At 43.8% G+C, this 1,052,243-nt stretch overlaps 8 protein-coding genes, 1 long non-coding RNA gene and 2 pseudogenes across 24 annotated transcripts; 7 read left to right on the top strand and 4 right to left on the bottom strand.

Annotated features, from left to right (window-relative positions):
• Nucleotides 1-26,896: 26,896 nt before the first annotated feature.
• On the top strand, nt 26,897-28,609 carry LRRC15 (leucine rich repeat containing 15; the record flags this gene model as incomplete). The annotated part of the gene is made up of 1 exon (XM_082655057.1): nt 26,897-28,609. The coding sequence occupies one exon, from the start codon at nt 26,897-26,899 to the stop codon at nt 28,607-28,609; it is 1,713 nt and encodes a 570-aa protein (XP_082511183.1).
• A 4,833-nt stretch (nt 28,610-33,442) lies between these two features.
• CPN2 (carboxypeptidase N subunit 2) lies at nt 33,443-43,814 on the top strand. 2 transcript variants are annotated; one of them, XM_082654057.1, is made up of 3 exons: nt 33,443-33,566; nt 40,803-40,894; nt 41,897-43,814. In XM_082654057.1, exon 3 carries the CDS (start codon nt 41,906-41,908, stop codon nt 43,547-43,549), a length of 1,644 nt encoding a protein of 547 aa, XP_082510183.1. In that variant the 5' UTR covers nt 33,443-33,566; nt 40,803-40,894; nt 41,897-41,905; the 3' UTR covers nt 43,550-43,814. The 2 variants fall into 2 exon arrangements, with proteins under 2 accessions (XP_082510183.1, XP_082510182.1); XM_082654056.1 differs by lacking the exon at nt 40,803-40,894.
• Nucleotides 43,815-87,382: 43,568 nt separating this feature from the next.
• On the bottom strand, nt 87,383-88,182 carry LOC309822553 (zinc finger CCHC domain-containing protein 9-like; annotated as a pseudogene). The gene has a single exon. The product of its transcript is annotated as a zinc finger CCHC domain-containing protein 9-like (transcript).
• Nucleotides 88,183-215,565: 127,383 nt separating this feature from the next.
• On the top strand, nt 215,566-598,202 carry LOC309823145 (D-aminoacyl-tRNA deacylase 2-like; annotated as a pseudogene). Its single transcript has 3 exons — nt 215,566-215,599; nt 215,911-216,113; nt 597,724-598,202. The product of its transcript is annotated as a D-aminoacyl-tRNA deacylase 2-like (transcript).
• On the bottom strand, nt 219,004-221,474 carry HES1 (hes family bHLH transcription factor 1). 2 transcript variants are annotated; one of them, XM_082655058.1, is made up of 4 exons: nt 221,138-221,474; nt 220,909-221,004; nt 220,575-220,662; nt 219,004-219,916 (listed from the first exon to the last, which is right to left on the bottom strand). In XM_082655058.1, the coding sequence occupies exons 1-4, from the start codon at nt 221,243-221,245 to the stop codon at nt 219,366-219,368; spliced, it is 843 nt and encodes a 280-aa protein (XP_082511184.1). In that variant the 5' UTR covers nt 221,246-221,474; the 3' UTR covers nt 219,004-219,365. The 2 variants fall into 2 exon arrangements, with proteins under 2 accessions (XP_082511184.1, XP_082511185.1); XM_082655059.1 differs by lacking the exons at nt 220,575-220,662; nt 221,138-221,474 and having other exon boundaries at nt 220,909-220,983.
• On the top strand, nt 342,696-377,628 carry LOC309823374. The gene is made up of 3 exons (XR_014296821.1): nt 342,696-342,795; nt 360,454-360,643; nt 377,321-377,628. It is a non-coding gene; the product is annotated as an uncharacterized lncRNA (long non-coding RNA).
• Nucleotides 598,203-616,113: 17,911 nt separating the features above from the next.
• OPA1 (OPA1 mitochondrial dynamin like GTPase) lies at nt 616,114-712,967 on the bottom strand. Of its 4 annotated transcripts, XM_082654993.1 has the most exons (31): nt 712,795-712,967; nt 708,895-709,213; nt 708,137-708,233; nt 705,324-705,431; nt 704,218-704,271; nt 703,466-703,533; nt 694,604-694,714; nt 689,148-689,201; nt 686,300-686,404; nt 684,564-684,650; nt 683,795-683,908; nt 681,807-681,887; nt 681,607-681,681; nt 681,208-681,279; nt 681,028-681,127; nt 680,198-680,328; nt 677,494-677,566; nt 677,329-677,401; nt 675,954-676,069; nt 674,982-675,046; nt 674,139-674,215; nt 660,826-660,991; nt 658,426-658,578; nt 656,939-657,047; nt 656,343-656,422; nt 653,104-653,244; nt 651,171-651,287; nt 644,342-644,435; nt 643,722-643,832; nt 622,558-622,632; nt 616,114-620,521 (listed from the first exon to the last, which is right to left on the bottom strand). In XM_082654993.1, exons 1-30 carry the CDS (start codon nt 712,824-712,826, stop codon nt 622,568-622,570), a joined length of 3,048 nt encoding a protein of 1,015 aa, XP_082511119.1. In that variant the 5' UTR covers nt 712,827-712,967; the 3' UTR covers nt 616,114-620,521; nt 622,558-622,567. The 4 variants fall into 4 exon arrangements, with proteins under 4 accessions (XP_082511119.1, XP_082511121.1, XP_082511120.1 ...); XM_082654995.1 differs by lacking the exon at nt 694,604-694,714; XM_082654994.1 differs by lacking the exon at nt 704,218-704,271.
• Nucleotides 712,968-759,875: 46,908 nt separating this feature from the next.
• ATP13A4 (ATPase 13A4) lies at nt 759,876-893,958 on the top strand (the record flags this gene model as incomplete). Its single annotated transcript, XM_082654765.1, has 30 exons — nt 759,876-759,938; nt 798,788-798,961; nt 822,861-823,007; nt 831,697-831,767; nt 831,858-831,938; nt 833,414-833,483; nt 834,984-835,118; nt 838,926-838,995; nt 846,100-846,234; nt 848,583-848,753; nt 849,618-849,775; nt 850,385-850,573; nt 853,599-853,660; nt 858,488-858,638; nt 860,203-860,289; nt 860,518-860,671; nt 861,811-861,922; nt 865,041-865,165; nt 869,400-869,563; nt 870,380-870,502; nt 871,762-871,841; nt 873,263-873,305; nt 873,693-873,802; nt 875,680-875,776; nt 877,508-877,580; nt 884,492-884,663; nt 885,374-885,567; nt 887,003-887,091; nt 889,133-889,213; nt 893,746-893,958. 30 exons carry the CDS (start codon nt 759,876-759,878, stop codon nt 893,956-893,958), a joined length of 3,594 nt encoding a protein of 1,197 aa, XP_082510891.1.
• On the top strand, nt 819,610-820,104 carry LOC309822756 (developmental pluripotency-associated protein 3-like; the record flags this gene model as incomplete). Its single annotated transcript, XM_082654766.1, has 1 exon — nt 819,610-820,104. One exon carries the CDS (start codon nt 819,610-819,612, stop codon nt 820,102-820,104), a length of 495 nt encoding a protein of 164 aa, XP_082510892.1.
• Nucleotides 893,959-923,067: 29,109 nt separating the features above from the next.
• LOC309823142 (putative cation-transporting ATPase 13A5) lies at nt 923,068-1,024,415 on the top strand (the record flags this gene model as incomplete). Its single annotated transcript, XM_082655304.1, is given in 34 exon segments — nt 923,068-923,130; nt 938,643-938,747; nt 938,751-938,816; nt 939,494-939,640; nt 939,845-939,915; nt 940,020-940,100; nt 945,730-945,799; nt 948,372-948,457; nt 948,459-948,501; nt 957,721-957,794; nt 958,754-958,881; nt 965,270-965,448; nt 969,917-969,978; nt 971,657-971,804; nt 974,623-974,709; nt 982,394-982,506; nt 982,508-982,572; nt 986,481-986,594; nt 986,597-986,626; nt 987,428-987,588; nt 989,169-989,294; nt 990,406-990,485; nt 993,092-993,134; nt 995,020-995,129; nt 1,000,078-1,000,112; nt 1,000,115-1,000,164; nt 1,002,176-1,002,248; nt 1,013,349-1,013,378; nt 1,013,381-1,013,522; nt 1,016,287-1,016,489; nt 1,020,277-1,020,365; nt 1,022,662-1,022,742; nt 1,024,147-1,024,239; nt 1,024,242-1,024,415. Coding segments are annotated over 34 exon segments (3,222 nt in total).
• A 257-nt stretch (nt 1,024,416-1,024,672) lies between these two features.
• Nucleotides 1,024,673-1,050,066, bottom strand: PLAAT1 (phospholipase A and acyltransferase 1). Of its 9 annotated transcripts, none has more exons than XM_082654836.1 (8): nt 1,049,942-1,050,066; nt 1,048,745-1,048,873; nt 1,045,812-1,046,012; nt 1,044,122-1,044,223; nt 1,043,285-1,043,451; nt 1,042,653-1,042,791; nt 1,038,602-1,038,870; nt 1,024,673-1,028,293 (listed from the first exon to the last, which is right to left on the bottom strand). In XM_082654836.1, the coding sequence occupies exons 4-8, from the start codon at nt 1,044,207-1,044,209 to the stop codon at nt 1,028,192-1,028,194; spliced, it is 765 nt and encodes a 254-aa protein (XP_082510962.1). In that variant the 5' UTR covers nt 1,044,210-1,044,223; nt 1,045,812-1,046,012; nt 1,048,745-1,048,873; nt 1,049,942-1,050,066; the 3' UTR covers nt 1,024,673-1,028,191. The 9 variants fall into 9 exon arrangements, with proteins under 9 accessions (XP_082510962.1, XP_082510964.1, XP_082510960.1 ...); XM_082654838.1 differs by having other exon boundaries at nt 1,043,285-1,043,418; XM_082654834.1 differs by lacking the exon at nt 1,045,812-1,046,012.
• Between the last annotated feature and the right edge of the window lie 2,177 nt (nt 1,050,067-1,052,243).

Here is a 1,052,243-nt window from a genome sequence, read left to right as displayed (position 1 = left end):
ACGGGAGGCACCGTTGTGTGGTGGGAAAGACAGAGAGTTGGTCTGAGGTATGGGTCTGAGCAATGCCACTGACTGAGTTTCCGCATCCTCCTGGGGTGGTGTAGGAGTCAAATGGATGTAAAAGTGCACTGTACGCTGGAGCTCTGTCCCGAAGGGTCCCCTGTTTTTGGCACACCGTGGGGGCAGGGTGGTTCTCGATCTACCACCTCCGCATCCCGGAGCCAAACCCAGAACAGTCCCACTTGGCACAAAGAAGACCCACAAATGCAAAACATCAACAGAAGGTGCAAAGAGATAAAGGGATGCAGGATGTGTTTTCTGCACAAGTCTTTCCCGTGATCCTGTCTTCCCTCCACAGGCCCCGCAGCCCAGAGCTCCCACGCTCTCCCCTTAACCGCCACAGCAGGAGCTGCCAGATTGAGGCCTGCCAGAACCCCAGCTTGACAGAAGGCAGAGAGTTGGGCCTCTTCCCTGGCTCCAATCCCCTAGCAATTCATGGCCACAGTGACATCAAAAGAGAAACAGAAAATGTCGCTATTTCTGAGTTTTTGCCCCCTTCAAGCTCAAGGTCAAAGTCAACCTCAGTTTAAACTCTTTTGAGTTGATTTGTAGGACAGGAGTAGAGTAGATGGCATCAGTGAAACTCTGCAGCCCACCCAGCTCTGGGAATGCTATCATTCTAATAAGGTATTGGCCCGATGACCTGCCCAGGAGCATTTAGGTGGAACACAGTCTATCTGAAGATGAACCTCAGAGAACCTCCTGGCTGCCTCAGACCCCTGTGTGCCATGACCCTCCCACTGCCCAGCATCCTTTCTGGTTCAATTAAAGTAACTCCTGGGCACCATAAGATCTGTTAACACTTCCAGTGATGATGAAAATGTCAGGGTCCTCTGTTCAGATCTGTCAATAGGAAGAAACAAGCTGCCTTGACAGGTAATGTATCACACAACCCTAGAGGCAATCAGGCTCTTTCTGGAAAAGAAAAAAGAAAAGCAATCTAAAAAAAGTTGGGGAAGGGCACAAAAACTAGCCAGGCTATCCTGTCCCCATGCCTTGTGCAAGCACATTTTTGTAAATCTCTTTTCCCTTTTATGCCAGGGTGCTCCTGCGAAACTACAAAGCCGTAAAGGACCCACTCCCACAGGCAGAGTTAGTTGTTCTCTGTGGAACATAATGGCCCAAATAGCGGCCACCAAAGATGTCCATGTTTTAGTCCCCTATGAATGTGTGAATAGGTTACCTTCCACGGCAAAAGGGACTCTGCAGAAGTGATTAGGTTTAGGACCTTGAGATGGGAAGACTATCCAGGTGAGCCCAATGTAATCACAAGGGTTCTTATAAGTGAAAAGAGGCAGGAGGCTGGAGAGAGATTTGAAGATGTGACAATGATGCTATTGGCTTTGAAGATGGAGAAAGGGGGCCATGAGCCAAGGAATGCGGGCAGCCTTCAGAAGTTGGAAAAGGCGAGGAAGTGGATCCTCTCCTAGTTCCTCCTGAAGGAACCCAGCCCTGCTGACACCTTGATTTTAGTCCAGTGAGACCCATTTTGGGTTGGTGGTCATTTGGTATAAGAGCAACAGGAAACCAACTTTTCCCACTTCCATGCCTCAATTTCAGCATCTAGCACATTTTACTATAATTCTACGTGTATGGATCTGCTCAACTGGGCTCCTTGGGGTCAAAGCTATACATTAAGTAGCCTCTCTGTCATGGTGCTACTGTGCTCAGAGTTAGCTCTCCTGAATGAATATGTCATATCTACGCTGGCCCGCAGAATCAGACCTGACAGAGGTCAGCCGCGGCCCATGCTGTGCTATTAAGGGAGCTCACCTTTGACCCCACTGCCTTTAGAGAGTTCAATGTTCTTCCTTTTTAAGGTTTTGTAAAGTCGGGATTTGCCACACATTTAATTATGAGCGCAGGTTCCCATAACTGTTCTCTGAGCAAGTGTGGCCTTCGTGTGTGTCTCTCTGAAGCTTGGAACAGAGGGTCTAAACCCGAGGTAACAGGAAGGAGAAAGGGCACGTGGATGAGGTCTCTAGGAGGGTGCTTTGAGATGTTGACCTTCACCTTGAATGTTATGTTCAATCCTGGGGAGCCAGGATTCATAATTAACCTAGTAGAGAGGGTGTAGAAGAAAATGACTAGGGTGAAGGGTGGGAGGGAGAGCTGATGAAGGGCTGGAACCCAGTCACGGGGAAGCTGGTTGAGAGAACCGGGGTGTTCAGCCCGGAAAGGAGAGGATTTGGGGGGCTGATCGCTGTGTTTAGCCAGCTCAAGGGTTGGTATGGGGAAGAGGAAGGGAGTTGGTCCATGGGGTCTCAAGAGACAGAACGAGGCCCACTTGGCAGGAAACACAGGGTGGGTGGTGGAGGAGACGCTTGGTCCCAGGGTTGGCGTGGCCATCACGTGGGACCACGAGCTGTCTCTGTGAGCTCCTCAAGCTGTGCCCGTGCAGCCCCGAGATGGAAGGAATTCCAGTGTTTGATGGAGACGGATGTGAGGCTGCTACGTGCCCTTTAAGGCCCCTTCTCCCTCACACGGCCTGTGAGTACTCGACCCTGCCCTGGGTTGAACTGGGTGGATATGGGTGTACCCTGCTGCCCAGACTCTGGCCGCTGGAGACACTGGCCGTGGCCTTGTTGAGCTGATCTGCACAGAGAGGAAGAGCAATTTGCAGGCTCTGTGTCAGCTCGGGTCCTTAATGCCCTGGGGTCAATCCACATCCTCAAACATAAAACCAGCCATCCCAACAGCAGGCTTTTTGCAGTTTGCTCTTTCCGGGGAGGAGACCTCTCACTGGCCAGCAGGGCCTCCCAGGGGTTTATATTCCCAGATTGCTTTGGAAAAGCTCAATCCTAGGTTCCCACACAGTCCTTAGTGGGCTGGTCCCCGGCCAAAGTGTGTGTCTGCTTTTCTCCCCTCTTTCTATGCCTCTTCTAGATACCCAGCCCCCCCGCCTAGGGATCAGGTCCTCACTCTGCTACTGACCAGCTATGTGACTGTAAGTGAGTTCTTTTCCCTCCTTGGACTGTAGTGTCCGCATCTGTAAAATGGGGGTCTGGACCAGGAGGTCACTCCCACTCTGATGCTACAGAAACCCAGAGTCTAGGACCTGAAAAAAATCACTTCCCTTCCTTGTACATTTACCTCTGTCCTTTCAAAGACACATCCCTGTCCCCTCCTCCCCGCCCACCTCAGGCTGCCCTTGAATGACTGACCCTGCTCGTCTCCCTCCTAACACTTAATCAGCTACAGAAAGGGCCTTTTCCCAGAACGAGTGGAGAACCAGTCTAAGTGCCTGTCCAGGTGTCCCCGTGCCCATGTTTGTTCCTACTGCCGGCACCGCACTTTGTAGGAACGCATTTTGGCTGGTGGTGCTCATGACTCGTGGTTGGAGGGCACCCTGGCGAGGCCCCCTCCGAGCCCCAGGTTCAGTCCATGCTGTGGTGGAGTCCAAGGCTCCCCGCTAACTAGGAACACAGCAGCAGCTACCTGCTGCCCAGTCCCTGCCCACAGAGAGAAGGCGCATCCTCTGGCACGAAGCCTGGACTCTCACTCATCCTGTGCGACGGCCAGACATCCCCTGGGTTATCGTGGCCCTGCTCCTACGCCCGCCGCCGACGGCTGGGAGTAGACGTTCTTGGAACCATCATGGTGAGACATGGGTGAGAAAGTGCTTTGTGATTTGAAGAGCTCCATGTGAGGAATGACTACATCTGGGAGGTCCACTGGGCACCCATGGGACAGTGCGGTAGGGCCTCCCCAGGACTTGGGTTCTCCCTGGTAGCATCTGGGGAGGCGTGTTAGCTCAGCAGATGCTACTGTACGTAGGCTTAGACGTGTTGAGTCAGGTGCTTCCTGGAAAAAGAGTGTGACCCAGAACAAGAGCAAGACAGAGAGAGAGAGAGAGAGAGAGAGAGACGGAGAGACAGAGAGAGTGAGAGTACGCGTGGACCCCATCTTGGCTGTGCCCCTCACTGCACGGCCCTCGGCAAGTTCTCCTTCTCTCTAAAATCAGTTCCTTCAACTGTAAAGGGAGAAGGTTGCTTTCAATGCCAGACATCCACACGCCCCCTATCGGTGAAGCTCTGTGAACTCAAGCCTCTTCTTCGCCTCCTTGGGACTCCTGGACCGCACAGCTCCTGAGCTGTCACCAAGGCTGAGGCAGTAGGGAGACCAGAGTGGTCTGGGTAGCTCAGTGGTTGGAGGAGGGAGCCAGTGGGGCCATGGAGATCCCTGCTTGGGCTGCATCCTCCACAGGCCTCCCTCACCGAGCAGGAGTCAGGGGGAGAAGCGAGGCTGATTCCCAGGGGCCCGCCCGCAGGGTGGATGGTACGGCTTCCCGGGCACATCATTCTCCTGACAGGCCTGCAGTGCCAGCCTCTTAAACAGAGCCCAGCCCTTTGGACTTGGTTTATAGATTGAGTTATGGGACATCACATAAACGCCCAGTGGAAAGCCAGTTCCCGCATCTTCCTTTCTTCCTGAGGAATTCCCGCTTCTGCTCAGATTAACCAGGTGGTCCCTTTGTTGGGCATTTAAAGACTCTCCCTTTTAAAAACGCTTGATTTTAGAAGAAGTCAACTCGAAGATGGGCAGGTCTGGATTTTCTCGAGGGAAGCCCCGCACTTCAACACTTGGCCGAGAGAGCAGGGTCAGCCTCACGGCCCCTTGATGTTGTTTCGAAGCTCAGGTGAAAGGAGCAATATTTAGGGCGAGTTGCTGGAAAGAGAAGATGTGGGAAGTGGCTCATACGCTCCCCCAGGTACCCTAAAAGATGTCTCTCAGACAAGCCAGAGGTGTAGAGAGCTGTAAATGTATTTTAAAAATTCCCATCCATAAATCCATACAGAAAAGTGCATAAATCGCCTGTGTGCCTCTGGATGAATGATCACAAAATGAATTTTGAAGTATTCACTTTCAGTCGCATTCCTGAATACCTTTGAGTCCTTCACTTTTGTTTTTCCTCCTTCTTCCCTTCTTGCTTTTTTTTTTAACTAAAAATTTATTTTTCTTTTTGGCTGCCCCGAGCGGCATGTGGGAATCTTAGCTCCCTGACCAGGGATCGAACCCGTGCCTCCTGCAGTGGAAGTGCAGAGTCCTAACCACTGGACCGCCAGGGAAGTCCCCCTTCTTGCTTTTAACTTAGGTTATTTTGTTACATTTTATTTGAGCTACCTCAAATCCTTTCTGGAACCAGGAGGGATGAGAGTAAATACACAGAAAGATGAATGGGTTGATGGATGAAAACACGGTTCTCTGAGATGACTGGGAAGCTGATCCACCCAGAGCCACCAGTCCTGAGGGCCATGACTCCATCCTAGACATGAGGAAATGCCTCCCAGCAGGGATGGGGTGGTGATTTTAGCAGGGGAGAGCCCAGGGTCATCCTTGTTCTGCCCTGACGCCAGCTCTCTCCTCCGCGTCACTTGTCACCTGGGTCGCCATCCATCCTGTTAACCACTTCCTGCCTACCTTCCAGGTTCCCAGTTGTAATAAGCACTATCACTGCATTCCTGTCTTCAAAATCCTCTGCTGTCAGCAGCAAAGCTTAGTCATTTCCCTTAATTTGCCAGCAGGGAAATGGCCGATGCCAGAGAAGACAGCCTGTCATTCCAAGGACTCAGGTGACAGCTCTGACAGTGGAACCCAGGCACCACGGTCATTTAGCCTTGTTTTCCCCTCAGAGCAATAACCACCAGCTTCATTTATGAGGAGCCGCAGCTCTTTCAGCTGTCTCATTTCTTATGCAAAGCCTGACCAGAAGGCAGTCTTCAGGAATAATATGTTGCTCCTCTGAAGAACAGAAACTAATAGTCAAAGGTGTGGTGTATGGGGCTTCCCTGGTGGCGCAGTGGTTGAGAGTCCGCTTGCCGATGCAGGAGACGCGGGTTCGTGCCCCGGTCCAGGAAGGTCCCACATGCCGCGCAGCGGCTGGGTCCGTGAGCCATGGCCGCTGAGCCTGCGCGTCCGGAGCCTGTGCTCCCCAACGGGAGAGGCCACAACAGTGAGAGGCCCGCGTACCGCAAAAAAATAAAAAGGTGTGGTGTAACGCAGAGAATGCTGGATTCTAATCCCAGCCTTTGACTGAGACTTCTCTAGAATTCAGTTTCCTTTTCTAGAAGAGCATAGATTTAAACTAGATGAAGTCTGGGCTCCTTTCCGGGCCCCACCCTCCTCCAACCCCTCCCCCAAAGCACATGGTTTGGGTGGGTAGTGGTGTGAGAACCCTGACCACTTTTAGGTGCCAAAAATGGTTCTGGATAATAACACATGTATAAGCAACTGTTTGAACAAAAGAAGAAACCCCAATTCCTTCTGATACCGATTTTATTTAGAAAACTTTGCTAGACATATCTTTTTTGGACAAGTCCTTAAAAAAGGGAATAGGAGCCAAAGGCCTGAGATGAACCTTGCTATGAGAATGTCTCACTTTCTGAACTGCAGATGCTGCAACCTTTCAAGGTACTGGATTGAATAAATGGCCTAAAAGCACAGGTTGGAGTTTTTCAAAGCAAATGAGGGGGCAGAATTACAGAGACCTCAGCTCAGGCAAGCCGTCTGAAGGGGCTCCAATCTGAAATGCTCTTTTCAGGCCTTTCGATGGAACTGAGTCGCTGAAGGCTCCAAGTGCAACGAAACCTCTGAAGGAGTTGGTCACAACTTATCCAGACCCAGCCCAGCCGATTTCCATCCTGCAAGAGCCGCTGCCCCCCAGCCCAGCCTGGGGAGGAGCCTGGGTCACTCTATGCACCTGTGCGGTGAGAGAACGCCAGAAAAACGTTTACCATTTATACGTAATAAATGATAATAATAACAATAATAATAAATAAAGCTGGAAGCTGTCGGGTCTGAGCACTGATGTGTGCGGTGGGCAGTGCAGAGTCAAGACAGTCTGAAATTAGTCAAGGCGAATGCAAATAAACTGTGAACAAAATTTGCCCACCTCCCTCCGTCACTTCCCTCCTCCCTCCCTCCTTCCTTTCTTCTCCTTTATCAGATGAGATGGGGGAAAAGTTATGATTTTTTTCATAGAATAACAGACTGTCATAAATAGTTAGCTCATGTAATGTCCCCACTTTATGGATGGGAAAACTGATACCCAGAAGGGGAAGTGACTTGCTAAGGTCCATGTTCTGGGCTCCCAGCTGTCGTCCATGCCTTTCTTGAACCTGTTTGTTTAGCTAACTGCGTTTTCTTGCTCCTTTTTGGGTTGTATACTGAGAGGAATCTGTAGAGAGTGTGCTGATCAAGGCAGGTTTCTCAGAGTGGGGAGCAGGGGAAGAACGAGGCTCCTTGGATTGCGCGCAGGTGCCCCTGTGTTTCTGTGCAAACTTCAGTCATCTAGGGCATTCAAAACAGACTTGTTCATTCATGTAATAATTAAGGAAAACACGGGCAGCTCTTACAGCGCTCATCTCTGACCTTTAATTAGGTGTGGTGACGCGCTGGAAGCTGCTCTAGCCGTGAGGACCATGAAGTTGCTAGTTTAATCATTTCAAAGGCTGCTCTGTTTTATGGTGGCATAAAATTTGGAAGTCTCATATTAAAATGTACAATTAAATGTAACTTGAATAAATTGCTTTAGGCCAAAGAGAACTTCTCCCTTCTTCCTGTGATCAGTCCTGTCCCCTTCCCACCCCCATCTGTTAACTGTCTATTTTCAAACTCCCTGAATCCCTTTGAGGTAACTAGATGATTGGGCTCTTTGAAAAACAGTGTTTAAAAAGACATTTGGCAAGCTTGCCGGAGTCAGTCTGTAGATTCAGAGATAGCTACTGGTTAGGCTCAAACTGTCCTTCCTGCTTGATTTGAGGCTGCTGGGACGAGAAAGCAGACTCTGAGGCCTCTTGGTCTACATGGGCTGGTCTCTTGATAAAGTAAATGAAACCATAACAACCACTACCCTTCCTGGTTTGCAGTCAGCTATGGAAAAAAGTCCAAAAAAGTCTCTCAGCCTGGCATACAAGGGCTTCACAATCCAGTTACCTATAAAAGCTCACACCCTCAAACAAGTACCCTTTCTTGCCTTTGGACCTTTGCTCACCCCATGGCCCTTGTCTGGAATGTCCACCCACCCCCTTCAAACCCTTTCAAAATCCCATTCATCCCTGAAAGCCCTGCATCCACCCTGCCATACCTTCCTTGATCTATCTCGGCTGGAGAACGGTCCCCTCCTCTGTCCCTTCTGGACACAATGCTTGCATGAGATCAGGACCTGTTTTTAGTTTGGGATGCTTTATGTTGGTTGTTTATGTGTCTCAGGCCCCTGAGACTGAGCTCTGAGGATGGGGGCTGAAGGTCATTCCAGTTGGTCTCTGCAGACAGTTTGTCCCTAGCAGAGCGCCTACCTGGAGCCCAGCTGATGGCCACAAAGGTTTGCGGGGACATTTGTCCATCTGGACTGTGAGCCTAGCCCATCTCTATGACCCTACCTGCATGACTCACTTAGGAAAACAGCATTTCACTTGGGGGCTGGTCCTAGGCAGTGGAGGTCCCTCCTGAGAAACACTGAGCCCTCCTCGCTCACAGGGGTTGGCATGGAGGATGAGGTCTTTAAAATATGAGGAATTTCAGGAATGTTTTCTTCATTATAAAAATCATTTCAGAAAATGTGGAAAAAGTATAAAAGACAAAATTATAGGGGAGGGAAAGATGGTTCTTATTCCCGTCACCTAGAGGCAGGCCAGTCTTCCTCCAAGGCTCAGACATGTCTGCTGGGCGAGGGGAGCTGAGTTCAGGCCAGAGCAGAGGGGTGGGTTCTGTGACCTGTCCGCGTCTGGGTGAACCAGGAACCAGCTCACTTAGACTGGGTTTCTGTGTTCTTTATTTCGGATAATGTTTTCAGAAAGGCTTAATTTTTAAGTTCATAGAAAAAACATTTCACCAGTTAAATAATCATCTTCAACTCTGTCTAGCATACCATTTTTAAGGTACACTTCAGTGGCATTAAGCATATTCATACGTAACCATCCATCTCCATCCATCTCTAGAACTTTTTAATTGTCCCAAACTGAAACTCTATACCCATCAAGCACTAGCTCCCCATTTCTCCCTCCCTCAGCCCCGGACAGCCACCATTCTACTTTCTGTCTCTGTGAATATGAATACTTTAGGCACTTCGTATAAGTTGTATCATACAGTATTTGCCCTTTTGGACACTTGGGTTGCTTCTCCCTTTCGGCTATTATGAATAATGCTGCTATTAACAAGGGTGTACACTTATCTATCTATATCTACCTATCTATCTATCTATATGTACATATACGTACATACACCTGGAAGTGGCATTGTTGGGTCATATGGTAATGCTATGTCAAATTTTTTAAATTTTTATTTTATATTGGAGTATAGTTGATTTACAATGTTGTGTTAGTTTCAGGTTTCTACAAAGTGACTCAGTTATACATATACATATATCTATTCTTTTTCAGATTCTCTTCCCATATAGGTTATTACAGAGCATTGACTAGAATTCCCTGGCTATGTTTAATTTTTGAGGAACCAACATACTGTTCTCCATAACAGTTGCACCATTTTACATTCTCACCAGCAGCACAACAGTGTTCCAATTTCTCCACATCCTCTTCAACATTTACTAGGTTCTATTTTGGGCATAGAAGCCATCCTAATGGGTGTGAAGTAATATCTTATTATGGTTTTGGTTTGCAATTCTCTGATGACTAGTGATGTTGAGCATCTATTCATGTGCTTATTGGCCATTTGTATATCTTCCTGGAGAAATGTACACTCAAGTTCTTTGCCTTTGTTTTAATTGGGTTGTTTGTTTGAAGATTGCTTTTTCACATGTGAAATCCTCTCTGCTCCCAGGCTTGACAACCTCTGACCAAACAGCCTCCTTGGGACACTCATGACTCAAAACACATCACCATCATCATCAGGAACAGAATTCTAGGATGAAAAACCATCTCATGACACCTGCCTTTGGAGAAACACCATTAATAACCTGGTATAGGTGGAGATGAGTCTGGGAGCTGTCACTGGGGATTTTAAGAAGGTGACTTTCAGAACGCTCCTACACTGCTGGTGGGAACGTAAATTGGTGCAGCCGCTATGGAGAACAGTATGGAGGTTCCTTAAAAAACTAAAAATAGAGCTACCATATGATCCAGCAATCCCACGGGCATATATCTAGACAAAACTCTAATTTGAAAAGATACATACACCCCTATGTTCATAGCAGCACTATTTACAATAGCCAAGACATGGAAACAACCTAAATGTCCATCAACAGAGGAACGGATAAAGAAGATGTGGTGTATATATATGCAATGGAATATTACTCAGCCATTAAAAAAAGAATGAAATAATGCCATTTGCAGCAACATGGATGGACCTAGAGATTACCATACTAAGTGAAGTAAGTCAGACAAAGACAAATATCATATGATATCATTTATATGTGGAATCTTAAAAAATGATACAAATGAGCTTATTTGTACAGAATAAGCTCAGACAGAAACACACTCACAGAAACAGACTCACAGACATAGAAACAGAAACAGACTCACAGACATAGAAAACAAAGTTACAGTTACCAAAAGGGAAAGGGTGGGGAGGGATAAGTTAGGAGTTTGGGATTCACAGATACACACTACTATATATAAAATAGATAAACAGTAAGGACCTACTGTATAGCACAGGGAACTGTATTCAGTATCTTGTAAAAAACTATGATGGAAAAGAAAAAAGAAGGTGACTTTCTGCTTGTTTGTTCCATTAATATTATTCTGCATATTTTAAGTGTTTCATTCTTCCCTCATGAGGCTGGTGTGCAATACTTTACATGGCCCAAATCATGCCACTTTGGGACAAGTAGGAAGATTAGAAAGTCATTTTTTCAGACTGCCCTTTTCCTGAGAAGTAAAAAGCAGACATCCTATAAGAAGAGGAGGGTGGGGAAGAGAGAAGGGCCCGCCCACCTACTGAGCAGCTACTGCCATCAGGACTGAGCTGGGCCCTTCACACATGATTTTTCTTCTCATCCTTTAATCAGTCATGTCAGGCAAGTTGCTACTGAGTTCACACACGGGGACAGGGAGGCTTGGAGAGGTGACGAACTCACCAAGGACCCAGCCAGAGACAGGTAAAGGTGGCAAGTGCCCCAGAAGCCTAAGCCCTTTCCGTGACAACAGGCACTTCTGCTCCTGGTGCTGGGACCACACCTGAATTTGGTGTCAGGAACCTGTTTCAAGAAAATATCGTTCGCTCTATCTCTTCACAATTCCTCCCTCTCTGCTGGACATTTCCACTCAACCTCTGACATGTTGAATCTTGTCACCCCAAAAGCCCGGTGTCCCCTCCAGGATGAGGCTTCTCTCCCATCCCTCGCTCCGGGACCCTGCCTCCTTCGCCTGCTCATTCTACTGCCCCCACAGCACCGCCACGCCCACGGGCTCCCCACCACCGCCACGCCCACGGACTCCCCACAGCACCGCCACGCCCACGGACTCCCCACAGCACTGCCACGCCCACGTGCTCCTCCGTCAGCCGCCACATTGTCGTAAACGCTACCCCACCCCTCAAACGCTGCATCATACTGCTCCTACCACCTCCCTCGCTGCTCTTTTTGGTCCCTGCAGTTGGCTACTCTGCCTTTGTCTGCCTCAGTAATATTGGGAAGCCCCAGGCTGCCTTTCTGAACCCTCTTTTTAGCTCACTCTGCACCCAGACCCGTTGAGAATCTGACGAAAGTCATGAGATTTTTTTTTTTCTCTAGAAAATCGCCCATGCACAGCACATGCACTGACATGCTATCTCACGGAGTCGCCCGCTGCCTCTCCCTCTCATCCTTCAGGTGTAGAGCCTGCTTTAATCAGTGAGGTTCTTGGACTCCAGATTAACACCATTTCTGGACAATGCCCTCATCTATGGCTCCTTAGACCTCCATCAGCATCCAGACCCTTTCCTGAGCTCAGACCCTGATTTCAGACTCCGCTGGACAGTCTACATTATGGTCCCATGAGGCTCAAATGCAGCCTGTCCAGGTGAGTCTGCCATCGTGCTCCCAACGCCCTCCCCTGTGTCTTCTCCCCCTCCTAATGGTACGCACCATGCTGAAAACCTGGTTGCTTTCCTTCATGAGTTTTTTCTCTTTCATCACCTGTGGCGTGGACTGCTAAGAGCCCCCCAGTGACTGTGCACACCTACTTTCGTAGTTATAAGTGGTTTACTTTTGTACATGGCGTTCAGCTCAAGACTACATTTCCCTTGCAGGAAGGGGCAGCCATACGACTAAGTTCTGACCGATAGAAAGTGAACAGAAGTGATATATGTATAGCTCCTAGATCATGCCTTGAAAAAGAAGGACTGAGCCCTTCCTCCTTTCCTTTGGCTGGAATATGAATGTGAAGGCAGGAGATGGAGCAGCTATTTCAGCCATGAGATGGCAACCATGGATTGAGATGGCAGAGCAATTAGATAGATGGGATCTCAGTCCCTGCTATACCACCCTTCCAGCTCTAGATGGAAAATAAACCTTCATCTTATTTAAGCTCTTGCTTTTTGGGGCTCACTTTGTTGTGACCTAACCCATATAGTGACAGCCCCATTGTGTTACCCCACTTACCAGTGTAATCAATCCATCACCATGTTTTACCAGTTTTACTCCTTACATAACTTATGATGCAGTCTCCTCTTTCAGTCCTCACTGTCTGGTCCTAGCTCAGGCTTTCATCATCTCCCATCTGAGCTATTGCTATACTTTTTTTATTAGGTCTCCGTACCCACACCTCCTCCTCCCAAGCAGTCCATCTTCCGTACTGCTGCCAGAACCATCCATCCTCTACACCAGTGTTCCTCAACCTCAGCACTCTTGACATCTCAGCCCAGATTACTCTTTGTTGTGGAGGGCTGTCCTGGGCACTGGAAGCTACGTAGCAACATCTCTGGCCTGTGCTCACTTAACGCTATTTGCATTCTCCAAGTTGTGACAACCAAAAATGTCTTCAGTCATTACCAAATGTCCCCTGAGAGGGTGGCAAAATCACCCTTGGTTGAAAACCACTGCCCTACACCAACCTGACCACATCTCTCCTTGGCTGTACCCTTCCATGGCCCTTCATTGCCTGCAGAATGAATCCAGTTGGTGGGACCCTTCATACAGTACCTCCTGCATTCCCCCGGCTGGTGTTCCTGCAGAGCCCTCACACACACCCTGCCCTCTGGTTATCTGCAACTATTTGACACATGCTCGATGTGCCATGGTCCTTGGTGCCTTTTAGCTTTTGCAAATGCTACTTGTTCTTCCCAGTGTGCCCAAATGCCTGCTCATCCTACCAGGCTTAGACCAAGGATCACCTCCTTGGGGAAGCCTTCCTCCCATGGCTCAGGCGGGCTGAGCGGCTCCCTTGTGCGGCCCCGTCTCATACATGCCTTACCCTTGAATATGACTGTTCATGTGTTTGAGTCCCCTTCAGACAAATTCGCTTCTGTATACGGGCTCTGGGCTGGGCCTGACCTTTAATGAACGCTTGGCTTGCTGAGCTGGGGCTCCGAGCTGAGCAACCAGGATGGTGGAGGGAAGGAACGATATGATGTGTCCAAAGGTGCAGGAGAGGAAGGGGCTTGGAATGAGGTGAGCCTGTTCATGGATCCCAAATGTCTGAGGGGCTGGCCTGTGGGCGAGGGCAGGGACTATGGGGCCTGAAGTGGGGAAGAGAACCATCTGTAGAGGGTCCAGGGAGCCAGGATTCAGTGTAATAAAAAGAAACATTAAAAAAAATAGAATTTTGTTTTTTGTCTTAAAATAGTTGTCCTAATGATCAATTAGATGAAATTCAGGAATGTATGTTTCTTTATTTAAAATTTTTTAAAATTATAGTTGGATTTACAATATTGTATAAGTTTCAGGTGTACAGCACAGTGATTCAGTTATATACATATTCTTTTTCAGATTCTTTTCCCTTACAGGTTATTACAAAATATTAAGAATAGTTCCCTGTGCTGTATAGTAGGTCCCTGTTGGTTATCTATTTTATACATAGTAGCGTGTATATGTTAATCCCAGCCTCTTAATTTATTCCTCCCCCAACCCCCCTTTCCCGTTTGGTAACCATAAGTTTGTTTTCTGTGTTTGTGAGTCTTTCTGTTTTGGAAATAAGTTCATTTTTGTCTTGTTTTTTTTTTTTTAATGAAACATAAAGCAACAGATAGTTCTAAAAAATCCTCATTCATCACTGCTCCCTACCCCCACTGCTGGAGCAGTTTCTTGTGTATCCTTCTAGATCTATTTCTGTGCATTTATATAATAGATATAGACAAAGATATACTTGTGTGTACATGTAAACACACACACACACACACACACAGATGTATAGCTGTTTGAAATTTTCTCTCACCTGCACTCTTCTCTCTTGTTCCTCCTTATCTGTGTTGGGAAAGGTTTTTTATAAAACGGAGTAAGTGGACAGAGACTTAGGTGGCAGCCACATCCCAGTCCTGTTATGAGAGGCTGTCTACGTGAGCACAAGGGATGCCTGTGTGTCTTTGAGATTCACTGCTCTGAGGAACCACCTAAAATTCCTCCTTCAGAGAACAGCTGGGGCTATGGGAATGAGCTGGGAACCACAGCCATGCATCTGGAGCTCAGGGGTGTGGCCTTCTCTGCCTCCGAGACAGCGGGGCCACTGGGAGGGGAGCAGCAGCTGAAGGCAGAACAGGGCCACCTGGGGAAGGGGAGAAGTTGGGGGACAGGCAGAGACAAGGGCCCTGGGTGCCCATCTCAGGCTGACTCCGTGGGCACTCAAAGGGCCATGCGATGGGAAAACTGAAGTTTTGTACCATCTGGCTTTTTGTGTGATCGTGATCAACACATAGAAAGAGTGCTTTCCTAAAACCAATAAGTGAGATCATATTATATATATTAGCCTGCTTAAAACATCATATACATTTTTCTTTCTCAGCAAATAAAGGTGAACCCCCTCTTTTTTTTTTTGCTGTACACGGGCCTCTCACTGTTGTGGCCTCTCCCGTTGCAGAACACAGGCTCCGGACGCGCAGGCTCAGCGGCCATGGCTCACGGACCCAGCCGCTCTGCGGCATGTGGGATCTTCCCGGACCGGGGCACGAACCCGTGTCCCCTGCATCGGCAGGCGGACTCTCAACCACTGCGCCACCAGAGAAGCCCCCTCCTCTTTTAAATTAGCTACTTGGTATGGGTTTTCACGATGCAGGGAATCATTGTGTTATGGACGACATCTGCATTGTTTACAAAGATCTGTTATTGCCAACAATGCTTGAACATATAGCTTCATGCCCACATGATCCTGTCAGTGAATGTGGCAATGACGCTGGTTTACATGTTTTGAATTTTGATATCTACTGCTCCACCAATTTATATTCCCGTTAACAGTGCGTGAGACCACCAGCATCCTTTCCGAGCCTGGGTGTCTCCATGTTTTTTATTCTGCCCATCTACCAGAGGACCTCATGGTGCAGTACTGACAGCCCCATCCTGGAAGTAGACCAAGCGGGTCATAACTTCACCTCTTGAGGGTGAGGTGGAGGGGCTTCCTCCCCAGTGGGGAGGCTGGATGGTATGGTTTACAGTTCCCTGGATTCTGTGCTCATTCACCAAACTAGAGAAACATGTGTGGGTGGGAGTGCTGAGTTCTCTGAACCCCGAGGCAACCTGGTCCTTCTGGTACTCCCAGAGGGGCTGGAAGGTGACCCCTGAGGTTTATAGGACCTACAGGTAGTGAATCAGCCTTTTACTTTCACCAATAATAGATTTCACTTCTGGGGACTGAGTGGGGTCATTTTGCTTTCTCTGTAGCAGAGAGTATGCTTCTCCGTGAAAGAGAGGGGCTCAGTGAGCGGAAGCTCTGAGGTCCTATAGCTGGATCCCGACAAACACTCTTTTTTATTTTTTTAATTGAACTATAGTTGATTTACAATGTTGTGTTACTTTCAATTGTATATAGCAAAGTGATTCAGTTATACACATATGTATGTATATATCTATATTCTCTTTTTTTCAATTCTTTTCCATTATCGGTTAGTACAAGATATTAAATTTAGTTCCCTGTGCTATACAATAAATCTTTACACTCTTAATCTGGGAAATGGACCTTCCTTGCACAGCCTGGTTACTTGTATTGAAACCCGTGTCTTTTCATGAGGACCAAAGAAAATGATAGAAGTGCTTTGAAAACTGCAAGCACCCAAGGGTCCTCCATGAGACCTGGAAACCCTGTGTTACTGCACCTCCGGCAGCGTGGCTCTGACTGTGCCTCTCGCCTCCTCCAAAACCTTCGGTGACTCCGTCCTGCCTGCAGAGAGACATCCGACTCCTCAGGGAGGCATCCCAGCCCTCCCAGCTGGGTCTGTCACCCACCCTGGGCTCTAGCCACACACAGTGTTTGGTTGTGAGCTCTCTTGCCTTCTTGCTCTGACTCCGTGATTTTCCTTAACTCCCCCCCTCATTTCCAGATCCTGTTCATCTTTTTTTTTTTTTAATTTAAAAAATTTCTTTCTTTCTTTCTTTTGGCTGTGCCACGTGGCTTGCAGGATCTTATTTCCCCAACCAAGGATTGAACCTGGGCCACGGCAGTGAGAGTGCCCAGTCCTAACCACTGGACCGCCAGGGAATTCCCCCTGCTCATCTTTTCAAGCCAGCTTTTACATGAAACTCAAGCCCTATCCCTTCAAATGCACCCACAGGTATCAACCTTACCTCAAGGAAGCTTCTGTCAGTGACTTCACTCCCCTCATCCCCGCCTAATCCTTCCTCTCCACCAATCCCAACACAACCGCACTTCTATCTACAGTATTATGTGTGTCTGAGCGCACAGTGTGGTGGAAATAGCATACAATCCACAGTCTAAGATTTGAATCCTAGTTCTGCCACTTAGTGTGTGATCTTGGGGAAATTAGTTAACTGCCCAGGGCCTCAGTTATTCTATCTGTAAAGTGGGGGCAATTACTCCCACTCGCAGGATTATTTGGTAATCAGTGGTTCTCAGTTGTGTGTGTGTGTGTGTGTGTGTGTGTGCTGACTCCCCAGGAGATATTTGGCCCTGTGTAGAGACATTTTTGGTTGTCACAACTTGGGAGGGATGCTACTGGCATCTAGTGGGTAGAGGCCAGGGATGCTCTAAGTATCCTATGACATATAGGACAGCTCCCTACGACAAAGAATCCTTTGGCCCAAAATGTCAATAGTGGTGAGGCTGAGAAAGCCGGCGTAGATGATGGAAAGTAATAAGGTGCTCTGGGCTTTCTGGCTCACAGTAGGTGCTTCCTGAACAGCCTTTCTTTCTTCCTGCCCACTGAGTGTCAGCTCTTTATGGGCAGGAAACGTGTCTGATTCATCCCTGTGTTGTCTGGAGCTCCCAGCATAAGGCCTGGCACAGGGCGGCTGAATGTCAGGATTGGGAAGGAAGGAAAGAAGGTAAAGAGGGAATATTCTTATTCTTGCAGGCTCTATGGAAAGGCAGTTGAAGACCCGAATGTGGGGATATGAAGGCTCCAGGGGAGTAAGAGGGAGGGAGTTTTCCACGTGGACTATTATTTGGAAGGAAGGCTGGTGGCTGAAGAGATGGGCTGGGTGCTGTGTGGAGACCCCCTCCAAGTACCCTGCCCCTTTTGGGCCAGCATCACTTAATGGACAGGGCACTTTTTGTTTCTGCCTCTGAATCATGGGGCCACGGTGAGGAGGAATGTGGCATGATTCAGGCTGAAGGGCTTGACCATGGCAAGCTCCCCAAATGACTATTTCAGTAATAACACTACGCACTTTTATGTTTTCCTTTCATCACAGCTCTCAAAGCACAGTGCCAACGTTAATTAAGGCTTTCAGCATGGCATGAGGCACTGTGTGTAAATGTTACTCTCCCCACTTGGCTGAGGGTAAACCGAGCCAGGGGAGGGCAGGTGGCTCAATCCAGTGTGGCTCATACCTTGTTGAGGCTCCACCTTGGAGAAGTTGGGGTTTAACAGCCTCCCTGCCTCTCCAACTATGACTTCTTTCTCTCCTTCCCAGGCCCTCTTGGTGATACCATGAGTAGAAATGGTTTCTCATTTCCCACTGGGGCAGCAGGATGACAGCTCCAATGCAGAGGTGCAGGGCATAGGGGGCTCCTCATTCAGATATATCCCTTCACTGCCATGTGTCACCACTTCTGGTTGGGGGGGGCAGTGAGGGGACAGAGGATGATGTCAGAAGGCAATCGAAACATTGTGGTTTTTTGGGGGGTTTTTTTGTTTTGTTTTTTTTTGTGGTACGGGGGCCTCTCACTGTTGTGGCCTCTCCTGTTGAGGACCACAGGCTCCGGACGCGCAGGCTCAGCGGCCATGGCTCACAGGCCCAGCCGCTCCGCGGCATGTGGGATCCTCCCGGACCGGGGCACGTACCCGTGTCCCCTGCATCGGCAGGCGGACTCCCAACCACTGGGCCACTGGAGAAGCCCGAAACATTGTTTTTACGGACTTCCCTGGCAGTCCAGTGGTTAAAACTCCAGGTTTCCTCTGGAGGGGGCACAGGTTTGATCCCTGGTGGTGGAACTAAGATCCCACATGCCCCGTGGCAGGGCCAAAAAATTAAAAAATAAATGAAGAAAAGAAAAGAAACATTGTTTTTAGGAGGGACACTGGGGGTAACTTTAACTTTCCTCGGAATTTTTCCAAAACCTTAACAACAGGTGAATCGGGTTAAGCAAAAAAGAGAGTTCCTTGTATTGTTCCTGCAAATGTTCTTTAAATTTGAAATTACTTCCGAATAGAAAGTTTAAAAGGAAAAGAACGGATATCTTTTCTAGAACCGCAGCGGCCAATGCAGCAGAATCTCCAAAAGAAACACTGGAGGAAAAGAGACAAGAGGAAAATGTGTTCTTAAAAAAGAAAAACAAAATCCAAAACACTGGCAGAAGGAAACTCCTTCCGCTGAGCGCACAGGCTTGCCTCCTTGGGTGACACCGCACCTCTCTGTCCTCGCACGTCGGGGTGCTGCAGTGGCGCGCGTGCCCCTCCCCGCCACCGCGCCGACACTGCCCCTGGCGGTGACTCACGCCGGGCATCCTTTAAATACGGGGAGGGACCGGCGAGCCGCACTCCTGCAGCAGCAGTGAGCCGTCCCACGTCCTCCTCTCTGGCTCCCTCTGGTTGACGGCCGCCGGGCGGGCTCTGAGCTGCTGGTAAGTAGGAGGGCTGGCTTCCTGACTCCTCCCTCCCTCCCACCGGCCTGGAAGGACCCGGCTAGCCTCCCCCTCCTTTTTTGCTGACCCCGCTCCCCGGGGAAGAGCGTCCAGAAGGGGCAGGGCTGGCGCGGTGCCTGGGGATGCTCTCAGAACGCGGCCGGTGGAGCCTGCGCTGGAGGGGCACGTGGCCGAACCCAGGTGCCTGGGGCCACAGCCCCTCTCTGCGGATCCCTGACCAGCCTCTTACTCTTTTTGTCCCGACCCGTCCTGGATGTCGACCTGGGACACTGAGAAGATGTTTTAGACCGGCAAAAAGTTGACTTTGAAAGTTGACTTTCAAATTATCACACCAGTTACCCATCGAGCTTACCTCTTACGGGATACTAGCTCCACTGGGAGAAGAGTTTCTCTTTTTAAGATCCAGGTTATTTGAACCCAAGTCCTCTTCCCCAGCACTTACTATGGTGGCCACCAGCGGCCTGTTCTGTATTTGGGTCTGTTGAGGACCAATGGGGGTATCCCAAGTGACAGAGCTGTCCTCTTTTCATAGACTGACTTCTAGTTGCTACAAAAGTGGCTTCAGCAGATGTGCTGGCGCCTGGTTTGGATTTCCAATTTGGAATTCGGCTGTGGACTCAGGGTTGTTCCAGATTCTAAGTTTGTGTGTGGCTTAGGCGACTCCATCATTCTGGCGGCTTTCCCCTCTTGCCTTGGCCACTAACGGCTTTGGGAAGGGAGAGTCAGGGCTGGAGATGGATTTGTGATGAAACTGGTTTGCATTTAAAATTGTGACTGTTGAACCTTTACCAGATTCTCTGCTCAAATGTAGAGGCAGGAGCGGGGCCAAGGAACCACCTGTGGAAAACCAGGACTTTTCTAGAGCTTCCCACCGTGCCAAGTGTGAGAGAGCCAGTCTACCTCCAGGGCCAAGTGTGTGACCTCAGGGCAGGTTGCGACTCTCTCTTGGATGACACGTCACTCAGGCTGAAGGTGCTGGATGCCTGTCTGTCACGCTCTGGCTTCTCCTTCAGGATTATATCACCATATCAACCAGTGCTGGTGCCACTGGCTCTGTAATTTAGAAATTCTCTAATGGCTGTCACTTCTTATACTCTGAATCGATTGAACATCTGGGGTATGTTCAGGGCCAGACAGTCCTATTTGCCTGTGGTCTTGAGTCAGCTGGGCGGGCTCTGCAGGGATGAGACAAGAATGTGAGAGAGGTCGGGGTGCGGGGAAGGGTTCTGAACAGAAGCTGCAGCAAGTCAGGGCACGGAAAGGCTCTCCCAGGGCTGGGGACACTACCTGGGCTTGCTCAGTAAATGGAGGGGGGTGGGCTGCCACTGGAAGTAGGTCCAGATGTGGAGAAATAAGGAGAGCTGGGAGAGAAGCTGTCCCTGCTCGGTCCTGCCAGCAAACACTCCCACGGCTGTGACTACACGTGGCAGTTTGCCTCCCTAAATCCTGACCGCGAAAGACTGACAGCAGCTTCTGGTTTCACTGCCTCCCTGGGCTTTGGGGACACAGGATTTAGAAACTTCTGTCAAGATGCTTTGATGAGGGACTGGTCCATTTTATCTAAGTTGGGCCCCCCAGGTGTTACCCTGAGAAGGGGGCTGTAGCCCATGGCTTTTAAAATAAAAGCCCCGAGTGGAAGCGTCTCCCTGCTCGGCTGGCGAGTTTGTCGGTATGTCCTGCCACTTCTGCCAAGCTAATTCCAGCCCTGCTCTGGCCTCTGCCAGAAGCCCTACCTCCCCTAACCCCAGGGCTGGAAAGGACTTGTTTCCTCGTACTCATTTCCTTTTCTAAACGAACGGACTGAACTTTGACCTTGATGGGCCATGAGAGATGGGGTCGGTGACTGAGGCAGGTGGAGGATGAGGGTGCGGCTGCTCTTCCCTTGGGGCTCCAGGATGTGTTTGGGGTGGAGCCCTGAGCCGGGCTGTGTGTTGAGACGATGGGATCACCCCCTTCTGGTTGAACAACCTCTTCTGTTCTTCCATCCACTCCTCCAAGCCACTCAGGTGAAACTGAGCAAACACGAGCATCAGAGCAGCCTTGAGGAAGAACATCTCTCAAACCATGCAGCCTGGGAGTTGGGAGAGGCACTTGACCTTGACTCATCACGCTGGGCAGCTGGAGGGTAGATTGTAGATGAGCCTGAGATCATTTTAGAATGGAGGGAGAGAAGCCACCTCTTCCCCGAATCCAGGCACAGCTGGACACGTGGTTGATGAGGTCCTAAAGCCTCATGATAAGGTTCAGGGGGACCACCAAGCTCTATGGTTAGTTAGAGTCCTGATCTGGGTGTCTGGAATCTTCCACTGACTGTGTGAGCCCAGGCAAGGCTCCTACTTCCTCTGGGCCCCTTAGTTTTCCCATCTACAAAATGACCAGATGGTTTGACCAGATGGGCTCAAAAGGCCTTGGCATCTCTGATGCCCTGGGCTCTAAGTGCTGCTTCTGGGAGCAGCCTCTACTGCTGGGTTCAACTTAGCTCAGACCCCGGATTTCTGACAGGGATGGAGAAAGGGCCACTGAAGGACGTATCGATAGAGGGGGCTGGACCTGTCTATGGCCTGACTTTTAGCCTCCTCAATCCAGGGTTCAATCTCTCTGTCTTGGCAGTAAATGACATAGGTCAGGAGCATGGGGTCCCAGCTGGTCTAGGCCTCCAGTGGTGCTTCCGAGTGTGGGCTGTGGACCCCTGCATCAGAGTCACTTGGGGCGTTTGTTAAATGTGCAGGGTCCTGGGCTGTTCCCCCTGCCTCCCGGACCTAGGGATCAGGAGCTCTGTGGGTCGAGCCTCCAGAGATTCTGACTTTACTCAACAAGATGAACAATAATTGTAAGTAACATTTATCGGGTACTCATTTTGGGCCAAGAGCAAGCCTAAGGGCTTCACATGCATTAATTTGTGCAGTCCTCATCACTGCAGTGCTGTGAGTTCGGTTCTATCAAGCGAGTTTCCCAGGCACTTCCAGGCGACATTTACGTACTGATCTGGGGAACACAGTGGTTACCCCCTTCAAGCGAGACGTGGAGGTCAGGATACAGTGAGCCTCTCATTCAGACAGTGGCTTCAGACCCGCTGGACCGCGCAGAGAGGAGCGCCTTGGTTGGGGCTGACGCCAGCTGTGTGCAGGGGAGACAACACAGCCCCAGGCCTGGCATCTCCCTCGGAGGACGGGGCCACGTCTCAACGCTGATGAGGCCATGTTTTGGGAGATCTCTGTGCGGGGAGGGCACAGGCCACGGAGGGAGATTTCCTGTCTGGGCTTCAGTTTCCCCAGGTGTGCTGGGAGGGGGCCTCCCTAAGGCCCCCCTCTCAGCTCGCTGATCCATGAAATGGCTCTTGGCCGTGTGAAGATGCGCCAGTTAACAAGTGGGATTGGCCTGCCTGGAAAACTTTGGAAGCAAGATGGGCCTGAAAAGATGGATGCAACGTCCTCAAGCCTCCGTGTGAAGGTGGCACTGCTGGTGGCTCCACGTGACCTATAGGGGGTGGTGGGAATGGCGGGGCTTCAGGCCAAATCTCCTTTCTGTCTCTGGTAAGATATCAGAGCCGCCAAGGGCCCCTGGGAGTCTTTGCAATAGGGGAAACTGAGGTCTGGAGAATTTACCTAACCTCACACTCCAACTTAGAGTTAAGACAGAGTAGCACATCCGTCTCTGAGGTTCTTTCCAAAAGCTTTGCTCCATGGCATTGAAATAAGAAGGCGTCTCCTCGGAGGGAACCTCGTGTTTCAGGAATGTGATGATGGTATTAAACCCAAAAGTCCCAACCCACCAACCAACAAAGCTCAGGGCTTCGAGGCTAATTACGTGTTTGCCCATGAGTCATAGAGGCTGTTTTTGCTGAAGAGACCAGAGCCAGAGCGCCTGGTCCAAGCGCTTCCACTCCTGGGGAGGGACCACGTCAGAGTGCCCAGGTGAGCTGTCTGTCTGTCCTTCTGTGTGTCTGCGGGCTCAGTGAATTCCCTGGGCCAGCGACAGACGCCAGGCTGCTCCCCCTCCCAAGACAGGGGCTGGACCAAGTCGCTGCAGTGACTAAGGACGCATTTGGCTGCCTGGAGGAGGAGGGTGTAATTAGGGCAGCTTTGTGGGCCTTTAACTGTCATGGCTGCCAAGCGGTACAGGGCAGCGTGGACTATTAGTCCACTGTGTGCTGGGCTCCTGAGGGCCTCAGGCTGCCGTGGACGCCGGCCACACTTGCTGGAAATCCAAGGGCCCGGCTGGTTATCCAGCCTGCTCCTGCGGCCCCTCCCTCCCCTGAGGGCTCTGCAGCTGGGTTTGGGGTAGGCTCCCTGGAGGTCCTTTGCAGCAGTCAGTGCCAGCCGTGGAGGTAACAAGTGCTGGAAAGTAGGAAAGCAGTGCATGTGGTGCTGGAGTGGGCTCTGCAGACACGAGGATTTATAAAAGGGAAAATCTGCAAATTCTTGCAATATTCGTTAAGCTGAGTGTGGTTCGTTTTAAACAGCAGTGGCTCTGTTGCCATAAGGGAGTTGTTCCCATAAGGGAGTTATCTTTTTCCTCCTCTTCCCAAGATGTGAGGCACCACCCCTGGCCGTGGGCCCTTCCTGGGGCTGCCTTGATGCCCCCTCCCCAGCTGGGGAGTGCAAGCTCAGAGAGGTCTGAGACGGGTCTTCAGAGGGTTCTTGGCCCACACCCTCATTTATGGATGGGGAAACTAGACAGAGACTGCCCTGGGCTTTCCAGGTTACGGGCACTTTAATTTAGTCCCTAATACTTGTGCTGCAACACCATTTTGAAGCATCCTGGGTGTAGGAGTGTACATAGAAATTAAGCGCTAGACGGCTCATCACCAGGAGAGACGCTTCCCATTTTGTAAGTCAGTCCAGTGGGTAGATCTCTCTCACACATATATCAAGGGGATGGGCAAACACCCACAACTGTCTGCGTGGACCCCCTGGAAGCACAGGCACAATTGTCCTGGTTGATGCCTCTCATATCCTTGCCCTGGGACTCAGCCTTAGAATCCTAAAGTCTTGGTGATGGACAGCTGTCATCTAGTCCAATACTCTACCAGGTGTAGAATCTTCTCTCCAGGTTCCTTACCATGTTTCTGCTTAGTTTCTGCTTGAACACTTTCAGGGATGGGGAGCTTACTGCCTTATGAGGTTGTCCATTCTGGTTCAGACAAGCTGTCTTCGGTGAAGAACTAAAATGCATGTGACCCCATAGCTTCTGTGTACTAGTTTCGACCTCGAGAGCCACACTGAGGCTGTTTGCTTTATCCCAGGGCAGCCCTTCACGAACACTAAGAAAGTGCTTGCAGGCTCATCACATCTTCTCTTCTTTCTGCTATTCATCCACAGTTCCTTCAATGGATGCTCAGATGTTCTGGTTTCTGCATCCCCTCACCATCCTCTTACCGTTCTCTAGAAGGCCTTCAATAGACCAGTTTGTCTTTGGCCTTTTTGAAGTTCAGGGTGAAACTGAGAACAGCATTATAGGTGTGGACTGATGAGGGTGGTGTAAAGCAAGACTATCACCTCCTTTGTTCCATACTTAATACTTCTATTAATGCAGCCTAAGATCACATTAGCTTTTGTGAGCAGTCTTCTTTCTCCGCTACCATCAGTAAAACGCCCTCACACCTAAGGGTGGATGTTAAGTCACTTTTTCAGTGCCTCCTTTCTAAGCTGTTCATTTTCTGCTCTCAGGTTCTGGATCCCACATTTATCTATACAAGTTCATTCTTTTAGACGTGTCCATAGCTTAATCTGGTCCCCTTCCTTTGAATCTAGCCTCCATTGTCAAGTTGTTGTTTTTCTTTCATTTCTCCACAGTTCTACATACTTATTTGAGTCTTGATGGAAAGTACAGCAGGTCAGGGCTTGGATGGGCTGTAACTAGGGCAACAATCAAGGCCTGGGTGGGTGGGGGATGAACTTGGGTTCTGTCCTCAGAGTAAGCTTGTTGGGAGCAGGGGAGGGGTGCATTGAGTTGAGGCCAGGTGGGGAAGCCTGGATTATTCTGAGTTATGGGCCAGACTCAGGACTCCATGAGTTCAGGGGAACAAAGAAAGGCCAGAGAATTACCTTCTCCACCCAGCCAGTTTATGCCTTATAGGCCATCATTTGAAATTCCTTCTTCTGACTCAGGACTTTTGCTCATTAAAAGGACAGGCACTGCAGTAACACTCATGGTTCTCATCCAGGAATCTGGAGATGCTGGCTTTAAGCTCTGAGCCTCAGTTTCCCAGCTTCCTGCATTCCCCCAAAATGATGGGCATGCATGATCAGCAGGGCTTAACCCTTTGGGAGTTAGAGACCCCTTTGAATCTCAGATGGAAGTTACAGGTGTCCTACACACACACAGAAATCTATAGTCCCTTGACTAAGAATGCCAAGATTAAAAGCACCTTGAGGCCTTCCTGCCTCCAAGAGTCTGCAAGGGCCATTGTAGGGGAGCTTGGCACATGCTCACACGTTTGCACAGAACACACCCTCACAGCCTTTCTTCAATTTGCTCCTCATGGCGGCCTCAGGAGGGGGCAGAGGTTATCACTGTCACTTAACAGATGAGGAAGCTGAGCCTGGAGGCCTCAAGCTTCATTCGAGTCAAACAGCTAATCTGTGGTCCTTAAATATTCATGTAGGGCCCAGTTCCCATGCCCCCCATCTCCACTTTCTGTTTGTATAGACCTGATCTCAAACACCAAACGTTCCATGACTTTGACTCCATTCCCAGATCAGCACCATGTCTGCGGGAGCGTCTGGGCCTACCCTAAGTTTTCTGGGACTTACTCAAGGCCATCCAATGTTTCTTCTGGAAACTGGGACTGGTACCCAGAAGGCAGACCCCAGACGTCGGTCGACCCACAGCAGCCCCTTCCGGAGAGACAGGAAGTGGTGTGGATAGTTTCCTTTTATTGGGAAGGTGGTTTGGATTAAACCTAGATGAAGCCCCTGTGAAAGGGTTAACACAGGGGCAGGTTGGTGGTGGTGGTGATGGGGCAGTGCTGGTCGCTGTGCGGCGGGGCCCAGGGAGACGGAAGGCTGAGCTTCCCTGCAGTATTTTCCACCAGATCGCAGTGTGGTCCTGCTCTGCTGGCTGCTGCTGCTTCTCCCCACAGGTGTTCATATCTGTGGCCTCAGCATCTTCCCCCAGGTTCAGGCCCTGTTTATTTAATCTCGTGTCCTATCTGTTCCTCCTGAGGAAGCCACGTTCAACTAGCAAGTCCAGGTGCTCTGAGAGACACAGAGGTGGATAAGATACTGCTCCTGACTTAAGGAGCTCATAGGGACGGGACACAAACATCCCTGCCCTTGCAAAACCTATTGACTAGTGAAGGAGACAGACGGGGACACAGTGAATGCCATGTGTGGCTGCTATGGCTTAGGCCGTAATGGAAGTTGGGAAAATCGCCTGCACGGGAGGGTAACTAAAGCTGACTCATGGAATCCTGGAAAGCTTCCTGGAGGTGACTGCCTGTGAGCTAGACTTAGAAGTGTGGGGGAGATTTGGATGAGGATGAAGAGCCCTCCAAGTGGGGCGAATGGCTTGGGCAAAGGCATGGAAATAGGAAGGCCTGGGGGAAGACGAAGAGGCTGCAGACCAGACCACAGGTAGCATGAGATGCGTATGTGGTGATGGGGTTCAAAGGCAAGCCAGCGTTTGGCACCCAAGGTTGACGTTGGCTTAAAAACAGCTGAAGCGTCAGTGAGGCAGTCCTGACTCGTGCCCTTTCTCTCCTTGCAGAGGCCATGCCACTGAAACATTATCTCCTTTTGCTGGTGGGCTGCCACGCCTGGGCTGTGGGCTGGGCCAACCATGGCTGCCCTAGAGAGTGCACCTGCTCCAGGGCCTCCCAGGTGGAGTGCACGGGGGCGCACATCGTGGTGGTACCCACCCCGCTGCCCTGGAACGCCATGAGCCTGCAGATCCTCAACACGCACATCACTGAACTCAACGAATCCCCGTTCCTCAACGTCTCGGCCCTGATCGCCCTGCGGATTGAGAAGAATGAGCTGTCCCACATCGCGCCCAGTGCCTTCCATAACCTGGGCTCACTGCGCTACCTCAGCCTCGCCAACAACAAGCTTCAGGTTCTGCCCGTCAGCGTCTTCCAGGGCCTGGACAACCTAGAGTCGCTCCTCTTGTCCAGCAACCAGCTGGTGCAGATCCAGCCGACTCACTTTGCCCACTTCAGCAACCTCAAGGAGCTGCAGCTGCACGGCAACCACCTGGAGTTTATCCCCGACGGGGTCTTCGACCACCTGGTGGGCCTCGTCAAGCTGAATCTGGGCAAGAATAGCCTCACCCACCTCTCACCCAGGGTCTTCCAGCACCTGAGCAACCTCCAGGTCCTCCGGCTGTATGAGAACAGGATTTCAGACATCCCCATGGGCTGTTTTGACGGGCTTGGCAACCTCCAGGAGCTGGCCCTGCAGCAGAACCAGATTAGTACGCTGTCTCCTGGCCTCTTCCACAACAACCGTAACCTCCAGAAGCTCTATCTGTCCAACAACCACATCTCCCAGCTGCCCTCCGGCATCTTCATGCAGCTGCCCCAGCTCAACCGGCTCACGCTCTTCGGGAATTCCCTGAAGGAGCTCTCTCCGGGCATCTTTGGACCCATGCACAACCTGCGTGAGCTTTGGCTTTATGACAACCACATCGCCTCCCTCCCGGACAATGTCTTCAGCAGCCTCCGCCAGTTGCAGGTGCTGGTCCTCAGCCACAACCAGATCAGCTACATCTCCCCGGATGCCTTCAATGGGCTGGTAGAGGTGCGGGAGCTGTCCCTCCACACCAATGTGCTGCAGGAGCTGGACGGGAGTGTCTTCCGCACGTTGGCCAATCTGCAGAACATCTCCCTGCAGAACAACCGCCTCAGACAGCTCCCGAGCAACATCTTCGCCAACGCCAATGAACTCAGGACCATCCAGCTGCAGAACAACCAGCTAGAGAACCTGCCCTTGGGCATCTTCGATCACCTGGGGAAGCTGTGTGAGCTGCGGCTCTATGACAACCCCTGGAGGTGTGACTCAGACATCCTTCCGCTCCACAATTGGCTCCTACTCAACAAGGCCAGGCTGGGGACAGACACTCCCCCGGTGTGTTTCAGCCCAGCCAATGTCCGAGGCCAGTCCCTCATCATCATCGATGACAATGTTGTCTCCAGTGTCCAGGGTTCAGTGGTCCCCAAGGTGTCCACCCACCCAGAGACACCCAGCTACTCCGACACCACCTGCGTCTCCTCCACCACTGACTTCACCAGTCTGACCACCATCAAGACCACCAGTAGCCGTGACACGGGGGGCATGACCCAGGCCCAGAGCGGGCTGACCATTGCTGCCATTGTGATTGGCATCATCGCCCTGGCCTGCTCCTTGGCTGCCTGCATCTGCTGTTGCTTCTGCAAGAAGAGGAACCATGCAGTCCTGATGCAGATGAAGGCACCCAATGAGTGTTAAGAGAGGCAGAGGCTGGAGACAGGGCTGGGGAACCGTGGGACCCCCAGAGGATCCGGGATTTCATTGTTCTGCCTCCACCCCTGGGTCCACAGAGCCATCCCCTGCTCCCCCTCTCTCTGGTCTCCGAGAGAAAGGTGTCCCCACCTTTTCCTGACCTGCCTGGTTCTCCTATAGAAGAGGTTCTTTCAGAGCCTTCTTACAAACAGGGAGAACTAACCCACTGTGGCAAAAACCCTGCGGTGTTCCCAATTCACATCCCTGGGCTTCTCTCAAGAAAGCCCCTCCTCTAAAGCCTCACCAGCTCTCCTCCAAAAACCACCTTCCCTGCGTCTGTACCCCTGCCAACCTCTATAGACGCAGTTATTACACACCTGCCACTTTGTGGCAATGGTTCTCCACCGGGACAGCCCCGCTCCCAAGTATTATGTAAGTTGATTCCCCTTCTTCGCTCCTCTTGTTTGCGACATGGCTCTACCCTGTCCCCTCAATGAAAGGTCTCCCTTCACTTCCTACTCCTGAAGGCAAGGTGACTTCTCTCCTCGAAGAAGGCTTCAAACCATTTAGCTGATCTCTTAAGAACTGCCAAGTGCCCTGGCTTTCAGGATGGTATGCAAGAGAGAAGGGAAAAATGAGGCTGTTCAGGTCCTGGAGGCCGGACTACCCTCAGCATCTCTTGTGATTTTTATCTGGAAAAGGAAGAAAGGCACCGGTGCAACAAGTTTAGCCGCTTAGAGAATGATATTTCTGAACTGCAAACTTTGCTTTGAAAATTTCAGTCCTTTAAGGAATAAAATCATGTAGAATTTCTCACTGCCCCGCACGAAAACTTGAAAATCAGCTTATTGGTACTGGATGGAGAAAGCAATTTCGTGTCTGGGGGTCCTCGTGTTCACCCCCAGGATTTTTCTCTTTTAACTTTTTATGGAAGTGTAATATACATACAGAAAAGCATGATAGTGTATAGTTTGATGGATTTTCACAAACTTTACACACCTGTGTAACCAGCACCCAAATTAAGAAACGAGACATCGCCAGGATCCTCCATCCTGAGCTGTTACTGGAGGAGACTGGGGCCTGTGGAGGTGGCATGACCTTACCTGGGAACTGGCTCCCCATGGGTCAGGATGAGCCCCTCACTGCCCTCCCCCTGCAGCCAGCCCTTGCAAAGGCCCAGCTGCCAGGGTTGGAGGAGACGATGTAGGTACACTCTGGCCTGGACGGGAAATTGTATTAAATCCCAGACCTTGAAGCACCAGGCTTGGCCAGGTCAGAGGCATCTCAACTAGAGAGGCCCGTGCAACCACACACCCTACCCTGCCAACAAGCTGTCTGTTGCTCATTGGAGGCTCCTCTTCCTGGGCCTTTTATGGGCATGATATGCCTATATCTGTTTTTAATTTTCACTCTCCGTTTGGGAAAGTGAAATAGCTCAGAGATGAGATCCTTTAATTGGACAGCCAAGTGTAATGGAACCCAGCAATCCCTCTGGTTGTGGTAAAATTCTCCATCGACATTACAGTCAGCTAGACACTGAATTTCAGCATTCTCATACACAGCAGGCAACATGGGTACACAGATAGGTCACACTGGGTCAGGGCCCTCTGTGGAGCCTCTCCCTGCCTGTGGTCTGGTTACAAGAGTTGAGTTGTTTGGTCCAGAGTTGCAGTCACATGAATGCCTGCCCTCACCATCCTTCCTGCTACATATATGTTCACACTGGTAAAGGAAGTACACTCAGGACGATGCATGTCTTTCTCTGGACAACTGGTATACCAGTTTAGACGTAGAAACAGTGAAATGGAGAATTTCCCGTATCTGTGTCTGCCCAGGAAAGAGCTGCATCAAACATTACAGGGATTTGGAAATCTGCTCTCAATCCTGACTGGCCTTTACTAGTTCCCTCTGCCCCACAAGACAAATAAGAAATTCCCTTGGGCCTTAACAGCATGATGCTGAAAGGTCCCAACAAAATGAGTGTGTAAGAACTTGTGCATTTTGTAGCTTTTCACTCTCTGTCACAGGGAATCTGGGAGAGATGGGGCCTGTTAAGGCAAAAGACATAGTATCCCCAAGGTGAATCTGGGTCTCCAAAATGTTTTCAAATTATTTATAGCACCTGGCGGACATGTATCAAGGCTTGCCAGGGTCCAAAATGATGTGAGTCCAGAACTTGGGGCACGGGCACCATTCCACTGATGGTGGCCTGCCATATTGATCCTGGGGCCCAAAGGGGAAGCTTGGCTTGCTCGCCTCCAGACAGGAAGCATGCTTTGGCACTGCATTCCTCAAGATGCTCCTTGTAACTAGGCTCCAACGTCTCCTTGTGCAAGGGTACAAGTGAGCCAGAGATGGCAGAGAGGTGGAGAAGGAGTCCTCTTCATCCAGCGTGCCCTGCCAAGCGGAACCCAGAACACCTGGGTATTGATGGCATTGGCCATGACCTTGGAATATCTTCCTGTCTGGCCCAGGATATCACACGTGGCCTGAGGGCAGCTGTCCTCAGATGACTCCCCACAGGAGCACCCTGCGTGGGGGTGGTGGGCCCTTTGCCTGACCTTCTGAGCTTGCCTGTTCCTTTCTCCCATCAGCATGGACCGGAAGGAGCCACTGGGCCTCCTCTTCCTTGGCAGGCGTTTTGGTCTTTCTGAACCACGTTGTCCGGTCAGCGAGCTGCCAGAAAATGTGGGTGGAGTTTCCTTTCCAACAGGATGATGCATTTGCTCACTTCTTGGGGCTGGAGTGAGCTGCTTGGTCCCCCAAAAGTTGAGTTCACTTTCCCCCTTTGCTCATTGGCTTCTAGTTCCCCTTGCCAGTACTCCATTTGGAGTGGTGGGTCAATGTTGGAGGAAAGATAATAAAAGCCCATTAGAACCACTGTTTTTCAAAAATGCTTGCTGTGCATGGATACCCTTCAAAGCACCTAACAGCCATTTTCTTTTTAACCCTCACAGCACCCCTGTGCATGAGTAGTACATGTGAGAGGGTCTAAAACCACTTGTCTTCCGCAACATTATTCAGTAGGCTGTGGCTTTACCTTCTCTCTTTAAGCTTTGCACAACCAAAGAAAATGGGAGTCACCGTCCTCTTGCTCCCCATACCGTAGTCTTAGCCATTGGAACCTCACCTGGTACTGTGTGGATCCAACGCTTTGTGAATACAGGAAAAAATTAAACTCATCCACCCGTTAAAGAAAAACTGGCTTTTCTCAAGGGAACTGTTGGGCTGAGTGTATATTGTTCCTCCTCGTTAGAATTTAAAGGCAAAACACCCTTCTCAGAACTCTTCCTGGGAACCAATACAATTGTCTCAGATGTCTGTGTAGTGCAGTGATGGGAATCATTTCCAAACTCAGGAAGCTTGTGGCGAGCAGACAGCTAGAGATAACTAGATAACTAGAGTTGCTAAAGGGACACTGGAGGTAGCCCGGCCTTTAGCTATGAATCACTCAAAGAATTCAGCCTACAGATCCCACAGTCGGAACTGAATCAGGGCTGCTGGAGAGCCGGTGGTGGTCTTGGGGAGCAGGTCTTCGCTGTGGTTCAAAGAGGCATGGGGCAGACACTCCTCCAGGCCAAACTCCTCCCAGTGTGAGCTCTCTCCTTGACCTAAGGAGAGATTGTTCTCACAAACCTGTTGCCTTCGTGCTACCTTCAAAAGTAGATCAATTTCGCCTCGCTTAAAGAATCATTGCAAATAGTCCCAGGTGCTTGGTGATGCGTTTAGAGCTTTCTAGGCCCCTGAGGTTTTATAGAGTGTGAGCCCTGGTGGGCAAGGTTGGGGGTCTGTCTTTCCTGGATGCTGCTTGTAACAGATTTGGTGCGCAGAATCAGCAATAAACGGTATACACAAGACACGTGTGATACTGTGGGCGCCTTGGCTAGGGGATCTCACTGTTGATGCTACGCTTGTCACACGAATGCAAGGCTGACCTGGACAGCCCCCCACAGAGACCAATTCCAGGCTGGGAAAGGTCTTTGGAAAGTGAGTGGGGACCACAATGATGTCTATAGGTCACTGTGGCCAGAAGGGGCCTTAAGAATAGGTTCAACCCATTTTATAGATGAAGAAGGTAAGATTGGGACAGGAAATGTCCCAATCGTATTTCCCCTAGTCACCTAGGGAACTAGTGGCTGAGCTTGCAAGAAAACCAGGCTTCCAGACTCCCAGGCTGGAGTTTCTTCTATGTCTCAGAAAGGCAGTGAGGTTCACTCAGCGTTCATTAAAGTACCTGCATGTGCGCGTGCACACACACACACATACACACACACTCTTCACTTTGTTCTGAAGCCCCTGGATGAACACCTTCAGGGCTGTTCACTCTCTCCTCAAGCAACTGCTTTCATCCTTGGATATCCCGGTGGTTAAAGCTTCTCTCTCCATATTGGGCCAAAATTCACCTTCCTATATCATTTCCCCCTTTTAACTCAGAAAGGGTTTACAAACTTAAATAAGCATTAAATAAAGAAACAAACACAAAAGGACAGCAAACCCACAACCCTCTTAGAATTTCTCCTGGCACTGAGAGCCCACAGGTGCGTGTGGCCGGCTGCCCAGCTGCGGTCAGTCTGACCTTGCACCGGAGGGGATGTGAATGCGGAGCCCTCAGCCCAGAGCAACTTACTAGAAACTTTCTATGGCCTAGTGGCTGCCCTTAGGGTCCTAAAGTTGCCAAGACCATAACCTTAGCTGGATTTTGGCCCCAACCTGGATCCGTCCATGGGAACAGTTCAGGGTCATTTTGTAATCTGCAGAGGCCTTGCCTAGATTCTCTTCTGCTGTCCTGTGACCCTGGTGACATTCCGGGAACGCTCAGGCCACGTGAGGGGAGGAACCACTGCCTGGAACTTTGATCAGCAGCAGGACTGCTGGGCTCAGGCTGACCACTGACCACACCAGAAGTCCTTCTGCTCCTGAGGAACAGCCAGGGCAGCTGGTCCCCAACCGTGAGCCCCTCGCGGTAGGTTTCCTGGGGTCACTACAGGGCTCTGGGGTCTGTGGGGACGTGGGAGGAATCTGGCCTGGGATCCCAGCTTGGGGGCAGGAGATGGGCTGGCCACTTGTCCCAGGTTTCAGAGCACGTCCCCAACTCCATGTAGGCTGCACCTTCTGTGTCCCCTTGCCCGGGCAGGAGAAGCCCCTGAGGTACTCAGCCAGGGTGGTGCTGGGCTGGGGCTGGAGGCAGGTCACGGTGTGGGATTCTGAGATGAAGGTGACCCAGTCCCTGGGCACAGACAACTCCTAGTGGACGGTGGGGATAAAGCAGTGTGACCATATGTGTAGGTTTTCCCGGTCCCACCCTTGTTTATGCCTGTCATCCTGGCATAATTATCAAGAGCTCTCCTTTTATTCTCAGAAGTGTCCTGGTTTCGATGATAAAGTAGGAATAAAACATGTATGTGGCTACGTTTTAGCAAACATTTATTATTTGCCAGGCACTGCATTAAGTCCTTTATTATTTACCATCTCATTTAGCGTATTTATCATCCAATTGAGTGCTAATTTTAACACTAAGGGATGGGGTAATAACCAGGTATTGGGAAACTGAGGCTTAGAGAGGGAGTGACTTGCCCAATCCCACACAGCTAGTAGGTAGCCGGGTCAGAATCTAAACCCAGGGTACAGCAATGACAGAGCCCTAACCCATGAAGCAGGATGAAGGATAAGACCCTGGATACAGGCTCACGAGAGCCACAAATACGTCCTGTTCAATTCGGCACCCAGGGCCTGAGCACCTCTCTGGCTCAGCCCTGGGCCAGGTGCTGGGGTGCACGGCCAGGTAAGAGATGCTGCGGTCACGGGACCGCCACCTCCCAGGGGCTCCTAGTCAGGTGGCGCAACTGACTAGAAGGCAGAGCAGAAGGACCCACATGTTCAACAGAAGACAAGTCCCTGCAGGGTCCAAAAGAGGTGCAGTCCAGAAAGGCTTCCCAGGGGACGTGTGACGTGCTGGCCTGGAGGGTAGGGAGACTGGGGACAGGTAGCAACAGGGAAAGGTCAGCAAGGGCATTCAAGTGGAGGGGGCTGCCTAAGAGAGGGCTAGAGGTGGGGCCCATGGGGAGCATTTGGAGAAAGGACAGTGCCTGCTTCACAACCTCCTATTTCAGAATGTTAGTTCCCTTCAGGAAGCTATGACAGTGGATGAAGTTTCCTTGAGCCTCTGCAGTGTAATTGCAAGGAAGGAAAGGAGTCAAGGAAGCCCCTGTTAGGTCCGTGGAACTGTGCTGTGTGTTTTACATGATCTAAAAAATTGTTTTAATTGTTTAATTTTTTTGGCTGTGCTGTGCAGCATGCGGGATCTTAGTTCCCTGACCAGGGATCGAACCTGTGCCCACTGGACTGCCCGGGAATTCCCTACATTATTTTTATAATAACTTTCAACCTTATTACAACAGTGACACCTATTTATTATTTTTAAAAGTTGAAAATACATTATTAAGCCAAAGGAAAAAATTAAAATCACCGCAATTAATTCTGTTCTTCAGAGATAACCACTGCAAATATTTTGTGTACCGTCTGAAGCTCTCTAGGGGACCATCAAAGTCACTTCAGTGACATAAACTCAGGTGTGGGTTGAAAGGAGCTTATTACGAATAACAAAAGACGTTCCTCTTATCACTCAGGATATTCCAAGGGTTTTTGGAGCTCTGTGCCAGGAACCAGGAAGACCAAATATAAATTTATTATATCAGAGTATCATAAACCCATGGCCAGTTGTTTCATTTAATTGCCACGATGACCCTAATGTGCGGTAATGCGGGTGTTATTATCATTATCATGATTATCATGATTGTTCTCAATCTACAAATGCGGAAACTGGGACTCTGAGGGATTACTTCACTGCTTGGGACACCCTGGGCAGCAGGGAGGGTGGGGAGGGCGGGCTGGCTGGGAAGGGAGCCAGCGCAGGTCCCACTGCCTCAGCCACTTGGCTTACTTCCCTGATTGAGAGGAAAGGAGACCGGGGTCCTGGAGACTTGGGTGAGGCAGTCAGGGGCTCCAGATAAGCCTTGGAAGCCCCTCTTCCTGCTCGCAGATGTACTAGAGCCCGAGGGGCAAAATCCAGCCACGTTGGTGAGACAGATCCTGATGTGGATACCCCAGGTCCAGGGACAAGTCTCCCGGGGGTGTCGGGCCGGGCTCTGGGCTCCCATCACCCTCTGGAAGGAGTGAGGGTTGGCTCTGTGGTGGATGACAGATGGGCTTGTGGTACACACACAAAGATGCCAATCCAAAAGTAATCTGAGAAGGAAGAGGAAAGAGTCCATTCGCAGCCAGTCACCCCTCCCCCCCCCCTCCACAAAAAGCCAGGCTTCCTCGGCTTGCTGAAGGCATGGAACATTTTTGTGGGCATTTGCTGGTCTCTGCGCAAATGCAGAGGTGGTTTCTTAGATGACGAGTTGGAATCTTCTGGCTGCCGCCCCACCGTCCCCTCTGCTGCCATCCTGCACAGTACCTAGGCGGGGATGCTCCCGGTCTCCAGAGCCTGTGGAGACCTGCTCTTGAGGGTGGCTCGGGGAAGAGGCCCAAGTCCAGGGCGTCCTGGCCACATCAGAATCTGAGCTCCACTAAACCAAGGACAAAACAATCACCCGTTTCCCTTGGCCAGAAGAGCCAGAAGGTGCTGTAGCGAGACATCCGGCTGGCCCGTAAATGAGGTGCTTGGATGAGCCCACCAGTCTTTCCTTAGCTGACTCCTGCGACTGCTTTACCACAGAGCTGGGGCTGGCCTGGACTGATGGAGCTGAGTGCTCTCTGTGTACACGGCTCTGGGTTTGGAGCCTTCGATGCATTTTCTCATTCACCCTTCGGAACCACCCCTTGAGGAAGGTAGTATTGAACCTTGCTGTTTTGAAGGTGAGGAAATTGAAGCACGGAGAGGTTAAGTAATTCAGCCAAAGCCACACAGCTAGTAAGGGATGGAGACAAGATTTGAACCCAGACTCTCTGACACCACAGCACAAACTCTTAGCCATTCTAGAGTGATGTGAGAGTGAGTCTTGGGCTGGGAGCGGAACATTTGGAAATGATACGTGTTCCATACCCTCACTGTGAGTACCAACTATCACTTCCTTTGCCCCAGTGGACTGGGACAAGAGGGTCTTGCACTGAACTTCAGAGGCCTTGTTCTGGTTCCCCTCCCACCATGACACCCCCAAGGGGTGAGAAGTTTGCATGATCAAAGGGACATGCCCATCTGGAGGCTGTGTCCCCATCTCAAATCCTGATTCAGGTACCCAGGACCCAGGGCTTGTGTGGCATGCCTCCCGAGGTCCATCTTCTCTAGGCTGACCCCGTCACAGAAGTGCGTTCCCTTAGGCTTGTGAGGTGCGGGGACACAGCTGTGCGAGGGATCTCTACTCACAGTACCGGAGAGAGGTCGGTGGGAAGAGAAGGGGACAGGCGGTAGACAAGGTCCCTTGTGTATGTTCACCTTGGGTCCTGAAAATGTGAGCATGGGTCTTCCTGTTCCAGAAGCCTTGTGGTGTTGCTGCAAGCACCTTGCTGACAGCTCAGGCCATCAGGACAGATCCTAGCCCCACGCTTCTTAGTCATGTGCCCTTAGACCTGTTGCTGTAGCTCTGGGTCCCCCAGTTTCCCTGTCCTGGAAATTTCTCGATGTGCTCTGAGGATCAAGATGTAGGTGTGAGAGCTTTGGGAGCTGGCAGGTGGGTCTCGCCCCCTAGCTCAGCCCCCCACACCAGAGAAGCTCCGCCCACCTCTCCCACCAACCACTGCCTGAGCCTAAGCTGATTTCTCTACACTTGATTTTCTGTGCCATTGATGCCATAGTTTTGACTCAAGTCCTGAATTCTCCGGTTACATCCCTTTGTTGGAAAATTCTAAAGTATATTATTTCTTTTTTTTTTCTGTATAACTACAATTTTTTTATTAGTTATCTATTTTATACATATTAGTGTATATATGTAAGTCCTAATCTCCCAATTCATCCCACCACCACCCCCTGCCCCTGCTTTCCCACCTTGGTGTCCATATATTTGTTCTCTACATCTGTGTCTCAATTTCTGCCTTGCAAACCAGTTCATCTGTACCATTTTTCTAGATTCCACATATATGCGTTGATATACGGTATTTGTTTTCCTCTTTCTGACTTACTTCACTCTGTATGACAGTCTCTAGGTCCATCCACGTCTCTACAAATGACCCAATTTCATTCCTTTTTATGGCTGAGTAGTATTCCATTGTATATATATACCACATCTTCTTTATCCATTCGTCTGTTGATGGGCACTTAAGTTGCTTCCATGACCTGGCTATTGTAAATAGTGCTGCAGTGAACATTGGGGTGCGTGTGTCTTTTTGAATTATGGTTTTCTCTGTGTATATGCTGGGTCATGTGGTAGTTCTACTTTTAGTTTGTTTTGGTTTTTTGCGGTACGTGGGCCTCTCACTGTTGTGGCCTCTCCCATTGCGAGCACAGGCTCTGGACGCGCAGGCTCAGCAGCCACGGCTCACAGGCTCAGCCGCTCCGCGGCACGTGGGATCTTCCCGGACAAGGGCACGAACCCATGTCCCCTGCATCGGCAGGCGGACTCTCAACCACTGCGCCACCAGGGAAGCCCTACTTTTAGTTTTTTAAGGAACCTCCATACTGTTCTCCATAGTGGCTGTATCAATATATTCCCACCAACAGTGCAAGAAGGTTTCCTTTTCTCCACACCCTCTCCAGCGTTTGTTGTTTGTAGATTTTCTGATGATGCTCATTCTAACTGGTGTGAGGTGATACCTCATGGTAGTTTTGATTAGCATTTCTCTAATAATTAGTGACGTTGAGCAGCTTTTCATGTGCTGCTTGGCCATCTGTATGTCTTCTTTGGATAAATGTATATTTAGGTCTTCTGCCCATTTTTTGATTAGGTTGTTTTTTTACTATTGAGCTGCATGAGCTGTTTATATATTTTGGAGATTAATCTTTTGTCTGTTGATTCATTTGCAAATATTTTCTTCCATTCTGAGGGTTGTCTTTTTGTCTTGTTTATAGTTTCCTTTGCTGTGCAAAAGCTTTTAAGTTTCATTAGGTCCCATTTGTTTATTTTTGTTTTCTGTCCATTACTCTAGGAGGTGGGTCAAAGAAGATCTTGCTGTGATTTATGTCAAAGAGTGTTCTTCCTATGTTTTCTGCCAAGAGTTTTATAGTGTCTGGTCTTACATTTAGGTCTTTAATCCATTTTGAGTTTATTTTTGTGTGTGGTGTTAGGGAGTGTTCTAATTTCATTCATTTACATGTAGCTGCCCAGTTTTCCCAGCACCACTTATTGAAGAGACTGTCTTTTCTCCATTGTATATCCTTGCCTCCTGTGTCATAGATTAGTTGACCGTAGGTGTGTGGGTTTATCTCTGGGCTTTCTGTCCTGTTCCATTGATCTATATTTCTGTTTTTGTGCCAGTACCATATTGTTTTGATTACTGTAGCTTTGTAGTATAGTCTGCAGTCAGGGAGTCTGATTCCTCCAGCTCCATTTTTTTCCCTAAGATTGCTTTGGCTATTCGGGGTCTTTTGTGTGTCCATGCAAATTTTAAGATTTTTGTTCTAGTTCTGTAAAAACTGCCATTGGTAATATGATAGGGATTGCATTGAATCTGTAGACTGCTTCTAAATCATATTATTTCCAAGTGACATTGGGTTAGAAGTTAGAGGTACAGCAGGGGCGGGTGAGGCACAGTGTCCCTATGAGGCTTTTCCTTTCGCCTGCCCCTCTTGCTTTGGTCCCAGCTCTCCCAGCAGGAGTGATCAAGGAAACCAGGAGATCTGGGTTCTAACCCAGGCCCCACTGCAGACACCTGGGGGCCTGGCCTCACCCTCTCAATGAGGCTGGCCAGATGGTCCCTAGGGTCCTCATGTCCCTTCTAGTGGGATTTCTTCTGGAAACTGCCTTTGAGAACCAAGGACCAAAGGGGTTAGCAGGAAGGGGACTGGCATGTTGATAATATTATGGCGCTTTACAAATAGGAATTGCTCCTCTCTTACTCTAGGTGGGGGAAGGAGGAGGGAGGGCTCAAGGCCGTGCTCATGCCTGGCTACGGTCATTCACTCCGGGCTGGAATCATTCCAGGGAAGGGCAGCTCTGCCTCTCAAGCTGCTCATCTCAGCCACGGACGGTTCAGTTCAACAGACCCTATCATGAATCAACACGAGCGTAGAGAGGACCACACCCACCTTCTCGCAGAAAGGACAGCTGTGAGAACCCGTCATCTGGAGGACGATGCCAGGTGCTAAGATAGAGAAACATATCAGGAGTCAGAGAAGGCTTCTGTCAGGATGACCAGGGGTTTCGTGTAGGAGCCTAGGGACAGCCCAGGTAGCAGGTATGGGTGGGACCATGGCTACGTCATCCTTCTTCAGCCAGGCTCTCTTCTTCTTATCTGTATTCTGCGCATGCAATCTCAAGAGAATAAAGTCTCACGCTAAAGCTGAACTCTGTAATGCTGGTCTATGGGATGGCAGGACCAGGAGGCTTGTCCTTTGCCCTAGTGTGTCCTGAGTGGCAGCAAGACCCTCACTGTTAGAGACCTTCCCAACCATGCTGTTTAATCCACCTCCTGTGGCTTACCTATGTGGCCATCAGAGGAGCCTCAAGGGAGCGGCAGCGCTTTTTCAGGGAGAAATTGTTCCTTCTGTATTGATTAGGCAGAAAAATTCCTGGAAAAACTGAGAGTTATTGAGCGTCTGAATGGGAAGAGGGTACAGGGGGTTTTTTGTAAGCACCGTGCTTGCATGTGGAGCCTTTTGGCTGAAGCTGAATCGTGCGATGGAGGAAGCAGCCAGCAGAGGGCAGCAGAGAGGCAGGGTGCAGAAAGGGTGCTTGGGGCCAAGATTCCCCAACAGGGAGCCAGCTGAGTTCTTGCTGAGGACAGGTAAATTGAGAAAAATTACGATTATATTGCATGAGAATTTTCCCTTTCTTTCTGACTTTCCTTCTTTCTGTCTGTCTTCTTTCTTTCTTTAAAGCTAAATATATTCTAGCTAAAGGGCATTTTGTTCTTCCTACTTCTTTCATGTTCAAATAATCTTTTCTGTAATGACGGTGGTTTGCAACCTTTAACAATGGTTAACATAGCTTATTAATTGCTCACACTATGTCAGACGCTGTTCTAAGAATTTTACCTCTATTTACTCATTTAATCCTGCAATTACCCCAACAAGGTTAGCACTAATATTATCGTCATTTTACAGATAAGAAAATTGAAGCACAGCCCAAGGTCACATAGCGAGAACGTGATGGAGCTGGTATTCCAACTCATGGAACTCGAACCACTAGAAGCCATGTAAATGATGACGTGGGTGGGAGCAGTAGAGGTGTGGGGGGTACAGACCCCCTAATGGGACAATTAAGACCCCGTTGATCTCGTTATGTGGGAATGTGAACCCAATGTCCCTAAATCATCCTGAAGTCTGGAAACATTTAATGTGCTATTTCTCAGTTTCTACATGCCGGCTAGTGGTTCAGACATAAAAAAGACTGAGTGGTAAGTAAAATGTGCTTGTCAGCTGTGTCACCAATTCGTGACCTGTGGTAGATGCTGGCATTAAAAAAATTTAATATTTAGTGAACTAAAAACTTGGTCCCCTTCCCTTATTTAAAACAAAAACCTACAGGTCTGTGGAATCCCCTCATCTGGGACCCACCTGTCCACACAGTGTTGGAAAGTTCCGTGGGCTCCAGGCTGGTGATAGGGGTGGCGGGCAGGAGGGGAGCGTTTTGGTAGCAGCACTGAAGAGAAGGCGGACTCATTCCAAGATAAGAGCCCGTCTTGTCCCTGTGTCTGCTCTCAGCCTCAGCGGTGCAAAGAGCTGAGGGTAAGATCTCCTCATAATTAGGCTCTGCAATGTGCTGAGATTCGAAAACTCAGGAAGAGTTACGGTTAAAAGACTTTCCAACTCAGGAATAATCTGCCCATACTTTACATATCATCTTAAAAATTCCACAGTACCCATGGTCTCCTTTTATACCCCTGTTCCATGCCTTTTGGTCTCGGTCCCACCTCTTTCTCCAATCTGGAAAGAACACGTCAGGTCCACGAGACCAGGGTCTTGGTCCTGCCACTAACCTGCAGGGTGGGACTGTGGACTGGCCACGAGACACCCTTGCTGTCAGAAGGTTAGAACTCTGGTCCTATTGACCTTGCAAGGCTGCTGTGAGGTGGTATGAAAACAACTATTAGAAACATAAACTAGCTTCCCATCTCCTGGCTCTCTGACCAGTGTGCTGGTCACCGGGCTGCCTGCCCTTGACGAAGGTGCCACTTCTGTTTTCGCTTCCCACTCAGATCTAGGAGATGCTGCCCAGAGCCTGGCTGCGCTGGGCCTGCCTCTTGCTCCTGGCCACGCCTACCCAGCCCTGCCCCAAGGGGTGTGACTGCTTCATCCGGGAGGTCTTTTGCTCCGACGAGGAGTTGGCCGCCATCCCGCTGGACATCCCGCCACACGCCACAGACATCATCTTCGTGGAGACCTCATTCACCGTGGTGGGAGCCAGGAGCTTCAGTGGCAGCCCCAACCTGACCAAGGTGGTCTTCCTCAACACCCAGGTGTGCCACTTCGGGCCGGATGCCTTCGGGGGGCTGCCGGGGCTCCAGGACCTGGAGATCACTGGCGGTGCCTTCTCCAACCTCAGCACTGACATCTTCTCCAACCTGACCTCGCTGGGCAAGTTCACCCTCAACTTCAACATGCTGGAGGCTCTGCCCGAGGGCCTCTTCCAGCACATGGATGTCCTGGAGTCCCTCCAGCTGCAGGGCAATCGGCTCCAGACGCTGCCCGGGAGGCTCTTCCAGCCTCTGAGACGTCTGAAGACCCTCAACCTCGCTCAGAACCTCCTGGCCCAGCTGCCCGAGGAACTGTTCGCCCCACTCTGCAGCCTGCAGACCCTGAGGCTGAGCAACAACGCACTGGCCGGCCTGCCCCAAGGGCTGTTCAGCCACCTGGGCGGCCTGCGGGAACTCTTCCTGGACGGCAACTCCATCTCCGAGCTGCCCGCGCAGGCGTTCGCGGGGCTGTCCCGCCTGGAGAAGCTATGGCTGCAGCGCAACACCATCAGCCACCTGCCCCGGTCCATCTTCTCCTCCCTGGGCAACCTGACCTTCCTGAGCTTGCAGGGCAACGCACTGCGGACGCTGCCCGCCAGCCTCTTCGCCCATTCCCCGGGCCTGGTCAGCCTGTCCCTGTCCCACAACCAGCTGGAGACCATCCCCGAGGGAGCCTTTGCCAACCTGTCCAGCCTCGGGTCCCTCACGCTCTCACACAACGCCCTCACCCATCTGCCGGCTGGCATCTTCAGGGGCCTTGAGGGGCTGGTCAAGCTCTATCTGGGCAGCAACAACCTGACGGCCCTGCCCCCAGCCCTCTTCCAGAACCTGTCCATGCTTGAGGTGCTCAGCCTTTCCAGGAACCTCCTGACCACGCTCCCCCAGGGCATCTTTGACACCAATTACAACCTGTTCAACCTGGCCCTGCACGGCAACCCCTGGCAGTGCGACTGCCACCTGGCCTATCTCTTCGGGTGGCTGTACCAGTATAGCGACCGGCTCTTCAACAGCCAGACCTACTGTGCCGGCCCCGCCTACCTGAAGGGTCAGGTGGTGCCCGCCCTGAGGGAGGAGCAGCTGGTGTGCCCGGTCACCCAGGACCACCTGGGCTTCCAGGCCCCGGGGCCGGAGGACAGGGAGCCAGGGGGCGGCTGGGACCTGGCCACGGAGGAGAAGGCGACCTGGGGCCGGTGCCTCTACAGCAACCCCGAGGGCACCGTGGTGCTGGCTTGTGACGAGGCCCGGTGTCGCTGGCTGAACGTCCAGCTGTCTCCCAGGCAGGGCTCGGCCTCCCCGGGACTGACGTTCAATGGCAGTCAGGAGTGGGACTTGAAGTCCAGCTGTGGCTCTGTGAGGGTCACCGTGTCGATCGAGGCTCTGGCAGGGGAGCCCTAGGTGCAGAGCAGATGGGCTGGGAGCCTGGGCAGACAGCCTCCGGGCCCAGCCAGGCAAGAGCCGGGGAGGGGAGCTGAAGCTTTGGTTCTTCAGATGCAAGGGATGGAGTTGCATCTCCCCGGGTGGAGTGGGTGGGGAGCTCGCCCCCGAGTCTCCGCCGCCCCTTCCTCCTTCATCCCCCGAGTCTCTGAGTCTGAGACCGAACAGGGCCTTCCTCAAGCTTTGCAAAGCATCCGTTAAATCTGCATCGTGGTCCGGAGAATAAACTGATGGCGTTGCCCTGGTGTTTTTCTGTTATTGAATACCCACCCTAATCTCATCCCCACCCTGAGATACCCTCTTACCACTGCTCCATTTCCGCAAAGTGGAGGCCACCCGCTCTTGACGTCCAGTTCAAAGCTAATGTCTGTTTCTATTTCTCTGCCTGGAACTGTGGTTTTAATTGATAAAGACAAATAGGGGAGAAGATAAAAGCAGAGGTGACCAGAAAGATGAGGGGCGGGGCTCTGACTCCACATTCAGGGACTCATGCCGTTCGTGCCCCCCTCCAGCGCTTCCAGGAGAAGTCAGGTGACAGGGGCTCTGGAGGGGAAACGCTTTGCCTGCTCAGCCATGGGATGGCTGCTCCCTGAGGGGAGGGGGGAGGAGGGAGCTGGGTGGCTGGGACCGACGCCCTTCAGTTGTAAGTGTTGGCCTCTGTGGACTGCTCACTCACTGAAATGGTCCTCTCTTGGTTCTGGGGACATCACCCTCTTACCCAAGCCCAGCTGCTCTCCCCGTTTTACTCAGTCACCTCTTGCGCGCTGGTGTCCTCGGGGCTGGCTGTCATTCAGGCTCCCTGGGTAATCCCTGTGCAGGCCCTTGGGGTCAGTTGCCGCCTCTACGCTGATGACCTCAAATCTCCAAAGACCGGAGCCAAATCTCAGACTCGGGTTTCTGGCTCCATGACGAGACATCCGCCTGCTCTGCCTGCAGCCCCGTGTTTTATCACGACGGCCACAAACACGTCCAAACCAGACTCCGACCCCAGCACCTCCTGGGTCCCAGCAAATCGCCAAGCCCAGGAGCTGGGAGTGGTCTTCAATCTCTCCTCCCCTTATTCTTCTTGGCCAACCAGTCACTGAATGCTTCTGAGCGCCGCTCTGTCCATTTCTCCTTTCCCGTTCCCAGCCCAGGGAAGCTCTTTGTCTCCCTGGATTGAACCGTGACCCAGCCCCCTTCCTGGTTTCCCAGCCTGCGGTGCGGACTGGCTTGGGTGAAGTGCTGGGGTAGGGGAGGGAGAAATAAATCAGATGTACAGCAGGCCCTCCAGGGGCTCATAGTCTGGTGGAGAGATCAGAAAAGGATGCATGGGATGAAAACATAAGTAAGACGGGGTGGGCACCAAGAAGGTGCTGGGGAGTTCAGGGGAGGTGGATGTCTGGGTGAGCGCAGACCTCGGGAAGCTGCATTTGATCCCTGGGCCTTGAGATTGTGCAAGAAGTGTGTGAGTCAAGGGATGGAGACGGGCAAGTGGGTGAGGACAGGGCCATGGCCTCTGGAACAGGCTACAGGTGGGAGAGGAGATGGGGAGATAAGTAAGGCTGAAAGGTAGCTGGAGCCTCGACAGGCCCAGGGAGTTCACGTGTTCATTAAGAACGCCCAGCTGTTACTGAAGGACTTTATGCAGAGGAGGGTCATGCTCCTGCCTGTGAAGTTTGAGGAGATCAAGAGACAGGGAAAACAGTAAGGATTCTTGCTTGGCTTGAGCTAAGAGCTGAGCTAACGGCTCAAGGATGCCAAGGAAATAGAATGAAAAGTTTTCAGCATCCGAACAGCACATACACAGATGGATTAAAAGACTGAAATAATTACAGAAATGCAAATTCAAACAATAGGTATCACTTCATACCTATTAATCCCATGGAAATTAGAAAGCTGGATTATGGGCACAGGGGAGCCTCCAGGTACCGCTGGCTGGTGGAGCCACTCCTTCAAGGACATGAGCAAGCCTGAGGCAAAGAAAGGGTTTGGTGAGGGAGTCAGGGGTCCAGTGGGTGGGGCTGGAAGATGGGGGGAGGGAGGAACCTGGGGTGACTCTCAATTTTCTCTCCTGGGAGACAGGGAGGACCGTGAAGCCATCGACCAAGGGCAGGGGCGGTTTTGGGGAAAGGGAGGAGAAAGATGCCAGCTTTAGACAAGGAAGTACAACTTCACCCTCGTGTGCAGTGACGCCCTTTTAAAAAGACATGCTTCCTGAGCGTGATACCAGTTAAATTCTAAGGTGATGGAAGGTAGTTTGGCAGCTGTGCCAAAGGAACAGACTGTCTCCCAGATTCATTTGGTTCAGTCCCCAAAAGCCTCTGGCTTAAGAATAATCCTGACCAGGTCCTCCAAGGTTGGGGAACGTTGCTTCCCCAGAAAGGAGGAGGCCCTGAGCGACTGAGGGTCCCGTGATGCCAGCCCCCAAGGCTTGTGCTTTCACTGCCCAGGCCCAAGCCTGGGCTGCAGTGGCTGCTAGCTTCCAGCTGGTTGTGATATCCACTGTCTGGGGAAAGGGTCACCAGCACACAGCAGGCGCTTCCCAAATCTCCATCAGATGGATGCCCGTTTGAACTAGAGCTGCTGGTCCAAATAGTCCTTGGGTCTACCGCCAGGGATAAAGGAACAAGATAATCCCGCAGACATTTCTCTTAATTATATTCCCTCCCAATAGAACTCTTTGTTAGGTTAAGATATAATAATTTTTCTCTGTGCTGAATGGTGCTGTGGAAAGAGCACCGGCTGACAGGGCAAGCTGTTTGCTGGCCCTTTCAAGTTGGTTGGACGAGATCAGAGTCACTGTGCTCTTTGGGTAGGGTTGCCAGATTTACAAATAAGCGCATACAGGCTGCTAGGGACATATTTATACTAAAAAAGCGATTCGTAGTTTATTTAATTGGGTATATTATTTGGTGACCCAACCATCTGATGAAAGTGGGGAAACAATAGGGGCAGAGGTGAGGATTCAGGGGTTCTCTTCAGGGCCAGGGAGGCCAGGCCTGAGCCTGCAGTGGTGCAGGTCCTGACTACTGAGGGCTGATAGGGTCTTCAGGTTGGAGCTGACAGGAAGCAGGGGGCGCTGAGCATCCCCCCAGACCGAGGTACGCAGACAAAGAGGCAGCTCTGAGTGTGCTGTGCACCCAGGGCCCTCGGTCCTGCTGCCTGTTTCCTTGTGAGGTGGTCCCAGTCTGGGGCAGCAGTAGAGCTTTTGATGGGCTCTGGAAAGAAATCAGGACACTTAGCTCCCCCTTTCTTAACATTTGGCTTTTGGCAAATCATGGCTCCTCTCTGGGCCAGAGGAGGTTGGTTCTCAATGCTGACTGAATCCTAGAATCACCTGTGGGAAGTTATAAAAGACAACAGGGCCCCACTTCCAGAAATGATGATTCAACTGGCCTAGGGAGACCCAGATATCAGTTTAAACACACACACACACACACACACACACACACACACACACACACACACAAAACATCCCCAGTGATTCTAATGCTTAGCCAGGCTTGAAAACTCAGGGCTCGATTTTGTCCAGTTCTAGGTCTTCCCACCATCTGTAGCTGCCCCAGGGTTGTGGAGCAAATGCTCACCTTATCAGACCCACCTGGTGTAATGCTTGTGATGAATTCATGAACAAAATAAGCCACAACACTGTGTCCCAAAATATCTCATAGGTTTTTTTTTTTGTTTGTTGGTTGGTTTTATTTTATCATCCTCAGTGTTCTCAGATTTTGGAGAAACAGTAAGCTGAGTGCACGCTGGCTTGTTTTCTAGCAGTACGAGGACGAGGGTGGCTAAGTCCCTCCAAAGCACCTCCTTACAGCAGATGGGAGTCCTTGCGCTGATGCCTGGAATGTTCCACAGTTCTTCAGTGACTTCCCCGCCACTTGCTAGCAAGGTAACCTTGGAAAAGTTACTGAAACCCTCTGCACCTCAGTTTTCTCATCCATGCTGTTTATCATGGGGATAATACTACTCACCTCACAGCGCTACTGGTGAAGATAAAATATTCATTCATGGAAAGAACCGAAAACAATGAGACGTGGTAAGTTCTCAAAAATGTTATCTCTTATTATTATTATTTCTAGAGAAGTGTGTGTGTGTGTGTGTGTGTGTGTGTGTGTGTGCATGCGTGTGCGGGGCAGGCAAGAACTGGCCAATCTCTTGGCCATTGCACTTGTTTCATCCGTATTCATTGGTGTTTCTGGGAGCATGTTGACGTTGCTGTTTATATATCAAGATTATATTATTGGGAGGATTGGAAACACCATTTACAAAATTATTCAGTGCTAACAGTGGATACTGGAAAAGTGGATGGTGCTGCCACAGATAGACAATTTCGCACAATACTAGTGCAGTAAGGAATTCTTTCTCACACTGTTTTCGGCCTGCCTGCATCTCTTGCATCCGTAGACAGTTCAACATCTCACAAACCTGCAAAGGTTCCGATTCTGGGTCTCGGGGCGCCCCCGCGTGGCCAACTGGGAGAACTGCTTTCCGGGAAGTCACAACCAGGGAGCTCCAGAAGGGACAACATGACCACATGGATGCTTCCCGGCTTCCTGCCGAGCTTCTGTTTCCTGCGATTCTGGAACGTGCCCGCTCCCAGGGAGCAGCTGGAGCGGAGGCTGAGGTCCCGGGTGCACCTCCACCTCGTGGCGTTTAGACATGCCGGGCGTTCAGATTTGTCCCAGTGATGTTCCGCATGGGGAGGGTGGGGGGACAATCCAGCACGAATGTGGGTTGTCTTGCGTCTCCCATGGCTTCCAAACAGACCTCCAGACACTGCTGTGGGTGAAATCCTGCCGGTGATGGTCTCTGTTCATATACACTCAAAATTGTGGTCTCTGCCTTGTTGTCTGCACACTTTTTCCAGGACTGCCCCTTAGTATATATATATATTCTGGGAAGACTGTGCTTTATTTTCTTTGGAATTTTATTCAGAGTTGTTCAGGATTTTGGAAAAAAATCCCCCTTGGCAATGCTTAACTCTTATTTCAAGAAGTCGCGTATAGAGGAAAAGCAACTTCTCTTAAATTCATCCCTTACTCAGTATCTAGTAGGTTAAAGCCTCTACTTCATCAAGTCTCTGGTGAGGTCTTATCCAAGCATTTACACGCAAAAATGAATATTATTTTATTATAAACTGCCTTTTCTTTCTAGCTTATGACAGTCAGAACATTTAATTTTTAAATTCTCTTTGAGATCTGATGATATCTGTGAAATTTATTTCGGGAGACTGAAGGGGTTGTTAAGATTTATTTCCTTTAAAAGCGGTGTTGGGTCTGTTGGTGATGAGCTCCACTGTTCCAAAGTAACAGAAGGAGCAAAAGCTAGATGTCAAGGTCTCCAGAGAAACAGAACCAGGAGGATATATATATATATATATATATATATATATATATATATATATATATATATATATACAGAGAGAGAGAGAGAGAGAGAGGGAGAGAGGGAGGGAGGGAGAGAGGGAGGGAGGGAGAGAGAGAAGGGAGATTTATTATAGGAATTGGCTCACGCAATTATGGAGGCTGAGAGATCCCACGATTTGCTGTCTGTAAGCTTCAGAGTCCGAAGGCCGGAGAACCGGGAGCTCTGATGTCCAAAGGCAGGAGACGACAGATGTTGCAACTCAAGCGAAAGGGCAAATTGGCCCTCCCTCCACCGTTATGTTCCGCTCAGGCCCTCAGTGGATTGGATGGTGCCCACCTGCATTGGTGAGGGCCATCTTTACCCAGTCTATGGATTCAAATGCTAATCTCTTCTGGAAACATCCTCATAGACACACCCAGAAACAGTGTTTCGCCAGCTATCTGGGCATCCCTTAGTCAAGTTGACACGTAAAATGAACCATCACAGTCTCTGTCAGTGGAGGTCTTGAAGTTATTTCCTGGCTCCTTTTCCCCACAGGCAGAGACTGTGGCCGCCTTTCCCACACCGTGTGATGGTACCTCTCATTTCCCCGTTGCAGAGAAGCTTTGTAAAAGGGAGTAGAGATTCAAGCTGCCTTTGGAGAGAGAGAAAAGATTAGGAAGCCTCATTTGTGGCATCCGCTCTGTCTCAACCTTGCTCTGCGATTGTGAGCAAGTTACTTGCCCTCCCTGGGCCCCTGAATCTTCATCTGGTAACCAGGGGCTGAAAGAGCACTGACGTCCTCTTCAGGTGGGTGTGTGGAAGGTCTCACCTCCTGCCCCGGCCCTCCAAGGTAGGCTCACCTGGCTTTGGGGATGCTGGGCACCTGCAGCAGGGCCCAGCCAGAGTCTAAGCTCTCAGAGCTCTGGGCCCTCGGGCCCTCGACATGCAGAGTGCCATCGGGGCCTTCCAGGCTGGCCCCTCAGGAGCTGCCTACTGGTTGTGACCAGTGATGGTCAGCTCACTTTCTTCTGACACAGCCCACCTTCCCTGGGCAGCTCCAACTGTCCAAATGGGCCTCCCCGCTGGCCTGGCCAAGTGGACACTCCTGTCCCTACAGTGACCTTCAGAAATGGAAGCAGCTTTCCCATCTCCTCAATCATCCCAGCCCTTCAGTCATCCCAGCTCCAGTGTAACCCTCCCCAGTCACAACTTCTCATAAGCAGCTGCTTCTCGCAGGGTGTGGTCTTCACAGAAACCATGGTTGGGAGCCCTCATGAAGGATGTGCCCTCCTCCTGCTGTGGATGGACCACAAGTGTGGAGTGTAGACCTGACCGCCTTCCCGCAGGGCTGGGCTCTGGGCCAGAGGCCCCCCTGGTAGGTAGAGAAGCCATTTTCCTGATGCCGTCATCGGATAGGTTCCCTCCATGGCTGACACCAGGGGTCGTTTTATTTCTTCCTCATACTATGCGGCTGGCCTGCCTGTGTGCTTTGGTTCCACTCCTGTAGGATGGATTATCCCAACAGCAGCCTTGCCAGGCCTTCCTCGTCAAGCTGGATTTCATAGAAATTCCAGAGACTCTGGGGTCGGCCTTCATAGAGAGATCCTTCACGGTCAAAGACATTCCTTTTGTGGAGTGGGGAGCACTAATGACCCTGTGAGGCTAAAAAAGGTGGCATTTGCCTATAAGGCCTTTGAAGCAGGTGTGCTGATGGTCTGGAAGGCTGGTGTGCTCAGGCTGGAAGCTTCATGGGGCCTCATCTTGGCAGCTGCAGAAGCAGAAACTCGGTCCTGAGAACGACAAAGGAATGAGGAGAAGAGACTGTTTGATGACCTTGCTAATTAGAGAAACGGTTCTGGAGTAATACTGACATTTTCTTCCTGCTCAAGGGACCAGGCTCCAGCTGACTTTTGTGTCCACGGTTGAGAGAGATCTTTGCCCTTCCCAGGAAAGCCTTTCAGAGACTGTCCCACTGAAGCCCTTCTGCTAGCAGAGACCAGGATTGGATACCACCCCTCAGGATTCGGGACAATCTAGTGTCCCACGTTGAACTGAACATTCAGCACAATGGGACTGAATTTTTTTTCTGGAAACTCCTTGAGCTGGAAGTGATGAATTTGGAGAGCAACCTTCCTGGGTGGCTCCCATGTTCTGTCTTCTTTGGACCAGCCCAGCACACAGGAGGAAACTCAGCTTTGTTTTTCATGGTCTGTATAATTTATACAAGCAACAGGGACCCAGCCTGCATCCCCTACTAATATAGAGTTCTCTCTACAAAATATAGGTAATTTTGTCCCTATGGCAGCCGGAGGGGGAGGGGAGGGAGGGTACGAGGAGGAAGGATAAGATCCATCCTCTGGGCAGCAGAGGGCAGGGGCAGGGGCAGGGCCAGGCCAGGGCAGGAAGGCACCATCAGCATTGACAGGGAGGGGTCTGGGGAGGGGCTACAGGAAAGTAGCCAGGGGCTGGGGGCCCAGGAGATGGGGGTGCCAGCCTGGGGGTCAGTATTTGTGGTGGGCGGGGGTTCACTAGTGTCTTTGGTAGGGGCTGAAGGTACCACCAGTGGGGGACAGGGGTTGCACAGGAGTCTCATCAATAGAAATAGGGTAAAGGTGAGAGGGTCGGGGTTGGGGTGACCTCAGGTCCTAGGAACCCAGGAGCCAAGTGGCTGCTGGGACACTCCCGGTCCAGTTACGCAGTGCCCCTCCCCCAGGAGCAGGGGTCCGGGTCTGAACTCCTGCCAGTTCCGTGGGTCAGCCAAATCGCTCTTAACCAAGAAGTTGATCGTTTCTCATAATCAGATTTCACCTCTGCCTTGGGGAATCACGGATTTGGGAAATTCACAGATTTCAGCGTGGGAGGCAATTCAATCACCTCTTTAGAGGTGGCGTGTTTTCTTCTCTTGCCAAATGTGAGGCGTCTCTCCCTGCAGTCATTGCGGCGGTGAGCTTGCCTCAAGGGACTTCTGTATCCCCACCGAAGCTCTAATCCATGCGGTTCCCTCCCACATGGCCCCAGAGGATTCCCAGGTGGGTGCAGCTGTCAGCATCTCAGAGGGACAGCGGGTCTCGCTGAGGCTGCGCCATCCTCAGGCACACCAAGCGCCAGCCCTGCTGACCCCCCGACAACCACCTGGCCTCCTGCCTGCCTGCAGCCGCATCCTTGGCAGCCCCCCCGCCCCGTGCGAATTCCAGCCCTTAAACCACACATAGTGACCACCCCGTGAGGGTACTTCATCAACCCTGATGTCCTCTGAGCAGCCGTGACCCTCAAACTTCAGCCCTCCTGTCACTGCTGCCTTGCCCAGAACACCAGTCTTTGCGGTCTTCAAAACCATGGCTTGTTCGGGGACGGAGGCCCCGTGGGATATGCTTCCCTCTGCCTAGATTTAGTCCCTCTCCAGCAGGGAGCACACTGCCACGCTGTGGGGCTGAGCCCATCCAAGAAGGAAGCTCCCATTCACCATTCACTGCATGTCCCAGGAGGTTCTGCAGCCGAGGCCTCCCTCTCTCCCGATCAACCTTTCCCCTAAAAACACCCACATGCTTTTGCCACCTCTGTTCTCAGCAGCACAGAAAACACTCAGCTCACTGACCCCTTGTTTCTCCCCTGTGCCCCTCCCAGGGCTGCAGTGGGTTACCATCGACACACCTGCTGCAGTGTGCTCTCAGCCTGTCCCTGAAGTGTGGCTCTTTTGTGGCTTTTCCCCAGCTGTGCCATCAGCCTTGGTACCCATAGGTTGTCCCTGGTGCCTTTGAGGCTGAGAAAGTTGCCAGGGAGAGAGGCGAGCCCAGAACACAACTCTTCCCATGGGAGGAATCCCATGGAGTTACCTGAAGCCAGTGTGGGCACACACGTCCTCCTGCCCACAGGAGGGGACATACGACTTCTTGGGAGAGGAAAGGGGTTAGACTGAACCCTAGGAGGCTGAACAAGGAGATTTTTATTCAATCCCTGGTTGGATTCTATTTTTGCTCCAAAATCTGTGTGTCAGACATCATACTTTTGGCATCTGTGAAGCTGGCAAACTTGTGAACACCCTCAGAGTCCTAAAACTTGCATTTGTGGAGTCAGCACATCCTAATAAACAGCAGGCCGAAGCCTTAGGGCAGGGGTCCCCAACCCCCAGGCCGGGAACAGTCCGCAGCCTGTTAGGAACCAGGCCACACAGCAGGAAGCGAGCGTGAGGCAGGAGCGAAGCTTCGTCTCCAACTCCCCATGGCTCCCCATCGCTCACATTACCGCCTGAGCCACCTCCCACCCCCCAATCCCTCCCTAACGCCCCCCGCTCCCCCCCCCCACGTAAAAATTGTCTTCCCACGAAACAGGTCCCTGGTGCCAAAAGGTTGGGGACCGCTGCCTTAGGGCGTTTGCAATAAGTATTATTAGATCCACTGCCTTTGCCCACAAACACGTCGCCTATTTAAACTGAAATAGAAGAACTCGTTCATACAAAATTTCACTATCCAACCTCTACACTCTCCAAATTAGAGCTCTAACCAGGAAAAAGAAAAATGTCTCACGAGCAGCCAAAGTAAGTTTCCAGTGCCTTGGATGAAAGCTCGTGCATTTGCTCAAAGAAATATTCCTGCACTCAGGGTCTGTTCACTTTTATGTTAGACACAAGTCCATCACGTTTGGTCATATGGTTTCCAGACTGTAGTAGATTAAAGGCAAAAAACGTAAACTCGGAGGAGGGTGGCAGTCCTGCTAGATACTTGCTAGCAACAAACAAAGAGACACAAAAATGGCAGAATCAAACACGAATTCCCGACGAGGCGCAGCTGGGCCATTTAGTGGCGGGCACTTGGGTAGCTCCCAAGGTAACACGTATTCCAGCGCAGAGCTGGAGGTAAATAATAAGCCCTGGTGGATAATGATGACCCGGGCTGCCTGGAAAAGTGCACGTTACGTACAACACTGGCTTGATTTGCGGTCCCCTGAAAGCAGAGCTTGGGGCAAGGGCTTGGATGCAGTCTAATTGGGAGGTGATCCCAGGAGGCAGGCGCCTGCGACAGGGAAGGAGGAAAAAGCAACATACAGATGACTGCCGAAGCTGCTCTGGGTAACGGGGCTGACTCCAGAAGGACTGCCTGAGAAGCATCCAGAACGACTCTAGCAGGCAGAGCATTTACCCAGCAGCCCCCACCCCCACCTCCCATCCGCCCCCACTTCCGGAAGTGGGCTCGAGGATGGCGGAGGATGGAAAACCTGCCGCACCCGGAAGCTGCTGCTGAGAAACGGCCCGGATGAAGGCGGCTGCTTCGAGCGCCCTGATTACAGCAGCGGCTGCGAACTCTAAGGGGTGTAAATGTTATCCATTAACAGGGCGTGTGCTCAGTTATCCAGAAGATGAGTCAATCCAGAATGGTCCTTCATGAGGGCTCTGGGCTCACAGTGTCCCTGGGGATGTTGAAAGAGCTCTTGTGCTGGCGGATGTGCTCCTGGCGGGGCCAGAGCCTATGGGAGCTGTTTTCAGCGGAGGCTCCTGGCGACTCTTCATTAATCCCGGCGTCAGCCCACCGGACACTTCAGTGCCACTCCTACTGCCGCCTCCTTCAGCCGCTTCTCTGGAGGCGCGATGCCTTCACTCGTCCCCAGATGTTGCCTGGTGTCTTTGGTCAGGCTTCCCGAAGACCTTGAGGTGAGGGTCCAGATGCGGCTGATTTCTCATCAGGAAGTGATCCTGGGAGAGGCTGGTAAGAGAGTGGGAGAAGATGACGGGGACGTGGTGGGAAGTCTAGCAGTATGCGACCTCAGACAGAGAACCAGCCCCAGCCCGGGCCTGTAAGAAAGCTCTGGAGTGTAAATTATTTCCCAGTTTGCCCTAGCTGGCCCCAGTGGTGGGAGGACAGCTCTGCAAAGAGTCACAGGTGCCTTGGTCAGGGGTGAAAGCATGCAGAGGCTGGGGAAGGGTGCACGGGACCAGTGAAGGTGGCCCTGGGGATCTGGGAGCGTTGCCATTGTCCACTACAGTTGGGTCCTACTGTGAGCCCGGTGCTGGGCTAAGGTGTGGTTTTGCTGTGTTTACTCTCTATCCACTGGGGGAAGGAGCTGGTTCTGGTTACCCCTGCCCTCAAGTGCACAAGACCCTAGGAGACCTGAGTCCTCCACTGGGTCCTGTGACCACAGGGCCTCAGTTTCCCATGTATTAATGAGGGGAGTTGACTTGTAAGACAGCCTCCCGCAGTGGTCACTGAAACCTGATGTGGTGGCGTGTGCGTATGGAGAGAACGCACTTTTTAGTTGTCATTTGTCGTTTCTTATCTAGAGATATATGATTAAAATTCTATTATAAGGGCTTCCCTCGTGGCGCAGTGGCTGGGAGTCCACCTGCCGATGCAGGGGACGTGGGTTCGTGCCCCGGTCCGGGAAGATCCCACATGCCGCGGAGCGGCTGGGCCCATGAGCCATGGCCGCTGGGCCTGCGCGTCTGGGGCCTGTGCTCCGCGGTGGGAGAGGCCACAGAAGTGAGAGGCCCGCGTACCGCCAAAAAAAAAAAAAAAAAAATTCTATTATAAGGCTGCTGATGAGACACACAGAATGTTTAATGAGATGGTAGGGTGGAATCCTAGGAGCATTTTACTTCTGTAAATTCAATCCTAAAATCTAAGGAGAAAGGTTGAGGGTCATGCCAGGGAGATAGAGAGAGGAGGTGGGGCAGGTAGGTAATTTTAGGTGGATTTTTTTTTTAACGGAAGTATAGTTGATTTACAATGTTTCCGGTGTACAGCAAAGTGATTCAGTTATACATACATACATATATAGATATATATATATTCTTTTTCAGATTCTTTTCCATTATAGATTATTACAAGATATTCAATATAGTTCTCTATTCTATACAGTAGGACATTGTTGTTTATCTATTTTATATATAGTAGTGTGTATCTGTTAATCTCAAACTCCTCATTTATCCCTCCCCCACCCTCTTTCCCTTTTGGTAACCCTAAGTTTGTTTTCTGTCTGTGAGTCTGTTTCTGTTTTGTAAATAAGTTCATTTGTATCACGTTTTTAGATTCCACATATAAATGATATCATATGTATTTGTCTTTCTCTGACTTACTTCACTTCGTATGCTAAACTCTAGGTCCATCCATGTTGCTGCAAATGGCATTATTTCATTCTTTTTTATGGCTGAGTAAAATTCCATTGTATATACGCACCACATCTTCTTTATCCGTTCATCTGTCGATGGACATTTAGGTTGCTTCCATGTCTTGGCTATTGTAAATAGTGCTGCTGTGAACATAGGGGTACATGTATCTTTTTGAATTCAAGTTTTTGTCTCTTCTGGATATATGCCCTAGGTTGATGTTTTTAGGGTGGTGAGATAGTTGAGGCAAATCAGGCTTAAGAACAAAAGGCAAGAATAAAAGATAATTGCCACTTGAGGACAGGACAAAAGAAGTGTAAACAGTTGAGCCGCAGTGTCCTCTGGCTGTTGCCCACCCACATTGCGAAGAGCACAAAGGCCAGCTCTTCCCGTAGAGTTACTGTTCCACGGTGAGGGAAGCTGTGGCTGTGTGGGCTCACTTGCACTTTAGAATCTACCATGACCAGATCGACCGCGTGGATGGTGGCCGTAGCTCTGCTCTTCGGAGCCCATCTTGGAAGGAGGGGCTTTCTGAGTGACGAGAGTTTTCCTGCCTGTCTCTAGCATCCATAAAGTATATTGGCAGGATGCGGGGACCTCTCAAAGCTGCGTGCTCCCGACTGACCTATGCTATGCCTGGGAAGGACGCTGCACCCCAAAGAATGCTTGGGGCCGGGGTCGGGTCACGGGCGGAAGCCTGAATGCCAAGCAGTCATTAGGGGAGATTGATGGAGGGGAGCGCCTTGAGGGGGCCCCAGAGGCCTGCCGCAGTTTCATTGCGGTTATTTATGGTCTAGCTGGGGCGTCAGAAACGGGATGACAGCTCGCCGTAAGCTGACCTGGCTGGCGCACAGCCTGCAGCCTTCTGCCTGCCCATTCCTCAACTTGAGGAATGTCAGCCTCAAAGACAGTGACCAGACGTGGGAGGTGTGGAAGGAGAGATTCCAGAATGCATCCTAACCCTGAGACCTCTTTATCCAGAGAGAGGTGTGTGTGTGCGTGCACGGGACACATGCTTGCACCCCCTAAATATTTATATAAGCAGACATTTGTGAAATAGACATAGCACAGCTAACTGGATTCATTTTTTTTGCGGGGGGGGGGGGTTGGGTACGGGGCAAGGGAACACCAGTAATCCCAAACAGCAAGTAATCCAAAAACGGTTCTTTGTAATTGGCTTGGGGAATATACGCTAAAGGTTTTTTGTTTATCTTCCTGGTTTGTTTGTGCTGTGTGTGTGTCTTTCGGCAACAGAAGTACCAGTCTAATCCTATTTAATTTATCTGAGCTTTGTTTTCTTAACGGACACTGTGGGTCAAGGAGGTCCAGAAATGTCCTGGGTGCTAGGGGCTAACTGACATGGTTACTGAGAAGCTCGGACGTCTGTGGATGGTTCAGTCCACACCAGGGACAGACAGCAGGACCCGCCATGGTGATTAGCAGCAGCCTGGCTGGCAGTGGCCCAAGCAGGGTGAGGGGCCCATGGTGTGCAGCCAGAAGCCCAGGTGAGAGTCCTGGTGAGCCACTTCCTTGTATCCCATGGGCCTTGTCACCCCTGCCGGGGCTGCCTCAGTGACCCTGTGGGGATCGAGGACACGAGGCAGGAGGAAATGCTCTGAAAACTGGAAAGCACTCCTGGTGAGGTCTGTATCATGGCATCTCTGCCTGGAGGGCCCTCCGGGGAAGGAAATGCCCACCCAGAGGCAGAGGCCAGATGTCTGGTCTGGGCAACAGAGCAGCAAGTCTGTGTTTGGGGCCCTGGGGAGGCGGCTCCAGGGATTCAGCCTGGGGTGGGGGGCCTCGGCCGGGCGGCAGCCTGGGGCCCCGCAGAGCCCCAGGAGGGAGTGGGGAGGGAGGATGTGATGCTCCCTGAGAAGGAGGCTGCCTTTTGTTGGAGGACAAGCTGAAGTCACAGTGTGAGTAGAAATGAGTATCACTTGGTAGTTCCATGAGGCCGCTGAGCCGAAGGGCTGAAAGGGGATCATTGCCGTTGGGTCCCTTTATGTCTTTTCAACTGTTTACTCCACATCAAGTGCCGTGATAAGAGACCATGGTCTAAGGTGACCAATTCATAAAACCTCGAAGCTTTAAATGGACACATTCTCACCAACACTTCGTTTATTTTAAAAACATATTTTACATCTTCAGAGCTGTAGCTCAAATATTTCTCTCACTTGGGAATTCATTTCTGATGCCCCCAAACATCTCTCTCTTACTTGCTGGCTTTCGTTGGGTGCACATTTGCGGGGTGCTCCGTGAGTGGCAAGCCGTGTGCCTGGTCCCCACCCAGGGTACTCAGCCTCTGGAGGGAAGGCAGGGCTGTCAGCCAGCCGTTCCAACTCTGGCGGAAAGTGCCTGACCGAGAGAAGCGCAGGGGTCGCAGGACTCCAGACAAGTATTTTTGTCAGTTGCTGCACAGCAAATTACCCTAAAATGTAGTGGCTTAAAGCAGCAGTAATCATTTATTATCTCTGTGGGGGTCCGCGGGCCAGCACGCAGACAGAGCGTGGTGGGGACAGTTTGCGTCCACACCATCAAGTGGGGCCTCCTGGGCATGACCTGAAGGCCCACGCTTGCCGCGGGCACTGGCTGCGGACACGTGGCTCTCCCTGTGGCCCCACTTCCTCTGAGTGTGGCGGCTGGGACCCAAGGACAGGTGTTGAGGGGGAGAGAGAGAATATGAATGAGAACCAGGCAGAGGGCTGTCCTTTTTCTGACCTGGACCCTGAAGGCACAGAGCATCACTGCGCTCCATTGGTCAGGGCAGTCACAAGGCCCCCCCACCCAGATCCAAGGGAGGGGACACACACTCACTGCTCTGTGGGAGGGGTGTCTGTCCATCATACTGCCAGGAGATCCTGCGGGATGGCATAAGTACATGCGAGTGGCTGTCTTTGGAGAATACGAATGCCATGTCCATCTAGGACGGGACGGGGGCTGGGGAGGTCAGGGGAGGCTTTCTGGAGGGAGTGATGCTTGAACTGAGTCTTAAAGATTGGAGAAAATAAGATGTGTGAGACGAGAGGGAAGGAGAGAGATTCCAGGTAGAGAGGCAGCGTCCGCCCGGGGCTGAGGACTTGAAGAAGCATGGAGAGTCGGCGGCAACTGCAAGGAGTTCCGTGATGCTGGGGCCGCTGGTGAGGGGCCGGGCAGGTGGGAGGTGGGGCTGCAGCGTGGAGGGGCTTAACCTGCAGTTCATGATCCCCTGGGGCTGTCAATTCCTCCAAGAATCAGACCCTCTCCCAGGAAAAAGTACTTACAGGGACCATTTCAGAGACCCACGTCAAGGGCCCTAACCGCAGGGGACCTCAAAGGATCCCTTCCTGTCCTGTGTTCTGTGGAGCCAGCTTGGGTCCTGCACTTGCCAGTGATATCGCAGGTGTGTGTGATCTCAGGGGTCCCCAGGAGCACATCAGACTCAACCCAAATGCCTTGCTCAGCCACTGGCATCACTGAGCCCCAGCTATTGCTGGCATCTTCTGGGCATCCTGGCTTTCCTGGCATAGATAGAGCCTCACTGTTCACTAAGTGCTTCTGTATGGTTTCTATTCTCCCAATGGGGGAGGCATGCTCTCCACTCTACAGATGGGAAACCAAGGCTCAGAGACCATTGTTCACTCGCCCAAAGTCACACAGCTAGTCGCCATCAGAATGGGCATGATGAGGTGGGTCTAACAGCCTCTCCAGGACAGCCCATTTCCACCTTGGCATCCTTTCTCCTGATGCGGGGCCTGGCATATCACTGAGCCACCTGATACCACCTTGCCCTGCCCCACCCACGAGGCTTAGCACCGGGACAGTGTGACCCAGGCATGAGTTTGCCTCCGCTGGAAAACCTCCAGCAGAGCCATGCTGATCCTTCCACATCTGCCTCTCCAGCACTCCAAGTCTGTGTTTCCAGTGCATATGCCAGATACCCTTCCAGGGAGGCCCCTTGCTCTTCCCATGTTAAAGTCTGCACTCGTCATCTTTGCTCACCCTGGATGCCTCTAGTGGTCCTGCACTAGGCATTTCCTGTATCTGGGCTTTCAAGTAGGCTTGGCCAATAGCAGGTGGGTGGAGAGACACCAGGGTATTTCTTCCCCTCTCTCTGCTCTAGGAAGCGTCTCCGTCAGGGCCTGGGTCTCCTCTGTGCCCCAGCTCCCACTGCACAGGGCTGCTCTGGTTTCTGCTGGGCTGGATTGCTCCTGGCCTTCCGGTTCTAGTTACACTGCCTCCTCTTTCCATCCCTTCTTCTCTAGACGGTGCCAGTGGTTTTTTCCCATTGCTAACCTCTATGCTGCCTCAACAGCTTATGCAGCTTCTCAGCTTTTACATCACTATACAACCAATCCCCCGTATTAAATTGAGATACCAGTGTGCTTCCTGCTGCCCAGCTGGACCCCTGACTGAGACCATTCCTTTACCCGAGGATGGTACCAAGTCAGAGCGTTCAGTCACCAAACTCACCTACCCCTCACCCAACTAGTCACTGAGCCAGAAGACTATGCCTCTGGAATCCTCTCAAGCCCAGCCCCCCCCCCCCCCCCCGCAAAAAAAAACCCTCTCCTCCCATCTGCTGCAGCTCTGGGCAAGTCCTTATCATCTCTGGCTAGGATAGCCCCAGCAGCCTTCCACCAGGGCACCCTGCCAGCCCACCTTCCCCACAGTGGCCTGGGGGCTTTAGACAAGGTCCCCAGAACGTTCCCAATCAAGCCTGACTTCAGAGCTAGCCTTTCCAATCTGGTCCAACGCTACCTTCCAGCCCTGGCCATCCTCCACATCCCCTCCTCCCACCGTGCACCCTATGGCCCTCCACCTGTGTTCACCTGTTCCTTCTGCCTGGACCGCCCTGTCTTTTCTCCTGGTGAATGTCTATTGATTTTTTTAAGACCTACAGCAGATACTGCTTCCTCTAGGGTGAAACACATCACTCCCCTTTCTGCCTTCCATGGCACTGGGTCTGCCTCCTTAAGAGTCCTCACATGAGGCGTGAGTTTCTCAGGGCTGGGACCCTGTCTGAGCCCTCCTTCTACCGAGGCACCTAGCCCTTACTCAGAAGGTCAGTCAATCTTCTATTGGCTGGAAGGGAAAGTGCTATTGGAATCAGCTGGCCTCCCAAGCCCTTGGCGATGGGGCCTGCCCAGGTCCCTTTTGCTGTTTGAACAATCGACCAGACTCGGGGGCCTCTCCTCCCCTAACACCAGGGCTGTTCATTTCAGTGACCTTCTCAATGATCCTGGTTAATGTTTAATTTCAGTTTTTTTTGTTTTCTGTAAAGCAGATAATAGGGTGGTGTAGCTGGGAATGTAATAGACCACAAGAGGAAAACAAATACCCACCCGTTTTTACTTAACTACAAATTGTTTATTCCCCCCCAGATTTGGGGGGATGAATGGAAATGAAGGCCGAATGTTAAAATGTAGCCCTTCAAAATTGCTAAACCTTATACAGAACGTTGGTGATTCTCTCACCACAGGCCCTAAAGCTGGACTTTAGGAAGGCTTTGCACATCAGCAATTTGCTGGACTCTAGAAAGACTCAGTCTTCCCGAAACTTCCATCAGTGTCTGTTTCCTGCATCACAACTCAAATGGCTTCCCGTGGGATCCTGGATAGAGCCCAAACTCATCAATTTTAAATTCAAGTCCCCCTTGCCCCTCTCTGTTCAGCCTCAGCTGCCTCTCTTCCAGCCAGACATCCTGTTTACAGATCCCAGACAGGACATGGGGTGGGGTCTCACCTCTGTACCTTCTGAGGACAGGTTAGAGGAGTGGTTAGGAGTGTGAGGTCCATCCTACCCTGGCTGTGATGGCCGCGCAGCCTCCAGGAAGCCTGCCCTGATGCCCCTGACCCACACTGTGCATCCCCTTAGTGTCCACCTACTCCAAATGCCATCCCTCCTCAATTCTCATGGACATCAAAACCTCCAATCCTGTGATACCGATTTCATGGTCATTTATTTGTGTTTCTCTAGTCTCTCCACCCGGACTCTGTGTGCCCCTCAGAGTGCCTGCATGAAAAATGACAAAAAAGGATAGAAATTCACCGTGAGCTGCGGTCAGAGCTGGCCATCCAGCCTGCTCAATGTATCACATCTATAAGATGGGTGCCTGTAAGATAGGCCTCTGATCTGTCTCTCTTCCCTGAGAAGTCAGAAAAATAATCATGAACAAAAAACGGGTATGAGTCTCAGTGGGTGGGGTCAGCAGCTGACACTCAACTCTCAAACCTGGCCCCTCCTGAGTCATCTTGGGCAGGCCCCCTCCCACTGTGTGCTCTGTTGCAGTTTCCCTGTGTTTCCACTCCCTGCCTCAGTGCACTCCCTCCTGGGCCTCCCCAGGCCCCTCCTTGAGTTCATGAGGTGCCTGACCCATGGATGAATAAGGTCATAAGTCACAAGGGCTGCCCCCTGGGGAGGAGAGGGAATGTTTATGGATGTATGAAATTTGAGGTGCCCAGAGTGATTGACCCTAGGCAAGTTCCTTCCCGTGTCTGGGCCTCACTTTCCCCCATCTGTATGCAAGAGAATCAGATCAGGTAATCTGGAACATTCCATCCAGCTCTCTGATCCAGAGATTATGGGGAGGATGTAGAGAGGTTTTCCCAGCACTCAACACAGCCTGATCCTATGATGCCTGACCAAATGGCGTTAGAGCAGCACTTTGCCCTAATGTCAAACGAATCGCCTACATCTAGGTAAACTGTAGTTTCTGGTTCACTGGATCCGAGGTGGGGCCTCAAATCTTCATGTCTGACAAGTTCCCAGGTGCTATCAGTGCTGTTCCTGGCCCACCCATTGAGTCATGGCTGTTTGGCCCTGGTTCTCAAGGTGGGTCCTGGGAACAGGGGCATCAGCATCACGTGGGAACTTGCTAGAGCTAAGAAATCAGACCTATTGGGGCAGAAACTCTGGGGTGGCGCCCGGCAATCCGTGTTTTAAAGCCTTCTAGGTGATTTTGATGCACGCTCAAAGCAGTAGAACCACTGTTTTAATTGAACCGGTTCCGTACTTGGCTGTACATAGGAAACACCTCGAGAGTTTAAAAAAATACTGGCGCCCGGGTCCCGCTCCCAGGGGTTCTAATTTAATTAAGATGGGGTACCTCCTGGGCACTGGGATTTTTTTAAAGCGCCGCAAATGATTGTGATGTGATCCCCATGAGAGAATGTATCCAAGATGTCAGGCCCCACACCTAGGCCTGCGGGGCTCCCGGACGCGCTCTCCGGGCTATGACCACTAGGGTGCGCTGTTGCGGCGCCTGGGAGGCCGGCCGGAGGGCGGCTCAGACTCTTGCCAGCCCGCGGCTGGAGCAGCTCCGGGGCGGGGGGAGGAGCGGGGGCGCCTGCGGGAGCGGCTCATGGCCGGGGCGGCCAGCCCCCGTGCATCTGTACCTAGTTAGTGCTGGCCGCGGCCCCACCGCGCTTGACGTCAGTGCTGTGCTCCGTGCTGGGGAGAGGCGGCCGTTGCAGCCGCTGCGTACAAATTGCTTCACCCGGCCAGCCCTGCTGCCCCCCTCCTCCAGGCAGGACGCCAGGCTCACCCTGGGTACCGAGCCTTTGTTCACGCTCCTCGGATGACGAGGAAGCCCCTCCCGGATTCCACCCTACTGGGGCACCAATGTCCTTTCCCATCTTCCCTGGCAGCTCCCTGCCCTTCCCCTGCCTTGTCAGGACCCTGAGAGTCCCAGGAAATCCCCCGGACCCGGGTCCCCCAGGCCAGATCCTTGGATCTGCCAGGTCAACTGCAGGAACCAAGTCTTAGCTTTCTTTCTCCTTCTGAGTTTCTCTTCTCCCTGGCTCTCCTCTGCTCCTGCCCTGCTGCCTGCTCCTTTTCTCTCTTATCTGATGTGTGTGGATCAGATATTTCAAGCTGATATGTTCTCATAGCAGGAGTGGAAGAGATGAGGCCAGAGATTGCCTTGGTTTAATATGACAGATAAGGCAGTGCTCTTTGTAAGGAACGTTGTTTGCGTTGGTGGGGAGGAGTAAGGTGAGTTCTGGTTGTTGATGAAACTTTAGTTTCAAAAAAAAATTCTTTCCTTTAAGCAGGGGTGGGAGTTTATTCTGGAGGAGAGAGTGCCTTCAGGTACAGTAATGCTCTCCTGTCTGGCTTCCCCTGCTGGCTAAGGACATCCCTGGAGTTGCTTTTCCCAGTGAGGATGCCAGAACTGCCTTTATCATAAATGCTCCATTATAGTTGTCTTTATTATGAATGCTCCATTTCACCCCTGCTATTGCTCCCCTCCCCCGTGTTTGATCTTCTGGGCCTCTGTGTGAGATTTCATCTGGAGAAAGGCTTTGTGGGTAAAAGCAGCTTGAACGCCTCTGGTCTGGATGATGCCTGATGACCCTCTGGGTTTCAACAGCTCATAATTCTAAGAGGAGGAGAGGGAATTCTGGGAAGCAGGAGGCAGGCTTGATTCCTGCTCGAACCTTGACCTCAAGTGCCTATTCCTGGTTCCTTCCATTTGACACCCCTGCCTGCTCCCAGCCATGACAGGGCAGTGAGGTGGGCGTTCCCTGCAGCCCCAGAAGGGGGAGAGGCTGCTGGGGTGTTGGAGAGGGACACAGACCGGCAGCACTGGGCAGGTAGCACGGAGCCAGGCCAAGTCAGATGGGGAAACCGAGGCCCAGAGAGGGAAAGGACTTGCTCAGGGTCACACAGCTGGTCTGCAGCGGATCCCTTTACAAGCTAATTCCTCAGAAGCTCCTGGCAGGGCCCCTCAGAGCTCCTACTAGGTGTCGGGTTGAACACTATCAGGAAACGTTGAAGGACTGACGGCTGGGTGCCAGAGGGAGCCGGTTTGGTTTAATCTGAGGAATACTAATCTCTCCTTGAATCCAGATAAGCGACCCCTTGCCAGAGGCAGAGGTCCTTCCAGGGCTCAGCCTGACCCTGGGACAGCAGACCCAGCTGGGGCTCTGGCTGGAGACAACTGCCCCAGGGCTCAGAGGGGATTTCACCTGCCAGGCGCCACCGGGACAGAAAGCCAGGGAAGAGGTGTGGGAGGTCAGTATGGATCCTGCACCTTCCAGCATAGCCTCTGAAAATAAAGGTCTGAGCCTTGAATTGGATCTCAAAAGGGCCTGGGGCAGCCAGTTTCCCTGCTGCCAGAGTTTGGGCCAGTTTCCCTACTGCCTCAGCAGCGCATCTGCCCAGAGCCCAGCGGGAAGTCAGGGACTCATGAAATAGCAGCTGGAGGAGGACCAAAGAGATTCGTGCTCTTGTCTTGTGGGTAAGGAACGAGGGCGGGGCAGGAGAGGGATGGGCCCAAGGTCACCGGATAATCAGCAGCAGAGTGGAGCTAGGACGTAGGCTCTGGACTCTGAGTGGTGTGTCCCCGCCATTGTCCAGTTTTCCATGTGGACAGAGGCTCTGCTTTCTCTCTCTTTGGGTTGTGTAATGTGTGTGTGTGTGTGTGTGTGTGTCTGTGTGTAGACATTTCCTGTTTTCTGTGTCTCTGTCTCCAATTCCTATCAGCTTCATAAAACCCAGAGCAAAAAATTCTATAACCTCGTTCACCTATTCCAGGATCACTGTCGGGAAATCCTCTTTCCACCTTGTTCAGAGCTCCCATGCTCTAGTTTAAGTCCCTCCAGGTGGAGCTGGCAGGGTCCGTGGGACTTACTCCAAGGGCCCCAGGGAAACTGGCTGGGCCGTTTTGGAGGAATGTTTACTTGGAGGAATGTTTACTTCCACTTCGCAGTCTCCAAGCACGCGCTCTCTCTGCCTGAGGTCTTGAATGTTGCTGCTTTTGGGGCTGGGGGGTGGGGGGCGGTGTGATCCCAGCTAGTGATTTATGGTCTGTTTACTCAGAAAGCGCTTGCTCATTCCTGCTGGTGGGAAGGGATGGCTGGACGGAGGGAGGTGAACGCGTGTCCTCTGAGCTGCAGAGGGAGCCGGCAGGGATGACTTACCCACTACCTCTGACGGTTGGCTTCCATTTACTCATCCTCCGTGCCTCTCTCCACATGATGAGAAGCCGAATGCTCTTCTCCCCTACCTGGGAGGCTTCAGGCATATTTTCTGCTCAGAGGCCACTGAATGCAAAATTCCACCCAGAAGATGAGGAAGGAGGAAAGAATTTAGCTGGTGGAGCAGTACTGTGTGCAGGATGTGTACTGGATCCTTGTGTGGCAGCCCTAGGATGGCGGGATTGCCTCCATTTCACAGAGAAAGCTGATGCTCAGGGGGCCTAAAGTGCCTGAAGCCACACAGAAGTGAATAGAGTTGGGATCCAAGCTCTCGTCTGGCTAGTACCAGCGCTCAGGCTCTTCTTCCACCAGGGTTTCTCGAGTGTCCCCTGGGCCACCGACATTAGACGCACTTCCTCATTCAGTCCATCCTTTTAAACAGGTGTTACCAACCCAGGCTGTTCCAGGCTCATGGGAGCCATCAGGAAGCTTCACAGAGCTTCCGTGATCGGGGAGACCAAAACACGTATAAGAACCAAGTCAATTATATAGTTGTCTCAGTCAGCTTGACCATAACAAAATACCGTAGTCCGGGTGGCTTAAACAAACATTGATTTCCCACTGTTATGGAGGCTGAGAAGTCCAAGAGCAAAGGGCCAGCACATTTGGTGTCTGGTGAGGACCCTCTTCATGGTTTGCAGATGGCTGCCTTCTTGCTGTGTCCTTACAAGGTGGAGAGAGTGCTGGTCTCTTCCTGTTCTCATAAGGGCACTAAGCTCATCACGAGGGCGCCACCCTCATGACCTCATTGAAACCTAATTACCTCGCAAAGGCCCGCCTCTGACTTCTGTCACACAAGGAGTTAGGGCTTCAAGGTATGAATCTGAGGGTGAGAGGACACAAACATTCAGTCTGTAGCAATGGTATAATAGAAGGTGATAATGCTGTGACAAAAAGGAGAGCCGGGATAGGAGGTGAGAAATGGGGAGGTGGTATGTGGGTTATCGTTTTAAATATAATGGTCAAGACAGACGTTAGTGACATTTGAACCAAGTCTTCAAAGAGAGAAATGTTTTGCTATTGACCCTGCACTTCCTGTGCCCACTTCATACCTGCTCATTCAGAGCCTCTGGGAATATGTATTTTAACAAGTCTTTTATACACAGGTAAATTTGGAAATCTCTGTCTGCACCCTGGTGCTTCTTCTCCATGCAAAAGACTTTTACTTAAGCGGTCAGGAAATATTTGCCCAAATCTAGGTGTGACTTTAGGTGTTCAAGAATGAAGTTGGAATCCAGGGTCCTGATGACACATCCCTTTGCAACTTGATAACTGGCTTATACTTAGTAATTAAAATAGGCAAAATGCCCTCATGACCATGACTGGGCCTGGAAGGATCTGTCAGTGCAGGGCAGGATGCTCATGTTGTCCAGTCAAGGTGCAGCCCAGGCTATTGGAGCAACAGGCTGGTGTCATGTGAAGAGCATGGCTCAGAAAACTTGGGTTCTAGGTCACACTCAGCTGTGGTGAGCTTGGCCAAGTCATTTGCCTCGACTTCCAGGTTTATGAAATGGAGCTGCTAAAACTTCTCCTACTTATTTCAATGCTGCCTCCACCTCTACCACCAGCCAACCTGTGTATCCATCCATCCGCCTACCCATCCCATCCATTCACCCATTCTATCTATCCATACATCAATCCTGTCCATCCACTCGTCCCTCCATCCCATCCATCCATCCTGTCTATCCATCCATCCATCCACCCACTCATCCCATCCACGCCATCCATCCATCCCTTCACCCATCCATCCACTATCACCACAACCATTAGTATCCTCATTTCATTATTATCAACATTTCTGGTTTGGCCCATATTCAGATCAACAAAATTCCATGCTAGAACTTATTGTAAAGGAATTAGGCCTGAAAAAAACAATGAAGAAAAATTGTATCGGTAATGAACTAGGATAGTGAAATCTTTCATCTGGGAAGATGTGTTTAATGAGGTCCAAAGGTGGAGTCCGCGCTGCTTGTCTGAGGGAGCCAGGCAAGTGCCTTGTAACTTCAGTTGCAGTGGAAGCCGCATGAAAGGCAGCTTCAGATTACCCCTGGTGGCTGGGCGTCCTGCCTCAGTGCCCAGCCCTATTAACTGTTGGCTTCCCAGTTGCTGAATCCAGCCAAAAACATCCTCCACTGTTTGAAGCGCTTATTGGAAAAGCAGATTTCATCTTGGCTGGAGCTCTGAGCAGTTCCTTGTGTGGGGTACTCCCCAGGGCTGTAATTGAACACAAGAAAGCATCAGCCTCCTTTTGGCATTCTTGCTTTCATCTCGAAGTCACATTTTAAAATTTATATTTAAAAAAGTTAGGGCAAGGGGCCAGCATGGCTCACGCGGCCACTGGTGCCAGAACCCCCAACACGGCAGCTCCAGGAACGAAGGCTGTAGAGTATTAGAAGGGGGAATTAGGACCATACAGTGGAGCGATGCTTCACGCCAGCTTCTGGGGGCTCTCAAAGTGCTTTTGAGGCTGGGCTTTGGTGTGATGTGGGCTTTGCAGAGCAGGAGGCCTGAGGGTGCAGACCGGGGCCCCACTTACAATAGTCCATTCGGAGGAGAATTTTCTAAAAGCCTCAGAGAACGGGAGAATCTGAAGCCTCTTGGACACCCATTCAGGGGCTGATCAGCCTGCTGAGCAGGAAATGTTCTTTCCTCCCAATCCAAATCCATTGTGCTGCTGGAGAACTTGCTTCCAAAGGCTTCTGTGGACACTGGTGACCATGAGTGGGGGAAAACCCCTGAGGGAAATGCTTGTGCTCTGTTCTTTTTCCTCCGGATGCTCCCTTTCCTAGGAGCTGGGGCAGGATTCTGGAAACAGCAGGTGTCTAATGGATGTTTATTAGACAAGCTCTCATGCCAAAAGATTGTAGTTAAGTATGGCACACTGCTTTCCTACAAGCCTTAACAAGACCATTATCTTCTCCGGGGGCCGATGTGAGAAGAAACACCAAGCTTCATGGAGGATTGAAATACAGTAGCGTCCTGGAGAAGGCAATGCCCTCACAGTTCAAACATACACCCAAGTACCCAATCTGTGAGGCCCAGCTGCCCCCTTGCACAGGGCTATTTGTTGCATCATTAGCTTGTACCCCACTATGACCCCTTAACCGTTTTCAGGAGGTTTTGTTTATGGGAAATCATTATTGTTTATGCAGCTGGAACTTATGTTTATCCCTGTTTGACACTAAGATCATTGATACCTTGTGTTTTGCCAGAAATTAAAAATTAAAAATTTGAGGGCTTACAACAAGGAACATACTTATTCAGTAAGATGATAAAAATCATCATCCTGCTTTCGGGACCACAAGAAGGAGGAGGGAAGTAAACATATAAAACCTAGAACTCTTATTAAATTTAACTCTGAGGGTCCTAGTGGCCAAGAAAAGAAGGGGAGAAGTAGGTATATTCGTTCCTTAGGGGAGATAAAATTTCTCATTTTTGAGTTCTAAAAGAAATTTTTGAGGGACTCAATAGGCTAGTGTGTTGACAACATTTTTATGCTAAATGCAGAAGTAGTTTTCACAGGGATATTTTCTGTTATGGCTTTAACCAGCATTTAGGGTGACGTCTGGGATGTGGAAGGCGACCTTGAGGGTACAGTAGAGTGTAGGAAACTGTAAGAGGACTGATGAGATCATTATGCATTCCCTACTTAAGGGCACTGGGTTGGATCTGGGGCAAAAAAAAAGAAGAGAGGCAAGATAACAATGGTATAGGTCAGAATAGATCTCAGGGGAATCATTAACTCTGCACATGGCCAACCCCCTTCCCCCCACCCCCAAGAAGTGAGCAGAAAATGAGTCATCCAGTTAAATCAGCTAATGCCTAAGTTTGGTGTTGGTGCCCATGTGCACGTAGGTGTATGAATACAAGCCCTTCCCCCGTCCTACTGCCCTCCCACCCCGCAGTGTACACCCCACCCTAGAGAAGCTCCGCACCCTGCAGTCAGCTCCTCTTGTCAGGAGTTGACTTTGATAAACAGCCAAAATATAGGATTTTTTTCAAGGTTTGAAGATCATTAACTCTTTGGAAGAACAAGAGGACAGTTTCTGAAGGCTCGGGGGGGGGGGGACAGCTTATGGGTGACAGCCTTAATTACCCCAAGTCAATATTCAGGAGCAGGGCCAGGCAAGGCAGCAGAATCAGCGGAAGGAGTCTTTGCTCCATGGCTGCAGGGCTCCTCGTTACACTGAATCGAGCTCCTCTGAGCTGAGCATGATTCCTGGGCCCATACAGCCCTGCCCTTTGACGATATTTACCCCCCTTTGGGAGGCATCGGCTTTAGAAAATTTAGCGTATTTATTCACATAGCCTTAACTGAGGACCTAGCGTGTTCCCGGCACTGTGCTAGGCCCTGGAAGTGATGACAAGGAGACTCACTGCCCTGGAGAAAGAGGAGAAATCCCCACCCCCACATATAATTATGAGACATGTGATCTCATGTGTGATGAAAACATAATAGGAAATAAAAGTAAATTCTAAAATTCTTCTTTACTCAGACTGTCTTTCCTTCTCGGGAATCACAGGCCAGTTTCCTTCCTGTATCATGATCGTGACCATTACTGACACTTGGGGTGATGGCGTGACTTTGGTTTACAAGCTGCATGTTTGGTTGTCATGAAGTCCCTTCTGACTTCTGAGAACAGGGCCATCACTACTGTCTGGGCAGCTTGGGGTGGGCCCCTCGCGCTCTGCTCTCTCCAGGTGCCTCTGCGGCCTGAGGCTCCATCCCCAACAGACCAAGCTTCCCTGCGGCCCACACGGGGATGGAGCCCATGCCTATTCTCCTCGTATCCATGCTCCAGCTAAGAGAGCAGCTGGGGATTCCTGGCCGTACTTTGGCCCGACTGAGATGGGGGGAGCCACCGGCACTGGAGGAGGTGGAGTCTTGGTATTTTAGTGTGTAGTCACAGTCAGCATCAGGAAAAGCAGCAGGGAAGTTTGAGCTTTGTTCCTTTGCGATAAACAGCACGTGGTTTCTTTTCGAAACCAGTTGTTCTTAACCATTGTCTCCCTTGAAACACATGGAGGGTGTTGAGCGTGGCCCCAGCTGGCAGCAGCAGCATCACCTCTGAACTTGTTAGAAATGCACATTCTTGACTCCCCCTTCGGAGTTACTGAGTCAGAAACTCTGGGGTGGGCACAGTGGTTTGGGCTTACCAAGCCCTGCAGGTGATTCTGAGGCCACTCGTGTTTGAGGGCCAGTGAGTCACGATAACTCACCGTGACAGTGATTCTTGGTCAGGGAGGCTCCCCTGGGGCGTGGGCCAGAATCTCTGGAACTGGGCTTGAGGGTGACACATGTAGTTTGAAAAAGTCCCTAAAGAGATTATGATCTCTCCCTCCTCCCCTCCCCTATTTGAAAATCATTGATCTAGAAACTAATTTTGCATTGGAAGAATCATCTCATGCAAATGTCTCCGTATTTTGATGATTTTTTTTTAAGCTTCAGAAATTTCATGATACCACGGAGCATCTTGTGCCTGGCCTGGAACAGCTCCCTCCACAGTTAAACAGACTTAATTTTTACACTCTGAGACTTAAAGAAGGAGAAGAGTTTCCTCACAGTGATTTTGGCAAGTCTGTCCTGTGGAGCTTGCTGATTAGAAGCTGGCTGAGGCGACAGCCCACTCCGTGGGTGGGAGAGACCCACCCTTGAACCCGTACCTCCCTCACCAGCACAGGGAGTACGGCCCCGCAAAATGGGATGTCGCTGTGCTTAGCCTCAAATGAGCATGCGCGGCTGCGTGACGTTTTACACAAGCTCCTTAAAGGAAACGGAGGGCGGGAGCCTCTTTTTATCGCCCACGACAGGGAGAAGATAAAGCTGAAGTTGTCCGGTGTTTGCAAACAGTGGTAGACCTGAGGGGTTTTTTTTTTCCTCTGAAAATGTTTTATTTGGGAAGCCTTCCTGGATTTAAAGAGAGGGTGGGTGTTTAAAAAATAAGGAGCGTTTGCTTTAATGCACCCCAGCTCACTGCTATCTGCAGGTGTTCAAGCTGCTTCTACCTGCCAGGAAGACACGGAGAGGAGGGAGACTGCTTCTTAGAAAGTGGGTTTTCCTGTTGAAGTGGGCAGCCCGACAAGGCCTGCTTATCTGGGTGACAGGCTCCACCTCCGCAGGAGGTAGTATTTCCCCTGCGGCTACTGAAGCAGGAAGCAGGTGGCAGGGAGCTGACCCCGCAGGGTCCCCCAGAGCGGGCGGGGCGGGGCCTTGCCATCAACCGTGGCTAGTGCTGATCTCCCTGATTGCTGAGTGGTTCTGAGTCTCTCTGAGGAGATGGGATCGGCTGACGTCCTCAGCAGATCCGGTGGTGCAGGCCTGGGTGGAGACATCCGGGCCTCAGTCAGGGAACAGAGGTCTGAAAGGACCCAAAGCTGCCACTCGCTCTTTGTGCAGAGCGGGGAGGAAGCCCACCCCACAGCGTGGACCTGGCTGGAAGGGAAGCTGGTTTTCTCATGTGATGGCCCCACCTGAGCCCTGACCTTCCCCTCTCTATAGAGGATGCAAGCTCCACAGGAGTCAGATCTGGTTGGTCTTGCTCCTCACATACCCTTAGCATCTAGAACAATGCCCGGCACATAGTAGGTTCTTAATAAATATTTGTTGACTAAGTACGTGAATTTCTCCCCCTCCCCACTCCTGCCTGCTCTCAAGCCTGACAGGGAAGGACTGAAGGTCTTGTCCCTAGGCTGTCAGGTGCCCTGGGGACAAAGAAGGACTCTTCTGGGAAGACTGTCACCCTTCTGCAGATGTTTCCAAGGGCAGCTCCGAATGAGGGAGAGGAAGTGAGATCCCAGGCCTGGATACCAGGCCAGTGTGTCACATGTTTATAAGAGTTGATGGGGCCGACACCACGCCCCTCCTGCCGCCCCCTCCCTAACACTCTGGCCTGGAATCCGGCGTGCAAAGTAAGGATAGACAAGGTGACTGGACATGGGCCTTTGCAGACGTTTGGGGCAAGGCTTCTCTGGCAGTTTGCCCTTAAACCCACAGGTCACCCAGAAGCGGGAGACTACCTGACAGGGATGCGTAAGAGGCTCCGAGTTGGCGAGCGCTGGGCTGGGCTGTGTGGAGCCCTGGCACTGCCGTGGGTTTGTGGTTCTGGCTGAGTGCAGTGTGGCAGGGAACTCCCTGCCCACGGGCTCCAGGCTGTGTGGTCCTTGGGTGAGGACCCAGACCCTCAGACTCGAAGGACCCTGCAGGATGCCTGTCCTACCCTGTCCCAGGCAGGACCACCTCCTCCACAGCCCCACAGCTCTGTCTTGGACCAGGAGATTACAAACAGTTTAAACTATTAGTAATGTTAATAGAATATTAGTAATGTTTATAGAAAAATATTCCCTGGGGCTTGACTAAGCAATTGCATTTTAATGATGCCTATAAAAGGCAGTGGGTCATTGCTGTGGTTTTTGAACTTTCCCTTCTAACTATAGGTGGTGTCACTGATCCGGAGGTGTTCCTCCTGGTGGGCTCCGCAACAAATATGATGACAACAGGAGAGTGATTAGGAAAGAGAAGAAGAGCAAGGAATGGATACAAATGTGATACACTTCTCTAACCTCAAATTACCTAAAATTTTTTTGATTTAACTTACATTTCACAAGGAGACCTAAGCCCAGCCCCTTCTAAGCTTGGCAGCAAGAGAAGAAAGAACAGGGAAGAGATTTGCCTGAAGTCACATCAGGTGGCCAAAGCAGCCTTGGGATTTGACAGCTGTGGCTACAAGTGTGTTAGAATGGCATGGGGCATCTGGCTGGAGACTTTAGGAAAAGACTAACGAGTTTCAGGTCCTTTGATAATTTGCCTGTTCTGAACATTCAGTCAATTATTCAGTCATTCATCTTGCAGTAAGTGCCTTTTGAAGACCCGGTCTGTGCCCAGCACTGTGCTAGCACCAGGGGAACAATGGTAACAAGGGACCAGGTTACTGCCCTCATGAGCTTATGGTCCCACTTTCCAACCCCCTTCTCTCTTTTACTGTAGAGCAGATAAAAGCAGTCAGAAGCAATCTGCACGCCCCTTGTCTCCACATCAACTCTGCCCCGCCCCGAGCCTGTGTCTGTGCCCTTGTCTCTGCCTCTGTCCTCTTACGATGGATGAACTTTCTATATGTGGCCGAGGCCAGCCCCTCCAGCTGCCCGAGCCACCCCGCACCAGCCTGGATTCTCAGGAACGCTGCTCCAGTGTCTCCCTTCTCTCTCTTGCCCTGCCCTTCTTTCCCTCTCTACAGCGTCTCTCCTGTAGAGCCGTGCTGTCAGTTCCCCCATCTAAGTATACTTTCTCTTGACCCTGCTTCCTCCCCCAGAAAAATGGCCCCCGAGCTCTCCTCTTTACAGCTAGACTCTTCCAACAATCGTGCGTACTTGTCATCTCCAAGTCCTCTTCTCCCACTCTCCCTTGAATCCACTCCAGTCAGACTGTCACTCTCGAAACTGTCTTGACAAGATCTTTAATGTCCTCATTTTGCTAAATCCAATGACCATTTCCTGGTCCGTCCTTGTCTTGCTTGACCCATCAACAGCATTGGAGCAAGTTGATTCTTCTTTTAGGCTCGCACCTCACACTGATGGTGTCATCAGATCCTGTGAGCTCTACCTTCTCATCACCTTTATTGCTATCATGTCGGTCCAACCTACCATTATCTCTTGGCTAGAGCATTACAAAAGGCTCCTAACTGGTTCTTCCTGCTTCCATCCTTCCCGCTTCCATCCTTCCCAACAATGCCCCTCCCTGCCTTCGTTCTATTCTGTACACAGCTTCCAGAGGAATCCTTTCAAAAAATAGGTTAGATCATGTCTCTCCCTTCTCATCTCACTTGGAGCCTCAGCCACATTCATCCCAAAGGCTTGTAGAACCCTATGTGGTCAGTCCTTCCATTACCTCTCTATCTCCTTGCTCACTCTCTCCAGCCTCAGGACCTTTGCACTTACTGTGTCTTCTGCTGGGAACTCTTTGCCTTCAAGATCTTTACTCAGACGTCACTTTAGTAAGGTCTTCCCTGATCACCCTATTTAAAGTTGCAACCTATCCCACTCGCACTCCCTATCCCCCACCCCTGCTCTGTTTTCTCCAGTGTACTTATCACTCTTCAAATATGTATGTTTTTAAATTGAAGTATAGTTGATTTACAATATTGTGATAGTTTCAGGGATACAGCGAAGTGATTCGGTTATACATATGTGTACTTTCTCAGATTATTTTCCATTATAGGTTATTATAAGATATTGAATATAGTTCCCTGTGCTATACAGTAAATACTTGTTGATGTATTTTATGTATAGTAGTATGTATCTGTTAATCCCAAACTCCTAATTTATCCCTCCCCCCTCCCTTCCCCTTTGGTAACCATAAGTTTGTTTTCTATGTCTGTGAGCACTTATCACTCTTTAATTCGGTGACCTACTAATTCAGTGGTGGAGGTGGGGAACCTGCACTGGGTCCAGGTAATAAGGAGGTGCATCATCTGTAGAAAATTTAAAAATAATCACGAAATGTTGGTCTTTCTTTTTTAGCTCTAGAGAGTCACACAGGTTTTTGTTTTTTGTTTTTTTTTAAGCTTTATTTATCAGCTGCACCGGGTCTTAGTTGGGGCATGTGGGATCTTTCGTTGCAGTGCACGGGCTCTTTGTTGCGGTGCGCAGGCTTCTGTCTAGTTGTGACACGTGGGCTTCTAGCTGGTTGTGACACGTGGGCCCCAGAGTGTGCGGGCTCCGTAATTGCAGCATGTGGGCTCTCTAGTTGTGGTGCTCAGGTTCAGTAGTTGCGGTGCGTGGGCTTAGTTGCCCCGCAGCATGTGGGATCTTAGTTCCCTGACCAGGGATTGAACCGGTGTCCCCTGCATTGCAAGATGGATTCTCAACCACTGGGCCACCAGGGAAGTCCCTAAGTTGGCTTGTTTTTTATTAGCACCATGCATTGGCAATTCTAAACATTGTTATATGATACTTCTCCCCACCAGGGTGACAGCTCCTGGTAACTCTCCACTATTTAACATACTCTGTATTTCCCTTATTTATTGTCTTGTCCTTTTCCCTCCCATAGAATGAAAGTTCTTTGGGGGCAGGATGTTTTGTCTGTTCACTGCTGTGTCCCTAATGTTTGCCAGGGTGGTAAATGCTCAGTGAGCTTCAGTCAAATACATGAAGGAAGCAGAGGGCACTCTGTGTGCCCACAGCTGAGGGTCATCAGGAGGGTTTCCTGGAGGAATCCATGTTGAAGTGGTCGAGGCAGAAGGAACAGCAGGTGCCCAATCTGGGAGCATCTTCACTCTCAGGGTTACCAGCTAAGGGTAGGAGTCAGAATCCACGAGTGTCATTCAGCAGAAGTCCTTCCTTCATAATGTTGATGTTTGGTGAATGAATGTGTTCCTTTACTGGTAATTGGTTGAGGGTCCTTGTTGACGTCTTACAGAGGGCCAGCTGTCACTTTCAATCAGAATGGCTATTCCCCACTCTTTCTGAAGAATTCCAGGGCTGGGAGGGGAGCACACTCTCCCACACTCCGTCAGAAGCTTCTCTTATCCCTGTGTTAAGTGTGGGAGCTGGGAGACCATGTGCGAGGCTGTGGTAACCATCCCGGAGAGTGATGGATGAGAGATGGGAGCCTTCCTTTGGGAAGATGTCCCTACTTTCTCTTCCCTTTTCTGGGCAGAGCTTGTACCTTCTTCCTTTCGGCTCCTTGTTCATTTCTTTAACACTTACAACATGTTACCATCTTTATTTGCTTCCATGTTTTTATCTTCTACTGAATGTCACTCCAGTAACAGAAATAATGCTGACTCACTTCTGGTCCCTAGCACAGAACCTGGCACATTGGAGGAAATCAATAAACACATAAATAACAAGGCAGGTGTTGTATCAAGTGCTATACCAATATCAAAAGAATATAATGGTTATTGTGATGATGCTTTTGAATGCCCATCATAATGAGAGTGAGTAGTCCATGGTGATTATATAGAATATAGAATATATATATAATATACTTTTTTTTCTGTAAAGGTGACATTTCGCATAACTCTGTTCTTTTAAGTTCCAGAAGCTCAGTGTCATCCACAATGATTCAAGCATTATCAATGCAGGTGCCTATGCAAGTGTCAGCTACGTTATAGCTTCAAAAAGTGTGAATCAGACCAAAGATCAACTTTAAAAAAAGATGCTAACCTAAAATACTAGTTTTATATATGTACCAAATCTGAGATGGGGAGACCAGCCCATATGCCAGTGCACTGATTTATCCACAATTGGCAGGTGGGCCCTACCCCACTGGAAATAAATCTTATAGGCTTCAGAAATCAGTCTAATGAAATAAGATTTTTAACTAGCTCAAAATCAGAGTTCAGAAACAGTTCAGTTAATATTTAAATATCAAGTTAAGACAGGAAGTTGAACAAAATTAACTTGGAAGCTTTCACAGAGTTTTAAAAAAGCAACACTTGAGACGTAAAATTGACCATTTCATTATATTCAATGGATTTGAGCAGGAAATATATGTTAAAATTTTCATTTAGCAGATTCCTTCTCGGACTTTTAAAACCACCACCAATAAACATTTACATATTTACCCCTCCTCAAAGCACTTCCCCAGGTATACGCAAATACCACTCATTCTGAGGTCCTGTTGCTCCAGATGAAACAGGTTCTCCTTCTACGAGGGCCCACAGGATTCTGCTCCAGCCAGAGCAAGGTCTCTGGCCCTTGGATAATTTCACCACCTCTGGTTGACTGAGCGGGGCTGGGAATCTCATTATGGAAGCCATCCACCTCCTCCCCAGGCCAGCCTGAGAGAGGCTCAGCGTTGCATCATCCGCCCTGGGCCTCAGCCCTCCTTGCTTGAAGCCAGCTCACCAAAAGTATTTTAAGAGCATTCCAACAGCCCAACTGCCATTCCTGCACCATCCCAGATGGGGAAAAGCTTGTGAGGTGGATCTTCCTCAGGGTGACCACGATCGGCCTCCTTGTGCTTCCAGGAGAGTGCCCTTCACGCCAGACAGACTGGTTGCCAGTCATCAGGTCTGGGAGTCTCAGGGACAAGGGTCGCTCTCAGAAGTGAAGTCATCTCGTCTGAGAGGACACAAGTAGAGATACTGCATAAAACCTGGGGTCAAGGGCTGGACGTGCAACCCTTCCTCACCCACGGCCCACACCCGCTCCTACACGAGTGCCCAAACACCGCAACATATTGGGGCAGTTTTTAAGTCTATTTTTGTCTCAACTGGGACTTTCATTCACTGGATATCTAAGTTCTCAAACTATCCAGTGGGTTCCTGTTTCTTTTTTAATAATTAAAAGAAATTTCATACTTCATGATCACTGTAGGAAAAATAGGGAGGAAATGTAAATAAAAGGAAAATATAAAAAATCAATACTGAAAGGTTAATATATATATATATGCGTTGGAGAAGGCAGTACATCCAGACTAGTTATTAGGCAGGTCTGCCAGAAATCAATCCAGCAAGAAAAAGATGGTATGCTCCAGAAACTCCCACCTATTGTTTCTTCCCTGTTTCCTTTGGGGACCTCGGAACAACAGCTGGGATTGCCACGATAGACGGGCATCACTGGTGCCCTGTATGCACAGCGCAGAGGAGTAGGCGTGTACTAACCCGTCTGAAGGGCCACGGATGGCCACTGTCCTACATTTTCCCTCATTGCTCCCAGAGGGTAGCCCTGATCAGGCTGTGGGCTGGGATCCGGGTGAGGTTTACCTATCGCCAGCTTGAACTTCTGTCTGCTCCACTCCGCAGCAACTCTCCTTCCTCATCACCAACTCCAAGTGAGCAGCAACTGTCTTCTGCTGGGATGGCGGACAGGATGTGTAGCTGTTCCCAGATGCCTGTGGGTTAGTGCTTCCCACCTGTCCTGCCCAGGCTGATCGTCCAATGTTATCACCAGCCCTCTGGGTAGGCACTAATAGAGGTGCAGCCTTCTAACTAGCCCCAGGACAGCACTGAGGAACTGGAGTGGCTCTTTGGTCCTTTGGGAAGTTCCCCTGGGAGGCTGTGCTCTTACTCTAACGGTGGATGTTCCTTCACCCATGTCCTGCGGTTGCTGGCCAGATCCCCTGTGAGCATGGCAATGGTTCAATCTGGAATTGTCCTCCCGGCCACCCATGAAGATCTGTCTCTTCCCATTACCCCCTGGCTTCCCACAAAATGGTCCATGTGGCTTGTCTGCACGCCTTATGCATCACGGTGTCTTGGAATGCCTTTGGGCCATTCTCCAAAGACTCTGGATTTGACTGTGGAGTGCCTGCCCAGAGGGCTTGTCACAGGCTCTGTGGGTCCCTCTGAAGAGTGGGGCTTGGTGGGGGAGAGGGGAGCAGCAGCGAAGGCGTCTGGAGCAAGCATTGTCTCAGGGGAAGGCCTGGCCTGCCGTTTGTCCCCCGCACCCCCCAGACCTCATCACTTCAGAGGCACTTTCCAAAGTGGCTGCCCTTGGGTGCAGTTGGTTGCACGCTCTAATGACATTGTAATTAGGATTTCAGCACCACCTACTAGAAGGAGGGTCACATACATTATTGCTCACCCTCAAAACTTCCTCTCTCCATTTTTGCCTAACAAGTGGCCCAGAGAGTATGTTTGAGGTCGTACTAATGTCTACTTTGCATAAAAATCCCGGCCCTCGGATGGATGCCCCCCTCCTGGTTGTGGTCAGCCAAGTCTATTCGGCCGATGGCAGAAGACGGGGGAGAGCAGTCAGGCAAGAGTCAGGGCCCAGATCTTAAACGTGGCCCCTCAAGCCGGTTTAAGCCGAATCCTTCCCTTGCCCTCAGGCCGAAAGAGCTTCCCCACTGGGAAAGGGACGCGCTGGGGGTGGGAGCATCTCCTGGGGCGGGAGGGTGCGGCGGGCCAGGAGCGAGGGATTGGGGGGCGGGGCGGGGCGGGGCGGGTAAGGGAGGAGAGCCCGGGAAGAAAAGAGAGATGGGGCAGGCTGGGGCCGGGGGTGGGTGCCGAAAGTGAGGGCTGGAGGAGAGGGGGCCCCCCCAATTGGCCGATGGGCCGGGGCGGCGGCCGAGAGTGGGGCGGGGCCGGTGGTGGCTACAGCGGGGAGGGCGAGGGGCGGGCCAGCTGGTGTGGCCGATGAGACCGTTATGAAGCCGGGCTCCTGGGCTCCCTTTGTTCCCGGGAAGCCATTTAAAAAGCCCCTTCCTCGAGCGGGGACAAAGGCCGGCGGCGCGGAAGGCTGAGCGGAACGCCCCCTTTAGAGAGGCCTTTCCAGTCGCGGGGCCGGACCGGAGGCTCAGGGCACAGCGAGGGCCGGGGCACCGCACGCGGGGCGCGCGCTGCCCTAAGGGGCTAGGAGGGCCACTTAAAAACAACAAAGGTGAAAACACACAGCTCTCCCTCGCTGGAAGGCGCAAATGCTCGGGCTTCTGGGTCCTCCTCAGATGGCCTAAGCGGCTTCCCATCCCCCGCCTGGCACCAGGGGGACGAGGCGCGTGCGCCGCAGTAGGGCGCCTCGCCGCGTGGTCCTCAGTGCCGCTGTGGCACATTCCTGGCCTTTGCAATTATTGGGAAATGAGAGGATCTTTTTTTTTTTAATCTCCCCTGCTCCCCCTTCGCCCTCCCTTGTTTTTCTTCCAAGCATGGAATTATCTACTTTAGCAGTTCAAAAGACATTCCATTCCCATGACAAAAACAGCAACGGTGATGTTGGCATACCGTAGCCCTCTTTCTTACAGGGAGATTCAGGCAATAAATCATAATGAATGAAAATTTAAAATAGCATTTCTTTAACTTTTAATGGTGTACTTTGCTTATTTTCAAGTGCCGCTAACAGCTCTGTTTCTTGACGTCCCTCAAGAAGAACCCATCTGAGATGCTGAGCTAACAAGAGTGAATTTTATTCCTTTACAATATTCCTAAAGGAAGTGGATTGAGGAGATTCGTTTCGAACTCCCTCTCAACTCTAAAATTCCTGAAGTCTATCAGTGAAAAAAGGCTGATGGAAGATTTTAAAACGGAGTGAAAGAGAAACTATCACCGTGGTGAACGACCCATCTGTCTGTCCCATCCATCCAACCCATTCTGTTTAGTGCTCTCTTTCCCTCCTTTGGCAGACCTGAACCTTACATCTGTTCCAGAAACAATGACATACACACATTGGCTCACCCAAGGCAGACTCATATCAGCGTATGCCAGTGTATCTGGAAATGGTTGATCAAAACCACTCTCAGTAACGGGTAGTCCAACAGGAGACACTAAACTGGATAAAAATGAAAGATGGGGGATTATTTCCTCAAGAGAACCAAATATTCTAAAAGTTTGAACTCACTTTTAAACAAAACCGTCTCAGACTTTCATCCCTAAATGTGTTGCAATTTACACTCAGGCTGGAGGATGGAAGGGTGTCTCACCAAGTAATTGTTTCCAGTAAAGGTCATTTTCGGCCTCTCAAATCACGACTCTCGTATGTCACATTGCACAGGTATTTTTCACAGCTCACCGAGTCTGATGGTTCTGAGGGTATTTAAGACTGCTGCAGAGAGGAGCCCAGGGCCATGGCGATTAGTGGGCTTCTGTAGGAAGCACAGTGGAAGGGACAATGGGCCAATTACCAGCAAAGCCTGTGGTCTCCCTTGGAGAGGTTAAGGAGAGCACATGGCCTTTGAGCCAGCGTGTCATCTGTCCTGGGGCTTAATCAAGTTATCATATCACCCCAGTGTCTCCAGGCCTCCATCCTTCGATTGAATGAGGACAAAAATTTGCAGACAAATTTCTAGCAGCAGGAAGTTGGTGCTCTCCTGCGAGGCTGGATGAAAAGCACCTGTAACCTTGTCGGCCTTGTCCAGCTCCTGCTGGGAGCCGCTTCAGGCTACAGCCTGTTGGCTTCTGAGCCTGCCTGTCAGCAGGAGCTGAGGCTGGGGCTGGGGGAGGGGGCGCGGGGAGTGGATGCCATTATGTGTTTCAAAAGAATGCCCTGGAGCTGGCCGGCTGTGGCCAGTACAGCACAATGTGGCTAGCTACCGTGAATGTGTAGGTGGACACTCTCCCCTTCCTTTTGATACTGGCCTGGAGTCATACTTAGGTTAAGACGGGGGCTGACATGCAACAACCCTCATGATGGCATAAAGGGAATACTTGTGTTTCTCCCTCTCTCTAGCGAGAGTGAGAAGCAGGGAGCTTTCCAGAATGCCATCAAGGCCAGCCAGATTTCTGCTCCTCTCTGAGCTGCTGTTTCCCCCTTTGTGAAATTCAGGGATGTTGTAAATTTCATCTAATCTGCAGGGTGGAAGGGAGAGGGGGTTTGGTGTGGTAGGTTGAGCATTCATGGGGGGTTATGAGACCTGTGTTCCAGGCCTAGCTCTACCACGTGTGGGGAGCTGGCTCAGCCTCTTTTTGTTGTAGTTATTTCATTTGTAAGAGGGGGATAATGATCCAGGCCGTTAGCTACTTCACAGCTTATGAGTCAATGCGATGATAGATCAGTGAATGAAAAAACTTTAAAACCACTTTACTGTTGCCTTTACAGCCCTTCCAGCATCGGTGCTCTATGACTCGGTGTCACAAAGAGGGATTGGAGGAGAGGAGTTATTAATTAGCATTAATATAAGAGCAGTCCATCTTGAGAATAAGTTGATCACTGACTGTGAATGTCATAGTCCTTAGCAGGAAAAGCCAGAAGATGGGAACTTGTTTTTTTGTGTGGTATGCGGGCCTCTCACTGTTGTGGCCTCAGGCTCCGGACGCGCAGGCTCAGCGGCCATGGGCATGTGGGATCCTCCTGATCCGGGGCACGAACCCGCGTCCCCTGCATCAGCAGGCGGACTCTCAACCACTGTGCCACCAGGGAAGCCCCAGAAGATGGGAACTTTAACACTCTGTGGGACTGGTTGTTCTGATCAAAATCAACTTTTCTCAAGTCTACAGGAAATTGGACTTCTTGACATTTTGATGAAAGGCTTGTACCCTAAAAAAAGTGGATGGAGACCTGGCCAATAAATTACTTCTTCCCCTGCTCTTTAGATGGTGTTCACATTCTGTAGCCACTTTGTGACAGGGGACATCAACCTTAACCCATGGCAGCTCCAGCCTGTTTCCTCACCTATGAAGTGGGGTGCGTTTTCTCTGCCCCTCTAACTTATGGGAGCGTTGGGAGACTCCACTGGTTAACAGGTGAGAAAGTGCTTTGTAAATAAAGAGTAAGGTGCTACGTAGGTTTGCACTGTACGTGCGTGTGCACACACACGGAAAGGACTATTAGTGCCCATTTAGCTGGAGCTTAAATGAACACGTTGCAGAAATATCGTGGCCTTGTGGACCTCCGTACATGGATCCAGTATCATGGATGATCTGGCTCAAAAGAGGATTCTTCATTCAGAGCTAACACCCGGCTGCTCTCTCCGAATGAACAGCACTGGAGTGCCCTGCTTGATCTCGCCTCCTGAGGGGGTGGCCCTGTGGACATAGGCAGGTCTGGGGTACTGTTGCCCGAGCGCAGCAATGAGCAGACAGCCAAAATGTAAAATACAGACCGAGTGCTCTTCATTCTTTACTTTCTCACTTGCCTCCCCCTAAGCCCCTGGTCCACCAAAATACCCATGACTCCCTCAAACAGCACAGTGAGGTCCTGCCCCACAATTTTGCATCTGCCACTTCCCCTGCCACCGTCTCTCACCGTCTCTCCACCTTCTCTGCTTATTAAGTCTGTCTCATCCTTAAAGGTCCTATGCAGTGTCCTCCTTTGAGGACTTTGAGGACACTTTGAGGACACAGTCCTCAAGCTCCTAACCCAGTCAGAACTGACTGCCCGCCCCCATCCCCACCTTGGAACTTTGTCCTGAACTTTGCCCCACAATGCGGGTTTTGTATTAGTATTCATTGTGCACACACCTCTCTCCCTGCTTACTCTGTGAGCTTCTCAGGGGCAGAAACTAAGTCTGATTCCTCTTGGTGGCCCAGTCCCTAGTACTGCCACTGGTGCGTAGCAGTGATTTATGCATTAAATGTTGCATTGCATTTATCCTGCCAACAGTGAGAGGCCCACGTACCGCAAAAACAAACAAACAAAGTCACCCAGAGCTATATTTAATTTCTTTTGCCTCACTGTCGCGGCCTCTCCCATTGCAGAGCACAGGCTCCGGACGTGCAGGTTCAGCGGCCATGGCTCACGGGCCCAGCCGCTCTGCGGCATGTGGGATCCTCCCGGACTGGGGCACGAACCCGTGTCCCCTGCATTGGCAGGCGGACTCTCAACCACTGCGCCACCAGGGAAGCCCATAGAATTTTATATAAATGAACTGATACAGTACGTTGTCTTTTGTATTTAACTTTTTTCACTCACTGTCAAGTTTTTGAGATTCATCCATGTCGTTGCATGTATCAATATTTTGTTTCTTTTTATTACCTAGCAGTATATCATAGGATAGCTACAATTCGTTTGTCCATTCACGCATTGATGAACATTTGCATTGTTTTCAGATTTGGTCTATTAAGAATACGTGGCTATGAATAATGTTGCTATAAACATTTGCATACAAGTCTTTGTGTGAATATATTTTCATTTCTCTTGGGTAAATACCTAGGAGTGAAATTGCTGTGTTGTATGCTGGGTATACCTTTAACTTTTTTTTTTTTTTTTTGCGGTACGCGGGCCTCTCACCGCCGCAGCCCCTCCCATTGCGGAGCACAGGCTCCGGACGCGCACGCCCAGCGGCCATGGCCCACGGGCCCAGCCGTCCGAGGCATGTGGGATCCTCCCGGACCGGGGCACGAACCCGTGTCCCCTGCATCGGCAGGCGGACTCTCAACCACTGCGCCACCAGGGAAGCCCCCTAAGTATTTTTATACTGTTTGTAAGTGGAATTGTTTTTTTAATTTTTATTTCCCAGTTGTTCATTGCTTATATGTAGAAATACAATAGCTATTTTATTAAACTTTTTACTTTGAAATAATGTAGCTTCACAGGAAGTTACAAAGGTAGTACAAAGGACCCATGTACCCTTCACCCAGTTTCCCCCAGTGGTTATAGTGCAATATTAAAACCAGGAATTTGACATTGGCACAGTGGGTGTGTATCATTATCATATGTATATATTCATGTAACAACCACCACAATTGAGATACAGAAATAGTCCATCACCACAAAGATCTCCCTGTCCTACTGCTTTATAATCACACCCATCCCCCTCTCCCACCATCCCTAAACTTTGGCAACCACTAATCTGTTTTCTATCACAATAATTTTATTATTTCAAGAATGTTGTAAACCTGGAATCATACAGTATGTGGCATTTTGAGCTTGGCTTTTTTCATTCAGCATATGCCCTTGAGATCAATCCAAATGGTTGCATGTATCAACATATCATTCATTTTTTTTAAGAACATTGTTTTTATTTATTTATTTATTTATGGCTGCATTGGGTCTTTGTTGCTGTGCATGGGCTTTCTCTAGTTGCAGCCAGTGGGGGCTACTCTTTGTTGCGGTGTGCGGGCTTCTCATTGTGGTGGCTTCTCTTGTTGCAGAGCACAGGCTCTAGGCGCGTAGGCTTCAATAGTTGCAGCATGTGAGCTCAGTAGTAGCGGCACTCGGGCCCTAGAGCGTGCGGGTTTCAGTACTTGTGGTGCGCCAGCTCAGTAGTTGTGGCCCACGGGCTTAGTTGCTCTGCGGCATGTGGGATCTTCCAGCATGTGGGATCTTCCAGGACCAGGGATCGACCCCATGTCCCCTGCATTGGCAGGCAGATTCTTAAGCACGGCGCCACCAGGGAAGCCCATATCATTCATTTTTATTGCTGAGCAGTATTCTATATTATGTATACACCACTGTTTGTTTGAACATTCACCTACTGAGTGAGATTTTGGTTGTTTTCAATTTTGGGATGTTACAAATAAAGTGGCTAAGAAAAATCATGTATAGGCTTTTGTGTTGATGTAGGTTTTCATTTCCCTGGGATGTATGCCTGTAAGTACAATTGCTATGAGGTATGGTAAGTGTGCGTTTAGGTTTTAAAGAAACTGCCAATCTGTTTTCTAGAGTGGCTCTAACATTTTACATTCCCACCAGACATGTATGAAAGATCCAGTTTCTCTGCATCCTTGCCAGTATTGTGACTATTTTGAAAATTTTAGGTCTAATAGGTACATAGTGATAGTTCATCGTGATCTTATTTTTCATCTCTCTAATGGCTAGTGATGTTTAACATTTTTTCATATGCTTATTTGCATCCCTAAGTCTTCTTTAGTACAATGTCTCTTCATGTCTTTTGCCCATTCCCTAACTGGATTGTTTGTTTTTTTTACTGTGGAGTTTTGAGAGTTTTAAAATATATTCTAGATATAAGTTCTTTTTCCAGATATGTGGTTTGCAAATGTTTTCTCCCAGTCTATGCTTATCTTTTCATACTTTTAAGAGGATCTTCTGCAGAGCAAAAGCTTTTAATTTTGATTAAGTCCAATTTATCAACTTTTTATGTTACGGGTGATGCTTTTGGTCTAAGAACTTTTTACCTAGCCCTAGGTCTTGGAATTTTTCTTCTGTGTTATTATCTAAAAGTTTTATGGTGTTATGTTTTACATTTAAATCTATGGTCCATTTAAAGTTAATTGTAAAAGGTGTGAAGTTTAGGTTCTTTATTTTTTTTACCCTCGAATATCCGTTTGCTGTAGCACCGTTTGTTAAAAAGACTATTCTTCTCCCATTGAATTGCTTTTGCAACTTTGTTAAAAATCAGTTGGCCCTACTTGTGTGGGCCTATTTCTGGGTTCTGTATTCTGTTCCACTGATCTATGGATCTATCCCTCTTGATTACTGTAGCCATATAATAAGTCTTAAAGATCAGGTAGAATAATTTCTCTCACTTTATTCTTTTTCAAAATTGTTTTAGTTATTCCACTTCCTTTGCTTTTCTATGTAAATTTTAGAATAAGCTTGTCCATGTCTTCAAAAAGTCTTGCTGGGATTTTTTTTTTTTTTAAATAGCAAGTAAGTTTTTGTTAAATATTTTAAAAATACAGATTTTGTGGCAATTATAAATTAATTTCTAATATGATAATAAATTGATACTTTGAACCAAGAAAACAATATAACCAAAAATTCATTTCCTAATGCAAAGCAGGTACCCTATGTTTAGGGATAGTTCATATTAATGCATAATTTTGTTTTTAGAAAAAGATGATTGTTACAGTCAGGTATATAACCACTTAGTTACACATAAGCTCTATTGGTTAAAAATATATTCTTTTAGAAAATCCATTTTAAACATATTATACTTTTTTCAGTGATTTTCTCCAAACTATGGTAGAAGTGTGCCTTGATGGACAGAACTCAGGAACTGGTTTGACCACACCTAGGTTATACTGATATCTACAATATAGGACTCCAAGGGAGAGTCCAGCTCCAACTTTTGAAGTAGGCCCAGTTCTGAATGTTTAACAGTGAGGTGCTAACAGACGATAGTACTAATCATCAAAAATTAACAACTTTAGGTATCTTTGTTTTGGGTTTCTTTGGTTTAGGCACATCCGAAATTTCTTCACAGTCCGCACTCATTCCCTTTGCCCAGCGACCAGCTGTGACCATTCGATCTGAATTCTGACCATCTTTCTTAAAATGTTCCACAGAGCCACAAAGTCTGCAGCAGCCACCATCAGCATAGAGTCCTTTGGGATCATCAGGACAAGATCTGCACAGATGTCCCATTTCCCCACAAACAAAACATTTTACAAAAGGAAATTCACCAAAAGCTAGGTCTGCTTTAGCCTTGCACTTGGTTATTTCATGCTCTGTGCATCCACACCGGTAACATATTCCAGTGCCTGTTTCTTGATTCTCAAGGGCAGCTGGGCAATCTGCAATCCCATGGCCAGGTTTTCTACAATGGAAACATACCATTGCATTTTTCTTTGCTGCTTGTCTTTTTAATCGTCTTCCTTCCTGGCGACTGTCTTTCTTTAAAGCAACTGCAATTTCTTCCCTGACTTCCTGACTGTCTGTTGCTATCATCTCCCCATTGTGAACCATCTGTGAGTTTGTCTTAGATATTCCATGAATCCATTCACATCTTCATTTGAATATTCCTTTTTCTTTTTATTCTTTTTGTGTTTTGCTTGGGGTGCATCTGGGGACAGACTATTGGCTTCAAGTTGTTTCCTCTTTGGTAGGTTTTGGCTTTTCCCCTCAAAGGACCCCTTCTTCATGTCCTCCCATGATGTTGCAGGGAAGGGTCTTTTGTTCTGTGTGGTAGTAACTCGTGCCCACCTGGTCATGGCTTCATCAGATGTTTATCCGTCTGCTAGTGTTGGAGGGTCTCCTGCAGAGGCATGAGGTGGCTGTGGCTCATCGTGGGGACAAGGACACTGGCAGCAGAAGTTCTGGGAAGTACTCCTTGGCATGAGCCCTCCCAGAGTCCACCATTAGCTCCACCAAGGAGCCGGGTAGGCTCCAGTGTTGGGTCGCCTCAGGCCAAACAACCAACTGTCTTGCTGGGATTTTGATAGAAAATTTATTTTACCTGTGTATCGATTTGGGGAGAATTAACATATTTTATGTTGAGTCTTCCTATCCATGAGTGTAGTACGTCTCTCCATTTACTTAGATTTTCTTTGATTTCTTTCATCAGCATTTTGAAATTTTCAGCATGTAAGTGTCGTACATGTTTTGTTAGACGTACACCTAAGGGTTTTTTTAGTGATTATAAATGGTTTTATATTTTAAATTTCAGTGTCTCTGTCCTCATTGCTAGTATACAGAAATACAATTGATTTTTGAACGTTTATCTTGTATCCTACAATCTTGCTGATTTCACTTATTACTTCTAAGAATTTTTTTTGTAGATTTCTTAGACTTTGTAATAATATACAATCATGTCATTTGCAGATAAGGAGACTTCTGTTTTTTCCTTTTCAATCTGTATGCCTTTTATTTCCTTTTCTTGCCTCATTGCCCTGACTAGAACTTCCAGTACTATGCTGAATAGCAGTGGTGAGAGTGGACATTTTTGCATTGTTCCGGGTCTTAGAAGAAAAGTATTCAGTCTCTCAACATTAAGTATCATGTTAGCTGTAGGTTAAAAAAAAAAAAAAAAAAAAAAACTTTCATACCAAGTTGAGGAGGTTCACCTCTATTCCTATTTTTTGGAGAGTTTTTTAAATCATGAATTTTGTCAGATACTTTTTCTACATTTATTGACATGATCAAATGTTTTTCTCATTTATTTTAGTAATATGGTACATTACATTGATTGAATTTTTAATTTAAACCAGCATTGCACTCCTGTGTTAAATCTACATGGTTGTGAAGTATTATCCTTTAAAATATGTCATTAGATTTTGTATCTAAAATTTTGGTTTTTGTGCCTGTGTTCACGAGGGATATTGGTCTGCAGTTTTCTTTCTTTCTCTTTCTTCGAAGAGATCACATCTCTTTGCCTGGTTTTGGTGTCAAGGTAATACTGGTCTCCTAAAATAGATTGAAATGTATTCTCTCTTCCTCCATTTTCTGAAGTTTATGTAGGATTGGCATTTTTTCTTTTTTAAATACTTGGAAAATATACCAGTGAAACTGTCTGGGTCTGAAATTTTCTAAGGGAAAAGTTTTTATTTACAAGTTCAATTTCTTTCAGTGATATGAGGCTATTCAAATTTTTTACTTTCTTTTGAGTCAGTTTTGGTAATTTCTGTCTTACAATGAATTTATGCAGTTTATCTAACTTGTCAAATACATTGGCATAAAGTTATTGATAATAAACCCCGTTAGCCTTTTGATGTCTGTACTAATGTTACCTCTTTTTTTTCTGATACTGACCATTTATATCTTCTCTTTGTTTCTTTTTTATTATTATTATTTATTTTGGCTGCACGGGGTCTCAGTTGCGGCAGGCAGGATCTTTGCTGCGGCATGCTGACTCCTAGTTGCGGCATGCGAACTCTCAGCTGTGGCATACATGCGGGATCTAGTTCCCCGACCAGGGATCAAACCTGCCCTCCCCACCCCTGCGTTGGAGTCCTACCCACTGGACCACCAGGGACGTCCCTCTCTTTGTTTCTTTATCAGCTTAGCTAGGAGTTAATTTTATTGATCTCTCTAGAAAACCAGTTTTCATTTCATTGATTTTTCTCAATTGTTTGTCCATTTTGTATTTTATTGATTTTTGCTCTTATCTTTATTATTTCCTTCCTTATACAGCTGACCTATGAACAGCACAGGTTTGTACTGTGTGGGTCCATTTATATGTGGGTATTTTCCACTAGTGAATACTGCAGTGCTGCATGAACCTGGATTGGTTGATTCTGTGGTTGCAGAACCACAGATATGGAGGAACTGAATATATATTGGGGGGGCTACTAAAAGGTGTGTGTGGATTGTCTGCTGCAGGGGGATTGGTACTCCTAGCCCCCACATTGTTCAGGGGTCAACTGTACTTAATCTGGGTTTCACTGCTCTTCTTTTATAATTTATAAGAAACCTAGGTTACTGATTTTAGGTATTTATTCTTTTCTAATATAAGCATTTAAAACTCTTCATTTTCTGTAAGCACTAATTTAGTGCATGCCACTTATTTTAATATAGTCTATTTTAATTTTCATTTCTTTAAAACTTTTATATTTCCCTTGTGATTTATTTTTTGACCTATGGATTCTTTTAAAATGTGTCATTTACAGCTTCCCTGGTGGCACAGTGGTTGAGAGTCCGCCTGCTGAGGCAGGGGACACGGGTTCGTGCCCCGGTCCGGGAAGATCCCACATGCCCCGGAGCGGCTGGGTCCGTGAGCTATGGCCGCTGAGCCTGCGCGTCCGGAGCCTGTGCTCCGCAAAGGGAGAGGCCACAACAGTGAGAGGCCCGCGTACCGCAAATAAATAAATAAATAAATAAATAAAAATAAAATGTGTCATTTAATGTTCAAATATTTGGCATTTTCCTAGATATCTTGTTATTGGTTTCTAATTAAACCCTCTGTGGTCGGAGAACACAGTTTGTATAATTTCAGTCTTTTAAAATTTGCAGAGACTTGTTTGTGTCTCAGCATATCATGATTCCTAATGATCCCCATGTAGACTTGAATATGTATTCTTGCAGTTGTTGGATATAGCATTTTACAGATATCAGGTCAGAGTGGTTGAAATTGTTCAGATTTTCTATGTCTTTGTTGATTATATTTATCTAATTGTTCTATCTCTTGCTGAGAGTGGATGTTAAAACCTCCAACTATGATCATGGAATTATCTATTTCTCCCTTTGATTCTGTTAATTTTTACCATGCATTTTTTTTTTTTTTTTTTTTGCAGTACGCGGGCCTCTCACTGTTGTGGCCTCTCCCGTTGCGGAGCACAGGCTCCGGACACACAGGCCCAGCGGCCATGGCTCACGGGCCCAACCGCTCCGTGGCATGTGGGATCTTCCCGGACCGGGGCATGAACCCGCGTCCCCTGCATCGGCAGGCGGACTCTCAACCACTGCGCCACCAGGGAAGCCCTACCACGCATATTTTGAAGTTTTATTATGAGGTACATGTATACTTAAGATTTTCAAGTCTTCTTGTCGAATTGATCCTTCATCATCATGAAATGTCTCTTTTTATTTCTTTAATTTCTTTGTCTCAATATCTATTTTTTAATTAATTTTTTATTGGACTATAGTTGCTTTGATATCTGCTTTATCTGATATTAATAGACTCCTCACACTTTCTTATGGTTATTGTTTGCATGGCATATGTATTCTTTTTAACCATCCATTTATTTTCAGCCTATCTTTGTCTTTATATTTAAAGTATGTATATATTTTTATAAACAGCATATAGTTGGGTCTTGCTTTTATTTTCATCCAATGTGACCAACTATGCCTTTTACTTAGATTGTTTTGTCCATTAATTCTTAATGTAATTATTAATATGGTTAGGGTTGGGCCTATGACTTTGTTTTCTCCTTGCCCCTACTGGGTTGTTTTCCTCCTTGCCTGCCTTTTATTGGATTATTTGGATAACTTTAGAATTCCATTTTAATTTATATATTGACTTTTAGCTATAATTCTTAAATTTTTTTCCCATGGTCTCTCTAAGAACTGTATGTAATGTATCCTTTTTTAAAAAAGAGATTTCCCTTTTTAAAATTAATTAATTAATTAATTAATTTATGGCTGCATTGGGTCTTCGTTGCTGTGCGCGGGCTTCTCATTGTGGTGGCTTCTCCTGTTGCGGAGCACGGGCTCCAGGCACGCGGGCCTCAGCAGCCGTGGCTCGAAGGCTCTAGAGCTCAGGCTCAGTAGTTGTGGCGCATGGGCCTAGCTGCTCCAAGGCACGTGGGACCCTCCCGGACCAGGGCTCGACCCCGTGTCCCTTGCGTTGGCAGGCGGATTCTTAACCACTGCACCACCAGGGAAGCCCTGTAATGTATCCTTAACTTTTCATGGTCTATTATAGTTAGTGCTTCACACAAAATGGAGAAAATTTGCAACCTTATAATATCATACCCTTCTATTCCTTATGCCTTAGTTATTATGTGTATTACCTCTACATATGTTATAAACCAACAAGGCAGTGATACAGTTTTGTTTTAAACAGTCACATATATTGTAAAGAAATTAAGAGGAAAAAAAGTAGAGTTTTGTATTTATCCAGATATTTTCCATTTCTAATGTTTCCTTTCTGAGGATTTGAGGCCCTATTTGGTATCATTTTTTTTCAGTCTGGAAAACTTCCTTAGCATTTCCTGTAGTGCAACTCTGTTGGTAACAAATGTGCTTAGTTTTCTTTTATCTGAAAATTATCTCTCTTTGATTCTTGAAGATTTTTACTGGATCATGCATACTGGGTTGACAGGATTTCTTTGTGTTTTCAATTTTAGCACTTAGAATGTTGTTCTCCTTTCTTCTGGACTTCATAATTTCTGATGAGATATCAGTTCTTAATTGGATTGCTGTTCTCCTGCATATAATATGACATTTTCTCCTGCTTCTTTCAAGATTTTCTCTTTCAACATTTGACTATGGTGTGACTTAATGAGATTTTGTTTATATACATAACGAAACATACTGTTTGTCATTCATTGAACATCTTGAGCCTATAAATTTATGTCTTTCACAATATTTGAGAAAAATTTGGCCGTTGATTTCTTCCATTATTTTTTCTGGCCCATTCTCCCTGTCTTCTTCTTTTATGACTACATGTATTGAGGCTCTGCTAGGTTATATTTATATTCTCACTCTTTTTTCTTTTTGTTCTTTAAATTGGATAATTTCTATGTTTCAGCTTCAAGTTTACTTCTCTTTTCTCTGCCACCTCCATCCTGTTGTTTAATTCACCGAGTGATTTAAAAAATTTTTTAGATATTGTATTTTTCAATTCTAGAATTTCCATTTTTTATTTTCATTTCTTTGTTGAGGTTTCTTATGTATTCTTTCATTGTGAGCATGTTTTCTTTTATTCATTGAAGATAGTTATAATACATGCAAACAATTTCTTGTCTGCTAATTACAACATCTGTGTCATCTTACATTTGTCTCAGTTGATGGATGTTCTTTGAGCTTGATGATGTGTTCTATTTTCCTGGTTCTGTGTGTGTTAAGTAATTTTGGATAATATTCTGGACATTATATGTGTTAAGTTGTATAGATTCTGGAGTTTAGTAATTTTCTCTGATGGATGTTAATTCTTTTGTTTTATCAGGCAGTTATCTTCGTTGAATTCAAACTGTAAACTCTGTTTCTTAAGCAGCAATGACGATATCAGTTCAGATCTTTCTCCAATAGCTCAGCTGCTTTGCATCTTCTCTGTATATGTATAGTTCAAGGTTTAGACAGAGATGTGGACAGATGACTTTTGGGATCTTCCTTCTGCTTCTTTCCCTTTAAAGCTTTACCCTGTTCTCTTCACTATCACGGTTTCATTGGCTTCAAGGCCAGAAAAAAAATTTTTTTCCACCAACACCTACCCTCCTCCCTCCCTACACCACCCTGCACGCTGTACCACCTGCACGTGGTCTCAACTAAAAGCTGCAAATATGGGAATTTGCTCTGCAGAGTATAGACTCTGCATCGTATTCTATCTGCTTTTTTTCACTTTTGTTCATTGGGTATGATATTACTCAAGCATTATGGGAAGTGCAAGTTGACTGTATTTAACTTAATCACCAGAAAAGGAATGGTACATTTCTTAACAAATGTGAAGAATGGAAACATTTCAGGGATTTCAGGATTGGAAAGAGCTTGCCAGGCCTGACACAGTGAGCCCTAAATAATGCCCCAGGGATGAATCTTCTCTCCAAATCCCACTCTGCTGGATTACCCTCAGTGATAGAATGCTCACTACCTCATAAAGTAGCCCACTCCACTTTAGACGGTTCTGATGACCGTTTGAAATATTTTCCTTTGATATGCTCAAAACGTCTTCATTTCAGCTTTCACTCCTAGTTCTAGTCCCAACCCTCACGGCCACACAGAACGAGCCCAATCCCCCTTTCCTACAAATGTCACTGAACTATCAGTAGGGGATGCAGCCTCAGGTCCTCCAGCCAGTCTTTGAAGTGTGGGATTTCTAGTCCTCTCATGGTTCTGACCTCCTTTCCTTGAGCAGGGTCCTGGACCTACATAGCTTCCTTAAAATGTGATGTCCAGAGAAGACCCAACACTTGGGGCAAGGCTTGGGCAGCCTAGAGTCCCCCTTCTTTCCACAAGGCAGCTGAGGTTCCTGTTGGTGTATTCCAGTCATGTCATACGTAATTGGCTCTTATTAAGCTGGCGCTCAGTGAGCAACCCTGGGCCCGTTTTCATCTTTCCCTGCATAGAAGCACACATCACATTTCTCCAGCCAGCCTCGCAAAGCTGCCTTCTAAGGAGTACAGCATCAGGCCTCAGAGGATTTGCCGCCATCAGAGACCTGTCCTGCCCTGAGACGTCCCTTCACCCTCAGGGCATCAAGCCTGGAAAGTGCTTGGAATCAGAGGCCTCAAGGCCCTTAAATCTGTCTGCATTTCTGGTCTATAATTTTCAGAAAAATTAGTCTGCATCTTGTGATGGCTTATATTCAAGTCAGGGTCCACACAGCCACTGCAGAGCAAGATACTGTATACAATCCTATAATCTGGAAAAATAATTTCTATATGACCTCATTAGATCCATGGAATAGCCAGAGTAACTGTATGAAATGGGCACAGGAAAATGTATTATTCCCATTTGACAGATGAGGAAACTGAGGTTGCAGGTTGGCTCCAGGCTGCCAGGACTAGGGACAAAGGATAGTCAAAACCAATAGAACACGGGCTTCCCTGGTGGCGCAGTGGTTGAGAGTCCACCTGCCGATGCAGGGGACACGGGTTTGTGCCCCGGTCCGGGAAGATCCCACATGCCGCGGAGCGGCTAGGCCCGTGAGCCATGGCCTCTGAGCCTGCACGTCCAGAGCCTGTGCTCCGCAACGGGAGAGGCCACAACAGTGAGAGGCCCATGTACCGCAAAAAACAAAAACAAAAACAAAAATAACCAATGGAAAACTCTATCGCAAAACATTTTTCTCAGCATCTCAGAGGCTTCAGGCTTCCGGTCAAATTCATGTCTGAGCCATTCTCTGGGTAGAAAGTTTTTTCTCAGGGCATTTTGGGAGCAGATGATCTAAGCGAATCCCCCCTTCCTGTGCCCTCACCCCCAACCCCAAGGGGTGTGGTACAGGGTGCACAGTAACAGGGAGAAGAGAGTCTCTAGGCTGCTTTCCAAGAAATTGCTTCTGGAATCATTTGCCTCCAGCCCCCAACAAAAGCTCAGGTATGGAAGCTTGGCGCGCCTCTGACCTTTCACATCCCAGAGCCAAGCTGCGGGGAGGAGGGGCTGCCGCACAAAAGGGTCTGAGGAGTGACCGGCCTGCCTCAGCTCCCCGCTGTCCCCCACAATGGGGCCCGAGGCCCTGGCCGCCTCTAGAGGCCAGAGAAAAGGGCCGAGATAATGACAGGCCCAGCTACCGCTGCTCTCTTCAGAGAAATGAGAAGAGGGAGGAGGCCAAACCTCCCAGATAATAAAGAAGTAACAAATGGGGAATAAAAGCTTATGGAAGACATCTTAACCCAGGGATGAAAAAAATGTCAACATCTGTGAGGCTTTCTGCACCAGCAGACCCAGCCCTAATGAAAACCCTCGAAGAGCCATTCACTGGAGCAGAGGCGAAAAGGCTACATTTTTCTATGGGGGCGTCGAGGGGGTTTCAGGGGCCGGACGAGGCTGCCCGCTTTCCCTTTCGGCTGCTGTGGAACCAAGCGCTAATGTTCATCTTCAGCTTTATTAGGGAACCAGGGGCGGGAGGAGAGTGCAGTGGCCGGACCACCTTTATCCTGACGTCTGTGAGGTGGGTGGATTTAGGAGCAGGCGAGATGTCTGCACGCTGAGGCCAGGAAGAAAGCCAGAGGAATTAGAGAAAATGCTGTTTAACAAGAGTCTCCTTTGACCGGGGCCTTTCGGAAGGATATGGCTCCAGGAAAGTAATCCTCTTAGCACAGACTTCTGTGTGTGTACAAAACAGGGAAATCGAATCTGAATGTCCTCATTGCATTTGCTAAAATACCTAATGAAAACACAAAGATGCCTTATCCCGATCTTCACCCTTCCTTCAGAAGACGGGGAGCGGCAGATGTTTGCTTATAAAGCTGATTTTAAAAATTCAGACTGGGAATTTGGGCTGGGGGAGAAGCTGCGCCTCCTCTCTTCCCAAAGGGTGTGGGTTTGCAGAATTTCGAGCCTTCGTATCTTCCCTTGAGGTTTTCAATACCCTCCTCCCTTGTGCCTTTGAGGCACGAGGTGTGATTTTATTTCTTTGGTTTGTGTTCTATGTTCACCATTGGAATGTGTCTCCAGAGGCTTCAATGAGAAAAACCTCAAATCCTGGCCAACCTTTGCAGCTTCCTGAGGAGGGTGGGAAAACTGGGAGGAAGAGAAATGTGCCCCCAAATTTGTGATTGCTTTGCAGTCGGAAAATGTTGTATCCTGGCCAGAGAGCACCAAGGTGGTCCTCACCACACCCACACCCACACCCAAAGGTACGCATTCCCCTTCCCACACACATACACATACACACACATGCACATAAGAACCCATGCCACTCACTGCCATGTACTCATACAGACATACACCCTTTCAGTTATAACTACGCACACAACGCAACCCCTCCCAAATACCCACACACACACTTCCAGTGTGAACTGTTTTAGCTAGCCTTACGGATAAACATCTTCCTTACCCATCACCTTAGCACACAGGTTTTTAGACTAAATGCTTCAATTATGATTTAGCTCCAAAAGGAAACAAGACATAAGTAAGGTTAAGTAAAATGTTTTCAGGATTGCCCATGAGGGCTTTACACTAAGTTAAATTGGGGTGTATACTTTTTTTTTTTTTCTGCGGTACATGGGCCTCTCACTGTTGTGGCCTCTCCCGTTGCAGAGCACAGGCTCCGGACGCGCAGGCTCAGCGGCCATGGCCCACAGGCCCAGCGGCTCCGCGGCATGTAGGATCTTCCCGGACCGGGGCACAAACCCGTGTCCCCTGCATCGGCAGGCGGACTCTCAACCACTGCGCCACCAGGGAAGCCCGGGGTGTATACTTTTATTTTTTCTTTGATAGGGGGCTGTTTGTTAGGGGCTATTTGAAATTCAAAACTACTGTTTGCTGTTGGGACGCAAAAGGGATGGAGGTGCAGGGGGCAGCCACAGAGGGGCTGATTATGGCCCCAGGTCTGGTCCAAGCTGTCCACCTGTGGGTCGGCACTGTGCTCTACGGGTGGCTCTAGGTCTGGTGCGAGCTCTTCGTCTGCGGGTCAGCAGATGTCCAGGGCAGGTAGTCAGCTCCCAGGCTCTCAACACATTCAAGTAGTGCCCCAAGAACCCTCTGTCATCTGTCGTAGTGAATTGGGGAGCGATTCCCGTGCCCGGCGTGCCGTTGAACTGGGTGAACTCTGATGTCTTTTGTAATCCTAATATTAATAATCATATGTTATTTATGAGGACTAATTATGTCCTAGTCACTGTTCTAAGGGCCTTAATGGATTATCTCATTTAATTTTCACAGCGCTATGGTATAGACTATCTTATGCCAATTTTGTAGTTAAGGAAACCAGCCTGGAGACGTTAGTAATGATAGAACCAATATTCAGACCCGCTAAGCTTAGGCTATTGACCTCACACTACAACGAGGCCCTTTAAGAGAATTTGACTCTGGGGCTTCCCTGGTGGCACAGTGGTTGAGAGTCCGCCTGCCGATGCAGGGAACACGGGTTCGTGCCCCAATCCGGGAAGATCCCACATGCTGCGGAGCGGCTGGGCCCGTGAGCCATGGCCGCTGAGCCTGCGCGTCCGGAGCCTGTGCTCCGCAACGGGAGAGGCCACAACAGTGAGAGGCCCGCATACTGAAAAAAAAAAAAAAAGAGGCAATTTGACTCTGAATGAGTTTCTACTCCCTTCTTTTCCTGGTCTGTAGGAGGGCATTGACTCTGTTCCTCCTGGTTCATCCCCGTGCTGCATCATCTCTCCTTCCCATTCCTTTGGAGGAATGAGGGAAACCTGGCGAGTCCCTGCCAGCCTGTCCCTGCTGTGGGCTGGGGAGGATTCCACACTCAGCTACCGGGTTCCAGACCATCGAGCTGGTCAGACATCCTGCATTACCCGCACCTGGCAGCGGCGGTATGGGAGCACACAGCAGGTGCTCTGTCCACTGGCCAGCAGCATCTTTCAGCAGCTGTGCTAAGGCACTGGGTTCACTGACAAGGCTCATAGCCCTCCTGACCCGTGCACCCCTCTGAGGGGCACACCTTCTCATTCTCCAGGTCCTCTCTCCTGAGAACACAGCCCACCAGGAGAAAGGTCCGCAGACACCTCTGATCCTCTTATGTCCAACATGCCTGATGCTCTGCGGTGGGGAGTGGGGAACGGGGTGGTGGGGAACCAGAGTCACCGCCCCGGAAACTGTAGGGATCCTTGGATCTAACTCCCTATGGTGGTTCTAAAGCTGTGTCCACAGTTCTCTGATATGACTCCCCTCAAGAGGCAGAGCTCAGTTACCTCTTCCTGAGTGTGGACTGGACTTAGTGACCAGCCCACTAGAGAGTAGAATATGGCAGAACTGATGGCTGTCCCTCCCAAGATTAGGTTATAAAAAGATGGTCGCTTCTGTCTTGGGTTCTCCATCTGTCTCTGTCTCCATCCCTGTCTCTTGAATCACTTGCTCTGAGGAAAGTCAGCTGCTAGGGTGTGAGGCAACCAGAGGAGAGGCCCACAGACTGAGAAACCGAGGCCTGACAGCAGTTGTGTGGGTGAACTTGGAAATGGTCTTCTGAGACCACCAGCTGCCGTGGGAGCCAGCCTGGAAGCAGCTCTTCCCTCAGCCGAGCCTCTACTGACTGCTGCCCTGGTGGGCATCTTGACTGCAGCCTTGGGAGGGACGGTGAGGCCAGATTCCTGACCCACCGTGAAACCGTGGAGAAACCAGGAGATTACGTCTGGTGTGTGAAGCCCCTACCCTGGGGTCACTGTGTCACGTTGCTCTCTCTCTCACTGTGCAGCTGGGAGAACTGAGGCCCTGCTGGGGAAGTCACTGACCCGTTTTCACAAATGACGAGTTGGTTCTTGAAACGAACTTAAATATTTTGACTTCTTGTCTAGTGTTCTTTCCACTACATCAGGCTTCCTTTTGCTCCTGTTTCCCACTAACGGACGGGAAGAATTGAACCTGGCAAAGCCCTGCCAGCCTGTGAGCTCAGGTCTTTATGTTCTGAGTGGTGTGGCCACAGCAGGGGATGCCCCAGTGGCCTAGGGTTTGGTGGGGACAGAGGATCACCTCTGGGGCCGTTTGAGAGTATAACAGCCCCTACCTCTGCCCCCCTTCCTAGGGCTCACGTTTGGCTGATGTGGGAAGCCCAACCCATGCCTATGAATTTTGAATTTAATACAGAACTTACCACCCAGAAATGACTGTGTGAAGTAAGTGTAATTTGCCTGTGTTTATTTTTTTTTTATTATGAACTTAAGCAAAGTTTATGGAAAGAAAAGGAACCTGATGGTCAGGAGACGTGCTATTTTACATGTCTCTATATTCTCTCTGTTAGTGTTCTTTGCACAGCTGTAATGGCCCGTGCACACTATTTAGAGTTTTGTCTTCCTCACTCAGCAAGTGTCCTTTGTGCCCCAGGCCCTGTGCGGTTGGGAACGCAGAGCCCACTGTGCTTGGCGCTCTCCCAGACCACCCTCCCGTTTGCCCGCCTTGCCCCCTTGCCTTCCGCTCCTCCGCGCTCCTTGCAGGGTAGCCCAGCTTCCGACCCCTGGCTCCGCCCCAGCCCCTCTTCCAGCCAGGCCCGCTCCGCCTGGCTCACTCACTGGACCACACTGTGTGGCGGGGCTTGGAGTCTTGGCACTCTCCCTGCCTCCACTGAGGGCTGGTCGGTGCTCCCGGAGGCCGCGTGGCCGACAGTCCTCCTGAATCTGGAGGAGGGGCCGAGGAATCTGCATTTTTACAAGCTCCCGAGACAATTTGGTGCCCAGTACAATCTGTGAACTACTGCTCTGCTCCCGCCTGCTGTTGACAGTGTGCAGCTCTTCATAACCACTTGATGAGCAAACTTCACAGAGACAGTCAGAAGCAACCTTCGATTCCCTGAGCCTGAGCCCTCAGCTGGACTGGCTCTTCCTGCCACCCCAGTGTTCTCCTCGCCATACACCTTTATCTCTTCTTGTGACCTGCTTTCACCTATAGGAGCAGGAGGTCAGAAGACGCCAGGATGCCGTTCTCCAACGTTGGTCCGTTGGCTTTCTGATGGAAGCCTAGAGACTGGTTTCTAAGGGAGGAGCTGGTAATTATCAGCCACAGTAAGGGCTGAGAGTTCACCGGTGGCCTCTGTGGGTTGGCTTTGTGAGCACTTTACATTAGGGACAGGTGGCACAGTGGGAGGTCTGCAGCCCGGACCACTGTGGACTTTGAGGCCGATGCTCCCATACGGTCCTCTCATTGCATCCTTCCATTCTGTCTAAAGGGCCAGTTCTCCAGTGCTTCCGATTCGCTGCTTCCTCCAAGTAGAGGAAACCATCCCCGGTCTTCCTGGGGTCCACATGATGTCCCTTGCTTCCCTCAGAGGGCAAGAAGGTCCCTGCCCTGAGCCTCAGTGGCCCCAGCCATAACATGGGGGGTTCCAAGGAAGTCCTTTTCAGCTCTGAGATTCTGTAATATTTGCTGCAGGTAGGGGTCTCTCCGTACCGCCTAGATTCTGTCCCAAACGTGAGCGCCTTCCCTCCCAGTGTGGGCCTGGACCCACAGCCTTGCAGGCTTGGTTCCTTCCCCTGTAAGTAGGGGCTCCTGCCCCTGAGTCCCATCGAACTCAGCCAGGCTGAAGTGTCAATCAGAGAGGAGACGCAAGCTGGAGGGGGCTTAGAGAGTGCCGCGGGCTGCAAGCATGTCTGCAGATGTCTGTTTATTTTCACACCCTGAGTGCCCTCTGAGGGAAGCCGGGGCCACAGAGCAGCAGCCGGCTCCTGGCTTTGTAGCTCTGCTTTGAGGCCTAGGATGTCTGAATTCTCCCCAGGCAGTTCTCCTAACCGCCTGCCCCCTGAGGAAGAGCCCCACCGGCTCTGCCGGCTCTGTGCACCAGTAGAGGCCCACTGGGAGATGTGATCGGAATCCAAACAAAGCCTGCAGAGAGGACCGGAAGTTTGACACGGGGCCCAGGCAGGAACCCCCAGCCCTAACAGCTGTTCTCCCCCACGTGACAGATAGACTCAGCAACAGCCTGGAAATAACACCCAGGGTGTCATCTGCGTCGCCTGCCACCCTCCTGCCACCCTTGTTTTCCCCGCTGCCGCAGGCATGATGGCTTCTACCGCTGACATTTGGGGTCTTGTGAGATGTCAGTCAAGGGAGCAATCATTGTTCACACAGGCCCTATCCCTGGTGTCCTCTATCACATGCACACTTCCCCCTCAACAGCCGCCCAGACTCCTTGGCTCCCTTAACACGCCCTCGCCCGTCCAGTCCTCCACACGGGCCTCCAGGAAGGAAGCCCTCAGGCGCCCAGTGAGGACAGACAGGGCCCCATGAGTGAGACAGGCCTCAGGGCCTCTGGTCTGGATGTGGAACTGTTCCATTAATTTGATACTGACTTCCACAGCTGGGGACTAACCCCATAAATCCTGACTTGGACACATGGCAGCAACAGAGACCAGGACAGGGTGGATGCATGAAGCTGCTATGAGTGGGAGAGAACAGCGAGGGCCCGATCTGACTCCAAGGGCCAGGGAGGGGATGGGGTGGGAAACGTTGACCCTCTCTCCCCAAAAAGAAGATGATCTAAAGGTGTCACAAATGTGTGATCAGGGCCGTGATTGACATGGACCTTCTCATCCTGGCTCTGCCACCCTGGGCAAGTCATGCAACATGGCTGGCCCTCTGACATATTTGCAGAATGTCAGGATACACTGATTGATGACCAAGGGCCATCCCAGCATTTATGTTCTATGCTTTATTTCTGTTCTGTGAGTGTCCAGTTTCTGAGAGGGTATGTTTGAGGGAGGAGTGGCTGGGGAGAAAGGGCCTGGATGGCGAGTGTGTGAGGGGTGTGTGCACGGGCGGTATTTCCCAGGATCCGAGAATTGCTTCCTCCGACCCACGGATGAGGGAATAGCCTCGGAGAAGCTAGGTGAGCCCCCAGCTGGGGTGGGGCCTGGCTAGGGCTGGGTCTGTGCTTCGCTTCGCTCTTCTTATACAACCAGCTCTGCTCTCTCCCTTCCGGCTCCACACATCAAGACCCTTCGCAGTGTCATCTCCTCTGTGTGGCCTTCCCCGAGGCTCCTTCTACCAGAGCCCATACCGCGCCTAGCCCCCTTGACTTCTCCTTAGACCAAAGCGGGTCCGGCTGCCCCAGTGGCCTGAGAGCCCCTTGGAGGCTGGGCTTCAACATGCTAAATCTTTCCCAGCCCCGCACAGTGAATGGCAGTGGTAGGTTCCACTGAGTGTGGAATAGAAATTACTGAGAGGAGCCCCAACATGCGGGTCCCCAAACTCTGCCCCCAGCCCGCCCAGGCCTCAGAGGTGAGACCGCATAACCCCCAACCCAGCCCCTGGAGTATATGTCCCTATGTGGTGAGGACCATGCCCCTGTGCCCAGGAGGCTGTGAGGGTACCGCACTGTCAGTTGTGCTTTAAAGGGGCCTCTCCTCCAGGGGCTCCTCAACCAGGCAGGAAGATGGGTTACGGGATACCCTGCGCTTGTCCATGGGGAAGAGTTTGCTGAGGACCCCGCGGACTCCGACCCTCTGAGTTGTAGTGATTGTAGCCCCTCCACCTTTCCATATCCTGTTTTCACCTACAGCAGCAGGAGGTCAGAAGAAGCGACTGTGTCGTTCTCATGGTCCATTCGCTTCCTGTTAGAAGCCCAGTGAGGACAAGGAAGAGTATGGTATAAGCCCGCCCTGGTCCCTTGCTCTGTGTGGGGCTGTGGAAGGGACTCAGTGAAGGAGTTTTAGAGTTGAGTCTATTTTTCCTATCTGTCCCAGAGCTGTGAGACTTGGAGAAGGACCTCAGAGCTCCCGCAGTGAGTCCAGTCCCCTTGGCGGGCATGGGCTCTGCCTGAGGGCCCCAGAAGGGATTTGTTCAGAACCGCCTTGAGCCATCTACCCGCGCTCACTGCGTGCCTTGGGGCTGCCCCCTCTGCAGGGGAAGCTCTGCACAGAGGCCACGTGCGTTCAGGAGGTGGCAGCACAGGGGTGGTAAGAGAGTGGGCCTCAGAGGCAAGAGAGACCTGAGTTTGAATCCTGGCTGCATATTTCCTTGTGTGGTGCCTCGCCAGTCTTCAATTTTCTTACTTACAAAAGGGGTAACGTTAATATCCACTCTGCAAGGTTGCTGTTGTGTTGAAAACGAGATCGCATTGGCAGATGCTGGAGCACGAGGAATGTAGAGGCACTCACTACCCTTCCTTTTCGGTCCGGGGGGGAGAGAAGATTTGTCCCCGTGGGGACCGGTGAGGCAGTTCCTCAGCTCTGATTGTATTCGCGTGCCACCCAGTTGTCGTTAAGTGAGGTTACCCAGGGCAGAAAGTTAGAGGGAAGTTTGACGTGTGGGCAGCTGGGCTTCCTTCCCGTTGGGTGCTGTTGTGGCCTGGAGGCACCGCAGGGGAATGTGCCCCAGGGTCTTCTATGGCAGAATCCGGGTCCCTGGGTCCTCACCTGACCTGTCTGTGACCTGGGCAGCCCCTTCTCCCCCCGGGCCTGGGGAAGGTAACACCTGCCTTGTTTGCAGCTCGGCACCGTAGCGAATATCCACGTGAGGATTTTATACACACGAAAGTGCTGAGCAAACACTGGGATCGCTGCCGTTTCGTTGTGAGCACCACTGTTTTCTTAAAGAAATTTTCAGAAGTGAAAGCATTTGCACTATGTCTTGGTTCAAACTTTTTTTTGTGTGTGTGTAAGCAGCAGAGAAAAAGAGGGAGCAAGGTTAAAAAGAAAAAAAAAAAAAGGATTCAAGCCAACAGCTCTGACTCCATTGTTAGCCAAGTAGAAGACGTGAGGAACGAGATTTGTTTCCAAGGGTGTTTGAGCCAAGGAGAACTGCAGCCAGCCCAGCCGGGCCTGGGGCCAGTGCTTCCTCAGGGGGTCAGCGCCCTGCCCGCCCTCCCAGGCCCCGCTTCTCCCACTATGTGGAGGCAGGAGGTGGTCCTCCTCTTGCCTTCTGTCCTGCTGCAGCGCTGGCTCGACTTCCTTCGCCTTAACCCTCCTTATTTCTCTGACCAGTGACTTGTTTCCCCACCGCTGTTTCCTGCCTTGCTCCGCTCCCTTCCAGCCCAGGTTCCACAGCTGCCTCTGGAAACACAGGCAAAGCCCTGGCACCCTCCTCCTCCGCTCTTTCCCCTCCCCAGTGGCCTATCCAGGCCCAGGCTGTGCTCCCCGGCCTGCCTGTGGTCGGTGGTGCTGGCCCCCCTGGCACAGGCCTTTGGCACCTTCCTCAGGTTACAGGCTGGGTGGAGGCCTTGGCAGTGAGCATGCCTGAAACCTGAAAGCCATCCAAGGCCCAGTTAGAAAGGCGTGAGGGGGTAGAAGAGACCAGAGCGCTTTTGGGTGGGCGGCTGCCCACCAGCAGCCACTGAAACCTTGCCTAGGCCCAGCTGGGGGAGGCCGGCTGGGAAGGGGCTTTTCCCCATCAGATGCACACGCCACCCTGTGAGTGAGCTATGTGCTGGCTAGCAGCTGTGCCTGGCGTTCGCTCCTTTTCAGCACAGTGTTAAGAGACAGATGGAGTCAACGGGAAGGCCTGGCTCCCGGGCAGGAGGTGGAAGGCGTTCCCCAGTCCTGGTGGGGTAACCAGTGACTGACACACACACACGCCTAGGGAGGAGAGATCAGAGGCCATAGGTACCTCAGTGTCGACCGCTCAACCCCCTGTTTTCCAGATTGGAAAACTGAGGCCCAGAGAAGGAAGGAACCCACGCAGCAGTAGAGCCTGGAAGGGAACCCAGGCTCCGTGGCTGCTCAGCCCTGTACCCCTCCTCCTTCACCTCCTGCTGCCTCGCACCAAACCAAGCAAATCCAGGTGCCCCAATGCATCCGTGCACCACAGGGTTGTAAACCAGCTGATTGGAGCAGGGCATGCACTTTCTCACAGAGAAAGTGTTCCACAGTCGACTGTGTCTCCCAGTGCCCGAGGGTCCCCACTTTCCCAGGTGTAAATCAGGATGGACTTTCTTGAAGAGGATGTTGTTCTCCCAGTTGATTTCCCGTTGCTGGAAATTTAGATAAAGCGGTCATCCGTGCGCATGCGTGAACACAGGAGTGGGTGGGAATCTTTTGGGTCGCGAAGGTACCTCATGGACATCTGCCTTCAGGATGAGCTGTTCCGACTTCTCAGACCCACTTGTCTCCCCATACCTGAATGTAGATCTTCTCTAGAAGCTCTTCTTTTCTGACACCATCTCCAGCGGGGAGCAGCAAAGCAGTGGGGGTGGAGTGGAGGAAAGATGGGGGATGGGGTCTGAGAGGGCGTTTGAAGTGCGGGCTTCATGTGGTGACGGGTGAGGGGAGTGGAAAGACCACGCCACTATCATGGTAGTTGTCAATCCCCCACTCCCTCCCCCTTGTCATCTGTTTCTCACCTTGGCAACAGCCTCCAGATTGATCTCCCCACTGCCCTCTCCCCACTTCCACCTGGCCTCCTTGCTGCTCACACGATAGTCTAGGCTCTTTCACTGCCCCCCCTCACACTTGCCCTATCTTTTTATTGCAACAGACCACTCACCATTCTGCAAAACCCGCCCTCCGTGCCTTCCCTGCCTGTCTCTGCAAGGCCACCTCCCTCCCTCCTCCAGCCATGCGAGCCTCCTTTCAGTCCTTGGACCCAGCAAGCACTGGCCGCCTCTGCCCCTGCTGTCCCTCTGCCTGAAGCCCATTCTGGCTAACTAGCCCCCTTCCCCAACCCTACCTTGACCTGGTGCACTCCCACCTCCCCCTGATGCTTAGCTTAACTTCCAGGTCTGCTCCCTAGGCACCTGCCACCCTTTCCTCTCACCTGCTCTTCTCCTCCACAGGACCTCAAACAGAGCATAGAAATTATCAGGACTCTCTCCTTCTCCACTCAACCGCTTGAGGGCAGGCCCATTCCTCATTCACTGTGGGCCACCAGTGTCTAGTATTTAGTAAGTGATTAAGAAAACATTTGTTGGGTCGAAATCATCTTTCTTACTGACCTGAGAGCTCCTCCAAGGCAGGACCTGTCTCTGCATCATCAGGATGACTGGTGAAGTACTGGCCTCACAGGCTGCCCACAAATGCTTAGTCAATTGAATTTCAATGACGCTGTTATTGGGGGAAGTGATCAATAGTCTTTCTATCTCTAAACACCACCCCCGCTTGTATAAAAAAAGAAAACTCCCAGGCTGTCTTGGTTACCAACCATTCTTGGTTTTCAAAGATGGAAAGCAATTTGCCACAAGCAGAGAATGACAAATACTCAGGATGAGAGAGGAAGAAGGGAGGGAAACAATTATGGGAGGGAGAGGGAGGGGTGGGTGCTATCGACCCCATCTCCTGAGCTTTCCTTCTGTGAGTGAGAAGGAAAGCAGAAGAGGTTATTCTCAGAAAATCCCATTTTCTTCTTAAGGGACCAGGAAAGTGTTGTATCCTTCTTTCACTGTTAGGCCTCACAGAGTCTGTGAGCATGAAGCATCCGTTTACATTGGAGGTGCTGGTCAGGGTGCAGGGACCTTGTGAGCCACCTGAGGGAAACTCCTGCATTATTCAGAACATACGGTTTAACAATATTTCCACAGTATTCAATATCTCCCCCAACTCTGGGCTTTCTGCAATTAAAAATGAAATTATGTCGGTCATCGAACCATATTTGTTAAGCACTGCCCAGTTCCTACTCTCCTTATATTTAAATTTTATTGGGAGGAGACAGATTAAACACACACACGTGTAAACAAGAAAATATCAGAGTGTTCTCTGCAGAGAATTAACTCTGGGCAGGTCAGGGAAGGCTTCTTGGAGGAGGCAACTTTTGAGCTGAGGCCAGCCACAGAAGCTGGGGAGGGGCACTCCAGGCCTAGGGCACAGCAAGTGTGTGATCAGAGCAAGCTTGCTGGTTCCAAGGTCCGAAGAGAGAGGGAAGGAGGGAGAGGACCACCTGAGGTGAGCGGGTCCCAGAGGCGGCGGGTGGCGGATATTTTCTCCTCAATTCTGTGACTCACAGAAAATGGCGCTTGGCAAAAAGAGAATGGACTCGGGATATGGCTTCTAGGTTGGCTCTACCGCCGAATTCCCACGGTACAGGCCTGGGGCAGGTGGTCTCAGTCTCTCTTTGGTTCTCGGCTTCCCTTGGCGGGGGGACCTCTGACCATCCCAGCCCTGAAAAGGCAGGCCGTTGGCATGCATGTGTGCTGTGGTACAGATGGAAACAAGAGAAACGTCATCTGCTCCGTCCATACGAATTTGCCGGAAGGAACCCTGCGCCCTTCCACGTCGAGTTGCACTTTCCTGGGCATCTGGGCGGGGCTTCCTTTTAAGATGAAAACTGCTCCTCCACCCTGGTGACTTGCTTGCTGGTCTACAGCTGGCCAGCTGCTGGCCTGGGTTCAGGGCTGAGGTGGTGGCTGGATTGACAGGCAGTTCCGTGGCAGCCATGGGGGCTCCAGCCTCCTGAGCAACGGGCCATGGCCTAGCACCTTCCTCCTTCCTGACTCAGCGTGACTGGAGTGTGGATTTTGGTGGGTGAAGGCCACGCACCAAACTCGTGTGTGGCAACCAGGGACCACCCGGCCCTGAACCGTTGGCTTTGCCATGTTTCAGGGTGGGTTATTTTCCTGCGCGGGCATGTTTTTCCTGGCACTGAGAAGGCCACGTGCTTCAGGGCAGTGAGTTGAGGAACGTCTGTGGGCTCTATTTACACAGTGAGGGGAGAGAGAGAGAGACACTTTTTTTTGTGTCAACAGAAGGATGCTTGGGAACAGGACCGTTTATAACCCGTTAAACTGCCCGTCCCCACAGATGCCGGGGCCCCTCCTGTGTGTGGATAATGTTTACAATATGTGGAGCGCTACGGGCGGAACTGGCAGCACGCGCTGGCCAAGCACTTCTGTTCTGAATAAACCTCTGTGGCAGTGCTGGCTAATTCATACCAGGGAGTGGCTTGCACCCCTCGGTGACCAGAAAATCCTGGGACCCCCGGGAAGTGGGGAGGGTCCCGAAGGTCCTTAGCTCATGATCCCCTTTAAAGAGTCACCTCCGACCACCACGTGTGTCCAATCTGAGCACAGAACACCTCCAGGGACCAGGAAGTCACTGCCCACAAACTCGGCTATCCTTTTTGGGATCGCTCAGCTTGCCGAGAGTTCTTTCTTAGAGCAGTCGAAGTCTGCCCTCTAGATACACGTTCACCCTAGGGCCCTTTGGGGTCAGATAAGGGCAATCCCCTCTCCCGTGAGTGTGCTGAGAGGAGATAGTTGTCTCCATCTGGGGATCTGGGTTGAACTGCCTGAGTCCCTTCTCCTATGACCTGGTTGTGACCCTCCTCACCGTCTGTCCAAGCCCCATTTCCTTCCCTGGAAATGTGGCTCCCAGGTGCTCACTGAGCAGCCCAGAGAGGGGCCGGGAGAGGCCCCGCATCCTCTGAGAGGCAGGTAGGCCCCTCTACCAAGTGAGGAAGGTGGTGGGCTCCAGGGCCTCTGCGGCCACACGCTGGGGCTCCGCTGGGGTCACTGCCCCCTCCTGCCCTCAGGCTACGGAGCGTCCACTCTGGCAGCCACGTGGGGCCCTGGAACGGGCGCTCCGTGGGCCTCAGGGTAGATGCTTGAGGAAGGCCCGTCTGCCGGCCAGCAGCTCACACTCCCCCTGTTCTTCGTCTCCCCTTCGTCTCCCCTTGATCTCCCCTTGTGTGGGAAATGCAAGTTCTAAACCAGGTCAATAAGATGTTCATAACAGCGAGAAGCTCTCATCCGAGCGTGCGCCTCACTTACGCTCTAAGGCTCCATCCCGCAGCCGGGGAAGCGGGGCGCAGCAGGGCTTACTTCCCCCAGCGCAGCTGACCTGACGTGGCCACCCCGCAGGGCGATGGCCACGCTACCCAGGAAGAGAACCCATGGTTTTGGAGGCCAAATCAAAGAAATGCCTTTCTCTGCCCTCCAACAGCTCAGCCTAGCAGGGGAGCTAGGATGTGCTCACGAGGAAACACCCTAGGACTTGGACATGGGGTGGGGGGCCGAGGCCTCGGGGCATGCCGCTTCCTCTCTCCGTGCAGTGCCCTTTAGTTCACCGAGCAGTGGTCTAGGGAAAGGGCTGGCTGTAGTGGTCCCTCCTGCTGCAATGTTCTGGCTCAGAGACCGGGGCTGGGCTGAGCGAGGATGGTGGCAGGGGCCTGCTCTGCCACTCTCCTCAATATTCGGAAGCCTGAGGGCACGAGGACTGGATGCCTTCCCAGAAAAAACAGCTCACTGTCTGCCTGGCCTGGCCTTGAGCCCGGGCCCAGCTCTGTCCCATGGCAGGATCCGTAGCGAGCTGCCCACCTCCCGGAGCCCAGGGAGGAGAACAGGCTCCCAGGCCTGGGGGAGCCCCCCAGGGGGATGGGGACCCCAGGCCCACCTCTCTAGCCCTGCTCTGTAGGAGAAGCACCAGTGGTAGCTGGGTCTCCAAGCCAGACCTCTGGGGCCGTCCCCAGGACCTGGGGATCCCGAAGGCTGTATGTGGCTGCATTCAGAGCCGGAGGCCAGCCTCTGGAGAGCTCAAAGGAAGGACTTTGTTTTCAGGGAAGAAGACAGGGCAGGGGTTGCCTCCCTCTCCTCTCCAGCCCGTCTCTGCCAGGGCAGGGGGCACGCGGTTGACAGGGCTGCAGTCACTCCCTGCCACCCCCGCCCCTCAGACTTTGAGCTCATGGGCTCAGCGCAACTTGTGTGCGGTTGACCCAGAGGAGACTTTCTGTGCCCTAGATCTGACCGCAGTGAGCAGAAAGCCTTTTTCTCCTGGGAGCAGTGGGATGGGCCTGCTGATGGAAGGGGAGGCTGACTCTGAGATGTGCCGGTTTGCAAACACAGGATGATCCTGCAGGAAAGGGGTGGGTTTAATCAGGCTACCCCTGGGCACAGAGGTACTTGTGACTGAGGGGCAAAGAAAAGAACCGGTTCTGTTTTCAAGATGGTGTGATATTTGCGTGAGCGGTCGGGGTGGAGGGGGGTGGGCAGTGGGCGAGGAGGTGGCCGTCATCTCCCTCTTTGAGGTTGGTGCACTGACAAAAGCCAATGAAAGGGAGAATGAAAAGACCGGTTTCTAGTTCCAGCTCTGCCAAAGACTGCCAGAGCCTGACTCAATGTTCTCATCTGTGAAATGGGGTGTTAAAAATGTGCCCCCTGAAAAAGCACCAAGTTGTGGGAATTGGATGTGAAGAGGCTTTTTCAACCGCGAGGGGCTGTAGAGTGGGACCCACACTGCCGGCATCTGATAGGCCTGGTGAAGGCACCCCACCTTTCGGGAGGGGGAGGGGGAGGGGCAGCCAAATGGGATCTCACATCTTTCCTTCCCCACTAGGAGGAGCACTTGGCACTTCCAGAGACTGGATTGTCTGTGTGTCTGGAAGAGGGGGTGGAGGGGAGCAGAGTCCGCCCAGCTCCCGCCTCCTCCCGCCCGCACCCTCTCTGCAAGGCTTCCCTTAGGGCAAACGTCCCAGCCGAGCCGGACTTTCCGTCTCTCAGAGACCTGGGAGGAGGCCTGGCTGCCAGGAAGCGTGGGGCTACCAGGCACCGCCCAGCTGCAGTGTGACCCCCCCAGGCCCAGAAACTCTCCAAACCTTGGACCTCAGCAGACATCCCGCACCTCAGAGGGGTGGCGGCAGGACCTGCCAAGGGGGACTGAGGGTGTGTGGGGTGCCTCTGAGGTTGAGACAGGAAGAGCCATGTTGTATCCTGCTCTGGAGTCAGAAGGCTCTGTGATGTACTGCCAGTGTTAACAGAAGTAACTGGGCAGCCTTCAGAAATGCTTTTCGCCCCCAGATGCTGCCATAGGGCCGTGCAGGTATCCTAGATTTATTAATTAATAAAAAAAGTTGCCACTTGTTGAAGAGTGTTTACCATGTGCTGGACACTTGCTAAGCTTGTGACCTACCTGAATCCTTCACCAACTCAATGAGACAAGATTATCATTGTGCCCTTTTCATAGGTGAGGAAACTGAGGCTCAGGGGCAAGGGTCACTTGCTCAAGGTCACATAAATACTAATTGCTGGAGGCTGGATTCAAACCCAGGTGGGTCTGGCTGATTCCAGACCCTTGCAGATCACCTGGTACCTGGCAGGTACCCAGTAAAGATATGTTGAATGGAGCCTGATGTATTTTGGGGGGTCTGATTCTCTCCCATTATAGTCTGATGAAATGACATAGAATATGTAAAAGTACTTCTCTCAGCGACAAGCATACAGTAGGTCCACATAAATCTAAAGGCGAGGCCCAGCTTTCCTCCTTTCTACATGCGGTATCTGCCCTCATGAATAATATTTTCAGAGAACACAGCCTCCCCTTTGGGTCCCTGCCCAGGCAAGGCTGTTCAAAGTCCCCATCAGACCTCGCCTAAGGGAGTGAGGGGCCTTGGGGGTGGGATGGGGGGAGGAAAAGGAAGAGGCTGTGATTCTCTCTCTCTTGAGTCCCAGATGCCGGGAGTCTGGGAGTGGGGAGGAAAGACACCTGCTTTCTTTGCTGACGCTACTGAGGGAGCACTTCTCTCCACCTCAGTGGAGGTTGACGTAGAGGCTTCTGGACCTAGAAGCTTGGCTTTCTCAGAGCTCTGAGAGGCTGAGTCACGCTGTCTGGCCCAGGTGTGTGAGAAGTGCTGATTGTGTCCTGCAGTGAAAGATGCTGGGCAGGGGGCGCCTTGTGAGAGGGGAAGGGGCCTGCGGCGGGACAGGTAGGCAGACTCCAGGTCTTCTGGCCCCCGTGCGGAGCCAAGGTGCACTTGGCTGCCTCCTCATTCCTCCTGCCTCTGACTCTCCTGGAGGTGGTCAAGATAGAACTGTCCCATATTTCCATCCATTTAACCGTCTCTGGCTGGGTCTCCTCCGACCCACACTGACACGGTATCAGAGTCCAGGCAGAAAACATAACCCATTCCGGAAATAAAGCCATTGGAAGAGATGAAAGGGCAGACTTGGGTGAAAAGCAGCCTTGAGGGTAGCGGCCACGGGAAAATGGCACCGTTCCTGCTGAAAGGTCGGAGAAGAGGTAGTGTTTCCAGAACCCAGAGAGAACTGGAACCCTGGCAGAGGTTCCCTGGCAGGAATTGGGACCCAGAGGTGATCGGCCAGATAAAGGGAGAGAGGGGGAGAAAGACTCTAGTTTCTCCCCTCCTCCCCCCGCCTCAGTCTTCTGGCTGGCTGGGACTTGGGCAAATGGAGCCTGCAGGGGCCAGTCCCCTGTGAGAGACAGCGGAGGAGCGTGGAGGGGAGGGAAGACAAGCAAATGACCTGCCTAATCTCCTGCTAGTCAGGCCTTTGGAAAAGAGCGCATCTTTACAACGGGTGGAAACTCTGGAAACAGTCCCAGATCCTCTGTTGGTTACCAGGATTAGTGGTGATGCCCAAGCCTTATCCCTGCTGGGAGTGAGACAGGGAAAAGGAGGATTTTTTGGGTGTGTGTGAGAAAGATGTTTCCTTACATTTTGCAAAGGATAGGGGAACCCCCCAGATGCTTTTAATGAAGCACCAGGTTTCACGTTAGACCATAATACCAGTCTTCAGGGGCAGAAATCTCTGTATCAGGCAATAAGAGGGACCAACATGCCTATTAGGAGAGGGTACTAGACTCAGGATCAGGAGACCTGAGGGTAAGACCCAGCTCAGACGAGTCACTTACCATCTTTGAACCTCAGCACCGGTCTTTCAGGTGGGGACTCTGCATTTTTCAGAGTTCTCTAGAAGTGAGGAACAACATGTACGTGCGTGGGTTTGTAGACTATAGAGCACTCGGGTAGAAAGGCCTGTGCCTGGACCACACACCATTGCAGGAGAGTTGCTCAGCCTGCTTTTGGAGTTGATGTGTCCCCTTGGAGTGGGCACCTGATCGCCTTGTCTTATAATCACAGAGTCAAAAAGACAATTGCAGTCAGCTTGTCCAAACTCTCTCCTAGAGGAGGAATCTATTCTCCAGTTTTTGAAGATGATCCTTTCCATTTTTTCTCCTTCTCTCTGTCTCTCTCCTTCCCCCTTTCCATCTCTCTTTCCTTCCCTGCTTTTTTTTTTTTTTTTTTTTTGCGGTACGCGGGCCTCTCACTGTTGTGGCCTCTCCCGTTGTGGAGCACAGGCTCCGGACGCGCAGGCTCAGCGGCCATGGCTCACGGGCCCACCCTCTCCGCGTCATGTGGGATCCTCCCGGACCGGGGCACGAACCCGCGTCCCCTGCATCGGCAGGCGGACTCTCAACCACTGCACCACCAGGGAAGCCCCCTTCCCTGCTTTTGCCCCTCCCCCTCCTTCCTCTCTTCCACAAATATTTGGAGCATTTACTCTTTGGCAGGCACTGCGCTGGTTTCTGGTCCTGCAGCAGGAATGGAGACACGTAGGGACCCTCACAGAGCTTACAGTCTAGCACTTGAAAAGTCTCTGCAAACGATTTCTGTTGAAGATCTCCAGTAACAGGGGGCTCATTACCTTAGAGGACAGCCTATTTTCTGGGTTCATTTTCCCTACTTAAACAGAATCCTGCCTCTGTAGAGTGCTTGTTCTGACCTCTGGAGCTACACAGAGCAAGTCTAACCCCATTTCCTGTGTCACTGCCCGTGAAATGTGGGAAAATAAACATGGAATGCTCAGAAAGTATTCTCACTCTCCAGTTTCCACTTGTGAAGGGGAAGCTGAGTCTCTGTGAAGTTAAATTCCTCCAGGGAGTGAGGTCAGAACCAGGGTGGGCTACCATCTGGGTGCTGGGCCCTGTTCCCAGGCCACCCGGGGCAGAGGGAAGCCGTGCGGTGGAGACTCACAGAGAAACGCAGGCAGAAGCGTGCAGGTGGCGAGGGAGGTGGACCCGAGTGAAGCGAGGGGGTCAGTCAGTGTGGAGTGTGGGGTGTATGTGAGGCATGCTCTGGCCGTCTGCCCAGGACGAGCCTGAGCTCCCGGGTTTCTGGGCTGATTCACAGCTTCCTCCCTCCCCAAAGGAATCCCCTTTATAGCTCTCCAGGCCTGACCCCAGCGTCCCTGTGAATGTTGTCTGACAGCTGCAGGGAGTGAGCTGTGGCTCCTGCGCCGGGTGCCAGCTGGACGTGCTCGGCGGCCAGGGCCCTGGGAGCCACCGCTTGGGATGTCAGAGGAGCGCTGAAGCCGCCCTTCCGTCAGCAGGAAGCCCAGCCGCAAACACTTGGACAGGAAGCCCGGGCGCTGGCCAGCTGAGCGAGCTCTGGTTTCTCCTGCGTCGCAGGCTTTGGCCCAGCGCGGAGGGAGGCCAGCCAGGTGCCGCGGGCAGGCAGCACTGACAGAGCTGCGGGCTCCGCCTCGGGCCCAGGGATGTGGGTTCAAGGGTGTGAGCGGAAGAGCATCATCGAAGCCGGGCCAGAAGAGGTGCTTCCTAGAGGAAGGGTGAGGGAGCGGGGAACATAGTGTCTAGCAGAGCTGGGCCAGCTGGCTGAGGATCTGCAAAGACCTTTGTGTGATGGTTCCAGACAAAACATGTTCCCTTGGGTTCAGACCTCCAGCATAAACTCAGACCAGCTCCAACCTCCAGGCTGCCTCCGCCTCCAGGAAACACACGACCACCTCTTGGGGTGGGATGTCCACACATTCCCAGCTTGAAAGTGACTCCTTGCAGGGAAGGACTCTTTCATAACCTACCAAGCTGCATTCTGAGTGAATTAATAAAAAATTGAGTGTGCTCAGCCGGGGACAAAGGCAATGGTGCGTTCAGGGCTGACAGTTTTGCTTCTAAGTGCTACGTGTGATGATCTCCAAGGTGGTCTGTTGGTGCGTGCGACCACCCGAAGGTCCCCCAGGATTTGTCGAGTGCTTAAATTTTTCACAAGTCACTCAGGGATTTTTTTCCCCCCACATTTGCCTCTCATCACCTGATAAGCCAGTAAGAGATGGCTGGTATCTGGGGACCAGGAGGTAAGTAGATGAGCTTAAAGTCCCTCAGCTCAGCAATGGCAGAGCCAGAAGCACTGCCGTGACTTCTGACGCTCCAGAAGGAGAATTTGGATGATTACTTTCCAAGTGCCCTAGCATCTCCTACCCTATCCTGGACTGTGTGCGTTCAAGCACAGGCACACGGAGGGGGATGTGCTCTGGGCCGGAGTCTGCTGCTAATATCCCTTTGTCAGAGGCCATTTTGAAAACCTCCTCCTGGGTGAATCCTGCCTGTGGCTTTAGTCGCTCTCCTCGGCATCCCCACAGCTCTTTATTTGTGCCATTTTAATAATCTAGATTTTATCATAGTCAGTTGCCTCTGTGATCCTGATTCTAGGCCAGGGGTTGGCAACTTCTTCTGTAAAGGGCTAGAGAGTAAACACTTTAAGGCTGTGGGCCATTTGGTCTCCGTTGTAACTGCTCAGCTTTGCAGTTGCTGGTGCAGAAGTAGCCATAGACATGTCAACAAATAGGGTGGCTGTGTTCCAATAAAACTTTATTCACAAAAACAGGCAGTGGGCCGTGATGCCCAGGCTGTAGTTGGCTGACCTCTGCTTTAGAACTCCTTGAAGACAAAGATTCCTTTGTTCATATACAACCACAAGCACTCTTCCCACCCCCAGTACCCACATTGCGTTGACTCTATTTATACTTTGCGCTTAATAGGAATTCAGTGTTAATTCAATGAATGAATACGTGAATGAGTGAGTTTGCAAGTGAAACCATTACGGAACTGGTTAGATTTCAGTTCAGATCCTCATCTGGAAGCAATATGATATCATTGAGTCTAAGCTCATTGGGGGGAATTTGAAGGCCTGGTTTAAACACCAATTCTGCTACTTTCTAACTTTGAAAACTTAGGCATGTAAATTATTCTTTCTCAGTCTTAGTTCTCAGCTTGCCCATATGAGACATAGGGTGATAACTACGTCAAAGTGTTGTTGTGGGATAAATAGAGAATGAATGGAAAGCTAGGGGCCCAGTGCCGGGCACACAGCGAGCACAGGAGCGTGGTGGCAGTTGCTCCTGGAAGGAAATAGTTTTACTGCTGGAAGCCACTTTGTGTTCAGGGTCAGCTTCCAGATTCGGCCTCAGCATCCTCCTCTGACACATGGAGAGGATATTGTGAGAATAAGTGGAAAGATACCCCTCAGTAGGTCATGTAGACCCAGGCAGTTTTTTTTTTGTTTTTTTTCTGGTGTTCTTTATTTCTTCTTGTGGATTCAAGTTACTGCCCATTGTCCTTTCATTTCAGGACCCAGGCAGTTTTGCAGAAGTCTCCCATGTGGCTTTCCAGAAGCATCCCAAACTCACTGTCCAAAACAGACCTCATCTCTACCTGCCACCTTCCAAGCCACTGTTCCTTCTCCATCTCTCCCGATCCCAAGTCAGAAATCTGAAGGTCATCTGCGGGTGAGGCTGGCTTCCTCCTACCCCAAGGCCAGCAACCACCGAAGCAGCCACATCCCCTCCTCCTCATGCCCCAGCCCCGTCACGGTCTTACATCCTGCAGTTGCAGTAGCTGCTTTCAGTGGCTCCCAACTCCATCCATTCAACCAGTATGCCATTAGGTCTATGCTTCAAAATGCACATCTGGCCCTGTCCTGCACAGCTTCTAAAATCTTCAATGCCTCCCCGTTCATAGTAGGCCAAAGTCCAGTTCCTTAGCCAGAACTGTTCTCCACTGGTCTCTGTCGGTCTCTCCAGCCTCATCCCTTAGCATCCTTTGCTTGCCACCTGTGCATTCTCCTCGCTTGCATTTTTTATGTAGTTACCTTCTCTCTCCTCCTCACACCCCAGAATTCCCATCCTCTTCAGGATGTCACAAATCAGTCATTAAATAGCATCTTGTGGCCCTGGAGATTTAAACACAGTTTTTAAAGGTATTTCACTCAGTTCTAGTTTGGAACTTAGCTCTGGGAAAATCTGTGCCAATGGTGTATTAAAAAAAAAATATATATATATATATATATATATTTTCAACTAAAAGGGAACTTATATATCAGGTGCTTTCTGTCTAGAAGCTTCCCTGTAACATCCAGAAAAGAAATGTGCTGGCATTGGGCTTATGGATCAACTCTCTAACACTAAACATGAGGCTTCCAGTCCAGTAGAATAATGGTGTGGCCAGTGTGGATGCTGTTTGATTAAATTGCTCCTCCAGAGTTCTCTGGAGTCACAGAGCAGAGGTCTCCTCCCGGCAGCAGAACCTTCAGTGGAACCTGTCACTGTGACCACTCATTAATCCAACATGACCAGCAGCTGGTACTCCAAGCCTGGCAAGTTTGGAATGAAGGATGAGGCCTCCAGGCTACAGGAATTGGAAGGGTGAAAAATCACATGGCCGTTCTCCTTGCCCTTCTGCTGATGGGTGATAGCAAGTCCCCTTGTCCTTGGAAAGAGCTCCAAGTGCAGACACCTAGGGCCAGTTCAAATTGGTCCTCTCTGGGGGCTTCCCTGGTGGCGCAGTGGTTGAGAGTCCACCTGCCGATGCAGGGGACGCGGGTTCGTGCCCCGGTCCGGGAGGATCCCACATGCCACGGAGCGGCTGGGCCCGTGAGCCATGGCCGCTGAGCCTGTGCGTCCGGAGCCTGTGCTCCGCAATGGGAGAGGCCACAACAGTTAGAGGCCCGCATACTGCAAAAAAAAAAAAAATATATATATATATATATATATATATACACACACACACACACATACACAAATTGGTCCTCTAACCTCAACCTCATCTCTGGTCTCACCTGTTGTCCACTCAGGGCTTATTGAAATCCTCCTGCCTCTCTTGCTCCCTTGAGAACAGGGAACCAGGACACAGTACCCCACACAGTGTTGATGGGACTTTCATCCCCACATGTTTGCACACCAGAGTTAGGTAGTCTGGTGGCCTTTCCAGAGCCACAAATAATTTTTTCTTTTAAGGAGCAGTGTATAAAGGCATAATTCTTCTCAGACATTAGCCGGGCTGAAAACTTGGGTGAACGCAATGAGATGTTTTTCTTACCAATAAGAAAAAGACATTTGCTTTTGCTTAAAATCTGCTCTTACTAATCTCTATGATGTAAAATTCCCTTTTGGTTTAGAAGTAGTGAAGTGTAATGGACAGAGAATGACATGGAAGAATTTCCCTTGATCAGCTCATCTCTATCGTATAAAATGCTACTTTTTGATTCTAACTCACCTCTACCCTACAGCTGTTAGGAAAAACATTGCTGGGTTGAATTTCTACAGTGCTTTGAATTGTTAGTAAGAGAGAACTGTGAGAGGCATATCTTGGTTTTAGAAACTTGAAATATTGAAACCTCAACTTATTAAACAAACAAACGGCTGGATTTAAGCATGGTAAAATAATCTACACCATTGAAAAGATGGATATCATGATGCATTTAAAATGTGATTAGATTTATGAGGTTTAGCTTCACATTTTAAGTAAACCTTCTATGGCATAAAGCAGTTATAGGACTTTTCAATATTGTGTCGATTAGAATTAGGTTTGGGTTTAAGGAAGGTAGAAGTTTGTTTTCCTCTCATGTAAAAGTTTAGGTGGGTGGTCTGGGGTTGATGTCACCTCCCTAGTAGAAGAGATCCAGACTTATTCATTTATTCATTCATTTAATCAGTCAGTCAGTCAGCAAATATTTGTTTAGCACCAGTTAGGCACTGGCATTATAGAAGTAGGGGAAGGAAAAAAGAGGACAAACAAAAATCTCTGCCATCATGGACTTTACATTTTGTTGTTCTACTGGGCATGGCCTTGACCTCATGGTCCGAGATGGCAACTTCTCTGCATTCTGGGCAGCAGGCTGGAGGAAGGAATGAAGAAGGCAGAGTGCACCTATATAATCTCTTTGGAAAGGTTCTTAGAAGCCATAGGACTCTTTTCCCTACATTCCATGCAGCGATTAGTCAGGTAGTCCCACCTAGCTGCAAGGGAAGCGGAAAATGTAGTCTTAATTCCAGGTGACCACCATGCACCCAGCTTAAAGTCTATTATTTAGGAAGATGGCAAGATGAATAATGGCAGGGGGCAGGGGACTATAGGTATCTCCCACAAACAAAACTTGTAATTAAAAAAATACATTTTATTTAATTTGATATATTCAAAATATTATTTTTCCAACATGCAACAAATGTAAAAATTATTTCCCATTCTTTTGTTTTGTCGCTAAGTCTTTGAAATCCAGTGTCTATTTTATACTTACATCACTTACATTCTCTCATTCACTCACCTCACATTTCAATTCAGATCAGTACATTACAAGTACTCAGCAGCCACACTGGACAATGCGGCCCTGGAGCCTGGAGACCTGAAGTGTGGTCCACGGGCCAGCAGCAGATGGGCAACACTGGGAAGCTTGTTAGAAATGCAGACTCTCAGGCCCCACCCCAGACCTACTAAATTAGAATCTAAGACCCCCAGGTGATTAGTGTGCTTATCAAAGTATGACAGGCACTGTTCTATAATGCTTCTTCAGAGGACAGTTTCCAATAGAACCTCATAAAAAGTCTCGGGAAAAAAGAAGCTACCTTCAGTGAACTCTCTGGAATCAAGTGTGGAAACCTGTCAGACACCGTCTTTCCTTTTCTCGATCCTATTAGACTTTAATTAGACCTTCCAAGAAGGGGCAATTTTAAAAATGTTACATTTAAATAAATCAATTAATTTTGGTTAATTGACCAAGGGAGAGACTTTAAACACCAAACAACATAGAATTGTTGGGCTGTGAGTGGATTTAATTTTCAAGGCTGTCCTCCAATGCATCAGATTTCTCTTAAACTTGTTGCCTGATTTTATTTTTTACAGCTTTATTGAGATACAATTCACATGCCGTACAATTCACTGATTTCAATTGCACAATGCAAGGTTTTTTGTATATTCACAGAGTTGTGCAACCATCACCAAAGTCAACTTCAGAGCATTTTCATCACCCTTAAAAGAAATCCTATACCTCTTGGCAGTTACTCCCCATTTCCTGCTAGCCCTGGGCAACCAGTAGTTCGGTTTATATCACGATAGAGCTGGCTAGTCTGAACATTTCATATAAAGGAAGGATACCATCTATGCTCTTTGGTAACTAGCTTCTTTCACTTCGCCTAATGTTTTCAAGGTTCATCTGTATTGTAGACGTATTGGTACTTTATTCCTTTTTATGGCTGAGTAATATTCCATGGTATAGATATATCACCTTTTGTTTATCCATTCACAGATTTGTAAAGCATTAATACAAAAGCCAGCAAGAAGGGGGAAAACAGTAAGTAGGAACTCAAGGAAATAACATCTCCTTTGAGGTTCAGAGTCACAGAGAATCAGAATGAAAAAGAACCTTAAAAATCACTCAGTCCTTTTTTTTCCATGTGGAGAACCCAAGACCCAGGGTAGGAAAGCCATCTTCCCAGGGTCCCTCAGCATCAGGGTTTGAGCTGGGAGGAGGCCCAGCTTGTCCTGACTCCAAGTCCTGTGCTGTTCCCTGCTGCCACCCACATCCAGGGCCTCAGGGCTCCTCTCCAAGGTGGAAACGGTAATCCCTGGTGACAGCAGGGAGAGGCACAAGTTTTTTTTTATCTCAGTCTTGGTCTCAATTTTAGAGAATCATTCTGAGTTCAGAGCCTCAAGGTGGGTTTAGAGTTACTTCTGGAGAACTGTTCAGAAGCACCGGTAGTAGGAAGTTTGATTCTGGACCTCTCTCCCCCGCACCTTCAGCCACGTCTCTTATCATCAGAAAGAATGTATGAAAAACTCAGGAATCGAGTACATCACAGCTGGGATGGACCTCACGCCATTGGCTCAGGCATGAGCCTGTGGTGCGGGGGGGGGTGGTGGGGTGGAAGTCTGTTCCCTTTCAGCCTCCCTCAGGGGGGGCAGGGCCCTGGCTTTCACCTATTTTGGGATTCTTCTAAATTGGGAAGACAGTTTGCATACTGGGTAGTCAAAAACAACAGGTGTCCACGACAGTTATAAATCTAGTGTTCTCAGGCGAGGAATAAACGGGAAGCCCTGTCCCAGCAAACAATGCCAGTCTTGGGCACTGACTCAGGGGGCAGCAGGCAGGTATTTGAAAAAAGACTGAGAAACTTGCCGAGAGCCTGTGTCCCCTTCTGACTGCCTCTCAGAGAAACAGAGGCAAGTTGAGTGGAGGACCAGGGTCCAATGGAGGATGAGCCTGTGACGGGCCGAGGTTCAAGTTCATGTGAGAAACAGCGGAAGTAACAGGGGCCATTTAACCCTGAGAAGAGCCAGGCTGTGGAGAACTAGGAGAGTGTATTCCCCTGTCTTCGAATATTGGAGCAGTCAAGGGGGTGAGATAGTCCGGGGGGCATGGCTAGAATTGAGAAGCGGGAAATTATAAGGAGGCAGATTTCAGTTTGATGTGAAGATGTTTCTAGCAACCAGAGGTGCCCACCAAGTAACTAGAGTGATTCCAAAGGTGGGGACCTGTCCTCCACTGGAAGTCTTCAAGCCAGGACATGGGAGGTCAGTTGGTTAGCCTCTAAGACTGTACCGTCCAACACAGGAGCCACTAGCCACATGTGGCTTTTGAGCACATATAGAAATGATGATCTTTTGGATACATTGGCCCAGCCCAGAAAGCTGCCCCCTGCAGGCACGGGTTCTTCTCCCAAACTTACCGATTAGATGAAACCTCCTCCTCTGGGGAGAAGGGAGGTGAGGGTGTGTTTCTCCCGTTGCTAGGAATGCCCAGTCAGGGGGTGTGTGGGGATAGAGGTGAGGTTCACCTGGGCTTACACCTCCAGCGTAAGCCAGTGTCCAGCGTGCTGAGATGGAGAGAGACAGGGGGTTACGGATTGGACACCTGGTGGACCAACCTGTGTAAGCTGCATCTCCCCACCGGTGCTGGCCATGCCCACATGGGCACGAACCGTGGCCATGCACGGAAAGGCACATCGCCTTGCTCAGTGCAGAGCAGCTATTGTCTGAGTCCTTGATCCCACACTCAGTGTGTCTCCTATGACATCAAGCACTGGTTTTCGGGGCTGGGATTTTGCCTGTCTCTTACCAACTGGTGTTGTGTCTGAATTCTAGAATTGTGGGATTTCAGAGCCGTTAGAGCTCCCAGATACCATCTGGGCGTGTTGCAGATGAGGTAAGTGGTCTGTGAGAGGGGAAATGAGGCGGCAGCGAGGAAGAGGGCTGTGTGGGTGTTGTCCGGGACACGTGTAGCTTCTCCACCCCACCCCCACCCTGTCACCATCGCTTCCTAGACCTAGTAATTCAGGAAGGCAGTCTGTCTGACCAAACGGCAGGAAGTCCACGGCCCACTCCCATCCCGCTGGGGGCTGGTTCTATTCTTGGGCCATCAGAGACCACACGCCCTTCGGGGCATGTGATACGAGCCCAGACTGCTCACTTTAGTTCTGGGATCTGCCACATTCAGTCTCTTTCTTAGTTGTTTATGTTTTCCTTGCATTTTTATATATCCATGACAACCACAGGTCCTCTCAGGTTCTAACGGAGATCTTAGACCCAGCATCTGGGTAGAGATAAGACGTTTTTGCGATTTGTTTTTTTCATACTTTTTCCCATTTACTTTATTGTTCATTAAGTGCAACATATTAAGTTTAATATATTAATGCAAATCTATTTCAAACTCCAAGTATGTGATAAGAAAAGAACTTATTTTTACCTTTAAAAACAAATCATTCGGGACTTCCCTGGTGGCGCAGTGGTTAAGAATCCGCCTGCTAATGCAGGGGACATGGGTTCGAGCCCTGGTCCAGGAAGATCCCACATGCCGCGGAGCAACTAAGCCCGTGCGCCACAACTACTGAGGCTGCACTCTAGAGCCGCTCGCCACAACTACTGAGCCCACGTGCCGCAACTGCTGAAGCCCGCAGGCCTAAAAGCCCAAGCTCCGCAACAAGAGAAACCAGTGCAATGAGAAGCCCACGCACCACAAGGAAGAGTAGCCCCCGCTCGACGCAACTAGAGAAAGCCCACGTGCAGCAACGAAGACCCAACGCAACCCAAAAAATAAATACAAATAAAAATTAAAAAGATAAATCAAACCAAGTCAAATCCAATCCGTTCCTCCTAAAATAAAAAAAAAAAGCAAATAATCCGTGATGTAGTCAATAGAGTATATATTACAAAGTCAATTTTTATCATAACCTAAATTTATTTGAGCCCAGGTTTCACTAGCTGTGAACCAGAAGTGTGATATACTTACTTGATTGGATCCATGTCTCTGTATATTGGCATTTCTCTCCTATCCTTTTTGTATATGCAAAATGCATTCTAATCACTGATTCTAGATAAATCTGTTTCTTGGAGAGTAACAGACATGACAAGAAGATGGTTTTCATATGAAGAGAAGTACAGGCAGATGAGGCTGAGTTTGCTCCGAGTTCACGCTCGCAGCACAGCCGAGGAGCAGCTTCAGAGCTGGAGCCAGATTCCCGAGTTCCTGCCTCAGCGGTGCTGCCGTTGAGCTGGAGATCTCGGGCAAGGCCCTCCCTCTCGGCTACCCTTCTCCAACGTTAGGGATCAGCTGAGCTGAGGGGGCCACGCCGCTAACGATGGCCCTGAGATTACGGGAGGGGCTCTGGCCCAGGTGCCCCGTGCTGCGGTGAGTTTCCTAGGAGGCTCAGACCACAGCATCGGCGCAGGTCGCCCCCATCATGTGCGGGTAGCGTGCTATTAAACAGCCTCCCGCTGCTGACCGTCCCAACCTCTGTCCTGTAGTGCAGTTGGGTGAGATCTCTCCCAGATGGTGAGCTTCCGACACTTTTTAGCAGGAAAAAAATTCGAATCGAATCACTCCAGGCTGGCCTTGCACATCGTCTTATTTGCTGAGGAAACAGCCTTTCTCGGGCATAACCTCTTGAAACTTACCTCTTCAGAGGAGGCTCATCTTAAGGGGATAAGCTTTAGCATTGAAAATTCTCTTTCCATCTTTGGTTGGCTGTTTATTCTCCTTTATTCCAGGCCCTAAACTTCAGCCCTATTTGTGCTGTCTGAGTATTTGTGTTAAACAGTCAGCCTGGACTTCATCAGAATGACAGCATTTTAGGGAACCCAGCTGTAGGGCTAGTGTCTGGGATTTCAAAGAGCGGACGCTTTAAGCCTCTGACCTGTGCTCCAGAAGGGTAAAGGTTGGCACTAAAAGCTGCCATCTTTACGGGGGATATTAAGCAAATGGGACTTTCTCCTAATGCAGCCAAAGGGACCGGCAGCTCCGATTCAATTCAAAGAGAGCTCAGGGCCCACAGGAGGCCCAGAGCTGCATTCACCGTGGCGAGTCTCCCGCTGTCTGCTGAGCAGCCATGGGCTCCCAGGAGAGTGTTTCTTGAGCACCTACTGTCTGCCCAGCTCTGTGCTGAGTGCTACGGAGCAGACCTAACACGAGTGTTACCACGTGAGTACTGCTGGCTCCTTCCCAGCTTCCTCCAGAGGGTTCGGGCAGCCGGCTCTGACCTGTCCACCGGCAGAAGGGGGCTGGCCTTTGTGTTGCAACCACAATCCCGGTATCTGAAGCACCTGGACGAAGCTGATGTCTTACCTTTAGTCCGCCCGTTCCCCTCTAGGGCCAGAACTTTATCCGAAACTCCACTCTTCTGAGCTGGGGCTCAGGCAGCTGGCTAATCTCTTGACACCTTCTCAGATGCTACCTGTGTCTTCAGCTGGGGTTCTACTCCAGTCTGGATCGTCACCAGCTCTCACCGCGCAGCCCAGCTTCGATGCTGGGTATTGCCACTGTCCCATTGCCCCTGCAAACAGGCAAGACGGAAGCAGACTCCTCAACCCGCTTCCATTTGTGTGACCCCCTCTGACAGGGAAGGGCTCCTCCTCTACTCAGCACCCAGCTAGAAACCTGACCATCAACTTAGATCCTTCCCTCCCCATCCCATCATCCAATTAAAGTTGATTCTCGCTCTCTCAAAGCTATTGATTTCTCTCCGTTCCCACCCTTAACAACCTTGGTTCAACCACCTGTGTCTGTCTTGCTCGCCATTGCAGCTTCAGCTCCCGGCATAGGACCTGTCAAGTGGTTGCTCACAATATCTGTTGAATCAATGAGTGAAAGTGAGTGAGCCAGTGGAGACCGTCCATGGTGATCTGTCTAGTCTCATCTCTCCCCTCACCCCTGGCACCCATCCTGAACTCCTTTTGGTTCCCTGCCCATCCACCTCTTCTGGAAGCCTTCTCTTATCCTCCCGTGTGAATGAATTGACTTCTCTGTGCCTCAGAGCACCGCACACCCAGCCCATTCCTATAGAGCACGTGTCCCACGGCACTGGCATTGCCTGTCTGTGTATCAGTTGTTCTCACTTGACACTTAGTTCCGTGAAGCAGCATCTGTGTTCTACTAGTCATTGCATTCCCAGCACTCAGCACACGGGAGGTGCTCCTCACATATTTGTTGACTAAATGAAGATCTAGAAATTCCTGCTTCCCACCTAACCCCTTGCCACTCTCGTGTCTCCCCCTCACCCCGTCCATCCGGGTTTTGGCACTGGTCACTCTGATGTGCGTCCGAGAACCTCGGGACCAGCTCCACTGGGAGTTTGTATCTGGGCGCTCACATCACCCATCCTGGTTCTTGCCCTGTATTGGGGTGCTTTGTTCAGTGTCCTGACCTGCACAGTCAGACGTGCTTTGCTGGCTCTTACATCCGAGTCTATCCAGAGCTCGTGCCCTGTTCTGGTGTTTTCTGACTGGGTCTCCTATGGTGTTTTGTGCTAGGCTGATCCCCTCACTGGGCCGTGAATCCCCAGGCAGAGGTGACATCTAAGTCCTATCTGGGTGGGACCAGATAGGTGGGACCACTCTCCCCCATCCCCACAGCGCCCAGAACAAGGGCTTGGTGGTGCATAGTAGGTTCCCAGGAAAGGTCAGATGCTTCCCTTGGATTGATCAGAAGCTGGCGGGGCTCAAGGAGGAGCAGGGCTCTGGGAGTTAGGATGACTGGAGGGAAGCCCCTAAGGTGAGGGAGGGCGAGGGGAAAAGGGAGATATTTGTCACCAAGAGTGTGGGTGGAAGAGGACATGCCCTGACAGGAACAGCAGGGAAGCAAGAGGTGGAGGGAGGGAGGGAGGGAGGTGCAGAGCAGAGTTGCCGGCCTCAATGCCCTGTTAGACATGCCCCAGGCACCCGGGGGGCAGCCAGCTGGCTGGGCCCCGTGCCCACACAGCTGTGACCATGGGAGCTCTCTGCACGTGCCTGTCCTCGGCCACAGGGGCCCTTGCTCTCCCCATGCGATGGAAAGGGCCTCACACCCCTTTTATTGAGAGAGGAATCAAGTCAGCAAAGTGCTTTATGTCTCCTCTAGAAAGGATGTGAAGCAAATGTTAGTTATCTTCACGGCCACCACCACCGTCATCCCCTCACTATTCCTCACATCTGTTTCCCTGGGTGTTCACCTTTATTATCTCATTTCGATCATCACAACTGCCGTTATTTACACTTCATAGTTGAAGACACAGAAGTTCAGAGAGGTTGAAGGGCTAACCCAAGGTCACACAGCTAGCCTTGTGGGGTGGTGATGTGGACTGAGATACCTGCTCTGGAAATCCTCTTAGAAAGTGTGGGCAGGGGCACAGCCCAAGTCTGTGTGTGTGTGCACGTGTAAGTGTGCCTGTCCCGATTTTCTCCGTGTGCACCTGTGTCTGTCCACGCCTCTGCATGTCGAGGGGTGCGTGTACGGTTCAGGGTGGACCTTGGCAGGTGTTTACGTGTGGAACCGCACAGAGGGCAGCCTCGGGGTCGCGGGCGCGTGTGAACGTGGTCTGGGCTCATACACGCGCGTGCACGCAGGCACTCACCCCCTTCTCAGATGACTTGGCTGAGGGTTTGACAACTGAAACCCAGCTGCGTTCTGGCCGGGAAACATCCGCTGTGGAAACCTAGGAGGAGCTGACAGTCCCTAAAGAGGGGCTCCACACGCTGCCAGCAAGCGCTCCTGGCCCGCCGCCTAATTCCCTGCAAATGCTCTTTAAATCTGTTTCTAATTTGGACTCTGCCTTCCCCTGTCCCCACCCAGCCCTCCCCACTCTCCCAACTTGCCTCAAACCAGTCGAATTATGCTGAATAATGGCTTTGGAGGGGGGAGAGTGCTAAAGGTCACCAGTGGGCTGTTGGAGGGTGTAATAATGTCACATTTTAATTTACGCAGGGAATGGTGAGGGGATCAAAACCAATAAATTCGGGCTGTACTCGCAGCTCCGGCCAACGGTAACTCCTGCAGGTCATGCCACTTCCAGAGAAGAAATCACTAACTGTCATACCCCACAGTCCACTGTGTTGGAGAAAACCCATGTGTGTATGGACAGATGCAAAACACAACATTTTCTGTTTGCAAGAGGACTTGGATTTGGGGATTTGCAGCATCAGCAAGAATCTCTCCAGTTGTCGGAGTATCACCCAGATGGTCTGGGTATTAAGATTCTAAAAATATGTCTTCCGTGTATTTTGCAGTCCTGTGAAATATTCAACACCAGGATGACCCAGATCCATGGGAAAGTGTATCCAAAGCACAGCAAGAGGGGTCAGGAGCAGAGTTGTGTGTATACATTGATGGCAGCTCTGAAAGCTTGTTTACATGCGAGAAAGGTGGGGAGGGGGCTGCTGGGAGACATCTGTCGGAACTGTGTTTGTGTTGAGAGGTTGGGGATATCATTTGAGGTGCAGTTGTCTTAATCATTAATATGGACTTAAAGCATGAATTCTTTTGGAAGGCAGAGGGTTTGCTCTACTGACCCCTTATGCCCCCTTGCGGAACAATGGAGTCCAGAGATCTGGAGGTCTAGAGATGATTCTCACCTGTGCTGTGTGGCCAGGTAGCTGGGGAAGAAGCCAGGAGCGAGAGGAAGCCATGCGTTGTCGGGTGTCTGGAGGCCTTTGCTAGGGAGGCTGTGGTCATGGTGATCTGGTGAGAGCCCCGCCTCTTCCCTCCAGCATCCTGAGAGTCTGCAACTGGCGTGTGCTCCAGGGGCTGCAGAGGGGGCCTGGCGTGCTGCCCATCCCTCAGCTGGCTCTGCAACTGCGGGAAGGTAGAATTTGCAGTCCTGGAGGCCACCACCGGGAAGCCGTGAGGCTGTCAGGACTCTGGAGCACACGCTGCTCCATCTGGCTGGGAAGGAAGTGGGAGGGGGAGAAGCTGCTCTGGGCTGAACGACACCCTGAGGACTTGTGCTCCCCATTCCCCGCCACACACCAGACAGAGGCCACCAGGATGCCTTGGGAAGAAAGAGGAGGATGGGGCCACACGTCTGCCATGCCCAGGGCCTGTCTCTGATTCCATCCCTCAAGACACTTCACTTTCATATCTTTTTCCTTTTTAAATGGTTGCCATTTATTTAGCTGTCTGTGATGCTTAAGACTTTGCATATGTCAAAAGCCTCATTTAATCCTCAGAACACACCTGCAAGGTAAGTGTGGCAGAGATGGCTAACCTTCAACCAGAAGTCCCTACTTCCCTTTCTTTAGGGTTGAGCTCTTGCTGGGATGTAGCTGCTCATTCGTGGACCACACTTTCCAGCCCCCTTCACAGCTAGTTGCAGCCAGAGGACTGGGTTCTGACCAATGGTTTGTGAGCAGAAGTGAGTTGCTCCACTACAGAGCCTCGCCCATGAAAACCTCCCAGGAAGCCCTCTCTAAACTTTACCCGCTTCTGCCTGGATGGAATAGGGACAACCCCTGGGATGACCTTGGAAGCCACAGATTTAAAATGACAGAACATCTGTCAGCCTGGGGGTCTGAGTGCCTGTGTGAAGAAAGACTGCTGAGCCAGTGTGTTCCCTGCCCAGTCCTGAGCAAGATGGAAACTTGTATCCTACTGTTTCCAAGCCATTATACTATTGGGGGTCTGTTTGTTATAGCAGCGAACCCACCCTAAGTAATTAATTAGGAATTCTCACTTCCATTTTACAGATGAAACTGAGACTCAGAGAGGAAAATAAATTGCCCAAGGTCACATATTCAGTACTAGCAGGGTCACGATGCAAGTCTAGGCCTCTCTGGTTTCATGCTCTAATCTTACGAGTTTCCCCAAGTATGTTCCATGGAACACTATTAACACAACAATGACACCCCAAAACTGTGCTTGAATAAGTTTGGGAAATGCCAACTTAAGCAAAGTCAACAGGCTTCTTTCTGCAGCTCTTTTAAGGATGTTTGCATGCTAATGACCTCTGAGATTCACCACCAGGGCATCTAGCAGGCAGGGAGCAGAGTTTTCCCAATGTTTGAGACCACAGGAACCTTTCCTCTACAGAGCATCTTTGAGAAGAGCACACCAGGAACACACTTTGGGAAAGGTTGAACTTCAGTATGCTGCCCATTATGGATTGAATTGTGGCTCCCCACCAACCCCCCAAAAAGAAACACTGAAGTCTTAACACGCAGTACCTCAGAATGCGACCTTATTTGGAAATGGGGTCTTTGCAGATATAACAAAGTTAAGGTGAGGTCTTTGGGTGGGCCCTAATTCAATATAACTGGTGTCCTTGTAAAAAGGGAAATTTGGACGCACACAGACAGGCACAGAGGGAAGAGGCTATGAAGACACAGAGACATGCAAGGAGAATGCCGTGTAAGGGCAGAGATGGGAAAGATGCATCTCTAAGCCAGGGAGCACGAAGGATTGCCAGCAGACGCCGGGAGCTAGCAGAGACAGGAAGGATTCTCCTCTAGAGGTGTCGGAGGGAGCGTGGCCCTGCCCACACCTTCATCTCAGACTTCTAGACTCCAAGACTGAGAGAGAATAAATTTCCACTGTTTTTAGGTGCCCCGTTTGTGGCACTTGGTCCTGGGAAATGAATACACTGCCTCAAGCTCCTTTCAGGACTGAAGTTTCTTGGCATTGGTACCTTACAGATAACCGTCCACATGACTAACCAAGGTGGCTTCAGTTTACCAAAGCACAGATGGAGGAAAAGAGAGGCATCGGCTTCGGTGCCGGGCTCTGCATCCCCTTTTGACTTCCTGACCTCTCTGTGCAGTTTGATCGTTTGTAAGGTGCGGATAGCAAGGCTCACGCTCACTTCAGAGGCTAAGGGGAGGGTTCAATGAATTAACATAGCTGAAATATCTAGACTAGTACCTGACAGAAAGCTAGTGCCCATTCCTTTAAAATTATCTAGGCAGGATGGCATGGTAACTGGGGCGGGGGGCGGGGGGGGCAGGCCGACCTGCGTTTGAATCCAAACTCTGCTCTTCACCAATGGTGTTACCTGGAGCAGTTTGCTAACCTTTCCAAGTCTCAATCTCCCCATCTCTACAATAGAGAAAAGTCATGCCTGTTGCTACCAGAGGGTCTTCAAAGAAAGTGAAATCACAACCCTCAGGTAACAAATGAACACGTGTGAATGATTTTATTTAATCTATTGTTAATGAGTGAACTAGAGAGATGTTACAGTTGGTTCAAGGGAGAATCCTAAAAACAGTCACGCGTAGATCAGAAATCTTGAAATGCATTTTCAAATGGACACAGTGAACTGGCTTTTGCACAGGGAATAGGGGCTGCCCAGCTCATTTGTGTGTCCACAGTCAAGAATCCCTGTGTGTCCTCAGTTCCCTACAACTTATAGAGCTGCAGAAAGAGCTCAGAAGCTGGAATCAGAGCTAGGAAGGGTGTGTTCTAAACAATACGTACCTTTAGAGATACCCAGTAATAATTTTTGCTTATTTTGCAGATTTCCTTATGGTCTTGTCACCGAATTGGTCAGCTGGACCCACGTTGGGGTCCTAGTCCGGGCCGAGACCCCCTGTCCTGGCCAGGGAGTTTCTTTTTCCTATCGTATTCACGTAGTCAGTAACAACAAAACCAATGCTGAGACTGGAACAACACAAGCTTTATTCAATGGGCAAAGAATGGAGAATCCGGAATGTAAGTTCACAAAGCAACTTCTCAACCCAATTCTGGCAGAGATGCCAAATATATAGGACGGTCGAGGTAAAAGGGAGGGAATTAAAAAGAGTGGGCGGAATATTCATGAATTATCCGAGAACCGGGGTGTGGTTTGGACCCAGAACTGTTGCAGCTCTCCTTTTCAGCCCTTCTATGGGCTTTTCCTGTTGCTGTCATGGCAACTGTCAACTGTCATGGTGCTGCTGGGTGTGTCATTTGGTTGCTAATGTATTCCAGTGAGCGTGTAATGAGGCTCAAGGTCTACTGGAAGTCAAATCCTCCACCATCTTGGGCCTAGTCGGTTCTGACCTGTTCTTGTTTTTTACTTCTTGCAACTTCCTCCCAAAACTTAGATAAGAATAATTGGTTTCTATCTGAGTGAGGGTCAGGGGTGTGATTCTGGGGCAACAGCCTCTCACATATTCATATGTACGGGATTAGAAAAAGATAGATGAATGTGTGAAACAAGCAAGTTGCTGAATAAGGTACGATCCTATCTTCATAAAAACAAGCTGTGTGTGCGCGCGCGCGCGCGCCTGTACGCACACGAGTGGGTGTGTATATATAACACTGATTAAATTCATACTGGTGTCTGGGAGAATACACAGGCTGCACACAATGCCCGCCTCTGGAGGGCAGGATCCAGACTGGGATGTGGATGGAGACTTCCATGGCTCACTTCCTAAACTTCTGTGTCATTTGAATACAAACCAATACCTGCTTCACAGTGTCCTGTGACCGAGGATTGCCTGAATGAGAAATATGTCTGTCGTGCTTGACGCAGTGCCTAGCTTTCAAAACATGGTAGGTTTTGTGAATATTATTAATGTACATTCGAAGAGCCCGGAGCCCCCAGGCCTGTTCTCAGGAAGAAATGACCAAGAGGAACAAGCACACTGCTGCCCAAGGGCCTCTCCCTCTGAGAGAAGCTAGTTTTGAAATCCTGGGCTTGGATTTGGGGACCCACCTGTGTGCCCCTCACCCCCCTGAGGGCTGGAGGGCACCTCCTGCCTGAGTTATGGCCTGGGGGCGGCTTCAGCCCTGCTGGCAGCCACATGTTCAGGCCCACCCCATGTTTAGCTGTGACAAGCTCCTGGGCCACAGGAGGAAGGCCTGGCTGGGCCAAACTCTAGACAGAAGGGCTGTCTGTACCCAGTGCCCGCCTCCTGCCTAGGCTGGGGCCTTGGCCTCCATATGAGTCCAGTTAGCGTTCCCCAGCCAGGGGAAGGGGGTGCTGGTCACAAAATGCAAAGAGACAAAATCGAGTTTTTGAGGATCTAATTTTAGCCTCTGACTCATCCCTAAAGGACAGCCTTGGTACCCGGGAGAGGTCTTGGGAAGGGGTCAGAACACCTGACCCTGGTGCAGGTTTGGCCACTAACTGGCTTCATCACGACGGACTGAGCCTTAGTTTTCCCATCTGCCCAATGGGAATAAGACTAGTATTTATCTCCAAGGGCTATTGTGAAGCTCAAATGAGGTGGTGTCTGTGAAGGTGCTTTGTGAGCTGTGAAGTTCTATAGAGATTTAGTTTTGGTTGATGCAGTGAGGTACTGCAGGAAGCTAACTATGCTGTAATAATAGCAAATGTTGTACGGTACTTACCCCATGACAGGCCCTGTTGTAATTGCTTTACCTCTATCTAGTCATTCAATATCCACAGCAGCCCCACGAGGAGTGTGCAATCATCCAATCCCCACTTGACAGATGAGAAAACCGAGGCAAAGAGAGATAAGTAGCTCCTCAAACCTTCCCATGACGACAGGCCACCTGGACAGAGTCCTTCCTCAGGGAAGCATCTCATCACCAAACCCACACATGCAACTGGGTTTTCTTTTCCTTTCTTTTGTAGAATATTTCAACATATACAAAGTAAAAAGAATATCAGAAAAAAATCACATGAGTTCTCATTACCCAGCTTTATTAATTACCAATTCATGGCCAGTTTGCTTCATCTTCATCCCCTCCTCTCGCTGATTTGTTCGGAAACAAATCCCAGATATGTTGTGTATGTGTATTTCATTTTGTGTTTCCACAAGATAGAGATTCTTCCAAAAACTTAACCTTAAAACCATTGTCACCTAAAAATTTTCAATAGTCATATCATCAACTACTCAGAAAATTTATTTGAATTAGGATACAAATAAGGTTCATATATTGTAATTGGGTGATAGGTCCCTCGAGATTTTTAAAATCTATACGTTTCCATCTCCATTTTTTTTCCTTACGTTTTGTTCGTTCATTATCGTTGTTTGAAGAAACCAGGTCACTTGCCCTATAGAGTTCACCACAGTATGGATTTTGCTGAACGCATCCCTGTGGTTTGTTTATGGTTAAGGTCCTTCTGTCCCCTAGATTTTCTGTAAATTGGTTGTTTTGTCTAGAGGGCTGCCCAGATTCAGTTTCATGGGTTTTTTGTGTTTTGTTTGTTGGTTTTTCCAGCAAGGGCACTTCATGAGTAGTATCCTTTTCCTCCTTCCAGCCCCTCAACTATTGGTCTCTCTTCTTCCCAGTATCCGGGATGCCATCTTGAAAGAATGTGTCCTAGGAGTAGGGACACTGGGATCTAATGGGGGCAAAACTGAGAAGGAAATGGCTCAAGACAACATCTAGAAAACTCAAGGTCTTTACCTGTATCCACTGTTTAGTTAGAAGGTTCCCCTTCATCGTAATAGTAACTATCACTTCTTGAGTGTTTACAATACACCAGGCACTGTTTTGATTGCTTTTAATGTAAAACCGACTTTATTCTTCTCAACAATGCTGTGCAGTCAGTACTAAAAGTATTATCACTTAGAAAAGGGGAACCAGGCCCAGAGAGATTAAGTCACCTGCCCCAAATCTCACCATGGTGTTTGCCAGAGAGAACTGTCCTGTCTCCAGGAGTGCTTGACTTAGGGACTTTCCAGGCCTGTATCATCAACACATGGCGAAACGCTGCATTCTCACTCGGATTGACCCTTTGTGATCTCAGAATAGTGTGTCAACTACAAATTCTTCTATTATCTTTTAGGGAGCTTGCCTCTGGGACAGCTGCTCACGTCCAGATTCCTCGTCTCAAGGTCCCCTTATAGATATAAGAATTATGCTCTCTTGTTAGGCAGTACTTTGCAGGCTAGATTAGGGGACATGGCCCATCTGCCTGGAGCCCTTGCCTTTCTCTTGATGCTAGAGGACTACAGTGATTCTTTCCTGTAAAGACGATCTGTTCGGCACTGGTATTTTTTTGACCACTTTACAAAATACCCACCCCTCACCCCACCTGATAAAACCCATTCGGTCCTGGAGTTGGAGCTCTTCCTACCTAGCCCTGGGGTTGTGCCTAAACTGAGAGTCTTTCTGTTTCACCTGCAGAACCAGGGTAATGATCTTTGTATCTTTCAGGGAGGCCTCTTGTTGAAGGCTCCTCACCGGAAAAGGGAACCAATGATATATCATGTGACAGCTTCAAGAGCCAGACCTCAGAGTTCTGCCGGGAGCCAAACCTCTCTGTTCCAGAGACATGGATCGTGGGCCCTCGGCTGGGGTAGTGAGGGGGCCGTGGAGAGGGGCAGCAGCCGGCAGGGGCAGGGCCAGCTACAGGATTTGCAGGGTTCATTGTGAAATCCAAAATGTGGGGTCACTTGTTCAAAAATTATCAAGAATTTCAAGATAGCGACCACAGAGCATTAAACTAAACATGGGGCCCTTCCAAGTCTTCCCTCACTGGTACTTCGGGACCCGTCCAAAACACTTTTATAAATGGCGTGATGTTTGTAAAATGAGACAAGCTAGGCTGGCTTGTGTGTGCTAACTACTTTTCATTGTGCCTCAACTAACTCTGAACTGTGGAATATTCCGGACAGAGGTATGGTGGGAACAGACAGAGAGTATCCAGGGGGAAAGTCTTGGGTGTCTGGCAAAAATGGCCTAGCAGTGATTTCTGCCTCAGAGTGCGTGGGTGAGGGCAAGCAGAGCGTGAAAAAGTACATGTGTTGATTGAGTTATACACAGAAACCACAGAAAGTAAAGCCCCACCTGAGGGGCTATTCAAGATGTAGAGAAGGTTAGGCGAGAAAGCCTGGCACAGTGTTGGGTTAGAGAAGGCTGGGAAACCGTACCTTTGATTCTTTTTGAAAAGCAGCAATGCAAGGAGAAACATTTGTAGATGTTTATGAATACGAAAGAAAGCTGGAAATGTGAAATGACAGATGCCGATGAGGTTCCTTTGAGAAGAGCCCACAGCGGAGTGGAAGCAGGGCACCAGCCTGCCACTTCCCTTGCAGAGGAGAAGTTGGCTACTCTATGGACGGGGCCATACCCAGAAGCTGGGGGGCAGGAATGTCTGGAGTTTGTGCATCAGGCAGTTTTCCCCCAACCACCTCTACAGGATGACAAGACACTTCTCCCAGAAAACCTAGAGAAAAGAATCCACACTGCACAACCCAGGGGCACCCTTCACCTTCTAGCCCAGCAGGGGGCTGTCCTCCAGGGTGTCTTTCCCATGCCCTGCGATGGGACCAGTACCCCACTGGCTGTCTGGTGCGGCTCAGTGTCTCTCTCCTCCAAGGTGGAGGCGTTCTAGCAAACAGTGGCTTTCCCACTGGTGGTCAGTGCGGTCCCCCATCGGACACCATCTTGTCTTCCCTGCATGGCTAACCGACGAGGGACAACTTGTGTCTTTGTCTCTTTTCTGCTTCACCCTACAGCATGCCACTGAGTTCCTACTAGCGGATGAAACCGACTTGGAGTAAGATCACCCTGAGTCCAGCAAAACTTGGTCTTCCTGAAAAAGTACTTAATTTAGTTCTAATGCTCACTTAATCCTTTAGTCTGGCTACCCTTTTTCCTGGGCGAGTGGTAAGTTACTATGACTCTCATTGAAAGGCTGAGAGTTGCAGCGATTAAGAGCATAGAACCTACACCCAGACTGCTGGAGGTCAAATCCCACCTCCACCAATAACAACTGTGGAAACTTCAGCAAGTCAATGAAACTCTCTGTGCCTCAGTTTCCTCATCTACAAAATGGGGATACTGTGGGCTGTAAGGAGAGTTATATGAGTTAATACAAGAGAAGTCCTGTCATGGAATAAATGTCACTATTATTATTAAATGAGAAATATGATTGATTAAATAAAATATGTACAATTACTATTAAATAAAAAGATGACTTTACCAGTTTCTCTGTGGCACCAGTAATTACATGGGGTCATTGCTTGGCCTGTGACTGAAATACTGAGTATTACTACCTAAAAGCAGCTTCCTAAATTGGCTCAAAAGTCAGTATCCCTGTGTCCAGATGAGCAGATTCTTTCTTGCTTCGAAAGAAAAATGAAAAGGAAAGAAGTGATTTCTTCTGTGGGGTTGGATGCCGTCCAGAACCGTATGGCCATACTTTAAATTGATGAATGGCTGAATTGCCGGCAGAGACCCTGACAGGCGGGGACTGCTGGGATGTTAAAATAAAATGATAGAAAATGAAGACAATTCAGCTGAGTTTCCACAGGGGCATTTGATCCGACCAGACTTCTTGCCAGAGCAAATGAGACCAGAGTGAGCGAACACCTGTAACAACATCGTTGTTGTCACTGCCTGAAGGGCAGCCACTGCGAGATGGAAAAGGAAATAAATAGTGGGGGGAGGGCAGACAAAGGAAAGATGCAGGCCTGGGGACCTGAGCGCTCATGCCGCTTTCGAAATGACAATGGGGTTCTAAAAACTGAGCACTGCTTAAAACAAGAAAAGAAGAAGGCTTCCAGCCTGTAAAGATGCTGCCTGGCCCCGGCCCTGGCCCCGGGTCAGCCAGGTCTGGACTCATCCTTGTCAGCGCTGTGTGTCACCCACTGGGTCCTCTGGGCTTGTCTCCCTAGGACAGGCTGCACTCTGCTCTCTTCCTGGAAACTGAAACTCTGACACTGTAACTAACTACTACAGTTATGGGATTTTTAATATATATTTTTATTATAAAAAAGATGTGATATTTAAAGAAAGCTTAGGAAATACAGAAAAGTAGAAACAAGAAGGATAAAATTTTCAAATCTCAGTACCTAGAGCCAACATTTGTTAAAAGTTTGGGGTTTTCATCCAGACTTAAAAAAAAAAGTCAGAGTGATATGATTAAAAATATATATAATAGTTTGATTATAGCCTACTTAATATTATTTCATAATCATTCTATATAGTATCATAAAATTTTATAGATATAATTGAATGAGTGTACAATATTCTGTCAAATAGATTCATTATAACAAGTTTTTTTATAAAATGACATTTTGAATATTTCCTTTTTACTAGTATAAACAATAATATAATGAACACTTTTTAAATAACTGCTCTATTGAGATAAAATTCACCTACCATCAAATTCACTTTCTAAAGTATACGATTCAGTAGTTTTTAGTATATTCACAGTTATACAACTATCACTGCTATTTAATTCTAGAGCATTTTCATTAACCCCCAAATAAATCCTGTACCCAATCCTCCTAGCCTCTAGCCCCTGGCAACCACTAATCTACTTTCTATTTCTATGGCTTTACCTATTCTGAACACTTCATGTAAATGGAATCATACAATATATGGTCTTTTTTTTTTTTTTTGCGGTATGCGGGCCTCTCACTGTTGTGGCCTCTCCCGTTGCAGAGCACAGGCTCCGGACACACAGGCTCCACGGCCATGGCTCACGGGCCCAGCCGCTCCGCGGCACGTGGGATCTTCCCAGACCGGGGCACGAACCCGTGTCCCCTGTATCGGCAGGCGGACTCTCAACCCCTGCGCCACCAGGGAAGCCCCAATATATGGTCTTTTGTGTCTGGCTTCACTTAGCATATTTTCAAGGTTTATCCATATTGTAGCATGTAGCAGTACTTCATTCCTTTTTATGGCCAAGTCATATTCTACTGTATAGATGTACCACATTTCGTTTATCCATTCATCAGTTGATGAACATTTTGGCTATTTCCACTATTTTTTGCTATTATGAATAATGTTGCTATGAATGCTCATGTACAAGTTTTTGCGTGGACATATATTTTCAGTAATCTTGGAGATATACCTAGGAGCGGAATTGCTGGGTCGTATGGTAACTCTGCTTAACTTTTTGAGCAACTGCCATTTTACATTCCCACCATCAATGTATGAGGTTCCCAGTTTCTTTATATCTTTGCAATCTCTTATTAATTTCTGTTTGTTTGCTTTTCACTAGCCATCCTAGTAAGTGTTAAGCATGTTTTCATGTGCTAATTGGTCCTCTGTATATTTTCTTTGAAGAAATGTCTTTTCAAATTCTTTGCCTCTTTTAAAATTATGTAATTTTTATTATTAAACTTAAAAGTTGTTTTTATATTCTGGATGAAATTTCTTATCAGATATATGCAGAAAATTCAAATATTTTCTCCTGTTCTGTGAGTTGTCTTTTCACTTTCTTGATAGTGTCCTTTGATGCACAAAAGTTTTAAATTTTGATGGAGTCCAATTTATCTTTTTCCTTTAGTTATTTATTCTTTTTTTTTTTTTGGTTATTTATTCTTTTGGTATCATATCTAAGACTCCATTGCCTAGGCCAAGGTTGCAAAGATCTACACCTATTTTTTTCTTCTAAAACTTTTATAAGTTATTTATTATAGGGAATTTGCTCATGAGATTATGGAGGCTGGAAAGTCCCAAGGCCTGCAGTCAGCAAGTTGGAAACCCACAGAACTGATGCGGTAGTTCCAGTCTGAGTCTGAAGGCCTAAGGACCAGGAGAGCTGGTGACGTGAGTTCCTTCCTGAAAGCTGGCAGGTTACAAATCCAAGAAGAGCCAATGTTTCAGTTCGAGTCCAAAGGTGAAAAAAGACAGATATCCCAGCTTAAGCAGTCAGGTGGGAGGAAATTCCCTCTTATCCAGTGGAGGTCAGCCTTTTCATTCTATTCGGACCTTCAAGCAATTGGATGAGGGCCACCCACATTGGGGAGGGCATTCTGCTTCACTTGTCCCACCCATTCAAATGTGAATCTCATCCAAAAATACCCTCACAGAAACATCCAGAATAATGTTTGACCAAATATCTGGGCACCCTGTAGCATAGTCAAGTACACAAGTACAATGAACCATCACACCTAGGGTTGGTGAAGGCCTAGTGGTGACGTTTGAACTAAGAGTGGGAATAATGGGGGAAGAGATTTTGAGGTAGAGGGGATAAGTTCTGAAGTAAGAATAATCCATAATATTCCAGGAATTGTAGAAGGACCAGTGTGGTTGGAAGGAGATGTGCAAGGAGGAAAGGAATCTGGAGACGGGGCCAGGGCTACGTTGTGTGTGGTTTGTAGACAGCGATTAGAAGTTTAGATTTTATTCTAAGTAAAGTGGGAAGGTATTGGAGTGATACAAAAAAGATCAAGGTGATGAAATGAAAAGGGTGTATGTGTGTGTATGTGTTTATGTGCGTGTGTGTGTTGGGGCAGGGAGACCGATTGCAAGGTCAAGACGATGGCAGCTTGAATTAGGGTGGTGGCTGTAAAGGTGATGGTCAGAGGTTGGATGTATTTTGGAAGTAGAGCTTGAAGGACTTGTTAGTGGATTGCATGTGAGACGTGAAGATAATAGATGAATCAAATATTACTTCTAGATTTTTGCCTGAGTAACTAGATGGTTTGGTACCATTTATCAAGATGGGGGAATGTTTGCTGGGAGTTGGAGTGAGGAGTTGAGTTTTGGAGAAAATCAGAAGTTCTCTTTTGGCCTCATTAAGTTTGAATTTGTTGCCTCTGACTAGAATTTAGGCCTTCTAACCACGACAGGTGTTTTTCCTACAATGCCACACTATTCATCTGTTGGCTGAAAAAAGATGCACAACATGAGAGCTGTGGGTTAAGTTTTATTTGGGGCAAAATGAGGGCCATAGCCCCGGAGACAGCGTCTCAGATAGCTCTGAGGAACTGCTCCAAAGGGGTGGGGGTGGGATCGGTATAGATGTGATTTTGGTGAAGGGGGAGACGTGCAGTCAAGCACATATGTTGGCACAGGGTCGTTGCTAATTTTGAGAAGCAGATGTTAATGATTTTAGTGCTTTTCTAGGTATGAGAAAATGCAAGAAATTGGGCTCATAAAATCTTCCCCTGAAAATATCTAACTATCTGAAGGCCTGCTCTGCCAGTTTTTCTCAGAGCACAGAGTGCCTCATTCCTGATCTCTGCCCTGAACTCCTTTCAGGGTGTGTTGAAGGTTAACAACTGCAGCGACTAGTGACTTCATTCTTATAGAAGCAGATGGCGAGCGACAATTTTTAGTCCGCATATCCATTCAAAACATATGTATTGAGCACCTGTGTGCAAATTTCTGTTCTAGATGTTGAGGAAAGAGCCCTCAGCAAGTCAGACACAGCAGAACTAGCTGCTGTTTCTTGAGTCTCTGCTGTATGCTGGGCATTGTGCAGAATACGAAATGAATCAGACAGATCTCCATCTCACCAAATGCTTTCAACTTAATTGGGTAGTTTAGGCAGAGAGACAAATAAATAACAGTTGAAAGTCATAAATACATTTATCGAGTACCTGTTATATTCCAGGCACTCTGCCAGCCATGCCACATGCTGGGAGTATAAAGATGAATTAAGATGCAGGCCTGTTCCCCAAACACTTACACTCCAGTGGAAGAGACAGACACCTTCGAGCGGAGGAATGACTAAATGATTCTAATCCAATGTGGTCAATGACAGGGCACTGTGAACGCACAAATATACTGAGCAGAGGCCATCATCCTGCATGACGGTGGCCACCTAGAGGAGATAAAAATTCAGGTGAGTCTTAAAGGATGAGTCAGACCAAGAAAGGTTGAAGGCATTCCCCGCTAAGGGACAGCACAAGAACAGAGCGGCGAGCTGCCAGAGAGTTTTCAGCAGAGACGTGAATGGCTGGGCTTGCATTTTGTAGCTACGTATATGTAGGTCAGTGGTGCTTGAAATGGGGGCAGGGGGAAGGGGAGGCAGGGAAGGACTGGAGGCAGCAGTGTCAGCCAGGAGGATGTGGCTAAGGATAACAACTAAGAGAGGAAAGATGGGAGCCAGAATGAGTGACAGGTGGTGTTCAGCATGGCCAGGGTTCTGCCCTCCTGCAGACCTGGAGAGTCAGCGCGGCTTTCACCAGTGAGGGGCACTGAGAAGGGCTGAAAGGAGGACTTGGGGGACTCAGCCCTAAAGTAGATCAAGAGGCTGGCAGAGAAGTTTCAAGTGGAGGTGATAACAACCAACAGGGACTTCCCTTCCCTGATTAGCATTTCACGACGTCATGTAATCCTCAGGGTGCTGTTAGGCTCACAACCCATTTCAAACGCAAGGAAATGAAGGGTCAGAGGGGTTGAGTGACAGGCCTGAGGTCAGACACTGCACAGTGGTGGGGTTTTTATTTTGTCTCCCCTGCTGTAATGGGTCAGAACCAGGACAACACCACACTGAGAGAGATCCTTGGCTTTATACCCCAGGACCCCAAGGAGCGAAGAACGAGCGTGAGGCTGGGCAGAGCCTGCGGAGTTCCTGCTGGGCGCTCACGCTTCTTCCAGCCCAGCGGTCCCGCCCTCACTCTCCAGAGACGTGTCTCTCGCCTTCTCTGACCCCGGCAGGGCTGACAGCCGTCAAGCTCATCACCTCTGAGATCAGAAAGACTGGGAAGTAGACATTAGTGGCTGTGAGCTGAGGAAACACACAGAAGAGCAATTAAAGTGGCGCATGGGGGGAAGCTTGCCTTTAATGGTTTGCAGCTGCAGAAAGCATTCGCCTCCCCCTTCGGGCTCTGCCCTGCTGCTGCGGCTGCCTGTCTGTATTTCGCATCCTGACCAATTAGATCCCCATGTGTGCTGCAGGCGTGAAAAAATAGAAAGTGAATAATCCTTCATTCTCTGCATAGCGAGCAGCTTTGATCCTCTGGTGTGGGGGCCCTGTTCCATCAGAAAGTGCACCTCTTCTCAGTTTTCTTTTTTTTTTTTTTAACTCAGTTTCCTTGTTTCAAAATGACATTAACCTCCACCCAGAGACCTGTGAAATGACCACAATTCATCTTTAGACCCCTGTGATCAAAGCTGGGTTGGGGTTTTTCTTCATCTCTTTTTTAAACTCTTGCTACACAGCCCTTCTTTCCTCACATTGGTTTGCTGCCAATGTTTCCAGGCTGAAATCAAAAGGAATAGTCTATTAATATCAGGCTCATGCAACAAGGGCACCATTGTCTGCTTCATTTCAGAGTACCTATGGTCCTCTGGTGAGAGAGAGAGAGAGATGGTGAGTGTGTGTGTGTGTGTGTGTGTGTGTTCAGATAAGCAGTTTCAAAATAAGCAGGAAGAGAGGGAGTTAATCCTGGTTTATTTCAAATGTGAGATGAATCTCAGTGACTCTGGCTATAGATTCAAATACTGATCGCCTGTTCGACTTTGAAGGCATTAAGATCTCAGAAGCATATTTGGTAGGAGACCTATTTTAATGCTATAAATAAGGTTGTGGTGAAGCTGCTTGTGGTGGTGTAGGGGTACAGGCAATAAAGGAGGTGGTGGTGAGGAGGAAGGGGAGCGGAAGGTGGTAGGGATGGTACTGGTGTTGGTGTGAAGAGATGCAGGTAGAGTAGGCGGAGGGGGTGCAGGAGCTGGGTGGTCACAGTGATGATGGTGTCAAAGAAATGGAGGATGAAGTGGCTATAGAGGTAGTGAAGGAGAAAGTAGAGGAGGTGGTTTGGTGGTGAAGGTGAGAGAGGTAATGGAGGGAGTGGAGGAGGAGGTGAAGGATATGGTCATGGTGGGGGTAGAGGCAGTGGTGGTGAAGGACATGGAGGAGGGGGTGCAGGGTATGGTGATGGTGCTGGTGGTGGTGGAGGTGGTGGTGGTGGAGGTGGTGATGGTTATGATGGTGGTGGTGGTGGTGGAGGTGGTGATGGTTATGATGGTGGTGGGGGGGTGGAGGTGGTGGGGGGGTGGCGGTGGTGGTGATGGTGGTGGTGGAAGTGGTGGTGATGGTGTATATAAAGGAAGTGGAAAAGGAAGTAAAGAGGTGGTGTGGGAGGTGATGGTGGTGGAGGAGGCAGTGAGGGATGAGCAGAGTTACTGAAAACAAGAATCAGCTGCTGTCTGTACTTCCATCATCCTGTCTCAGCAGACCCCACAAGCTGGGAAGACTCAAAAGCTTATCCCATGAATCTTCAGTTTCACCCAGGTGTGTGTAAATCTTTTCCTCCTGCTTCACTGGGCAGGTTTTGTGTGGTGGTCACTCCCAGCTGAGGGCTGCTTGGATAGCCCTTGTTGGAAACAGCTCTCCCTGGATCAGTATCTCATAGACGTAGGTCCACATCCTCCAAGTCCATGACATGCATCCACTGCAGTGTAAACCTTCTGGGAGTGGCAGGTAGAGGTAGGGAAGCGGTGGGGTAGAGGTCAGCTGGGTCACCCAGATCGACTATGCTTAGGGCTCTTGAGTGAACTGCATGATTCAGTAAGAAAAAATAACTGGGAGTCCTGGGGCCCGGGGCCTAGCCCTGCCTCTGACAGCTGTATGGCCTCCAAGGGGCCACTTTCCGCTCCATTCCCCAGTCTCCCACTGTGTGAAATGAGATCATTGTATCAGAAGAGTTCTGCCAACTCTGACCCTTGTCTTCTCTTTTGGAGAAATTACGGCAAATATTAGAGCTTTGCTTGAGTTCCATCCTGACTTTCTGAGGATGGAGTTTTATTTCCCATTTCTTCAGTTTATGTCCTTTTCTGAAGGCAGAACAGAGTGGCCCTTAATTTACCTGTGTCAGCCTTGGGTAAGTGGGTGGGTTACATGACCCAGTGCCCATTACCCTAAAGCCATCACCAGAACCAGGTTCAGATCAAAGTCAGACTGATTCTTCCCATACCTGCCTTAGAGGAAAGGTCACAAGTTCTGGTGAGAGGGTTCCAAAGTGGCCTGTTATCACCTGTCATTGCACATTGCCAGAGATGAGACATGCAAGTCGGAGCCTAGAATAAAGCCGGACTCTTTCAGACCAGAGAGTAAGCAATTGACCTTGGTCTAAGAAAGCTGGCAGAACCGGAGCAAGGGAGGGCATGGGGCAGGAAGGGCAGTCTAGGGGGCAGATTCTTTGCTGCTGATCAAGAGTCAGGACAGTTGCTGGTAGTGAACTTTTCCACCAAAGGACAAAATTGCCCTTGTCAGGATGTGGCGGTGTGGCAGGAGCAGTGGATTTTTGTGTGTGTGTGTGTGTGTGTGTAACTTCTTTTTTTTTTTTCTTTTTTCTTTTTTAACATCTTTATTGAGGTATAATTGCTTTACAATGGTGTGTTAGTTTCTGCTTTATAACAAAGTGAATCAGTTATGCATATGTTCCCATATCTCTTCCCTCTTGCGTCTCCCTCCCTCCCACCCTCCCTATCCCACCCCTCCAGGCTGTCACAAAGCACCGAGCCAATATCCCTGTGCCATGCGGCTGCTTCCCACTAGCTATCTACCTTACTACGTTTGTTAGTGTGTATATGTCCACGACTCTCTCTCGCCCTGTCACAGCTCACCCTTCCCCCTCCCCATAACCTCAAGTCCGTTCTCTAGGAGGTCTGCGTCTTTATTCCTGTCTTACCCCTAGGTTCTTCATGACATTTTTTTTCTTAAATTCCATATATATGTGTTAGCATACGGTATTTGTCTTTTTCTTTCTGACTTACTTCACTCTGTATGACAGACTCTAGGTCTATCCACCTCATTACAAATAGCTCAATTTCGTTTCTTTTTATGGCTGAGTAATATTCCATTGTATATATGTGCCACATCTTCTTTATCCATTCATCCGATGATGGGCACTTAGGTTGTTTCCATCTCCGGGCTATTGTAAATAGAGCTGCAATGAACAATTTGGTACATGACTCTTTTTGAATTTTGGTTTTCTCAGGGTATATGCCCAGTAGTGGGATTGCTGGGTCATATGGTAGTTCTATTTGTAGTTTTTTAAGGAACCTCCATACTGTTCTCCATAGTGGCTGAACCAATTCACATTCCCACCAGCAGTGCAGGAGGGTTCCCTTTTCTCCACACCCTCTCCAGCATTTACTGTTTCTAGATGTTTTGATGATGGCCATTCTGACTGGTGTGAGATGATAGCTCATTGTAGTTTTGATTGAGCAGTGGATTTTTAGTCAAAGACTTGGCATTGCAGCTTCTGAGACTTTAAATACATCGCTTCCCTTTTCTAGACCTCAATTTCCTCCTTCCCATTGTAATGGGACAATAATAACGCCAGCACCAATGTTGCCCTGAGGGTAAGATCACATTGCAAACTGCTCAATATCTGATAAGTGTTGAAGGATTTTTATTCCTATAGCTCCCCTTGACTTTGGAATTGACTTGATGGGGTAGCTAGGAGGAAAGGTGAGCCAGATGGGAGCTGTTCTGACACACCTGAGCAGCCTGCGGCCATTGCTGATTTAATTACAAATTTCCAGCTGAGAAGGCACCACTTAGGCACCTGTAATTGAAATGTTCTCAGAGAGGCACTGGCTGTAACCCCATTTGAATGCCTCAAAAGATATAATTAGCCAACTGAAGAGCCAGGCCTTGAAAAGAAGGGACACAACATTTCCTGAGTATCGACTACAAGTCAGGCTGGGTGCCTTTCACGGATAATCGAGGCTAATTCTTATAAGGTAGAAATTATGATCTTTACTTTATAGATGAGGAAACTGAGGCTTGGAGAGATTAAGTGACGTACCCAAAGCCATAGTGCTGAATCTAAATTCAAACCCAGGTCTGTCTGTCTACATCGCCATCATGCCATGGTGACGTCTTACCAAAACAAGTTGAAATCTTTCTCGGATTGATTTTTAAATAAGTCTATCGTGGCTTGCCTGACTCTGGGTCCCCGGAGTCGACACTGGTTTCTGAAGGCCGGCTCCCCTGACCAGGATCAGCTACCAGGGACGGTAGGAGAAACAGTACGAAGGAAACCTTGAGAGCTATTTCCCAGAATTCATCTCACTCCCCTCAGAAGGGGAATCTAAATGCCTCCGAAAAAAAGCAAAGGAAAAAAAAAAAGCCTTCCTGGACAAACTCCAAGGGGAAGGAACTTTATTGTTCTTGGTTTTATTTGCTCCAGGGCTAGAACAGGATTGCTTAAAAGCTTTGTGAATGACACACAGGTGATGGGGTCTGGCTTGCCTCTGCTGGTGGCACTCAGGATAGGGCAACCACGGGATGCTTAGTGAAGGGGCTCAAACATCCCTTCCATCTCCTGGGTCCTAAGATCATTCAGGTTCAGAGCGGCGACACTAAGTCAGAAGGAAGAGGATATGTGATGTGCAGGACCTTCTGTTTAGATGGAGATGGAAGCACGCAGCACTTTGCTTGTTCCCCCCTGTTGAAAGGCTCCACTGCCCTCTTTTCCACATCTGGATCCTTCTCATCCTTTGGGTCTTAGTTTAAATGTCGCCTCCTCAGAGACGCCTTCTCAGATGATCAGATCCGAAGGCTGTCTTCTCCTAGCTCACCTTCCTTTCCCAGCAGAGGTGCACTGGTCACAATTTGTAATGATACGTTTAGTCATTTACCTGAGTCAAGTCTGTCTCCGCACCAGACTCTTAGACCCACGAAGACAGGCACCACCAGGACGGTCTATTTCTTCACCATGTTTTACCGAGTGCCCAGTACATGGCAGGATGAATGGATAAGTGAAGTGGTTAGAACAAAGGAGTTCTTATGCGTGAAGGGGTGAGCTGCGTGGGAAACCTAAGTATATGGAAGGAAGGGAAGGGAAGACCCAATTCTAAGCAGTTTTAAGAATGAGAACATTTTTTGCAGCACGTAACGAGGAGCCTCACAACAGGCGCTTCCAGAACTGGCCCCACAGTTGCAGGCTGTCCTTGTAGACAGTGGGATTAAGAAAGAACATACATTTTCACTAATTAAAGAAAAGTTTTGAATTGCAATTGTTCCCCAGTTCATTGACGTAACGGTAAACCTTCATAGTTCAGAAATGCTAAGCCATTTATTAGACATCTGCTGTGAAATTAACCCCCAATCCCTGCAGCTGAGACATTAGACCTGGGCCCTTTTCCTGGAAGAGACTAAGTTAAAGAGGTTCGTGTATGGAAACCACTGGGGAGCGTCACCTATAAATGGCTGGGTGGTGAGACTTAAGAAGAACTAGGATTCTCTCCTTTCCCATTCCCTACCCCCAGCCTTGGCCCAAGTCTTCCTGTTAGATTTCAGAAATTCCTTGATTATTGTATATTCCTTGGACTGTACACCTGGTTGCTTAATTGGCATCTCCGTAGGCTGTCTAATAAACCCCTTGAACTTAAAGCATTTAAAATCAATTCTTGGTTACCTCCACCCCTATGAATTTGCTTCTTACCCAATCTTCTCCAAATTGGGAACTGTACCACCATTCACCTCTTCTCAAGCCAAAATTTACGAGTCATGTTTATTTCATCTCTTTCCTTCACAGCCCACATCCAATCCAGCAGTAACTCATGTCAGCTCTGTCTCCAAATTACATCCCAAGTCCAGTCACTTCTCACAGTTTCCACTGCTATCGGCCTAGTCCTTGAACCCTCCTCTCTTAGTTGGACCACTGCAGTAGCCTTTAAGTTTGTCTCCCTTTTGCTGTTCTACTTGGCAGCCGAGTCTTTCTGGTCATCTGAAATGTGAAAAGATCATAACACTCCCCAACTTAAAAACCTCTAATGGCTTCCTGATGCCAAAGAATAAAATTCAGTCTTCCTCCGTGGCCTGTGAGACTCTATGGGATCTGCCCTTTGCCCGCCTCACGGACTTCTTGCAAGCTTTGTTCACTCTGCTCGGCGTCTGACTGGGTCCTCAGGACCATCACAGTAGTCAAGTCCGAAATACCTTCCCCAAGAACTCTGCAGGCTGACTTTTTCTTATTATTCAGGTTTAACTTAAATATGTCCTTCTCACAGAAGTCTTCTCTAACTCTTGGTCAAAAATAGCCCACCCCTCCATTCTCTAAGTCCTTACCATGTTTATTTTCTTCATAGCACTTTTCACTACTGGAAATTCTTTTACTCATTCGTTTACCTTTATTATCTGTCTTCACAGCAGAATGTATGCGTCATGAAGGCTTATGTTGCTTATTGCTGCAGCCCCTACTCTAGAACAGGGTCCATGTTTATAGGTATGCAGTGAATATCTGTTGAATAAGGACAAGTCTTAAGCCTTGAATCTCATATTAAAAACCAAAACTCTTTGCAAGAAGGAAGGTCAACTTTCTCAGGTCTTGGGAAGACCGAGACACTGTAGGGACAGAGGGCATCCAAAATATAGGTAGGTGAAGCCTAAGGTAATATTGTAATGGGTGAGCTTAGAGCATAATGGAAGGTCGAGGATGGGTGACTGGACAGGTGGTCCAGGATTTGGTCTTGGTTCAACCGTGATAAATTTAGAGACTGAAGATCCTAGAGTCAAAAAAGAAGAAAGTCACTCAAAGGTCTGCCCGGAGTCCTTGGAATTTTTTCAACCAAGTTTGAAATCTCAGGCAAGTGCCTCAACCCCTCTGGGCCTTAGCCTCTCAGAGCCTTGGGCTAGATGATCACTGAGGTTTTGGCCACCTGTCATTGCTCCACGTTCATTCAGGAAGTAATAGCCGAGTACCTACTGAGCTCCCCAAACTGTATTACATGCTAGGAATACAGCAAAGGACAAGGCACAGTCCTTCTCCTCGTGGAACTTCTAACATAGAAGACAGAGATTAGACAAATAGTTCCACAGATAAGCATGTCATACACATTATGTTGGGAAGGGGAAGTAAAAGATGCAATGAGAGCTGATAAATGAGCACCTCGTGGGGATTGTAAGGTCAGATGGACCTACTCCCCCCAAAGAGATATTTTCTTAATATTGAAAATATTCAAGCTTTAGGGGAGGGGACAAGGTGGCTTGGGGGAGAGTTTCTGGCTGAGTCCCTGATCGTGGGCTGTGTATCTGGGCAGATGCTTTCTCCATTGCAGTGATGGATCCCACAGTTCCTGGTACATGGCACGCGGGGTCCTCCTGGAGCCAGGAGGGTGTGCTCAGTGGGCCATCTCTGGGCCGAGGGTGGCTAGGGAGAAGTTCTCTGCAGTGTGAAGACTGGTTTTCCTCTAATGCCACAGATGAAGGTGACACTTGGCGTTTTCAACTATTTATGGCAGTCCCCTGACCCCACCTGGCCAAGTCCCCACAGGCAGCAAATAGAAGTTGGAGGTGGAGGGACTGCCCATTCCTCCCCTACTCAGTGTGTGATTTTGTGGTGGGTGTGGATCTCGGTATGTAAATTTATTTGTGCAAGAGATATTACTTTATTTTGTTTAAAATGATCTTAAATCTTTCTCTATGCCCCCATCCTTTCAGGTGGAGGAACTCAATCCCAGTCATTACTGGGCTCTCTCCTCCACTCTCCCCAATGGGTCCCAGGGGAGGCTGAGATCCCCCAGCCCTGCCAGGCTTGGCCTTTCTGGGGCACCATGGACCCATCCCGAGGAGCCTTGGCCACCTCTCCGAATGGCTGAGACCACACAGGACTCCAGGGACCTCTCTCCAAGGCTGGAGAAAGTTCTCATCTCTCTTCTCTCCTAGGCTGCTTTCAAAGGTCCCTCCAGGACACCTGGCATCTCTCTGTGCTTTGACTTCTGCAAAAGACAGCAAGAGACTCAATTTTCAGTCTTTGTTGCTTACTGCCTGCAGAAATCTCTGAAGCAGGTCTGTCTCTCTGCTTGGAGAGCTTGTGGAAACTCAGGGAAAATGCATATAAATTTATACTTTAAAAATTGTCCTGCCATAAGACTGAGGCTCTGCAACCAGGGAAAATCTGCATCTGTCTGAGTCTTGACTTTACCTGGGCAAATCGCCACCGCTTTAAGCCTTATTCCTCATCTGTAAAGTAGGGAAAATTGTAGTAGAGACCCCTTCATGGATATGTATGCAATATATTTAATATATGCAAATATATTTGCATGCAAAATACTTAGCACAGTGTCTGACACATGGCAGATGCTCAATAAATATTAGCTATGATTTTAATAATATATGATGTTAGTTATAGTTACAAAATATACTGTTAATTATGATCCCCTAGCTTAGTGATCATATAGGTTTTATGGAAGGTGGTCTTTCCAGTGCTGCTAAGCCTTTTCCACCCACCCTGGCCTATGAACGGGGCTTGGCGAGGCCAGCAGTGTTTTCATGCTCCCCGCAGAGCAGGTGCAAGTCCAGTCACGACTTCTCCCGTCAACCTTGTCAAATCATAAAGAATGATAATCTGTCCTTGGAGGTTCCTACTTTCCTTGTGGCAGCTTCTGAATTATACCTCTCTTGTTCAGACAGATTTTTTTTTCTTCCCTCTACCCTCTCTCTTCCCCTCCAAAATACTGCAAGTAAATATCATTTATATTGATTTTTTTTTCAACCTACCCTCTGGGGAGCCCATTTCCACCCCCTGAAAGTCTGGGAGGCCAGCCTCTGATTATAATTTTTCCTAATGCTAAGTCAAATTTTTGTTTGTTGTGGCAATCTTAAATCTTTTTGAAAAACAGGCTCAAGTCTTTGGGACAGACTCTGACACAGGCTGTGTGCACACGCTGATGACAGAAGGGTGGAGCCAGGAGGAGAGCAAGGCTTCCATTTGTGAGCTTGGGCAAAGGATGAACCTCAGAGAGAAGGAAAGGAGGGGAGAAGGGGAGGACCCCCGGGCCTGAGGAGAGAGAGACAGAGAGAGATCCACCGGATGAGGACCTGGGGAAAATGACACAAGGCCAGACTGCCTGTGTACTTTTCCGACTAAACTAAGAACATATTTGACACGAGTAAAAAAAGCGTGTGTAAGGAAAATGGCCTTAATGGATGAGTGAGTTGCATCTTCCCAAATTGAAAGCCAGACCCAGGGAATTTCATTCAGGAATTAAATGCATAGTAAGGCTGATTGCCTTCTGATTTTAAGTCGTTCTGTAGATTGGAATAGATCATCTCTGCATGTATTTTCTATACTTTAAAGGAACAAGAAAAAACATTGACTTTAAGGGTTCTGCTGATAATATGTTTGAGGACTAGCTTTTATTTACTGCCTGATATGTGTTAAATATTTAGTAGAGGTTTTATAAATGTGTCTGAATCAACCCTAAAAATAATACTGTGTGGGAGACGTTATCTTTGTTTCTTCCTTTCTTTCTCCCTTCCTTTCCTTCCTTCCTTCCTTCCTTTCTTTCTTTCTTTTTTTCTTTCTTTTTTCTTTCTCTCTCTCTCTTCCATCCCTTCCTTCCTTCCTTCCTTCCTTTCTCTTTTTTTTCTTTCATTCTTCCTTTCTTTGTGCTTGAACTGAAGTAGTAGAAAGGCAAGCATGCTTACTTGGTTTGTAGTTAACACTAAGTTGAAAAGGGTTGCTAATATTTTAAACGAGGAGAATTCAAAGTGACTGATAAATAGATGGTCAAAGGATGTTTAATAAGAATAATTTAAAAACTGTATAGCTAGGGAAAACAAAAGCAACTCTAGCAATGTAGTGTATTAGCTGGAACATAGGCAGTATTTAAAAGAATGTTTCTAGAATGAACATGAATATGACACTTCTGTTCCTATTGTTTAACTGGAAACCTAAAGCCTGCTGGGGGTTCTTAGACCAACAACAAGTTTTTGGGGAGGGAGGGGGACTCTTTTTCTCTGTTCTAGATGTAGAAAATGAGGATCAGAGACGTTAAGTAGCTTGTTCAAAGTCATGTGACCTGTAAGTACAGAAGCTGGGATTTAAACTGGGCCTGGCTCAGGCCAACCGTCCTGTCCAGTCCCCCTCACCAGACGGCCTGAGGATTCTCTCTACAATGTTCTACCTCTTTCTTCTGCTTCCAAACTTCCACCGTTCATGGAACCCATCCCTCAGGATGCCTCCCCTTTCTCATTGGCTGTAAACTTCCTGCTCTTTTTCCTCATCTCTCAGCAGCCCAGCAGGGCCAGAGTATCCCAGGTACACAACAAATATTTCTTCACCTGAAAGTCTCCCAAGGATGTTGTTAACCCCTAGACAACAATGCGAGGTCTATTTTTCAAATTACATCAGTCAATGACTTTTTAGTTTTTGTATTTATCAAAGTTTTACATGCACATAATGTGGGGAGTCAGATCATTCTATGAGAGTTGCCTTTAATATGCCTGTGTTTCTCTTCTGATTTTCCAGTTTTAAGCACTGACTCTGGAATGCCCACTAGGAAAGATGAGTTTTGCTCTTTCATTCTCTGCCCTAGCCAGGACACTACCCCCCCTTACATGCACACTCGTCTTACATTCCACATCCTCCCAAGATTGTTAAATACTAATGTAGTTTATTGAGAATTCTGTGTTTACATTGTTAAAAACAACATTCAACCCAGTAAATGTTAAAGAGCTTGCTGGATCTATTCAATGATTCACGAATCAGCCAGCACCCAGTCTAGCAGATAGAAAGGAGCTCTGAGAGGTTGTATAAAATGAAAGACTTTTACAGGCAGAAAGGAGCAGAAACAGGAAGTTACACTAGGTAAGTTCCTTTTAGGGATGGCAGGGGCTATCAGGTAAATGACCTGTCTAGTACTACTCAGCTGATTCCTGATGGACTGGTTTAAGATTCCATTTCTGGGAGAACCGAAACTGTAATTAAGTCTTGGTTTGGTGACATGGAACTTAGCATATGTGACTCCATTTTGGGCCTGTTGTCTTGCTTTAACAACATTATGAAAATTTATATTTATAATGGAGCCCTTTGGTAAACTGTGATTATTTTTCCTTTCCTGGAGTTAGTAACTATCTTCTTTTTTCATCTGCTTTGTTTCCTTTGTATTAAGCAATAATTAAAGTTCAAACTCTGCCAAAGATCTAAATCCCCTCCACAGTTATTTGAAGGATCAGGTCTCCTATCAAACTCATCTCCGTGTGAAGCCCCTCCCAGAGTTCTGCCCTGCAGCGCTGGGGGTGGGGCCTCCACGCCTGGTGTTCCTCCTGCAGCACGCTGGGGTTCCTTTCTTTCCCAGTTGGAGCTCCTGCTTCCTGCATCCATGTCTTCCTCTTTCTTGGTTTACTCTTGAATTTGTGACGAGCTCATTTCCCAGTAACTTCATGAGAAAGGGGGCCTGCCGCCATGCGTTTTTTTGTTTTCTTTTCTTTTGCGGTACGCGGGCCTCTCACTGCTGGGGCCCCTCCCGTTGCGGAGCACAGGCTCCAGACGCGCAGGCTCAGCGGCCATGGCTCACGGGCCCAGCCGCTCCGCGGCATGTGGGATCTTCCCGGACCGGGGCACGAACCCGTGTCCCCTGCATCGGCAGGCGGACTCTCAACCACTGCGCCACCAGGGAAGCCCCGCCATGCGTTTTTAATCTCAGCATTACCAGCACTTGGCATCATAGGTGCTCAATAAATGTTTGTTAAGTTGATGAAAGGATAAAGGAAGAAAGGAAGACAGGGAAACATCAACAGAGAAGAAGTTATCACACGTCTAAGAGATGAAAGGGAAACAATAAATGCTGACAACCTGATGTTAAATGACTGACCTAAACTTTTAATTTACATGAGTAATAATGAAAGTTCACAAGAACCCCTGGATTTAGGAAACTCTTCTCATCTTTCCCAAAGGCAGTCTGGCACAGGGGAAAGAATATAGGCTGTGAATGAATTACCTAACCTTTCCGTGTCTCTGGTTTTACATCCATAAAAAGTAGGGATGATAATACTTATCTAGGAAAACTCTGGTGTTGAGTGACAGCTAATAGTTGCTGAGCACTTTCACCTGTCATCCCATCAAAATGACATTTAAATTCAATTCAATTCAATTAAACCATTTGCATGCAAAATACCTAGCTGGGTGCCTAGCCTGTTGTAGCACTTGGTGAATGAAAATGACTGCCCTTCTTTCTCAAGGGCTCAGGGCTCTCTGAATTGCCAAACACAGCAGTATCAACTGTGTTGAAAATGGTTTAAAAGCGTAGATTTGGATTCTGAAGCATGGTGAGATGCCCATTCTAATCTTGGCTTTCCATGTGACTCGCTGTGTGCCCTTCGCAAGTCCCTCCCCCTCTCTGAGCCTCAGTGCTTTCTTCAGTAAAATGTGGGGTTACATGGATGGTGACTCAGGTCCCTCCTCCACCCCAACTCTGTCATGCTAGAATCTGGTTCTGTGAAATGTCCTTCCCAGAACTGACTGCACCCAGCTGCTGTGAGCATAGTTTGCCTACAGATAGATGCTATCTCTGGCCCTGGCACCCGCTCCTACAAGACTGGGGCTGTGGTAGGTGTACGGAGGTTGACTGGGGAGAAGCGGGTACATTCTTCTGCAGCGTAATGCAAAACAGATCTGGCCTTGGCCGTAGCCAGCACCAAGGAAGTGGACTTCATTGTAAAAGCCACCTTGTCAGCGTCAGGTCGGAGTGATTAATGACTCTTTAATCCCACAGCAGAATACCTGACAAAGTACGCTTGGGCCAAAAAGGCAGAACAAACCTAATTAGCCTGGTTGATCCACTCACAAGGTGTGGGTTGCTAAGGATCCCAACAGCTTGGAAAGGAAGCCTCTCCCTTTAGGTCTGTGAAAGCATCAAGTGGCCACAATGGGGAAGGGACTCCATTAAAAGGAGGGGGCCGGCCAATGAATAAACATGCAGGTTACCGTGTTGATATTTCACTGAATGCCGTTCTGAAGTGGGGTGCTTGGGGCCTCCGAGGCCGGCGCCCCTGGTATTGTGCTGGGGGAGGGACTGGCCATTTGAAGTCAAGGTGAGGACATACTGGGGGCAGATGGAACCTGCTTTGTTTGTGAAAGAGTTTTTCTGCTATTTATGCTAATGAGTGGGAAACACTTCTCAAGCATTTCAGATGATTCTGTAATGAGGCCGGGCAGAATGTGCTAACATTGTTGGCCCAGGACGATTTTAAACTCCCACTCGCCACATTAGCAGCCCCTTTTCTTTACACGAAGGCCCTTGGAGGGTAAAAGGGGACAATGACGGGAGAGGGAAAACATCACAAAGAGAGGCTTTTGTTTCGCGTTCCTTTGAACCCTCTCAAAAGCCGGGTTTCAAGGGGTGTGTTGGGCCTGCCTTTCAACGTTACTGAACCCAGAATCCCCTGTTGTTTAGCAACATAGAAAGCTGACCTTAATTGACTCCACTTCTGAGAAGGCTTTGTAAATCACTCTGCCCCAGAGTGAAATTTCCTGATGGGGTCTGTATGTGATATATACCATTATACACTGGATACCAATGCGCCTTCCCACGTACACAGTGATTTCCAGCTTACACTCCACTTTATGGCCATTGTCTAGATTAATTCTCACAGGCACCTACCGTTGGATGAGGAATCGTTGCTCTCAGTTTACAACTAAGAGAACTGAGCTGCAGAGAAGTTAGGTGGCCTGCCCAGAATCATACGGCAAGAAAGAGTCAGAGCTGTGACCCAGAACTTGGATCTCTCTGGCTTTCTCCACTCTATCACAGATGTTCCTGGGATTGGAGATCATGTAGATGTGTGTGCCAGAGAGATAGCTTCACTGATGAGTTGCTTAAACACATTATTTTTTGGAGAAAGAAGGGCACCACAAGATTATGGTGACATTTTGGATTTCCCCCTTAATTTCTGGGCATGATAGCATTTCTTGGACAAGACTTCTCCTTTCACTGTACCTTAGCTGTGCCCAGCTGATTTGTACCCCCCCTTCTTTCCTCACCCCCAAGTCACCCAGCTACAGGCACATGGCTGTTCAGTGGAGCAGTACTGGGTGTCTCATCTTCCCTATGGGATGGTGCTTCTCTGGGCCTCACCAGTGGGGTGTGTTGTGAGGAAGTGGTTCCACCCTGGAACTCGTCCAGAAGTTGGGCTACAGTTCAGGCCTGAGAGACATATCTATACCCTAAAAGCCTCTAGACTAGTAATAATCGAAGATGCCTTTGACTTCTGACCAGCTTCACGGGCATTTGACCTGTGCAGTTGTGCAGGACTCCGTACTCAGAAGGGCCCTGTGCTTGGTTTCATGCCCTGCTGTCATTGTGTTGACATGCTTAATGATTTCATCTCTGAACTTTCGTTTTGTAAAATGAAGTCCAATGAAATGATGGAGCAGGGGAGAAGCATGCGATGTGCCTGTCCATTGCAATTCCTTGCTTGCCGTTCGTGGCCCAGGAGAACAGAGTCCCTGTGGGCCCGCAGTCAAGGGAGCTTAGTGACACTCAAAGCAAGGTAGGTGCACTATGTCTACAACTGAGTCACTGGTGGCTCCAAGACCATGCTTTCTGTTCAAACCAGAATGGAAGAATGCAGAAAGAATGCAGTGGTTTTCTAAGAAACATGACTGACCAAAGAACCCCATCATATCCTTTTTTACTCATGGGACTTCCCCATATTGACCAATCATTTACACTGAAAATGACGACGGAAGGAAATGGAGAGAGAGGAGGGTGCGGAGTTGCTTGTCCTTTTCAGCAGCCTCCTCAGTAAACCAAAGGCAGAGTGCACTCGGGGAACAGGTGTTATGAAGTGAAATAAAAACAGTTGAGTTAGTTTTGAGTGACACTTCTGCTGTTCTGGTAAGAACAAAAAAACATGTACATATAGGATACGAAATCAAAGTCCTGTAATTTGGGTGATTCTGCGTAGGAGTTAAATGCTCTTCTATTTGCATTCAAAACTGGCATTGTACAATCTAAAGATGAACAGTAAAGCTCATGCTAATCATTTAAAAAATTCGTTTTGCTTTACTTAGAATGACAGTAAATAGCAAACCAAAACCGCCATGAGCCTATTTGACCCGCCTCCTAGAGAAACGGAAATGAAAACAAAAATAAACAAATGGGACCTAATGAAACTTAAAAGATTTTGCACAGCAAAGGAAACCATAAACAAGACCAAAAGACAACCCTCAGAATGGGAGAAAATATTTGAAAACGAAGCAACTGACAAAGGATTAATCTCCAAAATATACAAGCAGCTCATGCAGCTCAATATCAAAAAAACAACCCAATCCAAAAATGGGCGGAAGACCTAAATAGACATTTCTCCAAAGAAGATATACAGATTACCAACAAACACATGAAAGGATTCTCAACATCACTAATCCTTAGAGTAATGCAAATCAAAACTACAATGAGGAATCACCTCACACCGGTCAGAATGGCCATTATCAAAAAATCTACAAACAATAAATGCTGGAGAGGGTGTGGAGAAAAGGGAACACTCTTGCACTGTTGGTGGGAATATAAATTGATACAACCGCTATGGAGGTTCCTTAAAAAACTAAAAATAGAACTACCATATGACCCAGCAATCCCACTACTGGGCATATACCCTGAAAAAACCATAATTCAAAAAGAGACATGTACCACAATGTTTATTGCAGCACTATTTACAATAGCCAGGACATGGAAGCAACCTAAGTGTCCATCGACAGATGAATGGATAAAGAAGATGTGGCACATATATACAATGGAATATTACTCAGCCATGAAAAGAAACGAAACTGAGTTATTTGTAGTGAGGTGGATGGACCTAGAGTCGGTCACAGAGTGAAGTAAGTCAGAAAGAGAAAAACAAATATTGTATGCTAAGACATATATATGGAATCTAAAAAAAAAAAGGTTCTGAAGAAGCTAGGGGCAGGACAGGAATAAAGATGCAGATGTAGAGAACGGACTTGAGGACACGGGGAGTGGGAAGGGTAAACTGGGACGAAGTGAGAGAGTGGCATGGACATATATACACTACCAAATGTAAAATAGATTGCTAGTGGGAAGCAGCCACATAGCACAGGGGGATCAGCTCGGTGCTTTGTGACCACCTAGAGGGGTGGGATAGGGAGGGTGGGAGGGAGGCGCAAGAGGGAGGGGATATGGGGATGTATGTATACATGTAGCTGATTCACTTTGTTATACAGCAGAAACTAACACAACACAGTAATGCAATTATACTCCAATAAAGATGTTAAAAAACGAAACAAAAAAAAACACCCTGACAAGTTGAGAATGAGACTACAGAAGAAAGGAAAAAACTTTATATTTTAGGACTTTTAATGGCGCCTTCTTCCTTTCGAACAAGGGGCTCTCTACTTTCATTTTGCACTGGGTCCTCCAGATTACCTAGGCAGTTCTGTTTCTGACAGAAGACACATAGAAAGTGAATACTAGGTGTTTTAAAAAAAAAGTTCCACGATCACAGATCTCACGATTCACTCAAGAAGAACTGCTCTATGAATGCTGCAGAGCCTCGTGTTTTATTCGGGTGCTGTGTGGGGCTGGGCGTGTGCTGTGATGCTCTGTGGGTGGAGGGTGGTGTTGTGGAGGCCACATGGATGTATTTCCTACATGAACGTGGATAAGTGGCTTATCCCAGGATGTCTTCTTTTCTATTTTATTTATTTATTTATTTATTTTTATTGAGGTGTAGTTGATTTACCATGTTGTGTTAGTTTCAAGTGTACAGCAAAGTGATTCAGTTATACACACACACACACACACACACACACACACATATTCTTTTTCAGATCCTTTTCCATTATAGGTTATTATGAGATACTGAGGCTGTTTTCTTAATCTGCAGAATGGCAATAACACATGCTTTGCCCATTGGTCAGGGGTTCCAGTAAAAGAATGGATATAAAGATATTTTGAAAACTGTAACGTGTAGTGCGTGGATAAAGTACTTTATAATTTTTGGTATTATTTAAAAACCACAAAGCAAGAATCATGAACACTGCTGTCTTTGTCCCCTCCGATCTGCAAATTAATTTTGAACGAATTCCTGCCAAGTTTGCATAAATTCAAATTCATTTCTTTTTTTCTTTGACACAAATCTGTTAATAGCTGGAAGAGAGTATGGAACTGCCATATATTCACAACCTTTTGTCCCCCTTTGTAGACGTGCGATACACATCGATGTTTATAAAGGCAAGAGTGGTTTGGCAGAAGTTAGAAAAGTTTTACCCTATAGAAAAAAAGGAAAAAAAGCAAAATATAAAGTAGTTTATACAGTATTCTGTGATTACACAGCTGTCAAACCTGTGTATAGACAAATGACAAGGAAATAAACCAAAAGCCCGACAATTAGATAAACAACTTGGTACAGAGGACACATGAGCCCTAATCACATAGGGTTCTATCATAACATGGTCTATTTTTTTTATCACACAGTTTGGATAACTTCTGGATTCAAACATGTTTCTCTAAATGTAACAACTGCTCACAGGCCAAGTCTGATTGATCAACCCGCTGAGACCACAGCAAATGTCCTAATCATATCCCTCCAATACCAGCATTATAAATAGTTCTCTGTCATAGAGTGAGGACTTTGTCATAAATGGTAGACTGATACTGTAGAATAATGGCTGTACTGGGAGGGAAAACATTTCTGCCCATGACCTTGGGGAAGGAACTTCTCTTAGCATGGACCTTGGGGAAGGAGCTTCTCTTAGCATGGACCTCAGTTTCTCCATTTGTCCTTGGAATGGAGTGGACCATGAACTCTAAAGGGCCATCCAGCACCAACATTCTGTGTTTTGATGGCTTTGATGTGAATTTCAAAGCTTCATTGCCAATGTCACTTTCAGGACCACCTGAAAGAGGAGATGCATAGACATGGGGACACTCAGCATGGACGGGTTCCATGTGCCAAGGTGACACAGCAGATCCGGGCTCTCAATACCTGTTCCAGGTTCACACCAGCACAGCAGCTGACCTGTGAATGTCTGTTGAACACCGAATTATGGTTTCATAGTTTACACCTCATTTAATCCTCCTTTTAGACTGCAAGCACTATAAAGAGAGGCTCATCAAATTCGTCTCTCCCTTCCCATAGCCCCTAGCACAGCCACAGGGCCTGGCACATGGTAGGAGCTCAGTAGATGAGAATTCCAACATTTTGAGATGACTTAAATGATCGCCAACACCAACTTTGTTGAGATAGATATTCTCACTCATGAAGGACCCCAGCTTGCCCAGATCAGTCCTGGTGGATGTCTGCTGCCCACCAGTGGGAGGAACAGGGGTGCAACTTGTGCTTTCCGGGGAAGATGTGCAAACCGGAAACTGGCAAGTCCCAGAAACTCTTCCTTGTCTTGATTAAGACCATACCTTACGGCTTCAGGCTTTTCCTTGCTTTGCAGTCCTATCTGAAATGGCATTTGGAATATACCCTTTGAGCCAGCAATGAAAAATTGTGAGAGGCCGTTAGTAGCAGGCGCATTAAGAATAGCCTCAGGCTTCCCTGGTGGCGCAGTGGTTGAGAGTCCGCCCGCCGATGCAGGGGACGCGGGTTCGTGCCCCGGTCCGGGAGGATCCCACATGCCACGGAGCGGCTGGGCCCGTGAGCCATGGACACTGGGCCTGCGCGTCCAGAGCCTGTGCTCCGCAACAGGAGAGGCCACAGCAGTGAGAGGCCTGCGTACCGCAAAAAAAAAAAAAAGAATAGCCTCAAACTGGAAACACCCCAATGTCCATCAGCAGGAGAATGGGCAAACAAAATAGCTGTGTCCTTACTGGACAAACTACGAGGCAATAAAAAGGAGCAAACTATATGGACGAATCTTAAAAGCACATAAAGTGAAAGAAGCCAGACACAGAAGAGTCCATACTGAATGATTCCATTTAAATGCAGTTCCAAAACAGACAAAATGGATCTAGAGTGAGAGAAATCAGAACAGTCATTGCCAGGGCAGGGGTGGGGTGGGGCAGTTTGACTGGAAAGGGTACAAAGGGAACCTCTCTCTGGTGTGATGGTTATGTTTTCTATCTTGACTGGGCTGGTAGTTACTTAGGTTCCATTTGTCAAAACTCATTGAACTGTACACTTAAAACATCTGTCCATTGTATTGTTTGCGAAATTAAGCCTCAATTCACCTCCTCTCCCCCTAGTACTTGGAGCTGAAGTTTTCTCAGCCTTTCAATGGTTGGCCGTCTCCCGGCTCGGATACTGGGAGGGGAAGCTGTGATTTCCGCAGCTGTGACCACTCTGCAGCTTTCCTCACGTCCGCCTGGGGTGGCTGCAGCACGTGGCCCATTTCTCATCCAGGCACTTTGCTGGCTCTCTGGGAACACCTGTCTCTCCCTGGGCTCTCCTGGGGCCCATGCAAGACGCTCATCCTTCTTCCATTCAGCACTTCTTCAGATCTCAAGTTCTCTCTGTGTTTTCTCTTCTGCAGGCTAATCCTCAGTTTCTTCCATTCGTGCTTCACTGAACATGGTTTCCAAATCCTTCCTCCTCGGAGTGTCCCTCCCCTGGATCCGATCCAGCTGCCCGGGGCCCATTTAAGTGATTCTCTGAACGCTTGGGCTGACAACTCGACTTCTGCTTCCCAAGTGATTGCAGCAGGAGGAGACAGGCTACAAGCCTTTGTCTGCACAACCCAACAGGTTAAACTTTTTTTGTTTTTTAAGGGAAAAGACAAATGAAAGCATGTTGGGTATTCCACAAAGGCTCCTGTGAATGATTGACATACATTTAAGCAGACGGCATATTTGTGCGATGCCAGGGGGCTGATACATTAATAGATATAATTTGTAGGCTCCCAAGGAGAGGTTAAAGAGGGGAACACAGATTCCTTTGAGCTGACTTGGTGCTCCCATGTCATCTGTCCCAGCCTTAATCAAGTTATCATATCAACCCAGTGTGTCCTGGACCCCAGCTCTCTGTCTGAATGAGGAAAAAATTTGCAGACAAATTTCTAACAGCAGGAAGTTGGTGCTCTCCTGCGAGGCTAGATAAAAAGTACCTGTAACCTCTCCAGGCCTCCCTCCTGCTCCTGCTGGGAGCTCAGTTCAAGTGGCTCCCTTATTTGATTACGCCTCTCAGGCCTTCTCTGGTGTAGGTATCCAATTCGCTGCTGTGCCCACCGGCTCCCTACGAAGCAGAAAACATTAGAGTCACTCTTTTGCGAAATTATGGGGAAGCTGAGGGGGCCAAGCGCTTGTGGTGTGTGTGTGTGTGTGTGTGTGTGTGTGTGTGTGTGTGTTAGACACACAGATGTGGATAAAGAGAGGAATGCTGTTTGCTAGCAAATGTGGCATTGATTTATACTTCTTTCCTTTAGTCACAGAGTAACTGAGTGGCATCTCCAAATTCTCACGATAAAAAAAAGAGGTAGCAGAAAAAAAAAAAAGACTCCTGCTAAGTGCTATAGATCATTACCTTTTTCTTAGTGTTTGCAAAAGATTTAGCACATGCATAATTTACAATCAGTGGACCAAATTCTCCTATTGGATTTAATTCTCCTATGGATTTATTTGCTTCATGACTATATAATTCAAATTAGAGCGCTGTATATTATTTTATAATGAATGTATGAATTATGATGGTGTTGAAACTGTTTTCATTCGAGGGTATTATTGGAAGGATGCTGATGGGTTGGTGGATTATAGCGTCCATCTCTCCTACACATTAATTTATGAGTGGACAAAAGAAGTGGAGGTGATATATGTTGTAGGGATGGGCTTACTCTACATTACCTTTTCTCTTTTTTTTTTAATTGCTGGCAGATTATTATTTTTTTAATTTATTTATTTTATTTATTTTTGGCTGCATCGGGTCTTCCGTTGCTGCGCGGGGGCTTTCTCTAGTTGCAGAGAGCGGGGTCTCCTCTTCGCTGTGGTGCGCGGGCTTCTCATTGCGGTGGCTTCTCTTGTTGCGGAGCACGGGCCCCAGGCACGTGGGCTTCCGTAGTTGTAGGTAGCTCGCTGGCTCAATAGTTGTGGCTCGTGGGCTCTAGAGTCAGTAGTTGTGGTGCACGGGCTTAGTTGCTCTGCGGCATGTGGGATCTTCCCGGACCAGGGCTCGAACCTGTGTCCCCTGCATTGGCAGGTGGATTCTTAACCACTGCGCCACCAGGGAAGCCCTACGTTACTTTTAAAAAACTGGTTTTCTTTCAAAGAAAAACATGTATTTTCCCACACAATCACCAAAAAACAACCAAAAACCACACTCCCCCACCCCACTGCCGCCAAAACTTGGTAAGGCAAGGAAGTATTTTGTATTCATTTCTGGAAATCTCAACCTAATCAAGGAAAATAATGGTACCATTTTTCATCTTCAGGTGCCCAAGACACCTGAGAATCCGGCCGAAGAGAAGCATTTTAAGATCAGCCTGTGGCTTCGGGCAGACGGGCACTGGCCAGGAGCTGGTAAGAGGGAACGCTCAGAGGGTGAAACTGGACTTGCCCGCGGGCTGAGGACGGTGCTGGGCTGGTGAGACATGGAGTTAACGTCCATCCATGCATTCCTAAGCGGGGGGGGAAAAGGAAACACACCATCCGAACTCAAGATGCCTATTGATTTATCCCTGTTAGCAGGCAGGACCCTTGAGAAGCCCATGCCTTGGGGCTCGTTAGCATCTTTACTGAGAGAAGACTGCGCAGCGGCGAGTTCCCACGGGGGCCGGGAGTCAGTGGGGCGCTGGGCGCGGGCCGGGAGGCGGCGGCTTTTCTTAAAGGCCTCCACAGACTTGGCTGGAATCGCAACGGTTAAAGAGACCTCGCCGCACAAAGGGGCGCCCCGGCGGTAATCGGGAAATAAATTTGATTTTCTGAATTCTTTGGCAGCTGGTGACAAAGGGCCAGGTACGGCGCGCGGCGGGGTTGATCCGTGCAGAGGCGGCCGCCCGGCGGGGCGCACGGGCTTGGGGCGCACAAAAGCGGCCGCCGGCGCACAAAGGCCGGCCCGGGGCTCTGGGCTGTCCGCCCGCCCCGCTGCTGGGCCGACTGCAGAGGGGCTGAGTCCCAGGACACCAACTGTCTTCATCCTGGAACTCCAAGGGCCTTCTGCTGGAGCCACAAGCAGCAGGGGACTTATAAAGTTTCCATAAGTTCACCAAGAAATGTCCACAACCCTTCGCCTAATTCAGCCTTTTGCTATGGTTTGGGAGGGGTCACCAGAAATTTCCCCAGATTCCTCCCGACTCAATGGGCTGGGCCTCCCTTGTCTTTATTTATCGGATTCTCTTGGGTCATTTGGGAGTCATGTCCTGTCTGTAAGTTTCTTGAAGGGACGTGGTGGACCTTATTCTATCCTTGGTGACAAAGCTGAAGTGCTAGAGGAAACCCTGGGGAAATGTAGCTGCTATAGGCCTCTAAGGGCAGGAATTAATGCTTTGTTCATTCATTCACTCATTCAAAAATATTTCCCAAGTGCTGCTCACTGAACCCCCAGCCCTGTGCTGATCTCAGGATGTTTTCACCTCCTCTGGCTCCTGTCACATCTTGCTGCTAAGTCAGCTACAGTAGCAGCACCTCCCAAACGCTACAGTGTCTGGTTCCCCCACCAGCCTAGAAAGCCCTGCTGTTAAAAGCACAGATTTGCTTCTCCTCAAACTTGAAGATGTGTGTGGGCCAGATTTCCTCAGCACCACTCTGGAACGTTCCGACAGCCAGTACCTCAGACACTAGCCAAACTTCCATCTCGTTTCGTTCATGTCCAAAATGAGGCCATCCATAACGTTGATTTTAGAATATTTGTAGAGGATGTCAGGATTCCAGAAAAGCAAACTCTCAGAAAGGAACAAAATGTGTTAACTAACACACTTACTAAGGCTATTTCCACACTCTCTTTGAGCAAATCTGTAACCTAAAAAGAAGTCCCATGTCTTTAGCTGCTATTAAAATACAAGTGGCCATTTTTTTTTTCAATTTGTATTTATTTATTTTTGGCTGTGTTGGGTCTTCGTTTCTGTGCGAGGGCTTTCTCCAGTTGCGGCGAGCGGAGGCCACTCTTCATCGAGGTGCGCAGGCCTCTCACTGTCGCGGCCTCTCTTGTTGCGGAGCACAAGCTCCAGACGCACAGGCTCAGTAGTTGTGGCTCACGGGCTTAGTTGCTCCGCGGCATGTGGGATCTTCCCAGACCAGGGCTCGAACCCTTGTGTCCTGCATTGGCAGGCAGATTCTCAACCACTGCGCCACCAAGGAAGCCCCACAAGTGGCCATTTTTTAAAGAAATTATAGATATGGGGCTCCCCTGCTAGATTAATTCTTCTTCTGGCTTAATTCTTTTGGGCAGGTTCTTTTTTTTTTTTCAATTTTTATTTTATATTGGAGTATAGTTGATTTACAATGTTGAGTTCGTTTCAGGGGTACAGCAAAGTGATTTAATTATAAATATATCTATTGTTTTTCAGATTCTTTTCCCATATAGGTCATTACAGAGTATTGAGTAGAGTTCCCTGTGCTGTACAGTAGGTCCTTGTTGACTGTCTACTTTATATATGGCGAGTGTTACAGTCTTGTATGGTGTCATCATGGGAGTGACATCCCATCATCTTTGCCGTATTCTGTTGGTCAGGAACAAGCCACAGCCCCGTCCACACTTGAAGAGAGGGGATTACACAAGAGTGTGGATACCAGAAGGTGTGAACCATGGGGGTCTCCTTAGAGTCTGTCCACCACATTCATTTCACCCACAAATAAACTGAGGCCCTAAGATGGGGATGTGCCCTGGTCACAGTCTCAGTTAGCTAGTCTAGTGGCTAGATGCTCATCTTGCTAGGATTTCTAGTCTGTCTTGTGCTCTTTCCTAAATGGCATGCCTCCAAGATACAGGTTTAACACCTGTGAAGCCCCTGGTTCTGGAAAGCAGGCATGGTCTCTACACAGCACTCTTGGACTGCTGCTAGGTTAACACTCACTGCCCGGTCATCACTGTGGTCCCCCACTAAGGAACTCAAGGAACCACAATTCCCCTGCCTCCACAAAATATCCCTAAACCAAAATGGTGGAAAGAATCCCATTTCCATATCAATTAAATGGGAACATTTTGAGTATATCAGGATTTTCCTAGTCCCCTACTTCCACCTTGCCCCAACTCCTTTCAACAGATGAGAAAACTGAAGCTTAGGAAGGAGAAGTAATTTATTCAAGCCCCATGGACACAGCCCAGTTCTCTTTCTTTTTGATGCATATAAAGTATCAGAGAGAAGGTATTGGCTTGAGCAGGCAACCATAGGAGGGGGTGGCCCACAGGACAACTGGAACCAGGACTCAAAGGCCTCAGGGGCAGTCCTGTCCCATCCCTCCACTGCAGCCCCACCCAGGCCCCGAGACCAAAAGGAAAACCATCAAATAAACAACCGTCCTCATCCCATCAGGCTGTGTTGCCTTTTGAGGGGATAAAACAAAACAAAACACCGCTCAGATCATAAATTCTGGACATGCAGAGGCTGCTTAAACAGCTAGTTCCCCAGGGACCACGTATCACTGACAGTGCACAGTGTAATAGGACCCTAGCTTTGCCTCTCTAATTTCAGTAGGACTACAATTCCCACCACAAGAAGTGGAAGTTATGTCTAATTTGACATGAAGAGAGAGAGAGAGATTGAGATTCTTTCTTCTGGGTCGAAGTCTTTGTCTCACCTCCTCTCTGCACTGGAGAGAAAAAGTAGTATTTTCTGATCTCCAGTCACTGCGTTTGGCCAAACAGCCTCCCAGGAAGCCATTAACAAAATCTCCTCCTCTACCTGTGCTCTTATCAAAGCGGCCTCTGGCTGCATTCTCCTTCCATGGTCCTCAGAGGGTAACTGGAGGAACAGGTGAAACAGGGTATAATGAGTTCTGTGCCTGTCCATCTTGAGTTTAGAAGCCCTAAGTTGTCTCCTTGCTGGATTTGAAGAGCTGAAATCACTCCATTTGTTGGAAAAGTTCAGGGAATACGAAGAGTTTGTGCCTTGGACCAGCTCACTAAGTAGTGCTAATGCTGGGCTGCCTTTGAGTTTTATTTCCTGGGTCCAAATGGACTTTCTTTTGTTTTAATTTTAAAATTATTATTTTTTTTAACATCTTTATTGGAGTATAATTGCTTTACAATGGTATGTTAGTTTCAGCTTCACAACAAAATGAATCACTTATATATATACATATATTCCCATATCTCTTCCCGCTTGCGTCTCCCTCCCTCCCACCCTCCCTATCCCACCCCTCCAGGCGGTCACAAAGCACCAAGCTGATCTCCCTGTGCTATGCGGCTGCTTCCCACTAGCTAACCACCTTACGTTTGGTAGTGTATATATGTCCATGCCTCTTTATCGCTTTGTCACCGTTTACCCTTCCCCCTCCCCATAGCCTCAAGTCCATTCTCTAGTAAGTCTGTGTCTTTATTCCTGTTTCACCCCTAGGTTTTTCATGACATTTTTTTTAAAAATTGAAGTATAGTTGATGTACAATGATTCAGGTGTACAGCAGTTTATATATATATGTATATGTATATATATATTCTTTTCCATTATAGGTTATTACAAGACATTGAATACAGTTTCCTGTGCTATACAGTAGGTCCTTACTGGTTATCTATTTTATATACAGAAGTGTATCTGTTAATCCTGAATTCCGAATTTATCCCTCCCGCCCTTTCCCCTTTGGTAACCGTAACTTTGTTTTCTATGTCTGGGAGTCTATTTCTGTTTTGTAAATAAGTTCAACCAAATAGACTTCCTGAAGGCACCTGTTGTCCGACAGAAATCAGAAATAGACTTCAGAAAAATAACCATCAAATCATTTGGGAAGAAATAGAGAAGGTACACTTATTTTAGCAATAAGATGGTCTCTCCTGGGATGCATAACTGATTTGGTGGAAATGTTTCTGCTTTAAATAAAGTCCACTTGAGTATTAGAATAACAGGGATTGATTTTCAGGGCCTTTTAGACTTTGGGACCTCACTGTCTTCTGAATGTGGACTGTCAGGACTCCATCCCTTTGCACACGCTGTTGTTTATACCTGGAGTGGCTTCCACCTTCCTCTTTCCGACAAACTTCCTACCCACCTGGTAGGGTGCAGCTCCCTCCTCGGTGAAGCCTGTGGACGTTCCTGACGCCCCCACTCCCCTTGCTATGCACAGAGTCGGTTGCCTTCCATTCTGGGTACTCACAGCCCTTCTTTGTATCCCTAACTGCATATTGACAACTTCTGCCCTGGGGAGACTGATACAGCAGGAGAGCAGGGGTTTTGTCTTGTTCATTTCATTTTCCTTTTTGTAGGCCTTACACAGCTCATAGTGGCACAAGTTTGATGGGTGGATGAATTGGTAAATTGCTTTAAGGAATATGTCTTTGACTTGGTTGTTTTGAATTTTTGTTAACGAATTGCCTACTAGCATTCCTGGGCATACGCAGTCAGCATTGAAATGATATAGGGCTGCTGTGTGCAGATATGAACTTTGAAGAAGACAAAGACTTCCAGGTGGAAATATAGCGCAAATGAGTCAGAGCGCCCTCGGAGATCAAAAGGAGATTGCAGCCCTGTTATCCCATGTTCTTAGTCATTCCCTGTATTTACTGAGCACTCAGTGTGTCTACACAGCATGCTAGGGGCTTTACAGAGACTACCACAAAATCCCTTTAAGGTCCTATTATGGTCATTTTACAGATGAGAAAACTGAGGCACAGAGATCAAGTAAGTTGCCCCAGGTCACCTACCTGGTGATGGAGGCAAGTGTTAGCCTGAGCTGGCTGACTCCAGAGCCCAGCTCACCACCTCTAAAGGGTCACAGAAGCTTTGTCCCAGGTGTGCATTGGCTGTAACTGAGGGTCTGTGGCACACTAGTTCCTGCCCCCAGTGCTTCCAGTGCATGAAGGAAAGCGATCGGGTCTCCATCCTCGAAGTTCTGTAGGGAGGGGTGGAGGTGGGAGCCAGACAAGCACACAAGTTACTATAATGCAGGATGAAACAACAGTGTCATCAAGAAGCAGGACATGCTATGGAGGATGGTTCAGGAAGGCATCTTATAGAAGATGAGTCTTGAAGGATGGGGAGGATATCAAGAGATCATTGGAGAGGGATCCAGATAGAGGCTAGAACCAGTGGAGAGAAGGGGGGCAGGTACCAGCCAAGGGAAAGGAGGCTGGGAGGTGAGGCGGGGCCAACTCATGGAGGGTCCAGCTATCTGCCTGGAGGATGCAGCCAACCTGGTAAGCACTGATAGGGGCTAGTTTAAATGATCAAGAAGAACCTGCAGTCCAGGTGGTTGGAGCTGAGCCTAGTGGGGCTCTAACTACTAGCTTCATGTCTCTGTTAACTGAGTTCCAAACTTGTCCCTCCTTCCTGAGGTTTCTGTCTTCACTGTCGGTTTCTAACAATCCTCTGCTCCGCCTCCCACCTCCCCTACTCACCCCTCCCCCCGCCCCATTATCTCCTAATTTTGATTTGCGAGTTCTCAGTACTCTTCATAGATTTGCAGATGGTTACTAACTTGCTGGGAACCTCCCTGTCCCAGCTCTGCGATCACCCTCTCATTCGCCCTAGCTGCTCCTCTGCGCCCCCAGTAGCACTCAGCCAAGGAGCTCCACATTTTAAATATCACACAGATGGTCCTTCTGGCCTCTCAGCCTATGTAAACATTATTAAAATCCCATTGTCTATAAACTGAGTAGACTCACTCATGCGAATCCACTTAATGTCTTTAGAATGAAGCACTGTTCGAAAGTTCAACCTACAAGGTGATCGTGGGAAGGGGCTCAAGTCTACCATTCCTGTGGCAGGTCACCCTCCACCTCTGCCCAAATGTGTCCAGTGGTCATGTTCACCGTCTTTGGCACCTTTCTTCCTTCCCAGTGTCACTAGCTGGGACGGGTTCAAACCCACTGGAGAAGCTGAGGCCACACCTCAGGAATTCGGTACCCCTGCTTCTCCTCTCGGTCCTGTGGCTTCTGCTCACTCATGCCTTCCACTCCCTGTGGTTTAGGGAGATTGTACAACAATCCAAACATTCTTTGAAGGGGGTGACTTGCTTATTCATCTTTGAATCCACTCAGCATGGTACCCGACACACAGGAGTTATTCAGTAAGTGTTTATTGACTTGCTTCTTTCCAGTCCACCAGATTTCATGCCCTTGACTCCATGCCCCTGAACTCCTCTGCTTGTCTGACCCACAGGAGTGGACTCGGGCATCCTGGCTCCCATCACTTGGCTTTGTAGGACTTGTTTCCCAACGTAATCATTAGCTTAGCTCCATTCTGAACCTCCTCCCACTTTTCATGCCCCTCTAAAGCTTAAAGCCTACAACTTGATTTTCAATATAGAGACAGTGGGCTTTAAAATACTTTTTGAACTCCAAAGTACTGTGCAAATGTAGAGAATACAATCAAAATGATGAGATTTCTATGAAGGACCGTAATGGTTAAGCGTAGAGGTAGGATGCTGGGATAAAGGAACAACTTTAAAACAAACAGACAAGGTAAATGACCATGAATTGAGTTTAGTAATCTTGGGGGAGTAATTCTCTTCTGGCTTAAGAAATATTGATGAGATGCATCTTGTATATTTTTAGTTGGAAAGCAAAGTGAATTTCTTTCAGCAGTATATTTATGATTTCATTTCATCTACTTTCAAAAACTATTTGAGAAACATACAATAAGTTAACAGACAGGAAAGGAGAAAGAATTTATCTATTGGCTCCAGCTTTAAAACTCTGTGACCACTTTTCCTCTTTGTCTCTCCATTTATAAAATGGGCGGGGAGGGGAGGGTTGGAACAGATAACCTGTAAAGTCCTTCCTGGCACTGATAATCTATGGCTTATTGAGAAAACCTAGCCATTCTTTGGTTCCTTACAGGGCTGAGTTCACTTTCCGTGCGAACTCTCTCCCTGGCACACATCTCATTATTTGCCATTCTTTGTTAAGTGTAGTTTTCTCTGACTAGACCATGAGCCGTCCCAGGTCAGCACTGTGTCTTGTCCAGTTTCGTGCCATCCTGACTCAGGGCCTGGCACATAACAGACGCTCAATGAATGTTGTCAAATGAAGAGGTCCGAGGTGCTGACGACATCTCTGTCCTCAGGTGATTGAAAGGCTGGGCTGATGAATGAAACTGAACACTCATATACGTAGAAAGGACTTCTACCGGGAGAAAAAGATTTCAAACAGTCTGTCTGAAAACGTTCTTCAGGTGTACTTTCCCATGTCATCTGAGGCTGGTGGATAAGGTAAAGCTAAAAGGGTGGTACATCTCCATTGGACACAGTATTTTCAGTTTGTATTAGTTTTCTGACTTCTCAATTTAGCTGGTGTCTGGCCATCTCTGATCCCTGACAGAATTTTAACATCATAAGCATCTTCACAGGCTGATGGAGAAGAACCTACCATGTACTCCTAGCCACTCGTTCAGGAGTGCCTGGGGTGTTGTTGGGTGCTTCATTATCTCATCTGAGCTCAGGTGATGTCAAGACATCATTTCTTAAGTGGAAAACTCAGTCATTCACCCAGATGTTTTGTCTTTGAGGGGTAGAAACGCTGACCTTTGGTAACATAAAGTCCTTATCATGGAGTCCATTAATTTGAAGGTATCAAAGAATATATAAAATGATGAGACTGTACAAAGACTGCTGAGCTAGAGGACTGGATTGAATGATTTCTTTCCCATCAGAACGGCTGCCATGGTCTTAGCTTGGTCACTGTTTGTTTGTTTTGTTTTGTTTAGGACAGCTTACATTACTGTTAGATTTACTTTCCCTTGTGAAAAATTATTTTCATTAATAGGATCATTCAAATGGGAAACATTGAGAGAGGATGCTGCCGTTGGGCAACAGTTAGCATGACAGCTCATGCATCGGAGTCCTGGGTCTCATCTCCTTCGGGCCTGGAAAGGATCCTCGACAGCACAGGGTCCAAGATGTGTTGGCTGCTGGAGTCCTCGCCAAGGAAGTTCAATTCCTGAACAGAGTCAGTGGGCAGAACGTTCTCTGTAAACCTAAGTCAAGAGTCTGGAAAATGGCCGGACAAGTACTATGTCTTGCTTGACTGAGCAGATAGAATGAGAAGAAAAAATAAATAAAGAGAAGATGAGGATTGAAGCAATTCGAAAAGTAAAATTCAGAGGTAGAGAAATAGAAAGAGGGGAAATATTTTACTGGTCTAAAATTGAAGAAATGTAGACTTGAGTATATAGGGACTTGTGCCAATGAGTTCAGTCCTCTGGTTATATCAACAGGAGAGCTGAGGCTCAGAGAAGGGTCAGGACTGCCCGAGATCACACAGCTAGTTAAAGACGTACCTGAAATTGGAATCCAGGTCTCCTGGCTCCAGGGCTGGTAACAGGACACCGTAAAGTTAGCCAAAACTTATTTTATTAAGATCATCTATGTTTATTTAATAAAGACAGAGAGTCAGGGAAGACAAAACAATTTAATTAGTTATGATTCACCAATTGGCCTTCAATTCCTTCTCCCCCCTTTTTTTTTCTGAAGAGTGTTTATTAAGGTTCAACTGGCCTCCCCTTCTCTCTGAAACTTTGAGTCTTGCAAGAGGAAGAAACTCTAATCTTCTACTTTGTCTCAAGAGGAACCTATAAAAACACCTACTTGAGGTCTCACCACAGCAGCTCCTCAGAGAGTAAGATCTTATCCAAATCTGCTTTTCTTTTGAAGCCTTTTTTTCCAGTCTTTAAACATAAGACAATTCAAACATTCCTTGGGTAGCATATGCCTCTTTAATTGACTGGGTGGCGGATAATATTTTTGAAGAATTGACTGCTATATTCTTATTCCCCTCCCATCTCCATCTCCAGCAGACGTATGAACAGCTGAGATTTCCTTCTGCCCCAGGCCCTTCCTCTCTGGTCCAAACAGCTGGGGCCTAATCCCATCACTCACTGCTTTCAGGAAGGGTGTCTCAGACAAATGCAGAGAGCCACGCATCAATTCCTGCATGTCACTAGGGAAAAGCAAGGGACAAAAATGGAAGAGTAACCAGGGTCAGCTTATGAGGACTTTAAATGCTGAATGAAAGACTGTTTTCTTGATCCTATAGGACTGGGATGGCCAGAGGAAGTCTTTAAAGTGGGAACACCATGATCAGATTTGGTGTTTAGAATAGACTGTGGTTGCACAGTAGATAGGGGTAGCAGACAGAGTTAGCAGTAGGGAGGCCAATACCAATCTGTTGTAGAGGTAATTGCAGAGGGAGAGGTGCTGATGGCTTGACCTGGGGCAGTTCCAATGAGGATAAAAGGGAGATGGATTCAATAGGAAAAAAAATAGAAGGGAGGATTGGAAGGACCTGGCTGTGCTGAGTGTAGAGAGTGCAGGCAACTGTGAGACTGGGGAGAGGAAATGAGGGAGGGAAGTTGAGGAAAATGAGAATTCTGGCCTGGGGGCTACAGCATATCCAGGGGAATATGGGGGGCAGAGGGATGTGGCAGGATGTGGTGCAGAGGTTGGGGGTAGGGTGAGAAGGAATGGCAAGTTCAGCTGTGGCGCATTTAAGGAGTTTGTGGGACATGCAGGTGGACAAGCCCTGTGGGGAGTTGGAAACCCAGGTCTGGGGTCAGGAGGGCCCACAGCCAAACATGTGGACTCGCAAACCAGATGGTGATGGAAGCTGAGGGCAGGAGGTGCCGATGACTTTATGCCTAAATGAACATCCAACGCCTTAACCATAGGGTCTGTGTCCTATGTGCTGTCACTGTATTAATCTTTCTAAAGCACCACTCAGACCCTATTACCCTACCTCTACTTGCAAATACTCCTACATTTCTTATAAATTCAACTGTCCTTTTTTTTTTTTTTTTTTTTTTTTTGCGGTACGCGGGCCTCTCACTGTTGTGGCCTCTCCCGTTGCAGAGCACAGGCTCCGGACACGCAGGCTCAGCGGCCATGGCTCACGGGCCCAGCCACTCCGCGGCATGTGGGATACTCCCAGACCGAACCCGTGTCCCCTGCATCGGCAGGCGGACTCTCAACCACTGCGCCACCAGGGAAGCCCCCATTGTCTTTTAACTGAGATCACACACCTGGTCTCAGGACTTCATGAAGCTCAGGTTCTTTATGTCTCATCACAGCAAGAATTCAGTGAGAGACAAAATGATAGGTAAGAAGTGGATTTATTTAGAGAGATAACACATTCCATAGACAGAATGTTGTCCATCTCAAAAGGCGAGAATGGCTCTGGGAGAAACACACTCCACAGACAGAGTGTGGGCCATCTCAGAAGGCGAGAGGCCCAGAATACGGGGTGGTTAGTTTTTATGGGCTGAGTAGTTTCATAGACTAATGAGTGGGAGGATTATTCCAACTATTTTGGAGAAGGAGTGGGGATTTCCAGGAATTGGGCCACCACCCACTTTTTGGCCTTTTATGGTTGGCTTCAGAACTGTCATGGCACCTCTGGGTGTGTCACTTAACATATGCTAATATATTACAATCTGTGTATAATGAGGCTCCAGGTCTACTGGAAGTTGAATCTTCCACAGTCTTGGACCTAGTTGGTTCTAACCAGTTTCTGTCACGTCCTCAAGGGCTATGTCATTCTTTAAAGGTTGTGCCCTGCCCCCTTCCCTCCTGTTTCAAAGGGATTTGGGGTGAGAGAACCAGGCCTGGAGGGACCACTGAGACAGAAGAGGAATCAGCCTCCAGGGATTAGGCAGTATCTGCTCTGGTGGGCACGGGCGCTGGCAGCCAGAGCGGTTCTGCAGACCACCCCGTCCCCATCCCAGCCAGTCTCCATCCCACCACATTGTGGGTGTCGAGGGGCCCCAGCCGCTGTCCTTCCTGTTGGACCACTGCCATGGACGGCCAGGAAGCACTCCTGTCAATGCCCAGAGGGTCTGCATAGTCCTATCTGGCTTGCCTATGTGGACAACTCCCTTTCCAACTGCGCCAGGATGAAGGGTGGCATCTCAGGTATCCAGAGGACTGCTGGTGAACTTCTCTTCGCCATATCTACACTTCTGTGAGATTACATGGAAATAGCTCAAAATTTCCCTCTTGCAGAAAGAGATATACTCCTGTTACAGATACTTTTCTACTGGCATCCGATGGTGATCGCCCTTGTGTTGTAGATATTCCTTACTGCTGGATGTCTTCTGTTTGCCTCTCCAGATACACTCTCTGCTCTTGTCCACTCTGCTCTCTTCCCCAGAGGCTGGTCAGTGTGGGCTGTAGGGCTTTGGACTTCCTGTTGGGTTCAGCCAGTGGGGAGCCTGGCAGGAGATTAGAAGGATGGGAAGAATGAGGTCAGGGCATTTATCCCCCCAGCGGTGCTTTCAAGGGAGCCCTTCCTGAACTCTTCTCTCCTGAGTTCCTGCAACCTCTCCTTCTTCTTGTTCTTTCCAGTAGGCGTGGGTAACAATTTCTCTGTTACCAGGCACCTCAGGATATCACACTTATTTCTTGTTTCCCTATGCCCTGCCTATATCTTCATAACTAGTGCCTTCGTTAAGCTTCCTTGAATTATCCTAATTTGGTTGTGACATCTGTTTTCTGCTGGAACACTCCTGCAGATTATGTTTTCCAAAGATGGTTAAAACATCTCCCATTCCGCATGTTCTTCTTATCTTATGACTTTGACAACTCTCCCTTGAGAGGAAATGACACTGTGACTTCTGAACTACTCGTAAAAGACGATACAGCTTCTGCCTGAGTCTCTTGGGAAACTTACCTTTGGAGCCGAGAGCTGTCATGTAAACAGTTTATCCTAAGGCTGCCATGCTGTGAGGAAGCCCAAGCTGGCCCACTCAGAGAGCTAACATGGAGAGGCCCTGAAACTATATGAAAAGAGATGCCTGGCCAGCCCCCAGCTGCTTCAGCAAACCCTATCTGGCTGCAACTACAGGAGACACCCCTTCCAGAATCGCCCAGCTGAGCCCTTCCTGAATTCCTGCCCCATACATACTACAAAAGATACTAACATGATTGTTGTTTTAAGCTGCTAAAATTGGAGTGAATTATTAATGCAACAATTGATTACTAGAGCAGACCCTGACGGATATGGTATACAAACAGCGCTCCCTTCTGAGCTGTGAGTTTCCTGTGGTGAAGGGATCATGCCTTATTATCTTCCCTAGAGCTGCTATCACACAACAGTCCATTCATGAATATTAGTGAATGGGTCCAAAAGATGTGACCGATTTGAGTTTTGGTCCTCAAGGGAGATTTGCGCATTCTGCTCACTTGGGAAATAAGAAATGGAGACTGTTGCATTGTTGACCTCATAAAGGCAGACTGTGGGTTCTGCTTCTTTTGCTTACAAATAGGCCTCTTTGAACCCCAGTGACCAGGAGCAGATATACCTCAGATTTAAGATGTACTTTGAAAATAATATTTGCCTTAAGAAGTAGAACACTAATTGTGCCAAAATGAGATCGTGGACTTTCCCAAAGACTTATCTAAGGCCCCACACTAAGGGTGGCCTCCCTGTTTTCTCTCCTTTGTGTGTATGTGTGTATTTTGTCAGTTCAAGGCCAGAAAGCAAACGGTCCTAAACTGGGAAATGGAGTTAAATGTGGGGAAAGAGGCCACTGCTTGGATAACATTCCTGAGATGATGGGTTTGAAAAGTGGGAGTGCCAGAAATTTCCTGGAAAGTTTATTTTTGCTGAGTTTTAAGCCTGACTTCAGACCATTAGAGCTCTTGGATAATGCCAGTTTGTTGAAACATGCAGAAAGCCAACCGTCCCTAGAAATGAGGTTCTCTCCTGCCAGCTAGAGTTTTGTGGTCTGGCTCGCCTCTATGCTTGAGTTAAGCCAGACCTTAACTTTCAAAGCAAATTGTCAGGAAAGGTCAGAGGGATGCTGTACTGCCAGTAGGGCTGATAGGAGTGCATCTAGACCACTGCTTCTCCCAGGGAGCTTGTGAAAACACAGATCCAGACTCAGGTGGTCTGCCTCTCCACCGACTAGGTTTTGAGAAGCAGCTTTGTAGAGGGCGTGGCTGACTACAGGAGGGCCCCATCTGACCCACCTCCATCGGGCAGTCCTTCCACTGGGGTTCAAAGTTATTTTTTATTTCAAGAATCTTCTAGTAAAACGAAAATGCCCTTGGGTTGGGATGGGGTGCAGAAAGGGTCTCCACCTGAATCTGGGCAGGAAATATGTCATTGCTATTTAAAATAAAATTCATCATAACAACAACTCAATTTATTGAAATTTACCCTTTGCTGGGCTCTGTGCTGAGGGCTTTGTGTGTTGTGTTGACTCACTTAATCCTTGTGATCCCCTGGTGAGGGGGGTCCTAGTGTGCCCTTCTTACACGTGAGGAAACTGAGGCACAGAAAAATTAAGTTCCTTGTCCAATTTTCAAACAGGTGGTGTGGAGAACACTGAGATGGGCCATCAGACCTCAGAGTCCCAGGTCCTGGGCAGGAGGACACGGGAGGCTCCTGTGCATAGCAGAAGGGTCAGATCCTGGAGGAGGATAGGGGAGAGTGGGATGGGTCAGCCTTGCTAACCTCTTAGTATTTCCAGGGACAGCATGGCTACATATTTGCCTGAAAGTGGTATTGTTTTGTTCTCATTAAACCATTCCTCCATATCTTTATTTAGCATTTGCTGGACATGCAATGATGTGTTAGGCCTTGCACTAGGCATTAGGGTAACACGCTGAATGAGCCACATCCCTGCCTTCCACAAGTGCAGAGTTTCCTTGAGGAGGGTGACCTGCAGCAGTGCCAGGATGACAGAAACAGAAACACACGCAACCACAGGCTGCTAATCTCACGGCCATTTTCATGACCCTGGAGCAAACTCTTTCAAATGCTGAAGTTACAAAGTCTCTGCCCCCAAACACTTAACCCCCTCAAGGATTTAGCTGGTGCACTGGTGGCATCTCAGTTGACACCCTTTGCATATGCCCGCCTCTCTGTCTTTGTTTATGCTGCATCCTCCTTCTAAAGAACCTTTTGACCCCTTCCCCCTTGTCTAAATCCTACCCAAGGGACAGGACACTTCCTCCATGAAAACTGGACAGATCCCCCCAGCAACACACGTCATGCGGGCCTACACTCATCTAGGGTGACCAGTTGTCCCAGTTTGCCTGGGGGTGTCAGGGCATGGCGGGGATGGGGAACTAAAGCATTTCCTGGTGGATTGCGTTTCTATTGCCACATAACAAATGACCACAAACTTAGCTGCTTAGAACAACACCCATATTGGCTTACAGCTCCATGGGTAGAAGCCCAGGCGTGGCATGGCACGGCTGGGTCCTCTGCTCAGAGTCTCAAAGGCTGAAATTCAGGTGTCCACCAGGCTGAGTTCTCATCTGGAGGCTCTGGGTAAAAATCCATTTTCAAAGCTCATGCAGATTGCTGGAAGAACTCAGTTTCTTGCAGCGCAGGGCTGAGATCACCACTTCCTTGCCAGTCGTCCACTGGAGGCCACTCAGCTCCTAGAGGTTATTCATATTCCTTGCCATGGGATCCCCTCCGTCTTCAAAGCCTCATTGGATCCTCTTGTAATTCAGATCTTTCTGAATTCATCTCTGACCTCCAGACCTGGATTTAAAGGGCTCCTTTGATAAGGTCAGGCCCACCCAGCTAATCTCCCTATCTTAAAGTCAATTTATTTACACCTGCAAAATCCCCTCATAGCAATACCTAAATTTAATGTTTGATTGAATAACTGGGTGAGGCTGTGTGTACAGCAGGGGCTTGGAATTTGGGGAATCCTCCTAGAATTCTGCTTATTACATCTGGGATGAAAGCCTGGGACGGCTGGTCACTCTGTTAGCAAATTGAGCAAGGGCCAGGCATTGGTTATTCATCTCTCTACCTCACTTCTGACCCTACGCCACTGCTCTGTACATGACAGGTTCTTTCTTGGTAAGATGCGCTGCTCTTGATGACAAGGCAGCTGACCTCAGTGACATGTAGCATTAGGACAACAGGGCCTAATGGCTGAGCCCGTGAGCACCGAGTCAGACAAACCTGGATTCAAATTCTACCTTACCAGCTTTTGTGATCTTTCACTAGACACCCAAACTCTGAGTCTCATATATTTTTTTCTTCTATAAAATAGATATTGCTACTATACAGTCCTAATAACGTTGCTATGAGGATTAAATGAAATCTTGTACATTAAGCATTGGACTCAAGGCCTGGTGTATAGTAAGTGCTCAATGAAATCAGTTATTATTGGTATTACCATACCAGAGCCAGTTAAATGCTAGCAACCAGATATTGCTTGTGGTGTCTCTGGGCAAGATGCAGAGGGAAGGGCTGACCGTTCACAGTCCTCCAGTGCTTAGAAAAATATTAGAAGGAAAACCCAATAGAAAGGTTTTCCTGCAGTGATGTCCTGGCCAGTCTAGGTAACTGAGCTCTACTCTGAAAATTCCTCTGGGAACTTAGTGCAAGAAACACATCTTCCTTCAATTTAAAACTTTTGGGTGGTACAGCAGTACAGATGTTAAATATTTGGTGTGTATGGCTCCAGAGGGTAGGGGGGTGGGTCGGTAATTCTGAATCCTTTGAACATCTTAGCGGCCTCTCTGGATGAAAGGTGCATATGTTGAATGTGGCAGTATATGAAATTAAAAGAAAATAATTTTCTGCTCAAACAGCTGTGGGGTCTCTGCAGACCAGAGGGATGTCTCAAAGCAGTTAGTGGACCCTAGGGCACAGGGCCCTTTGGAAAACATCTGGAAACGACACATCTAACTCCAACACAGCCTATCAAGGATAAAGTTGTTTACGGAGGAATTCCTCAGTTTCAGGGCAATTCCTTGCAAAAAAGAAGGCCTTCTAGTGCAAACTTGTGCCACGAAGAAGAGTGTGCTAAAGGGGATTTATTGTTTTAATTAAACTAATTTCAGCTTTGAATGATTCTTTACAAAACAACACACAGACACAAACAAAAGACACGCAGACGTTCCCTTCCCCTCTCCCTACTCCTAAAGCACACAGCTAGGGCTTTAAAGGGGGACTTACTTCCTTTGTCCTGGAGCCAGCAAACCAGGTGGTCACACAATCAGCAAACGAATAACAATGACAGACATTACAATTTTCTACTTCGCTGCCATAAACAAACACTGAGCAATGGGGCAGAGAAGGCCTGGGCCATCAGCAATGCCGATAGAAAAGGAAGACAAACAGTGTTGGGTCCCAAGATTTAGACGAGGCCTCAGGCATCTCCAGAGCTAAAAAAAAAAAAAAAAAAAGAAAGAAAAAAGCCTCCTGCCTTCTTCCTACACAAATGTTCCAAGGAAGGATCCCTTAATACCTAAGCTTAGTGGAGCTTAGCGAACTGTAACAGGCCCAAACAGGGGCCGCTGTGACCTCCGCAATAAATCACTTTCAAGATAGAGGTTTGCCTCCCTCTTTGACCCTCCTACACAGCCATAGATTAGATTTAAGGAGTTGAAGTTGAAGGGAACTGTTTTTTAAAAATTGCCTTTTCCACTGTTTATTTATGTGGATTGGATTTCCCATGATGAGCATTCTTTTTTTTAATCTTCTTAAATCTGTGAGCTGTCCTGTCCTCTTTTTCCATACCCTTTGAAAGGAAGTTCCATCCCCAATGACTTTGATGTCATTTACTGTAGCCTTTTTCAGTGGTTGTCTCTGGACCGGAAGGGACGCAGAGATCATTTGAGTCCAGCGATTACCTAACACAGCCCGGTGGCTCCAGGACCTGTGCAATCAGACTTAGGGGGTTGGCCCCGAAGGTGCGTTTAAGGGCCCCCGCCCCTTATCCCACCTTTGGTGAATCTGATATGGCTGCTTGGTGGATATATATCTGGGAACCACAGGACGTGGGAATCTACTCCCACATCATCCCCCTCAATGTGTAGATGTAAAACTGAATTCCCGAAAGAGGTCATGGTCTGTTCAAGGTCATCTGATAAGTTAGGCGGGGTGGGGGGGTGGGGGGGGTGGGGGGTGGGGGGGTGGGGGGTGGGGGGGTGGGGGGGTGTCTCCTGAGTCCAAGACAAAGACTGGGACCTTTCGCCCGCAGCTGTATGTGTGCGATTCTGACTGCAGGGCTGAGGAATGGCCCCGCAGTGACAGGGAGTGGCAGCACACTGGTATTACAGGGAAGCCGCCTCTTACGGCAGCCGCATTCACGTCACCAAAACCTCACTTGGAAGAAACTCAGTTCCTTGGCCAACTTGCTCCATCTGGCTCAGCGTCCTCCAGCTCATTTCTCTTGTCTGGTGTGTTTGTCCAAGATTGGTCGTTATAGCTAAATTTGAGATTCACAGTAGCAATGATGTCATTACTGGTGAACTCGTTCTTTCCCCTTCCTCGTTCCCCCCCTTGCCTTCCTTCCTCCCTTCCTCTCTCTCTCTCTTTTTCAAAGAAGAGAAAGCAGTTATTTTTTTTAGTCACTAATCCTTAGAATATTTGTCCCCACTGGGACTTCATGAGCATCTATAGAATTTAGCTGAGGCGTTGCGAAGCTGAGTGCAAGCACCGCTTCTGTGCCCAGGAGCTGTCTCCCTCCCTGTCCCTCTAGTCAGGGTGCTTGTTGGGAGTACCGGTTGAGGGCAGCTCTGTGCCCTGGATTTAAGAAAAAAGTTTAATCTGGTTCACTCCTCTGTTTGTCACTGTAGTCTGTGGGGCCGGGGGATGCAGTTTTCAGCTCTAACATTCACAGGAAATAGTTTATGTATAATTTAGAAAACCAGTGACCTTAGTATCGTTGCTTCTTTCTCACCTTCTTTTTTTCCCTTCTTCTTTTTCTTTTCTCTCCTTTCTTCCCGTCATCCTGTCTCTTCCCTTCATCCTCCACTGTTGTCACTTTTCTCTCCCTCCTCCTCCTCTTTCTCATCTCCTACCCTAGAGCTGGCAGCAGCAGAAGGAGGGGGGAGGGGAGGGAGAGAGGAGGGGGGAGGGAAGAGGAAAGGAGAAGCAGCAACTGGTGAATGAACGAATACAAGAGTGTCATTGTGATGATCACAGCCCTGGTTAGGACACTGGAGTGAAGGTCTGGGATGGTGTGTTACACAATTTGAACTTTTGAAGCAATGGGTTCTGCCAGGGAACTTCCTCCCGACGCATTCTGTGTGATGTGGGAAGCAAAGTAAAGGTTACAGTACATTCTGAGAAGAGAGTGAATTTGATGGTCTCCATGCTGAATCGAAACTCTCTTCTCCCTCTTCCACCGCACAGTCTCAGAGATGGCTTTTTCTTCCTACACTGGATGGACCTCAGCTGCAGCTTGAGGGGTCTGAACATACCAGTAACAGCCAAAATGACACCCACTAGCTTCTACTCCAAACCAATTTCTTCTCCACTAACTTTTTAAAAGCACCACAATTTTGTAGACTGGGAGCCCTCCCACCTTCAGTGTGACTGCTCGACCATATTGCAGATGGAAGCAGAAGAAAAAACTCTGTAAGATATCTTGTCTTTATTGAAACTTTTCATATTTTATACCTCATGAATGCTTTGCATTAATTTTTATTTTAAAAATATGGAATAAAAATGGTATTTATCTTGATTACTGAATTTTTTTTGACTCTTCCTTCAATTTTGTGCACTGGTCTCAACTTCGCCTAAACCCCTCCCAACTCTCTGAGGCAATTTAGTTGGTGACCAAGTCCTAAATCCTGCTAATTCCACCTTACAACTTTTTCTGAGGGTCTCTCTGTCTCTGTCTCTCTGTCCCTCTCTCAATTCCGCTGCCACCACTCCATACGAAGTCACCACTGCTTGTCTCCAGGATACATCAACAGCCTCCTAACTTGTCTTCCTGCTTCATCCACCCCCGTTCCTTAACAATCTTTTTTCCCCAGTGACTCCAGGGTGACTTTCTAAAACACAAAGCCTCAACTTGACATTTTCCAGGGTCTCCCTACTGCCAACCAACTAGAACCCGTCCTTAGCTCGACATTGCAAGTCCTCCAGTGTTTGGCCCCAACCTTCCCTCTGTCTTTACTTTTACTAATGTATGAAACCATTGGTTCGCTTTTGCTTGGTTAGGGAGTATGGAAACTAGGTGTAGAGAAAGTATTGGGTTGGCCCAAAAGTTCGTTTGGCTTTTTCCATAACATCTTACAGAAAAACCTGAACGAACTTTTGGGCCAACCCAATATAACAATAGATCTCTTGAGAGAATAGGTATTTGTGAAAAAGTAGGTCAGTGATCAAGGAAGTTTGGAACTGGTTTCCTATTTCCCCTCCTTGGTGATTCAAAATAATTATTAGCATAATAAAACCTCTGAGTAGGTAAAGAAACTCTTACCATAATGCAACATTCTCCTAATATTTGTCCATTGAATCTCATCTTAAAATTCAGATTAACCTTTTAAGGGATATGTTTTGCAGAACAGTTTGAGAAGCGTCAGTCGAATAGTGAAAGCCTTTTGGACAATCAAGCTAAAAACCAAGGTTCTAGGGTTGCTACTGGTGTTCGTTCACTGATCCCCTTGTTCATGTTACACACGATGCACTCTGAGGAAACCAAATGAATATAACATTAAGTTTTTGTCCCCAGGAGTTCACTGGGAAAATTACAAACCTATATGGTAGGAGAAGTCATAGTGGTAGGGACAAAATAAAGAAATTGTGCTGGGGGACCTTTGAAGAAGAGAGATATTTGAACTGGGTCTTTATTTTGAACTTGTGGACATATTTTATTTCATTTTTAATATCTTTTGGCCATGCCACACAGCATGTGGGATCATAGTTCCCCGACCAGGGATCGAACCCACGCCCCCTGCAGTGGAAGCACTGAGTCTTAACCACTGGACCACCGGGGAAGTCCCCTTGAACTGGGTCTTGAAAGAGTAAGAGTTTACGGCTGGAGAAAGTGAAGAGATACTTTCCTAAGAGAGGGACAGTGTATGTAAAGGGGAACAAAAGGACATTGCATATCTCAGAAATGGTGAACGGGACTTCCCTGGTGGCGCAGTGGTTAAGAATCCGCCTGCCCATGCAGGGGACACAGGTTTGAGCCCTGGTCTGGGAAGATACCACATGCCGCGGAGCAACTAAGCCCATGAGCCACAACTACTGAGCCTGCGTGCCACAACTACTGAAGCCTGCGTGCCTAGAGCCCGTGCTCCACCACAAGAGAAGCCACCGCAATGAGAAGCCCATGCACTGCAGCGAAGAGTAGCCCCTGCTCACTGCAACTAGAGAAAGCCTGCACACAGCAGCGAAGACCCAACGCAGCCAAAAATAAATTAAAAAAAAAAAGAAATGGTGAACAGAGAACATGTGATGGCATGAGGTCAGTGGTGGAGAAGAGTTTCTGGAGAGGACAAGTCCCAACTTTCACAATCAAGAGGGCACTGTGTGATGGTTCCCCCTTGAGTTGTGCAGTGCACAATCTGCCTGCCTGAACGTGGAGGCCCTGGAGCAGATGTTAGAGAGTGAGACAAGGTCATATCCTAGAGGGATGCTAGAGTTGAAACTTTAGTGAAAAGACAGCCATGGCCTAGCCAAGTAATACTGCTTTTTGTTTAACTTTAAATCTATACAATATACGATTATTTAATTTTAAAAATTTGAACAAAATATAAATTTAGAGTTAGAAACAAAAGCCCCGCCCTTCCCTTTCCCCTACCCTAACCACAATCTTACCCTGCTCACTCCACTCCCAGATGACACCTCTATCAATGGTTTGGCTATATCCTTCCAGAATTTACATACATGTATTGGTACATTTATGAATATATTAGTTAGTAACGTTTTTACTTTAAGTGGGATCATACCCTGCATGTTGTTCCACACCTTGATCTTCTCACCTAATGATGTATTATGAAGAGTTTCCAATGTCATTACAAGTAGAGATGCACCTTCTTCTTTTTCATGGCTGCCATGCTAGGTACTGTGGTTGGCCCCGCCCATCCACTCTGCCCCTTCCCCCTTGGGGAGGATCCTCGGCATTTGGGCGGGGTTGACCTCATCCCTACTTCTAGGGATGAGCCTGGTTGGTATCAGCCTCAGCAGTGAGCTCAGGATCACTCCAATCTCGGGGAGGGGCAAGATGTTCCTGGGTGACCGCAGGAAGAGCAGACCCCTCTGTCCCTCTGTCTGAGCTGCTCCGTGTGCAGATGCCAGTCCCGGGAGGGCTATTGAAGTTTGTTGGCTCTGAGGGAAGCCAGCAGAGGATGAAGGTAATGCATGGAGGAGGGTGAGCTACGAGAATAATAGAAACACGGAATCTGAAACCCTCCCTCCGTGTGGACGTCTCCACTAAATAAGCCAATGAACTGCTGCAGAGTTTAGGACTGTTTGTTGGGGTCTTCATTGAAATAGCTGCACGGTATTCCCTGGATGAACTACTACTTAACCAGGCTTCCGTTGTTGGCCGTTAAGATGATTTCTGTGGTGTTTTTATTTGTTGTTTGTTTGTTATTATAAATCAGACTGCAAGAAACATCTCTGCAGTGTTTTGTATATGTAAAATATGTTGTAGAAAAAAAAAACTGAAGTGGAATTGCTGGGCCGAAAGGTATGCACACTTTTACTTTGCTAGGAGCTGCCAAACTATATTACACTTTCAAAAGGACAAACCACCACCAACAGAGTTTGGGAGTGCTGGGTGTGGTGGGGGTGATGAGATATTAAACACATTAAATGACATCTGCCAATCAGCCCAGATGCTGGCCATCAGCGTGAAGTGTTGAAGCAGGGTCTTGGGGGTCCCAAGGGAGAGGATGGGGTGCTGGGTGGGCAGGGCACACAGGGGGTTTGGGTCAGTAGCCATTTCCCAGCTGTTATGGAGATGCTTGAGTTCCTGGGTGTCTACCTGTTCCTGCACCATTACAGGAAGATGGTTGAAAATGTCCTAGCTACGTTGTGATGTTGTGGTGTTTGGTGAGATGATAAGCTTTTCGTCATTGTTCTTTTTCAAAATTCTCTTGGCTACTTTCTTACATTGTCCCTCCCAGAGTTTGTGCAAAAAGCTCTGATTTCTAGATGGCTGATTTCATCCTCTGCTGGAGAAGGAATGTCCCATCCTTTCCCGAGGCAGATATTTGACCAGGCCTACCGGCCATTCATTGGGTCATTTTCGGATTTAACTAGTTAGAATCAAAAACAAAATGACAGGGCTTCCCTGGTGGCACAGTGGTTGAGAGTCCACCTGCCGATGCAGGGGACGCGGGTTCGTGCCCCGGTCTGGGAAGATCCCACATGCTGCGGAGCGGCTAGGCCTGTGAGCCATGGCCGGGGAGCCTGTGCGTCTGGAGCCTGTGCTCCGCAATGGTAGAGGCCACAGCAGTGAGAGGCCCGCATACTGCAAAATAAATAAATAAAACGACAGAAAGTGGAATAAAAGTCTCAGAGAATGCAGTCCTAGGGGAAGATGATGAATAGAAGAGAGACCTTTCAGCCTGCTGTGTCCCATTTTATAAACGAGGACCCTTGGATCTGGGGAGGTGAAGTGAGGTAGGGAAGGCCACGCTGAGAGTGGGTGGGGGATGGCGAAATGGCTGTGACCTGCAACCTGGAGCTGCACCCCCCGCCCACCTGCCCCAGGCTGGATGGCCTCTGGGTCCTGGCAGTTTTGTGGATGGGCACAGCCCTCTAGAGCTGCCAGGGCACATCTGTGCTAATGCTGCATGCTCCCTGCCTGCTCACACACCTAGCAGAGATGAGGTCTGAGTCCTTGCTAAATGTACCCAGGCCCTTCTGGAGACATTCTCTAGAAGAAGATCCCCCCCTTACCCTGCTGTATTTTCTTCATGCCTCTATCATCGCCTGGGGTATTATTTATTTATTTCTATTCACCATCTGTCATGCCCTCCCTCCCCCAGAACAGGAGCTCCACGAGGGCAGGGACTTGGTTTTGACCATATCCACATGCCTAGAACAATGCCTGGCACATCGGCTGCTCAGTAAATGTTTGCTGAGTGACTGGACGCTACGAATGACTCTCTTAGTTTGGTCTGGCCACTAAAACAGAACACCACCGACTGGGAGGCTAACAAACAAGTTTAGTTCTCACAGTTCTGGAGGCTGGAAGTTTGAGATCAAGGCACCAGCAGATCTGGTGTCTGGTGAGGGCTTGCTTCCTGGTTCATAGATGGGTGTTTTCTTACTGTATCCTCACATGGAGGAAGAGGCAAGGGCACACTCCCAGGTCCCTTTTATCAAGGCACTAATCCCATTCATGAGGGCTCCACCCTCATGACCTAATCACCTCCCAAAGGCCCCACCTCCTCATACCATCGCATTGGGCGTTAGGGATTCAACATGTGCATTTTGGAGGGACACAAACATTCAGAACATATCAGACACTGAGGAAGCTCTCGTAGGTTTGCAGCCTGTTTCTCCAGGGAGACGAGGGAGCTGACACCAGTCAGTGCCACGGCCCTGTTGGAGGTGTGAATCAGGCTGGGCATGTGGAGACAGATAGAGATTGAGGAAACAGTCTCAGGTGTCTTGGTACCAGGGCACAAAGACCTCAACCAAATAACCTTAGGGAGTTTAACAATTCTTTTTATCATTCGCTGGATTTCTTTTCAAAACCTTCAAATGCTGAGGAGGAACAAAAATAGGGAGATTGTTTATGATCTTTGGTCTTTTGTTTTTTTTAACCTTGAAGCTGAATGAACAAAAACAATGGAGCTCACCCCAGAAGAATGTTGAAAGCCTTGGTGTTTCACCCAAGTTCATTCGGCTGTTTAGCGGGGAAGGAGGAAATATATCATGGAGTGGTATTGACAGGTGTGGGTTTACTGAGAGTTCGGCCAAGTTCAGAGGATATTTGACATGCATGGCTTGCCACCCTCTTCTCAGGACCAGGAAAAAAAGAACCACAAATATCTCATCACTTCACTGAGCCTTGGTCTCCTCACCTGTAAAATGGGGTAACAAAGACCCACCTTGCAGTGTTTGAGGATCCAACAAGCTAGTGAGTATGAAGTGCCCTGTAAACCGTCAGATGTTGTACAAGTGCGTTATTGTTTTCATTGCGAAAGGATTGGAATTCTGCATGGTAAAGTTGGCATGCACAAATGGCAGGAAAATTTACTGAGATATCCACTTGGACTTTGTTCTTTACTGTATTTTTCCCCCTCTCATTCTAGGTAGATAATTAAGCCTTTGGGTTTCCTTGTTTCAGGACTCTTTGGGCTGTAGGATTGAAACGAGGAGTTCTTCAAGATCATTCTCTCCCCATTTCTGGCCTGACTTTAGAGAGGATTGTGCTAACGGGAGAAGGAGGCAGCAGGGGAGGCTGGGGAGAAGAAGGGGAGAGAAGGGGACGGGAGGGGAGAGTGGGCTGGATAGGTTCTCCCAGACCTAGAAGAGGAGTGGTTTGGGGTTCTGGGCCCTTATTCTCTTCTCGCCCAGGGCCCCAGGGTAGAGGCAGAGCCTCAGTGAGCCCAGGGTCCCCCATCTTCTGCAGAGGCCACAGCCCAGGAGTAGGTGAGCTGACAGCCTGTAGGGACCTTGGACTGTGAAGACGTCAATCACCAGAGGCCCTTACAGCTGCTCCACTTCCAAACCTTGGGCCCCTTCCATGGCCCCCAGGTGGATGGTCCCAATGCCACTTCCAGGATGAGCCCCATTCACTCATGACCGAATGGGTAAATTTCTCCACCAACCTAATGAACTGGATGCTCCTAATCAGAATTCATTTGTCTTTAGAAAAATCATAAGGCATTTCTTTCATGCCCATGTTTGTGGAATAAAACCTATTACCTGTTCCATATAGAGCACAATAGCTAATAAATGCCCTTGGACAAAAATGTTACATAAATAGCAACACCTGAAAGAGACATATCCTGAAAGAACCAGTAGAAATCAGGAAATCACTGTCTTATTTTTGCCTCTGGCACTAAAAATCTCGGTAAACTTAAGTCACTTTCTCCATCTGTGTCTCTATTTATTGGTTAAATGAAGGAACTGGACTGAATTCCTGGTCCATGTTACTACAAATTTAGAATGGATTTGGGAAACATGAAATAGTCATGAAACCATATTCTTTTTTTTTTTGGCTGTCTTGGGTGTTCGTTGCTGCACGTGGGCTTTCTCTAGTTGTGGTGAGCGGGGGCTACTCTTCGTTGCGGTGCAAAGGCTCTAGGCGCGTGGGCTTCAGTAGTGGCAGCACGCGGGCTTCAGTAGTTGTGGCTCATGGGCTCAGTGGTTGTGGGTTGCGGCCTCTAGAGCTCAGGCTCAGTAGTTGTGGCGCGCGGGTTTAGTTGCTCCGCGGCATGTGGGATCTTCCTGGACCAGGGCTCGAACCCGTGTCCCCTGCATTGGCAGGCAGATTCTTAACCACTGCGCCACCAGGGAAGTCCCCCATACAACCATATTCTTAACTAAAGATATAGTTTAAAAACTGCTCTAGTACTGTACTATAAATTTCCACTTCAAAAATAATTGATTTTTGGAAAAAGAGAGTTTCTGCAGTTGCAGAAGACATGCATAAATGTGACATTACCTGCTTAAGCAACACTTGTTCACGCACTTATGGTGTCTCTGTTAGGACTTTGGTCTTCATGGTAATGTGTACTTGGGATTTTCATTTTAAAAAGAAAAGGGCCTTTGAAAAAAACCAATCCTTCCATAACGGGCTCATCTTTCACCAGGGCTGGAACAGTGTAAACATGACCACATGAGGCTCCGTGTTTATGTTTTCTCAATGATTTCCAGATCAAATTTGCTGTGTTTACAAAATGGAGGCACTTTTTCTAACCGCTGGCATCGCAAATTCAAACAGGGGCTGGGGGGTGGGGGTGGGGGGTGATGGCCCAGCTGGGCCCTCTCTGCTTCCAGTTATCCTGCGTCTCTGACAATGTGTTCACGGATGCCCCGGCAGGATGCGCCTAGCTCAGCAGCTGCCTGTGGACACTGGCTTTCATACTTAAATTGAATCAGGATGCCAGGTTATTATTACTATTACTACTATGACTATTATTATTATTATTATAAACTTTATGGCTCAGGTCCAGAAGTAGGATCCTGACTACAGAATTATTCTTTTCTCTTTTTTTTTCCATGCTTGACAATTGCTTTACTTTTCCCTACACCTCCCTCAGTTCTTACCTCCTCAAGACCTGGTGAATCTCATTTTGAAGTTTCTCTTAATTCCCTTGAATCATGACCAGTGTTAACCTGATGCCCAGAAGCCCCTGGGTGATCATGAGGTTTGCCAGTCATCTGTTGAGGTACCCTTCGTGTTCTGTAAAACTTCAAGCACGAAGTCCTTGAATGCTCTACCTTGAAAAAATACCATATCCCTTTAAAACAACCGATTCACTTAAATCCCCTTGTACTAGATGTTTAATGCTTATAAGACATGGTACTTGGACCATGGAGCTGGTGCCCTAACTGGCTATCCCAGTGTCCTAGTTGGGGCTCTGTCGGTGGGCAGTGAGGTGCCCTGGTTCCTCTGTCACTGTCTGCTGTTTGTTTTTTCACCGAGGCCACAGGGCGGAGAGCGAAGAGTGGACTTGCCTTCAAGAGCCTGATTCACAGCCCGGAGCTGATCCACCAGCAGCTTGACTTGGGTGGAATCTGACTCTTCGAGGCCCAATTTCCTCTTCTGTCCTCTCGCCTCACAGAGATCAGCTCTGGTTCCATGGAACATGCCGGCATGAAAGAATGTTGTAACTAAAACACCATGGGAGTAAAGCGTTCCGTGACCATCAGGCTCAAGGTTCTTGGGGAGGTGGCTAGGGATCAGGGGTGCTGTCTATTGCTCTGCACCTGGGAATATTTGTAAAAACAAGTCTAAAAATTTTTAAAAAATCATTAACATCCCTGAAACTCAGACATAAGTTTTCTTGGACTCCACCATCACTATAGCAAACTCCCTCCCTCCCTGGGCTTCCAGTTGTCCCTCTGTCAGCTGGAGGGATGGCCTTAGTGGTGTCTAAGGAGCCTTTAGCTCCAAAGTGCTGCAGCTCTGTTCCACGGCTCTCAGGCTGCTGTGTAGGGAGATGTGATGGGATTGGAGGGGAGAAAGGGAGAATCTAGTTATACCTCTATTGAAGATTTCTTGGGAAATAAATAAACAAATGAAAACTTTATTACCAGGGAACTCAGATCTAACTCAATTTTAGTGACCATCTTATTAGAGGTTTTGATTTCACTCAAAATATGTATTCCTTGACCGCCGCCCAAGACCAGACACACACCATACATAAGTGTGTGCGTGATATACACGTTCTTATTTCTGCTTTCTTTCTTTCCTTTCTTCCTTTTTCCTTCCTCCCTCCCTCCCTCTTTCCCCTGCCCCTTCCTTCCTTGTTTAATTGCACGTGCCTTATTGCATTTTTAAATTTTTTGAAAATTGAATAAGTAAAAATATTACATTTTTAAAAGTGAAAAAAATGACATAAAGGAAGTAGACTGTGCGCCTCTGTGTTTTCAGTTCTGGAATCTTGTTCCTGCAACTCACAGCACAGGAAGCTCTGCTGGCTATTAATCAAGTAATGCCTTGACCTGGATCTGGAGGTGTTTTTGTAGTGCTGGCTCTGATGTTGATTGCTGTGTGACCTTGGGACAGTCCCTTCCCCTCTCTGGACCACAGCTGCCTCATTCAGAAAATGAAGGAGTTGGACTAGATAGTCTGTAAGCTACCTTCCGTACTTAAAGCTCTCCATATAGGTGTCTCTCACTTTATAAAACCCAACATCTGAAACAATTAATAAATAAAATCTACCCTCCCCAAGCACCTTTTTACTTATTACACAGGCCAATAAAGGTAAAATGGCTTGCATTATAAAAAAGAATTGTAAAAAATAGCTGCTTCATTTTAGAAATAATTTGATTTACGTGTAGCATTTCAAATTCTCTTATACCCATAACTGATAAAAATTTATCTAGTTGGACATTTCAGAGATGGTCCTTTATCCCTAGCAGCTGACCCTGCCACATCTATCAGACAAATTCCCAAGAAACATGCCTATAATGTTCAGCGGAAATCTCTAATGGGTGTGATCAAATCAGGTTTAATGTTAGCTTTGGTGAACAGTTACTTTGAAAGCCTATGTTGCTTTCTCATTACCATTTTATTTCTACCATTAGCCACATTTAAATGTATAAATCACTACTAACATCTTTCAGAATGAAGGTTAACCCTCTCACCTCAGAGCTGATCCCCATTGCAAGTGAGGACATGGGGCATCACGGAAAGAGGAGGGAGCATCGTGGTGTGACCTTGGGTAAGTTGCTTCCCTCTCTGGGCCTCAGTGCACTCATAGGTAAATGCCGGCTTGGTCTAGGTCACTCTGCAGGGCCCTTTGCCACTGATGTGCAAAGATGTTGTCATAATCTCGGCAGTTGCTGCGCTGTTGTAAGAAATGTATCCGTTAAAGCATTTCTGATGGCTGTCCCCCTCGGTTTATGCTGGGGTAGGGTGGACCAACCGACAGCATCCTTCAGCTTTAGAAGAGAAAAATGGTTCCTCAGACCCAAGAAAACCACCGTAAAGGAGAGAAGTAGGGAGTCAGCAAAGCCCCTCTCCCTCGGCTCCCTCCCCACTTCAAGTGTCTCCTGGTTGAATTGCCTGGAGACCGGGTTTTCCTGTTCAGTCCTCCAAAGCCCAGGGGCAAGTCTGTGAGTAGGTACTCTCAGGGCCCCTGGGAGCAGGCGAAAGGGCTCAGCCTCCTTTAGATGCTTTAGGGAGGGGCGCTCAAACTTTTTAAGACACAGCAGTCTTTTTTTTTTTTTTTTTTTTTTTGCTGTACACGGGCCTCTCACTGCTGTGGCCTCTCCCGCTGCGGAGCACAGGCTCCGGACGCGCAGGCTCAGCGGCCATGGCTCACGGGCCCAGCCGCTCCGCGGCATGTGGGATCTTCCCGGACCGGGGCATGAACCCGTGTCCCCTGCATCGGCAGGCGGACTCTCAACCACTGCGCCACCAGGGAAGCCCCAAGACACAGCAGTCTTTTTAAAAAATAAAATGTGAGGTGGAACCCAATATATAAAACAAATAAAAGTGGTGTTTCGTTGGTATAAACCTATTTTCTATGTTCAAATGTATGACGTTAATTATCAACTCAACAAGAGGCTGTTTGTCCTGACTCACATAAAATCTTGAAATTGGAGAATGGGGTGCCGTTTGCTGTCTTATGAGCCCCTGCATTGATCAATTTCCGTAATTTATTTTGTTACATCATGTCCGGGTTGCAAATGGGAAATTTTTGTGAGGGTGGCTTTGCCGTCAATTGATACTCCTCAAGTATGTAGAGGGAGCAACTTTTATTCTAAAGTCAGCCCTAAAATGAGTTATAGATTTCCGTTAGTGGTCTCCCATGTGTCAATATAGTATAATTCCACGTATTAATATAGTCTAATTCTTTCTTTCATTAAAAATAGTTCTAACTATATTATAAAAAGTATACATTTGACTGTAATCCTTGTAAAACTTCTGAATTACTTAAGTGGAATGTCTTCTGGCAGCAGACATGGAGAATTCTGGAGGCTTAAGGCACCCCTGCTGGGAGATGTGGGTGACATATGTTCTCTGCCACACAGAGGCAGGGAAAAGGGCCCACGGTGACCCGCAAGGTGTTGATGTGTAAAGCCATGTTTTAAAGCCAGATTCTCAAGACTCGCTGGATCTAATTACCTCCCTCTTGTGGATTTTCTGTTCCCTTCGTGGAGTCTTTTATAATGCTCCTGCCTCCCTCAGCAGCCTCCAGACGTCGCCTAGAAAGATGGTTGAGGCTACAGGTTAGAGGAAGTCCAGCCCTCCCCTGAGACCATCATGGAGGCGAGAGTGGTAGCACTCCAAGGAGAAGGCGAGTCCTATGAGGAATGAGGCTCCCTGGAGCTGCCTTCCCCAGACCCCCATCTTGCTCCCTAGCTAGTCTCCTTCCAGTGCCAGCTCTGCAGGTTCTGGAGCCCACATTTCCTTGCCAAGTTGTATATGAGGCACTGGGGGACACGGAGATGAATAGGCTCAGGCCAGGCCCCCAGCAGCTAACAGTCAACAGAAACGTGAGCTCCTGGGCCGTTTCACCCGAAAGAGAAGCTGGGTTCGTGGTGTGCTTCAAATATTATTTTCAACATCGACTCAGCTTGTCTCAAAGATCTAATGGTACTAATTCATTTTTTAAGTCCCAGTAAGATCTATTTAAATGTTCCCATCCTTCTGCCCGACCCCACTCCCACCTCTGCCGTGTGAGAAAGCAGCTTCAGGACATCTGCTAATGATTGATGGCCCGGTTCTCTCTTTGTCTTTCTTGGCCTGTAGGTTTAGGTCCCAGATTGTTTCAAAATGGCCAGCACCAGTCAGCATGTGGTATCTCTGAAATCTTAGAGACGACAAGCAGATCACACGCTCATAACATCATACAACTGAAGGAATTATTTAAAAAAATAACAGTAGAATTCTCCGATATTTGTTAGTCAAGGCTGAAGACTTTACTTCTTGGGCAGTGAGGAATAGCATCTGGGAAAGCAATTTTGCAGAGGAAAAAAATAATAAGGAAAATAAGGAGTCATGTCATGCCTAAGCCTGTATACCATTTCTCCTCTTCCGGGGGTCTCCAACAGTGGAAGGGGCTGGGAGGCACACTTTCCGTGTCCTGGCAAAGATATCCACTGCACAGCCCCACTGAAAATCAAACTGTCTCTTAAGTGAGGGGATGGGACTTAGCAAGTGATTCTCTATCTCTGAGCCCACAGACGTCTGGGATGAAGGTGTTAATGGCGGGGAAGATGAGAAGAGGTCTGTGAACAATTTTCAGCATCTCAAGAGCTTGCCGGGAATGCCGCATTTGCCTGGATAGGGGTTGTACTGTCCACGGGATGCCCCCTTCCTTTGCTCTTGGCCGTGTGGGTGCACCGGGGACTGCTTCCTGCAACCGGAGGCTCTGCTGGGCCAAACAGAATTGTGATGAATCACCTGGGCTTTGACGGGAAGACAGGTCCGGGGTCACGCCGTGCTCATCCACTTCCTGAGCGGATGACTTTGATGGAGTGCCTTGATCTCTCTGAACCTCAGTGTCCTTGCCTGTGAAATAAGGCCGATAGTCGCATCCACCTCACAGCGTTGTTAGGGGTGGTCCATAGTGTGCCCTTGATTAAAGGCAGCTGTTATTGTTAGTAGCTTTAATTAACGAAAAATGAGAAATCCAATTATGATCTAATGAAAGTAGCACACTGACAGGCAAAAGTCTTTCCAAACTTGTAGCTCACAGGGGTTTGACGCAAGTTTGAGATCCTTTATACCAGGAGACTGTAAGGTTCTGGACTTTCAGTGGGGCAGTGGCATTGACAGGTGTGTGTTTAAAATTTAATTGAGAGACTTTGATTTCTTTCCTTTGGGCTGACTGTGCATATCTTCTGGTGTCATAAAACAAGCCCAGGACCATAGTGCAGGCCACATGCCCCGTGGTGACCTCTTTCTACCCCTCTGTCCTCTGGAAAACCATTGATTGAAAAGGGCAGAACAATACCCTCTGTCACGATGGCTGCAGATCACATTCAATCAGGACAGCATTCTGTTCATTCAAAAGAAACACACACACACAGACACACACAGACACACACACAAACACACGTCCCAGCTGGTGACATCAGTGACCTGAGGACAGTGGGGGAGATTTGAGGACAGTTTACCTGGGAATGAAGGTTTCAATCATACTACCACCCAGTGGTGGGTAGAAGTAACTTAGATCGATGAAGCCTGTTCTAGGATTTGGCTTAATTCTCAATAATCTTACTGCTACTCTTTGTTCTTAGAGGTCTTTCTTGGCAATATGTAGAGACCCATGGTTTTTCTTCTTTAAAAAAAAATATTCTGAACTTAAAGTGCTCTAAGAAATAAAGACTAATTAAAAAAAAGTGTGTGAATTCACTGGCAGTCCAGTGGTTAGGACTCTGCACTTTCACTACCAAGGGCCGGGATCAGTCCCTGGTCAGGTAACTAACACCTTGCAAGCCCATGGCGCGGCCAAAAAGAAAGTGTGTGTGTGTGTGTGTGTGCGCGCGCGCGCGTGCGCGTGCACATGCTGTGTTGAAAACAGTATCATGAAACATAAAATTTGGTTCCCAACTTTTCATGTAATGTTACATGACTTGAAGGCTAGAGCTTTGTACCTAATATTATGATTTCCCTGTCTATTGGGCCCATGTGGAAATTTCCTGCTGAATGCCAACCCTCCTCCCCTCTCTGCCAACACACAGCCCTCCCACCCACTCACTTTGCAGTGGATTCTCTTTGGAAGATCTTTTAGGTTTTCTTTTTCATCACACAAGGACGTTGCCATATGTAACAAGGTCTTTCTTCCTACAGATGAAGACCTCAGCTTTATGACGAATGGCAGAAGTTCATTTTCTTTGCCTAAGACATTTGAAATGTAATAGTTCATTGAAGCGGGAGGGGGGAAACCCATTTAGTTTTTGTCTTGACTAAAATGAAAGGAATGGAGATTAACAATTCAAAAACAGAGCTTGCTAATTACAATTAGCTACAATTACCCAACTTGCCGTGCAGCTCACTGGGAATCATTTCTCTTCTGCTTGATTATGATGATGAAAACTTATCTTTTACTGGATAAAATGAAGACATCTTGATCAGAGAGAAAAATTGTTTCTTAAGACTGGCTGTAGAAGTGTTTGTTTTTATAGAATTTTTAAAAAAACACCTAAGTAATATATTAAAAGAAGTTATTCTCCAGACCTAACTTTGTATTAACATGTGTTTAAATATGGGGAGAAATTTCTCACATAATGAATCCAAACTTAATAAACCAAATGCATTTAGATTTCTACAGTTGGGGACCTTCAGGGTTGCAAATACCTGAATAGGTACACAATTTCTAAATAATTCTGATATTACTGAAGCCATACTCCAAATGCACTGTGCCTGAATCACATGATTTATCGGATATGGTGATTACCGTGTTCTAGAATTCTCCTCTCCCCAGTGGAGAAGAATTTATTCTTACGCGATTACTGCTACACAGTCATGTCAGTCTGATTCTGTTACTAAGCATGACATCACCTTTTAAGAAGATCCCCCAGAGAAATAAAGTGATTCTAAAAGAAGCAGAGGAGTGAGGGGAAACAGAACTATGAGCTTTAATCTCTGGAATAATTCCAACTCTGCAACAGGAGAGAGCAAGTCTACCCCAAGAAAAAAATTCCACTGGCTCAAGTGATGATGAGGACCCTCTCCAATGGGGAAGACATCTGCCCCTGTCACACCCTGATTTACCCACCACTGGCCTTAGGACAACCTGTTAGTAAGAGAATGAAAGGTCCTTTTATGTTTTAACCTCACCGCCTCTGAAACTGCCCTTCAGAAACCCTACCTTTCTCGTTCTCTCTTTTCTTGGCAACACTCAAAGTCCTTTGTAAACATCCTCCCGGGAAGTCTCTGTAGATCTGTCTGATAAACTTTGAAAGGGAGAGAGTTTAAACTCCTGTCTGAGAACAGATTGGATGGAGAGCTTAAAAGATTATTCCCTTCAGAGAAGTAGCCGAAATCACCAAGCTTGAAAAGGTGTCAAGGAGAAATAGAAATGACACAGCCCTGGTCTTTCTGTACCGAGCTTTTTTCTCTCCCCAGACCCAGCGTTCTTGTGAGCCTTGCTGAGCAGGAGAAAGGCAAGCCCAGGCTCTTGATTCTAAATGCACAAAATTGGGAAAGGCCAAGACAATGAAACATTAAGAGATGTGCTCAAAATTCTTTGGAGCTAACTAACGTATAAACCCTCCAACCAAACGGAAATAGCCCATTGGGTCAGAAATGCAAACTGTTTTCCTTTTTAAAAGAATTTGTTGGCAACTCAAGTCTCATTTTTCAGATTCATCTATCTCCCTTTCTCCCCATCCCTCTTCCATCACAGGGCAACGGAAATGTATTTGTCTATCGAAAAGATGTTGATTTCCTCCCAAAGTTAAGATTCCTAAGGAACCACATTGAAAGAAAGGATAGGGATCCTGATGCGTTTCAGGATCAAGAGGACAGCTCTCTCACTTCCTCTTGTCCTCCTCCAGTCTCTTCCTGTTGGAATGTAGCTACTTGCATCCTATTCACGAATAGTGGAGGTTTCCATCCTGGAAGATATTGTCAGAGGGGAGATGATGGTTATTCCAAAGTGGAGGGGATTCCCACATGGGATGGAGGTGGGACCAGAAGACCCCAAAAGCCCCTTTCAGTTCTAAGGCCCTGGGGACCAGTCCTTCAATCTTATCCCAGGGGTCCACTTGTGGTTCAGAAGCATTTGGTGCAAGTCTCAAGAAATCAGACTTAGATATTTACCCCTCCTCCCACCCAGATGATCCAGTAGCCGGTATGGAAGCTTTGTGGGAACAGCAGTCCATTGTAAGTTTGTTGGACCAGATTGTGGAGGATGCTGGACTCGATGTGGTTAAAACAAAGTAGACAAACAAACGAAAACTCTTCTCTTCTTCTAGTGGTGTCTCTTCAGGGAGACCATGACTCTGAGCTCCTAGGTTTTAGAAGTATGTCTATTTTTGAAAATTAAGCTTTATTGAGGGATTCTTGACATAAAATAAACTCATATTAAAAGTGTACAATTTGGTTCATATCAGAACTATTTACAATAGCCAAGACATGGAAACAACTTAAATGTCCATCAACAGATGAATGGATAAAGAAGATGTGGTACATAAAAAAGAGTGAGATAATGCCATTTGCAACAACAGGGATGGACCTAGAGATTATCACACTAAGTGAAGTAAGTCAGACAGAGAAAGACAAATATCATATGATATCACTTATATGTGGCATCTAAAATGTGACACAAATGAACTTATCTATGAAACAGAAACAGACTCACAGACATAGAAAACAAACTTATGGTTACCAAAGGGGAAGGTGGGGGAGGGGTAAGTTAGGAGTTTGGGATTCACAGATACACACTACTATATATAAAATAGATAACCAACAAGGACCTACTGTATAGCACAGGGAATTATACTTAATATCTTCTAATAACCTCTAGTGGAAAAGAATATGAAAAAGAACATATATATATGTTTCCTATCATATAATCACTTTGCTATACACTTGAAACTAACATGACGTTGTAAATTAACTATACTTCAATTTTAAAAATGTATGTAAAAAAGTGTACAATTTGGTAGGCTCTGACACATGTGTACACTCAGGAAACCATCACCACAATCAAGATAGTGAATATATCCATCACCCTCAAAAGTTTCCCCTTCTCCCTTTGTGATCCCTCTCTGTCCTCTCCAGCACCCTCTCTGCCCCTCTCCCCCAGTCTCTAGGCAGTTATTGATTTGCCTATGTCCCTATAGATTAGTTTGCATTTTGTAGATTTTATATAAGTGGAATCATAGAGGATGTACTCTTCTTTTTCTGACTTCTCTCACTCAGCATAACTATTCTGGGTCAACACGTTTTCCCATTTTCTTGCTGAGCAGTAGTCTATTGTATGGATATACTACAATTTGTTTATCCATTCACCTATCGATAGACATTTGTATTGTTTTCAGTTTTTGGTTGTTACAAATAAAGCTGCCTTGAATATTTATGGATAAGTCTTTGTAAGGACATATGCTTTCCTATCTCTTGGTAAATACCTAGAAGTGGAACGGCTGGATCATATGTTAGGCATAGGTTTAAGTTTTTAAAAACCTGTTTTCCAAAGTGGTTGTACCATTTTACATTCTCTCCTGTGGTGTGTGCGTTCTGGTTACTCCACATCCTTTCCAACACCTAATACAGTCAGCCTTTTTAGTTTTTGACTGGTTTTAGTGGGTGTGTCATGGAGGCATATCTCACTGTGATTTTAATTAACATTTCCCTGATGACTAAGAATGTACATCTTTTCATGTGCTTGTTTGCCATCCATATTCTTTTTGGATGAAGAATCTAACTCTTTTACCCATTTTGTAATTGGTTTGTTTGTTCTTATTATTGAGTTTTGAAAGTTCTTTATATAATCTGGATACAGTTCTCTTATCAAATCTGTGATTTGCAAATATTTTCTCCAAATTCTTTTTTCTCTTTTTCACCAGTGTTTTTCTTTTTTAATTTCTCAAAACAATGTCTTTTGAAGAGACATTCTTAATTTTGGTGAAGTCTAATTTATTAATTTTTTGCAATGTACTATGCTTTTTTGTGTTGTATCTAAGAGATCTTTGCCTAACCCTGGGCCACAAGGATTTTCTCCTATATTTCTTGTAGAAAGTTTATAGTTTCAGGTTTTATATTTAGACTAAGATCTGTTTTGGGTTCTTTCTTCAATGTGACGTGACGTATAGATCAAAGGTCTTTTTTTTGTTTGTTTTTTGCGTTGTTCATCCAAATGTTCCAGCACAATTTGTTGAATAGATCAACATTTCCTCATTAAATTGTTTTCGCCTGTCTGTCAAAAATCAGTTGACTATATATGTGGGGTCTACTTCTGGATTCTCTGTTCCATTGACCTATTTGCTCATTGCAACACAAATATCATATTGTCTTGATTACCGCAGCATTCAAATAAGTCTCGAAATCAGATACTATAATTCTCCAACTTTGTTCTTTTTCAAAAGTCTTTGGCTAATTCTAGTTCCTTTGCATCTTCAAACTGGACATAAATAGCCTACTGTGGGACACACAGAAGCGAATCTAAACTTCTTTAAACCGCACTTGTTGTCAGTTCCTTAGGAAAGAGGATTCAGAGATAGATACCAGCACTCATTAATTATACCTTTATTTAGAAGTATAGTATATACGTATCTTGAAAGATAAGTGTTTAAGTAACTTGAAAGAAAAGAAGAGAGGGAGGAGGAAAGACAAGCTTCATGGAAGAGATGAAATTTAATGATATAATTTTGATAAGTAGGGTGTAGATAACTTGAGTTAGCACCTGGAGAGAATAATATGAAGTGTGCCCATCACAAAGCCCAATTAGATTGTAAGAAAAGGTGCATGAAGAAAGTGGCTTGTCTTCATATTGTAGAGGACCTTGAAATGGAAGTTGAAGAGTTTGTGCTTAATTCTCTAGGCAATGAAGAGCCATGAAGATTTTTTCTCTGAGACAGGGTTTTTTAGAGGGAGAGGGTTGTTACGGCAGTTGAGCCGACTGCACGAACTGAAGCATTTCATGCGCACATCCTTATACAGATTCCCTCACATCTCACCTGCTTGCTACCAGAGTCCCAAGGGAGGGAGGGCTAGGACTTGTGGGAGAGGTTGATTGGCAGCAGGGCTTTAATTTCAATGGAATGTTTTCATGGGCGTCGCCTTTCCCTTCCTGGATCGGGGGATGAGTGGAGTTTCCTTGGGAGTGTTTTTCTTGGATACATTCATTGGGTTTCAACTAGAAACACAGGATATTGGTATGGCTCTTCACAGTTTAGGTTGAATTGCAGTCCACCCCCAAAACTTCCTTGAGGTTATGTTTTATCCAACCCTTCTCACTGTTCAAATGCCTACCAAACAGATTTATAGAATGCCAAAGCTGGAAAGGGCCTGCGAGAACATCTGAACCGTCCTTATCCTCTTACTCCCTCTGTTCTGTGAAGAAATGAAAGTGAGACGGTAACTCAATTCCAATAACATGAATCTGATCACACTGTTTACCTCTATAAAACCCTTCAACACAGCCTAAGACCTTTAGCTAGGGTGACCTGACATCCTGATTTGCCCAGAATGGTCCTAGTTCTTGCTTGTTGCCCTGGTGCAGTTATTCATAGCGACCCTTTTCACTCCCCAAAGTGAACCAGTTTGAATGATAAATTAAACGATCCTCCTAAGTAATGCTTTCCAACATACAGACGCTGATGGGAGACAGGCAGTCTCAGAGTTACTGTGGAGGTTTTGTACACCCGTCATGTTTATACAGTCTCTCAATCAGCAGAGAGATGAGTAAGATTATTACACTTTAAGGGTCCAAGAAGAATGTTGAAGTTCAGTATAGGAATCACTTGAAAGTATTGAGACACAATAACCAGCCCTCCTATCCAGCCTCCAGCCTCCCCTGCTCATCTCCTAGTGCCCTGCCTCCCTCCTGTGGTCCAGGTCCGGGGAGGGACGATTCGTGGGTGTCATGACTCTTCCACGCTGGTTCAGGGCTCTGTGCTTTTGAACATGTTTTCCCTCTGCTGGAAGATATCTGCCACCAGCCCCTGCCCCTCTTGTCCAACTGATGAAATCCCACCTTTCCTGCAATGCTCAGAACCTCCACACCCCTGTCTCCCCAGCACAACCACCCCTCCCCAGGGCAGAGCCAAACTCTCTGTTCTGAGCCTTCCCGTGCCCTGCATTCTCCTCTGTCCTGGTGGCCCTTATCACTCTGTGTTGGCTGTATTTGTTTACATGGTTGTCTCTCTCCTCGACTGGGAACAACTTGAGGGCATGGTGACTGGCACAGGGAGGGGACACAGGCAGTATTTGCCAAGCTCATTCATTCAATACATATTTATTGAGCATTAACTTTATTCCAAGCACTACTTTGCACAGGATCCAGTAGCGCACAAACGACGTCCCCGGCCCCCCGCACTCCAACCCCGTCTGGGAATGGGTGTGGTGCGAAGGGAGCACGGGGGCTGACCTGTGCACCGTGCATGTGTCTGTGCGCACATGCGTCTACGTGGCTCAAGGAGGTTTCCTGGAACCTTGGGCTCTTCTCAGGAAGCCAAAACACTTCAGGACAGGTCAGTCTTTTCCCATGCAGCTTCTTTATGAATTAAGCTGCGTTAAGTCTCTGATCTATTTTAAAACAGAGAAAGGGAAGTCTGTAGAGACACAGCTAACTTTCTCAAGGTCACTGAGTGGTGTGGTTGGTCCCCAGGGAGAGAAGCCTTGTGCCTTGGACCTGGCTTAGCCCTGGGTGAGGGGTGGCGGTGGGCATGGCCTGCCAGTTCCCCTGGGAGGTAGAGGCTCCCCAGGTCAGCCGGGCCAGCGTCTGTGAGGCAGGCTGTGTGGGTGCCTGTCTCCAGACAGGAGCCTATCCCAAGAGCTGGTCCAAGGCCACAGAGGCTGAGCAGAAGCCCGTGTGCTGTTTCTGGTGAGGAGGGCTCCTTTCTCAGTGGTTTACGTGTACCATTCCTGGAGTCGGGGGAAGACTTGGAGCTGGGCTGAAGTACACACCAGGTCCCAAGGAGCTTGGCAAATGATGACACAAACCACTGAAGCAAAAGAAGACAGAGAGGGAGAGGGGTGTGGGGCAGGAGAAGTGAGGAAAGTGAGAGAGATTGAGATGCAGAGATTCTCAGGCTGTGGCAAGGGACCAGAGGCTAACGTTTTGCTCTCAGAATACCGTGAATCACTCTCATTCTCACTCCCTCTCCCTCTCGCTCCACACCCACCCTCCCACTCTCATCGCCATTCATTTCTTTCTGAAACAGCCCTCCTCACCCCAACTCAGAGATTTTATTTTCTTCTCTCATTCGGAAGTTGCAGCAACTCTGGGCAGCCTTGGGTCCCTGGTTCAACACTCCCCCTTCCGGCCTTCACCACCTCCTCACTTACATGCGGGAACACTCTTCAGGAGCAAGAAAAATGAGATGGGACTCCCACAGGACAGAAGGGAAGGTGATGGCGCCCCTCACGGAGATGTCAGTCTCCGGGTGGGGTGGGACCTAGGCCCGCCCCTTGGTCCATGGAGCGGGGAGAGGGGCTCGCCCTGGTGCCCTTGAGGTAGGTGTCCTCCAGCTGTGAGTCTCAACTAGATTCCAGAACAGCCCCTCCCAGCTCAAAGAAATAGAAGCCACAGGGAGGGGAGAGCAGGTGACTTGGAGGTGGCAGAGAAATGCCAGCTGCTGTCAGGTAACCTGAACCCCGAAACCTAGTTACTCAGCTACCGTCAGGCCTCACCAGGGGCCTCACTCCATCGGATGTCCCTCCCCCAGCACAACTTCCTCACTCAGCTTTAACCTTCTGCTGGGGGGCCAGTGCCCTCTCCTTGAGGCTTGTCACGCCCACACTCGCCCCTCCACTTCTTGGGGTCACTTGCCTCCTCTCTGGGCCCATCAACAAACCCCAAGTATCCTCAAGCATAAGGAGGCCAAAGGGCCTGAAACGGTTGTAACGCGAGAAGGAGAAGAACTGGAGAGGGAGGAGTGGGGCAGGAGGAGGGAGTGGCCGTTTCATTTCGAAAGGCTGAGCCTTTCAGAGTGTAGTAGGACCCGGTTAACAGGAACTCCCCTCACCCTCCAGGGAATCTGGCGAGAATCCAGGAAACGGGTGGCTGCTGCCGCGTGACCCACGCACAGGGTGGCAGGGCCCTCCCTGGAGCTCGGGAGCCCAACATCAGGTTCCTGGGACCAGCCTGACCGGGCAGGACAGCCCAGTCTCCCTGCCGTCTCTTCTTCCCTTTCCACTTGGAAGTTCACCCCAGAGTGGGGCTGGGAGAGAGAGGGGTACCTGATGTAGTGCCCACTACATCGTAAGGTGCTAAACGTAGCTGTTGAATGATTGAATGAAACATGAACCAAACAGAGCGGGGTAGAGGGAAACAAACGAGGCAGAAATAGGAGTGGGCAGAGATCCGGACGAGGGTGGAGAAAAGAGCAATTGAAAGGGGCTCTGTGTCTGGGGGCAGATAATGTAGACTTGCAACTCATGGAACACAGCCATCTAACTGCAACATCTGGCATAAATACTCCCACAGTCCACACTGTCCACATGTATCGACCCTCATCCAGGGGGGCAGGCCTACTGGGAGGACTCCTGGGACCATATGATCCAATGTTCCCATTCTACAGATAAAGAAACTGGAGTTAAATGAGGGCAAGTGACATTGCCGAGGTCTCCAGGTCAGGCTCTGGCTCCACCTGGCCCCCTCCAGGGGATTTAAAGAGGCACCTTTCCTGGACAAGAATTGATTGATGGCTCTGACTCATTAGCACATGAAACCGGTCAGACCTGGCCTTTCTCTGCCCTCCCTCTGGAAACCACACCCAGCCCTGGGACTTCTAACCTCTTCACTTCTCCCTCTGCTCTCAACTTCCAAACTGGCTGGCATGCCAGCCTTTCAAAAAAGAAGCTCTCATTTTGTTTGAATCACCTTAGGGGCCCCCCTTTGGAAAATATTTTATTTATACCTCAATTCTCCAGAGATGGAGAGACTAGTGTCTCATTCATCTGTCTCTCCACAGTGACACGGTGCGCGCACAGAGTAGGTGCTGAGTAAGAGTTTAATGTTGGGAGGAAATACGAAAAGTGGAGGCCAGAACTCGAGGCAGCCTGGGGAGCCACAAGGTGTACGAGCTTTGCTGGTGGATTTTCTTAGAAAAGCCCTGGACCCCAGGGTCTGGCAAGGAGAAGTGACATTATGTGCCTGTTAGACAAGCAAAAAGTACTATTAGACCTTCATTTATACTCAAATACATGCAAAGAACAGAAGTAGGCTCTCAAACCAAATTAGAATCAAGCCAAATCAAGTTGATAGACAAGATTTAGGGGACTCCAGCTGCAGCAGGCTTGTGAACCCCTGGCCTTTTAATATTACTTTTCAGGGATGTAAGCGCAAACTTCCTTCAATAGCAATTTATGACTCAGTTCACATCCAGCCTATTTCTGGAGTTAATATCTCACATCCATAGTCAAGAGCAGTTGTGTGGACATGTGGGCATCACGTGAATCTTGGTTTTGATGGTTCTTTTGGGTGGGGTCTGCAAAAATTACATATTCAGCTACTTAAATGTTTCAACCAAGGGGAAAAAGAAAAACACGAGGGATGGCCTTCAACCATACTTCAAAGATGGCAGCTCAGTTGCTCTTACAAGGTCAAAAACAAAGTCAAGGAAGATTTTAGAGATTCCCAGCCTGGACTTGTTATAGCTCATAGAGTTTCTTGCAATTTCAAGTGACGTCATAGGTGGTTCAAAGCACAATTAAATTTACTTTCGCTTAAATGTTTATATACACACACATCCCATGTGATTATGTACGTTATCCTGATGATGTATATTTGCCATGTATCACGTTTGCTAGCAGTTGGCTTGTGGGATGAGAACTACCAAGAAATCAAGCAACACGTAGGCAACTCGTATCCAAATGTTGCAGGTCACGGGAATTGCCTTTAAGAGAAAAAGAAAATCTTCACAAAATAAAAACTATCAAATAAGAAAAAAATAGAGAACGCTTCTGTACAGAGAGAAAAATTACTATTAAAGGGGAATAATCAATGGAAACAAAAGCCTGAAAGCTTTCAATGTCTTTACAACTGTTCATAGTGTTTAAGGATATTCTGGGAAATAAAATTACATGAGTTTCATTCCTTGCATAAGTCACTGGTGCAAGTGAGATGAAGTGGACCAAGTAGGACCTGGGTTTTAACTGTGTTATGTGAGGGCAGTGGGAGCTATGGAAGACTTGCGGGGGAAAAGGGAGAAGAGGGAGCTGTGTCAGCAGAAACATTGTAGTCCGGCGGCAAGAGATTGGTGGAGATAGAGCAAAGGCAAAAAGGCCAATTCTGAGGATGTAGCAATAACTGATGTGCAAAATATTGAAGACAGTTGAGCTGGGGTAGATGTTGGGATGGATGTGGTGGTTTGAGAGGGAACTATCTAAGCTCCTGGTGGATGATGATGGCAGGTAGGTGTGAGGGGAAGGGAGAAATGAAAGATAGCCCTGAGCCTGGCTATCTGGGAAGACGATTATCATTAGACCCTCCAATGCTGCTCTGGCCAGGATGGCAGCCACTGGCCACAGGTGTCTACTGAGCACTTGAAATGTGGCTGGTCTGAGTTGAGAATTGCTGTCAGTATCACACAGACACCTATGTCAAAGACTTAGTTCCCCGAAATAGAATGTAAAATATCCCATTCATAATTTTGCACATGGATTACATGTTGAAGTAATATTTTGGATATATTGGGTTAAATAAAATATTAAAATTAATAATGTTTCTTTGTACTTTTCAAAAATGTGGCTACTAGAACATTTTAAATCGCACACGTGGCTCACATTTGATCTCTATGGGGCATCGCGGCTCCAGTGGTTTCCCATTGCTCTTAGGGTCGGACCCAAATTCCTCACTGAGACCATCAAAGCCCCATGTGACCTGCCAGGCTTTCTGAGGCTGAGTGAGGGCCCCACTCCCCTTGGTCAGCATGTTTCAGGCACACTGGCCTTGCTGTTCCCCTGGCACGCCGTTGCTCTTTCCTGCTGCTGGACTTGCCCCCACCGTGGCCCCGCCTGTCATGTTTTCTCCTGAGATCTTAACTTGCTGGATCCTCCCACCCTTCAGTTTTCTCCAGAGGACTCCTCCCTCCCCCACCAACATGCTAGCTCATGCCCTATTTTATGTTCCTCAGAAAACTTCATCAGTTTAGAAATTACTTTGTTAATTTCTTTGTTTAATGTTTTATTGTCTCTCTCCTCCTGGCTACGACTTAAGTCCTGAGAAATCAGGGACCCCCATCTGCCTTATTCTCCTTTGTATCTCTAGGCTTGGCACATAATGGGTATACAATAAATGTTCGACAAATGAATGAATGGAGAAGTACAGAACCATGGAGAAGGGCTCCTGGCTAGACCGGGGTGGGGTGTTGGGATGACGGCTTTCAGCACTTTTCCTCCAATATGGTCCATACACCATGGCTCTCTTTAGACTGTGACCTCCTGAAGGCCTTCACGTCTGTTTATCACTGCATCCCCAGGGTTCCCAGTCCACCACCGTGTGCAAGGTGAAAGCCCAGAGGATTATCTATGGAATGAACACATGGATACAAAACCAAAGCTCGCGCCATACACCCCACTTCTTCCCACAGGAAACAAAGGAATTGCATCTGTTTTCTTTGAATTAGCTTCTATCTCGAATATTTCAAGTGCTTTGCAAACTGGGAGAAGTTTTTAGTAACTGTATTCATGAAACAGCAGCAAGTGACACTGGTCCTCTTTGTGGCCCTGGGCACCATGGTCAGCCATTTACAAACCTTGCCCTGGCTGGCCAGAGGTGACATTTTCGGACCTGTAAAATCAGGTTGGGCTTTTTGTTTTACTGGCCTTCCTGGCTTCAGGAGTCACCTCCTCAGTGAGGCCTTCCCTGATCATCCATCCCAAATTAGACCCCCAGCCAAACTTCTGTCCCTTTTATCACAGCACCGGATTTTAGTTTCTTCATAGTATTTATCATGAGCTGACGGTCTCTCTTTTATTTATTTCTTTTCTTTTTCTTAACTGTCTTCTCCGCAGTGGGATACATGCTCACTGAGAGCTGTGGCCTGCCTGTCCTGTTCACTGCAGAAACTCTGGTGCCTGGAAGAGCGCCTGGCACAAAGTAGGGGCTACACGAATCCCTGGTGAATGACTAGCCAGCTGCAATGACGAGCTATTCTGTGGGCCGGTGACCCACTGGTGCCGTATGCCCCTGGCTTCCGGTATCGCATCCTGAGCTGCAGGTGACCTCAACAAACTGTCTCTTCTAAAGAAACCCCTCAGGTAATACATGCTCATTTTGATCTACCACAAAACCTGGATGCAAACACCAGCAGTCACAGACAGGAAAGAAAAGCCCAAACAAACTCTATCTGGAAATTCAGAAACTGCCTCGTGGCTCTGGGACATTTTGCTTACAGAGACTGTATTGATCTTGTTGCAGATAGCCGCCCTGTATTAGCAGCTGTTCTGCTGTGGCCACCTCCAGGGCTGGTGCTTCGGAGCCCTTGTTACACCCTTAGGTGCTTTTACCCACTGGTTTCTCTGGGTCATGGTGCGATTCATTCACCGATTAAAGAATGACTCTCAAACCAGCCACACAGATATGATCTTCAAAATTGGATACTTTTTGGGCTTCCCTGGTGGCGCAGTGGTTGAGAGTCCGCCTGCCGATGCAGGGGACACGGGTTCGTGCCCCGGTCCGGGAGGATCCCACGTGCTGTGGAGCAGCTGGACCCGTGAGCCATGGCTGCTGAGCCTGCGCGTCCGGAGCCTGTGCTCCGCAACGGGAGAGGCCACAACAGTGAGGCCCGCGTACCGCAAAAAAAAAAAAAAAAAATTGGATACTTTTCTTACTTCTTAAAGTTTAGGATTTATTTTCCCATTCTCTCTCTATAATTTTTGGTTCTGAAAAGTTCCTGGCAATTCATTTGTGCTGAGAATCATTAAGCTTTTTTTTTCTTGTTGTTCCACCCAGTTTGTTTATTTTTTATATTTATTTGTTTTTGGCTGTGTTGGGTCTTCATTTCTGTGCGAGAGCTTTCTCTAGTTGTGGCAAGCGGGGGCCACTCTTCATTGCGGTACGCGGGCCTCTCACTGTTGTGGCCTCTCCCATTGCGGAGCACAGGCTCCAGACGCACAGGCTCAGTAGTTGTGGCTCACGGGCCCAGTTGCTCCGCGGCATGTGGGATCTTCCCGGACCAGGGTTCGAACCCGTGACTGCTGCATTGGCAGGCAGGCTCTCAACCACTGGGCCACCAGGGAAGCCCAGTTTGTTTATTTTTTTATTGCAGTATAGTTGATATACATTATTGTGTTAGTTTCAAGTGTACAGCAAAGTGATTCGGTTATACATATATATTTATGTATATATCTATATTCTTTTTTTTGATTCTTTTCCATTGAGAATCATTAAGCTTTCCGTGTAAAAAAGACCTTGGCTTCGATTGCATTAGTTCTTCTGCTGCTCGATAGACAGGAGGATGGAACGGACCTGCGCTTCTTGTGCCCTAAGAGATTCAGTTACACATCCGAGGCAGCAAAGCAGGAGGAGAACAGGTTTCTGTCACTCTCTAGCTGCCACCTTGGCCAAACCATTTCCTCTCTTTGAGACAAATTATCCACATTTGCTACGAGAATAACATTTTCAGTCCTACTTACCTACATGGATTGCTTTTGGTATCAAATGAGAGAGTGTCTGAGAAAGCATTTTGTGAGACTTAAAGTATTATTCAAATGTGAGTTGTTATTTTTATTAATATCCTCCTTCTTCTTCTACTAGTAATGTGTAGCTTCCTGAAGGATTTCTGTATGGCAGGCATTGTGCCATGTGCTGTGAGTAGAGAAAAAATATGTTGTTTTTGCCTCCAAAACTTGCACAGTCTGGGTTGGGCAGAGAGATAAAGAGACACTATAATCCAGTATCATCAGTGATGTGTTGAATGCTCCAGGAGGGGGTGAGAGGGACAGGGAGGGGTCAGGATGGGTTTCTGGAAGCAGGTGAATTGAGCAAAGTCTTGAAGGATGCCTATGTAGGAGGTCTCTGGATGGAGAGGTAGAAGAGTGATGCTTCCGGCGCAGGGACGGTGTGTGTAAAGGGAGGGAGGGCTCATGGCACTGGTGCAGCTTTGCGTGCAGGGGAATCATGGATGGGATGCTGACTTCTTGTAGGGTATAAGGCAGGAGGGTAGGTCAGGAGCAAATCACGCGACTTTCTCCAGAGGTGGAGGCAATAGGAAGCCTTTGGGAGTTTTCTCGGTGTCGTGGTTGTTTGGCTATGTGACTGGAGTGTGCTTGATGGGTTGGAGGAAGGCAAGACTGAAGGAGGTGAAAGCAAAAACCTCAAAGCTCCTGCACAAAGGCAATGACAAAGGGGGCTGAGATTCAAACAACAGGGAAGCCTGATGGTTCCTGGTGTCTTGTGGGATGCAGGGAGGAGATCGGTGATGGGGTTGAGGAAGACGTATTAAGCCTGGGAAGACAGGGGTAGGACACCTCGCAGAGTTGGGGACCTACTGACTTTCATGTGGAGATGGCCCATGGGTGGCTAGGTCCACGGTCTGGAGCTCAGGACAGAATTTGGGATTGAAGATACCAGATTTGGTGGCGGCCTTCATGCAGACGCCAGTCACTGTGGTGGGTGACGAGTGACAAAAGGAAAAGGACACAGATAGACTTTTCAGGGACAGCAACCTTAATGCGTAGGTCGTGGGGAAGAAATCCCATGATAGATGTTGAGAAGTCACCAGAGAGGTTGGAGGAAGTCAAGAAAAAGAGGCGTCAGGGGGGCTAAGGAAGGAGAGAATGTCCAGGATGGAGTCTGCACATGGTCAGAACCTCACAAATGTCGACAGAGGAAAGAACAAAAGAGGGACCATCTGATTTGTTCAGAGAGGGAGGGGCATTCAGAAGCCTGGCTGCAGGGGTAACAGTGAGAGAGAAGTGAGGCAGGGGAGGCTACGAGCTAGAACTAGAGTCTAGGGTCCTTGGTGAGAAGGGAGGAGGGCAGTCACGGGTGGAGAGAGGAGTGCAGGGTGGCAGAAGCTGGCTCTGAAAGACGGTAGAAAAATAAATGTATTTATATGCTGAGGAAAAAGTAAAAAATGTAAAGGAGGTTGCAAATTCAGGAATAAGGTGTTCAGGTGTTTTGTGGGCCACATCCCTGATAAAGGGGAAAGGCATCCAGAGTGCAGTCCCTGAGAAAGAAGGGAAGGATGGAGCCAGGTGGAGATAAGCTTAAGGGGAGGAGGCAGGACCAGTCAGAAGGAGAGCTGACCAGGACCTGACAACCAAGGAGCGGGAGAGCTGGATGACACCACACTTTTCCCAGTGGAAGGAGAAGCCCTGTCTGGGTAAGGGTGTTGGGGTGGGGCGGGGATGGCACTGGGAATAGGTCCTCACTCTGCAGCCCTGGGACCCGCACCCCTCATTCCCCTACCCTGCTTCCTACCCTACTCACACGTGGAGTGGGCAAAATGATGTGTCACCCAGCCAGTAGGCTCAAAAGAAAAGCAGAACCAGGCAGTGCAGGGGGGCGGGGGTGTTCATACCGAGGCTGCAGGTAGAGGGGCATTTATTTAAGAGAACAAGTTTCCAGAGAGAACAGTGGAAAGGCTGAGGAGGGACTCCATCAGATGAGGGGCAGCACAGAGCAAGATCTGAACCCGTGGCTGGAGGCTGTACGCTGAACATGAAAACTTGGCTTTTAAAAAGTTAAGTTGAGGAGCTTCCCTGGTGGCGAAGTGGTTAAGAACCCCCCTGCCAATGCATGGGACACGGGTTCAAGCCCTGGTCAGGGAAGATCCCACATGCCCCGGAGCAACTAAGACGGTGAGCCATAACTACTGAGCCTGCACTCTAGAGCCCGCGCGCCACAACTACTGAGCCCACGTGCCACAACTACTGAAGCCCGTGCACCTAGAGCCGTGCTCCACAACAAGAGAAGCCACCGCAAAGAGAAGCCCTCACACCGCTCGCAGCAACTAAAGCCCGCACGCAGCAATGAAGACCCAACACAGCCAAAAATAAATAAATTTATTTAAAAAATAATAATAAGTTGAATTCAACCCCACATAGGTTAGAAACCAGTTGCTATGTCTCAAGATGATCAATTGTTTGAAATCCAACTTCTATTTTTAAACTATCACATGCATGTAAATATGACTATAGCCTCAGGTCTTTGTATAGGAGCTGTGCGAATATTTGAGGCAAGAATGACATTTTAAGTTATCCTTTATGAACTGCTCCCAGCATTAAACTGTTTCAAAATGTCTCTTCTTTGCATGGATACTCCCTGGTTTGCACTTAAAATGAAATCTCAAGGAGATCACAGTGGTTTCCAAGTTCTCTAGATGATCATACATTATGCTCCTTTCCCATCGTGCCCTTCCCACAAATCCAAAATAAGAAAACAAAAATAATCCAAACGAGTCTTTGGTTTCAGAGTTTTTTAGAGGCTTTCTCTCCTCTGTAAGGTATTAATGGGCAATTCCACAATTACTTTGTTATACAGAGTTTTAAGGGAAATATCTGTTTGATCCTTCAAGATTCTATTCGTATAAAAATAATCTTATGGGTCCTAATTACGGAACAGACACAGGAAAGAATAACTTATGTTCAAGAGTATTTGTTCTTCACAACTCTGGGGTAAAGGAAGCCTTCCTTTATGGTTTGTATCTCATCCCTGACCCCAGATATCTATTGGGTATTCACTAAAATGAAGAAATGCCTCGAGTACTTTTACTTACTTTTACTCCTAAACGTCATATATGGTACTTGCTTCTGAAACTGATTTGACGTGGCCTTTACCCTCTCCTGGCCCCCTTAAGGAATAATATCCCTGTTTTACATTCTGATGCCTTAGGGACAAATTTATGGCTTAGGGGAAAAGCTGATAGAAGAGAAACTACGTCACAGAAAACATCAAGGTTAGGGTGGTGGTGTTTGTCAACTGAAGTAATTTTTCTCTAGGCTGGAGGTTTTCTCAACTGGATTTATAAATTTCATGTCTCATATTGATGACTAAACTAGCAGAATTAGTTTAACATGAAAACAGATCACATTTGTGAATAACAAAATAGTAAACTACAAAGAATGTTCCTTAAATAACATCGCTATCATTGATACTTGCAATTCTAAAAAAAAAGAGAAGATTCATTGATCCCTGCTTCACTAAAGGCAAATTACAATTGGAAACATATCCAGACATAGAAAGAATAGCTGCAGTAAAGCCTTATTTTTTAAAATTTTTTTTGCGGTTCACGGGCCTCTCACTGTTGTGGCCTCTCTCGTTGCGGAGCACAGGCTCTGGACGCGCAGGCTCAGCGGCCATGGCTCACGGGCCCAGCCACTCCGTGGCATGTGGGATCTTCCCGGACTGGGGCACGAACCTGTGTCCCCTTCATCGGCAGGCGGACTCTCAACCACTGCGCCACCAGGGAAGCCCAAGCCTTATTATTAATTTAGACTTCAATTATTTACTTGAGCTGCAAATCATGGCTGTTCTTATTCTTACTATAGAGATTTATAGTATAAATAATACTGAAGAGCTATGTTTAACCTGCTTAAGAGAATACAGTCTTTAAATGACTTTAGTGCATTAGTTTTATGAAAGCAAGTCTTTCTGTAAACTATGAATTCAGACTCACTACAAGTATTTGCCAAGTTTGCTGTTCTTCCTCCTATTGGATATTTAAAATTCAGATTTTTCACTAATTCAGACTGACTTCACTAATTTCTTCTTGTTTAACCAGACTAATTCAGTAAGTTTAGTTACTTCAGTAAGTGTACTAGTGGAAAAACTCTAACCAGCTGGGGAAATATGTTTCCTAAATGGAGAGAGTCTGGTAATCAACAGACCACATTCTCTTTTCAGAAAAGAAGTGTGCAAGTGAAGGGGGGTGGGGAGAAAGTGCTTAGGGTGAAGAGGGAAAGTGATGGCATTTTTAACTCTTGCTATTCTGTTTTCCAAGTAAGATAACAAGATATCACAGCGAAGGATAGGGTCTTAGTGGCAGATATTAGATACATCTATCCTGTTAGATGTAGTCTTCCTTTGATGGGTCACACAGGGAACACGATTCTCACTAACACAGCAGGTCTCCAAGAAAACATGTGGCCTATTTCCTTGCAACAGTGGAAGTACAGGGCCCATGCTTCAGGTCTGTTTCAAAATCTTGGGGTTCTTGTAGCCCCATCACAAGTGTCAAGATGCAGAGGCACACGGAAGCATGCTGAGGAGATAATCACAGACTGTGGACTTGAGAAGGACTTCAGAGACTTCTGGTCTAAGCTTCTCACCTTGTCAGTGAGGAAACTGAAGACCAGAGACTTAAGAGGATTTGCTTAGCATCTCACAGGCAGTGGCCAGTTTGGAACCAGGATTCCCTGACTCCCAGTGCATTCCTTGACCATATCAAGGTGACTCTGCTCATTCAAAAGATATTAGTATTGTAAAACGATTAATCTTAAAATTAACCATTTGACACTAATTTTTCTTAGGTAGAATTTGACTAGTTATTTACTATACCAGCACTTTCTATGGTCACAAAAATTTATACAAAAATTAATCATGATTTGGAGGCCGCAAAAGTTACCTGTTACAATGTGTCACCATCTTTTTGTACCACCAGTGTATACTACTCCTCTTTTATGACACTTAACATAGAGTAATTCATTTTTGTTTTTAAACTAGTCTGTTGGGCCTACTAGACTGTGAGCTTTATAGCTACAGAGATCATGCCTTTCTTTTCCCTTTATTTCCATGGTACCTGGTTCAATAATTATTGAATGCATACATGAAATTCAGAACCTAGGGAAGAGGCAGTGGTGCTCTCACATGGGGCCCGGTGCAATTACAAGCAGCTCCTGAAATCACTGGGCAAAGGCCAGGGCTGGCTTTCCCGTTTGGTGAACATCCCTCACTGTGGCTTAGGAATCATTAATAGCTGACATGCACTGGGGGCTTACATGCCAAGCTAAATGCTTTGCCTGCATTTATGCATTTCATCTTCACAACCCTATGCCGTACCACCCTGTGAGGTACAAATGACACGTACAGTACAAAGGAAGCACAGAGAAGATAAGTAATTTGCCTGCACTTACAACCTAAACAACCTGAAGCCAGATCATGTGCTTTTAACCTCTGGGCTATTCTGCAGTCCAAGGACTGAAGCAGACAACCTTGGTTGGCTCTATGTTTTTGACCTCTGAGCCAATTCACATATTTGAAAATTTCAGTACCACCATGGCAAACTTCCTGAAATTCCCCCAAACTGGACTTACATATTTACCTCTCTCTGCGTTTTCCCTCACAGTTCCATTCCCATCTCTTCCTGTGGAACGCATCTGTCACCTCTCCGCTTCAGGTGCCAACTCTCTGAAGACCTTACCTGGTTTCCTCTCAAATCAGAAATCAATCTCTCTGTTCTTAGGTGCCCTTTGTTGAAACTTCTTTTCTGGCACGTCCCACATCAGGTCGGGGGTGAGTCACTTGGCTGTTTGTCTGTCTCCCCAGCTAAACTGAGAGCTCTGGGAGGGCAGGGGCTGGGTGGCACTTAGTGTCATCTTTTTAGCGCTTGCAGGGGGCTTACTGGGCACTTAGTAGGTAATGGGTTTTCGAAGATGAGATTCCTTTTTTACGGAGTCGCGAGTTGCCGTCTGTTGGCTCTGTCTTTTTTGGGACGACGGTGTGCGCTGAGCCGCCCTTGCCCGACCGCTCCCCGCGCCGCCTCCATCCTCCGCCCCCCCCCCCGCCTCCATCCCCCCCCCCGCCCCCGCCCAAGGCCTGGCCTGCCGCTTGGCAGGGCTCCGGCGGCCGCGAGGGCCTGTGCTGCCCTGACACTGGCCTCGGCCCAATTTCCCGGCTTCTAAATGCGGCCCGGAGCTACCGGGGGAACTGGAAAAACACTGGCAGGCGGCCCCACCCCCGGGCCCGGCGGGCCGGGCGGCCGCGTTTCTGCGGCTAAGGGCCTGCTGCTTGGGAGGCGCTGGGGCCCCGGGCGGGGAAGCGGGGGAGGCGGCCGGGCGCGGGCGGCTGCCTGCCTGTCAGCGGGAGCGGGCGCGGGCTCGTGTGTCAGCGGCTCCCTCCTCCCTCTCCCCCCGCCGCCGCCCGCCCGCCTGCCGGGCCTCCCGGCCTCCCGCCGCCGCCGCCGCCGCCCGCTCCCCCCGCGGCCTGGCAGGCTGCCGGCTGCACAGGCGGGGGTTCGCGCCGTTCTCACGACCTCTCAGGTTGCCTGAGCTCATCTGGGAGCTATTCATTTCCTGCCAGAAAGCAGCCGGGCCTGCTAAGCAAACCACCTTGGCTGCAGGGCCGCCGGGGCTGGCCCGGCGTGGCCGCCCCGACCTGCTCCCCGCCCGGGCCGCGGGCCCTGGCGGCCTCCCTGGAACCCCTGGCGGCCCCGGCGGGCGCGCGGCGGGGGCAGCTCGGCCGCCCATCTGGTTGCACTTAGGAGCCGGGGAGGAAGCTAGCAGCGGGTTGTTACCGGCCAAGGGGTGTGGGAAAAGTTAATTGACTTTAATGACAGGTTTCCCGGGACGGCGGTGACGATGAGGGGGTCCAGCTTAACCCCTGGGTCCCCACTCCAGCAACACGTGGGGTGCAATGGGGCGCGCCTCCCAGCCGCGGCAATTCACCGCTTAGAGAAGGCGCCCGTCTAGACCCAGGAGAGCCCCCTTCTAGTTCAGCGCCTTTTCCGCTCCGGATGCTGCCGGGGACGGCGGGGGGCCGGAGCCCCGAGGGTCTCCATTGAGAGGCTAATGCACGCGGCAGCGAGGCCGGCGGCCAGCATCCGGACGTGGAGCTGGGAGCCGCGCCTGATCTCCAGGAGACATCGTCACCGCCCGGGGGCGGGGGAGAGGGCCTGCTGGGTGCGACCCGAGGCTGTGTAATTAGTTCAGGCCCGAAGGATCGGGTGGGGGCCAGATTGAAGCTTCTCCTCTCCCCCAACTAATTACTCCAGAAAGAGCCTGGGTGCAGGAGGGCACAGGGCCTTAGACAGAAACCCTCTCATTTTATGGACTTGGAAATGTTCCAGAGAAGGGAAATGACTCATCCAAAGTGACACAGTGAGTTTGGTGGCAGAGCTGACACAAGAGCCTGAAAATCCCCATTGGGGCCTAGGGTCTCCCCTTTCTTTCTGTATTGTACAGAAATGCCTCATCTACTAGTTTAAACTCAAATTCAGGGGAAAAAAGACCATTTTCAAACTACTAATTATTTTCAAACGAACAAATGTTTACTTCTTTTCCTTAATCACTCCCCCCATATCTGTGTGCTTTTGATATTAAAATCCATTTTTTTCAGTTGTTCCCCTTCAGCGCAGGAAAAGACAACGAGATTTAGTTTTGAGTTGATTTAGTGATCTCACTGTGTGTGTGTGTCAATTTTTAAGAACATAAATGTACTTCTATAAAAATGAGACCCTGTTGTCTCCATTATTTCTGCTGGGACATTTCCAGCGGAGCCAGAGGACAGATTTACCAAGTGAAGCATTTGAGCTTGGAATGGGTGTCTTAAAAGAGCAATTGTTATTATGTTTGTGTTTAAACAAGAGAGACACGGCAGAAAAATGATATGATAAAGAAGACTGTGTATGTATGTGTGTATTTCTCTGGGGGGAAGGTGTGTTGGACACCTTTCCCAGACACAAAATGATGCAAGTAGGAGCCAAAATTTTTAAAGTATCTTTTAAACGTCTCACTCTAGGTCTGAAACTGGGTGGAAGGTATTTAAGAAAACTGACTGCTGTCTGCTAGATCATTCCTGTGATAGAGCGGCTCTCCACACTGGCCTGTGGAAAAGGCCAGCTAGGTGGGGGAGAGGTAAAGCTTTTGAAACAAGACAGAAAATCGTTGGCTTTATCTTTGTTAGGAAGGCTTCAAAGATTGATCTCTCCCGCCTCATCCTTCTCCTCCCAGAAGCCCTTCCAAAAGAAGGGGGGTGAGAGGAGGCTGGCGGGAGGGGCCGGGCAGGGAGGACGACTGGCCGTCGGTGGGGGAGGAAGGCGCGTCCGCCAGACCCACAGCGCCGCTGATGTGTCTGGTCTCGCAGGGCTCGTGGTTTTCATTTCCCCAACACCTGGATGCAGTCAAACACCTGGCCAAATCTGACAAAATCTGACAAGCCTTTGTGATGGGATTTGGAAGAAATTCCCTGCAGATCCTGGCACAGTTTAAAGCTGTCCGCTTTGAGTTAGGACTTGTTAAGGAGGGTTATGTGAGCTGAAACCGGAGACAACCCTTTTGCTTCTATCTGGAGCCCACATCTTGCCTGGAAATGGGGCATGACCAAGCAAAGGGGTCGCTTGCTGTTTGTATTAAAAGGGGAAGATGGCCTGTGTGCTTGCCAGCAAGGCCCCCACATGCTTTCTCTATTAGAGCCAAGCGCAGAAACTTATCAAAAACATATGTCTGGTGTTAATCATCTGGACTCGGGCTCCACTTGGGAGTCTAACTAGCTGTTCCTTGGCAGAAGGAATCTGTTGACCTTCTCAGCTTGCTTGAAGAGGGTGCAGAGAGGCATTTCAAACTTTCAGATGCTGGTACAGAAAATGTCTAGCTGCACCTAAAGACTGACTAATTAAAGGAAGACTCCGACACTTGAAGGCTGGAGGCTGCAACTATGAAGACTGTTTTTGGATGTTGGTGAGCTGCCCCAGGGCAGTAGTGGTGCAGGAGCCACCCGTAAATGTGCAGTGGGCAATAGTACCGGATTGATGAACTTCATGAATTCAGCCCTGTTCCACCCTCCTCAGAAGGAGCCAGCATGAGTGCCAGGACTGAATGAACTACCCAATTGCAACTAGAAAAGTTTTTGAAATCCTTTAAGAGATTGACCACAAATTGATCAGGGAAGCCATATCAGATGGGTTCTCACAAATTAAATGGAATTTAGTTCAAGGAGGGTTGGTAGAAGGTTGGACAGATTTTTTAAAATGTTCTTTTAATAACAAAAGAGCCAATTCCTGAATTCTCAGATTACACGTAATTCAAATTCTGCTGAGGCCTTTTTTACATATTCTGAAATAATCAGTTCTAAGACATAAGAGCATTCACTTTTTTTTTCTTTTATTATATTTTCTCAAATAAACTTCCCAAAAGGAAGATATTTTAAGAGCATTTTCAAACATCTTTGGCATCACATAAAAAAGAAATCTCGTGTAAAAAACGAAATGTCATCTGAACTTTTATAATACAAAGGCGCAATCCAATATGAACATATAAAATATATACAAATATAGTGCATGGTCAGTCACTTAATACAGCTCTCTACAAAAAAGTAACTTTAGAAATTAAAAAAAAACCAAAGTAACCACTTAATCACAAAAGTCCTCCCTTCTTTCCCAGCCTCCAAGTTCCTGTTTAGTGTCCCGAGGGAAGGGAGGTGGGTTGGGGAATTTAGGGGGAGGGGTGGCCTGAGCCCCTCAGTTCCGCCACGGCCTCCACATGGAGTCCGCCGTGAGCGAGGGGCCGCTGGAAGGCGACACCGCGTTGGGGCCCACGGAGGTCCCGCTGTTGCTGGTGTAGACTGGGATGACCGGGCCGCTGTGAGCGAAGGCCCCGTTGGGGATGAGGAAGGCAAACTGGCCGTCGGGAGCCGGCACCACCTGGAAGCCGCCGAACACCTTAGCCGCCTCTCCAGCCGGGCTGCCCAGCTTGCAGGGCGCGCCGCCGGGAGGGGGCGCCGCACCCCCGGGGATGGGCACGAGCGGCGGAGGCGGCGCGAACGGCGCGTGCTGCGGCCCTCCGGGTCCCGGAGGGGGTGGCGGCGGCGCCTGTAAGGCGGGGTGCGGCTGCCCAGGGTAGGTCATGGCGTTGATCTGGGTCATGCAGTTGGCCAGGTGGCCGAGGAGCCGGGTGCGCACCTCGGTGTTAACGCCCTCACACGTGGACAGGAAGCGGGTCACCTCGTTCATGCACTCGCTGAAGCCGGCGCGGTACTTCCCCAGCACGCTCGGGTCTGTGCTTAGCGCGGCTGCGGGCCAGAAGGAGACAGACGGGTCACCGAACAGCCCTGGCCCCGAAGCCGCCGCCTCCGCCCTGGGAGGTCCCCGCCGCGCGCCTCCCTGACCACCCGCCCACGGCACTGCCTCTTGGCTACCGGGCTGGGTTTAGAAAAACCATCCGCCTCTCCACACTAGCTTGGCGACCGAACCCGAGACGCTCCCTCTCCGTTCCCTGTCGCTCCATTTAAACTGATCTCAAGCCTCAGATTTGCCTCCTCCCCACCCTCTCGCGATGTGACCTTGGATAATGCCCTTCCCCCCTTCTCCACCATCCGAGACGTATTTCCCGTTCTGTAGTGGGGGAGGAGGGAGTGTTAAACCAGATGACCCCAGGCTCCACGCAGCTTAAAAACCGCCACGGTTCTAAGTCCTGTCGCTCCCACCCGCTTCCCCCACTGCCAAGCCGCCCGCAGCCCTTGCTGCTACAACCTCTCTCCCTCCCTTTCCGGAACAGTAACAACTTGGAGTTGTGGCTATAAATAAGCCCCAGACCGTGGGAACGCAAGAGTGAGCCAAGGCAGTAAAATGTAGCTGAATGCCTCTCACAACCACGGGCGGAAGTCTGGAAGAAATCACCGCGGGGAGAGAGGGACGCCCGCAGAGGGGGACGCGGCGAGCCGCCCTCACCCGTCATCTGCGCCCGCTGCAGGTTCCGGAGGTGCTTCACTGTCATTTCCAGAATGTCTGCCTTCTCCAGCTTAGAATGCCGTGAGCTCTGCACCGAAGAGGCAAGGGAGGAAAGTGAGAGCCCCGCCAGCGGCCTCGGAGTGCTGGGGGTCCCTGCCACCCCCGGCCGTGGTGGCGACATCCCTAAACCCCGGCTAAAGGGGCTCAGCCCTCCCGCCTCAGAGAATGCAGTGCAGGCGGAGAAGATCCCGCTGGCAAGGGGGTTTCACTCTTAGTACCTGAGAAATAGTATTTTGTTTTTTTATTTTAAAAAAAAGCAGAATTACCCACTTACATCTTTCTTAAGAGCATCCAAAATCAGTGTTTTCAGCTGGCTCAGACTTTCATTTATTCTTGCTCTTCGTCTTTTCTCCATGATAGGCTTTGATGACTGTAAAGAAAAAAAAAAGAGCGCTGAGTTCCCATGGGACCTGCCATTTCACCCCTCGATTTTAAGGGAGAAAGGAGCCCCCAACCCCGTCTTAATCTCTTGGGGCTGCAAGAGATGCAGGTACTGCCCTTACCTTTCTGTGCTCAGATGCTGTCTTTGGTTTATCCGGTGTCGTGTTGACACTGGCTGGGGTAGCAGCCACCGGGGACGAGGAATTTTTCTCCATTATATCAGCTGGCATTTTCTTTTCTTTTTTTTTTTTTAAATCCCTAGAGAATTTTATTTTTGGAGTTCTTCACACACACACAAAAAATTGTTTTGTTTATGTCCCTTCTACTTGAGACTTTCGCAAAACTACTGAGCAAGTGCTGAGCGTTTATTACAATATCTTATGGCTACTTGGTGATCGGTAGCGCAATTCCAGGACCAAGGAGAGAGGTAGACGGGGGATTCCGCTGTTATCAGCACCAGCTCCGGATCCTGTGTGATCCCCAGGCCCTGGCGGCCTCTATATATATCTGGGACTGCACGCGAACGGCTCGTGTGAAACTTCCCAAACTTTCTTTCCCACAGTAACTTTTAGCCAATGGGAGGAGGAGACACGCGGCACCGCTCGTGGACCGCGCCCCCCCATTGGCCGCCAGGCACAAGGCCTGGCGGCCAATGGCGCGCGCCTGAGCCCGGGGCACCAGAGGCTACAACGTCAATCAAAAGGATTTTAACCCTTTGCTACTCTCCCTGCTGGGCTTTGCTTTAGAGAGGATTTTTCCACATTGGGTTTGCTCTAGTCTAGTTTATTTCTTTTGGGGCTAGGGTCTTTGCTCCTTACTTCCGTTCATGTGTAACAGAGCTACTTTGACGCTAATAAGAAGTTCATTTGAAATATATTTTTAAAAAGGTTTAGAAGGGCAAGGATAAAAGGTTATAATTGCAGTGGTTAAAAGGGGGGAATTGTGTAAGGGTGTAAGTTACGGAAACATCCAAGTGATTTCCCGCTCAGACTCCGCACATTCGGGGGAGGAGAGGGGTGAAAGTCGACCATGCAGAAAACGGACCAAAAAAATTCCTTCTTGCATGCAGAAAAAGTGCCTCCATCTTACATTTGCAGGTTTTTCAGAGCAAGGTGGTTTTTGATCCCCGCCCTCCCCCCGACACACGCCCACCCCGGCCCGGCCCTCATTTCTCTTCTAGAGTTGGGGCTTTGGACCCCGCGTTTCCCCAGGAAACAATCAGAATAATTTCCAACTGAGCAGAAAGGAAATGGAATTTCAAATGAAAGATGAACAAGGGGGGCTTTGATGGCAATGCCTCAGGGACGCGCGCGCGTCCTCGCCACCCTTTCCCTTTCCACCCGCCGGCTCTCGATTCTGCCGCATGTTGAGGTGGCGAGCGGAGCGGCAGCCTCTCTCTCCTTCTCGCCCCGCGGGCGTCCGGGGCAGCCTCGGCACCCGGCGCGCGCGGGCCCTTTAAGAGCTACACCAGCCGAGCTGCAGTTTGACATCAGCCGGCCGGCAAGGGCGCGCCAGGAGCCGAAGCACGTGCCAGGATGTTTTATTGCCGCCGCGGCTGCGGCCGGGCCGGGAGGATGTGTGTGTGCGTGCGTGTGTGAGTGTGTGTGCGCGCGCCCCGGGGGCAGGGAGGCGGGGGGCGGCGGCGGGCGGCGGAGCGCGGGGGCTGGTTCCTGGTCCCCGGGAGAAGCCAAGAAGGTAAATAGCAGCTGCTGTGCTAGAGCCTGGGAAAACCCCGCCCCCTGCGCCTTGGCCGGGGCTCATTGGCGCGCGCTGCGTGTGGGGTGTGTGTGTGTGTGTGTGTGTGTGTGTGTGTGTGTGTGTGTGTGTGTCTCCCCGCGTGTGGTGTGTGTGTGTCCGGGCCCCCCTCCTCTGGCCCCCGCCGGGCCAGGAATCCGAGGGGGCGGCGGGAGCCGAGCCCCGGAGCTTACCACCCACCCACCCCCCCCCCAACTCCGCCGGGCCAAGGTCAGCCCTTCCGGGCGGGGAGCGCACGCCCTGGGGTGGAGAGTGGGGAATTATTCCAACCCCCCACTCCACCCCTGATTTCGGGCTTGAGGTTTTAACTCTGCCGAAAGCCTCACTAGCAACAGCCCGGGGGAGGGGTGGGGGCCTTCTTGTTTGCTCGCAGCCTCGTCCCTCCCTCCCACCGCGGGGCCTCCGGCGCCCGCCGCGGTCACGAGATGCCTGACCGCACTTAGGAAGCGGCCGGGTCAGCCTCCTGCCTCCGCTCGGCGGCTACGGTTAAAGCGGCTTCGCGCCGCCCGCCCTTTCCCCGGGTCCAGGGCGGCCGGGCAGCTCCCCCTCGCTACGCCCGGGAGGCCGCCGGCGGGCGGCCGGGAGGAGGCGGGCGGCGCGGGCGGCTGCGTGCTGCCGGTTGGCCGGGCCGCGCGCCGGGAGGAGCCGCCGCTGCCGCCGCCGGGTGCCACGTGGCGGGCGCCGGGCCGGGAGCGCCAGGGCTCTGGCGGCGGCCTCCCTGGGGGATTTGCCGCGCAGGGCGGGCGACGCGCACTGCCCCGGCCGGCCGCCACCGCCGCCGCCGCGTCCCTCCCTCCCGCCCGCTTGCCCGGGTCGCCGGGCCCCACGCCCCCACCCCTTCCGCCCTTCCCGCCGCCCGGGAGCTCGGGGCGCTGCTCGGGCGGTTCGGGGCGGCCCGGGAGCCGAGCGCGTCTTGTTTGATGTCGCCCCCCGCCCTCCCAGCGCTTCCCTAGGCTTAGAGGCCGCCGGAGGCCTGGCACACATTTCTCAGTCACTTCATTCCTTCCTTCCTCTGAGCTCCCCACTGAGATAATGTTGTAAATGATTTCACCAGATCTCGTCCCGAATGAGATTCAGCGGTTCCCGACTCTGGGTGACCTTGGGCAAGCCCCTGTCTTCTCATTACGGAACGCATGCTCTGTGCCAGACACTGTGTTAAAAACCCTGGGATCACCACGACGAGAGATAGAATGGCAGCCTGTAAGGAGTTGCAACTCTGGAGGCAGACAGACTCTGATTTTCTGATTGATGACCGAGCATTCCTCTATTATTCCTTTCTTTTAGGGCTTGGATGATGGCCCAAGCCATCAGATCAGGAGAACCTAAAAGAAACACTGAACCACACCTGTATGGGCAACACTGTTTCTGGTCTATATGGGGGGGGGTACAGGGATAAATACAATAGTTATTGCCCTCAGGGAGCCTAGGGCAGAGAGACACTGAACTCTTAAGTGCAGCTGATATCTGCCTATTTCCACGTATATTCCTTTGGTAGGTCCTAGGTTCAAGAGAGACAGTTATATGTCTAGATAGAAGTAAAATGAAGTTTTAGGATAATTGAATTACTCATAAATTGCGGTATCCTGGAAAAATTCCTGGAGGAGGTGTCCTGTGCTTTGTATCTTGAAAAATAGGTAGGATTGGAGCTTTGGAAATGCGGTGAGTCATGGGGCTGGGGAGGATGGCCGTACCCATGGCCCTGAAAGCCTAGACTTTGGAACTTGAGGTCTTTATTCAGGGAACATGGTCTGGAGCCTAGGGTATGTGACAGCCAGGAGTGTAAGAAGGCACTGGAGGAGGAGGAGACTTAAGGCCCTTAAACATCTTGCTAAATGACTTCGGATTTATCTTTAGACAGTGGAGAGCCATGAAATGCTCTCGAGCAGAGAAGGGACATCAAAATTCTCCTTTAGAAAGATGGCTCTGGGGAAACGTGGAGAGTGGTTTGCAAGGTTCAGAGGCAGAGGGCCAAGTTAGGAGGTTCAAACCAGTAAAGGAGGTTCCTACCAGTAAAGGAGGTTCCTAGGTGACAGGTGTAGACTGACACTCACCCGGAAGCACCTGCCTAGAGCTAGCTCACCTGGGCGTTAACTGCACGTTGTCCAATGATCCAAGTTCTGCAGAAACCTGCCTACCCTTTACTGCAATGTTCCTCCACAACCTGGAGTCCAACCAAGGAATCCTTGTGACTGGGACCAAATTTACCTTCCAAGCCTCATTTCCGTCTTCCAGGACAGCCCTCAAGTCTGCAGCCAAACCTGTACCTCATTGCAGGCTGAGTTTACTCGCTCTTGCCCCTCAGGCTACTCTCTGGGATTTTTTTGCTGTTTTCTTTACACACTGCAGAGTGGGCTGTGTCCTATCATGTTCTGAAGAAATGATGAACAATGCCTCCTTTGTTGACCCGCAACCTGGGCCAGTGGGGAAGGACTTTTCCTTCTTATTTTAAACAGATGGAAAAGTGGTGATGACAGAAAATTGTCTGTTGCTTTTGAAAAAAGTGGAGTTTCCCTGTGTGTTTGACATCCTCTTGGTGAAAGGTGATGAGACTATGAAGTTACCCTGCTTTCTGCTGTGCAGACTTTGCAAGCTTCTTAAAAGGCTTCTGCTCAGCATCTGACTTTTTAAAAACTGCATAAATACTCTGACCCAGATTCTTCCAAGGAATGAAAATCTTCCCAGGGAAGATTGTTAGTTAACCCTTTCCAGGTTATCCCCAAATCTATGAGAACCAGTGACTTCCTCTATTAAACTCTGCTATGACATTGACTGCTGCCTGCTCTTGGGCCCTAATTAACTAGCAGGGCATGCCACCCCCTGTCCCTTCTAGCCTAAGAGCCTGTTTTTTTTTTTCTCCCCTGATTCTGTCATCTCCTGAGGATTTGGCACCCTGAAGGTGCGTGGAGAATGTTGAACATAGTCAAGTTATGGTCTCACTGCAGTGCCTAAAACAGCCTCGTTGGCCAAATAGTTAATCAACAACTCGTTTACTGCCACTTTAGGAGTGCTTAGACTGGTAGAATGAGCAAATAATTTAAACACACACACACACACATTTTCAGATAGAGCCGGTCAAAATTTTGCCATGAATTTGTTTCTGGACCAAATAAACAAACAAAAAACGAAGCCATGAAATTGTCAGCCCTCCATCCCAACCATTCAAGTAGAAACTTTCTTTGCAAGTGTGCTCAGATGCTGTTTTTCAGCATCCTTATCCTGGGCAGTGAAAATAGTACCAACCAACGGGACACTCTCCGCACCTTCTCAAATGGGTAACTAAGCTCCTAAACTCAAGAAAAGCCTTTTGGATTTGGAAAGCCCTCCTTAGAGAGAAACAGCCTTTATTTTTCCGTCTTCCTCATCCCCTCCACCCCTCCCCCCAAAGCACAGAGAAAACTGAACCCTGTTCATCAGTGGAGGTCATTTCTTTGATCCCCATGTGAGACCAGCAAAACACCAGGAATCTTTCCCACTGTATCATGCCCAATAAATACAATCAGGGGCTGCTGTGTTTGTCTCCTTCCCCCTTTCTGCCCCATGAAGGGTGATTTTTCTCCATCTTATTGCATCACCTGTTTGCTTTAAACCATAAAACAAATAACCGCATCTCTAGTGAGACTCTCCTTTGTCCCTGGGTATCGGAATGGTTTGTGGGTTTGGTTTAAAGCTAAAGAAAGAAGAAAGAGTGAGAGAAGAAGAAAAAAGGTATTTTGCCTGAGGACTTGAAGCTTTTTTTTTTTTTCCCCTCTTTTCCTCCGCTTGACTGACTTTCTCACACTCAGATTCCCTGCAGCCTGCCAGGGACGTGGTAGCTGCCCTGCCAATGAGCTATCCTGGGAGGGCTATTGAAAGAGCTTTGAGTAAGTACACACTGGGCGGATTTTCCCCTCCCCTCCATACCTGCTCCGCACCTGTACAGGGAGCAGTCCCACACCTATCACCTGATCGCAGCCCTTTCAGAGACCGTGAGAAAAATAAAGCCCAGGATAGAAGAGATGTTTGTCTCTGTAGGGCTGCAGCCAGCTCCCCACAGTACAAGTGCCCAGAAACAGCACATTCCTGCCCCGGTGTGCACGCATGTTTGCCCTCGCGCGTGCTGGCTGGGGGCACCGAGAAGGCGAGGGAAGCCGGGCATCACCTGCATGATGTAATGACTGCCTTGCTGCCTTCGTCTTCTGGTATCTGCCTGACCGGTAGTTTTGTGATCCTTTACTAAAATCATTGTTGTGGTCCTTCTAGATGAGTTCGTATATGCTCATCACAGCAGAATTCACGACAGGGATTTCTGACCTTAAGGTTCACGGATGAACCCCCAGGGAACCCCCTGAAATGGAATTCAAAATTATGTCTCTCCATGCATATTGAGCAGGAGCTTAATAAATACTTTTTGAATGAATGAACAAATGCATCATTTCCCGCCCCCCCGCCCCAGCAAGGAGAGGGTCCACAGCTTTTAGTAGAATCTCAAAGCTTTTTTGACCCAGAAAGGTTGAGGAAGCTGGTCCAGGCAATCTCCAATTACAAGTGGGTACTCTAAGGCCCAGAGAGGGCCAGGGACTGGCTCAAGCAACATAGGGCCAGAGTGGGGGCCAGAGGCCAGCTCGAAGCCCTTTCCATCACGCCAGAGTGCTGTGGGCTTTGGGAAACTGAGGATGGGTTTATAGAGTTGTGATCACTGCCAGAACTTGGATTTAAGATAGACACTTTAAATAAATTAATTAATTAAATAAAATAGATACTTTAATAAAGATACTTTGAATTTCCAGAGCTTTTTTTTCCTTAATTTTGAGGCACTTGAGCAGCTCTGCACCCAGCATTTGGATGGAGAAAGGGATAGGCAAGAAAGCCAAGTGTCTACCCACAGAAGAGGATTCAGGAATGCTTGCAGCAAGAGTCCTGGTTGCCATGCAGTGGCATTCGAAACGACCGCAACTCTGCATTCCATCTTTGATAAAAATAAGTTGCTACTTCTAAACAAAACTGCCTAGTTGGTTTCTGGCCAAGCTGGGACCTCGAACTGCAAATCGCGGGTGACGGTGGAAAAACAGAAACTTTTCAGCATTGGCTCCTAGCAGGCTGTAATGCTTTCTGCTTCCCCCCAGCCCTTTGGAAAACTTGACCACAGCCAGTGGGACCAAGGGAATGTGCACTTTTCTAATGGGCCCAAAAAGAGGATGGTTGCCAGGAAAGCCTTTCCCATGGGACGGGGGCAGGGCACCGGGGACAGCTTAACTCCCACATTTGGCCACAGCAGCCATGGCGGGCAGGCTTTAAATGTGCTCTCAACTAACCTTTTACTCTCTGAGCAGGGCTGCAGTGAGGCAAGCCTGCAAGCCCAGGGATGAAGGCGGGCATTTCTGAGGGATTGCACGGTTGCTGACTTGCACCCTTGTGTGTAAAAGGCTCAGAACTGCACGGGGGCTGGTGCCTGTAGGGGCCTCTGGAAGACTCAGGAAGGTGGGGGGAAGTCTTAGCCCCTTTAAACCCAGGACATGGGTTTGCTGGGCTTGCTGATAGCTGCTCAAATTGTGACATCAGATCAAGCTTCTCAAAAAATCAAAAACAAAAACAATGCAGCTAACCAAGAGAATCATTTGGATAAAACCTAGGGCCAGAAAGTGATATGGGATGAGTGTATAAGGCATATTTAAAATCAAAGTCGCTGTCATTGTTACCCTTGCTTATTTTCCTCGGCTTATAGGAAAGGGGTAGGGGAGGCAAAGTAAGAGACCTAACAGGTGGCTTAACGGGTCCGTTCATTGAATGCATAGGAAAATTGAACCTAGGAAGAAATGACTGGACTAAGGTTTAACAGCCTCCCCAGAGAGGGAGGAGAAGGCCAGAATTAGGCTCGAGTTTCCTACCCACCAGTCCAGAAACCCGCCCCTCTGTATCTGTATGAGAAGAATGTTTTGAAATATCATCTACAGCAAGTGACTAACATTACCACCAAAGATGGATTTTCCGGTTAAGAATCAGAGCTACCTGCTGGTGGGCGAGTGTGGTGGTGTGACAGCACACAGCGTGGTTAAATGCCAGGCTTGCTGCACCGTGATTCCCTCTAGAATTTGCTCACCACCCGGTGACCTCTGGAAAAGAAGAGATCTTGATTTCTGAGTTCCAGGAGACAGGAAGCTGCTCGCCGGGGCCACACAGAAAAGCAGAGGGAGAGGTGAGAAAAAGAATGAATTTTTCCAAGTGGTAGAGAGATGGTATTTGCATGTGAGATATACATTTTCCTTTTATGTATCAGGTTTAGGGAACAAGAAAAGACAGTCCGGGCAGCTGCCACAACTGCCACTTAAGACTCTGGTGGGTTCTAGCATTTCGGGAGCTTCTGGTCTCTTCCACAGAGTTGGAGGGCACCTGTCTTCTTGCCTTGTAGTATTTGACAGTGGACAAAGCACTTTATAGTTCATTACAGCATTCTGTCCTCATATATAGCCTTATAACCTAGCCTAGAAAGACGTGGTGGAAGGCCCAGGGATGGGGAGAGAGAGGGTTCAGGTGATTAGTTCAGGAGACCATGGGCTGTTGAGGGCACAGGATATAGGATAGACAAGCTTCCTGGAAAGTTGTACCTCTAGAGAAACAGGGCAGGGAGCTTAGAGGCCGGGAGAGAACAAACTTTCCTTTCTCAGCCACCGGCAAGAATAAGATGTCAAGAAACTGGAACAGAGGGAAGAAGGGAGATGGCTGTCAATTTGTTAGAGAGTATCAGTAATCCGCAGGACGCATCTTGGGCGGGGAGCAAGGAGGAAGGGTACTTTCTTGTGGCAGGAAGCCAGGGTGGAGAAGGTGAAGGGAAGGAATCCCACTTAGCAGGAAGATGACTGAGCAGGTTCCGGAAAGGACATGGAAAGGTGATGAGCATAGTTTTCACTGGGCTGAGCTGCTTAGTTCAGCATCTGGTACCTTCTGAGGGGCTTCCTGGAAAATCTCAGGAAGGGAGACCGGGTCTGTGCCTGAGGGCGCTTGTAGAACTCTGGAACTGGTATCACTCTTCCTCACTGGTTATTTGTTCTATGCTTTTGTATTGCTATAGGCATAACACAAGAGCCCACAGACTGGAAAAAGCAGTGGGATTGTTTGGGGGTGATGGCAGGGAATGGGGGCAGTATGGAGACTGCATCCTGCTCTGTAGCCAGTCTGAGGGTGGTCGTCCTGGAGAGGAGGCGGCAGGGTGACTCAGCGGAGGGGGAGGCAAGCACATCAAATTCTTCTAGTGCCAGGGGAAGGACCGAGGACCCAGGGTTCATCTCCAGCTCCCTGACCGTGTGGGCAACTGCCCACATATTGCAGTGCATTCGGGGTCCCCTCAGCCCAACTCTGCCTCTACTCTGGAAAGTAGGGGAGAGGAAGCTCCTTTTGCAGGGCTGGGCTTCTACAGGCCCCTTGACTGAAATCGGAGAGGAGCCTGGAGGCTGTGAGTGGTGACACCTCCTGCCTGACCGATGGAGCTCTCTTGATAAAGTCCCTGAGCGTCGGCTGTCTCCTGGAGCAGGTTGCCAAGCTATGCGGGTCTCATCCCCACGGATCCAGCTGTGGCCTTTATCTCACCAGGCTCCCACAGTCACAGAGGGACCTGGTACTCACGTTCAAGTATTTGAGCTCCCTGTCCTGGGGGGCTATTCAACCCTCTACACCCTCCTCACTTACCCTCAAAGTCCCGGCCCCTGGGACAGACCTGGACTTGGTCTAGAACTCCAAGTCATCTGGACAGAGGGTGGAGTTGCAGCTTGTCTTCTGTGTATGGAGTGAACCTGTGTGGATGGCAGCCAGACAATCTTGTAGGGGTGAAAGCCGCCCAATCTCCAATTGCCTGTTCAACTTAATTCAGGTCAATGACTATTTGCAAGCACCTACTATGTGGAGGGCAAAACTACATGTCTATTTTGACAGTTACTTCCATCCTTTCCTGCTATTCAAATGCTATCCATCTGTGCAGAGGGGCAACATCCCAGGTTTATATTATAAAAATTGCCCCTTTACTCTCCACATTCTTCATCTCTATTGCTTCTCTGATAAAGAAGCAAAGAAACTCCTTACGGTGTCAGTTATAATATCTTTCACAGAGTCAGCACCCCCAAATATTGGACAATAAATGCACAAGTGAACTTCAACTTAAAAGAATGTTTTACTGGCGATTCAATGGCCCCCTGAGAGGGTCAGGGTACATTTCTAAATTTTCCTCGGTTGCTAAGTCCAAGGAGTGGGTTTACTTTGACGCCTCTGGGTAAGCACCTCTGGGCAGCAGGGACACCCCTGCGGACAGCTCTCCTATGTTGCAATCAGGAGAATTGAGAGGAATCTACGGCTGGCTGTGTTTTCCCAGGCCTATCTTTATTGATGGTTATTAAAGACACACCAGCACACGGCAATACGAAAGTACAAAGCAATTCCCAGGGTAAGGTACGTGGGAAGGAGCGAGATACTGAGCTCCCAAACAATTCTACTGTAATCGCAGTCTGCCATATCTACGTATAGTTAATAAGTAAGATGTAAGCAGGCAGGTTCCACCACTGGGCAGCAGATGGAAGGGAAAAAGGCCACGGGAGAGATCACTGGTCCTGCTGGAAAATTGGGAAAGAAAACAAGGAGGATACCTGGGAAAGGTGAGTCTGGCGGGCAGTCACTGGGAGGTGCGGAAGCCTACTCCTGGTCCCCAGGAAGGACCACTGCTCACCTCTTCTCCTGCCCTCACTCTCCCTCTGCATGCCAGCCCCTCGTGGAAGATTGCGTGTAACCAAGAATAGGTAGGAATCACGCCCAGACACACTGGGTTAAAAAAGTGTCAATACAGCAGACAAAAACACCTGTTTTTATAGAGTACCCCCAACACACCTGTTGTTTTACGATGCCGAGTATTATTGATAAAGGGGGCTGTAAAGTCGAGGTGAAATGGCCTCTTATATTTAAATAGCACCTTCCTCAATGTTTTACAGCTGAGATTTGACTGACCCGTTGATTATTTGTTAGGAATGTTGAGCGCATATCTCTATATGTGTTCAGGGTGGCTAAAAAGCAAAGGCTCTGGAGCCTGACTGCCTGGGTTCACGTTCCAGCTTATTCACTTTCTAGCTATGTGACATGACTATTCTGTACCTCACTTTACTTGCCTGTTAAATGGGCAGAAATTCATAGTACTTACCTTATAGGATTGTTAGGAGGACTAATATATGGAATATGTTTAGAACAGTGCCAGGCATATTGTACATACAATATAAGTTCTCAGATGCTTTTATCATATTGCTATATATATGCCATATATATGTTTATATTTATATCTGGCATACAAGATAGACACTCATTCATTTAAAAAATATTCATATGTTAATATTCTCAAAGAAATGGATGGACAACCACTGTGATAATTGGTCCACAGGTATTTGACAAATCAAAAGCTTCAGCAGTCTTTTATGAATAAAAGGCTGTGGGACCAGGAGGAACCTAAAAAATTAGCTGACTTCTTCTTTTCCAGGGAGGAGGGTCTCTACCATCTAAGCACTCTGGTGGCTTTGTTTGTGGGCAGGTGCAGACCTTGGTGTAGCCCTGCCTGGAATAATTAAAATGAGCCTCAGGCCCATGGAAAGTAGAGCTCTAGATGGAGGCAAGGGCATCAGCAGGGGCCAGGCACACAGGATGTGGACTGGAGGTGGATTTATTCCCACTCGCCGACAACACGAGGGACCGGAAGGGCTGTAGAGGGACACTTCATCCAAAAGAGTAAACATGGGCAGGCCCTCCCTGGATGCCAGTCACACTTCCATGAGGTAAGATGAATGGGAAAGATGAACGTCTGAGACCTTTCCTGCTTGTAGGTGCCCGTATAATTTATGGTCTAAACTGGAACACTTTTGAGAGTGAAAACTAATGCTATTAACAATTATGTCAGGACAATTGGCATAAAAACTGGGACACATGACCACCGTAGTTCTGTGGGCCTACAATGGCAGGTCCTAGATTGTTCATCTGTCTATTTAGGTATCTTTTATCAGAGATGCTTCCTAAGAAGAAAAAAAAAAATTTTTGGCCGTGGCACGTGGCTTGCGGGATCTTAGTTCCCCAACCGGGGATTGAATCCAGGCCCCCTGCAGTGGAAGCCTGGAGTCCTAACCAATAAACCACCAGGGAATTCCTAACAAATATTATTATTATTATATATTTTTTTGGTACGCGGGCCTCTCACTGCTGCGGCCTCTCCCGTTGTAGAGCACAGGCTCCGGATGCGCAGGCTCAGTGGCCATGGCTCACGGGCCCAGCCGCTCCGCGGCATGTGGGATCTTCCCGGACCGGGGCACGAACCCGTGTCCCCTGCGTCGGCAGGCGGACCCTCAACCACTGCGCCACCAGGGAAGCCCGAAATATTATTTTTAAGTCGCTAATGTTTTAGCATTTTTCATCTTTGGAAGGTGATGCCATTGATTTACCTTCCATACAGGGAGGAGCCCCAGTTTTGAACCTAGGGGACCTTAGTGTGTATAGGAGAAGGGACGGTCAGAGGGAGGCCCTGTGACGGTTGGATGGTTGTGCTTAAGGCATGTTTGACATGACTCGGTTTCTTCTTCGATAGAGCAGGTGTGGTCCAAGCTTCCCCACCTGCGAGTTTGCACCCGGGTTATGGCTACAGCATAGCAATGCTGCCAGGGACTCTTGCACTGACCAACCATGGCTGAGTACATCCATTTTTCTTGGGCATGTGAATGTGGAAAAAGCGATTGCTGCAATCTGACACTCAGGCCATTGTTTAATGGCTGAAGGAAGACTCCAAAGGAAAGAACATTTTCCCACCTGAAATATTTGCTCTTTTTGCTTTGAATTTGACTAAGTCTTTAGTGGTAAAGAAAAACCAAAACCCACCCCAAAACCAAAAGCGGAACAAACAAACAAAAATCACATTTTTTTTTTCTAAACAGTTCAAACTCAAGGTTTGGGCTTTGTTAATTTCCTTAAAAAAAAAAAAAGACAAGAAAGAAAAGAAAAATGGCTCCTTCACCTGAGTGTTCTTATATGTGCCTATTTAATGATTAATAATACCTTGTGGGCTACTGTTGGATATGGCCTCTGCTGGTTTGAACAGAATTCTGATTCACACTTCAGGCATTTATGAATCACAAGTGTTTACCCTGAGACAATAAGTGAAAGGGGGGAGATTAAAAAAAGAAAAACACCCGAATATCCTGGGTTCTTTGAGGAAAAACTGGAGATAATGTGGGCTCTCAGTCTTTGATACCCTGTGCGGGGCCCACCGCTTTCTCTCACTGAATAAAGATTGTGTGGCGTGACCACGACTGGGCCTTTTGAGTTTTATAGATTTTCCCTTTCATTTGCTGAGCGGTCAGGCAACTCTTCCCCCTTGGTTTCCATGTCACGTGCCTTCGTTTTCTTCCCACCTCTCTGGTCAGTCTGTGTCAGTGGTTTGCAAGGGAGTCTCTTCATGGGCTTTTAGGGGCACCCTTTCTCCAGAGTCCCACTCGTTACCCTCTTCATTAAAGGGGGGCTGGAGGGCTGGGGGGAATGAATTAAAGAGGTTCAGGTCTTGGCGACCGACTGGGTCACGGTGGGGAAAGAGGGCTCTAAAGATGCCACGCAGGGCTGTCGCTCGAACAACTAACTGTGGAGACCCTTCTTCCACAATTCTGCTTTTCTAAAAATTATTATTCTTTAAATTAATTCATTAATTAGGCCGCGTTGGGTCTTCATGGCTGAGCGCGGGCTTTCTCTAGTTGCGGCGAGCGGGGCTTCCCTTGTTGCGGAGCACGGGCTCTAGGCCCACGGGCTTCAGTAGTTGTGGCGTGTGGACTCAGTAGTTGTGGCTCACGGGCTCTAGAGCGCAGGCTCAGTAGTTGTGGTGCACGGTGGGCTTAGTTGCTCCGCGGCATGTGGGATCTTCCCGGACCAGGGCTCGAACCCGTGTCCCCTGCATTGGCAGGGGGGTTCTTAACCACTGTGCCATCAGGGAAGCCCCACAATTCCACTTTTAATAGTAACTCCTAGACTTATTTTCCCTACTTTCAGCCCCAAAGCCTAGAGTTCAGTGAAAAATAACTGCCAGATTTGACTCCAACGACCCTTAAAATTTTTTTGAGACAATTTTAGACTTACAGAAAAGTTGCAAAAATAGTACAGCTCTCTTATACCCTTTAACCAGTTTCACCTCTGTTACACACCCCACCCTGGTGACATGGTTATCTTATATAACCATGGACTGATCACTGACGGACTGATCATGGTTATCTGATCACTGACGGACTGATCACTGACGGACTGATCATGGTTATCTGATCACTGACGGACTGATCACTGAAAAATAATCTTGGTACAAACTATAGATTTGTTTTGGATTTCATCATTTTTTCTACTGTATTTCATCCTGTCCCAGGATCCCATCCAGGGTCCACAGTCCATTTAGTTATCTTGTCGCTTGAGTCCCCCTTCAACCTGTGACAATTCCACAGTCTTTTCTTGTCTGTCATTATACGACAAGAGTACTAGTCAGTTGCTTCGGGGAGTGTCCTTCACTGGGGTCTGTCTGATGTTTTCTCACAACTATACAGAGGAGCTTTGCCGCTAAGGAGAACAGCACAGGGCTGGTGAGCCCTTTCTAGGGCAGCATGTTGGGGGCTGTACAATGCTGCTATATTTCACTGCTGTTGTTGACCGTGATCACGAGGTGAAGGTGGTTTCCACCAGAACTGGCCACTGTACAGTTAGGATTTTCCCCTTTGTATTTCCTAAATGTTTGGGGGGTGTTACTTCAAGACTACTCAAATATTCTGTTTCTGCTTACACTTCCGCTCGCTAATTTTAGAGTCCATCAGGGGATCTTGCCTATGGCAATCATTCCTGGGGTAGTCTAATCATTTCCCTCATTCCTTCTATACTTATTAATGGAACTTTCTTAAGGAGGAGTTGCATGACTTTACATGGTAGAAAAGCAGAAATTTTAAAAAATAAATAAATAAAAAATATAAATAAATAAAACTCTAAAAAATCCTTACTCTTTTGGAGCTTACATTCTAGATGGAGAGGTAGACAAGCAAAATAAATAAATGGGTAAGATAGTATATTAAAAGATGACAGGTACTAGAGAGAGAAATCAAGCAGGGATGGGGAGAAGGAAGTACCAGGAGGTGCAGGTTTAAATGGCACAGTCAGCAAAGGCCTCAGAGAAAAGACTTGAAACAGAGGAGGGAGCCAGCACGTGAACGTCTGGGGGGGGGGTAGCTTCCTAAGAGAGGAGACAGCAAGTGCAAAGGCTCTGAGGCAGGACCACGTCTGGCCGATGTGCTCTCGGAAAACAAGGAGGCCAGAGTGATTGGCTCCAAGTAACCAAGGGGGAATGGGAGGGAGAGGGAGGGGACGCAGAGGGTGGCAGGGCTGGATGGGGCAGGCTCTGGGCCATTCTAACGGCCTGGCTGTGCTCTGAGGGAGGCAGGAGCCACTGCAAGGGTTTGTGCAAAGAGGTCACATGATCTCCTTCATATTATTAAAGGATGGCTTTGGTTGCTCTGGGGTAGGCAAGCATGGAGGCAAGGAGATCATGCTTAGGAAGCTATGACATTCATTCAGGTAAGAGGTGAAGGTGTCTTGGCCCAGAATGGTAGCAAAGAGTTGATTGGGGTTTGGGTGTATTTTTGAAGGTCAAACTAACACTGCTAGGAAAGATCTCCCGTGTGATGGGCAGCTTCTGGCCACCTCCTGAATCCCCCAGGGAGTGTATGCTCCTCCCTCCACCTTGAAGTGGGGCTTCAGGAACAAGTTTGAGAAGAACTGGCTGGCTGCGTCGAGTCTAAGCTCCACAGCCCCACAGCAGAGTCTCCTACCATCCGGGTCCACCTTCCTTCTCCCTGCAGCGCATCACACATTTCCCTCTGCCACATTCTGCTCAGGCCACCAACACATGCCCATAAACTCCCCTGCTCAGTGCTCTCTGCCAGTCAAGATCCTTCCCATCCTCCAAAGCTCAGCCCCACCGCTGCCCCCAGCCCCGACTTTCTGACCTCCTCCCCTCTTGGTCCCTGGATACTAACTAGACTCAGCTTCACAGAGCAGCCCCTGGATACAGACACACCTCAAGCACCCCTGCAGCCTCAGGGCCCCTGAAGCACAAGAACTGGCACCGAAGACTTCATTAGCCTGTTGGCTGGCTCGTTGGTGTATGGCATATCGTACAAATGAAAATATTATGTTTCCTCTTAATCATCCAAGTACATTTTGCATTATACTCTGCATATATTCCTATTTCTTTTAATATAAAAATAATATATCTGCTCCCTCTTCCCAACTTTTCAAGGAAAATTGAAGTTCCAGATTTCCTCTTGTTGGGCCACTCTGTACCTCTGTGGGTCCTGTGTACCCCAGTTTGAGAAGTCAGGAGAGGCAGGCATCACTGAGGGTTCATTTGCTGCTAATGGATTTCTCTTTATCTGTTCATTGATTTAACTAAAAAGTGCATATGGTTAAGATTTTCAAGCAGTACAAAGGGTAGATACTGAAAAGTAACCCTTCCATCTGTGGCCCTCATCCCCCAAACCTTGCCCCAGAGGCAGTCACTCTTACCGGTCCCATGCATACACATCCGGGGATTGCTAATGAACAGCCAATGGCTGGTAGCAGCCAGCAACTACCAATTGAAGGTAAACTGAGTTGCTGTGAGAACCAGCTCCCAGCACTGCCCTCCCCAGGGCTGACGCGGCTCCTGTGCAGAAGGGCCAGTGGTAGCTATCGCCACTGCAGCTAACCTGCCATTTTTATTGTTGTATTAGGCTCAGATCACATAAGGCTGAGTTTGCAAAGGCTCCACACTGGGGTGGAATTGGGGCATTTGGTACCACCCTCTTTGGCTCTAGATCTGGGCCATTGAGATGTCCCAGGCTGGCTGTTGTCTCTCCCTCCAAGTCAGCCAGCCAGAGGGAGGTGCACAGCCGAGAGCTACATAGAGAGGGAAGGCAGGTGGGAAAAGGGACAGGGACGGAGGAAGCCAGGCCCTGAGCCGTGATAACAGCAATGCCGAGAGTGAAGGGAGATTTCAGGGGGGGCTATGTCATCCTCCTACTCTTCCTGGGGCCTCCGAGGCTCACCTGAAAGGCAGTACTCTCCCTCTACCTTTCCCGTGGGAATTCAGCGCAGCCAACAGAACCCCTGAACTCTGCTGGGCCGCTGCCAGCAACTTTCAAGCCTTTTCCCCCCCTGCCGGTTACAGTGACATGATGTCGTTTTTATTGAGGCAAGATTAGATTTTTTTTTAAGTTTTTAGAAGTGTGGTTCACATGATCTCTAGTACTTTGCCTGTCGCTGGAAGACCACAGAGCTGCCAATTTCAATTTGCTTCAGCTTTTATCACTAGAAGAAGCTTAAGAGGAAAAAGAAAGGGGGGAAAGGCCGGATGAAAATATTCCACTTGGCCCTGGCGGTTAGCTTGAGGGTGGCAGGGGACACACGCATCGTCCCCTCCCGCGTGTGTAACCGGTGTGATCAGGGGACTGAAGTCGGGCCTGGCAGCTGGACAGCACACTGTGTCCCAAGGGTTTTCATGCCATAGCCAGAGAGAAAGCACATAACTGGAGTCATTCATGGAGTCAGGAATGTATTAGAAAAGATGCTAAGCTATTGGGAGATGGGTAAAATAAACCCATAGAAAAGTGGTCCTTCCTCTTAACTCTAATTTGACTAATTCCCTTCTTTGGAGGCAACATTTCCCATTCACTCATTCATTTAACACATTTATTGAGCATCTTCTGTATGTCTGGCTCTGCTGAGGATACAGGGTGATAAGGCTAAGTTCGTGTCATTCACCATTTTTATAGGAAAATGGAAGAATGCCAATTTGCATGGTTGATGGTTTTTCAGGTGCCAGCTCAGCCCTCAAAATGGGTGATGTGATGGAAAATCATGAAAAACATGAGATCCAATCACATTGTTTTGGCATCAGGTCAGAGAATGAGGTCTGGAGGGATAAGACATGCTGAGGAAATACATGTCTCCCACTCCATGGGAATGTTAGATAGAAGCAGCATCCCTGTATCCCCACCACTGACAGCCATTCAGATCCCTGCTGGTCTCGTCCTCACAATAGCCTGGGAAGTAGGGAGGGGAAAAATTTACCACAGCTCTACCTGGCACTGGTAGGTGCTCAGTGTGTGTTGAATGAATGTTGAATAAACCCCCAATGTACATGGGCGGTAGGGTGGGTTCAAGAGAAATCAAGAGATTGGTCCCAAGTCACCAGTAGTAAGTGGCAAACCCTGGACTTGAACCCAGAGGTCTTGAACATACACGTCAAGGCCCATCATTACTCCTAGAGGCAACAGTCCCTGGAGATTTCTCCAAATGACTGCCCTTCCTTTGACTGGCAGGAAAGTGACTCTGGACTCACCTTCCTCAGAGGTTGCAGTGAGTCTTTGGGGAGTCATTTCAATGGATGGAGGCCAAACTGACCTCAGAGGTAGACAGGACACCTCATGAGGAGAGCCTGCATCCCAGGAAGCTTCTCTCAGTGTTGAATTGGTTGGGCTAAGAAAACTGAGTATTGGGTGTTGTTCCTTGAGTATGGACTTCTAAACTGTCCCAAATGAAGTTGGACATACTTGGGGGGCACTTTTCCTTTTAGAAATCTAGGTATCTCCCCAACTTACACTCTCTCTGTCAATTATGTGGATGAGAAAAAGCTGGATTCAGAGCAAACCTGTGAAGAAGCCACTCCCCATTTGTGTCTCGTGAGCCTTGATTTTCCTCTTCCCTAAAGGAATGGAGTAGAGTAAGTCCCGGGTAGCTTAGAAGGTGACATCGGGGTTACAGGGAAAGGCAGCCTAATTGGAGCCGCAGTATCACTGGACTGGAAGAGACCCAGAACGTCACTGAGTCCCTTCCCCTGCCTCCGGGAGAAGAAGATTAGAGCACACGCCCAGGGGCTGGTGCTGGATATGTCCCTGCCAGGACATGCAATGTGGGGACCAGGCAGAGGCCATAGGAAAGTAGAGTCAAGATCAGAGGGTGTGAAGATGCCTCTTCTTGTCCCCTCACCCTGAGAGCATGAGGTAGTGCAGCAGCTTCACCTTGGAAGTCAGAGAAAGATCTGAGTTCTGATCCTGCTTCTGCCATGGATGCATGTCGCTGAACATGGTATTCGTTACCACCTCTCTGGGCCTCAGTTTGCCCATTGGTAGTCTAATGGTTTTCAGAAAATGCCTAGTGAGGAGTTTCCTCCCAGGAAGCTCAGGGACAGAACTTGGAGCTGAGCTGAGTGGGAGGGGCTCTCCCTAGCCCTGTTTTCCTTCCACCAGAAGGATCTGTCTTTTGCCCGTTCACACATTGTACGTCCTAACACGATTTTTTGCAAAGAAAATGTTCTATTGGTTTTTTGTGTTCAAGTTTGAAGCCATCCACTAAGATGGTCTCAGAAATCCTCTGCAGCTGGAAAAATCTTATGAGTCTTCCCTTGTGCCTCCCGGGATTTTGGACTTTGCCTCCTCTGACCTGTAGCACGCTGTCCTTTAACCACTTGTATGCTGGTTTTTCTCTGCCCAAAAGCTCCTTGCTACCTGATTCCACAAAGGATTTTGGGTATGGGGGAGCTGCTGCACAGGCAGGGAAAGTACCTGCCCCTTAAACTGCTCACAGTTCAGTGGGGTAGGCTGGAGGCAGTGGAACGAAGAATTAAAATACTACCCAGTATCTTCTACTACTCACCACCAATAACTGGGACCTTGTCTTATCTCTCTCACCCACAGACAGCATATGTAGGACACGTAGTAGTTGCTTAGTGAATATTTGCTAAAAGGATTGATCAGAGAATGGCTTGTTCCCCTCTTTGGGAGGAATCACAGATGTATCTGTAGCTAAGGGCCTTCCCAAGACTGACTGGACCTGTATCAATTCTGTGGCCTTTGTGTTTTCCTTTTATGAGCTGGGCTTATAGCTGTTGGTAGTCATCACCTGTTATGGGTTGAATTGTGTCCCCTAAAAAAAATGTGTTTCAGTCCTAACCCCCAGTACCTCAGAATGTGACCTTATTTGAAAATTAGCATTGTTAGAGCTTTGTTGCTGATGTCATTAAGCTAAAGTGAAGTCATACTGGAGTAGGGTAGGCCTTTAATCCAAAATGACTGGCAGAGCTTCCCTGGTGGTGCAGTGGTTAAGACTCCATGCTCCCAATGCAGGGGACCCAGCTTTGATCCCTGGTCAGGGAACTAGATCCCACATGCGTGCTGCAACTAAGAGTTCACATGCCACAACTAAGGAGCTGCCAAGCCGCAACTGTGGAGCCCATGAGCTGCAACTAAGGAGCCCACCTGTCACAACTAAGACCGGTGCAACCAAATAAATAAATAAATATTTTTTTAAAAAACAACAAAAAACCAAAATGACTGGCGTCCTCGTAAAAAGAGAAGAAGAGACACAGAGAGAGGAGATGGCCATGTGATGATGGAGGTAGAGACTGCTGAGATGCCTCTACAGGCCTAGAATACTAAGGAATACTGGCAAACACCAGAATCTTGGACAGGGAAGCGAAGATTCTCCTCTGTAGGTTTCAGAAGGAGCATGGCCCTGCTGACACCTTGATGGCAGACTTCCAGCCTCCAAAACTCTCACAAGACAATGCATTTCTGTTGTTTCAAGTCAACCAAAGTTTGTGGTACTTTGTTTTGGCAGCCCTGGGATACTAATACATCACCCCACCTGTAATATTATGCCTGGAAAAAAACCTACAACCTCTTTTTCCTTTAACCTCTAGGAAATGGTCACAGGAAAATATGTTTGGTTGAACTTATTTTTTGAAGCATTAATTACAGTATCTCATAAAAATATTTCATGTATTTAAAGCTCTCAAACCTTTGTATGTTGGGTCATATGTATGGAATATGTTGCGTAGTAACATACAAATACAGAAGCAAAAAACCTCTCCACAAACAAATAATATAGTAACTTCCCCCCCTCATTTTTTCAAAAACAAATTTGCTGAGGAGTGGCTACTTCTTCTTCTTCTTTTTTTTTTTTGGCAGTACACGGGCTTCCCACTGCTGTGGCCTCTCCCGTTGCGGAGCACAGGCTCCGGACGCGCAGGCTCAGCGGCCATGGCTCACGGGCCCAGCCGGTCCGCGGCATGTCGGATTCTCCCGGACTGGGGCACGCACCCGTGTCCCCTGCATCGGCAGGCGGACTCTCAACCACTGCGCCACCAGGGAAGCCCCTAGCTACTTCTTTTGACCTGAGAGTTTGCACATTTGCTCAGTCTGGGGGGTGAGTTTCACTTTCCCGTCTAGGAGCAGGGCATGACTGTCTGGGTTAAATGTGATGTAGCCACAGAAATGATGCCACTTGCTTCTGAGTATCCTTCTTGCATTTTGTTTCATCCACCCATCCTCCTGGGGGCAGGTTTCCAGCTCTGGCTTCTCCTCGGGTGCCCTTGATCAAGAAAGCACAGCTCCTCCCCCTCCATCCCCAAGGAGATGCAGGAATTTGTGGGACCCACCTCATTTCTGGTTATTGAATAACTGGTGGGGCATCGAATGTCAGGGCTGAGAAAACAGAACAGCCTACCTGTTGGACTAAATGACCTCATAGCTCCGGCTGTTCTCATGGTGTCACCTTGCACTCTCTGTCAGCGACTTTTTCATCGCAAGCGGCGCTTACATCAGACTATTCTAATCACGGTCACTGTGCTTCCAACATGGGTGAAGGAAAGAGGTTTAAGGTTCTGATTAAGCCTGGGCAGTCTTGCCAAGGAGGAAGGGATCTTCTTTTTTATCGAAGTATAGTTGATTTACAGTGTTGTGTTAGTTTCAGGTGTACAGCAAAGTGATTCAGTTATACACACACACACACACACATATATATATATATACACACACACATATGTTTTTTGTCAGATTCTTTTCCATTATAGGTTATTACAAGATATTGAATATATTTCCCTGTGCTATACAGTAGGACCTTGTTGTTTATTTTATATACAGTGGTATGTATCTGTTAACTCCAAACTCCTAATTTATCTCCCCTCCCTCCTCTTTTCTTCAGCCTCAAGAAAGGAAGGTGTGAATGGGGAATGAATGAGGAGCTTATTGTGTTTTAATTCAAAATTCACCATTAACCTGCCACTGGGATTTCCAGTCCAAGGTTTCTCTCAGCAGTAGATCGGAGAAGAGCAAACCATCGGCCTCCCATCCTCTCCCAAATCTGACCTGGCTGACTAGGGCTTCCCTGCAAGGAAGAGAAGCTTCTGGCACCATTTCTCCAGCATGGGTACCACAGCAGCAATACCGTGGATGTCTTTGATCCACAAATCTTTGATGTGGAAAACGATATTTTCTGGGCTTTAGCAGATGACCAGAGGGTCTCTTTTAGGTTGTATTTGTGGACCTGCTTTTCTCCACTGGTGCTGGCTTCCCAGTCAGTGCCTCTGAGAGACACTGCCGAGACAAGGAGAATGGAAAACGATCTTTTTATTTTTTTTTTAAATTTAAAATTAACTTGTAAATAAGTGTGGCCTTAATTTTTTTTTAAATTTTCTTCTATTGTTCTTTATTTTTTTAAATTGACATATAGTTGATGTATAATATTATTGATATAAGTTACAGGTGTACAATACGGTGATTCACAATTTTTAAAGATTATACTCCATTTATAGTTATTATAAAATATTGGCTGCATTCCCTGTGTTGTGCAATCTATCCTTATAGCTTGTTTTATACCTAATAGTTTGTACCTCTTACAGCTCTACTCCTATTGCCCCTCCCCCACCCCTTTCCCTGCTGGTAACCACTGGTTTGTTCTCTATGTCTGTGAGCAAAAAATGATCTTGAATAGCAAGTCATGTTTTCCTCAAGTTAGAGCTGGAAAAACTGGGGAGAAACTGAAAGGGGGGTAATTATTCTGTGTGGTGATGTTAAATTTATTCATTTGCTCACTCATTCATTCACTTATTCATTCCTTAATTCAACAGACATTTTCTGAATATCTGCTCTAGACCACGTACTGTGTGATGTGCTGGGGAAATAAAGACGGTGTCACAGTTCAGTGGTACTAGTGTGACTCGTGCCTAAGGAGAAGTCTGCTGCCGGAGTTTGAGAGAGTCACGGGGAAGAAGAGAGCTCAACCAGTGGCCTGGAGAAGCAAGGAGGAGAGTTTTATCCTGGGACTAGAAGAGCCACTTTCAAAGCAGAGACCTTAGGCACTCGACCTCAGAATTACCTGGGGGAATTAAAATGCAGATTCCGGGCTCTCATCCCTAGCCTGCTGATCCAGAGTCTCAGGACTGGGTCCCGGGGATCTGCCTGTGGATTCTTAGGTACTAAGTTGGAGAATGCCTGCTTTAGGCTGCTGCATCACTGAGAGCTGGAGCCAGTGAATGCACAAGCGAGTTAGGAGGTCTGGCCTGGCCCAGAGTTCCGTGTATTTATAACCGAGACCAGGGCTGACGTGGAGCGGAGCAAGGGACAGCCTAGGACATCTTTTGGCGAGATGCAAGGAGAGAGCCCTTTGTCCCCTAACCGATTTTGTCTCAAAGCTTCAGGGAATCTCCTTTCTTTTGCTATTTCCCCGTCTTTTCTAAGGAAGTCGTTTGTATTAGGAAGTTTGAAGACGTAGGTACAATTCCAAGGACATCGGGGGTGGGGGGGAGGGGCGAATTGTTTCTGTTGCTCATACCTGCTTGGGGAAGACCCACATTCTCCTCCGAGGCTCCTTTGGTGGAGGGCCTGCTATGGCTCTTGCTCAAGTGGCCTGGTAATCGTCAGCTGAGGAGAGAAAGCCCCGCCAGCTCCGCACAGTTCTCCTTAGGTCTTAGTAACAACCAAGAGAAAGGGTGGGGAAGGGCAGGCTGCGCAGCACTATTTGTGATCTGCCCTTGTGTTCAGTGAGTAATCACAGTTGGAGGAAATCAAAACCGAAAATTGGAGTCCCTTGTCATCCATTCATTCCTTCAACAGAAATCTATCGAGTTGGAGGCGTTGTGTGATTGCTGGAGTTTGAGGTGAATAAGGCAGACACAGCTCCTGCCCTCATGGCATTTGCGACCTAGAAGGGAAGAGAAACAAGTAAAGGATGCATCGCAGTGAAGTGTGGTGAGAGTTGAGCCAATTCTTCCGTGGTTCCTTTGAGCCCTCAGAGAGCACACCTGGCCTGGAGCTGGATGGTTCGTTGGTATTTGAGATATCCTGTCCTGTGTTCATTTGTTCCTTCGATCGCAAGCATTTGCTGAACCCCTATTATGTGCCATATGGAATGAATTATGTCCCATCCTCTGCTAATAACCTTAGAGGCAGATTTAATAAAAAAATGAGCAAAATGTAAAACCTTGTCTCAAGAAGCTCAGAGTCAAGTGAAGGGGGTCAGAAAAGTAAACCAATTGCATTGAGGCTGGGGTCATGGGTCAGGTGTACAGTCATGGTCTGTGCAAGGTCACAGGGGGATGTGGGGCTGGGGTGGGGGGCAGCGAGGGCAGAGTGGTCTGCGGGGACCACTGAGCTGGACCTGGAAACATACGTAAGAGTTTCGTCTTCTTTTAGTACTTCCCAGAAAGGTTCACTGATGTCTATTTCATCATTCAGTCCCTCAGTAACGATGGACTGAGTACTTAAGATGATCTTAGAGAACCAGCAAGACAAATCATTAGATTAACCGATCAAACCAACAACTTGTTGGTCCCCTGGCAGGTGACAAGCTACAATCAAGCCCTGGGGACTAAATCAAAGAAGTGGAAGACTCTGTCTCTTGCTCAGGGAGTCCACAGCTGAAGTGAGATGGCCAAATGTGCCCAGTCACCTCCAAAACTCCTAGTTTAGGAAAAGCTATGTCCTGCCCACCAGCAACGGCGAGTTTCCTTCTGGGTGGAAGTGAGATGCCCCATCACCTGGGTGAGGCAATAAGTATAGCTCTTAATTTCTGTAGCAGAATGCCAGCTCTGTTGTCTACCAGGCTGGTATCAAAAAGTAGTAGGATCTGTAGACAGCTAATTATATACATTAATAATAAAGTTTATTTCCAGTTATAATATAAGTGCTTTAAAAAATAGAAAAATACAGAAAAGGTGAGAGAAAATCACTCTTCTTATTTCATATTTTTCTTCCTTTTCTTTCATGATTTTACATGATTATAATCATTGTAATAATCCACTTTGTTTTTTAACGTGATGGCAACATAAATTTCATTTCAAACGACTGCACAATCTTTCACCATTGATGTACCATGATCTACTTAATACATTTAAGCATATAACTTTTAAAACATTTGTTTTTCTTAAGACAAATTCCCAGAAGTGGAATTGCTAAAAGAGGAGCATTATTAAGCATTATGGATATCTCAATACATATTGCCAAATTGTTTTCCAAAGGGTCATATTGATTTTTTTGTTTGTTTTTTACTTAATAAATTTATTTTAAATTTAATTTTTATTTTATATTGGAGTATAGTTGATTTACAATGTTGTGTTAGTTTCAGGTCTCCAGGGTCATATCAATTTTTATTTCTGCATTATGTGGGAATGCATGAGTTTAATTCTAAATCGTGTGCTATTCATCTCTCGTCAAAAACATGATTGAAATAATGAATTAAGCCCTGTCCTTCTGATTGGGTCAACACAAAGAAATAGGTTTGAATTGCCTTAGTGTAGTTCCTTTACACTGAATTATAAGTTAATACATTCCCTTAACGTTGATTATGGGCTATTACCAAACAACAGAAAAGATACTTTTGGCATCTTCTGCTAAACCATCAGTGACAACCCATCCATTGTGTTACTCAATGTCCCTTATATCAGGACGCATCCCTCTTTAACTTCAGCTATATTTCCATTTTTTATCAAATAATGATACCCAGGCTATCAAGAAGCTCACAGCCCACATTTGTGTTCGCTGGCAGAAAGGGCTGTAAAACCGTCTCTCCTCCTCTTTTGGAGTGATTGGGAACTCGTTCCAGGACCAGCAGCTGAACGCACATCAGTGTATCAGTTTCACTGATTGCAAAGAAGTTTCCAAAACTGCAGGTTCTCTTTTAACCTCCGTTTTGGGGAATGGGATGGGACTCCCTGCTCCCTCCCTGAGCCTGACTTTGGGACCTCCGTGTTCCGCCAGATAGATGCTGAGTCTACTTCCTCAAGCTACTGCAAGAGAAGATTATGGCCTGCTTCTAGGAGGCCGGTGGAGTAGAAGCAACAGAAGGTGGTAGAGGGGGAGAGGGGGTGGGCAGTGAGGAGTGATTCCCTGTGCAGATGGCTTTTTACAGAAATCCAGCGGGGGCAGAGAGCAGGAACCTGTTCTGCTCTGAAGAGACCAAGGAGCACAAGGCAGTGACTGCATCACAGTGCCCCGACCCCGTGACCCTCTCCTGGTAGCCCTCACGCATCTCACTAGCTACTCCTCCTCCCAAGAAGGAGAGAGATGGGAAAGTTCCAGCCTTCCCCTTTTGTGGGCTGAGGAATACAAGTCTCTCCTCTACAAAAATGTGAAGAAGGGAAAATGATGATTATCCCCAAGGGGACGTAACTGCGGTCGCCAGCTTAACCTAGGTATCTAACATAATTGTCCTTTGCTTCCCTCAGTGGTGTTTCTGATTTTCCCCTCCATTTGTATCTCGAGCTTTGCTGTTATAAATGTCTTTATTTTGAAATTGTAAGTAACTTGATTTTTTGTATTATATTGTATACAAGTAAATAGCTATAGGCTTGGAGTTCTAAGGCTAACATGTGCAAGACACAGTGAACAAAACAACACATTTTATGGGTGACGCCTTAAGAGCTAGTCAGTGAGAACTCGAGTTATCAGGCATGAGTTTTCTATGGGCGGCAGGGCTTGAGTTGAGTTTGACCACGTGTAAGAATCATGAGGTCAAAGGCAGTGCTGGAGGTGAGAGGAATCATGACTAGATACGAATAATTGTCATTCCTTTAGCTCTTTACAATTTATAAAGTACTTTAACCCTTATTATACACTTAATCCTCATGCCAACCCTATGGAGTGGATTTTATTTATCATTCCCATTTTACCCACGCGGAACTGGGTTCAGAGAGGTCAAATGGTGGAGCTGGGACTCATACTGGGTCTTCCGGCTCCAAATTTCATCTTCACCTCCATGCCCTGTCCTACACTGTCTGAGCTGGGTGAGGAGAACAACTTGATTAAAGGGGTAGAAGTGGTCTAAAGCACAGTAGGAAACTATGGTGTTGAGGCCGAGCCAGACCAAGGAGGTCCCTGAGAGCCAGGCAGAAGAGATTTCATGCAGAGGAAATAGGGAGCCATTGAAGGCTGTTGAGCGGGAGTGTCACACAATACAAGCAGTGGGATCCATCAGTCTGATAGCTAGTGTGCACAGAGGACTGGGGGGTGGAAAGAGGGAGTATGGGAGTAGAGACGCTAGTGAGGGGGCCTCTGGAAGAACCCCGGGTCTCCAGATTATATTGTTAGTACCCAGGATCTTACTGGCTTCTTTCTGGGAATTTATCACTGTGCCATGGAACAACTGAAATGTTCTGTCATTCACTATCTTTATAAATGAGCCCGTATCTCTGAGTTTTGGTCCATGTTATTGGACCAAGCCTTTCGGCTTCACCTCACCTCAGGGTCCTCTCTGTACGCAAGGTTGTGATCAGAACAACGCACTGAGAGTGAGCTGGAGCAAACGTGGACTTGACTTTTACCATATTTCATGAATATTTACTGAGAACCAGCTATGAGCTTGGCACCCTGCAACATTCCTCTGTTGGAGAGACAGAAAGAAGGGGTGGCAGGGCAGCTGGTTCGGGTGCTCTGGGCTGAGGCTGAGAGGAAGCTGGGCGGGAGGGGGTGGGGAGGGGAGGGGGGAGGCCGTTAGACAGGGACACAAAGAATGCAGGAGAGGGTGACGACGGCTGGTTCCTGTTCGTGCCAGGAGGCCAAGGATTAGGTGTGAATCCATCTGCAGCAGTGAATGTCCCACTCAGAGGATGGCTCTGTCCTGTGATCAAAGGGTGTCTCGGAGATGCCAGCAGCCCCGGCCCCGGGGGGACCCGCTCCCTTCTGCTCTGTGGTGACCATGATGGCCCTCTGAAACTGGCTGCTCCAGAAGGAGCAGTTGGGAGCTGGTCCCCTCCCCTCCTCCACCCCACATCTTCTCCCTCGGGACGTCAGCGGGGAGCCCCACCCTCCAGGGGAAGTCTGTGCTGTGAGGTGCGACAGGACACCTGAGGCCAGCCCCACTGACTCACTGTGTGCCCCTGGGCAAGCTATTTCTTCTCTCTGGTTCCTTCCTCTTTCAGAATTGGAGCAGCTTCTTGTAGCTCTGAAGACGTGAGGGTGGTTATAGCCGAACTGCACCGTGGGCATGTGTGTGTGTGACTTGCTGTTTAATAGGGTGCTAAGACAGCGGGTGGGCCGTCCTTCCCACCCCCCAGCCCCACAAGTGTGGTTCTCATTACTGTCAGGAGGCCTTAAGTCGGCCCCATGGAGATGAGAACAGACCCCTTAATTAGGCACCGTTCCCAGAGCCAGAGAGGGACCATCCTGGGCCTGGCTGCCCTGGCATCGCGGGGAGCCAGCCTGCAGGGCTGGAGGGGGGGAGGGGAGGCTGTGGCCGGGGCATCTGAAGGACTCAGCAGGTTTACACTTCACTGACCTGATGGCTGAATGGGGCCCTGTCTACCCCCACGGGGGCCTGGAATCTTCAATTATGGCAATTACATCAATGGGTCGGAAGGGCAGCACTTTCCACTGAAGAGCTTCAGGGCTTAAAAGAGAAATCCTAAAGCCACCGTTTTTTTGTTTGTTTTTTTTTCTTCTTTCTTTTAAAGGGATTGGGTTGATGGAAGAAGACCCCCATCTGCAGTCTAATTGGGCTGTGGCTAGGAAACAAGGAAGTCGCACTTTTGGGGGGTAAAATCTGGCCCACACGTGCTCCCCCACCTCTGGACCTCTGGCTCTTCTCTCAGACCACTTTGTGTTACAGGTCCTGGTGCGGTGCATCTCCCTTCTCATCTTCCTGAGCTTGAATGTTGTGACTTCATCTCCGAATCCTCCCGGCACAGAGTGTAGTGGGTGGCAGTCGAGGCAGCTCTGAACTGGTGGCAGAAGGACTGGATTCGTCCTTGGAGGAGGCACTTAGTCTCTCTGATCATCAGTTTCCATATCTGTAGAATGGGCACAATGCTGTCTCTCCTTCACCAGGTTTCACTTAGTCTCTCTGATCATCAGTTTCCGTATCTGTAGAATGGGCACAATGCTGTCTCTCCTTCACCAGGTTACACTTAGTCTCTCTGATCATCAGTTTCCATATCTGTAGAATGGGCACAATGCTGTCTCTCCTTCACGAGGTTTCAAGGAAGACTCTACTTCCTGCTACATACTCAAGCTAATCAGGCATATTCTCTCTCTCAGTGACCCTGTTAGGTCGGTAGCACTCCAGTGTGGCCCTTGTACCAGCAGTGTGGGTGTCACCTGGGAGCTTGTTAGACATGTAGAATCTCAGGCCCCACCCCAGCCTTGCTAAATCAGAACCTGCATCTTACCAATCTCTCCGGGAAATCCTTGTGCACATTCAAGTCTGAGAAGTGCTCCTCTAAACTGAAACTTGTACACAATAGACATGTGTTAAGTGAGTGAGTGAGAGTGAGCCTGTGGCCTTGTTCTCATCTGTAAAATGGGGATAATCAAATCTTTGTTCTTCTCATATGAGGGGCGCTGTGAGGACCAGATAAAGAAGTCATTTATTATTGTAGAGGTGTGTTATCCAGTCACTCATGAATCCATTCAATAAACATTCGTTGAGCATCTTCAAGGCAGGTTTGGGGTTTAGAAAATACGTTCTCTGCTTAAGAATAATTTGAAGTTCTCTAAAAGCCTGATTTTTAAAAGAGATAAGTACAATAAAATGTGCTAAGTGTTGTCAAATAGCTGTGCTCAAAATAGGGGATGACAAGGGGGGAGCGATCAATTCTGATTGAAGTTCAGGGCTGGGCAGGTCAGGAGAGTCCTCACCAAGGCGGTGGCATTGAGCTTATGTCACATGGTGTGAGCCAAGCGGAGGAGGGAGAGAAGATCTTTCTAGACAGAAGCTTGGAGGTATGAAAGAGGGTAGGGATCAGGGTGGCTGTTAGTTCCCAGGTCTAATAAGAGCAGCTAGAGTGACAGTGTATTTGCAGATGGCCCCATGACTTGATGGGTAAGGGTGGACAGGAGAGGTCTTGCTGCCTGTTTCGTTTCTTTGGGGGCCCATCGTCTGGTTTATTTCAGTTTCCAGTTCCAGGTGGGCCATCAGCCTGATTTATTGTCCTGTCTACACTGTCAGTTGCCTAAGAGGAAGACACTGGTTTGGGGGCTATTTTTGTTTGTTTTATTTTTATTTTTATTCCTCGTCTGCTCTAATGAGTGAGATTTACTGCCAACACCAAGGTCCTACTTCCTAAGATTTTAACATAACACTGAGTGGCAGGGTTTAGTTAAGGAAGGAAAGTAGGTCTCTAGATTTGTCATTTATTTTTATGACAGTTGGAAAGAAAGTTGGCACCTATGATAACCGAGAATGGAGATGTCAGCATGTTTAGGAAACGGTCAAAGCCCTCCTCCAGCACCACTGACATCCGTCACTGCCCTGCTCTCCCACTGCCACCCCGCTGTGTCCACAGCAACAGAGGACACAGGCTCAGGGCGACATGGCTCTTGGCCAGCGGGCACACAGAGGTACAGATATCGCCGAGGCCCTGACACATCTGGAAGAGGCAGTTCCCACGTGATGCAGCCGAGGGCATGGGGGCCGAGTCTCTGGGCTCTGCCTGGTCACAGCCCGTGAGACCAGGGGTAATCGTGGAGGACACCGGGTGGCGTGTACAGAAGCAGGCATGGGGTGGAGTCTGAGTTCTCTCACAGGCCAGGAGACTTCCAGTTTGACATGAGGGTGGGGTTCTCACTACTTGTCCAGGCTGTCAGTGTACGTACACCGGGCCTGACTGCCACCAGGCGATGGGGAGGAGGGCCCCTGGGCTGGGCCCCTCAGTGTGGGAGGAACGCGGCCTGCGGGATGCTCAGGCTCCTTTGCTGATCTCTGAAGCTAAAGGGAAGGACTTTGTCTCGCTTGTATGGGGCAGCGCCCTTGGGTCCTGAGTTACTATTTAACGAAACTTGCAAATAAGGGTTATCTGTCTCTGGCAAGGACATTGGGGCAAATGGCTTTCTGTACCACTGCCCTCGGTGTTACTGTTTATTCTCTTCGGCAAAGGAAAGAGGTAGAATCTTCCCTTTTCACTGGTCCCTTTTAGTTCTCTGCTGATGTAGGTGGCCAACGTTTTAAAAATACGACCCCGGCGGGTGCGTTGCTCTGGGGGGATCTTGGGAAAGCACAGTGCAGCAGTAGCCTGAGATCAGCAGCCAGGTATAGGGCTGGATTCAGATCCGGGCCCCTCCGCTGAGGAACTTCATGCCTCAGTTTCTCCACCAGTACTGCACGAGCGACCTGCCCTCCTTGCTGGGTCGTGAGGACACAGCACAGTGACAGCTGCTGTGCCGGCTGGTTTGCTTGGAATCTAGGCCCTGTCCCCAGTAGTCTAGAGATGGAAACTCAGGAGGCTTTCAGTTCAAAACCATTTCAATGTCAGAGCCGGGGCAAGCAAAGGAACTCGTGTCAACCCTTCATCAGCCAGAAAAGGAAAGTGCAGCCAGGGACACTGCACCCTGTAGGGCCCCTGTGGAAGAGCGCCTGTCCTCAGACCCACACAAACCCCACAGAAGAGGGAGCCCCAGTGCCCTCAGGTTTCCTGGACCTATTCTCCACACCCACCCTCCCTTCACCTGACCTGGCGTTTGCCCTCCCAGCTCTAGTCGCCTTGCCTTTTGGACTTGATCTTGCCAGTTCCTTGCTATGGCCTTGAATCCACTCAAAAGTGACTCTGATCTCACACCCAGTATGTTAGTTCTGCTGCCTCTGGGGCACACGCCTCCCTTTTCTGTGGGTCCAGGAGTGTAGCACTTCAGAAGAACGGTCTCCTCTTCTCCCGGGTGCTGTGTTGGTTTCTGGGTTTGCATTCTTTCCCTCTCTCTCCCTCCCTCTCTCTCCCTCCCTCTCTCTCTCTCTCTCTCTCTCCCTTTTATTTTTTATAGCTATGGGGAGCAGTCCTTAAGGATTTTTTTGGTGAACAGGCCATATGCCTGCTTCATCAAGCAGTAAGAATCAGCAGGAGGAAAACGGATGCTCTTAACACGACATGAAAAAATCAAAAGCGCTCTCAGCCTCCCCTTCAGAGGGCAGAGGGAAGATCCTGAGTGAGCCCCTGACGTCGATGACCGAATCCACCTCTTCTAGATGCTATGGGGTGTCTTGAAACGTTCATCTCCTTGCTCTGAGCCTTCGTTTCCTTTTCTGTGAAATGAGGACAATAGTGACTCCGTTCTCAGCAACTTCATCAGGTTGCTCTCTGGACCGGATGTGAAAATACTTGGTAAGCTTGGTAAGCCCTGTGCGCTTGACAGGGGGCGGCCACGTTAGTTCTCAGCCCCATTCTAGGTTGAGGTCTGTATGTCCTCCCCTGGGTCAGTCAGTCCTGGTTGTGCTTAGCAGCCTCCTGCAGAGGCGCCTCCATTTCCAGGCTGGCAGAGCGGCCGCCATGATGCCTCCTGCTCTCTCTCCTCGGGCTCTTCTCCCAGATGAGTGTGCCTTGTGGGTGGTGAGGAAGCTCAAGGGATCCTTAAGGGTCCCTTTGCTGGGAGTCTCCAGATGGGATCTCCCATGGCAACGATGCCTCAACCGAGGACCCCGCAGAGGTAGCAGAGTAGTGTCCAGGAACACGTGTGGGGCTGCATGGGTGATAGTACATCCCCAGGGAGGCAGGAAAAATCATCGTAAAGGGCAGCCTTTTGCCTATGGCCTAGGCAGTAACCCAGCCACCAGTGGCATCTGCATAAGGTGTTTACGTTCACCATAAAGGAGCCAGAAGAATTGTCACAAACTTCCCTTAGAGATAGCAGCATCAGTCTGGAAATATTTACTAGTTCATCCATTTGGTCATTTGTTCAGACATTTGTCTGTGTATGTATTCAACCATACATATTTATCAAGCACTTACTGTGTGCAGAGTCCTACGTATGTTCCGTCTTGTATTAGTCAGGATAAGTTAGGTCATGTTGTGGTAGCAAACAATCCCGAAATCTCAACGGTTGGAAGCAACACCAGTTTATTTCTTACTCATGTTACATTCTCAGTACAACTCTTTGGGAAAGGGGCTGCTCGTGGTTGCCAACCTGATGGGTGCCGTACCATCTTCTGTTGCCATGATGTCAGCCTGAGCCCTCAGGGTTCACTGTGGCAGGGGAAGAGAGCGTGGAGACCTGTGCATCAGCTTCTAAAGCGATTCTGTCTGGAAGCGACAGGCACCACTTCTGCGCATGTTTCATGAGCCAGAAGACGTCACGTTGCCACACCTAATTTCAAGCACTGGGGAGAGAAGTGTAATCCGCCTTAAAGAAAGGAAATATGGAAATAATATGACCGCTGTTTATTTCTACCGCATTGCTAACCCCACCACAACCCTGGATGTAGTTATTATTCTGATTTTACATATGATAAAACTGAGGATAAGAAGGGCTAAGGACCTCCTCCACATTTGCATATCAAGTAAAAAGGAGATGTGGGATTTTTGAACTTGGGACTGTCTGGCTTGCAAAGCCTTGGCTGGTTCCCTTCTATCACCCAGACACGTACACGAATTAGCTGTATCACCAGGTGGGAAACCAAATGGTCGGCCAAAGAAGGATGGATCACGTGCTGTGTAGTTTTAGAGGAGGGAGAGGTCACTGTCAGTTGGGGAAATCCAGGAAACCTTCATTGAGGAGGTGGCTCTTGCCTCCAGGTCTGAAGGAATAGGCCACATTTGGACCTTCAGAGATGTTTGTTCTTTCAATTGGTTATTCATTCTGTGTGTTATGCTCACATCTGGAAAATCTTTATAAAATCCATTTAGTTCACACTCTTAGTTTAGTTCACACTCTTCTCTCACAAGAGAAGTCCTAGAGTGATGGGGATGGGAGGGGAAGTCATTCTGAACTGGGTTTGACTGAGGAATTTCCCTGGAACAGGCCTTGGGGAGAGATCTGATGCAGTGGGTCAGTTAAGACTGAATTTTATTGCAGATTTATGGCAGCTTTCCTTGCTCCTTCCCTCCCTCCTTCCCGCCCTTCCTCCCTCTCTTCCTCTCTCTTAGTCCTTACTGCCTGCTCTCTGCCTCGGGCAGGGCTCAGGGCTGGGTCAGGGGAGGAGGGAGCCGACTCTGACACAGTTTTTGGCCCCCTGGGAGTCTCCGTGTTTAATGATGGGAGGGATAAGGTTGCAGGGCCCCAGGGTCCCAGTGTTTGCCTAGAAACTCAAGAAGAAGCCCCCGGTGTGGAGCAGAGTGACTGCCTTGAGGGGCGTGGGTAACTGGAGTAAAAGAAAATAAGACAGACTTACAGAGCAGGGGGAGAAGCTGCAGGGCAGCCGGAGGGGGAGGCCCCGGCCTGCTGCTCAGAGGCGCTGAATGAGTCAGGACCCAGCGCTGCTCCCTGACTGGGGCGGGCAGCTGGGCCCTCGGGCTCACCCGGAGGCTGCCACCGCACCTGGCCTTGCCCACAGCTGTGCTCCAGCCAGTGGCCCAGGGCGGCAGCCAGCTTTTGTCAGCGCAGCCAGAGAAGAACTCAACCGCTTCGCTGAGTTCTTTCTGCCTGTCACACACCCACTCAGGGAGAGCTGGTTTCGAGGACAAAACTCTGCCTACAGCAGGGCTGTCCTGGGTCAACCACGGAGGAGAGATACTGGAGGACATCTCTGCACACACACTGAGGCTTGGCTGTACTGGGTTCCCTTCCAAGATTCACGGACCGTCAGCAAAGCCCCTGAGTTTTCTACTTGAGAAACTTAAGTTCACTCCTGGGTGCCCTTTACCTGCGACTGCATTGCTTCTACCTCTAGGTCTCTTCTCCCACCATCGAAAGACCTCAGGCCTGGAAGAATGTCAGAGGGTAGCCAGGCCAGTGGTTACTCAACTGCTCATCTTCACCTGGGAAGCTTTGAAAAATACACTTTGCCAGGCTCTGAGCCCTGATGTTCTGACTCAGGAGTCTGGGTCTGGTCCCTGCCCAGCTGTTGATTCTGTGTGTCCCACACTCAGGGTCCCGGAGAGCACGTCCCCTGCCTGTGCTTGGCAACCAGCCTCTCCTCGTGAATTTATCGTTCTCATTAAGGGAATGGCTCGCTAAACCCGCTGAGAGCACCAACACTGTTGTGCTTCTGAACGCTGGGCTGCCCGGCCAGGAGAGGGCTGGCTTCTGCCCTGGCCCAGCTCCCTGTCGTCAAGAAGGAGCCCTTCAAAAAAAAAAAAAAAAAAATCAACAGAGAAAAAAAAAAAAGAAGGAGCCCTTCCCTGAGGAAGGGGAGCGGCGTCTGTGTCAGCCCCAGCTGCCTTGAGAAGCTTCCCCTGAGCGGTGCAGGGGAAGGTCTGCCAGGCTGAGGCAAGGGGCTGTGGAGAAGCACAGCTGACCGCCCCCCTCCCCTCCCACACACCCCAGGCCGCTGAAGAGCAGGCTGTCTTCTGGGGGGACTGAGACCGTGGCCATGTCTCTGGGAAGACACTTGAATCCTCATTTCTAACTCCCAAGAAGTACTTTGCAAAAGGATAACAGCGATTTTGCTCCATGTGCCCCAGATGTGCTCGTGGAGGCTTTCGTGTGCTGCCCGGCACTGTCCTGGGAAGAGAGGGGACAGGATTACCTTCCCACAGCCTGGAGCCGAGCAAGCTGGGCTCAGAAAGGACGTGGGGTTCCCGCAGGGGCCATGATGTATGTAAGGGGCCCTCAGATTGTTAAAAAGGAAATTGTGTGTGTGTGTATCTATATCTAAGCACATATAGATACATACACACACACACAAAGAGAGAACAACTGATAAAGTAAATGGGGTAAAATGTAACAATGGTGAAACATCTGGGTAAAAACCATACAGGTGTTACTGTATTCATTTCATTTTTATACTGTTTAAATTTTTTTTTTTTTTTTTTTTGTGGTACGCGGCCCTCTCACTGTTGTGGCCTCTCCCGTTGCGGAGCACAGGCTCCGGACGCGCAGGCTCAGCGGCCATGGCTCATGGGCCCAGCCGCTCCGTGGCATGTGGGATCCTCCCGGACCAGGGCACGAACCCGTGTCCCCTGCATCGGCAGGCGGACTCTCAACCACTGCGCCACCAGGGAAGCCCATGTTTGAAATTTTAAATGTATTTTCAAATTAAAAAATTGCTTCAAAAAGGAGGTGTGGTTTATTCAAGGACGCAGAGCAAGTTAACAGTGGGACCCCTGTCCATGAAAGGCCCACAGGTCACATCTTATCATCTCTATATTTATATTTTTTTCTTAGACTCAACTTAAATGCCAGTTCTTGAGTGGACCTTCCCGACCTCCTAGACAAGATCATGTGTCCCGATTTCATGTACTTTTCCTTCCACTATGACAGCACATAGGAGTGAATTATTTTTAGCTTAATTCCTGTTTCTCCTGCTTGACTGGAAGCTCCATGAGGGGAGGGTCCCATTTGTCTTGTTCGTGCCTTATCCCAAGGGTCTAGCACAGTCACTGGAACAGAGCAGATGCCCAGCTAATGTTCGTCGATGGGATGAGTGAATGGACGCTGGAGCGTGGGCCGCAGATGTGCACAGGTGGACACACACGTGCACACACGGGCTCGTGCTCTCTGTTCTTGGTTTCATCGCTCTGTGTCATATGCAGGCTGGAGATGCCAGGATTTAGAGGACAGCTGGCAGTGTGGCATCTTGCCTCTGGAAACGACATCTGGGAATGAATGACATCCTTTGGGAAGAGAGGATGCTGCCCCTTCCCAGCCTCTGCCTCCTTCCCCTCCCCACCTCGAGGCCAGAGGCTCTTCCGGGGGGGAGGAACGATGCTCTTGCAGCAGGTGGTGAAGGGATCCCAGAGACCACAGGCTGGGAGAGGGGGCAGGGATGCGGCCTGGAAACCGCTGCCTTTCCGGAAACAAAAGAGCTCTTTAAAGTCCCTTGATAACATGTTCTCCTGCGCTGGGCGTCTGCCAAAGCCCCCTCTTCCCATTGTGGAGCAGCAGGAACACCAGAGACCTGTACTTGCGTGTCCTGATGCACAGCACAGGGAAAGGGGACCCAGCCTGTGCTGGGCAGGCCTCGTGGGCCCCAGGCGTGCCCATTAACTGGAGAGTTTTGATTTTCATTTTTGAGTAAGTGATACGTCCACATATTTCAAAATTCATAAACTGTAAACACACGTGAGGTGAAAGTCCCCTCCCACCCTTGCCTTCCATCCATCCAGTTCTCCCTACTGATATTTTTAGTTCTTACGAATCCTTCTACAGGTAGTCTATGCATATCCAACCTACGTCATCTATTCCGTGTGGTGGCTGGCAGAATTCCATACACACTGTTTGCATCTTGCCTTTTTCACTTAATGAAATATCTTGGCACTCTTTCCATAGGAATCCATAGAAGAGTACCTTTGGGCTTTTTCTTGGCTACATAGTATTCCATAGCATCAGTGTCCTGGGTGACGATGCCCCCTTCCCCCAACCCCGTAACTAAGGAGCCATGCTCCAGCCTTCCCCTGCCATGCCACATGCATGAATCACTCACTTCTGTTCCTGAGTTGTACTGAGCAATGATATTTAGACATGGGAGGGACCTTATACCTGTGCTGTCCGGTATGGTGACCACTGGCCTCACATGGCTGTTGAGCCCTTGACATATGGAGACCTGAATTGTGATGTGCTGTAAATGTCAAATACTCACTGGATCTTGAATATTTAATTTTAAAAATATAAAATATCTTATGAATTATTTTTTATATTTATTACAAATTGAAATTATAATTTTTGAATATATTGGTTAAATAAAATCTATCTTTAAAATAAATTTCACCTGTAAAAAATTTTTTTAAGTGTGGCTTAATGAATTTTAAAATTATATATGTGACTTGCATTCATGGCCAGCATATTTCTCTTGGACTAGGCTTCCTTGGAGGCTTGGAGGCCCAGAAGAGAGCTGGGGCTGGGAAGGAACTAAATAGAACAGGAGAAAGCAAAGGAGTAGAAACTGATGGGTAGCAGTAGCCAGCTGAAAGCTCACGGGCTGGGGGTCAGGAGCATTGGGTCCCTGCCCATCTCAGTGATTTTCTGGGAGACCCCAGGACCAGCCTCCTCCCCTCTGGGTGTAGGTTTCCTCCTGTGTGCAAGATGACTAGGATTCCAGAGTGCTGCCTCCAGGTGAGCAGGAATTCCCCTCTGCTTTGTTCTCTGCTCTGTCCCCAGAGCTAGAACGGTGCCTGGCACAGTCTGGGTGTTTGCTGAATGAATGAATGAAAGTAGGAAGTGAAATAGAAAATTTGATTTTTTCTTTCTAGGTAAGTGTTAGACTCATCAAAGTATCGGGAGTCACAGGCCTCTGGAGATCGTAGGAAGCCTCGGACTATGAAGCCAAGACTCAGAAGGCAGGAATGACCCAACTAGGACCACCTCCAATTTCTTCACTCCTCCAACCAAAGAACCATGCAGAAAAAAAGGCTGTTACAAATTAGCATCCGCTCTTGGTAATGTCTGCTGTTGATGCAGCCTGGCCATGGTACCCGTCCTCCTTCCCCACCAGCCGCGTTCAGGGTGTGGGATGACATTTCCCGCTCCTGTTAGGCAGAAGACCCGAGGGAGAATGAGATCAAGAGGAACCCACTCAGAACCCAGGTCTCAGTGTTTTCCAAGGCCTTTCAGTCAGAAGGGCCCGAGTCCCCAGGCGGAGGCCCTGTCATCTCCCCACGCCTCCCAGCCCCAGGCCACTGGCCCAGAGGAGCTGGGGGCCAGCGCTGGGGCGGCCAGAGGGCCGTCTCTAAATGAATCGTGCTTGGGTGCTTGGGTGGGAGGGCGGGGGGAGGCGCAGAGGGGATTTCTAGATTATACTGAGAGAATGACAGTGGGGAGGGAAAGGAGCTGAGTTCCCACAGAGTGTCCGGTCACTCCTTCGGGGGCTGTGGGAGCCGGGGTGGCTGCCTTTTTCTCTCTGGACAGCAGCACACGCAGTTTCTAATAATTAAGTAACTTTAATTGTCCTGGGAAAGCAGAGCTCGCCTTGGGGCACGCTGCACAAACTCATAATTAATGTTACCAAGAGAGATTAGCAAAGGAGAACTGAGAAATGATTCACTTTCAAAAGAGCCTCACGGTTAAGTCTTATTATCCTAAGTTTAGAACCTCATTTATCTGCTTGGAGGAAAACAAAACAAAACAAAAGACTCAAGACCCAGAAATGAATGCGTGTGAAATTAAAACTCCATGCCTTTGTAATCTGGTTTAAAAACATCAGATGGGAAAATGCTGCCGTTTCTTGCTTCCATTCTGGTGACCAAAGGAAAATTTAAAACAGAGGACTATAATTAGTACATAATAATGCATTAAGAAGAGCTCGAGCTTTTCACTGGTGCCCCTGTTGCTTAGAAATGATTTCATTTTAGGAGTTTTGGGAATGGCTTTTTCTCTCTGACTTTCTATGAGAGACATACCAAAACCCGTGTAGTTTTCAATGACTGTTCGTATGAAATGATACTAGTGGAGTGTTTGTGATGTCAGTGTTCGGTACACATCAGATGAATTAATGAATTAGCGAGCACATTAACGTGAGATGGAAGGACCCCAAAGAGAAAATGGGGAAATAGGGCAGCTGTGACACAGCTGGGGTGGGAGGGAGAGGAGAGAGAAGCTTGAATGTCAGGACTGGGTGTGAGAGTGAGAACAAGGGTGAAGAGAAGCTCAGAACTCAGGGCCCCGTGTGGCCCTTATGCATAATTAGTAATCCATAAATAGTATGTGATCGATAGCCCTAAACTAGTGAGGATGTTTCCTCACTAAGTCCTTGTGTCTCCACAGCACCGCCCTGCTTTCTTCTTCTACTCAGTAGATGATGGGTGTCCCACCCTTTCCAAGTATCATCGTGGGGTTTTTTTCCATTTAGTCAACGAATACTGACTGAATGCCTACTAGGTTCCAGGCACCATGTTACGTGGACACACAGGTGGAAACAGCTGAAGTGCAGGCAGGGACTTTGGCTCTAAACCTACACATATGGTTCCCTTCTTCTCTCTGAGCTTCCGTGTCCTCAGCCACAAGGTGGGAACGACAGTGCGGGCTTCCCTGAGGCCCTCTGGAGAGTGGATGGGAGCTGGAGTGATGACAGTAGGGGTTCCTGGAGCCCCTTTTTCGGGTAACTGCAGAGGAGTTTGCTTCTGGCTTCTCTGCAGCCTCCATCCTACCCCGGGTACTGTTCTCGTCACATGCCCACCAGACAGGGCTCAGACAGCTGGCCCCCTCATCCCTCCTCCTAGAGTAGGAGCTGGATTTGTCCCAGACAGCCACCTGCTAGGGCACTCAGGCCTTTCCTGAGACTCTGCCGTCCCCTGGACATCAGTTACTCCCCATCAAGAGGCTGGGGGGTACATAACGAGGTGGTGGCTGATTCAGTTCAAGGTATGATTCTTTTCATGGTCTTTCCACGTGACCAGACAACTTACGAAGAATGAAAACTTTCAAGACATGAAGGAATGAAGCCGTTCTCTTCCTGGTGCAGTCCCTTTGTGACCACACGCAAATTGTGTCCGGGCCTTTGTTGCCTAAGGGGCAAGGGTTGAAGGGACACCAAGGAGGCTCCCCCGGAGCTTTTCCTGAGCAGGTAGAAACTGGGGCGCTGAGCGCTGAGGTGGCAGAGGCTGGGAAAAGCTCTCAGACCCGAGGGCGGAAAGGAGGGTGTAGTGGAAACAGGGCTTGCCAGGCTCAGTGGCAATAAAGAGGGGCCCCTCTTGGAAATTTGACTAATGAAGGCACTGGTTAGAGAGAGCACACTCTGAAAATAACTGGTGTTTCTACTAATAACCACAATCCTTCAACCCGTTCCGAACATTAGAAATGATGAAGTGCTTTCCCATACATCATCTCATTTGATCCACACAAAAAGTCCAGGAAGGAGATATTACTATTCCCATTTTGCAGGTGAGGAAACTGAGGTTTCTGAGATTTCAGTTGACCAAGGCCTTGAGCTCAAGTTCTCAGACTCCTACCACTCTGCCCGATGGGACGCTACCCACGATGATCCTAATACTTCTTTTCGGCTCTTAAATACTGTGATCTATATTGCTGGTCTTCTCCAAAATGTGACGCTATACATTAAATTATTACCTTGGAGCTCAGGAGAAAGCAGACACACTGTTGTTCATTCATGCGTCCTCTAATCATCAGTCTCTCGAGCTTGTATTTCCTGAGGACCTATTGTGTGTTATAGCTAATCAGGGTCCCTGACTCCAAGTCTTGGGCAAAGTGTGATTCTTAGATTTTAAGTAGGTTGCACAGGCCCATGAGAAACAATCCAAGTTGTATAGAAAAAAGTAAAAAGTAAGCCCCTTCCCTCTTCTTCTTGATGCTCTGTCTCCCTGACCCTCTCCCAGACACAACCACTGTTGCGATTTTCTTGTGCATCGTTCAGAGATAGTCCATGCATATGCATACGCCCACACTTGTGTGTGTGTGTGTGTTTCCCTTCTTCCAAAATGGTGGAGTACCATGTACAGTTTCTAGATCTTGTTTCTTTCCTCATAAAACTGTATCAGGGAGATAACTCCGTATCAGGACGTAGGGAGCCGTGCCCATCTTTCTAAATGGTTGTTTAACATTTTATGTTACGTAACCTACGTTTCATTTTTTAAACTACTGGCCTAGTGATGGATATTTGGGTGGTTTTCATTCTTTTGCCATTCATGTGTTTCCTTAACATCCAAGCCTTAACGTTTATCTTGGAGTAATTAATCTTGGAGTAAGCGTGGAGTACAGTGGAAATTGCTGGGGACAGAGAATTGAGAGATGAGAGTTTGCTCTTAAGTCTGTGTTAATTAGCTACTGGACTCTGGGCACGTGCCACTGCCTCCCTGGGCCTCAGTTTCACCATCTATCAAATGGGAACACTGGGCTGTAGCCAGTATCTAGCATCCCTCCCAGCCTGTCTCCTCAAACCCCAGAAGAAGCAGAGTGCCCCACAGAGGGTCGGCCCGGCTGGGTCTGTGGGTGGGGTCCGCGGGGCTCAGTCACCTGGTGAGCCTCTCCCGTCGTTGATCTCAGTGTTGCAATATTGAACTCAGGCAAGTTTGGCCTTGCCCTCCCCGGGGCCCAGCGTGATTGTGATTCAGGGCCCGTAGCGTGGCTTCCCCACCAGCAAATGAGCTGCAAGACACCTTTCTTGGCGATGGGCTTAACGAGGGCTCCGGGAATGTCTGATTACTCATCTTTTTGCAACGGCAGCAAACTCCCGGCGAGAAGAAGAGGCAGCTAGCGTGGCTTCCTTCCTGAATTAATGACTTCAGCGTTATGAATGACTCATCAGTTCAGCACGGAGCAGAACTGGGTGGTCGATTCGGGGCTGCGGGTGGCAGCCAGGCAGATGGCGCAGATGGTGCTGGGTGTTGAGTGGGCTTTAACCTCCCCCGCCCTCTGCTTGGCTGCCTCGGGGTCTCCGTGCTGTCCTTTTAGGGGGGCAGAATTGGGGTCAGAGGTCCTACCCAGACACCAGTCTCCACTGTCTCCTAGAGCCTGTCTACCTGGGACATCACTGCTGTCAGCCGATTGCAAACTCCCCCTCCAGCCTCAGCTTAGGTCCTTCCGAGGGAAATCTAAATGCTTACAGAGAAATCCAGGAGTGAAACCCGGAATATGCCATTTTGTATGATATGCCTGCTGTGTACCTAAGAAGGAACTTTGAAATTAATCTGTTACTGGGAGAAGACGTAAATCTTCTTTGGGCCACACTTTTGAGACAAGCACCACGAAAGGAGGACTTCTTTCCTGGCTAGTTTTCTTACCCTTCTTATCTCAAGCAGCTTATTGTAGCTTCGAGGATTAATGGGGACTGGAGGGAACATCTCTCCTTTAAAGCAAGGTCTCCGGCTTCACAGTGCTCCCCATCTCACCCCCTTTCTCTCTTCAAGCTTCCCCTGTCAGGCCAGTCCTGGCCCAGCCCTCTGCTTTCCAGCAGTGACTAGGTAACTACCGCCTTTTGAGGTGGCCCGAGGGCCTGCCTGGACTATCGCTATGCAGCACAGGTTCCAGGTGGGGCTTATACTTTCGGCTTCACCTGCTCCTGGTCCCAGAAGTCCTGCACAAGCTCCTTCCATGAGGGCACAGGTCCTGAGACGTCTCTCTCCTCTTCTCCCAGTCCAGGTGGAGTTCTCCCTATCAGCCCCCTGACCCCTTGGACAAAAGGGGTCCTTTCCTTTTGGCTTTAATTTGAAAGTGCTCTCCTGATTGACCACACAAAATGTGTGGCCTCAGCCTGTGCCCCTTTTTTTCTTTTTTAAATATATCAGACTTTTTAATACATTTATTTATTTATTTATTATGGCTGTGTGGGTTCTTCGTTTCTGTGCGAGGGCTTTCTCTAGTTGCGGCGAGTGGGGGCCACTCTTCATCGTGGTGGGCGGGCCTCTCACTGTCGTGGCCTCTCTTGTTGTGGAGCACAGGCTCAGTAGTTGTGGTGCACGGGCTTTGTTACTCCGCGGCATGTGGGATCTTCCCAGACCAGGGCTCAAACCTGTGTCCCCTGCATTGGCAGGCGGATTCTCAACCACTGCGCCACCAGGGAGCTCAGGCCACGGGAAATCTCTGAGCATCCTGTGCAGGGGGTGGGTCACCTGTCTCTAGCAGCACGTGCTGGGCCCTGGCTCTGGGGTTTGTCTTGGGACGCTTCCCCCAGCCTTTCTACGATCAACCAACTCATGGTAGGGGGGTTCTCTAAATTTCCCGTTCTTCCCACCATATGTCCTTTGTGCTCCAGCATGCTCCCTTGAGGTTGAAGGGAATCACCATTTAACACAGGGTTCTGCCCAACATAGATGCTCAATTGTTGGGTGGATGGTTCTTATCCTGAGCAATGCCGCATTTCCTTTGCCCTCAAAACTTTAAAACTGGTTTGTGTTACATCTCCCTGGACCAGCCGCTCTGTCACCAATCACTTTCTTTTTCTTTTTTTAAAAATTTTTATTGGAGTATAGTTGATGTACAGTGTTGTGTTAGCTTCAGGTGTATAGCAAAGTGAATCAGTCGTGTATATATATATATTTTTCAAATTCTTTTCTCATCTAGGTTATTACAGAATATCGAGTAGAGCTCCCTGTGCTGTACAGCAGGTCCTTCCCAATCCCCTTTGGAGGCACAACTCCATCTTCCTTGGCACAGTGGCAGCAAAGTCCATCACATCAGAGGGACCCTGTTGCTTACAATGTCATCAGCTTCCTAACCTGGCAGAGAGTAGCTGGCCTTTGTGGAAATCATCTTCAGCTAACATCTTTAATAATTTTAGGATGAGTCACCCTACTTGGCCTTTTTCTAGGAATTCCCCCACAAATTCACTTTATGTGCTCAGAGTAGGCCAGAGATGACCTCCCCAAGAGGGAGACACATCTCTGAGGACGTCCCAAATACGAGGTGAGATTTATCTTTTCTCTCTCCTATTCAGAGCCTTTTAACATCTGGGAAGCCTAAGTCCCAGTGTAAAATGCTCCAAGGAGGGGGCTTCCCTGGTGGCGCAGTGGTTGAGAGTCCACCTGCCGATGCAGGGGACACGGGTTCGTGCCCCGGTCCGGGAAGATCCCACATGCCGCGGAGCGGCTGTGCCCGTGAGCCATGGCCGCTGAGCCTGTGCGTCTGGAGCCTGTGCTCCGCAACGGGAGAGGCCACAACAGCTAGAGGCTCTCGTACAGCAAAAAACAAAAACAAAAAAAAACGTCCAGGGAGTGCTCCCTGTACCGCCCTCTTCTGCCCGCACCTCTGGGTCTGGGTCTTGGGTTTCATCCTTTCTCTCAGTGTGGCCCCCCTCCTGGCCCCTTGGCCTAGGGGATTGCAGCCCCTGCTCTTCAGCGAAGAGATGACGCCTAAGGCTGAAATATACACCAACACGTGTATTTCCTGAGACTAGACACTACCACTGCCCACTTTAAGATTGACAAGCTGTTTGACTAAGGAGATTATTTTTTTCTTTTCTCCTCTCCACCCCATCCCCTTCCTTTTGGTTGCTTTTCACACCAAGACACTGAAATCACAGGGTATGGGCAGTATTTTTCTCTTTAGAAATCCTTTTTCAGGCAGCTATGTCAAGAATGTTTTCATACTTTGGGTTGGATAGGGAGGGAGGGAAAAAAAAAAAAGGCTTAATCCCCCCCAGATGGGTATTTCTCTGAAAACGGACATGCAGATGTTGGGCTTGTCAAACACTAAAATGTTTTCTTTCTTCTTGAGAATTATGGCATACTGCCTGCTGAGCCTGGGAGATCTGACGAGTGAAGGAGGGAGTCTGGGTAGCAGAGGAAGCAAGAGTGTGGGAAAGGGCAGGCGGCAGAGGCACGCGCCAGATAAGCGGGGGCGCTGAGGACAGCCGCCCTGCGCCATGTGCCTCTGGCCGTCCCTCCCCAGCCCTGCAGGCTGGCGAGGTTGGAAGTTGCCTTCCAGGAACTGGAGGCGGGGATACGGGAAAAGCCAGATGCCCCACGCTCTTGCGCATGTGCACTGACATCTCACCCGTGCTCCCCTGCTGGGGGCGGGGCTAGCCTGAGTCACCTGGGAGCTCCAGCCAGTGAGCTGAAGCTCGCACCTGCCAACCTGAGTGTAACGACATTTAGCGAGGTATTGTCATGCCTGGGGTAGCCGCTTGAGGCTTCTGTCCGGGAACCTCTCTAGATTCTCCTCAACCAAGGGACCCCGAGCTGGGAGGGGGACAGATTTAGCAAATGCTTCCTGCGGGCTGCTAAATAATTGCAAAGCACCACATGAGGCCTTGCTGCCCCTAGGTGACGAGTTTACAGCTCCGTGGGAGAGAGAGACAAGAAAACATGCATGCTAAAGCAGGGCAGCCTGGGCTGAATGGAAAAAGAGGTACAAGTCTCCCCCACCACACGCCCAGATATGGTTAAAAAATTTATATCAGGTGATACAATGGCTTAAAAATATTTCACTGCATCTGTAGCTCTGAAGACGAGCTGGTCTAATTTTTTAGGTTTTGGTTTCTCACTCCCCAGGCCTTTGCTTCACGAAAGTATGGAAACAGGGCAGGAGGTGGCCTCCTCTTCGTGCCGAGGGGCGGGGGGTACGCTTCGGTTGGGCACAGGTAGGTCTGGCTGAGGCTGCAGGAAGAACTGTGGACTTGGCTGCTCTCTGACTTACTTCTCTGGGTTATTGTTTTGAGGATCAAATGAGGTCATGGTTGTGATTATATTTTGTATATTATAAATCAGTAAATAACTAAACAGTAGTATTATTTCCTTGAGAGTTACAGCCCTGAAAGTCCTAAGGATGTCTTCAATTTATTTAGCACCTACTATGTTCCAGGCACTGTCTAGGGACTTAACACATGTTATAGCCAACTAGAATGTAAGCTTGATGAGGGGCAGGATTTGGTCTTGTTCCCCTGTAGTCCCAGGGCCTAGAAGAGTGGTGGTCACATAGCAATTCTTCAACAGATATTTTTTAGAGGTTGAAAAAGGAATTTCAAATCCTGACAGCCCCCTAGGACACTGGCCCTGCTCTACACACGAGGATATGGAGGCTTGGAAAGGTTGAGCGGCCTGTTCTAGGTCCCACTGCTAGCTAATCGCTGACTTGGGACTGGAGCTCAGTTCATCTGTCTGTGAGTTCAGGCACTCTCCACAAAGCCCAGGCCTGCCTGGGGCCCTCGGATCATCTGTCTCCTGACGTTACTGGGCTTAGTTGTCCTTGTCAAAGCAGGTTGCTGTGCCAGGAAGAAGTGGGATTTCTAGGGACAGGCAGGCTCTCCCCTCCTGGTTCTGATGACCGGGCAGAAAGCCCCCCCAGTTAACTTCATAAATGCCTCGAGCTCTTTTGAGAAAGTGGTGGAACAGTATCCATGTTAGGCAGAAAAATGGTCCCCCAGACCTATGACCTAAAATGGTCCCCCAGACCTATGACCTAATCTTTGGAGCCTGTGAATATGTCATGCTACATGTCAAAGAGGAATTAAGGTTACAGATGGAAATAAGGTTGCTAACCAGCTGACCCTGAGATGTGCAACTTGTCCTGACTCATCCAGGCACTGTGCGGGCCCTGTGTAATCACCGGGGTCCTTTAAATGTGGAAGAGGGCGGCAGGACAGTCAGTGTCAGGTGCGATGTGAGAAAGGCTTTCCTTGCTGTTGCTGGCTTTGAAGGTGGAGGAGGGGGCCACAAGCCAAAGAATGCAGGCACCTTCTAGAAGCTGGCATAAAACAAGAAAAGAGATTCTCTCCTAGAGTTTCTAGAAAGGAAACAGCCTGGCCAACCCCTTGATTTTTAGCTTAGTGAGGCCCATTTTGGACTTCTGAGCTCTAGTGCTGTCAGATAATACCTTTGTGGTATTTGTGGTGATTCATTACAGCAGCAACAGGGAACTAATACAGCATCTTAGCAAGGAGCAGGCCTCAATCGGGTTTAGCTTGTGCCTTGGACTCCAGGGACAGACATGATAGAAGCAGACACAGCCCTCCAAAGCTTTCCAGAGAACCCATCCGGCCCCTCTTACCACAGCCATGGGCAGCAGCCAGGCACACAGGCTTTGAGCAGCTTCATGGAGGTTCTCCAGCTGCACCTCACCCTGGGCTGCCCCACATACGTCTCACTTCCTGTCCTGGGACTTCTGCTGCATGGCTGGGACACTAACCAATGTGCGTCCTGGAATTGCATGGGGCCACCCTTGACCGATAAGGGACAACAGCCCACGGGTACACGTGTCCACATTTTGACTCTCAGGTGAGCAGTTCTAGGACGCTTTTCACAAAGCTCTTTAGGAGTTTCCAAGGAATTGAGCCCTCGGTTCCCAGATGGAGGCCATCTCAGTCTCGCATCCTTGTATCGGCTCTCCCCTCTTCCCTGTTTCCCGTGAAACTGGACCTCACTCCTGCCTCTCAACCCTGCCCTGGGATCATTACCCATACGAATACCTGTCTGGGAACCTTTGTTTCCAGCCCTGCCTTTAGAGGAAATAAGACAATCTGCCTGAACAGACGCCCTGCCCGGTCTCCCAGAGCTGTGGGGAGCTCGTACAGGTATGGGGTAGCGGGCGGGGACTTGCACAGAGCCTCACAGCTGCAGACAAGCCTGTCTTGGGGTCTCAGCTGAGGATGCTTCCCAGTCTAGTTAGAGACGGGTGAAGTCTGGAGGGGGAGTTGCCAGGCTCTTTGGGGACATCAAGGGCCCTGCTCATTTTGTCACCCAAGTCCCCTGATTCTGGTGGGCTTCCCTTAGAGCATACCCACTGTGCCTATCACTCAGAACAGATGGTTTACTGGTGAACTTAATTACATCATTAGCAACTGGGCTACAAAAATGAGTGATTTGAGAGGGGCTGGGCAGCTGGGAGTCTCCTGGCCGCATGGCTGGGCAGCTGTCCCTGGGGCTGGCTGAGTATGCCTTTGCAGTGGGCTCCTTCCCATCCCCCATCCCAGGCTGCCCCTGTCATGCCGATAGGCTGAGCTGCCCTCTCTGATCCCGAGGCTTTCCCACCAGCTATGCCCAGAACAGATGGAAATGAATCTCTTGTGTGTCTCCAGCTGATGCGGATTTCACAGCGGGCGGAAGAAAGTGAGGGGGAGTAGATAAGCCACCCCTTCCCACGGCCACTTGGGAGGCCACACTGGTCGTTCAGCTGTCCACCCTCACTTCTTGTGAAAGGGGTGGGGCTTGTCATTGGGGGGGATTCATTTCAGTGGAGGTGAGTCTAGAAGCTAGGAATACAAAATACCCCTGTTCCTTATGGTTTTAAACCTGAGCTCCAAGGAGCCATGGGGGCTGGGGACCCCTTACCATCACTGCTTCAGCCAGAGCAGAGTTTCTTTCCAGCTTCGTCGGATAGCACAGCTGCATAAAAGGCTAGACTAGTCCCCAGTCTCCAAAGCTTCCCTCTCCCTCCCCCCATTTCCTGTCTTGTAGCCTCTGCTTTCTGCTGTCATCCCAACATTCCTTCTGCACAAACCCATCCACCTCATCTTCCAGACCTGGCTCAGATGCCACTTTCCAGAAGCAGCTATCCTCTTCTGTCTCCCCTCCCCCCAGTTTTAGCAGTAATTCAGCCCTCTTTCCTCTGAAGTCTCCAAGGGCTCCATCTGCATAGCTCAAATTACACCAATCACTTTCTGCCTGGGACATAATTACTTCTGTACTTGGTTCATTTCTCCCACCGGACTGGGTTCTCTTCAGAGCAGGGAATGGCTCTGTCTTGGCTCCATAGTCTCCACGGGAGATGCTGGGTAAAATGTCTTTTGTACTTTGGTTGGTTTTGTTTTTCTTTTTAATGGGTGCACATGAAAAACGCATATCAAAAAGTGCTTTTCCCAAAGACCCTGTCTTCGTCTGATCTGGCTGCTCTAACAAAATACCATAGACCCGGTTGGCTTAAATGATAAATGTTTATTTCTCACAGCTCTGAAGGCTGAGAAGTCCAAGGTCAAAATGCTAGCTGATTCGTGTCTGGTGAGAACCGTCTTCCTGGTTTACAGGCTGCTGCGTTCTTGCTGTATCTTCGCATGGTGGAGAGAGAGAGGGCTCTGGTCTCTTCCTCGAATAAGGACACAAATCCTTTCATGAGTGCCCTATTCTCATGACCTCATCTAAACCTAATCACCTCCAAAGGCCCCACTTCCAAATACCATCATATTGGAGATTACAGCATCAACATATGAGCGCTGGGGGACACAAACAGTTCGTCCGTAGCCTGTCTTGCAATAACAACCGCTGAATTCAATATTGGGAATTCTGTTCAAAACGATCCTCTTTTGAGTACCTGCTGTGACAGGCACTGGGCTGTGAGTTGGAGGGAGGTATTCAATGTTGGGTGAGACCCAATCGCTGCTCTCTGGGAGCTCACAGTCCAGTGGAGTTGCCGCTGCACAGTCCGACAGCTACACATTGTCATCAGTGCTAGGACGGCTGGGGCAGGGAGGTGGAGATGGGGCTCAGTGCGTGCATGCCAGGGGCCACGGGAGGGAGAAGAGGCATCCTGGTGGGGGCATGCTACTGATGGCTGTCTCTGGGTGGGCTCTATCACCAACTCTGGCCAGGCCCTAATGGACTTTGAAAATACAGTCCCCGGTACACGCCAAGTGAGAGTTAAGAAGCTTCTTCCTTACTCACGTTTTTCAAGGCTTTACCAGTCCCCACATAATTGATGTTTTGTAATACTTTTGGATGATGGAGATGGATATGGAGTTGTGCTGTCCAACATGGTAGCTACCAGACACAGATGGCTATTTCAATGGCTTAATTAAATGCAATTAAATGTAAAACAGTTTTTCAGTAGCATTCTCCACATTTCAAGTGCCCTGCAGCCACATGTGGCTAGCACAGAATGGAACTGTTCCGTCATCAGCGCTATTGGATGTTTTATTGAATAGCCCTGCTACAGAAGGTTGCTTTTCAGCCACTAGCTCTTAGTGTTTTATTTTTTTAACAGGAGAAAATCAAATTTAATTTTGTTTGTAAGGGGCCTGGGGGCATAAGAAAAGTGAGACCCAAGGACAAGTGAGGCAGTTGAGGCTTGAATGCCATCCGAGAGAAGGAAGAGGGGGTAGCGCTTTGGGACTTCAAAGGGTTAATGTTTTTAAATTTTTTTTAATTTTTGGGGGGGTACGCGGGCCTCTCACCGTTGTGGCCTCTCCTGTTGAGGAGCACAGGCTCCGGACACGCAGGCTCGGTGGCCATGGCTCACGGGCGCAGCCGCTCCGCGGCATGTGGGATCTTCCTGGACCAGGGCACGAACCCGTGTTCCCTGCATCGGCAGGTGGACTCTCAACCACTGCGCCACCAGGGAAGCCCGTTAATGTTTTATTTTTAAAGGTTAGCTACTGTTTGTCTTCTCCTTCTACCTTTCTTCTTAAATGACCTCTGTCTTTGGTCTCTTCCCATAATTTTTTGAGGACTTAAGTTGCTAGTACTGATATTGACCCTGTAGGTCTAGTCTCACGTCCACTGTTATTCATCCCACTGGAGCAAAGAGCTTTGCTGTTCTGTGCTTAGTTTTCCACGGGCTGCTAATTCCGTCTCTCTTGATCCTCAGTCTACGGTAAGAACCAATGGAAAGGGCTTTAAGCCAGCCAGAAGAAAAAGTAGCCAAGAGGCCAAAGTAATAAGGATCTTTTGGTACCTGGGGACAAGTTGCCCTTCCTCAGGATGGATCTCACTGACCTGGGACCTACCCTCACAGCGGGCAGAGGGATTTGCAAAGGGAGCCAGGTTGTCTGGAAGGCAGCTTTCCGTAAGTTCATCTAGAATGCCTTAAAACACAGCACTTATCCAGAAGGTAGAGAGAACACCAAGACAAGCTTCCTCTGAGCTATAAATGTACAATTATGATAATATGTAATTTAAATCGTACTGTTCCTTCAGACAAGTAAATTCCCGTTCATAGTTACTATGATGTTTATACTTTTGATATCCCAAGAGTGAAAGGGGGCATCACTGGTGGGACAGCCAATGCAACCTCCAGAGTGTTTTGCAGTCTGCTCGGAGCCCATGCATAGGTAACATATCTACGGCAGCATGCAGAAATTGTCACTCATTTCGGGGTATCAGTGACAACATCTCCAGGGCAGTCACTACATACAGAAGCCCTTATGCCAAGGGACAGAGTTGGCCAACCAAAGAGGAAGACCTCAGTGGGTGATGTCATATACTCATTCCTTCTCTTGAACTTTACTGGTTTGTGTACCCTGTAATTGTGTCAGTAGTGGGCAGAGAGAGAGAGATGATAGAACCAGAGTCTTGTGCTCCAGGCGTAAAACCAGTTACCTAGAACTTTGTAAAGTGACTCATTCTGCTGAAATAAAAACCTGTTTTATGTGGCTGTGATACGGGTACCAACAAGCTTCCTTCTTCCCTTCCCACTGTGCTTTAAATTCAGATATTGGGTTAATAAGCACCCACCAAACACCTGCGCGCTGGGTCCTGGGCTTAGAGCTGGGATGGATGCGGAGCTCATCAGCGGGGGTGGTGAGTCAGGGAGCTCACGGCCCACGATGGAGGGGCCGCTGGGGTCAGTATACAAAGCAGGCTGTGCTCAGCCCTCTAAGCAGGGCCCCACAGACGAGAGCCACTGGGCCAGGACACAGACTCACTGAAGAGCCCGCAGAGATGGCAAAGTGCTTTAGAGCTTCGCTCTCCAGTGGGTTGGTACGATTTTCTCCCAGTGTCCTTACTAGGGGCTCCCTATGGCCTTGAGTGTCCTCAGTAGCTGGTGTTTGACAGGCAGGGGTGGAGAGGCCCACTCCCACTCTCCTAGTATCCCGAGATGCTCTATTCCTTTGGCGGGGTCAGGAGATAGAAACCATTTCTAATGGCCTCAGTGAATGTCAGCCCTGGAGAAGGTTCCAAAGAGGGTTTAGTCCAATTCCCCTCATTTGGAGAAGCTGAGACCCAAAGAAGGGAAGGAGCTCCCTTTGGGGCCCTGTGAAGTAAAGCAGTGACTCGACCCATCTTGGAGCCCTCAGGGTTTGCATTATTGCTCTGAAGGTATCTGAAGAAGAACGTGAAGCGAGAGGAGTGCCCTGCTGCCCACAACACACAGAGATATCTGTGAAGGGAAAGAAGGAAAAGACCAACAGTGAACAAGCCGTACATTCTTGCCTGAGCCATTTTCCCACGTCAGGACAGACTGTGCTGAAAAATGTAGGTTTCTCCTTTCATGTTGCCTTTCCCTGCACTCTGGACAGAATGCCTTTCTTTTCCTCCTTTTCTTTGGCTGGATCCTGACCAAGCCTGCAGAAAAAGAATCTTTTAAGAACATATATATCTATCTATCGATATACATTCAGGCCCTGACAGTGACACGAAATTGTAGTGCCTCTTAATTAGCCAGGAAGTGACAAGGTCAAGAGGTGTCTGAAAGCTGCCTTGTGGTTCTAGCATTGATTTCTAACCATTGTCACCACTTCACAAGCTAAAGTGGGGGCCACAGAGCCTGCGTTTCTCCACTGTTTGGATTTCTTCCTTTCTCCCTCCCTCCCTCCCTCCTTTTTTTTAAATTTGAAAAGAAACTTCTGGCATTTGGGGTATTGATTGGAAATTTATAAAAGCAGGATGTGTTTCAGGTTGGCTGACCAGTCATAATTGCTGCTTGGGCGCCAGGGGAGGAGGTCAAGTTCTTGTAAAGACACCCTCCCCCCACTCCATGACCCTGCTCTCTGGCTACTCTCTCCCACTTTCTTCCTATTACTTTTGGACTTTACGGGAGAAAATGACTAAAAAGATTTTTCATGCCCTTGAGTAGTCACTGGCTCTATTTATAATGCATACATAAGTTGTGTCCTTAGTTCTTGACACAGAGTTTTGAGGCAGATGTGTGTGTGGTTTTTTTAAATAAACTTATTTATTTATTTAGTTTTGGTTGCGTTGGGTCTTCGTTGCTGCACGTGGGCTTTCTCTAGTTGCGGCAAGCGGGGGCTACTCTGTTGCGGTGCGCGGGCTTCAGTGGTTGTGGCACATGGGCTCAGGAGTTGTGGCTCGCGGGGTCTAGAGCGCAGGCTCTGTAGTTGTGGCTCACGGGCTTAGTTGCTCCATGGCATGTGGGATCTTCCCGGACCAGGGCTCGAACCCATGTCCCCTGCATTGGCAGGCGGATTCTTAACCACTGCACCACCAGGGAAGCCCCAGATGTGGTATTTTTTTAAAGGAGAGGAGCCAACCTTTGAACCATGGTCATTGAGAAATTATATTAGAATAGAAAAACAGAACTAAAGGTGTTCCTGGAAACATCAGCCTAAAGTTGTAGAAATTCCTGTGAAGTGTCGTTGAGTTACATTTTGAGACAGGGAAGCCACAGCCTTCTTTAGAGAAATGAGTGCACAGAGACTTATCTGACTATTTTGTTCTTCAGTAAAAACTATGGAATGTGATTACCTGCCAGAGTAGAGAATGGGTTAATTCTTAGTCTGATGATAGAGTTCTTCAAAATTTTACCAAGTCCTAGCGGATGTTAGAAATTCCATGGAGAAGAAGAGTCAGAGCCTGTGACGTGCAAGTCACCAATCTTCATCTTCCATGTCAGAGAGGACGTGTCTGTGCAAATACAACTCTGAAACTTCTAGAGCTCTCAGGAAGGAGTCAGAGGCACAGTATTTTCCTCTTTTTATTTATTTATTTATGGCTGTGTTGGGTCTTCGTTTCTGTGCGAGGGCTATCTCTAGTTGTGGCAAGCGGGGGCCACTCTTCTTCACGGTGCGCGGGTCTCTCACTATCGCGGCCTCTCTTGTTGCGGAGCACAGGCTCCAGACGGGCAGGCTCAGTAATTGTGGCTCACGGGCCCAGTTGCTCTGCGGCATGTGGGATCTTCCCAGACCAGGGCTCGAACCCGTGTCCCCTGCATTGGCAGGCAGATTCTCAACCACTGCGCCACCAGGGAAGCCCAGTATTTTCCTCTTGATTGTACAAATGACACCTTGGAAAGTTAGGGCCTTAAATCTAATGGTGTTAAACATGGAAAGATTCTATAATAAGAGAAACTTTACCTCTCTTTAGAGAAATCTTGCGTTTTCTTTCCAAACCTTCCTGCTCTTCATCAAGGATTGAAACATACCTAAAGGGACTTCCCTGGTGGCACAGTGGTTAAAGAATCCGCCTGCCTATCCCGGGGACACGGGTTCGAGCCCTGGTCCGGGAAGATCCCACATGCCGCGGAGCAACCAAGCCTGTGCACCACAACTACTGAGCCCACGTGCTGCAACTACTGAAGCCCGGGCACCTAGAGCCCGTGCTGTGCAACAAGGGAAGCCACCACAATGAGAAGCCCGTGCACCACAACGAAGAATAGCCCCTGCTCGCCACAACTAGAGAAAGCCCACGCGCAGCAATGAAGACCCAATGCAGTCAAAAAAAAAAAGAAACATACCTAAAACATTTCAAGGGATAAAGGACAGAGTGAGGAGTTGGGGCTTTGGTGTCAAGGCAGAGTTTTAATCTCACTCTACCCCAGATCTTGAGAGAGCCACTCTCCCTCTCTAGACCTTGGTTTCCTCATCTGAAAAAATGAGCAGTTGGCCTCGTTGACCTCCCATTCAGAACAGAAACAAGAAATACATTGACATCTACTTCTGAATGCTAGTAAAATCTCATCGGGCTTCAGGTTAGGGACAAATTAAAATATATCTGGCCTTTTGTCATCTGTAAATATTGACTGCACAGGACTTAAAATCCAGCCGGAATTAAATGTTCCCAATGCCTCTCCCCGAGATCAGAAATAGATTGTGGCTAGACAGACAAGACATAGAAGCTGTTGAATAAACGTGAAACAAGTAAATACATGAGCATGATGCAGACACCCAGGTGTGAGGATGTCTCATAACTCTAAGAGGTGTTGCTATCTCTCCACTCAACAATTCATATACCTTCCATCCGTGCCCCCATCCGTGCATCCCCCACCCATCCCCCCATCAGTTCACCAATATGCCATCTTGTTCCTCCATACGCTGCATGACAGGTGGGTGTCATAACAGGGAGGTTTAGAAATGTGCAGGGCTGGGGGGCTCAGTTGAAGGGGGGGATCCTTTCTAGCTGGAGTCTGTAGAGAAGCCTTCAGGGAGGAGCTGGCATTTGAGCTGAGGTTTGAAGGATGGGTAGCGTGTGAAGAAGAAGGGATGATGTGGGGAAGACAGAATGAGCAAGGACACAGAGATAGGAGAGTCCTGTATTTGTGGGGCACGTTGAATAGTCAAGAAAGAAGGTCAAATAAGAAGACTGAAGAAACATTAACTCTGGGGATCAAAGCGACTAAGGAGAGTAGCCAGCAGTGTTTTGGAGGACCTTGGAACAAGCTATTTTTACAGTAGAGAGAGCGCTGATGAAAGGGAAGTGGAGGAGGTGGGGGCTGGGGGGGGGTGCTGGGGAGCCAGGAGACAATGGCTAGCACATTGTGTTATGGGAAAGGGTGTGCAAATAAAATATGAAAAAGCAAGAGGAAACCCTGAATACCGTATGAAATTTTACAAGTGCCTTACGTTCAGTCTCCAAGAGTTCTCCAAGTAACTCTTTAGAAAACTTTGAAAAGTCAAAGAGACTGGATTGGTAAGAGACTCATTAAGGAGTGAGAGGTAGGAGGGTGTGAAAGGAATTTCACTGTTTTTTTGTGTGTGTGAGACAAGAGCCTTTCCACCTTCTTGCACCTGGCCCTCTTATGCTATTTTTTCTGGAATTGCAGACATGGACGCTTGGGTAGGTGGAGTCCACTGCTGTGCCCTGAGCCAGATGGTTTTCCAGCCTGGGAAGCACCGTCTGGACTGACAGCATGAAGAGGGGCTGGAATCCTGTCTTTGCTCCTCACGAGTGCGTGACACAGGAGAGCTGCACAAACTCTTTAAAATGGTGTCATTAAAATGTTTCCAGTAAGGATCAGTTTCAATGACATATGAAAAAAGAAACTAGCCCCAAACCTTAAGTCCTCCGAACATGCTGGCTCATTCATAGGTCATCTCATTTTATCCCTGAGGTAGCCCACTGAGGTAGGAATTCTTTCCCTTCTTGCAAATAGGATCCTTGAGGCCAGAGAGTTTGAATAACGTTCCCATGATCACACACAGAACTAGCCTCCAAGCTCAACACACTGGAGAACCAGTTAGTCATTTAATGATTTTTGTGCTTCAGTTACTGTAGAACTCTTGGCATTAGGGATTCCTGATGGCTTTGGGCTATTCAATAATTAGCATATATCTCTGTAATAGCAATATATTATAATTATATTAAGTAGAAGAGGAATGGAAAGTTGTGGATGAAGGGAGCATTGGAGGAAAATATGAGAGAGTGGAGAAAACTGGGAGGCAAAGTAACTTTGCAAGTTCCTTAAATGAATTCTTCAAAAACGAAGAAGCGGGGGAAAGATGAGCCAGGCTGCGGGGATGAGTAAAGCCAGGCAGCTTCATTCCTCCCCCCGCTACCCTGGCTGCCCAGACCACGCTCCGGCCTCTGGCGGGGGCACCTAGTAACCACAGTGCACAGCAAAGCAAATACTGCCTTGTTGATTTTGCTAAAAGAAAATAAGAGAAACAGAGTTTACTCCCCGAGGCCCCTGTGCTGAGCCAGCTGTTTTGTAGCCCCCCATGCTGGGCTGTGGTCCTCCGCTTCCAAGGTATCTTGAGTGTTCAAGTGAAGGGAAATCCAGGCTTTTTAGCTTCAGCGCCTTTTTCTTTTCTTACAAACAGTGAAATGCTCACATCTGAAGTCTTCTGTTTTGACCAATACATAGCAAGGCCTAGAACATTCCTATCACCCTGGAAAGTTGGCTTGGGGTTCTTCTCAGTCAGTCCCTGCTTCCCCCCAGCAACCGCGATCTGATTTCTATCACCATTGGTTAGTTTTGACTCTTCTAGAATTTCATAGAAATGCAGTCGTACTGGGTGCTCTGCTTATGTTTTTTTCTTTCACACCGCATATTTTTGAGATTCACCCGTGTTGTTGCCTCTCTCGGTAGCTCATTCATTCTTACCAATAAGTAGTATTCCATTGTATGGACACAGTGCACCTTAGTTATCTAGTCTCTTGTGACCGGCATCTGGGTTGTTTCCAGTTTTGGCCTATAATGAAAAAGGCTGCTACAAACATTCTTTCGAGACTGTAGATGTATGTTTCCATTTCTCTTAGGTGAATACGTTTCAGTGGAATTGCTGGGTCAGGGTGTAGTTACAATGGTGTGCTGGGGTGGGTTGGTACTGGCTGGCGAGAGGCAATTATGCTCAGCTCTTCCCCATTCAGCTCTCAGTGATGTCACTGACAGCTTGAAACCAGCCATGGCGAGGGAATTGATACCAGGGAGATCAGCAAATACTACCAAGCAGGCTTGTTTTTCTTCTGGGGAGCCTGTTGTTAAACATTTACCAGTATACCACTGGGTAGATGTGTGTTTAACTTTTTAAGAAACTGTTAGTTTTTCAAAGTGGCTGTACCATTTAACATTCCTACCAGTGATGTATGAGAATTCCAATGGCTTCATGTCCTCTCCAACATCTGGTGCTGTCAGTTTTTAATTTCAGCCATTCTGGTAGGTATGTGGTGGTACCTCATTGTGGTTTTAATTTGCTCTTTTCTGGTGACTGATGATACTGAGGACTTCCCCATGTGCCTATTGTGGTCCTTTGTATATCTTCTTTGGTAAAGTGTCTGTTTAGTCTTTGGCCATTTAAAAACATTGGATTGTTTGTCTTTTTTATTATTGAGTGGCAAGAATTCTTCTTATATTCTCCATAGAAGCTCTCTGTCAGATATATGTTTTGTGAATCTTTTCTCCTTGTTTATGGTTTACCTGTTTATTTTCTCCATGGTATATATCTTTGGTGAGCTGATATTTTGAATTTTGATAACATACAATTTATCCATTTTTAATGTATGGTTCATATTTTCTGTATCAGCTCTAAGATATTCTGTCATGCTCTCTCTGCCTTGGAGTGGCCTTCCCCATTGCCTATCTGGAGAGCCATTCATTCTTCAAGGCTCAACATAAAGGTCATCCTTTAGGGAACCCTTTCTGGACTTCAGCTAGTGGTATCCTCACCCTTGGATCCCCACCTGTCTGATCATGCTATGATGTAACTGTCTCTTTATGGGTCTCTCCAACTTACCTGACTGGGAGCCCCAAGTCGGGTCTGGAGGGTTTCTAGATTTTATTTTCCATTGCATCTCCTCTTCCTCCTAGTCTCTTTTCTCATCTCCATCAGCAGTACCCTGCTAAGTGTCTGGCCTACAGTAGGTTCACAGTGAACGCTGGTTGAGTGAATTCACTGGAACCAACCCAGGACCTCATACATCTCCACGGTTGACCTCTTTGTTCCTTGATTACATTGTAAGGTTTGAGACTATATTGCTTATAGATCAGAGGATGGGGTAGTTTATTTCACGGAGCAAAAGTGAGTTTGAAAAATTTTACCAGGTTCTACCAAAGTCAGAGTTATTGAGAATCCTCAGTGAGGATCCAGTGTGATTCTGCTCAGAAAATGTTAAAGTCAGGCAGCTCTGCGTGCGTGTGTGTATGACAGGGAGGGAGAGGGAGAGGGTGTGTGCGGGATGGAATCTGAACTGCATCTAAACTTGGAGCCCGAGCTGACAAAAGCACTGGGCTGGTGGTTAGACAAACCTGGGGTCAAGCACATTTAGAGCTATGTGACATTAGGCAAGCGCTTTCATGCTTTTCGTCTCAATTTCTTAGGTATAAACCAGGGACGGTCATACTACCCATTGTCGTTGGAATTAAAGGCAATGTACACAAGACAGATCTGCAAATAGTAAATTTTCCAGGATACCTGAACCTAGGGTCTGGGCAGCTCTTGTGGGGGGATGCTTGGTGGTTTCCTTGCTCTGCGAGGTTTTCCATGGCTGAAGGCTCCATGACTTACAGTGTCAGTGTGGTATCTGCCTGGGGAAGTTCGATACAGTTCTGGAGGTAGCAGAGTTGGAGGAGTCCCTGGGAGTCCACACAGAAGCCCAAGTGAGGGAGAATACTAGGAGTGCTTGGCACGCCATACACACAGATGTCTGCCCCTGAATCAGAGGGCCCCCTTTTTGAGGAATTTTCTAATTGTCTGTTCTTGCAGCACTCAGATTGTGCCAGAGTGGGCTGTGATCAAGGCTTCCCTCGCCCAACAGTAAATAGGGAATTGTGGGAGTGGGTCTTGCGTAGAGATTGGCAGACCTCCTCATTACAGACTCAGATGTGGGGGATGGAGGGTGTCCCCCGCCTCGCCAACTTTCCACCTGAATCCGGAGGCAAGAGCGGCCCTACCCCTAGCAAGTCACATTCCCTGAGGCCAGTTTTCCCGTGGCAAACTAGTGGGTGCCAATACCCCTCTCCTCCCATCCTTCAGGGTCTTTTCAAGAATGTACGGAGACAGTGGGGGTCAGGCCTTTGGAAATGGTTCATAACTACATAGGCACGTGGTGCGTGCCTGCCAGGAGCGGCTCCCTTTCTTTTGTTCCTTCGTTCACTCATTCATGTATTCATTCCACATCTATTCAGCATCTAGGTGAGCCACGCGTTGGGATTAGAAACAGAACGAGAACAAAACCAAAGCCCTCTGCAGTTGTGTCCAGCCATCCAAGGGTTAAGCGGGCGGCTCTGGAGGCGGGAGGGCGCGCGGCGGGTGCCAAAGTCGGAACCTGTTCGGCTGCAGCTCCGGCGCTGCCTTGACTCGCGGCCAGGCCTGGCGCAGCCGCCGGCTGTGGAATGTGTGAGCGCCATGTGTCACCGCCCCAGACTGTGGGAAAACGCTGCTCCGCTCACCTCCCAGCAGCTGCCCCGCGCCCGCCGGCCCGCCCAGCCGGTAAACTGGAACCGCCTGCCGCGCGGGCCCCGGGGGCACTTCCGAGAGCGCCTGCGGCACCCACGCTCCACCAGCCTCCGCGGCAGCCTGGCAGGGTCCTCTCCCTGCCCTTTGGATCCCGAACGATCTAACTGCTTTCCGTTTAGTTCGGTTGGCCCTGTTAGACCCAGCAGCCTTCTAAGCACAGGGGCCTGGGGATGAGGGCCAGGAGGGCTGTGGTTTGAGATACCACTGGTCCCCCTAAGCACCTTCCTGGTCCCCCGCTAGGGGCCCCGAGGTCATGCTCAGTGATCACAGCTCCGAGTCGGAGGCCCCGCTGTACCTGCTTCCCCCACATCAGAAACAGATTCCTCCAGGGCTAGACAGGGGATCTTCACCTCCCTGCAGGGTCACACCCCCAGTCTCCGGTGCACCCACGATGACAGCCCAGCGCCTGGTGTGAGTGGGCGCCACGCGGTGCTCAGAAATCCCCCAGGCCAAGGCCTTCTAAGTGCAGCCGTGCTGGGGGACTTATCCAAGGTCACCGTGCTGGGTGGCAGCAGAACCACTTCTAGAAGCCAAGTCCAGTGTCCCTTCTGCCACAACTCCAGCACTCCCCTCCTGGGCATCGCGCTCCTCTCAGCAACTTAGTGCCCTGATTTGCGTCCCTGCCTTAATTAGAGAAGTTGAGAGTGGGGCACAAGGGGATGGGGGTAAACCATGTGTGTTGAGGCTTTGCAGCTTTGCCCAAAGTCAGCCTTATGCTGCCAGAGGTCCTACTCCTGTCACTTCACCCTGTCTTCCTGGAGGGGTACCACCCACAAGCCTTGGGCCCTGGTTAGTGAAACCTCCACTGGATCCCAGTGCTCCACCAGCATCTTTCCGTTTTTGCACCCGGCTCCTGCTTGTCCTGCAATGTCTGGGCCTGAGGTCAGAGTGCAGCTCGGCCCTCTCCTGAAACCCTTGATTCCTGTCCCTTCTTACGGCCACCTACAGTTCACGATCTACATGCCCTCTCTTTCCTTCCACAATTTCTTAAGGACCGGGTCTACGTTGCCTTCCTTTCTGTATCCCCAGCAAGCAATAGTTTGGAAGTTCTGCGTAGTGGTATCTGCTCTGTTTGTTGGCTGGATGAACTAGAGCGTGAATGCTTTTCCAGTGCCATCTATCACTGGCTCACCATTTCACTTACCAGATGTGTGACCTGGGCAAGTTACTTAACTCACCTCTTTAAGTCTCAGTTTTCTCACCTGTAAAATGGAGATAAATTCAACTGGTCTTGGGTCTGAAGTGACTTGTGTAGTGGCTGGCACACAGCAGGTGCTCAATTAAATATATATATATATACACATATATATATGAAACTGCTAAAATATTCAGTACATGAACGCTTATCAGCGTATGCATAGAATATGCAAATACTAAATGACAAGTATTTTCAGTAACTGTTTCAATACGACACATCTATCTCTTTGTTAGCTAGCCTGGTGGTTGGGGAAACTCCTTGTTATATCAGTGTGGGTCAGCTTTTGTGTGTTTTCCCCTTCCCCGTGTCCTCCTGGGGGCTGTGGTGACAGAGCCAAGTCTGGATATAGAGAAGCAGATGTCTGGGTGTGGGTAAGTGTGTGCTTCTAAAGGTGCCCCACGGCCATACCAGACAGACTCCTGTCTTCTCAGGACCACTTTTCCTCCTCTATCAGGGCATGACTTTTAACCAGCTAAGCACGTCTGGAGCATCTGCTGTGTGCAATGCTCTGTGCTGGGCTGATGGATGATACAGATCCTCATGTTCATACCTGCAAAGAGCTTCCCTCTTTATTGGAGGAGCAACATGGGGACGCATGGGGGAAATTATTGAGTCAGCAAGAGAGCGTCACTAATTTAGTGCTATCATGTGAGGGGCTGGTGACAAGTGACACAGGCTTCTCAGAAAGGAGAGAGCGGTGATGACGGTGGGTGCATTCATCTACTTGGGCTGCCATAACAGAATACCAGAGACTAGGGAGCCTAAACAAGAAACATGTATTTTCTCATAGTGCTGGAGGCCGAGAAGTCCAAGATCAAGGTGCTGGCCAATTTGGTTTTTTTTTTTTTTTTTTTTCCAGTACGTGGGCCTCTCATCGTTGTGGCCTCTCCCGTTGCAGAGCACAGGCTCCGGACGCGCAGGCTCAGCGGCCATGGCTCACGGGCCCAGCCGCTCCGTGGCATGTGGGATCTTCCCGGACTGGGACACGAACCCGTGTCCTCTGCATCGGCAGGCGGACTCTCAACCACTGCGCCACCCGGGAAGCCCCAATTTGGTTTTTGGTGAGGCTCTCTTCCTGGCTTACAGATGGCTACCTTCTCACATGTCCTCACATGGCCTGGGTAGGGCAGGGCTGGCGGTAGTGGGGAGTCTTGTCTCATAAAGACACTTATGCTATTGGATTAGGGCCCTACCTTTATGGCTGCATTTAACCTTAACTACTTCCTTAAAGGCCCTGTCTCCAAATACAGTTCACATGAGGGGAGTTAGGGTGTCGACATATGAATCTGATATGGGGGCACGATTCAGTCCATAGCAGGGGGGGAAGAGTGTGACTCAGTCTAGAAAGAAACCTCCCTGGCGAGGTGGGTGGAGGGCCCGCCTGGTGAAGGGAACAGCTTGGGCAGAAGTGCAGAGACAGGTGCGAGCAGGCCGTGAGGAACCCGGCAGGGCTGGTACCAAAAGTGTTGTGCTGGGTGGGAAACAGGTTTGAGAAGCTGGGGGTATGGCCAGATTATGGAAGGTTTTGAATGCTGGGTGTTTGGAGGGTTTTTTAATGCTGAGTTTGTGCTTATTGTGTCTGGAAATAGGAGCTGAAGAAGGTTTGGGAGCGGAAGAGGAAACACTGGTTAAATGACAGGGCAACAATAAGGCTTTGAAAATGCTTCTCATAGGCACCAGATCTAGGAAACCTAATCCTAGTCTTCAGATGAGGGCGCTGAGGCTAAGAAAGGTCAAGTGACCAGATTAAGGCCAACAGCGGGTTAGTGGGACGCCAGGATCAGCTATGGCATTTGGCTGGCTCCACAGTGGACCCATCTTCCATTGTGTGCCTTGGCCCCTGAGTACCAGGTGGGGAGAGGGGCTCCAGGAAGGTCCATGTGGGAATTCCCTGGCGGTCCAGTGGTTAGGACTCCGAGCTTCCTCTGCTGTGGGCCTGGGTTTGATCCCTGGTCGGTAACTAAGATTCCATAGCCAAAAAAAAAAAAAAAAAAAAAAAAAAAGGAAGGTCCACTTACTTACTGGGCTTGTGACAAGTGGATTAGAGGGAGTTGAGAGCCAAAAGCAGCTGGAACCCCCCAGCAATGATCTAGATGCGATTCCCTCCACCTCCTATCCCCCTGACCTGGCCGGGGCAAGGTCAGCGTATGTGACACTGCTAGGGAGCAGCGGAGAACGGATTTGAATGGAGTTCTGAGGACTGAGGAGGATTTGGAATGGATGTGCAGGTGGAAAGGAGGGCATTTTATATCTGTTGGATATGTTGGTTGCTATTATCATTGCTATTTAAGATGGTACCCTGAACCGTACACTTAAGTTAATGCTTTAAGCAGTAACACACCAGATTTAACCAAAATCCAAACAATATGACAGTACAGACAGAAAGGCAGAAACATCTGGGAGATATTAAGTGCCTGTGAGCAGTGGTTTTTCTAAGTCGAAATCCATGGGGCTGACTTACAGGAAAACGAACCATTCGGTAGATGAAGAAACTGAGGCTCAGAAAGGATAGAAGCTGCCTCCAGGGGCTTCCCTGGTGGCGCAGTGGCTGGGAGTTCGCCTGCCGATGCAGGGGACATGGGTTCGTGCCCCGGTCCGGGAAGATCCCACATGCCGCGGAGCGGCTGGGCCCGTGAGCCATGGCCGCTGGGCCTGCGCGTCCGGAGCCTGTGCTCCACAACGGGAGAGGCCACGACAGTGAGAGGCCCGCGTACCGCAAAAAAAAAAAAAAAAAAAAAGCTGCCTCCAGCCACACAGATAGTAAGTGGCAGAGCTGGTTGACCCCAGATCCATCTGGATCCAATGTGTGTCCTCTTTCCACCCCCACGATGCTGACACTGGGCCTGTTTGACATTTGGATATCAGGTATCCATCTGGTAGCTTTATTTTCCAAACCCCAAATAGGGACACATGGTCAGACAAGTGTGAAGGCGCTTATGGGGACAAGAGGCTAGAATGTTTTAGATTAGGACCATCCGGGCAAATCCAGGACATCTGGTCATCATAGATATCTAGGGGCTGCCCACACCCTTGGCACGAGGCTGACTGTTGCCATTTAATACCCTTACCCATCCTGAAGGCCCAAGGGCTATTTGTCAGTTGGAGCATATGCCACAGACAAGTGAGAGACTTTTAAAAAGATCAAACAGCTGGAGAGAGATTGCAGTGGACATTCTTTTTAGGGCAGCCTGAGAAGGGGAAAGAGCAGGGGAGGGCAGGGAAGTGGCAGAGGGTCAGAAGAATAACCCACAGCTCCCAGATCCTAGGAGGCGCCAGGCTCTGTGAGCGGAGGGCAGCCTGAGGTTGGAGGGCTCTTCGCCTGTCTCAGGAATGTGGCTCCCCTCCTCTCCTCTCCCTTCCTCTTTCCCCATCTCTTCCACTTGCTCTTTCCTCTTTATGAACGTCAACCGCTCCCTTCCTGCCTTCCTCCCACTCCGGCTGGGAGAAGGATGTGCCTGGCACCCCTCTGGGAGGGGGCATCGGCTTCTGGGGAGGAGAGATGGCTTTCTAGCTGACTTACTAGCGAGTGGTGTGATGGCATCAAAACCTCTTCTGCGAGGGCTTCCCTGGTGGCGCAGTGGTTGAGAGTCCGCCTGCCGATGCAGGGGACACGGGTTCGTGCCCCGGTCCGGGAAGATCCCACGTGCCGCGGAGCGGCTGGGCCCGTGAGCCATGGCTGCCGAGCCTGCGCATCCGGAGCCTGTGCTCCGCAACGGGAGAGGCCACAACAGTGAGAGGCTCGCGTAACGCAAAAAAAAAAAAAAAACCTCTTCTGCGAAATGGGCCCAAAGGAACAGGTTACTGTAGAATTCTGTGGGGTTCTATGTGAAACTGTTCTGGAAACTGTAAAGAATTGGACACATGTAGTGCTCAGTTTTATATTCTGTGGGTGTTGGGGTCAATGTCATGTTGATATTGTTAGGATCAAGTGTCAATCTTAGAAGCATTCATCTGGGGAGGCATGTGTTTGATGTTGTGTGTCTGACTCATTAAGAAAGAAGAAGTGAGGTGGGAGGGGTGTGTGTGTTTCTGTGTATGTGTGTGTTTGTGTGTGTGTGTGTGTGTGTGTTATGGAGAGAGAGAGAGAGATTTGGCATTCGCTAGAAATCACATAATCATAGAGTATTAGAGACAGGCCTCAAAGAATATATAACCTATCTTCTTCACTTTATACATGGGGACACTACAGTCCAGACAAAAAAGTTAATTTTCCAAGGTCAATAGCTAGTCAGTGGTCACAGTCGACATCATCCAGGTCTCCCGGTCCAAGTATAAGTCTTCCCCTGTGAGGCCGTGTTGAGCCATATCATGCAAACGGCCCTCTTTAGGAGAACAGGGAGGCGGACAGGAGAGGAGATGTGATCTCTAGTGTCCGGGCCTCACAGACTAACTGGAAAGGCCATGCCCCAAGCAGAGAACAGCTCCAAACTGTGCTGGCTAGGGTGGGAGATCCAGGGATACAGCCCAGGGGCCTATGAGAATTTAGATATAGTCACAACCATCCAGGCCAGATGGTTGGGCAGGACTTGGGGGACAGTTGGAATGATGTAGCATTGCCTTCAGTGATATTTGGGCTCCAACTCTTGTCTAGAGGTGGTTAGTTAGGCTTTTAACCAGCACCTCTATTTCGAATTCACATGTGCCTGTACTTCGCTTTCCCTGCAAAGCCCATTAAGTTACAAACTGATGGCTCCTAAAACGTCTCTGCAAAGGGTTAAATGTCTGTGACAGAGACAGAGGAGCTCACCAGTTAGTATCTACTTCGCAATCAGCCCAGTGTCTAAAGGAAGGCCACTGACTAAGTGGTTGGCAAAGCTAATTTGTCATTCCGGTGTTTTAACCTATTGTGCTTTTAAAAGCATTATTCTTCCAAAGCATTTCAAAAGTCTATCTAGCTCCTCTTGGGGAGAACCAATTAGCAAGCAGTCTTTACTTGCCAGTGCAACAAGTTCTCATTAAAGTTACCTTGTTTTCTTTTTTATCTGGAAACATCATCGGGAACCTCTGGAAGACAGTGAGCTCTGCCCCCTCCATTGCACCTCCCATGAATTCTTGCCCAGGGTGGGCTCTAAAGGAACTTTTGTTGGATCGACCTGAAGATCAAAGTAGATGGCATGTCCAAGTTACTCCCAACCCTCTTGAACCCCAAGCCTCGAGTTGCTCACAACTCGAGTTATCACCTGTGAAACTGTGGTTATCCTAATACCTCACGTGAATTTCCACCATAAGCAATGTCACCTGATGGCGGGCATCTTGAGGAAGAAGATTGAGTCTTATTTGTCTTGGTATCTTTATGCTTAGCCCAGCACCTGGTACATAGTAAGTGCTCAATAAATGTTTATTGGATTAAACAGAAACAAAACACACTTTTACTAGGCTACTTCTGTCCCCAAACTCAGACTATATATCATTACAGGTAAAAGAGATTTTAAAAATCATTTCCTGCTTTGGAAACTGTACGATTGGCTTCTTTTCTCAAGGTCAGCGTTTCTGATCTGATTCCTGTAGTTCACACAAGAAATGATAACTTCCCTGTTACTTCAAAGTCCCTTTCTCTTACCTAGGCTGATTTTTTAATTTTAATTTTTTAAAGCACAGACTCATCTTTGATCTATGCAGGACAATGTATCTGTGTTGACAAGATGTTTTTCCCCAGTTTCCTCATTTAAGCAAGCTTTAATCAGTTTGCTCCTTCCTTGTTCTAGTCCTGAAATGATTTTTTTTTTTTTTTTTGGACCCAGAGTTTACCACAGAAATTCACATTAGAGATTATTTCTGAGTCTCTCTGGGCTTTTCATCTTCAGATTATTAGGATAAGACCCTCCCCCTCCCCCCAACCTCTGTCCATTCTTTGGATTATAACCTTATTTAAAAACACGACCTTGGGCTGCATATTCATTCATGTGAAGATTAACTGATCCAGATGAACTTTACTGGGATGTAAATACTGGAGCTGGAAGGCAAGATCAAAACCATTCCCTGTACAGAAATGTTAATCTTTCTTTTGCAAAGGGGAAGCACAGCACTTTAACATGTAAGGCGATTTCAAGCATTTTTACATTAAGTAGAATCTTGTGTCCTTTTTGTATGGCTGAGATTATTTACAAGTAAAAGGTAAAGGCCAGAGGTCCACAGAACCACCCAATCTTCCTGTTTTAATGTCAGTCCCAACAAAGATGTTTCGAGAAATCACTGTTGTGACCACAGTATCAATTAGTATTACCTACTAGTATTTCATCCACTTGAACTATGTCACCAGAGCTTGAATGAAAAAACTACGTTTCTATTTGTGTGTGTGTTTGTGTGTGTGTGATGTGGTGGTGGAGTGCTGGGTTAATGCAGAATAAGAGAAGAGCCTAACCTTAATGAATAGTCAAACTATAACAGACTTTTCTTATGAAACAAACTCTCTAGACTTCTCCAGTATATCAAGAAATCAGTAACTCCTTCCATAAAGCAAAAGTAAATCTTGTTTGACTTATAAGAATGTTTGGACTTTCCCTGGGTACTTGCCACTGAGTCACTCTTATATGGACAGCTTTGGAAAGTTTGCCTCCTGCCAGCAGATACCAAATTGAGAGACTAATAGCACATAAAATAGCCTGGAGCATTCTGGGATAAAAATGGCTCCAACCTGACCTCTTATCCAGACTTCTATACTTCTACCCCCTCCAGCTCAGCCCAATCTCTTAGACCAGGTCTCAAATAGGCTGCTTCCAAAGAAGGGTATTACCAATACAAAAGGGTATTACCCTTGGGTTAAATAAATATTTTGTGTGATTTCTTTCACCTGGTCAATCAATTATTGCCTGAGATTGACCTAGAACCTTCTGGTTATTGTAACACTCTTCTGTCTCTACCCCCGAAGAAAGAATCATCTATTATCTCAACAGTACACACACACACACACACACACACACAGAGATACTTTTATAGCATTTTGAAGCTTTGGTGAGATGCCTTAACTTATTTAAGCAAATTACACAAATAAAGTAAAAAAGCTCACATCTGTTTTGAGATTGACTCTGGTAGCACTCGTGTTATTGGATATTATAAAAAGGAATTCCAGTTACAGCAACTACATTTATAAAAGCACAACTGGGGTGGGTGAAATTGGAGTAGTTCACTAGGTTAGATCAATATTCAATCCTGGCTACACATTCACCTGGGAAGCTTTTGAAACATACCCATGCCAGGTCCACATGTCCGACCAATTAAATCAGAATCTCTGGGGGCTGTGGCCTGAGCATCTGTATTTTTAAAAGCTCCTCCAGAAGATTCTAATGTTCGGCTAGTGTCGAGAACCACAGTCAGGTAAAAGGAACCTGGGAATCAGGAACGCAGTGATTAATATTATGCCATGTTCAATAACAGAGTCCGAACTTTTAATTTAGGATAAATCTTCGGGTGTCAGATGCTAGATAGGACTTTAGAGAGAATGTCTCATAGTAGAGAGGGGGAACTGAGGCAGGGAGGCTTGTTGGATGGCAAGATAACATAGGCAACACTCGTTCTAGAAATCAGTACCTTTCACTGAATACCTCTGCCCCTAAAAGTTATATTGGAAATTAAAAGATCAGATACACCTTTTTGTTCCTAGCCATTCATTTACTTCGAAATACTTAAAACACCAGAAATGGTTTATGGTGGTGAAAAGAGCACAACTTTGCCACTCTCAGACCTCTGAGTGGCATGGACATAAAGGCCACATCATTTATTAGCTATTGCTTATCCTCTCTGAAGCTGTTTTCTCACCTGTAAAATAGGCATTAAGAATAACACAAATGAGGGAATTTCCTGGCGGCACCACGGTTAAGACTCTGCACTCCCATTGCAAGGGGCCTGGGTTCAATCCCTGGTCAGGGAACTAGATCCCACATGCATGCTGCAACTAAGAGTTTGCATGCCACAACTAAGGAGCCCACCGGCCACAACTAAGGAACCCACCAGCCACAACTAAGACCCGGCGCAATGAAATAAAAAAAGATAAATATTAAAAAAAGAAGAGCTTTTTTTTTTTTTTTTAAAAAAAGAATAGCACAAATAAGTCAAACATGTAGGATGTGCTATAATATACGCTCAGTAAATTAAATATAATTATTAACTGCATTAAAAAAAGAAACTTGGGCTTTATGTAGAAATAGCTGCAGAGGGGATAAAAAGATGTCATGGTGTTTCTTTGCATGAAATAGCTTAATCTTGCGAAGGTTGTTTTTGGTTTCCATTGATTGAAAACACAAATAAACCTCAACTGAAGCACTTCCTAGGAAGGAATGAATGGATTTCCAATCTGTGTTTTCTTGTTTACGGTGGAAAATATGGCATCCAAGGAAAACACAGGTGGTTAACTGTTCAGTGCCTTCTATTTTTATCATATGCAGAGAGGGCTCTAAGCACACAAATGCAAATATTTTAAGTAACAGAAAATGAAGACTAACTTCTGAAGGTTAAAAGGCTTCAGGTTTCCTGTGGCAAATTTAGGTTTCTCTCTTTCAGCCATTTCTTGAAAAAGAGCTCCAGATCCCATACAGACTGAATTCCAAACCAATTATCAACAACAACAAAATCTCACAATTGGCATTTTCAAAGAACCATTTCTTTTCCTTTAGGGTCTTTTTGTTTTGTTTTGCATCCTTTTTGTTTTGCAAAAAGAGTATCTACGTCGGGAGAGGCAAGCCACCTCGGCAGGTTGTATGTCTGTGAAACGAAGATGGGAACCGAGACTCGGCAGGTCCCCGGAGAAGCTGGCCGCCCCCGCGTCCCCAGCCCCCGGCCGGGCTTGTGCGGACGTGTCTCGGGCGTGACCTCTGAGCAGCTGCGCCACCGGCTCAGCCTCGCGGCGGGAGAAACCCGAGCTCCTAACAAAACAGTTCCATCTTTGGCAAGTCCTCTGGTATTTAAGGCGCTGCCGGTGGGGAGAGAGGCCGCGTGCCTGAGAGGCTCTGGGAACTCGCAGGCTTTCGCCTCCCTGGTGTTACGTTTCTGAAGGCTCTGAGCATCTGCGGTGGAGCCTGCGGTGGAGGGCCGGGCGGGGGCGGGGGCGAACCCAACCAAGGGATCTTCCTGTGGCCCGAGGGAGTCTGGTTCATCGTCTTCCCTGGGGTGGGTCTCAGGACTTGATTTTTCTTTTTCTTCTTTTCTGCAGACACTATGTGGTCAACGGGGGCTGAGAAGATTTAAACCCTTACAAGAGGAAATCTTCTTTCTAATATCATCCTCCCTCCCCCCAAGCTGATTCAAGTCGTCACTTTAGGAACTGCCTCTACCTGCCTGAAGTACTGGAATGCAAAGTTGAAATTGACAAAAAATTAATGCATTCTTTGGGGGAAGACGTTTTGTGGCCCCATAATAGTAGTTAACAGTTATTGAGTGCTTACTCTGCGCTAAGTACTTTAATGCAATAATTCATTCAATCCTCACAACAATCCTATGAATCCTATGAAGTAGGAATTCTTATTATACCAGTTTTATAGGCAACGAAATGGGCACAGAGAGGTTCAGTAACTTGCTCAGGGTCACACAGCTAGTAAATGGTAGGGCTGGGATTGAAACTTAGTCAGTCTTGCTCCAGAGCCTGTGCTTGTAACTACTGTGCTCGCCAGATGAAAGATGCTGTGTTCTAGAATTCCTCTTCTAGCACGCCAGATCTTAACAAGGTGGAGAAACAAGCTCTGGGAAGTTTGGAAATCAGATGTGACAAAGTCAGGCTTTCTGAAATGCCCTGACTTAGAAAGAGCTGGGACCTGTGGGGGAGGTGTATACAGCCCTCACCAGGAATTGTGTACATTTTGTTAGTTTTGGACATGTTGGTGGTGTGTTAACACTCACCCTGCCATTCTTGGGAAGGTTTCCCTGGCATTTCGACTTATGGGAAAGGGATAGGACAGGCAGTGACAAGAGATGAGGATTGTAGTCAGTTGGCTACAAGTATTGGTGTGAACAAAGGAGGGGTATAAGAGCGACATGCTGCCTGGCAACCCAGCCAGGACCTTACCTGAGAGGCAGGGGAAGGGCCTGATCTCACCTTCACTGCTCCAGGAAGTGTTCCGGGCCCTTGGAGGCCCCCTCCTCTGAAGCCTGGGTCTGACAGGCCACTTTATTGATGAACAGAAGTCAAGGAGTCAGAATTTGTTTCCCCATGGAGGACATCCCCTTCCTGGTATGCACGTATAAGGAGTGGAATGAGGCATTAGAGGATGCTTTTGAGGAGAGGGCAGTGAAAAAGCCAAGGTTCTAGGATGGGTTGGGGGCTCATTTCTCTGCAGTGTGGAAGAGCTAGAAGCATTGTTTCCCTCACACACACACACACACACACACACACACACACACACACGCACAATACAGGAAGTTCACTTCCCACTGGTCTGAATGTCTCTCTAGATTAATCCTTACTCACAGATTCCACTACTTTTGTGGTAATGGTCTCTACAGTACCATTTAATACCAGTGAAAGTACGCACACATATACCTTCAGTTAGGTAGGAAAAGTCTTTCCCTATGGCCCCCTCTCCGGGTACCAGAGTGTGAGGGTCCTGGCACACAGCAGGAGTACAGAAATTGCCACCCCCTACTCACCTTTATAGGACAGTGATTAGGGCACAGAGCAGCCGTGGGTCTGTACCTGAGTCACCTGGACTGTATCTGGGTGTCACCAGGCCAACCCTCAGAGTAAGCATTCCTTTAGATGGGTAAACGGTGTGGTGGGAGGGACATGCATACCTTTTGTGGGTTCCTTTATGGCTGTGCCACTTACTTGCTCTGTGATCTTGGGCAAGTTACTTAACTTGTCTGTGCTTTGGTTTTGTTGTCAGCAAAATGGTGCTAATACTAATAATCATCTCAGAGGGTTGTGAGGATTAAAATGGGCTAATAAATGTAAGATGCCCGGCACATGGTAAGTTGCTTAATAAATATTACCTTCTGCTTTTGCTACTATTACAGCTATTATTATTAGGCAACTGTAGGCAGCTTACTTTACCCCTCTGAATCTCATTGTTCTCATATGTAAAATGGGTGTAATACTGTCTGTTTCATAGGATTGTTGTGAGAATTAGTGTTAATTACTGTTATGAAGTGTGCCGTTTATTGTGTTTGCTTTAGCCTAGTTTATGTCCCAGGCGACGACTTTATTTTCAGATATGAGGAGGTTTCCTGTAAGAGCTTCAGGATACTGACCGTAGCCAGTGAGGGTGCTTGGACACTGCGTAACCTCAGCCACATCCCCTTCCCCAGCTGTAAAATGGTATAATAACCACCCCTAGGAATCTCAAGGACCTTAGAGGAAAAAAGTAGACAATAATACACAAAGAAGCATTTTGAGCTCCTCTGAAGAGAAACGCACATAAATGGAAGGTGGAGTAATCACTGGTTTCTCTCCCCCTCTGTTTTATTTACTTAGAAGAAAACTAGTAATTAGGAAGCATGGCCTTGTTAAAGCCATGGCCTGGGAAATTGTTCTCCTGGCACCTAATCAGGACTTGTGACACGGCAAGTTTTTGCAAAATGTGGGCCGCAGGGGACCTCTCCCCAGGCCCAGCGATAGGGCTGCAGATCGATTGTGAGGAATGTGCTGTCTGAGGGCCATGGCCTGGGGGGCCTGACACAGAGCGGGCCAGGGGAGACTCTCTGGTCTCCTGTTCCCTGAGGAAGTCTCCCCCCAGGTCAGCAAGGAGGCTCCGCCCAGCTCAGGAGCCTTAATCCCTGGAGCCTGAAGTCACCCTTCTGTGCCTGTTTCAGGTTGCTGCGGTCCTGGATCCAAGCTTTTCCACCCTTGCGCCCTCTTGGCACCACTGGGGCGACCGCAGGGCTCTGGAAGCTCCTCCCATCTGGGCTTTTTGCTCTAATTCGGTACCGAGAGGAAGAAATCTGCCTGCTCTCCTTAAGATGGGCCAGAGCGGAGTAGGTGCTTGGGGCCTCTGCTTGCCCTTCCCTGTGCCTGGCCTCCTGAAGCTGCCTCCAGCTGGGAAGACTCCCTCCTCTCCGTGAGTCCCGGTCTGCCCGTTGTTCTTCTGCATCCTGCTAAGGGACTGCCTCTGCCAGGAGGCCTCCCCCAGGCTTCCCGGGTGCCATTACCCTCTTCTTCCTCTTCTAGACTCTATTCGATATAGGGTGGTTTTTGCGTCAGTCCTTGACTTCTCTCACCTTTGACTCTGAGCTGCTGGAAGGAAGGGAAGGGACAGAAATTGGAGAGGTAAAGTACACCCAGCCATGTACCATGGCCAGAATTATGCGCAGAATTGACTGAGTCGATTTCCCCTCACCTCATTGGCAAAGCAAGCGGACAGCTTTCTGCGAAACACTGGGATGAGCAAGTCTTTTAAAAATTATGAATGAGGGCTTCCCTGGTGGCGCAGTGGTTGAGAGTCCGCCTGCCAATGCAGGGGACACGGGTTTGTGCCCCCGTCCGGGAAGATCCCACATGCCGCGGAGCGGCTGGGCCCGTGAGCCATGGCCGCTGAGCCTGCGCGTCTGGAGCCTGTGCTCCGCAACGCGAGAGGCCACAACAGTGAGAGGCCCGCTTACTGCAAAAATAAATAAATAAATAAATAAATAATGAATGATTTTAAATATACAGAAAATATTAAAGTAGGCACACATGTGTCCACCACGCAGGTTACCAGATAATAGTATTTTACCTTAAATATTTGCCTTAAATATCTTATTTTTTAAAATATATATATTTATTTATTTATGGCTGCATTGGGTCCTTGTTGCTGCACGTGGGCTTTCTCTAGTTGCGCGAGCGGGGGCTCCTCTTCGTTGAGGTGTGCGGGCTTCTCACTGCAGTGGCTTCTCTTGTTGCGGAGCACGGGCTCTAGGCACATGGGCTCAGTAGTTGTGGCTCGTGGGCTCTAGAGGGAGCATGGGCTCTAGGGGCACAGGCTCAGTAGTTGTGGCACATGGGCTTAGTAGTTGTGGCACATGGGCTTAGTTGCTCCGTGGCATGTGGGATCTTCCCAGAACAGGGCTCGAACCCGTGTCTCCTGCATTGGCAGGCGGATTCTTAACCACTGCGCCACCAGGGAAGCCCTCTTTTCTTATTTTTTTTAAATAAAACTTTTAGATATGGAAGCAACCTAAGTGTCATCGACACATGAATGGATAAAGAAAATGTGGTATGTATATATACAATGGACTATTACTCAGCCATAAAAAGAATGAAATATTGCCATTTGCAGTAACATGGATGGACCTGGAGATTACCATACTAAGTGAAGTAAGTCAGACACAGAAAGACAAATATTATATCACTTTTATGTGGAATCTGAAAAATAGTACAAATGAACTTACAGAACAGAAACAGACTCACAGACAAAGAAAACAAACTTATAGTTACCAAATGGGAAGGGGTGGGGGAGGGATAAATTGGGAGTATAGGATTAACAGGTGCACAAAATATACAAAAATATACAAAATAGATAAACAACAAGGATTTACTGTATAGCACAGGGAACTATATTCAGAATCTTGTAATCAACTCTGATGGAAAAGAATTTTAAGAAGGAATAGAGATACATATATATATATAACCAAATCACTTTGCTGTACACAGAAACTAACACAATATTGTAAATCAATTATCCTTCAATTAAAAAACAAAGTCAAAAAAGAAATGAAATTTTAGGTACAGCTAAGGCTCTCCACCTCCACTGGGGTCCCATTTTCCGCTCCCTCCTTGGGGTCACCACTTCCCTTTCTCCTTCCATCAGGGGCCCTTTCCCTGCATCCACGGATGGGATTTAGGAGACTGGTAAACTGCTGAATTGTATGTAAAATTGTATATGCACATCTTTTTCACACACATCACAGCTATTCAGGAAATCCTCTGGACTCAGTCTCCTGGTCTCCACTGCTACCACTGGTGCACAAGCACCATTATCTGTACTGGGACCAAGTGGTCCCTACGACAGTCACTGACATTGTAGAGTCTCAGCCGAATCCTGTTACCCCTTTGCTCAGATCCCACTAATGGCTCCTGATTTAACTCAGAGTGAAAACCACAGTACTTGCAGCCCACAAGGCCCTATGTGATATACGTCCCCCCAGCCCCCTGCCTTTCTGACCTTGTCTCCCACCAAGGCTGCCTCCCTCTCCCTCTCTCCAGTCCAGCCACACTGCTCTTCTCATTTTTGCTTAGACACACCAGCGTGGCCGTGCCCGGGGGCTGATCCCTCTGGCTACTACACTCTTTCTCCAGGTACCCACATGGTGAAACCTCTCACGTTCTTCCGTTCGTTGCTAACATTTCACTTCTCAATGAGGACAAACTGGCATACGCTATTTAAAAATATAATCACAGTGGTTAAGAATCCGCCTACCAATGCAGGGGACACGGGTTCGAGCCCCAGTCCGGGAAGATCCCACGTGCTGTGGAGCAACTAAGCCCCGTGCGCCACAATTACTGAGCCTGCGCTCTAGAGCCCACGAGCCACAACTACTGAGCCCACGCACCACAACTACTGAAGCCCGCACGCCTAGAGCCCATGCTCCACAACAAGAGAAGCCACCGCGATGAGAAGCCCGTGCACCGCAACAAAGAGTAGCCCCTGCGCACCGCAACTAGAGAAAGCCCGCGCAGCAATGAAGACCCAATGCAGCCAAAAATTTAAAAAAAAATTTTTAAAACCCTGCATTCCCACCAATCTCTTACTCTGCTTGAATTTTTCTTTTTCCGTAGCACCTAATTTCTAGCAAATTGTATGTTTGCTTATTTACTACATGTATTCTTTCTTGCCTATCTCTTCTTGCTAGAATGTAAGCTCCATGAGAGTAGGAATTTTTGTCTATTTTTTTTTCACTTATGTTTCTTTGGTCCCTGCAATAGGACCCGGCACATAGGTGCTCCATAAATATTTGTTGAATGATTAAATAAATAACTGAAAATGAGCATTTCTTGCTGGAAAGCCCAGAATTTTTCAACAGATTTTCAAAAGTGTCCATGACACAAAAAAGGATAGGAACCATTGACAGAGTAAATTATCAAAAAGTTTGCTGGAAATTTTCTGCTTGCCAGGTAGCTTGTCTAATGAAGCAGAAGGTCACGAGAGGTTTTTCTCTTTCTCCAGCTTGTGTTTCCCTGGAGAGCTACTGCTAGCAGCTGCTGGGAACTCCTTCCCCAGGACTGGCAGTGAGGCTCCCTGGATCCAGCCCTGGCCTGACTGAGGTAGGGAGCCAGTGGGGCACTAAGGGAGAGTGTGGGCAGGACATCTGGCAGTGGGCCAGCTCCAGAAAAGCTGTAATTTTCTTTACTCCTGTGTCTGGGGGCAGAGGCCAAATGTAGCCACAGCCTCCTGAGCTTCCTTTGGGCAGCTAGGCAAGATGCCCAGACCAACAGGAGTTGCTTCCTGCCTTCCAGGCTCCAAGCCTAGGCGAGCGACTAGACCAGGAAATCTCGCAGGAGCCCCAACCAGGGAGATGAGACATAGGCATGTGATGCAGAGAAAGATAATAGGGGAGTGGGGGGAACCTGGAAAGCAAAAAGGTACCAAAGGCCATCTGGAGGTGATAGTGGGAGTGAATTGGAGGTGAGTCAGCCAGCTCTCAGGCAAGTTAAAAGACAAGTGGGTAATTGTGGGTGCAGTCGCAGGTCACACACAGAAAATGAGGAACAAGTGGTTAATTGGGCCCACAAGCCCAGGATCCCGCCTGTAATTAGCAAATTGCAGGGCTTTGATATTTGATTTGCTAACAACTTGTATAGTTAATGGCAGGGAGGAAAACTGCTCCCCCAGCCTGGGAGGTGACGCCCTGTCTGAGCTCTCTGAACTGTTTTCTCACAAACACTTACAGGCAGCATACACATGACTATACCCCCAGCATTGGGAGAGGGGGCTTTACACCTTTCTGCAGGCTGACAGCAGCCTGTGACACTTTCTTTTTTCCCCTTTACCTCTTGCCTAAATTTTTGTCAGCTCAGGGCTGAGGCTGAGGTCTGGCTCCCGGGTGTGTGTTCCCACTGTTCACACACTGATTCCTAAGTTCCCTGAAGCCACAGCCCCTAATGCAGAGCTCCTCTAATCAGAGATATGACCTAGGAATGGCCTTGGGGAATTTCCATACAAGTGTCATAGTAGGGGAGGGGAAAGACAAGGAATTCTGTTGCACTGTTGTTGAAATTTTGTCCATGAGGATGACCTATGCTGGTCCCCGATCAGAGATGGCCCTCCTAGACTTTAGATCTGTGTTTACCTCTGCAAGTTTCTGTGAAGTTCTAACTAAAGTGAAGAACAGAAGTATAGGAAAATTGCTTTGGGACTGTCATGGCAAAACCTCATCAGTTGCCGCAGAGGCAGAGAGATTGGTGAGCACAGGTGATGGAGCACTAAAAAAGTATCAGGAGACCTGGGTTTGAATTTGGACTCTCTACTGACTCTTTGTTGGATCTCGCCCAGTTACTTAAATACTTATATATCATATCTGTCATGTATTGGCCAGTTTTTATCGACTGATTTTCCCCTTGATTATGGGTGAACATTTTCCTGCTTCTTTATATGTCCAGTGATTTTTTATTAGATGGTAGACATTGCGAAGCTACATGGTTAAGTATTTGGACTTTGCTGCCTTCTTTTAAAGAGTGTTAGACTTTGTTTTGGCTGGAAGTTAATTTACTCATGAAATAGTTTGATCCCTTTGAGTCCCGTCTTTGAGCTTTGCTATGCAGGGTCCAGAGTGACCTTCACTCCAGGAATAGTTCAGCCACTTTACTCAAGTGTGCCTCCTCCTCCGAGCTCTCCACTGATTGCCCCAGGGGATCACCAAGGACTCTCCACTTAGGCTGGTGCACAACCATTTCCGCATTTGTGAGAACTCTGGGTTATTCAGCTTAGTACTCTCTGGTCATTTCTTTTGCCTGGTCTTGTGGAGTTTCATTTTATACACACATGTACTAATTCTCAACAGACTCAAGAGGGTATCTCAGCAGACTTATGGTGTTCTTTTTCTGTGTATCTCCCCTCTGTTCTGGAACTGTGATCATTAACTCCTAGCCACCTCAGCTTCTCCAGTCTCTGGTCTCTGTCTCCTCTGCTTAGCAAAGTTTCCAGACTGTGCTTGTGATTTCCAGATGGGAATTGCCTCCAATCGTAAACAGGGTTATTTTAAGACTCACTGCATTGATCCCTTCTCTCAGGGATCACAGTTTTGCACTGCCTATTTCTCAATGTCTTGAAGCAGTTGTAATTCTGTCAAGCCTAGAGGCTGATGTCTTCTTGAGTTAATAAAGCATCAGTTTCCCCTAGTGTAATAACATAGCATAATAATATTTTCTTCAAAAGTTAGTTATAATAACTGAAATACATAATGATCAGAAATAATATAAAATGATGTAATAAGCAACAAAACATAAAATAAGAACAGTTAATAAACACTAGTTCTAGTTTTACTTTCCGTTGACACCAAGAGTATGAATGGATTTAACATTTTCATGAAACTGTAGAATTTTAGAGCTGCAAGAGATTTACTTCCAAGACAATGAGTTGGTCCAAATGCCTCATTTTACAGATGAACAGACTGAGGCTTTGTGAGTGGGAAGTGATTTTCCCAAGATCTCATGGCCTGTGAGCAGAAGAATGAGACTGGCACTCAGGTGTCTTGGCTTCCAGTCTGTGAGGTATCCATTCATCCAGCTCACACTTAGTGACTATTTACTAAGTTCAGAACACTAAACTGACTGCCATGTTGCCTCTGTATCATGTTCTGGTTTGCAGAAATGTTTAAAAGTTGATTTTGGAATATTATAGTAGGTTCAATACATCAGCATATACTTTGGGGCTTCTCAGGAGTGAATCTGACTGGTATTAATTGGAGCAGTCTCTGTTGTCTAAAGTGCAGAAATGCGAAATGCTTCTCGTATTCAGCTCCCGTGGGATATTCCATGATAGTGCTTCAGACATGTGAACACGTCAGGTAAGTACTGTGGTTTTATGGCTCTTTCAGTCATGGTTATAGGGAAACTAAGGATTTACTCTGCATGCCGCCGTGCCAGGGAGTCAATGCAAAGATGGATAATAAAACTTTAAGGAAGGTGATCAGGAAGTTGCAAAATGTGAAAAGAGCTGCGTATAAGGTGTCACGAGGCCTGGGTTCTAGGCCTAGTTTGTTACTTCTCTTCTCTGGTCCTAGATTTTCCTGACAGTAAAATGAGTGCAATAGACTGGATGACCTACAACATCCCCTGCAGCTTGGAGATCTTCACCTCTGGAACTCTACATCAAGCTATCCCTACTGCGATGCATGGTGCAGCTGGGGAGTGGCGGTGGGTGGGAGCTGTGTGTGGAAGATGCGGGAAGGCATTCTAAACCCAAGGGGCAACATAAGGCAAGGAGAGAAAGCAGGGATGTGGCTAACTTGGAATTTGTGATCTGATGCACGCCGGAACATAGAGAAGAACGTGAAGACCCTTGAGGAAGCTTCTCTGCACCTGCATCCCCAGAGGTTTTGTGACCCCCTATTAAGAAACTCTGCATTAAAAGTTAAAAACTGTCACTTGAGTTGTCCATTTAGCATCAGAAATTACAAACACAAGTGCAAATAATACAAAGATTAAAATAGTGAGGCAGGATTGAGCAGAAGATATATATATATATATATTTATATATATATATATATACTTCCCCCTTTAGATTACCACTGAAACAAAGACAGAAAATTTCCAAATATTATATAGAACTCCACTCTTCTCCCAGAGCAATGCTCAGAGTTTTATAGACTCTGGTGTGCAAAACAGTGGTGAAAGGGGATAATGGTAGATGAGATGGGAAATGTTGATCAGAAGGAGATCATAGAAAACCTTGAACATCAGGCTTAAGACTTAGTAATTTATTCTGTAAGTTGTGGGGAATGATTGAAATCTTATGGGCAAAGGCTTATATGATCAGGTCTGTGTTTCAGCTTTCTGATTATAGTGTGGAGGATGGACTGGAGGGGGTTGAGACAGAAGGACTGGCCAGGAGGCTGGCACAATAGCCCAGGTGACAAAGGATGAAGGACAAAAGAATGAGGACCCTGACACAGAGTAAGAACAGTGTTCATAGAAGAACACTGAGGATGAAGCACACCTGGAGCCTGTCTGCTGACCGAGGTGGAGGTGAGGGAGGAGCCCACGTTGCTCTCAAGTATTCCAGCCCCTGGGATGGAGTGAGTGATGATGTAGGGTCACCTCAGAGCCTGAGCAACAGTAGAAAGGGGTTTGGGAAAAAGACAAATCCGGGTGTTTATTTGATTCATTCTGAGTTTCTCCCATGGTAAAATAAGGATGGGTGCACCAATTCCTTGGATTTTTTGTAAGGACCGATGGATTAGTATATATGAAAGTACCTGGGATATGTAAGTCCATCCATCCATGTATTGATTAAATCTGTGTAAATATGGAGGGAAATAATTAGTTCAATTAAGACCCTATCAAACATTTCAAATTCACTTTGAGTAAAGAGATCATGGCTGAGAAGGTCTCTGTAGGTTTGGACCATTCTACTCCCAGACACTAGGCTGGGCCACAGTTCAATGCCAGGAAGTTGTTTTTGGTAACAACAGGTTTCTTTCTTTGCCTTCCTTTCATAACCAACCTCCTACTGCAGTCTATTTCTAGGTCTCTAATTCTAATGTAGTAAACGACAAAAGAAAGAAAAGAAAAAAGAAGAACACAAACATCAAATGGATCAGTGTATTTTCTTGGTGGCCTCCTCTGAGGACACACCTGTGCCAGGCACCCATCCACAGGTGTGTAAGAAACTGTTACTTGGGCTTCCCTGGTGGCGCAGTGGTTGAGAGTCCGCCTGCCGATGCAGGGGACACGGGTTCGTGCCCCGGTCCGGGAAGATCCCACATGCTGCGGAGCGGCTGGGCCCATGAGCCATGGCTGCTGAGCCTGCGCGTCCGGAGCCTGTGCTCCGCAATGGGAGAGGCCACAACAGTGAGAAGCCCGCGTACCGCAAAAAAGAAAAAAAAGAAACTGTTACTTGGACTCTTCTCCGTGATTAGACAGTAACGTCAGGATTGAAGAGCACAGGGTGGCTTCACCTTGGGAGATGCAGACGCCTTGGAAGGTGACAGTGCCGCGTGGAGCCTAAGGTCAGCTGCAGCTCTTCTATGTGATGAGCAGCACCCGGCACTATTTCTCAGGCTCCTGATACTTGCTCGATTTGCACACTGCTCAGATCCACCAAACCCTCCTACGGTGACCTCCTCCCTTCTTCTTAGTTCCCAGGGACCAGGGTCCTGAGCAGGTGAGAGCCTTCACTCTGCCCTTTAGTCGGGACTGCAGTGCTGTGTGCCAGCCACGCAAAGCGGAAGCAGGGAGCTCTGTCAGGAGAGCAGGGATTTTAGCCCTGCCAGATCCCTCCTTTCCCAGTTCCTTCCCGGTCCTAGGTCACAAATCCCCTGGCAAAGCAGCTGCAGCTACAACCTCAGGTTTAGGGAAAGTCCACAGGCTCTGACTCCCCTTTTTGTCTTCCGACACAAACTGGATGCTGTACTTGTACACACCCAACCATTGAGGGGTTGGGTCCAAGTCCTTTTCCTTTGAATCCGGGTATACTTGTGATCGCTTAGACAAGTAGTATGGCAGAAGGGACACTTAGTGACTTCAAAGCTAGGTCATCGAAAGCCACATAGCTTCCACCTAGTTCGCTGGAGACTTAGCTCTCTGATCAACAGTCCCTGCTGAGCCCAGCCTTGCAGCCATGTCCACCCATGAGCCTGACATGTGTGTGGAGCCATCACAGACCCTTCAGCCCGCCTGCCAGCTGAGCACCTCCGAGAACCATAGTTGGTGCCACGTGGAACAGAATTGCTCAGTCACGCCTGGCCTGAATTCCTGACCCACGAAAACTATGAGATATAATAAAATGGTTGTTTTAATCTACCAGATTTGGGGATGGTTTGATATGCAGCAATAGATGACTAGAACACTAGACATAAATAGAAGAAACTTTGCTGACGGCTTTTGATCAATTTAGGCTGATTTCATGTGATTTGCCCCGTCCATCTGCTCCTGGCCATAATAATTCCATTTGGCTTAAAACTTGGATCAAGTTACCTTTTAACGGAGCCAAAACTTCACCTGGGTTCACGGACAGCTCCCTGAGCCACAGCAAAGGTTTCAAGCTCTCCGACTCTGGTTGTCACTAAACATCCACTCCGCTCACTCAAACACAGCCCTGCACGATGCCTTCGTCCAAAAGATTTGCAGAAATTGCCACATATTGGAAGTGTGGCAGCACAAGCCAGTTTCTGTGGATCCAGAGGAACAACGCGGAGACAACTTTTTCTCAACATCTTCACATACAGAAAGGGTATCTTCCTATTTCTTGGCTTGTACCTGACTTCAAATACAGAGTACAGGATTTCCACATGGCGATTTTTCTCCCCAGTTACCATCATTCCTGTCCTTACAGCCCAGAGACCTCTTTTTCAGCCTTGATTTGAGGAAAGTTCCTAGTTTCCTGAGTGCGGTGAGTGTGAGGAGGGGTGGGCTGTGTCCCTGTGGTCAAGTGACATGCTTATGTGTGCCCTTCTTATTTTTTTTTTTATTATTATTTTTTGCGGTACGCGGGCCTCTCACTGTTGTGGCCTCTCCCGTTGCGGAGCACAGGCTCCGGACGTGCAGGCTCAGCGGCCATGGCTCACAGGCCCAGCCGCTCCACGGCATGTGGGATCTTCCCAGACCGGGGCACGAACCCGTGTCCCCTGCATCGGCAGGCGGACTCTCAATCACTGCACCACCAGGGAAGCCCATGTGTGCCCTTCTTGAAGTATGCCAACAGGACAGGTGTGGACTTGGAGTCAGCAGGATGTGGGTTCAGACCTGAGCTCTACCACATGCAAGCTATGTGACCCTAGACAAATTACTTAATCTCTTGCAGTCTTAGTTTTCTCATTAGTCGAAAGGATAGTTTTCACCAGTTTCACAGGAAATATGAGACTGTCTTAGTTTGGGTCTGGCCAGAAGCAGATCCTGAGACAAGGACGTGAGTGCAAATGGTGTATTTAAAAGGTGGAGGGAGCACAGGCAGAGGTGTGGGCAGTGGTGTAGGGAAAGGAAGGAAACCAGTTAGGGGTTCATTAGCAAGCCAGTTACCACTGTGGGCAGCCGCAGCTTGATCCCAACAGAGGCATTCTTGAAAAAGGGTAAAACACATGCCCTGAAAATTATTCTCCCCATGGGGTGAGGGAGCTGGGGTATTTAAACACTGACCCCTCCCAGTCTACTGGCTGAAGGCTCTTCCCCAGAGGGGGTTAATTTCCCAGAGAGCTGGACTGCTCCCTTCTGGAAAAAGCCCTCAGACCCTGAGACACGGATCCTGGAAGCTGGATGTTTGCTGGAGCGTACTGAAAGGATGAGGTTGGAGGGTCACAGGCGGCGCTGTAATAGCATCGGTTAGAGAGGACTGAATGAGATGTATGTAAAAAGCTGGGCTACGGCAGGCACCTAACACATGCCAGCTCATGTCTCTTCTTCCCTTTCTTCATCTCTCTCCTCGGCCCACAGTGACCTCTGCCTTCTCTTGTCCTTATTGAACACCCAGGTCATTTGGTACTCGATATGTAGCGTTTTACCCACTGATAGCTTGTCCTTCAGATAAATAGTAAATGCATCAAGGGTCAGCTCCTCCCATTTCTTACACTTTGTTGCATCTCCCATAGTACCCAGCTTAGCAAGAAATATACGGTAGATGCTAAGTAGTAAATACTAGTCAGGCATCAGGGGCAAACCACCTCGGTTGATAATGGGAAGGGCTTGTACAGGTCTGGTGGAGTAACCACCAGTGAGTTACAAGTGAGTGTACACTTGTGAGTTAATGTACAAGTGTACAGTGTACAAGTGAGTTAATGTATCTAAAGCACTGTACTTTATACACAGGGAGAATTTGTACACAGGGAGAATTCATTATCCAGTTGATCGTTCCTTTTTTATTTGTGGTAGCCTCGATCATGAGGTTAAAGACAGCAATAATACTTGGAGGAGACAATGACTCTCCAAGTAAAGGAGAAAGAATATATTCTGGGAAAACAGTTTTCTAGTTCCCTTTTACTTTCCCCAATTATTGGGAAACAAACAAATCCCCTGTTACCCTCCTCTTGTTTTGTGTGACACAATATTTAGACATTGGTGTTAGCTGTGCAGTGTGTAGGTTATGGGAACAATGGACAATTTACTGCAGGCACTCTGTAATGATTTTTATGATTAGTTCTCATGATAAGTCTATGAAGGAGATTTTATTTCCATTTTATAGATTAAGAAATTAAAGTACAGAGAGATTTAGGCAACCTGCCCCAGGTCACACAGTTATTAAGTGGCAGAGCCAGGATTTAACCAGCTTGTCGGGACCTCCCTGGTGGCACAGTGGGTAAGACTCCATGCTCCCAATGCAGGGGGCCTGGGTTCTATCCCTGGTCAGGGAATTAGATTCCACATGCATACCGCAGCTAGGAGTTCATGTGCCTCAACTAAGGAGCCCTGGAGCCACAACTAAGGAGCCCTGGAACTGCAACTAAGGAGCCCACGTGCTACAGCTAAGACCCAGCACAACCAAATAAATAAATAAATATTTGAAAACCCCTCAAAACCCCAGCATGTCTGCTCCAGTGGCCATAATAACAAATGCACATACCACTTTGTTCTAAATTAACTGTGGAGAAGCAGAGTGTTCGTGTCCTGAATCATCTTCCCTTCCAGAACCAGGGTTCAATAATGCAAATTCTTGTATATGATCATTTGGAAATTGGTACTGATGAATCTAATATTCCTTTCTGCATGCTTTCTCCTCTATTGTTAATACGTCCATTGTGATCAGAAGTTCACCAACGAGCTTAGGTGGATAGAGAGTGATTGCCCAGTGTCTTCTTTGCTCTGAAGAGCCTGATTCTTGGGGAGCAGAGGATGTAGGTGAGTGAGTCAGAAGGCATGGGTTCTTCCACAGCTGGAGACACCCTGAGGGGATGATGAGATGGCCTGAGCTCATAGTGAGGTGACCAGCTGTCCCAGTGTGCCTGGGCCTGAGGGACTCCACGGGCACTTTAGTGCTAAAACTAGGATGGTCCTGGGAAAATCGAGATGATGTGTCATCCTAACTCATATGCCGAAGTATTAAATAAGGAATTTTTTTTTAACCAGAAAACAAGAAAGAAGAGCTCTATAGGTTTTCAAGATGCTAAGAGGAAAGCTTCTAGATGTATCTCAAAAGTCAAGTTTCTGAGACTTAATAAGAAAGTTGCAGTGGAAGGGAATTTGAGCCGGAAGACCCAGAGTCCCATTAAGGAACTTTATACTGTGTGACTTAGAAAATCCTTCTAACCTCTCTGAGCCTCAGCTTGCTCACCTGAGAAATGGAGAAGACAGCCCCAACCTGTTTTAGTCACAGGGGCTGTGGCTGCCATCAAAAGACATAATGGAATTGAAGAGTTACTTATTTGCAGACGCTTACCACAGTCCTATAGGATGACTAAGGGCTGCCGCGAACAGTCATTGTGGAATACAGTAAGGTCAGGTCATCTTGATGAATGAGTGGGAGGTCAGCCCCGTGGGGAAATACGACGTCTCCACACACAACTCTGAGATTGTGTAGACAGAGTCATAGGATCTTTTCAACGGATAGACCAACCACAGTTCAGCTGGTACCTGAGAATGTATGAATCCTTTCCGAGGTCTCTAAGATTCAAGATGCCCGGAAAGTGTATATTGATGAAAATGAAACATGCAAGTCATTAGAACTCTTAGATCCCAAGAATCTGTAACAATGTGCTCATCTCTCTTCTGCCCTCCTCTAACATTGTTCCTGTAACCTGGATCAGCGGCCAGGAAACCTGGACTCTGATGTCACCTGCAGCTCCTGTCTGTCCTCGCAAGGCACAGTGGTCCTATTTATTACTTATGTATCGGGCATCAGCTGTGCTTCCTTACTTGTGCTAACCCCTGCTGTGGTCTCGGCTGTAGTCAAGACTTGGCTCTGTTTTGATTCACCTCCTAGAGTAATGCAAGTAAAGACAAAAATAAACAAATGGGGCCTAATGAAACTTAAAAGCTTTTGCAAAATAAAGGAAACTACAAACAAGACAAAAAGACAACCCTCAGAATGGGAGAAAATATTTGCAAACGAATCAAAGGACAAAGGATTAATCTCCAAAACATATAAACAGCTCATGCAACTCAATATTAAAAAAAACAAACAACCCAATCGAAAAAGGGGCAGAAGACCTAAATAAACGTTTCTCCAAAGAAGACATACAGATGGCCAAGCAGCATATGAAAAGCTGCTCAACATCACTAATTATTGGAGAAATGCAAATCAAAACTACAATGAGGTATCACCTCACACCAGTTAGAATGGGCATCATCAGAAAATCTACAAACAACAAATGCTGGGGAGGGTGTGGAGAAAAGGGAACCCTCTTGCACTGTTGGTGGGAGTGTAAACTGATACAGCCACTATGGAGAACAGACAGTATGGAGGTTCCTTAAAAAACTAAAAAAAGAACTATCATATGACCCAGCAATCCCACTACTGGGCATATACCCAGAGAAAACCATAATTCAAAAAGACACATGCACCCCAATGTTCATTGCAGTACTATTTACAATAGCCAGGTCATGGAAGCAACCTAAATGCCCATTGACAGACAAATGGATAAAGAAGATGTGGCACATATATACAATGGAATATTACTCAGCCATAAAAAGGAACAAAATTGGGTCATTTGGAGAGACGTGGATGGATCTAGAGACTGTCATACAGAGTGAAGTAAGTCAGAAAGAGAAAAACTAATACCGTATATTAACACATATATGTGGAACCTAGAAAAATGGTACATATGAACCGGTTTGCAGGGCAGAAATAGAGACACAGATGTAGAGAACAAACGTATGGACACCAAGGGGGGAAAGCCGCGGGGGGGTGGGGATGGTGGTGTGATGAATTGGGAGATTGGGATTGACATGTATACACTGATGTGTATTAAATGGATGACTAATAAGAACCTGCTGTATCCAAAAATAAATAAAATTCAAAAATTCAAAAAAAAAAGACTTGGCTCTGGACCCAGCCCCTCTCATCTGCCTTTTCCGGAATCAGATCCATGGATGTGGGGCCGTGGAAGGTGGGGTCACATGACTTGGGCTTTACTGGATTTGTGTGTACCTGCGTCTCCTCTGTTGGGGATCCAGGGATTGGCTGCTGAAGGACATAGAGAAGGTTTGATGACTCTTCGGCAGCAAATAGTGGGGCCTCCAGGTTAGTGACTCTTAAACGTCAGCATGCAGGACGTTTAACCACCTGACGTGCATGCTGAAATCTGACTTCCCGGCCCTATCCACCCGGAGTTCTGATCCAGTATGTCACAAGAATGTGGGTTTTGAAATAAGCTGCTGGTTTGCCTCTGATACGTGTGCTCTGTGAGTTATACTTTACAGAACGATTGCTGAGAACTGGGGTGCTTCAGTTAAAGAGAGATTCAAGCTAAGTTAGATATGTTACCGTGAACTTTTAGAGACCAAGAATGTGATAGTTAAAAAATAATTTAGTCTTTGGTGCTTTGCCTCCGGTGCTATTGCAGCCTGAGATAGTCATTATTTAGAAGTGAAAAAAGTTTTGGAGTGAATTTCATTTTCTGATGGTTTGCATGCGGGTGAAATGGAAAATTGACCCAAGGTATTAGACACCTTTGTGCCTATTATCTCTTCTGTCCTCCCGACGTTCAGGAAAGTGAAATGCAGAGATTACTGTATCCATTTTATAGATGAACTCGGCCAAGTTCCTTGGCTTAAAAAAAACCCCATGACTGTGTATTATTTTCTGTTTCAAAGCATTTGTACATGCATTCCCTTACTTGAGCCTCACAGGAAAGTGTGTGCAGGTAATCCCATTGTCTCTGTTCTGCAGGGGAGGGAATTTAGGCTCCAGGAAGTTACCGGACCTGCTCAAGGTCACAGGGTGAATAAGCGATGACACCAGGACTGACAGGCTGCGGTGGCTCCTGACATCACACTCTTTTCAACGTGTCCATGCGCCTCTCTAGAGAAGACAGCAGCACACCTGAGACTGGAACCTAGAGACCCTGATTGTTGGGGAAGCAAACTTTTTCCAGGCCCGTGGACACTTATCCCAAGATTTTAGATCCACTGTGACAGTTTGGTAGCTCCACCCTCAGACTTCCTGGATAAAACCAGGATAGACGGCAACTTAATTTAAAAGAAATGGAGGAAAAAATAGGAGATAAAAGTGACAAATGGACATGGGCGTGTTCCTACAGTCGTGACCGCCCTGGCTGCGTACTTGCCTCCTGTCACAGATCTTTCTGTGTCTGGCACCTTCGTCTCCCCCACTCTGGGGCCCCCAGGGAGGCGGGGTGGTGAGCAGGGACAGTTGTTGGGATTTATGGGGCCGCGGCAGCCCCTCTCCCCCCCCGCATGGTAGGGAGGGGAAGCAGGATCCATTTCCTCCTGGGTAAACATTTTCACAGGAAGCATTTATCAGATGTCAGCAGGGGCAGCGCGGGGTCTGGGATCAGTCAGGCAGGATCTGCTTCTCTCCTGCTCTCGCGGGTGAAGGCTGCGGGGTTTCTCCTGCCCATTCTCACCCTCTCTGTCTTGCGTCCCACCTTCTCTCAACCAGCTGAGCTGCAGGGGAGGAGAACAGATCCTAGGACACCCCAAGTCCGCTCCACCCTTTTTAATAAACAGAGTTTTTGTCAGCCTGAGCCCCGTAATGAAGCTGATTGCCCACATCCTTCCAGAAGAAATGCTGATAAGGAAATGTCTGGAAAAAGACTCAAGCAAATAAAGCCCCATTACTCCTCAGGTGCTGGCCTTGGACTCTGAAACCGTCTCCCTTCCTCCGAGGCGGGGACCGGTGACTCGTACTTGACTCTTCTGGTTGGCGAAGGTTGGCCAAGAAGCACCCCTGATTCAGGACTCTCTCCTGGATTTTCAGATTCCGGCCCCCTCTACCAATGCAGAGGGAAGAAGCCTTCCCTCACCATGCCTGCTTTTCCCTCACGGCGCCTGCAACCTGTAGTAAAGAGTTGAATCTCAACTCTGCTGCCTATTAACTGTATGACCTTAGGCAAGTGACTGTACCTTCCAGGGCCCAGTTTCCTCATCAATCGTTTCTTTTTGTAAATTAACTGAGCACCGTCTCTGTCCTAGGCACTGGGCGAGGTGTTGGACAAAAGTTACCCCCCTTACAGGTTTTTGTGAGGATTAAATGAGACAGTTCAGTGAAACACTTAGCAAATCATAGAATAAGTACTCAATAACGGTGAGCAAATACAGTTATTCTCACTGTTATTATTTCCACATCTGTCTTTGGGGAATTTGAAAGGCCACTGGTAGCTTTCCAGGCCTCTGACCCTCATGCCATCATGTAGAACCATCTTGCCCTTTTCACTGGATCAAGGCTGCTGTCTTCCCAGATTTCTCTGTGGAACCACAGCCCAGTCACTCACTCACTCTGTATTTTAATCATTCAACCAAAACCGCACACAGTGTGTCCTTTGTGTGGCAAAGAGGAATAAGAAAGGCACCAGCCAACAGGCACTGGGGCTGGGGGCAGCAGAATACATCAGCAACTGCAGCTAAGTCAAGACAGAGGTGAGACTCTGGAAGAGCCAGCAAGTAGGGCTCCTTCTGGGGAAGAAGTGGTTATTTCCACCTGGGGATCTGAAGGAAGGCTTCGTGGAGGAAGTACCATCTGGGCCGTGCTTTGAAGGAGGAGGACGGTTGGTGGGTCCTGTGGAGGTGGGAACATGCGTGAGCTGTGAGACCTGTTGCCAGGCAAAGGAAACCACTTCAGCCTGAGGAGATGAAGCGTCTGGTCTCTGGGCTGTCACTTAATTGTGCAGACATTTTAAAGCTTGCCTTAGATTACCAGTAATACTTGTGGGTCATTTTCCACATACCTAATGTTGTTTACGTTTCACAAAAAATTGAGTCACAGCGAGAATTATTATGTCCACTTTCCAGATGAGGAAACTGTGACTCAGAGAGGTCAAGGGATTTGACCGTATCTGTGAAGGTGGCCAGTGGGAATGTGGTCATTGAACTCGTGTCTCTCGGCTCCAAGTCCAGAGCACTCTCTGTGGCATAAAGCTGCTCCTCCCTCCTCCCACCCCCTCCCACCTCACTCAGGCTGGTAGAGCTGGTCTTTGGAGCCAGAGGAGATTGGAGCTGGTCCCTTGGCCTCCGTTGATGCTGCACCAGCACTTGCCAAGACTCTGCCGTAGCATCCTTAGAGGTCTTCCTGCTTCCATCCGATGGCCTCCAATCCATCTTCTATAATCATCTTTTATGCAGAGTAACCTTTCTAAAGCCGAGATCCGACCATGCTACGCCCTTGCTCGAAGGACCAACCCCAACACCTTCACCTGTTCTTCCAGGCCCTTCAGGACCCATCCTGCCCTTTGGGCCTCCCCAGCCCCCTTCCTTGCCGGCCTCCCTTGAGCTTCCTGTGTGTGACATGCTCAATTTCTTGCAGTTCCCCAAATACTCCAAGCTGTCCCCTCATAGTTTTGTGCCTACATGGGCCCTGGAGCCAAACTTCCTGGTTTTAATATTCAGACCCACCGCTTAAATAGCTGTGAGATGGAGAACAAATGCTTCAGTGGCACTGTGCCTCAGTTTCCTTATCTGTAAAATGGGGATAATAATAGGACGCATCTCGTGAGGATGTTGTGCAGACTCATTTTCATAGATATAGAAGGATGAGCCCAAGGCTTGGTACACAGTGGGTGCTTAATAGATATTGTTGTGGCTGTTCGCAGTGCAGGAAAACTTTCCTTGGCTGGTGAGTTTCTTCTGCTGGGCTGGTTCTGTCAGGCTGCTTCTCCTGTTGCCCCCTCCGGGAAGCCTTCCTGAACTGCCCGAGGTGAGTGCCTCTCACCCGCTCTCCTGTGCTCACAGGCCCCTGCACGCACCTTTCCTGTGCTCCTCTGGCTGTAACTGCCAGCCTGAGTTGGCCTCCTCACCACACTTAGAGCTCCTGGAGGGCAGGGTCTCATCTTTGAGAGCTGGGGCCATGTCTGAGTTACTGTGGTGCTTGTCATGCCCAGCACGGCCCTGACACATGGGAAGTTCTCATACCGTCTGCGGAGGGAGCGATTGGTGTGCAGGGCTGGCACTGAGGGCTTTGCTGGTGGCATAGTCACTGATGTGTTGGGTGACTGACCACAGACACCTCTGTACTGCTCTGTTTCCCCAGAAATGGCCTTCCTGGTCTGACAGGTGTCCCAAAGACCACAGTGCCTTGAGGACCACACCAGTACCACCCGGGAGGGTATGACAAGCTTTGGAAAGGAAACAGTTAATGTCCCATCACAAAATGTTAGCCTGTTAGAGCAGATTTACTGGGAGGTCATAAAGCTCGTGACAGGGCCCCGCACTGCCCAGCCGCCTTCCAAGGCCCTGTGCTCCCTGTTATTCTTGACACTTCAGATTCTTTTTCTTTAAGATGCCCCCCCCCAAAAACTGTACCAGTTTCAGGACCCCCAAATCCCGGTGGCCCTAAATCTCATCCTTCCCTGGAGAGTTTCCTCATCTTCTCCGCATCTGGGACTCTGAGTCAGGGAGGAGGGCCAGGACCCAGGCCCCTGTCACACTCTGCCCTCTCCTGGTTTCCCCACACTCACCTGGACCTGAAGAGCAGCTCTGGGAGTTGCCAACATCCATGCAGAACCCCTCCCGTCGCCCACGCCCACGGCTCCCTCCTCCCACAAGGCTTCTCAGGTCCTCAGAACTTCCCTGTGGGTTTGGCTCTGAACCACACCCCACCCCGTCCACCTGCCTTCGGGGCGGCGTCCTGGGGTACAAGCCTCCTTGGACTTTGGGCGGTCCAGCCCCTCCCTTCCAGGGCCCAGCCTCCAGCTCCACCCACCTCAGCCGTGGTCCCCAGCCCCAGCCCCAAACTGCGGGGCAGGCCTGTGGGTCAGAAAGCTGACCTGCTTTGACCCATACCCATGGGTGGGAAGAGGGAGTGGGGGGATGGCGGGGTGATGCTAGACACATTCAAACCATTTCCTTAGGGAGGAAGTGGCATTTTCATAAATACGCTATTTGAAGGCTACCTACACACACCCTACAGGGCACAGTTCTCAATCCTGGTTGCACTTTTGAATGACTCAGGGAGCTTGAAAATATACTGGTGCCCTGGGTCTCACTCCAGAGATTCTGTTCTAATTGGCGTGGGATGCAGACCAGGTACACGGCATTTTAAAATTTCCCCAGATGATTCTAACATGTGGCCAAGACTGAGAATCCCTGCTTTAGGGAACAAGCACATTCTGTAAACATGTAGGCAGATGAACAGTAAGGGTTCGGAGCAAAATGAGTTTTAGCATGAGTAACACGCCCACGCTTGCTAAAGTTGCCTCCCTGATTTGACCTGAAAGAGACACACCCTTTTCTCCCCCTCCCTCCAGGCCCGAAGCTCTGTGGGGTGGGTGAGGATCACACTGGCTCAGCCCACCTCCGCCCTCCAAGAGGGTAGGAGTTTTAAGGTAGAAGCAGTGACGTTTAGGGGAGCAGGGCCAAGCCTTCTTCACTTTGGCGTGCCCCGGGCCTAAGTCAGAGGTCATGGGCTCGCCGGGAGCTTGAGGCAAGGGTTCAGTGTTTGTATTCCAGCTGAGCCCCGGGTGCTGCCCCATGCCTGCTACTTCTCCTGCCTCCTCAGCTCAGAGAATTTTCCCGTCATCGTCGTGGCTGTTTGGTCTCCCCAGTTCACTCACCCTGGACTCTGCCTCGATTTCCCTCCAAATGCAGTTGGCCACCATATTCTGTGCCTTCCCCCACTAACATCCTCTAGATGCCCTTCCTCCCCAGCTGCCCGCCCAGGCCCTCCTCAGGTCCCCCCTTGTTACTTCTACCAGAAGCCCCTGCTCTGGACTTCCTGTTTTCTCTTTGTGCATCAGATCATGTTCCTATCTTAGTAAGTCTCTTCCTTTCTTTTTTAAAATTTACTTTATTCAAGTAGAGTTGATTTACAATGTTGTGTCCCTTTCTGCTGAACAACAAAGTGATTCATTTATACATAGATATACATTCTTTTTCATATTCTTTTCCATTATGGTTTATCACAGGATATTGAATATAGTTCCCTGTGCTACACAGTAGGACCTTGTTGTTTATCCATCCTATATATAATGGTTCACATCTGCTAATCCCATACTCCCAAGCCATCCCTCCCTCCCCCCCTCCCCCTTGGCAACCACAGATCTGTGCTCTATGTCAATGAGTCTGTTTCTGTTTCATAGATAGGTTCATTTGTGTCATGTTTTAAGTGATATCGTATGGTATTTGTCTTTCTCTTTCTGACAGCAAGTCTCTTCCTTTCTCTCTCTCCCTCTCTCAAACGCAGTCTCCAGGAGCCAAAACCTCCCGTGATTTCCCTTGACCCAGCCAAGTGGTCCTTAAAGTGTCTTCCAAGGACCAGCAGCATCAGCGTCACTTGGGAACTTGTCAGGGATGCACGTTCTCAGGCCCCAGCACAGACCCACTGAATCTGAGCTCTGAGGCTGGGGCCAGGTACTCGGCTTTAACAAGCCCTCCAGGCGCTTCTGCTGTGTGGCCTGGACAATTTAGTGCACGCTCCCGACCGTGGCGTTCGTGGTCTCTCACACTCCAGTCCCCATTGACCTGTTTGTCCACTTTTCAGCTCTCACATCTCCCATATCCCTTCCTGTGGGACTCTGCTCATACTGTCCCCTGCCTTGGAAAGCCCTTGACCACTTCCATGTATCTAAATCCATTTCTCCTTCCAGATCCAGCTCAAACATCATGCATTTTGGCAGATCCCAAAGACGCCACCTCCAGGAACATTCTTCCCTTCCCTGACCTCTGTAGCGTTATTTTTTTCCCTTCTCTCTCTCCCTCCCCTTCTGTCTGAGATTTCTGAGTTTTACCTTTAAAGCAGGGCTTCTTCTGATCATGCTTATCTATTAGAATCACTCAAAAAAAAAATGTATACCCAGGCCATACTCCAGAGCAATTAAATGAGAATTCCAGGATGAAGCCTGTCAGCATATATTTCAAAAGTTCCCGGGATCATTTTAACGCATACCCGAAATTGAGTCCTTCTCTCCTAAGGCAACCAGAGGGGAAACCGTGACAGGAAGAGAGATGAATTTACAGTTAAGAGACCCAGTTTCTGTTCAGGGCTCTGTCCCAACTGGCTGTTTAACTTTGGGCAGGCCACTTGCCCTGTCTGAGCTGCTGTTTCCCAAACTGCCATTTGGGGCATTGTTTCGGATCAGTGGCTCTCAAAAGTTGGCCAATGCCTGATCCCACCACTAGAGATTTCCTTTTAATGGATCCGGGAGGCGGCCTGGATTCTAACATGTAGACAGGGTTGAGAACCACTCTTGTAGGTCTTATCTAAGGGCCATGAAACTGTGTCTAGTGGTTTACTTTTGGGAGCAAGGAGGGCTGCCTCTTCAAATTCGTGGATTTCTCTGCCCCGGCACCTGCTAACTTTTTCTCCCCAAGAAAACGCACACCTCATGTCAGTGATGAAGGGCACACAAAATTTCCTTGTTTGGTAGCAGGATGGCCAGGGATTTTGAGCGGTAGGTAGCCGGGTTGGGTGTGTTTGTCCACTGGGGCAGAAGGAGGATTAAGGATCAGATGAAAATCCTCACCAGAGTCCTGGCAGAGGGCCACTGAAGGGACCCATTCTTCAGCAACCTTGAGGCCTCACCTTATGTGTCTCAGCTCCTAAAAACCTTGTCACACCAGCACAGACAGGGACATAAGCGTTCCTTCACAGCCAGGTCAGGGGCTCATTTAAAGGCAGGTGTAAAAAGAGAACTCATGAGGAGCAGAAGAACACGGAAGACACAAAAGCAACCAAAATGTCCATCGACAGATGAATGGATAAAAAAGATGTGGTATATATATATATATATATATATATATATATATATATATATATATACACAATGGAATATTACTGAGCCGTGAAAAGAATGCAATAATGCCATTTGCAGCAACCTAGAGATTATCAGACTAAGTGAAGTAAGTCAGACAGAGAAGGACAAATATTAGATGATATCACTTATATGTGGAATCTAAAATATGATACAAATGAATTTATTTACAGAACAGAAACAGACTCACAGACATAGAAAACAAACGTATGGTTACCAAAGGGGAAAGAGGGTGAGGGAGGGATCAATTAGGAGTTTGGGATTAGCAGATACAAACTACTGTATATAAAACAGATAAACAACAAGGTCCTACTGTACAGCACAGGGACTGTATTTAATATGCTGTAATAAACCATAATGGAAAAGAATATGGAAAAGAATATATGTATAACTGAATCACTTTGCTGTGCACCTGAAAATAACACGACATTGTAAATCAAACATACTTCAATTGAAAAAAAATAAGGAGCAGGACACAGCACGCACCAGGGGCAGCTGAGGGCTGAGACTGGATGTGAAGTCGGGCTCGAGCCTGAGGAAGGCAAAATGACCCAGCTGCAAGGGGAGGGGTGGAGGGGAGGAAGTAGCCTGCTTATTTAAGGGGTGGGCGCGGGGAAGGGAAGCGAATGCTTACATAAGCACCTCTCTGATGAAGGTGTTACTGATCCCCAGAGACGCCCAACAGCCGTCTACAATGAGCCCCTCTGTTTATCCGCACTTTGGGCTGTTCCCCTACAAAGGAAGTCAGCCCAAGTGCAGGGGAGCCCAGAGCAGGGACTCTCGACCTCAGGGCTGGGAGAGTGGAGAAGTGAAGACAGTGAAGATGAGAGAGACGGTCCCTGAAGTCTTCGTCCCCTCCCCCACCGCCCCCAGTACAATGAAGCCTTTCTTACTCTGCTCTGTTCTTCCACAGCCCTCCCCAGTGATTCCCTCTCCCAAGAGGTAGGCTGGTCCTAAGTCCGGCTGCTGCCGGAGGAGGGAGGGGCTGTGTTTTGCATTGAGAGGTGATGCCACCTTCGGAGGCCCGAGCTGCTTTGCGGAGGAGACAGTCCTGGGGGTGCGCTGTCTGGCTCAGGCCAGTCCTGGGAGCCAGGACAGAGGTCAGGCCGTCTGTCTGGAGCTTGGGGCACTAGACCATGCTTCCTGATGACTTTACAGTCTAAGCCATAGAGGAAGAAAATGCACATGCAAAAGGAGCTTTGTTTTGACCCTTTGACACTGGCTGGGACCAGCTCTCCCCGCCAGGGGTTGGGGGGAAGGGGGGAGGGGATGAGAATGTCACAGGGCAGCGGGTGTGACGTGTCCATGCCCCCCTCACCTTCCAAGTGTCTGGTGGAGGCTGAGCAGGTTGTTCCCTAAGGTTAAGATGCCTGGGGTTGCTCCAGGCAAACTGCAAGTTTTGAGGCTTGAGTGTTGGTCAAATGCAGCTTTCTGGTCCCAAGGAGGGAGAGAAGTCATAAAAGTCGCCCACCCAGAAGGCTCAGCCTGGCTTTGGAGGCATCTATCCTCTTCACAAGGCCATCGTTTGGCTGCCTTTAAGGTAAGTGGATGGGAACGGTCTGAATCCCATTTCCCTGGCAAGGGCTGGCAGGGAGCGAGAGCAGAGGGAGAGCTGCAGGGCTGCACCTGAGGTTTGGTGTGGCCCCGGCGCTCCAAGCAAATGGAGTGCATTTCTGGACCCCTAGATTGTAAAGTAGTGGAAGAATCCCAGAGTTGGAAGGGAGCTCAGACCAATTTAGTAACTGCCTCAGACGGCCTGACCTGCTGGCTTTCCAGAGGAAGAGACCGAGGCCCTGGGAGGCAGGGTGACGTGTTCTCCAGGGAGCTGTCAGCAGTCGGGCCCAGAGCAAGCTTGCCATCCCCAGCCCCAGGCACCCTCCGTGGCTCCCCAGAAGCTTCCTCCTTGGGACTTGACTCTGGGCCCTTTGGCCTGCTCTTAATATCCCTGCCCTCTGGGAGGGCCTTCCCCAGCTCTGTGGTGTTTGGCAACTCTCTTAACCACACTGTTACTCAGTCCAATGCATCTGGGAACCCAGACACGACCCAGACTCCTGGGAACACAGCTGTGGCACCTGATTGGCCTTTCTCTGCCAACTCCTCTACAGCCTTGGAAAGAAGACCTGGTTGGGGAGAAAGGTTGGGGAGAATTGGACATGGCTTAGCAACACCCCAATAAAGGCTTGGCCTGAGCAATGCCCCGGCCCCTCCCCCAAACCCTAGGAAGAGTGTAAAGAAGAAACATCCTAAATGATGATCCGTCACAAAATCTTCTTTGGTTTCATCCCACACTAATCCACGGGATCTATTTTAAAAGAAAAGGAGGAAAAAAGATTGAAAGGAGGCCAGAGGTGGTGACTGCCTCCAGAGAGAATGGGCCAAGTAAACGCCGCCAACTGCATCAGTTCAGGCCGCCCATGGAAATCCACAGAAAGAACCCCAGTTTATCTTGTTCGGAAAAGGAGGCGTGTTGTCCAAGGTCAAGTGGCAGGGTGATAGTGGCAGGGCCCAGAGAATCCCCAGCGCTTTCCTGCCTGTTGAGGGCTCAGCTCCATCCTGTGTGCTGTTTGCACAGGTGGAGATCAAGGCTGCATCTCTGTGTTGCTCAAGAAGCCACTGATGGCAGCCAGCCAGGGGAAAGCATGGGCCAGATCCTTGCCCCATACTGGCCTAATATCGAACTTCTTTGACTGATGGATCACGCTATCTTCTGAACTCCTGTGGGGAGGCTAGGGGAAGTCATAGGTCCTGAGATGTGGGTACAGTGCCAAGTCTCTTCAAGAGCCACCTGAAGGGAGGTGACCAAGGAGGAGAGAACATTCCTATGGTTAGCTCTGCCCCCTGAGGCTCCCTTGAGCATCCTAGAGACACCCCCTTTCAACAGTGGAGCTCAGGCAGCTGGTGAGCAAATGTCAGCAGAGCACCTGGGAAGTGACGGATGCACCAGGATGGCATTCATGCCAGGGAGAGGCTGAAAGCCCATCAGAGAGAAAGGGCCGGATCCAGTGAATGCATGGCGGTGACGGGGCCGTTCTGTTAGGTGGTCAGCGTCAGGGTGGTTCTAGGTGGGGAGACAGGCCTCAGCTGTGGAGGAGGGGGAGGTGCAGGTGCAGGAAGGTTGCGGGTAGGGCTTCCCCTGCCTCCACACTGCAAGTGACCAACTGCGTCAGAGCCTCAGGGCTCAGCGCTTAAGAAGACTGGCTTAGCAGGCAGACAGAAGGGCCTGACTCCACCTCTTTCTGGCTGTGTGAATGTGGGCAAGTGTCTTCACTCCTTTGAGCCCTAGTTTCCTTATTAGTAGGACAGGGGTTAGAATACCTACCTCACAGGTCATCGTGAGAATTCAGTACAACAACACATGTCAAATGTGTACCACAGGGCCTGCCACTCAACAGAAAATTATTATTATGATTTTTTCTTTCAGGAGGACTGTTTTTTTCAGGGATTTAAAAAAATTTTTCTTTCAGGGGTTGTCTCCAGACCCCATGATTCTGCTGGATTATAGAATGGGAGTCTTTCTTTTGACACCCAGGAGAGCTACCAAAGAGGGAGGACAGAGGCTAGCGTGCCTTTTTGTGGGCCTTACCTGTCCGCGTTGCTTTTGACTTTGGGAGCAATAAGGTGAGGAGGCCTCATAGGTGGTCTGCAGCTCCCTGGTCGCTTACAAATGCTTCCAAAACACAAAAGGGCCTTCCTCCTCCCTAGAACCTGGGCTGAAGGGTGGTCTGACTCAGGCTCCTCCCAAAGTCCCTCTCACACTGTCGCATTCCTATCGGGTTCCTTACAGTTGGCCTCACAGTGTGGGAAGGGGCTCAGTCGGCTAAAGTCGGGTCCAGCTCAGGCCCTGCCTGGTTGGTGTGACCTCTCACTTGCCCCTGGGAGTGGCCAGGGTCTCGGCCTCCCTACCTAGTGCCAGTATCCTCTGTGGCCACCCTGTCTCTGAGGCCGGGGGCTTGCTGGGCCTGTGTGGTTCCTCTGGGGGATTCCTGGCCCTGGAAGTGCCTCCTCATTAAGGGCTTCAGGACCCTCCCTCAGCCTTTGGGCTGCATGACACCCAAGGGCTCCGATTCCAACGAGGGTTAGGAAGAGGCTACACTTTCAGGCAGCCCTAGAGTAGGACTGGGAATCTTCATCAGCCCTGGAGTTGGCTCAGGAACCAAAGCAAGGGTTTGGGCAGGATTTCCTCAGGTCAAGGTGCAGCTCTCTTCCTCCCCGTCTCTACACAGATCTTGGTTTTGCCTCAAAATAAACTTTGAGCAAATATTTAAAGAAGAACTGAAGGGGAAGGAGCAAATTATTAATCTTCCTGGGGCAGTCACAGGTCTTGGTATGAACCCAACTTCATATGAGTCCCTAAAACAAACCAACCGTGTCAGGGACTGCAAGCAGTCAAGGAAATCTTGTTCTCTTCTTCCTGGTCATCAGCCAGACTACATTTCCCAGACTCCCTTGTGGCTAAGTATGGCCATGTGACTGAGTTCTAGCCAATGGAAAGTGAGCAGGAGTGATGAGTGCCACTTCCTGTCTGGCCCATCAAAACATTTCAGGTGCACTCCCACATGTTCCTTTGGGCCAAATGAGGATAATGCCCAGGTACCTTGAAAACCACATATTATAATGTCTGTGTCCATCTAGCCCTGCAGATTTTGAGATTCCTACAGAGCCAAGTGGAGGAGGGTCACACACTGGGTTGACTCACTCACCCACTCAAAACTGATGTGTGAATAAGAACTAAACAACTGTTGCATTTGAACTGTTCTGAACTTGGGTATCCATATGCTAGAGCAGTGCACTTATACTAACCCATATAGGAACAAACATTTGAGCCAGAGACACAGCCTCTAGTCCTTGCAATCTATAATCCGACACAGTCTATTCTTGTAATTCATGGTAAGTGTATTCTATAGAGTTGCTGTGATTACTGAATTAGGAAATACTGAACCATCGCTCCTGGGGGGAACTCAGGGTTAGTTTCCTGTGAGCCTCTGGTCACAACATTTTTGATGACTGATCAATACAAATCTTGTTTTTTGCGTGTTTCTGTTTAAAGACACCTGATTTAAATATATATATATAAACAATATATATTACATTATATATATATTAACAATATATATTAACTATATATATATATATATATATATATATAAGAAATGAACTGGCAGCCCACAGCACTACAACTCACAGCTGCATGAAACTTACCTAACATGCATATTATTTGTTCCATAAGGCACATCACAGCCTTCCTGCACTAAGGAACGCTAGACAGAACTTCAGTGTTATCCTTGGGGATTGTTTTAAACAATGAAATCACTAAAAAACAAAACAAAACAAAAACCCACACAAAAATGCAAAAAAAGTGGCACTAAATACCACCCCATTACAGTATGAGAGCTGAAACAAGAAGGCACAGGGTGTGTATCAGCTGGGAATGTGGGCATCAAAAATGCAAAATTTTCATCCCTCTACAAATATCCATGAATGACCACCAAAGTGCCCTGAGTATTGACTTTGGGATTACAAATAGGTGAATCTGCAAATGATGAGAATAGACCATAGCTGGATACCACCAGAGTCCCCTGACCTGGTATTCTGATATGCGTAGCCTGGCTGATAAGGAGGATTGGGATCAGATGAACAGAGGAAGGCGTAGGGCTAGTACTGGGAGTATATGCGGGTGGGGGGGTGGGGGGTGGGGGTGGGGGGTGGGGGTGGGGGGGTGGGGGAAGGGGAGGAGTGTGAGGTGTGGGATGTGCAGGGAGATGGTGTGAGTGGCTCTCAAAGACGTGGTGGGTCAGTACCTGCTGCCTCTACTTGCACTGCTCGTTCAAGGATGCCTTTTGTCTGAATAAGGCACCAAGGTCATCAGGCTACAACTAATTTAAAAGGGATGGCAGGATCCCTGGTAGAATCTAAAGTAACCACACTCTCAGTGACTGTTTTTTAAGACAGGACTACATCTTGGGACCATTTTTGGTTTCATGAAAGCACCAAGTTCTTTCTCACTTTAAGCCTTTTCTTGTCTCTGTGTGGAACTCTATACCCTCCCTCTTCTTTTCCTTCTTGCCCTCACCTTGCCTGCCTAATTTTATCCACCCATCTAATCTTGGTCGGTTTTTCCAAGTTTGGACTCCAAGCTTGAAGTAGGTGACCCAGCTCTATGCCTCTCAGTACCCTTTTCCTCCTCCAGTGTTAATATTCATTATGTTATGCATTTCCTCTCTTCTTGATTGGACTGTTAACTCCCCCAAGGCAAGAAACTTATTTATCATAATCTCCAATCAAACTGCCTTAAATAATGAAGATGTGTATTGGCTCTTGAAAATAAACATTCTAGGGGGTAGGCCTCAATATTGCTTTAATTCAGTGGCTCAGGGATGTAACCAAGGATCTAGTTTCTTTTTCTCCCTCTTCTTTGCCTTCTGTGTGTCAGCTTCATCCTAAAACAAGCTCTTATTCTGCTTATACAGTATCTACTAAGAGCCCCCAGGATACCTCCTTTCTTTCCATGTGCAGAGAAAGAAAGATAGTAAAGATTGTTTCCCCTCGAACCATCAAACAAAGGTCCTCAGCTTTCGTCATTGAATGATCTGAAGTCATGTGCCCACTCCTGAACCGTGGAAAGAGGAAGAGGGTCACTGTGCCTGATTTAGATCTTGGAGCTAGGTTGGGACCAGTTGTATAGGACTGACTGTTGCAGAGGAAGTGTGGAATGGGTGTTGAGGGGGCCAGCTAGAGTGTCCAGAAGATTAAGGACTGGTGGCAGGAAGATCCTAGAGAGAACAAGTCCTAGATGAGCCGGGGACCTGGACAGGCTATTGGAGAAGAGCCTTGGACTCATGTGGACCAAGGGTGGGACCATTTCCTTCCTTCCGAAGTAAGGGAATTTGCAGCAAGGCAGGTGCTACTTTTAGAATGAAGGCCCAGTGGGATCAAAGCTAGAAGGCAGTGATTGAGGGGAAGACAGCACTGTGAGATGAGGTTGGAGAGATGGGGTGGGGAGAAAGTTCATGTAGAGCTTTGCAGGTCATTTTAAGATTTGAGAGATTAAGCATGAACAGATCACGTTTCTGCAGCTCCCCCAGAGAGGGCTCTGAGGAAAGAGCGGCAGGCACACCACCACTGGAGAAGCGTCCCCCTTGGCCTCCGGTTATAGGAATGCTGCTCACCTATAAAAAGCTTTTCTTGGTGACAACTGAAAGTGAAATAGGGCAGCTGCCCACATGTGTGTCCAGAGTGGCCAGATTCTGCCTCTCCAAGAGAAGTGATTGTTTAAGAGCATGCTCCTCAAAGTGGGGTACGGGGTTTCCTGTTGGGGTGGTGACTCAGCAAAATCCATTAATTGACAGGATAAAATTGGCATATCCTCATGGGATATAAGTTCACTCTGCAGTAATTTGAAATATTTTTATAGTAAGACAAGATATATTATGGAGTAGTGGGATACAAATCCTGCAGGAATTTTTAAGCTTAACCACAGGCTTTAGGGAACGTTTGGGCTCGAGTGTAGGTGGGAGGAGTTTGGAGGGGAGTGTATAGAATATGCAGGACCCTTGCGGGCCAGCCTTTGGGGATATGATTTCATTTTCCTCTCCTATTTGGGATACTTTAGGGAGGGAGAAATGAAAAGCACTGGCTTCAAATGGCGGGGCCACTAATGCTTGTGCTTCGGGGCTAGGTGCTAACAGCACTCTTTTATGACCCCATAATACCACAGAGCCAGGTTAGGGGGCAAGGCTCATCCTCCCCTCACCACATATAACGAGATCCTTCAGGGACTTGGCAGGCAATGCCCCTTGGATTTTATCCAAAACAGAAGAATATGCTTTAGAGTGAATCTGTGCTTGAACGAGTTTTCTCAAAGTGAGGTAGGGGCTAGAGTCTGCTGAATCTCATATGTGATGCCATTTGAACGCCTGGCTGTGAACCAAGGAAAAAGCGGGGGTGGGGATGGGGCGTGGGCACCTCATAAACACCCTGCCTCTCATTTGCCTCTGTAAAGGTTATGTTTGTTCAAGGTCATTGCCTTTTGTCTTTTCTTTTTTCATAAATCTCAGTTCTTGGTATCCTATTTCCCCTCTCCCAGTCCACTTACTGCCCTCTGCGTTTCTTCTGGACAATGGGTGTTATGCTTTTCATCTTTGTGATTTTTCTCTGAGTGCCCACTCAGATCAGGAGGGAAGTGTCTCTTTGGTTACTCAATTACTTTTTGTCCCCAAGGGCTATTAGGAGGGGAAAGCATTTGGAATTCTTTCTCTTTTTTTTATGAAGAACTTTCTCTGTTCTTCCATGGGTAGTTCTTGAATGATCAGTTCCCCGGGGGGAGCGATGAACCTCTTGATATCTGAGACTGTTTGAAATTTCCTGTGTGTGCCTCAGTGACAGCCTTCCCGGGAATGTGTTCTTGAAATTCTGCAGGGTGGTCTCCTTCCCACAAAGTGGGACCTGTTCTCCATGGGCCCCGCAGAGGAAGGAAATGTCAGACAGGTGGAGTTATGAGAATTACAAGGAGGAAACAGTCAAAATGTCACCCTATAACTAATTCAAGTGTAATCGAAATTTAATAAAGTACAGCGACCCATTTTGCATTTACATACCATCTTTCATCCGAATGTGGAAAATATTACTCTTTTCAGTCCTTTGGTCTGGTTTTTGCGAAGAGTCCCGTCTGTGTTTTGTTTTGTTTTTTTCCTCCTCCCCAAGGCAAAGAAAGAGTAACTGACTTATTCAAGTTCGCACAATAGCTCCTCAGATTTGAGAGAAGTTGGTGTTGGTGTTATTTTCAGGCCCCGGGGACAGGATGGGGGCTGGAAAACAAAGATGGCTTTTCTCTGTCCAAATGGTCACCCAGTGAAATCCCTTCCGGATGGGCCAGCCCTGTCAGGTGAGCACACCGATTCAGTTAAAAAATATGAAAACAGAACAAAACAAGACCAGTGTGACCTGTCCTCTTCACAAGTTTCTGGTGAGAGGTCCCCTTTCCCCCTGGGACCTCTGACTGGTGGTTTAAGAATTTGCTTTATTTCATGATGCTGCTGAACACTTGGCAGAACATATTTCAGGATCTAAGGCAGGCCTTTGAAGGTAATGGTGTCTGAGTTTGGGGATAACATGAAAACGTCAGTAACATCCAGGGAGACGGGGTGGGGCATGTTTTATTTTGTGATCCAATCTGTCTTCTTCCCAATTAGACTACGTTTGGGGAAGAAATGCCATGCTTCTGGAAGCTAAATTTAGATCACTTATGAATCTCGCTTGATAAGAGTCATGGAGATTTTGATCTCCCTGTGTGTCTATTTATTTATGATTTATATCTCACCTATTTCCACTTGAGATTGGAGAGTTTTATAATAAATATTTGAAACGAGCATCAAAGATCAAAAACAACAGAAAAGAGGAGGGAAAAATGTACCTCAAGTTGCAAACTAATACAGTCATTAAGATCGGCAGTAGCTTTAACTCTGCAAGCACTGTATTGATTTCTGAAATAAATTTATGTCAAAGATCTGTATATGAGGCTCTTTGAAGAACATAATGACTATATTTTTAGCTGTACTCTGGCAACAGATGCAGTTGTGTGTGTATGTGGGGGGGGCAATTGTGACATTTCATCAGACCCTCCCAGGAATCCTTTCTGTCCTCACTCTCCATGAGAGGACAAGGGTGTTTAGGGGTTAGATACAGGCAGGTGTCTCCATATAGTTGTGGGTTGCAGGCAATAAAAACTGCTTCTGGCGATAGTAGAACCAGTCTTGATTACCTCCTGGTGTCCAGGCTGGTGGACAGTCCCTTGGGGCTCAGCAGCTGGATGGACAAGGGAGTGCAGCTCTTCTTTCCGGAGTCGTTGTACTTGGCTCAAAAATCCCAGAAGTGAGTTCAAGAAGTAATGCATGGCTGAGACGGCAGCTCCTTGTAAGGGGATGTCAAGGCATTTTGACAGATTGCATGCAAACTGCATACACGGAGGGCAGAGGACAGACCCTAAAGGAAACTGGAATGCTGTTGTCAAAGGACTTGAGTCCAGCAGGGAACTCTAACTCCACCCCACACTGACTTTGCTTAAGGAAATTTCCTGATTCAAAAATAAAGCTGCTTTGGGACTTCTGTGGTGGTGCAGTGGTTAACAATCCTCCTGCCAATGCAGGGGACAGGGGTTCGAGTCCTGGTCCAGGAAGGTCCCCCATGCCACAGGGCAACCAAGCCCGTGGGCCACAGTTACCGAAGCCCACGTGCCTAGAGCCCATGCTCTGCCACAAGAGAAGCCACCGCAATGAGAAGCCCGCACACCCCAACAAAGAGTAGCCCCGGCTCACCGCAACTAGAGAAAGCCCACGCGCAGCAACGAAGACCCAACGCAGCCAAAAATTAAATAAATAAATAAATAAATAAATAAATAAATAAAAATAAAAACCTGCTTTTTACTGTTTTCTGTGATCTGAGCTTAGTCTAGTGATGTTTTCATGCTCAACTGACCTGATGATTATCCAATGATCAATCTGAAAGCCAGCAGAGTATGAATTTTCTATCATCAAGAATGGGATCTGTCGGGCAGGGTCCCAAGGCTGCCATAACTCTACACCATAAACTGGGTGGTTTAACACAACAGAAATTTATTCTCTTACAGTTCTGGAGGTCAGAAGTCTGAAATCAAGGTGTCAGCAGGGCCATGCTCCTCCAAAGGCTCTAGGGGAGAATCCTTCTTTCCTTCTTCCAGCTTCTGGTGGTAACCAGCAATCCTTGGCATTCCTTGGCCTCTTCCAACATCACTCCAATCTCTGCCTCTTTTGTCACATGGTTTTCTTCCCTGTGTGTCTGCCTTCACATGGTGTTTTCTTCTTTGTGTGTCTTCTCTTCTTAAAGGACATCAGTGACTGGATTTAGTTCCCTTTCTAATCCAGTATGACCTCACCTGCTATGTTCTGAATGTTTGTGTTCTCTCAAATTCACATGTTGAAATCCTACCCCCCAATGTGATGGTATTAGTAGCTAGGAGCCTTTGGGAGGTGCTTAGGTCATGAGGGTGGAGCCCTCATGAACGAGATTAGTGCCCTTATACAAGAGGCTGCAGAGAGCATTCTAGCCCCTTCTACCACACGAGGACACAGTGAGAAGTTGGCAGTCTGCAACTGGGAAGAGGACCTTCAGCAGAGCTCAACCATGCTGGCACCCAATCTTGGACTTCCAGCCTCCAGACCTGTGAGAAACAAATTTTTATTGTTCATAAGCCACCCAGCCTGTGGTATTTTTGTTATAGCAACCCAAGTGAAGGAAGACAGAAAACCAGTATGACCTCATCTTCACTTCCATTTTAATTAGATCTGCACAGACCCTATTTCCAAATAAGATCACCTTCACCGATTTCACATAGACATGCATTTTGGGGGACACCATTCAACCCAGTCCAGGCAGAGAAGGGAGTTTGCTTTTCTGATGGTTGATGAAGTCAACTTTAAATACAAACTAACTAATGGGTTTGACCTGGAATTCATTAAGAAGGAAGCTCAGGGACTTTTGTTTTCCATCTAAACACCTTTTAAAAGTGCTTAGATTATATAACTGGGCAAAACAGGTATTACCAAGTTCTTGGACTAGTCTGTCAAGACTTAGTTTTTAGGGAGTTGAATATCAAGTCAGTTTAAGCAGCTTTGCTATGAAGGAAAAAAATAGTTTTTTCTTTGGATGAGTTCCCAGTCTGGAGCAGGGCATTCCTAGACCTCAACATGCCATTTATCTCCACGAGTTGTCCCTTGGCTTCAGGCCTGCTTTTGTCTCCATTCTGCCCCTTCTCACCTTCCTTTTCCCAAATTTAGAACTGACAATCCCTTGAGTTACTTTAAGAGACGAAAACAAGGGGCCTGGTCTCTAAGGGAGGTTGAGAAAGAGAACAGGAACTCAGAAGCACCATATGTTTTGTCCCTCTCAGCTTTTATGCTCACTCTGGACTAAGTCACAGAGACGTGGTTCCCATGGTGACCCATCGGCATGGCCCACAGAGACTTTGCTGGGTGTCAACTCAGCTATTTTTTTCCTAATCTCATATAACACAGCAGTCATATGGAGAAATGCAATTGGGCTTGACTTTAACATGGCTTTTCATTTTTCCTGACACAGGTCTGTCTGGCAGGATTAGGGGCAGGGTTTTGAGCAGTGAGGCTGGAATGGTGGACAAGGGCCAGATGACCAGGGTCACCGAGAGCCCTGCTAAAAGTGGACTGTATTTGGGAGGTTTTCCCTCTCCAACTGTGCTATCAGACCACCTACATCAGAATCCCTTGTGGGTATGTGGTGAAAATGAAGATTCCTGAGCTCCACCCAGACTTTCTAAACCAGAATCCCGGGAGTGGCTCAGAAGTTTGCCTTTTTCTGCAAGCACCCCAGGGGATTCTTGTGCAAACTCTTGAGAGCTACTAGATAATGTGGAGCCGGGAGGATGGTAAGCAGACTTGGGTTTTAGCAAGAGTATTTTGATATTGTAGGGAAAAAATGAAGCTAGAAGGCTGTTTAATAATCTAGCATTTTATGAAACACATACTATGCTTACTACATGCCATGAACTATGTTTGTTGCTTTAGAAAATTAACTCATTTAATTCTCATAACAACGCTAGGAATAAGTTCTGTTATTTTCTCCACATTCTGGAGAGGGGAACTGAGGCACAGAAACTTGCCCAAGGTCATACAGTGGTGTGACTTCAGAGCACATGTCTGCAACTACTATGCTCTGTTGAGATGTAAGAATGTGGAGACCTATTGGTGACTTGGGGACCTGAGGAAAAAGAAATCATGTACAACCAGAAGATGATGGAACCATTAACCAGAACCTGAATGTGAAGATGTGCTGGTTTTTACATACTTATGTGACCTGTGCCTCCACTATTAGTCGTGAGCTCTTTAAAGGGAGGGATACTGAAGTCACTCACAGCTTCCAAAATGGAGTACATGTCGGATTGCACAGGCACCAGCCTCGAAACCAGTGAGTCAGGATTCTGGAATCAGCTCTGTCAATTACCTGCTGTGTGGTGAGTTACTGAATATTAGTTTCTCCATCAGTAAAATGCAAGTGCTGGATATGTGATGTCTCTTCCACTGTAACACGGGCAAGGCTGCAGGGTTGCAGAACTTCAGCGGGTGCCATTCTCTTGGAGTTCTCAAAGACAATGTCAGCAGTGGAACCCAGGATTGTACACTATGGGATTACTGCAGAGGGGGATGATAGTACCTACTGGCGGATTAAATGAGTTAATACAGGTAAAGCGTTTGGATCACACCTGGGATATGCAGATGTTAGTTATTTTTGTTATTATTATCTGTCAATTTATTCCAGCTGGAATATCTGGAATCTGAGATCCTTTGAAATAAAGAAATATTGTTTCCCCCCAGAAATAGAGAAAGTGAATTTGAATTTGAAGGACAAAATAGTCTATAGGCAGACAATTTTCTCCCTTAACTGGTTTGTTCCTTCTACCCAGTATGTCTATTGAGTTCCTTTGGCCCCCTTTCAGCATCTTCTTCCCTGGAAACTTCCACCTCCAGGTAAGCCAGGAAAGTACAGGCATTGGCAGAGGCTGACTTGACCAGCACCTTCTCCACCCAGCTGCCTCTGTCTCTGCAGCTGATCAAGGTCATCTGTGGACAACACATCTCCCAGTGAAGGCTACTTTGCCTCAGGTTCAGCTCACTGCTGAGACATCTGCACAAGGCATGTAGCAACAGAGATCGGTGTTCTCAAACTACTATATAATGATCTGATACGGAAATCTAGACTAAATCTAGACTAAAAGATATTTTTTGCTGGTCCTAAAAAATATTAATCAAGCAAAACACTTTCCTGAGGACACTTCCTGAGGATGTGTGAGCTCATACTTAAATTTGGAAATGGAATTTCAAGAGGAATTTCAAGAGACTCAGTTTCTTATTTTTCATTCATTCTTTCATTCATCTATTAATTCAATCAACCAACTTTTATTAAGTGTTTATTGACTACATGCCAAGTATACATTACATGTCAGTGACCCTGTGTACTAGTTATGTAGATTTTAAGTTAGAAGATTGGTTTTAAAATCCACTACAACCCACTAACTTTGCCAACTCTGAGAACCTCAGTGTTCTGTCCCACCTCACAGGGACGTTGTTAGGGTCCAATGACTTCATATACATTATGGATGTCATATGTAAACAGATGTCACTATTAGGAACATAAGGAATGTGCTGGTAGGGCAAAACTTAGCTTTGTAGATAACCATGGAATTCTTTCTAACAACACACTCAAATGACATCTCTCACAGGAGACAGCCTGTGTTATTACAGTGGGAAAGCAGCCTTTAGGCCACTTACTTTATCCCTGGGCATGAGTAAACCTTTAAAACCCTTTGGGGAATTGGAATGCTTCACTTCCCATACAGTTTTCTAAGTCAGTAATCCTCCAAGGCTATTTGGCTTCCAGAATTTTTCACCAAACATTCATTGCTTCCCCATTTTTCTGTCTCAACCAATATTTCCTTATATTACATAATCATAATATCTGTTAGTCTGAAGGAAAAATCCTCCAAGGGCAGGTAATATAACATTTCTTATTAGGCCTGTTTGATTCCTGTTGGGCATGGGCTTAGATGATCTGGCCAAAATTCTAGCTAGTTGCTGGCAGAATAGAAGGCTGAGCTGAGTTCCCATCTTTGTCCTATTTACCAAGTCAGAGCTGAGTGGTGTGAGGAAGGCCAGTGTCCCTCTTGGGCTGCTCTGCATTTCAGTCATGCCCTTGGTTAACCCATAAAGTCTTGAGTTTGGAAAAGCACCGTCTGACAGGACCTTGCTCACAAGTCCTTAAGGCAACTCTAGGAAGTCCAGAAGGCACTGACTACTCTTGAAGCGGCTGAAAATCTCCTTATTTTGCAGCCCATTCTGCTCATTCATTAAACCCTCAGCCTTCTGTTTGGAGCATAAGACAGGTCAGTTTCCTGCACCACTGTGGACCTGACCACTCTATGATCTGTACTGTCTAGTATGGCATCCACTAGCCACGGGTGCACATTGAGCACTAGGAATGTGGTTGGTCCATATGGACATGCACTGTAAGTGCAAAACAGTTAACAGAGCTCGAGGACTTAACACAAAATAGGAACGTAAAATATCTCGTGAACAATTTAAAAATATTGGTTACATATTAAAATGATGATTTATTGAATATATTGGGGTCATTAAAGTGTAGTTTTATATTAACTCTTTTTTATTGAAATATAGTTGACATACAATATTATGTTAGTTTCAGGTATAGTACATAGCGATTTGACATTTGCATCCATCATGAAATGATCACCACGGTAAGTCTAGCAACCATCTGTCCCCATGCAAAGTTGTTACAATGTTATTGACCATATTCTTCAGGCTGTACGTGACATCCCCGTGGCTTATTTATTTTATAACTGGAGATTTTTCCCTCTTTATCCCCTTCACCTATTTGGCCCAAGCCCCACCCCTCTCCCCTCTGGTAACCACTCATTTGTTCTCTGTATCTATGAGTCTGTTTTCATTTTGTTTGCTTGTTTTGTTTTTTAGATTCCACATTTAAGTAGATAACAAGGTCTTTGCCTTTCTCTGACTTAATTCACTGAGCATAATACCCTCTAGATCCACCCACGTTGCCCCAAATGGCAAGATTTCATTTTTTTAAAATTAAGTAATTAACTAATTTATTTTTGGCTGCATTGGGTATTTGTTGCTGCACGCGGGCTTTCTCTAGTTGCGGCAAGTGGGGGCTACTTTTCGTTGTGGTGCGTGGGCTTCTCATTGCGGTGGCTTCTCTTGTTACAAAGCACGGGCTCTAGGCACACGGGCTTCCGAAGTTGTGGCACGCAGGCTCAGTAGTTGTGGTGCGCAGGCTCTAGAGCACGGGCTCAGTATTTGGGGCACACGGGCTTAGTTGCTCCACAGCATGTGGGATCTTCCCGGACCAGGGCTCGAACCCATGTCCCCTGCATTGGCAGGCGGATTCTCAACCACTGCATCACCAGGGAAGTCCCTCATTTTTTTTTTTTTTAATGACTTCCTGCAACGATCTGTCAGGACCTCAAAGAGAGTGGTGAACGTTCCTCCCTCGTGTTGCCTCTGCCTGAGTTCAGCATGTTTCCCAGTCCCCTGTCCATACTCTATGCCCCTGTTTCCTCTTCTACTAACTGTCCTTTTTGTTGTCTGACAGACGATGATGATTTAAGAAGCAGCAGAGTCAGAGAAGCATTTTGAAGATTTTGAGAGAAGGGCTGACCTCAAGTTTTCATATCTAGGTCTATGTAAACACACAAAATCCTTTCCTCCCCTGTCTAAAATTCTTTCCATAAACTCATTTGACTGAAAGATGAAGTCATGTGTATGAAAATATCCATGAGATTCTGAACATGTTTATCAGTAAAAAGAATTTCATTTTCCACAGGGAACTCTACTCAACACTCTGTATTGGCCTATATGGGAAAAGAATCTAAAAAAGAATGGAGGGCTTCCCTGGTGGCGCAGTGGTTGAGAGTCCACCTGCTGATGCAGGGGACATGGGTTCGTGCCCTGGTCCGGGAGGATCCCACATGCTGCGGAGCGGCTGGGCCCGTGAGCCGTGGCCGCTGAGCCTGTGCATCCAGAGCCTGTGTTCTGCAACGGGAGAGGCCACAGCAGTGAGAGGCCCTTGTACCGAAAAAAAAAAGAAGAATGGAGATATGTACATGTAAGGCTGAATCACTTTGCTATACACCTGAAATTAACACAACATGGTGAATCAACTATACTCCAATATAAAATAAAAATTAAATTAAAAAAAATTTTAAATTTCATTTTCTAGAAAACTTACTTCTGTTAGACAGTGAGGGTAACCAACAGTTCAGAAAGGAGAATACTGGGCCAAGTCACCTTTAGCATTTCCTTCCAGCTCTAAGATCGAGTCTGTAATTCCCTGTCCCAGGGTTTTATCCACGCTGGAGGGGAGCTGTCTCAGGGATGGAGAGAGACCATGCAGACCAGATACATCTTCAGTGGAAGCTTCATCTTCATAGACATTTGCCCTCTAGAAACAGAGTTAAGGTCAATCCCTTTGCCAAGAGATCAACAAACTACCTTCTCAACTAGGTCAGTAGACTAGGCGTAAAAAACCTCAAGGACCATGAAGTCTCCTTAGAGGGACTTTTTGAACATTCAGAACATACGTCAATAAACTGGCCTGGACCCAGAATTCACTGAAGGGAGAAAAAACACAAAAGACTATGATAAACCCAAGGATTATCTTCTTGGCATTCCCTAAAACAGCTGTCTGGCAAATGTTACACGGTGTCTGAGATGATTTTAGAAACTTCGTCTTGAGGAAGAACATGTAGAGAGAATACCAGACAGATTTGCCCTCATTTTTTGTCACAGAATAAGAATTTCAGGGCCATTGGTACTTTCAGTGAAATCATCCTGATGATGGTCTTATCATTGTTTGAAACTTAAATCATGTCACATCTAATATATTTATAACCAAGTGCGGTCACAAAATAAGGTGATACCAATAGTTACTTGGGTCTTCCTTCTCCTCTTCCTGTTGCTTTTCCTCATTATCATGGTAAATGGAATATTCAAAAGATGTGTTAAACAAGAGAATTCTGCCAAGTATCTATAGATGCCCATCTTAAATGAAATACATATTCAGTGGTAAAATGATAAATGAGATGTGCTTTCCTAAATTTCCTTTCAGACCTCATTTTCTCCCCAAAGATCCTATTCTCAGGGCTTAGTAAAACCGATTATGCCAGAGAGGGGGAGGGAGGGAGAGATAAAGAGAGAGAAAGAAAGAGAGAGAAGAAGGAACGTTACCCGTGAGGGCTGGAATGAAAATTACAGCAAGACTGTGATCAGAGTAGAAAACTCAATGTTGCTCTTGGGATCTATACCTGTGGGGGTGAGTGAGAGGATGGCCTAGCGTGAACCCCTCACTATGTTCTTGTTCACGTCAGAATTCTAAGTGAAAGAGCAGTTTGTCAACATGGATCACTCACATCAAGGTAGTGTCTGAACTTTGAACACGTGACTCAGCCATTACCTGAAGATGCCACCTTAGCAGTTCGCATGATGAAGTTTGGGGTTTTGTGTGTGTGTGTGCAGGTGTTGGTTACTTTATACAATAATTATGGGGAGCTTTGTGGCTAATCTAGAAATCAAACTATCATTTGTAACATGATTTCCACGTTCTAAATAATAATTTTTAAAGAATTTTGGAACAGAGCAGGATCGTGACTTGGGGGCAACCTGTTCCACTGGGAGAGAATGGAGAGTCAGTGCAGCTTCCTATGGAATGCTGTAGAAATACTCCAAACACTCCCCAGGCATGTCACTTCTTTGAAAAAGAAGAGTAGAAACAGCTAAGCTGGAGTTTACCCCAGCACACACACAGAGCTCTGGATGTCAGCAGACTTCATTCTCTCTTCACAAAGGAAATGGGTATGTGCTGACTGCGTGTCTCCTCTCATTTCCAGCCTTAATTTTCTTTCTCTTCTGCCTTCCCCAGGTTATATTAAGCTAAATGATAGGTTCACTAGGTGTTGTAGATTTCCTAAAGTCTACAAGGAAAATAGACTTACTGATCAACCCAGACAATGCTGAAGTGCATTAAGACAATGAAGGAAGGAAGGAAGGAAGGAAGGAAGGGAGGGAGGGAGGGAGGAGAGGAGGAAGCGGGGGCAAGCCAGTCATCATTAGACAAGAAGAGACATACACTGTATGATATTTCATTGGAAGTTGATCATTTAGTGGGAAGGCAGTAGAGAGCACAGAAGAATCCAACACAGGAAGGTATTGTTCTGTGTGGTGGTGAGCTGGTGTGGCTTTTATTCATCCTACGCTCTGATGAGAGCACATTCATTTCTGGTGGTCCTCCTTTTGAAGAAAACCAGTATTCACATTACAAAATCAGACTTAAAAAAAACCCAAAACCTTAAAGTGTTCTTTTAGATGGGAACCATCTCAATAGCCTTAAGTGTTTTGTTTTTCAGAACATTTATTTTTTTCATTGAATGGGTCCAATTTAAAGGTAAAATGAAAGAATGCTTGTTAACTAAAAGTTGACTGTAAATGACTACCAGGCATCATGAATTTAAACTAGCGAGGGGAGGGAAGGTTTGGGAGTGTGGGATTAGCAGATGCAAACTGGTATATATAGGATGGATAAACAACAAGGTCCTACAGTGTAGCACAGGGAACTATATTCAATAGCCTGTGATAAGCCACAATGGAAAAGAATATGAAAAAGGATATATATATATATATATGTATAACTGAATCACTTTGCTGTAGAGCAGAAATTAACACAACATTGTAAATCAACTATACTTCAATAAAATTTTTTTAAAAAGAGTGAGGAGATAGGACTGGTTTATAGACATTGCACGTAATCCTTTCTAGCCCTGCACCAGGCTGCCGCAACTGACAGGTTACTACACTGTCCTTGAGGGAGGGAGCCTATTTCCTGGAAGAAGTGACAAAAATATGTTTAATATTCTCTGCTTTGACTTGTTGGTGCCTGAATTTCTTCTTTAAATTTTTAATTTTAGAATAATTTCATACTTACACAAAAATTGCAAAAAAAACCCACACCTTTTTTCCTGAGCTTGAATACTTTAGTGTGTAATTTTTACAAATTCCCTTACATAATTATAATGCAATCATTAAAATAAGGAAATTAACATTGACACTCTAATCCTCAGATGCCATTCAAGTTTTGACAATCAAAGAATGTTTGTTATAGCAGATGGATGCAGTTCAAGCGTACCTGCTGCATTTAGTTGTCATATCTCTTCAGTTCCTTCACTTAGAATACTTCCTCAATCTTTCCTTGATTTTATAACTTTGATACTATTGAATATCACATTCTGATTATTTTGTGGGATGTCCCTCAATTTGCATTTGCCATTTGATATTTTCTCCTGAGTTCATTGTAAAGTTGCTCTTTTTCTCTTTGTAATTAATAAGAATTTTGTGTGGAAGTACTCTGAAACTATGCAAATCTCCCATTTCTTAAACTTTCACCTATTAGTTTTAGCAACTACTGATGTTTCTTAGATGATTTAATTATTACCGTGATGGTTGCTAAATGACAAATTTTCTAATTCCATCATTTCTCCATTTGTTAGTTGGTGTTTTACTGTAAGAAAAAGTTTTTTCTCCTCTCTTTCTTTAGTTCTATCAGTATCGACTTACAGATTTTTATCTTAATGATTATAATATATTAATATCATTATTTATTTTGATACATAAATTGTCCCAGATTTGACCAGTGAGAGTGCTTTGAGGCTGACTTCTGTGCCTTTTTATATATCCTCATTCTTTGAAAGGCTGTGAGTCTTTTGAATGGTAGCTCTGCTGGGCTCAATGGAAAGGGGGCTGTTCTTAGAGTCTGCAGACCTGGGTTGAAGTCTTCTTGACTTCTTTCATTCCCAGTTGGGTATCCTTGGGAAAGTGGCCCTTCTGTATTCTGTAAATGGGGGTAAACAATACCTGTATTATCTTTAATATCTATATTGATTGAATTAAATCTGTATAAAAGGAAACATGATATTGATCTTACTAATCATGAAATTTAGTATTCATAAAAATTTCATTGCATTTGAAAACTATCTAGGGTTAGATTTTCCTGGGTCTGTATCAGGATTGTTGAGAACATTGTAGAAAATGAAACAGGTTACTTATAGGCAATTACTTTCAAAAGCAAAAATTATAAAAGAACCATGAAAAGAAATTTTTTTTTTTTTTTTGCGGTACACGGGTCTCTCACTGTTGTGGCCTCTCCCGTTGTGGAGTACAGGCTCCGGACGCGCAGGCTCAGCGGCCATGGCTCACGGGCCCAGCCGCTCCGCAGCATGTGGGATCCTCCCGGACCGGGGTACGAACCCGTGTCCCCTGCATCGGCAGGCGGACGCTCAACCACTGCGCCACCAGGGAAGCCCTGAAAAAAATTTTAAATAAAAATGATATTTGATGTGGGATGAATGTACATTTTAAGATGTTTAAAATGATGTGGAGTGGGACCCTCGAACTAGGAGAGTTGAGGGCTTGTGAAGGACTTAAGCCAGGCAGAACAGTTGGGGAGTGAGTCCCCTGTTCCTGTTCCAACCACAGAGGCTGGACAGCTAGAGTTTTGGGAGCAGTAAGTGCCTTCCTGTGCTGGATGGTGGAGTGGGAATCAATCCCTAATTAGTCTGTGACCCTGAGCAGACTGCGCCCCTCTCTGGGGCTCACAGTCCTCAATAAAACCAAAATACATGCAAATATGCAAAAATCCTTTAAGCTCTCTTACACCTCTAAAAACTGTCTGTGACAGACATAGAAAACAAACTTATGGTTACCAAAGGAGCTAGCGGGGTGGGGGGGAAGGCGGGGTGGGGGAGAGCTAAATTAGGAGTTTTGGATTAACATATACACACTACTATATATAAAATAGGTAAACAACAAGGACCTACTGTATAGCACAGGGAACTATACTCAGTATCTTGTAATAACCTATAATGGAAAAGAATCTGAAAAAGAATATATATATGTATAACTATATATATATATATGTATAACTGAATCACTTTGCAGTACACTTGAAACTAACACAACATTGTAAATTCACTATAGTTCAATAAAAACAAACAAACAAGCGGAAAAAAAAAAAAAAACCCTCTGTCTGAAGGTGCTGAACTCCATGATCGCTCTCCATCCTCGAGACTCTAAAATTCTATGTACCATCCTCTGAGCTTTGATTCCAGGAGCTATTTATTTTGAGCATCAGGTTCTGCATAGCCCATAATCAAGGATTCAACTTCTCCCGCTGCTGGTGTCTCCTTCAGAGAGGAAGTAGACCTGTCGGGCTTTGTGAGCTGGCGTTCTCCCCTCTTTAAACATAATTGCATCCCCGCCCTAGGGACTGGGCTGAGAGAAGGAAAGGCTTTCTTCCTGATCCATACGTATATGGGTTTGTAGTCCTTGCCCTTGACAATTATATCAAAAGGAGGATATTTTGCTAAGGTGGAGTATTAGTTTTCCATGGTTGCTGTAACAAATTACCACAAACTGGGTGGCTTTAAACAACTGTGATTTATTTTCTCACAGTTCTGGAGGCCAGAAGTCTGAACTCAAGATGTTAGCAGGCTTCAGGCTTCCTCCAAAAGCTCTAGGTGAGAGTCCACCCTTGCCTCTTTTAGCTTCTGGTGACCCCCGATGTTCTTTGGTTTGTGGCTACATCACTCCAATTTCTGCCTCTGTTTTCTCCTCTTCATCTTTATAAGGGCACTTGTCATTGGATTTAGAGAGCACTTGGGTGATCCAGGATGACCTTATCTAGAGATCCTTACTTAATTACATCTGCAAGTTTCCTTTTTCCAAATGAGATCACACTCACAAGTTCTGGGAGATTGGATATTGACATATCTTTTGGGGGCTACCATTCAACCCACTGCAGGGGGCATGAATGTTGGGCTACTGGCTCTTAGATGAGCTCTAGAGTGTCAGTGATGGTGGATAGAGAGGGTGCTGTGAACAGTGTCAGGGAGAGGGAAGGATGGAAAGAGTGAGGAGTGTGCACATGACCCCTGTTGACCTTGGCTGGTGGTGTCATCAGCAGTCCTGCAGTTTAGTGAGGGCCATTCTGAGCACCCGTCTCTCCTCCTTTCCAAAGGAGGGTGCTGTATCAGTAAGTTAGGCTTGGCTCTGCTGCAGTCACAAACAACACCAAAATCTCAATGGTTCATACAAGCATTTTTCATTCACTTGCCTTACGTCTCTGATAGGTTGACAGCAGGACTGCTCCAGGTCACTTTCACTCTGGGACCAGGATGATGGAGTGGTAGACTGGGAATATGGCCAGTCTTGTGGCAGACGGAGAAGAGTGCATGATAAACCTCGAGCTGGCTCTAGAATCTTCTGCCTGGAAGTGATGGGTGCCTTTCCTGCTCACTTCACTGGCCAGGGCAAATCACATGGCCAAGGTCAATGGCAATGAGGAAGAGAAAGATCAGCTTTTCCCAGGGAAGGGCACTGAATGTTTATGAACCACAGTAAGGCAAGCCACAGGTGCTGCAGGAACAGCCCCTCTGTCTGCTGAAAAGATGCATAGCTTCCTCTACCACTTCTCACCCAGGGAAGATTGCTGCTCATCCAGGTTTTCTTGAAACCCTTAGCATTCAATTCTCCAGGGATTGTGCTATCTGCATTTTTTGAGTATACCCTACTCGTTATCCTGTACTATGCAGGCCTCCCATCCCGGCTCATTCCCCATCCCCCAGGAAAAAACCATCGGGTTATAGTTTCATGCCATTTTCTGGTAGAGCTGCTGTTGGGACTATACTTTCCAAACACAACCTACATTGAGTGTCTCCAGTCTAGTTATTTTCACAGCAGCTGTGGGAAGAACACTTTGCTCCTTCCTCTGTTTGCAGAGGCTCTGAGGAAATGGTCAAAGGCTTGGCCCTGAAGTCAAGATGGAATCATCTACGGATCCCAAGTCTTCAACAATTAAGGCGGAATAGGTCTTAAAGGGGTGGAGTGCAGCTTCCGTGAATCTAATGGTCTGTAGATGACCTGCAAGGTTCTGTAAGTTTCTTAAATTGTAAGTATAACTGAGGGAGAGTATATGTCCAGTGGCTGTGTATTTTCTGGGGCCAGGAATCATAGCTTACATCTGATCCTCAAAGAATCTGTGAATCCAGGAAGATTAAGAACCATGGAATCTCAACCATGTACCAAATGGATTGATTCTAATGTATTAGCTAACTTCCTCAAAAGCCTTTTCCCTATACGTTGGTTTTGTTTCAATGAGTCAATTTCTCTAGTATCACAACCTACTCTGGGAGAAAGAAATAGTCTTAGGAAAGTTACACTGACTTCCAAAGCCGGGAAGGTATCCTTTGGTGCATTCCTACCCCAGCAATTATTGCCCTTCGAGTGCCTGCAGAGCTCCCTCCAGCCTTCCCTTTAGTCTCCATGGGGACTCATTAGGTTTCTAATAGCCAAGTGGGAAGACTTACAGTGCTGGCTTACCAGAAGGCCTTGTTTTGGGAATTTCACAGACAGGGCAGCTTCTCTCTTGTAAGGAAATTTACACCCCACGACGCAGAATAGGGAATGACTGTGGCAGATGACGATAATAGGATTGCATCAATATTATATGCTTGCCAGCCAAAGAACCAATGTTTTAACAGCACAGGTTATTTATTCTCCTTTATGAAGCTAGTTGGATGTGAATAGTATTTCCTTTTTACAGATAAGGAAACACAGGGTCAATATTTTATTAGCCTCTTGGAGCAGAGATTCTTAACAGGGTCCTTGGATGGGACTTCAGGGGTCTGTGAACCCCTGAAATGACCTGCAAAGACAAGAATAACTTTGTATGCACATTTGGGAGGGGAGGAGAGAGGGAGGAGCATGAGATTTTCATCAAATTCTACAAAGTTCTGTGACTGTACAAAGTTCAAAACCACTCCCCTAGGGCTTCTATTCTTGTAAAATAACTGGCAGATTAGCCTAATCTTAACGTGCAGCCCTATCTTTGTGAGTTTTTTCCCCCTCTTTGTTGCTGACCTCCATGACAGTGAAAAAACTAGAAAGCAAGAACAATCGTGGACGAGTCATATTTAGATAAGTTTCCCTTACCTACCTCTCTTCTGGAAAGTTTAAAATCTTACTTCTACCCATGATCATCCCACGTATGTTAGAGTCCCAAAGACAGAGTGGAAAGAAACCTTAAAAATCATCAGGATTCATGGATGGGAAAACTGAAGCTTAGAACTGAGGCTTAATCACACTCACATAATAAATCAGTGATCAAGCGAATGTTCATTCCTTTCTGCGAAATCAACTCCCATCTCAGTTGGAAACCCCTTGCCAATATTTTTAAACAAATGCCAATTCAATAAGATTCATTTTTCTTGACATTATGTAAATGAGGCAAAGGAGACTGAGTGGCCTTCTGTCCAGGGAGTAGGAAGTGAACCCTGTCTGGGGCTACACGCTCCCTTGGGACACGTTGTGGTGTCAGAAAGGAGTTCTGGAAGAAGGAGGCCCTTGTCCATTTCTGTTTCGTGAGTGAGCCCCTTCTCTTGGCCACAGCTGGAGGCGTGGCTCCCGACCCACTTCCCCCCGGAGAGGGAGCAGAGCGTTAAACCAAAGTGCATCTCCTCAGGACGCCCGGCAGGTTCTGCTCTCCCAGAGCTGCCATCAGAACCTCCTTTCCTCCCCAGCCTTGCTTCCCACTGAGGGAAACATTGACTTTTCCAGGTTAAATGTTCCGAGTTAAATAGTCCCTCCCGTGAGAAGCAGAACCATGGTCAGGTCAGGGGACCAGAGAGGCCGTGAGCTGATGCTGTTCAAGTGTGCCGGGTTTGATCTTTAAAGATATTTAAATGTCTTTCTGCCCCAGAGGCAAACTTTGTTCTCGCTGGAGGGACCCTGGACTTCTCTAACCTCCATGAGGGGTAAAGTCTGGTGTTAATGTCACTAGCGAGCCGTCAGTCACAGAAACTGGCCATGCCCCGGTGTCTTCCAAGCGGACCTAACAGTGTTTCTTCAGAGAGACCTTTGATAAGACACTTCAGAAATGCAGTGATTCATAAGAAAGATGTTATTTCCTACAGACTAGGAAAGTTGGAGGATGCTTTAAGATATTATTCACTCATTAGACAGACAGATGAGGAAACCAGAAAGGGGCAGCTTCCTGAGGGCCCAGAGCCAGGAGGTAGCAGCGCTGGGCGGGAGACTTGGGTCTTGTGACTGAGCTGTGTGCTCCAGGCTGCTCTCCACATCACAACTTTCTGTCTTCCTTCCTACTCAGTCTTCCTTAAACTTCAATCTCCAAATTGTACCGATGGTTCATTTGTGGGACCCCAAGGCAAATTTCAAGAACTAAAGAATGCAGATCAAAAGATTTGCCGAGGGCTACCCTGGTGGTGCAGTGGTTGAGAGTCTGCCTGCCGATGCAGGGGGCGCGGGTTCGTGCCCCGGTCCGGGAGGATCCCACATGCGGCGGAGCGGCTGGGCCTGTGAGCCGTGGCCGCTGAGCCTGCGCGTCCGGAGCCTGTGCTCCGCAACGGGAGAGGCCACAGCAGTGAGAGGCCCGCTTACCGCAAAAAAAAAAAAGATTTGCCGAATAGCATCTAAGGGACTTTTGAACACACTCTCATTGAGTGGAGAGGGCTGCATCCCGTCCTTGCAATCAGGATAGTGCACAGACCCTAGTCCTTCTGCTTCTACATCCTCTACAAGCCCAGAGCCCAGGGATCCTACTAGGACATGGCCGCAGCCAGCTATCCATCCACACACGTGTCCAGGGCCACTTGTGTGGGAACCCGTTCTCATCACGTCTCCCTCCGGAGACTTCAGATGACACCTCCCCACTCTCCCTTCCCCTGCTCCAGCCCCTCTCCGGTCCTGCAGGAGCCAAAGGGGATTTGTGCAAACAGGCACAGGCCCAAGCCCAACCCAGGCCCGAGGAACTTGACCTGAAGCAAGAGGATAACCCAGGACAACACACTCAGCTCCCCGGACGAGGAGGGGTGGCCCGGCAGCCGGAAAGAAAACTCCTGGACTTTTTATTGAATCCATAAAACAAAAGGTGAAGGGGTTCTGGGGAGGGGAGGAACGTCCTATGATTTATGGCGCTGATGTGCAGAGGAGGAGAGCAGGGAACTCTGTCCAGCTCGGCGGGCGGCGTGTGATTCATTTCCCCCGGGGCCGCGGGGCCGGGCGGGCGGGCGCAGGCAGCCTGGGGCAGCCGCACACCCCGCGCTCGTTTATTTACGGTGGTTTATCAGCGGCTGCGCGCGGCGATAAAGTTTATGAAAAGAGGCGGCGGCTCCGGCCGGCGGCCCGGCCCGCGCTCCTTTCCCACACTGATTAGGATCGAGCAGGGCTTTGGAAGCTGTAGTTAAGGATCTCGGGTGCCCGGAGCCGCGTCTCCCCCTTCCTGCCCCGCCCGCCCGCCGGCTGCCCGGCTGCTGCCCCGCGTGGGAGCCGAGGTCAGGGTTGCGGCCGCGGCCCGGCCCGGGCGGGGGAGGGGAGAACCGCCCCGCGCGGGAGGAGGAAAGGGAGCGCCCTGGCCAGGGATGCTGGCAAGGAAGAGAAATACCATTCAAATAAAAATGCGCAATCCCCGTGTTAAGAGGTAGAAGAGGGATGATGGGGATTTTTCTCCCCTGGAAGTGTGGTGTATTCTCATCCCCTGCGCTTACTTTTTGAGATCCTTCTCCATCATTTCACCTACGTTGTTTTGTCTTTGCATTTGGACTTCAACTTTTCTTTTCCTTTTCATGAGCGTATTTTGTTCGTCCCTTCAAGATAGTTGTTGAACACCTACTTTGCCGGACACCTCTAAGCATGGGGGTTTTGGCGTGGGGGGAGATTCAAATATGAAGAGGGCGGTCCTATCCCTCAAAGTTCTCATGTCCACAGGGACAGACAGTCCAGTAAAGTGTAACAGCAGCCCTGGGACTATACGTAGCAGACACTGAGGCCGGCAGGAAGGCAGGTGCCGCTCTAACGCCTTGGCGGCATTAACTTGTTTACCGGGTCAGAGCGACTTTAGGAGGGAGCTGCCATTATTATGCTATTTTACATAAGGTAAAACTATGGCCCAGAGAGGGCCAGTGGCTTGCTTGAGATGACTCAGAAGTCAGTGGCTGAGCCGGGATTTGAACCCAGGCAGAAAGGCCCCGGAGCCTGGGCACCTAACCTCGAAATCTCCCTGACGCTCTAGAATAGATAGGGAGCAACGAGAGTGCAGCAGCCTGATGGCCTATCCTTCCTGGGAAAGACGGTGGACAGTGGACTGTCTGCAGGTGGGGCGGGCATCATGAGGGTTGGGCTCAAATAGTAGGTTTTCACAAGACAGGCATGATGGCCAGAGGAAGGCAGTTTTAAACGGAAAGAACTTCTTCTGCCGTCCTGAGTTCTCCAGGCCCAGCTCCTTTCACCTTCCATTTTGTATTTTCTCCAAGGAATGGGAGAGCAGTAGTGCAGAACCTTCATACTGCGTGAAAAGAAGGTCACCTTCCCAGGCCATTTCCTTGATCTGGAAGGCTCTATCTGCAACTGCTGTAATCCTAACAGTTTTCAAGTCTGAACAGTGTCATCCCCTCCTGAAAGCTCTCCTGGCGGCTCCTTATTTTCCTGCCAATGACTGAAAGCAATCCTTCCTCCTCCTGTCTCTCACGCTTGCCTGTATGCAGTAAAGCTCGGGAGTTTGGCCTCCATCTGTCCTTCTTACTAGACTGTGAACTCCTGGAGGGCACTGGGATATTCCTCCCCTTCTCACCTGCTTCTGCCCCAGGCCTGGTTTAATATCCTGCACATACGAGGTGCTTACTAACTGCATTTGGTGAATAAATGAGGGAAAGAGAGAAAGCGTCTGATCTCATAGGTGTCTCATTTACCCCTCGATGGATTTCATAATCAAGCAAGCTAAAAATGGAGATATGTGTCCCCACCAGAGAAGGTCTGGACCAACTCTGCCAAGAGAACACAAAGGCAGAGTCACCCAAACCCCGAGTCCCTTAAAATCCCTCCAGACTGGGAGTAGGATGAGTCCTGGAGCCTGGGCATAGCAGGAAGTCTTGTTGCCCCAGTTATGGGGAAAGGGCTGTGAGGGACCGGAGCCAGGCACTTCATTGCATAATCCGTCTTGATTTCAGTGAGGTTTTCCATGGGGCCAGTGGCATGGTGGTGGACATTTGACTCCAAAGGGTAAGGCATAACTACGGGCACCTGTCAGCACCACTGCTAAGGGGGTCAGGGCTGCCTCTCGTTCTTTGTTGTATTTTTGTTTGTTTAGAACCAGCTTTTTAAAAATTTAATTGGAAAAGTACCACATGCACATGATTTAAATTTGAAGTGATTCAAAAGGGTATACAATGAAAATTCTGCCTCCAGCATAGACTCCTCAACTCATCACCTCCCTCCCCAGGGGCAACCATCGTTAAGAGTTTCTTTTCCCAAGATGCTGTGTGCACATATATACAATATTTTTGTATTTTTTCATGATGACTTAATGAGGTTATTGTGGACATACTCAGTGCACTTGCAGGTGTTGGTGATGTTGGTACGGTTGTTGACACCCTGGAAAAGAAGTTTAATGTCCACTGAGCTTGAGAACTGGAGAACTAGTCTTGTCCATTCTGAGTGATGTTGAGTAATAAAAGCTGTGTAGTAGGGCTTCCCTGGTGGCGCAGTGGTTGAGAGTCCGCCTGCCGATGCAGGGGACACGGGTTCGTGCCCCGGTCTGGGAAGATCCCACATGCCGCGGAGTGGCTGGGCCCGTGAGCCATGGCCACTGGGCCTGCGCGTCCGGAGCCTGTGCTCCGCAACGGGAGAGGCCACAACAGTGAGAGGCCCGCGTACCGCAAACAAAACAAAAAACAAACAAACAAAAAAAACTGTGTAGTAGCAAAATGTAGATATCTCAAATACTATACGGAAGAAGATTGATCTGGCCCACGGGTAGTGGAGAAAGGATCCAAAGAGGCATGGTTGGCCACAGGGCAGGAAGTGTTAGGCCATCTCTAGCAAGTACCAGTATGCTGTCAATCAGGGTGGATCCTAAGGAGTATAACTGATGGAAACCAGCAAATTATTTACTAGTAGGTTCTCATTAAAGTATTTACAAATCTCCTGTTATTTGTACTCTGTTATAGACTGGTAGGAGGGAGAGTCACAGAAGTGAATAAGGTAACTTCTAGTTAAATAACGAGGACCAGAATGCACTCATATGACATTAAAATAAAGATGCCCTCCATAGACTGCTTGACAGAACTGGCATCCTTTAATCTAGACAAGAAAAGGACAGAAGGTGACAATTATAAGTACCTGGTAAAGGAAGCTGAGCGCCCCAGGCCTCACTGCCTGAGTGTGACTTCTTAGTGGCACTCTACCCTAAGGTACCTAGGGCAAGGGATCTCCGGCTCTCTGCACAGCCCAAGAGCCCCAGGGCCTGCTCCTGATGGCTGCCCCTAGGCACGCTGCAGCCAGAGTTCTGGGGAATGAGGAAGAAGGCTCTTTGCTCATCTCCCCTCCGTGTGACATTCCAGTAGCGTGGCCCCAAAGCTCTACCGTCTGCACTCTGTTCCCATAAAACTCCAACAAAATTGTCTTTTCCATTTTCCCTTCTGGTCCTGATGCTCTTGATAAAACTCAGATATGAGTCGAAAACGTGTTTAACCAAGGCGTACTTGGGATGAATTGCTTCCAATGAACAAGACTGTCCTCCAGGGTCAACCCGGGCCCCCTCAGGTCTCCTTTGCCCCAGAACGCCCTCCCTCCCAGGAGCCCCTTGGTCCCTCATGCAGTTGTCAGATGTGCTTGGACACATCAGACTCCAGCTCAGGCGCAAACTAGGACCTAGATTCCCCCTAATAATAACTAGCAAGTGCTTGGTTGTTTTGATGAAAGATTCTGCTGATTGTTCTATAAGGAAGGTCAGATAAGAGGCTGTGGATATAAACGATGGCAGGAAAGATTTTAGAGAGTGAAAAGGGAGGATTTCTTATATCAGGATGATAGGAAGGAAAGTTATTTCAATCTCTCTAGGGAAAAGTCTGCAGTCTTTCTTGAGTTGTTCAGGAAGAGGAGTCCTAGTTCTTTCCTAGCCAAGACCTTTAAAATCGAATAATAGTGGCTTTTCCCCTAATTCAGGTAATGTAATTTCTCCATGTAAATTTTTTTCCATGCATTTTTCTTACCTCTTAAACCTTTAGCAACAAAACTAATGAACAAGTAGTAAACAGATATGAATGGGGAAACTTGAAAACCACCGATCCTGCTGAGTTTGTTGCTTTTTCTAAAGAACATGAGTGCTTGTGGTTTTATACTGCCTGCCCATAATGTAGCCATATTTTCTGCTGTTAAAGTGCTTCCTAGTTCATGGACGGAATGAAACAGACCATTAATCCAGGGTGTTCCTGGAGGAGCCTCATATTTCAGGAGGCATACCACGACTTTTCACCTTTTCCTCCTCCACCACTTGAGTACACTTGAGTTTCGCTGTTGTCCACCCTTGAGTATTAGTTTCCGTTCCTTCCCCCTGCCCACCTCTCTCCACCTCTGCTGTTTCACATCATGGCCCAGACTGACTCCCCTCCTCTGCCAGGCTAAAGATAACCTCTCCATCTGGGATATCACCCACAGGCTAAATTTATTCTCAGAGGTGAGTTGGGGCTATCCTGTCCAGTGACTCCAGGTAAACATCTAAGCCCTTGAGGCTGTATGTCATTGAAAGAGATGAAAGGAGCTTGGGAAGGGGAAGGGACCCCTGGGGAGAGAGGGGGAGGGGTAGGAAGGAAAGATGAAGAGGGAGATTCATAGGAAGCTGGCAAAGGGACTTCAGAGAAAGGGTGACACACCGTGACACTGTGACTACAGCATAAGCTCAGTTAGTCTGAAGGATTTGACTGCCCCCAGCAAAGATTCCATTTCTGTCGGTTATAATATTACCGTAATACAACCCTCAGAGGGAAAAGCCCAGTGCTAATTAGGGCTCAAGAAGTCAGTGGACTTGATGTACAGAATGGGGTGTTTTATGATATGGCTATGGGTTACATGAGAGACTATTAAAAGAACTCCATAAAATGTGGCTTGGAGCAATGGGGTTGCAGCCTCTGCCAGAGGGTCAGCCCTGTTCAGAAGTTGTTTTAGATCAGGGCTGATGTCTAGCTGGTATGGACGTTCTGGTTCGTATTACTGAGTGGTCAGTAAGAGCCAGACAGTGTTCCTGGAACTGGAGATGCGACAGTTATCTGGAAGTGGTTCCGCTCTGAGAGACTGTCCAGTCCATTGGGGCCAGAACTAGGTAATCAGGGAGACCAGGGGAATCAGGGGTGGCTGAGCTTTGCTTCTGAAGCCCATTCCTGGCCTGAGTGTATCTTAGGTGGGGACCATCCTGGGTGACTCTTGGTGAGAAGCTTCTGTCTGTGGTTCTGCTTTGCCCCCACAGGTTACTAATAGCCTGGTGGGTCCGCTGAGAGCATGGAGTTCCCAAGAGGGGCTCTCATTGTACAGACATAGAGGTGGAGAGAGGCCAAGGACTGCTTGCCATCTCCCTCCTTACACTCTAAAATTGCTTGTAAGCATCAAACATTTTATGATATATTTCGCTGAATTAACAATTGAACAGAATAATTCTTTAACCTTTCATAAGAGAGAAATATTAGACAATCTGGATAGGAAAAAAGAAGATAATAAAAATTATAAATTCACCATCTAGGGACAACAATTTAGCGTTTGTTCATGCAAATTTTTTTTTTTGGATGCACAGGCTCAGAGGCCATGGCTCACGGGCCCAGCCGCTCTGCGGCATGTGGGATCTTCCCGGACGGGGGCACGAACCCGTGTCCCCTGCGTCGGCAGGCGGACTCTCAACCACTGTGCCACCAGGGAAGCCCTCATGCAAACTTTTTTTCTGGATGTATTTCCTATTTCTACAGATGAGGGAGATACATACACACATACATACACATATGTATGTACTTTGGAATCTGCCTTTTTCACTCACTTTCCCAATGAGTGCAATTTTAAAGTAAATCCAATTATTCAAAAATATTTAATTAATGCACACAACTTTGAAGGACTTCCCCCCCAAAATCCAGCAAGAACAAAGAGCTTAATCGTCTTAGAAGTAAATGAGGCACTTGCCAGGGATAGCAGATCAAATTTTTCCTGTTTTTACATTAAGACGTGGGATGGAAATTTTCATATGATGGTGCCCTGGCTGCCTTCGACTCTCAGTTCCAACTTGGTGCTCTCCTGATGAGGCAGCCAATGGGAATGACGGGGGCGGAGCCTGGAGGAGCAAGGGCAGGTGAGGCTCTGTTAGAGACTTGGGGAAGGGAGTCAGGGCAAGGCTTTCTCCCCTTTGAGCCAGTGGATGGAGAGATTGGGGATGAGGCTCTAATTGAGGTGGGTCCTGGGCTACATCAGCACTCATGACTGACCCCCCTCCCGCCAGGTTGCTGAGGATAAGCTGAACCTGGAGACACAGTGGAACTGAGAGGTTTGCTCCCTCCTGGTGCCATGATTGAGACCGACTCCCTATATGCAACTACTCACAGGACTAATGTCACCTAAGGAATTCACAGAGCTGGCCCTGAGTTTCAAAGAACAGATAGAAAAAAAAATAAGTGTGCATCTAAGAGGGATCAGGGGGCACAGAGGGAGAGGAACCCACCAAACAGCTAGAATGTCAGCCTGAGCAGAAGTAACAAGGACCTTCAAACACAGTAGAAAAGGAAAACAAAGACTTCCTGGAACTAAACATATTTTGAATGAAACTCCTAACTGGATGAATTAAATCAGGAGATGGACTTGACAGATCAAATGCAAGAGCATCCTATGCCCAGAACAAAAATACAAAGAGATGGAAATCATGAGGGCAAAATCAGAAACCTGAAGGCTGGACCCAGGAGACCTAAGATGTCAGTAATAGGAATTCTGGGAGGAGGAGAAAAATAAACACATGAAGGAGAGGGAATAATTAGACAAATGACAGATGATTACTTCCCCAAGTGAAAAAGACTCGGGTCTGAGTCTTTGGTTTAAAAAGAACTCATGGGGTCACTAGGACTGAAAGCCACACACCTAAGCCCATCCAGATAAAATTCTTGAACAGCAGGTGTAAAGAGAACCTCTTGCCCCCTTCACTACAAAGAGGAAAACATTAATTACAAAAGAAAAGAAAAGAAAAGAGGTGGGTGTCATGTTTCTCACTTACCATAATGGGAACTTGAAGACATCTACAAAACACTGGAGCAAGCCAAAATACTTCTTGCTGGTCAGGGTAAACAAATAAATAAATAAAAATATCACCCAGATATCCAGGCAACTGTCTGGGAAAAATACTCTAGAAAGAACCGTAAGCAAATGAAAAAATGAACTGAAGCAGATCACTCAAGACAAGAGAAGGTGAAGAAGAGAGAATCTGGTGGTGGGCAATTGGGCCTCACAATCTCTCTGTCTCCGTCTCTCTGTCTCTTTGTCTCTGTCTTTTCCTCTCTTTCTGAGGCAGTTGCAACAGAGGCCTCTGCTCAACCCAAGGGGAACTTTGGAGCTGGGATTGTTCTGAGTTGAGACGGATCTGGCTTTTTCACCCTAGTAGTTGCATAGAGGGTGCCCCCGGGAAGGGAGCAGACCTGGGGTTTGGCAGCTTCTTTCAGCTTCAGGCAATTCCTGGAGAGAGAGAGACTTAGCTGTGAGCTGTCAGCAGCCAACACTCCTTCAGCTGGGGGCTGGGATGGGCGTAGCCCCCAGCATCCCTCACCATGCATGCATGGTACCATTTATGTAAAATGATATGTATCAATGCATACTTATACTGGGGAATGTTTCATAATCAGCTCTTGGGGAGATGGGGGCTGGTGTGTGTGGAGGGGTTTTCCGATTTGTAGCCTCTGTTGATTCTTGTGGTATAAATACTCCTATCATGGCTGATCTCAAACTACCAATGTGATGGGACTGCAGAGGGACCTGGGACCAGACCCAGCAGTTGCCCAGGAGGTTCAGGGAAGGGGAGGGGAGGACAGAAGGAGCAGCAGTCACAGCATCTTATACGGTGGGAGTGCTCTGATACTGGGAGTTTTTCTCTGTTTGCTTCATTTTTTCTTTTTGGTCACCTTTCTAACCCTTGTCCCTACAGTCCACTTCGGTAGGTTGGTATTCTTTGCAGGCAGTATTCTAGAAGAAATCGCAAGCCCTTGTTCTCACCAAGGCCCACGTGACCATCAAAACTCAAGGCTGCTTCTTGGTGGGCGGTGCTGGGGATGGAGTTGAGAGGGTGTGGAGGGGTTGGCAGACCTCCTCTGAAAGGGGCCCGTGGTACATATTTTTGGCTTTGTGGGACCTATGGTCTCTGTTGCAACAATGAATCCCCCGCAGGACATAATTTGCTGACTCTTGCTGTACATGATACCATTGTGTCATAAACCTCACTGAAGTAATTATGGCTATTTCAAAGGCCCCAGAGGAAAGAGCCCCTTCACTCTAAACCAACCAACGAGTTCAGACCAACCAACACAGAGGAGGGATTTAGGCCTTGGGGGAGGTTTTGTGGTTTAGCCGCCTTCTCCAGGAATGTGTTTTAACTTCTTTTCTCCAGGGTTAAATAAAATGAGGAAAAGAGAATGCCTGGGTTAAAAAACAAGAAATAAACTGACAAACAAAAAAATCCCAAACCCCTCAAAAACCAAAAACCCAATTCTACTCACTAACTCTTTATTTATTAGGATCCTGTTAATTTTGGATTTGGAAAAATAGACCTGGGAAGGAGGCAGTTCCTCCCCACAGCACTAGCTCTGAAGGAAGGTACCGTAGACAGATCAACAGAGTAAACCAAGCCCGGCAGCCAGAGCCTTCATAGGGCTAAGACATCTTCCTCAGCTTTCTAGCCTTATTTGAATGTTAATATGAAATCTATGTCTATTTATAGAAGTGAATCATGTAGGACCATTTTTGGGGCAACGCTTGATGAATACCTCTAGCATGTTGGTGTAGATACTAAGCTATGGTTTTCCAAATATATTTGGGGCAAGTCTCTTTTCCCCCGGCTTCAAGTTTTCCATCTTTGAGTATTTACAATGTCTTGGACAGCCTTGTGAATTTTTGTGACTGTATTAATGCGGATTCTTAAATTTCACCCAAACAATTAAACCCCTCTACTCTAAAGAACTGCCTTTGACTCCTGACCAGTCCTTGCCTTGTAACTCCATGAGGTGGACAGCATGAGTTCTATTTTGGCTTTTGGTTTGTCTTAGAATGTGTGTGTGTGTGTGTATGTATGTGTGTGTGTGTGTGTGTGTGTGTGTGTGTGTGTGTGTGTGTGTTTATAGTTTGGTGGTGAAAAAGTTCTTTTGTAGTAGAAAGTCCTTGCCTTATCATTACTTTGCTGATTTTCCCCTGGTGACCAGGAAGCTCAGAGCTGAATTTAGGGTCCGTAGAATCCCACCCTGGTTCTGTTGCAATGATCTTTCGGTAATTCTCAGTCTTTTTGGGTTCACAGATCTCTATGGGAATTTGATGGAAGCAAAGAGGAATCCCTCAGGAAGCGTTCCTATCTGCCCACAAAACATAGGCAGAGAGTGGATTCTGATCATTCCCTTTGGAACTCTTCCCCTACCATATTTTACATTTTATTTGTGTTACTTTCTGGTGCCCCCAGTGCTGGCGCACCCAGGACTTCAAGAAACAGAGGAGGTGCTGACAAGCGTTGGAAGGGTTTCTTTGTTCTCATGCAAAGGGGGGATAGGTAGTCAACGCCTTCTACCCCAAGAGTATTTCTCCAGGAACGTTATCACAACTTAGTCCTGTAGTACAGGGGGAAAGCACCAGACTAAATTAAAGCTCTGGTTTTATCACTAGCTAGCTCTGAACTTAAACAGATCCTTTCACTTCAGTGAGCCCCCATTTCCTTAACTGTAAACTGAGAGCCCTACCCAGGCCAGTGGGAGATTAAGGGAAAGACCCTCTGTTGGAAGAGCTGGCTACTCTGTAAAGTGTGGTGCAGATGACTGGTTCCTTGGCATCCTCCCTAACCAGCACTCAGTTAAACCAGGACCAAGGGGTGGGACACGCAGAGGCCATCACCTTGCCTGGTACAGCGATGGCCACTGACTGATGACCTAGCAGTCTTGGGCCTCCATTTGTTCCTTCCCGATCCAGGAAAAAGATGAACATTTAAGGAGGCTGTAACATGACTGAAATGAGCAGGCGGAAACTGATAGACCAGTGAGGGCCTGGACCCTGTCTCTGGGATGCCTAGGAGAAATGCCAGTCTCTCCCACAGATCACCCCTCCCCCTCCTCCACACTTGCACAGTTACGCCTCCTTGCAGCTCCAATGCAAGAACCAGCCCTACCACAGCCCCTTCCCTGACTGTGTTCTTTTTTCTTCTTCAGGCCACAGGATTCTTGTTCATCAGATTCCAGTAGCATTTACTGCTTGTTCTGTTTATCTGTTACTGAAGCTGAATTCAGTAGTCTACTGAGTACTTACCATGTAGAAGGCTTTGCTCTGATCAGAATCCCGTATTGCTTGATTCATCATTTTCAGATTGTTCATCTCTATATGTGTTGTACCCCTTACGCAATGGGATCACTTGTGATACATGCATCCTCCAACCATCCAGCACATTGGAACTGACAGCTAAATGTCCATGCTTAGGTCAACTCCCCCTGGCTACAGCTCTGGTAGAACATAGTGGTGAGTCAAACACATAAGTATAAAAGTTATACATACCCAGTCTAAAGAGTTTGGGAATATATAAAATATAAATTTCCTTAGAATCCTACCATCCAGTGATAACTTCTATTCATATTTTAGTACATTTTATTTTAACCTTCTTTTATCTGTGTATTTATCAAATAAGGAGCCATCTATGTGCAAAGTTTTACACTTCACAGTTTCCCACGCCATTACAAATTTTGAAAACATAATGCTGTATAAGATTCCATTATACTGATGAGCCGTCTAATTTATCAATTTCCTTATTAGACACGTAGGCTGCCGTCAAGTTTTCCACTATTACAGAACTTATTGTAATGAGAACTTTTTGTACATAGGTCTACATGTCTTCATGCCTACATCTCTGATTATTTCCCTTCAATGTGTTCATGGAATTTAAATTACTATTCAAAGGTTACAGAACTTCTAGTTATTGGTTTGTATTACCAGATTGTTGTCAGAAAGGATTACCCTTTCTATCCCATCAGCAGAGAAGAATGCCTGGTTTATTATTCCTACACTAACATTAATTATCTTTTTCAACATTTACAAATTTGATTAGCGCAGATGAGTTTCAGTTTTGCCTTTGCATGTTTCTTTGATCATTAGTGAGCTTAAACACTTTAATATATTTATGAGAAACATTATTTCTTCTCTGAATTATCTGTTGATGTTTTTGACCATTTAAAAAAATGAAGTGTTAGTATTTTTCCTATTGGTGTGCTACAGATGCATTACTGAAGGTTGTAAAAACCATTTTAAAATCAACGGAATATTTTTTTATTTTTTTATGCCACATCATCAACGGCCACCTTAGAAGAAAGACCAATTCCAGACACAAAGAGCAGTTCCTTCGGTTATTTTGGGTTATTGGATCATTCCTTCTTTGCATAAAGAATGCACAAGAAAATGTGAGTGCAGTTTTTTCCTCAACACACTTGCTTTCCATTAAGTGGATCTTTTGTACTGAAACAGATTTACAGACCCACCAAACCAGAGGATGCCGCTGGCAGAAAGATGAGCCTGGTCTGGTGTTAATGCAAGAAGATCCCTGTGGTACAGACGCAAGATGTTGGACCATACGGAGAATTTTCTACCTCTGCCTTCTTTCCTTCCTTGTTCCTTTCTTTTTACTTTTTTGTAATTGTAAGGCGTCAGGAATGGCTTGACTCGTTAGACGATACGTATTTTTCAGAAAGTCTCCATTTTTTACATTTCCCTCAGGTAATATAGATTCCTGAAAGCATTGAAAGAATAAAGACATTTTTTGAAATCCATTCATAAGATGCGCAAGAGGAATTCATCACAGAAACTTCAATCAATCTTAAAAAAAAAAACAAAAAAACAGGCTTCAACAACTCCCTTGAGATAGGTGTTAGTATTATCTTGATTTTACTTACAGAAGAGGCTTAGAGAAATTAAGCAATTTGCTCAAGGTCAACAGCCAGCAGAGCAACGACACCAAAACTTGGACCCAGTTCTGCTGATGCCAAAGTACCAGTTCCAGTCTATACTACTCCGCTAAGCTAGTTAGTTATAGTTCTTAATTACATGTGATCAGAAAGCTCTAGTTACAGCCTTTATACGTGATCAGAAAGCTTGTATCAGATCTATGAGGCAGGTGCTGTAGGAAACTGGGCACAGTGTTGGGACATCTGACGAGGTATTGGACCATGGTCCAGGAGAGTCAGCAAATTCGTGAAGGAGAGAGAATCTTTAATGGGGGTCAGAGTGACCATCTTTCTGGCAAAAGGGCAAAAGGGAAAATTGGACACACTGGTATAGAAAGACAAGGGATGGTTAGAGAAGGAATCAAGGTGGTTTCTCTTCTTCCTCAAAGACTCTAGGGGCTCCACGTTTGAGTCTGTTTCAGAATAATTGTGAAAAGCTGTGGAGTTTCTAGGACGATGGGAGAAGAAGAGTTGGCCCCAGGAAGATGGAATTGAGCCAGGTGAGGCTCTATCACGGTGTAGAAAGGAGGACCCAGGAGCAGGGAGCTGGGCTTCGGGAATGCTGGGGCTTGAAGGCAGAAGGCACAGCAATAGGGGAATGGATGCTCCTTTCTCATGAGCTGTGTGATGAATTGTTCTCTTAATCAAGTTCCCAGCATAACTGCAAACAGTGCTCTCAAGAACTGGGACGTAGAAGACGGGAAAGAGTGCTTTATGGTTTGGTGCAGCAGATCCTCTAAGACAGTGGCTTTCATACTCTTTTGGATTATGACTCACAGCAAGGAGTACCTTTTCTCTCATAAGCCAGTGACATATACATATCTATGAAACCGAAGCAAAATTTCATGGGACAATGCTTACCCTTACTATGCAGGATACATGCTGGTATTTTCTATTCTCTTCTGTTTCATTTGAGCAAAATTGCTTGTACCTCTCACGAAACCGATTTCTCAATCCTTGAAAGGGTCATGACTTACCGAGTGAAAAATCAGTTCTGAGTTGCACCATGTGTCAACAAACAGAATGTCCACAGAAGCCATCCTTCGGTTCTTACAAACCACAATCAACAGCATGGAAGTAGTTGCATGCAGAATTTTTTCCAAGGCATAGAGATATAAAAGCAAGGTTTTAATTCTGGTTAGCCTGTGTCCTTATAGCCTGCAACTAACTTCCACTGCAGTGGATTTTCAGATTGTCCAGAATGTGATTATGTAAGGGGGGATTGGAAACATGTTCTGAATATGTGCAGAAGTTTCCTGAGTACCATTTCAGTTCAGTCGCGCTAAGCCTGAGATAGGGCGTCATCCCTCGCAAGCTTCCCAGGACCCCTTGGCTGTGCACACAAAGAGAACCCAGCTTTTCTTGTTTGGGCCTTTGCTCCTTCCTATTTGATTGAATCTGAAGAGGAACTGTTTGCCTTAGGCCGTACATCCTGAATCACAATCAGGATGCTGCTGGCACAGAAAAGCTGCTCCCACCCTTGCCTGAAATAACTGAACAGGGAAATAGAGTTAGTTCCTCCCATCCCCAGCCTTAAAGAAAGAGGCTCACAATTTATGGTGTGCTGGCAATACATCAGAAGTCAGTTCAGTCACTTACAGTAAAATCAAGGAGGGCAGAACAATGAATATAAAGTGAGATTAAAACACCTCATTAAGGGACAAATTGTTCAGTGGACCCCAGAATAACGATGCTTTGGTCTTTGTTAGCCAGACTCCAGTGGCCTTCAGAGATGCTTCCTTGTCTATACGATATGAAAAAAGGTATAAAACCACATCCTCAGCTTTTTCAATTCTTCAACAAATACGCTTTATTCAAACTATCTATCAGGGACAGTGCTACTAGGATATATGGGTTCCCTAGGGCTGCTGTAACAAATTACTATAAACTGGAGGGCTTTTTTTTTTTTCTTAAATTTAATTTTATTTTTGGCTGTGTTGGGTCTTCATTGCTGCATGCAGGCTTTCTCTAGTTGTGGCGAGCAGGGGCTACTCTTTGTTGCGGTGCATGGGCTTCTCACTGCGGTGGCTTCTCTTGTTGTGGAGAATGGGCTCTAGGCGTGGGGGCTTCAGTAGTTGTGGCACGGTGGGCTCTAGGTGCGCGGGCTTAGTTGCTCCGCGGCATGTGGGATCTTCCCGGACCAGGGATCAAACCCGTGTCCCCTGCACTGGCAGGAGGATTCGTAACCACTGCGCCACCAGGGAAGTCCTAAACCTGGGGGCTTTAAACAACAGGAATTTATTCCCTCATAGTCGTGGAGGCCAAAAGCCTGAAATCAAGGCATTGTCAGAGCTGCTCTCCCTTCAAAGGCTCTAGAGGAGAATCTTTCCTTGTGTTGTCCAGCATGGTGGTCCTTGCATTCCCTGGCTTGTGGCTGCATCACTCTAAGCTCTGCCTCCAGCTTCATGTGGCTTTCTCCTCCTTCTATGTGTCTCTCCTTTACGTGTTTCTTATAAGGACACTCACTTGTCATTGGACTTAGGGTCCACCGACCTGGATAATTCAGGCCGATCTCATCTGGAGATCTTTAATTATATTTGCAAAGACCCTTGTTTTTCCAAGTAAGGTCTCATTCATAGGTACTGATGGGGTTAGGACATGGCCATATCTTTTGGAGGGCCACCATTCAACCCACTACACAGAGGATACAAAGTTGAAAAGGACAGGGTTGTTTTTCTCAAGGAGCTCAGTCTAGTGGGGGAGGCCCTAGTTATATAACCATGTCAAAAGGATAACCACAGACAGAGCTGTGTTCCATGGGCTGAGGGGATCTTACGCGTTTGTACTGGGAGTTGATGTGGAGGTTATAGTGGGGCAGGGAGGGAGTGGTTTTGTTTTTGTTTTTTAACTTTTGAACTCTACAATTTTCTGGCATCTAGAAATCACTATAAAATAAGTCCAGTCTGAATGGAGAGGATTAATAGCAGCAGAGCCAGGTCTTTTGGGTCTGGCTGAGTTCAGCCAACCCTGCTGGCTGTCTGGAGGTTTGGGAGAGCGGGCAGGAGAACGAGGGAAAGACGAAGCCCAGGAATTGATTGGGATTGTTGATGGCTACGTTGCTGGCAGGTGAGGAGTAAGACACCATGAAATGGGTTATTGGCTTTCTCTGTGGTGGAGAAGGAAAAGAGGGGCATCTGTGTCTGCCGCCCAGCCCAAGTCAGAGCATGTGGGCCCTGGTGGGGGGATGCCACAGACCAAGGCAGCTGCTCCACTGAGGTCTTCTTCTCTCCAAGGCCTTGGGCCAAATGATCTGCCTGGGCCTGGCACAGTGGAGGAGGGCAGCTACTGCCTCTAGACGTGCTGGGGACCAAAATAGAGATGGTTTGCACATTTCTCTTTTGGGGACAGCGTTTTTACAATCTTTGCAGATTATCACCTCCAGGTCTCTATGCTCTCCTGGGACTTCACCTTCTTTGTGATTATTAAAAAAATTCTTGGTAATAGATATTATGGAATTATTGTTAATATGCTTGGGTGTAATACACTTGTTATGAAGAAGAACATCTTTATTCTTTTTTTTTTTTTTTTTTTTTTTGCGGTAGGCGGGCCTCTCACTGCTGTGGCCCCTCCCACCGCGGAGCGCAAGCTGCGGACGCGCAGGCTCAGCGGCCATGCCTCACGGGCCCAGCTGCTCCGCGGCATGTGGGATCTTCCCAGACCGGGGTACGAACCCGTATCCCCTGTATCGGCAGGCGGACTCTCAACCACTGCGCCAACAGGGAAGCCCTATTCTTAAAGAGCACATACTGAAGTATTTATGGGGGTGTTACTAATGTTGACAGTTTCCAATATTTCGGTGAAAATGTAGATAGATAAACCTAATATCACAAAAATGTTAAGAATTGCTAAGTCTACGTGGGAGGTATGTGGATGTTCATTGCTCTATTCTTTCAACTTTTTTCTGTACTTGAAATTATTCTTAATAGAAATCTTGGGGGAGATTGGGAAAGGAAAATTCTTGAAGCAGAGTTTCTTGACCTATGTTTCATGGGCTCTGGGGGAAGAGGTAGATCAGCTTCAGGGACCAGGAAGCTTCAAAATGTATACGCCAACCTTTGCGGGGTGTGTGTGTGTGTGTGTGTGTGTTTCTATCCTCATTATGGGGAAAGGTTTATTGTTTGCAGCTCTTCTTCGATTCTCAAATGGACCTATGACTCCCCTTCCTCAAGATTAAACACCATTGCTTCAAACTAGAGATAAATTTGCAAGTATTATACCTTTTGTAAATGGATACAAATGGCCAGAGTCTGTTAGCATGTATCATTAGTACTTTGTTGCAAAATCTGAGTTAGTTTATAAATATAAATTGTATACTACTCTGTCTTCATATTCATTAACTCATTTCTTGGTTTTTCTTACTTATTACTTTTCCTATTACAGTTGACTTCTTAGACTTTCTCATAGTTTAAAATACTAATTGCTAATATGAACATATCTGTTTTCCTTTGCACAAATTTAAAACTGAAATAATCATTTTGGTATCTTTCTACATTATAAAAATAACATAGCCTCACCATATACAGTAAGTCTCCTACATATGAACGAGTTCTGTTCTGAGAGCACATTCTTAAGTCCAATTTGTTTGTAAGTCCAATGAAGTTAGCCTAGGTACCCAACTAACACAACTGGCTATATAGTACTATACTGTAACAGGTTTATAATACTTTTCACACAAATAATACATGCAAACAAACACAAAAAATAAAGAAAACGTTTTTAATCTTACAGTACAGTACTTTGAAAAGTACATTAGTACAGTACAACAGCTGGCATACAGGGGCTGGCATCAGTGAACAGGCAAGGAGAGTTACTGATGGGAGGAGGGAAAGGAGGTAGGAGGTGGTAGGGCTGAAGGATCGTCAGCAATAGGGGATGGAGGGCAAGCTGCAATTTCACTCACACCTGACGTTGATGGAATGCACGTTCGCATCTTTGAAAGTTCGCAACTAGAAGGTTCCCATGTATGGGACTTACTGTACAACTTGTAAAATACAGAAATGTATAAAGAAGGAAATAAAGTTACCATTAACCCATGCTCCGGAGGTAACCGCTATTAACATCTTGTTGGATTTCTTGCTTTTGGTGTGTAGGCTCCTGTGTGTATGCATATATACATATATATATATATATATATGAAACAAAATTGAATAAGGCTGAACATGCAGGTTTATATTATGCAAAAAAGAACATTTCAAACTTCTTTACACTTTATTGTCTCCCCAATTTTTATATAGAAGCATTCAAATGGATTTCTTCAGTCTTCATCTTAAATATGGTTGTTCAAATCCATGTGTTTAGGTTTTAGTGAAGGCAACTTTTCCTTGAAATCTCTTATCTCTTCTGAGTACTTAATACCCTGACTAATATTATTTATGTTCAGTGCCTAGAGTTATAGTTTGTTTTACCCATTGAGTTGCCCCCATGAGATGGGCAAGAAAAAAACAATTTTTCAGTCCATACTGGTTGTTCAGGATAGAACCAAAATACAGCTGACCCCAAACAGTTGGAAATCTGGGGGGGCTGGGGTTGGGGGGATGAAATCTGAATAAACTCTGATTTGTGTGTAGCTTGTTCTTACAGGTCTGATATTTGGTGAAATCAGAAGAGTGCAAAGGAAAAAAGCTATGGCTGCCTGCAGGAGCCACTTCTGGGAGCCAGGAGGTTGCCATAGAGACGTCATGGGGCAGAGGAGAGACAAGGGGCCTGGAGAGACTGGCCGTGTGACACTTGCCATCCCCTGACTTTCAGTGGCACTTGGTGAGGCCCTAAACACATTTTGATTTGAACCAGGGTTATTTGTTTACTTAGGTTAATGTACGTAAAGCGCCAACAAAGTGTCTGGTACTTAAATAGCACAAAACAAATACTAATCCCCTCATGTCTTATTAGACCATGAGTTCTTGGGAGGCATTTGTGCTGTTCAGTGCAGTGTATAAGAACATGGGGTTGGATCCAGATAAACCTGTTTAGGGTGTCGAGTTTGCCTCTTATTAGCAGTATGACTTTGGGAAACTTGCCTCGTAAGGATAGTAATAGTTCCCATCTCTTTGGGTGAAAGGATTAAGTAAAACCATCCCTATAATAAAGGCTAATATTTATCAAGGGTTTACTATATTCAGAGCACTGTTTTAAGTGCTTTAGGTATGACCATCTTATTTAATTCACATAAATCTGTGTGCTAGGTGCTAGCATCCCCATTTTGCAGATAAGAAAACTGAGGCACAGAGAAGTTGAGTAACGTGTCCAGGGTCACAAAGCTATTACATAGGTGAACTGGGATTTGAACTGAGGAAGTTAGTACGCTGGTATTTTTACATCCCACTTTGCACGGCACCTTGCCGTGGCCATCCCCTCATTGCGTGTTTGTGCGACTGCACGCCTGGGAAATACTCGCTGAATAACATCTACAGGAGTGTCTTTCCAGGTTGCTAGTTAGAAGAGCACTAAATGTATTCCTGTTGTGAATAAGAAAATGTGCTCATTTAGAAAAGAGACACATCATATGAACCTGATATTCAGTCCTTTAAAATAGTAGCTTTAAAACTCATGTTTGAATAACCTCATGGAAGAAAGGTTGGTCTGGTGAACATTTGTGCTGTTGCCTATTCCAATCAGCTGCTGAGTTGGGCTTCTGCCAGATTAATGACTCTTCTCCCATATGCAAGAGGGCGAAGCATGAGAGTGTTACCAGGAACTGAGGCCTGAACGGGCTTGCAGGGCCGGGCTCCCAGCCGAGTCACACCCAAGTGGTGGGCGCTTGCCAGCTTTGGGGCTAAGCTATTGCCCCAGAGAGGCTGAGCAGGGCGGGCAGCTCTTTGCTTGCTGATTCTCTGGTCTCCCAGGGCAACAGCCTAGAGCCGACTGTGGTCACCCGTGGGAATGCTCCTCCTGACTCAGCGGGGCCTGCAGTGCCCCAGGGTGTGGCTGTGTGTTCCTTTGGGCCCCTCACAGATAGCATTTATTTCAAAGGATATCACTGCGCCATCGTGGGTTGAGGGCTAGAGCTGCAGGATGGAAGCTGCTTGATTTGAGCCCTATTAGGTCCTCAGAAAGTGTCAACTTTTAGAACTTTTCACTGGGCTGCTGCTGTATGCATAAAGTGCTTAAGATGGAGACATTTGAAGCCTGTTAGTGTATCAGTACATCTGTGACCATCAGAAAGAGACTAGAGACCTCGGTTCTAGAATCAACTCTTTCTCTTATGTGTTGTATATTTGGAAAGATCACTTTCTCTCCTCTAGGCCTCAGTTTCCTCATCTGGAAAATTAATATAACTCCTGCCCTACCTGTATCCCTGGATTTGGCTGAGAACCAGACGGGATGATGAATATAAAAATGGTCACTAAGCAGCCAGTGCTGCCTGAAAGCAAAGAGCCATTTCTTCTCCTGCAGGTGAATCTTCCTGCCCTGGTTCCTAGTGATCCTCCTGGTTTTTTTTTTTTTTTTTTTGGTGGTACGCGGACCTGTCATTGTTGTGGCCTCTCCCGTTGCGGAGCACAGGCTCCGGACGCACAGGCTCAGCGGCCATGGCTCACGGGCCCAGCCGCTCCACGGCATGTGGGATCTTCCCGGACTAGGGCACGAACCCGTGTTCCCTGCATCAGCAGGCGGACTCTCAACCACTGCGCCACCAGGGAAGCCCCCTCCTGTTTTTTTGAGTCTCTGACCATGGCCAGCTTGGAGGGCTGGAGTTTGATTTTATTAAGAGAAGTGGCTGGATTCCTGACCTGAGAGGCCAGCAAGGAGCTCCAAGAGGAAGGACAGTCTCAGGAAGTCGGTGTTGGAGGCTATGGGATTAGCCATGCCTGTTCTGTCTGGAAGCCTCCCTCCATTTCCAGCTTCAGTGGGTTGGGCTCTCATTTTACTAAAGGGGGTAATGCAGGTTTTCTTAGTGCCTCTCAGTCTTCCGCGGTACTTTTGGGAACTCTTTTATGTTAGGGGTACATATTGGAGTGCAGGGCACCTTCAGAATGAAGGTTACTTTGGGAGGGGGAAGTGGAGGCCTCGACAAGGCTAAATCTCAGCTCATAAGGACCAAAAAGGAGAGGAAGAGAGGGAGGAGGAAAGGGGGGTGATGCTAGCCCAATGGCAGCTATGCTGGCTCTGATATGCTCATCATAGATTTTTTGGCAGGAACAACAGAAACTTTTCAGCCAATTCTTTTTTGAGGGGGAGGGAGTGGCACCCTTGTTCTTTGTGCATTAAGATATAGCTGTTGTTGTACCAGAAGAGTCTACTAATGGCTGCACAATGGTAGACAGGAGTGAGGTCTGGCCCCCAGGGTTCTGCCACTCGGTTCCAGCTAGAGCATGTCCTCAGGGGAGTGACATAAAACTTGTGTCACAGAAAGTGAAGGGATGCTTAGTGAGGAGCATGAAACTTGCCTTCTTATACCTGAGGACCCATCCCGGGGAAGGGTAGCCGGCTCTGTTAGCTCCCAACCTTTCCTCCTCCTCCCCTACTCTCCAAGCTTTGGCTCATTATAAGCCAGAACTTTCTATAAGTCAAGATTCCTCAATGTGGTGAAGCAGAAACTGACTCGCCCCATGAGGCAGCCCGCGTGGAAGGGTCTCAGAGGCACAGTGGGGTTGACCTAGCTGATGTCCCTCCAAGTCCTGGATCTCCAGGACTGAGTTTGCAAAGTTATGATCCGACCTACAGGAAGTTCACTCAGCAGTGCTCCAGAGCTTTCTCCATGACGAGAATATCCTTTAGGACTATATTGCTGGACCTTGCTCCCTCACAGTAGGCCTTCGAGGTGCTGTAAAGTTCCACCGCCCTCTGGTTTTGCTGGGAGGGGAGGATGCCCGCATTGTCGTTCTGCGTTCTGACGAGCCCCCTTTTTCACGTTTCTTCTTCCTTCTTTATTCTCATTTTGTTGCTCTTGGCGCTAGAATTTGTGGAGATTTGTTCATAACAATTACCCTCCACCTTGAGAAGCATGTGGAATGTTTTAGGAATATTTTTACAGAGTCTCGGACCATATTTTTATGGCTTGAAATTAACCAGAGAACTGCAAAAATGCAGGCTTGCTTATTCAGCTCCACGTCCCGATGACGAGCACTTCTCGCCTCCCGCTTCTGTTTTCTGGGTCCTTGGGCCACAGTTAGTCCTTAGATGGGATCCCTTCTCCTCTGACAGGACTATGGGTTCCATGAAGCTCTGTGTTTTTATTGTCAAGCCTTCTGGTCCTCTTCTCACCTCCCAGATACCGTCTTTCTCCTTGATTTCCTTTTTTCTCTCTTCAGTCCTTGCTGCCTCCCCATGCCCCATATTTCTTCCATCTTAGAAGCCCCTCTGAGCTGAAGGTACTTGTCTGCAAAGGTGTTTACACCTGCTTCCTGAAGGACTCATGGAGATCATGCATTTGGGGCGGAGGTTAAGATGAGTGGGCTTTAGTTCCCTTTAAAAGGGCTTTAGCCATTCAGACTATTGTTTCTCTTGGGAACTGAATTGACAGGATGCTAATCTCCAGCAGACATCCTTTTGCTCAGCCATGCTTGTGAAGTCCTCGTCCATTTCCACATTTTCATCATTTTGATCATTCTTTTCAGATTCCGACATCAAGGCAGGTGTCTGGTGCCTTTTATTTTCAAATTTAAAATGTTAAAGGCTGAGGAAAACTGTCTGAGTCTTGAATGTGAGTCCACAGAGCTCTGTTTGTTGGCCCATGACCCCACATCAACTGGGCATTATTGACGACTGTGCAACAGGTGTTGGGGGTCCGCACGGGGACAAAGGAACTGGTGTGACAGCTTCCTGCCCTCGGGTGCTCAGAGTCCAGCCAAGGAGACTCCCCTAGGCCACGGTGAGGGCCAGACCAGGTGCTGTGGGTGCACCGAGGGGGAAGGCTTGAATTCTGCTTGAGTGGAGATGGTGTAGGGGCAGAGAGGGGAAGGCTGTTCAGCTAAAAAGGTGAAATCTCAGGTGGGTCTTAAAGTACCTGAGGAAAATCTTGCTGGGAAGACAAGAATTCTGTGGGCAAGGAACAGCATTAGGAAAAGCAAGGGATTATGAGAAGAGCAGTATGTTTAGGGATCAGAGAGCAGCTGGGTGTAAGTAGAGGTAGTGGACGCGGGTGGAAGCCGGGGTGGGAGATTGGGGAGGTGTCTTAGAGGGGGCTCATGAAGGGCCTTGGGCGCCACGTGAAGAAGTTGGGATATTGGTGATGGGAGTCATATTGATCTCTGCCCCCCACCCCAATCACCACGACCTTTCTGGAGGGTTTTCCTGCCCACCAACTCGCTGCGAGATGCTCAGAGAGGCCTTTGTGAGTGTGTGTATCTCCGGCTGCAGAATGAAAGACAAACAGGAGTAGTGGGAGACTGGCCACAAGCAGATGGCCTCGGAGGATTCTGGGATAATCCAGGTGAGAACCGTGGAGCATCCACAAGACAGGCAGCCTCTGCCTCACGGACCGCACGTCCATACTGCCCGCCACGTCCAGCGACAGTGCCTCCCCTGGTGCTCAGGCTGCCTCTGGCTTGCTTCCCAACCTCTGTGGTCACCTATCACCTCCCTTCCCAGAATTCATCCTCTTGTTTATGGTGGCCCCTGACTGGGGCTGCATCCCCAAAGCTCCCTCAGGCACTCCCCCCAGGACACACAGGCCAGAGACATGGTGGGATGGATGAGGTGTAGCCTCGGCCCCCCCACCCCCACCCCGCCCCGCAGAGGAACGCTTACAGGAAAACAGAAGTTCTCTGTGTCTCAGCTGAGTTTGGGTTGGACTCACCATTTCCTTCACATCCAATGCAGTCCCCGTGGCTGTCTGAGGAAAAGGATTGTGTGCGCTGGGGAAGCCTGCCTACATTAATGTGAACTCAAAGGCTTCCTGCTCACGGCATGGGATGGCTTCAGACCTGTTTTTGCAGGCCTTTTGGCTGCAACCGGGGGAAGTTCTTGCATGACATCACCCAGCTGAACATGTGCCTGTGTCATCCTCAGGAGCCCTGGCAGCTCCCAGGGACTCTGCCAGCTTCCATCTCCCGGAGAAGAAGGCCTGTCCTCCTGGCCCTTCCCTCTATACTTTGCCTCCCAAGGTTTAGAGCAGTGTTTGCCTGAATGTTCTAGCTGTTCAGCAGACAAAAGATCTCATGGTGGTCCAAAACCTTTGGGAAGACTCTGGGTTGAAGAATGCTAAGTAGTTTAGTTCACTTCAGGCCTTCTCGAGATCTCTAACGTGCTAATACAGTTGGCCCTCTGTAGCCAGTGGAGGGTGGATTGAACTATGCCTTTTTTTTTTTTTTTTTTTTTGGCTGCGTTGGGTCTTCATTGCTGCTCATGGGCTTTCTCTAGTTGTGGCGAGCGGGGGCTACTCTTCGCTGTGCTGAGCGAGCTTCTCATTGTGGTGGCTTCTCTCGTTACGGAGCACGGACTCTAGGCGCAGGCTCAGTAGTTGTGGCGCACAGGCTTAGTTGCTCCACGGCATGTGGGATCTTCCCGGACCAGGACTCAAACCCATGTCCCCTGCATTAGAAGGCAGATTCTTAACCACTGCACCACCAGGGAAGCCCTACTATGCCATTTTATATGGAGGAGTTGAGCATCCCTGGATTTGGGGATCCACAGGGGTCCTAGAACCAATCCCACACCAATCATGCGGGATGACTGTATATATACTGTGAGTCTCCCAGAGTGGTTAAGAATATGAACAGTCCATTTTCCACACTTATTTGGCTAAGGCGCTTCCTCATGCCCCTTTCTTTGTTACCGTAGAGGCTTTCCCTCTGGGGAAAAGGAACTCAGCTGGGGGCTGAACTTTGTGGAGAAGATTCTGAGAGCAGCTAAACTTTATCTCCTAGATTTTGGAGGGATTCTAATTAGGGTCAGCAACACCCCAGTTTGCCTGGAGCAGTCTTTTTTTTTTTTTTTTTTTGCGGTACGCAGGCCTCTCACTGTTGTGGCCTCTCCCGTTGCGGAGCACAGGCTCCGGACGCGCGGGCTCAGCGGCCATGACTCACGGGCCCAGCCGCTCCGCGGCACGTGGGATCTTTGCGGACCGGGGCACGAACCCGTGTCCCCTGCATTGGCAGGCGGACTCTCAACCACTGCGCCACCAGGGAAGCCCAAGCAGTCCGTTTTATATGCGTTGCCCCAGCATAATTCAGATAGACTCCCGACTTTTACTCTCCAAAGTGCCCTGTTTGAGGGCTGAATTATATGGTCACCCTGGCCGTAAGTCCACTACAGGGTCCAGAGCCCAGCCACTGGCCTTCTGGACTCCAAAGGGCAGCTATTGTTAGACTTACTTCGGCTTCTGCCCATAACACAGTCTGATGTCACCCTTTGACTCACCACTTGCTCTCTGACAACCTTTGATATTTGCCAGTGGGTCCCGAATTCTTTCCCCTTTATTCAACCACCATATTCAGCCTGGCAAAATGCCTCACCTTCTCCAAAGTGGTTCTGCAAGGGAGAACGACAGAAAATCAGGGCCCCTAAGAAACGCAGACCTTTTGTGTTAGGTGTCCCTTCACAATGCAGGCCTTCAGTCGTGGCATTTCTGGACTGCCTCAGCCCATGAACTTTTGGACTCTGCGTCTGCTGGTCTGTCTCTGGACTGTTTGTCTGTGTCATTCTCTCTCCTCCTTCCCTTGTCTCCTCTTTATTCCTGCTACTGAAACAGCCACCTTCCTGCTGTCAGATGCTCTGAAGGAATTCGTGTTAGAAAATATCAAGAAACCATTCTTATTTAGGGGATGAGAGGAATAAAAGGAAAAAGACCAAGCACACAGGGCAGGAACCCAGTAGCTGATGAATTAGGGCGATCACAGAACTTATGGAGAAAAATGAAAGAATTAGAAATTTTCTTGATTCTTTTGGAGGGGCAATTAATGGCCTATAAGATTTGATGTCAACTTTTGTTCGCTTTTTGAAAAATATTTTTGTTGACAAATTCATTTTCAGAGTGGTAGAGTCTGGCTTTCCAAAATTCTTTACGTGGAGACTTAAAGTGGAAAGATGAGGATTTACTGAAGAAATGCTTTCTTTTTATTTGATAAAGTAAAAAGTGAGAAACATCTTTAAAATTTGCAAAAGCCTCCAAAAAATCTCACCAGTTAGAAATACAAGAGGGAACTAGTGATCAAGTATTTGGGATTTCTTTTTTATTAGGGGATGTTGTTGGATTTAAATCCTACATACCTGAGTTTCATCTGGTTGTAAATGTCCCAGGCAATAGGGTTTCTTCATGGATTTTTGCTTCATGTTCTTAGTTGTCCGGGACAGACTCTTAAACCCTTGTCTCTTTCTCAAAAGAAAAAAAAAAAAAAAAAGTAACTATTTTGATTTTAAATTTAATCCTTTAAAAAATTGCTCAAGTTATGGATCTTAAAAATAAGATCCACTCTTTTCTGGTGACCATTTTGGCCCTTTTTTCCTTTCCCCCTACCCCCTTTCTCCCACCAACGGCATAGTTTTGCTTTGCCTGTTTTTGAGCATGTGGAGGAAGTATTGTTTTCTCCTTAACTCTTTTGAAAGAATGAGGTTATATGGCTTCAATACTGTCATCTAGGCTTTCCTAGTATGTGTCTGTTTATAGCAGTTTTTAATTGGCCTAAATACCATAGTTTTCAGCTCATTCGTCTGTTGTAGAGTCTTCATGACTTTCCTTGACCAAACCAAACCAAACTAAACAAAACTCAAATCAGAGCCCACTCTCAAAAACACAGCAAAACTGGCCCGCTGGTTCTCAGGAGATAACTGACTAAGGTTACTGTCTTATTTTTTTTTAATGTATTTATGCACATAAATATATGCATATATATCGGTATTACATTTCAAATTTTTTTCAAAAGATGCTTCAACCCTATTATGTAAATCCTGACTGAAAAACTTGAAAGAAATATTTGTACCTAGACATTAAAATCAAACCTTGATTACACAAGCTCCACCTCATTTTGTTGACTTTATTTTTAAGAGAGAAGGCCATTTAATTAAAAAAATTCTCCGTTTCTTTCTTTTCTTCCCCTCTCCCCTCCCCCACCCTTGCTATTGTCTCTTAGGACCAGGAAGTTTATATGTAAACAGAAGCTGTAATCAGACCCCTGACCTCCTCTGGGCTTTCAACCCAGTGTTTCCACAGAGGGATTAACCCCAAATACCAACTTGCTCTCAGAGGCAAAATTGTTCCTGAGGCGGGCATCACCAAAGGGTTTTCTTCTCTCTAGGCTTTCACATTCACCCTGCAAATAAGGTCTTCTCAAAGGGAGGCTTAAAGGCGGCCACGGGAAAGCAAATTGCCGGGCAGCCTGGAGCCGGGAGGGATGCTGAGAATTCTCTGGGCTCTCCAGCCCCTTAGTCTGTCCTCTGCCCACCAAGTGGTCATAACCTTCCCGATCCATGAGTGTGGTGGGAAAGGGCCAGTTTGCTTGGTCTAATAATGCATCACTCTGTGCGTGCGTGTGCATACTTGTGCGAGTCAGTGTGGGTGCACATATTCCCATCTTTGGATTTACACACAGGGTGTCTTGTGGATGGCCGGCTTGGGGGCAACTCAGGGGTGCTGGCAAGGAGCAGAGCGTGGGGATGGTGGGGATCATGATTTCCTTCTGGGGGCGGGGGTGGTCACGAGCAATAGTCCTGGCCTCTTGTCCAGAGCCACAGCTGTGTGCCTACAAGGGGAAAGTTTGCAAGTCGTTCTGTTTTATTCTTCCCTGCAGGTCTTAGAATGTCCACTCATTCTAAGACTTAAGGGAACGCTTTGAACCAGGCATCAAGCTCTGGGCTGGACGCCAAGTCAGCTCTGAAAACAGTCAGAGCTCCCCTCTGGCTCCCTACTCGCTGGGCAGAAAGGCTGAGAGAGTGGGTTCTCACTTCTGCACCCACCTCACACCGCCACCCCCCGGGCCCCGCCCAACTCGGTTCCCCACATCGCCTGAACAGCCCTGCCCTAAGCCGGGATGCGGATGAGACAAGACAAGGAGCTTTTCTTAGGCCAGCGCATCCTCTCCCCACCCAGACCCCCAACAATTTCTCATCCGAGAGACAAAGTATCTTTCTTTTAAAGGCTCCATGTGGCATGTCCAGAAATATCTCATGTTATTAAGAAGGGGGATGGGGGTGGGGAAAGGGCCCGATGAGGCTGCTTAATAGCCCCTAACAGCTGTGGAAAGTTTGATGCCGCAGGAGCACCCAGACAGAAAATTAAAAAACTAATAAAGTCCTCAGTGAGGGGGCGCTGGCATCACGACAGCTTTACTTCTCCAGACACCTAATAAAGAGACATTCCGGGACATTCACTCATAAGGGGAGTCTGCAGGGGTCACGGAGAACAGTGGAAGGCGAGCCATGGAAACACAGCAGTCACTCACATCCCTGCAGGGAAGGGGCCTTGGCTTCTTCTCTCCCCCGCACCCCCTTGACTCCACGTTAGGAAAATGGCAGGGTGCTCAGGACCAAAAGAAAAAACTAGAAAGACCAAAAAGAAAAAAACCCACAAAAGAAGAGGGGATCGATTACAGGAGCCCCGGATTTAGAAATGTCACTTTCACGGAGAGAATAAGCAGGAGGCTGACGTTTGACAGTTTAGGGATTAGAGGGACAGGAGGCGAGGCGGAGACTGGCATATGGTTTGGCTTCTGGAGGTGGCGGAAGAAGAGGGCTTGGAGGACTGAGGTTGGTTCGGCTGGCGTTTGGGAAGCGCTCTCTTCACCATAGGTTTTCTCACGTGGATTTTTCCACTGCGGTGACTTGGTCCCTTTGGATCTGAGTTTCTTGGGGTCTACGAGGTTATGGGGTTGCCGGTTGAGACTCTGGTTTTAAAGGACATTTATGTGATTATGTCTTGGTTCTCAAGTCGGTTTTGTGTGCATTTGAAGATTTTTTTCACCATTGTTTTTTTAATGGTGACTTTGAACAACCAAGCCATCGGTCCGTTGTGGAGATATCCCCATGGGTTGGTGGTACCAGTCTTTTCACACAGATAACTGTGAAAGGGCCAAAGGTGGAACGGAACAGCCTGTTAGGAACAAGAGAGTAAAGTGAAGTAAGTCAGACAGAGAAAGGCAAATACTGTACGATCTCGCTTATGCGTGGAATCTTAAAAAACCAAATACGTAGGAACAGAGAGAACAGATGGGTGGTTGCCAGGGGGGGTCGGGGTGTGGGCCTCGGGGTGGGGGGAGAATGAATGAAAAAGAAAAAGTCAAAAGAAAGTTGGTTCCATTTCCTCATCTGTTGAATTCAGTTCAAAGTTTTGAGAATGGCTTACGTTCTCACTTTCTGCCTAATATTCTGAGACCAGCCGCCAGACTGGTTCCTCGGGATTGCCTCTCCACAGCAGTGGTTACAATGGAGTAATGATACATTTGCTTTAGAAGAATACAGTTTCACGTGGTGCAAATGGCCTTTGCAAGCTGGCCTGGAGATAGTCCTTGCACAGATTTCCCAAGGGCTCCTGGTACCATGGAAAGAGAACCTGAGACAAGAAACCCGGGCCCCATCCTGGCCAGCTCTGCCACTAACAGGCCTGGGCTGCTTGAACAAATCGCTTGTCCCCCGTGGGCCTCAGTTACTTGTTCTACGGAGTGAAAGGGTGGGAAACGACGTCTAAGGCCCCTTCCTGCTCCCAGCGCTGTCGTTTTGTGAGGTGAGAAGGTTTGCCTCTGTATTGGCGTTCCTGGCTCTCCCGTGTCAGAGAGAATGTTTTCCCTCTGGCCTTTCGTTCAGCTGTGGCTTAGCAGAGTGGAGCTGTAGCCATTGGGTATGATGCCGGACAGATCAGTGGTTATGGGATGAAATATGGGCTTTTCAACTTTTCAAGTCCAGAAACTCTTTCATGGTCTTTTAGGTTTCTTTGTTTTGTTTTTTCTCAAAAAAAAAAAAAAAAAAAAAAGGTTTTTCTCCCATGAGTAGCGTCCCACATTTAAGAAAAGAGCAATGCTGCCACTGGGGTGGGCGTGGGCTTGTTTCTATTGGGTGGATCTCTCTGAGGGAGGCCTGGGAAGTTCTCGTTGATACTGGAAAGATCTAGACCACTGCTTCTCAAATTTCAAAGGGCATAAGGATCATTTGAGGGTCTCGTTGAATCCAGATTCTGGTTCAGTAGCTTTGGGGTGGGACACGGAAGTCAGCATTTCCAAAGAGCTCTCAGGCGTTGGTGCTGATGCTGGTCAATGGGCGACACTGTGCGTAACACGGCTAGACGATCCCAACTAAGGTGTCCCCTCGGCTCCTCCAGAGAACAGCAGAGCTCACAGAACGGGAAACACTGCAACCAGACCCTCCGGACCAGGGCTTCCAGAGGGATAGAACTCTCTATGTTAAGAGATAACTTTTCAGGTGCATTCTCGATGTCGGTCTGTCACAATCTAGCTGAGAATCAGTCTTTATGTATGTTCTCCCTTTTGCCATCTGACACTTGAGTGGTTTCCTCTCTCCATTTCTCTGTCTCTGTCTCTCTGCTTCCGGCATCGGGAAAAGAAAAATTGGACAATAGGGTAGGGAAGAACAATGCGTCAATTACTTAGAAAGCTACAGTATAGAATCAAATGAGCCCCATACTCTGGCTCATTAACAACATTTTATTACTTAGCAAGTCTAGAACTAGTGCGGCAACTAAAGAAAGAAACGTAAATCATTTAATACACCTCTCTTCATTGAGCCGCACGCCAGGGCCACCTTCCCCGTGGTATTATTGCACCAATTACCTCATTAGGAGAGAAGAGCTGCTTATATGACAGGCTCGGGAAATTAAAATGGCAGAGGGACATCCTTCAGAAGGACTAATTCTGGGCTGGGCTGGGCTGAGTTGAACAGTGAACAGCGGCGCAAAGGGCCTGTGAGGACCTGGGACTGAAGGTAAGACAATGATCCCTGTTCAGTCTGACCCCAGGCTTGGGGACAAGATCCGGTTTCACTCTTGCCGTGTTCTTTGGTCAAGAATGTAAACCCCAGTGGCTTTTGTTCTTCGGTTTGTGTAAGATCCACTGGGGAGGCTCGTTAGGAATTCACGTTCCAGGGCACTACCTTGAGATTCTGGTCCAGGAAATCTGGGCTGGGCTCCAGCCAAACCAGCCTGTAGTAAGGCCCCTGGGTAGTTCCCCTGCAGGAAGTCCACAGATGCTCACTTTTTTGGTAGAAATTGTAAAGAGGGTCCCAGTGACTTCACCCCAAACCCAGTTGGGTGTATGCAGATTCCTCCATCAACCACGGGTTTTCATCTTTCCAAAATACAGACCAAATGAGCTCTGAATGGGTTTGTTTCCTTAGACACAACACAGATAATTTTCTCTCTTTCTGTCTGGCTGAGTAGCAGGACAGACTGAGTTGGACTATTAGCTTGGATGTTTACTTGCTGTGTGACATTGGGCAGGTCATGGTGCCCTTGAGGCTACGGTCTCCTCAACTCAGAATGGGCACGGCCATTGGGAAGAGCGAAGTACATAGACATGCTATTGGTCAAGCCACATTGTCTTTTGGCAATCATTTCCTTCTCTGTAAAACGAGAATGTTGCCCTTGAGGATGGATTTGGGGAGTCCAGGTTGCAAGTGGGTTCTCTTTCTGGCAGCTTTTCCTGTTTTCCTTCCCTGTAGTGACAAGAACTTCAACCTCCAGATTTTGTGTAAATGTTGAATCTATAGCAATGGTTTTGTAGAGTGTTCCAGTTTCCTGGGTTGATGATTAATGTGGTTTTCTCAGAGTGCGTTGTGCCTTCTCCAAAGGCTTTTCCTGCTAGTCCTGTGAACCGCACAAAAGCGAAATGTTATTTCTGCTTTTCTCTCTATTGTCACGTGTCATCTGCTGTCGCGGCAGCAGATGCATTCTGTGTTATCCCATAGGGCAGAAGAAGCATCAGCTGAGAGACACATAGGGAGGTGAAATTAGGCTTAGAAACTGGAATTTCCTATTACACCACTTCCCTGGTTCAAAACCTTGGCTGGCTTTACACTGCCTACCATGTCATGCACAGGCTTCTCTGTCTGGACTTAAGTGTCTCATTGCCTGGCTTTAGCAGGCTTTGCTAATCCTATATCCTCTTCCTAAGTAACTTGCATTGTGTGGCTTTAATTCACTTTTGTGATGGTCACTCTCCAATCCAGATCCCGTTCTGCATTTTCATCAGTCTGCAAAGCTTCTCCAGTGGGCTATCTTGTCATTATTTCAAAATGTCCTCATGGACACCCATCAACTTTCCCTTAACTTCACTGCTCTTCCCATCTTCCTCATTTCTGTTTGTGGAAGGATGATCTGGCCTTAGGGAATGAAAGCTGACTTGGAAGATTTGAAACCTCCTTATTCTGTCATCTGATCTTCTACTAGGACCCGTTGCTTTGAAATATCTCAATATTAATAGTTACAAGAAATCTTTTCCAGTTCTTATAGCTCATGCTATTTCTTCTTCCTCTAAATCGATAATGAAACGTCTCTAGATTTTATAGTTCATGGGCCTGGTTGGATCTCACATGTGGTGGAGAACGGTTTGTGAGCAGCACGTGTGCAAACGGGGTTTGTTGATAGCGTCAGCCAATTACGTGTATAAATCCATGTCGTATGATGCCAAATAAGTTCACATACAGTACGCTTTCATTAGGAAAAATTCACCCTCTAGAACAAGCAGAGTTATTGTCCTGATCAACTTTGCACTGATTGAAACACACCTGGGGTGCTTCTTGACTATTATATTGTTGTATGTGTACTGCATACACATGTATGAACTGTCAAAGACATTATCTGAAAGTTTCCCATTACTATTAGATTTCTATCGATTTCCCCCTGATTTTCTGAGAATTCTTGCTTTATTTTTTTTAAATTCTATATTATGTGGCATATAATGGTTCATAACAGTTATGTTTTCTTTATGTTCGCTTTGTCAATATTTACCTAAATTTCACTTAAGCTTTTCACTTTTAATTCTACTTGGATAAAAAACATTGTGATCCTGATTTTTTTATAGATTGTACATTTGTGAGTGTGATGTATTTGCTAGTTTATCTTTCTTTAATCTGATACTTTTCTTTCTTTGTTTTAGGTATATATCTTGGGATAGCACATGGATAGGTTTAGTTTTTCAAATATTGGAATTTAAGTCATTTACATGTATTATCATAATTACTCTGTTAGTTTTTATTCGACGTAAGTAAAGTTGCTTATGCTTTCTGTTTTTTGGGGTTTTTTTCTTTTCTTTGTTTTCCTTTTTTTGCTAGTGAGATGGAATATATAGGCCCTATTGCAAAATTCCATTTGGATTGCATTGAAAAATTTTAAAACATATGGACTTTATTTTCCTAATTAATAATTTAAAAAAAATTCTACCTATCAACTGTTTCCTGTGTAAGGTTATGAAATAAACACACTTTTATTTCCCCCTTCCCTGCTTTACTCAGTTTCCTGTTCTATTTATTTAATCTGGGATTTTAGACTCAGATAGTACTTTTTGCCCCCCAGTGTTTTGTTTTATGAAAATATGCAAACATACAAAAAAGTTGAAAGGATTTTACAGTGAACGCTTGTGCACCCAGCCTCTAGTTTCTACTATTGCCATTTTACTTTCCTTGCTTTGTCGTGTATCTATCCATCCTTCTGTCCATTCACCAACTCATCTTTTTTTAAAATGCATTTCAAAGTAAATTGAAGAAATCAGTATACTTCACTCTAAATATTTCAGCATGAATATTATTAACTAGAATTTAATATTTGCTTGCAGTTTTTTTACCCCTTTGAGGTAAAATTTACAAACAATGAAATACACAAATCTTAAGTGTATTTTCATTGAATTTTGACAAATATATAGCAGATGTTATTTTTTAACATTATTTTCTCTTTCAATTATTGTTTTGTATTTTAAAAACTCTTTTACAATCATGCTTTAAAATCATTTAGATGATATATTTAAATGGTTTTAGTAATCAACATGAGTTCCATTTCATCAGAACTTCTCCATTCTTTATTTTGATTCATCTCTCAGTTGGCTGGAGTGTACCTTAAGTACTTTTTTCAAGAAGGATATGAGTGATATACTTAGGAGTTTCTGAGTAGCTAGAAATTTTCTTATAGTTCTTTCAGACATGAATGACAAGTTGGATGAGCTTAGAAGTCTTAACTGGCAATCTTTTGTACCCAAAACTATAGATATTTCTGTATTGTCATCTGGTCTTTAATGTTATAGGGCTATCTGAGGCTATCTGCCTGGATAATTGTAAATTCTTCTATCGCTTCTGAACTTGAGTATATCTAGTAGTTGAAATCTTTGAGGTAATTTGCCAGGTACTCAGTGGAATCTTTTGATCTGAAGTATATAGTTTTATTCAATTATGGCAAAGGTTGGTAGCGGTTCCCCCAAATGCACATTTTCCTTCTTAGTAAACTAATTCTTGATTTTCATATGGGCACATAGCTGCTTGGAATAAAACCCATATTTTCCAGACTCCCTTGAAGTTTAATGTTGCTAAACTTCATTTCTGTCACAGGCAGCTGACTCTGATCCTTATGGTTATATCAGCTCAGGAAAGTTTTCTTCTCTTATATTTTTGGTTATTTTGTTTTGTTTATTCTGTTCTCTTTTGTTTTCCCCAGGAACATCTCTTATCTATATTTTCTGTATTATCTGTTCTTTAAATCCAACAATTTTTTCCCTTATTATTTCAATCAGTTTGTCTTTTTCCTCCTCATTCCATGGCAGAGTTTCTCTTCTGTACCTCCGATTTTGACTTTTTGCTGTGCCCATTCTACTCTTTATTGTTTTTAATGAAAAATTTAATTAGCTATTGCTTTTTAAGTTTCCTTAACTCACTCATAACTTTCTGCCTCCTCTGAGCATCACCCTTTTCATCATTGCCTCTGGCCCTCAAAGCTTCACAACTGGAGTGGGGAGGGCAGTCAGGTTTGGTGGGGTCTCAGTCTCTCTGCCGCCTACTTCCTGGAGACCCTGCTGTTTCTCAGGAAGCAGAGGTGTGAGATGGCTTTCAGTGCCTGCCTTCCTCAGGGCCCACCTGCACCATGTTGAACAGGATGGCCCCAGGCTTTCCACCTTGTGGAAGGCACGCTTTCCTGTGCTGGTCCTCCCTCCCTGCAAAGCGTCTTCTTTTTTAATTCTTCTCTGGGTCCTTTCAGAGGAGATCTGGTGTGCAAGACGTTAAACAATTAGTTCCAATGCCTTTTTACCCAGGAGTCTGTAAAAGACATTCTTTAACATTTTTCATATTGTGAGAGCATATACCGTATGCTATAAATTTATTTAAAACAACCTTAGTCTTTGTAGGCAGAGGAACAGAGATGTAAGAGAACTTGAGTCCCCAACTTAGTCACTTGTAAACCATGTGATCCTGGTCATACGCTCTTCAGTTTACTTATCTGCAAAACAGGAGTAATACCTTGGATTGAATGAGATCAAGGACAGTATTGAAAAGCATTTTTAAGTTCTTAAAAGCTAAAAAAAATGTAAGAAATGGCAACCACTCTCTTGATGTTCTTCCTCTTTTTGCTTCTTATAGGCTGGGTCCACGGTATGGAAGATATTCCATAAATCTTTGTTGATTAGTTATTTGGAATGAATGTCCAGAAAATGCTGAAGAATACCTGAGGAGACAAAAGAGAGTGATAGAGTGATTAAATATGTCATTACTGCCTTCTTTGCTATTTATAAGATTTCTTTTAACCTGTGGTATTATCTGCTTAGAAAGTGCCAGATTGTATTAACCATGTTCACATTTTCTCTCTGATCCCTCCTTCTAACCCTTGCTCTCCATTCCCCCAACATTTATTGTAAAAAGGTGTTCTTTTAAAGACTTTTTTTAAAGAAATGTAATTATTCATGGCTCAGTGTCACTTTTAAAGTTGTCCCTTGGTACTTTTTGGAGGCTGCAAAATATGTTTAATTTCCAAACCTTCTTGGAAGTCACCCAATAAATTCAGGCATGGAAGGCATGGTCAGAGTACAGGGTGAACGAAGAGATTGTGCTGTGAGTTGGCCAGTATCGTTTATTATAGGCAATCCAGCAGGTGCGTAAATAGCTCCTACTGGGAGGTTTTCCCCTCAGCTTCCCAAAATGGCTCCATTTCAACATCCAGCAGTGACGCTGTATTCTCAGAATTGGATTAGCTAAGCACTGGGCAAGTAAAATCCACTAGAACGATCCAAAGGAAAGCTTTGCTCCCACATCGACAGCATTAGTATGAAATAGGCTTTTATTTATCACAAACTGTAGGTTTCATCAACTAATTGAAAAGTCTAGTTCTTGGAAGTGCACATATACATTTCATGTTATATAGTTCAAGTCTATGTATGTCATTTTTGAGTCCTTACTAAGTATCAGACCCTGTACTGGGTGCTGTGGAGGGTAGTCAGATGAGTGCAACCTCGCCTTGTCTTTGGGAGTTCACACGTTTGTTGGGAGACAGGGGCAGATATATCATCTCATCATGAAACAGATTGGGAAATTATAAATGCAAGCAAAATGCCGTGGTGTTAGAAAGGAAAACTTGGAGACGCCTCTTGGTAGAGTAAGAATTAAAAGTAGGCATTCTTGCATTCATTTTTTACACAGACAATTATTGAATGCTTTATATCATGAACACTCCAAGAGGGCCAATTTTAGTTGTTAATTATTTACAGAAGAATAAAGTTCAACAGGCAGAAAAGGGAGGGCACTCCAGGGAGTAGGAGTTTAGTTGAGGCCTTGAGGCTACAGGGCCTGCCCAAGAGATGGGGAGGAGTCGGGTGTGGCTCTGACCCAGGATGTGCATATGGGAGTGGGGGAGGGGGTGCTGTAGTGAAGGTAAGGATGGAAGATAGATGAGGGTAAAACTGCAGAGGGTTCTGAATGCCCAGCAAAGGAACAATAAGTTTACATTTAAATCACATTTTTACAAATTGAGTCATTCTAAGTTTACTGGGATTGCTCCCTTTCTGGTGTAACAATTGGAAGTGCGCTATCTGGGAATCAGACCACACTGAATTTGAGCTGTGTCAGATGAATAACTGTGGACAAGTTATTTAACCTTTCTGACACTCAGTTTTCTCATCTGGGAAAATGGGGTTTGTGCAGATTAAGTGAAAAGACATAGGTGAAATGTCCACCAAGGGCATTTGTCCATCTTTAGTAGGTACTCAATAAGGATTAGCCTCTTCTCTTTCCCTCCCTTCCCTTCCTCTTTTTCCCCTCCCCTTCCCAGAGGAAGGCTCTGATGAACAACACATTTCAGTAAGATCACTGAGTCCTCAAGCTTGATTGCTAAGTTTTTTTCTCAATTTTTATCCCAGTGGTTCCCAAACCAGAGCAGTCATCAGAATCACCTACAGGTTGTGTGAAATCACGGATTGCTGGGTCCCACCCCAGAGTTTCTGATTCAGTAGGTTTAGGGGGGGGGGGGGCTGAGAATTTGCATTTCTAACACATTCCCACATGCTGCTGATGTGGGGAGTGCACTTTGAGAACCCCAACCTTATCTTGTTTTGCCCTGGTGTAGACCCTGTTAGTTGCTTACCCAAGAGCTATCCCCTCATCCCTGCTGACAGAGCCCTGAGCTGTTCTGGTAGTATAGAAAGATTCTTTGATTTCAGTGTTAGGCTTCTACCTCAGTACCAGAAGATGATGATGATGATGGGTCTAAACCAATCACGGTAATCTCAGTTCCCTTGACCATTGATTGATCTGAATGTACCATGTAGTGTCTCAAGAGATGTAAGGGTGAATCAACTGACAACAACTCACAAAGAGAAGGGCTTCTGCCCCTTGCACCTTCTTCCTGAATGTGTATATACTGCTGCAGTTACACTAGTCATCTTGGGACCAAGAGACGACAAGCACGAGGAAGAGAAACAACATGGCAAGGACGTTAGGGCAGAGATACAGGAAGAACCTGGATCCCAAAGGCATCATTGAGCTGCATGCCCTGGATTCCTACCTCAACTTGTTCTCGGTGAGAAAAATACATTTTCATTTGTTGAAGTCACCATAATCTCTTCTTTTGTTACTTGCAGCCAAACACACTCCTGACTGATACAATCTGTTCTAGTTCTCTGATGGCATAATTAATATTGACTTCTTTTATAGATGAAGACACTGAAGTTCAGAAAAATGAAGATGACATAATATATAGTGGTAGGGCTTAGATTCCAACTCAAGCTTCCTGATTAAAAGTTCTTGGCATTTTCCCACTGACCTATAGCTCAACCATTCTAATTATTTCTTCCTACTAATATAAATAAATAAAAATAAATAAATTTCTGTTTTTCCTTCTATTAAGGAAGAAAAAATTGATAATTCCCTATCTGTTCTGAGCTTTACTTGTGCCTCTGCTCTCAGCCATCTGACTTCTGATTGTTATTTATTAATTATCTAAATAATTAATTCCTTCCACATTTACATATAGATGTACTATATATAACGTTTGAACTTGATCTTTTTTGTAATGGACAATCTTACTTTTGTTCAGATTTTGTTCCTTACAGAAAGAAGCAGTTCAAATTAGCTTTGTGTCCTAACTCTTATTTTTTTTCTATCCTAAGATTTTTACTTTTATTTATTTTTATTTTTTTGAATTTCATTTTATTTTATTATTTTTTAAATTTTTTTATTTTTTCCGGTACGCGGGCCTCTCACTGTTGTGGGCTCTCCCGTTGCGGAGCACAGGCTCCGGACGCACAGGCTCAGCGGCCATGGCTCACGGGCCCAGCCACTCCGCGGCATGTGGGATCTTCCCGGACCGGGGCACGAACCTGTGTCCCCTGCATCGGCAGGCGGACTCTCAAGCACTGTGCCACCAGGGAAGCCCCATTTTGTTTTTCTTATACAGCAGGTTCTTATTAGTTATCTATTTTATACATATTAGTGTATATATGTCAATGTGTCCTAACTTTGAGACATATGCTTCAGTTATACTTCTAAATTTTTGAAGACCTTGAAGTTCTAATCAAACAGAAATTATAGAGCAATACTAGTAATCTTCCAGAAAACACAATTGGATGCCGACTACTATGTAAACCAGTCTGCATCTCTGACTTTGATATATCTTCTTAACCCACCCACCCATTCATCATACTTGGGCCCTCCCAGCTCTACTACCTCAAACTGTCAAGGTTAGTGCAAATGTATTGAAGAGACCAGCCTGCAAGTCACACTGACACATATGTTTATTCCCCCATTGCCTGGTTAAGACAATGGGCCCATAGCCCTCTGAACCCCTAGGGAAGACTGGAATCCCATTTATTACTAGCTCTTAGATTAGAGCTGGGTATATATGATGGAACTTAAATTAACTACAATTGCTAACAATATTTTCTTTAGTATATGAAGAAATATTGTTATTTAGCTCAGTTAAACTACCTTAAGTAGTTTACTCACGCATTTGGCAAATTTTTATTGAACGTTATGTGTGCTACAGTGATAACGATGCCATCCATTTATACAGTCACTTATCCACAGTTTATAAAAGCACTTTCATAGCATTAGGGGCTGAGGATTGATTTACAATGGAGAGCAAAGCCAGTGTATATTGATGAAATATGCCTATTGTTCATAGAAATATTTGTTAATGTAGTTATGAGAACATGTACACGTGTGGTTTAATTTTTTTATTACTATTATACGTTAACATGGTTATGTGCATATGCACATATATGCTCTTGCTTGCATCTTATTACTATTTTCTTGTTGGAGATTTTGACCTCACATCTTATCATTTCTTTAGTGTTACTGTCAATAACAATGTAAGGAATCAATCAGATGTGCTGTCTTCTCATCTATTAAGGAAGAAGGGATCGGTAAGTTCCTATCCATTCTGAGCTTTACTTGTACCTCTGCTGTCAGCCACCTGGCTTCTGATTGTCCTTATTAAGTATTTAGGAGATCACGGGCTAAAATGTGGAGAAAGCTCTCTTCACTCTGTGCCTGCGAGGGCAAAAAGCCTATCTATGAGATGGGAGTAATACTTATCCACCAGGTCAGGTCTTGTTCTACAGTAGGAAAGGGCCACCCCAAATACTGAGATTTGTCTGGAAAAGCTCTGGTACCAGACAGCTCCCTTGCAGAGGCTCGACCATCTTCTGTGTAGAGGTTTGGGTGAAATGGTTTGCACGTTTTCTGGAAAGGGTGGACCCTCATGCTTCTTAGGAATGGAGCAAAGCCAGATTAGCTGACACTTGGAGAGGGGCAGGTAGATTCCTGGCTCAGGAAGCTTTTCGGGGTACATTTCCATAAGGTTGTTCCTTTTGAGATAGCACAAAGGAATGACAGGAGGAGGAGGGGGTGATCAGAGAGCAAAACAGTACAGTACTCAGTACTTTCAACCAGCCCCTTTGAGTTATGTACAGTGTGCTCTCCCACCCCAAGTTACGAGCAGCTGAGTTGAATTAAAAAACAGTCCCTCCTTTGCTGCGACCTGGCCTGCCAAATTCTCAGCTGGCGTGAGCTTTTATAGCTATGTTATAAACCCCCCAAAAAGTGAGGCATATAATGGAAACATTGACATAACTTGAACTCCAACGAGCGGCTTGTGCCTCTCTAATTATCCTTACGTTTCATTGGCCATTTCTCTCCCTCCTCGGGCAGGACCTGCTGCAGAGGCTCTGCCTAATGGTCCAGGGGGCTGGAGGGTTGAAGCTGGGCTCTGCTGGGGATAATGAGACAGTGTCTGCTGGTGGGAAGCCCCTTGTTCCATACATACTAACCCCTCCCTTTTCCTTTCCTTCCCTTGTTCTCCCCCTGCACCGCCTCTCACAATGCCCTCGCACCGCCCCCCCGCTCCCCAAAAAAAGGCAGAACAGTTCAGTTGGTTGTAAAAATTAATGAGTTCAGATACAGACTTGCCTTATTCCGGTCCAGCTGCGTAACCAGGGCGATTCCGACCAGCATTCTAGACGCTGACATCAGCTCCACACCCCGGTACAATGCTGCTCTGTTTGATCTCAGAAACAGATCAGGCTCCTGGGCTTTATACATCCTGCTTCCTCCCTTCGTAGACTCATTTTATCACCCACCAGGAGAGCTCATCTCACCGCTCTCCCCCTGGGTAGCTAATACCAGAGGATCAGACCCTACAGCTGACTCTTCTTTCACCAGCTGGACACTTTGATCCAGTCTTCCTGGTCCGCTTGGAGGATCCCTGCCCCCATAGGCGTTGACAACTGGTGGAGGATGAGAGTGATAATGATTTCACCGCCTTGTCTTTGCACAGGACTTCACGATTTTCCATGCACTTCCACGATATCGTCAATGTGGCCCAGGACCACCCTGGGCGGTGGAGGTGGGACACCCATTTTACAGATGAAGAAAGTCTGGGAGGGCTGGTGAGTGGTGAGAGCAGGAACCGATCCCAGAGTCCTGGACTCCTATTCCCAGCTCATTCCATGGACTCAAGGTGCTCACCGCTTAGTGCAGGGACCAGGCAAGGTAGATTGAGTTTCTGTTGGTGAACGGAGCTGGAAGAAAGCTCTGTGGACCCACTCTCTGCCAGGCTAAAGGAGGGGGACGGTGACAAATCACTTTAGGCCCCTCAAAAGTGTGTCATTAATCTGTCACAGCTCACCCCTTCTGCAGAATGCTGCTTCCTCTTCCTCTGGTTCAAGAATATTTATTTCCCAGGAGGACCAGACAGATGTCTTGCTTACAGTGGCTCCGGAAGCATCAACAGCAAAGACGGATTGTAAGCAGTTTAGGAGGATTTCAGGAGAAGCTGTTAAAACGATAACAAACCTTTTTAGAAATAAAACATAGAAGCATAAACCTTATTACAGGGGGCGTTTCATTCCGCAGTTTGGGGTGAATGTTTTAGCAAGTATAAAGTTAGCAAAGAGGAGCACCGAGGTCAGTATCAGTTTCCTGTGGCTGCAGTGCGGCGTTCCACAGACTGATGGCTTAAACAACAGGCATTATTCTCTCCCAGTTCTAGAGGCTAGGAGGTTGAAAACAAGGGCCACGTGACCTCCAAGGCTCTGGGTTGATGCCTTCCTTGGCTCTTCTGAACTTCTGGTGGTGGCCGGCAATCTTTGGCTTGCCCTGTGGCACCGCAGTCTCTGTCTCTGTCACACCTGGCATTCTCCCTGTCTTCCCATGCCCTTTTTCTCTTCTTATAAGGACACCAGTCATATTGAATTAGGGTCCACCTTAAGTTAAGATGAGGTTGGAAAAGATTGGGGGGTGTCCTAATCCAATGACTAGTGAGGGTCTTTCTAAAAAGAGAAACGTAAGTTGATAACATCTGCAAAGACCCTACTTCTAAATAAGGTCCCATTCACAGGGACCAGGAGTTAAGAAATGAGGAGAGAGGTGGCAGTCTTGAAGAAATGCTCCAGGAGCATCACTTGGAGCTCCTGATTCCCCTCAATGGCTCTTCTCACTTGACTACAAGAATGAATCTCAGAGAGGTTATCCAACCCGACGAGGACCCCATCTGGGAAACTGAGCTGGTTTGCAGTTTCCAAAACCTACGTTCATTCCATTGCATCTTGTCTTTGGTGGACTTTGAATGTGACTGAGCCCTACCCTTGACTTTTGGTGAACTTGCTGGGAACCAAGGCCAGCGAAGCCGCTTCTCGGAAGCCTTCGGGGGCTCATCAGCTGACCCGGAAGCACAGCTTCAAGGTCCCCACTCTGGGTCGTGTGCTCTGCCCACCCCCCTACCCCAGTCATGGCTTCACATTATCAGACAGCCCGGCTCCCTTTAAAGTTGCTTCAACTCATGTTAACCGTCATCTTGCAACATTTCTAGCTGTTTTCCTGTGTCCCTTTCTTTTGTAGAGTATATAAACTCAGCATGTTTAATTTTTTTTTTTTTTTTTTGCGTTACGCGGGCCTCTCACTGTTGTGGCCTCTTCTGTTGCGGAGCACAGGCTCCGGACGTGCAGGCTCAGCGACCATGGCTCACGGGCCCAGCCGCTCCGCGGCATGTGGGATCTCCCCGGACCGGGGCACAAACCCGTGTCCCCTGCATTGGCAGGCGGACTCTCAACCACTGCACCACCAGGGAAGCCCAACATGTTTAATTTTTGAAATAGATTTGCTGTGAAGCCTCGTGGTTTTTTAGTGGCTTAAAATGTATTGTCTTGTGAGTTTTTTCATGCCAGTCACAGTGTTCACTGTGGGAAGCAGCAGGACACCAGGGAGGTTGATGTCTATTCAGTTTTAGGGGGTTTTAAGGCATTCCTGAGACCATCCAGATTTTAAATGTTCTGTCTCATTGTTCCTGAAGCTATTAACATATGCGAGAAATGATGGTGTCTCAGCCCCTAAGCCACACATTTCAGATTGCCTCCTGTCCCCAGAAATGACTTCTATCAACAGCCTTCAGTAAGCCACTGTAATGGTTCTGAAATGAGAACAACATGGTCATTCCATCATTAAAGCCCCTCCTGCTCTGAGACTGGACACACATTACTGTTTTCTGCCAGGGTTCTGATTTATGAGATGCTCTGTGGGTTCTGGGTTTAATATATATGGCTGGCTGCCCTCAATGTACACGACTTGCTGGAATTCTTTCTCACACGATTAGATGGATCACATTTATGTTATATCGTTACTGTTTGGGTATGCAGGCAATCCTAGCTTTGACCAGTATCAGTTAACTAAAACATGTGCCTATTGGAATGTGTCCCCACTTTGCACGGTTCCCTGGTAACTGCTAAGTGAAGACACAAGAGTTTCTGTATGAGTTTCAGTGAACATGGTTCCAGCGCTAAGTAGGACTAGCTGTAGCTGCTTTTTAAATAACATTTGGATGAAGAATGTGACTATGGAGACTTCCCTGATGGCACAGTGGTCAAGAATCCACCTGCCAATATAGGGGACACGGGTTTGAGCCCTGGTCCGGGAAGATCCCACGTGCCGTGGAGCAACTAAGCCCGTGAGCCACAGCTACTGAAGCCTGCACACAGCAACGAAGACCCAACACAGCCAAAAATAAATAAATAAATTTATATATGTAAAAAAAAGAATGTGACGTGGCAGTTCTCATTTCTTAAACAAATAGTGAGTACCCGTTGGGTCCAAGGCACCAGGCTTGTCTCTGTCCTGAAATACAACTGCCACAGCCTCCACACTCGAGCTAAATGGTGGAGGAGGTCTGATGACGTATGGAAATGACTGAATGAAGACAAAGACAACTGACAGTTATCAGAGATGGAGTGTGGCAGGGACTCAGAGGGGGCGTGGTCTTCTTTCTGGGGGTCGGAGGATCAGAGAACTTGTATGGAGGAGTCAACATTTGAATTGAGCCTTGAGAGAGGAGGGTATCTGGGGAACGCAGAAGAGGGAAATGGGAGGTGGGCACTCCAGGCTGACCTGACAACATGAGTAAAAGCACAGGGGTGAGAAATCTTGAATCCCAGAGCTGGGAATTTATAAATTCATAAATGATGACCTATGGGTGACACTTTCCAAGGAAGGAATCACACACCAAGGGCGGATGGTGAGAACCAGTCAAGTATGAGGGATCTCACGGTGCTGTCACCTTCACGGCCTTTTTTTGATGCCCAGAACAAATCTGTGAAGGACGGAACCTGGGTGTCCCCATTTCACAGACGAGGAGCAGAGTCAAAAGGCAGAGACCTGCCCAAGCCTTCAAAACTAGCGAGTGGCTAAGCAAGGAGAAGAAGGCAGGTTTCCGGAGGTCCAATCCCCTCCTTTGTCTATTGCCCACCCTGAGAAGTTGGTGCCTATGACAGTTGTATTTGGTTTCTGCTAAATTGTCCAGCTTCACATGATTGTGTTCACAAAAATACACAAATACACAAAAATACAAAATACACAAATGCACAAAAATACTAATTATTATAGCTAACCTCTCCCTAAGGAAACACTCATTGAGGGGAAAATGAGAAATCAACCTGGGCACGTCCAATGGCTTTGAGTTTCGTTGCTTTCTTATTTCTTGTGTTCTTTTATTTTGAAAATTAATGTCGATTGGATTTTAGAAAACTGTTCCCCACAGAATATTTTATTGTTAAAAATAAGAATAATAATAACACCCCCACTAAAGGAAGCCGTGGTGTCAAGCTGTCTTCCATTTTGGGCGGATTTTCCTTTTGTTTAGCCAGTAATTACCGCAGGACTGCTGTCCTGGACTCCTCCCGGCAAGGGCTGATGTGTCTCTGAAAGCACGTTGCTTCCATGTCTGAACTCTTCCGTCTTCTCAAGTTTACCTCAAGCATCACGACGAAACCTCTCCATCAGTCACTTCCTGACAGATCAGCACAGATTTAATCCCAATCAGAGTATCTGAGAGCCAGCAAGATGGGGCCGTCAGGAGGCCCACGCTGGCTGGTCTGAAGCCTTTGACCAAGTAAACACAGTCTCAAAGGGCTGGGGAGCTTGAAAGTAAAACTGTAAATGATCCCATCTGTGATTCTTGGCTGGCGATTCCTCTGGGGTGGACCAAAGAGGGGGAAAGCAGAAGAGAGGGTCTCTCTTTGCTTTAAACAAAATACAGTTACCCTTCTAGCATCTTCCTTGTTTGGGGTATTTTCCAAGTGAAAGTTCATTAGGGAGACACGAAAGCACGTCTTACTAATGTCCATCAAAGAGACGGGCTCAGTTTCAAAGCACAGAAGAAATACGATAGTGTTGAAGCAAACTACACGAAAAAGATCTTATGGCCCCAAGAAGCGAGAAAGAAACAGGGACCGGTGACTTGGATTTTTTTTTTTTTAATCCAATCTTTATTTGGGACAAAATAAGTGAGTCCCAGGAAAATGAGTATCTCCTGGGCTTTCTCTTATTTACATCGGGCAGGCTGAACTAAACATTCTGGAATGTTTGTAAATGTTTGGGTTTCCTATTCCATATTTTCTCCTGTTGGCACCAAAGCTGAAGGGTTCAGAATTTCTCAAACAAGGTTCTTACCCACAGTGATGACTATTATTAACATGTATTGATCTAGAGGATATACAGAAACAGGATTAAGTGCAGATCCGGAGCCCAGGGATTAGGTCTGGCTGGAGAGCAGAATGTAAACAGGGGATGTCTGAGTGGTGGGAGGCAGGGGGGCTCATTAGAGGTCTGGGCCAAGGCACAGGGTGGCTTTGTGTCTGTCCTCAAGCCAGGGAGGGGGCCTGGATGCTGGCGAGCCTGAGGGCCAGAACGTCACTTCCTGGGGCTCCACAGGGGTACTGGGCAGGTTCCCAGGGTGACATGCCCCTCTGCAAGGAGCACTCGGGCCAGGTAGAGGGAGGCTCTCTCTTCTGTTGAGTGTTTTGCTGAGGAAATCCCAGCTGGTCTCAGGCATGCTCCCTGGGGGAGCAGTTCTCCTCCATTTCAGAAGGGTTCGTCTCCCTTGGCTGCCCGTGGAAAGAGCGGCTGTTTTCCACGCTTCATTCCTCGTGCATTGTGAACCCCCCAAAATACCTCTTTCAAAACAAGGCCCTGGGTGAACATCAAGGTCCCCAGGAGAAAATCCACCATAAGAATTCAGGCTGCCATAAAAGAGGATGAAATTTTGCCATGTACAGCAACACTATGCTAAGTGACATAAGTCAGACAGAGAAAGACAAATACTACATGATATCACTTATATGTGGAATCTAAAAAATACAACAACTAGTGAATATGACAGAAAAGAAGCAGACTCACAGATATAGAGAACAAACTAGCGATTACCAGTGGGGAGAGGGAAGCAAGGAGGGGTAATATAAGGGTGTGGAATGGGAGGCACAAACTACTGGGTGTAAGATAGACTCAAGGACGTATTGTACGATGCGGGGAATATAGCCAATATTTTATAATAACTCTAAATGGAGTGTAACCTTTTAAAACGGTGAATCGTTCACTATATTGTACACCCATAACTTGTATAACATTGTACATCACCTATACCTAAATTTTAAAAATTAAAAAATAATTCAGGCTGCAACCCTGCGCCACCAGAATCCACTGAACCTGGGTTCCCAACAGTGAGATGGAGACTGCCATCGGGATGGACCCTCTCACTCTGCTCACGAGGCCCACCTGGAGACAAATCTAGTCCATCTGGTGTTCTCAGGTTCATAGGTTCATGGGGGGACATCTTCTGGAGCAGAGGTTCTCAATCTCAGCACTATAGTTGTTCTTATCAGTAGCAGAGACACAGGGAAAGCAGAGCTAGCCCTGGCACTAAGCATAGTGGTTATCTTCACAGGCGTTGGAATCTAAGATATGGGATCAAACCCAGCTTAAGTTGCTCAGTTTTCTTATCTGTAAAATGGGGATAATACCACCTACGTGAGAGAATACCTGTGAAGAATCAATGTGGTACATATGTAGGTGGTTGCTTAGCCCAGTTGTCTGGCACATAGTAAGTGCTAAGTAAATGGTAGGTTTACTGTTTCCTGTTGTGGGCTTCACAGACAAGTGTGTGGATGGGGACATTAGCATTTAGGAAGCATCACTCTATGTTACACATCCTACGACTGCTTTCGTGGGTGTAGGTAGAATAGACCCTTCCCTCCTCAGTTGTGGTAGCAGCTGTTGACTTAAGGTGACAGTGATGCCTGGTGCCAGAAGCTGAGGGTGGAAGAAATGAATGTCACTTGTCCTTCTTAGATCTAAAGCAAAAAGTCTGATACGTGCTTTCTTCATTTGTTCTTAACTGATGGTAAGCTTTCGTAGCTGCAGTTATAATGTAAAGTCTTTGAAGAGAAAAGACTTATTTTCTCTTACGCTCAGGCGTTGGATCTTTCCGAGTTGCATATCCAGGTTTGGTTCTTGGCATCCAAGCTGACCCTATCCGTCTACTCCCAACCACCAACACTTCCTCACAAACCTCATCACTCAGAATTCAGGCTCCCAAAGCCTGGGCAAGAAATCCTGAATTATCCGTTGAGCAACTCAGGTTAAGGGGGAACTGGTAGAAAAAGTGAGTCAAACAGAGATGAAGAGACAGGGAGAGAACCATTCTTTGATCCATTCAAACACTATTTGTGAAGTACCTGCCTGCCAGCCACTGTGCTCGGTGCTGAGATTACAGAGACGATCAAAACTCAGCCGCTGACCTCAGAAACATAATGGTCACTTCTTGTCCTTGGAGCAGGTTAAGATGTGTAAACATTCAGCAGGTTGCAAACTTTGGACAGTTCTTGATGAATGTTATTCCTCAATAGAAATTTGCTGTTGCCGTTTTTAAGAATAGTGCAGACAAAGACACAAAACCAGATCATTTTAAGTGTGAGATGCGGATGTGCCCAGGGCATTGTGGGAGAACAAAAAGAAGGTAGGATGTGTTCTATAGTCCTGGAGGGGCAAGTGTCGTCCCTGACAGAGGTTCCAGTGTAAGTGAAGTTGTGGAGGAGAGAAACCATGTGGTATGGGCAGGAAACTCTGAAGAGCCCCATGTTCGTGGCGCATAAATTGTGAGGCAGGAAACAATGAGCCTTGAGATGGGAGAGGGAGGTGAGGACATTGCCTATGAGGTGGACTTTTTCTTGTGGGCCGTGGGGAGTCCTGGGCAGGTTCCTGTCAAAGAGGGAAGTGGTCAGATCTGCATCTTAGACAGCAGTGTGGAGGTGGACTCAAGATAAGGGGCAGGGAGGACAGTTTTGTGGCCATTGCCATTTTCCAGATGAGAGATGGGTAAGAGTTCGAACTAAGATACAAGCTTTTACACATAGTGTAGTCACACACACACACACACACACACACACACACAATTTTCCAACTGAAGATTTTCGTGTATTCTGCAGAAAAGCCCACTTGAGCTTGGTAGACACAAAGGTGGAATTGTGCAACAGGAACTCATGTCTCTCTTAAACACTCTTTTTTAGTACCAGCAGATTTCGAGCGTGAGTTCAATGCTCCTATGTCAGCTCTAAGCAGCACGTATTTCATGTCCTTTGCATTTTTTGTTTTTGGAGACATTTGTGAGGAAGTAATTCTTCCTTATTCTTTTGGGTGTTTATTTGCTGCTTGTCTCTTGTCTGAAATATTTTCTGTTATCTACTTTCCTGGTGAGGCTCTAGTCTGGGGAGTGAACACCCTGTATTAGCTCACATTTTCCACATTTAGTTCTTCACTTCTTTCCTCATATTGTCCAGAAGAAACTCTCAAGCAGCAAAATTGATGAAAAGATTTTGTCTCCTCTCCATAGCCTCTCCCCACCCCCTGCATGGACTGATGTGTTTCCTCATGTCCTGTTCCTTTAAAATAGTAGACTGAAAGTTCTGCTCATTCATTCCGGAACAGTGGCTCAGAGAGGCGCTGCTGGTGACCTGGACTCCGATGGGAATGGTAAGCTTGGGGCTCTGGACTCAGAATAGTCTCTGACGGCTGCATACCAGCTGGAGGAGGGGAGGGGACGTGGCGACCAATACACCCTGTCTATCCAAACTCTCCTGCTTCAAAGGAACGTTGATTTCATTGTTCCCTAAAGAGGATGAGTAAATAACGGGATATTGTCAGGAGCCAGGGTGTTTCCTGCTGGAGACTAGGGTGCTGCCAAGTGTCAGAAGACTTGGGACCTAGGTCTGTATGAGCCACTCGTGAGAAGTGTGGGTTCGGACGAGTTACTTCACCTCCGGAAGACCCATTTTCACTTTATAGACAATACAAGAGATAATAGAATCTGTCGTTTTGCCCTTACAGGTTGTGTGATGTTGGGTGTAGAAACATTTTGGATACTGAGAAATGCATTTTGGAAATAACAGTCTAGTATGAGAACTTTCTCTTGAACATTAAACAAAGCACCACTGAAACAGCTTTGATTCTAATAAAACGGTTTGAAGAAACACAGAGAAAGTATGCAAAATGCACCTTCAGTTGGGCAGGAGTATGTAATAATGTCTTGATAATCCATTACAGGAAGACCCATTACAGATGCTTGCTGGCTTTCTTTTGCCTTGCAGCCTACTTCTCTCTGTCTCTCTCTTTTCCTTTTCAGGGTTTTACAAAACTGATTTCCACGCCAGCCAAGGCAGGCACCCACTGGAAAGTGGAAGCTGGGATTTAACACTATGAGAAGGAGGGCACTGGCCTCAGACCCACCACCTAGGTTTGGATCTCAACTCTTCCCTTCACTCCCTAAGGGTACCTGGGTAGGTTTCTTTGCCTGTCTTGACCTGAGTCTCTTATGCATAGGTTGGTTAGGATTTTATTAAGGTCCTTTCCAGCGCATGGATTCTGTATTGTCCCAGCATTGAGTCAATAATACCTTCCAGGGGCTGAAGAGCCTGGAGTTGCTGAGTGACTGAGTCGTCACTGGTGCAGGATCTCCTGTCCACTCAGGGCAATTATCAGGAGTTGACACTGCTGTGCTAAGGCCCTGGTTTTGTCTCCTCACAGTGGCGTAGGGCTTGGACACACCACAGCTTGCCCAGGATGCAGGAACATGCGTGGTGCAGACAGATACCGTATTTTCCTTCAGTCCTGATTCTGGGAAAGCAGCAAGAGGAGAGGTTGGGGAAGGGAGTGGTCACGCTACACAGGCACCCAAGGCGAGGGGAGTGGGAAGAGGGTGACTTGTACAGTAGCAGGCCACCGCTGAGACCTGCCAAGGGATGAGTATTACTCAGAGGGTGCGTCCAGTTCCCATTTTACAGCAGAAGTAAACTCTCCAGACCCTGTTGTAGTTGGCTAATGGTGATCCCCAAACCACAGGCTCCAGAGATATGAGCCAGCGTTCCAGGAAAAGCCACCCACGGGAGAAGGGAGGACAGAGGGACAGAGGCTGGAGCGAGGGCCTGCGTGTTTGGGGCTGATTGCTTCAAATGGAGGGTGATTGCGCCTTCCAGCTCAGGGTTCATTGGTCAGATCTCCAGCGCAATCCAGTCCACATCCACGGAGGCCTGCATGGCAGAGAGTTAAGTCTGCCCTCCCCAAAGTCAACATCCAGTGAACCAACAGAGTCATGGGGTCACTGGGAAGTTCTTCACTCTGGTTCTTTTTTTTTTTTTTAAGCTTAGAAAGACCAGCTCACCACTTAGGAGGCCTTGTGTGGATGGTTCTCCAAACCCCTGGTCAGATGGCTGTCTTTCAACTAAAACACAGGGTTAGTTGAATTTTCTTCCAAATCTCATTTCAAACAATTATCTTGGCATGTTATCTGTAATATCTCCTTTGGAAGGTTATTCCACATTAAAAAAAAATTCATCATATCCTGTGAATGAGTGGATTGAGAAGTAAAACCTCAAGTCAGTGAAGATGTACGAAGACATGAGTGACTCCTGAACTACCTTTGACTGCGGCTCTCAGCAGCAGCAAAGGAAGACCCTAGAAAGATGCAAGTCTGGACCCCTGCAAAATTTGAGCCGTCTTCCTTGAAAAGTCAGTTGTTTAATCCCTTGCCTTCAGGTCAGATCATACTTGAATCATCAGACCCTGTGGTCCTTCAACACACACACACACACACACACACACACAGAAAATACACATTTGTATGCAATATTGCACACCCCCTCCCCCAAACTCTCAGCAATTAGGAGTTGAATTCCCCAGTCTGCTGAGCTGGACTTAGAGACCTAGCAAAAGGGACTCTTGAGAAGAAAAAAGGAATTCCACACTGGTGAGGTTAGGGCTGCCGTCCTTAAAAGCGAAGGGGTTTCACCCTTAAAAGCGAAGGGGTTTCATGGAGCCTGACTGCTTTAGAAAGGGACAGGTCCTGATGCTCCCAGAGGGGAATTGGGTGAAATGCTGGGGAAGGGGTCCAGGAGCCTTGAAGATCAGAGCCGGCGCTGGGACTGGGTGGCCCGGTGGGGTTCACCTTCTGAGCATCCCCACCTGCCCTCTCACTCCCACCGCCCAGGGCCCTACAGTTGCTCTATTCTTCACCCATCTCTGAAAACCTTCCATCTCTGATGCTACTTCAAAGCCCCCTGGGAAAGCCAAGTTGCCAATTAAGCCTCTTTGAGGCAGGTTCTCATTCCTTCCCCCACTAATTGAAATGTTACTCCTTTTACTAAACTCCTAAACCACCCAAACACAACGGGTCCTCCTCATTTGCATTGTAACAACGTCCCTAATGTGCTTCCAAGAGCTTTCCGTAAAGGGGACCTTCTCTCCTCTCCCCGAACGGTCAAAAGCAATTCGAGGCAAAGGCCTTCATTTCCATCCCTATATAGCTGCTCATTAGCTAAGGTGGAAGAAATTCCTTTTATTCTGGATTCATTTCCCAGGATGATAATGTCTTTTTTGTCTCAGGCCACTGTTCCCAAACTAGCCCTTAATTGCTGATAGTAATTGAGTTAATACATATTTACAGCCTGGTAAGGTTAAAGAAGGTCTCCTGTAGTTTTATTTGAGGCATTTTATCTAACCTGCAATAAAATCATTAACAAGTTGTTTGGTGTTAATTCTCTATCCTTTATCTTGTCTCTGCCCCTTGGGAAAGTTGGGTGAAGGCAGATGGCTTTGGCGCGGGGATCGATTCTCAGGCTGGTTGGACCAGAGAGCCCCAAACCTCACCTCAAAAGTCACCTCCAGGTCCTCTATTCAGAGAGGAGGGCCTCTCCTCGGTGGAAGCAGATAGCCTGGGGCAACACTGTGTAGCTCTCCCAGGCACCCAGCCAAGCAGCGCAGGCAGGGTGATGAAATCCCATCAAAGCCACAGGGCTGGGCCAGGCTCCTGAATTAGCTCCCACCAGTAACTCGAGCCCCAAGTGGCCCACAGGCTGGGCACCGAACCAAGGTGTCAGGCCATGCGACCGTCTGGCCACTGGAGCCCGCCCAGAAAGAGGGGCTGAAAACAGAGCAGGAGGAGGGGCCAAGGGCCAAGAGCAATGCCAGGGGAAGCCAGGGGTTTTCCAAACTTTACCCTGGGAGGCCCGGATGGCTGCCTGTGAAAAGTCGCTCTTGTCACATCCCTTCTCTCTCCTTCCCAAAAGCAGCAGGAGTGATGTGGAGGCCCCCTTCCCCGTGGGATTCCAGGCCTCTTCATCCCATCAGAGGGAAATTGGCTTACCAACAATGAAGCTGTCTTGAGTCAACAGCATGTCTGACTACCCCCAGAGTACTGCTCCCGGTTGCCTGACACTTCCTTTCTCTCCCCCTTGCTTTGCTTGGGATTCTGCCTTCTTTTCCTGCTGACCCATCCCTGAGGAGTGGACCAGGCTGTGTGGCAGAGGCTGGCATCCCCCAGAATCCATGTTGCTGTATATTTCCTAGCCACACATCTACATTTTCCAGCTCCCCTTGCAGTAGGCACGGTGTGGGGAAGGGGGGAGTGACAAGCGCCAGCTCTGAGCTCTTTGCCCTGTCTGGCTGCCTGGAGTGAAGATGACCCTCTGGGCAACTTCTGAAGCCAAATGTTAAAAATGGCAGAGCCTCAGTCAGCTCAAAAACTTAAATGATAGGTGGAGGGTAGCGGCTCCACCCATCCTGTGTATGAGCTTGAAATCAGTGTCCATGGGGTGTAAAACACTGTACGCTTTGGGGACTCTTGGTTATAGCAGGGAATTTGCTATACAGTCTGAGACTGTTCATATAACACTAGGAACTGTGGGAGTTGTTGCCTTTGCCTAGAATGTTCATCCACCAGTGCCTCTCTCATGCATCCCTTAAGACTCAGCTCAAATTCCAGCCCCTCCGTGGAGCATTTCTGTGGGCAGAGGACACACAAAAGTAGCTTTATCTGGTGATTCATCCATGGGCTGCAGCAGAAGCCACCTTTGCCTACCTACACGGCCCACTGAGTGAGATTTACAAACTCAGCCCAATGGCCAAAAGCCTCCAAACCAAAGGTAGCTCCCTCTGAGACTCTGATTTCATAATTCTTTTTTTTTTTTTTGCGATACGCGGGCCTCTCACTGTTGTGGCCTCTCCCGTTGTGGAGCACAGGCTCCAGACGCGCAGGCTCAGCGGCCATGGCTCACGGGCCCAGCTGCTCCGCGGCATGTGGGATCTTCCCGGACCGGGGCACGAACCCGTGTCTCCTGCATCGGCAGGCGGACTCTCAACCACTGCACCACCAGGGAAGCCCTGATTTCATGATTTTTTGTTTCTGAAATCAGGCTCAAGAGCCTTGGAGGAGGGGAATAAGTACTAAGCTGATTTCTCGGGTGATTCAGCAACCTGGCGATAGATGGGCCCTTAGAAAAGGCCCTGCCTTTTTCCTTACAGATGAAGAGGCTGGGGCCCAAAGTGGAAAGGCAGAATCAGCACCCAGGCCTCCTGACTCTCAGCCCGGTGCTCCTTAATTGTCCTATTTAAGCAAGGCAGGTGACACGCTGTTGTCAAGTCTCCCATTGCATCCCCTGGTCCAGGCTCAGAATTATTTGTTCTTTTCAGTTCTCCAAGTTGTGCTTCAGCCCACTCTATTTCAGTGTTCTCAAATACTGCCCCATGCCGCCTTCCTTCAGTCTGAGCACTTCGTGTCAACGTTCTTGGTGCTGATTTCCAGCCAAGGCATGTTGGGAAGCTCCAACATTTCCAAGGTTAACTGTTCAATAGCCTATGGACAGATATAGCCCACTCATGGAACATAGACCCATTCCTTTGCTCTATAGCGAGGGGTTGGGCCAGGCAGGAAACGTGGCATCACTAAACTATTCCCTGTTTCTCTGTCTTGTCCTTCTCTTCGTGGGAGGAAGAGTCCTTGAGGAGGAATTCCATCCCCATTTTACAGAGAAAGGAATGAGAACTGAGGCTTAGAGAGGTTTGGTATTAGCTCAAGACTCTACAAGCTGTGATGCCTTTCTTCTGATTCCCCCTGCACAGTCCTCTGTCAGAGTGAGAAGTTTATCTTTTTCGTTTTCTAAGCCACAAAAGAAACACTACGGTATGGTTTGGGGGTATATTTTGGAATTTTAAACTCAATCGACCACAATTTCTCTTATGATTTCCCAAAAGCAGAGACTTATTTTGCAGTATTCATTCCTTAGAGTCTAAGAGACCTATTGGTCAAAACTTGACATCTGACCTAACATAGGGGTTGATGTCGTTTTCCACAAGGCAGTCCCATCCTGTCAGCACTTTTTCTGATTGTTGGAGCTGGTTCAAAACCCACACTTCTGCCCTCACATCCTTCCTTTCAGGAAGCGGCAGGAGAGTCAGAGTCCTGGATGCTTGGCTCAGGGGGGGTCCTTAAGGTTATATAGGTCAATCTTCTCGTATTTTCGGAGGGACCATAGGCCTATAGCGAGCTGGTGGCAGGGCTGGCCCGGTGTCCTGACTCTTCAGCACAAAGTGCTTTATGGACAACATGTGATAGTGAACCCAGATTGGGTAGTGTCTCCGTAAAGTAAAGAAGGAACATCATTTTCTTTCAATTCTATAGCCTGGAGCAAGGAGGAGTCCATTTTCCTTTGGGAAATATGTTCCGTACCATCCTGTCTATAATTCATGGGTGAAATGGTCACCTTTTGGGATTGCTGATGCCTGTTTTCCTCTGGGATGGCTCCCTGCATCTTTCTGATTCATGGCTCTGCTCTGTCAGCAGTTCTTTTTTAGCTTAGTGACTGTGCATGTGGGGAGCAGGGAGGTAGTGGTGTGGGTAGGGTGACAGTCACTCAGACACCGCAGCTGCAGGAGGGGAAAGGGAGTGTTTGACAAGGTTAGAGCTGGGGGTGCCCACCAGCGGCCATTCCTAAGCATATTTATTGTACGCTTAGTATAATGAAGGAAGATTGCTTCGTATATGCACACTTGATCATTCCCTTCGTGCTTTTTCCATTTGGTATAATTTTAAATTCCTTAACGAAAACCTTTGGAAAGCAGAGACCTGGAGAGGAAGAGCTAACGTGTTGCGGAGTCTACAGTACTCTAGGAAAAGTGCTTCTTTCTCTTTTTTTTAAATTTTATTTATTTATTTATTTTTTATACTGCAGGTTCTTATCAGTTATCTATTTTATACATATTAATGTATATATGTCAATCCCAATCTCCCAATTCATCACACCACCACCCCCCGCTTTTCCCCCTTGGTGTCCATACGTTTGTTCTCTATGTCTGTGTCTCTATTTCTGCCTTGCAAACCAGTTCATCTGTACCATTTTTCTAGGTTCCACATATATGCGTTAATATACGATATTTGTTTTTCTCTTTCTGACTTACTTCACTCTGTAGGACAGTCTCTAGGTCCATCCATGTCTCTACAGATGACCCAATTTTGTTCCTTTTTATGGCTGAGTAATAGTCCATTGTATGTATGTACCACATCTTCTTTATCCATTCGTCTATCGACGGGCATTTAGGTTGCTTCCATGACCTGGCTATAGTAAATAGTGCTGTAGTGAACATTGGGGTGTCTTTTTGAATTATGTTTAGGAAGGCTGCTTCTTATGTTCACATATATATGAGGAAACTCTTTCCATCCCCAACAATATCATGAGACAAGTAATCGTATTTTAATTGTCATGGTGAGGACATCTGTGCTCAGAGCAGTGACTTTCCTAGAGCTCACAGCTAGTAAGTGGCAGAGGTAGGATTTGAATTCAGATCCTAGGAGTCAAAGCCACAATTCTTTCCACAACATCAATCTGCCTCCCTCAGTACCTAGAACTGTTAGCAAAGAGGAACAAAAACCCAATTTGTAGCTTGAGAAAAATGAGTTTGTAAGTCTGAGAGGCAAGAAATACAATAGTTTCTAATCTCAAAATTGGGACTAAAGTTCCAAGCTGTGCTAACTGAAATGGTATTCTCCAAGATATGGTTCCCCCCTCAAGAGACCAGCCATCAGTTGGGAGCCATGCCTGATACTTGTGTCCCAATAGGTAATGGTTCAGAATGAGCCCGTGGGTGAGGGATAAGATTGGCTGGTCTAAAGGAGAGGACTGAAAGATCTGAGATGCTAGATCTGAGTCCAGACTGCGGTCCTGTCTGCCAGTCTGTTAAAATTGTGTTTGCCACGGGCCATGGATGTGTTTATACCATTTATCAGAACCTCTTGTGATCTGGCAATAAGGAAACCCAACTCAGTTGTAGACAAATATTTTGCAGTAATTTCATTTACTTAACAAGGGCGGGCTCTCTCCCCTTGGAGAATGAAGCTGGAGCCGGTGTAATCACTGGTCAGATCTTCTCCTCACAATGGTCTGAGTGGGAGCCTCTCCCCTCCGTGTTACCTCCCAAAGGAACAGGGGATAAACGCCCTTGTAAGACAGTTGGTCTCATTTTGTGGATGTGAATTCAATGTCTCACAGCTCCATTCTACTCATCCTAGCTCCGGCTTAAGTTTTAAAAACGAATTCTCTCTGCATTAATCTGAAAAGATCCTTCAAACAAAAGCTCAACATCTGAGTCTATTTACTGAGTGTGCAGCTGTGTCAATTGGCCAAGACAAAGCAAGCCTTCCTGGTCAGCCCACAATGGGCTGCAGGTAGTCCTGCAAACAGAGAAACACAAGGCACAGTCTTTTCAGGAGCCAGCAGCCCTCCTTCCAATAAGGGAAGAGCTGGAGCTCAGGGATCAAGAGAAAAGGAGTGCCACCCTTCCCCCACGTCACCACACACACAAGTGGGGACTGAAGGATACGATCTGTAAGCCCGTCAATTAGGGCTATTAAAAAGGTAATTAGCCTTCTTCCATGGAAACCAAGGACAGAGATGTGAAAAGGGGAAATTCATTTCCATATGGTTACATTATTATGTGACCAGTACACTTTCTCAAGGAAGTGAGATAATATTGTTGAGAATATCACTTGGTCATTCATGATGGGAAGGTGATATCAAGTAAATTTAAGAGTTATCTAAGAATAAAAATAATAATTTTTTATTCCTGAAAAAAATTTTTTTTCTGCTATTAGTCAAACACTAGATTCAAATCAAGTGGCCAGAGTTAGGAGGCCAGGGAGGAGTTGAGAGTTATTTCCTTTCTAGTTTTCCTCTCCCGAAGAGAATCGCGGCAGGAGATGAAATCTGAAAATGTCAACAATGAACAATTTGTCTTGGATTCTGATAAGTGTGAAATTCAGAATTAGTGTTTCTGTTCCCTCTCTTTTCAAACATGTGTGGGTATTTTGGTAATAAAGCCCAAGAGAGAAGAAAATGAATTGAGGAAAGCCCTTTCTCATAATGAGATTTGAAGATATCTATTGAAATGGATCTAGAGTATACAGTACTCTGCAACACTGGCCCAGTTCACAATGAACATAGGGCTTACACGTGTTTACTTTGTCTCTGTGTGTGCGCATGCTTTCAGGTAAAAGATAATTTAATTTTGTTTTGTTTTTCTCCACCATCTCTTTCCTTCTCTTTCACTTTCTCTTCCCACTTTATTGAAGTCAAATGTACCTGCAGGGAGATGCACAGAGCTTAAGCATCCAGTTGGATGTATCACATCTTGTTAATCCACACAACAATCAAGATATACAATATTTCCACCACTTCAGAAGTTTCCTGCTCCTGTATAGTCAATAACCACCCCCAGGTAATCACTGTTTTAATTTTTATTGCTACATATTCGTTTTGTCTGTTCTTGAATTCCATATAGATGATATCACATGGTATGAATTTTTTGTGTGTGACGTCTTTTGCTCAAAATAGTATTTTTGAGATTCACCTGTGATGTTGATGGAGTGTATCAGTTTATTCTCTTTCATGTATAAGTAGTATTCCATGGTATGATGACACCACAGGGGACCCATTCTTGTATTGATCGACATTTGGGTTGTTTCCAGTTTTAGGCTGTTATGAAATAAGCTACTGTAAACATTCTTGTGCAAGATCTTTTTGGGGCATATTTTTTTTTTCTCTTGGGCCATTACCTAGGAGTGGAATTGCTGAATCATAGGTTAGGTGTATGTTTAATTTTATAGGAAACTAAGAAACTGACAGTTTTCTAAAGTGGTTGTACCATCTTATGCTTCCAGAAGCAATGTATAAAAGTTTCAGTAGTTCCATCTCCTTACAAACATTTGATGTTTTTTAGTCTTTTTAACAGTAACTGTTCTAATGGGTATGAAGTGGTAATCTCATTGTGGTTTTAATTTGCTTTTCTCTAAGGACTAGTGATGTCAAAAATCTTTTCATGAGATTATTATCATTTGCATTTCTTCTTTCTTGATGTTTCTATTTAATTATTTTGCCCATTATTTATTGGCTTTTCTCCTTATTCATTTGTAGGTATTCTTTATATATTCTGGATAAAAGTCTCTTCTAATATAGGGGTACAGCAATTATTTTCTCTTGGTCTATGACTTTCATTTTCCTTTTCTTTTTTTTTTTTTTTTCATTTTCCTTTTCTTAATGGCATCTTTTTGATGAGCAAAACCTTATTATTTTGAAGAAATCCAATTTTTCCATTTTTTTCTTTATGATTAGTGCTTTTGCTAGCCCATCAAAGAAATATTTGCCTAACTCAAAGCTGTGAAGACACTTCTCTATGCTTTCTTATAGCAGCTCTACAATTTTAGCTTTTGTGATTAACTCTACAATTCATCTCAAATTAGTTTTTTGTGTATGTTGTGAGGTAAGGGTTGAGGTTTATATTTTCCAAGCATTTATCCAGTAGTTCCAGAACCATTTGATGAAGACTTCCCTTTCTCCATTCAATTGTTCTGATGCCTTTTCATAGATCAATTGACTATATATGTGTGGCTCTATTTCTGAACTCTCTGTGTTTTTGTCTTTCTTTATGCCAGTTCTACTTTGCCTTGATTGTTATAGATTTTTAATACATCTTGAAATCAGATATTGTGGGTTTTCTAATCTTCCTCTTCTTTTTAAAGATGATTTTGACCATTCTAGTCCTTTGTATTTTTATATAAATTTTAGAATCAACTTGTCAATTTATTCAAAAAAGTTCATTGAGATTTTGACTGGGATTATGTTATATCTGTAGATCAAATTGGGAAGAGGGAGAAAGGCTTAACATTGATCCTTTCAATTAATGAATATGGTATCTCTTTCTACTTATTTGTTTTCTTCTTCTTCAGTAATATTGTATACTTTTTAATATAGAGGTCTTGCATGTATTTATTTAAACCTATTCCTAAATGTTTCAAGTACTCTGATGCTATTGTAAATGGTAGTTTGAAAATTTTTTTTTTTTTTTTTTTTTTTTTTTTTTTTTTTGTGGTATGTGGGCCTCTCACTGCTGTGGCCTCTCCCATTGTGGAGGACAGGCTCCGGACGCGCAGGCCCAGCGGCCATGGCTCACGGGCCCAGCCGCTCCGCGGCATGTGGGATCTTCCCAGACCGGGGCACGAACCCATGTCCCCTGCATCGGCAGGCGGACTCTCAACCACTGCGCCACCAGGGAAGCCCGAAAATTTTATCCTCTAATTGTTGTCAGTATGCAAAAGTAGAATTGATATTTGACCTTGTAGCTTGCTATGCTGCTAAATTCCCTAATTAGTTCTACTAGTGGTTTTATACATCCTTTAGGATTGTTTACATACATATTCATGACATCTACAAATAAAAATAATTTTACTTCTTTCTTTCCAGTGTTTATACTTTTTATTCCATGTTATTGCACTGGCCAGAAAAGAAGAGGTGAGAGCTGACATCCTTGCCATGTTCCTGATCTTAGAAAGTGTTCAGTAATCTACCATTAAGTAGGATGTTAATGTGGATTTCTCAGAGCTGTCCTTTATCAGACATTTTATTTCTAGCTTGCTGAGAGATTGTTAAAATCATAAATGGGTATTTAACTTTGTCAAATGCCTTTTCTTCATTTTTGAGATGATCATGTGGTATTTTTCTATGGTTCTGTTAATGTGGTGAATTAAATTGATTACTCTTTGCATCTTAAATCGACCTTGCATTCCTGGGATAAGCCTCACTTAGTCATAATGTGTTATCCTCTTATATATAATGCTGGATTTGATTTGACAATATCTGTTAAGCATTTTTGCATCTATATTTATGAAAGATATTGATCTGTAGTTTTTACTTTCTTGTAATATTTTTGTTAGTGTTGTGATGGTGTGATGGTTAGTTTTATGTGTTAACTCGGCTAGACTATAGTACCCAGTTATTTTATTTAAAATGAATCCAGATGTTGCTATGAAGGTATTTTGTGGATGTGGCTAACATCTGCAATCAGTTGACTTTAAGTAAAGGAGACTGCCCTTGATAATACGAGTGGGCCTTATCCAATCAGTTGAAGGCTTTAAGAGTAAAAATAGGTTTCCCAGAGAAGATGTTCCACCTCAGGACTGCAGCATCCATTCCTGCCAGTTTCCAGCCTGCTGGCCTGCCCTACCATTTTGGACTTGCCTAACCCCACAACTGCATGAGCCAAGAGCCAATTCCTTAAAATAAATCTCAGTCTATTCAAGACCTATGAACATATAAAATCTCAATCTTGTGGAAGCTGGTGTTAAGGATTTGTTAGGGTGGATCTATTTCAGTTTTGTGTTTTGGGTATGATCCTTATTCTTTGACATGGTCCTTTCTCTGAAGGTGTGGAATTTCTGGAGTTTCACATGAATGGTGAGGCACTCACCGAGATATCTCTTCACTCTGCTTGGTTGGAACTCCAAAGTCTTTCAGCATTAAGAACCTCTGGTGTCTCTATTTAGCTTTTATCCCCAGAGAGTATGTTCTCTGATAGGCCTAGTGGGGTTTTGTTCCGTGCATTTGCAGCCCTACCCTCCACCAAGAAGCCAGAGGGAATTCCCAATATAAACGTCTGGCACCCCTCCTGCACAGCTACCTCTTCACTGGTACCCTGCCCTGCTAATTTCGGCTGCTTCAGCATCCCCAAACTCCAGCCTCTGCTTCCTCAACCAAGCATGCCTGCCTTCCTCTGCTTGTGCCCCACCTCCGTGCAGTATGATCTGGTAACTGTCCCCACGTAGAAATCCAGGTTACATGTAGGGGTCACTTCATGTGTTTCTTTTCTCTCAAGGATTACCGTCCTGCTGTCTATTGCTCAATGCCTGAAAAGAGTTGCTTTATTTATTTTGTCCTGTTGAATCATTACTTATGGTAGGAAGGCATGTCCAATACCCGTTTACTCCATCATGGCCAAAAATGGAATTTCAGCCATCCATCCATTTGTCAAACCATCCTCCAAACCAAGACCATCCCTATGCCGTCCGCTTCACTTCTCATGTGCTCAGCAAAGGGCAGAAATCACTGATGAGTTCAGAAAAATCACTGGGTGATTCTTACAACACTTGTCTTCCATGGTTCTCAGAAAACAAACAAACAAACAAACATATCATAGTTTCTAAAAATTCAAATAGTCCTTAGTCGTCCTTTGTAAGCCAGCATTTTTCAAACTGTGTTCTGAGGAATGTTGGCTCCATAAGGAGTTAAATGGTAATCTGTGAATGAAGGAGTCTCTGATCAAATACTTTGGGGGAAATGTTATGTCTGATTTTTGTTCCAGGAGAGTCACATATATATTAACACATTAAAGGCTCTGACACGTCCTGCTGAAAACTTTCATTAACTCAGTGTTTCCCAAACTTAATTGATTAGCGAAGCCTCCTCATGGAATATTCATTGGCATTGGAAACATGTGCTTTTTAGGGTCATGGGTTATCTGACCTCTTATCTATTTTCCCTAAAGTTTTGGAGAAATACTATTCAGAAGGGAAAATGAGAGCTTTTAAGTTTGACAAATCAGTTAAAATCAAGGCTGCTGGTATTGTAATCAAGCTGTACATTTTTGGTAGAGCCAGCAATTAAACAGATCATTTAAACCTCTCCAGGAAACCGTGTGTTTGAATTACACTTCCTAAATATGCAAATAACGAGGTGTTATAGGAAAAGGGACTTTTTCCTTTAGAGCTGAATGACTTAGATCAGCATATTTATTTTGTAAAGCCCTAGAAATCTGGAAGTATAATGCTAGCCCCTAAAGTCTTACCTTCAATAGTATTTCATATTTTACTGTATTTTTAGATAATAACCCACGTATATAAATTTTATTAGTCATTTACTAACGCCCACTAAAATACTTTTGGAAACGTTTTCCAGCTCAGACACCTTTTAAAAACCAAATGACATCATGTCTGTTGGTATACATTGTTCTATACTGGAGATTGGGAATACTTCCCCACCCCTCCATCAAGCGACGGCTGAAAAGTTTATCATCATCCTCCCTAAAAGTAAGCACCTGGGAAATGTGAGTGCAATGAAAGCAGAGCACTGAGGAAGTCAGCTGGATTTAGAAACCTCTCCCTGGGGGCATTGCCTGTCCCACGGTCCTGGGAACTTCGGGGGCCCAGGAAGGGCGCGGTCCTGAGTTGCCGAATTTCCCTGGTTGCTGAGAGGCTAACCACCTTCTCCGCCCTGCCGCCCTCTGCCAGCTCCACGTTCTGACTTGCAGGCAGAGGTAACGGTGATGCACAGGTATTTATTCATTCAGAGCATTTAGTTATTTATTCAAAACGGATTTACTGAGTGCCAGTTATGTACCAGGCACTATTCCAGACGTGCTGGGATGTAGTGGAGGACAAACCCAGTCCCTCCCCTCATGGAGTTTACATTCCAGTGAGTCACAGAGTGAGAAGTACCACGGGGGAAAAATATCATGTTAAGGGGTCAGACAGTGGCTGGAAGAAAACTGTGCTACATAGGGTGAGTGGGAAGATTTTCTCTGAGAGGTAACATATATGCAGTGACATGAATGAGAGGACAAGACAAAGACACACATAGGGAAAGAGTTTTCAAGGCAGAGGGAAGGGTAAGTGCAAAGGCCCTGAGGCTGAGGCTTTTGGTTGAGTCCAGCGGCTCCCAAACACTAACTGGATGCATCAGACTCACCTAGAAAGCTTGAAAGCAAATCACATTTCTGGGCTCCACCATCTCAGAGCCCGATTCAGTAAACCAAAAGTGGGGCCTGGGAACTGAGATTTTTTTAAAAGCTTCCCCCAAAGTTTTTGGTGCTTAGCCCAGTTTAGGAAACTCTGATCTAACACAATGACCTCATTTTACAGATGAAGACACTGAAGTCCAGAGAGGAACAATGATTTAGCTCCTGGTCGCGGAATTAAATTGTGATGGAGCCAGGCCAAGAAACCATATTCCCACACCCTCAATAGGGCTCTTCCTCTTCTACCCACTCTCTTATTCACCCCACCCCCTCCTCCCCTCCTTCTCATCTGCCCCAACACAAGAGGCCAACAGAAATGTGTTTCCTCTAATAATAGTTGTTGCTATTATTATCACTCTAAATAATAGCGCCCATTCATTGAATATTTACTTTTTTCCAGGCATCGTTCGAAGCGCTTTACAGGTATTAACTCATTTAATCCTCGCAATAACCTTATGGGATTGGTGTGCTTGTTATTCTCACTTTACGACGAGGAAACCGAAACTGGTGAGATTAGGTCACTTCCCCGAGGTCACACAGCTGGCGAATGATGGAGAACTGATGATCCTGGCCTCACGGGATTGCTGCCTCGTGCTGACCTGGGCAAGAGCCCTGGGCTGATCATTACTGCTGTTATTGATCTGCATCTCCGGAAACTTTAATTCCTCCTCCTGCGCCCATCCCAGTGACACCGGCCATGCCACTATGCAGGCAGCTGGGAGCACACCTGAAGCCAGTAGTTCACAGTTCAGGCTGTGGAGTCTGTCCCTTTGGACAGCAACAGTGGTCTGAACATGATTATTTCCCATCTAGAAACTCCAGGGCATGGGGGTTTCCTTTTAGTGATTTTTCAAACCAGGCTCTGCTGAGAATGCATGAGGGATAAACTGGCGTACTTGCTGAAGGCAAAGCTTAACACAGCCTCTGAGTCCTTGCCGCCTTGAAGTTACACACCCTTGGGACTCCATTGCTGAGACCGGGAAAGCTGGTTTTGTCATTTATCTCACTGTGGGTGACTGAGAGCGAGGTGCAAAGATGAAGACAGTATGATCTCTGTCTTCTAGCGGCTCACAAATAATTGTAATTCATAGCAGAAAGTAGCATTATTCCATCAGAATGCTGGACGCATAGAGGACCATGGTGGTTCATGGAGTTCAGAGTACCATGGCAACTGGTACTTCGGAGAAGAACAGGAAGGATCTAGTTGGATGTGGGCCTTGATTTCACAGGTAAAAATAGGGGAAGGGAACGGCAGGAGGCAGGAGCGGTCTCAGCAATATTAGAGGTGTGCCATGGTGTGGCAGTTTGGGGGACAGGAGATGAACATGGGGGTTGGGAAAAAATGTGTAAAGATCTCATTATAGGTATAGCTAATATATTTCTACAAGCTAGGAGCTCAGAGTGAGACAGACTCAAAGATACATTTCTATCCTCCAAATACCCAGACCAATAGCACAGAAGACACTGCATTAGGATGCTTGTCAAATAAATAGAGAGCACAGGGTTCACTAATATTTCCCTCAAAAATACCAAGGCGGTATTTTATTTTTAATTCTTGGTAGAGTTAGTAACACATTGTATAACAGGGTACAGAAGGAGGGCACTAGATGAGAGGCTGGACTCAAGCGACCCCCTCAAACCTGTCCCAGCCCTGCTGTGCTATGCTAACACATCCAGTATCTGAAGGTCAGAACCTAAGTATTCGTGGGTCCTAGCTACATTGCATGCTCTGTGAAGCTCTGGTATCTACCTAGTATTTAGGTACTGTGGGCCTTCAGAAGTTAAATTAAGGCCTTTAGAAGATGATTGTCTATTTCACATCAGTTCCTGTAGAAAGGATAAAAGAAAGGCAAAAATCTTGAAACTTAAAGTTTATGATAAATTATATCTATCTCTCCCTCTCTTTCTCTCTCTCTCTCTCTTTTCCTTGGAGATTCAGTTGTTAAATCTTCACCACTGCTGAGACATTCTGTCCTTGCAAATTGACAAGGAGAAAAAATAATTCTCTCATATAACACAAATCAGAGGGTCTCTGGAGAACAGTACTGTCCTAGTTTGGGTGCAGAAGATCTCCAGGGAGCTGGCGATGAGCAGGTCACTAAATACATAGTTGAATGAATGCTACTTTGCTCCTTTATAAAACAAAATGCACTCTATTCAAGGAGCTCCAAGATTTTAGCAACAATCTTGAGATGATAATATTGGATGCTTTGCTCCCACCTCTGCATAGTGACAGCTCCAGAGCCAGAAGGTCTGGTGCTGACATCTTCTAAATTCTCCTTTCCTCACCCTAGCCAGCAACAGCAGACTTCATGCTGATCCGCAAGTACACTCCTGCCTCAGAGCTTTGTACCTGCTGTCCCCACCACCCGGAACAGTCTGTCCTGGCTACTCCCATGACTCACAACCTTACTTTATTCAAATGTCACCTTCCGGACATAGCCCCTCTCCCTCTCTTTCTTCTCTCTCTTTTACCTTGTTTTATTGCCCTTTCATAGCAGCACTTATCACTACCTGATAGTATACGGTTATTTATTGTCTAATTCAGGGGTCCCCAGCCCCGCAGTCTGTGGCGTGTTAGGAACCGGGCCGCACAGCAGAAGGTGAGCAGAGGGTGAGTGAACGAAGCTTCATCTGCCACTCCCCACCGCTCCCCATCGCCCCCACCGCCCCCCACCGCTCCCCATCTCTCCCCACCGCTCCCTATCTCTCCCCACCGCTCCCCATCGCCCCCACCGCCCCCCACCGCTCCCCATCTCTCCCCACCGCCCCCCCCCCCCACTGCTCCCCATTGCTCACATTACCAACTGAGCCACCCAGCCCTGCCATCTGTGGAAAAATTGTCTTCCACGAAACCGGTCCCTGGTGCCAAAAAGGTTGGGGACCGCTGGGCAAATTATCTACTAATATGTAAGTTCCATTAGGGCAGAGATTTCTGTCTGCTTTTTTTACCTGGGGACCTCAAACAGTACTGGGCACTCCAAACATTTTGCTGAAAGAATGAAAATGTGAGCGTGGCTCGGAGTTTTCTTTTGCCCCAAGGATTCTGTATCACCTCGAGGCTTTGCTCTATAGCCATGGGCATGTGTGACCCTAACGGAGCTGTGTGAGGCTGACCTAATAAAAACACCTCCTCCCTAAGACCAGCTGTGCCCTACCTGGCCTGCTGGCCCAGGGCTACCCCCAGGTCACACTGCAGCAGCTGCCCCTCCCAGGGCTGACACACAGAGCTCTCTGCCATCTCCATCCCCTGGTCCTTGCTTAACTTCCCGGAGGATGGATGCCTCATGGCCTTGCTTTGAATTCCATTTCTTTGACTTAGAGGGGCCAAAGGAGCAGAAACGACAAAGGCTGTTTAGAATTTAGTCTTCCCGATTGTTTGACCTGGTAAATAGATAAACAAAAAAGGGAAGAAGAAAAGAGAGAAAAAGAGAGGCTGGCCTGGGCCCTCCAGCTGCGGGTCCCCATGGGCCTGGCCGACAGGAGCCCAATTACTGTGGGGCCAGTGCACCTGTGAGGAGTTAATGAGAGGCGTGCAGGGGGGTGGGAGGCCCTCGAGGGCTCCGATTAGGACCCCACGGAGGCTTCCCGCCTCCGCCCCCTACAGGGGTAATGACCGATTAATCTCAGCAGGTTGCATCTGGGGACACACCATCTCTATCGCAGAACGGAGAGGAGTTCTCGGTGGGTTTCTCGCTCAGCTCAGTTTCCTTAGGATTTTTATTGATAGATGCTGAAACTGTTTGTGGATTTAACACGAAAGGGCATAAATTAAAATATGGGGGGGTGGGAGTATTTCCAGTGGGCTGTATACCAAAGGAACTCAGCAGGAACCTGCTGGAGCATCAGAGCACGGAGTGTAACCCTCTCACTTCTCAGAAGGGGAGGCTGAGACCCACGGAGGGCTTCAAGGGACACTCACAGGAAAGTGGCTTCTTGCGGCAGAAAGAAATCACTCGTAGGGCTGCGGGTGGGGAGGGGTTAGCGTGGGGTGGCTGCACAGTTGTGTGACGGTGAGAGGGCCCTGGAATGGGATTCCGGCTCCACTGCTTACTGACGATGGCCTTTGGCAAACTGCTCAGCTTCCTGTCCTCCTCATTCCTTATCTGTGAAATGGGCATGGGGGTAGTGCCTGCTCCCAGAGATGCTGTAAGGTCTAAATGAATCAATACACCCAATGCACCTAGGGAAATGTCTGGGCCATGGCAGCTTGAAGCAAGTGTTAGATTTCATGATTATTATGGTCTGTTTTCCAGTGGGACCCCTTCCAAGGTCCCACTCCTAGGTTAGGATCAGACTCAGACTGCGGGTGTGGGTGGATGGTGGTCTGATGTCATTTGGTTTAGGCCCAAAGAGTCTTTTCAAAGATTTTGCTGAAAGAATGAAAATGTGAGCGTGGCTCGGAGTTTTCTTTTGCCCCAAGGATTCTGTATCACCTCGAGGCTTTGCTCTATAGCCATGGGCATGTGTGACCCTAACGGAGCTGTGTGAGGCTGACCTAATAAAAACACCTCCCTAAGACCAGCTGTGCCCTACCTGGCCTGCTGGCCCAGGGCTACCCCCAGGTCACACCGCAGCAGCTGCCTCTCCCAGGGCTGACACACAGTGCTCTCTGCCATCTCCACCCCCTGGTCCTTGCTTAACTTCCCGGAGGATGGATGCCTCATGGCCTTGCTTTGAATTCCACTTCTTTGACTTAGAGGGGCCAAGCCTCTCTTTTTCTTTCTTTTCTTCTCCCCATTTTTGTTTATCCTGAGCACTTGCTACACGCCAGTCTGTCCCTGGCATTTATACATACATAAATGAGAAAAAGGCCCGGCTCTCCTGAAAAGCCATCAGAAAGGGCCCCCGGCTGAGAGCTAGAAGGCAGGACCTCTAGAGGCGGGTCTCTCTCGAGCTAGCTGTGCCGCCGCAGTAAACTGCTTCATCTCCCTCAGTCTCTGTGGTTTCCTCCGTCAGATGGAGAGAGTAATCCCTACCCTGCCTCCCTCAGGGTGCTAGCAAGGATCAAATGACCTAAGTGCACGCAGAGGGTCTTTGACTGCAGGAAAATGCCTGTGCTAATGTGAGGTGACCGTGGGGCTGGAGTGGCCGCTCCCCCCAGGGACCCAATATGGGCTGCATGTTCATAGTGCTGAGAGTGGCAGCAGAGAAGATTCCCAGGGAGGTTGGCTAGAGACCTAAACAGCAGAGCCAGGAGTCAGTGGAACCTAAGCTGGAGTCACAGCTTTTCCACTTCCTAGCGGTTGACCTTGGAGGGCTACTTAACATCCGCCGTATCTCAGAACCGTGAGAGCTACCTCATCACATTACAACCTCATAGGACAGATGTAAGGAGAAAAGGAAAGAAGGCATGTGCAGTGCTCACAACCTTGTCTGGTAGGCAGTGACACCTAGAAGGGTTGGCTGTGTTTTGGTGAAGTCACTGCATTCTGGGGTCCTGCCCTTGACAGGCCGCCAGGAGGATCCTGTTCACAGAGCCTGTTGTATCGGCAACTGATGTGTAGATGAGATTTCCAGTTCACCCATTGACTGAGTGGAAGTGACCTCTCCTGGGGACTGGAAACACTCGTCCAGCTCATCATTTTTCTTGTAGGCAAGCTCTCCAAGGAAGCTGAGCAGAACCAGCATTTTGCCTCGTAAGCAGAGCCTCACGGCAAGAGAGGCCAGGGAGGTGATTGTATGTTTGAGGCATTGTGTCCAGATGGCCCGATGCCTCCATCTCCATGTGATACTGCTCCTGAGTCTGGGCAGAGCTATCTATAGCCAGAGCTTTTCTCCTGCCATACAAACAATGCCAAATTCCAGTACTCTGTCCTTCCTTTTCTATGCTGCTTCCTCCTGAGTTATCACTCATTTCTTTATAAAAGTTGAGGCCCTTGATATCTCTTGTTCCTAGCCTGCTTCTGGTCTATGACATCTTCTGGCTTTTGGGTTACCCCTTATCTACCCGCTGTTACCCCTTGTGCACTGACCCTGCTGGTTTAGCTGTGTACAGCCTGCACATAGATGGCTTGTCTCCTAGAGGGAACGTATTTTCATGGGGACACGTCATGGTCTTGGTATTTCTAACCTATGCAATGCTTAGCAGCTCTAAGCTCCTAGAGAACACGGCTGCCCGTGGGGAAGCTCTTCTTTAGAAACTAGCCCTTCATCTCTGCTTTTATAAGGGGGACTCTGAGGGCCGTGGAAGTTAATTACTTCCTTCACGAGGCAGGGATCAGTGTCTTACATTCACTGATGTCCCACGCCAGGACAGAGCCCAGCACAAAGAAGGTGCTCAATCATATCTCTCAAAGGAATACAATCCCCTTCTCAATAAGGTGTCTTGTTTATCTCAGAATCCATTTTTTGGTTGGCTGTAGAAGACAGCATGCCTTGGTTTCCTACCCGAGACATTCCTTTTACCCATTCTAGGCTCATCTCATCTGAGTTTTGTCTTTGGGGCTGGGATTTCATTCTCACTTACACCCTCACTGCCTCTTCCCACACAGCCCACTGATCTCAGGGCCTCCCGGGTGAAAGCACTGTTCTTTTTTTTTTTTAAACACATGTATTGGAGTATAGTTGCTTTACAATGGTGTGTTAGTTTCTGCTTCATAACAAAGTGAATCAGCTATACATATACATATATCCCCATATCCCCTCCCTCTTGCGTCTCTCTCCCACCCTCCCTATCCCACCCCTCTAGGTGGTCACAAAGCACCAAGCTGATCTCCCTGTGCTATGCGGCTGCTTCCCACTAGCTATCTATTTTATATTTGGTAGTGTATATATGTCCATGCCACTCTCCCACTTCGTCCCAGCTTACCTTTCCCCCTCCCCATGTCCTCAAGTCCATTCTCTACATCTGCATCTTTTTTTTTTTTTTTTTTTACATCTGCATCTTTATTCCTGTCCTACCCCTAGGTTTTTCAGAACCTTTTTTTTTGTAGATTCCATATATATGTGTTAGCATACGGTATTTGTTTATCTCTTTCTGACTTACTTCACGCTGTATGACAGACTCTAGGTCCGTCCGCCTCACTACAGATAATGCAATTTCGTTTCTTTTTATGGAAAGCACTGTTCTGATCCCACCAGTTCTCAGCTCACAACCTTAGATGGCTCCCATTGCTTTTGAAATCAAGGACAAATTTCTCACCTTGGTAGTCAGGGCCTTGAATCTGCCCCTGACCTTGTCCTCCAAACCCAAGCTCCATTTGCTCCCCACAAGGGCTCTTGGTTGCATTTCAATTGCATTGCCCAATGTTTTCCAGAACTTCCCCTCGAAATTTTCTGTCCTCACCCTTTTCTTTGTGCTGTTCTCTCTCTTTGGGACAACCTCCCCCAACAAAACAATGTTCAAGAGAAGCCTGGAAAGCTGTAAGTGATTCATTCCTCTGCCTGCTGGAATCACTTAGACCTTTTAAGAACAATCTTGAGCTTTCAAGAACCAGCTTGAACATCATTTTGTTTATAAAATCTCTAATTAGATGAAATCCCTTCCTCCTTTTATCCTCTAGATGTGCATCCGTACACCTCCTCTGTTTTTCTCAACTTTACAAGTGTTTCTGTAACTCCCTCATTCTTGCCCACATCTGTGCCTGAACGTTTTTTGAGGATGAGGACTTGGTCTCAATTCCATTTCCTCTCCAGGACTGTGCACGTGGTGCTGCCTTGGGATATAACTGAACTGAACAACTTATTGCACTGAGCAGTGATTCTGTAAACACAGGCGCTGCCTCTATACATCACAATTCTTGTTTCTAATTTCTTTCTGCGTCGCATGGACCTTATAAAAGGAATGATTTTCGTTGTCATCAACAAAAACCCATTTCAGCATCATGGGCTTAAGCTGTTGGAATTAAAAGCCAACACATCTCAGATCACTTTATACCTGAAAACTCAAACTGCTATTGCTTGCAAGTGAGTGTCGCCATGGCCATGCCTTGCATGTTGATCATTCAAAAGGAAGTCACATGTGGTTTTGTTCAGCTCTAGGAAGGGCAAGCATGAATTCCTCAAATTTGTCCAACCAATCTCTATGTAGGGACGAAAGATAGAGTTTCATCCATTTGTTTAAACAGTTTGATTTGCTACCACACGTTTTATAGGACCTGAAGAGTTGTTGAAAGGAGTCCCTGTCTCATCACTACAGGTTGCATTCTTGAACTTGTAAAATAAACTAGTTAATTAGCATGCCTTTATATTCTCCCATGCCTTTAGGTATACCTATTTCCAGACGTTTTCAGGATGCTTGTGGGGAGGCTGTGATTAAAGGGTATTTTTTTGGTGTCGTAAGGACAGAGGCTGAGTCTCTTGACAATGACTTGAAAAAAAAGAATAAAATCTATTTTACATCAGTTGAATGTCTCTAATTGGGTCTTGAAGACCAAACAATTCCCTTCAAGACAGCTGGGGCTTTGGGTAGCCCCAAACCAATTAACTCAAATTATATAATTTTCCTCCCACTCCTACCCCCAAAGCTTGACTTGCTTATTGAGTAAAGAGGAGGATTAGTGCAAGCACTAAGGAGTCCATTCTCTGACGGCCTAGCACAATATGCTGAACTGAGTTCTGGGCCAGCCCAGAGCACCCTGTCTGGAAAGAAAGGAGAAAGGGGAGCTAAAGTCAAGCCGTCCCCTTGGTATGAGCCTCTCTTTCTTGGGATACAATGCAATTCAGCATAAATGTATTACTGGATTACCAGGCAGCAGACAGCATCCTAGCCTTAAATGGAAACAAGCAATCTTTACCCCTCCTAAACCTCTGAAAATGTGCAGGAACTAATTAAGGCAACAAAACTCATGAGGTGCTCAGAGTACACCAGAGAAATGTGAATGGTTATGGGGGAATTTGAATAGGGGTGTGTGTGTGTGTGTGTGTGTGTGTGTGTGTGTGTTTCATGTGAGCACACACATGCGCGCTTGCTCAAGGGAGCAAGGAGCTGTACTATGAATAGATTTCACGTTTCTTCTCTTTCCAAATGGTTGGTTAAGACTGGGAGAAGCACTGAGCAAATGACAAGATTATGTAACAATTCCAAATGCATATTTTCCAAATTTTTAAACATCAATAACTTAGGAAAGTGAAATAAGACTCTACATTTACAATGGTATCACAAACATGCATTTTGTGATCCTTGCAACAAGATACGAAATTTCTGATTTGATCATTGTAAATGTAAATATAAATGAATTTAAAATAGTTTTGTTTGAATAAGAAAGGATAATTAATGGTACGTCGAGGCTGGCAGAATTCTTCAGGGAAGCCCTTTTGGGTATTTTTTGGACTAAGGAATCCCAACTTGTAAGTGCTGGCCTTTTTTTTATGTGCCAAAAAGAGAAGACAAACACTAACTCCCCACCACCCACACACACCCCCCAAAGTGTTCTGAGCATTTAAAATATGGCACTGAACTCACCCTAGTATTTTCTCACATCTTCCTTTCTGAGAGGACCCTGCCCTGGATACCGTTGGTTCCTTCAACTACTAGAGTTGAAGAGTTTCATGGAACAGGTTTTCCTGTTTTTGCAGGTCCTAGGAGTTACTGTTCATGTTTGACTTTCTGTTCATATGTCTGTTGGAAAGGACAATGGAGTGACATTAAAATTCTTCAGGAAGCTATACCTTTATCTCCTCAAGCTCTGGTGGATGGCGTAGCATTTTGTCTTCTGTTGATGCCCCCAGCTATCTAGGATTTTCTAAGATCTATGAAAGAGACCCTAGAGATAATGTTTATTGCTTTCCTTTAGAAGCTACAGACCAACAGTATAAGACTCAGAGCCATAAAACCACATCCCTTGGTCGTTTGGTCCACAGTATCTCTGACCAGGGCTTAGGCCTTCCCTGTTGATGGTCTCTGTTTTGGAGAGATAGATTCTCAAATTCAGGGGCCAGAGTCCCAGGAAACGTATTCAGTTAAGACCCAGAATATGGATACCTGTTAAAATAAAGATAACTGAGTGTCAAGTTCAAATTCTGAAAAGAATGTTCGAAATTCTTTAGTCCACTCCATCATTTGAAAGATGGAGCCATGGCGTCCCAAGAAGAAAGGAGATCCGTTCAAAGTCACATGGGACTTGGTGGTACAGCCTGACCAGAGCTCAGTTCTCCTGACTCAGCTAAAGAGTGGACCCTGGCTCTTAATGCTGGTCACATCTTAATCACAGAAGCACATCGTTTGTTCTGACTGTATAGATTGCTAATGGACCCTGTGATGTACAGGCTGAGGTTTCACCCTGCTCCCCTTGGCTGGATGGATTTGGCATCTGTGGTCCAAGCTCTAAGGTGGAAAAGCAGACAAGGTCCTCTCAGTGCCCCTCCTCTTCCCTGGACGTAAAAGCAGAAGGTGTATTATTAACATATTGTGGCTGCCTCCATCTCTAAGCCTTCGTTGACCCTTCCCTTTGGGATTCTTCACCAAAATCGAAGCACCACTTTGGTTTATTTTGAAAATATCTTGAAAAGGAAAATGTTTGACCACTCCTCTCCTGGCTTTACCTCCATGTGCCGTGTGTAATGATCCAGAGAGAATCAATTGGACACTGCATTTTCAAGATAAGGATTGGGATTGTACTTCTGGGTAACCTGGTGACCCCACTCAATCTCTGTCTTACGAACCCTCTGAAGATTCGATGCTCCAGTCTGCAATTAAGTCCCAGCTTCCAAGAAAGGCAACAGATGTTGCAATCCAAACACCTTTATTAACTATTTATCTTCAGAGGTGTATCAACAATCTCTTGGCCAACAGAAACAGCAGACTGCTCCTTAAATGGAAAAATCACACTCGTTCATCTTCAAGTTATTTTACTCTGTAATCCCTTTGAGAAGATAAAAAAAGAGATATATTAGAAAGGTAGCCAATGATATTTAATTGCTTTAAAGATTTTCCTTTTCTAAAAGTCACCAATCCAGTGGAAATATTACTATTAAGTTACATATCCCAATTACACAAAGAATCAGATGGTATTAAAGGTAAGCAGAAAACATACCAAAGTGAAGACTTCAATGTTCTGGTTTTTTGTATAACTTGCTGATTATATTTCATTTGCCGGACGTCAGCCCTGCTTGAGGCATGGCTTCAACACCATAACGAACAATCCTTGCCACCCACCTGCCTTACAAGAATGTCACAAGGATTGTAAATGATGGTGCAGTACTTCGAACACTGAGGATGAAATACAAGGCCAAGATAGCTCAAGCAGGACTCTGCGTAATCCTTTGCCTATGAACTCATTGAGGTTTTGTGCTAGAGCTGAGCTCTTGTCTGGAGTTTATGAGGTTATTCCATAGAGAGGAAAATACACTCTTGTGGGATCAAAGAGGCTGCTTCTCCCTGGATTTAACTCACTGGCTAAACGGGTAGGTGGAGTGGGCGGTCCTCTGCTTCGAGGGCAGGGCTGACTTCACAGGGAGGCTAAGGCAGTTTAAGTTTCTCATCGGCACAGGCCCTTCCAACGTGTTCTCGTTGCCATTTGTCTTCTTGAAATTTGCAAAAGTCAGATATTTTAACCACAGTTGGTTAAGAACGCTGTTTCCACTCTGACTTTCCTTCCATTGTACCCCCCAGGGCTGTCAAGGGATGTTAAAGTGGCTGCAGGGCAATCGTGCCCTCCAGCTAAGAGGACCTTGCGTTGGGGATACTTTAGATTGGGCTTCGCAGGATATACTTATACCGTCTGCTGTCTCTCCTATGTACAGCAAAGATATTCCCAGCCTTTCTGATGTAGGGATGGATTCCAGGAATGTTACCTCCACTGTGCCAACTCACCTGTTGTCATGACACCCATCGAGGGTTAAACTAAACCCTGGAGGCTCTGGGTAATGGAGGAGAGGCAAGGTTTGCAGGTTTGGAGCTAAAAGCAAGCCTGTAGAATATGCCTTGAATCATCACATGAATACAATTGTCAATGGAGGATTCCAGTTCAATGATGCCTGGTAGAAGGAAAATTCTCTCCTGTTAAGACTATGCTTCGTAAAACATTATTTATAATTATAAGCGCATTATATGTTTTTTTCTTTTAAAATGAGAACTGTGTGAAATAGAATTCATCACAATTCTGTGTCTGTAGACACAGACCTGTAGCAGGGCTACAAAAAGCAGGTATATCTAGTGAGAAATTGTGAATTTATGCCTTGCAACTTTCAATAATAAAGAAACAAACTCCAGTCAACCATGTTAGAGGAAAGAGTGTATTATCTTCCTATTATCTCTATTGAACATCATGTTATAGCAAAATCATTGTCATATTAAAAAAGTAATCAAAAGGTAGTTTTAGAATGTAGGTTAAAAAATATAGATGTATAATTATATATATGATAGGTAGTTAATTACTCAAAATACAAAGTTGTCTTTAGGATTTTGAAAGTTTATGGTGTTTTCCAGCTTTATAAATAAATATTCATGTCTGTACTTAATTTTCTATTTGTAATCTTTTTCTCATAGAAAACCCTCAAAATTCTATTTGCTTTAGTCCCTACATAACTTGGATCTGCGTAGAAGTGGGTTTCAGGAAGCAAAACTTCATCCTTCAAAGATGATTTAATTCAGAGGCCAACTCGATTCATGCTCCTTGCTTCCCTCTGCCCCTCCCCACTATATTTAAGGAAATTAAGGCTTTCACGTGAAGCTGTCTGCCTGTGATCATACGACCCATGTGTGGCAGAAATTGGACAAATCCATGCGATAAGCAGAATGGATGCTGGGACCTCCTGGTCATAGAGATCAGCGGCAAAGGGGCTGATAGAAGCTGAGAAGCCAGGTTGCAGTCTGGAGTGCCACTGCTTCATGTGTGACCTGGGATTAGAAATTTCCCTCTTTGGACCTTGGCAGCCCCGTTTGTGCAGTCCCAAAGGAGTTACCTTCTTGCCCTGGGAAGTTAGAGAAGGCATCCGTGATGAAGCTACGTCTGAGCAGAGACATAAAGGAAGTAAGAGAGTGAGTCACGTGGGTCTCTGGGCTTTCTCTGAAGAAGGGACAGCAACTCCTGAGGCAGGAGGGTGCGCGGCATCTTGGAGGAGCAGCAGAAGGCCAATGAGCTCGGGCACATAGAGCAAAAGGGTGAGAAGTAGGCATGAAGTCAGCACCTGAGGGAAGGCCCTGGTCAGGGAGCTGAGTCTCAGGGAGATGGGGAGCTTTTAAACATGGACATGACGTGACCTGACAGATATTTAAATACTATCACTTTGTTGCAGTGTGGAGTGAGGGTGGAGACCAGATAGGAAGCTCCCGCAGTCACACAGATGTGGCCTGGGGCAGGGGCCAGCGGGGAAGATGCACACGACCACCTCTAATAGGAGACAGGAAGTCAGAGGAAACCGGAAAGAGGCATAGGAAGGTGGTGCTGGCTGGGAAGAAGGAGCTGGACATCACCAGGCAGAGACAGTGGGCGGAGGCGGCTTCAGTTTTGCAGAGGAAGTGGTGTCAACAAAGACACATGTGAGAAAAACGAGGGCTGTGCTCAAGGAGACCGTGCCATGAAATGACTGGCAGTGAGGGCTTTGGGCTCTGTGCCCTTAGTCCAGTTACTCACCTTCCCACCCCTCAGCATCCTCATTGTAAAATGGGGTCGGTATCGGCATCTAGCTTGGAGACGCTTTCCAACAAGATGGCGGTTGTGTGGCTCTCCAGAGGCACCGAGTAAACAGTAGCTCACATGACCACAAGTGAGATTTTATTAACTGCCCAGAAGTTCAGTGAGGCTGCAGCATAGGAATGTGATGGGCAGAAACCCAGGAAATCAGGCTGAAAAGGCTGGTTGAGGCCTGACAGTGAAGAGCCTTGAACTCTACCCAGTATGTCTGGGGAAAGCTTCCTAGACCAGCCTGGTTATAAGACTCGCCAGAAGTGCTTGTTGAAAATGAGGTTTCCCAATCCACTACCTGGGATGGGGCCCAGGCACCTGGAGTTTAGCAGGAGTCCCACAGTGATTCTTATACAGGTGCTGATTAAGAAACTTTTTTTAAAAACTTAGGGCTGGAATGGGAATGCCTTCAAAGGCCAGGACTTGATGGACTCCTCTGCAAAAGCAACAATGGGTTTTGTGCTTCCAGCTTCCCTCGTGCAGTCAGCAATGGCAAAGCCGGAAACGGGGCTGAGGGCTGGTGGAGGGAGGAAGCGTATGGGCTGGGACTAAGGGAGAGCTCTGGGGGCCATTCCAGAAGCCAGCCTTCCCAGGAGAAGCTATGCAAGGCAGCGGCCAGAGCTTGGTTCTCTTACACGTGGCCCCGTAAGTCACTGTGTGTCCTTGAGTGATTCTTGCCTCCTCTCAGAGTTGCAACTTCCTCCTCGGTTTAAAAAAAAAAAGTCTAGAGGGCTGAGTTGGGCAAACTCTAAAGTCCCTTCCAGCTCCAAGTTTATCTATTTATCAAACAGTCTAATCTTTGCAAAAGCACTTGCAAGGGCTACAGCCTGGAGACAGTCTTTGCAAACTTTGCTGTCAGACTCAAGGCTTTTGGGGTTACACAAAGGGCACCAAATACCCCTGCCATCAAGATAAGAGAAGGAACGCTTCCCAAGGGCTTTCCTCCCCTCGGTTTGGCAGTTTGCATGCACCCCTCCACACACAGATCTGAGCTCCGGGACCCGTCCGATTTAACCCTTATCACGCTGCAACATTTGGTGGGGTCAACGTGGAAGCAGCTAGATAGTTAGACACTGCTGACCTCACGTCTGCCATCCTGGCACCAGGATAGTGCTCAGCCCTTTTTCTGCCTGAAACAAACCAGTCGGGTTTTAGTGCCCCCTGATTGGACACCTTGTGATTCTGTGGTGTGAACAGCAAAGAAATGAAATGCCTTTGATTTTGGATAAATCACTTATGCACTCCAGGCCTCAGTTTCTTTAGCTCAAAGATATTTAGCTCAAAGTATCCCTGGAGGATACTTTTTTTCCTGATTGCTATCTTTAGATTTGATAATTCCGCATTCTGTTGGCATAACTTTTACAAAAGCCCTTTCTTTCCCCCATCATATTGCGGGATGACCTGACTTCTTAGGATTAGCTTAAAAAAATAATAGTTTCATCCTAAGTGCAAAGCTGCCTTTCTATTCACTTTATCTCTGTTAAACTCATCTTTACATTTTGAGGCAGATGGTGGTCATAGCGACTTCACTAAAGGCCCCCTTCCCCTCAGCACGCACGGATCTGAGAGTTCCTGGACTTCTCTGATATAATCCTTACCACCTCATTAAATTTTAAGCGGAGCCTATTCATGTAAGAGTCACAATAATGTCTTGATATATTTTCTGAGGGAAGGTGGAGGTAGGTATGGGGGCTGTGCAGTGGAAAGGATGAGTCTGTAACCGCTTGCTAATCTATTTTCTCCATTCCGGGGTGCGGGGATAATCATTTGTGAGGGGGGAACGTGAAAATCTCAGGAAAACATACCAAGAGCTTTGGGGGAGGAGTTTTGTGTTTGTGATATCATGATTGACTAACCAAGAAAAGTTAAGGCAGAACATTTTTATAAAAAAGGCTGGAGGGGGGCTTTCCTGGTGGTGCAGTGGTTGAGAGTCCGCCTGCCGATGCAGGGGACACAGATTCGTGCCCCGGTACCGGAAGATCCCACATGCCGCGGAGCGGCTGGGCCCGTGAGCCATGGCCGCTGAGCCTGCGCGTCCGGAGCCTGTGCTCCGCAGCGGGAGAGGCCACAACAGTGAGAGGCCCCTCAGATCGCTCCTGTCTGCTGGTTGTCGCCTGATTTCTGCACAACCAGCTCCGGCACCATTATTCCTCATACGGTTATGTTTCCCCTGAGGTCTCCTTAGGGAGCCCCCCATGTCCTGAGGAAGGCACTGGTCTCCCCACAGAACAACAGGACTGACCTTCCTTCTCCATAGCTCCCTGCTCTCGGGGATTCTGAACCTGTGGTCTGGCCTGGGGGCTTCTGGAGGATCCCATCTCCCAGATCCTTGCCATGAAGTGGGGCCTCTGAGGGCAGGCGAGTCATGTCCTGAACACACCTTCCATGCCCTCCACCTACAACACGCTGTATCCCCAACAGAGCCACTGTCCATGTGCCAGACCAAGGGGGGCTTCTCTGAGTCTCCCTCACCTGCTGAGGCGCACAGAGGTGGGGTGGGAAGCTGACGGCCAGAGGGCCTGCAGCAGCGGAGGAGTAGCTTGGAGTAATCTCATCCAGGAGTGTCGACGTGCAGTTTCTGTTTTGACTGCAGCGAAGTGCTCATGACAAATATTTAGTGAGGCCTCCAAAAAGCCCTGTGCTCGTGCGCTCCACCCCATAAAGAGAAGGAAGAAATGTGCTTCTGTCCTAAGGCAACCGAGGGCTGCTGGGGTAGACGCGCAGACTTACCCAGCACTCTGAGAGCTTAGAGCCCCCAGCGTTCCTTCTCTGCTGGGAGACTGGAGGCTTACTGCCAGTGGCCCAGGACGCCCGGAGAAGGCAGTGGGGAGGTGGGAGGGGTGGCGGAGGCCAGCCTGAGGATACTGTAAAGCAGGTGACCTCCCCTGCCCTGTCTGCCCACCAGCTCCTCCAGGGCACAGAATCCTCAGTGGTGTCTGTTTGCTGGGCCCAAGCCTTTACCTCCAGCTAACCTGCCATGGACCTTCATGCAACAGCCTATGAATACCAGCTCTGGGCTTCTCGCTGGCCTCGGTTCTCTTAAACCAAGACCAAAATCTGGGTCCTCCTGACTGTCTATTTCTTCTGCTTTTTACACCACCTGCTGATCTGATTTTTGGCCCAGTCTCTTCTATTCTCTCCCCACCAAACCCTCCTTTCCACCACAACCCACACAGAACCAGCCCCTAGCCCCACAGCCCTCCCCCACAGATACCCTGCCTCCTTCTCCTTCAGGCATTTGGCTCCCAGTAACCCAGCGAACTGGGAGGTGGGATCCCAGAAGCCCACCTTTACACTGACTGGGTTGGCTGGCGCTTCTGCAGGTCTGGCCAGCCCCTCAGGGGATGCTCTGGCCATGGCCCCAGGGGTTCAGGATACCATCATGGCATCATTTAGTCATTGCAACTGTCTCCTACTGGTCTGGCCCTCTAGGTTCCATCAGCAATAAAAAAGAGTTGATGACTAGGACTGTTTAGCCTGGAGAAGGATGATGGGAGTGATCAGATAGCTGAAGGGCTTCTGTGTTAGTTGAGCGGTTGAACTCGTTCTCCAGGATCCCAGTGAGTAGGGGGAACTAGGGCTGAGGCTGGAGGCATCAGAAGGCCGAGTCGGCCTCACAGTAGGAAAACCTCCTAGAAGAGCTTCCAGAAATGGAACAGGCTGCCTCATACCTCAGCCTGACAGGCTCTGTGGATAATCAGCTGCTGGAGAGATTGGAGGGGGTTTTTTGTTTTTGTTTTTTTTGCAGTACGCGGGCCTCTCACTGTTCTGGCCTCTCCCATTGCGGAGCACAGGCTCTGGACGTGCAGGGTCAGCGGCCATGGCTTACGGGCCCAGCCGCTCCGCGGCATGTGGGATCCTCCCGGACCGGGGCACGAACACGTGTCCCCTGCATCGGCAAGCGGGCTCTCAATCACTGCGCCACCAGGGAAGCCCAAGTTTGGAGGAGTTTTTTTTTTTTTTTTTGCCTGCGCCGTGTGGCATGCGGCATGTGGGATGTGGGATCTTAGTTCCCTGACTGGGGATCAAACCCGTGTCTCCTGCATTGGGAGCGCGGAGTCTTATCCGCTGGACCACCCGGGACGTCCCTGGAGGAGTTTTAAGGGCCCTTCCTGCCTTGTTGCTATACAATAAAGTGCCCAAAACATAGGGGCTTAAACAACGATTTATTATTTCTTGTGATTCTCTTGGTTGGCTGAACTCAGCTGGGCAGTTCTTCTTGCCCCGAGTCACTCAGCCATCTGACAGCTGGACTGGAACTGAAGGATCTAAGGTGGCTCACTTGTGTGTCCGGAGCCTTGGTGCTGGCTGTCCTCGGGGCCTCCCCGCTCTGCGGTCTCCTATCATTTAATCATCTAGCCCGGGTTTCCTTATAGGGTGTAGGCAGTTTTGCGTGAGAACGGAAGAAGATGCAAACCTGGGCGGTGGAGTATAAACAGTGTTGCTTCTGCCACATGCTACTGACCCACACAAGGCCAGGTTCAAGGCATGGGGAAATAGACTCCACCATTTGATAGGAGGAGCTACAAAGTATTTGTGATCACATTTAATATACCGTACTTCCTGAATTGCCTCTGCTTCTGGGTCTTCTGTGTGATCCCTTAAGATTCCATTAGCCCCTGGTAAGGACCATGTGGTATATTTCTATACCTGTGAAGAAGGCCTTTATGTGGACACTGGCTGCCTACTAAATATCTATCCCCCCTCTTTTTTGCGGGGGTGCCTATTCCATCTCCATACAGTCTCATGCTGTAGGGGAAACTGACCTCTTTGTTAGTAGGGCTGATAAGTCTAGTGGATCACTGACTGGCCCAGGAATCCAGGCCGCCAATAATCTCATGGCATTATCCTGCTCAGGGATTGGTCTGGAAAAGGCATGTACAGGCATACCTCAGAGATGTTGCAGCTTTGGTTCCAGATCACTGCAATAAAGTAAGTATTGCAATAAAGCAAGTTACACACATTGTTTGGTTTCCCAGTACACACAAAAGTTATGTTTATACTATACTGTGGTCTATTAAGTGTCCAAAAAAACACTGTAGTTCATACCTTAATTTAAAAATATCTTATTGCCGGCTTCCCTGGTGGCGCAGTGGTTGAGAGTCCGCCTGTCGGTGCAGGGGACACAGGTTCGTGCCCCGGTCCGGGAGGATCCCACGTGCCGCGGAGCGGCTGGGCCCGTGAGCCATGGCCGCTGTGCCTGCGCGTCCGGAGCCTGTGCTCCGCAACGGGAGAGGCCACAACAGTGAGAGGCCCGCGTACCTCAAAAAAACAGAAAAAAAAAAAAACCCACCTTATTGCTAAAAAATGCTAATCATCATCTGACAACACAGGGTTGCTACAAACCTTCAATTCGTAAAAAACAAAAAAACAAAACAGTACCTGTTAAGCTCAATAAAGTGAAATATAATAAACAAGCCTTGCCTGTAATCGAGTACAGGCCAATGATACATATGAGAGGAAGTTTTCTAGGAACTTCTGAAAAAGAAGTTTCCTCATTTTTAAGGAAGAGCTACCGGAAAGGATAATTCCTTCTGTGTTGTATGTGGAGGTGAGGCCCGGGACTGCTTTCATCTTGTTATTAAACTAAGGATGAAGCCACAGTAGAAAGGAGGGCAAAGCCCAGGGAACCACCGACAAAAGGAACAGGAACCCTGGTCGCTCCAGCCTGATCCTGGGCTTGTTTCAGGTCCATGAGCCAATAACTCCTCTTTATTATTTAAGCCAGTTTCAACGAGCTTTTCTGATACTTGCAGTTAGTAGCATCATAAATGACCCAGGGCCTGAAACTGTTAGATGACCAACCTAGTCACACTGTTGGTGGGTTACAAATCAGATATTAGCGATGACCAACCTAGTCACTCTATTGGTGGGTTACAAATCAGATATTAGCTTGGTTTTTTTGCCTGCACCTTACAGCTTGTAGGGTCTCAGTTCCCCGACCAGGGTTTGAACGTGGACCACAGCAGTGAAAGCCCAGAATCCTAACCACTAGGCCACCAGGGAACTCCCTAGATATTGGCTTTTAAAGAGAATAATAACTAACGTATTTTTTTGTTTTGCTTTTCTAGCGAGTGGCGAAATAGAAGATTCATTATGTCAGAATGGAATAAGAAATACCCTTGGACACATCATCTGTTCAACCACCCCATTCAACAGATAAGGAAACTGAGTCCTGGACACTTCAGTACAAACATGCCTCAGATGTCCCGATGCCCAGGTTCTCTGCTGCGTCCACAACCGTGCAGTCATTCGCACACTCTGGAGCACGGGGACCACCGTGATAGGCATACTTTAAATGTGAACTTCGGAACAGCCACCTTGGAAATTTACTTGGCAGTTTTTTTAAAGACTAAAGACCATCTACCCTATGGCTCACCAATTCCACTCCTAGATATTTACTCTGGAGGGATGAATTTACCTGACTTCTAGAGGAATGTTCATGGCAGCTTTGATTCATAATACCTAAAATCCCAGAAGTCCAACAACAGGTAAATGGATAAATAACAAATTACGGTATTTGTGGTGTATCTGTTCAATAAAATACTACTCAGAGAGAAAGAAAAAAAAGAATGAACGACTGATGCATGCAACAACGTGCATGAATTTCAAAAACATACTGAGTGAAGGCAGCTAGACACAAAAGAGGATACGTGGTAGGATTCCATTTGTATGAAGTTCTAGAATAGCACCTTCCATCTGTGGTGACGGAAGTCAGATCAGTGGTTGATTGCTTCGTGCTATGTGTATGTGTGTGCAGGGGCATTGCCGAGGAAGGGGCATGAGGAACATTTCTGGGGGGATAGAAATGTTCTGTGTCTTTTTAAATAAAATATGTATTTATTTGGTTGTACCGGGTCTTAGTTGCGGCAGGCAGGCTCCTTAGTTGCGGTTCACCCGCTCCTTATTGCAGCACTCAGCCTTCCCAGTTGTGGCATGCGAACTCCCAGCCTCGGCATGCATGTGGGATCTAGTTCCCTGACCAGGGATCGAACCCGGGCCCCCTGCACTGGGAGCCTGGAGTCCTATTCACTGCGCCACCAGGGAAGTCCCGATGTTCTGTGTCTTGATCGGGGTCTGGGACACGTGAGCGTATGCGTTTGTCAAATCTGATCAAGCACTTAAGATCTGAGTATTTTACTAAGTGTAAATTATACCGCACAGCATTTTTTCAAAAATGAATTTCTAGCCACAGACAGGAAGGTACAACATTAACACTTGATCTGGTTGAGAAGAGGGTGGGTGAGCCGGGGACTATCAGGCTACTGGAACGAGTCTGTAGCGGTGTGCCCTGGAATCCGGAGCTTGGGAAAGTGCTGTGTGTTCCCGCTGCGCTGATGGCTGGACAACCAGCTTCCTGTGTAGCCTGCCAGCACCGAGCTGTCAGGATGGGCCCAACCACAGCTGCTGTAATAGCAGGTTGGGAGGGCCATTTCCTCCCGGCCCTGTGGCCACATCACAGGGACCAGGCATACCCCGGCCTGCTTCCACTACCACTGACTGCACTCACCAAAGAACCTTCCCTTTCCTCGCTCTCACCTACCCTTCTGGAGCCTTCCTGGACCCAGGCTGGACTTGCCATCATTCGAGCTTCACGGGTGATAAACTCGGGCTATCTGGCATTCCAGCACTGCTGCACTGGGCCACTGCAGCCATGCTTTTCTTTAACTTTTTTTTTAAAACTGCCATTTGTGTTTTCCTCATATTTCCTGCCAGATTGTCAAATCAGGGTCTCTCCAGATGTCAACATCTCATATTAAATTGCAAGTCTGCATAATCTTCCAAAATAATGTTTTCTAAGAGCCAGGGAACTCCTTTTGTTCACGTTATTCATCTGTTCAAATTGTGTCATGTTCTAGCACTGATTTCTCCACTGAAATATATCTTTCAAGAGGTCAAGGCTGGCTGTGACAGGCCTGATGCTGGCATCAGGCTACAGGTTGCTTGGAGAATAAGTGATCTGTTGGGATTTTTTCTTTTTGGTTCTCTTTTACTTCTCTGTTTTAAAAAAAATTAATAAATCACAAGTAAACCCTTCATGGAATAAACATGGAATAAATTCAGCTTTTCCCTTATTGCGATGTTTATATTTTTAATGTAAAATGAAATCTCTAAGATGCCAGACATATGGTACCCAGACGAAGTCTACTTGTCTGAATCTCGGGCTAGAGGTGGTTTTAGAATGTTTCAGACACATGCAGTATATGTTCCCCAGCTGGGAATGCGTGCCCGGGGTGGGGAGGACCCACAGCCCCAAGCTGGCTTCCTTGTGCTTCTCCTATCATTGAAGAGACCTGCCCTGTTCCTCTGTAGGATCAGAAAATAGGGAAGCCCAGGCACACGCCTAGCCCAGTGCATAAGGGTAAGCACCTGCCTGAGAGACAGAGATGCACTTCAGGTCCCAGGGCTGCCGCTCGCTCACAGGGAGGTCGATTCCTCCTCTTATGGCTTCCACCAGTTTGGGCCTTGGAATGGATCCATTAGTTTCAACCTCAATGTCTTTTGTGGGCCAGCTGAGGAGGATAGGGTGTTGGTGGGGGAAATGGAAGAAACGTCCTACGGAGTGAGCTCCTGACCACTTCCTGCTTCTGCTGTGATCAGAGCCAGGTCGCTTTGCTCTGTTTTATATCTTAGGCTTCCATGTAAACCCAGGCAAAACAACAATAACAACAACAAGACAACCTCCTTTGGGGCCATGTCTAGCCCTAAGGCTGATATGGGAAGATTCATTGTTCCTTCTTGGAGCTGAGCCATGGGCCATAACCTGCCTGATGGTCGGAGCCCACCACCTCCATGCAGGAGACCAGGCAGGCACGGAGGAATCGTGTGAGCTGTGCTAATTTGGCATGTACACCCTCTGGTAAGTGCCCCTTCCTTCCTCCCTCCCTCCCTTCCCTCTCTCCCTCCCTTTCTTTCTTCCTTCCCTTCCTTCCTTCCTTCCCTCTCTCCCTCCCTCCCTCCCTCCCCACCTCCCTTCCCTCCTTCCTCCCTCCCTCCCTCCCTTCCGTCTCTCCCTCCCTTTCTTTCTTCCTTCCCTTCCTTCCTTCCCTTACTCCCTCTCTATCTCTCTCTTTCTTCCTTTCTCTCTCTTTCCCTCTCTCTTTCCTTCCTTCCTCCCTCCCTCCCTTCCTTCCTTCCCTTCCTTTCTTCTTTCCCTCCCTTCCCTTCTCTCTCCCAGAGCATGTCCTGGTGTTTGGCCTACACGCTCCTGACCTTTCAGTGGCATTAAATTCATTTCACACTTTGGGCTGTTTCAAAGGGAATTTGGAGGTGAAGGCACCTAGCCTCCTGTCTAGACACAATTTCAGTGTGCAGATGGAGTTGGGCCTGCCTGGGATTCTCCCACGAGTCCACCTAGGCCCATCTGTGGCTTCATCAATCTACAAGGAGCCAAGTTCAACTGCCCACTGGAGGGCTTTCAAGCCTCCATGGCTGCTGTTCCAAACTGCCTTCTGCCAGGCATGTGAAGTGCTGAATCAGCAAAAAGTTGGGTGCCTTGAGAAGAGACTGGGAGAAACGTGAACTTAAAAACACAGCACAGCCAGGCCACAAAACAAACGCTGAACAAAAGGTTAATTCCACGGATAAACAGCTCTCGGTGGCGCTTGACCTAGCAGCTGGTTCCCATTTCGTGATGCCATTCCGCCAGATGTTCCCCTCTATTAATACATTCTGCTAAAGCCAAGATGAAACGCAAAACTTGAAGGCTGTGAGCATTGCTGGCAACACGATGTGGCAACATGCAGGAACAGAGAAATCTCTGAGAGTGTCCTTTGTGGGACCACTCGTTTCCAGAAAGAGCCACCATGACTGGGGCCCCGTGTAAGCTGTTTGTGTCTCGTGAGATGGTGACTGGCCTGGGATGTCTTTTAATAGAAATGTGAGAAGAGGGAGGGTCACCTGATTTTTCATCCCTTATGTGTATTGACATAATTTAAGAGACGGATTTGAAGATCATTCTCTGAGTTTCCTCGATCTGGGGATTCCAGACTCCGTCTCCCATAGTGCTTTCCTTTGGGCACAAAGCACCCCCATCCGTCACTCAGTCATTCATCCTGTGAACACGCATCCGAATGTCCCTTAGGTTAGGCATTGATTGTATCCTGTTTTAGTTAGTGACATGACCCCCTGTGCTGCCTTAGGGCAAGACCAAGACGGATTCATCTCTGTAGATTCTGTAAGTTATTAAATATATGTTTCTGTGATGAGTCATAGCCAGAGCTCTCTGTTTTCGTTTCCTGGCTCTCCATCCCAGAGACACAAGCTCCTGTCTGGTCCTATTTCAACACGGGACGGTGAGGATGTGGGCCTGGGCGCTCTGCACTCTGCATGCAGAAAGAACAAAGCCGCTGCTCTAGAGGTGTTCTCCATCATACTGAAGACTGTGTCCAATCTCATTGTCAGAAGCAGCAGGTAGCTGTGAAAGGCGGCCCAGGCCCCCATTGTGACCGCCTTGGCTGCAGGTGAAAGGTCACTTCGCAGGCAAGACTCTGACCCTTAACTTTTTTGTTGCGAGTGTCACAAGGTAAATTAATCAGATTTATGGCGTTAAGCTTTGCCAATATCTTTATCCTCTCAGCTCTTTTTCTCCAGCAAAACGCTCTCTCCTGGGGGAAAAAAAAATCGTTTTCTTTTTTTTTTCCTGAGGAAGGGGGAAAAGTGCTTTTTGTTTCTCTCACAGTTTTCCCTAAAAAGTGAAAATGGTTGGACACATATGGATAAAGCCCAGAAGCCAAAGCAACCCTTCCTCCCTGGAATAGCTGAATGAGGCTTCTTGGAAGTTAAAGTGAACTTTCTTGGCACTTAATCAAATGCCCCAGAACACGGGACAACGAGGAGGGCAGGTGCTGCTGGTGGCGATAGATTTCTTGATTCTGGATAGAGCCCTCGTCTTTGACCAGAGCAACTTAGGAAAAGCCCATTATGGAGACGTCACCAGGTGGACGTGGGTGTATGTTTCATCTGGACCTGGCCCAGGGCAGTCCCGGTACCAGAGCAGTATTTCCAAGGGGCAGGTAGGTCGGAAGCAAAGGAGCAGAGAGCCTCACCCGGTCCCCAAGCTGGAGGCTGGAAGCGCCTCTCAGCAGGAACAGGAGGGAGGCTGCTGATGCGGCAGGTGTTTTTTAGGCAGCCTCGCAGGAAAGCTCCAATATCCTGCTGCTAGAAATTTGTCTGCAAATTTTTTCTCATTCAGAAGTGACGGGATCCAGGAGACACTGGCTAGATATGATAACTTGATTAAGGCTTGTGCGGGTGATCCAGATGCCTGGGAACTGGCTGGAAGAGCATGTGCTCCCCTCTAATCTTTCACCAGGAGGGAACTGATGGGTGCAGCTGGTAGATTTCATCCCCCTGAGCTTGACGGGGGTCAATGTTTTAGACTCAAGAGCCCCTGAAACGCTGCAGTTGTGTTTCTGATAGAGCGCCTTTGCAGAAAAAGAAAAGTCAAGTGACAAAGGATCATTTTTCCACATGAATTAGCAACATAAAATAAGGATTGGGTCCTATTGACTCAACCAGTGTTTCCTGAGCACCTACTATGTGCTAAGCCCTGTTTTAGACCCTGGATATAGCAGTGAATGCTTCAAGGAAAGTTCCTGCTTTCATGGAACTTACAGCCTAGTTGGGAGAGACTGACAGTAAATAATAATGAGTTCCCCAGATGTCAGGGGGTTAAAATGCTATAAAGAACAAACAGGATCAGAGGATAAAGCAGTATGATGGGGTAGGAGGTGACAATTTGGAAAGATAGAGTGGATAGGAACATCCTCTCTGATAAGATGACACGAGGCTAGCAGCCTGAATGAAGGGAGAGCACAGCACTTTGATAACTGGGACAAGGCCTTCCTGAAAGAGGATTTAACATGTGCAAGGCCCTGGGTGGGAGTGGGGCCTCAATGCATTCAAGTAATATTCTTTTACAATTATGTTTCACTTATGAATGCAAAAACAAACCCATTTAACAATGATGATAACAGTGGTAGGACTTTTGTGACGGTGTTGTTATGAGGATTAAATGAAATAATGCTTATTACACATTGCACAGTGTCTGTGCATAGTAAGAATTTAATAGGGACTTCCCTGGTGGCATAGTGGTTAAGAATCCGCCTGCCAATGCAGGGGACACGGGTTCGATCCCTGGTCCAGGAAGATCCCACATGCTGCGGAGCAACTAAACCCGTGTGCCACAACTACTGAGTCTGCACTCTAAAGCCCTCGAGCCACAACTACTGAGCCATGTGCTGCAACTGCTGAAGCCCATGAACCTAGGGCCCGTGCTCTGCAACAAGAGAAGCCACCGCAACGGGAAGCCTGCACATCGCAATGAAGAGTAGCCCCCCGCTCTCCACAACTAGAGAAAGCCTGAGAGCAGCAACGAAGACCCAATGCAGCCCAAAATAAATAAAATTAAAAAAAAAAGAATAAGAAAAATAAAAGTTAAAAAAAAGAATTTAATAAATGTTAACTGCTTTGATAATTATAATTATTTTTTACTAAGTATTTGACAGTCCTAATAATCCTATAAGGTAGGTGGGCAAGGACTATTAGCACCATCTCGTAAATGAAGGATCTGAGGTCCATAGAAGGGAAATGATTGGCCCAAGGTCCCATTGTAGGTTAGTGGCAGATGGAAGCAGCCTGGGTCCCTAAGGCTGATGCAGAGACTCATCCAGGAGAGCTGTTGACCTGCACTGGACTTTACCTGAACAGGAAATAAAATTTTGTTGTATTAAGCCACTGAGATTTGGGTGTTATTTGTTACAGCAGCTAACATTACTTAACCTGACTAATGCAGTGGACTGTGAGGCGGGCAGGGAGACCAGGACTGTGCCCCTCAAATAACAGAGCTCTTGATTTTTGGAGGAGAAACTGTATTACCGCCGGAGAAGATAATAAGAAACTATGAAGTCTTGCTTCTTGGGGTTCATTTAGACTTGGTTCTTCACAGGTTATTTTGATTTTTCATCATTGGACATGAATCTTCTTAAGCTACATCATTTATAATAGAGGACCTTACATGCTGCTGAATGTTATTGTTTTGAAAACAGAAGGATACTATTTGAGGGTGGGTGGGGACAGGGAGTAACTGGAAAGATGAAGTGAAGAATGAGTAAATACAATATCATCATATATGGTGTCCTTGACCCTCCATCTTGCCTCCAGAACTTTCACTGGTCCTTGGGGTCTCTCCCCAATCCCAGCCCCTGCACCTCAGTTACACTGGACCCCAAACATGCCTGTAGTTTTCCAGTACCAGTTTGCTCCTACCAATGCCTCTGCCCAAGGCATGCCCATCTACTTCTCTAGCAAAACCCTCTGTATCCTTCAAAGCCCTGTCTGAACATCACCTCCTCCAGGAAGCCTTCTCTCTTCCCTAGTCATAATCCAGCATGTCTTGCCCTGCACTGTCACAGAAGATCCCTGTTGACTAGTGACCACGTTTTGCCTTTTGCTCTGCTTGTGTATGTACATCCAGCTCCTGTGTGTGACGGCATGCTTTCCAAGCCCAGGCCTTGGACCTCATTGCTCCCCAAAGAGGCCAGAGGCAGGATTCCATTTGGAAAGAGGTGAAATAAAACAATATTTCCTATTTTTTATAAAAAAGATAATTTTAAGTGGCAGGGCAAGCAGTCTGAGAAAACTCTCTTTGGGACTTGTTAGTATTACCTCTTACAAACATTTGCCCCCTCGTATACACACATTTCCCACCGGGCCCCTCAATTCTATTGGCAGATGGAGCGCGATGGTGTATTTTGCTGTTGCCGTTATGTTGATGTTCAAACTCCTCTTCTCCCCTCACCCCCATCAATTATTGAATGCTTTTAAAAAAAAAACTACCCCAGCAGATGTGTGTGAGCTGTTTGATCTTGAGACTGAATAGGAATGAAAGTATCTGAGACTCAGATTATGGTGCAGAAGAGAAAAAAAAATCTTAACAGGAGCTCTGTGAAGGAGAAAGTCTAGCTTTGATCTTACTATTGAATTTTGCTAGTGGGGTATGTGTTTATATCTATTTCTATTTATCTTTTTAGCTCCGAAGTTCTGTGCTGCTGTGTCCATCTTCTGTAACACTACAGAAGGGAGTTTTGTCTGGTTCTGTGCAAGGTGATTTAAGTCATTTAAGGTAAGAATTTAATTTCTCCGAGAAATAAGGGGAGGACTATAGCTTAATTTATGGATATCTTTTCCTTTAAAGGATTCTAAAATAATTGGGGCCACTTTATCTCAAACCAAATGGAAAAGAGGCCTATTAAAAAGTAAAGAGGCCGTGCTTCCAGACGACGAGGTCTGACTTTTTCGTTTAATTCCTAATTTGCACATCTTCCTCACTAAAGAAAGCCCAGACCTTAGAAAGTAGTCTGACCTTTGTAATGTACAAGGAGGGAATTGAAGTACATTTGTTTATAATTAAATTCTATTTTGAAGAAGTTTCCCATGAACGGGGCCTCTTCTTTTTAAAAATTTGATAATTTTAAAAGTTAAGAAACGAAATAATGCTATTTGCAGCAACATGGATGGACATAGAGACTGTCATACTGAATGAAGTAAGTCAGACAGAGAAAGAAATACCATATGATATCACTTATACGTGGAATCTGAAAAAGGGATACAAATGAACTTACTAACAAAACAGAAATAGAGTTACAGAAGTAGAAAACAAACTTATGGTTACCAGGGGGTAAGGGGGAGAGCCATAATTGGGAGATAGGGATTGACATATACGCACTACTATATATAAAATAGATAACTAATAAGGACCTACTGTACGGCACAGGGAACTCTACTCAGTACTCTGTAAAGGCCTATATGGGAAAAGAATCTAAAAAAGAGTGGATATATGTACATGTATAACTGAGTCACTGCTGTACACCTGAAACTAACACAACATTGTAAATCAGCTATACTCCAATAAAAATTTTAAACATTTAAACAAAATAAATTTCTTAACTTGAGAAATCTTTAACTTGAAAAATTAAAAATAATTTTTTATTGACGTATACTTGATTTACAATATTTCAGGTGTGCAGCAAAGTGATTCAGTTTTTTATATATATAAAACTGAATATATATATATATATTGTTTTTCAGATTCTTTTCCATTATAGGTTATTATAAGACATTGAACATAGTTCCCTGTCCTCTACTGTAGGTTCTTGTAACTTGAGAAATTTTAAAAGGTACCTTCCCCTGATATGCTGATAATATAGTAAAATGACGCTCGAGTGGTACATCTAAGAATTTTAATTGTTCATGCAACTTGTGGAATTGTGGATTTTTAATGCATTGCAGTGTGAAATGGAGGCCGTCCAATCTCACTATTGATTTTTCCTCTCGATTTGAGGACTGCTGAAATGTTTATTATAACCTTCCTTTCCTTGCATGCATTCTTCAGTTAGTGTATTCATTCATTTAATCAATATTTATTGAACCTACTACATGCCAGACACTTTGCTTTCACACATCTAATCTGTGGCAGGCGTTAAAAAAACAGATGTTCATCTGCACCTCAAGGCATAAACCAGCAAGAGCCCCTAAATTAGGTACGCAGTGTCCTCCCAGACAGCTATTCTCAGCATTTGTTTTATTTAGCATTTTCCTATGTATTTATTCAGCACTAGCCAAGTATAAAGCACCGTGCTCAGCACCGGCGTGAACAGGGAGATGAATCATGCAGACTGTGTTTTCTAAGTGGCTTGGGGGCTGGGGAGGGACAGGCAGAAGTAGCACCAGGAAGCAAGTAGGTGTGGGAGGATGGAGTCGGGGGAACACTCAGGGAAAGGAGATCCCCGAGGCCTGCGCTGAGGCTGGAGCGCGCCAGCTTCTAAATAAGAAGTTGGAATGCCAGTGTTCTGGGAGGTGCTATTAAAATGCTGTCCATGGGGAATCCTTCGCTGGGCTGAGAGGGGAGCTCACGCCCCGAGAGAACGTTTTGCCTAGAACTAGGCTGCAAGACTGTGGGATGTGCTTCACAATGTTCTCAAAGATTCCAGAGACCATCAATTCCCTGTCAAATGAAGGTCCCCGCAGAGGAAAAATTGATAACGCCCCACCCCACCCCCAAAAGACTTTCCATAGCCTTGCGTCCGTTGTTACTCTCTGTTGCACCCCATCTGGGCCCCACATCCCCTGGAATGACTTCAGAACTGCAGGGTTGGGTTCCGTTGACTTTGTGACAGGACACGGCCTCACCGAATATATAGCTGCTGTAGGTGAACTGCAGGGCCCAGGGGTCTCGTTAGTTAAATCAGCCTGGTGCAGTCATAGAGTTGGTTGGCCCTCACAGACCCCCTCCTCACTTTACTCCATAGGGTTGGTATGTAATCGACACTAAGCCATGGGCCCTGCCTTATTTTGGTTTGGAAACAGTTCACGATTTTTCGTAGAGAAGTTTTAGATTTTCCTGGTGTCTTATGCCGCTTTTGGTCAAGTATATTTTAGGCATATAATTTTTGATGGTTTCTCTTTAGACTTGGCCAGCTAAAAAATATATTAGGATGTAAAATGACCGTATATGTTTTGTATTTCTAACCATACATGTCTGTATGAAAGCTTAGGCATTAAACAAGGACGTCTAAAATGCTAACTCTGTGCCTTATGTAGCTACTGTGTAAAAAGAAAAATACTACGGAGAAATGCGGAAGTTTTTCCTCCTATATTTATTTGTACAATACTATATATGCATTCAGTGCTATGAAAGCTTTATTTCTTTTTTTTTTTTTTTTTTGGTGGTACGCGGGCCTCTCACTGCTGCGGCCTTTCCCGTTGCGGAGCACAGGCTCCGGACGCGCAGGCCCAGCGACCATGGCTCACGGGCCCAGCCGCTCGGCGGCATGTGGGATATTCCCGGACCGCGGCACAAACCCGTGTCCCCTGCATCGGCAGGCGGACTCTCAACCACTGCGCCACCAGGGAAGCCCTGAAAGCTTTATTTCTGATGGCACCTTGTAGAAACTTTTACATCTCAATTTACTAGTAAATTGAATACTAACGAAGGCTTTGCTACTGTAATATTTGGTAGAGGCTTTACAGTTAAACGCGCCTGGCTCACACGCTGGCCCTGCCACACATGATCGGCCTGACCAGGAGTGTGTCACTTGAACTCTTATTTGTGAAACAGAGGTCTCGGGGTTGTTTTGTGGATTAAATAAGATGACATTAAGTGTTTGGCATTATGCCTGTCACCTAGCTAGCAATTTTAAGTGCTAGCAATTTTTCCACTTTTTACATATATTTCTAGTGCCTTTCATTGGGTTTCAACAGCTGTGAATAACTTTTATCCTATGATAGAAGTTGATGTTTTCAACATTTCTCTTTGTTTTTTAAAATATTTTTTAAATTATTTATATTTTTATTAATATATAAATAATTAATAAAATATATAAATAAAATGTTTATATTTTATTAATATATTTATTAATAAATATTTATATTTCATTTATTTATCTATTTATTTATTTTAATTGAGGTATAGTTGGTCAATGTTTCTTTTGAAAAGCATCAAGGTCCGTAAGTCCGTACATACTGGCAGCATTAGGGGTGGCCTCCCTCGTAAGAGTGCCTCTTTGGGGTCCTCGCTGTCACATTGCACACACCCACAGCCCAAATGCAGCTAACAGGGCCCCTCCCGTGCCCCCAGCCCCCCACCCCACCACCATACCGTGGCCCTGAGGGAGTGATGCCCTCTCTTACTGGTTGCAGATTACAGGGGTGTGTTGGAGAGACCTGCACGCCCTGCAGAGCCCGCATCAGGAACGCCTGCTTTCGCCCTGCCGGTCTCTCACAGGCTCACAGACACCTCTGAACCTCTGCCTCCCTCCCTTTCAGAGCTCGCAGTGCATCTGCCGCTGCCAGCCTCCCAGAGCTGGGCTTCTTGAAGTCATTACCTAAGGTCATTCTCTTTGGCCTTCACAGCTACACCTAAATCAAACGGCGATCTCCGCTCTGTTTTTCCGAAATTTTGAACTCCCCTAGCCTTTCTAAGAAAACTTTCACACTTCCTTTCATCTCTCTTAAGGTTTACGCATCTGGATTCCTCTTGCTCATGTCCGGTCAAAGACAGCCAGCCTGGGGAGGCAGGGCGAATCCCCTGCTTTGCCTATCAGCTCCATCCACTCATGTCTGGGGAACCATCCAGCACCCATTGCATGCAGTGTTGGAGGGGCTCTGGGACCATCAGTCAAGGAGTCCTCCTTCCATTGGCCAGGTCTTGGCATGTGTCTGTGCCTTGACCAATCAGATTCTCTTGCAAATTTGCATCTTGGATGGATAGTGCAGCTCTGGAAAGCCACTGAAGGCCTAATCCCATCAGCAGCTCCCTCCCAGACCACCCATTAGTTCCTGCTCCCTACGGCCTGCCTTGCTTCCTGGCCATTCTGAGACTGATTCTTCTGATTCTGATTCTGTAAGTGGTCCTGTATCTTCTACTAAATTCATTTTGTGTTTAAGATAGTGAGATTCCATTTCTCTTCCTTGCAACCAAAGAATTCTGATAGAATAGTTCAGTCCGAATAGCTACACTTCTAAAGTTCAGTTTATATTATGATTATTCTTGACTGACCCACAGTGGAATCTTCTAAAATTCTTTTCTATGTTGAAACAAAGGCTTTGGCAACTGTGTTTCAGAGTGAACTTCCTGTTATCTTGAATAAAAATTGACCGTTTCTTAATCACATGGTAAAAAACATGGCTACAAGTGACGCAAGCAAGCACAAGAGAGGCTGACACATCTAAACTGTGCCTTAAAACAGTGCTTCGCAGACATTACTGTGCATAAGAATGAAAAAAAAGTCAGTGGAACAGGATGTTCCATTATCAGCACACTAAACCACAGGATTAATGAACTTTCTGGCAAAAGCAATCACATTTATTAGTATCCCCGTGGGACTGTGGCCTAGAGCAATAAACAACCATTTTAAAAAAAGAGGGATTTCCCTGGTGGTCCAGTGGTTAAGACTGCACGTTCACAATGCAGGGGGCCCAGGTTCCACCTCTGGTCAGGGAACTAGATCCCGCATGGCGCAACTTAAAAATCCTGCAGGCCACAACAAAGATCATGCGTGCCACAACTAAAAGCCAGCACAGCCAAAGAAAGAAAGAAAGAATCACCTAGATAACTTCTTAAAAACGTCAATTCTTGGGAACTACCTCCAGGGATTCTTATTCAGCAGGTCAGAGTGGGACCCTGGAATCAGAATTTCAGAAAAGCTCCTAGGTGACGCTGATGCTGCTGGCCTAAGAACCACATCTGGAACAGCAAGTCCTTAAATATTATCTTTTCCCCAAGCAAGAGAGACTTTGGAACACAGGAAGCTCTCCTCTGGCTTGTTGAAATTAAAAGACAAGAGATGAGATGAGAACGGCTTTTCCATGGGAACTTTAGAGATGACTGTGCTCACTGACCTCATTAACAAGCTTTGTCCATCGAGCCCTGAGCAGGATGGGATGATGGCTGGGTTGGAGGGTGTGTCCAAAGGCAGGATGTCTTCACGAGTCCGCCTGGCACCCCCCAGAGCCTCACAGGCTGCTGGGCAGAATGTCCAAGGCTACTTCAGTGAAAAGCTGAAAAAAAAAAAAAAAGGCAAGTAATTGCATAAGATCAGAGGAGATGCAAGACTGCCCCTTGGGACTGTTCAGCAGTGACCACAACTAGAAGCTGTGACCCGGAGCTGAGCCCACTCCTCATGGGCCCTTTTTCCCACCTTCAGCACCCACCTTGCTTCTCTCTCCCATACCTAGCTCTGAACTTACCTCTCCCCAGATGCCGTCCCTGCATCATTCCAACATCTACATACTGAGCTTTGAAAAGTTTAAAATCCAGTTCTGATACCACTAACAGCCCCTCCTGCTTTGCCCCTTATTGTATTCCTGGAGCTTTGCTTCTGTATCTCATTTAATTCTTGCAACAACCTTATGGGGTAAGTATTATTACCCCAGTGTATAGATGAAGAAACACAGTCTGAGGAGTCATTTACCTTAAATAAACTACTTAGGAAAAATTAGAGGCAGAATTTGAACCCTATTCTGTGAGACTCCAAAACCTATGTCCCAAACCACCCTGCCATTCAACATCAATTCTGTGTGTATGAGTGTCTTCCTGTATGTGTCTTATAGTATTTGCTCTCCCTGTCCAGTGGAAAGCTCACCTAGGCAGGACCTGGATGCTCTTGGAGAATATTCTAGTGGTTCTCTTCCAGGCTCACATCCTATGGTGTGCTTAGAGCCACATTTCTTTCCAGAGTAATCATTCAAGAGATATTGTTTACCACTGATGTGTTCTCTGACATTTCTGAACATCGGCAGGGGGAGGCACATTACTGGAAGTGGGAAGCATTTTTTCCTACTTACCAATCAGCTGTGTTTTCCATTCATATCTGTGAGACAGATTAAAAATCCAACTTCCAAGAGGAATAAAGAGCTCATTATTCATCGTCATCTATTAAAAGTCTGTTTTGTGCAGACCATGAGGCTGGATTCTAGAAGGAGCCACAGAGGACCCTGATTTGGGAGGCCGTGAACTCAGGGTGTGCTGGGATGCAGAGCCGGAGGAGGCGAGGCCTGCAAGGGAAAGCAAGCAGAACCTGGGCTGGAGGAAGGGCCCTGACGGTGGCACTGGTCCCCTGGCTGGGCTTCATGCTGGACCTAAAAGTGCGTGGCAAACACAGCTGCCCATCTGGGAGGGGTTTACTGCGGCTGGGCCTGGGTAGTAGAGGGGCTGGAAGTGGGTGGCTGCCAGTTTTGCTAATACAGGTGCTTGGTTCACTCAGCACAGGAGCCCAGACAGTGGTTGAGAAGGCACAGGAAATAGTCCCTCATTTATTCATTCATGCATGCATGCACTCAACAAATATTTATCGAGTACAGAACTTGCACAGAGAATACAGGTATGAATGAGACAGATGGGACCCCTGCACTCAGGGAGCCTGGAGGGGAGACAGGTGTTAAATAGTAATGGCACAGGGGTGATTTGCTTCCTGTTGTGCTCAATGCTATGACAAGGATGAACACAGTATTACAAGAGGGCTCAGGCTCTGTGGCTAGGAAGAGTGTAAGTGCCCTGAGCGAAAGGGCAGGAGTTCAAGACCAGGCTCCACGTACAATGTCCTCTGTGCCAGCAGTTCCCTCGGATCAGAGGAGACAAGTGCTTTTTGGAGGTTCAAACCCTGCCTTGCCCTTGAGAAACAGGCCATCTAATTGCAGAGACAGACCCTGTGCCCATGCTAGGAAAGAGCGTGGTGCGTTGAGTGAGTACTAGACTTAGAACCAGAAGAACTGCTGTCTTGTCCCAGCCATTCTTTGTTCCTGCAGCATGGCTTTGAGCAAACTGCCTAAGTTTTAAGAGAGTTGAACTCTTCAAGCCTCAGTTTCCTCATTTGTAAGTGGGAGAAACATTTACTGCTCTATCTGCTTTACAGGATTCATGAGTGAGAATGAGAAAGGGTTTGATAAAAGCAGGAGATCTTGATGAGCGCGCACACACACACACACACACACACACACACCCCTTGAGCTTAATCAGCCCAGGATGTTTAAGGCCAAGTGCAGACTTCAGTGCTCAGAAAACATTGAAAGGGTTGGATCTGGAGAGATTCCCATGAGCCGTCTTCAAAGGGATGAGTGTGGCACAGAGAAGAAGGAAGTGGCCTGATATGGACATTCCACGGGGGTGGCATGTGTGAAGGCAGGTCAACCGGAGGGAGGAGCCCTGAGGGGACGGCTAGAGGATGTTTGGCAAGAGTCAAGAGCCTCAGTGTTGGGTAGTGAGGGGTGAGGGGTGCTGTGTAGGATGGAAGGAACTAGCTGGTGAGGAGTCTTGCAGCACGTGATCATCTCCTTATCTTATTTATGGTCCCAGTTTAGTTAAATCTCATTTAAAACATTTAAATAAATCATTTTTGATAATTTAAACAATCATAGTTTTGTCTCACAGAGGTTTATTTCTTTTTTTTTTTTTTTTTTTTTTTTTTTTTTTTTGCGGTACGCGGGCCTCTCCCTGTTGTGGCCTCTCCCACTGCAGAGCACAGGCTCCGGACGCGCAGGCTCAGTGGCCATGGCTCACGGGCCCAGCCGCTCCGCGGCATGTGGGATCTTCCCGGACCGGGGCACAAACCCGTGTCCCCTGCATCGGCAGGCGGACTCTCAACCACTGCGCCACCAGGGAAGCCCACAGAGGTTTATTTCTATTGCAAAGAGGAGGGGCGGGCTTTTCTACATATAAGTTATAAAGAGATCATATGGGGTTGGGAATATGGGCCACTCCTCGAAGAAAAATAAAGTTGGAATCCCTATCTTATACTGTGTAAAAGATGAGTTTTAGATGGATTAAAGACCTACATGGGGGGCTTCCCTGGTGGCGCAGTGGTTGAGAGTCCGCCTGCCGATGCAGGGGACACGGGTTCGTGCCCCGGTCCGGGAAGATCCCACATGCCGCGGAGCAGCTAGGCCCGTGAGCCATGGTCACTTAGTCTGTGCGTCCGGAGCCTGTGCTCTGCAACGGGAGAGGCCACAACAGTGAGAGGCCCGCGTATCGCAAAAAAAAAAAAAAAAAAAAAAAAAAAAAGACCTACATGGGAAAGGTAAAATGATAAAGCTATAAAAGATCTATAGAAGAAAATGTAAGAGAATGTATTAGTGACCTTGGGGTGGAAAAAGATTCTTAAAGAAGGATCTAAAAGCACAAACCTCAGGGCAAAATACTGATGGATTTGGCTACAACAATATTAAATTTTTGTGTTCAACAAAGGACACATTAGATAAGGATTTAAGAAGGGCAACATGTGAAGAGAAGATGTTTGCAATGTCTTAAGCTGATAAGCAAGGAACTCCCATAGACCGAAGAGAAAAAGATGGGAAATCCAGTGGAAAAATGGTCAAAGGCTATGTGTGAGCAAGTCACACAGGGGAAAATGTAAGATGAGCAAGTTTACAAAAAGCTGCCCAACCTCACTAATAATCAAAGAAATGCAAAGTAAAATTACAAAATTGTGTTTATACTCACAAAATTTGCAAACACTAGAATATCAGATCATAAATACTGGTGAAGATGTGAAGAAATAGGCACCCACAAGCATTGCAAATACACATTTCAGATAGCAAACTTCAGGGACAGTATGACCTTAACTGAAGAAAGCACGTGATGTCTGGCCAGCCCTCGCTCCAGGGGTAAATGTCATAGAAATGCCCACACAGGTCAGAGTTGTGTTGTTTGCAGTAGTAGAGAGTTGGTGATGATCTCAGAGACCACCTCTAGGTAATGGATAAGTGAAATGAGATGGATGCCTGCCATGGAATATTATGCAGTAATGAGAAACAGTGAACTAGAAGTAGAACACCAGCATGAGTAGCAAAATGGTTTTGAGTGAAAAAGAAGAAACAGAATGAGATATTTAGCACAACAGCATTTAAATAAATTAAAACTATAGCAGAAAAAAACTATATTTTACAAGGATCTATTCATATCCAAGGATATATACCAAACACACTAGATTAAGTGCCCATACAGCAGCAAGAAATGGGGATATATCAATCAATGTCCAATTGGAAAAACAGAAACCACTCTAGATATTTCAGACAGAGAGGATTTAATGTAGGGAATTGATTACAAGGGTATTGGAGGCCAGGAGATGAGAAAGGGGACACTGAGATAGTGAAAATCAATCACATCTACGGCTGGTGGAACAAAAGGGAAGAAATGGTGTCAGCAGACCTAGGAGTTCAAAGGAAGGAACCCCATGGCTGGTGTGCAGGTATAATTTGCAGTCCTTTGGTGGAGGGGCTCAACTGGGGCTGATGGCTGGCGCTGGGAGAGCTGAAGGAAGCTTGCGGCTGGAGCTGTGGCTCTTTTCTGCTGCTGCATAGGGATGCTGACAGGAGCCAGAAAACTGAAAGACAGCTTTTCTGTTCCTCCTGCCTTCCTATCTCTAACCCGTGTGTCCCATGGCAGAAAGTGCCAGGAAGCCAGTTGGCAAAGAAGTCTGGGAAATGAATTTAGAGTTTAAGTCCCAGTATTACAGAGCAAAATATACAATTATAGGCTTGGGCTCAGAGATATAAGAAATAATCAATGTTGTAAAAATAACAAAATATAATTAAAAATAGGAGGCTTGCCTTAGACTACTGCTGATGGTGTACTTATGAATGAAGGAATGCGATTAACTCATTCTGCAACTAAATCCAAAAATAAATAAAAAGTAAGTGTTCAGGACAATGAGCTATGTGACATGGAGCCCATTTGGGGTCTGAGTCACCGTGTCACCTTGGCCAACTCACTCAAACACATGCGTCTCAATTTTTCACCTATGCTAATCATAGGCCTAAATTTGTAAGAGCCAAAATTATAGAACTTCTAGAAAAAAACACAGAAGGAAATCTTAATGACCTTGGATTTAGCAAAGATTTCTTAAATCTGATACAAAAAGCCTGAAATGTAAAATTTTTAAAAAGTAAACCTGACTTCATCAAAATAAAGACTTTTACTGTTCAAAAAAATAGTTACAAAATTGAAAATGCAAGTCACAGATTGGAAGAATATTTTTTCAGAATATGAATCTGATAAAGAACTTACGTCTAGAGCATAATAAAGAATTCTTACAACTGATTGAGAAGAAGACAAATAACCTAATTCTTTAAATGGGCAAAAGATTTGAATACACATTTTGCCAAAGAAGATATATGCATGGCAAGTAAGCACATGAAAGAAAAAAAAAAGCTCCGGAGTTCCCTGGTGGCCTAGTGGTTAAGATTCTGGGCTTTCACTGCTGTGGCCTGGGTTCAACCCCTGGTCTGGGAAATGAGATCACACAAGCCGCCAGGCACGGCCAAAGGGGGGAAGAAAAGGCTCAACATCACTGTTGTTAGGAAAATGCAAAATAAAACCACATCCCCATTAGAATGGCTGGAATTTAAAAGACTGGCCAAACCAAGTGGTTGGTGAGGATTTGGAGCAACCAGGACACTCAAATATTACTGGTGGGAATGCAAAGTGTACAATTACTTTGGAAAACAGTTTGACAACTTATTTAAAAAAAATAAACACATACCTCTCATGTGATCTAGTCATTCCTTTCCTAGGTATACATTAGAGAAGTCAAAGCGTACGTTCAAACACTTGTGCAAGAATGTTCATAGCAGCCTTTTTTATAATAGCCAAGAACTGGAAAGAACTCAAATGTCCATCAATGGATGAATGGATAAAAATTGTAGTATAGCTATACAACAGAATACCATATAGAAGTAAAAGGGAATGAACTACTGATACACGTAACAGTATAAATGAATCTCAAAATAATTATGCTAAGGGAAAGAGGCCAGACCAAAAAAGAGCACATACTGTATGATTACATTTATATAAAATTGTAGAACATGCAAACTAATCTATGGTAACAGAAAACAGATCAGTAAATGTCTAGAGACTCTGGGGTGGGGTAGAAGGGATGTGGGCAGAGAAGAGGAGGCAGGGGTTACAAAGGGGCACAGGGACACTTTTGAGAGTGATGGACATGTTCATAGTCTTTATTTTAGTGAATGTTTCACAGGTGTATACATATGTCACAACTCATCAAATTGTATACTTTAAATTTGTTCAATTTATCATACATCAATTTTACATCAATAAGGCTGAAAATAAACAAACAAAAAATAAGGCTGAAAACAAAAAGTCATGTGACATGGGTCCTAGTTCTGGACCCCAGGTACCATGTCATCTTGGCTGAGTTACTCAACCACACGGCTCTTGGGGTTTTCAGCTATGCTCTGGGAGTTTGGGATTAGATCACAGGTAATAAATGCAAATACTCTCAGAGGCCAAGGAAATACAAATGAATGGATTGGCTCGGTTCACAGTGGAGAGGGGTGGGGACTGTGGCTGCACGGAGGGTGTGTGCCCCTGTCTACAGGGGCAGCCGCTTATCACCTCCAGCCATTTGCTGCTCCGATGGAATGTGGGCAGTGTTGCAAATGCTTCAGATCTTTAAGAGAAACATGAAATCTGGATTTTTTTTTTTTTTTGCGGTACGCGAGCCTCTCGCTGTTGTGGCCTCTCCCGTTGCGGAGCACAGGCTCCGGACGCGCAGGCTCAGCGGCCATGGCTCACGGGCCCAGCTGCTCCGCGGCACGTGGGATCTTCCCGGACCGCGGCACGAACCCGTGTTCCCTGCATCGGCAGGCGGACTCTCAACCACTGCGCCACCAGGGAAGCCTGAAATCTGGATTTTTAAAATGAGATTTTCCTGCTATTAAATGCAGGTAACTAATTTTTAAAAGTTCAAAAATTGTGCAGCCCAAACTTACACATGCGCAGACAAGACCCAGCCCAAGCCCCACCGGTTTGGCAGTTTGAGACCTCTGACACCTGGGATGCTCTGACAGTCCTTGGCCAAGGGTCTCATCTCAATTTTCAGCCAAAGTCAATTTCCTAATTCTTTTTCCCCCTACTTTACCAAGAAAACATTTCTACCAATGCCCTTGCATCCTGCCTACTCCCCATCTACCATTTTACCTAAATAATATCTTACTCCTTGGTAGACCTTGAACTCTCATTTCTTCAGTTCACGGGAGAGAAGTCCCGGGTAATTTTACAGAGTTAATAGAGGCTGACATATACCCCCCAAAATTGAAAGCAGGGACTTAGATATATTTGTGTACATCGACATGCATAACAACATTATTCACAACAGCCCAAACACAGAGACAACCCAAATATCCATCGACAGATGAATGGATAAACAAAATGTGATACGATACAATGGAATATTAGTCAGACTTAAAAAGGGAGGAATGAAATTCCGACACGTTACACTATGGATGAACTCGAAGACATTATGCTAAGTAAAATAAGACAGACACAAAAGGACAAAGACTGTATAATTCCAGTTGTATGAGATACCTAGAGTAGTCAAATTCATACAGACAGAACATAGAATGTGTGGTTGCCAGGGGCTGGGGGCGGGGGAAATGGAGAGTTAGTGTTTAACGGGTACAGAGTTTCAGTGGGGGAAGATGAAAAAGTTCTGGAGACGGATGGTGGTGATGATTGCACAACAGTGTGAATGTACTTAATGTCACTGAACTGTACACTTAAAAATGGTTAAAATGGTAAATTTTATGTTATGTATACTTTACCACAATAAACCATTTTTTAAAAAACGCTAGACACTTGTCTGGAATTTTCAGATCGTATGAGGTAAAGTGAGAGGCTCTTTCTAACATGCTGTGCTTAGGAACTATTGCCTCAATGCCCAGATGGCATGTTGTCTCTGTGACTCCCTACAGGGCTCCTCACACACCAAAGGAGACCACTCGCAGGTCACTAAGGCTCACTTAGGCTGCATCCATTTGGAGGAGTGAGTCTCAGTTCCAGCTGTACTTTGGGAGCTTTGAAAAATGCTGATGCCTGGGCCCCGCCCTTCCAAAATCTGGTTCAATTATTGGTGTGGTCATGGAGCCTGGTCTCTGCATTCAGTAAGAGCCTCCCAGGTTATTGGAGTGTGCAGGCAGAGTTGGGAACCACACATAAAGAACTCTATTTTGAGAAAACAGTAGGATGCTTTTTGGGTATTATGGGTGAGTAACTCAAAGACCATGTCAGGCAGGACTGAGAAGATGCATGGGGCAGAGTAGCTTTGAGGAGGTGGGTTTGTCTTGGGAAGGGTCCTGCACAAGTGGATGGATCTGGAAGTGTGTCTATCTGCACCCTATAAAGAGGCAAGAAATGAGCAAGTCGCATTTCTTGATTTGGAGAAAGGAAAAAAAAAAAAGGTTGGGATTAAGTAATGAAGCATGAGGCAAGGGGACCTAGAATTCCAAGGTGAAGGGTCAGGTTTCTTCTTATTCCTGAGCAAAATCTTATCAGCGGAGAATATCCATGTTCGCAGAGAACTTCTTGGATTTCCATCTCAGGCAATTCAGTGCTAAGAAAAGTAAGCCAAGATTCTCTAAGCAGGAATCTATCTCTACCCCCTGCAGTTCTCTGTCAGAATAGCCCATGCCCCAATCTAAAGGCAGGATTTCATTCAGAACAGTATCTAGACCCACAAAACCACTCGACCAAAGTTTATTTAATTTAGTGACTTGACCTAGTCAAACAGGTTTTTGAGGGATTAGAGATAATAATCTAAAAAGAAAATAGAGGATCAGCATACAATTACACTCTTTGACTTTGTCATCCTAAATCTTTTATGAACCAAAGTGGGAGAATTGATCAATTGATCAATCTGGTTCCCTTTCCCTAAACACTATTTTCTCCAAATTGTCTCATGGAATCGACAGGGAAATGGCGGTCATGTGATATAGATCCATTGAACCATCAAATTCCATCAGAACATAATTTTTAAAAATCAAGGAATGAGGGACTCCCTGGTGGCACAGTGGTTGAGAATCCGCCTGCAGGGGACACGGGTTCAAGCCCTGGTCCGGGAAGATTCCACGTGCCGTGGAGCAACTAAGCCCATGCACCACAACTACTGAGCCTGCACTCTAGAGCCCGCGTGCCACAACTACTGAAGCCCGCATGCCTAGAGCCTGAGCTCTGCAACAAGAGAAGCCACCGCAATGAGAAGCCCGTGCACCTCAACGAAGAGTAGCCCCCGCTCACCGCAACTAGAGAAAGCCCACGTGCGGCAGCGAAGACCCAACAACAAAGACCCAATGCAGCCATAAATAAATAAATAATTTTTTTTAAAAAAAATCAAAGAATGAGCAAGAGGTTCTGGAGGGAACATGTGTGTTTATTTCATGGAAATAGTTTCGTGGTGCTAAGAAGCCGATCAAGGCTCTGGAAGTCTTCGTGCATGTGCGCATCTGCCTTATCTGCAGGTCACCGCTCTGGCAATCTCACTGTTCACAAGAGTTGAGAACTGAGAATAATAATAACATCTGCAGCACTAGCTAACCTACACTGCGTGCTTGCTATGGTCTCTCTCTAAGCACTCTTTCATGATCTTGGCAGGTATCGAGATTTCTAATCCTCAGGATGACCCTATGAGATAGGTATTATTTTTCCCCACCCCCATTCTAAAGATAAGGAACCTAGGACAAGGAGCCATTCAATAATTCACCTAAGGTCACAGTGCATTGCTGTACTGGACTCAGATGAGTCTGGTTCAGAGCCTGAGCTCTTCACATTTTCCACTTTTATTCTGGAAGAAGGAAAGGAAGGTAAAAACAAACTGTTTATTAAGTGTCAGCTATTTCACACGTGATTATTTCATTTAACCCCCAGAACACATCCTTAGCCCCATGTTATAGGCATGGAAAAGAGGAAGCACAGACTTAGAGTTTAATGACTAGTTAGTAACAGATGGAGCTAGGCTTCAACCTGAATTTGACCATAAACCTGTGCTTTTTTCACTAAACCATGAAATTTCCGAGTAGCATCCATGCACGAAAGCACACTTAAGGGAGAAAGTCTCTTGCTTAGATCTTCATCCTTACCTTTGCATGGTTTTAACAAGTTGGTTACCTGGTTTCCTTGCTCAATGCCAGGAAGCATGTGGGGGGTTGGAGGGAGAAGCGTGGGTAGGTGGATTGTAGGGGAAATGTAGTTGATGGAAAAATAAATGTCCAAGAGAAGAGAATAATTAAATAAGCAGAGTCTTAGCTATACATCTTTGATTTCTTTGAATAGATATTTTGCATTAGAAGCTATATGTTTTTGTTAAAGGAGTCAGAGGAAAAAGGTTGGGTGAGTTCATCAGGTAAATTTTGTAAACTTTCAACCATTAGCATAAAGAGAATCCTTACTTAAATTTAGAACACAAAATCAAGTGCAACAAGAACTCTTTTAAAAAGCAATTTTAACTCTAAAGAATACTTTGCCATTTACTCTAAACAATGTAACATCCACAAAATGATGATTCCAAGATTATTAAACATGTATCAGAAAGAAAAAAAACTACAATGAGGTATCACTTCACACTGGTCAGAATGGTCATCATCAAAAAAAATCTACAAACAATAAATGCTGGAGAGGGTGTGGAGAAAAGGGAACCCTCTTGTCCTGTTGGTGGGAATGTAAATTGATACAGCCACTATGGAGAACAGTATGGAGGTTCCTTAAAAAACTAAAAATAGAACTACCATACGACCCAACAATCCTACTACTAGGCATATATGCTGAGAAAACCATAATTCAAAAAGAGTCATGTACCACAATGTTCACTGCAGCTCTATTTACAATAGCCAGGATATGGAAGCAACCTAAGTGTCCATCAACAGATGAATGGATAAAGATGTGGCACATATATACAATGGAATATTAGCCGTAAAAAGAAACAAAATTGAATTATTTTTAGTGAGGTGGATGGACTTAGATAGAGTCAGTCATACAGAGCGAAGTAAGTCAGAAAGAGAAAAACAAATACTGTACGCTAACACATATATACGGAATCTAAAAAAAGAAAATGGTTCTGAAGAACCTAGGGGCAGGACAGGAATAAAGACGCAGATGTAGAGAATGGACTTGAGGACACGGGGAGGGGGAAGGGGAAGCTGGGATGAAGTGAGAGAGTGGTATGGACATATATACACTACCAAATGTGAAATAGATAGCTAGTGGGAAGCAGCCGCATAGCACAGGGAGATCAGCTCGGTGCTCTGTGACCACCTAGAGGGGTGGGATAGGGAGGGTGGGAGGGAGAAGCAAGAGGGAGGGGATATGAGGCTATATGTATATGTATAGTTGATTCACTTTGTTATAAAGCAGAAACTAACACACCATTGTAAAGCAATTATACTCCAATAAAGATGTTAAAAAAAAAAGAAGAAGAAGAAGGTATGGGGAGTTTGGACACAGCTGCGGGATGTAGTGCAGGTCCTGTGCCTGGACATGCCCTCCTTCTCCACTCTCCTGTGCTCCTCTGCATGGCCTGGGCAAGCTCTTTCCGGCTTCTTCTGAGAAGTCAGCCCTATTCTCTCTGCCCCACCCATCCCTGCCCTGCAGTTCTCACACTTCGAGGGCCTCTGAATGCTCGTTAAAACACAGATTGCTGGGCTACTCCCCTGGAATTTCTGATTCAACAGTCTGGGCCCTGAGCAGTTGTTTCCAACAAGTTTCCAGCTAACGCTGAAGCTGCTGGTTCAGTAAAAACACTTTGAGGACCACGGCTCCAGAGACAGTTGTTCTCTCCACAGTTGCCCTGTGGTATTCAATTGTTTTATGTCCTCTTTTGCCAAGCAATTTTCGTGTCTTCTCAGGAGTCTGAGAGCTTCTTGAAGGAGGCAGTTGGTTTTCTGGCCTGGGAGGAGAGCAATAGCAGGATGCTGAGGGGCTACTGGGAAAAGATGCCTGCGGAGCAGAGAGGACCCAGGGCTGAGGAGTCTCTGCAATAAATATGCTTTAGTCACAGGTCTCTGAAAACTGCATCCCAACCCCAGACCCTGCTGTGGTCTTGCATACCCACTGGAAAGTTAGAAGCTGTAGTTAAACAGAAAGAGCTAGTTTTTTGTTTGTTTGTTTTTTTCAAAAAGGCAGAAACAGCACTCTCTGGGACCCCTATAACAAAGTATGATACAGGGAGAGGTGTTTTTCTCTACTAACCCGCAAACCATTTTTTTGGTGACCCAAGGGATTCAGGCCATCACTAGCAATGCCTGAGTGAGATGAGAGTGCCCGGCAGAGCAGGGCATAGCCAGGGTCACACTGCCCAATATGGTAGCCATTAGCTACACGTGGCTATGTAAATGTAAATAAATGAGAATTAAGGAAAATGTAAAATTCAGTTCATTGCCACACTAGCCGCATTTCAAACACTCAAAAGGCACAGATGGCTAAATGGCCATCCTGTTGGACAGCACAGCTATAGAACGTGTCCACAACTACAGGAAGTCCTATTGGCTAGCCCTCCTGTAAGGGCATGGGGAGTGATGGTATCTTGGGACAGGGCAATGCAATGTGTTTGTGCCCCTCCCTCTACGTGCTGCTGCTGCCCAAGATCTGCAAAGATGGGTGCCTGAGAACAGATGCTCCCCTATGCCTCCCGACTTTCCTACATTTCTTGGGCTGGTGGCACCCTTGGGCCAGCGAGGGACTGGTGGGACTGAGAGTAGCGTTGTCCCAGAGCAGGTAGAGTCACTCCCTGGGACTCCTAGCAGGACCTCCGTGGCACAGAGGCTGCCTGACATGCTATTGCTAAGTTGGGTCACCCTCTTTCCGTTGCCATCAAAGTCAGCCATTGCCTCACCCGGCTCCTTCTGCAGGAGGAGCTTTCCCTCCACTGGCTCATAAACTGGGTGTGCACCTTCTCTTTGTCATCACTCCTCTTTTAAAAACAGCCCAGGGACTTCCCTGGTGGCACAGTGGTTAAGAACCTGCCTGCCAATTCAGGGGTATGGGTTTGAGCCCTGGTCTGGAAAGATCCCACATACCATGGAGCAACTAAGCCCACAAGCCACAACTGCTGAGCCCTTATGCCACAACTACTGAAGCCCGCACACCTAGAGCCCATGCTCTGCAATAAGAGAAGCCACCGCAATGAGAAGCCCGCGCATCGCGATGAAGAGTAGCCCCCACTTGCTGCAACTAGAGAAAAACCGTGAGCAGCAACGAAGACGCAATGCAGCCAAAAATAAAAATTAATTAATTCATTAATTAATTAAAATTTTAAAAAAGAAAGAAAAACAGCCACTCTGAGTTAGAATTCAGGAATTGAAAGGATGGCAAATGGAACAATGTAGTGGGGTGATCCAGGCCAATGAAAGCTTCTCTAAGACTTAGTGTATTTTAGCAATCAGGTTTCTAAGTCCTCCCTGGAGACCTAGCCATAGTCTGATAAATCTCTCTCCATAGACGAGTTGCCTGATTGTAGGTAGTTTTATCTGATTCCTCCTTAACTCATCATAAATTAAAAAAACAGAAGCTAATTTCCTCCAGGCTGGCTAAAGGCTGAGGTAGGTGGGAAGGCCAGCACTCCAGGTGGTCTTCCGGGTTGCACCAGGACTTGAATTGTAGCAGATGGGCCCTGATCTGTCTGTCTCGAGCCTCTTCAGCTCCTCACTCCTCAGTGCCACATGGGTCTTAGCCAATGGCAGGGTAACAGAACAAGGACCCGCTGTATATGGAGCACATCGAAGGGAGGGGGAAACAGCCTAAGGACAATTATCTCAGCCAGATAATTGGAGCGGGTCCGGTTTCAGCCCAATATGTGCCCACAGCTGGGGTTTAGAAATATCTAGAATGTGTGGCAATGGGCAGCATCCTCCTGGGAGATTTATCATAAGAGAATAGGAGTCGGGACGTTGTAGGTTTGATCCAGTAGGTACAACTTCTAAGCTGAAAGAGGGCAGGGAATCGCACATGCAGCGTGGTGTTTGTCGCCCAGATTTGTCTCCAACCCAGAGGGCGGAAGATGGCCCAAGCCGGCTGCGCTAGGTATACCCTGGAAAAGCCGTCTGACTCCAAACAAAAACACAGCACCACTCTGAGAAGCAAAGGTGCTGTACGTGTTTGGAGGATCCGATCTTGTTCTGCCTACCAGGAAAGAGGGCCACGACACTCTCTGATGGGCAGGCCTTCCTCATCCTCCCCCGTTCCCCTTAGCAGGCCCCCCAGCAGTCTGCTTGTGTGGGTCAGGCCTCCGATGCCTCCTCTGCAGTGACAAGTGCGAGCTCCCCAAGGCCAGCCGGGGCCAGACCACAGTGGAGGCAGAGCAACACGCCTTTGAAGAGGGGGCAAGCCTGTGGCCCTGGTGAGCAGACCTCTGTGTCTGTGAGCCCCTCCTCGAGCCCCCTCAGCTTATTCGCCCTTGCTCGTCCCTGCAGATCTGTGGAGCGAGCATCGCCCTGCCCTCTCACAACAAACACGGCACTTTCACAGTAAAACAGGGCCTCGGCGTGTCCCAGCACCACGACACCTCCCAGTTCTAACAGACTGTGGCTCTACCAGGAGCACGTGTCCCAGGAAGGGTACTGGGTGCGGGGCAGGAGACCTGTGGCAAGCAGCGTCCCTGGCCTGGGCAGCCGAGGACGGCGTGCTGGCTGTGTTCTGAGGTCTCGGTCCTCAGAATCTCTGTCCTGACACTGTGTCCAGTGAGGATAACCTTACTGACAAACAGCATGTGATCTGAAGGGTATCTAGAAGAGTCTTATCAAACACTGACCTCTCTTTCCATATGCACACGTGTTCTGGCAGAGTTACATGAGCCTGTTAAAACATATACTCAAACAGGACAATTTCACTAAACATTTTTAAGTTATTCTAAACTGAATTATTTTGAACTTTTGTAAAAGTGCTTTTTCATTTTGTTTTTAATTAATGTCATTATCTCACAGCCTTGAGTCAGGCTTTCCTCTCCATCCTTGGGTGTTCTTACGCACTCCAGCTGGTATTTTGTTTATTTAGTTTTTATTTCTGTTTTTTTGCCTGTGCCGCGCAGCATGTGGGATCTTAGTTACCTGACCAGGGATCGAACCCGTGCCCCCTGCAAAGGAAGCATGAAGTCCTAACCACTGGACCACCAGGGAATTCCCCCAGGTGGCATTTTTAAAGGTGAGCTTGCCCCCAGTTTTATGTCTCTTCTGATCTTCTCTCCCAAACTGCAGATCCAGATATTAAACTGCGTCTTGCACGTGACCACGGGGGGATGTCTCTCAGGCCCCTGGCCTCCACAGACTGAATTCTGACCCATCCGTTCCCTCCTCCAGACACCACATCAGGCTGCTCCTCTGACAGCCCCTTCCCGTCTCAGAGAAGAGCAGCGCCACCCAATGCCTGCCCCCTTTCCCTCATTCCCACAGCAGTCAGTCCCTGATCCCACTGCTGCTTCTACTTCCTAAGTTGTTCTCAAATCTGCCCTCGGCTCTTGTCTCCATTGCCGACATCCCGGTTCCGGGCACCGTCACCTCTCACCTGTAACACTGCAAACTCCCTCCCTGGCTCCAGCCTGGCCACACCACCCCCTCTGCTCCCTCCAAACAACACCGAACCTCAAAAAATGTGACCCTAACATATCACTTCCCTGTTGAAAAGTCGAATTGTTCACTATTACCCTTAAGATAAAGACCCACATCCTTAGCACAGTTAATAAGCAGCCCCCTAACACGGCCTCAGCCCCCTAGGGTGACCCACTCGTCCAGAGGAGCCCGGGACTCCCTTGAATATCACACTGGAGGTCCTGGGCTCTCCTTAGTTTCTGGCAAACTGGGCTGGTTCATAGCTCTACTCTCCTCCTCTTTCCCCATTTCCCCTCCCCGCCCCCCCATTTTCACCCCTTCTGAATTTCTGTCATTTAATGCTGTCTGTCACCTCAGGGACTTCACACTTGCAGTCCTACCGCCTCCCACTGAGAACACTCTGCCCCATCCCCCTTGTCTTCTAACTGTTAAACCCCCTTCGCTGGGGTGGAAACGTGTGGCAGGTCTGAGGGCTGGCCTCCACCGCGCAGGGCACTTTCTAGGTCTTCCTGTGACACCAAAGCAATCTTATCGCAGTCGCTGGGTCCTCCTTCCGTGACCTAAGTGCTGCAGGCAGGGGCTGTATCACCTTTGCCCCCTGTTGTCTCCCCACATCTGGCAAAACAGGTTTTTATATCAATCGTGATTCATTCAGGCAAAGCCTAGACACAAAACATGTGTATATCTGTTATTTTAGCTCTTCAACAGGCAGTGTCAGAGAAAACAGCTGGTTTATAAAAACATGAAAAAATGTTGAGTATCACCCACAATTAAACAGATGCAAATTAAAATAACAAGGAGATGCACTTTTTACCTACTAGATTCATACAGGTCACCAAGCGTTGAGAACTGAGGGCGCCAGCAGGCACTCTTTTCGTTGGAGTAGGAGCATAAATCTTCCAGAATCCTTCAAGAGCAACTCGGCAATCTCTGATAAAAGATTATCTACACATTTTTATGTGTGACTATTTCACTCCTAGAAATGTGAAATTTCTTACACATGTGGACAGAGGACACACGAGAATATTCAACAGGTCATTGTAACCAATGATAAAACAAAAGAAAAACACCACTACCTGTCCATCAAAAGCAGACTAGTTCAACAAATTACGGAAGCCCTTCTCATGGAGGATTATGAAGGAATTTTTTAAAAAATGAGTTAGATTTACATATGTTCATGTGAAGCAATTCTTGAAACAGAAAAAAATGAAAACAACGTGTTTTAAGTTGTGATTTTAAAAGGAAATATACATGTGTGTTCGTATGTGTAAAATATTTTGGGAAGAATACGCAAGAAATTCTTAACAGTAATTACCTCTGGGCAGAGAGACTGAGATCTGGGACAGAAGAGAAACGTGTTCACTGTATATTCTATTTTAAGCGTTTGAATATTTTAGACATGAATTAGCTTTGCAATTATACAAAAAGAAAACTCTACATTTGTTTTGCTTTTTAAAAAGAAGCTAGTGGATTTGCATCTGCCTCAGATTCTAGCAATTTTCCTTCCTCCCTTCCTCCCTTCTTTTCTTCCATTCTCTCCTCCTTTCTAAGAAAATTGTCTCTCCAGAATCTTCTAGAACTGTTAAACACAAAACCACCCTGTTCCCCATCCCTGGGTTGGGAGTCCAGGTTTGACCAGGTTAATCCATCATCACTTGCTGCTAAGTGTTGGCTTTTCTAACTTGATGAATGGGGCACCTCCTGTCCTGCGTTCATCCTCTTGGCCCATCTTGTTACTTCAGCCAGGACTTGGCCCCCAGCTACAACTGCTCCCAGCACCTCACTTCTCTCCCTTCCTGCCCCCAGGAATAGAAATCTATTTTTCCATTCTGACGTTGGTGGAAACCTGGAAGTGGGAGGGGGTTTACAACCCATGGGGTGACCTGTGCTCAGTGAGAGCCAGTGGTGGGTAAATACTCCCCTCACAGCTCCGTGGGGTTCCCCAGGTTTAAGTTCTGGTTTCCTGCTGGACTGACCCTCGGGTTGGCTCTCCCTCGTTCCCCTTTGCTTTCCCCGCCTCTCTCCTGTTTCTTGGGATCACGTCCCCAAATAAACTACTGGCTTGTGCTGTGGGTCTGCTTGCTGGGGGAACCCAGGCTGGGCACCATCCCTCACCATCTCTGTGGAGCTCTGGCATCCCTGTCCTTCTGGGCACCCAGAAAAGACGATTGTCCCTGGGGACCTTCTCTCTTTTAGTCTTCCTGGGGTGAAACCTCCATCCTCTACGTCCTTATGCTGTCTTTTCTCTCCCAGTCACGTGAGGATGGCATTCGTCAACCTGGCTATTCTTTTCCAAAACCGCCCCCAAGTCAGACAGAAAAGCACAGCATAGATTTTCCAGGTAGAAGCATCTGCTCTGTAAATTAACTATACCCTTCACATTGGGGTGATCTTGCATCCATTTTAGATCCCTGAACTCCGATTTGGCGATTCAAGAAGGAAGAGAACCTCTGAGTCCAGCCCCTCCTCTCCCGATTCCCCGGAAGGTGGGAGCACACACGGTCTGCTCCATGCACGTGTTGCACCAACCGGGCGGAACCCTGGCTTCAGGTCACCACTGTTTCTTCATCCTTTGGTCAGAGTTCCCTCAGAGGGCTGCTGATGCCTTTCAAACAGTCCTGGAAAAGCTGTCTGATGGCTGCCTTTTCCCTCGACCTGCCCCTTTTCTGGGTAGCACTCTCTCTTTCCTCGGTGTTACACTTTCAAAACAAACCATCTCCACTGGTTGTGGTAAATTTCAGTGAAGAAAATTTCAAGCTAGGAACAGTTGCAGACCTCCAGGAGGGACACTATATATAGACTGTCTTTAACGCCAGACATCATAATTGCCTTTTCATTACTGTCTGCCTTTAAGCAATAAATAACATTTTATTTGAAAATCAAACCAGAATAGATTGCACAGTCTGCAGAGATTTGGTAAAGTAAGTGTAAATATGCAACATGGCTCTATTATTTATAGACCTGAGTATGATTTTTTTTAGGAGAATAGCTTCATTTGGGTGTTCTGTAGACCTGAGTCAACTTAATCTAACAAAATCCTAATCTGTCATAGAAACCTAGAAGTTTAGAGCCAGAGGGGCCTTAAGGAGTCACAGGGTTCAGCCCAAGGTTATGTGATGACTTAAGATGGGAACATGCAAGGAGAAAGAAGGGATTCATTCTAACTGACCACCTGGAGAAAGGTCTTGGATTCTCAGATTCAATAAAAAATGCCTTCGCACATCTTTTTATCTATTACAATTCAAGACTGGGAAGTTGTAATCCCCATTGTTCGGTTGAGGAAAGTGGTTCAGAGAATAAAGTGACTTATTCCAAGTTACACAGTTGATCAGTGACAGAGGTTGGATTGGAACCTGACTCCAACTCCAGGCCAGTGTTTTTCCATTCACCATGACATGGTTGTCCTGGGTTTCTGGGTAAACTTTGATTGACAGCGCCACAGCAAAAGTCCCTACCGGCCACCCCCAACCCCTGCCCCAGGCTACTCCTCAACACTGATCCCTCTCTGATCCCTCCAGCTCTCCCAGCCTCAGGGCTTGCTCACACTGTGGGTGAAGTGAGCTTCTCCAAGCCCCTACCATCAGAGGTGGCTTCTTCTTGACACATTTTTCATTTATTATTCCAAGGCCTTTGTCAGTTGTTTTCTTCACTTTCTCCCAGAATGGCCCTTTCAAAACAGAGCTATTTAGAATGTCCTATTTTCAAAAACAGAGGCACTTACAGTCTAATGAGGGTTGGGTGGAGGGGGGTAGAATGGACAGGGAAACAACCTCGCAGAGGAGTACCAACAATACAGCAAGACAAGAGCACGTAGAATGACATTGTGTAGTGGGTAAAAGTGGCAGGAGTGTGAGGATTAAGTGAGAGAGTTTATGGAAAGTGCCTACACAGTCCTGGCACATAGTAAATGCTCAATAAACTATAACCAGTCTTATGCTCACTACCACACATCCTGTTGGGGGCACAGAGGAGCAAGGCCTCTGCCTGTGTCTGATTGCCACGTCTCCTCCCACCCCTTCCATCTGCTCCAGCCAGATTTTCTGTCAATGAGAAACACACCGGATTCTTTCCCTCCTGGGGAGGGAAAAGCTGTTCCTTATGCCAGGAACCCTCTGTCCCCAGTTCTTGGCAAAGCTGGCTCCATCTCACCCTTCCGGCCTCAGGGTAAATGCCACCTCCCCAGAAAGGCCTTTCCTGACTACCCCATCACTCCCAGAGTTATTGTGTATTACATTATACTGGCTATTTCCTTCTTGGCAATTGCCAGAAACTGTAATGATTTGGTTTGTTTCTTTCCTTTGTTTATTGTCCCACTAGACTTCAAGCTCCAGAAAGAGAAGAGCCATTTCTGTGTGCCTCCACTGTCATGCCCTAGACACTGGAATAGCTGTTTGCATGACCAGCATGTGGTTGGTCTACCTCTGCCTGGGGGAGCTGGGAAGGCCTCACAAATAAAGGTGCATTTGATCAGGGTCTTGGAGGGGGAACAAGAGGTTACCCTCCAGGGGCTGCAAAGATGAAGTGGCACCAGGCCTGCTTTTCAGTGGGAAGGAAGTACTGAGAAAGGAGATTTTTGCCGTGATGAGCAGCCCTTCCAGGAGAAGACAGGGTGCTGAGTCCAAACCAACACTGGGTATTCAAACAGAAGTACCCTGGGGGTAGGAGGGACCAGTGGTGGGTGCTTCATCCCGCTATCAGGGGCTAAGGGCTCAGGCCCCACCCTCTCACCTGGGCTCTCCTAGCAAGCAGCCCTCTGGCCTAGAATTTGTGATCTGCCCACCGGGCAGGGGACCTTATCAGATGGTCAAGTACAGCTTTCAAACAATAATAATGAAAATTAGAGGGATTACCATTTATTGAGCTCCTACTAGCATCAACCACTGGACTGGGCATTTTACACACAAATACCTGTTTAAACCACACACACCACACAAGGTTGGCTTTATTTCCCCCAGTTTCAACTGGGATTCAAAGAGGGTGAGTAACGTGTCCAAAGTCTCTGGCTTAGAAAGCTACGGACGGAATTTCAGACCCAGCCAGTGCTCTGAACGACCACCTCCTCTGGCTGGAGTACCTCACAGGTGAATCAATGAATTAGTCATCGTAAGTCAGGCAGCCTGAACCTGTTCTCTGGGAAGCTGATACGACCTAATCCCTAAACCGACAATGCCAAGGGCGAGACTCTGGACTTTGGTAACCCTGTGATAGGGCTGTTACTCCCTCTCTGGCTCAGAGCGGCAGACTACTCCTCCCCAAGGCAGGAAGAGAGGCACGTGGCGGGGCGTGGAGATGGGGGAGACCTACTGCAGAAATCCTGCATGGCTCTGCCACGGAGGGGGTGGCTAGGAGCGTGGGCAGACAGACTGGTTTGAAGTCCAGCACTTGAACTGTGACCCTGACTGGGGCAAGTCTCTTTACCACTCCGCATGTCAACCCTCACCTGTGAAATGAAGCCGAGAACAGTCTCCTGGTGTTGCTGTGAGAACTATGTGAAAAAAAACCTATGTAAGTTGCCAGGCGCATACACTTGGCACCCAGCAAGCCCTCAGCCCTCGGTGGCCTTTATTATCATTATAGTTGTTAACAGTCTTGAGGGGAGCTGTCCACGATAAAGTGGGTCTGAATCTTGGTGCCACTGTTTTTTAGTGACTTTGGGCAAGTTACTGAACTTCTAAACTCCTCATCTTTAAACTGGATAATTTAGGAAGTTTGGGGAGGTGGGAGTCCAGTGCCCTCATCCTTAAATTCGAATCAGCTTCTGTTAAGGAACTGGGAAATGCCAGAGGTAGGGAATGACACTCGCCACATAGGGACAGCATCTCTCCTAAGCCATGGTCTGCCAACCGGAGGCCAAGGACTTCTGGACTGTCTGAATCTCATCAGGGCTTCCAGGGTGTGGTCTCCAGAGTGTAGCTGCATCAGCTGGTCTGAAGCTTTTGACTAGTCTGCTGTGTTGGTTTGAGCTGGAAGAAGACTGTTTTGAGGAGCGTGGTGAGTACGGTCGGCACTGGAATCAGGAAAGAAAAGGCCACAGAGAAAGGCCGCATCTACGCACGCTGCCCTGGGTGTGCCCGGCCTCGCGAGTTCAGATGTGTAGCCCGGGGCAGGCCCCCTCCCCCACTGTGGAAACGAGGGCCCTAGGTGATCCGAGCTCCCTGGCTTGGGTTCTAAACCTCTCATTCTGCTTCCGTGCCCCCTGCCTGTCTTGCGGGCTCACCTTCTCTCCAGGACAAAAGCTCAGATCATCTGCACCTCAGTCTCTTGGTAACATGTCCAACGCTGAGTGTGAGTTGATGTGAATTAGTCCTGAGATGTGGACACCCCTCCAAGGACACGGACTGAGTTTCTGGGCCTGCCAGGCTGAGAACCCAATCTTGTCACGCGGTGACTCCACCACGTTACTGCCACTCTGACGCCCTGACGGAGCTGGCAACTGTCCCGGAGGGCACTGGTCTCCCGTCACCTTCTTTATCTGTAGTGATATCACCCTCAGGGTTGTGCAAAGGATTAAATAGCCATACGGGCATACACTAGGTACTCAACCAATGCTGATTCTTTCCTCATCTTGTTAAACCCTATGACAAGCCTAGACCAAGAGATTGCACGCAATCACCTTGAGGCCTGGAACCCTGCCTCCGATCGCTCTGGTTTCTCTCCCTCACTCTCCAACAAGTCCCTAGGACCTGACCTTGCCCTTGGTGGTTGTCTTAACCCCACTGGGGGTTCTCATCACCCTGACTTCTGCTCACACATCAGTCATGCCCTCCAGGTGTTCCCTGAGCCACACTACAGCTGTTACACGGCCTGGCAGCACGGCACCCATATTCTAGAGCTGCACCTACTTGCTGTTGGAACTGGCTCTCACCATTCCCGTGTCTGGGCCTCCATTTCCCCTTTTGTGAAATAAGGGTGTGGGGCTAGCTGCTCACATGCTGTGCTTGTGTGAATGAATTATTCCATCTACCTGTTTATCCATCCATCCACCCGTCCACCCACCCATCCATCTCCAGCATCTCCTCAGTGCTGCATTAGGGACTGTGGTAGGAAGAGAGGGTTGAATGGCTATGCCCCAGGCCTCCAGTCTCTCACACCACTGTGAAGGAGACAGACCTCCGCACAATAGAGTGTACTCTCGGAGGGGACAAGCAGTTGGGCCAGAGGGTACACGGGTCACACAGGGATAAGCGGCATCTGAGTGCCCCCGGCCGTGGTTCGGCAGAGTGGCAGCGCCCGGAAGTCTGTCCCGTCCCGGTGGAGATTCCTTCCTTTTCCCGGGGCGTTAGTCAGCGCCCTGAAAGGCCCGTCTCCCCGCGGCCGTCCCCCTGGTCCTCCTGCAGCGCAGCACAAAGGTCCTGTTGTGGGCCGTAGCCCAGGCAGCAGCGAGCCTCGGGGTGACTCACCCTCTTGCCATTTCCTTTGTGCGGCTCGCAGGCTTCTTGCTGGAAGCCGGCGCGAGGCTGCGGGGCGGGCGGGGAGCCGGGCAGGGGGCGCGAGAGGCCACACCCACCCTCCACCCCTGCCAGGAGGGGCGGCAGGAGGCAAAGCGCAGCCTGCGGAGGGAGGGGGTCCCGATCGGCGTTCCTTGGCTGCCGGCCCCCTGAGCCAACACATCTTTATGAAAACTGACCAGGGAAGGGAAGGCATGGGTGTTTTGGGGAGCCGCGTGGACTGCCGGCCTCCTGGCGGCTCCTTGGTCCCAGCCCAGAGGCTCTGACGGCAGCATGTGGACCTGCCGGCGCTGGAGGCATCCTCCCCGCCCTGGCTCAGGGCTCGGGCTGGCGTGTGGCCGGAGACAGCGGCCACCTAAGGAAGAGTAAAGGAAGCCAAAGAACTCGGCCCAGGAGCCTGAGACGTGTTCCTCTGCAGGCTAACTGCGTGACCTCCGGCCCGTGTTAGAGGTGGAATTTCAGGCATCTCTCCCAACAGGTCCTAAGTCGTGGCTCCTCGGACCCTTCCCGGTCTGGCTCCTGCCTCCTGCGCTGGCTTTATCTCTGCCCACGCACCCCTTAGCTTTACACTCCAGTCGCTCTGAACGACCTGTTCTGTCCTGAGCACACCACGTTCTCACTTACCTCCAGGTTTTGCACAGGCTGTTTCTGCCACAAGGAAAGCCTTCTCCATCCTCCTAAAAGGCATCTGGTTAGTCTTGTCTTTCAAGAGTCAGCTCAGGTGTCACCCTCCGCTGGAAGTTTCTCCCTGGGGTCCCCTATAGCCCTGTCAAAGCGCTTACCCACCCCACCCCCTTCTCAGCATCCCCTGCCTGTTTACATGAGGGAGGGCACTGAAGTAGTGAGTGAATGAGTGAGTGAATGAAGGGAGAGCTTGAGAAAAGAAATTGCTTCCCCCACCAGTGCCCTGTGGATGGGGCCTAAGACAAACCCTACAGGAAGCCTAAGAAAATGGCTCTAATTCTGTCCTTCCTTTTACAGTTTTTAGGCATCTCATGAAAAACTGCAGGTGCTAGTGTGAGGTTGTTGCCCTGGACTAAGGAGAGATCCACACAGGCAAGGGAGGTGCATCTGGCATCAGTATTCAGGGTTAAGGGCAACTCACGATTTGTAATCCAGCCATTGAAACAAAAACATGCATGGCTGTAATGACGTTCTATCTTGGGCCAGGTCAGCAGGCGTCCCTGAGAACAGTGCAATAGGCACCTAGAAGAATCCCCACACACTCCAGCAGTTCTTTAGGATTTGTGACGCTTTCACTATTGCTGGTCTCAACAGGGTTTGAGTAGGTGGGGTGAAGCTAACTTCTGACCCTGTTTTAGAGATGAACATACTAAGCTTTAGGGAAATTGAGTCTTCCTGGATATCCCACAAAGAGTAAGTGGGGAAAAAAGAACCCGGGTCTTCTTTCAATCAATCCTCAGAGGCTATAGGTGTCAAGCACCATAAAAATGAGGGGGATGTGTTTCTTGCCACCAGGGAGCACGCAGGCTTGTCAGAGAGACCCAAGTAGAGCATGGCAAATGCTACCTTCATGATAAGTGCAAGGAGATAATGGAGTCTAGAAGAGGGAGAGGTTTGTTCTGGCTGTGAAGTCAGGGAGGACTTCTCAGAAGAGACTTTTAAATGGGGCATTGAAGGGTGAGTAAGAGTCTCCTGAAGATAGAAGAAGATGGGGGGAGAACTCAGTGAGAGGGGACTGTGGTGGAGGAAGCATGCTACCACATGTCTCCCCGCTTTGGCACTAAGGTATTTCAATGTTTAAGCCAATGAGGATAATAAGAGCAGGTGCAGTGGTTTGTAAATTTGAAGGGCTTAGAAGTTCCTGCAAAGCACCATCCTCTGGGCCTCACCAAATCTCTGTGGCGAAGAACTGATCCTCCTGGTCTGTGGGCAACTCTCCAGAGGGAGTGTGAATTTGGGAACCATCATCAGTTAAATACAAAACTGGGGTAGTCGGTGGAGAGGGATGAAAGGGGTCAATGGAGAATTATTTTAAATGGGAGATACTACAGCATGTCTTATGCTGAAGGGTACGATCCAGAAGAATGGCAAAAACAGTGCCCAAGCATCAACCTGTGGCCTCAGCCCGAACCTGCTTTAACTGACATTCAGGGTCCTCTTCCAGCATGTTCTGCATGACTTAGTGGGTATGCACTTGACTCCTAGGATCCTCTCCCTCCATCCCCACTCTCTTCCTTTCTCCCAAGTCCTCATCCTGTCAACTCCAGCATCACCGCTGCTGATTACTAGGAGAGCAGACCAGAAATATCCCTCAAGTTGGGCCTCCCCACTCCAGTCATGTGTCTCCTGGGAAGGAAACCCAAATACAAGTGGAAGGTTCTAAGGGAGATCGAGCCAGCCTTCAAGTGGCCTCAGCTCCCACAGTTTCCAGAGACCCATGTTTGGCAGCGTCCAAGGGCCTCCTGTGAAACCACTGGGAAACAACCAACACTTTGACTTTTAGGTCCACATTGAAGACCCATATTGTAATCTCTCTGTATCCTTCACTGCTTTCTGTAGACGTTGTTGTCTTAGATTCATTTACGGATGACAATCCAACCAATGACCAGTCATTGAAAAGCAATGCAACCCTCCCGCAATACAATTTACAACGTTGTGTTAGTTTCTGCTTTATAACAAAGTGAATCAGCTATACGTATACATATATCCCCATATCTCCTCCCTCTTGCACCTCCCTCCCACCCTCCCTATCCCACCCCTCTAGGTGGTCACAAAGCACCAAGCTGATCTCCCTGTGCTATGCGGCTGCTTCCCACTAGCTATCTATTTTACATTGGGTAGTGTATATATGTCCATGCTACTCTCTCACTTCATCCCAGCTTACCCTTCCCCCTCCCCGTGTCCTCAAGTCCATTCTCTACCTCTGTGTCTTTATTCCTGTCCTGCCCATAGGTTCTTCAGAACCATTTTCTTTTTTTAGATTCCATATATATGTGTTACATACAGTATTTGTTTTCCTCTTCCTGACTTACTTCACTCTGTATGACAGACTCTAGGTCCATCCACCTCACTACAATTAACTTAATTTCGTCAAACTTTTTTCTTGATGAAAGGGTGGGACCCAGGAAGTCATACTGGTATCATGTATCATGGCTCCTCATCAGCTGATTGGTTCAAGAATGGACACGTGACATTGGGCTACTGTCCAGGCAAGCCCATCAGCTTCTTTTTTGAAATAATTTGAGCTGAGAGACATAGAGACTCAAGTTAGGAGTATGCTTGAATTGAAAGGTCCTTAGATATCAGGATAGTAGCTAGTACTGTGTATGACAAAGTAGGAGTCACAGCAAGCCTAAATTATGCAAGAGAGAAAAATAAGAGTCTTGCAGAGTGGTCCATCTAGTCTGCCAAGAGGAGAATGGAGTTGATATGCAGAAAGAGTTAGAGATGAGAGATCCTGTAGCTCTTACAGGACAGAGAGACTTTTCTGTTCCCCTGTGACCCAGTATTACTCCCTTGCTGTCCTTGGAGGTCAGTGATAGTCCCCTGTATCCTTTCAGTGACCACTCTTGTCATTTGAAATTGTTTGAGAGGGTATCTGATCCTTGTTACCAACATGTCCTAAGTAAGAAAAATAATAAAGCCTAAGATTTACCGTATGTGAATTAATCTTGGGATTCCTTGGCTCAATTCAGCAAACATTCCATGGACTACTTCCAGGTACGAGGTTCTAGGGGCGCTTTGAATAAACTTGAGACCCACTATATATCCTCAAAGAATCCGCAGACTGGAAAAATGTGTTCCCTCATACCCAGAACACAAGGTGGTTTAACATCAGCACCCTAAGAGAAATGCAGGTGGGATGCTGGAGGGGTGGACCACAGCTGGGGAAGCAGGAGGAGTTGATGGAACAGGGTCTCCAAGGACGGGTGGAATTTAATATTGGAATGAAGAAGGAGGGAGGGAAAATATGAGAATCAGAAGTCTGGTGGCAGGAAGGGGTGTGATATTCATGGAACATGGTACACTGAATGGCTTGGAAGGATTATGGGGTTTAGGGGAATAATATTAGATGAATCTGTAAGACAGATTTGATTGTGATTATGAGGGCCTCGAATGCCATGTCAAATTGGTTGTCACAGAATCATAAAAATGGGAAGAACCTTTGTGGTCGTCAAGTCTGACTCAGGTAATTTGTCCCTATATCTCTTAAGGAGGCCACCAAGACCAAATGCATCCCAAGTGCTTACTTGAGATATTGTCATTTCCATGGTAATGACTCAAACTTCTCTTCTCTCTTCAACAACTTTTAGTTCTTTCCAGAAGGACCTTCTCACTACCAGGAAGGATCTTAGAGCTTAGGGAACCAGGCCAAAGGATTTTGAAGTACATGGTCTAAAACAGCAGTCTGTGAAGTTAAGAAACAGGAGAGGGGTATTCACTGTGTGTCAGCCAGCATCAGGCACTGTGTTTTATTTTATTTTTTAATTTTTTTCAGCTTTAATCAACTCTTTCATGAAAGGTGATTTAACTTAATTTTAATATACAATCATTAGAAGGAAAGGAATAAGAATATTAGAGGAAAATAACAGGGTATACCTCACCAAATTGGGCCGACACCTACTTTCAGATCCAAACAGCAGCTGGGAAGTCCCGAGTGACAGCAGTCCGGAGCCCCAGTTGGGAAGGGGCCTGGGCGGTGCACCCACCCCATGGGTGAGACTTCAGATTGGAGCTCTGGGGGCTTCCGTTTATAATTCCAGGCTGCAAAGGGCACTGTGTTTTAGATTTTATTACACTAATCTGCAAGATAGGTGTGACAATCCCTTTTCAGATGAAAAAAATTGAAGCTCTAGGCAGGAGTAGGAAAGTTCTCCATGTCTGACAGCTGCAAGAGGTGAAGCAGGAATGTGGCCCAGGTTTACCAGAGACATGAGTTTCCATCCCTCTTCTGTGCTTCCTTTAAGGCTAGACAGGCCTGCCTTCAAGTAAATATCACTCGTGAAGGAATTTCAGAATGACCTTCACTTAAATGAATGGCTGATGGCTGCCAGTGGGTGGGTGGAGGAAACAGAGTATAACAGCCAAAGCTTCATTGCAGGAATTTAGCAAAGCTCTAAACCATATCTACCAGAAGTCTACAGAGACATTTGGCAAAATGGTTATTTCTTTTTAAATAATCCCAGGAGGCAATTTATAAGATGCCTTGAGCAGGTCCCCAAATTCAAAATCCCTTATCATCTTACAAACCGCTCTTGAGACCACACAGTGTGTCTGGAAACAGCAGGTGCTTCCATGACTAACGTCATCACTTTATACACAAGGGGAAACAGAGGAAGGAATGTGTCTGGATGGGGGACAGGAGGAGGAGGCCTTAGATCCTCTGTGGGGCTCTGTCCAGCTGGAACACTCCTGGAGTTAGATCGGGGTTGGGGGATGTTAGCAGTTAGGAATGCCAGGACCTTAGATGGGGGGCTGGGGAGGGAGGATGGGAGAGCATTGTCAGGGGAGAGAAATGATCTAGAGGAGAGGAAGCCCAGGATGGTGGGCTGATGGTAGATGGAGGGACAGGCAGACAGAGCCAGATGAGGCCTACGAGAAGGTTGGACCCAGCCGTGCCTAAGCTGAAAGACCAGAGAGCTTAGCACAGGTTCCCAAACTTGGGGGCACAGCAGAATCACATGGAAGCTGGTTAATACCCTGGTTCCTGGGGGAATTCCCAGAGGCTGAGTCTGGGATGGGACAGAAGTGGCATTTGTGACCAGCTCCCCCAGGTGATCTTAAGAGGCAGTCCTTAGAAAACACCGGCAACAAGATTTTCCTCTGCGGATGTCTGTGATCTGCTCTGTAAACTGAGGGGTTTGTCAAGGACCGTTCCTACTGTCCCTGCCAACTCTGACACTGGGCTTCTCCAAGGCTTCCACGGCATCTCTTTGCTCGTGTTTGCCGTCCTCAGTATCTCTCTCCACGCAGTCGTTTCCTGCGCCTTTTAATTTACAAGGCAGGCAGGTCATCAGGTATCTGCTCAGCTCTTAAAAAGGCCTACAGGTAAAAAAGGCTCTAACAACTCCATCTGCTCTGCCCATTTGTGTAAGAACAAGGCAGCATCGTGTGTGTTCATGTGGGTGTCCAAATGGGACAGAGTCCCTCTCTCTGGAGGCCACAGCTCGAGGGCCGGGACAAAACCACTTCCAGGACTCAGGTCACACAATCACAGGGGATGATTTATTGAAGGAAGAAAGCTTCAAGGGCTCAAGGGAAATTAACCGTGTATATTCCTCCAGCAATTATGCTTGCGCTGTCTTTTGAAGAATGGTCCCCATGCCCCGCCTAGAAGAAAAGCCAGATTCTCAATGAATCTGTGTTCTGAAGGCATCCAGAGGGCGATGGTGTTTTTCTAACAGCGAAAGCCACACGGAAGTCTTCACGGCAACTTTGTGCTATTCCCGCTACAGCTCCTTTCAGGGCTGACTGGAGAATCGGGGAGTCCCGTCTGAGAAAGCAGGACAGGCTGGGCCTGAAACATTGATTTCTCGTTCAGGTTTCTCAGGGAAATGTGAATGAGGAATTTTCCACTTCTTCTTGTCCTGATTCACCTTGGCGGAATCTTTGCAGTCCCAGACTGGAGCAGAAAAAGTCTATTTCAGGTGGGCATCCAGCCAGATTTGCACCCCAAATGAATAGTCTTCTGTGCCGTTCCAGTGTCAGGTGTCTCCTTTTGGCCGGGAAAAGACTCCGTCCACCTGACTTCTGATTTAGCTGTTTGCACTGGGAGGAACCAGGCCAGCATGTCAGGACAAGAGAATACCATAGTGCCGTGTGAGTCCTCTCCACTGGATACAGACTCAAGTGGGTGATACAGATCCGTTTATACTACCCGAATTGCTAGTATATGTCAGGCTCTATGCCAGACTTTGGAGATCAGAAGGTAAATAGACACAGTCCTTGTTCTCAAGAGTTTACAGTCTAGAGGCAGTCACAGCTGTGCAAATATCAGCTAGGGCAGGCTCTGATAAAGATGACAAGAGAGACGCAGAGAAATCGGGGAGATAGGTTCTGGCTGGAAGGCATCAGGGAATGCTTCCCAGACGGGCTGGCATTTGCACTGGGTCTGGAAGGATGAATGGGACTAGAGAGATGGTGGAGGGAGCAGAGGGAGGGGCTGTCAGAAAAAAGTACTGTGGTTAGAACATCCCTGGTGCATGGGGGTACAGTAAATAGTCTGGGGTCACTAGTGGGTAGATATGCAAAGAGAGGAGTAGGAGGTGAGCCTTGAAGAAAAGTCAGGGGCCAGGCCCTGAAGGGCACCCTAAGTTATGGTGAGGGTCCAGACTTGACAAGATGGCAATGGATAGCCATCAAAGGACTCAGAGCTGGAGAGAGAGAAGTTGGAGGTAGAGAGAACAGGTAGAAGGTTTTTGCAATAAACCAGATGAGGAATTAGGTTGACCAATGCTAGGCTGAGGTAATTAAAATCAAAAGATATTTTGGAAGAGAAAAATAATTGATTGTTTGACCACGGGGAGAGGGAGAATTTAAAGATTCTCAAATATGTGCCGAGCCCCAGTTTAGACAATGGTAGGTGGATGGTAGGAGCCCCTCCCACAGGCTCCAGAGTCAGAAGGCCTCTATCCAATGCCTGGGTTTTCATCTTCCTAGATGGGAAATTGACCAGCTTCTCCACGCCTCAATTTCCTCTTCTGTGAAAGGGAATGAACAAATTGCACAGTAACTCTGTCGGCTATCACTGTATTGACAAGCCTAGTGCTTTTTGTCTTTGGTATCGGTCATTCCGCAGCATCCCCGAGGGTCTGTGAATCAGACTTTAAACAGGCTACACTGTGAAGACGGGGTGCCTGGTGCATCCCTTTGCTTATGTGGGAGGGGCTCATCCTCTCTGCTTTTACTCTCCGTCTGGAAACACATGACAATTCTGTTAAGTTCTACAATGCTTTTTTGCAAAAAAAAAAAGCCTCTTTTGAAAGTGAAGAGGTTTAAGAAAGTGTCGTTGCTTGGGCAGAAAATGAAGCTTGATGGGAAAAAACACTGGCAGAATGGCATTTGAGAATTTGAGGTTTCCCCAAAGAATCCTGCAAATCATCCTCTGCATTCTCACTGTAAAATGATCAGGGTGCTGTGATACGTGGGGTTTAAAAAACCATTAAACAACATACATGCAAAAAAAGTCTGTAAACCATACCAGCAAAACAAACCATTATAAAAGGAGTATTTGCATAACCACCACTCAGGTCAAGTAACAGAACACTGTCAGCACCCCAGTGCCCCTTCCTGTCACACCTCTTCCATCCAAAAATAACTTTCGTCTTGACTTTTATGGCAGCCACCTCGCTGCTCTTCTCTCCTCCCATCACCTAAGTATGTACCCCTGGTTCCTGAACACCAAGATTTCCTTTTGATTATACTTGACCTCCATACAATGGACTCACATGCATGCACTTTTTTGTGTCTGGCTTCCCTTTCTCAACATTAGGAACAAGACCGTCCATGCTGGTGTGAGCCTGCAGTTTGCGTTTCCACCACAGCCCTATGAAGATATACCACGATTTACTTACCCATTTGACGTTTTTTAATAAATTTTCTTATTTATTTATTTTTGGCTGCGTTGGGTCTTCATTGCTGTGCGTGGGCTTTCTCTAGTTGCAGCAAGAGGGGGCTACTCTTCGTTGCAGTGCTTGGGTTTCTCCTTGCGGTGGCTTCTCTTGTTGCAGAGCACAGACTCTCGGCACGTGAGCTTCAGTAGTTGTGGCGCACAGGCTTAGTTGCTCAACGACCTGTGGGATCTTCCCGGAAGAGGGCTCGAATCCGTGTCCCCTGCATTGGCAGGTGGATTCTTAACCACTGTGCCACCAGGGAAGCCCCCCATTTGACTTTTGATGGGCGTTTGTGTTGCTCTTTTTGGGGGACTATTGTGAATGGTATTGCTGGGAATGTTCTTATCCATGTGGATACATTTCTGTTGGGATTATCCTGAGAATGGAGTTACTGGGTCACAAGAAGTAGTCGTAGCTTCATCGTTAGTATATACTGCTAAAGAGTCTTACGGAGTGCTTCCACCTGTCTACCTACGTTTCCTCCAGCAAGGCCCAAGAATTCCCACCTCTCCATACTCACCAAGCCTGGTGTCGCCAATCTTTTTGAGGTTTTAGGACTAAAGTGTGTTTGAAGGGCATCCCAGAGAAATACTGGAGGTCAGTGTGCTGCCAGGTCAATTCCAGGTCTAAAGAGCTATAACATTGGAAATAAGTGTGATGAGTTACTTTCTCAGGGAAAGGCCCATGATTTATGCTTTAATATACAGAAGATTGTTGCAAATCTCTGAATGGGGTCACAGAAGCAGGCTGCTTGTGGGCAGTGGCTGGTGCCAAGAGGTTGAGTTATAAGGAGATAAAATGATATCTCAGAAAAATCTTTGAGACGGAAACGGAGGCAGGGATGGAAGTAATCAAGAATGCACTGAGGCAAGGTAAAAACCCTGAGGGAACAGTTCTGGAAAAGAATTCAAGATTTTGTAGCCATGTATTATTGCTGTGGGTCCGTTGGTTTTTAACATGTACATAAGACCTATTGTATTGTTCTTTTACACTTGCAATTTGCCTTTCCCTCTAAAATATTGATCTGGTTTATCCATTTTAATTACTAGGTGGTATTTATTTGCACTTGAACGTCACATTCATTTATCCGTTCCTACGTTGGTGGCTATTGGCAAACAACGCTGCAACATATTCTGTTGTTCTTCTGTTTTTTAAGATGGGAAATAAAGTCAAGCTGAAGCGAGTATGTCAATTTCGGAGGCTGAGTACAAGAATGTCTGCTATATTATTTTCCGGACTTTTCTGCATATTTGAAATATTTCATACTTGAAACATGTTTTAATATTTAATATTGACCCACACAGGGCACAGAGAAAGAAGAGCACTTAAATGAGCAGATTCCAAAATCTTACTGGCCGGGTTGACCAAGATGCCTTTGGAAACAACTTAGACCAGACACCCAAAGGATGCACCTGGTAGCATTTTGACAAAGACCTTAGGCTCCTCCCAAGCCCCAAAGATGGCAGTTCTGGAATTAGACGGACATGGGTGGGATCCGATTCCAGTGTTCATAGCATGAGATCCTTGGCAAACTGTTTGGTTCTCGGCCTCTTTATCAGTAAAACTCGGGGGATTAAATCTTCCAGGCAGAGCTGTTCTGAAAGTAAACACAAACATGTACGTAACAGGGAGTTATACTCATTGGGGTTTGATGAGGAAAGCAGAACCACTATAAGTGTACAGAATAAAGAATCTGTTACAGGAATTTGACCTCCACAATTGTTGTGGAAGCTGGAAAAGTGATGATCTGAAAGGGGACAGTTGGAGAATCAGAGAAAAGTCACCCACCAGGGACCAAAAAGCCAAGCTGATAATGACTACAGAAAACTCTGCATTTGATGGTGGCCTGAAGTTACTGTAGGTCAGCAGGAGAGGAGTTGGGAAGAAACACTGGACATGAAGTGAAAGAGAACATGGGACAATCTGGAACTCACAAGTACAAAACTCAATTCATAACGTCCAGCTTAGGTCTCAGGGTAATTTGCTGGCCCACGGAAAGCCCAATAGCAATAGCAAGATAGAAACTTCCCTAAAGGGAGAATAATTACCTGCAGAGCATGGCGCAGGTTTGCACTCAAATCCTAAAGGTTTATGCTATTACTTATGTATGGGGGACCTGCTAAAGATTCCATAAAACTCCCTGTCTGTCACAAGACACTTCTAGTACACATGGCTCTACTGACTCTTATGTTCCGTTCAGACGGCAGAGGACCTTGTGTGGCAGGCTGGATCTGTTGCAAAGTCTTCTCATTTTCTGGATCCAACTCAAAATTAGCAGCCTTTCAGTTACTCAGTAAATGAGTTGAAGCAGCATGACCAAATGAAGTACAGTTGCCTCCAAAATCCAGAGGTTCATGGGCATCCTGCCATTTCCCTGGCGGTAAGAGAGGCCAGATGTTGCAATTTCTCTTTCACTTTGGACAGAACATCTCAACATGTCCTCATCACTGGACTCTTAGAAATTTCACCAAAAGATCTGGCTCCTGACTTTTTGTGAGATTCATTCTCCTCCATCTGCTTATATTTTTCTTACCAAGGTATTCCGAGTAGCCGCCATTTCCTGCCCTCCAGGACCAATCAGCATAGTAGACCTGTATGATTTCCCATGGAATGGAGAGGATATTAAGGTCCCTGGGATTTCGATTGTGACAGTAGGCTGGGGAGTTTATCTAGCCCTTAGGCAGGACAGCGAAGGTGTATTGCCTGCCTTGCTAGCTTAAAGCAAAGTGCTCCTGGTGGTCTTTATCAAGAGGAATAGAGGGAAAAAGCGTTTGCCACATCAACAGCTGCCCGGGGTTGTGTTGACTTTCTTCAGCAGAAAAACCACACCTGGCAAAGACGTTTCAATTGGGGTTACACCAATTAAGTTTATGATGATCCATTGTTATTCTCCAAGATCAGTTTATCAGACCAAACAAGCTAGTTGGATGGGGATGTAGTGGGATCTCTGCATCTTTCAAGTCCATCATGGTGGCAGTAATTTCTGCCATACCTCCAGGACTGTGGTATTTCTTTAATCTCTTGTAAGTAGGAGTGATTCTGTTGGCTTCCACTTGACTTTTCTGGCCTTAATGACCCTTACTCCATGGATAAGGGAAACAATGTGGAAAGTCTACTAGTTGCTGTGTATGTCTATTCCTAAAACGAACAATGAATCTGCCCGTATGTCTCTATCCTAATACTCAGGGTCGCTTTCTCCCCAGCCAACGTCCTAACTTTAACATAAGAGACCCCGTGAGGTCATGATTTCAATTTGCATTATTCACCCCAAGATTAGACTTTGGGTTTGATTTTTAGAAATCTTGGTCCTTTAGCCATAGGAGCTACCGGTTTTCCTTAGCCAGACCTTGACTTGGAGACTTAAAAGCCCTGAAGAACCTAATTTTCTTCCTGTAAGTTCTCCAGCACACTTTGGAGCTACCCAGCAATTCTTCTCTCCGCCGGGTTTTCACTAAAATGTTCTATGACAGCAACTACTTGGTGGTCCAAAGCCTTGCCTTCTCTAGACACTTAATTACAGGTGTTACAGGTGATCACTTAAGTAGCTGTTTTGCCACTGCCTACTGTGGACTACCAGTGTCCTCTTTATCACTGGCATCGGGATCGTTAATGCTTTAAATATAATCAGACCAGAGAACGCTTTCCAGAAAACAGAGAACGCATTCCGTAAGACAATTCCAGAACCAATTCAGAGAATGCATCCTTGAGATTCTCTTCCTCATGGTTTGATCAGAGAAACAGAGCTACTCTTGATGACCCAAAGTAAAGGATTTCTTGTAGGGATTAGACTTGACACTATTGCAAGAGAAGCTGAGGAAGTAAAGGTCCAGAAGAGGAAAGTTACTAACCAGGACAACTGGTGAAGAATTCTGGGGGAGACTCTTACCTCTGTGTCTCCTGGTGGTTGTGAAGTTGCTGCAGGGTTATAGCCAGACAGGAAGACCAGCTGGATTTGAAGTGGGAGGGAGCAAGGACAACCCGGGATCCATGCCTATCTCTCATCACATCCAAGCCTGACAGTGTGGGTGGTCTACGGAAGAAGCCTGTGCCGTCTGCCATGGAGTTGCACACATGCCCGACCCAGGACTCAGCAGGACCTGGAGAGGCTACAGAATGGGGTCCTTCTCCACGCCAAGGAGGGGAGCGAACAGGTTAAGTGGCAAGCACATGCACGAGCTGCAGTAGCACGGACCTTCAGCTGAAATGATTGTTCCCACCCTCTGCCTTCCAAACCTCATGTCAGTTTCTCTGTGGCCAACTGGAAAGAGGGTCATACAAAGAAGAGAAGTCTGGGGAATGTCATTTGAGCTCAGCTAGACTGGTCCAGCACAAAACCACCACAGCAGTCCATATTGTGTAGCTCTTATTTAAGGAGCTCAAGCTCTAACCTAAGGATCAATACCTAGAGGGAGATGTCAAAGGGACGCATGGAGAGGAACCACGTAAAAACTGGAATATGAATCAGCCTAAATTAAGACTGTCTGTGAGATTTCACTTGTACAATCAGGATCTGGGAAACCCGAGGGAAGGGCAAACTTTGCTCCAGACATTTCTGTATTGACAGCGATAATGAGGACCCACCATGCTCTTGCAGAGCATTTTATGTTTTGTGAAGTGCTTTCACATCCATCATTTCATGTTGGGTGTGTTGACCTTCCATTTCATTCACTTATTCACTAAATACTTATTGAGTATCTGTCCTATGCCAGGCACTGTGCTAGGTGTTTTACATATGTTGCCCCCAAATATGGCATCTCCTGTGTATTTCACTACATCTCCGTGACAAAGGTATCGTTGCTATTTTACGTATGAAGAAACTATGCCTATAAGTTTGGAGATACAGAGAGGAAGGACACCCTGTCCTTGCTCTCTGGAACAGAGGTCAGCAAACTTTGTCTGTAAAGGGACACATAGTAAATATTTTAGGCTTTGCGGTCCATACAGTCTGTTACAACTGCTCCTCTCTGCAATTACAGAAAAAAACAGCCATAGAACATAAAAAGGAATGAGAGCGACCGCGTTCCAACAAAGCTTTGTTTACAAAAACAGGTGGTGGGACAGATTTTGCCTGTGAGCCATAGTTTGCTACCCTTGCCCTACAGGGTCACAGTCTAGAGGAGAGACTAATGCAAACAGCCCATGATGAGATGACGGTGGTAACGAGGATATACAAAGGGCTGGGCAGGCAGAGTGTATAAGTATCTGGGGAGCTTGGCGAGGCCTCCATGTGACCTTTCAAGAACCAGGCCTCTGTGGCCTGTATTTCCAGGTCACCGCCATCCAAGAACCAGGAAATGGCTTGCAGACAAATCAAGGTGGGGTCTTGAGCTTATGTCTAATCAGAGCATGTGCGTCCCTCCTGAAGTGACTGCCTTCCTGTGAACAAGTGTGGCGTGAGGACTGTGATGTGTTAAACACCCCCAAAGCATCTCAAAACCCGGCGTTCCATATCCTTGCAGTGTGTGGGCTTGGTATGAAACCACCCTCAACTTCTTCTGACCCGCAGCTTGGAAATAGTACTTCGTAGTAAGCAGTCACCAGTTTACACCTCCTAGAATGCCCTCTAGGTAACATCCTCAATGACGAGTCTGGTTCCTGCTGTGCCCGAGGTATAAAATCACCCTTGTGGTTGGATGTTCCAAGGAGACAGACTTCAGCTCAGAACAAGGGAGAAATCTCAGGAACAATCTAAACAGCCTCAAACTGGACTGGGTTGTCTAGGGAGATGAGTTTCTGACCAGTGCGGGGATTTGAGCAGCGGCTGGATGACCGACTGAAGGAGAAGGTCTCAGGAGCCTTTCTGCCCTGCTCTCTTATTAACTAGCTCTGTGACCTTGGACACATTTCTTGACCTCTCTTAACTTGGTTTCATCCTTTGCAAATGGAGATTACACATCTTTCATTTGACTGTTGTGATAATTCAATGAGAATGCCGTCCAAATTCTTAGCATACACCAGCCTGACACACAGTTGGTGCCTGCCGGCCTCACAGGGACTCTGACATCAGGTGGGGTGGAGAGAAAGGACTTCTGGGGTCTGAGTTTACGGTTCTCTGATACAGATATCTAATGGGAATCCCTTCCCTTATATGACATGATTTCACGGAATCCCAGGAACAAAGGCATATGATCTCGGAGTCTGTGATCTCCCTGAAACTGGACATAGTGAAGGAACATTTATTCAGACAAAACGATGTTATTTGGAGAGGAAAACGATTGTAGGATTTTTATGCTGAATAGTTTTTCACATGTATAAGCCATGTTGGTCAGAAGAGACTCCAGCCATAAAAAGTTTCTGTTTCAACCTGAAGAAAGTTTTTTGAATGCCTATATTAACAAAGCTCTCACTGAGGTTGAGGGAGTTGGGAGGACATTCCTTTTATAAAAATTGCGCTTGCCACCTGTTTAAAAATATATTATTCAATGGGTTGGTATTAAAAATAGATATCTGTTTCCATTAAGTCCACCAAATAAAAGCATCTGAGTCTGTGGGCAGAGGGAAGGGCAACTTCTTTTTCTTATGCGGATGGAAAGAATCCCAGGAGACTAACGAAGCAAGAAATTATCAAAGCTGTGGTTTTTACTAAGTAACTTTGTGCCGGTGCCTGGCAAGCTGCCACCACACTGCCAAGCCCCAGCGCCCTGGCTGACCGGTGCCACAGTGAGCACTGCCCTGGACGGGGGAGGCCGGAAGTGTGCTGAACCCAGACAGAAGAAAAAGAACTCATTCTGGAGAGTCCCAGCAGGTGGCGGAGCCCCTTCGCACCACAGTGAGCCTCTTTTGACCCAGAGCACGTACAATAGAGCTCTCTCAGAAGAGAGATTTTTTCCCCCCCCTGGGTTTCTTCTCGGCCCCTGGGATTTGTTCTAAACTGGCTCTGTCTGTGTGGGAGTTGTCTTGGCCTTTCTGATTTTCTTTCCCTTCGGAACTCTCAGATCTTTCCATTGTGTGCCATGTCCCTGTTAAAAGGCTGAGTCACTGTGCCTTGCAGACTCCACATTCCCTCTGTGAATCAAGGTAACCTGGCAGATGTCGGGCGGCTCCGTCGGGGAAAGGGCGCATTTATCAGTCTGTCCCGGCCCTGGGCACCCCCTCGGGAGCATTGCTGAGGGACATAGCTTTCAGATGAGAAGGCGTTTGTAAAAGGCTGACAGGAGCCGCTCGGGCCAGATGACCTTTAGAGATCTTTTCCAGTTCTGAAATGCTAAGATTTCGAAATGCTGCGTGGCCCCCAAACGATGCCATTTGAGGAAGAGCAGATGGAATTAAAGTTGTGTGTGACGCAGAGGAGACATCAGAGCGGCCCGGAAGATCCCTGGATCTGGACATGAAGGAGAGATTAGTCTTAGTACATGTGGCCTCAGAAGATGGAAAGTTTGGCTGGAATTTTGTCACAGGATGGGATGTTACAGCTCATATAGAAAAGGAACCCTGACTTAGTAGTTAGGGGCCCAGATATAAAGCCTGAAGACCTGATTTCGAATCCTGACCCCTAATTTATTATCATCTATGTGACCCTGGACTAGTGACCTTACCTTGCTGAGCCTCTATTTTCTTATGGGTCAAATGGCGATGATAAGATTGAGCTTGTTTCTAACATCAGGCTATTGTGAGAATCGAATGAGACAAGGGAAACTGCTTGTAAATTCTGCAGTTCTACGATTTAATCTTATTGTCCAAACCCTTCATTTTATAGAGTAGATAACAAAGTCTAGAGAGGTTAAGAAACTTATGTGAGACCAGACAATGTTGGTCTAAGGTAATAGCTGATAAGGCCTCAGGGATAATTATATTGATATGATGACCAGGCATAATTATATTGATCCCTGGAAGCCCTGGGAGAAAAGGCTTTTGGGGGACCTTGGGGCCATGATGCAGCCCCAGCTTCTCAGTGGAGTTTCATCTCACTCTTAATTTTATTTTCTGATTATAAAAATAGTATGTGCTCATCATATGAAACTTGCAGAATACAAAAAGCACAAAGAAGAAAACTTTAAAACATTTCCCATGATTCTGCTTAATTATTGAAATTTTGATATATACCTTTCTAGTCTTTTTTCTATGCATTTGCATATTTGAACATAACCGGAATAATATTTATGCACAGTTTTGCACATTGATTCTTTTCTCACCTAACAGTTTGTTATGTACTTTTCCATTAAAATTCATTAGACAGTGTTTAATGCTTGCATAATGGTCTGCCGGTTATATTGGATATCAAGGTTCTTTCCTAATTTTTTGCTATTGTACATAACAGTGTTGAACATTCTTGTACTCTGTACTGTTAAGTGCTGCCCCACCATTAAGCAAATGTTTCCTATAGATTTCTCCAGATGACTTTGGCCACTCTCTCAAACTCTTGTGCCTTGTCTTTTGTAAAGACTCACAAATATTAATTTGTCCCAAAGTGTTAGGTGACTTGAATGGTGTAGAGTATGATACACAGGTGAGGCCCAAAGCCCTGTTGAAAGTACTTGATTTAAACACATGTATTTACATTAAGTATTTATTTTTGCCCTGTGTTGTTCCCAGAGATACTTAAGGTATCTGAGTTTCACTTGCCTTTCCTGGTTTAAGTTTCAGATTAGACTGGTGGTGGTTGGTCCTCAAAGGTGCCTCCAGATGAATCTCCCCCTCCCACATCCACATCCTTGAGAAGTCCCCCCTTCTTGAATTCCCCGTGACTCACTTTGGGGCAATCACACGCAGCAGAAATGACATTGCTTGACTTGAGGCAGGTCATAGGAAGCCTTGCAGTTGTGCCCTGGGTCTCTGGGAACATTTGCTGTGAGGAAAGCCACTGCACATAAGAAATTCTCTATCCTGAGACTGTCATGCTGTGAGGACTCCTAAGCTAGCCACATGGAGGGGCCACCCAGCCAGTTTCAGTTCCTTCAGCCACTCCATTTGAGGCAGCAAGCATGTGAATGAAGAAGCCTTCTTTGGTGCCCAGCCCAGTCAAGTCTTCAGATGACCCCAGTCTGGCCTCCATCTGACTGTAATTCCAGACCCCATTGGGAACCACACACAGCAGCTGAACCCAGTCACCCTGCAGATTACGCCAGGTTTGCAGAATAAATGATGACAAGGACATGGCCCTGCTTGCCCCCGGGGAGCTCTGATCTACGGTGAGGATGCACAGGAGACAGTGACCTGAATGGATCCGACACACAGGAATAAGGAGCCTAACAGTGGACTGGTCGCTCTGCCAGAAGATGAGGTGATGCTGCCTATAGAGTAAGGAAGGATTTTCTGAAAGGAAGACACTGAATTGCATCTTGAAAACTGCCTGGGAGCTTACCGGTAGACACACTGAAGGAGGGGCAGCAAAACAGAGGGAGACCCATGTGCAAAGAGACACTATATCCTGGTTGGGGAAGAGCAGGTAATAAAACCAGTGGGAGATGCAGGACCTGATTGTGACAGTCTCTTATGCCGGGTCATAAAACAGAAATTTGGCCTAGCTGAAAATGGGGAATCAAAAAAGAGTTTTTAGCAGGTGGTTACAAGATGAGATTTGCTCTTAGACCACCTTGGCTACCTTCCTTCATTCAACAAGTGTTCACTGAGAATTTACCTTTCATTGAGCCAGTAATGGTCAAGGGCGGTGATGTCCAGTAGAAATGTAATGTAAGCCATGTATGTCATTTTAAGTTTTCTAGTAGCCATATTTAAAACAGGAAAAAGTAACAAGTAGAACTAATTTTATAATAATATATTTTATTTAACCCAATAGTTCCAAAGTATTTTCAACAGTCAATCAATATAAAAAATGTTGAGATATTTTAGGTTATCCTATTCTAAGTCTACAAAATTGGTACACATTTTACACTTTTAATAGCACATCTCAAACTTGGACTAGCTACATTTCAAAAGCTCCACACACACACGTGGCCTGTGGCTATCGTACTGGGCAGGGCAGCTCTAGATGCAGGGGATGAGGTGGAGAGCAATGCAGGTGAGGTCTCTGCTCTCATAGAGCTTATATTCTAGGGTTGAAGAGTAGAGACTGAGAATAAACCAGTAAACAGCTAAAGCAGCAAGATCGCTTCAGATAGTGATAAGCAGTGTGAAAAGGACGAAAGTAGAACGAAAACATTAAACTATGGTGGCGCATGCCTGGCAAGCAGCTGGTGGCCAGGCAATGCCTTGCTGTGAATGTGACCCTGATGCTGACACCTGGGCGCCAGGTGTATAAAGCTCTCAGGGCAGAGCCTGTGAAGATCTGGAGGGCGCCATGGAGGGAGGACAGCCAGAGAGGAGGCTACTGCCACAGTCCAGGGAGGGACAGCCATGCTTGCAGCAAAGGTTGCAGCAGTGACGGCTAAAGGGAGAGGATGAACCAGGGAGATATTTCAGCAGTTGAATAGACAGACTTTGTGACTGACAAGAGGTCTGGGGGAAGGAATCTGGAAGATGATCAGGACTTGGGCTTGGCTGATCGAATGCATCAACTGGTGTCTTCCCCTCCACCCCAGGGGGTGAGTAGAGGGGTAAGATATGCATTCACTCTGGGGCATATGCTGAGTTTTGAGTTGCCTGTAGGGTAGAGGAGTGGAGATGCTCAGTGTTAATTAAAGTTTACTGAATTCTCATAAAATTTTTCTTCATACTCCCCTAATCAGTGAGGGGAACATCCCTGCTTTTCATCCTAGCTCTTAATGGCACCTTGGAAAGACTTCATCATTTTCAGTTAATTAAATCTCAGTCAAGTGAATGTATCGATACTAAAAGCCATTGAATTGTACACTTTCAAATGGTTAACATGGTGAATTTTATGTTACAAGAATTTTATCTAAAAAAATAAGAATTCAGTTGAACTTCCTTTAATTTATCAATCCCTCATCTGGTCCAGAGGTTTACCTTCCCCCAGTGCAGGCTCTCCTGGAAGGATTTATGGGGGGAAGGGGCAAGGCCAATTCTTTCCAGCCTCCTCTTCCTATTCCAGGCCTCTCTATTTATGAATTGGTGCAGGAAGGAGAGCCCAGGGAAGTGAAGGTCATTTTGTGTTTCTGGCCTCATGTATGGTAAGGAGGTATCCCTGGCCTCGCTCTGGTTCTTTGAGTTGCTGGTGGCCTCCACCAATATGGTCGTCTCTCTGGGATGAGTGACTGCTATTTTCAGCCCCATGTTGGTCCCTTCAGGTACAGAGCATCCCCTCAGACCAGTGCCCTGCGGGTAGCCTTCATCCCCAGTGCCCTCTTTGTGAGGAGGCCTCCCTCACGGGGAGCTGCTGGGCCGCCCCATGACTTCTGTCCTTTCCCTGTTCTGCGCTCGCTCATTGGGAGCAGCAGGGATACGTACACTCACACTCAGAAGGCTGCAGGATACGGTGGTGGGCGGGAAGGGTGCCTGTTTCTCTTTGCAGGCTTAGACTCCACAATCTTTTCTAATCCCTCTTGGTATCAGCCAGTCTGGTAAGGCCAGAAAGGAAGTGGGCACTGTCTGTAGGCTCGCAATGAGGTATCAGTCCCCTTGCCTGAAGGCACCCCAATCTCTAAGAGAGATGCCTGTGGAGACCCCATCTCACTTGGCCTTAGAGGTGGATGTAGCCCCCTTTTTTCCCCACAGTGCAGAGAAGGAGGAGTCTGTCTCCTAGAATGAGGTCACTGATTCCCCACCCCCTTCCTCTTGCCAGTCTTTAGACAAGAGAAGGGTTCTAGAGTGACGGTTGGCTACCCTTAGTCAGGCTTGGGCAGGGTTCTCAACCTCAGCCACCCATTAGCATCACTTGAGGAGCTTTTGCAAAACACTCATGTGGTACAACTATGTTAAAAACTGTTTGCTATTATCCATGGAAGCTGAATATATGCATGTATCTGAGCAATTCCACTTCTACATATAGACTCAGCAGAAAGGCATGCACATATGTGCCAGGAAACATGCACAAGAATGTTCATAGCAGCACTACTTGTAGGAGCTAAACACGACAAACAATGCACATGTTTACAAAAGCAGAATAGTTACATATATTGTGTGGATAGCCAGACAGTGGAATACTATACAGCAATGAAAATAAATAACAGCTACCCAAAACAACAGGTGAGTCTTACAAATAAAATATCGAATCAAAGAAGTCAGACACAAAGAGTACATACTCTACAATTCTGTTTCTACAAATATCAAAACTAGTCAGAGCAAATATACCGTGTTAGAAATCGGGAGAGTCTTACTCACCTGGGGAGGAGGGGATGAAGGAATGTACAGAAAGTTTAAGGCTGCTGGCAGTGCTTTCTCCCTTCAATGTAGGTGGCAGTAACGTGTGGGTATTCACTTTGTGAAAATTTGCCAAGATTTTTATATAATTTTTCTGATGTATATTATCATTAAATTTAAAAGTTTATTTTAAAAATACCAGTGCTGGGCTCCCTACCCCCATTGACTCTGATTTCACTGGGTCTGTGGTGGAGCTCAGGATTCTCAATGGATTAGAAGTTCTCCAAGTGACTCTAATGTGAGGTCAAGCTATGCCTGGTTATTGGCCTCCGTCTTTAGATGGGGAGAACTTGGGCTTGCTATTTTCACCCACCAGCCAGTCCCATGCAGCATCTGTTTACAGGATAGGAACGGAGGAGACAGAACACTGAGTTCTGGAGGTGCAGAACACTGAGTCATCGATGAGCATACAGATCAGTACTCCTGAGAGTGACGGGTTGGGGTGTTGGCTAGAGATCGCTTAGAGTGATGGATCCAGGCACTAGGGTGGAAAGGAAAAGCAATAAACTGGGAGAGAGCTATAGACTTAGAGAAAATGGGGGAACCAAGGACCTGGACATCTGGATGAGGTTTCATAACAGGTGCAAGAACGGTCAAAGAGTGAGGCACTGGGAGAATAAGAGGTTGTGATAAGAGCATGGATTTGGAGGTTCAAAAGCTCCAGGGTAGAGCAAAGCAGGAACATCACTCCTGGCCTTGCTCTCAGTGTGACCTGTTCTCAGTGTGGCTCAGGTGGAATGCCTGGCTCTCAGGTAACCACATCCAGTTTGTAGTGTCCTACCAGAACAACCTTTGACCCTTCCCTGACCCTCTCACTGGCTTAACAATACAGTGGCTCAGTCCGGAATGTGAGCTCCAGTGTTGCCACCAGCCAGGAGGTCAAGCTTGGTAAATGGCTCACCTTAGTGGACTTTGGGTGAAAAATTGGGGGATTCTGGTCAGATTAAGTTATTTTTATTTTAATATTTTATAATTATTTATTTTTTATTATTTTATAATTATTTTTCATTCCCAACAGTGCTCTGCAGAGATCCCTGGAGTCCCCCTGTAAGCAGGGCAGGTTGAGGTGATGGGAGAAGAGAGCTGTCAGCCCCACTTCTCTAGATTTAACTGGAAAGATGGTCTTTTAGTTGTTTTACACACTGGATTCAGCAGCTAATAAAAGCTTGAAGACCAGGTATGTGATTATCATTAACGTTCCTTCTAATCTAAGGATCTGAATTCCCTCCTCTCCTCAGTTGGGCAACAAGTGAATTAGGACTCCTGGGTTTACACCCTTCAGAAGCTGCCCCCCCCACCTCCATCTTCTCCCCCGCACCAGTTCGACTGCAGAAGGAAACACGTGTGCAGGTGCCAGAGAGGCTGCCTGAAGACAAGTGTTCACTGAACGCAGGGGCCCCACGTCAGCGCACTGCCCTGTGTCCAGCCCCCCGGGGGGGACCTGCTTATTCTCACTCTTCCGCAGAACAAATGGAAAAGGAGATGGGACCCTTGTAAAGACCTGCCACCGGAGGAAAAAGGCTGGTCCTGGGAGACTGACTCGGCTCGTTTCTACTTTAGCAAAGGAAGCAGGGCCAGGACTCAGCAGGGTGACCCCAAATGTCCCCAGAATGAGTGGGGAGGAAACATTTTGAGCCACCCTCAAAAAGGGCGCTGTTATGTCAACTTCCAAAAGCAAAATTACATTGTGGCCCACTAAGGAATGAGGTCACCTGTTCACAGACCCACTTGTGGAAAACATTCCTACATAGCATTGCTTGGCTCCTTGGGTTGGAGAATACAGACACCGAGGCCCAGGAAGATGGTCAGAGCTTTGCCTTGTGCTTGTATCCAAGGTCACAGAGCTAGTTAGGAGCTGAATGAGTGGTTGGTGGGAAGAACACTTGTCTCTGGGGTCAGACAAGCCTATGACTGATCCAAATGCTGCTGTGTAACCTTGGATAAATTCACTAAACTCTTGTTTGCTTATCTGTAAAATGGGGATAATAATACCTACCTAGCAGGCTTATTGTGAGATTAAATGAGAAAATATATATAAAATGCCTGACACAAAATAAGTGCTCACTGACTAGTAGGTGTTATTAGAATAAAGTGTAACTGCCTATAGATATGCAGTCCCCTTAAATGAGAGGTGGAATCACAATGAAAAGGCTGTGTTGGTCACTGTCTGGGTGTCACTGGGTACTTGGTGGAAATATGATCCTTGGGAGTGATGTTCCTCTGGAGCTTGTCTTGATGGTTCAGGAGAGAGTCTGTCTTCTTGTCCTTCATGAAGTTTGCCCTGGTGGCTTCTTTCCCAGCTGTGGAGCAGCTTCTGAAGGAACCACTGTGGAGCCTCCAATCACCTGGGGAAAGACTGCGGCCAGTGATCAGACCATAATCTTGCATTCATTCATTCATTCATTCACTCAACAAGTATTTGAGCACCTGCTTCATGCCAGACACTATTCTAGGTGCTGGGAACACAGCAGTGAACAAATAAAATCTCTGCCTTCATGGAGCTTGCCTTCTAGAGGATTCTAACATTTCTCAGGAAAGTGGTAACAGAGCTGATGCCAGGCTCTGAGGCCCTTCTGTTCCCAGGCTCTTCCCTTATTGCCACAGACCCGGCAGCAGCAACTGTCTCTATTTCCTCCTCTGTCGTTACGGTTCTCCTTCCCTAAACCATTCCCCTTTAACTGGGGAGAGTTAAAGCAAAACAACAATCATGTTTAGAAGCAGGAAATAGGATACTTTGTTCAATGTACGATAAATTAACGCTTTATAAATCTCTTCTCTAAAATGCGCCCCACACGAATTAAATTAAGTTGCTTTTGCCTTGTGCTTGTTGCCCCTGCTGAATTTCCTTCTGAGCATGACTGGCCTGCATCAGAAGGGCCCCCTCCCGTCCTGGGGCCCAGGTTTTGGGGGTGTGTCTTTTACAGCAAACATGGCACCCCTTACCCCACCCTCTTTATCACTTGACTCTGGCTGTGAAAAGAAAGAGAAGAAAAGTAGGTTTGTTTGGCTTCTTTTCTGAAGCCAACAGGGAGAACAAGGCTTGAAACAAGAGGAGGCTGCATTTGGGGTCAATGGTTAACCAGTCAGATTAATAAATGCTAGAAGAAGGAAGAAGCCAGTGAGGAAAGAGGCAAGAAAAAATGTCTCCCTGTAGTTCAATGGCCAGCTAAAGTTTACCAAGATCTGTGACCTGTGGTTAAAATGTCCCCAGAGGCCAGCTCTCATCTGATTCCCACCTGAAATGCCTCTGCCTTTTAAGAGGGCCACCTGACTCTGCCCTTGGGCTCAGCAGCCCGGCGCTGACCCACGTCTCACCGGCCAGAACTCACTTTCCTGGAACCGCCTCCTCTGTCCCCCAACGCAGCTTCCACCCGATATTTAGAAGCAGATAGAGAGCTTTGGGCCCGGTGAGAACTTTTGGCCGACGTGAATCAGGACAGCTGGGCTGTCCTGGCCTCTGCCCTGACTCGCTCTATGAGTTTTAGCAAATTGATTGCCCTGTCCATGCCTCCGTTTCCTGGCCGGTATAATGACAGTGTTGGCCTAAAGCAGTGGTTGGAAAACTCTTTCTATAAAGGGTCAAATAGTAAATATTTTAGGCTTGTGGGTCATACACACAGTTGGTGTCTGTCTCAATTACCCAACTCTGCCATGTAGTGTGAAAGCAGCCGCAGGCAATATGCAAATGAGTGGGTGTGGCCGGGTCCCAGTACCGCTTTATTTACAAAAACAGGCTGTAAACAAGATGGGCCAGTGGGCTGCAGCTTTTGGAGCCCTGGACTAGATCTCTAAGGAGCTCACTGTGATTTGCAATGAACAAATATCATTTAATCCTGGATTACGTTACAGAGAGAAAATTCAGGTCCAGAGATGCTAAATGACATCGCCCAAGCCACCAAGTATGTTAGTGGCAGAGCCGGAGCTAGAAGCCCCCTGGCTCTAGTCCACTGTGACTCTTGATTCTTCCCAGGGCAAAGCACAGGCTGCTTGGGGCATGTGGGAGTTACCCCAGGAACTGCTCTCCCGACGCTGCTGGGTGCAGGGGAGTGGGAAGCAGTGCTCTCTACCTGTTTCCGTGAGGGCCCCAGACTGAATTCAATGAGTTAAAGGACACCAGAGGAAGAAGGGGGGTGGGGGGGAGGCAGAGGATACTACGCTGTTCATTTTGAATCTGGGGGAACTGAGGTTTAGGAGAGCCAGATCTCCAAATCTGCACATGTTAACCTCCTTTTCACCCAGCTGGTGCTGCAGGGAGGAAGGCCCCACCAGTGTGTGCTCTTCTTGTGTGTCTAAATGTTCCACCAAAGGGGGCTCCTCCCAGGAGATTGGCTCCTGGGCCTGTTCTTTCGTGGCAGAAGCGGCGTGGCTGGCCCAGTGCGACTGTTTATTGTTACGCTTCTGTGACATGCTTCCTTTCAAACAGCCTTGTGTAAATTTGTTTGGGACTTGCTGTTCCTTGGCTGAAGACCCAGCAGCTTTTACGATGTGAATCTGTTTTCCTCTTTGCCCCCAGCCTTTGCTCTCTAGAGGGGAGAGGCCGTGGATAAGGTCCAGTGGGGGTGGGGTGACACCGCTTTCACTCAGAATCTCAGAGGCCCCGCAGTCCAGCCAGTGTGATTCTCTTCCCCACACTCTGCTCTCCACTCCCCACGTGGACCCCTTGACAGGACCCTGGCCACGGGGTTTTGGAGGAATAATACTCCCCCATCACCACCGCCACCACGATGACTTCTGAAAGTGAGAAAACACACCCCATCCGTAGTCACTGAGCTCCAAGGAGCAGTCCCAGGGCTGTTTGTTATGATAGGATTTTGTAGCAAAATTTGCATGAAAGAAGTGAAGCTTGGGAACCGGTTTGCCACAGAGATTTTCTTGCCAGATGAAGAAGTAGGATGTTCAGAATTGGCTTCGGCACGAGTCTGGATTGGGGAGCTAGACTAGTTCTGGATTGGGGAGCTAGACTAGTTCTGAGGAGTCAGCCACAGAGGTCTCCCCCAGGAAGGTATATGAGGTTCATGGTCAGCGCACGTCTTCTGGCTGCAGGATCGGCTCAAGACGATCTCTACCTGAAGTCATAGACCTTCAGGCTAGTTTTGGAGGCTGTTGAAGTCATGAATATGGGGTCCTGCATGTTGAGATTACCCAAACCCACCCTCACGTGCCTTAAGGTGACCAGCGATGGTCAGAGTCTGAGTTCTCTGCGTGGCTGCTTCTCTGGGCCTCTTTCCCAGTGTTCCCACCCACTCCCCCCACAATCCTGCCAAACACAACTGCAGCGATCCCTGACCCACCTCTGCTTTTTAACACCTGCTTTTGCTGACGGTGCTACCCTCTGCTTTGAAAGCCATCACTCTTCTGGGCTGCTTCCACTAGTCCTTCAGCTTCCAAATCTTATGGCTGTTAGCATCCTCTTCTTTATATTTGTGCACCAATGCCCTACAAGACAGTGTTATTCTTCAGGGTAGGGACTCTATACAATTTATTACTATATCCCCATTTCCTCCTGTGATCTTTGGGGTAACTGTTGAAGGAGTGAGCAGATGAGTGAGGAAGTGACCTTGCAAGGATTGGCAGTTCATGGGACTGGTGAGTAATGGCCCCCCAAAAGCAGGTCTAAGTACTAATTCCCAGTACTGTGGTGGATGTGACTTTATTTGGAAATAGGGTCTTTGCAGACACAATTAAGATAAAGATCTTGAGAGGAGATCATCCTCGATTTAGGGTGGTCCCTAAATCCTTATAGGAGATAGAAAAAGGGAATATACAGAGACACACAGAGGGGAAGGCCGTGCAAAGACAGGCGCAGAGATTGGAACCAAGGAACACCAAGAGTTGCCAAAAGCCAGGAGAAAGTCATGGAATTGATTTTCCCTCAGAGCCTCCAGAAAGAACCAACCCTGTTGACACCTTGATTTCAGACTTCTGGCTTCCAGAATTGTGAGGGAATAACTTTATGTCATTTTAAGCCACCAGTTTGTGGTAATTAATTACGGCATCCTTAGGAAACTAACACAAAAAGAAAATACATCCCCACTAATTCTGTTAGGACAGTATTACTCTGATACCAAAACCAGACGAAGACATTGCAAGAAAAGAAACCTACAGACCAATATCTGTTGTGAATGTAGACACAGAAATCTTCAATAAAATACTAGCAGATCAAATCCAGCGACATATATAAAGGATTATATGCCATGACTAAGTGGGACTTATCCCAGGAATGCAAGGTTTGCTTAAAGTCCAGAAAACAATTAATGTAATATATCAAATCAATAGAATAAAGAACAAAAAATACATGATCGTCTCAGTAGATGAAGAAAAATCATTTAACAAAAACAACACCCACCATTCAGGATCAAACACTCCACAAACTAGGAATAGAAGGGAACTTCCTAAACCTCACAAAAGGTACCTATAAAAAACCCACTGCTAATATCACACTTGTTGTGGAAAGAATGATTACTTTTCCCCTAAGATCAGGAAGACAAGGATATCCTCTCTTGCCACTTCTATTCAACATTGTACTAGATGTTCCAGCCAGGGCAATTAGACAAAAAAACAGAGTAAAAGACATTGAGATTGGAGATGAAGAAGTAAAACTATCTCTATTTGCAGGTGACATGATTTTATATAGAGAAAATAATGTTTTGTTTTGTTTCATAATTATTTATTTTTTTGGCTGTGTTGGGTCTTCGTTGTTGCATGGGCTTTCTCTAGTTGTGGTGAGCGGGGGCTACTCTTTGTTGCTGTGCATGGTCTTCTCATTGTGGTGGCTTCTCTTGTTGCAGAGCACGGGCTCTAGGGCACGCGGGCTTCAGTAGTTGTGGCTCGCGGGCTCTAGAGCGCAGGCTCAGTAGTTGTGATGCACGGGCTTAGTTGCTCCGTGGCACGTGGGATCTTCCCGGACCAGGGATTGAACCCATGTTCCCCTGCACTGGCAGGCAGATTCTTAACCACTGTGCCACCAGGAAAGTCCTAAGAAAATAATGCTTTTAATCCACTAAAAAAATTTAGAACTAATGCCTGAGTTCAGCAAAAGGAAATTTTAAAAACAGTTTAATTTACAATATCATCAAGAATAATAGGATACTTAGGAGTAATTTAACAAAATAAATGCAAAACTTATACTTTGAAAATTATTTTTAAAAAAACGTTGTTGAAGGAGATTAAGATCTAAATAAGTGGAAATATACCCCATGTTCATGGATCAGAAGACATAATATTTTGGGGATGACAATATTCCCCAAACTGATCTAAACAGTCAATGCACTCCGTCAAAATTCTAGCTGGATTCTTTGCAGAAATTGATAAGCTGATCCTAAAATTCCTATGGAAATTTGAGGGACTCAGAAAACTCAAGACAGTCTTGAAAAAGAACAACAGCATTGAAGGACTCACATTTCCAATTTCAGAGTTTTCTGTGAAACTGCAGTAATCAAGACAGGGTGGTACTGGTGTAAGGACGAATAGATCAATGGGATAGAATTCAGAGTCCAGAAATAAACCTTCATATTTATGGCCATGTGACACATGTGCTGAAACAATTCCATGAGAAAAGAACAATATTTTCAACAAATTATGCTAGGACCACTAGATATCCACATGGGAATGGATAAAGTTGAACCCATTCCTCATATCATACACAAAAATAACTCAAAATGGATCAAAGACTTGAATGTAAAGCTAAAACTGTAAAACTCTGAGAAGAGAACATAGCGGTCAATCTTCTTGAACTTGGATTAGGTAATGGTTACTTAAATATGACACAACACACATACAACAAAAGAAAAAATGGGTAACTTGGACCTCATCAACATTAAGAACATTGTGTACTTCAAAGAACACCATCAAGGAAGTGAAAAGTCAACCAAAAGGATGGGAGAACATTTTCACAAATCATACATCTGATAAGTGACTTGTACCTAGAAAATATAAAGAACATGGGCTTCTACCACTTGTGACTGAGGACTTTCACTGATATTGCCTTGTGTTGAGTTGAAATATTTCTCCCCAGAGCTTTCCTCCTTGGTCAGTTTTGCCTTCCGAAGCCACGTAGGGGCAGTCTGTTTCTCTTCTACGTGACAGCCCTTCAGCTATCTGCAGATAAACAGCAACTCTCTGAGGCCTCCCTGCTTCAGACCAAATACCGACAACTCCTTCAGTCGTTCCTCACATGATGAATGTATCAAAGTTCTCAGTGACAGATAGCAGAAGTCCATGTTAGCTGACTTCGATAGAAAAGACATTGCTATTAAGAGGAAATGGAGTTGTTCACAGAGTTGGCAGAAACCAGAAACAGAAACCAGAAACCTTGAAACTTTCCCAGAAGCATCCCAGGAGGGCATAGGACCGGCCAAATGGAACCCACACCACCACAAAGGAGAGGGCAGCCACGGTCTTTGTAAACTGTGGGTGTTAATTACCCATGCAATGGAGGAAGCAGCAGCTAGTTCTCAAGAACTTATTGGGAAAACTAGGTCATGGAATTTATCTAGACATGAATTTGGCCTCGTTAGGTCAGCCTGTCTTTCTCTAGAGCATCAAGCATAGATGGTATTATGGATAAGCGTTTATGTACCCCCAAATTCATATGTTAAAGCTTTAACCCCCAAGGTGACAATATTTGGAGATAGGCTTGCGAGGAGGTGATAAAGGCTAAATGAGGTTATATGGGTGGGTCCCTACTCTGACAGGGCTGGTGACCTTATAAGAAGAGGAAGAGACACCAGAGCGCTCTCCCCCCACCCCCTCTCCTGTGGGAGAACACAGTAAGAAGGCAGCTATCTGCAAGTCAGGAAGAGAGTCCACATCAGGAATTGAATCTGCTGACACCTTATCTCAGACTTCCCAGTCTCCAGAGTTGTGAGAAATGAATGCGTGTTGTTTAAGCCAGCCAGTCTTTGGTATTTTGTTATGGCAGCCTGAGCTAAGACAGGTGGGTTGGTGGTGGTTATGTGTTTTCAACTACCTGAAATTTCTACAAAAACTAGTAGCCCCTAGAGAGACATGAAAGCAGAGTCATGACCCAGGGTTTTCCCGTTCAAACACCAGACTTGTTCTCACGGGGGTGGTTTTGATGCAGTTTATTCCAGGGAGCATCAAATTAAGAAACAAAAAACCATCATTCAAGAAAGCATTGGGTTGTAGCATGTTAGGGGTCCTCTAGGTCAGTCCGGAGGCAGGTACCAGATGGGCTGCATCCAAGTTGCCTGGGAAGCTTTCTGAAAAGATAAACTCTAGTCTGTACCCTCTGAGCGTCTAATTTCATCAGTCTGGGGAGGGAACCCAGCAATCTGTATTTTGGACAAGTGCCCCAGGAGACAGGGCGAGGTAAAGCCAGGACAGGGAACCCTGCTCTGGGCAAGTTCTTCTCACATGAGAGGCTGAAGAGGAAGACTCTAGACTCAAGGTCATCCATCCTTCTCCAGGTTCAGCCTGGACCAGAACCCGGGTCTCTTGTCCTCTGGGGATTTGTCTATCTCTTCACAGCACTGACACGTCTTCTGTGCGTGAGGGAGGGAGCATTGGCTGCAGACACCAGGTGATGCTTTCTAAGGGGCACTGAAATTTTCGATGAGAGCTAGGCGGTGAGGGGGCAGGAATTCTGCTGCGGGGTAGGGGGACAGTTACAGTCTCCTGCTGACTGCTTACCCAGGGCAAGGCCTTAAAAGCATAAGTAGAAATGAATAAGACAATGTGGGTGGAAGGAGATTCCGGGAGGAGGGGACAGCTTGAGACCAAACCTGGCTGGCGGTGGGAAAGTGTAGGCAGAGCGAGGGAAGCGATGGCCAGCTGGGCTGGCTCTGCCCAGAGCAGGGGACCTTTGAGATGCACTTGGAGTTGAGGCTTACACGCCGATGTGCTGGTAAACTCTGAAACACCACTGGGCACATAGAGATGGGCAATAAATGCCTCACAAAGTCATTTGATGACTTGCCCTGGTTTCAAGACGTGAAGGAGTTGAGGGCTTTCTAAATCAGCAGAGAGAGACGGGTCCACGTGACTCATGTCACCCCTTTGGGAGGGAGGAGATTCCGCCTGGAGGGGAAAGGCACATAACCCCAGATCTTGCAGAGAAGCAGCTAACCGCGTTCCCACAGCCCCGCTGAGTTCTCCCTGGCAGCTAGGTAGATATTTTGGTTCCTGCTTCTTTTAATGCACGTGGGGAGAGGTCAGAAAAGCACAGGTGGGAGGGTGCCCCCCGCCCCAGTGACTCAGGGCGGAGATTATGGGCGTGATTGTCTGAGGGGACAGGTGAACAGAGCAGCCTCGGCCCCCCTTATCAACACCCTGCCATCAAGTCACAGGCATTTCTGGAGGGCAGCTCGGGAGGCAGCTCCCAAGTCAGCGCAGAGTCAGATAAGTGCAGCTCCGGGTCGCTCCAGAGGCTGTCCCATGCCTCACCCACGCCGCCACACCTCCCACAGCACAGGGCTCCTGGGGCCCGGCGAGGGCCCAGCCTTCTGTTTAAAGCTACCATCTCAGCAGCATGCACTTCCGGAGCAAGTACCCTACGACCATTGTTGCGTTAGGGCCTTGGAGGATGTCAGGAGGGAAGAGGTGCTGAGATGCTTGGATCACCTTTCACCCTGAAGGGTGGGAATGGTCAGTACACGGACAAATAATTTGTGCGCTGGGAGTGTTTGGGGGTGCGGGAGAGGCAGGGACGGTTCTGATGAAGCTCCCGAATTCCAGAGAGGAAGCAGTGCCTTGTAGCTGGGGATCCTGAGAAGGCGCAGAGGACGGGGTAGCATTTGAGTTGAGACTTGAGGGTGCAGATTTGGAAGTGGTGGATGCCAAGAACCACAGGTGATGGAAATGGCCTGGGAAAGGCAGAGAGGATGGACATCCCAGGGCCCAGCCAGCACTTCCTTCCTCCTTCCCCAGGGCCCATGAGGCAGAGTCCGCGAGCTTCTCTCAGCATCTCTGTTGCATCCGTGCTGTTCAGGTCACAGTTCCAGGCGCTGACACTGTTTCTAAGAAAAGGAGGAGTGGCTAGACTCTGTTTGTAGGAGCTCAGAATCTTCGATGTGAGAGGAAAGCTCTGTATGAAGCAAGAGTGGTACAGCTCCCTGAGGCTTCTGCCCTGCCCCCGCAGGCTGGTCTCTCAGGAGCCCAGGACATGCTCCCCCGAAACACACAGCTCCCTGGGCCTGAGCAATACTTGCCTCCTGGCCTTTGCTCTGCTCTGCCTGCTTCTGGACATCCTTCCTCCCACGTGTGAGCATCCAGGTCTGCCCACGAGGCCTGACTCAAATGCCGCCCCCAGTATGACCCAACTCTGCTGCCCTTCATCCCCCATCCTGGGGGAAGATTGTACTCCCCTCCTTGATCGCCCCAGCACACGATGTGTCTTCCTCTCTGCGTCGGAACAGTTATCTGCTGACGCGATTCGGCCTTCCCTAACACTAGCTGTGAGTGCCTTGAAGGTCGGGCTCCGTGCCCTTCTCAGGATCTAGTACAGCCCCCAGCACTTTGTAGGTGTTCAGGAAATGTCTTTGTTAGCCCTGGAGGATTGGAGATACACATCCCTGAAAAGGAGGCCAGAGTTTATCAGAAAGGATTAAAAGTATTTCAAGGGCTTCCCTGGTGGCGCAGTGGTTGAGAATCTGCCTGCTAATGCAGGGGACACGGGTTTGAGCCCTGGTCTGGGAGGATCCCACATGCCGCGGAGCAGCTAGGCCTGTGAGCCACAGCTACTGAACCCCTGTGTCTGGAGCCCATGCTCCGCAACAAGAGAGGCTGCAACAGTGCGCACCGCGATGAAGAGTGGCCCCCGCTTGCCACAACTAGAGAAAGCCCTCGCACAGAAACGAAGACCCAACACAGCAAAAAATAAAAATAAAAAAAATTAATAAATTCCTACCCCCAACATCTTTAAAAAAAAAAAAAAGTATTTCAAAAGGTGAACGGGAAAGAAATGAAGTTTGGAGATTTGGGGAAGGAGGTACAAGAGTCACCTGGACTCTCCTGGATGGATGGGTCTCACTGGCTCCCTAGACCTCGTGCCCACCCAGGAAGCCCTTTGCCTAACCTCCAACCCAGACACACGACCCGACTGGATGTTGGACTGAGACCTTGAACATGAGGCAGAGAAACTTTGGCTCAGAGGCGAAGGAAGGCACTAACGGCTCTTGTAAAGGTTTCTGGTAGGGGGAAAATTTCATTTCAAAAAGAGAGCTTGGGTCATGTCACTCCTTGGCTTAAGATCCTTCAGAAGTTTCCATTTCCCTTAACATACAGAAAAAACGCCTTCGTGTGACCCTCAAAGCCTGGAGCGTCTGAGCCCCATCAGCGTGCGGAGCTCAGCCTGCCCTGAGGCAGCCACTGTGCTCTTCCCTCTCTTAGTCTTCCCTCCATGGCCCCTGCCACAGGACATTTGCACAGGTGGTTTCCTCTACCTGGAACACTACTAACCGTGGAAGTAAAGCGGGTGGAGAGAACTGGCAGAAGCTACAGGGGACTGTGCGGGGTGAGAAGGACAGTCGTGGAAACATGAAGAGTAGGTGGATATTATTTTTAAACAACTAATTAAAGCATGTACAGAGCTGAAAGAGGGAAGGAAAAGGAAAAGAAACTGATGTTTACAAGGTTCCTCTTGAAGAGAGAATGATAGTTAAGGTCTGACTGCTGGGTTCAAATCCCAGACATAGTACCTGATGGCTGCGTGGCCTTGGGACAGATGCTACCCATCTCAGCCTTGGTGTCGGCAGAGGTCCTCTTACAAATATGCTGAGTTAGTATATTCAAAGCACTCAGAGCAGAGCCTGGCTCCTAGTGAGCGGACAATGAATGTTAGCTGTTATCAGCATCGATATAAACCAGGAATAATAACCCCTAAGGGCCAACTGATACTATTTACCTCCATTTTACAGACACGGAAACTCAGGGTGGGAGAGGTTTCGGTGCCTGCCCGCGGTCACCCAGCAGAGCCAGGATATGAACACAGACATTTCCGATTTCAGAGCCCACACAATGTTTTCCCGTTGCACCGTGCTGGGAGGGGCCTGAAAGACTCACCTAGTCCAATCTTCTCTTGATAAAGATGGGGAAACAGAGACCTCAAAGGATAAAGTGACCTCACCCAGCCTCGTGCTCTTAAACTGTAAGCATCGAGGGATCATCCCAGTCGAAGTGTCCTATAGACAGTTGGGAATACTGGACCAAGCCTGGGCGAGGGGCAGAACTGGCTCCCCCGGATTGGGTGGAACCCCACGGCTGGTTTTCAACTCCCAGAACCATCTGTCCTGGCAGAAGTTCTCTGACCTGTGTGCTCCCTGGGTGACCGGGCTGATGGTGAACTCTGGTTGCCAAGGAGTGGGGTTGGCAGTTCTGAAAAGGGCCAAGTCAGCGCCGTCTCTGCGGAGGCTTCCCACATCCTTGAGTAACCACCGCGCAAAGGTGCCAGGCTTGGGGCCAAGGGTGCGGTGGAGGCTGAATTAGTAATACACCCTGGGTGCCCTCCCCAGCTGGGTTTCGCTCATGCTCATGACTAACACGATCACTTCCTTAGCAATCGTGGTGGCCTTAAGGTCCCAGGGGAAAAAGTCCAACTTTGCAGGACTTGCGAGGGGGGCAAATCGGCCCGGAGTGAGGGGGTCCCCCAAAATGGAAACACATGTAATTGTCTACTTATAGGTATGATGTATGAAGTGAATCTGTCAAAACTTGAAAGTGGGTGGCAGTGGGACAGGTAATGAGCAGAGAGAGGAAAAAGGTGTAAATAATCCGAGGTGAATGTGGGTCCTGTTGGCACAGTGGATTTATGCCCTGTCTTCATAATGCACCCTTTCATCTTGGAACCTGGATTCCAAAAATCAAGTCTAGACAGGAATTACTGCTGTTGCCTCTCAGATCGCGCCATTCAAGGTTTCTCAACCCCCGGGACTCCCGAATAGGGATGTGAACGGCCCACTCTGCCAGGGGACGTTGCTCGGAACTCAAGAAACCAAGGACGTCATTCTTAGGGACGTTTCAGGCACAGACGCTCCTCTCACAGGCAGCTCAAGGAGGCACCGCCACTCATTCCGGGGGGGTGACGCCACCTTTGTCTCCATCTGCCCGAGTGGGAGACAAGCCCAATCATGCCTGCGGCCCGACGGTTGGCCTGCGCCTCTTCTTCTCTCCTTCTTTTCACGTGTGCCCGGGTCTGGTTTCGGCAGCTTTCATCAGCGCCTGAAACCCACTCCCCCCGCCCCCCTGTCACTTCCCAGGGGCTGCGGGCAGGCCCGGGAGCCTGGGCAACGGTAAACAAGGCAGCCCGCGGACCTCTCGGAGCCGCTGCTCTGCCCAGGCAGGCCCTGTCTCCTGGGTGGCCAGAGCCAGGGCCCAGGAGCCCCCTGCTGCAGGAGGCGAGAGTCTGACAGTCTTCACTCCTGAGCGAGGCCCCCTCTTCCGTCGCCCCGGCTGTGGATCCTGCAGACGTAGCCTGGGAACCCCGGCGGCTGGGCTGGAGGAGAGCGTAGAGCAGGCCAGAGGTTGGAGCATCTGTACTGGAGCATGTGAGCCCGCGTCGTGACACAGCTATGGGCCTGAGAACTGGAGGATGGACTAGAAAAGGCTAAAGTGATCCAGGAAACTCGGATAGACAAAAACTACACACGTTCAAAGCAAACGACAAAGGCACAGGGACTCCGAGACCAGTTCATCCTTCTTTATGAACAGCTGGGGATCCCTGAAGCTTGCACTGTCCCCTGTTCTCTATGCTGCAGGGGCCAGGGAGAGGGCAGTTCTGTGGGAGACAGAGCAGAGCACTAAACCAACTAAAGAGCGCTGGCACTTATGGGCTGTGTGACCTTGGGCAAGTTAGTGGGCGTCTCTGAGCCTCAGATTCCTTGTTTGCAAAAAAGGAGACATGTCTACCTCCCCAGATGGTTGCAAAGGTTAAATGATGACACAGTCGTCATATGCCTGGCACATTGTAGGCCTTAAATACATAATCATAATTACTATTCCTCACCGAACATTGCTCACTCCCTCCCTTTTAAAGCTTACCCTCAGAAACCAACTTTCCATATTGTGCTCTGCCCTCTTTCTGAATGACTTCACCTTATCCATAGCCTCAGATGGTGTGTGTGTGTGTGTGTGTGTGTGTGTGTGTGTGTGTGTAGAAAAGACCAGAAGAGACAAAGAAAAAATGTCCTTTCAGCATAGGAAGCACGTTTTCCCTACCCTACAATATGTGTATGTACACACACACACACACACACACACACACACACACACACACACAGGCCTGTGGCATGGACAAGGCACAGTTAAATCTTCCTCCTTCTAAAGGTGGGAATGCTCACCTCAGAAAGATTAAGTGACCTGAAAAAGCCACACAGCCGATGTGTTTCTCCAAAAGAAATGGCCAGGAGTCAACATTTCATTAAGGTCTCTGATGAAGAGACAATGAAATCATACCTTAAGGGCCATGTAAGTTGTTCTTAAAAGGTATCATCTAGCTATTTTGAAAAGGCAAGATTCAATTCTTTAAGGAAATGTGCTGTCACTCACCCCATGACTTCTCTGTTGACTGCCATCTCCAAATGCCCCGAACAGATTCCTGCGAAAGTCAAACCACAGAAAAGAACAGCTGTCACTCCTGAAAAAAAATTATTTTCTCCTGGAGACGCCACTGGGCCTCAGCAGTTCCTCCTGTGCTGTTCTGCTCTATGACACGTGCAGCTTCAAATCACATTCACAGCAATGACGGATCCACCAGCCATGAAGCCCTCACCACGGGGACAGTGTTTTACATTCACAGAGTATCATTCACTCATCAGCAAATTTGTTCTTTTCAAAGCCCTGTGAGGTGGGCTGCAGGTAGGCTCAGGATCCCCATTTCACAGGAGAGACAGTCAAGGCACAGAGGGGTTCCCCGACCAGGATCTGAACCTGGGCCCATGGCAGTGAAAGCACGGAGTCCCAACCACTGGAGCACCAGGGAATTCCCTGAACCCCATCTTTTGACGTGACCAGGACTCTTTTCTCTGGACCACTGCGCCTTTCCAGAGCCCTGTGCTGAGAATCGTGGATTTACTTTACCTGCTGTTATTTGGTGTGACTGAGATGATCTTCCCTAAACAGATTTCCTGTCTTGAAGTTTTGCTCTCTGTTCCACTGAGAACAGGGACATGCTTTGAAGAAGGAATTTGAACATGAACAGTCATGTTTTATGCACATTAGTGTTTATTTCTCTGTGACATGGTAGCTTCCTCTGGAAAAATCCAACCAACACATCCGTTTCCAGTCCTGAGAAACTCTCCAATGTTGACCATGTGTCTGATTCCTGTGTGGTCAAAAGAGCGATGTTTCTGAAGGTCCACAACTTATTTCCATGTTAAAATAATTCCACGCTCAGCTAATTTCCACTTAGACACAAGTATGCACCTGTTAAAATAGGTCATTTTTCACTGTTAATCTTCCAGATTCCATGGGTATGTGTGGGAACCTCGGACAAATGTGACCCGAATGTCACCAAGAGCATTGTTCTCCTCTGAGTGATCCTGGTTGGCCCAGACCCCTCGCGGGTCCCTCACTCCCATGGATCTGAGAGAGGAAGAAAGATCACTTTCTGCTGAGACCGTGCATCAGAATGTAATGTTAACATTGAAGGCCTCGTGTGACATTGCTTGGGCTTTTTGTCTTATAAGTGTGTTCTATTTTAATCAGGTCTCTTGCAGATTTTTTTCCATGCTCTGGTGCACTACAGTGTACAAACTCAGTAACTTCCCCTCTGCAGTGTCCCCCATAAAACTAAAAGAAAAAAATAGAAAGAAAAAAAAAAAAAACTTTCAGACCAAGGAGCTCTGGCACCTGAGGTTTTGTGCCTCTTGCAGAAGTAGAAGGTCATGTCTGCCACAACCTTTAAGGCTAAAAAGTAAATTCACAAAAGAGCACTTCTGATTCTGAAATTTGCATCTTGGCAACGAGGTTATTTTTTTTCTGCTTCAGATCTGGAATGCTTCCAGAAATCCAAGTGCCCTACATCAGTCTCAGGGGACTGCTTCCAACTCCTAAGAACCTCCAGGGCTCACTGCAAATGTGGAGCCTGGGTTCCAGAGAGACAGGCCTAAGGTCACCAGGGAAATTGATGACAAACCCAGGAAACCCAGGCCCCCTGGCTGACCTCAGACACAGGACTTGCGCTGGGACAGCCTCTCCCCTCCACGAGCTGTGAGGAACTGCCTTGAATTGTTAATCTTCCTGGCAGTTTATTTTGAAGAGAAAGTCAACGTCTGAGGCCCAGAGCAGGGGACGCCTTGTGGGCTACATCAGACAAGCCAGAGATCTCTGGAAAAACATTCAGCCTCTCTGAGAGGCAGATGCCAACATCTTGCCTTTCCACAGGGCCGCTAATGTACATGTGAATCCCAAGTCCCAGAGTCGGCTTCTCCAAGCTGATTTATTTATCTGAGAAGGCAAGATGTGTATGTGTATGTGTATCCTGCTCTGTCCTTGAAGTCAAGGTGAAAAGCCATGTTTTTAGAGTGGAATCTGGCACAGAAACTGGCTCATGGCAGACACTTCGTAGACCTGCCTTAGCTGAAAGGATCTCTTATCTTCCTTTCATCACCAAGGGATGGACCATGTTGGTGATGAGATCCAAGGACTTAAAAAAAAAATGCATGTGGTCAATTACATACGTTATAATCCGTGTAGTTATGATCTTTTCCAAGGTTCCAGCCAGTTCCCTTAATTCAATTCACTTTCACAAACAATTCCTTAACACCCACCCATTCCCCAGGGCTGTAGTGGGTGCCACGGGGAGACAAAGGTGAAGGGGATACAGTCCTTTCTGCTGCTTCTGCAGCTGAGTAAGCCTATAGCTTGTGTTTATTTGCCAAAAGCATGGCCAACTCAATGGAAACAAAGCAAAGCAAAACAAGAAGAAGTTGATTTGGTGCCATGACTGGACTTGGGAGGGTAAGGTAATGACCAAGCTCTGAACCCCTGGGGAGCCAAGCGAAGTTTGCCGATGGCATGGTAACAGCACGGTGGTTGCTGAGGGAACCGGAAACCATGTCACGGGGAGAAGATTTGTAGGATGGAAGGCCTTTGGCCTGGAGAAGAAAAGACTTGGGAACAGGAGAGCTGTTTTCACATACCTGAGAGAGCACCACGGGGAAGACCCCCAAGGGTAGAGCACACGCAGTGGGGCATGCATCTAGGGGGACCAATTGTAGCTCCAAACTGAGAGTCCTCTGTAGTCAGAGCTGTGGAATAGGATGTCCTGCAGAGAAGAACCCAGCTCGGGAGGAGGGGAGACGGCTTGATCCTTTAAGCTTTACCCTCCCTGAGAGCCTTGCATTCTCCCCCTCCTTCAGCTCTAGCTTAATGAGCTGCTAACACCAACACATGGGTTCTTAAATAACAGAGGTGTGAATGGGGAGGCCTGGCACCACAGGTCCGGAGACGAATAGCAAATTCCCACAGGGCTCGCTGGCATAAGGGGAGGAAAGCAGAATCGTTCTGCCGGCCAGAAGGTGGGATTTTGAGCTCCGCCTTGCCCCAGCGCCAATGCCTCCGGAGGGTGACAACCACACTTCAGCAGGAGGGGGAGTCTCTTGGCTGTGTCTTTACAAGGTGACAAGCAAGAGAGCAAGAAAGCAGAGAACGGAGGGCCTGGGCAACAGGTCACCTTCGGCTCCTCTAGTCCCCTTGCATTGACTCCAGGTGATGGTGATGCTGGGACTTAGTCACCCAGCGCCGCGTGAGTGCAGAGGGTACCACTCCGGGGGGAGGGCACGGCAAATCAGCTCCTTCCCACACCCCAGCTTTTCCCCACAGACAGGGTATCTGCTGTTCAGATTGAGGGACCTGTACCCATCCATCCCATCCCATCTTGCCTATCCCTCCACACACATTTTTGTTTTGTTTTGTTAAAAGTGTGAGTAGCTTTTTCCTGACATCACTGTCTAGGAAATAAATGAATTGCCACTGATTCACTCAGTCAGCAGGCATTTGCTGAGCTCCTGTCACAGGCTGGGGTTTTAAAGTTCAAAGATAAAGAATACAGCCTCCCATCCGCTGAGGAGCAGAGAAGAGGGTCAGCCGAAGCCAAGGATGTCAACACAACTGGGCCCCTGACGAATGTACAGCCTGTTGCTTTGGGAGCTCAGGGGAGGGGCCCAACTCAGTCTGGGGGTTTACAGCAGACTTCCGGGGAGAGACGTCGTTTCACCTGACTCATAAAGGAAGAAAAGAGAGGGTCAGAGAAAGAGAAGTGAACACAGCAAGAGCCTGGCGGTGGGAAGCTTCATGTCAGCCATTACAAGTGATTAGCACTACTGGTCTGCAAACTAGGAGATGGGGAGTGGAAGGACATGAGGCAGAGGGGTCAGTCTGGACACATGTTAAGGGCCTTATTGTCATTCCAAGATGTCTGATGTTTTCCTGTAAGTTGCAAGGAACAGAGGAGTGACATGGGCTGATTTACAGAGATTTTTTCTGTCTTCATCAAAGATATATAGGGGAGCAGAACTAGTACTGAATACACTGGTCAGAATTCTCCTGTAATCCTTTAGTTGAGACATGGGAAGGGCCTGAACTAGGACAGTGGTTGTAGGATGGAAAGGAAGGGACCAAAAGGAGAAACTTTCGAATTTAAAAATCAGTAGGACTGTCTAACACGTGAAAGCTACAAAGGCAAATGACCCAATAAAACCACGGGCCAAAGACGAACAGACACCTCACAAAAGAAGATATACAAATGCCCTATAAGCAGATGAAAGCATGCCCAACACCGTTAGTGATCAGGAAAATGCAAAATAAAACTACAGCGAGCTAGCACTTCACACCCTCTAGAGGGGCTGTAATCAGGATGACTGACCATACCAAGCACTGGTGGGAATGTGGAGGAACAAACTCTTGTACGCGGCTGGTGGAGAGTTCAACGGTACAGACGTTTAGAGAACCCTTTGACAGTTTATTGCAGAGTTAAACGTACATCTATTTTATGACCAAGTAATTCTACTTCAAGATACTTGCCCAAGAAAAATATGCTCTCAAAAACATGTACAAGGGAAATATGTTCCCAATAAAATTATGAACAAAGTTTATGGCAGTCTTATTCAAACATTGCGGAACTGGAAGCAACCCAAGTGTCCATCAACAAAGGCAGAGATAAGCAAACTATGGTATATCTATACGATGGAATACCAGTAAGCAATAAAAAAAGAACACGCTAATGATACATGCAATGACACGAATGAATAGCAAAATCATATGTTAAGTGAAAGAAACCAGGCACAAAGTAGAACATACTGCATGATGCCACTTATATGAAATCTAAATACAGATGAAACTAAGGTATCGTGTTAGAAAGCAGACAGTGGGTGTAATTGTATTGGGGTGGGGAAGATTGACTGGTAGGAGGCTGGGGGCAATGTTTACAGAGGATAAAAATGTTCTATAACTTATTTGACTGATGATTACACAGGTGTATATAGCTGTCAAATTTCGTCAAACGGAACATTTAAAATCTGAAGTTTTTTTTGTACGTGACCTTCATCTTAAAAAAAAAAAGTCTGGTGATTGGTTCATATTTGACCCTCACATTTCTGGCTTTGAAGTTCATGTGGTTGGTGGTGACCCTAAGGCAGATACGAGAGGAAGCGAGTGAAGAAGGCAAAAGATGAGTTCAATTTTGTATACGTGGAGTACATGGTATCCAGTCTCACAGGCACTAGCCGGTGATATCCCGCCAAGAAACACCAGCATCAACGAGTCTGCAGCTCAGGGAAGAGGTCAGGATGGAGATATACCTTTGGGGATCACTTGCTCACAGAGGGTAGTTAAAGCAAAAGTATGAGTGGGAAGGTCCAGAGAGGGTCTGCCGTGTTGGAGAACAGGGGGCTGAGGGCCAACCCTGGCGGGGGGTAGTTGTTGCTGGGCGAGCAGAGGAAGATGGTCTATGGAGCAGGCTGGAAACCATCAGGGAGATTTGAAGGAAGCCGGAACCACAGGTGTCCCCAGCAGAGAGTTGTGTATGGCGTTTTTTTTTTTGAGGGGGTGGGATTTGTTCGTTTTTTGAGTAGGTAGGTTTTACATATTAAAGATTTTTTTACAATTTTATTGCAGTATAAATTGCATATCATAAAATTCATTCATTTTAAGTGTATGGTTCAGTGAGTTTTAGTGAATGTATACAGTTGTGCAATAGCGACCACACTCAAGTTTTAGAACACTTTCCTCACTGCAAAAATGTCCCTTGTGCCCCTTTACAATCGATTCCTGACCCCACTGCCAGCCCCGACAACCACAGATAAGCTTTTGTCATCATAATTTTGCCATTTCTAGAAATTTCATAGAAATAGAGTCACAGAGTCTTCTGTGTCTGGCTTCTTTTTCTTGGCCTGTCTTTGAGACCTCTCTGTGCTGTTGCGAATATCTGTAATTCAACCCTTTCTCTGTTGAGTAGTATTCTACTACATAAATATACTGTATTTTGTTTACCAATATACCAGTTGATGGACATTTGCATTGTTTCCAGTTTGGGCGTTATTACAAACCAATTGTAGATTTTTTTTTTTTTTTTATTGCGGTACGCGGGCCTCTCACTGTTGTGGCCTCTCCCGTTGCGGAGCACAGGCTCCGGAAGCGCAGGCTCAGCAGCCATGGCTCACGGGTCCAGCCGCTCCACAGCATGTGGGATCCTCCCAGACCGGGGTATGAACCTGTGTCCCCTGCATCGGCAGGCGGACTCTCAACCACTGCGCCACCAGGGAAGCCCCAACTGTAGATTTAAAAAGTCCTCACCAGGTAAAATGCAACAAACAAACAAACATGGTAACTATGTGAGGTGATGAATGTGTTAACTAACCTTATCATTATACTCACTCATTTCAAAATACCTATTGGGTTGGCCAAAAAGTTCGTTTTTCCGTAACATTGTACAGAAAAACCCAAACGAACTTTTTGGCCAACCCAATACATATGTCAAATCGTCAAATTGTAGACCTTAAATTTATAAATGTTATATGTCAATTATATGTCAGTAAACCTGGAAAAAATTAATGCTTTACATATATTATCAAAAAAAAGTGTGGTCTGGGGCCCAGCAACATTGGCATTACCTCGAAACTGTTAAAAATGGAGAATACTGGACCTCATCCAAGACCTATGGAAGCAGAATCTGCATTTCTAACAAGACGTCCAGGCAATACTTATGTACAAAATAGTTTGAGAAACACTGGCTTACGCCGTAAAAAGCACTTTCCTAAAGCAGGATTCAGCTCCCTCTGGTAAAGAACTTTAATTTTGTGTGTGTGTCAATGAATAAAAAATTAAATCCCTAGTAAGGGAAAAATGGAAGGGCTTGCCCATACAACTGGTAGTTAACCAAATGGAAATATGATCTAGTTAAAGAGAGAGGAGAAAGGGAGTCCAGCTCATAAAAAACAATTTGGGAGCTAAAGTGAACTTTTGGGGAGGTACCAGTTAAATCAAGCAATGAATAGTCTACCATTTTTCATCTGACTGGTAACTAACTCCTTACTTGAGAACATGGACTGCTGAGGTGAAGATCCTGGCTGTTCTCATTGTCACTCCCCTCTCAGCAAATACCCCATCCCTGCAGCCATGCATATACTAGGTCAGTAAGCTCAGCAAAAAACACACGAAAACCAAAAAGCTTTGTGGGCACCAGGTCACAAGTTGCATTCAGGCCCTGACCTGCCATCTTGAAAATTCAGACCATGAGTCATCACTGAGAAAAAGGGCATGTGGATTTCAACAAAACATCACCCTTCTGTTAGGAAAGTGACCCTGTGCTCACAGGCTTCCAGCGAGCAGACATCTCTGAAAGTGGGAGGGTCCAGACCCAAACATTCTGCACCATCAGAGGTTCTCATTTTCAGTGGTTTTTCAACAATGTTTTGGTCCCTGGAGCCCAGTGTGGGTAGTGCTGCCCTCGACCATCTCCTTCAATGGACCTTTTCTACAGTCCTCCCAGAAGCAGAGCTCTGCAGCGGGGAGGGAAGGAGCTTGTGACTCTGTGCCTTGAGTTCAGCCAATGTTGTCTGAAAAGAACGCTGATCTTAAATAAATCAAAGTATAAAATGTATGTCACTGTGAGCAATACCACCGGTAGATTGTCAGAGCTGAAAGAGACCTCATTCATTCAAACAGAACTTCATCCATAGTCAATTACGGACAGGAAGCAAAATACCCGTGTGGTTAAGAGCTCAAGTTTTGGCATCAGAATTCCTGACTTTGAATCTTGACAGCTGTGTGACCTCAGAGTAAATATTAACTTCTCTGTTCCTTGGTTTGCTGGCCTGTAAAACAGCAATAGTGTTTGCTTCTCAGGGTTGTTCCGAGGATTAAGTAGAACCATTGACCTAGAACACTTCCGAGAATGCCTGGCACGTAGTAGGCACTCAATAAATGATAGCTGTTGTAGTCACTGAAGCTGCCCCTGTCATGGAATCTCAATGACGGGAAGGACTAGGGGCTTACAGGAGCAGTGAGGAGGGGGCGTCACACAGACTGGAGGTCGGTGGGGGTCAGGCAAGGCTTAAGGGGTGTCTTGAGGTTTAGGAAGAATAGGCAACCTTGTGGGCTCTGCGTTCCACCTCTTCATCATGTTTTTTCTGCCGCAGAGTACACGCTCACACGTGGACACGCGCGCACACACAGATCACACGTCAGGAGGTTTGCAGCTGTCAGGGAGATAACATGGGAACAACTGCCGGCAGCTGGGAGCCCGACCCCAGCACTCGTCTGGCAGCTCCAGTTCCAGCTGTGAGGGACGAGGAAGTCTGGAGCCAAAAGTCAGCCTCCCCCCACCCATGAGAACATCGCGCCAGATTAGGCAGCTGCCTGATCTCTCTCCCCCTCCCCCTCAGTTCTCAGCTGGAGGATGGGAAGATGGATGGGAGGTAAGGAGCGAGAGGCCAGGAAATCGGCTCTGTTTATCCACGTCTCCCTGGCGAGGAACCAGGAGACCCCCACCCCGGGATCCCGGCATCTGGCCTTGCCTACAGATACTCTGCTTGTGCAACAGGCATCAGTCCTGCTGCATTTCCCTCGTCTGTGTGTGGAAGGTGGGGGAGATGCCTGTGCAAGGCTAATAGTGATTCCCGATCTGAGTCTTCTGGGGAGCTTGGGCCTGGGCCCTGCCCCAGAATGACTGAATCAGAGTCTCTAGGCGGAGGGCCTGGGCTCTGGTTTTTTTTTTTTTTTTGGAAAGATTTCTAGATGATTTTAATGAGTACCCAAAGTTGAGAACTATTGACTGGTAAAGAAAAATATAGCTCTCCAGAGTCATAAACCAAGACCTTCAGATCTGAGTGGGACTTCGGAAATCGTTCCGCCCAACACCCTTATTTTACATATGGAGAAACGTAAGGGCCAGGTGGGAACCTGCTACGTCTAGCCTCGGGGTGAGCTGTGGCAGAGCTGGCCGAGAGCCCAGGTGTCCTGATTCCAAGCCCAGCGCTGTTTTCACTGCACGTACCAGAGCAAAGTTTAAAAGTACCCCTTGAACACTTGGGCCTTGAAAGACAGTGCTTGTTGCTACCAAAAACAATCAGGCATTTAAAAAGGATGAGACAAGGCGCCTGTTCTCCAAGAGAGAGAGATGGAGGGGCAGACGTGCACCCCCTGAAGGTCACCATCTGGCCTTGGGCAGATGGACATTAGATGAGGGCCCAAATTTGCTGGCTCGTCGGCCCACCTGCTCAGCCGTGGTGCTCAGCCCCTGAGGCTGCTACTGTCTAGCAATCCCCTCCTTAGGGCTGTGCAAAAGGACTCACGCTTTACAGGACACACTCATCTCCAAGGGGCGAGGAGTCCAAGAGGTCAAGGGCACACAGCCACCAGGAGCCTGTGCTCCATATTCCAGACCTTACCCTGGGTACCCGGGACCCCTCCATCCCCTGCCAAAACACCACTGGCCACTTCGAGGGCCTGCGTGGGCCTTTCTTAGGTCTGTCCTCCCGAGCAGAGGTCTTGCTGCAAGTCTGTGCACCCTTGGCCCAGAGGCCGCTAAGGAATACACTGCCGGTATGTGCATCGTTCAGCCCAGGTATAACCAAGAGATTGTTGCAGCCAAGGGACCTGGAGGAGAACTAGGACATTTGTGGGAGCCAGGGGTCCAGATCTGGGGACAGAGCCCATGTGGACAGGGCTACTGCTGAGACGGCAGATGGGGGAAAGAAGGGGCAGGGCACAGGTCAGGGGTAAGCTTCCCTTGTGCTACTGAGTTCTGGGGCAAAACTCCCAGAATTTGAGAATTCCAAACTAAGACTAGGCCTTCAGGTCATCATAAAGATATATTTGTCAGAGTGAGAGGGTAGAACATCTTTTCATTAATAATTTTAAGCTTATTTTAAATAATAGGCATAAAGCATATAGCTCACCATTTGTACTCTCACTCCGGACTCTGTGACTGTGAGGGGCATACTTTTTTCCTCTATGCAAATTACAAAAAGGAGTCCCTCTCTCTGGACGCGCGAAACCCCCAGCAGAGCGTACAGCTGAGGCCCCTTGTACAGTGCAAACCCTGCCCAGCCTAGCCTGGTTGTTTTGGAAGAAAATCAAACTCAGCCCCGTGAGTATAAGGACCAACACAGGGGAGGCCATGGGGGAACATTCGCAGTCCCTTAAGGTCTCTCACGCTGTCCTGGCTTGCAGCTTCCGTCCGGAGAGCAGCCTCCTGAATTAGCACCACCTTGACCTCAGTGACTTGCCCAGGAGTCGAAGCACCCAGAGCCTCTCTCCCCACAGCACAGCAGCTGGTCCACATGTACGCCTGGAGCCCACTGGCTCCCTGACTCTCCTGACCCAGCCAGACACTGTCTCAGTGTCAGCTTGGTTGCCCCCTGTCCATGTCAAAGGGTCTCATTCTCAGAGTACAATCAGCAGACTCAGAAAGATTGATCTCAGCTGTGGAGGGACTGGGAAGACCATCCTTGGTGAGGAATTTTGTAGGTGGCTAAAGGTTGAGCCGGCAGACATAATGGAAGGTCATCCAGGAGCCAAGTCAAGGAGGTGGGCGTGGTTGAGAAGAGTGTGCTGAAATCAGGTAGACGGTGAGGAAAGAGCAGATGAGCAGTGGGGGTGGGAGAGGTGAGCTCTGAGGGAGGAGCAGAAAAGGGCCAGGGGAGGAAAGACAGTGGGTGGTCCTGGATGCCATGATAAGCAGCTCAGATGGCTGCTCTGATCTTCAATTCTCAGCTGGACTCTCCATGGAGACCTGAAAGGCAACTGTGTTTGTGCTGTTGGTCACTTTTGCCACCAGATGAGTGTAAGCTCAGGAATCTGAGTTCTGTTCTCACCCAGGTAGGAGGCAGGTGGGACAGGCTCGGAATAGGAGCCAATATGTGATCGGAACGTAAGCGTTCGCCTGACTCTGCACAAGCAGGTGGTTGACTGGTGACTGAGACTCTGGGCTTTGCCCCCTACTGTCGCTCTGCAGCAGACCATGGTAGGCTCGTCTTTGTATCACCCATTCATTCGTTCATTCATTTGTTCATTCTTCATTTGTCAGCCTCCAACTGAGGTTTCCTCCATGCCAGGTCACCATGAAAGCCAAGGACAAATCAAAGAAGCAACAGACAAGGTCCAGGTCTGCAGGAGCTCCATAGATTACCACCGAGAAGATGAATATAAGCATGAATGTATTCTGCTTATCTCTCAGGCAGGTGCTGGTTTTGTTTTCCCTTCCAGACTAAGGTGCATGGCCTATGGACTCTTTCAGGAAAGTAGCCAGGGGATTTCCCTGGTGGTCCGGTGGTTAAGACTCCACGCTCCCAATGCAGGGGCAAGGGTTCGACCCCTGGTCAGGGGGAACAAAGATCCCACATTCGGTGTAGCGCGGCCAGAAAAAAAAAAAAATAAAGGAAAGTAGCCCAAATGTCTTTCAAAGCCTGAGGCTAGAAGTATGAGGGCCAGTGACCCCGGAATGCAGTCTGCAATGGCCGGGACAAAAGCCCTTTTCTGAAGCCCTCTTTGGGTGCTTGTGTTTCACTCTGCTGTGTGCCTGTGCAGAGCCGCTGTCTTCCTCTTCAGCCTCTGTGTCTGGAAGCAAAACCGCACAGCTCCCCGTGGCCACTCCAGCGGCTCCACCTGTGTCTAGCCCCCAAACTAGGTGAGAAGTCAATGAATGTCAACCTGAAAATCCCAGATGGAGCTCATCCTTTCCCACTGTACCCTCTTCCCTCACACACTCTGACACCTCCACCCCAGCCTGCAGGTGGCGCTGGAAGAGGTCTGAGATCGTGCCAGGGGCCAGGGATTTAAACGCAGACACTTTCCTGCTCTGTTCACCAGAAAACCAAATCCTGGATTTAATTCAAAAGCCAGCTCATCTGAAGGGGCGCCCCACCCCTGGGAGGCTAAGAAGGAACAGACAAACAGAATTAATCCTTGTCCGCAGGTTGACCCGTGCTGGAGAGATGTCCACGTCAAAGCATGCAGTCTCACCAGCTAACGAGGGCCCCATAAACGTTTCATTCAACAGATAGACAGGCTGCTTCGAAAAATGTGACTTGTATTTGCCTCACCCACTAGCCTGGAAGCCCCTAGGCCTGGCCAGCCTACTCCTTTGTGTGTACCTGGGCACCTTCATCCGCTACCACAGCCTGAGGACCCTGAGTCGACCTGGCCACCCATCCACCCACACTGGCAGCTTGGATTTGGTTTGGAAAAGTGGAAGGTGATTGAAAAATAATGTTTCTAAAACTACAGAGGCTGCTAAGCTTCACCGCCATATCTTCTGTGCCAGGTCCTACATTCTCACATCTCATCCTCACCATTTCTCCCCAGGTTGTTACTATTCTCATCCTGCAGATGAGACAGAGGCTAAGAGAGGTTGAGTAACTATCCAAGTTCCTATTGCAAGGAGGTGACAGAGGCAGGATTCCAGCCCCATCATGCTGGGAATTCGATCCTATGGTCTTTTCAACACAACACGTGCAATCATGGCAGAATCCGCCAATCAACTGGGTGTCCCCACCATGGCTCCACCCCTGTCCAAAGCTTCCATGCTTCCACAGCCCCATCCTCTTCCTCTGGCATCGATAATTACCAAATCTCTGCATTCTTCGCACAAAGTGACTTGTTATTTGACGGGAAATGTGAATATGGTTCATTTGTCATCAGTGCAGGTCTAGACGTCCCCAATGCTAAGAGGTCCCTTAATCTGTTTGTGGAAGAAAGAAAATATGAACTTCTGTTCTCCTAGGGAGCAGCAGACTTCAGCGAGTAGTTCTCTAAGGCTTGGCTGTCTTAAGTAAGGAATATTTGATAGTTATTTTGCTATCTTTTTGCTCATTTCATGAGCCTGGAGGTGTGTCTGGTGTGATTACAATTCTTTTTGGGTGAGGGGGTTGTTCTGTTGGACTTTATTGTTTTTTAATTTTTTAATTGAAATATAGTTGATTTACAATGCTGTGTTAATTTCTGCTGCACAGCAAAGCAAAACAGTACAATTCTTTAAGTCAGTATTTTCTCATGGTGTCTCTGGGTTGTAACATCTTCACTTGGAGATAGCCTTCCAGATCCTGCCATCCAATCTTCCTCGGTTTACAAAAGAGGAAACTAGCATCCAGTAAAGAAAAATGGTTTATCCAAAGGTATGGCCAGAAATACAACTGCAGACTCTCAAGTCTGATGCCCATGCTTCTTCCACAAACTCACGGGACTGGCTGATGAGAACACATGCCATCGTGACATCACGGCCTCATGGTGGTCTTGTGTCCTGGGTATCAGCATCTCGGGTGTAGGAGAAGAAACCTGGGTCACAGAGCTGCAGCGAGTAGCAAATCAGAGTGATTACACCCCCACTAGTTAGTCTGCCCCATAAATGTATCTGCCCTCTTCCCACTTATATTGTCTATCTTGGCGTTTCAATCCTTGGTTGATTTAAAGAGCAAATGAGAATCTATTATATTCAAGAGAGAAAGAAAATAGACAGGAGTGATGCCCAGTCCCTCTTCCTGACCTCAAGGGTCAATAGGGAAAATATGTCTGTGAGTATGTACAGCCTGCTGGGGACCTCAGCTCCACATCCACAGATCTGTGTCACTGCCTAGATCTCTATCTTCCCACCCCCAGTCTCCTCTACACGGGCTGGAGTGAGCACTTCCCTCAGACCCAATCCTGCTCTCACTGTTCCTGTGCCGGGGCTGACGTCACCCTCCACACAAGAGCCCCACCCTGAAACTGAGGGGTCATGGACATACAGCGTCCCTGCCTACAATCACCACTTCCTGTCAGTTCTAGCCCACATATTTCCTCCTCCGTAGTCCTTCTGGTACTCCCTTGGGACATACCTTCACATTTTGCTGGAATTCTTGCAATATCCTCCTAATTAACCTTTCAGCCTTCATGCCGGCACCATCATTTCCCGCATGCCCACATTCCCACCCTCACCAAATCTGTCCTCCGTGTCATTCCCAGAACACCCCTCAAAATGCAGCTCTGTTCCTATCACCGCTTTGCCTCTTTAAAATCCTTCAATGACCTCCCGTTGCCCTCAGAATAAATTTGAAATCCTGTGACAGTGGCTGCTCTGTGATAATTGTCTTCTGTCTTCCGTGTTGGGATGGGAGCTCCTTGGGGCAGACACAGTGGCTGGCACGTGGAAGGCATTTGGTAGATGGTTAGGTAAAGAGTCAAGGGACACAGGAGTGAAGAGAGAATCCATCAAGAGGCAGGAAGCCGCAGGTTCCATAGAAGAGGCAAATCGTGTGACTGGGACATTCCAGGAAGGAAATACTGGATTGGAAAGATGCAAGACTGTTTTATGGCCTGGAGAGTGGATTGAGGGTTTAGACAGCTAGAGATAGAAGCAAGTGGGAGGGGGCAGCTGGGGAGGAAGGCAGGAGAGGGAATCCAAGCAAAGAAAAAAAAGGAAGCAGTGGGCTTCCCTGGTGGCGCAGTGGTTGAGAGTCCGCCTGCCAATGCAGGGGACACGGGTTCATTCCCCGGTCCGGGAAGATCCCACGTGCCACAGAGCGGCTGGGCCTGTGAGCCATGGCTGCTGAGCCTGCGCGTCCGGAGCCTGTGTTCCGCAATGGGAGAGGTCAGAACAGTGAGAGGCCCGCGTACCACCAAAAAAAAAAAAATTAAAAAAAAATTAAAAAAGGAGGCAGCACAGGTAGAGTGAAGGAACGCACATCAATAAGGTGAGGTAGGAGAAAGGAAGCAGAAGTGGATGAGGGCAGGTGGAGGCAGACCCACGTGGAGGTCTTGAAGCCAGACTGAGGGATGTGAGCTTCTGTTGATCACAACATTAGGGCTTACACTGGGGAACAGTGGGGAGGGGAAGAGCTGGAGGAAAGTGGTGACAGGCTCAACGCCCACAAATTGAGAGAGTTGCTATTTCATTCGGCTCTTGTTGACTTGAGTTTCAAAGGAATCCAAGTATCCCTTTTTCCCCCTTTATTTTATTTTATTTTTATTATTATTATTTTTTTGGGGGGGTACGCGGACCTCTCACTGTTGTGGCCTCTCCCATTGCGGAACACAGGCTCCGGACGCGCAGGCTCAGTATCCATGGCTCAGGGGCCCAGCCGCTCCGCGGCATGTGGGATCTTCCCAGACGGGGGCACGAACCCGTGTCTCCTGCATCGGCAGGCGGACTCTCAACCACTGCACCACCAGGGAAGCCCTCCCCCTTTATTTTTAAGGCACTTAATTGAAGTGAACACTTGGGCCTTATAAATAAGTGGTAAAAGATGAACCAGTTTTTATTTTAATGAGAGGTTTAAATGGGCTCACTTTGAATTGAGAATCAACATCCAGGTCTGTTTTTATCTTGGTAATACCCCACGAGATGTGGTCTCCACTAACAGTGATGTGCGGATGCCAACGCCCTGGACAGCAAACGCTGTCTCTGCTCTGTCCTGGGCAGAAGTCCCTTCCGATGGGGATAGTACCTCTTTGAATAAGTAGTACCCTTTTAAGCGGACAGAGGCAGAGGAGGGGTTTAAGCAAATTTTTACATACTTTGTTCTGCTATTAAAGGCAATTAAACCTTAACTCTCATAATTCATGGAAGAGACAGGTGGAAACAGTGTGACTGAAGGGAAAGAGGTCTGGGTCACAGAATCAGGCTCCACCCTCTCTCTCTCTCCGCACTTTTCTGTATAATCGTAGGCAAGTCCCTCTCCCATCCCAAGCCTCTGTTTCCCCATCTACAGGAAGAAGGATTGGACAAGACACTCTCTTTCCAGAGCACTTCCAAGCTCTGAGATGCCATGAGTATCTGCACAGTTTCTCTTCTGACCTCTGCTTTGCTGTGCTTGTCAGTAAGAGCATCAGAAAGCAGGAGTCCAGGATGGAGAGAAGGAAGGGCCTATTTTAAGGATACAGGTGACTAAGAAGAAAACCACTAGTGAGGAGAGCAAAAAGCCCAAAAAGCGCTGGCCTTTGCACAGGCCTGACATTTTTATGGGGCTTTGCTGGCCTTGGACCACGAGCTGCCCACACACACACAGGGGGACCCCACAGCAGCCACTGAATGCTGCATTGTGGCACTGAGACCCATGGACCAAAAGCCCCTATTTGCAGTCTCTGTGAAAGCAGACTGAGGGAGGGACCGGCACGGCTTAACAGCTTGCATTGGGCTGGGCCTGACTAGGTCCAGCAGGGAGACCTCCCAGGGAGGCTGGGAGCAGAGGAAATCAGGTTGGAAATTCACTGGCAACCCACACTTGACCCCATGGAAAGCACTGGTTTGGGTTAGAAGGAATGGCACAATGTGGCTTGGCTAGGCTGTCCTGTTCAATCAGACCACGGAAAGCCACAAGCATGAGTTAAGCCTCCTACCACGTGCTGAGTCTTGTGTCATGGGATGTCCACCGTGTAGTGGGCCCAGGGCACACAGTAATAAAGATGTATGGGCTCTGTCCTCACAGAGCTTGCAGTCTAGTGGGAAGGGCATGTGTGCCAACAATCTGCCACCCTCTGTCTCGCTAAATGTCACATTCGAGATGGATCTAGGGGGCACCGAGAATCTAGTCACTCACTTAGAGAGATGGCGGGAGGGAGGCAAAGTGTCACAAAAAAGGGGAAAAGTCCTCATGTTTTACAAGATATTTGGGAGTTACGCAGGTGGAGTAGAAGGGGTGGATGGGAGCATTCCTGGCTGAAGGCCCAGCACGTGTGCAGACACGGAGGTGTGAAAATACGGCCAGTTTGCAGAACTGTAAATAGCTCGCAGAGGCTAGTGAACAGTGGGCAAGGGTGGAAGGGCAGCAGGAGGGCTTGGAAGTTTTGCAGGGTGAATTGTAACCCCTCGAAAAATATGTTGAAATCCTAACTCCTTGTACTTATGAACATGGCCTTCTTTGGAAATAGGGTCTTTGCAGACATAATCAGGTTAAGAAGAGGTCACTGGGGGGAGGGGGCCCTAATTCAATGACTGGTGCCCTTATAAGAAGAGGAACATTTAGACACAGGGACAATACCATGCAAAGATAAGATCGATTGGTGTCATGCATCTAAAAATCAAGGAACATGAGGCATTGCCAGCAGCCACCAGAAGCTAGGAGAGAGGCATGGAACAGACTCTCCCTCTGAATCTCCAAGAAGGAATCAACCCTGCTGACGCCTTGATATAAGACTTCTGGCCTCCAGAAGTGACCTCCAGAAATGGGACACAATAAATTAAATCACTCACTTTGTGATGATTTGTTATGACGACCCTAGGAAACTACTACAGTGAGCAGATGAGCCACTCTGAGTTTCCACTTGTTAGTAATCTATAATGTCCCTAACTTCAGAGAACTATTCAAATGACTCATGGAACCATTTAAATGACTTGAAAATTCCCATGACCAGATATCCAAGCTACTACTCTTTTGTATTCCTTCTTATACCTGGTACCTGGAAACGGTCTTTAATCAGACTATGTATCCTGATTTTCATGTCTTTTTTTCTTTTGTGTTTCCTTTCTTTTTCATTCAGAAAGATATACTCTCCAGAATTATAGAGCCATATGTGTGAGTTTGGGTGAATCAGCCAACTTGTTAGTGCCAAGTGTTCTTGCTAGTTTTCCTGATCCACCCTTCTTTCCTTGAGATGTCCACAAGTAGATTGCTTGCAAAGTTTGAAAAACGACCCTCAGCTCCTTGCAGACTCACACAGAGTCCCATGTGACTATCTTGTTTGAAGACCTGTGCTTCCAATGCCACCTCAGTAAAGCAAATCTTCCCATGACATCTCTAAGGCAGGGCCCACCTCCCAGGCTTCCTTCTATCCTGCAGAATGAAGGTCCCATCCAGGATATCTGCTCTGGGGTGGCTGATGGGGAAACTAAGTTGAAGAAGATGTCCTTAAGAAACTAGCAGTCTGGTGGAGGCTAGGTTTGGGAGAGAGTCATAACGACCAAGTTGTTTTAGTCCATCATGGTTAGTGACCCAGTAGATGAATGCACAAGGTGCTTTAGAGCCCAGAAGAGGAACACTTGGCCCATAATAATGGCTGCCATTTGTTGAGCATCTACTAAGTGCCAAACACCATGGTGGGGTTTTACATGCATGATCTCTAATCCTCAAGGAACAAGACGCATACTACCGTCCTCATTTTACAGATGAAGAAATTGAACTTCAAGAGGTTAGCTAAGTAACTCACTCAAAGTCCCTCAGTTAGCAAGTGACAGAACCACAACTAGAACTTAGGTCTGCCTGACAGCTAAGATCCCACATGGGTTCTCCACAATACCAGGCTGTCTGAGTACAGAGAGATTGGTTCAAGATGGCGGAGTAGAAGTATGTTCACTCACTCTCTTGTGTGAGAGCACCAGAATCACAGCTAACTGCTGAACAATCATTGACACGAAGACACTGGAACTCACCAAAAAAGATATCCCACATCCAAAGACAAAGGAGAAGCCACAATGAGATGGTAGGAGGGGTGCAATCACAATAAAGTCAAATCCCATAACCACTGGGTGGGTGACTCACAAACTGGAGAACAATTATGCCACAGAAATCTGCCCACTGCAGTGAAGATTCTGAGTCCCACATCAGGCTTCCCAACATGGGGGTACAGCAATGGGAGGGGAAACCCCAGAGAATCAGACTTTGAAGGCTAGCAGTGTTTGATTGCAGGACTTTGACAGGACTGGGGGAAACAGAGACTCCACTCCTGGAGGGTGCACACAAAGTAGTGTGCACATCAGGACCCAGGGGGAAGGAGCAGTGACCCCATAGGAGGCTGAACCAGACCTACCTGCTACTGTTGGAGGGTCTCCTGAAGAGGCGGGGGGAGGCTGTGGCTCACCACAGGGACAAGGACACTGGCAGCAGAAGTTCTGAGAAGTACGCCTTGACATGAGCCATCCTGGAGTCTGCCATTAACCCCACCAAAGAGCCTGTAGCCACCAGTGCTTGGTCACCTCAGGCCAAACAACCAACAGGGAGGGAACTCAACTCAACTCAACACAACAGCAGAAAAGCAGTTTAAGTTTTACTGAGCTCTGCCCACCAGAGCAACACCCATCTGTACCCACCACAAGTCCCTCCCATCAGGAAGCTTGCACAAGCCTCTTAGATAGCCTCATCCACCAGAAGGCAGACAGCAGAAGCAAGAAGAACTACAATCCTGCAGCCTGTGGAACGAAAAACACATTCATGGAAAGATAGACAAAATGAAAAGACAGAGAACTATGTACCACATGAAGGAACAAAATAAAACCCCAGAAAAACAGTTAAGTGAAGTGGAGATACGCAACCTTCCAAAAAAAGAATTCAGAACAATGATGGTGAAGATGATCCAAGACCTCGGAAAAAGAATGGAGGCAAAGATTGAGAAGATGAAAGAAATGTTCAACAAAGACCTAGAAGAATTAAAGAACAAACATCTAGAAGAATTAAAGAACAAACAAGAGATGAACAATACAATAACTGAAATGAAAAATACAATAGAAGGAATCAATAGCAGAATAACTGAGGCATAACAACGGATAAGTGACCTGGAAGACAGAATGTTTGAATTCACTGCCACAGAACATGATAAAGAAAAAAGAATGAAAAGAAATGAAGACAGCCTAAGAGACCTCTGGGACAACATTAAACACACCAACATTCGCATGATAGGGGTCCCAGAAAGAGAAGAGAGAGAGAAGGACCTGAGAAAATATTTGAAGAGATTATAGTCAAAAACTTCCCTAACATGGGGAAGGAAATAGCCACCCAAGTCCAGGAAGCTTAGAGAGTCCCAAGCAGGATAAACCCAAGGAGAAACATGTGGAGACACATAGTAATCGAACTGACAAAAATTAAAGGCAAAGAAAAATTATTAAAAGCAACAAAGGAAAAGCAACAGATAACACACAACGGAACTCCCAAAAGGTTAACAGCTGATTTCTCAGCAGAAATTCTACAATCCAGAAGGGAGTGGCAAGATATATTTAAAGTGATGAAAGGGAAGAACCTACAACCAAGATTGCTCTACCCGGCAAGGATCTCATTCAGATTCAACGGAGAAATCAAAAGCTTTACAGACAAGCAAAAGCTAAGAGAATTCAGCACCACCAAACCAGCTCTACAACAAATGCTAAAGGAATGTCTCTAAGTGGGAAACACAAGAGAAGAAAAGGACTTATGAAAACAAACCCAAGGGCTTCCCTGGTGGCGCAGTGGTTGAGTGTCCGCCTGCCAATGCAGGGGACACAGGTTCGTGCCCTGGTCCAGGAAGATCCCACATGCCGCAGAGCGGCTGGACCCGTGAGCCATGGCCGCTGAGCCTGCACGTCCGGAGCCTGTGCTCTGCAACGGGAGAGGCCACAACAGTGAGAGGCCCGCGTACCGCAAAAAAACAAAACAAAACAAAACAAAAAGCAAAACAATTAAGAAAATGGTAATAGGAACATACATATCGATAATTACCTTAAATGTGAATGGATTAAATTCTCTAACCAAAAGACACAGGCTCACTGAGTGGATACAAAAACATCTATATGCTGTCTACAAGAGACCCACTTCAGACCTAAGGACACATACAGACTGAAAGTGAGGGGATGGAGAAAGATATTCCATGCAAATAGAAATCAAAAGAAAGCTGGAGGAACAATACTCATATTAGATAAAATAGATCTTAAAGAAAGAATGTTACAAGGGACAAGGAAGGACACTACATAATGATCAAGGGATCAATCCAAGAAGAAGATATAAAAATTATAAATATATATGCAACCAATATAGGAGCACCTCAATACATAAGGCCAATGCTAACAGCCATAAAAGAGGAAATCAACAGGAACACAATAATAGTGGGAGACTTTAACACCTCACTTACACTTACAGACAGATCATCCAGACAGAAAATTAATAAGGAAACACAAGCTTTAAATGACACAATAGACCAGATAAATTTAATTGATATTTACAGGACATTCCACCCAAAAACAGCAGATTACACTTTCTTCTCAAGTGCACATGGAACTTTCTCCAGGATACATCACATCTTGGGTCACAAATCAAGCCTCGGTAAAATTAAGAAAATTGAAATCATATCAAGCATCTTTTCCAACAACAACACTATGAGATTATAAATAAATTACAGGGAAATAAACATAAGAAAAACAAATACGTGAAGGTTAAACAACACAGTACTAAATAACCAAGAGATCACTGAAGAAATCAAAGAGGAAATCAAAAAATACGTAGAAACAAATGACAATGAAACCACAACCACCCAAAACCTATGGGATGCAGCAAAAGCAGTTCTAAGAGGGAAGTTTATAGCAATACAATCCTACCTCAAGAAACGAGAAAAATCTCAAAAAAATAATCTAAACTTACACCTAAAGAAACTAGAGAAAGAAGAACAAACAAAACCCAAAGTTAGTAGAAGGAAAGAAATCATAAAGATGAGAGGAGAAATAAATGAAATAGAAACAAAGAAAACAACAGCAAAGATCAATAAAATGAAAAGCTGGTTCTCTGAGAAGATAAGCAAAATTGATAAACCTTTAGCCAGATTCATCAAGAAAAAGAGGGAGAGGACTCAAATCAATGAAATTAGAAATGAAAGAGGAGAAGTTACAATGGACACTACATAAATACAAAGCATCATAAAAGACTACTACAAGCAACTCTATGCCAATAAAATGGACAACCTGGAAGAAATGGACAAATTCTTAGAAAGGTATAAACTTCCAAGACTGAACCAGGAAGAAATAGAAAATATGAACAGACCAATCACAAGTAATGAAATTGAAACTGTGATTAAAAATCTCCCAACAAAAAAAGTCCAGGACCAGATGGCTTCACAGGTGAATTTTACCAAACATTTAGAGAAGAGCTAACACGCATCCTTCTCAAACTCTTCCAAAAAAACTTCAGAGGAAGGAACACTCCCATATTCATTCTACAAGGCCAACATTACCCTGATACCAAAACCAGACAAAGATACTACAGAAAAAGAACATTACAGACCAATATCACTGATGAATATAGATGCAAAAATCCTCAACAAAATACTAGCAAACAGAATCCAACAATACATTAAAGGATCATACACCATGATCAAGTGTGATTTATCCCAGGGATGCAAGGATTCTTCAAAATACACAAATCAATCAATGTGATACACCATATTAAACAAACTGAAGGAGAAAAACCGTATGATCATCTCAATAAATGCAGAAAAAAACTTTTGACAAAATTTAACACCCATTTATGATAAAAATTCTCCAGAAAGTGGCCATAGAGGAAACCTACCTCAACATAATAAACGCCATATATGAGAAACCCACAGCCAACATCATCCTCAATGGTGAAAAACTGAAACCATTTCCACTAACATCATGAACAAGACAAGGATGCCCACCCTCACCACTATTATCCAACATAGTTTTGGAAGTCTTAGCCACATCAATCAGAGAAAAAAAAGAAATAAAAGGAATACAAATTGGAAAAGAAGGAGTAAAACCGTCACTGTTTGCAGATGACATGATACTATACATAAAGAATCCTAAAGATGTCACCAGAAGACTACTAAATCTGATCAATGAATCTGGTAAAGTTGCAGGCTACAAAATTAATGCACAGAAATCTCTTGCATTCCTATACACTACCAATGAAAGATCAGAAGAAGAAATTAAGGAAACAATCCCATTTACCACTGAAATAAAAAGAATAAAATACCTGGGAATAAACCTACTTAAGGAGGCAAAAAAACCTGTACTCAGAAAACTATAAGATACCAATGAAAGAAATCAAAGATGACCCAAACAGATGGAGAGATATACCATGTTCTTGGATTGGAAGAATCAATATTGTGAAAATGACTATACTACCCAAAGCAATCTACAGATTCAGCGCAATCCCTATCAAATTACCAATGGCAATTTTTACAGAACTGGAACCCAAAAAATATCTTAAAATTTGTATAGAGACACAAAAGACCTTGAATAGCCAAAGCAATCTTGAATGAAAAAACGGAGCTGGAGGAATCAGACGCCCTGACTTCAGATTATAATACAAAGCTACAGTAATGAAGACAATACGGTACTGGCACAAAGACAGAAATATAGATCAATGAAACAGGATAGAAAGCCAGGAGATAAACCCACGCACCTATGGTCAACTAATCTATGGCAAAGGAGACAAGGATATACAATGGAGAAAAGATAGTGTCTTCAATAAGTGGTACTGGGAAAACTGGATAGCTACATGTAAAAGAATGAAATTAGAACACTCTCTAACACCATATACAAAAATAAACTCAAAATGGATTAAAGACCTAAATGTAAGACCAGACACTCCAAAACTCTTACAGGAAAACCTGGGAGGAACATTCTTTGACATAAATCCAGCAAGATCTTTTTTGACCCACCTCCTAGAGTAATGGAAATAAAGACAAAAATAAACAAATGGGGCCTAATGAAACTTAAAAGCTTTTGCACAGCAAGGAAACTATAAACAAGACGAAAAGACAACCCTCAGAATGGGAGAAAATATTTGCAAATGAATCGACGGATTAATTAAAGGATTAATCTCCAAAATATATAAACAGCTCATGCAGCTCAATATTAAAGAAACAAACAACCCAATCCAAAAATGGGCAGAAGACCTAAATATACATTTCTCTAAAGAAGACATACAGATGGCCAAGAAGCACATGAAAAGCTGCTCAACATCACTAATTATTAGAGAAATGCAAATCAAAACTACAATGAGGTATCACCTCACACCAGTTAGAATGGGCATCATCAGAAAATCTAAAAACAACAAATGCTGGAGAGGGTGTGGAGAAAAGGGAATCCTCTTGCACTGTTGGTGGGAATGTAAATTGATACAGCCACTATGGAGAACAGTATGGAGGTTCCTTAAAAAACTAAAAAAAGAACTATCATATGACCCAGCAATCCCACTACTGAGCATATACCCTGAGAAAACCATAATTCAAAAAGACACATGCACCCCAATGTTCATTGCAGTACTATTTACAATAGCCAGGTCATGGAAGCAACCTAAATGCCCATTGACAGACGAATGCATGAAGATTTGGTACATATATACAATGGAATATTACTCAGCCATATAAAGGAACGAAATTGGGTCATTTGTAGAGACGTGGATGGATCTAGAGACTATCATACAGAGTGAAATAAGTCAGAAAGAGAAAAACAAATATAGTATATTAACACATGTATGTGGAATCTAGAAAAATGGTACAGATGAACCAGTTTGCAAGGCCGAAATAGAGACACAGATGTAGAGCACAAAGGTATGGACGTCAAGGGGGAAAGCGGGGGTGGGGGCAAGTGGTGGTGGTGTGATGAATTGGGAGATTGCGATTGACATATATACACTAATATGTGTAAAATAGATAACTAATAAAACCTGCTGTATTAAAAATAAAATAAAATTCAAAACCAAAAAAACTAGTACACACACCCCACTTACACACACACACACAGACAACAATAAATATTAGGTCAGAAATGAATAATAAAGATTAAAAAAAGGCCAGGCTGCTTGATGCCCAGGGCTTGTTTCATCAAAGTAAGCACTTAAAAACATTCAGCGATTTTTCCATATTGTTTTTGCAGTAACAAAAACATTTAGTGGGAAGATCAAGATTAAACTCACCAAGGTTGTCAATAACACAGCCAGTGCTGTTCTTATCTTGCTTGACCTTCCTGAGGGCTGATCTTGTCTCCTTGAAAGTCCTTCTTCTGTTTCCTTCCACAACATCATGCTCAGCTGGTGTTCTTTCTTCCTCTTTGGGTGTTCTTTTCAATTTCCTCTTTTTCTAACTCCTTCTTTAAGGTTCTGCCCTCCATCCATTTTTCATTTATCATTCTATGTACCCTCTCCAGGAAAATCTCACCTACTCCAATGATGTCAATTACTTTCTTGGTCATGTTTTTCTCATTTGTTTCTTGTTGATTCCCAAATATTTACATCTAATGCTGACCCCTCTTCTGAGCTCCAGACCTAGATACCTGGTGCTCTCACAATCATTTCCACCTGAAACTCCCACAAACACCTCATTATCTTTCCCCCCAGACCTCACTTCCTCTGTTCTCCATCCCAGGGAATGGCCCTCCATATCCCCTGTTGGCTAAAGCATCCTTCTTCTTCATCCTCCTTCATTTGATCAATTCCTAAATTTTCTTCATTCTACCTTCTAAGTGTCTCTCACATATGCCTGCATCAGCCACCCCCACAGTCACCACCTTAGGTCTGTCCTCTGACTTCTCTATCTGAATGATTGTTTTTTAAAAACTTTTTTATTTTGAAATAATTTAAATTTATAGAAGAGTTTTCAGGTTAGTACAAAGAGTTCCTCTATATTCTTCACCCAGCTTCCTTGTATAACCATGGTACAGTTATCAAAATGAAGAAATTAACATTGCATACTGGATGATTTGGATGGCTTCTGTGACAGATACTCCTGTTTCCCTAGTTCCTCCCCAGAATCTTTTTTTCCCCTTTTATTAGCTGGAAATGGAAATGTGTCCACCTCCAGAGGATGGATCAAGGATGGTCTCCCTCTCACTTTGACTAACTTCCACTCATCCATCAGCACCAGCTGACTCCCCCAAATCTGATGAGGTGGTCCTCCAAGATGCTCCCCTAGCAGGCTACTCTTTCTCCACAGCCGCTGGATCGTCACTCTCTGTGTATTTGTCTGTCATTCCCAGTAGGCACTCAGTAACTATTTGCTATATGAATGGATGAATGAGATCAGGGTGGCTGGAGCTATAGGTTTGCAGTGGTGATCCAGAAGGATGGCATCTATGAATCGAGGAGTTTGAAAAACTTATTGGGGACCCAAAGTCCTTTAAAACACAGAGGCCCAGTCCCAGTGCAGATGGACCCTAATGCCATTTCCATCCTCACTCTGACCATCCTAGTGATGAAGGGCAGGGCTAAGCCTGGTGTCACAGGCTCCTTGAATGTCATGTCTGGGACAGTGCCTTGAATCCAGTGGTTCCTAGACTTAGTTGGCTGACTCAGAACCTCCAGGGATGGGGCCTGGCAATCTGCCTGTTTAATAAGCTTGCAAGGTGATACAATGCACTGCAGGAACCTGGCTCCAGTCCAAGAAGTGAAGTTCAGAAACCCCTTGGGTAGGCCAAACTTATTATTTTACAGTGTTGGACAATCTGATTGTGAGGGTCTCTTCCAGCTCTGATTTTTTGATACATTACTTTTTTTCTCTAATTTCAAAATAACCTGATGAATCTAAATGTTTTTAATATGAATCATGGATCTACATATTACTCCTAAAATGCCTGTCAAAAGTCACATATGAGGAAATAACTTCAGTTTCTTAATCTTAATATTTTTTATTCTAAACCTCATTTTTCTTACAGTGTAATATCAGAGATTTAGATTTTATGAATCCTACAGTAGTATTGCAGTAGGATCTGATGGGAAATTACATGCATTTGCATCTTTTTTTGATTAATTAATTAATTTATTTATTTTTGGCTGCATTGGGTCTTTGTTGCTGTGCACGGGCTTTCTCTAGTTGCGGCGAGAGGGGGCTATTCTTTATTGCGGTGTGCGGGCTTCTCATTGCGGTGGCTTCTCTTTGTTGCCGAGCACAGGATCTAGGTATGTGGGCTGCAGTAGTTGTGGCTCGCGGGCTCTAGAGCACAGGCTCAGTAGCTGTGGCACACAGACTTAGTTGCTCTGCGGCATGTGATATCTTCCCGGACCAGGGCTCGAACCTGTGTCCCCTGCATTGGCAGGTGAATTCTTAACCACTGTGCCACCAGGGAAGTCCCCATGCATTTGCATCTTGATTTAGCTTTGCAATCATATTCAATTTCCACCCTGGCTTTGGGCAGCCTTTATTTCTACATGTAGCATTTACTGATTTTTATGATTGGAATATAATACAGGTTTTTAATCCAAAAGAGGTTAGTCCTAATGTTCATGCCTCTCCAGAATTATATATCTCTGTCTAAGTAAGCCCAACTGCAGTAGATTTTCCACTCTTTAAAATCCCTAATATTCTGTAATGGTTTGGCTGGTTACTGGATGGAAACAGAAATACCGTATGTCAGAACCTCAACTACCCCCTGCTCTCCCTCCCATTCTAGACAAAGAGAACGAAGTGAAGTTCAGGAGCAACGTGGGCAGCCCTTACCATGGGATCTGCACAGCCATAGCGGAAGCACGTGGCTGGAGGGACAGCTGGGCTACCCAGGCTGACTGATCCTCTTAATATTCGCGCACCTCAGGTGCAAACAATGCAGCTTCCAAGTCTGCATCTTTCCAAAGTAAGGCCCCGTTGCTGAGTGCAATCTGGGGTCAAGCAGGTGGCTAGTCTCAGGAAGTGAAGAAGCTGTTACAGACAAGGGACTTGCAGTCTATTGGGGAAGAAGTTCTGGGAGTTCTAATGAACTCAGCAGTCCACAGAACAGTGACAACATTTTAAAGTTCCCAGGTTGATTTGAATCCTTCAAAGGAAAAGCACACTGGATGTTCAATAGTCAGGGGCGGAAATGATTTCATGGTCTGTGACACACATTTCTCATCCTTTCTTCTTCACTAGTAAGGATTCATTTCCAAAAAACATTTAAGAAACAATTAAGCCTTCACGGCTAATCAGAAGTGCATGGAAATGCTTTGGTCATCATTTTTCCAGGCTGCTGCCATGACATCTGTTCTATACTGCGGCGCTATAGGGAAAGAACCATGACTTTCTAAGCTTACTTCCATATCCCCCGCTTCCTGTGCCTGTGATTGGAGGTGAAATGGACCATGCACTGAAGAACTGAAATTCTTATGACATCTGAGGATAGCAAAGGTGCAAGGAGACCCTTTCTGACATTTTGGCTTTGGGGACCCAGATTTGAAACTTGCAGCCAATGTGTCCATCAGAGCTGTGACATGTCCCTTTCTACCTTCCTTTCTTCTTCCTTCCTTCCACCCTCCCTCTCTTTCTTTTCTTCTTTACATCTTTGTCTTTCTTTCTTTTCTTTCTTTCTTTCCTTCTCTCTCTCTTATTTCCTTCCTCCCTCCCTCCCTCCCCCTTCCCTCCTTTCCTCCCTTCCTCCCTCCCTTCCTTCCTTCCTCCCTCCCTTTCTTTCCTTCTTTCTTCCTTCCTTTCTTTCTATTTCTTTCTTTCTTTCTTTTTTTTTTTTTTTTGTGGTACGTGGGCCTCTCACTGTTGTGGCCTCTCCCGTTGAGGAGCACAGGCTCCAGATGCGCAGGCTCAGCAGCCATGGCTCACGGGCCCAGCTGCTCCGCAGTATGTGGGATCTTCCCGGACCGGGGCACGAACCCGTGTCCCCTGCATCAGCAGGCGGACTCTCAACCACTGCACCACCAGGGAAGCCCCTCTTCTTTCTTTCTTTTCTTTCTTTCTTTCTTTCTTTCTTTCTTTCTTTCTTTCTTTCTTTCTTTCTTTCTTTCTTTCTTTCTTTCTTTCTTTCTTTCTTTCTTTCCTTCTTTCTTCTTTCATACATATTGGGCACACATTATGTACAAGGTCATGTACCAAGCTCTGGTTTAGTTGATTCAAAAGAGAGATGCAGTAAAGTGACTGCTGACAGGTATGTATGGAGCATTTTCAATGCTGGGCCAGCCATGCTTTTGTCTAACAATTATTTACTGAGCAGTTGCCAGGCTGTGCCAGAGACACAGAATTAAAGTAGAATGAGTTTCTAAGACCTCACAGTGCAGTCTTAACACCCAGATAGAAAGAGCTATGAAATAAGATACATAATCTTGACTGACATAAAATGCCGATAGTCCATCTACTCATCCTGCTGTCTACTAACCTTCATCCAACAAGTATTTATTAAATGTCTACCACAAGAAGGCTCTATTTTCAGCTTCAGGGATGCCACACTAAAAAAAACAGCATACAAACCATAAACCAAAAGATTAATAAACAGAGTTAATTCTAATAGTGAACAGTTCTACAAAGAGAATAAATCAGGGTGATGTGATAAAGACTGCTCCAGATAGAGAGGTTATGGAAGGCCTTTCTGAGGCAGTGACATTTGAGCTGAGGCTGAAGGGGTGTGAAGGAGCCAGCATGTGATTATCTGGTTGAAAACATAATCCCAGACACAGGGAAGAGCAAATGCAAACATCCTGAGATAGAAATAAGTTTAGTGGGTTCAGAGAACAGGAAAAATGCCAGAGTGACTAGAGTGTAGTTAGTGGGGGTGGGGTAGAGGAGGGGTGTGTGGAGTACTAGAAGAGAAGATCTCAGAAAAAGGCATAGACTGATCACGTGGTCTCTTACAGAACCAAAGACATTTGCATCTTATTCTAAGCACACTAAGAAGCCTTTGAGGGGGACTGGTGGTCCAGTGGTTAAGATTCTGCACTCTCAAATACAGGGGGCCCAGATTCGGTCCCTGGCCAGGGAACTAGATCCCGCATGACACGAGTAAAGATCCCACATGGGGCAACTAAAGATCCTGTAACGAAGATCTCGCGTGCCATAACTAAGACCCAGCGCAGCCAAATAAATAAATATTCAAAAAAAAGAAGAAGCCTTTGAGAATTTTACATTGCAAAGAACATATTCTTATTTATGCTTTAAAAGATTGCTCTGAACCTCTCTCTCAGTGATTCGTTTAACAAGAATACAAAAAAGCAAACAGTAAAGATATAGATCCAAACAACACTTAATTGATATTTATATAACGTTCCACACCCAATAAGTATAAAATACACATCCTTTTCAGGTGCAAATAGAATACTGACCAAGATCAAACATGTTCTGAGCCATAAAATAAATCTCAACACATTCAAACAATTGAAATCTTATAGAATGTCTACCCTAAACCAATGAGACTAAATTAGAAATCAACTGCAATAAAATATCTAGACAATCCCCCACATATTTAGAAATTAAATAGCACACTTCTAAACACATGGGTCAAAAGAGAAATTACAAAGAAAGTTAGAAAATTTTTGAGCTGATTGATAGTGAAAATACAATATATCAACTAAAGCAATACTTTAAGGGATATTTATAGTTTAACTACCTATATTAAAAAGGAAGAAGGTTTTGAAATCAATGATCTAGGTTTCTAGCTTAAAAAACTAGAAGAAGAATGCATTAAATCTGATATTAAAGAAAAGAAATAATAAGCATAAGAGTATAAAGCAGTGAAATAAAACACATACCTCAAATAGAGAAAATTGACAAAGCCAGAAGCTGTCTCCTTGAAAAGGTTAATAAAATTTATAATTCCTTATTAAGATTCATCAAGAAAAAAAGAGTAAACACAAATGACCAATTTCAAGAATGAAAGAGGAGATATCCTATAGATCCTACAGACATTAAAGGCTAACAAGGGAATACTATAAACTCTATGTGAATAAGGTCAGTAATTCAGATCAAGTGGGCAAATTCTTTGAAAAACATAACTAACCAAAGTTGACTCAAGATGAAACAGAAAATCTAAATAGCCCAACCTCTACTAAAAATATTCAATTCATAATCTTAGTCAAAAGCATTTTCACATTGATCACTCCAGCCCAGATGGTTTCACCAGTGAGTTCTATCAAACATTTATGGAATTAATAGTACTATTTTTACACAAACTCTTTTAGAAAAATAGATGTGAAGACCCATTTCTCTATCGATTTTATGAGGCTAACATAATCTTGATAGAAAAACCTGACAAAGACATTTAAGTAAAGGAATATATTATCCTTATTCCATGGATGAGAACACTGGGGCTCAGAGAGGCAACATGACTTATCCCAAATCTCAGGGTTTGGAAGTGGCAGAGCAGCCCAGGTTTTCAACCCCAGACTCTCTTCACCATGCTGTCGCCTAGAAAGCAGCCCCTTTACAGTCTGCAAATCATATCCTGTAGGCAAGAATTTAAGGCTACCTCCACCAGAAGCTGAGCCCAGAGGACCAGCCCCCCTTCACTACTTCCTACTCCCAAAGGACTGCAGATGGGTGATTGTGTATCCCTTACTGCCCATTTTGGAGTCCCTGGTGTGAATCCTCCTACTTACAATGAACAGCTGTGTGAGGCCAAAGACCTATGTGTGGTTACAGGAAAAAATTCTTCCATGTTACATCTGGTTTTGTCATTTGGGCCAATAATCCTGTCTAGTCCATTATGTATTGCTTTGGGTAACAGATACGGCACAGAAGGAATGCCTAAAAGTTTTAACAGGAAAACAAGTCACTGCCAGAAGAAGGTAACAGTAACACAGCAGCCTAGAAATAACAAAACTCTGCTCAGTTTTTCCTTATGCGGAGGGTCGAGTACTATTTAAATGGAAGTCTGAGTGCCATTAATTAGTATTCAAATGAGTAACGCCTCTTGTATTTGACCCATTATCAGAGCTTGAAATAACCACCTCAGTTCTTCTGTGACCCTGTAGTTTTGATGTCCTGGGTATGATTTTTTTTTTTTTAATTGGGGTATAGTTGTTTTACAATGCTGGGTATGATTTTAGAAGTGGGCCATTGGCTGCCATGTGGGAATTTCCCAGTGTCTGCTGTACTAGGTTGTGAATCTTCATGACCCAGTCTTGCTGGGAAACATGGTGAGGGCTGGCCTTCATCTCGCAGCCTTGACATCTAATGTTGCCACCTTTTCTAGTTGAGTCTACCTCCTAGATATCTCTCAGCTGTGTCCTCCCCTTACTCCCCTCTGTCCTTGTTCAGGGTCTCGTCATCAACTCCAAGGCCATGGCTTCCTAGCGTGTTCCCTGCCTTTAATCTCTGTGCCTGCAGTCTCTCTTTCACAAGATCACTAGAAACTGTATTTCTATGTTGTCTTTGTGTTACACCGAAAATTCATTAGTAGGTCTTTCATAATTCTAGGCTCAATGTGTGTAATTATTGTCCCAATTTAAACCCTCCAAACTGAATTCTCAAACATCCCGCCCCACCCCCTCTTCCACAGCCTTCCCCATCTCAACTAAAGACCATTCCTTTCATCTAGTTGCAAAAATTGGGGGTTGTAGTTGACTCTACTTTTCTCTCTGATCCAATCTAATCAGCAAACCCTGTTGTCTGTATCTCCCAAAGAGATCCGGAATCCACACTGTTCACTGCCTCTACTCCCACCCTGAACCAAATCTCCCCGATCTCTCGCTGGGATTATTGCAGGAGCCTCCTTACTGATCTCTCTGCTTCCTCCCTTGCCCCACTACTAGTATTTTCAAAAAGCAGTCAGAGGGCTCCTTGTTAAAACCCAGAAGCCAGATCACGGAACTCTTGTGTGCAAAATCCATAGCTGCCACCTTGCTCAGAGTAAAGGCAAATTTCATTACAGTGGCCTAAAAAGTCCTACTCATCTGGCCCTTCACAAGCTTCCAACAGAACCTTGTTGCCAGCCACTCCCTCTGCCTGGAAAACTCTTCCCCCACATGCCTACATGGCCCACTTCCTTCCCTGACTACCCAACAGTAGTACCCTCTTCTCTCACCCTTCCAACCTTCCTTTCCTGCTTCCTTTTTTTTTTTTAAAGAGCACACATAACCTTCTGATGTACTAATATACTTTTCTAATAATTTATTATCATTTATAGTCTACATTCCCAAATGGAATATAATCTCCGTTAGGTCTGAACTTCGTTTATTTTATTCACTGCTGTATCTCCAGTGCCTGGTACATAATAGATGCTCAATAAATATTTATCAAATCAGTGAATAAATGAATATGCTTCTCTACCCTCATCTTCCAGAGGTCCCTCCCACTGAACACTAGCTTTTAAATAATAATGATGATGATAAATGTTTCTTGAAAAAACTTTTCTATAGACTAAAGTGTAAAAGAACCAGAGATAACTGTTGTCAACATATATATGTACAACATATTGATTAAAACAAGCAAACACACAAAAAAAATATAGCCAAAGCATGTGCAAAACACATCAGCACAGAGTGAAAAAAGAGGTCATTGGATTCCAAGGTCTGTGCATTCATAACAATGGCTCCCTGGTCTCAGCAGCAACCCCGTGTTCATGTCACAGGCAAGAAAGCAGATGTTGGGTTTATTGTCCAATACTTTGTGGTGATATGGGTGGGGCTGTGCTCAGATCCCCTCAAGGTCTTACCTAGTAAACGTTCTGATTATTTGGCAAGAATAGAAAGCATTCCTGTGAACTGCACAGTGCCTATTTGAACTCCTCATTAGGCAAGCGATTACTCCAGCACAAACAGATCGCTCAGGCCCGGGATGTTTCCGGGGAAAGGAAATAGCTAAGTCCCTTCAATGCTGTTTGACTCTCCCTGTGTCTGAGGTTGCCAGATACTCCAGGACACAGGTGCATGAGATGGTCCCATTTCCCAGGGCCTTGTTCTGTTTCAAGCTGTGTTGGGACATCTCAGGAAATCAAGATGTGGGTTTCTCCCAGATTAGAACTTCCTTAAGGTCCCTCAGAAAAGAAGGGTTTGTATCTGTAGATGACTTACCCTGAATCTCTCCCCTCCACCCATGCTGCACAACAGACAGCTCCTACAAGTCAGGCATCCCTCCTGTTACAGACAGGAAATCCAAGCTCTCAAACCATCCTGGTTGACTTCATTTTCCTTTCAGCACCTCTTCTGCCCTCAACATTTTCCTCTCCCTCACCCTCAGCCTCTAATCTGGTGGTTCTCAAACTTCAACATGCATCACAATCTCCTGGAAGTCTTCTTAAAGCACAGCTTCCTGGGACCACCTTCCCGACCCATAGTTTCTAACTCACTAGATCTGGGATGGGGCTGGAGACTTCCATTTCTATCAAGTTCCCAGGTGATGCAGATACTGCTGGTCCTTGGACCACGCTTTGAGACCCATTGATGTACTTCATCACTGTTTGAACTCTTTCTCCATTCTTACTTCCAGTGGCTTAGTTTGTGTCCTCACAGATTTTTTAACTTTTAGAACTTTGACTTTAAACATAATATTTCAAAAAAGTGAAGCAACAGGCTCAAAGTCATACAGTTGGAAGGTGGTAGATTCAGGATTCAACCTCAAGTCCTCAGACCCCACGCGGCACCTATCTTTTTTTTTTTTTTAATTTTAGCAGACATTTATTCGTGGAAGGAAAGAAAGAAAGGGGGAAGAAGGGAAGAACTAAATCAGGAACCCATCTTGGAATACTTATATTCATCCTAATCTTACCCACCCAGATTTATATGTGTCTACACGCTATTCAGAATGGTGATCCTTAGATAATCAAAGATCATGAATCTTGAAAAACAGCCTATTAATTTCACCCTACTTCACAATTTTTTAAAGTTTCTTAACAACAAGAGCTAAAAACAGAAAAGTTTCTGATTGCCCCTTGGTTAAAGAGAGGCCTTCACCTTGCAGGAGGCCTTGCCTGGAGGACAGGTCTTGCCCGGTGAAGCGGCGTGTGCAAGTTAGGGTAGCATCACCAGCTCCCTTGATTCCTCATGCCTCTCTTCCTTCCACTCTCATCCAGCTACTCTAATGAGCACCTACTGTGGGCCAACGTGAGCTCACCCCTTCATTCTGTCAAGCACCTCTGAGTGTCTACTATACAGCAGGCACTGTCCTCATCGCTGGAGACAGAGTAGTGTGTAACAACAGTCATGTGTCTGTCCTCATGAGCACCCAATGGAGGCCTAATGGAAAGATTAGACACTATCAAGTAACTGCACACAAAATTCGAGTCTTCAGGACTGTGAAAGGAGGGGTTCATGGTGCTCTCAGCACATGGAAATGGGGAATTTAATGGAGACGGGTGTGGAGGAAGTTTCCCTCCGGGGACTGACAAGTAGGCGGTTATCTAAAGGATGGTAGATGTTAATCAGGTAAAAAAGGGAAGCAAAGGTATTTGGCGGAGGGAGCAGCCTGTATAAAGGTCTTGTGGTAGGAAGGACCCTGATGATTACAAGGGAATAAAAGAAAAGCAGTATGGCTACAGCAAGAAGAGTCGAGGGCCAGAGAGGCAGGGAGCCACTGGGCCTTGCCTGGACAAATAGGGCACATTAGGAGGGTTTAACTGTTCAGAACGATAGGAATCCACCGTGGGGGTCTTAAGCAGGGACAGGTGGTTGTCACGTGGAGGAGGCGAAAGGGAGCCCAAGTTCTGAGTGACTACTAAGCATATCCAGCTGGAATCTGAGGATGTCAACTTCACTGGAAGAAAGCATGGCCAGGAGAAGTCTCCAATCTGTGGAAACTAGAGAGACCAACAGCTTGAAGGGATCTAAAGAAAAATATTTGATTAAATTTTGAAAGCCCCCAAACAGAAAAATGAATTGCATATTCCAAACATAATCATTAAATGTCACCAAGGGGGCTTCCCTGGTGGCGCAGTGGTTGAGAGTCCGCCTGCCAATGCAGGGGACACGGGTTCATGCCCCGGTCCGGGAAGATCCCACATGCCGCGGAGCGGCTAGGCCCGTGAGCCATGGCCGCTGAGCCTGCGCGTCCGGAGCCTGTGCTCCACAATGGGAGAGGCCACAACAGTGAGAGGCCCACGTACCACAAAAAGAAAAATATAAAAAACAAATAAATAAATGTCACCAAGGGACATCGCTAGCCTTCCTAAAGGAAAATATACAGCTACTCGGCCACTGTGAACTTAAATTCATCTTGCCTAATGTTCCCAGGATTCGCGTACGCTGATGAAAATTTAAATGTGTTCGGCTGTTTACTGACAGCTGTGGGGAACACATTTCAACTAAATCTCTTTCTTGAACAGCTCACCACTTCTAGTCCTTACACATAATTCCCTGTTTGGAAAACCCAGATTTACCCAGATGCTCCTTTTTCAGGTAGGAGCTGTCTCTCACCTCTCCCAATCTTTTATTTACAGACAAGCGATCTCCTCGGCGACCCCTGGCAGCAGTGTCCCTCCATCTCATGAATGAGATGCCAGTCTGATACGTCATCTGTGTTTTGCTTCAGCCTGAATTCTGGGAAGTGTTGCCATTTCCCTTCCTGAATATTTGCTTTGAAAATAAAGAGAGGATGTTCATCTTCCCCAAGAACCTCCCAGGGCGTTCCTGCCTTCAGTCTTCCCCCTGCCTTGGGAAATTCCATCAGGCAAACACGAGCTGGACTAACCACTCAGGTGACTGGACTCCAAAGAGGAGGAGCCCAAGGAAAAGCCTTTTGCAGAATCCTTTTCCCTTTTGATACCCAGGCAGTGATTTTAGGAAGGTGACCTGTGTTTACTAATACCCACGCACCAATTTAAGTAGACTTCCAAACCATGCTCAAGGACACAGATGCATTAAAAAGCCCAGTGGCCGGGCACCTGGGTTCTGGGTCTGGCTTTGCCAGTGAGCAGCTCTGTGACCTTGAACGAGTATCTTTGGTTCCTGGCCTCTGGGTCCTCAACTGGAAAATGGGAGAGTTGAATTGAATTACCAATGTTTTCAGTTTTATTTTCGATCTTTTTTATTATTATATTCTTACTGCTCTAGGCCCCCATGTTTGAAAGATTTTTTGACTCTATGCACTCTGAACTTATTAAACAGCTTTTATTTTCTTTTTTATTCATCGAAGCACACACCAGAGGCTCTGATCAACGTGGCTAATTGATGTTATTCTGGCCAAATAAAATCTCATTGTAAGGGCATGTAGTTGCTTATAGGATGTTTGAACTTTTGAAAATAGGTTGCAAATCCCTACTGCAATATTCGTAGACCCCTAAAAATCCTAAGGATCCCAAATGGAGGAACAAATAGGCTAAAACATCTTTAGAGAAGCCAGCTGTATCCAGTGTCCTGAAGCTTAGGCCTGAGGAGACAGAACACCAAGTCCCTATACTAGGGGAAAAAGTGTTCCACAACTGAGTGAAATGGCCTAGGCTCGAGCTAGACAGACCTCTGTCTTTCTTCTCTGTTGACGGAGAACCATTATGTGTCTCTGGATGACATCTATCTACGTTTCCCTTCCATTTAATCTTGCCAGTGTCTGTATTCATGAATAGCCCAGATCTCTCCATCAACTGTATCCAAAATGATAAATACCAAGCAGCTCATTTATCTTTTTGATGGTTCCATAGCCCAACTTCCCTAATACTCGTGATTATGCTAGACATCAAAGGCAGACAAATCGAATTCCTTTTCTAACCCCACTTTATTTTTTTAATACACTGATTGAGCGCCTACTATTTTCCAGTCACACAGTAGGTACGTAACACATGCTTGCTGAATGTAGGCCTAAATTAACCAACTCAGGTAGGAGCAAACTTTGTTAACATTTCCACACATCCCATGTCATTGAACTCTCTCAAAACCCCTGTAAGGTAGGGAGTAGTCTTCCCATGTTACAACTGAGGAAACTAAATCTCAGATGCTGTGACTTGTTCAGGGTCAGACAGCTAGGAGGTAGTGAGGTAGAACTTGAATACAGGTGTTTGGTCTACACCCTTGGCTGGCGCCCTCCAGGGCAGCCCCTTGTGGACTCCTACTGTCCCATCCTCTAGCAGTTCTGGATGAGCTGACCCCGTCACTTCTCCCTCTTCATCACAGCTCACCCAGTTCATTCATCCAGTCCTTAGCTACCATCCTGCTCGCCATCACCCAAGGGCACATCAGTGCTTCTCATTGTGAGGGGCTCCATCACCTCCTCTCTGGGACCTTACCCAGCTCCCACCGGTCCTCTCCTCACCTCCCTCCTAAGACCTTCTCTGTCCTGCAAAGGGTCTGACCCACTCCCTAAAACTCAACTGGATCATCAGTTAGCTGGGTGATGTTGGGCCCGTCATATCCCCAGTCGGGGTTCCCATTAGTTAAATGGAATGATTTCACTTGGAGGCCCTAGCAGCTTTGACATGGGTCCCTCCAGCCAACACACTTTCTTCTCTCCCTTCCCTTTCTCCCTTTCTGAGCCCTCCTTCCGCCTAGGGGCCAGAGCCCTCCTCTTTCCCAAACAACTTCTGGAATTCCAGCTCCTCAGAGGCTTCCTGAAACAAGTAACCCAAGAGGGCTGTTTTTAGCCTCTTGACTCTGGCCCAGCGCTCAAATATCTCTCAATGCTGGAACCACAAACTCCCAGAGAAACACACAGTGTCGGGGTTAATGAGCACCTACCTGCTGCTGCCCGCCTGCCTGTGGTTCTCCATCCTCGGAATCTGGACACAGATGAATCCATTCCCTCATCACTCCACCTGAGTCACTCCAGTCAATTTTGGAACAAGTGACATTACATTTTCCCTCTATCAGAATTGGAAGGTTCTTTTAAAACGAAGGTTCGTGTTACCTCCAACACCTATGCCCATTCTACATACAAAGAAAACAAGACCCCCAAACCACTGGATAGAAGGTTATAACCAAGAACGTGAAGAACAGTCAATGACGGGCCTTTTTCTTGGGGATTGATGGAGGAGGTATTTGACTGAACACATTCCTTCCTCTCGTAGGATAGGCTGGCAAAGGACCACTGGGAAAATGGCCTCTCGTGATTAATCCTATTATCAATGACAAGGTCTATAGGTTTCCTGCCTTTATTGGCACAAGAGTTCAACTGCTCAAAAACATGGTGCTGATGACAGCACTATGGCCCCACCACTTTCAGACTGACTTGCCTGAGATAAGGGCCATGGCTATACTGCTGGTAGAAAAACAGGAGACCCAAACCTGTCATCCAAATATTTCAGTCTAATATCAAGTACCCCCATGGTCATATGCACGCACATGCATGCAGGCGTGCATGTGCACGCGCACACACACACACACACACACTATCCTGTCCCTTTGATTAAACAAATTTTATACCCATGATGCTCTTTTTTTTTTTTTTTTTTTTTTTTTGCGGTACGTGGGCCTCTCACTGTTGTGGCCTCTCCCGTTGCGGAGCACAGGCTCTGGACGCACAGGCTCAGCGGCCATGGCTCACGGGCCCAGCCGCTCCACGGCATGTGGGATCCTCCCGGACCGGGGCACGAACCCATGTCGCCTGCATCTACAGGCGGACTCTCAACCACTGCGCCACCAGGGAAGCCCCCATGATGCATTTTTAATGAAGGGAAACAATATCCCAAGGCTAGTGTTTGGTGACAGACCCTCCCCCTTCTTGCCTGGTTGGCAAGGCGCTGAGTCAAGTCAAGGATTTGGAGTCAGAAGAAACGGGACCAGGATTCTGGCCTTAAACTTGACTCACTCTTCAACCTGTTCAAGTCCTCTGTTTCCTGATCCATAAAATGGAAACGTCACACAGTTGTTCACAGTAGCACTGTGTGCATTAGAAGGTAAAGGATGTGAAAGCTCTTTGCAAACTGTAAAGTACTGCTCAAATAGAAGTTATTAATACCAGGCTTTTACTCCAGGGATCTTCTGGGAAACTCACATGGGTGAGCCTGGTCACATGTATGCACACACTGCTGCCAGTTCACCTTTCTCAGAGGTAACTATGCCTTCATGCCTGTTCACGCAGAAAGCCACAACAGCTGCCCCACACCCGCTGCCCAAGCTCCTTCACCAACATCTGTAACCTTCCAAGGACTGACCCCACTGACCAGCCTAACCAGCCATACCGACACTGTCATGGTTACCCATAGAGCTTTCTTTCTGCCTACCTTCCCCCACCTCGAATGCTCTGCCCCACCTCCCCAGCCTCCACAGCCTCTGCACATCAGAAGCCTACCCATCCTTCAAGGCACAATTTTAATGCCACCACCTCCAGGAAGTCTCCCCTGGTTGTTACCCCACCACCCTCAAGAGAAGTGGTTTCCTCTCCTCTGAACTCACTTTATCATCCTTCTCTTATAGGGTCTATTTTCTATTAGAGTGACTTGTGGGCATGTTCTCTCTCCCTTTACCAAAGTTGGAATTCCTCAAGTCCAAGTTCTCTGTCCATCCCCCCCACCCCACCCCAGCACCTTGTACAATTCCCAGCAGCAGCAAGGGCATGGTGTTGAAGGAACAAATGAATGAACGCACTTCTCCTTCCAAACACAAATACCAACAGCAAAACGGACCTCTCTCCCTGAGCGTGGGGTTGGTAAAGAATGCTGCATCTGGAACACAGACAGAAGATCTCAGGGACATCAGCAAGTGGGGATCACAGGAAAGTGGGTAACACAGAGATGGAAAGTCAGTTGGTAACATGAAATATCACATAACACATGGGTTGACGGTCAATCACCAAGTAACCACAAAGTCCAGGGTGTATTTTGAAAAGGTAGCCAGAGTTACAGGGCATGTTTAATAAAAATCATAGTAATCATGAACAGATTTAATTTTTTATTGTTTTACAGCTATTCTTCCAGGATATTCAAGCAAATATCCAACCTCAGAGGGAGGACCTGGAAATGGCGGCCTAGAGGTGGTACCACCCAGGCCAACCAGGCAAAAAGGGGGAGCGTCTGTCACCAAACACTAGCTTTGGGGTATTGTTTCTCGTCATTAGTCTGGGAACGGAAGTTCTAGGCCAAGCTTTGCAACTAACTGGGTATGTAGACATGTCAGAAGGATGCCATTTTGGTCCCCTTCTGTCTATCCTCCTGTAAATCATAGTTAGAGCAGGTGCTCTTACATGACCCTCAGGTAAGGAAGGTGCGCGGGTTTCCCAACTTTCCCCAATGCCTTCAAGCCATTTCCCACTGACTTCTGACCAAAGACCCTCCGGGTGTACTCGAACACTGGTCAACTTCACAGTAGCACATCGTTGGCCGAAGCAAGGTTTCCTGATGACAAGTGTGGAATGGGAGTCCCGAGAAGCAGAGAGGGCTGCCGTCAACTCACGACCCAGGGTCCGCCTTCAGTTTTGGGTGTCCCTGCCCCTGGATATCGTAGGCGGCTAAGTCCAGGTCAGGGGCCCGGGCTGGGGTTCTTCGCTCTGCTGTCTTGTCTTTCGGAGGCTCAGCTTCCCACAGAGCAACATAACACCTCTGAGCCAGGGTCGGTGGTTGTGTATTCCCTGAGCTGGTCACCAACACCCCTGGGCCATTGCCCAGAGCCCAGCGGTCAGCAGCCAACTGCAGGGGGTGGAAGAAAAACAGGAATGTCCCCTCACCCCTCCGTCACCCACGCCCAGTGCAAACAGTGCTCACCCCTCAGAAGCTAGCAATTAGATGTTCCCAGGGCGGCCTGTAAATTGCTAACTTCTCTCTTTGGGAGGTAGGAAGGAAAGAGATTGCTACTGAATATTTCTCTATTTTTCTGCCTGTGGGTGAGTGTGTGTCGAGAGATAGCGTGTGTGTGTGTGTGTGTGTGTGTGTGTGTGTGTGTGTAAATCCCCCTCCACCCCGTGACTTACACAACTGGGTATTTACACACCAGATGATCCCTGCAGGAAAAGGCAAGTCCCCAGCTGCTGTGGAATTTTAAGAGATCTCCCTGGAATGCCCTTCTGGGATGTCTGGTTCTAATTGCCTCTGTAAGCTGGTGCTGGCGAGCTAGCAGAAGCAATGAGAGGTGAAATTAAACAGATTCCAGTTCACATCAGACCCCCAGCCCTGCCAGAGTCCCCCAAGGGCTGGAAAAGAAAACAAACGCAGCCACGGTGGTGGGTGTGGTGGAAAGAACTCTAGACTGGAAATTGGAAGGCCCAGAGTCTTGTCCCTGCACTGCCACTAACGCCCTGCCCTGCGTGGCTTTGGACCCATCGCTTCCCTTCTCGGGCCGCCAATTTCCTCATTTGCTAAATACGTGGTGAGGACTGCTGGCAGGTCTCCAAGAGCCCCGTCCCAGCCCCAGATTCACGGACAGAAATATCAAACTCTCATTGCAGGGTTTGTGGGCAGGGAAGTGGGGGGGGGATTTTCTTCCGAACTTCAAAACCAGATGCTCTGCATTTTTAGATCTTTAAGAAGAACCGGGGAAAGGGAGAGGATTTCATTCCCATCCACTGTAACCTAGTCCCGGCCCCAGCCCCATTTTTCCTGTCTCCTTGGCGGGGGGGATAGGGATGGTTGGACACCCAGCCAGAGAGGAGACAGGGATCCCACAGTTCCTTAGCGCCCCCTATAGGCCCAAAGTGCGGTCGTGCTGAAACTGGAGTTATCCAGGCAGCCACCTGCACCCCTGCATCCAAGGTTTCTTCTACTGCAAATCCTCGGGTTTTAGAAGCAGACAGTTCAAACTGGCCCCTAAGTTGTGGGGAATTTCTCTCTGTTTGTAGCCTGGTGCTTTAAGGCTCAGAGTAAAGCTGTTGAACTTAGAGCCACAACAGGCCGGGGTGGAGCACCCCGTAGGGCTCCTAGGGTACACGCACAGTGCAGCCGGGGTCACCGGTACCAAATGCCAAAGGCTTCTGGTTCACACTCTGCTCTTACCCACCCCACCCCCGCCGGCCCCCTCACCCCCTAACCCCACAGAGGATGCTTGCACATCTCCGGCGACTGGGCGCTCACTACTTTCTGAGTCAGCCTGTATCTGGTAGGGATTTTGTACGGTTAGTGACAGAGCTCAGATCACAAATTTGACTTTGTCAAATTGGGGGTTTATTTGCTCATCAAAAAGGCATTGGCAGATAGCTACCGTCCACAGAATCATCAGGAACTAGAGCTCCTTCTAGATTTTTCTGTAGCCATTCCTAGAGCATGACTCCCTCATGGGCCTCGTGGACCAAGACGACCACTTAAGTTCTAGCCACCACCTCTGTGCCCAGAGAGAAAGAAGGGGGAGGGCAAGCGTCCCCGGGGTCCCTTCCCTCGAGGTCAGCCCCCTTGAAGACCCACCTAACGGCTTGCACTTGCATCTCATGGGCCACTCCAGCTGCAGGGATGGCTGGGAATGTAGTCTCACGGACACTTTGCATAAAACTGGGGTCTGTTACCAAGGGAGAAGGGAGAGTGGACATCGGGTAGACAAGGGCTAGACGGCTGTACAGCCCGTGCACATTGAGAGAAGCCATGAGTGGCTGCGCGGCTCTGCTGTTGTCTTGCGGACACCGGTTTCCCTCTGCCTGCAGAAAGGACAGGAGTCCTGCGAGCGCTCACCTGATGCAAGAAAACGCTCCGCCTCCCCACACAGGACCAGACTCCTGCCAAGCTGGTGAAGAGATGGTATCTGCCCGATCACTCTCTCCCGAATGTGATGCCAGGCAGCTTCCTGTGAGCCAGGCCTCTCTGGTACTTTCCCTAGGGAGACCTATGCCAGCTCACCCAGGAGGACCTGAGCCCAACTTCAGACACACCCCCGAGGTGCCTGCTGCCAGGTCTACTGCTTCCCAGCAGGCGAGAGTGACGATTTGTCCCTGTCCTCTACCCCGACTGGGGGGTGGGGGGAGGAGGGGAGATGCCCAGCCCCCATTTGGATGTGCCCTCTATTCCAGGGAAAGAGTTCACCGAGTTCTCCCCAGATTTTTTCTGCTGGGCGCCAAAGCCATGCATCAACTCAAAAAGCAAACCCTTACATGTTTAAAGTCGGTACGGAGAATGGTAGACACAGAATGTATAGCCAACAGAGACTGACTTGGCCCCGCAGCTAACTTCTTAATTAGCTGCCTTCTGGTTTTCTGGTGTCAGATGCTCCTGGTACTTTAGGCTTGAAGAGGAGGCCCAGCCTGCCGTTGATCTCCAAGCTCTGCATCATGTGGTGGATGTGATTTCCTCCCCCTCAGGAGACCCACAGGCCTTTCCCTCCTCCTTGGACCACTGCAAGGCTGCTTTCCAGGGAAGGAAACTGAGGCACGGAAAGGTGGTCACTTACACTGGACCAAGATGTATGGGTAGGTGAAGGAAGGAGAACACGGAGGAGTAAGCTTCTTTGGGGAACGACTTTCCAAATCTCCTAGGGGTGCTCCAGGTCTTCACTATGGTCTCAATCGGTATTTCTTTCTTATTTCAACAGCCATCTACGTAATTCAGTAAGTGCACCGTTTGTGACAATCAGCTGCATTCTCTTCATAGAGCATCATCTGAAGCGGGTTCCAGTTGTCCCCACTCTTATTAGACACGCCCTAAAAATGCCTCTTCCCTCTTCCCGTCACCTTCATCCATTCGGTTCTCTCATGAAGAGAGAGAGGCCTTTAACCATACAATTAAAGTACGATTTGCCTTTAAGATGGCATTTCCAGGAAGGAACCATGTTTAAAGGCCAGGACCACCTCTCTGGGTAGGCGAGGGAGAGAAATAATCAGCTTCAATTTGTGAAGAACCATTTATCATGAATGCTCTAAAACGATGTCTGTTTTAGATCTTTTCTCAAGTCTAACAAAGTTATTGCACCTATATCACGGAAAGGTTCCTAGACTCCTGGGCTCTGCATACAGTCCCCCAGAGGCCAGCTTTTCCATTTCTTAGAATATACTTAAGGAAAGACAGAGTGTCATTTTTAGCACTTTGCTAGTTGGTACTTTTTTTTTAATATATTTTTTGTGCTGTTTAATGCTAGGTACTTAATACTTTGGAGCACTTAAAATCCTAACAGTACATTGAATTATCAAGCTTTATAGCCAGGGAAGCTAGAAGAAAGGTTCAAAGAAATGGTCAGGTGCGTGCTCTGTCTTCAGCTCTAGGTAGAAGCAGGAAGTGGAGTCCCATGACTGCATCATACTGACAGCCTGACTCCATCCTTGCCTGTCTGTATACATTGAAATTATTACTGAGAAAACTCAGTCAGATCTCTCATTTCTCCGCAGCTCAACCGTAATGCCTCCAAAGCACGAAGTCAGAGTAGCTGAAATGGGGCAGCAACTTGGTTTGAATAAATCATTTCAGTCCCTAGATGATTTTTCTTATAAAGTAGGGGTCACATCCCCCAAGGATCAGCGCAAAGTCTCTTGAATTCCTGGAAAATGTCATAGGAAATGTAAACAAGAATGTATTTGTAGTAGCGATCTCTCAACATCTACGTGGTGATTATTTGTTTAATAAGCACTGACTGAAGGTTTCATGTGCAGTGCGTTTTGGGCACACGGGACTTGGGTTCCAGGATTGACTGCTGGTGTCATGGAGCAAAAAAAGGTGAATGAAACCCCAGTCCATAAACTGGAAGATATAAACGTTCAGGAAAAAGACAAGGTGTGGAAGAGAGGATATAGTATCTTGACATTTGCATTTTTTAAAAAAGGAAAAATGAATATGATTTCCATAAAAATGCATATGGAAACTTTACATGTTTACTTGTATTATAAGCATAATGGATATACCCGGTAACATCAGTTACTGGAAGAGGGGTAACGGGTGGTGGGAATAAGAGATAAGAGGGAGAGTTTCCACTTTCTACCTTTTGTACCTTTTGAATTTTAAACCGTGAGAATGTATTACCTATTTACCAAAAAAATAAATCACATTTAATTAAAAACCTAATGCTATCTAGATTCCAAGTGGCAGGGTCAGTGGCTCAGAGGCCTGGGAGGAAGGGAACAGCCATCCACCTGGCTGATGGTCGTAACGCCCGTGGACCTCACACTGGGCACCACCTGCTACCCAGCGCCCTCCCGTGGGCCCAGGCCAGTGTGCGTCCAGGAGTCAAGGCTCATGTTATTTCTTCAAGCAAAACAAGAAGGACGTAGTTGCCAACTGGCTTGTAATGCTTTTCAAGCAAAGTGACCAGACTCCTTATGTCCTTGTCTGGGAACCTGGCTGTAGAGGGTTGCAGACCAAGCAGAGGGCATCCCAGAAGCCGGCCAGGAGGGACTGGGACGCATGCACCAGGAGGGAGCGTTGGAGACATCATCACGTAGCCTGGGAACGAGAGGGTTGGTGGAGCCAGCGCCCCATCTCCAGCTGTGTGAAGGGAAGCTGGAAGAACAGGCAAGATGAAAGCCCGGGCAAACTGTGTGTCCTGGGCAGGCTACACACCTCTCGGAGCTACCTTCCTCGTCCATATCCACAAGGGGACAATAACACCTATAGCAGCGATCTCCCCGGGGTTTTCTTTTTCTTTTTTTAAAATGTATTTGTTTTTTTTTGGCTGCATTGGGTCTTCATTGCTGTGCGCAGGCTTTTTCTCAAGCTGCGGCGAGCGGGGGCTACTCTTCGTTGCGGTGCACGGGCTTCTCATTGCAGTGGCTTCTCATTGTGGAGCAGGGGCTCTAGGCACGCGGGCTTCAGAAGTTGTGGCACGCGGGCTCAGTAGTTGTGACTCGCGGGCTCTAGAGCGCAGGCTCAGTAGTTGTGGTGCAGAGGCTTAGTTGCTCTGCGGCATGTGGGATCTTCCTGGACCAGGGCTCCAACCTCCAACCGTGTCTCCCGCATTGGCAGGAGGATTCTTAACCACTGCGCCACCAGGGAAGCCCTCCAACCCCGCCCCACCCCCCACCCCGCCCCAGGGTTTTCTTGATCAGGACATAATGTATGCAGGATGTCTGGCACTTAGTAGGGACTCTGCAGAGGCTCCGGCACCCCGTCTCTACTACATAACTTTCCTATCCAAGCAAGTAGATCTGCCCCAGTGGGTGAAAGTTGCAAGAAAATGGACTCGGGCTTCTATTAGGAAAGACTTTCCTACGAACAGAACTGTTCAAGGAGAGAGCAAATCTCTCTCGAGGGGCAGCATTGCCACATGGTACTTCCTAGGAAGAAACCAGAGGCCCCGCCTTTGTTGTCTCTAAGCTTCCAAAAGGAGGCAGGGTCGGAGCCCCTAGGCCCTTCCTCTCCAGCTCCTCTCCGTTCCTGACCCTCCTCCAGCCAGCCTGCTCCCAGAAAGGCTCAATTAAGAAGGCATTTCCAGACCTCTCTGCGGCTGGTACCACAACATTTTTTGCATTCCCTCCTCTGCTGCTCCAGGAGGTGTGTGTGTGTGTGTGTGTCTCACCTGCCTCAGGAGTCCTGTGACCCTGCCTAAGAGGGATTTTCTCCTTTGACCTCACTGGTAGAATTTTCTCCAGGCTCTAGAAAGAATTCTCTTCGCTGTGCCCTGACTCTCCAGGACTTCTGAGCAGGCGCCGTTCTGAGCTCATGGGGATTCTCGGATAAGTGGGGTCTGGCCTCTGGGCTGGGATAACTACAGTCAAATGGGGGTGACACTTATGCAAGTACCTCACCCCCTGGGAGAGCTGTGATCCACGCGCGGGCATGGAGCGCCAGAGACCCAAGGAGGCAGCGGGTGATTAATCCTGACACCAGGCGCACAGGTCAGCGATAGCTTCACGCAGTAGGTGAGGTTGAAACCCGGGGCTCAGGAATGAGTCAGAGATTTGGGAGTGGGAGGAATGCCCATGATTTCGAGGCTCCTGTTGGCTTCATTTTTGGTCTGCGAATCATTTTCTCTTGGGTTTTCACACCAGTGAAAGCATTTCCCTTGCAGGATGTGACCCGCCCTGGCTTCAGATACCCCTTTGGGCGGGGCCTTGCAGGAAGGACCTGTCTGGCTGCCAGAGCTGGACCAGATCTGCCCCCCAAACCTGGGAGACGCTGCCCCCCTCCCCTTTTCCTCTCTCCCCTCCCGTGCCCCTGGGGAAACTTATCCAAGTTCCAAAGAGTAAATTTAAGTCCTTGGCAGCCCTCCCACAGATGACTCCCAAATTATCCCATTCCAAGGCGGGTGGTGTGGGAGGCCAGGAGTTCAGTCCCGAGGATGTGGCCCGGTGGTCTGAGAGCTCCGGGCGCCATCTGCTGGCGGAAACCAGCAGGCAGCCTGGAGTGGGAGGCGGGGGAGGGCAGGACTTTACCAGTGACAGGACAAGCCTGGTCTCGCATCCCTGACAGTGAAGGCAATTCACTGTCTCACCGACACGAGACAGAAAAAGGGGGAGAAAAGGCGCGTGCGCGCGTGCGCGCGTGTGTTCTGAGTTCGTGCGTGTGTGGATTCCTCCACGGTCTCCGCCTGCAGCCGGGCTGGGGGCAACTTGGAAGGTGTGTTGGGATGGTGTGCATGCTTCTGTTATTTTTCCCTGGGGTGAGTCTTCCAGTCTGTCTCCAGAGTAAAAAGACAGTAAATAAGAAGGTAATCAGGCCCAGATGTATCCCTTCAAGGGAAGTTTCCAGATGTCCTCTTATGAATCCTCAGCCCAAACGTGGGTGATGTGTGAGACTCTGTTGATTGCGTTTTCCTTTGGGGAGAGTGAGACAGTGCGATCAAGGCCCAGAGCAAGAATACCGGTCTTTACTACAAACATCAGATGACCCTGTGATACAGACCCTACAGGTCATTTAGCTCACCCTCACCATTTGCAGAGTAAGAACCATGAATCCAACGGCAGAAGCGCGTGAGACATCCCATTAGACTACCTTTAAAGTCCTTCTCAACCATCAGTTCTGGACAAATCCCCACCGCAACCCAGCCCGGTATGTGTGCCAGGAGGATCCCGGGCAGCTGCTCCCTGCCTTGCCCACCTCTGCCTCACCTCTTCTCTCTATTCCTGAAGGAATGTCCTGGCCCATAAATCTTGAGAGAATTATTATTTCCTGCGGCATCTCTTCGTTGGAAAATGTGGCTTTCTAGTTTCAGGCTCAGAACCAGATTGGGGTCACGTTCTCAGGTGGGAGCAGAATTTCTCCTGGATGGTGGTGGGAAGGACACCAACCTTCCATCGCCCCCTGAGGGGCTACCAAGGACACTCCTTACTTTTCCTGGCTCCCAACTAATGCTGCGGAAACAACCAGACCAGAAAGTTCTCTCTGCAGGTTGTAAGAACCGCCAAAAGACCCAGGAGAAGTGAAGGGCTTGGTCCCTATGCTCACATCACCTGGAAGAAGGAGGGGGGTGGGGTGGGCGGGAATGGTATCTTCCTGTATTCTCTCCAAAACCACTGCCTCTGACTTAAGTTTCTTCCCCTCCACCATGAGCAAAATCTTCCTAAAACACAACTCAGCTCAAAATCCTGCAGGCAATGCCTCCTTTCTGCCTATAGGATAAGTCCAAACACCTTTACGGGGTCTTCAAGCCCCTGAAGACATGACCCCCACTTCCCACCCACACGTGGCTCCCTTGCCGTGTTTCCACACATGTGACGAGTTCCAGCCACGTCGGTCCCTTCCCTGTTTCCGGTCCCTCTCCCACAGTACTGTCCTGCAACTACTGTCACCCCCTGCTTCCTTCAACTTCATGCCCTTTCCTCTACCTCCAAATGTTGAAATCTTTTCTGTTTTTCGAAAGCCTATTAAAGGTCACTTTCTCCCGGAAGCCTTCAGGGATCTCCTCCCTCCAAAGTAAACAGAACGTCTATTGTGTCTCCCAGAATATATTGGGTCTGTACACCTTCAGGTTCTTGTAGGCTCCTTTATTCTGCAGCCCCTCACCCACATGATTACTCCCTCTCTTAGATTCTGAACTTCTTGAGGGCAGGGGCAGAGTCTTGTTCTTTTGCATCCCCCTTCTCCCTTTCTCCCTCCACCCAATGACCCAGCACTGTTCCCAGCAGTGAGGATGTTCTCGGGGGAACTTGTAAATGGTATTCAGATGATCCAATATTTTGACTTTTCCAACCTCTCCTTCCCTCCCAAAAGGACACATTAACCCAAAAGAGCAGCGTACTTTGGAGAAAAACTTCTCACCACCATCATCCTTCTCAGAGGAGCACTTGGCCCAAAGCCCCAGTGTGCCGGCAGTCGCTGTGCTGTGAATGCCCCAGCTCCTGGCATGCCTGGTCCAGACTCAGGATCTGCAGGGAACCTCATTCCAGAGCCGAGGACCTCCACTGAGAAGGAAGTAAGCTGAGCTCTCAGAATTCATAGCTGGAGAACTCCAGAAGGAAGTCTCAACCTGCTGCATCCTCCATAGGTCCCTGGAGAGAAAAGGTGTTTTTACAACATTGGTCTAGAGATGGGCGTTGGGAGACAGGTACTAGCCCTGGCTTTGCTGTAACCAGCTCTCAAACCTGAGGCGAGTTCCCTCCCTGTCTGTATAATGTGGCGGCTGGCCTGGATCATCTTGAATGCCTTTGCAAGACTGACACCCGGGAATCGTAAGGACACGAACCAGGCAAGTGGCTCTGCATTCAAAAACCTTCACACATTTTGTCTCTACAGTTTTAAAATGAAGTTGCATAGGGACATCCCTGGCAGTCCAGTGGTTCAGACTCCGCACTTCCACCGCAGGGGACTGGGGTTCGATCCCTGGTCAGGGAGCTAAGATCCAGCATGCCACTCAACGGGGCCAAAAAAAAAAAAGATGCCAGAGTTGTGTTGATATCAAACAGTTTTGGTCATCCAAAGTTTTCATGAAAAACCTCCAGCCAATAAATCATTTATTTCCTGATCTTTTGAGATGTTTGATAGTTGCCATTGTATATCTGTGAAAGCTGAGATGGGAAAAAAATACATATATTCAGAGCCAAGATTTTATTTCCCTTAAATAATTTCTGTAGTCTCATAAATACACTTTTCTTCATGCATTTGTCTAATTTTCTTCTTGGGTTACGTTCCTTAAAATAGAACTGGTGGGCCAAAGGATATGGACTTTCTGAAGAGTTCTGATATTTCAAAACTCTTCTTCTGAACGGACCCCCTTACAGAGGCTAAGTCAGCCAGGCTGCCTCTGGCATTCCCAACTTGATGAATGATGGGATGTCAAAACCGGAAGGGACCTTAGGGATGAAGATTTACAGATCGTTTAACAGATGGGAAAGCAGAGGTCCACAAAGGGCAAGTGTCTTTCTGCAGTTTCTTACAACTTGGACCCGGAAATCCATCAGCTTGGCCCGGGCTTCTCAGGGTTTCAGACATATATGCAGCAAGCCCGGACATTTACTGAGCTGGCATGTATGTCAGAGGAACGTCTAGCCTAAATGCCTATATTAAACATAAACGTCATCAACTGTCCATCATCTCAACAAACAGAACTCCTCTCCCAGGGCTAAGATTTGGTTTTCCCTTGGAGGGGTGGTACTGAGATGTGAGAAACAGCTGCACGGGCTGTAAAATTGGTTTCTGGGGGGGACACTGTTGTGAAGCGGCTTGTAGACTTGAGGGTTTAAATGGTCTCATTAAAATGAAGGACCAAGCCCATGTCTGAAGCCCCCGGGTGGGTGGGGCAAGCCCTCAACTTGGCTATGACGTCTCAGGCACCTGAGCCCAGAGAAGCCGTGCATGTGCCAGGAAAATTCCCCCACGGCTCTGGAGAAAGCCTTCTGTGGGGAGCAGAGGGGCTGGGGCAGCCCCGCTTATGCTAACAAGGCACTAAATTAGTGCATTACACACCTCATTTAGCACAACTGTGAAAAATCTAAAAGTACTACTAAATTTTCCTTCTGGGGTCAAGAATCATAAAAGGATAGATGATCAACCATTAATTAGCAGAGAAATTAAAGCTTGACGGCTTCTGTTCGATCCCTGCTTTCTTTCAAATGGCACAATTTGTTCAAAACGCTTTTGCAAAGCAGTCTTTCTTAGGAAACAAAAAAAGCAGCATCAGTCAGGAGAGTAGCTTTCTATCCTCTGTGACTCTCAGGGTGACGGGCCTTGCTTAGAGCTGACTATTCTAGAAGATGAGCCCTGGGCATTTCATCAAGGGAGAAGGAACTGGCCGTCTTCATTTCCTTATTTTTTCTATTAGCTTTAGTATGACATCTAGGTCTTATACTGGGAGCAACTTTTACAAAAGGGCATTCTTCTTTGTTATTTGCACTAAAAAGTCAATCACTCGGAAGAGTCTCAGTGAATTTTGCCAGATTCTGCAAAACAGACACTTCTGGGATGAGGGGAAGTCAACCTTTGGTTTGCGTTTGCCAGTGACTTTTGAGGAGAGATCTCTTAATAATTCATTGCTCCTTTTTTTTTTTTTTTTTTTGCGGTACACGGGCCTCTCACTGTTGTGGCCTCTCCCGTTGCGGAGCACAGGCTCCGGATGCACAGGCTCAGCTGCCATGGCTCACGGGCCCAGCCGCTCCGCGACATGTGGGATCTTCCTGGACCGGGGCACGAACCCGTGTCCCCTGCATCGGCAGGCGGACTCTCAACCACTGCGCCACCAGGGAAGCCCTCGCTCCTTTTCCCCTTCCTTTTTTAGCATGTGTATTTATATATTACAGAATGTTGGGTGTGGGGCTTTATATAATTCTCAGATGAAAGTCTTAAACCTTCTGGAGATCTCTCTGCCCGTTACTGCTACCCCAGCTTCGGTGCCCTTGTGTGCCCGCTGCGTACAAAGTGGGATATTTGATTATACAACAAAAGGTGCCCTGAGCAACAGTATAAAGGTAACATTTTCAGACCAATAAGTTTCCCCTCTTCTCCTCCCCAGGCCTTGGCTTTGCCAGAGGGCAGGTGAGCATCCCCAGAGAGTGAGGGAGGGCTGACCCTGAGGCTTCCCGTCATCGCTAGATCCTCCCAGGCATCTGCAAATAAGTTTAAACAAAAGCCGAGAGGAAGGTTCAGCTCGCTTAAATCCTCGTGTGTTTTGGTCATGGCTTTGGAGGTATAAATACACCCAGATGTTTTAAACTTCTTCCCTGTTGCATATAATCACCAGAATCACTGGGGCTCTGTTCCTCTCTCCCCGCCTTGCAGGGACATGCAGTCTAATTAAAAGGGTTCTTTTTTGTTTCCTTAATAGCTCTCAGCCCTGAGGAGCCCAGAGCATTTGGTCAACTAGGCAGACCCTAATGTTTAAGACCCCACACATGGGCATGCCTGCACCATACATTCAAATGCAGCCTAGCCTCGTTAGGGAATTGAGGGGCTGGAGGGGCGATGCAGCAGGACCAGGCTCCTGGGGGGCATCTCCTGCGATGACTCTGGAGATGGGCTCAGGATGGAGCCTGCCCGGGAGGGTCTGTTTTCTAATAGCAGTTATAGGAGCTGTTGCTGGCCCTTCACTCACTGCGAAGGATCATTTCCTCCTCCCTGGGGCCTTGGCTAGAGCATCCCTCTCTGGCCCCTTCTCTCCAACCTCCAGCCGCGGCCCATTCTGGCCCTAAGCTCTAATGGGTCTCTCCTCCAGCCTCTTCTGCTCGCTGGAATCACTGCCAGCCCAATGCATCCCCCAGGCAGCTGCACCAGTGATCTTCTCAAGACACAGACTGAGTCACTCCCAGGCTTGAAATCATTTCCTGGTTCTCCGTTGCTTCCAGAATAAGGTGCAAAGCAGCAATCTCTGGCCCTAGCCTCATCTTTCCCCAGTTCCCCCTCTAGCTATCCTACTGGATTTCTCACTCTTCCTGTTCACTGCCTGCCTCTCTTTCTGCTGTGCCTTCTACTCTCAACGTGCTTCCCACAGCTGGGCCTGGAAAAATCCAGCTGTCCCTTCAAAACCAAATCACGTGTCCTCTCCGAGGTGCAGCCTCCCCGAGGCTCTGCAGGCAGGTCGTCTATCACCCCATTTTCTATGTCACATTCTATTGAAATGATCTCTGTGTGTATTTCCTTTCCAGACCATGAGCTCCATGAAAGGAGGGGTATGTCTGTTTCATCTCTGTGCCCCCTCTCCTGGGCACATTGCATGTACAATATTTACACTACCTCTGTAAGTATTGTATATGAAAGTGGGGAAATCATATATTACTATTTCACAGGAATTTCCTGCGTCACTGAAGGCGATTTTTAACCGTGGTCACTCATCCTACTTTCCAGATCACTGCTATTTAGATGTTACCTTCTAGTGTCCAGACAACTGTCCATGAGGGTCCCAACCCTGCAGCAGGGAGCCCAGCAGGGCATGAGACACCGCAAGCCAAGGCCACTGGAGCATACATCCCCTCTACCAACACTGCTTGTCAGGGGACACCTGCAGGACAGGCTGAAACTGAAAGGGTCAAGGAACACCTTAGCTTAGAATGGACATGGATAAAAACACAATGCCTGGACCCCATCTCAGACCAATTAATCACCGTCTCTGGGTTGGGGTACAGACTTGAGTGTTTCTAAGCTCCCAATGTGCATACCAAGTTAAAAATCACTGCTTTAGCCCCAAATAGTGGAAACCTTGCAACCCACTTTTGAACTCTCAAGAACATAACCAAAGCAGTCTTTCTGGGAGAGTTCTGTAAAATATTGCTCCACCCCCGCTATTTGAAGGAGTCAAATAGAGCTGGTACAAGTGACTTCTCATTATCCCAAACCAGCTGACTCCTTGGTCATAAAAAGGCAGGCAGAGGGATTAAGAAAAAACGCTTCCAGACTGGAACTATTCAAAACCACACGGGACCTGCGCTCAAAGACTTGGGATAGCTTTTCTGATTGTTGTTTTTCTCATCTGCAAAGTTGCAAAATGGATTTAGCAATAATTCCTACCACATAGACTATGGCGAAGGTTGGATATGAGATGTGAAAGCATTCTGTAAACTATAAAGAGCAGATGTTAACTGCTGTTATTTTGGTGCTATAACTATACATTTCTGAGTTTATGGGAAACAGGACACATGTCTTCTTCATTTCTGCACCCTTTGCACCGGACTCCTGTGCCTGGCTCAAGTCCTCCCCAGGGTGTATACTGAGTATGTGAATGAATGAGTGAATGAGGTTAAGAGCGAGTGAGAAAATGAGTGAGGAAATGAACAAATGGATGTTTGAACACTGGAGTTCTGTGTCCCCAGATCCACACACCAAAGCTGTGCCAGGCCATGCGACAAAGCTTTTCCCTCCCCTGCTTTCCAGCCTTCAGCTGACATGAGCCACACGTGGAGCAACTTAACAGACAAACAAACATCTGGGGGCCAGAAGCACCGTCACACAACCCACCCTGGACCTATTCCCGAAGTTCAAGAAATGTGTGTAGCTTTGCAGTTTCCACTTGTGTCTCATGCCCTTCCCTTCTTTGATGCTGCTAACATCAGGCAGGGGCTGGCCATGGCCAAATGGCCAAGGACAGAGGTCAGGGCAAGGAGCATGAGGAAATGGGCTTCACCCAGGCTGTGCTGGCGCCTGAAGGGAGAAAGCTGACCTTGCTAAAGTATCTCTGGCCCACGGGCAGAGGCCACCAAACACAGAGGCTAGAAGCAAGGCTGCGGAGGTCCTGGAAAAAGAGCCCTGGACTTGGAATCAAAAGACCCAGATTCAGTTCCAAGGGCCACCATTCATCTTCCACGTGGCCTTGGGCAAGTCACTTAACCTTTTTGTAAAAAGGGGCTAATCGCTCCTGTGTCACAGGGTTGTGAAGAGTAAACGGAAAAAATATTTCTGGAAACTCCTAACTTGCATCAAGCTAGCTTTAAACATTCATTCATTCATTCTTCAACAAAATTCATCTATGGTGACTTTCCAAGGACACAAGCCTCTCAATAAATCCTTCCTCCATTCTTCCCTCCCTTTCTTTTTCTCAGAGGGGGAAGAAGACTTGGGTGTTATTTGGTTTAAACATAAAGGCATGAACCGATGAAACGATCATTGTTTTTCCTAAGAGAGCTTCTCACCCCCGCGCCGAGAGGGAAAAGACAGAGCAGAGAGCTGTGCAAATACACACTTATCACCATAAACAGAAAAGCACACACATCTTCAAGATGATTTCTCTCAACAGCCTGGAAAAAGACAAATCAAATTAAACCCTTGATTGGAGAAGCCCGCACTTAGCCAGAGGAGTTTCCATGGTGCCAGATGTGTCCGACAGGGCCAGATGTGTCCGGTGGGACCAGGAGGTCTGGGACAATTCTGAGGGCGCTCCTCCGTGTTCCACGTTATCTCTCATTTCCTTTGGGAGCCCAGGAGACACAGCCTTCCCAAAGCAGCCTCTGAGGTGGCCTGTGACGCTTTTGTCCTTGGCAGCAGGGAAATTTCTGCTTCAGTGGTTCCAAACAAGGCTTGCATTAACTCTGGGCCTGTGAGGAGAGCACGCGCGACAAAACCCAACACCGTGTCCCAGCCCTCAGACAAGCACAGAAACAAACTGTGCAGGAATTTTTCAGAATAGAATCATCCGCTCAATGTCACTGCATACATTTACCTACCTCAGTGCCTATTCACGGCCCCCTGTAAAGGGGGCTAGCAATAGAGATGGATCAGACAACATCTCTATGGCAACACCTCCACTGAAGACTGATGGCCGTCACAGCGAGAAGAGCGACGATCGTTTTTTTAAAATATACACAAATACAACACTACTCACCCCGAAGGACCCCTTGGCTCCTGGGACACAGGATGGTGTTTAAAACAATAGCGTAGGAGCCCGTGACGAGACTAATTAGGAGCACGAGGGGACATGCAAACTCAGGATGGAAAGTTTGCACAAAGAATTAAGACCTGGAGCGTCCCAACACTGGAATTTGTCAACAGAGTTAACATTCTCTTTCCTGGAAACTCTCAGTCTGAAGCACTTTATAAGGACCTTATTCTAAGGGTGCCTCTTGGGACAGGGAGTGAGAGGTGGTAAAAACAAATCGTAGCCACCACCAGGCCTTGAACAGGATACTAAACCTAGCAGAAGGCTGGATCCCTCTAACTGGCCCACTCGGTGACCTTCCTCTGAGCCTTCACAAATCAGGATGTGTGGAAGGAGCAGCCTTCACGACCTCAGGATCAGAAGCCTTAAGGGCTTTGTGGTTCAAAAGGGCTGTGATGGTAGAAAGCCTAAAATGCTACTACTGAGGACCACCGCCATCACCAAGAAGAAGAAGAAGAACGATGATGATGACGACGGTGATGGTGAGGATGATGGACCGACGTGAATGCCATTTATAGGCACTTTCAGGAGGTCTTATTCATTGCACGCTTTAGAAAGAAATTGGGCGCCATCTCAGCAGAGCAGGTTTTCCAACTGTCGAAAAGGATAAGCAAAGGAAAAATGTCATTTCATCTTGCTTCCTGATCAGTTGCTTTGTGTGTCACAGAAAGGAACAGAGGAGAAGTGAAGACCAAGCCAGGTCAGGGCAGACCATTCTGTTTCCATTTTCCCCACTTGCTTTCCCCCTGACTTTAGGCAAGTCATTAACCTTGCTTGCCTCTGGAGCTCTTTCCATAAAACAAGAAGTACTGCGGATTGTTAGATGAAAGAGTCCGCTGCGCCTACAGAGTTTCTATCCAGCGCCTGTTCTACCCAACACGTGAAAGGAATTAGCTGTAATAGGCCAGGCGTCAGGTGGAGGGTGTGAGGGCGCCTCTCCCTGTGACCCCGGCGTTCGGATTCCGTAGCTTTGAACAGCCTTATTTTAAGAAAGCTTGTCAGCGGAGAGCGGACTGCGCTGACTCTTGCTTCTTTTTTCTTTCTTTTCTGTTCATTCTTTCCAAATACTTACTCCTTTAGGCAGTTGCAAGAATTTGTATCCTAATTTTCAGGAACCACAATAAAAACCTCTTTTTTTTCTTCTTCTTCTATTAAGTGAGAAGCTCTTATAGTTAAACACATACAAAGTAGATCATTGAACTCATTCCTTTTTCTAGGACCTATACTTCAAATATCTCTTATGGAATTTTAAAATTCTATTAACACAGTTAAAATACATCTTTTTATATCTGTTTGATATGTAACAAATATTAATGTCACTAGCTTATATTGATTCTCTACTTATTAGTATATAACCAATATATATTAGTTAGAATTTCTGCAAGGGCTACCAAAAACGCCTGAATAAAGACTCAGAACAGTTAATTTAATTTAAAAGAACAACACTATTAAGTTCAAAAGCAGTTAATACAATTTTGCTTTCTCCATGAATTTTCATCTTATTTTAATTCCCTCTCCAACATTATCACAATATATATGCTTTAATAAACTGTATTTGTTTTAAATGGCTGCTACTACATTTTATAAAATCATTATAATTTTTTGCTCTGACAATATCACTTTTTAAAACTAAATTCAAACTTTTCTTCATTTTCACTCAGTCAGGAGTCAGTTTCAGCCCAGTAGAAAGGGATATGTGACCATGTGATTCAGGTCCATTGAGGATAAACACATGTTGAAAGCTCTGTTTTTCAACCTTGGGTTTTGTTCATTGAACTGATGACAGTTGTCGTTTCCATGGGGTTTAGCACTTCCCAACCTCAGCTGTACAGGACTGAGTTTGGCAAAATGATTGATTGAGCTCCTGTTTATTTTTTTTGCTTCTAAGGGTATTTGTAGATTAAGATTCAATTCACAGCACAAGTAAGACTTGCTGTGTGCTCACCACGCTTTCCCATGTTTGCTGCCCTGAGTAGAGTTTGAACTTGCAAACAGGGCAGCCTCAAACCTGCTACTCTCCTAAGAAGCAGAGGACCCAGAAAGAAGCAGCCACTATACTGCTTATTCCTGAGGCCTTCTAGTGAAGAGGAGGGTTGTAGGTCCTGCTCCCCTCTCCCTCTGCTGCCAACAACAGAGGGAGCATCACTTTCTGAGGTCACACCAAAGATGTCACAATGTACAGGCTCCACTGGGTTCTCTGGGCACCTCCCTATCTTCTTACAACCCTTTTGAACTTCCAGGAGACACTCATGAGCACAGAAGCCATCAATTTAAAAAGAAAATTGCACAGTCAAGTTAGGATCGAATGCTTAAGACAGGCATTGCCTACCGATTAGGTAACAACTGGGGAAAAGTTCAAGAATTTGTTGATTTCAGCAGACATTTACCCCACTTCAGAGTGTGTAGGTGTGTGTCAGGTGGGGGGATTCAATGGTAGGTGTATAATAGCCCTATCATGTTAGCTCATCCAAATAACTAGGCAAGATCTTGCAGATCGTAAATCTCACTTTACGGATAGGAAAACTGAGGCCCAGAGGGGGTTGCGCGTTGCCCAAGTTCTCTTGGCAATGGAGGCTAGAAGCCAGGTGTGCTGGCTCCGTACCAGGTTACATTTGGGTTTGGGGATTAACTTCATCATCTCTTTCACGGGCTGCATTAGATTCCTGTGCCGCAGTCTCACACCAAAGGATTGTGATAAGGGTCACGGCCAATTTAATTGACAAAATCCAATTTACTTTACAAAATCCATTTTTGCCCCTAGTAATATCCTGCTGACCTAGGCAGAGAGCTGTGAGGGTCCTATGAATAATGGATGAGGAAGTGACTTGTAAAGTGATAGGTGATGTACGGTTACGAAGCACTATTTTTCCAGTGTTTCCTAGGGACCCTGGTCACAAGATTCAATAGCAGCCTCTCCCCACACAGTCGAAGTTGCTGACTCAGCGCTACAGCCTCAGGAGCCAGAAGCAGAGACGGGCTGCATCTGAGGGGAGGGTGGGGTAAACCTATGTGGCCATTTGGAAAGCAGAAGCATTTTGATGCAACCAAACGACAGACAGAAAAAAATAAAAAACACACTTCTTTGTGTTTTCCTTCTTAATTACCAAATAATATCTAGTAGAGTCATCCCCTCCCCCGCCCTGGGGGCCTGGGAATGGGGTGGGGTGGGCTCAAGAAGGGGTAAGGGCCAGGACGTGTGTTGCACAGACTGCCTGGTGCATGAGGATGTTTGGAGACAGCAACACCAGAGCAGCTGGGCCCGGATGGCCGCTTCACTGCTGTGGCTTTGTTCTGAGAGCAGGCTGTGGTCCAGGGCCCAGTGGACAAGCCAGCCCAGCTCCCTGCCTCAAGGGGAGCCCTTGCCTCACGGGGCTCCCAGGCCCCAAGAGAGCATCTCTTCCGCGTTATAAGCAGGGCCCGCGGGGATGGCTAGAGTGAGTCAGGAGATGAAGATAACCACTGGGATAGAAATGGCGTAGAGTCTAAGAGGACAGGCCGACCCGGTGGGAAGTGTCCTTGATGGAGACCTGCGTCCATGGCCTGGCCTGCCGCTCGTGGAAACTTGGACTCCTGCATCCCTCTCGGAGCCTGTGAAAGTAGAGACAGTAGTCCCAGTCCTGCCTTGCAGCTGCTGGGAGATCACTGGGAAAGGCATATCAGGAACCATTAGGTGGGAGGATAGTTTTATTCCAACAAGCATCGACTAAGTTCCTTCTGTATACCACGTACCGTGAGGGCACAGGGGATACACAGATAAATATGACACCCCTTGCTCCGGAAGAGCCTTAAGCCTAAGAAGTGACCAGCACTGGGGCCATATGCCCTGCAGAGGCCAGTGCCTGAATGCTCTCGGGTACAGGAGCTTCCCTGCAGAGGGGAAACTCTTTGGGGCAGAGGCATGGGTTCTGTGTTTGCAAACCCACAGATGGAGCGCTTACAGGGAGAAGGAGAGCAGCTTAGCGGGGGTCGAGGAGGCCTGGGGGGTGGGGGGATGGCAGGCTGCCTAATCCGCCTGTAGTATTGATTTTATTTCACATCCATCTAACAGATCATTCTACATTTCACTCATCTGAGCCTTGAAAAGTAGGTTCTGTTATTATCTCCATTCTACAGATGAGAAAAAGGAGGCCGGGAGAAGATTCCCTCCATCACACAGGGAGCTAGTAAGTGGCAGAGCGGGGCTTCCTCCCCTGGCAGCCCGGCTCCAGTTAGCTCGACATAAACGCCTGTGTGTATAATCAGAAGAATCGCAGGAAGCTAGAGGTGGTATCACAGAAGGAAAAGAGATGGGGCTAGTTTTGTTCTGTCATTTGAGTGTTTTTCATTAGTTTGTATTGAAAATTCAAATAAATAATTTAAAACTAAGTTACCAGCACTGAGGGTGTGGACAAGTGTGTGTTCAGCCTTAAAGCGGTGATTCTGTCTCTGGGTCTATTGTGGTGGCTTGTCCAGGGCCGAGGTGCAGACGGCGGGTTTCTGATGTCCTCTTGGCCTCTTATCTTCCTCAGCCCGGCTCTGGGATCTACTTTCCCTCAGTCTCACCGCCTCAGCCTCACCGTCTTTTCAAACACCGAATTCTGCCTCAACCCAGAACATCTGGGTCTAGGGGTTAACTTACAGAGGCCAGCTCCTTGAGGCAGAAGCATGGGTTTTACCACTTTTTGTTCTCCTAAGGTTGGTTATATGTTTAAGCCGTCTCCTGCCACAAGCAAAGGGAGGAACAACCAGTCTCCTGGTCATCAGTTGATCCGAGTGAGCAAAGCAAGCTGAAGGTCCTGTACAGAGCATATTGCAGAGTGATGGTCCCAACCAGGGCAGTGGTCCCTGTGCCTGGAGAGTGACCTAGGTGCTGTTTATTCATCTTCATAGTCAGTCGGAAGAGGACTCACCCAAGGGTTGTTGAATAGAGACTGGTCACCATCACCCCAGGGGAAGGGTTACACCTGATGCAGAGATGGGATAGGCCATGACCTTGGATGTCTGGTGCTCTACGTGGAGCAACTTCTGGGAGGCATTCAGCACGCTCACTCCCGCAGAGGGGAGTGCCAATAAGCAGGTAAAGACTTTCCACGTGCCAGCCGAGCTCTGCCATGGGCACCACTGATACAGGCCACCCTGGCCATGGCCAGGACCCAGCGAGCAGCCCAGAAACCTGGCACCCAGCCACAGGCCACCACCATCTTCAGCTTGGGTGGCCACCAGTTTTCCTTCTTCTGCAGCCTCACGGAGCCCAGAGCCAGGCCAGGCAGGCAGAGAGTGCGTGTTAAATGCCACCATCGTTACGGTCAAGGGGCACATCTACACAGAGCTTCTCCCCCACTGCAGACCGGTTTCATAACACACTCAAACCCGTGAGAAAGCCCAATGACCCCGAGAAATCAGCCAAAGGGGGAGGGGCACTTACAAAGCGTGGCAGTTACAAAGGCTAGTCTCCCCTTTACTTGTTCTGCCTTTGCCTCTAAAGACATTGGAGTGAATGAAGAAGAAAATGAGAAACAAGAGACCAAGACGACCCCACTCTGAAGTCTGACACGGGAACAGAAGGTCAGATTCCAGAAAGCCAGGGCAACCCAGCATTGTTATTTCAGAAAACCTCTGTCCTCTTGTGGACAAGTGGGAGTTCAAGGCCACAGGGAGACAGAGATAGGGGAGCCATTCAGGGCTGCACAGCCCGTTACTCTATCCTTGCTCTCGAATGACGCTCCCTTCAGCCCTCACGACAGAGCCTCGGGGCCCCAGGGGCTTGGCTTCTGCCTACCCCGCATCCTTCTCCAGCAAGGCTTTGATCTCCTGCCCAGATTCTCTGCCCAGACCCTGGGGATAACATCATGAAGACACTACTTCCACTTGGACTTCGCTGAAGGCATTGCCTTCTGCTTGGCAGATGTGATCTTTTCAATCCTCTCCCCAGAGGCCTCTGAGACGGGCCAGGCTGCGGAGGAGGTTGCTCTCCTAAGTTTAACCTTTCCGCCATCAGACTGGTGTGTGTCAGGGTCCCAGTATTGGAACCAGGTCCCATGCTGGGTTTTGAAGGAACACTGACACTGCCTTGCACCATGAGGCAAAGCTACCATACTGAGGCTTACAGTACAACTAGAAATCCATCAAGGTGCAGCCCCAATGCCACCTTCCCCATGAAGCTACTTCCAATTACCCAAAGCCACCAGCAGGATCGAATATCTCTCTTGCTCCTCTGTGCCCGCCACTGCACTCTGAACTCTTACTGTAGCACTTTTAAGTCAGCTTTGTGTTAAAGTTAGGTGTTTGCAAATCCAATTCTGACACCATTTCCAGTATGTGGGGTTTTTCCCCACACCACCAAGCAATTCTCGGACACCAGCTGAGTGTCCCACAATTCAACTCAATTCTGACGCTATCTACTCAGAGGTAGCATCAGAATCCACAGGTTAAGGGCTCAGTCTCACAAGGTTGCCCCCACTTCAGATGCCAATCACGAGTCCAGGTTGTTACCTGTGCTTCTGACCAACTGACTATAAATCAGAGGTTCCCATGACCCCCTCCTTGGATTCAATTAATTTGGTAGAGTGGTTCACAAAACTCAGGAAGCCAGTTTACTCATTAGATTACCAGTTTGTTACAAAAGGATATGAAAAGATACAAATCAATTGCTTGATGAAGAGATACATAGGGCAAGGTCCCCAACAAAGAAGTGTCTGTTGCATGGAGTTGGGGGCCAACACAGTAGCATGTGGAAGCATTCTGGTTCACCAGCCTAGAAGCTCTCTGAACCCTGTCCTTTGGGGTTTTATGGAGACTTCATTACACAGGCACAACTGATTAAATTGTTGGTCTTTGGTGATTGAATTCAATCTCCAGACCCTCTCCCCTCCCCAGAAATCAGGGGGTGAGACTGAAAGTTCCAACCCTCTAATTACTCGGTTGGCTCCACAGACAACCAGCCCCCATCTTTAAGTGCCTTCCAAAACTCACCTTATTAACATAAGACACATTTATCACTCTCAGCACAGGAAATTCCAAGGGTTTTGGGAGCTCCAAATATATATTTATTATCAATCAATATCACAGCACGTATGTGAACCCAAAGACTATGAGCTCCTTGAGGTCTAGGCTCAGGGCAGACCCTTGGCAAACACTGAGTGATTAAATTAATAAAAGAACAGGTGCAGTAAATGCCACATTTCACTAATCTCCTGGATACCTATGTGGCGAAACCCTCTTTTCTTCATTCTACAAATTCGTATTGAGTTCTACTATATGCCAAGTACCATCCTTGGTTATAAAAGGAAACAAGGCAGACACAAATGGATACCTTCATAGAATTTATAGTTTAAAAAGGAGAAGAGGAAAACAACAAACAAAACAAGTAAGTAAAATAGACTGAGAAATAGCAATGACTGGAGGAGAAAAAAGTGATGGAACAAAAGAAAGCAGGAAAGGGAGAGAGAGAGAGCTGGGGTGGGGGAGGATATGGGCTGAACTTTTCCCTATGGAGGTCAGGAATGTCATCACTGAGAACACGTTTGAGAAAATACTTGAAAGATGCGAGAGAGTGAGCTACATGGACATCTGGGAGAAGAGCCTCGGAGACAGAGGAAAGAGTGTGTGCAAAGATCCTGAGGTAGAAAGATGCTTGGCATTTTCAAGGAACATCCAGGAGTTCAGTGTAGCTGGGGCAGAGTAGGTGAAGGAGAGAGTGGTGGGAGATGAAGCCAGAGGGCTAATGAGGGTACAGGTCACACAAGGCCTGGTGGTCATTATTAGTAAAATAGGAAGACACTGAAGAAGAGTTTTGAGAAAGAAAAAAAAAGCAGCATAATCTAACTTTGGTTTTAGCAGGACCACTCAGGATACTGTATGGAGAATCGACTGCAGTGGGTGGGGCAGTGCAAAAAGCTAGGAGGCCAGTTAGGAGGGTGTTGCAATAATCTGGGTGAACATTAACGGTGAGTTGAGACAGTCTGATAACATTGGACATGGTATGAAGTGGGAGGATTCTGGTACAATTTAAAGAGAGAGACAAGAGAATTGGCTGCTGAAATTGGATGTGGTATGTGAGGAAAGAAAAGAGAGAAATTAGGGGGCACTGCCGAGTTTTGGGACTGGGCAATTAGGAGGATGGGATTGGCATTAACTGAGATGAGGAAGTCTGCAAAAGGAGCTGCTCATTGACCATTATGCTGGTGTTAAGATGCCTATTACACATCCCAGCAGATTTGCAGATAGGCAGTTGGGTATCCCAATGTGGAGTTAGAGAGAAGTCTAGGCTGGTGTGGAATAATGGCCACATCCTAATCTCCAGAATCCACGAATGTTACTTTATACAAGAAAAGGGACTTTGCACATGTGATTAAGTTAAGGATCTTGAGATGGGGAGATTATCCTGGATCATCTAGGTGTGATCTCAGTGGTTCGTATAAGAGGAACACAGAAGAAGTAAGAGTCAGAGGAGAAAGTGATGTGACGGTGGAAGCAGAGATCAAAGTGATACGGCCACAAGACAAGGAATGCTGGCAGCATCTAAAAGTGGGAAGAAGCAAGGAACAGATTCTCGCTGGAGCATCTGGAGGAACCAGCTCAGCTGACACTTTGTTTTTAGCCCAGTAAGACTCATTTCAGACTCTGACCTCCAGAGTTACAAGATAATAGATTTGTGTTATTTTAATATACTAAGCTTATAGTATCATTATAGCAGCAAAGGAAGACTAATACCATTGGATATATAAAATTGAAAGCTTATTATTTAAAGCTATAAGAACAATGAGTTTTCCAAGGGGCCAATTATAGAGACGAAAAAGGGATCCAAACACGGAGACCTGGAGCAGTTGGGGCTGTGAAGAGGAAGGAGCAGGAGATACTGAGAAGAGGTCGAGGGTCCAAGAGGAGGAAATCAAGAGAGTATGATGTCTAGGAAGCAAAGTGAAAGATGAATTTCAAGCGGAGGGAATGACTCCCTGGGTGAGATGCTGATGGTCAAGAAAATGAGAAGTGAACCTTGGCCATGGGATTAAGCCACATGGAGACCCTTGGCGGCCTTGATAAGAGCAGTTTGGGTAGAGAAATAGGGTGACAGTGAGTGGGAAGAGAGTCTGGCTGGCGGATCAAGCAAGAATTGGAGGAGTGGAATTTGGTGATAAGGTGAGAAGGTAAATCTCTTAAGGTGTTTGGCAGGACAGGGAAGGAGAGAAAGAAGGCGATAGTCCAAGGGGCTTTGGGACTCCTACTTATGATTTCTGTTTAGGCTGTTGACAATGATCTAACAGAGAAGGGATAGTTGAGGATGCAGGAGAGGAAAATAACTGGAATAATGTCCTTGGGTAGATGAGAGGGGCAGGATCTAGTTATTCCAGCTCAGACTGCCTAGACTCAGAGAGCTTCTCCTCCCTCTGGGTTTGTGATCCACCCTGCCCTCCCCTCCCCAACCAGGCCACGGAGGCATCTCCCTGCCCCTGCCTGAGCAGGGATCTCCTGCTTTCTTGAGATTCTCCAGCAGTTTGTCTCTAGCCTGCTGAGCTTGCTGGCCGGCGGTGCTCCCCATGGGAGGGGGCAGAGTCATCAAGAGAAAAGCCACTTGGCAGTCAAGGCCCTGCCTTACCTCTACCCAACTCTGAGAATCTGCTGCTGGAGAAGATCCTGAGAATCTGCTGGAACAACTCCACCCCATTGATATGTTCTGAGAGTTAGTACACTTGGAAAAGCCCAGCTCCACGTAAGACTGACATTTCAACTTTATACAAAAACATGGCTTTTATGGTCAAACATGACAAAAAGGCTGTCTTGTTCCATTTTTTCCCCCACTTTTAATGACCTCAACTTGTTAGTTTCCAGTTTCCTTAATTACACCCAGAATGTTTCCCCTGCCTTTTATAAACTCCTTCATGTCAGTCACATGCAGCATTCTTCATTGCCTCTCCCTCCATATTAGGTGACATCTCATGAGGAGGTTAGACAGCCACCGGGTTCCTCTGTAAGCACGGACCACTGGCGAGGACACACATGGTCTTCTGTTTTTATAATCATATGCATTGTATATTTTAAGTTATGCATATTCAATACCTCTGCATCAGGTCTTGTTATATACAAATGTAAGATGAATTAGGGTAGTAATAGCTGACAACTTTGTGATGGTCACAGTTACTAATCAGTTTCATCATGGTTCTATTGGCCATAGCTGTTTCTCCTTATGGGAAAGATGTTGTAAGACTCATTGTAGAAAAAAAAAACAATTTGTGCAAATTTAAATGGACTTCATAGAAGACTGTCTTTGATAGAAACTTTGAGCTGGTAACGTTATGCCCCCCTTAACATTTTAAAGAAGTTTTTAGGTTTTTTTCCTCATCCAACACGACTCTCATCCTAGGATAAAAATAATAGTTATGAGTGGTTTTTTTCTGTCTTTATTGAACTTGTAGATGACGTCCTATCATGAAAGGGAGCTGATTAGACTTTCCAGCAGGTCAGAGGAAAAACTAGAAGTAGAATCCTCATGTTCTAAACCCCAGTGGAGTGGGGGTGTGCAGAAAAGTTATTTTTATCCACAGTGGGGCTGGCGGGGATGGCTTTTGTGACTGCATCAGCCTTTGCAGACTTATCCAGGACGTCCACCTTCACTGGACTTCCTGGGTCTGCAAGTTTAGGCTTCTGTATGCATAGTTCCACAGAAACAAGGGATCTTTTCTGTTTCTGAGAACATACAGAGAAATAGAGATTCTCTAAATCTATAAAATGGCGTAGACTTTTCCTGCAAGTGTGCTGCTAGTTTAGAATAAGATGTAAGAAAGACGGAAAGGTAGAGATGATCTATTCCAGCTCCCTTATTTCACATATGGTGAAACTAAGAGGCAGAGAAGGGAAGGACTACCTGTAGCTCGGCAGCAAGTCAGAAGTAGCATGTGTTCAGGCCTTTAAACTCCTGGACCGCTTCTCTCTCCATCTTCCCCTGATCCCCATTGCAGGCTTTACTGATTCTAAATAGTCATTGAACTTTTGACCAAGGTCTCATTGACCTGGGAGTGTGTTGCCAAAATAAAAAAGGCTTCTTTTCTGACTTTTTCCAGTCACACCAGATTAGAAAGTATCATCCTCTTACTTGGGAGTGTAAGTGACTGAAGCTGAAATGCAGCCTTGTATACTGGCAGGAGTGGGTGGGGAGGGGGACAGAGGAGGAACAAACAAACAATAACAGCCTGACTAGAGGCAGATGTCATCTAGAGGAGGCTAGCTCTCATGATGCTCTTTACTCACTGGGTGACCTTGGGTTCATTTTGTCCCATCTTGGTCCCTAGATCAAGTTTCACCACCCACAAGATGGGACGTTTTGATAAATAGTCCCTAGTGTTCTGTGTCCTGGGCTCCTTCAATTAAAGAATGTTCTGCCTTTGTTCTTGGTTTCTTCTGCTACTGTAACCAAGAGAAGGCAAGATGTTCTCTGGGCCAGGTGTGGAAACTTCAGTGCCCTGGGAGGTATTAAAACCCATGCATGCTGAGCCCTCCCATAGAGAACAAGGCGTCTTTACCTGGTACATGCTACTGTCGGGGAGGACAATTATGGTTGTGTGGTCTGGGTACAAAATCCAATGTGTCACAAAAGCCCCTGTGGAAAGGGCAGACACTCTCATCCCCAGCTCTCAGTAGCAGCATCTTTTGATGGACTCTCCAGGAACAATTTCTGTTTCGAGCAAAACAATAGCTACTGACAGTTATCTCTGGCTAAGAGGTCTTTGTGTGGCTAAGATAAAAAACTGAAGTTATTTACGAACTAGTCCTTTCTTTGAATCCTTTAAGTCCTTCCATTTGTATCCTTTGTGGTCTTATTCCAAAAGGGTGTGTTCATTTATAGACTCATTCCTCTATTTATTCATTCAACAAACAATCCTTAGGTCCTATATACCAATCATTCTGCTAGACACTGGGGTTGCAGGCAATGTTTTTGCCTCCATGGAGCTTGTAATCTATTAAAAGCAGATGAAAAATTAGGAGAGATTAAAAAGAAACAACACAGATATATGTGTGATTACAAACTGTTTTAAGGGCTCTGAAGTAAAAAAGAGGGAGTGAAGGGCAAGCATAATAGGTACGACTAACCACTGGACAAGGAGGAAGTGACGTCTTATGCTGAGATAGGTTTTTGTGTTTTGTTTTGTTTTTTTAAGATGTTGGGGGTAGGAGTTATTAATTAATTTATTTATTTTGGCTGTGTTGGGTCTTCGTTTCTGTGCGAGGGCTTTCTCTAGTTGTGGCAAGCGGGGGCCACTCTTCATCGCGGTGCTCGGGCCTCTCACTATCGCGGCCTCTCTTGTTGTGGAGCACAGGCTCCAGATGCGCAGGCTCAGTAGTTGTGGCTCACGGGCCTAGTTGCTCCGTGGCATGTGGGATCCTCCCAGACCAGGGCTCGAACCCGTATCCCCTGCATTAGCAGGCAGATTCTCAACCACTGCGCCACCAGGGAAGCCCCTGAGATAGATTTTCACAAGGATATTCAGTGCCCATTGCTTTCAGATAGAGCTCAATTTTCTGTTAACCTGGAAGCAGGGATTCTGGCAGAGGGTAATGAGTATAGAGGGGAACAATGATTTCATATGCTCTGACACCACATTTATTTCCTAGATGTAGGAGAGAAAATTAGAGGAGTAAGTCTGCTTGATATTGAACCTCTTCCTTTTTGGGAGTTTGCAGCTAGACATTTTTTTTTTAAGCAATAAAGCAGCCATTTATCTCTTTATAAGTACATTTTGGCCAGTTTCTAGTTAATCCTCATAACCATCTCAGTTAAATAGCTCAGTCAACCAAGGCTGAGTGACACATGACTTCTTGCTTTGAGCTAAGGGGACTTATTAAAGAATATGCAATAGTTTAAGAGGACTTGGACCCTTTCCCTCTGCAACATCAGGAGGCTGCCTTCTCAAAGAATTAAGATCACATGGGGATTTCGGTTTCTGGCTGTGACAGAGTAACTGGTACATTATTTGTCTCCCTGCTTTAAACAACTACAAGCAGGGCCAAAACATATGAGGCAGATGTTTTCAGATGCTGAACAACAGGCAATTGGAGACTTTGATTTTGGAGAGAAGTGAACTGTATGAGGAGACTCCCGTGTTCACCCCAGCTCTCTGCCCAGGGGGATTCCCCTGCAACAGTGGCGAGTGAGCCTAAGCTGAGTAGTGCTCTCTCAGAGCTGAGAAGGCAGAGATCAGAGCTCCAGCCTACAGAAGAGGCTGGACTATGTGGGACAGGATATCAGAGAAGAAAGAGTTCCACAAAAAGGCAGACCCCTGAAGTCCGCATGGGGATTGACTGGGGGGTCTGTGGCTGAGAACTGAGCTACACATACACAACTAAGAATCCACGAGGCCTAGCAAAGGTCACACGCTGCAGGGCTGTGACCTGAACAGACACACCAGAAGTCCTGCAGCCCTGAGAGACAGTGGACTTCTGGCCCGAGCAGAGTGGACGCACCTTCTAAAAAGTACCTTGAGGACTGATTGGAGCCCTCAGAAAGTCTATGCCTTAAGAGTAAAAGCCATGACCTAGAACTAGGGCCTAAAACTAGCCTCAAAACAAAAAACAGACTCCCTCCTTTCACAAAGCAAAAGAAACAGGCCTGACAGGACCTGACATATACAATCAACTGATGTTTGACAAAGGCACCAAGGCAAATTCATGGTGAAAGAAAAGTCTTTTCAACAAATAATGTTGGAATAACTGGACATCCTTTAGAAAAAATGAACCCTGAACCCCATCTCACACAGCTCACAAAAATTATGGTTGTCTCTTGGTATCTGCAGGGGATTGGTTCCAGGATGCCCTCACCCCTACAGGTACCCAAATCTCAAGTACCTTATGTAAAAGGGTGCACAGAACCTACACACATCCTCCTGTATACTTTAAATCATCATTAGATTACTTATATACCTAATACAATGTAAATACCATGCACATAGTTGTAAATACAATGTATAAATAGTTACCAGCACTTGGCAAATTCAAGTTTTGCTCTTTGGAACTTTCTAGAACTTTTTTTCTAATATTTTTGATTATGGTTGACTGAATTCATGGATTTGGAATGCACAGATATGGAGGGCCAAACTGTTATTCAAGATAAATCCTATATCTAAATCTAAAAGCTAAAACTATAAAACTTCTAGAAAAAGGAGACTATTTTTGAGGTTCAGGGTGTGCAAAGATTTCTTCAAGATGACATTAAAGTACTAACTATGAAATTTCAAAATCAATAAACTGGACTTTATCAAAATTAAATATTTCTACTCATTAAAAGAATTTTTTAAGAAAAGGGAAAACAAGACACAGCCCGAGGCAAAATATGTATAATAAAATGTCTCACTAGGGGAGAAAAGGGAACACTGTGGGAGTGTCAATAGGTGCAGCCTCTATGGAAAACAGTATGGAGGTTCTTCAAAAGATTAGAAATAAAACTACCATGTGATCCAGCAATTCCACTTCTACATATTAATCCAAAGGAAACATAAGCACTAACTGGAAAAGATATGTGCACCCTTATGTTTAATGCGTCATTATTTGCAATAGCCAAGACATGGAAATAACCTAAGTGTCTATTGACAAATGAATGGATAAAGAAAAAAATACACACATATATATTAATATATAAAATGGAATATTGTTCAACCATTAAAAAAAAGGACATCCTGCCATTTGCAACAACATGGATGGACCTTGAGGGCCTTGCACTAAATGAAATAAGTCAGGAAGAGAAAGACAAATACCAGGTGATCTCATTTATACGTGGAATCTAGAAACAAACAAGCAAACAATAAAAACAAACTCATATATGCAGAGAACTGTTTGGTGGTTGCAATGGGTGAAGGGGGTCAAAAGATACAAACTTTCAGGTATAAAATAAGTCCTGGGGATACAATGCACAGCATGGTGACAATAGTTAATAATAATGTACTGTATATTTCAAAGTTGCTGAAAGAGTAGATCTTTTTTTTGTGTGTGTGGTATGCGGGCCTCTCACTGTTGTGGCCTCTCCCGTTGCGGAGCACAAGCTCCGGATGCGCAGGCTCAGCGGCCATGGCTCACGGGCCCAGCCGCTCCGCGGCATGTGGGATCTTCCCAGACCGGGGCACGAACCCGCGTCTCCTGCATCGGCAGGCGGACTCTCAACCACTGCGCCACCAGGAAAGCCCAAGAGTAGATCTTAAAAGTTCTCATCACAAGAAAAAAAAAATTAAAACTGTATGGTGATGGATGTTAACTAGACTTATTGTGGTGATTATTTCACAATATATGCATATATCAAATCATTATGTTGTATACCTGAAACTAATAGAATGTTGTATGTCAATTATATCTCAATTTTAAAAAATGTCCCACAAAGAACTTGTATCCAGAACACATAAAGAACTTCCACAAATCTGTATTAAGAATAAAAAAAAATTTTTTAAAAACCAAGAATCCAGTTGTTTTTTTCAATGGGCAAAAGACATTTCACAAAAGAAGATATATCAATGGCGAATAAGTGCATGAAAGGAGGTTCAACATCTTCAGTCACTGGAGAGATGCCCTCATAGTGCTTGAAGTTCTGTAAGGAAGATAGACTTTGAGCAAGCAATTCAATGGCATTTGATGGACAAAATTACATACCAAAATAGCAGTGACATACCAAGGGGGTGGTCATGGTGGCAACAGTCAGCCCGGAGTACCATAAGGAGGTAAGTTGTCTGTAAAAAAATTTAAAACAATAAAAAATTAAAAGCTGCCTGCCTTTCATTATGTGACAGCGATTCTAAACAATATCAGTGGAAAAATATTCTTACCCCCACCCATTTACCACTGATGATAGTTAAGCACTTGTGATATATATAATTTAGATCCCATGTCCCCCCTTAACATTAATTAATATATTTCCTCTTCAAAATCTTCCTGAGGGCTTCCCTGGTGGCACAGTGGTTTGGAGTCCGCCTGCCGATGCAGGGGACATGGGTTCGTGCCCCGGTTCGGGGGGATACCGCATGCCGCAGAGCGGCTGGGCCCGTGAGCCATGGTCGCTGAGCCTGTGCATCCGGAGCCTGTGCTCCGCAACGGGAGAGGCCGCAGCGGTGAGAGGCCCGCGTACAAAAAATCTTCCTGAAATAGGACATGTTAATGGTTGCATGATACTCCTTCATATTTTGTTAACCAATCCCCTCTTACTGAACACTAAGGGTGTTCCCAATTTTTCAGTCTTACAAATGACATTGAGATAATATCTCTATGCATAAATCTTTGACATTTTTTCAGGTTATTTCCTTAGGAGAGAAATGCCTCTTCTTGATGTTTGAGGAAATTCTTGGACAGTGAATTAGCTGGAAGTGTATGGAAGTGTATGTGCAAGGACCATGTAGATGTGTCCTCCAGGGCTGAGACATGTGGAAAGGGCAGAATAGAAAGTGGGGAGCAGCATGGGAAGGACCCCTAGAAAGGGAGGAATGCGTGTAGGACTCTACCTAAATGGTGAGCAGAGGGACACCAGGCCATGCCTGCGCCCAGAGCAGGGATTAGAAGTTACATGGAGGCCACCACGTTCCTTGTGGTTGGCAGACTTTACCCTCTGTGTCTCATATTCCTCATCTTTAAGAAGAGCTTAGGAACAACACCTAACTTTGTAACCCTCTTCTATAGATTAAATAAGTTAATGCTTATAAAGCACCTAGAATATGATCTGGAACACTGAGAGTGATATGTAAGTGTTTGGTAAATAAAATAAAGGGAAGCATGACTCCTGTGGGGAGCCCAAGACAGTGCCCAAGGAGGAAATCTGCACAAAAGAGGACATAGAATGGATGCCTTGTGTCCCTTCATGAGGGAAAGTGACTGGCAGTCTTACCCTGGAGTCAGCTTCTATCAGAGCAAATGCCTATGGGGGCCAGCTGCCTCTTTTCTCTGACTCTGGCCAGTATCTCAAAGATAAGCTGTGAGAAAGGAAACACACTGAACTGAGAGATAGAAGACACAGCCTTCCCCTTCCATCAGCTCTTCGGGGGCACCAGCCACCACTTATTAAGCAGTTTATGTCAATTAAGCTTCTCCCAGGGGAGCTGGAGAACCACAGGACAGTGTAGATAATGAAGATCTATTGCATAAGCAGAAAAAGTTCAATGGATAAATACCTCCTCCCATGCTTCCTGGCCGCCTCTACCCCAGCGGTCCTGTCTCCTTTTCATTAGCAGAGGATTCAACATGGATTTTATTTTCTCACTCCTTGTGGGAAAAGACATTGATTCCGGCTTAAGGAGCTTCTCTGTATCTGTTCCCTGAGGCTGAGAATTGGCTTCCTCCAGGCACAAGCTGGATGCTCCCCATGCCTGGCGAGCCCTGGGCACGCTTCTGACTCACTTCCCTTTTTGGGCCTCTGAGATCAAGGATAGTGCCTGCTCTCAGGCCTCTTCAACCAAGGAGGACTGCCCTCAAAAATAAAAGCCTGACTTGGAAAGGGAACCGGACGCCACCATTCCCTTGGTTTCTTCCAAAGGAATGAAACACAGGGCAAAAATGGAAAACACGAGGTTTAAGGGCCTTCCGATCTGGACATTCTGTGAAGTGGAAAGTCACCAATGGGCCAGACAGCATCTGGAGGCAGGGTGGGCTCAGGGCCGGGTGAGGTCACGAGGGGAGAAAGGGGAGGAACACGCCGCCTGGTACACAGGTCAGTGGAATCCAGGACATGCCTCACCGCAATGGTTTATTTTACTCCATCCATGGACCTCTCACTCTTTGATTGAGCCGGGTGTGTATCATGTTTGAACAGAAACAGGTGAAGAATTCCCCACTAATGTCTAGCACACGTTTCTCCAAGCCTTCTTTAACGAGTGGTTTGGAGTCTGTATTCCATTTCTCCCGCTCTTTGGCCTCCTGCCTTACCTGTCTGCCCTGGACCCTGCTTACCAGCTCATCCAAGCTAACCTGAGGTTCACATATGCCATCTGAACCTCATATGCCCTCCAGCCCAAATATGGAACTTTTAAAATCTGCCCCTAATACACACACTCTATCATGTTTATTCTCTTCTTGTACCCCTCACCCCATCTCACTCCATCCCACCTCTGATCCCACAGGAACCAGAACCCCGTGGCCATACAAGATATCGCTATTGCATTGTAGTCACCCCGAGTTCACTTTCACAGGAAAAGTAAATACCTACAAGTCTCTATGGTTTAGAATAACAGTGTTACCTGAATAATTGCCTGAAGTAAAGCATTAGGAAAAGTGTCTTTCTCTTAAACCTGGTAAACCATGTACCTCTGAGGTAGAGACTAAATTAGAAATATTACAGCTGGAAAACAATTCACACACCAAACCCCATGAACTGTGTTAAAAACTGGAAGTTCAGAAATGAACAACATATGGATTATTTGGTTGAGAGAAGCATATATCACCCACTGTATCAGAATCAGAGGACTGTGAAGGCTAACAGTGTGGAATTAAATTAAAACACTGGAATTGCCACTCTGAGGAATTTGTCTTTAATTCAGTGTTTCTCAACCTGAGCACTTTTCATATTTTTGACAAATAATTCTTTGTTGTCAGAGGCTATCCCATGCATTGCAGGGTGTTTAGCAGAATTCCTGGCCTCCACCCACTAGATGCCAGAAGTACCTTACCCCAACTGTGACAACCAAAAATATTTTCCGTGTGGGGGCTGGTACCTGTACCTCAGAGAGAAGGTGAGATTAGCGACTGGGAGGAGGGAAATAAAATATTAGTACTTCTATATATTTTTATTTGATTATAACCTATAGAATTTAAATTTTGTTAACATTAATGATGTCCTCATCCAAGATATGTCACTGAGATACACATAACTTGAACAGGTAGACAGAAAAACCCTCATTTGTTCTCTCCCTCTAGGCTTATTACAAGAGGTTGCAGTTCACATGTGCACAATTAGATGAATTTAGTAATTATTTTAAATAGCAGATGGTAACAATAAAGACCCCGCGGGTTATCTCATGGCAAGGCACTTAAAAATGAGGCACATTTTTTTCTCTTACAAAAAGACAAATTATTCCAAATTTGCTGCCCTTTTCGGTGATAGGTAGTATGCCAGTAGTATGTTGCCTAGTAGATATTTTCCATACACACAAAACACATTTTTTCAAAGAAAAGGTGATATTTTACAATGAGTGAAAATGTGGCTACTTTTAGAAAGATGCCCATGCTATGGCACTTAGGGCAAATAGCTAGAGAGCTTGAAAATTCCTCCTGAAATAGAACACATAGATATTCTGTATAAAATATAACAGGCACACTTTTAGATTCAGAACTAAGCTGACCTGGAAGTAAGGAAAATCACCAGATTTTCACTGTGCGATGCAGAATACACAAATACTGAGGGCTGATCAGGGGACTTGAACATCTACAGATTTTAGCATCTGCAGCCGGAGCTGAAACAAATCCCCTGCAGATACTGAGGGTCGACTGTACTCTAAAAAAGGCCCAAGCATTTGTGGAAGAAGACCAAATAGAATTCTGAACACAAGAAAATATAATTTTTATAATTAAAAACTAAATGGATGAGAAATAAAGTAAGAGGACACTAAACATGAAATTAGGCACACTGAAGAAAGAATTAGTGAACTGGAAGATAGATCTAATGGAATATGCAGAATACATATTTTTTTGGAATCAACAGAAAAACAGTGCTAAAAGAAAATAATTGTCAAGCAAGAACTGTAAACCCAACTAAAATATTATGTAAGAAAAAGAACAAAACAAAGACATTTTCAGACAAAAAAAAACTGAGAACTTTTATTATGAACAGAATAGTTATTAAAGGAATTTCTAAAGAAGGAGTACTTCAGAGGAAGAAGAGAGCCTTGTCAGGAAGTTCTGAGCTTCAAGAAGAAATGATTTTCCATTTAGAACAAGGATTCCTTTATTAGTTCCTAATTATTAAAGGTTTATACACAAATTTGTGCTACTTTGACCATTTAAATGCAGTTTAAGGATTTGAAAATAAATGTTAGAAGTTAAAGACTTTTTTGTTGCCACTTATTCATAGTAAAATTTTAGATCTTTTTAAAAAAGGAGGAAAAGAAAGAAGAAAGACAATAACAAAGCAAGTGAATATCATTTATAAGAAAATGTTTGTTTGGAAATACAAACATAGAGATTGGGAAGGAAGAAAAAAACTGTCTTTGTTAGCAGACAATATAATTGTATATGTAGAAATCCAAAAAACTAGACCAAAAAACAAAGCAAAACAAAACAAAACTCTAAAGGAAAAACAACTCCTGAAACCAATAAGCAGTAACAGCAAAATTACAGGATATAAGTTAATATATGAAAGTCAATAGCTTTCCTATATACACTAGCAGTGAACATTTGGAATTCGAAATTTAAAACATAATAACATTCATATTAACACCCTCACAAAATGAAATATAAATATGGTATGAATCTAACAAAATATGTACAAGATATATATGAAGAAAACTACAAAACTCTGATGAAAGAAATCAAAGAAAAACTAAATAAATGGAGAGATATTTCATGTCCCTGGATAGGAAGACTCAATATTGTCAAGATGTCAGTTCTTCCCAACTTGATTCAGTGCAATCCCAATCAAAGTCCCAGGAAGTTATTTTGTGGATATAAACAAATTGATTCTGAAGTGTATATGGAGAGGCAGAAGACCCAGAAAAGCCTGCATAATATTGAAGGAGAAGAACAAAATCAGGATTGACACTACCCTAAGACTTATTACAAAGTTACAGTAATTAAGACAATATGGAATTGATGAAAGAATAGACAAATAGATCAATGGAACAAAATAGAGACTCAGAAATAGACCCCCATAAATAGAGTCAACTTATCTTTGACAAAGAAGCAAAGGCAACACAATGGAGAAAAGATAAACCCCAACAAATAGTACTGGAACCACTGGACAGCCACACGAAAAAAAAAAACAAAAAACCAGAATCTAGACACAGACTTTACATTCTTCACAAAAATTAACTCAAAATGGATCAGAGACTTAAATGTAAAAGACAAAACTATAAAACTCCTAGAAGATAACATAGCAGAATTCTAGATGATCTTGAGTTCGGCAAAGACTTTCTAGACAAAACAAAGACACAGTCCATGAAACAAACAATTGATATGCTGAACTTCACTAAAATTAAAAATTTCTGCTTTGCAAAGAGTCTGTCAAGACTCCCAGCCACAGACTGGAAGAAAATAATTGCAAAAGACATATCTGATAAAGGACTGTTATCCAAAATATAAAAAGAATTCTGAAAACTCAACAATAAGAAAAGAAACAACCCAATTTAAAAAATGGGCAAAAGGCACCAGAGGGAAGACAGCAGAAGCAAGAAGAACTACAATCCTGCAGCCTGTGGAACAAAAACCACATTCACAGAAAGAGACAAGATAAAAAGGCAGAGGGCTATGTACCAGATGAAGGAACAAGATAAAACCCCAGAAAAACAACTAAATGAAGTGGAGATAGGCAACCTTCCAGAAAAAGAATTCAAAATAGTGATAGTGAAGATGATCCAGGACCTCGGAAACAGAATGGAGGCAAAGATCGAGAAGATGGAAGAAATGTTTAACAAAGATCTACAAGAATTAAAGAACAAACAAACAGAGATGAACAATACAATAACTGAAATGAAAAATACAATAGAAGGAATCAATAGCAGAATAACTGAGGCAGAAGAACAGATAAGTGACCTGGAAGACAGAATGGTGGTTCACTGCTGCAGAACAGAATAAAGAAAAAAGAATGAAAAGAAATGAAGACAGCCTAAGAGACCTCTGGTACAACATTAAACACACCAACATTCACATGATAGGGGTCCCAGAGACAGAAGAGAGAGAGAAAGGACCAGAGAAAATATTTGAAGAGATTATAGTTGAAAACTTCCCTAACATGGGAAAGGAAAGAGCCACCCAAGTCCAGGAAGCTTAGAGAGTACCAGGCAGGATAAACCCAAGGAGAAACATGCGGAGACACATAGTAATCAAATTGGCAAAAAAAAAGAAAAAGAAAAAGAAAAATTATTGAAAGCAACAAGGGAAAAATGACAAATAACATACAAGGGAATTCCCATATGGTTAACAGTTGATTTCTCAGCAGAAACTCTACAAGCCAGAAGGAAGTGGCATGATATACTTAAGGTGATGAAAGGGAAGAACCTATAACCAAGATTACTCTACCCAGCAAGGATCTGATTCAGATTCAATGGAGAAATCAAAAGCTTTACAGACAAGCAAAAGCTAAGAGAATTCAGCACTACAAAACCAGCTCTACAACAAATGCTAAAGGATCTTCTCTAAGTGGGAAACACAAGAGAAGAAAAGGACCTACAAAAACAAACCCAAAACAATTAAGAAAATGGTCATAGGAACATACATATCGATAATTACCTTAAAAGTGAATGGATTAAATGCTCCAACCAAAAGACACAGGCTTGATGAATGGATACAAAAACAAGACCCATATATATGTTGTCTACAAGAGACCCACTTCAGACCTAGCGACACATACAGACTGAAAGTGAGGGCATGGAAAAAGATATTCCATGCAAATGGAAATAAAAAGAAAGCTGGTGTAGCAATTCTCATATCAGATAAAATAGACTTTAAATAAAGAATGTTACAAGAGGGCTTCCCTGGTGGTGCAGTGGTTGAGAGTCTGCCTGCTAATGCGGGGGACACGGGTTCGAGCCCTGGTCTGGGAAGATCCCACATGCCGCGGAGCGACTAGGCCCATGAGCCACAACTACTGAGCCTGTGTGTCTGGAGCCTGTGCTCCACAACAAAAGAGGCCACAACAGTGAGAGACCCATGCACCACGATGAAGAGTGGCCCCTGCTTGCCACAAATAGAGAAAGCCCTTGTACAGAAACGAAGACCCAACACAGCCAAAAATAAAAATAAATAAATTAGAAGAAGGCTCAACATTAAAAAAGAATGTTACAAGAGACAAAGAAGGACACTACATATGATCAAGGAATCAATCCAAGAAGAAGATATAACAATTATAAATATATATGCACCCAACATAGGAACACCTCAATACATAAGGCAAATGCTAACAGCTATAAAAGAGGAAATCAACAGTAACACAATAGTGGGGGACTTTACCACCTCACTTACACCAACAGACACATCATCCAAACAGGAAATTAATAAGGAAAAACAAGCTTTAAATGACACAATAGACCAGATAGATTTAATGGATATTTATAGGACATTCCATCCAAAAACAGCAGATTACACTTTCTTCTCAAGTGTGCACAGAACATTCTCCAGGATAGATCACTTCTTGGGTCACAAATAAAGTCTCAGTAAATTTAAGAAAATTGAAATCATACCAAGCATCTTATCTGACCGCAACGCTATGAGATTAGAAATCAATTACAGGGAAAAAAAAACATTAAAAACACAAACACATGGAGGCTAAACAAAACATTACTAAATAACCTAGAGATCACTTAAGAAGTCAAAGAGGAAATCAAGAAATACCTAGAGACAAATGACAATGAAAACACGACGATCCAAATCAAATAGGATGCAGGAAAAGCAGTTCTAAGAGGGAAGTTTAATAGCTATACAAGCCTACCTCAAGAAACAAGAAAAATCTCAAATAAACAATCTAACCTTACACCTAAAGGTACTAGAGAAAGAAGAACAAACAAAACCCAAAGTCAGCAGAAGGAAAGAAATCATAAAGACCAGAGGAGAAATAAATTAAATAGAAACAAAAAAAAACCAATAGCAAAGATCAATAAAACTAAATGCTGGTTCTTTGAGAAGATAAACAAAATTGATAAATCATTAGCCAGGCTCATCAAGAAAAAGAGGGAGAGAACTCAAATCAATAAAATTAGAAATGAAAAAGGAGAAGTTACAACAGACACCACAGAAATACAAAGCATCCTAGAGACTACTACAAGTCAACTCTATGCCAATAAAATGGACAACCTGGAAGAAATGGACAAATTCTTAGAAAGGTATAACCTTCCAAGACTGAACCAGGAAGAAATAGAAAATATGAACAGACCAATCACAAGTAATGAAATTGAAACTGTGATTAAAAATCTTCCAGCAAACAAAAGTCCAGGACCAGAGGGCTTCACAGGTAAATTTTATCAAATATTTAGAGAAGAGATAACACCCGTCCTTCTCAGACTCTTCCAAAAAATTGCAGAGGAAGGAAAACTCCCAAACTCATTCTATGAGGCCACCATCACCCTGATAGCAAAACCAGAGAAAGATAATACAATAAAAGAAAATTAAAGACCAATATCACTGAAAATAGATGCAAAAATCCTCAACAAAATACTAGCAAACAGAATCCAACAACACATTAAAAGGATCATACACCGTGATCAAGTAGGATTTATCCCAGGGATGCAAGGATTCTTCAATATCCACAAATCGATCAATGTGACACACCATATTAACAAACTGAAGAATAAAAACAATATGATCATCTCAATAGATGCAGAAAAAGCTTTTGACAAAATTCAACACCCATTTATGATAAAAACTCTCCAGAAAGTGGGCAGAGGGAATCTACCTCAACATAATAAAGGCCATATATGACAAACCCACAGCAAACATCATTCTCAATGGTGAAAAACTGAAACCATTTCTTCTAAGATCAGGAACAAGACAAGGATGTCCACTCTCACCACTATTATTCAACATAGAAGTGCTAGCCACAGTAATCAGAGTAGAAAAAGAAATAAAAGGAATACAAATTGGAAAAGAAGAAGTAAAACTGTCACTGTTTGCAGATGACATGATACTATACATAGAGAATCCTAAAGATGCCACGAGAAAACTACTGGAGCTAATCAATGAATTTGGTAAAGTTGCAGGATACAAGATTAATGCACAGAAATCTTTTGCATTCCTATACACTAATGATGAACAATCTGAAAGAGAAATTAAGGAAACACCCCCATTTACCATTACAACAAAAAGAATAAAATACCTAGAAATAAACTTACCTAGGGAAACAAAAGACCTGTATGCAGAAAACTATAAGACACTGATGAAAGAAATTAAAGATGACACAAACAGATGGAGAGATATACCATGTTCTTGTATTGGAAAAATCAATATTGTGAAAATGACTATACTACCGAAAGCAATCTACAGATTCAATGCAATCCCTATCAAATTACCAATGGCATTTTTTACAGAACTAGAAAAAAAAATCTTAAAATTTGTAAAGAGACACAAAAGACCCCGAATATCCAAAGCAGCCTTGAGGGAAAAAAACGGAGCTGGAGGAATCAGACTCCCTGACTTCAGGCTATAGTACAAAGCTACAGTAATCAAGACAATATTGTACTAGCACAAAAACAGAAATATAAATCAATGGAACAGGATAGAAAGCCCAGAGATAAACCCATGCACCTATGGTCAACTAATCTATGACGAAGGTAGCAAGGATACACAAGGGAGAAAAGACAGTCTCTTCAATAAGCGGTGTTGGGAAAACTGGACAGCTACACATAAAAGAATGAAATTACAACACTCCCTAACACCATACACAAAAATAAAATCACAGTTGATTAGAGACCTTAATGTAAGACTGGGCACTATAAAACTCTTAGAGAAAAACATAGGAAGAACACTCTGACATAAATCACAGCAAGATATTTCTTGATCCACCTCCTAGACTAATGGAAATAAAAACAAAAATAAACAAATGGGACCTAATGAAACTTAAAAGCTTTTGCACAGCAAAGGAAACCATAAACAAGACGAAAAGACAACCCTCAAAATGGGAGAAAGTATTTGCTAATGAATTAATGGACAAAGGAATAATCTCCAAAATATATAAAGAGCTCATGCAGCTCAATATTAAAAAAACAAACAACCCAATCCAAAAAGACCTAAGTAGACATTTAGGCCTATTTAGGTCTTCTGCCATTTCTTGGGCAGAAGACCTAAATAGACATTTCTCCAAAGAAGACATACAGATGGCCAGGAAGCACATGAAAAGCTGCTCAACATCACTAATTATTAGAGAAATGCAAATCGAAGCTGCAATGAGGAATCACCTCACACCAGTTAGAATGGGCATCATCAGAAAATCTACAAACAACAAATGCTGGAGAGAGTGTGGAGAAAAGGGAACCCTCTTGTTGGTGGGAATGTAAATTGATACAGCCACTATGGAGAACAGTATGGAAGTTCCTTAAAGAACTAAAAATAGAATTACCATATGTCCCAGCAATCCAACTAGTGGGCATATATCCAGAGAAAATCATAATTCAAAAAGACACATGCACCCTAATGTTCATTGCAGCACTATTTACAATAGCCAGGTCATGGAAGCAACCTAAATGCCCGTCGATAGACGAATGGATAAAGAAGATGTGGTACATATATACAATGGAATATTACTCACCCATAAAAAGGAACGAAATTGGGTCATTTGTAGAGACGTGGATGGATCTAGAGACCGTCATACAGAGTGAAGTAAGTCAGAAAGAGAAAAGCAAATATTGTATATTAATACATATATATGGAACCTAGAAAATGGTACAGATGAACTGGTTTGCAGAGCAGAAATTGAGACACAGAAGTAGAGAAAAAATGTATGGACACCAAGCGGGGAAAGCGGCAAGGGTGAGGGTGGTGGTGTGATGAATTGGGAGACTGGGATTTACATGTATACACTGATGTGTATAAAATGGTTGACTAATATGAAAAAAAAATTTTAATATAAATAAATTAAAAGTAAAAAAAACGGAAAATGGGCAAAGGTCTTAAAAGACACCTTACCACATAAGATATACAGACAGCAAATAAGCATATGGTAAGATACACAACACCATATGTCATTAGGGAATTACAAATTGAAACAACAGTGAGATACCATCTTACATCTACTCAGATGGTGAAAACTGAAAATACTGACAACAGCAAACGTTGGTGAGGATGTGGAGCAACAGGAACTCTTATTTATTACTGGTGGGAATGCAAAATGATGCAGGTACTTTGGAAGATAGTTTGGCAGTTTCTTACAAAGCTAAACATTATTTTACTATACAATCCAGCAATCACACTCCTCGGTATTTAGCCAAATAAGTTAAATTTTATTTACAAACAAATTTATAGTTACCAAAGCAGAAATGTGTGGGGAGAGATAAATTAAAAGCTTGGGATTAACATACACACACTACTCTATATAAAATAAGTAACCAACAAGGACCTACTGGATAGCACAGGGAACTCTACTCAATATTCTATAATAACCTATGGGAAAATAATCTCAAAAAGAATGAATATATGTATATGTGTAACTGAATCACTTTGCTGTACACCTGAAACTAGTACAACATTATAAATCAACTATACTCCAATAAATTTTTTTTTTTTTTTTTTTTTTGCGGTACGCCAGCCTCTCACTGTTGTGGCCTCTCCCGTTGTGTAGCACAGGCTCCGGACGTGCAGGCTCAGCGGCTATGGCTCACGGGCCCAGCCGCTCCACAGCATGTGGGATCCTCCCGGACCGGGGCACGAACCCGCGTCCCCTGCATCGGCAGGCGGACTCTCAATCACTGCGCCACCAGGGAAGCCCCATAGTATTTCTATTTAACAGCAATGAACAATCTGAAAATTCAATCACTGTTGCCCTAATTCAATCACTCAACAGTCACATGTGACTAGTGGCCATTCTATGGGATGGCACAGACATAGAACATTCCCATCACTGTAGAAAGTTCTACTGGACAGCACCAACCTAGCACAAAATGAGGGCTCTGTCTCCTTACCTCAAAAACTGGGATAGTTTCCATCTCACAGGTTGTTGTGACTATTAAATAAAATGATGTATGGAACAGAATAGGTGTTCAGTAAGTGGTGGTATCTTTATGACTCATAAACAAGGAGTCGGCCGTGTTGGTTGTTGGGATGCCCTGGCGATCCTCAATGCTACCACTAACTCTCCGTGTTACCTTGGATAGCTCACTTCCCTGACCTTGTGACCCAGCGCCCTTGTCTGGAAAACACAAGAATTAGGTCAGATGCTGGTGATCACTTCTGATATTTGAATAGCCTATTAATCAAAGGATCTTTCAATGATAAATGATTAAAGAAATTTTTTCACTCTATCTCCTCCACAATAGGGCTAAATCATGCAAAATGTAGAGAAAAGGAAATAGGGGATATAAAATTTTTTCTCGTTTCTGTGAAAAGTCCTAGAATTCTTGGTGAAATTTAACAATTAAAAAGCATTCATTCTTTCAACATAATGAGGAAGAAAGAAAGAAAAGGCAGAAGTTGGGGAATGGGAAAAAAAGCATATAAATTTACAGGTTGACTCAACTTGTTCCAGCTGCGGGACACTTGACCTCGATATATCTTCTGAACAAAGTAGGAGGGAAGGGCTTCCTGCCATCCTTTGTCATCAAGCAGGCCAAGCCTGGCTAATGGGAACTGTCACCTGGGCCTTTCCAGGTCAGAAACGAAGAACAGCAATTAACTCCTCTCGGGGGCGGGGGGCCCTGAGCCGGCCCTACTAGGCCAGGTAGCTAAATCATTAAAAACACAGTTCTTTTCAGTGATAAATTTTGCAGACGCGTGAAACCCGCTGCTGGCCATTAATCTGGGCTAATCAGGTTGAAAGCTGGGCTGTTTTATTTAGTAATTAATGGGTTATGTGAAAAACATGATCCGTGGCCTGGGGCGTGTCTATAGAGCACTGTCCAGGCAGAGAGAATGGAGGACGGCGGGGATTCCCTGGAGAGCCACTCAGCCTTATGCAATTATAGTCACGGGCAAATGCTGAAAAATGACCCTGGGTTCGTATCGACACCCAGGAAAGAAACATTGCTGCCAACAGCACAGGCGGAGTCTTGAAGGCTGATAATTGCTCTCTCCCCGCTGCCCCTCACTGCCACCTGCTAAGCCATGCCCAAGGTTTCAGAGATGCACGGTGGTTCTGCAGGCACACACTGCTCCCCGTGGCTGTGGACAACCTGTGTTTGAAAGTGGGCCGGATGGAGGATGGGGCCCTCTGCAGAAATGTGGGTCCCAAAAGGAAGAGAGGAAGCTGAGGGTGGGAGAGATGAATGGCTCTGGCTTGACACCTTGGTGTCGGGTGCTCAGCGACGGCCAAGAAGGAACGACCACTTGGCGACTGGATGGGTGGATCCGGAGCTCAGGACCTGCCCAAGAGGTCTGGGCTGGAGCTGTGAGCCTAGAGGGGCGCGTGATCATCCAGAGAGGCTGTGTTGAGAGCAAAGGCTGAGAGCAAAGAGCAGAAGGCCCGGCTCAGGGCCCCGGGTGTGGCCCAGCTGGAGGTCAGCACCCAACTACGACCCAATCCCTTTCACATAGTTCTGCTGTCGCTATGCTGCTTGATTCCCTCCTCCACTCTTGCTACACACTGAGTCACCAGAAACCAATTTCTGCCTGTTCCGCCTTCTAAACTCCCTCCCGTCTTGTTCTTCCCCATGGCCTGCCCTCTGCGGCAGGGCTAGCATCTCTGCTGTAGAGTCTGATGCAGTAGGTACTTTCAGGTCTGTCCGTTTCCGTTCTTACCTCCTCGGAGTCTCCATCATGGAGTCGGGGTGATCTTTCTGAATTACAAGTTGGCCCAAAACTTTTGGGATGTTCCTGAATGATTTAAAGATAAAATCAAAACGCTTTACCAGGTGACCAAAGTCTGGCACGATATCAGGGCCTTGCTTCCTGTCCAGTCGCCTCCTCTCCCCTCACCCTCTGTGACCCAGCCACCCTACACTTCACTCACTTCTACAAACGTGTCTTTCAGAAACCTCTCCCCGTCCCTGCACCATGTAACTCCTATTGGATCTTTGGGGTGTCAACTGGAACACTCCTCTTCTAGGATAACTCACCTGGCCCCCCAAGCTGGATTCAGAGCCCTCCTGTGGGTGCCACAGCCTTGTGCTTTCAGGACATCCACCACTTTGCGGTCATTGTCTGCTTCCCTCTGTCTCCTTCCAAGCCCTGGGAAGGCAAGGCCCACACTCATAGTGCTGTTTGCTATTGCACTTCCAGCTCCTAAAATGGTTCCTGACATAGTAGGTGCTCAATAAAATTTGTTGCATGAATGAGTATAAAAATTCTTTGAATCAGAAGGCCCCTTGAAGGGCACTGAGACTCAACCCTCACTGTACAAATAAGGAAAATGACCCCAGAGAAGGCCAATACAGTACATGTGGCAAATTAGTGGCAGATCAAAAAGGGACCACGGATCTCTTGACCCAGCCTAGGGGTCTCTCCAACAAACTATATTACCTTTCAATTCACATCTGCCACTGCTTTTTCTTTGGAAGATTTACTACTTAAATTCCTTGTGGAAGGCCCTCGACCTTTTGACCAGTTTAAGCAATTTCTCCAGATGAACAGCCTATAAGTGGGAATTGCCGATATTTCCATATAACGTCAATGACTAGAAGGAATTTAAGGAACATTCCTGAAAGTTCATGTTAACCTTTCAGTTGACAGGTAAGAGGGAGTGTTTTGGAGCCAGAAATTTAAACCTGAGTTTAAATTCTGGCTCTGCCATGCATGAGCTATATAATTTGGGGCAGTTTACTGGACCACTCTGTGCCTCGCTTTTTTCATGTATAAAATGGAGATAATAACAACACTGACCTAATAAATTATTGCTAACAAATAAATTATTGCTAAGTGAGATGCTGGAACTTCCCTGGCGGTCCAGTGGTTAAGACTAGGTGCTTCCACTGCAGGGGACATGGGTTCGATCCCTGGTCCAGGAACTAAGATCCTGCATGCCACGTGGCACAGCCAAAAAAAAAAAAAGTGAGATAATAATAGTAATAAAGATGATGTTTATTAAGGGCTAGATACTATATTAAGTGTTTTATATGTCTTATCTCAATCTCTAGTGTATCAATCTCTCATATATCTTTTTTTTTTTAACATCTTTATTGGGGTATAATTGCTTTACAATGGTGTGTTAGTTTCTGCTTTATAACAAAGTGAATCAGTCTCTCATATTATCTTTTATCTTATCTCAACACCTATGTGGAACAACATACTATTCTTATCCCCATTTCATAGATGAAAAAAAGCACAGCACAGAAAGGTTCAATAAGTTGCCCAAGGTCACACAGTCGGTAAGTGGAAAAGCCAGGACCAGCTCACTTCTAACCACTGCCCTCAATTTCCTGTGCAGCCCAGTGCCTGACACACGTGCTCCATCCATGTTTCCTACTATGAGTAGAGGCAACACCAGAAGCAACAGTTGAGATTGCATTTTGTCAAAGGCTTGGGTTATAGTAGGTGCTCAGTAAATGGTAGCTTGGGTTATAGTAGGTGATCAGTAAATGGTAGCTTGAAGAGTCTGTGTCTGGGAATGTGTTTTCTACTGTTCCTACTCTTTCTTTAAAAGGCCACTAGGAGCCTTTGTGAGGACATCCAATCAGCAGGCATGGGTCCCCACGGAGCTAGGTGTTCTGGCCACAGAAGAGCCAGTCCTCAGAGGGCCAGGAGTTCTGGGACCGGCTGACTTTCACTCAGCTGCCAAGTCAAGATGTGCCAGGACCTGGTTTCACCTCCTTGCAGGCCTGAAGCTAAGCCTTGTGCACACAAACCAGAGGAGTGCCAGGTTAAAATGCCCAAGGGCCGGCCGATGTAGGACCCACAGGACTGCAAAGGCCCTGGGGGGGAACTTCTGTTGCCCCAGGACTGGGCCCTGGATGCCAACTGGAGGACACACCCTGATGGCCCCTGCCCCTCCCTAGGCTGATCATGCAACAGGGTAGATATTCCTACTGTCTCCTTTCTCGAGGGGCAGCCTCTCATTCCTCAAAGACATGCATCTCTTGTTGGCCTTACCGCCTAGCTGAACAAGGGAAGGTACCAGCTAGTTAGGTCCAACTTCACAAGAACCCCAGTGGCGCCATTCCTTGGCCAACTGGGAATTCATTGAACCCCAGAGATAGAAGGGTGCTTGCGTGGAGACCTCCTATAAAGGTAGGTGTTATGGAAATAAGATTGAGACCCTGGCCTCTGGAGGCATCCTGCCCAGGTTTGAGTCTGGGCTCTGCCCTCTGTCAGCTCTGTGGCCTTGGGCATGTTTCTTAATTTCCCCGGGCCTCCACATTCTCATCTGTACTAATGGGAATAATAATGTTACCTACTTCATAGAGCTCTGTGAATGTTCCATGAGAGAACTCACGGAAAGCACGGTTGACCCTTGAACAGCTGCAGGTTTAAGCTGCAGGGGTCCACTTATAGGTGGATACTTTTCAATAGTAAATACTACAGTACTACACAGTCCACGGTTGGTTGAATCCGCAGATGTAGAGGAACTGTGTATGCAGAGGGCAGACTATACACTATACACAGATTAACACCCATGATTGTTCAAGGGCCAACTGTATTTAGAATGGTGTTTAGGACACAGCAATCGTTCAGTAAGTGTCAAATGCTTATTCTTATCCCTGCACCTACTGCAGGGATCCTCACTATGACTAATGTGCGGCTCGTATCCACTTAACCACTTCTAAGGATGGGAAGCTCATTACTTTCCAAGCACTTCTGCTGTTACTGGACAGCTCTGATTATTGGATGGTCCTTCCTTCTCTATGAAGCAATTAAAATGTGCATGTAGGAAGCCTACTATACTAGAATGAAAGATACCCAAGATATATGCAATGAAAAAGATCAAGCTGCAGAGCAATATGCGTTTAAATAAATAGGATTTGCCCCGCTCGGCCCTGAGACAGCTCAGCGACTGATGACAGATATTGGCCCCTCCCTCTGTGTGATTGCCCCGCCCCTCCATGGTTTTAGGCAGCAGGGCAGGCTGGTAGGTAACGGAAGAGAGTTTAGGTGCAGAGGCTCTGCTGATTAAATCTCCTAGCTACCTGCTAATCCAGTCTCAGAGAGGGTCAGTCCCAGAGCTTGACCAAAGGAAACTCACTGGCCACAAGAGGTGGTTTAGGTCATTTATTAAATGAAGCTTGGGATCCAGAATTGATGGGAATTCTTGGATCTGTCATTTAAAAAATTCCCCAAACTCCCAAGACTTGGCCAAACATCTCTCATGCAAAACTTAATGCGTGCACATCAGGGCAATCGTAAGTCATCTTCCCTTTCAGGACGCTCTAAGGGTCCCACTGAGGGCCTCCTCCTATCCTGGGGCGATGGCCCCGCCCTGCCCCGCCCACTGCACCTGTTCCCTACCCAATCACGAGGGGGAATCAGATTTCCTCTCTGCACCCACAACACCTGGAGGCTTGGCATAGTATTATGTAACCACTTCATTAGCAAAGAGAGGATGCTCACCTTGTCTGCTAGCTTCCCTCTGCCAGAGAAGTTTCTGTGGGTCAATGGAAGTTTGCAGACCTGGGCCATGTGAGTATGCAAACCTCCATCATATTCATTATTTTATTCAGTTTTACAATAAACCCATAGAGGAGGTCTATTTGATCCCCATTTTACTTATGAGAACAGTGAGGCAAAGACAGGGAAGACTCACCTAAGTGCAGACGTAGGCTGACACCCAGCTCTCCCAGCTCCTCATTGCATGTTCTTTCTGGTCCCACTGGCCCCTTTGCAGCTTCATCCTTTCCTCCTGTCTTTGTTCCTAAACCAGTTCCTCTGCCCTCTTCAATCTACCATCTTTCGCTACCATGGGGAAGAGAAGTCCTCTTTTAGGAGAAGAAAAGTAAAAGGAAAGTGTGACAGAACAGAAAACTATTGGAAGCCCAGGGAGCTGCAGCAGCAAAAATGAACATGGGGCTTGTTCATCCTGTGAAAGCCCCAGATTACCCAGGCTGATTCTCAGGGTCTGATTGAGAGTAAAGCCAAGGTCCTCCTGATGGCTGTGAACAGTCGGTCACTCTGCTCAAGGCTTAACAGAGGCCAGCTAATGAGGCTCCATGATGCAACTGAAGAAGAGGACACAGATGGTCAGGTCTGCCCTGGGCCCACAGTGCCCACCCCGAGGCCACGGAAGAGCTTTAGAGCCCTTAAGCTGTACTTTGAAGAAGGGCAGGGTAGCTGCCAGATGAAGGAGGCAAAGTCATGGACCGCTATCGCCATGGCAGCCTCACTCAGCAACATCATTTATAATAGAGAGAGAGAGAGAAAAAGGGAACACCAGCCCCCAGGCAGTCCCCATGCTTACACCTGGCCCCCCGGGCTCAGGCCCTCAGCATCTAGGAAAGCGAGGTGAGGCTGGCGTGGGCATCCCCTCCCTGCTAGCTGGGACTCTACTCTGCAGTCTCCACCCTGGCATTGCTCTGGAGGGTGCCCACTGCCCAAGGTGGACCAGAGGCCATGTGGGGATGTGGCCTCAACCAGCACCAAGGGACCCTGGGTAAGGAGGAACCCCTGAGGGTGCTATCTTACACTGCGGCTGATGCGGACCCCAAATGGGACTTGTGTCTCCTCTGGAGCATTTCTCAAGTGGCTGAAAGCCCTGGGCCAGCCTGAGAACGGGCAAGGTAGCTGCCCAGCAGGCTAAACTTCCCCACTTAAAGTATCAGCACGTTGGACAACCTACGAGTCTGAGGTGGGAGCTGGAAGCTCCCCCAGGTAAACTCCTCCTGGGCTGAGAAGGTGCAGGAGAGGATCCAATCCATCTTCCTTCTAAGTAGGGTTTCTCTTGGGGCCTTCATTTCTGCATCTGCAGAATGAGGGACAGAAGGAACTTTCCAGTCTCTCCAGTTCTGCTCTCCTATGATTCTGGAAATCCCACACCTTCACTTCTGCAAGGCTATGTCCATTCCCAGACGCAGTAGCTCCTGGTGGACACACACGAGATTTTATCACAGAGAGAGGCCACTGCTTACCAAGGGTTCTCAGCATCAAAAATAAGAAAATATTGTTTAACTGTGACAGCCCCAAATTCAGCTACATTCAGTTACATGGTTATTTAATATAATGATATAGGTAAGAGTTCTTACCTCTTTCCTTTAATTCAGCCAGAGCTTTGCCTGGAGCACCCCCATAGATTCCTCCAAAGTCTGAAAGCTCCCATTTTAGGTTCTGGTGCCAGGTTTCACGGTTTCCCAGAGTCCAGCATCCGAGGAATATCTTTTTTGTTTTTTGCTTTTTTGTAAAGGACCTTCATAAACTTCCCCCCACCTTTTATTTAAATTGAAGTATAATTTACAATGTTGTGTTAGTTTCAAGTGTATGACAAAGTGATTCAGATATATGATTTTTCAGATTCTTTTCCATTATAGGCAATTAAAAGATACTGAGTATAATTCCCTGTGCTGTACAGTAGGTCCTTGTTTTTTATCTATTTTATATACAATAGTGTGTATCTGTTAATTCCAAACTCCTAATTTATGAAGGTAAATTAGGATCTTCATAAACTTTAAAAAATACATGAGAAGAAGCATAGGTAAACATACACATCTGTTCAGCAAAATGCATCCAGTACCCTCAGCACAGGCCCTGCGCTGGGTGACAGGCTACAGTCTCATGGGGGATGCAGACAAGACACGCAAACAGAAAGCGACGTCAGGACGCGCCCCGTACCTTGATCTTTGGGCATTTGAGATCACATTTGAACACAGGAGACATAGGCTGAAAGTAGGAAACTCATATGCCCTGTTCACAGGGGTGGGGGCAGGTCACAGAGACCCTGCTGGCAGGCAGGAGAGTCTCCCCTCCCACTGACCCGCCTGTCCCCTCGCTCACTGCTCTGATCACGTGCAGCTCCCTGGGGACCCCATTGTCTGCACGATGAGCTGGGGTTCATTTGGGAAACCCGTCCCTGGGAATGGAAAGGGAGATTTCAACCATGGCATTGGTCTTTTGTACTAATACAACTGTGTTTTGTTTGGGAGTTTTTTTTTTTTTCAAATAACCCCTAAGAAGGTCCCCAGGCCACGACAGACAGACGCATCGTTTCTTTTTATTCCATCAGTCAGGGGAAAAAAGTGAGAAAGAGGAAAGAAAGGGAAGAAAGGAGAAAAAAGCCCCCAAGAGCGCCTCCCGTGTCCTTCCCATCAGCCACGTATCTCCTTCCAGGGCTTTGTCCCCTGACTGCCTGTAAGGACGGTCACTCTGGCACTCAGAGCGACTTCCCTCTCCACACTGCAGGTCTCTCTCCAGCAGCTCCTTCCGGCCGCACCCAGCCAGATGGGCTCCTCTGGAGGAGTGGGTGGCACTCCCGGCAACAGGGGCGTCCAAGCCAGACACAAGCAGCCCGGGCTCCTGCTGGAAAAAACCGCCAGTCGTCAGTCCCTGGAGAAGGCCGAAAGCAGGCCACTGGCGTCGCTGGCCTTTTATATGGCTGCAAAGAGGGTTCATTCCGAGTGTAGGCCGGTTTATAGCAGGAGCAAGGAAATGGTTTGTTTGGGGATTTTTCCTATTAGGGATCCATCAGGGATCATGTGCATTCAAAATCATCTCGTATTTTCTGTTTTAAAAAATCCTAAACTTTCCATTTATCCGATAATAAAATTAAAGGCATGAAACTTAATACAAGATGTCTACTTTGAATCTGAAGCTATGGTATCAAATGGGACTTAGGCCTAGTTTGGAAAGAAAGAAAATTCAGTTAGAAAGAGTGCAGAGAGTTAGAAGGAAGAGAGCAACAGGCTTCTCTGGAACGGGTCCCCCACTTCCCCCCTCCACTTCCATCCATCCTATCCTCGTCCTTTCCTTTGCTCCTCTGCCCCTTCCTTGAATCTGTGGTTCCCTCCCTCAGCTCTCGTGAGTCCCACTGCCTCCACAGAGCATTCTGGGGTTCTGTCCCTGCCCCTCTGATGGCTGCCTCAGCATCACTGCAGCCCTGGTCCACATCTGCCGATGCCATGTTATCCCTTCTCTTCTCACAGAGCAGACTTGCCTGCGTGGCTTACCCACCAAAGACCAGGACCGCTTGCTCCTTGAAGGCAGGGGTGGGATTTGAGATGCCCCTAAAATCCCCCTGCCACCACTGGCCTGCCGCATAATAGGCATCCAACATGTCTGAGCAGAACTGCAGGTGACAGAAGGTGACGCTGAGACTCCAGCAGGCTTAGCCCGGCTGCTTGGCACCCCTGCCTTCACCAGGACACCAGCCGTGCTGACTGGAAGGTTCTTCTGCCAATTTGTTCAGTCAACATGTATTCATGACGCCAATCTCCCAATGAAAAAGAGCTCATTTGGGTTTAAATTTAACATGGGGGTGGGGTGGGGAATGGGGAACATGGGATGTGAGTTCACAGACCTTGAATTTGCATTTTAACTGGGCCATGTCACATTAGCTCTTGATATTATTTGCTCATCTGTAAAATGGGCATAATCATGGTAATACCATCCACCCTGCCTTCTTCTCCGAGTGTTTGTGAAGAGAATATCTGTGAAGAGCACTTTGTAAAGAGCATTTATCATATAAACGACTGCAAAGCAAGCTTTCCTGTGCTGGGAAATGTTATTCCTTAAGCCATTGCTCTCACTACTTAGAAATGGGTTTGAGAATTAACAGAATTAAAGACTGTTTTTTTTTAAGAAAAACAATCTATGTATAAAATTATGGTCACCCTGCTGCCAGAAGTGGGGTGGGAGGACATTAGGGAAGGGACCTGGGTAGGTCTGAATGTGAAATGGTGACCGGTTTTCCTGGAGCCAAGAGGACGTGCGAGGTACGTTTGGACATGAAGGCTGGGGATGTAGAGGCCCACATGCACGTTAGTGGCTCCCTAACCCTTGAGGATCTTTGAGCCATGAAGCAGGGTGCTGTGAGCTCCAAGTGTGGTCAGCGCGGCAGGGTGCATTGGACGGGGAAGGGAGATGCTGGAGACAGGCAGACTCAGACCCACACTGCAGGAAGGGGACTCTGCAGGTCACTGCCTGGGCGGGGGGAGGGGGAGAGGGCAGCCCGCAGGACACCAAGGCTGGGTCGTCTGTCATCCAGGGCACCCCCATCCGTGCAAGGCATTGTAGCTGTCTGTGGTTTGCCCGTCTCTCACACTGGCCCATACATTCCTTGAAACAGGTGTCATAGCAATATTAGGTGCCCAGCATCTGGCCCATGGAAGGTGCTAATACATATGTGTGTGGAATGAATGAGAGTGACTCACTTTTATGCTCTTGGTGAAGCTAGGACTCGTGCTTTGTGAGGGAGCTACATTTTCAGTAACATGGCCCCCTGGACCTTCCACCTCCCCAGGGTGGATAAGGCTCTGGGAAACTTCCAGGTGCCTCTCTTCAGACTTTGCCTTGGCCCTTCCCATCTGATGTAGGTCCCCTGGGACCACGAGACCAGCCTGGACCGAAAGCCTGCCAGTCACTGAGAGCCATCATGGCCAGATTTGTAGAGTATCTGCTCTGTGCTAGGCCTTGGGGGAATGACATACATCATCTCATTTAATTCCACTTCATCTTTATCACAATCCTTTAAAAGGGTTATAATCCCACTTATTAAATGTAGGAGCTGGGGCTCAAAAAGTTCAGTGACTTGCCCAAAACCATACAACGAGATCCAATGGACCCAAAGTACTATGCTGTGAACTCCTTAAGGTGGGATCGCATTCTGTTCGCTATTGTATCCTCCACAACCTGCCCACACTGCAATTTTGAGTATTTGTTGAATGAACGACTGGGACAAGATTCTTCTGATTCCAAAGCTCAAATGCACTCTGAACCTCCATTGCCTCCAGAAATAACATGAAACAGATGGGCTTGGTGTGAAGTTAAAATGTTTGGTAAACATAGGGGTATGGAAGCCACCTGCCTTCCAGAATTCCCCAAATCCCAGACTGCAGACAATGCTTGCAGATCTCCTTTTGAAGAGGTTTGGGCTTCAGAGCTCAGCTCACTTCCCATTGGGGCTTATTTGTGGGTCCGATCTGATTCTCAAAACTGGCACTGTCAGCTGCCACCAGGCAAACAGGCAAATCTTCCAGGAGAAGCTAAACAAACTCCCTTTATTTCCACCGCATCTGAAACCTGCTAGCTAGTCCTGGCCACTACCCCATCCTGACCACACCTCCCAGCTCCCCCAGGGCCCTTTGTCAGGGAACTCGGAGGAACTGAAAGGTTAACCAAAAGGGGGCCGTCTTTGTTGCCCGAACAAACTAGTGGTGGGGTTGTCTTCTCAGCCTTCCTGGCTGAAGTTTCAGCTGCTGCGGCCACACAGAGCAAGCCTTGTTCTTTCGTGAAAGTTCTAGTCCCAGTTTTGTTCCAGGGTTGTGGAGACTTCGGCAGGGTCTTTGTGGCCAAAGAATCTTCCTGGACAATAAGGCCACCTCCTTCAAAGAGCCTGCTCCACCCTGGAGGGAGAGCCGAGGCTTACAAACTGCCTGGCGGCCCAGCACTTGTAGATGTGGAAAGTTCCATGCGGCCTGGGAGAAAAGGAGAGCTTGGGCCTCCACAGTGCCAGTCCCCTCGTAGGCCAAGTCACAACCCAGAGAGAAGGGTACCTCCAGGCCTCATCAGGTGGGGTCAACATCAGCCACATCCACTTGGGGACAAGACGGGAGACCTAGACTCAGCTGAATTGTCTCTCTCAGAAGCTGGCTTTTCCTGCCTGGTATAGCTGGTGTCCCCTCTTGATCTAGAGTGCCAAGACTCTTCATAACCAAACACAGAAAATTCAGTCGGGGAAGGTAAGCGTGGAAAAAGGGTGAAATTTTATTGAGCATTTACCAAATGCCAGGTGCTGTGGCAAGCACTTTTTTGTTTTTAAATAGACATACCATAGCCGTTCATTGAAAGGCATAATATAGAAACGATGTCAAATGATCACAAACTGATAGACAGGTTCAATGCACTGTCTATCAAGATACAATAACAATGAATATTTATTAAGCATCTACTATGTCCCAGGTATTCTGTTAAGCCATTTATCTATATTGTTTCATTCCATGTTCATAATCATCTTTTAAGGAATGTAGGAATATTATCATTCTCATTTTGCAGATGAGAATTTGAGGTTCAGAGAGGTTAAGCAACCTGCCAAAGTTCCCACAGCCTTTAAGTGGTGAGCTAGGATTTAAATGCAGGATTTGAATCCATGTCTGTGCAATGGAGAAGCCTATATTCTTTGTTTCCTTATTGAGGTATAATCGACATACAATATTCTGCACATATTTGAACTGTACAAGCGGTAAGTCTCTGCGTATGTGAAACCATCACCAAAATCAAGCTAGTGAACATACTCATGGGCCCAAAAGTTCCCTTGCGCCTTTTATAATACCTTCATCCTGTCCCCAGCCACCCACAGATCTTCTATCACATTAGTCTGCAATTCCTAGAATGTATGATTCCTAGCATCATACAATATGTCCTCTTTTAACTTTTTTTTAATCTGGCTTTTTCACTTAGCATCATCATTCTGAGATTCACCCATGTTGTATGCATGTCCATTCTTTTAAATTGCAGAGTTGTAGTCTGTTGTGTGGATATACCAGAGTGTGCTTATCCATTTCTCTGTTGGTAGACATTTGAGTGATATCCAGTTTCTGGCTGTTAGAAATAAAGCCGCTAAGAACATCTGTGTATAAATCTTTGTTTAGACACAGGCTTTCATTTCTCTTGGGTAGACACCTAGGAATGGGATGGCTAAATCATATGGTGGGCTATATATTTAACTTTTTAAGAAACTGCCAACTGTTTTCCAAAGTGGTTTTATCTTTTTACATTTCCACCAATAGTGTAAGAAGGTTCCAATTGCTCTAGATACTTGTCAACACTGGGCATGGTCAGTTTTCAACTTTAGCCATTCTAATAGGTGTATATTTGTACCTCATCTTTTCACGTGCTTATTTGCCATTCTACGTCTTCTTTGGTGAAATATCTATTTAAATATGTTGCCCTTTTTTTTTTTTTTTTTTTTTTTTTTGGCGATACGCGGGCATCTCACTGTTGTGGCCTCTCCCGTTGCGGAGCACAGGCTCCGGACACGCAGGCTCAGCGGCCATGGCTCACGGGCCCAGCTGCTCCACAGCATATGGGATCCTCCCGGACCGGGGCATGAACCCGTGTCCCCTGCATCGGCAGGCGGACTCTCAACCACTGCGCCACCAGGGAAACTCCTGTTGCCCATATTTTTAATTGGGTTATTTGAGTCTTATGATTGACCTTTGAGAGTTCTTCATATTTTCTGAGTACAAGTCTTTTTTCAGATCCATAAATATTTTCTCCAGTCTGTGGCTTGTTTTTCATTCCCTTAACAGTGTCTTTTATAGAACAGAAGTTTTTAATTTTGATGATGTCCTATTTATCAATTTCTTTTTTTAATGGATGGTGCTTTAGTTGTGTTTGCCTAACTTGAGCTTGCAACGCTTCTCTCCTATGTTTTCTTCTAGAAGTTTTATAGTTACAGTTTCTACATTTAGGTCTATAATCCATTTCATGATAATTTGTGTTTATCACGAGTTGAAGATTTTTTTGCATATCCAATTGTTTCAGCACCATTTGTTGAAAAAAATCCTTTCTTTATTGAATAATATTTGAAATTTTGTCAAAAATCAGGTGTTCATATGTGCATGGGTTTATTTTTGTACTCTCTATTCTGTTCCACTGATCTATTTGTCTGTCTTTATGCCACTATCACAGTGTCCTAATTAATCTACCTTTACAGTAAGTTTTGAAATCAAGTATTGTTAATCTTGTTCTGGTTTATTTTATTTTGCAAAGCTGTTTTGGTTTTCTAGGTCCTTTGAATTACTGCCATGTGGATTTTAGAATCAGTTTGTCAATTTCTACTAAAAAAAATGTGCTGGGATATTGATGAAACTACCCTTAATTACACACTGATCACAGTTTTTAAACTTTTTATTTATTTATTTATTTTTGGCCACTTTGGATCTTTGTTGCTGTGCACGAGCTTTCTCGCCTTTCTCTCTAGGCAAGTGGGGGCTACTCTTCGTTGTGGTGCATGGGCTTCTCATTGCAGTGGCTTCTCTTGTGGAGCACGGGCTCTAGGCATGTGGGCTTCAGTAGTTGCGGTGTGCAGGCTCAGTAGTTGTGGCTTGCGGGCTCTAGAGTGCAGGCTCGGTAGTTGTGGTGCATGGGGTCAGTTGCTCTGCGGCATGTGGGATGTTCCCGGACCAGGGATTGAACCCATCTCCCCTGCATTGGCTGGCGGATTATTAACCACTGCACCACCAGGGACGTCCCACTAGTCACATTTAAATTTTACCAAAAATCATTGAGTTGTGGCATTATTCTTAGTATTTTATAGATGAAGAAACCAAGACTCATATAGGTTATAGAATCTCATTAGTGACACAGTAAAAATTTGAACCCAAGTCTGCTGTAATTCTTGCTACCACTCTACCACAGTGCTTGAAGGAGCTAGCTGGGTCATATGGTGTCCCAGCTCTCAGCTGGCACTCCCCATTGGAACAGTTTTGGATTGTATTTAACACCTGAAGCCATCATTTGCTGTTTACTTGATTGCAAAATAGGCCTTCAAAAACATATTCTTCATGCTCTCTCTGGTCCTCTCTTCATCCTCATTTCTTCCGTGAATGGGGAAAAATGCACACTCTCATCTATGGGTATAATATGTTCCCTCTAAGTCTCACTAACTGTTATTATAATGTGAACTTACCAGACTTGTTTATAAATGTTCAAATATTCATCTCCTTGAAAAGCATGTCACTCTCCTGTTGAAAAACAATTGATGACTCCCCAGTCTTACTGAAATTAAGTTGACTCCTAGAGCATATTGAGAGTAGAAAGAGACCTCAGAGATCATGTATACCAAACAGCGGTGAAGCAATATTCAACTCTGTTATTTCATATGTGAGAGCTGATTACCAAGGAGAGGAAGGGACATCTTGTAACACCACCTCTAACAGATTTTCTGGGTTTGATTTTGTTTGGTTTTGAGCTCTATCTCAGGATTTTTATTTCAGTCTGGTCTAATGTTTTTGCCTCTAAAAATGTAAAAGACTCACTGTGACATTCAAGGCTCTCCTCAATTGCATTCCAGCTCATCCCCTGTCCTTTTACCATACTCCACTCAAATGGTGCCCACACCAGCAGAGCCCTTCCTGATCTCTGTGCTTTGTTTCTGCTGTCTTCAGCTAGTGATGAACTCTTTTTTTCTATCTGCATCTATTTTTTTCTATCTGCATCTATTTCTTCTGAAATACCTTCACTCCCCGTCATTTGAGGCTGATCTCAAATGCCACCTCTTCCATGAAACCTTCTTTGATTCCCCCAGCTGCATGCATAGGTTCTCCACCACCACCCCAAGTTTTCATTCACCTGGGTCTGAGATGAAAAATACCCTGTGTGGGATTTACAGCAGATAGGTAACTACAGAAGAGAAGATCAGTGAATTTGATGACATAGCAACAGAAACACAAAACGAAAGCCAAAGAGATAAAAAGAGAACAGGAAAAAAAATGAACAGACCGTCAGTAAGCTGTGGGACAGCTGCAAGTGACCTAATGCATGTGTAATGGGGATCACAGAAGAGGAGCACAATATTGAAGAAATAATCGCTGAAGTTTTTCTAAACTTAATTAAAACAAACAAACAAACGGTATACTCACAGATACAAGAAGGTGGACAACCCCTCAAACGCAAGAAACAGGAAGGAAAGTACAAGGCATATCCCAATCAAACTGTTTAAAACCAGTGGTAAAAAGAAAATTTAAAAAGCAATTAGAGAAAAAAGACACAGCATGTACAAAGGAACAAAAAGTAGAATCATAACAGATTTCACACTGAAAACACCACCGCTCAGAAGACAGTGGAGAAGCATCTTTAAAGTTCTGAAAAGGAAAACCAACTTAGGAATTCATTGCCCAGCAGAAAAACAACTTTGAATATGAAGGTGAAATAAAGACTTCTTCAGACATATAAAAGCTGGAAGACTTACTGCACTTAGTATGTGAATCTCTAGGTCCATTCATGTTGCTGCAAATGGCATTATTTCATTCATTTTTTGGCTGTGCCAGGAGGCTTGCGAGATCTTAGTTCCCCAACCAGGGATCAAATCTGGGCCCTCAGCAGTGAAAGCACTGAGTCCCAACCACTGGACGACCAGGGAATTCCCATATTTTATCCATTTTTTATGGCTGAGTAATATTCCATTATATATATATATGTCTCACATCTTCTTTATCCATTCATCTGTCAAAGGACACTCAGGTTGCTTCCATGTCTTGGCTATTATAAACAGCACTACTATGAACATCGGGTGCATGTATCTTTTCAAATTAGAGTTTTTGTCTTCTTTGGATATATGCCCAGGAGTGGGATTCCTGGATCACATGGTGACTCTATTTTTAGTTTTTTAAATGAACCTCCATATCATACGATATCAATTATATGCGGAATCTAAAAAAAATGTTACAAATGAACTTATTTACAAAATGGAAACAGCCCTGAGCCCCGGGGGGTGAGCTTGTGCAGCGGGAGGCCGGAACCTGTGGGATATCTGCGTGGGCTTGAGCCGTGGCTGAAAGTGGCCAGCCCCCTCAGGCCCGGGCCCTCCTGCAACAGTGCCTGCACGCCCAGCTGCAAGTATGCCCTGCCGAGGGGGACACTGCGGCCCAGTGGGTGGAGGTCCAGAGAGGATTAGTGATCTACGTGTGATTTTTCAAGGGAGCTGATAAAGAGCTTCTTCCCAAAATGGTTAATATACTGTTAAATGTGAAATTAAGTGAAACAGAAAATGGCAAGCACGTCTTTATATTGGATCTATCAGGCAACATTCTTACCATCCCTCAAGCCACCCTTGCGGGGAGAGTAAAAGGAAGAAGCGTGCAGTATCACTCTAACTCTGGAAAAGAAGAGGGGTTAGAACTTTATTCCCAATTTGTGACTCTGTAGAAAAGAATTAGCTGCTAACAGCAAGTGTGCTGAAGCTGGGGGTTGTAGTGGAACATGGCACTTATGGCAACAGGCAGGTGTTAAAGCTTGACAGCAATGGTCCATACACACACCTAATTGAGTTTTGAAAAATTAAAAGTTTCTATAGTTGTAATTAGATTCTCTTCCCCTTCTTCTTGAGTACACTAATCTGCAGCATTTTTAGACAAGAAAATCCTGGGTCCCATCCATAACTCTGCAGCCTGCTAATTGGATGACCTTGCCACGTCACCTAAACACTGGATCTCAGTCACCTTCCATCCTGCTTTCCCCTAAACTCACACTCAAAAATTTGAAAAATGCCTTCTATTCACTTTATGGTCATTGATAAGAACATGGAAATGTTCCTAGAGAGCTGTATTTAAGCATTTTACGATTAAGCATTCTATGTAACCAAGAAAAATATATTTCTTATACCCTCAAATGTATGTAGTATGTAATAAAAATCACTATTTGGGTTAAAACTAGGTAAAACCCAGCACAAACCGATAATAACTTTGTCAATTTTGTTTTAGCATTTCAGATTTCCATATTTTGAATGAAAGAATATGCAATTTACTATTCCTTCTAATCATATCTATGAAAATGTAATACAGAAATGTTATTGTGCATTTTAATATTACTTTCCAAGGACATCCAAGTGCTTTAAATTATTTTAAGAATCTTTAGTTGATATAGGAACAAGGTATGGGGGACTAAAAGTTGGTTTTTTTTTTTTTTTTTTTTTTTTTTTGCTGTACGCGGGCCTCTCACTGCTGTGGCCTCTCCCACTGCGGAGCACAGGCTCCGGACGCGCAGGCTCAGCGGCCATGGCTCACGGGTCCAGCCGCTGTGCGGCATGTGGGATCTTCCCGGACCAGGGCACGAACCCGCGTCCCCTGAATCAGCAGGCGGACTCTCAACCACCGCGCCACCAGGGAAGCCCTAAAAGTTGTTTTTATTTAATATACTAATGGCTTAATATTCTGTTTCTCAGTTTTTTACCAAAATAATGTGTGTTGCATTTTGTCTTTGGTTTTTAAAAGTTACTGTTTCATTGAATTAGTGTTCATAAATCTTTTAGGAAGTTCCTTTCTTGTCGGTTTAGATTGCTATAAAAGGAATAAAAAAGGATGCTTTCTACAGGAAAAACAAACAAACAAACAAACAAAACAAAATGGAAACAGACTCACAGACATAGAAAACAAATTTATGGTTACCAAAGGGGCAGGGCGTGGGGAGGGATAAATTAGGAGTTTGGGATTAACAGATACACATGACTATATATAAAATAGATTGAAAAACAAGGACCTACTGGATAGCACAGGGAACTATATATTCAATATCTTGTAACAACCTATAATGAAAAAGAATCTAAAAAGGAATATATATATATATATATATATATATATATATGAATCACTTTGCTGTACACCTGAAACTAACACAACACTGTAAATCAACTATACTTCAGTAAACTAAATAAATAAAAAGCTGAAAGAGTTCAGCAGCAGCAGGCTTATACTATAAGAAATAGCAACAGAAATTCATTAAAAATGATACCAGATGGAAATCTGGATCTATGGAAAGGACTGGAGAGTCCCAGGAATGGTAACTACATGAGTAAGTGTATACGAGCTTTCTTATTACAAGTCCCTTTCAAAGATCATTTTTAAAAACATAATTGCCTGTTTAAAGCAAAAATAATAGCAATGTATTGGGGACTTTATAACATAGGTCGAAGTAAAATGTATGACATCAATACACTGTATAAAGTTTCTTAGCCATTATCACAATTAAGAGCTTATTACGCCAAAGGTGAAATATGACAGTTCACTTTTTGAAGTACATCCTTCCGTGCAGCTGAAATGCCACCTCCTCCAAAAAGGCCACCTAGGTTGATGGGCTTTCTTTGGTCTGTCTTCCCACAGCACTCCATGCCCCTTTTAGGAGTGCTCGTTCTCTAAAGTTATTGTCTGTGATCCAGCATTATTACTCTCCTCCTCATGTTCAATCCCTACCAAACTGTTTGTAGAAAAGCTTGAGCCTCCTAGATCTCTCTGAGTTCGAAAGAACAAATTTAATCAGAGAAGTGAGGAAACGCAAAAGCAAAGGAAAACAGTCAAGCAAGACAAATAATAATAATTTAGCCATAAAACAAAGTCAAGGACCTTTAGTTCCTCCTCAAGGGCTATAGGTAATATCCTGAGCCATATCCTTGAGTTGTTTTGCAGATACTAAAACCCCCAGAAGGGCTTTCCTGGTGGCGCAGTTGTTGAGAGTCCACCTGCTGAGTCAGGGGACGCGGGTTCGTGCCCTGGTCCAGAAGGATCCCACGTGCGGCGGAGCGGCTGGGCCCATGAGCCATGGCCGCTGAGCCTGCGCATCCGGAGCCTGTGCTCCGCAATGGGAGAGGCCACAGCAGTGAGAGTCCCGCGTATCGCAAAAACAAAAACAAAAGCAAAACAAAACAAAACAAAAAAACCCCAGCAGAGCAAGAGGGAGGGGATACGGGGATATATGTATACGTATAGCTGATTCACTTTGTTATACAGCAGAAACTAACACAACATTGTAAAGCAATTATACTCCAAAAAAGATGTTAATAAAAACAAAATAAAATAAAACCCCCAGCAGGTGGAAGAAGTTAACTATGCTGACCACAGGCATGTGGACCTCAGAACCAGGTTGACGATGTTAACTCCAGAAATACCATGCTGTTACCTCACCACCAACCAATGAGAAGAATGTCCACGAGCTGATCATGCACCTGCAACCCTCACCCTTAATGTTGCCTTTAAAAACCCTCTCTGAAAGCTATCGGGGAGTTCAGGTCTTCTGAGCATGAGCTGCCCGTTCTTGCTTGGGACCCTGCAATAAATGCTGTACTTTCCTTCACCACCACCCGGTGTAAGTAGACTGGCTTTGCTGCACATCGGGCGGGCAGACTCAAGTTTGGTTCTTCACCTGTGAGCGAAGAAGTTGAACTCCCAGCTCTGGCACACTTTCTGTAAGCCATTTCCTCTCCCTGCCACCCTATCCCACCACTACCACTCCACACGCACACAGAGAAAAAGGCTTTAGGAATGCAAAAAGGAGTGGGATATCTATCACTCAGCAGAGTGTAGTAAGAGGGAATTTTCCAGCCTCCATCGCCTGGGACAGTTTTCAGATAGGAGAACGGACCAGATTCAGGACAGGAACGAATCAGGTGTATTCCAGTGGTGTGGAAAGAATCCTGAACTGACCTGTCTTCTGATGTTTCTGGATGGCGGCATGGAAGGTACAGTGAGGCATGATGGGCAGGGCAGCACCTCCTTCTTAGAACATACTCCCAAGCCTGTGCATGGACATGGGCTTATAGTCCTCCTATGCACAGCCCATCTGGCCCCATAATGGAGCCCGGGACCACACACTGGCACTGGAAGGGCCCCACGAGACTCAGACCAACTCTGTCCTTTGGCAAGGCCAACCTGATACGAGAGCACTGAGGGGCTTGCCCAAGCAAGGGTGGAGGTGAGATCAGCGTGAGCGCTGCACTGTAACCAAGCCTTGCTGGACAAACACACAGTACCTTGGCTTCAAATGCCAAGGGAAAGTTTCAAATGCAAAAGGTTTAAAACAGGGGAAAGTAATTTACGTTAGAAGTCCGAATAGGAGAGTGGTCACTGTTGCAGGAGGTGATCCTGGGAGGGAGCACAGGTGGGCTGTGGGATGCCGGAAACGTTCAGGTTCTTGACCTGAGGGATACAAGGGTGTGGCAGTTTCCATCAAGCTGGACAGGTGACACATGTACGTTATATTTCAATAAGAAAGTATTTTTAACAAATGAATGAAAAGAGAGAGGAAAGGAAGCATGTGGCCCGGACACTGTGCTGGGCAGCCCCCAGTAGGTGAAGAGGGCAGTGTGTCCGGCACCCCAGCTGTGCCCCTGGGAGGGGCTGAGGGCCGGTCGCCTGCGCGTGTTGTCAGAGCTAACAGCCGGGCCTCCGAGTGCACTGTCTCCTCTGTGTACACAGGGTGTTAGGCCAGGCTCCACCGAGCTGCACTTCATGGTGACAAAGACAACAATGCCACCATCTCGTAACTGTCAACAGCATCGCTGTGCTCAGGGCTTTGTTCCAATATTTGCGGAGCCAGAAGGGCCGGGTCGCCTTTACGATATTGACTTAGATTCATCACTTACCAGAGAAAGCAGAGCGCCCAGGCCTGCTGGCTCGCTGCTGAGGCCTTTGGGACGTGCGTGACCTTGGGCAGAATGTGCGGGGTCTTAGAAAACCGACCCGCTTGGCTGTTGTCACTCTTATGTTCCCTGTGGACCTGGGGGTCAGGAGTCACAAATTTCCAGACTGTCGATCAAGATTCTCTCAAGTCCTCTATAATCCACCCTGCCAGATTTGCAGAGGGAGCTGGGGAAGTTGAAGCAGAAAGTTTACATCTTGAACTGAAGATTTCGGGAAATGGCATTAGAAAGCTTTTCATGAGGAAGTTTTCTTATTTTATAGGAAAAGGAACTTTTTTTTTTTTCTTAACTGGATTAAACTCTATAAATGCCAAATATCTTAGCCTCTAGCTCGGGGTTTTATTGCTCCCAATCATTTCTGAGTGAGACGCTTCACCACTGACAAATACGAGAGACCACTTTCCAGAAACTCGTGTTGCCAGGGGAAGCTCCCCGCTCCCCTTTGTGAGTCCGGGCCTCAGCGTCCCGCCCTGACCTGTGACCTCCGGGCTCCCGGCCTCGCTGTCAGCGGGAGAAAGCGAGGGGCCAGCCTGCGTCAGCTGGACAAACGAGGGCCTGGCAACACGGCCTTGGGCTCTGCTCTCCACGAGGAGCTGACCCCTCGCAGCAGGTGCCCTGTCCCCAGGGCAGCCTTGCTGTCCGGTCAGGTGGCAAGAAGCTCAGGCATCTCTGCTGTCTGAGAGGGTTTCTCTTCTTCCCGTTTTATGAGAAGAGCTCTGCCGAGACTCCGTGCCCTGCCCTCTGTCTGTCTCCAGGGCCCACACATTCAGCGAGCCCCCCGGTAGCCATTCATTTAGCCAGTTTCCTGGGCCACAGCGTCCCCTGGGGACCCCACTTTGGTGGGCAGCAGCGGAACAAGACGCCCTGCTGTTTCCCTTCCCTTTTAATTACACGGGGACAAGGTTCCTTGGGCTGACTTTGGGAGGCAAGCCCCGGGCCAGCCTGGCTGCCCTCCACGAAACAATGCACACATGTTCCAGAGAATTCCCTTCTCGCCTAATCCGGGCTAGGAAGAAAAGGGCTTTTCTTCTTGTTGTCAAAGGGGGTCTTCGATGCTAAGATTCCATTTTGTGTCTCAAGTCATGTCACGGGACTTCTGCCTCGGCCTTACTGCCTGCTCTTTAGAAATGAAAGACACAGTCCGTGCTTCACCTCAGGACAAGTCCCCCTCCCCTTCCCTGAAAATACAGGGGCTGGGGGCCAAGAGAAGCGGGAAAATCTTCCAGCTCCCACTGTTCCTTTCTTACCCAGGCAACCTCAGCTTTTTGGACTATTTGCCCAAAGGATGAGTGGGGAGGGCTGGGCCTCACCTGCTGATCTCAAGGGTCATGAATATTCTTATAATCCCCTGGAAAGAAGGGCCCTTTCATTAGAGAAGCAGATTCCTCTGCCTCTCCGCTCCACAGCCTCTGGGGCCCAGCTGGCTTCTCCAGATTTTCCTAAGGCCTGGCTATGCTGCTTTCCATCGCGAATCCACGCCCCTATTTTATAGATGAAATAAAGGAAATAACAGCAAAGAAGTTACAGACACGCAACCTGTGCTTAGAAGGGAGCTGGGTTCAGTACCCAGAGGAGAACAAACTTCCTGCATCACTGGTAGTTGCAGGCACTTATATGTTTACACTTTACCTTGTTTGGCAAAAGGATTGGAGGTAGCTTTTGGAAATACCCATGAAAATTCAGAGGAAGAAATCAAAGATAAGTGCAGGGGGAGTGGCAGAATGAAATCAAGGCAGAGTAAAATAGGTTTAGACGTGTAAATGTAAGTTTCCATTTGTGAGCCAGGCTCAGGCTAAGCTGAGAATGTAGCTTCCGGCTTCCTAGAAGCCAAAGAAAAGGGAGAAAAGTGGTGGATAGAAGGTCAGAGCATACCAGTCTCTCAAGGGAAGCACAGTTCTCCTTGAATCTGAGGCCTGAGACTCCCCGCCCAAGGCCCCCAGGAATGGTGAAATGGTGAGTCCTCAAATAAACACTAGGTACTTCATTAAAAATATCATCTCTGATGTAACAGTTTCCTTAAGTTGTGCTTTAAAATGGTTGAACTTAAAACTCACACAGCAATGATAATTGACATTCACTAGACTCCCATCTAACCCTTGTATTTAAAATATATCCTGAATTCAGGCTAAGAAACTAAGAAATAATTCTCATGGGGATTGCATTGCGGCAGATATTTTAAACAAAGGCTCTGATCCTATCGCTAAGCCTCATAGTACAAAGCAATGATTTTCAAAGTTTTAATCTCTTAGAAAGTATCGTACACTCCAAAGTTTTTGTTGACATGGGTTTATGTCGATTGATATTTACTATTGGATATAATAGTTGATACTGATATATTCAAAACTGAAACTGAGAAATATTTAAAATACTCATTAATAATTTTTTTAAAATAAAATGATTCCATGTTAATATAAAATACATTTCTTATGAAAAACAAAAGAGTGTGGTAACACGAGTAGCTATTTTTTTTTAATTTATTTATTTTTGGCTGTGTTGGTTCTTCATTGCTGCATGTGGGCTTCTCATTGCGGTGGCTTCTCTTGTTGCGGAGCACGGGCTCTAGGCACGCGGGCTTCAGTAGTTTTGGCACGCGGGCTCAGCAGCTGTGGCACACGGGCTTAGTTGCTCCGTGGCATGTGAGATCCTCCCGGACCAGGGATCGAACCCGTGTCTGCTGCACTGGCAGGTGGACTCTCAACCACTGTGCCACCAGGGAAGTCCACGAGTAGCTTTAAAAAAAATTTTTTTTTTGCAATTCTCTTTAGTGTCTGGCTTGATAGAAGATAGATGGATTCTTCTATCTGCTTCTGCATCCAATCTGTTGCAATATGTTGTTTTGGTTAAGGAGGTGAAGAAAACCTGGTCTCACGCAGTAATGGGATGAGAAAAAACAAGAAGAATGGAATAGCCTTTCCAGGTAATTGTGCAGCTTCTTTGATGCTACACAAACACTTGACACGTCAGTAAACTTATCCTCTATGACGTAAAATCCCTTGGTCTACCTCCTGCTTGGAGAGAACCTTTCCTCATGCCTGATCTGGACCCATTATGCACTAGCCGTTCAGAAAATATTGGTTTCCTTGGTTATGCAGATCTTCCAATCGACACATTTCTTTTTACAATATGAAAAAAATCACATTCATGAATACCATCTTCCATCTCATCAGAAAAATATTGAGAAGTTGTCAAGCTCATTTTGTTTTTCCAAATTCTCATTTTTGCTTAAATGTGTCAGTTTTACCATTGGCAACCAGTACAACAGAGGTGTTTTCCTTAAAGTGGCAGGTTCACTCTTAGTTTTGAGAAAATGTCTGCTTTATGAGTCAGTTTGAATTACCACAGTTGATTAGTCATTCTTTTAAGCAAAGTGGTGTTCCTTGAAAGAAATGACAGTTTAGGTCATATATCAAATAATTGCACGAGTACTTTTTATCAAGATGACTGTGATATTTTGGGTTACAAAGGGTTTTATGTGACACTCCTACTTTGTCAGACTATTAAAAAAGCATGTACTTAAGGGCTGAGGTTTAATAAAACTAAAAATCGATAAAATACATTAATATCATAGCAATACGAATTAATAAAATAAATGAATAATTTTTACTGTTTCATCAAGCCATTCTTTAAGTAAAACTAGTTTGTTTGTTTATCTTAAACTGTGAGCGCATGGTGGTAAAGACGACACAACGCTCATCAGCACAGGTTGTGCCACTGTCGTGATTCATGCTGCGCAGTATTACCCATGGCTGTTTTTGCAGAGCCAGTGAATGTCAACATAGTGAAAATAAAATATCAGTGTTATTATAAAATCATTTTGACCTTGTTGAGTACCGACAGGGTCTTGAGTACCCCCGGGGTCCCACCCTTACCAACTAACTGCTGGTATAGAGGAAGACTTGGCATCTAAGATGGCAGGTACTCTAGGAGAGACTCCAGATGCCAAAAAAGGAAAAGGCAAGGATTTCTTTCTGAAAATGTTCTATATTTTGAGTACAGCTCTGAGAGCTAAAGGAATCAGAAATGCATCCTGTGTTTATAATGTGATAAATATTTCAGAAGTTTAGTGCTATAATCAAGTTATTTCATTAAGGTTAGATAAATGCTTAATATAAGCCAATAACTGAATTCTGCTCATTTCATCACAGTATCTTATCTACCATACTGATATATTTTAAACATTAAATGAGATAATAGCTCTGAAAGCTGTATGCCAATTCAGGGCAGTTTTATTTAGAAAAGGCAGTTTTGTATAAAAATAGAATCACTTACGGTTACCAAGGGGGGGGCAGGAGGGATAAATTGGGAGATTGGGATTGACATATACACAGTACTATATATAAAATAGATAACTAATAAGGACCTACTGTATAGCACAGGGAACTCAATACTCTGTAATGATCTATATGGGAAAAGAATCTAAAAAAGAGTGGATATATGTATATGTATAACTGATTCACTTTGCTGTACAGCAGAAACTAACACAACATTGTAAATCAACTATACTCCAATAAAAATTAATTATAAAAAAATAGAATCAAAGTTTTTACAAATGTCAGCATTAGAAGGACCTTTAGTGAACAGCCAATCAAACCCTTTTATCAACAAGGAAATTAAGACTAAAGTTGCAAAGGACCTTCCAAATCACAGCAAATCCTGGGCCAATTTTTTGCCAGTTGAAGTGAAAAGTTAATTATTTATCCCAGATAGCAAATGAAAAAAGAGATGACACTCACACGCTCACAAACACATAAACCTGAATAAACATATAGCAGTGAGCATTACCTTATATGTAACTCAACGTCTATATACTGTATGTTTTACAGACGTGAACAGTTCACTCATTTGAACAGTTTTTCAATATTTGTTATGTGCCAGATGCTGTGCTAGATGTTAGGGATAAGATCTATGATACCCAGTGTCTGCCCTTAAAGACCTTTCACTCTTGTGAAGAAATGTATGTAAAGCGGCAGTCCCAGGACACGATGCTGTGTTACGACAGGCAGATGCGTGGGGCGCTAATGGAAAAGCAGCCAGTCCAGGTGGGAGTCGGGAAGGAAGGGAGGGGTCACAAAAGTTACCCAGAGGAGGTGGTGCTGGATCAGGGTCCCCATGGATGGACGAAGGTTATCAGAGCAAGTGTGTGTGCAGGAAGGTCTGTGGCTCTTGATGTGGATGTGGGCTGAGGGGATGGTTGGAATTGCTATCGGAGAAATGGGCTATGTGCTAAAGAGTTTGAACTTTATTTGCAAGTTATCTGGAGACAGTTTTAATCAAAAACGGTCACATGCATTTTAGAGTCTTCTTTCTGGCAAGAGTGTAAGGGATGCTTAAGATAGAAACGAAAATGAAGGCATGTGGCAGGAAGAGAGGTGAGCCATGGGGCCATCTGAGGTGTGCAGAGACAGGAGGATGAGCATCGAAGATACTAAGATCAAAACTGTAGACATTGGTGACTGGGTTTGGTGCTTGTATCAGGGACAGGGAGACTCCTAGGTGTCTTTCTTGGTAGCTATTACAGTGCCTGTCACCAAAATAGTGAGATCTGGAGAAGGGAGAGGTTTAAAATGGAGAAAGGGGCGGCTGCACTTCAGACAGGTTGGGTGTAAGACACCTAGGGCACATGCAAGTAGGGAGCTGGAGCTGGGGTTTGGAGTGTGGGGACAGGAACAGGATGGAGCTGGAGAGTTGAGAGTCACAAGCAAATGTGGCTGGGGGTCAACCAGCCAGGAGGAAGAGGAGACAGAAAAGGAGAGTGCTGAGGGAGCGCTCCAGGAAAGGCCCGCACTCGGGAAGCTCTGTGGACAGTCCTGACGATCAGCAACCATTGTGTGATAAGAACGAAGACCAGGAGAAAGTGGGGTCACAAAATTACAGAAGTCAAAGAAGTACGAGTTGAGAGAGAGAGAGAACGCATGTCACAAAGTATTAAATGGCCTTCATGGACCAAGCAAAGTAAGTAGAGCAGCGTTTGGGGACATTAGCAGCACGGAAGTCACAGGGGGCCTCCGAGAGGGGCGGTTGGCCGAGGGGCAGAGGTGGGAGCAGCAAGGACGTGGGGAGGGAGGCCCAGCTGACAAAGGAAATGCCAGCTTGCAGCTTGGAGTGAGCTGTAGATCGAGTACAGGGTGATCTCTCTTCCAAGGCACTTGGCTGAGAATGAAAGAGTGCATGCTTTACAGATATACGGGGTTTACTGAAGATACCAATTTACTTCTAGATCCTGGGATTCAAGGACATTTTAAAAGTTCATTGGCTTTATTTCCAGATGACTCTCTCCAGAAGTACCCAGAAGACAGTAAAGTGGCGGTATAAAATGAAGACAAAGGAAAACCCATTCAAACTGAAAAATGTCAAAGTAGCTCACGTGAGCAACCATACGGAATAAGATGCCAACGATCCAACTTTCCTCGTACTCACGTGGTAAAGCATGGCCTGGCGGCAGGGCTAGCAGGACACAGCGAGCCAGTCCCTTTGCTGCCCACCATGAACATAAGGATTCACACAACTCTCCCTGTGCCCTCTCAGGCAGCCTATCCATAGCTATTTAAAAAAAATTTTTTTTTTCATTTATTTATTTATTTTTTGGCTGCATTGGGTCTTCGTTGCTGCGTGCAGGCTTTCTCTAGTTGTCACAAGCGGGGGCTACTCTTCATTGCCGTGCATGGGCTTCTCACTGTGGTGGCTTCTCTTGTTGGGAACACGGGCTCTAGGCGCACGGGCTCAGCAGTTGTAGCACGTGGACTCAGCAGTTGTGGCACGTGGGCTCAGTTGCTCCGTGGCATGTGGGATCTTCCCGGACCAGGGCTCAAACCTGTGTCCCCTGCATCGGCAGGCGGATTCTTAACGCGGCGCCACCAGGAAAGTTCCTCCATAGTCTTTTTAAAAACCTACTTTGTGTCAGGTCTTTGTCCTCCCCTGTTCCAGCGCATATTAAGCCCCTGCCCTTCCCTCTGGCAGGGAGGGGCTGCTGGGTGTGAGGTGTTTCCTTGGAAGTCAGGAGCAACCCAAGACTGGGCTGCCTGGTTCCCAGGGATTTGCGTGTGGTGAGGTGTGGCACTGAGCCCGAGAAACAGAAAAATATTCTATCTGCAAACATTCCCGAGGGGGCTGGAACTCTCTTATCTACAGCTCCCAGATGCCAGCCTTCTGAAGTCACAACCTCTCAAACTTCTCTGACGTCCTTTGCCGACAGCAAATTCTTCCTCAGGCTTCCTACTAATAAGCAATGCAGGCTACTTCCAGTAGAGAAACAGTTTACAGCACCGTGCAGTGGTTAAGTGCACCGACGAGGGGACAGAGTGCCAGGGTGGAAATCCCAGCTTTGCCACTTGCAAGCTAAGTAGACTGACAGCTTGAACAACTCAGAGATGTCATTTTTTTTTTTTCCATCTGTAAAAGGGGAAAATACCAGTACCTACCTCTCAGGGTTGTGGAAACCAACACACAGGTTAAGTGCTTACAACAGTGCCTGACACATAATAAGCACTCAATAAATGTTGGTATCATTATTTAGAAGGATTTAGGAGAGAAACACCTTGTACCCGGTTTGGAGGCAAATATGATGCCTTTCACTTAAAAGAGAACGTAATCTGGAAAGTGTCCTGCTTGACTTACTTGGACCAGGAGACACTTTTCCTCGGTGTTGGGAGAACATCTTTAGATGCCAAGTTTAATCAGTGGTAGGAACTTTGGGACCATCCTGGAAGAGGAAGGGGCTCTGATAAGGTCACTCATCACATGAACGCAGAGCATGATTAGAAGCATGGCCCTTTGGCTTCATGGCCTGTGCTCTGCCTTTGCTCTCCTGTAGATAAAACACATAGGTTTCAAACCCTGTATGTGTGTGCTTGTCAGGGCCTTGCCCTTCTCAGCAGTGGTCTTCCTCCTGGTAGAGTTTCTCCAACTAGATTTCTTTTTCTGGAAACAGCGATGAATTCTTGGTTACAAATCCAGGATAAACACACACACACACTACACAATAGACTCTCCTTTTTGAAAAAAGCACCCTTTAGTTAGTGAGCTTATTTTATTCAAGCTGCACCACAAATACAAAATAATTACCAAAAATTCTGGGCTACCTCCTCAATAAACCTTAAAAACAAATGTGCTCTGGGGGCTTCCCTGGTGGCGCAGTGGTTGAGAGTCCGCCTGCCGATGCAGGGGACACGGGTTCGTGCCCCGGTCCGGGAGGATCCCACATGCCGCGGAGCGGCTGGGCCCGTGAGCCATGGCCGCTGAGCCTGCGCGTCTGGAGCCTGTGCTCCGCGGCGGGAGAGGCCACGGCAGTGAGGCCCGCGTACCACAAAAAAAAATAAATACATTAAAAAAATAAATAAATGTGCTCTGAATACTCAGAATTCACTTAAACTATGAAAAACTAGCATGACAAGTGCCATTTTCCCCGGCTGAGGTTCACCAGGGTGACCTTCAGAACTTGAAAAACTTTGATGTTTAGAGCAAAAGACTTATGTAAGTACGTGCATCTCATTCAATTGGGGTTTTCCCTTAGCAAGGACTTGCCCGATGTGCCGGAAGTAGGGCATCCAGTTCTCCCTTTATGAACATACCCCCAGTTTTGCCAAGCAGCTCACAACATGCAAAGGAACCGCCAAGGCAGGAGAGTTGAGGAGGTGAGGGAAAAGGCTGTTAGCACACGGCCAGCCCATCCAATACCTGCCCTTTGTTCCAGGCTCTGCACTCAAACCTTCCTGGAATCCCAGAAAGACTTGGCCAACAAGCCAGCCTCGGAACTTCAGGCAGCCTCTCTGAGCCAGAGTTTACGTACGGTAAAATTTTCCCTTCAGTCCAGCCTCATCATTAGTGAAGCTAGAGCTCTAGGTATATAAATGAAGCTAAAAATCTATGCATCTCTAAGAATGAGCAGAAATCATATTATTTGCAGAAGCCCTAGTAATACTGTCACTCAAATCCATGGAGGCCAGAGGTGAGAAGAAAGTTACCGTTTAAATCAGGTTTCAAACGGTGACCCATGGGTGGGCAGTGTGTTACAGATGTTTCTGTCGGACTCACACACTGTTTAAAAGATTCTTAAAATCAGCTGCTAATATTTAAAAGGCAGGAGGTTTCATGATTATCCGGATCCCCAACTTCTTTTACAAATGACTGAGGCATGGGCTTCCCTGGTGGCGCAGTGGTTGAGAATCCACCTGCCGATGCAGGGGACACGGGTTCGTGCCCCGGTCTGGGAAGATCCCACATGCCGCGGAGCGGCTGGGCCCGTGAGCCATGGCCGCTGAGCCTGAGCGTCCGGAGCCTGTGCTCCTCAACGGGAGAGGCCACAACAGTGAGAGGCCCGCGTACCACAAAAAAAACCAAAACAAAACAGAAAAAACACAAATGACTGAGGCATTACATTTGTGGCCCCTGATTTAAATCTTCATGGAACAGAAGCAATACTTCCCTTGGGAGTCAGGAGGCAAGGGTTCTAGCTCGACCACTAATTGAACAAATTGCTTCTTCTCTCTGGGTCTCCTTTCTTTCTTTCTTTCTTTCTTTTTTTTATAACAAAACAAGAGCTATCATTGTTCTAAAACTATAATTCACTTTCTAGATAAGCAAAGCAAGTCCAAAGGTAAAAAAATGATACAACTCCTCTAGAAATCACACCATACTCTGTACAGTTAGCTAGGTGGTAGAAGGTTTTAAAAATGTTTCAGTATATATATATATATATATATATATATATATATATATATACATACACACATACATACATATAACTGGTAACACAAAAGATTATCCAAACTATAGGCATCGGTATAAAAGCCATGGTAACTCAGAAAGAGGAAGCTATTTTTAAAGGAAGAAGTGCTCTGTCTCATACGGGAAGATGGAAGCTGCCCACCACCAGATGCTGAACATGCAGACGTGCCGTGTATCCATCTGCCATGGAAATTTCCTTATTTCCACATTCTCATCTTGTAGTTTTGAGGGTGAGCATGCCACGCCTCGGCCGTGGAGGCTTTCTGCTCCAGTGGCTTCAGACAAAGTTACCATTAACTCCCCAACCTGCAAAAAAATTATTTGACACAAAGGATTCCAAAATGTCCTCCTCTCCCCCTACAAGCCCACAAACAAATGGTACAGGAATGAGGTCAGAAAGGAATCCCCCGCCTACCAGGCCCCTGAATTCATTTACCTACCTCAGAGCCCATTCAGGGGAAGGGGTGGGACCGGGAACAAGAGACCCTCGGAGGCCAAGTGGAGTTTGGGGGTCGAGCGCTACATTACAAGATCTGACAGGCCTTTGCCAGCCTTCAGCTTCTTTGTGTCTCTCACATAATAGAGAAACACAAACTGAGCAGCACACGATCTGTGGTTACACCCTTGGACAGAGCGCACTCTTTGCAAATGCTAATAGTATTGTAGCATCCTGTCACCCGGGAACACAAAAAAAGGATGTTGATTTTCACATGAACCAGAACAGGCCCATTGTACACAAGTTGGTGACCAACTTGTAGTATCTGCACATCAAAAGCCCAGCCAATCATAGGGTACACAGCTGGCGAACCACACCAACCCGGGCGCCTGTCCCAGAGAACGAGATCCTAATGCCCCGTCCACCGCTACGGTGACAAAACATAGTGCTTTTGACGTGAATGGGCCCACAGTCTCAGGATCCTGATTTAGCAATTAGTATAATTAGTAAGAATGTAAGTGTCTCAGATATTTAAAAAGAGAAATCTGAATGTATGAAAATGAGCGTGGCTTCGTGCTCTTGCTGAGAGCCTTCGGTACGGCAGAAGCAGCAGAGGGCAGGGATATTCAACTAGGCACTCATACTAGGGGGGATCTGATACTGGACTAGAGGAACTCACGAGAATGTTGGCAGGGAAGTATTTATTACCTATTCCTATCTTAATGGTCCTGGGAAACTAGAAACTCTCAGGGCAAGAAAATTAAATAAAGAATATAAATGATATTCCTGAAAATAAACTTAAGAGATTGTAAAGGCTTCTGTTAATAGCTTTCCTTTCAAGTGCTAAATTTATTAGAAATCAAAAGGCAGTCAAAATTGGGGAAAATAAAATATTCAATCAAGGTTTTGAAAACTGGGGTAAAGATAATTCTGCATCTTAACAGTTGGGCTAACTCAAAAAGGATCAGAGAATCTGTAGAGGTAAAATGGGAAAATTAACATGATTAACATGTTAAGGGAAAATTGCAGAGTATTCATTTTCACTCCTAAGGTCTGGGGTAGACCTGAGATTAGAAACTCCTTAATCTCAGTATCACCTTGTCCCCCAGGGCCCAGTAGGAAACCATCTCTGCAGGGGTTTCTATTCTTGTGGTGCAACAGAAGTCTCATATAATTAGGGAAAACCATCCTAGGGCATTTCTGTAAAGTTAGCTCAACTTGCACTTTCTAGGTATATCAGTGCCCTAACATACTCATAATTTTATAAATAAATTCATTTTCCTAAAAGTATATTTGAGAAAGAGCACGTTTTAGAAAGTGCGTAGGCTTGTAACCAGATTTGTTTTCCAATTTAGACTCTGCTAGTCACTGGAATGACCTTGGTTATTTAACTTTTCTGAGCTTATTTTCTCATCTATAAAAATGGAAATAATACTGCCCATGATAATGGATGCATAACATAAGACGTACTGGCTCCTTTGCTCTAGATTTCAGTTCTTTTCTTCAAAATTTAAAAGGAAAGTCAAAAACCTTTCACAGGATTAATCCTTGGCAAGATAGGATACTGACCATTAAAAAGGTTTCAGGGGGGTCTCTAGATAGATTCCCCAAAGGCTCATGGCCAGCGACAGTACACTGTGTCCTGAGTCCCACTAAGACCTTTATACAGGCTCTTACTCAGGGTGTGCTGCCACCCCTGCAATGGCTGTGCACCTTTTCTCCCAAAACACATCAAACACCGCCCCCTCGCATTAGCGCTGCTCATGGCGGTGGGGAGGCGGGTTCACCATCATTACTGGGAGTGTGCTGTGCTGTGCTGTGTTAAGGTATAGGTGACTCCTGGTTTTCACTACATATACGTTGATGGTAGACAAAAATGATATACATTCGGCACCCAGAGGGATTGGCTGTGAGCCAGGTGTGGTGGCACGTGCCGGTAGTCCCAGCTACTTGGGAGGCTGAGGGCAGGAGGATCGCTTGATCCCATGAGTTCCGCGCTGTAGTGTGCTGTGCCAATCGGGTGTCTGCACTAAGTTTGGCATCTGTATGGTGACCTCCCGGGAGTGGGGGACCACCAGGTTGCCTAAGGAGGGGTGAAGCGGCTCAGGTCGGAAACGGAGCAGGTCAAAACTCCTGTGATCGGAGGAATTGGTTGTGTACCACTTGGAGCATCATTGGCTGCAAGTGCGAGGACTTTTGACTTAAGCCCTCTAGACAAATACAGGTTTTAATGGAGAAATAGTAAGTATGGCATTTCGTTAATGACTCATGACGACTTCTGTGTTAAGATGTATGGAAAAGAGAGATAAAAACAAAAATGGAACACAAACTAAGGGAGCAGAGAAATGGATAGGTTCATCCCTTAAGAGGTATATTAATTTCAGTATTTCCTGGTAGCTGAAGCAAAGAAACAGGTGAAGTCTTGAGTTCTCTTTGACAGAAGGGAAGCACCATATGCGTTTGTCTGTAGTGGGAAACTTTGCTGGCACTGAATTATCTAGTACTCCTTACTTTAAAGAACTTAAGTGATAAGAGACATGTCATTAGATTTTACTACTGCAAAAGCTACTGTGTATTTTGTCAAATAGGTGCATCATACAGTATTTGTCTGTGAAAGCCAAGGGCATAATACTAGATAAATTAAGAAGTCGGTAAAGGTAAGTAGTCCATGTAGTACTGCTTTCTGATGATTTGGCCTAATTCTCAGATAAACTTTATCAAAGCAAGAAGATGGAGTTAACCTATTCCCTACATACTTTCTCACAAATCTTAGAGGTCTCACAAGCTTCTGGCAAGTGTTAGATCACGTACACCATGAACATATTTTTTGACAAGTGGATAAAATTCTAATTTCCATGTTGTTGCTATGATTTAGTTACTTCAAGAGTAAGTAGCAGAATGGACATTCTGCTTTGAACTCTAAGCAGTGAAACTTGTATTCTTAACACAACCATAAGATATGCCTCTGTGGAGGCTGCTGATAGTTTCACTGGATCTTCAGTGAGGTCTATGGCCTATATATATATATATATATTTAAAGACTTTTTGCATTTTCTCAAATACTTGGATAGGAACCAGGCTACACCTGGGTTAATCAGTTAAAAACAAAACAAATAATAAGAATCCTTTACCACAAAGAATAAGGAACTGATTAAAAACATTTAAAAGCTATAGTTACCCCCTATCAGTGACCTGACCCCAAATGAACCTTAACACTGATCCTATAGAATGCGAACAAAACACACAAGAAGGTTTTCAGAGGGCGATCATATACACTCTCTCATTGTCAAGCTGGCAACAACTCTCATTTCAAGATACATATTTAACCCAATGCCTTATGATGTATGTTTTTCTTACCCTTATTTTATAAAACTGTCTTCTTCGGGCTAAAGATCACTCACATTTAAACAGTCCTGGCACTGTTCTGCTTTGCAACCTTTGACAACTTTTGGAGTACCTGTCTTAACTCTTTTAAGTTTTCTACATCTATCAGCTTAGTCTAATATGTGCAGAAATTATGACTTAGTTATCACAAATTGGGTATTTTATTGTTTAAATTTTATTGAAACAATAATTATTATTTTAAAACACATTTTGTAATATAATTAAATAATGCATCTGTATTATTTACAAGCACATGGTAGCTACTTCACTTGGACAAAGATATTAATTCTTCAGCTGAAAGTATTAGAAGAAAACACATAAATTACCCTATTAAATCTTCAGGAAGTAAATTCTTCAAACTTTCTTGACCCATGAAGATTTTGAACTTGAAGTGCACAAAGGATGAAAACAATTTAAAATGCAACCAGTTTGGGGGCCTCAAACTAGGATTGGTCTGTTAACGCTGACAAGTGAAATAACTGCTCATATGACTGAAATATGTTCTTCTGTATAAACCTTCTAAAGGAAGTCAAAGATTGTCTTGACACTTATTCACCAGAGATATACCACACTCCAGCTATTGTCTACCACTTATGGAAGCAATCATGAGTTTACAATCTTTTCCTGGTTTTGATTTTAGCCAACCACATGAATCCTGGAGAAGACACACCCATGCTCTGCCTTATTTTACACATCTAATGATCACCAAATCTTTAATAAGCATCATTTATGAGCAAAGTTCTGGGAAGAATTATAAAATAAAAAATGGGAGCTCATAATCAGGTGGTAGATGGAATTAAGTGATCTTTAAGGTTCCTTCCAGTTCTAAGACTTAACGATGACTTGTTAGTAATCCTCATATATGACTGAACATGTTAGCATCATTAATGAAAATGGTGGCCATGGACTTCCCTGGGGGTGCAGTGGTTAAGAATCTGCAGAAGACGGGTTCGATCCCTGGTCTGGGAAGATCCCACATGCTGCGGAGCAACGAAGCCTGTGCGCCACAACTACTGAGCCTGCGCTCTAGAGCCCACGAGCCACAACTACTGAAGCCCTTGCGCCTAGAGCCTGTGCTCCACAACAACAGAAGCCACCACAATGGGAAGACCGCGCACCGCGATGAAAAGCAGCCCCTGCTCGCCACAACTAGAGAAAGCCCACGCGCAGCAACGAAGACACAATGTAGCCAAAAATAAATAAATGTAAAAAAAGAAAGAAAGAATATGGTGGCCATGGCAGCAAAATGCAATTAAAAACATTTAAAAAATATATTTTACCAAAGAAAATACCAAAATGTATTGCAAAGTATCAAGACATGAAAAAGAGCATTGTTAGACCGTAAATTACAACTGTGCAATGGGAGGCATGTGAAATTCAAGCATTCAAAAAAGAGCTACATTTAAGAGGCTTGTAAGACCATGCATTTGGTTATACTGTGACGTCAAATTATTTCCGTAGGTGCACAGGTTTCTCTCTCTCTCCCTCGTTAAAACAGAGACAACTTAAAAACTGTTCTCCAGTAAGAGAATTATAACATGATTTCAGTATCTTTAATTACTCATCTACACAAATGACCTTAGATCAAGCACAGGCAAAATATAAATTGCAGTAATATCTACACATAGTGTGAAGGTTTTTAAAAATAATACGAGTTCATTCATAGTGCGCAAGTAAAAACAAGGTTAAGTTTTAAATATTCAAACACAAAGCCATGATTATTCAAAAGGTAAGCATATTTATGAGCACATTTCTATACTGCTGAAGTTCCTGAAACTATAGCATATACCAGCTTAGAGAACTGCGATTTAAAAAACAATTACTTTGATCCCCTTTATTGGTAAACTAAAACACCATTATAATTTTTTAGCAGATAAATACCTCCAAAATAAATAAAAAATAAAATTATTAACTAGTTAAGGGATTTACCTTTTAAACCTACACTCTGAATCTTATCCATGTGTAAAATTCCCAAATTATAAGGTCAGGAAACACCACTCTCTGCAATGTTCCCTACTTATTTTTACACTATTCATTTGCATCTGGAGGCTAAATAATTTGTGGGAAGGAGTCTGCTGGAGTAAAGCCTGGAAAGAGGGGATAATACAAAGAAAAGAGAATATAATTAAGCCGCTAAGAAAGGCTGATTGCTCCGCCTATAACTAAAGCTCAGCTGAACTATAATTCAACCGTGAAGCTGCAAGAACTGCTTGTTTCCTGTCATGATTTGCCTACACAGTTTGATTTTTTAAATTGATACCCGGATGAGTAAATTTTAGATATAATCTATTTACAGTTGTTCAGTCTTCCATGCAGAGCTTTGTTCATTCTATTCTTTGCAAATTCTGACATGAAAAACAAATGATTCCTGGTCTGGTTAGAATTTAACTTCTGTATATTGAATTTGTTTTTATTTGTTAAATTTGTATACTTCTGTATAGTGATTTGTTGGTATCTGAATCATTTGTAAGTTCTGAACTACAGACACAATACACAGGGTTTACTGTTGAGAATCTGAATTTTATTTTTTTCTTTTAATAACATCTGCATTTAATAAATACCTGGCTTTTGGGTGGGGAGGGAAGCATGCTTAGTGTGAGACTAGCCATAAGGGAAAAAAATGTATAATCCATGAAAGAAGTTGTATTACTGAGGAGGACGGGGAATATCTGGACTCTAATGTGGGATTTTAAATAATATTTTTATTATCTATTTATATATTTAAATTACAAATACTGATCTCAAAGAAATGGAGACATCCATCCTCCCTCCCCCACACCTTTCTTAAATTTATACAAAGAGATGCAATAGTAGTACTGACTTAACATCAGCCTTTTTGCTTGGGGGCAATCTGTAGAAATACAGCTGAGGGCATTCTTCCCTATCCATAGCTCACAGAAATAAACATGGTCCTATTTCTTTTTTTCTTTAGAAATAGATTTGTAGTTATAAAGTGGTTCTGTTTTACAACTGCAAAAATATTAATTAATCATTGCATGATGTTTGCTTCCATGAGGGTGTTTACCCACTGGCCAACACTGGTTAGAGGTAGTTAACCGGTAAGGTCATTTCCTAACCTTTGCACAGAACACGGGGGAGCTCTACTCCCTTTCCATTCACCCACTATCCCTAGGTCTGAAGGATACAGAAATGTCCTTGACTACTCAGCTCCCAAATAAAGTATACTGCTACTAGCTGCTTAAAACTGGATCTACTTTTCTTACCAACCAGTTTAAAACAAATATTTCCTGAATTCTCAATTTTGGAAATATTTTGTGGTATACTTTAACCTTCCATATTAAGTGTCAGATCTTGATAGAGATCACAATAAAGAATGTAGATGTTAAATTAAAAAAAAAAATGTGGGGTGGCAAGGGAACTGTTACCAAAACATAATTTCAAGAAAACTGTAAAATTAAGTAAATTGTAAAATAAAAACTGTCACACAATGGGCATTTTTATTAGAATAAAGGCTTAATGAAATGGCAGTAAAGAGCAGAGTTAAATGAGATAGACATTTAAAGTAAAAAATGGCCTATTTCTTTGCTTTAAAGTCCTTTAGCCAATAAAAAAAATTATATAGAAAATGAAAAGGATGTGAGGATATTATTGTAATTGAACTGCAATGAATTAAACTTTATATTTTTCTTTAAACATTCCGTGAAGAGGTGGATGGTCAACACTATTCTAATTGTTGAAATAATTTCTATTTAAAATACAGTCTTATGAAAGAAGGCTTTTTTCCTGAGGCCTAGCTGAAATGTTTGACAATAGTTGAAATTAGTCTAAATGAAATTAGTCAATTGATTATTCTTAATCTTTCTTATCCTATGTCACAAACCAACAGCTCTGTCAAATGGTAAAAAAAACACTGTTAACAAGAAAGCCTAGCTCAAGTATACAACATCCAAAATGAGTGAATTTCAAATGGGTAGAGAGAGTACAAAAACATCAACTGAATCAAATAGGTAAGCTGCTACTCACTTAGCTTCTACGGCAACTTCTAAGCTGTCAATGAAGGGTTGAAATCTTTCACTGAATGTACACGGAATTGTAATACAAATTAACCTATTTGAGGAGTTTTTCTGTTAACTCGCTTTCTTTCATGAGATGAATATAAACTGAATTATCATGGTCAAATAGTTTCTGGATATAGAACATTACAGATACAGACAACAACTCAGCAGGTTACCATCAATTTATACACAATTGATAGCCTTTAGAAAATTGCCATCAGTTTTATTTCAAAACACCTAGCATTCTTTTCCTGGAAAAGAAACTGACATGGAGTAACATCAGCTAATGAGTTAGTTGAACTAGTGCCACGACAAATCAGACAACAAGCAGGAGAGCGAGCTTCTTATCTTCAAGGACTGAGCCTACTGGCCACACCAAGTTAAATTATCCCAATTTGTCACTTTAATACAAAAAAATACAATGTTAATGCCATTTCCACTGCTTTCCCATTGAAAAGGCAGCTGATGGTTAAAGTGCCTCTAACACGCATAAATTATTTTTATTCCATGACTTTATTTTATGTTTAGAAAGGTGGAATAGCAGAAGAAAAAAAAGGCAGGACAAAAGGCTCTGGAGTTTTCTTTCTTCAGATGTGTGCAGAGGTGATTATATTATGAGTAGGAGGTCTGTAAAAATAAACAGAATTTTCATTGATAAATTTAGGTCTAGGGAGACAAATGTAAAATTTCTAAGTAAATTTTACTACTGCATGATCATAAAAATGTTGAAGCTTAACTGCCTAAGTTTGCTAGTTTTATTAAATTTAAAATATCCACCACCAGAATATAAAATATTTATCAAACATGACGTATGAATCAAATATTGGACTTCATCTTCAGCAAGTATCAGAACTGGTTACTGAAAATGATCAGGCTGAGTAACTCCATGCATCTTAAAACTGTCATTGCGGAAGTATTCTTTAAGATGCTTGGTAACTTTTATTAAATGGTCAGAATGAAGCAAGGCTCCAATTTTACCAGATTTATTCTTTTAAATGGATTTGCAGGATACAAAATAGATCATCTGTCCAATTCACAGATATATGTAACAGTTCGTGGCATAGAGAGTAGAGACAAGTAGGGAACAAAGAAAGTTGGGACAATTTTCCTGTACACAGCTGGCCTCATAGGACTGCCCTGGCCTGCAACTGAGGCAGACACTCTGGCAGGAAAAGGCATGTTCCCAGCAGCAAGACTAACTCCAGATGCCACACTGATCAGCTTAGGGAAGTGACAATGACTGTTCCGTAAAACACTGGTTGGCTGTGGGCTACCTTATTTCATTGAAAAGATAGAAACATACCTTATATTTTTAATGGGGTTTCTGTGAATTTTTCCCCCAAAAAATCATATGTGTAAACAAAGACATCAAGTAAACTGGTGTTTATGAAGAGAATCTCCAAATCCAGAAGACTCTCAAAATGTTCCTAACGTTAACTACTGATAGTAATTAAGATGATGAGGAAGACATCGTAACACTTTATGGTTTTAAAAGAAAATTTTCATACATTGAAGTTGTATAAAACATTTACAAACACAGACACTTAAAAACACTGAATTATGTTTGGTCTGAGTTAAAGATGATTGATATTTAGTTTCTAGATATATTTTTGTATACACCCATACACCAGTCTTAACTTATGCAAGAGACAAACAAAGTAACAAAGCATTACTCTAAAGCTTTTAACTCCTTCCTCTCTCATTCATTGCTGGTATACTGTTCTGAATGATGTTGGTCTGAGCTGTGCTTCCCTTTCTAGCTTGCTTTCTCAAATATATCGCCCCTACACTACAAGAAAGTAGGTAGTCTGATTTAAGGGCCTTTTCTGAACAGAATGCATCTAGGGAGAGAATGAATCTTTCACATTTCTACTTTCACTTCTGACTGTGTTGCAGGCTGCCTATAGTGTAAGGCTCACAGATAAAGTGAGTAATTAAATATTTCAAATTAATGATAAGGTCTTAATTATAGCATTTTCCCTTTCTCAACTTCTTCTATAAAAGACTTACTAATTATAATTCTTCAGCAATAATTAACAATTAACTCTGCTATTAAGAGAAGTCTTCCAATATACAATACTTTATTGAGAACTGCTTATAATGCCAGACTACAGAATTAAACAAGAGCCCATATATTCAGAAGAGTCCTAAATTCTACAGGTATCTAAGTTACTTTAAATTGAAAAATGGTTTATTTAAACGTTTTTAAACGTTGAGAATAAGATTAAGAACAATTGTTAAAATTTTTAGTCAAGACAAATAAAAAGCTTTGCAAGTGAACATATACACAATTATCCATTGAATATGAACAATGAGAAATAAAACAATGAGAGCTGAAGCTCAATTCTTCACATACAGAAACTCTATGAGCCACCTGCACACTATGAAATATCTTAGCTTTACTGACCTTTCTTCTGTTCAAAGAGTTCTAGAGGATATTTTTAGTCTAGCCACAAGGCAATCAAGTTATTCAAAGGAACATCATACATACAAAATTTAGAATCTAGTTTCAGAAATTCCTCCTTTTTAAATTATTAAATTACATTAAGATTATTATTAAGGAACAAGTTGGATATAGTTAAATAGAATGATTATTAAAATAAGTCTAAAATATAAATTTTGTGTTTAGTCATTACCAACGCAATAAGAGGTTTTTTACTCACTTATTACAATTTATTTCTCCTGATGAAGAGCTTCAATAAAAGCATCAAGTTTTTCTTGAATTTCTCTAACTTTCTCTGTGGAGATAAAAAGAGATAATAAATTAGTTAAAAACAAATTTATTTTTCAAAGCATCACAAATCACAGAAGATAAATGGTTTGGGATACTTTAACGACTTGGGAAAAGGGGGGAAAATTACCTTAGCACCACACTCCATCTTATAGCCAAATAAAGTTCGAACAGATTATGTAATAGCAAGAGCTTCTAAATTTTTGGAAGGGGAGGAGCGTGGGTGGGGGTTTGTGACAGATACCTTTGAGGATTTAATACAAGCTGTGGATCCTTACACAGAAAAATGCAAGTATAGATAAATATACCATTATGGATAGAATTTTAAGGAGTTGTCAGATTCTCTGGAGTCTAACCAAGGACTCACAGTTAGCATTATCTGGAACAGAGGAAAATATACAATAATGAAACCATTTTTTAAAATTAGAAGAGAATACAGGTGAGTATATAACTGGCCTTCAACTGGGAAATGACTTTCTAAGTATGAAGTAATGGGAAGAGTTACAAAGATCAACCAATATGACATTAAAATGTACCCTTTATATGTCAAAATGTCCTAAAATTGAATGGCAAAAGAAATTGTACGAAATATTTTCAACAAACATGAAAAAGGAAATAACACTTTAAAAAATAAAAACGTACTTTGCTTGCTGTGAATGAGGAAAGGAAAGTTTAAAAACACCAGAAGCACTGATGACAGATTTACATTATTTTATTTGATTTTAGGTTTTCATGTTTATAGATGTTCAAATAAAATCTACAATTTCTCTCTGAAATATAAAAATTTCCTTCAAAATGTAAACTACTCACAGGACACACGCCTATCTCTTAATATTAAAAACAGAAGTCATGATTTATTCTACTTCACTAACCTAATCACGCAGCTCCCGTTTTAAAATACAGGTTATAGTAAGCATGGTAACAAATATTTTTGTCCTGTTAACACAATTTAACATGTTGGTGAGAATTATCAATTAAAGTGAAATGACTGGTTCAAAGCTGGTGATCTAGAGGCAAAACTGCAAAGCATTCCACTTTATATCTTAGAGAAAAAAACATGTAAGAGGTATTAATAGTCAACATTTATATTTCCCCCTGCCCAGAACTTCATGCATACTTTATTTGTTGGCAGTCACTGAATGGCTGCATAGTGCAAAGCCTGAATAAGACAATATTCTCACTCTCATGATGTTTATATTCTTTTTCAGATTTTTTTAAAAATTGAAGTATAGTTGATTTACAACATTTCTATCTTTTAAAAGATACAAATTGTATCATTTAAAAATAAATAATCTGCAATTGAAGATATAAGTATCCCTTTTTAACAGTGAGACAGCATTTGTGATGAGTAGCCAATAAAAAGAACTATCCTTTTTGTAAATTCTTATTAGCATTGCAGGAACTCAACACAGCCTACCAGGGTTGCATATAAAGAATGTAATGTCTTCATCTTCTTTTTCCAGTAATTCAGCACTTCTAATTCTTGATATTAGACCGAGACTAACACACACCAAAAAAAGCCAGGGGAGGGGGATCCCCTATTGTTTTAATCAAATTATTTACTGAGAAAATATGATTTTAGTTATCACAAAGGCAGGAGTAACTCCTTATATATAAAAAATTAAACTCTTGGAAGTTTAGTTTGTACTTTTTGGTAGTCTGTTTTGTTTTTTTTTTGTTTTTAAACTAGCAGTCAAACCAGTAAACATACTTCCTTTCTCAAAATAAGGCCACATTTCTTATTTTAAAAATTATTTCATGTAGTTGCTTAGAAAGAGTTCACCTATTTTCTTCATTGAACATTTAGAGAATTCCAGATACCATAGGTCATCAGTTGAAGAATTTTTAAAGGGGGTTGGGAAACAGGTGGAAAAAAGTTTTCTAAACTGTCTCAAAATTTTGGAAATGGATGGGGTCTTTAAAAAATCATCTAGCTTAAATAGCACAAAACATGGAAATCTAAACCAAGTGTTCAGAGCCTTAGCAGCTCTCTAACATTAGACTGAGAACTATTTCTACTTGGGAAAACTGTACTGTATCAAGAAAGGAAATCATTCTATCTGCTCCATGATCAGAGTACAATCAGGCAGCTGAACGGCCAGCTCTACCCATCCTTTTGCCCTGTCAATGACCTCTATGTTCAGCTGGACAGACTATCTGTGAGTGAGTGATACAGTAGCAACCCTCACAAGACACTGTTCAGAGCAAGATCTATTTGTATTGAAAGAAGCCAAGAGCCACTCTGATGCATGTGCCTAATTGTGGAATCTGAATCAAATTCAAATTCTTCTAAAATTAGAGATAAGTGATGTTTTATGTAAATGAAAGTTAAAAAAAACTAATTAATTTAAATATGAAAACCACAGAATAAAAAATTACCAAATTTCCCTTTAAAAAGCTTTTATACAAAATATTTTACAATCGGAATATCAGGACACTGTACTGAAACCTCAAGAATGACACAAAAAACATTAGTAAGTTACTAGGAAGTAATGCGGGGAGAGGAGAGAAGAGGATGGAAGTAAATGTTAAAAGAAAAAAGAACAGTTGTGATAAATGTATCCTTTTAATACTAAATTGAAAAACACATTTCTTCATTCATTCCTTCACTTATACAATGTACTTAATGGAGTGACATGGGGACACACATTATACCCTGCCTTTGAGAAAAATTCCTTGCTTACTTTCTACCTCTCTCTAAGTCTGTAAGTGTCTACTATGTTTTGCGTGATGTCAGATCCCACATTTCATTTGGTCCTCATACAACCCAGCAGGTTTCACTGCCAAAGATGAGGACATTAAGCCTGGAGAGTTAGCCTTGTCCACACTCCTCCAGTTAAGAAACACGTACTAGATCTGCTACCATATGCAGACTCTAAATGGTAACAAAACAAATGCTATTATTTCAAATGTATTTGGTGAAAGTTTTACCTTTTATGTAAGATAAGACATTTTGATAAAAATTAGGGAGTGAGATAGTTACTGAGCACCTCCTAAGTAGTTCTGTGCCTAGAAATGTCTAAAAAATGTATACTATGCTACCATACTCGGATGAATATTATTACCTCTTGAGGAGACTAGATCTATACACACTTGGAGAGACCCTTGGAGAACAATATAAGACCAGGAAACTGGCCCAAAAACGTCTAGCATCTTCAGTGTCTACAACAATGTCTGACTCGCTATATATGCTCAATAAATATTTGATAAATGAAGTTCCCAAAAGTATGGCATGGAAAATGAGGGCTGTACGTTATCAAGAAGGGAAAAAAAGCACTTAACATGCTTCCTGGATGTTATGCCAGGATCACAAGAGCTAGAGCAAGTCTGAGAACAGGAGGCAGGGTATACACTGACAATGAAGCTCAAGGAAAGCTGGTGGGTCACCTGAACCACATAAAGCACCAAGGAACAGAGAATACTCGGGTCTTAGAACACAGTAGCATTTTGTGGGGGCGGGGGGGGGGGAAATAGGGAGTGGGGTGAGGGACAACTTAATTATTGCACCTTAAGAAGGCTAAAATATGCTGACTACACAAGCACACACAAGCATGATTTCATGCTTTGCAAGGAAGCTATATTACAAATAATATAGCAGCATTATTTTCCATATTTGAATTCATTCATTTTAAATTCTGATGTAAGGTTCCAGCACTGTCTTGTATACCAACTATGCCTCCTGGCTGCACAGAAAACTGAGTTATGTGTAAAAATCAAATTGGAATGTTAGCAACTAACACTTAACACTTTCTGATCCTTCCAAATTAATGTTTCACTATTACAGTGTTTTCAAATCCCCAAATATTATGGTATTTAATTTTTTCACCATTAGAACTTACTTTCCCACAGAAAAATGTGTATATATTAGCATGGCTAATTATACAGCAAACTCCTTTTTCTATTAAATATTTGCAATAAATATTTATATAGTTAAAGAATTCTTATAAATTTGTGATTTACTTGATAAACTAAACCAACTCAGGAAGGGATTAACAAACTGCTATTTTTGTTACACTGAAATAGCCAATTCCACATGTAGTGAATACTGAGTCTACTTTCCATTTGTCCAATGTTTACTTAAAAGATGAACAATTTCAAACATCAATTCATTGTGCTTCTTGATTGAGTCATGAATATTCCCATAATCCCCAACTCATAAACCGTCAGTCTCAGTGAATGAAGTTCCTTCTCTTTTTTCTTTTCTTCGGATGACTTGACACTCATTCATGTTTTGGGTCTCTTTATCTCCACATGAAATGATACTGCTACTCTCATTTTTTTTTTTTGAGACTTCTGATACTTGCTCTAAAAGTCTCAAATATAGACTAATCTGTAATTAGGATTTGAATACACTGTGAATACCAAAAGGCCAAACCCGGGAGAAGGTTCACTTCAGTGGTTAATAACAGTTTAGAACAGGAACAAAGAACCACACACAAAACACTACCACATGAACTGAAATAAACCTTTTACAGCTTTTGATCTTTTTAGAGAAAGCATAAAGAAACGAGCTGCAAACTTACTAATGCAGTGTATTTTAAACAAAGCACACATCCAAAGATCCAAATGTACCTTAACAGAACTGCTTCATAACATACTGCATACACATTTTGTACCAAGCTTGAGGACACCTTGTAGGTGAGATTTTGCTATAAAAAGCTGTTCACTAAAAGAAGGAACACTTCTTATTATGTTATATATGTTGCTCCTAAACAGGCTTGCTTTTCATTAGACAATTACACGGTAAGTGCTCTTTAGAAATTCAGTATCTAAAGGAATCAGCTAGGGAAACAAGCAAAGAAAACCAACCACAAAAAAAGTGAATAACAGACCAGATTCAAGAGTCTCAAAACTACAGTCGAAATCTTAGACTTGGCACAAGAAAAGATGTACACCTCTTACAGTTAAAAGGAAGAGCCAGAGATACAGAGTCAAAGATGTATAGCTAAATCTAACACTTATCTTCTGAATCTTGGCCCTGCAGTGTTTTTTCCCTACAAATAGGTATGATTATTTTTAAACAGACTCATTAATGAAGACAAACAGTATACTTCTGCTTGTTAGAGAAGAAGGAGGCATCGTTTCCTATGTCCTGGAAAGCTGTTTGAGACTTGGACAGTAATTGTAAAGCTGGGTGGGGTCCCAGACTTCCAGGAGTCTGTGAGGTGGAAATAGAGTTCTCTGGGTTATTTCCATTGTTTCCAAAGTTCAAATGGATATCTTTGTTTGGGCCAGAATTACATCTACTCTTGTAACAATTAGTTATTTAGGCTGATTAAAGATATAATTGCAATTTTATGTTTCAAACTAAAACTATGTGCATTGTAGACACATCTTCTAAAACATGGACTTCACAAGAGTATACAATAATGAAAGGAGTGTTTGATGAAAAAAAAATGTTAGGAATCCCTGGTCTAATGCCCCTAACAATCAATGGAGTAGTTATTTCATATGACTTTTTATCAAGATGAGAACATAATGTATTAACAGGTATACGATAACGTGATCAGGGGAACTAAGTTTCTAGTCCTGGTTTTGCCTTTAATCTTACAACCGTAGACAAATCACGGTGCTAGTTTCTTTATCTCTAAAATGAGGGAATGAGTCTAAAAAAAGCCCACATTACTCTAAAATTTAGGACTGAAATGTACTATTCTAACTGATCATGTTTTAATTGTACCTTTTAAAACTTGTAAATGGTCTTTTCTTTGTTCTTTAGTATCTTTTTATTTGATGTTAAGCTCCTAGTAAAAAATGCAACCACAAGTGATAATATTATTCTCATAGGGTTACAGAATTCATTGTAGAAAGATCAGTTTTATACTGTTTTTCTTCCCCCAGGAATCAACGTGTGACTGTTTGTATGAATTACCTACTTACAAAAAAGCCTGTCATTTAAAATCACTCAGCAAGTGCTCCAGCACTTGCTATGTAATAGATGCCCATGAATATTCATTCACTGCTCATTCATTTATTTATTGGTGAGTGATCTGACTTAACCAATACTTAATCCAAACATTAAAGATGATTATTTTAAAAATTTGCTATTTCAGACCCCAAAACAATATGATTTAGAAAGAAAGCTGCCATAATAAAGTCTGTGAAGTAAATTATAATTTATGTCTGCTGAATGTATAAACAACTCAAAGTGACTTGTGAATAAATTCAGCCTAAATTTTAAAAACAACTTTAACTGAGCATTTCTACCAGGCTCCTTTCTGGCTAATCAAAACCTCTTAAAAAATACTTTCTTGAATTTTGAAGCCTATTCTCCAAAAGACTTTATTATGGATGAACAAAGAGTAGCTTTATAGCCAGGCCTTTATATTGGTTGGGCCCTTAAACTTTCATAAATAGATGGCAACCCTAATTTCATCTCAGCTGTTAATTCTTATGGACCTGCCCTTAACCAACAGTCACACCATTCCAGGCGCTTGTCAGTGTCAATCAGTGTAAAATCTTGAACTTTCTCTGCTACCTGATACTTATTAAAAGGCTCAGTTGCAAGAAGAAATCACATTTATGGAAAATTGTATGGGGGATATATAATTCATCTATTTCTCTAGATGCTATATATTTCATCTTTAGATAAGCCAAACCAAATAGCTATTTATTTAGATGGCATCATTCTGATTTTGTCCAGAATTGCTTGTTACTGGCCTATACTGAGGAATGTTACAATAAAGAGCCCCATGAAATTCATGATAATGTGCAGTCATTTGATTCAGTATATCATATAACTCAGTGTTCCTCTTATGAGGACTAGTGACTTTTCTCTCAGGTGTATGTACCAGGTATATCTATGCTTCAACTAAGCAACTGCTGTGCTGTTGTCTGAGAGCTACCATAAATCATGTAATCAACTCTGTTTTCCATTTTGCATCAGCTACTGAAACCAACTCCCCCTAAAACGAAGTTCCCCTGCAGGGCTTATGATTAACCTCTCTACCCGAAACTTTATCCCTTTTCTTGTCCCGTCCCTGTCCCCCTGAAGATTGAGAAATAGCAAAGAAAAGAGGGAACTGAAACCGAGCAGGACCTCACGGAGCATTCCCCAGGTACAAGGCCCTCCATGTCCCCTGTTTCGTGTTTGACCTTCCCTGAGTTCCAAAGAGCAGACTCAAGCAGTTAACGATTAGAACAGAGTCACAGGACTCCTAGTTCCTCTTGAAGGGAGGCAGATGACAATCTGACGCATATCTTGTTGTTCTGTGGAAACTAAGACGCCACACCCAGTGGAGGAAGGTGACTACATGCTGTCGGCAAGCAAGTAGACCCCAGACTCCTTGGAACTGGAAAGTTGATGACTGAGATTCCCTAAACATCATCCTGTTACCTCACCACCAGCCAATCAGAAGAATGTCCACGAGCTGATCAGGCACCCTGTGAACTTCACACTTAATGGTTGCCTTTAAAAACTGTTCCTGAAAGCCAGCACGGAGTTCAGGTCTTTTGAGCACGAGCTGCCTGCTCTTGCTTGGGGTCCTACAATAAATGCTGTACTTTCCTTCACCACAGCCCACTGTCAGTTGATTGGCTTTGTTGTGCATAGGGCGAGTGGACCAGAGTTCAGTTCGGTAACACTACTAGGAAGCTCAGGGCCAGATATGCAGCTTGCTTATAGCAAAGTACGCAGAACCCTTGAGCACCAATCTTATCCCAAATTTCACATTATTTCACTTGCCTGGATTTTCTCTTCCCTTCCGCCCAATTTTTCCACTCAAGTATTTTTACTTTTTGCACAGGGTAGATCTTTACAAGCTGCCTCAAAATGTTTGGGGAATAAGGCAGGGAATTAAACTAACAAGCTAGTTTGTAGAAGATATACCACTAGGTAGCTGATTCATATAATATACTATAATATTCTAAAAATAATCTTGTTATACTGGTAATACTTTTTAAATCAGTAATTTAAGAACATTTTGGGAGGACAACATTTGTCACATTTAACCTTCTATGAATAATCCCTACATGAGAGAAAAAAATAAATTATTTTTATTTCTGCTCAATTCTCGGAAAACTCAATGATATAAAAATCTATACTTAAAGTCATTATTTTCAGCAAAAGAAAAAAATCATACAGCTTTATGGGATTCATGATCGTCTTTTTAAATGTGAATGTTAGATAGATTCTACCGTAAGATTATAATTGTCTCCTGTGAATTATTTTATTCTGTATCCAGTACATAAAATATTCCATATTCATTACACCTATCAACTCATATTATGATGAAAAAATATTTAAGTTATTTTATGTGGTAACTCATTAATGATACATTTTTTTTCTCAAAAAAGTTTAAGTAAATATGCTATTTCAAAATGAATACATTTCTTTTTCTCCTCATAAAAAAACCTAAATATCACTACAATTTAAAAACTATGATATAGGTAAGTAATCGGGAAAGCTAAAAAAGTGTCAGCATAATGACCAGTAAAATATTCAGTCCCAAACAATTAAGGTTTTAAAATAATTCATCATTTTTTTTCTTTTCTATTTTCCTCTTCTTAAAAGCATATTTTACTCTGAATTTTGTTAGGAGGGAAATTGAAACATTTTAAGAGAAGGAAAACCACCCAGGCAGCCCTTAAAGAGACAGGACATCATTTATCACCTGAAAAGACAGATTTATAAGAAGAGGGCCCTTTCTGTTCCTTTAAGACTGCAAAACAGATGGGAAGTGAATGGACAGTCAATGGGACAAGAAAACACATGGGAGGTGCCGCTGTATGTATGTTCCCAGCATAAGAAAGAGGTCAAGATTGTAACTGCATGACTGGGTCCTGGAAAGGGTCTTTCTTCAAGCTGTTACAAAGACAAACGCTGTTCCTCATCCTGCTGTCAAACTGTTATAAATATTGGTTTGTCAAAAGACCTTCAGTGCTGAAATTTTAAAAAGGAGGTGTAACAGATGAATGAATCATGAGAATGATTCTTAAACAGTCAGCTCATTAATGTAATTTTGAAAGTAAAAGAAAATAATACAAGAAGGGAGAATGTAATTCTGATTTATGAGCCAAACTGAAAGTTTATAGAAAAAAGTATGGAATTAAAAATTGCAGACTTTAATAAAGTTATGAATTAAGTGAGATGAAAAACAAAAATGGAATACAATTATATCTCTCTCTCTTTTTTTTTTTTTCCGGTACGCAGGCCTCTCACTGTTGTGGCCTCTCCCGTTGCGGAGCACAGGCTCCGGACGCGCAGGCTCAGCGGCCATGGCTCCGCAGCATGTGGGATCTTCCCAGACTGGGGCACGAACCCGTGTCCCCTGCATCGGCAGGCGGACTCTCAACCACTGCGCCACCAGGGAAGCCCCAATTATATCTCTTAAGTAAGATGCTACATAAGGACAAAGTATTATTAATCTTATCACAAGGAGAACTAATAGGCATTTGTGTTTTTTTAGGTTGATTTCATGTTTTCAGTTATTTCTCACTATAACTGTATAAATTGATATCATTACTGATATTGGTTCCATAAGGCAGAATAAGGCTCAAAGACATAAATGCAGCTTCAGAATTAATTTCATGCACTCAGTAATTTAGAAAATCACCTTTAAATTATAAATCACAATTTCTTTTTTTCTACAGAAAAGAAATAAAATTGAAATAGCAATAAGAATGCATAGATGGATAAGCCTGGGTTATCTTTTTTGAAGAATGAAACCATTACACATTTCTTTAGGAGACAAACTCATTGTTCTCAAGTTAATGATTAGTTGAACTAGGAGAGTAGGCTCTAAAAATAACACATTGAAAATAATATAAAAAAGGAAGCCAAACTATATGAACTTGGTTATCTACAGTCACCACTAGCACAAACCCAGACTAAAAATGAACAGAATCCCAAAACAAATCTAAGAAGATACTATCTCTGACACATGTTGTTAGCCCCAGCTTTGCCATAAATATTTATGTAACTGGCTAAATCATTTCCCTTAGTGAACATCAACTTCCCCATCTGAACAATGGGGATAATAACTTACAAGCCTTATACGCCTTTAGAAGAAAAACACAACACATGGTGTAAAGTGCAAAGCTCTATACAAATTTAAAGCACATATATAGAGTTCCAAACAGGATTTAATTTGGATTCCAAAGTACCAAATGATGCAGTTACATGAGAATACTTTCTATTCCTAATGCTTGCCTGGCTCATTGCTTTCCTGATTGTCAGCAATCTCAGTAGAAGTGAGAATAAAAGATTACAAAGTTAAGAAGAGAGTGGACGGTTTAAAGTAGAGGCAGCAGCCAAACATTCAAAAGTTTTCCTGTAGACTTCCCAGGTGGCACAGTGGTTAAGAATCCACCTGCCAACGCAGGTGACATGGGTTCGATCCCTGGTCCAGGAAGATCCCACATGCCGCAGAGCAACCACACCCATGTGCCACAACTACTGAGCCTGCACTCTAGAGCCTGCGAGCCATAACTACTGAGCCCGTGTGCCACAACTACTGAAGCCTGCACGCCTAGAGCCCCTGCTGCGCAACAAGAGAAGCCACCACAATGAGAAGCCCACGCACTGCAACGAAGAGTAGCATCCACTCGCTGCAACTAGAGAAAAGCCTGTGCGCAGCAACGAAGACCCAACGCAGCCAAAAATAAATAAATACATTTATTAAGGGAAAATAAGTTTTCCTGTGTAAAAGAGAATCATGATCAAAAGCAGCTGGAGTGCACAGAAGAATCAATCTAGTAATTTTAAGATAGGAATGATTTCAGCATCTTTGAAGAAAGAGAGACATAATGAAGGTACAAGTACATATAGGAAGTGCCAGGGTCCTGAATACAGGTGGAGATTAACTTTAAAAGCAGAGTGATTTTTAGTACATGTTTTGTTACTATATAGCCTCTGGAATCCCTGACTTATTTAAAGCAATGGGTACCATAGGTTTTATTTTTACTAATGCTGCTTATTCCTCTCAGGGAATCTTTTTGAAATAAGTTTGTATGAAGAAAAGGAAGAGAAATTGAGCCTACTCTGATAGATGAGAAACCAGAAATAGGAGCAATGACAACAAATTGAAGATTTGGGGTATAAGAGGAAGCCAGCCCAAGATTTCTTCATGAAAAATGTGTTCCAGAAGTGTAACAGAAATTATGTCCCTAAGATCCCATTAAAAATTTAGTTAGAATACAATGTTACAGTGGTTATATCTCGGCAGTGGTAATAGTTTAAAAAATTCTGCCATCTATATCTTCTAACTTTATACAATGCATATGCACTAGTTTTGTGATAAAAAAGATTAAAACAAAAACACCTAAAATTCTGGTAGTTGTACTGGGTGAAGACAGGTACACATGACACAGAATATGAAGTGGTACGAATAAAAGGAGAGACTAAAAAAAGACCTGAATTCCTTGGCCCAGAAAAAAGATCTAACTCAAAAGATTAAAACTAAGCAACAGACTGAAAAAGTTCTTCTAAGAGAAATTAAAATGGACTAATTCCATACACAGTAAGTAACGAGGAAGCAGAGAAAATCTATTATCTTTAATGGGCTGCACAAGTGTGAAAACGTCACCAGTTCAAGAATGATTTCAATTCATTCACAGGTGACAGATCCAGGAGGGGCAGTTACTAGAAATAGGAAGAATTCAAAGTGAATCCCCAACCACAAAGGATGATACCATGATAACCAATTACTAAGTGGCCCCGTGAAATGTCTCTTGGTGTCACAATTACCAAGAGGTTATTTGGGAAGATATCAGTCACTTTTAAAATTGATCATATCATGAATCAGCTTAATCATTTCTATGAATGTGATAATTAAGAATATGAAATTTCTAAGGTAATTTTGAATTATGCTCATTTGGAAAAAGAAACAGTTTAGAACTGTATAAAATGGTAAAGAAATTAAAATTTCTTTTGTCCTCAACCCCTCCTGCAACTATCCTGAGAACCCTCTTTCACAGAGGTTACCAGTTCAGTGTGCATCAATTTGTCCTTCAAGACAGTTCTCTCTTTTTTAAAAAATGTATTCATATCTTGTTTAATTTTATTTTTTAATATACTGTTCCACAGATCAATGGATTGTTTTGCAATTCGATTTAGTTTTTAATAACTAGATTCCATCTTTTTCCATCTTAGAATGGAGAGAATACATAATTAAAAAAATAAAACAAATCAAAGTTTAATCCAAAACGTAAAGATATTATTTCATCCTAAAGTCTCACTGAGGGAGTGGTAAGCATTAATAACAAGGGAAAAACAGCCTCATTTCTAGCTTTAAAAATGTGCACTGTCTTTTTTATACATAATCATATACACACAAGCACATAATACATAACACATAAATAGAAACCACTTTAAAATGATCAACAAAAAATTCAATCCATAAATTACTGAACAGCCCTTTCCTATCTTTATTCTCACTTTTAATCAGTTAAAATGTGAGTTTAAAGCAAAAAGAATATACTTGTTAGTAAAGCATTGAATAACAGTAGCCTGTAAAAGATTACAGAGAAGTAAATATCCTTTTAATCTTGTACCAGTTTATCAATATCCGTCAATGTTGTCTTTAAAAGACAGACTTAGGGCATGAAAAATGTGCTTGATTGTAAAAGCCCCATTTTGAGTCTGAATTTTCTCATCAATAACCTGGAAAGCACACAACTCGGACTCACCGTGTGGAATTGCGCATGTAAATAACTACTCCTCTAACACACAGGACTCTCCCTGAGGATTACTTTATTCTTTGTGTCAACTCACTCTCTCTCCCTTTTTTGGACTACAACACAAAGGCAGAGTCTACTTCATCTCTGCAGACTCAAGGTAAAAATAATCCTTCACTCTCTTCCTTAGCTGCTTTGTCAATTTCACCTTACTAGGAAAAATATTTCACAAAGGCAGAAGTTAAAAATTCAATCACTTTAACCCTGAGAAGATACCTTAAAGAGCTCAAACACTGATAACATAAAACAGAAAGCTATTTATTCTGTAGTGAAGAAAAGAAACATTCTAATCTTCCCATTTTTCAAATATACTCACTTCTACTAACCATTCCAGAAAGTGCATAAATGTCAAATAGAATAAAAATATTCCAATCGACTTAAAAATTCCTAATAAACACACACACAAAAATGAGTGTTTCGGTGAACTGGGTGGACCGGGGATTAGGACATCACTGGTGACCTAGAAAGAAGTAAGAAGTGGTTCTGCTAGGGATGAAAGCTAGTCGCAAGATGCCAGCAAAGGAATGTGTGGGTATAGGGATGAATGTAGCAAATGCGAGCTGCTCTACAAGAGAAATGAGGTGGCAGTTTTCTGGTGAGACAGAGTGGAAGAAAGCTTTCTTCTCCCTCTTTTTTAAGTTAAGAGAAGGGGGTAATGAAGAGCCTGTATTAAAACGTCATGATCCAACATTCATCAAACACATTCAATATGACATACAAAATATGGTGAATTTATGAAAGAAGCAAATGGCTTTGGCAGAATAGATCAATCATAATAGACATGAAAAAATTTTTTTCTTAAATTGGTTATTTTGGTTGATCTACAGTTGTCTATAGTGAGAAGCCTGCCTTCTGCTCAATTAAACAACACTGGCAGTACCTCAGTAAGGTTTTTAACCACTGAAGGAAGTTAAATAAACAGGGAAGAGGAAAAACACTAGCTCAGGACCAAGAGATAATAATGATGTATAAGAAGGCACAGTGAGAGACATAAGAAAAAAAGAGAAAGAGGGAAAGGCTGCTTAGAAGTGTGCTAGAAGCCAGGAGAGATGAGAAAGCAGTACTGAGTGCCTGTAATTACTGGCCAAAAAACCACAGTCACAGTATGTAGGTATAAATGATGCCACAGAGATTATGGTTTTTACAGTTGCCTAGGTACCTAGAATTCTACAACTCAATGCTACCCTCTCCTCCTTTAAATCCCTTTAAAATTCATTTTCTTTGGTTATGTCTACAGAAACAAATGAACATGCTACTATAGATAATAGTTCAAATAACAAATTTTCAATAGTCACATGATTTATCAGACTCTACTAAAAGAAGATATATGTCGATTTCATGCCCATTAATAAAAATAACAGACTGTGCCGCTGTAAGCATGAAGAACTCTCCAGAGAACTGGTGCGGGGGCAGAGTGGGTGGTGGCGGTGTGTGGCAACAATCACCTGTGGAGGCTTGGCAAAATACGCATGCCGTAGCCCTACCTCGGGAGAAATAGTTTAAACACATGACTTCCCTTTTCTACAGTTTTAAGTTCCAGATTCTGAGTACAATAATCTTTCTAGGATGATTTTCAGTCTCACACTACTTCGTGGCCACGGGTTTCATCCATCAAGGCCCTCAAGGATTCCGCAAGTACGGCAGAAGTTTAGGAATGTGGAGGAGCCAATGAAAATTAAACTCAAGAGCATCTTGCTATTTTTCTTTCCTAAATAAAGAACAACAAAATTATTCTTGCTGAAGCTTCTCCCATCTAGATATTTCCTGACTACTTTTTATCCAAGTTTTAACATGGCATGAAGACATTTCTTAACTCTCTTATAAACTAGAATTATATTTCAGAGATAATGAAGGTACTTCTTCTTCTTCTTTTTTTTTTTTTTTGCGGTACGCGGGCCTCTCACTGTTGTCACCTCTCCCGTTGCGGAGCACAGGCTCCGGACGCGCAGGCTCAGCGGCCACGGCTCACGGGCCCAGCCGCTCCACTGCATGCAGGATCCTCCCAGACCGGGGCACGAACCCGTGTCCCCTGCATCGGCAGGCAGACTCTCAACCACTGTGCCACCAGGGAAGCCCAAAGGTACTTCTTAAACTTAAGCAGCTAAGGTGCATTTCTCTTCTGATCTTAGCTTATAAAATGGTAGTACTGGATCATTCTGCCTCTACTCCCTTTTTATAACCATAATTTTCAAAATGCACTAGTACATTAATTATGAAGAACAAACAAAATTTTCATTATAAAAATAATTTGTTACTACCTGGTAGCTCAGAGAAAAAAGAAATTTCCATCTGTCATCTACATTTCTAAGTTTTTAGCATCAAAACTGAATCTCCTGCACACTAAGATAGAAAGCCTGTATCTTTCCTCCATTCTAATTATCAAGAGAAAGCATAGGATGGAGGATAAGAGGAGACTGGGAAAGTAAGGAGACACAAAGACAAGCCCCACCAGCATTGTATATTGCCAAGAGAAACAAACTTTAGTTTCAAGAAACAATTGCCGGCTGTCTGGGAGATGCTCAGGCATCAAACAATAAAGAACAGTCAACAGAGGCAAGAGGCCGAGCATGCTGCTGCGACTGCCTCTCTAATCCCCGGACCTCCAGTAAAAAGGCCAGCTGTTGCCACCTCGTGTAGAGAGTCAGCAGAGCAAATTAACCACGGGAGGAAAAAAGCTGCGGATATTGGAAAATTCTAATTTACCAGCCTCTTTAAGCTACACTGTTTTTAACATTGAGGACATCAAACTATTATCATTAAAATAAGCCTGTGTAATGGTAGCCCAAGTAAAAAGGTTTAAGACTGTTTTCACATTTCGTTAGTAAATGAGATAGACGTAAATATGAAATGCTCGGTTTTGACTGAAGCATATCTTCATGTAAAGTACAAGAAATATGAAGAAATACACTGAAGTTTATTATAAAACATTTCAACACTCCCACACAAGCTCGACAAAAAGCCTCAACTTAGAATAACAGCCATATGCTCAAGTAAAGATTCTGGATCTGTTACAGCTGGATTTCAAGTCTCTAAGTACAAACACACCACACTGAAAAGCTGTGTCTGAATTTTGGGCAACTTTGATACTACTTACCTATGGCGGAATTCAATTGAGTGTACTTCAAGACAATTTAACAAGTCACATAAAGAAAATTAACTTCCTTCCATCTGTTTACTGGCTTCATTTACACTTCTGTGTTCTCTTACCCAGATGTTCTAATGCTATCAAAGTTTTCATATTGTTTTAAAGTTTAAGCTGCAAAGTTTTTTTCGTGTACGAAGTACAGAGGATGATAATGATCATGATGATTATCACGGTCATAACTAACATGTATGTCTTTTTTGACCCTCTCCATAAAGGACACTGTTAACTATGGGAGCCTCTAACTATGGGAGCCTCCAAATATAAAAGACCATTTTATATAATTATATTGTCTAACACCTTGGGGTTTTCTTCTCAAATTAGTTCAGCAGAGTAGTTAAAAGACCTGGGCTCAAATCTTGGCTTTACCGGTTACTATCTGTGTGTTTCTTAGGCTGCCGTTTCTTTTTCTATAACACGAGAAAAATGACTATACCTATGAGACTGCATGTTAAACACATAACCTAATATCTGGCACAGGAAATTTATTCAAATATTAATTTATATTCATAAATAGATTCAAGTTTCGATACAAAAATGAAAAGGAATTTATTGTAAAATAAGAAGAGAACAATCTAAATGATTGGTAATACCGCTTTAATTCCTGGGTATCAGCGATTCTTTGATTATGTACACAGGAAATAGTGAACAAGAGTTAAAAAAGAAACCTAAGCTCTAAACCCCATGCAACTGATATCAAGGTCCAAAAACTCACAGTAAGCTAGGTTGATATGATATTTACAGAGCAAACAATAAAAGAATCCCATGCTGTTCTGATGAAATTCAGTTTAGCAACATTACTAGCAGTTGTTACCAGTGTCCAGACACTCAGTTTCCAGGCTGGGATGGAGAATAAATTCCAAAAAAAAGTCTGTGAGATGTTAGCACTATTACTTATTTTATATAATGACAATCATAAAATACATCTTATAAATCATAAGCAGATCATTATAGAAAGAAACATTTTAAATTGAGTTGTAACATGCCAATTTTTTCCTCTTCAAAGAAAGCGTTTTAAAATTGCGGTCCGTTTCAGTAAATACATTGGACACATTATTAAAAACTATGCTGGGAATCCAAATAGATTTTATCTAAATTAATGCTGTATTTAAGTATCTATAAAAAATCCTTTGAGATAAAATTCACTATAAAATCAAAAGAATTTCATCAAGGTCATAGTGAACATATTTAAACACCAGACAATTCTGAGTATGACTAGACAATGCAAAAAAGGAATAAGGTGGAAAGATTAGCTATGTATTTTACTAAACTGTCCATGAGGCAACCCAGTCTTTCAACATCTTCAGAGGTCATGTTTTCAAAAGTCTCATTATCTCTAAATTATTTTCATATGATCCCTGATCCATTATCAGCTATAAAAACAAAATTAAATTTTTTTTTACCCTTTTCTCAGACTTAGGCAACAGTTGTAAAAATACTACAAAGAACATTTTTCCTGAATCATTTACTGTCATTATGCCCCACAAGCCCCAAATATTCTGTGTAGTAGCTACAAATATTTTCCTAAATAATCCCAATCTAACAAGGTTTAAAAATTAACAGTGAAGTATTACTACCATGTAACCCTTAGATTCCCACCAACTGTCCCATGAACGTCCTTTAGAGCAAAAAGACCTAGTTCAGGATCACGCATTGTATTTTGTTTTCTTATTCTTTAGTTTCCCTCAACCTGGAATAGTTCCTCAGTCTTTCCTTGTCTCTCATGATCTTGATACATTTTAAAGATTACAAGCCAGTTATTTTGTAGATTGTGCTTTAATTGGGGTTTTCCTGATGTATCCTTATGACTGAATTTAAGTTATACATTGAAGGTAAGAAAATCATAGAAGTGACGCTGGGTTCTTCTCACTGCATTCTATAAGGTGGCACACAGTTCTGATTTGACTACTACTGATAATATTACTGTGACCACTTGATTAAGGTGGTTATTACCAGGCTTCCCCACTTTAAAGTTATTCTTTTTTCCTTTTCAATTATTTTGCATGGAGACAGTTTGTGTGATTATACAAACATCCCATTCCTCATCACTGATTTTATTCATTTACTTATATAATTATCAATTTATGGACTCCTGTTTTATTCAATGGATTATAATTTATAACTGTCCTTATTTATATTGATGCCCAAACTGTCCTAGTTTTAGCCAACAGGAACCTCTGCACATTGGCTTCTGTATCTTGTTGACCTGTCCCTATCATCCTTCAACTACTTCCTTACTTTCTATATCCTAAGATGTCCCAGGTTCCTCCTGACCTTCCCCTGCTCCACCTATGGAATCCAGTGCATCTCCAGAGTCCTGGTTCCTTGTATGCCTCCTCATCTCATAAGGCTCCTAGAACTAGAAGAGGCAAGCTCTTCTTTCATTTCTTTCATCTTCCTAACTCTAGCTTTGTGGCTTCACTTCAATATTGAACACGGTATATTTTCTCCAGAATATGAGAGAATACCGTACTACTTATGTACTCATCTTAAAGGACAACCAGTCGAAGAATCCCCAAAGTAAACTGGTGAAATGATTTGAAATTGGGCACGTTTAAAACTGGCAAAATATATGATGCATCAAACTTCTACCAATCTCTACAGTAATCTACCCTGTACCATTTTGAAACTGTAGTAAAAACAAACAAACAAAAACTCTGACTCCCTTTCTCTAAATTTCATTAACTGACTTACCATATTCTAATTGAATATGCTATACTAGGAACTTTGATCTGTGTAAGACAGTAGTAACCATTAAACTGTGACAGTTTACTGGCTGAAAGTATCCATGACCATATTCGCAAGTGTTAGACTGAACATAAACAGTAAGGAAAAGGTACTCTCAAGATTTTTTTTCAACTAATGGACAAAGTCATGGCTCATCTCCTTTAGTGTGACTGATGAGGCTGAGTCACTGGTCAAACACTTGCTTCCAAGGACATTATTTGGTACATTAACACGACAATAATTATATATATACAAAAGTAGTAAATCATTTCAAGGGAGTCATATGGGTACTTTCTCAGGAAAACATAAGACTTGGCTTGACAGTGCACAAATTTGTGTTAGCAATACACTTTCCTTAAACAATCAAATTGGGAGTAGAAAATGATGGGGTTACACAAGACTCTATTATAAAACATGAGAAAAGACATATTTTCTAATCACTTAAAAATGTATATGCTGGTAAAACACATGGAAGTATTTCACTGTCTGATAACTATGTCTCGAGGGATACAAAAGAAATAGATCTGTATACACTGTGATACTGACACACCTCTTCCTGTAACAGTACTAATTTAGCATGAAATTATGAACCAGAAACTTCCAAATGTTTTTTTGAACCAATTCCCCTACCAACCCTGTAAAAAAAACTATTATAGTATCATTCTTACAAAGAAGCTAAGGCTGTGGGAGATACCCTGCCTAAGATAACACAGCTAGTACATGGTAGTTCAGATTTAAGCACAGGCCTTCTATGAGTTAGCACAGACTTAACTACACCACCAAGGCAGCATGAAAAAACTGGAAGAATAGCAACAGAAGATGGAAATAAAAGTTAAAGTGAGATATGTTTCAAAAAAAAGATTACCTAAAGAAAGAAGGAAAAGGAAAAGAGAAAGAAATAGGAAGCTGAGATAGTAGGGAGGAGAGAGAAAGACAGGACAAGCAGTGGAGGAGAACATTGTGTTCTGGCACACAGCAGAAGACAGGAAAGCGCTGCTTGGTTTCACTTGGATGTTCTAGGGGTTGTATTGTAGTGCTAAGTATTCAGCTTAGAAACTGTTTTCAAATGTGAAGAACTGCTTTTGGTTGAGCATGTGCTACCTTCTGGGTATCAGAAAATTCATAGATAGTAAATTTAAGTTTACATTGAAAGAAAAAAATACTGTTTCATGAAGTTGAAATAAGGGAAACTTGTAACAAGGTAAACTCAAACAGAAGCACTAACCACCAGCATTTTCATTTTTATTTAATAATATTAACTTCTCACTGATTTCCTTCGGTTCTCAAGTATTTAAGTAAATCTTAATAGGCAATCCAAACATCTTAAAGCTAGGAATTCACTAGCATTCAAAGAACCAAATGTCCCTCCGCGCCTCCCCAAAGCCCCCAAAAACAAAGTGACAAAGTGACTAACAGGGCCCAGCTAGGTTGGGGGCTGAAGGTGGGGAGCCATATCACCCTGGTATAGATGTTAAAGCCAGACCAGGTGTAAGAGGGTGTTCGCAACCTGCCCAGCAGTGAGGAGAGGATCCGTGTAGGAGGAGTCAGTGCAGGCGGCCAAAGCACAGCAGGATGAAAACAGTATCTCTACAAAAGCACGGTTGGGCTTCAGGTGAGGAAGAGTCCTCATGTAGCCGGGCAGGGGGTAGGAAGAATGAGAGAGAGAGATGCCTGCAGTGTCAGAGCATGAGCTCAGTATAAAGGACTCCATTAGGAAGGGCAACCTGGCACAGAATGTCAGAGCCTAGATGAGGTGGAAAGGGTGTCAACACAGGGTAAGGTATTGTGGTAGTGGCCTGGAGTTGGGCGAGAAGAACCGAGCTGGGTGAGAAGAACATTTGTGCAATGAAGGGGACAGTAGCAAGTTTGGTTACATATAAGAGGACTGATCAAAATAAGGAAATATATTAAAGATATGTAGAGCCAGATTTATCACTGTCAGAAAAAGGAATTACAAATAAGGAAAAGGAAAAAATTAGAATGAACTCGGTATTATTAAATTAAAATGGAAAGCACTGGTGTCAACTTATGGTTTTCAATACAGATATATACATACGATTAGAAATACAGATGTAAATGTGTATATATGCGCACGCACACACATGGTATTTGTTCCTTCGCTCCACCGAGTGGGTCTGGGAACAGTGATAGTTCAATAATGATGAACATATCTGGTTTCTAGTTCTTGATTTCTAAATATCATTCTCCAAAAAGGGAAGCTTGGTCAGGGAAAGCACAAGATGAATATGGAACATCTTGTGTGGAAGGACAATATTAGGACAACAGGTGAAACTTGCATGGAGTCTGAAAATTAGATGTAGTAATTTATCAGTGTTATTAACATCCCGATTTTGATGGTTGCTAGGAGAAAATTCTTGTTTCTAATAAAGTACTTGGAACTGATGGAACTTCAGGTCAGCAACTTTCAAACAGTTCAGGGGGAAAAAGCTCTTTGTACATACTTTTCTATAAGTTTAAAATGAGATGGAGAAATAAATGGACATGCAGAAGGTGAAAAGGCAGTGAGATGGAGGGCAGGAAGGATTACTTACTGAGGTCTTCAGCCAGTTGAACTCGTTTACCAGTAAGCAATTTTACCTTCTTCTCACTATCTTCAGCAAAATCTTCCAGTACCTCTTTAACATTTTTCTCTAATCGCCTGACTGTTTAAAGCAAATAAAGAAAAATGAGAAGCATGATTTTTATGAATGCACAAGGATGATAAAATTAACAATATATGGAGAGCAAGTTCTTATTTTTCTCATCACGATAAATCTATTGTTAAGTTCAGACTTCTCAGTTATAGGGAGAATATCTACCTGTTATGCAGTACTTTTATCAACATGAAACTAACACATATCCTCAGAGAAAGTCCTATTCTTAAGCCCTAATATTTTAATGGAAGTACAGATTCCCCAAAAAACCTAAGTGATGCTTAGGAGTCCTTTCCTAACAGAGTTTTTGTGTAATGAAGAAAGACTCCTGGTATGTTTATCTCCCATCTTTTTCAATTATGGTTTATTTTCATTACTATTTTAAAGGCAAATTATAATTTTTGGTCTTCTAATAAATCTAATATTCAGGAAATATTTTGGCATCCATCTATTTAAAGTGAAATGTTATTACTGTTATTTTTCATGTCAAATCAGAAAGTGGTCCTTCTGTGGCTTACCTTCAGTGTTTGTAAGTTGCTGTCTTAAAGTATTTGCAGTGATAGCAAGCATTCGCTGTATTCGCCAAAACAGGACAACATCATTGCATTCCAACTGAAATATTAGGTAATAAAGATTACCAGATGCAAACTTAAAAATGAAAACCACAATCATGAACACATAAAATTCCTGAAGTCAGTACCTACAGCCTCTGCTTTAATAAAAAATAATCAGATTTACCTAATACATATATTCCTCTTGTAGATAGGACCTACTGCATTTTTTCTGCACAGGAACCACAAAGTTCTACATGATTTGGGTTTTATTTGCACCACAGCTACATAGCTTTGTTTTGATTCCAATGACAAAGCAAGTAAACTTGGGAAGTAGAGAATTTCATTATGTTATATACAAGCAGAAGTTCACAGAATATATCCTTACTTAGCATTTAGTTCAACTAACAATCATGTTATCTTAAATATGTCCTTAGGCTAACCCCTGTTCTTTGAGTGTACACTCAAGCCATTTTTGAAATTCAGCTGCATATGCAAATACATTAATGATGTTTTAAAAAAGCTTACCCTCTGGGTGAGGAGTAAAACAGGGGTAGGAGATTAAGTAGTACAAACAACTATGTATAAAATAAATAAGCTACAAGGATATATTGTACAGTACAGGGAAATATAGCCAATATTTTATAATAACTTTAAATGGAGTATAATCTATAAAAATATTGAATCACTATTCTGTATACCTGAAACAAATATAAAATAGTAAATCGACTATATTTCAATTAAAAAAATAGCATATTCCTTTTTGAAAGCAAGAAAGCAAGAAAGGGAAAAAGCAAGAAAGCAAGAAAGAAAGAGAAAGAAAGAAAAGAAAGAAAGCTTATTCAATAGAGAGGTCTTACTAACAATGAAAATTATGCAAACAACTTGCCAATTTTTACATAGGCACATTTAAACACAAATTTCTTTTAAGCTGCTGAAAACGTAAAAGAAAAACACTTTAGGGGTCTCAAATAAGATCGCTGATTAACAGAGCTCTTTCAGAAGGACACTTTAAAAAGCATTTATCCTTGTATGAAAAAGCTCAAAATACATTAGTTTACCGCCACCTAGGGGTTACTTTGTAAAATGTGACATTAAAGTGCAGTTGTCCATTCTAAGAACTTTCTACAGTTCTTTTAAAGAATTATTTAAAGCAAGATTTTCATGGAGGAAGCTTGCACAAGCCTCTTAGATAGCCTCATCCACCAAAGGGCAGACACCAGAAACAAGAACTATAATCCTGCAGCCTGTGGAACGTAAACCACATTCACAGAAAGACAGACAAAATGAAAAGGCAGAGGACTATGTACCAGATGAAGGAACAAAATAAAACCCCAGAAAAACAATTAAATGAAGTGGAGATAGGCAACCTTCCAGAAAAAGAATTCAGAATAATGAGAGTGAAGATGATCCAGGACCTCAGAAAAAGAATGGAGGCAAAGATCAAGAAGATGCAAGAAATGTTTAACAAAGACCTAGAAGAATTAAAGAACAAACAGAGATGAACAATACAATAAGTGAAATGAATAATACCCTAGAAGGACTCAATAGCAGAATAACTGAGGCAGAAAAACAGATAAGTGACCTGGAAGACAAAATAGTGGAATTCACTGCTGTGGAACACAATAAAGAAAAAAGAATGAAAAGAAAGAAAGACAGCCTAAGAGACCTCTGGGACAACATTAAACACACCAACATTCTCATCATAGGGTGCCAGAAGGAGAAGAGAGAAAGAAAGGACCTGAGAAAATATCTGAAGAGATAACTGCTGAGAATTTCCCTACATGGGAAAGGAAATAGTCACCTAAGTTCAGGAAGCTCAGAGAGTCCCAGGCAGGATAAGCCAAAGGAGGAACATGCAAGAAACTTAGTAATCAAGTTGACAAAAGATAATGAAAAAATATTAAATGCAACAAGGGAAAAGCAACAAATAACATACAAGGGAATTCCCATAAGTTTGTCAGCTGATTTATCAGCAGAAACTCTGTAGGCCAGAAGGCAGTGGCACGATATACTTAAAGTGATGCAAGGGAAGAACCTACAACCAAGATCACTCTACCCGGCAGGGATCTCATTCAGATTTCACAGAGAAATCAAAAGCTTTAGACAAGCAAAAGCTAAGAGAATTCAGCACCACAAAACCAGCTCTACAACACATGCTAAAGGAACTTCTCTAAGTGGGAAACACAAGAGAAGGACCTGCAAAAACAAACCCAAAACAGTTAACATAATGGTAATAGGAACATACATATTGATAATTACCTTAAATGTGAATGGATTAAATGCTCCAACCAAAAGACACAGGCTCACTGAATGGATACAAAAATAAAACTCATATATATGCTGTCGACAAGAGACCCACTTCAAACTAGGGACACATACAGACTGAAAGTGAGGGGATGGAAAAAGATATTCCATGTAAATGGAAATCAAAAGAAAGCTGGAGTAGCAATACTCTTATCAGATAAAATAGACTTTAAAATAAAGAAAGTTACAAGAGACAAGGAAGGACACTACATATGATCAAGGGATCAATCCAAGAAGATATAACAATTATAAATATATAGGCACCCAACATAGGAGCACCTCAATACATAAGGCAACTGCTAACAGCTATAAAAGAGGAAATCAACAGTAACACAATACTTCAACACCTTACTTACACCAATGGACACATCATCCAAACAGAAAATTAATAAGGAAACACAAGCTTTAAATGACACAACAGACCAGATAGATTTAATGGCTATTTATAGGACATTCCATCTAAAAACAGCAGATTACACTTTCTTCTCAAGTGCACATGGAACATTCTCCAGGATAGATCACATCCTGGGTCACAAATCAAGTCTTGGTAAATTCAAGAAAACTGAAATCATATCAAGCATTTTTTCCGACCACAATGCTATGAGATTAGAAATAAATTACAGGGAAAAAAACGTAAAAGACACAAACACATGGAGGCTAAAAAATATGTTACTAAATAACCAAGAGATCACAGAAGAAATCAAAGAGGAGATCAAAAAACACCTAGAGACAAATGATAACGAAAACACAACAAACCAAAACCTATGCGATGCAGCAAAAGCAGTTCTAAGAGGGAAGTTTATAGCAATACAATCCTACCTCAAGAAACAAGAAAAATCTCAAACAAACAACCTAAAGTTACACCTAAAGGAACTGGAGAGAGAACAAACAAAACCCAAAGTTAGTAGAAGGAAAGAAATAACAAACATGAGAGTAGAAATAAATGAAATAAAAACAAGAAAGCAATAGCAAAGATCAATAAAACTAAAGCTGGTTCTTTGAAAAGATAAACGAAATTGATAAACCTTTAGCCAGATGCATCCAGAAAAAGAGGGAGAGGACTCAAATCAGTAAAATGAAAAATGAAAAAGGAGAAGTTACAACAGACACTGCAGATATACAAAGCATCCTAAGAGACTACTACAAGCAACTGTATGCCAATAAAATGGACAACCTGGAAGAAATGGACAAATTCTTAGAAAGGTATAACCTTCCAAGACTGAACCAGGAAGAAATAGAAAATATGAACAAAACAAAGTAATGAAACTGTGATTAAAAATCTCCCAACAAATAAAAGCCCAGGACCATATGGCTTCACAGGCGATTTCTATCAAACATTTAGAGAAGAGCTAACACCCATCCTTCTAAAACTCTTCCAAAAAATTGGAACAGAGAAAGAACACTCCCAAACTCATTCTACAAGCCCACAATCACCTGATGCCAAAACCAGACAAAGATACTACAAAAAAAGAAAATTACAGACCAATATCACTGATGAATTTAGATTAAAAAATCCTCAACAAAACCCTAGCAAACAGAATCTAGCAACACACTGAAAGGATCATACACCATGATGAAGTGCGATTTATCCCAGGGATGCAAGGATTCTTCAAAATACGCAAATCAATCAATGTGATACACCATATTAACAAACTGAAGAATAAAAACCATATGATCATCTCACTAGATGCAGAAAAAGCTTTTGACAAAATTTAACACCCATTCATGACGAAAACTCTCCAGAAAGCGGGCATAGAGGGAACCTATCTCAACGTAATAAATGCCATATATGACAAACCCACAGCAAACATCATTCTCAATGGTGAAAAACTGAAAGCATTTCCTCTAAGATCAGGAACAAGACAAGGATGTCCACTCTCACCACTATTATTCCACATAGTTTTGGAAGTCCTAGCCACAGCAATCAGAGAAGAAAAAGAAATAAAAGGAATCCAAATTGGAAAAGAAGAAGTAAAACTGCCACTGTTTGCAGATGACATGATACTATACATAGAGAATCCTAAAGATGCCACCAGAAAACTACTAGAGCTAATCAATGAATTTGGTAAAGTTGCAGGCTACAAAATTAAGGCACAGAAATCTCTTGCTTTCCTATACAATAAAGATGAAAAATCCAAAACAGAAATTAAGGAAACACTCCCATTAACCATTGCAGCAAAAAGAATTAAATATCTAGGAATAAACCTACCTAAGGAGACAAAAGACCTGTATGCAGAAATCTATAAGACAGTGATGAAAGAAATTAAAGAAGATACAAACAGATGGAGAGATATACCATGTTCTTGGATTGGAAGAATCAACATTGTGAAAATGACTATACTACCCAAAGCAATCTACAGATTCAGTGCAATCGCTATCCAACTACCAATGGCATTCTACACAGAACTAGAACATAAAATTTCACAATTTGTATGGAAACACAGAAGACCCTGAATAGCCAAAGCAATCTTGAGAAAGAAAAATGGAGCTGGAGGAATCAGGCTCCCTGACTTCAGACTATACTACAAAGCTACAGTAATCAAGACAATATGGTACTGGCACAAAAACAGAAATATAGATCAATGGAACAGGATAGAAAGCCCAGAGATAAATCCACACACCTATAATCAACTAATCTATGACAAAGGAGGCAAGGATATACAATGGAGAAAAGACAGTCTCTTCAATAAGTGGTGCTGGGAAAACTGGACAGCTACATGTAAAAGAATGAAATTAGAACACTCCCTAACACCATACACAAAAATAAACTCAAAATGGATTAAAGACCTAAATGTAAGACCAGATATTATAAAACTCTTACAGGAAAACCTAGGAAGAACACTCTTTGATATAAATCACAGCGAGATCTTTTTTGACCCACCTCCTAGAGTAGTGGAAATAAAAACAAAAATAAACAAATGGGACCTAATGAAACTTAAAAGCTTTTGCACAGCAAGGAAACTGTAAACAAGACGAAAAGATAACCCTCAGAATGGGAGAAAACATTTGCAAATGAATCAATGGAGAAAGCATTAATCTCCAAAATATATAAACAGCTCATGCAGCTCAATATTAAAAAAAACAAACAACCCAATCCAGAAATGGGCAGAAGACCTAAATAGACATTTCTCCAAAGAAGACATACAGATGTCCAAGAGGCACATGAAAAGCTGCTCAACATCACTAATTATTAAAGAAATGTAAATCAAAACTACACTGAGGTATCACCTCACACTGGTTAGAATGGGCATCATCAGAAAATCTACAAACAACAAATGCTGGAGAAGGTGTGGAGAAAAGGGAACCCTCTTGCACTGTAGGTGGGAATGTAAATTGATACAGCCACTATGGAGAATAGTACGGAGGTTCCTTAAAAAACTAAAAACAGAATTACCATATGACCCAGCAATCCCACTACTGGGCATATACACAGAGAAAACCATAATTCAAAAAGACACATGCACCCCAATGTTCACTGCAGCACTCTTTACAATAGCCAGCTATGGAAGCAACCTAAATGCCCATCGAAAGATGAATGGATAAAGAAAATGTACATATATATAATGGAATATTACTCAGCCATAAAAAGGAACAAAACTGGGTCATTTGTAGAGACGTGGATAGACCTAGAGACTGTCATACAAAGTGAAGTAAGTCAGAAAGAGAAAAACAAATGTTGTATATTAATGCATATATGTGGAATCTAGAAAAATGGTACAGATGAACTGGTTTGCAAGGCAGAAACAGAGACACAGATGTAGTGAACAAACATATGGACACCAAGGGGGGAATGCAGGGAGAAGGGTGGTGGTGGTGGGATGAATTGGGAGATTAGGATTGACATATATACACTAATATGAATAAAATTGGTAACTAATAAGAACATGCTGTATAAAAAAAATAAATAGAAAAAAATTCAAAAACAAAAAAATAGATTTTCATGATATAAAGAATTATAATATGGGGGAAAGCATGATAAAAAATGTAGTGCATTATTATTTCCATTATGCAAATAAATGGTTATGTTATATATCTACACACACATACATACAACATGTATAGAAAGAGGTGAATGGATATACATAAAAATGTTAACTAAAAGTACTTCTAGGTCAGGGGATTATAAAATATTGTTTCCTTTTGCATGGTTGTTTTTTTTAACATTTATTTATTCCATTTACTTTCTATAATGGTAAAGTATTATTTTCTAACATAGTTAATTCTTAAAAAAATCTTTAAAAAGTATTGTAGTGCCTATTATATGCACACGATCTAATATGCACTGGGATGATATGTATGTAAAATGTAATCACTACAGAAAGTGGTAAATATCTTTGAAAAAATAAGAGTTAGGTCACTCTATAAATTACGCATACTTTTTTTCAGAAGATCAAAAGACTTAAAAGTTAATGCTAAACCTCAAGCTTACTTTTAAGCAATTAAACAACTATCACTAAAAAACATTTCTCTTTATTTTTGGAAACCTTACCTCAGAATCTACAAAATGCCTCTGGTAGTAATAGAAGCCTCTTCGACAAAGGTTACAATGGTTTAGGGCTGTTTTTAAGAAATGTCTTCTATAAACTTGGTGCCAAGTATCCTTGATCTAAAATAATAAAAAGAAAAGAGACCAAAGAGTTACTGTATGCTCTCCAGGTTGATCAAACACATTCTGAAAAGTCATATACAAAGTTTACTTATAAAAAAGTTAATTAAAACCAACGGCAATGTTGTTATTCTGTCAACCTTCTATATCCATTAAAAAATTTTTTTTCAAGGTAAAGATTAGACCACTAGTACTCTGACTCCTTACCAGTCTATATACTTCAATATTTGCAGTGTTTCTAACAAGCATTATTATTAATCATCTTGTAGAGTAGAGAGGGTGGAGATTATCTTCCTCTAGTTAGAGGTAAGGTGTCCAAGGCAAAAAGAGGTTGTGAGCCTTGTCAGAGGTCAGAGTCAGACTAGGAAGCTGGTCTCAGACCATGTCCATCAACCCAACAACATTTCCTTTCTCGTTATGAAATTTCATTGTTCCTTCAGCAATATGACCCCCACCACTTTATTATTATATAGTCTGTTAGGGTGTTCAGAGGTCTTCCACACCATTGTCTTTTTTCAAGCACAACAAAAATAATGTTGAGAAAGTAGAACAAGCATCATCAACACCATTTGACAGTTGAGAAAAGGGGGCTGAGATTATACCAATAACTAAAGGCAGTATTACTAGCTAATAGAATGGAAGTGTACTGGAATTCACATCTCCTGACATCTAGTCTATCCACTATTCTTATCACAGTACTTTGCTACCTATTTTATAGCTTCACAAAATGCAGTGAACATAGTTTCTCTTGGAAAAAATCTGATACTTTCTCGCTCACAGAAAGTAAGATATACAGCCAATTCATATCCTAAGATATGGATAAAATCCCTCCTATTGTATTAACCACTTACAAAGTTCAAAAGTATCCAACTGAACAGAATTTACTGTTAGTAAGAGCTAGGACCAATGTGGATAAATGAAATCTATATTAAACTAATAATTTCATGTAATCATTAGTTTTAATTTCATTTTCAATTTATAAACAATGAGATGTATAGCAGCTTTAACTGTTTCTTTTCATCAGTTTTCTTGTTCTGACCTCTGGTGGATTTTAAATTAAGTATACTCATTTCTCAAGTGCAGAAACATAAATAGCAAACAAATCTTTAAGAGAATCTATGCATGGCCCTGAAACTTCTTAAATGATTGTTTTCCTCACTAGAATTACTTTTCTAAATGGGGTTCACTTAAGCTAATTTAAGCTAATGTTAAAATGAAGCTTTGATCCCTTACACCCTAACTAACTAGGGAACACAGGCCCAGAAACACAATTGTTTTTTTAAATTTTTCTCCAAATAAGCATCATGAAGGTAAGCAAAAGTAGCCTAAACTATAATTATATATCCTCATATTTATTATGAAGAAAGAAAATGAGATAGAACCCAAAGGTATTATCCAATTTACTCATACCTGATTAAGATACATTTGACTGAAAAAACATACATATTAAGTGAGCCATATTTAAACAAAAATTTCATTCTGTAATCTGAAACAGCGTAACGTAGTGCAGAGATCTCGGTGGGGTCTCTCCCCTTTTCCCAGAACTTACTGCTGAATTTGCCCAGAGAACTTCCCTTTTCTAAGTCTCAAGTTCCCCATTTACAAATTAAAGCATTATACTTAAAGCAATACTGAGAATAAAATTTCAACTGTTTCCACGCTCAAAATGACCAAGTTCTTTTTGTCAGCAAAAGTACACAAGATCAAAGTACAATTAAGCACTTAAATATCTAAGTAATACATTAGAAGTAGTAACATTTTACTACAAGAAACAAAGACTAAGGAAGCAAGTTCATGCTTTTCAGCAGTTTATTACCAAGCTTGGGTCTACTTCTACTCCTCGGGATTCAAGGTTCTTTCGGACTGTAGTTATCTCATCACTTGCAAGATAAGCTGGGTGCTCCTCATTACATTTCAACATCTTCTCCAGTTCATTCTTGGTTTCATTGTGAACACACTTTGAAATGTTTAAAAGAGGACTGTGTTTAGATGGTTCATGACTTGGCATAATTATAAAAACAGAGTCCCAATTTTAATAAATATATTACTTTTGCACGATTGGTGACACAAGCTCAACCACAACAAACAAGGAAAACCAGAGTACCCCGGCTTATGAATGCAAAACAACCTGGACATGTGAGGGGGCAAGGGGGGAAGGGGATTAGCCCTATTTGCTATACTTTATCGATACTTTGGCTGAGATGTTTTACTGTCCAAGTCACAGGATCAGGCACCTTACTATGTACATCCTTTCTTGACCTTAGGGTATGATTTCAATCTAGGAAAAAGTGCCCTATATACATGGGAAGATATAATGTTCTATAAATGCCTCATATCTAAGAACTGGATGACTGTAAGGCCCTGTGCCTGTTGACATGCTCCTTTTCTGATAAATACAAAATTCAGTCTGATTTTTTTAAAAAGTCTTTTCATTGAAATCGTTCTTAGATTGCTTCTGTGAGGTGCCCAACATTCTTAAATTCACTTCCAGTCTCTTCTCTATAATTGTTTACAATCTCTTCACCAAATGAGGAAAGCCTACACACTAGTGGTAAGTCTGAAAGCAAGACTCAGTACGGTGTCAAATTAACTTTATCTTTTCATTTTTTCCATCCTTCTTTCAAAACTGCATGGTACAGGAAACTAGCTTCAAATTCACTACTCTAAACAAGTTACTACCATAGCACTTTGCCCCAAACTGTACCAAGCTACGGAATCTGAGTATTTATATAAAAATAACACTGAAACACAAATAAACGGCTTGTAAATGGAACTACTAAATAATATTCTCTGAAAACATGAGAAGAAATTTAATAAAGAGAAATTTCACTGTTTCCTTAAACTTCTGCTATTTGGTCTGAGACAGGAAGGAAAATTCCAACTATATTCTCCCACTCTTCCTGCCCTGTTTCACTTCCACCTGTCCACCTGTTCCCACCACGCTGGTTGTTCAGGAGAACACCACTCTCCCATCTATCCTGACCAAGATTTCCATTAGTTTAGCTCAAAGTGAAAATGTTTCAAAGGAATGGTTTTTCCCCAGAAGATTAGGAAAAAGTAACAATATAAGAGCAAAATATAGTTTTCAGAACATGGATTTCTCATCTTTAGCAAAGGACAATCTTAAGTTTCTTTTCCTGCTAAATCCTGCCAACTCAAAAAGAAAAGGAACTGTTACACAGCTATCTAAACTTGCAGTGTGGGACCTAAGGATATTCTCAACTTCTAGAATCTGTTTCTCACTGAAAACTCCAGGTATGAAGTCTAGACCAGTGGTTTTCAACTGGGAGTGGGAGGGTTAGAGAGGTTAGAGGAAAGCTTGAGTCGGTGAGTCTGACATGACGCTTTGCTTTGACAGAGAAAACAAAACCTGTGTATACAAACACCTCCCCAGCGGTTCTCCTGTCCCTCCCCGCTACACTCCAAACTGTGGCCTCTGTTTGTTTTACAGTCAGACTGAGTCTTACACATGCTGCCCTGATAACCTTAGGAGAAGCTCTTCTCTGAAGGGTTTCCAAATTCCTCTTCTAGGCTACAGATCCTTGCACTGACAGTAAAACTAATTCCTCTGCTTCTCTTGAAGGGATTTCCTATGGGTTCAAGTTCCTGAGAAAGTAACTTACAACCAGGAATCATTCCTCTCTGAGAGTGTTTGGCCAAAGCATATTTACTACTAGTTGCTGAGGCAAGTTCTGCCATCACTGATTGTTCTAGACCTAATTAGGCCTAATTTCACTAAGCCTTAAAGGTCAGACGCCATTTTTCTTTGGAGTTTATCTGCCTTATACCAGTTCTTTCTAATCAATGCCTCTACCTGTCTCAAAGTCAGAAATCTCTGCTGAATCCCCTAGGAATTCTATTCTGAAAGACCGCCTCCTCACAGCCCATGTGTATAGCAGAGATAACTGATGTACTCTGAATACACGCATGACCCAACCACTAACTCTGTCCATTTCTTCAGCTTCTTTTCAGTCTCTGAGTGACTCATTTTCCCACAAAAATCATATCAGAAAAAAAAAGAGAAGAGGAAGACTGTCCCCTCACTATTTTAAGACAAACTGGGACTTATATCTGATAGATATCTTACGAAACAAGAAATGCATAAAACCAGAAAAACATAGGGTGTTGATTATATAATTAACTCTGTATTTAAAATAAAAACAAAAAAATAAAAAAAGAATAGGAATGATATGTCATTTGGTAATTTTTCATTCTCTTTATCTGCTCTCTCAATACACACACATCTGATGGTCTCATTTCTCTAATTACATGGATTCAAGGAAGGAAGAAAGGAAAGTAAATTAGATGCCACCTTTTTCTTATTCATTACTTCCTTCATCTATGTATTTTGATTTTATATTCTATTTACCATCTTTTATTTAAGGAATTAACATAAGAAAGAGATGGTGGTGTAAGACTCAATGCTAATAAGAAAAGAAGCCATAACAACAAGGAAAGAATAAAAACAGGTGGGGGGAAGGGGGGGAGGATTTTAATGATTACACATTTTCCCTCTATTTATTCATTTGTAAAGTTATTTATACTTGCCTTTACCATTTTGTTCTTTTAAAGTGATCATTAAATGTTTATAATATGAATTCTATAATTCTACTTCCTGTCTGAATTTTTATGCTTATTTTGTGAACGTAGGAGCAAAAAATGCAAAAGGATAAAATAGTTTAAATAGACAACTAACAGAAAAATCCAGTGATAATAATAGAATAAGGTTTTAAAAAGACATTATATCTTTTATTCTAATCACATTCATTCTACATCCTCTGAAGTCCCTGTCATTTTTTCTTCTGTTTATAAATTTAATCTTCATTTTACCTCAAATAGGCACTTGAACAAAGTAATCAACCACTCTTTTTAATAAAAAAAGCTACCTCATATTTTTTTAGACTTTCTTTTGTAGTTTACTGTTTTTTCTAAAGATTTATTGTCTTTTAGAAGGGCTGATATAAAATACTTGAAATTATTAAGTTTGGCTTAGAGGCATTCAGAGGTTATATTTTAATGCCTGAATTAAAATGCCAAAGATTTGTTTGTTTTTACCTGTTCTTGGGTTCGATTCTTCCAGTATAACCACCTCTTTTTCCAATCTGGACCTACCATATTTTCAATTGCATTTTCAGCTAGAAAAATTAAAAAAAAATTTTTTTTTATTTATCAGGAATTTTATCACTTACCAGGTACATAAATTATAACTAACACTATCTTGCTTTCTTAACCACTTCAAAACACTGTGTCAATATGAAGTCAGTTGAAATAAAGAATAAAACTATATAATTGATATGGTACATATATAAGAAAGCATTTAATTATACATGTTTAGAATCTATGAAAAGTATAATTGCTTATAAAGTTCCCATAAGTATAGTAGCAAACACTAAAATAGTCTAAACTTCAGCTTTTTAGAATATAAGTACATGTAAATATCATGTGTCCAATTTAACATTTTTTTCAATTTAACATTTTTAATAGTTACAAGCAGTTGACCAAAAAATTGCACAAATAATATTCAACTAGAATAGTACTGACAAAGAACTTGAGATGTTAGATTTTTTCTTTTAAACCAATGTTCACTAAAGTTAGATGACTCTTTATCCACTGAGAATACTCAAAACTCAATAACCCATGTCCCTACTTACTATCCTTGAGACGAGCCTGAAGAGCCTCTTCCATAAAGTAAATAGCTGCATCCCATTGCTGTTTATCAGATATGGACCGATCTTCTAAAGCATTGTGCTGAATAACCCTCTGAAACAACAAGGAAAGAAAAACAGCTATTTTGATGGATATCTTGTCATTTTAGTCATTTTAATTCTAATTGACAGCTCAGAAAATATCCAAACTAGCAGATGTATCTACAACAACATAAAAGTATGTCCCTCCCACACAAATGCAGAGGGTCCTATTATCTGCCTGCTTATTTGTCAGCTTTCTGTCTAAAAAATAAAACAGTGGAGATTTTCTCCTAGCCCAAATTAAATGAGCTCACCATCGAGAAGATAGCTGGGGGTTGGGGGGTGGGTAGAGAATTACATATTTAACTACATAAAATTACACCCTAGAACCCTGGTATTCAGGAGCTAATGATTCAGGTCATCTCTACTGCTTCTTTTTGCCATATGACCTATGTGTTAGCATTTTCAAAAAGGAGAGGAGAAAAAAAAAAAAGCAATAATCATTATCTCACTGTTAACACCAATGGAAAATGTAATGGAAGGAAGCTTAAGAGGTCTAGACAATCATAAGTAAATGTTAGTTATTTATTGTAAGAAAATTGGTTTCCAAATCTTATAGCTTTTGAATTAATGAATGAATGAAAACGGCACCACTCTCTCTCAGTAAGCCAATCTTATTAAGGCATTTAACAAGAATGGGTACGGTTTTCAAATATGAAGACAAACATTTCTTTAAAAAAAAAACCTATAATTACGATCAGCCCACAGTGAAATATGCATTTTTAGAAAACTGCTCAGTCTTATCTTTAACAGTTCCTCCCAAAACTGTCTGGACAGAGTGGGTGGTTAAAAAAGGTTTGATTAGGTGATGAGAACACTCTACGTAACAAAAGATTTATCCAGGTGATGAAGGTCAGGAGCCAGGCTTTACAATAAAGACACAATGGGGCTCCTATCCCAGCTTTGCCAATGACAACAATAGAACTGCTTAAGAACAAAATAAAACAATGCTTACAAAATACATAGAGTTTCTGGTACCTTGTAAGCATCCAACACATGGTAGTTAGCATTATGATTTTAGGAATCTAACATTTTGACTCAACTCCACTGAAAACCAATGCATCTAATTCTTTTTACCACTGAGGGTAAAATGAGAAGCAGCTATCCGTAGTTCAGGCCCATGTAAATTCTGTGGAAGTTTATAGAAACCTGTTTACTGCAAGGTTTGATTTTCTTCTGAAATGATAGCCAAGAAAGAAATAGCAGAGAGCGATTTTAGAAGGGCAGAAAAACGTCAAAAGGCCGATTATATTTCGTAAATCTATTTCTTTCCTTATTTTCAATTCAGAACCTAATTTAAATAGTCATATAAAAATATTCTATAAAAGAATATCAATTTGAGAAATTATATAAAAAAATGAGGCTGGCACCCTAATATACAAACGACATACCAAGCTGTCCTCTGCAAAATCATTCCACTTGTGGCGTTTAATAGTTTCTTCCTTAACAGCCTCTTTAAGTTTATCAAATATGTCATCATGCTCTTTTCCTTTCGGTTCTGTCATGAAGCGGGAAAATTCTTCTTGTAGGGTCTCCCAAGCAACCTAGAATGATTTAAAAGAAAACAGCTGCACCTATATTGCATACTTTCATTTAATGTGTAACAAGAAAAATAAACACATGAATTTAAGCCAAGTAGATGTGACAAATCAGTTAATCAGAAAATACATATGAAATCACATTTTTTAAAAAAGGTATAGCAAATATAAACTCTGCCCTCAAGAGCTCATACTGGTAGCTGGTGGAATAGACTTGGCCTCCTGACATGTTTCGCTACACATACACAGCATCTCAAATTTAAAAAAAAAAATAGTAACCAACATTTAAAAACTGAGAGACTTCCTATAAAATCCATGTTTCCAGCCTCACTTGAACCACCTGACAAAACTGGGCCCATGTTCCTGCACACCTTCGCCTGCTGGCGCTAAACAGGAGCTGCCTGTCCCTTCAGAGAAGGCATGCAGGCCACATCAGCCACCAGACTCGGTTCACTTACTTATTTACTTCACTCTCTACAACATCAGAGTTTGCCTGCCTCTTCCATACTGTAAAAAGTTTAAAATTTCTTAATGATTTAGTTTTTTCACATCTTTGCCCTTATGCAAATATATGAGGTAATGTGTCAATACTTTCGAACACACGTGAGTATTATTCAGCCTTGTACTACTGCTAATTCCCAATTATCTGAACAGTGAAAGGAGAGCACAGTGTCAAAATCAATTAAGAACTAAATCTACTAAGGACTAAGTGGGCTAGTTAATATTGTATTTTATATCTAGCCCTCTTCGTTTTAAACATTAAGAAATTATGGCATAAAGAAAGGTGACTGTCCAAGAATACAGAGGGAGGTATTAAAATCTGTTTCCTGGCCTTCAGCAGGTTCACATCTTTCTACACCTATGTGTGAAGCGAGAAAGCAGCAAAAGACAGAATCACTTGCCATTTTTATGATTACTTCTGCTGCTTGAACCTTAGGATATGAAAATATGCTATCATGGGACAGGGTCCAGAAAAATGTTAGAGCCAGTAGTGAGGTGAAGTGGCAGCAGCTCTCTAATTACTTTAGGGGGAAATATGTCAAGACCAGTGGTCAGCAACATGGAGCTTAGATAGAGTGGCTGTAAGAGTTCTTAGAAAAAGAGACTTGAGGAAATTGAGAACAGAGATAAAGAAGCAAGGACTGGAAGGATAGGAAAGGGGTAAAATACACCTGAATAATTAGACACTGAAATTTTGTTTCTAAGGTAGGTATGAAAAACAAAATTTTTTTTTTTTTTTTTTTTTTTGCAGTACACGGGCCTCTCACTGTTGTGGCCTCTCCCGTTGAGGAGCACAGGCTCCGGACGCACAGGCTCAGCGGCCATGGCCTACGGGCCCAGCCACTCCGTGACATGTGGGACCCTCCCAGACCATGGCACGAACCCATGTACCCTGCATCGGCAGGCGGACTCTCAACCACTGCGCCACAAGGGAAGCCCCCCAAATTATTTTTAACACGGATTCTAATTTTGTGAGCAACTTCACACCGAAGCAAAGGACACACTGGCTCTTATCTACAACAATCGTTCTTCAGAGTAATGTGCCTGGCAAGATCAACTTGGATGATGACCATAATCATCATAATAGCAGCTGGCATTTACCAAATGGTTACTATGGAGCAGATACTGTCTAAGTATTCTACATATGTTAACTCCTTGACTCCTCACAACAATTTATGATGTGGGCAACACTTTCATCCTTATTTTATAAATGAGAAAACAGGAAGGTTATTAAGCAAACAGCCCAAGGATCGCATAGCTACAAAGTGGTAGAGCCAAGATACATGGGTATCAGAAATGCTTTCTCTAAGGTACTTGCTTACAATTCCTAGTCTAACCTTCTGGCAGGGTCCTAACTAAGGAAATAATTATTTAAGTAAAATTGAGCCCTGCATAAAATCAACAAATAAAATGTTTCATCCATTAAACATTTTCCTTATGGAATCTCTAACTACAGAAGAAGTTAAAAATATTTCACATTCAAACAAATTTTGCCAGTTTTGTTAAATGCTACCTTTGGAAGGAGAACCAGTACCCTCAGACCAACACCATACCAATTAGTAAAATTTTTTGACAGTAGTAACTGGTAGGAGCATTAAGGTTAATCCCAATAGAGATTAGGAATAAAGAATAAAAGGAGCATAAGGACCAAAGAGAAAGATAGTGGCTGTGATAGGAATAAAACCTAAAATTCACAGCTCCTAATCCCTTCACATAATGCTTCTTACCCATTTAATTAAATTATATCCTAACCTCGACTGCTTTATTAGGAAGCTGCTTATCAGTCCACTGTTTAAGCTTGATATCCACTGTCGTATTAAAAGTTCCAGAATTCATGGTCTGTGCAGCTGGAAGATAGATGTTTTCAATCACATGAGTTGATACTCTTTCCCACAAAGACTGCTGAAGGATTTCCTCCCTGAAATTAAAAACAAAAAGTTCCAAGAACACCAAATTCAAATATTAAGCTTTTATAAACAGCTTTATTGAAGTATCAACTTACAATAAATTGTACATATTTAAAGTTTTGATATATGTACATGCCTATGTTTCACCGCAATCAAGATAATGAACCTTTTCAGCATCCTCAAAAGTTGTAACCACTGGATCTACTTTCTGTCACTACAGCTTAGTTTATTTTCTACAACTTAACATAAATGCAGTCATGTAGCATGTACTCTTATTTTCTCTGTCTTCTTTCATCAGCATAATTACTTTGAGATTCATCCATGTTGTTGTGTATATTAATATTTCATTTCCTTTTTTGCTGAGTAATATTCCATTGCATAAAGCTGTTTACTTATTCACATGCTGACGGACATTTGGGCTGTTTCCAGTTGCAGGCTATCACAAATAAAGCTGCTATGAGAATTCATGTACAAGTCTTTGTATGACATATGCTCTTGTGCCTCTTGGGCAAATATCTAGGAGTGGAATGGTTGGATCATATAGTAATTATATATTTAACTTTATAAGATACTGCCAAAATGTTTTCCAAATTGGTTGAACCATTTGACATTCCCACCAGAGGAGTATGAGAGTTCTAGATCCTCTACATCTTGCCAACATTTGGTATGATTAGTCATTTTCATTTTTGTCACTGTAATAGGTTTACAGTGGTATCTCATTATGGTTTTAATTTGCATTTCCCTAATGACTAGTAACTCCAAGTATCTTTTTATGTGTTCATTTACCTAATATTAATACATACTTTATATGTGTTGACTGTGAAGTAGAGTCCAAGACTGTAAACTTCTTGGTATGATTTTAACAATTTATCAGACCACAGCACAAAGCACAGAGACATTATGGGATATTGCTAGGTAAAACTGTTCAACATTTCATGATAACATAAAGGATGAATAATCAAGCTGAAAATTCTACCTTTTAAAAGACATCTTACAGGAATACGGTTCTCTAAATAGAATAAAGAAAACTACTTCAATCAAGAAAAACTTTGAAATCTCTAGAAAATATTTATTTGGCGTCTCCCAAACTAATCTTTACTGTTATACAGTGCTAAAACATACAAAAACACCATGTTTATCAAATGTTCAGTCTTACGAGTAACCTCACCTTTTAGGATGCAGTTACAAAGCTCAGGGCAACAGAAACACCCCTTTCCGTCCAAAAGCCAAACTGCACTTTTCTTGGGTGAGGAGAGCCAACGCTTCCTGCCATGCAAGTTGACTCATACTCACTCAATATTTTGTGTAAAATTAAGTCTATTGAGTCAATGAGCTTAGCTGCAGGTCTTCCCTTGCTAATTTTCAGGTCTTTTTTCCCTTACAACCAGAAAACAAAAGAGTATGGGAGGGAGGACAAAACACGTGAAGAAGATAGAGGTATAAATATACAGTTGTAAAATAAATAAGTCATGGGATGTAATATACAGCATGAAGAACATGACCAATAATATTGTAATAACTTTGTATGGGGACAGATGGTTACTAGACTTATCGTGATGACACTTCCATAATGTATGCAATTGTCAAATCACTATGTAGAGGAGGAGCTTCAAGATGGCAGAAGAGTAAGATGCGGAGATCACCTTCCTCCCCACCAATACATCAGAAATACATCTACATGTGGAACAACTCCTACAGAACACCTACTGAACGCTGGCAGAACACCTCAGACCTCCCAAAAGGCAAGAAACTCCCTATGTACCTGGGTAGGGCAATGAAAAAAGAAAAATCAGAGACAAAAGGATAGGGACGGGAACTGCACCAGTGGGAGGGAGCTGTGAAGGAGGAAAGGTTTCCACACACTAGGAAGCCCCTTCGCGGGTGGAGACTGAGGGTGGCGGAGGGGGGAAGCTTCGGAGCCACGGAGGAGAGCGCAGCAGCACGGGTTCGGAGGGCAAAGTGGAGAGGTTCCCGCACAGAGGATCAGAGCCGACCAGCACTCACCAGTCCGAGAGGCTTGTCTGCTCACCCGCCGAGACGGGCGGGAGCTGGGAGCTGAGGCTCGGACTTCGGTCGGAGCGCCGGGAAAGGACTGGGGTTGGCGGCGTGAACACAGCCTGCAGGGGGTTAGTGCACCACGGCTGGCCGGGACAGAGTCCAGGGAAAAGTCTGGACTTGCCGAAGAGGCAAGAGAGTTTTTCTTCCTTCTTTGTTTCCTGGTGCGCGAGGAGAGGGGATTCAGAGCACTACTTAAAGAAGCTCCAGAGACTGGCATGAGCCGCGGCTGAAAGCGCGGACCACAGAGCCGGGCATGGGACACTAAGGCTGCTGCTGCTGCCACCAGGAAGCCTGTGTGCGAGCACAGGTCACTATCCACACCCCCCTTCCGGGGAGCCTGTGCAGCCCGCCACTGCCAGGGTCCCGGGATCCAGGGACAACTTCCCCGGGAGAACACACAGCGAGCCTCTGGCTGGTGTAACGTCAGGCTGGCCTCTGCCACCGCAGGCTCACCCCGCCTCCGTGCCCCTTCCCCGCCCGCCCCCACCCCCGGCCTGAGTGAGCCAGAGCCCCTGAAGCAGCGGCTCCGTTAACCCCGTCCTGTCTGAGCGAAGAATAGACGCCCTCAGGTGACCTACACGCAGAGGCGGGGCCAAATCCAAAGCTGAACCCCGGGGAGCTGTGCAAACAAAGAAGAGAAAGGGAAATCTCTCACAGCAGCCTCAGAAGCAGCGGATTAAAGCTCCACAATCAACTTGATGTACCCTGCATCTGTGGAATACATGAATAGACAACGAATCATCCCAAATTGAGGAGGTGGACTTTGGGGGCAACGATATATATATATTTTTTCCCATTTTCCCTTTGTTTGTGTGTATGTGTATGCTTCTGTGTGTGATTTTGTCTGTATAGCTTTGCTTTTACCATTTGTCCTAGGATTCTGTCTGTCCGTTGTTTTTTTTAATTACTTAAGAAAACGTTTTTTCTTAATAATTATTTTTTCTTTTAATAACTTTATTTTATCTTCTTCTTTCTTTTATTTTATCTTCTTCTTTCTTTCTATTTTTTCTCCCTTTTATTCTGAGCTGTATGGAGGACAGGCTCTTTGGTGCTCCAGCTAGGCATCAGGGCTGTGCCACTGAGGTGGGAGAGTCAAGTTCAGGACACTGGTCCACAAGAGACCTCCCAGCTCCACATAATATTAAACAGTGAAAATCTCCCAGCGATCTCCATCTCAAAGCCAAGACCCAGTTCCACTCAAAGACCAGCAAGCTACAGTGCTAGACACCCTATGCCAAACAACTAGCAAGACAGGAATACAACCCCACCCATTAGCAGAGAGGCTGCCTAAAATCATAATAAGGCTACAGACACCCCAAAACACACCACCAAACATGGACCTGCCCACCAGAAAGACAAGATCCAGCCTCATCCACCAGAACACAGGCACTAGTCCCCTCCACCAGGAAGCCTACACAACCCACTGAACCAACCTTAGCCACTGAGGACAGACATCAAAAACAACGGGAACTACGAACCTGCAGCCTGCAAAAAGGAGACCCCAAACACAGTAAGATAAGCAAAATGAGAAGACAGAAAAACACACAGCAGATGAAGGAGCAACATAAAAACCCACCAGACCTAACAAATGAAGAGCAAATAGGCAGTCTACCTGAAAAAGAATTCAGAATAATGATAGTAAAGATGATCCAAAATCTTGGAAATAGAATGGACAAAATGCAAGAAACATTTAACAAGGGCCTAGAAGAACTAAAGATGAAACAAACAATGATGAACAACACAATAAATGAAATTAAAAATACTCTAGATGGGATCAATAGCAGAATAACTGAGGCAGAAGAACTCATAAGTGACCTGGAAGATACAATAGTGGAAACAACTACTGCAGAGCAGAATAAAGAAAAAAGAATGAAAAAAACTGAGGACAGACTCAGAGACCTCTGGGACACCATTAAACGCACCAACATTCGAACTATAGGGGTCCCAGAAGAAGAAGAGATAAAGAAAGGGACTCAGAAAATATCTGAAGAGATTATAGTTGAAAACTTCCCTAATATGGGAAAGGAAATAGTTAATCAAGCCCAGGAAGCACAGAGAGTCCAATACAGGATAATTCCAAGCAGAAACACACCAAGACACATATTAATCAAGCTGTCAAAAATTAAATACAAGGAACAAATATTAAAAGCAGCAAGGGAAAAACAACAAGTAACCCATAGGGGAATCCCCATAAGGTCAACAGCTGATCTTTCAGCAGAAACTCTGCAAGCCAGAAGGGAGTGGCAGGACATATTTAAACTGATGAAAGAGAAAAACCTACAACCAAGATTACTCTACTCAGCAAGAATCTCCTTCAGATTTGACAGAGAAATTAAAAGCTCTACAGACAAGCAAAAGCTGAGAGAATTCAGCACCCCCAAACCAGCTTTACAACAAATGCTGAAGGAACTTCTCTAGGCAGGAAACACAAGAGAAGGAAAAGACCTACAATAACAAACACAAAACAATTAAGAAAATGGTAATAGGAACATGCATATCAATAATTACCTTAAATGTAAATGGATTAAATGCTCCAACCAAAAGACATACACTGGCTGAATGGATACAAAAACAAGACCCGTATATATGCTGTCTACAAGAGACCCACTTCAGACCTAGGGACACATACAGACTGAAAGTGAGGGGATGGAAAAAGATATTCAATGCAAATGGAAATCAAAAGCAAGCTGGCGTAGCAATTCTCATATCAGACAAAAGAGATGTTAAAATAAAGAGCATTACAAGAGACAAAGAAGGACAATATATAATGGTCAAGGGATCAGTCCAAGAAGATATAACAATTTTAAATATTTATGCACTCAACATAGGAGCACCTCAATACATAAGGCAAATACTAACAGCCATAAAAGGGGAAATCGACAGTAACACAATTATAGTAGGGGACTTTAACACCCCACATTCACCAATGCACAGATCATCTAAAATGAAAATAAATAAGGAAACACAAGCTTGAGATGATACATTAAACAAGATGGACTTAATTGATATTTATAGGACATTCCATCCAAAAACAATACACATTCTTCTCAAGTGCTCATGGAACATTCTCCAGGATAGATCACATCTTGGGTCACAAATCAAGCCTTGGTAAATTTAAGAAAATTGAAATCGTATCAAGTATCTTTTTCAACCACAATGCTATGAGACTACATATCAATTACAGGAAAAGATCTGTAAGAAATACAAACACATGGAGGCTAAACAACACACTACTTAATAACCAAGAGGTCACTGAAGAAACGAAAGAGGAAATCAAAACATACCTAGAAACAAATGACAATGAAAACACAACGACCCAAAACCTATGGGATGCAGCAAAAGCAGTTCTAAGAGGGAAGTTTATAGCTATACAAGCCTATCTTAAGAAACAAGAAACATCTCAAATAAACAACCTAACCTTACACCTAAAGCAATTAGAGAAAGAAGAACAAAAAAACCCCCCAAAATTAGCAGAAGGAAAGAAATCATAAAGGTCAGGTCAGAAATAAATGAAAAAGAAATGAAGGAAAAGATAGCAAAGATCAATAAGACTAAAAGTTGGTTCTTTGAGAAGATAAACAAAATTGATAAACCATTAGCCAGGGGAGAAGACTCAAATCAATAGAATTAGAAATGCAAAAGGAGAAGTAACAACTGACACTGCAGAAATACAAAGGATCATGAGAGATTACTATAAGCAACTCTATGCCAATAAAATGGACAACCTGGAAGAAATGGACAAATTCTTAAAAATGCACAACCTGCTGAGACTGAAGCAGGAAGAAATAGAAAGTATGAACAGACCAATCACAAGCACTGAAATTGAAACTGTGATTTAAAATCTTCCAACAAACAAAAGCCCAGGACCAGATGGCTTCACAGGCGAATTCTATCAAACATTTAGAGAAGAGCTAACACCTATCCTTCTCAAACTCTTCCAAATATAGCAGAGGGAGGAACACTCCCAAACTCATTCTATGAGGCCACCATCACTCTGATACCAAAACCAGATAAAGATGTCACAAAGAAAGAAAACTACAGGCCAATATCACTGATGAACATAGATGCAAAAATCCTCAACAAAATACTAGCAAACACTATCCAACAGCACATTAATAGGATCATACACCATGATCAAGTGGGGTTTATCCCAGGAATGCAAGGATTCTTCAATATATGCAAATCAATCAACATGATACACCATATTAACAAACTGAAGGAGAAAAACCATATGATCATCTCAACAGATGCAGAGAAAGCTTTTGACAATATTCAACATCCATTTATGATAAAAACCCTGCAGAAAGTACGCATAGAGGGAACTTCCTTCAACATAATAGAGGCCATACATGACAAACCCACAGGCAACATCATCCTCAATGGTGAAAAACTGAAACCATTTCCACTAAGATCAGGAACAAGACAAGGTTGCCCACTCTCACCACTATTATTCAACATAGTTTTGGAAGTTTTAGCCACAGCAATCAGAGAAGAAAAAGAAATAAAAGGAATCCAAATTGGAAAAGAAGTAGTAAAGCTGTCACTCTTTGCAGATGACATGATACTATACATAAAGAATCCTAAAGATGCTACCAGAAAACTACTAGAGCTAATCAATGAATCTGGTAAAGTAGCAGGATACAAAGTTAATGCACAGAAACCTCTTGCATTCCTACACACTAATGATGAAAAATGTGAAAGTGAAATTAAGGAAACATTCCCATTTACCACTGCAACAAAAAGAATAAAATATCTAAGAATAAACCTACCTAAGGAGACAAAAGACCTGTATGCAGAAAATTATAAGACACTGATTAAAGAAATTAAAGATGATACAAATAGATGGAGAGATATACCATGTTCTTGGATTGGAACAACCAACAACACTGTGAAAATGACTCTACTACCCAAAGCAATCTACAGATTCAATGCAATCCCTATCAAACTACCACTGGCATTTTTCACAGAACTAGAACAAAAAATTTCACAATTTGTATGGAAACACAAAAGACTCCAAATAACCAAAGCAATCTTGAGAATGAAAAACGGAGCTGGAGGAATCAGGCTCCCTGACTTCAGACTATACTACAAAGCTACAGTAATCAAGACAGTATGGTACTGGCACAAAAACAGAAATATAGATCAATGGAACAGGATAGAAAGCCCAGAGATAAACCCATGCACATATGGTCACCTTATCTTTGATAAAGGAGGCAAGAATGTACAGTGGAGAAAGGACAGCCTCTTCAATAAGTGGTGTTGGGAAAACTGGACAGCTACATGTAAAAGTATGAGATTAGATCACTCCCTAACACAATACACAAAAATAAGCTCAAAATGGATTAAAGACCTAAATGTAAGGCCAGACACTATCAAACTCTTTGAGGAAAACATAGGCAGAAGACTCTATGACATAAATCACAGCAAGATCCTTTTGGACCCACCTCCTAGAGAAATGGAAATAAAAACAAAAATAAACAAAAGGGACCTAATGAAACTTAAAAGCCTTTGCACAGTAAAGGAAACCATAAACAAGATCAAAAGACAACCCTCAGAATGGGAGAAAATATTTGCAAATGAAGCAACTGACAAAGGATTAATCTCCAAAATATATAAGCAGCTCATGCAGCTCAATAACAAAAAAACAAACAACCCAATCCAAAAATGGGCAGAAGACCTAAACAGACATTTCTCCAAAGAAGATATACAGATTGCTGCCAACAAACACATGAAAGAATGCTCAACATCATTAATCATTAGAGAAATGAAAATCAAAACTACAATGAGATATCATCTCACACTGGTCAGAATGGCCACCATCAAAAAATCTACAAACAATAAATGCTGGATAGGGTGTGGAGAAAAGGTAACCCTCTTGCACTGTTGGTGGGAATGTAAATTGATACAGCCACTATGGAGAACAGTATGGAATTTCCTCAAAAATCTCAAAAGAGGACTACCATATGACCCAGCAATCCCACTACTGGGCATATACCCTGAGAAAACCATAATTCAAAAAGAGTCATGTGCCAAAATGTTCATTGCAGCTCTATTTACAATAGGCAAGAGATGGAAACAACCTAAGTGTCCATCACCAGATGAATCGATAAGAAGATGTGGCACATATATACAATGGAATATTACTCAGCCATAAAAAGAAATGAAATTGAGTTATTTGTAGTGAGGTGGATGGACCTAGAGACTGTCATACAGAGTGAAGTAAGTCAGAAAGAGAAAAACAAATACCGTATGCTAACATATATATATGGAATCTAAAAAAAAAAAAAGAAAATGGTCAGAAGAACCTAGGAGCAAGACGGGAATAAAGATGCAGACCTACTAGAGAATGTCCTTGAGGATATGGGGAGAGGGAAGGGTAAGCTGGGACAAAGTGAGAGAGTGGCATGGACATATATACACTACCAAACGTAAAACAGATAGCTAGTGGGAAGCAGCCACATAGCACAGGGAGATCAGCTCAGTGCTTTGTGACTACCTAGAGGGGTGGGATAGGGAGGGTGGGAGGGAGGGAGACGCAAGAGGGAAGAGATATGGGGACATATGTATATGTATAACTGATTCACTTTGTTATAAAGCAGAAACTAACACACCATTGTAAAGCAATTATACTCTAATAAAGATGTTAAAACAAAACACTATGTAGTGCACTGAAACTAACATAATATTGCATGTCAACTATATTTCAATAAAAAACAAAAGGAAGGAAAGAAGGGAGGAAGGAAGGAAAGAGAGAGAGAATGAATATGCAGAGAGAATACACCAGAGGATCAAAAGGACAAAGTCCATTTAGTCATGGCATTAATGACAGATAATGGGAGAATTTCAAAAGCAAGATGGAAGAAAAGAAGTCTGTCAGGGCCATCTATTCAGACAATTTTAAACACAAACTCAAGATATCTGAAAGATGAACAAAAAATCAGGATACAGCCTCTGACCACAAAGGCCTTTTGCTGCTCCTGCCTCAGAAGAGACATGGTGTGTTAATCTCTTCCTAGGAGTCTATGGGACAGGACTCTACAACCCAGACACCCTTTCAAGGAGATCATAACAAAATTCCACACCACCAAATTCTGACAAGCCTTAGGTAACTTTCTCAAAGGAGGCTGCAGCTTCCCAATCCACCAAAGGTGGCTGCTGTCACTTATCCTTACCCAGCTCACTTGCCCTTTCATCACTAAGCTGCTGTCCTCCGTCCAGACTCCCCCTGCTCCCCTCCATCACAATAACTTTTATTGTGCCTCCAATACCTTGTTCCATAACAAACAAATCATTTTATATTCTCATTCTTTCCCTTTTCCTTACATCTTCAAACCTTTCCTGACCCTCCCTTACAGGCAGTAACTGTCCTCAAATTCTGCTGCCTGGAAGCTGCTCATTAGCTGAATGTGCTTCAGAGTCAGGAAGTGGATGTTCTGCTTACCCCACAATCTCTCTTCCAGACCATTAGTCCTCTACTCACATCGACCAGTTCCCCCAGTATATATTCTAGGTGATTGTAGACTTCTTCTCTAAGTTTTGCCATCGTCCAGGGATAAATACCACTAATAAACAAAATACAACTACCATTATAGTTCTATTTATCACCCCCTTTATCTCCTGAACCCTACCTATATGCCCTTTTAATTAAATTTTTTTTCAAAATGAAAATTTCTTCTTTTAAAGCAGAGGACTTACTCCATATAATTTAAAACCAATACAGAAAAAGTAAGAAGTACTCCATAATGTCTCTTTCACTAAATGACCACTATTCACAGCTTAATTTATCATTAAAAATATCAATGCCTACATTACTATTTGTGTGTGTTTACACAGGTGATATTACACATACTGTTTAATAAATATAATATTAAAGTATATTGTACATAGTTTTCCATGTGGACATCCTACATTTTTCAATGGCTGCATAGTAATCCACTCTATGGATAAATCAAATATTATGTAATTACAAATAAAAACACAAGTTTTCAATTTTTTACACTTATAAACAAAACCATGGTGAAGATTCTTATGTGTTCATCTTCGTCAAAAATATCTTCATTTCAATAGAGCCCTAGCAATATAATTACTGGATATAGATGTACTCAGTCTTTAACTGACTCCTCTTCTCCATTACCTACACATCCAATCACTAAATCCTGTCAATTCTATCCTCTAGGTAACCTCTCAAATATCTCAAAAATGTCTCCTCTTCTCCACCTGTACAACCACTATTCAAGTTCAAGCCACTATCTCTTCTGGTCTAGATTGTTTCAACAGTCAACTGTCTCCTTGCTCAGTTTTCTCCACCTGTATTCCACTTTCCCTACTACAAAAATCTTTTTAAAATGCAAATCTGCCTAAACCTCTTCATTGGCCCTCACTGGTTGTCGGATAAATTTCAAGCTTCTAAACATGGTTTCTAAGGCCCTTAATCATCTATATCTTGCTTATACCCACCGTTTCATCTTCTTCCTCTTGCCTCCTTCTATGCTAAAGCCATAGGTACCTGTCTTCAGTTACTTCTGTCACTTTTCTTGCTCTCACCTCTTGGCCTCTGCAATATTCTGGTCACTGCCTTTACCTAGCATCTATTCACTCTTTAAATCTCAAATTATAAGAAATCGTTTTTGATTCCTTACATCTGAGTTAGGGTACTTAACTGTGCATTCCCATATTCCTTTCATTCTTTTAACTTCAACAAAATAAACTTAATACTTTTCACCAAAAATTGTATGCATACTGCGATACCATTTTTAAGTGTATTTCTATAAATCCTGCCAGCTATCCTTCTAAATAAGGATAAAATAACTATCTCCTGCTTAGTGTCCATAATCGACTCCTAAAGATCAAGTATATTGTGTGAAAGCACTGAGAGCCTATTTCTTACTCTAATGAATCATATGTCAAATCTAAACGTCCAATAACTTTCTTAAAACATGACTGAAGTATAGAATGACAAAATGCTTGTAACAGTGCTTCCAAATTACCAAATACAGATCAAACAGTCCTGTGACTTAAATAATTATAAACATCTTAGAGTTGTATCCTAAAGTGTCACATAAGGTATTAAGCAGCAAAAAGATACTACCTGATACAACATCAACTATGTCACAAAAATAAAACATTTTGGGTGCAATGCAGTTGAAATCAATGTGGCACAAACAGCTAAGATTAGGACCTGCTATTTTGATCTATGTTTGTGTTAAGCTACAGCGTCTGGGGAAAAAGGGTGCGGCGGAGGTGGAGGGGTGGTGATGAAAAGATCCAGCAGCTCAAAGAATAAATCTCTAGCAGCCAGATGTCCTAGTTCTCTCCCTTGCCTTCTCAATAGGCAATCTGGCAATATAGGTTTCTTGTCCCTTCACAAATTCCCTTCACCACCCGTGGGTTAAGTAAATTAGATTTATCTTCAAGGCTCACTTAAGTGTAGGTACACTTTGATTTCAGACTTGCTCTGTCCAAACAAAACTAACCATTCCATTTGATGATGCCAGAAATTCACAGAGGCACCACATTTTTCTCCCATAAATAGCATTATGAGTTATCATAGTTTACAAATCACTTTTCTGTACATTATCTTCATACAACCTAGTAGGGTAAGTAGTACTATTCATTCTGTGTGTATGTGTGTATATGTATATACTATACACATACATACATATATACACACACACATATCTATCTCTTGCAAACTTCAAAAACTGGATGACTTATAGAAAGCCATAGAACTGGCTTAAAATACAAATAATAATGATAACAAGTTTTTTTGTGTGTATATATATATATATATATATATGATTAATCAATCAACAGATAAGATCAGAATTCTTTTTTGGATAAGGAGAGAGATTAAAAATAGGCAAATTTTGACTACTTGAAGAGAGAAAAGGGTTCACTACTGAGGAAGAAAGGGCACCAACATAAGGAAACTAGTAGTACTGAATACAAACTTAAGGACTGGACACTAAGTTCCATTTTGATAATCTTCAACTGAGCAAATATAAGAGTTACAGAAAATATTCATAATAAATGGCAGTTCTGCTCCAAGAATAATAAATTATTAAACTACAGACTTCATTATAAAGGTAATTTTTATATAAGGGATTTGTTAATTAAAATACGATTATAAAAATTTAAAATTTAAGTTATTTATACATAGCTTGCTTGAGGTACATGGAACCTATTTTGGTTACTGCCATTCCAACATATTTAAGAGCGCCAATATTTACATAAAACATAAATTGAAGGTGACACTTGGCCCTAAAAGCGATTTGCATGAGTATTTTTCAAAAGAATGCATTTACTTGCTATTTAAAAAAAAATCTCAAACAGGATTCAATTTCAAATGGGATCTGTACAAAACATATCAGACACATATTACAAAAGCACCAGTGTTCTTATGCAGATGTGAGAATTTGAAAGCAATATACTCTTCTCCTACAGCAATTTTCTCTGTAGTTTTGTTCTCTAAGTGTAATCCAACAAGAGCAACCAGTCTTGTTAGACTGTTTGATACTTAGCTAAAGCACAATTTGATAAAACTTTTATCTAAATGATTTTATAGAAATCAAAATTATGTATTTATTAAGATAAGGAAAAACCTAAGATGAATGAAGATTTCAAAAGAGCATGGAGAGGGCTTCCCTGGTGGCGCAGTGGTTGAGAGTCCGCCTGCCGATGCAGGGGACACGGGTTCGTGCCCCGGTCTGGGAAGATCCCACATGCCGCGGAGCGGCTGGGCCCGTGAGCCATGGCCGTGGAGTCTGTGCTCCGCAACGGGAGAGGCCACAACAGTGAGAGGCCCGCATACCGCAAAAAAAAAAAAAAAAAAAAAGAGCATGGAGAAAGCTATCTTTCAGAATATCTCTTCTCAGAGATATATAATAAATACATAATTCATTATACTTAAAATATTTAATTGGTTAGACTAGAATAGTGGTTAGATTCTGCAAAAAAACATACTTTTATGTTCTTGCCTATTTACTAAGTGTTTGGGGGGACAGGCCAAGGCTACAATAAATCACTGCTTTATCAATCTAAGTTTTAGTATTCCATTATAATTCACATAGTAAAGTCTTTGAGAAAAGGTCAAATACTCACCAATGTTTTGGTGTAACCTGGCTCAGACTGATAACTTCATCGAGGATTTCATTTTTAGCTTTTTCAAACAGTTCGTTCTAGGCAATATAGATACACGTAAGTAAGATTTTCATAAGATAGTCAATTTGCCCTGCCATGATTTTCAGAGATAACTAAAAGGAAGGCCTCTGACAAGCTACTGGCTGGACTTAGTTTTGAAGCATGCCTGACCAACAAGTAACGCTCTTCTCTTCTAGTCTCTTTCTTTAGGAATGCCAATATCCAGATAAGGACAAAGACACTGACACACGTCTACCTTATTCAACTCTGAATGCAGTTTTTCACGGAACATTGGTTCAGGTAAGTTTTTTACATAACAAACGTTATGTGAAAGTTATCAACGCACATTAATTTAGTGTATTACTAACAGTAATCTGATGCTGTGTTTTACAACTGATGGCATTTTAAAATCAAGGAAAACCAACACTTAAGACCTATTAACTTAGAGTATGAACAGTGAAAAGGTTAAAAAGCTGATGTATAATTTTTAAGTTTACATTACATAAATATGTTAATTTATAAGACATTGAAAGACTATTCTTCACCTTTTCAGAAAAAGATTTTCAATACTTGTTTGGATATCCTATGATCCCTAATTACTTTTTTTATTATGTAATAAATAATTTAAGTTATTTGTAAAAGTGACAACTGTTCGTGGAAATGTATTCTTGCAACTCTAAATTAGTAATCATGGTTAAAACCAAAACAATTTAGCTTACCAGATTCTGCTTGTCAACATAAACTTTGTTAGAGCACAATACTAAATTAGATATATACAAAATACATGAGGTACATAAATATTACCCGGTCAAGTTCTCGCAGGCGAGGATAGTTATTCTTCCACTCAGTTTCAAGGTTAAAACGTGTTGCTGAGGAAGAAGGAAAAATGCTCAAGTTTGAGGATTCTCTTCAGTTCCAGATGCAGTGGTTAAAGGCTATCTCTCACATATCTGCTATATTAACTGAATTTCTGAGTGTGCACAGATAGCTCCTGAGTACTCTGGGCTCTCAATATCTCAGAATAGCATTATTACAACAGTTTCCCAAACTAATCCCTTTGACTTTAGTTTCTCCATTTTCAGTCCACAAAGCACACAGCTGACACAATTTAGTACAGCTGCTAAGAGCATGGGACTCTGAAGTCATACCACCAACTCAATCCTGATTTTGAACCCCATTCAAACCCTGGGTCTATTATCTATTACTGTTTGATGCTGGGTGTGTTACTTAGGTATATTATCCTCTGCCTCAGTTTGCTCTTCTGTAAGATGAGAATAACACTTACAAGGTTGCTGAGGGACTAATGGGATAAATAAGTGGCTTTCCTAATGAGAAAATGGGCGGAGGATATACTCTCACCAAATGAAACTACGGAAGCAAGCAAAGCCATGGAACAGGAAAGCGTGGTATTCAGGAACCAGTACAATGTAGCTGAAAGTACACTGTCTGCTCTGCTTCCCAACACATTTCCTCTCTTTCCTCTAAAAAGGCAGAATCTGAGTTCTCTATAGTTATACTAGGTTCTTTCTCCCAAACACTACTGCAAACTTTCTGTTTAAATTTTGTAATGTTCTCCTAGCAATGTTTCCCCTGAAAAGAAAAATCCTGCTCTCATACAACTGAAGATTTGTAGTTTTCCTTTTCCTACATACTATCTTATAGTAAATGAATGAAAAGCAACTGTTAAAACAAAGGAAGTAAAGAATCTGATGGATGCCCAAGACTGCCAGCTAATAAAATATCTAAATTTGAGTTTATTTTAAAAACCCAACTTACCTTTGAAACTGTCGGCCTGTTGTTCAACTGACTCTCGTACCATTTTCCAAAAGCAGTCCGAAACAGCAAGGCTGAGATTTCTTGTAGTTACTTGGTGTGCCTTTAGCATGCTTGTCCTACAAAACAATAACCAGAGCTAAAGTATATTAAAGTGGCAGAAAGGACAATACTATCACCAAGTTTGAGAATGTGCTTGTTACAACATAATGAGAATAGCCACTTAATCATTTTATACTAGGGCGGTCCAATGAACTTTCTGTGATGAGGAAAGTAATCTATACCCGTGCTGTCCAATATGGTAGCTACTAGTCACATGGGGTTATTGACCCCTTGAAATGTGTGGCTAGTGTGACTGAGGAACTCACATTTTCCTTCTGTTTAATGTTAACTAATTTAAATTTAGAGACTTCCCTGGTGGCACAGTGGTTAAGAGTCTGCCTGCCAGTGTAAGGGACATGGGTTCGAGCCCCGGTGTGAGAGGATCCCACACGCCGCAGAGCAACTAAGCCCATGCGCCACAACTACTGAGCCTGTGCTCTAGAGCCCGAGAGCCACAACTACTGAAGCCCACGCCACCTAGAGCCCGTGCTCCGCAACAAGAGAAACCACCGCAATGAGAAGCCCGCGCACTGCAACAAAGAGTAGCCCCTGCTTGCTGAAACTAGAGAAAACATGTGTGCAGCAACAAAGACCCAACACAGCCAAAAATAAATAAATAAATTTAAACAAGCACACAAGGCTAGTGACCACTATATTGGATAGCATAGTTCTACCCACTTGCCAGCTCCCAACCCAACAGACAATTCTCAAGCCTACGTGTGAAAAGACTACCTTGACTTACTATACTAATATAGAGGCAAACGCACTCTTCCAGTTCAAGAGACTCTCTACATGTTATAATGTTTTAAAATTCAGTTGCCCTTTAGCTTTTCCTCTTTGCTTTTCTGTCAGTATCTTACTTTCTGTTAATTTCTGTCAATATCTATTTAAGGACACCCCTTTCACACTCCCACCCCTCACTCCAACTTTCCCCAATACTGTAAGAGAAATGTGTACACGCATTTAAACATGTAAGTGTTGATTTTAAAAAATCACCTTATAAGTAAAACAACTTAAGTGGTGTCAGTGTGGTCTCCGATGCCCATATGCCAAGGGGCAGTTTATTACAACAGCATGTACTGTACTGTGTGATAAACTGCTCCCAATTCTGTCAGAGTAGCTTGAGGACTTGCTTATTAAATACAGATCGCTATTTGGGAATTCAATTCTGGAAATTCAATGTTAAACTGATAGCTATAAAACAAACTTTTAAATGAAAACAGCTGAAGCTACTCCCTCACTATAAATTCTTTAAATATTTAAACAAGATACCTACTTTAGGAGTTTTGAATTCTGAAAAAATTCTTCTTCATAGTCTCTTATAGCTTCAATGTTTTCAGAGCTGTTTCCTAGGGAGAGATGATGGTAAAGTTCTCACTAAGAAAATTCATTTTTATTATTTGAAAACAACAAAAAACTATAATAATCTGTCTTTGCCTACCTTTTCCTGTTACAACAGCAAAATAACCTAGAGCTTTCATTGGGAAGAGTTTTCCTTCAATTATCTGCTGAATCTATTTTCAAAAGTGGGAAAAATAAACAGACGTAAGTTTACATAATTTTTAAAGCATAACATGCTATTTAGAAAGCAAATTTAATAATGCTATATATGTATATGTTTGGGTAAATATATGTCTGTACAAAAGTACTGAAATGTATTTCAACTGCTATATATGTCTGTACAAAAGTACTAAAATGCATTTCAATTGCTCTTTGAGGAAAAAATGAAATACATTTAGTTTTGTTATATTAAAAATGTATTGTTAAAACTTAAGTACCAAAATTAGAACTTGGAATGACATATAGAGCTTTGGAGTCAGGGCTTAGTTTGAATTTCTTCTCTGGCACTTACTAGGTGTGTGGCCTTAAGTAAGCTACTTAACTTTTTCAAACTGGTAGTTGAAAAGGTTGTATGATACTTAACACAGTGCCAGGCGTGCAGAAGCACACAATAATAGTAGCTGCTATTATTATTTCCCCAATATCTAAATTCTAACAAAGTTGGACAGTCTTTTTTTTTTTTCTTTTTTTAACTCTATAAAAAAAAAATTTGGATCCAGTGGTTCTCAACTCTTTTAGGGTCAAAACTCCTTTTCTAAATGAAATAAAAACTACAGACTCTGTCTCCAGAAAAATGCACATTTGCACAGAGATCTATCATTCACACATAACATAAAAGAGTTCCTACTCCCAGAAGCTCATTAAGATTAATACTGAGATAAGAATCCCTCCTCTAAGACAAGTTACATTTCTAGGCTAATGCTAAATCTTTGGTATAAAAAAAGACTGATATAAGCTTCAACTGTATTCAAAGGAAATGCAAACTCATTTTCCTAAAGAAGAGGAGAAAAATGAAAGGAATGATGGGAAATGGGAAGGAAGCGCAGAAATTTGCTTCTACCTCACTTCTCCCCTCCTCCCTATCAGGACCAATACGGCCAAGGGCAGGCCTTACCCTTAAAAATAAGGCAAAGCTAAGGTCACTGAGGCTGTACAGAAAAGAGTTAACACAGCAGGCCTGAGATTGCTGTCCTCAGAAAGGCCTGCCTGTCCTTGGCTGGCATCTGGGAACTTAACTGGTAAACAATTCCCTACACTGATATAAAACTTTCCCTAAATAACAGTGGCTCATTGTGCAATCCATGTGGTTTATGCTGAGCATCTGCTTTCCCTTGGGCGTCTGGAATCTTGGTACTTGAGGGTGGCTACATGAACAGCCCCCGATAAAAACCTTAGGTGCTGTGTCTCTAATGAGTAACTTGTTGCTGGCAGGATTAAGCATTTCCTGTATGACTCTACTAGGAAAGAACTCTTGGAAACTTGAGCTTGGTTTCCTTCAGATATCACCTTCTGCACCTTCTCATTTTGTAATTTTGCTTTGCATCCTATCATTGTAATAAAATCTTAGGTGGAAGTATGACTATGTACTGAGTCCTGTGAGTCCTACGGAATCAGGGTGTCTAGGGGTGGTCTGCCTTGGGAACCCCATCACAGAGGCATAGTCCTACAGAGTTTCGGGTGGGAAAAACAGAAATTCTAAGCAGTAGCCAGAGGGATGGGTACTTATATCTGAAGTTGTTCCATGGGGGATGAAGATATAATAACAACAGATGATAGCCACTATTTACATAACACTTTTGTGCCAAGCACTATTTCAACCACTTTACGATGGATATTTAACTCAATAAGTTTTCATTACCTATGGGACAGTACCATTAATATCTTCATTTCCAACAGATGAGAAAGCCTAAAGCACTGAAAAAGTAAAACAACTTACCTAAGGTTACACAACTAGCAAACAGTAGCGCAGGTGTGAAACCAAGCAATCTGGCTACAGATTGTGCGCTTTTACCCACTTTTACCCACTTTTTTATGCCTTCATAATTAAGTAGAGAGCATGTCCTAATAAACCTTGCACACAATCGTAACTTGAAATAAAATACTTTCCTTGTTAAGGGAGGAGGAGAGAAGGGACACTGAATACCATGAATAGAAGTCACAGAATCTCAGAAATGAAAATGACCTAGAGATCAACTAGACTAATAGGTTGGACGGTGCACTGACTGGATGCAGAAAAGTAACAAGATTTGCCCAAGGACATGCAGCTGGTTGGTGGTAGAGCATGGATAAGAATGCTGAGCCCTGACACCCCATCCAATGCCTTCTCTATTATGAAAACCTGCCTCACAGTCTTTCATCAGTTAAGAAACGCAATGTTTATCTGAAAAAAATAAATAATAAAAAAATTTTAAAAAAACAGGACAAAATAAAATAAGGCCCAAAAGGAATTTAAACTGTCACTAGTTTTACATTAATTAATGAACATCAACTAAAAAAAAAGTTTAAACTATAACAAAAAATACTACAAATGAGGTTAATGACTGTATGTCAACATACAAAATTTAAATTAAATTAGAGTAAGCAACATTAGCAGTTTTAAGTATTTGAAGCAAACTGATTACAATTGTGGAATTTCACTTATACCTGGATATTGCACTTAAGTAATTTACTATAACTATACAATACTTTGTTTTTAATGAGAACCAAGAAAAATCCCATTACTACTTGTATTTCACAAGGAAATTTTTTATTCCCCCAACCAGTCCCTGTCATAACTGAAGCTTGTATAAAGAACTTGCCCTCACCCTGCTTGGACTAGCCACATTTTTCTCTGCCAGGTCTACTTTGGTCAAAACAAATATTGTCCTTCTTCCATGAGGATCCATTTGACTGACCAAGTCGGTAACAATGCTGCGTTCAGCATCCACAGATCCATCTGAAAAAAAGATTGAAAAATGACATTGTAGGGCTTCCCTGGAGGCACAGTGGTTAAGAATCCACCTGCCAGTGCAGGGAACACGGGTTCAAGCCCTGGTCCGGGAAGATCCCACATGCCAAGGAGCCAAGGAGCAAGTAAGCCCGTGCGCCACAAATACTGAGCCTGTGCTCTAGAGCCCGTGAGCCACAACTACTGGGCCCATGTGTCATAGCTACTGAAGCCCGCAGGCCTAGAGCCCATGCTCTGCAACAAGAGAAGCCACCACAATGAGAAGCCCGCGCACCGCAAGGAAGAGTAGCCCGCACTCTCCAAAAGAGAAAGCCCATGCGCAGCAACAAAGACCCAACGCAGCCATAAATAAATAAATAGACACTGTAATGGTTACAAAGTAGGTTCTAAAAACTTCAACAGGCTACATCCTTGTGTCTACATTATAGTAAGAAAATTTTTCTTAATATTTTATCTTAGTTATGAAAAGACATTCTAGCCAATAAAAATGTCTATGATGCCTACACAGTGAAATTTATCAAAATATCACCAACTTCAATTCTATTTACTAATAAAACGAACAAGTAAGAGGAGATGACAAAACATATTTATTTTGTATGTTTATGTAACATGCATATGTAGAACAAAGCTTTGATTGCTAAGTAAGGAAGAATATTAGTGCAATTAAAATCTTTCAATAAAACTTACCTTGAATACATAGTATGATAGCATTAGGATTCTGCATATAAGCTTTGCTGATACTGAAAATAGTTTCTTTTGTGTCAGGAGCCATGCCTGATGTCACAGTCTTGAAGAAAAAGGTTTTAAATGTCATTATAAATGTCTTTCACAATAGGAAGATAAAACACACATTTTGTAGATACTTACATTAATCACACCTGGTAGGTCAACAAGCACCATCCTCTGTAGTCCAGGGCCCTTTACATTTAAGGATATGGTCTGTGTAGGGAAAAAAAATCCAAAAACCAAAAAACTAATTTTGGGAAGCAGCTTGTTAGGAATTTTTTGGTGACACATATTTTGAAAATTCTGTATCTCATCCATTCAGATATGCAGCTCAGAAAAAAATTATGCTTTTTCTGACCATAACAGTAATTATCATAGAAAATTATCCACAAAACAATATTCTTTGGAATATTAAAAGAAAAAAAAAAGACTAAGCATCTTGGAACAGCTGCAATCTAAACATCAATGCTAACACCATGATTTCAAACCATAAACATTGGATTTCCATAAAACATTGTTGAAATGAATTGCAACACTTACCTCAGGGCTAACAGTACAGCCTTCTTTCACGTTTTTTCTCATTCGGAGTTCTATTTCACGTCTTAATGCTGCAAGCTATCAATGGAAAGCAACAAAATCCTAAGGAAATCTTCAGTTAAATATTCCATTTAGTTGTCTTTTGTAAGTTTACACATGTTATAAAAAGTTACATACATAAACCTCATACAAATTCTACTTACATCTTCCTCTTTGGTAAGATCAAACTCCCGAGAACTATCTTTAAACAAGGCCACGTGGTGAGGGCCTTCACTGAGAGTCACCTGAAATTAACAGAACATTGAGAAGACTGTATTTACAATTCCTATTAATTCCCACAGCACTTATATGGTTCTCATTTTCCAGTCAACATTATACAGAGTACCAAGCAGAAAGCCATCAATCTCAAAACTTGAAAAACTAAAAGGAAATCTTGCATTTCACTTCAAAGGTAAATTTAGGTAAAGGACAATTCATTTATTCAACACCTATTTATTGAGAGCCAACTGTGTCAGGCACTGCAGATGGGGGAACTCGAAGAATTGACTGTAACTGGTTTAGGCCTCATTATATACTGGGAGAAATATACAGAGAGAATAGGTCTGTGTAGCAAAACCTAGGATGCCACAGAGGAGAGCAGTACTAAGGGGAACTAAGGCAGCCTTCACCCAAGGAGTGACATTTGAGCAAGAAATTCTCTAACAACTTATATGTCAACAGTCAGTGGTTTCATGAGAACTTCTAAACTTCACATTCCTTAACTTTTCAGTTGTAACTTTTCAAGCTTCTCTATAATGATTCGATTTCACTTTTAAAAAACAATTCTGTCTACTAAGATTAGCTAAGCATACAGAGGATAACAAATAAAACCTAGCTGTTTGGAGACATCTGAGCAGCCTGGACTGAGTCCAGGACCCCAAAGGATCTGGATGGGTATATTCCTGCAGCTATTCTCCCTCAGGGCATTTGCTGATTTGTGGCACATGGTGGCCTGAAAGAGAAGTTTAAAACTTGTAGCAGTCTCACTGTGTTGAAGAGACAAAATCGGATTCCAGGGCTATCAAGCAGCCACCATCTAAGATGCCAAACTCTCAGAGAAAAATGGACAGCAGAAATAAATCTCCAAAAACTGAGCCCTACATTCTATGCACAATTTCCCTTTAAGGCATTTGCGCATTAAGGAACAAAGAAGCTGTTAAAGAAGTTAAAATATTAAGTCAAGATTTTGGCAATTTCACTCTTCAAGGGGAGACAAAAATCTGGAGTTTAGAGTCCATGAAGGAGGAGAAGTCCTGGTAAATACTAGTGAAGTAATGACAAACTGAAAAGAGAACAGCCTTGTCTGTTTCAAGGAAATCTGTCCATGATATCTGCCTGCTGGAAGAAAGTGAACTCCTTCCTAAAATATAGTATCAGCCATAGCCACTACAATTAGGGTGCTGGTTACGATGTAAAAGGTAGGTTCACAATATTTTTACAGCTAATTACAGAGCATGATATAGTCAGTTCATTCTTTTCCCCCTAAATTTGTAATATTCCAAATGCCCATCAACAATAAAATGGATCTATAAAGTGTGGTATATTCACACAATAACACAAAGCAATGAAAAAGAAACTAGTTTTACACAACATGGTTGAAATCACAGCCAGACCCCAAACGATGCACTGTCTGAATCACACTAGACTGCCTGTTGTAATTATAAACAGACCTCAATTCTGCAAGACTTCAGCATCAGCCTCATTGTCTCACTTTCTACCACTATTCTAGCCTTCATTCTTGGTGACTTCAATTTTCCATTTCTCCAATCACTCTATACCTACTCCATCCATTCAGCTGAGTTAAAACATACACACACATCCTTGTGTCTACATTACAGCAAGAAAAACTCCTGACCTTTGTTCATGCCTGAAGGATGCTGCCTACTGATTTCTACACTAGCAATAATTCCAAATGCTACATATCAATTATTTCTTTTGTCAGAATTCTTCATTTTAACACAATGGACAAACTTCATTAAAGTGACTACTTTCCTGAGGAACTTCATTTGGCCTATTTTCCTTTTTAACTGAAGTAGAGTTGACAAACAATATCATGTTAGTTTCAGTGTATAACATAGTGCTTCAACATTTAAATACATCACAAAATGACCACCACAGTAAGTCTATTAATCCAGAGGGCCTATTTTCTTACCTTAACCGGAGAACGTGTCATCATCTCCCCAGACCCTCTAGGGAATATTCGTGCTTGAGCAATCATTTCCAACACACTAGTTTTTCCAGCACTTTGATCTCCAACCACAACAACCTTATGACAAAATAAATACCACATATTCATATCTTTTGATACCAACTTAAATTTAATAGATTTGGAATGCTGCTGAGAAGTTTTAGTCTTAAAAATTATCCACAATTAAATGATTTTTAAAATATCATCCAGAAAAAAATGATGGTTCATACATTGATGTGTATTGAAAACATAAACAGCAAAACATTAACTGGATCCATTATTTACAGCCAAATTTTTATTAAAAACTCATGCTAATTTAAACCACTAGTTTTAAAAACACATTAACATTAATATTCCACAAATCTTTTCCATAGCTAGTTTACTCTTTACAAAGACATTTTCAATTCTATAAGGTTAAATTTCACTCATGTACCTAATCTTATCCACCATTCAGGTATTTTAATATCATGGATATCATGAATACATAATGCCAAATATCTGAAAGCCTTACTTTATTATGCATAAATATAAGTAAACCAATGGACCAAAATAAAGAGTCAAACAATATTCAATGCTTAGGGCATCACCTAGAACACATGAATATTACACAGAAAATTTTATGTCTTTGTCTATGTCTATACATATGTGTATGTATTATGTATGTAACTTTTTAAAAAACTACAGTGCTTTTTTGCTAATGGGCAAGTTCACTGTGGACTAATTTTTTACTTACCCTTGGCAGATGATCTTGTGTATTATAACTGGCATCATAATCGGACAGAACATCAAGAACTTCAGAGTACATGTCAATCAAAGATTTCTATAAAATTCAAGAAATGAGTAATATAAAATAGTGAAAACATTTTTAAAAAACCACAGATGTGTCGATAAAAGAGCTGATACATTCAAAATGTTTCCATAATAATTGTATTGCTTTTCCTAGTTATGCAAATAAATATTCCTAGTAAATGTAAAACAATACAAAATAAAATTCCATATGTTCTTATCAAATTTATTTTAAAGAGACAATGATTTAACACAGTATATTAATTCATGATTTCCGAACCTTCTAATTAAATGGTAAAAGGAGGAGGTTATTGTTTAATATTGAAGAGCTAACATTAAGTGCCCAACAAAGGGAGACCATTAACACCAAAAAACGCCCAATAAGGGGTCAGGTGACCAGCTGAAAGGAATGTTTGGTGTATGCGTCAGAGTGGGAGAGAAAGAGAGACTGGAGAACTGGTAAAGTAGAGAAAGAATCACCAAGATTATTGTTAAATCAGTATGAATGATTAGTGTACACTGATAACTGGGCAGACTAAAATGTGAGAGCACCAGGGGCAGACATCTCAGTAAAAACAGTATCAAACACGGTGCCTGGAAAATTATAAGCTTCAAGTATTTGAGGAATGATTGAACATATACACAGGCCTGGGAAAAAGGTTACTATCAAGCATTTAATAATTAAAGGTAAGTTTCAGTGCCAAAGTAGGAACAAAATGAGGGTCTACACTGACTTTCATCTCTCAACACCTAGAAATAAAAGGAAAGCAACTCTTATCCCCTCCACCTAAAAATAAACCAAAAACTTTTCGAATTTTCATTACCATTTCATTTTATGAGAGAAAATACAATTTCTCAGTGTTAATATATATAATTCTCAATATATATTAACACTTGGATGTGGTTTTTCCCATCTGCCATGTGCTGACTTATAAATAAAGTCGTGCTATTTATTTGTTTTATGCAGTCGTAATTTGGAGTCACAACTATTAATACATGTTGGTTAAACTAGGGCTATATATCTTTGGACCTTGGCTACAAAATGAATGTGCCATGATTTATTGCAGTTTTGCTATGTACATATTCTGTTTACTTATATGACATTTAAGTTAAAAGAATTACTTCAATTTCATTTAGCACATAAAGGTTGGTTTAGTGGGGAATAATAAGATTTAATTAACTGATAATGGTAATTACCAATGTGCTGATGATAACAATACCAGCATGCTTTTTCAAAAATACTTTAAAATGTCTAAGGAACCTTCCAGAAGAAAACATTAACTATTGTAAAACTGGAGGAAGTGGCCTCTTCATTGAGTGGCAATACAAGTAAGGCAATGAAAATAAGACATATGTAACTTTCTATCAACTTACACTGCTGGTTTTATAGCTGTATAAATTAAGTAAACCTAGAGATAAACTAAATATTTCAGAAAAAATAAACTGATTCACAAGAAATGACTCTTGAAAGTATGAAAATTTATGGATATAGTATAAAATAAATGTTTGAAGATTATAATTTGTGGAAAGTCTTAGGAAGAGACCTCCCTATCCCCTAAGCATATCAGGTTAGAAATAAAAGGATAGAACCCTTTGCAGTTCCTTAAAATCCGGTATTGATCAACACACAATGTGAAGTGGTAAAGTTCTGAGAGCGAACAAATTAAGACAAACTTAAAGTACCTTAAGCTTTCTGTGATGGATGCCTTTGTCATCTTTCTGTAATACTAATTTTCTCAATTCTTTGTTCTCCTTTTCTAGCCGTTCCAAGATTCTCTGGTACTTTAACTGCAACAAAATAATACACATAACTTTATAAGAAAGAGATGGGTTAAAAAATAACATTAAGTGTAAATTAAAATCTTCCAAGATCCTGAAGCAATATCTCCTGCCTACTTAAAATGAGTTATTTCATTTAAAAGTCATCTATGAAAATGTTGAACAAATAAATTATGAATATTATCTCAAACAATGAGCTTCATTATAGTTTTCTATTTCAATTGGAATTTTGTTTGGAAAAGTCTTTGCTGTTTATGTTGAAGAAATTATTAAAAATACTAAAAATGAAAGGAGTTGAAGAAGGAAGTTCTTAAGTATCCTCTATGAAGCAATATTTCCTATTACAACAAAATTTTAAGTCTTCATTAAAGGGACATTTGACAAAAATTCAAACTCTCCCCATCCCCCATATTATTTTATAAAAATGATATAAAATAAAAATAGCTAACAGTACCTGACTATTCAGTATGTGACAGGCCCTTTACTGACTGTTTGACCTGCATTAACTCCCGTAAGCCTTCAAGTGAGGCAAAGGTTATACAGATTAGGAATCAGAGGTCAGGGATGCCTGGTAGCCTATCTAAGGTCACAGAGTTTTGAATACAGGTCTGAGTTGAGGGGTCAAACTCTTCCAAGTTTTGGTAAGTTTCTGTGGCCAGAAATTACACATTAATTTTTAAAATATTGATATAAGAATAATTTAAAGAAAACTAATACATTTAGACAGGCTTTTTTGTCAAAGTAGATGCTTGGCTATACAATGTTCTTCTAGAATAAATGTGATCCTTTTCTAATTGGTCTTCTCTGTACACTATTATTTCTTCTCTAAACATTAACAATGTTCAGAAAACTATTAAGAATTACTCTTTCCTATAACCAACTGGATGTTTATGTCCAACTTACAATAACATGACTCTTATAATGGAAAATATTTCTTAGAAAATGTTAGGTTGTTATAATCTTCCAAGCATACAGTAAATAACAAGAGATCATAGCTCTATCCTCAGAGAATGTCCAGCTTAAGCCAAATTAAAGAAAATATTATGTAATAGTACGAGAACTACAGGCTAGATTCTATTATAAATATATTTTTACAGAATTTGTTAATCTATCTGCAGTAATAGTATATATAACAAAATACTGGTAGTTATCTAAGAATTAGATCTGTGCTGTCTAATATGGATGGTAGCCACTAGCCACATGCAGGTACTGAGCACTTGAAATGTGGCTAGCCTGAATGGAGATGAGTTAAGTATAAAATACACACCAGATTTCTATAATTCAGTAAAAATACATAAACACCACATTAATATTTCTTATACTAATTAGATGTTTAAATGATATTATTTTAGATCTGCTGGGTTAAATTTATTATTAACATCAAAATTCTACCTATTTCTTTTCACCCTTGTTTTAATGTAAAAATTTTAAAGTGCATGGCTTGCATTATATTTCTACTGGACACTACTGATATAGATAACGCTATTATTACATCATGAACTCTTCATCAAGTGTGTGTCAATGCCTAGCAGCTGACAACAACTGTACAAATTGAAGGGTTGATATCAATAGGTATATATAGGGGTGGCAGGATTTCCACTGGCTCACTTCCTGGTAAATATGGAATCAATTATGGGGTCTACATTTTCTGGGGCTGGAAACACTCTTTAGTACAGGTGCCAATCTGCAGTCTTCCTACAGAGATGTGCTGCTGGGTCATCCTGCAAAGACATCTAGACCAGTAATTCTCAAACTTAAGAATTCATCAGAATCACTTGAGGGTTTTTAAGAACAAAGATTGCTCAGTTCTACACCCAGAGCTTCCCACTCAGTGAAGATGGGATGGGACCAATAATCTGCATTTCAAACAAGTTCCCAAAGGACATTACTGATGCTAATGCTGCAGAGACCACATTCTGAGGCCAATGATTCTTAATCCCTGGCTGCAGATTGTAATCACCTGGCTGGGAAGCCATAACAAATATATACAGTGCTGCTCAGAGCACACGCTATTCTAACATATAGTCAAGTGTAAGAATAATGCATAGATATTAAGAAAACCTGGGACTCAAAATATACTAGTTCCTAATTTCATCTAGATTGTCCTTGTATTTTTTTCCCCTAAAAAGAGAGACCCAATAAGTCTTTTTAACTTATTCTTAATTATGGCATGTCATTGTATCTACATAGAATAACTAAAGATAGAGTGGGTGATGGGGCAATTTTTCACTAGAATGTTACCTACTCAATTACATTGCACAGAAAAAGTCTTTAATGATAATTGTTATCATCAATTATAAGAGAATAACTTTTCATAGTAGTGTTAGAAATACCTTTGGAAAGGTTATTATCTGATTGGCTTTGGGCTTCAGAGAAGAACTGTGGTAGACTCAACTCCAATTTCTTTAACTGTTACATAATTAGCCTATCAATGTAAAATTGCAAACATAGATTTATATAAGGACAGGTCACTTTCCCCAGTTTTTGCCGTAGTTTTTCTTTAAAATTAGAAGCATCAGATTCACTAAAAAATAGGTTTTTACACATAAATTAGTTAATTAAACTTATCAAGTTCCTTCATTATTCCTTATTTCTCAATTAGTTTTTGCATTTTGGGGAGCATCTACTTATAATAATAAGGTTCTATCATTAAGCCACTCTAAATTTTGCTTTGTTAAAAAGATAAATTTCCATACCACCAAACTCAGAGTTTAAGAAAAACTTTCTGGTTCTTTTTACTCATCAGAATTACCTGGGTATGCAGAAGCTCTTCCTGAAGTTGGTCTATCTTCTCTTTGTCTGACACCTAAATGTTTAAAATAAATAATTTTATTGGAGTAGAATTAGGTTTATATAGAATATACAGAAAGTTAATGTTTTTAAAAAAGCATTTTTAAGAGTGAAAACTACTGGCTTTATATGGATATTTAGTCAAAGCAAATTTTAAATCAAATGCTTATTTAAGTAAAAATATCTTATTCATTAATAAAAAGAGCTCATCAAAATTTTATATTAAGTGAAAACCTTAAAAAGCAACCATCTTCCTATTGCCATTCTAGTCATATATGGCTGGCTTGTTAGAAAAACAAGAAAGCAACACATATGGTTACTATATTCTTGATAGGTTATTTTGTACTCAAGCACAGGGACTTGGATGCTTGGACAAATAAGGCAATAACATCCTTACAGAAATGTTTTGGGAAGTCAGACACATGTTATCATTTACAGCTACTGAAAAGTTCATTGGTCATAGTGTATCTTTAAGCAAACACTATCCATTTCTATTCTGTAAGTAGGAAAGCATTTAATAAATGCAAAGAACAACTTGCATTTTCAGAGCTTTAAGCGGAGCCAGATGCGTATTTTTAAATTCAGTTCCAATGCAAGATCTGCTAACCCATAATAAAGCGAATGCATCAGGAGCAATGAAGTTGAGTAAAGCAACTAAAATTGATTTCAACATAAAACAAAAGTAGGATAAAATCCACAGGTATTGGGGAAACTACTCCGAATTGTTATTAATGCTAATATTTCTAAGATAAAATATTCAAAACAACAAAAAACTTTATTCTATAACAGGCTTTCAAGTAGTCACAATTCCAAATATAAAACACAATCATCAACTGTAATTAAAATGATGTCATTTATGACAAATACATGTAACTGTACTTTGACTCCCTGGTGAGATGCCAAAGTTGCCATTCTCAGTCTTTCAAAATAATTATCTAATTTCTGATACTCAAAATGTTTAGAGATGATTTTATTCCACAGGAGACAAAAATCAAGTTAAAATTCATGTAAATCTTTATTCATCTTTATTCATTGGCTATTTAAGCAGTCAAGACATCATGGTAGCAAATATATATGAAAACATTCTAAATGATTTGCTTATTGAGGTAGACGTTAATAACTCTCATCCATGCAATAAAGTTATTTTGAGAGTTTAATTCCTATTTCCAAATAATTTATCAAAATTTCCCTCAAAATTCTTTTTTTTTTGTTTTTGCAGTACGCGGGCCTCTCACTGTTGTGGCCTCTCCCATTGCGGAGCACAGGCTCCAGGCGTGCAGGCCCAGCGGCCATGGCTCACAGGCCCAGCCGCTCCGCGGCATGTGGGATCTTCCCGGACAGGGGCAGGAACCCATGTCCCCTGCATCGGCAGGCGGACTCCTCTTAACCACTGCGCCACCAAGGAAGCCCCCTCAAAATTCTTTTAAATAAAAATGACAATACTTGTTAGAAATGATAGGTATGTATCATTTTTTCCTAAAAAGCCTATGTCTAAAAATTCTAAATTTGGTTTGGTAATTAGAAAAACGATAATATAAAACAAACTTTGCCAGAGACTTGTGGATATAAGTGTTTTTCATTTGACTCTGTGTTTGTAAAATGGACAAGAATTATTAATCGTCTCCTAAAATGTGAGGAAACAAGCACGTTGGGGAGGAGCCCACAACCCAAAGAACAAAATCTTAAAGGCCAGTGAAGAAATAAATAATTCCATATTTTGACCATATGGCATGCCATCATACTGTAATAGTATGGTCATAAAAATTTTGTTATGCAGATTATATTCCCAATTCATTTTGAAAGTTTCTCTGATTTACTCTGTTCCGTTAACTATTCATCCAATGCAGTTAAATTAGTATGAAATGTATAAACAATATTAGTATAAACTGTTTTAGTTTTAGATGTGAATATTTAATGATTTCACGTAACATAAATTACAGTAGAAAATCCGACATTTCTCTATATCTGGGGCAATAATTAAGAAACTAATACAATTACAAAAAGTTAGAATGTTTACTATAAGCCAAGGACTATAAAAGGTTACCTTGATAATTTGGTAAAATAAAAAGGATATATAAAGAGTTAAAATGATATAAGGTTATTAGAACATTACAAATACAATCTTTATGCTAATATTAGTATTTAGTACAATGACTGTTAAGATTTTCATAAATTTGGATTCTTAGGAATATTTAAATTTATCATGTGCGCTTCTGGCAAGACTGTTAGGAACAACTCATGCAGTTTTACCAATACACTTCCTATCTGCTTAGTTTAATGTTAAATCAAAAGATTAATGTTATTATATAAAAGACACGTGATGGTGGAATCAAGAATTAGACCTAATATTTTCTAGGAAATAAAATCAAAACATTTAGCTTCACAAAATAAATATTAAAGATTAATGATAAGATACTTTTACATATTTTCTTAAGAGATTAGTACATGCTATTGTTAGTCTATCATTTATTTGAGGTCTTAACTAGCAACCTGGGTATATTTTATTTTGATGCACTTTACTGGTAAAATTCAGCTACTTACAGTAAGTTCTTGTCCTACTGTTTAATATATTTAGTTTTCATTATGAAATTAATTTAAAACTCACCCTGACAGAAATGGGTATCAATAGTCTTGAAACCAGAGCTTTTCTACAATTCCAGGGCTGTAAAATTGATGGAGAAAGAGCGGAACCCTCTGCAGAAACAAGCTAAAGCTGAAAGAGAAAAACCTTTACTAGCTCCTCACAAAACCAAGCCTGATTTTTAAATTTTAAGTATCTCTTCCTACTAAGCAATTCTGGACATTCTGAAATACAGAAATGCATAAGACTCATAAAAATTTTTATGTATGTGTACATATTCACAGGAGGCAAACCTATCAATGGCAGTCTTAATCTGCTGTCTCTCCTTTGCTCAGATGATACAGGGTAAATCTATTAGCTGCTACTAATAAGACATAAATAATGAAGGCCTACTTATATTTTCAAGGTGTAATAAGAAATAATGGTCAAAAAGCAACAAAAACTAGCTGTGGCTTTGTACCTCAAGCAAACCTCAAATGCTTAGAATGATAAAAATCTAATCAAATTAGGATTTTGGTTATTATGACAATGTAGGGCTGAAAACTCATCTGTGTACTAACTATAGGGGGAATAAAGGGGAAGATACAGTAAGGAAACCATCTTTAAGGACAGTAAAAGGAATGATATTATTATAGAGGAGCATAAATTGTTTTTAGTCTCATTTACTTTCACACAAGGTAACTGCAAAGTGGGCAGGAACAAGCCCTGTTTCGTGCTCTACTAAGTATGCCTTAATAAACAAAACAGATGGAGGTACAGTCCTGCCAGTAGCTCTTTTACAAATGTGTAAAGTGAGGAATAAAAGGGTTACATGGATAATCCAATAAATATTAGGAATAGGAAGGATAACCGTAAGCCTGAAAAAAGGCTAGTAAAGTTGGCCCCAAATGAACATTAACCCTTGGCAGTGTAGAAAATAAACAATATTCACTACTGATATTGCTTAAATCATCAGATTCAACAGCACATCAATAATCTTAAACTGTATCTTAGAATCTTAAAATAGCAGATCTATAGGACTCATTGCAAATTATTTTACCATTATGAAAAACACAAGAACTACTAGTAACTAGAGCTATATTCATATTCCTAACTAACGTACCAAAACACAGTAGCTCCCTCCCCTTCTTTCTGTAACAAAGCTAAGGAACAGAGGGCTTAGCCTAAGCATCCAACTTGTTACAATATTTAAATGGTACTCTCAACAGCATGAGGAACAGAGAATGCTAAAGCACCATTTAAAGTAAGCCCTCCCTTGGGACTTCCCTGGTAGCACAGTGGTTAAGAATCCACCTGCCAATGCAGGGGACAGAGGTTCAATCCCTGGTCTGGGAGGCTTCCACATGCTGCGGAGCAATTAGGCCCGTGTGCCACAACTACTGAGCCTGCTCTCTAGAGCCCGTGAGCCACAACTACTGAGCCCACGCAGCACAACTACTGAAGCCTGCACACCCTAGGGCCCACGCACCGCAACTACTGAGCCCATGCACTGCAACTACTGGCCCATGCACTCTAGGGCCCGGGTGCTGCAACTACTGAGTCCGCGTACATAGAGCCTGTGCTCTGCAACAAGAGAAGCCACCGCAATGAGAAGCCTGCACACTGCAGTGAAGAGTAGTCTCCGCTCACCACAACTAGAGAAAACCCGCACACACCAACGAAGACCCAACGCAGCCAAAATAAGTCCTCCCTTGGTTTAACACAAGTAGGAAAATAACTTGTTTTCTATTTCTACCTATGTTATTCATTCACTGAAAGCTAAACAACATACAAGAGTTGATTCCACAGCCATGGAATTGAGAAAAGCCAGGTAGTGATACTGAAAAAATAAATGAAAACTATGATGAGTATTCTCAAGTATTAACCACCACCAAATGCGACAGGGTTAGCCAGCAGAATTATTGCACTAATTATCTACAATATTGGTTGATTTCAATATCAGAACCTACAGGAAGCTAATTATATGACTGAATCTTTTTTCCTGAGTAAGATTTGCACCTAACTCCAAAATTTTTCTTATCTAATATATGTAACACAAATAGCTGATTTCAAGATCTTAGAGTATAATTTTAAAATCATTACATACAGTTCATTTGACTCTAGTCTCTTTAGAACATTAACCTTGGGATCTATACTATAGGATCATCTAACAGCCAAAAGTATATCTTTAAGGATTCCTTGGTTGCTCCTATAACCAAACATTTGTATACTGTTATGCTGAGTTTTATCAGAATCTGTTCTTTATTGACCAGAATTATATCAAATTTCCAATGTTCAATCCTGCAGTAGACAAGGTGAAAATCTGTGACTTTATTAATAAATGTGGAAAATCTTTATACAAATTTATCAAAGTATCTAAGAATAACTTTGCCCCAAAGTTAAGTTTTTGACTTACAGTTTCCTTCTGTAAGAAATAAGAATTCTCTGCTGATTCATTTTAACTAAAACAAATACATTTCATTCTTTAATTTAACATGGTCATTCACAGTAACCCTTTTCATTTTACAAATGAAAACTTGGAGAATAGACAAGTTGGCTACAAATTTAAGGTGACTCAATAACTGGACCAAGTAAGCTGCAATTCATAACTCTTATCTAAGTACAAATCCATGAACCCTCACAGATAATCTAATTTTCAGAAAATAAATTCCTATGTTTAATATTTTGGATTTACCTACTCTAGGAAAGTTGCATATCTCTATTATCTTTCATATTTTTACTTTGTCAAAAATAATTTCTCATAATTGGAGTCCATGAATGAATTAAGGTGACACGATCCTGGTAGAAACGGCTGATTAGTGTGAACATATCAGTAGCCCCCTTAAACCATCCATCACCTTGCGCTTCTGTTGGGCATGGCTCGTGCTATATTGGCCTGCGGCTCTGCGCGCTTCCTCTTCATGCTCTTGAATTTGCTGTTGTAAGAGAATGAGCTCACCAAGCAGACCCTGCCATGAGTTTACAACGAGGAGAAGAGGAAAATTGGGGAGGAGAACAATGTTAAACCAAAGGGCACAAGAAAGGAACAGATGTAAGTCAGAGAAGAATGGATAGCTTATAACAAAAATGGAAACTCAGTTATGTACCTTTAGAGCCACTATATAACTAGGTTCTGTACTACATTTCCATTTTTCTCCTCAGTAAAATTATGTCTCAGAAATATAAAACAGCATAGTTTAATAAGTGAAAAGGAAAATGCAATAAGTGACTGCTGAATAAAACGAGCCAGATATATAATATCAACATACAGTAAAACCGAGACTAACTGGAATGCTCAAGGAAGGTGGCACTATAGTTAACTAAATGTCCTAGGAACAGAAAAACTGAGAAAACAAATACTTCAACCCTTATTTTTGAATTGCCAATACGAACTAGTGTACGCTCCTGACTTGATACATATGGGGGAAAAAACAAAACTGAGTTTTGAACAGTGTTGATTTCAAAGGTCTGAATCTTCTAATTCTCAACCATAAGTTTCATAAGACTAAATAGAGAATACATAATAGCTTAATCACTTATTAAATTATTATTCTTAAGTTTTCCTTGACATCTGATGTCTTCAATTAAAGACCCCTCAAGGGACTTCTCTGGAGGTCCAGTGGTTAAGACTCCAAGCTCCCACTGCATGGGGCGTGGGTTTGACCCCTGGTCCAGGAACTAAGATCCCATATGCCACATGGCGTGGCCAAAAAGTAAATAAATAAAGATCCCTCAAAACGTAGTTTTGAGCATCAAGTTAATCAAGGTTTTATATTAATTCATAATTTTACATGTCTACGCACAGAATCTTATTTGATTAAAATCTAAGGGTTTTTTTTTTTTGCAAATTAAAAAATAATGTTTGAGGTACTGTTTTAGCTTTATACAACATCAAATAAGTAGTTTGACTGAATTTTCACTTTTTATAAGCTGTTTTGACATTAAATAAAAATGGCCTCTGAGAATATAACCAAGGATATATCAATTACTAAAGCACAAGCTCAATAAAATAACATAATTAAGATATGGAGATAATATAGTTACTATGAAAATAAAAATGAAACAAAACCCAGTTTGGACCTATGCACAAAATAATCATCATTTCTATGTTTAAAATTCATTCCATTTAATAATCATGAAATGTTCATCTGATGCAATGTATTCACTTGTGACATGAAACGAAAATACATGTCATTTTCTGTACAGTGTTTTTAATTGCTGTCTATTAGATAATCAACCTCAAGAAATGTAGGAGAAGAAACAACTAGCAATTGACAATGTCAGGAACCTTATATTTTCTCAATTAGAAATCTAAAAAGGCAAAGTTCCAATGAATGAGGTCACTCTTTAATTTGTACAAGAATAGTTTACCTGGGAGAACAATTTTTACCAAGTTATAATAATAAAAAGAATTAGGAAAACTAACACTCATTAGGAGTTTCAAATAGCTTCACAGCTTTATAAAATAACTGCCAAAAATATTTTATTTTGTATAGTACAATTATAAAGTTTCTTAAAATGAAATATTGGTTAACGTTACATTCAAATTTTAATTAGTAGACTCACCTGGAGGCTTAATAACTTAATTTATATAATCCAAAGATTTATATAAATAAAAAAGTTTACCAGAAAAGAAATAAATACAAATAGAAAAGCTGTATTACAGTAAAGCACTTTAAATTAAGGGAAATATTAGCAAACAATTAGGGGGATTTTTATTTTGTTTGATTCTTAGTTTTAATACATTAAGTTATACCAACATAATGAAACTGGTTGACTTACTATATAAATCAAAGGATGAAACTAGTTGATATTTCTTCATGAAAAGTAAGAGAACATCAAAGTGGCAAGTAACATAACTGAACTTTCAACATTTGTTTCCAAATTCAATAGTACAAAATATATTTATAAAAACCTGCGGTTATCTTTTAACATGTATCTTTTAAATAAACACTTTTATGGTCATTGATAAATCTATCAAAGAAATGCAACGCCAACTCACTACCCTCATCATTCCCATAATTTTTTATGTCCTTTTTTTTTCATTTTTTGTATCACTGCCTTTCATCAAGCAGAAAGAAAAGTAATCCAACTCATTTTTATTCATTTAGTCATTTATCATAATCACTTCTTCTACTCATCCAAGTGTTTAGATTTCTCAAAACAGTTCCCTTTTAAAGATGGCTTCCCATGTTGGCTTACACATTAGTGTACCTGTGCTTTAATTAACATAATACCCAGTAGTATAAGTTATAAAATGCTAAAGCAGTGAGAAAATATTCCACATTTCTTAACTGTGCTGGTCTATCAGGCACAGGATCCTTGTTTATTCATAGCTTAAACACCCCTCCCTAATCCACTGTTTATATGTACACACAAAGTGTATGGTAAATATCTAATATCTATTACAAGAAAAACACCCTCTCTTTCTAGTGACACCTCACTTTCCTTCCAAGTCTGTTACTGAAGCACTTTTATGTGAAGGTAGTTGAAATTAACTGTTACCTCCTAAAAAAAGTAGGAAGAAAACAAGAATTAGACACAGAAAAAGCTATATACACTACACTAAAAAAGGTTACCATTATCCAACTTTAGGCATCAAATCTCACCCTAAGCACAGCTGGATTAGCTTTTAAAGCTAAGGCTTGTGGAATAAGGAAGGGAAAAATGTGTGTGCCTCCTGTGCAAGATGAGGCATTTGTTCATGCCTCCTTACATGAACAGAACACTTTTACTCAATAAATATTTTCCCAAGTTCAGACATTCTTCTCTCAAGAAACAGCACATAATTGTTTTTTAAATGATATATATTACATTAAAAATGTACTAATTGTGATCTTTAACAATAGTTATTGTAAACAACCACAGATGAATACTCTCTAAACATCTCCTGGTTACTGTCAATTTGACGCTGCAGTTCTCATAGTCCCATATTTCATGTACAGTGTTCTCGGGTTTTTAAAAAAGTATAACGTCAGACCAAGAAAATCAGTGATAACTCCAGAAACCAAAATGTCAACTGAAAATGCTGCAAATACCTCTAGAAGTTGATAAGCTTGTTAGAAAATATTTTTTAAAATCTTGAAATTATGACTCATTCTTATGTGAATACATTTAAAATGCTATATTTTTGGGAATTCCCTGGCAGTCCAGTGGTTGGCACTTGGTGCTCTCACTGCTGGGGCCCTGGGTTCGATCCTTGGTTGGGGAACTAAGATCCCACAACCCGGGAGGCATGGCCAAAAAAATAAAATAAAATAAAATATTGGGTTGGCCAAAAAGTTTGTTTGGGTTTTTCTGTAAGAGATGGAAAAACCTGAACGAACTTTTTGGCCAACCCAATACTATATTTTTAACAGTATTCTAAAGGGCCCATACCTTGTTTGTTTTTATACCTAACACACAGAATAAGGCCTGACACTTCAGATGTGTTATGGCCAGCACCTAGGATAGGGCTTGGCCCATGTCTGTTGCTTGAATGAATTAAATGATAACCTACTTTTACCTAAAAACGCACACAGTTTACAGCACAAAATCCAAATTGGGTTTCCTAAAAATTGCCTATTCTGTAAATAAGCTACACATCAACCCTACAGTCCATTTTCCCACTTATCACAATCCCCAGAACAGATTCAACAGGAGTTAAGAGGAGGAAATTAATCAAATAATGTTAATATGCTAACTCATGGAATAATTCTAAGTGTTAGATGATAATAATCATTATTATTATCATTACATTAGTATTCATTTAGTTTTATCATGTGTCAAGATCTTGTGCTAAAGGGCTTTACGAAATGCTCACAATAACCCTTATCAGGTAGGGTTCCCCCTATTACTGAAGAGGAAACCAAAAACTCAGAGAAGCTAAGGAACTTATCCAAGGTCACACAGCTCAAAAAACAGGAAGGACAGTCTGAATACAGGCAGTGTGACTCCAAAGTCTACACCTGATACCTGTTAGCTCTACAGTCTCACTATTTTCAAAGTGCCTTTGACCCTTCACGTTCAATTTACATTTAAATAAGGAAAATGGTAAAACTGCAATATTTCGGAGGGTAAATGTAAATTACTCTTTAGAGAAGGAGTTGACAAAGTACAGTGGGCTACCTGAGTAGTCCTAGAGACCACAGGGTTTGCAAACCTAAAATATTTACCATCTGGCCTCTAAGGAAAAGCTTGCCAACCCGTTTTATTAGTTTTAAAAGTAACTTGGGTCCAGAAAAGAACTTCGTGAAAGTGAAGACTTCTTTCCCCTTCCATTTAAAAAATATTCCTAGGCACTAAACTACTTTTCAAAGTTTGAATAATTCTGCTATTTCATTAGCTAAAAAGATCTATTTTCCTATTTTCCTCCCTCCCAGTAATATATAATTCAGCTCAAGATATTCACAGCCAACTAAAATATGTTTATTATTGGATATCAGAAAGAAGTATGTCTTTCTATTTGAATTATTTAATTTGCTCCAACTGAGAAATATCGCATCCTATTTGGACAATTTCTCCAAATAATTAATTTCAAGAGATGAACAAATCAGTCTATTACCAATAGTTTTTATCGATAATACAATTTCTACCAAATCCCCTTTGTTCTAAACTATTACCTAAAAATAGTGTTATGTACACAGTATTTAATGTTTTTTAAATGACATAAAAATGCAATATGCTTATTATTAAGGAATAAAACAAGTATCTAACCAAGTATAGTTGCCAATTGTTAGCTGCTTAGGAAACCTAAGTTTCCTGAATCTGCGGCTACTTGATGGTGCTGGTTGTGAGAATTTCATTTTGCCACAGTTTACATTATTTGTTGCATGAGGAATCCCAGAAATGTTAAGTCCTACTTAAGCAACACTGCTTTGTTACAACTCAGAATTCCGAGTATAAGTGCTACCTTCACATTCTTGCTCTCTTCAATAGTTGTCAAATATTGAAGGCCAGGAGAAATTCAAAGGTAATCAGAGCAAAAAGACACATTACATAAAATCTTTGGGCCCACTCTTGTTAGCATTAATCAAATTTGCTTACTTTTTTTTTTTTTTTTTTTTTTTGCGGTACGCGGGCCTCTCACTGCTGTGGCCTCTCCCACTGCGGAGCACAGGCTCCAGACGTGCAGGCTCAGCGGCCATGGCTCACGGGCCCAGCCGCTCCGCGGCATGTGGGATCTTCCCGGACCGGGGCACGAACCCGCGTCCCCTGCATCGGCAGGCAGACTCTCAACCACTGCGCCACCAGGGAAGCCCCAAATTTGCTTACTTTAAATCAGACTTTTACTGAGTTAAATCAACTAATGAATTGTGTTAAGAGTTCAGCATTATCCTAGGCGCTCTGAGAACAGAGATTTTGTGATAGAAATAGCCTATTAAACAGTAAGAATGAAAGCCAAAGTAAATAGTGTTTCATCTGTAAAATGTTTTAAATTGTTAAGAGAATAATTATTGGGACTAAAATGGTTATGGAAGGCTTCACAGAGGTGACAACTGAACTGGGCTTTCAGGATGAGTGGAAATTAGGCAGAGAAAAGGGAAGAGAGATATTTCAGAGGGTAGGTATAAAATAAGTAAAGCCACACAAATAAGAATTACAGTAACGTGGAAAGGAAGATAATTACTATTTAATGATTATTTTTAAAAGAGTAACAATACTTTTTATGATTTGGACTTCAAATATTTTCTATAAATTATAAATGGGCTTGTACCCTTCAGAATGACCATATTCCTTACTTCTATGAGATGTTTATGAGCCATCAGAAACATGACAGAACAAAAGCACAGATAATGTCTCATTTAGCAAATTAATTTTCACTAGAACACAACAATGTTACTGAATCTAAAAAAGGAGATACACTAAGTGGTCCTGTCACCTATATATACTATGACTGATATACAGAAATCTACTGACTTACAAACCAGGTGAGTCCATTAATTCACTAAAAACGGCTTGTCACTCCAATTCCGAATTTGTCTTCAGGTAGTTCTAAAGGTCTCCAGGTCTCACTAAGGGCTCTTTCTAATATTTTTCTATAGTGAACACAAGTTTAAAATTTTTTGACTAACTAAAAGCATTTACTAAAATGTGGTTTCAGTATTTTTCCATTTTTTATTTATCAAAAATACGTAGAAGAACTTTTGATGAACATTACTGTCCACAAACGGAACGGATATAAATACAGGCAAAATCAAGAAACTTGAGGTTTAGTTAGCCTGTGTAGCATTATGTGGGAATAGATGCTTTTTGACTTTTTGAAGACCTCAATCACAACTTTCCAGAACACCTAAAAGTCCAGTGACCCCAGACTGGGAACCACCAGTAATCTGTCTATTGTGTGGTTCATTCTGCCTGACTCAAGTCAATCTGGCATCTGTGTTCCTGCAACTCCCTGTCACTTTCACTTCAGTTGACTTAGAAAGGTTCCTAATTGTCCCTCTACTTGCCAGCACTTTTCCAGATGTGTTCTCTTATTAGAAAGAACAAGTTTTCTTTTTACTTCTAGTCGAAATGTTTTTAATCTATTACTACATTAAAAAAATCTGATTCACATTTACTTTTACATTTCTAATAGAAGTCTAGCCAGAAACTTTGGTATAAACCCAACAATCATTAAGCTAAGGCATGAACACCATTTTAAATCTTGGGGCTCTCAGACACCAGACTGAACCAATCAAAAAGGTATCACCTGAACTCTGGATGCCATCCTACCACCTCTGATTATTGCCCAAATTTTCAAATTTGATGCTTTAGAATAATTTCAAAAAGGCTTCTGCTAAGGTCTCCCTTTCCATGCTTACATTCAACCATCAATTTACAGACAAGTCTCTTACAGTCAGTTTATCTGCATCTTGTCTGAGTAGTTCATTATTTTCAAATAGCACAGGTAACAGTCAAGCCTTGAAAACATAATGCTGCATATTAATAAAATTTAAAACCACTAGTTGAGGTTGAAAATACTTTTTCTGTAAACATTTATACTAGCATTTAATACTATCTGATTTAACCTATAATGAAAATGGCTTAATTTATAACAAATAGTTGGAAATAATTGGTGCGTTTTTAATGGGCAAGATAATCACCATAAATTATGGAAAAGTTAAAAAGGAACAGTCTACAACAGCACTTATCTTCAAGCAAAGTAAATTATAAAATAAAGCAATAAATTTGCTCTCGTGTCTACTGTATAAAATAAAATCTGTAAATATAAATTCCCAGAGATCAGTTCTCTTGTTTCTTCTATACTGCAGAGCTCTTGATCATTTATCAGTTACTACTCATTTATCACCTTAGCAGGATTTTAAGGGAATTATCTGTCAGGACCTAAACAGGATTCTCATTTACCAAAACAATCCTAGGCCATATCAGAAAAGAACAGAGATGCAAGCCTCCCTTAACTGATCTAGGCAACAAGAAATCCTGTCGCTCAAAAACCATACTACCATACTTGTAACAGGGGTTCCTTCTCCCCAGTTAGATTAGCTTTTCTCTACACATTAAGTCTATCTGCATTAAGCGCCAAGGCCTTGGCTCAAAATAAGCTGTGCATCATAGGCTAATTTCTATTCAAATGTTTCTTTCCAGTAGCATGTATATTCAAGGGTATCCCTTGGTTAAAATAATGCCAGTGGAAAAGGTTATCAAAAATGATCAAGTTAAAAGGCAAACACACACACATATACACACACATTTTGAAAAATGTTTTCTCCAAAAGATCAAGTTAAAAGACAAAAGAAAAAAAAATCTTTTGAAATATAATTAAAACTTGGAATATCATGCAAAAAGCTCAAAGTTGAAGGACAGGAAACAAGATGGAAATCTACACATAGGAATTACTTTCTTTCTGCTTCCCCAAAAAACATAAAATTATTTACCTCAATGATTTAAAACCATAATAACCTTCATCATTTAATTTTTAAATGTTCATATTGAATTTTTAAATGTTCATGGAGTATTTTTTCCAGATATTTATTTATCTAGGTTATTATTAAAAAAGAAAAACTTCCAAAGAATCAGTTATCTTACCAATTTCAAAAGACGAAAAGAATTAAGAGTAAGACAATATCAGGTTAACATATTAATATAAATACACAACAATGCACGTTATTCTACATCAGCAATTCTCCTAAAAGTTTCATATGGGTTTTAATGCATGAATTGAAATTAACATATCCTAAATAACCCCATACATAATTTTGTTGACTAGCAATGTAACAGAAGTCTATTTATCCCTTAGTAACAAACTTGCCGTTCCCTTAATATTTCCCCTAACTGTATACCATGAAACATTAGTCCCTAGAAGGTATTTCATGGAAGAAGGGTTTTGTTGCTAAATAAATCTGGAAAACCCTGCACACTTTGACTTCTCTTAGAGATTCACAATGCACATGCATATATTAAGGTCTGAGAAATCCTAGGGAAAAGAAAAGAAGCCTGCTTGTTTTATTTATACCAGCTTTCCCCCACACATACTTAACAACAAAACCCTTTGTTGGGGACAACCCTGGAAACTAATATTTCACAGACATATTTGAGGGAAACTGGCTTCTCCAATTATATTTCCAGAACTGTTGAATAATACCTTGCATTTTGTACCAAGAATAATAATAATACCTCCACTGGATGCTTTTATGTTTGCTTCTCGGATGCTACCATTTTCAGATCTTCCAGGGTAGGTAAAAACTTTAAAAAGTCTTTCAAGACTATCTACGTGAAGAATGCTCCTTTATACGTACCTTTCTATAAGGCTTGTCACTTTCAGACCCGGCATCTGTCGCTCTAAATGCCGTTTCTCCAGGTGAACCTTAAAGATAAATATGCAGTCCTTTAAATTCTCCAGTGAAGTCAATAGCCTAAACTAAATTCCAAATTATGTTTAGTCGGTTGAAAGATAAAAGGATTTTTAGAGCAAAAATCACTTTTTGGAAAGCTATTCTTATTTTAAGGAACACAGTGGTAAGCTAAGAAAAAAATTTTCAAAACCATTATAGGACATGTTTAACTGATTTTTTAAAATATCACTGAAAATTACAATAAAAAATAAGGCAATCTTTGATAAGGATTATTTTACATGAGAGTACTTACAGTTCAGCCATACACTACTGCCATTACAGACCATATACAGTAAAAAAATTAAATTAAAAATGTCAACTGTGACAGGACAGATGAGACAAATTAAAATGACTTTCATTTCAATTAACAGAAACAAACACATCAGGTTCAAGAAAATATTTTGGTTAACCAAACTTTCTTTTTAATAACTTTAATCTTATAATATAGACACATATTTAGGAATTTTAGTTTTACCACAAAAAAATTATTTTATTATTTCCACCTAAAGGATAATGAATTTGCCCAATATAATTCTGACATTTTAAAATTTAGCATAAGCAATATTATAAATTTGGTCTGCAATTTTATTTGCAGCTAGTTTATTAGATGCATTTAAAAGGCATGTTAAGATCAGCAAAAATATCTGTTTACACACCTAACAAGAGAAGTAGGTCAGAAGCTTCTATGACTTCACTAACCAATTTGTGACCTGTGAAAAATCAGCAAAGGGGGAAATAGAAATGTAAAATTTAACAATGAGCAAACAAAGATGTCTGAGACCTCAGATTTATATCATGATAGGGCAGAATTGGGCAAATACACCAGGACTAGCCTTAGTAAATTCTACTCATTATGGTCCGTTATAATTAAATTTGTTTTAAAATCACCAAATCGGCTCTAACCAGTTATGAACAGCAAACACATAGGAAGTGTCATCTACTTGTCAAGAGCAAGTGATTTATTTTTCCCTCACTGACTAAAGCCAAGCATGTTTAAGTTCTTGCAAATTTTCATTTTCTTGGGCCAAACAAAAATTAAAACCACGGGGACTTCCCTGGTGGTCCAGTGGTTAAGACTCTGTGCTTCCACTGCAGGGGGCACAGGTTTGAACCCTGGTCAGGGAACTATGATCCCGTGTGCCGCGTGGCACTGCCAAAAAATAAAAATAAATTAAAAAAATAGTAAAACCACAGAGCAAAAAAATGTTGTGTTTATCCTTTTATCAAAAACCTGGCTTTTATTTGTACTAAATATTTTCATTTAAAAGATGGAAATAGGGACTTCCCTGGTGGTGCAGTGGCTGAGAATCCGCCTACCAACGCAGGGGACATAGGTTCGAGCCCTGATCCGGGAAGATCTCACATGCTGCGGAGCAACTAAGCCCGTGAGCCACAACTACTGAGCCTACACTCTAGAGCCCGCGAGCCACAACTACTGAGCCCACGTGCCACAACTACTGAAGCCCGCATGCCTAGAGCCCATGCTCCGCAACAAAAGAAGCCACCGCAATGAAAAGCCCTCCTGCCGCAAGGAAGAGTAGCCCCCGCTCGCCGCAACTAGAGAAAGCCCACGCGCAGCAATGAAGACCCAATGCAGCTAAAAATAAATAAACAAAATAAATAAATTTATTTTTAAAAATGTTAATTTAAAATAATAAATAAATAAATAAAATATGGAAATAAACAAATGAATACATTTTAAGTATTTTTCCTCTGTGTTTCCCGACATTTTAAATGAGATCAAACACACGTCCTTCCTTACCTGTGGTGAAAAAGTCCTTCAATAAGCTGAGGCTTTCAACAATCTTGTCAAAGTCAGGTGCCAATTTTGCAAGGTCCTCTGAATCAGGAAGGGCTTTTCTAATTTTCTCTGGAGAAGAGAAAAGAAACAGTCTCAAAATAAGAATTTGACTATCGAAACATGCATACAATTTAAATAATTATATATAAACTTAAATGTTTTTTTCCATTTTTCTCCCTATTCCAACTATAACTGCTACGTATATCTGAAACAATGTGTTATTCTGATGATCTTCTACAAGCCATGAAAAATTTTTAAAAAAGACTCACCAAACATACGGTTTAGAGGGTTATCTTTGATTTATAAGTTAAATGCCTTGAGACAGAAACACTGTATAAATGTTAACACTGGATTGGAAACAGAAGTATTTTTGGGGAGGAAGTCACAGCAGAAAGGCAATGAATCAAAGAAAAAAGAAAAATCCTTTGTAGCACCTGACCTGAATTCAAAAAAAAGTGATGAAATCCCAGTTCAAGTTTAAGAACAGAATTCCATTACTCTTCTCTCTCCTTTTGTATTCCCTAGGAAAACTTACACTTGTTACCACTTCAAAAAACTGTCTCTGAACTCAAGACAAGCCATTACTTTATTATTGCTAGCTTTATTTATAAAGTGATCAAGTATTTATTTTTGTTTACAAATACTCAACAATTTTGTCAAAGTTTGGTACAACTTTACAGTGTCTTCTGAATTAGGAAGGGCTTTTCTAATTTTCTCTGGAGAAGATAAAACACGAAGTTTCTCAAAATAAGAATATGTATTAGGTCTTATTCTAAGTGCTATAAAAGCACTAACTTGTTTAATCTTCATGTCAATGCTACAAAACAGTTCTCATCAACCACATTTTACAGACGAGGAATGGGGCACAAAGGTTAAGTAACAGGACCTGCACATACAGCAAAGTGGGGGAGTCACGTTTAAGCCTAGACAGTCTAGCTTCAGAACCCAGGCTTGCAGTCACTACAGCGTGGGATTAGTGAATGCATACCGTTAAAAGCTCTTCTCATAAACGTTAGAAAAGTAATTTGAAGGAGTGCTTTTCCTGTAAATATCTTTGTCAATGCAACAATTTTACCTTTAAGACAGTGCTGTGAATAGTGCATGCAGAGATCAAATCCACCCCCATATACACCTAAGCTAAAGTCTAAAAAATGTCTACACAAAGTCTTAAAAAAGAGACCTGAGGAAAATAATTTCATCAGAAAAAAAATCTTTTTCTAAAGATCACCATGAGTTACTGGCAATCATAACTACCAAATATACTTTTTTTCTCATCTATCTATTATTTGAAAAAGGGAACAATGAAAGACTAACAGGAGAAATTACTCTGGACACTAGCAGGCTTTTAAGGAATCTGGTTACAAAAAGTAGAGGTAACCAAGGTACTCAATCAAAGGGAGCTAGTTAGGTGAAGCACAGTGCATCTGTTCTGGGTAACATCATACAACATTGAAAATGATATTCAAGAAGGCTGCTCGGCAGAGTAGAAAATGCTGACAAATGTGTTAGGTAGCAAAAGACAAGATAGCAAAGTGTATGTTCACTATGACTATATAATTCTTAAAAAGCAAAGTAAAATATTAACCACATACACAAAATAGGTACAATTAAAAGAAACTGATCCCTAAGGATAGTGGCAGCTGTGTTAAACTGATGAACTAGTGGATGATTTTTTTTCTTACCATTTTTTTCTCCTATTCTATTACTTTTATCATTAAAATAAAACTGCTACAACCAGCCATCATCAAAAAATCTACAAACATCGTGGTGTGATGAACTGGGAGACTGGGATTGACATATATAAACTAATGCGTATAAAGTGGATAACTAGTAAGAACCTGCTGTATAAAAAAAAAAATCTACAAACAATAAATGCTGGAGAGGGTGTGGAGAAAAGGGAACCCTCCTGCACTGTTGGTGGGAATATAAATTGATATAGCCACTATGGAGAACAGTATGGAGGTTCCTTAAAAAACTAAAAATAGAATTACCGTATGACCCAGCAATCCCACTACTGGGCATATACCCAGAGAAAACCATAATTCAAAAAGACACATGCACCCCAACGTTCATTGCAGCACTATTTACAATAGCCAGGACATGGAAGCAACCTAAGTGTCCATCAACAGATGAATGGATAAAGATGTGGCACATATATACAATGGAATACTACTCAGCCATAAAAAGAAACAAAACTAGTTATTTGTAGTGAGGTGGATGGACCTAGAGTCTGTCATACACAGTGAATTAAGTCAGAAAGAGAAAAACATATACCATATGCTAACACATATATATGGAATCAAAAAAAAAAAGGTTCTAATGAACCTAGGGGCAGGACAGGAATAAAGACGCAGACGTAGAGAATGGACTTGAGGACACGGGGAGGGGGAAGGGTAAGCTGGGACGAAGTGAGAGAGTAGTACTGACATATATACACAACCAAATGTAAAATAGATAGCTAGTGGGAAGCAGCTGCATAGCACAGGGAGATCAGCTCGGTGGTTTGCGACCACCTACAGCGGTGGGATAGGGAGGGTGGGAGGGAGGCGCAAGAGGGAGGGGATATGGGGATATATGTATATGTATAGCGGATTCACTTTGTTATACAGCAGAAACTAACAGACCATTGTAAAGCAATTATACTCCAATAAAGATGTCAAAAAAAAAAAAAAACTGCTACAACCTTAAACTTAGAGTTAAGGAGCTATCTCAATACAACTATTTCTCTTTCCTAAAGATACAACCAAGAAAAGTATTTTAATGTTGATACAAACCCAAATCGATATACTCATCAATCTCCCATACAATGTCAGGCACAATCCATTTATAGTCACTAAGGTCAGGTATCATGTCTTTCCACTGATCAAAAGTCTGAAAGATAAGAAAGTATGCCAATCAAATGATCTGAATGCCATATAAAATATTAAAAAAAACTATTTAAATTTATTTTGTTAAAACATGCTAAGCTACTAAGAGCAATGTATTATGTTCAGAATTTTTAGAAACAAAGTGGCCTCTGCTCTTCTAAAAGTAAATTAGCAGACAAGCATATAAAACATGTAAATGCTCCTTTACGAAATACAGAAAATGGAAAAATTCAAAATGTACTCCTATTGCAAATGGGTTTCATGATTTGGCTTTAAACAACACTGAGGAATACAAGGAAGACAGACCACGGATCAGGATACCCCGCCTTTGGTCCCAGAGCTGCCACAAAGTAGTTGCATGAGCATGCCACTTACTTCCCTGCCTGTGCTACTAAATGGCAAAGCTGAAAATCAAACCTAAGTGTTCTTACTCCCAGACCAGTGCTCCTTCCATTAGGCCATTTTCATCTCTTATAATAACTAAGATTCAGAGAGCATTTTCCTATTAGCACCATTAAAACAATTTAGCACATAATAGAGACACACAATAAATGTTTAAACATCTAATTACATTCTACTGCACTAAAGAAAAACGACATATGCTAAGAAACTTTAAAACAATCATGCTGGAATAACTGGAAAAGCAGTAGGAAAGTTAACCTCACCTTTTTGGCTGTATAGCCACCCCCAACAGCAGATCCGAGTATGAGATACCGAAGTTTTAAGAGTCTTGCAGCTAATCTCGCTGGCCAAAAATTTCTGTGGGGCTGGTAGCCATATTTAATTGGAGAAAGTTTCAGTTTACGTAAAGGAAGGTTAGTTAGAGAGGAGAACTGCTGAAATGAGGTCCTGAAGTGGGGTCTTTGAAGCTTTAAGAAAGGATGATGCGAATGATAAATACTTCGTGAAACCAGATGCAGTTTTTGTAGTGGTAAGCTTCCTTTTGTTCCAGAGCTGTGTTTCACTAAGGACTGGCAGACCTCACTGAAAGAAAAATAGGTGTGGAGGAAAGATCAGATGGGGAAACAATGCAAAGGAAACGATATAAAAGAGCAATATGCAAAAGGGAAAACACACAGGCACACACGACCAATCACACTGTGTCTTACGATAGCCCACAGTTACTAACCATTTACTGTGTGCCAGGCACTGCTGCAGCAGGAGCTAACTCATCTGATCCTGCTGATAATCCTATGATAAAAGTACTAGTATCGTCCCCATTTTACCAACGAGGAAAAGGCGGACAGACATAAGTAAGTTGCTGAAGTCCCCACTGACATAAGGAGTAAAGGAAGGATTCAAACCTAGGCAGTGGGACTCCAGAGCCTGTCCCCTAATTTACTATATGTGGACTATGATCCAGGTCCAAGAAATCAAAACTGAAATCAAAAAAGGTAGAGACTTATTTTATTAACTACTGACAGCTATTTGCTGTCAGTAAAGTTGAAAACAAAATATCTTTGTATAGTGACATATCCGAACTAAACTCATCATGGTAATCATTTTGAAATGGTACAGAAATACCAAATCACCATGTTGTGTAATAGGAACTAACACAGTGTTGTAGGTCAATTATACTTCAAAAACAAACACACATAGAAAAGAGATCAGATTTGTGGTCACCAGAGGAAGGGGGTGGCAGAAGGGGGAATTGAATGAAGGCAGTCAAAAGGTACAAATTTAGAGTTCTAAGATAAATAAATACTAAGACTGTAATGTACAACATGATAAATACAATTAACAGGCTATATGTTATATATGAAAGTTAAGACAGTAAATCCTGAGGATTCTCATCACAAAAAATATTTTTTTCTATTTCTTTAATTTTGTGTCTGTATGAGACGACGGCTGTTCACTAAACTTACTATGGTCATCATTTCATGATGTATATAAGTCAAATCACTATGCTATACACCTTAAACCTATACAGTGCTGTATGTCAATTATACCTCAGTAAAACTGGAAGAAAAGATGTGCTGTAATAGCAAAAAATGTTACCACTTAAATATCTAATATTAAGAACAAATTTATAAACTATGGTACATAAACAAAAGAGAATACTGAGAATACTGTGTATAGCCATTAAAGTGATAAATATGAAGACCATGTAGATATACGAAAAGATTTCATGTAATGTTAGGCTAAAATGGTGCTATGAAAATAAATGTGAATTATGGATGCACCTATACAAAAAAAGGCGTGTAAACTTTTACTTTTAAGCACAGAAGCTCCAGTAGCTTATAACATCTATTCTTTGCCCTCTCATCTATGTTTCACAATCCTGAGATGGTCCAGGAATGGAAATTAAGGAAAAATTAACACCTCATGTACCTGGCTCCCCAGAAAGAGAAAGAAAGAAGGGGGAATACCCCAAAGAGAAAAGAATCTAAATGCACATGTTACTATCTGAACTCTTCCCTCCTGTCCTTCCTGGCAGAGAATGAAAGTCTCCTACGAACAAACATACGCCTGATTATCTTATTCAACACACCATCATAGTGCTTACTATGGGCCAGGCCCCATACTAAAGAATAAATTTTTAATTCATTTAGTTACACGGGAGTAGAAATATCTTAAGGAAAAGGAATCAAGGAACATTGAAATAATGTTGTGAAGACGGACAGTGAGGGGAAAGGGGTACCTAACTGCCAGGCATTATGACAGATGTTTACACAAATGCTCCTGTTAACTCTCAGAAAAACCCAGTAAGGTAAGTATCCTTATTTGACCAACTTGCTTTTTTTAAACTGTGTCTTGCCTAAGGTAGAATGACTAGTGAATGGTGGAAAAGGAATTTGAATATATACTTCTATATATTAGGCCAAACTAAAAATCAAATGTGATGCAAAACAAGGCTCCCCGACCCCAACCCCAGAAATCATCTATTCACACTCATCCATCATCTCCTTTTAATCTATGTACTGTTTCCTAGCATGTTATTATTTTTTCAACAAGTTTACGCAAATATTTATTGCACCTAAATAAATGTTGTCCATTGGTCTTCTGACATGTCTATGAGCACATATTTAGATATATATGTCAAAGAATGTTTATTTATTAAAGAATTAAATGTACTCCTTCATAACATGCATAGGAACTACATCAAAAGACAAACTCCAGAACTTGGGGCATCTGACCTTACGCATCTCTACTTCAGCAGGCAGCTAAACTGTGCTATCAACATAAGACATTTTAAATCATGACTACAGAGTCAAAAGTAACTTTAGAAACAATTTAGCCGACAGCATCCAATTGAATAAACAATTATCAGTTGATAATTAGTTGGTTGGAAACTCAATTTTTAAAGTTTTTCCTACATATCTTAATTGCTCCAACAAAGTATGCTATTTTCTGCAAAGTCTTTTCTTATTTAAAGAAAATTAGATATATTTCCACAGTAAATACTGAGGAGTAGAAATAAAAAGGTTGTAAATAACTTAGTTCAGTACCAAGGGCTGTGGATTTACTCAGAAATTAAAATTCCATGACATTAGAAGTAACTTATTCAATTATTCTAATTGACTGAAACTTCAACTATTGTATGCCATTCAGTTCTAAATTTAGATTCAAATTAACCTTCACAAAACAAATGGATCCCCTCTCTTATAAACACTATAAATTACACCACTTAAAAACGTTCCAAAAAAAAATTCAAGACAGGTGTTTAGAGACTGAGTTAATTCAGGAAAACCAAGTTTTTCCAACCTTGCTTGATGTATGTTACTTCTCATCAAATGCCTGCAACAATGAGTTAAACCTGAAGATATCTAAGGATACTAGAACACAGCTACGTGTAAAGATTAAAGTCAAATTTAATTTCATTAAAATGCACATAGTAACCCATAGAAATGTAAATACTTCTATGATTTTCGGTTTAGGATTAACACAGACCAGGGCAACAATAACACAGTGATTAGAAAGGTGGTGCTACATTCACCACCTCACATCCAAAAAGCAAGTCTCCCTTCCTAAACACTGAAAAAAGCTGCTATTTAGAGAATATCTCTAATCACCATCTCTGACACTACATGTATGCGTCACCGCTCCAGATCTGACTCCAAATCATGTTCACTCAGCCTACTAAGGAAAGAGGCAAAGTCCCCTTCACCCCGAGAGAGGAGCTCAGGTACCTGCAAAAGCAATGTAAGCTGGCATGGAGGCAGAAGCCAAAGACAGTGAGAATTAAGAGACGCGGCAAGGGTGACACATGGTTAGAGTCATAGAGCCCGGACAGAAACAAGAAGCCACCAGAGACAGAGATAACAGCGAGGACAGAAGGGTGAAAGGGGCAGGCACAAAAGGACAATAGAAAAGGCCAAGACTGAAAAGCGCCCAGAATCTTCCGAGGGGCATAGGAACACGGACAGGGGCCAGTACGGGGGACAGCACCTAGGTAAGCCTAGTCAGGGCTCCTGTCACTCCGGGTCCTCAAAAATATCCCGGAATCCTCCAACTGCTCTCTGCTTGGCCTGAGAGTTACCTGCACATTCTGTATGTCGTGATGGGACAACCTCGTTTTCTGGAGGCCCCGGAAATAACGGGGCCAGGTCGGAGCCCGCACTTACCAGGCCACGGCAGCCCGGCGTAGTCGCCACATCCCGCCAGCGAGGAGGTCACAAAGGCGCCGAGGCGACCGGGGGGAGCCCCTGTGTCAGCCCCAGCCCGGCTCCTACTCCAGGAATGACCGAAGAAGAGGCCCTCGGCAACAAGGGCACAGAGCAGCCACTGCGGACCTCCCAATAGCGAATGGACTTCCGTGAGAGCCTGCTCGGCACCCGTACTCGGTCCGTCGGGCAAACCTCCACCCCACCCCTCTTCCTAGGAGGGCAGCACAAACGGTCCGGGGGAGGACTCACGCATGCGCTCAAAGCCTCTGTAGGAACCACAGTATTTTCCCCTCCCCTCCTCTCCCCTCTTCCCTCCCTTCTCCCCACCCCGCCCCGACCCGCCCGTCCCTTTTTGTTTCCAGAGTGGAATGGTGAATTCGTGCCTCTCTGGTTAAAGACTTGGGGAGGGGAGGGGTCGAGGTGTGGGGCAGGGGCTGAAGGGCGAGAAATACGGAGTGATAAATTCTTACTGGGTGGCTACCATTTGGAAAATTTGGTATTGCAGGAGCATAGAGGAAATTTTAGGGAATACAAAATGAATACAGTACAGGGATAGAGTAATAGAACAGAGTAATGAAAACCCACGTCTGCCCCTTTGCCCTGCTCCTTTGTTTGGCCTCTTTGTTTACGAAGTACTTTCATATTCTTAGAGCAGTCTCCGGAGGCTGGAGAAGTACTGGACAAGTTAAATGCTTTAGAATCTCTGAAGGTCAGATCTAAAAGGGGTCATGAGTTAGGAGACCTAAGGGCTTGGGACAAGCTTGTGCAGTTTATAAAGGCGTCAAAAATGATTTTGTTCATTTACTCCTTAACCGGCTTTCATCTGGCTTTTAATCACACTAATTTGTTGAAATTGCTGTTGTCAAAGCCTCCAACAATTCCATATTGCCAGTGGTCACTGGACCGCTCCGCGTTCAGCTCAGAATATTGGATCTCAGCACACTCCTTAATCGTCTTCCCTCTCCTGGCTTTCAGGACATCACATTCACCTTTTCTCAAGGACCTGCTACTCCCCAGTCTCCTTTGCCATTTCCTCCTCCCAGCCTCTAAACGTAGGATCTCTTGAGATCCTGGACCCCTTCTCTTCTCTGTCTTCATTATCTAAGTAGTCTAAGTCAGTTCTATGACTTTAAATACGGTTTTCCCATTCCAACTCTTATCATTTTATGTGGAAACGGAGCCATACAGGGTATGTGGCTTGTGGAAGGTAGTGAAGTCAATTAGTGGCCCAATATCAGAGGGCTGGGTATGCCCGCTTCATTTTAAGAACTCCACCCCCGGCACATGCTACCCACAAAATTCCTTTCCCGTAATCATCAGACTCATAAGACAGTGTGCATCCATTCACAGTAACACCAAATATAGACCCAGCCTATGGTAGTAAACTTCCCAAATGAAGGACTCTGGGATTTTCTTTATTATATTTAGCGTGGTGACTGTTTTAATGCCAAGTACAAATGGGAACTTGCTATACTGATCTGTACAAAATGTAGGTTTTCCCAGGATTGTAGACTTATGCAAAAATTCCTTTGTTACTGTTAATTCCAGTTGTTTTATGGGAAAAAAAGTGGAAACCAAATAATGGCAACTCCTTCCATATATGGGTTATCTTTACATCTTACAAAGTCCTTGTTTTGTGATTCTATGTCTAGGCATTTAACCTACTGAATCTGTTCTCCGAAAAGCTGGGTTCTCCTCTTGGTGGGTGTCAAGCCAAAAGACACAACTAAGCCAAAGTTCAGGAGAAGGAAGTATTTATTCCTTGCAGTAAGTGAGGAGAAAACTGGGAATCTCCCAAAGCAGTGATTCCTCCAACAGCAAAATTTGGGAAGTTGTAAGCTAAGGGAACGTGCATGTTTATGAAGGGGTTGGGCAGTCAACAGAGTACAAGCTTGAGTTGATTGGAGTCACACAGGTCAGAAAAGGTCAACATCATCATCCCTTAGGTGCCAGTTGATCTGGTGGTTGAGGCTTCAGGCTAATCTTTACCAGTGAAGCAGAACTGGGAGTCTTTACAACTGATACATTCTCTTTGCTATTGTTACTTCTCTTGCCTGATAACAGTTGTTTGTTTCTGCATTCTTTTGTTCCCTTAAGATCATTAATTACTGAGACCTGAGGACAAGCATTGTGGCCAGGCTGAGATCACACAATGGCTTTGGCCCAAAATGCCTTCTCTAATGCCATGAAAGCCATACGTAGTTTTCTTTCTCCAGACCCTCTACCTCATCTGCTTACAAGTCATGGAAAGATGTATACATGCTGTTTCTTCCTGCATTGCATGAAGTAGCAAAAGATGGGAATCAACATCATTAAAAGATAAACTGACTCAATAAAAATTTTAAAGGTTTACTTGATCAAAAATTATTCAAATCAAGCAGCACCAAGCTGTAACAGGGAAGAGCCAATTTTGACTCCATGCTGGATCTGTTTCTTTGACTTTAACCTTTACTTTTCATTGCTTTTGTTATTATAATCATACATAATGGCCTGCCTCAGGGAACCCTGCCCCTCTGCCTGAATGTTAAACTGAAGTGCCATCCTTTGTTCAGCTCACAGGGAGACAATCTGACCCTGCCCACCTGTGAATGGCTGCAGGAAAGAAGAAATTAACATACCCTGCCTCAGTGCAGGACATGGGAGGAGATGTTTTGCAACACTCATGGCCCTTTTTACTTTACTTCCTCACCGCCTCTCCCTCTCTGATTCTATAAAACAGACTGGCATCCAGACCCCGATAAGATGGTTTTTGGGGACCCTAGTCCGCCATCTTCTCAGCCTGCCAGCTTTCCGAATAAAGTCGTTATTCCTTGCCTCAACACCTCATCTCCCAATTTATTGGCCTGTCGTGTGGCGAGCAGAGTGAGATTGGATTCGGTAACAAAGCTAGAATTGGTTAGAAGTGATCCATCCATTGACACTTTTATGCAGAAGACACATAAGTGAAGAAAGGAAATTATTTGGTTGGCTGCAGTTTAAGTGGTTACCTTATTTGGGAAAGCCTAGTTGGCTGTTTCTGATTGGTTGTTTTAGGTTTTGATTTCTTAACCTTGTTCTGATTGATTGTTTTAGGTTTTGATTTCTTAACCTTGAGGCTTAGGTTTTGTTTTGCTTAGTAGGCTGCTATAGGGGAACAAAATTTGCCACCACAAAATGTGTCTCTTCGGCATGAGGTTAATTTATGTTGATTATTTTTAAGAAACAGAGGACTCAGGAAGTCTTTCTTTTTACCTCCCCCTTAGCTGCCTAAGGAATTTAGACAGAGGGCCTGTTGTAGGAATAGAGCTATCACCAGAGATATCTGTAAAAGATATGGACTAAGTGCAGTGGGGGAAACTCTTAGTGATCAGAATCCACTCTCCATCCAATTGTCTCTGAATGGCCCAGCATTTATTTAGGAAATATTTACTTCTCCAATTCCATGTGAATGTCCTTTCTCCCCTTTGAAGTCCCAAGCCCCTATCCCCAACATCTTCTTTTGTCTTTAGCTGAGGATGGTACTGATATTTAAGGTAAGGCTTCAGTCATTTTGGCAATTCACAGTTCTTCCGGGTCTCTCCCATGTATACATGTTATTAAACTTTTGTTTGATTGTCTCCTATTTATCTGTCTCATGTCAACTTAATTATTAGACTATTGCTGAGCACAGGTTCACGTGCCCAACACACAGTGATGCCAAACAAACCTAGAGGTTTGGAATAGAGAAAGGTTTCTTGAAAGGGCCATGAAAGGAGAATGGGCAGCCTGTGCTCAGAAAACCCAAACTCCCAGATGGTTTTGGGGGAAGCAGTTTTATAAACAAGATTAGGATGAAGGCTGCAGGATATATGACTTTTTTCTGATTGGTTGGTGGTGAGGTAACAGGACCCTGTTCCAGGAATCTTGTACTCAGCCTGTAGTTACCATTCTCCACCTGAGTGGGGGCCTTAGTTTCTACAGAAGAACTCGAAGTTATATATATATTCCTTGAGGAGGAACGAGGACCTTGCTTTATGGCCGCACTCTTGTCTCTTGATTGCTCCTTCTTTGTTTCTGCATTCCCTTCCTTCCCTAATTAGAAACTGTTTGAACCTGCCCTTTGGAACTCAGGGAAGGTCTAGGAGGCTGAAGCTTTTTTCCTACAAACAAGAAATGGGGGATATAGAAAGGCTTTTGTACCAGGAGGGCCCTGCAGCATCCTGCTCCATTTCAAGGCCAGACAGAAGAACCTAGAAGGGTAGAGGAAAATTTCTTCCTCCTCGACACTGCCAAGACATTAGAACCATCTTGTCTAATGACCTTTTTGTTTAATTAATTGAAAAAGAAAAATAGCCAGAAATAGAAATAGTTAAATAAATTATATTCATACTAGCCATGAAAGTCTATGAGTTAGATCTCTTTGTCCTGATAAGGAACAATTTCCAATATATAGTATCAAATGAGAATAAAGGGGCAGAATATTGTGTAATCAAAAGGCCACCATTGGTCCAGATTCATCCCCCTGACCTGTTTTGTTTGGCTTGTGTTAGCCTATTTGGTGTTTTAAAAATAATATTGAACCTGTTGCTGTTAAAGAGAAAAACCACAGGCCCCAAACAGTGTCACTTATGCTAAAGCCCATGATACCAAACCTAGATTTAACACCTAACCCAATGAAGCCCTCCTGGGTACAAAAGCCTCTCTGTGCCCCTGTTTCTTGTTTATAGAAAAAGGCTTTAGTCTCCCGGCCTTCTCTGAGTTCCACTTTGCAGACTCAAGCAATTACTAATTAGGGAAGTGAGGGAATACAGAAACAAAGGAAAAGCAAATAGTTCAGTGATAAAACAGAGTCATATTTCATCCTCAAGGGATACACATAACCATCTGATGCATACCTTTGAGTTGTTCTGCAGAAACTAAGACCCTCACCCAGGTGGAGAATGGTGACTACATGCTGACCACAAGCAGTGAACCCCAGACTGGTTGCAACCAGAAGGTTGATGAATAAGATTCCTGAAACTTCATCCTGTTACCTCACCACCAATCAGATTAAAGTTCACGAGCTGCAACCCTCAACCCAGATGTTGCTTTTAAAAACCTTCCTGGAAGCCATCAGGGAGTTTGGGTCTTTTAAGCATGAGCTGCCTGTTCTCCTTGCTTGGCATCCTGCAAATAAATGCTATACTTTCCTTCACCACAACCTGGTGTCAGTAGATTGGCTTTGTTGCACTGCGGGCAAGTGGACCCAAATTTTGTTTGGTAACAGTAACAACCTGGACTTGTGATTGGATCTGAAGTGAGGGGGTAGGGAACCAGTCTTGTGGGGCTGAGCCCCTAACCTGTAGGATCTGATGCTATCTCCAAGTAGATAGTGTCACAATTGAATTAAATTATAGAACACCCAGCTGGTGTCTGGAGAATCTGAAAATTGCTTGATGTGAGGGAACCATCCCAATCCCCACCACCCTCACTGACTTTTGGTGACTAGAAGTGTCAGAAATAAAGCAGAGGATTCAGAGAGTATCAGGAGTAGACACAGGAGGACTCTTTTTCCTTTTCAGTAAGGGTCTGAGGAAGGACTTGAGGATGGTGAGTCGTGAGTGGAAAGGAGACTTGCTTTCACTGTAAATCCTTTTATACTCGGAATTTGTTAACATGTTTATTATTTACTTAAGGAAATAGATGTTAAAAATGTTTTTCTGGTCCAGTAGTCATGAAATAATTTTACTATTTTAAACTCTCAGGTTCAGATGGAAATTGAGCAGTGCACCAGTTAAAATTCCCAAAACATTTATTAATATATTTACCTGCAAAAAGACGTTTTTCAGAGAATCAGGGATCTTCAGAAAGGGAGATATTAATGGAAACTGAAATATTTGCCTTTGTTTTCTTAAGTTTTGTATTAAAATTTTTACAATAGAAGTTTTTGCCAAGTTCTTCCTGGGAGATGCCCAAGTTCCCTGACACTGCACTTTTCCTCTGTGGTTTCCTGGAGAGGGAAACTAGCTAAGTCACACATAGCTGCACCATCAGGGTTATCAGACTCTTCCCACCCTTCAGAAAAGCATGTCATAAGCCTCGTCAACAAACATTATAAACGATTTCCTAAAAATCCTCATTTGGATTTTATATATATATATATATATACACACACACACACACACACACACACACACACACATGTACATGGATATATTTTTTAAAAAGAGTAAAACCCAGCCCTGCTCTCAAGTAATCATGGTCTGGCCAGGCAGACACATACCTAAAAAGGTAAATAATGTTTACAAAGGTAAACAATGATTGAGTACATACTGAGGACCTAGTAAGGGGTGGAAGTTCTGCTACAGGGCAGAACTATAGCTTAATCAAGTGGGCTTAAGGAAGATAATTCTGGGGAAAAAAAAAAACAGAAAAGGATGAATTTGTAAAGAGAGAGATTGAAGGTTGGGAAGGCTAGATGAGAAAGTCAAGTGTGAGGGGTCTGAGCTAAGTACAGCAATGGGGGTAGAGGTGAGAGATCATTTAAAAGGATATTTTAAAATATTTAAAGTAATGGAAAACTAAATGCAGAAACTAGGGACAGGAATCAAAGATGACTAGTATTTCAAGCTGTAGTGAATCAGCAGTGCTAGTGACAGTCACAGATAGAGGGAAGCTAATTTGGAGTGGAGATATGATAATGCTGGTTTTGGATTGATGATTAATGCTGAGGCATTAATGAATTACCTAGGTTGAAAAATCTATGAGGCTCTTAGAAATCAAGTCCTGGAATTCCAGAAGGAGGTAAGGCTTGCAATACAGATTTGAGAATTGTCTTTATAAAGGTGAAACTGAATCACTTTTTAAAAAACCTTTTTATTTCTTGGCTGCTGCATGCGGGATCTTAATTCCCCTGCCCTGGAAGTGTGGAGTCTTAACCATTGGACCTCCAGGGAAGTCCCAAATTGAATCAATTAACCTTTGGAAAACTGTGCAAGAACTTGAAATTGTTTACAAATGATTAAATCCACATGATTTTATAATGTTTATATTTTAAGACTAAAGGTATTACATGCAGTGAAATAATGCAAGAAAAAGAAATATAAGGCATAACATTTTCAAATGATTGTTCACATTGAAAACCTTAAGAAATCAGTAAGAAAAAATAAGCCACTAGATATAATTAATGAGGTAAGAAGGGTCTCAGAATACAAGGTGAATATAAAAAAATAATTGTGTTGCTATATATTTGCAAAAACTCTTGTGCAGATATCAGGTCCTAATCCTTGGAACTTGTAATTGTTACCTGATTTGGAAAAAAGGTCTTTGCAGATGTTATATTAAGGATCTTGAGATGTGAATAGTACCATATTTTAGATTATCCAGGTGGGCCCTAAATGCCAGTACATGTATCCTTACAAGAGGAAGATGTCACAGGTACACACAGAGGAGAAGGCAATGTGAAGACGGAGGCAGAGGTTGGAGGATCTCACCGACTAGAAAGAGGCCATGCTGGCACCTTGATCTTGGACTGTCCAGCCTCCAGAACTACGAAAAATGAATTTCTGTTCTTATAAGCTACCCAGTTTATGGCATTTTGTTTTAGCAGCCCTAATTGACTAAGTCACAACCCAATTAGAAATGGGCAAAAAAAATTCAAACAAACACTGAACAAAGGAAGATATATATAAATAACCAAGGAACACATAAGTGAAGTGCACAATGTTATTAGTCATCAGGGAAATGCAAATTAAAACCACAAGATACCAATATATCTCCACTAAGCTGCTAAAATGAAAAAGAATGACAACACCAAATTTGATGAAGAACTCTCAGGCTCTGCTGATGGGTATGTAAAATGGTACAACCACTTTGGAAAAATATTTGACAGTTTCTTACAAAGCTAAACATACACCTCCCCTTTGGTCCAACAATTCCACTCTTAGGGATTTATCTAAGAGAAATAAAAACACATGTATGCAAAAAAGGCTTGTATAAAAATGTCCCAGCAGCTTTATTTACAATAGCTAAGAACTGGAACCAAACCAAATGTTCATCAACAAGAAAATGGATAAGCAAATTTATACAAGGAAATACTACTCAACAACAAACAGGAATGAATTATCGATACAGGTAACAACATGAATGAGTCTAACAGACATGCTGAACTCAAAAGAGGATGTTTCATTCATGTGATGTTCTAGAACATGGAAAATGGGTGTTGAGAGTGGGAAAGGAACATTGGGGTACTTTCTAGGGAAATGGAAATGTTCATGGGATAGGAGTCTGGATGACCTGGATGTATCCATTTATCAAAATGTACAGCTAAGATTTGTGCATTTCAAATTTCAGATACATACATTTACATTTTGCATAAATCTGTAAAAATTAATTGAGTGAGGAAGGTTGAAGCAGGGAGATTAGATGCAACAAGAATAACAAAATGTTGAGAATTGTGGAAGGTGGGTGGTGGGTATGAGTCCTTATATATACACACAATTCATTTATATACGTTTCTGTTCACTTTGTATGTGTTTAAAATTTTTCATTATAAAAGTTTTAAACTGTGTCATATGATTCTTGTAAAAATAATACAAGAAGGGAAATGAAATGCATTTGACAGGCAGTCTCATCAGTGTAAAAATGAGGAACAGAGAATGACTATGAAAGGCAAATAGCCTATGTGCTGTGTAGAAGTTATTCCAGCTGTATTAGTTTCCTATGGCTGCTGTAATAAATTACTCCAAACAATTCTGGAGGTCAGAAGTAAGAAACGGGTCTCACTGGGCTAAAAACAAAATGTCTATAGTGCTGGATTCTTTCTGGGGGATCTAGGGAAGAATCCGTTTTGCCTGTTGGTTTTGCCTTTTCCAGCTTTTAGCGGCTGCCCACATTCCTTGGCCCTGGCTCATTTCTGCCTTTAAAGCCAGCAGTAGCTGCCTGAATCTTCCTAACAGAGCATCACTCTGACACTAACTCTTCTCCCTCTTCCACATTTAGGGACCCTTGTGATTACACTGGTCCCACCCATGTAATCTAGAATTATCTTCCTATTTTAAAGTCAAACGATTAACAACCTTAATTTCAACTGCATCCTCAATTCCCCTTTGCCATATTCACAAGTTTCAGGTATTAGGATGTAGACTTCTTTGTGGGAGGCATTATCCTGCCTACTAGACAGCTCCATTTAAATTCTTTTGACTGATCTCTCTCTGATACTAAGGTGTGTGTGTGTGTGTGTGTGTGTGTGTGTGTGTGTCTGTGTGTGTGTGTGTGTGTGTGTCTGAAGTATCAAGTTTATCCCACCCAGCCACACCTGGGAATAGCTGTAGTTTTAAAATTGTACTTCTAATCTTTGTTTTCATATTTATCATTTTCTTATTTTTAATAATTTTTATACATTTGTCATTTTTTCCTGCTGTCTAAAAAGAAATCTCAAATTTGCATTCCATGTCCACAAATGTCATTTTCTGCAGTGGTACTGTTGCCTTTCCTGCCTTCTAAGTACTTTTTAATATTCTTCTGCCTTGTAAATCTTGTTATATTTCCCTCACTTATCTTTATTGCTTTCTCTGCCTGTACCTTAGAGGCCAAGTTTTTTCATTATCTTAAAGATGCAAAATTATTGTCTAAATTTTTTTCTTGTCCCTATAGTAAATAAACTCATAGACAGTAAAATCATGGATATGATCTTCCTCTGGATTTTCTATTACGATTGTTGTGATTACTATCACCAGTGGGCACTCATCAAATGTGACAGGCACCATGCTCCCTCCTTACATATATCTCCGTACATTCTTTTCTATAATATTTTTTTCACAGGCTTCATTCTGTGTTTTCTTCCTTGCTCTTCTAGGCCAGCGGGTTTACTTTGTTTTCTATCACAAATTATGTATTAACCAATAACTAAAATCTCTAATTCTGCTGCATATACCTTGTACTTAGTGGTTATTCCTCCAGAATTCTGGCTAAAGGTTTGTGGGTTTTTTGTCACTGTTATAAATTTTCATATTTTTGTTGCATTTTCACAGGTATTTTAGTAATTAATTAGAAATAAACTGCACCAAGGACGGATAGTCAAATATAGACCTTACTGGCTGAGAAAATGTGGCTCCCTTGTAGATATTCAAACTGAAGCCTTGCTTTAGTGGGACAAACTGTGAGGTGGAATACATTTTTGAAAATTGAATTTATACTGTTTTTCCCAAAATTGAATTTATACTGTTTTCCCCAGACTTCTATTTCCCTTCTGCCATTGAAAAGGCAGGCAGCTTTTGTAATTTCCTTGCCTCACATATATTAGGAGGAAGGAAGTATGGGGAATTCAAAGGCTCTCCTGGTGAAAGCTTTCTATGAAAGCTTAAGTCCAGTGTTAGGATTTTGCGAGGAGGCCTGGAGTAGAGAAAGGGCCTTGGAAAAGCAAAAGTTGGACGGTAGAGATTCCTAGAGTTGAAGCAAAAGTTGGAGGGTAGAGATCCTAGAGGCCAGACAGAGGAGAATGTTCTCCCCTAACTACCTGTCCTGTACTTGGGAGAGATTAAGACCTCTGAGGGGTCTCAGCTGCTGTAAAATTCCACCTAAGCATGATCAGAAATGGCAGATCCATCAGATTCAAAAGGATCATGAAGACTAGGGATTTGAAATTACCTATGACCATTAATTATACAGAACTATTTTCTACACGTATAGTTATTTATTATGTCTATTACATCCATCTGGTGGAAATACTATATAATAGTGTGCTACTGTGTATCTCTTCTCAACTCTGCATTCAGTGACATCGTGTTGGTAGTTTGTAATTAGTTGACCCCTAATAAAAAATACTACTACTACCACCACAGAAATCAGCAAACTCTACCAATCAAGGCTCGATTTATTATTTCGTTGACTGTTTAGTCTTAAGAAAGTGATGGAGAAATGGTAATACTGTAGGTTCAATTTAAAAGTGTGTTGTATCTGTGCCTGTTCCATTGTGAATAGCACAGAACATTGAGGAAATATTCTTCCAGTATTTAAAAATCTGTTATCTGATTCATGAAAGATGTCTTGAACATCATCACGGATGATTCAGGTTCTGACATACGTCTTTCTTGCTTCACATTTCTCTTACTTGTTAATGTATAGAGAATATCAACTTACATTCATGTCAGACGTAAACTCATAGGCCAGTGATGTGAGCAACTTCTTTAGTAATTGATAGTAAGTTCTTCAGTATTGATAGTAATCAAAATAATCAAGCACTTATTCCTAGTAAAGTTTATAATGATACCATGCATATGGATGCATACTTTTTTGGTAGAGCTAGTTGCTAAACATTTCCCAGGACAACACTGGTGTGCACATGTATGCTTGAGTAACACACTACTTCTCTTCTTCTACCTCTCCATAATTGAAAACTCGTGCCATTTAGTTTTTTTCTTTGTTTTGAAGTTTCCTATATCTCTGACCACTTATATGGCCATGTCCTCTTTTTTTAAATCAATTTATTTATTTATTTTTGGCTGTGTTGGGTCTTTGTTGCTGGTCACGGGCTTTCTCTAGTTGCGGCGAGTGGGGGCTATTCTTTGTTGTGGTGTGCGGGCTTCTCATTGCTGTGGCTTCTCTTTGTTGTGGAGCATGGGCTCTAGGTGCATGGGCTTCAGTAGTTGTGCCATGCAGCCTCAGTAGTTGTGGCTCACAGGCTCTAGAGCACAGGCTCAGTAGTTGTGATGCACGGGCTTAGTTTCTCCACGGCATGTTGGATCTTCCTGGACCAGGGATCGAACTCCACATCCCCTGCATTGGCAGGTGGATTCTTAACCACTGCGCCACCAGGGAAGTCCCTGACCATGTCCTCTTTTGGCCCAATGTCATGTCCAAAGCCTGCAGAATATCCCTTTCTCCACTCCTCAGGTTCTGAGATTTCTTACCCCGGCTTAGATGTATTTTTCTCTACAATTTGGTACATTTCCTCCTTGCTTCCCTTTTAGATCAATAACATGTCCTCTACCACCACCTTATACCCAAGTGTGGCCTGTTCAAGAAATAAAACATTTACTTGCCTTTAAGTAACACTGCATGGTAATCCATTCTTGTAGTATCTGCACCAGATGCCTTTCCAGCTTGCTGGCAACCTCCTGCGCGGGAGAAGATTGTACTGTGTGCCTTGAAGAGGAGCTAGCTCTCACATCCTTCTTGCTGTTGACAGCCTGCTCACACCTTGGGTGGTCTTAGTTTCCTTTGTAGTGGGAAGGGCCAAGATGAGCAGTTGACACAGCAGCCCGCTACAACTGCTATAATCCTGATCTGGTTTACAAACACCACCGGAAGAATGAGATCCACCATCTCCCAGTCTGGAGACCCACTTTAGCAGCAACGGTGCTTGCATTTAGAGAAGGCAAAAAGAACCTGCATACAATGATTCATTTACAGGGGTACACCAGGAGGAGAGATGATAGGAATGCACAACCCCCAAGAAGTTCTTAACAAACAGGATTAGATTTACCTATTTGTATTAAAGAAACACAAATTAGAACCTCTTCTTCCTTTGTTTCCTTTACTCTACCCAGCTTGCCATTTTTTCCCTCCTTGGGGATGGGTGAGATTTAGATGAGCAGAAAGGATGGGGGAAGAAATACTGTAAGGATGTGTGTGATGAATGTGGAGGTCAATGGCCATTTTAGATTTGTACTTCTGCATCATTCTACTACCATGACGTTACAATACCTGTTAATATGTCTAACTCATCACAAAATGAGTTAATACATATGAAGCATTTAGAACAGTGCCTGGTACATAGTAAGCACTTAATAATTCTATTAGTTGAGATAGGATGGGATAGGCTGCTCTAGAAATTAAACTCCCACATTTCAAGGACTTAATCACAATAGAGTTATTCCCTTCTCACATGGCAGTCTGATGTGCACTGGTTGGGGTGGGTGTCTCTCCTGAAGTCAGCTGACTTGGACACCCAGGGTGCTTCCCACCTGAGCCTATACCATCTGAAACATGTGAACTTCAAGATCACTTTGGTGAGCATTGAGAATTGTTTGGTGTGACTTTTAAGGGCTAGAAATGACTTGAGAATGTGACCACTAGTGGTCAATAGGGTCAAAGTTCACTTCTGCCCACATTCTATTGGCCAGAACCTTAGTCCTACAGCCATTATAACCACCAGTAAAGCTGAGAACTACAGAGGAGAAGGTGGACAGTTATTCTGACTGCCTGTCTCTCCCATTATAAGCATTAGCTATAACAATAACAATGTTATTATTCTCTAAGAATGAGATATTTTCTTCTATTTAAGTATTACTATCTGTATTTCCATTGAACTTACAGTTTTAGATTACTTCTTATGTCCATCTCTTTCTAAAACACCATGAAACCTACTTTTATTTTATTTATTTAAAAAAATATTTATTTATTTTATTATTTATTTTGGCTGCACTGGGTCTTAGTTGTGGCACGTGGGATCTTCACTGCAGCACGTGGGATATTTTAGTTGTGGCATGCAGGATATTTTAGTTGCAGCATGCGGACTCTTAGTTGCAGTGTGCATGTGGGATCTAGTTCCCCGACCAGGGATTGAATCCTGGCCCCCTGCACTGGAAGTGTGGAGACTTACCCACTGGACCACCAGGGAAGTCCCCCTACTTTTATTTTATTCTCCATAATGGGAGAGTAACCTAATTTTATTCTCCATAACAGGAGAACCACCGTATTGGCAGAGATTGAATTTCCCAGACACCAGCTAAATGAGGGCTCAGAGTTAAAATTCAGTTGATTTAAAGAAATGCAATATTTATCACACAGCTAAGTTTACAGTCTGAGATTCATACCCGCTCCATTAAAATATACACTCTATGTAGAGAGACTGAAATAGATGGAAGTATTTTTTACTTTTAGGATTGTTCTATGGGACTGTTAATAAGGCCTGGCTCTTTTAAGAGCCCTGGAAGAAAGGTTATTGTGAAGTCAGCCTTCTACATGCTGGGTTGCATCTTCGAGATCTGTTTGATAAAGGGTTGGACTTGGAAATTAATCCCACTGCATCAGCCAAAAAGTCATGAGAAAGACTATGCTTATTGCTTACCTTCCAGTTATCTCAGGACACTGGGTTTACAGCTATCAGTGCTACCAATGAGCAGTGAAGACCGTATGACTTCCATGTTCTATTCTACCAATGAGTAGTGTAGACTATATGATTTCCATGTTCTATTCTTATGAGTTCAGAGAAATGTATTAATTTTCTCCAGGTCACACAGTAATTTGGATATGTATGGTATATTAAGGGTTCAATTTGCAAACCATTTGCTTGGAAGAGTAATGGAAGAGAAAACTGAAAAGTAGGTTTAGAGGAGATCACAGAGTGTTTTGAAGGTGTCAAATTATATTTGGATATTTTTATTTTGGCAAAAGGACTTACGTGTAATTTCTTTGCGGGAAAGCACCATGATCCAAATGGTGCTCTATGGAGGTTAACCTTCCAGTGGAGAGTAAGATTCGTTAAAGGTGGGAGACTGAAAACAGAGAGCCGGTTAGGAGGAAGTGTAATTATCCAAATGTGTTCTGACTTGGATTTGATTATGGGGTCAAAGATGGCAATGAAGCTTTAAACCCAAATGCCTGACTTTTCATTTTTTAAATGTTAAGGCTGAAAGACATTTATATATTTTTAAAATAAACTTCTTTGTTGTTTCTTTTTCCCTTCCTCTTTTGAAAATTCCATCCTATCATAATTTCTAGTACATCCATACTTCCTTCATTCCAGCAGTGTCTGTGCCAGTGATGGGAGGCCCACTGTTTCCACGGACCGGCTCTGCAGTATGCTTTTCAGAAAAGAACAAACCATGTTCCCAGGCTCTTCCAGAGATTCTATGAGCTGCTCACTATTGCTCGATACATTCCTTTCCTGCTCAATTTCCCCAGAGTTAGTTTCTGTTACTTGCAAATAAGAACCATAACTAATTCAGTTTTCTCATTTGATGCCATAACCCAGATGTTGAATAGAACAATCCTGCCCTGATAATTTAGATAAGACTGATTCAAATTATATTCCATGGATTGTAGAAAGTCTAACATCTTCTCCAAGATTTCTATAAATTCTGTGGGAGACTCGGGTTCTCACGGACACATCTGACTCAGAACTTTTGTGTCCCCTAAATCAGGATTTCTCCACCCTGGGACTATTGACATTTTAGGCGGGACAGTTCTTTATTGTGGGTGGCTGTCTAGTACATTGTAGGAATTTTTGGCAGCATCCCCAGAATCTGCCCACCCAATGTCAGTCTGAATGTCATGACTGCCTTGTCCCCAGCCATGACAATTCAAAGTGTCTCCGGACAATACTAAATGTTCCCTGGGGGGCAAAATCAGTCCCTGTTGGGAACCATTATCCTAAAGTAATTCAGTGTAGGAACTGGTCCCTGTTGTCTCTGTTCTCACCAAGTCTGCCTGAGTGTGGCACTCAGACATTTTTCTCAATTTCCACCATTTTTTAATAAAATGTAACAAAAGGTATCTACTACTGGTAGCACATTTGATGGAAGTTCTGCAGAAATGGAGAGATTTTCATCACAAATATGGAACCAAATCAAATTTCTTAGATGCTCATGTATTTAAAGTCTTTCAGTCATTTCTGCAACTTGGGTTCTAACTTCCGGCCACATTACTTGCCCCTCTTCTGTTTCTCTTCCCTTAACACTGTGTACTTCTCTATTGCTCTTCCCTGCCTCCAAATTCCTGGCCATTTTCAATTCAAAGTGGTTTAGTTATATCTTTTTATCTCTCTGTACCAACTCATTCCCTTAGGTTCTCACCTTCTAGTCCTAACTGGCTTATCAAGGTATTTTCCTAAACAAAAAAGCCCCCTCCCTCACAGAATTCTGGAACATGTTATGAAGATAATTCCTACTATAGCTTCTCCTAGTGAGCTACAGTAGTATTAGGTCCCTTTTATTGGGGGGAATCTGTTCTAATTATCCATTACAGCATAAAAACTACCTAAAATTTAGTGGCTTAAAATAACCACCATTTCATACTCTCTCTCTCCAAATGGCATACTCTGTGGTTAGTTTGGGCTCCTTGCAGCAGAGTATCTATTCTCAGACTAGTTCACCTTCCTCGTTGTGGCTCAGGGCTCCTAAAGAAAGGGCTCCTCCTGACAGAAGTGGAAGCTGCCAGTGTTTTAAAGCCTCACCCCTCAGTGTCACTTCTGCCATATCTGTCAAAGTAGTCACAGAGCCTGTCAGATTCAAGTAAGTGTGTCATCATCTTTATTACCATTGTAAATCCTCTGACCACAAATTTTGACATTACTCCTTCATGCAAATTACCCTGTTTCCCTCCCAGGACCCCCAAATGTCTCATCTTATTACAGCATCAGACTCAGACTTGAGGTCTAGGTTTTAGATAGATGAGAGAACTAGGAAAAGAGCTAAGAGAGCTTGGTGCTCTGAAAGCCGAGGAAAGGAGAGGGTTTCAAGAAGAGAGTGGTCAATAGGGTCAAAGATCATGTAACACAGAGATTGAGGAGAGGAGATTCTTGAGTGAGGCCAGCAGAAGGCTTGGGTCCCTTCCTCTACCTCCTTCACTGTGGGTGGTGATGATGGGCTTCAGAGACCTTGCTCGCTGATTTATTTTTATATATCATTTTCTTTTTCTGATGATATGAAACATGTTCCTTCTAGGCATTTAGTAAATATGGGGGAAAATGTATAGACAACCACTAAAACCTTCTGTTGAATTGATTTTTCTATTCTTTATATAAATATGTATGCTTATGTGCACGCATATATGTTTGTCTATGTGTACATATATTCATTCCTTTTTACTCCCATCCTTTCTTCAATTGTTCAGTCACCAGCAAAACTTCTCTATGGGCACTCAGCGTAAGGTTACAATAGGAAAGCAAAGAGGAAGAAATGAGACAATTATCAGTACTTAAATTTTCAAAATAGTCTTGAAATTCCCAGAAAATACTTTACTTAGACAAAAAGGATTTCTGAGTCTTAAAGTCTGACTTTTGTGTACAAAAGCTAAATTTCATTTTATAAATAATAGACTTTGGAAGAATGAATGATGTAATATCCAGTTTTCAAATCCACTTTATCATGGATTTGCTAAACATTGCACAGCTGAGGAAGGAGAGATTTGGGAAGTATGATCGAGTTCGGTGTGGTGTAGGTCCCGGAGACACTCCCATACCTTGTGAATTGATAGATGTTTCAGAGCAGTGCTGCTGGGGACCTCAAGCAGAGACCTGGATCCTGACTCCTGGGGAAATCTGAAGGGACAGTGACATTGACAGAGAAGTCCTGCATACTGACATGTCACAGAAGTCGCGGAGAAGTGGATGAAGCAGGAAAAGCCTAATCAGGGACCCCAAGTTGCCTGTGGCCCAGGAGGCTTGGGAAAATACCCTAGAGTTTCATGTGCCCCAAAGTGTGGAGAAGGGCTGAGAGGAGGCTGGGGTACAAAACGTGGTGGAGCCACAGGTATCTCAACGGAGGCAAGCCTAGTAAATGCAGACGACCAAGTAAACAAATGATGACTCAGCGGATGCGAGTGAGGGACAGAGGACAGCGAAAGGCTAGTCTTTCTGCACACTGTGACACCAACATCCGGGGAATGGAATCTAACGGAAGTAAGAGGGAAGGGGGAAACGCTTAACTGATTGTTTAAATACAAAGTACTTGGGAATATCCCAGGGTGACTTAGCTACCTCTCAGTTGACTAGATTCATTTCCTGTCATCAGGCAAAATGAGGGAATAAAAGAAAAATCAAGTTGAGATATAAAAAAAATAAAGTTACATTTTCTGCACGCTGTGACCTAAGAAATATGTATTGTCGTTTACGTGTGTATGTGTATATACGGTCATCTACGTTATTCCCTAAAGCTTTGATCACACTCTTATAGAGTTTTACTAAACATTCTATCATGAGCAGTTTAACCATGTCATTAAATATTCCTGGACATGTATTTACTGACTGCATAACAAATCCATTGTATGGGTATAGTTTTACTTCCCCTTCCTTCTTTCCTATATTTCTTCATTTCTTCTAACCTTCTTCCCTTCCTTCCTTCCTTCCATAATTCTCTGATTGTTAGATACTTACTTTGTTTCTAATTTTTTACTGTTTTATGAAACACTTTTTTTTACATCTTTATTGGAGTATAATTGCTTTACAATGGTGTGTTAGTTTCTGCTTTATAACAAAGTGAAACAGTTATACATATACATATGTTCCCATATCTCTTCCCTCTTGCATCTCCCTCCCTTCCACCCTCCCTAACCCACCCCTCCAGGTGGACACAAAGCACTGAGCTGATCTCCCTGTGCTATGCGCTGCTTCCCACTAGCTATCTACCTTACGTTTGGTGGTGTATATATGCCCATGCCTCTCTCTCGCCCTGTCACAGCTTACCCTTCCCCCTCCCCATATCCTCAAGTCCATTCTCAAGAAGGTCTGTGTCTTTATTCCTGTCTTATCCCTAGGTTCTTCATGACATTTTTTTTTCTTAAATTCCATATATATGTGTTAGCATACGGTATTTGTCTTTCTCTTTCTGACTTACTTCACTCTGTATGACAGACTCTAGGTCTATCCACCTCATTACAAATAGTTCAATTTCGTTTCTTTTTATGGCTGAGTAATATTCCATTGTATATATGTGCCATATCTTCTTTATTGATTCATCTGGTGATGGACACTTAGGTTGCTTCCATGTCCTGGCTATTGTAAATAGAGCTGCAGTGAACATTGTGGTACATGACTCTTTTTGAATTATGGTTTTCTCAGGGTATATGCCCAGTAGTGGGATTGCTGGGTCATATGGTAGTTCTATTTGTAGTTTTTTAAGGAACCTCCATACTGTTCTCCACAGTGGCTGTATCAATTTACATTTCCACCAACAGTGCAAGAGGGTTCCTTTTCTCCACACCCTCTCCAGCATTTATTGTTTCTAGATTTTTTGATGATGGCCATTCTGACTGGTGTGAGATGATATCTCATTGTAGTTTTGATTTGCATTTCTCTAATGATTAATGATGTTGAGCATTCTTTCATGTGTCTGTTGGCAGTCTGTATATCTTCTTTGGAGAATTGTCTATTTAGGTCTTCTGCCCATTTTTGGATTGGGTTATTTGTTGTTTTGTTATTGAGCTGCATGAGCTGCTTATAAATTTTGGAGATTAATCCTTTGTCAGTTGCTTCATTTGCAAATATTTTCTCCCATTCTGAGGGTTGTCTTTTGGTCTTGTTTATGGTTTCCTTTATTGTGCAAAAGCTTTGAAGTTTCATTAGGTCTCATTTGTTTATTTTTGTTTTTATTTCCATTTCTCTAGGAGGTGGGTCAAAAAGGATCTTGCTGTGATTTATGTCATAGAGTGTTCTGCCTATGTTTTCCTCAAAGAGTTTGATAGTGTCTGGCCTTACATTTAGGTCTTTAATCCATTTTGAGCTTATTTTTGTGTATGGTGTTAGGGAGTGATCTAATCTCATACTTTTACATGTACCTGTCCAGTTTTCCCAACACCACTTATTGAAGAGGCTGTCCTTTCTCCACTGTACATTCCTGCCTCCTTTATCAAAGATAAGGTGACCATATGTGCATGGGTTTATCTCTGGGCTTTCTATCCTGTTCCATTGATCTTTCTGTTTTTGTGCCAGTACCATACTGTCTAGATTACTGTAGCTTTGTAGTATAGTCTGAAGTCAGGGAGCCTGATTCCTCCAGCTCCGTTTTTCATTCTCAAGATTGCTTTGGCTATTTGGGGTCTTTTGTGTTTCCATACAAATTGTGAAGTTTTTTGTTCTAGTTCTGTGAAAAATACCAGTGGTAGTTTGATAGGGATTGGATTGAATATGTAGATTGCTTTGGGTAGTAGAGTCATTTTCACAATGTTGATTCTTCCAATCCAAGAACATGGTATATCTCTCCATCTATTTGTATCATCTTTAATTTCTTTAATCAGTGTCTTATAATTTTCTGCATACAGGTCTTTTGTCTCCTTAGGTAGGTTTATTCCTAGATATTTTATTCTTTTTATTGCAGTGGTAAATGGGAGTGTTTTCTTGATTTCATTTTCAGATTTTTCGTCATTAGTGTATAGGAATGCCAGAGATTTCTTTGTATTAATTTTGTATCCTGCTACTTTACCAAATTCATTGATTAGCTCTAGAACTTTTCTGGTAGCATCTTTAGGATTCTCTATGTATAGTATCATGTCTTCTGCAAACAGTGACAGCTTTACTTCTTCTTTTCTGATTTGGATTCCTTTTACTTCTTTTTCTTCTCTGATTGCTGTGGCTAATACTTCCAAAACTATGTTGAATAAGTGTGGTGAGAGTGGGCAACCTTGTCTTGCTCCTGATCTCAGTGGAAATGGTTTCAGTTTTTCACCATTGAGGACAATGTTGGCTGTGGGTTTGTCATATATGGCCTTTATTATGTTGAGGAAAGTTCCCTCTATGCCTACTTTTTGCAGGGCTTTTTATCATAAATGGGTGTTGAATTTTGTCGAAAGCTTTCTCTGCATCTATTGAGATGATCATATGGTTTTTCTCCTTCAGTTTGTTAATATGGTGTATCACGTTGATTGATTTGCATATATTGAAGAATCCTTGCATTCCTGGAATAAACCCCACTTGATCATGGTGTATGATCCTTTTAATATGCTGTTAGATAGTGTCTGCTAGTATTTTGTTGCGGATTTTTGCATCTATGTTCATCAGTGATATTGACCTGTAGTTTTCTTTCTTTGTGACATCCTTGTCTGGTTTTGGTATCAGGGTGATGGTGGCCTCGTAGAATGAGTTTGGGAGTGTTCCTCCCTCTGCTATATTTGGAAGAGTTTGAGAAGGATAGGTGTTATCTCTTCTCTAAATGTTTGATAGAATTCGCCTGTGAAGCCATCTGGTCCTCGGCTTTTGTTTGTTGGAAGATTTTTAATCACAGTTTCAATTTCAGTGCTTGTTATTGGTCTGTTCATATTTTCTATTTCTTCCTGCTTCAGTCTCAGCAGGTTGTGCATTTTTAAGAATTTGTCCATTTCTTCCAGGTTGTCCAGTTTATTGGCAGAGAGTTGCTTGTAGTAATCTCTCATGATCTTTTGTATTTCTGCAGTGTCAGTTGTTACTTCTTTTGCAATTCTAATTCTATTGATTTGAGTCTTCTCCCTTTTTTCCTTGATGAGTCTGGCTAATGGTTTATCAATTTTGTTTATCTTCTCAAAGAACAAGCTTTTAGTTTTATTGATCTTTGCTATCGTTTCCTTCATTTCTTTTTCATTTATTTCTGATCTGATTTTTATGATTTCTTTCCTTCCGCTAACTTTGGGGCTTTCTTGTTCTTCTTTCTCTAGTTGCTTTAGGTGCAAGGTTATGTTGTTTATTCGAGACATTTCCTGTTTATTAAGGTAGGATTGTATTGCTATAAACTTCCCTCTTAGAACTGCTTTTGCTGCATCCCATAAATTTTGAGTCGTCGTGTCTCCATTGTCATTTGTTTCTAGGTATTTTTTTATTTCCTCTTTGATTTCTTCAGTAATCACTTCGTTATTAAGTAGTGTGTTGCTTAGCCTCCCTGTGTTTGTATTTTGTACAGATCTCTTCCTGTAATTGATATCTAGTCTCATAGCGTTGTGGTCGGAAAAGATACTTGAAACAATTTCAATTTTCTTAAATTTACCAAGGCTTGATTTGTGACCCAAGATATGATCTATCCTGGAGAATGTTCCATGAGCACTTGAGAAAAATGTGTATTCTGTTGTTTTTGGATGGAATGTCCTATAAATATCAATTAAGTCCATCTTGTTTAATGTATCATTTCAAGCTTGTGTTTCCTTATTTATTTTCATTTTGGATGATCTGTCCATTGGTGAAAGTGGGGTGTTAAAGTTCCCTACTATGAATGTGTTACTGTTGATTTCCCCTTTTATGGCTGTTAGTATTTGCCTTATGTATTGAGGTGCTCCTATGCTGGGTGCATCAATATTTACAATTGTTATATCTTCTTCTTGGATCGATCCCTTGATCATTGTGTAGTGTCCTTCTTTGTCTCTTCTAGTAGTCTTTAGTTTGAAGTCTATTTTGTCTGATATGAGAATTGCTACTCCAGCTTTCTCTTGGTTTCCATTTGCATGAAATATCTTTTTCCATCCCCTTACTTTCAGTCTGTATGTGTCTCTAGGTCTGAAATGGGTCTCTTGTAGACAGCAAATATATGGGTCTTGTTTTTGTATCCATTCAGCCAATCTGTGTCTTTTGGTGGGAGCATTTAGTCCATTTACGTTTAAGGTAATTATCAATATGTATGTTCCTATTCCCATTTTCTTAATTGTTTTGGGTTCGTTATTGTAGGTCTTTTCCTTCTCTTGTGTTTCTTGCTTAGAGAAGTTCCTTTAGCAGTTGTTGTAAAGCTGGTTTGGTGGTGCTGAACTCTCTCAGCTTTTGCTTGTCTGTAAAGGTTTTAATTTCTCCATCAAATCTGAATGAGATCCTTGCTGGGTAGAGTAATCTTGGTTGCAGATTTTCTCCTTCATCTCTTTAAGTATGTCCTGCCAGTCCCTTTTGGCTTGCAGAGTTTCTGCTGAAAGATCAGCTGTTAACCTTATGGGGATTCCCCTGTGTGTTATTGTTGTTTTCCCCTTGCTGCTTTTAATATGTTTTCTTTGTATTTAATTTTTGACAGTTTGATTAATATGTGTCTTGGCGTATTTCTCCTTGGATTTATCCTGTATGGGACCCTCTGTGCTTCCTGGACTTGATTAACTATTTCCTTTCCCATATTAGGGAAGTTTGCAACTATAATCTCTTCAAGTATTTTCTCAGTCCCTTTCTTTTTCTCTTCTTCTTCTGGAACCCCTATAATTCGAATGTTAGTGCATTTAATGTTGTCCCAGAGGTCTCTGAGACTGTCCTCAGTTCTTTTCATTCTTTTTTCTTTATTCTGCTCTGCAGTAGTTGTTTCCACTGTTGTATCTTCCAGGTCACTTATCCGTTCTTCTGCCTCAGTTATTCTGCTATTGATCCCATCTAGAGTATTTTTAATTTCATTTATTTTGTTGTTCATCGTTGTTTGTTTCATCTTTAGTTCTTCTAGGCCCTTGTTAAATGTTTCTTGCATTTTGTCCATTCTATTTCCAAGATTTTGGATCATCTTTACTATCATTATTCTGAATTCTTTTTCAGGCAGACTGCCTATTTCCTCTTTGTTAGGTCTGGTGGGTTTTTGTCTTGCTCCTTCATCTGCTGTGTGTTTTTCTGTCTTCTCATTTTGCTTATCTTACTGTGTCTGGGGTCTCCTTTTTGCAGGCTGCAGGTTCGTAGTTCCCGTTGTTTTTGGTGTCTGTCCCCAGTGGCTAAGGTTGGTTCAGTGGGTTGTGTAGGCTTCCTGGTGGAGGGGACTGGTGTCTGTGTTCTGGTGGATGAGGCTGGATCTTGTCTTTTTGGTGGGCAGGTCCACGTCTGGAGGTGTGTTTTGGGGTGTCTGTGGACTTATTATGATTTTAGGCAGCCTCTCTGCTAATGGATGGAGTTGTGTTCCTGTCTTGCTAGTTGTTTGGCATAGGATGTCCAACACCGTAGCTTGCTGGTCGTTGAGTGAAGCTGGGTGCTGGTGTTAAGATGGAGATCTCTGGGAGATTTTCGCCGTTTGATATTATGTGGAGCTGGGAGGTCTCTTGTGGACCAGTGTCCTGAAGTTGGCTCTCCCACCTCAGAGGCACAGCACTGACTCCTGGCTTCTTAATTTGGGATGATTCGTTGTCTATTCATGTATTCCACAAATGCAGGGTACATCAAGTTGATTGTGGAGCTTTAATCCGCTGCTTCTGAGGCTGCTGGGAGAGATTTCCCTTTCTCTTCTTTATTCTCACAGCTCCCAGGGGCTCAGCTTTGGATTTGGCCCCGCCTCTGCGTGTAAGTCGCCGGAGGGCATCTGTTCTACGCTTAGACATGACGGGGTTAAAGGAGCCGCTGATACGGGGGCTCTGGTTCACTCAGGCCGGGGGTGGGGGGAGGGAGGGGCACGGAGTGCGGGGTGGGCCTGAGGCTGCAGAGGCCAGCGTGTCGTTGCACCAGCCTGAGGCGCGTCGTGCGTTCTCCCGCGGGAGTTGTCCCTGGATCCCGGAACGTTGGCAGTGGCGGGCTGCACAGGCTCCCTGGAAGGGAGGTGTGGAGAGTGACCTGTGCTCACACACAGGCTTCTTGGTGGCGGCAGCAGCAGCCTTAGCGTCTCATGCCCGTCTCTGTGGTCCGCGCTTTTAGCCGCGGCTCGCGCCCGTCGCTGGAGCTCCTTTAAGCAGTGCTGTTAATCCGCTCTCCTCGCGCACCAGGAAACAAAGAGGGAAGAAAAAGTCTCTTGCCTCTTCGGCAGGTCCAGACTTTTCCCCGGACTCCCTCCCGGCTAGCCGTGGTGCACTAACCCCCTGCAGGCTGTGTTCACACCGCCAACCCCAGTCCTCTCCCGGCGCTCCGACCGAAGCTCGAGCCTCAGCTCCCAGCCCCGCCCGCCCTGCCGGGTGAGCAGACAAGCCTCTCGGCCTGGTGAGTGCCGGTCGGCCGTGATCCTCTGTGCGGGAATCTCTCCGCTTTGCCCTCCGCACCCTTGTTGCTGTGCTCTCCTCGCAGCCCCGAAGCTTTGCCCCTCCGCCACCCGCAGTCTCTGCTGGCGAAGGGTCTTCCTAGTGTGTGGAAACTTTCCTCCTTCACAGCTCCCTCCCACTGGTGCAGGTCCTGTCCCTTTCCTTTTGTCTCTGTTTATTCTTTTTTCTTTTGCCCTACCCAGGTACGTGTGGAGGGGTGGGTTTCTTGTCTTTTGGGAGGTCTGAGGTCTTCTGCCAGCGTTCAGTAGGTGTTCTGTAGGGGTTGTTCCTCGTGTAGATGTATTTCTGGTGTATCTGTGGGGAGGAAGGTGATCTCCGCGTCTTACTCTTCTGCCATCTTCCCGGAAGCCCCTGAAACATTTTTTTTTTAACAGTTTAAATCTTTTCCTATAACTTTAATTACTTTTTGGGGAACAATTTCCAAAAGTGAAATTACTGGGTAAAGGTATATAAATATTTTTAATCTTCCTATTCACATCGTCCAACAGCCCTCCCGCCTAGCCATACCATTTACATTCCCATCAGCTGAATCGTTCATGTGGATGTCCCTTTTTTCAGAGACCACTCAGGAGGGTAAAGTTCTATGTATATGAACAAAGTGGGGTACGGTCCAACAGGTTAAGGGCTCTGAGTATAGTGTGACTCTTATCTAGGCTTTGAAACGTCAAACTTGGAGCGTGAAGGCTTTCCTTTGACACAAAATATAGATTAAATATTAATCCACTAGAGGGCAGAGCTATCCCACTAAACCAGGGTTTTTCGGGAAAATCCAAGCCAGTTTATACCATCAATTTAGATCTAAATCCTGACATTGTCATCAAGGTGGCTTCAATTATTTTAACGAGGTGATAAAGGCTGGGCTGATATATATTTAAAATAAGCAGCCTCCAGTTAGTCTAACAAACACATTGTATTCACACTGCTTTTTTAAGAATGAACTTTTAATTTTAGAATAGTTTTAGATTTGCAGGAAAATTGTGAAAATCCTATAGAGTTCCCATATGTCCCAAACCTAGCTTCCCCTATTGTTAACATCTGGCATTAGTATGGTACATTTGTCACAACTAATGAACCAGTATTGACACATTATTAGTAACTAAAGTCTGTAATTTATTCAAGTTTTCTTAGTTTTAACCAAATGTTCTTTATTTGCTCCAGGAATACCACATTACACATAGTTGTCATGTCTCCTTAGGCTCCTCTTGGCTGTGACAGTTTCTCAAACTTTCTTTGTTTTGATGACCTGGGTAGTTTTGAGGAGTACCGGTCAGGTATTTCGTACATTATCCGTCTATGGGGATCTGGCTAACTTTTTTTTCCTCATTATTAGACTGGTATTATGAGTTTGAGAGAAGAATATCACAGAGGTAACGTGCCATTCTTATCTCATCATTAAGGGTACGTACTAGCACCATGATTTAGGACTGTTGATGTTGACCTTGATCCCCCGGCCGGGCTTCTCCAGTGTTGGTCAGGCTTCTCCAGTGCGAAGTTACTCTTTCGACCCCTTCCCATGCGGTGCTTTGTGGAAGGCAGTCCCTGTGAGCAGCCCACCCTTAAGGAGTGGGGAGTTATGTAACCCTCCTGGAGGGGGCAGTATCTACATACATTATTTGGATTCTTCTGCTTAGGGCGTTTGTCTCTTCTCCCCCAGTTATTTATTGACTCGATCCTTTGTTTATATCAGTGTGGACTCATGGATAGTTATTTTATACTTTGGGTTATAATCCAAATCCCATTTTAAAATTTTGTTGCTCAGACTTTTTTGGCCCTTGAGAACTCTTTCATTTTCTCCAGTGCCCTTTTGATATACCCCCATGACTGTTCTTTTTGTCTTTGTTTTTGTGAACACTTCCTACCTTTCTGGCCCTAAAAGAGGCTCCAAGCTCATCTTTCATATTTGCTGCCCTAGTCCTGGAATCAGCCTTTTTTTTTTTTTTTTTTAATTTCCCAAGGAGCCCTGGTCCCTTTTGTCGGAGAATGGTATTAGAAACCAAGATCAGGGTGCTAGCTCTGTGTTCACTTAGCTGTACATTTTGTATAATTTTATTCTTCCAACTGCCCTGTAAAGTTATTAGTCCTATTTTGTGGATGAGCTTTCTTCAGAGCCATGAAAAATCTCCCCCAGCTGGTAGTAGACCCTGGCCTCACGTCCAGATTTGATGTCACTACAGGTTCACGTTCCTTTCAATATGCCCAGAGATCATGGCTAAAGTGGAAGAGGAGTATACATTATTCCCTGCAATTGGATGAAAGAGTTTGCCTTTACTTTTGCTTCCCCCCAGAGAAAGAATTTGTCTTGGAGTCAATTGTTTGCTGAAGCTCTCTGGCAGTCAAAGGAAAGTGGTGATCCTTCTGGCGCCCCTAATTTACTGAGGGAGCACCATGGACCCAGAACCCCAGATGGGCTGTCCTGACCTGGCTCACAAGATTAGAGGGAGGGGAGCCTTCCTGGAGGACCCTGGGCAGGCTTTGAACAGGACCGGAGAGGCAGGGGCTGGTGGGGAGGAAAGAAACAAAGAACATCACTGAGATGAAAAGTACTGGAAGAAGGAAATATTCTGGCGGGAAAGAGAAGGCCTAAGGCATGGTAGCTACATTTCCATTTCTCTGGGCAGTTCAGGAGCTTCGGTAGCTCCTTAATGAGGATAAATTTCCTGCCACCACGTGAGGCGCACAGGTTTTTTATTTGGATATCTTCTGTGTAAATGGAATAAACTTGCATTACATTTCCAGTTCCTTATCTTTGGTAATATGAACTGCTAGCAGATGGGCCCCATCAAAGAGGTTGACACTGTAAAGTTCTCATTGGGGGCAAGCAGGAGACTTGGACTCTAGTAGCAGTTAACTAGAACTTGAAGAAATTATGCTATAGCCAGAAATATTTTTAATAACATTGACTTTTTCTGATTATGACATTAAAGCATGTTTACTGTGGAAAATTAGACGATACAGACAAGCAAATAAAGGAACGAATTCTCCAACTTAGAGATATTTACTCTTAGATTTTTGTTGTATTTCTCCTTTATTTTCTCTTGTCTCCGCATCCATGGATAATATCAGGCTCATGTTGCGTGTAAAAATTTACATCTTGTTTTTCACTTAATATTTGATTACCTGTTTCATCTTATTAAGTATTGCTGAAAAATCTGATAGCTCATGGATATATAATATTACCTCATATTAGATATATTCAGTTTGAAATATACTGTGATAAATTTTTGTATATGTACATTTTGAATATAGGCAAGATTATTCTCTTAGAAAAAATTTCTGGAATTGGAATAAAGTGGTGATAATAAAAGTATGTGTTCCTTAGAGCTGATGTCAGGAAAATGAGATCGGATGAATGAAACCACTCACAACGGTGTTTGGTACATGGCAAGCGTTCAATGAATGTTGTATGATTGTTGAAAATATATTTTACTTGATAAATATGAACAAATAATCTTCCAGAAGACTGCTTTCCATTCTTAACATAAGCAGGTCATTAAATATTTTAATAGTAATTGAAAATATTGTGAACCACAACTCTAAGCTTTGTGATGACATCTGGGGTAAGAGATGGGGTTTTGGCATAAGGGACTTGAAAAAATTAGCAATAGGCCTTCCAAAGAGTGGGTTAAAGGCGTGAGAAATACCATGGAAAGAAATGGTGAGGCAGATGTCACCATTGCATCTGATGGAAGTGTGGCCAGGGCTCACGCTGCGATAGTGTGTGTGTGTGCGTGCATGTGTGTGTATATGCGTGTGTGACATTGTGGGGCTAGAGAGAAAGAGATGCAAGGCTCTTGTGATGCCTAATGTCTTCCTGGGGCTGGGGTCCCCAGCAGATCAAGTGTGGGGCTGTGGACCCAGGAGCAGTCACAGATTATTGAGGGCAGAATACAGGCTGAGTGGGGTCACCAGTGCCTTGAGGAAGGAGGCAGGCCAGCTGCTGTCCAGATTGGGATGGAATATTCTGTTGTGGAGAAGGTATAAACTGGAGACCATCTATTCTATCATAGGGGTTAAAAAGATCAAAGCAAAGAAAATCCTGGCAAGATCATCTGACTCTGAATTCCGCTCATTTAAAAAGCTGGGGTTGGGACTTCCCTGGTGGTCCAGGGGTTAAGACTCTGCACTCCCAAAGCAGGAGGTGCAGGTTTGATCCCTGGCCAGGAAACTAGATCCCACATGCCATATGGCCAAAGGAAAAAAAAAAAAAAAGCTGGGGTTGCCCACTTTATGCAGTGAGGCTGACAAAAGTCAGTTGGGCTTTCCCCTCTCTGCAGTGCTCTCTGATGGCCTTTCCAAAGTCCCTGAAAACCCACCACCCTGAATCTGCCCTCCTAGGCCTGGCAGAAGGCCTTCTGTGAAGTCACTAGGGGGTTCCTACACAAATTTTTGCCACATTGACTCTGTGTTAAGCACTTTATATGCATTATCTCACCTGACTTCTTATCAACTACAAGAGATTTATTAGAGGTTAAGGAATTTTTTTTTAACATCTTTATTGGAGTATAATTGCTTTACATGGTGTGTTAGTTTCTGCTGTATAGCAAAGTGAATCAGCTATATGTATACATATATCCCCATATCCCCTCCTTCTTGCATCTCCGTCCACCCTCTCTATCCCAACCCTCTAAGGTGGACACAAAGCACCGAGCTGATCTCCCTGTGCTATGTGGCTGCTTCCCACTAGCTATCTATTTTACATTTGGTAGTATATATATGTCCATGCCACTCTCTCACTTCGTCCCAGCTTACCCTTCCCCCTCCTCTTGTCCTCAAGTCCATTCACTACGACTGTGTCTTTATTCCTGTCCTGCCCCTAGGTTCTTCAGAACAATTTTTTTTTGTTTTTTTAGATTCCATATATATGTGTTAGCATACAGTATTTGTCTTTCTCTTTCTGACTTACTTCACCCTATATGACAGACCCTAGGTCCATCCACCTCACTACAAATAACTCAATTTCATTTCCTTTAATGGCTGAGTAATATTCCATTATATGTATGTGCCACATCTTAAACCATTCATCTGTCGATGGACATTTAGGTTGCTTCCATGTCCTGGCTATTGTAAATAGAGCTGCAATGAACATTGTGGTACATGACTCTTTTTGAATTATGGTTTTCTCAGGGTATATGCCCAGTAGTGGGATTGCTGGGTCATATGGTAGTTCTATTTTTAGTTTTTTAAGGAACCTCCATACTGTTCTCCAGAGTGGCTGTATCAATTTACATTCTCACCAACAGTGCAAGAGGGTTCCCTTTTCTCCACACCCTCTCCAACATTTATTGTTTGTAGATTTTTTGATGATGGCCATTCTGACTGGTGTGAGGTGATACCTCATTGTAGTTTTGATTTGCATTTCTCAAATGATTAGTGATGTTGAGCATCCTTTCATGTGTTTGTTGGCAATCTGTATATCTTCTTTTGAGAAATGTCTATTTAGGTCTTCTGGCCATTTTTGGATTGGGTTGTTTTTTTTTTTTTTTGATATTGAGCTGCATGAGCTGCTTGTATATTTTGGAGATTAACCCTTTGTCAGTTGCTTTGTTTGCAAATATTTTCTCCCATTCTGAAGGTTGTCTTTTCGTCTTGTTTATGGTTTCCTTTGCTCTGCAAAAGCTTTTAAGTTTCATTAGGTCCCATTTGTTTATTTTTGTTTTTATTTCCATTTCTCTAGGAGGTGGGTCAAAAAGGATTTTGCTGTGATTTGTGTCATAGAGTGTTCTGCCTATGTTTTCCTCTAAGAGTTTTATAGCGTCTGGCCTTATGTTTAGGTCTTTAATCCATTTTGAGTTTATTTTTGTGTATGGTGTTAGGGAGTGTTCTAATTTCATTCTTTTATATGTAGCTGTCCAGCTTTTCCAGCACTACTTACTGAAGAGGCTGTCTTTTCTCCATTGTATATTCCTGCCTCCTTTATCAAAGATAAGGTAACCATATATGCGTAGGTTTATCTCTGGGCTTTCTATCCTGTTCCATTGATCTATATTTCTGTTTCTGTGCCAGTACCATACTATCTTGCTTACTGTAGCTTTGTAGTATAGTCTGAAGCCAGGGAGCCTGATTGCTCCAGCTCCCTTTTTCTTTCTCAAGATTGCTTTGGCTATTTGGGGTCTTTTGTATTTCCATACAATTTGTGAAATTTTTTGTTCTAGTTCTGTGAAAAATGCCATTGATAATTTGATAGGGATTGCATTGAATCTGTAGATTGCTTTGGGTAGTATAGTCATTTTCACAATGTTGATTCTTCCAATCCAAGAACATGGTATTTCTCTCCATCTGTTTGTATAACCTTAATTTCTTTCATGAGTGTCTCTCAGTTTTCTGAGTACAGGTCTTTTGTCTCCTTAGGTAGGTTTATTCCTACCTATTTTATTCTTTTTGTTGCAATGGTAAATGGGTAAATGGGAGTGTTTCCTTAATTTCTCTTTCTGATCTTTCGTTTTTAGTGTGTAGGAATGCAAGAGATTTATGTGCAGTAATTTTGTATCCTGATACATTATCAAATTCGTTGATTAGCTCTAGTAGTTTTCTGGTAGCATTTTTAGGATTCTCTATGTATAGTATCATGTCATCTACAAACAGTGACAGTTTTACTTCTTTTCCGATTTAGATCCCTTTTATTTCTTTTTCTTCTCTGATTGCAGTGGCTAAGATTTCCAAAACTATGTGGAATAATAGTGGTGAGAGTGGACAACCTTGTCTTGTTCCTGATCTTAAAGGAAATGACTTCAGTTTTTCACCATTGAGAATGATGTTGGCTGTGGGTTTTCCTTTATTATGTTGAGGTAAGTTCCCTCTATGCCTACTTTCTGGAGGGTTTTTTTTTTATCATAAATGGCTGTTGAATTTTGTTGAAAGCTTTTTCTGCATCTATTGAGATTATCATATGGTTTTTCTCCTTCAATTTGTTAATATGGCATAACACATTGATTGATTTATGTATATTGAAGAATCCTTGCATTCCTGGGATAAACCCCACTTGATCATGGTGTATGATCCTTTTATTGTGCTGTTGGATTCTTTTTGCTAGTATTTTGTTGAGGATTTTTGCATTTATGTTCATCAGTGACATTGGCCTGTAGTTTTCTTTTTTTGTGACATCTTTGTCTGGTTTTGGTATCAGGGTGATGGTGGCCTTGTAGAATGAGGTTGGGAGTGTTCCTCCCTCTGCTATATTTTGGAAGAGTTTGAGAAGGATAGGTGTTAGCTCTTCTCTAAATGTTTTGATAGAATTCACCTGTGAAGCCATCTGGTCCTGGGCTTTTGTTTGTTGGAAAATTTCTTTTTTTTTAAGTCAGATTTATTGAAGTATAATTTATATACAGTAAATTCACCTTTTTATTTTTTTGGCTGTGTTGAGTCTTTGTTGCTGTGTGTGGAGTTTCTCCTGTTGCAGCTAGTGGGGGCTACTCTTCCTCGTGGTGCTCAGGCTTCACATTCTGGTGGCCTCTCTTGTTGCGGTGCATGGGCTCTAGGCACGTGGGTTTCAGTAGTTGTGGCTTGTGGACTCTAGAGCACAGGCTCAGTAGTTGTGGTGCATGGGCTTAGTTGCTCCATGGCATGTGGGATCCTCCCGGACCATGGCTTGAACCCGTGTCCCCTGCATTGGCAGGCGTGTTCTTAACAACTGAGCCACCAGAGAAGCCCATGTTGGAAGATTTTTAATCACAGTTCTATTTCAGTGCTGTGATTGGTCGCTTATATTTTCTATTTCTTCCTGGTTCAGTCTCAGAAGGTTGTGCTTTTCTAAGAATTTGTTTCTTCCAAGTTGTCCATTTTATTGGCATATAGTAGTAATCTCTCATGATCCTTTGTATTTTGCAGTGCCAGTTGTTACTTCTCCTTTTTTATTTCTTATTCTGTTGATTTGAGTCTTATCCCTTTTTTTCTTGATGAGTCTGGCTAATGATTTATCAATTTTGTTTATCTTCTCAAATAACCAGCTTTTTATTTTATTAATCTTTGCTACTGTTTCCTCCATTTCTTTTTCATTTATTTCTGATCTGATCTTTATGATTTCTTTCCTTGGGCTAACTTTGGGGTTTTTTGGTTCTTCTTTCTCTAATTGCTTTAGGTGTAAAGTTAGGTTGTTTATTTGAGCTGTTTCTTGTTTCTTGAGGTAGGATTGTATTGCTATAAACTTCCCTCTTGGAATTGCTCTTGCTGCATCCCATAGGTTTTGGGTCGTTGTGTTTTCATTGTCATTTGCTTCTCAGTATTTTTTATTTCTTCTTTGATTTCTTCAGTGATCTCTTGGTTATTTAGTAGTGTATTGTTTAGCCTCCATTTGTTTGTAATTTTTACACTTTTTTCCCTGTCATTGATATCTAGTCTCATAGCATTGTGGTCAGAAAAGATACTTGATGTGATTTCACTTTTCTTAAATTTACCAAGGCTTGATTTGTGACCCAAGATGTGATCTATCCTGGAGAAAGTTCCATGAGCACTTGAGAAGAAAGCGTATTCTGTTGTTTTTGGATGGAATGTCCTATAAATATCAATTAAGTCCATCTTGTCTAATGTGTCATTTAAAGCTTGTGTTTCCTTGTTTATTTTCATTTTGGATGATCTGTCCATTGGTGAAAGTGGGGTGTTTAAGTCCCGTACTATTATTTTGTTCCTGTCGATTTCCCCTTTTATGGCTGTTAGCGTTTGCCTTATGTATTGAAGTACTCTATGTTGGGTGCATAAATATTTACAATTGTTATAGCTTCTCCTTGGATTGATCCCATGATCATTATGTAGTGTCCTTCTTTGCCTGCTGTAAAAGTCCTTATTTTAAAGTCTATTTTGTCAGATATGAGAATTGCTACTCCAGCTTTCTTTCTTTTTTTTTTTGCGGTACGTGGGCCTCTCACTGTTGTGGCCTCTCCCGTTGTGGAGCACAGGCTCTGGACGCACAGGCTCAGCGGCCATGGCTCACGGGCCCAGCCGCTCCGCGGCATGTGGGATTTTCCCGGACCGGGGCACGAACCCGCGTCTGCTGCATCGGGAGGCAGACTCTCAACCACTGCACCACCAGGGAAGCCCCCCCATCCTCTTTTAACCATAACTTTGTTTTCTGTGTCTGTGAGTCTATTTCTATATTGTAAATAAATTCATTTGTATCATTTTACAGATTCCACATACAAGTGATATCTTGATATTTGTCTTTCTCTGTCTGACTTCACTTAGTATGATAATCTCTAGGTCCATCCATGTTGCTGCAAATGGCATTATTTCATTCTTTTAATGGCTGAGTAATATTCCATCGTATATATGTACCATCTCTTAATCCATTCATCTGTCGATGAACAATTAGCACTTTCATATCTTGGTTATTGTAAATAGTGTTGCCATGAACATTGGGGTGCAGGTATCTTTTGAGTTAGAGTTTTCTCTGGGTATATGCCCAGAGGTGGGATTGCTGGATCATATGGTACCTCTATTTTTAGTTTTTTTTTTTTTTTTTTTTGTGGTACGTGGGCCTCTCACTGTTGTGGCCTCTCCTGTTGTGGAGCACAGGCTCCAGATGCGCAGACTCAGCGGCCATGGCTCACAGGCCCAGCCACTCCGCGGCATGTGGGATCTTCCCGGACCGGGGCACAAACCCATGTCCCCTGCATTGGCAGGTGGACTCTCAACCACTGAGCCACCAGGGAAGCCCTCCAGCTTTCTTTTGATTTCCATTTTTGTGGTACGTGGGCCTCTCACTGTTGTGGCCTCTCCTGTTGTGGAGCACAGGCTCCAGATGCGCAGACTCAGCGGCCATGGCTCACAGGCCCAGCCACTCCGCGGCATGTGGGATCTTCCCGGACCGGGGCACAAACCCATGTCCCCTGCATTGGCAGGTGGACTCTCAACCACTGCGCCACCAGGGAAGCCCTCCAGCTTTCTTTTGATTTCCATTTGCATGGAATATCTTTTTCCATCCCCTCAGTTTCAGTCTGTACGTGTCCCTAGCTCTGAAGTGGGTCTCTTGTAGACAGCATATATACGGGTCTTGTTTTTGTATCCATTCAGTCAGTCTATGTCTTTTAGTTGGAGCATTTAATCCATTTAAGGTAATTGTCGATATGTATGTTCCTATTATCATTTTCTTAATTGTTTTTGGTTTGTGTTTGTAGGTCTTTTCCTTCTCTTGTGTTTCCTGCTTAGAGAAGTTGCTTTAGCATTTGTTGTAAAGCTGGTTTGGTGGTGCTGAATTCTCTTAGCTTTTGCTTGTCTTGTGAAGGTTTTAATTTCTCTGTCAAATATGAATGAGATCCTTGTTTGGTAGAGTAATCTTGGTTGTAGGTTTTCCCCTTTCATCACTTTAAATATGTCCTGCCACTCCCTTCTGGCTTTCAGAGTTTCTGTTGAAAGATCAGCTGTTAACCTTATGCGGATTCCCTTGTATGTTAATTGTTGCTTTTCCCTTGCTGCTTTTAATATTTTTTCTTTGCATTTAATTTTTGATAGTTTGATTAATATGAGTCTTGGTGTGTTTCTCCTTGGATTTATCCTGTATTGGACTCTTTGTCCTTCCTGGACTTGACTATTTCCCTTCCCGTGTTAGGGTAGTTTTCAACTGTAATCTCTTCAAAGATCTTCTCAGAGCCTTTCTTTTTCTTTTATTCTTCTGGGACCCCTATAATTCAAATGTTGGTGCGTTTAGTGCTGTCCTAGAGGTGTCTGAGACTGGTTTGGTCTGGTGGGTGTTTACTTTGTTCATTCATCGGCTGCATATTTCTCTGTCTTCTTGTTTTGTTTAAGTTACTGTGTTTGGGGTCTCCTTTTCGCAGGCTGCAGGTTTGTAGTTCCCGTTGTTTTTGGTGTCTGCCCCCAGTGGCTGAGGTTGGTTCAGTGGCTTGTGTCGGCTTCCTGGTGGAGGGGACTGGTGCCTGTGTTCTGGTGGGTGGGGCTGGATCTTGTTTTTCTGGTGGGCAGTGCTGCGTCTTGTGGTGTGTTTTGGGGTGTCTGTGGACTTAGTAGGATTTTAGGCAGCTTCTCTGCTAATGGGTGGGGTTGTGTTCCTGTCTTGCTAGTTGTTTGGCATCGGGCGTCCAGCACCAGAGCTTGCTGGCCATTGGGTTGAGCTGGGTTTTAGCGCTGAGACAGAGATCTTTGGGAGAGCTCTTGTCGACTGTTATTATGTGGGGCTGGGAGGTTTCTGGTGGTCCAATGTCCTGAATTCAGCTCTCCAACCTCAGACTTTCAGGCCTGAACCAGACCAGAGCACCAAGACCCTGTCAGCGACATGGCTCAGAAGAAAACGGAGGAAAAAAGAAAGGAAAAAAAATTACAAAAATAATGAATAAAAAAATTATTAAAATAATAAGTTAAAAAATAATAATAATAAAAAAAGAAGAGAGCAACCAAACCAATAAACAAATCCACCAATGATAACAAGCGCTGAAAATGAAACTAAGATAAACATAAAAATCAGAAACAAATCAGTCGCAGGCAAAAAAATCCCAAGTCTACAGTTGCTCTCAAAGTCCACTGCCTAAATTTTGGGATGACTCGTTGTCTATTCAGGTATTCCACAGATGCAGGGTACCTGAAGTTGTTTGTGGGGATTTAATCCGCTGCTCCTGAGGCTGCACAAATAAATTTCCCTTTCTTTTCTTTGTTCTCACAGCTCCTGGGGTTCAGCTTTGGATTTGGCCCCGCCTCTGCGTGTAGGTCTCCCTCAGGCATCTGTTCCTGCCCAGACAGGAGGGGGTTACAGCAGTGGCTGACCATGGGGCTCTTGCTCACTCAGGTCACAGGAAGGGAGGGGTATGGTAGTCATAATTGGAATGCAGGGTGAGCCTGTGGCAGCAGAGGCTGGTGTGAGGTTGCAACAGCCTGAGGCGTGCCGTGTGTTCTTCCGGGGAAGTTGTCCCTGGATCACGGGACCCTGGCAGTGGCGGGCTGCACAGGCTCACGGGGAGGGGGTGGTGTAGATAGTGACCTGTGCTCGCACACAGGATTCTTGGTGGCTGCAGCAGCAGTGTTAGCGTTTCACGCCCGTCTCTGAGGTCTGAGCTGATAGCCATGGCTTGCGCCCGTCTTTGGAGCTGGTTTAGGCAGTGCTCTGCCTTCTGTGGGCAAATGGGGAAGGAATCCCCTCTCCTCACATACTCCAAAACAATGGTCTCTTGCCTCTTCAGCAGCTCCAGACTTTTTCCCAGACTCCCTCCCGGCTAGCCGTGTCACACTAGCCCCCTTCAGGCTGTGTTCACGCTGCCAACTCCAGTCCTCTCCCTGGGATCCGACCTCCAAAGCCTGAGCCTCAGCTCCCGGCCCCCACCTGCCCTGGTGGATGAGCAGACAAGCCTCTTAGGCTGGTGAGTGCTGGTTGGCACCGATCCGCTGTGCAGGAATCTCTCCGCTTTGCCTTCTGCACCCCTGTTGCTGTGCTCTCCTCCGCGGCTCCGAAGCTTCCTCCTGCCCACCCCCTGTCCCCGCCAGTGAAGGGGCTTCCTAGTGTGTGGAAACCTTTCCTCCTTCACAGCTCCCTCCCAGAGATTCAGGTCCTGTCCCTAGTCTTTCGTCTCTGTTTTTTCTTTTGCCCTACCCACGTATGTGGGGATTTTCTTGCCTTTTGGGAAGTTTGAGGTCTTCTGCCAGCATTCAGTAGGTGTTCTGTAGGAGTTGTTTCACATGTAGATGTATTTTTGTTGTATTTGTGGGGAGGAAGGTGATCCCCACGTCTTACTCCTCTGCCATCTTGAAGGTCCCGAGGTTAAGGAATTTGTTTTAGATCACACTGATAGTAAGTGGCAAGGCAATAATTGGAGCCGAGCCACTGGACGTAAAGGATCATATGCTTTTTCCTTTATTGATGTATAATTGGATTACGATAAACTGAGCACATATAAATTATAAAATATGTCAAGTGTATACCTGTGAAACCATCACCACAATCAAGGGGACTGAAGCCCTAACTCGTAACCACTAGGCAGCAGCTTCTCCCTGTTAATACTAGTCCTTCCCTTGGCTTCACTAGATCAGTGTCATTCTCATCCTGTATGCCAAGCAGTCAGATATTTGAAGATGACCCACTTGTGCTTCCTCAAGCACCGCTATGGGTTTCTGCAAATGCATTTCATGGGACATAGCTGAGTTTCTCTTATCAGCTTGTTAACCCTCCCATATGTATTTTGCCCAGGTAATTGGATATTTGGATGATTCTTCAATCTGCCAAAAGCCATGCAGCTATTGTCACAGAGTACACAGTCTGGGACCAGGCCTGTAGGTGACAGGTAGCAGTGCCCACAGCAAGGCCCAGGTAGGCAGGTCCAGTGGCCAGGGTTCAGATGTCTCTGTCTTAGCCTGGCCTGCTCTGAATGCTCTCGTCCTAATAGACTGATAGCCTTCAACCAACCAATTTGTTTGTGTTTATTTTAGAAAGATTAATAAAATTATTTTATTTTATTATTTTTTTATCCTTATTGAAGTATGGTTGATTTACAATATTATATTAGTTTCAGCTGTCTAGCATAGTGGTTCTGTATTTTTATAGATTATATTTCACTTAAAGTTATTACAGAATAATGGCTGTATTTTCCTCTGCTGTGCAACATATCCTTGTTGCTTATCTACTTTATACATTGCAGTTTGTATCTCTTAATCCTGTACCCCGTCTTGCCCTTCCCCGCTAAAATAAAATTATTCAATTGTCTTTTTTTCAATTTTATGTATGTATATGGAATAAATATACAAATACTATTTATAAATATGTTTTGTATTTATATATACATGTATTCCATATAAAAATTGTTTTAGGGAAGAAAAATTTCCCAAGTACAGTTATCTTCAACTTCCACTAATTTTTCCTTTAAAAATATTCTTATAATTTGTCTGACACTAGACTGGGCATGTATACTTTATCTTATTTATGCTTACAAGCACCCTGTAGAACAGAGTAGTAGTAGCATTCTATTTCACAGATGAAAAACTGAAGCTTAAGGTCATTCAGTAACTTGTCAAATTTTCCATCGCTATTACAGGGTAGACTCATGATATAAGTTGTCTGATTCTATGGCTGGAACTAATTTCAGTGCATTAAGGATTTGGGAGGTGAGTGGCTGAGGAGAACAGGAAACAGTGGCTAAAATCCCAGGTGCAAGGATTTCTTTGACTAAATACCTTCGAATACGTCACATCACACACACAAATATATATATTTTCTGCTTTTACAAAAACAGGATTAAGTTCCACATAGTGTTCTATAACTTAACTTGGCAGTTTATGTATCATAGGCAGCTTGCCATGACAATAGGTCTACCTTATTTTTTATTTTCCGTTTTTAAAAAAACTAGTACAAGCCCAACATAACCCTACTTGCCAAAAGTGTAGATGCTTCCACTCCCAGAGACTCTGATTCAGTAGGTCTGGGCTGGGAGGCTGCAGGGAGTCTAGAAGAGTTCCCAGGTAAACAACAGGCACCCCTGGTAAAGAACTTCTGCTCTTGTAGGTGCCCCCTGTAGGATGAATGGGATATAAACAAACATAGCAACAACAAAGCAGGCAGCCAATGACAAGTGTCCTGGGGCCAGAGAAAGACTAAAGGGAGAAAAAGCCACTCAGTTTCCTTTGTGAGGAGAGGTACAGGGACGTTCCTGTGGCAGACGTGGGAAGAAAGTGGTGTTTCACGGGGCATTGCACAGGAGGGCAGCGACAAGACAGTGACAGCCCCCAAACACCTGTATTAGAACAGAGATCGAGCTGGAAGCTGGGCGACTTATTTTAAAGTTGCATTTGCATAGAAAACTCACTTTTTCCTCAGATAGTTAATTTGAGATGCTTGGGCGGTGTTAGTGGAGGGTTTGGGAGAGATAAAGACCTCAGCGAGCCTCCTTTGATGCCATGCTATGGAGGGGCGGGTTTGAGTACTGGGAGTGCATCCATTCCAATTTCCGCTCATGTTCCCATCAGGAAATAACACTTTCCATCACCGATTTGCTTAGTGCATTGGAAGACATATGTAAGATGAACAAATAAAAGCTCTGAACTTCATGAGGCATTCATTTCAGTCTCTTCTCCCTCCCCACATATCACTGGTTGATCCACTTGAGAGTGTCCTCCCGTCTGTGCAGGGTCTTTGTTGCTGATGAATGACGAAAGTGATAACTAGCACAAGTCATCCTAAAGTGGACATAAGGGAGGATGGTAAACAGGGAGCCCTAATAGCCAGTCCCAGTTTTGCCTCTCTGTCTCCATCTCCAGCAAGGACCTCTTCTTGATTCCCACTAGGAGGCTCAGCCCTGTTCCTGGGTCATCCCATGGCAGGGGTACCAAACCCAGCCCAGCCTCACTCTCCACCACTCAGCCGGAAGTCACACTCCCCACCAGCCTGACTGGAGGCAGTGTCCTGATTCTGCAAATTGGGCTTCTGCCTAATTCCCAAACATAAGATCCCCTGTGGGTACTACTGTTCCCAAGTTCCTGTCTGGCAGCCTGCCTCAACCCCCAGGTCCTTCCTAGTAGTAAGGACTAGCCTTTCTCTTGCCAGGCTCCTACCCGGAATTGGAACACTGCCCCAGGCCCAAAGTCTCTGGCTGGGCTTGGCCACTAGAGGACAGACTCCAGAGCCAGGTTCCTGTTTGGATTTCCAAATATCACCTGCCCCATATTCCTCAAGGCTGGACTTAACTGCTTGTTGGAAATGTTTCCACTTCTGTCTTTTCTTCTTTTTTTTTTTTGGCAGTGCCACGCGGCATGTGGGATCTTAGTTCCCTGACCAGAGATCGAACCCAAGCCCCCTGCATTGGAAGCACAGAGTCCCTTCCACTTCTGTCTTATGGCCTCCCTTCTCTTGGCCAATTGCTCTCCTGAGCTGTAAGCAAAGATTGTCATAAACTTCAACTGCTAGATTGAACTTACTTTGTTAGCACCTGTAATTCCATCAGTTCCCCAAGTACAGATATTTACTCCATTGGGTGTGTCCACATCCTCTCTATTTTGCCTAAGTAGTTGGATACACCCTACAATTCAGTGATATGGCTATGACTTTATGCAATTAGTGGATTCTGCAAACATTCTATTTAAATCGAACATTCCAAATGAAATCCTCTTTTAAATATGCTAGAGAGACTGTTCAAAGAATCCTATTCTGATTCCTTTACAAAAAGTGGGTAGAAATATGGTGTAGTGTAAAGTACCTTATATAAGACAAGTTCTGTATTTGAGGCCCACCTCTCATAGACTGTGACCTCGGAAAATCATTATACAGTCTTCCTGGAACTTCTTCTTCACCTGAGAAACAGTGAAGGTAATTTAGTAATTTCTTAGGTCCAGTCTAGCTGTAACAGTCTGTGATTCGTAATAGTTATACCTTAACATGCATCGTTTTGTACATTCAAAATTTCAGGTTAGGGGACTCCCTGGCAGTCCAGTGGCTAAGACTCCACACTTCCAATGCAGGGGACGTGTGTTCGATCCCTGGTCAGGGAGCTAAGATCCCACATGTACTGCGGTGCTGCAAAAAAAAAAAAAAAAAAAAATTCAGGTTAGAAGTTCTCAAAATTAAGTACACTGACATGAAGTTTCTGCCTGAGAATTTACTCTTTGGCTTTTGTTTTTGTAGACTGTCCTTAATAATCTGGGATTGTCATAATAGTTGCTGAATAAAATACGCTTCACAGAAGGGAAGCTGCTTTACCTCCAGAAAGGAGCTTTTTAATTTTTATTTTTGTAAATAACAGAAAGCTATTTACAAAAAGCTTTTTTTTTTTTACAAAAGGGGGGCTCTTCTGAAGGTGGACCAATGGGCCCCCCAAAGCCACCCTAAAGAAGGTCAGAACCCAGTGCCAAGCAGGGATAGTTGAGAGCAATGCTTCTGAGCAATAGAGACAGTGTTAACCTGCTCTTTTCTTCTGTAATTAATGGGGAGGCCCTGTATCTTTATATTAGACCCTTTCATCCAGGGGTTGCTGAATGTTTCACACATGTTAATTAATTCAATGAAACTTCACATCGCCACCCTGAGGCAGGTAATTCCTCTTCCACACAACACACCTTTGCTTGCTCCAGTGTCATCCACAGATTATGCATTAATGCAGATTAGGATAATTAATAATAAAACCTTGAGTTTAGATAAAGCTCTGGAACTAAAGATCTCAAGCACTTGGCAAATAGCCAGATTTGAGGAAGGAGGACTGAAGAGGAAGTTTGAAGCAGCTCATTGCCCATGATGACAAGCAGAAACATTGTGCTCATTTCGGGTTCCACTCCATGTTGAGGACACATGACCTTGAACAGGTCTTTGTGACCCCTTTGTGACTCAGTTCCTACAGCTCTCAAGTGGGGGCAATAATACTACTCATCTTCATACTTCATAGAAATGTTTCAAGGAATAGTGTTTGTCATATGCTGTGGAGTTCTCAGATGAAAGGTGGAAATTAACATATGATGAAACAGTATCACCACTTATCTTCACACTATCTAAATGGGTTAGGTATGTGAAGTAGCCGCATCCCCACAGTCCCAGCAGAAACCAGAAATGCCATTATTTCCATTTAGCATTTATTATATACACCCAAAGAGGTTGAGAGGTGCTCAGGGCAGGAGAGATGCTCCTGGGATAAATGAAAGCAAGTTGAGATACCAGATCAGAAAAGAGGTAGCTAATTTTTAGTTTTCTTCTTTCTTTTTCTTTTCCATTCTTATTTGAGATGGAATGTTTGAGAGGGAGTGGCTGAAGCAACATTTCCTCTTGGGCATTCCTCTCAATTCTAAGTTATCAATATAGGTATATTATTCAGATTCCCAAGAATGGGCTCACTTGCAGGTACTCCCCTGGGCCTTTGTTTTCAGTCTTCTTTGTTAGTAACATTTCCTCTATCCATCTCCATTTATCTAGGCTGGTATAGAACTCCCCACATCCATAGAGTCTTCCTGGCCTAACTTCCTACCTGAACTTCCTCTGCCACTCCTTTGTGATTAGCACGTGTTTTGGAATTCATATTTTGGTGTTTGTCTTGCTTCTTAATAGACTTAGCTCTTCCAGGGTATATTTTAGTAATTTACATTCTTCATCTAGTACAAGTCTTGGCACACTGAAGTTAATTAAATAAGTGTTAAATAAATGAATGAATGGTCTCTCTCAGCAAAATGTCAAGGTTCGAATTTATACCACACCAAATCCACATCTGCTACTCTCACCATGTCGTATCACACCCTGTGAGGCACACATAGGGTAGAATAGAAATTTTGGACAGGCAAAATTAAGGGAACGAGAGACTGATTTAAATAATAAACTTTCAACTCCTTTGGGTAAATTCCAAGGAATTTCAACTCCTTTGGGTAAATTCCAAGGATCACTGAATCATATGGTAAGAGGTTTAATCTTGTGAAATATTCCCAACCTGTCTTTCAAAGTGACTGTACCATTTTGCATTCTTATCAGTAATGAGAATTCCTGTTGCTCCACACCCTTGCTGGTATTTGGTGTTGTCAGTGTTCCAGATTTTGATCATTTTAATACATGTGTAGTGATTGCTCATTGTTATTTTAATTTGCAATTCCCTGATGACATAATCAAATGAGTTGATTATAAATAACAAACCCGAAAGATATTTACCTAAATTGTTTTCTTGGTTAATTGCTTTAGCCCTGACTATTAAATGTTGTTCCTAAACATTTGTCCACACAAAAACCTGCACGTGAATGTTTATAGCAGCCTTTTTCATAGTGCCCAAAACTTGGAAGCAACCAAGATGTCTTTCAGGAGGTGAATGGATAAATAAACTGTGGTGCATCTAGACAATGGAGAATTATTCAACTCTAAAAAGAAATGAGCTATCAAACAAGGAAAAGACAAGGAGAAACTTAAGTGCATATTACTAAGCGAAAGAAGTCAATCTGAAAAGGCAACATACTGTATGACTCCAACTACATGACATTCTAAAAGCCAACAATATATGGAGACAGTAAAAGAATCAGTGACTGCCATGGGTCATGGGAGAGTTAGGGATGGATGGGGGAGCAGAGAGAATTTTTAGGGCAGTGAAACTGCCCTATACGATACTACAGTGGTTGAAACCCACAGAATGGACAGCACGAACAGTGAACTCCAATGTAAACTGTGGACTTTGAGTAAAAATGACGTGTCAATCAATGTAGGTTCAATTGTTAACAAATATACCATTCTGGCGGGGGATGCCGATGGGGTAGGAAGGATGTGTGTTTTTAAAGAGTATATGGAAAATCTCTGTACCTTCTGCTCAATTTTGGTGTGAACCTAAAAGTGCTCTAAAAAAAAGTCTATTGAAATTTATTTAATATTAACATTTACTTAATAAATAATAATTAACTTTCAAACAATGCTCTAAAGGGAAGTAGAAGATTTAACTTAGAGGGTTCAAAGAAACCGTCTATATACACATAATATTGTTTAGAAAGACTGGGTTACTTTAGAACTTGCTTGTGCAATGATCTGTATAATATTTAAGCACATCCTGATCCGTAAAAAGATGCACATTTATATCAGTTTGTCTTCACTGACATCATCGCTTATTGTATTAAGCCCAGACTCAGGCCTCAAATTCAAGACTTCCGTGTAATGATCTTGATCTCTATTTCCTGCCATATCTCACTCCCTTATTCCTTCACACACACCCTGGCTGCAGCAAAGGTGATGGACTTATTCTGGACCAGCCCGTGTGTTCCTCCTTCTGATGGCTCCCTTGCTTTAGATGCTCTTTCCTATGGCCCACTTCCAGTGTAGGCCCCAGCACTCCACCTACTGAAGTCTTCTCTGTCTGTTTTCAAGGCCCTTCTCAAATGCTCCCTTCACAAAGAGGCTCTCCTGGTCATATAGATGTAACATCCCTCACAGCACTTTGATTATGCCAAATGAACCTACAGTAGCCGTGTTAGCCTAGTAACTAGGATCACGGACTGGGAGAGCTGCATTGCCATGGCCAAATGCTCACTCTTCACTAATTATTTTCTGTGCTGGTGTTTCCATGTCTGCTAAGTGGGGAGGATAATAATACTACTGACTACAGAAGCCATTGTAAGGATTGTGAATGTGTGTGTAAAATGCTCAGAATAGTGCCTGGTATATGCACATGTTCTGTAAATGTTTCCTTTTCCGTGGAATCTAGCTCTGTTTCTGGGTACACTCATGCTTGCGGACTCACAGTGCTGAACGAGGAAGGAGACTGCCCAGAAGCCGTGTGGCTGTAGAGGCACTTGGACATTTTACCATTAGAACTTTTGGAGAGAGGTGAGGAAACACTGTTCCAAAGTCCTCATTCTCCTGGACCATGCTGAAATGATTTTCTATTGGTTCCTAGTTTTCATAAACATTTTTTACGTTCCTGGGGACTGATTCTGCTATTCAAGTTTGGCTTAAATACTGTTATGGCGTAACCAGATCTGTTTAATGAGGTGAGTTCATGTGCGGTTTTCCCTGAGATTCTTAATAAATTACACACTCATCTTAACCCCACAGTGGTGCAGGAATTGCCAAGTTTATTCAGGAACCCAGCCAGAAGGAAACAATGCGGGAATTACCAGTTACAGACAATAGAATGAAACGCTTCTTTCTCACTTGCCGACTAGCACTGGTATAGTTTTACCACTTCACATACGAACATTCCTCAATCCCCATAAGTTGAGATAAAGTTTAAAATTTTCTTATTTCGCTATTTTCTCTGCTAAATATTTAAATGATTCTTGTTAGAGCTCTAAAATGTTACTTTTTTTGAGACATAATTTTTTATTGAGATATAATTCACATTCATAAAATCTACCCTTTTAAAAAGTATACAATTCAGTGAGTTTTAGTATATTCACAAAGTTTGGCTGCCATAACCACTATCTAATTCCAGAACATTTTCATCCCCCTAAAAAGAGACCTCATACTCCTCATATTTTGATCTTGTGATAAAATGGTTATTTACGTGGCTAAGTGTGCTGATAAGTTTTAGAAATTCAGAGAACCGCATGTATGTATAATATAGTAATTAATATTACAGTAGGTTACTTTTTAATGTTTATCTTAGTTATACTTTACCATTTGCTCAATGTTTTACACACACACACACACACACACACACACACTTACTTTAGTCTTGGTCTTGTTAGGGTTTTTCATATCAGGTTGGGAATATCAGTGCCAACATTTGTGCATAGCTTGAAGGAGAGGGAGTGGACACAGTGAAGGTATAACTCTCCTTTATTGAATACACGCTGTTTCCCGGGCACTATCCCTCATATAACAGTTTTAGGAGGTAAGTTCTATTATCATCTTTATTTTACATGTGAGCAGATGGAGACTTCTAGAGCTTATGAAACTTGTTATCACCAGGTGGCATAACTAGGAAAGTCCAAATCTGAACCCAGTCCCTCCAAATTCAGAGCACATGCCCTTAAAAACTGTGCTCCACTGACTGCTGTTAAATTGGATGCTTAGTTTAATTATAACAACAGCCCTTGATCAGAGCTGTACGATACATTTCCCCAAGCCCTCATTCAATTCCTCCAATTACTGGATGAGAAGAGCCAGTTCTTGCAGGTTAAATGATCACATGGCGAGGCCAGCGCAGATAAGCAGCTGGATTTTTTTTTTTTTCCCCAGAGCGGATATGGATGTGTGTTCCCCTCCACCATTCTGGGACTTCTGACAGTTATCTTAGACGTCTGTTCCAGCTCTCATAATAACTAACCGCGTTTTATCACACTTGTTTGCATATCTGAATCTCTACATCAGTCTGAGGGTGGCAAATATGACTTGATTTATATATGTAGTCCCTGTGCTCAAATAATGTGACTTGAATGAATGTGTGAAAAAATTAAAAAATGAGTCTAGACTCCTTAAGAGTTTAACCACCAGTATTTAGTGAGAGGAGACTACACAGAATAGCTTGGTTACACTTTTGTCTTTTTTCTGCAAGTTTCTCAAAAAAGTAAACAATTCCACATACACATTAAGTGGAATGTGTTTTGCACACAGAGGAATGCGATTTCAAATACCTTTTGAAGAGGATTAGTCACAATTTGTACCTTTGGTAAGCAAAATGAATGAGGATCCTATTAAAAGCCGATGGATTAGGGCTTTCATTAATCAAATAAATTCTGCAGCTCTGTTAGCCTCCTTCCCACCCCAGTTCCTTGTGAATAAATCTGGGAGTCCTTGTGCCTGCTCCCCACTCCTCGGAGAGGTCCTGCCAACTCTGCATTGTCCTGCTGGATTTGCAGTCAGATGTCTTCTGCTGGCAGGCACTGTGCAGGCAATGAGTTCTTTCCCTGTATGTTGGGCACAAAAAGATCAGCATGGGAGCAGCAGCCTCCTTTGGGACAGCTGCTCAGAGAGAATGCAGTTAGCCAGGAGCCTGCAGAAATTCCTCCAAGCAGAGGGTGGCTCGTAGGAGGAGTTCAGTTTGCTAAGTAAGTACTGTCATTTGCTGAAAGAAGGTGTGTGCTCCAGAGGGAGTTTTAACCTGGAGGATCATTAAGTCTTTCAGTCAGCTGGTGAGCGGCGGTGGCTGGGCAAGTTCAGTTCGTCCTGGACGCATCTGCTCCAGAAGGTCAGGGAGGAGTGGAATCACTTTTCCATGGGGGACCACTTTGAGAAGGGCCAGCAAGCTTTGCTCAATGAAGGAGAAGAGAATGAGATGGTAAGATTCTAGCCACATTCCCCCTCTTTCCATTCCCACTCCCCAGCCTCCAATACTCACACGCACACACACACACACACACTCATACACACGCACACGCGCACACTCATACATACACACACTCATACACACACTTTTCTCTGCGATTTGATTCTGGCATTATGTGAGAAGAGGTAATGTTCAAGAAATCTTTCTTTCTCATAAATGTAACCTCTGACAGCAGAAATTTGCTAGGATGGAAAATATTGTATTCGTTTTATCAAGAATGTTTTGAAGTAAAATTGAAAGGGAGAGAAGTACAATGCCCCTTCATGATATGTTTTTGAGACTTATCAGTATAGCAAGTTCTGTTCAAAACGTCTAATAATTTCAGCAAATCCCTAATGTTGGGAGCAGCGTATTCCCTGATAGGAAGAAGTAGCAAATCTACAGCGAAGTAGGAGGGGAGCTGGGGTTCTGACCTTCTTCTCTGCTCACATATCTGTGTTCACAAAGACTGTTGGACAGGGAAAACATATACAATATTAACAGTTATCAGCCTACATGCATTTCTCTTTACTTCTAGAATTTTACTTGTAGCTCCCTACATACAGATTGGTTTCAGAAAAATTTCTGGAGTTCACTGTCTCTTTTAATTTAGATGTGTTCCCATCTGAGAAACTGTCGGAAAAATCAAAGATGATTCTTATGCTCTTGCTGAAACTAAAGCTGTATTTCTCAATTACAATATAATCAAGAGAGAGTTAGGAATGTGTACTTCTGTTAATAAGGCTGTTCTGCTAATTGTGTGAGCGTAGACTTTTATGCCAGTAATGGTGTAATTAAAATGTTAAAATGTGAAGCTCTCATTCTACAGTAACATTTTTATCTTCCTGGAATTAATATATAAATAACAAACCCAAAAGATATTTACTTAAAATGTTTTCTTGGTTAGTTGCTTTAGCCCTGGCTATTAAATTCTTTGTTTCTGAACTGGTCTTTCAAGTCTAATCTGCTTACCTGTTCCTATAGCAACAACATTTTTTTGGACCTTCAAGAGTAGATGCCTTCTGCTATCAAAGCTGAAAAAATTATAAAGGAATCAAAGTCACCCAAGTTTATGTGACTTTCTTAACCATCTCCTTACTTCTTTTGGGTTTGACCACCAAATGACAGTTGCCTTTAGGCCCTACACAGATGTCACCAGAAATGACCTTCTGACCCACGTTGGATATCATCCTTATTTCTCCAGAGTGTTTTCTCTATATGAAGAGAATTAAGAGAATTCTCTATATTAAGTTGAAAATTTGATCCTCATCTTGAATATTCTTCACCAGAAGGCAGAGTCTCCTTCTCTCTACTGGTTTTTTAAATTCTCCCTCAAATCCTCAGATGGAAACACACCTACTCTTTTCCTCCACACTCATTTCTTCTCTTCCACAATTTGTCATTCAAGAGTCATGAAGAATCATCTACTTTCTGTCAAGGCTTTCCTAGTTCAAGGGAAACTACTACCCCTGCTTTAGCCTACGTATCCTAGTGAAGCAGTGGTTAATAATTCATCTTCATAATAGCATCACCCAGTCAATGCATCAGAGTGTCAGCTTAGTATTGCATGCAGCTGAAAGCCCAGTTAGGAGAGGGCCTTTGACAAGGAAAGGACGCTGTGTTTTCTGGAGATGAGTCATCTGGCCGGTAGTCTCGGTTGAGGTGCAGCAATTAGTATGCACTCTTGAGCTCTCCATCCTGCTCTGCCTGGAGAAACCTGGCCACCTGCCTGTTGCTGTGTCTGACACTTTGTCCCTTTTAAACTCGTTACTCCATTCCCTTCTCCCAGAGCAGTAACCTTCAAAAATTAGCAGGATATCTTAAATGTATGCCACGTATATTTAGAAATTTTTAGTTTACCGATAGTTTCTTGCCTACTAGCTAACTTGGTTTTCACTACACCCTGTGAGGCAGGTGCTATGCTTCCCACCTGAAAGAGGAGAAAACTGATACACTGAGAATTTGCTCATCTAAGGTTACATCAACCATGAAGACCAGGAGCCGAGACGCCACATAGGTTAAGTTGGTAGACCTGAACATAGCCTCCTGTTGCCTTCTTCAGCTTTTGCAGAGGATATAGCACTCTTAATAGGAGAACACACTTCCTCCCTGATAAAACAAAGCTTAGATCCATCTCATCCACTTAGATTTCCCAGGATCTCTTGTTGTACATGATTTGTATTTCCTGAGTCAGTCTATCTTGTTTGGCCTCAACGTTAATCCCTTTTAGCAAATCAAGATTGTCTAGAAATGTGTCACACCAAAGTGTTTACCGTTTCTTGCTTTCTAATATACACTCTTTGGACCTTTGCAGAAGTCATTCCTCCGATGATAGAAATGACTGCAAGTTTCAAGAGAAAACAGCATTCTAGGGTTTAGCCCTCATGTCAAATAAAGAACAGAATATTTCCGTGCCTAATGATGCCTGGGACTATCTTCCACTCTAAAACTAATAAAACAGGAACGAAAGAGACACTCTAGGTGACCTGAAAGTAATATCCTTAAGTGCAAAATGAGGTAGGAGCCAATGGAAGAAAGAACTTGTTAGGAGGACAAGGCAGGAAAGAGGAGAAAGTGACCGTCTGAGAAGGTTCACCCAGATGACTGCCTCTGAAAGGCCTCAAAGAGGAGACCGTCTCCCAGACAGCACCATAATGGGACCAGAGAGCAGGCTCTCACTAGCTTTAGGCTAGCCACTTGCCTGCTCTAGCCTCAGTTTTTGTAGCTGTAAAATGGGAGTTGTCCTCCTTACTTTACCTGCCTCACAGGGCTCTTATGAGGATCAACTAAGACAGTCTATGTGCAATTGTCTGAAGAAGTATAAAATTCTGGAGAAGCATAAGCTGAGGTCTATGCAAAGATAGGAGTGAGGGCTTCAGCAATTACAAATGAACGAATACTACCCTGCCCACCCATCCCCCATGAGGTTATCTCTTCTCATTAAATAACGATAAGTGAGGAATATATACTTTTATTCACAAGCTATAGAGACCATTTATAAATGGAGAGGAGCTGAGTTACTTTATAACCTGCTTTGTAGTGCTTACTTTGGAAAACACCTACCAGTCATAGGACTCAGTGTCCTTATTTGTAGAGGGAGAGTGTAAGATGGGCTGGGAGCGCAAATTCCTTTGTATTCAGATGTTGCATATTTATATTTTGAAAGGCCTTAGAAACACTGAGTGCTCATCTCCTTATACCATGACTGAATAAAGGTATGATTTAATTGATTCAAATTTTACTCACCATTATCTTTAGTTATACTCTAATGAAATCAGACTCCTTTTCGGGGAAGTGTTTTGTTACAGCCAGACTTATTTTAAAAGTTGTGTTCTCTGATTTCTTTCTTTCCTAGATTTTAGCAAATAAGAAAGAAAAAAAAAAACCTTGAAAATTTTTTCTGATTATAAAGGTAACATATGTTTACTATAAAAATATTGAAATGACATATAAAGGTCTAAAGAATGAAGTAAATATGATTCATGAACTTTCCACCCAGACATGATCAATATTATTAGATTGGTGACTCTCCTTCCAGACTTATAAAAAATGCATATACAAAACATCACCTTCTAATATTTTACTGCATTTTAATATTATCTATACTCACGATTATTTGTATCTGTTGTATCCATACCATGGAAATACTACATAATGGTATGTTACTGTACATCTCTTCCCAACTCTGCATTCAGTGATGTCACATTAGTAGCTTGAAATGAATAATGTTGGGAGTATTTATGCCACAGAAATCGGTAAGTGCTACAGAGAACTTCTACCTGCCCCACCTGAAGGCTTGCTGTTAAATACCTACCAGCACACCACAGCACATATTATTTCTTCAAGACTTCCCTTTTTACCCCCATACATGTCTGAATAGAATAAGAATATTGTGTTTGGGTATCACCCATTTATTTGCACTATGCACCAGGCCAAAACAAAAGACAGTCAATCACAATCTATTCTTAAAAGAATGTGCACCACCTATTTACAAATACGTAGTTTTTTTTAAACAAAAAATGGAGTCATTCCATTTATACTCTTTTTTAAAGCTGGCTTTTCATTACACTTAAAATATATTAGGGACATATTTTCCTTTTGACATTTACAGCTCCACATAACCATTTTAATATTTAAATTGTGTTTGGATGGACTGTGCTATACTAAGCAAATCTCTCATTTTACTCACTTACGTCATTTCTAAATTTTTTTGGCTGTGATGGACAACTTTGTGCATGTGTTTTAAAATATTTATCAGATCATTTCCTTAGGATAGAGTCCTAGAAAAAGCACTGCTGCAGTAAAGGGGATGTGTGTTTTAAATTTTGATTGATACATTGCCCTACATTGCCCAACTTGCCCTCCCTAAGATTGCGGTTGTACAAAAATATACTCTGACTGGCAGTCTGTTTTTGAGAATACTTGATTTCTCTACCATACTTGCCCATGTTGAGCATTATCAGTATTTTTGACTTTGGCTCATCTGGAATGTGAAATTGATATTTTATGGCGGAATTATTTTTCATTTCCTTAATTTGAAATTGATCACATCGCTATATGTTTCTTAACATTTTTTCTTTACTAGAATATATGAATGCTACCACTGATGTTATATCAACCAGTAGACTGGGTAACTAAAAACTAGTGAATGTGGAAAAGCAAGAGAAACTCTTTTTGAACTTCCAAGTCATTTGTGGGAACAGCAAGAAGTTAGTGCCACGGGCACATAATATAGCAGCAGGGTGGTGTGTGGCCTTTGCCACATGGGAAGTCCTGTTGCGCCTTCAGCGTGAGCTAGGGGCATCTGTCCCCTGAAATTATTTGGCTCACTTTGATAGCTGGTGTTGGCCTTTTCTTCCCTAACACCAGGGAGCGAAAGCACCTCCCCCACCTCAATAGCTACTTATTTATTATGCTCCATGAGCACCTCCGAGTTGGTTGCCAATGTTAACTAGTGAACCCACAGATCTCATAGTGGAGGAATTGTGTTCGGACTGAGACATTTTGTCAGTTGAAATGTTCAGGAAGCTGGGCCACTGGCCAAGTCTAGGGTCTTTATTCTTGATTCATTGCTGCAGAACTCCCATGAAGTCAACTCATCTTTGATTGAAACTCTTGAAAAGTACGATTTAATGGCTTCTTGAGAAGAGGGACCCTGCTTGTTTCACCTTTCTATGGCCTCCTTCTCCCCTTTCCCGCTCCCCCCCAGAATTTAGCACAGTTCTTGGCACAGACACTCAGGGCATATCCGATGGCACAATTGCAAGCCCCATTAACCTGCAATTTTGCATTCTGAGAAGAACAAGGAGGTAGCAAGGCTCAAAGGCTGCAACAGTTTGAGAAATTTAAAGAGAAACCTAGGAAATTTTATGTTATTTATTGGGGATTGTCAGTCATCTTATGAATTTATCAATTGACTGCTCTCTCCCTCAGGCATAAACAAAGCTTATTCTTCAGAGTTAATTAGCCATGCTACACTATTTTTCTGTGAGATACCTTATTCTACCTTTTCATCTGTTCACGTATAAACTCAACAAATATTTACCAAACCCTTTCTCTGTGCCAGGAGTCCTCTGTGCTAACCAAAGAGGGTTTCGAGTGAATAGCAAACAGTTTCTGTTTTCAAGGATTTCACAGTAGAGTCGGCAGGACCGAGTATGTAATTTGTGGGGTCCAGTGCAAAATGAAAATGAGGTGTCCCTGGTTCAAGAATTATTAAGAACTTCAAGATCACTATAGCAGAGCATCCTTCCAAAAGCAGGGCCTTGTGTGACTGCACAAGCCACACGCTCATGAAGCTGTCCTACAATTGGGGGGACCAGGGATGCAAATGTAATGAAAGTGTGCTGAAATAGGTATCATTGTGGGACTTATGCATACAGAGCTGTGGGAGCACAGAAGAAGTAGCAACTCTGTCAAAGAACACTCCAAGGGGGAAGATGACATTTAATTTCCCTGGAGGGGTAGGTGAAGGCCAGCCTTTGAAGGACTGTGTAAGACATCCTAATGAGTACACATTTTATCTTTTCCAATGATTCCCAAGCATTGGTCCATGAAAAAACCGTACCAGAATCAAGTTGGGGAGTACAATAAAATAGATTCCTAGGCCCCCATTCCAGGCCTACTAAATTAGAATCTTTGACTGTTGAGTTGGACTTGGTCAGAAAGATGTAATGCCAACCTGATGGACGCAATGGGGAAGCTACTGAAAAATTTGAAACAGGGAATGATATGGTAGGATTTGCCTTTCCAAAGGATGTTACATCAGGGGATGAGGAAGTTTGGTTGGAGGACGCAAGACAAGGAAGGAGTGTTTGAAAGAGTCCAGGTGAGAGATTCAGGATGCTGAGTGGAGACTGGATATAAGAGATATTTAAAAATTAGAATTAAAAAGACTTCATGATCCGTAGACTGTGGTATAAGAGAGAAGGGGTGAGCAGGATGAGTAATTATTAAGGAAGTCTTTAAGGTTCCTACTTTGTCCAATGGGAGAGGATGATGCTACCACTTAATCCCATAGGGAAAAGTAGGAACAGGTTGGGAGCGGGGATGGCAATAGTCACAGCAAATACTCATATGGCGGTTGATCTGGACTAAGAACTTTACATATAGTAACTTATTTAACCCTCTCAACAACCCTAGGAGGGATGAGCATCTCTCTTCTACAAATGAGGAAACTGAGGCACAGAGAGATTAAATGACATGCACAGGTACATCTGGCTAAGTAAATGGAAGGCTATAGCCTAAGTTTGTGCTTTAAACACGATAATTTACTGCCTCTTGGTTTTGCTTAATTTTGGATGCACTACTTTAGTTGTTGATGGTTGCAAAACAGCAGGGCATAATCGAAAAAAACACAACATTAAGAATCTGGAGACCAGCACTGTGTGTTGACTCTGCCATTATTAGAGTAGATCGTGGTCACCTCTCTTTGATTTCACCTCATTTACAAGATGGAGATAATAATACCTTACTGGTTTGAGCCAGAGACCAATGCAGATGGTTTCTTGGTGTACTCTCCAGTACATATACAAAATATGGTTTAAAAAGTTTTAAAACAGGTGGATACAATCTCTGTGAAACATCTTAAGAAATTTAAGTGATACTCTTGATTTTTTCAAAGTGCTGTGAGATTTTTTTAGTCATGGAAAGGCGAACATATCTGGAGACATTACGTTAAGTGGGAGATGGAAATTGATGGCAGTTGCTGTATGAATTACTCAATGAATAAAGGAATAAGGAGTAAATCTATTCATAAATAATTAACCGTGCTAAACCCTACAGCTCCCTCAGGCCCACAGAAGACACAGAGCACAGGAACTTAGCCTTCAAAAGAATTGGTGATTTGGTGATATGTCCAGAGGAAATTCATTCCTGGGCACCAGTTTCAAGACTCTGTGACTACGTCAAAGCCTCTTGAAGACTAGCCAGAGTAAGACCATCTATCTAAATGGGCTACAGCTATTTCTAGATGCCCATCATGTAAACCTTGGTGAGTTGCCTGAAACCACAGCTGGGTAGAGTTGGAAGGCAGCTCAGAACATCGCCTCCTCAAATCCGTCCTCACCCTGAGGCTACTTTTATGTACAATGAGCACAGTTATGCCCTAGATGCCCCCTCAGAAAAAGGACAGGAGGAGGCCCAAATGTATTGGGTGATTTCCAGAGAAATATTATGTCCCTCAGGCCAGAACACTTTCTGATTTTAGTGGTTGCACACACAGGGCTCTGGCTGAGACTATAATCACCTTAGCATTTCCAGAATCTTCTTGGGGGAACCATGGCTGCAGGATTTTGAATCTCTGGTACTCCAGTCTCAGGATCAGTACAAAGAAAGGTGAGGAAAGGTCAATTTTTGAGGCCAGGTCAAAAACAAAAGCATCCAAGAATGCAGTTTGGGTAGATAAGTGGTTCCTTCTACTTGCTTTTAATGAAAGAATAAGGTTGAATTTTATGGCATACATTTACCTTCAAGTTTTCTCTCCTTCAGCTTGGAATCACCAAGCATGATAAGGATCTTTCAGCTTGGAGGCCACGTCACCCTGTGCAGGTCGTTCCTTTAGTCAATTCCAAGAGACAATTTTTTACTTTCCATTTTCTTTTATCACCAAAATGTGGTCTTCTTGCTCTTCCCAGAATATATTATATACTTTCTCTGTCAGGGTGGTATCTTCACCCTAATATCTGGCCATCAGAGCCCTGCCCCTCCATCAGAACTCATCTCAAATCTGACTTCCTTCTTTAAGCCATCTGGGAGCCCCTGGGTCACACTTGGTCCCTTCCTTGTCTAGAGTGGATTTGAATGCCTACTATAGCAATTTTCACTGGGTTCTGTAGTAGAGTCATGTGTTTATCTTTCTCCCCCAACAGATTGCGAGTTGGTAGGGGCGGGTACTGCATCTTATTTCATGTCTATATCTCACACATAACACTGAAGTTACTTAATATATTTCTGATAAGATAGATTGAAGATTTTATGCAAATATTACAAGAGTTTTCCTCTTCTTTCCTGACTCAATTGAGTTGTTAATCTGAATTTTACAAAAACAAGTACTGAGAAATTATATAATCTGTCCAGATCTGAAAGCTAAGAAGCAGCAAAAACAGATCTTGAACCTTGGCAGGTTGATTCCAAATCTCCTGCTCTAACTCCAATAGCTTCCTGGCTACTATTACTGCTACCACCCCTACTAATACCACTATCTCTACTACTACTATCATTACCCACGACTATCACCACTGCTACCACCACCACTACTACAGCTACAAAATAAGCCCAACACAGTGTGTATTAGTTTAGCAGCTATGTTATACTTAGGGCTCATTTTGAGTTTGTGAGAAGCAAAACCTCTGGGTCTCTTTTGTAAAAGTCATAGCTTTCTGATCTTTGGGGCATAAAAGTGAACAAGGGCACAGGTACTGGAATCAGGTCACCTGGATTCCCCTTCAGTTTTCAGCCATCCGTGCCTGCCTGCATTACAGAAGTGGCCTCTCTTCATGTTCTTGTCCCTCCACCAATGTGTCCTCCTTGGCTTGTTACTCAGTGCTAGGCTTCTAGTAGGGGCAGAGAAGGTAATCCTAGCCAGTCCTTTTGTGTTTGGGCTTCAGGGAGTGGTGCCTTGTCAATACTCCTGTTCATCCTCTCCATGGTAGCCACCTCTGTCTTCTATCTGTCAGTGGTCTGAGATGGGAGTTTCCTGCCCCTCCGATCACAGTTTCTTGAGCATGATTTTGTAGAATCCTGGTTTCAGGATGGTAAGTGGTAGAGGATTTTTGCTTCCATTCTTCATCCAGCACCAATGGAGTTTTGCTTGCATCAGAGAGGATTTCCTACTTGGAAGTAACTGAGCAGTGTCAAATTGGTCATACGGTACTGGTTTTAGTCCCAAACTTCACATGCAGCCTTCTGATAACTCCAGGATTACATATCCCCAGATAGTAAGCCAGTGGAAGAAACAATTTGTCTTTCTTTCAATAGTCTCAGTAAAATAGATGAGCAAAACAGACTCATCTTTTCTCACTGGCTCTGATTGGATCATCTCCCCTTTTCAAATTTATTAGTGTGGACAGGAGAATGCCATGGTCTTAGTCACATGCCCGGTCCTAGAGGTGGGGTCAGAGTCAACTCTGCATAAAGCACATCAGCAGAGGGTGGTGAAGGGAGTGGTTTGACAGAAGAAAATTGGGGTATTGGATGCTATTACCTGGAGTGAAATAAATGGGGATTTGGTGGTCTAGACAAAAAAATACAAACGGACAAACAGAATTTCCAATCTGATAGTCAATAAATAATAGGTTAGCTGAACGGAACAAATAATGTTTAAAGTGGTTGGGTACCCCTGTGATTTTTTTTGCCTCAGAGAATATAAAATATAGAGCTTTGCTGAAGGTATTTTAGATATCTGTGAAGAGGTAGAAAAGAGCTTTTAAAAATACATGTTCATTTTAAAAAATATTTAAATTGAAGTATAGTTGATTTACAATACTGTATTACTGATTTACAATACTGATTTACAATACTGATTTACAATACTGTATTGCTGTACAATACTGTGCAGCAAATTAATTCGGCTCTCTCTCTCTCTCTGTATATATATCTTTTTCCCCAATTCTTTCCTTTATAGGTTGTTACAATATATTGAATACAGTTCCCTGTACTATACAGTAAATCCTTGCTGTTTATTTTATATATGGTAGTGTGTATTTGTTAATCCCATACTCCTAATTTATCTCCCTTTCCCCTTTGGTAATTATGTTTGTTTTCTATGTCCGTGATTCTGTTTCTGTTTTGTAAATAAGTTCATTTTTATTATTTTTTAGATTCCACGTATGAGTGATATCATATAATATTTGTCTTTGTTTGACTTACTTCAATTAGTATGATAATCTCTAGGTCCATCCATGTTGCTGTTTTTCTGATTTTAAAAGTTCATTGAATCGTATTTACTTATTACAAAACAGAAACAGACTCACAGACGTAGAGAACGAACTTATGGTTCCCGGGGGAAGGGTGAGGGGAAGAGAGAGATTGGGAGTTTGGGATTGACATGTACACACTGCTATATTTAAAAGAGATAACTAGCATGGACCTACTGTATAGCGCACGGAACTGTGCTCAATATTTTGTAATAACCTAAATGGGAAAAGAATTTGAAAAAGAATAGGTACATGTATATGTATAACTGAATCACTTTGCTGTACACCTGAAACTAACAACATTGTTAATCAACTATGCCCCAGTGTAAAATAAAAAATAAAATAATTTTGGTTATTAAAAAAGTTCATTTAATCATATTCAATGATTAAAATATGCACAATATAGAAGTAAAAGAAGAATCACAATGATGTCATCACCCAAGGCAAATACCATGAGTATTTTATTTTATACATTTATATTTCAGTCACTTATGGTTTGTGCTTCACCTTTTTTTCAATTAAATTTGAAATCATACTGCATAATTTTATGTTGTTTCCCTTCACTTAATATTAGTACATACACATTTTCCCCATATTATTAAAAATACTTAAACATTAATTTAATGGCTATATAATATTATTTAATGATTACCAGATTCTTATATACATAGGTAGCTTTCTATTACTACTAGTAATATTGTAGTGAATATCTACAATATTAATATAAACCTTGCATATAAATGCATACAAATCTTGTCTGTGTTTTGTATAAGTTAGAGGGATATTTTTAAAGACAGTCTTTCCTAGTTGCTAAAATCATACCCTTCAGGGGGGTCTGTGCATTTGTAAAGCCAGACTGGCTTTCAAAACACCTCTCAGGAGGAGAGATCTAGACTCATGTGGAACTGCAAGAAGGGATATGATTTTGATGCTCAGAAATGCCGTGTTTCCCATTCTCCATCCCAGAAAACTATGAAGAGGAAGTGTGTAATAGAAAGTTGTGAAGCTTCTATTTATTTAAAGGCTTTTCAAGCAAAAGGCATCATGTGCATATAAAGGATCAGTTCTGACCACAGCAGTCCCATGTTGCAGAGGTGAATGGGGCTATAGCAATAGACTAGGGAGCCTTCATATTTCATTTCAGGAAAGTTTTCTATGTAGCTTCCCCCTGCTGTTTCTACCCTAGGAGTAATAAATAAAAGATAGAATTCCTATTATTTTGGTATCAAATTCTATCCCCTGTGGTCACAGCTATAGTATCTGTTCTTTAATAAAGGCCTGATTATGGGGCTTTCACACTATAGGGAGAAAAGCCCAATCATCTTCTTTCTGAACTTTTACACAAGATCACAGAGCAGGAAAAAAATTATTTTTGAGTTTTACATCATTGAAATAATTGCCTACAAAGGGTTCCTATATAAATTAATTGACCAATTGAAAATAGCAAAAGATATGCAAATAGAGGTAGAATATTTTATTATCCCAAGGAAGATATACTTTTCTACTTAATATTTCATAGCTTATTGATCAACTATTCACTGCTATATCTCCAATGCTTAGAAAAATGCCTGGCACAAAGTAAGTGCACAATATATATTTTTGGACTAAATAAATGAATGAATGATGGATGAATGTAGCTAGTTACAGTTACATTCCAAAATTATATGAAACAGCATACAAATTGAAAGGTAAATAAGGATTAGAATTGAGAGAAATAGATGCCTAGTTTACGACACTTCATTTCACCTCAGATTCATTCCATAGAATCAGAGTCTCAGGCCAAAAGCTTCTTCAAAGTTTATCTGACCTTCTCCTGCCCCTTACCTCACCCATCTAACCTTTCCTTAAATGCCCTCAGAGAAGGAAATTCAGCATAAGATAAATCATTTCCTTGTAAGACAGAGCAGACAATTTAAAAAATTCTACTTTATGTTGAACTGAAATATAGTTCTATTAACCTGAATTCATTAGTCTTACTTCTTTTGCCTTTTGGGGCTACCTGTCAAAAATCAGCTTCCAGTTCTACAAGTCAGGCATTTAAAAATCGTTCTTGTATGTCCTTCAACCCTACCCCTCCAGGTATCTCTTCTCCAATCTAAAGAGTTCCTTCAGTCACTCTTCATGTGTCATAGTTCTTTGAGATTTACTTTAGAAAATCTTGGAATGATAATTTAAAGAAGCTACCTTCTCTTAGTGTAATTCTCACTTTGAAATCCACAGAGATTCTGGGATAAAGGGGCATCTACCAGGAGGAACACAGAAGTGCCACTTACTGTGTCACCAAGGTTGTTGACAATAGGAGCTCAGACCTTTCTGTTCAGAGCCAGAAGGTATTAGATCAGTCTGATTCTGTTACCAAACTCAGGTTTGGCGGCTCACCGTTTGAAAAATCAACACTCAAGAGACAATTGTTGGTTGGAAAGGAAAGGTTGCTTTAATCAGGACTGGCAACCAGGGGAGAAGGTGGACTCATGCCCCAAAACCAACTCTGAAGATTCTGCTAGGCCATGAAAAGCGTTAAAGGGAAAAGGGGGAAATAATCTCAGTTAACCATTAATGGAGGGGGTGAGATTCTTTGTCATGTTTCCATTCCATGCAGATTTGCTGACCTCTCCTGATCTTCCTTTGGATGCTATCTTGCCCGCTTAGTCCACCTGCAAATTTGCTAAGGGGTATGCTGGGGGTAAAGAGTCAGTCATTCTTTAACTACTTAATTCTTCATTCTTCCTCCTTTTAATCCGGGAAAGAAATCAACAAGTTAGACAAGACATTGTGTACATTCAGTAGAGCATAAGCCAGGAGTTAGGTTAAATGTTACCTAGTGATCTCATAATAAGGTCTGAGGGAAACAGAGATGGACAAACAGAAAAGGGGCAAAAGAGCTGCTTACAATTCTTGCCTAATAATTGTAATAGTCTTAGTTATTGACTACTTACTAGGACCTATGTCCTTTGATAAGCACTTTTCATGTGCTTCTTCATTTTAAATTTATAATAACCCCATTAGGTAGGTACTGTCACTACAGGTGCAAACATTAAATGCTTCTGTTGTTCTTCTGTGGCAGATGTCTGCATACTACAGATTGTGGGTGAAATCTGGCCCACTGATTGCTTTGTAAATAAAGTTTTGTTGGAAAACACATCCTTCATTTGTTTACAGATTGTCTCTGGTTGCTTCTGCACTACAACAGCAGAACTGAATAGTTGTGAGAGAGGCTGTATAGCCTACAAAGCTGAAAATGTTTTCTATCTGGTACTTTACAGAAAACATCGACTTGTTCTTTTCTTTTCCTTTCTGGCCTCATTCTTTTTAAAAAAACTTTTGCTTTATTGCCATAGTAAAATGTTACTTGTTAAGATTGTCCACATTTTCTTTATCCACCAGTGCTCATTTAGTAGAGCTCTGAAAGGACTGGGGCTGGGTGGTGTTTAACAGTTTGGACAGGCTGTCAGTGAGGGCAGTAGATATTTACAAACTGCCGTGGTGGAAAGGGCCTGTTTAGAAGCCTGGGCTCTTTCGAGCATGAATTATTCCATTAACCATTCATTTTGTGTGAGGAATTTCCTTTGTCAGGCCTCTGTTTCTTCCATCTCTAAATAGATATAGATCTGTAGGATCTGTCCGATTTAGTTTCATCCCTGTCCTCATTTTGAGGTTGCCCAGATCTGTAAGAAGCTTTGCCTGCTAGACATAGTACAGCCATTTATCACCAAGAGCCAGATGGATCCTTAGACCCCTCAAATCATGGAATTTCAGGTATAGAAAGTCACTCAGAAATAATCTAGTCCAACACATTCATTTTTTTGTCTTTTTTTTTTTTTTGTAAAGATAATTGTAGATTCACATGCAGTTGTAAGAAATAATACAGATTCTGTGTCCCCATTGGTAACATCTTGTAAAACTCTAGTACAATCTCACAATCAGGAAATTGACATGGATACGATCAAGGTACAGAACATTTCCATTACCACAAGGATACTTCATTTGCCTTTTCATAGCCACATCCATTTCCTTCTTATCTGCACTCCCTCCTTAAGTTCTGGCAATCGCTACTCTGTTCTCTATTTCAATGATTTCATCATTTCAAGACTGTTATATAAATGTAGTCATACCGTATGTAAACTTTGAGATTGACTTTTTTATTCAGTGTAATTTCCTGAGATTGATCCAGGTTGTTGTGTGTATCAAGAATTCATTCTTTTTTATTGCTGAGTAGTGTTCCATGGTATTCCATGACACCATGTTTTATTTAACCCTTCATCCATGAAAGGTCATCTGAGTTGTTTCCAGTATTTAGCTATCATGAATAAAGCTGCTATAAACATTTGTGTATAGGTTTTTGTGTGAATGTAACTTTTCATTTCTTGGGAGTAAATGTTCAGGAGAGCAATCACTGGGTTGTATGGAAGTTACATGTTTAGTTTTTAAAGAAAGTACCAAATTGTTCTCCAGAGTGGCTGCACCATTTTACATTCCCATCAGCAATGTCTGAATGATTCAGTTTCTTTACATTGTCACCAGCATTTACCATTGTCACTATTTTTAATTTTAACCATTCTGATAGGTATGTAGTGATATTTCACTCTGGTTTTAGTTTGCATTTCCCTAATGGCTATTGATTTTGAACATCTTTTTGTGTGCTTGTTAGCCATCTGCATCTTCATGTCTTTTGTCAATTGTCTAGTTGAATTGTTTTTTTTTTTTACTGTTGAGTTTTGAAAGTTCTTTATACATTCCGGCTACCAGTTCTTTGTCAGATGTGTGGCTTGCAAATATTTTCTCTCAGTCAATAGATTTTCTTTCCTCCTCTTAAAAGGCAAAAATTTTCACAAAGCGAATGTTTAAAGAATTCCAATTTATCATTTTTTCCTTTTACGGACTGTGCTTTTGAAGTCAAGTCTAAGAACTCTTTGTGCAGCCATAGGCCCCAATATTTTTTCCTGCTTTTGGTCTTAAAGTTTTATGTTTTATATTTAAGTGTGCAATCCATTGAGAGTTAATTTTTGTATAAGGTATGAGACTTAGATTGAGGGTCATTTTTTGCCTATGGATGTGCAACTGCTCCTGTACCTTTTGTTTAAAAGGCTATTTTTTTCTCCATTAAATCACTTGTGCACATTTGTCAGAAATCAGCTGGGCCTATTTTTATAGGTCTATTTCTTGGTTTCTATTCTGTTCTGCTGAGCTATGTGTCAACGCTACACAGTCTTGATTAAGGCAGCTATATAATAAGTCTTGAAATCAGGTAGACTTGTTGCCTCCTTCATTTGTATTTTTCAAAATTGTTTTAGCTATTATAGTTCATTTGCTTTTCCATATTCCAAATTTTATAATAATCTTGTTTATATCTACAAAAAAATCTTACTGACATTTTCATAGGAATTATATTAAACCCATATATTAATTTGTAGAGAATTAAAATTTTCACTCTGTTGAGTTTTCCAAACCATCAACATGATGTGTCTCTCCATCTATTTAGATCTTCTTTAGTTTATTTCATTAGCATTTTGTAGCTTTCAATATATGAGTCCTGTACATATTTTGTTATATTTACATCTAAGTATTTCATTTTTTGAGTGACGGTAAATCATCTTGTATTATTAGTTTTGGTATTCACATGTTCATTATTGGGATACAGAAATACAATTGATTTCTGTATGTTTATCTTGTACATTGTGACTGCGGTGAACTCAGTTATTAGTTCCAAGAGTCTAAGAGGTTTTCTGTTTGTAGATTTCTTGGAATTTTCTGTAATAGAAATCATGCCATATGCAAGTAGAAACAATTTTATTTCTGTATGCTGTTTGTTTATTTTTTCTTGTCTAGCTACAACTCCAGTAATGTGTTTGAATAAGAGTCGTGAGAATAGACACCTTGTCTTGTTCCTGATCTTATGGGGAAAACATTCAGTCTGTCATCATTAAATATAATGTTAACTGTATGTTTTTAAAGATGTTCTTTGTCAAGTTGAGGAAGTTCCCTTTTATTCCTATTTCTCTAAGAATTTTCAACATGAATAGCTGTGAAATTTTGTCAGATGTATTTTCTGTATTGATTGATATGATTGTGTTTTTGTTTTGTTTTGTTTTTTTGGGTTTTTTACTCTGCTAACATGATGGATTACACTGATCAATTTATGAACGTTGAAGTAGTCTGGTATCCCTTGAATACACCACTTGATAATGGTGCATAATTCTTTTAGCATATTGCAGAATTCTCTTTGTTAGTATTTCATTTAGGACTTCTGCTTCTATACTCCTAAGGGATATTGGTCTACAGTTTGATTGCTTTCTTTTTCCTTTCTTCCTTTCTTTTTTTAATACTGTCTAGTTTTGTGTCAGGGTAAAATTAACTTCATAAAATGAATTAGGGAATGTTTCATCCTTTTTTATTTTCTGGAAGCAATGGTGAAGAATTGATATTAATTCTTCTTTAAATGTTTAGTGAATTTTTCAGTGAAACCACCTGGACTTAAGGATTTCTTTCTTTGGCTGCACCATGAGACTTGCTGGATCTTCCCCAACCAGGGACTGAACCCAGGCCAGGGCAGTGAAAGCCCAGAATCCTAATGATTAGGCAACCAGGGAACTCCCAGGGATTTCTTTTTAGAAATTTCAACAGTATAGATTCAATTTTCTTGATAGTTCCAGGGTTATTCAAGTTATCTATTATCCTTCTAATGAAATGAATAATAAGATCTTTTTTAATAGTTTCACTGGTTTTATTTTTTAAAGACTATTTTCTCTTTGTAGTTCAGTTTGGGCAATTTTTATTATTCTATCTTTCATTTCACTGATTATTTCTTTTCCCTTCATTCTACCGTTGAGTCCATTCATTGAAGGTTTTTTTTTTTTTTTTAATTTCAGGCACTGTATTATTCAGTTCTAAAGTTTCCACTTGGTTCTACTTTGATCTTCTATTTCTTGTTGAGATATTCTCTTTTTTTCATTTTTTTGGTGTGACTGTAGTTGCTCCTCCAAGTATTTTTACAATGGCTGATTGAAAATCTTTATGAGATCATTCTAACATGTCTGTTATCTTGGCATTGTCATCTGTTGATTCTGTTTCTTCATTCAGTTTGAGATCTTCTTTTTGGTATGACTTTAAGAAAATTAAACACTGGACATTTCAGGTATTATGCTACGAGACTCTGGATCTTATTTAAAACTTATATCTTAGTCGGCTTCTGTTGCCACTGCTCCAGCAGAGGAAGAGTAGGGCACCACCTCATTACTGCCAGTTGGTGGGGAAAGACCGGGTAACCTACTCAATCGACATTGATACTTGAGGAGGGGGAAGCTCCTCATTATTGTTGGTTGAGGGTGGAAGTTTCAGCACCACTAGGCTTCCAGTGATAACTCTCTGGCTTGGAGAATTAGAAGTGCCTCACTGCTCCTCCTCACATGACCTCCACTGATGCCGCGGGAGGGGGTTTACTACTGCTAGGTGGTAGTAAAAAAATCGTGCTCTCCTTGGGCTTCCTCTGGCAACACCCTAGCATGGAGGAGGAGGAGGAGGAGAGGAGCTTTGTTACTGCTGGTTGGGAGTGGTGGTCTAGGCTCCACATAGTTTCCACTGATACCACAGGGAAAAGGGTGCTTGCTATTGCTTGATGGGAATGAAAGTCTTGGCTCCTTATGCAGCCTTATCTAACATCATTCCCGCCGGGGTTGAGGTTCCTCTTTACAGTATGTGGAGAAGAGCAGTCTAGACTCCGCACTTGGCCTTTGCTCGTGTAGGTGGGGTGGGGCCACAGTTTTTTTGTGTGTGAACTTTGGATCCTTTCCTGGTCATTTGGCTAGAGAGATCAGGCTTTTGGTGTGTGCATGTGTGTGCATGTGTGTGTGTGTGTGTGTGTGTGTGTGTGTGTCTTCTCCCATTGCCAGCTTCTTTTGCTCCAAGTCATAGATGAGGCAAAGAGAAAACTCAGGGAACTCACTACTGTCTCATTGGTTCCTTGGTTCCCAAGTTCTGTAGTCAATCTGCCTTCTCTCCACCATTCAACCTTCTTATGTTTGTTTTCTATATAACGTTCATGGATTTTAGTTGAACTTATTGGGAGGAATAGGAAAAAGTAAGTCTACTCCATGTTTCCAGAAGTAAAAGTCTCAGTTACTTTTCAAGATAATATTACTTTCTGACTTTACTTTAAAATATATTTTATTCTACTTTATAAAATTTTGAAAGCACAGAAAAATATAAGGAAATACGACAAACATCACCATGGTTCTATCATTGTTAATATTTGATATATTTTCGGCTAGCTTTTTTTTTCTATAAATTTTCTTCAACATTATTGGACTCAACACATAAATGCTTTTGTTCAGTTAACACATGATAGATTTTCCCTATGTCATGAAAAATTTATTGTAAATTTCAATTTGATGACTGAATAACATTCTATTTTGTGGAGGTGTCATACTTATGTAACTGTTCTCCAAATGTCAGACAGTTAAGTTCTTTCTACTGCATGTGCATGTTTTACTCTTGTGTATAAAAATGTAGAATTTTACCTTTTCATTTCAGATTATTTCCTTATGATGAATTCCTAGAAATAATAATTATATTATTGCAACAAAAATTAGGAACACTTTTAAGACTCGATAAATTTGCTGAATCGCTTTTTAGAAAGGTTGTGCCACTTTATGAAGGATCCTACCAACTTTATAAAAAAATGCCCTTGTAACTCTCTTGGGTCAGTTTTCAGCACTTGCCAAAGATCTTGGCCAATTATAGTAAAAATGACATTTTGTTTTAAATTTTCCCTCCAACCTTATTCAAGACCAAAGTTCAATGTAACTCAATTTGTTGGGGGCCGATTATCTGTAGGTTCATATGTTGGATGCCAAAATGTCAAGGTCAGTACAAGGATGAAAAAGGCATGTTCTTTCACCAAGGAACTCAAAGTCTAGGAGCAGTACTGGCTAATACATACTGAGCACTTGCCTTGTGTTAGGCATTGTGTAAATACTTTATAGGCAACATATTTTTTAATTGTCACATCAACCCTATTAGGTAGTTACCATTATAATAGTCATTTGAGAGAAGAAATGTTACTTGGTCTAAATGGCAGAGTCTCCTTCACTGTATCGATCAGCTTTTCCCAGATGCCATGTGCATAAGAATCAGCGGAGATACTGAGCTTGAAATGCCCTGGTCCTCTGGCCCTACCCTACGAAATTTAGGGTGGTGGTCCAGGAATTTGCATTTTTAAAAAACGTCCATGTGATTCTGATGCATATGGTTGGCAGTCCCACATTTAGACACTCTGGTATAAATATTTACTTATGGCTTTGAAATAGGGGCTATATGAAAACTGAGCAAGGAATCATTTTCTCTCAATAGGCAGAGAAGCTAGTTAAGGGTAGAGCTGTTTCAGCTGTTTTCAGTGCCTGGTTTAGTTGGGAGATTCCAATTCTCCACTCTCCTATCTGTTTAGCAATAAAGAGATTTCCCCTTAAGAGAAATGGTTGTTGCAAATGTAAATCCATGGCAGTCACATACAGGGAAGGGATAGCACTCAATTTATACCTTTAGACTACATGTATACATCCCTGCAGTTCCTCTTGACATGTCCCCCAGCAAAGACCTTCATGTCACCATCTTTTCTCAGCCTTAGACTATAGATAAACCATATCAGTTGAACAAATGTAATGAGTCTCTGCAGTGTGGATACTGTGGAGATAGATATAGCCTTCAATGACCTAATGCTTTAATGGAAGAAGCAAACATTTTATTCAGCTAACCCAAATATAAGTTCTACATGGAAGGCAAAGTGATCTAAGGACATACCTTTCCTTCTTTCCTTCCTTCCTTCCATCCTTCCTTCCTTCCTTCCTTCCTTCCTTCCTTCCTTCCTCTCTCCCTCCTTCCCTCCCTCCCTCTCTTCCTTCCTTCCTTCCTTTCTTCCTTCTTGAGCACTTTCTGTGTATGAGTCCCTGTGCTTGGTATTAGGGATACAAAGAAAAGTCCTAGGGCCAAATATCTGGTAGAGGATAGAGTTCAGTGGGCTAGTGTTATGACAGCAGTATATCCAAGGTGCTGTGGGAACAGAGAGGAAGCTGCAGCCAATTCCTGGATGACCTCAGTGAAAAAGTGCCAACTGAAAATAATCTAGATGGACGAATAGGAGTTAACCAGCAAGCCCAGATAAGACAAAGGACATTCTGAATCAAGGAGACACAATGTACAAAGGAACTGAGATGTAAAGAGACAGAGCACATTCCATTCGGAGAACTGAATGTAGCTTGGCAAAGTTGGTATGCAGGGTGTATGTGTGTGTGGTGGAGTGGGACGGGAAGAACAGAGAGAAGAGGCTCAGAAGATAGTGTGGAGAAGGTTAGGAAGAGCTTTGCCTGCCATTGTATAAAGTGATTGAAGGGTGTATCTAAGGAAACCATACTGGTTTACCTGGACCTTCTGGCCTTTAGCACTGAAAGTCCACATCCCAAAAAATCCCTCAATCCTAGACAAATCGGGTTGGTTGGTTACTCTAGTAAGGAACTGAAAGCAGGTGTTTGGGAAGGTAACTCTGTAGCAGTATGGACAACAGTGCAGGTGCTCGTGGAACTGAAACGGGGGCTCTTGCAGTGATTCTAGTAAGCCTAGAGGTTGAACTAATAGGAGAGAAGTATCAGTGATGAAGCAGAGGAGACCAATTTGAGAAAAATCTAGGAGATACAATCCATAGACCTTGGGCTTCCCTGGTGTTGCAGTGGTTGAGAGTCCGCCTGCCGACGCGGGTTCGTGCCCTGGTCCGGGAAGATCCCACATGCTGCAGAGCGGCTGGGCCCGTGAGCCATGGCCGCTGAGCCTGCGCGTCCGGACGCTGTGCTCTGCAATGGGAGAGGCCACAACAGTGAGAGGCCCGCGTACCGCAAAAAACAAAACAATCCATAGACCTTGAGCTAATTAGATGCTGAGGGAGGAGGGGGAGAATATTAAAGGGAATCCCTAGATTTCTGAGTCACATAACTGGCTGTGTGGTGGTAGTGGTGATTCAGAGAGAGAAGAGGGTGTGGGTAATGAGTTTAGTTTTAAACTTGTGATGAATTCTGACTGAGGAAGATTCATAGAGCAAGTTTAATTTGAATAAAAGTTAAAGATTGCTAGGATTTTTTTTTCCTAGGTGAAGGAACAACAAGGTAGGGACAGACATTTGCAAAATAGAAACAAACAAAAACCTGCTTGAATAAACACATATTGGTAGGTAAGAGGGTATTTCTAAGAATGATGTGTAGTTATAGGACATACTCATTTTAAGTACAACTTTGCCTGTTACGACTCTGATTAGACTGAGGGAAGTAAGAGAAAAGAAGGTGTTCTTTTACTATAAATATAGGGTAAGACAAGGCTACCCAGTTGGTATATCATGGGTGGCGCTGGGGGTGCTACAGATGGATTATAGGGGTTCGTATAGGAATGTTGAGATATTGATCCCCTCCAGCTTCAAGCAGCCTCATCTACTTATCTGATCTGCACTGTGTATAAAAAAGATTTGGAAGCACTGTGCTAAGGAAATCCCTTTTTTTTTTTTTAAATGTCTTTATTGGAGTATAATTGCTTTACAATGGTGTGTTACTTTCTGCTTTATAACAAAGTGAATCAGTTATACATATACATATGTTCCCATATCTCTTCCCGCTTGCGTCTCGCAAGAGGAAATCCCTTTTTTGGTTTGGTTTATAGTCATACTTAAATTGGCATAAAATCACACCTCTATTTTTATTAGAATGCAAAATAACAAAACAAAAATTAAGTTCTTTTTCTTCTTTCTTGCTCATAGACTTTTTATTTTTTCCCCCAGCATTATCGGTACATAATTACATATAACATTGTATAAGTTTAAGGTGTACAATATGATGATTTGGTATACATATATATTTTGAAATGATTAAATTCTTTATAAACAAAAACTTCGGATTTTTTTTAACTATTGCTTTGTGGGATAGATGTTATTATTTCTAAAATAAAACCCATTAAAGTAAAAGCAGCTGAAGATTAGGTCATTTATTTGTTGTCTTTGTGCAAAATCTGAAATCATTGGGAATGTAGCTATTAACATTTGAACTCTTGCAGAAGTACTGGCTGTTCCATAAGTCATTATCATGAAATAGGGAAAGATCTAGATTAAAAGAACCAGGAAAATTACGATGTTAATCACATAGGAGTGTGTGACATTTCCCCTTTTTTTTAATTGTGAAATATTATATAATACCTATATTAAAGCACAAGAAACATTTTTGTACAACTTAATAGATAATTATAAGGTGAAATTTTATTAATTATCTTCGAGGTTAAGAAATAGAGTAGTGCCACACCAGTTTGGAAAAACCAGTTGTAGTGGAACTTAGTGTGTCCATTGAAAAATTTGAATATAATTTGGGTTTTAGTTGAGATAAAATCTCACTGACATGGACAAATGGAGGCCAGTGAATGAAAAAGCAGATCAGAAAAGAGCATTTATAGTATGGTTTCATTTTGGTGAAAGAAACAACATATATGCAGCATGTTGTTAACTGCGGGAATCTCTGAGTTGTGGGAATGTAAAGTTTTTTGTTGTATGTTCCTTTTCTAATCTTTAAAATGTGCATGTATTGCTTCTATAATAATAAAAGCATAAAAGGAATACCTGAGATTATATCATAACTATCTGGCCCAGCACTGTGTCTTGAATTATCCTCTAGTTGGGTGTGACATCCCAGAATATTTTGAAAAGAGAGAAATTCTGGTCTCCCTTTTGCCCCACTACTCTCCCAAACAATTTTCCATTTTTATTGGGTCTTTCATTTCCTTATCACCTATCCTAACTTCATCATCTACCACTTAGATCCATTTGCTTGAAATTCTCCAGCAGATTCTGAGGCCTCTTTTCTGTCAGTTAAAACCAGAATCAAGCATCATGGCTTGGTGGTGCCGTCTTACAGAATTGCAAGAAACCTTCCCCAAGGCGGTGCTTAGGTCTTAATACCAGTTGTGGAAATGAATCATGTAGTCTTTTCACGTTGGGGAATTCCGATGCTCAGTTGATGAATATGGCCAGGAAGTCACACAATTTCACAATGGGAGTGGCATGCCAGCTCCCATCCTCAGGGCCCGGGAAGGGGCTCCCTGCATGTGGCATGCTCCCTCTTCTGGAGGGCTGTCTGATGGTCTCAAGCAGGTTGTCTGCACAATACGTTGGCAACAATTTGTACAAATGGTGCAATAGAGACCACCCTCTATTTTTCCTTAAAGGAATGTTAAAGCTTGAGTGAAGGCCACATGGGCAGCTTTGAAGTGGAGGCAGGCATCTCCATGGAAGGGATTTATGACCTTTGATGTGCACCTATGAGGGGACTGCAAGCTGGTCACATAGGTGATATTCGTGAGGTTCCTATTGTTATAAGAACTACAGACATCAAAATTTAGAGGGACTCAAGAGATCATATAATTCCACCCTCTCTGTTACAGAGGGTGAAATTGAGGCCCAGAGAGGGGAAAGGGATTATTTAATAAAACCAAAGTTCAGACTAGAGCCCAGGCTTGCCCATCTCCAACCCAATGCTCTTTCCCCTCTACATCAGTGTTTGCAAACCTGTCGGCTACGACTCTCAAGAGTTATCGCTACGGATCCAAGGACCTGTATGTCCAACATGTATTGACAGCCTCCAAGCATTGACAGTTCTCCAGAAGTAGAACTCAATCATTTGAGAGTGTGCAGCATTTTAAAAACTGTCAAGTAAATGTGCAAAAAATATATACAACCAATTTAATAATAAATCGAAACTCATATGGTCATTGCCTGGATCAGAAGGTAGAACACTGCAAGCATTCAAGATGTTTTCCTGGGTCCCTCCTTAATCATAACCCATCTCTGTCTCCCTCCCCCAATGGAGAAGTAACCTCTTACTTGTCTTCTGTAATTCTTATTTTCTTGCCTTAAAAAATATTTTTTCGGGCTTCCCTGGTGGCACAGTGGTTGAGTCCACCTGCCGATGCAGGGGACATGGGTTCGTGCCCCGGTCCGGGAAGATCCCACATGCCGCGGAGCGGCTGGGCCCGTGAGCCATGGCCGCTGAGCCTGTGCGTCCAGAGCCTGTGCTCCGCAACGGGAGAGGCCACAACAGTGAGAGGCCCGCGTACCAAAAAAAAAAAAAAAAAAAAAAAAATTTCTAACCATTCCATAACAATATTTTTGAAGCTTATACAATTGAAATCACATCGATTATATTCTTTTGTGTTTTGCTTCTTCTGTGATGTATCCATATTATTGCATAAAATTAGAGCTTATTCATTTTCATTGTGTCAGAATAGATCATGGTAGGACTATACTAAAAAAATATCAGTTTCGTTGTTGATGGACTTTTGGATTGTTTCAACCTTTGAGTTTTTCTTGTTCATGTCCCCTGGTACACATGTGCATACATTTCTGTAGAGGAGACACTTACCAGTGGAATTGCTGGATCACACAGCATGCATATCTTTAGCCTTGCTATAGAATGCCAAACTACTTTCCAAAGCAGTTTTAACAATTTCTCTCTCACCAGCAATGTTAAGAAAGGGCTTCTCATTCTAAAAAGGTGGTAACAGTTGTTCTAGGCATACTTTCCACCCACTTCTACTATATGGAAAAGATTTCAGGCCATCTCAGCAAGAGAGCTTGGTAATAAATACAATGATTTTCAAAATGATTTTTATATACAGAAGCCCTTGTTTAGGCATAAATTTGTAATGGAAGATCAATATATTTATACTGACTTTATACTGTTTGGACAGATAGAAATGGAGTTGTTCTGGTTGAGAGGGAATTGTTTGAGCTCAGAGTACCACCTTCTGGGCTTCAGCCCAGTGTCTGGTACATGGTGTAGTTATTAGTAAGGTTGTCTGAAAATGAAACAGACTCCCCCAGGAAGTAGAGTTTGCTTCACTGGAGGTGTGGGTGTTTCATATTGTGAAAGAAATGTAGGATCGGATCTCTGACCCTTCCCTCTTTCAGAGTTCAGATAGCATACTTCCCCCTCTTTCATTTTCTAAAATCCTAAGGTAAGTGACAAATAATCATACCTGGGGATAAAGACCAATAAGAATCCTTGAGGATACAATCAACTGTCAAGATAAATTCTCCATTGATCAAAGAGTGGAAGTCTGACTTTGGAAGGAGATCACTGCTTTTTCCTATGCTTTCTCTCTTTCTGTGTGCCCTTGTTTGAGAATTCTCCTAAGATCTCAGATTTCTCCTCTTGAAAAATGATGTTTGACTGGATATTTGCTAAGATTCGTCACATGCTAACAGTGTGGAATTGTCATTCTTGGCCTCCCTGTTTAGGAGTCTAGTAATATTCAGCAATGTAATTGGAGTTATTTGTTCAATCAAAAAATATGAGTGGGCCTCCTGTGTCCCAGGAAGTGTTCTGCTATGTGCAGGGATCCAGCAGTGAACAAGACAGACCGAAGCTCTGCGCTTGTGAAACTTACATTCTAGGAACCAATCTTAAAAAAATAAACAAATAAGAAAAATATCAGATAAAGATAAGGGCTTGTAGAGATTTAAAAAGGATGATGGGAAGAGAGTGATTGGGTATCTTCTTTAGGCTGTGTGGTCAGGGAAGCTGAGATCTGAGAAGGGGGTGGAAGCAGCCATGTCAGGGCATCCATGAGGGTTTATCAATTAACTTTAACTGTCTTCATAATAAGAACAACTTCTATTTGAATCATGCTTTCACCACTGTTGTCCCATTTTATTGTCAATAACAGCTTTGTGAGGTAGGCATTAGTGCAATTATTATTTTCTAGGTGGAGTAGGGACTTCCAGATGCTATAATTAGTAAGTGGCAGAAACAGGTCTTGAACGTTTCCCCTTTCTCTGCCTTGTCTTGGGTCTTTCTCCTGTGCACTGAGGAGGCTGCCCAGACCAGATGGTGTCCCGGATACCGATCTGAGTTCTACCTGTCTTACACTACTCAGACATCACCAGCAAGAGAAGTTTTCATTTCAGCATCACATGGGAATCTGGAAAATGTATCTTGCCCAAGATTACCAGACCAGAAAATTAAGATGTTGCTTGCAGAAACCACCTTCTGGTTGCTGGGTGGAGTCCTTTTCTCCTATTTCTTCTCTCTCTGCAGTTTGAAGCTTATGAAAACCTCTTTAAGGGGAACCTAAGAACCTGTCTGTGCAATGCATCCATTAGCTCAAATGTGAACAATCAGCAAGAGTTCAAGCACTGTCCCTGGTGACACCTGCCAAATGACACTATCAGAGAGCAGGGGAGGGAGTGTCTGCACGAGAGGCAGCCCTATTGGTGGAAAGAGTTTTCTCTGTGACCTACTAGCTGGGTGACTCTGAGGGCCTTCCTTAACCTCCTTGAAACTTACCTTTCTCAGTCTCACCCCCAGGTGATATTACCTTCCTTGTAGGGTTATGAGGATTAAAACAGAATATGGAAAAAAGATATTTAGGGTGACTGGGACATAATAACAAGTTATTATTCACAAACTGTGTGTTTCATGAGCTTCTGCCAAGTTTGGGTGCACAGTTATCCACAGGGCAGGGGAGCACCACCCTGCCTGCCACTGACGGGTGGGACATGTTGCTTTTCTGCCAGCCCACTGATGTGACAAGGAGAAGTTTCCATAGCCCAGGCTGGGAGCCTCCTGGGCTGAGAAGGGTAACCCTGATTAGGTCAAAGGACACTGAAGCCCCAAACGCATCTTCCTGCTTCCATAACCAGACTGCTGCCCAGCTGGAATAGGCAGAGGCCATAGGCAGAGGCCTCTCTGTCCCTGACTTTGCCCAAGGACCCCAGCTTTATGAAAGTTGCAAGAGGTCTGCTTGCTGGTTGTGGAGGGGGAGAGATGTAGGTGTAGTTTTTTGTTTTTTGTTTTTGCGGTGCGCAGGCCTCTCACTGTTGTGGCCTCTCCCGTTGCGGAGCACAGGCTCCAGACGCGCAGGCTCCGCGGCCATGGCTCACGGGCCCAGCTGCTCCGCGGCATGTGGTATCTTCCCGGACCGGGGCACGAACCTGTGTCCCCTGCATTGGCAGGTGGACTCTCAACCACTGCGCCACCAGGGAAGCCCAGGTATAGTTTTTAAGGGTTCGGCAAGCTCTCTTTTGATCAATGGCTAGCTGGAGTACAGGACATGTCTTAGAATCCCAGAGTCTCACCCAAAGTTGCATTCTCTGGCCATATAGGATGGGGTTAATTGGAACACCACCATATACGGACCTGTGCTACCTGAAATCACATTTTGTTCTTTGGTACACTCTGTTTCCAGATGCTGTCCCTTTGCTCGAGGCTTGTTCCTCCTACCCTCCTTTCCCAACTACTGAAGTTCTAACAATTCTCCCCAAGTTCACCTCAAGTCACAATCCTCCTGGCAAGCTTTTTCTAATTATCATCTCAGTTGGGTATCATCATCATTTTAAACTAATAGCATTTTTCTGTCTGTGCTTTTCACATGACACTTCATATTTTCTGCCCTGAATTGTATTTTTTAATCCATCACCTCTCCTGTCAGCTCTTTGAGGGTGGGAAATTTATCTCTAACAGACCTACCTTACCCATGGCCTTAGACACAGTAGACAATATAAATTGAACAGAAGCAAAAATGCCTTGAAGACTTTACACTGGGGATGCAGCACCTAAACATTTTCATGTGGAGTTCCTTTGTTCTGAGGCCGGACAGAGTCATTCCACTCTTTCCCATAGCAATCTCGGGAGGTAACACTGAACAAGCAAACTGGGAGTCAATGGCCGGAGAGGGGGCACTCCAAAGCTAGGAATAAGAGAGAAGTGAAATCCCAGACCTGAGAATGAAATTGAGCTTAATGATATTCTAACTTTCTGCCACAGGACAGTGAATGGCAGCCAGGTCGCTAGACTCCCAAGGATCCCCTCCCTCAAGGCTCACACTTGCACCATTCAATGGATGACAACACTGTTAATGGAAAATGGGACTCAGTGGTTAAGTAGTTATTGTTGCAGAGTATTTCTTTATATATTTTATTTTTATTTTTATTTTTTTTGCGGTACGCGGGCCTCTCACTGTTGCGGCCTCTCCAGTGTTGCAGAGCACAGGTTCCGGACGTGCAGGCTCAGCGGCCATGGCTCACGGGCCCAGCCGCTCAGCAGCATGTGGGATCTTCCCGGACCGGGGCACGAACCTGGCAGGCGGACTCTCAACCACTGCGCCACCAGGGAAGCCCTCTTTATATATTTTAAAAATCATTTTACTGTAAAGTAATTTCCAAGACCAGGAAATTAGCACAGCTCACCCAAAGGTAATTGTGAACTCACCTTTGGTCCAGAGCAGGAGCCTGGGTGGCAGATGTCCGAATCAGTTTGCCCCTTCCAGCCCAGGCACTTGGCTTGTCTCTGTTGAAGGTGAGGAGCTTGGGAAACTCAGCCTTACCTTTGGCATCTTTTCAACTCCTGGAGACAGATAAGGAGGAAGAAAAAGAAAAATTAAAGCACTTGTTCAAGAAACCTAGCCTTAGAGATTAAGTGTGATGTAAATGATGAGACTAGTTAACATTTCCTAATGGCCCAAGGCACAGAACAGTGTCTGGGGATTGCTTATGCCTCCTTTTTTCTTTGACCTCCAGTACATTGATTTAATTTTTAGAATGCCCCAAAATAGGATATAGTTAAACTTCTTGGGATAGAACAAGGAAAGTAGGGTTTATTAATTTTCATTTCCTCTTTCTCTTAATCCTTCCCTCCTTCTTCCTTCCTTCCCTCTTTCCCTCAGTACAATAACTCATTTATTTATTCATTCATTCAGTGCCGACCACGTGCAGATCATATACTAGGTGCCGGGTAAACAGTATTGGAGGAAACAAACTTGACTGGATCCCAAACTGACAGAACTTAAAGCCTTGTGGGGACAGAAAGGAAGAACAGTTAGAAAAGCAAGCAAAAAAAATACAAATTTCCAGTTGGGAAAATGCCAGAAAAGTATTATAAAGGGTGTATGAGATCAGGGGCTTATAATTATATAGGAGATTGGCTAAGGCTTCTCTGAGAAGGAAACATTTGAAGGAGACTTAAAAGGATGAGAAGTCTGAGTAATATTCCATTGTATATATGTGCCACATCTTCTTTATCCATTCATCCGATGATGGGCACTTAGGTTGTTTCCATCTCTGGGCGATTGTAAATAGAGCTGCAATGAACATTTTGGTACATGACTCTTTTTGAATTATGGTTTTCTCAGGGAATATGCCCAGTAGTGGGATTGCTGGGTCATATGGTAGTTCTATTTGTAGTTTTTTAAGGAACCTCCATACCATACTCCACAGTGGCTGTATCAATTTACATTCCCACCAACAGTGCAAGAGGGTTCCCTTTTCTCCACACCCTCTCCAGCATTTATTGTTTCTAGATTTTTTGATGATGGCCATTCTGACTGCTGTGAGATGATATCTCATTGTAGTTTTGATTTTCATTTCTCTAATGTTTAATGAAGTTGAGCATTCTTTCATGTGTTTGTTGGCAGTCTGTATACCTTCTTTGGAGAAATGTCTATTTAGGTCTTCTGCCCATTTTTGGATTAGGTTGTTTGTTTTTTTGTTATTGAGCTGCATGAGCTGCGTATAAATTTTGGAGATTAATCCTTTGTCAGTTGCTTCATTTGCAAATATTTTCTCCCATTCTGAGGGTTGTCTTTTGGTCTTGTTTATGGTTTCCTTTGCTGTGCAAAAGCTTTGATGTTTCATTAGGTCCCATTTGTTTATTTTTGTTTTTATTTCCATTTCTCTAGGAGGTGGGTCAAAAAGGATCTTGCTGTGATTTATGTCATAGAGTGTTCTGCCTATGTTTTCCTCTAAGGGATTGATAGTTTCTGGCCTTACACTTAGGTCTTTAACCCATTTTGAGCTTATTTTTGTGTATGGTGTTAGGGAGTGATCTAATCTCATACTTTTATATGTAGCTGTCCAGTTTCCCCAGCACCATTTATTGAAGAGGTTGTCCTTTCTCCACTGTACTTCCTGTCTCCTTTATCAAAGATAAGGTGACCATATGTGCGTGGGTTTATCTCTGGGCTTTCTATCCTGTTCCATTGATCTATATTTCTGTTTTTGTGCCAGTACCATACTGCCTTGATTACCTTAGCTTTGTAGTATAGTTTGAAGTCAGGGATCCTGATTCCTACAGCTCCGTTTCTCGTTCTTAAGATTGCTTTGGCTATTCGGGGTCTTTTGTGTTTCCGTACAAATTGTGAATTTTTTTGTTCTACTTCTGTGAAGAATGTCATTGGTAGTTGGATAGGGATTGCATTGAATCTGTAGATTGTTTTGGGGAGTAAGAGTCATTTTCACAATGTTGATTCTTCCAATCCAAGAACATGGTATATCTCTCCATCTATTTGTATCATCTTTAATTTCTTTCATCAGTGTCTTATAATTTTCTGCACACAGGTCTTTCGTCTCCTTAGGTAGGTTTATTCCTAGATATTTTATTCTTTTTGTTGCAATGGTAAATGGGAGTGTTTTCTTGGTTTCACTTTCAGATTTTTCATCATTAGTGTATAGGAATGCCAGAGATTTCTGTGCATTAATTTTGTACCCTGCTACTTTACCAAATTCATTGATTAGCTCTAGTAGTTTTCTGGTAGCATCTTTAGGATTCTCTATGTATAGTATCATGTCATCTGCAGTCAGTGACAGCTTTACTTCTTCTTTTCCGATTTGAATTCCTTTTATTTCCTTTTCTTCTCTGATTGCTGTGGCTAAAACTTCCAAAACTTTGTTGAATAAGAGTGGTGAGAGTGGGCAACCTTGTCTTGTTCCTGATCTTAGTGGAAATGTTTTCAGTTTTTCACCATTGAGGATGATGCTTGCTGTGGGTTTGTCATATATGGCCTTTATTATGTTGAGGAAAGTTCCCCCTATGCCTACTTTCTGCAGGATTTTTATCATAAATGGGTGTTGAATTTTGTCGAAAACTTTCTCTGCATCTATTGAGATGATCATATGGTTTTTCTCCTTCAATTTCTTAATATGGTTTATCACATTGATTGTTTTGCGTATACTGAAGAATCCTTGCATTCCTGGGATAAACCCCACTTGATCATGGTGTATGATCCTTTTAATGTGCTGTTGGATTCTGTTTGCTAGTATTTTGTTGCGGATTTTTGCATCTATGTTCATCAGTGATATTGGCCTGTAGTTTTCTTTCTTTGTGACATCCTTGTCTGGTTTTGGTATCAGGGTGATGGTGGCCTCGTAGAATGAGTTTGGGAGTGTTCCTCCCTCTGCTATATTTTGGAAGAGTTTGAGAAGGATAGGTGTTAGCTCTTCCCTAAATGTTTGATAGAATTCGCCTGTGAAGCCATCTGGTCCTCGGCTTTTGTTTGTTGGACGATTTTTAATCACAGTTTCAATTTCAGTGCTTGTGATTGGTCTGTTCATATTTTCTATTTCTTCCTCATTCAGTCTTGGCAGGTTGTGCATTTCTAAGAATTTGTCCATTTCTTCTGGGTTGTCCATTTTATTGGCATAGAGTTGCTTGTAGTAATCTCTCATGATCTTTTGTATTTCTGCAGTGTCAGTTGTTACTTCTCCTTTTGCATTTCTAATTCTATTGATTTGAGTCTTCTCCCTTTTTTTCTTGATGATTCTGGCAAATGGTTTATCAATTTTGTTTATCTTCTCAAAGAACCAGCTTTTAGTTTTATTGATCTCTGCTACATTTGCTTCATTTCTTTTTCATTTATTTCTGATCTGATTTTTATGATTTCTTTCCTTCTGCTAACTTTGGGGTTTGTTTGTTCTTCTTTCTCTAATTGCTTTATGTGCAAGGTTATGTTGTTTATTCGAGATGTTTCCTGTTTCTTAAGGTAGGATTGTATTGCTATAAACTTCCCTCTTAGAACTGCTTTTTCTGCATTCCATAGATTTTGGGTCATCGTGTCTCCATTGTCATTTGTTTCTAGGTATTTTTTTTATTTTGTCTTCGATTTCTTCAGTGATCACTTCGTTATTAAGTAGTGTATTGTTTAGCCTCCATGTGTTTGTATTTTTTACAGATCTTTTCCTGTAATTGATATCTAGTCTCATAGCATTGTGATCGGAAAAGATACTTGAAACAGTTTCAGTTTTCTTAAATTTACCAAGGCTTGACTTGTGACCCAAGATATGATCTATCCTGGAGAATGTTCCATGAGCACTTGAGAAGAATGTGTATTCTGTTGTTTTTGGATGGAATGTCCTATAAATATCAATTAAGTCCATCTTGTTTAATGTATCATTTCAAGCTTGTGTTTCCTTGTTTATTTTCATTTTGGGTGATCTGTCCATTGGTGCAAGTGGGGTGTTAAAGTTCCCTACTATGAATGTGTTACTGTCGATTTCCCCTTTTATGGCTGTTAGTATTTGCCTTATGTATTGAGGTGCTCCTATGTTGGGTGCATCAATATTTACAATTGTTATATCTTCTTCTTGGATCGATCCCTTGATCATTATGTAGTGTCCTTCTTTGTCTCTTCTAATAGTCTTTACTTTAAAGTCTATTTTGTCTGACATGAGAATTGTTACTCCAGCTTTCTTTTGATTTCCATTTGCATGAAATATCTTTTTCCATCCCCTAACTTTCAGTCTGTATGTGTCTCTAGGTCTGAAGTGGGTCTCTTGTAGACAGCAAATATATGGGTCTTGTTTTTGTATCCATTCAGCCAATCTGTGTCTTTTGGTGGGAGCATTTAGTCCATTTACATTTAAGGTAATTATCGATATGTATATTCCTATTCCCATTTTCCTAATTGTTTTGGGTTCGTTATTGTAGGTCTTTTCCTTCTCTTGTGTTTCTTGCCTAGAGAAGTTCCTTTAGCAGTTGTTGTAAAGCTGGTTTGGTGGTGCTGAACTCTCTCAGCTTTTGCTTGTCTGTAAAGGTTTTAATTTCTCCATCAAATCTGAATGAGATCCTTGCTGGGTAGAGTAATCTTGGTTGCAGGGTTTTCTCCTTTATCACTTCAAATACGTCCTGCCAGTCCCTTGTGGCTTGCAGTTTCTGCTGAAATATCAGCTGTTAACCTTATGGGGAGTCCCTTGTGTGTTATTTGTTGTTTTTCCCTTGCTGCTTTTAATATGTTTTCTTTGTATTTAATTTTTGACAGTTTGATTCATATGTGTCTTGGTGTATTTATCCTTGGATTTATCCTGTATGGGACTCACTGTGCTTCCTGGACTTGATTAACTATTTCCTTTCCCGTATTAGGGAAGTTTTCAACTCTAATCTCTTCAGATATTTTCTCAGTCACTTTATTTTTCTCTTCTTCTTCTGGAACGCCTATAATTTGAATGTTGGTGCATTTAATGTTGTCCCAGAGGTCTCTGAGAGTGTCCTCAGTTCTTTTCATTCTTTTTTCTTTATTCTGCTCTGCAGTAGTTATTTCCACTATTTTATCTTCCAGGTCACTTATCCGTTCTTCTGCCTCAGTTATTCTGCTATTGATCCCATCTAGAGTTTTTTTTTTTTTTTTTTTTTTTTTTTTTTTTTTTTTTTTTTTTTGCGGGACGCAGGCCTCTCACCGCTGTGGCCTCTCCCGTTGCGGAGCACAGGCTCCGGACGCGCAGGCTCAGCGGCCATGGCTCACGGGCCCAGCCACTCTGCGGCATGTGGGATCTTCCCGGACCGGGACACGAACCCGTGTCCCCTGCATTGGCAGGCGGACTCTCAACCACTGCGCCACCAGGGAAGCCCCCATCTAGAGTATTTTTAATTTCATTTATTGTGTTGTTCATCGTTGTTTGTTTCATCTTTTGTTCTTCTAGGTCCTTGTTAAATGTTTCTTGCATTTTGTCCATTCTATTTCCAAGATTTTAGATCATCTTTACTATCATTATTCTGAATTCTTTTTCAGGTAGACTGCCTATTTGCTCTTCATTTGTTAGGTCTGGTGAGTTTTTATCTTGCTCCTTCATCTGCTGTGTGTTTTTCTGTCTTCTCATTTTGCTTATCTTATTGTGTTTGGGGTCTCCTTTTTGCAGGCTGCAGGTTTGTAGTTCCCATTGTTTTTGGTGTGTGTCCCCAGTGGCTAAGGTTGGTTCAGTGGGTTGTGTAGGCTTCATAGAGGAGGGGACTAGTGCCTGTGTTCTGGTGGATGAGGCTGGATCTTGTCTTTTTGGTGGGCAGGTCCACGTCTGGAGGTGTGTTTTGGGGTGTCTGTGGACTTATTATGATTTTAGGCAGCCTGTCTGCTAATGGGTGGGGTTGTGTTCCTGTCTTGTTAGTTGTTTGGCATAGGGTGTCCAGCAATGTAGCTTGCTGGTTGTTGAGTGAAGCTGGCTGCTGGTGTTGAGGTGGAGATCTCTGGGAGATTTTTGCCATTTGATATTATGTGGAGCTGGGAGGTCTCTTGTGGACCAGTGTCCTGAAGTTGGCTCTTCCACCTCAGAGGCACAGCACTGACTCCTGGCTGCAGCACCAAGAGCCTTTCATTCACATGGCTCAGAATAAAAGGGAGAAAAAGTAGAAAGAAAGAATTAGTAGAAGTAGAAAGAAAGAAAGGAGGGAAGGAAGGGAGGGAGGGATGGAGGAAGGAAGGAGGGAAGGAAGGAATAAAAGGAAGAAAGATAGAAGATAAAGTAAAATAAAATAAAGATAAAATATAATAAAGTTATTAAAATAAAAAAATAATTATTAAGAAAAAAATTAAAAAAAACAACAACAAGAAAAAGGACAGATAGAACCCTAGGACAAATGGTGGAAGCAAAGCTATACAGAGAAAATCTCACACAGAAGCAGACACATACAAACTCACAAAAAGAGGAAAAGGGGAAAAATCATAAATCTTGCTCTCAAAGTCCACCTCCTCAATTTGGGATGATTCGTTGTCTAAATCAGGGAAGGAAGGAAAGAAAGAAAGAAGATAAAGTAAAATAAAGTTATTAATATACAATTAATTGTTAAGAAAAAAAATTAAAAAAAAAAAAGGAAGGATAGAACCCTAGGACAAATGGTGGAAGCAAAGCTATACAGACAAAAATCTCACACAGAAGCATATACATACACACTCACAAAAAGAGGAAAAGGGGAGAAAAATCATAAATCTTGCTCTCAAAGTCCACCTCCTCAATTTGGGATGGTTCGTTGTCTATTCAGGTATTCCACAGATGCAGCGTACATCAGGTTGATTGTGGAGCTTTAATCCGCTGCTTCTGAGGCTGCTGGGAGAGATTTACCTTTCTCTTCTTTGTTCTCACAGCTCCCGGGGCTCAGCTTTGGATTTGGCCCCGTCTCTGTGTGTAGGTCGCTGGAGGGCGTCTGTTCTTCGCTCAGACAGGACGGGGTTAAAGGAGCTGCTGATTCGCGGGCTCTGGCGCACTCAGGCCGGGGGGAGGGAGGGGCACGGAGTGCGGGGCGGGCCTGCGGCGGCAGACGCCGGCGTGACGTTGCACCAGCGTGAGGCGCGCCGTGCGTTTTCCTGGGGAAGTTGTTCCTGGATCCCGGGACCCTGGCAGTGGCGGGCTGCACAGGCTCCCCGGGAGAGGGGTGTGAATAGTGACCTGTGCTCGCACACAGGCTTGTTGGTGGCGGCAGCAGCAGCCTTAGCGTCTCCCGCCCGTCTCTGGGGTCCGCGCTTTTAGCCGCGGCTCGCGCCCGTCTCTGGAGCTCCTTTAAGCAGCGCTCTTAATCCCCTCTCCTCGCGCACCAGGAAACAAAGAGGGAAGAAAAAGTCTCCTGCCTCTTCGGTAGGTCCAGACTTTTCCCCGGACTCCCTCCCGGCTAGCCGTGGCGCACTAACCACCTGCAGGCTGTGTTCACACCACCAACCCCAGTCCTCTCCCTGCGCTCCGACGGAAGCCCGAGCCTCAACTCGCAGCCCCGCCCGCCCCGGCGGGTGAGCAGACAAGGCTCTCGGGCTGGTGAGTGCCAGTCGGCCCTGAACCTCTGTGCGGGAATCTCTCCGCTTTTCCCTCCGCACCCCTGTTGCTGCGCTCTCCTCCGCGGCTCCGACGCTTTGCCCCTCTGCCACCCGCAGCCTCCGCCCGTGAATAGTGTGTGGAAAAGTGTCCTTCCTAGTGTGTGGAAAGCTTTCCTCCTTCACAGCTCCTTCCCACTGGTGCAGGTCCCGTCCCTATCCTTTTGTCTCTGTTTATTCTTTTTTCTTTTGCCCTACCCAGGTACGTGTGGAGGGGTGGGTTTCTTGTCTTTTGGGAGGTCTGAGGTCTTCTGCCAGCGTTCAGTAGGTGTTCTGTAGGAGTTGTTCCATGTGTAGATGTATTTCTGGTGTATCTGTGGGGAGGAAGGTGATCTCCACGTCTTACTCTTCCGCCATCTTCCCGGAAGCCCCCCGGCAGGAGGATTCTTAACCACTGCGCCACCAGGGAAGTCCTATAATTACTTTAAATTTTTCAGTTTTCCAGTTTTCTTAGCTGGAAATGGAAGGTCATCATTCCTGCTTTACTTTGATAATGAACATGAAGACACTTTGGAAACTACACAGAGCTCTCATTGCATAGCCTGTAAAAGAATGCACATTGACAGGGAGGTTTGTGCTTATAGAACTGGCATAACTTCGTTATATTGTATGAGGAGCTAGATTGAATGGCAAGATAAGCAACCTTTTAAATATAATATTTTAAAAAGATGAAAAAATGGACAGATGGGGAGGGCGGATAGAAGTTGATCTGTTCCAAAGTGTAGGAATATAATAAAAGCATGTGGGAAAAGACAGTGGGATGGACTCAGACAGGTGTCTGGAATTTAGAATTGGGCCCCTGCTTGGTATGAAACCAACAAAGCATTGTTTCTAGCGTGGTGAGGGGACAGAGCATCTCAGGCTTGGCATCTGGGGAGCAATAGCTTGAGTGTGGGACAGAAGAATATTTATGTCAGGATAGACATTCTACTTTGCAAAATGAGTCAAGAGCTTGTATTTCTGAGGCGAGGTAAGTGTTTTATCAAAGGCATGCCAGATGTGGACACTACCTAAGGAAGCCGTTTGGCACCTGCGTGCACTGCTAATAAGAGAAAGGGACCTAGTAACTACACATGAAAGCAGCTTTCCGTCAAGGATCACAGAAACTTTTCTGATAATATATCTTTACCAAGTGAGACAGAGAAGTCGGTGGATTTAAAGATGCATGTTCCAGCTCCCTTATTATCCTAACAGGCAATTCTAACAAAAGCAGAACTATTGATACTAATTCTTAGCTCTAAATGCCAGTAAACCCAGGGGTCGAATTTCAGGTCTATGTTAGGGGAAATAGTAAAATCGTAGCAGCAGCAGTAAATGTTTACATAGCACTTATACACAGTAACACACAGCAGCCCTGGGACGGGGGTACTATCAGCACCCCCATTTTATAGATGACAAACTGAGGAATAAAGAGGTTAACTAACTTGTTCAAGGTCACAGCCAGTAAGGGGCACACTAGGCTTTGAACTCAAAGTGTTTTGGTCCAGAGAATGTGCTTTTAACTCGGACCCTCTCCTTCCTCTCAACTGTAGCCATTATAACCGGTATAAAGTACACCTATGACTTTGTGGGATATAGCTGTGGGACCTAGGCCATAAGCTTCAGGTGTGGTTTTCCATTCTGTCCCAGGCTTTCCTTGGAAGGAAGAAGTTTGTCCAGATTATACATTTATTAGAGGTCGGTCTCTTATCTTTTTGTTATTTGTACCCTCATGGCACATAGCAGCTCCTCAATAGTTGAAATAAACTAAATTGTCTCTGCGGTGTTTTCCCCTTGATGTAAAATTCTTTTTGTTATTAAACAAGAGAGGAGGCTAGGAAGGCATAGCTCCCTGTACTGCAAACCCTTAAAGGCAAGCTGGGATTTAGTTGTTCATCCTCTTTTGGTCAAACACTTTCACCAAATCCTGACTCCAAACTCAAGGCCTTTTCTAGCCCCTCTTGCCCATGGTGGTTCCCTGGTTCCAGCCAAGGGAATCATTCATTGCTGCCGTCACCCAGTCCTTCTGTCACATGGCTCATGATCACGTCTGTGGGTTGAGTTCAAGACCTGAAGGCTGACAGATCTGGGTTTGAATCAGGGCAGCAGAACTTGCCAGCTGTGTGGCCTTGGACAAGTCATTACATTCAGCCTTTCTGAGCTAAGCCTCATCATTTATGGAGTGAGGGTCATATTACCCTATTCAGGAGATGCTTGAGAGACTGAAACCATATAGCATATCATGTAGTATAGTGTTTGGCATGGGGTAGCCACGTGCTGAAATTGTAGAAACTGAATTTCCCAGTTAGATTACAACTTCTTGGAGGGCTGGGATCATGTTTAAGGAAGGATCTTTGTCAGGGATTCTTCACTTCCTCAACCCCTCACTCTGTCCTCCCCTTACCTTCCTCAGCTTCTTCACTCTCTGCCCCTCCCACCAGTTTCATCACCAAAATTCCAGTTTGTTCATTTGTTGTTTGTTGTGCTTAATCAATGTTTGGGGTCATTTTGGTTCTGTCCCAGGAGATATTTGGCTACCGGACTCAGAGCTGCCGGAAAACCCTCTGCCTTGCTGGATCTATCTTCTCCTTTGGGATCCTCCCCTTGGTGTTTTACTGGAGACCCGCTTGGCACGTGTGGGCAAATTGCATCCCGTGTTCCTTGCAAGAAGCAGACGTCGTGTTGCTGAGGACAACAGTAAGTGTGTACCTGGTTCTGTACCTGGTGGCCCTTTTTCCTGGACACCTTGTTATGGGATGGTTGTGGGGAGATGAACACAAGGCAGGCGGCAGCTGGATGTCCAGCCGCAGGCTCCATCACAGCCTTACATTTACTTACCAAGAATTCAATAATTTGTGTATGATTGGATTTCATTAAGAAGACCTAATTCATAGGGTATTCCTTTTAAATTGTGATTTTTAGTGAATGTCGGAATAGGGAATAACCATGTTAACAGTTAAAAATAATAGTGTGAAGTAGTTATGTCAGGCTATAGGTTATAACGTTCATACTCATCCTTCTCCCCACCCCCATCCTGACATATCAATGCCTATCCCAGCTCCCCTCCACTGGGGTATCCCTGGGGGAAGGGAAGGTGGGGAGGAGGTGGGAAGTACCCCTCTGAGGAGGATCCTGTCTTCCCCTGCTCCTCTGAGAGAGCCATGGTTATTGATAGGAGTCTGTTGCATCCTGTAGATATGCTAGGGTTTAAAAGTGTGGCCATCTTGTCCCTGAGTAGATTGCCGCTTTCTGCTAATACAAGGTCCTGGTGTTAGGGGAGTTCCCCTGTATTGACTCTGATAACACTTCCTTCTAGCACTCATTACACTTAGGTGAAGTGCCTTGTTCCTGCTGGACTGTTAGCTCCACAAAAGAAGGGACTATCTCTAACTTGTTAACTGCATCCCTAGTTCCGGCACATGGTAGGGATTCCATACATATGTGGTGGCTGACAGGCTAAAGTGGACATTCCTCTTGATAGAAGTCAAAGTGCAGTCTCACAGAGGACCCTTTTCGGGCTAACTTTTACTGAGTGTGTCTAACAATGTGTCAGCCCAAATGACCCAGAATGACAACCAAATTCTTGATAAATCAAACTCTACTAGGCTGTTAGCTTCTTTTTTTATGTAGCGACCTCTCTAGATAAACATTCTATTCATTTCAGTGAGAGAAGAGGATAGCAGCAAGTCTTATAACTGGCCCCCAATTTTTTTTACATATTTCACTCTGAGTTGGAGCTAGACCTCAATGAAACTGGCAGTTGGATGAAGTTTGTCTTTGTTGACCTGCCCTCCCTGGGCTCAGCCCCATCCCTTATTTCTGGCTCCTGGTCACTTCAAGAGCCACCCGTCCTATGTCCCGGCTTAGCTGACACGTGGACCATATTACAGATGAGAGCTGAGGCAGCTCCACCCAAGTTCAACTATAATTTAACTCAAGATTCTTGGAGAATAGCCTTCAAGACATTAAGAAGGCAAGATGATAGTGGAGTCAGAGCATCTCATGCTGATGATGTTGGGCTGGGAGCCCTGCTCCACTGCTGCCTCAAACCATACTTCATGAAGGCTCACAGAATATGCATGAGAGAAGAGTGCCTGGAGCTCACCAAGGAAGATCTCGTCATTTGATTGGGGGAGGAAATGGGGTCTGGAGAGGGTGCATATTTTAGCCACACTCCTTGATGAGTTAGGGGCCTCACCAGGAAGAAGTACCATATATCCCAGTTCCTAGTTCAGAGTTGTCCCCACACAACTGCACGTAGATTCCAAACACCAACCAGCATTAGAATCATCTGGAGGGCTATGAACAGATTGCTGGGCCCCCCTCCCAGGGCTTCTAATTCTTTAGATTTGCATTGGGGCTCCAGAGTTTGCATTTTTAACAAGTTCTCAGATGATGCTAATGCTTCTGGTAAGGGACCATACTTTGAGCAAAACTGCTGCAGATAGTCACCACTCCCACTGGCGAGCTTACTTGGTCCTTGGGAGAGGAACAGGGGCCTGGACATTTGCTTTATGGCTCAGCCAATATATATTTATATGGTCTCAAAGGGACTTATCCAGATTTAGCAAAGTATTGTAAGTGGTCCTGCTGTATACAGCCCTAGTGTCTTGCTGGAGCAGGGGTAGAGAGAGGTTTATTTTCAGGGGCTCAGGGTAGGGATGTAAGGACTTATGGAAGACCACATCTTTGGGATACTTTCATAGTTCAACCTGTTCCATGTGAACTTAAGGACCTATGAGATTCTTCTTTTTTGTCATGAAAGGAGGATTTGGAAAAGTACTTCACTCTACCCTGCAGGTGCTTTCATTTCGCGCAGCTAGTTCTCAGGGGGCAATGCTTTTGTTGCAGCAGAAACAACCTCAGAAACAGAAAAGCTTTCTGTCTTTCAGAATGTATCACCAGACTCTTCAGATCTGAGAGCATGTGGTTGGCTGAGCTATAAGTTCCGAGGTTGCTGGCAGAGTCAAGGCACAGAGAGGAGCAAGAGGAAATGAACAAGGAAATGGCAAGGAAGGGAGCAAAATGAAAGAAAAGGAGAGGGAAATAGGTAACAGAAAAATAAAGAGGGAGAAAAGAGAAAGCTCTAGTAAGATACAAGCTACTATGCATGACATAAACTACTATGATATACAACAAGAATGTATTATACAGCACAGGGAATTATAGCCATTATCTTGTGATGACTTTTAATGGAGTATAATCTGTAAAAATACTGAATCACTATGCTGTATATCTGAAGCTAATATAATATTGTAAATGGACTATACTTCAATAATAGAACCTAAAATTTACAAAGAAAGAAAAGAAGATCTGGTAAGAGTGAAAGAAATAAAAAAAATATCAACCAACACAGAGCTGGTCCATTATGGGATTCGGAGTCAAAAGTTTTGACTTCTAGTCCCAGCACCTTAGGTACACGACACCTTAGGTTTGTTACTTAATGTTTCAGGACCTCAGTTTCTCTATCTGTAAAATGGGCCTAGTAAAAGCACTTGTTCTTTCTTGGGTTGGTGTGAGGATGAAGTGAGATTACATATGTAAAAACCATTTACAAACTGTAAAGTGCATCATCAAAGACAATTTTGATTGTGTATGTGTTTTTGATATAGCAACTTCACAAGCTTGCTGTACGAAAGCGCTTGCTATAGCCTCGATGCACCCATGTATAATGGCCCTGCTCATCTGGACGCTGTGTCCTTCCCTTATTATCCAGGAGGCCTGGCACTTCCTTCCAGGACAGGAGACATGGGGCAGATGCCCTATAACTAGAAATCCCCAACACTCATATGTGCTCAAGCAGGTCACCTCTCCTAGTTGCCTGTGATCAGCTTTGAACTGGACATACAGCAGAAAGATTCAAAAAGGCATCAGTGCCTCAGGGAGCTGCATTCCATCACCCTGCTCCTTTCTTTGGCTCTTTGAAAGTGTATTAAGCCTTTCTCCCATTACACTGCCCTCTGCAACTCATCAGAGCTATTGAAACCAGCTTCAATCTTGTCTTTTTCATCTTGATTTCAACCTTAATTTTTAATTACCTGCTCTTGTGCCTCATTTTAAATGGATTTGCTATGCCAGAGACTCTCCAAATAAATGAGGTGCTAAATTAGTCTTTATGTAATTAGATAAGAACCCGATTATTTCAAACACTTTTACTATGTGAGCCTTAGATAAAAATAAGCTTTGAGAGTCAATAGATTAAAAGTCTGCTGTAAGGTTATTTGCATTAAAATGATACCTTAAGAAAGATATTATTTGAATTATATTATAATAGCTGTTCAGTAAAGATTTCCCAGTAAGAAAGACTGGATGACTCTTACCTGAAAATATGTTGCATATCTGTTTTTCATGTTATTAAAAAATCAGTACTTGATATTTATCATCAGTCTTACACTGGTAAGATTACAGATCATTATCCCAGATACTGATTAGGTAGTCATTTTTTAACATTAAAAAAATAGTAACGTGATGTGTACTGACTGAAAATCTTCAGCACCTAGTTTATTTTCTGTTCCCCTCCTCTTATTAAGCACCTCTAAGAGTGAGATTTTTCCAAAAGATAAGAGTAATTACATTTCTATTTTATAATTTAAAAGTGGCATTTTATTCATTATTCATCTACTTCTGACTTTTAACCAATATCTGTGGCGATGCCACATTTCTATGCAAATAACGTGATTTATATTCATTGGTGTTTTGAATTCAGATGCTCCTGATGATTTTCATAGTTTTTATCTTTATTATAATTACATATACATTTTTCCTTCGCTGTCACTGTATGTCACATGTTGCCAAAGACTCACAATGTTCAGAGAAGAACTTTGTGTTGATTGGCTATTAGGCCTGACTCTGGGCATTTCACTTCAATGTTTTAGTGGGGAACATTTCCCCTTCAGTTTCACCGAAAGATGTCAGTGGTAGGGGCTTTAGTTTAAAAACTTAGAAATCCCCCAAATCAGCCATGCAAATGGCATCTTGGGTCCACCAGCCCACCAGGATGCTCATCAGATACCAGCATTTGTGTTCATGTTTCCTGGATCCCTTACTTCCTCCCCTCCCTCCTCTTCTGCAGCCTGGTCTCTCCAAGCCCAGGCTCCACACATTGGCACCACTTTCTAAGGGAATCAGACAGTTTGTTTTGTCTATGCTTTTACTCATAAAATTTCTTCTGATATTCCCTATCTCCCCCATCCATTCATTCACTTATTCATTCAACAAGTATTTATTGAGTACCAGTCAAGTACCAGACATTGTTATAGGCACTGGGAATACAGCTATGAACAAAACAGACGGAAATCCTTGCAGAGGGACATTCTGGAGAGGACTCAACTGATAGACACTTGTACACACTCATACACACATTCTCTATACAGTAAATATAGACAGTAGGTGTTCTATCTCTACTTATTAAAACCTACTCATTCTTCAGCCATATACCACCTTTTCTATTAAATCTTAGTTGATCCATTCTCTGTCCCAATACCAGAGGGAATTAATTGCCTGTCCTTCCTTCTCTCCTAGCTCTGTATTTGTTAGCTCTGACTGCTGTAGTGCTTTCTGCAGTCTGCCTTCAATTAAAATGCTATTTGCTCTACATTTTATAAAACAGCATCTCACTGATTATATTATTTAATTCTCATAACAACCATAGGAAATGGCATTATCATTTTTATTTTACTGATGAGGATACAGAGAGGACAATAACTTTGCAACCTGGTAAATGTCAGCCAGGATTTCCCTCTCCCTTCCTCCTTCCTTCATAAATTTGATGAGCACAGGTTGTATGCCAGCCACAGTGCTATCTCATGGACAGCGCAGGGGGCAGGGAGTATAACAGTAAAATCAGGGTTCTTGACTCCACGGAGTTCGTCAAATCAACTACACAAATAAATGCAAAAATCCAACTGTTATAAGTGGTACTTAGGAAAGCTTCGTGGTTATTGTAAGATTATAGACAAGGGATTTGATCAAGTCAAGAAAACCAGGAAAGGCTTTCCTGAGCCATCAGAGGATGATTAGAGAACAGATGTGTGGACACAGCGGGGAGGTGGGGGGAGTTGGGGGGTGTGGGCAGGGAGGGGGTGTGGGATGAATTGGGAAATTGGGATTGACGTATGTGCACTGCCATGTGTAAAAGAGATAGCTAGTGGGAACCTGCTGTATAGCCCAGGGAGTTCAGCTTGGTGCTCTGTGGTGACCTAGATGGGTGGAATGGGGGGGAGTGGGGTGGGAGGGAGGTCCAAGAGGGAGGGGATATATGTATACACATAGCTGATTCACTTTATTGTACAGCAGAAAGTAATGCAACATTATAAAGCAACTAGACCCCAATATAAAAAAAAAAAAGGTGATGGTGGCTGGTGGGGAGGAGCGTATGGGGAATGGTCCAGGTAAAGGGGGTAGTGTGGACAAAGAACTTGAACCTGTCTTTTGAGTCTCTAAGCCCAGCGCTTTCCCCCACTATACTACATTCCTTTTTTTTTTTTTTTTTTGCCGTACGCGGGCCTCTCACTGTTGTGGCCTCTCCCGTTGCGGAGCACAGGCTCCGGAAGCGCAGGCTCGGCGGCCATGGCTCACGGGCCCAGCCGCTCCGCGGCATGTGGGATCTTCCCGGACCGGGGCACGAACCCATGTCCCCTGCATCGGCAGGAGGACTCTCAACCACTGCGCCACCAGGGAAGCCCTATGCTGCATTCCTTTTTATAGCTTTTTCTCCTATTACACTAGAAGCTTTTTGGAGACAGTTGTCGTGGCTTTTCATTCCCCACAACACTTAGCACGTGTCCACAGTGGGTGTTCAATAATTATTTAATTCAATTACATAAATGAATTAAATCTGTAATAAATGGTCTCATGGTTTCTACCAACACTTTATCACAAAGACCCTAAGGTGAAAAGTCACGGATGAGAATGTAAGAGAAGATGGTATGATTCTTTTAGGTACTCATTCCTTCTTCTGAATCCTATTCCCCCATCCCCCCATTTTTTTAAAATACGTTTATTTATTTATGTATTTATTTATTTTTGGCTGTGTTGCGTCTTCGTTGCTGTGCATGGGCTTTCTGTAGTTGTGGTGAGCCGGGGTTACTCTTGGTTGGGCTCTGCGGGCTTCTCACTGCGGTGGCTTCTTTTGTTGGGGAGCACGGGCTCTAGGCCCGTTGGCTTCAGTAGTTGTGGCACATGAGCTCAGTAGTTGTGGCTCGTGGGCTCTAGAGTGAAGGCTCAGTAGTTGTGGTGCACAGGCTTAGTTGCTCCGCGACATGTGGGATCTTCCTAGACCAGGGATTGAACCCATGTCCCCTGCATTGGCAGGCGGATTCTTATCCACTGCACCAACACAGAAGTCCCCCCCATCCCCTATTTTAAACCATTTTTTTGTTAGGCATTCAGTCAGAAATCCCTGAGATTCTATGGGCTGGCTTCTCACAGATGATTTTTTTTTAAAGACAAATAGTTCTGAGGCCGTTATCTATTATAAAACAGGGCTATTTCTATTGTGATTTATAGCTTGCAAAGCTTTTGCATATATGTTGTCTCATTTGGTCCTTACTAGTAGAGATTATTTCTTAGCCATTTTACATTGGAGACATAAAGAAGTGAAAAGAAATGCTCGTGGTGTTACAGCTGTAAGCAGTGAAAACAAAATTTATGCTGAATTGTTCAGCATTTTTTTTCTTTTTTTTTAAACATCTTTATTGGAGTATAATTGCTTTACAATGTTGTGTTAGTTTCTGCTGTATAACAAAGCAAGTCAGGTACATGTATACGTATATCCCCATATCAGCTCCCTCTTGCTTCTCCCTCCCACCCTCCCTATCCCACCACTCTAGGTGGTCACAAAGCACCGAGCTCTTCTCCCTGTGCTATGCGGCTGCTTCCCACTAGCTATCTATTTTACATTTGGTAGTGTATATATGTACATGCCACTCTCTCACTTTGTCCCAGCTTACCCTTCCCCCTCACCGTGTCCTCAAGTCCATTCTCTACCTCTGCGTCTTTATTCCTGTCCTGCCCCTAGGTTCTTCAGAACCATTTTTTTTTCTTGTTTTAGATTCCATGTATATGTGTTAGCATATGGTATTTGTCTTTCTCTTTCTGACTTACTTCACTATGTATGACAGACCCTAGGTCCATCCATCTCACTACAAATAACTCAATTTCGTTTCTTTTTATGGCTGAGTAATATTCCATTGTATATATGTGCCACATATTCTTTATCCATTCATCTGTCGATGGACACTAAGTTTGCTTCCATGTCCTGGCTATTGTAAATAGAGCTGCAATGAACATTTTGGTACATGACTCTTTTTGAATTATGGTTTTTTCAGGGCATATGCCCAGTAATGGGATTACTGGGTTGTATGGTAGTTCTATTTTTAGTTTTTTGACGAACCTCCATACTTTTTTCCATAGTGGTTGTATCAATTTACATTCCCACCAACAGTGCAAGAGGGTTCCCTTTTCTCCACACCCTCTCTAGCATTTATTGTTTGTAGATTTTTTGATGATGGCCATTCTGACTGGTGTGAGATGATACCTCATTGTAGTTTTGATTTGCATTTCTCTAATGATTAGTAGCATCCTTTCATGTGTTTTTTAACAATCTGTGTATCTTCTTTAGAGAAATGTCTATTTACGTCTTCTGGCCAATTTTGGATTGGGTTATTTTGTTATTTGTTATTGAGCTGCATGAGCTGCTTGTATATTTTGGAGATTAGTCCTTTGTCAGTTGCTTCGTTTGAAAATATTTTCTCCCATTCTGAGGGTTGTCTTTTTGTCTTGTTTATGGTTTCCTTTGCTGTGAAAAAGCTTTAAAGTTTCATTAGGGCCCATTTGTTTATTTTTGTTTTATTTCCATTTCTCTAGGAGGTGGGTCAAAAAGGATCTTGCTGTGATTTGTATCATGAAGTGTTCTGCCTGTGTTTTCCTCTAAGAGTTTTATAGTGTCTGACCTTACATTTAAGTCTTTAATTCATTTTGACTTTATTTTTTGTGTATGGCATTAGGAAATGTTCTAATTTCATTCTTTTACATGTAGCTGTCCAATTTTCCCAGTGCCACTTATTGAAGAGGCTGTCTTTTCTCCATTGTATATTCTTGTCTCCTTTATCAAAGATAAGGTGACCAAATGTGCATGGGTTTATCTCTGGGCTTTCTATCCTGTTCCATTGATCTTTATTTCTATTTTTGTGCCAGTACCATATTGTCTTGATTACTGTAGCTTGTAGTATAGTCTGAAGCCAGGGAGCCTGATTCCTCAACCTCCATTTTTCTTTCTCAAGATAACTTTGGCTATTCGGGGTCTTTTGTGTTTCCATACAATTTGTGAAATTTTTTGTTATAGTTCTGTGAAAAATGCCATTGGTAGTTTGATAGGGGTTGCATTGAATCTGTAGATTGCTTTGGGTAGTATAGTCATTTTCACGATGTTGATCCTTCCAATCCAAGAACATGGCATGTCTCTTCATCTGTTTGTATAGTCTTTAATTTCTTTCATCAGTGTCTTATAGTTTTCTGCATACAGGTCTTTTGTCTCCTTAGGTAGGTTTATTCCTAAGTATTCTATTCTTTTTGTTGCAATGGTAAATGGGAGTGTTTCCTTAATTTCCCCTTCAGATTTTTTATCATTAGTGTATAGGAATGCCAGAGATTTCTGTGCATTAATTTTGTATCCTGCTACTTTACCAAATTCATTGATTAGCTCTAGTAGTTTTCTGGTAGCATCTTTAGGATTCTCTATATATAGTATCATGTCATCGGCAAACAGTGACAGCTTTACTTCTTTTTCGATTTGGATTCCTTTTATTTCTTTTTCTTCTCTGATTTCTGTGGCTAAAACTTCCCAAACTATGTGGAATAATAGTGGCGAGAGTGGACATCCTTGTCTTGTTCCTGATCTTAGAGGAAATGATTTCAGTTTTTCACCATTGAGAATGATGTTGGCTGTGGGTTTGTCATATGTGGCCTTTATTATGTTGAGGTAGGTCCCCTCTCTGCCTACTCTCTGGAGGGTTTTTATCATTAATGGGTGTTGAATTTTGTCAAATGCTTTTTCTGCATCTAGTGAGATTATCATATGGTTTTTATCCTTCAGTTCTTTAATAGGGTTTATCACATTGATTGATTTGCATATACTGAAGAATCCTTGCATTCCTGGGATAAACCCCACTTGATCATGGTATATGATCCTTTTAATGTGCTGTTGGATTCTGTTTTCTAGTATTTTGTTGAGGATTTTTCCATCTGATATTGGTCTGTAGTTTTCTTTTTTTGTGACATCTTTGTCTGGTTTTGTTATCAGGGTGATGGTGGGCTCATAGAATGAGTTTGGGAGTGTTCCTCCCTCTGCTATATATTGGAAGAGTTTGAGAAGGATAGGTGTTAGCTCTTCTCTAAATGTTTGATAGAATTCGCCTGTGAAGCCATCTAGTCCTGGGCTTTTGTTTGTTAGAAGATTTTAAATCACAGTTTCAATTTCAGTGCTTGTGATTAGGCTGTTTATATTTTGTATTTCTTCCTGGTTTAGTCTCAGAACATTGTGCTTTTCTAAGAATTTGTCCATTTCTTCTAGATTGTCCATTTTATTGGCGTATAGTTGCTTGTAGTAATCCCTCATGATCCTTTGTATTTCTGCAGTGTCAGTTGTTACTTCTCCTTTTTCATGTCTAATTCTGTTGATTTGAGTCTTCTCCTTTTTTTCTTGATGAGTCTGGCTAATGGTTTATCAATTTTGTTTATCTTCTCAAAGAACCAGCTTTTAGTTTTATTGATCTTTGCTCTCATTTCCTTCATTTCTTTTTCATTTAGTTCAGATCTGATCTTTATTGTTTCTCTCCTTCTGCCAACTTTGGTTTTTTTTTTTTTCTGTACTTCTTTCTCTAATTGCTTTAGGTGTAAGGTTAGGTTGTTTAATTGAGATGTTTCTTATTTCTTGAGGTAGGATTGTATTGCTATAAACTTCCCTCTTAGAACTGCTTTTGCTGCATCCCATAGGTTTTGGGTGGTCGTGTTTTCATTGTCATTTATTTTTAGGTATTGTTTGATTTTCTCTTTGATTTCTTCAGTGATCTCTTGGTTATTTAGTAGTGTATTGTTTAGCCTCCATGTGTTTGTATTTTTTACAGATTTTTTCCTGTAATTGATATCTAGGCTCATACCTGTGTGGCTGGAAAAGATACTTGATACTATTTCAATTTCCTTAAATTTACCAGGGCTTGACTTGTGACGCAAGATACGATCTATCCTGGACAATGTTCCGTGAGCATTTGAGAAGAATGTGTATTCTGTTGTTTTTGGATGGAATGTCCTATAAATATCAATTAAGTCCATCTTGTTGAATGTGTCATTTAAAGCTTGTGTTTCCTTATTTATTTTCATTTTGGATGATCTGTCCATTGGTGAAAGGAGTGTTAAAGTCCCCTACTATTATTGTGTTACTGTCAAGTTCCCCTTTTTTGGCTGTTAGCATTTGCCTTATGTATTGAGGTGCTCCTATGTTGGGTGCATAAATATTTACAATTGTTATAGCTTCTTCTTGGATTGGTCCCTTGATCATTATGTAGTGTCCTTCTTTGTCTCTTATAATAGTCCTTATTTTAAAGTCTATTTTGTCTGATATGAGAACTGCTACTCCAGACTTCTTTTGATTTCCATTTGCATGGAATATGTTTTTTCATCCCCTCACTTTCAGTCTGTATCTGTCCCTAGGTCTGAACTGGGCCTCTTGTAGACAGAATATATACAGTTCCTGTTTTTGTATCCATTCAGCCAGTGTATGTCTTTTGGTTGGAGCATTTAATTCATTTACATTTAAGGTAATTATTGATATGTATGTTCTTATTACCATTTTCTTAATTTTTTTGGGTTTGTACTCTGTAATGGCCTATATGGGAAAAGAATCTACCAAAGAGTGGATATATGTTTACATATAACTGATTCACTTTGCTCTACACCTGAAACTTACACAACATTGTAATCAACTATACTGCAATAAAAATTTAAAAGACAAGAATAACAACTGATCATAGAGGCTCTTTTCAATCTGCTTTTCTGGAACTTTTTAAAAGGAATATCAGATTGAACTTTTCAAAGGCCTCTCAAGCCAGGAAAGTCAAATAAGGAGTTGCCATCAGACTCTGACTGCAGTATGTACAGATTTGGGTAAATTCCTCTCTTCTTGAGGTCCCCAAACTATCTTGAGGTTCCTGCACTTGCCAGGGACTGACCTTCCTTACTCACCTGGTAAGACTTCTGGAAACCCTGTATGCATGGTACTAGGTAAATATTTCCAAGAGTCATTATTGGCTCCATAAAGTCAATCTTAGTACTTTAAAGCTGTCTTGTCATATCTGAGTCAATGATGCCTCTGTCAAATATGACATTTCAGTCAGTGCCTTGATAATATAACCAATGTTTCCAATTGTGTCCTGTTATAAGGAGAACAGATTCTTATTGAACTTATGCAAGTAACTATATTGCCATGAAAATAAGAATACTCACTAAGAGTTTCCAAATTCTGGAGGGATCAGGTAGGGAGAAAAAGAGAAATGTTCTATCTTTGTTTACAAAGTTATCATTTATCAAATTGCTGCAAGTCATAGATAGCTTGACAGAAAAGTTTTCCTTAAATCTGGAAAAGCAAAACATAAAAGAACCAGCAATGTTTTAAACAAAAATTATAATCATCCTGTACAGTTCATTCAGTCCTGTGGAATTAATTCTTGATCTTTTCTTAGCACTTTTTTGAAGCCATCTGTTTCTTCATTAGAGTTCTGTAAATTCTTACCCAATTCAGTAGTATGATCTGAGAATTTATCAGAAAACTGTACTCTAGACAAAGTATCAGAGGCCTTTCTGAATCTCTGTAAGGATGAAACATATTTGTAAAAGCATCACAGTAAAACAATAACTGTCTATAAATGACAAAAGAGTTAAAATGTAAAATAGATAGCTAGTGGGAAGCAGACACATAGCACAGGGAGATCAGCTCGGTGATTTATGACCACCTAGAGGGGTGGGATATGGAGGGTGGGAGGGAGACACAAGAGGGAGGGGATATGAGGGTATATGTATACATATAGCTGATTCACTTTGTTATACAGCAGAAACTAACACACCATTGTAAAGCAATTATACTCCAATAAAGATGTTAAAAAGAAAAATGCATGGTTAAAGTGCTGATTACAGTGCAATTGACAAGGAAATTAAGTTATCTCTGTGACATACACCATTTTAAGATAATAACTAGGATTATGATTGATAACATTATGCCAGGACAATCAGAATTCCAGAAATTTCATAGTTTCTATAACACTTATATACCTATACAGACACAACATAAAGCAGGCTTAGTATTACTTCTTTTTTGACAATGCCTCCCATGTGATTTAACATGTCAAATAAGCGTAATTAGTTTAACATCTCCCTTTTTATAAGGAGAAAGTACAAATCTCTGAGATATTTCAGGGGCCTTCTGAAACATCTCATATCTCAAAGTTAGATCTAAGTTAAAAGACTTCGTTTAGAATTTGATTTTGGGAAGTTTGTCAAAAATATCAAATTTTTGTTTTTAAACACTTGGTCAAATAGGATCATAAGTCACTGTGAAATAATGCTTAGTTATTCATTTAAACAAAATAAGAATTAAATACTTCATAGGTAAATATAAATGTTATATAGTTGTAAATCGTCTTAGCTACAAAGTATAGAATCTTTGTTTTTCTAGACAGATTACATTAAGGTAAAGAAATCTTTGTTTACAATTTTTCATTAAGACCAGACCATTAATCTCAAAACACTTTGTCCTTTTAACAGAAAACCAAATTTTGTACCAGCTTACTTTTGATATTGAAATTTATTCATTCTAACCTTAGCCAGTCCTGATGGCACATAAAATTCCTCTCTAAAGACTCTTCTTTTTTTTTTTCTTTTTTGCGGTACGCGGGCCTCTCACCGCTGTGGCCTCTCCCATTGCAGAGCACAGGCTCCAGATGCACAGGCTTAGCGGCCATGGCTCACGGGCCCAGCCGCTCCGCGGCATGTGGGATCTTCCCGGACCGGGGCACGAAACCGTGTCCCCTGCATCGGCAGGCGGACTCTCAACCACTGTGCCACCAGGGAAGCCCCTAAAGACTCTTTTTTCCCACAAATTTTCTACAGCTTTCTATGTCTGTTTTAATTTCCCCCTTTTTTTCTTTCTCATTTAGAACTAACCAGCTTTAGGACAAAATTACTTTCTTTTCCCTTAACAAAATGTATTTCAGTTTTCTGTACCTTTAAAATTTTTTTTCCTTGAATATGAAAATGTTTTCCTTATTAATGTTAATAGTTTAAATTACGTATATTAATTAGAATTTTTAAGCTTTAGAAACCTTAATTTTTAGTAAAAACTAAGAAATAAGCAATTATGAACTGTCTTTTCCAGTAGTATTCTGTAGACTGGCAAACTTATAATTACTTTTTATAATTTTTAAAAACTTGTGCTTTCTTATAGAAAATATTTCAGTGTGGCACCAAAAATATTTGCTAATAGTCCCAAATATCTTATGTTTCTCTGTAAAAGGAAGCCTATATTCAGTAATTAATGTTTCAGTACCTTATTTTGTTTGGAAATGATTTAGATATTTAATAAATTTCCATCATTTAACTTAATCTAGCAAAACTTTAAAGTTTCCAAAAAGGTTTGGGGGAACTATTTTGAGATAGACACATCATAAAACATAACTATTCTTAAAGAGTTTACCTAAAAACTCTTACTCATTTACATTTATTTAATGTATGTATGAAAATATCATACTGAATTATTTTTATTGCTGACAAATTTTGTAACAGAGATAACAAACTTATTTGACTTTTAGTAAACTTAGGTACAATAAAAGTATTATACTTAATGTTGATGACTAAAGGCATGTCTGCATTAATTAAATCAATGAACTTTAACTTTAATACTGAATATTTCCCAGCTCTCTTGAACCTGAAATTCATTTGGGTTACTACTATATTTCTGAGAATTTATTTTATTTAAGAGCTTAATTTTTTTAAGGCAATTAAATAGAGCTCTTTTACAAATTAATTTTGACAATACCATTCAAAAGTAGAAGCATACTACATCTGTAAGGTACATACATGGACATACATACATCCAGATAGGCACAGACAGAGCCTCATAGTTTTAGTTTTAAAGCTTTAGTCATGAATCAGGTACAGTAAAAAAACTCACGGGCTTCCGTGGTGGCGCAGTGGTTGAGAGTCCGCCTTCCGATGCAGGGGAGACGGGTTCGTGCCCCGGTCCGGGAAGATCCCACATGCCGCGGAGCGGCTAAGCCCGTGAGCCGTGGCCGCTGAGCCTGCGCGTCCGGAGCCTGTGGTCCGCAGTGGGAGAGGCCGCAACAGTGAGAGGCCCGCGTACCGCAAAAAAAACACAAAAACTCACTAGTTTATAAATAACAGTTGGATTGAATTACATCTGCCAGCTCAGATGGCTAAAGTCTTTTATTATGTGTGGAGAAGATATCAGCTTTGCATTTGCCCTTGACAAGTAATTTTAAGGAGGTTATTTGGGCAAGAGAGTCCTTCTAGCAATTTGAATTAAAAGGCCTCTTCTTTTTTGTTTTTTCTTTTTCAGTCTTAGGAATTGGAGATGGTCTAGATAAGGGTTCCCTGAGAAGATGAGGTAAAACATTGATATTTCAAAGGTAGAGGGAGAGAAATGCAAGCTCCTCCTAGAAGGACTTTTGTCCCCTTAGGGTCAGAATTTTTTTTCAAAAAAAATTTTTTTTTCAAAAAATTTTTTTTCAAAATGGTCATAATAATCATAGACATTTTCATCAGGCCCTTGGAATTGTTGTTGCCTTCTGTGGGGATCAATCTTGCTGTTATAAAAAGAAAGCTCAGGGCTTCCCTGGTGGCGCAGCAGTTGAGAGTCCGCCTGCTAATGCAGGGGACACGGGTTCGTGCCCCGGTCCGGGAAGATCCCACATGCCGCGGAGCAGCTGGGCCCGTGAGCCATGGCCGCTGAGCCTGCGTGTCCGGAACCTGTGCTCCGCAACGGGAGAGACCACAACAGTGAGAGGCCCATGTACCGCAAAAAAAAAAAAAAAAAAAAGAAAGCTCAGAAAGAGATGGATAGCAAGGAGGAGAACATTCAGAGGAGAAGGAAGGAGCAGAGGGAGAGAGAGAGAGAGTGAGAGGGTGTAAGAGTAAAAGAGACAGAGGGAGAGAACTCTCAGAAGCCTCAGAGGAATTTCCAGTTCTGAAATCCTTTGAGATAATTGTGAGTTAGTTTCTCTGAGGGAAGCAATAGTGGATTCATTGTTATGTTTTTCTGAGTCCTCAAAAATACCAGTTGAGATATGCTTCTATTCTTGCCTTACATCCTTTTCTTAATTGACTGCCCAAACTGATTTAGGAGTTTCAAAGGATCCCCATGTTGGCCAATTTTATTGTAAGTCATCCCAGGTAATTTTAGTCCAGCAAGACAAATACTTGCAGGACTACGGCCCATAGTTCTTTTTTTTCTTTTTTTTGTTTTGCTGTACGCAGGCCTCTCACTGTTGTGGCCTCTCCCGTTGCGGAGCACAGGCTCCGGACATGCAGGCTCAGTGGCCATGGCTCAAGGGCCCAGCCGCTCCGCGGCATGTGGGATCTTCCCAGACTGGGGCACGAACCCGTGTCCCCTGCATCGGCAGGCAGACTCTCAACCACTGCGCCACCAGGGAAGCCCAGGCCCATAGTTCTTATACATAAAACCAGGAGAAGTTTAACGAAGAAAGAGGCTGCCCTTAGAGAGTGAACTTCTCATATTCCAAAAGTAATTATTTACCAGGAAGAAAAAGAAAAAAGGAAAACAAAATCCCAAGAACAGAAGCTGGCAGCCCAAACAAAAGAGGAAGTGAAATCCTGAAGGCCACTTGAACAAAGCAGAGAAGATGGGGAGTGAGATCCTGGAGGACAGTAGCTGGTAACAGAGGACACCCTGTCTCCTACCAAGGTGGGAGGTTTCAGTACAGAGGACTTCCAACCAAATTCTGGGACCACTAAGGAGACAATAGAGCTCGACTCTTGCAGGTACCTTACTCAGATCCAAGACAATGTATCCATCCGCAATGTATCCATCACCCAAAAAGGAAATTTCTTTTTTCTTTTTCCTAATCAGTGTTAGGAAAATACTGATTTCCTAATACCTCTTTGGAACTTCACAATGGGTTACATTTTCTTTTTAAGGCAAGCTCAGAAGTACTACATGTTGTGGAATGAACTCCTACATAAGAGTCAGTGACTTCCCTGGAGGTCCAGTGGTTAAGACTCCTTGCTTCCACTGAAGGAGGCACGGGTTTGATTTCTACAGGGAACTAAGATCCTGCTGGTAGTGTGGCAAAAAGGATAAAAAGGGGTAGAGGATAAGTCATAGAATTGGCCTCAGACTGCTTTTAAATTTCAAGAGATGAGGCGCTTATAGCAAGGTTGGAAGAAGATAAGCAAGGTCACTCACTTCATTCAATATAAGAGTTAGTCTGGCATTTTCAGGTTCAGAAAGTCCAAGTCCACAGGAAATAAAAAATGCCCAGGTTTGCTTCTTTATTTTTCTGTCCAGGTCAAACCTAAGTCTTCTGTATACATTCCATTCTTTGAAATCCACTCTTGAGTTATTTTAAATCCTACTCTTTTAGAGTTCAAGGACTGGTCTGGTTAATTCTCTTGGTAAAGAGGAGGTAAAGAGGAGACTTGAGGTGTTAAAGTGTCTAGATTTGCCAGGCAAACAATTTGGACTATCTGCATGACAAAGCAGTTATTTAACATGGTAGGTCTTCTGGTGCATTTAAGTATTTTATAGATCATTAACTGCTTGAGAGAGCTGGGAAACAGACTGAAGTGGAAATAGCTGTTTCTAGGTAAATACACTTCTTTCCCAGAAAGGAAAAATAGACTCCTAGAGATTCTAAAGTTTCCTTAAAGAGAAAAGAAGTTCCTAGTTATAGAAAAATCTCAGGAGAAACATACTGTGGAAATGAGGTACAGAGCTACACCCAACCAATATTTGTCACACCCAGCTACGGGCCAGACCTCGGACCAGGTCACGCACATTATGCATTTAATTCTTCAAGCATCCATGAAACGTGTAGCATCATCCCCACTTCCTGGATAAAGAAAATTAGGTTCAGAGAGTTGCAGTGATTTTTCAATTTGGTTTGGAGCTGAGATTTGAACTCACAAAGGAGCCCATGTTCTTTCCATACTGGACAACACCAAGCTGCAAATGGAGAGAAGTTGATGAGGTCACCCACAGTGACCACTTCACAGTGACACATTTTCCCTCCCTTTCTTTTTTTTTTAATTTATTTATTGGTTTATTTATTTATTTTTGACTGCATTGGGTCTTCGCTGCTGCACGCAGGCTTCTCATTGCGGTGGCTTCTCTTGTTGCAGAGTACAGGGTCTAGGCACGTGGGCTTCAGTAGTTGTGGCACTTGGGCTCAGTAGTTGTGGCTTACAGGCTTAGTTGCTCCACGGCAACTAATGTGGGATCTTCCCAGACCAGGGATCAAACCCACGTCCCCTGTATTGGCAGGCGTATTCTTAACCATTGCCCCACCAGGGAAGTCCCTCCCTCCCTCTCTTTGCCTTCTTTTCCCCCTTAAAAAGTTGGATGAATTTCTTTTTTTTAATTAAAAAAATTTTAAATTATATAATTTTTAAAGGTTACTTTTCATTTATAGTTATTAAAATATGCATGATTTTACAGAGTCCTTAACAGAGTAGTAAACAAGAGAAAAGCCAGTGATACTACCTTATTCTAAGAAAAATGTCTCACTGTGGCATATTTATTTAACCTATACATTATACAGTATAAGTATAAATAAATGTATAAGTAAAATGTATAAGTAAATAAATGTATAAGTATAAATAAATGTATAAGTAGGTTATACATTAACCTACTTTACATTATACAGAATTACGAGTTAAAAGACCCCAGAGGTAAAAGTGATGACAGGAATGGAGCTTACAGGCGAATATATCCAAGCACCTTCAATTTAGCGATGCTACAGACTGTGATAAGATGAATTCCAGTCTCGCCTAGACTAAAGCATGCAGTTGGTGCATTGGATTAACACTGGTCTGTGGGAGCTGGGAAGTTTCAATGGTCCAATTTGCTTTTCTCTTTTTAGGGATTACAGTCTAGAGGTCTGTTTGCTTTCACACTGGGCTAAAGGGTGACAGCTTGATTTGGGGAATCAGATGTTCTGTTGCTAAGAGATAGAAATTCTGAGCAACTGGACGCTATTTGTTACAGAGTGTAGAATTCAAGGTGATATTTATCTATTTATTAACATTTTATTTATTTATTTATTTAATTTTATTTTTCGCTGTGCTGTGTGTTAATTGCAGCATAGAGGACCTTCGTTGAGGCATGCAGCATCTTTCCTTGCAGTGTGCGGCTCTTTGCTGCAGAGCACAGGCTTCTCTCTAGTTGTGGTGTGCGGGTTTTCTCTCTCTAGTTGTGGCTCGTGCGCTCCAGGGCACGTGGGCTCTGTAGTTTTGCAGCACGTGGCTCTCTCGTTGAGGTGTGCAAGCTCAGTATTTGTGATGTGGGCTTAGTTGCCCCGTGGCATGCGGGATCTTAGTTCCCCAACCAGGGATTGAACCCGTGTCCCCTGTATTGGAAGGCAGATTCTTTACCACTGGACCACCAGGGAAGTCCCTCAAGGTGATTTTTATACATGAGTCACAAACACCGTGGGGACGACTTGTTGAAACAAAGAGGAAGGAGCCAAGGTATAGCGTGGGAAAACCTGACCTCAGGTCTCTGTTCCCTCCTGCTCCCCATACCAGACTGGCTTGGGCAATTCTAAGCCTTGTTGATGAAGAGTTTTCTCATCTGCAAAATGGATACCATAGTTTTGCCTTCGGAGAATTGTGAGCCTAAAATAGGAAAACTGACACAAAAAGTGTTTATAAACTGCAAAGCAATCATTTGAAAATTAGTAGTTAGTATTATTTTGCTTCATTTAAGAGGACCAACAGGAGCTTATCTTCCTTATTGTTCTCACTTGGTGGCCTGAGGTCTCTGGTCCTGATGCCATTTTTATAATTTGTGTTCCTATTTACCTACAAATTATGTGTTTTCTTATGAAGTTTTTCATTGAAACTTTGTTCTTTGGCAATCCTAGTTCAGGCTGGATATAAAAGTGTCAGTCCAGTCAAATTGTATTGTTGAACAATGAATGTAGAATAGAGCAGAGGGTAAGATGGGACTCTGGAAGGGCTGGGGGATGAGGGTGTCAAACCCCTGCTCTAATGTTTACCAACCGCGACTTAGTTTCCTCACTTGTAGAATGGGGTTGGTAATGAACAGTAACTACCTCATAGGGTTTTTAAACTTTAAATGAAAGAACACCATGTGGCATTATGTGCCTAGAACATAATAAGTGCTAAACAAATATTGTTTTTATTACTGTTATTATTAGAAACTCAAAATTGTTCTCAGAACAGAGACCACATGATCTTTTGATGTGGTCAAAGGCAAAGCTGTATAATGCTGAGCTATGTCAAGGTGTGATCTAGGGAGTTGTTGGCACATTCCACAGTATCTAGAACATGTCCACAAGTTCAGTGGCTTAGTCATTGGAAATGTAGCCATCTTTGGTCATTCTTAGGCTTTGAAGGTAACTCCATACAAATTTGATTTGATTTAATTTAGTCATCTTTTCAAAAAATGCGGTAATAGCCAATTTTACTGGTTTTTAAAATTAACTTCCAAATTTCTACTAAGGTTTTTTTCCCCTCCCCTCCTCGCTCTCACACCCCTCTTTTCCTCTCTTTTTCTTTTCTTTCCATAACCTCCTTCACTTTCCCTCCTTTCCTCTCCTTTTCCCTCCCCTCCCTACTTCCTTTGCTTTGCTTTTCCCTCTCCTCTCCCTTTTCTCACTGCTCTCTCCCTCTCCCTCTCTCTCTCTCAGAATCTGTGCCAGGCCTGGCTGGAGCACAGACATCCATCAAACATGATCCCTACCCACAGTCCAAGAGGAGTGATAAGGTGAGGGGGCAAAGAGCAATGCCATGAGGTAGAATGTGGTGAGAATCTCAAATACCCTGATGGTTTAGAGGACAGATCACCCAGAGAAATTAGGGAGGTTCCCATGACATGAACTTTGAGCCAGACCCTGAAGGATGGTTAAGATCTAGCCCCATGAGGTTGGATTTCCACGGTGTGTCAGCTTGGATTTTTCTCCCTCTTTCTTAGCTCTATAGTTCTTCCAGGCTACTTTGTAGCAATTTGAGTCTAAAGCATCACCTGCCACTGGAACCCAAAGGTCTAGGAGGAGCTTCAAGCTGTGAGAAGACTCCCAATGGATTCATCTGAGGTTAACCCAACCTGGACCCTGGAGTCTCCTCAAACATCCATCGATGAAAATTCCCAGGCAATTCCAGTTGCCTCTCAACCTATGTCTGAAGTGTTAATAAAGAACCTCAGTAACCTGACGCCCAACCCTAGTATCAAATTGCCATTCGTTCTACCAGAATGTCTGCGTCAACCAACTGGGCGGTTACTTGGTGAAACCATACCCTATAGGAGAGGGGTGAGGACCGTGTTAACTGATCGGAGAGATAAGATAGAACGTCTGATTCAATCTGTTAAAAAATGCTACAGCAAAGGAGTTCCTCGGTCTGACTCTCAAAGAGAACCATGGCAGAATGATGTTGAGACTCAGTCAAGAGGGCGAAGGTTTAGAAGTAGCTGTCGTTTTTGCTGGTTTCATAGAGATCCTTCTGAGGATAATTATGAGAATTATTACAACAATAAGTATTACAGTAATTATGACATGGAGTCGAAGGAGCCATAAACCTTATTCTTGTACTATTTTTTATTCCTGGTAATTTTAGGATCATTATGAAGCTTGGGAAAGATTGTGCACCAATATTTTGATAACCTATATTACAAGTTCCGTGATGTCCATTTTTCTTGCATCTCTTTACTACCTTAATACAATAACTTATAAGGAATCTATGTAGCTTGCATTTGAATGACTTGAATATATTTTAGTTCCACTTTGTGAAACAAATTAACTTGTGCGGAAGGAAAGTGAAGAAAACGTTGGGTGGCTTGACCACAGCATTGTTAGAACAGCATGTTGAATTGTAATAAAAATTTTTGACGTGCTGTTTCAATTTTCAGTAGCAAATAAATGTTTATAGGGGATCTTATTAAAATTTGAGACTTATTTGAGTACCTTAAAAAAAATTCTTGTTATTTTAGACTTGTTTTTTCTTTTTTTTTTCCTACGGTACGTGGGCCTCTCACTGCTGTGGCCTCTCCCGTTGCGGAGCACAGGCTCCGGACGCGCAGGCTCAGCGGTCATGGCTCATGAGCCCAGCCGCTCCGCGGCATGTGGGATCTTCCCAGACCGGGGCATGAACCCGTGTCCCCTGCATCGGCAGGCGGACTCTCAACCACTGCGCCACCAGGGAAGCCCTAGACTTGTTTTTGCTGGCTATGTATTAACTGAATAATACTTATCCCCATCATATTCCCAGGATGTAAATATCCAGCATTCTAATATTTTGTGATATTGTCCTGTTGGGAAGGAAGTTTATACATTTGGGTAAGGTTAGAAAACAAGGTCACAGACATTTGCACATATTAACCTCTTGGAAGAAGTTATCAGTTGATCTTGGTTGGAGGGAATTGAAAGAATGATAGTGGTATATAATACTAAGGGAAGATGCAGCGCCAATGGTGTTTTAGTTCAGTTATTTTCTTTCATAACCTAAGTGTACACAGACCTGGATTTCTTTGTGGGATAAAAGAGATACATAAAACTCATCTTCTGCCGTCCAACTATCTTTTGTTCACTTTAAAAATATATTAAAGAATTGGGTACATGGGACTTCCCTGGCGGTCCAGTGGTTAGGACTCCTGCTCTTTCACTGCCCAGGGCCTGGGTTCGATCCCTGATTGGGGAACTAAGATCCCACGAGCTGTGTGGTGTGGCCAAAAAAAAGAAGATCCAAAAAAAAAGAAGATCCAGTTGCAAAGCAACTAGAGACCTGGTGGTATTCAGAATGAAGCAGAAATAGCCCAAACCTGGACGACTGTGCAAACAAATGGCAAAGAAGTTCAACAGTGATGTTAAAAAGGGATATTAAATATTAATACCCATCAAAGTAGGTCTTCAGAGGTTGTCCTACTTAGAACTACTCAAACCATCATGGTCTACAGCATGGGTGAATGTGGGTGGTCTTGAGGTTTTGTTAAACTTGCAAGCTGTTCCTAGAGGCAAGGCCGTCTTGACTGCTGTATGCATTTGAAAATCATTGACTAGTGAAAAAACTTATTTGTTGTAATCGTGTTAAATTTATTAAAAAAAAAAAAGATCTAGCCCCATGAAGACTTAAAGAGAGGAGAGAAGGATGCGCATTCCAGGCTGAGGAAGCAGCAGGAGCAAAGGCATGGAGGTGGGCCTCTCCTGAGGAAAATCAATGTAAGAGATTAGCTACAACTACTAACCCTTCTCCCTGCCTTTTGCAGAGTCAGCTCAGACACTCTTCATGGCAAAAGTGGGTGTGGTGGAGACAATCCCTTGTTCTGACCTACATTCCCACGCATCAAATTGTTTCCCAGGCTTGACTTCCCTGGCCATTCTTCCTAGCTCCCAAGGTTTACCAGACATCCAAGTGGAAGTTATGTGTGGCATTTACCCATTCAGATAGTAAACTGTTATCACATCAGTCTCTAAGGGACCATTGTGGTACCTGTTACTCAATCCTGCACTGCTCCCTCTAGTTTTATTCTGTGTTGGAGTCATCAGTGAACTGCAAAGGGAAGCAGCTTCAATTAGGGTCACACATGAAGATACCTTCCTCAATGCTACCTGTGCTAACATCTTGACAATTATCCTTAGGCATGCTCAGTTCATATTTTCAGTATTTTTCCCATCCATTCATCAAACTTTCACTGAGCAGATCAAAATTCCCCACGTGGATGGGATATAAGGGACGGTAAAACGTGGTCCTTACCTTCAAGATAGTCTAGAAGAACTAAGAGAATGCAAGGCAGAAGGTAATTGGGAGCACAAGAGAAGGACAGTGAAAATCTTTTAGAATTAGTATAGTGACAGTCCCCCAAACCACACCCCCGCAACCGAAGAACGTGTTAAAGAGGTTGTTCTGGAAGAGGTGGAATTGTTAAGCCTCAAAACATGGGAATGGTTCTGTTGACCTGGCCTCCTAAACCTTGAGACATACAGAAACACTTTGGAATGCTTGCTTATTTTTTTTTTTCCCCTGTGAAATTTGTATCTGGCCGTAGCCCCATGGTTGGAGGGTAATAGGGAAAACTGGCTCTTACCTGAGCATCTGCCTCATGACTCTTGAGCGTTGTTGTGTGTGCCAGTATTCACATCCTGATTCCTCAGTAAGTGATGGCAAGACTTTTCCCCTCAAGGCTCTAGATCTACCAGATTTCAAAGGCATAGGACTCTGTCAAGAATGTTTAACTCTGTAAACATACAGAATTATATTCAAATAATGTTTTTCAGGTTGAATTCTAGACTGATGACCTCTCTTAACTTCACGGGGGTTTTGGTGTTTATTTCCTCAGGATGAATTCCAAACTTACTCTTGGAAAAAGGTAGTGTGGATCTGCCTGTCAGCATTGAACAGTGCATTTCGGCTCATTCCTGATCACCCTCTCATCACAGATGAGGAATATATCATAAATAGAGCCATAAGAAAGCCAGACCTAAAGGTAAGTACACTTATGGCTCCTGCAGGTGCTAAAGAAATTTAATCATTTTTCCCTCCAAGTGCAAGATTAAATTTATATATAGCCAAAACTTTAGAATAACAATAAATAGAATATAACCTTTAAAAATTGTGAATCACTATATTGTATACCTGTAATTATATAATATTGTACAGCTACTATACTTCAATACAAAAATATTAAATTCAGAGCCTCCACTGTGCCAATCTTCTTTTTTTCTACTTGTAAGCTCTTTTTTAAATTTGAATTTTATTTATTTACTTTTTATATAGCAGGTTCTTATTAGTTATCTATTTTATACATATTAGTGTATATATGTCAATCCCAATCTCCCAATTCATCCCCCCCCCACAACTTTCCCCCCTTGGTGTCCATACATTTGTTCTCTACATCTGTGTCTCTATTTCTGCCTTGCAAACTGGTTCATCTGTACCATTTTTCTAGATTCCACATATATGAGTTAATATACAGTATTTGTTTTTCTCTTTCTGACTTACTTCATTCTGTATGACAGTCTCTAGATCCATCCACATCTCTACAAACGACCCAATTTCATTCCTTTTTAGGCCTGAGTAATATTCCACTGTATATATGTACCACATCTTTATCCATTCTGTCGATGGGCATTTAGGTTGCTTCCATGACCTGCCTATTGTAAATAGTGCTGCAATAAACATTGGGGTGCATGTGACTTTTTGAATTATGGCTTTCTCTGGGTATATGCCCAGTAGTGGGATTGCTGGGTCATATGGTAATTTTACTTTTAGTTTTTTAAGGAACCTCCATTACTGTTCTCCATAGTAGCTGTATCAATTTACATTTCCACCAACAGTGCAAGAGGGTTCCCTTTTCTCTACAGCCTCTGCAGCGTTTGTTGTTTGTAGATTTTCTGATGATGCCCATTCTAACTGCTGTGAGGTGATTCCTCATTGTAGTTTTGATTTGCATTTCTCTCATAATTAGTGATGTTGAGCAGCTTTTCATGTGCCTCTTGGCCATCTGTATGTCTTCTTTGGAGAGATGTCTGTTTAGATCTTCTGCCCATTTTTTGATTCGGTTGTTTGTTTTTTTAATATTGAGCTGCATGAACTGTTTATATATTTTGGAGATTAATCCTTTGTCCATTGATTCATTTGCAAATATTTTCTCCCTTTCTGAGGGTTGTCTTTTTGTCTTGTTTACAGTTTCCTTTGTTGTGCAAAACCTTTTAAATTTCATTAGGTCCAATTTGTTTATTTTTGTTTTTGTTTCCATTACTCTAGGAGGGGGGTCAAAAAAGATCTTGCTGGGCTTCCCTGGTGGCACAGTGGTTGAGTCCGCCTGCCGATGCAGGGGACATAGGTTCGTGCCCCGGTCCGGGAAGATCCCACATGCTGCGGAGTGGCTGGGCCCGTGAGCCATGGCCACTGAACCTGCACATCCGGAGCCTGTGCTCCCCAGTGGGAGAGGCCACAACAGTGAGAGGCCCATGTACCACAAAAAAAAAAAAAAAAAAAGATCTTGCTGTGATTTATGTCAAAGAGTGTTCTTCTTATGTTTTCCTGTAAGAGTTTTATAGTGCCTGGCCTTACATTTAGGTCTTCAATCCATTTTCAGTTTATTTTTGTGTATGATGTTAGGGAGTGTTCTAATTTCATTCTTTTACATGTAACTGTCCAGTTTTCCCAGCACCACTTATTGAAGAGAATGTCTTTTCTCTATTGTATATCCTTGACTCCTTTATCATAGATTAGTTGACCATATATACGTGAGTTTATCTCTGGGCTTTCTGTCCTGTTCCATTGATCTATATTTCTGTTTTTGTGCCAGTACCATATTGTCTTGCTCACTGTAGCTTTGGAGTATAGTCTGAAGTCAGGGAGTCTGATTCCTCCAGCTCTGTTTTTTTCCCTTAAGATTGCTTTGGCTATTCGGGGTCTTTTGTGTCTCCATATAAATTTTAAGATATTTTGTTCTAGTTCTGTAAAAAATACCATTGGTAATTTGATAGGGATTGCATTGAATCTGTAGATTGCTTTGGGTAGTATAGTCATTTTCACAGTATTGATTCTTCCATTCTGAGAACATGGTATATCTCTCCATCTGTTTCTGTCATCTTTGATTGCTTTCATCATTGTCTTATAGTTTTCTGAGTACAGGTCTTTTACCTCCTTAGGTAGGTTTATTCCCAGGTATTTTATTCTTTTTGTTGCAGTGGTGAATGGGATTGTTTCCTTAATTTCTCTTTCTTATCATTCGTTGTTAGCATATAGAAATGCAAGGGATTTCTGTGCATTAATTTTGTATCCTGCAACTTTACCAAATTCATTGATGAGCTCTAGTAGTTTTCTGGTGACATCTTTAGGATTATCTATGTATAGTATCATGTCATCTGCGAACAGTGACAGTTTTACTTCTTCTTTTCCATATGTATTCCTTTTATTTCTTTTTCTTCTCTGATTGCCACGGCTAGGACTTCCAAAACTATGTGAATATGAGTGGTGAGAATGGACATCCTTGTCTTGTTTCTGATCTTAGAGGAAATGCTTTCAGTTTTTCACCACTGAGAATGACGTTTGCTGTGGGTTTGTTGTATATGGCCTTTATTATGTTGAGGCAGGTTCCCTCTGTGACTAGTTTCTGGAGAGTTTTTATCATAAATGGGTGTTGAATTTTGTCAAAAGCTTTTTCTGCATCTATTGAGATGATCATATGGTTTTTATTCTTCAGTTTGTTAATATGGTGTATCACGTTAATTGATTTGCGTATTTTGAAGAATCCTTGCATCCCTGGGATAAATCACACTTGATCATGGTATATGATCCCTTTTAATGTGTTGTTGGATTCTATTTGCTAGTATTTTGTTGAGGATTTTTGCATCTATATTCATCAGTTATACTGATCTGTAATGTTTTTTTTTGTATTATCTTTGTCTGGTTTTGGTATCTAGATGGTGGTGGCCTCATAGAATGAGTTTGGGAGTGTTCCTTCCTCTGCAATTTTTTGCAAGAGTTTTGAGAAGGATGGGTTTTAGCTCTTCTCTAAATGTTTGATAGAATTCAACTGTGGAGCCATCTGGTCCTGGACTTTGTTTGGTGGAAGATTTTTAATCACAGTTTCAATTTCATTACTTGTGATTGGTCTGTTCATATTTTCTATTTCTTCTAGGTTCAGTCTTGGAAGCTTATACCTTTCTAAGAATTTGTCCATTTCTTCCAGGTTGTCCATTTTATTGGCATAAAGTTGCTTGTAGTAGTCTCTTAGGATGCTTTGTATTTGTGCGGTGTCTGTTGTAACTTCTCCTTTTTCATTTTTAATTTTACTGATTTGAGTCCTCTCCCTCTTTTTCTTGATGCATCTGGATAAAGGTTTATCAATTTTGTTTATCTTCTCAAAGAACCAGCTTTAGTTTTAATGATCTTTGCTATTGTTTTCTTGTTTTTATTTCATTTATTTCTACTCTCATGTTTACTATTTCTTTCCTTCTACTAACTTTGGGTTTTGTTTGTTCTTCTTTCTCTAGTTCTTTTAGGTGTAACTTTAGGATGTTTGTTTGAGATTTTTGTTTCTTGAGGTAAGATTGTATTGCTATAAACTTCCCTCTTAGAACTGCTTTTGCTCCATTGCATAGGTTTTGGTTTGTCATGTTTTCGTTGTCATTTGTCTCTAGGTATTGTTTGATTTTCCCTTTGATTTCTTCAGTGATCTCTTGGTTGTTTAGTAACATATTTTTTAGCCTCCGTGTATTTGTGTTTTTTACATTTTTTTCCCTGTAATTTATTTCTAATCTCATAGCATTGTGGTCAGAAAAAATGCTTGATATAATTTCAATTTTCTTAAATTTACCGAGGCTTGATCTGTGACCCAAGATGTGATCTATCCTGGAGAATGTTCCTTGTGCACTTGAGAAGAAAGTATAATCTGCTGTTTTTGGATGGAATGTCCTGTAAATATCAATGAAATCTATCTGGTCTATTGTGTCATTTAAAACTTTTGTTTCCTTATTAACTTTCTGTCTGGATGATCTGTCCATTGGTGTAAGTGAAGTGTTGAAGTCCCCCACTATTTTTGTGTTACTATCAATTTCCTCTTTTATAGCTGTTAACCTTTTCCTTATGTATTGAGGTGCTCCTCTGTTGGGTGCATATATATTTATAATTGTTATATCTTCTTCTTCGATTGATCCTCCACTGTGACAATATTTAACTGACAGTATAGGACATTATAAAGAACATGGATTTTGGAGCCAGACAGAGCTCAATTCAGATCTCAGCTTCATCCCTCAAAACTGTGCAGCCTTGGGTCAGTTACTAAACTCTGCTGAGCCTCAATTTTCTCATGTATAAAATGATGATATTGCCTACCTCTAATACTAGTTGATAAAATTCAGTAAATTAAGAAATACAAAAATCAGTATGGTGGCAAGTATATAGTAGATGCTCAGTGCATATTAACTGTTAGTAGCATCATGCCCTATATTATAATCTATGCAGCAGGCCTTGTCTTACGGTAAAGGTAACCCCCCCCCAAATGTTCTAGGTAGTTTATGTTTGTAAAATGATATTATCATTCAAATGTATTTGGTTTACTCCTTTCCCATCATATTAAATTAGTATTACTTGGATTATGACTAGTTAACATTCATATTAAAAACATATTTTATAACACAGACTGCTTTCTCTTCAATCTATATATGTGTAGACAACTGTTTAAATTGGTTTTATGAGCTCAAGGTCAATTATTATTTTTTTTTTGGCGGTACGCGGGCCTCTCACTGTTGTGGCCTCTCCCGTTGCGGAGCACAGGCTCCGGAAGCGCAGGCTCAGTGGTCATGGCTCATGGGCCTAGCCGCTCCATGGCATGTGGGATCCTCCCGGACCGGGGCACGAACCCATGTCCCCTGCATCGGCAGGTGGACTCTCAACCACTGCGCCACCAGGGAAGCTCAAGGTCAACTTTTTAAAATAATAAAAGTCAATTGCTGAGCAGTTTCTTTTCTGTCAATTGTTATCACCCAGTTGTCTTAACTGCCAAAATAAACAAAATCAAAAGAGACGAAGCACCCAACCAACAGATTGCTTAATTTTTTTAGATGGCCATTCACCTGAGGATAGACAACGCAAATCAGCCTATGGACATGGCCTCAGAAATTATTGACCTCCACCATCTTTTATTGCATCAAACAAATAAGTGGACAGACAAATGGAGAAATGTTCAAATAAACAAACAAAATGTGAGGAAAGGGCAGAGGTCTTGAAATGGAAAGTTCTGGCACCCAGGCTTGATATCTTTGTTTACCAGCATACAGCATAGGGAGTTTGGTTGGTTACTGCCTCCCTGGGCCTTGAGTTTCTTATTTATAAAACAAGAGTAGTAATGCCTTCTCTGCCTGTTTCTCAGGGCTGTCATGAAACTAAAATGAAAAGAAGAATAATAAGGTGATTTGTGAGTGATAATGAGCTATATTTATATAAAGGACTGAAACTTTTATTAAAATTGGAAGATACGTCACAGGCTTAGCCACAGCAACAATGATGACAATGACAGCAATAACACAATACCAAAATGATAACCGTTCAGGACCACATAGGGGGAGTTTGGAGACTGCAGCAAATGTAGGCTAAGAGGGGACTCCAAGGGCTATTTTGTAGGATTACATGCAAAAGTGAAACCCATGGCTTAACCTGTTAAACAGAAATGAAGAGTGGGATGCCTGAGGATTGGAACAATTTCTGGTTCTGAGCGGAAAGATGAAAATCACCCCACAGCTGATCCCTGATTTCCTAATTACTGTTTCCTGCTCTGAAGTTCCAGGCAATGGGCAAATAAACTGCACCCTTTGCAAATATTATGCTTAACATCTTCTTATCAGCTTTCAGAGCCTCTGGACATGATGAGGGAAGCTGAGAAACTCCAGGCAGAGGTGTTTCCTGTTTGGGGAATCTCAAAGATATTTAAAAGGCGTATGTTGGAGTCATTCTTCTCACTCTGTGAAGAATAGCTTCAGAAATTGTCAGGAGATAATGGGATTTTCCATTTTCTGGCCTGACATAAAACTTATCAGTAACCTCTTTATTCCTCATTATTGCTGCCTTCATCTGCTGTTTGTATCTATTATGTTATATAACTTTCTCACAGCCTATTGATCTAGGTTCTCTAACTGAGCAGGGGTCTCACATTCTACCATCGTTTGTCTTTTACATTTTTTTCTAACTTGAATTTCTGAACTTACAGAATTAATAAAGTAAGCAACCCTCACTTTATACAATTTGAATACTGGAAGTTATGGGATTTTCAGACCGTCTTCTGAGACTAGCTTGACTATTAGATCCTTCAGAGACTAGACTTGGGGGCTAGAGGGGCTCAAGTTCAATTTCCAGCCCTGTTTCTTTTTTTTTTTTTAATTAATTTATTTTATTTTTTGGCTGTGTTGGGTTTTCGTTGCTGCGCATGTGCTTTCTCTAGTTGCGGTGAGCAGGGGCTACTCTTTGTTTTGATGAGTGGACTTCTTATTGCAGGGGCTTCTCTTGTTGCGGAGCACGGGTTGTAGGTTTGTGGGCTTCTCCAAGATGGGCCATGACAGCTAACACACCCCAAGCTGGTCATGTTTCCTCACCTTAACTTGTAACTTGTGAAGCAAGAATTGTTCCCAGTGGCAATTCACTCCAATTTTATACTGAAAGTCAATTGGAAGATAGGATTTCTTTTAATATTATTTTGAAGCCAACACACTGAAATAAATCCATTCTGTAAAATAAAAAATACAGTATTTAATACGCTCACTTGGTAACTATGAATGTGTGCACACATACACATATATTTTTTTTCTTCTAGTTTTATTGAGATATAATTGACACACAGCACTGAGCACTGTATAAGTTTAAGATGTACAGTATAATGATTTGATTTACATACATCATTAAATGACTACCACAGTAAGTTTACATACATATATTTATTGGACAAGGTTAAAAGTCATTTGAAGTAACCCAGGTCTTGGAGCTTAGGGATTTAAACTCTATTTCTATTGTGGTTGCCAAGGGGTCAGGGATGGAGTCAGAGTTTGGGGTTAACAGATGCAAACTAGCACATATAGAATGGATAAACAACAAGGTCCTACGGTATAGTACAGGGAACTAAATTCAATATCCTGTGATAAACCATAATGGAAAAGAATATTAAAAAGAAAGTATATACAGTATAATTGAATCAATTTGCTGTACAGCAGAAATTAACACAACATTGTAAATTAACTATACTTCAATTTATAAAAAAGAAAAATAATTCTATTTCTAATTGACATGTGGTTGTGAAAAGCACTCATTTATTTATTTAATAAAAAATGTGTTGAGCACTTGTTATGTACCAACTATATGCTCTTCCAAGTTTTAGATTTTATCTAATGTTTATACTGACTGTAATGCTCATAGGTATAGAACATATTCAGAGGAGTTGCAGTGGAACTTAGAAATGATCTGGCCAATTGCCTTAATTTATTCATGGGAAAATTGAGGTGCAGAGAAATTTCATTGAATTTCTCAAGGACACAATGATAAGAGTAGCTATAGAAGGAAGTCTTGGACACTGTTTCTCAACTTTGGCTGCACATTAGAATCACCTGAGGAAGTTTAAAACTATTTATGCCCAGGCTGTACCCCAGACAAAGGAAATCAGAATCTCTCTGGGAGTGGGACCCAGTCATCAGTATTCTTTAAAACTCGCCAGTTGATTCCAATGGGCAAAATGAGGTTATAACCATTGCTCCATAACAATATCACAGTCTTACCATTTCTCTTTGTACTTAATTAGGTCACCTGTTAATGGAAATTCAGATTTATATGTAAAGTTGCTTAAAGAAAGCAAAAACAAGAAGGCATTACGTCATAAGCATTAACCTTTCTTTCCATTGCCAACACCCTCAGATGTTGTAGAGTTCATTTTCTTGCAATAGCCATCTCACTGTCTTCTAGAACCTGCTGCCAGTCTAATCTTTTAGACTGTGTCTTCGGTGTCTCTTCCATAGGTTACTTTGCAAATCCATTGCTTCCAAAAGAAAAGTTCTAAATACTCATGCTAGCATTTAAGGATGCATCATCTGGTTGTTATTTATCCTTCCAGCCTCATTCTCCATTCTGCTGTCAAATAGCCTCCCTTCACTTACCCCTCCCTCACAACTAAATTGTGTATAATCTCTTTGAAATGCCTTCTTCCCTTCTCACCTGAGCAAAATTCTTCCAATCCTTTAAGGATGCAGCTCAGATTCTTCTTCTCCATGATACCTTCTGTCATCTACCCTCTCTGTATTTCTACGGCATTTCAATACTATAATTTTTTCTTTATTATGTTTTCATTTCTTTGACACATGCATAATTTGACTGTATGGTATAGTTTTCCCTTTCATAACCTATTTTCTTCCCTTGTTTGGTTATCAAGTAGTGGAACACAGAGGGTGAGTTTTACTTATATACTTATCCGTGTAGTAGGCCCATGATACACGTTGCTTGAATGAGGGTTTCTAATAAAGAATGCCATTTGTGTAGTAGCCAAGGATAGGATTCGTTAGGAAAGGATAAATCTTAAATAAGTATACTAGGGCTCTATCTTTGCTTCTTCCACGAATGCTTCTTTAATCACTGAACTATGTATTTGCTGATCCTTAAACTGGAGATTTCTTAGTACTTTTCCTTTGCAGGTGAGATGCATAAAAGTGCAGAAAATAAGATATGTTTGGAACAACTTAGAAGGACAGTTCCAGAAAATTGGGTAAGTTGTTTGAGCAATTGCATCTGAAAAGAAAAATATTATTTCAAAAATATTTTGCTCAGTATGTCTTTCTCATTGTTATTATTTTAGCTCTTTGGAAGACTGGCTCAGTTCTGCCAAGATACATGTAAAGTTTGGATCAGGTCTAACAACAGAAGAACAAGAGATTAGGTACCACGTATACTTTTATCTACACCAGCTCAGAACGACTGTCACCAGTTAGTGAAAAAGAGAGCCCAGGAAACGGTTATCTTAACTGGTCAACATCAGAATATGTTGTAATGCTCTATTTAGTATTATTAAATTAAATGCTTTTGTATGCATTATCTCACTTCAACAGAGCAACCTTGTGGGGAAGTTAGAACAGACATCCTCATCATCTCAGTATAACAGATGAAAAATCTGAGACTCAGAGAGGTTTAGTGGCCTGAACTAGGTCACACAGATGGAAGTGATAGAGGAAGAAGTGCATCTCTGACTATAGGCTTAGTTGTCTTTCTACTCTGCATAATGTTCCTCAAGGTTACTATAATAATAAGGTTGAACCAGTTTTGACTGTGATCAGGAAATATGTATTATACTATGACAGCATAGTTAAATAATAATTGTAGAGCAGCAGAAGAATATCATGCAAGACTTGTAGCTCCACAATTCTAAATAAGCTACTGGGCAGAGGAGCGAGGTTTGGGAAGGGCATTGGGTTGAATGCCAAGAGTCTGTCACTAATTCACTGTGTGGCTTTGAGCAAATGGCTTCTCCTTTATGGGCTTCAGTTTCCTAACTGTTAAAAAGGGGAGGAGAACTCTATAAACACCTTGCTAGTTGTAAGTTTCTATGATTACTGCGTTCCCCTCCACCCCATTTTGGGGTGGAGCTTTGATGGTACTTTGAATGGACTCAGAGTGCACCATCACCATGGGTGCTTGTTAGAAATGCAGAATCTCAGGTCACATCTCATCCTTATTGAATCAGAACCTTCCCATTCGCAAGACCACAAGGCTGTCTGTATAAACATTAAAGTTTGAGAAGCACTGCTGTAGTATTTACATTCTGTTAAGCTCTTTGGTCTGAGCATCTACGTAGAAGGCACAGAGAAAGTGTTTAGCATTCCCAACAGCAAGATAACTCATAGAGTGTCGTTGCTCTGTGTAATCAAAGGAACACATCTCTGAGTTTTCAATTAAAGGGCGTTATAACTGTGGAGCTATTTTTGAGAGTTCAGCACCTTTTCACTCACATTAAAACAAATTCTGCAGCTTCCCAGCACTGAATAGGAGGAGGAAAAGTAGGCTCAGTATTCCTTATCAGTAAAACTGTTCCCCTGTAATGAGCCCTCCGTCTCACATCCATGGAGCCAAGAGTTGGGGAGAGACAGAGTTGAGAGAGTGCTAATCCTGAAACTACTTGAATGGAAAAATGACTAAAATTAAATACCCAAATTACCATCAGGGAAATATTTAATTCAATAAATGATCATGCTTATTGGTTTTGCACCTGAAAACCCTCCCCCTCTCCAGTTATTTTGAGAAAGATGGTGATGTTATGTAATAAGGGAGGCATATGTTGATCCCACAAGTGGGAAAGTGAACATGGAATAGTCTTTTTTTTGAATGGGTAACTGAGTAGGCTGTGATCTCTCCCTATAGGAGGTTAATATGTGGGCCAAATACTATCGATGTTGAAATCACACCCATCTGGAAACTGCTCATCAAGGAGGTAATCAGTATTTTCTCTTGATGCTGGCTAGAAAATAAAAAGGTTAGATTTTAGTCAAATGATCAAGAATGCTACTTGTTAATAGTAACTGTAATTTGGGCTATTTTAAAAGAATGCAAAGCATATTCACATCTCTATTGTTTCTTGTGGTCCATTTTTGCACACACATTTCCTGTTACAGCATAAGATGTGATGTTCGTTTGTCTATTTATCCTTTAATGACTAGATGAACACAGGGTTTCCTTTCTTTCTTTCGTTCTTAATCCTATACTTTTTATCCCGTCTCATCTTTGTGAAACTAAAATAATAATTAAAACTTAAACAACTCAATCCCTTTCTTATGGGCAACATATACAATTGCCTTAGCATCCAAAACTGTAGGAAGAAAACATCTGTTCAGCCTTATTAGTTCTACTGATCTCAGTGTGTGTGTGGGAGGGAAAGAAAGATTTGACCATAATTTACTACATTGAATTTTTTCTGTTTGACTCTCTCACTGGGCTCATTTTTCATTTTACCGTGATTATTATGATACCTACAACCTTACAGCTGTACTCTGGGTCCTCTCCTGCATGGTACCTCCACTCCTCCTTGACTTAAAAAAGACTTACTAAACTCCAGCTACTTTCTCAATATTTCTAGCAAGTTTTAAGTCACGAAACAGAGCAGAAGAAGCTGATAAGAAAAGTTTCTGTGGGCTTGTTCCCTAACCAGAGGCAAAGATAACTGTTCCTATTTTAGAAAGATGGGAATCAACTAGAGGGAATTTGAGTAAGGGCACAAAATGTTTTTATCCCAGGCAGGATTACAACTGTTGGAGTTAATCTCTGCTTTCTCCCCTAGTGTTCTAGATGCTCAATTATCTAGATTATTCCTTTCAGCTTGGCTCTCTATTTACGAGAAAATTTAGTCTTCAACTCGTACATTAATCTAAAGTACTTTAATGGCTTCAGATATAGCAATGTTGTGTCATAGAGAAGAACAACTAGAAAGCATTTTAACTTTGTAAACCTGACCAGTAGGTCAGGTTCCGAAGGCCACTCAATGTAAACTGGACGTGATAATATCTACTCCTCACACAACTGTTGTGATGGTCAACATGGTGATACCTGAGACAATACTTTGTAAATTATAAGGTGCAGTGGTGATTAAAAGTAAGGGCACTGGGGCCAGATTGCCTGGGTTCAAGTCCTGGTCAGTAACAGTTGTGGCTCTGTGACCTTGGGCAAGTTTCTCAAGATATAAGGCCCAGTTTCTTCATCCTTACAATGGAGATAACTAATAACTTCTGGATAATAAGATAATTATGGGAATTAAATGAGTAAATTCAGGTAAAGTTGCTTAGTGCAGTATCTGGTACATGGTAATTGCTGCATAAATATAATAAGAATATTGGGTGGGACGATTTGTCATGGAGACGATTATGATAACAAGTCAATGAATAGCTAAGTATAAAACCTAAATATCTCCCTTGTCTTCCTGTTTTTATGCTGCCAACAGGTTTTAAATCCATTTTACATATTTCAGCTCTTCAGTGTCTGTCTGTGGTTTAGCGAAGACTATAAGGAGTATGCTTTTGCTATCGTAATCATGTCTATCATTTCCATCGCTTTGACCGTATATGATCTCAGAGAGGTGAGTTTTTCCACCAGTCGTATGGTCTGAGAAAGAAAGAGGTGTGACTTTGTTGAAATTTTGTTTGAAAAGCGTATAATCGGAAAATAGTCATTGCCCAGTCCATAACAAATGAGACCACGTTTGTAAATATCTAGCACAATAGCTGATGCTCAACAAATTCTAGTTCTTTCCTTTCCTTTCCATCCCAATCCCTAACCTTTCAAGTTATTTTTTTCCCTCTCTTTAGCTTACTAAGGCTGATTATTGAGAAGAAAATGCAAATATTTATGAATTGTGAATAAGTGAAAAAATATGTGTAGAGACTACTGATGGGTCTTGAAGATGGTGGAAAAGGGGTGAAGGTGGAGGAGTCTTTAATATTTAATAAGGAGTGTTTAATATCTTTGTCCTTTATGTTTGGTTGGTAATCATTTGTCAAAACCCCAGTCCAACTCTTGGCTTTCTTTATGCCTACACAAGGGGATCTAGGCACTGCCAGGAAAAAAATCACACGGTACACGTTGGTTGATTGTGCTATAAATCCATGAATACCGACCTCATCTGCACAAGCTTTCTATATGTCTCTGGTCAATGTGCTCTCCCATTCTCTGGAATTAAGTTCTCAAACCAAATCTTCCTTCAAGTTTCTGAGATGCCTAACTGTCCACATTCCACTTTTCCTCTAATTCAGCTGATAATCTATCTCATTGCTTTTTTTTTTCCCACAAAGATAGAAATCATAAGATAGGAATTTGCTCAGTTCCGCACCCTCCTACTGCCAGATGACTTTTGTCTCCACCTCCCTCCTGACCTGATCTCTCATTACAGAGGAGGCGGTGCCCTCTGCTTGTGCTTTTGATAGCATCCTTTTCACCGTCTCAGCATGCTTATGGGGTCGGTGAATGACTCTTTTCCTCATTCCCTCTCCCTAACAGCCTTCCTATCAGCATTTAAACATGCTCAAGTTTCTCCCAACTTAAAAACAAAACAAAACAAAACAGAAACAAATGAAAAAAATCCCTTCTTTTGACCATGCTTCAAACTTCAGCTACTATTCTACCTCTTTTCTCCCTTTGACGGCAGAACTTCTCAAGCTCATTATGCATCTCTCTTCATTTACTCCTCTCCCTCTCATTTCTCATCTATATGGAGCTGGCTTCCTCTCTTATGACTCCATTCAAAGAGCTCTTGCTAAGGTCACCACTATAATCCTAAGGCTCATAGATAGTTGTTGTTTTTTTTTGCGGTACTTGGGCCTCTCACTGTTGTGGCCTCTCCCATCGCGGAGCACAGGCTCTGGACGCGCAGGCTCAGCGACCATGGCTCACGGGTCCAGGCGCTCCGCGGCATGTGGGATCCTCCCGGACCGGGGCACAAACCCGTGTCCCCTGCATCGGCAGGCAGACTCCCAACCACTGCGCCACCAGGGAAGCCCTCATAGATAGTTTTAAAATAAAAAAACAGTACTTTTTAAAACTAGCTAGACTTTTTTCTTAATAGAAGGAGTAATATATGGACATAATAAAAAAAGTTCACAAGAACAAAATAGTGTAAATGAGTAGTAAATACTCCTCCCACCTTAGTTCTTTCAGTGTCTGGGTCTCCTTTTAAGAGGCATCCACTGGGACCAGATGTTCTATATACTTTTAGCACTGTTAAACACATATGCGTTTATTTGTTTTATACAAATGGAAGTATACTATTATATACACTGTTACGCACTTGCATTTTTCACCTATGTATCTTAAATATCTTTCTGTATCTGCACAAATATATTTTCTCTAAATGTACCATGATTTTAAAACCAGTCTTATACTGATGGATATTTAGGCTGTTTCTAGTCTTTTGCTATTAAAACAATGCTGCATTGAGGATATTTGCATATATATCTTTTCATACATCCACATATATATGTGTTTGCAAATATGTATAAATCACAAGTATATATAATTTATATTACATGTAAATGTGTGTATAACATATCTGTATTGATAAAGAGATATAAATTTTCTGTATTTGAAATTGCTTAATCATAAGCTAAATATATTTTTTTACTAGACATTGTCAAATGCCTCTTAAACAAGTAATGCCAATATACACTCCTCCCAAGAGTGTTTATTTATTTTCCTTATTTTTGCCAATATAAATGAAAATAGAATTTCATAACTATAATAGCATGTTTTCCATTGTGAGTTGAGCACTTGCTCGTGTTTTAAGCTATTTGTATTTCTTTTACTGTGAACCGTATTCATGTCCCTCATTAATTTTTATTGAGTGGTTGGTCTTTTGCTTGCTGATTTCATGATTCCCCTCCCACAGTGTATACTTTCTTCCACAGCGTCGATTTCACTAAACCTCTCAGTTGCATTTGGCATTGTTAACTGCTCCCGAGCTTTCCCTTTGGCTTCAGTGACAACACACTCTCCACCTCTCTAGCTGCTCTTCCATTCTCTTTTTATAGTTCATCCTCCTCTACCTAGCTTTTTAAAAAATGGGTGTCTCATATCAAAACAATATGAAAATGTTCACCACATAAAGGCTCCCTCTTCCTCCACCCCTCCACTTATGCAACCAGTTTTTAGTTTCTTGGGCATTCTTCCAAAAATGTTTTTGGAATATACATCTATTTTGTTTTCCTTTCTTATGTAAGAGGGAGCATAATCACACTATTTCCTACCTAGCTTTACTATTATTATTAATAATACTGTCTTGATGGTCTCTTCATGTGAGTACATTGAGTCTTCATTATTCTTATACTGCATATACTAATGACTTCTAAAGGCATATGCTAATGACTTTCAAATTTATATATGTATTTTAAGTCCAAATATCTCTTTTGAGTTGAGACACATAGATTCAACAACCTATTTGATTCAATGTCACTTCTTCAGGGAAGATTTCTATTGGTTCATTAGCTATATATGCTCCCAAAACACCTTATTGTTTTCATTTTATTGTTGATTGCAGTGATATATTTATGTGTGTGATTATTTGATTAAATGTATTTACCCAGTAGGTTGTAAATTCCTGATGCTAAGAATCATATCTGTTTTGTTGACCATTCCACCCCAACCTCTCAGCATAAAGGTTGTTCAATAAATGTTGAGTGAATGTATGAATGAATAAAAGAATAAGTTAATAGCAGAACACTCTTTTGCCTTATATGATTCTGTTCATCATTCTTAGGACATATTAATCAGATTTGTAAATGATTTGAAGCTAGGAGATTAAGGGAGAGTCTTAAATGACAAAATCAGAATAAAAAAATGAAAACACTAAATGATTGGGAATTTGTAATCCCCAGGACCATGTAAAAGGTCTTTCACACAATAATTTCTTAATAAATGTGAAATCAAATATAATTGTATTATTATTTTTGTCTCCTCTTATTTATTCACTCTCAATGTCCCGTATATTTCACATATTAAAGCAGCAAATACTATGAGGGAATAACAGGAACAATCAAACTCCTTATGAAGTTAGGTTAGAAACTCTGATATGGGATAACCCCAAACTGAAATAATGCTTGGTTCTTGAAACTATTTAGGTATAAACGTAAATGTTGAATGATCAAAGTTCTTTTGAGTGGACAGAGCATGCTGGGAACTTCCTTTCTATTAAACAACACGTACTTCTTATCACTGGCTGAAGAGCACCACAAGTTGGATGCTTTTTCAGTTGAGTAGGAGGCTACTCAGTCTTGTTTTTAAACAGTACATTCAGTTGGCTCCATCTTTAAAGAAGGCTAACACTTTACTGAATAATATCTGGGACCTATCCTCAAATAGAAAAGGCTTTTTAAAATTTTCTATTCTTCTTTTTCAGCAATCTGTAAAGCTCCACCATTTAGTTGAATCACATAATAGCATTACAGTCTCTGTATGTGAGAAAAAGGGTAAGTCACTTCATTTTAGATCTGTGTGTTGTCCATATGAAATGAGAAAAGGATTTAAATTTGTATTCCTGATTGTTCCTACTACTCTCATCTTCATATGTATCTTTTCCTGTGCATTTACTTAAAGGGGTGGGGAAGTGGAGATGTTTTTCACCTTTTAAAAAAACGTTGAGGTAAAACTGACATACAATAAGCTGAATTCAAGTGTACAATTTGATAGGTTTTGACATGTGTACCTACTTATGAAACTATCACCACAATAAAGGTGACTGTCCATCCCCCCTAAAAGTTGCCTTGTGCCTGTTTGTAATCTTCCCTTTCAATTTCTCACAATTTCATCCCCATCCTCAGGCAACCACTTTGCATGTTTAGAATATTTTATAAATGATATTGTATAGTATGCATTTGTTTGTCTTTTATAGTATATTTTGGGTTAATTTTTTGGGGATCGAAGTTCATCATAATTTTGAAGTTCATCCATTTTGTTAAGAACATCAATAGTTTATTTCTTTTTATTTCTGAGTGAATTCCATTGTCCAGATAGACCAGTTTGTTCATTCATTCATTTGTTGATGGAAATTTGGGTTATTTCCAGTTAGGGGCTATTACAAATAATGCCACTTGAACATTTGGGTTCAAGTCTTTCTACGGACATACACTTTCATTTCTTATTTTCTAGGGAAAATACCTAACTGTGGAATGGCTGGATCATATGATAAGTAAATATTTAACTTTTAAAGAAACTGTTTTCCAAAGTGGTTGTGCTCTCTTACATTCCCACCAGCAGTGTGTAAGAGCTCCAGTTGCTCCACATTCTTGCCACTGCGTGGTATGGTCAGTCTTTTTAATTTTAGCCATTTTAATAGCTGAGGGGTAGTATCTCATTGTTGTTTTAATTTGCATTTTCCTGATGACTAATGGCATTGAGCATCTTTTCAAGTGCTTCTTTGCTACTTGTATATCTTCTTTGGTGAGGTATCTGTTTAAATCTTTTCCATATTAGACTGTTTGCTTATTATTAAATTTTGAGTGTTCTTTCTACATTCTGGATACAAGTCCTTTTTCCAATATGATTTGCAAATATTTTATCCCAGTCTGTAACTTATAATGTCTTTTCATTCCCTTCATAGTGTCTTTAAAAGGGCCAGTGTTTTTACTTTTGTTAAAGTCCAGCTTATCAGTTTTTTCTTTTGTGGATCATGTTTTTTGTCATATCTAAGACATCTTTGCCTAATCCAAGGTCATCAAGATTTTCTACGTTGTCTTCTAGAGGTGTTATAGTTTTAAGTTTTACATTTTCGTCTCTGTTGTATTTTGAAGTTTTTTTTCTTTTTCTTTTTTTTTGGATTGAAGTTCGTTTTTTGCAAGCAGATATCCAAATGTCCCAATACCATATGTTGAAAAGACTGTCCTCTCTCCACTAAATTGTCTTCGCATCTTTGCCAAAAATCAGTTTCCTGTACATGGGTGGATCTATTTCTGGACTCCTTATCCTATTCATCCTATTCTACTGTTCTATTTGCCTGTCTTTATATCAATGCCACATAATGTAGCTTTATAATAAGTCTTGAACTAGAATAATGTTAGTCCTCCAGCTTTGTTCTCTTTCAGAATTATTTTAGCAATATTGGGCTCTTTGCATTTCCATATGACTTTCAGAATCAGCCTGTCAATTTCTAGCAAAAGAACATGCTGAAATTTTGATTGGGATTGTGTTGAATCTATAGATCAATTTGTGGAAAACTGACCTGTTAACAATTTTGGGTCTTGTGACCTGCAGACATGGTGTATCTGTATTTATTTGTCTTTGATTTCTCTCAGCAGTGTTTTGTAGTTTTCATTGTACAGTTTTTCACTCTTTCTCAGATTTATTTTTAAATATTTCATATTTTGATGCTATTTAAATGATATTTTAAATGTAAATGTCCCATTGTTCATTTGCTAGTAGTTCCCTCATATGCATGTGCTGATTACTAGTCTGCTGAATACTAAAAGGGGACCTCTGTGGGCCTTCGGGACTCTCCCTCCGGGCAATTACTTTCTCTCCAGTACTCTGTTCTGTGAACTCAAGATGCCTTAATCTCCATAGACTTTTAAGAGTCTTCTGGACTTTGTCTGGGTTCCGCCTCCTTCATAGTGGCCTGGAAACCCTCTACAGGCAGTAAGCTGCAGGTCATCTTCATTTGTTTCCCATTTCTTTTGTTGCTTATATTTAGTGTCTAAAACCATTGTTTCATACATTTTGTATGACTTTTGGTTGTTTCATGTGGGAAGATAAATTTGCTCCTTTTTGCTATATCTTTGCTAGAAGTGAATTTTTACCTTTTAAAAATGTCCTGAAATGTAAAGTTACATAAAACTGTAACTTTTTATGATGAAACATTTTACATATAATAGTGGAGAGAATACAATAATGAAACCCTATGTACCTATCACCCAGACTCAATTATTATCAAGTCACTGAATGTGTTTTCATCAGTTCTAGTTCCTCCCTCACCCTGGATTATTTTTAAACTATTTCAGATATCATATAATTTCATTTGAAAACATTTCAGTATAGGTCTAAAATATAAAGACTCCTTTTTAATTCCTTTATCACAGCTTTAAAAAAAACATAAGAGTGAGGGCAGTGAAGTAGGAGGAACAAGAGAGATTTCTGAAATGGTGTTTAAAAAAAACAAAAACATAATTTAAAAAATCATCAGTTCTACAGGCAGTATTCAAATTTCCACCAATTGAATCACAAGTGTGTGTATATACTTATGATATATATGATATACAATATATATTTATTATATATAATATATATTTTCAAATCAGGATCCAAATAAAGTCCATATACTGCAATTGGTTAAGTTTCAAGTTTATTTTAATCCACACTTTCCCTCCTCCACATCCTATTTTTTTCCTTGAAAATTTTTTGTTGAAGAAAGTAAGTGGCTCATCCTCTGGTTTCCACGGTTTTGAGTGTATTGATTGCGTACTCATGGAATAATTTAACATGATTTTCTACTCCTTGTACTTCCTATAAATTGATGGTTAGATCTGAGGCTTGAGTTTTTGGCAAGAGTACTTCATAATTGGTATTGTGTATTTCTAATAGGAGGTACATAATATTTGTCTTTTTCTTGTGATATTAACAGACATAAATCTTCATGACCCAGATTTATTATTTCATTGAGTTTAGAATATATTCCATCTTCATACATTAAGTGGAATATTTCCATAAAGAGAGACACGCTTCTTCAACCATTTCATTGCCCTGAGATTCAGTTTGTTTCAGGATAAATATATGACTATTTCTCCTTATTTACCAGCTTTCAAAATAATGGGTTGATCTTTTAGCATTTTCCAAAGGCTTTAAAAAAAATTTTAGTGTCATTATACGTGTATAATTTTAACATGGTTGGGATATTTTCATCCGCTGCAGGTTTTATTCTTGTTGTTCAAGATGCCCATCTTTGGCCTTTCAGACTTTTTCATGCTGACTCTCGAATTCATTTGACATGACCCCAGTAATCTTTGAAAATTGTATTGCTTTCTGGTATGATAAGCTATTCCAAGTTCATCTTGGACAATTCCGGCTCCAAACCTGGACACATCCAATTTTCCAAAGACCTCTTACATATGGTACTTAGAGACATCAGTCAGAGTGTTAGGAATGCTCATTTCTGTGGTGTTAGTTATTGTTTCCAGGCCTTTTCAGAAGACATACCTAGAAAATAATATTCTAAAGATAAATGTGAATTGTGAGCTCATACTGACATTTCCAGATTAAGTTTAGAACTAAGGGTTTTTAACTTAACTTTGTTGATTGTCCTTCTAGTTCTCCTTTCTCCATACCAAAAGTCCTGATTCTCAATTACAGCAACAAATTACTCATTTGCTTTATCCCATTACACATAGTAATCTCAGAGTAACAAACCAACACACCCAGCAACAATATGATTCCTAAAAACAATTTAAGAATTTTCTTAAAGTTCTTTTTTTTCTCCTGTTTGTGATACACCATGAGGAAGGTACAAATTATACTTGAAAATACATGTTTTAAAGTCACTGAAAATAATTCTTCTCTGTATGGTTATGCCAACAACAGTTATGTTCACAACTAGGTGAACAACAGGTTCACCTCATTTATTCTGTTTTAGCCTTTTAATGTTAGCTTTTCAAATTTATTTTTGTGTTAGTTTGTGTAGTTACTATATAAAATATCTATATGATTTGAAAGTTAAATCCATAAAACAAAAGACATTCAGGGGAGTCAATTTCCTAACCTTCCTTCTGCACCTGTGTACTCAAACTCTCAATAGTAATCATTTAAAAAATTTTTACATTCAAAAATACAAATTATAGATAATATTCATAGTGACATAGTATATATGCAGAATAGGATATGTACATATACTGCTGCTTTTTAGCTTGCAGGGGTGTATCCTACACATTTAACTTATATTTCCTGGTGTGTAGGCTACATACTTAATGATGTTTCCCAGGGACCCTTTCAGAGCAGTATATATAGATATTCTTCATTCATATTTCAGCTGTGTAATACTCTCTTGTATGGAGGAACCATTGTTTATTCAGTAAGTTCTCTGTTGAAGGATTCTTTCCCAGCCTTTTACTATAACGAATAATGCTGTAATAAAAAGCCTTGTGCCTTTATCTTTCCATATTTTTCCAGTCTACCTCTGACATAGATTTTGAGAAGTAAAATTGCTGAGTTAAATAATAAATGCATATGTATTTTTGATGGAGAGATATTGCCAAATTTCTTTCCATAGACAAGGTACCAGTTTTCATTCGTACCAGAAATGTGTGAAAGTACCTGTTTCCTCATAATCTTGCCAACAGAATATACTGACAAACGTTTAGATTTTTCTAATCAGATAGGTGAGCAATGCTATTTCATGTATGGTTCTCTCTGTCTTTTTCTTTCTTTCTTTTCTTTTTCCCTGTGAAGTAATTTACAACATACAGAAAAGCCACAAGAGTAGATCAAATAACTTTTTTCTTGAACCATTTGAGAATAAGTGGCTCCATGACTCCCACATGCTTTAGTGTATATTTCTCAAAGATACGAGCATTCTTCTATGTAACAATTCAAACATTAATATCAGATGGTTAATATTGATATTAGTACCAAAGAATGCTCAGTCCCATTCCAATTTTGTAATTGTCTTAATAATGTTCTTTATAAGAAAGGACCCAAGATCACTGAATACTGTTGTTTGCCATATCTCTTTAATCTTTCCTTGACTTTCACGACCTTGACTCTTCCCACTTTGTTATTTTGTAGAATGTCCCTCAACGTGGATTTGCCTGATATTTCCTTACAGTTAAATTCAGCTTACGCTATTTTGGCTGGAATATTACAAAAGTGATGCCATGTTCTCTTAGGTGGTACATAATTTAAACTTGTCCTATTACTGGTGATGTTAACTTGGACTACTTAATTAAATGGTGTCTGTCAGGTTTCTCTATTGTACAGTTACTTTTTTCTCTTTCTAATTAATAGTTACTTTGTTGACATATACTTTGAGACTTTATAAATAAACAACCCTCATCAAATTTTCACCCCCTAGTTTTAGTATCCATTGATGTTTCTTGGCTAGATTAATTATTGCCTTGGTAATGGCCAAATGGTAATTTTCTTTCCTTCTATGATAATTAATTGTCAATTTACTGTAAGAAAAAGCTATCTTTTCTCCTCACTTATTTATTCATTTACTTATGTCATTATGGACTAATGAACTCCTGTTTTATTTGATGGGTTATTGTTCATTATTATTCATTACTTTGATGCTCAAATTATTACAGATTTAGGCAGCGAAAGCTCTGTAAGTTGGCTTTGATATCTTCTTGATCTGACCCCATTGCTCTCTGAGCAATTCCGTACTTAGTGGCATAGCGGGACATTCTACCTTATATTATTTGTACTTTTCTTGGCCCAGCGTTGTAATCAGCCATTTCTTTAAAGAACCCTAGTTCTTTTTTGAAGGGAAATGAAATTTAGACACCAAAATTTGGGCACTAGGTGTGCACATCATTAGTGGGTTTTCACTGCTCTCAGCCCTCTCAGAGAACAGAATTAGAGCATGTACATATAAAAAAAGACAAGCAAATACATATGCATGTATTCTTATATACATACACATTCACATCTATATTATTTCTCTATTGAAAACCATCAGTTTACAGTCTTGTCTCCAATTCTAGTCCAATACCACAGAGTTCATTCTGCTTTTATTTCTATTTCTATTTGTAACTTCCTTTCTTCAGTGAGAAACCTGGCTCTCATTAGCCTCATTATATCTAGTTATTGTATCAATCCTGCCTTTCTCACCCTGCTTGGACTCCAATATCTCACACCAGGCCACTGCCACCATGGGGGTCCTGTCTCCCTCTGACACTCTGCACCAGGCCATGTAATCACCCATTCATCCATTTTAGGCTCCACCATGTGGTAGGTGCTGTCACCCCCATCCCCACTTCACCCAGCCCCCTGCATGGATGTCTGTCTTGCTTAACCCCCTATAGCTTTGGGCTTTGGGAATGAATAAGGAAGATAAGAAGTAAAGGAAGACTGGAAAGAAGGACAGAAGGCAGAAAGGAAGGACAGATTTTTCAATTTTCTTATTATGAGTAAGAATGAATATCTTTTCAAATGTTTAACACCTGTCACTTGTAGTGTGTGTGTGTGTGTGTGTGTGTGTGTGTGTGTGTGTGTGTGTGAACTATATGTTAACATCTCCAGCAATTTTGCTATACAGTCATTTGCTATAGTCTCTTTTTTCTCAAACTCTTTGTTTATTAGGAATATTAATCTTTTGTCTGTAAAGTAAGTTTCAAACATGTTCTCTGAATTTGTCATTAGTTTTTTCTCTGCCTATTTATTTTTTTTGCCACACAAAGGTTTTTATTTTATGTAATATAATGTATTACTCTTTTTTCTTACAGTTTGCAAATTTCCAATCAATGTTGAGGAATGGCTTCCTTTTTATATATGCCCTGGTTGCTTTTTCATTGATTTCCAATTTAGGTAGATGTTGGACTGTGTTTTTGTGGGAAAAAACCTGACTCAACTCTGTCTCCTCACACTTTCAGCTGGAGTCCAGGAGCTGGAATCACGCTTCCTGGTACCTGGAGATCTATTAATTTTGACGGGGAACAAAGTGCAAATGCCGTGTGATGCCATCCTGATAGATGGAAGCTGTGTGGTAGATGAAGGCATGCTGACAGGTATGGTTCTACCTCCTAGCTTACAGCCTCTGCTGGTTCTCCCAGGTTTTTCCTGAATGATAATGGCAAAGCATGGAGTTGCTATGGGACCTTCCTATCCCCACAAATCTTATTAACAGTCCTGCACTGGATGGATCTGAGAGTTCAAATTAAAGCTGCTTTCTAGTACTAGGTGAGATATTACAACCCTGTCATTTTACCTTTAAAGATTTTAGAGGTCATTAGCTGTTTCAGAATCATCTGTGACTTTTATGTTTAGTATTTTTCTATAAAATACATCTTCAGAAAAACACGGAGGGTTTGAAAACCATTAATGAAATCCTGAAACACCTCCCCCACAACCCTGCCCCACCCTGGTCAAGGCCAGGCTCTTCCTAGCTTGGTTTGAAAATGTTGAAAAGTGGTTGAGGCAGGATTTGCCAAATCTGCTAACTTCAGAATACACACTGGATATTTTGGACTAACCGTGTTTCATTTTTAAATCGCATGCTGGAGCTGGGAGGGACGTCGTTTCATGGGTATGGAAGCTGAGGTTCAGAGAGAAGTGACTTCTCAAGGTCACGGTGCTTTGAGTTCTTACTCACATATGCACTTATGAGAAGATGCTGTGCCTACCTTTCTGTAAGCTAAAGAATCATAAAGCCTTTTTCAGAGATGGAACTGGAGGCTATAAATACATATTGATGTACAGTACTGTGGTTCCCATTAAAGTCCAAATCGAGTCTATTTCTCCTGGCAGACCAGGAAGGCATTAAATGCAGACAAGAGCACACAGCTCCCTCCTATGTGAACTTACAAAACAAAACAAAACAAAACATGTGTGACAGGTCAGGTTCCTTTCTCTAGGGAATCCATAGACTGATAAAAATCCTTTCGTGCTGGGACTTTTACAAAGCCAAGTGCAATTTTCCTGATGAAAGTGGCCCTAGTATACTGGAACATATCCCTGATCTTATACTGTCCTTTCTACAAATGGAGGTGGAGGGCTTCAATAAGCTTTATTCTCTAAGCTTTATTCTTTATTTGGTTACTTTCACGACTCATTCACCACCTTGTATTGCCACTTAACCCACTGAAGTCTGCCCCTCCCAGTGTGCTGGCAAGGGTCACAAATGTCCCAATTGGCAAATCCAATGGATTCTTTAAATTTCACATCTTACTGGCCTATCTGCTGCACTTAACCATTCTGACCATCTCTTCCTTCTGAAAACACTCTTCTAACTTTCCAAGTCAGTGCTGACTCTCCAAGTTCTTCTACCACTGACAATACCATTCAGCTTCCTACACTTCTCCTCTTCCTCCACCTCTTTGATTTTTGATGTTGTTCGGGGGTCCTGGACCTTTCCTTTTCTAACCTTTCACTCGAACCCTAAGTAATCTTGTCTTTTCCTGTGGCTTTAATTATTGTTTATAAGGTGATGACCTGTGACTAAATATCTCTGGTCAAGGCCTCTCCCCTGAGCTCCAGACCCAAATAAATATCTAACTGCCTACAAAGCGTCTCGACATGGTCATTCCACAAGGCATCTCCAAATCAGGGACCGAAAGGCAATTCCTTCCTCCTTCCTCCTGTAATCCCTGTGTTGATGATTAATGCTACCCTCTGCTCTTTCTTCCAAGTCAAAAACCAGGAAGCCATTTAGAATTCCTCTGTCCCTATGATCTGCCAATATAAAAATCTCCCCAAGTTTTGTAGCTGCTCAATTTCTTATATCTCAAAACCAGTGCCACTTTTCTACTCCTACTGCCAGTTGCCATAGTTCAGACCTTGTCCTCTTTAAGCAGGACTCTTGTGATTTTTTTCTCAACTGGATATCCAGCCTCCAATCTCATCAGACTTCAATTCATTCCCGTACTGCAGACAGAGTACACTCTCTTTGTACGTAAATGTCATAGTACTCTCCTGAATCAAACAGCTAAATATCTCCCTATTTCCCTCCTGCCACCAATGCCTATAGAAAAACATTTAAACACTTAAGTATGTGCATGCAGGGCCTTCCACGCTTTGGCTCCTACATAGCTCTCATGGCCTCTCATTCCCTAGACCCCACAACTTGCTATTCCCTAAATCTTTATTTCCAGTCTATTTCAGCATCTCTGTTTCATTTTACAATACTCATAGTATTTATAATATGACATTATACTTATTTGTTTCCATGGCTGTCTCCCCCTCTGGACTACAAACCTCTTAACAAGAACTATGCTTCTCCTTGTATCCCCTATACCAAGGGTTGTTCCTGCCACGTGGCAGCCTCCAAAAAATGCCTGCTGTGTGATGAGTTAGTATTTGCATGTTTAAGTGAGTGAAGGCCTCCTACCTCACAAAATGAGATGCTTGTTTTCTGTAGGAGAAAGTATTCCGGTCACTAAAACTCCATTACCTAAGATGGATAGCTCTGTGCCCTGGAAAACACAGAGTGAAGCGGATTACAAACGGCATGTCCTCTTCTGTGGAACAGAGGTTATCCAGGCCAGGGGGGCTTGCTCTGGCGCCGTGAAAGCAGTAGTCCTGCAGACAGGTTAGTTAGCATCTCCTTCATTTTATTATTTTGATGAAATATTTTTGCTCAGTTTGTCTAGTGCCTTAAATGAATTAGGTAAGGAGCAGTCTTTAGATGACAAACCCCATATATGTAAATATAGATATTTAAAATGTGAATTGAGCTATGGCCTATACCTTTTAGTAAAAATAATAACATTGATGACAGCAATTATTATTCATATGCTTTGTAATTTATAAACTATTTCCACATATCAAATTATCAGAACAAAGATGCCTGTCCTCATTTTGTACATGAATAGGCTGGGGCCTGCACAGTTCAAGTGAAGTTTAAAAAGAATCACACAGCCGCTCACTGACAGAGCTGGACCTAGAGCTTAGGTATTCTAACCCAGAGAACGAATCTCAACTTCTTTCCAGGCAGGACTAGAAACTGAAAACTTGATGATGAAAAGTATTAGAAATTGAATCCATCTGTATTTACTGGGCCATTTAATTTAAATTTGGGTGTTCTGTGCGTGTGTGTGTGTGTGTGTGTGTGTGTGTGTGTGTGCACGTCCATGCACACTTACAAATCCTTTCCTTAAAATGAAGCTGTATTTGGAAAAGCTGTGCTCTGCCCCCATACGGTGCTTTCCTATCTCTGGGATGCATTGAAATTAAAAGTATAAGGAAGGAAAGCCGGAGAGGAATAGGCTCTGAAAGAGCTAAGGTATATCCATTCTAGCACTTAGGTATTTGGCCAATTATCCTTGAATTGCATTTGGGCTTAAGCACTGTTTAAGTATCTCTAGAGAAAACAAAAGCTGTGTTGAGGATTAGAAGAGCACTAACAGTAGTATTTGTCATCCTGAGAGTATGAGGTGTGTGTTTGCTGCTTCAGGATTCAACACTGCAAAGGGGGACCTCGTGAGATCTATTCTGTACCCGAAGCCGATGAATTTTAAGCTCTACAGGGATGCCATCAGGTTCCTCCTGTGCCTCGTAGGGACAGCCACCATCGGGATGATCTATACTTTGTGCGTCTATGTGCTCAGTGGGGTAAACAGCTTTTGTTCTTTTACTACATGCACACGTACACTCATCTATAATTTATACTCTCCATGTTGACCTTAATATAAGTCGCAGTTTTCAAACCTGGGAAAGCGAAGCCAAACACTGAAACCTGCTTATATACTCCCAGATGCCCAATATAAGCAATTGATCACCAAGTTCCGTAATAGCCATCAGATCTAGTGCGATAAAACAGTTTGTTTATTGAGATATCAACATGCCTCTACTCTTGGACTTCTCCTTACACTATTTTTTCATCTTCAATCTGAGGATGTTTATTCCAATAGTGTAGTATTTTATAGCTGTTAAACGAGGAATTTAAAATAAAACCCAGTGTTGGTGAGATCATGGCAAACTGGTACATTGTTCTCCGCTGGTAGTAGTATGAACTGTTACAAGCTTTTTCATTGCACTTTGGCAAAATCTATTGAGAGCCCTAAACATGTTCATACCCTTTAAACCACGTTTGGCCCACTCACATCATTTCTAGGAGTTTGACCTAAAGAAGTAAACAAAAAGGAAGAAGAAAGTCATATGCATAAAAGTGTTCACGGTTGATTTATCTGTAATAGCTAAAGAGGGACTTTATCTTCCCAGGAACCTCCGGAGGAGGTGGTGAAGAAAGCCCTTGATGTCATCACAATTGCGGTTCCTCCCGCTCTACCTGCTGCCCTGACCACAGGCATTATCTATGCCCAGCGGAGGCTGAAGAAGAGAGGCATCTTTTGTATTAGCCCCCAGAGGATTAATGTATGTGGACAATTAAACCTTGTCTGCTTTGACAAGGTATGTGTGTTTCATTCTTATCCTCAGTGACATTTTTATTATCATTGTCATCATGCACAGGTACTTTACACTCTTGTGAGGCAGGAAACATTAGATGTGGGTACTGGGTACCTGACTTCCTTTTGTCTCTGGTTGGATGTGTGATCTAGGACAGATACATCTCTTGAGCTCTCAGATTCTAGGGTTTAGAGAAGGAAGAGTAGAGACGGAATAGGTGAATATTTTAAGGTTCTTCCACCTCTAATATTCTATGAAACACAATGAATTAAAATAGCATTCTGTCCCTCTGTAGTCAATACCCTCATGCAAAGAACAAAATTTAAGACTTTTATTACCGTTACTACTGTATCCCTAATGCTAGGACCGTTACCTGGCACACAGTCAGTGCTCAGTAAATATTCATTGAATTAATGAATGAATAAAAAAGGAAGAGTTTATTTAGCTGTGTCTTACTATGAGACTTGGTTAAAATAAATCCCCAGTCAATCCCTTACTGTATTTTCCCATCTGCAGTGTATTGCTTAAAATAATCCTTGATCCCATGCCAGTTACTCCCAATCAGCCTCTTATTCTACCTTCTCCTGAATATATTCTTTTTGTCTATATACACGTGTGCTGGCGTGAAGGTGAGAGCTGTAAGAGGGTAAGATGGAAATGAAGGGCTGTTTTGTGCCTGGGTCTTAATTTATAAAGGTGACTAAGTGACCACAGGCAGAGGTCGATGCCATTGAAAGAAAAGTTTAATGTTACTCACAGTTCCCCCAGACAGAAGAGTCTCACCAGGCAAGGCCCCAGGAGGAATGCCAGATTTTGATCAGGAAGCAAAGCAGGAGTGAGGGGAGTGCTTGGGTTATGGCCTTTATAGGAGTTTCTGCAGGAAGGGCAAGACAGAGCAGGGTACACCGCTGACAATTGGCTAGTGTGAATGATTTTGGTGGGCTTTGGGCTACAGGAATGGTCTTTAGTTGTCTTGCAGCTGGCGCTGGGTTGATTAAGTCAGAGAGACTGTTTCCTGGGGAATCTGGGCAGATGGAGAAGGTATGACTCCTTTACTGGTTAGTTTGCATATCAAAGACATGCCGTTGGCCGAGACCCTGGTTATCTCTAAGAACTGGCTAGCCCCAAGGAGGCAGTCTGTCCGTCAGAAAGGTTTCTCAAGTTAAACTTTTGGTGGTGGGCACACTGTATGGCATACAGAAGTAGAACTCTAAGGCTGTGCACACAGGACTTATATAATTTTAGTTATAACATAATGTAAACCACCGTTTTCACAATTAAAAATAGATTTAAAAGAGAGAGAGATTTTGTAACATGTCAAATATCATAATATACAGAAAATTCCAAAAGATATAAAACCCGAGGACATTGTAGGCAGGCAAATGTGGGCAAGGAGTCAGGAGAGCAATAGAGTGTGATTTTGATCAGAGCAGAACATTAGTAACAGGAGAGGGTGTTGTAGACTTCAAATGTATGGCTAAGAAATTTTTACATACTCTTTAGGCAGTGGGGAGCCATTGAAGGTGTTTTCTCTTCTTTTTTTATTGTTGCCTTCCATTTTCTTAATTTATTTTTTATTGTGGCAAAAGATGCGTAACATAAAATTTACCGTTTTAACCATTTTTCTGTGGCTTTAAGTGTATTCACATTTCTGTGCAACCATCACCACTATCCATCTCCAGAGCTTCTTCCCTCTTCCCAAACGGAAACTCAGTACCCATTAAACGGTACAGTGAAGGTTTTTGAAAGCAGAGAATTAATGGGATCAGAGCTGTATTTTATAATTACTTGTAATTACTTTATAATTACTTGTATTTTGTAATTACTTGAATATCAGAGAGATCTACCAAGAACAGAAGGTTAATATGGCTGTTGCCACCATCTCAATGTTATTTCGTGATCAAACTAGCATCATAAGAAAAGATGTTCTGGTTCTAGGATCACGTTATCCTTGGACTTGGAAAACGAAACAGGGGGTGGGAAAGATAATTGTGATATGAATTTGAATAAAAAATTAAGTAATAATTATGAGCAATTATCATTATTCTCAGCTCTTACTCTATGCCAGACATTAAGTTAGGCACTTTGTAGTATCTCATTTAATTTTTAAAACAACCCTATATGATTATGACCATGTTACTGATAAGGGCTCTGATGTTTAGGGGGATTAAATAATTGGCCCAGGTCACACAGCTGGTGTTTTAGCCCAGTCCAAGCTCTTCATCACCGCGCTGAGAGAAATACCAACAAACCCCTTTTTACCAAATAGATGTCAAATAGCAAACTATAATATTTCTTTAGAACAGTGAAAAATTCTACTTCCATTACTTGTTTCTGATGACATACTTTTAACTTTTGCTATAAGTGCTGGGACTCACCCATTTTTAAAAAATTGTATTGAAGTATAGTTGATTTACAATGTTGTGTTTAGTTTCTGCTGCACAGCAAAGTGACTCAGCTATACATATATACATTCTTTTCCTTATTCTTTTCAATTATGGTTTATCACAGGATACTGAATATATTTCCCTGTGCTATACAGTAGGACCCTGTTTTTTATCCATCCTATATATAATAGTTTGCATCTGTTAATCCCAAACTCCCAATCCATCCCTCCGTCACTGCCCCCATCCTTGGCAACCACGAGGCTGTTCTCTTTATCTGTGGAGACTCACCCATTTTATAGCTCTTAAAAGCAGGCTTACCAAGGACTCTCCCATCCATTCAGTCTTCTGTTAAGTTCTCGAAACAAGCCTCTGAAATATGTAAGGCAGGTACCGTTTTCTTCCCTTTATTGCTGAGAACACTAAAGTTCAAAGAGATTAAGTGCCAGCTTGTCACACAACTGCTGTGAGTTCATCAAATCTTCCACCCAGGACTCCAGATACCCACCTTATTGTGTCCTTCCTTGAAGAGCTGATCTTAATCATGTGTTGTGACATATATTTTCCTGTTAAAACATAGCTTATCAGTGTCACTGTGGGGCTGCTGCATCTTCAGAGTCAACCGAGCTCTTGTTTCTGTTTAGACAGGTACCTTAACAAGGGATGGCTTGGATCTCTGGGGAGTCGTGCCCTGTGATAGGAGTGGGTGAGTACTTGGGACCAAATGCATTGTCATTTCTCTTTTCCCAGAACTCTTTGTTTTTCTTCCTGAATACTAATAATGGAAAGATTTTGGCACTGGCTTTGGTGAGCAGTAGTTGCCAGAGTATCTTCATTTAATTTCTCCTCTTGACTACTTCCAAAGCTCACTAAAACGTGCATATTTCCTCCACCCCAGTCCCAGCCCCGGGACACTCACAGAACCAAGGAGATGAAGGGCAAGTTTTGACACTGCATTTAAATCTTTGCTAAAATGTGATTTGCTGTCAGCATATTAGTTCAGGGCCAGTGTGTGTCATTTGGACAGTACCAAGACACTGTCCTTCAAGGAGGTAACATTTCTTGTACAAACTGAAGCTTTTCCATGTGCTAGGAGGAACACTGCCCTGACTTGTAGACACTGAATTTCAGAACGAGGGACATCTGTGGAACCACAGCTAGTGTACTTCATTTTCCTTGGTATTCTAGTTCTGGCAACACTACTTTCTGGCTGCCAGAAACTCCTCTTTTCTGGCCAGAATGGACTCCGTTTTGGCAGTTTACAACTTAACGTGGTAAAGATTTCCATGTCCCTCTGCTGGGGCTCTCTTGTTTGAGTTTGCTTCTCTGCCTGCTTTTTCTCCCCACTGCAACTTCCAGCCTTATCAGAACACGAACATATGACAAGTTCAGGTTTTGAGGGTTTTTTTTTTTAAATTGAGGTATAGGTGATTTCAGGTTTTTTTTAATTAATTTTTTTGTCTTTTTTGTTTTTGCTTTTGAATTTCATTTTATTTATTTTTTTATACAGCAGGTCCTTATTAGTCATCCATTTTATACACATCAGTATATGCATGTCAATCCCAATCGCCCAATTCATCACGCCACCACCCCACCCCCTGCCACTTTCCCCCCTTGGTGTCCATACGTTTGTTCTCTGCATCTGTGTCTCAATTTCTGCCTTGCAAACCAGTTCATCTGTACCATATTTCTAGGTTCCACATATATGCGTTAACATACAATATTTGTTTTTCTCTTTCTGACTTACTTCACTCTGTATGACAGTCTCTAGATCCATCCACATCCCTACAAATGACCCAATTTTGTTCCTTTTTATGGCTGAATAATATTCCATTGTATATATGTACCACTTCTTCTTTATCCATTCATCTGTCGATGGGCATTTAGGTTGCTTCCATGACCTGGCTATTGCAAATAGTGCTGCAATGAACATTGGGGTGCATGTGTCTTTTCGAATTATGGTTTTCTCCAGATATATGCCCAGGAATGGGATTGCTGGATTATATGGTAGCTCTATTTTTAGTTTTTTAAGGAATCTCCATACTGTTCTCCGTAGTGACTGTATCAATTTACATCCCCAGCAACAGGGTAGGAGAGTTCCATTTTCTCCACACCTTCTCCAGCATTTATTGTTTGTAGATTTTTTGATGATGGCCATTCTAACCGGTGTGAGGTGATACCTCATTGTAGCTTTGATTTGCATTTCTCTAATAATTAGTGATGTTGAGCGTCTTTTCATGTGCCACTTAGCCATCTGTACGTCTTTTTTGGAGAAATGTCTGCTTAGATCTTCCTCCCATTTTTTGGTGGGGTTGTTTGTTTTTTAGATATTGAGCTGCATGAGCTCAGGTTTTGTTTTTTGTTTTTTTTGAGGCAAAGGAATACGACTTTATTCGGAAAGCCAGCAGGTTTTGTTTTTTTAATGAAAATATTTCCCTCTCATACTTGCAACCTAAATCACAAAGCATCTTATACATAAAAGGTACCTCATGATTCTTCTGCATTATGCAAATGACATATGATTTATCCATAAAATGTTTTAATTATATATGTTTAACACATTTTCATATTAATGTATTATTTATAAACAAGTCCATTTCTGGAGTTGAAAAATTAATCCTGGTGCTTCTAACCATTTTAGTCTATAGAAGGAGGCTGTTACAAGTGGTAACTTTCTAAAGTTCTTTTCATTTTCTCTTGAAAATAGATTTGGATATATACCTGGTCTTCTTGTTTTTAGTATTTTCCTGTTTCAGTGTCTATAAAAAATATATGCATTTATTCAAATATGTGAGCATTCAGAGAGCAGTCTTTTTCTTATTTATATTTGTGTCCCTAATGCCATATAGCACTATAGGAGGCACACATAGTAGATTCACAATAAATGTTTGTTTATTTAAAGTGAACTTAATATGTTCCATCTTTTGAATGCTCTTCTCCTTATTGAATTGACATCCTCTTATTCACAAAACTTTTAAAACTTTCTGTTTCTAAAAGTGACTTGTCAAATTTAAATAAAAATAATTGATATACTATTTAGATTATCGATAGATTAATCCAACCTGTCACTCTCCTACCCCCTCCCTCCTTTCCCTCCTTCAAAAAGGTTAAAGTTGGCTCTAAATGACTAAAAGAGCAATTAAACCTTTTTAAAAAAAATTTTTTAAGTATTTATTTGGCTGCATCAGGTCTAGTCACGGCACATGGGCTCTTCATTGTGATGTGCAGGCTTCTCTCTAACTGTGGTGCGCAGGCTCAGTAGTTCCAGCATGTGGGCTCTCTAGTTGTGGCACATGGGCTCTAGCGCTCACGGGCTCAGTAGTTGCGGCACTCAGTCTTAGCTGCCCCACGGCGTGTGGGATCTTAGTTCCCTGACCAGGGATTGAACCCACGTCCCTTGCATTGGAAGGCGGATTTTTAACCACTGGACCACCAGGGAATTCCCCCAAGGTTTTTTTAATTGACAAATTTAACTGATAGAATAAGAGAAAACAGATTAAATTCTAAGCAAGAAGTCAGCACCTGACTTAGTCGCTGTTAAATATCTTATTGTAAACTGTAAGCTCATTTCTAATAATTCTTATCTTTTCCAAAGAGGGCCTGCCTAATGTGCCAGGTACTTCAAAGTCATTGGAGGTCTACCTGAGCTACCTGGTCTTGATAAGTCATAAACATTCAAATAATAGTTCAAGGTCAGGGATGACAGAGGGTTCTATTTATTTTTGTGCAAACCAGGGTCTGGCCCGATCCTCCCAAACTCAGAACTGTGTATTCAGAATTACATACGGAAGACAGTTTGTGTGCCATCTTAAAGATAAGATTCTTTTTTCCTGATCTGTGTTTGCTTTACAGCGTGAGCTTGAGAATCTGTGTTCATCACTGATGGTGACTGCTTCCTTTTAGATGTTTACTAAAATACCAGAGACATATTGTAACCACTGAGATAAGTTGATCTTTCAATATATAATGATATGATCAACAGGCTCCGTGGAGAGGTTTTTGAGCTCTTAAGGAAGCTTGAATGGGGAAACCAGGAAGAAATGTGGCTGAATTACGAGTTAACATTCTGATGTACATGCTTTCAGGAACAAAACGCTAGAGCAACCGAAGGAAAGGCAGGGTCCATTTCATGAGAGATAATAGTCTGATCCTGGAGACTGTGTTTTAAGACAAACTATGGTAAATAGTAAAAATTACAAACAGTAACTAGGAAGGTCAGAGGTCTGGAAACTGCACATTGGAAGCACAGCTAGAGGTTCCTGTGTAATCCCAGAGGAAGGGAGTATTAAAGGGGGTACAGCCAAGCTGGCCACAGATCTGAAGGAAGTTGACATGTGGAGGAGGAGGAACAAGTAGATTCTGACTGGCTCCAAGAATCAGATTTGGCCTTAATCCAGGAAGCACCTTCAGCCGCTCAGGGTCCACCAAATAGTATGGCCTGCCTTGTGAACCACTTACTGTGCTAAACATGTAAGAAGGGACTGACCAATAAGGTCCAGAGGACATCCTTTTGTAGGCCCAGTGCCAAACTTGATGACTTCAACTCTGAGTTAGTAAAAGAACCCTGCATATGATGTTTGAGTTGTATCTCGGTAGATTTTAGATTTTAGATACAACTCTCGGTTAGAGTTGTATCTCGGGACTTTCTACAGAAAGCAATGGTGATGATGGCTGCAATATAGATCCTAGATGCCGGGGTGGAAGAGGAGAATGCCGTGTCCTTTTCAAAATGTCTTTTAAAAATTTCATTTCTTGGGGCTTCCCTGGTGGCTCAGCGGTTGAGAGTCCGCCTGCCGATGCAGGGGACATGGGTTCGTGCCCCAGTCCGGGAAGATCCCACATGCCGCGGAGCGGCTGGGCCCGTGAGCCATGGCCACTGAGCCTGCACGTCCGGAGCCTGTGCTCAGCAACGGGAGAGGCCACGACAGTGAGAGGCCTGCGTACCGCAAAAAAAAAAAAAAAAAAAAAAATTCATTTCTTTACCATTATGGTCTTTCAGATTTCCAGTAACCAACTCATTCATTTATTTGCTCTTAAATTTGTTGACTGTCTGCTGTGGGCCAAACATCAGATATGTTGGAGAGAGAGATATGGAAGAGACAGCCCTGCCCTGAAGAATAGATTGAAGGAGATACACAGATATACACAAGTAGCTATAGTATGAGCTAGCCTGTTCTATCTCATAGCATAAGAGATAAAGTGGTCTGGAAGCTCAGGTGGGAGTGGACGCACTTAGAACTAAGGGTGATACTGCTAGCTCTTTCTATACCTCTGGATTTAAGTCAGTGCCAGAGAGACGTGAAGGAAAAGAGGGAAGAAAGAGCTTGAGAGAACCTCAGGACTTTTTCTCATACTCATTGAACTTATGTAAGGATGATGGATGAAGGAAGCACTATTCATTTGGGGAGATTAGAGTGTAGATATGTAATGTAACAAAGTATATCAACTTATTTTTTTAAAAGGATGGTCACCTCCAGAAGCTCCATTCTGGCCTGCAGGAATAGACTAAAGCCCTTTCCCTTTTCTCCTTTAGCTTCCAGGAAGTCCACAGCTTTGCCTCGGGCAAGGCTCTGCCATGGGGCCCACTGTACGCAGCCATGGCCAGCTGCCATTCTCTGATCCTCCTGGATGGGACCATCCATGGAGACCCACTGGACCTCAAAATGTTTGAAGCTACTACCTGGGTAAGCTTCTGTTCTGCAAAGATTCTAAGAAGCTTCTTCAATGCCAGACCAAGCCAGGTGTTATCATAGCTATTCAATACTCATAAAAATGTGAGGTCTCCAATATGGAGTACATATGGCAGTGAGGGGCAAACTCATCCGAGCCCCAGTTTTCTCCTCTGTACAGTGTATTTCCATATTAGGGTTATTGCGAGGATTAAGTGGAAGGACGCATTAAAAAAAAATCCCTGGTGCTGTGCCTGGAATACATTACCAGCTCAATAGTATTAGTATAATTATTATATAATTATTTTCTAACCCTTTCCAGCTGTAGTATGAGCCATGTCTGGTTTCAGAGTTATCTAGAACATGGGGATTAGGAAACATCACTGTCCCCAGTGCTTAGGATAATTCGTTGTTACCAGGAGTTTTATTCCTACTACTTTAGTATTAATTTTGTCTCTAAGACTAGACAATGGAAAGGAAAACCAGGAGGGATTTTGTTGAGACTCTGAAGTAGATTTCAGATCAAATGGCCTTGTTCAGGAGGAGGAATCCGGCTCTCCCGGTTCTAGTCTTGACTCTGTTCTGATTGACTCCTTCACCTCGTGAGGTCATCTCTCCTGTTAGGGTTTGCCATAACTTTAAAATGAGGGGATTGAATTAGACCAGCAGTGTTCACCTAAAAGAAAACAAAAAAGCGGGAATCTTTTCTTAAAAGGAAATTTTATTCAAAAGCATCCTACACGAAACAAATCGTTGGAGTTACTCTGGTTGAGATAGCAAAATGGGGAGTAAAAGCACAGCTTAGGGAACACACATCCCCACCTACTTAGCTACAAGCCCGCCTCCACCCCGTATAGCCTGGTTCAGCTCCAGGCCCCTGTGATACATGTGTGAGCCCCACTGAAGGAGACAATCTTTAGGGTCCCTTCCATCGCTAATAGGGCATGGTTCTGTAGCAGTCTGATGTAACTTTCTCCATCCTTCTTGGGTTACTGTTTCTGTACCTTTAAGTAGGGATTATAATTTCTTCTCTGAGATTTTTTTCTGCCACTCAATGAGATGATTATAAAGCATTTTGGCATCTTTGAGTAAAAGGTTCCTCTGACTATAATTTAGGGTCTTTATTATAGCAATTCCCGAGTGTTTACTGAACATTAACCACATACATCACAGTCCCTGCCCTGCTGTACCGTGGGCATCATCAATCCAAATTAGACAGAGAGCGAAGAGCAGGAGAGTGAACCAGGAGAAAAAAGGCAGAAAGGTGCGAGCTATTCACGCTCAGTGTTTTCAAGTTAAGCCCTTCAGAAATGGAGAATGAGCCTTTATGCAGCACCTTCCAGCAGAGAAAGCAGGAGAAATTGCATGAATAATTCAGAAGTGTCTGCCCTTCAAGTTCCTAGCATTTCCAATGCATTATTTTTGTGTGTGGCGAATTAAGTCTGGTTCACCTCCGTGTAGCTGAGGGAGGAGAAAATATTGAGACGGCTTGAGATTTTCTCAAGGGAAGGGTTTGAGCACAGTATTAGTGGATGAACAAGAAAGAAATCTCTACAATGAAACATCCTGTTTGAAATAGGAAATGGTGGTTTCCGGGCATGATTTCCACATCAAGGGAGCGCCAGCATGCGCCATGGTTGTTAAGCCCTGCAAAACAGCCAGCCAGGTAAGCCTTGCCTGCTCTCCACTCCACAAAACCCAACTCAGAAGGAAAGTCCTGGCAGGCCCACAATTTTGAAAGCTCAGAGATGTGTCTCTTTGAATTCCACATGTGAAAATTGGTGAGACCTTGTTTCCCTTATTTGCTAAGCTAAGGATTGGAAAAGGAGTAATTAATTTCCAATAGCTAGAAGCCATGTGGTGTGTCCCTCTCCATTCCCCATCCCTCACCCAGGTCCCAGTGGAAGGAATCGCAATCCTGCATCAGTTCCCATTCTCATCAGCGCTGCAGAGGATGACAGTCATTGTCCAAGAGATGGGGGGTGACTGGCTGGCGTTCATGAAAGGTGCACCAGAGAGGGTGGCCAGCTTTTGCCAACCTGAGACAGGTAAGTGGACAGACTTATATTACAATGGGCAAATCTGTATTTCCAACCCACATATGTCCCCTCAGCATTTGATCAATGAATCCAATTGCCTACTGGCCATCACCAATTGGATGACTCACTGGCATCTCAAACTCGGTACCAAAACCAAGCTTATCTTTCTCACTCTCTCTATTTCCCATCTTAGTGAATGAAGGTACTACTCCCCCATCCCAGTTTAGGATTCTTCCTGGATTTCTCTCTCTCCCTCAGTGCCTCTGTCTTGTCAATTGCTAATCCATGGCCCTGTCACTCCATCACCTCAGGCCCTCATCATCCCTCCACTGGATCACTTCATAATTGGTGAATTTGTTCCCTGCCCCACAGTGTCCCCTACTCTTCACACTGTGACCGGATTGTTTTTTCTGTCACACAGTATAATTATGTTAGCACATTCCTGCTTTCATTCTTGGATTGCTTCTCATAGACTCCAGGATAATCTCCTTTAGGATCATATCTAAGGCCTTCATGATCTGACTCCTATCAAACTTCCCAGAGTTTCCTTACCACTCCTATCTTCACATCCTGTGCTCCCCCTGAGATGAACTATCAAGGTTTGCTGTCTCATGGCCCTGTGCCTGAGCACATGATGCTCCCTCAGCCAAAATGCCCTTTCCCTTCTCCATCTAATCGCATCCTCCCTGTCTGATAGATGCACCAAGTGTTTCCATAGCGTGCTGTAACTGCCTGGATCATAGCAAGGATCTCATTCGATTGTATTGTTAGTCTACTGGCTGTTACCCTACTAGACAAAGATCCTCAGAGTGGCAGTTGCAGTGCAATCTCTGCATAGCTAATTCCTGACCCATAGTAGACTCAATAAATATTTGATGGTTAAACTGGAGAAAAAAAGAATCATACACTTTTCCCATTCTTCTTCTTCTTTTTGTTTTTTGAGTGCTTCCTTTTCATTTCTGCTTCACTGGATCCCAAGAGGTCAATCGTGACAATGTAGTAATATTTAACATTCCCACTGACTTGTTTGTGTACATTTTTAGAGGTGTGTTTTCTTGGGCAAGAGTTGGATCTCTTTGTAAAGGATTTCTCTCCCAGTTCTAGCTGAGTTCACACTGCATACTAACCTTGTGTTATTTTCTGAACAGTACCAACTAGTTTTGTTAGTGAACTTCAGATTTACACGACACAGGGCTTCCGGGTCATAGGACTGGCCTACAAAAAGCTGGAAATGGACCGTCATACCACTGCCTTGATGAGGTACATGGGGTGGGGGGAGTTTTGATAAAGCAGAATGGTTTCGCGGGAAGACGCAGCAGACTGGGCAGTGGACCCAGCAACACAGCTTACTGAATTTGTGTGCCTGAAATGCCTCTGAACTTAGTAAATGGGGATATAGTCATCCCTGCCCTGCCTAAATCACAAAGCTGATGTGAACACTGACTGGGAGAACTGATGAGAAATAGCTGTATAAATGGTAAAGTATGATGTGATTGTACAGCTTTGTGAAGACAGATATACGAATACAGCCCATGTTTCAGAGGGTTTGAAATTGTGGTCATGCCCCCATTTTGAACCAAATATAAGTTTGGTTTTAAATTATTTTTGATAATTAATTAGCTATTTTGGGATTTTATTATTTTTTATTTTTTTTTAACATCTTTATTGGGGTATAATTGCTTTACAATGGTGTGTTAATTTCTGCTTTATAACAAAGTGAATCAGTTACACATATACATATGTTCCCATATCTCTTCCCTCTTGCATCTCCCTCCCTCCCACCCTCCCCATCCCACCCCTCCAGGCGGTCACAAAGCACCGAGCTGATCTCCCTGTGCTATGCGGCTGCTTCCCACTAGCTATCTACCTTACGTTTGGTAGTGTATATATGTCCATGCCTCTTTATCGCTTTGTCACCGTTTACCCTTCCCCCTCCCCATAGTCTCAAGTCCATTCTCTAGTAAGTCTGTGTCTTTATTCCTGTTTCACCCCTAGGTTTTTCATGACATTTTTTTTCTTAAATTCCATATATATGTGTTAGCATACGGGTCTCTTGTAGACAGCAATCTAGCTGTCTACCTTACTAGCTATCTACCTTACGTTTGGGAGCGTATATGTGTCCATGCCTCTCTCTTGCTTTGTCACAGCTCACCCTTCCCCCTCCCCATATCCACAAGTCCGTTCTCTAGTAGGTCTGTGTCTTTATTCCTGTCTTACCCCTAGGTTCTTCATGACATTTTTTTTCTTAAATTCCATATATATGTGTTAGCATACGGTATTTGCCTTTCTCTTTCTGACTTACTTCACTCTGTATGACAGACTCTAGGTCTATCCACCTCATTACAAATGGCTCAATTTCGTTTCTTTTTATGGCTGAGTAATATTCCATTGTATATATGTGCCACATCTTCTTTATCCATTCATCTGTCGATGGACACTTAGGTTGCTTCCATGTCCTGGCTATCGTAAATAGTGCTGCAATGAACTTTGTGGTACATGACTCTTTTTGAATTATGGTTTTCTCAGGGTATATGCCCAGTAATGGGATTACTCGGTCATATGGTAGTTCTATTTTTAGTTTTTTGACGAACCTCCATACTGTTCTCCATAGTGGCTGTATCAATTTACATTCCCACCAAGAGTGCAAGAGGGTTTCCTTTTCTCCACACCCTCTCCAGCATTTATTGTTTGTAGATTTTTTGATGATGGCCATTCTGACCAGTGTGAGGTGATACCTCATTGTAGTTTTGATTTGCATTTCTCTAATGATTAGCGATGTTGAGCATCCTTTTGTGTGTTTGCTGGCAATCTCTATATATTCTTTGGAGAAAAGTCTATTTAGGTCTTCTGCCCATTTTTGGATTGGGTTGTTTTTTTTTTTGATATTGAGCTGCATGAGCTGCTTGTATATTTTGGAGATTAATCCTTTGTCAGTTGCATCATTTGAAAATATTTTCTCTGATTCTGACGGTTGTCTTTTCATCTAGTTTATGGTTTCCTTTGCTGTGCAAAAGCTTTTAAGTTTCACTATGTCCCTTTGTTTATTTTTGTTTTTATTTCCATTTCTCTAGGAGGTGGGTCCAAAAGGATCTTGCTGTGTTTTATGTCATGGAGTGTTCTGCCTCTAAGTGTTCTCCTCTAGAGTGTTTTCCTCTAATTATAGAGTCTGGCCTTACGTTTAGGCCTTTAATCCATTTTCAGTGTATTTTTGTGTATGGTGTTAGGAAGTGTTCTAGTTTCATTCTTTTACATGTAGCTGTCCAGTTTTCCCAGCACCACTTACTGAAGAGGCTGTCATTTCTCCATGTATATTCTTGCCTCCTTTATCAAAGATAAGGTGACCAAATGTGCATGGATTTATCTCTGAGCTTTCTATCCTGTTCCATTGATCTATATTTCTGTTTTTGTGCCAGTACCATACTGCCTTGATTATTGTAGCTTTGTAGTACAGTGTGAAATCAGGGAGCCTGATTCCTCCAGCTCCTTTTTTCTTTCTCAAGATTGCTTTGGCTATTCGGGGTCTGTTGTGATTCCATACAAATTGTGAAATGTTTTGTTCTAGTTCTGTGAAAAATGCTATTGGTAGTTTGATAGGGATTGCATTGATTCTGTAGATTGCTTTGGGTAGTATAGTCATTTTCACAATGTTCATTCTTCCAATCCAAGAACATGGTATATCTCGCCATCTGTTTCTGTCATCTTTAATTTCTTTCATCAGTGTCTTATAGTTTTCGGCATACAGGTCTTTTGTCTCCTTAGGTAGGTTTATACCTAGGTATTTTTTTCTTTTTGTTGCAGGGGTAAATGGGAGTGTTTCCTTAATTTCTCTTTCAGATATTTCATCATTAGTGTATAGGAATGCAAGAGATTTCTGTGCATTAGTTTTTTGTTTGTTTTTTTTTTACGGTACGTGGGCCTCTCACTGTCGTGGCCTCTCCCGTTGCGGAGCACAGGCTCTGGACGCGCAGGCTCAGCAGCCATGGCTCACGGGCCCAGCCGCTCTGCGACACGTGGGATCTTCCCAGACCGAGGCATGAACCCGTTTCCCCTGCATTGACAGGCAGACTCTCAACCACTGCGCCACCAGGGAAGTCTGTGCGTCAGTTTTGTATCCTGCTACTTTACCAGATTCATTGATTAGCTCTAGTAGTTTTCTGGTAGCATCTTTCGGATTCTCTATGTATAGTATCATGTCACCTGAAAACAGTCACAGTTTTACTTCTTTTCTGATTTGGATTCCTTTTATTTCTTTTTCTTCTCTAACTGCTGTGCCTAAAACTTCCAAAACTATGTTGAATAATAGTGGTGAGAATGAGCAACCTTGTCTTGTTCCTGATCTTAGTGGAAATGGTTTCAATTTTTCACCATCGACTTCCAGGGACCAGGTAGAATCAGACCTGATATTTCTGGGATTGCTGATCTTGGAGAATCGACTGAAGGAAGAGACAAAACCTGCCCTGGAAGAGCTCATCTCAGCCCGGATAAGGACTGTAATGATCACAGGTATAGAACAAAGTGTGTGTGAAAACAGGAAGAATTTGATGTGGAAATAGACAGAGATTCACTCATTTAGCCAATCTTGTTGACTTGCTACTATGGGCCAGACACTGTTCTAGACACTGGACCTGGACAACAAAATAGGCAAAGTTATTACTCTGAGCATCCTTTTACGTGGGTTAAGATAGAAAATCAATCATTCAGTTGAATAAACTGCTACCAATAAGTGTTATGAGATACATAAAACGGGTGATGTGGTAAAGTGTGTCTGACCAGCTACTTTAGATGAGGTGTCCTTTCTGAGAGGGAACGTTTGAAATAACACCTGAATAAGAAGACATAAGCCATGCAAAGATGTTGATATTTATTATTAAATGGAAGTCAGATGCATTTAACTCTATGAATTCTGGCATCAAGATACAGTCTTGCCCCACCAAAGCACTCTCTCCCTATCCCACTGTCCTTGAACCCAATTTGATGTTGGGAACTCGAGAATACGTTCACCTCCCCTTTGGAGCTTCTCCACCCCCCTCCACTACCACACCCTCCAATCCAAGAGACTTTTGGATCACTTTTTCCCTCTCCCTTCTTAGCCCCTCTGCCCAACTTCTAGGTGCTGCTGAGTTAGTTTACTACTTATTAGAATTCCCCTTACATTATGACCCTTCTGTTTCAAAATTTTTATTTAGCACTCATTTTACGCAGTCTCACAATCTATCCTTTACCAGTTAGATTTATGTAGAAGTAAGAGCTCATCGCTCACAACACTCCCTCTTCACTTCTTCTTTCATATTGAAATTTCTGTTCTGCTTCTTTCCTTGCTTGGTTGTAATTTTTCTGAAGAATTGTCCTTGGATGAGTTGGAAGGGTGATATGCTCTCTGATCTTTTATATACCCTGAATTATCTTTCTTTGCTCTGATAGGTGAATGATGTCTTGCCTGGGTATAGGATGTTTGGGTTAGAGTACTTAAAAAAAAATTTATTGGAGTATAGTTGATTTATAATGTTATGTTAGTTTCAGGTGTACAGCAAAGTGAATCAGTTATACATATATCAATACATATAATATATCCACTCTTCTTTAGGTTCTTTTCCCATATAGGTCATTACAGAGACCTGTATTACACTACTAATGTAGAGAACTCTACATTACAGAGTAGAGTTCCCTGTGCTATACAGTAGGTCCTTATTAGTTATCTATTTTATATATAGAGTCCTTTTTTACTAATGGTCTGTAGGTTTTATTCTTTTGTCTTCCAGTTTTTGGTATTGCATATCACAAGGCCAGTGGAGTCCACTGTAGGTAACTTGTTCTGTTTACATATAATCCTTTTCCTCTAACTTTGGAGTTTAGAAATGTTACCAAGGTGTGCCTATATGTTTGTCTTTTTTCATTAATTTAGTCTGGAACATTGTGAGCATTTTTAATCTGTCTTCTTCTTCTCAGGAAAATTTCTTCTATTGTTAATTAGGGCTTTTGTTCTCTCTCTTTCCTTCTTCCCTTCTGGAATTTCCATTATTCACATGACAGGCTTCCTGGATCTATCCTCTCGGTCTCTTATGTTTTTTTCTTGTAACTCATATTTTAAAATTTTTCATATAATTTTTAAAGGCTATATTCCATTTACAGTTGCTACAAAATATTGGCTATATTTCCCATGTTGTACATAGATCCGTTTAGTCTATCTTATGTAACTCTCATAGTTTTATAATTTTGCTCTGAGCTTTAAGGGTTCTTTTTTTGCACCGAATTTTTTCAAACTGCAAACTCGGGTATCAAAAATGAGGATGATCTCCTTCAAATCACCTCTTGAATTGTGAAGTTCTTAAATTGTGTTTTGGAGTAGGAGTGACTTTAGAAAACCATGTTTTGCCTGTGCTCCATCTGAGTTTCCTAAGTGCTCTCATTATTTTTAATGCAGTTTTCTTCTGTCTCCAGCAGCTAGCCTGCTTTACCAGTCATGTTCTGGTTGTTCTGCCTTATATTTCCTTATCTAGCTTCTGGAATTCCTTAAGTAGGTTTTAATCTTTTTTTATCAGATGGTTGAGGATCAGGCCTGGGCTGCATGTCCTAAACAACAGACCTCTCGCAGGTGACAGATGGCAAAACGGTCTGTGTTGCAAAGCAGATGGCTGTTGTCGCCCTGCTGAGGCATGTGGAAGAGCCTCTCACTCTCAGGGCTCCCTGTACTCTTCTGATCTCAGGCTAGAGCATCTCCCTCCCCGCAGTTAGCTCTTCTGAGGATTCTCAAAGTATTTTGGTAGAAACCTGGGAGAAACCATGTTAGGGATAGCCAGCCGGTTGTTACATTATTTATTTTTAGTGGTTGCTCTACGAATCACTATATCTGTACCTACCCTTTCAAGAAGGCTTATCATCATAAACATCCCCTATTTTCTCTCCTCTGTTATTGTTGTGTATATATGTGTATGACATACAATGAAACCCCACCAGACAACGTTAGAGTTTTAAATTTCAACAGTCAAGTGTTGGAGAACATAAGTGAAGAAAAATCGACTTTATATTTATACAGCTCTTTATTATTTCTGTTCCTAAATGTTCATGTCTTACGTTGCAAGTTTCCCTCTGGTATCATTTCCCTTCAGCCTAAAGAACTTCTTTAAGCATTTCTTTTTGAGCATATCTGCTGGCACAAATTATCTTAGATTCCCTTATCTAAGAATGTCTTCATTCCTGAGAATATTTTCATTAGCTATAGGAGTCTGAGTTGACAATTTTTTTCTTTCAGCACTTTAAAGATGTTCCACTGTTATCTTGCCTTCATGGTTTTTGATGAGAAATCTGTGATAATTTGAATTGTTTCCCTATATGTAATTTATTGTTTTCCCTAGCTGCTCCTAAGATATTTGCTTTATCTTCGGTTTTTTAGCAGCTTGATTATGTGTCTGGGTGTGGTTTTCACTGAATTTATCTTGTTTGGGATTCACTGAGCTTCTTGAATCTGTACATTTAAATCTTTTACCATATTTGGGAAGTTTTCTGCTATTATGTCTTCAAAAAAATTTTTTCCTGTTCCAATCTTTCTCCTCTCCTTCTTGGGCTCTAATGACATGAATGTGAGTTCTTTTGATATTCTTCAATCTTTGTTCTTTGTTTTTTCAGTTGAGAACTTCTATCTTGTCATTTATTTCAAGAGTATTAACCTTCACCACATGGAGGAGGATTACAATAGCTGCTTTGAAAGCATTGTCTGATAATTCCAACATCTGGGTCATCTTGAGACAGGCAACTATTGAATTGTTTTTTCTTGAGAATTGGCCAGATTTTCCAGGTTTTTCACATGTTGAGAATCCTGAACATTTTGAATATTATGTTGGGATACTTTGGATCTTGTTAAAATCCTCTAGAGAATGTTGAGTTTGTTGTTTTAGCAAGCAAAACTCTGGAATATGGGAGGTGACTAATATCATAGTTCAATTCTTGAGGCTTTTGCTATCCTTCTTCAGGTTTGCTCCGCACGTGCACAGCTCTGGGTTGAGCTTGGGGCTTACATAGTTCATACACTGAATTAGTCTCCTTGTCTAGCTCTCTTCTTTCTAGGATTTCCCTCACAACTCTTCAGGCCTCCAGTGTCCCTTTCCTGGTTCCTTTGGCCAGAAAAAGTAGGTTTTTCTTGGAGTTTTAGCTATCTGCATAGCTCTGGGACTGGGGCTCACACTCAGGTCAAATTACATGAGAGGAAAGAGAAAAAAAGCTGAGAATCTCTCCACCTTGTAGATTATTTCTCCAAATTTGACTCCCTTTCATATTATGCCATTTGTGTTTACTTTTCAAAGTCCTCAGGTAGGTTTTTTTAATGGTATTTTTTCCAGAGTTTTCCATTGTAATCAGTGGGAGAAATAGATTCTAGTGGGCTTACTCCATATTAGTTGGAAGTGGAACCATGAGATGTCATATTAAACCAGTAGAGTTTTGCTAAACATTTACTAAGCTGTTGACAAATAACAGAAATATATTTGAACTTTTCCTTTTTAATTTTACTTCCCAATCCCTGGCAAAAATATACTAGTAGGTCATAAAGTAACCAGATGAAAAGCAGCAATAATAAGAAAAGGGATCACAGAATCATGGAAGGTCAGGGCTGAGAGAGAACTTAGAGACTATTTCTTCTCACACCAAAAATAAGGTCTGAACTCCTTACCCTAGCTTTCTAGGTTCTACGTGAATTGGTTCTGTCTCTTCAATCTCATCTTGAGATACTTTTCCTTTCTTCTAGGTGACAATCTTCAGACTGCAATAACAGTGGCCAGAAAGTCTGGAATGGTTTCTGAAAGCCAGAAAGTCATTCTTATTGAAGCAAATGAAACTACTGAGTCCTCATCAGCATCTATATCTTGGCAATTAGTCGAAGAGAAGAAACATATTGCTTATAGGAATCAGGTATACCCAAAAGCAGACCTTCTGCCATATTATCTAACTCGTCACACAGTGTTGACTACTGAGCAGCTTTGACTGGCAGAGGTGTACAGGTGACCTAGGGTCAACATACTTCCCCAAATGTCTAACATGTATACAGTTCAAAGAACTCAATTATATCATTTTCCCATACCATTCCTACTGAGCTTTAAGGTATGGTGCTTTCCTGGGTGCTGGAAATAATCCATTCTTTTAAACTTAAAAAAGTCTTTAGAAAGAATATAGTAAGTGGGGCTGCAAGTCTAATTTTCCATTTTTTCCCTTGCTTGCCAGCCATCCCACTGGGTTCAAAGGGGATTTAGTCCCTAAGAGAGACACTGCTGTGTGCATTGGAAAATCAGACTATATCTTCAGGGTGGGAAGAAGTTTTATTCATTTATCTCCAATCTTGTCAGTATCCTATGTCTATTATGTCCTTGTGAAACAATATTAATTCTGTAAAAAAAAAAAAAGGAAAGTTCTCACCTCAGGGAGGGATTTGTTAAGCTGCAATGCTTTTGTATTTTACACTTGAAATGTGTGAAATGTGCTTTTTTCTGGGACTCACTGAGATCAAATCAGGATGAGAACAGGACGAGAGTAAGTGTTACCCCCCTGTTCACTAGAGGCTGTTGATGTGCAAAGATTGATCCAGCAAAGAGAAAGTGCTTCTCTGAGGAATCAGGGCCGGAGTGTGACTTTTATAGAGAGATCCCAGACTGTCATTGTTGCCTTCGCTCAGATATGCTTGTGGTCCTAACCACTCTATCAAGTCTAAAATTACTGCGTCTTGCCTTGCAGGACAATTACATTAACATCAGGGAAGAAGTCTCTGATAACAGCAGAGAGGGAAGTTACCATTTTGCCCTAAGTGGAAAATCCTTCCAGGTTATAAGTCAGCATTTCAGCAGCCTACTGCCAAAGGTAAGTTCTAAGAGGGTACCAGTCTCCTAGTAAAGATGCTAACAATGTCACGGAGCATGATCGTAAGTAATTTCAAACCTCTAACTAGGTTAGACATACCTATTGAATGTATCATAAGGGAAGCAGATAGTTTTGCAGAGGTCACTGCTGTTTCATTTCCTGCTAGATTTAAAATAAGTAAATTTGATTAACTAATTATCCATCATCTATAGGATTAAAATATTAGTGACTTCTCAAGTGATAAGGTTGCTTTGGGGGAGCTGTCACTATATTGCCATGGTTAGGGGGTCTCACAGTATAGTGTAAATCCAGCAATTATACAGGAAGGCAGGCCCAAAATAGAGGAATTCCATTAGGTTTTTGATAGAGGACATCTGTACAAAAGAGGGTCAAACTTAAAACTTTTCCGATGAAGAACAAACCCACAATGAGGGCAGGTAAGGTATATACATAAGAAAACATGTGAGCAAACTAGAAAAAGATTGTGTCCAGTGTAAAGCAAAGATAATTTATTTGTATTCAATTGCTCATTATTTTAAGTACTGTCTAAGAAAAAAAGAATGAAGACTTTAAAGCTGAGTGAACAATAAGCTGAGTTTACAGCCAAGAAGAGCAGGGAGCACACAGCTGTAACACAGAAGAATTTAGACTCTGTAGGATGGGGTTCAGGTGGATGGAGCTGGTACAGGTTTTTATACAACAATCCATTAATGTGACAATCCATTAATGTTTCAGAGCCCAAATTAGGCTGGAGATATCAACTGAGTTTCACAGTTGGTCAAGCCCAGATGGTATGGTTAAGTCAAAGACCACAGATAGTCACCCTCTCATCTCTAGGCTATTTTTCTGCTAGATCTGAACAATTTTCTGAGAAGCAGTTGCCTCCTTTCCTTCTCCTGGGATCCTGACCTCTTGTTATCTTGCAATTTCTCATACTTCACTGGTTTAAGGTTCCATCAAGCTCAGGGTTTTTCAGGACGACCTCCTTCATGGCCCCTGAGCTAAATGCCTGTAGGTCATCATTTTCATCAATTATGTCTATTAAGTAGTCATTTTTACTGATTTTGGTCTTCCTGATCACTTATCTGATGACCAAAGTTTCAACATCTGTCTTAAAATCCAAAGAAGGACTTCTTGGAAACAAATATTTTTCTCACTCATGGTTATCATTACCCAGTCAGTGTTCTGAATGTTATCAATTACTTCATGTATGACCAGCTGACATAATAAAAAAATTTTCCCTTTTGCGTTCTTTACAGATATTGATCAATGGGACCATCTTTGCAAGAATGTCTCCAGGGCAGAAATCCAGTCTGGTGGAAGAATTTCAGAAACTAGAGTAGGTCTTCACCAATTCAGATGGTGTGAAGTGCATGGAGGCATGACAGGGGGAGAGTAAGGAAGTCACTCAGTTTGGTTAGGGCAGTGGTTCTTAACGTAGCTACACATGACAGTCACCTTGGGAGCTTTGAAAAATTAGCAATACCAGGACACCACCATTCAGAGATTCTGATTCAATTGCTCGTGTGGGCACTTGGACATCAGTATTTTTTAAAAGTTCCTTTCATAAGTCAATTATGCATCCAGAATTGAGAACCCCGCTGAACTAGAACATAAGGGGGACAAGAAATAACTCTGGAAAGGTCATCTGAACTTGGCTCCTAAAGGTACAATGAAAATTTAGACTTCACTTTTACAAATTATTTTCACGGTTATGATACAGGGAGGTCCCTATGACAAGAGATTCACATAACCCTAAAAATATTAAAACATTCTTATGCCAAGGTATCCTCTCCATCCTAAATCAGAAAACTATTCTTAACACAAAGGGTCTCCATTGTCAGAATCCCATCATTGGGGATCCTTTATTTCCTGTTAATGGAAGCCCATGGAGTCTCAGAGGCACCTCTGGTGCTGGACCACACTCACACAGCTCCAACTCCTACCCATCCCTCCCTAGTCCACCCTCATCCTCATTGACTCAGTCACTAGGCAAAAGATCTATATTCAAAAAGCCCTATCTTCTCAATATGGCTAAAAACCTCCACAGTAAACTCGTTGCCTTAGGTAGCAGTGTGGAAGAGAAGTACAGCAAATTCTGCAAACACTGTCAGAGTGCTCCTACCTTAAAAAGCAGACTGTCTTCGTCAACAATTCAAGAGAGCGGTATTCATCCGGCCTCAGAAAGCTATCCTGGAATGGGGATATATTTTCTTTCTTCAACTTCTGGTCCTGGCACCACATTTTTGAGTTGAGTGACAGCTGACACGGTGGATTTCCTCTCCAGTTACTATTAATGTCACCAACAATAATTCTTATTTATCATTTTAGAATACATCACTTCACTGAATACTCATAATGCTTGTAGGGGAGAGAAATGATAGTCAAAATGGGGAAGTGATCAGGTCAGAGATCCAGATCTTCTGGCTTCAAATTCTGTGCCTTCCCCACCATGCCATGCTGTCATATAATCGTGAGCATCCTGTTTTACAGCTGACAGAGCTGCCTCCTAGACAGAGAAGTGCGGGGTCTCCTTGAATCGCTTGGAGTCAGGAAGCCTGTATGGGATTTCTTAATCCATTGTAGGAACTGCTGAGTCATACTTTATTTTAGTCAAACCAGACTGTTAGGGAAACTACCTTAAAATAAATAATAAGTTTGAGCCTTAAGTAATGAAGCTCATTTTATCTTTTTAATTAGAGCAATTAGAAGGTAAGATTGCTTTGATCTCCTCTACAATTGACACGGTTCCCCTTTTAGTTACTTTGTAGGTATGTGTGGTGACGGAGCCAATGACTGTGGGGTAAGTAGCTGTCAGTGTGTCAATTGTACTTGCTTCAAGCCCTGTAAGAGATAGTATCCCCTGGGATATATACCACCTCCATTCCTCCTGAAGGAGAAACTGATGTGGGCGGTTTGGAAAGGTTTTAACCAAAGCCACACAATGACTCAGTGGTCAGTACAGACTAAATGGGGAAGAACTTGGTTCTGCATTCCCCACTTCTTTAGCTAGGTGTCCCAGTGCCATCTCTTTCTTATGTGGCAGGCAGAGCAAAATTTGATCATCTCCTGGCCACTGCTTGGGCCCACAAGCCACTTCGTGGGCAGCTTAACTAGCCTTTCTCGTGTGGCCTCAGGAGAGATGTGTGTGAGTGTGCATCTATACAGTAAGCTGACTCTTTGCTTTCAGGCTTTGAAAATGGCTCACGTGGGCATCTCTTTATCAGAGCAGGAGGCATCTGTGGCCTCACCTTTCACTTCCAAAACTCCAAACATTGAATGTGTACCTCACCTTATCAAGTAAGTAGGTACTTTTCCCCAGCATTGTTTTAATGTCTCTTGACTTTTAGGTGCAGACCCCTTTGTTTTGCCAGGCAAAGACCAGTGGAAATGTGTGTGCCTGGGCAGGGAGGGTGCTTTGTGGGAGAAAGCAGTCAAACATTCTACTCTGGAGTGGACTTACCTCCTGGGAAAACAGTGGCATTTCTAATGAAAATCACTGAATAGATTATTTTTAGAAGATTAGAATCTGGAACTTGTTGCTGCTTTGAAAATGTCAATCATACTCTTCTTATTATTATTTTAAATGAATCTCCTTAGATACTTTCTTAATGGAGAATTGACAGAAACTTTCTCTTCCCTACTTGCTTTCCTTTCCTCTTGCCTCTTTATGCTTCCTTGGAATATCCTTCCTATCCCCAGTTTTCAGAATATTTATTCATCTTTGCTGCTTCTGCTACAATTTCCCTTGGTGCTTTGTTCCCCTCCCCCAACCCCAGAATATGTACTTCTGCTGCATTTTGTTTGAATGATGGAGATGGTTAGCATTGTGGCTGCTTTTGGTTATTATAACTAGTATGTGTTTACAGTTTATAAAGGGCTTTAATGCCTAGTATCTTATACATCAAAACAGCCTGGAATTGTAGGGATGGTCACTATTTCTTTTACAAAGAAATTGAGGCTCAGAGAACTTGATGTATCGAAGCTCACAGCCATATAGGATTGAAGATTGCATTCGAATTAATTTTGTTTCAATGTGTTTTATATACAAATATCATATTCCTTCCACCACATTAAAATAATGATTTGACTAGGTGCTCCCCATTTAAAAAATGTATTCATGCATCTGACAAATATTTATAAAGTAGGGACTTAGGGCCAGGAACAGTTGGAGGCACTGGGGACCCAGAAGCAAATAAATCGAGCGTCCCTTGATCTCACGAAGCTTTCTTCCCGTGGAGAAGCTGGGCAATAAACACACACAGAAAAATCAGGGGTAGCGTGAAAAGTTGGAAGATGGCTTGGGCAGTAGAATCGGCTGCTTCAGATGCGGTGGTGTGGGGAAGCCTTTCTAAGGAGGTGTGGAGGAGAAACCACCTTCTAGGCGGAATAAACAGCAGCAGCAAAGCCCTGATACAGGAAAAAGTCTAGTTTGAGGATCAGGTTTTGGAATCCCAGGAAACCATTCTGACCAGAATTAAATTTAAACTCTATTTTTTCCCAAATGAATGAGATAAAAGTGGCATTTCATAAGTACTCTATTTTACACTCTAAATATATACTATTCATTCAAAGTCAATCAACAGTAATACAAATGAACAGGCTTATTGATTCCAGTCTCTTTAAATTTGATGTGTGCCTAATTTGAGCGTGCCTATTGACTTAGTTCCGTTTTAGAAAAAGTTGGGACTGCCAAATGAAATTTGAATGAGATGTTTGCAAACTCCTGAAGCACCTGAAGCATGAAAATAGCCCCCAAAACCTGCAATCTTATTTAAATTCCTCAGTTCACAGATGAAGAAACTGTGACCAAGAGAGGGAAAATGACCTTTCAAATCACATTAGTGAGTAGATAGGAGATCTGGGACCAGTTCCCAGGTCTCCTGACTCAGAGCTGAAATAATGCCTGCAGACAGGACAAGAGTAACTCTACATTCGGGCTCCAAAGCTCCATTAAAGGCCTGTGGACCTTGGCCTGGATTTAGTCTTCCTTGAACATCTAGCACACTGACTGCCGGCTCCCACTGGCTCAAGACTGTCCAGTCTGTCAGACAAACAATCGAATTATCAGGCTTTGATTTTTTTCTTCTGAGCTCAGCTGAACAGCACAGAATAACTGACCTCGTTTCTTTTTGTGACTTTCATTTCATTACTCTTTCATTTCTTTTCTCACACAGGGAAGGACGTGCAGCTCTCGTTACCTCATTTTGCATGTTTAAGTACATGGCTCTGTACAGCATGATTCAGTATGTTGGTGTTCTGCTGCTCTACTGGGTATGACTTGAGACCTAGCCTCTTGATTAGTGAGAGCTAAAACAAATAGCGGTCACTGGCAATTTGCAAAGCCTCTTAAAGAAAGAGTGCACATGGGATATGTCGAGTACCAACAGCCTCTCTAAAACTATCTTTAACGTTTTTGAAAGTAAATCAGAAATAGACAGGGATACAAAGGAAAAGTCGTTGGTGTCAGTTCTCTGACTCTCTGACAGAAGTTTCTCATCTGGTTGTAGCTGAGGTTCAGAACTGAAGGTAAACTTTCTCTCTCACTGTCGTTTTGGCTTGCCTGGACCAGGTCTCTTACCTTCCCAGTTCCAGTGTGGCTCCAGCCTAGCATAACATTCGCTAGAGAGGTGCTTCTCTAATTGGGGTTCTGGTAAATGTTTCATAACTGGCTCTCCCTGGAAACACAAGCCCCGATTATTAATGTTTACCAATTTCAATGGCATAACTACTCCCACCATGGCTGATTTCAAGCTATCTACCTGACGTCACTGAACATGGAGTTGGGAAGAGATGTATTATACAGTAGCATACCATTCTATAGTACTTGCACCATATAGATACAAGAGTTGTAAATAACCTTAAGACCATTGATAATATTTAAATGTAGGAAAATGATTAGAGAGTGATGAGTTTGGGCTATTACCTGTGTTTTTAGTGTAATTTATTTAATGGTAAATTTGTATAATTTAAGTTTTTATATTGGCTGTGTTTAAAAACCAGCTCACAGAATTCCTGAAACTTTAGCAGTTGACTTTCATGAGTTAGTACAAAGCAGCATATCACTGATTCCCTGAATACAGGGACTTGAAAATTGGCATATCATGCCCCCCAAAGCACATAGGTCTTGTGATGGTTTTTGCTATTTAACAAAATATAAAAGGAGAAAAGACATATCTAGTATTTGTGAGCTCAACACTTGGGCTTATTCTGTTAAGTAACACTGAGAAAGTGAATTCCATTTGTGCTGAGGGTATCTAGATTCATCTCTATGTCTTGCCCCCTTGCTCCTGGTATGAGGGTTTTTACTTCCGTTATTTTCAGATTATATAAGTCCTTTTCCTCTCACTGATGAATGGGCTGGAAAAGGAGAGGCTGTTTATAGAAATCTGTCCCTAGTTTGGAATCCCAATAACTCATTATGCTCAAAAGTAGAGTTAAACATGGGTCATCATTATCTCCTTTCCACGAAGGGGGTTGGGGGGGGGAAGGAAGCAAGTTTCTTGAAATCAGTAAGACATGAACTTTTTTTTCAAGAATATCAAGTTGCTTTATCAGGACTTTCTAACAACACCCAAGAATGCAATTAGTGGGTTTAGTTATTCTCATTTTCCATTGGTGAAATTTAGGTAAGATCACCACACATTTGTCACTGACCATTGGGAATGTGTCATTTTGTTGTGTCAGACCAAACCCCAAACTTTCTGCTAACAAGTAGAAAAGAGACTAGAGATGAATCAGAGTGAGATGTTCCCCTCAACAGGGGTGACACTGATGCTCAAAGGAGCAGCCAAGAAAGCACACTGCAGTGGCCCTCCTGGCTAGAAAGGAGTTTGCAGGCTTGTCTTTGGTACCCCTGCCGACATGACCAGGCCCCTGACCATACCATCTCCTTGGTAATTGACTTGAAAATCCTATGTTGCAGTGAGAAAATGAGTGCAATTGATGTCACATTTCATCCAGAAGGTTATAACTTTTTTGAGCCACTTTCCTTTTTATTTTCAGGAGACAAACAGCCTTTCAAATTACCAGTTTCTGTTCCAGGATCTGGCCATTACAACTCTTATTGGTGTAACAAGTAAGATGTCTTTTAAATTTTCTTCTCAGAGATACTCCCCTCCACTTGCTTCCCTCTGCCCCTGCAGGGTTAGTCCACCATTGAGGGGTAGCAGCTATAGCCACAGTGATGAGTGACTTATTCCCAAAGGGGTATGGTATGCAGAGAGAGAAAGAGGAAATAGAATCTTCATTTTTAAGTGTTGAAAGTGTTAGCAGAGGAAAAGCTGGCTCGTTGTTTTGCTGTTTTCCACAAAATATAGAGCTTCTATAAATGGTCACTAAACCTTTAAAATGAAAAAAAGCACCTTGAAAACTGACTTCAGTGTGCTTTTAGGTATAGTTATGGTCCAAATGTGCCCAATTTATAGAAGTTAAATGGCTTTTATGTTTCCCATTTCCAGTCCTAACCTCTGAGGATTTAGAACAGAGATTAAATGTAATCTTGCCGTTACGCCACTCTCACCCACCACCTCCTAACTGATACATGAATTGTCTCCCCAGTTTCCCCGCTATGGGATTTTTCCCCAGCCTGACCACTATCCATCATCTTTACCGTATTCTCTGCTTTTCTCTCTTATATATGAATGCCACCAGCTTCACTTGTACTTTAAATCCTACCTGCTCCTGCCGCCTCAAGGATTTTGTTCCTGGAATGATCTTTTTCTCTATCACCCACTTTTCTCTGGTCCACTGGGTCATTCCAATCAGCAGATAAATATATTTTTGTATCTTCTTTCTTTAAAACCTCTTCTGTGACCCCAAATCTACCATTAGCTACTGTCCCCTCTATTCTCAAACTTCCCAAACAGTTGAGTAGACCCACTTTGTCCACTTGCCATCTCTAATTCTATTGTCATTTCATTTCAATCAGCCGGATTCTAACGTTCACGGGCATGAATTTGGATTCTGGGCCTGTGCAGTTGTTTGGTGGAAGGCAGTGGTTTCCTGGCACATATGTAACAGCCAGCTCTCCAAACAATTGTAGATATGCGTGTATATGCATATGCATAGAAGCTTATTATAAGTTTTACTAAAAAGAAAAATGTGTAGTGAGCAATTATCAAATAACAATAAAGTATACATTACTCTTTCTTGCAATTTCCATTTAGCCAGTGGATTCTCACAGAATGCTTTAATTGAGTTTCATCAACGTCTTGTATCCGTAGTCAATATATTGTTGTGATTGATGACTGAAATAGTTCTGATGTGAATGAATGTTTGTTGACGTTTTTCTTTACCTGAGTGAGCAAAACAACACAGGCTTATGCTGAAACTTTAATCTTTCATCAGTCATGTGAGCAACTTATTTGCTAATTTGGATAATAGTTCTTGAAATCTGGAAGAATATTTCCTCAGTCAAAAAACAATTGTTCATGGTGTAATGGCTACAGACGTGACACACGTTTAAGTTCAATCTCCATTATTAACTTTAAGAACAGAGATAATGCTAAACTGTAGTAAAATCATTAGGACGTGATCAGTTCTGAGTATTCATTATCTTGGTTTTTTTTTGCGGTACGCGGCCCTCTCACTGTTGTGGCCTCTCCCATTGCGGAGCACAGGCTCCGGACGCGCAGGCTCAGCGGCCATGGCTCACGGGCCCAGCCGCTCCGCGGCATGTGGGATCCTCCCGGACCGGGTCACGAACCCGCGTCCCCTGCATCGGCAGGCGGACCCTCAACCACTGCGCCACCAGGGAAGCCCCCATTATCTTTGTTTTTAAGATAATATTTATTTAATTGCAACTTTATATAGTATTCTTCTAATAATGGCCATATTTAATAATCGACTTACAAACTTAGTGGCAGTTGGCTCTTGTGAGCTTGTATGAGCCAACTCCAGACACCGCTGGCTGGGAGGGTCCACATTACTGATACATTCAAAAATACCAGCATATACACACTACTGTATATAAAGTAGGAAAACAACAAAGACCTACTGTGTAAAACAGGGAACTATACTCAATATCTTGTAATAATCTGTAACGGAAAAGAATCTGAAAAAGAATATATGTGTGTGTGTGTGTGTGTGTTTATATAACTGAATCACTTTGTTGTACTAACAGAACATTGTAAATTAACTATACTTCCATACAAAAAAAAAGTACCGATCTTAGACTGCCTCTTCCACATGCCTGCTGGTCTTGTTTTCACACTGTTTCCACTATTTCATCTTATACCTTGTCGTCATAATCTTAACAGCTATCACGCCAACTTATGGTTTAAAAAACTTGCTCAAAAGCTTTGCTTTCAGAGAACATATGCAAGGAGAGTAAGTAGTATGCACACTTCGCTGTCTCTTCCCCAACACTGCTCTTGTCAAGTCCACCAATGATTTCCTTGCGGTCAACAGTACTGATCACTTCTCTTTCCTCATTGTATTTGGATCTCTCAACAGCACTCTTATCCTTCAAAAGGTTTCTTCTCTTGACTTTTGTGATGCCACACCCTGCTGAATTATCTATTGCCTTAATGAATACAGCTTTCTCATGTCTTTTGCTGGTCTCTGCTCCTTTACCTGTGCTCTAACTTTTAGAATGTTCCAAGGCTTGCTTGTAATCTTGGATATTTAACAGGACGGAGACTTAATGTGCCCAAACAGAATGCTTTATTCTATCAGATCTGATCTTCAACAAAATTATTAAATATTTACTGAGTGTCTGGTTTGTTCTACTTACGGTAATAGGCACTTGATATACGTCAGTGGAAAAAACCATAGAAATTCGTTTCCTCATGGAGCTTGTATTCTATTGTAATAGTACCACAATCTACCAAGTTGTTCACATCGAAGACCCGGAGTCATCCTTAATTCCCCTCTTTTCTTCACCTTTACATATAATATCTATATCTATATATATATACAATTCCTATTGGCTCTACCTCCGAAACACATCCTACATAGCTTCTCTCCATCCCTGTTGTAGCCACTGTCACAAAGCCATGTCACCTCCCCTGTGGATTACTGAGATACCTTCACAACTGACCTTGCTTCTGCTCTTGCTGACTTCTCTCACCCCAATTTACCTTTCACCCGGTAGTAAGATTGTTGTTTTTTAAATGAAAATTTTATCGTCATCCTTCCCATTTCCACTAAATCCAAAGTCTTACATGATCCAGCTCTGGCCTACTTCTCCAGCTTCACCTCTAACCGTATTGCTACCCACTTACTTGTTCCAGGCACCCTGGTCTTTCTGTCTTGTGAGCATTGCCAAGCTTGTGGGCACCTCAGCACCTTTGTTTTTGCTATTTTTTTTGCCTAAAATACTCTCCCTGTAGATCTTCCTATGGTTCTAGTCAGAAAAATGTCACCACTTCAGAAAGGTCACTTTAAATAGTGACCAAACCAGTTATTCTCTATCACCACACGTTCTGCTTTATTTTTTTCACACTACTTTTCACAATCCAAAATTATGATATTTACCTAAGTTTTTATTTGTTTTTGCCTGCCTTCCCTCACTCAGTGTGTGTACTTCGTGAGAACAGCAGCTTGTCTATCCTGATCACTGCTGTATTCCCAATACTTCTAACAGTGCCGGACATATCAAAGGAGCTCATTAAATATTTGTTAAATCTACTGTAAGAACATCCTTGGGCAGTCCTTACTGTTAACAGAGTAATCCTTTACATCAAGCCAGATCTACCTCTGTGTAACTTTCACGCATCTCGGACTTCAGTTCTGCCATTTGGGGTGGCAGAGAATAGTCTGATTTTTCTCTCCAGAACAGTTCTTCAGATATTTGAAAACAGCTCTCATTTCTTCTGTGATTATTCTCTTTCCCATAACAAGCATCTCCAGATTTTTCTCTATTTTTTAATATAATTCATTGTGAAAAGAAGATGGAAAACATTGCAAGAGATAACAAAGAGAAAAACCACCTATATCCTCCTATATCCTGCTATCCAGAGCTGACAAATTAAAGCATTTTGATGTATTCCCTTCCATTACACACACACACACACACACACACACACACACACACGTATAGATAAAGAAATTTGAATTATGTTTTCTATATAATAGTTGTGCATCCTGGTTTTTTTAGTTTAACTTTATGACCACTTCTTTATGTGTACATATTTTCATTTTTTTATTGTGGTAAATTATGCATAACATAATATTTGCCATTTTCACCATTTTTAAGTGTACAATTCAGGGGCATTAATTACATTCACAACATTGTGCAACCATCACCACTGTCTATTTCTAATTTTTTTCATCACCCCAAACAGAAACTCTTTACCTATTAAGCAATAACTCCCATTGCCCCTCCACCTAGCCTCTGATAACCGCTAAACTATTTTTTGTCTCTATGAATTTGCCAGTTCAAGATGTTTCAAATAAGTTGAACCATACAATGTTTGTCCCTTTATTTCTGGCATATCTTATTAGCATAATACTTTCATGATTCATCTATGTTGTAGCATGTGTCAGAACTTCATTCTTTTTTATGGGTGAATAATATTCCATTATATATATACACCACATTTTAATGTTGATGTGTTGAAACTCAACTGATTCTTATGTGTTGATCTTGTATCCTGCAACATAGCTGAATTCATTTATCAACTCTAGCAGTTTTCTTGAGGATTCTTTGGGATTTCCAATATTTGGTATCATGTCACTTGTGAATAGAGATAGTTTTACTTCTTTCCTCCAACTTGAATGACTTTTATTTCTTTTTCTTCTCTAATTGCTCTAGATAAAACTTCCAATGCAATGCTGAATAACAGTGGTGAAAGTAGGCATCCTTGTTTTGTTCCTGATTTTAGGGGGGAAAGCTTTCAATCTTTCACCCTCGAGTGTGATGTTAACTGTAGGTTTTTTATTACGTAATATATAATTATGAGGATTACATGTAATATGCTAAATGTGTAACAATCTAGTTTGAATAGTTACCTTAACTTTAGTAGCATATAAAAACTCTGCTACTTTACAGGTCTGTCTCCTCCTTTTATGCTATTGTTGTCAAATTATGTCTTTATCCACTCTGTGCCCAGTAACATACATATATAATTGTTTTTTTATGCATTTGTCTTTTAAATCATGTAGGAATAAAAAGCTGAGTTAAAAAACACAAATACAATAATATAGGATTTTATATTTGCCCAAATAATTACCTTTACTGGGAAAAATGAGTACGCCAGTAAAGAGATAGACATTATAAAAGAGGATTCTTTAAAAAGAATGTCTTTGGGCTTCATTTTAAAATTTCTATCTCTTTAATACTCTCCTTTTGTTCACATTATTTCCCTGGTTTCCTTCAGTTCTTTGAGCATGTTAAAAACAGTTGTATTAAAGTCTTTTCCCAGTAAGTCCAACGTCTGGGCTTCCTCAGAAATAATTTCTGTCAATTTATTTTATTCCATTAAATATTATAATGTTGTAACTCTGGAAATCAGATTCTTTCCCCTCCCCAGGGCTTGATGTTTTTTGTTTTGCTGCTTTTTGAATACTGTAGTAGTCCATTTATTTAGTGACTTTTCTAAACTATTTTTGGAAAGATTAGATCAGTTGTCATGTGTGGTCACTAAAATCTCTATTGCTTTAGCTTTTGTTCAGCTAGTGTTTTGACAGAGATATCCATAAGTTGAATTCCATGAGTTTAACAACATGAACAAAGAAATACCTCTCCCAGTCTTTGCAGACTAGTTCTGTGCTGGGGCACTTCAACACTTAACTAAGCTTGTGCTGAGTCTAGTGATTATTCAGGGCTGAAAGCTTAGGGTCTTTTCTGGTCTTTTCTGAGCATACATCTTTGGCAGGCACATGGCTTTCTATATTCCCCAACTTGCACAGGTACTTTTGAATATCATAATTTTCCAAATAAATGCTCCTTAACTTTTCTTTCTAGGCTTCAGGTTGTTATTTTATGTCTCAACTGTAATCCTTTGCTCCCCATGACTATGGGTAGCTTGTTAGCCTTACAGTGTTTTTAAGGAGTGTATGCTGCTTTTCCGCCCTGACTGAGTTTTTTATTAGGCAAAACAGAGATGAACACCTTGCATCAGTTCTCCAGGTAGCTTCCAGACAGGTTAGAACAGACATACACAATAATTTGTGGATAAAGTCTGCTTTTCCCCTTTTGTAACCAGGATCCCCCGCTGGGAATGCAGACAACCATGTTCAAGACTGCCATTGAGCTAAGGAGGGAGGGGGGCAAGGGAAAGTGAAAATGGGCAAGGGCAAGTAAAAAAAAGCTTTCTTCCCATTTTTAAGTTGTCTTTTTCTTGACTCAGCATTTGCTTGTTTGCTGTAACTTCCATCTGTTTTTCAGAGTTCTGACAAAGTTGCTTCTGACAGTTTCCTTTTGTTTTTCAATGTTTCTGTAGAGGGATGGGATGTTGGAGTTGCTAATCTGCCATTTGGTTGATGTCACTCCTCATTTTGTTATTAAATATTTGAAAACATTACTTCTTAGTGACTGTATGTTGTTTCATTATAGAGATGTACCATAATTTATTGTAAATGATGCTGTGATGAACATCTTCCTACATCTCTGATTTTTTAGCTTAGGATAAACTTCCAGAAATGGAATAGCTATGTCAAAGGTTATGAACATTTTTCAATCTCTTCATATTTATTGCCAAATTGCCCTGCAGAAGGTATTTTTGTGTCAATATACGTTTCCACAAGCAGTGTATGAGAGTGCTCACTTCATCACTTCCTCATCTATAATGTAATAGTCTTTGCTTATTTAATAGGGGGGAAAAGGGCATCTTGTTGTTGTTCTGTCTTCTCTTTCAAGAATTCCTCATATGACTTGAGTTTGAATTCATTCATTGTTTTATTCCCTTACTTTGTGATGTATCAATATTTCAATTTGTCAATTTCCTCAGCTATATGGGCCCAAGAAGTTACACCATTCTTCTGATGAAGAATACAAAATTTTCCTGCTCTCATATACATATAAAACTTGAATTTATTTTGTAGTGAATTTGAATGGTGCCTATCCCAAGCTGGTGCCTTTCAGACCTGCAGGACGGCTGATCTCCCCGCCTCTGCTGCTCTCTGTGATTCTCAACATTCTTCTCAGCCTGGCCATGCACATTGTGGGCTTCATTCTGGTTCAGAGGCAGCCTTGGTATTCCGTGGGGATGCACAGGTATGATCACAGCCTTAGATTGTCACATTCTAATTTCTGTCAACCATCATCTGGCCCATATGTTGGGAGGCAGATGGGTCTTCATTCTACTAAAGCTTTGGCTTCCTTAAGGCCCTTGGCAGTTTTCCAGTGATCTCTTCTTTGTAGCACAGTTTGGTGGCATCATTCGTTAGCACTTATCTTTGCTCATCTTGAATGATAGTGAACTCTGACCATCTTTTATATCTAGGGTGACCATGCGTTATAGTTTGGCTAGGCAGCCCTATTTTAAGCCTGATATCCCAAAGAAATGATTATATTTTTTCCTTTCACATTCAAATCTGTGCCTGTTGGATGATAAATTGTATAGTCACACTACTTGTAAATGTTCAGAAATCTGAAGCAAATAGAGGGAAGTGTCATGACTTACTCATATCTTTTTCTCTCACATAGTCTTACTACATTATTGGTGCCCAACTTATTGAATAAATAACTTGTTGGATCTGTTATCTATCTATCTATTTATATCTATCATCTATCTATCAATCGTCTATCCATCTACCCAAAATATAGATCTATACATGCTGGTTTCTTTCTCCTTACTTTTCAGTATATTCTTTCCCAAAGTGTAGGCAATTATAGAAGCATTGAGGACATGTAGTTGTGTAGATACATATGCTTCGTAAGGACTTGTCATCTCACTTCATTAGCTTCTTTGGTTTCCTTTTTAGTACCTGCACAGTGCAAAATGAGACCATCTCAAAGTTAACCATTTCTCCAACTGCTCCAGATAAGATCGGAAGTAATGGTGTCTTCACAAGTTTTGAGAACACTACTGTATGGTTCTTGGGAACAATCAACTGTATCATTGTGGCTCTTGTCTTCTCTAAAGGAAAACCATTTAGGCAGCCCACATACACAAACTGTGAGTAGAACTGTACCATATCAGAGGTGAGAGGTCATCAGAGAGGAGAACAGATACTCCTGGGTCACTCAAGGAGCAATTGCAGAGTTGGCACTCATCTAGGGTCTTCTGACTTCCACTCCAGGGCTCTGTAAACACATGCAGCCTTATTTCCTGGTCCTTTGCTACCTCCCTCAAAGCTGTGTTAAATACTAGAGTTTCTTAATCCACCACTTCCTTTCCCTATAAATTTGTCTCTAGGTATCTTTTCATGGGTTCATTCCAAATTGGGAAGACACGTTTAATTCTCTGCTTGTCAGTACTTGTCAGAATTCATCTCAGAGGAGGTGGGGAGAAGGGTCACAGCGCTCAGTTGGAAGTGTCTCCTGCCATGAATACAATGGTCGGGATGACACTGTGTGATTGGCAGTTCTGGGAGCGGGTCCAGCCTGGAGGAGCCTGACTATAGAAAGTTGTTGAGATTCTTGGCCAAAGTACCTCTCACCTCCTTACAGTCCGGGCTGAGGGTGGGGGTGAGTGTTAGGAGAAGTAGGTGACCTGTTTAGCTTTTGGGACATGTATTTGCATAGCATCACTACCCCTCTAACTGGGAAAATTTAGAAGCACAAGTTGAAGAATCAATATCCTCAGAAAAATCTGTTCGGAGAAAGTTATTTTGCTCTTCTTCTTGGGATGAGGAAGCAATCGAATGCTGACCTCCGCATGATTGCAATTCAAACATTTGTTTATTTACAGTCCTCCTTTTTCCCAGAAAAGGATTTGAGGCAGATGATTTTTTTGGGGTTTTTTTTTTTTTTTTTGAGGTACGGGGGCCTCTCACTGCTGTGGCCTCTCCCGTTGTGTAGCACAGGCTCCGGACACGCAGGCTCAGCGGCCATGGCTCACGGGCCCAGCCGCTCCGCGGCATGTGGGATCTTCCCGGACCGGGGCACGAACCCGTGTCCCCTGCATTGGCAGGCGGACTCTCAACCACTGCACCACCAGGGAAGCCCAGATGATTTTTTTTAACATCTTTATTGGAGTATAATTGCTTTACAACGGTGTATTAGTTTCTGCTTTATAACAAAGTGAATCAGCTGTACACATACATGTGAGGTGGATGATTTGCATTAAAGAGACTCAGATACTTGGATATCTCCAAGGCATTTATTGAAAACGTTATTTTATCAGTATTACCCTATATGTATGTCCCATTTTTATTAATTGAAACATATAACATGCATGTGAAATTTTCCACTTACCTCAAGGACATACATAGAAATCGTAGAGGTGAGACCCATTGCATAGAAGTGAGTACTTTTCATCTATTTTGCTGAGTTTGGATGTAGAAATCAAGTAAATCTAATCGGTGTTAATCTAGAATATGTGGATCAATGGATGTGATACTCTGGACTCAGATTTCTCTAAACGATAGCTTGTGTTCTTATTTCCTCAGATATATTTGTCCTTGTGCTGGTCATACAGCTGAGTGTGTGTCTATTCATTCTATTTGCCGATATTCCAGAATTATATAGGCGTCTGGATGTAAGTCTTACCTCTGGGATATGATGATATTTTATAGTTATATAACACCCCGACTTCAAAAAGCAGGCCACAATTGCAGTTGACATGGATTCTTGACACGTATATTATTCTTTTGAGATGGTAGGGTTAAAATGAATGCTGAATTTATTCATATTTTTTATTTAAGCTGGTCGGGAAATAAAATTCTGTCTAGCCTTGATTTCAAGTATTTCAAAAGCATTGAACATTTTTCCTTTAAAAGATCTCTGTAAGATTGGAAATTCTATTTATACATTTTCTCTTAAAGAGAATTTTCTCGTAAATGGTTTTGCTTTGAAGCTGTTTAAAACAGTTTTGCCTATAACACTTTTGGGGTTAATTCTCAAATCTGTATTTACATTTTTTTTAAAACTCTTTAAAAACTTGTTTTTCTGTATTACATACTTAATGTCTGCAAAACCTACATTCGAAGACCTATATCTTACCTCAAGTACTCTCTTACAGTTTTGTAATTTTGAGACAACTGTGAAACTCTAGAAGAGACAGAAATTTTACATATTCAAGCAAGGGAAAATGTATATTTTGATTCCTCTAATCTATTCTTCTTTTGAATTAGAAGTTAATCATTAATAAAAGTCCTTTAGACCAATAAATAGGATACAGAAGAGATGATAAAAGGACCTGAGCTTTTAGTTCTTTGTAAAATTGCCTGTCTGCTTCTCCCTCTCAAAGATAAGTTTCATGAGGGCCAAGATCCTATCTTATTCATTCTTGTATTACCAGTGCCTGGCATAGTGAATGGCACATAATGGCAACGACTGACTGACTGATCATTGCAGATCAGGTTCCTAAATGTAGACAAGCATTTGGAGTACATAGTGCATTCCAAACCAGCAACACCGTCACAAACCCATGGTGACATTTGACATATAAACTAATATCTACGTTCAGCTTTTCATTTTTATAATTATATTACTGTGGTTAACAGTATAATTGTATTCATGAATTAGATTGGGTACTCATGGAGATAAATAGTCCTTGCCTACTAGTCTTCTAAATGGGTTAAAATTCCTTAATCCTGCCGAAGTTAAGGTTAAAACATGTTGGATTTAGTTACACTCTTAAGTTAGTGAAGACTGTTTCAGAGGGGCTGGGACCTCTTGTAACAAAATAAGGAATGTATTTGGTTTGGAGGGAACCTGTGCAGAGTCATTGCCAGCATGACTTCAAAAGATTCTGCAAAGGATTATTGCTCACCTTAAAAATAATTATTTTTCTTATTACATAAAATTATGGGTGCATTTTAAAAAATGTAACTATGCAGGTAAGGAAAATTATAACATTATTAACTATAGCCTTCCATCTTTAAAATTCATATATTATAAATGTGTGTTTGATTTATGAAGTGTATTTTATTTTAAATGGAATCGTGCTGCTTTGTAACCTAATTATTGCTCATTTTTTTAAAATAGAGAAAACATTCCCATGGTTTAAAATTCAAAAGTTTAGAGAAGTTATGTGGTGAAAACCTCCCTCCCATCCTTGTTCCCCGACTACCAGTTCCTCTCTCTGGAGACAACTGATAAGACCAGTTTATTTTACATACTTTCAGATATGTATTATACACGTGTACATATACATTTCTTATATGTATATTCTACCATGTTTACACAAATAGTAACAAACTGTTACATTTGTCCAAGTCTTCTGAGATGGAGATATCCAGGTGAGGTGAGATGTGTAAGAAAGTTATTGGAAGAATTACCTATGAAGGAAAAAAAAAAAAAAAAGATTAGGAAGCCAGTGGAGGTGGGGAGGATGCCACACAATGATGTGGGTCTGACCCCTGCGAAGGACAGAGGGAAGGAACGCGAGCTGGATGAGTTGAGTTTCAGACTGCAGCGAGATTCCAAGGAAGTCAAGCCAAAGTTGCCCATCAGAGGTGTCTAGCGTCTCACAAAAATGAGTGTGGTTAGAAGCCTGCATGTACACTGTGAACAGCATGAAGTTTTTGCAGCATAATTAGTCCTCAGACTGACTTTGCTTTTTCATCTCCCACCAGCTGCTCTGCACTCCTGTCCTGTGGAGGGTCTACATTGTCATTATGCTCGGCTCCAATTTCATCGTGTCCCTTGCCGTGGAGGTAAGTGGCCTCAGGCTGCTCATTGCTAGTTGGAGTGGCGGAGGCATCTCTGGGAGTCTGAAAAAGGAACAGCTTTAGCTGACAGGGCTCAACAGTGCAAGGGTCTCCCTTCCTTGCCAACATGAGCAATGATGCTTCCCTCTGATGAATTCCAAACAAGGTATTCATTTGCCTATCTGTAAAGTGGCGCTGGGGAGGATGAGAGAAGGTCCTATCCATTTCTAAAATTCACAAATAGAGACCCAACTCAATTCATTCAAATTTCTTCAAAAGAAACTGATATATGAGTCACATACTATAAGATTTACCTTTTTAAGTGTACGATTCAGTGGTTTTTAATATGTTCACTGAGTTGTGCAACCTCCAACACTGTCTAATTCTAGAACATTCTCATCACCCTGAAAGAAATCCCACACCCATTAGCAATCACTCCTTATTTCCCCTTCTTCTTCCTTCACCCCCTGGCAACCACTAAACTACCTTCTGTCTCTGTGGATTTGCCTGTTCTGGACGTTTCATATAAAGGGGATCATACAGTATGTGGCCTTTTGTGTCTGGCTTCTTTCACTGAACAACTTCTATCATTTTTACTTTACAGATGGGAAATGAGATTCAGAGTGAGCTTTTCCCAGCTTTTATTCTTTATGCTCCATTTCCCCAGGAAAATGAGCTTCCGCTCCCCCTTCGCCTTGCTACGCGCTTTACTCTCTCCTCCTTCAGTGCTGTTAGACACAATCCCCATTTCTTAAAGCCCACCCTTGGAGGGGGCGCCCCAGAAAAGGCATCCATTCTGTAGGAGGGATGAGCTTTAAGACTCCATCTGTCCCCATTCCTGCTTTCACTTACAAACCCAGACTGGTTCCAGTGAGGGGGGATTCGTGGTGGGCTGGCGCACCTGGGGCCTGATGGCCCTGCAGTATTTTGTATGCAGGAGCTCCGGAGCCTTCATTGCTAAGCAGGGTAAAGGCTGCGCAGGAGCTGGTGGCAGAACAGGACATAGAATTAGGATAAGGAGCATCTATCTCTTTGCTAAACTAGGACTTCTCAAACTTGAGTGGGCATCAGAATTCCCTGGAGGGCTTGTTAAAACACAGATTGTCCGGCACTGCCCCAGCATTTCTGATTTGGTAGGTCTGAAGTAGGTACAAGCTTTTGTTTCTAATAAGTTGCCAGGTAATTCTGATGCAGCTGACTCAGGAATCACACTGAGGAGTACTGTGCTAAACCATATGGTCCCCAAAGCCACCGAATTAATAAAAGAGCATTGCCATGAGAGTCCTCTTATGGAGTTGCAGAAAGATGGTCCTTGTCCTTTAAGGGATAATCTTATGTGTATATCGTATTCCTGTCCATGATCGTGTTATTCCTTCTGTCTAGTACATCTTTCCCCACTTCTGCATATTGAAATAACATTCCGTCCTCTGTGGCGCAGCTAGAGTATTAGCCTGTTCATGAATTTTTCCTGATTCCTGGATCAGTTAGGCAAGTAACAAGGCTCAGCAGCACTGGCTTAAACAATAAAGATATTTATTGACTCGCTTAACAAGAAGATTGGAAGCCAGTGGCTTCAGGGCTAGTTTAGTGTCTCTGTGGCATCACTGGGGCTCTGCATTCTTCCACCTTTCTGTCTCACCATCCTTAGATGTTGGCCTTCATGGTTGTGCTTGTTGCTTATGGGGCCCAGCTAGCTCCCATGTAGCTAGGCCTTATGTCTGTTTTCAGTGCAGGAAAAAAATGGAAGAAGAGGTACCAGCAAGCTTTTATACCCACAAGTATGAACCTTTTATCAGGAAGCAAAAAATGTCCTGCAGCCCACCAGAAGGCTTCCTCTTATGCCTCATTGCTTAGAACTCTCATAGTCAGCTTTAGTAGAAAAGGACTCTGGGAAAGTGGATCTATGCCAAAAAGTTAACAAATTGGCTTAGACTAGTTGTGATTTTTTTTAAGGTGGGCAGGGAAGAGCCAGGAGGAATGGGCTGCAGGGTAATCAAGCAACAAAGTCTGCCATAATCCCCCAGCAGGAAGCCGTTCTCCTTCAGTATATTTGCAGCTAAGAATATAGCTGCAGAGTAGTCTACCTGGGTTTGAATCCTGGCTCCACCCTTTCTTGTTGTCTGACTTTGGTCAAGTCACTACACTTCTCTGTGTCTCTTGTTTCCTCATCTGCAAAATGATGATAATAATGGTACCTTATCTCATAGGGTTACTGTGAGCATGAAATGTAAACAGTGAAAAGCACACAGTAAGCGCTTAGTAAATATAAGCTCTTATTATTATGCTATCTCTTGTGGTACTTACCATTCCTTACTTTGTGTCTAGCAATCATTTATTCATTCACTCTTTCCACAAGCATTTGTTGAACCTGTGCCATGTACTAGGGCATGATGTGAAAGGGGTAATAATAGCAGAGGGGTAGAGCTCACAGTCTACAGGGAGAAAGAAGACAAGCGTTATGGTTATCTGGGTATAAATTTCTTTTTTTGCTTGCCATTAAACTATGGCAAGAAGTCATCTTACTAGCTATAACAACTGCTTTATTCTATTAGGAGCTGGGTAAAGGTTTATTCAATTCTTAAATGTAAGAAGTAAGCCTGCCCACCCCCAGCAGATGGAGACAGTAATTTGATACTCACGAAACAAGTTTGAGTGAGACCTTATCCTTACTTGCTGGGTCTCATGATCTAACCTCCTGCTAACAGGCAGAGGAGCTAATGTGGATAGGTTTAACACACTCCCTTTTATTACTTATGCATTGTGTGAATGCGTGTGTGTGTATATATGTATGTGTGTGTGTGTATATATATATATATATATATGAATTATTTGAATGTCTGTCAGAAGAGCTCATGTGATGAAGTTTTGTTTTTTTCTTTAAGAAATGGTATATCATCAAGGCTTTCCTTTTGTTTCCCATTCTACATGTAATTTACAATGTACAGTGACAGGACAGATTATTTCTCTGCTTTCTTTGATTCCCTTTTCAGGGCATCAAAGTAATACAAGTCATCACATTTGTAGAATTGTAACAAAGCTCAAGATATTGTGTAGAGCACTAATGTCTTGTGTGTGTGTGTGTGTGTGTGTGTGTGTGTGTGTGTGTGTTCATTTGTTTTGTACGAAGCCTGCTAAGATTTCCTGGACATAAGTTAGATTTTGAAACCTTTAATTGAATACCTATGATCCCGCCTTATCTCAGCTCTAAGGAGAACTACTGTTCTCTTGTTAATTAAAGAGGACAAAAAACCTTGGTCTGGGAAAGTAAAGGAACAGGTTTGGCTAGGTGATCCCTGAGGTTTGCAAGATGCTGATAAGATGGCTGTGTGGGTGTTTAACAGCCTGTCGGCCGATGATCAGTTTTTGGAGGAATGTTCAGACTAGCTGTTCTCTATGATTTCCCTGGGCAGTGGACTCAGATGTCAAAGATGGGTGGATTTTAGGAAACCACTATCTCTAGCAAAGTTCCTCGTAGAATCCTACAGAATTAACTCTTTCAGTTTCGCAAAGATACCACTGACAGACACCAAAACCAGTTCTAATTCTGTGGGACAGCTTGGGTCCTCATATTTTCCTCTTTGTTTCTTTCATGGTAACTTATAAGATGGTCAATCTTTGTGACCACATAGGATGAAAAAAATGAATTTAACATAATCCCTCATGTGCTATGTATTATAAGTTATAACTTGGGCTCTGTTCAAGGCTCAGTCTAACTCATGAAGTAAAATGCCAGTCCAAAATGTTTTCAAAGGACATATCTTTTGTCATCTTATAGAACGCATTGCAATGAAATATTTGTAGGTGAAGTTTGGAGGCTTATGTGAATAAGGCTGCAATGCACAGCCGTTTGTTAGATGAATAGTTCAGGAGAATGGTAAAGGGAAGTAGCTGTGCCATGCCGTACTCTGCATTGTAAGGGGAGTTATATAATCCTAATGACAGATATAAGAGGAAGGAATTATTATTTCTAATCACTGAGGCTCAGATGCGGTAATTAACTTGCCCATAGTAGGCGTCAGAGCTGGGATTCAAATCCAGATCTGTCCAGCTCCAAAACTGTGGCCCACATCCCAAATTTTACCTGTGTTCGTGACTACGCAGTGACGTGCCAGGGTACACCCAAGTCACATCATAAGCATGGCCTATCTTTCTATAAGGTCAGTACCGTTTGGTAGTAGATAATTTTAAGTGTCATTTGTAGTAAATCACATACGGATGTGATATGGAGTGAACTGCAGAATTTGGATGCTTTTACATTTAATTTACGTATGAAATCCTTGAGGCGAACTACTTCAAGCTATGTTTCTGGATTCTTGAAACTGTCTCTCTCTCTTCTTCCAGAAGAGTTTCTTAAGTGGAAAAGTTTGAGAGGCCATGACCTATCACATGAAATCACCTTGGATTTGTCAGAAGCTCAAGTTGTTTGTCAAACTAGATTGAAGCAGTCAGTGCGGTAGTGCCTTATGAGGGTCTATGGAAGGCTGTATTCTGGAAACACCTAACCTCTGATTGTAAACAGTAACTCTTTTATTTTGCAGGAGGCCATCATTGAAAATAGAGCCCTGTGGATGATAATCAAAAGATGTTTTGGCTATCAATCAAAAAGCCAGTATCGGATATGGCAGAGGGCCTTGGCAAATGACCCCAGTTGGCCCCCCATAAACCAGACCTCCTACTCTGACATGCCGGCGTGTGGCAGGGGAGTGTCTTATAGCAACCCAGTGTTTGAGAGCAACGAGGAGCAACTTTGAAGGCAATGTGATATCCGAGTTTATATAGCATAGTAACGATGACAAAAGGGGCCAGTTTCAGTGATTTGTTTTTAAGCAGTGAGACTCTTACAATATCAGCTAGAGTTTTTGGAATCAAAAACCCCCTGCCCAATCATGGTGACAAATTAAAGTCTTTTTGATAAAATACTTTCTACAGAGCAGAACACTGCCCTAGGAGAGTGTTTTTCTCTTGGCTTCTGAAAGTATTAGAGATGTTCAGTGATTCAAGAATGGTTCACGGATGGCCATGGGCCAAGAGATTGAGAGGCTAAAGGAGAAGGAGAGTACGTAGTCTTTCTTCTTAGATAATATATTTTTTAAATAAGTTGAGGGAAGGTAGCATAGAATTGTAAACATGTTAAAGATCATTTTTGAATTCTTATTTCATTGATGGAAAAACAAATGCATGAGAACCATCACACCACTCTTCACTGTCTGGTTTCCTTTCCTTTCTGGTACTTTTCAGATTTGAGATGTTTCCTTCCATTTCTGGCCTTCCCCTAAGTATTAGTAAGGATAGGCTTAGCCGAGGCTGCAATAACAAACAGCTCCGGTATCTCAGTGTCTTAACACTCAAGAGCTTCTGTCTTGAGCCGGGTGGCCCTTTAGAATAGCCCTCCTTGGAGTGGCGACTGCTCCAATCTGATGGCTCCACCGACTCAACACAAGGACGCCAGGTATATTGCAATGGGGAAGGAGGATGGGAGCTCTTCACTGTGTCAAAGTGGTACACATCTCTCCCATCACTCACACCACACTAACCAGGGATTTGGCAAAGAAACTGGGAAGCACAGTCTCCTGTATTTAGGGCTGGCTTCATGGGCATACAATCTGGCAGTCGCATAGGGCCTCATGCTCAGAAAGGTCCCATTGTTGGTTTAATACTCTGCTATTGGCATCTTGAAAGTGCTTATTTTTAATAAGGGTCCCCCAAATTACATAGTTGGTCTGGCTTATGTTCCTGGAAAAGAAAGGAAAGTAGCACAAATCAAAGAGCACTAGAACTGTCCCCTAACCTCTGGCTCCTGACTCTGTGGACGTCTGTGTTTTAGGAACCCCGCGTCTCGTGTGCCCAATTCCAGGAACCACATCCCGTGTGCCCAATTCCAGGAATTTTTCCTCCTCTGCTCTATTATTTTTGAGAAAAGTTAGTCTTGTGCTACAACATTATATGTTATCATTAACATAAGTCCTCATACAACGTCCGCATTTCTTAAGCTTGCGGCTTTAGATTTCAGAAAACAAAAATTTCCCTTATTTTATCCTTAGTACAGTTTGGTTATATTGAGCTCAGCAGACAACACTGAGTTCTAGGTAAACTTCCACAAATAGTATTTTAAAGCAAAAGCAACATTTTCATGACAAACATCAAATCCTAAGTGAATGTTCCGGGCAGGGAGTGAGTCCCTGGCTGGTTGGCTACTTAAGAGCATCTGCAAGCATTCCCTTACCCGGCTTAACTCCTGAGCGTGGTTCTGGAACACGGTGCAGATAATTCTGGAACATGGTGTTTCTCAGCCACAAAGTTACCTTGTCGTTTCTGGTTTTAAAATAGGGTGTGAAGAATCATTAGAGCAGGCTGCAGGATCTTTGTCTTAGTACAGAAAGAAATGTTTCCTTTGACAAAGTCAGCCTTGGCAGTGATATGGAAGCTCTGAATGTCTTTTTCTAAAACTGATAGTTCTCATTTTTCGAAAGTTGTGGGCAGGGGCAAGCTGGAGATAGTCTGCAGCGTAGTGACAAGCGAGTGTGGGGTGCACCGTTCAGACTCTGAAAAGCCGCTCACCAAGTGCTATCACCTCCACTAGCCATCTGAATTACATAATCCTCCTGGAACTCAGACAAGGAAGGGCTTCCCATCAGCATTTTACAGATGAGAAAGCTGAGATGCAGGGTGAGGAGAGCACACCCAGACCTTGGACACAAATCTTCAGCGAACCTGATGTTACCTCCAAATACCTCCCAATTACTAAGCTCCAACAGGGCAGGGGTGCGTGGTGTGATCTCACAGTCAAACAAAGAGTGAATTTCTTCTTTGCCAGGTGCAAGGAGGCAAGCCTTTGCTAATACCAGGGCCTTCTGTTCAAATGAATGCAAGGCATCCTGCCAGCCTTAGACTAGAGGTGTGTTAAAAACAAAACCAACCCCCAAACCACAGGTGTCTGTTTTTCTGCAATTCTGAGCTGCTTTTATCTTGATCTGAAGTGATTCCATCCTCAGCAGAGGGAACAGGGACGGAGGACTCTGGCTCCTCACCAACCAAACAGCCATAAAACCTTGGCCAAAAGGGACTCATTCTAAAGATCGTTCTTGAGATGAACTACATCTTAGAGGCAGTGAGTGAAAGACCAGGAAGTGCTTAGCCTGGAAAAATGGGTATTCAGGGGACGCCAGAATGGTAGTCAAACACTTGAAGGAGTTACCGTGAGAGAGAAAGCTCTGACCTGGATCCGGTGTCACCACCAGTGGGTGAAGAGCACGATGGGAGTGGCTTCAGGCTGACACGAAGACCACTACCCTAATAGTCAGCATTGCCAGAGGTGGAAGTTGGTGACCTCTGTGTGCACTCCGTGACATTGGTGGTTGCAGCAGATATTCAAAGACCAATTCGCAAGGGAAGCCAAGTATCAGATGAAACTCAATTACCTGCAGGATTCCTTTCAGGCTTGATACACCCAGTGTCTCAGTGTCACGCTGGGATGCGAACCTTTTATGACTGCTGCCCACACAGAATATCAGACTGACCTTGTGGGGGGCTAGGCTGGGGAGGTCCCATGGTGAGGATGCACAGACTGATTGCTCTGTACCTTGGCTTCTGATGGGACAGGAACCTAGACAAAAGTTGCACGGAGCGGGGCCCTGACTGCCAAATTGACAACTGGGGGATACTTCTGATGTGACTATTTTCTCAGAAAGAGGTGTTTGAAAATTTTGAGAAAAAGAACATGGGACAGTGCCCGAAACCCAAGGGCAGTGCTACCTGTGCCCGATATGCTTTCCTGACCAGGACTTGGAGGAGAAAAGAACATAGTCACCTGGTCCAAACCACTTGGGAGGGTCCCCTGTATGTTTACTCCAAGGTATACGGCTCTTACCCATAGAGAAGAACCCTGACTCCTGGCTCGCCTTGCTAAATATGGAATGATGGAAATAGAGGATGGAAGTACGGCTGTGCCTTGTACGTCCTTATGTGCTCACAGAAGTGTGCGTTACACACTTGCAGATGTGATGACTGGAAAAAGGGATTATATATTCAGAGGCTTGTATGTTGTTTATGCGATAATAATTTATTCTGTACAAAGGAGGCAAGTAAAATCTATCATTCTGTTGTTCTAAAATCAGTCTCTCTTTCTCCGCAGTGAAGTCTTTCATTCTGGATAATAAAATGGTGTGGTCTCCTCCAGTAATGCTGAGTCAAAGCAACATCTTTACAAAGTCCCAGGCATTTCTAACACTGCAGATGCTATTATTCCCTGCTTTGTTACAGGACGTTACAGTCTCCAAAACACCTGTACACTCGTGCTTTCATTTAAGCCACATAACAGTCTTAGGAGGAAGGCAGGGCAAGGACTACTATCCTCCTTCTTTTCATGAGGTACCATACCCTCCAAAGGCTTAGTAACTTGTCCGAGGACACACAGCTCGAGAGTGGAGGGACCGGAGCTGCATTCAGACATGGGACCTCTGCCTGCGAAGTCTCTGCTGTGTCACTCTTCCATGTTGTTTTCCCCAGGATGTTTGCAGCACCAACAATCAAGGAGGCAAGCAAGGCAGCTGTACAATGGATTGCCATCATGAGTATGAATTCCTCCAGAAAGAGTTGTTAGTTTTCCTAGAAGTTCTCTTGGACCTAACCATCAATCACAGAAGAGGTCAACTCCCACAGCTGAGGGAGTAAAATCATAAAACCAGAGATCTGTGAGCCTATGTCATGAGATCACATAAAGCTCTGGTTTTTGCCTTCAGTCTCCAGAAGCAGAAACCTGTATCTCTGCCTGAACTTTGCTCAGCCCCTACTTTGTTTTTTTGTTTTTTGCGGTACGCGGGCCTCTCACTGCTGTGGCCTCTCCCGCCGCGGAGCACAGGCTCTGGACGCGCAGACCCAGCGGCCATGGCCCACGGGCCCAGCCGCTCTGCGGCACGCGGGATCCTCCCGGACTGGGGCGCGAACCCACAACCCCCGCATCGGCAGGTGGACTCCCAACCACTGCGCCACCAGGGAAGCCCTCAGCCCCTACTTTGTACAGCTTTTTTTAGGGTTATATGAATTCTCTTGCGGCTTTGTACTATGCTCACTTCTTTATGCTTAAGAAAAAACCCTTGAAAATTGCTGCCACACAACATTGGCTGTCCTTTGGGTTCCATTAGACTTGTTAAAAGAACCCTCTAAACTTTATCAACGAAATGACTTTCCTTAAAATTGAAAAACATACAAATAAAAACAACAATGACAAAACACACCTCTCCTAGAGATGTTGACAGAGCCTTAGGGGTGAGTCACCCTGGCATTCCCAAACATGTCAAGCTTGTTCCTTCCCTGGGAAGACTGCATTTGCCATCCTTTCTGCCTTGAATGCCGCCCCCACTCCCACCAACCCCTACCCTCCTGGCTGACTCCCTTCTCCTTCAGGTTTCAGCTCACTGGTCACTTCTTCAAAAAAGTCTGCCCTGACCCGACCACTTAATCCAAGGGTTTCCTCACCCCACTACCTCGGTTTGTTTTCTACATAATACTTGAGCAACCCTTTAGGAGACTGAGGTTGAAAAAATCCCAATTGTTTGAGATCACGCACTTAGGAAATGGGTGACCTGAGTCTAAAATCCTAGTCTATAGGTTTCCAAATGAAGGTCCTTTATGTTTTTCACTCCTAGCCAGATTCTGCTAATCAAATCATCTAATCCACTAGGGAAAAGAATGTAACATGTTGTAGAGCATCCATGTTTGAATGTAGAGTACTCAAAGGGCTATCCAGACTCTCCCAGCTCTACCTCCTTGCCATCTCCTTTTGATTCTCTCTCCTTAGTGTTTCAGCTTCATGAAGAATCTGATAAAGCCCTGGCCTGTGATAAAGGCTGCACACATATTGACTATGGAAACTCTCTTGAGTTTGAAGTTGTGGCTAAGGGTGACAGTACTGCCGGAAGGTCTCACATAACGTTGCATGTATTATGCACTGCACAACTCAAGGGGGCGCCATTCACATTGTATCACAAGCCAAAAGTGGTGGTTCTGTGTGATATCAGGAAGGCTTTGTGGGTAAGTGAGGACTTTTCCTTGTGTAACCACAAACATGGGCATGCAATGAAGAGTCCCACCTGTCCCCCTCCAATCAGTTCTTAAATCCCTGCACGCTCTCTTGGCTGTATCTCTTAAGTAGAACTTCCTCTCCTCCAAGACGCTGGCCACCACCTGCCTGAATATAAGAATCTCTTATCTGGTCTCCCCAACTGAAGTCTCTCTTCTGGTTTTGCTTCCCAAGGTCCCTATGAATTTTATCGCCCAACTTGATCATGCCACGTCCATGGTCAGAAACCTTTCACAGTCTAAATTATCTACCAAATAAAATACACATTGTTTAGTAAGGAATTTAAGACTCTTTGCACTGGCCACATCTGGCCTCATCTCAGACATTTCTCATCCTTGTACTCTATAATGCAGCCAACTGTCATTTCCACACTCAGTAACTCACTTATTATTCCCAGCACTCTGTAATTCACTTATTCGCAGCATACAATAACCCCTTTCTCACCACAATACCTTTTCCCATGCTGTTTTCTCTATAATTGTTACTCTTATCTTCATACACCCAAATCCCACCTATTTCTCAAGATCCAGTTATAATGCCACCGGATCTGCCAAAACAAATGGGAGACCTCTTTTATCTGCTCTACATACCCATCCTTTGGGTAGCAGACAGTTCTTTCTACCTTGTATTATCGTCCAGTAGTGTTTTAATTTCCTCCAGTGCCTCCACAACCCCATTTATCTAGGAGCACATTCTCTGAGGGTAGGGGCCAAGCCTGATTCATTTCATTTTCCCACGCTATACGCAGCACAGGGCCATGGTTGAGTCTCCACAAGCAGCTGTGGCATGATTGAATAAAAAATATAATCACTGGGACATTTTGTTGATTTATTTCTCCTTCTATGTCTGTGAACATCTGTTTTCCATTCAATACAAAGAAGCTTAACTAAAACATTAGGGCTATGAATAAAAACAACCAAAAGTATAAAAGTATAGTGATTCCAGTGTTGTGCTTAATGAGTTTGGCGCATAGGTATATACATATATATATACGTGGTTTGTATAGCGGGTGGGGGAGGTGCGCTGTGGACTTAGAAGAGCTAGGTATATGCTACAAAGACCATCTTTATATGTAGAGGACACTAGAGGTTTATTTGTGAGTGAAAAGGCTCTCCTAGAAAGGTACTCAACCCGAGGGAAGAGAGAATTGAGGCAAGCAAACTTTTTTGAAAACCAAACAATGGATATTAGGGAACGGGGGGAGAATTTCAGTATAATTGGCTCTGTATTTTCCGATTTGTTCTCTGGTTTCACCCTATCTTTACCAACTTTTGCAGGGGCCCAAGGAACAGAAAGCTGTGATGAAAAGAGAGAGAAAGAGATAAAAAATAGAGATAGGGATAGAGATAAAGATGGAGAAAGAGATAGGGATAGAGACAGAGATAGGGGTAGGGGTAGAGATAGAGATGGGGGAGGGATGGAGATAGGGGCCCACTCTGTGGTCGGTGTGTCAGAGTGTGATAAAAGCACAGTGGAGGGAATCCACCTGTGGCCTCTGTCACTTTGCAGTGTTGCGACTGTGTGAGCACCAGAGGAAGATGCATTTTGCTACTGGCTGAGGGTGTCACACAGAGACCTATAAGTATTATAAACAGTCTGAGCATGTCTCCAAATGGCTAAGGGAGGTAGAAAGTGGCGAAAGAAGATGAAAAATGGGGAGGTGTGACTAGAGTGGCGTGCAATTTGGGGTCCCCTGCAACCAACCTCCAGGTCAGATGAAGCCCACAGAAGCTTCATGGAAGCAGCAGAGATCATCTTGGAGTGGTGCTCTGTGTGTCTGTGTGGGACAGAAGAGCGTCCTGTCCCCAGGAGCCCTACTGCAGTATTCCGTGGATCTTCTCAGTGATTCAGGAGAGACTTCAGCGTGGCACTGCTTCTGTGATCCTGTTTGTGACTACGATAGGGAAACATAGGTTAGAAAGATAGGAGAGAGACCTATCCAGGAGGTGAAGGTGCATTTCATGGAAGCATATGCAGGAACATTTAGGGGTAAAGCACTCTGAGAAAACAGCTCAGAGCCCCAAGGCCACACCATGTTCCTGGTCTGCTCAGGAACTAGGCAAAGTACAAGATAAAGTGGCTCCACAGCTGGCTGGATGCTTTTTCCTGAAAGCTGAGTCCGTTCTCTCTTGACCCAGCTCAAGGTTAGCCTTGAGAATTGGATAAGGGCTTCTTAAATAGCCTCAAGAATTCAGCCACAATCTATGACTAATTAGAAACTGGTTTGATCTGGGGACAATGTTATAGGTTCAGATCCTCCCTAGAGGGATCCTGTAACCTATTTGGTCTGGATGCCAAGAGTCATACTTGACAAAGGCCAAATATTTGTGTCTGCCCTCACCTAACCCTAGCACAGTGGGTGTCCCAGGGCAAACTGGGTAGCTCAGGCCTGCACCTGGAGCCTGTGCAGGTAGGCAGAGCTGGCTTTTGGGGGCGTAGGAACAGCGATGCTAGCTGAGGTCATGTGCTCACGACAAGTACCCCATGTCTGACCTCATCATGCGGGCCACACAGCGCTCAGATAGATAAAGTCAATCTCAAAAGTGTCGCTTTCGGGCAATGGCATATGGCAGCTAAGAGTATAAGCTTAGGAGTCAGGCAGGTCTGAGCTCTAACCCAGAATTCTCTGATTTGTGATTTTGAACAAATTAGTTACTATGTCTGCGTCTTAGTTTCCCTGGCTATTGGCATGAGCATATAATTTATTACCTCATTCATAACTGCAAAAATCAAAAGAGATTAAATGTGGCACATAATTTTTCCCCTACATCTCTCAAATCTTTTTTTTCTTTTTTTTTTTTTTTTTGCGGTACGCGGGCCTCTCACTGTTGTGGCCTCTCCCGTTGCGGAGCACAGGCTCCGGACGCGCAGGCTCAGCGGCCATGGCTCACGGGCCCAAACCGCTCCGCGGCATGTGGGATCTTCCCGGACCGGGGCACGAACCCGTGTCCCCTGCATCGGCAGGCGGACTCTCAACCACTGCGCCACCAGGGAAGCCCACAAATCTTTTTTTTTTTTTGATAAAAGAACATTTCAAAATTTATTTTGGCATAGAGTAGATATTTACAAGGTTCTTAGCAAGGCAGGTGGGTAGCGTCCTCTGATCTGACCTTAAGACGTGACATCTGGTTTTAAGTGGTCAGAGAATTAAAGCTTCCAAATCTGCCGAGTTAGCAACTCTAGAAAAATCTGTAGGGATGGTGACTTAAGACGATGAATAATCAGTGAAGAAAAGGGAAGGTAATTCTTAGATAACAGAATCTTCAACAGTGAAGGCTTTAAAATGAAAAGAATTTTGTGTCCTCAATTTTGTTCTGTGTCTTGTTCCGTGGAGGCACAACATTATTATGGTATGTAAGGCTTGCAGTGGTTTATGCCTTACTGAGTTTCTTTACTCACTATAGCCTTGTATGGCAAGGAGTCCCTCAGGCTCACACACACACAAAAGTCTGTGTTGTCATGAGAAACCCGAGTCCCTCCAAAAGATGCCCCACTGATTCAAAAGCCAGACACTTCTTTGTCAACAAAGACATCTGGGGCGAAAAGTCTGGAGGGCAATCTGCACTTGGCTCATTGGTAAGTCTTAATCACAGTCCCTGTTTATTTGGTTCTTACTGACATTAATGTGAAACATCAGCAATTTTGCTTCCAAGACAGAATCCATTGACTTAATTTTCTCACTTCTTTTTCATTTGTGCAATCAGAAATGCATTCATATGAGGAAGAGGCAGTTACTACCTATGGAAAAACGCCAGAGAAAGCAGTGGTCAGACTGATTGCTTTTTGGCAAAGTCTGAACTCAAGATTTACCAAGGGAAGCCCATGTAAGTGTGACCTGAGGGGAAGTTACAAGTGCCAGAGCATTGCTGAGCCTGGAAACTGGAATTTCAGTTACCTTGTAAGGTATTTCAGAGAAAATTATACATATGCAAACGCAAGGATGATGTATCACCATTTTGCTAAAACGGTGATTTCTTTTTTCTTCTTTTTCTTTTAGGGTTTGCTCTTTTTTTTTAATAGATCTTTTATTTTATTCCAATAGTATAATTAAGAAAATTTTAATAGATCTTTATTGGAGTATAATTGCTTTGCAATACTGTGTTAGTTTCTGTTGTACACCAAAGAGAATCAGCCACACGCATACACATGTCCCCATATCCCCTCCCTCTTGAGCCTCCCTCCCATTCTCCCTATCCCACCCCTCTAGGTCATCGCAAAACACCGAGCTGATCTCCCTGTGCTATGCTGCTGCTTCCCACTAGCTATCTATTTTACATTCAGTAGTGTATATATGTCCATGCCACTCTCTCACTTCACCCCAGCTTCCCCCTTCCACCACATGTCCTCAGGTCCATTCTCTATGTCTACATCTTTATTCCTGTCCTGCCACTAGGTTCATCAGTACCTCCTTTTTTTTTTTTTTAGATTCCATATATATGCATTAGCATATGGTATTTGTTTTTCTCTTTCTGACTTACTTCATGCTGTATGACAGACTCTAGGTCCATCCACCTCACTACAAATAACTCAGTTTTGTTTCTTTTTATGGCTGAATACTACTCCATTGTATATATGTGCCACATCTTCTTTATCCATTCATCTGTTGATGGACCCTTAGCTTGCTTCCATATCCTGACTATTGTAAATAGAGCTGCAATGAACATTGTGGTACATGACTCTTTTTGAATTATGCTTTTCTCAGGGTATATGCCCAGTAGTGGGATTGCTGGGTCATATGGTAGTTCTATTTGTAGCTTTTTAAGGAGCCTCAATACTGTTCCCCATAGTGGTTGTATCAATTTACATTCCCACCAACAGTGCAGTAGTGTTCCTTTCTCACCACACCCTTTCCAGCATTTACAGTTTCTAGATTTTTTAACGATGGCCATTCTGACTGGTGTGAGGTGATACCTCATTGTAGTTTTGATTTGCATTGCTCTAATAATTAGTGATGTTGAGCATCTTTTCATGTGCCTCTTGGCCATCTGTATGTCCTCTTTGGTGAAATGTCTATTTCTTCTGCCCATTTTTAAATCGGATTGTTTGTTTTTTTGATATTGAGCTCCATGAGCTGTTTGTATATTTTGGAGATTAATCCTCTGTCCATTGTTTCATTTGGAAATATTTTCTATATTCTGAGGGTTGTCTTTCCATCTTGTTTATGGTTTCCTTTGCTGTGAAAAAGCTTTTAAGTTTAATGAGGTCCCATTTGTTTTCATTTTTATTTTCATTACTCTAGGAGGTGAGTCAAAAAAGATCTTGCTGTGGACTTTCCTGGTGGTGCAGTGGTTAAGAATCCTCCTGCCAGTGCAGGGGATATGGGTTCAAGCCCTGGTCTGGGAAGATCCCACATGCTGTGGAGCAACTAAGCCCATGTGCCACAACTACTGAGCCTGCACTCTACAGCCCACGAGCCACACTACTGAGCCCGTGTGCCACAACTGCTGAAGCCCATGTGGTCTAGAGCCAGTGAGCCACAACTACTGAGCCCGCGTGCTGCAACTACTGAAGCCCATACACCTAGAAACCTGTGCTCTGCAACAAGAGAAGCCACCACAGTGAGAAGCCCACGCATCGCAAAGAAGAGTAGCCCCCACTCACCATAACTAGAGAAAGCCCAGGTGCAGCAATGAAGACAGAACACAGACAATAAATAAATAAATAGATAGATAAATAAATATGTAAATAAAAACAAAACAGTAAACTGATTAAAAAATAAAGATCTTGCTGTGGTTTATGTCAAAGAGTGTTTTTCCTGTGTTTTCCTCTAAGAGTTTTATAGTGTCTGGTCTCACATTTCAGTCTTTAATCCATTTAGAGTTTATTTTTGTGTATGGTGTTAGGGAGTGTTCTAATTTCATTCTTTTACATGTAGCTGTCCAATTTTCCCAGCACCACTTATTGAAGAGGCTGTCTTTTCTCCACTGTATGTTAGCTCTTCTCCAAATGTTTGATAGAATTCACCTGTGAAGCCATTCTTGGCTCCTTTGTCATAAATTAGGTGACTATATGTGCATGGGTTTATCTCTGGGCTTTCTATGCTGTTCCATTGATCTATGTTTCTGTTTTTGTGCCAGTACCATACTGTCTTGATTACTGTAGCTTTGTAGTATAGTCTGAAGTCAGGGACCCTGATTCCTCCAGTTCTTTTTTTTTTTTCTTATGATTGCTTTGGTTATTTGGGGTCTTTTCTGTTTCCATATGAATTGTAAAATTTTTTGTTTTAATTCTGTGAAGAATGCCATTGGTAGTTTGATAGGGATTGCATTGAATCTGTAGATTGCTTTGGGTAGTATAGTCATTTTCACAATATTGATTCTTCTAATCCAAGAACATGGTATATTTCTCCATCTGTTTATGTCATCTTTGATTTCTTTCATCAGTTTTTTATAATTTTCTGAGTGCAAGTCTTTCGCCTCCTTCAATAGTTTTATTCCTAAGTATTTTATTCTTTTTGTTGCGGTGGTAAACGGGATTGTTCCCTTAATTTCTCTTTCGGATTTTTTATTGTTAGTGTATAAGAATGCCAGAGATTTCTGTGCATTAATTTTGTATCTTGCAACCTTACCAAATTCATTGATTAGCTCTAGTAGTTTTCTGGTGGCATCTTTAGGATTTTCTATGTACAGTATCATGTTATCTGCAAACAGTGACAGTTTTACTTCTTCTTTTCCAATTTGTATTCCTTTTATTTCTTTTTCTTCTCTGATTGCCATGGCTAAGACTTCCAAAACTATGTTGAATAAGAGTGGTGAGAGTGGACATCCTTGTCTTATTCCTGATCTGAGTGGAAATGTTTTCAGTTCTTCACCACTGTGTATGATGTTTGCTGTGGGTTTGTTATATATGACCTTTACTTTGTTGAGGTAGGTTTCCTCTATGCCCACTTTCTGGCGAGTTTTTATCATAAATCGGTGTTGAATTTTGTCAAAAGCTTTTTCTGCATCTATTGAGATGATCATATGGTTTTTATTCTTCAATTTGTTAATATGGTGTATCACACTGATTGATTTGTGTATATTGAAGAATCCTTGCATCCCTAGGATAAATCCCATTTGATCCTGGTGTATGATCCCTTTAATGTGTTGTTGGATTGTTTGCTTGTATTTTGTTGAGGACTTTTGCATCTATATTCATCAATGATATTGGTCTGTAATTTTCTTTTTTTTTAATTTATTTTTAAAGAGGATGTTGGGGGTAGGAGCTTTTTTAATTAATTTATTTATTTTTACTGTGTTGGGTCTTCGTTTCTGTGCGAGGGCTTTCTCTAGTTGTGGCAAGCGGGGGCCCTCTTCATCGTGGTGCACGGGCCTCTCACTGTCGCGGCCTTTCTTGTTGTGGAGCACAGGCTCCAGACGCACAGGCTCAGTAGTTGTGGCTCACGGGCCTAGTTGCTCCACGGCATGTGGGATCTTCCCAGACCAGGGCTCGAACCCGTGTCCCCTGCATTGGCAGGCAGATTCTCAACCACTGAGCCACCAGGGAAGCCCTGTAATTTTCTTATTTTGTAGTATATTTGTCTGGTTTTGGTATCCAGGTGGTGGTGGCCTCATAGAATGAGTTTGAGCATATTCCTTCCTGTGCAGTTTTTTGGGGGAGTTTGAGAAGGATGGGTGTTAGCTCTTCTCTAAATGTTTGATAGAATTCACCTGTGAAGCCATCTGGTCCTGGACTTTTGTTTGTTGAAAGATTTTTAATTACAGTTTCAACTTCATTACTTGTTATAGGTCTGTTTATATTTTCTAACTCTTCTTGGTTCAGTCCTGGAAAATTGTACCTTTCCAAGAATTTGTCCATTTCTTCATGGTTGTCCATTTTATTGGCATATAGTTGTTTGTAGTAGTCTCTTATGATGCTTTGTATTTCTGTGGTGTCAGTTGTGATTTCTCCTTTTTCATTTTTAATTTTATTGATTTGGATCCTTTCCCTTTTTTTCTTGATGAGCCTGGCTAATGGTTTATCAATTTTGTTTATCTTCTCAAAGAATGAGCTTTTAGTTTTATTGATCTTTGTTATTGTTTTCTTTGTTTCTATTTCATTTATTTCTGCTCTGATCTTTATGATTTCTTTCTACTGACTTTGGGTTTTCTTTGTTCTTCTTTCTCTAGTTGCTTTAGGTGTAGGGTTAGATTGTTTATTTGAGGTATTTCTTGTTTCTTGAGGTGAGATTGTATTGCTATAAACTTCCTTCTCAGAACTGCTTTTGCTGTATCCCATTGGTTTTGGGTCATTCCGTTTTCATTGTCATTTGTTTCTATGTATTTTTTTATTTCTTCTCTGATTTATTCAGTGATCTCTTGGTTATTTAGTAGCACACTGTTTAGCCTCCATGTTTTTGTGTATTTTACAGTTGTTGTTGTTTTTTTTTCCTGTAATTGCTTTCCAATCTCATAGCATTGTGGTCAGAAAAGATGTTTGATACGATTTCAACTTTCTTAAATTTTCTGAGACTTGATTTGTGCCCCAAGATGTGATCTCTCCTGGAGAATGTTCCATGTGCACTTGAGAAGAAAGTGTATTCTGCTAATTTTGGGTGGAATGTTCTATAAATATCAGTTAAATCTATCTGGTCTATTGTGTCATTAAAACTTGTGTTTTCTTGTTTATTTTCTGTTTGGATTATCTGTGCATCAGTGTAAGTGGGGGTATTAAAGTCCCTTATTATTACTGTGTTTCTGTCAATTTCCCCTTTCATGGTTGTTAACGTTCGCCTTATGCATTGAGGTGCTCCTATGTTGGGTGCATAAACATTTATAATTGTTATATCTTCTTCTTGGATTGATCCATTGATCATTATGTAGTGTCCCTCCTTATCTCTTGTAACAGTCTTTATTTTAAGGTCTATTTTATGTGATACAAGTATTGCTACTCCAGCTTTCTTTTGATTTCCATTTGCATGGAATATCTTTTTTCATCCCTTCACTTTCATTCTGTATGTGTCCCTAGGTCTGAAGTGGGTCTCTTGTACATAGCATATATATGGGTCTTGTTTTTGTATCCATTCAGCCAGTCTGTGTCTCTGGTTGGGGCATTCAATCCATTTACATTCAAGGTTATTGTCAATATGTGTGTCCCTATTACCATTTTCTTAATTGTTTTGGGTTTGTTTTTGTGGGTCTTTTTCTTCTATTGTATCTCCTGCCTAGAGAAATTCCTTTAGCATTTGTTGTAAAGCTGGTTTGGTGGTGCTGAATTCTCTTAGCTTTTGCTTGTCTGAAAAGCTTTTGATTCCTCCATCAAATGTGATCCTTGCTGGGTAGAGTAATCTTGGTTGTAGGTTTTTCTCTTTCATCACTTTAAATAAATCCTGCCACTCCCTTCCGGCCTGCAGAGTTTCTGCTGAATGTAACCTTAAGGGGATTCCTTTGTATGTTATTTTTTTTTTTCCCTTGCTGCTTTTAATACATTTTCTTTAAATTTAATTTTTGTTAGTTTGATTAATATGTGTCTTGTTGTGTTTCTCCTAGGGTGTACCATGTATGGGACTCTCTGGGTTTCTTGGACTTGTGTGATTATTTCCTTTCCCAAGTTAGGGAAGTTTTCCACTATGATCTCTTCAAATATTTTCTCAGACCCTTTCCTTTTTCTCTTCTTCTCCTGGGACATCTTTAATTCGAATGTTGGTACATTTAGTGTTGTCCCAGAGGTCTCTTAGATTGTCTTCAATTCTTTTCATTCTGTTTTCTTTATTCTGCTCCTCAGCAGTTATTTCCACCATTTTTTCTTCCAGCTCACTTATTTGTTCTTCTGGCTCAGTTATTCTATTATTGATTCCTTCTAGTGTATTTTTTCATTTCAGTTATTGTGTTGTTCATCTCTGTTTGTTTGTTCTTTAGTTCTTCTAGGTCTTTGTTAAACATTTCTTGTATTTTCTCATACCATGCCTCCATTCTATTTCTGAGATTCTGGATCATCTTTACTATCATTACTCTGAATTATTTTTCAGGTAGATTATCTATTTCCTCTTCCTTTATTTGGTCTTGTAGGTTTTTACCTTGCTCCTTCATCAGTGACATATTATTTTGTGCTCTCTTTTTTTTTTTTTTTTTGATGAGTGGGATTGTGTCCCCTGTCTTATTGGTTGTTTGGCCTGAGGCTTCCAACACTGGAGTTTGTAGGCTGTTGGGTAGAGCTGGGTCTTGGTTCTGAGATGAGGACCTCTGGGAGACCTCACTCCAATGAATATTCCCTGGGGTCTGAGGTTCTCTGTTAGTCCAGTGGTTTGGACTTGGAGCTCCCACTACAGAAGCCTCAGCCTGACCCCTGGCTCATGAACCAAGATCCTGCAAGCTGTGCAGGGTGGCAAAAAAAAAAAAAAAAAAGGGAACAATAACAAAGTAAAAAGTAAAATTAGACTAGGAAACTAACAGATATGTTAGAAAGAATACAAAAATAAAAATATCGATGAAACAACTGGAAGGTAAAACAGAACCACAATAGTAAAAAAGAGGAGGAGAAAATAAAAATGGTGGAAAAGGCCTTGGCTGTGGAGGGCAGGGCATAGCGGGGGTGGGGGGTGGGGGTTGTTGGGTGGTAGGCGGGGCCTATGCTTAGGACCCACAGAGCTGGAAAAGGCCCGAGGGTGTGTGTGGGGGGGATGGGGCTTAGGCTCAACAGAACAGAAGGGGCCCAGGCGTGTCTCCTGTGTCTGGTCTCAGAGGGTGGGAGACCCCACCTGGGAGCCCAGCTGGTTTCCCAGGCTCGAGTGGGCAGGGCCAATGCCCTCCACTCCTCTCCTGCTCCTTCAGTTCTGGAGGGCCCCTCCCACCTGTCTCTCCTGTTCTCCCCCAGCCTCCCTCCTACGCTCTCAGGACCAACATGACCCAGAGGGGGCCTCTGAGGGTGTAAGATCTGGCCCAAGAGCCGGGCAGACTTCCCCGGCCGACTGGGCAGAGGAAACCCTGGGCATGCTCTTCCCTGATCCAAGGCCCCTGAGGGTCCCTCCAGGTGTGGGAACCCCTCTGCCCTCTCAGCCAGCCCTCAGGGGCACTGGTCCTGTCCGGCCTCCACTTCTCCTCCCCCTTCAGTCCCCCCATGTCCTACCAGTTTGCTTGGGAGTTTATCCCATCTCCTTGGGTGTCAAGGTCCCCCACCAGTATCTGGCAGGTGCCCTAGTTGGGGAGAGCTGTGAACTCCGCATCTTCCCACACTGCCATCTTGACTCCACCCCCTTAAGGAGGAATTTAAAGTCTTGGCCTTGCACACAGTATAGGTTTTTAATGTGTTGTGTGAATCAGTGAAGGAGTAAATAAAAGAATGCATAAGTGGAGAATGAATAACTGATGAATACACTATAAACTTCTAGGAATTGAATGAATATAATTCTACTTTAATTAAAATGTTATTTTCTATGATAATATTATCTATTTACTAATTGTTTAAAATTATTCTTTTTAAATCTCCTTATTTATTTAAAATGAGATACAGAGTGTCTTACAGCTAGCCTTTGTTTACAGAATCAATTACTTGCCCTTCAAGAGTCAACTTTCTTTTCAGACTTCATTTTGGAGCCCTTCTTGTCCCATTATCTGACCACCCTGCAGGACTGCTTTTTAAATTGGCCCTTCTTGGATGACTTCCAAGTCTGCAGAATCTCCCATGAGATGCAAAGAACTGTACTGAATAGTCCAGATCCAGACCTATTGGTAGGTAGTGTTTAGTTGGTCTTTTTGCCCACTCTCTCCAGGGATTGTCTACAGCACTTCATAGGTTTCTTTTTGGAACATGGTTCTCAAATTTGACCCATCATGAAAATCCCCAAGGAGCTTATTATAGAAATACAGTCCTGGGCCCAAGCTCAGACACACTCTGAATCCCTGGAATGGCTCCTGGGGAGCTGTATCTTTATCAAGCTCACCAGGTGATTCTGATGATGAATCAGATTTATGAACTGTAATCCTAAAAGAATAACTTAGATTATTTTCCCCTAAATGTGCTCTCTTGCATTTGTCCTCATAGAGACTCATATACAATTTTTTCTGCCAACTCCCGCAGTGTTGAGAGAATATTTTGTGGTATAGTTCCTCTGGAAATACTATGTTTGTCACTGTCACATTCTCAACTCTGTCATAAAAGCAGTCCCTGGTGGGAAGAAAGCCTGTTGACAGACCTCTCCATTCGAGGTGAGCCCATTTATCCCTGCTCTTTGTTAGAGTACTAAGTACTCCATTCTTAACAAGACAATCACCTGCTGGCTAAGTTCAGTGGGAAAGCATTACCACTAGCCAAAGGCAAAAAGGTAGAATGGTGTTTAATACCTTGTATTCTTGAAGCTATAGTAGAAAATGTATGTAAAGCCTATGTTCCTTAAGGTGTTCAATCTAATCCATCCTTCAGATGAGGGAGAAAAAGAACAACTCATCCTGGACCATTATCTCAAAAGGTCTGATTATCTCAAAAGAATTCTCATCTTTCCAACCAGGTTAGATCATCTAGAATTGGTTAGTAAGAAATCAATTTGTTTCAGGACATCAATTTAGAGGGTTATATTCTCCTTAGGATAGATTTTGGGGTCCAGCTCACTCTGGAATGCCTAAGTCCATTCCCCATCTTTGTAACCATCCCATCTTATCCCAGCTGTTTTCTTTCTGGGGAAGCCGCTTAGACTGACAAATGTTACTGAACTTCTCTGTTCTTTGAGCAGAGACAACACCAGTTTCAGAAATGCCACTGTTCTTCTGTTCAGTATCCTTCATTTGTCTCAATGGTCAATAGCATTTTAAGCAGTGAGGGGAGCAGAGATGTGAGTTTAGTGTTCACAAAGGTATTGATCTTGAAACCAGACTTCTTGGATGGGACTCAAACCCAGCCGCACCTCAGACTGGGACTTGAATCCATGATCCCTGACTTAGGAGGGGACTTGAACCCACTGTCTTTTTTTTTTAATACGTCTTCTTTGGAGTATAATTGCTTCACAATGTTGTGTTAGATTCTGCCATACAACAGAGTGAATCAGCTATATGCACACACGTATCCCCATATCTCCTCCCTCTTGCATCTCCCTCCTACCCTCCCTATCCCACCCCTCTAGGTGGTCACAAAGCACCGAGCTGATCTCCCTGTGCTATGCAGCAGCTTCCCACCAGCCAGTCATTTAATTAAAACTGCTCACCTGGTGTCAGGACTTACTGAGGCTCAGGTCCTTTTGTCTCAGTGTAGAAAGAATTTAGCAGGAGGCAAAGTGATAGGTAAGAAGTGGATTTAATAGTATAGGACACTCGTGAGAGATACAAATGGGCAGGCAAGGGAGTACCGCCCTGAGAACTTAGTGGGCTCCAGTTTCATAATCAAAGGAAAAATGGGGAGGGGGAGAAGACCATCTTCTTCCTCATTCTTGAGTAGACATTAAACTTCCATCATCAGCTCCTCCTCCACTTCCAGCGGGGGAGTTTTCTGTTCCTACATGGTTAACCTGGGACTGTCATGGAGCTATTCAAATCAGCAGAAAGGGGGTAACACATGCTAAAATATGGTAAGTCATCTCAGGTTTCAGCATAATGAGGGTCTTCTACTTTGGAATGTCACCCTTCCCCTATGTTTTTATTTTTAGTATGCGCAGAGGAGCACGTCCTAGGAATCATTAACTTACTGACCTCACTAGGCGGGATGTGAGTCTCATTGACCTGATGTATAACTTTGTTGTTAGTTTTGTTGTTAGTTTCGTTGTTAAGCAAGCCTGCTTGGTTTCGTTGCTAAGCAAACCTGCTTTCTTGAGTGATCATTAACTTTTAGGGGTCTCCCATAATTTTCTCTCTACTTACAAGCCCCTAGTGGGATTAACTATTTAATCACCTCTTCTGTCCCTTTACTCTGTCCCTATCAGTCTGACAGCACTGGGGCATCTTTTTGGCCACTTGTCAGACTCTGGTAGGTGACTTACCTGACAAACACAGTTAACACTTGACAATCATTCTCACTGGCATTTCCAGTACTCAGCTGACAAGCCATGCAATTGGCAGTCTGTATAGATTTGTTCTTGTGGCCAGTCATCTGCAAAGCCCTCCAGAATATGAAATTAAACAGACATTCTGATCCTATCCTGCTACTAAATACACAAAGTGCTGGGACAATGTGGCATACGCTTTGGCAAGCCTAAAGTCCTTGACAAGAGTCAATACATTTCCAGCAGCTTAAAATGAACTATTGAATTCTCCTGGAACAATCTTAATACCTTAGGCGGAAAGAGTGGTTAGACCAAACTCAGAGAAGTTGAATGGAAAACTTTAAATTAGGGAGAGAAGAAACTGGAGACTTTGAAGTGAGGGACCTTTGTAAGAGCCAGGTGAGAGAAATAAAAGATGAAATCTGCGTATACAGTGAGTAGTTCCCCATCCCCCCAAAAAAGAAATGAGTGCCACATAGATCCAGAATGGGGGTTACAAATATTACAAATCCTTAGTTCTTTTCTGACGTTGGATTCCCCAGAAGCAGACCCTAAGCCATGGAGTCATATGCAAATATTTATTAAGGAAGTATTCCTAGGAGAAACTGGTAAGGGAGTAGAAGAAAAGACAAGGGAGAATGTTATTTTGGGCAAAGTCTTAACCTCAGCTCGATGCTACCAGGGAGACTTGGAACATAAACTTCATCTCTATGTTCCAACTCTTGACAAAGGAGAAGAGCTTCAGACCTCAGTCTTAGTCATTGGCTCCGGGCTGCTGGGGCGGGGTGGGGATGGGGAGTAAACTCCAGGGACTTTCGGTTTTTTGCTAGGACAGGCAAAACAGTTCAAGGACAATCCTCTACAGACGGTTGCAGGTACATTAGAAGAAAACACATAAATGCCTGTGGAGGCATCAAAGACATCCAAGGGGATCTGAACAGACCACAGACGATGTCTGCTATAGTTTTATTTTCCACTCTGCCACTGACCACCCTAAAGGAAAAACACTGAAAGCATCCACATAATCTGAAAAATGGATAGTGAGAAGCAGATTCCTTAGGCGGGAAAGAGTGATTTATTCATCTAAACAATATTTGTTGAACACCCGCCATATCCGCCACTCCCTGAGCTAAGTACTTGGATTTGAAGATGAATGGTTCTTTCCCTTGAGGGTGATAAGAGCCATTATTGAGTTATGTATAAAATGCTACGGGAATAGTCCCCAAAGCAAAGTTGGTGTACCCAAGGGCAGTGAGGGTCACTAAGCCTGGGACACATAAAGCATTAGTAAAATGGAATTGACTCCATAATAAATAAATTAATATTTAATAACTGAAGAGACATTAAAAAAAAAAGTCTCAAACAGGAGCTTCAATGGCCCACACCAAATCACAATATCTGCACCACGTGAAGTAAATTTTACAATAAAGACAACGTAGAGCCTAGGATTTGATCCAAGTTCTTGTACTTGACTCCCATGAGGGTCATGGAAGAACTAGGCCAGCTACCTAACTTGTGTCTCTGCCCCTACGGAGAGCAGATGGAGGGGCAGTCATGCCTAGAATAGGAACAGAAATGAGAACCCCAGAGAAAAGCCATCAGCAGAAGAGGGGTAGCCTTTTCCTAATCGACCAGGTCACAGCAGTAAGTGGGCAAGGTGGAATATTTCTTTCCCCTTGATTCACATATTCTAGTCAGAAGTCCCTGGGCTGCCTTGTTCTGCTACAAGTTCAGATATGCCAACAATCAGTCACTTTCAAAAGTCATAACTTCTGCCAATAGATTCTGAACCACCCAGTTTCTATAGGAGGAAGATAACTCAAAGGTTCCAGCTAAGCAATGAATGGTTTACACATCAGTGACAAGCTAAACTTGAGCCTGTCCATGAGAGATGAGCTTTTCGACGCCCTTCTGGGATATTGGTCTTAAGAACAGCTAGAGGGAAGTAGAGAATACAGAACAATTCAATTCCACAGCATGGCTCCAATAGATTGAGCTCAAGGGCAGGGTTCCAGCCTCATTCATCACTAGATTCTCATCTTAGGGCCTAGAACAGTGCTTTGCATATGTCACCTTTTCATACGTGTGGGCAGAAATGAATTGAGAATCTGACAAAAAACTGATATCCGGGACATCTCATAAATAGTTGATGGGAAAGGTCTGGCGGTTTCTTAAAACAACTAAATATACACCTATCCTACAACCCAAACATTTCACTTCAAGGTATTTACCAAAAAGAAATGAAAACATATGTCCACAAAAAGATTTGTGTAACAATGTTCGTAGAAGCATAACAACTCCAAACTGCAAACAACCCAAATGCCAATTAAGAAAATGGATGAATAAACTGTTGTTTATATAAAGGACACTATTCAACAATAAAAAGGAACAGACTACTGACACGACATGGATAAATATCAGAAACACTATGCTGAGTGAAAGAAGCCTAACACAAACAAGTTTATGCTGTATGATTCCATTTCTGTGAAGTTCTAGAACTGGCAAATCCAATCTATTTTAGGGGAAAAATAAAACCCAGCAAAGAGATTGCCTCTTTGCAGGGGGTGGGGATGGGATAGGGCTAGGATTAGCAGGGAAGGAGAATAAGGGAACTTTCTGGAGTGACTGTAATGTTCTATATCTTGATAGGGGTTTGGATTACACAGGTATATGCCATTGTCAAAATTTGACAAATGTACACTTGAGGTTTTTGCCGTTCATTGTAATATAAATTTTATGTAGAAAGTAAAAAAAATACTGTAACCAAATATTGAACTCTAGCTGATAATATACATGCTGAAGTATTTAGGGAGAAGTGGATAGATGTCTATGATATATATATATATATATATATATATGTATATATATATATATTTTTTTTTTGCGGTATGCGGGCCTCTCACTGTTGTGGCCTCTCCCGTTGCGGAGCACAAGCTCCGGACGCGCAGGCTCAGCGGCCATGGCTCACGGGCCCAGCCGCTCCGTGCCTTGTGGGATCTTCCCGGACCGGGGCACGAACCCGTGTCTCCTGCATTGGCAGGCGGACTCTCAACCACTGTGCCACCAGGGAAGCCCTATGATATATTTTGCAATACATTAAAAAATTAGAAGGGATTGATAGAAGGATAGAGTAATAATGGGAGATTCTAGGTGGGCGTTTACTGTAAAATTCTTCCAGTTTTTCTGTATGTTTGAAAATTTTGTTATAATAAAATTTGGGGAGATATAAAAAAAAAGAAATGAATTGAGAAAAGCTGATGTGGTTGATGAGCTACGATTACAACTCCAAGGGACGCTTTTTGCCAACCATGCAAAATCTAACTTGTAGCTAGAGAATTCAGATTTCCATTTTCTGGCTTTCATTTACTTATCTAGTTTTTTCTTCCTAGGTTCTTCTTCAAAAAGAGTAAAACAAAGTGCACATTGCAAATTGAAATACTTGTGTTTGGTAAGTGCAAATTTTAGTTCATACTTGAAATGTTTTACTGAATTTGAATAATATCTTCAAAATCAAAATTTATTTTTCTTTTCAAAGTTTCAATTGTTTGTTTTAAAATTAAAGAATGGGTCAAATAGCTAGCTAGTGGGAAGCAGCCACATAGCACAGGGAGATCAGCTCGGTGCTTTGTGTCCACCTAGAGGGGTGGGATAGGGAGGGTAGGAGGGAGACGCAAGCGGGAGGAGTTATGGGGATACGTGTATATGTATAGCTGATTCACTTTGTTATACAGCAGAAACTAACACACCATTGTAAAGCAATTATACTCCAATAAAGATGTTAAAAAAAAAGAATGGGTCAAGAAAATAAAATTTTACATCACATACAACAATTTGATAATTGCCCAAATTTTACCTTCTGCAGGAGTTTTCATTTTATTAAAATTCATGTATTGGTTACCACAATATTACTATTAATTACAATGTATAAATTTTTTTCTTTTGGAAAAATAATAAAAATTTAAATTATTAATCCATTACTTCTTTCCTCATGCACTGTAATATTTATTTTTTATTTATTTTATTATTATTTTTTATTTGCGGTACACGGGCCTCTCACTGTTGTGGCCTCTCCCGTTGCGGAGCACAGGCTCCAGACGCACAGGCTCAGCGGCCATGGCTCACAGGCCCAGCCGCTCCACGGCATGTGGGATCTCCCCGGACCAGGGCACAAACCCGTGTCCCCTGCATTGGCAGGTGGACTCTCAACCACTGCGCCACCAGGGAAGCCCTATGTTTTATTTTTAAAAACTCTTTACTGATGTAATTATACATACAAAATCCAATAAAAGATCATTTTGGCATCTATGTTTATTTTCTATTTGCTGTTCTCATTTCACTTCACAAATTGAAAATCATTCATCATATAGAAGAGGAGGCATAAAGAACGATCTGCTGGACAGGGAAAGACAAATACCGTATGATAACACTTACATGTGGAATCTAAAAAAATGTAACAAACCAGTGAATAAGACCGAGAAGAAACAGACTCACAGATATAGAGAACAAACTAGTGGTTACCAGTGGGGAGAGGGAAGTGGGGAAGTGGGAGGTACAAACTATTACATATAAAAGAAGCTACAAGGATATACTGTACAACATGAGGAGCAGAGTATTTTATAATAACTATAAATGGAGTATAACCTTTAAAAATTGTGAATCACTATATTGTACACCTATAACATATAATATTGTACAGCAACTATACTTCAATTAAAAAAAACTATCGGGCTTCCCTGGTGGTGCAGTGGTTGAGAGTCCGCCTGCCGATGCAGGGGACAATGGGTTCCTGCCTTGGTCCGGGAAGATCCCACATGCCGCAGAGCGGCTGGGCCTGTAAGCCATGGCCGCTGAGCCTGCGTGTCCGGAGCCTGTGCTCCGCAACGGGAGAGGCCACAACAGTGAAAGGCCCGCGTACCGCAAAAAACAAAACAAAATAAAACAAAACAAAAAAACCTATCTGCTCTAGGTGCCAAATACGCCAGGCACCCAGCACTGCCTCTCTACTTCCAGTCCTGTGGTTTGCCCCTTGTATACACAGGTTTGGGCACACTGACTTCCTTCCTGCCCCCCAACTTCAACATTTGGACACCTGATATTCCCTTTACCCAGAACCCTCTTGGCCTAGATAGCCATTAAGCCTTAACTCTAATACTACCTTGTCAGTAGTACCTTCCCTGCCCAATTTATTTAAAATGCAACTTCACATCTCCTTCTGTTTCTCACCCCCTCACTCCAGACCCCCACTGACATTGCCTAGTCCTATTTCTAACCTTATTTCTCTCCACAGCAACTGTGAATTTTATTTGTTTACTTGTGTTGTCAGTCTATTTCGTGGAGGATTAATAGGGTGTGGAGTGGCCTATGATATAATATAATAATAATAGGGCCTCTCACATATGCTCCTCCTTAGTCTGCAATAACCCAGGCCACCCTCACTTCTTCCTTGTATTTCAGTCACCTCTGCATGGTTTTGCCTCTTTCATCAGAGTCTTCTGAGGAAAAGGATCCGATCTGATCTACCCCTTTGCCCCTCACTGGGATCATCACAGGTTCTGTGTGGGAGAGACTGCTAGATACCACCCAGTTTATTTCCTCTTCCTGGCATACAGGCGGACCACATTTCCTAATCAACTTGGCAGTTAGGTGTGGTCATCTGACCGAGTTCCAGCCAATCTTTTGGCACAGGTACAGAGTACCTCTTCCAGGACTAGTCCATAGAAACCTTCATTAACTCTCCCCATACACTCCCCCTTTCATACAATCATAGCAGCCTTGGATGCCTCTTGCTGAAGGTGGTAGAGACACAAAATGGAAGGACTCAGGCTTCTGAATCCCTGTGTGGAGGAGACAGCCCCCACCCCCATCGCTCCACCAATGCCCTCCCACCACCACAAACTTAGACCCATGCTTCTGCTGTGTTAAACCTCTGAAAATTGTTATAGTTCACTGTTGTTATAGCAGTCAGCTTACCTTAACTAAACAGTCTTGCCCATAGGACATTCTTTCCCAGAAGACTCCTGTCCCCAGCTCTTTCCTGTGTAGATTTCCAACAATGTATGTGAGACGGGATGCTTCTGTAAGGCTCCAGTGGTCAGTAGAGGAGTCTAGATAAGGCATCCCAATCCGCACTAGCTTTCCCTCTAGGTCATGAGGAATTGGGAAGAGGGACTCTTGCCCCTGCCACATAGGAGTGTGACACATGGTTCTAATACACTCCACTGTGCCTGTTGCTTCTTCATTTCTAAGTCTCATGGACTAGAGGTGGAGACATCTCACCTCCCCTAATCCATGTACTCCCCCATGTTCTTCACCTCTCCAGGATCAGAGCAGAGGTTTAGAGAAAATACAATAGGAAAGGAGGAAGTATTTCCTGATTGAAATAAACTGGACTGGAACCAAGAGACCTGGCTCTGTGTTCTGGATCCGCCGGTATTGTGCTGTGTTGCTTTGAGCAAACCTCTTTTCATATCTGTGTTCTTTTTTGTTTTCTAGAAATTGTATTTTGAGTCAGGGATTGTCCGGGGAGATACCCTCTCAGTCATTTACCTCCTCTGGCTTCACTCTGGATAGAAAGATCTTTCAAAGAGCTAAGACTTGGCTTCTGGGTATTATTGGTTCTTCAGTTCCTTGTGTGAAGTGAGAATTTTACTCTATTTTCCTTTCATGTTTTTCATCTGGCTCCTCCCTTCCTGTCTCTGGAGGACCCTACCTTATGGCATATGATGCTGACAACTTCTAATTAGTAGGGTGTTTGCCTTTGGGGTTCACCAGGATGCACTATGTTCTGCTTCCGGTCACAGGCAGCCAGGAATCTGGCCTCTTCAGATGGAAAAGATTGGCAGAGTGTCAACTTAAGTTACAACCTCCTGAGCTCTATGGCTAAGCAGCTTCTAGGAAGTCCCTTTCACCAAGGCTGAGTCTGCTTCCCCACCATTCCCACCCCAACACTCCTATCCACCACCCCTCACTACATAAACACAGTAGATGGCTCTTCCTCTCCTGGGCCTTCAAGGGGCTGGCTAAGCCATTGAGGTGTGACTAGCTCTCTCTTGCTTATGGGCATCTGTTAGTAGATTCTTTAATCTTTAATATCTGTTACAGATCCTCCAGGAGGTTGGGTTTAAAGCAGACATGATTATTTTCTATACTGAGCATGTCCTCTGGTGGCTGAAGCAAGTGCTCAGTACTTATAGAACTTCAAGATCAACCAGTTCGATTCTGTTTACAAGCTCTTCATGGTGGGTACATCTCTGTTTACATTACATGCTCATTGCCCAACACTCCCCATCATTCCCTCTGTTCTCAAGCCTTACTTTGATATCTCTTGATACCCCAAATAAGCTATATTTTCTCACCTCTCTTGAACCTTTTCACACATTCTGTTCTCTGGTCTAGAATGTGTTCACCATCCACCACTATCCCCTATTCCTTCCATGTGGTTAGCATGTGCTCATCTTTGAGATGTCAGCATACGTGTCATTTCCTTTGGAAAGCTGTTATTATCCCATTAAATCTAAGTTTGATGTCTTTCCTATTTAAGAGGCTGCTTACTTGCCTGTCTCTCCCAAGCAACTATAAACTCCTTCAGGGTGGTGGCTCTCTCCTTTTCATCACTGACTCCCAAGGGCTCAGCACAATGTCTGGAATATCTGTTGTTTAACGCATAATTGCTGAATAAAAGCTGAATGGAGTTGCTATGAGTGTTATATTTTGTATCTTTGGGCTGTAACAGAAAACACAAACAACAGTGGCTTTATTAAGAACATTTAATTGTATGTTTAACAAGGTGTCTAGAGCTAGGTGGTTCCAGGTTAGTCATGTGGCTCATCAGGATCTAAGCCCTTTTATCCTTTACTCCACCATCATTAACATGGTGATTTTCATCTTCCTCATGATCTAAATATGGCTGTCATGCTCTAAGCATTGCATTTTCACATATTTGTAAAGGAAGAAAAAGTTCTCTCTCTTTTGTCAATAGGGCATTCTTTCCCAGAAGACTCCTGTCCCCAGCTCTTTCCCATGTATTTTACTGTTGAGAACTGGGTCACATGCCCACTCTAAGACACATCATGACTCATCCTTGGGGCTTTTATCTGAAGTCATGCTGCCCAGACAAAGTAGGGCTTCTTCTAGCAAAAAAAAATGAGTGAATAGCTGATCAGTAAGAAGTGAATGATGACTGCCCCTCAAGTCTTTCACTAGGTTTTACTAAAATCGAGGACTCTTCTCCATAGCTGAGCTCTACTTTAGATTGGTGCAAATGCAACATTTGTGATGTCATGTTCTTCTATCATGTGGGCACCTCAGTAGCCACTCTGGCATGAAAAGCTGTAATTGTCGGTTTATTCTCATCAGTCACTTTCTCCTGAGCCAGAGAGCATGTTGACCTCTCCTGAACTTCAAGGTGGGCACTCGTTTCCCCTCAAGGCAACCAACAACTATTTCAGGCAGTGGAAAGAGTCAAGCATCATCCTCCAGTAGTATTCATTCTCAGTGAATTTTCTTCCATGGCCAAAGCTGCAAGAGTTTTGTTCAGTTATTGTGTCCTGATGTTACCACATCAGGACTAGATGCAATAAAAAGGCAATAATAATATCATAAAAGTTTTTATCGTGAACAAACTAACCAACTCCTGAATGGATCACAGTGCACCTATTTTTTGATAAAAATATCAAACTCAGTGGTGGTTATACAACTGTTGGAATCTAGATGACATCCCCAATATTTAGCCTTCCTAGCTCTTCCTCCCTCCATCTACTTGACTTACCTGAAAACTTTTTAAACTAAAAAGGGAAAGTGAAAGGAATCAAATTATTATCATTATACTTTACCTTTAAAAAGCTTGTTTCTTCTTGGTTAATGTGAAGAGGACGATCTCTTACTGAGTGTGCCACATGTTATAGTTGGGCTTTTACAAACATCATCTTAGATCCTCATATCAACTCTATGCTCATTGTTGACGTGTTATATACTAGCAGCCTAAGTTTCAGATTTTAAGTGATTTGTTCAGAGTCATCAGTAGAACAGGGATTAGAATTCAGATTTTCCCAATTCCAAAGTGATCCCTACATTCCCCGTCATGAACCAAAACCTCTTCCTTCAATTTTCATTGTCACCCCCAGTATGCTCACTACTTTTCCAAAGTTCGTAAGGTTTTCAGTTATCTCTCGCTGGTTAACCCTTCTGTCTCAGGTTTTTGGCAAAGTGGCCAATCCCATTCATTGGCTGAGATATTTATGGACAGACATGCAATTATTTATCTTCCTAGTTCAACAACTTAAGTCTGGAGGCACTCGCATCTAGCTCAGCAAATAAATACTAAGAATTAAAAAAAACAAAAGGATAAGGCCTCCCTGGTGGCACAGTGGTTAAGAATCCGCCTGCCAATGCAGGGGACATGGGTGTGAGCCCTGGTCCGGGAAGATCCCACATGCCGCAGAGCGACTAAGCCCATGCGCCATAACTACTGAGCCCATGTGCCACAACTACTGAAACCCGCACGCCTAGAAGCCCATGCTCCACAACAAGAGAAGCCACCGCAATGAGAAGCCCCCGCACACAGCAACAAAGAGTAGCCCCCGCTTGCCACAACCAGAGAAAAGCCTGCGCACAGCAATGAAGACCCAACGCAGCCAAAAATAAAATAAAATATATAAATTAAAAAAAATAGCATCATTGCCTGCTAAAAAAAAAAAAAAAAAGGATAAATTAACAGACCAATCCTGTGACTGAGGAAAGTATTTCCTCTCTTTCCTTTGTAAGCCTAATAGGTAAGGCATGTGCTAAGAGATTTTAAAAGCTCCTGAGAACAGCAACAACAAGTAGTGATTGTTCTGAGTTCACAGAAGCCCCGGTGGTTTTGACATTTCCCCAAGGAATTAGCCGGGAGGTCCAGTTCAGATGGAGGAGGAAAGTAGGACGGACCATCGGGCTTTGCTCAACCCAGGAGGAGAGAATGAACTGGTGAGTCTTCCCTTCTTTTTATTATAGTTTCTCAAAGTGCCTGAGCCTGTGGGCTACTTGGGGTGATGCTGGCTTTAGGAACTGGAGAGGTTTAAGTCTGGTAAGTCTCCTGGAGATCCACGAGGCACACCTTCATAGTGGGGGACCTGCAGGGGCGAGAAAGTTGTGTCTTCTAGATGATGGCATTCTTGCCAGCCTCATGTGCATTGATTGGACCAGAGAAGCTCCCCTCAGCTATTTTGCAGAGTCATCGGTGTATACTCCCACAGGGTACTCACTGAGGTGTTCATCCTCATTATCTGACACTCCATATAATTAGACAAATTCAGGCAAAAACTGAAACACTTTTTTTAAAAAAATTCTTTTATCTTTAGTATATCTGAATAACTTGGTCTCAGAGCGCTTTGGGCTGAAATCATGCCTTACAAGAGCCAGGAGAGATTTTAAGCACCAAGTACTGAAGAAGCAATAGAGCGTGACCTGGGATTGAGCACACGTTAAAAAAAAAAGTTCTCATTTCTCCGATTCTTTTTTCACACTGCCCCTACCACTTAACACAGGTAAATCTTGAAAAATAATCATGAAAAACTTGAAAACTCCTGCAGTAGCTCTTTGGTGCTGAGGAATTTAGATTTATTATTTTATTTGATCCTCAGAACTCACGGAAGGAATTAATCCTATTTCATAGACAAGAAATCTGAGACTTGGGAGGTTAAGTAACTTGCCCAAAGTCCTCAGCCTCCAAGGGCCAGGCTGGGAAACCAGTTCACTCCTTCCCCCTCCACACCCCGTGCTGTTCACACTCTAGCTAGGCAATGAGAAAGGGAGATGAAGAAAAAGGGGGTATGGAAGAGAGAGGGCGCACTGGAGGGTGGAAAGGAACCCAGAGGACGTGGTTCATATATCAGAAAGGTATCAGTTACTTGACTGGTTTTTCTGGTTCCCCATGAGATCCATGGGAAATCCATACCCACTCTCTCCCCACCTACCCGCCTTTGTGAACCTACAGAAAATAAGTGACTTCATGTATACCTGCACTGTCCAATAAGGCAACCACTGACCACGTGTGGTTTTAGAGAAGTAGCTGGTTCCAGCGGAAATGTGCTCTAGTGTTAAATACAGAGGCTTTTGAAGACTTAATCAAAGCAATGTGTAAAATATCTCATTAATAATTTTCACATTGATTATACATTGAAATGACAATGTTTTGGATAGCTTGGGTAAAATAAAACATATTGTGAAAATTAACTTCACTCACTTTTTTTTACTTCTTTAAGGTGGCTGCTGGGAAATTGAAATGACAAAAGGGGCTCACATCGGTGGTGTACACTATTGTAACCCACTGACCTTGACAGTGGGACAGTGTTCTAAGATCCTTGGACTGAAGGGATGCAAAGACTTAAACCTACTCACCTGTGTTTACTACCGAACAACTCTGTGCCGGATCTAATTTTTGTTTCAGCATGTCGACGAGCGTTCATGAAAGTCTCTGGTTGCTCTTAATTCTTATCTAACTAGGTGTTGCTTTGGTGAAGTTTAGAGCCTCGTGTTTTCCGTCTCTTAACCATAGAAAGGGCGTGAGTATCAAAGGATTCAATAACAGATGAGGAGCCGCTTTTCTTCTTTTTTGTTGGTGATCAAATAGTTCTAGAGAAATCCACCAAAACAACGTTGTTAGGACTCCCAGCTAGGCTTACCTCATTGTCAGGGCATCCTGGTGAGGGGGACAGGCTATCGACCTCTCCATAAATCTTACTCAAGAGCTTAGGCAGAGAGCACAGATGCAAAACCTACTCGGGTGGATCAGGAAACTTGGTGAGGCAGGTAGGCTACAGGGGGTGACCCAGGTGCACAGCTGAGAGGATTTGCCACCTGCCTCGGGGCACTTGCTGTCCTATAAGTCACAGGCCCAGTGCTGTCGGATCTTTCAAGTTTGAAAAGGAAGCCAGAAATCTGTATGCTTATGTAAAATAGCCTTATTATAAACTTCGGAAAAAAATTCTTTTCTTTTCTTTTTTTTTTTTAAGATAATCAGTGGGCCAAAGTCAAATTGGGCCTAGTCTAGTCCCAGCCTTTGGAAGCCTGTCAGTCCGTGGTTTTACGACCTCTCCTCACTTGCTCTTCCTTTCCTGAAGGTTCCCCATGGTCCCATCTGACTTCTTGCAGTCGTCAGTTCAAGGGAACAAGCACTGTGATGTGCGAGAGGGCGTGAGGTAGAAACCGTCTCCACGGGCGGTGAGGGTCTGCGAGATGAGCCATGCGCAAGCTTGGGTCATTTTGCTGAGCTCAGCACAGCAGAAGGCATGGCAGGAGCCTCCGCAGTTGAACCTTGCTGTATCAGCTTCTGTCCTCTGCCACCCCCAGCTCCTCCTGGCGGGGAGCGGCTTATACCTCCTGTGTCGGCACCGTGCTCAAGCAATATTTCATGTCACCCTCACAACAGCCAATGTGACAGATGCCCTCACTGTACAGGCCTTGACTGTCCTTCCCAACCTCTCCCACCCTCCCACTCCCATCTGGCTCCAGGGGTCTCTTTTTCCTTCACGTGGCTTTTTCCTAAAAGTGTCTCCGTTCTTCTGCCCCGCGTTTCATCAGCCCCTCCATTCACAGTCAGCTTTTCTTGTCTCCTCCTGTGGTCCTCTCAGGACCCACAGACTCACTAACAGCCCACAGCATCCTTCACAGTCCCAGACCCTCAATGAGCCTGGAGCCTTCGGACTGTATAGCTCCTACCTAATGGAATGAAATTTGTTCTCAGGCAGGCCTGGGTTTAAATTCTGGTCCTGTTGGGTAAGTTGTTTAACATCTCTGAGTTATTCGTAAAATGAGGATAGTAATACCTACCATTCAGAATTGTGGTGCGGATTAAATGAGGTAAGACACACTTTCCAAAAAAATCTTCTGTTGTGCAATATCATAATAGGTATTTACTGTATAAAAAGTCTGCTTTTTCCCCCTAGCACTTAGGTTTGAGAAATACTAGGTGAAACAGGAAAGCCAATAACAGCAGGCCCTCTCAGAGCCTGTAGTATACTGTGGTTCTTTGTGAATCTCCAAAAGGGGCATTACAGTGTGCTCTATTTCACACATATGTATGTATCCATGGAATCCTTCCTGTGTGTGTTGGGCAGGGCGTACAGATACCCTCAAGACTACTGTTCCATGGAACCACCTCAGGAAAGGCTGGGATGTTTTCAATGAACGATTGAACATTTTAGCATTATTATTACTCTCCTCTATGAAAAAGGCATTATATCTCCCCGCAGCCAGGCATGTCGGGAGGCACAGAATGTGCACAGCATCCTCTCTTTCGGAGTCCCCTCTGGCCATGCTTGCTGCATTTACTTTCCAGAGATCGTCTTGATTCTGCTCCTGAGACAGAAGTGCTGCGTGATTCGTATCGGTTGCCAAACCCAACCGTTCCATCGGGGCTCCCCTCTGCACAGATGCCCACCACACTAGTGTCAAAATCACAGGTGGGAGCAGCCCCAGAAGGCAAAAAGACAGCAGATCTTAGTCAAGGTTCCACTGCTGACTGGGTGGCTGCGGACACCTTTTGGGACCTTGTTAGTTGCCTAAGAATGACATCAATTACCCCTTCTGATTCACAGGGTTTGCGAGGGTCACATAGGAAGGATGGAAAATGCTATGAAACTATGAAGGGTAGATTTACATGCAAGGAGTCAGGAGTTGTCCTGTGGCTTTAAAAATTACAGAAATACAAATAAGTGAACTTGATGCTGAGAATACTTCCCCTGCCTCTGATTAAACTTGGGGAATGATAATTGTTTGAGGTCTACCATTTCAAAAACAGTATGTGAAGAGTTGTTAAGAAAAATCAGGAGTTTTGAACATCTGAATTATTTTAAACACTGTCACATTCTCCTCATCTTCCATTCAAGGAAAAACAAAACAAAACTCAAGGGACTAAAACTGAAAATTAAAAAGTGAGCTTGATTGTCTCTTTCCTCTGTTTAGTCACCATTTATATTAACAGATTGGGTGACAGCAAGTTTATCTCAACTTCAACTGACACCTCACTACGAGGGAGAGAGAACACTATAGATGACAGAATCAAGATTCAAAAAGTTCTCTAGGGACTTTCTTGGTGGTCCAGTGGTTAGGACTCCATGTTTTCACTGCAGGGGGCATGGGTCTGATCCCTTGTTGGGGAATTAAGATGCCGCGTGCCGCGCGGTGCGGACAAACAAAAAAGTTCTCTAGGCTGGATTGTAGGGGAGAAGTTGGCAAGATGCAGTGCAACAGGCCTCATTATTGAGTTTTTGTCTTAAGTTATTATAAAAATACAAGGTGAGGGGATCAATGACTTGGGCTTAGCTATGCATGGAAAAGTACTTTATTTGGTTATGCCTGGATTTTAGTTGCCAATATGATATAACTATAAAAAAAGTCCTTGGATATCTTGTTGGAGTTTGTTCTGCAGAATAGAGGACATAAATCCTGCTATAATTTATGTAAGAACTGTTTAAAAGACATTGGAAATAGTTCCCCAAAGAACTATCACAGTGGTTGTCTTCCAATAGTTAAGTGGCTGTTGTGGAGAACAGAGTAGAGGTTGGTAGAGTCCAGCCTGATCTATTTTCCTTATGGAAGAACTTCCTAATCACCTGTGGTGGCAGAATCTTAACATGACACCCCTCCAATGAGCTTTGCCTTTGTATTATCCCCTCTGGTTGAGTGTGGGTGGCACCCAAAAGTATGATGAGCTCTAATTCCTGTGATTATGTTATGTTGTATGGCAAAAAGGGATTTACAAATAATAAATGCTGGAGAAGGTATACAGAAAAGGAAACCCTCTTAAACTGTTGGTGAAAATGTAAACTGGTGTAGTCACTGTGGAAAACAGTATGGAGGTTCCTTAAAAAATGAAAAATAGAGTTACCATATGATCCAGCAATACCATTCCTGGGCATATACCTGGAAAAGATGAAAACCCTAATTAAAAAAAATACATGCGCCCCAATGTTCACAGCAGCAGTATTTACAATCACCAAGATATGGAAACAACCCAAGTGCCTCTCAACAGATGACTGGCTTAGGAAGATATGGGATATATATATATATATATATATATATATATATATATATATATATATACACACACACACACACACAATGCAGTATTCCTCAGCCATGAAAAAGAATGAAACATTGCCACTTGCAGCAACATGGATGGACCTAGAGAATATACTAAATGAAATGTCAGACAGAGAAATACAAATATTATATGATATCACTTATGTGTGGAATCCTAAAAAAAATAATAGAAATGAATCTATATATAAAACAGATACAGACATAGAAAATAAGCGTATGGTTACCAAAGGGGAGAAGGAGGGAGGGAAGGACAAGTTAGGAGTATGGGATTAACAAGATACTATACATAAAACAGATAAGCAACAAGGATTTACTGTATAACACAGGGAATTATATTCAGTATCTTGTAATAACTTAAATATAATCTGAAAACAAATAACTGAATCACTTTTCTGTATACCTGAAACTAACACAATCTTGTAAATCAACTAAATTTCAATTTAAAAAAAAGAGAGAGAGAATCTGGATGGGCCTGACCTAATCAAGAGAGCCGAGAAAAGAAACTGGGCCCTTCCTGAAGTCAGAGAGATTTAAAGCATGAGAGGGATTTGATGCAAGGGAGGTTTTCCATTGTATCTTTGAAGATGGAAGGTTCAGTGTAGCAAGGAGCTCTGAGTGTTCTCTAAGAACTGAGAACTGAGAGTAACTTCTGGCTGACAACCAGCAAGAGAATGGAGGCCTCTGTAGAACAGAGGTCTCTCACTGCCACAGCAGTGAGAGGCCCGCGTACCGCCAAAAAGAAAAAACAAAAAACGATTACATGGTTTAAAGATTTAAAAAAAAAAAAAAAGATTACATGGTTTAAAGATGTTTTTTAAAAAAAAAGATTACATGGCTGTCGGCAGGATTCAGTGGCTTGTAGCTTAATAAATTAAAGTGTTGTCTGGACTGTGCTCCTTCTGGAGATCAAGGACTTCCTTCAAGATGACATGGTTTAGGGGCTTCCCTGGTGACGCAGTGGTTGAGAGTCCTCCTGCCGATGCAGGGGACACGGGTTCATGCCCCGGTCCGGGAAGATCCCACATGCCGTGGAGCGGCTGGGCCCGTAAGCCATGGCCGCTGAGCCTGCACGTCCGGAGCCTGTGCTCCCCAACGGGAGAGGCCACAGCAGTGAGAGGCCTGCGTATCGCAAAAAAAGAAAAAAAAAAACAGACAATAGGTGTTCATCTGTGAAAGATGGTGTACAGCTATTTTTTTCCAAAAGATAAATTTGAACCAAATAATTCCTGAGACATTCCTCCTGTTTAGTGATGCTCTTGCTCCACAAATAACTTTTAACAGAACATGCCATGTTGCCCCATCCATGCCTTTGACGTAGGGCGAATTTTGGTTCTAGAAATTGTCCCTGCTAGCCAGCCCATGTGCCTCATTCCCTTTTGATGTACTTCCAGCGCTCTGTCGCCATTAGCCTCATCAAAGGTCCTCAGCTGCACTTTTACTTCCAGGAACACGACGTGATAGCACTTTTGCTATAGTAGTCCTGGCTGACTTTATGAGCGTGGCTACAGCTGAGTGTGACATTATGTACATCTCTTTGGCACTGGATTTTGATTCACACTTCTAAAGACGGAATGGCTTTACTTACTCCAGAAAGAGCTAACACACCATTGTAAAGCAATTATACTCCAATAAAGATGTTTTTAAAAAAAAACATAAGGGGGATATTTAAGAGATTAAGCTATTTCAGTACTTATTTTAAACTTTTTTTTAAACAAAACATTTTTTTTAATTTATTCATTTATTTTTGGCTGTGTTGGGTCTTCATTGCTGTGCGCAGGCTTTCTCTAGTTGCAGCGAGCGGGAGGCCAGCGGAGGCTACTCTTCGCTGCAGTGCACAGGCTTCTCATTGTGGCTTGCGAAGCATGGGCTTTAGGCACGCGGGCTTCAGTAGTTGTGGTACGTGGGCTCAGTAGTTGTGGTACGTGGGCTCAGTAGTTGTGGCTCGTGGGGTCTAGAGCGCAGGCTCAGTAGTGTGGCACACGGGCTTAGTTGCTCCGCGGCATGTGGGATCTTCCCAGGCCAGGGCTCGAACCTGTGTCCCCTGCATTGGCAGGCGGATACTTATCCACTGCACCACCAGGACAGTCCCTATTTTAAACTTCTTCAAGGCTCAGTGTCTTTTTTATTTTTCTAGTTTGTCAACATGTCTACATTTTATTTTATTTTATTTGGGGGGGGGTTGGCAAAGATTTTTATTATTTATTTATTTATTGAAGTGAAGTTGATTTACAAAGTTGTGTTAGGTTCAGGTGTACAGCAAGGTGATTCATTTATACATATATATCTATTCTTTTTCAGATTCTTTTCCCTTATATGTTATTACAAAATATTTATTTAGTTCCCTTGTTGGTTATCTATTTTATAAATAGTAGTGTGTGTATGTTAATCCCAAACTCCTAACTTATCCACCTCCCCCGCCAAGACTCAGTTTCTTTGATATACAAATAATAACTTACAAATATTATTAATAATAATAACTATTTCAATACATGATAATGTCTATTTCATAGGATTCTTGGGAAGATTAAATGACACCTAAGCAAATGTCCAGAAAGGTTAGTTCTTATTGCCAAATGCAGACAAAAGCGAAAGTACTCGTGACATTTTATCCTTACTCAAAAGGCACTTCATGGCATGAATGCAGGGAAAATACAGGAAACTATAATTAACAACATTTGGCAAGTAGTGATAACTAACACAAATTACTACATGTGACTAAACCAGTAATAGAAGGTTGAGGAACAATACCACACCAACATGATTCATTACCTAGAGACAATATTATCCTAACATTAAAGAAAAGAACTTTAAAACATGGCAGAGTTAGAGATAAGAGAGCATTTTAAGAATATCCTCCCATTTAACACATAAAAGAACACAATTTGGCATGTCTAGATAAAGACAGCAAAGGGTAGATTGTGAATAATAAATAGAAACTCGGTGCTGTGATTGTTGTTTTAAAAAAAGAAGATAAAACATGATGAATTCTAGCATCATACGAGGACTCAGAGATATTATCTCCTTGGCCATGATTCAAAGGACTAAAAGTTTGAGGATTATACAGAAAGAGATAACTTACTCTAAGACTACTGGAACATTCTCACTCATGGAAAAGCCTAACATGTCACAGCAAAACACTGGCATTGCCATCCACAGGAGAAAATTGAAGTACTGAGAGTTATTTATGTGATATCTTGGTTGAGTAAATCAATTTACAACTTTGAGCTGTAAGAATCTGGTTTGAGGAAGTAAAAGTGTTATGAAAGTAACCCAAAATACCCATTCAAAAAAATCTGAATCACTACTGTGTCTTTGCATGGTGGGTATGCAACAGATATTCCAGATGGATAAACACGTGAATGGTGAACATAAGAATAAGATGATTTACAAAAGCTGAAAAAGACCTGTTTACAAGACCAGTGGTTCATAAATGTTACTGCTCCAGAGGCAATAAAAATCCAGAACAAAGACAGGAGGAGACCCTAGGAGGTGATTCCATAAGACTAAGAGGATCCCACCAAAAGGGAATTTGGTGAGGAAACCATGCTTAGATGAAACTGGGCCCTGTAATTCTCCTTTCCTGAAGAATATGACCAATCCTAGCTCTGTCTCTGATTGCAGCTGTGAGAACTACCTATAAAGAAAAGAAAGAAAAAACATGTTTTTTTAAATGCCCTTTCTGTACTAGTACTTCTTGTATGTTCTCATTGAATCCCTATGAGCTAGTTACTCAGATATCAATTTTAAAGCTGAGGAAACTGAGGCTCAGCTAAGTAAACGTATAAAATGTCACATTAGGTAAGCATCAGAGGATGCTCTGTCACACTGTTTACCTCCTATGCAAGTGAAGGATGGCTGTACTGGTGTGTGTGTGTGCTTGTGTGTGCTCGTGTATATAGTTACTACATCTGTTAATCATTTAATTAGTTTGGTGTTTATCTTAAAGCCTTTTTCCTAGTTTCACATATTACAAAGGTGAGCAGTTTTCTTTTGGGCCTGCATTTGACTTCAGTTTTGACAATTTGTGCTCAGTGGGAAAAGCAAAAATTCCATTTAAGCCACTGGATCAATCACTTTCAGAAACACAACTTATGGTTTTGGCAAATAATATTTAGCTCTAAATATTGCCTGTGGTCAAATCATTTCACAGTGAGTCCAATGGGACTAGCCACTTTTAATCCACTGAAATTTTGTTGTAAATTAACCAAGCTAATATTTACTCTCAACATATACTGAGTATTCAAAATGTTTCAGGAACTGTGTTAAATGCTTTGCATGTATTATCACATTAGTTTCTCACAACAACCCTAGAAAAATAGTTAATGCTCTTATTTCCATTTATGAAGGAGGAAATTGAGTCAACAGAAGTAAAGTGGATTACCCAAGGTCAGATATCTGGTTAAGTGGTAGAGGCATGATTTGAACTTGGTTTTCTCACGCCATATCCCAAGCTTTTAACTGTGACATCAGACTACTTCCACTGTGTTTTACAACCAGCCACTTTTTTCACATGAGGAATCTAAAGTTCAGTGAATGAAATCATTTACCCAGATCACATTAACTGGCAAGTGATGGAGCAAGAAATAGAAGTGAGAGCTTCTAGAAGGCAATGGGGTGGGCTATAAAGAACAGAGGCTCTGCTGACAGACCTGGATAGGGCTCTAAATTGTGACCTTAGGGAATAACCTCTGTCAAAAGGCATGTGCAAATTTCAGTTACTCCTAATCCAAGCTGCTTCCTCCGTATTCTGGTCCTAGAAAAAGAAAATTAAGGCTGTGTTACCTCTCCTGTTATCTAGAATACAGAATTCTAGTGGGGAACAAAAAAGCGAGGGAACATTACTGCTTAGAGAGAATACAATTCAAGTCTATGTGAAGATGGGCACAACCTCTGTGCTATTCAGCTCCACTAATAGGTGGCAGATCTGGGGTCCTCACCCTGTGGAACACAGCCCGTTTCCATTACCATCCTTGACTCAGTGTATTGCAACTCAAAACTGAAGGAGTCACCTCTCTCCTCCTATGAACCTATTATCAGACCGCTGCTAACCGTGACAGAGCACTTCCTTTGTGCTCAACACCTTACACTTCTTGTTTAATCTTCACAACTATTCTTCCAGGTGTGTGTTATTAATATCCCCTAAGTACAGAGATGGAAACTGAGACTTAGAGAAGTTAAGTCCTGAGGTCACATAGCTAATAGGTGGCAAAACTCACTTTATTGCAACGAGCCACGTATAATGGGGTTGAGATTCTGATGCTCTCACTCCTGTTCCCAGTATCTTTACATTTACAAGACCTCTGGATTCTACTTATCTTCCTCTCATGGCACACATATTGTTCCTGGCTCTCTCCTCTACCCTGCTTTTCTTAATGGATTTTACCAGAGGTAAATCAATATTTAGGAGAAATCTGAATGACTCTTACTGCATCAGAAGACTAATCATCTAGAACAATCAAATTATACTTGAGATGAATCGGTCAAATGGAAACATGATAAACTCGAATCACATAAACATTGGCAAGCCAATTGGGAGTAGATTGAAAGAGTACCAAATAAAGTAGTGATTCTTTTATCTTAAACCTCAAGTCCCATATCTAGCCACATAAACTCTGGGAAAACTGAGAAATGATAGAAAGGAATTTTACCAAGATTTATGAGGCCAGTTTATCAAAGAAGCAAAAACATTGCTTCTACTCATCTTTGCTCAAGGAGCTACTTATTTCTGAAAGTTACTCTGACATTAACAAGGTCTTTTATATCTATCTATCATCTATCTATCTATCTATCTATCTATCTATCTACTATCTGCTATCTAGGTTTACTATCTACTTACTTATTTTTTAACAGATAGGGAAAAAAAAACTGTTGATATTTTGATTGAGCTGTCCCCGGCCATAAACGATGTCTGTCACAGAAATTTATCTTGGTTACAGGGATGTGATTTTATCTCTGCTTCTATGTATGTCAGCACTTACCAATCAACCACACCAGGAGGCAGCTACTGTATTCCCAGGTCACCAAACCTCCTATTTCCAATAGAAATCCCCTTCTCTGGTCTTTTTCTTTTTTCAATCACTTTTCAAATTTTCCTGCCATTTTCTCTTTCTCAATCCAATCTCACTGAAGTAATTAAAGTAACTTCCACCTGCTTGGAACAATATCTAATAACAAACTCCACTTTTATTTTATTTTTATTGACATATATAATACAGTGGTGTCAATAAAGTACACTGATTTCAAGTGTACAGTTCTATGACCTCTATCAACACTTGGTTAAATGGGATTGCTAATGGTTAGTCCTCAAACTTAATATATCTCTCCATTTATTTAGATATTGGCTCTCAGCAATAATATGTAGTTTTTAATTTAGAGGTCCTGTACAACTTTGTTAGAACTATTACAAGATAATTGATTTTTTCCCTTGATAGTATTGCAAATGATATTTAACTTTATTTTCAAATTGTTTGTTACTAGTATATACAAATACAATTAGTTTTTCTGTATTGGCTCAATATCCAGCGACCTTGATAAATTCACTTATTAACTCTAATAATTTGTTTGTACATTCTTTTCATTTCTTCATGTACATAATCACATTATATACTCATAAAAAGAGTTTTACTTCTTTTTTCCCCAAGGTTATTGAGATATAATTGACATATAACAATTTGTAAGTTTAAAGTATACAACGTGTTGATTAGATACACTTAAATATTGTGAAATGATTACCACCATAGCGTTAGCAAACACCTCCATCACCTCACACAGTTACCACTTCTTTTTTGTAGTGAGAACTTTAAGACTTATTGTCTTAGCAACTTTCAAGTATATAATACAGTATTGTTACTTTTCATTTTCCAATTATTGTAAACATTATTTCTTTTTCTTGCCTTACTGCACTGGTTAAGACTTCCAATACTATACTGGATATTAGTGGTGATTGTTGATAACCTTATTTTCTTGTGATCTCAGGAGAGGCCTATATTTTATCATTAAGCATGATGTTAGCTGAAAGATGTTCCTATCTCTTGTTAGGTTGCTGAGAGGTTTCTTTCAGTTTTTTCTTAATGTATTGGTGTTGAATTTTATGAAAGTTTCTCTGTATCTATTGAGATCACCTTATAATTTTCCTCCTGAAAGTTAACATACCAAATACAGTGATTTTCAAGTCCTTGTAATCCTAGAATAAATTCCATTTGGTAATGATGTATCACCTTTTTAATATATCACTGAGTTAGTTAGATGATATATTTCAGGATTATTTCATCCATGTTTCTGACAGATCTTAGCTTGTAATTTTCCTTTCTTGTAACATACCTATCAGATTTTGGTATCTGAGTATGCTCGCCTCATAAAATGACTTGGGAGCATTCCCACCTCTATTTATGAAAGAGTTTGTGAAAGATTGGTATCATTTTTACCTTAAATATTTGAAAGGATTCACAACTCATCTGGGCTTGAAGTTTGTTTTTTAGTTTTTTTCTCTTTTTTTTTGGTAGAAAGGCTTTTAGCTACACATTCATTTTCTTTTATAACCTTAAAAATACTCAGATTTATTTGAGTTTATCAATTTTATTAACCTCACAAAGTATAAATTTGACATTATTGTCTCTATTGTATGTCTGCTTTCTATTTTATTCATTTCTCTTCTTATCTTTATTTCCTTCCTTATGTGTTAAAATCTTCAATGATGAGAGCAAATTTAAGTTCTATCAATTATGCTTTATAAGTTTTGAAACTATGCTTACAGGTACACAAAAATTTAAGATTGTTATGTCTCTCTGTTGAATGGATCTTTGTCCTTCTTTTTCTCATAATATTTCTTTTCTTAGAGTCTGTTTTGTCTGATATTAATATAGCTATACTGATTTTCTTTTGTTAGTCTTTGCATGATACATTTCTCCCTTCTTTATCCTTATAATCTATCTGCTTCTTTATATTTAAAGTGTGTCTCTTGTAAACAGCATATAGTAGATCTTCTTTTATTATGTAGTCTGACAATCTTTGCTTTCAGTCATAGAATTAAGGCCATTTACATTTAATGGAATTACTGGTAGAGTTGGGTTAAAGTTCATAATGTTGCTATTTGTTTTCCATCTACTTTATCTGTTCTATGTTCTTTCCTTCACTTAGCATTATATCATATAATGTCCCATAACTCTACATTGAGTTCATATATTTTGTTTTTAATGGCCCCACAATAGCCCATTGTTTTGACCCACATCTTATTGAATGATTAGCTATCATTTATTTCTTCTAATAATTTTGCTATTACAGATAATGCTGTGCTGAACATCTTTATATACATCACTTTCCACTTTCTGTATTATTTCCTTTGGGTATATTTTTTAGTGCAGAATTACTGATTCAAGGGATAGAAACATCTTTATAATTCTTAGTACAATTTGTCACCTTGCTTTCCCTAAAGAATTACTCCAGTTTATAAGGTTGTTAGCAGTGTGTAGCTATAGTGATTTCATTGCAGTCTTGATAGCATTGTGAGTTCCTTTTTGAATAAAAAAAAAAGTATGGAAAAGACCTGAAGGGGAATCAGAATTATGATTACCAATGCCACTGCTGTGTGTAAGTAAACAGAAAAAAGGAAAGCCATTTTCCTGAAATGTGTTCATTTCAGCTACAAGCTGGACTAAAATTCCAACTGTTCTGCTTCTATTTTGCACACACCTTGGCTTTGGCAATAGCCCCTGTAAATAACTTTGTAAAAGAATGCATATTTATGACATAATATGTGAACTGGCATATACTTTTTATTTGAGTCTAATAAACCTATAATTCACAAATAAAACCAAAACAGGTTTACAGAATCAGAGGAAAGAGAGGAGAGAGAAAGGAGATCCAACTGAAAATATGCTTAAAAGCACAGTGAACACATGTTTCTAAGTTACATTTAAATCTTATCATGAATAATCTCCAAATAGAGTGGCAGCATCACTAAACTTAACGGTCATTGTTTCCCCAGGTAGGTGATTGTGTTGAGGAGTAGTGGAAAGGAACTCTTAACATTTTAATTACTTTGCAGAACACTTAAGGTGACATTATCTCATTTGAGCACAAGTACCCTGTAAGGCACATATTTCTAATTGTTTTGTAGAAGAGGAAATTGGGATTCCCTAGAGGTGAAATGATTTACCTAAGTTCACATAGTTGAAAACTAGCACAGTGGTGACTCAAACTTATGTCTTAGCTTCTTAAGCCTGTGACCTTTTCAATATGTCTAAGTGTTACTTTCAACAACTGTTATTGAAATGTTAATCTACCACAGAGTTCTTTATTAGAAAATATTAATGAAAATGACCATAGTGAAGATGAAAACTTTTCCAAAGAATTAAGACAAGAGATTTATTATAGCATGATCTAAACTGGCATAAAATTCAGGAGATTCCATCACTGAAAGTGCTATAGAAACTCAGTAAAATCCTATCTTCTTGACATTATAGCCCTATGATCTGGACCCGGGATTTCAGTCTTAGAACACACACACACACACACACACACACACACACACACTCACACACACACACAAAATAACACCAGAAAGTAAAATAATGGTAGAGTAACAATGTCATTCATACTCAGGAGCCCTCTGGGTCTTCACACTAAATATCTAGTTTTTGAAATTTAAAAAACAATGCTGTGAAACTTCATTGTAGGAGATGGAAACTAAAAATTACCTTTGATTAAGCAAATCTATTGTTTTTGGCTAGTTATCTTCCCCTAAAACCACATCTCAAGTCTTTACTCAATTCATGACAAACATTAACTAGCCTATTATTAAAAATAGAAATATTTCAGCATGTTACTCTCAGGGTAAATACCTATAAGCTGTCTTTTGAAAGTTTTTCATGTCCACAAATAATCTCATAATTTATATTGCCCTACTGTTTTAGAAATCAGTACACTTATGCACACTCTCAATCCTTCTTAATCATATTATTATAAAACAAATCTGAATCTGAATAAAGCAAGATATATAAGTATGGATCACATTGGTCATAATTTTATCATCTTCCTCCAGTAACTTCACATTAATAATTTTTTTAAAAACCTTATATCTAAAAGAAGTAAATATGATCCAAAACATGAAGTATTTTATAAATCTGAGGTGACTCTTATAAGTATTTAGAACCAAATAAGTCTGTCCATTCCTTGCTCCTAATGTTTTAGTTCCATGTGCCAAGGTAGCAAAATGAGTCCTTCCTGGAATTTTTTAAATTATATCAGCTGACAGCTGTATGCAATCAATCTGATTCAACCAGCCAAAACTAGATTTCTTTCTCAACCAACCCCTGAATGTAACGTTTGTGTGTCTTGGAACAGAATGAGTTTTTATGTGGGAAAAAAATAGAGTAAATCTTTTATTTACTCTCCAGGAGGTATTTGGTTACCAGACCCAGAATCTACGCAGAGCTCTCTGCCTCATAACATCCGTGCTGACCTGTGGGGTCCTTCTCCTGTTATTCTACTGGAAGCCGCAGTGAAGGGTATGGGCCAACTGTATCCCATGCTCCTTGCAAGAAGCAGACACTATTTTGCTAAGGACAACGGTGCATGTCCTTCTGTGTTGCATCTATTGCACAGCCTGTGATGGCCAGCATTCCAGAGTGGATCCTCCTCTATTTAAGTTTCCCTGTCCACAAATAGGAGATGGCAAAACTATCTCTGCCGTCTCTTTGCTGTGTCTTATTTTGACTCAGGAATGAAGGGCATTTCCTCCACATCGGCCTGGAGAAATTTCTACCATGTCAGGCTCATTGTGAGAGCCCTTAGCCATTACATGAGCAGTGGCTGTCCGTGTTATAACTCTTAAAGACATAACATGGGAATGATTGTTCAGTTTTTCAGAAATATGTATTTTGAGGAAGTTATACATTTTACACATCAAGGTGTGATTTTAAGATAGCTGGAAACTATTTTCTAGATATAAAGTTTCTTGCAAAGTGTATCTTTCTCTTTATTCCCTAGCACAGTGGTTCTTAAATTTTAGTCCAAATCAGAATTACCTGGAAGGATCTTTAAAACAGAGACTGCTGAATATTGGATCCAGTAGGTTTGGGGTGAGGCTGAGAAGCTGCATTTGTAGCAGGTTCCAAGATAATGCTGATGCTCTTATCTGCAGCTCAAACTTTGGGAACAACTGGTCTACCACTTGGTAGGTATTTGGTTGATTGAGTGCTTTATTGAACAACATTGGAGAATTTATGGGCTGGATTTTCTTCTCTAGGATGAATTTCAAAGACATATGAGGAAGAAGGTAATCTGCCTCTACTTATCCACACTGAAGTTTCCTGTAAGCAAGAACCCAGAAGAACCCCTGCTGGCTGACTACCACTCTGTCATAAACCAAGCCATACTGAAGCCAGAATTAAAAGTAAGTGATTTTAAGAGTACAATGTTATGGCATGTTTTTGTTACAAGAAAATAATGTATTTATTGGATGAAAGTTCTGAAAATCACACTGCTGGGCTGGGAATTACAGCTACGTATCAAGGAAAGTGAGAGCTGCATGTAATAGACAACCGTCACCTCCCCTGATGGGTGAATGACAACTTTGCTATTACATTTGTAATTGCATTTGCAATGTATCCAAGTGCAGAAAATCAGGTATGTTTGGAACCACTTGGAGAAGAGGTTTCAGAAAGTTGGGTAAGTCCGAATTTTCATCAGCACTCATCAGGATCTACGGGAAGAACACTGATTTGTTAAGTACCATGAACTGAAGTACGGTTCCTGTCCTGACCACACCCTAGGTTGCTGGAAGATAACAGCACCTGCTACAACATCCATCATACGTTTGGACTGGGTCTGACCGGTGGAGAACAAGAGGTCAGGTGGGGCTGTGGTACTCCTGGAGTAAACTCTGCCAGCAGAAATGGAGATACCACATTGCTTATGATCAGTGAATTGTTGGCATAATGTTTCATCAGCTTCATATAACCCCAGCTCATTTACTGGCATCAGAGAGATGTCGTAACTTATTCTCATCTTAGGCACACTAATTAAAAAGAAAAGACCGAAAGAATAGTACAAGCAAATAACATTTGATCTTTTCTCTCAGGATTATAGAACAGTATTCTCTGTGTTGTCTTTTCTTTCCTCAAAAAATCTTGAGTCATTTCATAAACATCAGCATCTTAATCCTCCAAATCCTCTGAGAGACAGAAAGACAATATGATGATTGCATTTTACTATGGAGAACCAGCCCTGGAGAGAAGGATTTTGTTTGCTCAGTTAATTGTGTCATTCACCACTGTTATTTACAGAACCTAGAACAGCGCCTGATTCATGGTAGAAGCTCAATAGATATGTGTGGAAGGAATGAATAAGTAAATGCATTCATTGATCTGTGAACTAAACTCTAATATGCCAGGCGTTTCGCAAGGCACAAGGGACCTAAGGATAAATAAGACTTAGTCATCGTCTCAGAGACATTAACTGACTGGAAGGAAAGAGAGACAAAGAATAGTGGTACAATTATGAGAATGAGATCTATAGATGCCAATAGATTAGAAAATCATAGTATAATAGTAGCACAGGAAATTCTTAGGCTCCTTGTTAACTCACAGTGACCTAGAGTCCCTGCTTCCCTCATCTGTAATTTGAAATGGCGAATCCTGGTGACTGAAAGTAAACCATTGCAAGCCTTCCCAGGAATCTTAATAATCACCTTCATTTCTTGCCCAGTTTTAGGGACAAGAAGAAGGATGTGCCTGACCATCTTCACAGTTAGTCAGAAACAAAAATTCTCAAGCTAAGAAGTAATCTTGTACTTAAAATACAGGTTCTTGGGTTCTCCTCCATAATTCTGATTTAGTAGGTAGAAGCTGGGGTGGTGGTAAGAAAAGAAACTGCATTTTTAGCAAGCACCCCCATAATTTGTATTCACACCAAGCCTGCGAGCTACTGATCTGTTATTGTTTTCAAGTCTTCCCTCTGACTGAACGCTATGCAAAATGAACCAGGCATCTAGATTATGACAATATTACAAAGTGCCTTAGAGATGGTATCATTATATAAGATTTCAGATACAATGCTTAAAACACTGAAATACAAGAAGTTTTCAAAGTCATTAAAAACATACTGCTTTAATAGCATTAAGCACAGGACATTTAAAGGATTGATCCATTTAGGAAATCTAGTTGATAAATATAGATATACTCTGCCTAGGAAACCGTTTCCACAGGAAAGATTTCCCATCCTGTAGCTACCTCATGTTTGTCCTTATTTATCAAGTGCCAATCTTTAGTAAACATCATACATAATTAAATTTAAATCTGGTCCACACAGTAAAGAACTTGACAATCTAATAAGCAAGACACAGAATATAGTTTCCCAAATATGAAGACTAGAGGAGACAATCTCCTTAGAATCATTGAGCCACATTTTATTTTGTGGGTTTTTCTCTTTGGAGAGTAAAGAAAGCAAGTAGAATATGGAGCATTCCCCCGCTCCCCCACCAGTTTTCCCTTTTATATTTTAGTGTAAGACTAAATGCTTTTTCCAAAAATTTATTGTGATTGATTAGTTGGTTGAATGACAGCTTATCAATTTCCTAAATCAATTCGAGCTTGCTTGCAGGAAAAGCAAGGACTCAGTAAAAGAAATAAAGGAAGAGGGATACACAGAAATCTCTGATCATAAAAAGCCACAAAATCTAAACACAACTTCCTCTTTCAGGCTTCATAGCAGCAAGGCAAAGAGAAAATGCACAGATGTTCATAGTCTCACTTTCTTGTAGCAAAAAGCAAACAAGACATCAGCTGTGATAATTTTACTCTGGAGAGAAATTGCCAGAGGGCATCAGGAAGAAAGCAGGAAAATTATTCCAGGAGGTTCCCTGCCCCTACCTTCATTCATTCATGAACCGAACACAACTTCGCATCTTAGTGCCTGTCCCAGACAAGTCCATAGACACTTGGGGTAATTCTCTTACCGCAGGGACACAGGGCCCTATGGAAAATACACACTTACCTCATCCCTCATTCATCCAAGCTGTCTTCCTATTAGGACAGTTTTTAAGTTGAGTGACCCTTCATCTTTTCACTTAGCCCACCTTTATTTAGCTTATTTACCTTTGCCTCCTTTATTTAGCCTCCTGAAGGAGAACTTTCTGGCAGTAGAGATCTAGGCACGTCCTAATCAGGGGTTAGCTCCAGACCAATTGCCTTGTTGGTAACCCAGAACTCCAGAAGAAAAAAATTTTGGTGGCTAAGGTTTGCTAATGTCTCTAATGGGAATACTCCAACCATGGCTGATTTCAGTGTGACATTGCTGAATGTGGAGCTGTGAAAGTGATACTCATAATTGGCTTGGTGATTCTGCAGGACCAAACTTAATTCTCAACACTTGTCACACCACTGAGAAAAAAGGCATGCCTGTTAGTACCAGAGGAAAGAAATCTGAGTGACAGCAGCAAAAGAGGGTGGATTTGCCATCAACGCTTCAGCTCCAAGCTGGTGGAAGCTGTTCCAGGAGAAGAGAGAGAGAAAAGAAGCAAGAGGAAGGCGGGGGAGAGAGAAAGAGATTTAGGGCTGCTACGAAACCCTTTTCTCTTACTCCTCAGGTCTTGTGGGAAGCAAACGTCAGAAAAGAAATTGTGCCTATAGACCATGACCTTTTCCCCTTGGAAAGCTCCATCCTTAGAATACAGCCCACATATAGATACTCACCCATCAGATCAGTTCTTTGAGAAAAGAACAAGCAAGGTTTGGTTGGAGTAGAAGAGACAGGCTTTACTCATTCTTCTGGAATCCAATGAGATTGTCTCAAATCTTAGCGTTTGGTTAGAAGTCAATAATTTATGTAAAAATATAACCCATGGTTCTATGGCTCTGAATCCACTCAAAGTATAAAATCACTTAACTCTAAGGCCTTGTTTCAGAGCAAAACCTTATGGCAGCGCGAGTAAGCCTTAGTCCTGGGTCTCTCTGGAGATCCTGGGATTTCTCCATCCCCACCTACCCCCAGATGCCCTCCTGGTCCTCTGCTTTCTGGATCTTCATGCCTGGGAATGCTCCAGGCACTTTCCCCAAAAGCTGATGAGAAGCATCTCACTTAGCTCACATATAGGGCTTGAAACCCTGCAAGAACTTGAGGTTATCTGAAAATGTGCTTTAGGAAATGAAATAGACAGGTCACAGATAAGAACTAATGTGAAAAAAGAAAATCATTTTGTCATTTGTAAAACGGATCCTCTCTGTACAAATTATAAAGTATAGAAGCAGGTTCAAGTACTGCTAAAATAGGGAATGTTTCCCCCGAAAGCAGTTTCTCAAAACATGCCTATCTTGTTATTATTATTATTTTTTAATGGGAAGGCTCTAAGACCAACATACGTGTTATACTCTACAACCATACCCAAATCCCAGAAATTGGGTACCGTTTCTATGCATCTGTGAATTTCTTAGCTCTCCCTTCCTTTAGAAAGTGGGTATGTTAGGGGAGTGAGGGATTAGCTAGCAAAATCACCTGGGAACTTTTTTCAAACCCTAATAAACCCGCTCCCTAAAAATTCCACAGTTCATAGAAACGGGTCATGCCAGAATCCTGAGGCTTAGTATTAACTGTTCGGAAAACTACAGGCCTCCCTCCCTGCCAAGGACTCTACTGGTGGCTTATCAGAATGGAAGCCGAGCGGTCACATGCAGTTTGAAGATGCTCACCAGTGATTCTGACATGCTCCTCCTGCCTCTTTGAGGACCCCCAGCCTAGTCTTCACCATGTGGAGCCTAAAGGGCCTAGCAAAAAACATATTCTCAACAATTATTTGGTGAATAAATTGATAAATGGATGAATGAATGAACAAATCATCACATTGAAAAGAGATAGAGACCATCGCCAAAGAAAATACTCCTAGTCATTCATGCTTGGTTTTTCAGAAATACCTTCCAGCAGGTTTACTAATATCTCATGGTGCTCCTTCAAGCACAGCTCCTAGCCAGTGCAGAGATGCCCTTCATCACTTCCCCTGTTAAGAAATCCTTCCATCTCTTTGGAGAGGGACCTTCTACGTCCGAAGCAATTATTCCCCTAATGAATGGTTCTGAATATTAGGCAAGTCTACTTAATTTCATTCTGACTATTTAGTTTTGTGAGGCCACCTGGAATAATTCTAGGGCTTCTTTTTCCCCTGCCAGCTCGTCAGGTTTCTAAAGTCAGGGCATGTCCTCTCCTTTGTTCCTTGGAACTTTGTTCATGTGACCCAGCTTCAAACCTCATATTCCTTCCGGTTGCTCAGCCATTGGTCACTGTCCCTGAAAATTCTGCTTGGCTTGTGCTGAGATTGAGATGAGTACACAATTCCCTAAACATGCAATACTTTTTGGCAAGAGACAGTGGAATAGATGAAGTAGCAAGGGGCATGCCTGTCTGTGATTCAAACATGGCTGTCAACTGAAAAAACAACGCACAACCTAAAAGTTGAGAATTATGTTTATTTGGCGGACATTCTGAGGACTTCAAGCCGGTGAGACAGGACTCTCAGGTCTCATAGAGGTCCATCCATGTTGCTGCAAATGGCATTATTTCATTCTTTTTTAATGGCTGAGTAATATTCCATTGTATACATGTACCACATCTTTTGGACTATTGTGATGATCAAATGAGAGAATCTTTTGTAAGAACTTTGTAAATTGCTATGCAAACACAAAGACTTCTTTTTTTAAATTTTTATTTTATATTGGAGTATAGTTTATGTACAATGTTGTGTTAGTTTCAGGCATACAGCAAAGTGATTTAGTTATACATGTACATATATCTATTCTTTTTCAGATTCTTTTCCCATATAGGTTATTACAGAGTATTGAGTAGAGTTCCCTGTGCTATACAATAGATCCTCACTGATTTTCTATTTTATATATAATAGTGTGCATATGTTAATAGTGTGCATATGTTAATCCCAACCTCTTAATTTATCCCTCCCTGAGGGCTTCTTATTGTAATGTACATATGTGTGGATTTACAAGTTGTTAGCCGTGAGGACCATATACCATCTTGCACTTCATTGGCTCATTCCTTCATGTATTCATTGAGTTCATATGCTAAGGACCTGTCCTAGGTGTTGGAGATATCAAGGTAAGATAGACATGATCTCCAACATCAAGGGCAGTCTAGAATGCCTGAGAATTCTAGGAATATCTTCATATCTGTGTCTTTTTAGCTGCTCTTAGAATATAATCAAATTATTTTTTTTAAAAAACTCAAAATGCCTTTCTAATTTCATTTTGATTCTTGAGTTGTACTGTACTTAAGATATATTTTAACCAGAAAAACAACTTTGTCCATCATGTACTAACTTTCATTTAAAAATATATTAGTATTTTGAGATTGGCACGTTAATTTTTGATTGAAGACAAAAAGTCCCTAAAGGGTAGAGAAGGGACTCCTGCTTAGAGTGGTCTGTACTCACTTATTAATATGAGCATGTAGCTGTGACACTAATAGATGATCAATCTCCTACAGAAGATTAGTGTGGGGGTCAAATGCCATTGAGGTTGAACTCCAACCCACGTGGAAGCTGCTTGTTAAACAGGTAACTGTTTTCGTTTATTTTTGAAAATAAACTCCTGTTTTTTCCTTTTTCTTTCTAGTACTCAGAGAAATCGATGTAGACAAAAGTCTGTGTTTTGTGCAACTTTTTTTTATTATTCCCGGTGACTTTAGTTTATGTGTTTCCTGTCTATTGAGGTTTTCTTTTTTATTATTATTTCAATAAATATATATATTTTATACCAGGAATTCTAACTGGCCCTTTTCAATAACCACTTGTTTTAAATTCAAATCCCTTCCCAGTGTGAGGGACAGATTCCCGTTTCATACTCTCCTGTTTGTTCGTTTTGTTCTTTTCAGTGTTTTATGGTGGTTGTGATGGGTGGGGGGAGTGGGGAGGGTTGTTATTATTTCATGATCTCTTTGAGGATTGAGAAAGGATTATTTTGGTCTTTTTCATACTGTTCTATCACTCTATTATATCCATTTTCTTGAGAGTGACTTCTTCCTTGGTTGGTGTTTTTGTTTGTTTGTTTTAGAATATTTTCTCTGTATGCTTCGAAGTTATTGCTTTCGGTAAGCTCAGCTTGGGTGGGACTTTCCCTTCTTCCATTTCTCTTCCTCTCTGTGCTCACTCTCCCTTTTTGGTTGTTCTTATTAGTCCCCATGTGTCCCCAGTTCAGAACTAGGGCCTGTGTTGGAGGTTTGTGTTCTGTCCCTTGGGGATCTGTTCGATGCAGGCCCCGAGCTAGCTTGGGACTTGGCCAAGTTCACAGCTGCATCACCAACTTGTCTCTCCTATTCCTCCCTCTGCTGGTGAATCCTTGCTGGTTGTGACTTTTCTCAGCCTCTGCTCTGGCGCAAGGCTGGTTTTGTCCCCTGCCACTTGTGGGACGCTTATTCCTCCTAGCATTGAGCTCCTAGTCATTGATCTCCAGTCCTTGTATGAAAACCAACAGACTGATCGATCAGTCCCCACTCAGTGCTGCATGTTTCTAGTCTATTTCTAATCCACAAAGATGGTCATTTGGGTTTTTAACGTGACCATTTTTTAAAATAAATTTTTCTTAGACTTTTTTTAGCGCAGTCTTAGGTTCACAGCAAAATTGATTGGAAGGCACTGAGATTTCCCCCATACCCCATGCCTCCACATATGCACGATCTCTCTTACTATTAAAAAAGCAGGATGCTTTTTAAACTTCTTATTCAAGTACATTTTCAAATTACCAAAGACTCTTTCAAGTGTCAATTTAGTCTATTTTGAAAAGAGTGTTAATATTTTCTGGCACTTATGAATTAGGCCTTTAGTAGGAAAAAAAAAGTAAAGCTATGTCTTCACATTTGGTTTCAAAAGAATATTGAATAAGGGAACTAAATTAAATGGTGTTGTTTCTTCTGCAAGAAGTATTTAACCAATTTTCTACTGAGTTTATACAAACTCGAAATCATATTATCTCAAATGTGTAATATACAATTAAAGCATTTTATGCCAAGCAGACAGAAGAGCTATAATTTGTAAGAAAACATGTTGCAACGGAAATTATAAAAACATTAAGGAACACAAGCTTCTTTAATGTGCAAAATATATCCAAGAGTTTAAGAAACTTTTAAGATATATCCTATTAACTTATTAACCAGATGTCAGTTCATTTTTAGGACTAAGGTAGAAGTTTATTTAATATATTAGAGAATTATAGAAAGTAGAAGTAAGAAAAAGCGGCAGTGGTTTTAGGTACTATTTCATCTAATTCATAATAATTATAAAGAGCACGTCATCAAGAAAAGAATCCTTGCTTTGCTCAGATGGACTCTTCATTCAAGCTGTGTGTAGGTCATGTGACCTTCTCTAGCTCCCTGGGGTTTGCCCTCTCTGTTATTATTATTAACAGTGAAGTCAGCAAGACCAAAATGGGGACAGTTGAGGGAATTTAAAAAGTTGAAGATCTTATTAAGAGACCAAAAATACCTACATGGATGACCATCTTTGGGGCTGGTGACAAATTCTGCCCATGATTTTCACTGCATCTTTGGATAAGACGCTTCCCTTCCCTGGGTAAGACCTTCCCTCTTTGTTCAAGGGAAGGTCCATGCTGACTCGACTGACTCTCAGAGGATCTTACTAAGACCTGTGACATGAGAGTATGTTATTTGTAAATGAATGACCTGGATAAAAGTGGAATCTTTAATTTTCATTGTACAACTTGACTACATTGGCAGCATGTGATTACATGAAAAAGAAACCTGCAATAAAAAGTTCAAAATTGAAGTTTGTTTTTAAAAGAGTCTGAATCATGTGTCTTCTCCATTGTGGGTACATCTGTTTAAAAAGGTAAAATGTTAGATTTTGTTATTGGTCAAATATTTTTGAAAATTCAAAATAAATAAGAATGATCAATTTGTGGGCATGGCTCTGAGTGCTTAAAATAAATTTGCTTCTACTATATCACATTTTATGTGCTTGACATTGTCTCTACTGAAATTAACGGAGTTCTAAGTGAATTCTATTGTTGTATGTTGTAAAAATGGAAGAAAAAATTCTATAAAGAAATGACATCATCTTGACTGCCGCTATGGTCCATGCAAGTGACCCAGATGCTCTTTTCATACCTTCATAGGTTTTAAATCTATACTACGTGTTTCAAGCCTTTACCCTCACTTTGTGGCTGTCTCAGGGTTACATCGAATACTCAGTGGCCATCATCATCTGTTCTCTCCATTGTCTTAAGTGTGTACGATTTGCGACAGGTAAGAACAGAAATCGTAGCTGGATTCTATTTAGCTTCTAGCTGCACAAGAAGCCAAACCTATGGCCTTTCCACTGAAAGCAAAGAGTTGCTTTGTTAAACATAAGTCATAACAAAAGAAAAAGCAAGGGCTTACTAAATACGGGACCTCAGGAGGAGGGCTTCAGGAATGCTAGGTAGATTTAAACATCTTTGCAAACTCTTATTATCAACTGATGGCTGCACTGAATACAATGTTTAGCAGGACTCTGAGGCTGTGTCTGAGCATGGTGGGAAAGAAAACAGTGATGGATTAATGATGACAGCATAGTACCTGTCCGTCTCTCTTACTATCGCTGTTCATCTTACAGCTATTTAAAATCCTCCTTTTAAAGAAAATCAGTCTTATAAATGGTATAGCAACACATTCAGAAGTGGAATCTAGCTGAATATTACTTACCACAGCCCTTCTGAATCTCATTTTCCCACAGCATCTTTCTAGAAAATGTTCTACTACTTTGCTTAAGATGCATCAGGCTAGGGCTTCCCTGGTGGCACAGTGGTTGAGAATCTGCCTGCCAATGCAGGGGACACGGGTTCGAGCCCTGGTCTGGGAAGATCCCACATGCCGCGGAGCAACTAGGCCTGTGAGCCACAACTACTGAGCCTGCACGTCTGGAGCCTGTGCTCTGCAACAAGAAAGGCCGCGACAGTGAGAGGCCCGCGCACCGCGATAAAGAGTGGCCCCCGCTTGCCACAACTAGAGAAAGCCCTCGCACAGAAACGAAGACCCAACACAGCAAAAATAAATTAATTAATTAATAAACTCCTACCCCCAACATCTTCTTTAAAAAAAAAAAATGCATCAGGCTAAATTATGAGGCAACATCCAAAGGACGTCTCACTGTATTTGTTGTATATTTTTGAAAACTTGACTGTGAAATTGGCTTTTTAGACACAGGGAACAATGGTACCTGTATCCACCTGTCAACCCTATTGAACTGTTGAAATCACCTAGTTTTCTCAAACTTCATCCTTCATCTAGAGAAGAGGAAACTAAGATTTCCAGGGGAAACAAACAAGGGAGCTTGTTCAGGTCATAAAGTGGGTTTGTGACAGAGTCAGGGCTTCCGGCTCCTCATAAATGAAATTCTATTGCACGTGCAATATTTCCTTAGCAGAAAGCACTTTCCAAAGTAGCACATAGCTGGGGAAGAAAGTCAAACCTACATGTGAGAGGAGAGCTGAATTCTAACCATCAGCAGAGTAAAGTCTGGGCCCATGTCAGTAAGGCAGACATGGAGGCTTTTAGACAAGCCCAGCTGAAAGAGATCTTTTATTTTTACTCTGTTTCAGTCACTCAGCAAATATTAGATCTAAGATTGGCTTTTTGTCTGGTTTTAGATGCTACAAATTTTGAGCTATGAAGTGTTTGATGAGAAATGAAAGAAACGCAATATATATTTAAAGAGTTAGAAAACAGGACCTAAAAATGAAAAGTTAAGTCAATGGAGACACTTTGAGCTAGAGAGTGAGGACTAGAAGCGCTTTGTTTTATTTATTTATTTGTTTTGTTTTTTTGACTTTTTCTTTCTTTTTTTTTTGTGGTACGCAGGCGTCTCACTGTTGTGGCCTCTCCCGTTGCAGAGCGCAGGCTCACGGACGCGCAGGCTCAGCGGCCATGGCTCACGGGACCAGCCGCTCCGCGGCGTGTGGGATCTTCCCGGACCGGGGCACGAACCTGCGTCCCCTGCATCGGCAGGCGGTCTCCCAACCACTGCGCCACCAGGGAAGCCCCCTTGGCTTTTTCTTTTTTTAAAAAAATGAGTGCCTAGTGCGTTTCTTCATGAACAAATTTAAATCACAAAAATATTAACAGTGATCAGTAACCTGCCTCTGATGGTGGCAATTCCTTTCTGTCTGGCTGCCAAGTCAGGGGGCAGAGTGACTGTCCTTCTGGTGAACTCTGAGCATTTGAACAAAAGAAGGAAAATAAACACCAGGACAATAAAGGATCTGGCACTTTCTGCTCGGCCACAATAGGAAAGAAATTATCGTGTCCCAAACGTTTACCTTTGTCATTTGATAGAGGTATGTAACGTGAAGCCCCCATATCAAATTTCTAGTTCCTGGGTTTTGAGAAATCTTTGTTTTAATGGAATATCTAATTTGATACCTACGAGCCACTCTTATGCTTTCTGGCTGATGTCAAACCTCAGTGAATACAGGTCTTCTCCCATGTGCTTCCCTCTATTGGGAATACATAGACACACAATCACCTGAGTATATCATCGCAAACCATCTCAGGGTTCTGAGGAAAAATACAGAATGCTCTGAGGACTTTGGCAGGGAGATCTTATCTAGTCAAGTTAAAATTCCCTGCTCACTACTCCTATTTGTGTTACTTGACGCTATTTGTTACTTGACACTTTAATGGTCACCTTCCTTATTTGTAAGATATGTGTGTTTGTGTTCAATGTTACGGTCAAGAAAAGTAAATGAAACAATGCATCTGAATTACTTGTGTTCCTGGTACCTAGTAGGCACTCATCAAATGTTACCTTTTGTTACTGTTACGGCTGTTGCTGTTTTTATTACTGTTCTTGGAGTGGGGAAAGTAGATTATGGAACGATGGAAGGAGGCACAGAGACTGAAGGGAGGAGGGATAACCTGAACAAGAAAGTAGCACAGGAACATCCCAGGACAGGGCTTCTAACCACCACTGACTCATTTATTGTGTGGCTCTGGGATCTCTTTTCTCCTCCCTGGACTCGCTTTCCTCAGCTGTAAATAGTGGAGGTTAAACTCTGTCTCTTTAGGTCCCACCTTTTTAGGGTTCTATCATTGTGCCAGGGCCACCAATAAGGCATGAAAAAAGGGCTCTTGGAAACTTTAAAACACTCATAAGAAACTTTCTGGCCACTGGGAACGTGGGAGCACGTTTTGGAGACTGGACTCAATTCCTACAGGACCCTATTAATTTTGGACTAACTAGCCACATAGACTACTCAGTCAGGATGTGGACAAATAATAGAAACCTGTTTAAACCCCCTTAATCACAACAGGCATATGGATTATAAATATGCACCAGTAGCTCACGAAACCCAAGAACATGAAGTACAGATGGACTTTACTGGGGGGCTGGACCCAGGAACTTGGGTTACTCTTCCCAGCCTCCTATTCTCAGACAAGTATGGAACGAAATACACAGATTCTGGGGCAGTGCTCCACCACTACTCCTCTCCTCTGAAAACTGGGTGTACCCAGAGCCCAGAGCTGACAGCCCACACCTGGTTTGTTCCATGTGGCTTTCTCCTTCCACTGGCACAGCTAGTTGGAACAGGGGGCACCCGACCAGTGGGAGCCAATCCAACAACAGGCGTGATGGCAACGTATCTTTTTGCCTGAGATCCTGGAATAAAGCCTTGAAGCTGCTGGTCATACTCTGTTAGGAAAATGATCTGAAAAATGACGTATAGCTAGGACCAGGGTGACCACTCTTGATCCCTGTGTATGGACAAGCAAAGAAAAAAAAAAAACTTCTGCAGAGAAAGAGAGGAAAAGAGTGAACCAAATACACAGTGAGACACAGAGGTGAGCAATACACAGTCCAGCAGAGACAGAGTCACCTGTTCCTCACAGCGTTTTCTGTTCCTGTTCAGGAAACTTCCTTGGGACACTTGGCTGTACTTCCCACCCTTTGGTTCCTTCCTAAGACATCCCTGCATCCTCATATATTCTCATCCTCTGCTTAAAGCAGCCTAACAAGTTTCTGTTACTTGCAGTCAATTTGGCCCAAGGAAATGTGGTGCTACTGTTTGATACATTATGCTCGCCTAGCATGTTTCCACCTATTTCCCCTGACTTAGATATTGTCTCTGTCCTACACAGTATCCATCTGTATCTTTATGACAAATTTCAGTCTCTCTTTTAGAATTCCTTTACAATGCCCATGTCTTCACTTGGAACTCAGGCATACCTTTCTTTAAGGAAACCCCAAATAAATTTAGAAATTCCTGTGGAGGAGTAGGGGAAGTGTTGTAGCAAAAGTTAGGTTTGATTCTATAGGCCAGAGGGCAATGTTTCAGTGAGAAAATTACTTGAGATTCCTGAGTTCCTAAACTCTTACCTATTAAATCAAAATATCTACAGAATAAGAAGAATTTACACTTTTTAACAGTTTCATAACAGGTGATTTTTATGCATTCTAAAGGCTTAATTAACAGCTGTTGTTACAGAGGAACACACCAAAGGCAAATTCAAGCACAAAGATCCCAAATATATCTATTTATTTATTTATTCATGTCATCACCAGCTGAACGTATTTTTCACTCTTTTTACTCTATCAGGTGCACAGAAGTACAAGTTTATATGGAGATTTATTTAGGTATTTATTAATTTGTTTTATCAAAACAGAATTGTCCTATGTGTGTTTATCTGGAACTTGCATTTTTCACTTTACAATATATATAATGGCCATCCACCATTATAAACAAATAATTCTAAATCATGTTTCAAAATAATGATGTGATATTCCATAGTATACCATAATTTATTCAAATATTCTCCTCTTTATGGAAAATAAGGGATTTCTTCTCCAATTTTTGCCACCACAAATATGTTGAATTAAACATAACTACAGTGTAAGGTAGCCTTACATATTAGTGTTTGCAACTCTTTTTTCAGCAAAACAATCAAAACCAGGTTGCTGAATCAAAAGATATGTATGTTTTGGATATTAATAAATACTGTAATGTTATTTTCCCCAAATGAAATAATTCATTCTCCTATCAGCAACATATGAGAATATTCATTTTCCCAGATCCTCACCAGCATTAGGTGTTATAGCTCGACATTTAAAAATTTCAATCCAATACTTTTTTTTAATTGCATCTCATTGATGTTTTAATTTACATTTCCCTGACTGCTAGTGAGATTAGACACACACTTTCCTTTGTCTAAAAGAGATTTGCATTTTTATTTACTGTCTGTTTATATCCATCATATAGGTGAAAAAGTTTTATTTTTTAGTCTTTTTTCTCTTGACCTTGACTTTTGCTAGCTTTATAAAATATGTCTAGTTAAATATGTTTCTTTCTCTTTATGGCTTCTGGGTTTCTTGTTTTGCTTATAAAGTTTTCCTCTTCCAAAACTGGATATTCTTTTTTTTCTATTTGTAATTTTCTTAATATTTATTTTAAAGTCCTTAATGGAATTTAAACATGCAGATTCTACACCTTAAAGAATCCCTGAATGTCTTTACTCAAAATAATGACTGGCACGAGAATTTCAGACTTGATGGCAATATTGCAAAAGGCTTCTTTGAAATGATGACACTAATTCCATTAGCAGTTAGCATTTGTTAATAAAACCTTATCTGACCCAACCTGCAAGGCATCTTGTAACACTATGCAAAATGGGCCAGTTTCCTGAAACTGTATCTTTGCAGTTTAAACCAAAAGTGCTCAACAATTAATATCTGTTTAGCACTACAATTTGCAATGGACTCTGACATTTATAATGAATGTGCTTGTATGAAGCTTGGCAAGCTGTGAAATGATACACATATGATATATCCTCCCATCACCCGAGAGGGAGGGACAGGGCCAATCAGGGATGTAAAGCGACCTGCTCACACTCACCCAGGAACGGCAGCTGCAGACCTTAGTCCCAGGTTTCCTGACTCCAAGTCAAGTCGCTGTGCCATCGAGCAAAATCTCAACGTAACCTGTGAGCTTCCTGTGGCAGTAGATGAGGTTTCAATAATTTTATAACAAAAAGCAGATTTGGGGAGGAGGGCTGGCAGGAAGGGAAGAAAGAGCACCTACTGCCATCTCCAAATCATGCTAAATAAATACATGCTTTTGAGAACTGCAGGAGGGGAAGTGTTGGCAGAAGTGGGATAAGACATCTTATCCCACTTATCATGCGTCTACTCTAGCCCCAGTTCATGTCGCACAGAGAGGTTAACCTTGCCTAAGCCAAGAAGCACCCCGTTGCAGTGCAGTCCCTTTCTGCCACGTTTGGTGCAGGTATGAGTGCAAACCTTGGCGCTCAATTGCATTTCCATTGAACAGTACTGGCTCCACGGGCGGCTGCTGGCAATAGCGCGGAGAGTATCTGGCCTCATTCAGGACTGAGCTGGTCTCAAGAGACACCTGAGTTAATGCCCTCATTACTCATCTCTGGAGGAAATCCAGCCAGAGCAAACACAAGGACACACAGCAACAGATACCAAATAATAACAGTATGCAAATTAGCCTTGGAAACGGATCCTGGTCCCACCGAACAGGGACTGGAGAAAGCAGAGGGGGCCTAATGAAAATCAGGCAGCGAGCTTCGAAATCATGGCAAGCATCACAGAGCTGGCTTTCTCCTAGCTGGTTGGTTGTCATAGAAACCTGTGTTTGTAGAGTTTCTGAGTACATTAGCTCAAAGAGGATGCTTATATTATCCTACTGTAGTGTTGCTGGGAGAAATAGAATAATTCAGTTCAGTTAAATAAATATTTGCTGAGGATCTGCTACGTGATACATCACAGGAGATACAGATAAATACATAGTCTCATCCTTGAAACTCCTGACTTAGAGGGGAGACCTGACAAGAAAACAGATAGCTCTGATGGAATGGGATCTATACACTAATACAGGTGGAAGCACAGTACAATTAATTCTTCCTGGGGGTGTTAAGGACTTATGGAGAGGAGATGACATTTGAGCAGGGCTTTATGTGAAGGATTAGAAAGAGTTGGCTAGTAGAAAACAGGGGTAAACACCCCAGGGAATAGCTCGAGTGAAGGCACAGAAGCATGGCAGTTTACGCAGAATGCTAAGTCTGATAAACAAATCCAGCTTTCTGCCATCATGAGTTTTGAGAATTACAGTCAAGCACTATTAACTCATACTTCACCACTTCCAAATGTGTTATCTTCCTTTTAAGCTAAGTTGAAATTGTATGACATTGACTAAGAGAGTTTGCTAAGCAAGAAAATAACTTAAAGAAATTTGTAAGGAAGGATGTTTATCTTCTTAAAGGGCAAAAGCTGCTTTCAAGCACTTTCAGAGAACATACTCATCAACAGAAAAGGCTTTAGAGTCAGATGAACCTGGTTTTATTTTGACTTTAATACTTAGTAAGAAAATGATTGTGGGCAAGTTACTTTAACATTTTCAAGCCCCTGTTTTTTTGTTTTTGTTTTGCTATATGTACTTTGGAGGTAATATAGCATTTTCATCATAGGATTATCTTGAGGATTAAAAAAAAATCAAGCCATACATTCCAAGTGCCTAAAATAGCACTTGGCACATGGTGACTGAATAAAGTTCTAAACTGTTTAAAAATAATAATTTGAGTCATTTGTTATACTCTGGGTATTTCTTCTATGAAGCCTTGGGGGTTTTGAATAAATCTCTGATATGCAAACTAAATCATATCATTTTAGAGCTTGAAGGGAAGTTGAGAATAATCCAGTTCAATGTTGTCTGTTTACAAAGGAAACGGCTAACTTATAAGGTGAAATGTCTTATGTATGGGTATCTGGCTAGTTAGTGGGTAAGCCTGACCCACCACACAGGATTCCTGACTGAATCCAGTGCTGTTGCTACCAAACCGCTTTCTCACTGTCACCCACCATTAAATGAATGCCCCAACAGGCGAGCCTCAAGGAGTCAAGTTAGGGCAATGAATACGTGCCCAATATCACTTCTTCCACTCAACTGGTCCAAATAATTGATGTTTAGCTTTTCATGCAAAACTGAAGTAAATAATAAATAGTTCTATATAAATATTAACACTGAACTCATTGTGTTCTCTCGAGAGGAAAGATGCGTAACTGTGTGGAATGCTTGTCTAAGCCTGGTGAGATGTATAACATTAGACATCACCAACAAAACAGATAAAAATAATTTAACATCTAAAAAGAAGTTTTACATTTGAATTATGTTAAGCTGTGTCTAACCATGTTGACAGTATTCAGACCTCTTCTACTTAGAATTATCTGAGTAACTGACATCCATGCAGAGAGGGGCAGTGCTTTCCAGGGATGCCTCGGCTGGTCCAGCATTGTACTCCCTCTGGCTCGTGGCGCCCCTGACAGTCAGTTTAGAGAACTCTGTGGACCACATCCCTTCTCACTTCTGTTTTCCTGTCCCCTAAATCATTCTAGCAGATGCTTCCTCCACCTCTCCAGGGTGCTTCCATTTCCTCTGCTTTGTCAGGGTCCTATCTCAGTGAATTCCACCTCAAGTGAATTTTTCCAGCTGATGTACTCAGACAACTGTTTTGTTTTGTTTTTTAACAACTTTCTTATTAATCATCGACACTCACTGAGCTCTTACTATAGTAATGAATACTATCCAAAGGGTTAAGTAAAATAAGATAAGCCTTAAGTAACTTAAAACAACCGTACAAAATAGATACTGCTGGGGCTTCCCTGGTGGCGCAGTGGTTGAGAGTCTGCCTGCCGATGCAGGGGACACGGGTTCGTGCCCTGGTCCAGGAAGGTCCCACATGCCGCGGAGCGGCTGGGCCCGTGAGCCATGGCCGCTGAGCCTGTGCGTCTGGAGCCTGTGCTCCGCAACGGGAGAGGCCACAGTGGTGAGAGGCCCGCGTACCGCAAAAAAAAAAAAAAAGATACTGCTATTATCTCCACCTTTGGATGAGGAAAAGGGAGTTATACTGGCTAAATAACTCATAAGTGGTAGCACCAGGATTCCAAACGGAGCAGCATGACTCCAGGCTGCAGAATTATCCAATGTGAAAACCCACCAGTTCATAAAGGAGGCAATGGTTGTTCCACTTACGATCAAAATACAACCTAAATATTCACAGGCTCTTACAATGGAAAGCCACTTCCAGTTCATACTCAGCTTTGCTTTCTACGGACAGGGCAACAGAGGCACAGAGAACGGGAGTGGTCTCGTTGCTTTTCTTCCGTCTAATCATGCATCCTCAAGAAAGGAAGTCTCGGTTCCTTGGCTTGAGTCCATGTGGCAGTGACTGTGCATCATCTTTCTTGGGATTGAAATAGCATTAAACTAATGAGCATATTTGCTGCTGTAAGTAGGGAGTTGAGTGAAGTAAGCGTTGAGGCGGGGGAACAGGAGCATGGAAAGTAGACTTGAGTCTTTCCCCAGAGTCAGTTTGGCTGTGACAGTAGGTTCAGCATTTACTGTATTCAGATCAGGTGGTTTTCCAGATATGGAAATATTAGATATGTAAACACTGACTTTGAATTTGTAGCAATCAGTTAAGCTGCACAACCTTGTGAAGGATCACAATGAAGTCCAGGTTACAATCATTGCAAAAAGGCAAAGGTAAGTGATGGGTTCTGCCATCGTCAGCATCCTGGTATTCAGAGTGGAGTCAGTCTCATTTGTTTTATTGGTCAAGGAGAAAAAGGTTTTTCTCATTAAACTGAGGACTGGAGCTAAGGTGAGGTAAACAAGGCATCATAGAGGCAAACTTTAAGGAGGCAAGGTCATGAGAATGCTGGCCTGTACCTGCGGGAGCCTGAGTGAGCCCCTCGTTGAATTCTGTACCCTACGTACCTGGCATGCCTCACCCTGGTCCCAGCCCTGATTGAACCATTTCTGTCCAATGTCTGATTTATTTCAAATTCCTTCTGTCCTCCATATTTCACTTACTGGAATGTTACTGGGTAAACCTTCTTAAGGCTTTGTGATTTCCCCTACTAACCATCCCAAACAGACCTTGCATCATATATTTCAATCTCTTATCTGGAGCCCAGGCCTGCATGAGGCTTATATGGCTGGCTGGACATTTGGCACTGGCTCTGAGTTAGCCTGGGCTGGGGTGGCCATGACTCTCAGCAAGGAGTAGCTGCACTCCTGGGCAGCAGAAGTTGGTCTGGAGTATTTACATAGGCCCCAATCCAAGAACAGATTGTGCTACGGGGTGTGGGGGGAATGGGGAGGACGGTCAGGAACCCAACCACAGAGAGTAAAGGAGCAGCAAAGGGGCATTCCTTCATTGACCAATGCCACCGAGTGCCTTCGGTGGGCAGAGTGCTGTCTCAGGCACTGAGATCAAGATGGGACGCTTGTTGCTGAGCAAATCCTTCGCCATGGCCCGGGTATCAATTCCCTAATCCTGGTTCTCTGGGAATCCGCAGTTGAGTGGAAAGGGGCTGGAGCAGGTGAGCATGCAAGGGTAGTTCTTGGCCAACAAGTTGATAAGAGTTCTCAGTTGTTTTTATTGTTAAGTATAAACCGGAAAAGTTCAGGTAGTCATGTAAACTTTGCCATTGTATAAGTTTGCAGGAGCTAGAGTCCCGTCTCTTGGTTCCTGGAGATATTCTTATTCTTCCAGGAAGACTTTCATTGCCATGCGATGCTGCTCTGATTGATGGAAGCTGTGTGGTGCATGAAGGCATGCTCACAGGTAGGCAGTTGTCACGAAGCTTCCTCCTCCCTTCCAACAGCCAGGCCAGATGAGCAAAGTAGTTCAGTGTACACTTACCTGCTTTACACCAAGGCTAAGGTATTGAGAGATAGATGAGGAAGACACACCCAGACTATTCATGCAGATGGAAACCATATATGCAAACAGGAAATGTTTAAGGATATAGGAATCAAACCACAAGACACACGAAACTAGAAGAAAAGACGTCTACAACATGGGATCCGTTAATTGCCTGATGAGTGGGATAAATAGGGTGCTCTGAGCTCAGAGGAGTGTCAGAACATCATACTGTTTGATGCACAGTCTCTTCATAAATATACGGATAATTTATACTCCTGTACAAACAAAACACAGCCTAAAACCATCACCTCACAATTGGCAGGAAGCAGAGATTTTATCCAGCCCTGTACTCTGTAGATGGAAAACCAAGCCCCAGCTTTCAGTGGGAAGGAGATTGAGTGGAACATTCCAGAAAGGCAATAAAATAGTTCTGTTCTCTAGAATCATGTTTCCAGTTGATCTCACTGAGCAGAAAACTGGTTTTCTAGTTACGGTTTGAACTATCCTTGTCCTCATTTATACTCTGTACAGTCCATTTGAATTTGGGTAATTAGTAAGGCACTATTTATAAAATACTCTTCAGGCGAAAAAGAAAATACACAGAGCATCTTAATGAGAGAAGGAGAAACTATATGACACCACAGAAATAGAAAGTATTGGCCTACTCTGCTTGCAGATTATTGCATTTTTCTGTTTCCAAACGGTGTAAAGACAGGAAAAAAAAAAACCCACACACGCACAAAACTTTTTTAACATCACCTGAACATAAAGAGAGGCATTCTCTATTCCTAAATTGTTCAACACAAGTAGATTTCACATGAAAAAATGGGTCTGCTTAAATTAAAATTGAGATAGGAAAATGTAGTAAACATAAATATGTTCAGTATAATTACAAAATACCCCTTTAATGTGTTAAAATCTAACTGCCTTGTAATGGCAGTGATGAGAATTTGCATACTGATCATATCTTTCATCCAGAATGCTGCCATCGTACCCTAAGTATAAACCTCAAACCCGAGAAAACTGTGCTCTTCACTCAGAGGCAGCAATTGTCTCGTATTCCCAGCAGCCTGCCAACCAAGAACAGCACCCCTCACGGTGACACAGAGCATGGCAGTGAGAAAACAGGGGAGGACACACAGCAGGGTTTACTGCCCTGGGTCTGCTGACCTGGGCGACCGTTCTTGTCCTGATTCTCATGAAAACTCAGTGTCTCAGAGAAGTAGGAACGGTAAAAATACCACCTTTTAACAGATGTGCAAAGTTGACCTAAAATGACCTCAAATGGTCAGTGGTCTTTCTGAGGGTCTATTTCAGGAAACATAAAGTCACCAGCATTTATATATATGTAACCTAAGTACTGATCAAGTCAATTTTAGAAACAGACACATAAAATGGAAATACATCTATTTCTTTCTCTTTAACTTCTTGAAATAGATCTAAGTGCCAACATGCTCTGAATACTTTCTTACACATCCTGCCTAGATCCTCTCACTCACGTATGTATTTGTGGAAAGGATCCTGATTGAGCAATCAAGTTAGGGTTAGATTCCTGAAACTACAACTGTATTTCTGGGCATGTGTCCACAAATATGACTCAGGTAGTTTCCCATGTGCAAAAATAGTCCTTTGCCTATACAGAAGTCTTTAGTTATGTAGGAAGAATAGCAAATACTCCTAACATCTCTATAGCAATTTATATTTTTAGAAGCAACTTTTATACCTCACTTCATTGTAACAGAAAACAAATTAGACTAGGAACTATTATAATACCCCATTTACAGATAAGGAAACTGAGGTGAAAAGAGACCAGGGTTGCTCAGTTAGTGAGAAAAAAGTCAAGAGTTGGAGGTGACATTGGCTTTCAGACATGAGGGACCATAGGCGTGAGGACGATGATTTGAGGGTGGGTTCAGCCACTGCCTTTGTGTCTCATCACCTTTTCCTCTCTCCTGGTTATTCCCATTCATGGCACATACCCAGTGTGGGATTTTTCCTCCTCACCTTCATAACCTCATCCTATTGTCATGAGCTCGGCTGTGCAAGAAACTATTTTACACTTCATTTTTATTTTGGCTCCAAATTTTGGCCACCCTTGAAAGTATGCGGTACGAAGTATCTGGTACAAGTCAGGTGTCCCCATCAATTAGCAGGACCTCCCGACTCTGGTCTGGCTACAGAAGTTGCATAAGGCACTGCGGAGGGGCATCTGGTCTGGGGCTCCCTCCTCTTTCTGTTGCCTCACACCACGTGGCCCTTGGGAAGCATCCAGGGCCTATCTACCTGGAAAAGGAGGCAGACCCAGGTGAAGTTGCTCTCGGTTTCTACACACTTCTAGAATGTTTCCATATCCTAATTTCGTCTAGGCCCCTTCTCTCAAAGACACACGATATCTAAGTTTCCTTTAGGTTTTCTTCCAACTCCCAGTCCAGGGTTTTGTTTGGTTTGGTTTGGTTAGGAAAGTAGTAGAGGAAAGGCATGGTGAGCAGAAAAGCTTTGTTCTCACTCTCAGGTGGTCGCTAAAATCCATTATCAAATTTATGAATGACTTTTGAAACTCAAAAGCTAGTCTTCTGTCCTTTATTTCTGCCTCCCGAGACAGTGATCCCCTTCAAGATTTAGCTCCTCACGGAGGGGTCAAGAGGCATAAGGGAATACCTTATTGCCTTACTGAGGGGCAATTTTGTCTTGGTAGCAATAGCTAACTTTTCTTAGTTCTCATATGTATATGTACGAGGCACTTTGCTAGCATTTTACATATGCTATTTCATTCAAGCTACAACTCTATAAAGTGGGAGAATCTGAGGTCCAGAGAGGGTAATTTATTTGCCTAAGGTCACACAGCTTAAAAGTGGTGGAGCTGAGATTTGAATTCATTTGTTTATTCATTCAGTCGACAAATGTTTATTAGCCCCTACTATGGAGCAGACGCTCTACTAGGTGCTGGGGATACAACTGTGAACAAGGCAGATTTCTGCCCACATGGAGTTGACACGCTAGTGGGAGAATAGAAAACAGGAAAGTAGGTAAGTTTCCAACAGCTATAAGTTCTATGAAGAAAATAAAACACCTAAACCCAGGCATATTGTCCCCAGAGCCTATGCTTGAAACTACTGCTCCTCATTCTCTTGGGGAAAATTATGGGGGAGAGGGATAGCATTCACTCTGCCACAATCCCTCCCTTCTCCCTCTACTCATTAGAGTTAATGATCTATTTGAATAGTATGTACAGAAGTATGTAGTGATCTGAGTTGGACACACAGGAATTTCCCTAAGTGGTTATTTCACATTTATATCCTGTCAGACAAGCTTATAATCAGTGGATAGATCAGATCTTTTCCTCTCTTCCTTTTTCCCTTTCTTCCTCTCTCTCACTCACTTCTTTTTTTTTTTTTTTTTTTTTTTTTTTTTTTGCAGTACGCGGGCCTCTCACTGTTGTGCCCTCTCCCATCGCGGAGCACAGGCTCCGGACGCGCAGGATCAGCGGCCATGGCTCACGGGCCCAGCTGCTCCGCGGCATGTGGGATCTTCCCGGACCGGGGCACGAACCCGTGTCCCCTGCATCGGCAGGCAGACTCTCAACCACTGCGCCACCAGGGAAGCCCGGTAAGCCTTTTTAATAGCATAGCTTTCTCAAGGAGCTTAACCTAACTCAAAAGGGTTTCCTCTAAGTCCCATCATTCTGAATCAATGGCATCCAATAGAGCTTTTTAGGATGATGAAAATATTCTATATATCTACACTGTCCAACTTGGTAGTCCTTAACTATGCATTCATTGAGCACTTGAAGTGTGCTTGGTGTAATTGAGGAAATGAATTTTCAGTTTTATTTCTTTTTAATTAATTTAAATTTAAATAGCCACATGTGATTAGTGGAAATTATATTGAAAGGTGCAGCTATCAAAAGCTGCAAAGTTCACGGCTCCTTTCACCACTTGGATGGGAGAAAGAGGTTACTGCATGTGTGGCATTTGTGATATCCAAGGCCAAATAGCTTCAGAGAAAATACATGTTTCTCAAGCCTGATAGGATGGGGAATATTCAGTCAATCAGATCAGAAAGCAGGAAGAATATACTAATTTGAGTAAGCAAAATGCAAAGGAAGAAGAAGCACACAGGGTTTCTGGAACAAGAAAGCAATTTAAAGATAAGTCTAGCAAGTATGATTAGATCAGACTGCAGGGGATCTCGAATGCCATGCCTAGAAGTTTAGACTATTTGAGAGTGTTGAAGTATGTGAGTGTGTACATCGTCCAGGGAATACCCAACATACCATACAGTCAATGAGTTGCCCTGTGTTCTTGTTAGGTTCTGAGATGAAATTAAATGTCTACTTTTACAGAGCTGTGTACTGAATGGATCTCCACTTCCCTCTTTAAGCTTCACGATGTCCGGTTTCATTTGGATGTCTCTCTGAAAAGTTGTCATGGCTGTAGAGGAAAGCGTTGTGATAAGTGACCTCTGAGGTCCTTTCTGGTGCTGAGATTCTGATTCTGTTATGAGCCGTGCGGTCTTTTCTGTAAGATATGCTGGGATCTTAGCACTGTGGGCTTATAGGGGAGACTAAAACATTGTGAATAAAAGGATCCAAACACAGGTATGAAACTGGAGTTGGGTGGCCTCCTTACGATGCTCAGCGATGGCATAGAAATGTTTGTGTGTTGAGTGGGGGAGAGGCAAAGACAGTCACAAGAATTTCTAGGCAATGTTCATGCTCAAACTTGAGCTCTGCACAGTCATTTCAATCTGAAATTAGCTCCAAGGGAGCATTTCTAGGGGAAGGGAGGGCAGAGGAGGCCAGGGAACGTTGGCAATGGGAGAATGGAGCTTGGAAAGAGGGAGGCAGAATGTCGAAGCCAGTGGGGCTGGAATTTGAGGCAGTGTGCCAGTTTCATCTGGAGAGCAGGAGAACCGAGCAGGAAAACCAGCAAAAAGCCCTCTCCTATGGACCAGGAAGCCCTGGCAGTGGATTGGGTATGAAGGTTTCTTGGGCAGGACTCAACATCCAATACACACCAAAGCAGTGTACTCATTGCACACCCCATCTTCTTGTAGGTCAGAACCTGTGGACCTGTTGGATGCCTCTATCTGCACTGGCTCAGCATAAGGCAGGGATGAGTCCTCAGGGTTAAAGCTCCTCTGTGGCTGGGATTGGGAAAATCAGGGAATGATGGATTTTGCAATAAACTAGAATTGGCCCAAAGATGTATCTAGTAGCCATTGCTACTGAACTTGAATCTGTGTTTCCGATACTGAAAAGAGAACTTTATGGCTAAAATTACAGTAATGTCATGAAAACCTAGGCAAGGTTGTAGAGGGAAAGCCCTTAATCGACAGAGCATGGGAACATTAAGTAACCTATGATTTGATCTTGGCCCCGCCGTTATTAGTCCTGTGAGCCTCGGTAGATTTGCCTGGAATCCTGACTCCGTGAGACCTGGCTTGATAATATGACATGCCAGTCACACATGTGTGCTCTCGAGTTGAATAGACGAGGGTCTACATCCTCACCATTTAACCAGCATGCGGCCTTGGGAAAGCTGTTTAATGTTTTAAGTCTCCGTTGCCTCTACCATTAAATGGAAGAAATAACAGTATTTACGTCACAAGGCGGTTGTGAGAGGTAACTAAATAGTGTATGTACACAGTGCCTGTCCCAGCGTGTGTGTCCAGGGAGAACAAGCTATTTTTATTATTGGCTTCCCCAGAGCAGTTGATATACGCTGAGAAGTTGGCAGAGTCTTGGTCTTAGTTTTCATCAGGTCACCACGCATTCAGTGTGTGTGCTGAGCACCTCCTCTGTGTCAGAACCGCGCTAGGCTCTGCATCTGGAGATGAGTAAGATGAATTCCAAGGTGACTTCAAGGATAAAGAAGGCACGGCTTCTGCGCCCAACGAGTTTGTAGGCTAGTGGGGGAGGGAGATTCATAAGCCTACAGTCAAGCCATGTGTGACATGTTACAACTCAAGACTAGGCCCAGTGCCCAGAAGTCCAGAGGCTGTGAGGACATCTAATGAGCAGAGAAGGGGTGGCACTCTGGTCGGAGGGAAGGCTCAGTGGAGAGAAGCAGGGTCAAGGACAGTAAGACGTGAGGTGGTGATCCGGGGTCTCCTTTGTTTTGCGGTGGAAGACAATTAGTTGATTCCTCAGGCACAACCAAGAGAACCATCAGTCCCACCAAGACTGAAGCTTATTCTGAGCTTCTAGAACCCCAGTGGCGCAGCAGGAGATGGTGCCAGGAAGGGTTCTGGCCCTCTCTGCCAGGCCAACCTGTATGCCCCTCCCCTCCCCAGGTCTCTCCAAAAGATACTGCAACCACGGCCCTACCCCTCCTCTCCATGCTGTCCCTCCTGTGCTGCCAGCCGCCCTCCCTGACCACAGGCATCGTGTATGCACAAAGAAGGCTGAAGAAGAAGAAAATCTTCTGGATCTCCCCACAGAGAATCAAAATATGCAGGCAAATCAACCTCGTGTGCTTTGACAAAGTACGAGCTAAACTTTCCAGGTTGGAGGTTAAAGATCTCTAGACACAGCCGAGCTGGGAAGCCTGTCTAGCCCAGCACCCTCGTGGGACAGATGGGAACACGGAGGTCGTGAAGGTCACACAGGGAGCTAGTGTGAGATCACATTCTAGAAGCCCGCTTTCCTGAGTCCTGAGGAAGTGGTTTAGCCATCACATCATGAATTTCTTCCCTGTCAAATTTAATATTTTCGTGCCTGTTTTGGGATTCAAAACCGTCTCTTACTGTAATAACTTTTCTGATTGACTACATTTTTTCAGGCAAAACTTATGAGGAACATTTCTTTCTTTTTTTTTTTTTTTTTTTTTTGCGGTACGCGGGCCTCTCACTGTCGTGGCCTCTCCCTTTGCGGAGCACAGGTTCCGGATGCGCAGGCTCAGCGGCCATGGCTCACGGGCCCGGCCGCTCCGCGGCCTGTGGGACCGGGGCACGAACCCGTGTCCTCTGCATCAGCAGGCGGACTCTCAACCACTGCGTCACCAGGGAAGCCCGTGAGGAACATTTCTGTTCCCCGAAGTTCTTTGTCCAGAGCTTAAGCGAGCATATTCCTTTCTCCTCCGCTGCTTCTTTTTAGGAAAGGGAGGGAGGGAGCTGCCACCCGTGTTTACCCACTCCGGCCCCTCTTTTCTCCTTTGCTTCGCAGGGTGTCAAGACTCAGGACTGGGGCAGGTTGCCTGTGCTTAGAGCCTGGAAAGGTGGCAGAAGGGGAGTATGTCCAGAGGAGGGGACAGCTGTTATCGGACAGGCCCCAGGACCCCTCTCCATGGCTCTCCCACGGGGGACCTGGTGGGGCTGTAGCATCAGCCGCCTCGGCTCGGGTAGCAGGTTTACCCACTCGAAGGCAGGGCACCTGGCCTGGTCCCTCCGTGTCTTCGGTTCATTTGTATGAGAATAATTGATCAAGGCCTTGCCACTTTTTCGTTAACCCTCATTGGCAGAGAGTGCCGTTAATGAGATGAGCTCTTGAGAAGCTCATGTATAGCTGAGGAAGCAGGTAAAAGGGATAGACGATGAAAATGCAGTGAAATGCGTGCTGAGGAGGGTGTGAGCCAAGCATTGGTGGGCAGTTACCTGCCACGGGTGGGAGGCCACCTTTGAGCTGTGGCTTTGGTTGTCAGACAGAATGGGCCCCATGGTGAGCAGCCCAGCAGCACAGGGATGCCAGAGCTGCAGCAGGCGGGGGGCAGGACCCTGGGTGGCGAGAACGTGGCTGTGTTGTGGGGATGCAGCTGGAGTGGAGGAACCCAATTGCTCAGGGCATGATGTGCTAAGCTAAGGAGTGGGGCCTGGTGGTGGAAGAGAATGGGAGCCCTTCTCATTTTTTAGGAAGATGGTGATATCTCTATAGGCATGTTTTATTTATTCCATATGGGGAATTGGTGAGAAAGGATGAAAGGGAGCTAAGACTGAGTCAGGAGGCTACCGTGGCACAATGGAAGAGATGGCTCCTCGTCCTAGGCAAGGAGGGTGGGAATAGACAGCAGAATACAGGCTGGAGAGACGGTCCCCAGGAAGTGGCATAGCTCTTCCATTAGTTCAGTTCTCTTCTTTTCTAGTTTCCTTTGACAAAGAAGGTCCTGTGAGGTTAACTTAACGGTAGCTTCCTTTTAGATGCAGGGCCAAAGAACAGCCCCCAATAGGGATTCCTGTTACTTACCCAGCAGCCTCCCCAGTGTCTGAATATAGGAGGGAGATTTAGAAAATGCGTTCATTACTTATCTCTTTCTAACACGAATTTTTTCAGAGGTGTTTCCGTCCCGTAGAAAGCTTTTCCCTCCACAACCTCATGTGCTCCTTTGCTAGGCTGTCTTAGGGATGCTCAACAGAAGATGTGTCCAAACTCCGTATGTCATCTTATTGTGCAAAGGACTCTTGGTTGGGAATGGGCAAAATGAGAAACTAATCCTGAATTTGATACTAAGTTTCCATGTGACTTTTTAAGATAAGAAGGTTGAACTACAATGATCTCTGTTTCTTTCTAGCTTTAATATTACAAAACTCTACCAACATGATGGTGAAATAAAGCCCTCCACAATTAATTGAATTTCCATCTAGTGTTATTTCAATTTAGAAGATATTCACCACTGGGCTTCTGAGTACATTTGTTCCCATATATTTCTAGTTTACGTTGGTTTGTTATACGTTCCTTAAAGCAAGTTCTCTCTTCCTTTTCTTTTTTTTTTTTTTTTTTTTTTGTGGTACGCGGGCCTCTCACTGTTGTGGCCTCTCCCGTTGCGGAGCACAGGCTCCGGAAGCGCAGGCTCCGGACGCGCAGGCTCAGCGGCCATGGCTCATGGGCCCAGCCGCTCCGCGGCATATGGGATCTTCCCGGACCGGGGCACGAACCCGTGTCCCCTGCATCGGCAGGCGGACCCTCAACCACTGCGCCACCAGGGAAGCCCCTCTCTTCCTTTTCTATTCAATTCAGCCCAAGCCTGGGCTAGTATGTATGCTAAGTTTTCTTTTTCTATCTTATTCCCTTTAAAACAGCAACTATAATTTAGATTTTTTTTTCCATTTATGGCTAGTTTTATTGTATAAGGGTCATTTTCACATAGAGAAATAACATGGTCCCATATCTGTTTTGCTGCAGTATCATCTCTGTGTTCATGTTCAAGATATTGATGTTTAAAACATAATCTAATCATCAGAAAAACATTTCAGTTTGAATTAAGTTGCTAACTGTTTTTGAAATGGAACCACTCAAGAACATTTGGAATCTAAACACACATGTTGGGGGTCCTTATAAAATACAGGAGGGAAATGAAGCAGATAGTGTTTTATTTGTTTTTTTGTTTTGTTTTGTTTTGCAATTTTTGTTCTTAAAGGAATAACTTACACAAAGGCATGTTAGCTCTCCATGAAGTCCAAATGAATTAATGAAACAAACATTCCTTACTTCTTTAATCCAGAAGCCCAGTACGGACTTTGTCTCTCCACATGCTTTGCAGAATTCATTTAACGTTTGTCATCTGGTGGAAGTCTCCAGATGGGCTGGATTCCGGTTCTTTCTCTCCAACCTACGGGCCCCTAGACCCTGGGGCTGCTCATTTCACCCCTAAGCTGAGAATGTCTCTACCCTATTTACTCAGTTGTAAGAAGTGAAAACATTGTAAGCACTTCACTGTAAAGCATGACGCTAATGCTATATGCTGTAATGATAAAAGATACCATTTGATAGAAAACTAGAAACTCCAGTGTCTTATACTGAGATGACCTTCAAGAAAAATAGTGTAAGAGACCTGGGTGTCAGTGTTGAAGAAGATATTCCCTAGTGCTTGGCAGTGCTCCGCTTGGCCTTGACCGTGCTGAGGCAGCGGTAACCACTTCCTTACTCTGACTGGGTGTTGAGCAGGCCTAATGCAATTGGCCTACTGAGTAAAGACACTGGGGTTTGTAATTAATAACTGACTGTGAAGCAATGAGCAAATTAAAAGTGCTGTGATAGTACTCAGTTCCATTTTGCTTTCTCTGTTACATTATCTGTCAAATACTTTCACATAGTCCAGCAAATCAACTCTCTCAACCATTTTCCTCTTGAGCCAAGAGTAAAACCCATTCCTGGGCATTAATTAATATTTATTATTAGCACTTTACTTCCCTCTGTAGCCTTAAAGCCCTTTATCAACATTTCATTATCAATCTGGACAGTCACCATGTCTCCCATATTTTTAGGAAGATAGCTGTGAACCAGATGGCAGACTGGGAACTAAATAGTCTTGCAAAGAAAGAAAAAAATTCTGAGCTCTGGCTTAGAAAGACAGCAGGTGCCAACTGAAAAGTCAAACTCAAGCTGGTTCTTGTTGGATTTCTATCCACTAAACCTCTCTCATTCAGCAAGAGCAACGGTCACAACAATAAACAAACAAAAACGAAACACTTGCATTTTGTACTATTTAATGACTAGACTCACCTAATTTTCAACACCGTCTTTTGGGAATCATTTGTCACATGCTGAATCTTTCTTTCAGGCGCTCTTCTCTGACTTAAAATTTGATGTTTACCAATAAGGGCTTGGCCAATATTTTATAATTAGTATAAATGGAGTATAACCTTTAAAAATTATGAATTACTATATTATACATATGTAACTTATAGAATATTTTACATCAGCTATACTTCAATAAAAATAAAATATAAAAAATATAAAATTTAATTTAAAAAGGAATCTTTGAACAAATGGAGAATAGAAATTTTTAAAAATCCGTCTTGGAAGAAAAAAAGAAAGCTAATGGAAAACTGAGTATCACATTTACTATGGATAAACACAATAATGAAAAAAATTTTAATCAAATAAACACATGTAATGTTAAATAAAAGGGCTCGGGACAACTAAATATACTGTAATTTCTTAGGAGCTTGAGTTTTGTGTAAATCATGATATAATTAAAAGCTCTAAATCTTCTGCTAAATTCTGCTAATTATCTTGTAGACTGGCACTCTTACAGAAGATGGACTGGACCTCTGGGGGACTGTTCCTACTGCTGACAACTGGTAGGCCCTTTAGCGAAGATGGAGTGTGTGATTGGTGGGGCTACCCAGGTGACACTTCAATTCATCCTTCTTGTGTTGAGGGATGAATCTCACATAAAAATATACATAATAATTGGCTGGTACCAGCTCCCCATTAGTCTAACGTGCTAAATTAAATGAGTTCTAAGTTCAGAATCAGACGGGGAAAGCAGGTCTTCAAACTCCACATGAAAACTGGAATAGAATAAAGTGGATGATTAGGTAGTTGAATGAATAAAACAAAAAAGCAAAGAGTGAAATCAGGACTATGCTTAATTAAAAACCACACAGACTTCCTGGGCGGCTTGTGAGGTAGGAAATCCAGAAAGGAAAACCTCCATCTCCCCCCATCATGCAGCTCACACTCTAGTTGGATAAAAGTTGCAAATGCACCCACCTTCAATGTACTACACAGGCCAGGAAAAGAATTATGATTAAGGTACAGATATCACGATACAGAAGAAGACATAATAAAGATTGCTTGATAAAAAAGACAAAAAAACACATTTCTGATTTTTATAATAACATAGTGGATAAAAGGTAGGAATTCATTTTGAAAATGAATGGATCAAGGAATACCACCTGGAGGAGACAGCATTTGAGATAGGTTTTGAAGGGGGAATGGCTAGAATTTTTACAGACATGGTTTAAAAACTGGCACTCGGGAGCGGAGAGGGCAATCACATAGACACTACCCTAGAACAGAGCTAGAGACAGGAGAGACTGCCCATCTTCACAGAGTGCCCCCGAGCTCCGTTTCTTGCAGGGCTGGGACCTGCCTTCTCAGTCAGAGTGGAGATACCTCTGCTCTTAAGCTCTGGGTACCCCACCTGGGCTCCAAACTCTGGCTGAGGCTGCTGTTATTGAAGGAGTCATGCAGGCGTTCTCCAGGATGGTGACGGGACTGGGTTCAGCACTGGCACAAGAGAACAGCAGTCAGGCAGTGTGACGTTGCAGAAGATACCTGGGTTCTAACCCTATTCATGTGTCTCTGCTTCTGGCTGCTCTGATGCCCAGGCCAGGCCTTTGTCCAGACAGGTAGGGCCTCTACTGGCCAGAGCAGTGAAAGGGGAAAGGGATGTTTGCAGTTTCCACCCCTTCTCTCCCTCCCTTGCCACTGGTACTCTGAAACTTTGGGAGAAGTAGAAACCACTAGAAACAATTATTATTCAGCTCTAAGATGGGAGAAGAGAAGGTAAGGCAAGCCAGTCTGCTGTCAAATACAGGCGAAGGCCAAAGGGCCAATTAGTGAGAACTATTTGAGCCCATGCCTGCTTTTACTTGAAGAAGAAAGGAGCCAGCAGGCAGGCTTCCTTTCCATCCCTGCTACCCCATTGGCCTGGAGACTTCTTGCCTGGGTTGGGTGGCTTTGCAGAAGCAACTTTGCAGTTCACAGATGTCAGCTCTGAGCCTTCCCACAATGTGCCTTCCTGCAACACCGCCACCTTGTGGGCTGGCGGCAGGCAACCTGACAAAAGCCCCTGTGATTATACCCAAGTACTCTACTCGGAATTTATCGTACAGGGCATGGGGAGCTATTGAAGCTTTTGAGCATAGGGGTTAGGTATTATTGAAGCTTATGTTAATAAGATTTTAAGGGGCAGGGTGTGCAAAATGATTTTGTTGAAGATCTTAACTTACTAATGATCTTCTCTACCAGTTTCCAGGAAGTCCACAGCTTTGCCTCGGTCAAGGCTCTGCCCTGGGGCCCACTGTGTGTGGCCATGGCCAGCTGCCACTGTCTGATCCTTCTCGACAGGACCATCCAGGGAGATCCACTGGACCTCAAAATGTTTGAGGTCACAGCTTGAGTAAGGTGATTATTTCTTGGCTCTACTGAATGAGGAAAACTGGAAGAAATACTTACCAGGAGTTCCAAGGCATTTCTAACTTTGGTTGAAACCCAGAGAAGATTCATAACAATATGTGAATGAGGGTCTGATCCTACCTGAATTTCCCAGTCCCTGCTCCAAGACTCTATTAACTAGTGCAACATGAGCTAGGGTTCCATGATCAAATAAATTTGAGAACTGCTGTTCAAACAAAGTTAAGTTGATTTCTTTAGGATTTCTTTAATATAGTGTGGTGCATTGTGAATATTCAAGAGGGAATATAATACGCAACATTTACTAAACCTATTTCACCACAGAAAACCTTGACAGGCCAAAACATGGTACAAAACACTCTTGGAAAAACACTAGTCTAAAGCAGTACCGCTAAGGCAGTAGCCACTAGCCATGCTGGCTATTGAACACATGAACTGTGGGTATGCATCTAAGGAGCTGGATTTTAAATTTTATTTATTTTAACTAATTTAAATTTAAATAGCCACAAGTGGCTCGTAGTTACTGTACTAGACAGTATAGGTCTCAAAACCAGAATGGAGGTCCCTCAATCCAATGGGTTCGGTTTCCTGAGGTGAATGTAGGTGACAGCTGAAGGTTATAAGACTCCCCCCTGGTGACTGTCATGACACAGTGGGAAAACCTCTTGATTCTGCCACTCTCTAGATGCAAGACCCCAAATCCAGAACAAGCTTCTGAGTCATGACCTCATCTGCGCATTTGGATAATAATGCCTCAGTCAGGAGCACGTTGAGACTGTGAGCCTGAAGGGGCGGCATGCATTGTAAAGTGCCCAAACCATGGAGAGTATTCATTCATTCATTAGTTAGTTAATTAACTACATTGTTCTGCCCTCCAAAAAAATGTTCTAAAGCTACTTATAGTGACACACAAAATACAGGACAGCATTTAAACAGAGTTGTAAAGGAATGAAAACAGATGACTGTACAGACATGGAGAACACCTCACAAAGAGGCTAACTCAAAGATTTATTGTAGGAAAATTGTAGCTTTCTAGAGGCCAAAGTAATAAAAGGCCAAACCTGGTAAACAGGGAAATTTCTGGTATCAGTAAATTCAAAAGAGAGCATTTGCTGTGGAGAAATGCTTGATATTGTCGACTGAAAAAAAATTCACAACCTAAAAGTCGAGAGTTATATTTTATGTGGCAGACAAAACTGAGGACTTAAGCCCAGGGCACAGCATCTCAGATAATTCTGACGGACTACAAGAGGCAAGTTGGGCGGGGAGGGGGAGCCAGGATACGTAGGAGTTTTTGCAACAAAAACCAGGTAGTCAAATCAAAAGATTACTGTTAATTAAAGGCAACAAGATATCTCAAGTTAAGGAATTCAGCACTTTTCTATGTATGGGAAAATGCAAGAGTCTGGGCTCACTGAAATCATTCCTTTGATATGCACCTCAGCTCTCTGGGGCCAGCATCCTGTGTTTTCTCATCCTGAGTCTCCTCAGGGTGCACTGTCAGGGGTGCCTGCAGAGGCTGAATGCTAGATGGCAGGCATCCTATTTCTATCCCGAGTTCCCTGAGGGCTCACCAGCTAGGCAGCTGTAATGTGCTGGCTTGATGGTTCCAATGTCCTTTGTTTGCTGATATGGCAGGAAATATTTTTATTCACAATATAAGGGCAAGACTAAAATCACTTTTCTGGATCTTAATGGAGAGGAATCAGTGTAATTTTTATAAGCAAGGTCCTTACCAGCATCATTGGTGCTGACACAGTGAGGAGTTGCACATGGTCATTATTGCTGTATGTGACTTTGATCCTGGTTCTAACAGTGCCCCCTTCTCCAATGGAGGAGGCTTGATCTCTTTGTACAAATGACATACAAGTTGGGGTCTTATGTGGGGACATAAATCTATAGTATTAGCTCTGTAAGTACTGTCTTTAAGACCAGTTATATCCACCCCAAGCAAAGAAAGTGCAAATTGTTCATTGAGTTTAAAGCTGGATGAGAAAGAGTCTCTAGTTAAATATCTTTTGGTAGTTCCTTTCACTAAGCATAACGGGGAGGGAAAATGTCCTTACAGACTCTAAGAATATTAGCACTAGAAGGGATGTCATGATATTTTCCGGAAGAAATTGAGATCTGCAGAAATGAAGTGATATCCCCAAGGTTGAACAAGTAAGTGATAGAGCGGAAACCAGATGTTGTCTCCTATTTTCTGACTTGTGCTATTTATATATCTGACTGCCTTTACCATATTTTAGCTTAATATTGGTTTCTCAGATGGTATAACTTATACTGTTGTAACACCCAAAGAATACAAATTATTTTCAAATATGCTTTCTAATTTGCTAGCAGCTAACTTGTAACTCTCTAGCTAACGAATTAAGCTAGTAGCATAGATAAAGCATAAGAAATAGTATTGTGTTTATCTCAAGACTCAACCCTCTGTCATCTGAGAGCTAGTGTGCTCAGGTATATTGGAGAGTAGATCTCCACTTCAACCCTCATCCATTTACAAGACATGCCTTTTAGGAAGAGCCAATGGGCTGTAGTTAGCACTTCCTCCACCAATTACTACTTAAAATGTAGTCACAATAATTCTGGCTTTTTGACATTTTACAATAAGTTCCTTAATATAAGTCAACACAACAGAAATTTGACAATGATGGTATTAAGATAATTGGCCTACAAGAGAAAATACATGAAAATGGTTTTGAAGAGATTAAAGTGCTATTTAGATATTTATTAGAGAGATATTTCTTTCTTATTATTTTTCTCTAAGGAATCTTATGAATGTTTTCATTTTAAAACAGATAACGGAAGATTGCAATGTAGACTACTGCAAATTTGGGATATCAGTTTCCAACATGGTAATAAAACCAGGACCAAAAGCCAGTTGGGTATGATTTGCTTTTTTTAAATTATATAAATATTCCCCCTTAAAACTGGTGAAATTCCCCTGTCTTTTACATATTTTTATATTCCTATTATTTTGCCTTATCCTAACAGTATCCATGGTCAGTTTGCTCATTCCTTCATTCCTGAATTTATCCATTAATTTATTCAACAAACACTCATGAGGTACCTATGTATGCTCGAGCACTGTGCTAAGTGCTAAGTCATAAAGTGACTTCAAAACTAGACATGCTGGGAGGGACCTTCAAGATGGCGGAGAAGTAAGACATGGAGATCACCTTCTTCCCCACAAATACATCAAAAATATATCTACATGTGGAACAACTCCTACAGAACATCTACTGAATGCTGGCAGAAGACCTCAGATTTCCCAAAAGGCAAGAAATTCCCCACGTACCTGGGTAGGGCAAAAGAAAAAAACAGAGACAAAAGAATAGGGATGGGAGCTGCATCTCTGGGAGGGAGCTGTGAAGGAGGAAAAGTTTCCATACACTAGGAAGCCCCTTCACTGGCGGGGACAGGGGATGGCCGGGGGGAAGCTTCGGAGCCATGGAAGAGAGCGCAGCAACAAGGGTGCAGAGGGCAAAGTGGAGAGATTCCCGCGCAGAGGATCAGGGCCGACCGGCACTCACCAGCCCGAGAGGCTTGTCTGCTCACCCGCTGGGACCAGCAGGCCTGCGAGCTGAGGCTCGGGCTTCGGAGGTCAGATCCCAGGGAGAGGACTGGGGTTGGCGGCGTGAACACAGCCTGAAGGGGGCTAGTGCGCCACAGCTAGCTGGGAGGGAGTCCGGGAGAGTCTGGACCTGCCTAAGAGGCAAGAGACCATTGTTTCAGGGTGCGCAAGGAGAGGGGATTCAGAGCACTGCCAAAACCAACTCCAGAGAAGGGCACGAGCCGTGGCTATCAGCGTGGACACCAGAGACAGGCATTAAACGCTAAGGCTGCTGCTGCCGCCACCAAAAAGCCTGTGTGCAAGCGCATGTCACTATCCACACACACCCTCCCCAACCTGGGAGGCTGTGCAGCCCGCCACTGCCAGGGTCCCGTGATCCAGGGACAACTTCCCAGGGAGAGCACGCGGCACGCCTCAGGCTGTTGCAACATCATGCTGGCCTCTGCTGACACAGGCTCACCCTGCATTCCAATTATAACTACCGTTCCCTTCCCTCCCCTCTGGCCTGAGTAAGCCAGAGCCCCCTAATCAGCCGCTGCTTTAACCCCAGCCTGTCTGGGTGGGAACAGATGCCTGAGGGCGACCTACACGAAGAGGCGGGGCCAAAACCAAAGTTGAACTCCAGGAGCTGCGCGGACAAAGCAGACAAAGGGAAATCTCTCCCAGCAGCCCCAGAAGCAGTGGATTAAATCCCCACAATCAACTTGATGTACCCTGCATCTGTGGAATACCTGAATAGACAACGAATCATCCCAAAATTGAGGTGGTGGATTTTGGGAGCAGCTGTAGACTTAAGGTTTGCAGTCTGCAACTGACCTGTTCCTGATTTTTATGTTTATCTTAGTATAGTTTTTAGCACTTGTAATCATTGGTGGTTTTGTTTATTGGTTTGGTTGCTCTCTTCTTTTAATTAAATATTATTACTTTTTAATTTTTTTATTTTAATAATTTTATTTTTTTTAATTTTTTTTTTTTTTAATTTTTTTCTCCTTTTTCTTTGGAGCCATGTGACTGATAGGCTCTTGGTGCTCTGGCCTGGTGTCAGGCCTGAGCCTCTGAGGTGGGAGAGCCGAGTTCAGAATCTGGACTACCAGAGACATCCCGGCCCCATGTAATATCAATTGGCGAAAGCTCTCCCTGAGATCTCCGTCTCAACGCTAAGACCCAGCTCCACCCAACGGCCAGCAACCTCCAGTGCTAGACGCCCCAAGCCAAACAACTAGCAAGACAAGAACACAACCCCACCCATTAGCAGAGAGGCTACCTAAGGTATTACTAACTTCACAGATACCCCAAAACACACCACCGGACACAGTCCTGCCCATGAGAAAGACAAGATCCAGCCTCATCCACCAGAACACAGGCACCAGTCCCCTCCACCAGGAAGCCTACACAACCCACTGAACCAACCTTACCCACTGGGGGCACACACCAAAAACAATGGGAACTATGAACTTGCAGCCTGTGAAAAGGAGACCCAAACACAGTAAGCTAAGCAAAATGAGAAGACAGAGAAATATGCAGCAGATGAGGGAGCAAGGTAAAAACCCACCAGACCAAACAAATAAAGAGGACATAGGCAGTCTACCTGAAAAGAATTCAGAGAAATGATAGTAAAGATGATCCAAAATCTTGGAAATAGAATGGAGAAAATAAAAGAAACGTTTAACAAGGACCTAGAAGAAATAAAGAGCACACAAACAATGATGAACACCACAATAAATGAAATTAAAAATTCTCTAAAAGGAATCAATAGCAGAATAAATGAAGCAGAAGAACAGATAAGTGACCTGGAAGATAAATAGTGGAAATAATTACCACACAGCAGAATGAAGAAAAAAGAATAAAAAGAATTGAGGACAGTCTCAGAGACCTCTGGGACAACATTAAACACACCAACATTCAAATTATAGGGGTCCCAGAAGAAGAAGAGAAAAAGAAAGGGTCTGAAAAAATATTTGAAGAGATTATAGTTGAAAACTTCCCTAACATGGAAAAAGAAATAGTCAAGTCCAGGAAGCACAGAGAGTCCCATACAGGTTAAATCCAAGGAGAAACACTCCAAGACACATATTAATCAAACTATCAAAAATTAGATACAAAGAAAAAATATTAAAAGCAGCAAGGGAAAAACAACAAATAACACACAAGAGAATCCCCATGAGGTTAACAGCTGATCTTTTAGCAGAAACTCTGCAAGCCAGAAGGGAGTGGCAGGACATATTTAGAGTCACGAAAGGGAAAAACCTACAACCAAGATTACTCTACCAAGCAAGGACCTCATTCAGATTTGATGGAGAAATTAAAACCTTTACAGACAAGCAAAAGCTAAGAGAATTCAGCACCACCAAACGAGTTTTACAACAAATGCTAAAGGAACTTCTCTAGGCAGGAAACGCAAGAGAAGGAAAAGACCTACAAAAACAAACTCAAAACAATTAAGAAAATGGTAATAGGAACATACATATCGACAATTACCTTAAATGTAAATGGATTAAATGCTCCAACCAAAAGACAGACTGGCTGAATGGATACAAAAACATGACCCTGTATATATGCTGTCTACAAGAGACCCACTTCAGACCTAGGGACACATACAGACTGAAAGTAAGGGGATGGAAAAAGATATTCCATGCAAATGGAAATCAAAAGAAAGCTGGAGTAGCAATTCTCATATCAGAAAAAAAGAGACTTTAAAATAAAGACTATTACAAGAGACAAAGAAGGACACTACATAATGATCATGGGATCAATCCAAGAAGAAGATATAACAATTTTAAATATTTATGCACCCAACATAGGGAACCTCAATACATAAGGCAAATGCTAACAGCCATAAAAGGGGAAGTTGACAGTAACAGAATAACAATAGGGGACTTTAACAACCACTTTCAGCAATGTACAGGTCATCCAAAATGAAAATAAATAAGGAAACACAAGCTTTAAATGACACATTAAACCAGATGGACTTGATATATACAGGACAGTCCATCCATAACAACAGAATACACTTTCTTCTCAAGTGCTCATGGAACATTCTCCAGGGTGGGTCATATCTTGGGTCACAAATCAAGCCTTGGTAAATTTAAGAAAATTGGAATCGTACCAAGTACCTTTTCCAACCACAAAACTATGAGACTAGTTATCAATGATAAGAAAAGAAAAACTGTAAAAAGTACAAACACATGGAGGCTAAACAGTATGTTACTAAATAACCAAGAGATCCCTGAAGAAATAAAACAGGAAATAAAAAAATATCTAGAAACAAATGACAATGAAAACACGATGACGCAAAACCTATGGGATGCAGCAAAAGCAGTTCTAAGAGGGAAGTTTATAACAATACAATCCTACTTCAAGAAACAACAAACATCTCAAATAAACAACCTAACCTTGCACCTAAAGCAATTAGAGAAAGAAGAACAAAAAAACCCCCAAAGTTAGCAGAAGGAAAGAAATCATAAAGATCAGATCAGAAATAAATGAAAAAGAAATGAAGGAAACAATAGCAAAAATCTATAAAACTAAAAGCTGGGACAGACACCAAAAACAATGGGAACTTGTTCTTTGAGAAGATAAACAAAATTGATAAACCATTAGCCAGACTCATCAAGTAAAAAAAGGAGAAGGCTCAAATCAACAGAATTAGAAATGAAAAAGGAGAAGTAACAACTGACACTGCAGATATACAAAGGTTCATGAGAGATTACTACAAGCAACTATATGCCAAAAAAATGGACAACCTGGAAGAAATGGACAAATTCTTAAAAAACACAACCTTCTGAGGCTGAACCAGGAAGAAATAGAAAATATAAACAGACCAATCACAAGCACTGAAATTGACACTGTGATTAAAAATCTTCCAACAAACAAAAGCCCAGGAGCAGTTGGCTTCACAGGCAAATTCTATCAAACAAAGCTCTTAGAGAAGAGCTAACACCTATCCTTCTCAAACTCCTCCAAAATATAGCAGAGGGAGGAACACTCCCAAACTCATTCTATGAGCCCACCATCACCCTAATACCAAAACCAGACAAAGATACCACATAAAAAGAAAACTACAGGCCAATATCACTGATGAACATAGATTCAAAAATCCTGAAGAAACTACTAGCAAACAGAATCCAACAGCACATTAAAAGGATCATACAATATGATCAAGCAGGGTTTATCCCAGGAATGCAAGGGTCTTCAATATACACAAATCAATCAATGTGATAAACCATATTAACAAACTGAAGGAGAAAAACATATGATAATCTCAATAGATGCAGAAAAATCTTTCAACAAAATTCAACACCAATTTATGACAAAAACTCTCCAGAAAGTAGGCATACAGGGAAGCTACCTCAACATAATAAAGTCCATAAATGACAAACCCACAGCCAACATCGTTCTCAATGGTGAAAAATGGAAACAATTTCCTCTAAGATCAGGAACAAGACAAGGTTGCCCACTCTCCCCATTATTATTCCACTTAGTTTTGGAACTTTTAGTCACAGCAGTCAGAGAAGAAAAAGAAGCAAAAGGAATCCAAATCAGAAAAGAAGAAGTAAAACTCTCACTGTTCGCAGATGACATGGTATTATACATAGAGAATCCAAAAGATGCTACCAGAAAACTACTAGAGCTAATCAATGAATCTGGTAAAGTAGTAGGACACAAAATTAATGCACAGAAATCTCTGACATTCCTATACACTAATGATGAAAAATATGAAAGAGAAATTAAGGAAACACTCTCATTTGCCATTGCAACAAAAAGAATAAAATACCTAAGAATAAACCTACCTAAGGAGACAAAAGACCTGTATGCAGAAAACTATGACACTGATGAAAGAAATTAAAGATGATACAAACAGATGGAGAGATTTACCATGTTCTTGGATTAGAAGAATCAACATCATGAAAATGACTATACTACCCAAAGCAATCTACAGATTCAATGCAATTCCTATCAAACTACCAATGGCATTTTTCACAGAACTAGAACAAAAAATTTCACAATTTGTATGGATACACAAAAGACCCCAAATAGCCAAAGCAATCCTGAGAAAGAAAAACGGAGCTGGAGGAATCAGGCTCCCTGACTTCAGACTATACTCAAAGCTACAGTAATCAAGACACTATGGTACTGGCACAAAAACAGAAATATAGATGAGTGGAACAAGATAGAAAGCCCAGAGAAAAACCCACACACATATGGTCACCTTATCTTTGATAAAGGAGGCAAGAATATACAATGGAGAAATGACAGCCTCTTCAATAAGTGGTGCTGGGAAAACTGGACAGCTACATGTAAAATCATGAAATTACAACACTTCCTAACACCATACACAAAGATAAACTCAAAATGGATTAAAGACCTAATTATAAGATCGGACACTGTAAAAATCTTAGGGAAAACATAGGAAGAACACTCTTTGACATAAATCACAACAAGATCCTTTTTGACCCACCTCCTAGAGAAATGGAAATAAAAACAAAAATAATCAAATGGGACCTAATGAAACTTAAAAGCTTTTGCACAGCAAAGGAAACCATAAACAAAACAAAAAGCCAACCCTCAGAATGGGAGAAAATATTTGCAAATGAAGCAACTGACAACGGATTAATCTCCAAAATATACAAGCAGCTCATGCAGCTCAATATCAAAAAAAATAAACAACCTAATCCAAAAATGAGCAAAAGACCTAAATAGACATTTCTCCAAAGAAGATATACAGATTTCCAACAAACACATGAAAGGATGCTCAACATCACTAATCATTAGAGAAAGGTAAGTCAAAACTACAAGGAGGTATCACCTCACACTGCTCAGAATGACTATCATCAAAAAGTCGACAAACAATAAATGCTGGAGAGGGTGTGGAGAAAAGGGAACCCTCTTACACTGTTGGTAGCAATTTAAATTGATACAGCCACTGTGGAGAACAGTATGGAGGTTCCTTAAAAAACTAAAACTAGAACTACCATATGAGCCAGTTATCCCACTACTGGGCATATATCCTGAGAAAACCATAATTCAAAAAATGTTCATTGCAACACTCTTTACAATATCCAGGACATGGAAGCAACAATATCCAGGACATGGAAGCAACCTAAGTGTCCATCGACAGATGAATGGATAAAGAAGATGTGGCATATATACACAATGGAATATTACTCAGCCATAAAAAGAAATGAAATTGAGTTATTTGTAGTGAAGTGGATGGACCTAGAGTCTGTCACTCAGAGTGCAGTAAGTCAGAAAGAGAAAAGCAAATACTGTATGCTAACACATATATATGGAATCTAAGAAAAGAAAAAAGGTTCTGATGAACCTAGGGACAGGACAGGAATAAAGATGCAGATGTAGAGAATGGATTTGAGTACACGTGGAGGGAGAAGGGTAAGCTGGGACGAAGTGAGAGAGTGGCATGGACATATATACACTACCAAATGTAAAATAGATTGCTAGTGGGAAGCAGCCGCATAGCACAGGGAGATCAGCTTGGTGCTTTGTGTCCACCTAGAGGGGTGGGATAGGGAGGGTGGGAGGAAGACACAAGAGGGAGGGGATCTGGTGATACATGCATACGTATAGCTGATTCACTCTGTTATACAGCAGAAACTAACACACCATTGTAAAGCAATTATACTCCAATAAAGATGTTTAAAAGAAAAAAAAGGAAAGAAAATAGAAAAAGAGAAATGCAAAAAAAAAGAAAGCTAGACATGTTGGGCTCTGTGCTGGAAGAATATGTGGACTGATAGAAAAATCAATATAGGTGCAAATAAATGCAGTATAATGTGCCAAGTGCTATAATAAAGGCTGAAGAAAGAACAGCGAGAGTCCAGAGGTGGGAGTAAATACTGTTTTTAGGAGAGAAGTACCACAGAGGTGGTGCCCTGCAAACTTGGTCTGGAAGATGACTCAGATTCCTCCAAGCAGCCAAGGGGAAGGGCCTTGCAGACCAGACAACTTGATGAGAGAATCACCTTAGACGCAGCTAGAAAAATATCAACGTTGTGACAACGTACGACTTGGAAGCCATCGCCATCTTTCGACAGTTTCCATTTTCCTGCAGCCTGCAGAGGATGCCTGTGGTCATTCAGCTGGAGGGGAGGATTATTTTTTGTCTATATGAAAGGTGCCCCGGAGATGCTGGCTAGGTTCTGCAGATCTGAAACAGGTACTAACTGACACTTATCTCTTTCAGGAGGCAAAAATATTTTAAAAGCTCAAACACACAGAGAAAACCAACCTAAATCAATGAATGTGGAGGTGGTTATTTTCTTGGTAAGTGGGAAGTGGGCTCAGTAGATCTGCTAAGGCAGAGGTGGTAACTTAAAAGCAGAGAAGCAGTGAGTAAATGTCAGCCAGAAAAGCTCAACCACAATGGGGCATCAGACAGGGAGGTGTGAAGCAAGCCTCAGAAGCCAGAACAGGGAACTACAGCGGGGTCAGAGGACCAGGGAGGGTGAGAATGAGGAGTGTTAAAAGGAACCAGAGAGACAGGTCTGAACCCTAGATTAATTCTGCAGACAGGGATGCTCTGTCACCTCCGGGGGGCTGGCATCACTTATGGGGTCTTAGATCAATGAGAGGAGAATATAAAAAAGATAAATCTTTTAGGAAAAAAAAAGTGATTAGAGTAAATTAGATGGTATTAGAGCAAGGTAATTGATCATTTTCACAGCAATTTCATCTTTCAGGGCCAGATTTTGAGCTGATTTGTATTGTTTCTTAGTCTTATAAACATATGCACTCTCTAAGCTGCAGCCCAGATTTGTAAGAATATTGTTGCATTCAAATGAGTTCATTTGGATAAAACTGGCCTTTTTACTCCTGATTTTCGTCTATATTCTCCTTACAATTGCTGATAGCCATCAACTTGTGCACAGAATTCTAAGATTTGACAAATGATTGCTTTAACTTCTCTCTCTACTTCAAGTCTTTTTTTAGAAGTCCCTCTTTTTTCTGATTTTGATCTTCCTCATAGCTCCCATTAACTCCATCCTTCACAGACTGATGGTCTGTTCTTGGCTGTTCATTTTTTTTCAGGTGTCCTTTGCCACCCCTTATTCATCTGGTAGCCCTTCCAATTCTTATTGTCCTAAATTCTGATCCTTGACATATGCTAATATCATATTCATACAGTTGGCACTTTAAAAGACCTTCAGAATCCCTTAGATATGTCTTCTTTCAAGAATCAGTAGTACACCTCCTTCGAGTCTGGAGAGGTAGTGAGTGCAAATTGAGTTCCTTATATGAAGTAGAACTCAGTATTCTTAATTACGTTCAGGAGATACATTGTCCTCAGCAGAGGACAATCTGTAGATTATTTTTTCTTTCGAAGTTTCTCAGTTTTTAAAGTTTGTTTTTGAATTGTTTATGACAAAGGAGTAAAGAAATACTGTGGAAAATTGAATAACAGATCATCTGCATCACTTATCTTTGATTTTGTGTTGCTGGTAGAGAGATCCTCACTTACATACAATTATTAACCCCTCTGCACAAGATGTGGATATCCTCGGTTCCACATTACTATTTACAACCTAAGTCTATCTACTCTAATATAATCAGTAATCACCGTCCCTTCCTTACCCTGTGTCTATTTCCCCCAACTATAAAATGTGGGATTGGGTGATCTCTAAGAAGCCTTTCGCCATGACATTTTAATCTTCTAAATAGAATCACAAATATATGCGGTTCACAAATATATGAACGGCACTCTCAGGTTTAACATTCAAGGTGTTAGCTATTCTTGAGGAAGCATAAAGACCCATAACACACAGGATTTTGTAATTTTTCAAGATACAAATTTTAATAATAAAAGTTAAGGTCATGTGTGAAGACAAGATTTATGTCGCTAGAAGTGGAATGTAGCTGCCACCCAGCTGTCACATACAAATTAAACAGTGATGTTCTCATTTAAAAGCACCAGTGAGAGAGACATTATTATAAATATGACAAAATTTAAAAATGAGGATAAATTGTGCTGGATTTCCAACTATCCCAGGTTTTCCCAGAGAATATCAGGAGCCTATTTATCATGCTTCCTAGAATATAGTTATCATTTTCAAACAGGGTTAAAGAATAGGGTTTTGATTTTTTTTTGAGTCAAATTATATTCAGCAAAAATTTCCAATTAGGAAAATCAAGATGTATAAAAAACTGACATCATAAAGGGGAAGTAGAAGAGTTTCCTGAGATGACTTAGGGGGAAAAAGAATCAGCAGCAATACCTTATCAAGATTCACCCTTTCATGAGTTTCGCCAGTTTCTATTGAGCTTGACTATGTATTGGATGCCCCTCAAGGCACTGAGGATTCAAAAGTGAATAAAATCAAATCCTTGCCCTCACAAAGCTTATATCCTAATTGGGGGAAATAATTAATAAGTTAATCTATAAAATATTGTCAGGCAGTGATAAATGCCCTGAAAGAAGAAAAAAAGCAGGTTAAAAGGATTTTAAAAATGACAGAGAGCACCGTATTACATGGGGAGATTAGGGAAGTCCTCTGAGGGGGTAACATTTGAATAGAGATCTGAGTAAAGTCAGGGAGCAGAGCATGCAAGTATCCAGGGACGGAGCACTGCAGGCAATAGGAATAGTGGAGGCAACGACACAGGATTTTGCTAGAATGTTGTAGAATCCCGAGATACCCAAGTGCCTGAAGCAGTGAAAAAGGGAAGAGTCATAAAACAGAGACTCAAAGCAGAATACATTGGTGAGAAGATTTTGGAATTTTTCTTTTAGTTCTAGTTAATGAGAAAATATTAATCCAATTTATAATAGAAAGTCATGAAGTTAAATGATGAGAATTTAACAAATTCTATATTAAGGTGCATTTTCTTTTATAATATTCTCTAAGATCATGAGGTAGGATTCATATCTGATTATCTGAGTATTCACCAACGTGCCTAATATAGGATCTAAAATAAAGTAGTAATTTAGTAACTGGACTGTGGATGAAGGATGTAGCTACTTATACTCTACTCCAGAGAGAAGTTTCTTCATTGTATTCTTATCCACGTTGAATTATTTCTCATCAAGAAATTCAACTCTGATTTTTTTCTTAAAGGAGTTTACTGACCACGTGATCATTTCCCTCCCAAGTCCTACTAACATGATAGAAAAGAAAGTTTCAGAGAAAACTAGAGAAGGAATAAGTGTAGATGAGAGATTTCTATATATTTCTGTAAGTCATAAAGTAAATGGAGGAGTGGTAGCTGAATCAGCAGGATAGAAGAAGCTATAGCTTATACCAAGACAGAGAGATTGCAGGAGGAAAGCTGGTTCACCCTGTAGAACCCCAGAGAGAATGAGACTCTGATATGCCATGTACTGTGGAAGGTGGAGATGAGACTGAGGACAGTGAACATAGGAGTGGACTGACAGCAGGCACAGAAGTTGGTTCCCTAGGTCTCCCTATCCTTCCCCTTCCTCTTCCTGAAATCTTAACTCCACTCTGGACAGAAAAAGGAAAAAATGAGGGATCAAGAAAGAGCTCTTGGCCCCCAAATTTACTTTTTAAGAAACACCTGAGATTTATTTTATTTTAGAGGAGAGGTCCCACTACCTAATGTAACCCAGTTAGACTCCAAGCCTCCCATTTCAAATTCTGAAAACTCTTCAAATCCTTGGCTGATGTCATGTGTTTACTGGCTGTTACAGATGGAGGCTGAAATAAATGATTCCATATTCAACTATTACTATAGTATCCTGTAGGCAGTACGTACTAAATAAATGTCTACTAAACTAAAATACTTACAAGCTAAAAAAGTTTTAAAAATATATGACTAACAAAAAATTTTAAAAACCAACAGAAGAGTTGGAAGATAAACACATTGTTTTAAAAAAAAATGGAGTTGAAAAACTGGAAGAAGCAGCTAAAAGATATAAAAGTAGTTACCTCTGAGAAGGAGAAGGGGTGGGGTGCTGTGAAGACAGGAGCTATTGGTTTTCAGTACTATAAACTTTTGGGTTCTTTTTGATTTTTTAAACGTGTGCATGTATTACATTGATAAAACTTAGAAATTTCAAAACGAGGCAATAAATCCAACTGTTGAGATTATATGGATACACTTTAATAGTGACTTTCTTCCAAATCCAGAGAGAGAAGGTGGAGTCACAGTTAACATTTCTGGGACTTCTCATAATGGAGAATCACTTGAAAAAGGAAACAAAACCAGTCTTGAAGGAACTGAGCTAGGCCCCATCAGGACTGCGATGATTACCGGTATGGGTTTCAGGAAGACTGTCAAATTACATGTATCCCAGGCATAAGCAAAATACCATGTGAGCTGAGTGAGTTCATGTAACTGAGGCGGAGAGAACAAAACTTGGCTGTCAAGTTTGTTACCCTCTGCTCCAGTTACCTGGGAACATGTGTAGCTCCCCCACCCCCAGCACGACCCTGAGCTTTGGAGACAAGGACCGTAGCTCATTCTCTTTGTCTGATGCCCTCTGTTCCTACCCAGGATCTGTGCAGAGCTAATAGGCTCACAACAAATGTTGAAAGAAGAGAATGGGATTCTCATCAAGAACCCCAGTGAGACCTCTGTGTGAAGGGGGCGAGACCCTGCTGGACTGTCCTTCAGGGCGGTGGGGTAGGCATGGCCTGTGATGATCAAATCCAACACGGCCAGCCCTAAGTGCTTTTTTTCTTTACTTAATTGGAATCCAGATGCCAAGAATAGTTTTATGTTATCAGACGAGGCCCATATAACTTTCACCACTGACAGCTGTCAGTCTTCTGAGGATTAGTCGTAAAGCACTTAAATATTTATTTATTCACTTGTGCATATTTTGGAAATATGCGATGATCTGGGACATGATGCGGTTATGGGAGGGAAATGCAGACGTAGTGTTTGAGCACCCATGACAGATAGGCCTGATAAACGGTTATGAAAAAAGCAGAAAGCGATAAATGCCCCCAAGAGCACCAACAATGTGGTACAGTCACTCGGAAGAGGGAGAGCTCAGTTCTGGATGCTGAGAGGTTTCTACACAAAGCAAGCCCACTTTCTTTGTCATCTAGGTGACAACCTTCAAACAGCCATTACTGTTGCAAAGAATTCTGAAATGATTCCTCGAGGGAGCCACGTGATCCTTGTTGAAGCCAATGAACCCGAAGAGTTTGTCCCTGCCTCCGTGACCTGGAAGCTGGTAGAGAACCAAGAGCGTGGGCCTGGAAAGAATGTGAGTGAATGTTGCAAGGTTCCTGCACGGGCTGGGGCAGATGGAATACAGCCCTAACCCTGGGCAGCTCTCTCTTGGCATTAGAAGTCACCACAGTAAAAAGCCCTCCCATCTGCCCAGAGTTTTACTGTTTGAAAAGCTTTTAGCATTTCCGCCAGCACTTCTCAGTCTTGGCCTCACGTAGAAACGACCTAGAAGAGTTTTTAAGCTTCCCAAGCCAAGATTACGGATTCAATCAGAATCTCTGGGCTGGGAACTGACATCAGTCCTTCCCCCGGTGATTCCAATGTGCAGATGTGGCTGAGAACCACATCTTGCTTGTACCTATATCCATTTTTAATAGAGATGGTATACTTTAAAATTTTTATTTTATTGAAGAATAGCTGATTTACAATGCTGTGTTAATTTCTGCTGTACAGCAAAGTGATTCAGTTATACATCTATATATTCTTTTTCATAGTCTTTTCCATTATGGTTTATTACAGGATACTGAATATAGATCCTCACTACTTTTTAATAAAGAGTCCACTTATGAGCTTAATGCCTCTCCTGAAGGTTTGTCATTGCAGGGAGAAGTCGCATCATAGTCTCAGGCTTTCCTGCTCCTCTCCGGCTCCCTCCCACCCCACTTTCTCTCCTCGACTTCCAAGAAAAGCACAGGGAATCCAGTCCCTGCCTCAAGTGAACACTTTACAACAAGTCTTTGGTTGGTGGTTTTACAATGGAGGTTGGAAGCGGAGGGGTGTATCACCTTGCCTCCCAGTCTAGTACATCAAAATATTTTTTCTTCCAAATACAGTGCTTCCCCCAGTGAATTCCTCTAATGAAGAAAAGGTTCTCATCTTTTATACTATCTGAATTTAGAGTCCTACCTAAATGTAAGACCCTCTGAAAAATGTTGCATCAACAGCCATTACCAGCTATTGACATGATGAATGCATACACAGTCATCAGATGCTTTCTCCTGGAGCTTAGCCAGCTGGGGCTAGAACCCAGTGATAGGGCTACACTGAAAAACAGGACAGAGAGCGTTTCAGGAAAGGAGTAGTGCTGGTGCAGGGGTCACAGGATGTGGAAGAGGATCTGGGCACTGTGAGGGAATAGGTTACCTGTGGGGTGGGGAGAGGTCAGGTTAGGCTCTGAAGAAAGAGTCTACCTATTGTACAGGGAAGAAATTGGGGCATGATTTCTGAAGGAATGAATGGTAAGAGATCTTAGGAAACAAAAGGTTGAATGAAGAGGAGAAGGAAGAGAAGGGAAGAATGTTTCCTCTTCTTCCTTGGAATCACTCATTGGTACCTTGGAATGATTTCCTCAGTAGACTGACATCACACGTATTATTTCCCAGAATAGGATACAGAGCATCATGTTGCCGAAGTATTCTCTGCTCATGTAATTTGGGGGGGAGCATTTTGAGTATCTTCTTCATATGAGTCTAAGTTCTATGGGTAAATTCCATATTGTATATTTGCTGGTCCTCACCCTGTTGTGTAACATGAATACACTTCCTTCCATAAAATGTAGGAAAGCAACAACATTCCTTAAGAGCCAATGTAGAAATAATGCCCTTTTGAGTTTAGGAAACCTACATTAACATTGGAAACAGTTCAGTGCCTGATGGAGAAAGAGGGAGCTGTTACCATTTCGCAGTGAGTGGGAAATCATACCAAGTGATATTGCAGCATTTCAACAGCTTGCTTCCAAAAGTAAGTACTGGAGAAATGATGCGTTTTATTTTGCTCCTCAAATTACTGAGATAAAAAAGGGTAAGAGAACAGTGAAGGGGACGATCAGCGAGGTTATCTCAGAGTTAGGAAATAAACACCCCCAAACAGGCACTGTGCTTTCAGGAGTTTCCCACCCCCCTAAACCTCCTGGTCCAGCACATGAGCATGGCCTCCTGTCCAGCTTTTGAGGCTGGTACTGCCCCTCGCCCCGCCCCTGGGGCCAGTCCAGCCCCTGCGTCCTTCCTCCCTCCCTCCCGAGCAGAGAGAACCTCCAGCTAGTTCCAAAGACGCTGCCTGTTTTTCGTGTCTGTTTCTCTCTGAAAGTCACCAACTCATGTCAGGCTGAACTCTATTCCCCTTCCTGCCTGGATTCTTAAATTACAGCAGAAGGAAACAAAGACTTCATGGTTTATTCTCAAAATCATTTGTTATCTTGTCGCTGTGTGTGTATTTTCAAATAGTGCCCTGCAGGGTTGTGCTGTCAGTGGGAAGGAGATAAGTGGAGAACGGAGCCCAGGGCAACAACCATCTGTTAGCAGTGTCTTGAAAGTCCTGTCGCCTTACCAGTCAAGGACCATAGAATCTAGACCCCCCAGGCTTCTAGAAAGCCGTTAGTGCAGTTCCTCATTGGAGAGACTGGAAAGCTGAGGCTCAGAGAGGTTGTCTCTTGCCTAAGGTTTGCACAATTTGGGGCAGAGCTAGGAATAGAACCCTGATTCTCAACTCATGATCTATTGCTCTTTCCTCTGCTTAGTCTTCAGTTACGGAGACAGTGTTTATTAAAAAGAACTGTATTTCCTTAAGCGTTTTAATCTTATATGCTCTTCTGCTTTTTAGTTACTTTTTATTCATTAGCGCTTACCCCATCTTGGAAAAATGGCCTGGAACAAAGTAATAGACTTGTGATGGAAAACTGAAAGTGAAAGTTAAATATTTTTTCTCTTTTTTCCCTTTCCTGACATTTGGTCTAATGTCACACCACCCAATGCTATATTAAAACGGTGGTCAGGAGTCATTTTTCAGGACTGTTCTTTTATTTTAAAAGTGTTCAACTTTCTAATCTTCTTGCAATCGTTGTTTTTCTCTTTAGATTCTGGTGAATGGAACAATTTTTGCAAGAATGTTCCCTGGGCAGAAATCTAGCCTCATTGAAGAATTTCAGAAATTAAAGTAGTTGTTATTGCATGAAAAGAGTGTATTTGTTATTTATTGCTGTGTAACAAATTACCCCAAATCATAGTGGCTTAGAATAACACCATTTTTTTTTTTTTTACATTGCTGTGGGTCAGGAATCCAGGTGTGCTTAGCTGAGTCTTCTGGTTCTAGGTCTCTCACAGGTGTAATGAGGTGTTGGCCATGACTGTAGTCATCTTGCGGGGGAAGGATCTGCCACCAGCCTCACTCATGTGTTGTTGGCAGGATTCAGTTTCTTGTGGGCGGTTGGGCTAAAGAGTCTGTTTTTTACTGGCTGTTGGGCAGAAACCACCCTTGTTTCCTTGCCACGTGGGTCATTTCATAAGGAAGCTCACAGTGTGTCAGCTAGCTTCCGTGAGAGAGAGCAAGTAAGAAGAGTCAGAGGGAGAGAGAAAGAGAGGGAGAGAGAGAGGTATGACCATTTTTTATATCTTCATCTTAGAAGTAACATCTTATCCCGTCACTTTATTCCTTTCATTAGAAGCAAGTTGCTAGGTCAAGTCCACACTCAAGGGAGGGCATTAGACGTCATGAATACTAGGAGGTGGGCCATTTCAGAAACTGTCTACCCCGGACAGCATTCCTTCTGTGGCCCATAGGGCATATCTTAGAGGAAGATCCCCTGCTTGGATATAGAGTATAGAAACAACAGGGGTTTGTACAGCTCAGAGTGGAAAAAAGTGGAGAAGTGTGAGAGTTATCACCTGGAATTATTTGAGGTTGGTCCATCAGAAGCTGTGTGAATAATTTCAGGTCCTCCAGGAAGGAGATGAAATGGCATTTTCACTGTTTTGGGTATTGAGGCCAAAGTCAGAAAAAGAAAAAGTCCTTTCTTATCTCCTTCAAAAATACAGATGACCAAGTCACATCAGAGTGAAACGGTTCTTCTTGAGACCAGACCTATGTATTACTTGCTGGGACTGTTACAATTTCTGGACTGCAGATTTCTGGAAAGTGAAAAGGAATGGAGAGTAGTGAAACTTAGATAATTGCTGATAAGTAATAAATAAAATCAAGAGACTGCCTTTGACTATTATTTTTTGTTGCCCAAGCATTCTTAGGGAAGTTTCCAAAACTGCTTATTAACTCCCATAATGCCTCGAGGCTGGGTTAGTAACAAGTGTTTAAAATGACTGTTTTACTTACATGGTCATTGTATGATATTGGCTGAAGAAAGTAATTTTACCCTTCTCAAATACCTGAGAAGTGTTGCCAACTTAAATGCTTACTTTTGAAAAGCTGTATGCCCCTAAAGAAACATCAATTCAGGAGGATGTATGCTGTCTCAGAATAAGTTATCCTCTCAATTTCCAGATCTTGATCTTCATTCAGAATTTATTCTTTATTCAGACAACACTAGAAGATGTAAGATTCCTCGTGTGATATAAAGACTAAATATGTACCTGACGCCTGAAGAAAGGAAGCCATTTTCAGCAAATGTGTATAGTCTTGATATGTACATGAACACAAACAAATGTTTATAGGGTGATTTTCATATATACTAGCCAAATAGTAGGTTAAACCGTATGAATCTGTTTACATGTGACAATTTTTTTTTTTTTTTTTTTTGCGGTACGCGGGCCTCTCACTGTTGTGGCCTCTCCCGTTGCGGAGCACAGGCTCCGGACGCGCAGGCTCAGTGGCCATGGCTCACGGGCCCAGCCGCTCCGCGGCATGTGGGATCTTCGCGGACCGGGGCATGAACCCGTGTCCCCTGCATCGGCAGGCGGACTCTCAACCACTGCGCCACCAGGGAAGCCCCACATGTGACAATTTTTGACCAATAAAGATGGCCGTTTCTTATGTGTCAACTAATAAGGAAATTCTCTGAGAACTTCATTTTTCCCTGTATTGTGTTATTTCATGTGTTTTTGGCAAGTTACCACTGAGCCTTTAATAGTATTGCCATTAATCAATACCTCCGATGTATTATTTACTTATAATAGAAGACAGTGTGTCTTGCATCAGAAACTCCTTTTCTTTAGTAGTAGCTTTAAATTTTACTCTTCCCTTTATACTGTTGTGTTTGTACACCAAACTGGTATAGGTGGGGCAATGTTATCTCATTTTCACTCCAAGATGCATCAGGAATATGTGTATATATCTCTAGTTATATCTATTAAACCATTTCCCAAATGTTTCTCTCCCTAGTGTCTACATGTTAAACTTTCAGCAGCAGTCAGCAACCAAAACACAGATGGACTAGGTTGTGATCTGTGCATTAGGGTGTGGAAAGTGCTGTGATTATGACAGCACACACTTCAGCTTGGTCTTGGTGGATATAATCCAACAGGACTTCTTTTGAAGTGTGTGATCATCTTTGTGGACATCCTTGGCAGTATCACCATCACTTCCATGTGATTGATTGATTGAAACAATTTAAATATACAAGGGCATTATCCCTCTGGGAATAGTTATCTCCAAGTCTTTTTCTTTCAGCCTGATTCCACATGTGTTCAGGGGACACACACACACACACACACACACATCGCGTGTGATCTAGTTATGATGGAAATTACTCAAGTGAGGCATTAAGCTTAATTAAAATTAAGCATTAATTTTTCTTATCCTTTCCCCTGCAGTTATTATGTAGGCATGTGTGGAGATGGAGCTAATGACTGTGGGGTGAGTAGAAATTACTTCTTCTAATGCAGGGGGGGTCACTGATATCCTTTTAAGGACCCCACATCTCCTGGGGTCTGACTCTTCACCCTTCTGCCAACAATCACATCACTTAATCATTCTGATGTTTGTATTCACTTCTACTGGAGTGTGGGTTGAACGTGGTTTAGAGTAAAGTGAGATGAGTCACTTCCGCTGTTTTCTAGCAACTCCTAGAATAATAAAGACAAGGGAAGGCTACATAGGCTCCCATATTTCAGACGCAAAAGGGACTTTTCAAGGCTAGCTGGTTTAAATCTCTCCTGTTATAAATAAGGAAATGAGACTCAGGGAGGTGAATACTTTTTTTTTTTTCCTGAAGTCATGCAGCTGGTAAAGGCTTAATGAAGGAAGAATTTGAAACTGATGGTAAAGCTTTGACTTATGTGTAAATTGTGTTTATCCCTGCCGGATTTCTACACCAGGGTTACTTTTTACAAGTTGGCTATACCCCAAAATTCTTACACTCAGCAAAATCATAGACCAAATTATTTGGTCATTACATACAATAGCAAACCTAAATTACAAGATTCTCAGCAGATTACTTCTCTAACACAATAGAAGGCAGTGCCTATTTTATAATCTGAGTTTCGAAGATATGGTTGAAACAGTAGCTTACTTGAAGATTGTTGTACATAAGAAAATATTTTAGGAGCTAATTTGTGGAATGAGAAGTAAAGAGAATTGCTTTGTATTTCCAAAGTCTATTAGATACTTAAGGTCTAGGTATTTGTTTTACTTCCTTCTTAAATATTTTCTTTAAAGTTCTGTGAACAGCTATGTTCATAATTAGAGATCTGTTATGAATTTTTCTGCCTCATACTTCATGAGAAGAAGCTAGTTGTTAGTCTCCTCTTCCAAATCTAGAGTGAGTACCCATTCTCATTAATTATGTGGAATTTAGAACAAAACAAATAAACTGGATGTTATAAAGGACATAGTCTCTTCCTCCGAAGAGTTCATCATCTGATGGGGGAAAAAAATCATGCATAAAACTAACCCTAACATAAAGTAGATGGTCCTAAATTACATCACAGAGATATAAAATATTAAGGGAGAAAGGAGGAAGAAGGAAATATTCTAATATTAATTGAACATGAATTTAGTGTATACTGGCCATAGTAAACAGGTACTTTGCACTTTCTACAGAGCTACAGAAATACGAAATCTCATTTTATGTTCGTACAATTCTCATAGGATTAGGGGCTCACTGGACTGCTCGTTGGCCACTCTCTGCTCTGGGCATTCTCTGGACAGTTTCCAGTCTTGATGAGAAATGAATTAGCCCTTATATCAGTGAAACAACATATATTCTGGAACGATTCTCTGATGTGTGCATCTGGTCCTTTCCTCCAGTGAAGATGCTGTATGCCCCACACTTCGTCCCAGCAGTTAGCTGGTTGGCCGGATCAGGCAGCCGGCAGCCTAGGAAAAGGTGGGAATTAGTTTTTCCTATAGTTCATGAAGGTGGCCTGATAAGTGTAAGAAATGTGATTGTAAAGGCCCTCACAAAGTTCCATCCAAATTCTGTCATCTTTTTAATAGATTTCTGGAATGAGTCCTTCCATTTTCTTATCATGTCTACACCCCCTCAACCAATACACACACACACACACACACACACACACACACACACACACCACTCTTCTACCACTGGGTCATTGTTTACTTGGTGCCTCTTTCATTGGTGACTGCGTGTATCCAGGTGGCAGAGCAGCATAAACAGAGATCCAGGGGTGGGAGAGTGCAATGTTATCAACTCTATAACGTGAAGAATAGCCTCGCGCTGTTTGAAGAGTTAGAGCTTGGCCTGAGGAGTCGTGGGTGTAACATGGCTTTATCATTCCAGGCTTTGAAAATGGCTCATGCAGGCATTTTGCTGTCAGAACAGGAGGCATCTGTGGCCTGCCCTTTCACCTTGAAAACACCCAACATCGAGTGTGTGTCTCATCTCATCAAGTAGGCCACCTATCCCCTTTCTATCCCCTGACCGACAGGCTCACTGTCTGGCTCTGGACAGAATTCAACTATAATTGAAAGTGATAAGCAGAGGCTCGGGTAAAGTGCTACTGAGTATCATTTAAGGGGGCCATGAGTGCTGCTTGAGAATGCTGGTAAAAGCAACAAAAAGTGACTTATGCTGAGCTTTGAAGGACACATGGCTGTGTCATGTGGACAGTTGAAAACTAGAGTTGATATTTAAAAACCTATTGTATATCTTACTTCTCTCCTTTATTTTGTATGTTGGATGCTTACTGGAACCTTTATCTCAGGAGTTGTGGATGCGGGGGAAAGAGAAAAGGAACCCTCCACCAGAAAGCTTCCCCCAGTAGTGTTATGTCTCCAAAATACAAATTAGTGAATACCCAAAGTGATTGCACCAGAGACTTTTACAATGGATTGGCAATTGGATTAGGGAAGGGGAAGGAATTAAAAACTGTTTATTTTCCCAGTATAGCTCCCTTACATCCACTGCACTCTCATTTCTGATCTTGTCTCTACTCATTTTTTTTTTGGTCTAATTATTATCAATTAAATAAAGGTTTTATTGGCTAAATAACTAACGAACAACCATAAACCCTATGATGTGATCCAGGCCAGTAGCTATATGTAGAGATTCATGAATTATTATTCTTAACCAGTGTTTTGATTGCAATATTAGACACTCAGTATTTGTGTGTACATTTGCTCTAAATTAACATTAAAACAAATAATGACATTTTTAGGGATTTCTGCTATGGCTCAAACTTCAGGCTGACAATGGAGAAGGACGATATAACATCCAAGTAGCACATAAAGATATAAAACAATAGAAGGCCTGGTTTCTATGAAAACTCCAAGTACTGGGCCTTGAGACTTCCCTGGTCGTCCAGTGGTTAAGACTCTGTGCTTCCACTGCAGAGGGGCACAGGTTCGATCCCTGGTTGGGGAACTAAGATTCCACATGCCACATGTCACAGCCAAAAAAAAAAAAAAAGAAATTTATTCATACAGTTAAGAATAAAACATCAAATTTTTTTTCATTTAACATACCCTTTTTATTGAAGTATAGTTGATTTGCAATGTTGTGTTAATTTCTGCTGTACAGCAAAATGACTCAGTTATACATACAATTACCTTTTTTTAAATATTCTTTTCCATTATCACAGGATACTGAATATAGTTCCCTGTGCTATACAGGAAGATCTTCTTTATACATCCTGTATATAATAGTTTGCATCTGCTAATCCCAAACTCCCACTCCATCCCTCCCCCCCACCCCACCCCCCCTTGGTAACCACAAGTCTGTTATCTATGTCTGTGAATCTGCTTCTGTTTCATAGATAAGTTCATTTGTGTTGTATTTTAGATTCCACATATAAGTGATATCATATGGAATTTTTCTTTCTGACTTACATCAGGTTTTATACTGTGTGCATAACTTTTTTCCCTCTGATTTTTCCTGTAATACTGCGGGGTAACTTCAGGCCATCTTCACGGCCGATGGTCTGGAGCACATCACAGAATGTTGAGGTTTATACAAAAAAAGACAACCATGAAGATCTCAGCAGGTACCTTGGTGCATCTGAATGTGCAGCGGCCGTTGGGAATTACCTAAATGTGCTAGCCTCTGAGTGGCTACAAAGCAGCAAGACAGCTTGACCCCTGTCCCTGAGTACTGGGTGCCTGTACCTGTGTCCTTCATGCCCTCAAACAACATCACCTCCCCTACCTTCAAAGCAGCTTCCCTTGCTAACTCCCATGTTTTCTGCTTCTGAGGACCGTTTGGTCCTTAGAGTGCATCTTTGAGGCTCAGAACATCAGAGTGCTTTTAACTCTTTCCTCTTTCTCATCCCTGGCGAGCCAGGCATTATGTTTTAGTGGTGTGTCTTTTGGAGAGTCTCTCCAAGCCTTACCCTTAATATCTCTATTGCCTTAACCTGGTTTGTGTCATGGTGACTACATATCCAGAGTGTTTGGGACACTTGCCAGACTTCATGCTTCCCAGCATCAACACAACCCATGCAGGTCTTTTAAAATATTGTGCTTGAAAATGTGGTGGATTAAGAATGAGACAGAGCCTTGAGCTGGAGGGCTCACATTCCAGTAAAGGGTATAGATATATGCAGATGTAATTGCATAACACAGAATCTTCTGCCTGATAAGTAATAGGTGCTCAATAAATTAGCTTTAAATAAATGAACGTCCCAATAATATAGTCATCGTTCCAGTAGTTCAGGATGATAACTCAAGCCAAAAGGGAAGGTTTCAAAGGAAGGTAGCAATTTGAAGGATGGATAGGATGTATGGAAATGCGAAGGAGGTGGGAGGGAATTCCAGGTGGGGGAATGGAGAGCCATGTTCAGAAATGGGGTTTTCATTGGAGGGTGCAGGGACCTGATAGCCAAACTGGGCTGGAAGGCTTCTCAGACGGGATCTGTGGAGGGGAAGCTGGAGTGCCAGGTGTGGAGGCCTTACATAGGGGGTTCAAACTCCAGGACGGTTGCACCAAGTGCCTACTTGATTCATCCAAAAGACAGTGGCACTTGAACTTTGGATGCCCTTTCTCATGCCCAGTGCATTTCTGGAGGCAATATACTGTTTTAAAATACAAGTCAGGGGGCTTCCCTGGTGGCGCAGTGCTTGGGAGTCCGCCTGCCGATGCAGGGGACACGGGTTTGTGCCCCGGTCCAGGAAGATCCCACATGCCGCGGAGCGGCTGGGCCCGTGAGCCATGGCCGCTGAGCCTGCGCGTCCGGGGCCTGTGCTCCGCAACGGGAGAGGCCACAGCAGTGAGAGGCCCGCGTACCGCAAAAAAAAAACAAACAAAAAAAACAAGTCAGGATGTTAAATTTCTCTAGCGGCAGATGGCTTAGTAAGACTTCAGGGTTAGGCTGGTTTTACCCTTGCTGTTCTTGATGCGTGACTAGTCCTGAGAAAACATCCTCTAGAGGAGCAATGAGGTACAGTTTTAGGTACATGGGTCCAGATCCACAGGTTTCCATTTTTATTCTTTGAAACATGATTGACTTGTTATAGTTCAAGTCCTTTAGGACAAGGCCTATGCCTTATTCATTTCTCTGTTGCTGTGCCTACCACGGTACCTCAGAGCATTTGATGAACGTTTGTGGAATGCATTAAGTAAATGAGTGAGCCGCTTAAAATTCACAACCATTTGGAATAGCAGTCATTTTAGAGGCCCATGCCAGGTGTGGAGGCCTCGCATAGGGGGTTCAAACATTCTTCATGCCTTACCATTCTAGATTTTTGCACTTTTTTGTTTTTTTAAATCCGGGTGTCAGTTTTCCTGGAAATGTACAACTGTAAGAAAAAAGGATGAAATCACAAAGTGCATGTCAGAAAACGATCCAGGCTTCACATGCTTGCCATTCTCAGCTGGTCTTCTGCTCCACCCTCTGCGCTGAAAACAAAAAGGCAGTACCTCGCAGCCTGGTAGAAAACATCCACCCAAAGCATCCTGGCTCATCTCCCACCAGAACCTTCTCATCTTGTCCAAGACAATGTGGTTGTTAGTTTGGCTCTTTGGGTTTTATTTCTCATGTCCCTGACCTGTTGACGATGTTTGAGCAGCGGTGTCCATGTCACTGGGAACTGGAAACCAAGAGGATGTGGGCTGCCTCCCATGTGGATTTGCTTCTGCCTTGCTTGTCAAGAGGAGGCTGCAGGAGGGCTTGTTTGCCAAGTTCCCCACTCCTCTTACTTTGGCCTGTCATAATCCACCACCAACCAGACCCAGTTAAAGGAATAACAGTTCAAACAGAATTTTTTAAAGAGGGTAATATTTACTTTTTTATTCTTATGTATTTATTTATTTATTTATTGGCTGTGTTGGGTCTTCATAGCTGCGTGTGGGCTTTCTCTAGTTGCGACGAGCGGGGGCTACTCTTTGTTGAGGTGCGTAGGCTTATCATTGCAGTGCTTTCTCTTGTTGCGGAGCACAGGCTCCAGGCACCCAGGCTTCAGTAGTTGTGGCACGTGGGTTCAGTAGTTGTGGTGCACGGGCTTAGTTGCTCCACGGAATGTGAGATCTTCCTGGACCAGGGATCGAACCCGTGTTCCCTGCATTGGTAGGTGGATTCTTAACCACTGCACCACCAGGGGAATCCAGTAATATTTGCTTTTTTTCTTTTTTATTGAAGTATAGTTGACATACAATATTATGTTAGTTTCAGATGTACAACATAGTGATTTGCCATTTATGTACATTATGAATTGATCACCTTGATAAGTCTAGTAACCATCTGTCACCATACAAAGTTATTATAATATTATTGACTAGGGACTATTTACTTGCTAAGCTGCAATTTTTACCATTGTCTTTATCTCTTTGGGTTCCCATACCAGCTCACATTATTACCCTGTGTTCTTCCTCGTGTATTGAAACCAACAAACCCATTTCATCTCAAATATTGGCGCCACATCTACTCTCCCTATGATGTGAGAGCACCTGGCCCTTAGCTTTATGTCTCTAAGGGACTTTAAAACACACACGGGGAGCAAGTGTTGCTAGGATGGAATGAATCACAGGCGAGTCAGTACTTGACATTTTGCACCTTGTCACAATGTATTGTGTTTATAATGTTCATGTTAATCTTCTTAATTCATTGCAAGCTAGTTGAAAATAAGGACTGTGCCTGATTCATTTATATCCTCCATGACTCTGAGCACAATGCTGGCACCTTATAAGCCTTAAATAAATGTGAACTTATGAATCAGTGGGTGAGGTAATGATTGAAGGAAAGAATGAGTAAGTGAATGAGTGGTTAAATGAATAATTGAGAGGATGAATCAGTGATTAAGTGACTGTATATCAGCAGGCTATTAAAATGAGCTCCTTTTAAAATATAAAAGAGACTGGGAGATATGTGTCATATATAACCAGTTACTTTTATGTTTTCTTAAACAGAGAAAGCCTCGCTGCTCTCGTCTTATCCTTGGGGGTGAGATCATGTACGGTATAATCCACTTTATGGGTACATCACTGCTCTACTGGGTATGAACCAAAATAATTTCTTCCTAGTTCTAATTGCATTTATATCCCTTGTTTATTTGGGGGAGGTGGTGCAGCTCTTACACAGGATTTAATGTTTTATAAATAAATGACATTTCTCAAAATAGATGTCTACAAACTTGAGAACTTGATATAGCTGTGCATGAAACACAGAGCCAGAAATAAGTAGATGTGGCTCCGTTTCTAGGAGTGCTGTTCTTCTCTAGATAACCTGAGACACTTGACCTCCTCCAGCCTCTATTTCTTCACTTAGAGTATGGAGAGAGCATCAGGGGAGCCTAAATATAACTCAGCAGGAAATGCATCCGTCTCCAACTATGGAGTATTTTTGGCAGACTAAGAAGAGATAAAAAGAATGAAAAGTTGTTGAATTTGACTTTGAAGGGCTCAAAATCTGGAAAAATTCCCACACCGGAGCTTTAGTTCTGAACTTGCCCAGAACTTACACGTCATTAGTAAAGGATTAACAATTCTGTAAAAATGTTTTGAAAAGACTTTTGAAATGAAATGATAAAAATAATCATCTAAGAATTAATTAGCTATATGGAAGAAATATGTATAGGTTGAAAGTATTCTGCATCGGTTCAGTCATAACTTACTCTACAGTAAAATGATCCACCAGGCTCAGGGAACTCTGTGGGGAGGGAATTATTGTACTGCTTCCCTAAGACATTTGAGTGGTGAAAGCAGGGACCACAGGACTCCAGCCTCAGTGGGCTATTGATTGCAAGAAGCATACACAGAGGCTAAGGGCCAACTAGGTGGGTAGAAACAAGAAATGGATTGGGAGTCAGGAAACCTGGATTCAAGTTCTGCCTCTATGACTAAAAACAAATTAGATCTTGCCCTTGGCCGAGCCTTATCTGCCTCCAGGAACTCAGGCTGACTGATTTCCAAAGCCCTGGATAGTTCTCTGAAAACTGCTCCCAGAATAAAAAGTAAAGCTGTCTTTGAAAAGCCCTGTTCCATCTCAACCTGCTTATATGTAATTTTACCATTCTGAGGGCAAAAGAATATGAGAAGGAAATGTAAAAAGACAGAGAAAGAATTGGAGGATGAGAGGAACACTGAGAAACTATTTGCGTTCTCTGAAAATTACAAAAGCAGAATTTCAGTTCCAAAGTCTCCATGGATAGAGTTGGAACCAGTCTACTCTGAAACCATTCACTCTGATGGTCTAGACCTAAGTAAGAGTGCCCTCCAAGGACCTTCACCTGGAAACATCTTGACCTTGAGTTCCCTCTCCAAGGGACCAGAAATATTTTCATTTGCGTCAATGTGGTCTGTAATATGCATAGAACCAGATTATGATTTAGTGCTCAGTCAATAGCTATGAAGCAGAGAAACAGACTTGGCAGCAAAAGGTATTGCAAGGCAAGTTCCTGGAGAGTATCGAGCTGACTTTCATGTTTAAATACTTCAATTCCATAAATGTGAACTGAAAAGGAGTTCTATGTCTACACAAACCTTAGAAAGGCAGATGGTATACCACAATGAAGCCTGCAATGGGCTTTCTTGGGGTGGGGAACTTGTTCAGTTTGTGAAAGTAGACGGACTCCAAGAGAACGATGTTGTGAACTCAATCCATGGATGAGGATGGAGAGAAAAACATGTTGAATGATTTGAAGCCTTGACTTCAAATTTTAAGTATGAAGTCCCAGAAGAACTTTCAGGCTTTAATATCTTATGTTGAGAGTTCAACTATCCAGGCTAAGTCTACAGCTGCAAGAATTACTATGGCCAATAAGGAGGGTGTTTCCCAACTGACTGACTCTCATTGCTAATATGGGATTAAGTTAAACACTGGGAAAATAGTGATTTGGTTTTATTCTATCCAATGAGATGCTAAAGATGTTAGGTAAGTTCCTTTCTTCCTAAAGTGGGGAGAAAAGTAACAGCTGCTTCCTGACTACTTTCGAGAACAGTGTTGGGAATGATAAAGACAATATGATGGCAGAAGCCTCACTTATGTTTACTTTTCTTTCCTTTTCAGCAACTACAGCTCTTCAGAATTTACCAGTATCTCATGCCAGATGTTGCTACTACCTTGATGGTCTGTTTAACAAGTAAGCTCTTTAGCAAAGTAAACCATATTAGTTGCATTTATCCATGAAATTCTAGAACTATTCATACAAATAAGAGGTTCTGACAATGACACATCTTAACTACCAAGACTTCATTACCTGTGAATTTTTTGAAAGTGGTGTTGGCAGTAAGTTGAGGCTTGAAGTCCTCAGACTTGGCGTTAATATGTCCTGATAGAAAATAGGTCTTAGCCTTAAAAAACTGTCAATGCATTCTCAGTTCTTTGTAGGTTTGTGTCTTGTACAAAGAAAAATGTGCAAGAAATCCGGGAAGGGAAATCTTTGAAACCCAAAGGTCATTTTCCATTATTCAGCTATGCTTTACATTGACGTGAAACCAGACTTTTTCTAGGTCTTTGACGTTTGAGAACAAATGCTATCGCTTTACTGTAGTGGAATTCTCTCAAAAGCAAGGTGCGGCTCACAGCAGTTATTGCTTATTTCCTTCCTTTGAGATGACACTGATAAAGTATTTCCTACCAAGGAACTTAGAGCTTGATACTAACTCTTAGTAAGTGAGAAAGGTGACTGCCTCAACAGAGAGCAAAGAAAAAGAATGATATACTCACCTCCTTTTCCTTGTTCAACAAATGAAGTGTTACGAAAAAAACCAGATAAAACATGCAGGAATGCAGGATATTAACAACCTTGAGAATTTCATGTAGCATCTTTTTTTTTTATAAGCAGATATTCATTTTTAATTATTATTTATTTATTTATTTGTTTTTGGCTGTGTTGAGTCTTCGTTTCTGTGTGAGGGCTTTCTCCAGTTACAGCAAGCGGGGGCCCCTCTTCATCGCGGTGCGCGGGCCTCTCACTATCGTGGCCTCTCTTGTTGTGGAGCACAGGCTCCAGACACGCAGGCTCGGTAGCTGTGGCTCACGGGCCTAGTTGCTCCGCCTCATGTGGGATCTTCCCAGACCAGGGCTCGAACCCATGTCCCCTGCATCGGCAGGCAGATTCTCAACCACTGCACCACCAGGGAAGCCCCATGTAGCATCTTAGAAACATGAAAGTGATATTGAGGTCATATATTATATTAACCCAATGACAAAATTTACCAGTGTCAGGGATGTAAGTAATATCAATTTTGATTCTTAGGGTTGAAATGTCTATTTATAGCCCTCTAAAATATTTTCTATGTGTTATTAATATTCACGTGACTGGATAATTTTGAATCCTTGATATTGCTTCTAGAATGTTCGCTGTTTTTTAAAGGAATTTGCATGATTTACTTGTGAAGATGGACAATGATGTTAAAAAGAAAAAAAGAATACCAGGATGTTCCAAGAGCTACGCTAGCAGGCAGTAGCGTGAAAGTGAAGGCCACGGCCATCCTCTACCACGTCCTATCTCTGCAACCTTTGGGAAATTATTTACTAAATAAATAATTGACTCATATGAAAGGTCCTTATAAGGTTGTGAGGATCAGATAACATACCACATGTAAAGTGTATAGTACAGTGCATCACACCCTGTAAGCCCTCATTACAAGATGAATGATATTGTGCTACACCCATCCTTTTTGTCTTTTTTTTTTTGAGATGACTGACTAATTTGGTGAGCCCTTGAAAAGACTTAGCCTGTGTACAAGTAGACTGATGGGAAATTCAAAAACATGGGTGGTAGCCTTGCCACAGAATTGCCAGATGACCTTGAGCAAGTTGTTCTGAGCTTTTGCATACTTAATTCCATGATGCTGGTTATGAATTTGACTCCCAAGGTAATGGGTATACTTTATGCTTTCCTATGGCAATAGCCTGCTGGCTCTCATGCCAGTTGGTCATTCTGTGAAACTTACCCTCTCATCTCAGAGCGAGTTTGGTGGGAGAGTTTGGATGACTCAGGGCAGGAACCCTGTTACCAGTGGGAGAGAAAAGTCTCAGAAGGGTGGTAGATCAGAAGCATAGTGTTCTATTTGAATGACAGCACTTTATCAATTATTATTCAACAAATGTGTAGCTGTCTAAGTAAATGGTGAAGGTGAAAAAAGAGGGTGGAAACTGCTATCTTTGTTTGTTTTTACCACCTGCCTTCAAACACTATTGCTTTCCCATCCCTGCAAGTTCAGTCATCCTACAGGCAAATCATTTCCTGGTCAATTCTAGGTATTCAAATGACATCATCTTTAGATATAAGAAGTCCAGGTATTATAAATTAACATTTCATGTTTTCATCCAATGCAAAGTTTTCTTCCCCAGATGAAGCCTGACCTATGGCTTGGAGCAGGCAGTGGGAGAGAAGGCCATGGTCTCTATTTTCCTTTGTTTTCTACTTTCACCCCTGCTTCAGCAAATATAAGCGGCAGGACCCCAGGACTTTTTGCTTAAGTGGGGGTACTCTAGTTCTCTCCTGTCAAGTGCCCTCTAACAGGGTAAGCATCTAAACTCAGGCACTTTGCATGGGGCTCACTGGTGAGTTCTTGAGTTCTTCAGAGATTCCCAGTCCAGCGCTCTAGACTAGACCACGCCCTGACATGTGTGGCCCTCTCTCCTCTGACCCCTCAGGATTTCTTTCAGGATCTGCCTTCTAGTGGTACATATCACAAAGCCTTTTTCTTCTGCTGGGCCCTCTAGCCTCAGCTGAACAGTCCACTGGGCAGATTCCTTCCAAGATAGCTCTAGCCTGGCTAGTTTCCATCCCTTCTACTTGACGTACCAGATAGTAGATGTGTAGCTTGTTCTCACTGCTGCCCCTTCTCTCTTCCCTTTGATATTACAGGAAGGGGAATGAGAGCCATTCTCCACCCTGGCCACTTCAGGTCTCTCCTGGAGTGGTTTTTATGACCTCCTTTCATTTGTGTTGTGATGCTGGGAAGAAAACCACAGTTCTTGCTTCTCCTAACAATTCCCGTTAAAGAATCTCTTGATCATCTCCATGGTTTACTCTCATATAGTCTGTACATAGGTAACTGGAGGAGGGGGGATGGCATGCTTACAGTTGAAGGACCAGTGTGGATCCCTCTTGGTAGGTACTATGGAGATATGGTAGTCATCTTTCTTTACATTAAATTGGCACTTACCTCTCACTGTCCTCAAATATGAGGCTCAGCAAAATTCCCCAGACAAGAGGAAAATCTCCATTCAACCTCCTCTTAGAAGTGTTCATCTCCTACTATGTGTTACGCACATTAAGTACCTGGGCATTAAAAGGCTGATCACTGATGTATAGAGTTTAGTGGAGGATTCACATACATGAATGGATGAAATACAAGTCAAAAATAGTGAGCACCAGAAAACAGCAGATGCTTTTGGAGTTTGGAAAAAGGGGATATTGTTTCTGATGATCTGCAGTTAAGGAGGAGATGGCAATGTAGAAAAGAGAGATACTGGGATGGCTTCATGGAAGAAGTGGCATTTGCACCAAAATAGGAAGGGTGAAAAGATTTCAAATATCTTTTACCAAAAGAAGGGCATTTCAAGTAGAAGGAAGCAGCATGAGCAAGAGAGAGCTGATAAATATAGGGGGTGAGTTTTTCAATTTGACCACACTGTAGGGTATGTGGAAAAAAACAGCAGGAGATAAAATCTGACGAAGTAGGTTGGGTCAGATCACAGAATCTTGACTGACAGGCTGATAACTGTGGACATTTATCTGCAGACATTAAGAGTCATTGATGATTGGACGATCAATGTAAAATCACTCTCACCAAGGCATCTATATTTCCAGGTTCCCCAGTTAGGACTTTGAACCTAAGCCTGAATTAGTATGGGACAAAGAAAATGCCATAACATTAAGCTAAGTGAAATAAGCCAGAGAAAGATAAATACTGTCACTTATATGTGGAATCTAAAAAATATAACAAATTAGTGAACATAACAAAAAAGAAGCAGACTCAGATAGAGAGAACAAACTAGTGGTTACCAGTGGGGAGGGTGGGGACGGGCACTAAAGGGGTTGGGGTACAAACTATTGGGTGTAAGATAGACTACAAGGGTATATTGTACAGCATGGGGAATATAGCCAATATTTTGTAATGACTGTAAGTGGAGTGTAACCTTTAAAAATTGCATAAAGTTTTTAAAAAATTAATTTAAAAGACCATAATGAAATAAATCTACCTAGTACATTCTCTTAGAGAATGTTTAAAAAAAGACAATTCTATCACATTATTTATTTACTTGCTTATCTATCCACACCTTGCCTTGTTCCCACAATTATTTTATTTATTTTTTTAACATCTTTTTTGGAGTATAATTGCTTTACAGTGGTGTGATAGTTTCTGCTTTATAACAAAGTGAATCAGCCATACATATACATATATCCCCATATCCCCTCCCTCTGTGTCTCCCTCCCACCCTCCCTATCCCACCCCTCTAGGTGGTCACAAAGCACCGAGCTGATCTCCCTGTGCTATGCAGCTGCTTCCTGTTAGCTGTCTATTTTACATTTGGTAGTATTTATAAGTCCATGCCAGTCTCTCACTTCATCCCAGCTTACCCTTCGCCCTCCCCATGTCCTCAAGTCCATTTTCTACGTTTGAGTCTTTATTCCTGTCCTGCCCCTAGGTTCTTCAGAACCTTTTTTTTTTTTCTTTTTTAGATTCCATACATATGTGTTAGCACACGGTATTTGTTTTTGCCTTTCTGACTTACTTCACTCAGTATGACAGACTCTAGGTCCATCCACCTCACTACAAATAACTCAATTTCATTTCTTTTTATGGCTGAGTTATATTCCATTGTATATATGTGCCACATCTTCTTTATCCATTCATCCGACAATGGACACTTAGGTTGCTTCCATGTCCTGGCTATTGTAAATAGAACTGCAATGAACATTGTGGTACACAACTCTTTTTGAGTTATGGTTTTCTCAGGGTATATGTCCAGTAGTGGGATTGCTGGGTCATATGGTAGTTCTATTTGTAGTTTTTTAAGGAACCTCCATACTGTTCTCCATAGTGGCTGTATCAACTCACATTCCCACCAACAGTACATTAGGGTTCCCTTTTCTCCACACCCTCTCTAGCATTTATTGTTTGTAGATGGCCATTCTGACTGGTGTGATGTGACACCTCATTGTACTTTTGATTTGCATTTCTCTAATGATTAGTGATGTTGAGCATTCTTCATGTGTTTGTTGGCAATCTGTATATCTTCTTTGGAGAAATGTCTTTTTAGGTCTTCTGCCCATTTTTGGATTAGGTTGTTTGATATTGAGCTGCATGAGCTGCTTGTAAATTTTGTAGGTTAATCCTTTGTCAGTTGTTTAATTTGCAAATATTTTCTCCCATTCTGAGGGTTGTCTTTCAGTCTTGTTCATGGTTTCCTTTGCTGTGCAAAAGCTTTTAAGTTTCACTAGGCCCCATTTGTTTATTTTTGGTTTTATTTCCATTTCTCTAGGAGGTGGGTCAATAAGGATCTTGCTGTGATTTATGTCATAGAGTGTTCTGCCTATGTTTTCCTCTAAGAGTTTGAAAGTGTCTGGCCTTACATTTAGGTCTTTAATCCATTTTGAGTTTATTCTTGTATTTGGTGTTAGGAAGTGTTCTAATTTCATTCTTTTACATGTAGCTGTCCAGTTTTCTCAGCACCACTTACTGAAGAGGCTCTCTTTTCTCCATTGTATATTCTTGTCTCCTTTGTCAAAAATAAGGTGACCATATGTGTGTGGGTTTATCTCTGGGCTTTCTATCCTGTTCCATTGATCTATATTTCTGTTTTTGTGCCAATACCATACTGTCTTGATTACTGTAGCTTTGAGTATAGTCTGAAGTCAGGGAACCTGATTCCTCCAGCTCCATTTTTCTTTCTCAAGATTGCTTTGTCTATTCATGGTCTTTTGTGTTTCCATACAAATTGTGAAGTTTTTTGTTCTAGTTCTGTGAAATATGCCATTGGTAGTTTGATAGAGATGGCATTGAATCTGTAGATTGCTTTGGGTAGTAGAGTCATTTTCACAATGTTGATTCTTCCAATCCAAGAACAGGGTATATCTCTCCATCTGTTTGTATCATCTTTAATTTCTTTCATCAGTGTCTTATAATTTTCTGCATACAGGTCTTTTGTCTCCTTAGGTAGGTTTATTCTTAGGTATTTTATTCTTTTTGTTGCAGTGGTAAATGGGAGAGTTTCCTTAATTTCTCTTTCATATTTTTCATCATTAGTGTATAGGAATGTAAGAGATTTTTGTGTATTAATTTTGTATCCTGCTACTTTATCAAATTCATTGATTAGCTCTAGTAGTTTTCTGGTAGCATCTTTTGGATTCTCTATGTATAGTATCATGTCATCTGCAACAGTGACAGCTTACTTCTTCTTTTCCGATTTGGATTCCTTTTATATTTTTTTTTCTTCTCTGATTGCTGTGGCTAAAACTTCCAAAACTATGTTGAATAATAGTGGTGAGAGTGGACAGCCTTGTTTTGCTCCTGATCTTAGTGGAAATGGTTTTAGTTTTTCACCATTGAGAACAATGTTGGCTGTTGTTTTGTCATATATGGCCTTTATTATGTTGAGGTAAGTTCCCTCTATGCCTACTTTCTGGAGGGTTTTTTATCGTAAATTGGTGTTGAATTTTGTCAAAAGCTTTTTCTGCATCTGTTGAGATGATCATATGGTTTTTCTCCCTCAATTTGTTAATATGGATTATCACATTGATTGATTTGCATATCCACAAGATTTTAATGCAACATACAAAGGCCACTAATAAGACAAGATATAATATATGAAAGGAAAAATCTAGGACAAAAGCAAGATGAAGTCAGAAAAGTCAATTAAGAAAATGCATGTCTTGAAGTCCAATTTGACCTTCATAAGTTTAGAAGCCATTTTGAAAGGAACTTGTTGTAACTGCACCCCTGTTCTTTTCAGTAAGACCCACTCAAATTAGATGAAGAAAATTGAGGAAGGGACATGTTTAAGAACCTAATTCTCAAAAAAATTCTGAGAACAGAAAGTTGAAAGCATCAAGGCTTGAGGAGGGCTAGAGTCCTCTTTCTTTATTTCCAAGAGACCATCTTCTGTCTTTCTTCTTCTTTCTATCCTTCCTGTTTTCATCTGACTTCTACTCATTCACTTTGCAAATGACCCCAGATGGTGACTACTGTTGAGTTTCCATAACCTTTCTGCGTGTCCTACTACAGCCAAGTAGCTCAACCTCTCAGTGTCATTTGCAAATCGTTTGGAAAGAAAATTTATAAACTTCTCTTGGGTAAGATGCCCAGTCGAGGCCAATCATTTCTATGAGTAAAGTCATGTAATTCAGCTCCATTTGGGCCAATTGCGCCAGCATATTGGAGGAGGCACAGTGTACAGAGAAGAAGGCTGTAGGAGGGATTGTATCTGTTATAGAAATACCTCTCTTAAGTTCCATCAGTGCTTCAATGAGCCCTTTCTGGGTCTTGGTCCCCTTGGAGAATCTGATGGAAGATAGAAATCTTCTCACCTTAAAAATCTCCTGAGGCACAATCAAAATTTTGCATGTAGCTTAGATGAGTTCACAAGACTCCTGAAATTTGACTTATGTGACTTGAAATGTCCATAACACAAGTAAGCCAACTATTTAGGAGAAACATACCTCCATAATATCCAAATGATGACGAACAGTTAAAAACTATACTTTGAGAATAGAATTTAAAAGCTGCTAAGTCCTCCCATACAGCAGGCTCTGTGCTAGGTTCAGTAAGGAACAGAAAGTGGAATGAGACAGAATTTCTTCTCTTAGGGAGCGCACAGTCTGCTGAATACATATGTAAACAATTAAACTTAATGCCAGACATTCTGAACTATAGCAGCAATATGGGTAATGTGCTGAGGAAACTCTGAGGAGGTAATGATTAATTCTGAATAAAATATAACACTTCACAAGTTTTTATTCCTCTGCATGCAATGTGATATATGTATATCTCATCATTTTAAAGAAACCTAGACAATTCAGAAAAGTTCTTCTAGTTGCTGGTAAACTGTTCTGCTGCCTGAGCTTGTATTCCAGGGCTCCTCATTTTATTCTTTTCAATTCATGAGCTCCAAACCACTGCAATCTGCTGTAGAGCAGAGAACATGGGGCTTTACAGTCAGACAGACTTGAGTTTACATCACCACCATGTCACTCACTAACTATGGGTCTTTAAGCAAGGGATTCTAGTTCTCTGAACATCAGTTTCTTTACTGGTAAAGAAATATACCTATTTCGCATTGCTTCTTAAAGAAATAACGATGATGTTTATAAAACACTTAGCACAGCCTCTGGAACCTAGTAGGGACTCTAAAATGGTTGTTATTATTTTTATTTTTATTTATAGTCAAGTATACAGATTCCCTGTCAGAAAGTATTAAACATCTCTATTAGGGAAAAAGTGAGAATAATCTCTATGTAAGGATTCTGTATCAATTGCCACAGTAATTGCCATAGTAATGCTGCATAACAAACCACTCTCAAAACTCAGTGGCTTACAATAGCCACTCGTGGTTTTATAAGTTGACTACCCTTCAGTTGATCTAGGTGGGCTTCCCTGAGCCACTCTGCTTAGGATGTAGATTAGTTGGTCTTGGTCCAGGCTTTGGGTTTAATTCAGGTTTGTTCCTCATTTTTCTTTCTGGGGCTGGACTGAATGGACAAACCTGAGCATGCTATGAGTACAGATCAAAGACAGCAGAGCCGGAGAGCAAGCCCAGCCATGCAAGCATGCCTCAAAGCTGCTAACATCTCTCTGGCCAGAGAAAATTACACAGTAAACACCACAATTAAGGGGAGATAAAGTACACTTTGCCACAATGAGGCCAATAATTCAATCTTCCACAGTCCCTGTGTAAAAGAAAAGGCAGAAGCTACAATGAACATCTGAGAAAGAGAAGACCAAAGAGGTAGAAGCCAGATGCCCAGAGGTGCAATTACACGTCTTTTCACTACCCACAGCCTCTCTATGAACTCTGTGGCCACATTCTACCTTGGATACTGGACTGCAGAGAGAACTCCAAGCACTGCAGCCTCTGCTTTCTATGGCTGCAGAGCGGTCTCCTTGCACCCCTCCCCCAGTCTTGACCACAGTCCACATTGTGTACCTCTTCTCTGTGTGTCCATGCAATGACTTCTGACACCAACTACCTGAAGCTGGGCCAAACCTCACAGGTTAAGGGACAGCCTTCACAAGACTGCCTTCACTTTAGGTATCAGCTGTAAGTTTGGGGGTCCCAATGCCACTTACACTTCTGACGTGCTGGTTATAAATGTGGGCATTCTCACTAGTCCCTCAGGTTCAATCATTTGCAGCAACAACTCACAGAACTCAGGAAAGTGCTATCCATCTGATTACAGTTTTATTATAACAAAAAGATATAAATCAGAACCAATCAAAGGGAGAGATATAAATGCAAGGTCTGGGAGGATCTCAAACATGACTTTTCCATTGTCCTCTCCTAGGGAGTCAGTCTGCCTTACTCTCCTGGCACGTGGATGTGTGACCATATGCAGAGTATTGCCAAACAGGGAAGCTCACATGAGCTTTGGTGTCTGGAGTTTTTATTGAGGTTTCATCATAGAAACATGATTGATTGAATCATTGGCCATGAGGTTGAGCTCAATCTCCAGCTCTCTTCTTCTCTGAAGGCCCCAGCTCTCTAATCATACAGTTGGTATTTTTGGCATGGCCAGCTCCCATCCTGAGTCAGCTCATTAGCACAAACTCTCTTTAGGCCCACTATGAACAGAAGGGATACTCCTATCAATCAGGAAATTCCAAGGGTTTAGAGGATATATCCCAAGAAGTGGGGACAAAGGCCAGTCAAACTTTTCACTCCAAGGGTCCACCTGAGACAAAGGCTAGCCACATTCTTTATTACACACCCCATCTGTGTTTTCCACTGGACTTCAAGCTCTTTAAAAGCAGAGGAGATGTCCTTCTCAACTCTGCATAACTCACAGCCGCTAGCCCAGCACCCTCCTGGGAAACACTGATTAAATTGATAAAGGTAAAAGCTTTAGACAATCAGAGAGATTTAGGATAAATGAGTTGGAAGAGCCTTTGGAGACCATTTAAACATTCCAACACATTCGTTCTATGCATGAGAAAATGAAGAACCAAAGAGTGTTTGTGATAACCCCAGAACACACATTGAGCAAACTAAAGACCTGCTTTAGAGTTCTATTATCTAAAACTGGACACTCAATCCCCGCCTCCCTGACTTTACATGCATGAACACAGACCTGAGGATACATACCTCACTTTCTTATATCAAAGAAACCAGTCATAAGCTATGAAAAGGGGAGAAGTAACAGATGTAAAGAACTGAAACATCCCGACCTCTCCATGCTTCTTTCCTGCTCTGCCCTGAGAAGTAAAGTACATTCCATTTTCATCAGTTTGTTAGCATATAAGGCTTTTGAGATGGATGTAATCATCTTTTTTCTTTTTCTTTTTTCTTTTCTTTTTTTTTTTTTTTTTGTGGTTCTGTTTAATCCCTGCCCATTGCCAATCCCTTAAATGTTAAAAAATAAATCCTAGGACCAAAATATATTTTAACATCCCCATCTGGAGGGAAGATTTCTTTAAGTTCTTTTTCCTAACTAATTCTAATGTGCTCTAGCAGTCTTCCAATTACACACTTGTCCAGGAGGGAGCAGAACATACTTCTAGCATCTATCCTGGTACACTGAAGTGCTCAGAGAATGTTGGCTAAGTGAATAATAGAGTGAGTGTTTTTTAAAAAATTTCCCAGCATACGAAGATTAGTCCAGTTAGATGCCTCCTTACTCTCTTCATCTTAACTCTCCACTTTTCCATCATCACTGAGAGATAACAGTACTGTTATCCATGTGGAAAGTCATCTTTCTCTTTTACATACCATTCCTAGCCAGTCTGGTTGTGGAGAAAATATTTGCACTATGCAATATGGTACATGTATTAATTATAGAACTTTTGAACCCATTAATTTTCATTTCAGAAGATGAAACCAAAGCATGGAAGAGGCAAAGGCTGGTAGCATTGGACATGCAGCTAGGCAGTGAGCTTACCTAGATGTAAACCCTCAATTCACGTTTGCTGAGTCTGAACCCTAACACAAGACTCAGGGTAACATGCATCTCAATCTTTTATTCTCAATAATGAAATTGTAACATGGAAGAATGCATTTGTCTTTTCAGTGAGCTCAACTCATGCCTACCCAAAGCTGGCTCATACCAACCAGCAGGACAGCTCCTTTCTCCCCCTTTGCTATTGTCAGTCTTTTTAAACACCTGCTTCACCTGCATTGCGCAGGTCTGTGCATTTCTCTATGTGAAGCAGCAGCCCTGGTATTGTGAGGTCTACAGACACAGGTCAAGTTTGGTTTCTTAGCTTTCCTTTCTGAAGGTGGTACAATGAACACCCAATGACGCTGTTCAACTTGGTTTGAATATGTATTCTAAACTTTTAATTAACCAAAGTTGTTTCCAGACTGCAAAATACCAGTGATGGGATAGAACACAGAACAGTCAATGGGTGGAATGCTGGAGTGAGCCATGTGGAGTGGGTGGGGAAAGATCTTCACATTGGCTGTTGATGCATAGATGTAATGGCTGGTTGACTGAATGAATGTATTCATTTGCTGGTGGTTTGGACATCATATAGACCAGGGGTCAGCAAACATTTCTTGTAGATGGCCACGTAGTAAATATTTCGGGCCTTGGGGGCTCTGTGGTCTCTGTTGGAACTACTCAACTCTGCTGTTGTAGTGAAAAAGCAGTCAGAGACAACATGTAAACAAGTTAGTGTGACTGTGTTCCAATAAAACTTTATTGACAAAACCAGGTGGTGAATCGGATTTGGCCAATGGGCTATAGTTAACCAGCCATTGATATACAAGAGATTTGCTTAAATTAGTTTCAGTTTTTCAAATGAGTGTTAAAATGTTCATTGATGGTATCATTGTTCTGACTGAATCGAACAGTAGACTCAGGGCAAATCTCTTCACCTCCCAGGGCTTTAATTTCCTTAACTATAAATTAAGGGTAAAATGAGGTGAATTTAGATGTTCAAACATTTTTTTGACAAAGCCTGCCTGACTTCCAAAAGGAAAGGCAGAAAGAGCTGCTTTTTTTAAGGTGGGGCTTTTACAAACTCCCCCTCGCTCCACTGTCATCCTGAGGGCATCAGAGCCCCAGGGATCAGTGAAGGACAGATTGAAAACTACAAAACGATGTCTAAGACTATCATTTAGACCCCCAATGCAGCAATTCAAGCATTACTTAGAATATAGAATTGACTTTTGTTTCAAAACCAGACTTTTCCCCAAATTGGAGTGCACGTATTCAGAGAAGTGACCTTTTGATTGAATCTAGGAAACATGGTATAGCCAAAAGGGTGATGGATGGGTAGTCCTATCTCTGTCATTAACTAGCTATGTCATTCTAGCCTTCAACTGTTTTTTATATATAAATTTATTTATTTTATTTATTTATTTTTGGCTGTGTTGAGTCTTCGTTGCTGCGTGAGGGCTTACTCTAGCTGCGGTAAGTGGGGGCTACTCTTCGTTGCAGTGCGCAGACTTCTCATTGGGGTGGCTTCTCTTGTTGCAGAGCATATAGGCTGTAGGCATGCGGGCTTTAGTAGTTGTGGCTCGAGGGCTCTAGAGCACAGGCTCAGTAGTTGGGGCACACGGGCTTAGTTGCTCCGTGGCATGTGGGATCTTCCCGGACCAGGGCTCGAACCCGTGTCCCCTGCATTGGCAGGTGGATTCTTAACCACTGCACCACCAGGGAAGCCCTAGTCTTCAACTTTTTTATCTGCCATGTAAGTATACTGGATTGGATACATTTTGGTGTTAAATTCTGTAATTCAGGCCTTCTAGTCTGTCTGTCCTCTTTATGCAAGAAAGCTTTGTGACTGCTGATTGTTTCATTAATTTATTCTACAGACAGTAACTGAACATCTACTGTATGCAAAGCACATTTTGGGAGCCTAGGGAGCCAAGGATAATATGACTTAAGTCTTGCATTTGAGTTCACAATTGAAAAATGAATTTTATCTATAAACAGTTATAATAGTAGTAAAAAGTTTCAAGCTGAACAAGAAAGCTGATGAAAACAAGTTTATTTTGGGGCTTGATTATTGAAAAAAAAGAATATTACAAATGGATCAATCCAGAATGGGAAAGCCCATGTCTTAAAAAAAATATTTTTCTGAGCAAATATCATGTGGATCACTGTGCTAGGTGCTAAGGATTTGTTATATAGTTGAGTGAAACAAACAAACAAAAGTAAAACCGAAAGAAATATTCCACATTCAAAGAACTCTCATCCCAGGGGTGGAAAATAAAAATATGTGAAGGAATAACTGCAAAACAACGAGCTAAATGCAGCACTAGAGAGAAGAATGGGGAGCACTAGTTATGCTTGACTGAATGTAAAGATGTTTCAGATACAGTGATCTTAGGGGAAATAGGATATCTGGACCCAGGAGTGTACAAATTGGGGAACAGGGAATATTTCCCTATGACTGGAATATAAGGGCATGGGAGGTCTAGCAAAAGATGTCTCAAATCGTTCCTTGACACCAGAGTGTGAAGGTCTTCTGGACCAGCCTGAGAAGTCTGAACTTAATTTATTAGCAAAATAGAAACACAGACATTCATAAGCAGGAGAATGTTCAGATCCTCAGGAAGAGGCTTTGCTTGTGTGAGGAGAGTGGATTAGAGTGGGCACATTCAAACTCAGGACCCATGTTAAGAGGCTTACATTAGTCCACTAAAGCAAACACACCACACACACGTGCACACACACACACACACACACACACACACACACATAGAGTTCATATGTTCCAAACTGAAAAGGTTTCCATAGGAAATTGTCATCCAAGCCCTTTCAAGACAGATCAGTTGCTCCAGATGGAATTCTGGACAAAGAACAATCTTGACTTCCTCTGCATTTTATTCATGCTTTGTCGTTGCAAGAGGTGAACAAAATATGTCCTGGTAGTTACTGGCTGGAACAGCTTGCAAGGTGAGGTCTCCTGGTTGTGATTAACTAATTTTTTCCTACCAGTACCAGTTGGATAAAAATAGAATTAAAAGTTCCATAAATGCTGGTGATTCTTTTCTAGTAAGTGCTTTCTGGACAACCAGAGTAATTTCTCAACAAATGTGAGTTTGGAAAGAAACTGGACTGGAAATGCAACTCTGATTCCCAATTCAGTTTTAAGTTTTGAGAGTACCACGCTATGGCCCATCACCACCATCAACTGTATCACAACAACATTTATCTTTTCTAAGGGAAAGCCATTTCGAAAACCCATCTATACAAACTGTAACTATGAAGTTTAATTTTTCTTTTCAAACATTTTTTTCTACTCTCCCACCATCCCTAGAATTGCAACTCACTGGTGAAGTGATTGGCTGAGAAGGAAACAATTGCATTACTCTAAAATTGAGTACTGAACCATAATTGTCACAGGTAGTAGAGCCCATGAGCAGAAACCTGCTCATGTGCACGTAAGTACGTGCTATATTGAATGGTCACGAGTCCTGTCCTAATCTGAGTCATCAAGAATTGTTTTAAGCACATACACTTATGTCAAGATATTTTGTAAAAGGCTTTCTAACCAATTCAAATACAATTTGACCCCTTAGTAGTTTTATAACTTTAGGCAAGTCACTTTAATCATTCTGTGCATTTTTTTGATCATCAGTGACAATGAATGTATTTTCATGTTATTAGTCTTTCTTCTTCTCTGAATGGTCTACATTTTATATCCATTTTTTTTTCTTCTTGGCTGCTGTTAATATTTCTTATTTATTTGTGAGTTGTTTATTCCTTTGTGATTTTTTTCCACTACCTTTATTCATAAAGAGCTTTTTTCTCATTACAAAACCAGATAGATCATCACTCATTTAGTTTTTTAATTTATTTTAATGCTTTTTAAATCTAATGTTAATTTTGGCATATAGTTTGAGGTAGAGATCAAACTAGTTTATCCAACTAGTCACTAGTTCTCCCAGCAGATTTTATTATTTAACATTCCTTTCGGTCATTTATTCAACTGAATATAATTCCACCTTTATCATACCTATATACATGTATATTTATGGTTTTCTGATATATATAATTTATATGTTTTCATATTATATTTATGTTATATATTAATTTATATATAATTAAGTTATTTCTCGACTGTCTTTTATGTTTCATTGATAGGCCAGCCTATTCTTTAATCTACTATTATACTTTAGAAATTATAGTTTTATAATGATTTAATAAGTAATAAGATTGGTATATCATCATTAGTCTTCATTTTTCAAAAATCTCTTACTTTTCTTTCTTCTCCATTCTTCCAAATAAACTATAGAGTAAATTGCCAGGCTTTTAAAAAAGTCTCCTTTGGGATTTTAATACTAGGAGAAAAATGTATTTGTTTACACAATTTAGTATTCACACTTAAGACCATGTCATGTCTTTCTTTTATGTCTCTTAGTAAATATTTGTAGTTTCCTCCATTATAGATCCTGCACATTTATTAAAAACACTAATTCTATGCTTTTCGTATTTTTGTTTATATTGTGATTGACTTTTTCCCATGATATTTTCTAATCAGTGATCACAAATACATGTGAAAGGTATAGTGTTGTTTATTGTATTTATTTTTCTACTCCGAATCCTTTCTGAACTTTGCTGTAAATCCTTGATTTTTGAGTGTTCTAGAAAGATAATTACTATTATCTGCAATTAATAATGTTCCTCCTTTTCAGTAGTGAAAATGCTTATTTATATTTTCTGTTTTGGTGTACAGTCCAGAACTTCCAAGGCAATGTCAAGCAATAGTGGAAATAACAGATAGTCCTACTCCCTCATAAAAATACTTCTAGTGGTTTTCAATTGTAAATACGATTTTGAATATTGGTTCAAGGTGAGCCAATCATGTAAAGAAAATACCCTTCTATTTCCAGTAAATCAAGATTATGTTTTAAAATAAAAAATGGGGGGCTTGTCTTCCCAAATCACCTGTGCAAACAGAGCCCATTCTTTCAACTTTCCTCATCAATAGCAACTAACCAAGGAGGGCAACATTCACTTCAGTTCCTTATTACGTTTTCCAGTCAAAGCTGAATTAAAGAAGAGAGGCTTATCATTTTGTTTCTACACTGCTCAGCTGTGCCCTAGCCTGGCCTGCTTTTCAGATCACTAGTCTGAGTACAGTGTGATGTGCACGGCAGTCAGCCCCGTTCCAGTGAGTACCAGGCCTTCATCAGGATGGACACTTGGGGCATCATATTCTTCCCAGCATCTGGGTCCTTGGGACTTGGAAACAATGAAGTAAGTGAAAAATCCATACAGCCATCTCCTGGGGGTATTCTCATCACCAAGCTGCTCAGATTGCTTTATTTTAGGAGATGCAGCTCCCTCTTTTCTTTTGTCTCACACCCCTCTCAAGCAAGCCAGGGCATTCTTCCAAGAGGTTCTACCTCTAGTTGTATATATAAAATAAGGCATGGATGAATATGAGGGTGGGTGTAGGTGGTGAGGGGGAAAACCGAGCCCTTGTGGCTTCAAAAAGTAGGGTCTGCTGTAGAAGGACAGTTGCCTCTGATTTCTGGTTGGTATAGACCTCTATGGAGTTGGGAGCCAATAGACCACCAACACTGGAATAAATGAGGTAGAGAGAATATAAGAGAAAATCTAATTTGTTTGTTTATAAATTTTGAGCATTGTAAGAATCATTTATATCATATCAACACTGATTAAATGCTATTGTTTCGGCCTGAAGGTGTTCATCCCATCAAAGAGCATTTATAAGGCACCGTCTACAAAGCACCTGAAAATTCTGATGGACACAGGAGTGCATGGGTTTGGGGGATAAGAACAGGGATGTTGGCACAGTGCATACTGAGAAGTTGAGCGCCCCAAAGTAAAGCAATGTGGGCAGGTTGGAGATAAAGAAGCCAGCAGATGTGCATGCTAGTTTCTCACTTCCTCATTCAATTAGAGTCCCAGAAAAGCAGATAAAAAGTCCCTTTCAGGCGGTTACAGCCTAGTGGATACATAAATGAAGACCATGTAAAGCAGAGTGATAGACACCATATGAAATAAAACTTGGTAAGGGAAGACTGGGGAGTCTTTAAAAGAAAGTGGTGTTGGAACTGGGCTTTCTAAGAAAAATTGGGGGTTTCTCTGGTGGCGGAGTGGTTAAGAATCCGCCTGCCAATGCAGGGGACACGGGTTCGAGCCCTGGTCCGGGAACATCCCACATACGGTGGAGCAACTAAGCCCATGAGCCACAACTACTGAAGCCTGCATGCTTAGAGCCCGTGCTCCGCAACAAGAGAAGCCACCGCAATGAGAATCCCGAGCACCACAACGAAGAGTAGCCCCCGCTCGCCGCAAATAGAGAAAGCCTATGCGCAGCAACGAAGACCTAACGCAGCCAAAAATAAATAAATAAATTTAAAACAGAAAAAGAAAAATTGGAACTTGCCAAGACTGGGAGAATATCATCTATGCAGGGTATTTTATGAACCAAGGCACAGAAGTGTTGGGCCTCTGTCGAAGCAGCAGGCTTGTGGTTTAACTTTCCTGGCACATAGGGAAGAGCAACCAGAGATCAGTTTAGAAAGGCTGATTGGAACCAGATTGTGGAAGGCCTTGAACGTCAATCATTCAAGACCCTTGGACTTTATTCTCTAGGCAATGAAGAAGAGTGAGGTGTCACCAAGAAGAATGACTGTTTATTTATTCATGAACGACACTAGACCTGAGGTAATAAAGCATCAGGATCTCTCTGGTGACCATTTACATGGGCTGGTCACTGCAGAGTGTCCCAGCCCCAAGGACCCCTCAGTTGAGGTAACTCCTTTATGGAATTTACTAGAATACGTTTAATGAACAGCTTCTAGGCTCAGCCTTTGAAGGAAAGATTTTTAAGATATCACCTTTGTCTTGCAAGCATTAGAACATATTTTAAAACATATGAGGATATATCAAAACATCTGAAGATGTATCTGGTATTTGCCCAACAGAGATAATTGATTCTGCAACGTGTGTGCCAAATTATAGGAAACATTCCTTTAGCATCTAAAAATACCGTTTGCTGTTTCTTCAGATATATTCTCACTTCTGCTGGTATCTGCCTTGGGCCTCACAATTTCCATTCTGTTTTCTGATTTTCAAGATATATACCATGGGACGGAGGCACATGACATCCGTGACTCTCATGTGCAGTGGGACCACATCTGCACTGTAATTTGCAAGTCATTTACTCCGATATCCTCTCTGGCCACTGAATGTTGTGAGGCTATTCTCATTTACTAGAAGAGCAAATAACATGTCTCCATCGCACACACGCTAGCCTCTGAGTGTTTTCATGTTATTAGGGTCATCAGCTGGGTTCATTTGTTCTGTTCATACCTGGAACGCCAGGTTTGGATATTTTATTCTTCCATGTTATACTAATACAATAATTAATCCTTCAAGTTTATTTTTTAAATCATATAGTAGAAATCCTTTATAATGTAATTGTGAAGAGTGAGAAAAAATAGACTTATAGGACAATCGTGTTCTGTCTGTAAGGCAGTGACTGTAAGGAATTTCAGTTCAGTGGGCATCACTGGACCCAGGGTGCACTGGGTTAAAATTAAATTTATTAAGAAGTTATTGAGCCCATTTTTGGATCCAGCATTGTGAGAGGAATAAAATAAAGAGAAAGATTGACTCTGGCCCTCTACCTCTTGTTTTGTTTCAAAGATGAGCCATACCCAAGTGAAACGATGGCATGGCCACCTGAGGCCGTCCATGCTTGAAGAGAGTGTAAACTAGAGAGAAGTGGGAAAGACAGAGGAAGGAGGAGCTCTCCCTGGGGCAGGATCCTCCTGCCGTAGGAGATTTCAGGCAGGAGATGAAACTTGATCTGTGTCCAGAAGGATAGGCTAGATTTTGCTAAGTAGGAGGCGGGTATAGTCCCAGGCAGGACAACAGCCTAAGCACAAACAGAGAGGGCTGAATGATTCTCTTTTGCCTTGGAAATGCAAAAGAATGTAGGGTGGCAGAGAGAAAAATCAAAAGCAAGCCTTGTTTCACAGAACACCTGGAAAATTAGCTAAGACTGAGGCAGCATGCTGCGGAATAGGCACGGATGGAGGTAGGCGGACAGTGATGTTTTGACTCTATGCTGAGAACAATGGGAGTCCTTGAAGATACCGGGGCAGGGTTTTCAGCGGGGCACCTAAGACAGATTTGTTAGATGACAGCAGGAAGGCTGTATGTGAGAGCAGAGAGGCTGTGGAGAGAGAAGCAGTTAGGAAATGAAAACCCAGACCATTCAGTCATTTACAAAACATCAAGCTCCAGGGTGGGTTTGGCACTGGGGTTACAAAGAGTAGGATGTAGTCACCACTCTCAAGTAGCCCAGAAGCTAGGAGCGGAGAGCATCACGGAAGCAAATTCCAAAGCAGTGTGGCCAGTGCCTTCCAGGCTAACAGATGGAAAAGAGACCTCCCAGATCAGGGTGGTGGCAGCAGGAGGGAAAGGGCCAGTCTATCCACTACCATCTGACCCACCGTCGAATCTTACAGCCTTCTCCAGACCACCCTTTTACCCAGGGAGCCTATTTCACAACCGTAAAAAAAGCTGTCTCCACTTAGGGGAGAAAATAACATAGTGTTACTTTGAAATAACCCCTATCAGAATAGGGATGAGAATCAAAGGTGAGCATTTAGACACTGCGGAAGGTCTGTGGCTTCAGTCCTAAACACAGCCCACCCTCTTCACAGTCATCCTACGTATTCTATACCCTTTAGGGTCTGAAAAGGAGCTGCATAACTATTCTTTTGCTATGGAAGCAGCCATGGAAAGTTGTAGCTCTCACACCTATTAAATAAGTGTATCTGGTGGTCAAGGTGTATCCTCTAATCCTTAAAAGGAGGTGGGTTGGGCAGGTTCAACTTTCATCAAGCCATTAGATTTAGGGCTGGGAACATTATTCAAAATTTTTTCACCTAGTTTCTATCAAAATAAACGTGAACTTCTGTCCCCCTTTTGTTTCTTTAACTCATATGTCAATTTTACTGAAAGAATGAACTCCAGGTAGCTTTTGCTTTGGGAGAATTAGAAGTAATAATATTATTAGATGAACGATTTAATCTTCCCTCTATTTGAGAAGATAAAAATGAAGAGAGACACACAGGCTCCAGAGTGTCCAGTCTCATGTCTGCGACCCAGGGCACGTTTACTCCGTGTCTATTGTCAGGCAGTGGAGGGAACACAGGGCAAGAGGCAGTCAGATCTGATTTGAATTCTGGCTGTGCCATTTATTTATTGGCGTTGATTCCTTGGGCAAGGTACTGACCTTCTCATCTGTAAAGTGGAGAGAGTACTGCCAACCCTCCAAGCCCAAAGAGTTGTTACAAATACATAAATTAAATTAGATAATAGGTGTTCTTTTGAAGTGTAAGGTATGCAAAGTATAAAGGTAGCATTTCTTTTTCAACAGTTCATCCTAACCATCACATCATGGAGGATTTCAATTTTGGTGGCAGCCCTCACCCAATTCTGTGTGGCCTTCTTTGTAGAGGTAAAGAAATCTCTGTATAGCTCTTACTATTTTTCTGGGGAGATAAATAAAGGACTGACTCTCAACAGATGCTCAGTTTTTAGAGCAATCACTTTAATCCCCCAAAGTGATACTGCACATGTTCTCTTTGGGGAAATGAGAAATTCTTTGAAGGCTGCCTAGAAATGCTCTCAGTATCTGTAGTGTAGAAAGCAAAACATCAAATTAACTAATTTTGTCTCACATGAAGGCATTGTATTGTACTTTCCTAGTATTTTTAATAATCTGGTAGAGACTAGACGAGGTGACCTTCTAGCTCTAAAATTCAATGAGACCTTTTAGAGTGAAGAACTGTCTTCAGGAAGGCTTCCTTAATTAAGAGAGAAGGGAAGCCATTGCTCATTCTAGTCAATTCTTACCCTTTGAAGGCCTTCTCCTATAGCATTTCTCTTCTACTCAGTGTCACTAAATGACTTTACCTACTCAGTGAAAGGCTCAGGTACTATTTTTTAAGGGACAGTTCAATAAAAAGATTCATGTACTGAAGTTCCTTGGGAAAAGGCATCGACCAAATTAAGAAAAAATATGCTTATATACAAATATCCCATTGTACACAATGCACATAAAATTTCTCACAGTCAAAGGAATTCCATTTTTGAGACTTTATTTTAAAAAACAACCTAAAAAGAGAGAAGAAACTTGTATGTATGAAGGTTTTCATCATAGTATTATCTACAGTGGTAAAATATTAAATTCAACTCAAGTGTTCAGAAGTAGAGATGCTGTTAAAATAAATAGTAATACAGCAATTTGAAGAGATGTTATACAATCATTAAAAATGATTATTGAGAAGATGGTAGCTACAAACTGTATATGACAGAGAGTCTAGTATAAACAAAAGTGGAATGCAAGATTTGACCAATTCTATTATTATAAATGCATAAAAATTGTGCGTACTTGTAAGCACAGAAAAAAGAGACCCCACCCCCAAAATGGAAAGCAAAACCCATTTGCTTTCTAGAGTTCATTCATTCATTCAACAAACCATTATTTGACACCTTCTTTGTGGCATGGAGCAGGTAGCAGTGATTTTTTTCTTCTCTTGATTTTGAGTGCATTATTTTGTTATCATTTCAGTCCGGCAGTAAAATAATTCTAAGTGAATTGCCAGCCAGGATTGAACTAGGAAATCTGTGGAAATGAAAGGCTGTAAGTTTTTGGAGATTTCTGTGAACACAAGCATGCTCTCAATTCTCAAGGGAAAGAACCCGGGGAGCTGCTAGGTTTCGTGGGGCTGCAGAGAGAAGGGGCCACAGCATCAGTAATAAGCACCTTTAGAGCAAGGCCTGGGAAAACAAGGGGTGGCAGTAAGCAACCTGGCTGCCAGGGGAAGTGGATGATGGTTTAATTGTTTTTTCCACCTGATTTTCCATCCTTCAAAATCGAGAGCTCTGGCTACTGATCAAGAAAAAATGTGGAATCCATTCTAAAAGTCAATATAAGAACTGGCAAAAAAAAAAAAAAAACTGGCAGAAGACCCAACCTGGCCTCCCACAAACAGGACGGATTATTCAGGCGATGGCACAAATGGATTCTACATCAACCAAGGCTATGAAAGCTCTGAACAGATTCCAAAAGAAAAACTCAAATTGGGAGGCCAAACCACAGAACCACATTTTTGGACCAGATTGTAATCAGAATTGTTAACTGCATCCCTCTTTTACCCAGAAACTAAAACACTGTAGAGAGGTGATGATAGTCTACCCTTATCTTTTCTTTCTCCATCTGAAGATTCAAAGTGCACTTCTCAGTGTATTGGGCCTTGCAACAAAGGCCCTTAAATATGTTTATTTTGACTGTATCCTCTACCATTGAGAAAAATAATGCATTTCCTAGAGTATCGGTTTTTTTCTAACAAACTTTATTCACAATGCATAGCATTATCCTGGTTAAAATGCACAACTTTTCATGGTAGTAAAATTAATAGTATGAACATCAATAGAAGAAAGAACAAATGAAGGACAGTTTGATCTTTGAAAGTTTCATCAACATATTTTTACTTTCATCTATGGAAATAAAGGAATCTGAAAAAAAAAGCTTCTCAATAAATTGTTACATGTTTACTTAACGTTATATTCACTTGCAAAGAACATTTATGCATATATCTTTTCCCAAGGTCACAGAATTCCTCGTTTTGCTTCTTTATATGGTTTTAATAGAGAAACAAGAATTGAAATTTACTTCAGAAAATTCAGCTCTAACGGTGGTAAGTGTGGAAGTGGAGAATGATGGAGGTGTCTGATAATTGCCTATAATCTTGGCTTGGACACAGCTAACATCTAAGCAAACTCCACCGATGTTGGCATCTCCCAAAGTATATTGTTTTGGGGCCTGTGAGCTAGAAGGTCCAGAGTAGATCACAAAGGTAATGAAATAAACTATTAAAATGTACTTTTCACTCAAAGAAGCATGGCACCTTTATTTGCTTTTTATTACTGACAGGAAAATCTCAAGTTCTAACTCCAAAAGTTGGCCCAGACCCAGCATTGCTCATCTTAAAAGAAGCAATCCTAGGGAAGGGACCCATAATGTTTGTATGTACAGCATGACAATTCTCAGGATGCTAAATGACTTAAGTTCCATTTCATCTTTTCATAATCTAAATCAATTATCAGATGCACATTAAGGACCACAAGAACGGGTACATGCTTTACAAATATATTCTGCACTTTATTACCTTTAACATATATCAACCTCACTGTGACCTTGAGAGGACATTTATTCCTAGTGAACATTTTAAATTCCCTACTAGGATTTCCTTGTAAGCATAAATCTAATTTTGCTAATTAAACAGATCTTTAATGGGTCATAGGCAATTAGTTAACCAGTCCCATTCTAAGAGTGCCCATTACGTGCCTAATGCTGTGATGCATGGATTCAATCATGTCTTTACAATTCTGAAATATTTAGGATTGAAAAAATGTTTTCAAATTTCAGTAATTCGTTGCTGTAAATAGTATTATATGCTTTTTACACAAACCAGCAGCATAAATGCAAATTCCTATTCAAACAAACATTTAATACTTTATTTTATTTTTAATCTTTTCTTGGATGTGCAGCTCTTGGAGAGTGACAATTTTTAAATGTGTCTAATTTAGCTTATGATTAAGAAATACATGTCAACCTAAAACATGGCAGCTCAGGTTCCTTGAGCTGAAATATCTGTATTTAGTAATTTGACCTTTAGAACGAGAAGATTCAATTGATACACTATGACATGTAGATAGCATAAAAAGATTTTTTTTTAAATCTTTTTTCAACAAATGTACAGCCTCCCACCACTCAGGTTTTCAACAACCAATTAGGTATCTGATAGGCGATGATCTTTATTTCACACATCCTTTTTGAAGGTGGGGACTGGACATGATAAAGTTGGACTCTACACTAGACTTCATTAAAAATACACTCAGAGAAAGGTTAAGTAGTCTTGGGGAAAATGTTTGACGAAAGCACAATGAACATGGCCACATAATCAAATGATCACCTATAGGAAAAACAAACCAGACAGCCTTAAACGACCCATCACCAAGAGTGGCCACTTTTTGAGAAGACTGATGGCTAACTTTGTGAGCTTATCTCTAAGGTTGAAAAGTGCTAGAGACTTGAACACTACCTGTGAAAAATGAATCCATGAATTTCATTTAAAAGCACACTTGTGACTTTTCAGTATTATTCAGTACTGCTAGGACTGCCTTCTGGAGTGGACATGTTCAGAGTCCTCTAGAAGGGTTTGACCTGAGGATCCTCAGGATGTCCTCTGTGTTGCCAATTCCATTCCCTCACCCATAGGCCAGTGTGGAAATTTCACCACACCCCAGTCTCCTGTTCAGGGCTAAGATTTGTCCTCTGCAGTTATCTTTATTAAAAAGTAAGCACACCCAGGGAGACAGAACACATTAAGCTGCTGCCAATCTCACCCTGATTAGACAATACTAGGAAAGAGCCTTTTTTTTTTCTTTTATAATTTTACTATTGAGAGTAGGACATAAAAGGGATATGAAACTGAATTTAGAATAAAAATGCAGGGATAATTTTGGATCATGCTATGAGGTAGGAGACACACCTCCCAGAAGAAAAGCGGGGAAGAGAGTTTATCTGCAGGAAGGGGATTTATCTGCAGACAAATGGTGCCATAAGAAAGGGAAGGGATTAGTCAGGGAACAGGAAGAGAGACAGGGTCTCTACTTGCCCTGATGGTAGCACGTGACCCCTTCTGTTATCAGTATTCTTAACCCTGCAATTAGATTGTAAAGTATTTCTGGCCTGGGAGTAAAATCTAAATCAGTTTAACAGGTCCAAGACTTTCACTGAGTCATCTGTTTAGTTACTTTATCTACCATATTCCTGGTTCCCTCATTCCACCCCGAACCCCCTAAATTTACTTAAACTTTTCCTTTATTTAATGCCATACTTTTAATGATGGCACAATAAGGATGTCATTAGCTGGCAGTGTCGTTTGTAGGGTAATGTTATAATATCTGATATAATCCCAGGGTATAGAGACCTGCATCCACTTCTCCCCACCTGCTGCCGATAAGAATTCCACTGGAAAGGTATGAAAAAGTAGTGTGTTTCGTTCAACACATAATCAATAAAATGCAAGGGTAAAATCATGACACTCCTTGACATAGTAAAAGCCTTGAAAAGTAACACAGGATATTGTTTTCTAAATATGGCACCTTAAACCTACATTTAATGATCTCTTGCTAAGGTTAGGAGGGTCAAACTCTTGAAATACTTCAAAATCCAAAGGGAATGATGGAGCTTTGTAGAAGTAACAGCCCACTCCAGCTTCTCACATATTCCTTACAAATGAGTCGCTTCCAGGGAAATCACTGGATCTGAAACACTGGAGCCGAGAGTTCCTTCTCCCATTCACCCCCTGCCCCCATCTACACAGGAGCAAGGAGATGGGTGTCCAGCCTCAAATGGTTTATTAATCAAAAGTTCTTCAAGCTGCCTAACCAAATGCTGAATTTCCAAAATTCTTTTCTCACCAGAAAAGGAATATGAATTTTGATGTCAACCCAAAAATTGGGGGCTCTTAACATTTTTTTTCAAAATCACATATAAAAGGTTCTTTATCCCTCTGGCAAATACAAAATAGTTACCCTCAGGGGAAAGGAAAACAATATTTATAGAAGATAAATGATGATGTGATATTAAGGTCCTCTGCTGGCTCACTCAAAAGGCTACTGCTTCTTACTCAAGCTGCCACAGGAAATCTATGCTAGTAGGGAGAAAAATTTCCATGGCTCAGTGATGAGACAATACCAGTAAACAATTTATTAAAGAGCCTGCCATCCATCATTGGAATTTGGAACAACAATGATACATTGAAAATAAGTATTCATCCCAAGTTTCTTTTCTTCCTCACAAATTCCTTCGGCTCCAATATCTCTTCAGTAAATTAATAGTATTTTGCTCTTAGTCTTTTTGGAAACAAGCCAAGGAAAGAGAAGGCACCAGTGGCAGCTGCCACAAACCCAATGGTACTTATTGCTCGGTTGGCCTATAAGGAAACAGGAAACAAACAAAAACACATCTTATTCTAAAAGCATCTCAGTGTCCTAAACCCCAGCTTTAGCTTGTTTCCTAAACTGAAGACCCATTTTAATGTACAATGGATGAATTTAAAACTCAATGCAAAATTAAAATTCTGTATGCAGATGAAATAAATTTATAATTATTATAATTATGACAAAGATAGAAATACACATAGGTAGAGATCCCTCTTTTTCTTTTTTAAGAAGATGTTGGGAGTAGGAGTTTATTAATTATTTTATTTTTGCTGTGTTGGGTCTTCGTTTCTGTGTGTGGGCTTTCTCTAGTTGTGGCAAGCGGGGGCCACTCTTCATCGCGGTGCGCGGGCCTCTCAGTATCGCGGCCTCTCTTGTTGCGGAGCACAGGCTCCAGACGCGCAGGCTCAGTAGTTGTGGCTCACGGGCCTAGTTGCTCCGTGGCATGTGGGATTCTCCCAGACCAGGGCTCGAACCCGTGTCCCCTGCATTAGCAGGCAGATTCGCAACCACTGCGCCACCAGGGAAGCCCGAGATTCCTCATATTTTTATAGCTTCTGAGAGTTTACAAACTCATTATGCCACAATTCCTAATAATTGTCATAGTACCCCTGGGAGGTAGCATTACTCCTGTTTTGTAAAACTTGAGAAGTTAAAAGTGATTTGCCCGAGGGAGGTCGTACCACCAGGATGTTTAGATATAGTTTAGTCTTGAACCATGTGTTCTCCCCCTATGAAACCCCTACCCCCTAAACACATACTGGTTTGGTTGATTCTATATCAAGGTGAATATCCTGTGTGTGTGTGTGTGTGTGTGTGTGTGTGTGTGTTGGTTGAGGGGTGTAGGCATGATAAGAAAGTGGGAGCACTCATTCAAGAAGTCTATTAAAAAGATGACAGCATTTGGATGGACCCGTATATGTGTGTGTGTGTGTGTGTGTGTGTGTGTGTGTGTGTGTGTGTATTGGTTGAGGGGTGTAGACATGATAAGAAAGTGGGAGCACTCATTCAAGAAGTCTATTAAAAAGATGACAGCATTTGGATGGACCCGTATATGTGTGTGTGTGTGTGTGTGTGTGTGTGTGTGTGTGTGTGTGTGTGTGTGTGTGTGTTCCTTGACTTCATGTCTGTTAGGAAAATAATTCAGGGATGTGACTTGAGCTCAATACCTATAGGCTCTTATTTGGTAGATACACTTTCTATTCTGATAAACAAACTTCAAGGGAAGTCAATACTGATGATAACTATCATGTCAAAAAGTAATTTCTCATGTAGACAAACGAAAATAAACCACTCTCAAGCTCAATTGTCCATAAAGGAGCTCAGACATTTATATCTTTAAGGGTATTAATCATCATCATGATGATGGAACTGATGAATATTCATGGTTTCATGGCACTCAACTAATATCGCCTTCCATCTGCAGTGCAATTTTATGACCCAAAGGTCACATTCAGATACTTCAGAGTCATCAGGTATTCTGAAAACAACAGTTATTCTCTGGGAGTTAAGAATCGGGCTTTCAAATAAAGCAAAACATTTTTCCTAAATTACTCTGGAGACCAGCCCCAGTGCTGGAAAGTGTGACCCAGCTCACACTGGAGCATGCCCTCTGTCTAACCCACAGCCCTCCACCACGGAGCCTGCCACCCCCATATGCCACATAATGTTCCCTCCCTAACTGTGGGTTCCCTATGGGGAACAGGCAGCATGGGTTCTAGCCAGGACAGAAGCACAATGGCAAGAGTATTCACTTCATTACATCATCCTGTGGTCTGTAGGGACGAGGCCTATAATTATAACTCCCTGCTCTGTTACCATCCCCAGTTGCCAAAGAGAACGACACTGGCAAACAACTGAAAAATCCTATTTTAGTTTACAATTCTAATTTAATGTATTTGGTTAGTTGGTTATTTCTTTTATCTGTAATTTTTAATTAGTTGCTACCTAAGTTGCTTCCCAGGAGAGAGTCAGAATTCACTATAGCATAGAGCTACCCACATAGCTCATGGGGAGCAAAAAAGGGCTGGGAGATATAAGATACCAGACAAAATTCCAAAGAGGGGCAGAATCAATAATCAGACAGGGAGTAAGGATTATAAACCAAGCCCAAACCTCATGCAATTCCAGGCAGATGCTGAGATTCCAAGGAGGGCTGATACAGGAAAATATGGCAGGCAATGCAAAAACAGGAAGGTGCAATTGGTGTCTTTAAACAGAGATATCAAATGGCAGCAGAGGACAGCCCTGGGAAAATGGCAGGATCCTGTGGGTGGGGTGGCCCCAGCTAGATGCAGTCCTAACTCATTGGGTATCTTTCAGCCACTAGAAACATAACATGTGAGAGAAATCCCATAAATCTAAGAGACCTGGGGAGGGGACAGACAACTTAATACTAACTCAAAATCCCCTGAGATTGCACAGGCAAGATACAATTGTAATAAAGCCACTTCCAGCATGCAGTTTCCCAAATCCCAAACATTTATTTTTTTCAAGTTGCATTCTAAATGGAAAAAGCACATGTAATTTGGACAATCCCTTAGAGTTATGTGTAATGGGATCTAACCTGCAAGATTATAAAATCCCAGGATTTTTGTGGTGAAACAGCATGAACAAGAGCTTTTACTTCATGGCTGATTTAGGATTATAAGATCACCAAATCCTATCCGGCACACTTCATCCTTTATAGGGCTTTCGGGGTGGGGGGGGGCATGGTAAACAACCCATTCTGAGGATCTATATATACATGCTCAATGAAATGTTAGCTATAACTGAAGCAGCTGGGTCCAGACATCAGTTTAGCTGGGTCACAGATAACTGTAGGGGTTATCAAAATCCCTCTTCCCCCAAGACTCTAAGGCTGCAGTGCTAAGCAAAGAAACACAGTCAGCGTGTAGTGTCAGCTTGTCCAGGCCCATTCAAGGGTGCTGCTATCTTCCACAAAGATAGACACATTTTAATAACTTGTTTAGACTCGAACAGTGAGAAATGTTGATTTTAGGAATTTGTAAAAATAAGGAAAAGACAAGCCACAGGCTGGAAGAAAACATTGGTAAAAGGCATATTTGATAAAAGATAGTTTTCCAAAATACGCTAAGAACTCTTAAAACTCAACAATATGAAAACAAGCAAGCAACACAATTAAAATTGGGCTAAAGATCTCAAGAGACACATCACTAAATGTGATATGCAGATAGCAAATAATACATGAAAAGATGTCCAACATCATACATATTTAAGGAATTGCAAATTAAAACAATGGAGATACAACCACGTACCTATCAGAATGGCTAACCTCCAAAACGCTGACAGTGCCAAATGCTAAAGATTTGGAGCAACAGGAGCTCTCGTTCAAGGCTGATGGGAATTCAAAATGGTACAGCCACTTTGGAAGACAGCTGGGCAGTTTCTTACAAACCTAAACATACTCTTACCGTATGATCCAACAATCATAATACTTGGTGTTTATCCAAATGAGTCAAAAATTAACATCCACAAAAGACCTACATGCAAATGTTTCCAGCAGCTTTTTTTCATAATTACCAAAACTGGGAAGCAGCCAAGATGTCCTTCAGTAGGTGAGTGGAAAAATAAACTGTGGTGCATCCAGACAAGGGAATATTATTCAGCGATAAAAAGAAATGAGAAACCAAGCCATGAAAAGACATGGAAGAATTTTAAGTGCATATTGCTTAGTATGATTTCAACTATATGACATTCTGGGAAAGATAAACTACAGGGCAGTAAAAAAAAAAAAAAAAAATCAGTGGTTGCCAGAGATTTAGAGAAAGAGGGAATGATTAAGCAGAGTATACAGGATGACATTACACAGTTGTCAAAACCAACAGAATTTACAACATAAAGAGTGAACCCTTATGTTAACTATTTTAGGGGAAGAAAATTTTTTCCTTTACCCATAACAAGTTCTCAGCTGAGGCTCTGTAATAAGAGGAAAGCAAACAGAAGTTTATTAAAATGCATATCTCATATACTCATGGGAGAAATTCAGGGAAGAGTAACTCAAAGAGAGAGAATAAACAAAACACAGCGTTAGTAAAAGGAAAGGAATCATAAAGATCAGAGCAGAAATAAATGAAATAGAAACAAAGAAAACAATAGCAAAGATCAATAAAACTAAAAGCTGGTTCTTTAAGAAGATAAACAAAATTGTAAATCTTTAGCCAGACTCATCAAGAAAAAGAGGAAGAGGACTCAAATCAATAAAATTAGAAATGAAAAAGGAGAAGGTACAATGGACACCACAGAAATACAAAGGCATCATAAGAGACTACTACAAGCAACACTATGCTAATAAAATGGACAACCTGGAAGAAATGGACACATTCTTAGAAATGCACAACTGCTAAGACTGAATCAGGAAGAAATAGAAAATATGAACAGACCAATCACAAGCACTGAAATTGAAACTGTGATTAAAAATCTTCCAACAAATAAAAGCCGAGGACCAGATGGTTTCACAGGCGAATTCTATCAAACATTTAGAGAAGAGCTAACACCTATCATTCTCAAACTCTTCCAAAAAACTGCAGAGGAAGGAACACTCCCAAACTCATTCTACAAGGCCGCCATCACCCTGATACCAAAACCAGACGAAGATAATGCAAAAAAAGAAAATTACAGACCAATATCACTGATGAATATAGATGCAAAAATCCCCAACAAAATACTAGCAAACAGAATCCAACAACACATTAAAAGGAGCATACACCATGATCAAGTGGGATTTATCCCAGGGATGCAAGGATTCTTCAATATACCCAAATCAATCAGTGTGATACACCACATTAACAAATTGAAGGAGAAAAACCATATGATCATCTCAATAGATACAGAAAGAGCTTTCGACAAAATTCAACATCCATTTATGATAAAAACTCTGCAGAAAGTGAGCAAAGAGGGAACCTACCTCAACATAATAAAGGCCATATACGACAAACCCACAGCAAACATCATTCTCAATGGTAAAAAACTGAAAGCATTTCCTCTAAGATCAGGAACAAGACAAGGATGTCCATTCTCGCCACTATTATTCAACATAGTTTTGGAAGTCCTAGCCATGGCAATCAGAGAAGAAAAGAAATAAAAGGAATACAAATTGGAAAAGAAGAAGTAAAATCATCACTGTTTGCAGATGACATGATACCATACATAGAGAATCCTAAAGATGCCACCAGAAAACTACTAGAGCTAATCAATGAATTTGGTAAAGTAGCAGGATACAAAATTAATGCACAGAAACCTCTTGCATTCCACTAACAACAAAAGATCAGAAAAAGAAATTAAGGAAACAATCCCCTTCACCATTGCAACAAAAAGAATAAAATAACTAGGAATAAACCTATCTAAGGAGGTAAAAGACCTGTACTCAGAAAACTATAAGACAGTGATGAAAGAAATCAAAGATGACACAAACAGGGGCTTCCCTGGTGGTGCAGTGGTTGAGAATCTGCCTGCCAATGCAGGGGACATGGGTTCGAGCCCTGGTCTGGGAAGATCCCACATGCCGCAGAGCAACTAGGCCCATGAGCCACAACTACTGACCCTGCGCGTCTGGAGCTCGTGCTCTGCAACAAGAGAGGCCGCGACAGTGAGAGGCCCGTGACCACGATGAAGAGTGGCCCCCTCTCACCGCAACTAGAGAAAGCCCATGCACAGAAACAAAGACCCAACACAGCCAAAAATAAATAAATAAATAAAATAAAAAATTTAAAAAAGAAAAAGATGACACAGACAGATGGAGAGATATACCATGTTCTTGGATTGGAAGAATCAGTATTGCGAAAATGACTATACTACCCAAAGCAATCTACAGATTCAATGCAATCCTTATCAAATTACCAATGGCATTTTTTACAGAAATGGAACAAAAAATCTTAAAATTTGTATGGAGACACAAAAGACCCCAAATAGCCAAAGCAATCTTGAGAATGAAAAACGGAGCTGGAGGAATCAGACTCCCTGACTTCAGCCTACACTACAAAGATACAGTAATCAAGACAATATGGTACTGGCACAAAAACAGAAATATAGATCAATGGAACAAGATAGAAAGCCCAGAGATAAACCCACGCACCTATGGTCAACTAATCTATGACAAAGGAGGCAAGGATATACAATGGAGAAAAGACAGCCTCTTCAATAAGTGGTGCTGGGAAAACTGGACAGCTACTTGTAAAAGAATGAAATTAAAACACTCCCTAACACCATACACAAAAATAAACTCAAAATGGATTAGAGACCTAAATGTAAGACCGGACACTATAAAACTCTTACAGGAAAACCTAGGAAGAACACTCTTTGACATAAATCACAGCAAGATCCTTTTTGACCCACCTCCTGGAGAGATGGAAATAAAAACAAAAACAAACAAATGGGAGCTAATGAAACTTAAAAGCTTTTGCACAGCAAAGGAAACCATAAACAAGATGAAAAGACAGCCCTCAGAATGGGAGAAAATATTTGCAAACGAATCAACGGACAAAGGATTAATCTCCAAAATATATAAACAGTTCATGCAGCTCAATATTAAAAAAACAAACAACCCAATCAAAAATGGGCAGAAGATCTAAACAGACATTTCTCCAAAGAAGACATACAGATGGCCAAGAGGCACATGAAAAGCTGCTCAACATTACTGGTTATTAGAGACATGCAAATCAAAACTACAATGAGGGGCTTCCCTGGTGGCGCAATGGTTGAGAGTCCACCTGCCGATGCAGGGGACACAGGTTCGTGCCCCAGTCCAGGAGGATCCCACATGCCACAGAGCGGCTGGGCCCGTGGGCCATGGCCACTGAGCCTGCACGTCCGGAGCCTGTGCTCCGTAACGAGAGAGGCCACAACAGTGAGAGGCCCGCGTACCTCAAAAAAAAAAAACAAAAAAAAACAAAAAACTACAATGAGGTATCACCTCACACTGGTTAGAATGGGCATCATCAGAAAATCTACAAACAACAAATGCTAGAGAGGGTGTGGAGAAAAGGGAACCCTCCTGCACTGTTGGTGGGAATGTAAATTGATACAGCTACTTTGGAGGACGGTATGCAGGTTCCCTAAAAAACTAAAAATAGAATTACCATATGACCCAGCAATCCCACTACTGGGCATATACCCAGAGAAAACCATAATTCAAAAAGACACATGCACCCCAGTGTTTATTGCAGCACTATTTACAATAGCCAGGTCATGAAATCAACCTAAATGCCCACTGACAGACAAACGGATAAAGAAGATGTGGTACATATATGCAGTGGAATATTAGCCATAAAAAGGAATGAAACTGGGTCATTTGTAGAGATGTGGATGGACCTAGAGACTGTCATACAGAGTGAAGTAAGTCAGAAAGAGAAAAACAAATATCGTATATGAACACATATATGTGGAATCTCGAAAAATGGTACAGATTAACTGGTTTGCAATGCAGAAATAGAGACACAGATGTAGAGAACAAACGTATGGACGCCAAGTGGGGAAAGTAGCGGGGCGTGGTGGTGGTGGGATGAGGTGGAAGACTGGGATTGACATATATACACTAATATGTATAAAATACATAACTAAGAACCTGCTGTATAAAAATAAATAAATAAAATAAGACACAAAGAATTCAGGCTTATATAGCATCTTCAACAAAGAACAATAAATTTGTGGAGAAATGACAGGACACAGGAAAGTGGTTCGCCTTCCAAGGGCAACAGTCTGTGGGAAGGTAAACATACAGGAAACTAATGGTAAACAGAGGCTTGTATGTAGTTTGCTATGTAGATACCTCTAGTGCCCTCTCTAGGCTGATAAGGGTCTTACATTAACCACTGGTTGTCCCTGATGATTAACTTTTGTCCTTCCTGGTAGAGTGGGGAGGAGGAACACCTTTGAAAATTTATGTCCTGCTTTTAGGCAAATAGGGGGAGGGCAGAGAGCTTTTCTTGCAACCGCTTCTACTCAGTTGTCTCTCAATTGCTCAAAATAATCCTTATGCCAAAGTGACATATTGGCAGGTGGCATATTCTGGTTTCCTTCACTATGGACTCTGGTTGATAAGGATGTACCAATGTTGGTTCATCTTTTGTAACAAATATACCACACTGCTGTAGGATGTTGACAGTGGGGAAGGATACATTTATGTGTGTGGGAGGGGGAGTATGTGGGAACTCTCTATACTTTGAGCTCAATTTTGCTGTGAATTTTAAACTACTCTAAAAAGTAAAGTCCATTAATTTTTTAAAAAACACAGAAAAGTACAAAGAAGAAAAAGATGGGGCCACAATCCTTCCACCTTTCTAACCTTTTTATGTATTTATAGTTTTTTAAATTGGGGGAAATACACAGCCATTTCCCAAGGATACTGTTCTATGCTCAAGACCCCTAAGCCTTAAAGGGACCCTGGAAAACAAATCTAATATTAGTTATTATTAGTACTAACACTATTAATTATTGATAGAAATAAAAATAACAATTTGAGTGCTGTAGTTTCTTAGATCAAGAGAATTTTACTGAAGAGTGTCAACAAAGATCTATAAAATTGCTAAAATACTGAAATTAAAAGTAGTCTATGAAAGTACACTTTTTATTGGGATGAATAATATGTAACGGAGTATGCTAAGAGACTTTAAAAATCTCTTACAATCTATAAAACAACCTCACTTTATAGATTAGGAAACTGATAAACAATGTGTCCAAAGTCATCCAGCTATGAAGTGGTGAAGATGGGGCTCTAGCTCAGATCAGCAGAATTCCAAAGCTTAGGTGTGTCCTTAAGGCTGTCACTACACCATCTTCATCAGAACCTGCTAAAGAACAGTTCTATTAGTTGTTAAAAAAATGGTTACTAAAAAAAAAAAAAAAAAAAAAAAAAAAAAAAAAATGGTTACTTTTTCATGGGTCTTGATCTGGGTATGAAAGGTGGAAAGATGATAGATTACAAGTGAGAGTCAAAGCAAAAAGATGGCTTTAATTCCTTTTGATTTAGCCACATTAAAAAAAAATACTGATTGAGTACAGTGGACAACTTTGTCATTAACAAACTTTATTTCTTAGCCATACCACTACTTTTCAATGCAAAGGTGAGCTGAAACTTGTGGGCACGTCCTCTGTGTTTTGGATCAGAAGCAATTTATTGCTACATGTGAATAGAACATTCATTATGGTAATGCACTTCCTTATAAAAATGAATTTCCAATTAAATTACTTCTTAATAAAAACAAATGTATCCTTTCATTATGCTCCATCTCCCATTTTCCCAAGCTTTCGTGAGCAGAATTGTAACTTCATTCCTCAGAATAGACATTTATATAACAGATCCACCATTTAAAGATACTGAAAGCCTTTACATATTCATTTTCTCACACCACTTTAATAAATCTTTAGGTTAAAACATCAATGATGGAATTGGATTGGTGGGAAGATAGGTAGGGAAAGGGCATGCTTTTAGTGAGGAATCTAACATACTACCGAATAGTGATGGTAAATAACAAAACTATAAGCTACTTCCTCTGGTGGGGGAAGTCCCCCTGGTGGCACAGTGGATAGGACTCCGAGCTCCCAATGCAGGGGGCCCGGGTTCAATCCCTGGTCAGGGAACTAGATCCCACATGCATACTGCAACTAAGAGTTCGCATGCCACAACTAAGGAGCCCTGGAGCCACAACAAAGGAGCCTGCCTGTTGCAACTAAGACCTGGCACAACCAAAAAATAAATAAATAATTTTTTAAAAAGTCAATTAGTTCACTGAAAATCCTCCAAAAGCTCAATGAATCAAAGGATCTCCTCAAAAGCACAACATTTATTTGAAACTAGCATTGCAAGGAAACAGAAGACATGTACAAAGCCACCAAGCTATGGCATCAGTTAGCCTCTTTCAGCTAATGGAGAAGAATCTCACTATTACCATCTATGTTTTCGGCAAATGAACTCCCACTCAAAAATGTCAGCATTCTTTTCAGCATATTTTTTTCAGTATATAAAGTTACTGATTTAATTGCTGTATGGTGCGGTAATGGGAAAAAAAAACTGAAGGACAGAGGGCAATAAGAATGACAGAAAGCTATGGTCTTGACTGCTTCAAGTCCCTTCTAACCTAAATTCATGATACGAATGTTCTACTCTCAGTGTGGTCATGAAATTGCTGCATGACCTTGGGCAACTCGATTCCCTCCTTTGTCCTTCAGTGTTCTCATATTTTCTTGTTCTTTTCCATTTGTTTGAGGCCTGAAAACTTGATCATAGTCAGTAGCTATTATTTTCCCAATGTAAGAAACTTCCATTTCTCCTAGAGAAAACTCACCTGCTCTGAAACTCCTTCTCCATAGCGGAGCAAAGTCACAAAATGCTCACAGTTGTTGACAAGTAAGTCATACTCCACCTCCTGTCCAGCAACAAACTCTGACCGTTGCATGACTTCTTCCACGGGGAGTGGTGGGTATGTTCCATCGTATTTATTGTTTATTCTGTATGTGTCATTTCCCACAACATCCTTCAAAAGCTGCATCTTCACCAGGGCCTTTCTGCTCAATACAGACTTGGCGCTTGTAAACGATGCAGAAATGCCATCGTCTATAAGGAGAATTCTGGTTAGCAAGATATAGCGACCCAGCCCAGTGAACTCCACTGCCATCCTAACTTATCCTCAAACCAGAAACCATTTAATCTTACTAATAGTAAACCCTCATTCTCTAATTTATCACTAACATCTGTTCAATACTATATGAGTGAGAATTAAGAAAACTTTTTGAAAATCTATATCTACCTATCTTTTTGAAAATTTATAGAACAAATTGGGTGTGAAAACTCTACCTATTTTTGAGGAATAAGTTCCCTATCAATTGATTATTATTAGGGATCTTGGCATATGTTTCCAACAAAGTACAGATAAGTTCATTGCCCCCTTTTTCTATGACGCAGTCTATTTTTCAGCATTTGAACCCTTCCAAACTAATACCATTGGGCTTAGCAGTAGTGCATTACGATTAGTGCTCTTGTCCTGCATCTGAGCAGCACTCCTTACACCCAGCTCTGTTTTTACACTTGTTCTTTTAATTAGGCTTCACTTTGAAACCTGCAGGGGACCCCAGTCTTCTCAGGGGTCAGTTGGGATCAGGCTGGGGCCCTGCCTTTGTTTTGCTAGTTCCTTTAGCCAAGAAACTAAGTCCTAAAACTAAACCTAATGTAGTAGGCACTGTCCACTCTATGTGGCCGCTAGCTGTGCCCTACCCACCTGTCACAATTCCCCATGCCCTACCACTCCATCTTACTGCCTCTATTAGTAAGCATTGGTCTAGACTGCCTGAAACCTCTGTGTCCTGGTGTGCCGTGATCAGCACCTGAGGCATCTGATTCCTTAGCGTTCAGCTTTAACACCAGGCCCTAGGCCCTCTCCATCTGCCCGAGACTGCTATGCTTGGCCATTGTTCAAGTAAACCATGAGATGAAGGGTCTCTGTATAACCAGTGTTATGACACTTGTCCTTTCAGTTATGACTAAAAGCAAACATTTTTTTCCACTCCTCTTTTTTTCTCTCCTCCAAAATCCTTTTCATTGGAGCAGCATTTCCAGTTAATTATCTTACATGTTAAAAGTTCTTACACATTACAAGTTCATAGGACACATATATCCTAGTTAGAATTATTCAATTTTTTTTTGTGACTAGTTTGATGTAATCAATTTATCGATGAGAAAATCAAAGCTTGGAGAGAGAAACTGGCTTGTGGAACATCCCACAAGTAGTTAACAGAAACAGGAATTTAACTTCCGTCTACAGGATCAAAGCTCAGTGCTTGAACCACATTAAGATGGAGCTTACGGTGGGAAAAAAGAAAACAGCACAAAAACCTCATATTATTTTCCAAATGTGAAAACTGCAGAGATAATGTAAAGAATTGCTTAGCGTTAATTATTAGACTCTACAGAATGAATGGCTCTATATCGTAAATGTCATTTTATTTGCCATTTCCACTTCCAATATTCTAGAACAAGAGGCAAATAGCTCAAAATCTTGCAAAAATCACTTCATTAACAGTTCTCAGAAGCTCTCAAGATAGTAAGACTTAGGCCTATAAACACTTCTTTATAAAGGTATCTTGAGGAAAAATTATTCTAAGCAATTTGTTATTTGCATACATTTTTTCTTAATAATTTGTGCTCATTTCTAAACCTGTAGAAAATACAGAAAAATACAGCATAAACACATAAATAAATATAAACCACCTATTATCCTGCCACTCAGAAATAACTATTATTATTATTTTGATGTATTTTTACTGTCTTTTATTATCACTTGTATATGTGTGTATATGTTTGCATTAACATGTATGTGTGTATATACGATTTCTTTGCAAACCAGGTACCATATTACACAATGCACTTTAATCTGGAATTTTCCAATAGCTATCATACTAGATCATCTTTCATGCAATTAAAGATGTCCAGAAATGATTTTTAGCTGTTAAAGTATTATTGTTTTAGTCACTGAGCACCCCATCTTACCACTGCTTCTTCCTTTCTGGAAAAGACTCTTTCTAGGCCAGTCATACTATCCTATTCCTGCACACAATTATGGTTCAGTGATGGACATGGGACCCACACCAGACAATTAGAGTCATTCTCCATGATTTTTCTAACTGCAATGGGCAGGAAGTAACTCTCTCCTGTGGGTCACAAGCCTGTAAGGATGAGAGCCTAAGAATGCTTATGGTCATCAGCTCAGCTTCTTAGACATAGCCTGGGATAATGAAGACAATATACAGAAGAAGAATGCAGATGTGGGATGGAGAATTTTCATAGTGTTCAATCCCCTAGATCTGGGCATCCCTGAGGCCAGCACCATCTCTACTCTTTCTGTAGTTTCCTTCACTGAAGCAATGAATTTGCCGTTTTGTTTAAGTGAATTTGAATTTATGTTACTTGCAACTAAAAAATTCTGCCAGGCCTTCCCTGGTTGCGCAGTGGTTGAGAGTTTGCCTGCCGATGCAGGGGACACGGGTTCGTGCCCCGGTCTGGGAAGATCCCACATGCCGCGGAGAGGCTGGGCCTGTGAGCCATGGCCGCTAAGCCTGCGAGTCCGGAGCCTGTGCTCCGCATCGGGAGAGGCCACAACAGTGAGAGGCCCGCGTACCGCAAAAAAAAAAAAAAAAAAAAAAAAAATTCTGCCAAACACAGATACCTAATATCTTGTGGCTAAATCATAATTCACTTAATCATTCCCTTGCTAGCCATTGATCCATTCTGTTTTTTAAACCATTATAAATGAGATAGAAGTGAACATTCTCATACGCAAATATTAAATTAGTATCTCTAAAAGTATTTCCCAAGAATAGATTCATAGAGGTAAAATTACAGGGTCAGAGCGTATGAACTCCTTTAAGACTCTTAGCACATATTGTTAAATTGTGTTTGCGAACAATTTTATCAACTTATATTTCTGTCAACAGTATCCTTGTGTTCATTTCATTATACCTTTATCAACAGATTATCATTTTTTTTAATTTTGCTAATGTGAGAGGCATAAAATCTGTCATTTTATTTTATAATTCCTAGATGACTGAAAAGCTGAAACCTTTAAAAACAGTCTTCTACAGTCTTCTACAGACTGTTCACAATCTTTTACCCATTTGTTTGTTGGGATTTGGGTGTTCGCTGCTGTTCCCTCAGCTTAAGGAACTCTTTCCCCAAATGTCACGTGCTGGGTTTCTTCACCTCTTTCAAGTTATGTCTTAAATGTTACTTTCTCGTGAGATTTTCCTGACCAGCTAATTTAAAACTGCAGCAGCCACAACTCCCCAGCACTTCCTATCCTGCTTCTATGATTTTCTCCATTATCACTTATCTCTAATCTAACATTACTTTCTGTATTTTGTTCATGCTCCCTCTCTCCCTCTCTCCCTCTCTCTCTGTCTCTGTCTCCCTCTCTCTCTCCACTAGAATGTAAGCTCCACTGTGTAGGGACTGGCTTATGTATCCCTAGCATTTAGAATAGCCTTTGGCACATACTGGAAAATCTATAAATAGATGTTGAATGAATTGAAATAATCTATTTGTATTATATATAAAGACATTGTGACTCTTGTCATGTTTGTGGCAAATATTTTCCCCCGCTGATTATTTACTTTTTAACTGTGTTTTTTTAATGCAGAGGTTTAAAATTTTAATGTTAATTGGCTTTTGTGATTTCTTCAATGCCACTTTAGTCTTAGAAGGTCCTTCTGTAAACCTAGATCAGTTGGATTTATCTACTTTCTACATTTTATTTCTAGTCTGTTTTATTTTATGATTTTTTCATGATTCCTTCTTGTAACAAGAAAACTAAAAAGCTCCCAGGAGCTTCTGGAAACAAACCTTACCTAGAGGTGCTATGTTGATAACATACCCATCACCCAAGTACAGTGCCCAGTGTTGATAGCCAGGACGAAACACTTCAATCAAATCACCTGGCTGAGGGTTGCCAGGATAGTTCAAACTAAAGCAATCATTAAACGCCATCTGCAACGACAGACACAAAGAAGATCTAGCTGATATGACTTGGCAAAAGAAAATCAGTTCAAGGCTTCTATAGAAACATGGCAATACAGAATTTATTGGGATTGCATTCCTTATTAAATACTTAGATTTACACCACTGTCCTTTTCTTTCAATGATTCCTACACGGAATTATGTGTGCACACATGGACAAGTGGAGAAAGAATTTCTCTACTATTGCTTAATTTTCTATAGCAATGCTTCTCATACTGATTAACCCCAAGGCTCCTTTATTATAATAAGCATTTCATGATAATATCTGTTTTACTATGTAAATGTTCAGTTCATGACTACACAAAAAATATAATAAAGCACTTAGCATGAAAAAAGTCAGGATTCAGAAGCAGAAGATCAGAAGTCTTTCAGCCTTGCATATAGTGACTTAGTAAAATCAAAAAGAGGTCTGGGTGTTCACGAACATTCTGTGCAAAAGTATACTTTATCCTGCAAAACTTACTCTGTGATTTAAGCGGACACAAGCTCCAGGCTCAGATGAGTGTCCAGTCAGATATTCGGGCATACTGTAGGACACAGGACCTTTCTTCCTTGTGCTGAACTGTGCTGTGCAGACCCAGGCACACTGGCCTCCACCTGAAACCATATACAAGTCCCCGTGTCCCTGTCCTTTGAAGAAAAAAGGCTTTTGCTTTAGTCTTCCAGGCTTCCCCTGAGTCTTAAAAGGCTGGCTCAAGAGTTAATGATTAGGAAAGGTGAAGAAGTAGAAAAAAAGAATAGCTGCTGGGTGGGGAAACTGGTAACAATTTAGACTATAAATCAGCCAGATAGCGGAGTCACCAAACTTCCAGTTCCCTGAAATATATAGATAAATATCTGACACACATTCCTACGTTGCTTTTATAGGAAGCAGAACCCCATCAGGTGAAAACTACTGACTTCAACCACATAGACACAGACTGGTTGAAACCAGAAGATTAATGATGCTTGAAACGTCACCTTGATGCCAACCAAGCCGAGAATTGAGCACAAGCTGATCACACACCCTGTGGCCCCTCCCTCACCTTGCCTTTAAAAACCCTTCCCTGAAAGCCACTGGTGAGTTCAGAACTTTTGAGCATGAGCTGCCCATTCTTCTTGCTTGGCACCCTGCAATAAATGCTGTACTTTCCTTCACCACAACCCAGTGTCAACAGGTTGGCTTTGCTGCACGTCAGGCAAGGGGACCCAAATCCAGGTACGATAACACACCCACTAAATATCAGTAAACACCCTTTGTCATTGTGACAACCACAAACACTCCCACACATTTCCACCACTCCCCAACTGCCCCACTTACTGTCTGATTCCTCATTTCTGACTCCCAAAACAGTGCAAGGTGTTTGATGCAGAAGGGGGACAACTTGGAAGGTTGGGAAGTTCATCATATTGATGGGTACATCTGAAAATTCACAGTTTGGTGAATTTTTTTCCTTTTAAGTCAGTACTTTTCAGAAAGAACATATAAGTCTCTGATGGTTGATTTTTATGGAACATTACATTTTCTATGTACAGCATCCAAGTAGAAGGATTCAGTAAGAGGAAGTTATGTACATTCATTGATAATAAAAAGGAGATTTCATGTTATAACCATGTTGGATATATAATTGACGACAGAGTATTCCTCTGCATCTCTCACTCTAATGTAGATACATATACTCATTTACAAAATAAACCCAAGTGCCAGAAAGGGAAACTTCCAAATCATCTAAATTATAATTATAATAGTATAGGCAAAGAGCTTGGGGATACAGACTATCATTTTCCTGGCACACTAAAAGTCTTTTTTACAACAATTAATATTGGGAGGGTGTTTTCCCAAGTATTTGTATGCCATCTGTTGAAAACTTCAATCATCATACTGTCACAGAAATGAGGCCAAATGCAAACTGTCCATCTGTTGAAAAATAACTATTAAAACAACTTTATGGAAACTATTAAGTCTAACCACCCTCTCAAATATGTTTGAGTCTTATTAATATGGCAGTTCACAATTTGGCCACATGGGCACTAAAAGGAAAAATAGATACTATACTATGATATAAACAAACACATTTCCCATGAAAAGGAATCAGCAAGCACACACAGCTGCCTGTTAGCATTCAGAGACCTAGCCAAGCTTACAATAATAACCACCATTTGAACAGAAAGTACTTTGTAGTGTAACGTTTTTTTTCAAGTGCACTATTCAATTAACCCTAATTCATTTTTTAAAAATCTACCATGATTTGAGTTTATTATGTTATTATCACATTTTACAGCTAAAAAGTGATATTAGCAAATGCCAACCTTTTTAAAATACTCCCTGAAACACTTGTATTATAAAATACGGAGGGAAAAATAACTACCCTAGGTGTGAGAGACATGAGTTCTTGTTTCAGGTCTTCTCCATGCTAGTTCTGTCACTTTGGGACTTAAATGTAAAATATAAAATTATAAAACATAGAGGGAAAAATACATAGGAGAAAATCCTCAGGATTTAGGGTAAACGAAGAGTTCTTAGATTTGACACCAAAAGTATTATTCGTAAAAGGAAAAACTGACAAATTGGATGTCCTCAAAATTCAAAACTTTTGCAGCACAAAAGACCCTATTAAAAGGACAAAAAGACAAGCTACAGAGCAGGAGAAAATTTTTGAGAACTACATATCCAAGAAAGGACCAATAGCAGGAACATACAAAGAACTCTCAAGACTTAACAATTAAGAAGCAAAGAATACAATTAGAACTTGAGCAAAGGACACAATGACACCTTTCATCAAAGAAGAGCCGCAGATGTCAAGCCATGTTAAACATCAGTGGCTATTAGGGATATTTAGATTAAAACCATGATAGCATTACATACCTATCACAGTAGCTAAATTAAAAAATTGTGACCAGAGAAAATGCTGGCAAGAATGTGGAGTCACTGGATCACTCATTCACCGCTGTTGATAATATAAAATGTTGCAGTCACTCAAAGTAGTCTGGAAATTCCTTTAAAAACTTACCTTGTAACTAAAATATGGTCCAGCAATTGCACTCCTAGGCATTTATCCCAGAGACTGGAGGCATTAAAGACTTATATTTGCACAAAAACCTGTACACGAATGTTTATAGCATAATAGGCCAAAACTGGAAACAACCCAGATGACCTTCCATGGGTGAACAGTAAACAATTTGTGGTACACCCATACCATGGAACACTACTCCTAAGGAGTAAAAAAGAACAAACTATTAATAAATGCAACAACACAACCAAGGATGAATCTCTAGAGAACTGTGCTGAGTGAAAAATGCCAGTGACATGACATGTTATATATATGATTCCATCTATACAACATTTTGACATGACCTAATTATAGAAACAGAGAACTAATAATGGTTGCCAGGGGTTAAGGAAGTGGTAAGAAGGAAGTGGGTGTGGCTATAAAAAGGCAACATATGAAAGATGCTAGAGGTGGTGGAATGCTCTGCCTCTCCATGTGGTCCATGTCAATAACCTGTTTGTGATACTGCAGTGTCGTGTTGCAAGATGTTACCACTGGGGAAAACCCGGCAAAGGTACAAGGGATCTCTCTGTATTATTTCTTACAACTGCATGTGAATCTACAATTAGCTCAAAATAAAAATCTTTAATGAAAAAAAAAAAGATCAATGTATTTCCCCCCCCCGCAGAGCATAGAAGAAGACCAATATGGGGAAGTTACAATGAGGCAACTTTTAGCTGTATACGAGGAGAATTTCTCTTTTATTGAGAGTGATCCAACAATGGAATGGAGCACCTTGTACAGATATCAGTCTCTGTCACTGGGAATGTTTAAACACAGTCACAGTTGATAAAAATAAGATTTCCATGGGGCGGGGGAGAGGCGCTGGTAAGGTGAGGAGGCCTTCCAAGGTCCCTTTCACCTCTAGTGTTCATCTCATTCTATTTCCCAGAAACTGTGCAATCCTCAAATCAACAGCACAAAGTAGATATAATTATTTCCCCCATTTTAAATATGAGGAATCTGACGTTCACAGCAGTTCAGGGACTCATCCAAAGTTACACAGTGGGAAAGGGCAGAACGCACATCTGGACTCAGACTAGCCTGCATCCAAGGTCAGGCTCCTCATCCTTAAATGCTTGTCCCCGTGTGCACTATACCTCCTCCCTTGCTGACCTTTCTGCAGCCCTTCTTGCACGCTGTGAGACTGGACAACAGTTGTGAGCTGATGATTGCAATCACCTTTTTAGAGACGAGGAAACTGAGACTCAGATGAATTAAGTATCAGAACTAAAAGTCACACAGGTAATAACTGACAGAACTAGAATTCAATCCCAGGTCTGTCTGCTTGTTCCAGACTGCATGCTCCTTCCTTACTCCACTGATTAACATCACTAGCCAAAGGAATTGCTACTAAACGATATTTCATCTTTTCCCCCTTCTCAAATATTCATTAGATAGAGAAGCTGCAAAAGCATACAGAATGTATATTTCATAAGACAACACAGGAAGTTTTTAAACATTCATATGTGGAACCAGTGAGTAATAGGAAGTGGAGCCTTGGGGAACCCCTGCTCTTCTGCAGGGGAGGTGTCAAGATGAGAAGCTTCTAGAAGCGTTTAGAAGGTTCCCAGACTCATCATACCTTAGGGAAGTGGCTAAAACCTGTCTGCTTGGGTAATTTACATGGACATCTACCCATTCCATTCAAGTGCAAGTGTGTTATGTAGTGCTTCATGAACAGGATAATACAGAACGAATTAAAGATACATTTTTAAGTCCTCTGCTGAAATCTTTGTGTGTCACCTTTAAGGTAAAAGTACTTCATTTTAACGGTTCATCTGCACAGAATTGTTTGACTAGTTTACAATAAAGAGTGTCTGTAATCTTTGTACAAGAAACTTCCTGTTTCATGCCAAAACAAGCTTCCTTGTTTATAGCTCCTTGTTGGTCCCCGGGGGATGCATCAGAAGAAATAACGGCCCCCCTGCACAGATAGGGACAGGCTGATTAACTGCTGCTTGTGTCCCTGGGGCCACCTGTGTTACACGAATACTAAGAGCACTTTTTCACAAACTACTCCCGAGGATGCTATTGGCGGTCTGAAACATAAGCACGGGCTGTCCCTACAGTCCAACAGTCTCCCAATTCAGTTTGGACCATTTCCCCCTAAAGTTGCATTTTTCATCCATAGCCCTGCCACACTGAGATGGCTCCATGAAGCCCTAGGCTCCCAGAACGGCTAATTCACAGACCCTCAGAGCTGCCAGTATCCTTGCTCCCACATCCTCTCCCTACAGCTGAGGGTTCCAACTCCCAGCCAAATGAACCATCCTCAGCCATTGCCCCCTCATTCCTAGCTTGGAATCCCTCCGTGCATCCCCCTGTCGACTCCGAATCTCGCTCCCTCTGTAATCTTGGACTCCTTATTCATCCCTACATTCTAGGCAAACCAAACCATTATTCCTCACTCTCACCTGGAGTTATGTTGCTAGTACCGAAACCTCTACCTGGAATGCGCTGCCCATTTCCAAATGACCCACTCTTAAGGATCCAGATCAGATGTCACCTCCTCCCCAAGGTCCACCTCCTCTCAGCCACAAGTGACATCTCCTTCCGAGCTACCACTACTCCTTTATCTCTCTAACGCCCATTGCGTTTGCTACACCTGCGTGAGTTACTGATGTCTGGGGAATTTTCTCTTCTGCTCCACGTGGAGGGCTGGTTCCTGTTTATCTCTACACCTGCAGTTTGCTGCAGAGTGGCTGTTACAAGTAACTGCCCAGGGAATGTTTAATAAATGAAGGAACTAGGATCCCGAGCCCAGGGAGGCCAGAGCGGCTGGGCTTTTCCAGCACACAAATTACATTAATAGTCCTGAATGCCACAGTGATATCACCATTCATAGTTCCAAAACCTAATATATTATAATAATAAATACTTATTATTCATACTCATTTCAGTGAGGACGGTGGATACAAGGCCTTAGTAAGTAAGACGAGGTCCAGTCCTGGTTCTGCCACTTGATAGCTGTGTCACACGGGAAAGCGAGTCTCTCTTTCCCCATGGACTCTGTTCTCCCACTTGCAAGAAAAGAAAAATGGGGGGGGGGGCGAGGGGGGAGGAGGGACATAGGTTAAATGAGAAGCTCTCTACTGGTCCCTGGGGCTCTCTCGTCTGAGAGCCAGTTCAGCAAGGCTGTCGGGGTCCTAGAGGTCCTCCCTCCCCCTCCCCAGTACACCTCACTCTGAAGCCTGGGTTATTCTCCCCACAGGTGGCAGCGGCGAGGGTCCTGGGGTCGCGCCGGCCACGCCGCTGCTGCCCCTCCAGCTACCGGCCGGGGGTCCACTCTATCTGCGCCCGGGGGAGGGCACGGCGGCAGCGGCGTACTGCCGGTAGCCAAGGCCGGCCTCCGGCGCCAACGCCACCCCGCCGCGCGGAAAGGCCCCGGCGCTCCGACGGTGCAGCGCACGCTCGCTGCTCCTGCCGCCCGGGCCGGGCTGCGCCACCGCCTGGGGACCCTCCGCCCGCCCGCCCGCCCGCCTCCGTCCCCTCCGCACCCCTGGGAGTACCGACACCACACCTGCTCTCCGCTCGCACAGACACACACACAAACCCAGCCGCCGAAGCGCAGCCCCAGCCTGGTAACTAACCGAGGAGACCCTGCCCCGCCACTGGGACGTTCCTGCATCAAATTTTCCCGGTACCAAAGGCTGGTCTAGACGCGGCGGCTGTACCGTTAAATTGTCTTGTTGAGCCCAGAAATGTTCGTGAGCTCGAATACACATTGCGTCCACTAGGAGCGCGCCCCTCCTCACTCTACACAAATTCCTCGGAGGCAGTAGAAAGGATCCTGGTCCCTGTGCCCCAAGAAAGCATCTCAGTCTAAGCTAAGGTGGGAGGAGGGAGTGGCCTTAAAAAAACCTCCCTGCTTCCCACCACACATACCTACAAAATGTGTACCCGGGAGCCAGTTCCGGCGCCCAGGACTTTGGGGACACACGTGGACCCCACCCGCTTTGGACTCCTCCCTGTCACCCCCCTCCAGCCTAAGATCAACTTCAGAAGTGGGAGGAGGGCGGAAAGGAGGAAGGGAGGGTGCCTAGGGCCCTAGATGTCCAGGCACCAGTTTCTCCCAATGGGAAATTTACCTGGCTCCGTCCGATGGGGCCTTCCCTAAAGACACGACTCCCTCGGGCAGCCCATTGCCCTCCCCACTTGCCCTGCCCTGTCCCTGACAAAGGTCTGATTCTAGATAGAGGAGCAGAGCAAGTCCCTTATTCTGCGCAACTGGCGACTCGGGTGTGCACGTGACAGAGCATGGCCTAACTGAATCTCTTTCAGGCCATGGGCCAGCAGAGGCCTCCAGGAATATAGCCATAAGAGTTTAAAAATAAAGCTGGGCATGAAGAGTATCCATTTTCTCCTTGCTAAAAAAGGGAGGCCAAGAATAACAAACCAGCTAAGTAAGGAAGGCCCGCAGACTGCTAAGTGAACTTTTCGGAGCACAGCACAAGGACTTGCCTTCAAACAAGTCGTAACCTAGATTTTTACTCTGATATAAATGGACTCTCAGCTAAAAGGAAGGATTTTTTCCCTACTGATTCAAAGGCTGAAATAGCTCTCTAATTTTATGTTGTTTTGTCCCAATGGGATAAGAATGACCTGAAGATGCAGCCGCCTTTATAAAGGAATCAGGTTCCGTGGTGAAGGTTAAGGGTGAATCTGCAGGGTCTGAAATTGGGGTCTGGCTTTGGCATCTTTGGAAACAAAGTACTAGAAAGACATTGAAAACATGTGGGATCTAGATATACTTGTTGGTAAAGCAGAAACTCAAACACTTAAGAGGTTGTAGCTTTGTTTTTATGAGTTAATATTTTTCTTACATGTTCCCTATTTAATGTATTTTTAGTTATAAACTGAATCAGATATACCTTTCAATACTCTTTTAATGTCTCAAAGAGAGATCCATAAACATGCATTTGCTTTATGTTCCAACTATTTCAATTGAGTCATCACTGAAAGCAGTGGTTCATGATTTTATACAGGAGAGTTATTGTGAGCATTTATAATGCCATCCTGCTTATGAGCTAAATTTATTATGTTTGCCAGGTTAATCTGTTTTCTCTAATCAGACACTTAATCATCCACTCTCCTCCCTGCATTATGGATTCATGAATCTGAACCGAGGAGGGTTGCTCAGTCAGGGCACAAGGATAAATTATCTTTTCATTTTGGGGGATATTTGTGGTTAAATGCAACATGATAGAATCAAAATGAAATAAATCTTGTAATTTTACTTCTAGATCCCTGCCAGGTATAGATAAAATGCATTCAGTTAAGAGTAAATTCGGTTCGATGCCTGAATGGAATTACTAGGGGAAACAGAGAAAGCTTTGTCGTTCAGGAGAACTCTGAGTTCTCCCTTCATTCCTACAGATTGGAGAGATAGTTAATCATTCCTTGGCAGTACTCTATGGATGACCAGTACAGAATTAAAATTTCCATCCTGAAAGAATGAGAAATTAGCCTCGGGTAGTAATAGCCGAAGTTTGTCTGAATCTGGAGTTGTAGTTCTGGGATGTCGAGGGCTATACATGGTATGTGATGGGAGCAGATGTTATAAAACAAGCAAATAACTAATTCCCATTACTTCGGCTTTTATATTAAGTGAAGCACCATGTGGATGACACCCTCAGCTGCTGCCTAGTTAGGCTGAAAGGGTTGAAACATATTGAAATAACCGTAATGGAGATGCTTTACTCATGTTTCTTGTAAAATGAATAAAGTCCAGCAAAAGCCCAGTGTTAACAAGAGTCATTATTTGCCTTTTTAACACATGGAGACTAAAATCAATTGGCAATATGTGAAGTTAGTCCTCAAAAGAACCCTGCTTTGTTTTGGGGTGTTTTTTTTTTTGTATTATGTTTTTTTATTGAAGTGTAGTTGATTTGCAATGCTGTGCCAGTCTCTGCTGAATAGCAAAGTGACTCAGTTATACACATAGAGACATTTTTTTCATATTCTTTTCCATTATGGTTTATCACAGGATATTGAACATAGTTCCCTGTGCTATACATTAGGACCTTGTTATTTATGCAAAAGAACTCTGTTTTTTAATGCCTATTTTACAATTAGCAAAGCACTTTCATATCTTTTGTCTCATTTGAGCCTCACAACAAACCCATGATTACTCAGGTCCTGGCAGCTGCTCTGAGGCCTGAGCTGTGAAGCTCCACACTCAGGGTCTCCCAGGGAAGGGCCCAGATCAGATCTCTTAGTCAAGAGCTCTTCCTCTACCCAGACTCCCTCTTTTATTAGACATTAAAAGCAAAGTCTTCCTTTTAGGTGAAAAAAGCGCAAAAACAGAAGACCCTGCACAAATACAAGGTGAATGAGAGAGTCTTCATGCAAAAATGGTCTTGTAAAGATCTCATGGCCTTAACTGAGATA

Source organism: Grampus griseus (assembly GCF_964374135.1).
Source record: "Grampus griseus genome assembly, chromosome: 5".
NCBI classification, from domain to species: Eukaryota; Metazoa; Chordata; class Mammalia; order Artiodactyla; family Delphinidae; genus Grampus; species Grampus griseus.
Note: the sequence above shows the minus strand (reverse complement) of the source record. Positions and strands in the feature narration are given on the sequence as shown.

Bases quoted from the DNA above. Each gene is read 5' to 3' on its own strand.
- PLAAT1 (XM_082654834.1), bottom strand. The intron at 1,038,871-1,042,652 runs GTAAGGTTTGTT...TTCTCCTTATAG, and splicing joins TATCAACATAGCACCTCTAG to ACGATGGCATTTCTGCATCG. The intron at 1,028,294-1,038,601 runs GTGAGTTTTCTC...GTTTCCTTATAG, and splicing joins GAGAAGGAGTTTCAGAGCAG to GCCAACCGAGCAATAAGTAC.
- HES1 (XM_082655058.1), bottom strand. From the start codon at position 221,245: ATGCCAGCTGATATAATGGAGAAAAATTCCTCGTCCCCGGTGGCTGCT. The intron at 221,005-221,137 runs GTAAGGGCAGTA...TTTTCTTTACAG, and splicing joins CAGCATCTGAGCACAGAAAG to TCATCAAAGCCTATCATGGA. The intron at 220,663-220,908 runs GTAAGTGGGTAA...TCTTCGGTGCAG, and splicing joins TGGATGCTCTTAAGAAAGAT to AGCTCACGGCATTCTAAGCT.
- OPA1 (XM_082654993.1), bottom strand. From the start codon at position 712,826: ATGTGGCGACTACGCCGGGCTGCCGTGGCCTG. The intron at 703,534-704,217 runs GTGTGTAAACAG...TTTATCTTTAAG, and splicing joins TGACCTACTTCTCTTGTTAG to GTTCACCTGGAGAAACGGCA. The intron at 681,888-683,794 runs GTAAGAAAATAG...TGTTAATTTCAG, and splicing joins TGACACGTTCTCCGGTTAAG to GTGACTCTCAGTGAAGGCCC.
- CPN2 (XM_082654056.1), top strand. From the start codon at position 41,906: ATGCTGCCCAGAGCCTGGCTGCGCTGGGCCTGCCTCTTGCTCCTGGCC.